At 39.9% G+C, this 1,153,433-nt stretch overlaps 17 protein-coding genes, 1 long non-coding RNA gene, 3 other non-coding genes and 2 pseudogenes across 77 annotated transcripts; 12 read left to right on the top strand and 11 right to left on the bottom strand.

Moving 5' to 3' along the window:
- Positions 1–10,237: 10,237 nt before the first annotated feature.
- Positions 10,238–10,367, bottom strand: LOC111756787 (small nucleolar RNA SNORA2/SNORA34 family; annotated as a pseudogene).
- Positions 10,368–15,918: 5,551 nt separating this feature from the next.
- Positions 15,919–30,907, top strand: Pipox (pipecolic acid and sarcosine oxidase). The gene is made up of 8 exons (XM_003469709.4): positions 15,919–16,202; positions 19,938–20,086; positions 27,693–27,906; positions 28,164–28,346; positions 28,902–29,048; positions 29,381–29,539; positions 30,091–30,166; positions 30,449–30,907. Exons 1-8 carry the CDS (start codon positions 16,089–16,091, stop codon positions 30,577–30,579), a joined length of 1,173 nt encoding a protein of 390 aa, XP_003469757.1. The 5' UTR covers positions 15,919–16,088; the 3' UTR covers positions 30,580–30,907.
- Positions 30,908–39,912: 9,005 nt separating this feature from the next.
- Positions 39,913–144,810, bottom strand: Myo18a (myosin XVIIIA). Of its 19 annotated transcripts, XM_063251137.1 has the most exons (46): positions 105,419–105,552; positions 99,595–99,732; positions 97,142–97,203; positions 94,059–94,763; positions 92,027–92,104; positions 91,011–91,046; positions 88,802–88,889; positions 88,509–88,615; positions 88,219–88,395; positions 87,649–87,862; positions 87,275–87,417; positions 86,552–86,652; positions 85,675–85,738; positions 85,338–85,482; positions 83,023–83,199; positions 82,727–82,817; positions 82,260–82,452; positions 81,285–81,371; positions 79,050–79,191; positions 78,751–78,910; positions 77,804–77,990; positions 77,275–77,518; positions 74,775–74,884; positions 71,700–71,765; positions 68,413–68,541; positions 67,654–67,797; positions 67,209–67,298; positions 66,958–67,077; positions 66,659–66,770; positions 65,791–65,918; positions 65,377–65,531; positions 63,614–63,737; positions 63,328–63,528; positions 62,658–62,768; positions 62,072–62,176; positions 61,648–61,794; positions 61,200–61,313; positions 59,651–59,767; positions 59,384–59,467; positions 58,826–58,963; positions 56,722–56,907; positions 56,309–56,448; positions 55,485–55,529; positions 52,326–52,448; positions 49,764–51,044; positions 44,000–45,237 (listed from the first exon to the last, which is right to left on the bottom strand). In XM_063251137.1, exons 2-45 carry the CDS (start codon positions 99,629–99,631, stop codon positions 49,769–49,771), a joined length of 7,203 nt encoding a protein of 2,400 aa, XP_063107207.1. In that variant the 5' UTR covers positions 99,632–99,732; positions 105,419–105,552; the 3' UTR covers positions 44,000–45,237; positions 49,764–49,768. The 19 variants fall into 19 exon arrangements, with proteins under 19 accessions (XP_063107214.1, XP_063107215.1, XP_063107213.1 ...); XM_063251138.1 differs by lacking the exon at positions 92,027–92,104; XM_063251139.1 differs by lacking the exons at positions 91,011–91,046; positions 92,027–92,104.
- LOC134476504 (uncharacterized) lies at positions 105,616–111,363 on the top strand. Its single transcript, XR_010048218.1, has 2 exons — positions 105,616–107,061; positions 110,863–111,363. It is a non-coding gene; the product is annotated as an uncharacterized LOC134476504 (long non-coding RNA).
- A 50,843-nt stretch (positions 144,811–195,653) lies between the features above and the next one.
- Cryba1 (crystallin beta A1) lies at positions 195,654–202,367 on the top strand. 2 transcript variants are annotated; one of them, NM_001172871.2, is made up of 6 exons: positions 195,708–195,742; positions 197,116–197,180; positions 198,636–198,754; positions 199,937–200,078; positions 201,569–201,711; positions 202,095–202,367. In NM_001172871.2, the coding sequence occupies exons 1-6, from the start codon at positions 195,712–195,714 to the stop codon at positions 202,240–202,242; spliced, it is 648 nt and encodes a 215-aa protein (NP_001166342.1). In that variant the 5' UTR covers positions 195,708–195,711; the 3' UTR covers positions 202,243–202,367. The 2 variants fall into 2 exon arrangements, with proteins under 2 accessions (XP_023420717.1, NP_001166342.1); XM_023564949.2 differs by lacking the exons at positions 199,937–200,078; positions 202,095–202,367 and having other exon boundaries at positions 195,654–195,742; positions 201,569–201,695.
- Positions 202,368–202,967: 600 nt separating this feature from the next.
- Positions 202,968–233,886, bottom strand: Nufip2 (nuclear FMR1 interacting protein 2). Of its 2 annotated transcripts, XM_005003562.4 has the most exons (4): positions 233,080–233,881; positions 226,154–227,878; positions 212,547–212,579; positions 202,968–211,164 (listed from the first exon to the last, which is right to left on the bottom strand). In XM_005003562.4, the coding sequence occupies exons 1-4, from the start codon at positions 233,354–233,356 to the stop codon at positions 211,112–211,114; spliced, it is 2,088 nt and encodes a 695-aa protein (XP_005003619.2). In that variant the 5' UTR covers positions 233,357–233,881; the 3' UTR covers positions 202,968–211,111. The 2 variants fall into 2 exon arrangements, with proteins under 2 accessions (XP_005003619.2, XP_063107199.1); XM_063251129.1 differs by lacking the exons at positions 202,968–211,164; positions 212,547–212,579 and adding an exon at positions 218,078–225,311 and having other exon boundaries at positions 233,080–233,886.
- A 9,158-nt stretch (positions 233,887–243,044) lies between these two features.
- Positions 243,045–243,493, top strand: LOC100724296 (large ribosomal subunit protein eL24-like; annotated as a pseudogene).
- A 34,084-nt stretch (positions 243,494–277,577) lies between these two features.
- Positions 277,578–277,696, top strand: LOC111756770 (5S ribosomal RNA). Its single transcript, XR_002791189.2, has one exon. It is a non-coding gene; the product is annotated as a 5S ribosomal RNA (ribosomal RNA).
- Positions 277,697–297,492: 19,796 nt separating this feature from the next.
- Positions 297,493–297,596, top strand: LOC111756844 (small nucleolar RNA SNORA8). Its single transcript, XR_002791250.1, has one exon. It is a non-coding gene; the product is annotated as a small nucleolar RNA SNORA8 (small nucleolar RNA).
- Positions 297,597–318,383: 20,787 nt separating this feature from the next.
- Taok1 (TAO kinase 1) lies at positions 318,384–448,304 on the top strand. 4 transcript variants are annotated; one of them, XM_063251124.1, is made up of 21 exons: positions 318,397–318,568; positions 319,461–319,541; positions 367,481–367,702; positions 390,333–390,404; positions 392,916–393,017; positions 394,995–395,040; positions 395,949–396,045; positions 397,644–397,757; positions 400,460–400,551; positions 404,312–404,405; positions 405,606–405,687; positions 408,171–408,338; positions 411,210–411,413; positions 413,800–413,934; positions 415,896–416,132; positions 417,652–417,780; positions 421,647–421,850; positions 424,625–424,864; positions 429,133–429,345; positions 430,526–430,708; positions 439,146–448,304. In XM_063251124.1, the coding sequence occupies exons 3-21, from the start codon at positions 367,571–367,573 to the stop codon at positions 439,605–439,607; spliced, it is 3,006 nt and encodes a 1,001-aa protein (XP_063107194.1). In that variant the 5' UTR covers positions 318,397–318,568; positions 319,461–319,541; positions 367,481–367,570; the 3' UTR covers positions 439,608–448,304. The 4 variants fall into 4 exon arrangements, with proteins under 4 accessions (XP_063107192.1, XP_063107195.1, XP_063107194.1 ...); XM_063251123.1 differs by lacking the exon at positions 319,461–319,541 and adding an exon at positions 333,030–333,063 and having other exon boundaries at positions 318,437–318,568; XM_063251122.1 differs by lacking the exon at positions 319,461–319,541 and having other exon boundaries at positions 318,384–318,568.
- Positions 447,317–458,358, bottom strand: Abhd15 (abhydrolase domain containing 15). The gene is made up of 2 exons (XM_003469706.4): positions 457,363–458,358; positions 447,317–455,192 (listed from the first exon to the last, which is right to left on the bottom strand). The coding sequence occupies exons 1-2, from the start codon at positions 458,223–458,225 to the stop codon at positions 454,667–454,669; spliced, it is 1,389 nt and encodes a 462-aa protein (XP_003469754.1). The 5' UTR covers positions 458,226–458,358; the 3' UTR covers positions 447,317–454,666.
- A 323-nt stretch (positions 458,359–458,681) lies between these two features.
- On the top strand, positions 458,682–463,278 carry Tp53i13 (tumor protein p53 inducible protein 13). 3 transcript variants are annotated; one of them, XM_013152312.3, is made up of 7 exons: positions 458,682–459,029; positions 460,302–460,370; positions 460,594–460,635; positions 461,757–461,885; positions 462,010–462,207; positions 462,300–462,855; positions 462,942–463,278. In XM_013152312.3, the coding sequence occupies exons 1-7, from the start codon at positions 458,682–458,684 to the stop codon at positions 463,052–463,054; spliced, it is 1,455 nt and encodes a 484-aa protein (XP_013007766.1). In that variant the 3' UTR covers positions 463,055–463,278. The 3 variants fall into 3 exon arrangements, with proteins under 3 accessions (XP_013007766.1, XP_023420808.1, XP_003469753.4); XM_023565040.2 differs by having other exon boundaries at positions 458,983–459,131; XM_003469705.5 differs by lacking the exon at positions 458,682–459,029 and adding an exon at positions 459,915–460,103.
- Positions 463,279–463,572: 294 nt separating this feature from the next.
- On the bottom strand, positions 463,573–478,874 carry Git1 (GIT ArfGAP 1). Of its 2 annotated transcripts, XM_063251127.1 has the most exons (21): positions 478,617–478,874; positions 472,965–473,098; positions 472,337–472,449; positions 472,114–472,219; positions 471,368–471,585; positions 471,191–471,285; positions 470,820–470,862; positions 469,005–469,031; positions 468,783–468,831; positions 468,122–468,194; positions 467,513–467,610; positions 467,047–467,158; positions 466,798–466,931; positions 466,506–466,658; positions 466,162–466,392; positions 466,021–466,074; positions 465,811–465,897; positions 465,638–465,711; positions 465,346–465,528; positions 465,151–465,214; positions 463,573–464,984 (listed from the first exon to the last, which is right to left on the bottom strand). In XM_063251127.1, exons 1-21 carry the CDS (start codon positions 478,666–478,668, stop codon positions 464,772–464,774), a joined length of 2,313 nt encoding a protein of 770 aa, XP_063107197.1. In that variant the 5' UTR covers positions 478,669–478,874; the 3' UTR covers positions 463,573–464,771. The 2 variants fall into 2 exon arrangements, with proteins under 2 accessions (XP_063107197.1, XP_063107196.1); XM_063251126.1 differs by lacking the exon at positions 469,005–469,031 and having other exon boundaries at positions 478,617–478,815.
- Positions 478,875–482,635: 3,761 nt separating this feature from the next.
- Ankrd13b (ankyrin repeat domain 13B) lies at positions 482,636–499,335 on the top strand. Of its 6 annotated transcripts, none has more exons than XR_010048217.1 (15): positions 482,636–482,901; positions 492,789–492,924; positions 493,019–493,143; positions 493,230–493,275; positions 493,896–494,039; positions 494,125–494,314; positions 494,392–494,458; positions 495,473–495,554; positions 496,302–496,366; positions 496,579–496,709; positions 496,876–496,978; positions 497,108–497,260; positions 497,394–497,557; positions 497,625–497,701; positions 497,964–498,124. XR_010048217.1 is itself a non-coding variant. In XM_063251115.1 (15 exons), exons 1-15 carry the CDS (start codon positions 482,788–482,790, stop codon positions 498,366–498,368), a joined length of 2,043 nt encoding a protein of 680 aa, XP_063107185.1. In that variant the 5' UTR covers positions 482,636–482,787; the 3' UTR covers positions 498,369–499,335. The 6 variants fall into 6 exon arrangements, 5 of the variants coding, with proteins under 5 accessions (XP_063107185.1, XP_063107184.1, XP_063107189.1 ...); XM_063251115.1 differs by having other exon boundaries at positions 496,821–496,978; positions 497,394–497,543; positions 497,964–499,335; XM_063251114.1 differs by having other exon boundaries at positions 496,791–496,978; positions 497,394–497,543; positions 497,964–499,335.
- A 1-nt stretch (position 499,336) lies between these two features.
- Positions 499,337–506,074, bottom strand: Coro6 (coronin 6). Of its 5 annotated transcripts, none has more exons than XM_023565038.2 (10): positions 505,819–506,074; positions 504,089–504,211; positions 503,525–503,654; positions 503,252–503,433; positions 502,506–502,625; positions 501,454–501,558; positions 501,225–501,370; positions 500,815–500,872; positions 500,480–500,710; positions 499,337–500,400 (listed from the first exon to the last, which is right to left on the bottom strand). In XM_023565038.2, exons 1-10 carry the CDS (start codon positions 506,014–506,016, stop codon positions 500,275–500,277), a joined length of 1,419 nt encoding a protein of 472 aa, XP_023420806.2. In that variant the 5' UTR covers positions 506,017–506,074; the 3' UTR covers positions 499,337–500,274. The 5 variants fall into 5 exon arrangements, with proteins under 5 accessions (XP_023420806.2, XP_005003617.2, XP_013007648.2 ...); XM_005003560.4 differs by having other exon boundaries at positions 499,337–500,397; XM_013152194.3 differs by lacking the exon at positions 502,506–502,625 and adding an exon at positions 502,000–502,119.
- LOC134476503 (uncharacterized) lies at positions 505,891–509,194 on the bottom strand. The gene is made up of 2 exons (XM_063251120.1): positions 507,178–509,194; positions 505,891–506,077 (listed from the first exon to the last, which is right to left on the bottom strand). Exons 1-2 carry the CDS (start codon positions 507,861–507,863, stop codon positions 506,071–506,073), a joined length of 693 nt encoding a protein of 230 aa, XP_063107190.1. The 5' UTR covers positions 507,864–509,194; the 3' UTR covers positions 505,891–506,070.
- Positions 509,195–510,868: 1,674 nt separating this feature from the next.
- On the bottom strand, positions 510,869–756,350 carry Ssh2 (slingshot protein phosphatase 2). 8 transcript variants are annotated; one of them, XM_013152201.3, is made up of 16 exons: positions 756,100–756,306; positions 708,210–708,290; positions 667,752–667,795; positions 585,405–585,508; positions 580,323–580,387; positions 565,144–565,265; positions 562,050–562,118; positions 561,199–561,264; positions 558,581–558,775; positions 555,179–555,272; positions 554,930–555,058; positions 545,571–545,617; positions 537,169–537,315; positions 533,174–533,374; positions 523,028–523,862; positions 510,869–517,758 (listed from the first exon to the last, which is right to left on the bottom strand). In XM_013152201.3, exons 1-16 carry the CDS (start codon positions 756,160–756,162, stop codon positions 515,686–515,688), a joined length of 4,335 nt encoding a protein of 1,444 aa, XP_013007655.2. In that variant the 5' UTR covers positions 756,163–756,306; the 3' UTR covers positions 510,869–515,685. The 8 variants fall into 8 exon arrangements, with proteins under 8 accessions (XP_013007655.2, XP_013007656.2, XP_063107180.1 ...); XM_013152202.3 differs by lacking the exon at positions 708,210–708,290 and having other exon boundaries at positions 756,100–756,350; XM_063251110.1 differs by lacking the exons at positions 708,210–708,290; positions 756,100–756,306 and adding an exon at positions 750,260–750,277.
- LOC111756780 (small nucleolar RNA SNORA2/SNORA34 family) lies at positions 704,103–704,239 on the top strand. The gene has a single exon (XR_002791198.1). It is a non-coding gene; the product is annotated as a small nucleolar RNA SNORA2/SNORA34 family (small nucleolar RNA).
- Positions 756,027–927,008, top strand: Efcab5 (EF-hand calcium binding domain 5). Of its 4 annotated transcripts, none has more exons than XM_063251107.1 (23): positions 756,027–756,130; positions 772,382–772,431; positions 772,904–772,942; positions 775,220–775,295; positions 793,242–793,815; positions 825,882–826,038; positions 828,196–828,244; positions 830,177–830,247; positions 837,184–837,339; positions 845,850–845,949; positions 847,214–848,227; positions 849,352–849,444; positions 861,855–862,069; positions 863,285–863,441; positions 875,440–875,729; positions 882,870–883,039; positions 883,501–883,726; positions 889,466–889,618; positions 896,486–896,589; positions 907,325–907,578; positions 909,122–909,408; positions 909,800–909,896; positions 926,410–927,008. In XM_063251107.1, the coding sequence occupies exons 2-23, from the start codon at positions 772,390–772,392 to the stop codon at positions 926,586–926,588; spliced, it is 4,503 nt and encodes a 1,500-aa protein (XP_063107177.1). In that variant the 5' UTR covers positions 756,027–756,130; positions 772,382–772,389; the 3' UTR covers positions 926,589–927,008. The 4 variants fall into 4 exon arrangements, 3 of the variants coding, with proteins under 3 accessions (XP_063107177.1, XP_063107175.1, XP_063107176.1); XM_063251106.1 differs by lacking the exon at positions 756,027–756,130 and adding an exon at positions 756,504–756,643; XM_063251105.1 differs by lacking the exons at positions 756,027–756,130; positions 772,382–772,431 and adding an exon at positions 756,389–756,643.
- A 21,257-nt stretch (positions 927,009–948,265) lies between these two features.
- Positions 948,266–1,009,217, top strand: Nsrp1 (nuclear speckle splicing regulatory protein 1). Of its 9 annotated transcripts, XM_063251099.1 has the most exons (9): positions 948,330–948,364; positions 948,801–948,830; positions 949,539–949,632; positions 955,369–955,479; positions 998,494–998,550; positions 1,002,188–1,002,316; positions 1,003,236–1,003,443; positions 1,004,309–1,004,417; positions 1,007,560–1,009,217. In XM_063251099.1, the coding sequence occupies exons 1-9, from the start codon at positions 948,345–948,347 to the stop codon at positions 1,008,602–1,008,604; spliced, it is 1,803 nt and encodes a 600-aa protein (XP_063107169.1). In that variant the 5' UTR covers positions 948,330–948,344; the 3' UTR covers positions 1,008,605–1,009,217. The 9 variants fall into 9 exon arrangements, with proteins under 9 accessions (XP_063107170.1, XP_003469746.1, XP_013007764.1 ...); XM_063251100.1 differs by lacking the exon at positions 948,801–948,830 and having other exon boundaries at positions 948,266–948,364; XM_013152307.3 differs by lacking the exon at positions 955,369–955,479.
- A 14,228-nt stretch (positions 1,009,218–1,023,445) lies between these two features.
- On the bottom strand, positions 1,023,446–1,056,996 carry Slc6a4 (solute carrier family 6 member 4). 4 transcript variants are annotated; one of them, XM_063249520.1, is made up of 14 exons: positions 1,056,351–1,056,996; positions 1,043,238–1,043,691; positions 1,040,900–1,041,034; positions 1,040,284–1,040,503; positions 1,038,993–1,039,131; positions 1,038,175–1,038,309; positions 1,037,678–1,037,781; positions 1,036,067–1,036,194; positions 1,034,559–1,034,671; positions 1,033,806–1,033,937; positions 1,032,511–1,032,610; positions 1,031,315–1,031,415; positions 1,027,339–1,027,506; positions 1,023,446–1,023,938 (listed from the first exon to the last, which is right to left on the bottom strand). In XM_063249520.1, exons 1-14 carry the CDS (start codon positions 1,056,648–1,056,650, stop codon positions 1,023,864–1,023,866), a joined length of 2,304 nt encoding a protein of 767 aa, XP_063105590.1. In that variant the 5' UTR covers positions 1,056,651–1,056,996; the 3' UTR covers positions 1,023,446–1,023,863.
- An 8,783-nt stretch (positions 1,056,997–1,065,779) lies between these two features.
- Positions 1,065,780–1,107,821, bottom strand: Blmh (bleomycin hydrolase). The gene is made up of 12 exons (XM_003469697.5): positions 1,107,600–1,107,821; positions 1,107,109–1,107,306; positions 1,103,550–1,103,659; positions 1,102,718–1,102,859; positions 1,102,128–1,102,216; positions 1,100,984–1,101,076; positions 1,086,787–1,086,942; positions 1,086,293–1,086,451; positions 1,086,127–1,086,194; positions 1,084,811–1,084,928; positions 1,081,297–1,081,366; positions 1,065,780–1,066,694 (listed from the first exon to the last, which is right to left on the bottom strand). Exons 1-12 carry the CDS (start codon positions 1,107,610–1,107,612, stop codon positions 1,066,543–1,066,545), a joined length of 1,368 nt encoding a protein of 455 aa, XP_003469745.1. The 5' UTR covers positions 1,107,613–1,107,821; the 3' UTR covers positions 1,065,780–1,066,542.
- Positions 1,107,822–1,131,154: 23,333 nt separating this feature from the next.
- On the bottom strand, positions 1,131,155–1,149,739 carry Tmigd1 (transmembrane and immunoglobulin domain containing 1). Its single transcript, XM_013151999.2, has 7 exons — positions 1,149,558–1,149,739; positions 1,147,715–1,147,818; positions 1,145,286–1,145,564; positions 1,137,236–1,137,514; positions 1,133,199–1,133,302; positions 1,132,276–1,132,316; positions 1,131,155–1,131,829 (listed from the first exon to the last, which is right to left on the bottom strand). The coding sequence occupies exons 2-7, from the start codon at positions 1,147,791–1,147,793 to the stop codon at positions 1,131,826–1,131,828; spliced, it is 786 nt and encodes a 261-aa protein (XP_013007453.2). The 5' UTR covers positions 1,147,794–1,147,818; positions 1,149,558–1,149,739; the 3' UTR covers positions 1,131,155–1,131,825.
- Between the last annotated feature and the right edge of the window lie 3,694 nt (positions 1,149,740–1,153,433).

The raw sequence follows: 1,153,433 nt of genomic DNA, 5'->3' as shown, positions 1-1,153,433 counted from the left end.
CTCCTGCTTCAGCCTCCAGAGTGCTGGGATTGCTGGTGGGTACCACCACTTCCGTTTTAGAATCTGATTTCAAGTGACTGCTTCAAAAGGCTGCTAGTCAACCAATCTTATATAATTATGATTTTAAAATGTTTGCGAGTCTTACTGTTATAGACAGGTGTGAATATTTCTGTACATTTCTGCATGCTTGCCTGATGTTTCTTTGGGGCAGTTTTAAGACATGGGTCAAAGGGTATGTATGCTTCGAGGCTTTTTGATCCATCATGTCAAACTGCTTTCTTTCCTCATTATTCCAATTTCCTGTTCATCAGCAGTGCCCACTCCCTACTCCATACCAGATTTGTTCAACACAGTGCAAGGTTAAGTTTTAGGAGGTAGCAGGACTGAACTGTGGGGAGGTTTCTGCTCTGGGGGAGAGCTCTAGACTCTTGGCAGGAATGCAGAGGAGTCCTTGGTGACCAACTGGCCACCAAGTAGATGTGGACTCCCCAGGAAGGTGTGGCGGGTTCTTTATCAGTTCAAATATAAGGCCAAGCTCCTACGGCTAGATGCAGACCTTCCCTGGGCAGCTCTGTCCAAGTGAAAACAGTTCTGAAGTCCTGGTGGCTGGCGATTGCTTCTCCTTAGAGTTACGTTGCTTGAGTTTGCATGGTATGTAGAAGAGCTTCTAGCATCAACACGTCCAGTTCCTGTCTCCTAACAGGGCCTTCACACTGAACTATACCCCCAACCTTTTTTCTTTCTTTCTTTCTTTTCTTTTTTTTTCCTTTTGAGACAGGGTCTTGGTACATAGTCCAAGCTAGGTTTGAACTTGTGATTCTCCTGCATCAGCCTCACCATGTGCTGGGATTATAGGTATGTACCATTATGCTTGGCCTAGTTTTCTCTTTGATTTCAGGTGCTCAGTTCTTGTGGATCTCACCTGGAGCCTTGACCCTCTTAGACTGTCTGGCAGGTTGACCCATCTCATTTGGAAATCTTCAGGAAGGGCTGGGGATTTAGCTCAGCGGCAAGCGCAAGGTAGTGAGTTCAATCCCTGGTACTGCAAAAAAAAAAAAAAAAAAAAAAAAAAAGGAAATCTTCAGGAGAGACAAGATGGACACAAGATAGACTTGTTGGTTCAATACTGAAAAGGTGGTTTTCTGAAAGTTCCCCCTCCTCTCTGGAGCCTGGCATCTCTACGGTAGCTGAGGTTTCCTCTTGATGGGGTGAAAAGAGAAAGCCCAAGATTGCATCTCATTGGTGAGATGAATAATACATTTGAAGCGTCTCACAAACTGTGTTTGATCCGCCTAAAGCTTCAACCGTTAACGTATTTCTCTTTATCCCCAGTAAGGGAGGGCTGGGAACTGTCAACATTTTCCTTTCTGCCTAATTTGTGCCTTCTCCATAAAAAGAAAAAGCCGGAGTTGGGGGAGGGAAGGAGGCAGAGAAAGAGAGCAGCAGCTCATACAATGCAGGGAGCCACAGGACTGGGCTGCTGCCGGGGCCTGAGAACTCTGGGGTCCGCAGGAGAGAGCAAGGTGGGGGGGGGGCTCTTTGCAGGACTGTGTGCCCCTAAGAAGCTTGTCCTTGGGAGGGGTTCACCTCTAATATTTCTGGTGGGGGATGAAATATGAAAAATGGAGACTGGCCAGTGGCCAAGCACCAAAGATGCCTCCTCCATCTCCTGGGAAGCAGAGAGTATCTGAGTTCACAGCCAGTGCTGTGCCCAATTTGTGTAGTTTTCCCTACGTCCTCCAGGACTGGGGATTGAACTCAGGGACTACACACTGAGCCATATGCCTTGCCTCCTGTCTCAGCTTCCTGAGGGCTAGGATTATAGGCATATGCCACCACACCCAGCTGTTTTTTATTTTGTTAAATTGCCTGGGTTGGCCTTATAATTTGTAATTCTTCTTGGGATTACAGGCATGCAACACCATGCCTGGCCCATGTTTTAACCTACATGCTTGCAGTTAGTCTTCAAGTCTCTCTGAGGGTGACCTAAGTGCTCAAGCTCCAGTATAAGGTCACCCTGAGGATAAGAGCAGACTGTCTAGCCCAGAAGTTCACATTGTTTTTATTTTTATTTTTTTTATTTTTTTTGGTCTTTTTTGTTTTTATTGGTACCAGGGATCGAACTCACGACCACTTATGCCGCTGAGCTAAATCCCCAGCCCCCGAAGTTCACATTGTTAACTACCACGCTGTTTCCCTGTAGACCAATCTCCAGTACTCTTCCAGACTGTCTCCTGTGCTGGAGGGCCATTGAGAGACATATTAGGAGGCCTTACTCCTGGCTCTCCTGGCTCCTGCACTTAATCTGTCCCCTGGGTTGGGGGTTCCGAGGTGTCTCTTTGCAGCCTGCACAAGTCCTAGCCCACAGCTGGGTTTCCTCAAGCATGAAGTAGAGATGTTAACAATCATATTAACCATAGGCCTATATGTATTACTTTTTTTTCCCTTGGGAGTGCTAGGGGTTGGACCCAGGACTTTCACACTGGGCTACATCTCCAATCTTTTTTTTTTTTTTAAAACAGGATCCCACTATATTGCCTAGGCTAAATTGGAACTTGTGATTCTCCTGCCTCAGCCTCCTAGAGTGCTGGGATTACATGTGTGTCATCAGCCACCATGCCTGGCTTATTTCTTGAGATAAGGTCTGAATTGTTGGGCTAGTCTTGACCTTGGTTTGTCCAAGGTCTTTATCTTCCTGGTTCAGCCTTCAGCCTCCAGTGCAGGAATACCTTTGCCAACACGGATAAACCACCAGATCTGGCTATAATCAGCTCATTTTCCTAACCTGGACTCCACAAATGCCACCCCCCAACTGACCTTCAACCCATTCCATCTTCTCTCTGGGGACTTCCCTCCTCTGTTCCAATCCTAGCTCCTTCCTAGCCTGTCTTGGGTACCCAAGATTAGAGCTCTCCCCACCCCCATTCCTGGAGGTTTCCCAGTGACTTCCCAGAGTTTTGTTGACGTTTCAGATTTAGATTTCTCTCCATCTTTTGCCTGATTCCTAATAAATTTCTCCCTCCCTTCCGCTGTGCTTGATTCTTTTTATTAATTTTTAATTTTTTATTTTTACCGGGGATTGAACTTGTGACCTTGTGCTTGCCAGGCAGCGCTCATGCCGCTAACCTAAATCCCTAGCCCCTGTGCTTGATTCTTTTTTTTTTTTTTTTTTTTTTTTTGGTACTGAGGATTGAACTCATGACCTCATGCTTGCCAGGCAGGTGCTTAACTCACTGAGCTATATCCTTGGCTCTGTGTTCAATTCTTATGGTTCTTTTTTTTTTTTTTTTTTTTTTTTTTTTTTTTTTGTCTTTTTCGTTTTTATCGGTACCATGGATTGAACTCATGACTGCCTGCTTGCAAGGCAGACGTTTATGCCGCTGAGCTAAACCCCCAGACCCATCTTATGGTTCTTTTATCTTCTGTTATGATCCCTGCAATGGCCAGTGCATACTTTTCCAGAGGGAGAAGCATCCAGAGATGGCTTTGCTGGGAGGGAAACAGAAGATGAGTCCTCACTGGGAAAGGAACAAGAGATGGCGGGCTGAGATGGGTCTTCATGTAACTACCAATGTGTCCCCATCCTGAGCCTCTCATTCCTGTACCTTGCAGCCCCACCCCCACCCTGCACACCCTGCAGGGAAGCTACTCATCCACACCCACTCTCAGTCCCTTCACCTGCAGCTGTGGGCTGGAACTTGTACAGGCAGCAAAGGAACACCTTGGAACCCCCAACTAGGGAGCAAGGGGCTGGGGTCAGTCAAAAGGAGCAGTACAAGATTTTGGAGAGGCCTCCTTAAAGCAGGAGTGGCGGGCGGGTGCCAGACAAGGCAGGCTCAGAGGTCCCCGGCAGCCTGGCTTCCATATCTGCCCAGTGCCCCAGGCCCTTCTGTTCAGGCCTGGCATCCCACGGAGGTGGCATTCTGCTCCGGAGCTCGGAGCACAGACAGGGAGGCGGGCGTTGTGGAGAATCGATTTGCGGGAGCAGCAGGGGCTTTCTCTTCCTCCTTACTTCCCAGGTCTTTGATCTCCTGTCCTCCCTCCCTCTCCCCTTGGTTTCTCCCTCTTTCTCTGCCTTTAGCCGAATCATAGCCATTGCCTACAAAGCGGCCCTTTGTCCCGTTGCTTCCACTGACTGGGTGCGTCCTCGCTGCCCAGGTTCCAGCCTCCTGTAGAAGTCATCAGTGTGCATGCAAGGATGGGGACACACACACACAGACACACACAGACACACACACACACACAGAGATTTGAAAGCGCTGACACAGGGAGAATAACCGAGGAAGAAAGGGAGAGACCAAGAGAGAAACACAGACGTGCTTCAGAGCATCAGAGAGACACGGAAAGACAGAGGTGGGAAGAATCAGAGACGACGGAAAAAAGAGAATTCAGCAAATTAAAAATTTTACAACCATCCAGCAAGTCTGCAAAACTGATCTTCCCTGCGGTCTTCATTTATCTCATTATCTGACTCCTAATGTGCTTTTTCCCCCTTTTCTTTTCTCGCCACACTTGGTGTAAAATCTTATTAGCTTTTTTTTTTTTCTGGCAGGGGCTTCATATAGTCTTTTTCATTACATTTCCTAATAAAAGCAATCACTAGGATGGCACAGCTGAAGGATTAAAAAGCCACCTCAGCAGCCTCCTGGCCAACAGAGCCGCCACTGACCATAGATTGTTTTGGGCTGCCAGGGTAGTGGGCCAGCATGGGAGGGCCGGGTCAGGGAGATCTAGGCTGTGCTGTGTGCATTCCAGAACCGGGAGATGCTCTGGGGCCGTGTGACAAACTCAGGATGCTGTGGGAGAACCCAAGAGTTGGGGAAGGGAACTTTACTGACTATCTCAGCGGGAGGGACAGACACCTGTAGTTAATGCAACTGATCTCAGTGACTTTCCCCCTGCAGGTAGAATTTTCTATCTAGACTTTCTTTGGACTTTGTTCCATCCTGTAGCGGAGTCTTTTGAATCAAATCTTCAGATTTTTTTTTTTTTTGAGATAAGAGCTCACTGTGTAGCCCAGGCTGGCCTTGAATTTGGGATCCTCCTGCCTCAGCTTTCCAGGTGCTGGAATTCCAGGTTGTGACACCATATCCCACCAAAATCTATAGCTTTTGTGGGTTGATTTGGTTTTATTAACCAGTCTTTGTTTACTCTGTAGTAAAATATACGTAACAGAAAAGTTATGACTGTAGAGAAGTAGGGATAGAGGGAGAATGAATCTGATCAATGCACAATGCAGGTATGGAAATACCATAGCAATCCCATTAATCCACGCAACTCATATGTTGATATGTATAATAAAAATATTAGAAAATTTATCTTTTAATACTTTTACTCAGGGTGTGGATTTAGCTGCCTGGCAAGCAGGAGGTCCTGAGTTTGATTCCTGGTGCCAAAATATAAAAGTCATTTTATTCTACTTTTATTTCCAGAACCTCAGGCATGCAAGGCAAGCATTTTGCCAGAGGGCTAAACATTTTTTATTTTGTGCTTACCAGGGAGGTGCTTTGCCACCTAAACCCTAATCATTTTTTATTTTGAGCTAAGGTTTTATGAACTTGCCCTGACTTTGAACTTGGATTCCTCTTGTTTCAGCCTCCCCAGTCCCTGGAACTCTAGGTGTGTGCCACCAAGCCTTAGTAGTCATTTTAAAGGCACATTTCAGTGGCATTAATTACATTCACAGTGTTACATCGTCATCATCGCCATCCGTCTCCAGAACTTTTCCATCATCCCAAACCAAAGTTCTTTTTTTTTCTTTTTCCAAACCAAAATTCTTCACCCACTCACCTCCTCATTTCATCTCTCCCTAGGCCCTTCCTACTTTCGGTCTCTATGAATTTGCCTAGACATTTCTTTTTTCTTTTTATCAGTACCAGGGATCGAACTCACGACCACACACTTGCAAGGCAGGCGCTTATGCTGCTGAGCTAAATCCCCAGTCCCTGCCTAGACATTTCTTATAAGTGAAAAAATATTGTTTCCCCTTTGTGTCTCCCTTGCTTCACTCGGCGTACTGTGAAGATTAAACCATGTTGTCACAAATACCAGAATGTCATCTCTTTTTAAGGCTGATAATACTCTGTTGTATGAATATGCCACATTTTGTTTATTCCACTCTTAAAACACAAACATTCCCATGTAAAGAAAGCAAAAAGAAGAGAAAATTCTCCAAGTACCCATCACATCACTATAAAGATGCTCCTCCTTTGATGTGTTTCTGTCTCTCCTTTGCTAGTAACTGCTGCTCTGTCCCATCACTGAGCAAAGCTGTTACCCAAAAGCTGTTCCAAGCCACTCTGAGAATGCCACTTGGCACAGCATTTGGTACTTGGGAAGGGCCAAAAGTTATAGGGAAAGAGGTCTGATAAATCAAGGGTCAGAAAAGAAGCTCCTATGAAATAAGAAGACATTTTATATCCTGGGTTATAACTGGTCCTGAGGTATTTCAAACATCAACCTCCAAGACAAGTCGGGCCACCCATGGAGCACTCCTGGGTTAATTATGCAACTTCTCAAAGAGGCGACTTTGAAGAGAATGTTTACTTTGAAACATTTGTTTTAGTCTAAGGGTACAAAATATCAAATTTTAAAAAAATTTCTACTTTTTTGTTGGTTTGTTTGAAACAGTGTCTTGTTATGTGGCCCAGACTAGCCTTGAACTCATAGCAATCCTCTTGCCTTAGCCTCCCGAGTGCTAGGATGCTGGGTGTGTGCCATCACACCCCGCTTTTAAATGTTTTATTTTGGGGATCACTTAGGCCATCTCTGGTTACCTGCTGTGTCCCTCAGGTGCTTACCAGGGGCTGTATGTGTTGGTCACAGCCAGCATTTCACAAAGACAAGAGAGCATCACAGATGTGCGAGGGTAACAAGGGAAGGCATTACAGCAGGTCTTCCTAGCCTCCCCCAAGGTCTCCCCAATTTCAGCCAGTAGCCAGTCAGGAGTGATAACATCCTAGGGCCAGGGATATAGCTCAGTGGCAAAGCACCTCCCTCGTAAGAACAAGGTCCTGAGTTCGATTCCCAGTGCCCCCCTCCCCAAAAGATAATGTCTTTAGCTTAGTGGTTCACTAAGATCATTTTACCTTTTATTTCTTTCCATTTTCCTCCAGGATTTCTTTCTTTCTTTTTTTCCCTCCAGTATCCTTTTGCTCCTGCCAGCCTATGCCCCATCTCAGACTATAGAAGATGGCAGATTCTGCTCAGGAGATGAGGCACCTGGAGGTCGTGAAGCAACCTCGCCAAGCCCCCTTCCTTCCCTCATCTCGTGACACAGCCCCTGAAATGAACCTGATTTTACCACTTTTCCCCTGCCGAAGCGCAAGGTTATTTTCCGTGCAACCTTAACAACTGTGTCTTTTCTTTGTATGCTAAAGGTAGGCTATAGGCTGGCAGGCGGGCAGGCAGACATAAACATACCCTCCCTCTGCTCCACTAATGTGGGCCTTTTCTAGCTCTGCCCTCTTTTTTCTTCTGGAGGAGGTCCCCCTTCCTCCCTTCAATGCTCAGTGCTCAAGGGGGTTTTTGAGTTTCCTTTATTTTCAGCTCTCTATCAATCATGCGGAGGAGAACTCTTGGTGAGTAACAGCAGCAACCAGCAGCTGCCAGGGCGGTGGGAACTTCATTTTTGGCGCTGACGTTTATAAATGTGGCACAGAGAACCAGTAGGGACTGGAATAAATCAAACAGCATCTCCACAGGTCCCCAGGGCAGCTTCAGACTTTCTTTCCATTGGGGGCCATGCGTCTTCTCTGTCTTGGCACAAGTGGGGGTGGTGGAATAAAGCATATCCTCACGTCATCTTCACCAAAGGACTGGCCCTGACCAGGACCCACGATGCCGCAGAGGGAGAGCACCAGGCCTAACTCTGGATGTGGAGGCACAAGTTCTGGGTAGGGTGGAGATACTGGCTCTGTCGGTTTTTCTGTAAAATGGGAGTAAAATGCCTGCCTGTCCCTTCCTTGGGGTGTTACAAAGACTGAATGAAATTCCTATTGAGTGAGCACCCTGAAACCTGTGACAAGCATATGTGATGTGGTAAGGGCTTATCCAGCCCCCTAGAACGTCCAGAGAGCTTTTTGGGTGAGCCTCAGACCCATCTTTCTTAGCTCATTCCAGGAACCTCAGCTTTTAACTTTCCTTTGAGATTTCTGGGCAAGGAGCCCTAAGAGTCTGTTCCAAACACAACTGGAATCTTCCCAGTGTCTTTTCTTTTGTCTGCCCCTCTAAACAGCAAGAAAATAAAGGTGGACACTTAGGAGAGACTAGGGAAGAGTGGCATGGGGAGCATAGCCAAGACCCCACCTGGGAGAGGTGCTGCCCAGGGCCAGGCCTTAAGTGGGGGAGCAGTTGGTGGGCCCAGCAAGCCCCCTTCCTTTACATTCTCAAAATCCCAGACACTCCCCATAACCTTTCACCTATTCTCTGGCCTTTCTTTGAATCTTGATTGTCCCCTGGCAGCTGTGGCTGAGAGCTTAGGAGCAGGCAGGATGCTGACAAAGCTCAGCCCCCATCCCTGAGTCCCTTTCGGACTGCAATGATCTGTACAGCATTTTCTTCTGAGCCTTTTTCTAGATGAAACAAGATTCCACCCAGCTTCACTCCCCAGGGGCAACTGGTGTTGCCAGCTTCTTGTCATCCTTACAGAGGAAAAACAAAAATCCCTGATTTTCTTTAAATATTTGCTCAACACTATTTAAAGAGGTTAGGTACTAGAAATAGAGAGGATGAACAGTGGACCATGCTTCTCCGTTATTCTGAGACATTCAGCTCCCGTGGGCCAGTACATGCCCAACTCTTCAAAACAAAAGCTGTGCAGGAGACAGGACCCATGCTCAGCTGAAGCCAATTAACCTTGGGGGGGTTATTGCCTACACCTGCACCTTATCAAAATAGTTCTCCTTTAAGCAAAATTCTCTTCTCTTATTGCAATTTATGATGGTGTTTTAGGGTCCCAGGTATATTGACCCCTAGGCCAAAGCCTGGCTGGCTCTCGCCTAAATGGAGCTTTTGTGGGAACTTTATTACAAGAGTCTCACCTCTGCTATCCTCCGAGGGGGTGGCCATTCTTGCTGGCAATTTCCATGGTCTTTTTTCATTCTTGGAATCTGGGAGGGAGGGGGTAGGAGAAGATCTGGGCTTGGGTATGCATATGAGTACTTGGATTGCCATCAAGTATGAAAGCCAAATTATTTGGACCAAGGATCCCAGTGGAAACAACTGCTAATGCTAGATAAAATATCAAAAAATATTTTTATAACTCTAAAGAGTTAGTAGTAAGGCATTAAACAGGCCCACATAGAAGTGAAAAGCAGATGTTAGAAACCACTTTTTTCTAACGAGCACCTGTCAATTCTAGAAAATCTGAATTTTTCATTTTGATGGCCTGGGAGACTGGAGGGCATGGGGGATCTAAGCTTAGTTCCTGCACCTGGTGGAGAGTCTAAGGGAAGATTCATTTCTCAATACACTGAGATCTAGAGGGCCACCCCACCAGGGCAGGGTAAGCTGAAGCAAGGCAGCCTAGTTCACATTGCCTGGGTGTCCAGGGAACCTCAGGCTGGTCCCTGGCTTAGACAGCTCTGGGCTGGTGGTGTCTGTGGCATCTGGCAGGAGTACATACAATCTTCTGTAGAGGAAGCACCCTGCATACTCCAATTTCTCTCTTGGATGCTCGGCTGCCATGACCTCATATCTGGTGGTACCGTGTGTATACGCGCGTGGTCCTCAACTTCCTTTTTTTTTTTTTTTAATTTTAAAGGCAGCAAAATCAAACACAACAAAACAGAACAAAATAGGAATAAGAAAGCAATGTAAGAGATATAAATTTCAAAGCTAGACAACCTGAGGTCTTCACCGTCTATCATATTATCTCTTGTTTTCTTCCAAACAGTTGTCCATGTCTTCACATACAGAGATTTCATACAAAACAATATAGTATAAAACTGATCTGAACAGAATGAGGAAGGTGTTTTAGGTCTTCAAGACCAGACAATAGGGAAGTCACTAAAGGCTGTCATAGAATGTCTCATTCTCTTCAAAATAGCTGTCCATACTTTCATGTATATTGAAATTCAACAAAACAAAACAGGCAGGGAGAGAGGGGTTGCTTGGTTTCTCAGTGCTCCAAGTCCCAGCATGGCTCGGGTCCCAGTAAACATGGGTGGCTCCCGTGTCCTGGGCCACTGCAGCCTACCATGCTCACAGCAGCTGGGGATGGGGAGGGGTTACTTCAAGCTGTTTCTTTCTAATGAATTGACCATTTCACTGCCCAAGTTCTGAAATGGCCAACAGACCATAGAAAGACATCTCTTTAGGCTCCTGCTTGGTCCTCAGCTTCATTATCTGCCTATATCCTCAAACAGCAATATCAGCAGGTCGGTCTGCTGAGATAGGAGAAGATGAGATCTGTTGGAAAAGTGGAGAATTCCAGAAAGTGGAACCCTTGGAGTTCATCTTCCCACATGTTACTGAATTTTGGGTGCCTTTTGTCATCTGTTAATTCATGCAAAAGTTATTTCACTCTTCCTGTCCCCCCTCCCCACTCTTTTCTCAGCTCCTCACCTCGGAGGATAGCAACCTGGAGGTATGAAGTCTGGGAAAAAGATAGAAGAGCCTCTCTCCAGGTGTGAGTGGGGAGGCTGTGACAGAGCCACAGATCTGGCCCCAGACACGCCCCCGCCTCCCCAGAAGATGGCTGGGCAGCGACTCTCCCTGACATACATTTCCCCCAGTGCTGCTGGGCTTTAGTGGAACCTTCTCCAAAGCCCAGTGGTACGAAAATACTGCTTCATGAATACCTGCATGTGTTTTGGAGCACCACAGTCAGATAAGTGTGCAAATGTGACGTGTTTCTGTGTAGAGCTAGGACAAAGAGACTGCGTCATAAGGGTAAGGTGATTTAGTGTTTCTTTTCAAGGACCTTTTCCTTAAGACAAAGGAAAACCTCTCCTTCCTCATTTTGAGTGCATTTCTTCTTGCCCCAGGGGACTCTGGGAGGCCCTCTTTGCAGGTGTACCCTCACCTCAGGCTCAAAGAGGTTCGATTGCCAATGCCCAAGACCTTTTTTTTGTTTTTTGTCTTTTTCCTTTTTATCAGTACCGGGGATCGAACTCACGACTGCCTGCTTTCAAGGCAGGCGCTTATGCCACTGAGCTAAACCCCCAGCCCCAATGCCCGAGACTTTTAATCTGCTTAGCAATTGCACTCCTGTAAATTTTTAATTTCATATTTAAAATTTTTTGAGACAGAGTCCCACTAAGTCACTGAATTGGCCAGGTTGGGCTTGAACTTTCTCTCTTTCTGCCTCAGCCTTCTTAAGTGCTGGAATTACAGGTGTGCACCACTTTCCTCATCTGCACGCTTGAAATTTTGAGGGAGCAGGGTTGACCCTAATATCTGCCATGTTAACAAAAGCAAACACAAAGGCATGGCAGAAAACAGAAATCAAGCTGTCTGTGTGTTCCTCCAGCACTGCTCCTGAACGTGACCACTGTCCTGGAAGCTCACACCTTGCTGGGCCCACCCTGACCACCCAACACCAGACAGACAGCCTCGAATATCCGGGTACCTGCAATAGCCAGGGAGCCTCGCCACTCATCACAAATGTGTGTGGGCCTTCTCTGTGCCCAAGGCTGCCTCCATGCCATGGAATGCTATATGGCCATCTGGAAAATATGCCAGCCCTGTGTGGCTACTTTTGAGATTAATATATCTATGTTTATAAGCATATTTATATACTCATAGAATAACTCTTTTTGAAAAAGGATAGTAACAACAAAAGGAAATAACAACAGCGTTGCATCTGGTTTGAGAAGTGAGCGCTGAAGACAGGGTGGAAAGGACACCACCGTTTTCTTTTGTTCCTTTTATTCTTGTCCCATGTGTATGCATTACCTGTGAAAAATGACATAAAAAGAAGACTCCCTCTCTCAGAGGCTTAAGGGGAAGCAGACATGCAAACAATTACGACAATGTGCAATTGTTATTGCTGAGATTCGCAGGGTGGGAAGGGAGTATAGGAGAGGGAATGTCTAAGTGGGCTCCGGGTGCAGGGGAGCTTGGTATAATCAGGGTGAACGCCGGAACCTCTTTCAGCTCACGGTCGCCAGAGGACAGGCAGAAAGGGCACAGCAGGGCTGCAGGAACAGGCAGGGGTCAGAATGTGAGCTGCCTGTTGCCAAGCTAAGGAGTTAGGATTTGTATTCTGATAGGAAATAGACAGCTATGAAAAAATCGTCAGCAGGGAGTGACCCGTTCAGATTTGCCATTTAGAGAGCTGTCTGTGACAGGAACAAGGAGGATGGGTTAAGAGGGGAGAGGACGAACAAGCAGGGTGGGCTATGAGGTTAATGCAATCCTCCAGGTGAGCCAAGATGCCCGTTTGACCAAAGGGAGGAGCAGAGGGACAGGGATGAAATGGGTCAGCGATATGGAGTCTATGCACAGAGCTGGCTCTGGGCGTTCTCACACTGGCATCCTTTGCACGTCTGGGGCCCCAGTCACCCCCAGCAGCTGTCAGAATGGTCCAAAGGGGATCTTCCAGGTCTTCCAGGATCCCTGCCCCAAGCTCCAGTCTCTTGGTTAAATGAGGCAGGGAAAACAGAACAGAAGCCTCTCCCTCGCCATTTATCTCCAAGGTCTCTTATTTATTCCATGCTCTCTCTCCGTTCGGGTCCTCTCATTATTTCTGAGCCGTGCAGCTTGCTGCTTCCCTAGCTCCCCTGTCTGCAAAGTGTCAATCAAGCCATCGGGTGAGCAGCTCTGCCTCACATCCTCGCATCTCTGCCCCAGGACATGGGCGGTGATTGCTGACACACACAAGCAGCAAGGTGTAGGGCTGCTGGCTGTCCCTTTAATGGTCTTCCGATCCAGAATGGGTGTTAAAGTGGAATTGGAGGGGATCGCATCTCTCTGCTTGCCCGTGTCAGGGCATCCCCAAGGACCGCAACCCTGAGGGAAGGGGAAGCCTTCAGAAGTCGATTTGCTTTTCGTTTCAAGGTTGGGCCATGGCCAGTGTCTGCTTTCGGAGGAGCTGTTTGAAATTCTTAACAAGAAGCAGAATGCTTGAGTCTGGGAATCCAGGGCAGCTTGTGAAGCAGGGGTGGGGAAATGGAATTGTCATTTTATCTCAGAAGGGATATTATATTAAACAGGGGTGGAGCGGGACTACAGAGCCGCTCTGCGGCTTCCCTGGAGGACTGAACAGTAAGAAGCATTGGGGGCAGCAGTAAAAAACGAAAAGAGAACAAAGAAAGAACTTCCCCAGGCCCCAGAACCAGTGACCAGGGAGATTTGAAGCATCTGCTTCCCCGGGGGATTTCTCCTCCTTTTACAAATTGTGAATGGAAGCATGTTTCATGGAATACGGGAACTAATGAGCATTAAGCTCAATTACCAAATTCTCTTTAGATCTTTGATAACACACAGGCAGAACACGTGGTTGTGATTGGCACGGGTCTATTTGTGCCCTGTGTCTCTTTCTGAGTACCACTGCATATATGCCTGGCCACCAAGCAGAGTCCTCATGCTTCTCATTTGGAATAGCTACACAGTATGGCTATTTCCTGCTATTGGTCTGTTTCCTTTTTTTTTACATTTTAAAAGCACAGATCCATATGCGTGTCTTTATACAATTGCCTTTTTCTCCCCCTGGGAAATAGTTCTTCAAGTAGAATTTCTGGATCAGAATGTTTGAATCATTTTACCCTGGTTGTTGAGCACTGCCCTGGCCCTTTACAAATATCTGGGCAGTTTGAATTGCCACCCTACTCTATCTCTGTCTTCACAGCATGGACAACATAAGATCATGTTATTTTAATTTATTTTTGTTTATTTCATAGGCACATGATAGTACCTTGAAGCAATTTAATTCCTATTTCTTTCATTGCTAGTGAGACTGGGCACACTTCCATGGAAGGACTGACTGTCTGCTTTTCCTCGTGTGTAAATTCTTCATCTCCTCCGACATCTTATCACGAGAAATCTGGCCTTACGGATTTCTATCAGGCCTTTACATACTGAGTGTAGTATATGTTTCTTGGCTACGTCTGCTATTTTTTACTATACAAGAGCTGTCCAATTGTGAGGCAGATGCTAGCCTGTCCCATGTGGGATGGAGGGTGACGCAGAGTTGAGATAACCTTTAGATATAAAATGATTTTTTTCTTCCAAAAGGAAAATCAGATGGCACCCTTCTCTGGGAAAGGAAGAGCTGGACTGAGAGGACAGCTAGTTGCTAAGGCTTCTGTGGGGGGTTATTTGTGGAATGAGAAGGGTTGCTAGGGTCTCAGTGGGCCACTGTGCTGAGGCCACACAGCTTCCTGGACTCTCTCAGGCTTTCTGGAGGACTGTTTCCTCCCACTCACCATATGGCCATGAGAAAAACAGCAAAATATTGAAATCAGAAGCATCACTACAAGCTCTGACTAATCTTCAGCACAGCATCGTGTTTGAAAGGAAAGGTTCTTAAGCAGATGGACCTGGAGTCACATCTCAGAGTCTGTGTACATCAGGTATGCAGCTTCAGTAAATTACAGCCCCTCTAGGCCTCGCTGTCTTTGGCTATTAACAGGCTGCGTCAAAAAATCAGCGCCCCCCGACTTAGTGACTGAAAGCAACTATTATTTTATTCTACCTCATGATTTTGTGGGTCAGGAATTCCAAAGAGCCTTAACTGAATGATTCTTCTGTGCCACATGGTATTCACTGGGTCATTCAGCAATTTTAAATGGTGGACAGGCTGGGCTGGGGGGTTCAAGTTGGCTTCTCTCTTAGGACTGGCTCTCAAGATCATCCTGGGGCCTGTATCTGCCTCGTCTCTCCCACAGGGTGGTTAGATTTCCAACATGGCAGCTCAGGGCTCTAAGAACAAGTACTCTAGGACAAGAAGTAGCTGGTAGAGATCAGAAAGAGTCATGTTTGGCTCCTAGCACATTCTATGGTCAAAGAGTCACAGAGCCTATGACTGGATGAGTGACAGAGAACTTGGGGGCTGTCTTTAATCTGCTGAAGGTGGCCATAACGATATTCCTGAGGCTGTGAGGGTACAACGAGATAATGTATCCAGAGGCAGATTTACCAGGAAGCTAATGAAACTTCAGCCATAGGGCTCCTTAATTTGATGACCTCTTCTGATTCCAGCACTTAATTCTGGGTTCATACTTTTTTTGGGGGAAGGGGTTGAACCCAGTGCTTTAAGCATGTTAAGTGCGTATCCTATTGCTGAGCTATATCCTAGCCTCCGTTTCCTTTGTTTTAAAGATTTCCAAGCATGTAAGAATCAGGACCTTCAGATCTTGGCTCTGACCCAGTGCCTGTGATGGCACCTAGCCTGTGCCTGGCCCTGAGGCGTCTTCCACACAGGGCTCCGCAGTGCCCTAGGTTGGTGCCCAGTTCTTCCTCTGTGCTTGAGGAGAGGGCTTCTCATCTAGAGCTCCTCATCTCACTCTGTCCTTTCCATTTTTTTCAGGATCATTGATTTTCCTTTTTTTCAAAATGAAAGTAACACACGCTGAGAATAATTTCATAATCACAAAACTGCCCTCCCAATTGGCCCTGTGTCTACCCCCTGACCGCACCACCCATGCGGGAGGTGGACCTTACCCTGGGCATCCTGCCAAGTTCTTAGCTGGCCCCATGGACTCTCTAAAGGAAATTAGGCTGAAGATGGAAAACCAGCAGGCGGAGGCAGCATTCCTGGTGCCCAGCTTGGTCTAGGCGGCATTGAAATTCCAGGCCTGAAGTCCTGAGACAAAGATCATAATGAGACAGGAAGGTGGCATAGGAAGGAGTCCATTTGCATGACAATAATTGGGCCAAGAATAGAAAGCTAGAGGGATATAAGGGTGAGACTGGCAGCTGAGCTGGGCTAAACCTCACAAATCAGGCTACCAGCTCTGCTCTGCAGGGGAGGTGGAGGCCAAGCCCTGAGCGAGGCTCTGGGGGAGGGAAAATGTGAGGGACACAGCCCCAGGGGATTGTGGGAAGGCAGGCCAGGCTGGACTTTGCTTACCTTTCTCCTCCTGGAGCTGCTTTTGTTTGCTTTCTCCTTCTTGGCTCTGTGGCTGTGTGGCTAAGTGAGCACTATGGCTACTCAGAGAAATCTCTGGGATGCCATTGTGATCGGGGCAGGTGTCCAGGGCTGCTTCACTACCTACCACTTGGCCAAACGTGGGAAGAGAGTCCTGCTGCTGGAACAGGTACTGTGTCACTCTGCCCTTCTGCCCTGAAGGACTGTACCTGGCGGGGGTTTCCAGATCTATCAGGTTATGGGTGAAGCTAAAAGGCTAGAATCATCACAAATTCTGTGTGGTTTGGAGTTTCACTGCTTGGTGTGTTTCCTGACGATGAAAAGCAAGTTCCACACTCTGAAACCCATGCGGCAGAGATTCTAGGCACATTTCTTCTTGTCACTGTCTCTCAGTTCTTAGCCTTAACCAAGAAGTGTCCTGGTGCTGTTTTGTTTTTGGTTTTAATTGATGGTGTGTGTGTGTGTGTATTGCAATCTTCTTGCCTCCACCTAAAGCGTTAGGGTTATAGATAGGAACCACCACACCCAGCCCAGGATGTCCCCCTTCCTCTTTTTCCTCCTCTTCCCCTTTGATACTCAGGATTGAACCCAAGGCCTTTGCACTGAGTTACATCTTCAGGCTTTATTCATTTTTTAATTTTGAGACAGGGCCTAACTTTTTCCCCCCTGAATCTATTGTATTTCAAGGAGAAAAAGAAAAAAGAAAAAAAACTAAGATATAATTTCAAAACATGTCAATTGTGGGCAGCAATGGTACATACACGGCACGTTATCCCCAAATCATTCACCCAGAGCACAAGACATTTGCCTTCAATTGTCCAAACAATACCAGCACAAATCTTTCTCTTCAGTGAACTCAGAGAAATCTGTAGTATAATTATCTTTAGTTTTTTTATATACATATATATTCATACACATAAACATATGTTGTTGCATTCAGCTTATCACACTAGTGACACAATATGATGTTTACACATGTGTGTCTTATTTATTTCACTTATGAGGATGGTCTCAAGTTGCATTCATTTACCTATAAAAGTCTCCAGTTTTTTTTTTTTTTTAAAGCCAGTCAAATTTAGCAGTAGGGGAGTGGTATACCAACTTTAGTGACACTAATGTTAATAAGTTCTGATAACCCACTGCCATCGGACCAGCCAAGTCTCCAGTTTTTTATCATTCTTCATGGCTCAGTGGTACACCGTTGCATAAAAATATCACATCTTTTTTATCCATTCCTCGGTCAGTGGGCATTTATTTAGGTTGTTTCCAAGATCTAACTATTACAAATTGTGCTGCTATAAACATGGGTGCACATATACTGTGGTATGATGTTTTCAATTCTTTTAGGAAGATACCCAGAAAGGGAATAGCTGAGTTGAGTGGGACCTGTAGTCCTAGGTTTTTGAGGAATCGCCACCCTGATTTCCACAGTGGTTGCACCAGTCTGCACTCCCACCAACAGTAGAGAAGGGTACTTTTTCCCCACAGCCCCTCCAGCATTTGTTATTGCTTGATTTCTTGATACCAGCCACTCTTTCTGGGCAAGGTGAAATCTCAGTGTGAGACAAAGTGTCACTAAATTGCTAAGTTTCCCAGCTGAGATTCCTGCCTCAGACTCTCCACATGCCAGGATTATAGGTTTGCACCACTACTCCCAGACTTGTTCTCTTCATTCTTGTTCTCTTGTCTCTTTTGTACCCAAATTGTTGGTCCAGAGCACAAAAATAATCAGTTCCACTCTGGATAACCTTAAGTAAAGAGGCAAAGGTTGACATTCCAGAACCCAGCAGAAACTTCTTTTCATTATGTCACCTCTGATAATAGCAGTCTCCTTGCTTGATACACAGGAAGTAAGATGCAGGTCTTATTTTTCCTTAAAGAGAAAAATGATCCTGGGCAATGCACATGTAGCGACTCATGGGGGTGGAAGTTGAGTAGCTGCAGGGTCCTTCAGAGGGCAGGTGCACCTACCTGAGAAGATTTCTACATCTTTCCATTCTGCCTACAGCTTTCTAGATGGGTTACAGTTTACTCTTCCTGGTAATGAAACCTTTTTCAATTGTCTATCAGTTAGAAATCTTCATTTCTCTAGCAGTTTGCTCAAAGCCCAAGGGATTCCTGATTCATCCTCTCAGGGAACTCTCCAGCTTTTGCAAATCCCAAGGTAATTCTCTTATCCTGAGTGACCCAAAGTCACAGAAAAAGAGTCAGCATTGTTTTCCTCATCCACAAATGAGATGGGTAGATTAGAAAAATATAGAAGATTCTTTCTGCTTCTGCTCTCTGAGTCTAAACTGGATTGTTACTGGAGTTTCAGGGCAAAAGCCCAGTTTCCAGTAGTCCCAACGGACCAGATTTGGCCTCCCATTCCCAAAACACTAATCAGAAGGGCAGTGGTGAGGGACGGGGAAATAAATCCTTAATTAGCGTGGCCATACCCAAAAGAAACTAAAGGAGTTCCAGTTCAGTCTTCTAAGGACCGGAGCAAACCTTGGTTTTTTTTTTTTTTTTTTTTTTTTTTTGACACTAGAGATCGAACTCACAACCACCTGCTTGCAAGGCAGGTGATTATGCCGCTGAGCTAAATCACCAGCCCCTAAACCTTGGGTTTTATAAGAAAGGAGAATGGCTGTCAGGGTTGATAACCCTGGTCATGACCTGGTTGATTCGATACCTTAGGACTGGTTCTGGGAGTTGAGATGCTTGTGTGTGGCTCTTCTTTTCCTGGAGTCTGAGATGACCTAAGGTAGGTCTAGGACAGTGACAGAAGACTGCTAAGCATTGCTGCGGGAGGTCTGGAACTGGATGTTGTCAAAGCTGGCAACTGGATAGGCCTGAAAATCATTTTAGATATTCTTATCTTATTGTCTTCAGTCTTTTTTTTTTTTTTTTTTGTTTTTGAGATGGGGTCTCACTATGTAGTTCAGACTGGCCTTGAACTCACTACATAGCCTAGGCTGGCCTCGAATTCACAGCAATCCTCCTGCCTCTGCCTCCTGAGAGCTGGAATTACAGGCATGTGCCACCATGCTCGGCTCAATGTTCTCAGTCTAGAAGGCAGATAAGAAAAGCTAGGTAAATTTAGAGCTAATAAACTTATACTACTAGTTTTCAGACAGATTTTCCTGAAAAGTGACTAACCTGCCTATGTACAAAACTGAGCAGGGATCTGATATAAAGTTTTAAAGGAGTAATAAAGGAGACAAAGGCAAATTGAAGGCAAAGCTGGACATGGTAGCACATGCCTGTAATCCCAGACTCAGGAAGCTGAGGCAGAGGATCACCATGAGTGTGAGGCCAGCCTGGTCTACAGAGTGAATTCAAAATCAGGTTGAACTGGGGCTGGGGATTTAGCTCAGGGGCTGGGGATTTAGCTCAGGGGCTGGGGATTTAGCTCAACGGCATAAGTGCCTGACTTGCAAGCAGGCAGTCGTGAGTTCAATCCCTGGTACCGATAAAAAGGAAAAGACAAAAAAAAAAAAAAAAAAAAAAAAAAAAATCAGGTTGAACTGTGAAGTAAGACCCTGTCCCCAACCTCCCTAAAGTAGGCAGAGATGCCAAGTTTCCTCTTGCTTTTTGTTACCCACCGTGTATCTGTGGGCCCAGATGCTAAGTCCCTGTTTCAGGGCCAGATTGTACTAAGACGACTGAGGATCAGCTAACAAAGGGACTTCTAGAGGCAAATATTTGCAAAAAGGAATCCAAAGTCATTGCCATTGAAGAATTTCTCCCTTGATCACCAAGACAGTAAATTGACCACAAAAGGAAAATTTGGAAAGATTGCAGGGAGCTATTTAAAGAATCAGTAGTTTCTGATTGACAGCACACAATGACCCAGCTCCCCAAAAAGGATGCAGCAAAACAGGTGATGGATTCCATTATTTCTCTTGCTCTTCACTTCTAGTTCTTTCTCCCACACTCCCGAGGAAGCTCCCATGGACAGAGCCGCATAATCCGAAAGGCTTACTCTCAAGACTTCTACACCCAAATGATGGATGAGAGCTATCGGTTATGGGCCCAGCTGGAGCGTGAGGCTGGAACCTCACTGCACAGGTCGGTGGGGAGGAATTCCTTGAATCAAGCAGCTCAAACACTTGAAATATCAGGGGAGGGAGCTCTGTGCTGGGGTGCGGGGTGGGGACAGTGGGGGGTGGTCATTATCACCCCAGAGAGCTGAGTCCAGGCTCTGCGTTCCAGGCCTAGGGTGGACTCTACATCCAAAGCTGGCAGAGGTTGTACTGGGGAAATCGGTGAGAGCGCTGAGGGCAAACCCCCAGAATTGGCAAGCTTATGAGCAGCTGGCTGGAGTCTAGCTGTGTTTTGGATAGTGTTAAAATGAAGGAAAAAGAACTGCTTTTTGTTTTATTCTTTTTTTTTTTTTTTTTTTTTTTTTTGCTGTACCAGGATTGAACTCACGACCTCACTTATGCCACTGAGCTAAATCTCCAGCCTTGGAAACTGCTTTTTTGATCCATATATTCTTACTAGTAAGAATTTTCCTTCTGGGTCAGGCCAGATTGCTTGCAAAGAGTGAGGTGGAAGCCACTTCCCTGTTGGCCAGTGGCTCCCTCTAACTCTTAGGATTCCTGGGTCACCGACCTTTCAGACATCTGGGAAGGGAAGCAGAAAATCTGCCATGCCATGGGGAGTTTAAGCAGCCCTGCCTCCCTTCACAACTGAACTTCCTTTGCATAACCCCTGCTCTACCCCACAGGGTGACAGTTATTTTAATGGTCAGGAACCAAGAGGTTACTGTTCTGTTGCAAAAACACCATTAACTTAAGAACAAAGTGAAATCCATTATGCAAATACAGCTGGGGCAGCTAATTAAGGATTTATTCAGAGGCAGTTAATGCACCCAGCACCCAAATAAAGGAGCTCGTCTTGCCCAGGGGTGGCCTGGCACAGGCATCCTTCTCTGGCGGCCAACTGTGAACGCTGCTGAGTGTCCCGGACTAGAAGCGCCCAAGGCCTTGCAGGGCATGCCTCCTCCTGGTGCACAAATGTCTTCCAGAGGATGCCAGCTTTTAGGTTTGACTTTGTGCCCTAGGTATTATCAGCTATGTGATCTTGGAAAAGTTTCTTTATCTCTCTGTATCACTTTTTATTTCCCATGTGGTTTTGCGAAGATTATGTTAGACTTTTGTAAAAATACTGGGCACAATGCTTTTTTTTTTTTTTTTTTTTTTTTTTTTTGTCTTTTTCCTTTTTATCGGTACTGGGGATTGAACTCACGACTGCCTGCTTTCAAGGCAGGTGCTTAAGCCGCTGAGCTAAACCCCCAGCCCTGGGCACAATGCTTAACCTTTAAATAACTGTTCCCCCCCCCCCAAAAAAAAATAAATAACTGTTCCCTTCCACCTATTTTGAGCCAGCCATATTCTGGCTCCTTTGGGGGATGGAGGAAGAAGGGCAAGGGACAAAAGGGAAGCAGTGACCACAGATGTCAGGGAATGAGTACAGGAGGAAAGGAAAGGGACCATCAGATAGGAGATTCTCACAATCTCACAATCCTCTGGTCTGGCAGAAGGTCAGGAATTTGGAAGGACTTTGGAACCAATCAAGCCTGGTTCTAAATCTCAGTTCTTCTGCATTAGCTGTGTGATTTGGAGCCAGCTGTTTAACCTGGGTGAGAGTAGGGTTTCTTACCCATAAAGTGGGGACAGTAACATCTATTTCATGGAACTGCCGTGAGGGTATTAGTGGGTTTGAACCTGGAAAATCGTATCTCCTCCATCTCCTTAGCACTCACAAGAAGAAACCAACTAGGGCTATTCTAAATACTTACGACTGAGCATCTTTAATCTGAAGATCTGAAATCCAAAGTGCTCCAGTATCTGAAACTTGCTGAGCCTTGACATGCAAGTGGAAAATTTCACACCTGACCTCATGAGATGAGACGCTCAAAGCACAGAGCTTGCAAGGCCTGGTAACGCATACCTGTAAGGCAAGGCTGGAGCAAGAGGACTCCAAGTTCCAGCCCAGCATGGGCCATTTAGCCAGACTCTCTCAAAATTAAAAAAATACGTGTTGGGGATATAGCTCAGTGTTAGGGTTCTGGACTTCATACCCAGTGACTAACACACATACCTATATACAAACACACACATTCATACACAAATAAAACCAAAACCAAACTAAAAGCCACACAGGTGCTCTAAAAATATTATATAAAATTACCTTCAGACTATGTATAAATGAATTTTGAGTCTAGACTTGAATACCTCATTGTGCAGATGCAAATATTCCAAAATGCAAACAAGTCCAAGATACTTCTGGTCCCAAGCATTTAAATAAGGGGTAATTACCCTCTATATGTAGTATATTTGTTTCTCTCTACAATCTCAAGAGTGAGTTGGTGATAAGTGGAAAGTTTCTTTTCTTCTTTATTTTGTTTTTTTCTTAAGAGACAGGATCTTGTTCTGTTATCTAGGTTGGCCTCAAACTCTTGGACTCAAGAGATCTCTCTGACTCAGCCTCCTAAGTAGCTGGAACCATAGGTGCACTACCCTACCATGCCTGGTGTAGTAAATCAGAGTCTGAATGCATTAATGTAAATCACAGAATTACTCTACTCTTAGTCTAGGAGCAGAGTTCAGCAAACTTTTTCTCTAAAGGCCACATAGCATTTCAGACTTTGCAGGCCATATGTTCTCCTCTGATGCAGTTATTCAGTTCTGCCATTGTAGTGCGAAAGCAGTCACAGACAAGATGGAAATAAATGAACCTAGATGTGATCCAATAAATCTGGACATCAAAATTTGAATTTTATATACTTGCCTTGAGTCATAAGATGTTATACTTTTGATTTTTTTTTTTTTTTTTTTTTTTTTTTTGTAATGGGAATTACACCCAGGGAGCTTTTTTTTTTTTTTTTTTTTTTTTGTCTTTTTCATTTTTATCGGTACCAGGGATCAAACTCATGACCACCTGCTTGCAAGGCAGGTGCTTATGCCGCTGAACTAAATCCCCAGCCCATACTCAGGGAGCTTTGAGCCACATTCACAGCCCTTTTTATTTTTCTAGTTTGAGATAGGATCTCATTAAGTTTCCCCAACTGGCCTTGAACTTGCAATCTTCCTGTCTCAGTTTCCTGAATAGGTTGCACCACAGTACCTGGCTTTTCCTCCTCCTCTTCCTTCTCCTCTTCCTCTTCTTCTTTCTTTCTTTTTTCCTTCTTTTGATTGTTTAAATCAATCATTTAAAAATATAAAAACTAGCTGGGCATGGTGAAACACATCTCTAAACTCAGCACTCTGGGAGGCTGAGGCAGGGGGATCACCAAGTTCCAGTTCAGGTTGGGTAACTTAGTGAGACCTGTTTTAGAATAAAAAATTTAAAAAGGGCCAGAGGATGTAGCTCAGCAGTGTGAGCGCCTGCCTAGCAAGTGCATAGTTGTGAGTTCGATCCCCGGTACCAGAAAAAAAAATAAAAAATGAAAATAATAAAAAAAAGTCTGAGAATGTGGCTCAGTCCAAAGGTCTTGTGTTCAGTCCCAGGTCCTGGATGTGTGATATCTTGGCTGAGAATCACAGAAAAACAGGCCAGAAGCCAGATTGGTCCCTTGATCAGAGTTTACTGGCCGCTGATCCTGACGGTACCACAAACAGGTTATGTTGTCCATTACCTTGTCTCCAAACAAATTCATGCCTAAATCATTCCAGGTCAAAACACTGCAACTGTGCGTTTAAAGCCAGCGAAATATCATGGCCTATACTAAAAGCCTATTTTATCACAGCCTCAATTATGAAAGATGAAGAATAATGTGAATGTACTTTAAAAACCTGTGAAGTGCTGGAGTACTAAGTATTATGGCCATTGTTGTTGTTATTCTATCATTAACAAGCCGTGTCTTATGCTAACCTAATTTACTCAGGCATGTTAAATTTTTTGCTTTTTTTTTTTTTACTAGTAGGGATCTGCAGACACCACCCATTCTGGAGGTGGTATCTGAATATAGCGCTCTACCTTTGGGCTAAATGTCATTCAGATTGTTTTAGCTTTTACACATAATTTGGATTTTCTAAATGATTCATCCTCTTTGTGATTCTTTCCCCCAGATTCTAGAAGAACCAGCACAATACCATAACCGATAGAAAGGAACATAATGAGATTTGATGATTAAAAAACAAAAACATTTAGGAGCTGGTATGGAGGTGGTTGTCCAATTCTTTTTATTTTGTTCTGCTGCTTGCTGTGACAGTGGCATACTCTACATGAGTGGGCTCAGAATATTTGCATATATTCCGGGAACAGACAATGACACATGTGTCAGATCACAAGGTCTGAATCTTTTGTGATGTGTACAGCCAGGATGCTGATACCAACAGCAAAGCCTGCCTCTGTGACCCATCTTTTTTCTGCCCCGCCTCTCCCTTTGAGTCCTACTATCCAGCTCCTGACCCAGGCTGCCCCTGCTTCGCTGACAATATCAGACAAGATCACAGCCGTAGGCAGTACAGCTGCTGGCAGAACCTGGCGGCCCCCTCCGCAGCTGCTGCTTCCTGTGTCTGCGAAGTGTCTGGATTGTCAGCCACATCCCCTCCCTGGAGCAGTCTTTGTTAACCAATTCCACCTCGGCCCACTGAGCCGAAGATAAAACACAGAGAGCTCCTCCAAAACCAACAAAGACCGCAGCCATGACGAGTCCCTTCTCCAAGGTGACACAGAGCTGGCACTTTTAACCAGGTGAGGGAGGAGAAAGCTGGACCCTGCAGTGGAAGTTGGCAGATGCAGGAAGAGCTGTTTCCCTCCTTCCAGGTCCTGCCTGCTCCATTTCACACTTGTTCCCTGTAGTAACGGGTGGAAATCCCAGATCACCAATCCCTGCATCACATCCAAGGCATTAGTCAGCCACCGAAGAGTCAACAAGGCCCCGGGGAGGACTTCTCAGTGACCTCTAGCACTGGTGCCAGCTGGAGTCTAGAGAAAGGCATAATTCACACCAAATGATCTCGATTCTGATGGGCGTTTGGTGGGGGGTACTTTGAATTTTTGGTTCCTCTGCCACATTGAGCTGGCCTCAAACCCTTCTTTTTAGACCAGCCCTGATCTGTCATTTCCTGGTCATTTTCCCCATAGATGTTCTTGTCCTTTCTTACCTTCTTCTTCCCAAACTTTGCAGCCTAGGTCTGAGCAGAAAAAGAGGAGGGGAGGGCCCGGAGCACAGGGGTGAGAAATTAACGCAGAGTGAGCAGCCTATTTATATTGGAATTTAGGAAAAGCCATTAAGAAAATAAGCACTTAAATGATTTTCAATCTGCCCATGGAAGTCATCTATCTTCATACTGGGGGAAAAGGCCCGTTCTCCCATCCTGGTTTTGATTGACTGATTTCCAATTCTCTGAGCATTTCCCACAGGAGCCTCTCACCTATCTCCCATAATGACAGGCCTTTGCATTTCCAGGCAGTGTTTTACATTTATTTCCGATTTGCTCATAATGGTCAAAAATTTCTCTCCAGTCCGTGGCATTTCTTCAGCAGAGCGCGGTTTCCCTCAGGCCAAATAGCTCAGCTGTGATCCACGGAAAATGAGAATTTCCCAAACACGTCTTCGGACTAGGGGAGGGTCCGGCATCACAAATTCAGATGGAAAATTTCCCACTGTTAGATCAATATCTGGGCTAAGAAATAAATGCCACAGGGGCAGAGAGCTGGAGCAAAATGATTACAATCGGCACAATTACATTCACCGGCAGAATCAGCTCGCTGATTACTCCTTGGGATGGGGAGCTCCCGCTTCACCCACCACAGGACAGCTTGGGAATTAGAACATCACTCCACGTTTAGTAATTTGAGAGATTCGCCTGTTGTCTTGGCGTGAGTTCACTTTTCCCAGACAATGTGTCCCTGTAAAAGGAGTTCGTATTTAAAGGAAAGAAGGAAGGCAGGCAGGATGAAAGGCTGGGAAAAGAGAAAGTGAATGTTTCAGCGTTGAGGAGGCCGAGTCTGCTGTATAGCCAGCAGAAGTTAGAATGTACTGCTGTGGAGTCTCCAGGCCAGAGACATTACATCTGCACAGCTGGGACGTAAGCCAGGGCTTTCCCAGAACTGTATCTAGCAAGGAAAAAGGGCTCAAGAACATATACTAAATTGCCGAACCACTCAGGCTGGGATTTGAACTTGCGATGCTCCTGCCTTAGTCTCTTGAGTAGCTGGGATTAGAAGCATATGTCCACCATTCTTGGCCCTATATATGGCTTCTAAATTACTTTGTCGACCAAGAAATTTACTAGGCAAGTTTTCATTACCTGAGAACCAATCTGAAGTCCTTTGGGGGGCTACAAAAAAAAAGTATCTGCTGGCTGCTGGGGATTTCCACTGCGTCTTTCTCTGCTGAGCTTTGAAGTGGCAGAAGCTGGCTCTGCTATCTCACCAGTGCTGAATGCCGGGTAGGCGGGGGCCATGGCAAATGGATTGGGCACACTGCGCGGCTCTGTGTACTGACACCGGCCCCCGAGTCTGCTGTGTCCCTACCCCCTCCCAATCTTCTCTTTAATCCCCCCAACCAGATAATGTGGGATTTGGAACCATGTAATATCCATGAGACTCCATTATAGGCTATTACGAGCCTCATACACAGTGCCTGGGGGATGCGCCAGGCTGTCGCTGGTCACTGTGGCTGCTGAAACTAAGGCGAACCACAGGAATGGCCTGATGGGCAGATGGACCCTCTCCCCCAAAGAGCTCTGGCCTCTTGCGACAGATTCAGGAAGCATTAAAGAGAAACAGCTTTTGCTCCTTTCCAGCATAAGAAGGCTAGAGGGAGGTAAGGGAAAAATAAAATCAAAGGATCATTGGATTTGTGGCTGGGACTCAAAGAGACCATCTATTGGTGTTTGGGCATGGAAGTGCCATTGGCATTTGGGGTGGGATCTGCTGGGGCACTGTAGATTTAGCATCCCTGAGCAACTCATTAAGTGCAAGTAACAACTTCAGACATTGTGACAACTATAAACATGATGCATACCATTTCTCCTGACCACTGGGTAGGAGAAGGGCTCCACCAGTGGTCCAGCAGCCATGTGTTACAGAAGAGAGGATTCTAATGGGCCCCAAGAGGTAAGTGACCAGGTCAAGGTCACACCAAGGTGATGCCAGGCTCAGAGGGAGAGCCAGATCTTCCAATGTAGAATGCTTGCCACAAAACGAGCATCTTCTGAGAAAGATCTGAGAGGTGGACACTTAGCAAGGGACAAGATATTGTATGGCAAGAAAAAGGAAGAAGAAAACAAACAGTGGGTGTGGGGGAGAGGACAGAGAATAGAGGGTGAGCATAAGGAATGGGTCAGGACGAGAAGGGGAAGAAATCTTACTGGACTGAAGGCACACCTGCCATCTTTAGGTAGAAAGGGACTTAGGATTTCTGCTCTCAGGGGCAGGCTGGAGGGACAGGCAAACCAAGTGTGAACTTGGGCATAAGTTAGAAACCAGCAGCAGGGCACTCTTACAGCAGGAACCGGATGGCTTCACCTGTTCTCTGAATGCAAGGTCATGACTCCCGACTCCCTAAATCTACAGTGCCCCAGCAGATCCCACCCCAAATGCCAATGCTGAAGAATGCCAGCAGATGAATGCCTTGGGCCCTGGCGTAGGCTTTCACTGGGGTGCCTTATTTATTTATTTATTTATTTATTTAGATTTTTTTTTTTTTTAACAGGAAGACTGAACTACTGGTCCTAGGGATGGAGGGGAACCCAGAATTAGAGACGATGCAGGCCACCATGTCTAGGCATGGGATAGAACACCAGCGTCTCTCATCTGAGGAACTAAAACAATGTTTCCCAAATCTCCGGTTGACCAGGGGAGAAGTGGGGCTCTTGGACAAGACTGGAGGGGTCCTTTATGCAGACAAGGCCCTCAGAGCCCTCCAGGTGACATTGGGCAGCACTGAAAAATGCTCTGAACATCCTGGGTCCCCATCAGCCAACCAGTCCCAGAATCCCCTCCATGTGAGGGCCTTTGCCCTCTGCCTTTGGTCCTGACCATGAGAGCAGGTCATTTTTATACTCCTGCTGGTCTTGTGGAGAGGAGATCTAGATTCTTCACTGTCTTCTCAGACCTAAGTGCAGGGATTTGTCCTCTAGGATGAAGAACGTACAAACTAACTTACCTTTTCCTGCTCTTTCAGGATGTAATTCACCAGCTAGGGGGAACAGTGCATGATGGAGAGAAGGTGACAGAGATAAGACCTGGGCTCCCAGTCCTAGTGAAAACCACCTCCAGGAGCTACCAAGCTAAGAGCTTGGTCATCACGGCAGGTCCATGGTCCAACAAGCTCCTCCAGCCCCTGGGCATTGAGTTACCACTCCAGGTAGGGGGAACAGAGAGTCTGAGAATCAGTGCGTAAGAGAAGCCTTAGAGCCAGATGGACTAGATATTTGTTTTTGGTGTTTCTTTGTACTGGGAATTGAACTCAGGACCTTGAGCTTGCCAGTCAGGTGCAGTGCTGCTGAGCTGTATCCCTGGCCGTGTAGGCGCTGAGTTCTGAATCTGCCACTTAGTAGTGGAAGACGTTGGGCAAATTAGTTCACCTCACTGCACCTCAAGTTTTATTGACATGGGGTTAACAGCTATCTCAAAGGGCTGTTGGAGAGTTAAATTCTGTAATATATAGAAAGCCCTTAGCAGAAGGTCTGACTGACAGTGAACACTGAATAAATACAAGGTATTACCAACTTCTGGAATAAGAGAGAAGTAAGGCTGGGTGGGGAGAGACGGGAGTTTGGAGGTCTTCAGGCCTCATAATGTGTGTAACGAGCAAACAGCAGGAGACCTGGCCTAGGTGTGTGGAAGGGCTGTGGGACTTCAGAAGAAGCTCTGTTGTCTGTTTTCTCCCTTTGTGTGCCGCTTCTTCCCATGCTTCAAGACTCTGCGGATCAACGTGTGTTACTGGTCAGAGAAGGTCCCTGGGAGCTACAGTGTGTCCCAGACCTTTCCTTGCTTCATGTGCCTGGACTCGGATCCCTATCATGTCTATGGGCTGCCTGGAGGCGAGTACCCTGGGCTGATGAAGGTGAGCAGAAAGGCAGAGCAGAGGTGGCTGCTTGAATTCGCCCTTCTGACACAGACCCCTCCTGTCCCAGTGGGCAGAAGTAGAGTTCGCTTCACTGTGTATTCACTATTTTTTGTTTGCAGAGAAAACCCCCTCAGCTGTCCCAAGGCCCAGCTAGAGGAATCTTTCCTTTGCAAACATGGGGGTGCAGGGGCTGACATTAGGCAATAGACAGCATGTGCCAGGATTGGGGAAAGCCTGGAGGGTGCATGGGGGACATCCTGAGTCCAAGTCTGCCCCTTCCTGGCATATGGGATCAGCCTCACTGACCACACTGCTCTACTGGTGGCCAGATCTGTGTTCACCAGGGCAACAAAGTGGACCCGGAGGAACGGGACGACCCCATGGCCTTCTCAGGTGTCCAAGATGTCCAAATCCTATGCCACTTTGTCCACGACTACTTCCCTGACCTGAAGTCTAAGCCTGCCATCATAGAGCGCTGCATGTATACGGTAAGAGGCCGGGGATGGGGACAGATAGATCTTGTCCTAGCCAGGCTTGACTACATTTGACCCCCGACATAATACATGACCTGAAACAAGGAAGCTAATTTCTGTGGATTGGTTCACCTCCACCAGAGAGGGTCCATTAGGGATTATTCATATTCTTTTTCATTAGACAACTAGGTTTATGCCTGGAAGTCTTTCACTATATTTCCCAGAAGAGCTTTAAAAGATTTTTTGGCAAGATGCTCCAGTTGAACAGGCCTTAGGGACAAAGAGAAGAGACAGATGTCACCAGTGCCTGAGGCATCTTGGCTAAAGTTGGTTTATAAAGATGAAATGAGCGCCTACTGTGTTCATGGCTCAGTAGGAGGAGAGAGACAGATGGACAGACAAGAAAGACTGGCAGAGCCACAGGGGTGCCTGGCGTGTGGGAAACACGCCTGTGCCCCATCCTTTCTTTCTAGAGACAGATCCAGCCCAGACTCCTCCTCCTATCAGAGCCTGTCACTTCTCCTCTCCCTGTCCTCAGCTGACACAGTGGAACTATTTCTTTCCAGAACACCCCAGATAAGCACTTTGTCCTGGATCGTCACCCGAAGTACGACAACATTATCATTGGTGCCGGATTCTCTGGTGAGCCCAAGGAGAGGGACATGGGAAACCTTCAATCTGATCTACCTCAGTGCCAGGCAAAAGGGTATTTTATACACTCTTAGATGCCTAGATAAGTGTCGGAGGCCAGATATTTAGTGTATAAAGAGGCTGGGCAGTCACAGAGAGGGGCTCAATGGGAGGCAATGTCTAGGTTTCAGATGAGACCAAGCAGGATAGGTAGCCTGTCTGGCTAGCAGGGAACTTCTCAGGAGCCAGCCTTTCAGTCCCTGAAGATGTATCACCATCTATTCCTTCTCTTAGGGCATGGATTCAAGCTGGCTCCTGTTGTGGGAAAGATCCTGTGTGAGTTAAGCATGAAATTAATGTCGTCCTATGACTTGACACCGTTTCGCATAAGCCGTTTCTCTGGGTTGGGCAAAGCCCACCTTTGATGGCTGGCCTCCCCACTGTGCCCTGGCCTCTGCTGGGAAATTGCTCTGGGAAGTGACCCTGAGATACATACATCCTTTTCTCTTGCTGGGACATTTGATTCTCTCTGGGATTTAGGGTAGGTCTGACTAAATCTGCTCAGGGGAGCATAAATAAGATGACCTCTTACAGATCACTAGTGCTCTTGGGGTTCCTTTTCTCTAAAATTAGGGAAGCCATCCTAGGACAGATCCATCCTCCATCACAAACTCTCATCAATCTCATAGCTACACAATACACGTTTGATAAAAAAAAATTGCTGAATAAACAAATAATTGCATTACATAAAAGTCTGTGGTGGGTTTTCTTTCCCATGTGATCTTATTTCTTGTAGACTTTAATTGTCTAAATTAGCATCACAGAATCTGTTACCCCCAGGAATCCACAGTATCTTGGTCCCCCCACTGCACTGCTTCCCCTGTCTCTGGATTCTTTGTCTGATCTTCATCCTCTCTCTGAATCTGCAAAGACACTCAACTCCCCAGTCCCTCATTAAGGTGTATTGTCAGGTCTTTATGAAGATGGAGCTGTTATACCAAAAAGAAAGAGAGAGACACACTCGCTTAGAAGCCCTGTTCAATGTTTGAATGTTAAATGTGCCATTTTATTATCATTAGGATTGCTCCCACTTAATGAAACAGCATTAGCACCGAGTCGGCTGGCCTCCTTGCACTAATTGCTTTGGAAGGGAACGGGCTCCTAACTACCCCAGGGTGGGTGGGAGCTGAGGTGTAAACAGGGTCTCAGGCGAGGCGGGATACACTCAGGTGAAACCCAAGTGGGGAATCTGTAGATTGGGCCAGTTCCACCCCCAGAGATTGGGATTTTAAATGCTCTGGAGAGAAAACAGACAGGACTGGGTGGTGTGAATATTCTAGGAAGGGTGACTGAGTGGGGAACAGTGAGCAATGAGAATGAGAGTCAGAATATCCCCACAGTAAATACAATGCAGAGGAAATCACTCTTCAACTGCCTCCATTCTTCAAGGTCTCGGCACATGTATTAGCACTGATTTCTCCAGTGAGTTATAAAAGCCAGCCGATCCTGCCGACCCCATGCCAAGTCTGCTTTTTGGGTGATCTCAAGTGGTTCCCTGAGCCTGAGCCTCTATAACGAGAACAATAATACTGATCAACCATACAGGGAAGTGTGAGGCTTGGATAAGAGCATTTGCTCACTCATTCCTTTATTCAATACCCAAATATTCATTTAACATCTACTGTGTGTCAGGCACTGCATGTATCAGTAAACAAAACATAAAAATCCTCACTCTAAAACTGGATAGTGATTTTTCAAAAAATTAAAAATAGATTAACATAGGACCCAGCAATCCTACCTCTGGGTATATACCCCCAAAGATTTGAAAACAGTGTCTCAAAAAGATATTTATGCACCCACGTTTAGATCAGCATAATTCACAATGGCCAAGAGGTAGAAACAACCCGGATGTCCACTGACAGATGAAGGGTAAACAGAATGCAGAGCGCATAGTAGAACATTATTCAGCCGTAAGAGGGAAGAAACCTCGGATACAAGCTCCAACGTGAAGGCAACTTGAGGACATTATGTTAAGTGAAACAAGCCAGACACAAAAGGACCAACCACACCATTTCATTTATACAAATACAGTAGTCAGATTCATAGAGAGTAGAATGATTGCCAGGGGCTGGAGGGAGGATTTGTTTATGAGTGCAATTTTAGTTTTGTGAGATGTAAAGCATTCCAGAAATTGGGTGCACAGCCATATGAATGCACTTAATGCCACTGAGGTATATGCCTAAAAATGACTAGGATGGTAACGCTTATGTTGTATGTATGTGTGTATTTTTTTCAGTACTGGGCATTGTTGGCCCATTGTACAGGGAAGTGTGAGGCTTGGATAAGAGCATTCGCTCACTCATTCGTTTATTCAATACACAAATGAAGAGTCTTTGCACTGAGCTAAACTCACCAGCTTTTTTTACTTTTTGAAACAGGTATAGGAAAGTCATTGAATTACCAAAACTCTATTTGAACTCATGATGCTCCTGACTAATCCCCACAGAGTGCTAGGATTACAGGCATATGCCACCATGCCTCGTTTATATTACATTCATTCAATATACAAATACATTTTTAAAAGTTTTATCCGGGGCTGGGGATTTAGCTCAGCGGCATAAGCACCTGCCTTGCAAGCAGGCAGTCGTGAGTTCAATCTCCGGTACCGATAAAAAGGAAAAAGACAAAAAAAAAAAAAAAGTTTTATTCAGGCCTGGGATATAGCTCAGTGGCACAGCGCCTGTTTTGCAGGCGCAAGATTTTGAGTTCCATTCCCCAGTACTAAAAAAAAAAAAAAAAATTTATTCTTGCCGGTGGTGTACACCTGTAATCCCAGTACTATGAAGACTGGGGTAGGAGAATAGCTGTGAGTTTGAAAGCAGCCTGGCTGCATAATGAATTCAAGGCCATCCTGGTCTATATATTGAGATCTTGTCTTAAAAAAAGAAAACAAAAGGTCTATTCTTACAGAGTTTACAGTCAGGTAAGCAATACATGTAAGTAAATTTTACCATATAGTAGAAGTTAATAAATGCTTAAGAGGAAAACAGAGGGCTGGGGATTTAGCTGAGTGGCGTAAGTGCCTGCCTTGTAAGTACATGGTCGTGAATTCCATCCCTGGTACAAATTAAAAAAAAAAAAAAAAAAAAAAAAGAGGAAAACAGAGCAGGGTGAGGACAGTGAGTTCTGGGGGAGAAGCTGACCTTTTTTTTAAGGGTCTCTTTGTTCAGGCTGGCCTCGAGCTCACTTTTGTAGCCCAAGCTGGTCTTGAACTTGCAACAATCTTCCTGTCTCAGCCTTCCAAGTGCTGGAATTACAGGCCTGAGCCACCAGACCCAGTTTGAATCTGTCCTTTTTGATGAGTGTTCAAGATGGGTCTGGCTCTTGGAGGGTGCCCCTCTGCAGACCTGAGGAGGAGAACTGAGCTGTGTGGTTATCTGGGTGTGTGTAAAGGGATACTGTGAATCAGAAAGCAAGATACTGCACTGTGATTGAGGAGGAGAGAGAAATGAGATAGAGAGACCACAGCACCATCCCAGCAGCTTTCCTGCCCACAAGTTGAGGAGAAAGGATGTTCGCAACACCCTCTCTGGTTCCACAGCTGCCCGAAGTCCTCTCTGCTGCTTGGTGTCATCCCCTCCTCCCCCAGCCAGCTGCAGCTCCCTTCCAAAATATCCAGCCTATGCAGCTCCACGGAGGGGACCAATGTCTCCAGAAGGCTGAGAAAGGACAAGTGGGGGATGCTTCCAAGCCCGGCCTGAGCTGACACGGCCTTAGCAAGACGGCCCAGAGTGTGCTAGGAGAGAGAATGGGAGAGCAGGAGCACGGGGTAGGATGAGCATGCAGGGAAGGGTGAGGCCAGTGAGGAATGGAGTGAGACAAGGAACTGGACACAGAGACCGGCAATGTGGTGATCAGAAAGGATTGCAAGGGGTGCTACACACCCCAAAAGTCAAAGGCAGTGGGCCTCGAGTGTCCAAATGGGAGGAAGTGAGCATTTCTTAGTTGGGGCAAGGTAGTATCATAGAGGGGAGAGAAGTAGGGAATAATCCATGGACGTAGAAGAAAACAGAGGTCAGTGCATAAGGGCTAGGAGGATGCCTTGAGGGTTTCTGTAATGTAGAAGGATTTGTCCAAACAGAATTCTCTCTCCGAGTCTCTTCCACCTGAGCATGACCAGGCAGCCCTTACATATCTCCAGATAGAAGAAAATCAAAATCCATCGGGCAGGCAGTCAGAGACCTCTGGAAGGGCAGCCGGGGCCGGCTAGGCTGCAGGGGATTGATAAGGGCAAAGAGAGAAAGAGGCCCGAGGTGGTTGCCAACCAGAAGAAGGAAAACAGAGGCAGACTAAAAATAGACTGGGGCGAGGAGGGAGGACAGCCAGGCCAGGAAAGGAGGGAGAGCCGAGGAAATCAATGCCATCGTGACTCTGACCCAATTCCTCATCGCTCAGCCTCACCAAACTGACAAATGAGGAAACAGGCCGACTGGTGCAGAGGGAGGAGAGTCAGGGTGGGTACTGTGAGGTACACGGCCACAGCCTTGGTCTCGGGAAGAGAGGAGATAGGTAGTGTGGTCAGCTCTAGCGCAGCCCTCCCTGGAGTTCGGTACCCTGGGTCGGGTGTGAGTTTAACTTACAAGAGGGGCGATTGTCTATGGAGAGGCAAAAGGAGGCAACCAGAAAGAGCTGGTTCAGAGAGAGCGGGCTGGAAAGTTCCTGGGGGCCTGTTTCTCTTTCCTTAGGAAGGGTGATGAAAGGAAATTTGGTTACTCCAGTGGTGGGCTTTCAGTGCAGCGAGAGGGACTTAGGCAAGGCCTCAGGGAATCCTAAGGAGGCAGTAGGCAGATATATGAAATATTACACACATGCACACATACGAGCCTCTTAGGGTATCCTTTCCTTAGAAATTTGCTCCTGAAGACTCTCATTTGAAGGCCAAGGCCTCCTCTCAAAATTTCTGGAAGACTGCTGGCTGCAGACAGGGCCTGGGATTCTTGTTCTGGGGTAGGAAATGGTTACTTTAGCAAGGCTAATTAGCCAGGGCTAATGCTGGCCCCTCAGAAGCAGGAGTGACGCAAGGTGGGCTGGATCAGTCAGTCCCGGAGAGGTAGCAGAGATGAGGGGCAGGATTCTGACACACAGGACCCAGTGGCATTTACATAACTTTGAATAATGAATAAGCCCAGCTCTGGGGTTCCTAGTCAGCACTGCTCATCTGCATCTTTATTAAGCTTTATAAATGATTCAGCTCCCCACCCCTTCCCCCACCCCTGCCCAGCCTGGCCCAGAACATCAGGATAGTTGATTGTTCATTATTTTAGACTAGATTTGTTTCACCAACAGTCAGTGAGGCATGGAGTGCGGACTCAGGAGGACAAGAGGGAGGAACAAACCCAAAAGCTAAGTGGAACGGAGGGGTTGGGCAGCAGAATACAGAAACGGCTGCCACTGTAGGAAAGCAGGCCCAGGGCTGGCCCAGGAGCAAAAGCATTTAGTTAGGGATTCAGGTATGGTTCTTTAACACATTCCCGGGGCCAACATCTTAAGGGGAAACTGATTGCTTAGGTTTCCTAAGACGTGCTGGGTTCAAATCCCCCTCAAATTCTGTTTCCCTTACATCTGCTGTCAAGCTGCCAGCAGGCCCTTTACTCAGCTTTCAGCTCCCCAGGCTGCCACTTGAGCAGCCAAATGAGTACAGCCCCGGGGAAGGTCTCACTTTTTCCTGAGGCAGGAATTTTGCTAGTTTCATGTGGGGAAAAAAAAAATCTGCTATGCTTGCAAGGCAAGAACAAGCAGCAGGCATATTAGGGGAGAAAGGGATAGGAACAGTCACACAGAGAGTATGGATTTCGAGGGAAAAGGAATGCTGTGTTCACAGAGCTGAATGCATCTGAAAGGGGAGGCTGGAGAAAGACTGGGCCCCTGGGCTTGAGGGTTGCAGGCGGCAGGTTGGTGCTGACTGCTAGCCAGCTGCTTGGCCTAGGGCTAGCGCCTGGGAGAAGTATTTAACAGCCCGGCAGTGTTGAAATTGGCAAGAAACTCCGGACAGAGGGAAGGAAGAGCATCTCTCACCCCTGGCTGCACATTAAAGCCACCTAGGGAACCTTAAAAAAATATGCTGCTTGGGTCCCACCCAAGGCCAATTAAATCAGAATCCCTTGGAGAAAAGATCCTGAGCATAGGACGTTTTTTAAATTCCTCAATCTTTTTTTGGATCCTGATTGAAAATAATAATAATAATTTAAAAAAAAAATATATATATCTCATATATATCATATCTCACATGTGATTAAATATATATAATAAAATCAGAAAATATAAACATTGAGTGGATATTTGATATTAAGGAATTATTGATCATTTTTAAAGTGTGATAGCATTGTGATTATATTTTTTTAAACAGCTATTTTCTTTTCTTCGGAGGATCAATACTGAAGTATTTCCTGATGAAAGGCCATCAGATCTGCAGTCAGCCTCAGAATCAGCCAGGGAAAGGACGGGGAAGTAGGCGGGGCGAGATTGATAACTGTTGAGGCTGCGGGAAGGGTAAATAGGTTTATTTTTATTACTCCTACTTTTTGTACACAAAGCAAATAGCAGCAGCTCCTTGAGTGTTTCTGACCTGCAGCAGAACCTGGCACAGATGCCACCACCTCCGGGCCGGTGTGAAACAGGATAATGAGCTTCCAGGAGGAGACCGGTGGGTGGACCCTACATACCGGGGCAGGGCTCTGATCCAAACAGCCCAGCAGGGCCCATTTGGGGTCAGAAAGAACTGGCAGCTAGAAACACAAGTGGGGGCCAGAGGGCTCTGCAAACTTCTTCCCTATGTGTCTACCCACCCTGCAGGAACTCAAGACCCTCACACTCCTATAAACCAGGCCTCCTGGCTGGCCGGCCCCAAAAAGCCAGCCGTCTGCCTAAGACACCCAACACAAACAGTCGCTGATCGGCCTTTTCTTCTGGTCCTGACTGGCTTCATAGGAAGCCACAACCCCCACTGCCCTTCCCACTGCTTCCCGGTGCTGTCATTCCCTCTCACTGGCTCATCTGCCTCTGCCAGGGAACATTAGCCCAGCTGACTTCATCAGAGAGGTGGAGGGAGGTGTGAACACACATCCGTAGAATCACAGGCGTCCAGGCACACACAGGCTGGGGGAAGAGGCTCTGGTGGCTGCTGCCAGAGCTGTCTGAGCTGCTGAGAGATTCCCTGGGAACTCGATCTCATTTGCATATACTCCTTGATAAACAAATCCAAATGCACCCCGATGCTCAGGTCTCCTATCCTGCACTGGTTGTGTCTTCTCGGCCTCCAATCACACACAGACCAACCACTTCCACGATTTCGATGAAAATAATTTCCTGCCCCACCTCAGAGTTTGGCTGGGCCCTCCAACCAGCCCTGCCCCGCACCACCACCAGCTCTCCACCACCAGCTCTCCGGCCTCTTGCTCCTGAGTCTGGAGTTCAATCAGTCTTCTCTGCTCCATTACCTTTCCCCAGTGGCCTCTGGGGGCTGAGGAGGGGAGAGAGTTGGAGGGGGTCTGCTTAAGAGAGTTTTGGAATCTGTGTCTGCACATCACCCGCTGCCATGAGTTATTTCAGCGCCGATGTTTGTCTCGAGCTGATTATTCCAGCCCGAGAACAGGTGGAGCAGCCTGCGGTGGCTTATTCGTCAGCCAAGGCCATCTGTTCCCAACAAGCTGAGATTTGTAGCTGATTTCTACTGGGGAGCCAGGGATTGGGGTGGGAAAGGGAGATCACACTCACACCCCAGGGAGCGTCCTCTCCCTAGACCTTCCTGGGTTCCGGAGCCCAGGTGGCCCCTTCTACAGGGAAACCTCATTTTCTCACTGAAACTCCCTGGTCACTTGCCTCTTCAGCAGTGCTTTTTCCATAAGGGGCTAAACTTTCTCAGATGGAACCAGGTATTAGAAGCACAGTTCTATCAACCATGTGCAAAGACCGGTCAGTGAGCTACCGACTCCTCTTAAGAGATTGTAAAAAAACCCAAAAGGATACAACCACAGCCCAAATATCCTCAAATGACCTTTAAATTCCGTCCGTCCCTTCAGCAACATGAATGTGCTCACCTAGATTTGTCACCTGCAGAGCTCCGGGCCACATGGGAGACCGAGGTCTAGACCCTCTACCCTCCCTGCCGCGGCTGCTATCCCTAAATATCCGGTTCATGTTCCACCTCCAATCTGTTCCTCTTGCAGATTCCACTCAGCCTTGCCAGGAGATGCCTGCAGCTTTAAGAACGGCTTTCCCTGAGCGAGGGATCTAAGCAGTTTCTAAGCAGCTTTGCCACATGCTTTACCCCCCCAACCCACCCCATTCCTGTACAGGAAACGCCTGGAAAGAAGCCACTCTTAGACTCACCCTTAGATGACAACTTAGGGGGCCCTCTTTGGCGTTGGTACACTGATGTTTAAAACTGCATAAAAATTTTATATTAAGAACAGATATTTTATCTTTAATCCCATATTCCAAAATAAGGTTTCCTCTCATATATATGTATATATGAAGATTATATACAAAAATACATATACATTTTATATATATATATATATATATATATATATATTTTTTTTTTTTTAGATATGATCTCACTATGTTGCGCAGGTCTTCCCTGAACTCCTAGACTCTTCTGGCTTCAGCCTCCTGAGTATCTGGGCTACCAATGTGTGCCACCATACCCAGCTCCTTCTAATGTTTATTTATTTTTGTGATGTTGAGGATCAAACCCAGGGCCTTGCATGTATTAAGCAAGTACTCTACCACTGAGTTATATCCCCAGCCACCTAGTATTTATTTATTGATCTGCATTTTCATATGCACTTTTGTGCATACAAGGAATTTTAAGAACTTATTAGCGAAGCTTCGAGATTGCCTCACTCTCTAGTTGGTTCTCCAGGCATTATTTTGTCAGTTCCAGGAATGGTTATTTCTATGCAATAAATCCAGCCTGGTGAGGGCTGGGGATTTAGCTCAGCGGCATAAGCGCCTGCCTTGCAAGCAGGCATTCGTGAGTTCGATCCCCCGTACCGATAAAAAGCAAAAAGACAAAAAAAAAAAAAAAAAATCCAGCCTGGTGCTAAGTATGTGATCCACCAGAAGGAAGAGCCTCACAGAGGGGCTCCAGGACCACCTAAGCAGGCTGTGAAACCCTTACTTCCAGGCACAGCATTGCAGGGAGACATTCAGAAGTGTCACTCTCCCTTGCTCCCTGCAAGATAGAAGTCTCTTGGGGGTCAGGAGCTGCTCTCTAGCAAAGGTGCCAAGCTGCAATTGATGCCAAGCCCCAGGGTTAGGGTGAGCTGTGAGCCTATTCCATTGCACACACTGTATACATTCCTGGCTTTAGTCATTAGCCTGTCTTTCAAAGCCTTATGCTGCTGAAGCTATTGGTTGCCTCTTCCTCATAGCAAGATTGAAAAAAAAAATCTTCACTTTCAAATTCTCTAGTGTCCTTTTTCCCCCAAATCCATTTGCTTCTTTTCCTAATCTAGTCAGATCATAAATGTGGCACAAAACATATAAAAATTTATTAAAATGTGGAAACTCTTTGACTCTTAAGCCACCTCAAATATAATTTGCCTGAATGGTGTCAAAACTTAATATCCTTTAAAATTATTTTGATAAAACTGTCATAGCTGACTTTTGATATTGAAAGCAAATTCTTTCTGCACATATAGGTGTTACGTTGGGAGATTTATGTCACCGACTTCAATCACAAAGCACACAGCCTCTTTAGAATCTCCCTTATTTATATGATCCATCACAGGAACCACAGAAAACTCAATTTCTCTGTAAAATTCCTTCTAAACAGTTGCAGCATCCTTGTAACTCCAAAATGGCTATTGCTCCGGATATCTCTCCTTCCAGATCCAATTGCATAGAATGGACTGGATTCTTCTGTTGAACTGTCATGAAATTAGACTGAAATGAATAGAGCTTAAAATATGCGCTCTGAGCCATGTGGAACTCTTACTCACGTTGTTGGCATAGTGGGCAGGAAGTGCAAATGTAATCATGTACGTGGGGGATGCTCTGAAAATTGTAAAGAGCACACAAATGTAAGGCAGGTATTTTCTCCCCCCAACTACCAAGAAGTATTTTCTTCCTACAGCCAGGGCTTGGTGAATATCAAGCATACAGCAATTTGAGATGGGGACCATGACAGTGACTTTTAGCTTTCCAGCCTCTTCATTCTCTGATAAGGCCAGAATAGCTTGACATGTCTGGTCAGCTGCTAGAACCAAGCTAAGGACCTTACTTGGAAGAATGACATCACCTCTGAGTTTCAGTTGTCTAATAGGGACAACAACACTTCACAAAATTGTGACTAATGTTAAATTGGATTAGTTGGCCAAGTGCACAAGAGCTCAGGACATGGCAGGTGCTCAACAAATAGGAACTATTAATTGGCTTTATAACCTTCTGCATCAGTGCAGGGGTCATTACTGACAGGCTGGGGGACCCCCCCCACCCCCGCATCTCCTGCTCAGCTCAGGTCAAGGATTGCCAGGAGCCCTTAAAAGAATGGGGAAACAATATTTCTATGTTGCTAAATGTAGATTGGAATTTAGTTGCTATAGTTATTAAAGGACAGCCCCATGGACTTCGCCCTGTCACCAGGTTACGACAAAATGAACACTGCAGGGTTGGGGATGTGGTTAAGTGGTAGATCCTTGTCTGTCGTGCAAAAGGCCTTGGGCCTGATGCCCTGCACCACGTAAAAACATCTGCCGTGACACTAACATTGCCCTTTTAAGGAGTGTAGTTTCTGGAAGGGTGGGAAGAACTTCCAGATGGGCCTCTGCAGCTGGGGGGGCAAAACCAGCAGAGAGGGGCCAGGGAAGAATAGGAAATGAAAGGGGTTGCTAAAGTGCAAAGGGGTGACTGCCCAGAAACCGACCCGACAGACCTGACCCCTGGAGGTGTTCCTCCCAGGCCCTCTGGGGTCCTTCTGACCCCCCCAACCCTTCGTGATAAAGGGGTGGGGTAAGAGATGCTACTGGCTACAGTAAGGAGCCCTGAACTTAGGAGCCAAAAATTTCCATTGCCACGAATACAGTCTTATTTATGGATGGGGAAACTGAGGCCAGAGTTGTTAAGTCAGTTTTCTAAGATCACACCCCAGTGGCAGAAGCCTTCATTTGAGCAGGTGTAGCCTGCTTTTGCTTTGGACGTGGGCACTCGGGAGGCAAAAAGGTGGCAGCCCCCTCCTACGCATTTCTGGGACTGCCCAGCAGCCTGGAGGTTTTAGCTAAGACTTCATGGCGGAGGAAGATGAAAGGAGTGGGGGAGCCGACTAGAGCAGGCGGGGACAGACATCACAGACTGATCTGGAATGTTGCTATATAAAAGGTGATGGAGAGTCCCAGCTTCCCTGAGAACCAGCTCAGAGAAAATGAAGGGGGAACAGAAAGGATTAAGGTTAGATGGAAGGCAGCACTTTCTCCTGGGGATGATCATGGGGCCTTTAGTCAGTGACCAAGGAAGGCGGTGGACTCATCTCCCTCCCTGCCGCTTCTGAGGCCGTTGGGAATCCATCTTCCAGTTCCACACGGCTTGCCTGTAGGACAGCAATGAATGAGATGACTTTAAAAGTCCCCACCACTCAGGTAAGAGCTTCTTTCCTCCATGGGCCTCCTGGGCTCTTTGCTGAGCAGTTGTTCAGGCTCTGGGACCCTAGGGGGAGAAACAGCAGTCATGGCATCTCTTGCAACACGCTCCCTGCCAAATTGATTCAAATTGGCTTGGATATGAACATATGATTAAAGGAGCAGCGCGATTCATTTATCAGGAGAGATTAAAGAGCGGCATCTGCGCAGCCTGGCTGGGGGACAATTAAGAAGCAAATCGCTAAGTGTCTGTGCCACCAGGCACGGGGGCGGGGGACGGGGAAGGACAACCGGGATAATCTGCCTAGGGGACACAAGGACAAAAGGAGGGAGTTCAGGGGTCACTGTCTGCTCCTGTGATTTCTGGGTACTATGAGGAGCCCTGCAGGGCTCTGGTTCCCACCCTTGCCTCTGACCCAGCAGTCTGAGGAGTTCCAGGGGCTGAGATTAGAGAGGAGGACGTAGCAGGGTGGCTTTGAGCTTGGCACCAAGACAGATTTACTTTGTCTCACAGAAGTCACAGAGGCTGGAGAAGCCAGGAGGGCACAGGTGAGGACAGGAGCCTAGCAAGCTCTTAAGGTATATCCAAAGGGAAGATGGGCGTTGGTGGCCTTCGCTCCTCTGGGAGTTGGTGCTGAGTGAATTGTCTCTTTCCCAGCTTGGAGTCCAGTACCCTGGCCAAGGGGCTTTGCTGAAGCTTAGAAAAGCACTGATCATTGGAAGTAATGTCCTTCAATGTCCCCAGACAGCCTGTGTCATATTCTACTACCATCTCTTTCCCTACCCCAGGACATTTGCTTAAGCTTTCTTTCCAACACACCTGTCCCAGCAATATCTACCTGTGGAAATACTATTCTTCCAGTACTAACTCAAAATACCAGCTCCTTTTGGAATCCTTCCCAGGCCCTTTGCTTCCCTAGAGAGAACATTTCCCTCCATAGTATGACTGCTATGCTTATTCTAGATGGATCTGTTCCAGCCCTAGTCCAAGCCCCAGCAGGACAAGAACTAAAATTCACTCCTCTCTGCTCATCCCAAGCCTCACACACCAGCAGATGCACCACATATTTTGTACCCACTTTAGGAAGGAAGGGGTGTTATCAATACCCAACACCAAGGATAGTGCCTAGACCACAACAGGAAGTCACGAAATATTTCCCAGCTGTTGAGCAATTGAATATGGGACTGGTACCAGGCTTCTGAGCCCAGCAAAGCCTCTTCCTGGAGGCCAGGTTACCGGATCTGCTGGTGGACTCTGCAGTGAACCAGAGGCTGGATTTGTTTTGGGTGAAGAGTTGGGAATTTGTCACCAGATGGCAGACAGTTTGTCACACTAGCTCCTGGGAAAGAGAAAATAAAAGCAGGAGTAAAAGATGTGAACCACAGAATTGAATGTGAGTCAACAGTTTTTTCTTTTCTTACAGTAACTTTACTCCTCTATTTTGTAGCAGCAGAAGGGGCAGGGTCTTTTGTTAAGTTGGATCCATTTCACACTTGTTTGTTCTGGGCGTGAGTTTTCTCCTTTCTTCCTTTTCCTGACTTCTTGGTGGCCCATACCACTAGAGCCTTGCCACGAGAGCCGTCTGATACCCTGCCCAAACCACTTGTCTTAGAGGAGGAAGAGAGTGAGAGTCGTTTGGTTTAGGTCCTTTTACACGAGCTGCCTCTTAGCTGTTGGTGAAGGGACAAGGCGCAGACTAGGACTTGCAGACAGGGACCGAGCAGGGTGTCGGTGACAGCATTCCCAGCCTAGTCAAGCCGCCCTTCGGCCAAGGCCAGGTTAGAAGCCAGAGTCCTGTCAAGTTTCGTTAAAATAAAATTCATCTTTGGAGTGACTACAATTAAGCTATGAGAAGGTCTTGAAGAGAAAGCGAAGAGAGAAGAGAGAAAGGAGAGGAGAGAGAAAAGAAGGGAGGGGAGGGGAGAAATAGACTCTAATTGGTGAGATTTAAGAATCAGACAGACAGCAACATTCTTTCCTGGGCTAGAGTACGTGAGTCTTGGATTATAATCCACAGGTGGGGACTGTCTTGATCAATCCCTTTGTCCCACGACCTCTGCCTGCCACAAAGGACATGTCAAGACTCTAGTGGCACTAGTCAGACACAGGAACAGGCCTTCCCTGCATCCCCATCAGAATCCTGGTTCTTCCCCAACCAGTGACCACAGCGGACTTTCCCTGGGCCTGAAGAAGAGGCAGGAAACGTGGTGCAGCCGGGAGGAAGGGGCCTTTATTTCATACATCAAGTAAACAGGGAGCGCACAGCCCAGTGAGTACAAACCAATGGCGGGAGAGAAGGGGGACAGCAGACTGGAGCAGCGGCAGGCCCTGCCTGTGGCCCCCGAGTCTGATGGTGGACACAGGACAACCTTTGGAAGGGGAGCTGGGACCTGCAGACAGATTATTGCCATGTCTGGGGGAAGAGGAAAGATGACATGGGCTCAGGACAGGGTGACACACACCCGCATCGGGCAAAGCTCCCATCTTCAGGTCCTCCCAAGGAAGCCCTCCACCCAAGACCTTTCCTCTCGGGTGGTGCTTACAGGAGGCAGCATGGACAGAGGGGAGGGGCACAGGCTTGGCAAGCCTGCCGTGGCGGTGGTGGGATGGGTTCTCTCTTAAATAGGTCATTGCACTTAATGCGGGTGAGCTGGGGAGGGTGGGCACCTAGGCAGGACTGCTTGCTTAGCCCAGCCCAGAAGCACCTGCCAGCCCTCCCCAGGCTCCCTGGGTGCTTGGAGAAGTGGAGATGGAGAGGAAATTCCCGAGTCTGAGTCAGGGCCTAGCTGCCACTGCAGCCCTTCTCTCTCAGGGATGCAGCTGTGATGGAGGGGGGGTATTTAAATTAAAAAGTAAATGGAGAGCAGGCACTGAGAGAGGAGCTCTCACCCAGACCCCAGGGAAGGGGCCGCTGTCCCCTCTGACTCCTCCCGCAGACCAGCAACTGTGAGTGGCCCAGTCAGCGAACTGGCCACTGTCCCTGAGCAGGGGGCTGAGATGGAGGTCAACTTGCTGGCTCCATGCAGTGACAGGCCACTTACCACTGGACACGGTGGCCCGGGGTAGAATCTACGAGTGGCATTTTTGAGGCAGGGAGGAGCAAAAAGTTCTCTTTTCAGAAACTCCTCTTGCCCCCACCTCTTCCATGTGGCGATCTCAGACACCCCCAGCCTCGACAGTTCCTCTGACAGCAGAGGGCCAGGGTGTCTCCCTTGCAGATCGGTCCGGCGGAGGGACTGGTGCCCTGTCATTTCCTGGGAGAGGCAGCCACGGAGAGCAGGCTGCGAATTGCTCTCCTAGGCTATGCGTCGGTCTCCATCAGCTTGGCTTCTGTGTCGTTGTCACTCAGATAGTTGTGGGAGTATCGGGTTTTGGAGGTGCCGTCCAGAGGGTCGTGCTCATCATCTGACTGGCCAGGGGGAGGGGACTTCCAGTGGCTGGTGGGGCTGCAGGGAGAAAGCAGCGAGGTCATGGATGGACGACACTCTGATGTTGTGGCACTAAAACCTTTGGTCCTGGAGAGGCCACAAAACCAAGACACCAGAGGTTGCTAAGTGAAGACTCTCCTTGGCTTACTAGAAATAGGATGAGAAAAGAACACACCGTTTTGACTCTGAAAGCTTTTAAAAATCCTGGGAGAGGGATTCTAGGGAGCAGGGGGTTGGAGACTCAAGCAGGTGTAAGAATGAGCAGCAGATTCCTGGGTTCTTCCTTTCAGAAATTCTGACTTGGCAGCTCTTAGGTGGGACCCAGGGATTCTGCATTTTTGGTTTCCTCCCCAGAAGATGCAGGTGCAGGCTTTCCATGAACCATACTAAAGGAGACTGGAGGTCCGGGGATTACGTGGTCATAACAGTGTAAGGTAGGACATCTCCCTGTAAGTTCCTCCTAAAATGATTCCTTCTGAGTGGAACAGAAGGCAGACACCCTTGACCATGGCATCTTCCCTTTACCCCAAGGAATGGAGACTCAGGAAGAACTGTTTCAGGGGGCCTAATGGGTAAATTAAGACCCTACCCCATAAAGTCTTCATCAGGGCCTTGGCCCTGGAAGCCTCTAGCTGTTCCTCTAAAGGAAGGTAGTTCTGTCCCTGGATGGAGGAGGATCACCACACCCAACAAAGGCAGATGGGACCTTATCTCTCGGCTCCACTCACCTTTTTTATCCTTCCAAAGCCTTGGAGCCACCTCTCCTACTCCTCCTGCCTTCACTGTCTCCACCAGCTCAAGTGCACAGTAATTTCAACACCCTGGAGAAAATACAGCCTCCTCCGGTACCAGTGCCCTATACACACTAGGGTCCCTGAACTGCTGCTGCCCTGGGCTCGGAGCAGCAGAGGGACAGAGATTGGCTTCCAAGTCCTAGAGAGATTTTACTTGGGGAGAAAGAAATGCCATGATCCTTGTGGTCTACATTTCTGATATGAGAATTTGAGGAGGGTCCCTTATTTGAAAGTGGTATCTCCAAAGCACAAGAGGAGAAACAGGAGTCTGGAAGGAGTCTTGAGAAGAACCACATTCTTCCAAGGTGTAGGTGAGAGATCCAAAGAAAGTATTTGCTCACTGGGTTCTTCTGTGTGTGAGACACAGGTCTAGACCTTCTAGAAATGATATCTTATTCTCCCAAGCAACCATATGCATAGACTATGACAAGGAAGCTGGTTCAAAGAGATGAAACACTTTACCCAAGGTCCTGCGGCCAGCACAAATCCAGACCCAAACCCCAAAGCTTTGGGAGGACTGTGTCACTAGATTGGATAACTGAGAAGAAACAAGAGGGAGCTGGAATCTTTCTGCTGCCCTGGGGTGCGGGCCAGGGCTGTGTGAAGCAAGGTCTCAGTGTCTGTGCCTCCCCACCCCCAGGGTGGAGCGCAGGGGATCGAACTCACAACTGCCTGCTTGCAAGGCAGGTGCTTATGCCACTGAGCTAAATCCCCAGCCCCGAGAGAATAATTTTCAATTATGCAAAACGGCTCAGGACTGGGGCAGTCTGACTAATAATGATGTATTTCTCATGAATGAACAGTTTTTTTTTTTTTAAAGGAACCAGCATAGCACAAAACACTTAACACAAACTAGACTGAACATAAGTGAGTCTTACTTTGATGGGCCCAAGGCACTTACGAGCTCTGAGGTACCTCCAGGAAAGAATTACAAAGCTCAGTTATAACTGTGCAACACAGAAAAAAACAGGGGTCACTTTAGTTACGGGTTATCTGCATTCTGTATCAGTGGGAGACTAACTTTGTTTTCATTTTCTACACAGAACTTCTGGGCACCCAACACTGAAGTTCTGCTGCTAGGCAAAGGAATGCCTGGTTTTGAGGAAGGACAGTGGGGTCATTTTGTGGATGGAGAGTGGTGAGGCAGGTGCCAGGACTCCAGACGCCAGCAAGGCGCTGCTGGAGAGCCTCACCCTGTGTGGCTTGCTGTGCTCCAGGGCCTCCTCCCCCTGTAGTCCTGTGCCTACACTCTAAACACCTAAGGAACTAACAGTCAGGTCTCCATACACTTCCTCTGATGCAAGGCAGGAGCACAGGCAGCCAGGGACATGGTAGGCTCTGTGTTTTGTTCTTTCCTGAGCTGTGGATCCACAGGATCCACTGGCTTCTACCGTGCGCTCTCTTTAGCCAATCTCCTCAGTAGCTTCTACGGTTACAGCCATCAACAGGCCCACAGCAGGCAGCTCCCTCTTCCTCAGGGCAAGAGCCGAGGCAGGCAATTGGGACATTTTAACCAAATTGTTTAAAAAGCCTTCCTCCCCACAAGCCAGGGTCTCCTGTTCAAGGCTGTCACAAACAGTTTGGTACATAAGCTAATTCCTGCTGGGAGAGAGCCCAGACTAGCACTTCTCCCCTGACTTTGCTAGGATGCTTCATCTGTGTTTCAAATTCCTGAATTCTTGATGATTTGCATCATCAGATAGGAAGCTAAGCTTCAGCGCCATCTCCACCCCTGCCCCAATCCTCAGCAGTGTATCCATCCCACAATAAGTGCTGAGCACCAGCCAGGCCCTCCCTCCTCTGCCTTTCTGATCCAGCTCAGTGCTGATTGGCTAAATTCTGGGTGGAGGCCACTCAACCAATGGAGAATCCAGTCCGCCTCAGAGTGTGGGGAGTATGGGAATTGAGGGCCACTCCTGCTTTCCTAGTGGACAAGAGGAACAGCACTGGTCAATGGCAGAAGAAACGGGCTTTCTGCTTTTTTGTTCTTGCTGATTGCAGGTCAAGGGTGACAGTGGGATGAGGGCTCTGGGATCTGAAATCTGCCAGTCACCAGTCAGCATCAGATGGCCCAGAGTGCCAGTGTTTCCCTTAGGCAGGGTGCAGAAGGGTCTGGCACATTTTTTTTTAAAAAATGATTTCTAGGTTTCTGTTTCCATCTATCCACTGACTTCGTGCCCTGGGGGTGCAGGGCACTTAGCAAGGCTGCTAAGGGGAAAGCTGGAATGGCAGACCAAATATTTTCACTGTTGTCTTTTCTCACACGTAGCTGACAGTTCTCTCTAGTGCAACAGAGATGCTTCCTGCTCTCAGAGGAGTCCCATGCAACCATCTGCCACATGGGTAAAGCCACACAGCTGTGTGTAGACCTAGGGCTTGGCTTCAGAACAGCTTGAACCTGAGAGACGAGTTGGCCACATGACTGGTCTGGGTTTAAGCTCTACCTCCCCTACCCCACATTCCCAGTCCCAGCCCATCAGCATCTCCAAACAGCGGCAGGTAGCATTCACTTCACTCGCTCCATGCCTTAAAAGGGACCTTCAACTGATCGCTTTTGTTACCCCCATCCAAAGTCAGTGGATTTGTCCAGCTGCTTCGTGGCACAAGCATTCGACAGGTGTGTGTTAGTTCATGCATCTGGGAAACAATTGCCTGTGCCCCAGGGGGCCACATGCTGGGGTTGTACCTCCTGGGAGGCAGCATGCTTGGCTTGAAGGGTACCATGCCGAAACCACTTCACATAGCCACATAGCGGGTGATCCAAAATGTCACCACCCACCAGGGCAACTGGCAACAATAGGATTCTAGTGAGTCAGGCTCTGCCTCTCTTCCACAGTGGGGGTGCAGGCATGAAGGGCCTAACTCCCCACAGGGAGAAGAGCTGGGGGAGGCAGGGGAGCCAGGAGGGGCTGTCACTCAGCAGTTGCTAATTTCTATTCATTAGAGCTTTCCAAGATGAGCAGAACTGAGGTGACGCCCATGTGTGGGCTGTGTGTGGGTGGGAGGCTGGGGAGAGCGTCAGGCATCTATCTCCTGGGTCTGCTGCTGGGTGTGGTGTCGTGTGGGCTGTAGCCTTGTCCTCCTAACTTGAGATCTGTGCCAGGGAGCAACGAGGCTGTGGTAGTTGGGGAAAGCACAGCGAAAGGCCACATTCTAAATTGTGCCTAGCGATGTACCCACCCACAGCAGGGTGTCAGCTAGGGTCCTTTCAGAGCCCAGCTTGACAAGGCCATGCATGATGGAAGTTCTCAAATGGGGGTGCTGGCTGGCACCCTTATTTCACCAGTGTGCTCTGCCTTGTGTCATGAACAGTTAAGAGTAAGGGTGTTGGTGTTAAACAGGTCCCATTCAGCTACTGGCACACCGCTTCCCAGCTGTGTGACTCTGACAGGTGATGTAAGCTCTCCGAGCCTTGGCTTATTCTTCTATGAAACAGGGCTCATTGGAGATTGTTATGGGACTGTGGTGAGAATTAAAGTGTGGCACAGTAGGGTGGCCCTGGCTGAGGGTACGGACTTGGTAAGAGCTTGGTAATCAGTATTCCCAGAAAGTTCAGCTGATTTGGCTGACTCAGTAGCGAGCCAGCTTGGCTGGTCCTGCTGTGTGAGGTATCGAGGGAGCTCTCCAAGGCCAGGCCAGCCCAAGAGGAATGCAGGGCCTGGGGTGGTGGTCAGTGGGGCAAGGAGCATGTTAGTTCACACTAGGCAGGCGAGACACACCATGCTGCACTCCACACCAGGCGTCACCTACAAGCGCTAGTCGCTCTCGGGCCTGTACAGGTACCGCATCATCAGGCTGTCCACCTCTTTCTTGCGCTTCTTCTCCTCCTTCTTGGACCGCCGCTCAGTCTCCTCATTTTCCGCAGCTGGCCCCTTTTTCACACTTGAGCGGCTGTGGCCTGAGACAGTGGAGCCACTGGACGAGGATTCGGAGGATTCGGACTCTGTCCTGGTTCTCCTTCTTCTTGACTTGGACTTCTTGCTCTTCCGGGAACGTCCCTTCTTTCGCCGCCTGTGCTCGGAGGAACCTTCAGAGCTGGAGCTGGAGCTGGAGCTGGAGCTGGTCCTTCTGCTCCTGTGCTTGCTCCGGCTCTTGTGGCCACCGCGTGACCTAGAGACGTCTGCGGCAGAGGCAGAGCGGCGGATGCTGGCACCTCGCTCTGGGAGGTCCAGCTGGGCACTCCGGGTACTCTGGATGCTCTTCCGGTCATCTTCCTCAGAGTCAGGCTCCAGGCTGCTCCGCTGGAATGCGACAGGTTTGTAGCTCAAGACTTCATTGATGGCAGCCTCCAGGTCTGGGTCCAGGTAGGAGTGACGGCTGGCGGAGTGGGCTTTGGAGCCGACAGGCTCCTCGGTGGCCAAGGCTGAGCCACGTGGCCGAGGGGGCACGGACAGACTGCGGGCCAGCGATGGGTGGCTGAGCTGTGAGTGTGCCTCACTCAAGGCCACGCTGGCTCCGTCGTCCCATTCATCCAGGCAGCTCCGGCCCAGGGACAGGCGCAAGTCAGGGCTCTCTCGGCTCAGGCCTGAGGTCCGGCCCCAGGAAGGGCTTAAGGTCCTTGACAGGCTGTCCAGCCGGGAGGTACTGCGGCGGGAACTAGGAGAGCCTGACAGGGAGAAGCTGAGGGAGGATCGGGCCCCCTCCTCGCCAGAGCCATGACGTGTCGCTGAGGAAGCCCGGCTGACCGGCGCGGAGACTGCTGAGGCTCGGTCAAAGTCAGAGCCCCACCGTTTTTCCAGCGCCCTGCTGGCCCGGCCTCCCGTCTCCGAGAGGATGGAGCCACAGTTGTCCAGCTCCTTGGGCCTCTTGTCCTGGCCTGGTTCTTCCCTCACACCCGTGCGGGCCCTCCTGGGGGGCCTCTCAGGGGAGGCAGCTCGCTCGCTCAGGGTGGTGAAGAGTGAGTCCTCGTCCCCTGTGCCCCCGATTGAGTCCTTCAGGGTGAGCCTCTTGCGGTAGCTGAGCGAGCTCAGTGCCGAGGCTGGCCTCTCCTCCGCCCCCTTGCCCTCCTTCGGGAGGCTGTTTAGGGCTGTCCTAAGGGAGGGATGTGAGGCCCGGAGGAGAGGACCCAGAGCCCGAGAGATGTGGAGCAGGGGGAGAAAGAGAGAGAAGAGGAACACGCATTAAACCTCGAGAATAAAGACACGGGGGAGGGAGGTGAAGGAGGAGAAAACGACAGCAGCCTTGGAAAAGTGGTGGCGAGAGCGCGGAGCAAATGAAGCAAAATAATTTGCGTCAGTGAAAATAGCTTCATGGAGAATGTCATGTAAATTAGACTATTGTTCTATTTCATCACTTTTCTCCCTCTAAAACGTTTAGTTCAATTTATTTCATTGTCAACTACCTGGAGCCTCGTGCCACGCTGCGGTGAACGGCAGTAGGGTGGGGAAGGCGGCATTGTCTGCAGTAACAAAATGTAGTTTGGTTGAATAAATTAAGTCAATTAGAGGGGGCTGCTGGATGCTGGTTGTGAGGGGCTGGACCTGGGGAAGAGGCCTTGGAGGAACTGGCGGAGAGGGAAGGGTATTACTTTTTCTACCCAGCCCACCGTCTTTAGGAGGCATTAGGCAGATGCACTTTGGAGGATGAAGTTGGGGAGCTGTGAGTGCAGTGGGGCTGAGTGTGGGTGGGCAGATGGGACACACATCAGCAGGGCTGTAGCCACAGGAGGAATGGGGGCTGAGGACAGTTCTTCCTCCTTGCTGCTATGCTGGCCAGTGGGTATGGAAAGGGGAGGCCTGGGTTTCCAGAGGCAGCTGTCTATATGATCAGAAGACTATGACAGGCTAGAAAACATGGGAGCAATTTCACTAGTGGATGTGCATTATCAGGAAGCCTCTAAGTGGGCAGCGAAAAGATTGAGAGAAAGGAAAGAATGGGTAGAGAGAGAGACAGATCTGTGGCTATGGCTATGACAGGACTCTGAGAGACAGTGAGTTTCCCAGGGAAACTTCTATAAGCACAGCAGAGATCCAGAACCAGATCCATCTCTGTCTTGATTCTAAGAGCCCAAACCATGCGATGGCTTCATTGGCATTTGTGGAATAAATAAAAGAGGATGAAGTTAAACCTACACTAGAGCCCTGAACCTCACATGAAAACATTACCTAGGAAAAATAAGGAAGACAGAGTCTGGCTTAGAAGCAGCTCACCTCTTCCTGGGCACATTCCACAGGTCATGAGACAACTAGGCACCTCATGCCAGGAGGGTGACACAGATGGCGTGAGGTCTGTCTTCCTGGCACCAAGGCACTGCTCATCCACGCCTGGTGGTCCAAGTTAGCTTTTTCTCCTAGCCCAAGGCCATGTACTTACCTAGAACTCTTCAAGCTGCCATCATCAGAAGCTGCCTTAGAAGGTCCCTTGTTTTTTGACAACCAGGACTTGACACCGTCGACCCGGTCTTCCAGCTCTGAGTCCACATCTGAGTCCCCCTCACTGTAGGGGTGAGGAGCAGAGAGGGAGGCAAAGCTGGGCAGGTGGTGCTTGTCCACTGCCTAGGAGGGAGGGCTGAAGGGAAGTGGGGGGGATGTCTGGGGGGGTGGTGGGCAGCATGCGCATTGGTGAGTCATGGAAAACAGAGAGGTTAGATAGAATACACCACTTACAAGGAAACTATCCCTGCTTAGCAAGTCATACTGCGTGACAGCCACAGAGACCCCAAGTATTGGTGATTGACAACTGTCTAGCTGGTCACCCCAAGAAGCATGACAGGAAGTCCAACTCAATCACACTCAAATGGTTATTGGTTAAAAAGAGGAATCCTGAGCCCTTCGGCTACCTCTAAAGTCTATGCTGCTGTGTTTGACAGCCTCATGCCAGTGGCTACCACAGAAGCCATTCTGCGTGCCTTTATCATAAAAGTGATGCTAGCCATGGGGCAGGAAGAGAAGAATATCGCATGACTTAAAGTGAGTTTGAACCTGGAGTTTCTTTAGTTGGTGGTGATACCACCTTAGGTACCGGGTTAAGCATCATCCATGTCTCAGACCCACCCTGTGGCTTCCACAACCCTTAGGAAACAGAGAAAGGAAAAGGAGAGGGATAGGCACCTCATTACTCTGGACTGACAAGGTTTTGGGATCCAGATGGGCCCCAAGAGACCCAGCTGGGCTCAGAAAGTCCCAGACAAGGGCTATCTGTCCCCTCCTTCTTCCCATGGGCATCTTCCAGCCCTTGCTCCCACCCTAACATCTAGTGGCCTGACCCCAGAACTTGTCGGAGAGCCCAAACGAGTCCAGTTCTGAGGCTAGACTCATGGTGACCCCTTCACCAGCTAGGTGGGAGCTTCTGAGTGAGAATGCTTTTCAAATTCAGCAAAATGTCTCCTCACCAAGTTCTCCTGCTATGGGCAGGCTGGGATTTCTCCTTGATATACATTTCCTTTCATCTGTGTCAACAGGAGCAGCCCTGTTCCTGAATTATGTTCTTGAATAAATAGCCACACAGGCGCACGCACACATACACACACACAACAGGCACATGCACCAGAAGAAGCCATCAGACTCGGTTCTGGGGACCAAGGGAGCCTGACTCATGGGGAGGGGTATAAAGTGGCATATTTTATGGGCTTCCATCAGATACAGAATTATAACAAAGACGAGGTTGGCTGATGCCCTGGGTAAACAGGAGTTTAGCAGACAACCCCGAAATGTAATGTAAGCCCTGTGCCCGTCCAAGCCTGGCAGATTTACTGTGGTGTATGGGCCCCATGGAATGCCAATACTACCTGATTTACACACCCTTGCCAAAAACCTCCCTCTGTAGCTTCAGAGCCTGAAATTTATCACGGCCGTTCATAACCGTATTGATTGCCTTTAGAAAGGAGGTGCTGCATGCATCGCAAAATCTATGTCTACATGTTAAAAGCATTTCTGTATAAATCTCCCTTAATACTGCACTGTTTACTGCTTTCATTAAGGTTATGGCAATAACAACTGTATCTCTAAGTAAATCGAAACATTATTTTTCTGCCCGCCTTAACACGCTCTCGTGGTAACTTGGAGCTGGGGTCCAGAGCTGCTGAGCAAAGAGCCACCCCAGTTAGAGCGGCATGTCCCTGTGCGCTTGCGCTGAGTACACGCTGTGTGTTGTGAGTGTGTGCACGCCCGCCCGCGTGTCTGTGTGTGCTTGGCACTGGTTTGGAATATGATCTTAAATGCGCATTTTGTCAGTCCTCGAAGCTCCTACTGCCCAAGGATGGCAGGGCTAGAACACACAGGGGACAGACTGACATGGGCCCAGAATACGAATTTTCTTCCTTACATTCAGAGCAGTGAACAGGCTGACAAGCTGGCTTCCCTACCCTCACCTTCCCTTTAGTTGCAAGCATCCAGATGATGCTTGGGTTCTTTTCCTTAAATAATCAGGCCCGTAAACAAACTCCAGGGGCAGCCAGGCTCAGGGGGCAGTTGAAATTTTAAATGGTTGGAATTAAACCTCACGTCAAATACAATTTATGTCTGGGCTCATGTGCTATTAGTTAACTGGGAGCCGAATCGCGGGGGAACAAACAAACGGAGACAGAATGGCGGGGGATATTAATTGTGTGTGACAACCGGGCTCCAGCGGCCCTCTATCACTGTTACACACTATTACATTTATCATTAGCTCTCATGGAGTCCTTTGCAGGGCCGCCAGCCCATCCTGACCAGGGGAGAAGGCCTGCCAGGCAAGAGAGTAGGGGAGGAAATCCAGTGCCACACTGAAAAAAATGACCCTGTCGAACTTGACAGACATCAGCCAGATCATTTGGAAGGCCTGGGAATCTGCATCTGCAGTCTAGCTCCCACCCAGAAAGAGGGAAAAGATTTCCTGGGCTTCCTGCCACTTGACAGACACCCTGGCCTCTCTGCCTCAGTGCCTAGAGGGAGCAAAGTAAACACACTGGCCCTTCCATTCCCTTGCCACAGCAGGCTGGCCTGTGATTAGCTGCCTGAATGCTTTTTCCAAACAAGTGGCTGTTAGATGCCCCTCACTTTCTACCCGTCTGCCAAAGGAAGGTAGCAGACCTTAAACACGAAACATACCTGCTCCTATCAGGCAAAGGAGCCCAAGGATGTAGACAAATTCAGCCTGAACAGACATCCTACCAGAGAATAGGCCAGGGGAGAACCATAGTTGGCTTTGGAGGGAGGAGCAGCTGAAACTCAGGTAGACCAGAAGTACGGCCAAAGGAACCTGAGCATTCCTTACGGAGGGAACTACCATCCTACCTGCCATGGGTGTGAGGGCCAGCCCAGGCTTTCAGGGAGCACACCCCACTGCCTGCCTTCTGTCTCTGCCAGGGCCTAGCCCTCCTGTCTCCCAGAGGACAGTCAGTGGTGTTAGCATTAGAGACCAGCTAGGGAGGAGAATGTGGGGAGCTGTGTGTCCACATGCAGCATGCAGCAGGGGCCCTGTGGGGAGCCCTGTGTTAGGGGCGGTTAGACACCCAACAGGAGAGGCAGAGAGCACATGCGCTCTAGTCCTCACAGTTTATTCTTTCTTTTCTGATACTTTGTCACCATGTCCTGCAAACTGGAAACAGAAAGAAAATGGTAGGTAAGGGCGCCAGAGAAAGCAGACAGGAAAATCAATGGTGGACCCTTCCGCTGGAGCTCAGCTTCCTCAGCAAGGCTGGCTGAGCCTGGACTGGTTGGGTGGCTGACAGTGTTGTCCTAGGGACCTGCCCTGGGATACCCTGGACACCTGTCACTACCTCAAAGGGGCAGAAGGTGCCCTGGGCTGCCCTGGACCTGCCTGTATGATGGAGCCTGTCCCTGAACTGGGAAAGGGGCAGGTCTGGGAGTCTTCCCAGCCTAGTCTCAGGAAGCTTCACCACGACCTGGTCTCTCCCCGACATTGCTGGTCTTTCTGCTTTGTGACTTTCTCCTTACCCCAGGACTACAAATCTCTCTCTCCTAAACCATTCCCTAGGTAGGTTTTATGAGTGCAAATCTCTAGCATAGTAGCAAGGCACCACAGCCTTTAAATCTCTGCTCTCCCCAGAGTGGGCAGCGCCATCGGAAATGCAGCTAAACGGGGAAATAACTCATCTAGAATAGGCAGAGCTGGAGTGCCAGGTCCTCAGCAGCCTAGGGAGGGGCGCACGGGCTGAGGGGTGGGTACCTCACTCTCAGCACTTGCCCCAGCCCCAGCTCCCCTGGGCCCAAGACTGCAGCAAAGGGGAGGGTTCAATGGGTGGTTCATGATGGGGAAGCAGGGATGCAGTGTCATCTATGGCTTGGCTCCAGAGGCAGTTAAGAGCACCACCACATTGCCACAGAGGCCACAATGCCACAGAGGCCACCTCTCACCTGTTGATGAGGTCTTCGTTCTCATCACTCTCCATCTCATCTTCAATGGCGGCCTGCAGGTCCCCAATACGCTTGAACGCCAGCTTGAGGTCGGCCTGCAGACTCTGGTTAGCAGCCTCCAGGCTCTCCAGGTCCATCTCCTAGGAGGAAGAAGAGGGGGTCTGGTGTACAGGGGTTCCAGAAAGAGTAGCAGCAAGTCTCTGCCAGCTGGGCAGAAGCTACCTGGAGGCTGCTACAAGCCTCCAGTGCTCTCTCTGCTCAGGGGTTGCTGAGTGGTGGGGCCTGGCCTGGCCTGAGGGAGCCCCCATCCTTGGGGCTGTCCTACTCACAACGAGCCCAGGCTAAGGTGCGCACTTGCTGATCCTCAGAGGATCTCCAACTCAGGGCCTGAGGGAAGTGGCAGGCATTATTACCAGTTCATGTTTCTTGCGGCTTGCTTCAGCCTCCTTCCTGGCGAGCTCGCCCATCTCCTCCTTGGTGTCCCTGAGCTGCCGCTGTAGCCTCTTGTTCTGCTCTTTCTCTCGGTTCTCAGCTGCAATGTGCTGATCCCGCTCCTCAGTCAGCTTTTCCATGTTTTCCTTGAGCCGGTTGGCCAGGCTCTGAGCAGGCAGGTGGGGAGAAAGACCAGCAGGTGAGTCCATCATCAGACAGACAGAAGAGGGTGCATTAGGGTTCTGTATCTGGTTTCGCCCGGCTCCAGATTCACTACTTACACCTCTGACTATGTGGCAGGCAATTAAAGCCCTCTAGGCTTCTTTGCCTTTCTGTAAAATGGTGAGGATGAAACCTGCTTCTTTCTAACAGTCTTTGAGATGGTGAATGGGAAGGCATCACAGCAGAGGAAATGCTGTGGTCATTACTATTGTGCCAAAATTGACAGAGCCTGCACCTGACACACAGGTGTCCCTATGGTCATCACAGCTTTTCTCAGAGTCTGAACCCACAACCCCAAAAGTTAGATTCTGGGCTCAGAGGTACTGGTTTTAATTGAGAATTCTAAGATTAGGAGATTGAGGAGTCCTCAGATTTGAAACAGGGAGATTTTCTAAGATTAATGAATAATTCTTCCCCCAGAAACTTGAACAGATTTTCCCTGGCCAGGCAGTAGGATGCTGAGCACAAATGACATGAGTTAGGGACAAAGTGCAAGGGAAGAACCCCTACCCGGGCCTAATCCTAATTCTGCCGCTGATGGGCTTCTCCTTTCTTATGTTTCCCAAGTAACAGACCCATGCTGCTGAGGGCCACTTGTATTCAACACTATGACTCCAAACTACAATATAGTCTTGCTGAGCAGAAGGGAACCAGGAGTCCAGGAGAAAAGGAGACAAACCCAGCAGACTGGCTCTGTATGCCCCAGCCCAGGGGCCTCTTCTGCCTTTGACAGCTTTGTGACTTTGGGCAATTCATATACCCCTTTACTATATGTAAAACAGGGATAAATTATTATCAACGATCCTGGGGTTGTGGGGGCCAGAAAATAAACTGTAAAGTTTCTTCTGTCTTTCCTAAGGACTGGAACCCTGTTTGAGAGCGTCAGGCATAGTTCTTTCCTGTGTCAAGGTTATTAATGCGCTTGGATTCACTTGTTTCCACCCCTGCTTCATGGATTGAGGGCTTGGTGAGGCAGGAGACAGGGCTGCTCCTCAGCAACCACGCCCATGGACACAATTCTCAGACAGGACTAGCAATGCTCAGACAACTGTTGATAAGCTCAGGAAGGAAAACCCAAAAATAAGGCAAAGAGATGATTCTGCCAGCCCCTTTTTCCCTATCTGATCTACTAGAGAGGGAGGACTGGAGCATGCTGGCTTCCAGAGACTAGAACAGAAAGAACCGAATTAAGGTAAGGAGATTCCAGTGGCAGAAAGGAGGGTTACAAAGATGAAGAAAGGAGATAAAGAAAAAAAGAGGGGGCCAAAGAATAAAAAATAATGGAAGCATAGAAATAGAAGCAGAGAAAGGAGCTGCAGGAAGATGGTAAGCAAGAGGGACAAGATTGGAAAGGGGAAAAAATACAAACGGAGAGGAAAGCATAGAGCGATAACAAAGGAAGATGACAAGAGGAGAAAAAGCCGAGCAGGGGAGGGTAGGAAAAAGGGAATGTGAAAGGGAAGAGGAGAGGAGGAGAGAGCAATGCGATGAGAACAGACTTCAAAACCCTTAGAGCAGTGGCGCCATCCGCTGCATATTTATGACCCTGCCAGAGAGCCGAGTGAGGGGACAAGAGGGGGAGGGAGCTTGTGGCAGAGGAAAATATGAAGACGAAACGCTAAGCTGCTCTGGTCCCTTGGCAGAAAGCAAGCACGGAAACAGAATGCAAAGCAGGCAGGCTCTGTGGTGTCCAAAGAGCAGGCCAGGAGCAGGAGAGGAGCCTCCGCCCCGTCAGCTGGCCTGGCAGCTTGGCAGAGGCCTCTGAGGAGTGTCCCTGGCCTGCCTGGCTTGCGAGCATGCGTGGCTCCAGCCACTGAGGCAGCTCTGCCTTGTTTGCCACGGACCAGGAAAAAGTAAACCCACCTCCAGCCGCTTCACTTGGGTCCTTTCAAACTCCAGACGTGTCTCTAGCTCCCGGATCTTTGCTTCTTGCCTGCTCACCAGGGACTTGTCCACCATGGACTGCTCCAGGAACTCCACCTGGCTCTGGAGGGCTTGTAGCTGGAAAGGGGGTTGGGGAACAACAGAAGGAAGAATTGAGCCCAGAAAAGGGAGGGGCAGGTGATATCACCATGGTGACCAGAAGGCCGAGGCAGGGAAGGATGCACAGGGAAGCAGGGAGAGAGCGGGCCCCTGAGCCAGGAGCATCCCCCACCTGCCCTGGGCCTTGGCACAAAGCTTGCCCTTCAGAGAGAAAGGAGACTGCAAAGGACCAGAGAGGGAACAGAAATGTGAAATGAGACAGCCAAAGCCAAAATGTCTGCTATGGTGCTATGGCTTCAAGCCTAGCTCTTCCTGCTAGTTTATACTGCTCTGTGGAACACTGACAGCAGAGAGAGATGCCTTCCGTCCTTGCAGCCTAGGGGTGCATCCCCACGCAGGGACCTCCACCCTCTCTACCAGGAGAGCAATGCTGCCCACCTTCTCCTGCAGCTCTTGTTTCTCCTTGTTGACTTCTTCCAGCTGAGCCTGGAGATCATTCATCTGTGCCAGGTCTCGTGAAGCCTGGGGAAGCAGTGAGAGCACAGACACAGGGTCACCCTCAGCACAATCCAGCCCCTCTCCCCCACCGAGGACCAGGGCATCCCAACTCCTATACTGCAGAATTCCCAGGGAAGTGACTGTGCTGGGGACCCAAAAGGCTGCTCAAAAAGATGGTGACTGTGTGAGAGACCACGAGGGGGGTACCTGAGCCACGGCTGCCTTGTGCTTCTTCATCAGCTCATTCATGTCCTCCTGATCCTCTTCTAGCCTGTTCTGGATCTCATTCTTCTCCCGCTGAAGGCGGCTCAGCTGCTCCTCCAGCTGGACAAGAGGTAGGGATGAATCAGAGAGCGTTAGACCTGCTGTGCCTGAAGACCCCACATGGCAACTCCAAACCTGCCCCTGGGCCACCTCGTGCAGGGAGGAGATGGCAGTGGGACGGGGAGACGATGGGTTCCCGGACTGGGGACACTCCTGGAGCTGCCTGGTATGTTCTCGGCAGGGAGATGAAGGAAAAGACTGCCTGTGCGGGACAGGCAGGCCCCGGTCTTCTGCACTAAATGACAGCTACCTTCTGGCAGCTCTTTCAAGGCTAATGAGAAGACAGAAAAATTCTGCCCAGAACAAATGACCCATCATCCTGGCACCATCAGCACAGGCCCTGACCTGCACACACTCTGCCTGCAGCAGGCCCCAGGGTAACACCCCTCAGCTTGCTGACACTCCCTGGCCTGGATTCTTCTTTCCCCTGGGACTGCCCACTCCAGGGCCATTCAGCCCCCATAGCCAGTCCACTCCTTGGGGGTGGGGAAGAGACAGCCAACAGCAGCTTTGGGAAATGAATGAATCTATTAGCCTGTAATTCCAAACCAAAATGACTGCGTTGGCTCCTTCTCTGCCCAATCCATCTTGCTACTGGGCTGTGGGGAGCTGGGGAAGCCTCCGCCAAGAAATTTATTAACTCAGATTTAAATAAAATGGTAATTTTATAACAGCCTTTTTTAACACAATTAAGGAATTTGAATTACTCACCTGAAAACTGCTGAGGAGCACAAATGTCACGAGGATAAATCAAGCTCGTGAGATTGGCATCTCTCGGCAGCAGGGTGACTAGCTAGTGGGCCATGAAGCCTCCTCCCCTGTCTCATTTCTTCTTTTTTTTTTAGTGCCGGGTACTGAACTCACGACCTCATGCCTGCCAGGCAGGTGCTTGTGCCGCTGAGCTAAATCCCCAGCCACTCCCCTCCTGTCTCATTTCTGGTGAAGGTACAAGTGACCACATCCGTGGTGGATTCTCTGCCAGTGGATGAGTCGTGGGAGAGGTGGGGAATTAAAAGGGAGGCATTAAATAAAAGCTCTAATTAGCTGCTTCTCTGGCTTGTCAGTGGGCTGGGTAGGGGGAGGAAAGGGAAGCCGGAGCCATCCCATCCTCTTATTGGTGCTTCTGCTAATCTCGAGGCACCTGTTTACATCCCTCAGCCACATTAGCTGCCTTTATTTATGGTGCTGGGAACTGTGGCCAAGCTCCCATAGGCAGGTGGTTAAACAAGGAGATGAGCTGGTCGGCTCCCGCTTCCCCTCTGCTCTCCTTCCAGGCCTCTGTTCTGAGTACAGAGGCAGAGGATAGGAAGCCACTGTGCTTGCAGAAAGCCCTGAAGTAAAGGGGCCTGTCTGGAGTGAAGGCAGCCACTGTTATGATGCTCTGCTTAACAGCAACCCTAGGAGCCCTGCCCCGTATCCCCTGGAGCCTCACCGCTGTCTTGGCCTTGGCAATGTCATCAATCTGCAGATGTAGGTCTTCAATCTCCACCTCCATTGCTTTCCGTGCTTTTACGGCTGCTGCACAGGTGAACTCTGACTCTTCCAGCTGGATATAGAGCCGTCCCCACCCCAAGGTGAGACATTAGCCATGCTAGCAGGAGGCTGTGCAAGGTGGTCAGGGGAGAAGGGGCCCTGACACTTTCTTCCTCCTCCCCCTCCACCCTTCAGATCCAGGCTTGCAGCTGTCCCCTGGTACATGCATGGGCATCTCTTCTCATGACAGGGATAGCTAGGAAGACTCTCACCTTTGGGCTTGGCCATCAGACTATACAGTATACGCACACACTGGGGACTAGCTTTTGCAGAAGTCACTTTCTTTCCCAAGGATTTAAAAGGTACTGAAGAGGAGGAGAAAGAAAACTGAAAAGCTCAGCAGGTACCTGGTTCTTCAGCTGAGCGATCTCCCTCTTGCTGGGGGCATTGTTCTTCAGGTGGTCCAGCATGATCTGGGCATCTGCCAGTAAAGCCTTGGTGCGCTTCAGGTCCTTCCGCAGCCGCTTCTCTGACTCAAAGTCCCGCTGGCTCACCTGGGTAGACACCAGAGGTGGGTCTCAAGTCATCTCCTCAAGTCATCAAGTCATTTGTGACCTTTCTCATCTCTGCTTCTATCCTGAGAGTCCCCTAAATGATGAAGGATACTGAACATGCCAGGATCACAACAGCCAACAAGGAAGTGTCAGTGTAAAGTGGAGGTCCCATCCTGTGGCAACAAGTGCTACAGAGCACCTCCCACCCCTGCCAGCTCCCAGCTTTCTGTCCCCAAGATCTGCACCATGAGGCCCAGCAGCAGACATCCCAATGTACCTGGTCACTGAGTGTGGCGAGCTTGCTCTCCAGCTCCCGCTTCTCCCGAAGCGCCTTCTGTTTGTCCTCATACTCTTCCTCAAGCTGCACTTCCATCTGTTTTAACTGGAATGACATGGGACAAAGGCTCATGGTCTCTCTAGTCTAGTGGCAGGCAGTTCCCTTCCATGCTGAGTCTTTAGCCCCAGGAAAACAATGCGACGGGGCTGCACTGTATTCTAAGTTCCTAGGGTTTCAGAGCAACTCGGATGGGGATGGGCCACACAGTGACTGACTGCACCACAGCACACCTCATTACAGAGTGGGGATCTGGTCAGCCAGGCTAACAGACTGCAGGTGGCTGGGGTACGGCAGGCTGCTGCTTGGCGCAGAAGGTGGGGAACATGGGTTCTTTGAGGGCCCACGTTTATCTACAGGCTCTGGGGAACACATCCCAGCCCATGCCAGGACACTGAGAGGAGATTCTCTGCCCAGAACGGCAATGGAGGACAGTGTGGCTAAGACAAGGAAACCAAGTTTCTCAATTTAAAGTAGTGACAAGAGAACAGATGTTAGTGTGGGGCAGGTCACCACCCAGGTACCATACCTTCTTCTGACACGACTGCCGGGCCTCCTCCACCTCCTCATCTCTACTCTCCATCTCTTTGGAATGCGTCTGCCTCATCCGCTCCATCTCCATCTCTAGACGCAGCTTAGCCTGGATGTGGTCAGGAAGGATGTGGTCGGAGTAGGAACTGGATTTCCTTTCCAGAAGGGCTCTACTGCAGTGTGCAGTGTTCCCAAGCCCGAGAGCGGAGAACATCATGCCTACCAGCTCTCTTGCTCACTTGCACCTTGCTCTGGGGCAGCCGTCTTCCCCAGAGAAGCTGGACTCCCTTACTAGATCTCCTGCCCAGTCCAAGGAGAGGTTGCTGGGGTGTGGACAATCCTGCAGCTTTTCCATTTGGCCTGTGGGCTCTGGCTCCCTGAACCAACTTGGCAGCTCTGAGGCTGGCTGGCCCTCTGGCTTCAGTGCCTCCTGAACCCCTCACCACTAAAGCTCAACCAAGATTTCTATTTGTGGAAAGCTTAATTGTCCTCACACTGAGGCTAGTGCAGGTCAAGTACTCGCTCAACATTTTGTGAGGAGGTGGATGGATGAACAAGTCAATGAATGAAGGTGGGCTGTGTCCTCCCCTGGCCCATACCCTGGTTAGTAGTAGAATGGCAGTGGCTCCTGCCATGTCTCAGCCCTCCCTTGGCCAAGCCTCCAGCACCTGCTCCAGCATCTGAATGGTCCCCGCCTGCTCATCCAACTCCTCTTCCTGATCTTTGACCTTGGCCTCTAGGTCCCGTAGCTGCTTCTTGACCTTGGCCAGAGAGGCTTCATCCTTGGACTCTTGGGATGAAATGTCCTGCAGCTCAGCTTCCAGGGAGACAACCTTCTGGGTGAACCCTGCAATGTCCATGTCTTTTTCCTGGAGTGAGAAAGATGAGGCTGGTGTGGAGCTGGCCCCATCCTGTGGGGAAGACAGGGCACCAAGGAAAGGGGGACCCACAGACCTCCATTTGCTGCTTTAAGCTGAATGCCTCCGCCAGCAGCATGTCCTTCTCCCGCTGCAGCTTCTCCCGCTGCAGCTTCTCTCGCTGGGCCTCTTCATGTGCTTGTGAGAGCTCACTGTCAAATCTAGGAGGCACAGTGGTCTCAGGTCTGGACAGAGTCTGGTTCCCCAATACACAGACAGCCAGGAAGCAGTGCCACGGATATACATGGGATAAAAGCAGGGCTAAGGATGGGTATGTAGCCCTAATTAGGGGCCAGTGATGAGGTGGGGTAACATTCAAGTGTGACAGGTCAGCTACTGAGGTTATGCTGAGCATCCAGGCCTATGTTGAAGACACTTCATTGACCCAGGTTTTTCACCCAGGAGACTTACAAGGACCCCACAAGCTGCTTCTAGGAAAAAGGCAGACACATTCTGTCCTCAGGAATTAAGCTTCCACATTTTCCACTTCAACAGATCAAGGAATCAGGGATCAGGATGAGGGTAGATTGGGCATCAGAACAGGTAGAAATAGATGTCCTGCCTCATCCAACTTTCCCTCCACAAGTCAGCTTGGCCTCTATATGTAGGGCTGCTGTTTCCTGCTCCCACCCCTGGGCACCACCGTTTGGCCGGGACCACCTGCCCCAGCAGTACCCAGGTCACCAGCAGGACATCACTTGCTGGGCTCAAAGCCAGCATTCCTGCCAGACCCAGATGTCAGAGTGCATCTATGGGCACACTACTGGGTGCCTCTTTTGTCACCCCTTCCTTTCCCAGCCTTCCACTTCCCACCCAATGACTCTAAATAAGGAGCAAATTGCTGAAATCCCTCTTAATACCTTCCTTGAATAGCTAATCAGGTTCCTGTGGAAATTGAACAGCCTCCCCCCACCAACCTTGCATCAAAGAAAGTAAGAAAACTCCGGGCAGCTGAAACCTAATAAGTTGCCCAGCAGGAGTGCAGTGACACAGTAACTAGGCCGAGCTGGCACTGTCATGGGGTGCTCAGAAGGGGTCCTACCAAGAGTGCCAGCCTTTGGTAAAAGGGCAGAATGGGGGTAAAGGTAAGAATGGTGGAAGTGGACTGCCATGTGCCGGGCAGAAGTGTCTTCCTTTCCCTCACTTTCCTTGGAGCAGCAGCCAGCAGGGAGGATGGCAGGAAGTTCAGAAGGACACGGTACCCGGCCCTGCTCTGCCCCCTCACTCCCAGGGCCCTTCATAGAAGCAACTGACGCCTGTGCCAGAAGCTCTTCCCTGCAGAGGGGAAATGGGCGCTGTTCCCACTCCCCGGGGCACCCTGCTGTTCCCAGGGTGTGTGGGCTCCTTGGTACTGCTAATAAAGGCGTCCCATTCCCATCCCCAGCCAGGGAAATTAATTTAGATTGGATTTCTCCTGTGAGGGCTGCCCCCCTCCTTTGTGTCATTACCATAATGAGATGGAAGTGGCACGGTAGTTTAACAACATTAGTCAGGAGAGTGTGTTTGTGTAGCTGAGGCAAGGGAGAGTGACACAGACTAAGCGGGAGTTCAGAGGTTCCTGCCCTAACCACGCCCCTTGTCACTGTACCTGGGATGGGGAGACATGGACACACTAGGTGGAGACATCTGAGCAGAGGCCTGTGTGGGCCATCAGTGGGGACGGGTCTGAGCAGAGTGAGTCTCTGTTCACAGGCCAATATGAATGGCCATCTTGCAAGGCTCCTGGCCAAACTCAAGTCTTCCCTTTTTTCCTCCCCTCTAGGGGTCAGAAGAGAGTCCTAAATAGGCAGGGCCACCCACCTCCTCTGCTTCTTCTCCAGCTCATGGTTTCGGACCTGCTGGCCCTCCAGGTGCAGCTTGGTGTCTTGCAGCTCAGCTGTCAGCCGCTGGCACTTCTTCTTAAGCTGTTGCAGGGCCCGCTGGCTCTCATCACTGTCTGCCTGCAGGTCCCCGATCTAGAGGCCCAGATAGGATGCAACACCAGCAGTCATTGAGAGGCCCAAAAGCAAGGTAGGTGGATAAGGGGAAGACCTAGGATGAAGGGCAAGGTCAGGGCCATCCTGGAAACCCAAGATGCTCTAACAGCAGCTTGTTCTGGTTGGCTCCGCAGGACAGGCTAACAAGCCAACCTTCCCCATTCCTCCCAGGCCGACCTGCCTTCAGGTGTTCACCATGCCCATGCAGGCACAAGCTCTGCTCCCTGGTCAGCCTCACCCGCCTCTCCAGCTGCCTCTTGCTCTGCTGCTCCGCCTCCAGCTTGTCCTCTAACTCCTGCTGGAGCCGTTTCTTGGTGAAATCCACTTCCCGCACAGCTCGCTCATATTTCAGCCGCCACTCACCCCCTGTGGATTTAGGGGTACACAAAGTGGGGACAGAAGTGCTAAGAGTTCCCAAGACAGTAGAGAGAGGAGGAAGGAGGAGGCCAGGAATGAGCAGCAGGTGGAGCCAGTCACAGTGACTCAGAAAGATCTTTGGAATGACGGCTCTGAACCAAGGCAGAAGGAACCACTAACAGAGAAAACTAGAGGAAGGGGGCTGAGGACTTAGCTCAGCGGCATAAGCGACTGCCTTACAGGTGCATGGTTGTGAGTTCGATCCCCAGTACCAATTAAAAAAAAGATTTAAAAAAAAAAACTAGAGGAGGTAAAGCAGGGACATTGTGTTGTCCTTCCGCTGGGGACTGCAAGGATGCTGACCCTTAGATATTGTCATTATCATGGCTTTTAATTTCCTGTCCTTAGCACCTTTACTTTCTCATTTATTTTCACATTAGTATTTTGGCAGTACTGGAGATCAAACCCGGGGTTGCTCTACTAAGCTATTCCCCTAACTCCAGCTCTTTTTGTTTTTTATTTTGAGACAATCCTGCTAAGTTGCCCTGGCTGAAGTGACCCTCATGCCTGCCTCAGTCTCCAAAGTGTGTGCCACCACACCCAGGTTCACCTTAGTCTTAGAATAGGCTGCCATGGGGTGGGGGGATATTATAAGGGAAGACAGACCTGAAGAGGGGGTATGACTGACCAAGGTGGGCATACGGGCTTGACACCTAGGCCGATGCCCAGATTCCCAACCTCGGACCCACCTGCATCATCGTCATCCACCTCCGCGTTGACCTCAGCCGCCCTGATGAGCCGGGCCTCCATGACTTCCATTTCCATGACCTCCATTTGCTTCTTCAGTGCATCATACTGGGTCTGCAGGAGAGAAGGTTGTGGACTGCATCATTCTCCCTCACTGGCCCCTCTCATGCCCACATAGGTCATGCTGCATGCTTACCAGGACAGACAGGGACACTAGGCTAATGGAGAAGATATCAACTGGCTTTGGGGGAGCAGACTGTGGCAGTCACCACCCTACGAGCCTCAACCAGCCCTGCCTCACCTGCAGCTCCTTCATCTCCTTCTCCGCCCGGAGCCTCTCAGCTGTCTCTGCGTCCAGCAGCTGGGAGGTGGACTCTCCCGTGTTACGTTCATCAGTCAGCTCCGATGTCAGTTCTGAGATCTGGGGGGTGGGGGAGGGGGTCAGCGACAGTTGAAGCACCTGTCTTACTTAACCAGAACACCAGGAGGGCCTCTGGGGGTTGGGGACCCCGTGACAATGGGCTAGCCTGTCTGGTTCCAGGAGCCACTCACCCGGGTCTCCAGCCGGTCACTGTTGAGCCGAAGCTCATTGCGCTCCTTCTCCACTTTCTCAAGCTTGCTCCTCAGCTGCTGAATCTCTTCCTAGGGCAGGGCAGGGAGGGTAAGTGAAGGACCACGAGGGCCTGAGGACCCTGGATCTGCACGCCTGAGGTAAGTGAAGCTAAAGAAGCTCAGGCAGGACAACAGAGGAGTCGCTGCTTTCCAGGGCTCCAGTCCACAGCCCCTTCCTGGTAAGCTGCCACTGCCCTTGATTTTATTCTAAGAGGCTACCCTGCGGCCCAGGCAGTACCCTGGAGGTCACTGCTTCATGGGCTTAGTTCAAGGACCCCAGCTCTCAGTATTAAACAAGGAGCACTTTGAGCCCAAGGTGCAGTGATAACCCCTTGCACAAGTGAATTTCCTCCTGGGGACCTGGCTGCCCCAGGTGGTCACGTACATCTTTGTTGCGGATCTGTTCCTCCGACAGCTGTACTTCAATGAGGGGCCGCACAGTGGTAAACAGCTTCCACCAGGGCCAATCTTTTACCCCTTTGTTCTTCTTGATGTTCTTCTGCACACAGCGAATGGCTAGGTCCTGAATCTGCAGTAGAGTGGGGATGGCATGTGGCAGGGCTCTCAGTTCCCCACCAGGGGGAGGCCTGCCACCAGCAAAGCCCTGGGCCTGTTTCTCTGACCTCCTGACCCTGAGTCACACCTTCCCAAGTCCCACCTTGCTTCCTTTTCCCTGTCCCCCCTCAGGGGGTGGGTGGTCCTAGGAGCACCACACTGCCACTAAGCCCTCCACCATCATTAGGAATAATGTCATCTGCTTTATTTGCTGCCTAATTATTTCTAGCACCCTGGCCTAGCTGCGCTATAAAACCTAATCTTGCTGAAACACAAGAGGCGGCAGTGCTGGCTGTTTTATGGACTTGCTAATAAGAAAAAGAGTCGCTGACACAGCTCCTTAATCTTCATGGAGCAGCCTGTGATCCAGAGACCACCTTTGCCTGGGCCCCACTTCCTCTCCACCCCTCCACAAAGCCCCCCCAACAGTCTGCATGGCCCTGCTGCTGGGCATACCAGTGCTTTTCCTGGGAGGTTCCCACCACCTTTCCCCTAGCTGATGATATAAGACTTCCTGTAATCCCTGCATGTTCCCTGCCCCAGGGACTCAGCTATGCCCATATAGGCCGGGGTGTCCCTAGCACAGCACCTTTCTCTTCTTGAACTGCTGGCGGGCAAGGTAGCCCCTGCAGGCGGCCTGGAACAGGGTCAGGTGCCTACTGGTTTGCTCATCCCGCTGCTCTTCCAGCCGTGCTAATGTCCCTGCTCGGAAGAACACCTGTTGGGAGAAGTAGACAGGTAAAGGCCAGAGACTGGATCGGGCAGCTCAAGGGAGGACAAGCAGGCAAGATGTGGAGAAGGAGGGGCAAGCGACTGGCACAGGGAGGCAGCATTGCCGTGTGGTCCTCGGTTTGGGAAGAGCCTGAAAATCCACTTGTCCAAAAAGGAGGGGAGGGGGCTGGGGATTTAGCTCAGCGGCATAAGCACCTGCCTTGCAAGCAGGTGGTCGTGAGTTCGATCCCCGATACCGATAAAAATGAAAAAGACAAAAAAAAAAAAAAAAAAAAATATATATATATATATATATATATATATAAGAAAGGAGGGGAGGAATAAGCACAGTCCCTAGGAGGCGACAGGGAAAGTCCAGGCTGGGATGGGGAGATTTGGGGTGGATTAAGGAAGAAATCAAACTTCAAACAGGGATGAAAGGCAGGGAAGCCAAACGTAAGGCACCTGGGCCTAAGGAAAAAAGGAAGTAATCACTGGCTAGAGAGAGGATGTAGCCTCCAGCAAGAAATGTGATGCCCCCTGCCCATGACTACCAGCAACATCGTCAATGTCCCCTGTGCCACACCCCACTGCAGGGCCCAACCTCTGGCTCCAGGTGCCTGGTGTCAGGTGAAGAGGACAGGAGGAAGACGTTTGGTTTGAGAAATGGATCCCGGAAGCAGCATGAGAGGAAAAAGGGTGGGCGGAGCTCCTGCTTGGTTTCATTGGTTTCAGGGCACCCAGCCTCCTCTTTCATGTGTCAGTGCTCCACCCCTCCACACACCCAGGTTTCACCTTCTCTCCTGGAAGGTGGGCGGGAGTTGGCCCCATCAAGGTACCCGTCCTACAGGTTTGGGGGCTGGAGGGCAGCCCAGCAAGGAACAGCTGGGTGCCCCCACACCCCGCCTCACTCTGAGCTGGGGCTGAGTAGAAGTTCCCTATTAAAAGAGGTGGAGAGGGCAGGCGGGATGGTCAGGTGAAAGGACAAAGGGAAACATGTAGATATATGCCCCCAGAGACATGACCTTCACAGGAAACACAGGTTACGTAAATGTACTCAGGACACCTCTGGGCTCTGAGTACATCAAGACCTGCTTCAGGGAAGACATGGAGAGGGAGCCTCAACTTTCTGTTGAGAGAGCTGTGTCTGCCAACAGAAGCCTTGTCCCCCGAGGCTGAGCATGTAAAAAGCTAGCTCAGTCCTTTGTGAAACTTCCCCAAATCCTGCAGATAGGGCTAAGATCTCCCGTGGGTCTTAAGCTTGACCCGAGTTTCAATTTCCTGTGTGCCTGAAATTCCACTGGGTGAGGAAAGGGAAGGCAAGGCCCCTGTAGACAAACATGCTTGGTCAGCACATCTTTCCAGGGCAGGAGGGAGATGCTGGTGCAGGGGCAGAGAAAGGCCCCGAAATGTAAGGAGCAGAAAAAGAATGGTTTTGAGGCCCGGGCAGTGAGCTCCATCCAGAACTCTTCTGAACACTGAATACTTTTGAGTATTAGGAGAAAATACTCATACAGATTTTATAACGTCAGAGGGCTCTCAGACTCCCTGGCCCTTATCCAAGACCTCAGAGTCCTGGGAGCTCAGGTGGAGACCTCTCCTCTAAAGCACAGTGATAAACGAACACATATAGGGATCCTCCCCACCCTACGCCAGCCAGTGCCAACTACAGCCTGCAAGACCACAGCTTACTCTTTCCCCAGCTAGATATGAGCAAACATCCAACCTTATGCCCTGCCCTGTCCTTGGGCACAAGTGGGCTTGGGGGCTCCCCTGTTTCAGTGGGGCATCTGAAAGAGTTGAGGAGCACAGAGGTCTGAGACAGCCTCTGGAAGTGGGCCAGCTCACACAGGTCCACTCCTGCCCGAGACAGGCTTGGGAACCTGGGAACCAGCTTGTAGGGGTACCACCCCCAATGCCAGCCAGCACTAGGTCAGCCTTCTAGATGGGCAGGAGCCTGGGGTAAAGATTGGTAAACCAGGAGACATGGAAGAGCTGAAGCAATGACCCTGATGGCAGACAGGCTCAACAGGAAGCCCAGCTGGCGGGTCCTAAGAAAAGGTGAGGGTGGGGGTGTGGCAAAGAGAAAGGAGGGACCAGAGAAGAGACTAAAGCCAGGAAATGACACTGGGAGAGGATGGGACCACAACAGACACGGAACACAGAGGAAGCAAGAAAAACACAGAATAGAAAGCAAGGGAGAGAGAGCAGCAGGATCTGCTGGGGCCCAGAGAAAGAGGGAAAGCCAGGGCAGCAGGGACAGAGATGAGAAGATACAGACAGGGGGGTGGGGACCGCGGGAGAGGGAGCCACAGGGCGGAGGGGCAGGAGAACTGAACCTAATTCAAAATGCTCCACACAGAGGGCAGACACCAGGAGGGACAGAGACCAGAGGGGACCAGTAACGCGCAAGCTTTGTCCAAGCACCTCTTTCCAAGAGTCCCTCAAGCCTCTCAAGAGCCCCTGAGCCCAAAGTTCCTTTCCTCTCTGCTGACAAGGACAGACCGGAAGCCCTCTCTGGCTCTTCACTGTCCTCCCTTCACCCAGGCCTCAGAGCACATACACACAGCTGCCACCTGTCCAAACTCCTCTGGGATGAGGCGTGCAGGGGTCCCTGGCTGCGGCTAGGCCGCTGGTATGGGGCAATGTGACACCCCGGCACCTGGCCGGGTGGGCCTCCCTTTAACACACCATGTTCCAGTCCGATGAGGAATTCAGCCTGCGGGCAGGTGGTACTTGCCCTTCCTGGGATCCTGGTAGTTGCAGGTAACTCCACAGGTGCTCTCTCCTTCCTGCCTTCTGGGCCCACCTCCTCTGAGCCCAGATCTTTCGGCCTACCCTCCCCGCACAGGACTCAGGCCAAATTCCGGGCCACCTTCCAACCCACTCCCTTCTGACATCACGCAGGTGTTCATAGCACTGAACAAGTCAGTCATCCAGAAGGCAGGAAAGTCAGAAGTTTGCTGCACCTGAGCATCTACACCCTGGCTCCTGGCCCTGCAGGGGCCCCTTGCAAGGAAGCGCAGCCTCTGAGTAGCTGGGGTGGGGTTGGGGGGTAGAGACTTCTGAAAACTGGGCAAGAAAGAGGGATGTGGAGGTCCCACAGCCCTCTCACAAGACCTACTAGGAAGTGCGGGCCCAACCGCCCTCCCGTGGCCAGCTCACCCGGCTCAGGCCCATGCACCAGCTGCTCTTCTCCAGGTCCAAGGACTCCAGCAACTCCTCCACTGCCTACAAAGAGAGGGCTCAGTCAGGGAGCATGCCCGGCACCTCCCCATCTCGTCACTCGGTCCTCCCCTTGCTCCTCCCAAGCAGTTCATTACTTATTTCTCAAGCTATTTTACTGGGTTTCTGCAGTGTCAGCCATTGTGTTTAACTCTGGTGAGAGCGAGGTTATACTACAAGAGCAAGAAACTCTTCCTAGAGAGCAAGACCAGAGAATTTGTGAAGTATGTAGAGAAGGAGGCATCTAAATCAGGAAGGGGGACTATGAAAGGGACCCTGGAAGAGGTGCTGTTTGGGCTGAGAATTTGTACACAGGCAAGAATTAGCCAGAGAAAGGATGGGAGAAAGCATTTCAGGCAGTATAACCAGCATGAGCAAAGGCCCAGGGGCAGAGTGCACAGAGGAAACCCAAGTGCTACGGAATCACTGAGGAGATGGGAGGTTAAGTGTGCAGTGCCCTGGGAGACCCCTGCAGTGTCTTCTCAGACAGGGACATGATCAGACTTGCCTGCTGTAGAGATGTCACTGCCAAATGGGTGGAAGGTGGATGGAGGCCCTTTTAGGCAGCAATCCATAAGAAAGGAGGTTAATGCCTGACCCAAAAGGAAGAAGAAGGTGAACACAGGAGATGGTAAGAGCACAGTACCTTGTCAAATATGGGAGGCAGAGGATAAGAAGAAATCTAAGCCAACGCTTACCTCTGACTTATACACAACAGGTAATGATGTTAGTACCCAAGACAAGGAATGCAAGGTTTGGAAAGAGGATTCGGTTTGAACATGCCAGTTTGAGGTACAACAGGGATACAGGCAGGGAAGCCCACAAAGCAGCCAGATGGAAATGGATGTCTGGAACTCCGGAGAGAAGCTTGGGCTGCGGTATTGATCTGAGAGTCATCAATATATATGCAGTAATTGAGGCGATGGGTGTGAATGAGGTTGTCCAGGAGGAGGGTGTCGATAGAGAACAGAGCCAAGGAGCAGAATGAAAAGAGAGACCCGTGCTAAAGGGGAAGGTGGAGGCAGAACAGCACAGAGGGAGGGACAACAAAGACAGAGAAACCAGGAGAGGCGATGAAGGCGAACAGATGAGGTTTCAAAAGGACGGAACCATCAGGAAAGTCACATATTGCTGCGGAGGCAAGGGACAGGATAGAAAAGTGGCCACTAGCAACGAGAGGGAATAGGGATATGAGAACACCAGTTCCAGAAGGGATATTACTACTTGGATGGGCCAGGGCAGGGGAGAGGTAGGGCATAGTCAACCATGAGGTACTGGACAGAGGGCTCCTTCCACAAAGCTTCGTGTGGAACAGTCTCCATGGACAGAAGAGCCAGGAAGGCTGAAACATGAGAGAGAGTTAATACTAATGGAAAGGTTTCTGGGGGACCAGAAAGGATGGATTCCAAAGCACAGAGGAAGGGGCCAGACAAAAAGAGGACCAGCAGAAGAGAAGTTTGAAGATGATATAAGAAGCTGGAGCCCTGATTCTACTGGAGCTTGGAGGCAAGGTCATCTGCTGGGAAGAAGCTTGGGGTCAGGGCCAGATAAGAATGGAAGTTGTTGAAGCTTTGCAGGGTCACCCCAACAACCCACCTAAGGGTGAAGGCATGAACCTACAGGGATTCAAGTCTGAATCATTGCTTAATTTTCTCTCATGGCCGTGGGAGTCCAAAAATCAAGAAATAATCAGACACAGAAACCCCATTATAAAGAAATTAAACAGGAAAAAAAGGGAAACTTTTTGGAGTAAGGGGAGGGAATCAGCAGAAGAGGGGGGGAAGGAAGATAAAAAATTATTAGGATGCTATGTATATGTACCAATCCCCCAAAACAAATGTAAATTTCATGTATTAATCACATACACCAATAATAATGTATACATTTTTCTTTGGTGCAGCTACCCAAAGGCCCTTTAGGGTGAGAGTCTGGCAAGGCAGGTACTGTGGGAAGTTCAGGAAAGCTAAGGAGGATGAAGGCTGAGCAGAAAAGGACGCACAGTCAGGAAGGAACCGATAGCGTAGGGAGGATGGGGTGGGGTCTGGGAATTAGAGGTCTTGAAGGAGTCAAAGAGCAGGTGTCCTGAGAAGAGCGAGACCCACAGACAGGAGGCCTGGCTACAAGAGGCCATGGAAGACTCTGGAGATGGAACATTTCTGGAGGAGACAAGCCCTCTACGTGAGTAGTGGGCTGGAAGGAAGGTCAAGGGCAAGTGGAAGGATCATCTACGTTCACACCAGGGTCTCATGCAGCACGGGCAGGCCTGAGAATGGAAAGGAGGTTGTTAAGGGCTCCATGAGCGTGGGTCACGACTCAAGGGGCGAGGGGAGGGGAACACACAGGGAAAGGCGGGGCCCCACTCTGAGGCTTCCTGTTCATTCTGCAGCACCCTTCCTTTTAGGGGGCCTCCTAAGGTCCAATGTGCCATCAAAGTCAGGCTGGGTACCTGGGCACCTGCTCAGAAAGCCCTTTGGCTGCCTGAGGAGCTGCCTCTAAGGGTCGAGGTGGCAGCCTAGATGACAGAGGGATACCGTTTCGGCAGTCACGCACTCACCAACCCAGGCTGCTCGAGGGCCCAGCGGCTTCACATTTTCCCTAGCACCTAGGAGGTCTCGCCTTTTCAACCTTGCCCCAGGAAGGGTGCTTGCCCCAGCTCTGGACAGCCTCCCACCGCAGGAACCAGATCCTGCCAAGGCTAGAGGCCATGCTGAGGCCCAGGTGCCATCAGCGGAGTGTCCAAAGACACTAGCCTAATCAGTCCTTGTTCTGAGAAGCCTTGGCCCTATTTGTTCTTGGATCAGTGTCAGGCTCACCAGACATTCCCAGCTCCAGCCTCCAAAGAGGGTAGCTCCTCTCCAGCTCCTACAGTCCATGCCCTAGGCTCCCTCTGCCACACTGGCAGTGTGGCATCTCTGTCCAGCCCCCATCTCTAGGGGAGGATGAGAATGGGTAGTTGTTCCAAGGGCTCTGAGTGAGGGTGAGGGGCCTGCAGGGGGTCTGGGGATCCACACCTACCCGCTTCTCATCTACCACGATGTAGTTGCGCCCATGTTTCTTGGTCAGGTGTGGGGCCAGGACGTCGAAGCGGCGGCGGAACTCGGAGAACACCATGTGGTCAGGATACCCTGGAGAGAGTGGCCCAGAGCCAGGTCGGTCAATGCCTTACCTGTTCCCAGGACACCCAAATAGTCACTGGTGTCCAGTGCGGGGGGGTGGTGGTGGTGGGGGATAGAGGGTGGGGTGGGGGGTAGGGGGTGGGGTGGTGGTGGTGGTGAGGTTTTACATAAAGGGGAAGGCACTGTGAGGGTGGGGGGCTCAGCGAACAAAGGACAGACAAAGAAAAGGGGGCTCAGAGAACCATCAGGGCTGTTTGCCAGAGGGACAAGAAGATTAAAAGGACACAGGCTGCCTCAGGGGACAGAGGTTGGGGTAAACCCTGGAATGTTTTCTAGGCTTCTACTTGCTACAACACAGAGAGAACTGCGCCTTGAGGACTCAGTAGGAAAAACAGGACGGCAAATTGCAACTGAGAAAAAAAGCACAAGGGCTGGCCTTGAAATCCTGGCCCTGTGTCTTATGATCCTGTGACTGTGGGCTAATCATGGCACCTCTAGTCCACTTTCTTTATCTTTGAAGCCCCAGGACTTATCCTGCGAGGTAATCATGGAGACTCACTGAGAAAATAAGTGGGAATCACAGCTTGGTTCTCTTGGTGAGAGCTCAATCAAACATGCCTTGCCTTTCCTCTGTGCACAGGAGCAGGATTTCAGAAAGGGAGCCTCTCTTTGCCCCCAACTCTGGTCTTGAGCCTGAGTCAAGAGCTTGTAGATCTCTTTCCCTGAAGAATGCCTGGATTTGAGATCAGGGAAAGGTAAGATGCTTTCTGGCTTGCAGCAAGGTCAGAATGGTGGCCAGCAGGTGTCCCAAATCACCCAGATCTCACCAAAGCCCATGATGGAAGATCAAGAGATCTACTTATACAGAATCACAGAATATTATTATAATTATTATTATTATTATCATTATTATTATTTGGTACTGGGGATTGAACTCCCAACAGGCACTTATATCACTGAGCTAAATCCTTGGCCAGAATCACAGAATTTTAAACCAGAAAGAGCCATCTATCTCATCTTGCAGCCAAGGAAACTGAGGTCCAAGGTCACAGAGGTGCCACTAGGGCAGAGCTGGCCTTCACACCCGGGCTCCTCTGGCCAGCCGGGGCTCATGCTGTCACTCCCGCTAGCAGCTCTGGGAAAACCTCCAACTGGGAGAGGAGGCTGATGCATGTGCCTGATAATTGAAACAGGAGGCGGGGGCTGCTGAGGGGCCAAGACAAAGTGAGCTATTGATTGTATCTGAATTGCAATTAAATTGATGGGCCAGGATAGTGGGTCTGGACGCCTGGCATCTTAATTAATCATCAGCGCTATCGATGGTGGCTGGGGGCCGGGGAAAGGGAGGGGGGCCTGCTGCTGCCGGCCTCATCGATCTGCTTGTTTGAGTAAAGCACATTGATTTTGGTTCAGAGCGGTAACAATCTGGTTTTGAAATAATAAACACCAACTCCATATCAAGACGTGGGGACAGATCGATGATTTATTTAGACCCGGGCAGGGAGCCTGTTTCCTGGCTTTGGCTGCTAAGGAAAAGTGAAGGTACCCATGGGGATAACTTAGGGGACCTGGCTGTGGGTGAGTGGGACCCTGCCTGTTTGTCTAGCTAAGGAAAAAAAAAAAAAAAAAAAAAAGAGCAAAAACCGGCAACTTCTAATTTCACAGGCAAACAAAACCTAACTTTCGGGGCCTGGCTCTGTAGCCACACTGCTACCTAGGTGGAATCTGGTTTGGCCACTAAGGAGATGTGTGACTTGGGGCAAACTACTTAGCCTTCGGCAGCCTCCCTCTCCTTATCAAGGGATCACAGTTCCTGCCTCGTGAGGCTGCTGTATGAAGTGTGTGGACAAGTTAAGAATGGCACCGGGTGTGCTGTGATGCTCTAAGGAAGGTCACTCTCACTACTGTCTATCTCTGTCCCCTCCACTAGATGGGCCCATGAAAAGGGTCTGTCTGACCTTTCTCGGGAATTTTAATACTTCAGAAAGATTTAGTACCTAGTTTCACGTGGGGCAGAAGGCTCTCGGAGGACACTGGGCCTGCTGCTGTGGGCAGAGCTGACCTATCTGCACTAGTAATGAGGACAGGAGACATCGTGGGAACAAATGATGTGGCACTGGGACAGCGAAGGGTTGAAGAGGACTTGTATACAGAAGGAAAAGAGAAACAGTGGGATTACAGGTGGATAAGAATAGACTGGGCTGGGAACGCAGTAAGAGTGACTCCAGAGAGGAGGCACCACAACAGAATGGAGTCTGAAGAAGACGACTTGGGGCCAGTCCTGAGGCAGGAAGGCAACAGCACCCTTCCAACCCCAGGGTGGTATCTGGAAGGCAGGGCAGGCTAGGGGTCAGCGCTGAGAAAGAGCTCTGGGGCCAAGGCAGGGGAAGGGACCTCACCTTGGCGGTACATGCGCATGGCATCAAGTAAGCGGGAGCCCCGGAGCTGGGCACGGAGCAGGGGCACATCCAGCTGTAGGAGCCCAGCCTCGCAGGGGTCTGCCTGGGGAAGATCCAGCTCGCTGCTGCTGCTGACACGACGGGAGGAGGCAGATCGGGGCTCCCCAGCCCAGCCCTCAGCCACAGGCAGGAAGCAGTGCACAAAATGCATCTTGGACCTCTTGATGGTATCAATGAGAGCATCCTGCCAAAAGGGAAGGAACCACTCTCAGGGGGCTCCAATGGCCCCTACCCAGGACAGCAGGGACTGTTGCCAGCAGCTCCACTTCTCACAGACCAGCAGGTATCCCACTACAAGCCAGAACATGAGAAACCTAAACACTCTGCCCTCCCCATGCCTGCTGGCCACTTACAGGCAACCCTCCTGTAAGTGGGGCAGGACCAAATGCTGGGTAGGCACCGATGTGTCAACTGCCTTAGCCTGCCTGCCAGAAGCCAGAAAGGCCCCAGGGCCTGGTCAAACACTCACCACCTGCAGCTTAATCTGGATGCACAGAGACTTCTTCTTCACAGCTGCCATGCCCGTGGTAAAGGTCTTCCGCATGCTAGTAGCCCGGCGTAGGGCCAGCTGTGAGCCGCCTTCCAGGCCTGCAATGGATCCTGAGAGCACCATGGTACTGCCCGCCCGGCCCAGAAACAGGTTGCTGATGATCTTTCTGGCAACGGTGGGACAGCAAGGGAGGAATAGGAGTCACGTTCATGGGACAGGAGAGGCTGTCTTAGGGCATCAAATGACCCTTAGATGGCAGTGGCCAGAGGCCTGGGTTATTTGGGCTGGGGCCACATGTCCACATCCTATAGAAAAACTGGAGAGAGACTTTCAAACCGTAAGAAAAGAAAACCCAGGGTAGGCAGAAGCCAAGGAGTGAGCCAGGGGCAGACAAAAGAAAGCCACTCACTGTTTTCCTTGACTAGGGAGGGAAGGAGGCAGAGGGGTCTGCAGTATGGCAGAAGAGATGCACCCCACATCTCCTACTGTACCATATAATTTACTTTCTACATTTACTGTTTATTCTTTCCTCCCTGCTAGAAGGTACACTCCCCAGAGGTAGGGAATTAGACACCCTGCTATCTGCCAAGACCCTAGATGTCCTTGTCACAGACTAGGTGTCCAATAATCACCTATGGAATGGGTGACAGACATGGTTCATATGACTGAAGGTTTTATAAGACTTCCGCCCTCTCTGAAGTTTGGGGGTGCTGTCCAACTGAAAACTACAGGTGCCTCCAACCACGTTTGTCTCCCTCCTCTGTTGCAGGAGGTCATCCCCATGCTCTCAAGGCTAACTGGTCTCTTCTGTCGCCTCTCAAGGACCGGAAGCCATCTACACTGCTGGTGAGGGAGCCCTTCAAACACATGCAGGGAAGTAGGTGTAGGGACAAGATGCGGGCAGAAGGTGTGGTATCCATCCTTACTTCTGGGAGTCCTGCAGAAGCCGAGGGGCATTCTGGGTGGCTGGGTTCTGCTTGGTGTAGCTCAGCCAGCCAGCGACATTGTACTCTACCCAGTTGGTGTTGTGGCTGTGTCCCAGGAGAAAATGGTGCGGTCTGCTGCTGCGCAGGAGTGGGCTTTGGCCTGAGGGTGGGGGAAGCAAGGTTCAGATTGTCTGGGACAGACACAAAGCCCAGGGACGCAGCAGAGTTCCACCTGGACCCATACAGATGGCTCTGCTGACAGGCAGGCAGTGCAGCTACCCTGCAGGGGTGCCTCCTACCTTTTTTGTCAGCTTCCTGAGGGCCATAGTAGGAGAAAAGGCGCTCAAGGAGGGTATCCTCGGTGGCTCCTGGCACCAGTGCTTCCTCTTCCAGTAACCACAGCAGGCCCCTGGCCTCATCTGCATGGGCCAGTGAGCGAACCTATGGAGAAGGGAACAAATTCCACCATGCCACATGGAGCTGAGGCCCTTATTTCTCAGTCATTTACTACAAACAGCTGTACACGCCCACGTGCAAGCCCAGCACAGCCCACAGCTGTGTGCTCACTGCTGCCGCCTTGTGGAGGAGGTGGGCGGCACAGGGAAAGAAAGGCCCAGAAAGACACTGGAGAGCTGCACAAAGATGTTTTCTGGACTTGGATTCACAGGCACCAAAGACAGAAGGCTTCTTACCTGAGCCCAATTCCCACAAGGTCTCCACACCCTTGGCCCCTTGAAGACAACAGGGGTCATATTCCCTGGCAGATTAAATGGGACGAAGTCTGGAAAGTCCTGAACACGGAGGATGGCCCAAAGGCACTGCTCAATAATTGATGACTGGTGGGGTGACCACTGGTTCCCAAGAGGGGAGAAGACAGAGAGGGCTCAGGTTACTGCAGATGGGATCCACACAGGGTATAAACTCAGGGACCAAAGTGTGGGATAGGTGACTTTACGGGCGAGGTAGCCAAAACAAGAGAAGGCTGGGGCAAACCAGAAAGCTGGTGTCACAACTGAAGAAATGATTGCCAGCACTCAGCTGCAGCTGCCTGCTGTCCTGGAAGGATGGCAACCTTCTGGGTTTTCAACAGAGGTAGAAAACTGACTTCGGATTTCTAATATCCCACGAAGGCCAAGCAAACAAGGTCTATGAGCACATCTAGCCTCACTGAAGGTGTCTTTCTTCTTCCTTTCTTCCTTTTCTTCCTGCCTGCCCGTCTGTCTTTTTGAAGGTTTCACTATGTAGTTCAGGCTGGCCTTGAACTCACTTATAGCCCAGGCTGGCCTTGAACTTGCAGCAATTCTCCTGCCTCAGCCTCCCAAGTGCTGGGATTTTAGGCGTGCACCCTTATGCTTGGCTCTGAAGGTGCCTTTTCTAAGGAACTCCCATGTCTTCCTCAGATAGAAAGAACTGAACCATCCCCACCCCCCATTCTGGCCTGGCCTTCAGGAATAGAAGATAAGGAAAAGGAGAAAAGTGCTCTAGGCCTTCTCTTTAACCCTAGCTGCCCACATCTCTTCCCCACAGCTGCCGAGGGAGTCAGCATGATTACCAGAAGGAAGCAGAATGTGCCCAAGGGCTGGAGGACTACTGTAGCACTTGTACTTAGAGGTGAATGGCAGGAAGGAGTAACAAAGCCACCAAGCAGGGACTGGCACTGAGGGGCCTCTTACTTAGAGGTTCAACTGCCCGATGCCAAGGCCTCGAAAACAGTGAAGAACCCCAGCCCAACATGCATCTGACCTCCTGTTGTTCATGAGTCAGATGTATGACTGCTCTCCATCTCCTGCGGATGGCGCAGGCTCTGAAGGGAAGCTAACACAGGAGCCAGGGGCTCAGAAAAGGAAACCCACCTTCCCTGGAGAGACACAGCACTTGGATACTTCAAGCATTTTGTCTCTGGGAGGATGCTCATTGCCCCATTTGTGCTAGTTCAGCAGGGCCTTACTCCAGGAAGCGGGAGAGCAAAGCAGGAATCAATGCAGAAGACAAAGCTCGGGAACTTAGCAGATACGTCATTCTCCACTAAAGTGCTTTATGCAGTTCTGCTAATTGAAGACAGTGCTCACCAGGCCAACCAATGCCCCCAGCACTAAGGCACCCAGGATACTAGCACAAAGGATGACAGAGCCTGCCTGCGAGGCTGAGCGGTGAGGGTCACATCCTCGGTAGTGTCCCGGAGGGTATTTTACCGCTTGACACTAGGGTCAACAGAAGGGAATGACTGTGACCTACGGGTCCAGGTTCTCGGCCCCAAGCAGTTGATATCAGGACCCCTGGCAGTCACACTGAAGGCTGTGCCAGTCACAGGACAGAACCTGAGCTCAGCTGACAGTGCCTGGCTGGGACACTGCACCAGGCAGAAGAAAAGGCCACCCTCCTGGACAGGCTGTGAGTGCTGAGGGGTAGAGCTACACCGATGTCTGGTGAAGAGGCTGGTGTCTGAGTGTGACTGCGGGGCTCTTGGGAGCCCACAGTGGCAGCTGAAAGGACCTGACAGGCGAGGCTAGCCTAGACCTTGCTGACATTCCTACCAGGGGCTGGTGAGAAGCCTGGTCCACAGCAGCTACGGAGTCATCTGTCGTTGAGTCCAAGTCATCAAAGGCCAACTCAATGTTCTCCTGGGAAGTAAAACAGACCAATAATGAGTGCAGGGCCATGTGTGGACGTGTAGCCTTCTGAGGAGGCCAGGCCAACCTCCCATCCCTCCACCCCTCCGCTGCCCGAAGTGACCAGCTGCTCATGACTTCCCCAGGGTAAGACACGGTATTGTTGGAGAGCTAACATTTTTATAACCTCCTGCAGCAGCTGATTAAGCAACGCAGAACAAGCCTACTCTCAACTTCACACCATCATCCCTGAAACGTGGAGACAACTGCCATGTTCTTCAGGAGTCTCCTCTCATCTAAGATAAATATCATCCCTTGCTTCATTCAACTCATCTCCATGTGAGGAAAGATTTCTGGGACATCCTTTCAGAGAGGGGCCCTAAATACTCAACCACCATCCTAACAGGTCAGCAGAGCGCAAGACAGCAGGAGGGGAGGCTGGGCCCAACACCTGCAGGCAGGAACTGCACTCTGGCAATTCACAGACTCTAGGGGGCGCTTTGAAGGAGGGTGTGGAGAGGTTCCGGGGACCCTGATGCACCATCAGCTTTGTAGAAAGCAAATTCTCTGCTAGGAAGAAGGCAGTCAAGGCTATCATGGTTTTCCTCGTGATAGCCCGCCCCACTTTTTCTGGGCTGTACTTTTATCTTACTTTTTCCTCTTTTACTTGCCCTAAACTCATTCCACAGAGTCAGTTTCTCTCTTGCTCTTCACTTTTACTTTTTTCAGATAAACTTTGCCACTGTTTAAAAGAAATGCATCCAAGATCAAGAGGTAGGACAAGATTCCCACTCCAGAGAGCAGGGGAAGACAGAGATAAAAAGGGAATAGAAAATTGGGAGGGAGCAGCCAGCAGGTAAAGCCAGGGTTGGGCTTGGCCAGGGTCAAGGTGGGAGCTACCTCCTTGTATCTTTCCAACTCCTGCACAAAGGTGCGCTCGTGAAACAGCTTCTGCAGCCGGTCCTGGGTGTAGTTGTGGCACAGCTCCTCAAAGGAGGCTCCACGTGGAGACCCAGCCTGCTCAGGGTTCTGGAAGCCTGGAGTATCCACAATCATCATGGAGCAAAGCGAGTGTTGGGTGGACTTGAGAGCCCTTTACAGGGAAAAGCTGGATCAGGGCTGGCCAGGGGTAGGAAGCAGGTCATAGCGTGGGCCCCCCTGGTCTGTCCCTGACATGTAGTAAATGCGCATCCCTGCCCACGAGCCCAGGCCGCTGCTAATTCAGAGGCTTGTTCATGGCCCACTTTGTTCGCAGCCTTCTGCTGGTGGGTGATTGCCTCACCTCGGCCAACACAGCCACACAGGCATTAGTCCCACTTTTGCCAAAGGAGGAAATAGGGGGTCCCTGGGCTCTGCCTGGCACTCACCTGTTTACCAGGGAGATGAGAAGGGTAAAGAGCTCACTGTAGAGGCCAGATGCCATTCCCTCTAGGTACTCCAATGCACTCAGTTTGGGGCCTGTAGGGCAAAGGTATCAGCTCTATTTCCTGTCCCATGGCCCATCCCTATGTACCTGTGCCAGTCAACATGCAGCCCTAGGGCTGGGCCTCCCCCACCAACAGAGCTATCTATTCACTCCAGCAGTTCCTCCCACCTCCAGATTGGTAACAAGACCCACATGAGGCCTCCTAATCACATCCACCAGTAAAGGGGGCGACGGTACCTGTACCATCTCCCAGGCTGCTCTCCTCAGGGCCTTGGCGGAAGGAGGTGGAGCGCTGCAGGGTGCCACCCTTGTGCTGATGCTTGAAAATAGCTGAGGACAATTCCTCCAGGCTGCAGCCCAGAAGGTATGCAGCCTTCTGGGCCCATTCATGGCGGGCAAACTGCTTGCGGCCAGCTGAAAAGCAAAAAAGGGATCTGGCATCTTGAGTGTTTCTCCTTAGGTCAACTGATGATCACTGCGCCTTTTGGATCCCTCATCCCCATAGGCTTAGAGATGGGCCATCTTCTGAAAGCAAAAACTGGGCCTAATAATACCAAAGGCACTTGATGGGACAGGAACTGCCAGCATCTGGGTCTTTTGGGGGCAAAAACAATGAGCTGGTCCTAAAAGAGGAAGTAATTCCAGAGGTTGCCACCAGAGGGCACTGAGTCAGCTGCAAAAATCTCTTCAGGGATTCCCCGACTTGGGCTGGGGAAGGACAAAGTCAGGATAAGCACAGGAGCCACGCGTGTGTCTTCAGGAGACTCTGCATAACAGAGTACTGACATCGGCTCCTTCCCTGGATGCATGAGGACCCTCCCCACCCTCCTCTTACCCCAGGGGAAACCAGATACCTAGATGGCTCAACAATGGAGAGGCAACAAAGCCACATGAGAAAAGGAACTGCCCACACAGACATATGCTCCTCAGCTAACATGTGTCTAATCACAGCAATTAGGGAAAGCTAACAAGAAAACAAGGTTTTACCTTCAGCAGCTTCTGTAAGGCAAAGGACCAGCATGCAGCATGCAAAGAAAAACAGTGTGTTAGCATACAGTCATCAATTGAGCCATCAGGCCTGCAGGGAGGGACTGTAGGGGGTGGGACTTATGAGGATGAGCAGGCCACATTCAGCCCTGGAGACACAAAAGCATACACACTCTCAACACGAGGTATGCTGTGGATGTCAACATATTGGCAAACACAGAAAGAAACCTGCCAGGATGTTCTGTGTCTACATATGTGCACAGAATTGCATACATGCGTGTGTGTGCACAAGCACACACACACAGCCCTGGAAAATACCGGGAGCTCTGAGGTGGTAACAACCGTTCAACACTCAGAGTGTGCCACCTGCAGTCACAGCTGAGGAGGGTTGGAGGCAAACTGGACCTCTATCCGCAGAATCAAAGAATTTCCTACAAGACACAGCCATATGCCTGCCTGCCCACTCTCCCGCCCACGTGGCCTGAATATGGCTGCTTCCTCTGGGCACAGTCCATGTGCTGGGATCATAAGGGGCCCGTAACCCAGATGCCTGTTCCTCCATGCACCCACAGCCACCAGTGCTTTCTTGCTTCTGCTGTGCAGCCAGGGGCCCTTCCCATCCCACTGGAAGATAGCCAAAGCCAAGTCATTATTCAGAGCCAGCATCAGAGCCTTTCACTAAACTACAGGAGGAAAGGTGAAGAAGAGCTCAGACCACTGCCTTCCAATGCAATCTCTGAGGAACACAACAGCTCTCCTGTGGCAGACTGAGCCCTAGCCATCTACAAGCCTGCAGCCCACGTGCAGAAACTGCAGCTCAGCTGTCAACAGGTGTCTACTGCCCCCTGGTGGTCTCCACCTTGATGTGCAAGAGCAGGAGCAGTGACTATCAAATCACTGCAAGAGAAACCTGGAGAAAAACTGGTCTCCTGGAGTCTCAGGAAGCCAGCCTACCCTGCCCCACCTAAGCTCCAGGGACAGCATCCCAAGAGGCCCAGGATCCAGATGCAAAACACACTGGAGAAGCACCTATTCCGCAGACCCCAGAAACCCTGCAGCAAGCAGACATCCCTTCCACCATCAACCCTGGGGTTCCTCCCTAGACCAGTCCTCTGTGCTATGAGAGAATGAGCCTAGCCCCCAGAGAGAGCCCAGGGAAGCACCGAGACAGCATGAGGCACCCCCAACACCCCGAGGCGGGTCAGGGTCAGTTACCCGCTTGCTCCTCAAGGGCCTCTGTCAGGAAGGGAACAAGAAGAAGAGTTATTCCAGCAGCTGCTCTGAGGGAGTGCCTTCCCTTCCCCTGAGCCCCAGCCTTCCGTCCCCAGTCATCCACTCCTCAAGCTCCCAGTCCTGCCAGCTAAGGCCAGGCCTCAGGCCATCACTGGTAGAGATGCTTCTCTGGCCTTCGCTCTGATGAGGAGGGTGAGAAGGGGCACATGTGAAAGAGGGTTATCTGTTAGCAGTCAAGTCTGTGCAGGGCAGGAACAAACCAGGAATGGCAGGGGTCCCTATAAGATCTCCTGCCTGATAAGGCAAGTTGTTGGGACTCAGCTGCTGGTTACCTCTGGTGGCTCCTGCAGCCCCCAGGTGGTAGATGGCAGCCAGGATGAGCCAGCAGGCCTTCTGTTCATCGGAAGAGATGCCCAGGACCTTCATGGCTGTCTGCAGCTTACTGAACTGCTGTGCTGCCTTCTGCTTCTCTTCAGGCTGCAGGGATAGACAGAGATGGTGGCTCCAGAACTCAAGAGGGTCTGTCCCTCCCACCATGTCCCCACAGAGCTGGACCCTCAGGGAGGGTGGAATTTGGGTAGAGCCACCTGTGGGGCACCACATGCCAACTGAGGCTTCTCCTATCTCCAAGGTCCAGGGCTACCAACCCAGTCCTCAGAGACCCCTCACCTTGGCCAGTGGCACAATCCCAAACACATTGTTCTCTGCCAAATGGTTCAAGTGAAGCTCTGTCCTAGGGTGCAAAGAAGGCATGAGTGTGGAGCTCGATTCCCAGGTGAAGCCCCTTACACACACACACACACACACACCCCAGGCAGGAGACAACAGCTCCTAAGTTTCCAGACTCCAAGTGCCATCTGCCTATCATTCCAATTGTCAGGCCACTCTGTCACCTTTCCTATCTAGCTTAGATTGCTGGAGAGAGCACCAGCCTCAGCCTCCCCGGGACAGCTCACAGATAGACCTTAGAGAGAGAATCCAGTCAGACCCCTAGAAAGAAGCAGGGATCCTGCCTGAAAGGCAAGTGAACCCAGATAGCCTGCCTCAGTTTGGCGAAGAACTATAGAGGATGGTGCCCAAGTGGCCGGCTCAGTCTTATGGGTTATGCTCGTCCAATGACCAGACAGTAAGTCTGAAGATCTGAAGGGAAGAGCCCGGCAGGAGTAACCAGGGAAGGCCAGCTGGGACACTGGAGAGGGCTATACTGAGTAGCACCTGAGCATCACACTGGCTCTGTGACTGTAGGCAAGTCTCATATCACCTCTGTCCCATAAGCTTTATTCCCAAGACATGACTTCCTGGGCAATGCAGACCCCTGGAAGTCCCTGGAAATACCGAGCCATTTGTGCTGCTTCCAAACAGCAAGGCTGCAGTCCTCGTGGTCAGGGCCTATGGCTCCCTCATCTTGCCATTCCCAGGGCTCAGCTCCAATCCTGGCACACAGTAGCAATGACCACACAGCACAGTGGGTATCAGGTGGCAAGGTCTAGGAACCCAGTTGGCAGGCTGGAGTCTAGAGCCCATTGTACCCTCTGTCCCACCTCACCTGAGGGTGCCGTCTCCACAGGCTAACAGGTAGTAGAAGATGTTGAATGTGGCCTCACTGGCTGGGCGTCGGGCCACACGCAGCTTTTCCAGAAGCATTGTCTGTGGCATGAGATGAGATATGGAAGGAGCTAGCACTGGGTCAAATTCCTCCCACCCACACTAGCAGCAAGAACCAGGCCCCAGATCCTCCAGGCCCCGGATCCTCCAGGCCCCAGAAACAAGCTGCTGCATCTGCTCTACAGCAAGGTACTCAGCGATTGCCAGGCCCCCCCAGGATCAAGCAGGAGCCAGAAACCAGAGCCAGTAGAAGAGCAGCCCAGGTATCAGCCTTCTTGGGGAAATGAGAGCTTGTGGTAAAAAAAAGTCTATGTAACACAGAAGGGGATTAACATTGGCTGGGCCTTGCATTGTCCTCTGCAAGGGAAAATCACCCCATGAGAAGGCCCTTTCCAAGAAGGATCTCAGAAAGTGGTGAGGTGGTGAGGTGGTGACACCAGTAGTGAGGTGGTGACAGCCCCTAGGTCAGGAGGGAAAAAGGACGTGGAAGGGAGGCCTGGAGAGCAGAATGGTGACAGCTGTAGGCAGCACAGGCCAGGCCAGCCTGTACCTTGGTCAGGACATAATCTCAGGCCAGCGAGGCACCAGGGACAGACTGGTTTCTAGAGTACGAAATCAGCAGCACATCTCCTACTGATCTCATACCTGGGCAACACTCTCTCACCTGAATGGACGCTGAGGCCACCTGGCCAGCTTGGTCAAAGTCCAGGGAAAGGATCTGGGAGAAGCGGGTGGCACTGCCGTTCATGATGGTAGGGCTGTTCCCAAAGGCTTCCAGGAGGGTGTACAGCGCCTGCCACTTCTCTGCTGCAGAATACAGACGCAAGGGACATCAGGAAAAGCAAGGGAGCTCACCCCACCGTGGGCTTCAGAAGTATGAAGGTTGGGGCCACTTAGACCAGAACCACTTGAAACCAGATGGGTTTCAAGGGGATAGAGCAGCCAGAGAGAAACAGCGCGGGCACCAAGGAAGGGACCCTCCTCCCCGCCCTGCTCTTCCCACCCCATTCTCAGTTTTCCCAGTCGTTCCTGTCTCACCAGAAAACACCTTGTTCCCACTGGTGCCTGCAATGGTGGCCAGGTATTGCACTAGGTGCTGGCAGCTAGTGGTCTTGCCACTGCCACTACTGCCCAGGAGGATGATGGACTGGTCCTGGCGGCTCATCAACATTGCCCTGTATGCTGTCTGAGCTACAGCATAGATGTGGGGTGCCATGTCCTCGCGCCGACACCCCTTGAACATGTGCATCACCTTCAGCAGAAAAGGGTTGGAGGGAAGGGGCAGGCTGTTAGCTGGGCCTACCTAGACATCCCTTAGCCCAGGGTCCACATCTTTCTGAACTTTCACTTCTGGCATGGCCAAGGATTGTAAGGCCAAAGCCATATATACAAATGCAGGTACTAGCCAAGTCCTGGACTCCATTAAAGATAGCAGGAATTCCTTCTGTATCACCCCCACCTCCTGAAATGACTCCTCCGAAGGTCAACCATGGGGCTGGGCAAGAGACCAGTGGACATCAAAGAGGAAAGGCAGCGAGTCAGGGGAAATGGGGTGGATAGGAGGGGCTGGATTCCTGAGGCAGCACAGTAGCCGAGAGGGAGCTGCACCTTCTCTGAGTACACAGAGGGGGCTCCTCGGGGGCTGAGGACCAGCAGGCTGGGGCCAGCGTAGGTGTGCAGCAGGCTAGCACCATAGCGCTGGCGCAGTGTGTGCAGGACGCTGGGCTCATTGAGGTACACCAGGGAGGCCAGATCTTCTAACCGGTCACAGGAGGGTGCATTAGCCTGGGCAGAAAGACAAGCAGAGGGGCAATGAAGAAGCAGATCGTGTTGCCACCACAGAGCACAGGTCAGCCTTGCCCACCGCCCTCCCAGTCCCCCAGCAGCCTCCTGCTAACCTTCTCTACATCATCCTCGTCAACATCCAAGATGGCGCCGTCATGGTCTAGCTTCACGCGCACCTTCCCCTCAGGTAAGCTGAGCTCCTCTGATTTGAGCTGGCTGGCTGCAGAGCAGGCACACACAGTTGGACACAGCACTGGGAAGCCTCTGTTACTCTGTCTGGGCCCTTTTTGGTCCCACCCTCCGCTCCCTGGATCACCAGTTTCTCTTTGCTCACTCCTGAACCCTCAGTCCTCCCGGAGCTCCTTCTGAAGAGTCCCAGATGTCTGCACCTAACCTGCCAACTCACCCAGGGAGAAGCCATCTTTATGGACCAGCCACACCTTCTCAGTCTCATACCAAGCCTCCTCAGCTGCGATCTGCTCTTCGGTCTTGGCCTGTCAGGGAGTGCGAGAATGAACAGTCAGACCCTTGCTCCAGAAGACGGAGACCAGGTCCGCAGGAGAGAGGGGACAAGCGAGAGAAGGACATTGAGATGAGCCACTGGGCAGGGGAAAGAGTTAAGCAGCAGACACAGAACATAGGGATATCAGGGGTGTCAGGGAAGGAGGACAGAAAAGCCAGGAGGCAGCGGTAGCTCTGAGGGGCTCTAAGGACAGGGACACCGAGGCTAGTGAGCATGCCAGTGTCCGAAAGGAGAGGGACAGCAACACAGGAAGCATGTGCCAAGGAGTGAGCAGACCCCGGGAGAGGAAGTCATCAGGTTCTACCTCCCTGAGTTCCTTCTGGCCCCCTCTCCCTGCCAAACCTGTGGGATTTGTATCCTGAACCCAAGCCCAACACCTTGGGCTACCATTTGGGCTCTGTCATGTTCAGAGATGGGGAAGGCCACTTCCTCCAGAACTCAGGAACAACATGTCCTCTTAGAACTTTGTAGGAGGATGATGGGTAGGTCCTGATCCCTGGCCTCGGATGGTCTGGCCTCCACAGGAAGCTCTACCGAGTTAAAGGCATAGTGCCCAGGTACACATGCCAGTTTCCCTGCTCCTTCTCCATGTCACCATCAACAAAGGCCCTGCTTGGGCAGTTACACAGATCCAGTGGACACGTTATTATGACACAAAGGCAAGAGGTAGCATGGCAGAGATGTAGTGGGTGAGGAACAGCAGTTTGGTCAAACACAAAGGAGGACTTAACATACTACAGGTGTGGCCACAGGAATGTATGTGAAGGGGCCAGGAACCCCAGGGCTGCAAGTGGTTGCCACGCAGAAATAAGAACAGGCACTGTCAGGGTGTGGAGGTGTCAACCCTGGTGCCCCTAAGTAGAACACTGAGGTGTGAAGCAATTGTGCCTGAAGGAATTGGATAATAGGAAGGCCAGCTCCCACGGACTGACCAGGCTGCTTTGTTGTTTGTGGGTGAAATGGCAGCAAAGTCACCCAATGGTCCCTGAAGGGGGACTTGTCACCTCAGCAGCAGGGACCAGTCCTCAGGCTAGCACTGGTCCTACAGTCTCCGAAGGCTCCCAACTGGGAGGGAGGTACAAATAGTTTCCTAGAGTCCTTCACGCAAGGTGCCCCTTCTTCATGAGACCCAAAGCCAAGGGCAGTTACTGCCCTGGGCCACTGATACCCTGGTGAGGGATCAGGAAAAGATAAGAGCACACAGCAAGTAGTTTATGTTGTTTGTCACAGTTCTTAGAGTTGAAAGATGAGCTGGGGTCTTGTTCCCAGACTAAATTCTGGCTTTGGACAGCCCTTCGCATAGCTATGGAATGAGAGGGCTAGGCCACACCAGTGCCTCCTAGATCTCTGGCTGCCACAAACCAGGGAAATTATCCTTCAGTCTAGTAGCTGCCAGTGTTTTGCTTGTTTTTGTTTTTTTGAGACAAGGTTTCACTGTGTAGTTCAGGCTGGTCTCAAACTCACTGTGATCTTCCTTCCTCAGCCTTCTGAGTTCTGGGATTATAGGTATGTGCTACCACCTCTAACCTGCTGTCAGTGATTGTTTTGATTTGTTATGGTAAGGATACTTTAAAAGGCCAGTTTTTTATATCTGAAGAAAAGTAACTTTATAAAAATTATTAATTATTTTTCAAATGACACTGAGGCAGGTGAAATCTTAGTCTTGAATAGGCATGCTCACTGTTTTTTGAGCTAATCCCACGCTGGCCAGGAGGTGGAGACAGAGGCTGTCTTGTCTCAGGTCTCGGATAGGGAATCAGCCTTTCGGGTTGTCTCTATCCAGAGTGAGGCGGGCTGAAACACCTAGACTTCGATTGGCCCTTAGGCTTCAGTAACTAAGAACTGAGTGCCACAGAGGCCAATCTTGATTGGTGATGCCCAAGGGTCTGGCACAGAACCACACCATCTTAGGTCCTGGCACTGCCTACCCCGGGGTCCCTCCACCCCAACACAAGGTAGGAGCTAAGGAGAAAAGAGGCCTTACACTCCAGCAAGAGGCCCGAGCACAGATGTCAGCCCAGGTACAGGCCAAGGGTGGTGGGCAGTCACCGGAGGAAGTGGAGGGCTCCTGAGGAGGGCAGGAGCACCCTACCTGGCTGAGGGCAGGAGAGGCGGCCTCAGGGTCCAGCTACCAGCGGCAAGTGGAAAAGAGAGAGAAAAGAAGAGGGGTGAAGACAAGCAGAGCTCTGGCACGGTCCCTTTAACAAGCACCCATGCGACAATGGGCTAGCACTTTGCAGTTGCCCAAGGTGCAGAGTGGAGGTTAGAGAAGTTTAGCTCCAGGCTGAATTAGGCTCCCTGTTCCACGTCTGCCAGGCCACGCTATCTCACCACCACCAGAGCCTGGGCTTTGGGACCCTCCTGCTTTACCTCTAGGACATTCTTCAACCCACTTCCCTTTGTGCCATCAGATTCCAGCAGAGAGCTGTCTTCCACCTCCAAACACAAACCCCAGAGGGCCACTCCCTGTGCTCTTTCAGAGCTGTCTGTCACCACAGACCTCTCACAGAATGAGGCTATGGGCAGCCCAAACCTAAGACCTCTTCCCCTCCCCTACTACACCCGTGCTTCACTTCTCCCACTCCCCGGCACGCACGTGGCGAGCAGAGGTGCTGCCCCATCCAAGTCCAGCCTGGAGGTCAACTGCCAACTGCCCGGCAGGTAGAGCACTGTGGCAGACCTTGGGATTAGCTTTGACCTCTCTGTCTCTGTCCAGTTACTTAAAACCCTTAAAGCTTAAAGGCCTTTCCGGCTCAGGCCTTGGATGCGGCTTGGTAGAAATGAGTAACGAGAGCTGGGGATCAAGAGTGGGACTGTCAACTCCCTGCCACGCCACCCTTCCCCCACCCCTGTAGGGCCCCAGGCCCTACAGCAAAACCTCCTCAAGGCAGAAGAACAGGGCAGAAGAGGACCAGATTTCCTAGCCATGGGCATGGCCACACTCCTCCAGGATCCTCGTCTCATTTCTTCAGGTGGAGCCAGAGAGGGCTGCCAGGGGCCCTCCTTTCCACAGTGAGGCAGCTACACACAGATGCACAGTCTGACTGCCCGTTTGAGAAAGAGGAGGGCTAGGGACTGGGGACCCAATCACAAGAGAGGTGGCATTACAGGAGCTGTGAAGATCCTCTCAAGTCGCTGGTGGGCCTCCTCTGTGGAGCTCAGCTGGACCTCGGAGGCAGCTCCTGTCTAAAGGTTAAACCACTATTAGTCCTGGCCCTAGTGGAAGGGAGGGGGAGACACTGCAAGCCAAGCTCCTAGCCCAGGAAGCCACTGGGATCCAATGTGGAAGAGGAGTAGGTCAGAGGGACAAGCCGAACACCAATATAAATTTTTAAACTACCAAACGATAAAAAGAACAGGTGCCTGCAAGAGGTTGTATTCTTTCTTTCCATTGTCCCAACCATTACTACAAACACATGGCTCTGTTACGCCCCTTTCTGGCTCCTGACCCAGCCCAGGTGACATGTGACTGAACTCCAGGTCAAGACATATCTGAGCTCCCAATCCCACTCTAAGGAGAGACAGAGAGGCAAGAAGCCAGAGAGGAAGGACAGCAACCCAGGAGAGGCACATGATGCTTCCCACCTAAAATGTGTCCTGAGGGAGTGGAGTTTAGCTCCTGCTCTGCCCACTGGGTCAGAATGTTCCTGCCTACTCCCTGTGTGCCAGGAACAGCTGCTGCCCTGGTTTCCCGAATGGGCCAGGAAGGTGAGGGAGGCTGCAGCTGGCTTTTCTTTAAGTCCTGCCATGCCCAGGAAGAATGAGAGCAAGGGGCCCTCCAGAAACCTCATGTCCCAGGAGGAGGCGGTAGCCAAGGCTTTGAGGACCCTGAGGCTGTGCTCCCAGCATTCTCCTGATTCCTCTTCTCTCTGTGCTTTTACTGGCTCCTCCCAACTGCAAGGAGCCAGTAGCAGCACAAGGACGTACTCCCCAATGCCCTGTGAGACCTCAGGAGGGTCCACAGAATAAGGAAGCTTGAAAAGAATCATCTCCAACGCAAGGACCAGCCATGAAAGCATCACCTTCCCAGGGGAAGGGGCGAGGCTGACTTTCCATGACCCTTCCCCTACCTCTCAGCCTCCTGCTCCACTCACAGGGCACTTCCTGGGAATGTGAGGTATAGTCAGATCCAAGAGGGCTGATTATACACATTTGCCACCTGGGCACAGGGCTCCTTCAGTCTTGCTACCAGAGGAGCCCTTCAGGCCACGGTGGCATTAACAGCAACTGTTATCAACACTATAGTGCACAGGCAGCCTGTGCCAAGGGTAGCATGGGCACATACCTATGTCATTTACCCCCAGAAACTCCTAAAGCAAGTTCTGGCCCTCAATTTCAATTCCAGTATCCAAAAGTACCTCTCAAATAAGATTTTTCTTAACCATTCTGGTTTTTTTTTTTTTTTTTTGCTACATTTTTTTTTTTGGTACAGGGGATCAAAATCATGACTGCATGCTTGTAAGGCAGGTGCTTATGCCACTGAGCTAAATCCCCAGCCCCCATCTTAGCCACTCTGGTAGTGAAATTTGTTGACCCTCTGTGCTCCTGCAATGCAAATCAATATTCATGGGTTTCCTTTGGAAATGTTCATGTTTGTTACAGGTTGTTGCCTATTATGTATACTGTATGACACATTCCAAAACGAAAAATTACTAATTTCCAAAATAATTCTGGCCACTTGGGCTTTAATGAAGAGATTTTTATTCTCTCGACTTGATGGACAGGGGCTTGAGGAGAGCACATTTCTGAAGTCCAAACTGACTAAGTGGCTAGGGATGTGAGCCCAGGCCGCCCAATTTGAGAGAACACTGCATTTCCACCTAGTACTAACCTGCTAAGAATCCAGTCGTTGGTGTGGGATCTGAGGCCTCAAGCTGACCCCTGTGGCTGGGCACCCAGACCTGACTCCCACGGCAAGGCCTGTAGCATGCTGGTTAGCAGTTCCCACCCCAGCTGCCAGAGCTCAGGGTATCACAGGTTCTCATACTTGTTCAAGGAAAGCCATGCAGACCCTGCATGGACATGTGGATGTCACCCAACCTGTCATGCAGGGCTCTCTGAGGCTCGGGGAAGCTTGCTATAACAGTGCCTGGCCCTCAAGCGAGAACGGGCATGGGAAGTTAGTGGCACACACAGATACCTCCTGCTGCACGCCAGGGGCTGGTGACTTGGCCTGCTGCTCTCCAGTGAGGTTCGACTTCGGGCCAGTGGAGCCTGGGTCTGCCAGTTCTTGTGGTGGGGCTGGGGAACACTGTTTCTCTGGGTTTTCAGGCTTGACCGGAGAGCCTGCTTTCTTTGGGGAGTCCATGTGTGAGGAGCCTGGTTTCAAGAGGCCTGGCTCCTGGCTGGAAGGCTTCTCCCCCTTCCCAGGAGTCTGCTTGCCATGAGGCTTGTGATCCTTGCCTCGGCCCCGAGACATTAAACTCCGCAGGCCCACAGACAGTTCATCCTTGGTTGTCTCCTTCTTTGCTTCAGGCTTTGGCAGGGTAGGAGGAAGTGGAGGAGGAGGCGGTGGCTTGAAACCAGAGGCTGCCTTTTCTCCCCTCTTGCCTCTAGCTGGGTGCTCAGGAGACTTGACCCCTCGGCCTGGAGGCTCTTTGGCACTCCCAGTCTCCTCACCAGGCAGGACCTTGCTCACTACCTTCCTTACTGCGTTCGCCACCCGCTTCCGGGACAGGCCCTGGGTCTCCTCACTGTGGCCTTCTGCTGAGGCAGCCTGCAGGCCATTCATGGCAGGTGTGGGTGCAGGACTCTTGGCTGTCTGGGAGGTCTCTGAGGGTACGGGGCTGGTGGCAGGCTGAGGACTCCTAGGTGGACCACCACCGTCCTTACAGCTGCCTTCTAGCTATAGTCACATAAATACAGGGAGACATCAGCATCCACCCCACATCCATCCCTGCCCACCCCATGCAAAGAAAGTAAAGGAGTGACCTCAGGCCTGGGACAGATCTTCCATTCACCCGGCAAACAACACACAGCTCTAAGAGGCTACCCCTGGAACTCCTCTCTCCATCTTCCAGATAGGACAATGGCATTGGAGAGTTTGGCTTCTCTTTCCCTCACAGCTCAATCAGGTACAGCTGTCACCTGCTACCTACCTCCAAGCTGAGCACAGAACTGGGAGGTGCTGAAACACAGGGCCCAGAGGCTGTGAGTACCCCAGAGTTACTGGCTTTATGGCAGGATAGCAACCAGGACCCTGGCAAGCCAAACCTCATTCCCTCACATTTTGCACATAGCAGAGATGGAATGTGAAGAGGTCAACAGCCAGTTCTACTACCCATTCCAGGCCTAACTCCAGGCTTCCTGACTCAGTAGTTCTAGTTCCCTCCAACACCTAGTTTTCTAGCCATCAGATCCAGGGCCAGGCCATCTTGCAGATAGAACAGACCAATGCTCTCCTGGCTCCAAAGCACGTCAAACTCTAACCATCAACACCCCAGCTCTTCTGGCCTGCAGCTACTGTGTACCCCCTCATCCATACTGTTGAGGGCTGCAGAGACCCAGTAGTGGCTCAGGAAGCATCTACTACAGCTTCCTTTCTGCCATTCTCTGCAACTCTTCTCCCAACTACCAGAGAACATGTATGGAAGGGTAGGAGAAGGCGAGGCAGCTGTGACCCACTAAGTGTTAAGTATTCAGCCCCACTCTGCCCTAGTGGAGACTATAGCTCATCCAGTCTCCAAGCTTCTGGGTACCCAGAAGTCAAGTAGAAAATGCTGAAATACCCCACCTGGGGCACTCACCCTCCCCACACTCATCTGGGCCACTGGCAGGGCCACACTGGCTAATGGCAGGACAGTTTCCTGCAAAGCCAGCTCAATACTTGGGGAGCGCAAGATCAACCAGGGGCTCCTTGCTAGCCAGGTAGTATTCTCTCACTAAGGAGCTAGGCTGTAGCCCACAATCCCCCAAACCATGACTGTGGCTCTTGAGTACACTAAAGTACTGCAATCCAGGAAAGCCTGGCTGCCATGCCTGTTACATGCAGGAAGATGCTCAGAGTGGCAGTGGGTGCTACTGCCTCTGGTTGCCACTTGGAGAGGTTGCCCCACTTCCTGAGCTGAGCCAAAGGCTTTAGTCCAAGCTTTAGCCATAAGGAGGCTCTGCATCAGGGGTGGAGAGGGAGGGCTTGAAGGCGGCTCCTCTTTAATCTCTTAAGTGAGAGTGCTCAGTAGTGTGCCAGGTTACTGCAGAGCTGGCCAGTGGCCCTAATTACTGGATCCTACTCCCTCCCTTCCCCTCTTCTGGCTTTCTTGCCAGTCCCCTAACTGAGGATGATGGCAACATAATAATTGGTAACAGTCATACTTCTGTATGCGAAGCACTCTTCTAAGTACTTTACATGCAATTTTCTCACACACACACATACACACACATCAAAAAAAAAAAAAAAGAAAACAACAGAACACAATACTTGGGCTACTCTGAGGCTCCTGTTTCATGCAACTCAAACATACCCTTTTGAAATCACAGGCTGTTTACAGATCCAGAAGAAGTCACACTGCCCGGCTAATTGAATTGTCCAAGGAAGTAGGGGCAGCCAGGACAGCTAGCATCTGGGGTAATGAAGCATGGATCTGTTCTGTGATCCAGATTGCCTCAAAGCCATGAGCACTTTTGTCTCTGCATGAACTGTAGCCCACTTCTCACTCTGGACATGGCTACGCAGGACCTGTCTGTCTTCTCTTGCCTTAGAAGAATCCAGCTTTATTTAGGGTCCCCAGCCCAAGGCAGTGGAGGCTGGGAGCAGTGGGCAGCTGAAGCCAGACTCAAAAGTTGCTGCATCAAGCAGCTGACGGGGTCTTGGAAGAGACAGCAGCAGCTGCAGTGAAATCCCTCTGTGCCCTTGTTCTGTGCTACCCGGAACAGGCTGAAGAGGCCCAAAAGCTAAGCATACGTTTCAATACTCCCTGACTGGAGCGTTTGCCCAACTAAGCCCCTCCAGCCAAAAAGATCTGGCAAACCAGAACTAAAGGAAGCAACAATAGGAGGATGGAGGGAGGTTAGAGTGGCACGGCCTAAGTATCTGGCTTTCCCACCTTTTTCATACACCCCAGGCTGATATCACACACACTGTACTATATGCCACACTAGGAAGGGGCCCCAGGGTCCCTACCTTCTCCATGGAACTGCTCACAAGCTAGTCTAGGGCTGGCAAGGAAGGGTAAGGTCAACCCACCAGACATACATACACACAGGAGGTCTTGTAGAAGCACTTACAGCCCCTTCCTCCTTGGCAGGAGGGCCAGGCTTTGGCAGAGTTTTGTCCTCCTCTTTAACCTGAGGGAGTAGACATAGAAGTCACTGGCAGGTCAGGCCTGGGAGACCCAGAACTAAAAGCCCAGGAAGAAAACATTCTGGGGACTTCTCTTTCCCTAGGAGACAGAACTTGAGTTTTCAGTGGTACTGAGGCCAGGGACCTAGACAACAGATTTCCTTTCCAGGGGTCAAAACTGTCCAGGGACAACTCAAAAATGAAGAGTCTCTATGGAGGTAAAAGTCAGCAACTTAGTGCTCAGTGACCAGCTACCATGTCCACTGGGGCTGTCTGAAGAGGTCTACTTCCTCACTAGTGATATTGTGGTCTTGGTTTTGCGTAGTATATAGAAAAATTCTAACTCAACTTATGCTAAACTACAAGAATCATTCCTGGCTCAGACAGGTAGTGGTTTGAACAAAAGGCTCCTGACCTACTGGCTGAAGAGGGGATTAACCCAGTGCTGGGGTGCCAACCGGGCCCACAGAATTCAATGGGTGGTCCCCAGTAGTCTTGCTTCTAGATCCCGTGGGAGTCCTCTAGTGCTCACAGCAGAATGCCCTTTCTGCCAGACCACAAAATTCTGGTTTGCGGCAGGAAGTGAGGCAGAGATGGGGATTCAGGCCACATATGTTCTAATCTCAGGGTCACGAAACTGCCAACCATGCAGCCGAGGGAGGGAACCCCAAGACTGGATCATAGTACAAAGAGATAAAAATGTTTGAGCTCTGTCAACTCTGGCCAGGGTTTGTGCTGGAGCTCGGAGGCAGCCACCTGGTCAGAGGAGAGGAGCAGAGTCAGGGGAAACAACAAATACCACAACTGTCTGGAAGAAAGACAGACAATGTGGAAGTTTTGAAGGCTCTTTCAGTTCAGAGGCTAACTCAGGGGGGACTCTGAGGGACTGGGCCCCAAGTTTTGGACAGCCTTCTTCTCCCCTAGCCTCACAGCATCTTTCCAGTCCTAGGGGATTTAATTCTTCTCCTTTCCACAGTCACCAACCCCTTCCTCACCTCCAGCATGTTCTTTCCCTCAATAACGTGGATAGAAGCCTGGGGGAAAGTCCTTGCTTCCTAATGGCAAAGATCCTGAGAAAGATCTAGAATCAATTCTCTGCTTAAGGGACTCTCCGTTTCTAAACAAGGTCCCTGGGCAATTGTTTTGTTGTACTTGGGGTGGGGGAGTTCTCATTGCATAGTTTAGCTGGCCTTGAACCCACTGGGTAGCCTAGGTTGGCCTCCAGCTCACAGTGATCCTCCTGCCTTAGTTTCCTGAGTGCTGAGATTATAGGTGTGTACAACCACACACTTAGCTCCCTGGTCAATTCTGAACTACAGTTAGCCTGATGGCTGTTGCAATTTTAAAGCTGAATCCTGACCACAGAATTAAGGTCGAGGAACTCAAGTTTCAAAGTTAGTTCAGAGGATCCCACCACTTTAGAAATTGGGGTTGGTGCTGTGAAAAGGAAAGGAGGGGGCTGGTAGAGAGGGAACAAAGAATGGCTAGCTCATCACTTGCTGCTCCCACTAAGGACCGTCACCCTGTCCCAGGGGTCACACCGTGCACAACTGCCCACATTCCTGCACACAGGTTAGAGGGCAGCAAGAGTCTACACACCACACGCGTACACACACTCACTCATTACTATAAGCAGTGCTGTTAGCTCGAGTTCATGCATGGCCCAGATTCCCGTTAATTCTGTGTCCTTCACCAGCTCCAAATCTGTCCTTCCTCTAGTGACTTAGGTCTGGGATCTCAAACGTTTGGTCCGAGGTGAAGCATTGGAGAAAACACTGGTTGCTCCCAAGTGTCTAGGACGCTGGGACCAGCTTTGAGCTCAGTTCTGGATTTAGCCTCAGGCTGACTCACCGCACCCTCCCCCAACCGAAAGGCCCCTGGCTGCTGTAGGTCATTGCCCAGCTGGGGACTGTGCGCACACACAAAGGCACGCCCAGGTCTGCGGCAGCCTGAATCACTCTCTGAACCAGGTACCAATTGGCCTGATTCCCCCCTCTCAGGCTCTTTCTCCTATCCACTTCAGTCCCCAGACTACAAGAGACTCCAGAGGCCTCAGAGTCAAGCCTTTCTCAGCAGCCCCTCCACAGCATAGGGTGCACAGTCCCAGGGGTGAATCTGAGTAACACCAGTGTGGGGGTTAAGTTGGAGGGGCACTAGTGGGACAAAAGGCAGCTCAGCTTACTAGAGGTGGAGCTCAGAGAAGGCAGAGGACTCAGTGCAGGAGCCCATCAAGACAAGAGAGGTCCCAGTCCCCAGGTCATCCTCCTCATACCCCTAAATGCAGATGCATGCTCTAATTTTCTAGCTCCCAAAGCCCTCTATGCCTTAAGCCAGCCTGTTGCCTGCAGACACACCATGCCAAGCACACAGGAAAAAGACTTAGAAATCCAACTTTCCTTTTGCTCCCAGAAGGCGAACCTTGACGAAAAGGCCATGGTGCTGAAGGCAGCCTGCACCTGGGTCAAGGAAGAAGTAGGGGCAGGGTCTCTCAGGGCCTCGATGTCTTCCTAAAGGCCAGGACCTGCCAGGACAGATGCTGTGGGCAACAAGAGGGAAGGAGGGATGGAACGGAGAAGCAGGGATTACAAAACTCAAAAGGTCAACAAGACAAAAAAAAAAAAAAAAAAAAAAAAAGCAAAACAAAACTCAAAAGGTCATACAAGGAGTGAAGAATAAACAGAAGAAAAGGAAGGGAAGGTGGGTACAGAACAAAGAACTTTCTACCAGTGGAAGATGTGTGCCCTCTGGCCATTCCACAGCTGCTGGCCTAGCTGGAGAATCAAGAGACTGACTTGTTTAGATCATGGCTAAGGTCCTTTCCATGTCGGGACCTGGGAGTCTGGGTGGGGAGAGCCACTGGAGTCCCTGATACCCAGGAGGAAGAGCAAGGAAACTGCTCCAGGAACCTGGCAACTCTTCCTCCCATCTACAACTCACAATTACCCGATGGTAATTGGGCGAGAGCCTGGAGAACCTCCCCCATGGCTGAGAAGGCACGTCTGGTCTTCCTGAAAATCAGCAGTCAGAATTGTCCCCAGGCCAAGCAAAGGTGTCATCCAAAGAATCAGTTCAATTCAGTGGAATTTAACAACCTATCTGTCCTTATAACTGTTTAATTTTTTTTTTTTTTTTTTTGTCTTTTTCCTTTTTATCGGTACCAGGGATCGAACTCACGACTGCCTGCTTTCAAGGCAGGCGCTTATGCCGCTGAGCTAAATCCCCAGCCCCTTTATAACTGTTTATAATGGGCAACTAGTCAAGAATTAGAGAAGTTTTTTGGTTTTCAATTTTTTTTTTTTCAGTGCTAGAGATCAAACCAATGGTCTCATCTGTGCTAGCCCAGCTTTTTACCACTGAGCCAGCCCCCCCCTCCGCCCCCAGCCCTCAAATATTTTTCAGTGGCTTTGTTGAGTTCTGTCTTACTATGTAGTAACTTCAGAGACTTGAGGTTGGCTTGCTGGATTAACTCACTTGCTGTTGATCTCCTGTTCAAGGTTTCCTACTTGTCCAAGCAGGTCCCCTCCAGCCCAGAAGGACACAGACCACTGATATTGGCCACTCCTCTGCATCAGGTATTGCTTTGTGCATCTCTCTGAACCCAAGTGTGGGTTTCTCCCAGAGGAAACTCCCCATGCCTTTTGTACAGCATTGCTCACATTATCTTCCCTTTCTTCCTTGTCTCTGGATTTTAACTAAGTTTTACTCAAGATCAAGAACTACCTTTATCCAATGCAAAACAGGCAAGGAATTTGGGCCTAAGAGGTAGTGGCAATTTCTCTGTCACAATCTCTGAAGCTGGGAACGAATGGCTCTGTGAAGAGAGGGTACCATGAGCCAAGGCCTCTCTTCCCCAACCCTGTTCCTCCTCTAGAAATTCAGCCGTTTTCAACAACGTTAATTATTAGCAATAGAATGCCTGCAATGAGATGGGCCCTCTACAGGGTATTTACCATAGATTTTCTAATATAAATATTACAACCATCCCCAGGACATGGAAATTATTAGTATTCCTACCTTACTGATGAGGAAAAAGAGTAGGAAAGGTATTTTGCCGTGAAGCTAGTCAGCAGTGAATTTGGATTTGAATGTAAGTTGGTCTGACTCCAAGGCCTGTGTTGCTTCCTTAACAGCCCACCTTTCCCTCCCTTCCCTTCCCTTCGCTTTCCTTTCCTTTCTCCTCTCCTCTCCTCTTCTCTCCTCTCCTCTCCTCTTCTCTTTTTTTTTCAGCCTACCTTTTCTGATATGATAATCAAGCACCACAGGCCAAGTTACCCTTAGTAGGCAAATCTGATAAATACATTTCATTAGCATTGAGGTCCACGAAATCCAGGGTGAGCCAAAGCATGGGCTGACAGTGTGGTGCTTCACCAGTGACCAACTTTTCCAAACTGAGTTTCTAGACTTGCAAAGGGAGACCTCACCATGACCCTGGCACTCTGGGGCTCTGGCCAACTCTTCCCTTGGTGGTGCCTCTGACCTCTAGAAGAGAAATCAGCACTCCCTGTGAGCCAGGCACAGGGGCAGGCACTACATACCGTCACTCATTTAATCCTTATTCCCTAGATATGGAATGGAGAGGGTAAGATGCCCAGAGCCCCACAACTAGTAAGGCAGAGCAGGGATTGCCAAACAGGATGGACCCTGGTGAGCTGTACAGGTGATTATGTCATTCCCAGGCTATGATTTCCTCACAGGCAAGACCACCTTACCATCCTACTGTAGGCACTTAACAAACGTTTGCTGCACAATAAGGCTAGAACAGGGGTTCTTTGCCCAAACCTCAACCCTAGCTGGTCTCTTTCCCTAGGATAAACTAGAGAGAAAAACACTTGCCTATCCTGATCCCCAGAAGAGTGCTACAACCAAAGGAGGGGTAATCTTTAAATTTAAATTTAAACTCAATGTCATGGGGTTAGGGGAGGGCAGGGCCACTCTGAATTGCTTAGTAGCTCTTTGTGGAGCAGTAATAGCTGTAAAATGTACCATTCCTTGGTCCAGTCATTCAATCGTCAGGAATGTGTATCCAATCAGTTGGCTTAAAAAAATAAAGAAACCCAAGGCTGGGGATTTAGCTCAGCGGCATAAGCACCTGCCTTGCAAGCAGGCAGTTGTGAGTTTGATCCCCGGTACCGATTAAAAAAAATAATTAAAAAAAAAATCAAGAAACCTGTACACCCATGCAAACATATTTATAGCTACATCCCATATAACTGTCCCAAATTGGGAAACAACGAAAAGTGCATAGAATCAGCTATTGGTTAGGTAAACTACTGAGCTTTGGTCTAACATATTGCTACACTGCTATTTAAACTGACAAATATGTGGACAGTGAAATCATATGGAAAATGCCACATATAACAATATCAATTAAAAAAACCTAGAATCTAAATAGTATATAAATGGTGATCATAATAATCTTGTAAACGGTGTGAATTAGACACAATAGAGAAACTTGGTATTTATTTTGTTTTGCATTTGTTATTTACTGCTTGTTTTTATTGCAGAGACGGCTAAATAGTCAACGAAAAAGTAAAGGGGATAATAGCTAGAAGCATTTGTTCTTAAAGAGGAGAAATCTAAGAAATGAGCTGATGGATCACCTATCTACCCGGAAGGCTTCTGTTACTCAAGGCGCAGGGCCAGGATGGTGGCATCAGCACCAACCACCCTCCTCTAAGGTACCATCATCTGTGCCTCCCACGGGAACCAGGGACACAAATATCCCCTGGAGAATTTAATTCAGCCCACTGGGCAGCCCTTCAGTTCCATCCCAGCCCACATACATTGACACCCCAAGAGTCTAAACCAGACATCTGGAAGCTGCATGCCTCCTAAGAGTGATTAGAACCAAGATGTCACCTGTGGCCAGGACTTCTCAGGCTTTCCCCTTTGCCAATAAAGGCAACACTCGGGCCTTTTCACTGAGAGGAGAGACGCAGAAGATTCTCTATTTTGATTCTGAGGCCTTAAAAGCAGCTCTTGGGAGACCCCTTTCCTGTCAGGTCCAACCTAATACGGTACTAATTTATTTAAGGAATATAGTGGGGAAAGGAATAAAGGAGAGGAGAAGTAGTAATGGAAATACTAACAATAACAGGGTTATTTGTTTTGTAGTGCTAGAGACTGAAGCCAGGGCCACGAGTATGGCAGTAAGAATTGTACCACCACCTGGGCATTGATGGCACACATCTGTGATCCCAGTATGAGGGAAGCTGAGGCAGGAAGATCACCACGAGTTTGAGACCAGCCTGGGCTACATAAGTGAGTTAAAGGCCAGCTTGCAGCCTGTACTACATAGGGAGACCTTGTTTTTAAAAAAAATAAATCCAAAAAAGAATTGTACCACTGAGGTGGGCATGGTGGTGCACGCCTGTGATCCTAGCACTTGAGAGGCTGAGGCAGCAGTGCTGCTGTGAGTTTGAGGCCAGCCTTGGCTACAGAGTGAATTCAAGGCCAGCCCGAGCTACATAGTGAGACCCTGTCTCAAAAAAAAAAAAAAAAAAAAATTGTATCACTGAACTAACCCCCTATCTCCAACGGTTCATGTTTATTGTACATTTACTATGTACCAGGCACTGTGCTGAATCATAATATGCATTATCCCATTGATTTTCACAATACACCTCTGAAACAGACACCACTATGGGTCCTACTTTATAAATGAGTAACAGAAGGTTTAGAAGATCAAGTGACTTTCCCAAGGCCTCATGGCAGCAAGGGGCAGATCTGGTACTCTCACTCTAAGGGAAGGAGGTCAGTCTACCCCAGTCTCCTTTGTTCACCTACATGGGGTCTTTCACACATCAGTTGCCAGAACAATAATGTGGGTAGAAAGAGTTTCCACAGACAGTGCACCCCCCACCCATGACCTGAGCACACTGTACCCTGAGCCGTTGGAGGGGAAAGGGGAGGTCTTCAGGGAATGATGCGAAGGCCACGGTGCCAGTCAGAGGAGGGGAGAAGAGCTTGGCAGGGACACGCTGGCCTTTTTGGTTCCCGTTTCAACCAAAATCCTCCCCCACCAGGCAAAACAGAAAGCAGCAGAGTGCCCTCGGTCACTGCTGGCCAGCCCAGAGGAAGCAGGTGCACTGGAATGGCTTCCTGCTGCCACTGCAGTTGCAGAAGGCCCAGGGCTTCCTCCTCCAACGGCTAGGCCTGCTGGAGGTCTCCCCTCCCTGGAGACATGCACTGCCCTCTGCGAGGCACTCTGCCATCTGCTTGGCTATAATCATGTATGGCCCTGACTCTGTAAGGGTCCTTGTCCTGGTGGCCCAGGGAGCAGGATGGGGTGGGGAGGAAGGCCAGGAAGCCCCACCTCTCAGGGTGAGGTGCTCCCTCTGGCCCCACCCCCAATTTGCTCACACACACCTCAACAATGGTGCCAGCTTGGAGGCAGGCAGGGCAGTCCCTGGGCACAGAGATACAAATGTGTTCACGGGCACATCTTAGACTTCTGATATAGGCCAACCCACACACTCTGCCAACTGCTGACTCAACTGAAAACCCTACTCTTGGAGGCTGGGGTGATGGAATAGACTGGGAGGCCACTATGTCTCTCCTCACTTGCTTTTTAAAGAAACTTACTACTTTAGAGTAATGTCTGCTAAAAAGGAGTCTTACAGACAGTTGGGAGCCCCTGGGATGCCCTCTCTCTGCCCCTTCCAAATGTTGTGGCCACAGGAATGGAAGAAGCTATACTGGGTCTCCCCTTGGGAACAGTGAGGAAGGTCTCTGTCAATGCCAAAGGTCATCCTTTTCCTCCCGTCGGCCAGGAGGAAGTAGGGGAGAGGGTTACACCGGCAACCCAAAGCAGGAACAAGTCCTACAAAGGCCAGGGGTGCTGGGGTCCCAGGCTTTGGAAGAAACCCAGGTTCTATGGAACCACATTCCAAAGCACCAATGGCTTGTGAGGAAGGATATCTCAGCTTATGAGTGGCAGATGCAGTCCCAGGACCCGAGGTTTAGAAGACAGTGCCCACTTCAAACCTCTAAACTCGAAAGTCAGGCTCAAGATGTCGCTTCCCTCTGAGGGGTTTTGAGGCTGCCAGGGCTGAGCAATGCCCTTCCTACTAAAAGGAGCCCCAGGTGCCCCACCCCTTCCTCCCCACCTACTTTAGTCACATCTAGGGAAACAACAAAGGCCCCTCCTTTCTTAAATGAGGACACACTAGAAAAACCCTGGGACATTTCCGGGGTGTGTGGGGGGTCAGAGGAACACTCACCCGCATGGCCTGGCCTGGAGCAGCCCAGAGCAAGGCGTCTTCTTTTGCAGCTGCTCCGTTAGCAGCTCAAAATAGCACGGGCTGCAGCACCGCCCCGTCCCCTCCCTCTCCTCAGGCCCCTCCCAACGCAGCTGCCCAACCCTGGCCGCTCCAGTGGAGAGCTGAGCCCTGAAGACTGCGGGTACCAGGTATGTGGAGAGACAAGGAATGTGGCAGGGAAGGAGGAGACTTGTAGAAAGAGGGCAAGTAATGAGGGGCAGGCAGTGCTGGAGAGTTAAGAGGCAAGGGACAGGGAGGGTGGCACTTTCTTTCTGACACACACCCATACTCCTGGACAGCTGAGCTGATATGGCCCCTAAAAATAGCAGAGGAATTTGAGACCTGTATCCCCTCGCACCACAGGCCAAGATCAAACCAAACACACGCACATGCCAGCAAGCATGCATGAACGTTCAATCACAGCAGAGTGTTCTTCAGAACACACAAATCATAGGCTACCACTGCCTTCTAATCACACTGCAGCAGAGGCCAAGACTAACGTCATAACCGATACAACACACAGCAGCCTCTGAGGTCCAACAGGAGCAGAGACCACAAGATCGGCCTGGAGCCCACTGTCACCACCTTACTTAATAAATCTGCGGGGACATGCAGAGAATCGATTTTTCTCTGTCTAAACCCCTCGCCCACACATAGCAGCCAGAGGCTGCGCAGGCACAGAGGAAGGTGGGGTGGGTGGGGCGGGGTAGGTGGGACTTAAGCCTTGTAGACAGAGGAAACTGTGGGTGTCTGACAATAAGTGACAGTTTGGAGTGAAGAACCAGTGCTCCTCAAGAGAAATCTGGCCTGGCCCCCCTTTAGCACCACCGGGGACCTGGATCAGGTCTGAGGTCCTGAGGGGTGTGGGGCTGGAAGGAGACTTGGGAGCAGGATGGAACATACAGGATCTACAAGTCTCAGAAGTTGTCAGTTCTGCAGAAAAAAAAAGGTGGGGGGAGATAATTATTGCCTCCCTTCTCCTCTTCAGGGGAAAAAACTAAGGAAGAAAAAGGTCGGGCGTTAAGGCAGAGCTACTCCTAACCTTGCAATGAGTATTACTTTCTTTAGGCATGAAAGGTTTTGGCCCAGGCAGGACACTGTAGCCAGGAAAGCCACAACCGGAAGCAGGAAGCCCCATCTTGCCCTGCCCCTAGGAAGTTACCTGTGATGCCATCTTCCCGCCCCTGGGAATTTACATATGGCACCAAACCTAGGACCAATGGGCTACCTATGTATCCCTAATGCCCGCCTTAGGTTCCACCCCAAACCGAGGTTATTTACAGGCCCCCACGCCGCGTGTCCGCCGGAAAGATCGCCGGACGCCAGCGGTGGGGGTTGCCGGTCATCTCTCTCCGTGTTCTCAGAATAAAGGCCGCTTTTTATTTTATATTTCTCATCTTTTGTTAATATTTTTCATCTTTTGGAAATAACTCTATCATTTGGTGCCGTGACTCTATCGGCAGGCAACTGACTGTTGGGCCACATACCCAAAGTCTTCTAGCCGATAACCAGATAACATCCTGGATTAATCCCGAGCTTTTTCCTCTCCCGAGACGTTCCTGTCGCCAGCCGCCTGCACTCCGCATCGGCCAGACTGATTTCAGGTGAGCACTCCCCGGGGAACTTTTCGCACTGGGCAGCCCCAGTGGAATGTTCTCCCCGTCTGCGTGGGTCTGTGCATTTTCACGTCCTTAGGACCGCCCAGGGCAGGGTTCTTTCTGGGCAAACCTGCGCCCACGAAATCTCTCACGTTCTTTGGGTTCGGATAGCCCAAAGCAGAGATTTTTGGGACCGCCCACACTGAAAGACCCTCACTTCCCTTAAAGCCTTGCGCTTTCACGGGCAAAAGTGTTACTGACCCCACGTAGACTCCATTCGTAAATCTCTCAGTGACGACTGGAGTTTACGGTTTGGAACCCCGTAGCCGCCGCGTGGTACCACAAATAAGTGACGACTTTTTTCTGGACCTCCGGTTTTTTTTCTTGCCTGAATCAGTCATGGGGAACGTATTTTCTAACTCCCAAAAGACGCCTTTACGATGCCTAATTTCTAATTTACGTACTCTAAAAATTAAAGGTACCATAAAAACTAAACAACTAACTTTTTACTGCCAGGAGGTCTGGCCAACCTACCCGCTTATCGGCAAGCCTTGGCCTCAGCAAGGAACATTTGACCCCTGCATTCTCAGGAACTTGTATGATTTTTGTCAAGCTGGCAACAAGTTATTAGAACTCCCTTATGTCCAAGCCTTTCTTATTCTGAGAACACGCCCATCTCTCATTAAGTCTTGTGCTCCAGCTGAGATACTTTTAGCTAAGTCTACTGCGCCGCAAACTTTTCCGTCCTGCTCTCCGTTGTTTTCCCAGCCGCCGCCTGCCTACCACCAAACTCGTTCCCTGCCGTTGTCTCCCGCCGGACTGCTCTCTCCTCCCCCTATGCCTGATTCTCTCAGCAGCTCTAATCCCTCTCCATTGCAGATACCTCCCACTGTACGATCGTCTCCCTCTCCGCCTTCCAGGACCCATAACTCTCCCAGCAGCTCTAATCCCTCTGTGTCGCAGTTACCTCCCGATGTTCCATCCTCTCCCCCGCCTTCTCCTGGGACCCATAACTCTCCCAGCGGCTCTGAACCCTCTGTTAGTGCTTCCTCTCAGTCTCTGACTTCTCCTGAGAATTCTGTATCCCCTACAGCATTCTCACCGCCCGCCCACCATACTAGGTCTTGGTTGCTATGTCCTTCCAGCAGGTCGCGTGATTGTTCCAGCTTGCGCGGGGAACAGTCGCCATGTTGCAACCCTCTGCCACATGGCATGGCGCCGCCATGTTCCGGAGGGCCACATGGCGACAGGGCGCCGCCATGTTTCGGGCCACGTGACAGGGCGCCGCCATGTTTCCAGGACCCTTACTGTCAACAGGCGTCTCCTTGTGGCTCCTCTTGTGAACTACAACAGCCGCCCTGTTGCAGTGCACATGACGCTTCATTGTGCTGCCGACAGCAGTCCTCTAGCTGCAAGGCACACAGTGAGATGCCATCTGCTCGTGTTTCCCAGGGTGACCGGCAGCAGCTCTGTAGCCGCTCTACAGATGATTGCTCATATGCGCCTATCGGAAGGATGGCTGCTCAAAAGCCCTCTGCTCCAGAACCTCCTCAGGCTCTGCTACCGCTTCGGGAGCAAGTTGGCCCCAAGGAACTTGTTAACATCCATGTGCCTTTTTCCCTTTCTGATCTATCCCAGATTACCCTTAAATTAGGTAGCCTCTCTGTTGACCCACAGAATTATATCAGGCAATTTAAATTTATTACTAATTATGATTTACATTTTAAGGACGTTTATAATGACTCTGGGCCTATAGCTGTGCCAGAGCAGGACAAGCATACTAACTATAACAAATTTTTAAAACAGGTCCAGGAAGCTAATCAAAACCCAGCTGTGTTCCTAAATTGGCTTTCTAATCCTCGAGCCCTGCAAGCAGTTCCAGCTTTGTGCACTGTGTCGGGCCGCCTCCCAGCCCCTCCCCCATGCGCCGTCCCAGTCCCTCCCTCCCCTGTGCGCCGTCATCGTCGCCGCTGCCACCTTACACGTTTCCGGGGGCAGTCCGAGCCCGCCCCTGCGCGCTACATCCCAGCGCTTGCCCCACCCACTGGGTGTGCTCTGCCGGAGCGCCGTGAAACAGCAGCTCAGCGGCTCTGCTCAGGCATGCTTTTTTACAATTTGGCTCCGCTCAAAAGATGCTTTTTTATTACAATTCTCAAACCATTTAATCAAGGTTATTGGCCACCTGATAATTTTACCTTGTTTATCAATCAATGCCTTCACCAATCTCCTGTTTAACAACTAAGGTTATAAATTCCTTTTTGCTGGGAACCACTAGCTCTATTTCAAGACAACGGTTTTCTTCAAAGTTTATTTGTCTTGGTCCATACTACTGCAAATAACAACTTTAAAAGTAAATGTGTTCAGAATTTGACAGTATTAGATCAGTTTTGATAGATTTATTCATAAGATTGCTAACCCTTTACTGCAAAATGTTTCCATTAAAATGAGATTATACTCCAAAAGGGGGAGGGCAGACTAAAGCCTTTTTTGTTAATTCCACGGGGCATCCTAGAAAAAGCAATATGCCATCCAGATAAAGCCTGCTTTCTAATCTAAAATGCCAATATTAAATTCCTGCATACTTACTTAATTCTACTGTAGTCCAAATCCCAAACAAAAAGGCAAAACTTGACCTTCAAACCTTAGAGAGATCTTAATATGGTTTTTCATATTTTTAACACTTGTGACACTTGGAGTTCTGAGACAGGTAAACCTACACAAGGTGGAGCTGCCTGCCCCCTCCATAGACCACGCTCAAATGCAGCAGAAGACATTGGGCAAGAAAATGCCTCTTCCTGGCATTCTTTGAGACCTTACTCCAGGGCCGCTGGACTGTCCTAGCCACCAGAGAGTGGGTAAGCCATCCTAAGTTCTAGCCCTCATAGGAAATGTCGACACTGCGGTTCGTCACCGACAGAAAATTGCTGCTGAAGACTGAGGAAGTTCAGGGCAACAACAGCCCCCTTTAAGGTGTCCGTCTCAGATTCCAAGTTGCACTAAAGTCTCAGGTAAGACATTCTCTATATTTGTGGACATAGAGGCCATATATACAGAGGTCTTCCTGAGTATTCAGGCTGCTATATTAAGTCCTCAATCTCTGGGGGTATTGATGGTCAACCTATGCCATTTACAAACAGGGCCTATTTTGTGCAGGTCCCAGTCTTCTCACTTGGTTTATACTTTTTCAGGATACATAAAAGCCTTTCTCATACTTGCTAAAGTTCTGTTACAGCAAATCATTCCAAGGACTACAACCAGGTTGCAGCGACCCATGCCTAAATCAAAGTTGCTGGACTCCCATCCTAGTTTCACATCGCCCAGGCTAAGAGGTGCCCTCCCAGCCCTAAATCTGATCATTCTGAGTGGTCATCTCATCTTCTGTCGCCTACCCAATCTCCGTTTCACGAAGGCCTTGCAGCCACAGTTAACAGGCTAAGTCATGTTTTGTTATCCACTTTGGTTCCTAATTTCTTACATTTTATTAATGATCATTTTTACAGCAGGACTCTTTAACAGTATTGCCTACAGACTCCAACATCATGCATACCAGAGACAAGCCTCATCAACCTACCGTCTTAACTTTTATGCTTTCAGATGGGGGAGTAATCACCTCTCATAACTCCACTCCTCCTAACCCCATGTTTAATTTTCAGAATTCTGCCTCACCGTGGAAATGTTTCTACCTCAACATGGTCCTGATAGAATGATATGTCTAAATCAAAGGCACCTTTCCTTCTACTTCACCTGGGTCCTTAAATATGACAGTGCCATGTCTCCTGATAACATCTTGTCTCTTTGTTTTTCCAGTCTGACATACGTGCATTCACTAGTGAAGCTGTCCTGGCCAGAACACCTGGTACCAGCGTCTACCTGGGCATCAACCTTCATCCCGTCGACTCCCCTAGGCTCCAGTACAGCGCCCTTTGCCAGCAGGAAGTAGTTAAAGAGAGAAATCTTTGCCCCTTTTCATAATAATAACCATAAGACGGGATATGAAAGGTTTTGGCCCAGGCAGGACACTGTAGCCAGGAAAGCCACAACCGGAAGCAGGAAGCCCCATCTTGCCCTGCCCCTAGGAAGTTACCTGTGACGCCATCTTCCCGCCCCTGGGAATTTACATATGGCACCAAACCTAGGACCAATGGGCTACCTATGTATCCCTAATGCCCGCCTTAGGTTCCACCCCAAACCGAGGTTATTTACAGGCCCCCACGCCGCGTGTCCGCCGGAGAGATCGCCGGACGCCAGCGGTGGGGTTGCCGGTCATCTCTCTCCGTGTTCTCAGAATAAAGGCCGCTTTTTATTTTATATTTCTCATCTTTTGTTAATATTTTTCATCTTTTGGAAATAACTCTATCAAGGCAGATACTGGAAAGCACTGCCTAAGAGCCCAGCTCTCTCCTCTTGCTACCAGACACTGTAGCGTTACCTACTCACACTATCACACACAGGTTATTAGGACACGACGCGATGCATTTGCCTCTGCTTTCTAGGGAGTGTTACATCTTTCCAAGGAGGTCATTTGGTTTCTCTCGGGTATGTGCAGCATCTTAACTTTCTGCATTCCCTGGGCCTTCTTAGGACAGTGGTATCAAATGCAACTGCTTATTTGAAGACCCCTGAAAGAGTTTAAAAATATTGATGCCTGGATCCCACCTTTCCCCCACCCCCTCACAATTTCTGATTGGTAGGAAAGGGAGGCCTGGGCATTGGGCGCTTAAAAAACTCTCCAGGTGATTCTTATTTGCAGTCAAGGGTGAGAATTGCTTGAATCTGAGGTTCACATAAGGCCTAGTACAGATGTGACCACTCATATGAAGTCAGTGAATGAATGAATGACTTAGCTGCATGACCATAGGCAGGTTACTCACATTTCCATGGGATGATTATGTCTACACTGACTCTTAATCAATATGAAGCAAATTCAGAATTGCTATAAAACAGCTTTCGTTATCAAAGTGTAGCCACCACATCAGCAGTATCAGCATCACCTAAAGACCTTAAAAATGCAAACCCAGGGCCTCAGCCCAGATCTGCTGAGCCAAGATCTCCAGGAGGGACTCAGCATCTGTGTTTAAACCAGGCTTCAAGGTGATTCTGCTACACATTAAGTCTAAGACCCAAAGCTTACAAAGAGTTATTCTGAGTGTACCACACTAAGGGTGAGATCTTGAGAGCCAGACCACCTGGTTCAACCACGGTTCTTCCTCATAAAACTACATAATTTAGCCTCTAGTCCATTTCTTCATCTGTAAAATGGGGAAACTAATCACATCTTTCACACAGGATTGGCTCTAGCTAAAGGATAAAAGAATTAGTGGTTATAAAGCTCTGAAAATGTCGTTTGGCACGTTAGCTTTCAGTAAATTTTAATTAGTATTGTCTATTCTAGATCATGGAAGGGGGCACCTTAGACAAAATTTTCAGGTAACTCATGGCCCACCTAATTTTGCCTAAGGGGCAAAATATTGTCTACTTTAAATAGCTTTCTAAATTCCATTATTACTATTTTTGTGTGTTTGTTTTTGAGATAGGGTCTCACCATGCAATTCAAGCTGGCCTCTAGCTCACTTTGTAGTCCAGGCTGGTCTCAAACTCGCACACTGATCCTCCTGCCTCAGCCTCCTCAGTGCTGGGAGTACAGGGGTGAGCCACCATGCCCAGCCTTCCATTATTATTTATGATCATAGTTTTATACTCTCTACTTATTCTTTCTTTTCTTTTCTTTTTTTTGGGGGGGAAGATTTGGGGGTAGGGTCTTGCTATGCAGTTCATGCTGGCCTTGAACTCACTATGCAACCCAAGGCAAACTCAATATGTTGGGATTACAGGTATGCATCACCATGCCTAGTAAGTCTGCTTTCTTAAATAAAACATTCTGACTTCATCTCAAAGATCTCAAACTCAACTTCCCCGGTGACAATCCATTGCCACCCCATCCTGTAATGCAAGTCATACTGTCCCTACTGAGATGACTCCTGACTTTCCAGCCTGGCTACAACAATCTGGCTTCTGCCCCATCAATGCCAAAAGACTCTCAGAAGCACCAGCCCATTCCTAGGCACTGCAGCTGACCCAGAATCTGTGATGTGTCTGTAATGAAGGAGGCCAGGAACCTTTAGTCACTGTACATTAGCTTTTTCATGCTTTTTTTTTTTTTTTTTTTTGTCTTTTTGAGACAGGATCTCACTATGCAGTTCAGGCTGGCCTTGAGCTCACTTTGTAGCTCAACTTGGTCTCAAACTTGCAAATGATCCTCCTGCCTCAGCTTCCCAAGTACTGGGATTACAGGCGAGCTGTTTCATTCCTTTGTCCCCTATGACATTAGGCCATCAGGTGTCACTTGCCTGACAGCGTGTAGCCAGTCTCAAGCAGTCTTATGTTCTTCAAGTATATTATTTGTGCCAAGGACTGGAAAAGCAGACAACCAGGCCTCACAGAAGAGTGTTCAAAAAAGAACAAGTGTGTGTCGGCAAGCCTGTAAGTTCCCCTATGAGTGAAGGGCCTAGGCTTTTATACAAGGACTTAGCATCTGCTACTGCAACTGCTAAGGGCCTTCTAGGCCCACTGTCATCCAGCAGTGCTTCGGGAAACACCTTCTGAGTGACTGAAGTGTCACATTATTCTATAGTCTTGTTCTGAGTATAGTAACCATGTGCCCTTCCACATCTCTTCTCTATTAAGATGACTAACTTCTGCCACTTCTGTCTCAGATATCTAATTTTACCACAGGGTATCATCTCAAATCAGTTTCACTTCCCCTAGGGGAAAAGGCAAGCTCTTGTCAGAGGGAGAAATTCAGAGCCCCAGAAAGCCATTCAGCTCCACACCTACCCAAAACTGGTTCATCTGCTGCTCGAAACTGAGCGCTGTTTTGTTGTGGTTCACATCTTCACTGACCGAAGAATGACTCTAGGGGCCATGTGGGCAATGCCCAGCCACCAGACCACCCCAGGTCCCTCTGCCTCCTTCCAACCAGAGCCTTGGCTCCACCAACCCCCCCATCTCGCCCACGCCTCCTCAGCCCTGGAGGCCCATCTTGAGTCCATCTTCTTTATGAAGCCTACCCAAGCCTTACTGCAAAATGCAGTGCAAATAGCAGGAAGTGGGCAGCTGGATACACTTGGGACTGAATCCCAGCGTGGCCTCTTTCTCCATCTTTGTGTTAAAATAATATGATACCTCACTTAGGGGGTTGTTATGAGGATAGAAAGAACAGTACATGTAGGTGTAGCAGATTGTAGGTAGCAACTAAATGATTAGTATCATTAAATTATTAAAACCTATAGCATTCATTGTTTATACCTAAACACCTCTCTCTGTTTCTGTCTCTGTCTCTCACACACACACAGAGTAGTTCTTTTTTTATATTTATTTTATTTTTTTTAGTAGTTCTTGATCATATTTACTGTGACAGTCTATTTTATTTCTCTCAGTACTGGAGATTAAAGCCATAACCTCCTGCATGCAAGGCAAATACTCTACCACTGAGCTACATCTGCAGCCCTTTTAATTTTACTTTAAGACAGGGTCTCAGAGTTGCTCAGCCTGTCTTGATGTGCTACTCTGTCTAATGTGGAGTCACACATTAAACAGGACTTGATTCTAAAGTCAGTATGTAAGTCACATACAGTGGACAGTCAAAAGCTCCTGAAAACCCCTTAAGGTGCTCACAAAACATAGTACACATTGTTACCCACGTTACACAGAGTACCCACTGTTTATCCGCAGCTTCACTTTCTACCTTCAGTTACCTGAAGTCAACCATAATCTGAAAATATTAAGCAGACAATTACAGAAACAAACGATTTACATTCGAAATTGCACATAGTTCTGAGTATCACGGTAAGAAATCCTGTACCTTACTACTGTGTCACACCTAGGAAGTGAGTCATCCCTTTGTCTAGCATATGCTACCTGCCCATTTACTAGCTTAGTAGCTGTCTTGGTTATTGAATAAGTCTTGCAGCATTGAAGTGTTTGTGTCTAAGCAACCTTCATTCTACTTAAAATGGCCCCAAGGCACAAGGGCAGTGATGCTAGCAATTCGGATATGTCAAAGAGAAACCACAAAGTACTTCCTTCAAATAAAAAGATAAAAAGATGAAAGTACATTAAGACATTTTGAGAGAGATCATATTTATATAATGTTTATTAGCATATCGATATAATTATTCCATTTTATAACTAATTATTGTTAATCTTGTACTGTTTTTAATTTATAAATTAAACTATACTAATTATGATCAAAATATATGGTGAATGTTTACATTTAAAAATTGTATTACAGTAAAGAACACAGACCAACATATCCCATTCTTGCCACTACTGGAACAGTTCTGAAAGTCCTCTTTTGTAAGCATCTTTACAAGGTGTCATCAAAAATACAATGAAATCTACTACTGAATACCACCCAACAGAAAAAAGCAGGCTTGTGAAAAGTGTCCTTATCCACCTGATTCACTGGATTTGGCACCATGTGAATTCTAGATCTTCCCCAAAGTCAAAATGACCCTGAAAGGTAAACATTTTGAATTGATTCAGGACATCAAGGCAGCCATGACAGCATAACTAAAGACACTCACAGAAAGGACTTCCAGAACTGCTTTAGAAAGTGGCAAGAATGACAGGTAACTGTGTTTGAAGTGAAGGGGTTTTGAGTGGGATTAATGGCGATGTGTCTTTTTCTATAATAAATAAAAAAAATTTAAACATTCCTAGTATATAGGGAAAAAAAAACAGTATCTAGGATTTGGAACTAGTTGTTTTCAAGCATCTATTATAGATCTTGGAACCTATCCTCTGTGGGCAATGGGGTCACCTGAACTACTCTATATAACATACAGCTATAAGAAAGTGTAATGCAGCCAGGCATGGTGGTACAGGCCTATAATCCCAGCACTCGGGAGGCTGAGGCAAGAGGGTCACTGCAAGTTCAAGGCAAGAGTAGGCTACAAAATTGAGTTCAAGGCCAGCCTAAACTGCATAGCAAAACCTTGTCTCAAAAAAAAAAAAAAAGTTCAATGTATAGTCATGTACAACCTATAATAAAAACACACAAAATATTTTTATAATTTTAGATTATAATTTCTTATACAATCATAGTTCATTGAAGTTTGTTGTGCCTATGCTATGAATACAAAATATAAATTAATATTCTGAATGGCAGCTAATTGCTTAAGCCTGCTCTTCCTACTTCCTTTATATTCCATTCCATTCCCCAGCATGAAGCACTGAGCAGATATCCAACAAAAATCCACTGATTTACCCAGTTGATCTGGAAGGTACACACATAATAAGTTAGATGGAAAAGAATGGGAAGCAAGTGGACATCTATGGGGTAACAACTTCAACGACTCTGCTCTCTCACACTGGTGGCATGGCTGAGCAAAAGGTCCTTGGCAGGCAGTCGCTAAGCAGAGCTGGGGCAGATCAGACAGGAGACTGAGGGACAGGGGAAGCCCTCACTTACACCACTGGCAGTGTCGTGAACACTATGGGGAAGTACAATGCCTCCTTCCCATTTCCCTGCAGCTACCTTATGAGCTTCTTGAGACAAAGGCTGTTGGTTGTCCATTGTAACTCCAGCTAGCATTGGGCCCTGCTCAGAGACAGGGAACAAGGAAATAAGATGAATGCTACTTAGTTCAGCCTTCCAACCGCCAGAGGAGATACAAAAAAAACACATTCCAAGAATGTGCTCAGTGCTCCAACAGGGCCTCAAACAATGGCCTAGGAAAGTCAGGACCAAAGATGTGTCTCAAAAAGAAAAGAGAATGACAAGGCAGAATGGGGAAAAAAAGACGTAGACAATACATCTGGACAAAATGTAGGATATATAAAGGAGAACACAAACAAAACTGAGAAGGAGGTGCGAGGCAGGAGGCTGTGTGCTGTGTGCTGCAGCCTGCTGTTCCCTCCTTCACCATCTGAGGACAGTTTTCCTCTGGAATCCACCCCAGTACGCAATATGGGGCTGGTCAGTAAAAATCATACCCCTAGTCTGTGGGGTTGGTTCACCAAGGGCATGCGGCCTGACCAGTATCAAGGATGTACAATGAAACTTCAGGACTATCGAAAGTCTTCTTTTTCTATAAGACCTGAACCTGGGGTTGGACTGTTTTGCCACTTCTTCTGTGAGCATCAAGCCAGCCTCATAAGCTGAGCAAACAGGCCTGGGTCCTTGTCACACTGTGTAAGTTTCCAGGAAAAGCTAGTTCCAGCCCTGGATTTTTCAGATATTTGAGCAAGTGTATTCTTTCTTTTTAAGCCAGTTGAGCTGGACTTTCTGTCACATGCAGTTGAAAAGGTGTCCCTGAGACAAAAACAAGGTAAAAAATATAAAGGAAAAAGAAAGCATACATATACTGAACACACTAACCAGAAGTCAGGCACAATGCTACTCATTTTTCTCACAAAACCCCAAAAGGAGGACCGGGGATATGGGTCGGTGACACAGTACATGACTGGTAAGTGCAAGGTCATGAGTTCAAAAACAACAAAAACCCAAGAGGTTAAATGCTGAAAGGGGAATGGTGGACTAGGAAACTGAGGTTTACCAAGTTAAATAATTGCCTGGTACCACAAAGATAGTGATCAGCAGGGCCTGGATTTGGACTCAGGTAGTTCGAACTCTTAAGCCTGCTCCTTCCATCTACCCAGGGCCTGCAAACAAGAGGATCACAGCAGGCTTCTGGAACGTGAAAGGGCATCACTGAACCTGTGCCTCAGGAAAGTTGATCTAACAAAGATGCAGGGAAAGACAGAAGGTTAGAAGTAGGACCAGGAGAAAGTCAACGTAATGGGCAGAGGAAAGATAAGGAGAGTGCTTAGGGTCTGGGCAGAGAATGGTGAAGAGAAGGGGACACAAGAATCTTCAAGAACTGGTGGTCATTGGAAGACGATGGGCAATGGTGGGAGATTGGGGAAAGGAATCAAAGATACCAGACTTCCCAAGTTGGAAGTTTAAGAGGAACAATTATGTGAAAGAGTGGTGTTAGATAGAAGCTGGTTTAGTGGGAAAGAGTTTGGAAAACATTGAGACTGGGCTTCTGTTTAATATCTTAACAACAATGACAAAATATTCCCCTGACTCTTTGTTGTTGTAATTTCCCTATAAATCAAAGTTTCTAAATAAAAATAAAAAGGTCCTTACAAACCGTCTCCATAACTTGACACATACTGCACAGTATCTGTATTACTACTTTCAAGTGTGTGAAATGTCACTAATGGGGCTCTGTTTCGGGACACTCGGGCGACAGTCCGATTTAAAGCACTCAATCTTCAGGGCTGGGGAGAGCCTGGTGCACCAGCCCTCTGAGGGCCACTTCCCAAGTCGCGGTCCTAGGACAGCACCAGCTTCACCTGTCCTGGTGCAGCAGTGCCTTCTGTTTCCTGCGAGGAACTATCTTTAATTCTAGAGTGTGGATTGGCAGCCCTCTGATTTTAAAATTTTACTGGCTACAAACAACTGGTAGTCCAGAGCTCTGACATTTACCACCCTCAGCGGTCCAGGTCGTCACAGCAGACCTCGCCTGCAGCCAGACCTACTCCTTGGGCCGCAGCTTCCTGGTCCCGCCCCTCGGCCGGCACGGGGCAGAGCCAAAGGGTGGAGGCAGGCTTGGCGCATGCGCTCAGAGTCCGTGGACGCACCGCCCTGCAGGGCTTCTCGAACCCGGCAGAGGGCAGCAATCCCCTTCTTACGGACCCGCTGGTGCTGTGGAGGCCCCAGCACTTCACCTCCGCCAGGCAGGGCTCCGGACCCCGCCCCCAAGAGGTGTCCAGGGATCTGGAGGTCCGAGGGAGCCACAGCGGCAAGATGGCCTCTCCGCCTAACCCAGGAGAGATAACGGTAAGACTAAGCAGAAATAAGCTCCGGGCCCACTTTGCTTTCATCACCACAGCCTTATCCCTAGATCCTAAGGCAGGCCCTGCATACTATAGGCATTCAGTAAGTGTTTATTGATGGGATAAAATGAATGAATGCATGGTCCGAAGACTCCAGACACCTTGTGCTCTGTGTTGTGGGGAAGAGTCCAGAACAAACTATCAGGAGAGTCTGTTGGCGTGGGGTGGCCAGCCACAGATCAGAGCCGCCAGGTGGCAATCCCCTAGCCCTTATATTCAGCCAGCCCCTGCCTTGGCACACCCAAAATTTTGCTCCAAGCCCGGTGCTATCCACCATCTAGTGGGTACCGAGCCCAGGAAGGGATGCTGGTCTTATCCTCTCTTGTCAAGAACAAGAGTCTGATCCTAAAGACTAGGCAGTCAGATCCTGGCTGCCTGCAGGGACTACCTGACTGGCAGGTCCAGTAGCCTGCTGCTCTATGGCCTCTAAATGTTAGGAATTTCCTCATAGCCAGTGGGAATTTCCAAACTGCCTCTGCTTTGCCAAACTCCCACAAGGCTCAGAGCCAGAGGCCAGCCTTGAAGATGGCTTCCCCAAACCCTCCACACCCCTGCCCCCAAATCTCACCAACACTTGGGTCACTCTCCAAATCTCACAAAGACTAGGGTCACTTTCATCTACTAAATGCACCACATACACTATATTCCCATCCCGCCCCCTCTGGCAGACATGTGAGAATGAGCATAATAAACCATTGTTCCCTTTTTCATATAAATGACAACTCTTCTGTATTTTCACAAAAGAAAAAAAGAAAAACAGTTTAAGAGTCAGCCACACTGAAATAAATACTGTATCAATGAAATCTTCCTGGTGTAAGCGATGGTGGCCTGTGGCACTTAATCTCAAAGTCAGAGAGGCCCCTTTAGATGCACTTCAGATTTTCCCAAACACTGGACATTCGTAAGTATTTAAGGATCTGTGCATTTATCTCTGGAGGCTTCTATTGGTCATGTGTCTAGCAACCTCTGAAGTGAAAGCAAAGCACATACCCAATCCCCATAGAAGCAGAAGGAAGTGAAAGCCTCTCCTCTGCCTGCCAGCCCCCATGTGAATAGCCCCGCCAAATCCACTGGGCATGTGAGCACCTGTGTGTAACCAAGCTGAGAAGAAGATATGCTTGGCAAGGTAGAGAAGCACTGCCCCAATTGTGTGGCACAATGCCAGGGACCTGTTGGCCCTAAGGCAACAGGATTCCAGAGCTGGTAAAGCAGAGAAATTGCCAGAGAGAACAAACCTTCCTTCCTGAGAGGAAGGGGAAATGTCACCAGGCCCAGCCTCACCAGGGGACTACAGCAACAGACAAGTTTTAAGAAAACACCCCCTCCTCCATTTCTTGCTGAGAGTAACCTGGTGCTTCACTGTCAATTCGGTAGCCACTAGCTATGGGAGCTGTTAAATCTGAAGTTAAAACAAGGGGGTACTTCTCATTAAGTTAAAATCAAATAAAATTTTAACTTTACTTCCTCAGTTATATTGCAGTTGTTACCTGTAGATCAGGGCCACCAAATTGGACAGCATTGAATACAGAACATTTTTTTTTTTTTTTTTTTGGTACCAGGGATTGAACTCACGACTTTACACTTGCCAGGCAGGCGCTTATGTTGCTGAGCTAAATCCCCAGCCCAAACACAGAACATTTCTATCTTTGCAGCTTGCTCTGTTGAACAGGTCTGATCTGGAGGTTCCCTGTTCTAGTTTGTCCCAGTCATTCTTGCCAAAGCAGTGTTTACCTACCTACCAGCTGTCCGTTCCAATCCCTGCTCCTGAATCTTTTTAGATTTCTGTCCACGTGTGTCCTGTCTCTTTCCTAGGCCTCAAAAAAAGTGGGGGAGGGGACTGAACTTCCATTTAACACCCAGCCTGAGAGCAGAAGCCAGATGCCACGGGGCTGAAAAGACCAGACTGAATGGAAGGCTGCCCCCACCCCACAGTGTCCAGGCCTGGGAGAAAGCCCCTCAGTGCCACACAATCATTCCTTGTTTCTGAAGTCTATGGGCCATGCATGGGTAAGACATCTGGAATGTAGTGGCCTGAGGGTTTCCCTAGCACCCGCTGCAGAACTCATCTGATGTTAGTGCTCCAGAGAGAGACATCCCAGCAGAACCCTGAATATTCAAGGGCAAATAAGGCAAATGAAACCTCGTCCAGGGCGTCACGCCAGGAGTTCTGCCATGGGGTGGTCAGGACCTTAACTAGACACCTCCCTGTGCAGCCAGCTGAGGGAACCAAGTGAGAAGGGAGCAGAGGGTAATGGACTCTGGATACCTGCAGCATACCAGAGGTTCAGATAAACTCCAACAGGCCTGGGTAAATGGAAACGCAAGGCAGCACAACATGTATCTGAAAGCCATCACATTACATGACAGGGACTCGATCTGAGAGGTTTGGCCCCAGAAATTAGGGAATCTGAGCAGGGCCGTCGGGGCAAGCTCCTGTGTGTGATGAAAGGAGGGGAGGGCAGACCCAGGAACTGGCTGCCTTTCTGTTCAGTGCCTCAATTCTTGCTTGACCCTAATTTAGGTGGGCTGTTAGGACCAAAACCCTAAGCATAAAGAAATACAATAAGCTGTGGAAAGACTCTATCCCCCTAAAAAGATAGAGTGAATGTGTGCCAACTGGAAATCAGAAAAAAGCCTGTATTCCATAGATAGTGCCATCAGCCCAGAATTTGACTGGAGGAAGTCACAGAAAAAACAGCACAATTTGAAAACTCAGCATCAAATAAGAGACCAGATTGGAAACTCAGGGAAAAGCCCTCCCACCCTAAAATGACATGTGGCCTTGAATAAGCGTGGACCTATTTCCTCATCTCCATCTGAAATGCACTTTGGGCAAAAACACCAGCCTGAGGACAAGAGTAAAGGACTCATAGCTGAGTCATTAGCAGGAACAGCCTGGGGCATTCTTGTGAGCAGAAGGTCCACGCCATCAGGTACCAGGTGCTTCCCAAGGCATCAGAGATGAATTAATGACCACAATAAGGGTGAATTCAGAGCCATTACAGTAGTCTTCCCCAATCCATGATTCCATTTGTTGCCCTTTTAGATATCTATGGTCAACTGTATTCCAAAAGCATAAGTGGAGAGTTCCAGAACTAAACAATTCATCAGCTTTAAATAACTTTTATCACAGCAAATAACTGTTCTTATCATTCATTACTATTAATCTCTTACTGTGCTTAATTTATAAACTTTACCCTAGGTATGTATTACAGGAAAACCATAATATATATAGGATTTGGTGCTATCCATATTTTCAAGTATCTATTAAAGGTCTTCAAATGTGGATAAGAGGGGACTACTATACTCAGGGGCACTATTTTAAGGCACTAGTCTAAGTGATTTTACACATATTGGTTTATTTAGTTCTCAGAACAACCTCCCAGGGAAAGTACTATTTTACAAATAAGGAAGATGAGGCCCAGAGAAATTAAATGATTGCCGAAGATCACTCAGCAGAGCCAGAATTTGGACTGGGCAGTCTGGCTGGAATCCACAAAATTCCCAACACATCACTGTTTACTGACAATACACACACAACCACAAGTCACTCCTGATTTCTGGATCCTTCTGCATCTGCTGCCTTCCTTCTTGTTTTTCTCTCAAATGAGCAAAAAGCAGTTTCTACCACTGAAACCAGCCCTTCTATCCAACTATTTGCATAGCATCTATTCCGACAACAATAAGCTGCATGCTGGGAATTTTGAAGAGAGTAAGTAGAGCAAAAGATAGGGGGTCCTCTGATCTACAGCCAGCATCCCCTGGACAAAGAAGGAGATGGCTGGTTAGACAGAAACCTGGAGGCTAACACTTTGGAGTACACTGGGAGGGAAAGACATCCCAGTTCAGATTCCTCAGGTGGGGGTTATGGATGGCACCCAGGCCATTCCCTGGCTGTCCTGCCACAGAGCCCAGTTTTGCAGTTTTCCTCAGGTCAAGGCCAAGCAATGATGGGTGGAGGCAAGGAACAATAAAGAAGCCCTGGGAGAGGAATGCAGATAGGCATCTGTGGCCTGCAAGGTGATTCACCTCCCACAAGGGAGGGTGAGGGCATTTTCGGTGGGATGGTCAGGCTGGCACCCCTTCCCTTCTCCATGCCTAGGCGCATTCCTTCCTCCCCAGAATCTCAGACTGCTGTGCATGGGGCAGGGGCTCTGCCAGGGAAAGCCAAGTGCTAAGGGAAACAGGGATGTTTGCTGGTCACTGGATTCCAGGAAGACAGACCACAGCAGTCCCCCCAGCCTTTTGAGGCTATGGGCCCAGTTTTCCTCTTGATTCTATTGATCTTGACACATGTTCCAGTGAGTGGTACTTGACCGCACCCTGTGCCTCTGTCCTTTAGGTAACCCAGGCGCCTGCTGGGGAGGATGCAAGGCTATGCAAGGCCAGCAAAGCCTGGGTCCCTCGGTGCCTGCAGTGTCAGGCAACCAGGTGACCACAGCCTGGACTACCCCATGGAGAGCAAGGTAGAACATGCCAGCCCAGCCCAGGAGAAAGTTTTTTACCTCTCTGAAGCCAGAGCTCCGGCAATCAGTACCACAGTCAAATCAGTCCACAAGGAGGCAGGTAAGGGGTGGGAAGGGAATGAGGCAGAGCCTCAGACAGGAAAAACTCACATGAGGAGATGGTATCTGTCAGAGTTTTCTGGCTCAATAAAGGAGCAGAATATAAAAAAAGTAAAAGTGGCTTTTTAATTTAAAGGACATGAAGAGGTGCCCACAGCCAGCAAGGGTCTTTTTCCTCTGCCCGGATATGGGGTTATGGGGTATATGTGACGTTAGACCTGATGTGGTGCTTGGGCCAGGCATTGATGAAACGCGAGGAATTGACTGGAATTTTCTTTGCACTCACTGGAAAGAGGAGAAAGCTGTAATCAAGGAAGAAGAAGGAAGTGGCCACCAGGGTAAGCATCCCTGATTTGGCCTTCCACCATGTTGAACTACCCCTATAATGTCCTGTAATTTATTCTAAGGCAAAACCCTGTCAGTATCAGTCTCTTTCCCCTGCCATGTCCCTGGAAGGTCCCACGAGCATCTCTAGATTCTTCTTCCTCCATGTCATGGAGTTGGGCATGAAACTGCATGTCATACTGCCTGACAGTGCTGTCACTGTTTGGCCCCAAGCCCATGCCACCCAGGGCCAAGATCAAGTTTTTTGCAGATATCTTTGGTTGTGGTGACAGAAAAAGCTCCTTGATCACAGGGATGGAATCTTGAGGCTTTCCCTTCCACAGTGTGACACTGAGCAGGTGATCTCAAGGCTTCCTGGCATCTAGCCAGCCTGCTTAGGACATTCTTACTTGGCTTCTCTACAGCCCAGAGCTATCTCTCCTTCCTCTCTCGCAAAGCCCTCTCCTGCCCTAGAGTCAGGAGAGCCTCGTTATCCCCCTAGAATTCCCTGGGAGATCTCTCTCCCTTGGGTGTACCCTGCTTGCCACTTGGTCTGGCAATGAGAAAAGCTGGAGAGGCAGAGAGGAAGTGAGTCAGCTCCTTGTAGAAATGGGACCGAGTGGGAGGAGCCAGCAGAAATGAGATCAGAGGGCAAAGAGCACAGGAGTCAGAAAGGTCACTAAGAGGAACCAGGCCCTGGAGATACTGTGGGACCTACAGAGTAGAAGACAGATATAGGTGACAAATTCAGCAGTACTCCCTCCTGCCACAGCTGAGTGGCCCTGGTAGACCAAAGAACCTGAGTCTGCCAGGCAGGCCCCACCTGAGGATGGAATTTGAGGTGGTTCCCCTTCTGACTCACACAGAGGCTGGAGGAAGTGAGGCATTGTGGGAAATGGCCAGCCTCTACTTTCCTCAGAGAGGTGGAGTCTTTCAGCTCCAAGGCCTCCTGTGCCTCTCCTGGGCCCTACAACTCCAAAAGTCCAGGTTTCCCCTGAACTGCCCTAAGACGGAGAAACGTCTGTGTCTCCCATAGGAGACTGGGACAGCCTGGGCCCCAAGAGCAGAGCAATTCCAGAAACTCTAGCACCCATCCCTGCTCTCTCTAGTAGTCCCTACCCATGTGGGAGCTGTCCCCAGGCTCCAGCTGGAATCTGTTGTTCTGACTGGGAAAGATCTTTGCTGTGAAAATTCCCAGCCTGCTGACATTCCAGAAATCCAGGGAAAGCAGCAGGAGGGCAAGGAAGCATTGAGCCCTGCCTGGCCACATTCCAATCCCTCAGAGACCTGAAGCCAGTGAGGCACATTCCTCCAGGGTCCCCTGGACAGGACTCTGGGTGGCCCCCATGTAACCCTGAATTTCCTTCTTACATAGGCCAAGTGACTCAGTGGGGACTCCTGTGCTGAGGCACGAGACAGACTGTACCCAGGACCCTCCTCCATAGGCTCCTGCTCCTAGAGGCCAGCACTTCTCCAGTTCTGAGACGCCAAGTCTCTGGACACATAAGAGACAGAGTTAGTAGGTGGAGGCAGCACATGGTAACATACTTCAGACAAGCCACCAGGGCCTTTTAAGGAGGAGCGTTCCAGGAACTAAAATCAAGGAAGAGGAGAGGAGCAAAAAGAAAACCAGTTCCTAGAGAACCATCTCTTCTTTAACAGATATCCACCGCTCTCATCAAGTGCTCCAGTACTGGAGAAAGAATCTTAACAACTAACCAATCACAATTTTGATGGATGCTATGAAGGAGAAGGATGGTTTTTGCCAGAGTAGAGATCTGTTATGGTCAGGAAAGGCTCCCAAAGGAAGTGACATTCAAACTGGGGCCAGTGTGTAGGTGGATGGGAAAAGTACTATCCATGGTGAAGCCAATAATACGGTTGCACACCCACTATGTGCTAACTCTGCCGTCCTCCTTCACCCTCTTCACAGTGCGTACAGTGCACAGCTCCATACAAGGCAGAGGAAGTAGTTTTGGTCATCTACGGGTGACACTCTGGGGATCCTGACACCCCCAGTACTGTGGAGATCAGTAACAACATGACAGCATGAGGCAAAAAAGTGAGAGGCAATTCCCTGCCTCCTTGATCTGTTTTAGAATGTAGCAGGGAAGCTGTGTAAGGGGAAACAGTGCGGCTCTCCTCCACCTCTAGGGACTAACACCTGACCCTGCAAAGGCAGCTGTCCAGTCCCATCCTGTCTTGAGGCCTCCCCCACTGACCCTTTTCTGCCTCTCCCAACTCCCACCAGACTGAATTCTGCCTTCAGCCACTTGATGGGCTCCCTTCCTCTGGCCGACTGAGAGGAGACACTGAGAGTGCCAGTCACACTCTTGTGCAGGATACCACTTTAAATTAAGGAAGAGGGTCTTGATAGTTCTCCTAAAACCTTCTGGAATTTCTGCATTTTTTGGTATTCTCTCACACAGCAAGAGAGACCAATCAGCCTTGGCTTCCCCTTTGCTTTGGAGGGAAGCAAACTAGGAGATGAAGACATTTATAGTAACATAAGGCACTTGATAGCTGTGCAATCTTACACAACTTGCTTAATCTTAACAGGTACTTTAATAATAATTTAGTAATCCAGTTTCTTTGTCTGTGAAACAAAGATCATTATAATATCTACTTCACAGGGTTGTTGGGAAATTAAATGAGTTAATATAGCGTCAGATATCCAGTCAACGCTCGCCACAAGTCTCACCTTCCGTTACCTTCCATGCCTTTCCTCAAGGGACTTTTGTTCAGCAGAATCTTAATCAGTAAACACCACTCACAGAGTGTGTCTGTGCTCTGCACGGTCCTGGGGACCTCATGGGAAGCCCCCTACACTCTTCTACGGCCAGAGTCTACAAAGTACCGGTGCTCTACCACACCGGGGCAGAATGCCATGCCTTGATTCTGAGGGACATATGGCAGGAGATTAAGGGAGCCACTGTGGTGACCCAGGTCTAAAGAAATAGTTTCCCAACCAAACTAGCGCCAACAACTGCAAAAAATAAGCTTTGCTGACACTGTTCCCTGTATTTAACAGAACAGTAGCTGCTGCCAAACACCATACGGGACTCTAGAGTTGGCTCCCCCCAACACACACACACACACACAAAACAGCACAGCAGGGGTGGGGGCCTGTGAAAATGCCACTCTTTCATAATGCCTGTCTGGCAAAGTTGGTGCCCACAGTGCTGCTGGCTGCCAGGGGCACAGCTATACCCGCTGCTCAGGACTGACAATGGAGGCATCAGGTGACTTGCCCAGGCAGCGGGGAGCCCCTACCTCAACTGGGCCATGGATCCCCACTGCCCCTACCCCAGATGCTACCTTCCACCCTAGGCTTCAGGGAGGAGAGTCTAACATCTCCATGCAGTGGGGTGGCGGGAACCCTGCTGGCAGGCAGAGCGCGTGCTTGTGGTTTCTGGGAAACGCTGTAGAGATTTGCAGCATTTTTAAAATACTTGTGCTCCCACCCGCCACACACACACACACACACACACACACACCCGCTTCACCCCACTCCCCAGCCACCCCCAGTCAGGCTGTTTGCCTATCTGGTATTTTCCAGAACTGTTTCAATGTAAATAAGAGAGATTAGAAGGAAGTAAAGGGCAGAGGGCAGGGTGGCTGGGGTATCAGTGAGACCAGAATAGTTCTGGCCAGGTCAGGACAGGGGCAAAGGTAGGCTATTATTTTAAGACCCTGCCCCTTCCTAGGCATAGTGACACACAGCTATAATTCCAGCACTGTGGAGGCCAAGCCAGGAGGATTGCTGGAAGTTCAAGGCCAGCCTGTACTATATAGTGAGACTCTGTCCCTGGGTGTAGGGAGGGAGACCCTGCCCTGTGCCAGGGCTCCAAGCTAAGCCTGCAAAAAACAACCGGTGACCAGGATGTGTACCCACACCCAGTCCAATGTGGCCTAGGCACTGTGCCCAACACCCACAGACTGGGTGGCCATGGTACTGTGGGACTGACCATTCATCTAGCATCTCAGTGCCTCCGAAGACAGAGAAGGGACACTTGGCAGGACAGAAGTGGCTGGGCCTGCTGCTATTCCCCTGCTAGTCCTGTGCATGCCACAGGTAAATAACTGCCAAATATTTCTGAAGACCTTCTCTCCACCTTTCTTGCACCCTTGATACCTGCCCACTGCTCTCTCATTACCAAAAGGACTTAATTTAGGCTTCACACTAAGCCCCCCCCAGCCAGGGACTTTACATGGCCAGACCAGTGCCAGAGGTGCCTGAAGCTTTGGCACAAAATGAAATAAAAATTTCCTGTTTAAAGCAAAAACAAAACAAGAAGAAAAGCTTCCAAAGATCATTTGGAGTAAAATTAGGAACAGAAGCATTCTAAAACACTAAACCCAGGCAACACCAAGCTGTTCTGCTGCCACCAGAAGCCCTAGGAAAGGCTGGGGTTCAGTAGCCAGCTGGGCAGACCTGGAAATGATATGGTTTCCGAGCCCTCCTTGGGATCTGCAGGTCCCACTTCTGCTAGTTCCCAGAAACCCTGGGGACAAGGCTCTAGGGTCTCCACAACAGCCAAGGGGGCCCCCTGCCTACTACTGTGCAGACATCTTCAACTGGCCAAGTCTCCCACAGGGCCACTAATGACCAAGCTTGCTCAGCTCCAAAAAGCTGGAAAAGGTAGAGAGCACACAGTGTCCCCTCTTTTCCTTCAGCTGCCTGTCACAAAGGATAGAGCTACAGAGAAAGATTAGACAAAAGCATCTGGAGTCCCTATTACATAAAAGTCCTTACCAAGAATAAGGACAGAGAGAGAGCACCAGGGAGCTGCAAAATTAACTTTCCCTGGATGGCTTCACAGACTTCACAGGGGGAAGGGTACCAATCATCCTAACCATCTTATCACCTGCCAAAGTGATCATAAGTGATCTCACCTGCTCCATAAACACATTTGTTTTATTAAAACCTACAAAGTATAGCACACAGAATAAGAGTAAGTCTTCTTTTAGCTCCAGTTCTATCCTTCCTAGATAACTCACCAGAAGTTAGCTGGGTATAAGTCCTTTTCCAGCTTAACCTGTTCAGACTCTGGGAGGAGAGAATACATCCATTTTATGGTGATCAAGGGTCTTTTCCTGATTGCTACCTCTCCCACAGGGCAGAACCAGCTGCTCCTTCCTTCCTGCTCCACGCACCTGTACAGACTTCTGTGATAGTAGCTATGCTACCTGGCTCCCTTACAGAAAGATCATATTTTATTTTATTTATTTAATCTCCCACTGTCTAGCAGTGGCTGGCTTTTAAATTGATTTCAGTGTTTATTGAGGGAATGAATATACAGACACTCAGAAAGGTTTGGTAATTTTGGTAAAACCCAAACCTAGGTATTACGGACTCTTTTCACTATTACCTGTCCTCTCAGATTCCCCCAAGGGTGGAAATAGTTTAGATAGAAATGACAGGCTCGTAAGGAACCTGACAGCCATAAAGCGTTTGACTACAGACCCTAGGGTCCAATGAGACACTAGGTTTGACTTGGAGGGAGTGTGACTTTCCTTTAAAGTCCCATGGCCAGTTGGGGTGGCACACACCTGTAAACCCAGTACTCAGGAGGCTGAAGCAAGAGGATCACCATGGATTGGAGGCCAGCCTGGAATATACAGTAAGTTTAAGTCCAGCCTGAATTATACAGTGAGATCCTGTCTAAAAAAAAAAAAAAAAAAACCTTTGTCCACTCCTACAAAATTGTCCTTTTGAGAACATATCCTTTGTCCTCAAAAGTAAGGGAGCAGTGCTTTCTGTGGAGAGATCCATATAGGAACCTCCTCTGGTTCTTTATTACAGGAGACAACCACATTTGGCCAGGGATTAGACAGGTAGGCTTTTCTGAAGCCATCAGAAGCATCCTATGTACCTGGACAATTTATTTGTCCTCTAGGATGTCCCAGATCCTCTAAATTTTCCCTGTTACGTCTCAGTAAAATGTCTTTATTGGACCAAGGATATAGCTCAGCAGCACAGCATCTGCCTGGCAAACGCAAGGTCATGAGTTTGATTCCCAGTACCAAAAAAGAAATGTCCTCATTGCCCTTGGGTTAAAGTTTTATTCTCAGCACAGCTCACGGGGGCCCAGGCAGCCTGGCCTCTGTTTCCTTCTCTTGCTGCTTCTCTCCCTCCCCCTCACATTATCCCCCACGTATGTCAGAATGCTGCTAAAATGTGCCATTTCTCTCTAACTCTTGGACTTTACCATGAGTATAATCATAGTTCCCCCCTTTCCCTTTCCTCCCATTACTCCTCTTCTACGCAGATGTTGGCTTTTGATGACCCAAGACTATACTTGAAGGCCTCCTTCTGTGCTCCCCAGTTCCCTGCACTGGTCTGTCACTAAGCTGTCCTTACAGCACTGTCACAGTCTTTCACAGACTATGCATTCACTGGGGCTGGAGCCATGTGCACTTCACTGCTGGACCCTAGGACTTAGTACACAGTAAGTGCTCAACAAATATTTATTTAATGGGTAGGTGAATGGAAGGGTGAATGGGGAAAAACAAGTTGCTTCTCTCAGGACTGCTGAGTGATTTCTGTCAGGCCCCAAGTTTATCCTGACACTGAGGCTGACCTCTACTCCCCACGGAACCTCATCTAGCAACTCAGAGACACATAATAAAGGTGTGAGCCAAGCATCCTGCATATACCATGTGAGAGGGAAACCCAAGGAGTGTCTCTTGTGAGGGACTTCAGAATAGGCCATGGAAAAGAGCCACAGAGCCCCGGGCCCCATCTGTGTGGAGGAGAGAACAGATGGCTAGTTAGCTCCCTCAGAACTCTCTAGAGACAGGCAGCGTGTGGACATCTTGATGGATGGCCTGACAGGCAGGATGGCCACAGGGAACTGTCTTGTGGGGCTCTTGTCAGGGTAGAGACCCAGGAGCTGAAGAGGTGAGAAGACTATTCTTGCATGGGCCTGGGATTAAAACCAATGCCAAGCAAGAAGCAGGAGTTGAGTGGGAGGAAGAGGGGAAGATAGAGGCTGAGGACTGCAGGAAAGGTTGCAACCCTCCACCCCCACCCCCAGCTCCCAGGGTCTGACCAAGGAATCTGAAAATGCTGGACTCACTATGCTCCTCTCTACTTATAGCATGAGTTCCCACCACTACCCATGTGGGAAAAGGTACAGGGCTTCTCTCAGCCCTGTGTCACACAGGACGTGGTTTTCTACTATGTTCCCTGGAGGATCCCCAGGCTAAGGCCTGGGAGAGAAATCCTCTGGGTATCATCTATACTCACTCCACTGGGACTAGAGCAAGCCAGCATTTCAGGGATACCAGCTATAGTACAGACTCCATCAGCACCTCCAAAGCTAAACTATCCACCTTCCTGGGGATGAGATAGCAGCAGCTAGCCGGGCAGGGAAGGTGGCTAGGAAATGTGAGATGCCAGGAGGATCCCTATGCTATAATGAAGAACCAAATGGCAACTCAGATGCTAGGGCCTCAAATACACAGACCCTTGATAGTTCAGTAGGCAACTGAAAACAATATCCTGGAGGATTCATACTTTAGGAGAAACATTCTTTCTATAAAAAGCAATGTTAGCCTGGAAGAAACTACACAAACATGGCAGCATATTATGACTTTTGATTCTGAGATAAGGTCTCACCCTATTTCTTCCCCTTCTAAGTGTGATTCCCTGAGTTCAGCCCAACTTGTAGCTCACAGACAGTAGGTGCTTAATGTGTATGTCTGGCAGAATGAGTCCAGGTCCTTCTTAGGTTCTACACAGGCTCCTTCATGCTCACTATCCCTCCTGGTCATAAAGCTGCAAAAGCTATCCAGCCCCAAGGTAAAGGAAGGCCTGGGACCCAAGCCCAGAACATCCTGCCAGAGTGTGACCTCTCCAGGCCCAATGTTCTTAAAGGTTGAGCGGTCATGCTGAGTATCCACTTCCCCTCCCTAGGAAACAGCTGAAAGCCAGACTCTGCCTGCTTCCTTAGCACTTCCTCCCCTTTCTGACTTGATACATCTGGCTCATCATTCAGTGCTGAATGTCCTAGCCAGGCTGTGCACTGGTGCAGAGCCCAGACTGGACAGTCCTGAAACCCACAGCTGGGAGGAAGAGTGGCCAGAGGTCAACACATCTTTCTAATGCTGTCACGAGGCAGGACATACCAAACTATGTCGCCTCCTCTCAAAAGACCCCTAGGGTTAGAGGTCTTGATTCACCAGACAGACCTGCCTCTATCCTGATTTAATCTCTCCTGGTGTTTTGTGTGAGCTGGATCACAGTTGGAATCACAGTTGGGATGTAAGGGGTAGTCAGCACTTACTGTGTAGGTTTGGTCTCTGCTGTTTTCCTGGAACCATATTTTTTCTTCTTGGAGCCAAATGACTTTTATAAATCAGACCCAGTCACTTTTCTCCTTTAAATCTTTCAATGGCCCCATTTCACTTGGATAAAATATGAGCTCTAACCATGATTCACAAGATCCTCCATGACAGCGCTGCTATCACTGAAACTTTACCTCACTTCACCCCCAAAACCACAACCACAATGGCTCTACACCCAAGATGTTCTATGACAGGTCTGATTTGAAATCATTAGTCTTTTTTTTTTTTTCACCTCTGAGATCTAAATAGTAACATGGATATCCTATCTTTTAGTATCTATATTGCCTATCATATCTCAAAATGATACCTTAGCCTACATGCCCAGTTTCGGGCTCAGATAATATGAGGTCTAAATCCCTAACCCATCTTTGTATCAAGAAGCTGAACATTTTCCCAGCAATTACCCAGCAACATCAAACCTCTTCTGAGGGCTCCGGGGATACAGCTAAAGTTCAGGCTGAACCTGGTCCTCCCTAATACCCTTGAAAAAGGCATCATGCTGAATTCAACTAAGTCAACCCATAGAATATTGGAGGAAGACATTAAATCAGGCAGGCTGGATGAACTTCTGAGAACTCGACCCCAGTGAACCTTCGTGACTTCTCAGCTCCTTGACAAATTTCAGGTTCAAAGGTGCGACTCATTTAGTGAACACATGATACGGGGCACCCTCTCCTAGGGTTGTTCCTTATTACAGGCCCAGGAAGTGGCATGGCTTCCCCACTTCATGCTCGCTTGGTTCTAGCCACAGCTTTTGAGGACCCCCATCACCACTCCAAGTACAACAGCAGGAGACGCCCATGTCCCTGATCCCTGTGTACCCCAGGTACCCAGGAAAGCACTCACATCAACTGGCTCCCTGCGGTGTCCCTCGCCGCTCCGCAGCCAGCTCCGGCTCAGCTCACTGAGCTCCGGGATAGGCTGCACCTTGAGCCATACACTGTCTCCGGACTGCCGGATCATCTCCACAATCTCATCCCTGGGTTTGCTCTCCACATTGTGCCTGTTAATCTCCACCAGTCGATCTCCTGGCACCAACCCCAGGGCCAGGTCCTTGGTGCCTGCACCAGGCTCGGCAAAGTGAACTACCCGCCGATAGGCCTGGCCCTCAGGTCCCCGATCCAGCATGGTTGTGCGCCGAAGAGAAAAGCCAAAGTCTCCAGTGGGCCTTCGTTGCAGCTCCAGCTCCCGGGGGAGAGGGGGTGGGGGTGGGACTACTGGGGGGAGACGTAGGTCGGCTGGGAACCTCTTAGTCACCAGCTCAGGGACTCGAGATCGGGGCCCTGGCCGAGGGATGCCTGAGCCAGGGTGCTGCGTCAGTTGTCCCTCCAGAGTCCTCACCTCCACCTGCGGTGATGGGGCAGCAGAGTGCTCTGAGGGGGTTGAGGTTTCTGAGGCACTCTCATCCCGACTACGCTGGGAGAAGGAAAAGCGCTTGACAATCATCTGTGAGTTCTGCTTGGCCAATGAGCCAAACTTGGCTGCCCGCTGCAACACAGAGCCCCGGAAGCTACCTTCCTCTCCCTTGAGGTCATCACTTGAGCTGGCTGTGCTTAGGTGGCCTGAGTCCAGGATAACGCTGCCCCGATTGCTGTCGGAATCAATGTCAGTCAAGTGCAAGTCAGAGCCACTGGCCACTTTGATGGGGATGGGGTTGGAGATTTCTAGTCGCGTCTTGGACTCACGTTTGGAGGAACGGTTTAGGTTAAAGAAGCCACGTCGTAGGCTCATCTCCTCTAGGCTCCTTAGCTCTGCCGCTGACATCCGCTCCTTCTTCTCCTTTTTCTCCTTCTTCTCCTTCCGTCCGCCATCCTTATCTTTCTTCATTAGGTTAAACATGGTGGGGATGCTGGTTTTAGGGATGGCACCCCCAGAGGATTATGGGTGCTTCGCACAGGGCCTTTGGATCCCACCTTGCTGCTGCAAACAGAACCATACAGAGAAAAATTATTCTAGCCAACCCTCTTCCTGTGTCTGTATTCCAAACATAACCAACTAATAAACCAGCCAGCCCACACTGAGAGCTAGTTATGTACCAGGCACTGTGCTTTACACATATTTATCTGAGTTAGTTTAATCCTTTGGACCAAGGCTTACGTATACCTGGAAAGACCTGATTTTTGGCAAGAGGAAGCAACAAGCCATCCTGGAATCCAACTTGAGATTCAATCACAAGAGGCAAAGGGAAGGAACTCTGCGCACCATCACCTCCCACAGCCAAGTCCACTGAGCAGTGCATCTCACGCCTCTAGGTTCCTTCTTGCACCTGACATCCGCAGAGCAGCAGCCTCAAACATTGCTTTACTGAAGACCTTGGAGGATCCAGCATGAATGTAATGGCTTTCCCTTGCCAGGTCTGGTGTTGGGCACTTCATATACCCTATCCCATTCACTTTTCATGGCATGCCTGCCAGGTAGGTATCATCATCTTTACAAACAAGAAAAATGGAGCTCAGACAGAAAGTGAAAAGGTTCAATGTTACCCAGCAAATAAGTGGACGTGCTGAGTTTCGATAGCAAATACTCTGTCCTTTCCAGAGCCTGGGTGCCCAAAGTGAAGCAAGAAGGGAAGGAAGGGGAAGGTCCAGAGTGAACAGAGCACAGACAGCTGTGAGGTGGGGGTAGGGTGGGGTCTTCTGGATAAACAGGATCCTGAAAACATCACATCCTTTTCCCCAGATCAACACCTAAATATAGACTCAGGAAGAAAGTTGTGGCAACCTATGTGAAAACACCAGCTCTGGGATGTGTGTACCTTGGGTACCTACCTACCCTAATTCGCACACACACTCCATTAAGGACAGGAATGAAAGTACAGTTCAGAGTGCCTTTCTTTTTCTAATCAGCAGAGAAGGAGAAGAAGTAGATCATACCATCTAATTAGTAGTTAACTATAGGCTGGGCCTGGAGGGTCCTCAGGAGGCTGAGGCAAGAGGGTCACAAGTTCAGGGCCAGCCTGGGTGCCACTGAACTACAAAGCAAGACCCTGTCTCAAAAGAAAAGAAATTAACTGTAACTGGGTATGGTGGTATACACCTGTAATCCCAGCACTTGGGAGGCTGAGGCAGGAGGACTGTATGCAGGTCTAAGGCCAAGCGGGCCACATAGTAAGTTCCAGCCTGAACTACATAGTGAAGCCCTGTCTCAAAAACAAAAACAAGGGCCAGGGATTTAGCTCAGCAGCACAAACACTTGCCTAGCAAGTGCAGGGTCATGAGTTTGATCCTTGGTACAAAAGAAAAAAAAAAAAAAAAAAAAAGAAAAGAAAACCAAAAGGAAGCCATTAACTGTAAGGAAGACCCAGAACCTCTAAGATTATACCTTCCAGCATTAGCCTCTTGTCAAGCCCTAAAAAGCATTTCCTTTCTGGGCATCCCACCCCTACAACCAAACAGCCCTCTAGGATCCCCATTCCACTTAGAGGGACTCTGCAACCAAAGTACAATGCCCAGGAAGACTGAGCATTTCCAAGGGCCCCTGTGTACTGGCTAATTGCTCCCCCTCAGCTCAGAACCCTTATCCTTGTCGTTCCTGACAGACCAACACATCTTTCTTTAGAGCAGCACTGTCCACAAGAAACACAATTCAAATCATATGTATAATTTTAAATTATCTAGTAGCCACATCAAAAAAGATAATAAAAAGATATGAGTAAAGCCAAATACATGGGCCAGAGGTTTAGCTCAGCAGCACAAGCATCTGCTTGGCAGGCGTGAGGTCGTGAGTTCAATCCTCAGTACCAAGAAAAAATAAAAATAAAAAATAAAGCCAGGTACCACAGCATACACCTATAATGCCAGCAAGATGGAATGAGGCAAGAAGACTGCAAATTTGAGGCCAGGCTGGGCAACATGGCAAGAACCCATCTCAAGAACAATAAAACATAACAAAACAAAAAGATCTTTAGTAATATATTCTATTTGTTCATTGTTTGTTTGTTTGTACCGGGAATTGAACTTGGGACACTGCACTTGCCAAGCACTATATCCCTGGCAGTATATTCTCTTTTTTTGGCCTTTTTGAGACAGGGTCTCGCTATGCAGTTCAGGCTGGTGGCCTTGAGCTCACTTTGTAGCCCACGGTGATCTCGAACTTGCAACCATACTCCTGCCTCAGCCTCCAGAGTCCTGGGATTATAGGCATGTGCCACCATGCCCAGCCAATGGCAATATATTCTACTTAATGCAATCTACCTTAACATGTAATCTACATGAAAAATTTTACATAAAATATTCTACATTCAATTTTTTACAGCAAGTGTTTAAAATTCAGTATATATTTTAAACTTAGAGCACCTTGCAATTCAGACTAACTACATTTCAAGTATTCAACAGCCTCACAAAACTAGTAGCTATCAGACTGAACAGAGCAATCCTAGAGAATTCTTTAGTTGTTGAGCATATTCAAATAGGTGGGAACTCTGGCCAGGTCACTCTGGCACTGTAGTTATGGAAAGAACCTCTTTCTCTCTTTGACTCCAGGTTGTACTTGGTAAAACAAAGTTCTCTCTGAAGTTGTTTGTAAATGCCCCATGAATAGTGCTTGGGAATTGAAGACAGTAAGTCTAAAGTCCAAAAGGCTTGTACAGCCAGGGGTAGCCTTGGCCAGCTGCATCTGAACTGAGCTGGAATGGGACAGTGCCTGACAGTCTTTAGCCTCTCTTCTGAGCCCTCCTGCACGGCCAGGAAACATGGTACAAACAGATCATGTACCAGGACATGGAACCTTGGCTGGTTACTACCTATAGTATCTTAAAGTACTGGTTTAGAAGGTGGCTTCAGGGGTAACTATCACGGAAAATGAGGGTGGGAGGTGAGGTGGCTTGGAGATTTAGTGGGAACCAACAAAAGTACGGCAGCCTTAGTCCAACCATTGAAAACCCAACTGCTTACAGTGCCGTCCCACCTTACCCAATCATGGTGTTTGCTGGAGGTTAGATAGCTGAGCACTATCAGTGGAAAACATCTCCCAGAATTCTAGGATCTTTGAGCTGGAAAAGTCTCTGAGAAGAAATACATAAATTCTTGTCTTAACAAAAGCTTGTCCCTCACTGCTGCTGTAGCAGATAGGCACAGTAATCACAGCAGCAGTGCAGGGAATGGCACTTACTGGAAATTAGGCGATTGGGTATCTAGCCCTGGATCTGCCAACAAATAACTGGAGGTCCTTCCCTGTCATTTTGCTTAGGGTTGAACTGGATGATCTATGCTTCTATCTCCAAAATTCCAGCTATCCAAGTTTTCAAGGACACAGGTTAGTTATTAACTTTCTGCCAAAAGTATCCTTCTCATCACAACCCTGGGGCCTTCAGAAACCAAACAGTGTTGCTCTTCCCTGCCACCCCTGTCTTGCCACTGCTAACTGAATAGTTTATAAGATACCCCTTCCCTACTACCAAGCCCATCCCACCAGGACTGGCTATACAATGCCTACAGCCCCTTTCTGTGTGGGTCCAGATCTGCAAAGCACCTGTAGCTGCTGCTGCTTCTAGGCTCCTCAACCCTCAATTAACTAGAGAGCTGAGCTCCATCACCTTCCTATAGACCTTGTAACTGCCAGCATCTCCTCTCCTCGGGTCCAAAGGCTCCTCCAGCTTTGAAACCACCACCTCCCCAGTCTCCATTCCGGGCTGCAGCTCCATCCCCCTCTCTTTCCTCTCTTACTCTTCCCTGCAATGAAGGCAGTCTTTAGACTTTCTGACCGCTTCCTCTGCCTTTCTCTCCCTTCTCCTATTCCAGAAAGCCTTGCCTAATTGTAAGCAAAGAAAAAGTATGTAAGTAAATTACGATATGTTCTTAAATTATTCTGAACATCTCGTCTTCCTCAAATCCAAAGCACAATCTGTCAGCTCAGCAGCTTTACCTTTTCGAGACAGAGAGCATCTCGGGGGCTGGGGATTTAGCTCAGCGGTATAAGCACCTGCTTTGCAAGCAGGCAGTCGTGAGTTCGATCCCCGGTTCCGATAAAAAGGAAAAAAAAAAAAAAAAAGAAAGTGAAAGAGACAGAGAGCATCTTGAAGGCAAGATATTCTACTCACACAAGCATCTGTATATCCAACCGTGAGAGTAAATAATTTATAGACTTAGGCCATAAAATACCACTTGACAATAAAATGAAACAACTTGATATACACAACAAGAAGAATGAATCCCAAAAATATTATTTGAAGTGAAAGGGAAATATAATGACAAAAATGGGAATTATAATGATAAAAAGTATATATTCTATTGATGATTCCAGCATGATTCTATTTCTATGAAGTATGATTCTATTTCTATGAAGAGCAAGTCCAGGCACAGTTAACCTATGACAAAACACATCAGGGCAGTGGTCACCCTTGGAGGATGCATGAGAAAGGGTACAAGGGAACTTTCTGGGATGATGTTGATGTGGACTTGAGTTGACAAGGACATTCATTTGCACACTGTCATCACAAAGTGCACATAAAATTTGTGCATTTTTTAAAGTATAAATATTTACTCAAAAGAAAAAAGAACTGTAAACAAACAGTGAACTCTAGTGAGATATATATATATATATATATATATATATATATATATGCCAAAGAATGTGGGGCAAAGTTTACTGATGGTTACAATTTATTTTGAATTACTTCAATTTAAGACAGCTTGATGGATGGATCAAGGCATTAAAATGCAATAAAGCCAGGAAAGGAAAATATCTGTGAAAGTTTTTAGGTAGAAATACTGGCTATAAAATTATTTAATGTCTCTGATTAACACCAATGCTACGCCACGTTGGTCAATTACTTAAAGACACAGCAGGTCTTCATTTTCCCATCTATAAAATGGAGATAATAACAGTACTTACCACATAAGGCATGAGGATTAAATGAAAAAAATATCTATCCACATGCCTTTGTTATAATTCCTAACCCATGGTAGTTTCTCAAGAAGAATAGCTGCCAGTAGCAAGGCATATTTGCCACCACCTAAATGGGAATATGGGAATGGCAGAAAAGAAAGTACACAAAAAACCATCAACACAAGCATGATGAAGTCCAGATCTTTGTATACAGAAAGTAAAGCCCAAAGCAATGAAGCCAATTCAGTAAGCACATAGCCAAGCTAGATCGTACTGGCTTGAGTCCAAAGCCCTTTACAGCAATTGCCAAGGGTCCGGCCAGCTAATGTATAGATTTGGTCATACAAATGGCTAACAAAACATGAACAGGTATTCAGCCTCAGTAATAGTCACAGACGTGTGAAATAAGCATACACTGTCTTGCACTTAGCCATTTAGTAAAAACCTTCAAGATGGATATCAACTAGGGAAGGAGGAGTGGGGACTCAAATACATTGGTGGGAATAAAAACTAGCATGTAATTTTGTTTGTTTGTTTTCTTGTTTTTTAGCAGCAGGGAGGCCAGGAATGTTTCATGAATCTGCATGGCATCCCTCCATAGGGGCCATGCTGATCTTCCCTATACATTCTAGATTTAGTATAAGTGCTGCCAAATCAAGCCGTGAGTAATCTTTTAGAGGGCCAAGTTGGTAATGTCTATGAAAATATTCTGTACATGTTCTTTGCCGAGGCAATTCCATTTATAGGTCATCTATCATATATTCACCCAGTAAATACAGCTAATCTTTGCAGCATTGTTTATAAGAGCAAATTTATAAATGTAAGTGTGAATGACTAGGGAAACGCTAACTTACAGGAAAACTAAGCAGCTATTAAAAAGGATGAGGGAGATTAATACATTCTGACCTGAAAAGTTCACACCATGGTACATTATAATTGAAAAAAGCAATTTTCAGGATAATATTTAAAGCTGCAAAAAATGTTTAAACTGTGTGTCTGAATATAAGCATGTACCTTACATATAATATTTGCATATCCACAGAAAAATCTTTCTCTAGGGAGGAGATTGAGATTTCAGAAAGTCAAACCAGATTTCTGATTTATCTAGATGCTTTTAACTTTTTATAATGAAACTATTCAGCTGGTAGGTGTGTGTATATCTAAATAGTGGGATTATCACAATTTTTCATCTAATCTTCTACATGCTCTATATTTCCTAGAGAAAAAAAACTTTTATGTATATTACTTTAATGTAACATATTTTACTATAAATTTATAATGCATTCTACACTTAAGAGACAAGCTTTTAAAATAGTCTGGAAAGAGCCATGACAAAAATTTATCTGAGGAAGCAAGTGGACTCATGCCTGTAATCTGAGCCCTCTTGGAGGCTGAGGCAGTAAGATAGCAAGTTTGAGCTCACCTTGGGCAATTTTGCAAGAACCTGTTTCAAAATAGGTGTAACTCAGTGTGAAGACCCTGGGTTCAATCCAGTACCAAAAACAAAACTTTATTTGGTTATCTCTGGGGAGTAGGGGGCTACAGGAAGCACTTCCTAATGATTCAAAGTTTTCCCAGCATGTTACTATCTTAATTTTAAAGATTGACAGACAGGAAAAAAAAAAAAAAAAAAAGAGAGAGAGAGAGAAAGAGAAAACAAAGGACAGAAAAGGTGGGGGCGGGGGGGGGGGGGAAGAGGCCGGAAGGAAGAAAGGTTTTGACAAAGTAGTCAGCAATCCATGAGCACTGAAGTTATAAACGAGGTTTATAAAGGTTTTTTGTGATGGTCTGCATAAGGCTAGTGTGTGTCTTCCTGTCTTGAAAAAGTTCCAGTCATTTGGGGGACCTGGTTAGGAGACTTACTGTGATCCAGTGGCTTTAAGTAGGGGCAGATTTAAATGGGTCAAACTGCAGCTGGCAAAGAACAAACCCCAGGAAATGGGAACTACAACATTAGCGTCCCAGGACAAGGGCCCCCAGAGTTGCCTGCCTGGCTGGTGGATGCTTAGGTCAGTCCCCAGACCACACTCATAAATAAATACAAAGGAAATACTTTCCCAAGAGAGCTGGTCTCTCTCCCTTGGGCTCTGACCTCTCGGAGTAGCCTTTCCCTAGAGCCTGGACGCCCCCCCCCCCCCCATCAAAGATAGCAAAGCGGCCTCGTGGGATGGCCCAGGGGGCGTGGCAGGCCCCCCCAGCGCCTGCGGCTGCCAGCGGGTTCCAGGGAGCTCCAGTCGCTCCGCAGCACGCAGCACCGCGTGACTCACGGCCAGGTCACCGGGAGCTTATCTGGCTCCAGGTGCGTCGCTTGCTCTGGCTGCACACTTCTCACATGACACCAACCGGCCTGCCCGCCGCAGCGCGAGGAGCCCTCTGCATCTCCCGGAGGCCCAGCGGAAGGCAGCCACAGCGCCTCCTTCTACAGACTGCGTCTCTCCTGGAACTCAGCAGGCTGTGGTCCCGGGAGGCTGAGCGCGGGAGAATGCCCGCAGCCCTGCGGGACCCGCCGGCTCTTCCAGGTAAAGCCTGAGCCCCAAGTGGGACATGCCCACAGTCTAGCTGTGCCACAGCTGCCCAGGCCATTTCCCCCCTTCTGTGTGACCTTGAGCAAGTCTCCTTTCTTCTGGACTCTCTGCTATATCAACTGTAAATCTCCAAGGCCCCAAACAGTGAGCCTGGTCCCAGCCCTTTGAGGGAGAGGTATTCTGCTCTACTACAAACTGCAGTCTAATCATCCTCTGCTTCCAAGGTGCTGTTTGACCTTGAACCATCATCCAACAGCTCTGAATGCCAGATAATAAGAAAGATAATCCCTTGTAAGTGATGGGGAAGTACCTGTGAAGAGAATGGGCCTTAGACCCTGTAAAATCAGTATTCTAACAATGTAAAAGGCTGTCTGACTTGAAACCAAATGTCAAGGGAATGTAATTTACAAGCCACACAATTCCTCCCTCCACAAAGGACAGGGAAGTGAGGGGGACAGAGGAAGAGGACGCTGACCAGGTCTGCCCCACCCATACCAATCTACTCCTACTTCCCACCAACACATTCTCTAATTTAGTCTACCTCCAAAAATGAAAACACTGGGAGTAAAAAGAAAAGGAAATGGTGCTGAGGTGGGATGTAGGGTTCAGAGCTTAAAGTACCCCTGGCCCTAGCCCAGATCAGAACTTTAAAAACTCTCCATCAAGCCCCTATCCTGAGTCTTGAGGGAACCAACCTGTCAGTCACAGTACACATTGGGTCCCCTCAAATCTTTAAATTAAACCAGGCGTTAGCCCCTCAGCTTTACCCATCACATCCAGAACAGGTCTGGGACAAGATCTGGGGTCCCAGATTGAAGGAGCAGGAACAGTCCTATTGCCCTGGAGACCTGTGACACATCAAGCCTCCAAGCTTCCAATGCCCCAAGCATTCCCTGTCCCACCCCGTTAGGGTGGGATGTCTCTTTCATATAAGCCCAGTTCTACCTCACCTAGTCTAGCTTCAGGGGACCCCGGAGTCTTCAGGCCCCACTTCTGAAAACACACGCTATTCCTCAAGCAGGCTCCAGGTAACAGGTTAGAGGGGGGCTCTGAGCAAGCAGGGGTATAATCCCCATGAGGGCTTCTGTGGAGAGCCTGGGGCAGGGGAGGAAGCCCTTAGATACATATCCTGGCACGATGGCCAGGTCAGGGGAGCTTAAACAAACTAGATATGCAGAGCTGACAGTTGGTCGTCAACTGTCCAAGTTTAAAGTTCCCAAAGGAAATGACCATCAGCCTATGACCCCTCCCACTCACCCCTTCTTATTCCCCTTATTCCCCCAACATAACAGCTCACCCCATAGCCATTGTCTTCCTGAAATTGAGCCCCATTCCCAGTGCCTTCAATCCCAAATGGACAAGTACACCTCCACCCAAGGCTATATATATAACCGGGTAAGTCATGTCCAGCAAGCAGGAGGACGTTTCCTGGAAAGCCTCATCACAAAAGGACAGAGGGGAAGCTGAGGAGGTGGCAGGCCTTTGACAAAGAGCCAGCAAGGCTTGTCAGGAAGCCAGAGACCTCAGGAGAGCAACTTTCAACATCCCCAAATAGAAAGTAGTCCCAGACCAGAAAGGGTGGGGAACATTAGGCCAAGCTCATTGCTATGACAACAAGACACCAACCTGCTTAAGAAAATAGCTCCAGATCTGGTAAGGATAAGGCAAGGCAGCCTGATTCAGTGTCCTCTAGATTGAGTGCTTCTGCAAGGTGATCTTGCCCTTAGTCACTGGAGTGACTGTACCCTCCCAGTACAGCTGTGGTACACACAGACATGCTTTCTACAGTGCCCTTGCCATCGGGGCACTTACAGGACCGCCTCAGCCGCAGACATGCCAGGGATAAGACCCAAACAAGCCCAAGTCACTGGCAAAGTGCAAGAGGTGGGAACTCGCTTCTATCATTTGGGGGCACCATTTGAGGACACAAAGGTCTTAGCTAGAGTGCCTTAAGCAGCAGCCTCTCTGCCTTCCCCAAACAAACAGAAACTACAAGGCCACCATCAAACACATGCCCTGTTGGCTAAGCAACCAGGTAAAATGAGTACAAACTGAAAAACAAACAACTTGTCTTCCTCTCTGCCTTCCCCCATCTCTGGCTCATTTTGGCAGCAGTCTTTCCAACTAATCAGCAAGATACATGTGCATTGCAACAGGGCAACACCCTCACCTCCACCCCCAAAACAAAGCCCCTATGTGTGGTGTGTCCCTACAGGCTTTATCTCAGGCAAGAGCATAACCCACTCCCCACCGAGGGTGATACCAAGCTGTGTGCTCCCCTGGCACCTACAGGGGTGGGGGCAGCTGACCCTACCACCTCCCTTTCCATTGGTGAAACAACTGGCATGACAGGTTAGCAGGGCGGGGCGTCAGAGCGGTCTCTCCCAGAGGCCTGGGGCAGGCTGTCCGACCTTCCCACACACACCCCACCCCCTGCAGGGAAAGGTGAGGTGAACAGCCAGTCACAGGGGACAGCTTGCATTCCTTAATAATCCCCCACGCCTGCGTTCGCCCACCCTCCATCTTCTGTCCCACTGGGAGGGGGCCCGGGAAGCGGGGTCTCCATTGTTTTGCCAGCTGTCTAGCAGCTGCTCCTTTGAGAGGAGCTCGCTGTCGGCCTGGCAGTGAAAGGGTGAAGGCCGCTGGGAGGGATAAAGGGCCCGGTGGAGGTGCTCTCCTACCCCACTGGCTTCCTCAGCACCCCGCTCGCTCGCTTCATCTGGGGGACCCGGGCCCGGCCCCGGGAAGCCCCCCAGCCCCGAGGCTGCAGCCCCCATTCTGCAGCTCAGGGCCAGCTGGGGTCCACCGAGCCCCGAATATCCCCCCGCCGAAGGCCACCCTGTCCTGCCTCCGGCGCCCCTCAGGCTGGCCGCAGGGAACCGGTGCTTTCCCTCGCCGCCCCTCCGAGCTGGCCCCCAGCCCCGGTGTCGAGCCCCGAAGCGCCGCCAGGCACCGGAGCCGGGAGTCCGGGCCGCCGCTTCCAGGGTGCAGGGGAGGAAGAGGCGCCGGCGGCCCCCGCCGCCCGGCCGGCCCGCCGATCAGCCGCAGCTCGTCCCGCTGCCCTCCTCGGCCGGCCCGGCCCGCCACCGAGCGGCCGCGCGCGCCGCCCCTTACTCACCGGCCGCCGGAGCCCGGCCGGCAGGCAACAGGAGCCGAGACGCGGCATCCAGCAACCCCGGCCCGATCGGGGCTGGAGCGCAGCGCGGCGCAGCGCAGCGCCGCCCCCTGCGACCGCGCGAGCCGAACCGAAAGGGAGCTCCCTGCTGGCGGCTCAGGGGATAAGCGCCGGCCGGCCCGACCGCGCCGGGAGCGCGGCCAGGCGTGGGCCACGCGGGCACGCGGCGCTGCCCTGGGCGACGGTCCGGGGTGGGCTCCCTGTGTCAGGGTCCTGTCTAGAGTCCTGTGCACACTGGCCACTGAAGGCTGCTGGACACGCCAGAAAGATGCTGGGCGAAACTGCCCGGGGCAAACGCCAGGGTCATACTGAATGCGGAGTTCTTGGACTCTGTGCAAGGTAGCATTGTCCAGAAAGAACAGTTGAGTCTTGCTAGCCCTCTCTTCTTGAATGGTTCTGCAGAGGCACACACATGGCCCTTGCCCAGTCCAGAGCAGGTACTGTCTGCTATGGTCAAGGTGGCACTACCAAAATTTTTACACATCCTGTTTTGAGGTAGAAACAGGCTCCCAAATGCTTGCTCCGACAGAACCCTTGTGGCTTTAAGAGGCTTGCCTCACATGCTTAAGACTTGGGTTCCTTGGGGGAGAGGGGCCCTCAAAATCCAAAATACCCGCAACTCCAAATGTTGACGAGAATGTAGAGCAACAAGGAACTCCTACTCATTGCTAGTGGGAGTGCAAAAGAGCACAGCTACTCTGAAAGGCAGTTTTGTACAAAACTGAAATCTTACCACACAATCCAGCAGTCCCACTCTGTTACCCAAAATAATTGAAAATTTATGTCCACAGCTCTCTGTATTTGACATTCAATTTTTGTTATGAACCTAAAATTGCTTTAAAATAATTTTTAAAATTTTAATTAAATGAGTTTATACATAAAAAGAATGGTGCCTAGTGCATAGCAGTCTATGGCTATTAGCTATGAGAAAAAAACACCCAGAGGCTGTAACTTGCACCAGTCTATAACAGACTCGGGATTCAAACCAAGACCCCCCAAGACTCCACAGCCCATATGGTATTCTCTCGGTTTTGTTTGTTTGTTTGTTTGTTGTCTTTTATCGGTACCAGGGATTGAACTCACAACTGCCTGCTTGCAAGGCAGGCACTTATGACGCCGAGCTAAATCCCCAGCCCCCTGTATTCTTCTCTTCACGCCATGGCAATGAAATGAAGATGTGTATAAACAGCTCTTTTATTTATGTGGATACACCTATGGCACTTTCAGAGTAGTGTATAGTGTTCCTAAGAGTGCCTCTTTCCTGAATCACAAATGAGTTTCAGATACCAGGCAAATCTGAAACTCCAAGACAACTCCCAAGCTGATACGGTGACTGGCTCTTGGTCACTTGGTCCTAGCTTTCTACTTCCCAAAGGCCATACATTAAAGTAAAAACAAGGGCTGGAGATACATGTAGCTCAGTGAGAGAGCACTTGCTTAACATACATGGGGCTTGGGTTCTGACTGCAGCACCAAGAACAAAACAAACAACAAAAATAAAATAAAATACCTCTCTCTCCACTACAGAAAAATACCAGAATAAAGTCCATGTAAAATAGCTCAAATGAGCAGAACATAGTAGTACATGCCTGTAATCCCAGCACTCGGGAGGCTGAGGCAGGAGGATCGTTGTGAGTTCAAGACCAACCTGGGCTACAAAGTGAGCTCAAGGCCATCCTGAACTGCATTAGAGACCCTGTCTCAAAAAGACAAAAAAAAAAAAAAAAAAAAATCCTAGCACTGTGAAGGCTGAGGCAGGAGGATCACCAAGAGTTCAAGGCCAGCCTGCATTACAAAGTGAGACACTGTCTTAAAAAAAAAAAAAAAAAATATATATATATATATATATATATGGAAAAAAGAAAAAGCTCAGGTGGCTATAGAAAGGCCAATTTCTAAGATTCCTAGGGTAATCTGACTTTAACAGATTCCCATTCAGAAAGAAACATAGTAATAAAAATCCCTTGAGTCAATTGACTTCTTAGTATAGGTCAGGCATTGTACTAAGCTCTTGATTTGTACTATTTCATTTAGTCTCCACATTCCCCTAATAGGGAGCTGCTGTTATTATTCCTATTTTACAGATTAGAAACCGGGTTTAAGAAAACCAAGCAATTTGCCCAAGGCCACATAGCGCACGAATAGCAGAACCCAGAGTACTTGCTGATTTCATTGGGTTACATGCTGGGAGTCAGGTGGTATGCAAAGTACTTGATCTTTGGGGCCACACAAAGAGGATAGTAGCTGCCAGCATGCATCTGAGCCTCTTTAAACCTCAATTTCCTCATCTATAAAATGGGGATAATAATAGTACTTAGCTTTGTAGGCTGGGAGAAGATGAAATAAGCAAATTCATTCAAAGCAATTAACTAGGTACTTGAAACACAGTAAGTCATTAACAAATGTTAGTTATTATTAATCATTCTGCATCTCCATTTCCTCATCTGTAAAATAGGAGCTGACAATATATTCTAGTATGTCATAGAGTTACTGTGAGGCTTAGAAGAAAAGGCAAATCTACAGCATACAAAATGATACTTGTTTTGTGGTAAACTACCATACTATAACCCTCCAAAAGCAATGGAAGCCGGGCATGGTGGTGCATGCCTATAACCTGAGTACTCTGTGAGGCTGAGGCAGAAAGACTACAAGTTTGAACCTGTCTTAAATTTTAAAAAGGGTTGGAGATGTTGCTTAATACATAGGCCCTGAGTTCAATCCTCAGGACAAAGCAGGTTGGGGCTGAAGTCTGGGCCTATAGTCCTGGTTACTTCAGAGGTTGAGGCAGGAAGATCCCTTGAGCCTAGGAGTTAAAGGCCAGTCTGGACAACATAGCAAGACCCTGTCTCAACAAAACCAGAATGGAAAATAAGCAACACTGCACTGAGGTGTAGCCTCGTGGTCGGGGGCTCGCCTAGCATGAACAAGGCCCTCAGTTTGATCCTTCCATTCAATTGCCAGCAGAGAACTAAATAAGTAAATAAATAAATGGAAAAGAAACAAATCTGCCTTTTAAAAAGCCCACAGGATTGTAAGTCTGTCTGATAGCTGGTTTTGTTCAAGCAAAAAAAAAAAAAAAAAAAAAAAAAATCAAAAATGAAAAAAATCCACAGAAGAAAAAAAGACACATCTTTAAAAATTCTGTCCTCCAAAATGCATTTATTAGCTTACGGTCTTTATTTTGGAGAGAAACTTGTTGGAATGTGAGTAAAGAATTCTCTCTAGGGCTGGGGATTTAGCTCAGCGGCATAAGCGCCTGCCTTGCAAGCACATGGTAGTGAGTTTGATCCCTGGTACCGACAGAAAAAAAAAAAAAAAAGAATTTTCTCTAGAAAACTGAAAGCTACATTCTTAGACTGATTACTTGCCAAAGATCAGCTCAGGAGAAAAGAATGTATTCCTAAAATGACACTTTAAAAGTTTTAATTTTAAGAAGTCAAACACATACAAAATAAATAATACACTATAAGAAACTCCTAAATATCTACCACACGGCTTCAATAGTCATCAACTCATGAAGATCTTCATCTTTCACTGTGAAGATCTTTCAATGTTGCCACTCAGCATCCCCTTAGTATAATGTCAAAGGAAATCTCAAACACCACATCTTCTTATCTGGGCTCTGAACTATTTCAATGTGTGTCTCTAAAAGGTGAGGATTATTTTTTATGATAAAGACTTTAAAATAAAACCACAAGACCATTTTAACAATTATCCCTTATTCATTAACAATATTAAAGAATAACAATTATTGCTTAATAATATCAAATACTCAAATATTTGAATTCCAGTTACCTCTGTGAGTTTCTAAAACCAATTTGCTTGAATCAGGATTCACGCATTACAATTAATTGGCATGACTTCAAGTATATTTTAACCTAAAATTTGCCCTTCTAGCTCTTTTTCCTCCAAAGTTTATTTGGAAACAAACGAGGCCATTTATCATATAGATTTGTGCATAGTCTAAGTTTTATAGATTGAATCCCCTTGCTGATATTTAATAACCTAAAAATTGGTAGATTCTTGAGGCTTGTTCAGATTTGAGTTTGATTTTTTATAGGGCAAGAATACTTCATTAATTATATAGTCTTCTTTATCAGGTGTATAGTAACTTTTTCCCTGAATTGATACTTAATACACCGGAAGTTTAATAGATAAATTGATGTTCATATAACATGTACTTAATGCCACTGAATGTCACATTGTTAAATGGTTAAGATGAGGCTGGTGTGTGTAGCTCAGTTGTACAGCAAATGCTTAGTATGTCAAGTCCCTGAGTTCAGTCCTCAGCGCTACAAAAAAAAAAAAGTGAAAATGACAAGTTTTATGTTATGAATTTTTTATCCCATGCAAAAAAATTTTTAAAGAGCTCCAGCATAACATATAGCCCCACTTACAGAAACCCTTGAAAGCCTCATTTATGTGTGAGCTTTTCTCTGAGCCTACAGCCCTCCTCCTGCTCTAATCTACACATGATTGGGGTCCTTCTATGCTTCTGTTGTGGTTTGTATCTAGATGTCTCCCAAAACCTCATGTGGTCGTAGGTGGGGTTTTTTAGAGGTGGCTGGGTCTAGAAAGTGTGATGCTGGGGACTAACAGTGCCGCATTCTGGCATGAGTGTTATATACCCTAAAGGTGGGAAGCCTGCATGGGGCCCAAGAGACCGAAAGGGGGCTGCTGCTTCTCTTGTTGCTACTTGTCTTCTGCTGCCTCCTGCCTGCTGTTTGATGCCTCTCTGCCATGCCACTCTGCCTTGGGAGCCAGCCAATTATGGACTGAAACCTCCACAAGCAGAGTCAAATAGGCCTTCCTTCCTTTAGCTTTAGGTGTTGAGCATTTTGTTTCAGCAATGAAAAAAGTAACTAAGACAGCCTCCAAAAATTTCCTGAACTTTTTCTGACTCTGGCAATCCATATCCCCCCCATCAACCATGAGGCCAGCATCCCAGACTACAGACATTTACAAGAAGGGATGTGGAGACTGCCAGGACAATGCTTCCGGAGTCAAAAGACTGGAGCTTGAGCTCTAGCTGTGCCAATTACTTTATAAAAGAGCTTCATCTTAGTTTCTACTGCTATGAAACTGGAGCTACAAATTGCTATCCCACAAAGTTGTTGCAAAGATTAACTGAGGTCAGATGATGGTCAAAGAGAGACCCTCTCATTATTATATTGGAGTGTGTTCTGTTTTGATCCAAAATGGCCCCAAAAGTCATATATACAGAGGTGAGGCTTTTGGAAGAAGATTGGATCACGGGGACACTATCAGTGGATTAATCCATTAATGAGTTCATGGTTGAATTTTTTAGGAGGGGGCTTCTGGTTCAAAGTTGGTCAGTGGGATGTAACTTGGAAGGCCATATCCCTGAACCTGGCTTCTCCTTTCTTTCTTTGCTTCCTAGCTGCCATGAAGTAAGTGGCTTTCCTTCACCATGACTTTTCACCCTGATATTTCTGTCTTGGAGCCATCAATTATGGCCTGAATCCCCTAAACTATGAGCAAAATTAAACCTCTCCTCCTCTAAATTGAGAGTGTTGGATATTATATCCAGCAATGGGAATGCTGACGAACACAAAGTGATTTGAAGAGAATCAACTCGGCACTTAGGTTGTCAACTCATGGAAAGTTTATGCCTCCAGAAGTTAGTTACTTTCTAAGCTAACCGTTCCTTAAAATCACTCTTGGTAAGGTCAACAGTGTTGTTACCAACAATTCTGGTTTGCTGCAGGCTGACAATGTTTCCAGAATATGAGATTTTTTTAGTGCTAAAATTGAGTAAGTCCCAGGAATGAGTTAATCCCTCAAGCAATGACCTCCTAATTGTTAATTCTAAAGAGACACTCTCAGGCCTACTGATCACTGCTTATTTGACTTGCCTGCTTTTTAGAACTTGGCCTCTTCTGAATATACTTCATCTGTTTGACCTTCAAGGCTGGCACTTCTCAGGATTTCTTTATTTGTCCCCTGGGTTTTTTTTCCTTTCTTTTTTTTCCTTATTTTTTGTTTTGATTGAGACAGGGTCTCTTATGGCTTTGAATTTGTTATGCAACCCAGGTTGGCCTTTAATTATCAATCTTCCTGCTCCAGCCTCCTGAGTACTGAGATTATAGGTATGTGCCACCACATCCAGCTACCTTCTGGTCTTATGATCCTATACCCCGTCAGGAGATCTTGTTCATTCCTAGACCTCTAAACTATTTCCTGCACAATAGATAACTAAATCCCCATGGAAGACATCTAGAAGCCAGCCTGGTATTTCCACCATCATTTGCAAATACCCTGAACTAATTGTGTCCAAAGCTACATGTACATCCTTCTTCATCAACTTCTTTTAGGAATGACCCTGTCAGTCGGTGATGGACAGTTTACTCTCCCTGCTACGTCCTTCTCTTTCAGGTTCCATCTACTCAGGCACCACTCCATAAAATGTCTCTCTCCTTTCTGCATCATCTGCTCAAGCTCATTGCCATGGTCTCTTTTCAGACTTTTTTAACTCTTGTCAAGGTAACTTCAACATCCATAGCACCTGCTTCTATAGCATCTTCTCCACTGCTTTCTCTGTATGGCAATCAGACTGATCCATCTAAAAATTATGACCATATCACTTCCTGGTTTGGATTTCTTAAAAAGCTCCCAGTGGCCTAGCACATGGGTCAGCAAATTTTTCCATAGAAGGCCTGATAGTAAATAGCTTAGCCTTCAAAGACCAGATGGTCTCTGTCTCAGCTATTCAAAACAGCCATACAAAAGCAGCCACAGACAATACATAAATGAATGGGCATGGCTGTGTGCCAATAAAACTTTACTTACAAAAACAGGTGGTGAGACACATTTGGCCTGAAAGCTACAGTTTGCCAATTCCTAGCCTAGGAAATAGACTCCAAGCTTCCTAGCATAAGCCAAAAGGCCCTTTTCATACAGCAGTATGAAAATATATCACCATGTCTGTGGATATTCTACCTCTCAATTCAGTTTGTCTAGTTGTTTTGTTTTGTGAGACAATATCTTGCTGTGTAGTTCAGGCTGGCCTTGAATTCAGAGTGATTCTTCTGCTTCAGCCTCCTGAGTGCTGAGATTACCCTTCAATTTGAAACATTCTTCCCTGTTTGCTAATCTAGGAGGTTGGTCTTCTGATTCTTTAGACTCCATTCCCCCTTTTGGCTCCTCTGTAAAGTTGCTTCTCAACCGCTTCATGAAGGGTTTATCCTTCTCTCATTGAAAGCAGTGTATTCCACTTGTTTCTGTTACCACATTTATAATTCAGAGTATGTGTGGTATTTCTAACCATGACATTTCAAGGCCAGTTTTATTTCTCTTTCTTCCTCCAAGTGCCCTACACCATTCCTAGCACAGTACTGAGATTGCAATGGTGTCATCAACAACTATTGAGAGAATTAATATATTTATCAACAGAATAAATGAACTATTTCCATGGGGATGATGTCAGAATTACAAGAAAAATGGCTTTTCCTTCAGAATCAGGATGCCACTGAACCAAGATGAGGACAAGTACTAGCTAAAACCCCTGGGAACAAGAAGGGGCCAGGAGAAGAAGGCCCGATAATGAGGAAGAGAGGAAATGTGCTCATTGCCATTATGTGCCAAGCACAGGGCAAGACACCTTTTAGATCACTTCCATTTTAATCCCACCAACGCCCTGCAAACTGGAGATTGTTATCCTTGTATATAAATGAGGAACTGAAACTTAAGACATTAAAGAAATTGGTCAAGGCTATATACCTAGATAGTGCCAGAGGCAAGATTAAAACTCAGGTCTAGAAATTGGAGGTGTAGCTCTACAGAATACATGCTTAGCTTGGCAAAGCCCTGGATTCAACACCCAATACCAAAAATAAAAAGAGAAAAGAACTTGGGTTTCATTATCTCTACAAGTAAGTTCCACAAATTCAAGGAAAGAAGCACCAGCATGGTCTCTTAATTTCCCACACAGCATCAGCAAATCATTTATCCTCTCTTCAAAACAATATAAATAGGGGCTGGGGATTTAGCTCAGTGGCCTAAAAGCCTGCCTGGCAAGTGCAAGGTCATGAGTTCAATCCCAGCTACCACACAAAAAAAAAAAAATATATATATATATATAACAGTAATTCAGATACAAAAGGGTAAACTGTTTAGAAATAAACACAGTATCATTCAGTCTCCATCTGAACATTCAGCAACACCCTGTTTACCCTCCCCTTCGTGGCAACAACTGTTCTGAATCATTATTGTTTATAAAGATTACTGTTATTTATTTGTTTATAGACAGAGTCATGCTGTGTAGTCCAAGCTGGCCTTCAACTCACTATGTAGCCCAGGATGGCCTGGAATCACGAGTCTCCTGCCTCAGTCCCCCTAGTGCTAGGATTACAGGAGTACACCACCATTCCTGACTTCATATCATCCAATTTTAAAACATATTTCCATGGGCTAATGGTATAAAAGATTTTCTAGGCAGGATATTTAAGAATAAAAGGACTGGGTGGCAGAAGGTTTACACCTCCAGTTATACTACATATTGTCCCCCTTAACTTCTCAGGACCTAAGCATCAGTAACTTGAGACCCAAGAGAATGCATTCAGCTTCAACTACAACAAGCAGGACTCAAATTAGACCTTAGAAAGAACTTCCTCAGTTGTTAAAATCTTATTGGAAATTAGAGTTGTAGAAATACGTGAAAGAATATTTATCTCCTCTGGCTTTTTGACATGCCTCAGGATAGCCCTGTTCCTAACTCTAACTAAACCTATCAAAATTAATCAAATCCATATATAGAAGCCAAATTCCTATTCCATGCAAAGTGCTAAGCTGGAAGCAGAATTTGTGTCCTCCTCCTGCAAAACATATCACTACTCCTCAGTCTGAGATAAAAAGGCCAATCAGAGCCATGTGCAGTGTTACACAGCGGGACAGATTTAAGTAACTGCTGCATGTGAGGGCAACCTGGCTGTGACACGTCACCGCACTGGTCACCAGGATTGATTTGGCTGATCTGGCTGGCTAGACAGATGTCCCCTTTCCTCCCTTACCACTCCATGTGTGTCCCTCCAAAACTGCATGCTCAGTGGAGGAGGAAACCGTATCCTCTGTCAAGAGCATCCAGGGTAGATGTGATCCCCAAGCTCTCAAGATTTAATAACTGTTCAAGACTACAATGAAGGAGAAGTTGAAAGGGAAGTCACAAATCCAAGCATGACTATTTCTGAAGAATCCTCATGGAGGCTCTGAGGAGAAAAGGATCAGGGCAGCAGTCAAAGAAGGCTGTACAGAAAAAGGGTAGATATGAACACCTAACAATGGAGGTTTTTTTTTCCTCCTGGTGCTGGGGTTTGAGGTCAAAGACTCATACATGCTTATCAAGTACTCTATCACTGAGCTACATCCCTGGTTCAGAATTTAGGTGGTAATCATAATGTCTTCTGCCTGCTGAATAGCATTGTGTACCTGGTGCACTTGTATTATTTTGTTTAATTCTTTTAACAACCCTATTATATGTAAGAAAACTAATCCCAAGCACCAGGACAGCCTACCCAAAGTCATACAGCCAGCAAATGACAGAGCAAGATTTGAACTTGGTTCATCTCTGAAGCCTCCCAAGTCAGAGCTCCCTTGGGAAGAGGCAGAGGCAAAAGGTTGGGAGATAAAGGAGCCTGTGAGGGTCCCAGGCTGGGCAGAATAGAGGGCTTCTCCGGAAAGGAGTGGGTGATCAGGCTGGAAAGAGAAGTCTGGGCTGCCTCCTGGAAGAGGCTGGATGCTGAGGAGCTTCAAGCTCTTAGTTCAAGGAGAGTGGGCCAGGAGGCAGGTACAGGCTGGCATGGAGAGAGGGGCAGTACAGGCAGAGAGGTGCTTGGCAGGTTCAGCAACAGCAGTCCAGGGAATTGAGAATGCCAGCCTGAAACAAAAAGACGACATGGGGATCAGAAGTGTGGAGACGGGAACGACTTGGTAGGAAGCTTTGTGGGGACTTGACTCCTAGCAGCCACCAGCACCAGCAAGGGAGGATCTGACCGAGGGTTCTGCCAGTCTGAATGGACCAGCTAGCACAGCAAAGCAAGTCTCTGGGTAGCTAAGCTTGACACAAGAGATATGTTATTGTTATTAGCTGCACTTGGCAGTTATAGTTTCATTTCATCCTCACAACATTGTTGTGAAGTAAAAACTACCACTATTCTGATTTTTCAGGCAAAGAAACCAGAGTCCAGAGAGGTTGAGCAACTTATCCAAAGTTATACAGCTGGAAAAGTAGCAAAATGGGGATTTGAACTGAGACAGTCTGATTCCAGAGGTCTTGCTCTTAATCACTTCACTACACAGTGTCTGTTGAGACCTGCTTCAGGAGGAAGCAGGTTTTCTCATGTATACTCCGAACTCTCCTTCAAGGATCAGGCAAGATGGCAGGTTTCACTGGGTAGCATTGCTTTCTTGGAGCCCACGTCCACTGCTATCTTGACCTGGCTGCTTCTCACCATCAGGCACTGGAGATTCCCAGGCCACACCACTGGGCCTGCATCGCCTAGGCATTGATCAGAAGGAAGACAGCTGCATCCCAGTCCTTCTTCATCACAGTGGACCAGGAGAGGACAGCAGGCTGCCTTAGAAATAGCCAGTTCTAATGCAGGCTGCAAAGAACACCTTGCAGTTAAAGACACAGCCTGGACAAAGCTGAGTGAGGAGGAAACAATCCCCTCTCTCCAAACACAATGTTCAGGAAGATCATCTTCTCTGTGGCCATGAACGTACAACAATCCACACTGGCAGGATAGAAAGTACTGGCTGAGCAACCAGCATGGAGCACGGATCCACACAGAATATGCCTGCACTCAAGGCCAGCTCCTCAAAGGCTATAGCACCTCACGGGTAATGTAGATGGCGAGAATCTGCATGACTATAGGCTGGGGTACCAAGTGGCAGCCCCAAAGCTTCCAAAGAAAAGCTGTTTTTCTACTAAGCTGTTGCTCCAGGAAGAAAGAAGATGCCAAGAGCCTCAGCCTGCCAGCTTTTGCAAGATCTCTGGCAGGTACCTCTTCTCCTTACCTAACCCCTCCTCCGTCACAAAGGCAACAGAGAAGACAGAGGGTGTGGCCACCAGCACATTCCAGAAAACCCAGAAGTAGCAATGGAAAACAGGTGGAGGTAGTAATTGGCACAGCCAGGCTGCCCAGTATTACAGATCAGTTTAGGTGGTTTGTCCCCCTCGGCCAGTGATGGCAAACCTTTTAGAGCTTCCAATGATAACAAACAGCCAGCTGCAACACACATGGTATAGGTCCACCACCACTGCCCTAGACAATATCTCCCATCAGGGAGAGTGACCAGCAGGATTCAGAAGACCAGGGGGGCAGTGAGACATACCTGTCAACCACACTTTCTAGGGATACAGTAATCACAAGGCTTGAGGAAGAAATTGACTGAGCGAGCACAGGGAGAGATAGGGACAAAAACACCAACCCCCCACAGCTAGATGTTTGCAAAGCTATTTCTGGCCCACAGCAAGAGCTCCAGTTCCATCTGTGCCTGACGCCCAGGCAAGCCACTTGCTGCCTGACAAGGATGGAGGAAGGAACTGAAAGGGAAAAGGACCCTAAGAAAGAAAGGATGGAAACAGAGTCTCCCCAAAGGAACCCCAACACGATTTAGAATGAACCGAGGCAGGCTGCACACTTACATTGCAATGAGGCTCTGTTAAAATGTTCCAAACTAGATAGGTTTTTAAGCCTCCCATCTATCCTGAGCATTCTCTTCAAACATACATCATACCAAGCATGCTTTTCTCAAGATGCCATAGTGCATGATTCATGACTTAGATTTCTTCCAGGTTCCAGGATAACATGAATTTCGATCACCATGTCAGAGATCAGCAGAGACAGGACTCACATCTTCCAGTCCCTCTTCAGTGTATGTTGTTTAAGGCCTCACAGGCCAAAACATCTCATCTTACTTTGCAATTTTGCAGTTTCTGACCTTGGGAATTACTGAAAACATTTGCAAGTTATAGTTTGGAGTCAGGGGCTGGCAGGGCTACACCTGTCATCTCCATCAACACCTTCCCTTCAGTCTCTCAAATAAGCATACAATCTGGGTGCCGCAGCAGCGTGTGTACTATGTCAACTCAGGGCCAAGACCAGACCAGCCCTCACCGCACCAATTGCCTTCCCTAACACCCTCCTAAAGAGCATCCCACACCTACCACTGGGACCACTCCACTTCCCTCTTAACTCTCAGGAAGCTGATGCTGCACTGCAGCCAATGTGTAGGTCTCTGCTCACTGAAAACACAGAGTTCAAGATTCCTCAAACTGCCTGTTGGCCCTGGTGGATGAGGCACATTGGGATGGCCATGAACGTCTGTATGGAGAGGCTCGGGGGCTATGTTAAGGTGATGGATGGGAGAGATATTAAGGAGGTAGTGTTGAGGGCAATTGGCTAGTGATCAGGATTTCAGCCTGGGCTCTGTGCGTTTGACCAAGATAGGAAGAGGTTTGGGTTTGGGAGGGATAATGATATCTATTAATGAGTCACTTACTATGTGTCAGGCACACTTCTGAGTCCTTTATATATAGTATTTATTAACTCAAGTAACTACCCCACTCCATGAGATGAAAACCATTATTTATCACTACTATGTAGATGAAGAAATGAAGCAGCCAGGAACTGGTGGCAAGGAGAAATTACCTGTACCTCACTGTTCAAATAGATATTTATTTTATTTATTTTTATTTTTTATTGTTGTAGTACTGGGGTTTGAACCCAAGGCCTCATGTTTGCCCTGCCATTAAGCTATATCTCTATCCCTTTTCTTTCTTTCCTTCTTTCTTTCTTTTTTATTTTTTTGTATGAATCAAACTCAGGACCTTGAGCTTGCCAGGTAGGTGCTTTGCCACTGAGATATATCCCCGGCCCTTTATTTCTTATTTCAAGACAGAGTCTTGCTAAGTTGCCCAAGCTGGCATCAAACTTGTGATGTTTCTGCCTCAGTCTCCCAAGTAGCTAAAATTACAAGCATTGACTACAACATCTGGCTCAAAATCTGTATTAATGAGTGATGCTGTTTGAAGGCTCTGGATTCAATCCTTTGCACTCAGCACTGAGACAGAGAGATTGAGAGGAAAAAGGAGGAAGAGGGGCAGAAATAGAAGGAGGAAGAGAGGAAGGGACAAAGGAAGAAAGGAGGGGAAGAAGGAAGGAAAAATTAATCATTTGGTGAGTTCCCTGCTCAGCCAGGTCAGTGGTTGGCCCAACACTGCAATTCACTTTCTAGCTCCCCCTATCTGTTTCTCCACAGAACAAAGGCACTATTCCTTCCCAAGCCCAAGAAACAAGAACTGAACACTTGGTCCTCTTGATGTGAGTGCTGGCAGAAAAAGAGTGAAAGAGAAAAAAATCAATAATGAGAGAGAAAATGCCAGTCAGCCCAAGAAAAAGGTGGGATTAAGGAATTTATTTTCTATCTCCCTCTAGGCTAGAAGAGAGGAAATGTTCTAAAATAACAATATAAATAAATGGGGTTAGATGTTTCTGGTTACCAGAGTTTTAAGGTAATGGAAGAGAATGTAGTCTCCCTGGAGAACTTTGAAAATGGGGCAGAGATATTTCTTTTTAGGACAGGGTTTCTCAACTTCAGTTTTAACCTCAGCTCATTGGCATTTGGGGCCAGATAATTCTACAGGGGACCAGATAATTTCACAGTGTGGGTTTAATGGCATCTCTGGCCTCTTCTCGATGTTAATAGTGCCTTTACCCCCATCCTAACAATCACAAGATCGATTGCCAAATGTCGCCTAGGGACAAATCCACAGCCACACACACCCATTCTATATCCCTATGAGAATCACTGGTTTGTGCTAAGCAAAGTGTCTTTCCTGGTTGTAGGCAGGGCATGGATGGGCTGACTTTTAGACTCCAGAATCCAAAAGGTAAAATTCCAGAAGAGTATAAACAAGGTACAGAGACTGGCGAAAAGGCAGAGACCACGGCAGAGGTTCACCTCACAGGAAACCCTGACGTTCCAGGCAGCTGCCCAAATCGCACAGTGAGGAACTTGCAGAGTCAGGAATAGTGAATCTCCAGCTTTGAGCAAAGACAAGTCCCGTCTTGCAAATCAGCTCCACCTGGAGATCCTGCGCCTCCTTTGAACTCAGATCTAGGACAGAGGTGAGGTTGTAGGCTAGGCATTCTTTGACTTTTGGAGTTGTACATAAAAGCCCACAAGAAGGGGCTTGTTGTGAAACTTGGAGGGGAAATCTCCAGCTCTAATTCTTTCAAGACATGTGGGCTTCTCTAGCCTTCTTGATCTCTCTTCAGAATATGAGCCCAAAATCAAGGGCCAGGGCTCTATTATTTCCTGTGTGACTTTGGGAAACTCATTTTATCTCTCTGGTCCTCATTTGCGTAACAAAACCAACAAATACTGACTTTCAGTTTTATATGCTTTGCTTCATTCAAATCCTCCTGCCAGCTGCGTTAGGTTGGTACTAGAATTCCTATATTGGAACTGGGGTGTAGCTCAGGGATAGAGTACCTGCTTAGCATGTATAAAGCCCAGGGCTCTAATCCCTAGCACCAGAAAAGACAACAAAACACAACCAAAAAACCACAACCACTGTGTCACAGCAAAGGAAACTGAGGAGCAGAGGGGCAAAGAGGTTAAGCCACATAGTTTGGGTCAGACAGCTGGAATTCAATCCCAAGTTTATGACTTAAACTCCATAGCTTCGTGTGATGAATCACACAGTACTCAACATAAGAGTAGCAGGAATTACTCTGTCCTGAGCTATAGGAGAGAGAAAGTAGATGTTAACTTCTGTGCAACGCACTTTAATGTCAGTCAGTTTGGGGTTCCCCCTTCTTCCCCAGCACGATTTTGTACAAACATCCGTGAGGCAGGGATATAGGAATTTGGTCTCTACGCCACCTGCCCCTGATTGGTATCACAGGGCTGCCCACTGTCCTTCTAATTATTAATGGACACCTGGGTTACCACAGAGAGGTCCTTTTCTGAGGTGTTGGCTTTTTTTTTTTTTGCTATATCCATGACAGATGTGAGGTCTCAGGACTCCTGAGGGCCAACTTTCCATCAGTCTGGTCTCCTCACTCTGCTGTTCCTTTCCTGCTCCTTCAAGCTTTAGCCCCCAGAACACAGTAAGGCTCCTCTTTGCTGGTACTCACGGCTATCTACAGTCATCCCTTTCCCCCCGTCTCTTCTGTCGGCAGCATGGAGGGTTCTTCTCCAGTTCCCAGTTTCTTCTCTAATCTCTCACCCCACCATTCACCCTACATGTACTCTGTCCAGCTTTCACTTACAATATTTCTCTCCATTTTTTTTTTTTTTTTCGTTTTCAGTGCTCGGTGTCAAACCCAGGGCCCTGCACATACTAGATAAGCACTCTCCCACTGAGGATTCTTCAATCCTCCCCTCAAACATTCAGTCTATCCTAGAAAGACTCCATACACACGTGAGGCTTTAGAGTGCTAGATCAGAAAGCAGCTGAAACCAGGCACACCAGACAACCCAGTTCCTTGAAAAGCAGATAAAGACAGGGATGAGCATAAAACTAATTTCGTCATCAAGATGCAGAAGCATGGGTCTGTCAGACTCTGTTTATTCTTTAAAATATTTCTATTGATGAATTATTAATTTTAATTTTATGAGTTTTATTATATTAAACAATGAGTGCTTAACTGGAAATTATCACAAAATAAAGTATCGAATTTTTAATATTTATCGAGTGTTTATAAAAGAGCATCAAAATTGTCAACATCGGGGCTGGGGGTTTAGCTCAGTGGCATAAGTGCCTGCATGGCAAACGCGAGGCTGAGAGTTCAATCGCTGGCACCAAAAAAAAAAAAAAAAAAAAAAAAAAAAATTCAACATCAACTGGTTTTTTTGGTGTATTAAGTCTAAAAAGGACAACATAAATCAATTCTTATACGAACTGCAATGAAAATACTAATAGCACACTGCAAAAAATAATCTTTGCTTCAGTTAACCCCCCTAGGGCGGTCTGCATACATGACAACACCATGTTCCCTGTATATGCATTGTTTACCCTGACAACACATGCGTTTTGCTTTTCTGGCCTTTTTGTAAGAAGGACATTCCTGCCTTCTCAGTGGTCTTGCTGTTTTGTCAGGAGGTTCTTATTATATTATATAATATATAGTTAAAAGGAACAGGAAAGAGCAATAAAATAAAGTATTAAATTCTTCCTTTGTATTGTGCATTTAAAATAAGCATCAGCATTTTCACATTAGCTGTGTACTTACCTACAAAACCTAAAAGACAACATCAGAAATAAACTTCTAGCAGTAGTTGAGCTCTAGAGAGACAGCGCAGGGGCAAGTGAGGGCTGGATGGGCACTGGGCGACTCTGTGCCTCACTGAGGAAAAGAAGCAAACACAGGCAAGGGAGAGCCTAAGGAGCCGGGGGCAAAGGTCATCATATGCATCCTTTGTGCAAACTTGCCAAGAGGAGCATAAGAAAAAGCACCCAGATGCTTCCATTAACTTTTCAGAATTTTCTAAGAAATGCTCGGAGGGGTGGAAGACCATCTCTGGTAAAGAGAAAGGAAAATTTGGGGCCCGGGGATTTAGCTCAGTGGCACAAGCGCTTCCCTGGCAAGTGCAGGTCATGAGTTCGATCCCTGGTACAAAAAAAAAGAGGGAGAAAGGAAAATCTGAAGACATGGCAAAGGTGGACAAGGCTCATCTTATGAAAGAGAGATGAAACTTACATTCCCCCTAAGGGAGAAACAAAAAAGAAGGCCAAGGATCCCGATGCAACCAAGAGGGCCTTCTTGTTCTATTCTGAGTATCGTCCAAAAGTCAAAGGAGAACATCCTGGCCTTTCCATTGGTGATGTCCCAAAGAAACTGGGAGAAATGTGGAATCATGTTGCTGCAGATAAGAAGGCTGCTGAACTGAAGGAAAAGTACCAAAAGGACATTGCTGCCTACCGAGCCAAAGGAAAACCTGATGCAGCAAAAAAGGGAGGAGGAGGAAGATGAGGAAGGTGAAGAGGATGAAGAGGAGGAGGAAAGGGAAGAGGATGAAGATGAAGAAGAAGATGATGATGAATAAGCACAGATTTTTTTCTTGTCTGTAAAGCACTAACCCCCCTGCACACAACTCCTTTGGAAGAAAAAAAAATTTAAATGTAAGATTTGTTTTTAACTGTACAGTGTCTTTCTTTGTGTGTGTGTGTATAGTTAACACACTACCGAATGAATCTTTAGATAGCCCTGTCCTGGTGGTATTTTCCATAGCCACTAACCTTGCCTGGTACACTATGGGGGTTGTAAATTGGCATGGAAATTTAAAGCAGGTTCTTCATGCACAGCACAAATTAGTTACATATAGGGATGGTAGTTTTTCATTTTCAGTTGTCTCTGATGCAGCTTATACAACATAATTGTTGTTCTAACTGAATACCGCTCTGTAATTGCAAAAAAAAAAAAAAGAGTTGCAGCTGTTTTGTTGACATTCTGAATGCTTCTAAGTAAATACAATTTTTTATTAGTAAAAAAAAGAGAAAGAAACTCCTATATGAACTACAGTGAAAATAGAGCTCTATTACAAAAATAAACTTTGCTTCAACGGTCACCCTCAAGGTAAGTCTTCACATCTGACTATTATATGTTCCATTCACATGTCTCACTTACACTGACAGCTCATGTGCTTAGCTTTCCTTTCCTATGTGACAGTCTTGTCTCTTCCTGTTTTGTCAGGAGCTTCCTACTAGAATATAGTACAGACACTTAGCAGGGAAAAAAATATATCAATAAAATAAAATGTCAAATATATACATTTTCATATCAGCTGTTTACTTGCTTACAAAACCTAAAAGATAGGGGCTAGGGTTGTAGCTCATTGGAACATCACCTACCTGGCAAGCATGAGGTCATGAGTTCTATTCCTGGTACCTCCTCGCCCACAAAAGAAAAAGATTTAAAAAACTAAAAGATAACATCAAAGCCTATATGAACTGCAATTCTGCAACTGTAAACACAAACAAGTCTATCACCAAATAAATTTTGCTTCAACTGTCACAACCAAGGCAGTCTTTACACATGCACAAGTATCACTTACACTGATAGCCTGTATATTTTGTTTGCCTGTACTTTCTTGTAGGGCACAGCTGACACCTTTTTGGTTTCTCTGTTGTTGTAGTAGGCCCTTGTGATACTGTACGTCCTATTCTGTCAGCTCACCAGTGAGCCCCACAATTGTTTGGTGTAGTTCCCTGGGCAGATTTTGTTTTTCCTCTGACATAAATCATCCCAATCCTCTAAGAAAGTTTTTATGTGATATTTTACACTTATTGTTTTCTTTGTAAACTATTTATGCCACACATGTTTAGGATCAACTGAAACACAACCATTGGCCAATGCTTTGCATTTCAAGTGACATCATAGTTGCTACATAACTCATTAACAACATCTAGGAGCTGGGGATTTAGCTCAGCAGCATAAGAACCTGCCTTCAAGCAGGTGGTCATGAGTTCAATCCCCGGTACTGATAAAAAAAAAATCTATTTCACGTTTGGTTTTGTCGTAGAATGTTTCCATCTCAGGCTTCCATTTTGTCAAGATTTCCCTATCAAGATTTCCATCATGGTGAAGCGTTGTTCTCTGTGGTCCCAATTTGTTTTTCTTTGCCATATACAAGATCCATGTGAAATCTTTCTGAAATCCAAAAATTATACTAAGTAATTCTCTATTTTGAAATTGCAGCATTTCATTTGGAATTTCTGCTTTATTCTTGTATTCTTCCTGCACTGGTCAACTTGGACTTTGTTAGCAAATCAATTGGAAACTAGCAAACCAGTTGTCAAATGTCACATTCCAATTAGTTTGGGAGATGGAAATAACAAATCTGTTCACAATATCATTTGGTTTATTACTATAATAAATAAGGACCTGAAGACTGCATTCCAACATAATTTTTTTTTTTTTTTTTTTTTTGGTACTGGGGATTGAGCTCATGACCTTGCGCTTACCAAGCAAGCACTTGAGCCACTGAGCTAAATCCTCCATCCCCAAGATAAATGTTTAAATTGAAAGCATAATAAGTCTTGGATCCGCAGAAGCATACATTTTTATACCATATTTTGACAGTTTTCCCATGAATCTTTTATATTTCTGTGATCACCATGAGAAATCTCTGCTATGTCTGTCAATGCTTCCAGTTTAGCTAGTGTCATAATAAGTACATTTTAAACTATGCTAGCGGTGCATACAAAACATTTTACTTGCATTTCAGTCTTTGTGTGTTTCTCGGCTCTTATAGCATTTTGTCTTATGACGTCCAAAACTGAACGGCCACGCTAGCATTCTGCACAATACCTTTCACCCTTCCAAGACACTCACTATATTTTCAAGTTTCTTTCTTTCTTTCTTTTTCTTTTTTTTTTTGGTACCGGGGATCGAACTCACGACTGCCTGCTTGCAAGGCAGGCACTTATGCTGCTGAGCTAAATCCCCAGCCCCTTTTCAAATTTATTTCTAACATTGGATTGTTCTATTTGATTGCACAGCCAATTTGCAACATTTCGACTTGTCAAATATGTACTCACATTGCTGTTTCCTTTGTCATTTGAATCAAGGAAGTCTACATTTCCTGGGTCTGTATTGGTCGATTCTTGTTCCATTTCCCTATCACAGGAACTTTGGCTCATGTGGCCAAGATCAAAGTCATCATCATCATCACCATTCACCCACATCACTCTTCTGTTATGAAAGCATGCATTTTACTATAGTGCATCATCTTTATCATCCATTCATGAGTCATCTGATGATTCACTTTGTCCTCCTCCAAAACTTGCAAATCGGATTTTTCTTGTGCAATTGTACTGAACTAGGTGAATTCTACCAGAGAAATCAAACGAAAATCTTTTAAAACAAATCCTGGAGTGTTATGGGTCTAGTGGACCCTCTGTGATGCTTGGGTAAACATATGCAAAACAACCAAAATATTTTTTGCAATAGGAGGAAAATACTCAAATGAGGAGAGGATGAAGAAAGAGGGAAGGAGGAAAGGAAAGAAGGGAAAAGAAAAAAATATGCAAAACAAAGTTACATGGAGGATAAGGTAGATATAAATCCTGTTTTGCTACTTTTGCACATGCGCACACACCATGCCATTTGTCATACTAAGTGGGTAAACACATTGATTGCTTCTTCTACGCCTCAGGATAAAGTACTGAGATGCACAGCTGGCTACTATTATGCTAAAATACAAATTACAGTAGAAAATTAAAAGATGGGTCTGTTAGACCCAGTTTTATGTTCCACAAGTTTTTATTTATTTATTTATTTCTGACTTTTTGAGACAGAGTCTTACAATGCAGTTCAGGATGGCTGTTAGCTCACTTTGTAGGCCAGGCTGGTCCTGAACACACAACAATCCTCCTGCCTCAGCCTCCCAAGTGCTGGAATTACAAGTGTGAGCCACCATACCCGGCTTGTTCCTTGAGTTTTAAAATATAATTAGGAATAAAAGTAGGTTAAAATCTCCTCCAAAATCACATAAATAATTATATGTGAGTTTAGGATTACTATTTCTCCCTTTTCTTGGGAAGTTTATCTTTGCACAGTTCCCTTGAATTGGGAATGCAGATGTGACAGCACAATGGGGATTAATTATCATTGTCATCATCCGTGGTAATTGTTATGTAACAGGCACTATAATGAGATCTTTTCTATTATTTCATCTAATACTCATAAAAAGTCTAAGAGGCACTTCCCATTGTTCCCATTTTACATATAAGGAAAATAATTCTCAAAAGGAAAACACCTGGCACAAGATCACACCAATGCTGAGCCCCAGTGACTCACCGGTGTCACTCAGGCTGCCCGTTCGCCAGTATCAAGAGACACGGTCCATGAGCAGCTCAGAGGGGCACCTCCCCATCCCAAGGTGTGCTGTGATGCTGACAAGAACCAGTTTCACTTGTAGAAGCAGAAAGTTGGCTAGTGGGGAGGTTACTCCCAAAGACCAGGTCCTTCTGCTGGCTTGGGCTACTTGGCCAGTAGCTCAGGAGAGATCAGCAGTGTTGCTTTGGGGGCCAGGGGTTTAGCTCAGTGGTAAGTGCTGCTTGGCAGGCACAAGATTATGAGTTCTATCCCTGGTACCAAAAGAAAAAAAAAGTGTTGTTCTTGGTTGTCTCACTGCTGAATCCAGTCTTAACAGACACACATGTACACAGACATCTTCCCAGTCTTCAGTGCACAAGCCCACAAGACAGGGGGGATGGCGATACCAAAGTCAGACAGCATTAGGACACTCTGTATTCACGTCAATTCATTCGCACACTGTGTGCCACAGCCGTCTCTCCCCAGTGCTTGGTCTCACTCTGTGTTTCCCCTGGTTCAGCACGCATCATGATGTAATGTAATTAGTCATGTGCCTGTCTGTATCAGCCCTTGCTCTGGGCAGCTCTTGGACAGCCCATGTCTGTCTTATTCATTATCATTCACTCACCATCAAGCACTTGGCTAACCAATATTTGACCAGCTAAGTGATTTATAAACTGTGACTAGAGATTGAGTGCAGAGCAGTGAGACTGTTGAGGAGCCCACCATAGTCAGGGGCCTGGAAATGCTGACTCCCAGGACTGAAGTAAAGTAAATGGGGCAGGAAGTGGGTGACAGGCATTAGTAACAACAGAGAGGGTAAGAGAGGAGCAGGAGCCGGGTGTGGTAGCACACACGTATAATCCCAGCATTCAGGAGAGTGAGCTAAAAGGATTATTGCGAGTTCGATACCAGTCTGGGCTGCAAAGTGAGCTCAAGGCCATCCTGAATGCATAGTGAGACCTTGTCTCAAAAAGACAACAAAAAACAGGGAGGGAGGAGCAGGAGTCAAGGATGACACCCAGGTTCTGATCTGGAATACAAACAAGTAAATGGTGGTGTCCTTTGCTGCAAGGGAAAATACAAAAGGGAGGAGGGAGGCTGAGAAGGTAATGAGCTCAGTTTTGGGGGTCTGCTCCTCGGATATGTGGTGAACTTCCAAGTGGAATCTTGGAGGAGGTGGCAAAATCCGACAGACTCGAAAACAAGTGAAGACATGAGCGTGTTCAGAAACATACACACATGTGCATTTGCTGACCACCCAAAAGCGTCACAGAAAGTAGGATCCAGGGCAGCAGCCTAGGCTGAAAGTTGGCAGGGCTACATCCCCTATCCAGCGTTATCTGATGTGTCCCTGTGACAAGAAGGGACTTGCTTTTCTGTTTCATGGTTGTCTACTTTGTTGTAAAAATGAGTAGAATGCCTCAAACCTTTATGTTTTCTTTCAGTATGTCTCATGCAGTGATTATGTCCTGCTATAGTTGTATTTAGATCAGGGTAAATTATTTGGAGGCTTCTCGTGTACAGGTTACTGGACTGGGCACTGACCCCATTCTTGCTTCTCTCAAGAAAACAAATCAAGAACAAAAAGAAGGTGAATTGAAGCCAGGCATAGTAGCCTGAAATCCTAGCTACACTGGAGCCTGACACAAGAAGATAGCAAGTTCCAGGCCAGCCTGAGTATCTTAACAAGATCCTGTCTCAAAATTAAAAAATGACCTGAAGCAGGAGTCTGGAAGAACCAAGCTCTTGCTCCAACTTGGTCTTCTCCTTGGCCATTCCTACCATCCGGGTCTCTGTCTACCCGCCGCTCCAAAAGGTCCTCCTTCGGTCTCTAGTCCCCCTCCAGCCACCCCTGATCTAGTCTGCTTCCCCTCCTCACTGATATTTTCTTAAATATCAATGAAGAATGAAAATTATCCTTAATCCTCAATCCTCACATTGGTATTGTTTTACATTTCTCCTTTTTCAAGTACAAGTGATATTTATTACCCTGGAACCATGCTACAGGCAAGCACAGCTTCTAGGCTATGGTGAAGACCTGCCTTCCTCAAACACCTAGGGAAGAGAGATAGCGATGTGACTGCAGATGGTGAAACTTATACAGGGGTTGTAGGAACATACAGGAAGGAAGCTAGTTCATTTACATCCGTGTGTGCACATGTGCATGCATTTGTGTGCATTCATGAAGAGCCTCAAATGCTATGACGTTTTCATAGAACATCAGCCCTGGAAGGGATTTCACAATCCAGTGGGTACCACCTCTCAATTCTATGTGTCTAGAGACAGACCTAGGAGAGTTATGAGGTTTGTGCAACATCCAATCATACAGCTGGAGAGAGTAGCACAGCCTGAACTGGAATCATACATGTCAAACTTCTTCATACTTTTGTTATTCATTTATATATTTGTTTTCATTTTTAACTGATACACAAAATTGTACCTCTTTATGAGGTACTATGTGATGCTTTGATGCATAGGCATATTGTATAATGTTCAGATAAGTGTAAATACATGTTTACTCAAATAATTATCACTTCTCAAAGTTCTTCAGATTTCCATCCACCAAGCTCTTGCCCCTGCACCTCACTACCACCTAAGATTATTCGATAATAACTTAATAATAATCTTAAATATTAATAATAATCTTAAATAAATCCTTAATAATCTTAAACACATGTGCTAAGATGTTACCATGCACCATCCTAAGGTCTTTTCACAGCAACCCTAAGAGCCAGGTGTGTTTTCTTGCCCCCTCATATAATAACATTGAGTTGCAGGGGAATTGAATAGCTGAAACACTGTTAGTATGTGTTAGTTACTTTTCTCCTCACTGAAACTTGATACATGACACAACTCTAAAGAGGAAAGGTTTATTTTGGCTCACAGTTCGTAGAGGTTTCAGTCCGTAGTCAACTGACTCTAAGGCAAGATGGCATGGCAGAGGAGCATGGCAGAGGAGAAGGAACTCATACCTGGCAAGGGAAAGAGACAGAGATCAAGTGGGGAAGGAGGATATTCTTCCAGGCCATGCCCCCAGTGACCGACCTCCTCAGACCAGGCTCCACCTCCCAACAGCATATTTAGCTATAAACTCAACAGACTAGGCTGGGCATGTGGCACACATCTATAATCCCAGCACTCAGGAGACTGAGGTAGGATGATCACTGAGAGTTTGAGACCAGCCTGGGGGAGCTCAAGGCTATCCTGAAATGCATAGTGAGATCCTGTCTCAAAAAGACAAACAACAAAAACCTCAGTAGACTAATCCACCAGTAAGTATCTCATCTCCATGATCCACTCACCCTCCAAAAGTCCCACCTACCAGTTTATGAGGCTTTAGAGGAACATCTAGATGTACACGGTAACAACATATATGAAAGTCAAAGTTGAACACAGGTAGCTTGAATATAGTACATGCAAGAAGAAATCACCTGTTGAATTTGTTTGATAAGTAATTCCCAGTCCAGTCCCATACAGTCTAATTCTCTAGGCTTGGGGTGAGAAGCCAGAGTCTGCACTTTAACCACGCATCCTTGGTAGCCTGTGGACCTAATCTGAAAACACTAATTCTGGTGGATTCCCCTTCCCTCCTAAATGCAGTCTTCTAGTGGAGTTCCTCCCATTCCCTTGTCCCCTAAGAGTTTGTTTTCAGTTTTGGGCTGGGAATGAGGATGCTTTAAAGACAGACGTACGCCCTCTGGTGGTTAGAGATGAGAAACCAGAAGCACAGCCAACAGGGTCCTGGTCAACAGCACAAAGCGCAAAAGTGAATTTTTCTGGAATTCTGTTCAGTCAATATTGCCAAGTGCCACTATGGGCCAGCACTGAGCCAGAACACACCTGACAAAAGCAAGACTTTGGGGGACAACATTCTTCAAGGTGACTACTGCTCTCCTATTATCAACTGCTAATGCAAAGATCTTCCTTTTAAACTACCTTTGGACAAATTTCATCTGGTCCAATTATTCATTCCTGACAATATATACCTCTAAATTCTAGGTCTTAGGAAGGCTGAAAGAATTTTTGTTGCTGCTGTTGTTGATGGAAAAGGCTTTGCTCACCCTGGAATGAAAATTCAGGAGCATGGATTTTCAGTATGGCACGAAGCCCCAGGCTATGGAGTCAGGCTGTTCCAGCTGTATCGCTGCAGGCTGTGTGACGCAAGGGCAACTATTTTATCTTTCTGAGTTGCAGCAATTCCACTTGAATCATGTGAATAATAATAATACCTGCCTCAAAGGAAGGGGTGTAGGGAGAATGACACAGCCTCTTTGAACAATGCCCAACTCACAGTAAGAACTCAGTAAACCCATACTTGGTGGTTATTTTGGTGAAATATAAAAGACACACACTAGGGCTTCTCACATCAGTCAATTCATTTGCCTTGAAAAGGAACAGTGTAGTGTATTCAGGGACAAGGTCTGCTCTGGTTCTGAACCTGCCAATATGTGACTCACATATCAATACTGCTCTGCACTGTGGGGGGGAATGTAAACTAGTAAATGTTCAAAAATTACTTGACAGTGTGTGCTAAACCTGGCCATATTTATGACCCAGAAATTCCATTCCTAGGTACATTCCTAGGTATATTCTCAAAATATTATACACTAGCAAAAAATATAATGTTCATAACAATAGTAGTCATAATAGTGCCAAAGAGGAGAAATATCTAAGAGACTAGCAAAACTAGAATGGGTTTTTAAACTGCAGTATTTTCATAAGATACTATACAGTGAGGAGAGTAAATAGACACATGAAAGAACACTAGTGAAGTTCATAAATATGATGAAAGAAGCCAGAAACAGAAGAGTACACAGGAAATGGAAGAGTATACATAATACGCTTTCATGTATATAAAAGACCACATGGTGAAAATTTCATCTGTCAGGTTAAAGCAGGGTATTAGTTACCTCTGGGCAATAGGGACCCAAGGGGGCTGAGGTTTTGGGTAAGGCTTCTGGTAAAGTTGTATGTCTCAGTCTGTATGGCAATTGTACAATTATATGTACTTTATAAAAATTCAACATATTATGATCTGTGTGTTTTTTAGAAGAATGTTAAATTTTAAATAAAATTTTACCTAAAAAAATTCCTGTTGGGTCCCTCATGACCAGTCACAAAATAATCAGGCCGCACTTATCATCCACTGAAGCCCAGTGTCCCACAGGGCATCAGAATCAGGAATTTAATGCCTCTCTGGGGATGAGAGATGTGGCTTCAGGCCCATGAGCTGGAACCAGGTTTCCTGTTCAAAGCCAAGAACAAAAGGACTGTGGTGTAGATAAAACAGGTTGTAGAAAACTATGCCATTGGGCCCCGAGACACAGCAAGACAGCCGAGTATCCACCCAGAGTCTGTGGGCGAAAACCCAGGCCTCCAATCCCATGCCAGTGTCAGAAGTAGCTCCTGAGCACACACTAGACTTGCTTTTTAAGAACCCTCCCAAGAAATAGGTAAAAATTGTCCGGAAGTGGTGAAATACAGAAAGTACTCACATTAAAGAAACACAAAAACAGCCCCTATGGGCATTTGTCCAAAATCAAGAGAGTAAAAAAAAAAAATCAAAAGAAGAGCAAGACTCTGCCCTTGAAGAAACAAATCAATAAAGAAGCAAATGCCATGATAAAGAGATAACAGAAGCTGTGAATGAGGAAATTTATAACCAAGGAATTATAGGTGAAAGGACAACTTAATAAATGCTTCAATTTCTGAAATATGTTTGAAATAAATGTTTAAAGTGTTCAAATAACTGGGCCTAGTGGCACATACCTGTAATCCCAGCAACTTGAGAGACTGTGGCTAGAGGATTGCGAACTCAAATCCACCTGACAATTCAGTGAGAATCTGTCTCAAAACGAAAATTTTAAAAAGGCCTAGAGATGCTGCTCAGTGGCTGAGCAAGGTCTTGGTTTCAGTCCTCGGATACCACACATACGCACACAAGTAGAATTTATATGATGAGAGTAAGATATTAGAAGGAAAAGTGGGCTTGAAAAAGAAAAAACAAATGGAAATTCTAGCAATGAAAAGTGTAGACGTTTAGATTTTTAATAGAAATCTTAATAAAGAGATTAAACAGTTACCTTTAGAGAAATGTATATTAGCACACGGAGGTTCCACCTTACTCCAGAAAGAATGACTGTCTTCAAGAAATCAAATAACAAATGCTGGCAAGGATAGAAGAGACTCGTACATTGTTGGTGGGCATGTAACTTAGTGTAACAACTATGGAAATCAGTGTGGACACAGCTTCTCTCCTTTTGGTATCTTCCTGCAAGGGTTAAAGACACCATATTAGTGACATGTACATATCTATGATTTATAGCAGCACCATTCATAACAATAACTAAATCTTGGAAGCAGTTCATGTCCATCAACGGATGAATAGAGAAAGAAAATGTGATATTTACACACATTAGAGTACTACTCTGCTGTAAAGAAGAATAAACGAGTCATTTGTAGGAAAATGAATGTACCTTGAGATCATAATGTTAAGGGAAATAAACAGATGAATAAATTTAAACATTGTATGGTTTCTCTAAGAAACCCAAAATACAAGTGAAGAGCAAAATATGGGCTGGGGATTTAGCTCAGCGGCATAAGCGCCTGCCTTGCAAGCAGGCAGTCATGAGTTCGATCCCTGGTACTGATAAAAATGAAAAAGACAAAAAAAAAAAAAAAGTGAAGAGCAAAATAAAATACAGATAATAGTAAATGGAGAAAGAGATCTTTTGCAAACGGGAAGGGGACCAAGGAAAGGAGGGAGAGGGAAAATTAGGAAAGGAGAGAGGATCAACAAAGAATTAAGAAAAAAAATTTTTTTTTTGGTACTGAGGATCAAACTCACGACCTCACGCTTACCAGGCAAGTGCTTATACCACTGAGCTAAATCTTGGGCCCCAAGAATTAAGAACATTTAAGAAGTTTCTTGAAAAACAACAAAAGGATTAACAAGGAAGATAAATTCTGAAAGGAGTGAAATGCAAGAAAAAATAAAATAAGTAAACTGGTAAAGCTAAATAAATATTTTAAAATATGTTTTTATTTTTAACTGACATAGCAGTTATGTATATTTGTGAGGCACATTGTGACATTTCAATACATATACACATAAATATTAGCCACAAATAATAAAATAAAGAAAAGGTAGTATTATAAAAGACAGGAATGGAAAAGTCAACTCCTGACCTGGGCATGGTGGTGCATACCTGAAGCCCCAGCACTCAGGAGGCTGAGACAAGAGGATTGCTGAGTTCAAGGTTAGTTTGGGCTACACAGTGAGTTCAAGAGCAGTCTCAACTGCATAGTGAGACTCAAAAACAAACAAATAAATAAATAGATAAATTCTTTAGGTTGTTCAGAAAGATAGAGAAACTGAATACGAGTCAGGCATGGTAGCACATGCCTGCAATCCCAGCATTCTGCGAAGAGAATCCAAAGTTGGAGCCCAGTCTGGAAAAATTAGTGACCTAGCAAGACCTTGCCTCAAAATAAAAAAATAAAAAGAGTTGGATATGGAGCTCAATATGAAGGCCCTGAGTTCAGTCTGCAGTATTAAAAAAGAAAAAAAGGTGGGAAGAAGGTAATTGTTGCAATTTGAGCCTATGCTCACTAGTGAAATAAGTGCCATGTGCAAACATTGTCTTGTCTCAGTGAGAGAAGCCGAAAGAAATATGCATATATATGTATATGCATATGTATATATATATATATATAACAAAGTACTTAAGATAGTTATACTACTAGTTTCTCTGAGTTCACTGATTTGTGCCGGTATTGTTCAGAGCAGTGGAATGCAGAAGAAGTCTTGCACTCTGGGTGAATGATTTGGGCATGACAATGTGTAATAAAGGTACTGCTGTAGCTTGGCATAACTGACCCATCTCGAGCCCTACATTTAACTAGTACCCTGTATTTGACCCAGGAAAATGGAAAATTACTCAGGGTATAGGTCCCATGAGAAAAGCAGAATAAGCTGTACCCACAGGAGAAAGATTAACCTGCTCAACAAAAGAAGCAAGGTGCAGGTGTTAACCAAAAATTAATGTAAGATTCTAGCTAAATTGTTTCCAACAAGATGCGATTCTCTCTTTTTAAAACTAACTTTTCAGTTCAGGGCCACTTATTTGGACTCTGGAACAGGGGGGTCTCTATACAAGTGGTCCTGAGCTCAGCTAATTAAATTCCAAATTTATCACTTTGGCTGCTTGGATTCCTATGTTGTTGTTCAGGAACTGCCTCAGGTACCATTGTTGCCTTCTGATTGATGAGTTTTGAAATTTTGTTTCAGTTTTCTTCTTCTAATTTTGTTTCTTTTTCTCCTTGAAATAACAGGGATTTGGGGGAAAAAACTGGGAAGAAAACATGGAAACATGTTAAAAGATAGAGATTTTTCTGGATGTGGCACATTCTGGGGAGACTGAGGCAAGAGTATCTCCCTGAGTTGGAGGCAGCCCTGGGCTGAATGCCAGCCTGAACTACATAGTGAAACTCTGTCTCAAAAAAAAAAAAAAAAAAAAAAAAGAAAAGAAAGAAAAAAAAAAACAAACCAAAAACAGAAGGCTGAGATCTGGATAAATGAGGGTATAGCAACAGTCAGAGAAAAACTCAATACATTTAAGATTAAGACTTAATAATTGTCAGACATGGTGGCTGATGCCTATACTCCCAGCATTCAGAAAACTGAGGCAGGAGGATTGTAGCAAATTCGAGACCAGCCTAGGCTACAAAGTAAGCTCAAGGCCAGTGTGAAGTGCTTAATGAGACTCTATCAAAAATCAAAAAAGACTTAATTATTAAAACACTTAGAATGTATACTTTTAAAATTTATTTATGTTGACACATAGTTGCACAAATGTATGGGGTACAATGTGTTATTTTGATACCTATACACATTGTATAATGATCAGGACCAAGGAATATATAGTTTTCTAGCCACTGGAAGAGAAAAGGAAAATAAAAATTCAGTCAGAAGCCAGGAGGGCAAAAGCATAGAAAATTATGATAAATGGACGATACAAGGTAAGATTATAAAAGGTAGTATACTCAGGCTGTGGACTACTATACAGCCCATAAGTGAGTCAACATTACCTACATATATCCACATAGACCAATTTCAAAAATATTATGTGAAAGAAAAAAGTGGTTGTTCAGAATATATATGTGCTATGTACATCATATATAATTTGCCTTTTTGCTATTTATTTACCTTTTTACAAATGCAGAAAACTACAAAAAAAAAAATATATATATATATATATATAAAACAGTTCTGGGAATCGAACCCAGGACCTTCACACTGAACTATCTCCCTAGTCCTTTTTAATGTTAATAAAAATTTTTTGGGTATAAGATCTCACTATGTATTTTAGGGTAGACTCACTGTGTAGTCCAGCCCTGCCTCAACCTCCAGTGCTGGAGTTACAGGTATGTGCCTGGATATAAAATATATATATATATATATATATATATATATATTAGCAGAAATATTTATTGAGAGAATGAAAGCTACTGTCTGAGAGAGAGACAGGAGGGGTCCCAAGTGTGTTGCTCTATAAAATATATTTTTACATGGGGATATGGTTCTTGCCTAGCAGGTGTGAGGCTCTGGGCTGAATCTCCAGCTCATGTAAGCACACACCACACATGCATACAGACACACACAAACATAGATAGGAAGATTATGTACCAACAGGAAGCTAGTGGTTGCCTCTGGGAAAGGAAAAAGTGGAATAAGACTGGGGTCAAGCACAAATGAATTTTCAATTTTATCTTAATGATTTTAAAAAATTTGAAGCAAATATGACAAAATGTTAAGTTTTGTTAGTTGGAGCAGTAAAGGCATGAGATTGAGATTACTGGTGGTACTGGAAAGGTTCATTCTTGCTCTTTAGAATCCAGAAGAAAAAGCCAGGTCTGGTGGCACACACCTATAATCCCAGGATTTGGGAGGTTGAGGCAGAAGCATCATTGCAAATTCAAGACCAGCCTGGGCTACAAAATGAGCTTAAGGCCAGCCTGAACTACATAATGAGACCTTGTCTCAAAAAGACAAAAAAGAAATTCAGAAGTAAATCAGGTGTGATGGTACACACCTGTAATCCCAGCACTGGTGAGGCTGAGGCAGGACGATTCACCACCAGCCCGAGCATAGATAGCAAGTTTAAGGCCAGACAAGACTACATAGTAAGACCCTAACCAAAAACAACCCCCACCAGTAAAACCCAAAAACCATAAAAGAAATCCAGAAAAAAGGTCCTTACCCTCTTTCTGTCTCTCTGCCTCTCTGTGTCTGTCTCTGTCTCTCTCTTTCTCTGTCTCTCTCTCTCCCATTCCACCCTGCAGATGTGAACAATGAAGGTTGCTGCTAGAAAACATCTGACAATGACAAAATCAACTTGTCTTAGCAGGAGGTCAATACGCAGATCAGTAGAACAGAGATGGGAAAAGCCAGGTTACTGAAACACCGCGGATGAACCCAGCCTGAAGCTCACTGTCTTGGGTTATTTTTTGTTAAGTAACCACTGCATTTTCTTTTTGTCTAAGCCATTGTACATTAGGATTTCTATTACTTGCAGCCACACTTAAGATAACTGACACAAAGAAGCTGGATATGTGGCCAAATGGAAATCCTTCTTTCTTTCTTTGTGGTTTTTTTGTGGGGTGGGGAGTGGTACTGGGAATAGAACTCATGACCTTGTACCTTATACTTGCCAGGCAGACACTGTGCTACTGAGCTATGTCCCCAGCCCCACAGAGAGAATTTTCAGGGCGGTAGAATTAGCAAGATTCAGCTGAAGGCTGGATATAGTCATGAGAAAGGAGCAGTTTCAAGATTGATTCCTAGATTTCTGGCTTAAATGGCTCCATCACTGAGACATAAAGGAAGACTTGGCTGGGGTTAGGGACAGTGGTGAAGATGATCTGAACATCCTAGCTGTGTTGGGTTAAAGGAATCTGTTGGAAGTTTTCCAACTGGAGGTGTCCAGAGGTAGCCGGCTGTTCACATTTGGAGTTGAAGAGTAAATATATGGTACATGGGTTGAGCACTTTCTCCCTAAAATTCCTATTTGCCTGGAGCCTGAGATTGTGATCTTACTTGGAAACAGCGTCTTTCCAGAGACAATGTAAAGACATGAGAGACATAAAGAAAACTATATGAAGACAGAGGCGAAGACTGAACTGATGCATCTAAAAACCAAGGAGCACTGAATATTGCTGTCAACCATGAGAAGCAAGGACAGAGGTCTGAGACATTTTCTGCTTTGAACTTCCAAGAGAAACCAATCCTTGACTTGAGACAATATTGTAGAAGGGTGTAGCTTGATGGTAGATGTTTACCCTGTGAGGCCTGAGGTTCAGTCCGCAGATTGCTCCCCCACCCCGCAAAAAAGATAAACATTCACAGCTCTCTAAGAGAATACACTTTTTTGCTTTCTATCTTTCTTTCTTTCTTTGAAACAGGCTCTCATTAAGTTGTCCTGGTCAAACTTTTAACTTGCAGTTCTCCCGCCACAGCTTCTTTCAGGGTTGGGATCATAGGCATGCACTACCACATGGGCTCACTTTGGTTGTTTTAAGCCAAGTTTGTAGCAATTTGTTACAAGAGGTGTAAGAACCTAATACAATGAGATACAGTACATCTGAATTTGAAATGTAGATTTAGGGGTCTCCAGTGCAAACTGATTACTGAATAGTCGGGAATAAACCAAGATAGGATACTCTAAGCAGGGAAGAAAGAGGAGAGAAAAGAAGGGCAGGCCCAGAGACTCCAAGGAAGACTGATCCTGGTATAGCAGAAAAAAGATAAGGGACGACAAAGACACAGAGGAGGAGAGGGCAAAGGACTGCAATTTGAAAGTCAAAGGAAGAGTGTTTTTAAAGAAGAAAATATTCAGTTGTTCAGGTAGCCTAGAAATGCTAGTGCTAGCTATCTCCACCCTTCACAGTAGCCCTCGCTGTGTCTCCCAGACACGGGATGTACTTTTATTTTTGCTCTTTTTAAAAATCCTTTTCTTTCTTGTTTGGCCCAAATTTGCTCTGCAAGCCAGCTTGTCCCTAACACCTTTACCCCTCACTTTTCACTTGAACTCTTGGCATCATTTTTGGCTTGGCTCATCTAATTCTATGTTGGAAGCAAAAAGGACATGGAGGGGCTGGGGATTTAGCTCAGCGGCATAAGCGCCTGCCTTGCAAGCAGGCAGTCGTGAGTTCGATCCCCGGTACCGATAAAAAGGAAAAAGACAAAAAAAAGGACCTAGGGTACTTTTAATTGGCCAGTCATTTTTAAAGGAACGACCCAACATCCAACAGCATTTTGGTGGAGTCAGCCAAGAGGTAACATGTTAGCAGGGCCAATGGTGCTCAAGCCCTAGAGACCCACGTTGGGTATAATTTTCCTCTTCGCCAGGCTTTTGTTCTTCTTCTTCTCCTTCTCCTTCTCCTTCTCCTTCTTCTCCTCCTTCACTCCTTCTTTCTCTCACTCTCCCCTAAGCCGGGAATTGCAGTCTCTTCTCAAGGTACAAGGGAAGGGCTTCCTGGCCTGGCCATGGAGAAGGGGAAAGAGAATATAGATTTTTGTATTTCTAACCGTGAGCATTCACTCTATGTGCCTGTTTGTTGTGTGTTTTGCTGATCTCCACTTACTCCAGTCTGTCGACGGCTTTTTCTCAGTTTGCGTCTTGGCCAGGGCTGCAGCCACCACCTTGTCTTGTGGAATGACTGTGTGTAGGCTTCAGGCAGGTGTGCATCACTGGCCTCTGCCCTCTTTTTCCATCTCCTTTTTTTTTTAAATAACTGGCCTTATGAGGTAAAGTGCTGCTTTAAAATAGCATATGGGCTTATGGAAAACCGAAGAAAGGAATCTTTTCCATCTTCCTGCAGGAACGAAAAATGGTGTACTATCCCTTTAAAAATTTGGGAAATTTTGGGCTGTAGCCCCAGGCAAATATAGGTGCCTGGGCCTTTGGACACCCTGAGGCCTGCTCCCTTCCCAGCAGGGTGTAATTGTCTTACCCAGCTGTGTAGTGCACTGTGTTTATGTGTGTATGTGTGTGTGTGTTTGTGTTTGTGTGTGTGAATGTAAGAGAAAAAACTTGTTTGTTTTTAATTAAGTTTATTGGTACATTTCAGATATACAGAATAATCACATTCATTATAGAGAATTTGTACCTGTGCTTGATATGATTTGATACTTTTTTCCTTCCATTTCCTTACCCTCCTTTCAAACTCTCTTTTTTCCCTATTTACAAAAGCTTTGTTTCCATTTTTTCCTTCTTTTTCATCATTTTTTTTTCTTTTCTCATCCTTCTTTTCCTGACCTCCCTCCCTAGGTACCTTTCCTATTGGAACATTTTCCTCCTATTTCACACTATCTGTTACACATTGTAGTCTTTATTTACACTTTCACTTTCTCACATCAGAAGAAACAATGTATTTACACATGTGTGTCTGATTTATTTCACTTAAGGTATGGGCTCAAAGTGTATCCAATTAGCTAGAAATGTCTCAGACTTATCCTTTATGGCACAGTAGTACTTCACTGTATAAAAAATGTATCTTCTAGCCCGGTGTGGTGGCTCACGCCAGTAATCCCAGCACTCTGGAGGCTGAGGCAGGAGGATCGTGAGTTTGAGACCAGCCTAGGGTACAAAGTGAGCTCAAGGCCAGCCTGAACTACATATCGAGACCCTGTCTCACAAAAAGATAAAACAAAACATATCTTCTGGTTGGGCATTTGGGTTGTTTCCAATATTTAGCTATTACAAACTGTGCTGTTATAAACATAGATGTGCATATATTATTGTGGTATGATGCTTTTAATTCTTTGGGGAAGATAACAAGAATAATAACTGGGTCAGATGGAACCTCCAGCCCTAATTTTTTGAAGAATGTCCACATTGATTTCCACAGTGGTTGTACCAGTCTATACCCTTACCAAGGATGGAGAAGGGTTGCTCTTTCTCCACAGAGCCAACAGCATTTGTTATTGGTTGATTTCTTGATGATAGCCATAGTTTCTGGAGTGAGGTGGAATCTCAGAGTTGTTTTAATTTGCATTTCTTGAATGACTCATGATGTTGAACATTTTTTCATGTACTTGTTTGTGATTTCTACTTTTTTTTTTTGTACCAGCGATCGAACTCACAACCTTGTACTTGCCAAGCAGGCACTTATACCACTGAGCTAAATCCCTGGCCCGATTTCTACTTCTTCATCTGAGAAGTGTCTGTTCTTTTCAGATGCCCATTTTTGGATATTGGGTTTTTACATCTGATTTTTATGAGTCCTTTATATGCTCTATATGCTAGATAGTAGTCCTTAAAGGAACAACTGACAACATTTTTTCCCACATTGTGTGTTATCTCTTCACTCTGCTGATTATTTCTCTTGCTTTGAAAAGCTTTTTAATAAGATGAGATCCCAGTTGATTATTTGTGATAGTTTCTGTGCAACTGGGGTTTTGTTCATCAAGTCTTTACCTGCACCAATGTCTTCAAAAGTTCTGTCTTCCAGCAAATTTAATGTTTCTGTTTTAATATTTAGATCTTTGATCCATTCTGATTTTAGCTTAGTACATAGTGAAAGATAAAGGTCTAGTTTTAATGTTTGGCATTAGAAAGCCAGTTTTTCCAGCACCATTTATTAAAGAGGTTATCTTTCTTCCAGTGAAGGTGGTTGGCTTTTTTGTCAAAGATAAAGCGGCTAAGTATGTCTGGAGTTGTTTCTGCATCTTCTAATCTGTTCCACTGATCATTGGTGTTTTTTTTTTTCCCACTACTATGATGTTTTTATCACAGTAGATTTGTAGCATGGAGTTGTTTCTGCATCTTTTAATCTGTTCCATTGATCCTTGAGGATTTCTTTTGTCTACTACCATGCTATTTTTATTACAGTAGATTTGTAGTATAATTCAAGTCAGGAATTGTGATGCATTGCCTTGCATTTTTTTTTTTTTATCCAGAATTGCCTTTGCTATTCTAGGTCTCTTCTGATTCCAAGTGAATTTTAGGATTATTTTCTCTAATTCCATAAAATATTGGAATTTTGATTGGAATTGTGTTAATTTTGGAAGGATGGCCATTTTCACTATACTGGTTCTTCCTACCCAAGAGTCAGGGATATCTTTCCATTTTCTTTTTCTTTTCTTGTTTTTTTTTTGGGGGGGGGGTAATTGGGAAGCAAACAGGCACTACACCACTGGGCTAAATTCCTGGCTTCATTTCCTTATAACGTCTGCCATCCCTTTTTCAGAGTATTGTAGTTTTTGATATAGAGGTCTTTTACATCCTTTGTTAGATTGATTTGTAGGTATTTCATTTTTTCAAATGCTATTGTGAAAAGTGTTCCTCTAAGTTTTTGCTCTGTGAGATTGTTATTCATATATAGGGAGGTTACTGATTTTTGAGTGTGACTTTGTGTACAGCTACCCTACTGAATTTGGTAATTAAATCTAGAAGTCTTTTGGTGGAGTGTTTGGGGTCTTCTATGTAGAGTATCATGTCATCCAGAAATAACAATAACTTAACTTCTTCCTATCCTTATTCCTTTTATTTCTTTGTCTTGTCAAATTGCTCTGGCTAATGTTTCCAGGACTATGTTGAATAAGAATAGAGACAGTGAACATCCTTGTCTTGTTCCAGATTTCAGAGTGAAAGCTTTCATCATTTGTCCATTTAGTATGATGTTGGCTGTTGGTTTGTCATAGATGGCTTTATCAGATTGAGATAAAGAACATCTATTCAATTTTTTGGTAGGGTTTTTTATCATGAATGGGTGCTGGCCTTTGTCAAAAGCTTTTTCTGCATCTATCAAGAATATCAGGGCTGGGGATTTAGCTCAGCAGCTCAAGCACTTGCCAGGTAAGCATGAGGTCATGAGTTTGATGCCTGGTACAAAAAAAAAAAATCATATGGTGCTTGTCTTTGGCTCCGTTAATATGATGTGTTACGTTTATTAATTTGTGTATTCTGAACCATCCCTGCATACCTGGGATGAATCCTACTTGATCATGGTGTATAATCTTCTTGATGATTTCCTACATTCTGTTTGCCAGTATTGAGGATTTTTGCATCAATGTTCATTAGGGACATTGGGCTGTAGTTCTCTTTCTTGGCTGAGTTCTTCTCTGGTTTTGGTATCAGAGTAATACTTGCTTCCAGGAATGAATTTGGGAGTATTGAAAAGAAGCTTCTCTTTCAATTTCATTAAAGAGTTTGAGCAGTAGTGGTATTAGATTACATATATATATATTTTTTTCTCTGTTTGCCTTTGAGCATCTCATTCACTACTCGGTTCAGGCTGGCCTTGAGCTCACTTTGTAGCCCAGGCTGGTCTTGAACACTCACTGATCCTCTTGCCTCATCCTCCCAGAGTGCTGGGATTATAGGTGTGCACCACCACGCCTGGCTAGGTCTTCTTTATATTTCTTTGTGGAATTCAGCAGTAAAACCATCAGAATATCGGCTTTTCTTTGTTAGTAGATTTTTAATTACGTCTTCAATTTCCTTGAGTGATATTGGTTTATTTAGAAATTTTATAGCTTTTTGATTCAGCTTTGGTAATGTACATCTAGGAATCTGTCCATTTCATCTGCATTTTCCACTTTATTAGAATACAAGTTCTTGAAGTAGGTATCGATCATCTTCTGGATTCCTGCAGGATCTGCTATGATTTCACCCTTTTCATTCATTACTATATGGGTTTGAGTCTTTCCTTTCTTTTTTTGAATAAGGTTGGCTAAGAGTTTGTTGATTTTAATTGATCTTTTGAAGAAGCAACTCTTTGACTCATTGATTCCTCGTTTTCTATTTCTGAGATTCTGTCCTCACATTGGCTCATTCTGCTGTATATACTTTCAATGGAATTTTTAGTCCCCTAGATATCAGTTTGAATGTGTTTTATGGATTCCATTTCTTTCCCATGTAGGCATTCACAATTTCCATCATTTTCCTAAGCTCCATTATTTTTTAAAAGCTGTATCTGCTTTAGAGTCACTAAGCATGTTTTTCATTGTGGTCACCATCTCCATGGTTATCTGAGAAATTATTTCTGATTTGATTTTTTTCTAGAGCCTTGTTCACTTGCTTTGTTGCTACCACTTCGGGAGTCCAGCTGGGGGGTTTTTGGATTGTTCCACTTCACTCTCCACTCTTTTGGTGAGCTAGAGGTCTGAGACTGCGTCTTGTTTAAGTTTTCTCTCACTTTGTCTTAGTTTAATTCCTGAGTTGATGCTTGTAAATTGCCTATGGTGAGTAGCTTTATTGCTAGTATTTAGAACCTTTAGGAAATGACTACTTCTCAGAGGTGTCTTCAGGTGTAGCTGGATTTTGGATTTTGAGTCTGTTAAAAGATCTTATCTCTTCAATTTATTGGGGATGAGAAGTTACCGCCTACTTGGTCCAGCCCCTGTTTCTTTGGCACGGGCCTGTATAGTATTGTTGATGACTACTCTTAGGCAATCTAAGTCTTGGTACACCAGGAAAAATGATTGGTTGGAATCATTATATCACTTTAGCTAAGTAGTTTAATCAGAAACAACAATACCATCAAACACAGCCTAGAAATGACAAAGTGAGTTAACTATTAATTTACCTCCTGTATAAACTACATTTGTAGTTACATAACAAAATCTAAAATGAACCAGAAAATTGTGTGCAGCAAATAAACTCTCAATATCGCAGTTTTACACTCAGGGAGAAAATTTAACAGGGGTTAGAGGAAAAAATCAAATAGAGAAACAGAAGAAAAGGAAGAGATTAGAAGTAAGGCTGGAAGACAAAAGAGGTTAAACTTTGGGAAATTGGTGCTTAAGACAGGAGGGAAAGAGAGAAGGAAGAAATAAACACAAGAACAAAACAGAACAACAAAACTAGAAACCATGCTCATATTCACATAAAAACAAGAGAGAAAGTAAGAAAACAAAAAAATGAACTCAAGAAAAAAAAAAAAAATGACCACTCGAAGGTGTCTCTGCTGCCAGTGGTAGACAACGTGGGCTGACAGAGTCCAGGTCCGCGATGGTCAATCCTAGAAAGTCAGCAGCAGCTCCACGGTGGGGTAGAGGACAATCCCAGTGAATCTGCCATTCTGTTTCCACTGAAGTTCAGGGTGGCCTCCGACTGTGAGGCTGGAACTAAATTTGCCATGCCTGCAGCAGTCTCCATGTTCTCCGCAGGCTTGAACTCAGTTGTGAGCCACTAGGTGGAGCCAGCTGCCACTCAAAGTCCTGAGTTCAGTCAGCCTCTCTCTAAGATGGCTTCCAGCCCAGTTGCCCTCTCTTGCAGGAAGTCACAAAAGTCTGCTGTATCCACCACACCATTCTACTCGTGTGCTTCTTCATGAAGGCCTCTGGGGTCACCAGCAGTCCCCCTGCATCTGCAGTTTCAAGCTGCTCCTTCCACCCAGCGGGTCTGGGCTCAAGGAGAAAGCACTGCCTCCTCCTCCTGCTTCATTGAAGTTCCTCTGTTCACTCTCTCCACAGTGAGGCCTTCCGTTCTCACTTCAGATCCTCCCTAGGTCCTGGGGGCCCACTTCCCTCTTCCTCTCTTCCTCACATTGCTATATTCCAGGGTTTGGATACCAAATCTTGGAGAACCTCTTTCTCTGCTGCTCACCACTCCATTACCTCTTTGATTTCTTTCTTTCTTTATTTATTTATTTATATATATATTTTTGTCTTTTTCTTTTTTTATCGGTACCGGGGATCGAACTCGCGACTGCCTGCTTGCAAGGCAGGCGCTTATGCCGCTGAGCTAAATCCCCAGCCCCCATCTCTTTGATTTCTTAAAGAAATTTAGACATGTCTTATTGGTGTCCCTTACAATGAATGACAGCAACTTGCTTCTGGCTGGTTTCACCAAGATTGGGTCAGCACTGGTTTGTTTGTTTGTTTGGTTTTTTTTTTTTAGTTTTGGTGGGGTTTTTTGTTTTGTTTTGCTTTTGGTTTTTTTTGGTACCAGGGATCAAACCCATGACCTTGAGCTTGCCAGGCAGGCACTTATGCTGCTGAGCTAAATCCCCAGCCCTGGGTCAGTATTGTTTAACCCTGTATTTCCTAGACCTTTCCAGTTCACATCCAGATACAGGTTCTTGTATGTTCCTCGTTTTTACAAAAATGGGACTGTACTACATACATATCTATAATTTTCTTCTTTTATTCAAGAATATGTCACAGACAAGTTGGCCCAGTGGACCACATCTGTATCCCAGCACTGATGGAAACTGAGACAGGAGAATCAAAAGTTTGAAGCCTGCTTGGGCAACTTAGTTTCTGTTTGTTTTTGAGACAGAGTCTTGCTCTGCAGAGGGTCTTGCTGGTTGACGTTGGACTCATTGTGTATCCCAGGCTGACCTCAACTCACAGCAGTCCTGGCTGAGCCTACTAAGTGCTAGGATTATAGGCATGTGCCATCAGGACGGGCTGACCTGTCCATTTTAAAGTGCCCAAGGCTTTTGGCCAAAACCAAGTGCCTAAGTCACTCCAAGAGCCTACCTGAGGCCAATACCACCTGGTTTTTGTGCTTCCCTGTTTAAATGCAGGTAAGTTAGAGATCTACAGCCTAACATCTGCACAAAACAACATTTAACATTTAAAAACCTAACTAAAGTAACTGTGCATGTATAAAAACAGAACCATCCCAGTTCTTAGTACTTTTTCCATCTGAGTAAATGCAAGAGATATTATCCCACATGGTTTCACTCTGGTTAAGTAAAGTCATCAAGGGACTTGAAATACCAGCTAAGTCATCAACAGGCTTAGAATAAATACAAGTTGTACCATCATGGAGTCCCAAGTAGGTGGTTAAAAGAACTTTGCTTGGGAAAATTCTGCCATTACCTCATGGTAGTTTGGACTACACCAGCCAACAAATAAATGACCCAGCTCCCTCCTCCCTAATGAATAATTGGTTCAAATATGTAGGCAAAGTCCCTTGGAGGTGGTTAGTGATGCCAGCCAGCATCACTGAGAAGGACATCTATCTACTGCCAATTTTTCTCTTATCCCTTTACCCCTCACTTTTCAAATAAAGTTTTGGCACTGTTAAAATAAATGAAAAGAAGAAGCTGGGTATATAGCTCAGCAGCATAAGCACCTGCCTGGCAAATACAAGGTTCTGAGTACAAAAAGAAAAAAGGGAAAGAGAGAAAGAAAGAATTAACTGTCTTAGTTAGTTTCTCGTTGCTAGGACAAAATACCCAGTACCCATAAGTTTAAAAAGGAAAAGTTTCTTTTAGTTCACAGTGTGTAGAGGTTTCAGCCAATAGTCAGCTGGCTCCAAGGTGGGGTGGCATGGCAGAGGGTCAAGGCAGAGGAGAAACAGCTCATGGCAAGGCAGGCAGGAAGCAGGGTTGCTATCAAGGGAGGAGGAGGAATACATAACCATGCCAGGGCATGCCCACAGTGCCCCACTTCTTCCCACCAGGCTTCACCTCCCAACATCACACCCAGCTTTAAACTCCTCTGTGGGCTAATCCAGTACCATACCTTTATGATCCAGTAGCACTTGTTAATGATTCAGTCACCTCCCAAAAGCCCCACCCATGAGTGCATGAAGCTTTGGGGGATCATCTAGATATAAACCATAACAACTACACTGAAGAAAACTAAGCAGGTGTGTTGGCACGTGCATCTAGTTCCAGCTTGAGAGCTTAAGCAGAGGGATTGCTTGAGCGCAGGAGTTCTAGACCAGCCTGGACAACATATGAACTTTGCAGATAAGAGTATGAAACTGGATTTGAAGGATTCTCTTGTATTATTTGGGTGATTCTAGACAACTGAATGTAGGACATATTAGGCAACTAAATTTTTTTTTTACTTTTTAATCGACATGTATTGTATTTTTTAATTGTATATATTTATATAATACAATTTTTTAACCCCAGGAAAAGCAAAATATGGTTGAAGAAAGGAAATATTATCAAACATGACTTGGTTCAGCAGTGAGCCAAATTTGTAAAATCACAGAAATGAAATTGTTGAATATGGATTTAAGCAAAATTTATAAAATATCTATAGGATAGTGAGGAGGAAAAAAAAGCCATAAGAGATAAAATCTTATCTTCTAAGACAGAAAATCAATACGTGTCTAAAATTGATAATTATTGGGAAAAATCTACAAGAGTTGAAAATGCAACCTCTGGGAAGCAGGGCTGCTGGCTTTGTTTTGGTTTGCTTTGGCTTACAATGTTGGGAATTGAACCCAAGGTTTCACACATAGCAGGCAAGTACTCTACCACTGAGTTATATCATCTACTAGGTTATTTTAAAATATTTTATTATTCTCTTTATCAAGTATTTATTATATAAGAATATTTGGGTTTTAAGTTACATATAGTTTTGTAATTTAAAAAAGGAGTTACTTTTTTAAAACTACTAGACAAGGAAGGATTACTGATTGAGACAGTAGAATGGTACCAGTAATTCAGACAGGAAGGGGTGGGCATCTGGGACTAATGGTGAAGAGATTAGGTGAGATAATGTTGCAGATATGGTAGGTTCCATGGGCAAAAGACTGAGGAAATCCATGCCTGATAAAACAGGAGGTAAGGTCACCTGCTGGGATGGAGGACAGGGGGTGAGAAGCTTGAACACAGTGTGCAGTGATGTAGACGTGAAACAGGGTGTTGAGAGGTTTTGACAAGACACCTATAGCCATAAGAAACCAAAGTGAATTGCACAACAGATCACTCTGCAGAAGTTTGAGAGGAAATGTTTGAGAACTGAGAAGTGATTTGATGACTTATTGTTCTCTTCTTCTTCTTGTTTTGAGACAAGACTGGCCTTGGACTCACTATGTAACCCAGGCTGGCTTTGAACTTGTGGTGTTCCTCTTGCCTCAAGCTCCAGAGTGCTGGGATTGCAGGCATGCACTACCATGCCTGATTGATCTGATGGCTTTTAATCCTCCTTAAGTACACCAAGGATTTGAAGGAGCTAGAAAAAGTGGAGAGTGTTGTAGTTTGGATCTGCAATGTCCCCAGTGATCCACGTGTTAAAGGCTCGTTCTCCAGAGCATGCTATTGAGAGGCTGTGGAACATTCAAGAGGTAGGGCCTGATGGGGATCTTTAGTTCACAGGGTAGGTGACCCAGAATGATATCGCAGGACCCCAGACTCTTCTTTCTGTCTCATTCTTGGCCCTGAGGTGAGTCTTTGTCCACGCCATGAGGTGCTGCCTCATCACAGACCCAAAGCAGCAAACTACTCCTGGACTGGAACCTCTGAAAATAAGCATTTTCTCTTTATCAGCTGACTGTCTTAGGTATTTGTTATGGTAATGAAAAGATGAATAAAGAGAATTTCTGTAGTGATCTCTGCTATGAAGCCCACTGCCCTTCAGGGGAAGGGGTGAAAGAGCTTAGGCTCAATGCAAGACAGCCACACTGGAGAGCTAAAGATGAATTTACACAGCTAGAAATCTGAAGGTTAGCAGTCAAGTCATGGTAGGAAAAAAAAAAAAAAAGAATAAAAGGAATAAAAAAATGGAAACAGCCAGGCATGGTGGCTCATGCCTGTAATCCCAGCACTCGGGAGGCTGAGGCAGGAGGATTGTTGGGAGTTCGAGATCAGCCTGGGCTACAGAGTGAGCTCAAGGCAGCCTGAACTGCATAGTGAGACCCTGTCTCAAAAAGACAAAAAAAAAAAAAAAACTTTTGTAAATAAAAAGGGGAAGAGGGATTAAAGGGAAGGGAGGGGAATGCAATAAAAAAGAAGCAAGATACATCATGTACAAGTACCAATTCCCTATGATGAATGTTTTCATTATGTATATCTAAAATGTACCAATGAAATTTTTTTAAGATAAAAAAAAATTGGCCCTGGCAAAGGAAATGTGAGCTTGGACCTGAGAGGGATCTGGAATGAAAGCTTGGAGGTAACAGCCAACTGTCTCAGAGCTGGAGAAGGAGCAGAGCAGAAATGCGTACACATAGGTCAAGGTTATGTCGAGTAATGGCTCCCCAGAACCATTAAGTGTCCACAAGGCTGATGGCTCAGAAGAACTGCCAGATACAAAATCAAGCCATCTCACCATGGACCTATCAAGTAAAGATTTTCTGCTGTTTCCTCTCCTGTTCCTCCAACCCTGGAAGGGTCACAAGAAAGGGAGAGAAAGAAAGAAAAAAGATGTGTTTTCTTTGGGCACAGGCTTCCTGCCTAAAACAGGTCTTATCTGGAGTTACAGAGAGAATTGCTTTTGAATAGAGATTGAAATTTTGGTGACTATACCTGACTGAAATTCTCATTTGAAATTGAGACTACTGAGCCAGGATGGGGCATGAACTTGTAGTCTCAACCACTCAGGAGGTTCAGCTAGGGGTATAACTTGACCCCAGGAGCCTGAAGTCAGCCTAACTGGGGAACATTTGTGTGTCTGTCTATCTGTCTCTGTCTCTCTTCTCTCTTTTTGCAATACTACAGATTGGATTGAGGACCTTCACACTGAGCACAACCAGTTATTTTTTATTTTTTATTTTAAGGCATAGTCTAAATTGCCCAGGCTAAACTTGAAGTTGCAGTCCTCCTGATTCAACCTCCCATGGACCCTGGGGGAGAGAGAGTAGAGGGAAGGCTGGCCGTGGAGCTTAGTGGAAGGGTTCTTGCTTAGCATACATGAAGTCCTGACTTCAATTCCCAACACTGTAAAACAAAATTGACATCTTTTGTGACTTAAAGTAACCATCCAACTTTTTATTACTGACAAGTGGCCAGAAAAATCATAAAGCTGCCCAAGTTTACATTTAGAGCAAGGAAAAGGGGAGTTAAAGGGCCAGAAAAGATAAAAAATAGGGGCTGGGGATTTAGCTCAGCGGCATAAATGCCTGTCTTACAAGCGTGCAGTGGTGAGTTCGACCCCCCAGTACCAATAACAAACAAAAAAATAAAGTGACTTTCATAACTCCCTAGGAGTCAGGTTTATTCACACAAGTCAAGGCTAAGAAGGACCCTACAAGCAATGTGGTAAAGAACATAGGTTTTGGAAGCAAAAAGAATTGAATATGAAATCTGGCTCTGCTGTTTTTTAAGCTGTGTGTCTTCATGTAAATAACGTAAGTGCTCTGAGTTTGTCTTGCCAGCAATAAAATGGGCTGGTTTGGCTTAACTCAAAGGGTTATTTGGGTAGATTAAATAAAATAACACTTGGGAAAACACTTAAAAATGGTTATTTTCCTTTCTCTTCTTCTTCATTCCTTTCTCCTCATCCTCTTTATAAGAGGATGCTGTGGGATGGCTGGTGAACCTGGGTAGCTAGAGAAGGCTTCCTGAAGACAGTGACTTCTTACGGTGTCTCCCAAAGAACAAAAGAGCAGGCCAGCAGAGGGGTATCATAGGATGCATCAGACAAAAGTGGAAAAACACTAGGTTTGGCAGATAAATGCAGATGTCTAATTAAATTTGGATTACAGATAAACAACAAAGAATTTTCAGGGAGATCCATGCCATGTTGGAACTTATGACCTTGGGAAACCAAGCAAGTCGCTCCCTTCCTTGGTAGCAGCTGCAGTGTGGCAGACTGCGGCCCTTCCAGGGGGAGAACCACCAGTGTCTCCTGAGATTGTGCCATGTTGGAACTTAGGACCCTGGGAAACCAAGCAAGCAACTCGCCTCCCTCCCTGGTAAGTGGCTGTGGTGTGGCAGACTACGCTTAGTAAGTGGCTGCAGTGTGGCAGACTATGGCCTCTCCAAGGGGAGAACCACCAGTGTCTTCTGAGATCCACACTATGGTGGAACTTAGGATGCTGGGAAACCAAGCAACCAGCCTGCCTCCCTGCTAAGCAATAGTGAACCTTCTGGTGCATGGCCTAGAGTCAAACATCCCACTTCCCCCACCTCTTCCCCTGTCCCCGTTAGCAAATGGGAACCAAAAATCTGAGCATCTCTTGGGAGGTTGACCATCGCAAATAAGGGGGATTTCCTTCTACCATCTCTTTGAAGGCAAATATTTTTATTACTGTTTTGCTTTATTCTGATTAATGGTACTGCTCTGTTCAATATTCTGTTTTGATAATTTCTATAATGTTCTGTATTTCATTTTATTTTGATATATGTGATTGAAAGAACAACTATTGTAAAGATAACGAAATATACGGTGATAACAGTATGCCTATACTGTTATCTCGGTAACCTGCTGTGAAGTTCTGTACCAATTTCACTACACGGTCTCAGTTGGCATTATTCTGTCTTGTTCTGTTGTATTTTACTACTTTCAAAATAAAAAAAAAAAAAGAATTTTCAGTATAAAAGATGTTTGGAATCTACTTATCCTGAAAAAATTCATCATTTATTTAAAATTCAAATTGCACTAGGTATCCTGTATTCTTATTTGCTCTGTCTGGCAAGCAGAAATGAGAGAATTGGTCTGCTCGGTTATTGTGAAGAGAGCCATCATCTGACAGGTTAAGCTCCATCCTTGTACCTATTTTTCAAACAGTTGCAACTGTTTGAACTGAGGAGAAAGGACTTAAGTAGCAGCATTAGGAAATTTGTGAGACTGATTTGAACTGAAGCATTCTTGAGGAAGTTACACACAAAAGAAGCAGGCCTCAGATCCTGGGGCCTCAGGACCGCAGTCCTCCCAGGTGAGGTCAGCATGCGTTTGTGCCTGGAAGCAGGGCCCTGGAGAGTTCTTGAAGATCTGAAGGCTTGATATACCTCCCAAATGCTCTTCCAGGCTCATCCCACTGCCTCTTCAGGCTGGGCCAGGCCCTGTCTCTTTTGCCTGCTTAAAATGGTAGAAAAGGACAAGGCAAAAGGAGATCCCCCAGAGGGAGCCTCTTGTGGGGAGGGAGGGACCCACTGAACGCTGACTGCACTCTTTGCTTTGTACCCATCCTGCTTTTCCCAAACAACAAAAGTGCTGCTCAGCCGCCTGGCCAGCCTATTGTGCTCTAACCATGAAGTGCTGAGTCCAAGGGCATCCCTGGCCCCATGACCTCATTCTCTGCCCTCGCGGCCCAGGGATGAGGCCAGGGAGTCCAGCCCAGCCATAAAGTTCTATAGAACGTAGACCATCCTTGGCATGTACCCCTAGGGTCAAGAAGCCCAAGGTTCAAACAGCCCAGTTTACATCTGAAGAGTTGTTACATTCCTCCTAGTGTTCGTCCTCATCTAATAGCTCATCCCATTAGACAGACAGTAGCTTCATCTGCTTGTGCAATGAGTATGTGGATGTAGCTCTGTGGTAGAGCCCATGCTTATTGTGCAGGACTTAGGTTCTATCCTCGGCACCAAAACAGAGAAAGAGAAAGAGAGAGAGAGAGAGAGAGAGAGAGAGAGAGAGAGAGAGAGAGAGAGAGACAGACAGACAGACAGAGAGAGAATTGGTAACTGTAGCTTTTTCCAAATTCAGAGAAAACATTTTCTATAAATTTTTCTATAATCTTTGGTGTTTGTGCCTATTTGTCTCTGAGAATCTAGCACAAGATGGTATCTGATTTGGTACAGTCAATAAATCAATGAACATTTATTAAGTGCTGAGTACTGAAAATTACCTTAGACATCTTTATCTTCTTTCATCCGACGATAGGGAATTATCTTACTTCATGCCAGAGAAGTAAAAGAATGGGATTTGGAATTAGGTAGACATGCAATGAAGTCCCTGCTGGACTCCCTGGCCTGGAACATTGCCTCTCAGAACCATAGATTATGGTCTGCTTCATAGGATAGTTCTAAGGGTTAGGAAGGTTGCAGTTGTAAATTTGAGTTCATGTGATTAAGGATGAGCAGAAGAGAACCAAATCCAGTCTGGGGAAAAGGATTACAAACTGGTTACAGTACTCCCTCCAATCCACTCCTTCAGTGTTCTTTGCCCTGACTTTCCTGAAAGAGGAAGAGCTGAGAGCTGGAGCTCCAAGGCCTTGACCAACATGATGAAGCAGCAGTTCCAGAAAATGTCAAGAGAAAATCCTTTAGGATATGATTAAAAACTATATTGAGAAGATAGCTGGGCATGGTGGCGCACTCCTGTAATCCCAGCACTCTCAAAAAGTAAAAAAAAAAAAAAAAAAAAAAAAAAAAAAATATATATATATATATATATATATATATTGAGAAGATAGATGTGGTGGCACATCCTGTAATCTCAGCATCTGGAACACTGAGGCAGGATTGCTGTGACTTTAGACCAGCCTGGATACAAAAGGAGTTTAAGACTAGCCTGAACTACATAGCAAGACCCTGTCTTAGACAAACAAATAAACAAAAAAAGCCATACTGAAACCAGAAATATGGTGCACACCTGTAATCCCAGCACTTGGGAGCCTGAGGCAGAAGGATCACCAAGAGTTTGAGGCCACCCCAGCTACATAGTGAATTCAAGAGCGACCTGAAATACATAGCAAGACCCTGTGTCAACCCATTACCCAAATAAAAGCCATACTGAGAAGCTGAAGATATGGAGAGTGGTAAAAACTTGTCTAGCATGCATGGGGCCCTCTTTATAGAAAAATAAACTTGGTTGCATCCTCAACAATGGAACTTGCTAGCTTGTTAGCTTGCCTAGCATGCATAGGATCCAGTACTGCAAAAACAAAACAAAATCTTATTTAAATTGGCAAAGGTTGATTGGTTAGATGTGACAATTTTTCTCAAGATTCTGGGATACAAGACGCTTGAGAAAAACTGAGAATCCAGGAATGCTTGAAGAATATCTATAAATTGCTTTTTCAGTAATTGACCCCCCCCCACACACAAGTTTTATGCATATGTATTTGGGCCTTTTCCAATCAGTCAAAGGCCCCACATTTCTGCAAAAATAAAAGATTAATCAATCAGTCTTTTTTTTTTTTTTTTGTCTTTTTTCCTTTTTATCGGTACCAGGGATTGAACTCACCACTGCCTGCTTGCAAGGCAGGCTTTTATGCCACTGAGCTAAATCCCCAGCCCCAGTCAATCAGTCTTATACCAAATCATTGTAATGATAGTTCAATAGGACATAAAGCTCCCAAATGTGATGCTGAAAGTGTATAAAAGCATAAACAGCACAAGCCATCAGCGGTGACTGTGGTTAGTGGGCCAAACTCAGCAGGATGCTCCTAGCAGCACAGACTATACTACAATTAACTCTGCCTCAGAGTCACAAACCCATTCATTCATTCCTCCAAAACAAATTTATCAAAGTAGGAGTTATGCTCAGCTCTGACAATGTAAGAATGAAAAAGACAAATGAGACTCCTTACCACCTTAGAACAGACTCTAGTCTTGCGGAAGAAGCTGATAGTTAAGCAATGTGTTTAATGTTTTCAAAAATAACTTTGTTCCAATAAAAGTATGTTCTCTGTTCAAAATTCAAAGATTATAGAGAGATAAACTATGAAATTGTTTTATCATAAACCAGAGCTCCAAATGCCTCAGTTACCCTTTTGGGAGTTTAATATTTATAGTTGCTAAAGAAATTTCTATAGTAGAGTCCATGCAATAACTAGAAAAACATAGGATGCCATGAAGCAGAGTGCTAAGCCAATCTAGGAGTCAGGGGAAAAACAAGTGAACAAATGATCAATGAAGCTCCCAGTTCTAAGGAGAAAGCAAAGGAGGAAGAGAAGACAAAAGGGGTGAGAGCCACCAGCCATGGGCAGTCAGTGTCCTTTGCCCTTACACAGCTACCAGACAGCTGAAACCTTTTTTGATCCTCAGGCAACTCAGTCCCTTGCCAGCCATTATTCCACACATCACCAACAAATCAAGGCAACATTCTTGAGGTGGTACACTGTGCTTAGCATCAGATTTACATGCCAGAGTGTTCTGCCCAAATCTAGATACTCAAATGTATATCAGATGTTACCCACCTGATTTTTGGTGCTAAGAAACAAGGATTCATTTAAAACTTGAGTCATGGGATGGAGCAATTGAAGAGGAACTAGAAGAACTTTCTTTCTCTCTCCAAGTGGTGTGAAATTTTCTATGCTGTGCATCACAATGAAAAGAATAGGGTAGTAAGAAATCATAGACCTTCACTTGTCAGGCAGACATAATTTCCATGCTTTGAGGTTAAACTATCTTGAATGACTTCCCCAAAGTCATCCAACTAAGGGATCTGGGCTTGAACCCACAACTGCCTGGCTTGAAGTTCTTTCCATTCCTGTACCCTTTCTCACATTAGCTGTGCGTTTGCATGCATCCTTCTCTATAAGGCCCTGCCGAGGCCCATGATTCCCAAACTCTCCCCTCACCAAGTCCCCTGAATCCCCAGGGAGATGTCATTTTCTCCTTCGGGGTACAGTTCTGTAGGCACAGTATCTTGGGCCTGTGAGATTTCTAAGAACCAAAACAACATATTAAAAATCCTTAGAAGATTTATTTACTCCATTTTTAAAAAGCTAACTGTAGGGGCTGGGGATTTAGCTCAGCGGCATAAGCGCCTACCTTGCAAGCAGGCAGTCGTGAGTTCGATCCCTGGTACTGATAAAAAGGAAAAAGACAAAAAAAAAAAAAAAAAGCTAACTGTAGCATTAAAATGAATATTTAATAAAGTAGCTACATTGAGATGCATATCTTCTAGTCAGCTGGAATTGAATTCAGTTGTATGCATGTATGAATAAATATTTTTTTTAATAAAATTTCCAAGAACATAGTCATTTTTATTCTCAACATCGTTTACAAATGTAATAATCCTTTTTTTTCTTAACAAGAAATGTGTTTTTTTGTTTTTCAAGATGGGGTCTCACCACATAACTATGGCAGGCCTTGCACTCACTATGAGGCCCAGGATGGCAGCAATACTTCTGCCTCAGCCTCCTGTGTGCTGGGATGACAGTCATACGGTACTGCGCCTGACTTGCATTTTGATGTGTTTGATAGGCTCTCCCAAGGTGTTAGGAAGATCTGGGGCAGCACGAGAAAGCAGGAGAAGGATAATAGACAAGTATACATGGTAGAAAGCTCCTGTCCTCAGCTCCCAGATGCTCTGAGAGTAAGACCACAGCAGCCAGCCTTGCCCAGGCAGCGGGGCCTCTCTGGATTTCTATATCCCTAGTTTAAACAAAGGGCTGGGGGATGCCTACCCAGTAGGCTGAGCCACCAGAACTCTGGGGATCAGGGAAAACAAAGAGAGAGGGAAAGCAGAGTGCTGACAGGGCCATTGGCCATCAGCCTTAGGACTATAAAGAGGCAGGCCACAGAGGAAGTGGCACCAGATGGAGACCCAGACTGTGCAGCGGGAGCTGGGTGAGTAAAACCCTGAGGGTGCCCTGGCCTTTGCCCTTACTCTCCTTCTCTTGAAGAGACACGCAGGAGAGGGCTCGCTTTTCCTGCCTAGAAGTCAGAGCCTTCAAGGGTAGCTGGAGAAGAGTGGAAGGCTCTGGAGAAAGGCAGTCTACTCTGCCACCTATATGGCTGACAGGAGGCAGCAAGAAGTAAGTAGGCTTCCGGACGCAGGGAGAAGGTACTGTGCCAAGGAGCAGGAAGATGCTGCTTATTCAGAGATTCCAGACAGAAACAAATACTAGGCTTTACATGCATTAGTTCCTGAGCCTGAGAGTGGCCAGAGAGAAGATCCAGTTTTGCCTCTGGGAATGCCTATTCTGAGTCAAGAAACTTGATGCTTAATTGTCTTCTCTCTTCTCTTTCTCTTCTCCCTTTTGCCCCTTCCTGCTCTCCATTATTCATTCTATCATCTTTGTTGTCCACGTAACCTCTATGACTCTCAACGTCTGCATCTATAAAGTAGGAATGATGATAGTACTTACTTGATAGGTTTGTTGTGAAGATTAAATGCATGTAAAGCATTTAAGACAGAGGCTGACACAGAGTGAGCCACTGTTAAGTGTTAACTATTAGTGCACCCTTTTTCTTCTTCATTTTCCTGTAATGTCTTTTCCAGCATTCCTTCTTTCTGTCCCAACTCGGGCTTGGCATGGTGCTGTATGAAACACTCAGTAGACTCCAGCTGGGCCAAGGACAAGCTCACTCAGGATGTATTCAGTAAGAACACAGATCAGTACTATGATAAGTGCTAGAAATAAGGGATAAAGCAAGTGGCTGCACAGTGGAGAAAGCAAGAAAGTCATTGGGATGACAAGGTCAAGATCAGGTTGGTCAAAAACCAAAGAGGAAACATGGCGTCTGGCCACACACTACAGCAGTCCAGTTTGAGAAATGTGAGGAGGCAGGAAGAGGGACCTTACAGGGTGAGAGCCGAGGCTTCCTGTGAGTGTGGGTGTGTGGTACAGATCCTGACACTGCTGGCTGTGTGGCCACTCATGTGAGGGAGTCTGGACTAAGCAGCTGCCTGGGAGTTTATAGTATCTGAGACTGAGCAATGCTATCACCCAGAGGCAAGCAAAAAACAGAAGCTACATTTACTAAGAGGTCACAGTGCCTATGCAGTGCTTTATCTGCATTATTGTTTCTAATCCTTATAATGGTACATAGGAGCATTACCAATGGAAAACCTAAGGCTCAGGTAGTGAGCAACTGAGCCAGGATCCCAACCAAAGTCTGTCAGACTTCAAGCCCTTTTTCAAAAACTCTCCTTGTGCTGTCTCACCTCAACCCCATATCTCAGAAGCCACACCACTAGTGTGTGTTCTGTTTTCCAGAAACCCTTCCCACCACCAAGATGGCTCAGACCAACCCTATGCCTGGGTCCTTGGGGCCATGGAAGGTAAGCCCACCCCTGACATATGGAAAATCAAGGGCCCATTAGGATAGGAGTGAGGCGGGGCCATAGAGCAGCTACCAGAGATGAATTTTTTCACAAGACAGTGAGTGATTGGTTAATAAAACACCAGTTTGGTTTTTTTTGTCTTTTTCCTTTTTATCGGTAGCAGGGATCGAACTCACGACTGCCTACTTGCAAGGCAGGCGCTTATGCCGCTGAGCTAAATCCCCAGCCCCAAAACACCAGTTTATAGAGGAAGGATTCACCCAACATTCAGACATTATTGAAGGAAGGATTGTTCTGGATGCCCCTGTTTAGAGAGAGGAAGACCTGATGCATGAAGAGAGATGATACTTAGCTTCCTAGGTCTACTGTTTTTTGTTTTTTGTTTTTTGTTTTTTTTGTACCGGGGATCAAACTCTTACCAGACAAGCGCTTGAACCACTGAGCTAAATCCTCAGTTCCTTAACTCTCCTTTATATTGTTACAATAATCTTAAAATGGAGCAGCCTTGAGAGAATCATGTCCATGGAGAAAATGAAGACATTTAAACAAAAAGAGATTTCCAGATGTCATGTAAGTATAGGAACTCTAGGTTCATACAGCCTGAAGTTGGGTTTAACCATGGGCTTCAATGGCTGACCCTCAGCCCTGATTCTGCTTCCCCAAAGGGCCCCATCATTCTCCTTGGTCAACTCTGAAGCCAGTTCATAGCTTTGGGGGTAATCCAAGAGCCAAGTTCTAGTTAAAAGGACTATAACCCTCTCTTTCACTTGAGGTGTTTATAATGTGTGAGGCTAAAAAAGCAAATGAATAATCCACATATAGATTTCTTTAATTCCTTTTCCCTAACGCTTAATAAAAGCAAATGAATAATCCACATATAGATTTCTTTAATTCCTTTTCCCTGCGCTCAAAGACATTTGCACTCAGAGACATTTTGTATCCCTGGTACAAAAAAAAAAAAAAAACAGTAGACCTAGGAAGCTAGGTATCATCTCTCTTCATGCATCAGGTCTTCCTCTCTCTAAACAGGGCATCCAGAATAATCCTTCCTTCTAGTCCACAGGGTGCTTCTGGGGGTTCCAGAAGTCACACTTGTGCAGGAAGCTTAGTGGAATAAGAGCCTACAAGTCTTTGGTCTGTCCCCTGGGCTAGCCATCACCCTTGGCAAATAACTCCTATTAAAAACATTTTCCCCATGTCTACCTAGCCTGAGCATGTGAACATCATCAACCAGTGGCATTAATTCAAATTTCTTACCCTGTCTACAGTGAAAGATCTTTTTTTTTAATATGTTTTCCCAGAGATTCTTTTTTTTTTTTTTTACAGTGAAAGATCTTATCAGGCATCCTGGGCTATACTTGGTGATAGAGAACACAGGGTAGACACAATTTGAGTGCTAAACTAGACTTGTACTAGGTTCTAGCTTTCTTGCTCTCTTTAATCCCATTTTAGATAACCATCTATGACCAGGAGAACTTCCAGGGCAAGAGGATGGAGTTTACCAGCTCCTGTTCAAATGTCTCTGAGCGCAGTTTTGATAATGTCCGGTCCCTCAAAGTGGAATGTGGCGCGTAAGTATGGACTTCGGAGCTGCAGGTCCCTTATTTCCCTTTAGACACGGGACAATTTGAATAGAGACGGGAAGAAAAAAAGTTCCCCAGACACTAAACATTTGGAGAGGTCTTTGTCACGGAGTAATCGCAATAGAAATTACTACATGCATAATTTAGTAACCAAAGGTAGGACCATGATGTTCTCAGCTGATTTTTTTTTTTTTTTTTTTTGGTTAGGGAAAAGGAATTAAAGAAATCTATATGATGTGTGGGGCAGTGTGATCCCATCAGACCTATGCTTTATCTAGGATTTTCTCAGACTAGCTACAGCACCCTCCTGTCTTTCTTGCTTACAGAAAATGAGAGGACACCGTCAGGTAGCTACTTTATAGCTAACTCACCTCCTGAATGCCCCAGAACAGATACTGTTAATTTTTGCATATAAAGAGGAATTTAACCCCAAGATTCCAGAGACATATTAGTTCCAAGTCTTCCAAGTTTCTTCCTGATGGCCAATCTTGACAAAGAAGATCCTCTCACCTTTGTCTTCTAGTTCTTGGCAGGTTTGGGCCAGGCTTTTGTTAAAAACCTGAAACATAAAAAGAATGAACTAGGCAAAACTGACATTACATGCAGCCAGCCTTCCACAAGTTGCTTGCCACAAAAATGGAGCTCTTCAGGCCTTTTAAAACAAGCAACACTTTTAACGTCACCAGTAATAAAGACCCAATTGTGAAAAATGAAGCTAGGATGTTCCAGTGAGTATGTAGGGGGCAGCAGGAGAATCTATAAAGTGACAAGGAAAAAATTTATCACTCATCAGCTGTCTATTCATTGGTTTGCTTTTCTAGGAAGATGTCTATAGATTTTGTCGAAGTAAAATCAAATCAGTCACTACATCATGAATTTGGAACTCTAGATAAGAGAATAGGTGACTTGGAGAGAAACGCAGCTTTAATAATAGACATCATTGGGGCCAATGAAGTAAGACTCTTTCAAGCAATAATCCCAAAACAAATGCCATTTACAAACTTGCTTAGTGTAGCTGCCTGCCCCTTTCCTACCTCTTGTAATAAATTTATTATTTTGTAAAGCTCTACTGGGGTACTCTACTAACTATAAACTAATCTAAAATGAATACTGCTTTCTCTATGAGATCATATAAGCTTTCAATAACATGAACAAACCTGTCTTTGGCAGCTGGGTTGGCTATGAGCATACCAGCTTCTGTGGGCAGCAGTTTATACTGGAGAGAGGAGAATATCCTCGCTGGGATGCCTGGAGTGGAAGCAATGCCTACCACATTGAACGTCTCATGTCTTTCCGCCCCATCTGTTCAGCTGTGAGTCTCTGAAATTTCCATTTATGTGCAAGGGGATGGGGCATGAGGGCAGAGACTGAAAACTGACTTCTCTTTGGTTACGCTGAATGTGACAGGAAGGACTAAAGAGAAAAAAGTAACTGCTCCTTTTTCTCAAAGTTGGCGGTTTGATTTTACCAGACGGCATTTTCCTTAAACAAAATGTAAAGGTTTTCTTACAGGTGGCAGGAAGCACGTATTACAGAACGAGAAAAAGCACTTACCATGTAGTTTCATAAAAAGTGACCAAATGAATTTCAACCTGCTTTTTTACTGTAGAAACAGGGAAGTGCTTAAACTTCCAAAAGAGAATAAGGCAAGTCTTCCACTAATCTACATCGGTTCATAATATTCTAACACTAAGTGTATCAGGCTACATTAAGTCTTTGGAACAGTTTACGCAAAAGAGGAAGATCTTCAGACACGTTGAAAATGAGGCCAGACTACTTCCCAAATATTGAGTTCCTATCATGATTTTTTTTTTTTTTTTTTGGTCTTTTTCCTTTTTATCAGTACTGGGGATCGAACTCAGGACTGCCTGCTTGCAAGGCAGGCGCTTATGCCACTGAGCTAAATCCCCAGCCCCCCATCATGATTTTTTAAATTAATGACTTCATCTTAAAGTGGTATTAAAACTCAACCAGTGGTGATTTACACATACAAAAAGGCTCTAAATCTTTTTTAAAAAAATTATCTGGACACGATTTCATTTTTTCTATTTTAGTCTTTTCTCCCTTAAGGTATAACTGTATAATTGTATTTATGCATACAATAAAATGCATGTCCCAAGTGTATAGCCAGGAGACTTGGAATACACATACACCTATGTACAGAACACCCTAACCCTACAAACAATTGTCACCTCATAAAAATTTCCTATACACTTTGCCAGTCAACTGCTCCATTATGATCAAGGTTTGTGTTTTTTTGAACTTCATGCAATTAGCCTGTGACCTTTTTAATGCTTGCATCATATTCACATCCCCATGTGGATGTCCAGTGCATACACATATTGGCACTTCTTGCAGTAATTTGTGACATCTTTTCCTACAGTGGGTATTAATCTTTTGGTAGGCTGTTACAAGTTTGTTTGTTTTTTACCGTCATACATATTCTCAGGATTTCACTACAGTTTAGGCTGGCCTTGATCTCAATGTGAGTGCTAGGATGACAGATGCAATCACCACACCTGGTCTTGTTTCAAAGTATTTTATCAGTTATTTATATTTCAATTGTATCAATTTGTATCAATTGTATGTTATTTATCATCAGTTATTTTAGTATCTTAGCATGTGATGCCAAACTAAGCCCATTTATACACTTTAAATGGTATGTTTGTTTACATTTAAATTAAGGAATTTGGATCAAGTAGTTTTTGGTAAACCTAAAAGCTTTCTATCATGAAAAATGTGACAAAGAATAAACTTGAGTCATAACGCTAGTTCTAAAGGTTTTTAGTTTCTGGGTTACAGAATCATAAAGAGTCTAAGATTACCATCTTTGAAAAAGAGAACTTTATTGGACGCCAGTGGGAGATCTGTGATGACTATCCCTCCTTACAAGCCATGGGTTGGTTCAATAATGAAGTTGGTTCCATGAAGATACAGTGTGGGGCGTGAGTACAAAAATGGTGTACATTTCAAAGTAATTCCTGCACATGTAAGCCTTGTAAATATTAATGGTCATGTTTATTAGTCTATATGCTGGCATAGTGGTATAGATATCACATTTTAATTATTTTGGATCTGACAATTTGCACCAGCTGCTGTTAATATTCCCCCAGCCACTGCTCCTAGGCATGTACATTGACTAGTCACTTTTCATCTATCAAGGTTAATGTCCGTCTTCCACTCACAAATGGTGTCTGCCATATTAAAGATGACTATTGTTCTCTAAGCCTAGAAGCATCATTGTGTTGAGAGTCTAAGGTGTTTTAGGGTGTTTGCCAGATTGCTACTACAGTATTTTTAATAATGCAGTATACTTTCAATTTCCTAGCTGGGTTTGCTACCAGTACCCTGGATATCGTGGTTATCAGTACATTCTGGAATGTGACCATCATGGAGGAGACTATAAACACTGGAGAGAATGGGGTTCTCATGCTCAGACTTCCCAGATCCAATCTATTCGCCGTATCCAGCAGTAGTGGATTAAAACCTCCAATAAAGAGAATTCCTCAACCATGAGACCTTCCTAAGCACTTGAGTTTTATGTTTTGCTCAGACACTGCTTCCAAATGTTAGCTGCTGAAATCCACAATAAATGTCATTTAAAAAAACAAGAAACTTTGTAGACTGAATTAATACTCTTTACGCAAAGCACACTTAAGTGGCTGAAAATTTTTAAAGATGAACTTCAATAAAACACAAATTCCTTTTGTGTCCTTCCAAGTCAGTTAGCAGGCCAGGGATGATTATTTGCTTTCTCAAAGAATAAAGCATTTAAACTACCTATTACTATTTTCTTACCAACCCTTACTCTAATATGTTGGCTCTATTTTTTTTTTTTTTTACAAAATTTGTGCTAAGCAGTAAGTGTAATGTATACCACCACATATATCTAAAACCAGAAGTTATGAATAAATCGATTCTTGGCAGCTTAACATTCTAGTTGATTACTTAGCTCAATTTCAGTTTATTTCAAATGGAAGAGCATACAGCTTAATGTCCTCAAAAAGGCAAAGCAGCTAATAAACATGCTAACTCCAAGCACAAACCTGAATGACTACAGGACAATAAAAAGATGTAACACCATACATCTAAGATTTAAATTCTTTGTGGGAGAAGACATTATCAATGTTATGATCTTAACTAAAATTTTTAGTAAAGACTTTTTAAAAAATTAAAGCACACAAAAGATAACACAAACACCTCAAACTTTAAAATTTTTTATTCAACAATGTACACTTGTCTCAATTTGATCTACAAATCTCTTGGGTTTTTTATTTTGATAAAATAAGTAAATCTGAGTATGGTTGTAAAGTGTTTGTAATTTTTATTTTTTAAAACACTGAACATTAAGACATCAGTAAAGGAAGATCATTATGTGACACTTCCTCAGAATCCATGACATCTGAAACAGCTATAGCAAATACCTAAGCATTTAAGCAAAAGGGTAAATTTCTGGTCATTGTTCTTTTATCTAAAGACTCATCTTTTTTGCTGGGCAAAACATTGAAAAAAATGTTTGAGAAGGAAGGGAAAATATCTAACATAACTGTAATCAACTAATCATCCTTCCCCCCCGAATTGAGGTAACTCACCTCCTAAGTGCCTATGCACATCAAAAACCACTTTGCTCTTCCAACATGTTCTAAGTGACTGGGTAAGTGAATGACAGATGCAAAAAAGTTGCCAAAGCCATCTAAGATGATGCTTGCTATACTTCCTTCATTTCTACCATTTAATGCCATGTATTGAGTTACCTTTCAAATCTTGACTAGTATACTTATTAATTGCCACTATCACTGAAGATACATACAGGAGGGTTTTGCTGCATTTTCAAAGTTAACATTTATCAAGTGCAGGCTTGATGATAGTCATCCTCTTCTAATTCACAGGAAAAGCTATAAGACAGGATTTCTTTATCTAGGAGGATGAGGAAAATACTATTAGTAATAACTTCTAATTAAACTTATAGCCTCTTCTACAAAGGTCCTGAGATTACCGAAGTCTTGTAAAGGATGACTTTATAAGACCTAGCTAGGACATGTACACAACCTTAAGCACACATACATATAAAATAAAGCTATTTAGTTCATGCAAACTTCAGTGTTTGAATCAAATATACCCAATTTCTAAACCTTTTTTTAAAAATCAGCTTGGACAATTTTGTTAAAAGATATACATTATCTTTGAAACAATCTGTGCTTTGATCATTAAACAACTGATTCTAGTATCAGACCACTCATGTAATGAATCAAATTTATGACAAAGCACTCAATACAAGGAAGGCTACCCTACTCTAAGTCACCTTATGAGAAAACTGTCAGAGCTCCATGTAGCAAGTCTTTCCTTCATTTCAGTTTGAGTACTTCCCATTTTTTTCATCAAATAAGCCAAAATTTCACTGAGAAAGAGCATCCAAAGGTTTACAAAGCTCATAAAACTGCCTCTTTTCAAGAAAAGCCCTTTAACAGATTCAAGTCAAACTCAACTTTATTAAAATGGTTGCCAATTTCCCCTCTCTTCTAGTTCTGTTGATAAACTAGCCTACAACTGTAACTTTGAGCCATGTTTCCAAAGATGGTAAAGCTAAGAACAATGAAATAATAGGAACAAATAGGTCACTTTTTATAATGACACACAAATTAAACTTTCAAAACATGTGCATAGCTTTATTCACCTACTTAGGTCTAATCTTTTCACGGAGCTTCGGCAAAATTTGAGTGTGCAAAATGCATTTCTAAAACGTAATGCAAGCAAAGCTTTTCACATTTACACTGGCAGGAAATACAGAGAAACTAACAAGTCACATTAGGGAGAGGTTTTTTTTTTTTAATAACAAGAATTGCACAGTTTATTATTTTGAGACAATTGTTGCAGACATAAATATTTAAAATTTTTTAAGCAAGGTGCTTTAACAATAAAAATTTTAAAGTTGGAAAGAGCCAATGACTTGGATCAAAGCTCACACAGAATCCCAAATTATCATGGACTCCATTATCTCCCTATATTTTGAAACAATGCTTTCAATAATACTTTTTATAACACTAAGGAGACAGCAACCTGAATCTTTTTTTCAAAGCACACAAGAAATGGTATCATCACATTACTTGAAGGTGCTAGGGTTAGGGGAAGGAAAAGAAGTAAAGAATCCTTTTACTATTTCCCACTACAAAACAGCCACTAACAAACTTTAAAAAAAAAAAAAAAAGAAGAAAAAGAAACCACCAAAATAGTTTCCTGTTTACAAAATAGTTCCAGTTTGACAAGATCTGTAACTTTGAACAGAGAGCACCAGTTGGGCAATAGAACGAGCATTTCATACTGCATAAAAATTAGTGAGGTGTTAAAGAACCATCAACTGTCTCAGGCATTACTACATGGCCTTTCCAAAAATTTTAAACATACATGCAAGGCACATTGATATAAAAATAGATCTCTGGCCAACAAATATATTAAATAAGCAAATTAAAAATTTTGGCTCTACAATATTGGCAACATTAAAATATAACCAAATAGCTTTGGACCACACATCTTTTCACATTCCTCCACCTCATTTGGTGTTTTTTCCCCATTATTTTGGGTCCCGTGTCCTTCAAGTCTGAGTATGTGCTTGAGAAATGACTTTTCCTTTTTGTCAAGTAGCATTCCTTCTACAGTTAACCCTTGCTAAATTTAAAAAAAAAAGTCAGAGAAGCAGAATAGTTGGGAGTTTTGACTAACTTAACTAAATTTGCTGGTTCAGGACAGTATTTCTCCTTGGTATACAAACAAAAATAAATCCCAGCTTACATAGTAGACAGTTGTTTTCTATAAGATTATCAATAAACCAACAACACTACTTCCATTAAGCCACTCTTCCCATTTTCTCTTTTTCAGGCAGAGAGAGGGAACAATAAAACAAAGCTAAGATTAAAATATTTTCAGCAGTAGAAGACATTTTAAGGCCAAAAAGTGTAATACTAAACAGAATTTTTATTTTCCTAAGTTATTGTCATTCATAGGCCAATACTAACTATGGATCAGTTCCTGGTACTGATTCCCTCCCACAGAGATTTATAAAATTCACTCTTGTTAGTGGCTGTGCTACAGAACAAGTATCAAAGCAACCTACGGTATATGTATGATATATAGTAATGTAAAAAGTGCATCACATTCTTGATTTTCAGTTTCTCATAGCAGCAGCAGAATTAATCTAAGACAGAAAACAGCTGTGTTTTCATTCTAAAAACGCAATATCTAATGAAATGTATTGAAGGTCATGAAAGGATCCTCCTCTACAGAGGATAAATGAAAACAGACTAATACACAAACAAAAGCAAACTAAAGCCATCCATTCATATTTACATACTAAAACTTTTGTTAACACCAAACTTTTACATCTAGCAAAAGAAATAATGCATTTTAAGAAGAAAGCAGACATTACTAAAGCAGTATCCATTTTGGAGCCTTTGTATATTAGCACCTGAGGAAAAAAAGGGCATATGAAAAGCTACTTATCTCAAATTGCTTTGTTGGTCTGTAGAGTACAACTTTGATATACAGTGAAAGCACAATTGAGCTGAAAAATAAAAACCTGCAAATAATTTTAGTAAGGCTATTAGAAAAGGGATACTGCAGATTATAAAATGGCTTTTAAGCTCTGAACTTAACAGAATTTTATGAATATGGAAGTCTGAATCAACAATCTCATATGTGAGAATGGCTGTTTCAGTTTCTAGCCTGCTACTATAGTTTGACATTCCCATTAATGCAAAAGCAATATACCATTCATGCTTCACTGGGTGTTTTATCATGGAGACAACTAAAAACTCTATTGTTACTATTGCTGACATCCTTTCTACTTTATTTATTAAGCAGCAAAATTATGAAAATTAAAACTCAGGAAAGCAGTGATTTTGAGTGGAGCTGATTCATCATTCTTTAAACCAACCCAGTATGGTGGTCCTGGTTCTCTGAACAGACTGATTAAAAAAAAAAAAAAATTAAGATACTGAGAGCAGAAGCCTATCTTCATCATAAATTCTGATGCTATCAACTAACAAAAATAACATCAATTTAAACAACTAATGTTCATTTGTGTCCCTAGCAAACTTATAGCAGCTATTTATACTTCTAGTCTTGTCCTCTGCCTGTCCCTTTCAAACAACTGGTTGGGATATATTAAGTAAATTCTCTCCTTCCTTTAAAATTCAATAGGTAAGTTTTGGACATAGCTACTAAGACACTTTCTTATCTGAATCTTACCTTGACTGGTATAGCATCAATGGTCTTATAAAAACTATTGCCCATTGTATGTACTCCTCCCCCTAACAGTGTATCAGTTCTGCAGTTAGCATATATGAGGGATTCCTATACTTAACTGTACCCCTAATGCTTAGATGTTCAACATTTAACATACTTCTCCCTTGTCATTTGGTATGTGGCATATAATTTCACTAAAATGACTTTGAGTGTTGTGTAGAAACTCATGATTACAAAAGAAAAATCATTAAGATGTCTCCAATGTGGACTAGCAACTCTTAAAAACCAAATATGAAATTACTGCTGCTATACCATTATTTTGTGAAAACACATTTTATCATGTGGATAACTCCCATAGTTGGTCTGTCATATTTTTCCTAAAAACTGATTTGAGAAAACAATGCAGCAGGGGCTTTTTCCTTCATAAAAGTTTTTGTAGATTTTGGGTGATGACTGATTAGGTAAGCAGGTAAGGACAGCCAAACACTAAAATGGAGGAACTCTCTGGCCATTTATTTGGCGTGTGTGTGTGGGAGGGGGCTATCATTAGTAAGTTCCTTGTTATTGGCTGATCCCCTCATAGAAAAGTGAGGGTTCCTACAGATGCTGTGAATACACTATGTTAAGGTTCATAACTAAGGAGAATGGAGGAAAGGCTATGCAAAGTGGGGATAAATAAAAAGATAAATACACCCTGTCTTTTGTAGGGAAGGGATTATTCAAGGTATCTGTACAAGAGTGGTATGTGACACAAAAGCCTACAATCAAGACAAATTTAAAAAGGAATCTTCACCCATAATTAGTATCTTCATAGCTATTAAAAAATAGGTCATGATTTCATTCATAGTGCCATATTTCAAATACTACCCTTTTAAAGATTTAAACCACCTGACTTTATTCTGTGTAATGAAAACAAATGGCACAAAATAAATACAAGTTTCATTCTCTGAATACTAATATGTCTTACACACATTCATTTACTAATTTTTAATATCTCCATTTTACCCAAACACACAAACACCCAGTGTACACACACACCCCTTTTCAGTCTTTATAATGGAGGGATGTTAAAAATCCCCTCTAGACTGTATTTGGTTTATGCTACAGTACTAATACTCTGAGTTGAAGAAAAATTCTTTATACTGAATAACACATTGTTATTTAAATGTGCTAAATAAATCACAGCTGAAGTTTGTTTAGAAGCTTACACAAAAATAACCAGAAAACAGATCAACTCTTAAGAACTTTTAATAAGTGCTCTTGTAAGGAATTGTGTGAGGACCTAAGGAGAGACTGCGACAAGGAGAGTTAATTAAGTATAACCAAACAGCACAAAGGAGATTTGTCCCAAAGTCCTGCTTGAACCTAGGCAATTAAATCCATTAACCCAATGCCCCCACAATACTGACAGTTAATATGATGGGGCACTAGGGTTCTCAGAAAGTTAAGAGACATTCCTAACTACTATATACCTCTAACCATATAATCAAGAAAATTTCAGTGGAATAATCAAAGTGAAATGTTGCATTGTTTCATTTAGAAGACTCTCAAAAAACCTTTGGACGAACAGAGAAGGGATACATTCTTTTTAGCTTCTCTGAACAGAGGTCTGAGGGATATGGAGGGGACATTAAGAAAAATGCTTTCGAAAGGTATAAATTAAGTGTTGCTTCTAAAATAAGCCCAATTTGGATGGGGACTGTTTTTTGTTTTCCTTTTTTGAATATATGTTCATTCGACCTCTGTATGTCACAAACCCAGAAGTTTCTCATGAGTTGTGAGACATAAGAAATTGAAATTTTTAGGCAAGCAAAATGGACATTCAAAAAGGGGGAATGGATAGGAATATGGCCCTAAGGCGACAAGTGGTTACACAAGGCAATTGAACACACAGCAGAACTTTAAAACCTGTAAAACAAACTGGAGCCTTTTTTCCCCCTTGAATCAATTTTCTTTTTTAAAAGAACTTTTTGAAAATTTTTATTTAAAAAAAAAAAAAACACAAAAACACAGACTTTTCACTTCAGTATGTGGTATGTTGCATTTTCCAGTTTGTTCAATGCTTTAAAGCTCAAGGATGCCTCTCATTTCAATTGTACATGGGCCTGAAGCATCCTAGCTTTTGGCAAGCAGGCAGGAGACTCAACAAAAATCAAAATAGGAACAAGGCAGACTAAATGCAGGGCACATCTGTAAACATATTATACATTTGAAAATTACAATTATCAGTAAAAGTGATACAGTTTACAGGTGAAATGAAACTATCTGGAACTGGCCTACCACAAGTTTCTGAACCTGGACTGATACAATAAGTTATTATATATATATATTATGTATAAAAAGTTTTGTTTACATCAAGTGGAATTGGCAATCCATGCTTATACTTTTTAAAAATCTAAGCAGGGCAGAAATTCAGACTAAAAAGATATTTGCTCTACTCTAACATTGAGCCCAACCGATTCTTTCATAAACTGTATTTGTTAAAAGTCTCAATAAACAGAACAAGAAAACCCATCCATACAACAGTTGCTCAAAACTGGACATTTCTTAAGCAAAGGGGTAGAGCAAAATTAGTAGTTACTTTCTCCCCAAATACTCCCAGGGGATCCGGTCTACTTTTACAAGACTATGACTATATAAATGCCCCACTATTTCAACCTGTATTTGACATACATGGATATACTAATTTTTGTGTAGGTGTGTGTTGTGTGTGATGCTATGTCAGGCCAGAGAACTTGTTATTATGCCACTAACATCACCCAATCTTAAATTGGACCCTTAGTTTCTTCACACACACAAAGTTTATTTTAGCATGCTATACACAAGCTGCAGTGCAACAGGATGGCAATGTGATAAGACAGGGCTAATGCTCTTCTCTGCCCAAAACAAAATTTCCAGAATTTCACATTATTTTCCCTAAAAATCCATTTTGCTCTAGTAATAAAATATATTTATTAAGATATAATTAGACGCTAGTAAGCTCAGAAGTATAATTTGCATGAAAACACACCTCCTATTAGCAGGGTTCATTAACACCTCAATGGCTAAAAACATGTAAGTTTTAATTCTCATGAGTTTTTTCTTCCCCTTTTAGATTTTGCTGAGAAATTAAAGAGAATTTACAGAAAGATACATACATTTCTCTTTGATGAAAATGAGAAAAAAACTGCACATTTAGTGTTAGTGACAGAGAGCAAGTCTGGAGCACCTACAGTTGAAAAGCAGAGTATATTTTTGCTCCCAGTTATACAATTACATTAAAATATGGGCACAAGAATTTTGTTTCATATCTAAGCCAATTGCTTGTTCTGCAACTTTTCTTTAATATTCATGGATTCTTCGGTTGTTAAAAAGTCCAACATGTAACCAAAGCAAGTTAACTATGTACCCACCAACTATTCCAGAATTGTAGAACTTCAAGACCCTCCCCTATTCCCACCCCACAAAAAAAATGAAAGGAAAGAAAATATTTTCCCAACACCCCACAGAGGCTGCTTAACTCCTGGCAAGACATGCAAATCATATTCACTAAAAAAATACACCCCTGCAAACTTCAAGGCATTTATCCAGCATTCTCGCAGGGCTTAAAGTAAAACCAAAATCAAGGGAGCAGAGGAAAATGTTGAATCATTCTGGGTTCCCCGTGATTAGTGTATCACTTTAGTCACAGAACAAGATACAGAGGATCTTTTAAGTGGATTTGCCTCTTTCACTGGGTCATTTGTAGCCCAAGGTGATGACAGCTGGAACTTTTAGAACCACACTTGTTAAGTCTGTATTCATTAATCACTTGCATTCACACTTAAAAAAAAAAAACTAACAAAAGGAAAAACAAAACAAAAAAAATTATTCAGTACCGGAGATTAAATAACCATGTGTAGTCTCTTGAAATAAATTTGATTCCTTAAGAAGTCTAATTACTTTCAGTTGCCTTTTTTTAAATAACTATATATATATATGTATATATATATATTTGTATATATTATCCTGTGATTCTACTTATGGTTCCTCTGCTGCATTGAAGATCTAGGAGCATAAAAGCCTTGTGTCCCTCATGAACGGTGGCTCTAATGCTGCAGAAAAGTGATGAATAGGCAGTCTGGTCCTTCATTGATCTGGACTATCCATGGCTTCATTGTAAGTGATTATCCTTTTGGGATCTACAGGAAAGATTAAAATAAATAAAAATAAGGTCTGGAATCACCTGTGGATCCAAAACCAAATTCTAAGTAATTATCCTTTTTCTTCTTACAAGACAATTCAATAGTCATTTCTTCTCTATATCAAATATATGTGTGATCTAATCTTTCAACTCAAAAGTAATTGTTTGGCACTACAACAGATTCCCATCAGTAAGACCTTCCAACTAATGAGGACCTCAAATTCCATACAGACCAGCAATGGTTCAATTTATTTAATTTTAATCAGAGTGTACCATTCAGCAAGGAATGGTTTAAGCAAAATCTAGCACCAACCATTTTAGGTTAAAGTAGTTTGGCCCGGGGCTGGGGATTTATCTCAACGGCATATGCATGTGCCTTGCAAGCAGGCAGTTGTGAGTTCAATCCCTGGTACCAATAAAAATGAAAAAAGACCAAAAAAAAAAAAAAAGTAGTTTGGCCCAAATAATTTAATTCTAACCATGCCTTAGTTTATTCCTTATTTTGCACAATACCACTTTATTCTTAATAGAATCAAAAGCATGTGTTCAGCATGTGGGAAAGGCTCAGAGTTCAGTATAATCAATCAATCAATCAATCAATCAATCAATCCATTCTATGGATTTTTTTTTTTTTATTTCAAAACAAAAATAGAATGTGACTGGACAAAGATCAGTTATTTTTTTTTTTTTGGTACTGGGAGTTGAACCCCTGATCTCGTGCTTGCCAGGCACGTGCTGTGCCACTGAGCTATATCCCTGGGCTCTACAGTTTTATTCTAAAATATTATTCCAAATTCCTGTTACTCTAGAGGCTGAGACAGGAGGACTGCAAATTCAAGCCCAGCCACTGGAATTTAGAGAGGCCTACATTTCCCAAAAAAGGATGGGGTGGGCTGTTGTGGAGGTGTTCAGTGTAAAGAACCTGGGTTCAACCCCCAATACTGCAAAACGAAATAAAATGGGGAGGGGGGGATGAAGAAAGAACAGTTAGGAAATCAAGGGAACCTACATTGTAGTCCAGCTGATTTATATAGTAACCTAAGGGTGCCTCATTTCCCTAATATGTAAAATAACATGTATGGGAATTTTACTCGGCACTGCTAGGGATTGAATTCAAGGCCTAGTACAGGCTAACAATGCACTACTACTGAGCTATACCTTTTAGCTTCTTGTCTTTCATAATTATAATGAAAAGGCCGCTTGTGTTCTTTCCCAGCAGATAAAAGGGTATTTTTCACCCATTCTTTTTAATTAGTGTTTTCCCAGCCTAATAAGTTCTAGCCCTGCAGCTAGTGCCTTTTGACTACAGTGATTAACACAATATACAATATAAAATGCTCATGGCTAATTAGACATTGCAATTAATCTAATCATTCTTACCTTGCTTCTGCAAATTCCAAATAGATTCCATTTCTACAAAAAACAGAAAAGGATTACTTTACCAATTTTCAGTGAACAAAAATGCTTTTCTCATGGTTCTCTGCTATTTAAAAACAAAATCCATACATAGTTCTTGGTAACCCTACATTCTTCAATGAGGTACCAAAATGTTTTGAATAATAAAGCTTAACAGTTTAAGCACTCAGGCAAGTGATTCTGACCTCTAAATCATATCTCTATTATAAACCATAAAGTAAAAAGTGCCAATTCATACCATGTCTTTTAATGACACACAATCCTCATTTGCTCTAATTTCAAAATAAAACATCCACAATGTTCTTACAGCATAGCACCTGCCTGGCAAGCACAAGGATGTGAGTTTCATTCCCAGTACCAAAAACAAAACAAAATAGCTGTTATCCTATAAATTTCTTCATCTCAAAATGGCCCTGTTTATGGGGAAGGGTGTTAGGAGTTGACCTAAGGGCCTTCATTCAAACTCCCCAGCTGCATTTCTCAGCCCTTTTTTCACTGATAGGACCTCCCTAATTTGCTGGATCCTCCTACTTCTCTCTGCCTTCCACAGTGTTAGGATTACAGGCATGAGACACCATGCCTGGCAAAGAATGGCCCTTTTTAAAAATCCAAACATAAGCTTTATCTTAGTTGACCTCACTGCAAAAAAGAAATTAACAGTATTTTCTTTTAGTCTAAGTACACAAATTTCACATTTTAAGCAAATAAATTCCTGATATGTTTTATATGGCGATTACTTATTCAACACTTATTTTCGGTTGGCTTTATATAAAGATAACTGTGTATTTATATGTTGAGAAAAACTTAACCTTTCATTTTAGCCTATCTATGCTATAAACATTTCCTCTTCTATACCCAAGCCTCAACCTGTCCCTGTTTTGAGGAAGAAGGACACAAAGTCATAGTAAAGGGCTGGGGGATAGAGTTCAGTAGTAGAGTGCTTTGCCTGGCAAATGTTCTAGGTTGAAGCCCCAGTGTTGCCAGAGTGGGGATGAGGATTAGGGTGGATGGATCACAGCAACAACCACATCTATATAGTGCTTTAAAAACATACATATTGGGGCTGGGGATTTAGCTCAGCGGCATAAGCGCCTGCCTTGCAAACAGGCAGTCGTGAGTTCGATCCCCGGTACCGATAAAAAAGAAAAAGACAAAAAAATTAAATAAATAAATAAATAAAAACATACATATTTTAGAATAAAGACAACAACAAAAAAGGAAGCATTTTTAATAGGTTGAAGACATTTCCTTATCTTAAACTAGATCACTAAACCTAAGGTTTTACTCAAGTGCTATAGATTTTTATTTTTAGGGTTGTTTTGATACCAACAATCGAACTCAGGATCTTGCACTTGCCAGGCAGGCACTGTTCCACTGACCTACACCCTCGGTCCTTTTTTTTCCCCCTTCCTTTTGAGACAGGGTCTTAATACGCAGTTCAGGATGGTTGTACACTCTAGCCATCCTCTGGCCTCCATCTCCTGAATGCAGAGATTACACCTGTGCATCACCATGTTCAACATGGATTTTTAAATGATTTAGGTAAGAAAATTTTATCAACCTAAAACGTTGTGGCTGTGGAGCAGTGAATTATGACTTCTGATGGGGGAAAAGCAATAAAACAGAAAAACTAACCATGTCAGTACAGCTACTAGCCAAGAAATAAGCAGAATTGAAAAATACAAATTTCCCTTCCCTTTTTGTTGTTGTTGGTCTTTTTTGAGGCAGTTTTACTATATGGTTCAAGCCGCCTTGAACTCATGGCAATCCTCTGCCTCAGTCTCCCTAGTGCTGGGATTACAGGCATTTGCCACCATACCTGGGTACCTTCCTTATTATTTAGTATAATTCTTATGACTGCTGGCAACTTCCTTTATTAAAAAATAATTTCTGCAGCGCCAGGGATTGAACCCAGGGCTGCCACATGCTAGGCAAGTGCTCTACCCAAAAGCTACATTCCCAGCCCTTCTTTATCAAAATTTAAATTTCCTTGTAATGCAAACAAGGTTAAGATAACCAAAAGAAAACAAAATTAAGTATCATCTGATTATATGCCATGCTTAAACAACCTTACTAACAAGTAGCAATATTAATAGTGATAAGAAAATACAGAAAAGCATTGGTTTTACATTTTGCCTGCTTAGATTACATTTCATTTTGAGTAAGACGTTAGTGTGTATAACATTTTAACTACCTCAAGAAACGCTAATAATATAAGGTTGCAGAATTCATTTTTTTTAAGACTACCCTCTTCACACCCTTATAAGTCAAATGTTTAACTTGCCTATTTTCTTTTGAAGCGGGATCATAGCAACCAATTATACAAAGTTACTTGAAATGACCAGAGGGCCAATGCAGGTAATGTAAGTAAAGGTTTCTGCTAGGAAAATCAAAAGTAGGCAATTTTGCTAAGATTTTGTAATTCATCAGACTACTACCATCCAGTATGAAATTTTTCTGGCTCAAACTTTTAGGGCCAGCCATGGTGGCACATAGAAACAATCCACCTATTTGGGAGCCTGAGGTAGGATTTTAAATTTGAGGCCAGCCTTGGAAATTTTCTGGGATCCTGTCTCAAAAAAATAAAAAGGCTGAGGCTGTATTCAGAGAACAGGCCTCAGATTTGATTCTTAGCAAAAGAGAAAAGGAAAAGTGAACAAAGAAGGGAAAAAGAAAGAAAAAGGAAAAAAAAAGGGTACCCATTATGCGGTTAGTCTAGACACTTTGTTGGTAAGATAGGTTCTAAAGTAAAAGCATAAACAAAGATTGGTGTTATCAAACAAGGTGTGCCAGAGGAGTCATGAATTGGCAAACTTGGATTCTACCCATTACCCTATTTTTGCAAATTAAGTTTTATTATAACACAGCAAGGCACAAAGACCCTAGAATTTACAAGGCCTAAAACACTTAACTTATGTGGTTGTTTAACACACTAAGTTGTCACTAAGAATGAAAGATTTAGAGGAAGAACACTATTTTGGGTAAGTTTATTAGATAGATGAAGGGAAGGCACAGAAGAAATTGAAGGTTATTATACTTAAATATTAATGATTTCTCTAACAGTTTAATAAAGAGAATTAAGTAACATCAGAGATAGTCCAATAAATGTGAAAATAAGCCAGAAATGGTGGTGCACACCTGAAATCTCAGCTGTTCAGGAGGCCGGTAAGGCAGGAGAACCAAAGTTCAAAGCCAGCTGAGACATCTTAACAAGGGCTAGTCTCAAAACATAAAAAATAAAATTTTTAAAAGGGCCAGGAATGCAGCTCAATGAGTGCTCCACAGTTCCATCCCCAGGACTGTAAGAAAAAAAGTTAGCACAAAGTAGATAAGGATAGCTGTATCAAAGGTGGTAAAGAGGGGGGAGCTATTTAAAACACTATCCACACATTATAAACTGGGTTAGTGTAACTCACTTGAAAGAATGCAGAAAGAGAGAAGGTCTTAGAGAAGGAATTCAACTTCCAAAGGTACAGAATTAGAATGGTGAGGCTGACAATGTGATCTCAATACAAAATAATAGTTAAGCATTGACACTTAATAAACTAATCGAATTGGATGAGATTACTCAGCAAAGTTTGTGTAGCATGCAAAATGGGATTCAATGAACATCAACAACTGACCAACAGAATATACCAGGAAAGTTACATTAAACATGTACAAAACAGAAGTAAAGTCAAAGAAATTTAAAGGAGCTGGGCGTGGTGGCTGATGCCTAATCTCAGCACTCGGGAAGCTGAGACCAGCCTAGGCTACAAAGTGAGTTCAAGGCCAGCCTGAACTGCATAGAGACCCTGTCCAAAAAAAAAAAAAAAAAAATCAAAGGAAAGAAGGATGGGATGTTTGATTTTGCCAATAGTAGTCATCTATCACCTTTTCTCGTATGTCCAAAGGTCCAACAGTACTATCTTACAAATATTTCTATACTAACATTTCAGTTAAACACTTTTTTGCTAAGTTGCCCAGAACTCACATAACTTCTCTGCTTAGCTTCCCAGAATGCTGAGGTTACAAGTGACTTTATCATGTCCACCTTCCTAAGATTTATTTTCCATGGCTACTACAATTGGGGACCATAAATTATTAACTGACATAGAAGGTCCTAGGCTCTCCTTTGTAAGTCCTGCCTACCTCCTGGGCTGGTTTTGAAATATGGAAATCACTTTCCTCTTGGTCCATGAGATTAGCACCCAGGTGTGTGGACGGATTTTGGCTTTTTCCCTTTATGATGTTAATCTTACCCATTTTTTATTGCCTCTATGGAATCAACACTCTTATGTCCTCCCCTGTATTGGCTAATAAAATGCTTGCTAGCTGGAGATTCAGAACCTTTTGCTCCTAGAGAACAACTGGTAGTCCCAGATCCTTGCTAAGCAATTACAAGAGCTTCTGTCTTAGTCTTTCTTTCCTTTCCCACCATGTGCCATAACCCAAGCAAGAGATTGGAACCAATTTCAGGGGTTTCCAATAACTGGCTCCATGGGAAGCATTGCTAATACACTATCATTTGTTCCTCTGAAAGCATTTAAACTAAAAGTGACCACATTAAACATTTCATTGTATTCTCTTGCCTGTAAGAATGTTCATGTAGCTCTGAAAGCACATCTGTGTGTATCTTTAAAATTTATTTCTAGCACTGGACACAGTACTGACAGCAACAAATAAAATGACCAAGTTAAAGGATTGTAACTCCTACTATTTACTTTTCTAGTTACAAACTAAATGGCTGTCCATATTCAATCTTTGTCCACCTACACTACACTACAGGGATCTTTGTCCACCTACACTACAGGGAAACTTAAACTTCTTTTTGTACCCTTTTCTCACTTTCTCCTAATCTTATCGACTACACTACCATTTTACTAGTTTTCTACAGAGCAACTGTACCAGTAATGTAATTATTTCCATGTATGTTTCCCTTTTAGCCTGGGCCCCTCTGTCTATTTATGGCTTCTTCCCACAATGTTTGGTACTGATCTCAATGCACTACTTATAAACTGGACGGGAAACAATATAAACAAGTGTGCAGGCTTGAGTTCAATTCACAGTAACAAAATAAATAGATTAAGTACAGACTATTCTGGAGTGTAGCATCCCACCTTCAAAAAGTGTATTTTCAAAAAACAATTTTGTATATTCCAATCAAATGGATTCTGCACTTAAATTTCTAAAACCTCTCAAAAGGAAGACTGAAAAGGGCCAAAACCAACTTTAAACTTCGTTTTACATTACAACTGAACATTTTACAACTGAACGTTTAAACTGAGCATGGTCATGCATGCCTGTAATCCCAACACTGGGAGGCTGAGACAGGAGGCCAGAAGTGACTTAGCAAATTAGTCTCAAAATTTTAAAAAAAGGTTTGCCAGTTCAAAGGCCCTGGATTTGATCACCAGCACCACAAAATAGTATCTAAATTAAGACCTCAATAGTGCTGGGGATTTAGCTTAGTGGCATAAGCGCCTGCCTTGCAAGCGTGTGGTCATGAGTTTGATCCTTGGTACCAATTAAAAAAAAAAAAAAAAAAAAAAAAACAATACATAAAAGCCCCCTCATAAACACGGAAACAAGTCAAATATAAGGCAAACAAGCTGATTCCCACATCTGAGAATCCCCAACAATTTAACACTTATATCCTCCAACCCTTTCAACTACCTTACATCAAATTCCTTTAAATTCAAAGACTGTGTCACAGTAAACAAATTGTCCTTTCTCTAACCCAGATTTACTCATCTTTTTATGACTGTTGCCTCTACCATGTTTTACTATTCTGATTTCTTTTTTCTTAACCAGTCTACCATATACCTGCCTATTCTTTTACAAAAAAAAAAAAAAAAAAAAAAAAAAAATCAGTAACTTTAATGTAGTCAGTTACCAGCAGACACTTAACAAACTTCCTTGGTATCAATTTCAATCCCACATTCTCAGCTTGAAGCTAAAAACCAATCAGAATAAATACCCTTAACTGTCTGGACCACTTCTAAATACACTAGTTAATTTTGTTATTGTTCTCTTCTTTGACTTTTTCTAACTTGGTTCCTTTATAAAATTCTTGGGATAAAAATGCTAGAACTGTGATGTTAATAGGTAATTTTTGTTTTTCCTACTAGTTATGCAAATTTCTATACTTTATTAGGATAGGTAGTTACTTTTCTGACATTTCAAACTACTACTAAGCTGAATTCATTATGACTGCACACAAAGCAGGCATTAGAAGTCAAGCAGCCAGTATGGATGCTAAATCTAGCAGCAAGTCATGAGGGTTTTCACATTAGGTTAGAAATCATTTGTTATATCCATTCCTATACTTGTATGTCCTATAACACAGAGAAAAACAAGGACCTTTTCTTTCCCAAACTAGGAAATTCAACCAGAGCTAAAACCCTTTTATTAAACGGCTACATTTGCAGGTATGCTTTAGTAAGATCACTATTTAGAATTTCAACAGCTTTCATAGCTCAACTTCAAGAAAATACATCAGTAAACTGTGTGAAATTTAACATTTAAATCCTTCTGTGAGGGGCTGGCGTAGGTTAGCTCAGTGGTACAAGCACCTGCTTGCCTGCTAAGTGCGAGGTTGTGAGTTAAATCCCTGGTAACAAAAAAATAAATCCTGTGACCCCAGCACTCAGGAAGTTGAGGCAGGAAGACTACCACAAGTTCAAGGCTAGCACGAACCACAGTGATACCATCTTAAAAGAAAAAAAGGTCAATCTGTGTCCAAACTGTACAGCTGACCCTTGAACAGTGAGATTAGCACTGATGAACTCCCTCTCCTCACCTGATATGTGCCAATTAACTTAATAGTACAGTATAGAATATGCTAATTATATACTTGTCATTTAATACTGCACCTTTATATTTTTCTTTCATGTGCATGGTACCATGTATATCCTGTATGTGTCCATTTTGGTGCTAGTTTTTGGTAAGATTTGTGTGAATTTCTGGAAGCAAATGATAAAGTAGACTATTATCTATAGTCAATCTTATGCACCTAGGGCTTTTTTGGGGGAGATAGGGTTGGGATAAAACCCAGCACTTTGTACATGGTGGCAAATACTCCATCCCTACGCTATACTCTTTCCATACCATTTCCCCCACTTTGCTGCAGTTTTTGCAAATTTGAAAAAAAAAAATCTCCCATGTAAGTAGACCTCTATAGTCCAAACCCATTTTGTTCAGAGGTTAACTGCATAGTCCTTGTTAGTTTCATACACTGACTTATTATAATGTTCAATTTCCAATCTACCTGTAAATTGTTACTTTAATCTATCTGATTACATCATTAAGACTATTTAATATCAACTCAGTTTTTAAAGCATTTAAGTTTAACTTGACAGATAAAATAATGGCTGTTATCCTTATTTTACAAAATTAGGAAACTCAAGAATTAAAATGATTCATGATTTGCCTAAATGCTGGGAAAACAGCATTAGAAAGCATGTTTTCTGTGGGCCTAACCTACCTACCCATCAACCCACCTTTGTAAGATTTGAGAACTTCTGCCCTCCAGGCTAAAATTTAAAAACCTCCACAATCTGGCACCAATCTATCTTCCTTTTATTTCTTCACCATATCCAAACTGCTTCATTTCCTGTATTTTTCAATTTTACCATTTTTTTTTTCCTTTTTCCCACTTTTTTCCTTTTCCTTAAGACAGGTTCTCAGTATGTTGTGCAGGACAATCCTACTGAGCCTCCCACATAATAGCCAGGACTGTAGGTGCATATAGCAGCACCCTGGGCACCATTTTTTCCAGTGGCCTGGATGCAGTGTCTCTATTACTGAGCTATGCCACAGTCAGTCTTCTAACTTCTTAGAAGTTAAATATCTCTACCATCCTTTACAGCTCAGCTTAAATGCTCCATAAAAAAATACTCTGTACTTACCCATGCCATACGTTCATCACCACTGCTCTACTGAAATCCTCTAGTTATTTTATCCTTATGATATTTACAATCTTGTCTTATCCACCTGTGCATTATTTTCTCCTCTACTTAAGCTCTTCAAAAGGAAACTATGGCAGAGAAATAAGTATACAAGTGGTAAAGCAAAGGGAAAAAAAGTTAAGGAAAGTACTCAGGGCTATTGTTTCTACCTGTGGTGGACAAACAGAGCCAATAGTGAGGTCATTCTTTTTATTCTTAGGTCTAGCCCTTGTCTAGTGAATCAAACTGTCTATACCACCTGTGGAGAAACAATCTTTGGTACCAGAGATTGAACTCACAATCCTGTGCTTGCCAAGCAGGTGCTTATGCCACTGAGCTAAATCCCCATCCCCAGGGAAATACTTCTAGTAACCTTCCTATCTATAGAAAAGGTACCTTTGCGGCTGGGGATTTACCTCAGTGGCGTAAGTGCCTACCAAGACCAAGGTCATGAGTTCAATCCCCAGTACCAAAAAAAAAAAAAAAAAAAAAGTACCTTTGAAGATGAAAGAAAAAGGACAACAGAACTTTTTACATTACTGCTCCTCTACAGTGTTTCATTTAGGGCTTTTAACTATCTATCTGTAGTGCTATCATCTTAACCCATTCACTATCAGGCACTAATTCATACATCTTACTGGCAAAGCAGTCTGCACTGCAATGGTACAAGTCAGCACAAATGGGTTATTGACCTAACATCTGTACTATACACATTTTACAAAATATTAAAAACTCTTTTTTTTGGTACTGGGAAATCAACCTCATGACCTCGTGCTTGCCAGGCAGGCATTTATGCCGCTGAGCTAAATCCCTGGCTATTAAAAACTTTTTACAATTGGTCTTTAACTATTTTCATGCACTAAGATTGCTTTCATGTTCCCCTTCCTTCGTATGAAGTCCAAGTTGCCCATACAAGATTACTTTTTAATGAGTATTACAAAATGTCAGCATTCTGAACGCTTAATGTAATTCAATGAAAGATTAGTTGGGCATGATATACTAACACATTTTAAAATGTGCATTTCAACCAAACATACAACTCCTATCACCCTCTTATTTTCACAGGATTTTGTTTCAAAGTGACTACTGTACTGGATAGTTTCAAAATCAAAGGTTCACCTCCAAAGGCCTTTGAAGATAATTTAAAGAGAATTCACTAAAATATGCATCTCAAGTACCTCAACGACACAATTACTGTATTTCCTGGGTATGTACACTAACAGCTATCATCCTAATACACTAAAAAATATAGTACTGGGGGTTTAGTTCAGTGGTAGAGTATCTGTTTAGTATCTGTTTATCTGTACAAAGCCCTGGCTTCAATTCCTAGCACCAAAACAACTGCAAAATATTGACTAGTGAAATATGATACTGCAATTTCAACACCGAAGCACAGGCAACAAAAGAAAAAAAAGATAAGCTACAAAGGTATTGTCAACTGGATAAAAGGATCTCAATTTTAGCTCACCCTAGGCAACTTAGCAAGACAGTTTCAAAATAAAAAATGGGCTAGAATGTAGCTTTATATATCTTTAATGCCCACTACTGCTAAGGAAAAAAGGGACAATCCAAAGAATGCGAGAAAATATTTGGAAATCATATCTGAAAACAAAATATCCAGGACACACAGAGAACTCCTAAATCTCAAGATCAAAAATACAACCACAATCAGAAGTGGTGATATGTATCTGAAGTCTAGAGGCTAAGGCAACAAAAAATTGCAAGTTAGAGGCCAATCTGGACAACTTATCATGACTTTGTCTCAAAAAACAAAGATACCACTATTTATGAGGATAGCAACAATCAAAAAAAAAAAAAAAAAGGGAGGAAAAAACAAAGAACTAGAAAACATGTATTGGAGCAAGGATGTAGAAAAATCTGAACTCTTATACAGCTGGTGGTACAACGGAAAACAGTACAATTCCTCAAAAACTTAGAATTAGTCTATTAATGGTTATTCTAATTCTGGATATAAACCCCCAAGTAACTGAAAGCAAGGCCTTAAAATAACATTTCTACACCCATGTTTGCACAGCATTACTGTATTGATGAGAGCTAAAATATGGAAGCAACCCAAATGTTCATTCTAAATAAATGGATAAAGAAATGTGACACAGAAATACATGGATTAAAAAGGAATGAAATTCTGTCATCTACTACCAATAGGAATGAATCTTCAGGACATTTTGCTTATAGGAAATAGTCACTAAGAAATAGTAGGGGCTGAAAATGCTCCACCATGGAGTTTGTGCTTAGCATACAGAAGTCCTTGGGTTCAATCCCCAGCATCAAAATACAGTGTGGAGAAATGAGGCGGAGGGTGATTAAAAAACAATTATTAAGATACTGAACTTGGCATGGTGGTGCACTGGGAGGCTAAGACAGGAAGATCACTGACTTTGAGGCCAGCCTAAAGTATAGCCAAGATCCTATCTCAAAAATGAAACAAAAAACCAAAAATAGACCACTGAACTTTATGCTTAAAAATGGCTGATAATGATGTATTTTACCACAATTTACAGAAAAAAAGGTCTGGAACCCTCCTAACCAAAAACCTATAAAGGTGGGAAAGCTTTAAAAAAAAGATGATGATATATTTTGAGACAAGATGTCACTATGTTGAAATTGACCTCAAACTCAGTAGTCCCTGTGCTTCAGACTCCTGAGTGGTATGGTACACCATCATGCCTGGTACAGCTTGTATAGCCAAGCTAAAGCAGGATTGTTTGAGCCTAGCACATCAAGGCACACCTAGGCAACACAGTAAGCCTTAAAAAAAAAAAGATAAAAAGTTTTTGTAGTGTTGTAGATGGAAAGCAGTGCTTCTAATGGTATGCAAGTGGTCTATCAGTGAGGTACCTTCAACCCAAAGTTCTTCAGTAAAGTTAATAGTACAGTATATATCAAAGAAAAATTCAAAGAACTAGCATTTCCACTAGTCCTTTATGTTTTACTTTCTTTTCCTGCAAATATTTAATTTTTTAAAAATCTACAGAACTGAATGATGCAAAATTAACTAATGCTAAACCCTAACCCCCCCCCCAAAAAAAACCAGCAATCCAGTGCAGCCCCTTTCCTACTAAACTAACGAAACACTTTTCTACATACTACTTCCAAATTACTAAAAAGCCTTTTTGTTTTGTTCTGTTTTTAAATCTTTTACTACTGGGGATTGATCATAGTACAACACTGAGCTAAGGATTCTACTCTGAAAGAGGAAAAATGCACAGAACTCCCAACTCTAAACTTCAACTCAGTAAATTACTACTGAATGTTACAGTGAATATCTAGATTTGCTCAGCCCATGGCTCACAGGGTTAAAGGTTATGGTCAGCTAGGAATGTGGCCCTACTAAATGGTAAACTTTTAACACTGTATGAGTTTTAGCAATGTTATGACTCAATACCAAGAGCTCAAGGGCAGCTACATAGGTGACAGTGAGATACTGTATACAGAAAGGCTACTGTGCTTCCTGTACCTAGTTTATGTTACCTTCTTTTGTTATTCAAAAATTTTAAATAGTTGCTTATAAAAATTGACATATATTTTATATGCAACTCAAGACAATTCCTGTTCAATGTGGCTGAGGGAAGCCAAAAGTTGAACACTCAGGAACATTAAACTAATAAAATACAGGTGCTCTTAATACTCCAATAAATCCAACTGACTACTACACACCTCTTGTAACGTTTAAGAAAACTTTAAAAGAAAAATTCACTCAGCAGAAAGCAGGTGGATCAATCAACATTTGGCAGAAATTCAAAGACTTTGTCCTACAGAAATCTAATTGAGCTAAATATTATTTACTGTTTAAGGGGGTAAATACCAGTCATACTCATGTGATTCATTTCAGTAATGTTCAACTACAAACTGAAATTAATGCACTGTGCTAAATTAAAATAAAACGAACTTTTCGTAATACCAGCAGAGTCATCATAACTATCATGCAGAGGTATTTCATTTACTTCAACCATTAATTTCATATTTACTTTACTTTGCCCGTTTACAAGGCAAATGTATACAAAATAACTAGAAATAAATACAACACTATTCCTACTTTTTAAAAAAGGTCTGGAAGCGTACATAAAAAAATAAATTACTGGGGAAGTTAAAGATTTAGCTCAGTGGCAATAAGTTGGCTGGCAAGCGTGAGGTAACGAGATTGATCCCCAGTACCAAAAAAAAAAAAAAAAAAATCACTAATACCCACTTATGTATCATCAAACGTATCTTAAAGACACTAAAAACTTTTTTCAGGGCCCTGCTTTGCTAGTAACATCCAGCTCCTGTGTTAACTTCCAAAAACAAGAGCTGGAATGGAAGACAGACCTTATCTGCCAGGATGCTTACTCTTTAACTTTCATAAATTTAGTCAGTCGCCGTCCCCACTCCCCCTCCTCCCACCCATGGTACTAGGGATTGAACTCGCCACCTTCACTTGCCACACAGGTGCTTGAGAAACTGAGCTAAATCTTCAGCCCTTCTTTTCCCATTTTTCAAAGCAGTTGCATAAGTACCTGCCCGGCAAGCGCCAGGTCTTGAGTTCAATCTCTGGTACCCCCCGCAAAAAAAACAAGAGAAAAAATATACAAAAACATGTTTGTTAATACTCAAGTGTCTTCCAGCTGGCAGACAAGGTATGAAAATTAGGTAAATTTGTGCTTAGAAGTCACAAATAGCTTTGCTATAGATCTCTAAGCAATGATCTCCTCCAAGGAGAATAAAATAATTACCTCATCCCCTACAATCTGTCATGCTTCCCAGCTCCTGCAGTTCAAGTCATTCACTAAAAAGGGTGTTCCTATTAGGAAGGACAGATGAGGGAGTTACTGTTCTCCTAAGCAAAATCATTCACCTACATTATTTACTCCTTAAGTATTTAGAAACTAGTTATGCCATTCAGCCAACTGTTTCTTGGTCAGAGTCTACAAAAAGCTATTAGGATGAAACTTACAGGTTTTTTTCCCCCACTTCCAATTAAGACAGTCTTGATATGTTCTATAGACTGCACTCAAGTAATCTTCTTGCCTCAGCCTAAGTGCTTACCATTGCATCAGTAGGCTCCCTTTTACATGGACTTTGACCAGAAGTCTGTTTCTCTGTAAATGTGCTTGCCATGCTTACCATTGTAGTTTATTTAAATTACATCCTAGGTACCATTCAATACCCATTATTCTTTCTTATACAATAATTGGACCTTTTTCAGACCCTCCTCAAAACAGTTCCTACTCACTTTAAGCACACTGAACTACTAGATGCTTCACAAATAAAGCATTTGTGATTTAAGAAGCAAAGAATTATCTACTTGAAGAATATCAACTCATTTTAAGTGTTCAAAGCAAATATATGATCATCCTTTTAAGAAAGTCCCTTCCCTACTCATATATCTCTATGCTTTAACCAGACAAAATGTAAATTATATCTATATAAAAATGTTTTAAATTAGAAAAGTGAACATTCCTTCTAAAACAATACTATTTCCAAAGATCCTGAATTAACGGTTTGATGCCAGATGCTTACCCAGTCGTTCTCAAAACTAAGCTCTAAAATTCTTAAAGATGTACAATATTCAAAATTTACTCATTATAAACAATATATAAATTGATCAGTCAGAATTTTTGTATAGGAAAGAAATGAGTTTACCTTTAGTGTGATATACAATAGCAGCCCTTGGGTCAAAAGAACCCCAGCTATCATTCCTTTCTAGGCCTCTCTGGTGTCTCTGTTCTTTGGCGGAGCCTAACAAAGTGTTCGTAGGAGAGGCCAGAGGATTTTGATTTTCTATCTCATAGTCCTTTGAGAGAAACACTAAAGCACCTTGACTATTGGTGTCTGCTTTTTGCAGGTCACCTATATGACTGGGTTCCAAGGATAAGGCTCCACTCTCACTAGTAGTCCCAGGTTTTAGAATGCTACCCAGAACTTGAGGACTAGTCCGTTTCTCCAACTCATAAGCCTTAGGAAACACAGGATGCTCAGTTCCTGAGGGGATTATTTCAGCACCCTGTGAAACCAAAGTGGCAGGATATTCTCCTTGAAATGTCACCTCCATTGCTTTATGATCTGATGACTTCCCAATAACAGTCTCAGGGCCAGCACTGGGATCATTTATAAATGATAAACCCCATTGATTCTGGAAGATATCCCCCAGGTTTTGCTGATCTGTCTGAGAGGGCAGATCCACTTGTGCTGTACTCAACAGCACACTTTGCATATTTGAAGGATAGATAAAAAGGCTAGATTTAATTTGTTCAACAGCTGCTGAAGTTAGACTCATGTCCTGGAGAACTGAATCAGTTCCAGAAGATATGGGTGTTAGAGTATTAGCAGCAGTAGTTAGCAGTGTCTGACCACCTGGAGGATACATGCTTGAATCAGTTCCTGCTAAAACAGGCCCATTAGAAAAGTTGGCAGAAGTAACAGATTTCAGCGCTGACATAGGGACCTGGGATAATCGACTTGAAGACTGGGTCTGAGTTTCGCCAGTAGATGATGAAGAGGATGAAGATGAAGATGGTGACACAGAAGAGTTCTGTATAGTTTTGTTGAGGTTTTCCTTAACTTTGCTTGCATAACTTATTTTAGGAACTATTTTAGCACTGCTATTGTCCACTGGAAAAACTGGAGGTGGTTTAAATAGGGTCCATGAGTCCTCTTTGGAGGCAACAGCTGAGGCATGCTTTCCTTTGGGCCGATCATCAAACTTCTTGCTGTTCACACCAGGTTTAATATCTGAATTTTTACGAAGTGTATCACCCACAGCAGGTTTTCCTCGAGTTGTTCCTCCAGGTCCAGTTTCATACTTCCAAATGGGCTTTGAACCATCTACTCGATTTCCCTTTTGTTCACTATAGTCAGGTTTGAAAGTTTCAAGTCCCTGTTTTAAGGGTGGGACACTAGTCTCTTGTTGCATTATTTTGTCCTGGACTAAATTAAGGTTTTCACAACCCTTTGCACTATTGCGCCTAGCTTTCCTTTTTTTAGGAGTGGTATATCCACTTTCTGAGCCACTACCATCATTATCTGCGCCCTTGCCCATATAACCATTAGTAATATAGCCTGCATTATTTGTCACAACACCATTTGGAATTGCTACAGTATCAGTCTTATCTACAGACTGGTTTTCTCCAGATTTATTTTCATAAGACTTCCCATTCTTTTTGTCCATACTGTTTTTCTGAATGAAATTCTTGGTTTTAATTCCTGTCTTCCCAAAGGTGCCAGCCTTCAGAGTCTGCTTCAGAGCAGCATCTACAACTTGCTGGTTGCCATTGAGGACCCTGGAAATAGGGTTTGTAGCTTCATCAGAACCCAGGCTCTTTAAAGATATTTCTCTTTCTCCAGCATTACCATTTATTTCACCATAACCTGAGGGAAGAACAAAAAGAACACTTTAAAACTAACAACACTTAAATTACACTAGAACTTAGTATTTAAGAATGGTTTATTTACTGTATGACACTATGCTGAGCTGTAGCTTTAGTTATTATTTCACACTTACAAGACATTTTACAGATTAGAAAATGGAACCTACTACTGCTAAGCAAAAAAGGTGGAACTGAGCCACAATTCAAACCAGTTTGAGATCTGGGCCAGGGATTTAGCTCAATGGTTCAAGTGCTTGCCTGGTAAGTGCAAGATCGTGGATTGTGAGTTTGATCCCCAGTACCAAAAAAACAAAACAAAACAAAACAGTGTGAGATCACAGACAAGACCTTTAATCAGAAAGCCCTAATATTGCTCAACAGAATCAATCTACTCACCATTCCCACAAGGCCATTACAAAATTTTCTTTATAGTTTACAGAACTACCCTCAAGCAAAAACCAAGTGTTACTTATAGAGAAGAAATAGTAAAAGTTAAAGCTGACACAACTTAGTAGCACAGCATTTGCCTATGTTAAGAGAACTGGAAGGGGAAAAAGGGACATGTTTCAGGGTCGTGTAGCTCAGTTGGTACAATACCTCTTGCCTAGCATGCAAGAGATCCTCTTTATTGCCAAGCATTGCATAAAAAAAAGAAAAGTTTGATTCTGTAGAATGTATTTGGGTAAACAGACTCTCAGATAAAGTAACTTGTCCAGACCACAAAGTAGTAAGAATTAGAATTCTGAACTTCAGGCTATCCAAGACCCAAAGTTTCCTATCACCAACACTACATAACTCAAAAGATGCAATGGGAAAATATACACAACCAAACTCCAAAGAAAGGAATTTAACTTAAAAAATGTCATGGTTATTCAGATACAATCAGATTTAAACCATTAAATTAATAACAGTTATTACCACAGGTGATTTAATTGGTTGAACAACTTTCCCCATCCCCTCACAAGTACAACGTGTTATTAATTATCTACACCTTTCCATTAAAAGTTCACAAAAACATCCTGAGGTCAAGTCATTAAAAACAGATGCACACTATGTATATTCATTTAAAGCAGTTTTTAGAGTACATGGATAAAATACTAAATTATTCACATTTGCCACTTCAATGCTTTTTAGGTATTTGGGCTGTGAAAGCTAAAAGACATGTCTTTGTATATATCTAAAAGAATTTTCTCAATTTTAGTTTCCTATATGTTAAGTATTAATCAGTAACTCCCATCAAAAGTTCTTTCACCCTCTTCCCCAAGTTGCTGTTCTGAGACAGGTCTTGCTGGGTAATCCAGGCTAGTCTTGAACTCTATATATGTAGTGCAGGTGAACTCATGGCAACCCTCTTACCACAGGCCTGCTGACTGCTCGGACTGCAGACACCATGCCCTGTGCAGTTCCTTAATTTTAACAGCAATAATAGTAGGATAATGAAGCTGTTTTTTGTTTTAAAGTTGAGAATCATTATTCTGAAATAACCCAATGTGAACAACCTGGGAAGATTCACAACAATACTTACTAAAATTTAAGTCACTCATTCTACATCAAAGAAAATGGTGAGAATATTTAAAATAAAGACATTTTCTTCTGTATGATCAAAAAAAAAAACCCCAAACAAAAAGACATAATCATACTCAAGATCATAATCATCCCCCAAATAAGCACAAAATGCATAAAATTCAATAGCATTTCACTTCCATGTTTGGCTAAATAAGTTATATGACAGCTATCAAATAAAACTTTTGGTGGAAAAATTAAACGATAACCAGGTATGGTGGCACATGCCCGTAATTCTAGCTGTATTCTGGGCAGCTGAGGCAGGACTGAGTTTGCAGCCAGACTGTCTCAAAAAACTCAAGCATAGTATCCTGCACAAACCCCAACTATGAAACAGTAAGTGGAAGATTACTGCTTAGGAGTATTCTAAAGAACTCTTTAGAAAAGCAGGAAATTCCTAAGTCCAGACTCAGCATTTTTAACAAATACAAACCAACCCTTTTCAAACAAAGGTCCAAAGACCCCTATACCACTTAACATGCCAGTAAATTAACAGGTTAAATCGATGTTTATGCCCTCTACTACAGGACTGCCAGTCACAACGCTCTGCATCTCAAAGGTGGGCAATTTTACACACACACAATTTAGGTCCAAACCAAGTTCAACTATAGCAGACTTCCAAGTGAACCAGAATTTCTAAGACTATTAAATGGCTAAGATATAAGAAATCACCAGTAAAAAGGTTCAAAAATCCACTATATTCCACCATGTTTGTAACAAGTTTCTCATTTAACTACATAAAAAAATTTCCCATGACAACTTTGTAAAAAGTATAAAAATTAGCCGGGCGTTGGTGGCTCACGCCTGTAATCTCAGCACTCGGGAGGCTGAGACAGGAGGATGGCTGCCAGTTCGAGACCAGCCTGGGCTACAAAGTGAGCTCAAGGCCAGCCTGAACTGCATAGTCTCAAAAAGACAAAAAAAAAAAAAAAAGTATAAAAATTTTCTCTGCCAGAAAATTTCTTTATAAAGCTTAGGTATTTAAGAAAAATACAAATACAGAATTACTGAAATAAAGAATTCCTATTGATTTGTTATTTAGGGCTATCATGCTAACCCTATTTCAAATGGACTGAGCAAATTTGAGCCCCAATAAATCTAGCTTTTGCGTTAGAAACTGAAATTACTCAAAACATTCGATCTTCTCTTGCGCCCTCTTCTGGATAAAGAAAAACAGCTCTTACAGGTTTGTGTGTAATGGGTCGTTAAGAGCCAGTCTTTACATAGTACAATACATTCCAAAATTATTCTAAAGCTTTTTAGTTACTAACATTGTACACATTGAAGCAACACTACTGTGTGAACAAGATACACAAAATACTAATCCCAAATTGATAAAATTCTCTGAAAATTGCTAAACCTAGATTCCTTATTCTTTACTCGAGGATAACACTTTTGAGGGATCCCACTTTGAGTGATTCAGAGGCTGCTGCTATACGGTGAGAGGAGTCCTGCAGGAAAACATTAACTCGATTTAATAAATTACAATTTTCAAACCTGAAAATACTATTGCTTTGTATTTCAAACAAGCAGGTAACATTTTCTGGTTTCTGAAAAACTTGTTAAAACCACGTAGAGTTAATAGTTAAACTGCTCTTGGAGCCGCATGTGATGGCACAAGCCTGTAATCCTCAGCAATTGGGAGGCCGAGGCAGGAGGACCGCCCTGAGTTAAGAGGCCTGCCTGAGCCACAAAGTAAGTTCAAGGCCAATCTGAACTGCACAGTGAAACCTTGTTTCAAAAAGGCAATAAAGTTAGGCTGCTCCAAATCCTTTTGATTAAAACACTTAACCCATGTGCTCACTTCTACTGCATACCATATAATCTCAAAATGGAAAATGTGACAATCGAATTTCAATCTTATAGTAACTCTGCAAGTCTTTCTCCAACTCTCAGTAACTGCTTGTATAAACATTCTTACCGTTCCCTTTATTTCTCAACTTACAAAGGACCCTTAGTTTTTAAAATCTGTGAGGCTATGAACTTTTAAACTGAGTTCTCAAATATTGTTCCTCACATGATTTCTACCTCTAATTTAACGTTTGTTAACACCAAGTGTTTAAAAAGCAAAAAATTCCATTTAACACGGAAAAAAAGCGTCGTTCAAGACAAGACAGTAACGATCCAACCTCATGGAGGAGCCACTTCAGAGTTCACCCTTAGTGACGAGAAAGAGGGGTCAAAAAATTCCCTATTCCTTATCCAATCAGACATCTGTTTAATCCATTCTCCGCCCTGGCATTACCCAAGCCCGGCAGACACGGTTAAGTGTGGAGTAGGGAGGCAGACGGAGCTAGGTGTGGGGGTCTCCTCCCGGTTAGAGAAAAGCTGCTAGAGGGAGAAGGCCCGAGTGAAAGCCTCAGGCGGAGTCGTGAGCAGACCTGGCAGGATATGAGGATCCTGTGGCAGAGAAACTCGTGACCGGGAGCCTGGTTCCCGCTGGGTACCCCACCCGGCCTCAGGCACCGCCTCTACCCCAAATGAATCCCCCCGCCGCCCCCCCAGCCCGCCTGCCCGGGGCCTTCCCCCTCAGCTCCGCCGGGAGCCCGGCTCCCCGCCCAGCCCGCCCGCGCCTCCCGCCGCACCCGGGAGCGGGAAACGAGGCCGCCGGCGCGCGAGGCCCGGCGCAGGCCGCTCCCCTCGTGGCCGCTTCCCTCCCCCACCCCAACCGCCCCCGCCCCTCACCCCAGGGACCCGCCCGGGGCCGCGCGGCCGCCACCGGGTTACACAACCCGGCAGGCCCGGGGGGAGGGGCGGCCCGCGGCCGGAGGGAAGGCGGCGCCCTCCGGGTGCCGGGGGCGAAGGACGGCAGGCGGGGGCCCCGGGTCGGTCACCCGCCGCGCCGCCGGCCCCTCGCCACCCTTCCCCCTCCGCTCCTCAGTGGGCCAGAGTCTGTGACAGGAATCGGCTTCCAACATGGCGGACAGGAAGCGGCCCCGCGAGGAGGAGAGAACATTCCAGCCGCGCCGGCTCTGGGGGGAGCGGGCCCGGGGCGCCGGCCTCAGGGAAAGTCGCTGGGACGGACTGCGGGGTCCGGCGCCCGAAACAGGCCTTTGGGGGGGGGAACCACCCCACAGGCGGAGGGTCCGAGCCGCCCACCTCAAAGGGGAAGCCGAGGGCCACAGGTGGGCTGGGGGTAGCGGGCGAGGAGGGCGCTTCCCCGGCGCGGCCCACCTGGCCGCCTGCAAGGGGCGCGCGACCCGGCCCGCGCCGGGGTTCGCGGGGCCTTTCCGAGTTACACCTCGAGAGGTTATTATTATTATTTTTTTTTTTGAGGAAGGCAGGATCACCCAATTTCAAGAAATCCAAATTACGGTAACTCCAAGGCCGCAGGAAGGTGAGCGAGAAGGCGTGATCGCGGCCGGACTTCAAGGCCCAGCCCGCGGGTCTCCCTCCGGCCGAGGCGGGGGCCGGGAAGGTCACGCTGGCCCGGCTTGGCCTCTCCCATGCCCAAGGGAAGGCGGGCGCTGCAGCCACTGGTGCCCTGGACAAGCTCCGGGAAGAATGGAAGGGGGCATCCCCAGGCCCGAGGGACACACACACACTCCGACCCCGTCCGCGCTTTTCAGATCTAGCCCCACCCCCATCGCCTCGTCCCCCACCCCCAATCCCCTTCCCCCACCCGGCCTCCTCCCAGACCTGTTTTCTTCTTCGGCGTTTCCTGGTGCTGCTGGAGGGTGTGTTTCTGCTCATGTTTCAGCGGCTTTGGCTGGGCCTTGGGGCTGCCCTCGGCTCCATGCTGCAGGTATTGGTGAGGCTGCTGGTGATGGTGGTGGTGGTGGTGGTTGTGGGTATGGTTGTAGAAATAATAATGGTGGTGATGATGCGACTGCTGCTGCGGCTGCTGAGGGTGGTGGTGCGGATGGTGGTGGCTGTGATGGTGCTGAGGCTGAGGCTGGCCGGGCTTCTCCTCCATTGAAAGCGGCTTGGACTCCCTAGCTGAGGCTGCGGGCTGCTGCACCGTCAGGATCTGAGACTGCTTCTCCGGGCTCGCTCAGTATATCTGAGCGCGTCTCGCCAGCGCACTGGTTAACCGAGCGATTCTGCGAGATTGGCAGCTGCGTTCCAGCAATCAGAAGCCACGCTGTGCCGCAGGCTCCGCCCCTAGCCCAAATCCTCTTTCCTTCCACTTCGCCACTGCCTCTTGGCCAACGCCACTTACCCTGTGCAACCTCACAGGGCTGGGCCTTCAACGTCAGCACTATGGCTCTCTGTTCTGTCGCTTTCTCTCCTTCACCACGCAGTCTGCGAACAGCACTTTCTACACTCCTCGCCGACAAGCAAGCTCAGGTCGAGTGTAGCAGATTCCATTGGCGCTAGGAGCCGTCTGTTGGTTTTGCACCTCCTAGAAGAATCTGTTGCCTTTTTCTTTTCTTTTCTTTTCTTTTTTTTAAATCCTTTTCCGGGTAACCAGAAGAGAAGCTCAATTCCCTTAACCTGGGACCACTAAAGGGGCAATACAAAAACAGGAAATAAATACATTTTTAAGAATACAAGAGCTTCACAATTCAGTAGATCGTTTTGTATTCTGGATTCATTTTGCTTTGTATTCATATGCTAATCTCTTCCTTTCCACGAAGGGATTATAGGGTTCCACAATGGGCTATCTGTGTAATTTTCTAAAAGGGCACAAAGGGTTTAAATCATTGTTTCTTTGTAGTTGGAGGCAAGGGAGAGAGGAAGGAATGAAAATCCTCACTGAAGATTTTTTTTAATTAAACTCTTGCAGGTGAGGTCAACTGTGGACCAAAATAGGTCTTAGAATATGAAGTTTCAAGAGAAGAAAGGCTAGAAAGAAGACTTTAAAAGTTTTTAAGATTTTCTTGCACTTACAAAAAATATTGGATTTAAAGAAATATATTTTGTGGTGTCGTTTCACTTACCCTGCATGTCATATCACAGTCTGATTTTTAAAATAAATGTTAAAGACATAATGGTGGTTACCCAGGAAGGAAGAAGAGGATTGTGATGAGGGACACAAGGATACACTGTTACTATATTATTTCTTGAGCTAGATGTGATCATATGTTTGCTTTATAATTTGTTAAACAATATATACATATAATGCACTTTTCTCAATATATGTGATATTGAGGAAATTTTAAAATTATTGTTTTCTACCACTGCTGAGATGAGAAAAATTTTAAAATTATAATAACAAAATTTACCATAACCATTTTTAAGCATATGGTTCAGAGGCATTAAGTACATTTATATTTCTCTGCAGGCGTTGCCACTGCCCATCTCCGGAACTTTTTCATCTTGCAAAACAAATTTTGTGGGCTCGGGATTTAGCTCAGCGGCATAAGCGCCTGCCTTGCAAGTGTATGGTCCTGAGTTTGATCCCTGGTACCGATAAAAAAACAAAAAAATGAAAAAAGACAAAAAAAAAAAGTATAAAAAAAAATTTCATGTCCATTAAACAATAACCCCCCTTTCAACCCTCCCTGCATTCCCTTTTCTCTCTACCAATTTGACTTTTCCAGGTACCTTATATTAGTGAAATCATACAATATTTGTATTTTTGTGACTGGCCTGCTTCATTTAGCATAACGTCTTCAAGATTCATTCATATTATAGCATGTATAAGAACTTTACTTTTTAAGACTGAATAATATTCCATTGTATATGTGCCTGTGTGAACCATATTTTGTTTATTCAGCAATGGATATGTAGATCGCTTCTTCCATCTATTCTGTACAGTTTTCAAAATGTGACTTGAATTCCTGTTGCAGGACAATATTAAAGGAGCAAAGAAGCTTAAAAGTAAAAGGCTGTGCTCTCAAATTAATGAATGTCAAGGCAAAAGCATATTTAAAGCATAAAAGCTTGTTTCCAGCAGCAAATGCCACTGACTCTAGAAAAAACTGTAACCAGACCTTGACTCCTTCTATAAAGTGAAGATCTGTAATGCCTTGTTAAGTTCTAAAACTTTGGGGGTAATTTACCCAATTTTGAGAGCTAAAACCCCAATAATAATATCATATAGAGGCGTCTTTGCTGTTGAACATTATCTCATCACTTTCCAATCAGTAAGAAAAAACAAATATATATACAACGTAGGGTTATGTTAATACTTTTTTTGGTTGTTAACTTACACATTTGGTGGAAAGGTTAGAATTCCTGGGTTCTTTGTGTCTAAATTTTCTATATTGTAGTTATACATAATCTAAATACTCTGTGCTCTTCACTCATCATACCTCAACCTGCCTTAGTTTTCTTACAGTCGTATTGAATTAAAGAAACTAAATCTAGTTACTATGAATGCTGCCTTTCTTGTATGTAACAGTATGGAGAGGGGCTTGTGATATAATGTCAGAAAAATGCAGAATATTAAATTCTATTTGTGCTAAACTCATAACCTTGAAAATCACAAATTTTTAGAAGAATGGAATACAGCAGTAAAACACATCATACCTTTTTATTTGATTTTTCTGAAATAATTATAGGTAAAATATTCCTGACACTTGCTGTGCATTTTAAATACAGCATTACAATAATGCCATGATACTGAACCTCTGTAAAAGAAAAATAATTGATTCTACTTGTTTCAAGCATATTTTTATAAAATAGAGTCCTTAACCTGTAATCCCAGCACTCTGGGAGACCAAGGCAGGAGAATTACGAGTTTGAGCCTAGTCCAGTTCAGGCAATTTAGTGAGACATTGATTTAAACAAACAAAAAACTTAAGTAGGGAAAAAATGTAAGAAGGAAATACAGCATAAGTACGGTGAAATTATAGGTTCCTTTCTCTTTTTTCCAAATGTTCTGTGATATAGTTATTACTTTCCTGATAAAAACTTTTTAAATGTATTTTTCCCATGCCAATGATCAAACCTATGGCCTTACACATGATAGTCAAGTGTTCTACCTTATATCAAAATTAAAAATTTTAAAAAGAAGTGGGTACGGGGCTGGGGTTTAGCTCAGCGGCATAAGCGCCTGCCCTGCAAGCAGGCAGTCGTGAGTTCGATCCTTGGTAACCGATAAAAAGGATAAAGACCAAAAAAAAAAAAAAAAAGTGGGTACGTAGTTCTACTGAGCTACATTCCTAACTCTAAAAGTATTAGTTTTCAAAATGAAATTTTTTTATTTAATGAGATGTTGCCCCACCTCAATTTCTTGGGTTCAAGCAATTTTTCCAAGTATCTAGACTTCTCAGAAAACTACACCAAGGGCTGGGGATTTAGCTCAGTGGCACAGCACTTACCTGGCAAGCGAAAGGTCCTAAATCCCAGTACAAAAAAGAAAAAAACTTACCTGGCAAGTGAAAGGTCCTAAATCCCAGTACAAAAAAGAAAAAAACTTAATATGCACATTCTTTTGAAATTCATTTTACACAGTAGTCTACCTACAGTCAATGAGGGAAGTTATAATGGACAGGAGTTTAAATTATTTATGTTAAGTTAATGTTCTAAATTTTTTAACTATCATTATAATCATAGTAGTTCATACTTACTGGGTATTTACTTAATGTTGGAAACTGTACCAAGTATCTTATCTTCATTTTTTGAATATAGATAAGTTCTTTGAGTTAGATAATAAGCACATTCTACAAATACGGAATTTGAGGACCAAAGAAAGACTTGCTTGTAGTCAGGCATGATGGTACCTCTCTGTAATCTCAGCACTTTAGGAGGCTGAAGCAGGAGAATTGCAAGTTTGAACCTAGCCTGAACAAATTAAAGAGACTTTATTTAAAATAAAAAATGTTTTAAAGGCCTGAGTGTATGATTCTGTGTGAAGGCCCTAGTTCAGTTTCCCAATGGGGAAGGGGAGAGATAAATAAAAGACCTGCCTATAATTTAGAAGCCATTAAGTTTGTAGTGGAGGTTGAACTAGAATCCAAGTCCAGCTAGGTAAAAGTTTTTATTGTTGTTGTTTTGGGGTTTTTTTGTTTTTGTTTTTGTTTTTTTGGTCTTTTGCTTTTTTTATCGGTACCAGGGATCGAATTCACGAGCACACACTTGCAAGGCAGGCAGGCGCTTATGCCGCTGAGCTAAATTCCCAGCCCCTTTATTGTTGTTTTGATGTGTGCATGTGTGTTAGTGGAAGGCCACTCTAGGGCCTTGAACATATTATACAAGGGCTCTACTAGAAAGCTATCTCTCCAGCCCATAAAAGGGTTTTTGTTTGGTTTGGTTTTTTTTTTGGTACCAGGGATGAAATCATGACCTTGTACTTGTCCTGCAGGTGCCTATACCACTAAACCAAATCTCCAGCCCCATAAAAGTATTTCTAACACTATCAAAATGTGATATGTATTCCTAAAATTTTAATAAACCTCTAAGAAACATTCAAGCTACATCAGAACCACCATAAAGATAGTGTCTAGTTTTTGTTTGTGTTTTGAGAGGGCTGTCACTATGCAGTTCAGGTAGGACTTGAACTCACTTTGTAGCCCAGGCTGTCCTAAACCTCAATCTAGTTCTGTTAAAATATTAGTGGTCAGGGAGCTGGGATTTAGCTCAGTGGCATAAGCGCCTGCCTTGCAAGCCGGCAGTCGTGAGTTCAATCCCCAGTACCAATAAAAAGGAAAAAGACAAGAAAAAAAAATGTGGGGCTGGGGATTTAGCTCAGCGGCATAAGCGCCTGCCTTGTAAGCAGGCAGTTGTGAGTTCGATCCCTGGTACCGATAAAAACGAAAAAGACAAAAAAAAAAAAGAAAAAAAAATGTTAGTGGTCATTTTGGAATCTGGTTCAGAGGCGTTGTAACTTCAATAGATACTTTAAAAGTTATAAAAGGTTTATAGCATTTTAAAGATTATGGTTAGATTATAACAGTGTAGAAAAAAGTACTGACACTGTAACTCAAGCACAAAAAACAAAGTCACAAATTATATTCATAGAATATGACGGCATATAAAATACAAATTCAGTGACAGTGAGGGAACTTACAAAATGAAAGCAATAAAACCTTTTCATTCATTTGTTCATTTGGAAATATTTATTTGAGCACTTTTTATGTACCAGCTATTATATCTTTATTTGGATTTTTATTTTTATTTTTCATATTTACATAGTTTTGAAACATGTTTAATGTATTTGTAGTACTGTCTCAATTACCAAGTGAGACACTTTTTCCCATACTTTTAATCATAGACTTTGGAAACTATGATTATTTAAGAAATATAAAAACCTTTAAAAGTGGATATGGTGGTGTGTGCCAGGAACCCCAATACTGGAGAGAGTGAAGCAGGCGATCATCATGGTTTGAGCTTAGCCTGGGGTGTATAATAAGTTCAATGAAAAAAAAAAGTTAAATGACAGACTGAACTACATATGAGGCCTGGTCTCAAAAAAAAAAAAAAATCCTTTAACACTGGATGACAACTCAGTTTTCTCATCTCCAAAGTATAGGGGATAGACTGAATAACCTACAACTTTATTTCCACTCTTATCATTCCATGATCATATTTTTTGCTCTTTCTTTTCAGACCGTCCTTTCATTCCATTATAATAAAATCTTATATAGCTGAAAATTTTTATTTTTTCAACTGTAACAATTGACTACAATGTTACAGACTTTTTTTTTTTTTTTTTTTTTTTTTGTCTTTTTGAGACAGGGTCTTGCTATGCAGTTCAGGCTGGCCTTGAACTCACTTTGTAGCCCAGGCTGGTGTCAAACTTGCAGCAATCTTCCTGCCTCAGCCTTCGGAATACTGGGATCATAGGCATGCGCCACCATGCTCAGCTGTTATAGACATTTAATCAGAAATGGTACTGTGTAGTTTTATGTAAATGGACATCAGCCCTCTGATGATAGTTCCAGTTTTGCAATGAGGCAAATCATTGCTAACATCCACTCTTTTATTTCATAGGAAAAGAATTTTATTCATGTATATTTCTTTTAGATCTTAAAATTTTGCCTGGAGACACTAACTTCAAAAAAAAGTTCAAAGAAATTGTACAGAGGTATAGATAAATTAGGTTACTCTTTTAATAACTAGAATATGATGACTTTTCTGAATATGAAAGTTTTTTCTAATGACATTTGCTTTTATCAAAAACAGTATTATGGGAAAAAACAGAGAAAGTATAACAAAGTGGTATGAACATAAATTTTGTAGTTAGATTGAACTAAGATCGACTGTCTTCTGGACCAGATTGCTTAACTCTCTAAGCTTTCCTCTACTGTTCTGAAAACTTAGGGTAAAATTAGAAACTAATTCTCAAGGTTAAGTAAAGCTTAAATAAAATAATGGAAATAAAGTTGCTTAGTACAGTGCTTATAACGTCAATAAATGGAACTAGACCTTAAATGTTAGTGCCGCTAATTTATATATGTTATGGTTTAGATCTTCAGTATCTTTCACAGCTCATGTGTTAAGACTTGGTCACCACCTGTAACATTAGTAGTAGGCGGCTGAACCTTTGGAGATTGGGTCTAGGGAAAGGAAATTAGGTCACGAGGCGCAATGGAAGGGGATATTGCCCCCTCTCAAATGCCTTTCCTCCTTTACCCGGTTGTGCTTTGTGGCTCCACGAAGTGAGCCGCTTTGCTCCACCCACAAACCTCGCCATGATGTTCTGCTTCACCACAGGCCCAATATGCCAGCACCAAGGGACCATGGACTGAAACCTTTGAGACTTTGAACGAAAAGAAATCTTCCCTCTTTTTAAATTGTTTATCCTTCACAGCACCTGCCTGGCAAGCATGAGGTCCTGAGATCAATTCCCCGTACGCCCCCCCCCCCAATAAATAAATAAATAGTTTATTTTGAGTATTTTGTCCAGCAACAGAAATCTAACATATAAAGCTAAACTTTTTTAAAAATTTTTTTATCTTTTTGAGACAGGATCTTTCTATGCAATTCAGGCTGGCCTTGAGCTTACTTTGTGCCACTGAACTCTTCCCCCCCCCCCACACCTATTCCTTTGTAGCCTAGGCTGGTCTCACTCGAAATGATGCTTCTGCCCCAGACTCCTAAGTGCTGGGATGACAGGTGTGAGCCACCACGCCTGGCTTTTTTTTTTTTTTTTTTTTTTTTTTTTTTGTCTTTTTGTAAACTTTTAAATATTTATATTTGCAGATATTTCTGAGTAGCCGAGAAATTTCTCTGCTCTTTTTTGCTATTTTCTCTTTCTGTACATTACACACTTATTTCTTTTGTTAAAAAAAAAAAAAAAAAAGGAATAGGTGGGGGGGGGAGTTCAGTGGTACAGTACTTTCCTAGTATTTTCCTAGTATACAAGAGGCCCCAGTTTTAATATCAACACCACAAGAAAATTTTAAAAATAAAAAAATTGAAGTGGGCCTGGTGGGCTGGGGATTTAGCTCAGCGGCATAAGCACCTGCCTTGAAAGCAGGCGGTTGTGAGTTCAATTCCCGGTACCAATTTAAAAAAAAAGTTAAAAAAAAAGAAAGTGGGCCTGGTGATGTACACCTATAATTCCAGCCCTCTAAGAGGCTGAGACAGAAGTTGCCTGGGCAGTGTAACATGTTAACAAGACAGGTCCCAAAATTAAAAGTAAAGAGGACTAGGGATATTGCTCAGTAGAAAGGTTCTGGGTTCAATTCCCAGTATCAAGAAAAAAAAAAAAAGCAGATAGGTGCTAGAATACAGACAGTGCAAAGACTGAGTTTAATCTTCAGTATTTGCAAAAATAAAATTTTTAAAAAACAATGAATTCAATGTGCACACATTTGTCTTGCTTTTCGTTAGTTTGTTTGCTTTGAGACAAGGTCTCATTATGTTGTTCAGGCTGGCTTTGAACTCACTGTGTAGCCCAGGATGGCCTCAGACTTCCAGTGATCCTCCTGCCTCAGCCTCCCCAGTGCTAGGATCACAGGTGTGCAACGTCATGCACAACAATACACATTTGACTTGTGACTATGAATCCAGAATAAAGACCAAGGGAAATGCTTATAAAGCTAATTGTATATAAAGCTAAACTTTCTGATATTTAATAGAGGAACTGAGTTTTCAGGAAATCCATTAACAAGTTAACCAAGAGTGGAGTGTTTTTCTAAGTTTTAAAATGAGAAGTAAATGCTGTCAATTGATATACAAAAGCACATTCAGTCTCAGTACACACATACTTACACAATTGTCTTGTGAACATGAATCCAAAATAAAGACCAAGAAAATTAATATGCCATTTGGTTACATTTTGAGAAAAAGTGAATTTATATGTGAATGAATCATTAAATATTTAATTGTTATGTTCTTAGTCCGTAGATGAATTCAGAAGTTAGACTAAAGGTGACCACTGAGAGTAAAACTCAACATAAACCAATTAAATTAGCCATAGATAATCTAGTCAGTGTGACTGGAATATCTAAAGAAGCTCTAAGAAAATAGTGTAGCTATGGAAACTACAATTTATTGATTCTATTTTCTCTATTCACTAAGTGTATCTAAATTAGTAGTTTTAAGTCATTTGATTGTTATTGTTTGTCATTGATTGCAATGTAACAATTTATCCCAAAATTTTAGTAAAAAACATCCTGGGAACAGGAATCTGGGTGCTGATTAGCTCAAGGTCTCTCATTAAATTTGTGGGAAGATCTGCTTCCAAATGCACCCATAGTTGTTGGTAGATTCAGTTCTCCTGAGTTGTTGGATGAGTCTGCTTGGCTGCTTGGTTTCTCATTGGCTTTTTTTTTTTTTATAGGTACAAGGGATCAAACTCATGACCACGCACTTGTAAGGCAGGCACTTATGCCACTGAGCTAAATCCCCAGCCCCTCTCGTTGGCTTTTGACTGGAGGTTTCTCCCTAAGATGGTTCACAACACAGCAATTGTCTTACCCTCAGAGTAAGCAAGAAAACAAGAGAGAGATCCCAAAATGAAATTAGTCTTTTTGCAACCCAATCTCTGAAATGACATCTCATTAATTCTCCATACAGAATCCTATTTGTTAGAAGTGAGTCATAATATTTGTTTGTTTTGTTTTGTTTTATGTTTCAGACAATCTCAGTATGCAGTTCAGGCTGGCCTTGAACTCACTGTGTAGATAATAATGGCCTTGAACTCATAGCAATCCTCCTGCCTCAGCCTCCCAAGCACTGAGATCATAGGTGTGTACCACCATGCCCAGCATGAGTCATAGTATTTCAGTATTAACCCCTTATTGAGTCTACTGTATACTTTGTAAATATTTTTTCCCACTCCTTAGGTTACATTTCCTTTTTCGGTGATTGGTTTCTTTGCTGTGCAGAATCTTTATAGTTCCACTTGTTCATTTCCCTTCTTGTTGGCCTGTGCTTTTCCTCTATATTTGTTTGTTTTGAGACAGGGTCTCATTATGTAGTTCAGACTAGATTTGAACTCACTATGTAGCCCAGGCTGGCCTCAAACTTGCAGCAGTGCTACTGCCCAGCCCTACAAGTGGTTTTTGTTTGTTTTTGTTTTAGATTTAGTCTTCTTTCTCTATAAGATCGTCGTATAACATTGAAGTAATTAATCTCACGGTTAAGTGGATTTTACAAGTTATATTTCAATGTCTTCATTTGCAAAATTTCCATGAGGTTCAAGTATGATGTGAGTACATTAAAGATTTAAACCACAAAAATAGTATGTTCCCCACATATATATCAGACACTGTTCTCTATTAAGTTTGCATAAGACAGCTTTTCGTCTTGACTGCTGACTGGCCATGAAGGTCGAGCTATGCAGGTTTAACAGATACAAGATCTTCGTAGGAAACCAGAAATGCTGCAGCAGGACCGATACGAAGGTTTTCCAGTTTCTTAATGCAAAATGCGAGTCTTTAGTCCTTTCAAAGAGGAATTCTCAGCATATAAAGTGGACTTTTCCGCTACAGAATAAGGCACGAAAGGGGAAAGTCAGAAGCAATTCAAAAGAAAAGAACAAGATTCCTGAGGGCTATCACTGGTGCATCTTTTGCTGATATAATGGCCAAGAGGAATCAGAAACCAGAAGTTAGAAAGACCGGAAGAGAGCAAGTTGTCAGGGCTACCAAAGAGGCAAAAAATGATAAGCATGTCTAAAAACAGTGCAATGGCTGCTGCTAAGGCAGCACCTAAACAAAAGATTGTGAAGCCTGTGAAAGTTTTTGCGGCTGGAGTTGGTGGAAAATGCTAAATTGGCAGATTAGATTTTTAAATAAAAATCTATAATTCAAAAAAAAAGTTCACATAAGACAAAGAATTTTCTCCATCTGTGAATATCTACATTGAAAACCAATGAGTTCTGGTGCTGAGGAAGTGGAGGGCTTCCTGACACCTCAGGTTCAAGTAGTAAGGGGTCAAATTAGGTTCCTGTAGATGCTGCAACAAATTGCTACAATCTTGATGCCACAAAACAACAGAAATTTATTCTTTCAAAATTCTAAGGGCCAAAAGTACAAAATCAATCATAAGACTGCACTCCCCACTGGAGGGTCTAGGAGAAAATCGGTTTTCCTTTGCTGGTTTCTAGTATCTATCAGCATTCCTTGACTTGTTGCCACATCACTCCAAGCTCTGTTTCTGTTTGAAACACTGCCACCTTTTGATCTGTACAGCAAATCTTCCTCTCTCTTTTTTTGTTTGTTTTGGTGCTGAGAATTAAATCTAGGACCTCACACATGCTAAATCAATGAGCTACAGCCTCAGGTTACTGTGTAAGGAATTTTTTTTTAACAATTTTTTTTTTTTTGTCTTTTTCCTTTTTGTCGGTACCGGGGATCGAACTCATGACTGCCTGCTTTCAAGGCAGGCGCTTATGCTGCTGAGCTAAATCCCCAGTCCCTGTGTAAGGAATTTTAAATATCAGTGATAAAATATTCTTCATGGAAGCAGACACTCCAACTACCTCCCCCACATTAAGTGAGCTACTACTGAATATTCAAATATGAACTATTTGGCCTGCCTGAACTTTTCGGGGCCAAATACTGTTAAAAACAAAAACAACAATAGCAAAAGACAAAAAACAAAACAACAACCATTTGGTGTCCATCAAGGAAGGAACAGCTACACCCCCTAGTGTTGGTATGACTAAAGATTCTTTGAAGAATCTGCAAATGTTACATTGATTTTATGTATTTTTTTGTCTTTTTGTTTTTGAGATAGGGTCTCCCTATGCAGTTCAGCTGACTTTGAGCTCACTTTGTAGTCCAAGCTGCTCTTGAATTTGCAACGATCCTCCTGCCTCAGCCTCCCAAGTGCTGGGATTATAGGCATATGCCACCATGCCTGGCTTATTTATTTATTTATTGAAACAACCTCTCACTGTATAGTGTAGGCTGGCCTTGAATTCGCTTATGTAGCCCAGGCTAGCCTCAAACTCAGCAATTCTCTTGCCTCAGCCTCCTCAGTGCTGGAATGACAGGCATGCACCACCATACCTGGCAAATGTCATCTTCTTGAGGAAGGTTTCTCTTCTATCTAGACCCTAATTACCATTTCCCACTCATTTCCTTTTCTTTTGTCTTTTTTTTTTTTTTTTTTTTTTTTTTTTTTTTTTTTTTTTTTTTTTTGAGACAGGGTCTTGCTATGCAGTTTAGGCTGGCCTTGAGCTTATTTTGTAGCCTAGGCTGGTCTCAAACTCGCAATGATCCTCCTGCCTCAGCCTCCCGAGTGCTGGGATTACAGGCATGAACCACCACGCCTGGCTTCTCATTGCTTATATTTGTTTGATTCTTTTATAGTTCACGCCACACTACTCAGATATTTTAGTTGCAGGTTAATTTTTTTCCATCTCTTTTCCTAATGGGTAGGCTCTTTTGCATGTTTGTCTTGTTCTCTAAATTATTTCCAGAGTATCAGGCATATCATAGATGCTTAATATATTTGTATTTCCCCTCTATTTTCCTCAACTTATGTGCTACCTGTAAAGTACATTTGGGTGCAGAGAGATAACAGTGGACAAATTTTTTCTTCATTGCATGCCCATTACTAAGGAGTTGTCTGGTGACACAGTGTCATTTAACACCATAACTCAGAAACAGCTGCAGAAACGTGGATCATAATAAAATGTTTTCTCTTACCAAAATAAATTCCAACTCAGCCAAAGATTAGGAACGTTTTATTGTGAAAATTCACAGAGAAATCACAAGATTGACCAATAAAAAAGTAAAATATGGCATTAACATTATGACAGAAGACCTATATATTTTGCCCAGGCACCAAAATGAAAATGACAGGAACTAAGTCAGTACTCCAAACTTATCAAGTTCCAAATATAAGTTATAAAATTTCCTCTCCAAACCACACGTGCCTCTTAATTTCTTTCACCATTTCTTTTTAGTGGCACAACTGTTCACCTGGCAGTTTCCAGGCTCAATCCTGGGTTCGTTTTTCTACTTTCTTTGCATTGTGTGATAGGAGATCCCACCCAGTTCTCAAACTAAAAATTTTTTTTTCTTTTTTTAATTATTTTTTTGAGATGAGATCTCACTATGCAGCCCAGGGTGGTCTTGAACTACACCCAAGTCATCTTCGCACCTTAGTCTCTCCATTAGCTGGAGCTACAGATGTGTGCCACAGCACTTGGCTTTCAAGGATAAAATATTATTTCTAGTGTTCATTCCCAATGTGTCTCTTGTCCTCTCTCAACTCCAGACTCCCACAACTTTGCCTTCTCATTATATCTTCTTTGATACACCACAGGCATTTCAAATTTGTGTCTAAACCAAACCCTTGATTTTTTTCTCTTCAAATGTTTCTATCTGATCTTCACCATTTGTAATAATGTTACTAAATGACTTATTGCAGAAACCTGGGAGACATAGTAGATTTCTCCCTTTCTCTCATCTCCTAAATAAATTCATTAACAAGTCCTATCAAGTCTACCTATAAATACAAGATATGATCAAAATATATGGTGAATGTTCAAATTTTTAAAAACTTATTACAAGCCGGGCGTGGTGGCTCATGCCTGTAATCCTAGCACTTGGGAGGCTGACTGCAGGAGGATTGTTGTGAGTTCGAGGCAAACCTAGGCTATAAAATGAGCTCAAGGCCAGCCTGGACTGTATAGAGAGACCCTGTCTCAAAAAGACAAAACAAACAAACAAAAAAAACCACACCACTTATTACAATAAAAAGCATATTGCATATAAATCCCTTGAAAATACTTCTACTTGGTTATTCATTTATTTATTTATTTTTGGTGCCAGGGACCAAACTCTTGACCTCACACTTGCCAGGCAGCACTTCTGCCGCTGAGCTAAATCCCCAGCCTCTCATACTTGGTTTAAACACAATTAACCGTTCATTCTTGCCACCTTCTGAAACAATTCTGGAAGTCCTCTTCCATGACTGTCCTTAGAAGCTGGGATAAAAAATAAAATACTGTAAATTTTGCTTCTGAGTGCCATCCAACAGAGAAGCAGCCTCCTTCAAAATATTACAGTGTGTTTGCCTTCACCTTATTCACCAGATTTGGGTCTCTGAGACTTCTGGGTCTTTCTCAAAGTCAAATGATCACGAAAGATGAACAGTTTGAATTAATTGTAGAAGCTATGACAATACAACTAAAGACACAAAAGAAAGCTTCCAGAACTGCTTCAGAAAGTGAGGAGAATGATGGGATACGTGTGTTCAGTATGAAGGGCATTAATGGCAACGCGTCTTTCAGTGTAATAAATGCTTTTAAACTTTTCAAAACATTCACTAAATACATTTTAACTGGGTATGCTTCTTCCATGAGCTTATGGTCTCCTTACTTCCATTCATAACCTCCTATCCATTCCTCCATAAGACAAGTAGAGTAATATTAAAATAGAAGTCTAGGGGCTGGGGATATAGTTCAGTGGTAGAGTGCTTGCCTAATATTCACTAGGCCCTGGGTTTAATCCCTGGTACTAAAACACAAATACTCATACCACTATATATTTGTTTTCAGTCATGTAGTACCTCTTCAAGCTTATTTTGTCACCTTATCCTCCACTATTGTGTTACAACCCTTCATTGGTACTTCTTTGTGCAAATCAAGAATCTTAGCAACATGGTTTGTAATGTTTCTCTCCTGTTTTTCCCATAGCAGGGTCCTTATCCCAAAGTTTAATTTTATTTATTCATTTATTTTTAAAAATTTTGTTTTGAGGCAGAATCTCATTATGTTATCCAGGTTGGTCTCGAACTCTTGGGTTCTATTTTTTTCTAATGTTTTTAAATTTTATTTAAGGAGAAAAAGGAAAAAAAACAGAAAAATGGTACAAGTTATATAGAATTTCAAAAAAATAAACAGTAGGAAATCACTAGTTAATAGATTACATATTGTCATCTTAGAAATAGTTGTTCAAGTTACAAAATTAAAGCATATAAAGTGAACATTCAAACAGTGAGGCTGCAAACAGTTCTGTTCAATGATCCAACAAAAACTCAGTAATATGGTTATCTATCTTATATGCTTAAATATACATGCAGTTATATCCTTTAGAGCACTTTCTTTTCCTCTCTTCTTGGGCTCTATTGATCTTCCTGAATAGCTGGGATTACAGGCTCGAGTTGTCAAGCTTAGCTTCTAAGACTTGATTTAAATGTCACTACAAGGATACTATTATTCCCTGCCTTATGAAGTAGACCTCTCCTTCCCTACTCTTTTTATTTCATTTATTTGTGACAAGTTCTTGCTATGTAGTTCAGAATGGTCTTGTACTCACTATATAGTCCAGACTGGCCTTAAACTCACAGCAATCCTGCCTCAGCCTCCCCAAGGCTGGGGTGACAGGTGTGTGCCACTATGCTGGCTCTTCTCCTACTCTTATTTGCATTTATTGTAGTCTATACTGATTAATGTAATAATCTTCCCTGCTGGATTTGGAGTCCATGAGGGCAGAAGCTGCCTTGTTTACTGGTGTGTGTCTATCTCCTGTTGCAGTACCTGGTACACAGTAGCCCAGCAGGCTTTTAATCCATTATGGTTGAACAGTTGGGTGAAGATGCCCTCTTCTGTTTTGGCCTATGGGTTACAAGTATGATGTACTTGCACAACTTTGTGAGAAGGAAGAAGTTACTATTCCTTCATTTCATATCCATTATTTTAAAAAAAGAAGTCACTTGGCAAGGACTCATGAGATAGCCATTTACCTCCAGAGTGCAGAAACAGCCTTAGTGTCATGGACCTTAGTGAAGACAATATTTTTCCCCATGATTAGGAAAATTCATATTGAATTTTTCAGAAATTTCTTTAAAAATTGAATCAGAAAATACTGGAAGATTAACAACATATAAAGGAGCTAGAACCTGAACAGATTTGCCTAAGGCCAGAAGATGCTGTGTTTAAACTTCTGAGATAACCATAGGGATGTTTCTTCTTGTACATTTTCAAATCTTCCTACAAAAATAGAGAATATCTGCTGTTTATGCTGGCCAGAAGTACAAAAATTGTTTATGAAGGCATAATTAACCTACCCAGAGGCCTTCATTTCCATGGCGGGGAGGGAGGTAATTTCAGATAAACCTGGCATAGTCACATGACCTGACAGAAAAGCAGGACTGCATTCACCGCTCTCTTCAATAATATACAACATGATAGAATCTAAAGCTATTGTCCTCCGGCTACACTTCAGAACTGTTTTGCCTGCCCAGCTTTCCAGCAGCCAGGCTTCATTTGCTATCCCTCAAGCAGACACTCTTTGGGTTAGGTTGAAAGTGCTCAAACCTATAACAGCACATACACAATAACAAAAGACATCAGATTTCCTTAGTGTCTATGTTTAACTGATCAAAGAGCTGCCACGTTTCTTTCTAGGGTTTTCCCTGTCATACTATGATGTAAGAAGATCTGAGATTAGAGAACCTGAAGTTCAAGTAGTTTGTCCAAAGCCACAGTAAAGTTATATATCACAATCACAGTCATTCTTCCAGTTCTCACTGGGCTATGTAGTTTTCAAGGGATTTGAGACCATTTATAAAAAAAAAGCTTAAAACGACATGTAATTACGACTTGAGCATTTTTTTTCTGACCTTCTAACAGAGAAAAAAATGTTAGTTTGTGGTTTTTAAAATAAGAAGTCTTTGTGAGGACAGGTTTCTAAATCGCCTCATTCTAAATTCACATTGAAATGATCAAAGGAATAAAAATAGAGAGAAAAACCTTCCATATGCCAGAAAGTTTGAGGAATTTCTGCTAGTTAGAACACAGAAGGGCCCAAGTAGGAGGGGTCAGTTCAAGGTCCTACTTCTGTAAAATATCACCCAATAGAATTTTGTCCCCCTTCCATCAGTTTCAAAGACCAGGTAAAGGCAAGCAAAGAGTAGAGATACACTCAGATCCATTCCAGTCTCTAACAGAACCCATTCCAGCTCCATGTTAAGGTAAAGAAATAGAAAAAAATCATAAGACTATGAAAATTTACTAAAGCTCAAAGAATGAGGTCCTTCAAAATATCAGAACCAAGGGATAGGGATTTAGCTCAGTGCATAAACACCTGCCTAGCAAGCATGAGGTTATGAGTTCAATCCCCGGTACCAAAAAAAATAAAATAAAATACAATAAAATATCAGAACCAAAATAAGAGATATACAGAAGATCCAAACAGCAAAACTGTAAGTACTTATTTTTCCGTAGTGATCTTTCCTAAAAACATAAAATAGTGCCTAGCACACAGTAGTTGCTCAGTATTTTTTATGTATGTGCTAGGACTGGAACCCTTTCATGTACATAAAGCAAGCGATCTACCACCGGCTAAAACCTAGGCCCCACTCAATAAATGTTTGTTGAATGACTTGAATAAATACATTAGAAATCTCAGAAGGGGAAACAGTAGAAATAGAAGCAGTAGTTAAGTCATGTTCCTAAGACTTAAGCCTGCTAGCCAGATAAATAAAAATAAATCCACATCTAAACTAGCCAGGTGACATTTTAAAAAATATCTCTAAGATAAAGAAAAACATATTCAAGAATCTAGTCAAGAAAAGAAAAAAAAATTATCTCCAACGAACAAAAATCAAGCTAACCTCAGGATTCGGCAAAGCGCAAGTCAAATAAAGTATATCCCACAGAAGGCAGAGAGTAAATTTTTTTTTTTGTACCCGGAATCAAACTCATGACGTCACACTTGCTAGGGCGGCGCTGTGCCGCTGAGTTAGCTATATTCCTGGCTCTGAGGGTAAATGCTTATAGTTTAAGAATCTGCAGTGTTATGGTTGGGAACTAAAATTTCCCCCCAAAGGCTCATTGTGTAAAAAGCTCAATTGTCAGCTGATGGGCTTTTGGCAAGGGATTGAATCATGAGAGTGATTACCTCATAATCTGAGTTCATGGCTGAGTGGGCTGTTAGGAGGTAGGACCTAACTGAAGAGCGTGGGTCTTGGGGCCATGACCTTAGGGACTTTACATTGTCCAGAGCCCCTTCCTCACTGGCCTTCTCTCCTGGCCTCCTGTCTGACATGAGATAAACCACTATGCTCCATCCCATTCCTCCCACAAACCCAGGACCAAGTTACTATGGACTGAAACCTTTCAAACTGTGAGCCGAAATAAATCTTTTCTCCTGTAAGTTCTTTGTGTGTGTGTGTGTGTGTGCTGGGGATTGAACTCACAACCTGGCGCTTCCCAGGCAGGCACTTATGCTGCTGAGATAAATCCCTGGCTTTAAGGTTTTGTTTTTTTTTTTTTTTCCTCAGATATTTTATCACAGTGACAGATAGTGAGCACCCACGTATACACTATCCATCTTGATACATAATTGTGAAGACCTCAAAAATAAGTACTTATATATAAAAGGCTCAAAAAATGACACCAACTAGGTTATATTTTCTGAAAAAAGACTGGTCAGTGCTATACACTTCTGCTGAATGACAATCCAAGACTAAAGAAAAAAGTTCCTGGGCCCACATGAAATAACATGATAGGTATGCACTACCACACCCAGCTGCACTAACCTAATTTAAATAGCTTTATAATGTTCCATCAAGTTGCTGAAATAATGTTCAAAGCTTTGGTTTTGATCGCCAGCAAAAACAAAATAAAACAAAACAACACTGAACTAATAATTGAATGAATGAAAATGTTGGTACTACTCTAGCAAAAGAGAAATAGATATTTTGATTTTTCAGACTGTTTATGTCTTTTTTTTTTTTTTTTTTTTTGTCTTTTTCCTTTTTATGGGTACCAGGGATTGAACTCAGGACTGCCTGCTTGCAAGGCAGGCGCTTATGCCACTGAGCTAAATCTCCAGCCCATGTCTTATTTTCTTAATAGTTCATATTCTATGTGATTTTCTTGCTTGTTTTTTGTTTGCATTTTGTCTTCTGTTCTATGACTATGTTTTCTTCGCTTTTAAAATCCTGCTTAATGCTTTAGAAGATATACATTCTTTTTTTTTTTTTTTTTTTTTTTGTCTTTTTCCTTTTTATGGGTACCAAGGATCGAACTCACGACTGCCTGCTTGCAAGGCAGGCGCTTATGCCGCTGAGCTAAACCTCCAGCCCCTATACATTCTTTTTTTAGTCTAACGGTGCTTGTCTTTAAATACATTTCTTAGAAATTTCATCTTATTTTCAACATCACTGTGAAATAATAGCTTCATTTTTCCTGAGTATCAAGGGGTATTTAGCATACTTTTATTTCTGCTTGTTCTTTACCTCCCAACTGGATTTTGTTCATCTGTCTTTTCAGACCTTAAATATTCTACTTGAGAAGAGACATTTTTTTCTTTCTTTCTTTTTCCTTTTTAGTACTAAGTATTGAAACCAGCCCTGTTACACTGAGCTACATCTCCAGTCCTTTAAAAAAATTATTATTTTTTTTAATATCCAGTCAGGGTTTTGCTATATTGTTAAATTGCCTAGGTAGGGCTCAAATTTGTGATCTCCCTGCCTCAGTCTCCTAGAATACTGGGATTACAGATGTGTACCACTATATTATTTACATTATGTATTTTTTCTTATAAAAATTATTTTAGATATTTAAATAGTTTTATTATCCATATGTTATGCTAAACTGTGACTACCTCTCCCTCTTCTTCTTTGTCTGCTTTTTTGAGACAAGGTTTCATTATGTAGTCCAGGCTGGTTTTGAACTTGCTATGTAGCCCAGGGGTACAGGTCTTGCTATGGATCCTAGGCCTTGATCCTATAGCTTCTCCTTCCCAAGTGCCGGGATTTCAGAATCTTGAACATTATTTCACTAATTTGATGGAACGTTATAAAGCTATTTAAATTAGGTTAGTGAAGCTGGATATGGTGGTGCATACCTATAATCTCAGCATTTGAGAGGCTGAGGCAGGAGGATTGCCATAAATTCAAGGCTAACATAGTGAGTTCAAGGCCAGTCTGGACTACATAGTGAAACCCTGTTTAAAAAAAAAAAATTAGGTTAGCAAAAGATATGAAATGTTATAAGAAAATATAATCAGAAGTTTAAAAAGCAAAATTAAAACTATTTCTATGGCAATTCCAACTTGATTAGAGACATAGAAATATACAGATAGTCATATAACATAATTGTTGAGATGGCAGAGTTTAGAATTAGATCTAGATTTACTCAGCTCTACCATTTTCTAATCACCTGACCTTAGACAAGTACATTATACTCTGAACTTTAATTACTCATCTGTAGAGTAAGAATGATTATATATTTTCAGAGAACTATATGGAGAGGATTGTAAGAGATAATATGTATAAAAGGGAAATCAACGTACCTGACAGTTAATAAATGATAACTATTACATATATGCTTGTAATAACTAGTATAAAAATGTGTATGTGTCTACCCATTCCTACAAACAAGGCTAAGGGAAACTATATTGAAGCATTAGAAATTATCTCAAAAAAAAAAAAAAGAAATGATTATCTCTAGGTGATAATGTTTTCTGTTTTATCTTGTTTTACTTTACTTTGTTGTGGCATTAGAGATTGAACCCAGGACGTTGTGTATGCTAGGCAACTACTCTAACACTGATCTATACACCCATAGTTGTTTTTTGGTTTTGTTTATTTGTTACTTTTGTGTATGTGCATGTGTTTCTCCATCTCCACAACATTTTTCATTTTCTAAAATTTCTACAAGAGTACTTTTGCTTTTACTTTAGAATAATGTAATTAATTAAAGTATATAATACAAATTTTGTGGGATTCAATACCCATTCTCGGGTGCCTAAAATTCACATAGTTATGTACAAAAGCAACAGTGTCTTTCATATAGCTTGAGTTCAGTTTTAGCAAAACAAAACAAATGTCTTTTCCTTTGAATGATGAATGCCTTGAAATTACTCCAAACTAATATTATTCACACTGAATAGTAAATGCCTGGAGTTATTCCAGAATAATATGAAATCAAACTTTATTTCAGTAGGGACTTTTAAATCTAAAATTCTATAAATTGAATCAGTGTTGGTACATGTATCTTTTCCCAAAAGTAGTCTCCAAATTTACAAATGTTAGTACTTAGCACTATGAGATTAAGTGTACCTGAAAATACTCGTTGATGGTGCAGGTAGAAACTAGAAGAGTAGAAGATGCTTAAGTCCCGCTTCAAATCTGGCAAGAGGAGGTTATCTCTGAATATATGCTTGCACAGGGTTCTATATTCAATCCCCCAAACCCTCCCCCACAATAATACCTAAATAAACATACCTGATATCAACCATCAAAATATTGTTAATAACATCCATTCCTACTCCAAGGCTTTGGTCTTTTTTTTTTTTTTACCAAAGTAGTATGTGATGGATAACATTTCATTCATTCTCTTATTCCTTCAATTACTATTTACCTAAAAGAGCCTGCAATACGTGCAGCACAAGAACAAAACAGATGGCATCCGTGCTTGCATAGGACTGAGAGCCTAGTGGGGAAGATGAATTACATACATGAATACATACATATGTGCAGATTCTGATGAGAGTGCTATGGAGGAGTTCTGAATGCTATGAAGGAGAGGAGGAGGAGGTTAGTGAAACATGATCCTAGCATAAAAGTGACATCTCAGCTGGGACCCAAAAGAAGAGTTAGGTAAAGGATTAGGGTTTACTGGTAAGACACTTCCCTAACATACAGGGCCTTGGATTTTCAATCCTTAGCATTCCAAAAAGAAGAGAGACAGACAATCCGAGGAAAGAAAGTGATTTATACCAAGGCTGTAAAATAGAGAAAAAAGCTTGGATGCTTAGGGTAATTTAAAGACTCTTATGGAAAGGCATGTCTAGGCTCCGAAGCTTCTAATCTAGTAAGAACAGAGCACAAGGGGGTGGGGGAGGGGGAAAAAAAACCCAGCCTAATACTATGAGGATACAATGCACAGATGGCAGCAGTACAGGTTTTGCTCAGTCCTGTCACCTTTTCCTAACTTTATTACAGGGTCTTGTTTCAGCATCTTCAAAATGACAGTAATGGATTACCTTCCTAAACTCCTTGTGAAAATGTGTTATATTTCATCTGGAAAATACTTGCCCTGTTGAAGGGAGTACATAAGCATATAAGTAATATAATAATTGACCAAATGTGGCATGTTTACTATTAAAATGCACATTCCAAGGAAGAGGAAGAGGAATCCCACACCAGTTTAAGAAAGTGAAAGGAGAGAAATGTGGCCTCTCATTTGAACTGCTATTCAATTCCAGAAGGCTAATTATGATCATGAGCTAGGTCATCTATTTTTGTGAAAGTAAACTGTTATTTGCAAGGAAATGGTCTATTTGAAGGTCTCTCAAGGGAAATCCCGTGGCTTAGCCTGAGAGCTTCATTGTGAAATTTCTAGAGCTTCACAGCTTTCATGTAAATGTATTGTACTGCTTTAAACCACGTGTTACCTAGAGAAGTATCAAGATCAAATTGACAGTATATCCAGGATGAGTCTCATCCTCACCCTACCCTGTACAACCCTAACCCTTATGTATAAATAAGGCACAGTGCTAACTATTTGCATGCAGTAGTTCAGTTAAGCCCTACAACAATCTTGCAAGATAATTCTCATTACTTATATTGATCATATCTTAGAAAATGGATACAAATGCTGAATTGCTGAATTAGTATGCACCAATTACTTCTAGAGGAAATACAAGGTTACTCTCCTGAGCCTCTCTGGCCACAGTATTTTCATGAACCAATCAAAGGCACCATATATAATGTATAATGCTGATTCTTTAATGTTGAACTTATGGTAAACAACAGTGTAATTCAAATCTGAACAAAGCTTATCTAACACATGTTTTTCCCAGCTTTTGTCCTTTCACATTTTCTTGCTCTTAATAACAGTACTCAGGGCTGGGGGTTTTGCTCAGCAATGTAAGGGCCTGCTTAGCAAACACCAGGTCATGAGTTCAATCCTGATACCAAAAAAAAGAACAGTACTCAGGCCCAGTGGTGGCACATTCCTGTTACTCCAGCACTTGAGATCCTAAGGCAAGAGGATTGCTGCAAATTTAAGGCCAGCCTAACTATATAATGACACCCTGTTTCAAAAACAGAGAAACAAACAAATTAGTAGTCTGAGCTGGAAATTTAGCTCAGCTGCAAAAGCAACCTACCTGGCAAGCATGAGGTCATGAGTTTGATTCCCTGTACAGAAAAAAAAAAAAAACACAACAAAAGAAATACACAAATAAGCCACGCATCATCGATGGCTCATGCCTATAATCCCAGCACTTGGGAGGCTGAGGCAGGAGGATCTTGTGAGTTCGAAACCAGCCTGGGCTACAAAGTGAACTCAAGGCCAGCCTGAACTGCATAGAGAGACCCAGTCTCAAACAAATAAACAAACAAAAAAGAAACACACAAGCAAAAAAAGACAAATCAGTAGTCAAATGGCACACTGAATCAAAAGGCTGAGGCAGAAGAATCTCAAATTCAAAGACAGCCTGGGCTACTAAGAAATTCAAGACCAGCATGGATTACATCATGAGACCTGGTCACAAAAACCAAAACAAACAAACAAACAAAAGCATCAGAGTGGGCAGAAATTCACAAATACTCTTGCTGAAAGAGTTTTAGCCCAGACAGGACACTGTATCCGGTAAAGACTCAGGCGGAACCAAGAAGCTCCATCTTCCCCACCCCTAGGAATATACCTGTGACTGTATCTTCCCCACTCTTAGGAATTTACCTCTGGCACCACATGAGTGCCAATGGGCTACCTGTGCATCACTAATACCCCTTAGGTTCCCCCCCAAACCTAGGCTACTTATATGCCTCCACTCCAGGAGTTCCACCGAGAGATCGCCGACCCTGGGGGGGAGATGCCACGCCCCAGGGGATTGGGGGTGTCTCTCCCCGCATTCTCAAAATAAAGGTCATTTATATTTCATACTTCTTATCTTTTCAGCCGGCCGCCGCTCCCACAATTCTATCACTTGCTATATTTTATATAGCAAAACTTTTTGAAAAAAAAAAAACACTAAATACAAACAATGTAGGACTAAATACACTACAAATAAGTTATATATATATATATATGTATATATATATATATATATATACATATATATATATATATGACAGGGTCTTGCTATGTAGTGCAGGCTGGCCTTCAAGTTGCTTACATAGCTCAGGCTGTCCTCAAACTCACAGCAATCCTCCTGTTTCAGCCTCCCAAGAGCTATGATTATAGGCATGTGCCACCACACTCAGCAAAAAGAAGTTTATTTTTACAGTAGGAAAGTTAAAATAAAGAGGTAAAACATGGCTTTAGCTGGATGTGGTGGCCCATCCCTGCAACCTCAGCACTCTAGGAATTTAAGGCGAAAAGATCACAAAATCAAGCCCAGCCTGGTCAATTTAGTGAGACCCTGTCTCAAAATAAAAAATAAAGGACTGGGAATGTAGCTCAATATGAAGGCACTGGATTCAATCTCCAGTACCAAAAAAACAAAACAAGATGAAACAAAGGAAAACAGAGAGAGAGAGAGAGAGAGAGAGAGAGAGAGAGAGAGAGAGAGAGAGACAGAGACAGAGAGAGAGAGACAGAGAGACAGAGACAGAGAGAGAGAGAGAGAATATTAAGCATTGCTTTATCCAACCTCAGCGGCAAATGCTTCCTAGACAAATGATATTTTTTGCTGTTCCACACATATCCATGAAATGAACACCAAAGTGCTGCATGTATTGAGTTTACGGTGTAGATTTTAGAAAGTAGACCAATTCACAAATATAGAAATCTGCAAATAATGAGTCCTAGGTAGAGGCTGATGATTCTTATTATTTAGATGTGAAAATGTAAGGTTCAGAGAGGTTATGTCACTTGTCTAAGGTGTTTTTGATAATAAGTGGTAGACATGGAATTTAAACTCAGGCCTGTCCAGCACCAAAGCCAAATGAACTTCACCACTATTACCTTCCAAAGTGTCTTCATAAGGAACTGACATGGAGAATGAAACTCCCAACCTACTGTATGTCCAGAATGAGTTCGTTTTCTGTAAAATCGAAGAATGAATTTTAGGAACCACAGAGGTTAAGAGCAGAAGTATTTACTGAGAGAAAGAAAGCTTTTGTCTGAGACACACACACACACACACACAGAGAGAGAGAGAGAGAGAGAGAGAGAGAGAGAGAGAGAGAGAGAAAGTGGGTTGCCAAAAGTTCTGTATTTTCTTGGGATTTTTTTTTTGTCTTTTTCATTTTTATCGGTACCAGGGATCGAACTCACGACCACCTGCTTGCCAGGCAGGTGCTTATGCCGCTGAGCTAAACCCCCAGCCCCTTTTCTTGGGATTTTTATAGAGTAAGATCATGACGTGAAGCAGGTCTAAAAGTTGGGAAAAACTGGGAACTTTCAAGGCAGATGGGCATGAGGTGGGAGAGAGCTATGGGAAATCAGTAAGTTTCATTGTTCAGTTAATATTGACCAAATCAGGAACCAACTGGGAAGCAAGTCACATAGCAAGGGAGCATTCTTTATGGATCAATGACTCTTCCTATGGGGGTTGGGATGGTGACTCTTGGCTTCTTAAGATGATCCATACCTAATCCCTAACGTTTATGCTTAAGGGTGTTTTGCCTTCTGTCTCCAGGTCTAGCCCACAGCAAGAGGTGTGTGGGTCCCCTCCAAGGTCATCAGACATCTCAGGTTCTCCGTGCCTGCTTCTTCGAAGGCCTAGCCCTGTCTTACTGCCTGTAATATTTCTAACTAGCTCAGCTGCGTGTAACTGAATTAGTTTTAAAAATAATGATATTGAGGCAACTGCGTTCTTTCACAGTAGTTTGCTCTCGTAATGTACATTTTTTCCTATTTTTACTTGCCCCAAACTCTCTCTACAGAGCTAGTTTCTTTCCCTGCCTTTAATAAATGTAAAACCTTGGTATCTTTAAAAAAAATTATTGTATTTTTGGGAGGCTGGAGAGGGAGGATCACCACAAGTCTGAGGCCAGTCTGAGCATAAGTGAGTTCAAGGCCAGCCTGTTCTACATGGCAAGACCCTGTCTCAAAAATAAAAAAAAAAACTTCTGTATTCAAATTCTACAGAAAGTTACCTAAAGTGATAAATAGGTGATACTTTAGTATTCCATTCTTTTATGTTTTTTGAGGGTAGGATTTAGGCCTGGGAATATAGTTCAGGGACACAATGCCTGCCTGGCAAGTGTAAAGTTGAGAGATTGATTCCTGGTTACTAAAAAAAAAAAAAAAAAAAAGTTTCCATTATGAGCTAGACTCATAGCATTGTGATCTTTCTGCTTCAGCCTCCTGCATGCTGAGATTAGAGGTGAAAGAGTTTTCGGCACGGTTAGAAGACAGAATATAAAGTAAAGTGGTTTTATTTTAAGTAAAGTGGCTTTATTTTAAGAATGTGGAGAGAGAACCCTGACCACAGAGGTCTGGCTTTCTCTGCCCGACGCGTGGTGTAGGGGCATACATATAGTTTAGGTTTGGGGTGGAGCCTAAGGGGCATTACTGATGCACAGGTAGCTCATTGGAATTTATTTCCTGCCACAGGTCAATTGCTTAGGGGTGGGGAAGGTGACCTTCCGCCTCCCAGCCTCCCACCGCTGCAGGGTCCCTTTAGGGCAAAATCCTTTCAAGAGGCATGTGCCACAATGCCCAGTTTGGATTGCTCTTATTTAACAAAAGCTGACAAATGAGGTCTTTGATGCTATTCAAGCAACTCTTACTAATTAACTTTCTCTTTTTTATCTTTTTAAAATTTTTATTGTTTGGGCAGGAATATAGCTTGGTGGCACAAGTGCCTGCCTGGCAAGCAAAAGGTCCTGAGTTCAATTCCCAGTGCCAAATAAATGAATAAATAAGTAAATAAAATTTTTATTGTTTATTAATCCACATTTGCAGTACATGGTGATTACATTTCTTGCGGGGTGTTGGTACACACACATAATATGCATTAATTCTTTTTTTAATCTCCTTCCCCTCATTCCCTCATTATTTTTTGTGGTTCTCATAATTACCCTATCAGATAGATGCTATAAAAATTTCTACTTAATGGATTAGAAAATTAAAGCTCAATCATGTATTCTGTTTAAAGTTACACAGCAAATAAGAAGAGTCTGGTCTCAAACTTTTTTTTTTTTTTTTTTTTTTTTTGGAAACAGAGTCTCAACCACATTCCTGTTCCTGCAACAAAATATCTGATACTCCCATACTCACAACTTCAAGGAGAGGTGTGTTTGGACTCATGGCTTCAATCCGTGGTCACCTGGCTCCAAGGAAGAACAGACTGGCAGAGGGACATACGGGAGGGAAAAGTGCTCAATACATGCCAGCCAGGAAGCAGACAGTGACGCGGAGCCTGTGCCCTCTGACCTATCTCCAACCGCACCTCACCTCCTAACCGGACATTCAGCTGCCAAACTCATCAATGAACGAGTCCATTGATGAGTACAGTGCCCCCATGATCCAATCACCTGTCACACACAGAAGGATTTGGGGAAACATCTTGGATCTAAACCATAACAGATGGTGTCCCACTAGTTGCTCAGGCTGGTCTCAAACTTACAATCATCCCACCTCAACCTTCCAATAGCTGGGATTACAGGCAAGCACACAGATACCGCCATATTATTCTTAATCCAAGAATGAACCTGGGGCCAAATTAAAAAATAACAATGTTAGAGTATTCTGGCACAATAGAGAAGCAAAAGTACAAAATGCACAGGTTTATTGAGGTGAGGACGTGGGAAGGAGCACACAACCTATGGCGGCTGGGCTGTCTCCTTCGACCAGAATATGGGGTATGGGACATATGTAACTTTTGAACTGAGGTGGTGCTTAGGGCAGGCATTGATGGCACTGAGGAGCCAATTGGAATTCTCTGTGTGTGCAAATAGGAAGGGAAGTTGCAATTAGCGCTGAAGAAGCAGGAGTGACAGGTGTTCCCGCTTTGGCCTTCCACCACTATAGACCACTGCCATATCCATACAGTAATTTATTCTAGGGCAAAACTCTTTCAAACAAAAAGAAGGAAATTCGAAAACGGAAAAATCTGACAAAATGAATGACAGTTATTAAAAACAAGGCAGAAACTCTAAGCCTTTTCAAGCATTTTTAGTACATGACTAGGGATAAAGTATGAATATGCCTGAATCCATTTAGTAGGCAGTTAACAGATATTTGGAAAAGTTTTGTGGTTGATCCTTATGTTAAAATTTGCCACTAGATGCAGGAATCATAAACAGTAAACACTAGTGTGTATCACTGGTATTATGCTAAAGGATGCAATGTTTCATATAGATCTTTGGGAAAAATTTTGTAATGCATTGAGCAAAACAGTGCAGATGGTGAGAAATGTTAAGTCAGAGGCTTTTTTATTCCAGCTAGTGCAACACCATTAAGTTCCTAGAAACAATGTGTCAAGATGTGTGAGAGCTAAACAAGTGTGCAGTTCACTGGTTTTTTGTTTTATTTTGTTTTGTTGTTTTAGCTTGCTAGTTTTTTTTTTTTTCTGTGAGCACATACTCTATCCAAATTATGGAAGAAGGTATATATCAACTTATCTAGGTAAAGTACTACCTTTTTATAGGAAACTAAATATATCTTAGATATCTGTGACCTAAAAACTTCTCATAGTATCTTTCTCAGGTTGCTTTTGGGTGCAAGTAACCGCAAAGTCCAGCTCACATTATTTTAACAAAGGAGAATATATTATCTCACATAATTGGTAAGAGCTACGGTGGTTAATGGATTGACTGCAATAGCAGCAAATGACAGTATCAAAGATACAGATTTTTTTTCTATTTCTCTGCTCTGCCATTGTCTGTGTGTTGGCTTTTGTCCTCAGATTTGTCTCCTGATAGTAGTCAGATGATTGCTACAGTTCCAGGTATTACCTCTAGACGTGACCATATGAGGAGCCATTTCATTCTGTCTCTGGATGTCTTGTTATTAGCAATGAAAATCTTTCTCATCCACACCCCCCGAAAACCTGCTTTCATGCATCAATAGCAAGAATTACAGTACATGCTCATGTCTAAGTCTTGACTGGCTTAGACCAATAAAAATTTATCTTCTGGAGACTGGAAGGACCCAGATATCCACATCTCCAGAACTGAAATTTGTTAACAAGAAAGAATAGGAGAAGGAACAAGAGTTGGGTAAACAACTAACAGAGTTTCTACGTGCTGCTAATGATTGTTTGATATTGTTGTGCCCAATAGGGTTAGGTTAGGATCAAAATACCAAAGGTAGGGATCAGGGGTTTTGCTCAGTGGTATAAGTGCCTGCTTGGCAAATGTGAGGTCGTGAGTTTGATCCCTGGTACCAAAAAAAGAAAAAGAAAAAAGAAAGCCAAAGGTATGACTGCACACTATGCTGAAAGTTTAAATTTAAGAAAAAATGTATTACAGGAAAAGACACATTGCCATTAATCGCCCCACTTTGGTTAGACATATCACATCATTATTGCCACTTTTAAAAGCAGTCCTAGCGGTCCTTTTTCATGCGTGCCTTTAGATGAACTGTCGTGGCTGTCTCTGTGCCCTGAATCAGCTCAAATGTTGACCTTTTGTGGTCATTTTAACTTTCAGGAAGAGCTAGAAGTTACATGGTACCAGATCTGGTGAATAAGATGGAAGCAGACATATCAGAGTCATTTTCAAGTCTATCTTTTGGATAGCACTCAATAGCAGTATTCAACTTACTTTTTATCACACCTTGTAAAAGCACAAAAGAAAACTTACAGAGCTGCTTCAGAAAGTGGCATAATTGTATGTTCAAAGGGAGCAGAGTATTTTGAGAGGATTAATGGCAATATGTCTTTTATTATAATACATTTTTAAATTTAAGCTTTCACCGTAGTTTTTGATCACTCCTTGTGTACTGCATGGCTACTAATATCTTATACACAGAATAGATGTTATTCACTAATAATACATCTTTTTTTAAATTTTAATTTTGAAAGTAGTAAAAATGCAACAGCACAAGTCAGAACAAAGCCAATCGAGACAATGCAGTGAAATTGGTACAGAACTTCACAGTAGGATGCTGGGATGGTAATAATAGGTACTATGGTATATCTCGTTAACTTCACAATAGTTGTCCAGTCAATTAGGTGTGCAAAATCAAACCCAAAACAGAACATTATAAAACCAATTGAGAGTACTTAATAGAGCAAAAGAAACATAACAAAACAAAAACAGTGAAAACAACCTTTGCCTTCAAACAGAAGACAGAAGGAGATCCCCCATATTTGCTATACTGTATATGGTCATCTTCCCAAGAGATGCTGAGATATCTATCCCCAGTAGCCACGCGGATTGGGACCGAGGGTGTTTGATTTTCAGCCTGCTACTAGGCTCACAGGAGCCAATGGTTCTCCTCCTGGCACTTACCACAAGGATGGAAGAATAAGCTGCCTGAGTCCTGCCATGGCGGAGTCTTGGGAGTGCTGGTTCTCCTCCTGGTCCTCACCAAGAGTATTTAATAATACATCTTTTTAATGAATCACCTATTTAATATCACCGACTTGCTTTCTTTTTCAGCAAGAATAATACAATTAATTGTTTCCTATACCTCGATTCTCTTGAGTAAGAATAGATAACCATATGTTCCCATTACCCCCAAATAATTTAGTGTGGAATTGCTAACACAAATATTCTTCTTCATAACCACAATCACCAAAATTATAAAATTAACACTGAAACATTACTACCAGCTTCCTTCCTTCCTCCCTTCCTTCTTTCTTTCTTTCTATCGTCCATCCTTTCTTTGCACTACTGGGTATGGAGCTGAGAAAGCTTTGCACTGAGCTGCATCTCCAGCCCTTTTTATTATTTATTTTGAGACAGGGTCTTGCCAAATTACTGAGTTGCACAGCTTGGGCTCACACTCAAAAATCCTCCTGTTTGAGAGTTCAGGTTTGAGGATTACAGGATGTGCATCACTATGATTATCTTGTAGAAATGCTTTATATATTCTGGATATTAATCCCCATCACCTGTATGATTTATAAATGTTTTCTCGATTCCATGGGTTTCCTTTTCACTGTCTTGATTACATTCTTTGGTTTACAGAAGTTTTAATTTTGACATAGCTTACTATATTTATTTTGTTGTTGTTGCCTGTGAACATTGGTGAGTTTGTTTGTTTTGTTTTGTTTTACTGTGCTAGAGATTGAACCCCAGGCCTTCCACATGCTAAGCAAGGGCTCTAACACTGTGCTACTGGGCCTGTAGTCCCATGTACTCAGGATTCTGGCTAGCCAGGAGTTCAAGGCTAGCCTGAGTAACATAGTCAGACACCATCTCAAGAACTAGCTATTAAGGAGACTGAGGCGGAAAGGTATCAAACCCAGCAAGGGTAACTTAGGGCCTCCTGAAAATTTTTGCTTTAAAAATAAAAGGTGTTGAGGATATAGTTCAGTGGTCAAGCACTTGCCTAGAATGTACAAGTTCCTAGGTTCAATCTGCAGTAGTTCAAAATAAGAATGACTATGATGATGATGATGGTGAATACGATAATAATAATTAAGGTACAATTTTGTGACTAATAATTCATGGGCTAATGTCTGAGAGAGTTATATCTAAACACAGTTAGATTTTTCTGAATTTGGAATTAGCTTTAATTGAGAGGACTAAATTATTTTCTATTGTTTTTCTTATTACAAAACACCAGAACTTCAATTCTAGAATTTGTCAGTCTTGTATTCAGTTATCAGTCTCTTCATGCTGGCTGTGTAACCTTGAGCAAGTCTCTTACACCCTCTGAAGAGTAGTGAACTTCAAAAAGAAAACTTACTTTTTTTTTCTTTTTAAGACAGGGTCTCACTATGTGGTTCAAAGTGAGCTTGAGCTCACTTTGTAGCCCAGGCTGGTTTTGAACTTGCAATAACCCACCTGCCTCAGCCTCCCAAGTGCTGAGATTATAGCCTGGCTAGAAAACCTACTTTTGCAAGGTGTAGTGGATTACCCATCTGTAATCCCAACAGTTAGGAGGCTGAAGCAGGAGGATTGCTGTGAATTTGAGGCCAGTCTGGGCTCCATGAGTTCAAGATCAGCCTGAACTACATAGCAAGACCCTGTGTCCAAAGAAAGAAAACAAAAAGCCTACTTTTGACTCATTCTGCTGCTTCTTTTTGCCTATATAGACTTGAGAAATCTGTTTAACCTCTCTGACTCCCAGGAAATACAGACCTACTTTAGAAGTGTGTCATGAGAGAAAGAAGGGCCTCCAGAAGGGAAGTTGCTAATGTGGCGAGCACATGCACTATTGACCAAGTGCACAGTTAGAAAGTGTAAAGCGTAAAGCTGCATACTTTGAACATAAAGGAACGTGTAACAGTTTAAACGTTTGTCATGGGAAAATGCATGTGAAGTCTTAGCACAGTGTCTTGGCACGTATCATATGTCCATTTACTCAGAATTGAACTCATGCCCACACACTTACCAGGCAGGTGGTGTGCTGCTGAACTAAATCCCTAGCCCTGTCCAGTTAATTGTTAACTCTGTGTTCTCTTTTTCAATTTGTGTGTGTGTGCGCGTGTGTGTATATGTGTGTGTGTGTATATGCATAGAGTAGGGATCAAACCCAGGGAGTTGCACATGCTGAATGTGTACCTTGCCAGTGAACTACACCTCTAGCCCACTGTTTTCACTTCTGAAATAAGAATAATAAATACTCACAGCAAAATGGATGTGACGGTTCAGATGAGTCTATTCAGCAGAGTCTGAAGGAGAGGACAACAAAGTACATGCTGGGTAAATATTAACTGTAATTGGCTCATAGGGTTATTAAAAGGCCTCAGTGGGATTATATAGTGTAATATTCATAATCATCAGTTTTCCTTCTCAATAGGTATAATGCTCTCCTTAAATTTAAGAGACTTTGACCATGTTATCTATAACCTGCAAGTCCATTTTTGTTTTATTTTAAAGCCATTCTTTGTCCTACTTAATCTCTATACCTATCACTTGTTTTTGTGCCAGGATGCCATAGGAGGCAGCAACTGAGCGTTTCAACTCAGATCGTGCGTGGTAATACTCCTTTACTACTAAGATCCTGCTCCTCAAACAGCCAGCACCATGCCGTTCTTCCCAGATGTGTGGATGTGGACTGCAGAAAGAGAAAAGGAAGGCAAAAAGTAACATTCCAAAATCTTCTTTAACAACAAGCACCACGTCTATCTAGAAAACAGCTTCTTTAAAATCATGCAAAGGATAAAAGAAGCAGTGGAAGGACAGCATCCAATTGCTATGACAACTTTATTGCAAATAAATACTTCAGCATAGCTTGTTTCTAAACAAGATAACCTATTCTTTCCATTCTTTGGTCCCCCTCCTTGTTTCCACCTCTTCCTTTCATTCTTGTACACTCGGTTCTACCATATCTTGGAACAAAAGGAGAAAAACACTGTCTTCCGAGTCGCCCCCAAACCAAAATCAAATCTGGCAGCATATTGTTTGTTTACACATTGAGACAGGAAGTGTCCCTATTGTGTATCAGGAACTGTCTCTTCACAAGGATTGTTATATTGAGCTCCTGGGCGGTATGGTAAGCCCAGGACCTCCCCTATGATCCTGACAGTCAAAATAGTACTGGTACAGCAATGACTTGCTGAGTCACTAGATTTCTCTGAATTTCTCTTTTCTTGTGTGCATGGGGAAAATGCTGCTCTAAATTATAAGAAATATGGACAAGATTTGGGTCATTTGTGTTTTTTTCAACTGACCCAGTTTGAACCCAGACTCCCTTCTCAGCTGAAGCTCTTGCTGGTCGCCTGTGCTTTAGCCAAACACGTTGACTTGTTCCTGGCACACACAATTCTGTGCTGTGGCTCTTGCCATTCTCTCTGCCTGGAATGCCCTATTCCCCTTGCCTACTCATCAGACTCTCATCTGTTTCCTTTTATGTCTCAACCCAAATAGTACCTCTTCTACAAAGGTTCTTTGGATTTCCATAGCTGGTAAATTCCTGCATTTATCTGTGTTCTTTTCTGGTATTTGAAGTTATTTACATGTATCTTTCATCTTCTCTGCCCCAAATAGAGTAACCCCCTTGACAAAAGCAGATACCTTGTATTCTGTTGAATTCCCATACCACTCCAAAATATAAGTGGCCTTTTTATGATATGTAATCCTTCCCAACCAAAACTTGACCTATGATATCAATAACCATTTCTTATTTCTTATTATATATGCAGCAACTAACTAATGCTTAACACATAGTTGATGCTCCAAATAGATTGGTTAAAATAGATGCTTTTGTAAGAAATGAATTAAATTAATTTGTAAAATAAAACCAGATTGGGGGGAAAATTAGTACTTACAGGTGCAAGAAACTCATTCATTTATTCATTCAGCAGGGTTCAAGATAAATGAGAATCTTGACTTTACAGAGGTTAATAGAGGAGCTTGAGGAACATTTGCCTAGCGTGTGAGGTCCTGGGGGCTGAAAAAAAATACAGGTTCTAGACACTGTAAAATCTCTAGGAGACAAAATCATCCTCAGTCAAGAACAACTGTAATAATAAATGCCTCTTTGAGTGATATGGGCTGAGACCTAAAAGACAAGAATATATCTTCAAGCCTAGTGGAATAATCAGATGCCTACTTGTAATACCAGCACTCAGGAAGTAAGGTAAGAGGATCACTTGAACCTTCAAGTTTGAGATTAACTGGGCAACATGGCAAGACCCCATGTCAAAAAAAAAGAGTGAAGCATGTTCAAGCCAAGAAAATAGGTCACAACACAAATAAATAGGTTATAAACAGCTGAAGATAATAAGTGAAGAGAGGAGTGATATATGATGCGATTAGAGAGGGAGGGAGGGGCTTGGTTATGTAGTTGCTGGCAGTTATATTAAGGAGTTTAGAAGCCAGGCAGAGTGGTGCATGACTGTAATCCCAGTACTCAGGAGGCTGAGGCAAGAGGATCATTGCAAATTTGAGACCAACCTGGGCTACAAAATAAGCTCGAGGTTAACCTGAACTGCATAGTGAGACCCTGTCTCAAAAAGACCAACAGGAAAGACAAAGAAAGAAAGAAAGAAAGAAAGAAGACAGACAGACAGACAGACAGAAAGAAAGAAAGAAAGAAAGAAAAAATAGAAATTTGGAATTCATTTTAGAGCAGTAAAGGCCATTAAAGTTTTTAATCAGAGAAGTAACAGGATCTGCTTTGAGGGTCACAGTGACTGCAATGGATTGAGAAGAGGTAAAAGCAAAGAGACGGGGCTGGGTGTATAGTTAGTAGCACAGCATGGCTTTCACGTATGTCGGGCCCTGGGTTCAAACTCCTGCACTAGAATAAAAAGGAAAGACTTACTATAAAATTATGGTATCCAAGGCAGTATGGTATTGCCAAGAGGAAAGACAAACAGATCAATGGAAATAATAAAAACAGCTGGGGGTTTAGCACCATGGTAAGGTATTTGTTGCCTGGCATTTATGACAGACAGGTTTAATCCTGAGCACCGTTAATAATAACAACAACAGCCAAAAAAGGAAAAACCAGAAAGAAAGCTGGCAGAAAAATAGAGAGGAAGGGAAGTGGAAGGACAAGGAGAAAATTAAAACTGATAAAGGAGTATGCTAGGTAATACAGAGAGAATGTAATATATTATTCATCCAACAAATAATTGTGAGGCAACTTTTATATGCCAGGCCTTATACTTAGTGCTCAGGCTTTAAAGGTGAGTTTTACCTTTGCAAAATGATCCTGCTTTCTCTGGAGTCTTATCAAAAGTTTCTTGCTTTCTCAGAAGATCAGAGTCTAATGGTCTCTACTTTGCCTATGAGCTCAAAAAAGTAGAATGCTAGTAAGGATGCAGGCAGTAAAATCCAGGCTCTTGAGGTTTCACCTGCGAAAAGAATTCTGTTGGGACTAGAGGCCACACATGTTACATTCTGGCAAAAAATTTGTCTACATTTTGCTCATGTCCTAAGATTGCATGATGTTGAATTTCAAGGCAGTCCCATGTTCAGGCTATGGTGTATGTACTGCTAGCTCCTTTTGGCCAGATTTAGTGAGAGTCAGGAGCAAAACGTAGAGCAGAAAAATCTAAAAAACTTAAATTTTGGCAAATAAAGAAGCACATGTAAAGTAGGGCCCAAAGAGGGATGGTTGCTGAAGAGATCAGGATCATTAAAAAAACAAAAAACTACCATGTATATGTACAGACAGATACCCTGGGGACACCTCAGGAATCAGCAGACCCTGCTCACCTCTCATGTGCAGACAGAGCTGCTAGGCTTCCTGCTCAAGGAGTACCCAGGGAATTGGTTCCCGATGAATCACATTAGGAGCCTACAGCTCACATGGGCAGTAGCCTGGCACCATCTATGATATGTAGGTTTTATAGGCATGAAGAATGCAAGAATTATAGGATCACGGAGGTTTCTACCCAGATTTTAAGGAAGGCCTGAGAGACCAGGCAGTGTCTCCAGGAGAAGGAGATGCGCGAAGCTATGGAAATGAAACCGGAAGTGCAGTGGAGATCTCAGAAAGTCAGAGATGCTAAGAATATGAAATATCTCCCAAGGAAAATTGTGTGCAACAAGTGGAGGCAGCCCAAGAAAAACACCGTGTGGGCTTCAACAGGTCAGAACACAGGGTCTGGGTGACTTGTACCCTTTTGAACTCACATCTTAGCACCGTTTTCCCTGGATGCTGGACTTCAAGCTACAAGCTAATGTTAACCCTGTTGGATTTTGGTCTTGCTTTGGCCCTATTCTTTTATATCCTCCTATTCCTCCCTTTTGGAATGGGAATGTTTACCCTGCCACTGTATATTGGGAAGATACAACTTACATTTTGAATGTTCCGGGAACAGACAAGAGTTTGCCTAGTATCTCAAAGAAGACTTCAGAGTTAGACTTTTGAGTAGTGCTGGAACTGTTGCGTCTTTGGGGAAGGATATTATGCTTGTGATTGTAGAGAGGCTAGTCATATCATGTTAAGTAGGTGGAATTATGATTTCACGTTTATTTGGAAAATAGTTATGATTTAAAATGTGTTTTGGTGTCAAGTTGTCAAGAGATCGAATATGACAGTGATTGTCAACCTGAATGGTTTGAGAGCAGTTTTTGGGATTGGTAAAGCACTCTTCTGGGTGTATCTGAGTGGGCCGGGCCATAGAGTCATGACCTTGGGTACTATGTTTGGTACTTGGTATCTCATTGGAAGCTGTTGAAACTAGAAATTGAACACAGATGCAGAGCTCCTGCATGGCCAGGACAAGATAACAGCTGAGAACACCTGGCTCCAATTCCAATGAACTAAATAAAGACTGTAGCTACACACATTTCACTTCTGTAGTGAAATCCAACATGGAGATCTTCTCCTAAAATACTTCTCCTTGTTAATGTGATTGGTTATCTGTAAAGCCCTTGAACCACTGCCAAGACCTGTTTAGTTTCCTATGTTGTTTGAAAAAAATAATAATTACAGGCTGCCCAGAGGCATCCTCTGTCTTAGCCACCAGAGTCCCTGAACTCTATACCGGACTTTGATCCTCCTGGAACTCTATAAAATCATACCTCTTATCTCATTTATTTAAGCCTTTGCTGTACCTTTGTTTGGGAGATTGGGGATCTAGGCAGAGTCCCCAGTAACTGGTTCTTTGGAACAGGGACCTGAAATCCTTGGACCAGAAATTTTAGCCTAAACAAGTAAGTCTGCCTAGAGTGGAAAGTCTGGATACAGAAAGTCTGGGTACCAAGGAGGTCTTCACAGGACAAAAAACCTTCTAGGGAATCCCAGGAGAAGAGAGGGAAGAACAAGGGAGAATCTTCTCGCCGTGAACGACCCATTTTATCTGGTAGTAAAACAAGGGCTGGGGATATGGCTCAGGGGCAGAGTACCTGCCTAGTAAGCTCAAGGCTGTGAGCTCGAGTTCTAGAAACAACAACAAAAACAAGCAAAAAGTTCAGCTGAGGAACAAAGGTATTTATAGCCCCTCCAAGTTCTGCTTAATCACTCAGGGGTTTATGTGCCAAAGAAAGATCTAACAAAAATCTTAAAAGAGGTAACCAAAAATAATCCATGTTTTCCTCAGACAGGCACTATAGATATTGATAATTGGGAACAAGTTGGAAAAAATCCTAAAAAGACACAGCACAGGAAAAATCTTTTTCCCTTGGAATCTGATTCCTTCAGTTCTGAGTCCATTACAGAGCTGACAGTCAATAACTTCTGATTCGGACACCAACTGGGGGAAGAAGACACAGTAGGTGAGGGAACATTTCTCATGTGGGCCAACAGAAGAGAGAAGTAAATAAGTAGTGAAAGACAGACAGGCTTGAGAGAAGCCAAAGAGACAAATAGGCTTAAGAGAATTCAAAGGGAAAATTGGCTTACAAGAAGAAGAAAGAGAAAAAAAAAAAAAAAAAGAATATCGATTTTACCAGTTGTTAGAGAGGGAACAAACACATTCTAAAGAATCACAAATGTTTATGGAACTTTTTCCTGTATGCTTGATTCCACTATTTACTCTTCTTTTGTGGATTTTGATTAATAAGTATCTTGAGGATTGTGGGCTTGTTGAGATGGCCACAAGGAAACTGACTTGGAGCAATATTTTAAAATCAAGTCCCAAACAAGGGAGGGAACCAAAAGCTTCACAGAGCCTGGAGCTTGGCCCAGACAAGGGAGGTAAAGAAATGATGTTGCTTGTTTTAGCTGCAAGGGGAAATCAAGGTTACAGCTCAGTCTCTCAAAACACTGTTCAAATCTCCCCAGATTCATTGCTCAATTGGTTATTCTTCCCTTCACAAAAATTGGAAAATCTATAAATAAAGAGTACCTAAGGATTTTGGATCTTCCGATACTTATTGGGTTCAACAGATTAAGCAGGACCATTCCAAGACAGAATTAATAATTAAAGAAAATACATTTAAAGGGCTTTTAGACACAGGAACAAATGCTTCAGTTATTGCCCATTGTTATCAACCTATGGATAGGACAACTACAGATGTACAGGTGTGAGTAATGTTTCTCACCCTAGTAAAAAGGCTTAATTGACTTACCCTGGAGGGATTCAGCCAGTGCCTTTGCTGCCACATGCAATTGACTTGCTTTTGAGTTACCAATTTATGATCAATTTAGAATAGTAGCCACAATGGTGTAGAGGAAAATTCCTTCAATGGGTGAAAAAAACATCCCAAGATTTGATTTCTAGCCATTGGCTTCCAAAACCATTCCAGACTTTTGCCTTTAAAAGTACATATAAATGGGGGCTGGGAATTTAGCCCAGCGGCATAAGCACCTGCCTTGCAAGCAGGCAGTCGTGAGTTCTATCCCCGGTACTGATCAAAATGAAAGACAAAAAAAAAAAAAAAGTACATATAAATGACATAAGGCACAGAGAAATTTACCTGGGCCTGGCCTGGCCTGGTGAGGCTGAACCATCACCATAGAGTTGGGATTTGCAGCCCTGCCTCCTGTATGCTGAGAAACAAACCCCTCAGGGACCTGCCAAGCCTTTCAGTGGCTGGCCCACCGTCAGCAGCACTGCAGTGCTGGGCCCAGGGCTGGGGAGACGAGACATGGTTCCGGAGAGGTGGGACCCGGCTCTGGCCCACCCGAGCCACCCCAGTTTTACCCATCACTTGCACACATGCTTTATGCATCAAAAGTTTACACTGCACTGGCCCAACAGGAGTGGAGCCTCCAGGCCAGAACAACAGCACAATCTGCATATTGCTGCAGCAAGAGGGAGCCCAAAGTGCCTAAATACAAATGCGGAGGTTTTTTTTTTGCTCTATACCTTACCAAAAAAAAATTGCTTATAATCTTCAGGTCTAAAAATAGTTAAATGTGCTAAAAATTTAAATTTCAAAAAACAAAATGGAGAATTCACCTCAATAGAGTTCACTTGTCCATATATACTATTTAAAATTTTAAGAATTCTAATAAAGATGAAGCTATCGCAGCAGAAAGATAATGGAATCAAATAAAGGCTAAAGTCTGTTGGAGAGGTCTTCATATTGGACAATAAAAGCACCCAGTCCAGTGCTAATGTGGGGTGGAAGGTATGCTTGTGTTTTTCCAGAAAATACTTAGTGGCCTATCTGGGTTCCAAAAGGTGCTATTTGGCTGTATCATAGACTCAAATCCAGAGAAGAAGTTGATTCCACCTCTCCAGAAACTGGTACTCAGTCCTATGACATGATGCCTCAGAAACTACACAACTGACAGAAAAGCATGAAACTAAAACCAACCTAAATTGACCTAGAATGCCCAGGAGATGGTAACCAAAAACAAAACCAAAGGTCTAAACAGGCAACGAGTACATAAAGATAACCAAACTGAAAGTTTAATGAAAGAAAGGGACACACAACTTACTAGTATTCTTAAATAAAATATAAAAATATGTTAATTATAGATAAGATTTTGTCTTTACTAAATCCTCCTATATGACATCTTTGCTAATTGACTCATAATAAACCTGACTAGTCAATTTATAGTTTTAAATTCTAAATTTAGAAAAAATTATTGTAATGGGCTGGGAATTTAGCTCAGTGGCATAAGCACCTGCCTTGCAAGTTCACAGTCATGAGTTTGATCCCTGGTACCAATATATATATATATATATATATATATATATATATATATAGTAATGTAATTTGACTAAAAATATATTTGAGTGCACTCTGATATGTAAAATGTTTGTCAGTCTGTTTGTGTATTTGCTGTCTGTTTGTCCATTCTGTCTGTGGGCACATGCTGGGAGTCAAATAAGCTAGTGACAATTTGCACATGTGGAACTGAAAATACAAGTGTCCACACAGGAGTGTCCAAGTGGCATGGAGCATCTGAGAAACGCCCTGAAGGCATGGGGTGCTGCAGGTGAACAGGTGTTACAGCCCCAAGAACGTGGGGAGTAAAAAGCAAACTAGTTCAACAAAGGGGTATATAATAAATAGCCCCTTGGGAAATTAGAGAGTTCTCATAGACCCCAACAAACTGTGTGTTTATTTCTGTGTTTCTTTGAATCTGTACAGATCATCTATCAAATCATCTGTCCATTTTTCTTCATTTGACCACTCTGTAAATAGTTGTTCCTTTTATTTTGAGCTCAACAATTTTTTTCTTTTCCTTTTTTTTTTTTTTTTTTTTTTTGTACTGGGGATTGAACTCACGACCATGTGCTTGCAAGGCTGCTGGGCTAAATCCCCGGCTTTCTCTTTTCCTCTTTCTTTTGCATTTTTGGATCATTTGATCAAAGGTTTGTTAGAGTTATAGATTTACAAAGCATGCTCCTACCTGGGTTGCCAGATGGCCCAAATGACACAAGGACTTGATATATAAATGTAATATATATTGTTGTTTATTAGGGACTTGAGAGTCTCATTGTTTAAAAAATTAATGAGTTAAATGTTATGATTGGATAAGCGCCTGCCTGGCAAGTGCAAGGTTGTGAGTTCGATTCCTGGTACCACCAAAAAAAAAAAAAAAGGTTATAATTGGGTTTTTCATCAGTCATTGAAAAATAAAAAATTTTTTTAAATAAAAAATAAATAAAAAAATATCTTATCAAGATGAGTAAACCAAATCCCTTGTGGTTGGGATTATTGGACAGGACTTGGATTGATAAATAAGAAAGCAGCTGCCTGGTTACATTTTAACCAATTCTTGTTTATTGATTGGAGGCCCCAGTGATCTCCATAGCCTTTCTGGAAACACCCCAACTAAAGTTACAAAATACATTATTCACAATGTTCACATTGGTCATCATCAAAAAAAATACAATAAGGTTTTTGATTTAAAAATGCTTAGATACAGAATTTTCATGTGGCTATGACAAGTGATTGTTATTAACCTCATAGTATATTAACGTACTCGTGCTTCCAGATATACTGGTTTTCCAAAGTGTAAAACAGGAATTATTTATGCTAATAGACTTTTGTTTTATATTCAGACCTCTTCCAGTACCAAAACTTATGAGATTCACATTCCACTGAAGGTCAATAAGTTAGATAAAAGCTTTTTATGAATTAGTAGGAATGATTGACTAAAAGGGGTATTTTATGTCAAAACAAAAATTTGGATGTGTTACAAAATGTCATGATTGTCGTGCTATAATGTTATATAAGGTTTTGATTTCCGATTTTCTATGTACACTCTATAGGTATTCAAGTGTTAAAATATCCATAGATAATAGAAAATAAGTTTCATTTAATGTTTGAAGATGTTTCATATTTAGCTAAAATAGTAATCATAAGCTTACTGCCTCTAATACACAGTAGTGTTATCAATGTTTTCTTCTGGATGTTCAACAACTTAAGTTTAGAGATGAAAAATTAGACAAACAGATGGGCTACAAAGATAGCCAATATTTTGGCCCCAGCCCTTCAAGGTCAATGAGGACCCAGGACATTAAAGAACCTCTACTTGTGTCATCTGAAGATACTCCGTGAATCTCTGGTCTTCTGATCCAGATTATGAGGCCACAGAGGAAAGTGATCTTTGATGAATAGTGTGCCTAAGGAGAGTCACCAGGAGAAAAAAAAATCTCCCAAGCTTTCATGGAAAACAACTTGTTCAAGCAATGGCTATGATTCATCCTGATGGCTGACACTGATTGTGGAGCTAAGCGGTGCTATACCTGGTTCCAAGGTGCTATACCTGCAGTTCCTGAGGAGACTTAACTGACCTTGGTAGATAACACAAAACTAATTGTATCTAATGCAGGTCTCATCTTAACTTGATCCTGAACCTCCTGTAGAAAAGTATAACTTCAAAACGTATAATGCAATGCTATAGTAAAGTGTTACCTGTAAAAAAGGCTCAAATCACTAACACCTTCTGACAATTGCTGGCTTCACTGGTAACTGACTGTTGTTATAGACTGATTTAAATTGTGAGAGTTCCCTAATACAGCTCCTCCAAGCTTCAACTGACCATCCATCCTGTGCAACAACTAAACTAAAAGGAGGAATATGTTGGGAGCCATTGAAACTGGAAATTAAACACACATGCAGGGCTCTGCATGGCCAGGGCAAGACAAGATAACAATTGAGGATACCAGGCTCCAATTCCAATTAACTAAATAAAGACTGTAGCTGCAGGCATTTCACCCCTGTAGTGAAATCCAACATGGAGATCTTCTCCTAAGATACTTCTCCTTGTTAATGTGATTTGTTACTTGCAAAGTCCTTGAACCACTCCCAAGGTCTGTTCTGTTTCCTATGTTGTTTGAAAAAAAATAATAATTACAGGCTGCCAAGAGGCACGCCCTGTCTTAGCCACCAGAGACCCCGAACTCTGCAGAGGGTTTTGATCCCCCTGGAGTCCTAAAATCATACCTCTTATCTCATTTATTTAAGCTTTCATCACACACTCTTTTGGGAGATTGGGGATCTGGACCAGGTTCCTGATAGTACCTTTCTCTCCAATGTTATTCTAGAGAGCACCCTGCTCTACCGTACCTCTCTACTGTGATGCTTCTGCCTGGGAGTCACTGAATCATGGATTGAATCCTCTGAAATGAGTCAAAATAAATCTCTCTTCTTTTAAGTTGTAGATGTCAGGTAGTCTTTTCCAGCAATGGGAAAGATGATTAATACAATTAGAAGAAAAGAATGTTGGAGTCAGAGAATGATGCGGGAAATCTCACATTATTATGAAGATAGAAGAAGTTTCAGGTAGGGGGAACAAGTCTAAGGTGTAAGCCTAGTAGGAAATTGTATGTTTGGAAAGGAAAGGAAAACTATTGGAGTGGTATAAGCCAAAAAACTTTAAGAATGGAAACTTAGATGGTCTATCGATGTGAATGGAAGTTTCATAAGCTAGAAGATGGCAGGCATTGGAAAAAACACCAGATTTCCAAAATTTGCAACAAATGTAGAAACATGAGTTTGGAATAATACAAAGCCATGTTGGGGAGAGGTAAAAGGTAATATGATGCAAGAAGATGGCTTCAAAGGATAATGGTGGGAAGTGCATCTGAGAGATAATGAGATTGCTTTGTAACTCTCAGCTGCAAGGGACACAATAAAATGCAAAGGGAAGCATATATGGTATATAAGCGTGACATATAGTTAATATATATATTTTAAGAGGTGCAGTATACACAGAAAAAGGCTAAAGCTCTGACACAGAAAGGGGCTAAAATTGTAGCTCAACTTTATACACAAGGACCTAGGTTTGACCTCCAGCACAAAAAAGGCCCAAAAACTATTGCTTATTCTAGTATTTGTGAATGAAATTAGTGTATGTGATATAACAAATGTTAAATTTAAAATTAATGGTTTTCTGTTAATAGAATTTTTGAACTTGAAGAAATTAGGGATTAGGTCATGCAGCATCCTCATCTTATAGCAAGCCTCGAGCGATTTAGTGACTTCTTTAAGGTCTTAGGTAAATAGAGGCTTCTCAGAATTTAGAAGACTTTGGTTGTGAGGATGACACCGGTGGCTCAGGGTCTGTACAGCTTGATTTGCTTATCTTTTTTTCTTCTTAATAAATTTCCTTGTAGCAAAGAGACGTAATCAAAATTGGCCTAACATTCAAGCTGTTTCTAAAATTTGGCACTCCATAAATAGGGTAGTTGATTATGGCATTTCTCCTATGGAAAGCATTTGTGTGTGTGTGTGTGTGTGTGTGTGTGTGTGTGTGTTGTGAGACAGGGACTCACTATGGCAATTCAGGCTGGCCTTGAGCTCACTTTGTAGCCCAGGCTGGTCTTGACTCAGCCTCCCAAGTGCTGGGATTACAGGCATGTGCTACCACACCTGGCTGGAAAGCATATTTTTAAAGTAGCAATTGATCAAATATTTCTTCCCTTTCCTTTCTTCCTTCTTTACGCATGCAATTGGATATCAATTTAAGCCAAGCACTGTAACTCATACCCCTTAATACCTCCCACTCCTTTTCTCTCTCCAATTCAGGATATTCATGGCTAATAAAATTGAGAGCTCTTGTCCACGGCCATACCACCCTGAACGCGCCCGATCTCATCTGATCTCGGAAGCTAAGCAGGGTCGGGCCTGGTTAGCACTTGGATGGGAGACCGCCTGGGAATACTGGGTGCTGTAGGCTTTTTTAAAAATAAATAAATAAAATAGGGGCTGGGGGTTTAGCTCAGCGGCATAAGTGCCTGCCTTGCAAGCAGGCAGTCGTGAGTTCGATCCCCGGTACCGATAAAAAGGAAAAAGACAAAAAAAAATAAATAAATAAATAAATAAATAAATAAAAAAAAAATAAAATAAAATAAAATAAAATTTAGAGCTCTTTGGGGCTGGGGATTTAGCTCAGCGGCATAAGCACCTGCCTTGCAAGCAGGTGGTTGTGAGTTCGATCCCTGGTGCCGATAAAAAGAGAAAAAGAAAAAAAAAAATTAGGGATCTTTGTTCCAACTATTAGAAACATTTAGTTTCTCTTCTACTAGATGGAAGTAGATTATTCCATGACTATTAGCAGCCATCTGTGTACCATGAAAGGAGAACTTGCCCTGACAATGGAATCAACACCAAGGAAGTTAATATCATTTGAATCTTGAATTAAGCTCCATCAAAGGAAACAACAAAATACTTGGTATGAGACCAATAATTTATTTCGTTTGTTTTTGCTTTTGTTTTGTTAAATCAGTTCTGGGTGAATTTTCTACCATTTACAATGTGAAGAGTCATAACTAACCCAGAAGTTCTAGCATACAAAACCACTGTAATCATGTTTCTTAACACAAGCCTGTATTGTAACTAGGTATGCAAAAATATAGCTTTTGGGCTAGGGATGTAGCTCAGTGGCACAGTGCCTGTCTGGCAAATGCAAAGTCCTGGGTTCAATTCCTAGTACCAAAACAAAACAAACAACAACAACAACAACAAAAAAAAAAAACAGCTCTCAACCATGACTTTTAGGAAAAGGGAAAAATTTGTGTGTTCTGAAGAGAAACTGGAGTATATCTATGACTTTTATAATGTCAAATCTCTTTTGACAATGTAGTTACTGTACTCCACACCTTACTAGAAAACCATCCAAATGTTCACTGTGTCTTAAATGTAGATTTTAAAAATCTGTTCAAGAATAACTTGTTTCAGTAAAACTGAATGACTGTATCCCAAGATCAATTAAATGGCTGCAAAAGATAAAACATTTCTTTCAACTTTCTGTCCTTTGACTTCATCCAAACTCAAATTTGAATGCAAGTACAGATATTTTATTGGTACGTAAACGCTTGATATACAAAACACATTTGTTATTTCTCATAATAGTACTTTTTGCAAAAACTGGAAATTAATAAGTTAAAAAATGATTTAAAAGAGTGAGCTGAGCACGGGGATCACACACCTGTAATCCTAGCACTCGGGAGGCTGAGGCAGGATGATTACCTGAAGCATGATTTGAGACTAGACTAGACAACACAGTAAAATGGCATCTCCAAAAAAGAAACAGACAAAGAAAAGAGAGGAGGGAAGAAGGAAGGGCAGAAGAAAACAAAGCAAAGTCAGGCAAACTGGGAGAAATAAGTAGGTTTTAAGCATTATTAAGTTGTATAGTATAATATAATATCATAAAAACACTATGTACAAACTATTTAGGGAAGAATAGAGAAGGGTAAAGTAATGCTGGCAGAGGTATAAAAAAGTGATATTTAAGTTGTGCTAAAGGTGAAAAGGGAGCTGGGGAGGATTATTGCGAGTTTGAGACCAGCCTGAGTTACAAAATGAGCTCAAGGCCAGCCTGAACTGCATAGTGAGACCCTGTCTCAAGAAGACCAAAAAAAAAAAAGGATTTTCTAGGCATAGAAGAAAGCAGTCACAATATGCGAAAGAAAAAATGTAAGTAAAGGAATGGCATTTTCAGTGTTTTTACATATTTAAGATTTCCTGCGTGGCTAAGCAATCAATAGCTGAAAAATAACCTGTAATTTTTGGCTCTGGATTTGATAATTCTGTAGGCAACATGAAAGATGGGTTACAGGAAGTAGACTGTAAAACTCTGGAGATCTTTAATTGTATTGTGATTATATAAGCAAGAGTCACAAAGAATCTACTTGAGTGCAACAGGAAAAGAAATAAAGAACAAAGTTGCCTATTAGAAGAAACAGAGAAGTTGCCTTTTAGCAGCAGCAGTGAGATACAGGGAGTGTTTGAAGGTAGCTTTCAATTTTCTGGTTTTGGCAACTAGGTGGATGCTACTGCCATTAGTCAAGAGAAAAACACAACAGAAGCCAGTTGGTAAACAATGAAGAAACATTTATTTTCTCTTTATCTAGGAAAAAGAGTGTTTCCCCACAAATACACTTGTAGTTTAAAAAACTGACTTCTATCTGCATCGTAATATTTTGATTTTGTCTCCTCTTTTTAAAAATTAATTGATGCGTGGTATTCCTTTGTATGCATATTTCATAAATTTTTTCCACAGACCCTTTATACTTATGGTTATGCATATTTTGGTTACAGGTGATTTTAAATTTTAAAAATTTTGTTGCTTGTCTGCATTTTCTGGAATAGGCCTTACTGAAATTTAGTTTTGAAAAAGTAAAACAATGAAATTAGAAGTATTTGTTATGTTTGTTTTGTGTTGTTTTGGTACTTGAGATTGAACCCTGACCATGCTAGAAAATCACTGTATCACTGAGTTATAGCTTTTCTTTTTTCTTTTCTTTTCTTTTTCCAGGGTCAAAGTTTATTCAAGAAAGCAAAAGTGAAGAATGAAAGAGAAACTGGCCCTGCAGAGAGAGTTGGGTTACAGAAAAAGAAGGTGAGAGAGAGAGATAAAAACATACATGCTGCACCTGGGAACACAGCATAGCTATCGTGGGAAATTATTCAGCACCAATTCCTCATGGCTGCCTTTCTTTCATACCGTCCAAATCCTGAGAAAACCTCCAAGAACGTCTGCATCCGGGTTCTGAGAGGAAGTGCTGAAATTCCAGTTCTCGGGTTGACATCAGGTCTAGGCCATCCTATTGAAAACCACGCTGGAGTTCCCCTGTGGTCCATATGCAGGGCTCTGGGAACTGTTCAGTGCAACTGTCCAGGATCTGGTAATTAACAGGTCTTGCCTACTTCCCCAGCCAGTTTGCTATACCCTAATCTCCTATTTCATTTCCCTTGAGTGACACAGATCTCTATAATTCTTTATGGGTACTGAGAGAATGGAAGTCTCTGTCTTCTATAGCTTCTTCAAGATGGAGAGGAGGGTAGGCCCTCCCTACTGGGGATCATGTGCTCCCTACTGTGCCTCCTACTTAATGGGAAAGTCTAACTCCTTTGATCAATCAGAAAATTTTTTTCTTCTCTCTTCTTTCTCCACACATATCTTTAATTTTTAATCTTTTTGCAGCATTTTGGATTGAACATAGGGTCTCATGCATACTATGTAAGAGATTTATCACTGAGATACATTCCCAGGCCATGCCTAATTAGAAATTGAACTCAAGAATACTTTTTTTGTGTAACTGGAGTTTCAAAGGAGGATGGAATAAAATAAAATCTTTTATACTGGACTATGATTAGCTGATTCTAATCAATTTAAGCTAATCATTTAGCCATACCACCAGACCCGTGGTTCAATCTCCCACACAATGAGACTTCCAAGTGGTTACCTTTCTTTCAGAACACATTCTAGTGTGAGGTTGGATGGCCAAGTTTCTAATAATAAAGTAGACGTTTTAGGGAAGTGAGGTGGCAGGCACCTCAAGGCTCAAGGCACGCCTTGAGCAGTGGAAGCAGAGGCTGGGGATGATTCTGCTGCCTTCCTAAGGCAACGCTTCAAGGCTACAGGTCTCTGTTAAATACAAGTATGAGGGGTTGGGAGAAGGACTGGTTCTAAAGAAGTGTAGATTGTTATTGTCAAGACTAGATGGCCACTTTTATCACACATATGCAGTAAGCACTTTGTGCCTTGTACTATACTAAGTAATTTTCATGCACTGTTCCCTTTAAGCATCACATTTCTTTGAGAAATAGCTGTTACCACCTAACATCCTTGCCCTGTGTTTTCACAGGGCATGTGCTTGCCTGTCATGCTACTTGGAAGGCTGAGGCAAGAGGATTGCAAGTTCAAGACCAGTTTGGGAAATTTAGTGAAATCCGGTCTCAAAATTTTGGAAGGGCTGGGGATGTAACTCAGTGGTACAGTACTTTTCCAGAATATGCCAGACCCTGGGTTCAGTCTCCAGTCCAAAAACAAAATCAAAAAGCACTGTTGTCACTATTATAAGGTAATGTATCTTCACATGAATTTTTTCCCTTTTATATTATTTTCTTAGGATTAATTTTCAGAAAGGGCATCACTAGGCCAAAGATTATAAGGATTTTAAAGCCACTTATAATTTTTTCCTGTTCTTTCTTTGTGCTTTTCTGTGGGGATTCTCCATTTTCTGATACCCTACTCAGCCTAGAGCCTGACAGACTAGTGCTTAATATTTATCGCCTGATTGTTAAAGACTATATGAACACTTACATAAAATAACTGATTCTGCCTTTGATAGAGATTCCCAAGGTGAGGCTTTACAGATCTGTTTCTGTTCTGTTCTGTTCCATTCCCTCTCCTTCTCTTCCTTTCCCTTCCCTTCCTTTCCCTTCTCTTTTCTTTTCTTTTTCTTTTTTGGTATTGAGGATTAAACCCAGGGCCTCATCTGTGCTAAGTAAATATTCTACCTCTGAGTTTACACCTCTAGTGTTGCCTTATATTAATTGAAATCATTTATTTATAATTTGTTTCTTTGCAAGGGGGAAAAAAGTGGCTTAGAAAGATTTTTTAAAAAAGTGGCAACACAAAATACAACAATGTAACAAAGTCGAGGAGCTGGGTGCTGTGGTGCACACCTGTAATCCCAACTACCTGGGACTCTGAGGCAGAAGTAGCACAAGCCTGAGCCCAACCTGGACAATTTAGTGAGACCCTATCTGAAAGCAAAAATAAAATTAAAAGATAGTTCAGTGCAAAGACTCTAGGTTCAATCTGCAGTACCGAAGGAAGGAAGGAAGGAAGGAGAAGAAGGGAGAGAAAGAAGGGAGAGAAGGAGAAAAGGAAGAAGAGAAGGGAGAGTGACAGTGAAGGAAAGGGAACATAAAAGCAGGAAAGCAAAATGGACCCAGAAATGAGGTTGTCACAAAATGCCTGTCGTGAAGTTCTAGATGTACTAAGGAGAGCAAAACCCGGTTTTGACTTTAACTTTTTTTTGGTACCAGGGATCAAACTTGTGACCTCACGCTTGTCAGGCAGGTGCTTATGCCGCTGAGCCTAATCCTCAGCAACAAAGTTTTGACTTTAATATTCCTGAAAACCAACAAAAATACAAGAAAGCAATTGGTCAGAACAAGATTTGCACTGCTCATAAGCAAAAACAGCCTTTAAAGAAAATCACTTCACGAAAATAAGACTTTTAAATCTTTCCTATACCTTCTTTCAGAGAGCAAATCTTGTGAACGACATCACATTCTACAACACATTCAACAACATTATAGTAAGCCAGGCATAGTGGCTCATGCCTGTAATCCCAGCACTCAGGAGACTGAGGCAGGAGGGTTGTTGCAAATTCAAGACCAGCCTGAGCTACAAAGTGAGCTCAAGGCCAGCCTGAACTGTGTAGTGAGACCCTGTCTCAAAACAAACAAATAACCAACCAAACAAAAAACATTATGGTATACTTGGAGAGAAATTTTGAAGACTGTTTCTTACACTGTCCCATAATAAAAGCTAAAAAATTATAGCTAAGTTCTGTTCAATAAAGACAATGTATGATGATGATTATTAATCTGTAAAAATAAACAACTCTCCTCTGACTTTATTTGATCCATAAGAAATTTTTATGTAAAGATGTAGTGTAAAAGGTCTCAATTTGATGTTTATGAGCAACACTGAAGATATCCAAATTCTCTGAAATTGGACCTAGGGTTTAGCTCAGTAGCACAGTGTTTTCCTAGCATGTGTGATCTCTGGCACTGAAAAAAAATGGAGACTCTGAAATTTTATGTGTAAATATTCTTTCCATGAGTATATATGTTTTCTGGGGTGGGGGAGTGTCTAGAGCAGAAGTTCTGAATTTAACCATACTTTAGAATCACCCAGGAGAGCTATAAACAAAAAACCGAAAACGATACAGTACTATGAAGCCTAAATCTCTTAATTTAAGTGGCTTGGGAGAAACTGCGCATGGCTATTTTTTAAAAGCTCATCAAGTGGTTTTATTTTTATTTTATATATTTATTTATTTTGGCAGTACTGGGGATCAAACTCACAACCTTGTGTTTACCAGGCAGGCACTTGAGCCTGCTGAGCTAAACTACTGGCCCCACCAAGTGATTTTAATGTGCAAAGTGAAAATGAATACAAAACACCTAAGAATGTTATTAAAATGCAACAGCTGATATGTAGGGCTGGGCCTGAAAATTTGCATTTCTGACCAGCTTCCAGGTAAAACCACTACTACTAAATTTTAGAACATACTTTGTGTAGCAAGGCTCTACAGTACTGGCATTCAGAGAGAGAGTGATGGATATGCTTAATGCCAAGAGGTTATTTGCCTTCTTTACTGTGCTGACATTGCACTAATAGTGCAAAAGCAAAGCTCTAGTTCCTTAGCAGGCAGTGACATCAACCATACCAAATGTTCATGGCATACCTTACTGCCATTCGCTTGCAAATGAATGAATGAATAAATAAATAAATGTAGTTTTATTTAAGAATATCCTTGATGAAGCAGAAAAAGATTAATTTTTAAAATTTCTATCTCTCAATACATATTTTAAATTACATATTTGGTATGGTAAATGGGAATGTGCAGAAACACTTCAGCTATGTGTCTAAGGACGATGGATGGTTGTCTTGAGGAAAAACATTTGTGCAGAGTGGGGCATGCAGCCCAATAGTAGAGTGTGTACTTGGCATATGCAAAGTCCTGGGTTTAATGCCTGACAACAAACAAAACCAAAAACACATTTGCATGATTCATTGAACTATTAGCTAAGCTACCTATGTTTCTCATTAACCATTTTTATTTGAAAGAACAATTAACATAGGGGCTGGGGATTTAGCTCAGTGGCACAAGCACTGCTTTGCAAGCACATGGTTGTGAGTTTGATCCCCAGTACCGATAAAAAAATAATAATAATAATTAACAGATAAACTGTGACTGCTCAAATTTGGACATTTGACTGAATTTTCCCCAAAAGTGAGCAAAGCAAGATTCTACTTTAAGGAAAATAACTGACAGTGCTTCTTGCCGATGATAAAAATCAGAATTTTAAATTTTTTAAATTTTATTTTAAAGGAAGTAAAACTCAACATAACAAAATAGAACAAAGCCGATCAGAAAAAAATTTTTTATAAAGCTTGTTCCTATCATGTGAGCTGGTCAGCTTCTCAATACTTAAAAAGACTTTCTAATAATAATGAATGTGATATTTTGATATTGTATACTGAGGGCTAGGGTTAGCTCAGTGGTAGAGCATTTTCCTAGCAGGCTTTGGGTTTGATCCCAGCACTGCAAAAGCAAAACAAAAAACTCATACACATATGTATACACATGCACACATATACACACATATGCACATATACATGCGCACATATACACGTGCACATACACACATATACACATGCATATACACACATATACACATGCACACACATATACACATGAATATACACACACATATACACACACATATACACATGTCCACATGTACTTACTTAATGTTGTATAATGAAATGTGTCACTATTTGAAGATCTCTGTAACTCAGTGAAGCAATACTTTTTAAATCACTGGTACATATATTAAGCCATGCTTAGTGGTAAAAGATCCATTCAGAGAGCAAGAAATACCAACGGATTTTAATGAGGCAGAGGACAAAATGTTCATTAATATGGTTTTAGACTCCTCTTCTTAGCTAACTTTTAAGGAATTATCATTTATTGAGGGGTTGTGTATATGGCTCAGTGATAGAACCAGTATTTACCACACAAGGGCCTGTGTTTAATCCTCTGCACTGAAAAATAAACTAGCACTTGTTGAGTTTCCATGTAGTATGAAAACATACTCACAATTATCTGAAAAAGCTATCTAAAAACTTCTTTTCCCAACTGTGTACCACTACAGGCTAAATTTTCTCCAAATGTTTTGAGTAAAGCAACGTGTTTCAATAGGCTAATTGCAGATATGACAATCTAGCTAAAGCAGACATGTAGGAAATTTATAAAAATGTGTTGTCAATGCTATCCTTATTTTTTATTGTTTTGAAAAAATACACCTGTTTTAATAAAAATATAGTATTTATGTTAAAACATAAGATGATTATTATTAGCTAGCCATGATAGCACATGCCTGTAATCTCAGTACTAGAGGCTGGGGGGCTGAGGCAGGAAGATTATTGTGAGTTCAAAGACAGCCTAAACTAGACAGTGAGATCCTGTCACAGAAAACCAATAAAGAAGCTCATTGTTATTTTGTTTTATTTCTAATGATAACAATTATTGATTAATATATCCCATATAAACAAAAGCTTTTTAAGACTTCTTAGTTTGAAAACTACTGCTGTAGAATTTTCATTAAATGTCAGACAAAGTCTGGCATAGTGGCACATGCCTGTAACACCAGCACTCTGGGAGGCTGAGGCAAGAGGATCAAAAATTAGGGTGCCACCTGAGCTGATTAGCAAGACCCTATCTCAAAATAAAAAAAAATAAAAAGTTCTGAGATTGTGGCTCAGTGCGAATGTCCTGGCCGCAATCTTCTGAAAAAAAACAATTGTTTTTCAAAGAGGTCCAAGACTTCAACCTGGGTAAGAACCACAGATCTTTAAAAAGGAATAGATGAACTCAATGCATTTTCTTCATGAAGTTTTTGGGGTTTTTTGTTTTGTGTTCAGCTTCTAAAAGTATAGAACAGCAGTAAGTTCTAGGTTCTACTTATGATAAGATCTTGGAGGACAACTCTGAGCTGCCAATTAACTACTAACCCTTAATACTAATGGGTTCAAAACAAGTTTTAGAAGCTCCAGTTTCCAGTGCCTTAATATGACATACAATGCATCCTGTACAAACTGTACCAGAATGAACTAATTTAATTTGTAACAATGCTGTGTAGTGGGTACTCTTATAATCTGTTATTTGTACATATTGTTGAATCGATGAATGAAGGAATAAATGAGTAAATACAATTAAGTGACTTTTTAAAATCTATATGCAAGTGCAATTTAGAGAAGAGTTTTCAGTACAGCTGTAGCCATCCATCACTTCCTGTCTTTTTTCCTCATTTGCCTATCTGCAGTTTTCTTCTGTGTTTTTACTGCCACCTGCCTCTTCTGTGTTTCATCTGCTCAAAATATCATATGTAATCTTTTCTAGGTGCATTTTCTTGTAAATAAATACAAGCACCACAGTTTGCATGAAGTAGATCATACCCTCACTCCCAAGCCCATGAATACATGGGGCAGGTATTCATCTTGGTAGGCAGACTCCTATCTCCCAATAATGCTAAGAAAAGGAAGCACTAACCCTCATGGAGTAATTACTATGTATTACTCACTTTTCTGCGTGACCTTACTTAGACTTCATTGGGTAGTGATGGAACTATTTTTATCATTCCTTTTTTATAAGGATAGGAAAATGGAAGACAAGAGAGCCAAAATAACTAGTCCAAGTCTCACAGCTGGATAGTGCTAGAGCCAGGATTTGATTTTTAACCTGCTTTTTTAAAATTCTACAGTTTTATTTAGATATAATTTACAAGTCATAAAATTCACCTAGTATAAGTAGACAATTCAACAATTCTGAGTAAATTTTCAGAGTTGTACAACCACCACCACAGATGGTATTTAGAAAATTTCCCTCATCCCCAAAAAAGTTTCCTTGTGCTCATTTGCAGTCAGTTCTGCTCCCATCCCCAGGCCCAGACAACTACTAATCAGCTTTCTACCCGTCCAGAGTTGCCTTTTGTGGAACTTATATAAATGGAATCCTACATTGCATGTAAATAGAATCTTTTGTGCCTGACTTTTTTCACTTAGCATGATGTTTTTGAAGTTCATCCATGTTGTATAGTAGCTCATTCCTTTTTTATTTTTTTTTTCCAGTACTAAGAATTGATTAAGCCTGGGACCTTCTCACTGGGTTACATCCCCAGCTGTTTTTACTTTTTATTTTGAGCCAAGGTCTCACTAAGTTGCTAAACTGCCCAAGCTGAGATGAAAATTGTGCTCCTCCTGCTTCAGGGCCCCCATCTCCACCCCAAGTGTTAGATTTACAAGCATATGCCACAATTTCTGGCTTGTTCATTTCTTCTTAGTGCTGAATAGTATTCTGTTGTATGAAAACATAGTTTTGTTTATCCATTTAGCAACTAACATACATTTGAATTGTTTCTACTTTTGGTGAATATAAATAATGCTGTTATGAACATACAATTTTTTGTGTATGTATATATTTTTATTTCTCTTGGCCAAGACTTAGAAGCAAAATTGCTGTGTCATGATATATTTATGATGAATTTTCTTTTCTTTCTTTTTTTTGGAATCAAATTCAGGACCTCATGCTTGCCAGGCAGGTGCTGTACTGCTGAGCTATATCCCCAGCTCTATGATGAATTTTTAAAGAAACTCAAAAACCATTTTCCAAAGTGGCTGTCTCATTTTATATGTACTCCACCAACAAAGTATGAAGATTTCCATTTCTCCACATTCTCATTATCACTTGGGAATGTCAGTCTTTTTAAATTATAATTATCTGAGTGAGGTAGAGTGTATTTTACTGCCTTTTTTTTTTTTTTTCAATGCTGGGATCAAACCCACGGTCTCATACATGCTAGCCAAGAGCTCTACCATTGACTTACGCACTCAGCGTTTGTTAAACATCCCTATGTATTTGGTGCAAACTGTACTACAGAGTCATCACCACTTAACCCAACGTTTCTCAAACATACCATGATCATTCTTGCCTTTTTCCTTTATGTTATAGCCTTTCTATAATCTAACAAGCCCTATTGATTTGTGACCCTAATGTTTAATTTTTAAAAATTCAGCTCCAAATTTTCATTCCCCATAAAAACTAATCCTGGCCCAACTTTTGATACTTCCTCTCTCTCACAGTACTCTATATATGGCAAGAACTCGATAAATGTTTGTTAACTTTAAAGATAGACTTTCTCCTGGTTAAAATTTAGGTGCATGCTTGTAATCCCAGTGCTCTGGGAAGCTGAGGCAGAAGGATCTCAAACTGGACAACTTGGTGACTTAGTAAGACTGTATCTCAAAACAAAAACCAAAAAAATAACCAAAGATAAAGCTCAATGCAAAGGGCCTGTGTTCAATTCTCAGTACCACAAATTAATTTTTTAAATGTAAAAAAGAAAAAATAAAATATAATTCCTATATTACTTCTGAGCAAAATGGATTTTCAACATATGTTTCTTTAAAACTAATTCTTGGAAGATACAAAAATGAATAAAGCAAAATAAAATATAAACAAATTTTCATCCAGCCTACTATGGTGGCACACATATGAAATTCAGCTACTTGGGAACCTGAGGCAAGGGGATCACAAGTTTTTAGCCAATCTGGGCAATTTAGTAGCAAGGCCTTGTCTCAAAATGTAAAATAAAAAAGGCTGGGCTTGGGATAAAAAATAAAAATGAAAAATAGAAAAGGCTAGACTCAGTGGCACAGCATCTGCCTGACAAGCGCAAAGTCCTAAGTTTGATTCCCAGTACAAAAAGAAAGAAAAAGAAAAAAGGTAGAGAATGTAGTTCAGTGGTACTGGATGTCTGGGTTTGATCTTTAGTACTACAAAAAGAATTTTTAAATTATTATCTAGTGTATTGCACAGATATGAACGCAAATAATGCTGAAATATAACTTCTGCAATCATCTCATAATTTCAGGCTAAGACCCAAAGACCTATTACCTGTATTCCCTTTAACTTGTTTAACAATCATTTAGAGATCCCTGATAGAAAAAAAATCAATTAGAGTATTTCCAATATATCATCCAGTAGAGTGTGGACCACAGAGGAAAATGTTATCGCAATGTCACAGAAGAGTCTTTGGCTTGCCTTTTCTGATGGTACTGATCAAACCCAGCACCTTACACATGCTAGCAAACACTGCCACAGGGTATCTGTCCAGCAAGAGATGGACATTCTTTCTTGTTTTTAAGAAAGAATATTAGCCAAGCAAAACACACGACTTCCTGGTGGAAATCTGGCCCAGCTCTGGGTTTTTCTCCTACCTCAGACTGCCAAAAACCTGATTCAGTTCTGGATTCTAAAATAGGATGCAAAAAACTGTCCTGGGCTGACCTGGTCTCCTGGGGACATTGGGACTATGTCCACAATAGCACATACCCATACCTTTTCCATCTTCTAGACCATTTCTGGGCATTATTGTGAATTTTTAGGAAATATGAAGTCAGTAAGAGTAACTTAGAAATCAGTAAGAGTAGGAGGCCATGAGAACTAAATAAGAAGTAAACCTCTTGAGAAAGGCCTTTTTTAAAAAATCAGTCTGACCTCTTCGAGGCTGGATGAGAGCCCTAGGAGATTCTGTATCATAAATAACTTTAGCTGTTACCAGATGACCCAAAGGTTCTGCTCACTTGTACTGCACGGTTGTGATTTGGATCTAGCCTAATACTTTTATTTATTTAAGTCCATGTTAGAGAGTTGATCTAGATGACCAATGAGACAGGTAAAATAAGAATAGAAGTATTAATCTTGGGAACTGTTTTTCTGAGTAATATTAATCAGGAAGCTGTTTCTGCTGCCATTAAACTGGTATAATGAAAAACATCAGGATTTTAGTTATAATTTGAGTTGGAGACATAACTCTGTGGTGGACATGTAAAGTTCTGGATTCAATACCCAGCATTTAAAAAAATGACTTCAGTAATAGGGTTGGTTTTGTTTTGTTTTGCTTTGCTTTGCTTTTTGGCACCAGGGATCAAACTCACGTCCTGGCAATGACCAGGCAAGTACTTGAGCCACTGAGCTAAATCCCTGGCCCCTTCAATAACAGTTTTAATCTAGACTGTGAAACTGTAGTCAAATCATTCAACATTCTCAAGTCTTAATATTATACCTGAAAAATAACCACTTTTAATTCTTTATTGAAAATTAAAGGAATTATAGTACAACCCTTTGTTAACTATTTGATAATGGCATTGATAATGCTAGTACTGCCACTATCAGCTAATATTTATTGAGCATTTTCTATGTGCCAGGCAATGTTTCAACGTGCTTTATATATTAATGATTATCTGGTTGAATTTCTTAATCTCAATATCTATATTAATTCTGTTCACTCCTATTCATATGAAAGACCAGTGGTTGCCATTTGTCTTGGTCATCTTGGGTCACTGTCCCAAAATACCACAAACTGGTGGCTTAAACAACAATTATTCATTGCTTACAGTTCTGGAGACCGCCAAGTCCAAGATCAGGGCCCCCTTCCTCACTTGCAGGTGGCTATTTTTAGGTGTGTCTTACAGAGCAGGGAGAGAAAGAACTCTAACCTCTTCTTCCTCTTCTCATAAGCATACTAATCCCAACTTGGTGGCCCACTCTCATAATCTCATCTAAACCTAATTATCTCTTCAAAGCTTCATCTCCAAAAACTATCATACGGGGTTTAAAGCCTCAACATGGGTTTTGTGGAATATCAATTTTCAGCCCATAACACCACTTTAGCATTTGGTTCTCCATCCTGGCTTCACATTAATCATTTAGGGAGCTTTTAAAAAATATCAATACCTATATGGTAGACCAATTAAATCAGAATAGCTGGAAGTAGAGCCTAGCTCATCATTCTTGAATGAAGGAGAGTTAGCAAGGGTAACATTTTTAAAAAGAAAGGATAACACATTTTTTCATGAGTAAGAAGCATCCCACTTTTCTTCAAGCCCTACCAGTCAGTCCAAGGAACTCTGATTTTGCTTAATTTTTGCTGTTTTAGGTTTCTCTGTTTTTCTATATAAGAACACAATCTAAAGAGAGGCTTCTTTGAGGATTTCTGTGGGTCATAAAGAAAAGATGTATTTGAAAAATGTTCAGCACGTTTGCTTTTTCTCAGCATCCTATCAAGTCTTTTATTGCTGTGAAAACCTCAGGATTTATTTTAAAGATAGTTTTCTGTTCTGGATTTATTAATTAAGTTATCACATTTTGGCTATGTATCATGCATCAAGAGCTGTGCTGGATACAGGGATTTAAAGAATAACCATTTTCTATTCTCCAGAGTAAGGAAACCACACAGATAACACACTAAAAAGGGAGACATTTATGTAAAATTACTTTGCTAAGGGCTCTGAAATTACAAGTAAGAGACCACTTAATTGTAAGATATTAGAGAAAACCAAAGAGAGGACATGGTGGGCTTTATTTTGAGTCCTCAGGACCTCCTGAATGCTAAGCAAACACTTTGCTATGGAGCTACATCCCCAGACCTGATGACAAGAAGGGGTGGGATGTGGATAGAAGATGTTTCTGGCAGAGGAATGAAGTTAAAGAATGGTTTGGAGGTATGATGGAACACTGAGTGGCCCAGAGTCATACAAATGGAGGAAAATTATAGAAAATAAAATAGGATAATTTCTAGTCAGATTTTAAAGTGACTAGAAGAGGCAAAGAGCAGTAGGGCTATGAATTGCCATTTTGCAGACAAAGAATGGAGCTCACTAGGAAAACTGATCTCAGCTGCCTTTTATGAAGACTGATTGTGTTAAGGCATTCTCCTAAATGCATCATATAGAGTAATGAACTAAGCAGATGTGGTTCCTACTCTCCTGTAGTCTACTCTGTCTTGAGAAGCAGACTGTAAATAGGTATGTTCTAAAAATGTATAATATTATCATGGGGATAAATTCTATGAAGAAACAAATGGTACTAGGAGAAAGAATGATGACTAGAAATGTTGGCCGGTAGTGATTAGGGGACTAGAATGGGCTCAGACTAAGATTTGAAGGATAAGATGTTAGCCATGAATGATAAGAGACCAGGAAAGAGCTTTTGATAAAGTCTTAAGGCAGGATAGAATGTAGCACATTCCAGGAATTGAAAGAAGCACCACATAGCTGGAACTAGCAGAAGACAGTGGCATAACAAGAGAAAGGCATAAGATGTAAATGGATATGTTGGCAGAAGCTGAAGCTTTCAAGGTCTCTTCTAGATCCTGGGAAGGAATTTGAATTGTCTTCTTGCAACAATGGAAAGGAATAGACTGGTTTTAAGCAGGAGAACAACATGAATGGATTTGTATTTTAACAAATTACTAAATGGCAAGTGGATTGAAAGCATGTCAGGGCAATCAGTAAATCTTAGAGAAATTTTGGGGTGAATATTGCTTCTACTAAATGAAATACAGAGGAAATTAAGAGCAGAGAGTGGTTTGATGAGGAAGGTGATGACTTGGTTTTGTATCCGTAGGACTTTGAGGTTCTAACACTAGTTATTTAAATCCAAGTTGGACTAAAACAAGGAGAGCTTCAGAGTTAGTGTAGAAACTTCCACACATTGTGAAATAGCTGATATAAAGGAGGATCCAAGGAATAATTCCAAGACTGGACCACAGAAAAGCCAGATAGCTTGTCCCAAAGCTATTTTTATAGTGATGTCAGATAGTTCACCACACTATTTCAAAGATATTTCACAAACTCCTGAACTTACGACAGATGTCTGAATTGGCAAATGAGAACCAGATTGTAACAAGAAGTTAGTAAGTGTTTACTGAACGAATAAAATGAATGTGGTAATTATACCCATGTGGCAGGATACTTCAAGGTATAGGAGTGGAGGAGATCACCAAAGAAAGAAAAGAGAGAGAAAAGAAAAAGGAAACAGTCAAGAACCAAAGTCTGATTGAAACTGATTTGACAGAAATTGACTAGTTACAATCGTAACAGAAATTTGAGTTAGACCATTTAAGGTCCTAAAACTGGTGCATATAACTAGTATGAGAGAATATCTACTAGGAAAGATGTTGAGTGTAGATGTCTTATTCCCTAAGAATTTTGTCGTTGCTGCTTTTTGTTTTTGTTTTAGTCTTTTGTACTAGCGATTGTATCCAGGGCCTTCACACTGTGCTACATCCCTAGCTCTAGTAGGTGTGAGCCACAATGCCTAGCTCCAAAGATATTTTATTTTATTTTATTTTTTAATTTTATTTTGAAACAGAACAAGTTAGAATAAAGCCAACTAAGATTGTACAGTGAAATTGGTACAGAACTTCACAGCAGGTTACCGGGATAACAGTAATAGGTATCATAGTATATTTTGTTATCTTTATAATAGTTGTTCTTTCAATCATGTATATCAAAATGAGATGAAATATAGAACTCTATAGAACTTATCAAAACAGAATATTGAATAGCACGGGTCTCAGGAGACACTGCTGGTTGTCCCCCTGGAAGGGCTGCAGTGGGCCACACTGCCGCCACTTACCAGGGAGGGGAGGTGCTTGCTTGGCTTCCCAGAGTCCTAAGTTCCAACATCAAAGTTTTACATTTATTTATTTATTATTATTATTATTTTTTTTTTTTTTGGTCTTTTTCGTTTTTACCGGTACCAGGGATCGAACTCACGACTGCCTGCTTGCAAGGCAGGCGCTTATGCCGCTGAGCTAAATCCCCAGCCCCAAAGTTTTACATTTATTAAAGGTAGGAAAAGAAGTCCCCTCTGCAGGGTGAGAGCAGGTGCTGAAAGACAACACAGTGCTCCAAAGATATTTTAAAGAATAGAAAGATAGCTTACTAGATAAACAGAGTTCTCAAGCATTTGGTGATATGGTTTCAATTTGATTGCATTTTTCATACAGGCCTTACCAGGACCAACAAGAAATTTTGAAACAATAGAATATTAATTGAGACAATATTCAGTTGTTGAGGAACTGTCTCCTGCAAAATGGCTAAGTAGAATCTCTCTAAAATAGATATAAAATTTTTTTTGTTTTTGTCTTTTTCCTTTTTATCGGTACCAGGGATCGAACTCATGACTGCCTGCTTGCAAGGCAGGCGCTTATGCCACTGAGCTAAATCCCCAGCCCCTAAAATAGATATAAAATTAAAGAGGAAAAACCTTTTGCTTACGGTTTCAGTAAGTTCTCTCTTTTTTTTTTTGTCTTTTTCTTTTTTATCGGTACCAGGGATTGAACTCACAACTGCCTGCTTGCAAGGCAGGTGCTTATGCCGCTGAGCTAAAGCCCCAGCCCCTCAGTAGGTTTTCTTAAAACATATTTAGGTAGATGAGCCAGCCCATTTCATGTACAATATGTATCTAATATATTTTAGAGTTCTAGCAAGTCTAAATATATCAAAATAGAACAGTTATATCTTCTTCTTCTGTAAAACAGGCATACAACCTAACCATAAAGATTAAGGGCATTAATATTAGACAGACCTGGTTTCGATTCTTACTGAGCTATTTCCCAGCCCTGGGACCTTAGGAAGTTATTCAGCCTCCCCAGACCTAGTTTTCTTGCCAGTTCTGTGTAGATAATGAAAGAATCTACTTCAAAGCTTTATTGTGAAAATTAAATGCAAAAAATTAAAGCGTTTATCCCAGGGCCTCGAAGGCAGTCCCTGACACATTCTCTCTCAGCAAGGCATTAGAAATAATATAATATCAAACATTTATTATATGTCAGCAACTATGCTAAGTATTTTAAATACCACATTACTTCTTTTAATCCTTTGAGATAGGTACAATTTCTTAATCATATTTCACTTGTCAAGAAATTGAGCTTTAAGAAATTTAATCAGAGAAATATATAAATGTTCACCCTCAGGTGTGCATATATAATTTGACGTGAACATAGACTTTAATGCAAATACAGGAATCTCTACAAATTCATTATTGCTAGTCTCATATTTACTTCCACCTGGAAATTATGGCGCAGGGATAGTACAGTAGAACTGATAGAAAAGCATCCCCTCAACCAGAAGAAAGATGCTTGTTTTATTACATTTTGTGGGACTAAGGATTGAAATCTGGGCGTGCTAGGGAATCACTCTACCACCGAGCTATTATGCCCTCAGCTCCATGCTTTACTGGAAAAGGTGATGCCTTTGCAAAAGGCACAAGTTTTTCTTAGCATGCTGAGTAAACTATTTAACTAAGTCTTGGGTCTCAGTTTCCTCATCTGTAAAATGAAGGAGATGGCTCAGCTCTAATTCAATAGGCTCTAGTTCTGAATCTAAGCAGTCCTTAGGCTTTATAGACAGTTCTATACAAACACCGGGCTTCATGGCAACAGCCACTCAGCTCTCCTAGTGCTGGTATGCAGCTTTACCCCAGCAAGCAGAACTATTTACATCACAAATTCCTGGGTGAAAAGAGAGCTAGGATGGAGGACAGAGCTATCTGTCAGTCATCTTAAAGCCCCTGACTTTTTTTTTAAGCCCCCAGCTTTTAAAGAAATTCTGAAGAAAATTGTAGGTGGCGTCTATGTGCTTAATTAGAAAAAACTAAATCAGTATTTAATTCACAAAATCACCCTCAAGAGGCACAGGAGCTGTCTTAGCTGAGATTTAAAGGGTCACTTTGCCACTAAGCGCTGAGTCAGTGAGTGGAGGAGATTGTGACCCAGGTTCTCTAAAACCTGAGATGATGCAAAAAAAAAAAAAAAAGCCTTACCAGAAGGGTTTTAGATCAATTGTATTTTTTCAGTGCTGGGGATTGAACTCAGGGCCACACACATGCTAAGCAAGTAGTCAATGACTAAGCTTTATGCCTAACCCTTCTATTGTACTCTATTTCTCTTTCTTTTTTTGTTTTGTTTTGAGGGAGAGGCCTCTCATATGGTCTGTAACTGACCTTGAACATGCTCAGGTTGGCCTTGAACTCATGATTCTCCTGTCACAGCCTCCTGAGTGCTAGAATTACAAGTGTGTGCCCACCATGCCTCAAAGGGATTTCCGAGAAGATTTCAGTGTGAAAACTCTTATATTATGATGGGCATTAATAAGAGTTTTAGCTTAGAGGCAAAGGGATCAGGGATTAAGGTGTGAAAAAAATCTCTTTTCAAATAAATCTGTCCTTGAAAATGATACCCTAGACCTGCCCTACCTTCTATTTTCAAGCCTTCTTGAAGTTCTTTTAAGACTCTTACTCTTTATGGTGAACCAGGGGTGTTAACAATGATAAATTTATGGAGGGGGACTCTTACTTTCTCTTCCGCTATTTTGCTTCCTTAGATTGGAGCCCAAAGGAGCAATATCCTTTTATATCGCATTTGTAAAGGAAGTATATCACTCACTAAAACGCCCCTTCGGAAAGGGAGTAGTTCCAGGAGAAATGTAATGCGCACTTCACTACGTTTCCACTTGAGGGCAGCAGTGTCGGCCTTTGCTACCTGCTGAAAACCGCCTATGGAGAGGTCTGCAGAGCCGGGGTTCTGAAAGGAGCTCAGGAATATGGTAGTGGAGTGGAGGCGGCATGGGAGGTTGGGAGCTAGAGTTGTGAGAGTCCCAGAAGAGAGACATCTGCAGTCCGAGGCAGAACTGTGTTCCTGAGCTGAGGGAATCTCACAATGAATGGATCGTCCCTGCCATTAGGTATGGTTTCATCTGAGCAACAAAACTTTCTAAGATAGAGGAGCTAGGACATTCAAGGCAACTCCAAAATGACTTACAAACTGATGAAAGTGGTAGTTGCTGTTTTTCTTCTTACCACAAGAGGGTAGAACATGAAAAGATTAGCGCATTCTCATCTCAAAATGGCTAGTCCTGGAGGAACAGTGTTAAGGGTTGTTATTTTGGGGCTGGGGATTTAGCTTAGCGGCATAAGTGCCTGCCTTGCAAGCAGGCAGTCGTGAGTTCGATCCCTGGTACCGATAAAAAAAAGAAAAAGACACACACAAAAAAAACACCTTGGAGCAGGTATAAGGTGAAAGCGGAAGGGATGCTGAGGCCATTCAAAAGACAGGGCGACAGGAATTCAGTGTGTGGTATCGTTGGTTTTTTTGGCTTTGTGCATGTTAAACCTGGTATTTCTACTGATGCATTATGTTTTTCTAATACTCATTTTATTCATAGTCAATATAAAATAAATTTTTTTTAAAAGCCTGTGAGTCATCCCACACCACTTCTTTTCCATCATGACCCCATTCGATTCATGTCTAATTCCTATTCACTCAGTCCTTTAGAAAATAAGATCTGTGAAGGCAGGGACCAAATCTACGAGTCTACCTTGCTCACCCTTGTGTCCTTAGGCCATAACATTCTTTCTGGAAGCTCACTAGATATTTGAAATAATACATGAAAGCAGGCACAGTGACACACACCTGTAGACCTACTAATTCGAGATTGTGGCAGAAGAATCACAGGCCAGCCCCCCGTGGGGACATAGGCAACAGAGCAAGACCCAGTCTCAAAACAGTAAGAACAGTGATTTGGTAATTACATTCATGTCGCATTTATCACGTTAGTTCAAGTTATTACCGTCTCTCATGGGATCTGCATGGGAATTCCATGTGGTTTCCCTATATAACTCTTCAGTTTCCTAGGATTCACTTTATTCTTTGCACTGAGTGATTTTTTTTTCCAAAATGCAAATTTGTTTTTGGCTTTCTCATCTAAAAAATGGGAAGAATAATTACTACCTCATCATAGAAATGTTGGTAGGATTCAATAAATCAATATATATATAGTTATTAGCAGAGTGCTCAGTTCGGTATTAAGTAATTGGTAACCACAATTATAGGCATCCGAAGGAAGTAGTCCCTGCCTGTCTCTTGCTATTCCCCTCATTTTCTGCCAACTTCATTAACCCTTTTTCAGAACCCAGAACATGCTTATTTCTTATTTTACTTCTCCATTAGGGGAATTTCCTTCCTGTAAGAAACTGTTTTTGACTCCCTCGTTCTAGTGCAGGTGGTTGTGAAGTAGATTTCCGTAGCACCCCGTCCACTATCAGAGCTTTTATTACTGACTCAAGGCATAATGACAAACATTGAGCAATCCTTTAATAAATGTCTTTTCATCAACTCCAGATTATTTCTTCTTTCTCTTCTACATAGAACATTATCATTGCTACTACAGCCATGTTTCTTTTCCAAAGGAAACTCCCACCCACACCTTCTGCTGAAGAGATACTCTTAGGAAGCCAAAATCATGACCTGGAGAGGTTCTTTTGCCTTAGCTGACCAGAGTTGGCATATGATGCAATAGTGGACAATCAACCAGGTCAGAGACTTATGAGAAGCCTGGCGTGCAGGAGGAGGGGGAGGGGGAGGGGGAGGGGAGAGGGAGGGGAAGGGAGAGGGGGAAAGGGAGGAGGGAAAAAGGAGTAGGTTGATCAGATTCTTTCATATTCTCTGACATCTGAGCTACAAAAGGAAAACAGGGGCTGGGAGTTTAGCTCAGTGGCACAAGTGCCTGCTTGGCAAACATGAGGTCATGTGTGTGTTTGATTCCCTAGTACCAAAACAAACAGACAAAACCAAAAACAAACAAAAAGAAGAGGAAAAAGTTGGAGGTATAGTTCAGTGACAAAAATGCCTTTCAGGTACTTTAACATAAAGACCTGGGTTTGATCTGCAGCTCAACGACAGCAATAACAATAATAACAATAAGATGCAGCAGTTGAGGATAAGAACAAGGGCTAAAATTATGCATAAAGAAAAACCGGAAGATAAACCCCTCAGATTTATGAGGGAGTCGAGGCAAGCTATAAGGACACAGAAACTTCCACGAAGGGAACATTCATGCAAAGAGAAGAATAAGCAACCAGTTCATAGTGGTAAAAGAGGCCCTGCTGGGAAAAAAATAGCAAAGTCATGCTAATGACTAAGCATTACTAAGCACTAGAGTGAAAATACCAAAAATGCTGTGTCTTACTCTTCAGGGTTGTTTGTTTCCTGAGTTTCTATGGCATACATTTTTAAAATAAAATTATTGAGCTATGCCAAATATGGTGATGCATACCTGTAATCCTAGTTGCTCAGGAGGCTGAGCAGGAGGACTGAAGGTCAAGACCAGCCTGGGCAAGTTAGTAAGATCAAAATAAAATAAAATCTAGAGATCTAGCTTATTCCTTTCTTCAAGTCTCAGTGCAGTACTGAGGGGGAAAAATGTTGCGATAAATAGAATTGTCTTTCATTATTTAGAATACCTAACTAACAGATAAACTTTTTTTTAGCAGATAAACTATTTCTGTGTTTTGGAAAAAATTAAATATTTTTAAAGGCTAAATTTCTGGCTCCCTATTCTGTTTTCTCTTTTCATTTAGAAAAGTATTCATCATATTGCCTGCAATTATTAGTGTGTCTTTAGCATGAGACAGACTATAAGCTCTTTGTCTATGTTTCCCAGCAGCACACTGTGTCCAACAGTGTATTTGATATACCAAAGATGCTTAGCATATAAAGCCAGATATTGTTGGGTGTGGTGTGCATGTCTGTAATCCATTTACTTTGGGAAGCTGAGGCAGGAAGATCACAAGTTCAAAGCCATCCCGGGGAATTTAGAAAGATCCTATCTCTCAAAAAAAAAAAAAAAAAAAAGACATGGGCTGGGGATGTAGCTCAGAGGTTAGAGCCTTGGATTTGATACCTACTATCATAAAAAATAAAATAAATAAAATAAAATATGTTTTTTCCTCCTTTGTCAAATTCTTCCTCTAGGCACAGAAAAATGAAATATTTCTAAAGAGCACATGCAGACTCATTTTGTGAATTCTTTAGCCCTTTAGAGGTATAAACAACTGGTAGTTTGGTCAGATTTCTAGGTTAGTATCTAAAGAAAGAATTGCAATACAGTATGAAAACATTTCTTCTGGGGGTAAGCAACTGCTTTCTCAGTTATTTCAAAAACTGACAGCTTCTCCATAAAATCACCAGTGGAGGGTGTATATGCAGGGTGGGGGTGGGTACAGTGGTGATTCCTCTTTGTACTATTGTTTTTAAAGGAGTCTGGGTGTAAAGGAGCTCTTGCAGATGCTTTTATTGGCAGCTTCAACCCATTTCTTCTGGGTTGCTATGGCAACAGGAAGCCAAACCCAGAAGTGGGGGCTGTTTATGCTGAGTGATAAGGAGCCAACTGAAAGGACAACTCTGAGAGAAGCTTGGGGTTGCTGAGGTTGGGAGGGGGTGGATCAAGCTGTTTCTGTATCAATATAGTCTCTTGGCACTGTAGATACACAGATAGCAAACAGGAAGTCTACCTAGGAGCTTCCTGGCGTGGTTTGTTCTTCCTAATTGCCTCTTATTTCAGAGATCTGAGTGAAGGACCAGGGGAGAAATCTGAAGTACAAAAAGATTGTTATGTATTAATGGCGCCCTATTGGAATAGGAAGAGTCTGGGGATTCCTCAGAAACTGAAGGAATAGCAGGAGCTAAGTGTACCTGGATAAAACCCACCAGGAAGGTGAGCGGAATTTGTGTTTGGGCTGAATTCCTGGTGACACAGCCATATGGCTTTAGCTAACTGCCGTCTCCAAACAGTATACTCTTTGTGGAGCAGCTAAAGTACACAGAGGATTGTGCTGCCTTAGCTATCATCTTTAATTCTAACCCCATCATCAGTTGGAATGCTTCACTAACAACTTAGGGTGCCCCAACCTATCCCTGAGCCTGAATTCCTGCTCAAAATCAAGGGTTCTCCTTCTCCCTCCGCAAGCCACTTTCCCACATCTCTGCCTTTCTCCCTAGAGTAGGAGGCTCCAGGGGACCACAGCTGACTCTGCCAGGCACAGAGGGTTGAGTCATCCTGCAGGCATCAGAGCTGTTAGCAACAGCTCTGCTGATCTGTATGCAGCTCCAACTCCCTCTCCAGTTCAGAGTTTTGGAGCCGTCTTGTTCAAAAGTAAAGAACAGAACACAGATGGCTGGTAACAGGATCCCACAGGGGCCTCCTTTCCCACTGAGCCCATCCTGCTAATCCTTTTTACAGAAGAGAAAATAAATGGTGAATGGACCTCCACTATCTGTTAAATTTCCCCAGTATATTCGCTTCCTAGTTCTTTTTTCTCCCACCACTTTTCCCTTTGTGCCTCTCATTTTCCATCCCAGTTCCTATTTTCCATAATGTCTTAGAAGCTGGAGTATTTTACTGAGTGCTTTCTTTTTGAGTCAGGTAACTTTTAATTTTTTTACCTTTAATTTTTGAGATTCTGGGGATTAAACTCAGGACCTTGCACACCTGGCTTCAGTGGTCCTCCTCCTCAGACTCCCAAATAGCTGAGACTGTAAGTCCTTGCTACCAGGCCTGGCTTCTCTGCCATTTACCAGCTGTGTGAGCTTGGGCATTTTATCTAATCTTTCTAAATTCCAAATAAGGCATCTGAGTATGTATATATTAGCATCTACTTTGCCAATTGGCTTACAGATGAAATTAGATAGAAGTAAGACATGGGATCTAGAACAGAATAGATGCCAAATGAATATCAAGTGTCTCTCTTTTCTCCCTCATGCCCTGTTTTCAGGAACCTGAAAACTATAATTTCTCATGACATAGATAAGATTCATGCTCAAATGCTACTAAGCAGTTGTGGAAAAAGAGTGGGAAATGTGTGAGTTTTGTAAGACTCCAAGACTTTGTAAAAACTACCATGTGAATACATTAATCTTGCTCTTTCTCAATTTCAGGATTCCTTGTGAGAATCACTCCTTTGCTCATACCAGTTTTACTGTATTTTCTTTGGAAGATAAGATGCTGGCTTGGTGATTGGTGGTATAATTTTAGATAAGTTATTTTGCTTCTTTGGGCTTCAATAGAACAAATGATCACTGCTCTTCTTCACTCTAGGAAACAAGAAGGATTGGCTCAAGTCTATGTAAACTACAGGAGAATAGTTAAGTACAGGGTGGTATGATGCTTGGCACGGAGAATATTGGAAGGTTTATATAGTCAGGTCAAATGCTACTGTTCGGTTTATGTGATTACCAAAGATAGCTGGCACAGGGTTGCGGTTTGATGTAGTTCAAGGTAATAAACATGTGTAATGTCAAAATACAAATGTGTTTTGCTGTAGCTGAAACAAGAAGGCTGACGATGAGACGAGGACGTTGTATCTCATTCTTTCTGACCAGGAGCTCTCTTGACAACACGTTTTTCCTGTCTGGCTTTGTAACTAGTAATTAGTTCTCAGCTGAGCTGTCAGGAATCTTGACAGGTTTCACAAAGTAGTCACCATGTGACAATCTACAACTTTGAGTTTTTCACAACTAGCAGGTTGCTCCAGGAAAGCAATGTTTCTCAGTTCTATGCTCCTCCTGTCATTCAAAGAATCTAATCTTAAATTTGGTGTGGTAGCTCACATCCATTTTCCCAGCTATTAAGGAGGCTAAAACAGGAGGACTGTGAGTCTGAAGGCAGCCTGGGCAACTTAGTGAGACCTTGTCTCAAAATAAAATACAAACGGTTGATACGTAGCTTGGTGATAGAGCATTTGCCTTGCATTCATAAGGCTGAAGATTCAGTCCCTTCCTGCCAAAAAAACATTCAGTCCCCAGTGGTGTGTCTATGTGTCAATCTGTGTGGGGGGATTTAAAAAAAAAATGATTTTAGAGGAAAGGTAGCTTTTTCAATGCACTAATTCCAAAGCAGTATTTTGGGTCTCATGGTGATAACAGGAAAACCTCTGTATTCTGAGAAGTAAGGAGTAATTCTATGGTTTCAAATGAAGTAGGACTCATCAAAGCTAGAGGTCCCATGTGAGGATGGAAATCTGAAATCATCTAACAAGAGAGGAAAAAATTAATAGAGCTTTACTTTTTCGTCTATTTTAGAAACCCCTAGAAAATAGAAAGCAGGACTAACAGATATTTGTATACTCCTGTTTATAGCAATACTATTCATGGTGGCCAAAATATATAAGCCATCTAAGTGTCCATTGATAAATGAATGAAATAACAAAATAGCGTATATTACTCAGCTATAAAAGGAAGGACATCCCAGGGATACAGGAATGGTTCAACATATGTAAATCTATAAATGTAATACACCATATTATCAGAATCAAGGACAAAAATCATATGATCACCTCCACAGATGCAGAAAAAGCTTCTGACAAAGTCCAGCATCCATTCATGATAAAACCCCATGCAAAATTGGAATAGATGGTCATTATCTCAATCTGATAACAGCCATCTATGACAAATCAACAGCCAACATCATACTAAATGGACAAAAACTGAAAGCTTTCACTCTAAAATCAGGAACAAGACAAGGATGTCCACTGCCTCCACTCTTATTCAACATAGTCCTGGAAACTTTGGCTGGAGCTATTAGACAAGACAAAGAAATAAAAGGAATAAAGATAGGAAAGGAAGAAGTTAAACTATCGTTATTTGCAGATGACGTGATACACACTACTTAGAAGACCCTAAAAACTCCACCAAAAAACTATTAGATTTAATAAGAAAATTCAGTAAGGTAGCAGATTACAAAGTCAACACTCAAAAATCAATAGCCTTCCTATACCCAAAGAACAAACTCCCTGAGACAGAAATCAGGGAAACAGTATCTTTTATAATAGCATCGAGAAAAAAAAATGCAGTACCTAGGAATCACTCTAACAAAGGATGTAAAAGGCCTCCACATTAAAAAACTACAGTACTCCGAAAAAGGAGATTGAAGAGGATATTAGCAAATGGAGAGATATCTCGTGCTCTTGGGTAGGAAGAACCAATGTAGTGAAAATGGCCATACTTCCAAAACTGTTTTTTAGACTTAATGCAATCCCAATCAAAATTCCAATAGCATATTTCACAGAATTAGAGAAAACAATGCTAAAATTCATCTGGAACCAGAGGAGACCTAGAATAGCAAAGGCAATCCTCAACAACAAAGGCTGAGGACATCACAATCCCTCACTTGAAATTATACTATAAAGCTACTGTGGGGGCTGGGGATTTAGCTCAGCGGCATAAGCGCCTGCCTTGCAAGCAGGTAGTCGTGAGTTCGATCCCTGGTACCGATAAAAAACGAAAAAGACCAAAAAAAAAAAAAAAAAAAAAAAAGCTACTGTGATAAAAATGATATGGTACTGGCAAGAAACAAACAAACAAACAAATGGAAAAAAAAAAACCAGACTCAAAGATCAAAGGAATAGATTAGAAGATGAAGAAACAACTGTAGACACACTAAGTCACTTTATGTTAGACAAAGGTGCCAAACACATTCACTGGAAGAATGATAGCCTCTTTAATAAATGGTGCTGGAAAAACTGGCTCTACATAGGCCAAAGATTAAAACTGGGCCCATCTCTTTCACCATGTGTTAAACTAAAATCAGAATGGATCAAAGATATTAATATTAAAACAGAAACATTAAACCTGCTGGAAGAGAGAGTAAAACTCTTCAAGACACTGGTAGAGGCAAAGACTTTATGAACAAAACCCAGATTGCACAGGAAACATCTCAGACAATCAATAACTGGGATCGTACCCTACTGAAAAGCTTTTGCACAGCAAGAGAAACCACCAACAGAGTGAAGAGACAACTCACAACGTGGGAGAAAATGTTTGCCAGCTGTACCTCAGACAAAGGATTACTATCCAGAACATACAAAGAACTCAAAAAACTCATCCTCCCAGATTTAAAGACCCAATCCAAAAATGGGCATCTGAGATGAATACACACTTCTCAGATGAAGAAATACAAACAGCAAAGAAATATGTGAAAAAATGTTCACCATCACTGATCTTTTGAGAGATGCAAATTAAAACAACTCAGAGATTCCACCTCACCCCAGAAAAAATGGCTAGTATCAAGAAACCAACCATTAACAAATGCTGGAGGAGCTGTGGGGCAAAAGGAACCCTTCTCCAATGTTGGTGGGAATGCAGACTGATGTAACCACTGTGGAAATCAGTGTGGAGATTGCTCAAGAAACTAGGACTACACATCCCATTTGACCCAGCTATTCTCTTTATGGGTATCTTCCCAAAAGAATTAAAAACATTGTATCACTGTGATATATACATGCACGCATGTTTATAGTAGCACGATTTGTAATAGCCAGATCTTGGAAAAAACCTAAATGCCCATTAACTGAGGAGTGGATAAAAAACGTGATATTTTTTTATAATGGAGTACTATTCAGCCATAAAGAAGGACAAGGTAGAGACTTTTTTTTTTTTTTTTTTTTGGTCTTTTTCGTTTTTATCAGTACCAGGGATCAAACTCACGACTGCCTGCTTGCAAGGAAGGCGCTTATGCCACTGAGCTAAATCCCCAGCCCCCAAGGTGGAGACTTTTATAGGTAAATGGATACATGTTGGGACCATACTCATTAGTGAAATAAATAAGATGTACTCAGGAAGGCTGAGTCAGGAGAATTGAAAATTCAAGTCCAGCCTGGGCAACTTAATGATTTAGTGAGATTTTGTCTTAAAAATAAATAAAAATTAAAATTAAATTAAAAGTAAAAATAGAATGGTATTTTTTAGAGTTGGAGTATAGGAGGAAAAGGGAGTTTCTATTCAGTGCATACAGTGTTTCAGTTTTGGAAAAAGAAAAATGTTCTGCAGATGGATGATGGCGATAGTTCTACAATGTGACTATCCTACATGTCACTTAAAAATGGAAAAATTGGAGATGTGGGGTGGAACTAAGGTGAGGAGTATTTATCTGACATACATGAGCTCTGGGTTTGGTCCCTAGAACTAAAAAACAAGAGAAAAAATATGTAAACTTTGTGGTAGGATGCTCCCCTATTATGCACAGGGCCTGCCTTTTATTCCTGGTAAAATGGTAAGTTTTGTGTTAGGTGTATTTTACTATAATTTGTTTTTAAAAACTCAACATCTTAGGGACTGAGGATTTAGCTCAGCGGCATAAGCACCTGCCTTGCAAGCAGGCAGTCATGAGTTCGATCCTTGGTACCGATTAAAAACAAAAAAACTCAACCTGTTTTGGATGTAGGTAGCTGATTAAATTAAATCAGTTCTTCTACTGGAGAAGCTGAGGCAGGGGGTTGCTTGGAAGGGTGGAGGCCCACCTGGGTAATATGTGAAAGGCATCTGGAACAAACAAAAGGAAGAAAGAAAAAAACCGATTCTTCTCAGCCTGCGTCAGAAGCTCCTCCTATGAGTTCTGATGCTTACTTGGAGAGTACCACCGGTCAAGCTGTACTATAAAGCCAACTTGTTGCTCACTTCTTGTTTTTGCTGACTAACATCCATTCTCTTTCTTTCTAGTACCTGTACGTCAGTGCATAGCTGGGAACAAGCACTTCCCCTACACGGCCTGTGAAGTTGACTACTGTGTTCCAGGGATGGGGAATATCAGCCTAAACCAATCTGTGTACACAGTATGTCATATTTCCCCAAGTCTGGCTCAGGATGAGTATGTAATGCAGTGAGAGCCAATGGGAACAATACGACTTTTCTTTTTTGGTGGCATTTTGAGGAAAGAATTTCTTTTTTTCCCCTGAGGTTTGATGATGATAATGACACTAAGATGAAATAATTTAAAAAATGAAACAATTAGCATATATTGTTTATTCTATGTCAGGGAGAATTCTATACACTGAACTCATTCACTCTTCACAATAACCATATTGGGACTGTTATTCCCTTTTACAAATGGTGGAATCGAGGCCCTGAGAGTTATTTTTGTTTTTGCAGCATTGTTGAACAGGCCCAGGGTCTCATGCTGGCTCAGCATGTGGTCTATCACTGACATACATCTCCACCCTGGCATAGAGAGTTTGATTAACTTGTAAAGCATCTCATGATTTGTGGTGAAGCTGGTATCAAACTCACTTTTTTTTTTGTCTTTTTCCTTTTTACCGGTACCGGGGATCGAACTCACGACTGCCTGCTTGCAAGGCAGGTGCTTATGCCGCTGAGCTAAATCCCCAGGCCCCACTTTTTTGTTTTTTTTAGACAGAGTCTCACTATGTAACCCAGGCTGCCTCACACTCTCAGCAATCCTCCTGTTTCAGCCTCCTGAGTGCTGGAGTTACAGGCATACGCCACCATGCTGGGTTAGCAAACTAATTTTTATACCCTTGAGAGAATATAAAGAATAAAACTGTTGCTGCTTCTTGCTGTGAAGTCCCAAATCAAAGCTGATCCAATGGCAGACATGTCCTGGAGATGAAACTTGATCATTTAAGTCCTGGAATGAACTTCCTGAACCCTGTACATTTTTTTTTTAAAAAAGCATGTGGAAGCCCAAATATTCCTAGCCTGCTTGTTTTCTTTGTTTTTTCTTTCTCCTTTATCTCTCTCTCTTCCTCTCTCTGTGTTCATTCTTTCTTTCTTTCTGACAGGGCCTTGTAATATACCATAGTCTGACCTCTAACTTGTGATCATCTGTCTCAGGCCTCCACATCTATTATTCTCAAGTTGCTTTATGTCTGGTTCTCCATCATTTACAATGAAAGAGCCATAAATTACACAGAACTGCTTATTTGTTGGCCTTTCCTTATGAACCTGTGATCTCCTCAAGATAGGAATGCTATCTTAATCATCCCCACACCCATAGGGCCTGCCATAATGTGCATAACTGACATTCAATAAATGTTTGTTATCTACCACTTCAGTCATTCAGCAAACATTTTCTGCTTTGTGCCAGAAGCTGAGTTAGGTGTGGGAGATGGAAGTGAGTAAGTGAATGCTGTTGGCCTGTGCTGTCTAGGAGAAGAGCTATTACAAACGTTAGAATGATTGGAGAACTCTAGGGAAAGATGCACACACACGCCAGAGTCCTCTTGAAGTTGCCATCACCTTGGCACTACTGGTGTGTTCCTAGCTAGTGGGTTCGTACACCTAGCAGGTATATTTTCAGGGTTGTCTAAAGTTCTAAGGACTCCGGAAGATTTTCATTTCTTCATCTGATGTACATACCAGAGTTACACCTGTTGTATGAACTGTACATTTTTCTTCTGAGCTTGTCTGTGCCACTTGAGTCTCAAAAGTATATATTTTAAAATGAATATGCCCTCCCCATTTCTCAGAGCTGTGGTGAAGATCCGAAGAGATCACATGTAAGCAAGTTCTGCTGTACCCAGGTAATAGTTGCTTTCTTTTAGCTGACCACAAATAAGTGTCAACGTATTCTATTCTAGTCAGCGTCCTCGCCAAGCCACATCATTTGGCCTCACCACCAAGTCTGTTCTACTTGTAGTGAACATCTGTTGTTTTTGTCTGTCCAGAATTTCTCACTCTTCTTCTGGCAAAAAGCACCCTGCATTCCTTTTGGGAATTTCCTCTTCATCATTCTGTGTACTTGTTGGAGTGTTACTGTGAACCTCCTGCTGCAGGTTGGGCATACAATCCCAGGTAGCACAATCAAAATAGGAGGTGCGATTAAAATATATGGTTAATCCCCCTCAAAATAGTCCCTTTTGCTCTGAGCATGCTATCTCATCATTATTGCCTTTCTGAAGCAGTTTTGGAAGTTTTATTTTGTGAGTGTCTTTATGAGGTATGATAAAAGAATAGTAAATGCTGCTGCTAAGGGCCATCCAATGGAAAGGGAGGCTCATAAAACAATATATAAAAAAAATTATAGAGCGTCTTCATCTACTTATTTACTAGATCTGGCATCATCTGATTTTTTGCTCTTCCTCAAACTCAAAATGATCATGAAGATAAAACTGTTGAGTTCATTCAAGTTATTAAGGCAGCCATGACAATGCAATTAAAGACATTCATGGAAGAAAACTTCCCGATCAGCTTCAGAAACTGTCAAGAACTATGGGAGAGTGTGTGAAAAGTCAGGGTGAATATTTTGAGAGAGATTAATCCCAACATGTCTTTTATGCTAATAAAGTTTAAAATAATGAAGCATTCCCCATATTTTTTGAGCACTTTGTATCTTACCCTTAAGTCTGGGAACCTATGCCTTTAATCCCGGCTACTCAGGAAGTCAGTGTGGGAGAATAAAAAGTCTGAAGGCAACCTCGGCAACTTTGCTAGATTCTGTCTCAAAATAAAATGAAAAGGAGTATTCCAGTATCCTGGGAGACAGAGGCAAGAGGATTGCAAGTTATATACCAGTCTGGGCAATTTAGTGACCCTGTTTTGAAGACAGAAAAAAAAAGGCTGGGGGTGTACAATGTGAAATCCCTGGGTTCAATTCTCAGTACTACAGTAAACAAAAAATACATAAATAAATAAAAAGAGAAGGGCTCAGTGGTAGAGTGTGAGGCCATGTGTTCAATTCGCAGAGTCACACCCACACCACACACCCAAAGATCACCTCTTTGTGAGACAACTGGTCAGAGAAAGGCATCAGGAATGCGGCTGAGAGCCCAAGCTGAGTGTTTTTTGAGACTGAACTCAGGACCTTGTGCTTGCCAGGCAGGCTGAGCTAAACCCCTGGCCCAAGCTGTTTTAGAGCTGATCATTTTTTTTTTTTTTTTTGCATTGTATGCACTGTTACCCCAGAGTAAGAAGTTTTTCTTTGCCTTTGGGATAACTAAACTGGGGTGGACCTTCTGTGGCCTTTCTGCTGACTCCTTCCCCTGCTATCCCTGGTCCAGCTTCCCTCTGCTCATGTGCTACCTGACGAGTACTATTAAGATGCAATTTTCCCTCGGTGTGATCTATGTGAAGCCTTTTATGGAAGTATAGTCATGATTCAAAGTCTCCAATGCCTTTAGAATCTACTTTATTTTTTGGAACCAGGGATTGAACTCATGACCCACATTTGCCAAGTAGGCACTTGTGCCACTGAGCTAAATCCCCAGTCTTATGTTTATATTCTGACATTGTGTGTCGTGAAGATTTGTGAACAGGAGAAATAAAGGATGGATTTCATGAAAATCATTTACATAGAGGCATTTGATAACTAGATCAGATTGTGGTCCCCTGTTCAGGAGTTTTTGGGCAGTGAACGAGGGAGAGCAAATTATGAAGAAACAGTCACACAGCAGGCAAGCCTAAATGTGGTATAAAACCTGAACTTTAGCTGGGCACAGTCGCATATATCTGTAAACCTAGCACTTTGGAGGCTGGTGCAGGGGCATCCCAAGTTCCAACCCGGCCTGGGCAATTTAGCAACTTAGTGAAATTTGCTGTTGTGAAATTTCAAAAAAGCACCATGTAGAGGTCCTGGGTTCACATATTTGTACTAAAAAAAAGTTTCTTTTCTTTGCTGATATGTGTGCTATACTCACTAGTGATAGGAGCCCCCGTTTCAAAGTTTAGGTTTACTTATTTATTTATACTTATTTATTGATTAATTTATTGTGATGCCAGGATCTGAACCCAAGGCCTTTGCACTAAGCTGTAGCCCCATCCCAAAAGACGATGGTTTCATTTTTTAAAAATTTGAAGCAAGGTCTCCCTAAATCTCTAAGATGCCCAGCCTGGGCTCAAACTAGTGATCATCCTGCCTCAGTCCCCTCGAGGTTAGGATTAGAGACATGTACCACCATGCCTGGCTAAAGGAAGCATATGGTTAAAAACCAATATCATAAATCTTCCTGATTCACATTCTCTATGTAGACAGAATCAGTGGCAGCATTCAGTGTTGAGATACCTTCAACTAGGTAGCAGCCGGGGGAGATCCCAGATTGACCAACTGTACCTCTTCCCTCAAATGGACACATCTAACTTCATAACAAAATACATGTTATACCAGAATATATCTAGGTCTTGTGAATAGCTGTAGTATGTGGAAAGACAGAGACACCTAATAAATTTTTTTTTGAGACAGGGTCTTCCTAAATTGCCTAGGCTAGGCTCGAATTTGTGATTCTCCTGCCTCAACTTCCCAAAGTGATGGGATTATAGGCATGTGCCATAATTCCCAGGTACAAATTTTTTTTTTTGGTCAGTGCTGAGGTCCAAACTCAGGGAATCACACACAGTAGGCAATTACTCTACCACTGTGCTATGCCCCTGGCCACTACAAAATTCTTTTAGTTTTTGAGATACTGAATTTTCAGTTATGAGGTGTAATAAATACCGCTTCCCCTTAAGATGACTTGAGTTGTCACTTTTAACCAAAACCAAAAGATTTCCTACTAGTACATGAAAACAAGTCCAAAGAAGAGGCACAAAGTCACTCCCAGGGCAATAAAATGTCAACATATTTTATGTTTTGATTGCCAACCATTTCTCTTTAATATTCTACGTGGCACAAATCTGACAGGAGTTCACGTATATATTTTTTCTTAATTTTGGCAGATGTCAGCCAAAGAAAAGAGCATGACAGAATCACCAATTGGTCCTGAAGATACATTCCAAAAAACCACAGTCCACAAACATGCTGCCCAACCCTTCCCACTGTTGCACATATCCCAATCACAGGCATGCGGCACTGGTCACGGGACGCCTGCCAGAGAGCAGTGTCAGAGCAATGGGATGAATATTTACCTCCTTACACACACACAATAATAGCTAATCACTTAACGCTTTTTCCACAGGCTGGGCATGGAGCTAAGCTAAGCACTTTGCACGTTACCTTATTTAATCCTTGCACCACCCTGTTTTACAGTTGAAGAAGCCCATTCGTAACATGCTATCCATATGACACAAAATAAGGTGGTCCCTGATACTAGCAGGTGGTGGAGGTGGGACGCCACAGTTAATGTTTGAAGCTGTTGATGTACCTCTTTTTCACCTGCTACTTAATTGCCTCAGAGATGGATTTCTTTCAGATTCTGGAGTGTCTGTGTTAACTTATTCATGGTTTGCTCCAGAAGCTTATCTGATACTTGAGTCTGAAAGTTTTGTAGGTCACTTTCTTAGACTGAAAGGCATTCTACTATACTTTGGTACCCTGGGCTAGCATTTTACTCTTGTTAGTTAAATGAAGAATCTTCTTTCTGGGGCTGGGGATTTAGCTCAGTGGCATAAGCACCTGCCTTGCAAGCAGGCAGTCGTGAGTTCAATCCCTGGTACCGATTAAAAGTTAAAGTTAAAAAAAAAAAAAAAAAAAGAATCTTCTTTCTCATACAGGTCATTTGAAAAAAAGACCTTTTTTTTTTTTGCAGTGCTGGGGATCAACTTATGGGTAGCAACTTATGCATTACATTTGCATTTTAAAAAGATTTTCCCAAAACGGGTCCTGTTATATAAAATTTTAGAGCTCAAGAAGCAACTCTATACATGACAAAGTTTATTTTACAGTCTGTGAAACCCTGTTTATACCAGCTATCCTTCTGTAGACATGGCTGAGTGATGTATGACATTCATGTTGCACCTTGCTTTGGTAGATTGTTTCTATCACCTAAACTAAAAAATCTATGGATGTAACGATATAGCATCCTAGGATGCACCAAACAGCATGTGGTAATGTATTTATTTATTTGGTTTCATTTGATGATTATCAGTTCCATAAAGTGCCTTATCCCTAGTTTCCTGAACTTTATTTTTTGGTACTGGAGATTGAACTGAGAATTTTGTATATACTAGGCAAGCATTCTACCACTAGGCTATATCCTCTCCCTTTTTTATTTTTTATTTTGAGATAGCATTTCACTATGTTGCCCAATCTGGTTTCAAACTTAGTATCTTCCTGCCTCAGCCTGTCAAGTAGCTGAGAGTACAGGCATGTGCTGCTGTTTCTAGCTCTAAATTGGTAATCCTGAGATACTTCATTCTCATCAAATATTCTCTCATGAAGATTTGTTTTTGTCTTCTACTATGAGGAAACAGAGATTTCTGCAACTAATGCTAATGTGACTGCAAAATATTTACACACTTAGCCTTTGCTAGTTTGAGGTATCATTATAAACAATGATTTTTTTTTACAAATTTTCATACAAAAGTTAAGTATAAAGGATGCAAACTTGAATATACTAGAATACTCAAGAAGAGTTTTCCATTTATGACTATTTGCACATCAGTTCTGCAAGTGGGAGGCTGAGGCAACGAAATATCCTGAGCAACGTAGCAAAAGCTGTTTCAAAGACAATTCCCACATACATTTCAAAATTCAAGTTATCTGCCTGTATTACTTGCATCATTCCTCTGATTACAGCTTTTTGAATTAAAAGGGACTAGAGATCATTTTAGTCTGTTGTCATTAGATAGAAAACTATGGGCCAGGGATTTAGCTCAGTGGCTCAAGCACTTGCTTGCTAAGTGCAAGGTCATGAGTTTGATCTCCAGTACCAGCCAGATCTTTTAAGTTCTGGGCCATAGTTTTCTTTTTTTTTTTTTTTTGGCACTGGGTATCAAACTCATGACCTTGCACTTGCCAGGCAGACACTTATGCCACTGAGCTAAATCCCCAGCCTCTAGTTTATTTTTTTTAATTTGGTTTTTAAAATTTTTTTTAAATTTTTAGATTTTTTTTTTTTGGTACTGGGAATCAAACTCATGACCTTGTGCTTACCAGGCAAGTGCTTGACCTACTGAGCTAAATACTCAGCCCTCAAATCTGTTTTATTTTAAAGAGAAAAAAAATCTCAAAACACAATAATTAGGGGGTAACAATGGTATACACATATACATTTATTCTTTCTTTCAGTTTCTTACATTAGCAAGACAATATGATGTTTATACATGCATGTCTGATTTATTTCACTTATGAGTATGGTCTCAAGTTGCATCTATTTGCCTATAAAAGTCTCAAGTTTATCCTTCTTTATGGGTGAGTAGTACTCCATTGTATAAGAATACCACATCTTTTAAAGATCTGGTTTAGAGCATTCTTTGTCCACAGGTTATTTTACATTATTTAGATATTTTGTGGATGCAGATCTTGTCTCTGTAATAAGATTTTTTTTTGTCTTTTTTGAGACAGGGTTTCACTATGCAGGTCAAACTGGCCTTGAACTCATTTTGTAGCTCAGGCTGGCCTCAAATTTGCAGTGATCCTCCTGCTTTAGTCCCCCGAGTACTGGGATTATAGGCTTGCACCACATACCCAGTTTGTCCTTTTTTAAGGGATATTGATTTCCCGAGAGTGGGATAGGAAGAAGGTTTGGGAAAAGAGACTTGAAAGCAGTGGAAAAAACTGGTTTACAATATAGAAACTATAGTCTAATTTTAGTTTTTCATCTACTAGCTATGTGATATTGCATGAAGTTACTTAATTTTTCTAAGCTGTCTTTTTCTGTGATGAGAATCATCATTATCATCCCTCTTTCAAGGATGTTGGGAAGACTAAGAGGGTAAAGAACGTAAAGCACTTGCTTCATATACTGTTTGGCCTACAGTATTGCTGTGAATATTAGTTTTGTTTGCCCTTCCTGTATTTTATTTAATTGTAACAAAAAATAGGAATTCAACAAGTATTTGTTAAATTGATTTAAGCAGGATTCAATCTTTTATTGATTTTTCTTTTTCTTTTTTTTTTTTTTTTTGGTACCAGGGATCAAACTCATGACCTCACACTTGCCACACAGGCACTTGTGTCACTGAGCTAAATCCTCTGTAATCCTTTACTGATTTACAATACGAAAAGAGTTTCATAAACTGAATGTGTTGTCACACTCTTGTAATCTCATCACTTGGGAGGCGGAGACTAAAGGATGGATGAGTTTGAGGCCAACTTGCACCACATAACTAGGCTCTATCTCAAACAAACAAACAAAAAACAAAAAAGAAAAGAGTTTAACTGGACAGATACTCATATTAATCAGTGCACCGAAAGACAAAGTGGATAGTTATGTTTTCACATATGTAACAGCAGATACGCTGACATTACACATGCTCAGGCATCTCTTTCACATACCAGAAAAATGGCATCAGAGTGTCTTTGGAAGCTGGGTGTGATGGTACTCACCTGTAATCTTAGCACCCTAGGAGGACGAGATAGGAAGATTTCAAATTGCAGCCCAGCCATGGCAGGTTAGTGACTTACTAAAGCCCTATCTCAGAATGACAAAGAAGGTGTGTGTGTGTGGGGAGCTTTGAGGGGTTTGGGGAAGTAGTTCAGTATATAATCTTCACTGTCTCTTTTTGTCTCTGTCTCTGTCTTGTGCTCTCTCTCTCTCTCTCTCTCTCTCTCATACATACACACAGATACATTTGCCCTTGGTTGGTGGTGTGGGGAATACAATATGGTATGGTATGGTCTGGATTCATTCAAACCTCTAGGTTCAATTCTAGCTTCCCACCTATCTATCAGTTGTGTGATTCAGGGCAAATGATACAAACTCTTGGAACTGTGGTTTCTTCATTTATAAAATGGAGGTAATAGCATTTACTTCACAGGTTTGTTACGAAGATGAAATAAGAATGTATGGAAAGAGTTATTGGTTTGGCCACTGCTTGTGTAATTTTCCTAATAAGGTCAAAAGATGGTTGGTACCCATTGTTCTCCTCACATCCTTCTGACCCCAATTTGTAGGCTTAAAGGATCCCTGACTGGAATATGAGGCAATCTATCAAGGGAAGTGTCAGGTAAGCTGAGTCTTGAAGGATCTGAGTTAACTACAGAAGGTATTTCACGTAGAGAAATGCCATGTATGTCTTGGATGTTAGCAGTTGGCAGGATAGTGAATAACTGCTCAGGATGGTACAAACATTCTAAATAAGGACATAAAAGAGTTTGAGGGAATTCATAGAAGATTTTTTTTTTTTGCAGACATGACACATTCAGCTTTTAGAAACCGTGCTTTAGGAGCATTAAAACTATTTGCATTAGTATAGTGAATTGGGTATATTGAGGGAACAAGGAAAGCAGTTAGAAGGCAATTACAGTGCCCCAGATGAGAAGCCATGAGAACCAAACCACCACTGCAGAGCCAGGGAGAGTCAAGACAGGACAAAAAGAAATGTTTGGGAGTTAAATCCACCCAAACTCAAGATCTGCAATAAGGCATTAACATTATTTTCTGTATACCAATGAATGTTATTTTTTCCCCTTTGGGTAAGTTTTTAACTGAAATAGCTAGCAAGTTTCACAGCATTTACTAGTGGTGTTTTATTGAACAAACTTGTTAAGGTAAGTCCCTCTGTGTGTGTGTGTGTGCGCGTGTTGTGTGTCTGTGAGGGTAAGAGAGGGAGAGAGAGAGACAAGGAGAGGCAGAGGAAGAGAAATTTGAAGAACTTGCTATTTGAGAAGGGAGTCCTATCAGTACCTGATCACAGACACAAATACAGAATTAAATAAAAGAAGAAAGAAAGAAAGCCAGCCAGTCAATCAGGGTCCCTTCAAGATTCTCTCTGGGGCTGTGGGAGTAACTCAAAGATGGCCCTTTTCTTAGCATCTGTGAAGTCCTGGGTTGTATTTCCATCTTTGAAAAAAATTTTCCTTTGTGTTGGTGGAATAAGGAGGAGTGCAACTAATATTTATGGGAAGAGTGGAGGTAAGTTAAAGAATGGTGTGGGCTGTGACTTGATGGCTCATGGCTAAAATTCCAGCACTCTGGGAGGCTGAGGCAGGAGGACCGTAAGTTTGAGGTCATCCTGGTTCATTTAGCAATATGGCAACACCCTGACTCAAAATAAAGCATAAAAAATGCACTGGCACTTAGTTCAGTGCAAAGGCCCTGTGTTTAATCCCTAGTACAGTACTGCCAAAAAGAAAAGAAAGAAATGGCAGCAGATACAAAAATAAAAACCTAACAAATTGTTTCTTCAAAGTAAATTTTTACTCACAAAACAGATTTGTCTCAGTTATGTTGGTTAGTTAAAGAATAATGATTATTTATTTTGGTGTAGAGGATTGAACTCAAGAGCTCTTTACCACCGAGATACATCCCTTCCCCTATTATTACTAATTTTGATATAAACTTGCATCTCCTGCCTCATTTTCTCAGGTCTCTGGGATTATAGGAGTAAACCGCTCTGCCAAGCAAGACCTACGATATTTTATGATTATTTTTAGGCACATTTCAAGATTCCTAAACTGTTTTTGTATTAGATCCTTTGGGGTCTCTAGTTTGCTGCTTTTGTTCCTAAAAAAAAAAAAAAAAAAAAACCTCCCATCATTCAACAAAATTTTTGAAGAAATTCTCTCTTTCCTACCACCCCCAATATACAGGGCAACTTCGATCTGTAATTTCCCAGTTGTTTCAAAATTACTATAAACTATTAGAATCTCGCAGACCCGGTTTACCTCTGAATTCCACGGAGGAATCGAACTAAGATGTGGAGGACTGGGACCTCATACGTTTCAGGGCAAACTTTTACATTCATAGAAGTGTGAGGAGCTGACGCCTTACAAAGTGGGAAACTGGGGAAGTGCAGATAAGATTGCCTACTTCCGAGGCGAAACGAATGCACTTGACGCCAGCGTTGCACCGGACCTCAGAGCTCAGGGAGGCGGGGCTGGACAGAAGACAAGGCTCTGGCCACACGGGATACCCCGCCCACAAAAAGGATTCGCGCGTTCATGTGAGAACGCGCGCGCTCGCAGTCGTATCTCACGCAGGGTCGGGCCTGTCAGGCAGGAAACCTCGCGAGATCAGAGACTGGAATGACTGTCTGGAGGAGGGGAGTGGTGTTGGGGAAGGGGGGGAACCTGGGCAGCGGCCGGGCTCTGTGGCTTCAGGGTTCGGAGGGAGCGAGGGAGGGTGGCAAAGAGAGTGAGTCGGTGTTGCTGCCTGTTTGAGGAGAGAGGAGGGGTCCCGCTCGCCCTGCGCCCTTCGCGGGCTGAGAGCGCTAAGCACCCTAGAGCCTTTGAGGCCTCCCGGCCCCTGGGGACCCCGCCCCGCCGCCCGCCGGCCGGCCCGCGGCCTCGCTTCCCTTTGTGAGCGCCCCCTTCCCAAGGGTGGTGGTGGTGGCAGAGGGCTGCTCGTGGGCCCGCCCGCCGAGGGGCCGCGGCGGGGGACCAAGAGGGCCTCGGCTGTGTGAAGACGGGAAGCGGCCGAGGCCCAGGCTGGTTCCTTCGAGGCGGCGGCGGCAAGCAGCAGCAGCAGCGGCGGCTGCTCCCGGCACTTCCCCGCGCCATCTTAGCTGAGCCCGAGTTCTAAGGGCGCCTCCTCGACCCCGGTCGTCCCCTTAACCCCCCCCCCGCCCCTTGTCGCAGAGCTTGGGCTGGGCGGCTCGCTGGGGCTGGGGGGGGGGGACGGTCTGTCTCCGGGCCCCCTCCTGCTTACTCCTTGCGCTCCAGCGTAACGGCCACCAGAGCTCTGCGGGGGGCTGCCTACTCCGCCCCAGACCTGTCGGCGAAAGGGTAAGGGCACCTCTGCTTTGGGAAAGGGAGACGTGGAGGGGGTGGGGAAAGTCAGCCTTCTGAGGCCTCTGTGTGAAAGAAGGGATGTGAGGGTGGGGTGGGGGAAGCAGACAAGGAGGGTCTGTGATTCTGTGGGTGGGGTGAAGAAGCTGGTGACTGGGTGCCCTTCTGTTTTGAGGAGCGAGAGCAATTACATTCCTTTTTCCTGAGGGTCACCGGAAGGGGTGGTGGAAGGCTGTGTTTCAAGGAAGGTGTGGCCCTCGTTGCGAGGCTGGGTTGAGGTGCACCCCGATTTAAAAGCGCGAGGTCCCTTTCCCTTAGGTCCCTGTACTCCCGCTCCTCCTTTGTAGTGTCTATGAGTACTGTATTCTTGGGAAGGGAGACTTGCGTGAGGAGTAGGTCGCTGGGTCGATTCCACCCCCTCCCCCGCAGAAAGTCTCTATCCCTTTTCAGTAGGGGTGATGGAAACGGTTCTCTCCCCCAACCCTTCCCCCTTTCTCAATCTCTAGTCTACTGCAGTGCTGCAGAAGTCCAAGGCAGTTTCTTCATACACAGATCCATGTATACACTGAAGAGAGGGAGGAAGTGTAATGGCGCTTCCCTTGGAAAGGTTACTCTTTTTCCTTTGATTTTTAAATTGATAACAGTTCCATTAATACTTTTCCCTTGAACTGTTCGTGGAAAGTGTGTCTTCTGTTGTTTTTGTTGAGGGATGTGGCCTTTCGAGGGGACCCTTTTCATGTTAGAAACTTGATGTCTGTCTTGCTCCCTCTTTTTGACACAGAAATATCTGGATTGACATTTTTTTGAACAGGTTAAAATTTTATTCGGATTCAAACAAAATAATTGTAGCCTCTCATTTCCTTTTTCTTTCTCCCTGTGCCTTTTGTAGTTCTTGAAGAAATTATTAGAGATTATTACATACAGAGAGACTGTCTGATGGACATTTGCCCCTGGGCTGTGAGTTTTTAAGGTTAATACTATTTTGTGTAATACTAAAATTGGGATTTTCTGAAAATGATTGGGAACGATCTTTTCCCTAGCAAACGCTGTTTCTTAAGGAAATGCAGGACAGTAAACTAATCTGCTTAATTACACTATGATGGATCTGTGTTCTGTAGTCATATTTTTGACTTGCACATGTCATACATACTTTTTACATAATCTGAATTGCTGTTGTACTTGTTGATTTTGTCTTTAGGAGTGGAAATAAAATTAACAAGTGCTTCTTTGTGATTAAAAAGTAGTTTTCAAATCTTAAAGTATTCTGGATGGGCTGCCAGTACCTTTTTTCTTCAAGTATTGGGATTTACTAGTGATGTAAAAATGTTCCATATATGAATATTGGTAGAATTAAGTAATTTTTCACAAAGTGATGGAAATTACTATGTTGTAGATGAGTTGTCTTATTTTATTAACAAGTAGTATGTGGTATTTAAACTTTCATTAGAGCATTATTTAAAAATGCTTCTGCATTATGTTGTCATTTAATGTTGTATATGGTGCATTACATTTTGAAACCTGTTTGAATACAGAGACTTAAAAGATGTTAACAACAGTGCTAGGCACTAATTTAGTTTGTGTCATCTTATTCCATGATGCTGATGTATTTTATTTTTTCTGCACAATAGAATTTGCTTTACCTTTATTTTCTTTAGATGTTCATCTTAATTTACTTAAACAGCACTGTTCATTTAAATCTTTATTTCATGGCCCAGACCTGCACATTGTGATGTGCAGAGTTTTCTCCTAATTGACAAATTATACCCATAAACACAAATTTTCTGTATTTTGATTTGTTGATATTGAATTCTTATATGTTAGCATATGTAAATCCAAACATACTGCTCAGTAAAGAGTGACTGCTTTTATTTTGGAAAGATGCAGGAAGACAGGATTTATCAGTTAAGCTACAAACTTTCAGAATGTAGATAGGGTTTGGTTAACTACTTGATATATGTTAGCATACTAGAACTAAGAAGTACTACTTGCCAGGATAGCTAAAAAAAAACTTGGTTTTCCATAGCTAGTAGGGATTCTAAAAAGTTTTAAAATTGTGTTCATGATCAATTTGATAAGTTTATTATTAAGGAAAACTGCCTGGGGGTTATTTCAGATGACTTCTAATGGCACTGTCAGAAAGAGAAGACTGAGTGATTAGTCTGGGTTAATTCCAGATGAGTATGGAACTTCTTATGTTTTTAAATAGTTCGTCTAGAAAATGACAGTGTACACACTTCCTGTTCTTTCACAACTGGCTCTTTCTCTGAATTCTCTTTTAATGACTTAATTTTTGGCATTCTGACACTTGATTTGTTAATTTTGTTATATTTCTTGTATTTTACACATGGAAGAATTTGTGAGAATCAACTCTTTAATAGGCTAAGATTATCGTGACAGTAACAAAACATTGCTTCCAAACTAAAGAATAGTATCTCAAATAAATTTAAACTCTGAGAGTTTTTCTCTTTTCCTTGCTGTGCTGGGTATCAGAGTAGGGCCTTCTATATGTAAGGCAAATACTCCCACTGACCCACATCGCCAGGCCTCTGAGAGGCTTAAAGAGAGGGAGCAAGTATACAGACCCCAAACAGAGTTGAACTAAATGGAAAATGTCTGTTGAATTTTCTTTTTTTTTGACTGTTGTATTTTACATAATATGGATTTTTTGGATAACTGAACACGGCAACCAATTGAGTGTGTTAATATAAAATAAGCTTTTTATCAAGATCTGCATGTCATTACACAAAAAAAGAAATGGATTAGTTACAGGGTATCAGACTGTATATGAATAATTTAATAATTTGATGGTTCTTAATACATGTGAATACTTAGTAAGTCCAGAAGTTATCTAAGGGCCAACTGCTGAATTGAAATTAGAGTTAAGATTAATCTGTTTTTCATATTACCTGGAAATTTTTCTTTTGCATTTGATTGATTTGTATATTAAAACCAATTATTTATATCTTTTTGTTTATCAGGAATGTCTTTTGTATGTTGAATCAAACATAGGGACACTTCACAGCTGAGTTAAATCCCCAGATGTTTTTGAGACAGGGTCTTCCTACATTGTTCAGGTTGGTGTGGAACCTGCGGTCTCAAAGTAGCTAGGATTGCAGTTGTGGACCCGCACTTTGTCTGGCTGTGTCTGTTACTTAAAACAATTAATTGCAGTTGTATTACTTTATAGAAATTGGGACTTTTTTTTTTTTTTTTGGTTTTGTTTTGGGTACCTCGAAACAGGGATGGGGAGGTGGCTCAGTGCAAAGACCCCAAGTTCAGTCTTCTGTATGGGGTGGTGTGGGGGAGGTGAAATAAAGGGAGAGGGATTGGGAGATAAGAAGATACAACCTGTAGTGTTCTATTCCCATTGTATTCCATTGTTGGGTTAAAGTATTTGAAGTTATATATGAAAATTGATACTTAATTTCATTAAGAGAAATCTCACGTCTTCTAAAACAAATCTGTGAATTAAAACATTGTTTGAAAAAAAGTGTGAAGGGGCTAGAAGCATTTAAAATGTTAAGATGTTTTGCTGTTATATAGCAAAGGTTATTTCTCAGTCCCATTTGTGCTAGAAGCAAACTTTTGTTCTGAAATACAGTTTAATGCTGTTCCTCTTCTTCCTCCTTTTTTTTTTTTTCCTGAGACAAGGTCCCCCTGTATAATTTAGGCTGGCCCTGAACTCACTATGTAGCCTAGGCTGGCCTTGAACTCTCCATGAATCTCCTGTTCAACCTCCTGAGTTTTGGGATTATAGGCATGTGCCGCCATGCCTGGCAAGGCTGTTCCTTCCATTTAGTAAAAAAATTAAGTGGTCCATAAAAGGTGGAGTAGTGCTCAGAATGTAAGTACCTGGCCTATGAATTAAAGTACAAGTTACTAAGTACCTTGCATAGTGATAATAGTACACTGTGGTTTAAAAAAAAAAAAAACGCTATTGAGGCAGGAGTATCACTTGAGGCCAACTTTGTTTTCAAAAAAAAAAAAGTCCAAGTAACTAGATTTAACTGTACTCTAATTTAACTTTTAAGCTGAAAAAAGGCCAGTTTTTTTCTTCTTGATAAATTATTTGATCAAATAGTTTTATGCAAGTTAGGATGTAGGTGAATTACTGCAACATTTTAAAGACATACAACGTTGGTTCCTGAGGGGGAAAATAATCAAATAATAAAATGGAACAAAACTTTCTGGCACTTAGTATTTGTGCGCTTGCAAGACAGGTGCATATGTCGCTGAGCTAAACCCCCGGCATGATTTAGTATTATCTTAACGTTGTTATTTATTAGCTGTGTTTCTTTAACATTTTTTTTAATACTAGGAGTCAAACTCAGGACTTTGTGCTTGCCACTGAACTACATCCTATGCCACTGAGCTATATCCTGACCCTACCTGGTAGATAATAAGCACTTAAAAACTTCTTGGCTGTCATGCATTAGCTGCTTAATAAATGTTTATGAATGAGTATAGGAAGTCTTAACATTTAAGAATGAAGGAAGGTGTGGTCATACATGCCTGTATTCCGAACACTGAGAGACTGGGACAGAAGGATCATGAGTTTGAGACCAGCCTAGGCTACAAAGCAAGTTTCTGTCTCAAAAACAAAATATAACAAGTGAAAAAAAACCCACGACAAACAAACAAACAAACCAAGAATGGCATGCAGGAACTGGGGATGTGGCTAAGTGGTAGAGGGTTTGCCTACCCTGTGGATTTGATCCTAGCACACATACTCAGAATTTATTTGTCTGTATATGTGTGTGTGTGTGTGTGTGTGTGTGTGTACTTTTTGGAATCTGACATTTGCAGTTCTATGGATTAAAACTAGTGCCTGGTGCATGCTAGTGATTACCCCACTGAGCTATATCCCTGGTCTAGAATGACATATTTTTAGAGAAATGGTTGATTATAAGGATATTTTACTTTATTAAATTAATATTAAATAATACATATGTATTATTTAATACTAATGTGAGTTGTATTCATTGTTGTTTGAGGGGTACTGGAGATTGAACCAAAAACTGTGCTTGTATATACTTTACTACCACAGAGCTATATATTCCCCAGTTCCTAATAGGAATTTTTTTCCCACCTTTCGTACTTTATTTAAGAAAAAAATTGTTATCACATTTTGCCTCCAGAACTTTTTATTATCTCTAGCTTTGAAGACATCCAGAATATTCATTTTTTAAAAGCCTTTTTAAAAATTTAGATGATCTTTGTAGGTCTGTCTTTATCTTGAGAGTGCTTTATATTCCAAAATATATTCATTCAACAAACTGATTATTATTTGCATTAAGACATTGTCCCTGTCCTTGGACTTGACTTTTCTTTTTTCTTTCTTTCTTTCTTTCTTTCTTTCTTTCTTTCTTTCTTTCTTCCTTCCTTCCTTCCTTCCTTCCTTCCTTCCTTCCTTCCTTTTTCTCTCTCTCTCTCTCTCTCTCTCTCTCTCTCTCTCTCTTTCTTTCATACTGGGAATTCAATTCAGGATCTCATGCTTTCTAGGCAGGTGCTGTGCCACTGAGCTATATCCCCGATCCCCCTTATAATTTTCTTAAGACAAATATTCAGAGGAAAGCGAGGCTTTTCATGTGACTGTTAGTTCCTCTTAGATTATGACCCAATAATGGCTTGTGAATTCAGTTTAGTGAATCACAGTAACAATTTAAAAAATGATGATGAATGTCAAGAGTGTGGTATGTAAGTAATGGTAAACATTACTATGGGAAACTTACGTTTGTCATAGTTTTTGTGTTCTGGGTACCAAAGTTAACTTTATTTCGAAATTTCATTTTTTCCTCATTCCTTTTACCTTTTTTTTTCCTGTATTGAATATATAACCCAAGAGTTTCAAGCATGCTAGGCAAATACACTACCACTATTTTTTTAGTTTTTTTTTTTTTCCTTTTTTGTCGGTACCAGGGATCGAACTCATGACCACACACTTGCAAGGCAGGCGTTTATGCCACTGAGCTAAATCCCCAGCCCCTAGTACCACTATTCTATAACCCTTTTACTTCTAATCTAGTATCTCTGAAGTATTTTTGTATTTATTGCTTTTTTCTTTCAGCAACTCTACTTTCAGTCTTTATTGATACCATCTCTAGTCTATTTGATAGTCAAATTGGGCCTATTTACATTCCCTATTTCCTGGGTCTCAGAATTGGAGAGTACTAAGAATTGTTGTCTAAAAGATTCTGGTGGGGTACCAGCAGTTGTGAAAATGCTGATAATTTCTGAGGTTTTTATATTAGGAAACATGTATCATACCTTATATGTGAGTTCAGTTTCTCATGAGTGAGACAGAGTCTTGCTATGTTGCTAACCTGGCCTCAGCCTCCTAGGCTCAAGTGAGCCTCCTGTCTCAGCCTCTCAATTAGGCTGGATTACAAGTGGGCTTAATCACTAAGTTTTCCAGGCCAGATTCCATCTTATGATCTTGTCTCAACTTTCCAGAATGCTGGGAAAGTAGGTAGGCACCACCACACTTAGGTAAGGGAACTTTGTATTTGGAGCAGATTAAACTTTTATTTTATTTCAGCGAATAGGTTTAATTTTAAAATATTAATTATAATCTGTAGTTTATTAAAATTTATTATGTGACTAATATGCTGAATAACCCTAACCGTAACTCCTAGAGTGTTAGAATTGCAGGTGTACACTGCTGTCCTTGGCTTGTCATGGTAGTACTTTTGAGTTCTTAGTTTGTATTTTGCATTGATTTCTACAGATTTATTTCCAGTAAGACTGAGAAGTCCAGAATTTTTGTGTTTTTTTTGTCTTTTTCCATTTTATCGGTACCAGGGATCGAACTCACAACTGCCTGCTTGCAAGGCAGGTGCTTATGCCGCTGAGCTAAATCCCCAGCCCCCAGAATTTTTTTTAGACGTAGGAATTTAATGTCACTGACAGTCCTACAAGGTGGTGTCTTTGCCAAAAACCTCCATATTCCTGACTGTGAAAACTAAAATTACTTGCTAGCCTAATAAGGAAACTTCTCATTGTTGCATAGGAACTCTGTATAGTATAATGTTTAATATGGAGTGTTTAATCTTTTTTTTGTGTGTGTGGGGATCAAACTCAGGACCTTGTGTTTGCAAGCTGGCATGCCACTGAGCTAAATCCCTGGCCCCAGAATGTTTAATCTTATGCTGTGTAGATTGTGATTATTTTATAAAGACCATTACATGATAGGAATAGTTAACTGCAGTTGGCTTTGTTTTTTAGAATTTAAGGGTTCTGAGTCTTAAGCAATGTGATGTGCTACCTTTTAGATTCCTTACTTTGACATATAGTTGTTAATAGTAATAATTTTTCCATTCTCTTGAAAACAACAAATAATTTAAAAGTAAGGATCAGTAAAAGGTCTTTTGCCTGGCATGGTAGTACATGTATGTAGTCCCAGCTATTCGGAGGGTGAAATAGGAAGAACTCAAGTTCCTCTTGGGCAGCCTGGGCAATTGAGCAAGAATCTGTCTTAGAATAAGTGGGCTTGGGGTATAGATCAATGGCAGAGCACATACCTGACATGTGCAGGGATTTGATTAAATCCCATTAGTGAGCTGGAGATGTAGCTCAGCAGCACAGCGCCTGCCTGGCAAGCACAAATTTGTGAGTTTGAGTCCCTGTACCAAAAAACCAAACCAAAACAAAAAAATCCCCAGTAGTAAAAAACAAAAACAAAAAAAGTTTTAAACTTCAGTTTAGGAGTGACATAGTATTTTTGTTTTATATATGAATGCTTATATATTGTCACAAAACTTTAATGTGAAATGAAAAGATTGTCCCAGTCTCCTCTCTGCCATCTAGGCCTATTTTACTATTAGTAAAATAGGGAATATTATAGGTGAAAAAAATTAGCTAGGTGGCATTTGTAATGCCAGCTACTGAGAGGCTGAGGCACTATTGCAGGTTGAAGACTAGACTTGGTGATCTATGTCTAAAAAATAAAAAAGCCTGGGAAAGTAACTCAGTGGTGGAGCTTTTTCCTAGCATGCTTGAGACTCTGGGCTCAGGCCCTAGTTTTGGTGGTGGTATTAGGGACAGTAAAAAAGAGTGTAAGGAGGAAAAGATGTGAAAATAGTTTTACTCGGAAGTAGTCTTTAGTAGAGAAACTTGATTGCCAGGAATAGGAAGTATAGAATTTGGGTGTTTTCCTTATTTACATGATTATGCATACAAATACATAATAAAATGACCAATAGCCATTGTGTTCCAAGAGTAGCATAGTTTTAGACACAAATGAGTTATGAGTTTGTTTTTGTAATATATATTAGGTAGTTAGAAAGGTTCTAAGTTTAACAGATTTATTGCTCTTGTAAAAGATGTTATATCAAATCCCTGAATAATGGATTATTGCTAAATGAAATTTTGTTTCTCTGGTTGAATAAATACTAGGTAGATGTTTATTATTTTAATAATGAATTAGATAATAAGGGTGATGGTTTTCCTTTTTTTTACTTATTGGTTTTGATATTGAAATTAGATTGGATCTTTTTTGCTTATAATAAGTAGAAATATGATTTGTGAAATTATTTTTACCTTCATGAATAGACTTTGTTTGGAAGTTGCATGCTTTGGGCACTTTAGGAATCAGATAACTGTTATTTTTATTTACCAGATTTGGAATGCAGATTTTTGAGTGCAAATATATTCTTTCAAAAAGACACCTGAAGTTGGAGAATTAGCATCACAGTTTTTTGTATCGCATTTCTTCTAAACAAGTAGATTCATCAAGAAATCTGGTTAATGTAAGAGCCTCATAACACAGATTTTCATTTGGTCTTTTAGATAATGGGATGGAATATATCAGGATATAAATGGTGTAGTAGATATAGTAAGCAAACATTTAAAATGTTTTGTGATTATCATTGAGGTGGAAAATTTAGTCAATAACAGTAAAATGGTTTTATTGCCAAGATATGAAATACTTTTGTTAAAACATGCAAAATAGCTATAATATAAAATCTTGCCAGTCATGGTGGCTGCATGTCTGTGATTCTAGTACTTCAGGGAGTTGAGGCTGTGAGTCTGAGGCCAGCCTGGGCTGGATAGTGAATTCAAGACTATCTCAAACTATATAGTGAGATCTTGTCTCAAAAAAGAAAAAAAAAAGGGCAGGGTGAGGAGTGGTTCCCCCGTCCCCCCCAGTAGTGGTAATTGAGCCCTGTACACACTGGGCTTACACACTGAGCTACATCTCCTGCCCTTTTCTTTTTTTTTTTTTTTTCTTTTTTGTTTTTGAGATAAGGTCTTGCTATGCACTTTAGGTTGGCCTTGAGCTCACTTTGTAGCCCAGGCTGGCCTCAAACTCATAAAGATCCTCTTGCCTCAGCCTTCTGAGTGCTGGGATTATAGACGTGTACCACCATGCTTGGCTCCAGCTATTTTCATAAAAAATATTTACTTATTTATTTGTATTACCTCACTGGGGATTGAATGAATCCAGAGTCTTTGCACTAAGCTACATCTACAGTGCTTGAGTTTTTTGTTTTGAGACAGTATGTTTCTAAGTTGCTACATTACCCCAGAGTGGAATTTAGGATTCTCTGCCTAAGGCTTCAAGAGTGCTAGGATTACAGGTGTGCACTACTATGACTGGTTGTTTGGCTTCTTTCTTTTGGCATAATGTATGTGTTATTCTTCCATATCATTGCATGTGTCAGTAGTTCATTATATATATGTTCCTAAATATACAACAAAACAAAAACAAGACTGCTAACAAAAACAGGGACTCAAATGGCTATCAGTAAGTCAGTAGGCTTAATAGTAGTTCAGTGTTTGTATATACCTCAGTTGGTTTATCTACTCACCTGTTACTGATATTAGAGTCATTTTTGAGTTTTGGCACATAGGAATAAGACTTTATTGTATGTTTTTGTATTGACTTTTTTGTGGACACATATTTTCATTTCTGTTAGTGGCATTTCTGAAGTCTTCCAAGTAAGAAGCTTTGGGATTGTTTTTTATTCTCTCTCTCTCTGCAATAGGTTATTGTATTCATGCAATAGGTTATGAAGTCGTGGTATTTCTTTCTTTGAAATGTTTTATTCTTTTTTTTTTTTCTAGAATCTGTAACATCCTTGTGAGAAACTACTTGCAGCTTTGTTTTAGGAGTAGAGGATGTGCAAGTGATCATGCCAATGGTCATAAGTACTGAGTGAGGGTTGTAGTCAGGTGGGAACTCTTGTAAGAGGGTAGTGTGACAGTCACATGACGTGGTGAGGACAAGGGCTATTGCTGCTGGATGCACTCTATCCCTATGATAACTCTTTCAGTCCCTGTTTTTGTTAGCAGTCTCATTTTTGTTTTGTTGTGTATTTAGGAATATGTATGTGATATGATGTGGCGAAGTTTATTGTTACGGGTCTCCTCCCACCCCCAGTACTCAGGGCTTTTGTACTGAGCTACATCTATTATCTATTATTTTGAGTCAGGGTCTTGCTAAGTCTCTAAATTACCCAAATTGGGCTCAAACTTCCTGTCTTCGTGGCTCAGCCTTCCAAAGGGCTGGGATTACAGATGTGTGCCACCTTGCCTCACTTGTCATGGATATTCTTACTGCATATGAACTTGGGCAAATCAATCTCTCTAGGCCTCAGTTTTATCATCTTTATAACGAGAATAATAATAATACTTTTTATATAACTTTTTGGGGGGGAGTAACTGGGAACCAAACTCAGGGCTTTGTGCTTGCCCTGAGCTACTCAGTATATCGTTGGCACTTTTTTTTTTTGGTACCAGGGATTGAACTCAGGACCTCAAGCTTGCCAGGCAGGTGCTTATGTTGCTGAGCTAAATCCCTCACATACCATTTTCATACCATTTTTAAGAAGATAAGAAGCATTATATATACAGATCTTAAAACAGTACATACCATGTTATTATGTGGTGTTGGCATTATCTTAATTCTGTGCTATTATCCTATTCTAGTTGAGATCTTTAGGTCCTTATATGGATTATTGTAAGACTTATGTCATAATACAGCACTTTATTTTTTTGGTGATGGTGGTGCTGTGGATGAAACCTCGTGCCTCATGCATGCTAGGCAAATACTCTACCACTGAACTACATCCCTAGACTACATCTCCTTTTACTTGTTCACATCTACAAAGACATTTACTGTATTATCCTACACAAACACCTTGTGTGTGTTTTAATTGTAGTATTGTATACAAATAGTAAAAGAAAATTCACAAATGTGTCTATCACACAGATTAAAGCTATAGTAGGGGGGCTGGGATTTAGCTCAGCGGCATAAGCACCTGCCTTGTAAGCAGGCCGTCGTGAGTTCGATCCCTGGTACCAATAAAAAGTTAAGGAAAGTTAAAGGAAAAAAAAAGGAAAAACAAAAACAAAAACAAAAAACAAAAAAAGCTATAGTAAGGCTGGGGATTTAGTTCCGTGGCAAAGTGCCTGCCTGGCTAGCGTGAGGCTCTGAGTTTGATTCCTGGTACCAAAACAAAACAAAAAACTAGTAAATCTCTTTTTTCCTATCTACCTACCTTTCTATCTGTCTCATCTCTCTTTGGAAAAGAACAGGCAAAAGTTTTTTGAAACTTTTAACACTCCGACAGTTCCCTCTTATTCCTCCTTCCTCAGTAACCATCTCTTCACACCTGTTTTTACTACAGATTATTTTATTTTATCTTTTTTGTTTGTTTGTTTTGGTACCGGAGATCGAACTCATGACCTCATGCTTGCCAGGTAGGCACTTATACCATTGAGCTAAATCGTCGGCCCCAGATTATTTTTATTAGTAAATATTTTTTTTCCCTTCCTGTTCTGGGATTGAACTCAGGGCCTTCATTCATGCTAGCCCAACCCTTTTTATTTTGAGACAGTGTGTCACAAACTTGTGATCTTCTAGCCTTGGCCTCTTGAGTGCCTGAGATTGCAGGTATGTAGCGATGCCCAGCTTTTTCTGTAGTTTTTAAGATTATCTATGGTTGATTGCTTCATGTCTCTTACTACCTTATTTCACACTCTGCATACAGTCCTTATTATAACTTCTCTGGCTATGTGTTAATGTCTCTTTAGTGTCCTTTTGATCTCATCTGTCCTTTACCCTTGTCCATTAAAATTTTCTATGAAATTGTCCCCAATGTCCCAGCTTACACTGTCCTTGTTCTTCTCTATGTTCATTTTTGGCTCATTATCAGTGTCCCAGTTTAGTACTTAATGAGATATTTTCCCTTTTTTTTGTAATTACTTAATTGTCTTAGATTTTACCAGAATTGGCATTATTTTGTATGCCTCCTTTTTAATGCAAAAGACATAGTACTAATGAGACTAAGTTTTTAAAGTTAAGTACTTTTTTTTTTTTTTTTTTTGTATGGGGGATTGAACTCATGACCTTATACTTACCAGTCAAGCGCTTGAGCCACTGAGCTAAATCCCTGGCCCAAGTTTAAATACTCTTAAACGTTGAACAGCAACTAGCAATCATAGAGAATTTGACTGTGAACTAGGACAAATGTTTTTAAAACTGCAAGAAGTAAAAAGAATGGCACAAGTCTATAAACCTGTGTAAACCTTGAGACTCTCCCACTGTATTAGTCTGCAGTAGAATCAAAAAATATAGAACTGAAAAGGAACGTAAGAGATAATATTTTTAGTATACCTCCTACCTTCAAAGGTGACTCTATAGAAATTGCTTGTGTGGGTTACATTGAGCCTGTGAACTTTTTTAAAAAACTTCTTTAGATTGTATGCAATTTGCTATGTATGTACACATGTGCATTTTCTAGGGTAATCTATAAGTTTATTAATATTCAAAGATGTCTGTGGCTCAGTTAAGATCTTCTGATTGGGCTGGAGATTTAGCTCAGTAGCACAAGCACCAGCCTGGCAAGTGCGTGGTCATAGTTGGATCCCCAGTACCAAAAAACAAAGAAAGATTATAGGATTGAGCAAAAAATGCATTTTACGGCTGAGGCTGACATAATTAAGACACATGAAAGATGCTTAGTCATTGTTATCCATAATGATGACCCTGAGTTAACAGAAAAATATTAACTAAGTTTAGTATGCTTTGGCTTATAAAAGGGAAATAAGACTGCTTGGATGTGTCTAATATAGCTATGACATGTTCTATCCCAGTCAAACTGATGAGCTAGGCATGGCAGTGTATACCTGTAGCCTGTTATTTGATATGCTGAGGTGGAAGGATCAAGAGTTCTAGTCCAGGTTGGGTGTTAGTGAGATCCTTGTCTAAAAAAGGGAAAAAAATTGAGGTGAAAAAATTTTTGTTAATACCAGGGATTAAACTCACAACCTGCCACCTGCCAGGCAGGTGCTTATGCCACTGAGCTAAATCCCCACATCCCCCCCCCCCGCCCCCCACTTTAAACAAAAACAGAAAAAAAGACTAGAAATGATACAGGATTTCAAAAAAGAAAAAAAAAGTAGGGGAATTAACACCAGTTGCTATATTGCATATTGTTATCTTATAAATAGTTGTTAGGTTTTTATAACAAAATTAAACATTTTTAAATGAATGGTGGTGCAGTGGCATATAGTTCATTCCCAGTGTCAGTGCAGCTAGCCTCTCTATCTATTGAAAGCATTTTCCTCCAAAAGCAAACCCTATGTTTACTTAGCAGTACTCCTAATATGTTTTCTTCTCTGTACCTGTTAATCATCTGTCTTTGTTCTGTGTCTGTGGATTTACCTATTCTGGATGCTTCATATAGATGGAATTATACAACAGGCAGTGCTTTCTGTTTAGCTTTTTAGTATATTTTTGAGCCTCATTTATGTTATAGCATGTCTCAGCGCTTTATTCCTTTTTATGGGTAGTATTCCATTGTATGTGTATACTGCAGCTAATTTTTCATTGCATCTGTTGATGTATAGTTAGGCAGATTTCCACCTTTGGCTATTCTGAATAGTGCTTCTGTGAACATGTCTCTGCAAATACTCATTTGGGTACCTGTTTTCAGTCTTTGAGTGTATCCCTAGAATTGCTGGGATATGTGGTAATCTGTGATTAACTTTTTAAGGAACTGCCAGCTGTTTTCCACATGAACTGAACTATTTTACATAGCTACCATAAATATCAGAGGTTCCAGTTTCTTCACAGTCTCTGTGTTTTTATAGGCATCCTATTGGATGTGAAGTGGTAACTTTTTGTGGGTTTGATTTGCATTTCCTTAATGACTAACAGTGATGACCCTCTTTCCTGTGCTTGTTAGCTATTTGTATATATTCTATGAAAATACATAAAATAAACCTTTGCTTTTCAGAGTGATTTGCTTCATAACTATTTGGCGAACACAAAAGTACTGTGGGTAATTAAAAAGAGAAGCCATAGTGAAATTGGTTTAAACTTTGAAAGAAAGTGTTTAAGACCCTTCTAACATCATGTACAACTACAAACTTTAATAAAATAATTTAGGGGCTTTACTTCTTTCAAATATATAAATATTGTCTTTTTTTTTTTCTTTTTTATCGGTACCAGGGATCAAACTCACAACCGCACGCTTGCAAGGCAGGTGCGTATGCCGCTGAGCTAAATCCTCAGCCCCATAAATGTTGTCTTTTTACTGGGCATTGGCGATATCTTTTCAGTTTTCTGCTTAACAGTTTTGAAGTCATTGCTTAATTTCAGATGGGCAACATAAAAATACATGATATGTTACATAAACAATAAAAATAAGTGAAAATAAAGATAGGTTAAAAAAATGAGTCCTAGTAAAGTACTTTGAAAATATCTGTTCACTGTTTTTTTTGGATACTGGGGATTGAACTCAGGATCTTATGCTTGCCAGCGCTCGTGCTGCTAAGCTAAATCCCCGGCACAAGGCTATTCACTGTTGAAAGAAGGGTATAATTTGTTTGTTCTTACCTTTTTCAAAGTATAGAAAAAAGTAGTTACATTTTTAAATCTTAAACAACCATCAGATTTAATGAAAAAAGCATCTATTTATAGAGAAGTTTTATGGAAATTATTTGAATTGTCAGAAAAGGGGCAGTTATATACTGGAAATTAATGCAACAAGGTAATAGAACAGTGAGTGACTTTGTTCCATGTAGCTGAAAGTGTATACATTGTCTTTTTTTTTTTGTCTTTTTGAGACATGGTCTTGCTATGTAGTTTAGGCTGGCTTGCAGCTCACATTCATTGTAGCCCAGGCTGGTCTTGAGCTCACAAGGATCCTCCTGCCTCAGCCTCCTGAGTGCTGGGATTACAGGCATGTGCCACCACACTTGGTTTACATTGTCTTTTAACCTTGTTTAATTTTAAAATTATGTTGAGCAAAATTTATTAAACTGAATTAAGTTTCCTCATTGGAGTTATACTTAGTGTCTTGTTTGGTGCTATAGAGAAATTTTGAACTCATTAATTTTCTCTAAAGGATAGCCTCTACAATATATTATTCAACATATCTTTATTATTTAATAGTCATTAAATGAAGTTGCAATATTCCTGTATTTGTCTCTCCTATTTAATCATTTCTGAATCCTCGACATTGAGCACATTGTAAAGTATAGTAAATACTGTATGAATTATTATTTTGGCTTACTAGTTGGAGTTGATGATTGTCTAATTATATTCAATGAAAGCAAGTTGAATTAAGTTTGACAGAAATAAGAATGGTTGATTTTGTTGGTCCCCTTCTCCTTTGAGTTACTGTATATATTTGAATAGTGGAACATGGATCATTATATAATCTTAATGTTAATGACTTGTATCTTCTCACATATTGTCAGAATTGATATTTCTGGGGATATGAAGGTGTAACTCAGTAGTGGAATGCTTACTTAGCATGTAAAAATCTCCTGGTTGCTCCCTATGCTGTAAAACATTTTAAAAATAGATACATAAAAAGAAAAGGAAAATAAGTTTTGTTTTGGAGCTGGAGATTATGAAGCATGTGCTCTACCACATCTTCAGCCCTCTACCCTTTTTGAAGGATGATTTGCTTTTCTTTCTGCCCAGGCTCTGATTCCCTTTTTATTTAAAGAATTATTATAATTATTTCTTAGAATAAAATACATCTTTCCATTTGCTAATATTCTGTTATACTATAAACATTAAATACAGAGGGATTGGAATTATGAAAGTTTGATAATAATTTGATGGGATTAATTATAGAAATCCAAGTAAATCCTGGAATATCTTCTTTTTTTTAAAATATCTTTTTTAATACATAGCTCTCAGAGGCTTATAAGTTAAGATTTTACTAATAAAAGTCAGGCATTCTTTTTTAATACTTTTAAATTTTGTAGTAGGCTTACAAATTAGTACAAAGTACAAGTATGCTCTTCACCTAGAGCCTCTTGATCTTAAACACTCATAGAATAATTATCAAATTAAGAAAATCAATGTTAGTTCAGTGCATGAACTTAGCATCTGATTTTTTTTTTTGAGAGAAGGTCTTAGGCTGACCTTGAACTCACTGTGTAGGCCTCAGCCTTCTGAGTGCTGGGATTATAGCCATGTGCTACCATACCAGGCATATTTTATGTTTTTTGAGACAGAGTCTTACTGTGTAGTTCAGATTGGCCTCAATTCATGGTGATCTTCCTGCATCATATCCTGAATGCTAGGATTACAGGTGTATACCTGTAATTTATTATTTTAAATAATAAAAAATTTTAACTTACTGTATTTTTTAAAATGTTTCTCAATTCAAGAGCTGTGATAGAACTTGTGTAGCATTCAAGAGGCCTAAGTTAATCCTCAACCCACAAAAAATAAAAGTCTCGGTTTGAGTTTGTCATGATTAGATTGAGGTTGTATATTTTTGTGAAGAAAACTTTAGAATTATCCTGTGCTCTTTTCAGTGCATAATATCAGGGGTATGATACATTATCTCAATATGTCACAGCACCGTTGATATATTCTTACTTGTTTAAGGTGGTATCTGCTGCATTTCTCCATTGTAAAGTTACTATTTTATCAGGACCTTGTGCTTGCTAGGCAGATGTTGTGCTGCTAAGCTATATCCCTGGTCCAACTGTTTTCCTCTTTGTAATTAATAAATATCCAGGCCTTGGATATTTATCCACAGCCCCCTCATATATTTTTGAAGTAGGGTGTTTGTTTTCCTTTTATTTAGTTACGATTTCATTATTTAAGATATAAGCCTCTTTTAGATACATGTTTTGCAAATCTCAGTCTATGGCTTTTAAAAAAAAATTTTTTTTTTAAATCTATGGCTTTTTAAAACTTTTTTAATTTTCAAAGGGGAAATATTTTCAATTTTGGTGAAGTCTGATTTGTCAGTTTCTTCCTACTGAGTTGTACTTTTGATTTGTTTTTAAATGGAGCTGGGTTTAAATCTGTAGCCTTATGCATGCTAATCAAATGCTCCACAACTGAGTCACGGCTCCAGCTCTGCTTTTGATTTTTATCAAAGAAATTTTTGCAGCCAGGTGTGGTGGCGCAGTAATGCCTATAATCCTAGCTACTCAGGAGACTGAGGCAGGAGGCCTCAGTTCAAGGCCGCCTAGACGATTCAGTGAGACTGTTACAAAATGAAAATGGGTGAGGGATATAGCACTCCTGAGTTTGATCCCCACTACTGCAAAAACAGCAACAACAGCAAAAGCATGTATAAATCAAACCCACACAAAAAAAGTTGTCCTGTATTTTGGGGGCTTTGTGCTACAGAGCTACATGCCAACCATTTTTATTCTTATGAGGTAGTCTTGTTAAATTGCCTATACTGGCCTCAAACTTGATTGTCTTGCCTTAGCATCCCAAGGAGCTGGGGTTACAGGCATGCACCATAGCTTGTCCTATATCTCTTACACAAATTTACTCTTAGATTTTACATTGAGGTATATTTGTTTGAATAAATTTAGTTCAAGGATATGATAAGCGTTTTTGGTAAAATCGTATATTGTAACACATAGGACCTGTGACGCACAAGTGCTTGAGTTTGATTCTTGGTACAAAAAAAAAAAAAAAAAAAAAGAGGGAGAGAGAGAGAGAGAAAAAAAGATAATCCTTATCTGTGTACCTTTTTCAAAAATTAATTTACCATATATATGTGAATCTACTTGTACAACTATGTTTTTTCCTATTTATTTCTGCTTCTGTCCTTAACATCAGTACCATTGTATCTTTTTTTACAAGACTGGTGGACCCCGCCATACAATATTTTGATTATTATAGTTTTATAGAAAGTTTGAAGTCAAATGAGTCTTCCAAATTTATTCTCTGTTTAAAATTACTTTGACTATTTTAGGTACTTTGCTTTTTTTAAATATTCATTTTAGAATTGGTTTGTTAGTTTCTTTCTTACTTTTTTTTTTTTTTGGTATTGGGGTTTGAACTCACGACCTGCCAGGCAGGTGTTTATACCACTGAGGTAAATCTCTGGCCCTGGTTTGTTAGTTTCTACAAAAAGTCTGCTGGTCTTTTGGGATTTTGTTGAACTCTGGATCATGTGGAGAGCATTGACAACAATATTGAGTCTCCCAGAACTGTCATGTATCTCCATTTATTCAGGTTGTATTTAATTTTTCTCATCAGTGTTTTATAGCTGTCAGCATACAGATAGATCATTTACATATATGTTAGACTTATCCTTCAATAGGGCTGAGACTTGGCTAAATTGTACAAGGCCCTGGACTTTCCCAGCACCAAAATTGATTGATTGATTGAACTCTAAATATTTATTTCATGATTTAAAACTCATGTGTGTGTGTGTGTGTGTGTGTGTGATGCTGGGGATTGAACCTAGGACTTCATACTTGCTAATCAAGCAGTCTACTTCTTTTTTCTTTTCTTTTCTTTTTTTTTTTTTAATCGGTACCGGGGATCGAACTCATGACTGCCTGCTTGCAAGGCAGGTGCTTATGCCGCTGAGCTAAATCCCCAGCCCCAAAGCAGTCTACTTCTAAGTTATATCAGACTGTCTTTATCCTTGATTTTTCAGGAAGTTGACTATTGTGTGTTGATTTGAAGTTTACCGGGTGATGTTTATTGATCCTCTTGAATCAGTAGGCTTATAATTTCCATCAAAATTGAAAAAAATTTTGGTTATCCAAATATGTCTTTTTAGTTCACTCTTTTATGTGATACTCCACAGACAAGAATACTTAATATTGTTTCACACTGAGATTTTATACATTTGTATTTTATTTTGTCTATACTTTTTTTGTCTTGTCTTTGAGGCAGGATTTCTCTATGCAATTCAGGCTGGTCTTGAACTCACTTTGTAGCCTAGTCTGGCCTTGAACTCATGGTGCTCCGCCTGATAGTGATGGGATTGCAGGTGTGTGCCACCACTCTTGGCTTGTCTATGCTCTTATTTGGTTATCTTTTACCATTTCACCATGCAATATTAATGGATCCTTTTCCAATTTATGGATCTTTCAGTACTGGTCATATATGCTATCAGGCCTATTTTCATTTCTGATACTTGTATTTTTCATGTCTTGAAGTTCCATTTTATTTTTTCTTTTATTACTGTATATACTTAGGAAAATTCTTGTTTTTTTTGTCTTTTATTTTTTATTGGTACCGGGGATCGAACTCATGACTGCCTGCTTGCAAGGTAGGTGCTTATGCCGCTGAGCTAAATCCCCAGCCCCGAAAATTCTTAGATATTCATAATAATGCCTTTGACTGCTAATTTCTCTCTTTCTCCTTCTGTATGTGTGTATATGTGTTTTGTGTGTGTATGTGTGCGCGTCCCCGTATGTAGTACTGTAGATTGAACCCAGGACCTTTGCAGCAAACTACATGTCCAGCTCCCCTACTTTAAATTTTGAAACAGTCTCATTAAGAGTGTGTGTGAGTTTGTAGTTCAAATTTGTGATCTTTCTGCCTCAGCCTCCCAGAGTGCTGGTTTTGCAGGTGTGCATCAATATGCCTAGCCTGTCAATTTCTGTTTCATTATAAGATCTATTTTTGCTGAGCTGCTGTTCTCCTGGTTATGGAGAATATTTCCTGTAGTTTTTTTTTTTTTTTTTTTTTCCTGAGACAAGTTCTTGCTGTATAGTTCATGCTGCCCCTGAACTCACTTTATAGCCCAAACTGGCTTCGAATTTGCTGCAATTTTCTTGCCTCAGCCTTCTGGAGTGCTGGAATTATAGGTGTACACCTCCTGTTTGTTTGTTTATTTATTGTCATGTCTTAATTTTTATCAGGTATGGTATGTTAATATGTTGTCAGTTTTTACATTTTTGGTCTAGCCTTAAGGAGTTATTATTTTGTTTTAGTATGGATGGGTTTTGTCCTCTTCATACTGCTTGCTTGCTTGCTCTTTTTATTTTTTAAACTATTGGGAATCCAACCCCAGGGCATTTTGTATGCTAAGCAAGCATTCTACCATTGAGCTACACTCTAAACAAGTTATTTTTAAGCTTTATTAGAGGATTCTTTACTCTAGAGCTAATGTAATCTTATTTTTGGGAGGGTAGGTATTGAGAATCAAACTCAGGACTTTGTACTTGCCACTGAGCTATATCCCCAGATGTAATCTTGCTATTAAGATAAACCTTCTTTTGGCTTTGTTACTGAACACTGTGGATCTTCAACGAGTCTGCATTGTGGTTGAGTCAGAATTTATTTTTATTTACTTTTAATTATTTAATTTTACTATTATTTCTTTGGATTTTTGAGACAAGGTCTTCTATGTAGTCCAGGCAGGCTTCAAACTCACTGCAATCCTCCTGCCTCAGTCGGCCAAGTGCTGGGATTACAGTTGTATGCTACCATGCCTGGCTATTGAGTGAGAATTTAGACATCTTCCAACTCTACCTGAATAACTGTCTTTTCTCATTAATTTTTGCCTGGCCTTATGGAGTTTTACCTTGTCCATGTAGAAACTCAGTATTCACTCAAATCCTGAAAATGTCTTCTAAACAGTATCTAATTTTTCTATGGGTAATTCCCTTCCCTCTGTTTAGTTCATCTTTCTTAAATTCTGACCTCTGTACAAGCTCTTTGAAACTTCCCTCGGTAACCCTTTCCTACACATTCTAGAAATGTTTCAGGCAGAAAGCCAGCAACCATACAATTTAACCTTGTTTATTTAGCTGCTTTAGAGATCTTACTCCTGTGTTGCTTTTTGTTCAGTGTGTAAATTGTAGTTTTCTATTTGTCCAGTTTTGTATATGTTTATAGCAAAAAGGAAATCTTGTTCCAGTTGTGAGAAGTTGATTCCAAATTTGTATATAACAAATTTCAAAAACAATTTGATTTGTTTAAATTTTGTGTTAGTATTATGACCAATATTGTGACAAAGAGTTTTGTTCAAATCGTAATGGTATACAATAATACTTTTTTTATGAAAACAAAATGTAAGTTTTTTGTGTCCTGAGATAAATTAAGTATATCTTTGAAATTGGTGTTTATCTAACAGAATATTTCATCCCAAATATAGGAATTTTTATAAATGAACCCATTAGGATAGCTTATAATCAGTATATAGCTGTGTAAAATTAAATACCAATGTATTCAGTACTTCAGTGAGAAGCTGTCATTTTATTTTAGCAAAAGTAAAATTATTTAAAATAACTACATATAATTCTTTCTTGGGAACAACTATTTTTATCAGGATAATTACTTTTTTTTTTTTTTTTTGTCTTTTTCCTTTTTATCGGTACCAAGGATCAAACTCACGACTGCCTGCTTGCAACATAGGCGCTTATGCCGCTGAGCTAAATCCCCAGCCCCTAGAATAATTACTTTTACAATAAATATAAATAATCGAATAAAGTTGCAATTCCGAGGTTTAAAGTGTTTCTGACACTTAAAAACAACTTTTTATTGTGTGATTTGTATATTATAGAAAATCCCAGAAGATAGAAAACTTCTTTAATGTACCAGATTGACCAGCACGCAGTATCATAGTTGCTTCTAGGTAACAACTTACAAATCACACACTGTTATTTAATTTTCATCTGTGTAGAGACTTAGTAGTGTTTGTTTCAGAAAGAAGAGAAATACTGTAATGGGCAGAAAAATAGACTCATCTAGATCTAGATCTCCTGGATTGCTCAAGTATGGATTTTGGCTGGGCTACACATGTTTCTTTGGCAGTTTTGTTTCCTGAAGGACAAAATATGGACAGTAGTAGGAGATGTCTAATTTTATGTCATATATAAGATTACCTGTCAAGGTTTTTTTGTTTTGTTTTGTTTTTGTTTTAAACTGCAGTAATGGGATTGAACCCAAGGCCTTCATACTGAGTTACACCTCCAATCCTTTTTACTCTTTATTTTGAGACAGTCTTGCTGATTGGCTAAATTGGCTGGGCTGGGCTTTAATTTATGATCCATCTGCCTTAGCCTCTGAGAATGCTGGAAGAATGCTGCTCAAAAGTTTCTTCACTAACTGCTGACCTTTAGTTTCTTTTTTTACTATTTAAAAAAAATCAGCTTGAAATATGAAACAGCTTGCATAGGTTGAAATTTTTAGGTTTTATTGTGCTTGTAATTTTTCATCATAGATTATTTATACAATTTCTAGTTGTCTTGTACTAAAGATTAATGTACTATTAAAATATACTGGTTTGTCTCCATCAGGAAAAGCAGATAGTAATTACCAGTGCAAATATTTAAAAGTTAGATTATTAAATTTCTTAGTAAATACTGACTTTGGTTTATTTATGGTTCACTTTAAAATTTTTACTTTGGGGAGATATTGACAGATTAAAAGTTATAGTTGAAAATATTGTTCTTATTGTCTAAATAAAGTAAAATTAGATTCTTTTAAGACTAAAGTTTTAAAGTTTATCTATTTTGGTATGCTGGGGGTCAAAGTGAGGGACTTGTGCACACTAGGGAAGCACTCTGTCTCACCAGCCCAGTTTAAAGATCTGTGACTTTTAATGTATTTTACATAGGAAAGAATGAATTTCATTTATTGTTACATTAATGTGAAACTTGCTGTGTTTAAGTATTGTCTTGTAAGTGAAAATATAAAAATTGAAAAAAAGTGACCTGTATATATAAGAAGTACATTTGTCCTGAGTACGGAAACAGTGAAGAAAAACAGTAATTATAAACCGGTATGAGTTGGGTGCCATGCCATACACTTACAATCTTATCTACACTGGAGGATGAGGCAGGAGGATTGCAAGTTTGAGACCAAATTGGGCTACTTAGAGAAAATTGGTCTTAAAATAAATAACTAGGACAAAGGATGTGGCTCAGTGATAGAGCACTGACCTAGTGTGGTATGAGCTTGGTCAATTGCTAGTACTGCAAAAATAAATAATAAATATTTAAAGAATAAAAAACCAGTTTGTTGCATGCAGTATCACAGGTATTCTTATGTTACAGACACAGAAAAAGGACTCCAGATCATTGGGGTTTGTGGAGCAGAGTAAGTGTATTAGTCTAGAAGGATATATGGGAAATATTTGCTGAGCCAACGGTGAAGAAAAGGATATTCTAAGCTACAAAAAAAGGAGGAAAGATGTAATATAGTGAAAATGTGTGGCTGTAAGTCAAGGGCATCTGGCCAAATAGGTGAATTAGTGCTGAAATTCAGTTTATGTTCTATAACCAAGTCTTGTGCTTATGGAACTGCATACCCCTTTTCAAGTTACATCAGAGGTTGGAGTAAAAGGTGGTTGATATAAGGGAGACTTGTATACTTCATTAAGAGTTTTAGGGCCAGGGATATAACTCAGGAACGCGGTGCCCACCTGGCAAGTATAAGGTCTTGAGTTCAATTCCTGGTACCCCTCCCCAGTACTCCCTTCCCGCTTGCAAAAATTTTAAATTTCATTTTCTCAATCTGTTATTCTGGTGTGGCATCCTACTAAGATAAAGGAATTTCCTAAGTAACTTGGTATTTGCCTTGATTATTATACAGTCAAGCTAAAAATCGTATTATATCCTAGAACAGAGCAATCCAGTATTAGAGCCATTATCTATTTAATTTAAGCTTAATAAAAATTAAATTAAAAAAATTAAATAAAATTCTGTTCCTTGGTTGCACCAACTGCATTTCGATACTCAGTGGCCATGTGTGGCTAGTGGGTACTATGCTGGATAGCACAAGATTTATTTTTGTTTGTTTTTTATTATCTTTTTTGATACTGGAATTGAACTTAAGACCTTGTACTTGCCAGGCAGGTACTGTGCCACTGAACTATATCCCTGGCCCCTATTTTTTATTTTTAAATCAGATTTTATTGATATGCTTTAGATCTATATAATGATAATGTTCATCATAGAGAATTTGTACTTGTACATGATATCACTTTTTTTCCATATTCCCCTATCTGCCCTGCAACCCTTCTTTCCCTCCTTTTTCACAAAGCTTTGTTTCCATGTTTTCTTTCTTTCTTTCTCTTTCTTTCTTTCTTTCTTTCTTTCTTCCTTCCTTCCTTCCTTCCTTCCTTCCTTCCTTCCTCCCTCCCTCCCTCTCTCTCTTTCTTTCTTTCTTTCTTTCTTTCTTTCTCTTTTGCTTTTCCCTTCTTTCCTTTCTGCCTTCCCTCACAAAGCTTTGTTTCCATGTTTTCTTTCTTTCTTTCTCTTTCTTTCTTTCTTTCTTTCTTCCTTCCTTCCTCCCTCCCTTCCTTCCTTCCTTTCTTTCTTTCTTTCTTTCTCTTTTGCTTTTCCCTTCTTTCCTTTCTGCCTTCCCTCACTCTTATTCCCCTCTCCATTTGAACTTTTTCCTCCTGTTTCACAATACCTATTATGTATTTTGGTCCTTATTTACATTTCCAGTTTCTCATATCAGAGAAACAATGTGGTATTTACAGGTATGTCCAATTTATTCCACTTAAGAATATGGACCCTAGATTACAAGAGTTATTTAGAACACTGTCATAATGCTGAAAGTTCTATTGGATAGTGCTACCCCAGGGTACAGAATTCACTTGAATTTCAAATGTAAAACATTAAAGTTTGCACATATATATTTATGTGCAGATATATATGTTATGTATAAAATACATATACTACATACATTTTTGGAGGGGATACTGGAAATCGAACTCACAGTGCCACATTTACCAGGCACATGCTATGCTGCTATATCCTAAGCTCTAGATTTTGAAAAATTTTTTTTTGTTTGTTTTTTTTTTTTGTCTTTTTTCGTTTTTATCGGTACCAGGGATCGAACTCACGACTGCCTGCTTACAAGGCAGGTGCTTATGCCGCTGAGCTAAATCCCCAGCCCCCTGAAAATATTTTTTAAATTTTATTTAAAGAAAGACTATAAACAAAACAAAATGAGTGGAAATAATACATACATTCAGAGAAAAAATAAACAGTAAGAAATCACTAGTTGATGTTTACTTAACTGTGCTTTTACAAATAGTTCAAGATACAAAAGTGGAACATATAAAAAGTGGGAATTCAGACAGCGAGACTGCATACAGTTCTGTTCAACAAAACTTAGTTATCTAACAAAAACTTAGTAATATGGTTGTAAATCCTATACACTTAAACATACATGCAGTTATCCATAGATTTTGAAACTATTTTAACTTGAGCTTATGACCTTACTTCTTCCCCTCCTTTGACACATTCCCAGTCTCTTTTTACCTTTGGGAAAGTGAAGGATGTAACTCATAGAAATAAAAATGTAGAGTGTATAATAAAATAGATAAAGTAGTAATCTGGTTAGTGGAATTGAATAATAATTTACATTCAAAGAAATAATGAAGTAGAATAAATAAAATTTGTATGTACAGATGGGAGTTTGTTGGATTGCATAATCTGAGTAACATCAGATCTGAGCATCCTCAGTTTGAAAATTGGAAATCTGAAGTACTCAAAAACCTGAAACTTTTGAGTGCTAACTTAATGCTACAAGTAGAAAATTCACAACTGACTTCATGTGATGGATTGCAGTCAAAATGCAGAACTGAAAACATTGGATCATGTTACCTCTTCAACATGTGTAAAGTATATATGAGATATAAATGAATTTGTTGTTTAAACCGAAATCCAAAGTATCTCATTATATATATATATATATGCAGATATTCCAAAATCTCAAAAGAATCTGAAATGTAAAACAATTGTGGTCCTAAGGATTTCATATAAGAGGTACTTGGTCTGTACATATTGTATAATACCATCAGTGCAAAAGTGAGTTTTAGCCGTGTAAGTTGGATTCATGTCAGAACTCTAAAAATTAACCCTGGAAAAGATAAAATTGGGTAGTTATGAATCTGAGTGGGAAGATGGAATAATGCTTTAAAGATGCTTTATAGATCTTGTATGACCAGGGATGATGTATTTATTAGGTTGTTTGGAAGCAGAAAAGTGATACAGTCTTAAACAAAAAAGAAATTTATCATAAGGCTATTAAGTTGTTCACTGACCATAAGCCACTGTAGGGTACCTCCTGCCAACTCAATATCAAGAGTGAACAATTTAATCAAGATATCACTAGGATGAATGAGCACCAACCGTTTTCTTCCATACATGTTATTTTGCTCAGTAGTCAAATTCCTGAAAACTGCTGTTTCCTGTGAAGAGTACCTATGCAGAGGAGAATTAATTTTTAAATAAGCAATTTGGCACCATTCAAAAGTTGGGAATAGATATTGGAAGGCCAAAAAAAAAATTGTTCTTTACAAATACACAGAATAGACGAATGGAGAAAAGACTGAAGATTAAAGTGCCTGTTGGAGCAGCTTTCAGACAAGAGGTAACAGAACTTTGAACAAAAAGTGACAGATTGGCAGTGAGGGTTTTGATGTGAAAAATACTATGGATATTAAATCTGTAAAATTTAGTAGGAAATGTTTCTTCCTTAAGATACATAAAGGCCTGTGTAATATAGAGGAAATTGACAGTGAGGTATAGTGGAAATCTGGTTGTTACATAGTAGTTATGTGACAAGGCAAGTTATTTAAATGGTTTAAATTGAGTTGAATGGCCTAATTTGAGTTGAAAATTATTTGAAGACAGTTATGAGAAATAACCTTAATATTTGGAATGTAGTAAGAATTAGTGTTCTTTTTCTTACTAAACAGAAAAATAAGAAAGAGTTCTTTTAACTGTTTTTGGTTGGGGGTTGTTATAAGGAGGTATCTTGTGTTTTATTATCTCTATTATTTTTTTTTTTTTTTGTCTTTTTGAGACAGGGTCTCACTGTGCAGTTCAGGCAGGCCTTGAGCTCACTTTTGTAGCCCAGGCTGGTCTCGAACTCGCAACAGTCCTCCAGAATGTCTCAGCCTCCTGAATGCTGGGATTACAGGCATGAGCCACCACGCCTGGCTATCTCTATATCTTTTAGAATTTAAATCCTTTATATTTGGGATTTTAAAAAATGGAAACAAGCATTTGGGAAACATTCTGAATTTGAAATTGTTTTTATAATTTTAAATTTTTCGGATAAACCTTTCACATTTATTTTATAATTTTAGACTCAAAAAATTGTAAAGCTAGTACAGAGTTCTTGTACTTTTCACCCACCTTACTCTAAAGGTAACAATTTAAATAAACATGGTATATTTGTGAAAGTGAAGAAGTTAGCAATAATAGAATGTTAGTGACTAAATCACCTACTTTCTACTGAATCTTTTTTTTTTTTTTGATCAGACTCACAACCTTTTGCGTTTGTTAGGTAGGTGCTTATGATGCTTATGCCACTTATGCCGCTGAACTAAATCCCCAGCTCAACTTTTTGCTTAAGGATCTAAGGATCTTTTTGTTAAGGATCTAATTTAAGATGCTACTTTGGACTTAGTAGATAACAGTTCCAATTCTGTGACATTAGGCAAGCTACTTAGCACTTTAGGTTTTTGTCCTTAACATACATACTGACTTAAAAGATGTTTAAGGTATCTCTAAAATTCTGAGTTTATTTATATTTGTCACACAATGTCCCCTATTTTTATTTCAAAAGAAATTGATTCTAAGATCTAGTCAATATACCAGATCTTGTTGAGAGGGAAAAAATTTCATTTTTATCTTGTAATTTTACTTTAGCATAAAAGAAAAAGTATATATTGAAGTTTGAGAAAACTTAGGAATCTTTTTTTCTTCTTTTTATTGTTTTTTTCTTCAGCAATGAGGATTGAACCCATTTTATTTATTGCATTGAATTCTATTCCAACACTTACATTTTTTTTTTTAAATTTTGAGAAAGGGTTTTACTTTGTTGTTGAACTGCCCAGGCTGGGTTTGAACTTACAATCCTTTACCTCAGCCTCCCAGAGTGTCAGGAATACTGATGTGCACCACCACACTGGTCATCTTTTTTTCTTTTTAAAAATTTGACATATAATAATTGTAAGGTTTAAGTGGGCCTATAATCCCAGCTCTGGAAGCAGAAATATAATGATTGTCTAAACCCTGAAGTTCAAGGTCTGTCTGGGCAACATAGGAAGACCCTGTGTCCAAAAAGAAAATGATTGGTTCTCTGACTTTTTTTGTCTTCCAAATATTTATTAACAAGAGGGTCTATTCAATTGTGTAGTGATTGAAAGGAAGAGATGTAGCATGTACTATGTATTGTTTATGTTTTTTTTAAAGTACTTCCAGTTTTTATTTTTAAACATTATTTAACAAGAAAAACATTCAATCAATTTTTAAAAATTAGGGTGGAATGGGGCTGGGAATTTAGCTCAGTGGCGTTAAGTGCTTGCCTGGCAAGTGGAAGGTCGTGAGTTCAATCACCAGTACCCCCTCCAAAAAAAAAAAAAAAAAAAAAAAAACTAGGGTGGATTAATTTATATTAAAAATAATCAACTTAAATATCAGCCTTTTTCATTTAGGGCCAAGGAGGCCGGTTTCTGTGTTTTCTTTAGGAAGTACTAGGGAAGGTAGAATGCTTAGCAGTTCTGTTTAAAAGTGGATTTCTACATGTAGGGGAGTTTATTGTGGAGATAAGTGAGAGCAGATGTATCTTTTCTTGAAAAATATAAAGTTAGGCTGGGGATTTAGCTCAGCGGCATAAGCACCTGCCTTGCAAGCAGGCGGTCGTGAGTTCAATCCCCGGTACCGATAAAAATGAAAAAGACAAAAAAAATATATAAAGTGATTTAAGATTAGAGATATAGTTTAGTGATAGAGCACTTGCCTAGCAATGATCCTCCCGAGTGCTGGAATTCCAGGTGTGAGCCACCATGCCTGGCTCTATAATCAATTTTGATTTAATAGGTATTCATTTGAATAACTTCATGACTTTTTAAAACTTTGAAAAGTAATATTGGAGTGACCATTAATATTATACATTTCCTATTTAAATTTACATTTAATAATTGTGTTAGCTTTTATTCTAATCCAGTGGTAAAGTAAGACAGATGTATAAAAAATTCAGTACAGTGAGATCATTTAGTGTTTAGTATAAGCAGATCTTATGGGAGTAACACACAGACACATACAAACACACACACACAGAGTTAATTGTTCCTGGAAGATGTTGGGTTGGGGTAAGTTGGAGATAAAAACCAGAAACTGAAAGAAGTGAGAAGTGTTTCTTTACATGTATTGCATTTAACCTTCACAACACCTCCATGACATAATTATTTCCCCTATTTTAGAGATAAGAAAACTAACCTCAGAATTAAAATTTGCCCATAGTACGTAGTATATTACATGTAGACTTGAATTTTGTATACCATATGTAGAACTGGTTAATGTGACTTGTTTTTGTCTTTTTCCCCTTAGCTCCACCTAAGTAAATCCTCAAAAAATTTAACCATCAACTCACAGATGTTTGAAGAAATCTTTTTTGGAGATTAACTGGTGTATGATAGTGTAAAAAAGAAAATGAGTTAAATGTACATTAACTGGTAATCCACTCCTAGGAATTCATGTAAGATAGTTGAAAACAGATCTGCTCACAAAGATCTGTATATAAATTAATAATCATACCAGATTTATTCAGATTAGCCAAAAGTTGGAAACTGCTTAAATGACTACCAGCTGATGAATGATGAATAAACAAATTGTGTTGTGTTTAGCAGTAACATACATGAACTTCAGAAAGCTTTAAGTGAAAACAAAACAAAACAAAACCCAAACAGCCACCAAAGACTACAAAGTATAGTGGTCCATTTATATGAAGTTCTAGAAAAAGCACAAGTACAGTGACAGAAATTGGAGCAAGGCCTGTAGAAACTTTTCTGGGTAATAGAAATATTTTTTCTTGTCATAGTGGTATTAATGCCATATAAACATATAGCAAAAGTGATCAAATTGAGCATTAGAAAAAGAATTTTGTTGACTCTTTATGATCTCACTGAACTTGATTTAAAAAAATGTAGTCAATCCCCAGCACCAAAAAATATTGAGCATTTTATTTAGACTTAGTAGAAAATTGCTATTTGTTACAATATTCCAGAGAATCTTGTGGTTGATGTCTATTAAGGAATTTACAACTGGAGAAAAACTACACAGTTTACAAAATCACAGTCTCTGTTAGAGAATAGTAGTGAACTTCACATATAAGTATAAGCAGTTCTGCCATTATCGAACATACATAATCCTAAAAGTGACTAATTTTTTTTTGGAAATTATACAAGATTCACAGGAAAAAAGAATTAGGAGTACAGCACTCAGAAATTTCATCAATGATACATAAAAAAGATGGCAATAAAAATGGAAGCATGATTTTACACGTTAAATGACTAGCAAATACATGAGTCCTGACACAGGGACTGCACTTTATTTTCAAAGACATTGAGAAAATGAACATAGGAAGAGTTGTGACTTAGTTATGGTGAAGTGGTAGAAGATGAATGTCTAAACTTAGATGAAAATTGAAACAGATATGACTAAGTGTATATAACATGCAGTGAACTGAGGTGGCTGGTACCATGTTTAAGGTGTATGTGCATGTTTTATTTGGGTTGATGTTTTAAAAGGTAGGTTTTACCACCACTGTATCAAGTATGATGAGACCACCAGATCAGGAGACACTGCCACTGAAAAGGTAGTTTGATACTGACAGTACTAGAGGGGGCATACAGGCAGGACCATATAGGAATACACCAAGATCAATCAGGAGGCAGAAGGAGCTGAAAGGAAATGTGGTTATTATGGTTTCTGTGGTTAAGTAATAGGCAAGGCAGGTTAAGCAGGATAAATATTGGCTAATTTCAGTAATTCAGTGAATTACGAGGTGTAGGACCTGTCTTGAGTTATTCTGGTACCTGCCTTAGAGGTGTTTAAGGAAAAGAAATGAAAACAGTACTGGCCTCATTTTTAGAGGCAATAAAGGAGGTACTTAGGGATTATGAGGTTTGGACTGCGTAGTTTACTACTGAAAGGTGTGCTCACTTGGTAAATTTTTTGTCAATCCTGAGAATTGACTTGCCTTGGGAAGGACAGTCTCTCCCAGGTCAAAAAGGCTACAGATGGCAAAAATACCAAAAACGGTCCTGGGGATTTAGCTCAGCGGCATAAGTGCCTGCCTTGCAAGCAGGCAGTCGTGAGTTCGATCCCCGGTACTGATAAAAAGGAAAAAGACAAAAAAAAACAAAACAAAACAAAAAAAAACCCAAAACACAAGAACATATATTAATATATTTGGTTCTGCTACGTACAGTTATCTATATTCACCTATTTCTCAAGGGTGAAACTATAAGTAAATGTGTAATTCTCATGCTGAAATTGCTTTTAAAATAAACATGGCAGAACTGATCATGTACAAAGTAGTGTACAATATTTGACACATTTTTGGACAGCAAATTGTATTTTATAGATCATAGCTAAATTAGAGGAAAGTTTTACTTTCTAGTGTATGTAACATGTAATATTCAGTGTAATTCAAGTAATTGAGATAATATTTATTTATTTATTTTTGCTAACAGGGTTCAAACTCAAGACCTCGCACTTGCCAAGCAGGTGCTTACGCCACTGAGCTAAATCCCTGGCTCGGAATAATATTTAAAAGAGATTTTAGATTTAAAACTTTCAGTGAAATCTACATGGAAATAATGGATCTATCTATCTATCCATTTGCTTGATACTGGGGATTTTTTTTTATTTAAAGAGAAAAAAGAAAAAAAAAAACAGCAGTAAAAGAGTACCAGTAGTACAGAATTTCAAGAAAAAAAAATACAGTAAGGAATCACTAGTTAATAGATTAGATATTGTCATCTTAGAAACAGTTGTCCAAATTGCAAAATTAAAGCATACAAAGTGGACATTCATACAGTGAGATTGCAGACAGTTCTGTTCAATGATCCAACAAAAACTCAGTAATATGGCTTTCTATCCTACACACTTAAACATACATGCAGTTATATCCTTTAGAACACTTTCTTTTCCTCTCTTTTTTACATTAATATTGGGATTTATTAACCCAATTAATTTTACATTAATTTTGGGATTTATTAACCCACCATTATTACTTTTTTTTTGAAGAGAATAAGACCAAATGTGACAAAACAAAACAGAGTCAGAACAGAAGGATGGACATAGTATATGATGCAAAAATAGAATACTAGGTGATCAAAAATGATTACCATTATACCTCTTGCTATCTTGAAAAGAGTTGCCTATATCATCAGGTATAATAGAATTGAACAAAACAGTACAGAACAAGACCAATAAAACCTACACTTGGGACCTTACAGGACTTCAAAAGAAGAAATAGTCAAGTCATAATGGGCATCATAGTAAATCTTACTGCCTTCAGAGTGGTTGCATATACCCTCAAATTCGATACTATGAAACAAAACAGAATATAGTAAAATCAGAACAAGATGGGGAGAGCAATACTGGGGTTCAAATCAGGTTAACAGGAAAATAAAAAAGTTACTGTAATATATCCTGCTATTTTTAAATTTAGTTTTCCCTTAAAAATAAGAAAAACTAAATTAATTTTAAAAAGTGGGAGATTGAGTTATAAAAGAGGACATAGTAACAGAACAACACAGGTCAGAACCAAACAATTTAAGCATCATTGTGTTTCACCACCAGATAACCTGACATAATAATAGTCACCATAGTGTCTCTTTCCTTGAATTATTTGAGTATAACTTCGTATACTATAGCATCAAACATATCAAGACAGTGTGAAGCCATTCAAGAGAATGTAAGAATTACAGGGTATTTAGAACCAGCTAACAGAAAACGAACAACGGTTTCTTTATTATCTTTTTGCCTATAAAAATTTGGTTTATACTATCACAATATAGTAAAATATGAGATACAACATGTTAAAACCCATGGAAACCGAACAACAGCGTGATGGAACTTCAAGACAAGATGATATTAAATCGGCACTAGCTATCATGATGTCTTTTTTTCTTCAAAATTGCTATTTGTACTATCACAGACAATAAAATCAAACAACCCAGATTAAAACCATTCCATTTAATGAGTGAAAACATTATATGGCTTCAAACCAGTATGATTGGGAATCATGATTACCACATACTTTTATGTATGACACTGGGGATGTTTTGAACCCAAGGCCCAATTTCTTTATTTTTTTCTTCTTTTTATAATTTTGAAATAGCTTATCACTAAGTTGCTGGGACTGCTCAAAATGCTGGTGGTATAAGTATGCACCAGTGCTTCCAGTTAAAGTTATTTTTTATTCATAAAAAATGAATCATGTCTTTTATAATTGGGTTGAAGTTTAAAAAATATTCATTCTTACCTAAACTTGTCAGAATGTACAAAGAAACAGAAGTAAATGATACGTGAGGATTATGTAGTACCTCAACAACATTTTCTGTTTTACTGGCTGCTTTGCGAAACTGTCTGGTTCTGTGGAGGAATTCCAGAACCTTGTGATACCATCTTGGGGCATAAGGACATAGACAACTGAAATATAATACAGAATAAAATAAACTAAATGCAAAATATGAAGGAAGAAATTAGTTTCAATGAAGTTTTATGAGTTATTTGAAGTCAGAATTGGAAAAAGAATTGGCTAAGTTTGTTAAAAATCTGAAAAGAGGATCTCAGGTAGCATAAAGGGGCTTTAATTGAAAATTGCTATGATTTAGGGCTAGATAAACTGAAAGACAAGAAAAATTAAACCAGACTGTAGAGTTCTTAAATGCTGTTCAACTGATTTGCACAGTTATTCTGTATCATGTTAGTGTTTTTTTTTTTTTTTTGCCCCAGGTATCGAACTCATGACCTTGTGCTTGCCAGGCAGGCACTGAAGCCACTGAGCTAAATCCCCAGTCCATGTTACTGCATTTTTAAAAAGACGCAAGCAGTAATTCAGTGTCTCCTCTTAAAAACTTCCTTGCCCTTGGGCTGGGGATTTAGTTCAGCGGCATAAGCACCTGCCTTGCAAGCAGGCGGTCGCGAGTTCGAGCCCCGGTACCGATAAAAATAAAAAAGACAAAAAAAAAAAAAAAAAAAAAACTTCCTTGCCCATAATTTGCACTTGATAAATATTAGTCTAATAGGAACAGTGGAGAACACTGGAGAGAATAAAACTAGAAACAGTTCAGAGAGGAGGGTTATCATTAGTCTGTTGAATTTGCTTATTTTTCAGTTCTTTGTTGTTTCTTAAGGATTTGGTTTATATAAGATCTTATCATATATGAATAGAGATAGTTTTTTTCCTTTCTTACCCAAGTCTTTTTTTTTTTCCCCTCTGCCTAATTGCCCTAGTTAGAACTTTGAGTATCAGCTTGAGTAGAAGTGGTGAGACCAGACATCCTTACTTATCTTGGTTTTACTTTTCATGGTTTTTCAGTCATTCACCATTAAAATGTTACATGTGGGTTTTTCATAGAGGCCTTTTTGTCAGGTTAGGGAGTCCCACTCTTATCTCTAGGCTATTGAATATACTTTTTCTTGTTTCAATCATGAGCGTGTTGGATTTTGTAAAATAAGTTTTCTGTGTCTGTTGAGAAGGCTATGTATTTTTTTCCTTTTATTAATGTGATGTACTAAACTGATTTTCATATGTTGGATTTTCATATGCATTCCTAGACAATCTCTCTTGGTCATGGTTTATAATCCTTTTAACATGCTCCTGGATTCAGTCTAGTAACATTTTGTTGAAGATTTTAGCATCTATATTCATAAGATCGAATGCATTCAGGATGGTATGGCAGTAGATTCTATATTCATAGGATGTTGGTTTGCAATTTCTTTCTTTTTTGCAACTTTCTTTTGTTATGTTTCTATGGCTTTGGAATCAAGGTAGTTCTAGCTTTATAAAAAGATGTAGTATTGCCTGTAACCCAACACTTGGGAGGTTGAGCCAGGAGGATCACTGTGAGTTCATAGTGGGCTCCATAATGAAATCCTGTCTCAAAAATCCAAAACCAAACAAAACAAAAGATTTGGTGTTAATTCTTTAACTATTTGATAGAAGTCACAAGTGAAGCCTATAGCTTTAGGATTTTCTTTCCAATCATTTTCCTCTACTCACTAACCATTCTTTCAATCCCCCTTCCTTGTCACTTTCCCTATCCTCTACCACTAGGATATTTGCTTTGATGTCATGAAAGATATGGTCAGGAATTTTTGTGTCTGTGTAAAGTTCTTATCTGGTTTTGATATAAAGTAATGACTTAATAAGATGAATTGAGAAATGTTCATTCTTCTAACTCTGAAGACCATATTGAATTGATATGTCTTTCCTTTAATGTTTAGAAGGATTTGATGATGAAACTGTCTAGGCTTGGAGTTTTCTATGTGAGAAATTTTTTCCTTCGGTTTTTTTTGAGATGGTATCTCACTATGTAGTTTAGGCTGACTTCACAGTGATCCTTCTGCCTCAGTTTCTGAGTGCTAGAATTACAGATGTGCACCACTGTCCCTAGTTTCTAGTGAGAATATTTTAAACTATGGATTTAACATGTATAATATACATATGATCATTCAGGTTATTTCATGTTTTTCTGTTTTTAAATTTATGAGTTTAGACCTATTCATTATATTTCCTCAATCTGAGCCAGGAGGAGTGGCGCATGCCTATAATCTCGGGACTCGGGAGGCTGAGGCAGGAGGATCCTGCAACTCAGTTCTAGACCAGCTTGGGCTATACATACTTCCTTAATCTGTTCATTTCCATTGAGTGTATGAAGAGTCTAGTATTTTCTTTGTTTCTCTTTTTTGTCTCTCAGAGAGACAAAGTCTCGCTAAATAGTTGAGGCTGGCCTTAAATTTACCATATAGCTCAGGCCGAACTTTGAATTTGCAGCGGTTCTCCTGTCTCTGCTTCTCGAGTGCTGAGATTATAGGCTTTTACCACCCATGATACCCGGTTCCTTCCTCCTTTCTGTTATTGGTTGTCTGTCTCTGCTGTTGGTTTTTTTTTTTTTTTTCCTTTTGTCTTTTTGGGGCAGGGTCTTGCTATGTGATTCAGGCTGGCCTTGGACTCACTTTGTAGCTCAGGCTCATCTTGAACTTGCAACAATCCTCCTACCTCAGCCTCTCCCAAGTGCTAGGATTATAGGAGTGCACCACCACACCTGGCTTTCTTGTTTTTCTTGACTGATTTGGTTAGAGGCCTTTTTGTGTTGTATTTCCCTTTGTCCCAAACACCAAGTTTTAAAATTTTACTCAGTTGGCATCATCATTATATTATTAATATTTCCTTCCTTATACTTTTGATATAATTTGTTTCTCTCTAAATCTTAAGACAGAAGTTTAGGTTATTGATTTGAGATCCTTTCCTCCCCAGTATAACATTTAATGCTATACATTTACCTCTTTGCACTGCTTTACCTGTATTCTACAAATTTTGTGTTGTGTTACAAATACCACATAGTTCATAATCTTTGCTAATTTTCTCCAAACTTCTTTATTAACCTGTAAATCAACTTAGCAGTATACTGTTTAACCTCCAAGTATTTGTTGTTAAAAAAAAGTTCCAAGTTTAGTGGCAGTATAGTCAGATAGCATTCATTTTGCTTTCTGTATTATATGTACATTTGAATGCATATTCTGTTGTTATCACAGGTATTCTGGGTATGACAGATACCATTAGTTAATAGCATTGTTACATAGTTTTGTTGCTTTTATGATTACTTCTTTAAATTTCTGAGAATTGTTGGATTTCTAAAGGTAATTGTGAATTTGTCTGTTTCTCTTTTTAGTTTTAACAGTTTTTTTGGAGGGGGATGGGGGAGTCTTTTTGAGACAGGGTCTCACTATGCAGTTCAGGCTGGCTCTTTTTAGACCAGGCTGGTCTTGAACTTGCAGTTATCTTTCTGCCTCCGCCTCCTGAGTGCTGGGTTTACAGGCATGCATCACCATGCCTGGCTTGTTTTAACAGTTTTTGCTTCATGTAATTTTGAAGCTTTATTGTCAGGCACTATAAATTTGAGATTTAGTGAATGGATATATCATTGTATAATGTTGCTCTATTCCTTATAAATTTGCTAGCTATGGAGTCTATTTTAATATAACCACTCCAACTTTTTTTTCTTAGTATTTTGTTTTTTTACAAGTCTGATGATTGTATATTATATTCATTTTCCTTCATTTAAGAATCTCCTCTATATCTTTTCCTTCTTTTTTAGAGGGGAGCAGGGGTGGGGGAACTGGAATTGAACTCAAGATTTCACATTTGCCAGGTAGGCTCTGTACCACTTCTTCATTTTTGAAGAAGAGTTTTGCTAGTTGAAGATTTTTGACTTGGCAATTCTTTCATCACCTTAGAGATGCTTTTTCACCTTCTCTGCATTTCATTGTTTCCACTGAGAAATCTGGATATATATGTTTTTTGAGGAGGTACTGGGAAAATTGAACTCAGGATCTTGCACTTGCCAGGCAGGCACTTGTACCACTTAACTATAAACTCAGCCCTACACTTTGTTTTTAAACATCTTGGTTATGATATGTTTAATCTTAATTTTCTTTGAGTTTGTTTTTTTGGGGGATTTTCTGACTTTGAATCTATAAAATTATGTTTTTTGCCACATATTGGAAATTTTTTGCCATTACAAAGGAATTTTTTCTTTTATTAGTTTTTCTTTTTTATACAACTCCAGTAATATGAAACTTAGAGCATTTGACATAGGCCTACAAGTCATTCAGACTATGTTCTTTTTTTTTTTTTCCCAACTATTTTCTCTGTTTTATCTTCCAATATACTGACTGTATCCTCTTATGTTCATTTTGCTATTGAGTCCATACAGTCAGTTTTTGGAGAGGTTTTGGATACTGTATTTTTCATTTCTAAATTCTCTGTGTGGTTATTTTTATAGATTCTATTTTTGCTGCTAAAACTTTATGTCTTAGCTGGACATAGTGGTACATGCCTGTAATCCCAGGACTCAGGAGTCTGAGGCAGGAATATTGCCATAAATTCAAGGCTAATCTGGACTACATGGTGAAACTTCCTCTCACAAAACCAGTAAATGAATGAATGAATAAATGAATGTCTTTCCAGTTGTTTCAGAAGTGTTAACTATGGGGCTGGGGATTTAGCTCAGCAGCATAAGCGCCTGCCTTGCAAACAGGCAGTCGTGAGTTCGATCCCTGGTACTGATAAAAACGAAAAAGACAAAAAAAAAAACGTGTTAACTATGTCTCGTTAATTATGTCTGTGATGTTTCCAACATGGGTCCCCTTGAAATTGTCATTTGTTGACTTTTCCCTTGATAATTGTCGTATTTTCCTTTTATAGGAGCATATTGAGTTTATTTGTTTTTGCATTATAGTTTTGGGTTTTATCCTGAAGATTTTGAATTGTAATTTCTTTTTGGGAGGAGGCGTTGCTGGTGATTGAACATTGGGCCTTTGTACTTGAGTTCCTTCTGCCTTAGCATCCCAGAGTGCTAGGAATATAGGTATATATTACTATTAATAGCTTTTGGAGAAAGTTGTTCATTTCAGCATTTAAACCAGTTTAGATGGCTTGAGTGACAAGATCCGTTTTATTTTCTATGAGTGGTAATTCTAATAAAAGCTCAGTTTTCAAAACTTTCCCCTTCTCTTTGTATATGCACATGTCTCTCAGGTAGTTTGTTTTTTGAGACAAGAGTCTTGCTGTGTAGTTCAGCCTATCCTTGAACCCACTATGTAGCCCTGGTACTGAGATTATAGGCATGTGGCACCATACCCTGCTTTTCTCAGGTAGTTTATGATACACGTTGCAGTTTTCAAGGACTCTACCGTATTAATTTGAGTTTGTTCTGTGTATGTATAAATCAGTACTTGGGCTGGCTCATCTACAGAATTATAGAATCTCATTTCTAGTTCTTTCTAGTTATTTCCCCTGTACTACTCAGTTTCCTGTGGCCCCTTTTCCTAGTTCTTCTGATTAGAAACTAATTTCTCTCTAACATTTTAGATAATTTGCAATGTTTTTATTTCTTTTGATTTGTATTTGTTGTTGACTCTTTAATTTGTTTGTTTGTTTGGTGTTTTGAGACGGAGTCTCACTATATAGCCACAAGTGGTCTGGAATTTGGCTATCCTCCTGCTACAACCTACAGGGTACTAGAATTACAGGTGTGTTCCACCATGGTCACCTGTTTCATCTTGGCTCCTTCTGACATTACTTATGCATTTGTTGTATCTTATGCGTATAATGGTTATTACAAGAACATGATTGAAATAGGTTAAGATTTGTAGGTCTCCCCACTCCTTAGGTTGTGTTCTAGTAGAGACATATAGGGCAATCAGGAGGCTTAAAAGTTGAAATAATTCCTCTCTGTTGTATTGTTAAAGCATCAGTTTAATATAGTTAGGGTTGTTTGTTTTAATTTGCTTTTTTCCTTTTTTTTTTTTTACTAAAAAGAGAAACTGTTTATTCAAAGCTAGCTCTGAGGAGATGGAGTGACCTATTTACCTCAAGTGACCATTTCCCTGGTTATAGGTAGGCAAGAAAGTAAGGAGAAAACAGAGTGTGAGGGGAGCACAGAGAGATACTACAGATCTTCACACTTGTTTTATTGCCTCCATCCAAGTTCAGTTCATTGTCCCCTTTTTTGTGGAAAGGAAACTTTGAGCACCAGCCCTTCTGATGTAGGCATCTATATATTCTGTTCATTCATCTGGGCTGAGAGGAGGTGGGGAAGCTGTTTATACCCTAGGCCTCAGAAAACCACTTATCTCAGAAGTGGGAATAAAAAAGATAGCTAACTTTTTTTTTTTTTTTTTTTTTTTTTTTTTAAAGGACTGGAGGGTACCCGCGGGTCTTGAACCACCGGACCAATCGGCCCGGGTGGTTGAGAAGCCAGACTCAAAGGAACCGCTGGGCTAAGGCCAGCCCTATACCTAACTTTTAAAGTTGAATTTTGCAGTGCTGGCTAAACTCAGAATGCCAAGGCACTTGTAATCCCAGCACTCAGAAGGCTGGAGGATTGTTGCAAGTTCCATACCAGCCAGGACTTGCTTTGGACTTTTAGGGATTGTTCATTGTCTTTACATCTTTTGATCTTAATATTTAAAAGTGAGGTTTATAATACATGTATGAACATTTAGAACATTAGAACATTTAGAACATTTAGAAACACAGTTTTTATTGCCATTCAACCACTCTGTCACACCATAGGTAGGTACTTGAAGTAGGATTTTATCGTTCCAACTTTTTTTCCACATTCTCTCTCCTTAAGTAAAGGTAGCATATTATATACAATGTCCTGTGCTTTGCTGTATTTTTCACAGAAATGTAACCTGCGGATTAATCCATAGTGTATGGAAGAGATAGTCCTATTTTAACAGCTGTATAAATCTCTGCTATCTGATTTTTGTATGGTCCTTAGCTCAGAATTACTTTTGTTTTGTGTTGTTGTTTTTAAGAAAGGGTCTCGTGGGAGTTAGAAGTATACACCAGCACACCTGGCTGTTTTTATTTATTTATTTATGTGCCAGGGATTAAACTCATGACCTCATGCTTGCCAGGCAGGTGCTTACACGGGTGAGCTAAATCCCCACCCCATATTTTTAAATGGTTGAAAAAAATATCAAAACAATAGTTTTTTGTGGCACATGAAAACTGTATAAATTCATAATTAATATCAGTGAAGTTTAATTAGGACATGAGTTTATTCATTTATCTACTGTCAATAGTTGTCTTAGTATCAAAATGACAAAATCGAGTTGTTTTACTGTGGTTGACTATGTATGATTTTTTTTCCTTCCTAACACCACAGCTTGGTACCCTACAGATTGCACTAATGTAGGTATACCTTAACCCTTATCACTGAGCTATGACATTTTATTTATTTTAGTTACCAGGGCGTACCATTACATGACAACAAATAAAAGTGGAATCTAATGCCATGTTTTTAAAACTCCAGTAGTATGTGGATGATTTGGGGTTGTTTTGTTTGTTTTTGACATAGGGTATCACTGTATATTTGTGGCTAGCTTTGAACCTACTATTCAAAGCCCACATGGGCCTCTAACTTAGAGCAATCCTCCTGCCTCAGCCTCCTGAGTGCTACAGGTGTGCACCATCACACCCAGCATGTGGATCATTTTGTTAAGATGGCAAAATGTTGTATATTGTACTATGACACTAGTTTATGCTTAAAGAAGGTAATATATGTAGATATTTCCAGACTAAGCCCTATCACAATATTATTATTATTATTATTATTATTATTATTATTATTATTTTCCTTTTGTAGACAAGGTCTTACTGTGTAGTTCAGGCTGGCCTCAAACAATGATCCTCCTCACTCAGCCACGCAACAGCTGGAATTGCAGGCATGTGCCACCATACTGGGCTTCTATCACCACATTATTAATTGGCTGGAAAGTGATGGTCAAAATAATTCAAAATTGAATGTGTCACTACAGCAAAATTTCTTCACAATACAATATGAAAATAAGGCTGTGACTAACGCGAGTTTTTTTAATGTTTATGTGTGTTATCCAAGCAAGGAGGATCATTTACTGATGATGTGTAAATGAGATCATATTTAGTTGTGGCAGTGGAAAAATGTGTTTATAGAAAATAAATTGGTAACAGTAAACATTTTATTTACAAGAGCTGTTCAAAGAGTTGAGGATATTAGGAGTGCTATCAGTAGTAATTTATTTATTTTTTCCAAATTCTTTTTGTTTCAAGGATAAAAAGAAAAAAACTACAATAAAATTTCAAAACGCATCAGTGGGGACAACAATTGTACATATATTGCCTACTGTCATCCCTAATGAGTCACCCTCAGCACATCTGCCCTCAATTGTCTGAAAATTACTGCTCAAATCTTTCACTTCAATGAACTCAGAGAAATCAATAGTATAACTGTCTTTTTATATACATATGCATATACATACATATATACATATGTTCTTTCATCTCACTAGTAAAACAATATGATGTTGACACTTTGTCTTGTTTCACTGATGAGTAGGGTCTCAAATTGTGTCCATTTACCTATAAAAGTCTCCAGTCTATTGTTTTTTATGGCTGAATAGTACTACACTGTAGAAAATACCACGTTTTTTATCCATTATTCAGTTGATGGACATTTAGGTTGTTACAAGTGCATGTATATCGCAATGGTATGATGTTATAATTCTTTTATAAAAATACCCATAAAGAGAATAGCTGGGTCGAATGGGATGTGTAGTCCTAGTTTCTTGAGCAATCTCCACAATGGTTTCCACAGTGGTTACACTAGTCTGCCTTCCCACCAACATTGGAGAAGGGTTCCTTTTGCCCCACAGCTCCTCCAGCATTTGTTATTGGTTGGTTTCTTGATACTAGCCATTTTTTCTGGGGTGAGGTAGAATCTCCGAGTTGTTTTAATTTGCATCTCTCAAAAGATCAGTGATGGTGAACATTTTTTTCACATATTTCTTTGCTGTTTGTATTTCTTCATCTGAGAAGTGTGTATTCATCTCAAATGCCCATTTTTGGATTGGGTCTTTAAATCTGGGAGGACTGATTTTTTTTTTTTTTTGAGTTCTTTGTATGTTCTGGATAGTAATCCTTTGTCTGAGGTACAGCTGGCAAACATTTTCTCCCACATTGTGAGTTGTCTCTTCACTCTGTTGGTGGTTTCTTTTGCTGTGCAAAAGCTTTTCAGTAGGGTACGATCCCAGTTATTGATTGTCTGAGATGGTTCCTGTGCAATCTGGGTTTTGTTCATAAAGTCTTTGCCTCTACCAGTGTCTTGAAGAGTTTTACTCTCTCTTCCAGCAGGTTTAATGTTTCTGTTTTAATATTAATATTTTTGATCCATTCTGATTTTAGCTTAGCACATGGTGAAAGAGATGGGCCCAGTTTTAATTTTCGACCTGTGTAGGGTCCAGTTTTAATTTTCGGCATGGGTAGAACCAGTTTTTTCACTTGTCAAAGAGGCTGTCTTTCTTCAGTGAATGTGTTGGCACCTTTGTTAAAGATAAGGTGGCTTAGTGTGTCTGCAGTTGTTTCTGCATCTTCTCATGTGTTTCATTGATCTTTAGGTCTGCTTTTTCTAGTACCACACCGTTGTTTGTTTGTTTTGTTTTTTTTTAATTACAGTAGCTTTATAGTATAATTTCAAGTTAGGGATTGTGATGTCCCTAGTCTTGTCTTTGTTGTCCAGGATTGCCTTTGCCATTCTAGGTCTCTTCTTGTTCTAGATGAATTTTAGCATTGTTTTCTCTAATTCTGTGAAACATGCTATTGGAATTTTGATTGGGATTGCACTGATTCTGAAAACAGTTTGGAAGTATGGCCATTTTCACTATGTTGGTTCTTCCTACCCAAGAGCACAAGGTATCTTTCGCTTTGCTAATATCCTCTTCAATCTTCTTTTTTGGAATACTGTAGTTTTTTCAATGTGGAGGTCTTTTACATCCTTTGTTAGATGATTTCTATGCATTTCTTTTTTTTTTTTTTTAATTTTGGATGCTAAGGTATCATTTCCCTGATTCCTGTCTCGGTGAGTTTATTGTTTGTGTATAGGAAGGCTATTGATTTTTGAGTGTTGATTTTGTAACCAGCTACCTTACTGAATTTTCTTATTAAATCTAGTTTTCTGGTGGAGTTTTTGGGGTCTTCTAAGTAGTGTATCATGTCATCTGCAAATAGTGATAGTTTAACTTCTTCCTTTCCTATCTTTATTCCTTTTGTTTCTTTGTTTTGTCTAATAGCTCCAGCTAAAGTTTCCAGGACTATGTTGAATAAGAGTGGAGGCAGTGGATATCCTTGTCTTGTTCCTGATTTTAGAGTGAAAGCTTTCAGTTTTGTCTGTTTAGCATGATGTTGGCTGTTGATTTGTCATAGCTGGCTTTTATCAGATTGAGATAATGACCATCTATTCCATCTTTGCATGGGCTTTTTGTCATGAATGGGTGCTGGAATTTATCAGAAGCTTTTTCTGCATCTGTTGAGATGATCATATGAGTTTTGTCCTTGGCTCAGTTGATATAGTGTATTATGTTTATAGATTTGTATATGTTGAACCATCCCTGCATACCTGGAATGAATCCCATTTTGGTCACAATGTATAATCTTGACGATTTGCTGCAGCCTTGGTAGTCAGTTTAATGGCTCTTGAGAAGTCAACAGAAGTCACTCAGACTGCTTGCTTATTTATTTGAATAGTCTGTGCCAAATTAGGCCTGATAAGTTGGCCTTTGAGAATAATCTGCAAATATCAAGTAAAGTTGAGAATATTTTCTGAGTTGAACAAAGACTAATTCAGTATCATCTGAAGTTAGATGTGTGAAATAGGCATCAAAAACAAAAGACTTAGTTGAATTAATTTATAAGTTTGTCATGTAAGATATAAGCCTTTTGTTATTCATTGTATTTTTTTGGTAGGTACTTTATGTAACATAGAGTGTGTCTTACGTGTTAATGGTTAGTGTAAATCATTTTGGATCGAACCATTTTCCTCTCATGAATTTTTGGAACTTACAAAATGAGTTTCTGTATATCTACAGCACAGCAGGTTAATATCATAAACCTAGGGTTGAGATTGAAGTATTATTTTGCTTAGAAAAAAATGTTATTGTTGAACACTGAATGACTTTAGATACTTAACCTCTCTGGAGACTTGATAATGTTTCTTACTGTGTTCGAATTGAAATTATAGGACAAAGTGCTACTATATTTGAAACATTCTGTTGTAATTGACAATTTTTAAAAAATTAAATTAATATCAAATTGCTTTATATGCTTCATATACTGTTAGAAAGTAAAAGCAATAATGAAATCCTTTTAACAACTGCATTAAATCTCTATTGTATACAGGGCAGGGGTTGCCAAATTGTCCGAAGGACCAAATATGCTCAAATGGCTGATTTTTGTATGGCCCGTAGCTAAGAATGTCCTCCCAGGCTTTTTGTTTTTGGCATACTGAGGAGCAAACCTTGGATCTCATGCATGCTAGACAAATGCTCTACCAATAGGTACACTATAAACCTAAATTTTCTCTTTTTATATATAGTCAGATATGTTGAGGTATGTATGTGTACATAGGTTTATGTATATATGTGTGTGTATAAATAAAAGTTTTTTAGCCATAGTATTATATATGTTTTGTATAAATTACAGGCCTATACTGTGTTTTTTAGACAGTATAGTCCTATAATCCGAGCTACTTGGTAGACTGAAGGAAGAGGATTGTGAGTTTGAGGCTAGCTTGTGAAGCATAATGAGACTCTGTATATATATATATATATATATATATATGTATTTATATGTTTAAGTATTTATATTTTTTAGTACCGGCAATTGAACTCAAGTCCTGCTTGCCAGGCAGGCACTGTGCCACTAAGCAATATACCTGGTCCTGCGACTTTTTTTTTTAAGTCTTTTTTCTTACTATTTTAGATTTAGATCAGGGGAAAATTTCTTCATTCTCTACTTACAGAAAAATGTATTCTCATATTTTCTTTTAGTACTCATGTGGTTATATTTTTTGCTTATCATATTTGTATGTCTGATGCGCTTGTGAATTATTAATATTTTTTTCCACGTGGCCATTAGACCCTCCCTAGGGCATTTTTCCTTTCTTCCTTCTTTCTTCTTCCCTCTCCTTTCTTCCCTCCCTCCCCATCATTTCCCTTCCCTGCTTTTCTTTTTTTTTTTTTGTGCTGGCAATCAAATAATAGACAAACATTGTAACACTGAGCTATACCCCTAAGCTGTCTTTTATAGATTTACTAGTCCTTCTTGTTTTAGAATTCTTTAAGATTCTGCTCTTTTTGGTGGCAGTTGTTTTATCTTTTGGTAATTTGGTAGAGCAAGTGTTTCATGGGATTTTTTTTTTTGTCTCATTGATTTCTAGAAAATACTATGCTTAAGAATTTACTGTATCAATTTAAATATTTTTATGAATCATAATCTTAGTGTGTATATTAGTATTTGTGTAGTAACTATTGAAATGACATTTTTAGGGTTCTTAGACAAGGGAGAATAAGTCTATTCCTTAGTTTAACAAATTTAATGCTGACTTAAGGGTTTAGAAGGTAGGAGATGGAGATGTACAGAAAATGAAGGAAACATACTTGTGTGTGGGAAGAAGAGTGCAGTATTGTAAATACTGCAGGAGTTTTGAAGTACAAAAAAAGTGTCCAATTCTTTGTCATAGTGCTAAAATTTTATAAACATTTTGACATTTTATCTAAAACTCAAAATTTTGAGTAAGAATTTGTTAGGCAGATAAGATGCAAGTTGCAAATCTAGAGCTGGTTTAAAATTTTTAATGTAAAGTTACAATGTTACTAAGACTTGATCACTCAAAAACAAATAAGGTTTTAACACTGATTTTTTTCAAAAATATTTTTACAAATTGCTTCAGTATTAACACTTAAAATTTTTTTTTTCAATTTCAAGGATCAGTTTTTTTTTTGTGGCACCAGGGATTGAACTCACGACTTCACGCTTGCCAAGCAGGCACTTATGCTGCTGAGCTAAATCCCTGGCCCAAGGAGCAAATTTTTATGTGCTAAGTAAGTGTACTGCTGCTGAGCTATATATCAGAAGCCCCTTAAATATTAACATGTCATATGGAATTTAGTTCAGCCTTTTCATTTTAAGGATAAGAAGTTAAGTGAGTTTTCTATGTTCATAGTATCTTCGAAGAAATGTAATTGATAATTGATACTCTTTGTTCCAGGAAATTTCCAGAGCAGGGAAATTGAAGTATACGGGGCAACTGGTGTGTATTAGAAATGTAATACGGGGATGGGGATTTAGCTCTGCGGCGTAAGCGCCTGCTTTGCAAGTGTGTGGTCATGAGTTCGATCCCCAGTGCCAAAAAACAAACAAAAAAAAAAGAAAGTAAAAAAAAAAAAAAAATGGAATACAACTTAATTTATACGGTCTTGTTGTTGTTGTTGCTGATTGAATACAGGGCCTAACACATGCCACTCATGCCAGGCAGGTAGGTTTTGTATCACTAAATTATATCCCCAGCTTTTTATTTTGTGACAGGATCTCCCTTAGTTCAGTCTGACTTGCAACTTGATTTTCCTGCCCTAGTCTCCCAAAAACTTGGAATTACAGGGACAAACATGATCTGTTCTATACAGTTATGAAGTTTTGTAGCAGAAATTGACATTGGAGGTGTGGTGGTGCATACGTACAATCCAACTACTCTGGGAGTCTGAGGTAGGAGGATTGCAAGTCTGAATCCAGCCTGGGCAATTTAGTAACTTAGTGAGATCTTGTGTCAAAATTAAAAATTAAAAAACTGGGAGATAGCTCAGGGTAAAGGTCCTGAATTCAGTTCTCAATACGAGAAGGAAGGAACAGAAGAAAAGTAAAGAGGGAAAGAGATAAAAAAGGGAAGGAGAGAGACAGAGAAAGAGAAAGTTGGTGTTGTTATTTCACTAGATGTGAGGCCTGTGGTGGCTGAGGTTTAGCTCAGCGGTATAAGTGCCTGCCTAGCAAGCATGAGGTTGTGAGTTCAATCCCCACTACCAAAAAAAAAAGAAAAAAAAAGTGAGGCCTGTTTAAAAGGGATATAAAGGACATAAGAATAATTAGATAATCTTGTTTTCTTTAGAATTCTAATAAAGTAAATTCTATTGTTTTAATTGCTAAAATTAAACATCAGAAGAAAATAGCTAACATTTATTGTAATGCTAACTATGCCAGAATACTGGTCTGTGCTTACATTCATTAACTCTTTTAACCGTCACAACTAATCTACGACATAGGTTATTATTTTCACTTTACAGACTAGGAAAATGTGACTTCCCAGTTTTTTAATACTTACATAATCTGACAAAGGAATTGGCAGCAGAACTACCGAGGAGGAAGGGAAACAGACAGAGAAAAACTGGTTGTCTGTATGCCTGTTTATCTAAGGAGTCAGAAGTGTAAATCAGGTTTATGGGAGAACAGTTGTCTATGATAAATGTATACGTTTTGTTTTTACCGGTACCAGGGATCGAACTCACGACTGCCTGCTTTCGAGGCAGGCGCTTATGCCCCTGAGCTAAATCCCCAGCCCCTAATGTATACTTTTCCCTGCTGTGCTTTTCTTTGACATATATGTCAGATTTGACTAACACTGTCATAAATATCTGAAAGGAAAAGAAAATTTACTAAGTTACATTTTTTGGTGTATTTCCTTATATGTGGAGATTATTAATAAGTGGTATCTGCCTGTTGCACACAATGCATACAGCTTGTCATTGTAATATGTTTTTAATTGTTCTTATATCATTTCTTTTGCTGTGTCAGAATTAGATAAGTCTTTAAATACATTATGACATTGAAATCTTCTCAAGATATTAAAGAGGTATCTAAAATTTTGAAGTGCTATGTTGTAGACATCCTCTTCCCCCTGTTGTTTTTTTTATTTGTATGTTTGTTTGTTTTGGACGATAGTGGAGTAATGTAAATTAAACCCAGGCTTTTATATTGAGCTATGTTTCTAGCCCTTTTAGACTTTTTTACTTTGAAATAGGGTCTTTATATCCAGGTGGGCAAACTCTTGTGGTCCTCCTGTGTCAGCCTTCCAGAGGGCAGGGATTACAGGTATGCTCCATATGCTTGGTTTAGAAATGTCCTTTTTAAAGTGCCACAAGTAATTGTAATAATGAGCCAAGCTTAGGAATTACTGCAGCAGTAGATCACATTACTTTTTCCGTGAAATTTCATAATTTTTGTGAATGTAGTCAGTAAATGATCTTACCTAAATTATTTCGAGCAGCTTTTAATTTCCTGCTTTTCTTATTTTACAGTTTATGCCAACGTGGCTTCATTCATACAGATGAACCAAGGATCGGGATAGCAGTTTAAAATTAGAATCAGATAGCTGACTGTCCAGCAGGATGCCATCAACTAATAGAGCTGGCAGTCTAAAGGACCCTGAAATTGCAGAACTTTTCTTCAAAGAAGATCCAGAGAAGCTCTTCACAGATCTCAGAGAAATTGGCCATGGAAGCTTTGGAGCAGTATATTTTGTAAGTCTCAAAATATATATTTGATGTCTGAGTACAGAACAATAATGTAAGATACAGAATTTGCTGAGTAGAAAAACAGAAGCCCTACCATACTGTCATGACACATTTCTTAGACTAGATATGTCCCAGTACATCAAGCAAGCAATCATTTCTGCAGCAGAAAGATACCTGGATGTCTTCTAATTCAATTCTGTTCCAGCACTACCTGGAAATAGTGTCAGGTCCAACAGGTTGAGAGCTTAGTCCAAGACTGTCTTCTACTTCAGATGCCGAAGATTCTAGGTTGTGGAATTCTGACTCATCAGCTATAAATCTGGCTTCCCACAACAACCTCCTTTTTAATTTAATTTGCTAGATCAGTACATTAAGAGAAACCAGTTTATTGAAACGAATATTCTAAAAGATGCAAAAGAATATGAGAATGTTTTAAGAGGATATAAATCTCTTCAGGTTAAAGGAATACATACTGAAGTTTGTAAAGATCCCTAACTCAAGCTTCCTTCCTTGGAATTGGTGTATACCAGTCTCTTCACATATAGATGTGTTCTTGTTCTTTGAAGACCATAAACTCAATCCTGTTGTATTTTATGGAGGTTTCATTATACCATTAATCAAATCATCAGCTTTTAGTGATTAACTCAAACTGTAGCTTGTTTTCCTTCCTGTGATGTGGGGGGTTAGGTTGTTGAGTACCTTCTGAGCACTCTTTGATTTTGATCTCCTGGCAAATAGCCTTCATCCTGAGGTTATCGAGGGGCTTTCCAAAAATGACCTCATTAAGGTAAGCATAGGTGTGGTTATTATAAATAACAAAAGGTTTTTCACTTTTATGGCTCTGCTGCTGTTCTAGGTCTGTGTCTAGAACAAAAGATAAAAGGCCAAATATTTTAACAAAAGAGAATTGAAAAACATCAAAATATCCCACCTTAAATATATTTTTGTGTTGTACTTTGATTTGGTTATTCAGAGAAAGTATACCTCTGCAGAAAAAAAAATTTGTGAAAAGAAATTTATAGTCATCTACATTAGTAAACATGTATGCAGGCTGAGGCTTCCTATCTCATAGTCCTCATCTATTTAGGAAAAACCTTTCCATTGGAATAAAAAATTGAAATTCTAGGGGCTGGGGATTTAGCTCAGCGGCATAACCGCCTGCCTTGCAAGCAGGCAGTCGTGAGTTTGATCCCTGGTACCGATAAAAACAAAAAAGACCAAAAAAAAAAGAAATTCTGACACCTGACCCAGACAGGTAAACAGTTACTTGAGAGTTACTTGAGAGACTTTGTCAACAAAATATCAACAACCTTTGTCCACCTTTTCTTCCTCTCATTAGCCTCCCAGAGTTTGCCATTATCAACACCTACCAACCTCAAGTCTATACTTTCCTCTTGTTTTCCTTTCCTTCTTTACTTGCTTTTTCTTTTCTTTTTTTTTGAGATAGAATCTTAACACATAGTCTAGTAAGGCCTCAAACTCATAATCTTCCTTTGTCACCCTCCTGAATCCTGAGGTTATAGGCTTGTGCCACTCTGCCCAACTCATCAACTTCCTATTTCTTTCTGTAGCTCAAAATACTATTTAAGATTCAGCCAGCTGGCCTTTTCTTTAGTCTCCTACTTTATGGTGCCTGTGTTTCTGTGCATTATTAAGTGCATATGCTTTTTTTTTCTTTTCTTTTTTTTCGGGGGGGCAGGTTTCAGAGATCGTACTCACGATCTTGCACTTGCCAGGCTTTTCCCATTTTTCTATTGCCAACTCATAGACTAAAATTATTGAAACTTTGTAGGGGAAAGAGAAAATTTATAACTTTTTTATTTAGTTGCTTTTTTTTTTTGGTACCAGGGATTGAACTCGTGACCTTGCACTTGCCAGGCAGGTGTGTAAGCCACTAAGCTAAGTCCCTGGCCCATAACTTTCTTACTTAAAAGCACTTTCTTTCCTCAGGGATAGGTATTAGACCCTCAGTGGATGCTTGAAACCAAAGATAGTATTGGACTTTATAATTTAACATTTTTTCTCTCTATTTTTTTTTTTTCTTTCGCTTAGTGTTAGGGATCAAACAGGGTTTCACAAATACTAGGGAAATGGCACTAATTTCATTTTCTTTCTTTATAGTTTTATGTTAGATTTGTTCTTTCCATAGAACCTAGCAATATTAGTATACAGGTGCTTTTCTCTTGTTGAGAAGCTTTATTACATCACTCTTTTACTTAAAAGAAGCATTTTGTGGTTTCTCTTTGGCATACAGTTGCCAGCATCACTCTTCTTCTAATTTTGTCCTATTACTAAATAAATTAATCATTACCTGAGTAGAAGTATCGCCAGTCAGTAACTAGTGTGGATCTTTAGCTGCATTTAAGATGGAAATCACAGCTGGACATGGTATCATATGCCTGTGATCTCAGCATTATAGGAGACCAAGGCAGGAGGAATCAAATTGTAGCCTAGCCTTTTGCAACTTAAATCTTGTCTCAAAAAATAAAAAAAGGGCTAAGAATATAACCCAGTACAAAGGCCCTGAGTTTAAAAAACAACAACAATAAAAAACTCAGACATGGACTAATTCTAAAGCGAAAATAAAATGCAAATTTATTACAGGAAAACAACACAGCTGACTGCCCTGTTGGTCCTCCAGTCCCAGCAAACAGACAGCCTTAGTAAAGGTCAGCAAAGCTGCCTATTCCACAGACAAAGGAGGCATTTTACCTTTATGAGATCTCAAAGAAATGTTATTAATTATTCTTTTTTTCCAGGAGGGTTAGAGACTCTGTACTAGAGAGAGTTTAGTTACTCTGCAAAATTTACAATTTTAGGGTCAGCTCTGGGTCAGATCTGTTGTCAGCTTTGTTTAGTCCTATCCAGTTTGCCTATGTATCCTATTTTGTTGTCTGAAAAACTGCATCAGGTTGTTCCTCATTTACTTTCTCACTTTTATTGCCAAAAGTCACAGCTGCCTACTCCTTGTTCTTGGACTGGAACTTTGAAGTATTGCCTGATTGCTGCCTGTCTCACAAACACTGAGATACCATAACAGTTATTCTGGTAACTAAGATAGCTATTAAGTCACTAATGGTGGGTAGCATATTCAGTGTGGATCCTCTGGATGAAGGAATGAGTTAGGTGTTAGGCACAATGAATGAATTACTCAATGTAGCTCAAAGGGAAATTTTATTATTTGATCAATCTTGCATGCCTGTATCGGGTAGCTAGAGCAATTACTTTGAGGATAACAATATGCAACATAACAACCATTGTTAAATTCCTATCTATCATCTTGTTTTGAAATCCTATATTGGCATTGTTTTTTTTGTTGTTGTTGTCATTTTGTTTTTGTTGTTTTAAATGTTTGTTTGCTTCTTGATTTTTCTGTTTTTTCTCTTAAAAATAAAACCTTCAGAGAAAGCTGCTCTTAGACTTTGGAGGAAAAAGCTTTTTTTGAAGGTCAGTGAGATCTTGGTTCTGACTCAGTTTTTTGTTTCAAAGTACTCACCATGTCAAATAGCCATACTTTGGGGTATTATTTTCTTAGCCCTAGTAAGTCCCTGTTAACAATTTTGAGAATATACTTAGCAGTGTTACTTTGGCAAGGCTGTATTTATATTTTAAGGACCTGCCAAACAGCACTATAGATGCTATACCATTTCCATTCCCATTCCTACCAACAGTATTAAGTATGTTCCAATTTCCCACATCTATAACATGGCTTGATATTTTTTGTAAATCCATCCATCCTAGTATTTTGATTATAACTACCCTATGTGTGAAAGATAGTATCTCACTAAGGTTTTTTTTTTTTTTTTTTTTTTTGTCTTTTTCCTTTTTATTGGTACCAGGGATCGAATTCACAACTGCCTGCTTACAAGGCAGGCGCTTATGCCACTGAGCTAAATCTCCAGCCCCTCACTAAGGTTTTGATTTGCATTTTTCAAAAGACTGATGATATGGAGCATCTTTTTTTTTTTTTTTTTTTTTTGTCTTTTTCCTTTTTATCGGTACCGGGGATTGAACTCACGACTGCCTGCTTGCAAGGCAGGCGCTTACGCCGCTGAGCTAAATCCCCAGCCCTGGAGCATCTTATTACATGCCTTTTATATTTCTTTTTTGGAGAAATTCTATTGTGTACCTTTTGCCTATTTGTAAAATTGGGTTGCTTGTTTGTTACTGAGCTGTAGGGGTTCTTTATGTATTCAGGGTATCAGTCCCTGCCCACTTTTGCCCTTGCAACTAAACAACAATTAGATAAACAGCTGTACATTTACAAATGGGCAAAAGAACTAAAATTTCTCTAAACCTAGTGCTTGACCTTGGGCAGGTGCCCTGCCACTGAGATATATTCTCAGTCCTTATTTTATTTTGAGACAGGGTCTTTATAAACCTGTGCACCTTGGGCTTCAACTTTGGTTCCTTCCTCCTCAGTCTCTCAAGTAGCTGGGTTCAAAGGTATATACCACCATCCCCCAAATTATTTATTGCTGATATAATTAAATAGTTGATTCCTATACCCTATATATTTGGTGAATTTATTTCCTCTAATATCTTTATTTTGGAGTTTTGGAAAGATAAAAATGAGCATATATCATCTTCAGGTAGAGATCATTTATTGGTTTGTAATTTGATGACTTTGATTTGTATTTCCTGTCTTAATTGCTCAGGCTAGAACTTCTAGTACAGTGTTGAATAGCAGTATAAAAGTGAGCATTTTGTCTTATTCCTGATTTTAGGGATTCAACTCAAAATTTCTCTGTTAACTATGCTGTTGGTGCTAGATTTTTTTGACTTTTAACATGTTAAGGTAGTTTCCTTTATCCTTAGTTTTTCTTGTGTTTTTGCTATGCAGCTGTTTTGAATTGTCAAATGATTTGCTATATCAACATGATCATGGAATATTTTTTTCCAAACCCATTTTATTCAAGGATAAAAAGTAAGAAAAAGAAGAAGAAAAATTTACAACAAAATTTCAAAACATGTCAATCAGGGAGCAACAATGGTACATACATTGTGCACTGTCATCCCCAAATCGTTCATTGAAAGCACAAGACATCTGCATTCAATTGTCCTAACAATAGCTATACAAATCTTTCTCTTCAGCAAACTAAGAGAAATCAGTAGTAAACTATCTTAACTATTTTTATATGCATATACATACACAAAATATATGTTTTTTCTTTCAGCTTGTCACAGTAATGAATATGATGTTGACATGTGTTATTTATTTCACTAATGAGTATGGTCTCAAGTTGTATCCATTTACCTATAAAATTCTCCAATTTACCCTTCTTCATGACTGAGATAGTGAGTACTCCTTTGTATAAAAATATCACATTTTTATCCATTCCTCAGTCAGTGGACATTTATATTGTTTCCAAGATCGGGCTGTTAGCAATTGCGCATCTGTAAACATGGGTGCACGTATATTGCAATGGTATTTTCTGTGACCCTTAATCTCAGTGATGCATTATTAGGACCAACAAGTGTTTAGAAAAATTTTGGCTGTAGTGGTACCAGAGCATCAAACACACCCTAGAAAACAACAAACTGAGCTAACCCTTAATTTGCAACTTTTAACTGTATGAACTAGATTTGTGATTATATAGCAAAATGTAAAATAAACCAGATAATCATATGCAGTATATAAGTCCGTGATGTGTTAGTTTTGTCACTGGTATTAAAATTTAAAATGATTTAAGGAGAAAATAGAGAAGTGGAAGAAGAGAAAGAGATTAGAAGAAAGGTTGGAAGAGAAAAGTAGATCATGCTAACTTGGGGAAATTGGTGCAGAAGATTGAAGGAAAAGAAAGATGGAAGAGATTAAAAGGAACAGAACAGAATCATATTCACAAAGAGATTAGGAACTACTCTCACACTCATTTAAAAAAAACAATGAAGGAGAAAGAGGAAAAAAAAAACTAAATTAAACAAACCAAAGAAAAAAAGAAAGATAAATAGTCCATTTCTAGAATTCTCTCTGCTTTTACTAGCAGACAGTCTGAAGAGACAGAGTCCTGGATCATGCCACTCTATCCCAGCAAGCCAGCAGTTGCTTTAGGTAGAGTAGTAGATAACCTCAGCAGGCCTGCCCTGGGACAGACTCACTGGGTTTGTCATAGTCCAAGCAATTTCCATGGGTCTGTGCCTAGCTAGGAGCTGCTAGAGGAAACCAGCAGCTGTTCTGGTTCCGGGCTTATCTGGCCCAACTCCAAAATGCTCCTGGTCATTCTTTTCTGCAAGAGGATTAGTCCTTTGCATTCAGCACTAGCCTGTGCAGTCCTCCACATCTCTTTACAGAGGCCTCCAGGATTACCAGCTGTCATTGTCATGGTGACTATACATCCCCAGGTTCCATCAGCTCCTCTTGTGCAGTGCGTCTGGCTGTGGAAAAAGGTGCTGCCAGCTACTGCCTTCTTCTTCATTGAAGTTTTTCTTTTTTACTCTCTATGTGTGCTTCAGTACGCACCTCAGATTCTTCCTAGGTCCAGAGGCCCTACCTGCTTCCTTCCTTCTTGTCTTCCTCGCGATGCGTATTCCAACATCTGGACAGTGACTCTCAGAGAGGTCATTTTCTCTGCTCCTTACTGCTCTGACATCTCAGAAGTCCTTAGTTTTTGTTGTTGTTGTTGTTGTTTTTTTAAACAAGGTCTTGCTATGTAGTTCAGGTTGGCCTTGAACTCGGGGCAGTCTTTCTGCAACAGCCTCCCAAGTGCTGAGATTAGAGGTGTGCACCACCACACCTGGCTGATCATGGTTTTTTTTTTTCCCCTTCATTTGAATACTATGGTTGAATTTTCTCATATTGAACTGCCCTTGCATTTCTAGGATAAAATACTACTTCATCACGGTGTAAAATTTTTTTAATATGCTGTTGATTTTTGTGGGCTAGTATGGTATTGTGGATTTTTTGTTCTGTATTCATAAGAGATACTTGTCTATAAATTTCTAGTTGTATATTTATCTGGTGTTGTACTAGGGTACTACTGACTTCATAGTTAGGAAGTGTTCCTTTGTCATTTGGGTTTTGTTAGAATTTGTGAAGGATTGATCTTTATTCTTTTTTTTATATAAAGGATTTTATTTAAAGAGAAAAAGCAAAACAGAAAAAAAGGGTAGAAGTAATACAGAATTTTAAAAAAAACAGAAATCACTAGTTGATAGATTACATATTATCATCTTAGAAGTCGCTGTTCAAGTTACAAAATTAAAGCATACGAAGTGGACATTTAAACAATAAGACTGCAAACAGTTCTGTTCAGTGATCCAACAAAAACTTAGTAATATGGTTACCTGTTTTACACACTTAAACATACATGTGGTTATATCCTTTAGAGCACTTTCTTTTCCTCTCTTTTTTATAATAACAATTACACGTTTTAGGTTTTATTACTCCTACAGTTCTTATTACTTTGTTTGAAGAGAATAAAACCGAATGTGACAAAGCAAAATAGAGTTAGTTAAAACAAGAATAGACATAGTATATGATGTAAAAATAAAATACAAGGTGATCAACAGTGGCTACTATAATGCCTCTTGCTATCTTCAAAAGAATTGCCCCATATCTTAAAGAGGGTAAGATTAAACATACCAAAACAGATCATAAGGAAACAATTTTAAGAAACACTGATTTCTAAGCAAGTCCACTGGAGATCTTCACTGTTTGTCTTATTGTCTCTAGTTTTCTTCCAAAGAGTTGTCCCCATCTTCCCACACAGTGAATACATACTGAACATTATAGAACTAATCTGATCATAACAGGGTGATGAAGGCTTTTTAGGTCTTCAAGACTTGACCTTGGGGAAATCAATAGTGACTGCCATAATGTCCCTCATTCTCTTCATAGTAGCTGTCCTTACTTTACGTACGCCAAAATTGAACATAAGAGACTAGACTAACACCACTTTGAACAGTGAATAATAGTTTTTCTAGATTTTATATCATAATGTTACAGAATTAGCACTGGATTTCTTAGTGTCTCTTTTTCAGAGTATCTGTTCGTCACATTGTGCATTATATAATCTGTTCCTGTAAACTGTTTACAAATTCTCCCCATGTGTGAATTTCTACATGTATATCTATCTTTTCTGTATTATAGGGAAAAACAGATCATAACAAGACAAAAAACCAAATTCTTAGAAAAACATGAAATGAAAAAGACATAAAACCACATTATTAGGTGATCTACAGTAGTTACTATGCTTTCTCTTAGCATTTTTCAAAAGAGTTGTCCACATCATCAGACATATAATAATTGAACATAGCATTACATAGCTATTTTAATAAAAACACAACTTTGGAGACATTGTAAGACTTCAGAAGCAGTTAATAATCAAACCGGAATGAGTGTGTTATTACATCTTGTCATCTTCAGAGTGGTTGCCTCTACTTTTAGGCTCGATATTATCAAGCATACCAAATTCGAATAAGATCAGTCAAGGCAAAACAGCAGTTTAACAAACCAGCCTCAAATAAGATCAGTCGTAGTAAGACAATGTAAGTAATGCAGGGCTTCAGTTTAAGTTAATAGGAAGTTAAAGATAGTTACCATGGTATAGTTTGCTGTTTTGGGGATAGCTATCTATGCCGTCAAATCTAGTATGAGTAGACTGACCTGAACAAAATAAAATCAAACTACGCAGAACAGTATGATTACTATGGCTTTTAAATCCTGATACACTATTAACAATGTCCTCTGCCTTCCATTTTTTAGACAATTCCTCACCTTTGCCTTTCTCAGGATGCTTTGTATATTTTGGGTCCCACTAACTCCTTTAGTTTTTAGATTAAGGGGGCAACCCATTATCTATCTGAGTGGTGCTGAACCTTTTTACCCCTGAGCTTGATCTTGAACTGTACTCTTTTACTTACTAAAGCCACAAGGTTTTCCATTTTTCTAGTTTTGTAGCTCTACACTGCGCAAAAGTGTTATAACTGGTAAGCGGCGATAGTGTGGCCCACTGCAGCCCTTCCAGGGGGAGAACCAGCAGAGTTTCCTGAGATCCATGCCATGTTGGAACTTAGGACTCTGGGAAGCCAAGCCAGCACCTCCCCTCCCTGGTAAGCGGAAGCAGGGTAGCAGACTGCAGCCCTTCCAGGGGGAGACCCAGCAGTGTCTCCTGAAATCCATGCCATGTTGGAACTGAAGACGCTGTGAAAACAAATTACCATTCTGCCTCCCTGCTTAGCAATAGTGAACCTACTGCTACATGGCCTAGAGTCAAATATCCCTCTTCCCCTATCCCCCCCCCCCCTGCCCATTAGCAAATGGGAACCAGAAATCTGAGCATCTCCTGGGAGGTTGACCATGGCAAATAAGGGGGACTTCCTTCTACCATTTCTTTGAAGGCAAATATTTTTATTACTGTTTTGCTCTTTTCTGATTAATGGTACTGCTCTATTCAATATTCTGTTTTGATAAGTTCTATAGTGTTCTATATTTCATCTCATTTTGATATACAGGATTGAAAGAACAACTATTATAAAGATAACAAAATATATTGTGATACCTATAACTGTTGTCCTGGTAACCTGCTGTGAAGTTCTGTACCAATTTCACTGTACGATCTTAGTTGGCTTTATTCTGACTTGTTCTGTTGTATACTTTCAAAATAAAAATTAAAAAAAAAAGTGTTATAACTTTCCAACTTATCTGCGCCTGCTAGATGAATTGTCCCTATTTCTCTCTGGTTCCCTATCACTTAGAGCTTCGATTTCTCATCTTTGACTTTCAGTTTATTAACCTTCTTTCAGGTTGAGTATATTTCCTATTCAGAGCATCTCAATGGATCCTGCCTCCTAATCTACTCTGTCTGTGTTTCTTTTCGTTAGTGTATCTAGGCTATGTTAAAAATTACAGCCCACCTTCTCTGCCTCAACTCTGCTATTTTTCTGCTATTATTTGTCCATTTTTCTCCTTTCATTCCACTGTCCTCCTTGTTCATTGAGGCCTCTCTGCCACTGTTGCTGGAATCTTGGTATTTTTCTCTCTCTCTCTCTAGAATATCCTTCAGTATTTTTGTAGGGTTGGGTTGGTGGCCATGAACTCCCACAATTCCTCTTTGTCTTGGAAACATCTTGTTTCTCCATTAATTTTGAGAGAGAGATTTTCAGGGTACATTAATCTTGGTTGGAGGTTTTTTTTTTTTAGGGCTTGGACCATTTCCCCCCCAGGCGCTTCTCGATTTAATAGTTTGTGTTGAAAAGTCTGTCGTTATATTGATGATTTGTCCTTTGTAGGTGATCTGCTTCTTTTCTCTGGCTGCATTAATATTCTGTTCTTGTGGTGGATTTCTGGAATCTTGATTATATGTCTGGGTATAGATCTGTTTTGGTTGTAGTTGGCTGGAGTTCTGTATGCTTCATTTAACTGGATATCATTTCTTTTTCCTATGCTTGGGAAGTTTTCCTTAATTATTTCTGTGAGAATAGTCTTTGTAATTCATTTGTGGTTACTCCTGCTTCTTTGCTTGCATTTTTTATTCTTAAGTTATAGATCCTCTTGTCTTCTAGCCTTTGAGTTGTTATTTCTTGGTTCCTTGGTTATTTTTAATAGGTCTTTTCTTTCATGACCACACATTGTAAATCTCTCTTCAAGTTTTGAAAGGCTAACTTTTGTTTCTGTCAAGGCATTTTGCCAGCTTTCAATGGAGTTTTTAGTTTCCTGGTAGTCTCTTTGGATCTGTTTCATGTAGTCTAGATTTTGTTTATATTCTTCACCAAAGGTTTCTCTTCCTTTTCTGAATTCCTCCCTTCTCCCCCCTGTGTTTTCTTGAGAAGGGCTTAGCATTTCTTTAATTAACCTTTTTATTTCTTGTCTCACTTGGGTTAGAATTTCAGTTTTAAGTTCATCTATGAAGTCATGAATGTATTTCTTTGTCTGCTGATGTTGTGGCTAACATTGCATGATTGCTGGACTGGTTCTCTTCTAGATTTTACATCATAATGTTACAGATTTACCTCCCCTGGGCTTATTTTCCCAGAGTCAGCGGATGGAGGTTTTGTCTTATCTTTTGCTCTTGTCATGTTTCTGGTTTCTTTCAGACAGGTGTGTGGAGGAGGTCTTAGGCCAGCTCTGTATTCATTACAGTTTTTCTAAAGCATGCTGGCTGGGGCTTGCTGCTCTCTCCAGTTTGCTGATATCTGAGGTGGCGCACAGGAATACTGCGGGTTGGCCCCTCCCCTCTGAGGCAGTCATTTTATGCTGTGCTGTGGTGGACATCACAGGGTCGAAACAATTTCATCCCTGGCTATTGGTTCCCAACCAGTGGCATTGTTCAGCCCAAGCTGCTCCCACCAGTCCTGTCTGGGCCAGGGGTGGTTGACTGACACCACTGTGGCACCAGCCTCTGCCCTACTCCAAGATGTCTTCCAGTCAGCCTCCCACGCCGTGGTACCCTATTTCCAGCACTCACTGAGAGCCAATAAAGCTCTCTACTTGGCTCCACTCTACACTGCACCACGTCCTCCCACCAAGGGCCTGGGACTCACCAACTCCCGTTATCAGCGGCCGCAGCTTTTGGCACGACCTTGAATCGTCCATCTCCATGGTGTGCCCAGCACAGCACAGAAGGGGTCTCAGTGAGCGTGTCTGGCTTCAGTCCTACACCCGTGCTTTTCCTTCCTCTTCCTAGTTTTATTTTTTCTTTCAGTTTCCTCCTGGGTTAGAGAGAATCGTTCTCCAATCGTCTGACCCTCTCCATGTTGTCAGATTCTAGCATCTGGGCTGTTTTCCCAGGAGAGGTTCTCTATCCAGTTTTCTAGCAAGCTGCCATTTTTTTTTCTCTCCTGATCTTTATTCTTTAAGTGTTTGATAGAATAGTTCAATAATCAAGGCATTGGGCTGGGGATTTAGCTCAGTGGCATAAGTGCCTGCCTGGCAAATTTGAGGTTGTGAATTCGATCCCTGGTATCAAACAAACAACAAAAAGCCTACAAACAAATAATCAAGGCACTTGATTCTAGATTTTCCTTTTTTTTTAATTTAAAAGGAATAAAACAAAACAATGAAATGGAACAAAATGAAACAGTGAGAACAATATTGGATTCAAAAACAATACAGGAAGAAATCTCTCATAGTTACTATATTACATATTGTTTCTTTGTTTTTTTTGTTTTGTTTTTTTTTTTGGTCTTTTCCCTTTTGTATCGATACCGCTGATCGAACCCACAACTGCCTGCTTGCAAGGCAGATGCTTATGCCGCTGAGCTAAATCCCCAGCCCTGCTTTCTTCTAAATAGATGCTCAGATTACCGGTTTTAGGCCTGCAAAATGAATTGAACAGTGCAAGCATTTTTTTTGGGGGGGGGGTTGAACTCATGACCTGGTACTTGTCAGGTAGGTGCTTGTACCGCTGAGCTAAATCCTCAGCCCATTTTTTTGTTTTTTTAAACTTCAGTTGCTATCATCTCAGCCTGTATTCCTCCAAATCAGCTAGTTGCTCCTAGAGGGGAGGGATGCTGGTGCTCTTCTTGTCTCTCAGCCTGCTGTTCATGGGAGGGTACAGGTTGGCTTCTTGGTTCTCCTCCCAGCACACATGGCTCTGGATTTTGCTTTTTGGGTGGATTTTAATTATGGATTTATTCTCTTGTTATAGAACTATTAAAATTTGTAAAACTTTATTTAATTTCTAGTAATTTGTCATCTAATTCATAAATATACAGATGTTAATAGTATTAAGATATATACCTTTTTATTCCTATGAAGTACCCACTTTTTTCTGATTTCAGTCTTCTTTCTTTGGTTGTCAGTGTAACAGAGTCAGTTTTCTTCTATTTTGAGATTTTTTTCATAAAATACCCATAACAAACTTTGTTTATTTGCATAAAAATATGTCACCTTTATCTTTTAAAATTAGAAAAGCAGAAAGAAACCATAACTTCTAATTACTTTCCTTTAGATAACTATTGATAATATTTCATTTTAATTTTTTCATCCTTTTAAATAATCTAAGTATATGGAGGATAAGTTGTCATCCATGTCTGGCTAGCACCCTCTCAGTTTTAGCAGTAGAAGTCTCATATCCTGAGAATCCTTCAGTCTAGGCCAAACTTAGATGGTTAAGCACCGTATGTGTATCTTTAACACTTAATTCTATCATGTACAACTCACGTTTTTTTTTTTTTTTTTTGGTATCAGGAATCAGGCTCAGAATATTGCATTTGCCAGGTAGGCACTTGTGCCACTGAGCTATATCCCCATCCCTCTTTTTTTTTTTTTTTTTTTGAGACAGGGTCTCACTGTGCATCTCAGGCTGGCCTTAAACTCACTTAATGTAGCCCAGGTTGACCTCAAACTTGAAATGATCCTCCTGCTTCAACCTTCCAAATCCTGGGATTACTGGCATGCATCATCAAGCCTGACTCATGATAAATGGTACCATTTATTTTATGTATTCTGTTGCGTTTATTTTTCGTATTAATTGTTTATATATAATGTTTTTTGTTTTTCAGAGTCATTGTATATGTATTTGATATACTGGGATTGCTTTCATCATTCCATATAATTAGGCATTTAGATTCTTTCCTTATTTATTTGTCACTAAAAATAATGTGATGAGCATGATCATATTCCTTATGAATATTTTTGTTTGTTTGGAGGGAAAAAGAAGCGAAAGAGAACAAAGCAATGTGAATAGCCTAGAAAATAATTTAAAAGGAGGAGATTTATTTTTATTTTTTTGGCTTTTCTAGACAAGGTTTTTCTGTGTAGTACAGGTTGGCCTTGAATTCACTGTGAAGCCTTGGTTGGCCTTGAACTCATAGCAGTCCTCTCATCTCAGCCTTCCAAATGCTGGGATTACAGATGTTTACCACCATGCCTAGCTAAAGAGGAAACTATCAAAGGGAGCTATAAATTGTCAGTTATTGAAAACTACAACACAGTAACCAAAGCCCTGTGGTACTAGTGTTCAAGAAGGCAAAGAGTGAATAACAGTAGGTTCAGAAACAATATAATATTAATTTAAAGACTTTTTAAAGGAAAATATTTTATGATGTGTGTTTATTTAGTAGTTTCTTAAATAGGTGTATATGGCACAATATAGAAACTGATAAAGAATACAGTGTATTTTATGGGATTGGCTCATAATGCTAACAAAAAACAAAATTTACAGAGAAACTCAGCAATCTGACTAAGGAAGAGTTTGAGTTTGAGTTAGAAGACCGATTGCTATAGTCAGGTGTGATGGTGCATACCTGTAATCCCAGCATTCAGGGGACTGAGGCAAGAGGATCATTGAGTTTGAGACCAGCCTGTGCTGTAAAGTGAGTTTAGGGCCACCCTGAACTGCATGGTGAAACTCTCTCTCAAAAAAAAAAGGCAGTTTTTCTACCCTGATTCCATTGCCCTCAGAGGATGTCAGTTGTTTTCCTAAGGCTCTCTGCTCTTTGAAGGACAATTTGCTTTACTTAAGAGTCTGCTCATTTAAATACCTTCATATAAACCTTCATAGAATACCATTTGATCAAATATCTGGGTATTATATATGGCCCAACCAAGCTGACACATAAGATTAACTGTCACATTTTAATTGATTGTTCTGTAGTGTATTTCTTCATTCTATTTTAAGCTAGACTATTTGCAGTTTTTTTTAATTAAGGTTCTTTTTTTTTTTTGTCTTTTTCATTTTTATCGGTACCGGGGATCGAACTCACGACCGCCTGCTTGCAAGGCAGGTGCTTACGCCGCTGAGCTAAATCCCCAGCCCCAAATTAAGAATAAAATTTCTGTCACCATCCTTGAACACTTCTCTTTCAGATTTAAAATTTTCTGTTTCTACCGTAAATAATTGTTGAGTCATAGGGCAGATTTGTGTACATATTCATAGACTGCTGGTGCACACTTGTAATTTCAGCATTTAGGAGTCTGAGGCAGGAGGCTCACCATGAGTTCAAGGCCAGTTGGATTACATAGTGAGTTCAAGGCCAGTCTGAACTATATAGGAAGACCCTGCCTCAAAATAAAAAGTATAGCCAAGTACCATACTTTTCATCAAGACCTAGAAACTTTATACTGTCATCAGCAGGGCATGAAAATTTGGTTTGCTGTAACAGTTTCGAGCAATTGTGATAGATGTGTAATGGACTTTCAGTATGTTTTGTTTTGAGAGAGCCTCAAACTTGTAAGGTGAAGAGATCCAGCTGCCTTATCCTTACCTATAGCTGGGACTACAGGCATGTGCTACTGTGCCAGACAATTACATGTTGCAAGTATTTTCTCATTAGTGTGCACTGGAAATTATATATAATCTATATTCTGTTAGCTGTAATTTTCTGTATATGTCAAAAATGTAAATATGTTTATCTTCTTCAGAGCTTTTGTATTCTTAATGGGTTTGATGTTTTGTTCTTTTTGTTTTGGATTCTTTTTCCTAGTCTCTATTTTGGGATCCTTTTTCCTTAGCCTCCTAGAGCACTGGGATTATAGTTGTATATCACCATGCCTGGGTTAACAGTGCTAAAAGTCTAAATTTGATAATTGTGTTGTGATTAATCAAGAGAATGTTCTTGTTTTCTACAGATATGAAAGAAGTATTGTTAGGACCAAGGATCAGAATGTATGTTATTAATGCTTCTTCAGTGATAAAATAATAAAAATGATAATAATGATACATGTTTAGATAGAAAATTTTGGAGTAAATGTGGGACAATTTTAGCCATGGATTTATCTATAGAAGGATTTATCTATAGAAATTATAGCCCATGGACCATGTCTAACCCCAATCTGTTTTTTCCTCAGATCCCAAAGTAAGAATAGTTTTTACATTTAAAAGACAAGGCTGAGGGTTGAGCTCAGTGGTAGAGAGCTTGCCTATCCATACACAAAGTCATGTACTTGATCTCCAGCACCACCATAACAAAAAAGAATATGCAGCAGATTTTATATGTAGCCCACAAAGCCTAAAATATTTTCTACCTTACCATTTAGAAAAAATATTTGGATTTCTGATCTAGAGGAAGACAATAACAAAGGATTGCTGTGTCATACCAAGTTTGTTGGATGTCTGAGTTGACTTAGAAAAGGAAATAAAGGTGGGGGGGCATTTAAATGCTGATTTAAGAAGCTAAGAAACCAAAGTTAGGCCTGGCACAATCCCAGAAATAACTGAATGGAAGCAGAGGAATTAGGGGCAACTTTTTATTTTTTATTTTTATTTTTATTTTGAAGGTAGTAGAAATACGACAGAACAAAGCCAGTTGAGACAATGTGGTGAAATCGGTACAGAACTTCAGAGCAGATTGCTAGGATAACAGTAATAGGTACCATGGTATATCTCATTATCTTCACAGTAGTTGTCTAGCCAATTAGATACAGCGAAATCAAACCAAAGACAGAACATTATAAAACCAGTCGAAAGAGACTATTGAATAGAGCAAAACAATTAATTATAATGAAACAAAACCGTGAGAACAACATTTGCTTTCAAGTGCAAGACAGGAGAAGATAGAAGATCCCCATATTTGCTATATTGCATACAGTCATCCTCCTAAGAGACGCTCAGACCTCTGTCCCCAGTTACTAACTAATGGGGGTGGGTGGGTTTGGAGTGTTTGATTCCCAGCCCACGCACCGGTAGGCTCACAGGATACTTTGACTGGGAGTCTCCTTGGCATTCCTCCTGGCTCATGCTGGAGGAAGGCACTTAACAAAAGGGCGGGCGAATTGCTTCTTTGTGCAGCTGCCTGGGTTCTACCACGGCTGTGGCTAGGTCTTGGAGGTGCTGACTGGTTTTCCTCCTGACTCAGGCCAGAGAGAGGCGCTTACTAAGAGGGCAGGCAGATTGTTTCTTTGTGCAGCTGCCTGAGTTCCACCATGGCCATGGCCCAGGGGCAACTTTTTGAAGCAGGTGCTTTTGTTACTTGTCTTGTTGTCTGATACATGCATAATGGACAGAGAAGGAAACATTAAATATAGCCCATAATTGAGTATTTTTGCTATGAATATGTTTCTAAGTCACTAACGTTAATATTCTTGATATCAGTTAAACCTATATGTATATGTTCATTCTTTTGTTTTTATGTTTCTCTTCCCTTCTACCCCATGACAAGCTAAAATGAGTAATGTTTATCTATAGAGTGTGTAGGGGCAAGATCCAGTGATCAGATCTTTTTTAGATGACTACAAATAACACATCACTGAATTTTCATTAACTTGCAGTAGAGATCACATTAAGTTAAAAAATGCTTTTACTGGGGCGGGGGATTTAGCTCAGTGGCTTAAGCATCTGTCTGGCAAGCGTGAGGTCCTGAGTTCAATCCCTGGTACTAAAAAAAAAAGCTCTTACTTGAATGAGGCAGCTTGGCTATCATTAGGCAAACTAATCAAGGACTGGTATCATAGTATTTGAAACCAAACTGTGGAGTTAGATATGTAAGAGGAACATTGCCTCTTGATGGCCGGAAAGATAAGCATTCTCTTTTAGTTTCTAGAATCTTAAGTAGAGCCTATGTAATATCAGTAAATTGGTCAGTAGATGCAATGTGATCGCAGTAGATGGGCTGTAGTTATGGTATAATGTACATATCATAAAAAAAGACAGTACTGTCCTAGGAATTAGGTAACTTGCTAACAAATGTGGATGAATATAGTTGTTTGTTTATTATGTAAAAATTCTTGTCAATGATAATTATTCATTTTTAAAGACAGGATATAGTATTTATGTCTTATTTCCTAAGATTGTATTAATCTGTTCTCTTTTAAAGGATTTGCAAGTTTTTATCCTCTTATCCTCAGTACTGAGTCTTGAACACAGAGCCTTTGCACTGAGCTATATCCCCAGCACTTACTTACTTACTCTCTCTCTCTCTCTCTCTCTCTCTCTCTCTCTCTTGAGACAGTACCTCACTCACTGAATTGCTCAGGCTAGGTGCAAGTTTGTGATCTTCCTGCTTCAGCCCCTTAGCAGGGTGGTGCTACAGATCTATACCACCATGCCTGGCTAAGATTGGTATTTTCTGTGGTTATATTAATTTGTTTAGCATGATACATATAAAGTCAGCCCGATACATATAAAGTCAACCAAACAATACAAACATCAAGCTATTCTTTTTGCCTCAGTTGCTGTTGTCTCACTCTGAGTCCTTCAGACCAGTTGATTGGTTCATGGGGAGGAGGATTGCTTTTCTGGTTTCCCCGCCTGCTTACTGCCTTGCTCTTGGGAGACATGCGTTATCTTCTTACTGAATCTCTTCCCAATCCCCATGGTGGAGCCTGGTTCACGAGAAGGCGTACTTTATTTTCTGGCTGTTTCTTCCCAATCTGCGTGGCAGAACCCCATCTTTAAACTTGTAATTAATTTTATCTTAGTTGCTAAGTTCTCTCATGATGAGAATATATGATATAGTGTTCCATTTTAGTTACTAATGAAGCATTTAACTCTGACCTACACAATATTTTATTATGTAAACATTTACATGAACTTTTCTGTTACCTTACTTATTCTCTACTAGAAGACTTTCATCTTCTTGTCTCTTTGTTAAGAGATATCCCTGCAGGTGATATGTAGAAATCATTTGTCCCCTTTTTATCCTTTGTTATTTTTGCCCTATGTATTACGTAGAATTATAAATGCATTAATTCAGTGTCACAATTCTAGGTTTAAAAAGTGAATTAAGGTTTTGAAATGATATTTCTCCAAAGAAGATACATAAATGACTGTGAAGCAAGTGAAAAAATGTACATCATTACAGTAGTTATGAACTTTAAAAACAATTTTGTTAAGTGAAAAAAGTCAAATCACAAAAGACCACATATGTGATTTTATTGATATGAAATGTCCAGATTGGACTAATCTTTCAGAGATAGAAAGTAGATTGTTGCTTAGGGATAAGACATGGTTAAGGAGATAGGAAAATGATAGGTAAAGATGACACAGAGATTTTCTTTTTTTTTTCCTGAAGAAAGCTATTTTGTAAAATACTTTAAAAGATTTCCTGTAAAGGAAAATGTTCACAAATGTGATGGTTGAACGTACCTGCAAATGTACTAACCATCATTCAATTATCTTAATAAATCTGTTAGACGGTAACAGTTTATGCCTACCGATCAAAATCAAGAGGCTCACAGGTAAATAGAGATTGGGGGGGATCATATTTAAGCAGGACCTGCAAGGTCCCATTTTGTCTTTACAATAAGTACTAAGCACTTCAAATTGTCATGTCAGGGTTATAGCTCTTCGGCCTAAGCACCTGCCTGGCAAGTGCAAGGTCCTGAGTTCCATTCTGTTACCAAAAAAAAAAAAAAAAGACATGTTGTTAATTCTTCTCAGGATGCTGTAGTAGTCCATAGCTGATAAACTGCAGAATATTTTTTGTTTGTTTGCTTTTGGTGTTGGGAATCTAATTCATGACCCAGTGCTTTGCGTGCAGGTTCTGTGCTGCTGAGCTATATCCCTAGCCCCTTTGCTTGGCTTTTTAAACCAACTATTGAGGCATAATTTATAGATTCCTGTCTTTTATTTAAAACAACCACCAAAAATAGGCTTTGACTAGGTTATTCTGGTATATCAGTGATGAGATTTTGGCCTGATACACAAAGAAAGGTGAACAGGACTTTATTGTGGGCATAGAGGGCTGCCAAAAAGACACAAGCAGGCAACCTTGGATTAAAACAAAGAAGTAAAAGTCCTTTTATCGGGTCTGACTGGGGGAGGAGTTTGGGAGGTGGGCAAAATGACATGTCAACAGCTGATTTAAAGGAGCACCTGCGTGCAAAACTGCAAACAGAAAGGTTTACTGGGGTTGGAGGTGGAGTGCTTTTTGGAGTGTTGGGATTGGAGAGAGCTCAACACAGCACAAAAGGGGAACAGGAGGTTTACTTTTGGAGCTAGAAGAACTTAGAAGTTCTACCAATCACCATAACCCTAACTATTCAAGAGGCTAAGACAAGATTATTTCTTGAGTCTAGAGGTTCAAGGACAGCCTGGGTAGCATAGTAAGACTGTCTCCAAAAAAAAAAAATCTTTTTGAGGAATAATTTATGTTGTATAACTTTACCAGCTGCAAGTTTCATTTCAGTGAATTTTACTAAATACGGTTTTGCAACCATTACCATAATTGTAGAACTTTTTTTAATTTTGGGGAATTCATTAAAGCCTGATGGTGTAAGATGGTTCTGTTTTACAAAACTTACTTTTAATATTTTGCAGCTCTTCTCTTTTGCCTTTGTAATATACTTTATCATTTTACGTATACTTTTAAAAATAGCAGTCCTGGGGATTGAATTTAGGAGTACTCTACCATTGTGTGATAGCCCCAGCTGTTTTTATTTTTGTTCTGAAACAGGTTCTTGATAAGTTGCCCAGGGAGGCCTTGAATTTGTAATCTTCTTGCCTCAGCCTCTGGAGTAGCTAGAGTTACAAGCATGTACCAGCATGTCTGGCTTATTTTATTTGTACATAATGAGAGTTTGCTTCTTCTCTAAAGAGTCAATCATCGTGTTTCTCAGTTCTTTTTTTTCCCCCCAGAATTTACACAATATTGTTAAGTAATCATTCTGAAACATTTTAAGATTCTTGTCTAGATTCTGATAAGCGGTTGTTCAGTTGATAGGATTTTATCATGTTGATAAATTATCTATTTTTCTTTTTAAACAGTAATAGAGATTGAACCCATTGCCTTCACACTAAGTTGTATCTCCAACCCTTTTAATATTTTTGAGGCAGAGTCTTATAAATTGCCCAGGCTAAGCTTGAATTTGTGATCCTCCTATCTAAACCTTCAGAGTAGAGGAACCATCATATGCACGAGCACATCCAGTTAGGAATTACCTCTCTAGCTCTGGTTTTCTAGGAGTTTGGCCTTCTAGGCAATATACCATATTTAGAATTAGGCCCTTCTTGCATCTTCAGCAGTTACTGAAAGTTTGTATGTGTTTTTTCCCCTTTGACTTTAAAAGAAGTGGAGAACTATAAAATTTTTAAATGGGTTATTATCATTTTTATTTATTTTGCACTGCTGGAGATTGAACTCAGGACCTCATACATAATAGGCAAGAGCTCTACTTCCCTCATATAAAATATTTTCCTAGTATCAAAATTTTTTGCATTTATGTGATTGTGTATTTTATTCAAATGATCTGTTCATGCACTATAAAATTTGGCTTGTTAATATTAGAGACTTCCTATTTTTACAAACAAAATTGTTACCTAATTTTCCATTTTATGCTTTTTCTAAGGTTTTGGCTAAAGGGTTATACTACCTTCATAATAAATGGGATGGCTTTCCTTTTTTTCTCCATATGTCTTGTAAAGTTCTTCTATAAAGCTATTTTTCTGTTGAAGGCTATTGTAAAGGTAATTCATTGCTTTTTAAAAAAATTACCACTATTTCTTCTTTATATCAGTTTTATGTAAGTACTGTGCGTTAACCAATTGCACCACTGGAGCTCTTATATCAGTTTTAGTAACACATTATTTCCTAGAAAATTGTCCATTTTATTGAGATTATAAATTTATTAGTGTAGACTTGTATATGACTGGTCTTTTTATCTCTTTGTACTACTCAGATTTCTGTATTTTTCTCTTAGTTGTGTTACTCAAAGACAAACATACCTTTTTCTTTCTAAGACCAGCACCTGCATAATTTTATGCATTTTGCTATATAATAGTATTGGTCAGCTTTTATGTTGCTGGGATAAATACTTGGCATATATAATCTGAAGGAGAAAAGATTTATTTTGGTTCATAATTTCAGAGGTTTCATTACATTTGGTCTGCTGGCTCTAAAGCAGAAACATCATGGCAGAATAGTATGGTGAAGGATGCTGGGGATTTAGCTCAGCAGCATAAGTGCCTGCTTGGCAAGCACGAGGTCATGAATTCAATCCCCGGTACACAAAAAAAAAAAAAAAAAAAAAAAAAAAAGAGTATGGTGGAGGAAACCTGCCCAGGAGAGAAAGAGAACCAGGGAAGGGAGGAGGGGAACCCAGATATGAATACTCTTCTAGGTCATCTCCAGACAGGCCACACCTTCAGCAGTGAACTCATTAATAGATTAAATTCACTGAGGAATATAGTGTCCCCATGATCCAGTCATCTTCTGAAAGTCCCGCCTTTGAACACATGAGCCTTTTCCAGGGATATTTTAGATCAAACCATAGTGTTGTTTTTTATGTGCTTTTATGAACATTTAGTTGTTGTTGTTGTTGTTGAGTCAGGGTCTCATGGTACTCATTCTGCCTCAGCTTCCTGAGTGCTGGGATTTATAGGCATGTGCCATCACAACTGGCTTCTATATTGTTTATTTTTTAAATAAATTTTATTGTTTATATTTGAGGTTTACAACTCAGATGTGTGGAATACAAATAGATAGTAAAATGGTAACTAAGGCAAAGTAAATTAACACATGTGTTATCCCACATACATTTTTTGTATGATAAAACCAGCTAAAATGTATTTAACTGAAGTCCCTAATACAATTCAATGTTAAATGTAGTTTTTTAGCTGTAAACACTTGTTAGATCTTAAACTTCTTCATCTTACATATCAGCTCTTTCATGTGCTTTAGCTCACATCTTCCTATATCCTCTCCTATAAATAATTGTGATACTGCATTTGACATGGTAGTTTATAAGAGCTTTTATTACAAAGAACTGATTGCCCAGATTTAATCTATTATTTTTTACAGTGGTCCTTTCTTTTTTCAGGCACGAGATGTACGTACCAATGAAGTGGTGGCTATCAAGAAAATGTCTTACAGTGGAAAGCAGTCTACTGAAGTAGGTTAAATATACACATTCTTATAGGCACATTAGAGAAAGATATTTTTAATTTAGACAAGGGGTAAGATTTTTAAATGTATAATATACATAAAGAAAATGTATAAATCTTACATATTTTCAGTGAATTTTCTTTTAGTGATACTACCCATTTAACTACTAATTAAAACCTAAACAAAATTAGCATCTCAGAAACCTCCCAAGTTGTGTTTCCAGTTTTAGCTTTCTAAACTATGGTTTAATATATCATTGTATGCATATTAAAGTATAATAAGATGTATTTCACAATAAATTATATGAGATATAATCTTTTAAAATGGATTAGAAGTCGTTTGGTAGTTGGTTTAAACAAACTTCAACTAACAGTAGTGGATACAATTTGAAAAACCAAAAAATAAGGGCCAAAGATTTAGCTCAGCAGCTCAAGCATTTGCCTGCTAAGTGCGAGGTTGTAAGTTTGATCCCTGGTACCAAAAAATAAATAAATAAACAAAATCCAAAAAATGAAATTAATGCTATATTGTAGTTTTTTTCCTACTACATTGTATGTAGTTTAATTCTGACTCTTTTAAATTTATAATTATTCTGTTTAAGTACATGAATTTATTTGTAAAATGCAATCTATTTGTTAAATCTGGGATTCTGCTTTTATTTATAATTATGGTAAAATACAGTAAAGTTTACTATCTTTTAACCATTTTTAAGTATGCAGTTCAGTAGCATTAAATACATTGACTTTTCTTTTTTGCCACTATTACCACCATCCTTCACCAGAATGCTTTTCATCCTCCAGAACTAAAACTCTGTACTCATTAAAAAAAAATTCCCCACCCACTAGCAGCCACCATTCTACTTTGTTTCTATTATGAATTTGACTACTTTAGGTATTTCATATAAGTAGAAGCATTCAATGTTTGTCCTTTTGGAACTGGCTTATAACATATAATTTAATGTCCTCAAAGTTTATGCATGTTATAGCATATGGTTGACTTTTCTTTCTTTTTAGTCTGTTCAGACATTCAAACCTCACATTTGTATTCATGTATAAATGTGTATTTCGGTTGCCCATTTGGGTAGATATTCTGAATAATGATGCTATGAACACAACTATGCGAGTATTTCTTTTGAATCCTTTCATTTCTTTTGAGTGTATGTTCAGAGTGGAATTAGTACTTTTATTTTAAATATTTTGTTTTCCTAATTTTGGAATTTATTTTATGTTGAAACTTGTTCCTGTGATGATTATACTATGAGTATGATAATACCATCATGAAAGTTGTTCTTGTGATGATTATGAGTATGATAATACCATCATATTATGTCATTTTTTCATCATTTTAATATTTAAAAATTCTTAATATTTCTTGTAAATTTAAATTTATTCCTGTTGTATAAACAACTTTAGGACTAATTTTCATTAGGCTATTGAATATACTGTGTGGAAAGTCTAATTGATCAGTTATACCTAGAACAAAACGTGTTTACAGCATCATCTTTGGTACCTACTATTGGTATCTTCAATAAATTTTTTATATAGATAACAATTTTTCATAAGACTTTGCCCCTAAAAGTACTCAGTAGAACAAATTTAGCTTTTTTTTAAGGTACCAAGAATCAAGCTCACAACCCTGCTCTTGCCGCTGTTGCTGCTGAGCTAAACCCCAACCCTGAATTTAGCATTTTATGATATATCTTACCCATTTTATATAAGATACTACTTACATATTTTGACATATTTAAGGACTTGTAAAATAACAGAGGTAAAGACTCTTAACTCTAGCACAAAACATTAAAAAAATTTTTTTTACACTACCTTGCCTACTCTTAACTATATTGCTTTTATGAATTTTCTTTAGATAGTAACTTTTCCACTAGGAATTCATGGAGTTTGCATTTAGAAACTTAAATTTCAGAGCAATTACTTCATTTCAATTAAAAATAAAAGACTAACTGTAATATTTGATAGATGAAATAAGCCAAAAATACAATAAAATGAACTTCATGGCATGCAAATTAGAGCTATCAGGCTATCAATTGAAAAAAGGTTAGACTTTTGATGATATGTCACTAGTACAGTATGTTAACATGTTTGATGGTGTATGGCTGTACAATTTTTTTTTTTTTTTTTTTTTTGTCTTTTTCCTTTTTATCTGTTCCGGGGATCGAACTCACAACTGCCTGCTTGCAAGGCAGGCGCTTATGCTGCTGAGCTAAATCCCCAGCCCCCTTGGCTGTACAATTTTAATAGGACCCATTGATCATAAATTTTATCAAGCTAAAATTTGTCCTACCTTGAGTGAAATAATTTTGTAGATTATATAATTGTCATAAACTATATAAATCACTTTCTTTTAAATTTTTTATTTTGATATTTCATCTAAAAATTTTAAAGTTAGCAAAGTTACATGTTCTTGTTAACCCAATCCAGTAATTGCTTTCTTCTTCTATAACTTTCTAAGGAAAACTAGCTGTTCATAGTTCTTTCCCTTACTCCTTTTTCTTTCCCCACAGAAATGGCAGGATATTATTAAGGAAGTCAGGTTTCTACAAAGAATAAAACATCCCAACAGTATAGAATACAAAGGCTGCTATTTACGTGAACACACAGCATGGGTTGGTATCTGTTTCCTCCTTGTTTCAATTTTAATTGGTTTTGTTTTAAAATGAATGAATTCAAAATGTCTCAAACTGCTTGTTCAAAGGCATGCAAAAACACCTGAAATGTTAAATTCATCTTAAGAGAGAAAATGTAGCATTCTTCTTTTAGCATCCTAGACCTTATGGGCAAAAAGAGATAGTATAACTTTTCCAGGTCTATTTTCTCCAGAATGCTGCTGATCATCATATAAATGGTAAAATGTCCTCTGATACTGTCAGTGGTACCTTCAAAGTTATTAGGAGGCAGAAAACCAAATTCTGGAACTGTATATTTAAGGTTTAAAGGTAACAATTTAAAGGTTTGCGTCTCTCCTTTCTTTTTTGTCTTCTAGGTTCTCACTATGTTGCATGTTGCTTAAGCTGGCTTTGAACTCCTGGGCCCAAATGATCCTCTTGCCTCAGCTCTCAAAATAACTGGCACTACAACATGTACCATCACTTCTAGCTTTAAATGTTTCCTTTAAACCAAACACAAAGTGCCACCTCTGTGCCAGATGTTTTATAAATGTATTAGCCATTTTAATCCTCACAACAACCTTAAAAAGTCTTATTGTAAAAAGTCTTAATGCTCGAGAATGAGAGTTAACATATCTTTTTAACATAAATGGATGTAAATCATTTAACCAGAAGTATCTTGGTAGTTTGAACTGATCATGCATCCTTAGCTGAATAATACTAAATGTGGAAAATTAAAATACTTTCTTATAAGAACTAGAGATTTGTTGTTTTTGTTTTTGGTGCAGGGAATCAAACTCAGGACCTTGTGCTTGCCAGGCAAGCACTGTGTTGCTGAGCTGTCTCCCCAGCCCCTTTTTTTGTCTGTTTGAGACAGAGCAGTTCAGGCTGTCCTTGAACTTTGTAGCGCTGGTTGGCTTCTATGGAGTTCAGGCTGTCCTTGAACTTTGTAGCGCTGGCTGGCTTCAAACTCACTGTGATCCTCCTTCCTCAACTGCCCAACTGCTGGAAAAGAACTAGAGATTAATTTTATTGTGTTTTTCCACATTGAAGCAATATGGTAATTATTTTGTAGTGGTACCATATATGCATAGTAACTGTATTTTTAAAGAGAAAAATAAAATTTCCTTTTAAACAGAAATTATTCCTTATTTTGAATAATAAAGCACAGCTAATTATCACTTTAATGTAGTTGGCTTAGATTTAGATTTGTAATTTGTGGAGGCTTTTTATTTAATTTGATTTTGGTAATGATGGATCCTAAAATTGAGGATATTTTTGAAGAAGAAGCAGTGGCATTGGGCAGGTTAACCATGTGTCTCTTAATTTTCTCCATCTGTAAAACAAGGATGATAATAGGCGATAATTTTTAAGGTTGTTGTGAGGATTAAAATGGCTAATACATTTATAAAACATCTGGCACAGAGGTGACACTTTGTGTTTGGTTTAAAGGAAACATTTAAAGCTAGAAGTGATGGTACATGTTGTAGTGCCAGTTATTTTGAGAGCTGAGGCAAGAGGATCATTTGGGCCCAGGAGTTCAAAGCCAGCTTAAGCAACATGCAACATAGTGAGAACCTAGAAGACAAAAAAGAAAGGAGAGACGCAAACCTTTAAATTGTTACCTTTAAACCTTAAATATACAGTTCCAGAATTTGGTTTTCTGCCTCCTAACAACTTTGAAATTTAATTTTATATATATATAGTATATACATATGTTAGTAATGAAATTCATAGCTTATAGAAGTTATTACATGCTGACATTAAAAGATAAATGTGTCAAAAAAAGATAAATGTGTCCTTGGCTTATTTAATACATATGTTTAATTACTAAATATATAACTAATTTTTAAGCCAGATGATGACTGCAGTTTGTTTTACTGTAAACTCTCTTCATGACCTCCTAGGTAAATTAATTGTATCCCAAATAGATTACATGTTTGTATTTTAATGTTTCCATAATTTTTTTCTCTATAGCTTGTAATGGAATATTGTTTGGGATCTGCATCAGATTTACTAGAAGGTAGGTTTCCTTTGTTTTTTTTTTTTTTTTTTTTTTTTTTTTTGTACCGGGAATCGAACTGAACAACCTCACGTTCGCCAGGCAGGTGCTTATGCCGCTGAGCTAAATCCCTAACCCTCCTTTGATTATTAAAGAAAAACAAAGAATTTTTTTTTTTTGTCTTTTTCATTTTTTTTTATTGGTAGCGGGGATCGAACTCACGACTGCCTGCTTGCAAGGCAGGTGCTTATGCTGCTGAGCTAAATCCCCAGCCCCAATGATAATTCAGTTAGATTCTTTAAACAGTGTTAACACTAAAAAACATGAAAGCTTTCTAGGAAGAGTAAAAACCTTGGCTATTCTCAGCATGTTGATACAGTACAGTATATACTATTCTTATAAATCTTATATAGATAGTATAAAATATGAAAGTTTTCTTTCATTGTAACTTCTCCAGCATTTTTCTGGATTCTTTGGCGTACATCTTGGTCTGCTCCTTCTATTCAAAACAAAGACAAATGTAAATAATGGGAGAACTAGTTTTGTTTTCATGATCACCAAATAATTGTTCAATATTGGTAGCTTAGGGCAGGTGGAGTGGCACATATCTGTAATCTTTAACACTTCAGAATATGGGACAGGTAGGAGGATTGGGAGTTTGAGGCCCTTCTGAGCTACATAGTGACACTCTGTCTCCACAAAAAGAAAAGTGTAAAAAGGTTAGCTAAGAAAGGAAATTAGTTGAGAATTACATTTATAGCCAGCTAACTGTGTACTAGTTAGAAAGTTCAGTAGCCTTGTCTTATTGTGGGACACAAATCTATTCTTGCTAAATGTGTTTTTTAAAATTACTCATTTATCAGATATGTGTGTTTTTGAAACAAAACATTATAGGTAATAATGATTTTTAAATAAATTCTTATTTTAAGTTCACAAAAAGCCACTACAAGAAGTGGAAATAGCAGCAATAACACATGGTGCTCTCCAGGGATTAGCCTACTTACATTCGCATACAATGATCCATAGGTAAGTACTTTGAAAATTATATTGACAAGCAAGTGGCATGTTGCATTTGTCAGCCCCGAAGTATAATAAACCTGAAATTTTTGTTGTTTTTATCCAAACAGAAGTTATATAAACACATTTTTTGTCATCTATGTTTTTTTTTTTTTTTTGTCTTTTTCGTTTTTATCGGTACCAGGGATCGAACTCACGACTGCCTGCTTGCAAGGCAGGCGTTTATGCCGCTGAGCTAAATCTCCAGCCCCTTGTCGTCTATGTTTTTAAGAGAATATAGTAATACACTTGATCTCTGTCTGGGATAATTTTTATGTTTGTCTACTTGTATCACTAGACTTTCTAAAGAATATCCACTTCGTGGGTTTGTGGTAAAAATTTAGTTAAGAATCATTTAAATTTTAGAATGGAAAAGGTGTTAGGTATTATATAGTCTTGTCTTTTTCATTGTGTAAGGGAAGAAACTGGTGCCCCAGTTTGTGACATAATTTCCCAAAGATTGCAAAGCCTAATATATTAGAGATAGAATTTAACAAATTCCTTCATTTTCCTGGTGACTGGTAATTGCAAATTTGCTTCTTTGATTCCATGACATGAACAAAGACTATGCTTTTGAACCTTGATCCTTGGCAAGGCTCGGTAATGGGTATTAACCATAAAGTTAAAAATACTACTTTATAATGTTTTTTTTAAGTTAGTTTTAGCTGTTTTAGAAACTAACATTTTAAAATTATACATTGAACTAGACACTACATATTAAACTATGTAATAGGATCATTATGACTTAATAGGTTATCATTTTTTTAGATGAAGTTAGTAAAGTCCGAGATAAATCAAGTACCTCTTGGTGTATAACACCCAAGTTTTAATCCTTAGCATCCCCTAAAAAACAAAAAATCCCTAACTAAATAAAAATAAAAACATTACACTTTCAAAGTGATGGGAAATAGATTCATGTAATACTATATGCACTAAAATATTTTGATAAGAATTAAAAAATGCCTGGAAATTTAATTTTTCTTCCTTGAATTTGAAAAGTTAAGAGTATGTTATAATGCTTATTGAATATATAATCCCATTGTATAAGAATCTGTAACTTTCTTAGTTTGGTTGTTTACTGTTTCTAGGAAGCGAGTTTGAAAATAAATCTGAGATCATTCTCCGCATATTTCAGTTTGCATATTTAGGAGAACTATGCTAAAGTTTGAAAATGGTGTAAATAATCTTTTTTTTTTTTTTTTTAAGTTTAGAGGTTAAAGTTCTTTTTTTTTCCTTTTTTTAGTAACATTTCATGATATGCTCAAACTTACACATCATCCATAAAGGGATTGTGAGCTGATTACATAAATTCTATTGTGAAAGCCACTGTTTATATCATTAAACAAAAGTTCAACTATAGACTATATGGCTGCAGTTCCCTGATTTTTCTGTCTTTTTAAACTATGTGTCTTCTCTTTTAGGATATTGGTACTATGTATTTATTTGAATTCTGTATTTTTGTTATATTTCTCTATATGTGTCTTAGAAATTCTTAATTGATTTTTATCATTTTAAACACAATCTAATGAAGAAAAAATAAATAATTTTCTGTTTTCCTTTAAACCCAGAGATATCAAAGCAGGAAATATCCTTCTGACAGAACCAGGCCAAGTGAAACTTGCTGACTTTGGATCTGCTTCCATGGCATCCCCTGCCAATTCTTTTGTGGGAACACCATATTGGTAAGAATAGTCCTATCTAGTATTGATTCTTATAATTGAAAGAACAATGTGTTGGTATGCTTTTTTAAGATATCTTTTCTTTTTTCTGAAAATACGGTACCACTCTGGATATTTCTGCTTTAAGTAATTAGTTTTAAATGTAGATTTAGAGTGCTGTCTTTGCATCTTCTTTTTATCTTTTTTCTTTTCATCTTTTCATTTCTATTTCATTTTATCCCTACCACATTTGCTTTTGTATTATTTTTTGCATCATATATTGTGGGAGTGATAAAAACTCAGTAACATTCAGTGGTAGGAGCTAGACATGCTAAATGGTAATTTGTGTTTTCTCTAAATTTAAATTTATTAAGTATCACTGATCTTCAGACTAACTGATTGGGAGTTTTTTCAGTTTTTTGTTCTGATTTTTTAGTGTAGAGAATTTCAACTATACATAGAAGTTGACTTAAGTCTGATGATTTCATATATGCCAGTTACTCCACCCAATAACCTTATCACATAGCCAGTCCTGCTTTATGAATTCTGATTTCTTCCACCTTGGTCATTTTGAAGGAAATCTTAGGCATCATCTAATTGCATCTGTAAATAATTCAATATGTATCTGTGGCTGAAGTTAGAAAGGAGTTACTTTTCAGATCTTTAACTCCTATATGTATCTTCTTTTATATGTACTGAGTGGTGCATTAAGTCACTACTGCATCTTCTTTTTTATCTGCCTTTCAAATTTCCCTTATAAAAGAAAGCTTTCTTACCTATCCTGAATAGTACAATGATGTATTTGCTCTGGAATTAAAAACTGTAGACATATACTAGAGATACATTTTGAGAATGTCTAGCTAGTATCTATGAGAAATAGTGAAAGATCAGTACTCAAATAGATGGCAAGGTCCTGTACTTTTCTAGTATCCTCCTTCCCTTCCCTTTTATTCATTTTTTTCTTTTTTCCCCATAACTCCTCTTTTTTGTATTTCCCCTAGTATAGAATTCTTTCCAAAGATAATTGCTGTGGGACACATGAATATGTTTACTTGTGTTGAAAAATGAAGTTAGACCTTTCCTGACGTAAAGTCCTTCTGATTTGTCTGATTGATGCGACCTAAACATTAGCTTTGCTAACTAGGTTTATATGGCAGTGTTTTTAATAAATTGAGTGAACTAATTCTGCAGCTCCAAGTTTTAGATATCTTTAAAGCATACATACAATATACAATATTTGTATGTGCTATACCTTCTCAGCTGTTATGTTTACAAAATGTAGGTAACCTCCAAATGGGCAAGGGGATTAAAAAAATTTTTATAAATTCTAGTAAATATATGAGCTGGAAAATATAAACTCATAATGACCAAGAATTTCTTTTGTAGAACCTAGTTTATATATATACTTCCCCATTTCTCTCTGTAAAGATGGATTCTCTGATACAATAAAGCTTAATGATTTCCCTGTTTAGAAATTTGTGATGTATATTACATATTTAAAATGCCCATGAAGTCCTTCATTAAAAAAAAAAAAAGTTACTTCTTTAACTTTTGCTTAAGTCAGCAACTTCTCCTGTTTTTTTTTTTTGGATACTGGGATCAAGCTCACAACCTCACACCTGCTAGGCCGGTGCCTAAGTCACTGAGCTAAACCCCCAATCCCTACTTAGCAACTTCTTAAACTTACAACTTGTGAAGCCAGGCTTGTTGGAGCACACCTGTAATCCCGGCAATTCAGGACAGCCAGGCTATGTAGTAAGTTTGAGGCTAGCCTAAACTACATAGACCTTGTCCCAAAGGGATGGGAGAGAGACACAAAAGTAAAAAAAAGAAGGAAAGGAAGGAAGGGAGAAAGGAAACTTGTAAAACATCGAGTTGTGGAGTATTGAAAGTTTTATTTATTAATATACTTGTTATTTTTGTATAATGCATTTAAAACACAAGAATTTGAGTACATACAGCTTTATACACATATATGTAGCATGGCTGTTAATCTTAGTGAAGCAGTTACAACTCTTATAAAAGGTGTTCATCCAAAAAAAAAATAAAATGAAAAATAAAAGGTGTTCATCTGTGCTTAGCATCAAATACAAATGAAGTGTAAAGTACCATTAAGAGTGTTACATTCTAGTTGTAGTTGTGAATTGGGTTTTGAGTTTATAACTAACATACCCATAAGATTGACAACTTTGAATAGTGAACTGCTTTAGCCACTCTTATCATTTAGTATCATTTATTCTCTGGGAGACATATATAAACTATGTTTATTTGGTTCTTAGTTATTATGGCAGAGTTTCTCAGGTAACTCAGGTGAAGCTGTCAGTTCAAGAATAACTGATGTTTGTTGCCAGTGGTAAAATTCAGTCTTTCATTACTTTTATAATGAAATCCTGAAACCAGTGTTTGTGAACCACTGGCCTAAAGGATATGTAATATTGAAATCTGCAATTTGAACAGATGCAGAATACAACCTTGCTCTGAAGTTCCTCCTCCTTTTGGGATGCTATTACATGATCATGACAATATTGAGAATGAATCTAACACTGTATGCATTACTAAATATTTACCTCACAATCTCTAATATAATCATTTCTAATTATGAAATTCTTATGTCCACATGTGTCGGCTAAAATTCAAACCCATATCCTCTGTATAACTGATCCTTATATTCTCAAAGAATAGCAGTTTTTAAAAACTTAAATTGAAATGAATACTTTATGTTGTAGGATGGCCCCAGAAGTAATTTTAGCCATGGATGAAGGACAGTATGATGGCAAAGTTGATGTATGGTCTCTTGGAATAACATGTATTGAACTTGGTAAGGACTAGTCTTCATTACATTATATTTGCTATTTAATTAGGTCTCAGATAATTTTCCACTGTGGTTTTAAGTTTGAGTTATCTATGTCTAACATTAATGAGTACTTGTTAAATACCTAAATTGTGCCCATCGTTATGAGTTTTATCATCTGTAAAAGGATGAAAGCATTCATGAATTACTTCTACCTATGATAGTTGTAACTTTAAGTTAGGTATGAATATTAAATGTCAGACTGCATTGTATATTGTAACAGTTTGAGTTTTTTTCTTTTAAGATAGGAAGGCAGACTTTATTCAAGGGCACATGGTGATAGGTATAAAAATCAATGCATTGGTGCTTGCTAACCCTTACCAGTGTGATTGTATGTATATATTTTGTTTTGTTGCTCCTAACTGGAGATATGCTAAAAACAATGGACCATTATAACTTAGTAAATAAGGTGGGAAAATGAACTGTTACTGAGTTTATTGTCAACTTGTCCCAAGCAAATACAAACGAACTTTTCCCATTGCGATGTATGGGGAAGTGGTGAAATTTGAACTTATGTACCTTACCTTTTACGATTCTACTGTATGAGCATATATAATATGGACTCTTCCCTGTAATGTTTTTTACTGGGTATTGTTTTTGTGAAATTAACTTTTTGGACCTTATGGTTTTTCTATCCATTTTCATCTCATTTCCTCTCTAGTGTGGGTCGTATTTTGTAGAAGCATTCCATTTATGGACAGAGACATTTCAGAAATAGTGTATACAAAATAATAGAGTAGGATATCTTTAACTTTTTTGGGGGGTGTTGGTACCAGGGATCAAACTCATAACCTCATACCTGCCAGGCAGACGCTGTACCACTGAGCTAAATCCCTGGCCCACATTTTATAAAATAAATCTAGCTTAAATGAAATTTAAATTTATTAGTAGCTTACAAGATTTTGAGATAGAAGATGTCAATTGAATCTGCCGAATTAAAGACCATAATAATTGTCTTAGAAAGAGATTATTTATTCATTCAGAATTTCTTCAGCAATCCTTTGTTCTTCCCTACACTATTCAATTTTATAGCTAATGGGTGGGACAGAGTAGGTAGATATCAGCATTAGTCAGCTTTCTGTCATTGGGGTAACAACTATGATAGTAACAACTTGAAGGAGGAAAGGGGTTTTTTTGGCCCACAGTAGGAGAGATTTCAATAATAATTGACTGGGGCCATTGTTTCTGGGCCTGTAATAAGACAGTAATATATCATGGATGGTGGAGCTAAGATTTTTTTCTTTCTTTGGTTTTTTTATGTTGTTTTTTGTTTTTTTTCTTTTTTGACCAGGAGCGAACTCATGACCTTGTGCTTGCCAGGGAGGCGCTTGTGTCACTGAGCTAAATCCCCAGCTCTAGAGCTAAAATGTTTACCTCATGTTGGCCAGGAAGAACAAAGAACATGAGGGCAAGCATGCACTGTCAGGTCTTCTGCCTTCACTTTAGTTCCACTGTGGGTCCCAGCTTATTGGATAGTACTATCCACAGTAAGGGCAGGTCTCCCCTCAGTTTGCTGTCTCACATGCCAGTCTTTCTGTAAAAACCTTCATAGAAACACTCAGAAGTGTGTTTTACTACTAAGTATTTCTCAATCTAATCAAGTTAACAAGATTAACCATTACAGTATCCATGATAGGTGAGCCAAGGTAACTCAGTGTGGGTCCCAGAATCAAATGAATACAGTAAAGAGTTCCCACTGCTGTTATGAAATCAGTGATTATATCTAGCAGGTGGCTGTCAGATGTGAAGACTCTGGCCCTAATAGAGTGATACATAGAAGTGGTTCACCATGAGTTATCAGAGCCTGAGAAGGGTGAGGAATTGACCAACCAAGAGGAGCATTCCATTATGTAGAGTCAGAGTCTAAAGAAGCAGATCACATAGGGGCATCCTGACACAGTGAAAATGTAAAGTGAAGAAAGTTTCCCTTGTGACGTGTATGCCTTGGCTGTAGAGATGTCACCTGGTTTGATGGAGTGTCAGAAACTGAGTAGGTGAAGAAGGCATTTATACTATATGGTGGGGTGGAATAGGGATTCAGAATTTAAACAGGAAAAGGAAGACATCTGCTGAGAAGAGAAGATAGTAAAAATGGAAACTTGGTGGAGAAGAGTTTTATTAAATAATATATGTTAAAGATCACAATAAAGGGGCTGGGGATTTAGCTCAGCGGCATAAGCACCTTCCTTGCAAGTGTGTGGTTGTGAGTTTGATCCCTGGTACCTATAAAAACGAAAAAGACCAAAAAAAAAAAAAAATTACAAAAAAGATTGTTTATTGTCAGAGAAGAGTTTTATAAATATAGAAAGAGAAAACTAAAATAATCACTATGATTCAGATTGAAATTCAAGATATAGTGAACTTGTTTTCAATAAATACAGAAATATAGATGGTTTATGTGCATCATTGTAGACAAATTGTATATAAAATATACACATGCACATATTTTCTAACTCTGTCCAATTAGAGGCCCTGAGAGTAGTGACATCCCAGTAATAGTGAGCACACCTAATGTTACGGCTCCTTGGAGAAATGATTGATCAGGTGTCTGGGATAGGAAAATACAAGTTGATTTTGAAACACTTTCATGGACCAGAATGATGAAGGTATATCCAAAAAGACAGAGAAGCCAACTTCAAAAAGTTCCCTCTGCTCAAATATGAGACAATTTCAATATGGTAAATGATAAATTATAACTTATTAAATAAAATAGAAATATTAACTCATTAATTACTTAAAATTAAGGTTTTATGCAAAAAATATTTTGTATAGATTCAGAATACCTTCTCATTAAATGCCTATTAAGTACACAAGGAGGAAAGAGAAACTACTATGAAGAAGCCTGACAAATGCAGGCTTAATGAAGTAAGCAAATTGAATATAGCAATATGACCACTTGAAATCATGTGCTACTGTAAGATACAATTAGCAAAGTATTGCATTACTTCTGTGATACTCTGCCAAAGAGGTATGAGATATCGAAATCTAATAGGAAATATCAGACAAATCTAAGCTGAGGGATATTCAAGAGTCCTGATTATTTCAGAATCATCAAAATCATGATTTTAGCTTTTTCCTTAACAAACTAGAAAAAGGGTGCCAGGCATAGTGGTGCATGCCTATAATCTCAGCACGTAGTGGGTTGAGGCAAAAGGATTGGTTCGAATTTGAGGCCAGCCTGCGCTACAAAGTGAGTTCAAGGCCAGCCTGAATTGCAAAGTGAGGCCCTGTCTCAAAAAAAAAGAAAAGAGAAGAGAAAAGAAAAGAAAAGAAACTAGAAAAAGGAGCTGGGCAAAGTGGCACATACCCATAATCTCAGCACTTGGGAGCTTGAGGCAGGAGGATAAGGCAGTGACAAGGCCAGTATGGGCTATATGGAAAAACCTGTTTCAAAAACAAAACAAAATACTAGTCCCCAAGGCGTGGGGGACTAGTAAAAGGAGTAAATTAAATCCAAAGTGAGCAGAAGAAAGAGGTTAATGACAAAGATTAAAACAAAAATCAGTTGAATGAAAATAAAGATGATCATGAAATTGGTAAACCTTTTTCTGAAGGCAAAACACTAATGTCCAATATCAAAAATATGAAGTGACTATCACAGCAAAACTTAAGAGAAATTAAAGGACAATGGGGAAATAGAAACAATTTCATATTTGTAAGCTTGAAAGTATTTGAGTACTCTTATATAACATGCACATATTTTAATAGAAAGTTTCCTTTTTTACAGCGGAAAGGAAGCCTCCTCTATTCAATATGAATGCAATGAGTGCCTTATATCACATAGCCCAAAATGAATCCCCTACACTACAGTCTAATGAATGGTGAGTATTACTGAGCCATATTGTGTGACACTGTATACATGAAATATTTTTTCATAATCTGTTGTTTAAGTAAAAGGTATTACCAGAAGAAATACTAAAATATGTTTAGAGCCAGGCATAGTGGCACACACTTTAATCCCAGTGCTTGAGAGGCTAAGGCAGGAGTATTGCTGAGAGTTTGAGACCATCCTCACCAGATACAGTGAGTCCTTGCCAACCTGAACTACATAGCAAGACTTTGTCTCAAAAAAACAAAAGTATTACCCTTCCTTTGCCAGGTCTGTATTTTATAGCATGTATATAATTCAATTCAGAAGAAAAGGATAGATAATATGAATGTACAAAGTATTGGTTATAACAAAAATGCAGCTGTTCATGGGATGCACGTCTATAAGCCCAGTACTTGAGAGGCTGAGGCAGGAGAATCATTGCAAGTTTAATACCAGCCTGGGCTACATACAAAGTGAGCTAAAGGGCAGCCTGAAATGCATAGTGACACCCTGTCTCAAAAAGATACAACACACACACATGCACACACACTCACATATACACACACAAATTGTCATACAAAATTCAAATTGTCATACAAAATTAATTCTTTAGGCATCCTTAGCATCTGAAACATTCTAGGGTAGTATCTGGGATGTTTAATAAATGTTTTAAAATTCACAAATAGATACAGAAAATAAGGATACTTTATCATTTTAAAGATTACATAATTAGAGCACATTTATAAGTCTGCTAATTATATAGAGATATGTGAAGAAATCTTTGGCAGTTTAGTACTATGATACATCTTAGTCTGCTTTGTTATCTATAATAGAATATCTGAGACTGGATAATATATACAGATACACATTTATTTCTCACAGTTCTAAAGTCTGGGAATTCTAAGACCAAGGCTACCGCTGGGTTAGGGCTCAGTTTCTGCTTTTAAAATGGTATCTTGAACCCTGTACCCTCTAGAGAGAAGCACTGTTGTGTGCTGTTATGGGAAAAAAAAACAAATAGTGTAAACCCACTGGTGCATAGATTCGTATGAAAGAATATAATCTTTGCCCTTTTTTACCATGCTGTTTCTAGTCCCTGTCCCACTAGTAATAAGCACATACCTTGATTTGTGTGTGTGTGTGTGTGTGTGTGTGTTTGTGTTTTAAAGGAAATAGCAATATGTTCACTTGATACTTTCCTTTACAATAGGTCTGATTATTTTCGCAACTTTGTAGATTCTTGCCTCCAGAAAATCCCTCAGGATCGTCCAACATCAGAGGAACTTTTAAAGGTCAGTTCTACAATACTCTGTCAATAGTCTGTTTTTACCCTTGATAAGTGATTTTACACAGTGTGTTTTATTATTCTTTGATTCTGAATCAGGATTATATATATATACTGTGATAATTTTTATTAAATTAATTTTTTCCAATGCTAGAAATCAAACCCTGGACCTCCATGAGTGCTAGCCAATACTCTATACCAATCCCCCACACCCCAGCACACTGAACTGTGGATTTTCTTATCCTGTGTTCTCTACAAACTTTTTTTCCTGTATCTTCCCCCCACCTTATTATACCTTCTCTGTCTCTCTCTCTCTGTCTCTCTGTCTCTCTGTCTCTCTGTGCTGGTAATATAAACAAGTGCTCTTATTACTGACTCATACATGCAACCTTGTAAACTTTACTTAGATGCTAAGTTGTTTGTTGTTTTTAAATAAAATAGATTAACTGCTTAGCTACTTTTCTCATGTTTAACTAAAATCTATATTCAAAATAGTACTAAATGACTAGATACTTATATATGCACCGTGTAGTAACTGATTGTACCACAGGAATGCCCTAGATACTGACATCTGCAAGAATATATTTGTGAGTTATAAAGTGTGTATGTGCATATGTGCATGTGTGTATGATACTAGGGATAAAAACTAGTCAGGTGCTCTGCCACTGAGCTATATTCCCAGCTCCTATAAATTTTAATTCCTATAATATAGTCTTATTTCAAAATGAGTTTGGGCTGGGAGTTTAGCTTAGTGGCGCAGGTACCTTCCTGGCCAGCACAAGGTTGTGAATTGGATTCCCCAGTACCCGCCACCAAAAGGGTTAAAAGTAAATTAACTATGGGTGTGTGTGTTTGTGTGTATTACTGGCGATTGATCCCAGTGCATTCACACTGAATTATATCCCTAACCCTTTTTATTGTACTTTTTAAAAATTTTGAGACAAAGTATCACTAAATTGTTCAACCTGGGCTTGAATTTACAGTCTTCCTGCCTCAGCTTCCCAGAGTGCATGGAGTACAGGTGTGTGCCACAACACCCCGCTTAGATCTAATTTTTTTCATCTGTCATACTTTGTATATTGATCTGCCCAGTCTTAATATAATGTGAAATAAATATATGATTATAGAAATCTGTGGGGAAAAATACATAAATATATGAGAAACTGTTAAAAAATGGGTATAATCTGTTCCAGCTGGGCATAGTAGCAGAAGGCTGTAGTCTTAGCTGCTTAGGAGGCTGTGCAACAAAGCAAGACTTTTATCTCAAAAGAAAGAAAAGAAAGGAAGGAAGAATAGAAGGAAGGAAGGAAGGAAGGAAGATAGACCTCCTTTTATGGAAATCTTTGTTCTTAACCAAACTGGGTAAATTGTATTTCATTTTCAACAGACTTGGTTGCTTAATTTAAATATATGACTAGTGTGTGCTTTTTATTCTCAGACAATCACTTCGTTTGAGAATTGAATATCCTACTAATACCAGTAATGAATTTCATGTAGTTATTAAGCTATCTAGATTAGACTATAGCAAGTATGATTTGATTCTATCACTTATAACCCTAAATACTCTTTGATTTTTCACAAAATTTAAGTGAACTTTTTATGCCAATATTTTATAATTTCAGAGTGGTAAACATCAGCTAAATTAAAGCTGCAAAGAAATTTAAAATATTTGATAACATGGAAACCATAGTATATAGAAAAGCAATATGAAGTTTTAGTAGTGCCTACAGAATTCTATGCAGTGGGCTTATTCTTGGTCTCAGAAGTGAAAACTTCATTAAGTAGGCTTTCATGATAGCAATAAAAGCCTTAATACATCTAGGAATTATGTGACTAAAAACTAAGCAAAATCAGGTTGGGGAAGTAGCTTGGTGATGGAGTACTTGCCTAGTTAGGGTCTGAATTTAATCTCTAGTACCAGAAGAAAATAGAGTAACAGTAGTGATCCTGATAGTGGAGTTATTCTTTCTATTTTCCTGTATTTTATAAAGTTTAGTTTCATTAAATGTTAGTAATAAAAATCAATAACAGTGGCTATTAATCATCATTAGTGTTTTATGCAGTCTTATATAACATATAAAGGAACGCACAGTATCTAAATTTAGATTAGTTATTTCATGTCAATAAATATTCCTATTGAAATCAGTTCTTGGAGATCATCAGTTCTTAGAATGTATAAACTTATATCAACAGGCTCTGATTAGACTTAATTCTTACTGTTTGAGTCCTTTGATAATTTCAACTGTATTTTCATTTGGTCAACAAAAATATTAAATTCAAGGTTTTATAAAACATGCAAAAATGGTTTCTAGGCACAGAGTAGATGCTTATAGATGATTGTTTTGTTAAGTACCAAATAATAGAATTAGTTACAGATTATATGCATTATGTAGCATAAGATAGAAACTCTAGCAAAAGAGTCCATTTGCACTAATTAAACAAAAATTTCAACCTGACTTGAAGTTTTAATCTAACTTCTTCCCTCTCCAGCACATGTTTGTTCTTCGGGAGCGCCCCGAAACAGTGTTGATAGATCTTATTCAAAGGACAAAGGATGCCGTAAGAGAACTGGACAATCTGCAGTATCGAAAAATGAAGAAACTCCTTTTCCAGGAGGCACATAATGGACCAACAGTAGAAGCACAGGAGGAGGAAGAGGTAATTCCTAAAATGATTCAAATCTTAAGTGAGTTTTATTTCCTTATGCAACTTTCCCTGCTAAGAATTTACTTTTTATATCAATAATTTCCAGACTTTGCTTTCTTAACATTGGTTCTATAAGATCGCATTTAGAAAAAAGGCATTTAATTATACTTTGTTGCATGCTCTAAACTAAACGACTTTATGCAATACACATTAGCTTGATAAAGGATAATCTAGTTCATCTCATGTTTCTTGATCAATGAACCATTTTGATTGATCATCCAGTTCCATGGAACATGCTTTTTTGAAAGCACTTGGAAGTTATGGACTCTAAAAGTTGACTGTACTCCAAGTATTAGAAAGTTACCAAGCATTCTACTGTGTCATCGAGGAAATGTGATATTTTTAGTTCTGCATTTTATTCCATTTACAAGGTTCTAAAGTATTAATTTAAGACCAGACATAGTGGCACTTGGGAGGCTGATATAGGAGGGTCACTGTAAGTTTAAGACCAACCTAAGCTACATAGTTCAAGCCCACTTTGAACTACAGAGTAAGATCCTGTGAGTAAACAAACAAGTAATTCATTTTACAGATGAGGAAAGCAAAATTCAGAGTAGTTAACTTACTATACAGTAGAGGCACATGGGTTCAAATTCATAACCATAAAGTGCTGCGTTGCCTTTCAGGAAGAATGGTAATATAGATTTGCAGTAGAAGTGTTACAGAACTTTCTCACAAGGAAGTATACATATAAAGTATTATGTGTGAATTATCTTTCTTTCTCTAAATATTTTATTTTCTTTTAGTAAAGTTACAAAATTAATAAAATTCTCTGCTTAAATTTTAAATATATACTAGGGACCTAAGAACAATCCTGTTATATATGTGTCTGTATTGATTAAATTTTTATCGTGTCTTACAGAAGTCTGGTATGGTAAGACAATGAAGCTGTTGGTGCTCTAGTCCCATTGTTGTCTGATTACCTTCGAAAACATCCTTGTGTAGGGCTGGAGGTTTAGCTCAGCGGCATAAGCACCTGCCTTGCAAGCAGGCGGTCGTGAGTTCGATCCCCGGTACCGATAAAAATGAAATTGAAAAAAGACCCAAAAAAAAAAAAAAAGAAAAGAAAACATCCTTGTGATTATAATTGAATATATATATGTAATTTATAAATCATAATTTATAGGAAAATAGGTAAGAATTAACAGTCAAATAGCCAGGTGTGGTGACATATGCCTGTAATTACCAGCATTGTGGAGACTGAGGCAGGAAGATTGTCATGAGTTTGAGGCCAGCCTAGACTACGTAGTAAAGCACTGTCTCAAAAACAAACAAAAAACAATAAAATATTTGGTGACATAAAATCTAAAGACCATCTTTTTAGGAAAAAAAGGAGAATCTTCTTTGTAAAAGGCTTCAATAAAGACTAAGCACTAAAAGGATTATTTAAAGAATTTTTAAAATGAGTTTGTGTTAGCCAATAGAGTCACTGAGAAATGAGCAAACTGCCTATCCCCATGATATATATATATATAATTTTTGAGGGAGGGGTCTTTTTGAGACAGGGTCTCACTATGCAGTTCAGGCTGGCCTTGAGCTCACTTTTGCAGCCCAGGCTGGTCTCAAACTCAACAATCCTCCTGCCTCAGCCTCCCGAGTGCTGGGATTACAGGCATGAGCCACCATGCCCAGCTTCATATCCCCATGATATTTGTAGACATGCTTTTCAAAAAGTGTCAAGCAATTTAGAGAAAATACTATATATTGGAAATTGCCCCAAATAGGTGAGGGTTGTGGTGTAGCTCAGTGGTAGAGGTATGCATAAGACTGAATTCTGTTTTGAACATGGAGGTGGAGAGTAACAGAAATCACCCAGAACTGGTCGATTGTTTTTTTTTCAACGGCTTAAAAAACTTTTTAAAATTTACTTGTCTTTTTTTTTTTTTTTTTTTTTTTTTTGTACCGGGGATGGAACTTGCAACCTTGCACTTGGCAGGGAGGAACTTATGCCACTGAGCTAAATCCTCAGCCCCTTGTTTGTCATGAGGTTTTTTTTTTTTTTTTTTTTTTTTTTTAAATTTTGACGGTAGTAGAAATACAACAGAACAAAACCAGTTGAGACAATGCAGTGAAACTGGTACAGAACTTCAGAGCAGGTTGCCAGGATAACAGTTATAGGTACCATAGTATATCTCATTATCTTCACAGTAGTTGTCTAGCCAATTAGACACAGCGAAATCAAACCAAAGACAGAACATTATAAAACTAGTCGAAAGAGAATATTGAATAGAGCAAAACAACTAATCACAATAAGCATAACAGTGAGAACAACATTTGCTTTCAAATGCAAGATAGGAGAAGATAGGAGATCCCCCATATTTGCTATTTTGCATACAGTCCTCCTCCCAAGAGACGCTCAGACCTCTGTCCTCAGTTGCTAACTGGTGGGTTTGGGTGAGTTTGGAATGTTTGATTCCCAGCCTGCACACCAGTAGGCTCACAGGAGACTTTGACTGGGGGTCTCCTCGGCATTCCTCCTGGCTTATGCCGGAGGAAGGTGCTTAACAAGAAGGGGCGAATTGCATCTTTGTGCAGCCACCTGGGTTCCACCATGTCAGTGGCCGGATCTCGGGGGGGCCACTGACTAGTTCTTCTCCTAGCTCACGCCAGAGAGAGGCACTGACCAAGAGAGCAGGTATTTGTCATTTTTGTTTGTGTTTCTATACTTGATAAACTTGTGGGTTTCATCACTTAAAGGATATTTCTCCTAGTAGTCCTCTAACTTTCTTTCTAGTAATTATATACCAAATGGTATGTATGCTACAGGCTTTAATCAAGATTTTAGAAAATAGATATTTTAATCTAGTTCTCTTTTTTCCTTAGGAGCAAGACCATGGTGTTGGCAGGACAGGAACAGTGAATAGTGTTGGAAGTAATCAGTCTATTCCTAGTATGTCTATCAGTGCCAGCAGCCAAAGCAGTAGTGTTAACAGTCTTCCAGATGCCTCAGATGACAAGAGCGAGCTAGATATGATGGAGGGAGATCATACAGTGATGTCCAACAGTTCTGTCATCCATTTAAAACCGGTGAGTATTTCAACTTCTATGAAAAAATTTCAACTTTGATAAACTTCCTCATCGAGTAATTTTAAAGAAGGAGGTTTTCTTGGAAGTTTCAGATAGGTTGAATATTTTTTAAATAGCAGTAGTCTTATTAATTCTTAATTTGTACTTATATTTACAAAACTCATATTTTTGAAAATTACAAAATAATATAGAACCATTTAAAATGTTATAAAAAAAGGAATATTGTTCATTATTTAAAGGTTTTTGGAAAATAAAATGTTAAGGGCTGGAAATATAGCTCAGCAGCACAGTGCCTGCCTGGCAAGTGCGAAGTCATGAGTTCAATTCCTGGTACCAAAAAGAAAAAGAAAATGTTAAAAAAAAAAAAATAGGAAAGATACATAGGAAATTGATAATGATTATTGTTGGGGAGTAAGAGAAAGAGTTGTGATGGCATCCTAACAAAACTCTGCCTCAAAGTTTTTAAAAAGTGAAAAAACAAAGAAGGATATTACTTAGTGCAAAGTCTCTGAGTTCAGTCCCCAATACTGCCAAAAACAAAAAATGAAGTGACTTGCTTACCCATTTTTAAATCATTAAAGTAAAACTCAGTGTAATTGTGGAAAATTATAAATGTAGGCTTTAGGAAATAAGGAGTTTTGCTCCTATTCTTTGTAGTTTTTAGTGCAAAATTTAAAATTCTAATAAAAATTATTGAAGTTAAATGACTCCTCCTAGAGATTAGTAGGAATGCTTTCTTTATAACTTCATAGCTTGCAATATTATCTAAAAAGTTGTTAGACACAATGGTAAAAGGAAATAACCCAAATATCTGTCAACAGATGAATGGATAAATTGTGATATGTATATCCAGTAGGGTATTATTCAGCTGTAAAAAAGAATGAATTTCTGACACATGTTTCACTGTGGATGACTGTCAGAAACATGCTAAGTGACATAATCCAGACATAAAAGGACAAGTATTGTATAATTCAACTTAGAATGAAATATGTAGAGGAAGCAAATTAATAGGAATAGGAAGTAATTGAGAGGCTATCATGGACTGAACAGAGAGCAAAATGAAAGTTACTGTTAATGGATAGAATTTCTATTTGGGGTGATATAAAAGTTTTGAAAATAATGGTAATGGGTACACAATGTTGAGAATTCAGTTACTGCAGCTTAAAGTGACTAGAAAAGCAAAATTTTATTGTACATATTTTAACATATTAAGAATTGATGGCTATACCAAGTGTATTGCACACAACTGTAATCCCATCATTCAGGAGGCTGAGGCAGGAGGATCATTGTGAGTTCAAGACCAGCCTGGGCTACAAAGTGAGCTCAAGGCCAGCCTAAATTTCATAGCAAGACCCTGTCTCAAAAAGACAAAAAAAAAAAAATATATATATATATATATATATATGGTTATGCCCATTGCAGTGGAATACATCTATAATCCAAGTGAATTGGGAGGCTGAGGCAGAAAGTTCACAAGTTTGAAGCCAGCCTGGGCAATTTAGTGAGACCCTGTCTTAAAAATGATATGGGAATGTTGCACAGTTGGAGAACACTTTCCTAGTAGATGCAAGGTTCTGGATCCAATCCCTAATACCCCACCCCAAAGAAAAGATAGTTAAGCAACAGTATTATTCAGGCTAAAATTGCTTTTAATTTTTATATTCAAAGACAATGGAGTCAGTATAGAAAGATTATTTCTTAAATTGATTGCTACTTACTGACTTCCTCTTCGGTTGATGAACTGAGTTTAAAAAAAAACACAAATTCTATTTGCTTATTTGGTGCTGGGAATCAAACCCAGGTCCTTGCACATGCTAGACAAGCACTGTACCACTAAGCAACATCCAAGCCAAATTCTTTAGTTCTTGCAACCAGTTTTTTATTGCTTATTTTGGACAGATGGCAAAAATCTTACCAGGGGTTTAGCTCAGCAGTGTAAGTGTCTGCTTGGCAAATGCGAGGTCATGAGTTCAATCCCTGGCACCAAAAGGAAAAAAATCTTATATAGTTTTCAGCTATTGTTGTTCTAAAACCTAAAAGCCTTTAAATAATTAATTTTTATTGGTACTGTTTAAAATATTGGAGTATATGCGTCATTCCTTTTATTTTTAAATTACATCAAAGTTTTCTTGTTTTACGAGTAATATGTAAGATACTAATCTAGCCATATACATTTCCTTGTCCTGAGTATCTGTTATTCCATACACTGTGGAAATAATTTCTCATAATTCTATGTTGAAAATAAAATAATGACATTTTCCCTTTGTTGTTTTTCTTTTTAAAATTATGCACGTGAGATTTATTGAATAAATTATCTTTAAACTCTAATTTCCTTGAAAATTCAAAGTACTTATGCACCTTACATGATGTCTTCTTTTTGCTTTAGGAGGAAGAAAATTACAGAGAGGAAGGAGACTCCAGAACGAGAGCATCAGATCCACAGTCTCCACCCCAAGTATCTCGTCACAAATCACACTATCGTAACCGAGAACATTTTGCAACTATAAGGACAGCATCACTGGTTTGTACTTTCCTGAATGTAGGAAAAAAATGTTTTTTGTTTTGAACCTAGCAGTTTATCTGATTTTTTTTTTTTTGTATTTGGAATTGATTTTGCAAGATACTTATTCAATATTTAGGTACCTGTATAAGAAAGACATGCAGAGCACTCTTAGAAATATTAGACTGGTAGTATCTTCAAGACTTGTATGCAAATGATTAGTGGTTCAGAATATATTCAGTGCTTACAAGAGCTACACGATAGCTCTTGTTTTGTTTTGTTGTTTTTTGGTGCCAGGGATCAAACTTATGAACTAGCACTTGCCAGGCAGGCACTTGTGCTGCTGAACCATAACCCTTACCCCCAAGATACTTTTTATTAGGGGTGTAAAAATTTTTTTGAAAGAAAACATTTGAGCATTTAGAGTTATTAGTCATAAGGAGAGGGGAGCAGTGACTTTTCCATGTAAAAGAATTGACAGGAAAATATATTCTGTGAGATAACCAGAAAGAGGGCAGTGTTGGAAATGGCAAGTAATACTATTTGTGTGTTCTAAATGTTACTCTCATTTCCCAAATAACAATAAATTTAGATTATTTGTCCATCGCACACAATGTATAGTAGATCACTGGTAATTGTTGAGTCATTTCCCAAATAACAATAAATTTAGATTATTTGTCCATCGCACACATTGTATAGTAGATCCCTGGTAATTGTTGAGTCAGACAAGTAGGACCAAAACAGGATAAAGGGTGTTATGGATAGAAAGAAATTTCTAGGATAGTATGTGAAAAATAAATTGTTAGAATATATAACAGGGTTTTTTAAAAAGATATGAGAGTTATCTGAGCTGCCACATAATAGTATTAAATGTTCTTTTTTCTTTTTATCGGGGATCGAACTCATGACTGCCTTCTTGCAAGGCAGGTGCTTATGCTGCTGAGCTAAATCCCCAGCCCCAGTATTAAATGTTCTTGAGGAAGTCGTTTACCTATATTTTGCTTTTCTCAAATTAATTAAGGGCACTTTAAAGTTGCAGGCTTGATAAATCAGAAGTATGGAAAAGATTTATATTGTTAAACTCAGTAAATCTATTTATTACAAGTAAAATTTTCAGAGAGTGTCTTAGTTACTTTTCTCGTTGCTGAGACAGAATACCCGACACCTAAAGTTAAAGGAAGAAAGATTTATTTCACCTCAGTTTATAGAAGTTTCAGTTTGCAGTTGGCTAGCTTCAAGGCAGGGTGGCATGGCAAGAGGGTCATGGCAGAGGAGAAAAAGATTTCATTCAAGGAAGGGCAGGTAGAAATTTTTAATAGAAAATCAATTAATATGAGTATATGTTTCTTTCTTTTTTTTTTTTTTTTTTGGTGCCAGGGGGATCGAACTCACGACTTTGTATGTGCCAGGCAGACACTTATGCCACTAAGCTAAATTCCCAGCCCGAGTATATCTGTTTCTTCAGTTTTGTTTTTTGAGATGTGGTCTTGCCTAGGCTGGCCATGAATTCCTGGACTCAAGTAATGTTCCTATCTCAGCTTCCTAAGTCTCTGGGCCTACAGGAATATGCTGCTCTTCCCATACTGTTTCCCTTGCTGATCTTGGTCTACTCCATAAAATTTTAACAGCTTGTTTTATTTCTTTGAAAGAAGTCCTAGAATTTTGTTTGTTTGTTTGTTTTTTGTTTTTCCACTATGTAGTTCAGGCTGGCCTTGAACTCACTTTTTAGCCTAGGCTGGTCTCGAACTTGCAGTGATTCCCTTGCCTCAGTGTCCTGAGTGCTGGGATTATAGATGTGTGCCACGATGCCCAGCTTGTCCTAGAAATTTTAATTGGAAACTTCTAACATTGGAATCTCTTAAATCAATCACCTGATGATAGTCTAGTGATCTAAAAATGATTTTAAAAGAAAAATGTTTTGCTTTACTCTCCCTCCCTCATTATTTTCTTTTTTGTCCGTCGTTTGTCCATTGTATGTCTAGGTTACAAGGCAAATGCAAGAACATGAGCAGGATTCTGAGCTTAGAGAACAGATGTCTGGCTATAAGCGAATGAGGCGGCAACATCAAAAGCAACTGATGAGTTTGGAAAATAAACTGAAGTCTGAAATGGATGAACACCGCCTTAGATTAGACAAAGATCTTGAAACTCAGCGTAACAATTTTGCTGCAGAAATGGAGAAACTTATCAAGAAACATCAGGCTGCTATGGAAAAAGAGGTAGCAGATTCATTGTTATTAATTCTCTTCTTTTAGCTTGTTTCTGCCTCAGAATTAAGCAGTATAGGATTTTTTGAGTATTGCAGGCACCAAGTAAATTGAAGAAAGAGAAGAATTATGTAACTTAAATCAATAAATTGCTGATAGATCAGTCATCTCTCCCCAAAAAAGATTCATTTCTGTTTTTTTTCTCATTAATTTTATTTGTGGGTTTTAATTGTGAAAAATTAATATGTTTTGATAGCCAATACTGAGTCTGGGAACTAACAGACTTTGGATCATTTCCTGATAATTGATAACTTTATAGTATCACAGCAAGTAAGTTATTCAACTGTTCTAATCTTTTGGTACCCTGGTTTTCTGAGAACTTTGATAAATCTATTATTAGGTGATTAGGTCTTAAAATGTTATTCATAATTCTCTGTGTGCTTCTTAGTATCCTCCCCTTAAATTTATACTGCATTCTTATATCAGAATAGTTTAATTACTAGTCATATTTGCCAAATAGACTGTTTCTTAGTTAACACATTTCAAAATATGTTCAGCTAATTTATATTGAAATTTATCGTAGCTATCTTGTTCTCTCTCCACTCCTCAAAAAAATCAAAAACGAAAAACATAAAAAACCTCCTGCGGTTATAAGGGAATTTGACAAAAAGAAATTACAGGATAAATACTTGATTTTAAATATTTTGATAGAATATACCGATATTGGGGCTGGGGATTTAGCTCAGTGGCATAAGCACCTGCCTTGCAAGCAGGCAGTCGTGAGTTCGATCCCTGGTACTGATAAAAAGGAAAAAGACAAAAAAAAAAAAAAAAGGAATATACCGATATTTAGAATTTTTAGGGTGTTGGGTGATATTTTTAATACTTTTGGAAGAGGTAGATACCAACATAATGTATTGAGAAAGCTATTCATGAAAAAGGATATGCAATGTGATTAAAAATTTATTGAAATATACATATATATCTTGAAAATAAATTGGATGTGTGCAGCAAAACTTTGGTAATTATCTCTGGATACTAAAGTCTTGTGGATCCCCCCCCCCCCGTATTTCCTAAATATTTGAAAATGATTATGTATTGTATATAATTTAAAAACAGGTGACACTTTTAATATTTCATGTTATTTACTATATAAATTAAAGGTCAGGGATATTTCATTTTTTAACATATAATCTAGGTAAAAAGATCATGGTTTAATTTGACCGGAAGATAAATACATACTTGTTTTGGATTTTTTTGGAAAGAATATATATTTCTGTTAAATGAAAAAGGTGAAAATATTTTGGCCCAGTAAGAGATCAGATTTAAACATTATTCCATCTCACTGGTTCTCTAAAGTTTAAATGATAAAGATGCTGAGAAAAAATGGTGTTACTGATTAGGTTAGGTATTTTGTTTTGATAATATTTCTACTGATTTATTCCTAAAAACAAGGCATCCTTAGTATGTATATCAAACCTGTTTTGATTCATTTTAAATAATTTGATTCATTTTAAAATTTTTTATATAGGCTAAAGTGATGGCCAATGAGGAGAAAAAATTTCAGCAACATATTCAGGCCCAACAGAAGAAAGAATTGAATAGCTTTCTGGAGTCCCAAAAAAGAGAGTATAAACTTCGAAAAGAGCAGCTTAAGGAGGTACTTATTTTATAAAAATTTCATGCTATGTGCTTATTAATTATATTATATTCAGTGGTTTTTGCCAAGGATGGTGGCACATGCCTATAATCCCAGCACTTGGGAGGCTGAAGTAGGATTGCTACAAGTTCAAGGCCAGCCTTAACTACATAGGGAGACGGTCCTAAAAACAAACAGGGAACTCATTTGGGATCCCTTCTGTCTCTCCATGGCTATTCCTATTCCCCATTTCTTTTTCCAATAAATGTTCCAATAAAAAAATAGGGGCTGGGGATTTAGCTCAGCGGCATAAGTGCCTGCCTTGCAAGCAGGCAGTCATGAGTTCGATCCCCGGTACTGATAAAAAGGAAAAATACCAAAAAAATAAAAACTTATATTCAGTGGTTCTTAACTCATGGCACCCATTAGGATAAAACTCACTTTTGTTGGTTGTGACCATTTAATTTATGTCGGTTTATATGAAAACATGGATTATAATCAATTATTCTTAAGTGGCTCTTCTAATGGAGAGGGTCTAAAAAGACCCATTTAATGAAAATATGCATTATTTTATTTGTAACAGCTAAGTTATTCCCTAAACATAAAAATACTTGAGCTGTGAAAAACCTCATGTATTTCTTACTTTAAAAATAGGCCAACCCAGATATTATGGCACATGCCTATAATACCAGCATTCAGGAGGGTGAGGCAGGAAGGCTGTGAGTTTGAGGCCAAAATGGGTTACATAGTGAGTTTGAAGCTGTCCTACATAGCAAGATCCTATGTCCAAAAAAAACTAAGCCAGCCAGGTTCTGTGGTACACACCTGTAGTCACTTCCTGCTTACTACCCAGGAGACTTAGGTAGAACGATCACTTGAGTACAGGAATTTGAAACCCATGTAGACAGCATAGTGAGACCATGTCTCAAAAAACAAAAATATAAACCATACCTTCTTACTTCTGGTTCAGAAGATTATAATAATTTTTTATTTTGCCAATTTTAGCATAGAATAAGGTATCATAATCATATTTTCTTTAATAGATGTCTTAGTTCTCATTGCTGGGGCAAAATATCTGGTACCTGCAACTTTTAAAAAGAGATTTGTTTTGATTCACAGTTTCAGTAGGTTCTATCCATGGTTTGAGAGCTCCAAGAGAAAAAGAGCATGGCACAGGGATATAGTGATGAAATACTGCTTACGTTGTGTGATCTGAAGGCAGAGAAGGGAGAAAGAAGGTGGTGAGGGAAATAAACCCGTCTAGGTCACAACCTCAGTGATATCACCTCTAACCAGGCCTCACCTTCTAACAGCATCCTTGGCTACTGAACTCGTTTGCGGATGAAACCGATGATGAATATAATGCCCCAATAATCTAGTCACATTCCAAAAGCCTGCCTCTGAGCAAATGAGAGTTCTGAGGAACATTCTAGATCTAAACCATAATAGGAGAATATGCTATTTTTCAGTGGCTATGTGATGTCATATTTATTTGCCTCTATGTCTACTTTATGAACTTCTTTAAAAGTAGATGCAGCCTTATCTTTGAAAAAAGCCTTAATTATTCCAAGATCTTTTTCTTTTTCCTAGAGTACTAAGGATTGAACCCAAGGCCCACATACTAAAATACATCCTCAGCCCTTTTTTGCTTTTATTTTTTGAAGCAGGGTCTCACTGAGTCACTTAAATTTCCTGAACTGGGTTGAACTTGTTCTACTCCCTATCTCAGTCTACCAGAGTGCTGAAGTTAAACTTGTATACCACCACACCCAATTTGAAAGAGGATAATTAATTCAGGATAACGCAAACATAGACAAATGAGGTACCTTAATTTATCCCTCCTTATAGACTGACTGAAAAGTTTAATCCATTTAGTTATTAGCACACTGGTAAATTAATTGATCTTGACAAAATAAGAGTAATCTCTGTGACATTGAGTGTGTGCACATGCGTGAGTATAGGAATTTATAATGTTACATGTGTCCTCTTGTCTACATATTGGTGGCACAAAGACTTGCTGTATACCCTACCAAGTAAGCTTCAGTGGTAATAATTTTCCATTTGTATGGGGAATCTACAATTTTATTTCTATCACTATTATACAGATTCCAAGCTCTTTAAAAAAGAAATTAAAAATCCAAACTCTAAACTGGAACATTGAGTCTGAAAAGATTGTAAATAGGACAACTGGGCATATGACTCAGTAGTACAGCCCTTGCCTACAGTGCACAAGATCCTGAGTTCAGTCCCTAGTAAGTCCCAAAAGACTGTAAATAGGATTCCCAACTGTATATAATTAACATCTAGCGGAATGTAGTTGTGTAGTTGTGTGTTTTTTGGAAAGTGAGACTTTATACATTAATTATTTTAGGTAATATTGTAGATATAACTTGTAAGCAACCTAACAGGTTTTTTTTTTTTGAAAAACACATCTTTTATGTATATTTATGTAAAATAGAATAATGAGTCTCAGTATAGAGAAATAATTCTCATAGCAGAATCTTGGGGAATTCTCTAGCAGAAGATTTTGATAATGATAATCAGGTGATTCTGCCTGTGTGTACCCATGTCATTATTATCTCTTCTCACAGCGTGCATGCAGATACAATTACAAAGTCCTCATTTATATGCTTTTTATTTATATAATTGGATATCTTGTAAACTAAAACTGAAGAACTGATCTCTTTCTTGAATAATAAGGAAGATAAGGTATAATAGTCTCTGAAGAATTTTTTTAACTTGGGAAATGTAGCTAATTTACATATTGTATATATTGGTGATATTCTTTAGGTTGAAAATATACCATATTAGCATACAAGGGTTTGTCTCATTGAATGTATTGTCACTTATTCTTTCTTTTTTTTTTTTAATTGGTACCGGGGGTCAAACTCACGACCGCCGGCTTACAAGGCAGGTTCTTATGCCACTGAGCTAAATCCCCAGCCCCTATTGTCTCTTTTCCTTTTTTTTTTAAATCGGTACCAGGGATCAAACTCACAACCACGTACTTGCAAGGCAGGCACTTATGCCGCTGAGCTAAATCCCCAGCCCCATATTGTCACTTTTTAAAATTGGCCAATATAAATGCGTTTTCATTGAACCCATTTGTGTATTCCAAATGAAGAAAACCATTGGTTTTGATTTGCTCAGGGGTTATTAATTCTGAACATTAAATATCATTTATAATGTAGGTTTCTATTCTCCCCTGGTTTTGTTGATTTCACATTTAATTTATATTGAGTGCATCCATAATTTTGAGAAAAGCTTACTATTGAGAATGTCAAAATTTAAGAATTGAGATGATGCTTAACTGTATATTAGCCTTAATTTTAACTCACAAATAATTTTTGCCTGAAAGCACTGCCTTCTGTCTTTTGGGAGGGGAAGGTTTTAAGGAATGATGTATTTACTCTATTAAGTAGTCATTGTATGCTTTGAAGCTAGTAGCCTGAAATATAGCTGTGCAAAACTAAAAGGCATGCATGTTTTCTGGTGGTTATGCATGTATCTTTTTCTTATCCTATTTCATGAGTGATTCAATAAAGATGAAAATAGTTGGTAGTTGGGCATGGTGTGATATATCCCTATAATTCCAACTCTGAGAGACTGAGGCAGGAGGATTGCACTTTTGAACCCAGTTTAAGTAACTTAGCAAGACCTGTTTCAAAATCAAATAGGAACAAATGGTCTTGGAATACAGCTCATTGCAAAGGTTCAACCCTCAGTACAAGAAAAGAAGAAAGAAAATATGACCTGTTTTCTTCAAATTATAAACTTGACCATTAGAGATTAAAAGCACATCTCAGTTTACCATTATACCAAATGATACATTCATATAGTGAATTTTTTAAATGTATTTTGAACTGAGATGTTTTTTATGTTGCCAGGAGCTGAATGAAAATCAGAGCACCCCTAAAAAAGAAAAACAAGAGTGGCTTTCAAAGCAAAAAGAAAATATACAGCATTTCCAAGCAGAAGAAGAGGCTAACCTTCTTCGGCGTCAGAGACAATACCTGGAGCTGGAATGCCGTCGCTTCAAAAGAAGAATGTTACTTGGACGCCATAACTTGGAGCAGGACCTTGTCAGGGAGGTGTGTTTGAATGATGTGAAATTTATCAATATTATCTTTCCTGAATGTATGCTAGTAACTTCCCAATCTCAGGAATCTTGTACTGTATGTTCTTTTACCTGAATCACTTTCCCCTACATATTCAATAAGGCTTGCTTTCTCCTTTTGTTATGTTTGTACTCAACATGTCACCTCTCCAGCAATGCCTTCCTGCTTTATTTTTCCCTTTTTAAATGGTTTTTGCACTTTTTCCTTTTACACGCACACACATATGAAACCTCTCTTTGGGAAAAGAGAATGTGGTTTTTCCTGGTCTTAGTGACTGAACCCAAGGTTTTGCACTAAGCTATATATTCCCCACAGAACTGCATATACACTCATGGTAAATTGTCTAGGATGGGCTGGAACATGGCAATCCAACTGCCTCTGTCTCTCAGGGGCTAGCATTACAGATATATGCTACCATGCCCTGCCATTCAGTTCTTTATATTCCCAGTGTTTTGACACATAGTAGGCATTCAATAAAAAGTTAGTATGGCCAGGCATGGTGGTGTAGCTGTAATCCAGCCCTTGGGAGGCTGAAGCAGGAGGATCATTGGGAGTTCAAGGCAGTTTGAACTGTATGGTGAGACTCTGTCTCAAAAACAGATCAAAATAAAACTAATTAATATGAATAAAAAATATTCATATTTAAAATGAAGAAGTTAATTGGAGAAACTTTGCCTCTTTGATCTGAAGTGAGTATCATTGGATATATATTGCTGTTTAACATGTTTTATAATGATGCTAATTATTAATTGGGCATATGTTACAAAAATTCCTTGTCAGTGAAAATAGTTGTTCCCATTAAGAGGATAGTTTTAGTCTGCCTTGGTGACACATGCTTGTTATCCCAGCATTTTGGGAACTAAGGGAGGAGGATCACAAGTTTGTATCTAATTTGGGCAACTCCAGGACTTAGCAAAATCCTGTCTCAAAGGGTAGGAAGAGAATACAGTTGCATGTAAGGGCCCTGGATTACCTCCTCTGACCCAAACAAAGATACCTATGAACATAAATTTTTTTCTAATAGTTATAAACTTCAAATCAGAGTAAGTTCACAAATTTATAAATAATGAAAGAAATTTAAACTAGATTAGACCCAAAAGAAACTTAAAAGATTGATAATATCCAGTCTGTGTTAGTTACTTTTCTCATTGCTGAGACAAAATACCTGACACACAAAGTTAAAGGAGTAAAGATTTATTTTAGCTCATAGTTTGTAGAGGTTTAAGTCCATAGTTGCCTGGTTCTAAGGCTGGGCTGCCTGGCAGCAGGTCATGGCAAAGGAGAAACAGTCCGTGGCAAAGCAGCAGCAGCCAGTCTGTCTTCTTTCTGTCCTTTTATATTCCATCCAGGCTACAAACCTATTGATTAGTGCTACTCATACCCAAGATGCAGCTTCTATTATCCACACTGTTAATCCACATTCATGTACCCTAATCCAGTCACCTTCCAAATTTCCCACCTCTAACTGCATGAGATTTTGGGGTGACGTCTACATACAACCGTAACACCAGTCCTAGTAGTGACGTTGTTTTTTTTTTTTTTTAATTTCTTTTTTTTTTTGGCTTTTTCGTTTTTACCGGTACCAGGGATCGAACTCATGACTGCCTGCTTTTGAGGCAGGCGCTTATGCTGCTGAGCTAAATCCCCAGCCCCAGTAGTGACGTTGTTTAACAGACATTATTGGTAAGAGTGTAAATTGATACAACCCTTTCAGAGCATGATTCAACAGTAGCTTTTTAAGATATATGCACATATGCTTTTACTTACCAGATCTATTTCTGGAGTTCTGTTCTACAAAAAATAATATGATTATATTATGTAGCATGCATAAGATGTTTACTGAAACTGTAAAAGGAAAAAAATGGAAACAGCTCAAGTGTTGGTCACAGGTAGGGGTTGAAAAAGTGGTATCATAAAGCAGTTTTCAATGAAAGTTTTTTAAAGTCTTTACTGATTTGATCTGGATATATACGCATTATATTATTAAGTGAAGAAAGCAGATTACATGCCTGAAATGTGTATATTATTAAACCTGTATTTTTAAAAAAAAATGACTATAGCAAGGATGAGAAGCATATACACTATACTGTTGACCCCTGGGGAAAGGGTTTGTTGGGTTCAAGGGGTCAAGTTTGATTTGGACATAAGATATGTGCATATGCTTACTCTTTGATCTGAGGGAAAAAAATTTACAAAGAAAGAAATACATGTGCTAGATAGTCTGAGGACTTTTAATTCAGGAACTTATTTCTTCCTTACATTAAATCTGTGAAATAGGATGGAGAGTGTAGATCAGTACATACTAGTACACATGAGGCTCTGATGCAATCCCTAGTGATAGGCACGGGGAGAAGGTCATAAAGTCCTAGTATATACTATGCAGCCATTACTGAAGCAAAGGGTTAATTATATTCTTTTTCTGGTTATTGTTTTTCTTAGAATTTTTCAATGGCCTTGTACAAAAGTATATTAGCACATACCTGTAATCTCAGCACTTTGGAGGCTGAGGCAGGAGGATCACCATAGTTCAAGGCCAGCCTGGGCTATATAATGAATTCAAGGGCAGTATGAACTACATACTGTGACACTATTTTAAAAAACTAATATGGGTTGGGAATTCAGCTCAGTGGCACAAGTGTCTTCCTGGCAAGGTTAAGGTCGGTGAGTTCAATCTCAGGTACCCAAAACAAACAAACCAACAACAAATAACAGTAAATTATACCTTTGTCTTCTGTATTATGGATTAGGAGTTAAACAAAAGACAGACTCAAAAGGATTTGGAGCATGCCATGCTACTAAGGCAGCATGAATCCATGCAAGAATTGGAGTTTCGCCACCTCAACATAATTCAGAAAATGCGCTGTGAGTTGATCAGATTACAGCATCAGACTGAGCTCACTAACCAGCTGGAATATAATAAACGAAGAGAACGAGAACTACGGCGAAAGCATGTCATGGAAGTTCGACAACAGCCTAAAAGTTTGAAGGTATCTTTAGTGTAAACTTTTGACAAAGGGAATAGTGAAAAAGGTATCTACATAAGCAGTAACAGTCTAAGACAGCAGTAAAAGTCTAAGTACAAGTCATTAAAAAATTAAACTTTGAATATTTTTAGCATCTTTGGAGTGTTTCAGTGTGAAGTGTCTATCAGTGTAGACTTTTACTTGTATATTTCTCAAGAAAATACAAAAAAATGGCTAAACTTTTAACTGGGAAATACCAGTAACTAAGGAATCGGTGTTGTTATTTAAATAGACCCAGTGTCCATTGCTGCTGTTATATTCTACATATAAACATGTTAACCAGTTGGCTTCTCTTTATTATTCCCAGTGTGACGGTTTTAGAATCTTACTTCACTTCATGAGTTATACAAAATTTAAAAATAAATGTTTCTCGGGACTAGGGATTTAGCTCAGCAGCACAAGCGCCTGCCTTGCAAGCAGGCAGTCGTGAGTTCAATCCCTGGTACCGATAAAAACGAAAAAGAAAAAAAAAACATAAATGTTTCTCTCTTGTCTTATTCTTTTAGCTATCTGTTCTACTTCCCCTTTACCAAATTAGTAATAGTTAACAATTCCAAGAAATTTTCAAATTTTATAACCTATAATAAATATTTAAAGATTTAAATGAATCTTAAAGCAAAAAAGACTCACTACATCAATGATAGTATCTTTTTGATCTGTATATGTCTACAAATTCTTTTATTTTACTTTTTTTTTTTTTTTTTTTTTTTGGGGGGGGGACAAGATCTCGCTATGCAGTTCACACTGGCCTTGAGCTCACTTCGTAAGCTAGGCTGGTCTACTTCAGCCTCCCAAATGCTGGGATCATAGGCATGTGCCACCACATCTAGCTATTTTTGTTTCGGTTTTTTTTTTTTTTTTTTTTTTTTTTTTGGTACCAGGGATCGAACTCATGACCTCACACTTGAAAGGCAGGCACTTATGCCGCTGAGCTAAATCCTAAGCCCTGATTGTTTTGAGATAGGGTCTTGCTGTGTAGTTTAGGCTGGCTTTGAACTCAGTGTAGCCCAGGCTGGCCTCGAACTCACAGCAGGTCTTTCAGTTTCCTGAATGCTGGCATTACCGGAGTGTACCACCATGCCTGGCTAGAGTTCGCTACTGAACGATTCCTTTCCCTTGCCAACCTGACCCCTCCCCAATTTTAAAACTATTTAACATTTAAACTATGAATATGAAAGCTTTTTTCATCTTTACCCTGAATATTGCTGCAGTAAAGTTAACCTCATTCACAAAGGTAATCTGTGTCAAAATCTAGAATCTACAAAACACAGGTATTCTTAGTGCCTACCCACATTCAAACAAGCTGTTTTGAACAAAATGTAAAATCAAAGTTAAAGTGCTTTAACCTTCCCATGTGAACCTAATTAAAATTTTACTTTGTTGTGTCTTTAAAACAGTGAAGTTCCCAGGCATGGTGGCACATGCCTGTGATCACAGTACTGGGATAAGAGTGTAACAAGATAAAGTCTAACTTGGGCAGCTTTGAGACCCAGTCTTAAAATTTTAAAAAGGGCTGGGGATGAAGCTTAATGTCTAAGCCTTGGATTCAATCCCTAGTGCCACAGAAACAAAACAAACATATCATTTGCGGAGTCAGTTATGTTGACTGCCAACATAATCTTACATGGTCAATACTTAGAAAACTAGGATTTATAAAAATTTTTAGATTTCTTTTGTTTATAGTGGAGGGGGATATATAATCATTTGGCTATAAGCTAATTTCCCACCAAAGATTTTTAAAATAACATGTCTGTGAAATTAATTATAGTTTTAAAGCTAGCAGCACTCAGAAGGCTTATTATAAGCCAAACTGAAGGCTTATTAGTTTTCTCTAATAATACACAAATCTGATATAATATATTGTTCTTTGACTTTAACCCTTTCTGTGTCCTTTTTTGAGGTCTTTTTAGTTTGAAAATTTGTAAAAAGTAATCTGGTGTTTTCAGATACTACATGAAATGGGAGGAAAAAACTGTTTCACAATTTTAGACTGTAAAAAGAATACCTCTTTCCCATGACAAATGTGTTCAAAGTTTTCCTCTAGTAGGAAATTAAAATCACTTTCTTTTTTATATTTATTTACTACTTGGGAAAAAGTCATTATATTGAGCATCAAATCACCCCACTTGTATTTACTGAAGTAATAGTGGCCGCATTCCACTTCTGTAAGACATTAAATTGGAGAAGAAAAGACTTCAGTTTGGCACTTGTATATAATGTAGGTTTTGTGGGGTAGGGGAGCTGTTTCTATGGAATTAGTTTGGTAAAAATCAACTCTGTCATTCTTCAGGTGCTATCCATATGATCATTTTGTCAGTATTATATGAAGAGAAATAACTTACATTCGTTTTATTTTTACTGGACTGTGGTTATAAGCATTAATCTTAACCCTTGCTGAAAATTTTTCCAAGTTGTTTTTTTTTTTTTTGTAAGAATACAGAATATTATAAAGAGACAGAGGATAATATCCATATTTCACTATCCCATTTCTCTGGAATCACTTGAAAGAACTTTATTAACCAAGAACACTATTTTTTTTTTTTTTTGTCTTTTTCGTTTTTATCGGTACCAGGGATTGAACTCACGACTGCCTGCTTGCAAGGCAGGCGCTTATGCCGCTGAGCTAAATCCCCAGCCCCCAAGAACAGTATTTAAGAGTTGCACTGGGCTGGAGATTTAGCTCAGCAGCATAAGCGCCTGTCTGGCAAGCGCGAGGTTGTGAATTGGATCCCCGGTACCAACAAAAAGAAAAAAGAAAAGAAAACCAAGAATAGCACTATCAAGCATTGCTAATAAGAGTAATTTCTGGCTAGTTTATTTCTTCACCTCTCAATAAAAGCACATAAATAGGACCTGTGTCCTCAGTTGGTTAAAAATATGGAACTATTTATATTAATGAAATACTGTAGCAGTATAGGTACTTTATCCTAGACAAATCTGTACGTTTCATCATATATGCATTTGTTTCATGTATCCTGAGTCAACCAGTTGATCAAGTATTTATATTAGGCCTGGTAGGGTAGCATTTGCCTGTAATGCCAGCATCTCAGGAGGCTGAGGCTGGAGAATTACTGTGAGTTTGAGGCCAGCCTGAGCTACAGACTGAGATCTTTTGCCACCCCCCCAAAGTATTTATATTAAAGTAAAATAACTTCAACTCTAGATTCTTGGTAGTACATTAATATATTCTTATATAGGTTCAACCAGTATATCTTACAGAAGTATGTAGTATTAAAACTTTTTAAAAATCTGAGTTCTTTAAAAAAAGGTGAAGCCTTCTGCCTCTAAACTCAAGATTATTTTATTTCAGAAATGTTTATATAGTGTCACCACCCCAAAAAGAGGATTGCGCTTTCTGTATGCCATAATTTTGTTCACCTTTGAAAAATTTGTTAACTTACTTTCGGTTTTACTTGTGATATTAAAGAATAAACTATTAGTAAATATATTTCTACCTAGTTTATTCTCTTAAGGAAAAAATAGAATAACAACATTAGTTACTAATGTAGACTTCCAAATCAATCTCAAGTTTGATAGGTTATACAAAAAGTAGAGTCTGTTGTACATTATATAGTTGAAGTTAAAATTGTTATTAAAATAAACTGGAGTAAAATGTTTCAGGTAAAGAATCAAATAAGTTTTATTTTCTGCCTGAGATAGCTGATAAAATTTGCTTTCCCAATCAAGTGATTTCAGTATATTATACTTAATTCATAAGAATGTATTTGATTTTTGGCATGAATATATATACATAGTAATTAAAATAAATATAAAATTTTTTTAAAATATAAATTTAAAGAAAAATTTTTTTTCAAAATAAATTTTAAAGCCGAGTGTGGTGGCACACACCTGTAATCCCAGAACTCAGGAGATTGAGGTAGGAGAATTGTTGCAAATTGGAGATCAACCTGGGTTACAAAGTGAGCTCAAGGCCAGCCTGAACTACATAGTAAGATCCTGTCTCAAAAAGCCAATAAATAAATAAATAAATAGGTATTTATGCTTAAGTCTGTTTGAGTTTTCTGATAAATTAGAGATTTTGTTGTAAAATTGCATAGAATCCAGTAGTTTGGCTTGATTGCTGCATACAAAAATACTTGCAACTTTACCATCTGACCTTACAGGTTTCTCTTTCACTTTTTTATCTTCCTTTATTTGTATTTTAAGTATAAGATATACCAAATACTGTGTGGTAAATTTTACATATACATCTGTGGTTTTTTTCTTCTCAGTCTAAAGAACTCCAAATAAAAAAGCAGTTTCAGGATACCTGCAAAATCCAAACCAGGCAATATAAAGCATTAAGAAATCACCTACTGGAGACCACACCAAAGAGTGAACATAAGGCTGTTCTGAAAAGGCTCAAGGAGGAGCAGACCCGGAAGTTAGCCATCCTGGCTGAGCAGTATGATCACAGCATTAATGAAATGCTCTCTACACAGGCTGTAAGTTTACTGTTTTGGCAAAACAAATCTAGTGCCCCTTTATTTCTGCCACCTGAATGAAATTCCAGCAAGTAAAATATTAATTGGAAGCCAGGAGTGATAGCACTGCCTGTAATCCCAGCTACTTGACTGAGGCAGGAAGATCCTAAATTGGAGGCCAACCTAGACAATTTAGCAAGCCCTGTCTCAAAATTTTAAAAAAGGGGTAGGAGCCCTCAGTGGCCTAGCATGGTCAAGGCCCTGGATTCAATTCTTAGTGTAAATAAATGGTAGAAATGATAGCTCTTTGAAACTAGGGAACTAGTGGTGGTCCATATTCTTCCTACTGTCAGTGTTACTTGGAAATGTCATAATGCATATAAAATGAGGTTTTAAGTGGGCCTCTTGTAGGAATAGATCCCAACAACTTACCAACATTAAAACAGGAGCTTCGGTAAACTGTAGCCAAAGAGGAGTAGTATAAGTCTAAGATATGGTGGCACATGCTCATAATCTCAGCATGCTGGGAGGCTAAAACGGGAGGACTGCCAATTTCAGGCCCAGCTGGACAATTTAGTGGAAACCTTATCTCAAAATTAAAAATAAAAAGGGTTGGGCATGTGAAGTATCTTAGTGCAAAAATCAAAGGTGATAGATTCAATCCCCAGTGCTGAGGTAGGGGTGTGTACTGTATAGTGTTAGGAATCAAATGGTTATGTTTGAGTGCATGTATGAATATTTTAAGCTTTGCAGACCAGGAAGCAAAATTGAGGATGTTATGTGATTATTTATATAATTGTGTAAAATGTAACCATTTCAAAATGTTAAAAGCATTCTTAGCTAGTAGGCTATAACAAAACAAGGGCCTTCTAGGATTTGGTTTATAAACTGCAGTTTGCTAATCTCTCTTCTATAGCTGTTTCAACTGAGGAAGAAAAAGAAACTTTTATATCATCTAAGGTTTCTCTTAAGAAAAATGTAGTTATTCAGGCATCCTCCAAGTAGCTTATGATAGCTTTATCTTCATAATGCCATCACTGGTTATTGTCCCTTTTATTTTCAGGGATGTTTATTCCAAGATGCAAGAAAGAACAATTGTGTCGCCTAGAAAACAATAGTCTGTCTCTTGTTGTTCTTCCTTGTTTCCATACTTATTGAGTAGATAGCTCACAGTAGGCTATATGTTTTCTTTCTGTCTCAGCTGCGTTTGGATGAAGCACAGGAAGCAGAGTGCCAGGTTTTGAAGATGCAGCTGCAGCAAGAATTGGAACTGTTGAATGCATATCAGAGCAAAATCAAAATGCAAGCTGAGGCACAACATGATCGAGAGCTTCGGGAGCTTGAACAGAGGGTCTCCCTCCGCAGGGCACTCTTAGAACAAAAGGTATACATAATGAAAGGAAAATGATTGTTGAAGTACTTGGTTTTATCAAAAGCATTTTGTAGATACATTCTTATATTGACAGAGGTTATATTTCTTTCACAGTACCGTATTTTCTTAATTCTAGTTTGGTAGTGGGATTTTTTTGGTCTTTAAAATTATTAATTCACTAGTGAATCTTATAATTAATGAGTCTTAAAGATACATAATTAAGTAGTGATTAACAGAGAAAAATATGAGAACATGTGACAATAATTGAATTGTGAGAGTAGGAATCGGGCTCCATCTTCCTCATTTTTGTGTATTTGGCCCTATCTAACAAAAACTTGAAAAGTGAAAAACAACTACGGTAGTTGCCTGGGAGAGGCAGAGACAAAGGATAAGGAATATATACTTTACTCATACACCTTGTCCTGGAATGTACAACAGATTGGTGGATGATTACTAAGGGGCAGAAGGTAAAACTAGCTTTACAAAGGTAAAGTCAAGCTGAAAAATGTTACATTTGGATACATCTTTACTACTTCTGACTTATTTTTTGTTGGATATATTAGAGAATAAGGGTAGGATATCCCGAAATTCAGATCCATCCTTTAGTGTACTAAGAAGTGTGTATATGTATGTTCTGAAGAAACGGTGGTAGAACATTTTGACAGGTACAAAGAAGTAAGGCAGTCATTGTGAGAAATGATAGCATATGAGTTGTATCCAGGATTCAGAACTGTATCCAAAATTCTTGAGTTGTAAGTTCCCAACAGCTGATACAGAGTCTCAGGTCCTTTGGCTATTATTTTTATTTTGTTTTGTTTTGTTTTTTTTGGATACCGGAAATTGAACTCATGACCTTGCACCTGCCAGGCAGGCGCTTATGCCACTGAGCTAAATCCCCAGCTCTAGGCTATTGTTTTTAAATTTTGCCTATTGATCTCCCTAAAGTTGTCATTGTTTCTAAACCATAGGGCCTGGTGTCTGTCTGTCTGTCTGTCTCCCTCTCTCTCTTTCTATCTATTTTTAAAGATAGGTTTTCACTGAACTGCTAAGTTGCTCAGGCTAATTTCAAACTTGCAGCCCCTCTGCCTCAGCCTCTCAGAGTGATGGCATTACAGGCATGTGCCACCAAGCCAGCTTGCTTACTTGCTTTCTTACTTTTTTCTTAAATCTGTTTTTAAGTGATACACAGAAACATAAAAATTGTACAAAGATTCTTCTACTTTTGTACTGGCTTCTTTTAAGGTACTTGGCCTCTAAAAATTATCTCAGTGATGTTCTTTAGCCAAGGTGAGAAGGGTAGAAACATAAATTTTGAAAAATCTTACTTGTCCCATATGTCTACTTCTAGCTTTCATGCTTAAGCTTTTGTCTCTCATGCTTACCACTAAGAGAAAAATTCTTTGTAGTATTTCACAAATAGTGTTGTGAAAGAAATAATGGGTAGGGCTAGAGATTTAGCTCAGCGGCATAAGCGCCTGCCTGGCAAGTGTGAGGTTGTGAGTTCAATCTGGTACAAAAAAGAAAGAAAGAAAGAATAGGTATTATTAAATTATGATTGTGTCTGAGTGTGGTGGTACCTGCCTGTAATCCAAGAAAGCATTCTAGGAGATTTGAGATAGGTGAATCTCAGGTTACAACTTAGTTAAGACCTTGTCTCAAAAAAAGAAAAAAAAATGCTGAGGACGTAGCTCAGTGAAAAGGCCCTGGTTTGATCCTCAGCACTAATAGATGATTGATACATAGATAGATATACCTACATACATAGAATGAGTATTATGGATGGTAGGTAAGTTGGTAGATAATGTACAATATTGTAGTTGTAATTTTAGCTCCACATAGTGGTTTATAATTAGCATGTTAGGCATAACCTTCAATATATGAAACAAAGCCTATCTGTTATACAAACTGTAGTACAATGTGGACATAAAAACTAGTTCTTTTGAAGATGCAGTGGCACCATATACATTGCTAATACATCTTAGAACTAGTAAGTTAGAGGTGTATATTAAGACTGAAATGTTAAGCATTTAAAATTTTGAGAAGTTATTCCAGAGAAAAATTAAAGTATAGGGAAAACACACACACACACGTGTGTGTGTGTGTATGTATTACATATTTTATAGCAGCTTCAAGATAACCTAACCATCTAAATTAAAATAATAATTAAGTAAATAGGACCAAGTTACCAATAAAGTCTTTTTTCCCCTTTCCAGTACTAGAGATCAAATTCAGAGCTTTGCACTGAGCTATACTGTATTCCCAACTCCACTAATAAAATCTTATTCAGTCATTTTAACAGTGACTATAAAACAAGAATGTATTAACATGGGAAAATGTTTATGATATTTGAATAAAATGGAAAAGTCAAATTATACTTATTGAAATACTGTTAGTAGTGGTTATATTTATATGATAAGTTGATTCCTGTTTTGTTTTGTTTTATGAGACAGGGTCTTGCTACGTAATTTAAGCTGGCCTTGAACTCACTGTATACCCCAGGCTGTCCTCTTCTTTTTTTTTTGTTTTTTGTTGTTGTTGTTGTTGTTGTTGGTACCAGGGATCGAACTCACAACTGCCTACTTGCAAGGCAGGTGCTTATGCTGCTGAGCTAAACCCCCAGACCCACCCCAAGCTGTTCTTATACTCACAGCAATCCTTCTGCCTCAGCCTCCCAACTACTAGGACTATAGCCATGAGCCACCATGCCAGGCCCATTTTTCTTTTTTCAAATATAATTTATATCACTTTTATAATAGAAACATATATAAGGTTATTTAGTATGGGGCTGGGGATTTAGCTCAGCGGCGTAAGCACCTGCCTTGCAAGCAGGCGGTTGTGAGTTCGATCCCTGGTACCGATAAAAATGAAAAAGACAATTAAAAAAAAAGATTATTTAGTATTTACTCTTTTTTTTTTTTTTTTTGTCTTTTTCGTTTTTATCGTACCAGGGATCGAACTCACGACTGCCTGTTTGCAAGGCAGGCGCTTACGCTGCTGAGCTAAATCCCCGGCCCCTGATTATTTAGTATTTAAAAGAATAAAAGAAATGATTCATGGTGGTGCCCTCCTATAATCCCAGTACTCTGGGAGGCTGACGTGGGAAGATTGCAAGTTCAAGTCCCATCTGGAGAGTTGAACAACTTAGTGAAGCCTTGTCTCAAAAAGAGTTTGGGATATAGCTCAGTGAGAAACCGGTGGGTTCAGTGCCTAGTACCAAATAAACAAACAGTGAGTTAATCTATAAAGCTTTAAGGTGTTAGTTGGTTTATAGAGCTATTTGCATTTCAAGTGAAGTGTATGGCAGTCTGAGGTTAATTGGAAATTACCAAGACTGGACACTTCTTTACAAAAACTGAAAAATTATATGCAAGAGTTTTACTCAGTGGTAGAACATGTGCTTAACATGTATAAAGCCCAACCCCGGGGGAGGGGAGAACTTCACTAAATGCTAATATTTTCTGCATTTTTGTACATACTGGTTACACAGATAAGAAACAGTTAAACAGTTATGTAAAAATAAGTAGAAGTATGAAAGAGTGAATTGTTGTTGCTTTAGGTTGAGACACCAACAAAACAGACTATTTGTACATGAAGTCTTGAGTTTTGGGGTGTGTGTGTGCACGTGTGATTTTGTGGGACAGATTTGATAGTATATAGTTTAGGAAGACCTTGAACTCACTATTTAGCCTTGGCTGGTCTCAGAATTGTGGTGATCTTCCTGCTCCAACCTCCCAAGTGCTGATATTGTGGACATGTGCTACCACACCCAAACCTCAATTTTTTTTTTTTTTTTAAGATTGTTGGAAATAAAACCCAGAGCCTTGTACATGCTAGGTGTAAATATCACTGAGCTTGACCCACAGCCCATAAAGTTTTATTTCAACTTTTCTTATCTCTCATTTACATTAAATTTTCCGCTAGTTGTAATAGTAAATGTTAAATTTCATGCATCTTTTACACACATGAAAAGTAATATAGATAGCCTTTTAAAAAAATCTTCTCTTTCACTTTTCTCTCAGCATTTTGCTTAATAGTAACATCTTGGTTAATAGTGTCTAAGAATTAAAAATTAAAACACCTTACCAGACCTTTCTTTTTGTATTCTCACAGAAAGATCATTAGGAGAAAACCTGTTGAAAGTTTAATTATGGGAACTCTATTGGCTAAGTGAAATCACTTTTCTATTTTACATTAATAATATGCTTTTTAAAACCAGACGTGGTGGCATGCACCTGTAATCCCAACACTCAGGAGGCTGATGCAGAAGGATTGTTGCAAGTTCAAGACCAGTCTGGCCTACAAAGTGAACCTCAGGCCAGTTTGAATAGTATAATGAGACCCTGTCTTAAAAAGCCTAAAAAAATAAATAAATGTAATAATATGCTTTAAAAGAAGTAGGATTTTTAATGTATCCTATCATAAATCTTAGGTTGGAGGAGGCTTTTTTTGTTTGCACTGCGGGTTGAACCCAGAGCCTCACACATGCTAGGCAAAGGTTCTGACTGACCTACATTTGTTTGCCCTTTTTTAACATTTTTTGGTTGGTTGGTTTTTGGATATTGTATGTTTTGAGACAAAGTCTTGCTAAGTTGCCTAGCTTAGGCACAAACTCTTGATCCTCCTGCCTCAGCCTCCCAAAGTGCTAGAATTATAGGCATGTGTCACAATATCTGGCTTTACATTTTACGTAATTGAAAAACTCTTATCACACACAGGTTTCTCAGTCCTTGGGTTTTAGTCCCAGTGGGGGAGTGCTCCTTTTTTAACATGACCAAACAGCAGCAAACAAAATTGAAACAATGTTTATTGAATAAAATATTAGTATTAATATATTTAAATTTATCATGAGTTATTCAAGTCATTTATATTCTCACCACATTACCATCATTTATTGTATCTTGAATTAAATATTTTTAGTGCATGGACTTAGTGCGTAAAATACTTAAAAGAAAAACTAAAATTCTTGATTCCTTAAAGATATGTAGATTTTCTATATGATTTCTTTTATTTTTTCCCAGTACTGGGAATTGAACCAAGAACTCAACTATATCCCCAGACCTTTTTAAAAGAATTGAGAGACGTTCTCGCCAGGTCACTAAGTTGCCCAAAGTGAGCTCAAACTTAACAATTCTTTTGCTTCTACCTCCCAGAGTACTGGGATTATAGGTTCCCAGTTCTTTTATTTTTTTTATTTGAGAGGATCTAATAGAGTCACTAAGTTACCTTAGGCCCCAGCCTTGACCTTTCAATGCTTCTGCCTTAGTCTCCTGAGTAGCTGGAATTGCAGGTGTGTACTACTATGCCCCACCAAATTTATATTTTATAGAGGTAGGAAGTTATTTTACAGATACTTTTCTCTTCCCCGTTACCCTTTCTTTCCTCTTCCCCTTCCCTATATTTCTATGGTGCTAGGAATTGAATTTCAGACTTGATACATGCTAGGCCAATGGTCTCACACTGAGCCATACTTCCAGACTATGATTTTTAGGGCTGGGAATTTAGCTCAGTTGTGTTAGCGCTTGTCCTACAAGCGTGCAGTCATGAGTTCAATCCCCAATACCAAACAAAACAAAACAGACTATGATTTTTATTATTTGCCAAAGTTTAAAATATAAGGATGTATAACTAAAGATTTGTTCTTAATCCTACCATTGAGAAATCACCTTGGTTAATAATTTAGTCTTTGCCTCAGAATAATTCATGTTGAATTTGTCTTCCTTCAACTTTCATGTAAAATGCCTTATCTAAGATAGTTTTAGAATATTTTTATATATAGAACACTAGTTTTTAAACTCTTCTTACTCCAATCCATTCTGACCTGTTGATACTTCCCAAACACCATATCTCCAGACCTTTATGTGTGTTTCCTGTGATAGAAATGTCTTTTCCCCACCTTGTGTTACAGATAAATTTGTAATCTTTCATTTATTATTTATTTTTTGTTTTTTTTAGACATAATCTCTTGATAAAGGCAGTTCAGGCTGACCTTGAACTCATGACAGTACTCCTGTTTTAGCCTCTCAGGTGTTAGGATTACAGGCTACAGGCATATGCCACCATGCCCAACTCTTCTTATCTTTTAAAATCTGATCTATATACCACCTTCTTTAAGTAGATTTATTTCCTTTCTCCCCTATAGAGTGAATCATTCCATGCTTTACCTATAAATCTGTTGTTACATCTTGTGATATTCTAAAGCAGTTTCTAATTGTGTGTATTAGGCATGCTAAATCAAAGGATATACAAAAGGTACTTGTATAAACTTGACAAAAACTAAACATATTTGTTGCACTAGGTTTCTGCAAAGTAATGACTATTGATGTAAGTCTTCAAGTGCCTTAAAACCTGATATGGTCATAATTTGGTACTCTACTGCTTTGAAACTTAATGAATTTGTTACTTGACACACTCATATGAAAATTTTGTGCTGGTATTCATTTTTTGTTTGGTGCCCAACATGCAAGCCAGAACTTGTGAGTGTCCATTGCTTTGTGACTCACTGTCCTTTTCAACCAAAAGAATTTGTTCAGTACTCATTCTTTTTGGTACTAATTAAATCTCCCAGAACCAATTAATGGCAAACACTTTAGGGTGGGGTTGTAGCTCAATGGGAGAACACCTCTTTAGCCTTTCGGAGGTCCTGGGCTTAATACCTAACACCAAAAAACAAAACAAAATGATAATTGATGCATCTTTACATAAGCTTTTATTGATGCATATTAATAATCGAAAATAATGAGGTTTATATTGGTACATGCATATATTTTGATTATTTTCATCCCTGTTGGCTCCCTCTTTCTTTCTTCCCCATCCCTCTAATCCCTACAAAATCAAAGCATTTTACCACAGAAAACTTCAATAATCACAAAAGTAGGACTACTAGTACAAGGAAATCCCTAAGTACTCGTCATCCAGCTTCAACAATTAGTATTTTATAGTTTTTTGTTTTGTTTTGTTTTTGTCTTTTTCAGACAGGGCTTTTCTTTGCAATTCAGGCTGGCCTTGAACTCATTGCACTCCTTCTGCCTCCACCTCCCAAGTGCTGGGATTATAGGCATGCGCCATCATGGCTGGCCTTTTTACAAATTTTTTTTTTCTCACTCAACATCTTTTGAGGGGATAGTGTTTAAGGTTTTGTTTGGTTTTGTCTAGTTGTTTTTTTTTTTTTTTTTTTTGGTCTTTTTTGAGACATGGTCTTGCTATGCAGTTCAGGCTGACCTTGAGCTCACTTTGTAGCCCAAGCTAGTCTTGAACTTGCAGTGATCCTCCTGACTCAGCCTCCCAAGTGCTGTTGTCTAGGATTTTAAAAAATATTCCACTATAGTATAATTTCACTCTTAAATAGAGATGAGATGTTTTGATCTTATATTGTGGTTATGTTAAGCACATTTCCATTGTGGCATCTAACAAAATTAGTATTATTTCTGTTTTATTTTATGTCTTAATTTTCCCATTATTTAAAAAAAAGTCTTCTTCATAATTGGTTTATTTGGATTAAGACCCAAACAAGATCCATACATCACATTTGGTTAACTGCCTTTCAAGTTTTAATGTATTAAAAAAAAAAAGTTTTAGTCTATAATAGTTCTCCCCATCTCAGTTTTTAAATTGTGGATCGTAGAAGTATCTAAATTCTAGATTTGACTGATTGCATTCTCACAATGTCATTTAGTATTTTCCTTGTCCTATACTTAATATATCCTATGAACTGGTGGTTAGATCAAAAGACAGAATTAGATTTAGGTTCATTTTCTTTTTCCTATAAAGTTTTCACAAGGACTTTTCAGAATGGCTACCATGTACTTTTTTATTAGTCATATTAAGAAATATATAATATCTAGTCCCACTTTTAGGTTATATTTGATATTAATCAGATTCAGATATTATCAATCTGGTCATTCAGTAAAAAGTTCAAGTTTTTAAAAACTGCTTTTATAGCCAGGGGTTTAGCTCAGTAGCGTAAGTGCCTGCTTGGCAAACACGAAGTCTTGAGTTCGATCCTCAGTACAAAAAAAAAGCTTTTATTAGGGGCTGGGGATTTAGCTCAGCGGCATAAGCGCCTGCCTTGCAAGCAGGCAGCCGTGAGTTCTATCCCTGGTACCGATAAAAACAAAAAAGAAAAAAAAAGAAATAGCAGTTATCCATGATTCCCACAGTATATCTCTTGATTTTTAAATATACAGCCATAAAATAGCCACTTCAAAATTGAGTAATCATTACTTCCTTAATTTATATATAGACTTTTTTTATTTTAAAGAGGGTAAAACTAAACATAACAAAACAGAACAAAGTAGATCAGAAGAAAACAATGTGGCACAGATTTCAAAGCAAGATAATAGGATATCCACTAGGCTACCATAATATCTTTTTGTTTTCTTCCAAATATATATGTAGACTTTTAAAAAGTAAATTGGCTTTTCTTTTGCTTTCCTTCCCTAATCATCAACAGATTGAAGAAGAGATGTTGGCTTTGCAGAATGAACGCACAGAACGAATACGAAGCCTACTGGAGCGTCAAGCCAGAGAAATTGAAGCTTTTGACTCTGAAAGCATGAGACTAGGTTTTAGTAACATGGTCCTTTCTAATCTTTCCCCTGAAGCATTCAGCCACAGCTACCCAGGAGCTTCTGGTTGGTCTCACAATCCTGCTGGGGGTCCAGGACCTCACTGGGGTCATCCCATGGGTGGCCCGCCACAAGCTTGGGGCCATCCAATGCAAGGTGGACCCCAACCATGGGGTCACCCCTCGGGGCCAATGCAAGGGGTACCTCGAGGTAGCAGTATAGGAGTCCGCAATAGCCCCCAGGCTCTGAGGCGGACAGCTTCTGGGGGACGGACGGAGCAGGGCATGAGCAGAAGCACGAGTGTCACTTCACAAATATCCAATGGGTCACACATGTCTTATACATAACTTAATAATTGAAAGTGGCAATTCCGCTGGAGCTGTCTGCCAAAAGAAACTGCCTACAGACATCATCACAGCAGCCTCCTCACTTGGGTACTACAGTGTGGAAGCTGATTGCATAATGGTATATTTTATTCATTTTTGTAAAGTGTTCCATTTTGTGTTTACTAATTGGGATGTCATAGTATTTGGCTGCCGGGTTTGATTTTGGGGGGGGGGGATTTTGAAAAGGGGAGTGGATATGAAATATTTCATGCATGTAATAAAATGAAATTGGCTATATAGAAGGGATATTTTCTGAATACTGCAAAAATAAAATGCAGCATAAGTGGCTTGAATCATCGCATAGGGTATCATATCTAAGAAGTTTGTGAGAAAATCTAAAGCTGTCCTCCATATTCAAAATTTCTTCTGAGCCACTGACAGCAGGCTGCATATGCTGAAACAAGTTATTATAGGAGTACACCTGCACCTTCTTACTAGTGTATTTTCTTTTTTAAATTGGTCTGACTTCTCAGCCTCATTTGGATTAAAAAAGCAGAAATCTTTGAACACTAAAGGATTGTACTGACCTTTTCAGATGGTAAAAAACAACTTAATTCTTCTTCTGAATGCTTCCTAAGTTTGTCAGTGACTTTTTTTCCAGTCAGTTGTGCCTTCTTTGTGTCACAGCAAGATGGAATTGCTTAAGGAGATCACAAGCTGTATAGGGATTGCATTTACTAACCTGTGAGCCTTTAAAGGGGGAGACCAGCAGAGTGAGAGGGGCCCCTGAAAGTTCATGTGATAGTTATGTCCAGTGGCAGAGTGAGGAGATGAAGTATATATATATCCCGACATTTGTTGCTTATTACTGTGATATTTCATTCTAGCTAAGCTCTAAAAGTCCTAACATCCCAAACAGTACTTTTACTTTGTACAGAAGCAGACATAAAGCCAATACAAATCAAATGCCAGAGGTGTTTGAATGATGCCATATTTACAAACTGCCATTTATGGGAATTCTCGTCACACTACATAGACATAATTTGACTACCCACTTTTGGCTTATGGAATTCCTGTTTACAAGTAGATTAGTCAGTTATTTAAATGTTTAGTTGCCATAGTGAACCAGGAGCCTCTGAGCCAATGACTACCAGCTGCTGACTAATTCTCATCACCACTGTAGATTTTACTGCATCTGCAGATCCTCTGTTTTATAATTGCTATTTTTGTTGCTGCAGTACTTTACACACTTCCAGTTCATTGAGACTTAGTGACTATTTGGGATCATGTTAACATCACACAATAGGAAACACCACTCCAGAAGTCTCAAGCCTCAGTGCTAAAATACTACTGAAAAGGAACTAGGAAGTTTGGCAAATGAAAAAACAAAAAACAAAAAAAAAGTAAGTTATAGTGGTTAGGGAATCTCTTGAGAAAACCTAACATATTTGGGGGGTGGGGCATGTTTTGTTTTTTGTTTGTTTTGTTTTATAATGAAGGATCAACCCAATGTTGAAAGTCAGATGTTACTTGGTATTTCCATTGTGTGTGTGGAAGTTGAGTTGAAAGTGGGTGAGGAGCTGTGAATATGACTTGAATAAAAAAAAAATGTCCTCTTCAGTGACAGATCAGAGTTTCTTACAAGTTATTGTCCTGCCCCTTCCCTGCTCCCTGGTTGTCTTGAAGAACACTTGCTGCTAACTCTGGATCCTGCTTTTCATGTACTCAGAGGGCTCCAAGATAGAACTCTCCAAGTCCCTCACAGTAATATTCTTCCCCTAGACCAAACTAATGACCAAATTTTAGAATCTATCACTTGGTTTTGTCAACCAAATTTTTAAGTTTCCTTAGTTACCGTGTGTCAGCCCAGTCTCCATGAAGCCTCCACTTTAGGAATTTCTGACATTGATTTGAAGGTAACTATAAGTAAAATTAATGTATTAATATAAATCCTTTAAAAACCAAGATCAAAATAGAATTCATACATTCTTCTAGCCAGTGTTTCGAGTAGCATTCTGTTGTATTGTCTTCTTGACCATGCTCCAGATCACCAGTTTTTAGGTAAAAATGACATATATTTGTCACAGCTGATGAAAAGGCTTTTAGTTTTCTTTTATCTGCATTCAACTGTTACACAGTGTTTTAGTGAGAAATCTATTTGGAGGAAAATTATAAGAACTTTAGAACTTAATAAAGTATCCAGAAATGCAAGACTTTTAAATACCTTTAAAAGCATTCTTCAGAGTTCTGGCCCCTCTCTAGTACTGGAGAGGTAGAATAAGGAATTAGATAAGATTTGCTTACAAAACCTTTTGCAAACTCACACTACCAGTGATACATTTTAAAATCCACTTTTGAGCTTCAGTTAGGCTTTAACAAGTTCATGTCGTATATAATTAAAAAAGCATAATTGAATACTGACTCCAAATGTGTGTCCACTAAGGTTTTGTATCTAATTTGTGTGATAGCTATTTTGACATGTAGGTCATCACTATATCTGGATTATATCATTAATTTTAATTAAAATATATGTAGTTTGCAAAACTTATTCAAATTAATTGGTTTTTTTGTGTTTGTGGGATATTAACTTCTGGTGAATCTCATACATGATAGGAATCATCATAGAGTAAAACTGGTAGGAAAATTTGGAGGGTTTTAAAATACCCTTAAGAAAGAACAAGCACTTTTTTGAATCTGTGTGCAAATGTCAAAATTTAATCAAACTAACACTACCTCTTCCCTGGTGTTGGTATTCATCATATACGTGTTTAAGAAAATTAAAAGTATGGGAGATTGTGTAGCATATCAGAAACTGTAAATGCTATGTCTGGTGTCCAGAACCTGGCAATGAAAAGTTACTTGTGCTTGCCCTTCTCCGTGTGTGTGTGTGTGTGTGTGTGTGTGTGTGTGTGTGTGTGAGCATTTTAAAAATGCAAAGCCTATGTTGAAACATTTTATTCCTAATCAGATTTTCTTCCCTTTGCACATTTTTTTCTTTTTAAAAGACAGTTCTAACTCCAAATTAGAGTATCTGAAAGCATTTTCACTGTGTAGATGTTAGCGTAAGAATGTGTTTATATTATTTTTATCAGAGCTGACATTCTTTTTAGCCATTTCTATACATAGAGATGACTAGTCCTGCATTTGAAGTCACACCTACAGGTATAATACACTTAAGTAGTTTGAACTTACCATAGCCATGATTTTCAACTGCCTGGATATAGGCAAACACCATTCAAAACACTAAGGACACCTTCCTGGACACTCCCATTTCTACATTTTTTTCTCAAACCCCACCCCTCTTTTTCAAAATTTGAAAATTCTGTATCTTTTTTTAGGCCATAAGACAGACTTTAGTAATTTTCCTCTTTTGTAGGTACTAAAGGTCTGACATTTTAACTTTTATAAAATACATTGTGTTGGACACTGGAATAATACTATTTATTTTCACCTGTGAAAATGACTTCATTGTACTTGAAACAACTCTTGCAATTCTCCATTCGTGCCATTCACTAGTGGAAATAAATTGTATTATACCATGATCTACTGGCTTTTTAAAACTGTGTTAAATAATGCACATTTTTGGTATAGCTATTATCATTTGTATATATATATATTGTATATACATATGAGTGTCTATGTGTGTGTATAAATGGATGGATGTAACTCATACTGTACATTTCCATCAGGGCACTTAAGGTTCTGTTGTTTTTGTTTGATTTTATTTTAGTCCTCAGTTAAGGCAAGAATGCAGGTGTTTTTTAAGAATGAGTACTCTGGGTTGATATTTATGAGAAAGTGATCATTACATTCAGTCTTTTCCTTTCTAATCCCCTCCTAGCATTTGTATGAGTGGAGAGAAAAGTAAAATATGGAACCATAAATTGCAGTGCAGTAAAATAGTGCCGAGGAAAGAGCCAGTTAGTGTTTCCATGAGTTTTGCGTTGTGATGCAACAAAAGATAAATGATGGAAAAGAAAAGTGAATTGTGGAAAGAACACTGGTGGTAATTCCTCTGCAGAGATGATAAAAAAGATAAGTCACACAATCTATATATGTTTTCTGTATTTCTTAGTAGTGATGCCATTGATCCACTTTTTTATTCCATTGATACTGTAATTACATATTTTTGCTGAGGATTTAAACAGCCAAGAAAGGAATTACAGCTAAAGCAATCTAAAGTCTCCTGAACTATACAGTCAACAGGAAATGGTCATTGAGAGCAGCTTATGGCATTGGTGAGGGGATTTCTGCTTTGAGTTGCCTCTTATTGCTTGTTAATATTAAGTTCTTTGTGCATCTTCCACCCTTTCTGAGCCACTAGTATTCAAGCAGAGATTTGGCCCAACACCGCATCCCATGCCTTTGGAGGTTATACCTTTCTGCATTTTGTCCCATGCTGAAAATGTGAAGTATCTTAGTGGTATTCAAGTCAGAAAATATATTTGTGTGTAAAGTGAGTCTCCTATAGTAATGGATGAAGCAATTCTCATTTCTTAGAGCCTTCTTTAAGCAGCAAAATTACAACTTGGTCTATCATCTTTGGGCTGCTACCAAAATATTGATTATTGAGGAGAAACAAATTCTCTATTTTGCTTTTCTTTATCTAACATGATAGCATTTCAACCCAGGTTATATGTTGCCTTTTGAAATATACTCACTCATAGTTGTTAAGAACTGGAAATTTCCCATCCTCAGATTCCTTAAAGAGTGTGCTGAACATTTAGCATACTTGCCTCTTGTGTATGCAAGGACTACTGATTGAAGTCTGTTTTGCTGTGTCTGGTTATGTTGTCTGCACTTTTATGAAATTGCTACAGTAGATCGACATTGGAAATCATTTAATTTGTAAATTTATTAAACACTGTTTAGAAAAAGAAAGTGAAGCTGAGAACTCTTCCTTTATTGTCACATTTTCTACTGAACTCATAATCTCCTTCAAAGTCATGTTGACTAATTTTTTTTCCTCCTTATATTCAGATTTCAAAAATTTTACTCATACAAAGGAAGAGAATCCATTTGGCCTGATGGTAGTCTTCAGAGCATAAGAAATACATAAATTAGTAGCACCTTATCTGCCTATTATGGGCTTCTTGGAAACTTGCACATCCCACCTACCCAAAGATTAGTATCTTTTTAAAGAAAATAAAGGCAGAGAATTAAACTTGGGGAGCCATGTACTATGTCACCATCACTGCTGTTTCCCAGCAATCCAAACTTTTGAAATTTCACAAATTTTTTTTGTGGGGGGTGTATGTGTCTCTGATTGTATTTTTGTTTTATTTTAAATATACAAGGGCTGTTTAGAGAAAAAGTTAATCCTCTCAAATAGCAGGATGCCCACTGGATACACTAATATAAACATCTGTAGGTAGTTTGCCATGAAGAAGTGGAGAGAAGGTGAAGCTTCTGAATGAATGGAAAAGGGTGTCTTATGCCCAAGAATTCCCCTCAAAGTACGGGTAATTCAACCTGCACAGTTTCCTTTTACTCACAGTTTTTAGCAAATTGTGAGTGAAAAATCATGTAATTATCTGTAAATATGTAGTTAACAAATTGACCTAGTTTCTGTATTTTTTTGGTTTTGTACTAAAGTTTATAGGTCTGTGCCAGCTAGAGAGGAGTTGCTGTCATTGCCAGTTGTGGTTCTAGCATCTAACCCTGAAACCATCCTAGGTGACGTACATTTTTAGAATTAACGCTTAAATGTTAAACAGGGGGAAATGAAACTTAATCATTGGTCAGGTTTGAAATCTTTTAAGCTAAGTAACTTTATTTACTATGATGATTACATATCCTCAGTCATAAATGAGGTAGGAGCCTCCCTCCCCCCGTGGCCATGTTTACAGAAGTGTGTTTTGTCTATAAAGTGCACAAGTGTGTTACTGTTTATGTAAATTATGCAAGTGATAACATTATGGTTTGGGACTGTTCGTGGGCTCTTTACCTGAATTTTCAAATGAAATGACTATGGTTATTGCTGGCACATTTATCCCATTTCTGGAACATTTTTCTAATTCCAGAATTACTGTGTTCCTTAGACATTACCCCCATTTAAACTCCCTTTCTCTGATATGCCTTGTAGCCAAGGTATTAAAGACTGGTGAACATAGATGAGGGAAATGCATTTCTTAAAAATCCATGAGCCCTCAATTGTATGCTTTCAGTACTTGTGTTATATGTTTCTATGGCTACTTTGAAGTCAGTGGTTTAGAATTGAGATACCAATGTTAATGAAAAGTGTGTACTCTTTGCTTTTGCATGGCTTGGCTTAGTATCCAAGGTATATTAGAGCCACTTGAAAGCATGGAGACCAGTTATATGGAAACAGGTTTCTCTCAGTGGCACATTTTGCTTTTCCTTAGTCCTCAAATACATTGTCTAGGCATGAACATTATACTATAAATTGCACATGGTCATATAGTGAAGTATGTAATTAAAAAGGATACAGCTGCCTGTTGTTTGCAGTTTCTGGCTGGTCTGTGTGACCATTTGGCATATCAAAAACATATCAAAAAACCCTGAGGAGTGTTAGAACCCTTCTAACCCTTTTTAGGGGGTCATAAACAGATATGTTTAGTTTACCAAGATGTTGGCTGCTTCTGGTGTATTGCCAGAGAAGCCCTTTTGGTGCCCATTCCAAATGTGCTGTGCTTCCTCTCATTTCATAGATCAAAGAAACCACCATCCCTTCTTCCTAACAGCATTTTCCCCCTTTTATTCCACATTAAATGGGAATTGTGCCTACTTAGAGTGCTCCTCCAATTAATTACATGTGTCCCAAAATTGTCCAAGCTAGAAACACAGGAAAGAACACATAAAAAAAAAAGTTACTTGAGGCCAGTCATTTGATAAGGTATTTTGCCACATTATCTTGACAACATATATGAGCCTATTAGGATTTGCAAGTGATTTCTAGAGTAAAATTTAAGTGAAGAGGGATGTGTGGGGTTTCTATTAGGAAATAATTTTGTTTATTTTTAACCTTTCCTTTTACGATCCTTCTCTGCTAGTTTACACAGGTTCTTCAATTTTTTTTAACCTTTTAGGAAAATTTTTACAAAAGCAATGGTCTGATGTAAATAACATTTTAAAGTATAGTGCACATAGCTTCCCCAGACTGTTCCAACTTAATGATTTGTAAATGCTTTAGAGTTTTTTAAATTAACACCTGTGTTGCTAAATCCTATTTATGTAAGTCTGCTAAAGTTTTTAACCCACTTAAGACTTAAACATTTAAATAATGGATGGGTTACTATAAGCAGTTTAGCTTCCAGAACCCTCTTGTTTTAGTATATGAAAAAGCCTAATGCTCATTAATGAGGTTGGAAAGACTATGAGAAATATGTATAGTGTATATTTTAAAACAGCTTTGCTTGTATTGTGAAGATTTAAGAACAAACTTGAGATTTTTTAACGTAACTATTAACACAGTTTTATCATAATTTATCCCACTGGGTTTAAGAGCATCTTGAATGTATAATCCTTTTTGTAACCCAGGTTGGTTTCTGCTTTTACCAGTCATCCAAACATTATTTATATTTTTGGTTTTAAGTATTCATTTCCTTTGCTATCCTCAAACAGCATGATTTATTTTGCACATGTAGAAATTTTTAAAAGGAAAAAAATTAACACATCATTTTCTCTGGTTCTTTACTTTTATCTTCCTACTAACTCCTTTAAAGGCCATATCACTCCATTTGCATTATTTATGCAAATGCAAGGGTTGGTTTTTATTTTTATTTTTGCTATTTACCTTGAAAAAGAAAATGCTTCAGTCAATTGCTTTTTTATTTAAAAAGAAAAAAAGAAAAAAAAAAAGAAAAAAGCTGTAACCTTATCATTTCTGAGTAGACCATTGAGAGATGAATGCACACCTGTCATAGCCCAGGACCAGCTATGGAAGCTGAAGGGAATATTTTAACTAAGCAAGATTTATTTTCTGAAAGTGGTATACGTTATCCACAATCTGTTTCAGTTATTCCCATGAGTCAAGGGTCCAGATAAAATGAGGGTTATCAGCTAACTGATATGTTATCATTGAGGTTCATCAATGAATTTGTACATTTCTAGTTCCCTTTGGTGAAGGGAAAAATGATTTTGCAAGACCTAGATTTTGGCTTGGTTTCTTGCCTCCTTTTTTGGCAGCCTTCATCTTCTCATCTCCTAAAGCCCTTGAGCCTGTAGGGTTTTCATAGAGGACAAAGGACTTAACGGTCTTTTAAAGCTGGGACTGATTTTTTTTTTTTTTTTTTGGTCAGAGATTATCATGTTGAAAGTGTGGTAGTGTTCTACCACTTTACTGATGACTAATGTTAAACATACACAGTCCTTTAAACTTTTGGACCAAACAGATGCCCACAGTGGAGGCTTATCAAGGGTTGCAATGGGAAAGAAGCCTCTCCCTCACTGTCAGCACCAGCTGGTAAAGGTGACTGTACAGATGTGCATTTTCCTTTTGGTAGTAATGGTCCACAGCACTAACTGGTAAGGCTTATTGTACAGTATATTGTCAGTATTCTTCTGGTTCAGCATACCTTATAGTTCATATATAATCTGTATTAATTGTATAGATTGTGCATTTAAACTGTTACCAAGTTGTCAGAACATAAGAGCGAAACAAGGTCATATGTAATATTTTGTTTGTAAGTATCCTTTGTATCATAGCAAAGGAAATGTTTAAAAAATCAACTGTAATAAAGTAATTTTAGTACACAATGTCTGCTTAGTTTTTTTAAAGCAATTTTATTCCCATAGGTTTATTTTAGCAACAGTTATCTAATTTCAAACACAGGGCTAGATGTTACAAAAATGAAGTGCCGGGGGCTGGGGTTTTAGCTCAGTGGCATAAGCACCTGCCTTGTAAGCAGGCAGTCGTGAGTTCGATCCCTGGTACCAATAAAAAGGAAAAAGACAAAAAAAAAAAAAAAATGAAGTGCCGTATTGGTAAGAGGAACTCTACCTTTGCTCTGTCCGGAGAATGAAATGGCTTGTGTCTTTAGGTATGAGATGACTCTACTTTTGGTTCTGTTTGATGCAGGATCTTTTTTTTTTTTTTTTAATTTTATTTAAAAGGAAAAAGAGAAAAACACAAAACAAAACAAAGCGGTGTAAGGGTACACGTAATACAGAACTACAAAAAAAAAAGAAAGAAAAAAAAAACAGTAAGAAATCACCAGTTAATAGATTACATACTATCATCTTAGAAATAGTTGCTCAAATCACAGTATCAAAGAATACAAAGTGGACATTCAAACAGCGAGACTGCAAACTGTTGTGTTCAGTGATCCAACCAAAAACATTAATATGGTCAGCTGTTTAACACCCCTAAACACACTTGCTGTTGTATCCTTTAGAGCTCTTTTTTTTCCCTCTCTTTTTTACAACAAAATTTACACATTTTGGGTTTTATTACTCCTTAGTTCTTATTACTTTTTGGGGGGGAGAGAATAAAGTCAAATATGGCAAAACAAAGCTGTCAGTCAAAACCAAAGATAGACATAGCACATGATGTAAAACAGAGTACAAGGTTATCAATAATGGTTATCAACGATGTCTCTTGTTTCCTTAAAAAGAATTGTCTATCTCATTAGATATTATAAAGTTGAACAGAACAGTAGAGAACAAGACCAATAAAACTTAGGCATTGTAAACATTACAGGACTTCCAAAGGAGACAATAGTCAAACCAGAATGGGCATCTTAGTGAATCTTATTGCCTTCAAAGTAGTTGCCTATACCCTCAAACTTGATACTTTGATGCAGGATCTTAAGTTGTATTCCTGTGTTTTGATCTCTGTAATTATAACTCCTCCCACATATAGGGACATTATTCTATTAAAAATTATCGTATAGGGGGCTGGGTATTTAGCTCAGTGGCATGGGCACCTGCCTTGCAAGCAGGCGGTTGTGAGTTCGATCCCTAGTACCCATAAAAAAAAGTTATCGTATATATTTATACTTTTATATATACTTTATTGGGCCCAGACCTTCCACATTGTGACCCTTTCATTCTAGCCTCCCAAGAGCAGGGATTACAGGCATATGCCACCATGCTCAGCAAAAATCGTCACATTTTAGCCACATGTGGGATAGTAGGCCATCTAATCCAGTCCTGTTTAAAACACTTTGGATGACTTTTTTTTTTTTTGTAAAAAGGTGAATTCAGGAGGAAATTTCATGGATGCTGGGCTATTTTTTTAAATTCAAAAACAAGCATAGTAGACAAGATAGAAACACTGCAATAACCCATAGGCCATAAGTACAAGTATTGTTTACCTACTATATTTACTTAGGAAAATGGCACAGCTTTTAAACTTGTAAAATGCCGGTATGGAGCCTTTGTAACATTAACATTTATCTAATTTGCCTGGCTCAGACAACTGGCAGAGCCTGAATTTGGAGAAACTCATCAAGAGAGCTTAAAATACAAAACTTGCATTTTCAACTGGGCAATCCTTACACATGAAGGGCTGTATATACTCAAGTCTTTTCATATGGAACAGTGTTTAAGTCACAGATGAAGTGGAAACTAAAACCCGGATCTCCCAAGTTACTACCTCAGTACCCTATACTACCCACACCAGTTGCTCACCAAAAAAAAATTTCTATGTAGATTCTAAGTGAAGATCAGGGAACTTAAACCCGGCTGAGAAATTACTACCCCAGAGCAGAAGGCCTGGTTGTTGATTAAACAAATCTGCCTGTGGTTAGTGTTAAAGAAATAAAGCTAGGACAGGCTGGGTGCTGCATGCCTATAATCCTAACAGGCAGGAGGATCCTTACAAGTTTGAGACCAGTCTGGGCTACAAAATGAGTTTAAGACCAGTCTGACCCTGTAATAGTGAGGCTGTGTCTCAAAAAGCCCAAAACAAAACCAAACAAAGCAAAATCTACACAAGTGAGGCCACAACCGGTGAATGGAAAGTGCAGGGAGGCACAGTCTGTCAGCACGGCTCAGTACACAGAGAATTGCGGGAGACAAACAGCACATATTTGTTCCCAGATATTTGTACATTCTGGTGTTGCAGGGAGACTGCAAGTTTTACAGTATTTTCAGAGGCAAACAAGTTAGAGAAACGTTTGTTTAACCACATTGGTGATAAACACTAGGGTAAGATATTGCTTTATTTCAGGGTAAGGCTGGAGGGGTGAGACAAGGATATATTTATGTCTTTCATTGTTTTAAACTTCATTTTACCTTCCAACTTTTAGCTCTGAGCACCTATAACTACAGTGTAATTACTGGATATCTTTATTATCCTAGTCACATTCACAGGATTATTTTCATTAAAATCCTTTTTTTAAAAAAAATCTTTTTGAGATATGGTTTCACTATTCAGTCCAGGCTGGCCTTGAACTCATTTTGTAACCCAAGCTGGCCTCAAACTCAGATCCTCTGCCTCAGCCTCCTGAGTACTGGGATTACAGGCATGTGCCATACTCTTATTAGAATCTTGACCAACTCCCTGGTCAAGTCTATAATCACTTGATCATCAGATCTAAAAACAAACCAAAAGTCTGCAACTCTCTGAGCTTATTAGCATTATTTCAGTTTATAGATTCACATATAAGAGGAGGCTATTTGATCCAAGCCATATGCATGTCTTAGCGCCCTCCCATGATAGGTGCCAAGAGGTAGCCTAGCTTGAATACTCCCCTGATGATGTGGGACTTGTTCTTTGAGGCATTTATTCTGTTGTGGGTCCTTGGGCACCCTTGGTATACAACCTAGAAGCCTTCCTGAAAACATTCTTTGCATATTATAACATCTGAAAATTTCTGATTTCATCCTTTGTGGCTTGACAGTAAAATCATGAATACTCTTTATTGGCATTGTTACAAAGGTCTATCAGAGTGGGTGGGTGCATCTGCTTATTTAAATAGGGAGAGGAATTCATGCTGAAGTTCATTTCTAAAGGAAGATACCTTGTCTGGCTGACAGAGGATATTGTGGTTTGGGTGAAAGATGAGTACAGAGGAGTTTCTGGTGCTGGGATGGTTTTGAGGTTATGTATAAAGCCAAGATGACACTTCCTGTGTTGACTTTTTTCCTAACCATATTCAAGTCTTAGAAGCAATGTCTTCATTCAAAACATTTCTCAGAGAATGGAGCTTTTTCAGTAAAAGAACTATTGGAACCTATTTATAAATATATAAAATAGTCCTTATAAAAATTTAATTATACATCCTTGGTACCAAAGGTGAGAACACAGTATAGTTCAAAGAAACACTCAGAAGGTAGTTATCTGCTTCCTGTATCTGATGCCCATGTGGAAACATAGGACTTGGCTGCTGAGATAATGCTTCCCTTAATCGCTGGGGTTTTCTGGTTTTTTTTTTTGTTTTTTGTTTTTTTTTTTCCTCTCTTCTTACCATTTGAGGAGACCAAAAGGAAGGCAAGAAAGTAATGAGGCATAAAGTCCCACCTTGTGAAAACTCCCAGCTAAGTAGTACTTTGTTATTATCTTGCTTTCTCAAACTCAGAACTTGTGATTTTGTTCATGGGACCATCCTTTCTTAGAATAGTGTGCAGGGGTCTCTCTCTGCTCCTCTCATGGTTAGCTGTGTACCAAAATAGAGCCATTTTAGCTAAAGGACAGAGTCACCCCAACCTTGAAAAGAAACTACACTTTCTTAGCAAAAATAAACTTTGCAATCCTTAACTGCAGGGCTGGGAGTGTAGTTCAGTGGTAGAGCTCTTTCCTAGCATGTGCAAGGCCCTGATTCCATCCCCAGCACTGCGAAAGAAAAACAAAAGGAAAAACAAAAAACATCTTGTAACTGCAAAATATATATATTGCCCTTCCTAGCAAATTTTCTTTCCTATAAAAAGGGCAAAGAGAATGAACCAGCATGTCTATTCTTTTGAGAAAGCTATTCTTTTGAGAAACCAGAACCCTATGCTATCTGGTCTAGAGAAACTACCATGATTTTTGCCTTTTGGGACATGCTTAGCCTTACAGCTTAAAAACCACTGGGCTGAGCCCAGCCTCGGTCACTTAGAGAGAGTATCTCAAAATAAAGAATAAAAAAGGGCTCGGGGTGTAGCTCAGTGTGAAGGCCCTGGTTTCAATTCTTCCTTAGTACCAAATTCCTTAGAACAAATTAAAAAGTACTGGGTTGCTTCTCACTTTGAAGTTCTGAATGATCCAAGGGCATATGGCACGGTAGGAGCCTAACTAACTGAAAGCCCCACTGAAGGAGATGGGGAGGGCGCCAGATACCAGTAACTGTGCCTTACAAGGCTTACAGAGGCTGCAGTTCAACTTCTTTAGCATTCAGTTCCTTTTTGTTTCTACTGCTCAGAAAGGGTGAAAGAACATTAAAGGAGGAATGAGAGGAGGAGGAGAAGTAATGAAAGAGGGAGATTTTTTTTTTGTTGTTGTTGTTTTTGTCTTTTTCATTTTTATCGGTACCAGGGATTGAACTCACAACTGCCTGCTTGCAAGGCAGGCGCTTATGCAGCTGAGGTAATCCCCAGCCCTGAGGGAGACTTTTTTTCCCCACAACAGATTATGCCTTAGACAACTGAATGTCTATATTGGTTAGAATACTAGAGTTCAGAATTTCTTTCTTTCTTTCTTTCTTTCTTTTTTTTTTTTTTTTTTTTTTTTTTTTTTGAGCTTTAAGAACAAGACAGTGGCAAGATCATCCAAATCTGAACTTATGGCACTAGGAATACCTCAGCCCAAGACTCAGAGTACGCCTTTTGGTATAACTCTCTCTTTCAAAATTGCTTTGCTGTTTCTGAGGTCAAAACAGGCATAGCTCAGCGGCATAAGCACCTGCCTTGCAAGGAGGCAGTTGTGAGTTCAATCCCTGGTCCTGGTGGGGGAAAAAAAAACAGGCACCTTCTTTCTCACTGATGAATTAAAATTTCTGGGCTGGGAATGTAGCTTTGTGATAATGAGTGCTTACCTAGCATAGGCAAAGCCCTGGGTTCAATCTCCAGCACCAAAATAAACATTTTTTAAAAAACCTTATGGCAAGCCGTATTAAACATTTGAACATGGAACTAGATCTCTTGTTCTAATAATAGTAATAATAATGGCCTAATTCAAAACAGACTATGTTGACCAATCTGTACCCTACACCTTATCATGGAGTGAGCCCTCCTCACTCTTGGTGCTTTGTTTCCTCTGGTCCCTGATGTCTGTCCTGGCTCTGGAAAGGGAGAGGCTAGGAGCATCAGAAAAGACTGTAACTAACAAGAAACTCTGAGGTGAGGTCTGTACTTTTAATGACCTACAGAAAACCCACATTTCAGGAGAAAAATAGCTCTGGCTGGGCTTCTCTGGAGGAATCCTCAGAAATGGAACAAGAGGGAACATTACTTGAGAAACTGGCTACTAGTGCCAAGGTCTAACAATGTGGGTAAGAGCACTTCTTATTCCTAAAATCCCCTGGGGTCCCTCCAGAGAAGCCAGAGGGCCGGGCGGAGGCTGGAGTCCCAGATCAGCCCCATTCTCAACCGAGACTGGCAGGGTTCCTCTTAGAGAACGGATCTTTGAGCCCAGGTCAGGCTTTCTCATTCTCACCCTTACCAGTCCTGGTCAAGAGGTCCCAGCACTTCCTGCTCTGCTGCCTTTTCAGACTCAGGCAAGTCTGGGAGCCTGGGTCCACAGCTGCTGATGCATTCAGTCGGAGCAGAGCCACAACCACAGAGCACATGAAGGAAGTGGGACTGAGACACAAACATCCTGTCCTTTTTACATCAAATGGCTCCAGCTCAAGAAGCAGTTGCTGTGTTGATTATTTATGTGAGACAGAGAAGCCAAATGACATGCATAAACTCATCTTCCCTGTAGTCATGCCTAGGAGGAAAGCATTTTCTCTTGAGTCCATTTTCTCTTGGTTTATGAAATTGCTGGAAGGAGGCAGGGACCAGAGATGACCAGGATGAGCAGGAATGTGTTTAACAGAGCTCCATGGGGGTTCCACTCAGCTGGGGAGAAGGGGTTTGCAGGTAGCTGTATCTCTTCCCACAGACCAGTTTAAGAGAGAGAGGCAGAATCAGAAGCGAAGCCCTGGAGCTGCCCCTTCCAGTCCCTACTATCTTTTTGGGACTCCTGCCAGGTCTCATCTGGTGTATGATCGCTTCCAGCTAAAGATCTCCTCCAGATTAGAAGAGGGGGAGATCTCTCGCTTCTGCAAGACTCCCCAACGGCGGCGGCATCCTAGGAATGAGGTCCGGTGCCTGCTCAGCCCTTTCATCCTCTCTTCCATGCGGAAGAACTCAGTCAAGGCTCGGAAGGACTCTAAGATGACCTCGTGGCTCCAGGCTGGGAAGGGCTCCTGGCGCAGGAAGCCACAGTGGCCTCCATGGCGACTGAGCAGCAAAAAGAAGTAAGGGTTGCTGTGGAAGAGTTCGGTAGGCAGAGTGCGGTCCGGCGGCCCACAAACAGGGTCGTCGGTGCTGCAGATGCACAGCACTGGCACAGCGGCCTCATCCACATCCCGGAGGGGGTCATTGCGGTCCCAGTATGTGTCCCAGCTGATGGGGAAACTCTTAGTGTGGCAGAAGAGGGTCTCCTCAAACTCTCTCAGGGAGCGGCTCTTGAACAGCTTGCAGGTATCCACTGTGTCCTCCAGGGCAGTGGCATACCTGGTAGCAGGAGTTGAGGGGACCAAGGTATGGAAGAAGGAAGGAGGAATCATAAAATCAGAGATAGCAGAAGCTGTAGAGTAGTAGCCCACGGGCCAGATTCTAGTCCCGAGGCTTTTTGGTTGCATGGCCCTTTTAAAAACTTAAACTGGAGGGCTGGGGGTTTAGCTCAGCAGCGTTAAGTGCCTGCTTGGCAAACTCAAGGTCATGAGTTTGATCCCTGGCACCACAAAAAAACCAAAAACAAAAAACACTTAAACTGGGGCCAACAAACTTTGCGCAAAACACAGATCTTCAGGGAAATGAATAGGAACATATGGCTGTGATACATAGCATCACCTGTCCAGCTCTTAGAGGCGACATCTGGTTTGGCAGGCAGCTTCCCATCTACAGGGACAGCTCTCCTCCCAACCTCAGCTTCTCATTCTTTCCAGGGAACTTGTTAAGAGCTGTTACTTTCTGGACCCTTTCTACCTTCAGAAATCACTGGAGCTACCCTGTTCAGTTATGATGTTAGTTGCCTTTATATTTTTATACTAATGTTGCTGTCCTGATGATGACAAACGAATGTGACCTATGAGTTTGATCAGGTACTTCTCAGGGAGGTATTCCTAGATTAATTTACATGAAGCATTTCCACGCAGGGGCCTGAGAGCAGCTGCTGTGGGGATAGAGTACCTTTGTTGTTTCCAGCTTCCTGAAGAGGCACTGGCATACTAGCTTAGTCCTTTGGGTGGGGTCATCTGGCCAGCCTCAGCCAGCTGAATTTACAATATGTTGCCTGAGGGTGCTGGGGATATAGCTCAGCGGCATAAGTGCCTGCCTTGCAAGCGTGTGGTCGTGAGTTTGATCTCTGGTACCGATACAAAAACAAACAAACAAAAAAACAAAAACAACAATAAGTTGTTTGCAAATATTAAAAGAGAGTGCCCCAAGCTTTCAACCAAAAATTCCTTGGGCATGGCAGTTTCTAAAGGCACGAGTTTCCTCTCCACTTCTAGCTGGTGCCCAGGGTCCTTGCCAATGGTGGTCATTTTGGAGTGGAAACTATGACAGTTAAGCAAGATGAGAGCACCTTCTCCCTGGACTACGCCAGCCCTCTGGGTTGCCATGGCAGTGCTTCAGGTTGGTGTTCAGTTCAGGATTTGAGCTTCTCAAAATAGGCAAACTGGGGCAAGGAAAAAGCACAGTTGCTGAGCACCTACCCAGTGCCAGCCTTTCACCTTTATTTGTCACTTAATGATCAGAACCACTGGGGATGTGGCTATGATTAATTCCATTTAACTGAAGGGGAAAAGTGAGTCTACAATGGGTTAGGGGCTGGGCATGGTGGCACATGCCTGAAATCCTAGCACTCAGGAGGTTGAGGCAGGAGGATTGCTATGAGTTTGAGGCCAGTCTGGGATACAAATTGAGTTCAAGACCAGCTTGAACTTTTTATCTTAAAAAAAAAAAAAGTGTGTGTGGGGGATAGGTAACTTCTGGAAATTCAAGATTTAGACCCAAGCAGGTCTATTCCCATACCCCAGGTCTTTTTCTGCCTCATCCTCTTGTCTAATGCATTTGACCTCATTCTGCCATCTCCAAGGGAAGGCTGCTGGCCTGACACTCAGAGCTTCTTGGTGAGAGTCTCACCTGTCACCCTGGTAGTAAATTATGCTCCTTTTGGAGGTTAAAATAAAAATGTTTAAATATTTTTAAAACAAGTTAAATGTGGAGTACATATGCAGGATATTTGCCAAGCCAAAAGAATTTTTAATAAATGCTGCCCTATTTCTGATCCCTGTCACCTCCAGGCTCTAGGATGGAAGTAAATACTCTAGACAGAAAATGGGCTGCAACTGCTTTGAAAGCCCTCTTTGCTGACCTGCTGAGTTACAGACTAAGTGGTAAACGTCAGGTGTTCAGGTTGCTAGGATACTTGAGGGCATGATGGAGGCCCCGGTGAGTCCCTGCTCTAGCTCAGTGATGCCGGTTAAAGCTGAGAGGCCACATATGGCTTTCAAACCTCCTTTTTAAGTTCTATTTAGAATGGGGGTTTGGACAATTTTGGAAAATGTGTGAGAACCTTGCCCAAACTGGCCCATACCTGTTTGTTTTCACAGGAGGCAGGGATGTTTTCTAGGCCAGCCTGAGGCCTCCCTGCCCAGCATGGGCCTGAATTACCCACCTGCTGAGCGCAATCTTCTGATATAGTAGGAAGCCACGCTCATAAAGCCAGGGCAAGCCGGTCTCAAACCACTCGCGGCAGCGCAGCACAGGCGAGATGCAGGCGGCACCCATCATGTAACTGGAGGACCCGCACTCGCCCAGGTAGGACAGCAGCAGCGCGGAGCCTGAGCCCTCGCTCACAGCGAAGAGCGGAGCCGCGGGGTGTCGGAAGCGAATGTAGGTGACTGCCTCTTTAAGGTCCGACGGGTCACCAAAAGGCTGCAGCCGAGGGCTGACCAGTGGGCAGCCGTGGTGGCCACGGCGGTGAAAGATGACCGGGTAGTAGCCATGCTCCAGGGCGAGCAGGCACAGGCCGAGAACGTTGCGGGTGAGGCGCCCCCAGGCGTTTGGGATCACCAGCAGCACCGCCGGGAGGGCTCCCGCGCTGGTGATCCGGCGACCCCGGGCGCAAGGTCCTATGACCCAGTCCAGGGCCACCAGCCCATCGTCTGCCAACTGCAAGTACTCCCGGGCCAGCTCAGGCCCCGGCCCGACGGGCAGGACGAAGTGGCAAAAGGTCTGCAGGTGAGGCCCGGACAGCCAGGGGCGCGGTTCAGGCTCCAGCGCCGCAGAGCGTCGCAGGGCGCGCAGCAGGCACTGGGCCAGCGCCGACGGCTTACAGAGGAGGCTGCAACCGCCTGGCAGCGACTCACGCCCGTCGCTGAACTGATCGGTGGGGCCTCCGGAGTTCATCTCGTCGTCCTGGACCACGGCCCCGGGCTGAGTCCTCGCTCCAACAGTGTGCAGGAGTCTGGGGGCGAACAGAAAGAGCAAGGCGAGCGAGGCCAGGAACAGCGCGAGGGCGACGCCCCATAGCGGCATGGCGCGGCCGAGAGCCCCCTGCGAGCTGCGGGCGGCGGGCTCTGGGCCCCCTCGGCGAACTCCCGGCTTAGTCCGCTGCTCCACCCGGCCTCAGCAGCCGCCCAGGGCCCTCCGCGCGGGCGGGCGGGCGGACGCGCGCGCTCGGGATTGGTCGCGGGCCCGCAGAGGCAGCCAGTTCGGGTAGAGCTCCCCTCGCCCGCCCTCACCCTTTGTACTGTGATTGCAACAAGCTGGAGCAGAGGGTAAAGGGGCCACCGAGAGGAAGCGAGAACTTGGAGGCGAACCAGGAGAGAGTAGGGCATTGAGAGAGGATTAGCAGGGGAGACCCGCAGACGAGCCCACGGACGCCGGGAGAGCACCAGAGTCCCTGGGCTCCGCCCTCCGCCCTATAAAATCTGGGGCTGACAAGAAAGGCTGGGGTTCGTTAGGCGCTCCGCGACCGCTATCGAGAAGTGAATGACGCGTGCAGCCTTGGGCGCATCTCCCGGGGTTCCCAGCCGCAGCTGCAGCCAGGCCCGCTGCCCTCCCTTGGCTGGCTTTGCCGCGCTCTTTGACCTCGGAGTTTGTCTCTGCCTGCCGCGACCCGCAACTGCGCAACGACCCGGCGGGGCTGGGGGCAGCAGCAGGTCTGCAACAAAAGCAAAGGCAGTCGTCGAACTCTCGCCGCGCGTTTGCGGCTGGAAGCTCCTCCCGCGCAGGGATCGAGGAGTTCTGCAGACCCCTCGTGCCCCGACCGGAGAAGAAGGAAGGTCCTCTCGTGGAGCAAGTCATCAACAGAAAGAGCTTCCTCAAATGCAGCCCCAGGTTGAGTAAAGTGAGGGGACCTGTCCCCAAGGATTAGGCTGTGGCAAGGATAGAGCGGCCTCCTCCTTCACCTCAGTATCTGATGATTACTGACTGGAGATGGTAGGGCATGGAGCGATTTAATTTACAAGCCAGGGGTTTGGGGCGAGGGGGCTGAAATAACACGTGCTTTGGGACTGCACATCTCAACTCTCACTCTACATTTTCATCCCCCCCCCCCCCCAATCCTGAAGAGTGCATGGAACTGGCGCCTGCTGCCAAGGAAGCCAGGAAGGGCTCTTAGATGGGGGAGAGGCCTGTAGCTGCTCCGCCTCTCGCCTCGCGGGGACTAGAGTCTCTGGCCACGGCTGGGCGAAAGATCAGAGAGGTCTGGGGCAAAAGTGGGGTAAAGGAAGATCCCTGGCCAAATCCGATTTCCCAGGGCTTCTGGATTTGGAGAGACAGGGGTTCTGAGGCTCTCTGGGGTTCTTCCGAGCTCAGGCCCTATTTGCTAGGGCGGGAATGGGTTGCGTTGAAGGGGAAGCTCTAGAGCCAGGACCGTCTCCCTTCTGCAGCTTGAGTTCGGGAGTCGGGCTGTCTTCCAGTTGCAGAATGTGTCTGAAGCGAGTTTGCCGGGAGCGCAGACCAGACTCCTCCCCCTGGGCCATCCAGTCCACAGGGATCCCATTTCCCGCCCTTTGCCCCGCTCCCGATCCGGCCAAGGCGCTGCAGCTCCGCCCGCGCAAACCGCGGGGAGGCGCCGGGGCTAATCCCAGTGTGAGCGAGGCGCCCCCCCGCCGGCCCCGCGGCAATGCTCGCCCGCTGGGCTCATGCACAACTTTTCCGGCTTCGGATTTAGGACGCGTGCGCGCAGGCTCGGCTGCTGGGGCGGGGCGAGGCCCGGGCGCACGGTCTGGGGTGGATGGGGCGGGTCGGCGCGCGAGCCCGGGGTCGACGTGGGCGTGCGGGCGACGCCGACGCGGGAGCGCGCTCCCTGGCTGCCGGGGCCGCGATAACCGTGGCATGGCGCCTCCTCCGCTTTCACTCTACTTGCTTCTCCTGGCAGCCCTGGTGGGGCTCCTGAGTCCCAACGAGGTAAGGCGCCCCACTCCTGGGAAGCCTTCGGCCCGAGATCTCAAAGCGCTCTGCCCAAAGTTCACCGTGGAAGGAGTGGCGCGCCGAGAGGAGACTAAGAGTCTGCTCTACCCCAGCCGCGCGCGGGCCTGGGAAGGGAGAGAAAAGGTAGGGCCGTGGCTGAGGCCAGCGACCCAGCTCTGCGCCTTGGACCCACAGGTGGTGGCTGAGCTGGCGAAGGAGGCTGGAGTCCGCTGTCCCGAGGGTCCTTGGCCTCTGCCCCAACAGGTAGGGGCCCTGAAGGGCCGAGGGAGAGGGGTGCGAACGAGTACCCTAGTTCGGCTCTGGCCTCGCTGTATCATCCAGTCTCCCTGTGGGGACCTCTGTCGGTTCCTCCTGCCTTCAGTCGCTAACTTCTCCATCCCAGCCTAGATCTTGGGGCCTGGTGTTCCCTCCCCACTCTCCACAGGCAGCGGCCCAGCCGCTCTAAACATTCTTTTCCCGTGTGTAGGTGTTGCCAAAAGCGAGCTACACTCGAGTGGCACCAGGGCAGGTGAGTACAAGGAGCGTACAGCCTTGCTGTCTACATCTGAGACATGCCTTGACCGCTTCCTCAGACTTTCCTGCTCATCAGTGCCCTTGCTTGCCATTTTCTGCAGGAGGAGGCAAGGCTCACTATTCAGAACCCATCGCTCTATCGAAGTAACACTGCTTGGCTTCTCTAGCCATAAATTAACTTCATCTGGCTCCTCATCTTCACTTCTTCTCAATCATGCTGGTCTGCTCATCACACAAGTGATGCCAGGCTCTTCCCATTGCTGTACCCTTTCTCCTGTTTATTTTTCAGGCCTGTCCTAAGTTCCTACCCCCTGCCACCCATCCCCATTTATTTCACAGCCCAGTGCAGGAGTCCACTCCTCCTGAGATCTTGTTTGATTGTATCAGCCTGTCAGCTTCCGCTTCTCTGTATTCCTGTAGTACTCATAATCAGTCACAATTGAACAGCTAACCACTTTGTGCTTTATTAGCTTGTCTTTTCATGTGCATTATGTCCTCCCCACACCCTAGTACTTTATCTCTGGCTTTTTTTTTTTTTTTCCCTTTGGAGACATATTTTCACCAAGTCGCTAAATTTTCTGGGCCTGGGCAGAATCCAGTTCTCTTTTGGTGTATCCTCCAGTGTCTAAGCACTGGGTTAATTTAATCAAGGAATAATTAATGACTGATGAAGTGTTTTATCCTGTGAGTGTGTACCTGCTGCCTATGGTCCTTGTATTTGGATCCTCTTGGGAGAATGACTTTGTAGATTAGATCTATAGAGAAGAGTTGGTCTTTATCCGAGGGATGCTTATTATCTAGATTGCAGATCTGTAGATCCAGTGTTGCAGAGGTAGAGAAATAAAGTGTGATCTAACAGGGTTGCCTAAGCATTCTGTTAGCTCAGAGGTTCAGCCTTGAGGGGTGACATTTGTTGAAGAAGGGAGCAAAGGGAACACTCAGAAGCAAAGGAAGTGCCTGCCAGTACCCAGGGCCCTTTGTTCTTTCTTGTGCCCCGAAAGTAGGAGGGCCACCTGGCCTTGCTGGTTGTCAATTTACAGCGGTCTCTAAGATGGAAGAGCTTGTGATTCTCTGGGAGGGTCCTGATCTGGGTTGATGTGTCTGCCTTTCCTTCAGGCTGAGGATGTCACCTTCCTCTATCACCCATGTGCCCACCCCTGGCTGAAACTCCAGCTTGCTCTCCTGGCCCATGTCTGTGTTGCTAAGCCCTCACTCATTCCTGACTACACCCTCAATCGGGACAGGGTAAGTGGTTGATGAAAGACAGTGTTCTGGCCATGCAGCCCCATATGCAGGGAAAGGAAAATTCAGGGCCTTCCTTTTGCTTGCTTCCTACCTTCTTAGCGCTAAAAGTTACCTTGTTTCATAGCCCCTGGTGCTGAGACAGTGGGGGATGGCACTGGAGATGGCATGGGTAGAACCAGCTTGGGTTGCCTACTGGTTAAAGAGGCGGCAGCGGAGAAAGCAGAGGAAGAAAATATGGTTCCACTCCAACAGCCCTGCTCAGCCCTCTCCGTCAGTGCCAACTCGCAGCAGAGGGAGGCTATACCCAAGAGGGTGTATGCAGGTGAGGCGTGCCAGGCCGTCTTGGGGGTGTCAGGGTCACTGGGTTGTCTAAGCAGGGCAGGAGTGACTGATCATTGTTTCTTCGCCTCCTAGGCTCCAGTTCTGGCCTTTGCTGTACGCAGCTGGCGGCCTCCTGGCACAGAGATGCCCTCACGAGAGCCCAGGCAGCACTCTTCCAGTGGTGCCAGGAGACGGGGTCTGCGAGCTGCCTTGGGTCTCCAGTTCACTTCTGCAGGCCCCATGGTTCCTTTCGCTTCCCCATGGAGTTTAAAGATCCAGCAGCCCATTTTGAGAACCCAGAGTGAGGGGGCCAATGCCCCATCTGTGCCTTCGGGTCCTTTGTCACCTGGGGGACCTGTTGGCAATGCAAGCATCAGGTTAGAGGGTCAGATACCCAAAGCCCAGGGCAGCCCAGGGGGGTGTGCCTGCCCAAGTCAGGCTCCTCCTGCCCCTCGGGCAGCAGCGCCTCCTGGGGCAGCCCGGGGCCCCACCCCACGCACTGAGGAGGCCGCCTGGGCGGCCATGGCCCTGACTTTCCTGCTGGTACTGCTTACGTTGGCCACGCTCTGCACGAGGCTGCATCGCAACTTCCGCAGAGGAGACAGCATCTACTGGGAGCCCACGGCGGATAGCCAGGACACCGTAGCCGGTGAGACCTTGCCTCCCCACCCCCTAGCCCCCCTGCCCGAACTCACCCAGTGGCTTCCCTGGCTCTGACTGCACCCCTGCCCACAGCTGTGCTGAAGCGCAGGCTGCTGATGCCTGCACGCAGAGTCAAGCGCTCCCGCCGGAGACCTCTGCTCCCCCCTACACCGGACAGCGGCCCGGATGTGGAGAGCTCAGACTGACCTGCCTTAGCCCTGCCGCTGGCCGGCGGGCTCCTCCTCTGCTGTTGTCAGGACCTCTGCCACGTGGCCCGAGCACAGGGGCTCCCCCTGGCGGCACACGTGGCAGCCCTGCTACCTACTGCAGAAACTGCCTCCTGGACACACGGTTTGCGGGAAATAGAGAAAAAGGAGGCCTTCACGATCCCCTCGCCCAAACTTGTTTCTAATTAAATTATTTTAGTAGAGTCCAGAGTTGAGCTTGTGCATCTGCCACATAGACACGCTCCCCCAAGCCACCAGGCCTAGGCCGTCTGGGTTGGTCCTGTGCCCCCGCACCTCAGGTTTCTAGGGCTGTCTTAGGGATGGCTGTGTCCCTTATGTAATTTATTTCCAAGCTACTCTTCTGAAAGTTCGGTTTTCTCAGCACAGGTGCTTTCCTTGGCTGCTCAGTCTTCACTTGGCCCTGCTTCCCCAGGTGTCTTTCACATCTGCCTTCAGCTCCTCCCAACTTCCACATCTCTTAAGCATCAGAAGCAGCACATGGTCACTTATTTATTTTTGATACAAATGTACATGACACACGTCTTGACAGTCCACCCACCACCACAGGTAGGGCTGGCCCCCTGGGGGGACAGGTGGGTCAGGAAGGAGAGCTGGTGGGTGGTGGTGTTGGCCTCTCCAGCCTTCCCAGGCTGCAGTCAGGTCCCCAGCTTCTGGAGGGTGGGGCCACCTTGGGTGCAGGTAATGATGGTGAGTACTGGCCTCGCAGAGGTTACAGGGAGGGGCTCGCAGGTCCACAGCCACCAGCTGAGTTGGGGACCCCGGGGAGCCAGCCCCAGGCTCAGGTGCTCAGCCCTCTGCCTGGCCAGCACTTTCCCTCTACAAGGAGGGGAAGGAGAGATGGAGGGAAGTGGTTTTCCTTTTAAGTTCATAGAACAGGGGTATGAGTGGGGGCCGTGATGAGAAGAGGCAGCATCAGGACCACAGCTGGTGATCCCAGCCTTCTCTGGTCCCAGGTGGGCAACAGGAAGGCCCCTCCCCCAGTGCTGGTCCCACTGCTCTGGTCCTCTTGCCCCTCAAAGCTCGGGGTGGGTCAGACCTGAACGGCACTGCTGCCCACACACTCACACACAGGCACGCAGGGACACTCAAATACCACGAAGTTAAAATTAAGGGGTTGGAGAGAAGAAAGAAAAAAGATTTTCCAGTGTTTGCTGCTGGGGACCCCAACATACTAGTTGGGGCCTGTGCCCTAGGCAGGGGCTGTTTGGCATTAGAGGAGAGCAGCAAGAGGGCTGGTGGCTACAGGATGGGGATGTCCAGAGAGATATGTACAAAGGAGGGGGATGCCCCCACTCAGCCCCCAGTAGGGCTGAACTGGCTCATGGGGGGTAGGCTGCACACGGGAATGGCCCCATCTGGAGTGTCCCCTTCCAACCCTTTGCTGAAGGTGGGGGCTAGGAGTGATACCTTGCAGGCCCCTGCACACAGAAAGGGTGGGGTGCTATTTATAGGAGGGAGGTGCATGGAATGTGGGGGACAGAAGCTCCTGCCACCCCACCTCCCCATCCTTGGGGCTTGAAGGGGAGTGGGCACCAGGGCGCCTGGCTGCCAGGGGAAGATGGCAGCACTAAGAGCACTTGTGCCAGTGGCTCTGTTGGGGTGGGTTAGTGTCTGGAGTGGCCCAGCTCCCATGGCCAGTGAGGTCCCAGGGTGTGGGTGAGGGCAGGGAGTGTAGTCACTGTTTCTTCTCTCGGGTGGTAATGGTGACCAGCTGCTTGGCGGCCTTGGCGATGTCATAGGCGCACTGGATCACCTGCTGAGTCAGCAGCTGGAAGTCCACAGGGGCGCCAGGCTCTGGGGGTACTGTCTTCCGGCACTCACTCTGCAGCCGGTAGGCGCTGGCATTGAGCAGCCGCAGTGAGCTGCGCACAGGCTCCAGGGCTGGCCTCTGGAGGGAGGGAGGCAGGGATTCGGGAGACTAGGGCTTGGACTTTAAGCCACGTACTTCAATCGTGGCCAGCAAGTGGCCAGCAATCTCTTACCTCCACCCAGGTAAGAGATCCCCTATGCCTGCCCCACCCCTAGGGACTCCTGCTCCTCTCTGACCCCTCTACCTTTGGGAAGAGAGAGGCCATCTCAGTCACAGCCAAATGGATCTTCTCTGAGCAGGGCACAAAGCTGTGGGGGAAGGGAGGATGAATGAGGGGGCTCTCCAGGAAGGGTCCCACACACAGAGGACCCTTTGCTGGATCCCCTTTGCTGCTCTGACAGTACTCCCAAGTGTCCAAACCCACCTCATTCACACATACCTGTCATGTTTGAACTCCTGGGCTGCCCTCAACAGCTCCTGAATGTTCTTGGTGACCTGTTCTGTCTTCAAAATGACATCCTCGGTGCTGGGGAGCCCAGGATCTAGGTCCCCATCTAGACTTTCCAGCTCAGGGTGGAGATCGTCTTCTTTGCCCAGCTCTATGAACCGCTTCCCTTCCAGCCTGAGTCCCAGTGTGAGAAGAGAAAGCTGATCCAGCCACAGACACCCAGACACTCTCTGCCTCCTCCCCTCCGGGTGCCAGGGCTGGGAGCGATCAAAGGGAGCCGTACCCAAGCAGCGGGTCCCCACTCTGTGTGTTCTCGTAGTCACTGTCAGCACCGCTGCCGTGGCGGGAAAGCTTGCTCTGGAGGGCATGGGGAAGGGCTGGAGGTGAGTGCGCATTCCTGGGCGCACACGGCCTGTTCCCCATGTTGTCCCCAGGAGCACTGGGTAGGAATGTTACCACATGGCGGCTTCCTTCCTGGGGACACGACAGCAGTGGGGAGGAAGGAGTGAAGGGTACAGCGGAGGCAGAAACCCCCTTCCGAATCTGAAACCCAGAAACAGAGCCACAGTCAGTCCCTTTGCAGCTCCAGCATCAGCACAGCCTGACACCTGCAAGGACTCCAAACCTACTGGCTACAGTGGAGCCAACTCTCTAGGCCCAGCTTACCCGGTAATGGCCAGCAGGCACATGCACTGAATAGATGGCGTCATCCTCTAGCTCCTGTGGGTGGGGCAGCACAGTGGACATCACGACAGGCCCTGTGGCAGGCCCAGCCCTGCGCCCCACCCAGATGCATAGGTGACTCACAGTGCTGTGGAAGGGCTGTAGCCGCGTGCTCAGTTCGTCCCCAGGTGCACTCCCAAAGGGCTTCAGGGCAGAGCCTGGCTCATACATGGAGAAGGCCTGGCGGTCCCGGCGGTGGGTGCTCCCACCAGGTCCCATTGGTGTGTGCTCTGCCCGTTCACTGGGGAGTGGGGGTGTGGGCACCGGCCCTGGTGGCTGCCGGAGCTGCAGGTTCTCTGCTTGCAACTTGTGGATCTGTGAGTACACACATGGTATCCGCCCCTGCATCCAGCCAGGCACCCCACCTCTGAGAAGGCACCCTTCCCTGCCAGAGTCTTACAATCCCCACCCTGGGCTGCGGCCCTTACCTCCCTCTGGAGCCTCCGAAGTTCATCACTCAAGCTGCTGTTGACCTTCATGAGCTGCTGCACTTTTGCCTCGGAGGTAGCCAGGGCCTTCTTCAGCTCCAAGTATTCCTGAAGTGTCACAGCCCCATCAGACAGGTCTGAGGAGTCCATGCTCTGCAGAGAGAGAGAGAAACTGGTCAGTCAAAGGGGTAGGGAACAGATGCCCCTGAAGGTGGGCCCAGCCCCACCACGGCTCTATAAGATTAGGGGCTTCATGAGGGTAGCAGGGGGTGGGTGGGGACAACGCTCAGACCCGGGCACGGTTGTTCCGAGTGGCACCAGCACTGCGTAATGGCTCTTGGTCCGTGTCCTCATCAGAGGCCACACTGTCATAGTCATGCTGGTCATCAATGTCACTCTGGGTCCTTGCAGACAGCTCCAGGTTGTCTGAGGACACAAGATATGTTAGTCAGGGCTCGCTCAGCCATGGAACCCATTGTTCATGCCACCTGGGAGAATAGCCCGGGATGATGATCCGGCAGCCCTGCTCACGGTCTTCTACCTGTAGGGCTGCTCAGGCTCTTGCCCTGTTGTCTCCGCTTGGCCTCACTGAGAATATCAATGATCAAGGTGGCAAACTCCCGGGCATTAAATCGGGCCAATTTTTGTCGCCCCTGCAAGGTAGAAAGGACCAGGACAGCGTAAGAGACAGGGGCCTTATATCAAACCCATGGGGGTGGGGACAAAGCAGCAAGGTAATGCCTGTCACCTGATCTAACCACAACTAAACAATTCCAGCCTTACTTCATATGGCTTGTCAGGAGCACAGACACCAAGACTAGCCAGTCCAGCACACAGAAGCCAAATTACCACCTACGGCTGCTCACCAAGCCCACAAAAGGATGGCCTCTTCACTCCGGAATGTGAAGGCCCTCAGGCCCCGAGGGAGACTCCAGCGAAGGGTGGAGAGCTGACCTGGGCCTGCCCATGGCAGGATGAGGAAGAACAGGGCTTCCCAACCCCCTCACCTGATTCCGAGTGGCTGAGTATTCAGGGTTAACTGGCAAGAAGGGCACAGCACTGCGCTCCGTCACCAGGGTGCTGTGGTTCTGGGTAGCCAGCCACACTGTGGAGGAGGGAAGCAGCAGATGATCTGCCACGGTGGGGCCTCCCGAGTGGAGGTAGGAAGTGCTACCCTTCCCACACCCACTGAGCTAGCAGCACTGTGTCTGACACAGAAGCCCAAGAAGCCAGGCTGGGCCAGGGTAAGATCAGTGAGGCCACTGGCAACTGAGGAGTGGAACAAGGCCCATCCTGCCAGGCCCGCCCAGAGTTTGGGCTGGAACTTGGCTATGCTTGGAAGCAGTGATACAGAGGGATGGAGCAGGATTGGGGAAGTGGCCAGAGCAGCAGTGAGACTGGCCCAGTGACTGGTGGAGGGATGGGCTGGTCCCTCTAGCTCAGCACACTCTGCTCAGTGAGCAGCTGTCAGGCAGGCTCACAGCGGTTAGGGATCACCAACAGGCAGGGCGCTAAGACGCCCCCACCCCGGCCATTTCTTTTTAGCCCCACTGAAAGACCTGAGTCCCTTCTTTGTAGGCCCTTCCACCCTGGCCTCTATCCTAACCCCTACTCACCAGCATCATTTTCTCTTCTATCCACCTCATCATAGACGTCCATGGCAAGTTCTTCAAAAAGTCGGTTGCTGAGCTGGAGGCAGAGAAGGCGGCTCACATTTATAAGGCCACCTGCTCTCCCACACCAACAAGGCTAGCTCACAGATGTTGGGAATGGCTTGTACTGCCCAGCCTAACAGCTCAGCAGTAGAAAACGGGATGTACATGCCAAACTCCAGGGCGAAGAGGCCAAACCAGTTTGTTTCTTCATATGTCGGCAGTGAGATAACACCCTAGAGTTCTAACACTCCGCAGAGCAAGAGCCAGCGTCAAAGACCAAGACAAGGGGAAGTCATGAAGACTGGTGAGGCAAGTGGTGTCGGGGGAGTAAAAGCTTGACAAAAGCTGGGCGTGGTGGTGCACGCCTGTAATCCCATTACTGGCAGGCTGAAGCAGCACAATGCAAGTTTGAGCGCAGTGTGGGCCACTTAATGACTTAGGAAAGAAGTGGGATAGGGAGACACCAAGGAGGTAGCTCAATGCCAAGGCTCTGGCTTCAGTCCCCTATACTGAAGGTGGGGAGGACAAAACTTGGAAAAGGGTGTCAGATTTAGAGGCAGAGGGAGCAACGGCAAGGGACAGAGGCCAAATCTAAGTATCACGAGCTTATGAGCAGACTCACCGCTTGCAACTTCTTCTTGGCAGCTTTGGCCAACTCAGACAAATCCAGGCTGCAGATAAGGAAAGAAGGGGAAAGGGCCACAATGAGAGGTGGCCAGGCCCCTGCCAGTGACTTCCCAAACATGCAGAGATTCCCAGGAAGACAAGACCCCCAATGCTACACACCAATCCCTGCCCACCATCCCCAACCTCCAAAGCCTGCTTCCCAGCAGGCACCATATACCTCTGAGACATGCACTTTTGCCGAGATCTAAGTCCAGAGGAAGGCAGCAGAGGGAAGAACAGGACAGAGGTAGCAATTACCCAAGAGCAGGGCAGCACACAGTCTTGCACCAAGCTCAGACCCGTCTCCACACATGCCTGACCCAGAATGTACAAAACAGAACTCGTCTTCCCTCGACCTGCTCCTCTTCCCACTTGCTCTTCCTCTGCGACCTATTCATCCAATGACCTGGAAGGCCCTCACCCTCAGTGTCCTGGCCAAACTTCCCAGTTCTGCCACTGCTTCCTTTTGCCTGGGCTTCTGCAACATTACCTTAATCCATCTCCCTATGTCCAGTCTTGCCCCTCAACCTCTTTGTCTACCCAGCAGCTACGGTGATCATTTGACACATCCAGCAATACTACCTCTCTTACTGCCTATACTTTTTGAGATAGTGTCTCACTAAATTGCACAGTGCCCTTGAATTTGCACCTTCTTCATTCTCAGAACCCCATGTAGCTGGTGTGACAGGCATGCACCACCACACCTGGCTTAACACTTCTCAGTAGTAATAGATGCATACAGCGCTCTTCAACCATCCCTCATCAAAAAGCTCACCTAAATATGCTAACCACTTTTTATATAATCTTATTTGATCTCCTCAGTTTTGAAAAAAGGTAATGCTGTCAACCCCACTTCCACGTGAGATAACCAAGTATAGGAGATGTTAAGTAGCTTGCTTCCAGTTACACAGCCAGTAAGTGGCAGAGCTGACCTGACACATCCATGCTAAGAACTCTATCCTCAGATCTCGTTGAGGCCCACAGGTCTGGTCATTCTCTCACCTCTCACATTGTGCTCTGACCGCACAAGCTGCCTGCAGTTCCTCATACCTCATTTCCAACCTCTGTGTCTCTGCTCTCTTGCTGGGCTCCCTACAGTGGGCCGTAACACCTCCTTGTCTAGTCTCAGCTCCCAAAAGGCAGGGGTCCTGTCTGAGTAACCTGTGTCCCCACAGCAGCACCTGGCTTTGAAACGGTGCTCATTTAACAATCCACTGACTATATGTCCATATGTTGTGTACTGAATACACACACGCGTGCACACGCACACACAAAACCAGGCAGAACCAGACTTGAGAAGTAGGGCAGAATCTCAGGATCTTAGAACAGAGAAGGTCTGGATTTAGGAACCTGAGCTGCCTAGGCCTGACCATTCCATCTGTTCACACAGGCCCTGGGCGGGGGAAGGAGCCTACTGTCCCCAGATCCAGGCCAAGAGGAGCCGCCTGGCCTAACTGTGTGGTCATATGATGGCCACGAGGTGGCGCCAGCATCCACTGGAGAGCTGGGTGTCTAGGGCTGTCCCCTAAGGCCTGGTGCTTGGAGCTTCTCACATCAGAGGCAGAAAGGCCCATTCATACCCCTGTCCTATCTGGGAGCACACCAGAGGCCTGGTCAGCAGTCCCAAAGTCAGCCAGCTGCTTAGAGCCTACCTGCCAGCAGAGCAGAGATTTTATCTAAAGGTTACAGGGCAGACCAGAATCCAGGGATACACCTTTGGGGCCTGGAGCCTTTCCTGGCACCCAAGTCCTCCACATACTGGACAGTCATGGAACTCAGCCAGTACTGGTCCCAGCCTGAGCTGATATTTCTTAGTTACAGAGGACCCACATTAAGGAAAACTAGGCTGTGAGTACCGGTATCTCCCACCCCTGAGTAAAGGGTAGAGTCCTGGGCCCCTGCAGTCTAGGGAGGGTCAGGGATGGGGCTCTGGGGTCAGACATTCTCATGGCATCAGAGAGCCTCCAGGAAGGGGCATCAGGTGGGCACTCACCTGTCAGCCATCTGTGGGATGATGTAATGCCCATTCTTGTGATCTGAACAAAAATAAAAATGCCAAGTCACTGATGCTGCGTGGCCGAAGGAGTTGAGAGCCCACCTCGTTGTGAGTAGGGTTTGGCACCCAGAAGTGTCAGGGTAAAGAAAGAAGGGCATGCCACCTCAAGAGAACCAGGAGCAGGCAGTAAGGCCCACCCCTCTCCCTAAGCCCAGCATGCTGCAGCCCAGAGCCAGCAGCAATTTCACAGGAGCCAGTTGCCTAGCAACGCTGTTCCCCAGCTGGCTTTGTCACTATGGGACCTGCTGCTAGGGTGTGTCTGGGTCCCACCTGCCTGGTCCAGCCCAGCCTGCCTGGACTCTGCTCACCCGGCTTGCGTCCACAGAGGTAGAAAGCCAACCGGTCAGTGAGCTCATACTGGCATTCGACTAGCCTTTCTGCCAGTTCATGGTGCCCGGCCTGCCTGTGGGGAGGGGCAATGCTCAGCCCTAGAGCAGAAGCCCACTCCCCACCCACCCAAGCCTCACCTTTTAGCTGACCCTCACCTGGCATAGTCAATGGGTGTGCGGCCATTGACATCAGGGGAGCCAGGGTCAGCCCCGTACACCACCAGTAGCTCGGCCTGCAGTGTCTGCCCTGCTTTGGCAGCCACATGCAAAGGTGTGGTACCCTTTTCTGGGTGGAAGAAGTTGGCCTGGGCACCCAGGGACAGCAGGCGCAGACATGTCTCCAAGTTGCCTGTCCTCACGCTTGAGTGCAGTTGCTGCAAGGAACAGAGTATGCAATAGATACATGGGTGCACAAGGCATATACTCCATACCCAAGCAATACCTGGCCCAGGCAACTCCTGGAGCTGTACCAGCTCCAAGGGGTCCAGCCAAAATTGGGCCAGGTCAGGAAGAACTGAGGGCTTCTCACTAGGAGTTAATGCCAATTAATAATAACCACTGCCAATCACCATCTACCTTGTGCTATGTGCTCTGCTTGGAAAGATAGCATCTGCGGGGTAGATGTTGCTATTACTTTCTCGTTTTACAGATGAGGAAACTGAGGCTCTGACTGGCTAAGCAATTGCTCCAAGTTTTTCCAGCTTTTGAGTAACAGCTAGGGAACTCTAGCTTTGTGTGGCAAATTGGTTACCTACAGTTTGACAACGCAATCTTGCTCACTTGCTATGCCCAGCATTCTCCTCTAAATGGGTTGCCTTTGGGGATGAGGGGTCAGGTGACAAAAGTGTCTGGCCTAGGAAGAGGAGGAAAGACCCACCCATTTATTGTGGGGCCCCTCAAACCTTGCTGAGGTCTTTGGCAGTGACCCCATCGTCATCCCGGCAGGGGAGTTTATGCACAAATGCCAGCATCTGGTACTTGGCCCTGATGAACTCTGACTTGATGGGGCTGCATGGAGCACACAGGAGAGAATGGGGGGCAGAGCAGGAGAGGTGGGTCACCTAGCCACCTCCTGGCCCATCCCAGGGCACACAGGTCACCCACCACCTCTGCAGCCCCACTCACTGGACTTTGTCTTGGGGGTTGGCTTTGCGCCGGCCACTCTGTACTTGTGCGGGGTCCAGCAGAGAGTGCTCCCAGATGGAGTTGGCCCCGTTGCTGGCGAGCGTGTGCACCATCTGCAGGGAAGCGATGCCAAGTGAGAGTGTCAATGCTTGCTGGGCACCAAGGGAAACATGCCCCAAGTGCCTGTCATTGCTGGAAATGCCACTGAAGGCCTCCTGAGTGTCTGCTCTCCACATCAGTCAGGACACCCAAAGGTGTGAGTCCTGTTTAGTGCTTCAAGTCCCATGGTGGGTATGCCAAGGTTTAGAAAGATTAAAGTGTGGCCAGGGATATATAGCTCAGCAGTACAGTGCCTGCCTTGCAAGCACGAGGTTGTGAGTTCAATTCCTAGTACCGAATAGATAAATGAATAAATGAATGAAAAAAACGTTAAAGTGACTGGCTCAGTGCTACTGGTCCAAGCTGGTTAAACGGCCAGGCTAAGAACTTCCTCTCTGCACAAGGTTAGGGAAGGAGTCAGACTCTGTCCCAGAAGCCCCACATTCCAAAACAGGTGTGTGTGAGAGTGCAGGGAGAATATAGCCACGCTTTGTGTGGGGGAAGGAGAATCATTGACCCAGCTCTGTACCTGCAGCAGCGTGGGAGGCCAGGCGCTGTGGCGAAGGTGCTTGACAATGGATATGTGGCGTCCTAGGCTCCGGTGCACACTGCAGCACTCGTCACACACCAGCACACCCCTGCTGATAGATGCCCAGCCAGGGTCTGGGGGTAAAGGAGTGGGGACAAGGGTCAGCTGGAGTATGATGACTGAACAGGCAAGATCTCCTGAATACCCACTCTGGGCCCATCTGCTTAGTCCTTCATTGGGTCCACAACAGCCTAGGAGCTAGAAAGGGACTTTCCCCAGGGCTCACAGCTGGGAGCTGACACAACTGTGATCTTTCCAACACATTCTTGCCCCTTTGGGGACATGTGGGTCCCCAGGGCCTATTCAGTGGGCACTCTGCTTCCTGCCTGTAACCATCTCTCCAGATTCAGTCTCTCCCCAGGGAGCAAGGCTGCTTCATGGTACATGCCAACCATGTACCAGCTAGTCCTGTTCCAGGACAGTGGTTTCTCTCTCCTGTACCCAAGACTGCTGGAACCTGCCTGACAGACTGTACCCTTCTGCAGGCTCCTTTCTGGGCCTCCATACTGGCAGGTAAGACACCCTTTCTGTGCCACTGTCACTGTGGGCTGAAGTCCCTCCTAAGAAAGATGCACAGGACAAAGGAACTAGTTCTGACTGACTGCCCACTGTAGCAGCTGGGTGCTTTATGTATGATGCAAGGGAAGAAATGCTATTCTGCTTTACAGATGAGAATACAGTAGCTCAAAGAAGTCGGAGATCTTGTTCAAGGTCACAAAGTTAATGCGTTAAGTTGTTGAGATGTGGACCCAGGCACTTTGGTGCCAGACAGGAGGCCAGGTCCATACATGCTGTTGCCTTCTGTCTCTGCAGCCCCAAATGGGCATAAGCCCTGGTGGCCAATCACTCTTTTTTGTGGAGATGTGAATTTCAGAACCAAGAAGAGGAGCCAGTGCTGGGTGGGAGCTCCCAGGGTCCTCAAGGGTAGGATAGATGCCACTCAATTCTAGGCCCCTCAGGAGAAGGGGAGGAGAAAGCTGCATACAACTCAGGCTGCTGAAAGGTCATGGGGGAGAAAGCAGCCATTGTGTGCTCCTTGAGAGGGGGAAGGGCGGGGAATCTCTCTCCTAAGACACTGCTCTGCCCAGGGCCATGCCCCAGCTCAGGAACTGTCTGGAGTTGGGAGTGGGCCAGCTCTTAACTTGCCCACAACCCTCAGGGTGGCCAGCTGTGCCATCCCCTTTCCAGGGAGGGCTAGTCATGGGGTGATGAGACTCTCTCTAACCCTGGTTTTCAGGCCCTTCCCCCTAAAGAATGCCCATCTAGGTTCCCAAGAGAAGTGTAAGCAGATTCTGAGTCAGGGGCCTGAGTTCTCCCTACAGTGAGAGTACCCCCAATAAAGCATGGAATGGGAAGTGCAGACAGCTCAGTCTTTGAATCTAGACTTAAGAATCCTGCAGAACAGGACGATGAGAGATGCACAAAGTGACAGTCATTCATTTTCCCAGGGGGCTGATTTCAGGGTTTATAAGGACTGGATCAGCCATCTATGCCAAGAGGGCGAGACCTATAGCACACTTTTATATTTATATTGCCGTTATCCCAACAGTCAGGCACCCAGGCATGGGAAGTTCCCTCCTCCAACCCATCACTGGGTGAGGGGGTCTGCCTGCCAGTTGTCTCTAGCAACCCAGACAGGAAGCGGGAAATGATGCAGCCTAAATTCCTCTTGTTGAAATGGTGGGGTTTCCTGTAAGTGGGGAACCGCCCAAGCCAGGATCACAAATGGTTTGTCCTGAGGCCTCCACCTCAAGCCTATTGCCAGCTAGATAAACAGGGCCAACTGCCTCTGAGCCTCAAGCTGTGGGCAGATCAGATGTGACGAGTTCCTGGTTATGGTGGTGTCCAAGAGACTAGGACCCCAGGAATAAGGCATATCTCTAAGCCTAAAAGAGGGGTCCTTCCTCTCCTCCGTGGTGACCTGAAACAAGAATGGGCAGGGTACACTGTACTGGGCCAGGGTCACACTGGTGCCAGGTCAATTCTGGACAGCACAGATGAGAAACTACCCAAACTGTTCTACTTATTTCCTATACCCAAGTGGCCTTGGGTCTACCCAAGCAGGAGTCCCAACTGTTCCTAAATAGGCCAAGAAGGGTTTCTAAAAGTCAACTGATTATTGTGCTTTAATGAATTCTTGCCCTTAAGAAGCTTTCTGGATCAAACTTGGAACAGAGTGACATGGAACATAAAGGTTAGGGGTAACTTCCTGCTGACTCTACAGTCAGGGTGTGGGTTTGGTATAGTGGGCAGGAGGAGGGGTCATGGGATAATAGTAATTAGTGCTAAATCCAGAGAGGGCTCTACTAAGGTGAGTTGATGCCACTAGCTGTAGCCATCAGTGGCCTCTGGGGCCAGTAGTACTGCACAGAAAGACCAGCTTCAGGCCTCCCTTTCCTGAGATAAGCAGATCTTCCAAAGACAAGAGGGAAAAGCCCAACCCCTGAAGCAGGTTAAGAATAATCTACCATCCACTGGGACAGAGGTCAAAATGGTGGTTACCTCTGTGGGCATGGCCTGAAGGGGAGGGGCTCCAAAGATGGAAATGTACATCTTTACCAGAGTGGTGGCTACTTTAGTTTACCCTTGTTTAAAAATCCACTGAAGTGCAGGTATGTAAATTACTCTTCTATAAAAGAGAAGAAGAAAGAAAGCCCACAGTTTACCCTACCTCAAACTCTATTATAACAAATGACCCTGCAGGTTGCTTTGCACCATGCGCCCAGCAGGTAGCCAGTCCTGTTCTCCAAAGGATAAGCACCTTGAGATCTTGACTTCTGTGCCTGGTACTGCCAAAGTGGAATAGCTGACATGGAGGTCCACTGGGCCTTAAGAGGAGTAAAGTGTTTGAAACTCAGGCCAGTGAGCTCAGGACTGAGGCCATGTGGCAGAGTAAAAGGAGGCAAAGGAAGGGGGAAACCAACATTCTCCAGTATCCTGTTCCCTGGTAGACTCTCAAAGAAGGCAGGGACACCTATGGTACCTGATGAGGGGTCACAAGCTGCTACGGTAGCCATGCCATCTCCAGTGCCTTGCAACATACACTTATGTCTACATGCATGGATCTGAGCACAGGCTGCATCTCTCCCCTCACCTGTCACCAACTGAAACAACTACAAAAAGCCCATGACACTCCCTCCAGGACTAGGAGTGCAGGGCTCCTATTATAGCAAGAAGAACCATGGCTGGGGATATAGCTCAGCAGCATAAGCGGCTGCTTGGCCAAGTGCAAGGTCCTGAGTTCGATACCTGGTAAAAAAAAAAAAAAAAAAAAAAAAAAAAGAAAGAAAGAAAGAAAAAAAGGAACCTGTGATTCTGGGTAAAGGCATATAGCAAGGAGGTCAACATTGGATCTGGATTCCAGACGGCAAGTATCTTTAGCCCTCTCTGGCCTCAGATGCTACAGTCCCAGACTGAAGTGTCGCTGTCTGCTAGGGTCCTCATGGTGGGCGGGGGAGGGTGGGGGGGTGGGTGGGTACAGAATAGTTCTGCCAGGAACTTCAACATTTGTACTTGCTAGACACTATGCCAGGTGTTAGAGTGGGACTGCTGAGTATGAGTCTGCCAACATCTTGCTCACTTTACCATCTTTTTTGACCTGCATTCCGGATCAGGGGGTTAGAAGGTACCTGCAGCATGAACACCTCTATCACATAAAGACTGGAAATAGGAGGTGGGCTCTCCAGCACATCTGATTCAGACCACTTGTCCTAGAGTCCACTGGGTACCCAGAGGCTCCAGACAGACCTCCACAATGAGAAAAAACAACTCCTTTGTTGTTACCCGACAGTTTTCTGTCCCAGATTTGGGAAAAGAAGTACAGAAATGGGAAGGGAGGCTCTGAAAAATCCATTTCTACTCTAAATTCTTTTTTTTTTTTTTTCTGTCTTTTTCCTTTTTATCGGTACCGGGGATCGAACTCACGACTGCCTGCTTGCAAGGCAGGTGCTTATGCCACTGAGCTAAACCTCCAGCCCCTCTACTCTAAATTCTTTGTTTCACAGTTGAGGATACTGAGGCCCAGAGTGAGGAAAGTCCTGTCAAGGGTCACAGAGCAAGCTGGACACAATGGCAACAGTACACCCAGGTTCCCAGATGGGTGCCTGTTAAATAGCCCCCATGCTAACCCTTCTAAAGATGAGTATCCTAGGACAAACAGAAGGCAACATCTCCTCCCAGTCCTAGCATCCCCAGACCCACTCTGAGGTTGCGGCAAGAAAGTCAGTTTTCAGCTAATTAGGGGTAAGGACACTTACATCAACATAGTTCCTCCAGGATCTTCCAAATCATGGCATGCTCTAAGGGAGGCCTCAGAGTCATAACCACCCCCAAGATATTTTGTGCTACTGTCCTTGTCAGGTACCACAGCTCCCAAATATCCTAGCTTGAATCACAAAAACTACTAGCCCATCTGTGGGGCTCACCTTGCTGGGGGTCTGGGACTCTCCAAGAGTTACTGGAAGTTATGGGTTCCCCAAACAGCACTTCTCACCCTCACAGTTCCCCTGGAGTTCACAAACCCCCTGAACCTGCTACTTCGAAAAGGACAAGGAAAAATTTCTTTCCCCAGGTCAGCTGCTGAGCCCCATCACTAGCTATGTTCTCCTGTATTACAAGGGAGCAGCCTCTTGGGTTACTGTCCCTCACTTCCTTAGCAAAACAAGGGAGTTTCACACCAGCCCAAACCTAACTGCTGAGGCAGAAAAGGGAAAAACTGCCTAAGTACCACCAGAAGGCCAGTCAGGAAACCAGCTGGATGCTGGATGGCGGGGTGGGGGTGGATCTAGGCACCCCTTGTCACTGTCCCATACTCAATCTGGCCAAACTACGCTAGGGGAATAACAATGATCTGTGCACAGGCTGAGGCAATGGCAACCCCACTTTCTCAAACAGGCTTTACTGAGAAACAAAAAGCGGAGTCTAACATTTCCTGCTACGAGAGGGCCTGGGGATGCCTCCAGAGAAGGACTAGATCTAAATATCAGGCCCCACAAGAAGCCCCAGCCTGGGGAACGAGGGGCAGGCTGTACTAAGAGCCGTTACCCCTCAGGTGCTCCCGAAGAAACTACATCCAAAACCCTGGTTCATCTGCCCCTTGCCCTCGGCCACTCTAGCAGACACATGGGACCGTACCAGCAGCAGGTGCAAGACCCGGGGATGGCTGAGATGACACAAAACCACACACGCGCCCACCTCCTAAACCCTGCCAACCTTTGCCACGGCCCTAAGGCTACCCTAGATTGTGGCTTCCGTCTGGATACCAAGGTGGAGGTGGGAAGGCAGCTTGCTGGCCTCCTCCCTCAGACTGAAGGGTGTGAGGCGGCGCCGGGAATGTCCTTCCTTGCTCGGTGCACTGACTCTAGGAGACGCGGGCACCCCAGGTCGGCCCTCCCGCCAAGGACGAGGCTCCGCAGTGGCCCGGGCAGGAACCGAGGCCAGAGGCCGGAGGCCGCAGCCCCCCGCCCCGCCTCGCTCCGCCTCGCCCCGCCCTCCGGCCCCGCACGGCTCCCCCGCCAGGCCTGGCGCCCGCCCGGCGGCGGCCTGGGAGCGCGGTCCCGCCCCCGGCCGGGCCCGGCGCGCCGCGGCGCTTACCCGGGGCGCTGCAGTCCGCACACACCTCCGCTCGCGGCCCCTTCCGGGACATCCTCAGCGGCGACGCGGCCGCAGCCCTCTGGGCCAGCGTGGGGGGCGCGGGCGGCGGGCCCGGGCGGCGGCGGCGGCCCTGCTGTCCGGCCCGGCTCCGGCAAGGCCCTGGCTGGGCTGCGCGCGCCCGGCCAACCGTCCGCCCCCAGGGCTGGCCCGGACCCCGCCGTGCCCGCCTGCCCGCTCGCCCTCGGGCGCCCTCCGCCCCGCGCCGCCCCGCGCCGCCCCGCCGCCGCGCTCTTCTCGCTCTCCCCGCCCCCTGCGCGGCTCCGGGCCGCTCCTGCAGGAAGCGGCGCAGGCCCTGCCCACTGGGGGAGGGGCCGCCCTCACCCCCGCCCCGCTGCCCGGCGCTGCTGGCCGCGCCTCCTGGCGAAAGGAAGCCGGGAGCACGGGCGGGAGGGGCGGGAGCGCTTAAAGGGACCGCGGCAGTCACTTGGCCGGCGGGCAGTTGTGCGTATGGCCCTAGCTTCAGCTCTATGGCCCTAGCTTCAGCTCGGGCACTCCATGAGTAGTGTGAGTCACCCGTCCCCTTCAGTTTCGGCTTGGTGGATGAGGGGGATGCTTGGCCCAGGGATGGTGAGTCTTGTCGTTTGGGAGTCAGGGAAGATAGAAAGGAGCTGGAGGCCCAAGTCTCCTCCCCAGTTAAAAAGGCTTCCCCTCTCTGTGGCGGGGGTGAGGTGTGCCTCATCCAGGTATACAGGTCTGCGTCCTAGTGGGATGTGGTCACACCTTTGCTGAGTGTGCACATCGCCAACAATATGGACACCCAGATGCTAGAGAGGTCATGAAGTGTGACCCCTGCCTCCAGATGAAAAATACATCTGTGCCCCTGCCCTTGCCTGCTTCCAGAGAGGAAAGAATCTGGCTGGTTTTAAAATCTCCGGAGGAATGACCACTTTGCCTGTTTGCAGTAATATCCACTTGTCACCTGCTTGTATATATGTTTGTGGGGCACACAGGGATCTGTGTACAGGACGTTTGCATACAACACACGGGCTGTTTCTTGTGAAGGCCTTTCTTTCTGGACTTCACACTGGGAGGCAGGAGAGGAACATGGTGGGGAGTGAGTGAGCAGGCCACACATGGGTACACCATTGCACTGAGCATGCTCCCCCATACACGTGTGCCCTGTGTGCACCCAGCCCCCATCCCTGCAGCAGCAAAGGATTGGTGCACTTTGCTTGTGGGGAGGGCAGAGGTGCTCAGAACCAGGCCTGAGGGCTAGTTCAGTGTGCCACAATTAATGGAGAGTTCCCAGGCATCAAGGATTCCTGGTTGCTAACAAGGCAAGGAAAGCAGAGTGGTCGATTTATCCCAGCGGTGCCAGAGCAGCAGTGACTTGTGGGTGGGTAGGCTTTTTCCCTAGGGGAGACAAGTAATGTTCATGAGTCACACCACCCAAAATATATGTAAGGCTGCTTCCCTGCAGCCCAGATTGACAAGTTTGTTTGAAATCGCGATCTACGGGGTATATTTATAATCGCACCTTTAAAAAAAATCGTGCAGGCCTCCCCTCCCCCACAGTCCGCCGCTCAGCTGGTGGACTTCTAGCAAAGCAACCTCTAGGGTACGTTTAGGGGTGGAGGAGAAGCACCACCTGCCGCCCCCGTGCGGCACTTGTAGCAAAGGGTCCAAGGACTTGGTGGCTCCAGTCCCGAGGACGGAGGAGTGGCCCGGTAACCTGTACTCCGCGCATAGCCCAGTAGTGGTGGCCGCCAGTTCACCCCCGATCGACCCCCAGCTATGGAATTTCATTTATTAAATGTCGAGGCGGCTGCTGGCAGCCCTGCCGCTTGGCTGTCTTTGTTTCTCCGCTGTGTGGGCGCGTCTCAAGCACGTGGCAGCCGCAGCTCTCAGACCAGAGGGAAAGCGACCTGGGCTTACAGTCTATGGCTGCCTGGCAAAGAGAACACAGCTGCTTAGGGGACAGTTCCCCTCAATCTAGGTGGAGTTCGCCACTCTTTGGTCTCCTAGGTTGTGCAGAGAAAGGATGATTCACCCCGCTCCCCACCCCCACCCCCACCTACTGGTGGCCCCCAGAACTACTTGGGAGTGGTCCTGGCACTGACACACAGTCCAAATTTTGTTCCCGAACCCTCAGTTTCTTCGCAGCCAAGCATCTGGGTTTGAAGCTGGGGATACAAGGGTTTCTGAATTTCCAGGTGGAATGTCACTACCTCAGGAAGCAGAACAGCTAAAGCAGAGTCACACACAAGGTTCTAAAAATAATTTAATGAGGAAATGTACAGGCTTTCTCGTGGCCACGCCTAGACACCCCTCCCCTTTTCTAGCCCCCTCCCCAACTGTGGCGCAGCGACGACACTCTGCTGACCTCTTGTGGTGGACGTGGGCAGCCGGCTCCTCCCAGGCTGCAGAAAAAAGCTAGGCAATCTCTACTCCCCAGTCATCCTTTTCCGCCCCGGCCTGGCACCGAAGGGTGTGGAGGAGGCAAAGGAGAAGCCCACACAAAGAAACCTGAGAAAAGAGCGCGCCAAGGGTGGAGCCAGCGCGGTGAGGGGTGTGTGTGTGTGTGTGTGTGTGTGTGTGTGTGTGTGTGCAGGCTTTTTCTGGCACCTCCCACACAAACACTTCTTGGATTGTTGTTCTAACTAGGGCTGGTGTGGAATCCCTTATTGCCATGCTTTAAGGGGGGCTTAGGAAGGCACTATGTCTGGTACTACCACCTGTCTCAGTCCTCCTGGTTGGAGAAGGAAGGCACCGTTTCCCAGGCAGTTATTATCCTTAGCTGACCCCCAGAGGCAGAATCCAGTCCAGAGGTGGGTAGACTGAGAAAATCAGAAAATGTAAGCAATTTTCTTAAGGTCCAGCAGTTAAACGTAAGGAGGTATTTGAACTTACGTATCTCTGACATCAAAATTCTTCTTCTCCAGGGACTGGGCCAAGCCTCTTAGTCCTTCCAGTCCTTGCAACTGGCTGCCCCACAGGCCAATTCCACCCTAGTGGTGGCCGTTCCAGAACTTCCGTGCCTTGGGTCATGCAGGAGGGAGTTAGCCTGAACCACTTTCCTTCCTGAGATGACTCAAGAGGTGGAAGTGGAGACTTGGCACCTGCTGCTTTCTCTGCCTGTTCTCTATGGTTCTTACTGAACACATGTATAGGGGTACAGAAGGGGCTGTTTCCCCCACTTTACTGGACATCCACTTTCCAACATATGTGGCATATGGAGTTTATTTCTAAGAGGGCAGAAAAGACTTGAACAATTTAAGGTACTGACCCTTGGCAGCTCCAGTGACCTTTGTTACTTTCTCAGGGTTTCTCCTCATTCATCCTCTTCTGGGACTTTGTAACCTTCCTTCTGGGACCAGGAACCTAAACTCAATTCTAAAGACCACACCAAAAAAGAATAAAACCTCTCCAGTGAGGCCTGTAGCCCCCTCCTTCCCCTGCAAAGGGCAAAATACGATCAAGTGAGGGTGTGCTCCAGCCCATCTGGCGTCAGAATACTGCCTCGGTTTGGCCAGGCTTGACTCCCTGCTCACTCTCAGGAAAGCAATAGACACGTCGGGAGGCGAGACCCTCTGGTCACCCGCCACCCTCGGTTCTACAGGGCGGACTACAAGCCCCATGATGCCGCGGGGCGAGGTATTACAAGCCATGCCCGGACACCCTCCCGCGCCCGCCGGCCCTCCCCGCGCTTCCCCGCATTCCTGCATCCCTCGCCGGCTGCTCCGGCTGAGGGCCGGGCTATGCGGCTGCGAGGAGCCGGGGGCTGCGGGCGCGCGTCCCCCGCGGCAGCGACCTCGGGACCCGCGCCCCGTGCGCCCCCGCGCCAGCTGCAGGCGCTGTTCCCTCCGCCGAGCGGCGTCTTTGTGTGCGGGGGTGTGGGAGGAGAGGCGCGAATCCGCGCAGCCGAGCGCCCGCTCCCTGCTCTGGCGGGCGGGGGCCTCTCCGAGCTGCCCGCCGCTGCTGCCTCGCGAGGACGCCCGCCGCCCGCACTGTGCCGGGCGCGCCGCCCCCACCCGCCGCTGCGCGCACATGCCAGAGCCGCAGCCCTGCGAGCAGGCAGCGCCGGCCGCCCGCCCCGCGGCCTCGGGCCCCGGCTCTGGCGCCGTCCCTCCTCCAGGGCTGGGCGCCGCGGCCCCGGCATGAGGAGCGGGCGATGATCCCCGCCAACGCCTCCGCCAGGAAGGGGCCGGAGGGCAAGTATCCGCTGCACTACCTCGTGTGGCACAACCGCCACCGCGAGCTGGAGAAAGAGGTCCGCGCCGGCCAGGTAGGAGCGCCGTCGGGGCGCGGCGGGGACCCCACGGCCCGGCACGCCCGTGCAGCTTGGGGAGGGGGCGCGGCGTCAGCTGTCCCGCCTCCCGGGCGAGTTTGCAGCGCTTCTTTGTTTGCAGCCAAGGCTTTTTGTGCTTAGGGACCGGCAGAGGGTGATGGGAGCGGCCCTCACTCGCTGCCTTCCTGCTGGACGGACTGCCCTGGCCGGCTCGGGTAGGGGACGCCGTTCCCCTCCCCTCCTCTGTCGAGCAGTGAGCACTGGGGGGGGGGGGGGCCGGCAAGGTCTGCGTTCCGTGTGATGGGAGAGTCCGCCCCATTGGATCGAGCCGCGACACCTCCTAGTGAATGTGCGGATGTGGGAAAGCCTGAGTGGGGAGGGGGCCACAGGTCAGAATCGGGGAGTCGGCTGTGTGACACTGTCAGGCATCCCAGCCCCACCCAGTGACCTCTTGCTTACTCGTGAGCGCTTTCTTCGTTCGCTCAGACTAGAATGAGTCCCTGGATCCCTGGGAGCCCAGGCTAGGGTCGGGAATGGGAGTGCAGAGAGACCCTCCCTAAAGGCCGGGAAGGGCCTTGTCCAGGTGCTGAAAGGCGCTTTCCTGCCCTCTGGTGCTGGGGCCTGGCTTCTCGGCGTTGGGTAAGCCACAGGAAAGACTGGAGAGAATGAGCTCTCTGGTTCCTGCTAGTTAGCGAGGACCCTTGGGTCAGCCAGCTTTGGGCTGGGCAGTGGCTCCAAGAAGAGGTGGAAACAGGAGACTTCACGGCCATTCTTCAAGCTAAGACAGGCACAGGTCACAGATAATTTTGCCTTTGGCACCCAGGGCACAGGTAAACACTGATGGACCCCTTAATCCTCCGTGGGAAGCAGTGGCCAGAGCAGGGTCCAGCCTGACCTGGGTTGCCTCAGAAGGAGACTTCCAGTCTTGGTCTGCATCTCAGACCCTGGAGTGGGAGGCTGGGAGTGGCTAGCTCAGGGGTTTGTCCTGGGTGGGTACTTCAGATGAATGCTGCTTCATGAGTCACAGAAGTATGAGAAGCCCAATTCCCAAGGGAAATGCTGCAGGTAGACTGAGCTAGGGGAGCGTCAGCTGTGTCTCCTAAATTCACCACTGAGCCCCCAGGTCAGCATGGCATCCAGTTCTGCATGGCGTTACCAGTAAATAGTGGAGTGGCCTGGGCCCACAAACCTCTGGGCTGGTATGGGTGTCCGCTTCTTTTTAACTCTGCTTACACAAGTACTCTCCAAGTTGCTCCTCAGCCCAGGTGGTTTATCTATTGTAACAGAAGTGGCCTGCAGCCATGAGAGGCCTGGAAGAACAAAGAACAGCAGACAAGTCACCAGCAACTGCCCTCAAGGAGGCTTGGGTAGCTAGAAGTAGTGGCCTATGCCTAAAATTCTAGAACACTGGAAGGCTGAGGCAGGAGGATTGCACATCTGAGCCTAGCACACATAGCAAAACATAGCAAGTTAGTGAGAGCCTGTTTCAAAATAAAAAATAAAAAGAGCTGGAGATGTAGCTCAGTGTTAAGGCCCTGAATTCAGTTCACAGTATGAGAGAGAGACAGACAGACAGAGACTGACTTTGTTCTAGGGAGGCAAATGTGGACAGGAGATTGTCATGTGAGGTGCAGGCTGCTAAGACACAGATGTTCCAGGCTCTTCTGGCTCTTCTCCACTTTCCTGCCCTGAGGAGAGGCGACAAGCTTCCGATAAAGATTATGACTGGAAGGATTTAAGTGTGATCTGAGAGGAACTTCCTGAAGCTTCAGGGATTGTTGAATTGGAGGATAGAGACTGAACTCTGGACTATCTCAGTCCCACTCCCTCGCATGAGGGGTGTGGGTGGTCCTGCACACTGGAAAGATGCCCTGGATGGAAGGACCAATGCCTCCCTGTGACAGATCTGAAGCCAGCAGCCATTTGCTGGGTCGGCTGGGCTGGGGAGCAGAGCTGCTACAGGCAGGGGTGGCTTGTGTCTGTGAGTATTCCTCTTCTTCTCAGGCTGTCACAGGGACCAGGTGCCAGGTTTGCCCTTTTCTCAGCCTAGTGAGTTCATGTCTCCTTAAAATGGACACTACCTGTCCTGCCTTTGATCCAGGCCAGGGCAATATAGGGCACTGATCGGGTTAACTATAGGTCACCCAGTGCCAGTGCTCTTCTTCCCTCAGGGGTGCTGAAAGAGGCATGCCAATTAGTCTGGCTCCAGGAGCCTCTGACTGCACACTATCTCCATGTCTGGCCCAGAGTGATGCTTGCATTCAAATGTGCACTCCTCGTCCTCAGGATACCAGGCTGTTTCCTGCAGGACACAGGTCTGGGGTGAGTTACCTAAGTTCATGAGGAAACTCAGGAAGACCCCTGGCATCCTTGTTGGGGGTCTCTGACCAGTAGTCCTCCTGGCAGCAACCACCATAGACAACAGCCAGGCTTTCCTCAAGCACTTGGCAGCTGAATTGCCCTGGGTTTGGTCTTTGCTTGGCATACCTTCCTTTGCTTCACTCCAAGAAAGCCCTTCAGAGGCCTCCTAGGGGCAGGCTTGGCAGTGCCAGCTGGCCACAGAGAAGGATGCATGGCAACCTGCAGAGTAGGTTCATAGGCTTGGCTCAGCCCCTGGCTGCTCCTTTGGGAGTGGTGGGCAGGTAGGAGGTGCTGGAAGCGGGCTGCTGGCACCTAGTGGTACTATGGTTGCTCAGTGCCCTGCCAGGTTAGAGGGGACAGCTAGTTGTTGCCAGTGGATGGGCCAGTTCCTCCTTGCCTGGCACAGGCCTGAGATTGGCACAGCCGGCTGGGCTCAGCCTTGGTTCTGGAGTCACGAGTCCCTGATATTCCCTGGGGGTGAGGAATAGGCAACAAGCCACACAGCTCCCTATGGGGGGGCCACATTGCAGCGAGGACCAGGGAGCTGGATCTGCTGCTGGCAACATGGATCTGAAGGGGGCACAATTGTGGTCTCAGGGAATATTTTTCTTCTTCCTGGGGCTGCCTCTGATGCTGGCCTCCTTCCTTCCCACTATCTTCTTTCATCCTGACGTACAGGCGACTGAGATAGGGTTGTGGGGTGACCTTAGATCCTCTACTAATAGTATTGGTTGTGTCTAGGACCACAGGGAGCACTGTGACTTCCCCTGTGCCCTAAAGTGGGCAGTCCTGGGTGTGGGCATCACCATAGTTGGTGAGCTAGGGAACGCAGGAGAGGGAGCCACAAACCCCAGAAACCAAAAATCAATGGGCCCTGGGCTGAGAGGAAGGGGCTGCATGGAGATAGATGGGTTAGGGAGAGTCGACAGCCCTGACCCAGCCACCCATAGCCCTGAGGAGAGGAGAAAGCACCTTGTCTCCCTCCTTTAAGAGACCGCAGACATATCTGCCCCTACAGCCAGTGTCTGCTGCAGGGCTCAGAAGCTATGATGAAACCAGACTGCAGTTAACTTCCCTGAGGCTGGGAGAAGAAGGGCCAAGGGAAGGAGCTGTGGCCGAGCAGGCAAGCCCCATGCATGCTCTGGGACCTGCACCCTGTAGCATCCAGGCTTAGTCTCTACATTTGCTGCATGCTTTTAAGATTTCACTTGACAAAAGATTCTGTCAGCGTTAAAGGAGTCTGTAAAATGCCCTCCTGGTGCATATCAGTATGAGGGGTGTTTAGTGCAGATATGCTGGGATGGAACATGTGTCACATATGAAGACTCCTGCAGAGCCAGAGGGGCAGCTGGGCAAGCGTGTGCTTGCACAGGTAGGGGTACACAGTGGCATGTGTGTGGAGGTAGAAGTGTGTAGGCGTGTTTGCTTATAGTACCTGTGCACAGTGGCATGTGTGTCTGTGTATGCATGAGTGTGTGCTCCTGCCTGGAAGCAGGGACATCCGCTGCCAGGGAGTCCCTGCCCCTAGCCTCCAAAGACTCTAGCTTTGACTGCAGCCAAGCCCTGCCAGGGTGAGGAGATCCATGCTGTTGGTGGAGATGGCTGGGTATTGGGTTTCATTTGGAAACCTTTTCATTCCAGCAGTTAAACAGCTGTAGGCCTGTGCTGAGGAGAGAAATGAGTTCTTCCACCTGCGCCTAGGGCAAGGTGCCACATGTAGGAAGAGCTGCTCTGGGGCCTGGCTGGGTCCATGGGGGTCCATGTTGGCCCTGGAATCAGTGGTGCCCTTGAGTGACTGCCAGGAGCACACCTGAGGAGTGGGGCTGGGGCGGGGCATCCCTCAGAGTGCCAGTGTCTCTCTGGACCCGAAGCTGAGGCACCTGATGGGGTGGGTGTGCAGCATCTGGGGCCCTGGGGCAGGGTGGGGCACCCTGCCAGCTCCCTGGGGCCTTATTAGCCGGAATAGCAGCAGCATCTGGGCCAGGGCCAGGGGAGGCCCTCAAGAATCAGCTATAACCCCTTGGGAAGGGCACCTGCTGATGTCCCCAGCCTACTTGGGGTCTGTGGAGCTTTTACCATCCCTCCCCCAGAGCTCAGGACCCCACCTAGATCAGCTCAGCCTGCGACAGGCAGAGTGCATAGTGCTCTTTTATCTGTGGGGAGCTGGTGTGGAAGAGGCACAGGGGGACTCCTTGCATCACCAAACCACAGCTCAGAGGTTGAGAGGAGCAGGGAATGGTTGTTTTTTTGAGGCTCCCAGCACACTTAAAAGTGAAAAAATGTTAACACAAGGTTGCAAAGTGATATAAATAATTTAAATTGTTTAAAATGTTTCATTTTGGGCTGGGGATATAGCTCAGCAGCATAAGTGCTTGCTTGGCAAGCACAAGGTCCTGAGTTCAATTCCTAGTACCAATAATAAAATAATAAAATAAAATAAGATAAAATGTTTCATTTTGGATAAAGGAATGCATATTTATATTTTAAAATATTTAGCTGTTGCTAGAAGGTTTCCGAGATGCAGTCTTCCTCCCTCTACCCCTACCCAGCCTACTGCATTCCCCAGAGACCACTATTGTGACCTCCGGTCTCTTTCTTGTTATTTCCTCTGCAATTGTAAATAATACACTTTCACGCCCTATCTTGGTTACCACTTGTACACTTTATTACCTTCTCCTTTTTATGCACCCTCAATGCATTCATCTACACATCTGTTTAACAAACATTCCTTACACGCCAGGAATATATCAAATGCTATTAGCAGGGAACTTAAGAGGCCGGGCTTCTGCCTTGCTGGTGCACATTTTGAGACAGGCAGATGGTGAAGAAGGGGAAAGGCACTGACTGCAGGCAGAGAACTAAAGCAGGACAGGGCACGGTGGGCGACCGAGCAGCACCTGTCCCCTCAGATGGCCCGTCAGGTGGACTAATCAAAGGAGTCGCCATTCAGGCAGCAACCGGAAGTGAGGGCAAAAGCTTCATGGGGTGCTGGGGGGCTCAGCCTGTGCTGCCTTGGCACCCCCTGAGGATAGGCTGGCGTGTGTCTGTTAAAGACCCATCACTTCTCAACATCTTCACAGTGGGACCACGCGTTGGGGAACAAACCACATCGAAGCATAGAACTAGGGTACCCCCGAGAAGATCACTGCAGGGAAGGCAGTGGAGGGCAGCAGCACAGCAGAGTGAGTTCCAGAAGCCTAGGACTGTTGAAGTAAGCTGAATACCATGGACAGCCACCGGGAGGACTGGAGCTAAAGTGTGCCAGGCTGGAGTGACATTTCACAGGATGACGGTAGCTGCCATGGGTGACAAGCAGGAAACAGAGCAGTCAGGGGGCTGCCATCCTGCCACCCAGGAGATGGGGTGCTTGACAGGGAGCCACTGAGGGGTCTCTAGATCTATTTTTTTTTTTGTCTTTTTCTTTTTATCGGTACCGGGGATCGAACTCACAACTGCCTGCTTACAGTGCAGGTGCTTATGCCGCTGAGCTAAATCCCAGCCCTTCTCTAGGTCTATTTTGAGGGCAGAGCCTACAGATTCTGCTGATAGATGAGTTGTGAAGGGTAAGGGGGAGAGAAGCCACAAAGACAACCCCAAAGGTGTCCAAGAAAGAGGAAAGGCAGGAAGGGGGATGGGCAGTGCTTCTGGGAACCCAAGGGAATTCAATGTGAATTCCCCATTGTGAATGCAGTGATTTTTTCACAGTATTTTCCTTGAAGATATAAAGTACTATTTTTTTCCCCAGAAAAAAGTTTCTTTTACTCCTTGCACTGAAAGAGTTGCCTCTGTGTCTTCGGAGGAACTTACTTGTATGTTTGGGTTGATTTCATGCTGGAAGTTTTCCTCAAGGAGCTGCTCCAGCTTGGCTGTCGGGTATTTAGGAACGGGTGTGTGGGGCTGACTGATGCGTGGTAAGATTATTGATGTAATAATCTTCCTGCTTGCTGTAAGATTACTAGGCTGCAAACTGGCCTGCTCACTGAGAGACCCCAAATGTCTTCTTTCAGAGGTCCTTGGGGCCTTTAGTTTCTCCAAGGAAAAATGGTCCACGCCTGTCCTCCCTTAGCCAACGCTGAGCCTTATTCCCGCAGCCTACAGGTTCTGAAACTCTCAGGGCTGCTGGGGTGGCCTGGTTTGCTACTCACAGGGTCCCCCTCTGTGATTGCTTGGCTTCTAGCTTGCCCTGCCTCCCCTAAATCACTTGAGATACCTGGACCACTTCCCGTGTTCTAGAGATGTGTTGAAATTTCTCATCTTCTGACGTCTCTTCTCTTTATTCTTGTGGGCTTTAAATATTTTACTGGCATTCTTATCCTTGCAAATTTAACATTTTTGGTGCCCTTCATTCCTTTGTATGGATCCGTGTCTCCATCTGGTATCAACTTTCTTTCTACCTTTGAAAAGCTTCCTTTGACATTTGCCGCACATCTTCTGGCAATGAATTCTCTTCGCTTGTCTTTGCAGGAGTATCTGCTTCCCCTCCATTTTTGAAATGTTTTTGCACCTTCCCCCAGCTCCTTAAAGATCTCATTATATTGTGTTATAGCTTGCGTAGCTTCTGATGAGAAGTATGTACTTGTATTTGTTTTTTTGTGTAGTCTCATTTCTTTGAATGTCGTTAAAAACTTCCACATCACTAATTTTAAGCTTTTGGTTGCGATAGGCCTTGGTGTGATTTTGTGTTTATTTTGTTTAGGGTTCTTTGAGTGTTTTGGTTTTGTAGGTGTATGATTGCTTTTGTTTTTACAACAAATTACTTCAAAGTGGATGGTTAAAACAACAAAACTTTAAAGTTTTCCAATTCTGGAGGCCGAGAGTTCAAATTCGAGCTGTTGGCAGAGCCACTCTCCCCGTTTCTTGCCTCTTCCAGCTTCTGGTGGCACCAGGCGTCCCTGGCTTGTGGCTGCGTAACTCTGGTCTGTGCCCTCCGTTCACATGGCCTCACCTCTCCATGTCTCTCACAAGAGTACTTCTCACTGGTGTTTGGAATCACCAAGGTGATCGCACCTTGATATTCATTACCTACCGCCATCCGCAGACAGCCTTTTCCCAAATAAAGATACAGTCGTAGGTGCTGAGGGCCGGAACGTGATGGGAACCAGCCCTTTTGAGGGATATTACCATTCAACCCACTGTAGTACTTTCTATCCAGTTTGGACAAATCTTGGCCATTTTTTTCTTTTATATTTGTCTTATTTCCCCTACATCCTTATTCTATCCCTGCGATTTCAAATGAAATGTTAGAGTGCTTGAAGTGTCTCATAGATGAGTGGGGCTCTTTGAATTACTTTTTCCCACTTTTTTGTCTCCTCCGTACTTCAGTTTGGATGGTTCTATTGCTGTCTCTTCAGATTCACCAATTTTAAGAGAAAAAAAATCTTAAGTGTCTGTCGCTAGCAAATTTTTCATTTTAGATGTTGTTTGTTTACTTTATGGTTGGGGGGCCCCTTTTTGTTTGCTGTTGTCATTGTCCGAGGCAGGGTTTGGCTGTGTAGTCCAGGTTGGCCTTAAACTCACAATTCTCCTTCCTCAGCCGCCTAGGACTACCAGGGTCATCCTGGCATACTGCTTTCTTGGTTTTTTTGTTTGTTTGCTTTGTTTTTGTTTTTGAGACAGAGTCTTGCTATGTAGTCCAGGCTGGTCTGAAACTCACTATGTAGCCAACCTGGATCGCTTGCAGCTGATTCCTCTGCCCAAGTGCTGGGATCTCAGATGTGTACCATCACCCCCGGCCTGGTTCTTTTTTGTATTTTCCCATTTTTCTCCCTATGAACATCTTGCTTAACATTTTTCTTGAGACTCTTGAGCATATTGAGCCATACTTTTTCTTGTTTCTCTTAAACCATCTTCTGCCTGATTGTGGAACATAGCCTCTATTTCTTAGCATGGCTAAAATTTTTAACTGGATATTGGATATTGTAAATAGTAAACATCTGGATTTTGTTATCTTTAAAGAATGTTAGGCTTTGTTCTGGCAAACTAAGTGAATTACATGTAAATAAATTATGATTCTGTGTGTGTGTGTGTGTGTGGTACTAGGGATTGAACCCAGGGCCTTTGTACTGAGCTGTATCTCTAGCCTCTTTTTTATTTTTTATTTTAAGATGAAGTCTAGGTCACTTAAATTGCCCAGTCTGGGCTCAAACTTGTGATCTGCTTCAGCCTCCCAGAATGCTTGCAATTACAGGCATGCACCACATTGCGTCAAAAGGGTGAGTTTGATCCTTTTGATGCTAGGTTTTAATTTTAATAGGGTAGATCTGGGCTAGCCTTTTCTCTAGGGGTAACTTAACCCTACTAGTAAGGCAGAACACTTCTGGGTCTCTATTGAACATACTGAGCGATCAACAAAGATTCTCTGCTCTAGCAGGTTGGAGCTCAAAGGTCTCTCTGTCCTCTGAGCTTTGAAAACTCATCACTTCATTGTTCCTGTACTGCAGCTTTATTGAGTTTACTGCGCATGCATGCAGCTTAGTGTTCAGCAGAGACTCACGGGGACTCCCCTTCCTTCAGGCAGAGAGGATTAGGATGTGATGGATGAGCAAAGAAAGATCAGAGGAGCTCTCGCTCTGCAAGGCTCATTCCTTTCGAAACTCTGCCTTGCAGCTTGCAGCTACCTCGAGCTCCCTGGACCCTCTCTCTGTCTCCTTAATGGGTGAGACCGAGACCACCAGGCTCTGCCAGGCGTCCCACCACGCAGTGTCCCCTCAGGCCAAAATCCCTGCCTTTCTGTTTCCCATACTCCAGACAACTTCGTTACAAATTTCCTGTGGCCTTATGTCTGAAAATAATTATTTCAGATATTTTGAAGCAATAGTTACCTCATTATGCCTGGTTATCCTGATGGTTAGAATGGAAGCTTTTTAATGGTACATGAACAAGGTTTTGGGGAGGAGGAGTTACATGCTATGGTCGGTTCACTGTATTTAAGCAGAAGTCCTAGACTCTTGAAATATATGCTTAATAAACATGTGCTTTATCCAATTTGCAAAACTTTTGGCTGTGTTATTCTTTTAAATTTGTCACACAACAAAAATCTCATGTGGTGTAATCACGCTGTTCACGAAATAAAATGTATGTAAAATGTTAGGGCACGGCATTCCACAGGTACAGGGTATGGCTCTGAAGTCATACCAGGAACATTCTCTTTCACTGCCAGTGTATGAAATTGGTGGCCTCATCTGAGGGTGTGGTCTAGGACCTCTAAGACAGGTCTGATGGCCTCTTGAACCACCCTTCAGTCTGGCTTGCTCTTCCTGGGCTCCGCTGGTCCTGGGAGGAGGGAACACAGCTCAGGGGCCTGAGTAAACAGAAAGGAATCAAGGCCCTCCCTCTCCCTCTGCCCATAGCTTTCTGCCCTGTCTCCTAAGTTCCACTCCGTGTAGTTGGTGCCAGCTTATTGTGTAAGTCTTTCCCACAGTCTGGTGAAGTGGCCCAAGGGTAGCTGCTCTGCCTACTGAGGGGCTGTTTTTGGTCAGTTGCCGCTGAAGTGACCAGTGCTACCTGTTCAACTCTTCCTGCAGGTGGACATCGAGCAGCTGGATCCCCGTGGCCGGACTCCCTTGCACCTGGCCACCACACTGGGGCACCTGGAGTGTGCCCGTGTGCTCTTGGCACACGGCGCTGACGTGGGCAGGGAGAATCGCAGTGGCTGGACAGGTGGGCATGCACAACCAGGGCTTCCCCAGCATTGGGTGCTCACCGCAGGCTGGCTAAAGGGTCCTGCCCTGTGATGCTGCCTTCCTTCCCCCAGTGCTTCAGGAAGCTGTGAGCACCCGGGACCTGGAGCTGGTACAGCTGGTGCTGCGGTACCGGGACTACCAGCGGGTGGTGAAGCGGCTGGCAGGCATCCCTGTGCTCCTGGAGAAGCTGTGCAAGGTGAGGCGCAGCCACCCAGCCTTGCCACTGGAACCCTTGCGCCCCACTTCTAGCACGAGCTTAGCCCTCTCCTTCCCATCCTCTAGGCCCAGGACTTCTACGTGGAGATGAAATGGGAATTTACTAGCTGGGGTAAGAAGGGCCGGGTGAGGCCTCTCTGACCTTGGGGTTTTTGCACGCACTGTCCCCTACCCTGGAGCATTTGTCCATAGTTTTCAGGGGACCTTACCCATTTTTTAGCTCTTAGCTCAATGCTGGCGGCTCAGTGAAGTCTCACAAGACTGCCCTAGACACTAACTTGCTTCCATTATTTGTTTCACTGTGTAATTAATGATTTATTTATTACTTGTCACCCTTGCTAGAAGGTAAGTTCTAAGAGGGCAGAAGTCCCTGCCTGGCCCAGTGTTATATTTCCAGTGACTCGAATATTTCCTGGCATGGTAGGTGTTTGGTAAATACCTGTTGGGAAAGGTTAGATGAGAGACTAATCGAATAATTTAACAGAGAGAAGGGGGTACTAGACATCTCTGACGTCTCAGCAAAGCAGTCTGTCCCCAGCCTCAGGCTCCTCGCATCTAAGAGAGTGTGGTCTGCATTTGTCAAGGCGGGTGGCTGGAGAAAAGGCTGCTCTTACATCAGCTCCCTCGCCCTCTCGTGGCCATTCCAGTGACCCCGGCCCCTGTCCCCTGAGCTGGCTCAGGCTGGGAAGGCCACGCAAACTGAAGCCACCCCTGACCCCCACTTCTACCCAGTGCCCCTGGTGTCCAAGATCTGTCCTAGTGACACCTACAAAGTGTGGAAGAGCGGCCAGAACTTGAGGGTGGACACTACGCTCCTGGGCTTTGACCATATGACGTGGCAGCGAGGGAACCGCAGCTTCATCTTCAAGGGTCAAGGTAGGCAGGCAGGAGGTGGGTAGGTCGGGAGGATGGGGTGGCACTGTGTCACCCTGACTTCCCTGTGCTCGTCTGTGGCTGGTAGACACGAGTGCGGTGGTCATGGAGATCGACCACGACCGCCGGGTGGTGTACACGGAGACTCTGGCACTGGCCGGGCAGGACCGGGAGCTGCTGCTGGCTGCTGCCCAGCCTACCGAGGAGCAGGTGCTGAGCCGGCTCACGGCCCCTGTGGTCACCACGCAGCTGGACACCAAGAACATCTCTTTCGAGAGGTGAGCGGGCAGCCTTGGCCAGCCAGGATGCAGCCTGGCGGGGTGCCTGCCTCACCCGGACGGCTCTACCTCCCCAGGAATAAGACTGGCATTCTGGGCTGGCGCAGTGAGAAGACAGAGATGGTGAACGGGTATGAAGCGAAGGTGAGGCCGCAGCTCCCATGCCAGGGCCTCTGTGCTCTTGTCTGCAGCAAACTGGCAGGGGTTTCCTGGCCAGCCCTCCCCAGCCCTGGAGGTGCATAGGCGGCAGGAGGAAGGGGTGTCGGGCTAACAGTCACCTGGATGAGAGTGGCTGAACTCACGTTCCAAGTACTGCTCTGGCACTTATACCAGTGTGCGGTGACATACACACGTGTGCACGAGTGAGCACACACATGCCTTATGTACTGCTTACCCTAACTTTCAGGCAGAGGCTATCACTATTCCTACTTCCAGATACTTCCTGAGTCATTTTCCTGGTACCCAGTTTACTCTTTACAACTCGCAAGGTAGGGGGTACTGGCCCACTTCTATGATGAGGAAATGGAGGCTTGGAGTGGCTCGATGACCTTGTAAAGCCATTGTAAATAACTACAATGTGCACAGCTGTAGGTGGCAGAGCTGGGGGTCTGGCTCTGGCTGCCTGACTCCAAAGCCGGGCCTTCCCCTTAAGGTTGGGTCTGTCACTCTGGAACCTGCACTTTGCCCAGCATGTGATGCTGCTGGTGAGTGAAGGAACTGGCCAGTGCTCCCAGCTTTGGTGCAAATGGGTACTTTGGTGCACCCTGTCGGTCTCCAGGAGGCCCTCCTTGGGTCTGTAGGTTGGGATAAGGCCCTTTGCTACCCCCTACCAAGATATGTGTCACACTGAGTTATAGGTGTACCTTTCCTTGTCTCTCCAACTAGAATGTGGCCCTCATGGAGGAAGGAATTGTATCTGGCTTATTCAACACTGTAACCCTGATGCCCACCTCAGTGGCTGGCATATAACTCCCCCTTAAAAGAATGTTTGTTGTATGAATAAGTGAGTGAATGAACAACTGAATATATTTACTTGCCCCAGAACTTCAGAACTGGAGCAAAGAGCCCCTCCAGGACCTGTGATTGCAGGGAATGCTTAGAATTCTGTTAAGTGGGACTACTAGAACCATTTCTTAGCCCTTCCCTCTTTGTCTTCAGGTATATGGGGCATCCAATGTGGAGCTTATCACCCGGACCCGGACAGAGCATCTTTCAGAACAGCACAAGGGCAAGGTCAAAGGTACTGGGGTGTGAGAGGGCGGTGCTGTGAGGCTGAAGGAGCCAACTTCTCCCTTAGTCCTCAGTATTCTCTTTGGCAGCTCAGTAAGAGCCTGGATGGTTTATTCAGGTCAATGGATTTCAGTCCAAGTGCCGAGCCACGATGATTGGTAGCAGCTGCTACTGCACTGCTGAGAAGATTCTAAAAGGGCTCGCTTGGGATCAGTGGGAAGGCAGGCCACAGTTGATTGCTAATGTCTGCATTGTACTCAGAAGGAGGAAAAATGTTACACATGCCATTTATTGGTTATTTTACTCTAGTGGGACAAAATCTGGGTAGAAAGCGAGGGGAAGTTGCTTCCGTGGGTCCACTGACACCACACCTGATTCTCCGGGCATCTGCTAACCTGTCTCAAGTAGAAACACATAACTCCTACCTCATAGGAAAAAAAAAGTCAGTAACATACTTGTAAGTGGCAGAGGAAACACACATGCTTACCCTCAAACTGCCAAAAGGGAGGTGTTTTACTGTCATGTCACCAACCTGGATTGTGGCACTTGGGACTCCGCTATGCTTCCAGGGGTCCTGGCCCTGCCTCATGGAGTCCCCAGTCTCTCTTAGATGAAGGTCCGTCCCTGGTTATGTGCTGTAGGTGAGCAGCCCCACTCCCCAGTCACCAGCCTGACCCCTAGGACTTGGGGACCATCACTTCTGCCACCTATCTGTGTAGGGAATGCAGTGTCCTCTGACATACCATGTTTCTTGTAGGCTGTAAGACACCTCTCCAGTCCTTCCTGGGAATTGCTGAGCAGCATGGGGGCCCCCAAAATGGGGTGAGTGTGTACAGGGGCATTATTTTGTCTAGGGGTGCAGATGTGACTCGGGGAAGTTTGGAGGGTTTCCTGCTTAGCATGGCCTGTGTGGACCTCTTTTGCCTTAACGCCTTACCACACGGGCAAGGAGAGAGCTGGGGGCCCTATGTGTCAACTGGCTGACCTGGCCTAAGGGACTGTGAGAGGCTTAAGGCCCCTTCTCCTGTGGACAGACCCTGATCACTCAGACCCTGAGCCAAGCCAACCCCACTGCCATCACTGCAGAAGAATACTTCAACCCCAACTTTGAACTTGGCAACCGGGACATGGGCCGCCCCATGGAACTGACCACAAAGACACAGAAGTGAGGCCCCCTGCTCCTGCTGGGGAGGGGTGGACAGGATGGGGGCTCCAGGAGGTGCCGGGAGGCCATGGCGTCCTGCAGCGTCCCTCACCCCTGGGGTCTGGGGGGCAGGTTCAAGGCCAAGCTGTGGCTGTGTGAGGAGCATCCCCTGTCCCTGTGTGAGCAGGTGGCCCCCATCATTGACCTCATGGCGGTTAGCAATGCCCTCTTTGCCAAGCTCCGGGACTTCATCACCCTGCGACTGCCTCCAGGGTTTCCCGTCAAGATTGGTGAGACCCCACAGCCAGTTTTCCCTTCCGCCCTTTTGGGCAGTGGTCTGGGGTTTGGATGAGGTCAGGGGTGCCGGCCTGAGGTATGAGGGAGTGGGTGGCGGTGCCTGATGGTTCACTCCTCCTCAGAAATACCGATCTTCCACATCCTCAATGCGCGCATCACCTTCGGGAACCTCAATGGCTGCGACGAGCCGGTGCCTTCGGTGCGAGGTAGCCCCAGCAGTGAGACCCCTTCCCCAGGCAGCGACTCCTCCAGCGTCAGCAGCTCCAGTTCCACGAGTGAGGCTCTCCGCGCCCCGTGCCTTGCCACCCCCAGCTTCCTTCCTGCTCGCTCCCAGCCAGCCTCCTTCCCTCCCCGCCCCGGCGCTCTGGAGGCCCGGCCCACGCATGACCGGCAGCCTCGCGTCCTCAGCCTCGTGCCGTGGCTGCGAGATCTCCCCAGCCTTGTTCGAAGCCCCCCGAGGCTACAGCGTGCTGGGTGGCCAGCGGGAGGCGGCGACTCGCGACGACGACGACGACCTGCTGCAGTTCGCCATCCAGCAGAGCCTGCTTGAGGCAGGCAGTGAGTATGACCAGGTGCGTCCCACAGCCTCAACGGGCCCGGGAGCGCGGGGACGCACAGCTAATGGGCTCCTCGCTCCAGGTCACCATCTGGGAGGCGCTAACCAACAGCAAACCAGGCACTCACCCCATGTCCTACGAGGGTCGCCGACAGGACAGGTAAGTGCCCGGTAGGCTGAAGCGCATTTGGAGACGCCTGTTCTCACCACCCCTCCCCAGTACACACGCACAGAGTACCCAGCACCATGTCACACTGGGAGATGACACTGGAACTCTACTAGGCCCTACCTAGATGTAACACTGCACGCCTCCCCTAAAGGGTGGCTACTGGCTCGGCCTGTGGCCTTTGTGCAGTACCTCACCCAGGCACCTGGGCTGGCTCCCAGCGGCTGAGCGCTAGAAGAATCTTCCCCGCCCCTAGGAGCGCCCCGCCTACGCCGCAGCGCCAGCACGCACCCACGGCGCGGGTACCCAGTCCTCGACCCAGTCCGGGCCGAGGCTCGGGCGGCCACGTGTTTCGGAGCTACGACGAGCAGCTGCGGCTGGCCATGGAGCTGTCGGCCCAGGAGCAAGAGGAGCGGCGGCGGCGCGCGCGCCAGGAGGAGGAGGAACTGGAGCGCATCCTGAGACTCTCGCTGACCGAGCAGTAGCGCCCCCTGCCGGGCCCCTCAACCACTCCACCCCCGCGGGACCTGGGACCCCAGAGAGACAGGCTGGCCGGCTGGCCTGCAGAGCTGCGGCTGGAGTCCGGAGCCGACACCTCGGAGGTGTAGCAGCAGGGCACCAGGCTCGAGATGGAGAGGGGTTCGACGTGGGCGCAGGGTAGCTTTCCAGGACAAAGCCCTGGAGCTGACTGGCACGGCCCGGCCCCCCTGCTTCGCTGTATCCTGACTCCTAATCCGCTCCTCCTCGACCTGAAGGCGAGGTAGATGATTCTGAAGGGAAGACGAATCCTCACAGGAGCACTGTGCCCATCCCTTGCTCCTTCTGGCTGGTCCTCTCCGCTCACCGACCCCACACTGGGACACTACCCCCAAGCCTTTGCATCTCTGCTCTCACCCCTGGAGGGCAGCAAAGCCCGCCACGTGCTGTGTTGCTGCTTTGTCCCAGACACAAACCAGCACGTGGGGGGCCCAGCCCCTCCCCACCCCGACATTTCAGCGTCAAGTGCACTTAGCGGGGTGCCCGGCTCCTCCAGCCCCCACGCCCGTCCTGGGTCTCAGGGTGGTCTTAGCTTCTCCTTGGGCAGCCAGAAGTTGAAGTTCCCACCCCTATGGCACAGTTTTGTGATCAGGGAGTGGGTCCGAGGTGGCCCCCTGGCCCCAGAAGGCCTGATTCCCTCCTGGTGCCTTGGAGAATGGGGGGGCATATTCGGCTGGGGGCAAGCACTAGACCCGACACAAAACAGGATACAAAGGATCACTTAGGGCCCTGGCACCACCACCTCCCCTTCCTACCAGCTGCTGCTAGCCCTCTGTGGTTGTGCATCCCTCTAGCCCCTACTCGGGCTAAACCCTTCATCCAATGGTGCTAACCCCGGCTCTCCCCTGCCCGGCCTCCCCCACCCAGAGAAGCACAGGCCCCTCCAGGGGCAGGGGCCCTGGCCCACTGCACATCCTTGTCCTGGGCCTCTCAGACTGGCCTTCCTGGCTCAGCCAGTGAGGCTCAGAAGTGACCCAAAAAGCAGACAGAAGAAAAGAGCAACAAAGAGAAACTGTTCCTTCCACTCCCTTCCCTGATGCCAGGGGCACCAGACTGATTCTGAGGCACAAATAAAGAGGCTTCAAACCGGAGGCTTTTTCCTACCTGATTTTACTGGGGAGTGCCCAGGGTGGGTGGGGTGGGGAGTCCTGCTGAATCTCAGTGTAAGGACAGCGCCAGGGTAAGAGGCTGGGGAGTCCTGAGCCCAGGCTTGCATTTTTGCTAAGTTCTCCAAGGAGCCTGGCAATGTTTCCCTTTCGCCTGCCCCAGCCATGCAGGAGGCACAGCCTTACTCTTAGTGAAACTGTGACTATGTCTTGTTTTCCTCACAGAGTTAAGGCCACAGCAGAGGGCTGGGGGAGGGGGAGTGTGTGTGTGTGTGTGTGTGTGTGTGTTGCAAACCCACTTTCTTATTCCAGTTCTGAGCTTTCTCTGGCAGAGACTGGAGGAAACTGCCCTATCATCTGCCATAAACCCCTGGGTTGGGGTTGTGTGGGTTGTGTGTGTATCTGGAGAACTGGGGTGCTGTCAACTCACAACTGGGGTTTACCACTCAGATGGGTGGAATCAGGTGAGCCCATAAGGAAAAACGCCCAAATTCTCCCCCACGTAGTCTGGGGGAGACCTATAGAGTAGCCACCCCTTTGAGGTCAAGCCCAAACTCCCCAGTATCCCCAGATATTCTGCTAATAACTAAGCATTTCCCCTGCCTGGGGCAAGGGACAGAGGAGACTACCATCTCACCAAGCAGCACCATTGCTGAGGCCCCGGGGTGGGGTGGGGGGTTAGGCCTGCTCCAGCCAAGTCCCGACCAAGAGTGCAGTCTGGCCCCCGAAAGACAAAGGAGTCTCCCCTGAGCTCCCTCTCCAGGTCTCCCACGAGGGTTATAGTTTCCTTCCCAGTCCAGCCTCGGATCCCAGCCCAGGAAGGAGAGGTCGGGAGTCCCAGACCAGAGGCTGGAGTGGGCCGGTGCGTCCCGCCCTTCCCGTCTGCCGGAGCTGAGCACAGCCGCTCAGCCGCACAGCACGGTGCTAGTCGGTGCCATCCACCAGCTCGCACAGCATGTTCTCCAGAGCCGTGATGCGCTGCTCCTGCGCCTGCACCCGCTCGCGAAGGGCCTTGACCTCCTCCAGTAGCGTCTCCAGGCTGTGCTGCTGCTGGCACCGAAGAGGCCGGGTTGGCGTGAGAGTGGAGGATGTGCAGACCGAGTCTAGATGGGGCGGGCCGGGATCTTACCGACAAGGGGGCGTCGCTGGCTGACTGGCTGCGGCGGGGGCCAGAGGGCGGGCGTGCGTCCAGGATGTTGCGTTTGGTGACCCGGAGCTCGCGGTGCTTAGGCGGCACGTAGCCGTCCCTCAGCGAAATGAGTACGGGTTCCGCGTCCTGACCGGATAGCCACTCCTCTGCTTCCAGGGCAGCCTCGGGTCCCGGCGTGTCTGGGTATAGATCGTCCTGGAACAGGTCTGACTGCGGGGGTGGTGGGCAGGCGGCTGCGTGTGAACTGGGGGGCCAGGCCTGCCACGCTCCCTTGCGCCGTGGCGCCTTGGCGCCCCCTTCTCCCAGACACTCACCTTGCGCGGCACAGTCATGATGATGGGTTCGCATTTTCTTTCGTGCAACTTGTAGAACCTGTAAAGAGAATCGGGTTTATCGCCCCCGCCGATTGCCACCCCCTTCACTTCTCTGGTCTGGGACCAACGGATCAGAGGCCAACACTTGCTGACTACCAAGCACGGTACACGTTACATGCACTACCAATTTTGGCATAAATCACGTCTGATTGGGTGTTTGTCATTTATAGGAAATTGAGGTTCAGAGAAGGTCAGGTGAGTGAGCTTTGGGGTCGGTGCTAACACAGAAATGTTTGATCCCCACCGCCAACTTCGTTTTTCAAAACACAGCACCGCAGGGGAAGCCCGGTGGTTAAGACCTGACCCGAGCAGGGGCAGAGGGAGGCATGCGGAAGGGACAGGCTGCTGACCGGGCGATCTCACACTTGCTGACGTCCAGCCCCCGTTTGGGCATGAAACCCATGCCCCGTTGCGGCTCTTTGCTGCTGAATGTGTTGAGATAGTGCACGAAGGGTGGCTCGTCCGTAATCTCAAAGTACCGAATGCTGCTGTCACCCTGAAAAGCCAGCCGGTTCAGAGCGCACTCAGGCAGCCCCACATCTCCATCCTGCTCCCCGCTCTTCCTGCCGCTCTCAGCACCTTGCCACACAAGTAGATGATGCTCGAGTCCGGGTCATAGAAGGGCAGTAGGACTCCGTTGCTTGTGTCCATCTCCTGCAGGGCCACTGGTTCCTCGAAGTTGTTCTGCCCAAGGACAGGAGGCGTGACCAGCCCTGCCCATGCCCCGGGGCTACTTTCGCTATGTGCGAACCATCTTTAAGTTTCCTGCCCACCCCAAATCCCACTAGTTCCCAAAGCAGCTCTGGTGAGAGTTACAGGCCCCTCCCCTAGACACATCGCTACCCTGCCCTGGCACAGGTACCCCCTGCGCCACTGCCACTGCATGCAGTCACCGCAAACCACCCCCAGGGACTCGGCATCACCGGGTGTGGGCGCCAGTGCGAGCTTCTTCAGGCGACGCAGCAGAAGTGGGCAGAAGGGTGGGTGTGGGGAGGCGGGCACTGCGGAGGCGGCAGCAGCCTCCAGCCCAGCCCAGGTGGGCATAACCTGCGGTGGGGGGCACCTGGCCCCTCTCGCGTGATGCCAGTCCCCGGGGCACACACCCCAAGCCTCCAGCTGCGTTACCGGGTCCCACAGGCCCAGTTCTCGCTGGCTCATGCGAGTGAATCCCGTGGTGAAGATATGACCCTGGCGCGTGAAGACAGCCCGCATGGGCCTCATCCCCTCGTGGGCTGCAAACCTCTCCTGGGGGAAGGGGGGAGAAGGGAGGGGCATCACCCAGCTGCCTGCCCCGGGGAGCATGGAGTGCTGAGCAAGCGAGCTAAGAGCTTGCTGACGTGGGTGCAGGCGTGGGGGCGAGGGAGCACAGAGGGGTCCTAAAGAACTCGGCTTCCCTGGAGCCAGTGGCTGGCTCCTGGCCTGGAGAACGCGGCTCTCGGATCCGGAGTCCATAAGCGCCCTCGAAGGCTGATCCCCACAGCAGGCGATGTCTGCTGGCTCCCTGGGGTCACAGCGAGGCTTTTCCCAAACGGGAGCTCCCTGCTCCACTCGAGCCCACTAGGCAGGGCGCTCCTGGCTGACCCGGTGAAGAGCGAAGAGCGAGCGAGCGCGCACAGCGCGGCCTGGCCTACCGGGTCCCACAGCGCGACTTGCCGCTCACTCATCCTGCTGAAGCCGGTGCTGAGCAGCTTCCCGTCTGCGGTGAAGACGGCCCGCAGCGGGCGGGCGCCCTCGTGAGGCCGGGCTCGCTCCTGCTCGCGGGGTTAGTGAGTTAGCGTGCCCGTCTGCCCACCCGCCTGTGGCCACGCTCCACGCGCCTGCTCCACGCATAGACATGCACCCGCCCCGCAAGCCCCACGTTAAACTAAGGCTGGTGAGGCTCCTAGGGCACTCATTAGGGACAACTAGCATGCATGAGGGTTGCCTCTACCACCCCAGCACTCCCACCCATCCACCCACCCAGCATGTCCACAAGGGCGGGAAAGGGTTAGCTCCGGAGCCAGTGGTCAGGCTCCAGACCCTGGAAGATGGTAGTGGCTGCCGGCTGAAGGAGAGGGTCCGGGAGCTCAGGTCTCATGCAGGTGCTGGAGGGAGGGTGGTTTCAGCTTCTCCCCTCCTCAATCTCAAAGCAAGGAACCCTCCTCTGGGCTTCTGAGATGCAGGGGAGGGGAGGGAACAGGAGCAAGGCAGGAATTGCAGGCTGGAGGCTTACTTGGGGCAGGGAACTGTGGTCACAGACTGGGGAGAGGATGACTAGTCTCTGGAGTAAGGGATTGGGCAGGTGGGAGCTGGGACCTGGGGTTCTGATGACCACATTAGGAGCTAACAGCTGGTCACCGGGCAAGAGCTACTAGGAGTGGGCCGGCTCGGCACTCACCGCCACCACTTGGCCCTTTCTAGGATCGATGATGCGCAGAGTCTTGTCCTTGCAGGTGGTGGCTAGCAGGCTCCCATTGCTGTTCCAGCACACGCTGTGGATGACGTCAGGGTGCATGTCATCCAGGCTCAGAAGCACCTCTCCGGTGCCCACGTTCCAGATGATGATCACATTGTCACCACCTGTACACAGCAGCCAGCCATGGTCACCTAGGCCCCACCTTTGCTACTGTGGGCCTCCTCTACAGTAGGGACCCTCCCTGGGGCCCCAGACCTGCACTGAGCAGGACGTTCCTGGCAGTGGGGTGCCAGGAGAGGATGCCCACACGCTTGGAGTGGCCCTCAAGTGTGATGATAGGTTCAGTAATGTTTCGCACAGGGGTATAGTCTGGAATCTGCCACACCTAGGTAGGAAGAAAAGGCAAAGGAGAGATGGGATAAGGACCCAGTCCTGTTCCTCCCCTCCTCGCCTTAACCCTACCAATTAGCTCTTGAATGGTAGGAGTAAATGCCGGCAAGATAAAGGTGATGTCTGACTGGGGCAGAAGCAGCTGGGAACCAGGAGGGGGCACTCCAGTTCTCCAGAGACTTACCTCCCATTCGACCCACCAGGGAGACTTAAAAGTATCCGCCCCCAGGGCCCCAAGTTGTTCATAACTATAATTAGTCCTAAGCAGTGCATCCTGGGAGGGTTGGACATGTAGCTAAGAATAGCCTGGAAGCTGGGCAGGGCAGAGCTCTGGGAGTCAGCACCTCTCTAACACCTTCCCTAGCACAGGTGAGGCAGCCCTCCCTGCCCCCCTGCCCAGCTGTCCAGCAGCATGCACCTGGCTCCTACCATGACGGTGGTATCGTCTGAGGCACTGGCGATGACATTGTCATTGTGTGGGCACCAGTCAATATCCAGCACAGGTGCAGTGTGCCCAGTGACCAGTGGGTAGTTCTTATCCACGCGTCCTGTCTGGAGGGATCAGAGAGAGCTAAGGGACCACTTTCTTGTGGTGTGTGTGGGTCTACATGTGAGGGTATATATGTGTGTTTGTAGTCCTGGGGATTGAACCTAGGGTTGTGCAGATGCTAGGCAAGCACTCTGTCAACTGAGCTACACCCCCAGCCCACTGTGTGTGTGTGTGTGTACTGAAGTGGGCAGATCTGTTTACGTCTCTGTTCTCTATCATCCATTTCTCTGGGCAGACTCTCTGCACCTATCACCCTCTTCAGTCCACTTCCTTTGCCTTTTGCTGAAGCAGAGTTGAAATAATTTAGTATTAGGGAACCTAGCACAGAGAAGTAAAATGACCTAAGCAAAGATCCACAAGATACTGGTGGAGACCAGACTTCTCAGTTTGGTACTGTTTTGAAAGTCACCTACTTGGAGGAAGCAGTTCTTGAGCCTCGTCCCCCAACTGGAATGTCTTTGGGAAGGCCCAGCTGGAAGAGTTCAAAGTAAGGTATTCCAAGGGCAGTGCTCCTCACCATCTTTGGCAGATTTCTCTCTTCTTTCTACTGGCTTCAGCTTGGAACCACAAGGGGCAGACAATCCTAGTGCTACTGTCTCCCAAACTGGGGCTGAGGGTGGGTACTACCTTTTTTAATCTCCATGTGCTCCTTATAGAGGTTCTGAGACCTCAGCAGGGTTGACACAGGCCCAGACCAGCCAGTAGCAGAGGGGGTGACTGGTTTAAACGGTAGTTGTACCGGGGAAGGAGGAAGTTCTAGCTGAAATATGAGCCCCGGGGATGGTATCTCCGGATGGTGTCTCCATTGTCTAGGGTGAGTCACTGGCTATAGTCAGGCTTAACCCTGTCACTCGTGGGGTGCTCCCCAAAAAGGTATAGGGACCAGAATCCAGACCAAGAATCTTGAAGTTACCCAGCAAAAGTGGCAGTTGCTGCCTAGCCCCCCTCCCTAGGGTAGGGAGAGTTCTGGCCTTATGTGTTATGCACCTCTGCCTTTCATACATTCTACCTCATTGTAAGAACCGTTGTGGAGCTGGGCGCAGCGGCACATACCTGTAACTTAGTGAGTTAGTGAGACCCTGTCTCAACATAAAGAAGGCCTGGGGATGTAGCTCAATGCAAAGGACCTGGGTTCAATCCCAAGTACTGGGGAAAGCAAACAAAAAGAACCAGAGTGAAGAAGTAGCTATGGCCTCTTCTGATAGAGCCTGCCGCTGCCCGAAGTGTGCAGCTCTGAGCTGTGATTTGATCAGTCATCCTGGGCTGAGAAGGAGAATCTCCAGCCCTAAAACATGACAGGTTATGGCATTAGGAAGACGGGGACAGAATACACATATGCTGTATCCAAACAATGTTCACCACCTGGCTCCCTGGTCCCTGCCAGGAACAGGGTGCTGCATGGTGAGGTGGCGGGATAGGGAGCAGGTGTGGGCCGCTGTGACACTCAGGATGGAGTGGAGAAGTGTCCCCACTGGTTGCTGAGGGGTTGGGGGGACGGGAAACAACCAATCCACACAAATTGCCCTCCTCACTGAGGATCGGAACCAGGTGAGAACGCAGGGGCCCCAGCCAGCGTCCTCCCACTCGTTTCCTTCCTCTCACCGCTCACCTTGGCCAGAGGCAGGACGATGAAGGTGCCCCCACCTCCAGCCTCCACGATAATGGCTAGGAATTTGGGATTGACAGCACAGAAGGAGCTGTCCCATGTGACCTTGGACACACGAATGTCCTCGTAGGTCTGATCAGCCTTTGCTGCCTGCCCAAACACATGGCGGAACTTGCTCTGCCGAACCACGCGGCGGCTCATGGCTTCGGTGAAGATGGAGGATCTGGTGCTCAGAAATGCCTTTTGTCCTTAGTTCTATGAGCTGTGGGAGGGAGGAGGTGTGGATGGGGAGGCACATAAGAAGGATTATTTGACCAAGAGTCAGGTTCTATAGTTTTCTTCAAAGTCATGAAAATACGGGACAGTTCTTTGCCACCTATCAAATGCTGTTTAGTGTGAAGGGCTTACACACCCTGGCTGGGGTACAAAGGAGGCTGACAGGTTCTGAAAGCTTCCTAAGACAGAATGTTTTGGGAATAGCTTGATGCCAGGCTGCCGTTGTGCTAGCGCCTTAGGTGAGCATCTCTTCACTGCAGTGGTATAGCTTCTAGAGGCATCTTGTCCAGAATCGGAGGCCTTGGCCATTTGATCTTGGCTAAAGGCCAGTTGTGGGTCTCGGACTGCAGCCACTCTCTCCAGTCCCAAACATGTACGTATTTCTGATATAGTGGGAGTTTTGCTTTCTTACAACAAGTTGCCAAGAGTGCAGTTTCTCCTGTCAGCTAACCTGTGCCCTTCCCGCAACTGTTTTCAGCAGTTTCCTCCCACGCTGCTGCGGTGGTGGTGGGCCACAATGTAAGGTGGATGGCTCCTTCCATTCCTCCCTGCACTGGCTTTTGCAAGAAGCCCTGGCCATGGTCTTTGGCCTCTACCTACGGCACTTTGGGTCCCGCCTATGCTGGGGCTTTCTCCTTGTAAACTCTGCAGGGGTTGTGGTGCTCCATCCCCTCCTCCCCACCAGGACCAGATTTGCAGAGGTGGGAAGAGTGAGCTGCCTTTTCTCTAGTCAGGGCCTGTGCTGCAAGCTACTCTCTTTCCGACGGGCCATACCAAGCTCTCGCAAAGGGCCACTGGCTCCTGGCCCTCCTCAGCCCAGGGCATCCCTGTGCCCTTCAAGACGCTCCTGCGGCCCCAGGCCTGAGGCCCTGCCTCCCCACACCCTCCTCCGGCCTCCTGTCCCGGCACTGCATTCCTGCGAGACTAGGTGTCTGCGCGCTGGCCCGGTCCGGCCAAATATAGACACCAAGTCTTCCCTGCCGGGACGAATTCGGCGGGCGGCGGGGGGAGGGGGCGCAGACCTCGGCCCCCTCCGGAGACGCCGCCCGCTTGCTGGCTACGGGAGGCGGCGGCGAGAGGGTGTACCTGGTCCTAAGCCGGGAGGGGGTGTGCTCACGCTGCGACTCCTCTGCGGAGCCGGCCGAGAGTGCGCCGGGGGCGAAGGAACTGCCTCTCGGGGTGTCCGCGGCGTCTGGGCTCGGGTGCGGGCTGCGCGTTCCGGCCGCTGCCTGCGGCTGTCCGGGGCCGCGCCTCGCTGCGGACCCAGCTGCCGCTGCCATCAACCTGAGGGGGCGGGCCGGGGCGGGGCCGGGGCGGGGCCAATGTCGAGTAGCCCCGCCCCCGGCGGCGGGAAAGCCGAGCGCTGCCGACTTCACTCCGAGTGTCGGCGGGGCTGAGAAGGATGTCGGAAGTAAGTGCGCGAGTGTTTCAGGGGTGCGCGCCCCTTCCCCAGTCTCCGCGCCTCCGGGAGGCTGGGGAATCCATGTTCCCAGAGCCAGAGCCGGACGCTGAGAGCGGGAGCGGGCGAAGGGCACGCTCTGCTGGAGCAGGCGGCAGCGCGACATCAGGGGCTTTCGCACCGCATTCCTGCCGCAATCGAGCTCCCGATTTAGCCTGTTCCTGCGGGAGTGCAGTCCAGGCCCTCTGGGAAGAGGCCTCAGAAGATGCGCTGGCAGGATGGGCTCAGCCATTGGATGAGGTTCCCCGGAAGCTGAGAGGGTACCTGACAAAGAGCTGTGAATGTTACTGCTGTTATGAATGGCGATTACCATCACTGACTACCTAAAACGCTAGCACTGTGCCAGTCATTTCCCACTGTTAGAGAGGATTCATTCCGTGGAGTCGGGCAGAAAGCGTCTTGAAACCAGAGAGGAGGAAAAGTGGACCCATGTCGAGCCAGGTGCAGGGGGAAAAGGCTGGCCCAAGTTTTTGGCCACAGTTTTAGAGGCCAGAAGAGCCGTTCAGACGCTGATGATGCCTGGCTGGTAATGTCATCTAGGCCTCCTCTGAGCTGATGTCTCACTGTGTTCCAGGAAGCCTCCCTTCTTTTCCAAGATCCATGAATCAGGAATATTGGCAAAGGTCAAGGAAGAAATTAAAAAGAATCTGATCAACACATAGCCAGTGCTATTGTTACCCAATGCCTGCACATTGGATTTCTTCCTTCAGATGATAAGGACCTGCAAGGGATTGTGGGGACAGTTAATACTTTCTGCTTTCCAGGGCACACAGCCTTTTGGAAGGCAGAGGCCACAAGTGGAAAGAGGGACCCACGGCAGTGGAAACCACGAGGGTCCCAAGGTTCTTGTCTCTCAAGAAGATTCTAGACCACTGACCATTCTAGACAATAGTGGTTGGTGGAGAACATGCTCAGAAGCTGTTATATGTTTTGTAGAAAGAATTCATGGCATGAGGGACCAGAGAATGAATGAAGAGTTCAGGTGCATGACTAGGAAGAAAGGACCCAAGTAATCCAGTTGCTCATTTATTTATTTTGGCACCGGGGATCGAAATGACGACCGTGCCCTTGCAAGGCAGGTGCTTATGCAGCTGAGCTAAATCCCCTGCCCCTGTGGCTCTTTTATAATGATAGTATAATGTAGTGGTTAGTTGATGGTGTCAGCTTGAGAAGTTTAGAAGCTTAACTAAGTCAGCTCAACAATCCTACCCCTTCGGGTGTAGAGGACCCACCCTAGGGTGGCTCCGCACTCGGACAACATAAAAGGGAAATGAGGTAGGACAGACAGACTCCTGTTCTCTGGGCTTCTGGGCTTCAGGTTTCGCCTTCAATTTGGATGTCATCTCCTGGCTTCTAGCTTCAGTCTTCTGTCACTGACCCATCAGTTTCCTGATCTGGACTTGCACAAACACTGAAATAAGCTCCAGACCTTGGACTGAATCCTGCAGCTTCCAGCATGCAGACACCTTTTGCACATTTCCTCATCCAGCTCTGTAGCTGAGCATCCTATAAGCCAAACTTGTAATTTCTTATAATTTGTACATCTTATATGTTTCTCTAGTAAAACCATGACTTATATACTCATACTATGTTAGGTACTGTTGTAGGGGCTTTACACATATTAATAATATTCTGGTAACAACCTTCACAGACGGGTATTGTTATTATTCCATTTTACAGAGGAGGAAACCAAGGCACTTGTTAAGTCATTTACCTATACCTATCACTCAACTGGTTGATAGAGCTGATATTTGTCTCTAGGATTTGGCATTTGGGTCCCTGCTTTTCAGCCCCATGTATTTCTGCCGCACTTTGAAGGACAATGCCACTTCAGCTCACAGATGCTGATCTTTAGTTATGCTATGTGGCACAGAGGAGAGGCTACCTGGTTTAATTAGAAAACAGGATCTACTCCTGGTCTAGTTGTCCTATTTTTGCATTCTGAGCTATAAGATGAAGAGGACCAGGTCATGTTCTAATTCTGCATCATTTGTGAGCAAAGGTAAGATTTGATACGTTGTCTCCCTTCACTTTAAAGAGAGCTAGGGACTCTAAATCCCTCAGTCCATCCAACCTTTGGTTCTAACATCTGGGAAGGATGTCCTCTGGGTACTTGGAGCAGGGATTTGTAGGTATTTGCAGGAGCATGGCTGGTTGAGCTTAGCTCTCTAACTTTCCTGCCTAATTTTGACAAAATTGTGGGTGAGTGGAGCCAAAGTATAATGAACCAATCAAAGGAAAAGGCCACTTGAGCTTGGAGCTTTCCCTAGGAACTGTCAGCTGGGATTTGGATTGCAATCCACTGAAGACAGGCATGAATTTCATCTTGTGAAGCCACTTTTTTTTCAGGCATGGTCTCACTATGTAGCCCAGGCTGGCCTTGAACTCACAGTAATTCTGTCTCACCCTCTGGGTTCTGGGATTACAGGAATGAAGCCACTTTCTGCAAGTGTTCTGGCAATTTGGCCATCACTTTGTCCATCTGCTTCAGTTTGAAAGCCAAGATTGAGCTTATCTAGACTGGTCGGAGACCCTAAGCACTTGTAGACTATTTCATGATGTGACTTTACCTGTACCATTATGCACTCCCCCTGGACACCAGCAGTGTACCCTTTTTCAGTTGAAGCATGTGACTTAGAAGGAAGCATGATGACTTTAGTTCAGGCAGGGTTTTTTTCTGGAAGCTTTAGGCAATTTGGTGGGCAACGAGGGACCAGTTCATTCCCTAGAGCAGTGCTCTCTTAAGCCGTAAGTAGCACCTGATGGGTTTGTGGAAAAGTGGCAGTGGGGTCATTGTCCCCCCCCCCCCGCCACTATTTTGTCACAACTGCCTTTTGGTTCCATCCCCCGCCTGTACCACTGACACCAAAGGTTTCTCCCCCTTTTTTCAGTGGGTGGAGCAGCTTTGTGCTGAAGGCTTGTTAGCTCTGCTTCACTAATGTCTGGAGGTCACTCACCTAACAAATCTAGTCTCTGCTGGGCAGGTCACTGCAGCTGTCCCAGATCAGTCACTCTGCACCACAGATGGTAGAGGAAATTTTTGTCCCTTTGCTTATTCATTCTAATATTCACGTGGTGGCTTTGACAAATGCCTCTTTGACCAGGCAAGTTCCCAGCTTGGTCACTTGGTCTTTAGTAATTTTTAGTCACCTTATTTCCTATCCAGTCTTTTCTTTTGTGGAAGGTTATGTCTACTTTATCTCTAAAGTTTGTCAGGCTATGCTTGACTGGAACCAATGAATACCGTTGTTTGCTTCATCCAGCCCTTCCACCTCTACCACGCCCCTGCCCCACTGCACTTGAAGCACACACTTCATCTTCAAAATAAAAATTTATTCAGTCTGTAACAAGAACATTGCATCTGCACATTTGCGTACAAGTTCACATTTAAAAACAGCAGAGCACATCAGTAATAAAAAAACTATGATACAAGTGGAACATCCCAACCACTAGGAAGATTAAGGAAGGAGATGAGACCACTCTTTATATTCTGCTTCAAATGCCTCAAAAAAGTCCCAGAGATTCCAGGGAGCACCTGCTTTATTTAATAAAATGTGAGCATAAAAGTTGAGGGTAACCTAGGGCAAAGGTAACAGTCAGTGGGAGAGTCTTTTGGACTTATTTTCTATGTTTAGAACAAGTCCTACAAAATAAAGTAGAAAACAAAACCGAAAAAAAAGGCACCTTTAGCTATGCCAAGCAAACCAAAATCCAACAAAATATAAAAATCGAACACTTTTTGGTGGGCTTGATTAGGAAAGATTTCAGTGTTTCCCAGTTTTCAGTTTGGGTCATCAGCGTGAGTGAAGCCCTGGGTATCAGTTCTGCATATGCACACAGGATGCTACCACCAGCAGTGCTGTGCAGATACTGATGGCGGCGCTAGTCATGTACCTCCTGGGGGATCCTTAGGCTGTTAAGGGATGATGATTCCAGTTTAGAAATCCTGTCCTATGTCTCTGGGGCATTGAGAAGATGAGGCTGGTTCTCTTCATAGCAGAAGGCAGGCCCAGTCACCCTCCACTTCCAGGCTGGAAAAGTACAGAAGCACCTTGCAAAAGCTCTCCACGGTGTCAAGGGACCCTGAGACCTGGGAGTAAAGTTAGGAGTGTGCAGCCCCTGTCAGTGGCAGGTCTTTTCCTACTATGGTGACAGGTGACTTGAGGCAACAAATACACTTATGTATAATACATGCCTTGTTCTTTTAGTTTGAAAGGGAAAACAAAATCCACAATTCTTTCAAGTTGGATTGGTGCTGAAACAATTAAATTTCATCTTGTCTATTGTTAAAAAGCAAAACAAATAAAAATTGTACTAGCCATTCACCATTACAACCATCACTGTTAAGACATCATCACTGAGTAAATGACAACTACTTCATAGAGAATATTGGATAAAGCGAAGGACATACATGGAAGTCAACTCCAGGTTTTACCACTTATCCACAGGGGCTGACATTATGGCGGTGCTCTGTGTAAGGATTCACAAGACAGTCAGGGTCTTGGTGCCCGGAGGACTGAGTGGCCAACAAGATGATGCATACTTTTAATATTCACAATGTAAACAAAGTATCCACAAACAGTTATCGGAAAAAGCCAAAAAGTGGCTTAATTTTAAAATGCCCTTAAAAGTGACTTTTTGCATAATGCTTTTTAAAGAAAAAAATAAACAATTCCCACAAAACATTTTAACAAACATGCCTAGATCACTTCGGGATGAAATCCTCAAAAGAAGCAGATGAAGACATCTGTGAGCTGGTATTCTCAGAAGCTTCGCACAGGAAGCCTCGGGTCTACTTGACAGCATCTGTCTGGAGTCATGAGCAGGAAGGGACGGACCTTAGAGCCTAGGCTGTCATCATCAGGCTGTCCTTAGAGCTCTTGGTAATTCTCAAAATGAGAAAAAGAAAATACTTGGAACAAGAGCAGGGAAAGACTTAATAAGGTCTACAGAGGCTGAGATACTAGAAATGATCCAAAACATACATTCTAAATAGAATCGGAAAGACGACCAAAATGAGAGATGAATACTACTGTACTATATAGCACAGTGTATTTGCTACAGTATATACTACTCCTAAGAGTTTCCAAAAAGCAAAATGGGGGTGGGGTTTCTCTCCTGCTGATCAGGTAACCATCCAGATTACAGCTCTAATAATCCTATGTGCTCCTGGGGCTTTTTTAACCCATGCACTGAAATGTCAACTTTTGTATTCAATACTTAAACACACGCACGCCTCTGTGTGCAGGTACACACACACACACACACACACACACACACACACACACACTCCCTCCAGAGTTACTGAAAGACTATGGTCATCTTTAAGAAAAACATAGAGGTACTGGGCAAGAAGTGAAGTATTGGATAAGAGGTCAAAATTTTTCCTGCTCATCTCTGTTTTCCATAAACAGAAATGAGAAATAAACCACATGAAATTTTCAAGATATCTGAAGAGAAGTCATCTAAAAAGTCCTCACCAGCTTATTCTGTACCTACCCTGGATATTGCTCAGCCATACATATAACTCAAGAACACTCAAGGGTGCAGCGTTTTAGAGGGCTGGCAAATCCCTTCGCGGAGTTAGATTACAGGCCCTATGTGGAAGATGTTTAGTTAGACAGGTCATTTAAATGATAAAAGAATACAGTTCAAATAAAAGGAAGGTAGAGGAAGACTGTACCCTCTACTCTTTAAAAAAGTAAAGTTTGTATTTTTCACAGCATTAGAGAATTTCCTCCTCTTCTTAATTGCTATTAAACGAGAAAGTGAACATTATACACAGTGGCAGGTGGGAGGTGGTGCCACCCTCTTGATCTCCATGCAAATCCTTTCCCTACTCCCGCCACGATTTATTGTCTTTTCCCATCACACTGCTAGTGGAATTGCTTCAAAAAGACAGGGTGGTTTCAATGGATGAGCCCTGGATTTCATCACCCTGTTTGACAAGCCTCCTCACACTGGCATATATACAACCCAACAAAACACTTCACAACACATAAACATATCCAGGAATCACAAAGCTGTGTGAATGACATATCTGGACACTTAAGGAAACTACTGAAGGACAGCACAGATATACATAATTATTATACCATAAAGATACTTCTGGCAGGTGGTTTCTTTCCAACCTGCCTCCTGGCAGTGATGTCTCACCCAACCATGGCTTCCATGTGGCAACTGGATCAATAACTGCTTGGAGCACCTGCAAATAGCCTCGGTTCACCTTTTTATATTCTTTTGGTTGCCCAACTGTCTGTCCCTCCGAACTCTGGCCTGTGACAGCACCTTGACAGTCTGTACACATATGTCTTCCTCTTATTGCTGTGATGAACCAAAAACCTAAGTCTCAAGTTTGTGCTCAGTCAACCCTGAGCAATGTGGACGTCAACCAAAGCAAACAGGAAGCAAATCTGCAAACTTCTTCCATTCTGATGAGCTGTAGGTGGTGTGCCGTCCCAGGATAGATATGCTTTTGTAAGAACCTTGGAGGCTTGTTTATGACAGATGCTCCTGTGTTAAGGATCTCCATAGCCACGAAGCAACAGCATCCTAAACACAGTTATTACGGGCACTTGCCCTTAGCAGGGACCTCCCCTGTGGCCTCTCAGCCTCCATTAGGTGCTTTCGCTCTGGGCAATGCATATATACACTTTCTGGCTGTGGTTCATGTACTGGCAAGGTAATATTCTAGGCTCTTAGTCTCAGACAAAAATCAGCTTTTAGTCACACTGTGATCTAATGGAAACCTTTAGGGGTTTCTCAGAGGAGGAAGTTACTAATGCATAATTTGGCAGGAAAACTACCCTCAATATATGGTACAGATTCCTATCAACGACTACCAGTTTTACTTCTGGTGTCTTTATATGTTTTCCAGTTGCAACTATTTCTTCTTTAAAAGAATAAATCACAAAGGGCCCCACAACATCAACAACAAAACATTGTAAGAAAGTGACATTATGTACATAAATACTGTGTATACTTTAGAGAAATGACAAACCTTCCAGGGAAAGAAAGGAGAAAAGAAAATTATGTCAAGTGTTAAACAGTGATAACATAGAAAACTTTGCGTTCAATGGAGATTATACGTATGCAACAATTAAAATATAATCCATGAAATTAAAAAAAATAGGCAGGATGGGGCATACATTGAGAGGAAGATAAATTGGGAAAAAATATGGCCATTAAACTCAGAAGGCCCACAGAATTATTCAAGTAATGGAAAGGGTTTAAAAACCCTACATTTATATTCATTTTATAAGAACACACTGACTGTTGATTGCTGTTTTTCAAAATTGACTCTGCTGCATTTTAGTTGGGGCACTTGCAAGAGCATATTTCCTGGCAGGGAGAGTCAGGATGACCGTCTGTGTGGAACCCACTAACCCAGAAGTCACTGGGAGTGGCCTCTTCACGCTCCTCTTACCTGCTCTTTACAGAAGGCCTCCTAGCTTTCATTTGGTCTTCCCTTATAATTTTAAAATTTTTATTGAGGCTGAAAAATTGCTTGATAAATTTAGAGCCAGCTATTATCATGCCTTTTAGTACACACTCTACAATACCAAAAGAAATGAATTCTAGAAGGCCCCCTTGCAAAGCAACGCAGAACATATCTTTTTCAGAAACTCCAAAGGAGTAGGGCTGGGAATGAAGGCTAGGAGAACTTTGAGGTCTTGGCTGCCCTTCAGCTCCATCTGATGCCTGAGGTATGGAAACCATCATCACAAGGCCTGGAGAAATATTTCTAATTTGGAGCCTCAGTGCCACCCTCGCATCTGCTCCTTTCCCTCAGTCAAGCAAGCAGTCTTTTCTCAGCAAAATGAGGAGCAAGTGGTAGCTGACTGAAAAACAGCAATTTGCCTTAACAAAGGTGTTCTTTGAAAATGAGTTTGAGGTTTGAATTTTAAAAAAATAAACAATGATAAAATGGTCCTGCCATCAAGATCAATCTTTGTCCACACACACACACACACACACACACACACACTAAAAAATCCAAACCCTGCATGCGCCAGGAACAGTAAAATGACCAAAGTATTATAAAATTAACCAATAAAGTGCATGTTCCTTATATATTACACCTGCCCCTTTTACATACATTTCTTTTAGAAAAATCACATGTAGTAGGCTCAGAATCACATGGTGTTATAGAAGGGGTTGGTTGTCCGTTTTTTATCATTTGCCCTTTTCAGTCTTCTAAGGGGGTGAGTTCTGCCGTGCTGCTGACGGGGTGCCACGGCCAGCCCTGGAGCTGAGCCTGCTTCCTGCAAGCCCTGGGTTTGTAGCAAAGGAAGGCCTCCTTCAGAACTAGTCAATTCTCGTCCCGCCCTGGGGAGCAAACACTGCTGACTACAACCAAATTCTTTGGCATACTGCGCAAGGGGCCTTTCCACTGGTTTGCTCTGTGCAATACACTCTGTTGTTCTGAGTTGCTCTACAAAATACTTGGTGGGCTCTGGGTTCTGGGAGGCACCTGGGTTTTCTGGGGGCTCCTGGGCCTCCATAGCATGCATGCCTGAGTCTGTTCTGATGAAGGGCTGAAGCAGTTTGAGATGAGGGTATTCAGAAGAGACAGCCTGTCTCTCTGGTAAACAGTCTTTACAGAGATCCAGGTAGCCTAACTTGGCAAGAGAAGCTGAGCGCCTCATTTGGGATGGTTTGGTGACCCCTGCCTGGAAAATCACTTGGGACTCAACTTTAGCACACTCCTTTACCTTACGAGGACTGTGGTGGAGACCCTTTATATTTTCACTGCTAGAACTATGTGGGAGTTGCCAAGATGCCTGTAATGGGTCTAGTTTTTTCTTTAATTCCCCAATGTTTCCACCAAATTTGCTAATTACACGTAGGTCTTTGCTATTTAACTGGGAGACCCTGTGTGGTACTTCATCGCCACCAGAGAGATGGCCCTTTTGAGTTTCTGCCCAGTTAACCTGTTCTGTAGAGGGCTCACTGTCTGTTGTGCTGCTTTGCTTTGTGCAACCCTCCAGATGAACCACGGTCTGGGGATGCATGTAATCCAAGTTAGCAGGTATGTGGGTTGTATGACTGATAAAAGGTGCTGTTGTTTCCGGGGCTGTCAATGGACTGTTGCTTCGCTTTTCAGGGCTGCTCAACATGGATGTTGGGTTGGCGGGTCTATCGTGCTCCAGTGAAGAATGAGGCAGAGGTAGCACTTGGGGGTGCAGAGAAAGCTGGTTGGGGTCCAGAGTCCTGTTCAGATTTTCATCCAGCACGCACAGCATAGTGACAGACTTCTCTACTCTTACTTTTCTTAGTCCTTGCTCGCCCTTCTCTTCACTTGTGGCTGTTTCAGCCTCTGACCCAGTGTGACTGAGTGATGTAACTGTGTGAGTATACTCGATGATTTCTATCCTTTTGGGAAGAGTGAGGGCTTGCATCTCAGAGCCCTGGCATGAAACCACAGTCCTTTGCTCCTCTGGGACTCCTTGCTTTGTTCTAATATCTGACCCTGGGTTGTCCTGAGTTGCTGTCAAAGGGTGACACTCCAACAGCTCGAGTGCTGGAACAATGGCATTCTGCTCACACTGGGAGAGTGAGCCAGCCTCAGACTTACTGCATTTCCCTTTGCCCTTGCTTACTTCTGGTTCCTTGGGAGCAAATGAATATTCTGAGGTGGCTTCATCATTTTTTCCTTTTGGTGCTAGGTCTGCCCCTGAAGCATCATTCTTAGAATTCTTGCGAGTGGACAATGAGGTACCCACAGGGGCAGGACTATGGTGTTCCTGCTCCTGTCGTAAACGCTCTTCAAACTCCAGGGTGGCTCGCCTCACAGACCCGGGGTACCAATTGGCACCTGAATGCATGCCTGAGCCCCAGAGCTCATGTTCCCCTTCGGTTGGTTCCTCTTCTTCAAAGTCTATTGTGGATGACTGTGTGGTTACACAGCCTTCTGGGTTACACTTCCCTGAGTCTCTAGGTAGTTCAGGATGGGCTGTACAGAAAACTTCATCTTGTTCCATGTGCCCAGCTTTATTCTCTGGGGCCTGGGCTCTCTCAAGGGACAGCTCATGGGTGGTGCTCTTCTTTGGTGTATGACATGGGTTGGATAGCATGTCTCCTTTCAGCTGCATCTGCCCAACTCCTTGACTGATGGATTCAATTTCAGTAACAATTTCTTTGACTGAAATTGCATTTTCTGAATGAGAATGCATGAAGATATCTGGGCTGACCAGTTCTGAGATTGCCTACAAAGAGAAAGCAATGAGATTATGGCAAATCTATTTAAGTGCTAGTGTTCTGCTAAATAATCCTTTGGTCCAGAAGAAACTAACTATGAGAATAGAAGGTAGAGTGCCTGGGTACCATATTATTTCCATCTGTCTTGTCAGGCTTCAAGAAAACCAAACCAAACCAAACCAAACCAAACCAAGCAAAACAAAACAAAACTGGGATTCATCAAAGTCAGAGAGAGAATTCATCATAGGTTACATCACAACCTGCTAAACATTTTACTCTGTTTACTCAGGTGGGATTCTAACCTAGTAGCTTGCTCTAAACTGAACAGCAAGTGGTTGTGAGGACTTCTACAATCCGTATTTTCCTATGAACCTCCAGGAAGTAGGCCATACTGGATAAAATGAAATCTTTCTGCTCAGGCCTATCAATTTTCAGTTTGATCTTAATTTATTTAGGGGAAGAGTCCATTCGAAGGCTCAATGGCCACCTTAGACAATGTCCAGTGTGAAACAGGGCAAGATGGATACACCCATCACCTGATATCTGATCTGGAAACTCACTTTTCTCTTCTCTCCTTCTTCCTACCTTTCATCCATATCCTCTCCACTACAACTCTTAGCAACAGCATTCCAGATGCACTCACATATGTGACTACACAGCCCTAAGTTTCACATGCTGCCTTCTGGGAAACGTTTACTTGACTTATACAGCACATACCATCACTTTTAGACATTTCACCCTTCTACCAGTTACAAATGCCCAGATATATTTGGAAAAGGCCAAAGGAAACTGTCCAATGCTAAATCAGGTTGTTAAAAAGAATTGTTAAAAAGAATTCAAAATCTTGGAAATCGCTCTTGTGTTCCTCTTGTAATGGTTGATACATTGTGTCAACCTGAGAAATTTAGGAGTTTAACTAAGCAATTCAGCAGGGGGCCAAGGTCCTCCTTTGGTAAACATCCTGAGCCTGTGCAAGAGAGCTCGGAGATGGTATGAGCGCTACACCCACCTGGAGTGGGCATAGCCTGCTTACAATTTAAGAGCAGAAAAGAGGTTTGCTCTTTCTCCCCTGTTTTGTGCTCTTGCTGTTTTCTGCTGCCTTAAACTGTTGCTCCTGTGCCATGTCACCCTGCGTGAAGCCAGCTGATTATGGACTGACACCTCTACAAACTGTGCTGAGTAAACCTTTCCTTCCTTAATTTTGGGCATCAGGTATTTTATTTCAGCAACAAGAGAATAGGAACTAAGACAGAAATGGTACCAGCAGTGGGGTCATTGCTGTCTGTACCTGAGCATATGGTTCAAGAGACTCTGAGAATGGCTTGTGGGAAGACTTTGGAAAGGTTTGGAGATGTCACCTGAAAGAATAGAGCTGAAATGCCTTAGGCTGTTCTATATGGGAGATTCTGGTCAGAACTCAGAAGACCAGAGAAGTAAACAGGTTTGGGAGATTTCTGCTGGGAAGAAGGACTGCATTGGCTGTTACATTCCAGACAATGTATGTTATGGTTTGTCTGCATTTTGTTCGTATCCAGAGACTTTGCCTGAGACTAAGATTAAGGGCTGTGGACTAATTAATCTGGCAGAATAAATTTCAAGGCAGTCAAATGTTGATGCTGACGCATGTTGTTGGGGAATCTTTTAGGAAGATTTATGTTGCAAATCAAGAGCAAAGAACTCAACAGGATGATTTAAACCATCGTGAATTTGGTCAAAAAGGAAGCTTCAATAAAGCTGTGGACTGCAAAGACAGAGCTGAAGAAATTTCAATTGCTGAGAAGGAACAAGAGAATAGAAAAGATGGCCTAAAAGCATTACAAAAAGTAGCAAGTCTCTACTCTTTGTAGCCTTAAAACTGCTAACGTGACAAAACTTTGCTTTAAGGGGAAAGCTGAAGAGTACCATGTTCCAGAATGGCAGCAGCTGTACCATGTCCAGAATGGTGGTAGCAAAGAAAATATGTCCCTCAGAATTGGATTCAGAGTGCCTAGTGATCCAGGCACTCGACCCTTACAGCCAAGAAGAGGAAAGCCTGGTGCTACTGCTCCAGCTGGCAGCAGACCCTGGCATCATCCACATGGTGCTGGCTTTAGGTGTATGCAGATTGTAACAGTTGCAGGGTTAAGAAGGCTTCCACCCCAATTTTAGAAGGCCTGGGAGGCCAAAAGTTGCCCCCAAGAGGGCAATGTGTAAAATGGTAAGGGCAAAGCGAAAGATGCAGTGGAGACCCCAGAAGTATGGAGAAGCCAGGAACATGGATCATCTGAGGAAATCTGTAAGGAGGGAGCAGAGCAGGCCTAAGAGAAAATCTGTGGGAGCTACAACCACCAGAAATGACATAGGGGTGGACACATGCAAACTCTTTGGAGCTCACAATGTGCCACAGATTGTCTCAGATGCTGGACATGGAACTATAGGACTTAATGTTTGCCCTGATGGATTTTGGACATGCTTTGGTCCCACTCCTTTGTATTCCCCCGTTTGTAACTTTTGGAATGAAAATGCTTATCTTGTGCCATTGACTTCTGGAAGTATTTAACTTTTCATTTGTATAGGGGTTACAGTTAAAGAGTTTGCCTTCTATCTCTGAGGAGACTATGGACTTGGACTTTTCAGCAATGCTGAAACTGTTAGGACTTTGGCTCTTAAAGATGGACTAAATGGCTTTTGCATAAAGGGATGTGCATCAGTCTTTGGGGGGGTCAGGGTCAAAATGTTATGGTTCTAATATAATATGATGTTGATAGACTTAATACTGGTTCTTTTTTTGTTTTTGTTTTTAGTACTGGGGATCAAACTCACCACCTAGCACTTGCCAGGCAAGCACTTATACTGCTGAGCTAAATCCCCAGCCCTTTTTTTCTTTTTTATCTTTTTTAGACAGGGCCTCGTTATGCAGTTCAGGGTGGCCTTGAGCTCACTTTGTAGCCCAGGCTGGTCTCAAACTTGCAATGATTCTCCTGCCTCAGCCTCTTGAGTGCTGGGATTACAGGAGTGCATCACACACCTGGCCTTTTAATACTGGTTCTTAAGGATTATTAAACCTGTGCTATAATGTTCAAGTTGTGAAATGATAATAACCATGTCTTTTTATCTAGAGACCAGTTTAAAGAAATGTGTCTAGACTGGGGATTTAGAAATATGCCAGTGGCACAATGCCTGCTTGGCATGCATGAGATCCTGAGTTTGCTTCCCAGTACCAAAAAGAAAAAAGAGAAAAAAAGAAATGTGTCTGGGGGCTGGGGATTTAGCTCAGCGGATAAGCACCTGCCTTACAAGCACGCAGTCTTGAGTTTGATCCCCGTACCGATAAAAAGATAAAAAAAAGAAAAAAAAAAAAAAAAAAGAAATGTGTCTGGCTGCCAAGTTGGTAAGGAGTAGATTGTAATGGTTGATAGTGTGTCAACTTGAGAAGTTTAGAAGTTTAAGTGAGGGACTCAGCAGGGGGCCAAGGGTCTCACTTTGTAAACAAGACAACAGCAGGGGATAGTGTGAGTGCTAGATCCACCTGGAGGACAGGTAGCCTGCTTAGAATATAAGGGAGGAAAAGAGACTTGCTCTTTCTTCCCTCTTTTGTGCTCTTGTTGCTTTTGCTGTCTTCTGCTGCCTTGAACTGTTGCCCTTGTGGTATGCCACCCTGCCATGGAGCCAGCTGATTATTGAACTGAAACCTCCACAAACTGTGAGCTAAACAGACCTTTCCTTTCTTAATTTTGGATGTCAGGTATTTTGTCTCAGAAAACAAGAGAAAAGTAACTAGGACACCTCTTAAAGTAGGATCATTAAGTCGATCTACTTTGTTAACATTTTTATATATGACTTCAAAGTATAGTATTTCTCTAGTAACTGTTGTAGCCTTTCTCTTTCAAAAGAGAAGTTAAGCTAGTACAAACTAATAAAATCGATCATGCCTCCGGGGAAAATTTGCCAGGACATCAGGAAGAGGGGACCTGTCACTGGAGGAAGCTGTGGGTCCTGACGTGTGCACTGGCCATGGAGGGGGCTCTCATATGATCAGCACTCTGCGGGAAGGCTATTTTTGTCAGTGCTACTGCACTCATTGTTGGTTCAATATAGAGCTGAAGCCTTTTGGCTTTCCAGTAAGAACAAAACAGAGACACAGGCTTTGGAAAGGGTAGAAGGAGAGAAGCAGAGGCAAAAGAGCTTGGGGCAGGTAGTTAAGGAGAAAGTTAATAGGTGAGTGAAGGACAAGGTGAGGTAAATGTAAGTAAAAATCATAGATGTCAAGAATCTAGTCACACTAGTTAAAATCATCAACTGAAATTTTACTATTTTAGAGTAAATCTGTCACTTTCCTCAACTATTGCATGGTTTTGATATAAGACACCTGTTGCTAATATAATCCTAATTTCAGAAGTATCAAAATGAGTGAGTGTTAAGATGATATAATGATAACATGTAATACTTTTTTTTTTTTGAAATGGCTTATATAAAAGCTCATATGCCAGTGAAAAGAATCACAGGACCCTGTCTGTTCTCAAATTCATTTTCCCTGATCAACCCTTGATTCTTGAGTAACGCAAGACTGGAGATGAAGAATTCAGAAACATTAACAGCAAGAACACAGCATGGACTCAACTGCTACTTCAGCGACTACTTATGTAAGCCTCGCCTTTGAATTTGCTGAGACAAAAAAAATCCCCAAATTTATTTTCTGACAGAGACATAAATCTTCTTTGGATATTATATGAATCCTGGACATTTTGTTACTGGTTAAGATCTGATTCAAGCTACAGAGGTCTACGGAGGGGACCTCTCCTTGTTTAGCTAGGACATTTGTTTCAGCGAATCTTTTCCTCCATCAGTCCCACTCACAAGTGTTTCCAATTACACCAAAAATCCAAAAAGTTAAAATCCTCCAAGTTAATTTATAAAAAAAAAAATATATATGTATATATATTATCAGTACTGGGGATTGAACTCACGACCGCCTGCTTGTAAGGCAGGTGCTTATGCCACTGAGCTAAATCCCCAGCCCCAATTTATAAAATATTTAAGCTCTAAGTTTTCAAATAAATCTCAGCTAGACTGTCTTACTGACTTTCTAAATCTTTTACTAACATCAAAAATAAAGTGAACAGGGGCTGGGGATTTAGCTCAGCGGCATAAGCACCTGCCTTGCAAGCAGGTGGTCATGAGTTCGATCCCCGGTACCGATAAAAAGATTAAAAAAAAAAAGTGAACACAATAAAGTTGAACATATTTGGTCTTTGGTGAGAACCTCATTAGGTGGAGAATTATAACAACAGTTTTTACCTTAGACTGTTCTTCATCCATTGAAGATTCTTCTGATGCATGGGGAGTATTACTCAAAGAGCTGCTTCTCTGGTCATCAGTGGTCACTTCAGAAGAGGGTACTTCTACCACTGATAGTCGACAGCCCTCACTCCTTCCTCCACTTAGTTCCTCCATCCTTGAATGGGAAAAAGATCGAGATCCGGTTTCTTGAGAGAGCTCCACAAACTTTTCCAGGGCACTAAAAAAGTCAATGCGATCTGTACTGAAATCTGAAATCTCAGCATGACAGCTAGGCTGGGGGCTTGGTGACTCAGGATCAGGTGACATGGGGAGGTCTTTCAGTCCAGATGTTAACTCTTCCATAGGCAGTAAGTGGACATTTATGTCTGCTTTCAGTGCATCAGTCTCTAGATCTTCCACTGTTAAGTCTGGGAACTTGTTGGTCATTTCTGGGACTTGCGCAGGTTGGATTAAGGCTTTGGATGCATGGCAGTTGTCAAGAGGGAATTTTGATTCAGTGAGACAAAATCCTGATGAGCATCCATTGATATCATTTAAGTTTAATTCATCTTCAATCTGTCCAGTATGAAATTCCCTAGAAGTAAATTCCAAGCAGATCATTCTTTCTTTGGTACACAGGGCTTTCTGATTTGTATCTTGTGGGACCACATGTTCCACAAAGACAGGAGGTATGGATGGGTGACTCTCCATGGTCTTCACCTCAGCAATCTGGTCTGCTGAGGTGGTGATCTCTTTCTTGTTGAGTTCTAGTCCCGGTTTGCAGATGGGTTCATGGTGGTCTGAGAGATCACTGTCTGAATGAGATCTCCAGAGTTTGTTATGTCGTTGTTTGCTGTGGAGGACACACACAGTAATCATCTTACTCTGGTTTATGAAAACAGTTCACACCCTCCCAGGATACCACTCCCAGATAAACTTAACCTGAAAAGTGATTTGATACTACTCATGGAACTAGGCAATAAGCATTTCAAAAAATGCTCACTTCAATTAATAGCAAAGAAAATCAAAATGTAAAACAGAAACAATAAATCAGTAAACAATAAATTAGTATGACATTTGACTTTTTTCCTTATCAGACTGATAAGAAATAAATGGTTGGTAAAGCACTGTTGATAACAGTATGGTCAAACAAACCTGCTCATATGTTGTTGGTAGAAGTGTGACTTGTAGAATTTTTAAGATCTCTTCAAATTTAACCCATTTGCCAACAATTCTTCCTCTTTGTTGGAGAATTATTACAAGTGCACAAATATATACATACAAGGATAATTCTGTGATATGAAAAATTACATTCCCCCCAAAATTACAGGCCATATATCTGTGCTATAAAGAATCTCAGTGGAATAATATCCAAACTACATTATTACATGCAAAAAGTATGTTGAACACATATCATGTTACAGTAAGGGTAGGAAAAAGACTGCAAAAACAACAGCAAACGGGTAACAGTGATTCTTCAAAGAGGGCAGAAAAGACTGTTGGGGAGGGCTATTAGTTTCTACAATTCTATAATTTTTTTTTTTGTTTTTATTTTTTGTCTTTTTCCTTTTTTATCGGTACCAGGGATCGAACTCACGACTGCCTGCTTGCAAGGCAGGCGCTTATGCCGCTGAGCTAAATCCCCAGCCCCTAACAATTCTATAATTTTTAAAAAATTCTATAATTTTTGAACTTAAAAAAGTGATGAGCTAAATTAAACATCTTCTTTATAATTAGAAAAAAATGTAAAACCAAAACAACATACAAGTCATACAAAGGGAAATATTACACTGGATTCTATTACTAAGTTATCATGATTGAGAGATGAAGGGGTTATATGTAGGATTAATGGCTGATGTGGAGGTGTGAGAGTGTGGTGATCATTCTTAAATTAGAAAATAACATCAGATAGCTCAGTGATAGAGCTCTTGCCTAGCACATGTGAGGCCCTAGTTTTAATTCCTGGCACCGCAAAGCAAAGCAAAGCAAAGCAAAGCAAAGCAAAGCAAAGCAAAGCATAATTTGCTGGCATGGTTGCACATGCCCATAGCCTCCGATACTTGGAAGGCTGAGGTAGGTTTGTAAATTTAAGGCCAGCCTGTGCAACTTAGTGAGATTGTTTTGAAATAAAAATATTATAAAGGGCTACAGATATAGCTCAATACTGCCCCTTATTTCAGTCCCCAGTACCATAAAACATATGCATGCCTATAATCCTAGCACTCAGGAGGTTGATAGAAGGATCAACATGAGTTTGAGGGTAGCGTGAGCTACAAAATGAGTTTAAGGTCAGCCTAAACACAGAGTTGAGTTCCTGTCTCAAAAACACAGAAAACAAAACAAAAAACCCATTCATAATACACATTCAAATCAAAACCAAACAAATAAAGGTAGTGCTAGTTTATTTGAAAATGCTCTGAAACATAATGAAGAGGATGAGCATACAGGGCAGGCCATTTTCAGAAGAGTCTTTGGATGAACACCATCATGCTAAGTTGACACATGGAAAAGTAGGTGGGGCAAAGGGTGACATCCATCTACCCTGTCTCACATCTGTCCTTTGGTTATTTCATGGAGTGAAGCTTTGAGGTGGGGATGAGATTCATTTCAAGCCATATACTACAGGAAGCACAATTTAAAAAGCCTCAGCCAAAAAGAGAAACCTGGCAGTGTGGCTGGTCAGGATCACCTGCTTGGTACCAGATCACTATGTACAGTGGTATAGTGCCTTCTAGTTTAAGAATGACCACCATCCTCCCATACCTCCACATCAGTCACTAATCCTACGTAAGAGCTCCATGACTTACAAGCTGATGCAGAGTTACCTAACTGCTAGATGGAATGGGAAACTCGGCCTCGAACCACTTTTCCCGGGATCCTCTCCACAGTCATGTGCCTGCACTAATATGACCCCGTTTGTTCTCAACCTTGCACCTGCTCTCGGCTCCCTCTGTCTGGCTGTTTGGGTGGGGCTCTTTGACTCAGGCCTTCACAGCAGGGTGTTGTGTTCTCAGGTAGGAAGTAGGTCAGGCTGTTTCTGAAGACAGCCTTAATCAATTAGCTGAGTGTAAGGTGGGGTTTACACTGTCCCAAGCTGCATGAACTGCAGCCACCCCTAGGAGGAGACAACATATCACACATCTCAAACAAATGAGTGGCTGACTTCTTGGTTAAGTGGGGCCAAAATTGTGCATGACTAACCAAGGCCAATGCATTTTCTTTACAAACTGTTTATATCTGGATACCCTTGTTTCCCGACCTAAATATGACTGCTTTCCCTCATTTCTATCACCTATCATGAGGATGTTCAAACCTGCATCAACTTCTCTCATACCCCATGCTAAGATAATACCTGTACCTGTGATATGTGTGACTAGGGAGACAGCTCAAGTGTAGCTGTTCTCACCCTTTAGTAATGTAAAAGAACACCTGATCTTATTAATCAACAGGCAAATGAGAAATGTCTATGATTCTCAAGAATCTGCCAAAGTATAGTTTTTTAATTTGGAGTATAATTTTTAAAGTATTGTTCTAAAACAAATGGTTACTATCACTAATAAGTCAGGAGGGAATGAACGATGAAAATAATGCTAATGGGTAGAAACAGTGCATATGTCAGATGGAGGGGCTGACATCATAGCTGTGCTGCCCAGCAGGGATTTCTTTTTCTTCCTGTAACAGATAATCATCAGAAATATTGGGTTGAGATTCTAGAATGAAACTGACACTAAGGAAAGGAAAAAACCCAAACTGAAGATTGGTGTAATGGTACTTCTGCATTTTCATTTTTGTAAGTCTTGTAGGAAGGGTGGTATGCAACTCTCTGATACATGCTAATTATTACCACTGCCTCTGAAACACTGGTACGTCATGTGCCTGTTCACCTCATGTTTTGGACTTAGGAATATATTACTTAGTTTTATACATTATATAGATGAAATCGTACATGCATTCTTTTATGCCAAATTTTCCTTTGCCTAAGTTACATTTTTAGGAATTACTGTGTATAAATGAAATGCATAGAGCTGAGTGTGGTGGCACAGACCTCTAATTTCAGAACTCGGGCAGATTAAGGCAGAGGGACTGAAAGTTAGAGTCTTACTTAGGCAATTTAGTAACTTAGTGGGATCTTCTCTCAAAATGAAAGTAAAAAAAGGCTGGGAATATAGCTCAGTGCAAAGGTCATGAGTTCAGTCCTCAAAAACAACAAGAATATAATGAATATGTCACAATTTATTAATTTATCTTTTAATGAACAGTTTTTGGTTATTACAAATAACACTGCCATGGATGTTTTTGTGCCTTGTACTTAAGTTTCTCAAAGTTGTTATATATAGGAATGGAAAATATGGGTCATAGTGTATGTACGTGTCATCAGTTTTATTTGGTAACATTAGACTATTTTCCAGTGCAGCTTTGTTTGGAGCAGTGCATTCTAATGGGCTAACACTGGTAGGGATAGATTTAAGACATTAGATCATATCTATTATTTTAAACTGTTAACTTTTAAATCCAGCTGACCCCCCCCCGCCGCCCCCCCCCCCCCCCCCCCCCCGCCATCCAATCTATTCCAGACAGGCAGCAAGTAAACAAGTTGCCAAAAAGAACTTCAGAGTTCAGAGTCTATGGCCTGGATGATGCAACCAAGTTCAGATCCTTTCCCCTCTGAGTGACTTCTGACCTGAATTTAGATTCATGTAAACACACACACACACACACACACACACACACACACACACACACACACGAGGTCTGGGCTACTCTGGATAAAAATTTAGCTTTCTAATCAGTAAATGAGTAAGAAGGAAATTTAAATGAGGAGATACATAAGACATCTCATTCTCTTTACTTTTTAAAAACTGTTATATGTTTGCTAAAGTATCAACTCTGAGAAAGTTATACAGATGAAAATGCTACTAAAAATTATGGCATAGTCACAGGGAAATCATATTCTTTGTGGTTGCTTTTTAGGATATTAAGGGATCTATAAAAAGAAAGGAAAAGCATTAATTATCTTCTGTGTGCTGTGAATGGTCCTAGATCCTTATTATGCTTACGATTTTTTTTTTTTTTTGAGACAAGGTCTCATTATGTAGCCCAGGCTGGCCTCAAACTTACAGTAATCCTCTTGCCTCAGCCTCCTGAGTAGTGGGATTACAGTTGTGTGCTACCACACCTTGCCTAGATGTTTGCTATTTAACTGAAAAGCTATTAAAATTCTTTGAAGGCAGCATGGTGCTGCACACTTCTAATTCTGGCATTTACAGAGGATGAAGCAGGAGGATCATAAGTTTAAGTTCTGCTTAGGCAACTCAGGGAGATCCTGTCTAGAAATTTAAAAAAAATTTGGGAATGTAGCTCAGTAGTACAGCATCCTTGAGGTTGATCCCCAGTACTAAAAAGCAAAAAAAAAAAAAAAAAAAAAAAAATCTATATCCTTTAAAATGTCAGTTGAGCTTGGCTGCCACCTGACCATGAATCTATGTCCTTTCATTCTCCGATTCCACGGGGCTAGCTCACCACTGTGCCTCTGTTCACTTGACCTTAATGTGCCTACAAGCAAGGCCAACCCACCTCCCTCAGGTCCTTGTGGGACAGGCTGTCAAGAGTCAAAACTGACATTTCTGAGGACATGTAGTACAAATTCTCCCTGGCTACTACCCAATTTTTCTTCCTTACTCCCTTGCATTGGAATCTAATACCAGAGACACATGGTCCAGCTTGCAAATGGTCTGCTTGAAATCTGAAACTGTCTAATGGAATATAAACCTGCCAGATACTTGCATGATCAGAGTGCAGAAAAATAAACAGGGCTGTGGAAGTTTAATGAAGAGTTTCAAAACACACACATATACACACACCTCCTGTCTCACTCCTATCAGAAGAAAAACCAGATATGCATAATATCAGTAGTTTTATGACTCTACCTTTTTAGGTCTAAAGGGGGATATTAAATAAGCATTTCCTAGCTTTTAATAATATTTTGAATGATGCAAAAGGTCTCTTGAAAGGGGTTTCATAATTTGGCCTATACCCTTACACTGTGATTAAGACTGTAATCAATTCATAAATCACTGTTGGAAAGTGGTGCCACTTTGTAAACTTCTCTTCTACTAAGAGGCCAAAACATTAAAACTAAAGTTCTCCAAGAGAGAGCTGCCACCTTCGGGTAACCATCTACTGAGTAACCACAGAGCTAGAAGTGCTAGGATCAGGGTTTAACTCCTTGAGAAAATCACCACATGCCTCCTGGGAGAAGATATGAAATACAGGATGAAAATATCTAGACAGGAAATGGAATTTCTTTGGAAGGAAAATTGAGTGGGATTTTTCTAAGAACTTTACTCTCATAGTTACCTAAACCACAGGCTTGACAGAGAGCTCCAGACAACCACAGAAGTCTATTTTTTTTTTTTTTTTTTTTTGTAGCAGAGATTGAACTCATGACCATGTGCTTGCCAGGCAGGTTCTTACGCCACTGAGCTAAATCCCCAGCCCAACTACACAAGTCTAAAGATCCTTTTATCTTTGCTTTTCTAAAGAGACAGATTGTTGCAGAACTTTGGGGCAAGTAAAGGATCTACTGGGCCCAGTTCACCTGGATTCAAAGTCCCAAGGTTTCTAAATAATACACATAAATGGCTAAATATGCAATAAATACTTTTTTTGGTACCAGGAATTGAACTCAGGTCCTTGCACTTGCCAGGCAGGCACTTGTGCCACTGAGTTATATTCCCGGCTCCCAATAACTACTTTTGTTACTGTCAGAGACTTGATTTGGCCGAGTATTTGGTGTCCCATGGATTCAGAGAATGTGGTGCTTTCTTAGCTCCAGGGGACAAATGGTTTAGCCAACCTTGGAAATTGTTTTCTTGACCAGTGATTGGCTTTAGATGGACTACCCAGTCCTGGCCCAACAGTCTGGAGGGGACGTCTACAGGAAACTTGAAAGGTCATTTAAATGCTCCTTTGCTTCAGTCACAGCTGTACAACTTACATGTAGATGCATAGGAATGTTTCTGACACATAGTAATCATGGGGTAGAATCTCCAGGTTGAAACATTAACTATGAACAGGAGAGTGGAAAGATGGAACACACAAAAGTCCCTGGTCACATCATTATCTGGTTACTAGAGACTACTACTTTTTTTTTTTTTTTTTTGTATTGGGAATTGAACTCAGGACCTTGCTTTTGTCAGAGAGGTATTTATGCTGCTGAGCTACATCCTTACCCCGAGACTACTTCTATGTTAGAGGAGATGAAACCTTTTAAAACTACCTATAGTGTGGGGTTAGAGCAGATACTTCCTTTTCATCCCTGCAGGTCTGCTCTTCAACTTCTGCACCTTGCTCTCTGAGTCAAAAGCTTTAAGAGGCTCCTTGTCTTCTGACTTCTACAGGGTTTGGCTAAATGGAGCACTAAGAGGAGACTAGAGTAAGGACACCTCCGGGAAGGCATGTTTTTTTTTCCCCTCCAAACTTCCCTCAGACTAGCTGTGTCCTCCTAACTGAAGGTTATTGTTTACCTTTGATGATACCTTTTTCTATCACAGTCTAAGTTCTGGTAAATGCTTCCTTTCTCTTTGGATTTGGGAAAACAAACAGTTCTGTTGACACAAATCCCTTGACTGGCTATAATGCCAGACCTCTGGAAATAGCCCCTTCATAAAACTCTACAAATAATCTGAGTACATTGTTTCCTGTTGAGATCCTTGTTGTTGTATTACTTGTAGCCCAAAGCAGTCTAAGTGATCTCTCTAAACTGGACTCATATTTAAAATCTAGGAAACATCACAATACAGGGAATTCTAGGAATATTTTCTCTTCCACTTTTTAGTGGAGTTGGTGTGCTTTTGGTGGTGGGAGGCAGTGATTGATGTTAAGGAAAAAAAAATAAATAGCATGCACACATATGTGTTCTCTGGATAATCTCGGGCAAGGGACTTGACGAAAAATAACCCTCAACAATATGCAGTAAACATTTATACACATTTTTATTCACAGTAACCAGGAGAGGAAGCTTTCTCAATTTTCATTTTGTAGGTGGGGTTGGGTAAGCATGGGAAATGCGAAGTAACTTTTCAAGGTTGTAGCAAGGGAGTGAGCAAAGTCAAATTCTGTGGTTTTTTTCCCTCCCCATGGTTTATTCTCCTATATAAATCCGCCCAGAAGTCAGGATGGAATAGAAAAAAAGAGGGAAGAGGAGGGGTGATTTCTGGGTTTACTATGCTTCTGTATCTTTAAGGTATTTCTGAAATTCCTTTAATATCTAAGAAAAACCACATATGCTAAAAAAAAATTCAACCCGACAGCTTGCAGTAGCCTGGGATTCCATAGTAAATACTGAAATTGGCAGGACACACCGTATCCTTCCTCAGTGGGTCACGTGAGGACACTGCTTAACATCTGTCATGCGTGTGTTTGGGAGTACAGTATTTATGTCTCGTCAAACCCTTAAATGCTTCTTTCTTGCCAAAAAGAAGTACTGTGCCACACCTTTTGATTTAATGTAAAAATGTAATAAAAATGTGATCAAAATCTGATTCCAAAGATGTGCAAACAGCATAGGCTTGAGTATTCTCCCAGACTCCTAAGAGAACAGCTCACATGAAATCATGCCAAATGTTGAGTGAAAGGGAGGAGTTTTTTCAGTGGAAACCATAATGCTATTTGGTGGCCACATTTTCACAGTACTTTAGGGGGTGGTCCCCCTGCTTGGCTAGGCGGGAAAGCTATTTCACATTTTGTCCAGAGGAGACAGAGCCCAGATTCAAGAGTCAAGACCAAGTCATGAGACTTTCTGGAGTCAAACCATGGCACCAGCTTCAACTGTTTCTAAGCAGCTGTGCTTTAACCCTGGCAAACTTACCTAAAATGTGTCCACGTGGAAAAAATAAAGCAAAATCTAGCAACTGACAGAATTTCAGCATGTAGAATCTCAAGAAACTGATACTCAAGTCATTTAATATTTGATGTTTATTCCCAAGAGCAACTTGTGAAGGTGGTTTTCACCCCCAAATGGGTAATGATGCAGTGAATTAATTATTCATTTTCATAAGTAATGATCACGTTATTATTGAAAGCAGCTGCCTTTTACTGATATAGCAAGATAGTCAAGACTGAGCAGTGGGTGGCAAGACAGGCTATAAAATAGTTTTTGTGAAGAAAACAATCATCAAAATATGTGATAAACTCTCAAGAAATAGGTGATGCTGCCTATGAGTACTGAGCTTATAAATTATTTTTTCCCTTTATAATTTTCTGTACTTTTTCAAACAATATACATAAACTTCATTAAAAGCTTAAAAAAAAAAAAAAAAGCTGTGTGTGGTGCCACGGGTCTGTAATCTTAGGACTTGGGAGGCTGAGGTAGGAGGATTGCCAAGAGTTTGAAGCCAGCCTTGGCTATATAATAAAACCTTGTCTCAAAAAAAAAAGGGGGGGGGGCTGGGGATTTAGCTCAGCGGCATAAATGCCTGCCTTGCAAGCAGGCAGTCGTGAGTTCGATCCCCGGTACTGATAAAAAGGAAAAAGACAAAAAAAAAAAAAAAAGATATCAAGCACTGAAGGAAAAAATACTTAAAGTAGTAGTGTACCTACCATTACATTATTTTTAAATGCCCCACAATTTCTAAGAATTTCATTTAAGTCTAACATTACCTTAGATATAATTCATATTCATTTTACTAAGGCAGCTATATCTGTCTTTACAAGACATTGACAAGTATTTATTAAAATTTTTACCTAGTTGAGAATGAAATAAGGGAACAGTACATCCATCCTTTAATTTATATCAACCTGAAAGATTAAGTGCTAGTTGGGCATGGTGGAGTACATCTGCAATCCCAGTACTTGAAAGGCTGAGGCAGGAAGATCACTGAAAGCTTGACGTCAGACTAGGTTATATAGTGAGTTCAAGGCCAACCTGAACTACATAGTGAAACCCTGTCTCAAAAAAACCCAATCTCTTTCCTCTCCTAAAAGATTAGGTGCCAAATTTTGCATGTTAACCTTAGACACCTGGACTATTTTTTAAAATTTGACTGATGGAAGTTAAAATCACGTCCAAATTTGGCTGAGAACTGGCTGTAGGAATGAACACTTCACCTTTCATTCTGGAGCCTAAAGGAAGAAGCATCTTGAGATAGAAACTGACAGACTCACCTTGCTAGTAAGATCCCCTGGTACTCCTCTAATTGTCTCATGAAGCTGGGGTTGGGCTTGGTCACTGTGCGTCTCTCCTTCACATAATCATAGGCTCGGTCCAGATTCCAGCCGTACTCTTTCATTGCATAGGCAATCACTGTGGAGGCCGAGCGACTCACCCCCATCTTACAGTGCACGAGACATTTAGACCCATGTTTCCTAGTTTGGAGGATTAAGGTACAGAACAGAGAAAACCAGTAGTGAGTATATTGTAAAAACCACGTTCTAGATTCTTCCAAGTCTCCGGCCCCCTCCCATTTTCATGCAATGCCATCTTCCCCTCTTGGCACAGTTGTTCCTCTATGATCAAATGCAAGGGTGGGTTAGGCAGCTTTAAGAGTTCTCTTAAACAACAGTCAGCGTCAATATTAAGCCTCTAACCCATTCAACAATCATTTCCCAGGCATTTTACCATATGTAAGAGAATGTGCAAGTTCTCAAGATGCAAACTAAGTAACACAGCTTTTACCCTCATAGGTAGGATTCAGTGGGGAAAAAAGAGAAAATTAAATATTGTAAGTGCAATGAGAGAAGAGACATTGTGAATGTAGAGACTACAATCTATTCTGTGTGTTGTGGACCATGCTCATGGCTGGTTCTTTCTTGTGTTACAGGTGTGGCAGTGATTCATTATTCAAATGTTATGAGCTATTTCTGGTATAAATTTCAATTAGGGTTTTGCCCCTTGAGGAAGGCATAAGCCAAATGAAACCCACCTTCCTCTCTACTCAAGACATAGCCCTAGATACTACTTTTCACAACTCCATAATTGGCATCTTGTCTAGAGACTGGTTGTACAACCCAGAGAATATGAATGGGAGCATTTAGTGTGTCACATGACTTTTTCAGTGATGAGGGAAAGATGAATGACAGTTATCTTTTTTTGGTTGCTGTTTGCTTGTTGTAAGGTACCAGCAATCGAACTCAGGACCTGATGCTTGCCAGGCAAGCACTGTGCTGCTGCGCTATACTCCTGGCCTATCTTATCTTATTTTTTTAATGATGAGGATTAACTCCAAGGCCTCATGCACACTAAACATGTGTTTTACCACTGAGTCGCACTCAGGCCCATTATTATTATTACTATATTTATTTATTTTTTTTGGAGAAAGAGGGTCTCCCTATGTGATTCAAGCTGGCCTCAAACTCAGGACAATCTTCCTGCCTCAGCCTCCTGAGTGCTAGGATTACAGGCATGCCCCATCTTATCCAGCTAGGCCACTGTTTGTTTGCTTGCTTTCTTTATTTTTTTTTCTTTCTGTCTGTCTTTATTCTTTTTCTTTCTTTGTGGTGCTGGGGATCAAACTTAGGGCCTTGTGCATGCAGGGCAAGAATTCTACCACTGAGCCACTTCCCCAACCCAGTCTATTGTTTTTAATAGTGTGAAAAAAAAAAAAACAAAGCTACCACAAAGCAATAGGAACAAAACACCTGAATCTTACTGTGCCAGTGCTAATTACCTTGAATATGACCATTCTTCAGTGATGCTACTTCTGTTAACAATACAGTGTCTGGCACATAGCAAGCCTTCAAATATTTGCTAAATGTATGAACTAACTATGGACTTGCTGATTATATTTGCCAGATGCTTAAGTAGGAACATTTTAAAACCTGGGAAAAGAGAACTGGTGCTCATCACTGGTGAATGATTCCAGAATCATTCCCAGGTAGCTATTCTAATAAATAAAAAATATGTATTTGTACGTTTAAGGGGAAGTCAGTTCATTGACTCACTCATTGTGTGATGCCAGACAAAGCTTTTGCCTAGAAGTTTATAATCTTGTCTCTAGAGATAGATACATGAAGTATTAATGCAAACATACACGAGGTTACCTGCCAAAATGAATGAGCCAGATAAACTACAGGAATACAGAGTGGCTTGGAATAACTGAAGCAGTCTTAAGAGGAAGGAAAGACTGGCCTTTTACCTTGTCAATTAGGTTCAAATTTTAATGTCCTAAGGTTGGCTTGGATGTGTGTCTCTGTATACTTATTTCAAATGACAGAGAAATATTTGTTTTATTTATGCTTTATTCACTTAAACTACAATCACAAAGCCAATGTCAGTGACTCCAATGAAAATTAAGACATGTGCTCTATATTTTCCCATTGGCCTCTGACAACATTAGTGTATCAAATTTCAGGTCTATTCCTGCAGGCATCAAAGGTGCTCAAACTTGGACAAACCTAAGTAAAATGCAATCATGAAATTCATTCCCATGAAAACATCTTTTTGGCGTATTTTCACTGGATTTTTCAGAGGACAGCTTCTAACTCATGTATTGAAAAACCTAAGGCAGTTTTCACATAATCTAATTCTACCCTTAATTTCAGCCCCGATGTCCATAACACAGGGTTGTTTAGATTAAGGGCATTCTATTAAGAATTGAGGTTCTGATTAGTCTGAAATACAGGAGGTTCTCAGGGCACAGAATTTACAGAGACACTCCCACTCAGATGCTGACCCACACCTGCAGAAGTCTGAAAAAGAGAGCTCCATTTGTGCTCTGGGTGCCTCATATGTCTCTCCAACCCCAGCTGCAACTAGACCTTCTTTTCATTGTAAATAAGGTCTTCGCTTGCTCTAGCCTCTTTACATGGGACCCTGACAACTTACCTACTCTTTCTGGTTCACTTTTTTAAGGAACTAGACTATTCCTGTACACATAGACTTTTATATAAACACAGTATTATTTCTAATCTTTGTTATTTAACCTCTTTGAATCTCATGTCTATGGATTGTCTTCATGTATACAAGATAGTAACAGCATCTGTCTCTATAGATTTTAGAAAACATTACACAAGAGAGTGTATATAAAGCAACTGGCACACACATACACACAATAAAAAATCTGGATGCAGTTGTGCATGCCTATAATCGCAGCATTTGGGAGGGTGAGGCAGGAGGATCACTGAAGTTCCAGGGCAGCCTGGGCCACATAGTGAGACCTTGTCTCAACAAATAAACAAATAAACAAACCCACCCATGAAGTAACTGGCATAAAGCAAACATGCCATGAATACTATTATTACAGTGAATAATTTATTAAAAAGTTCACTGAATAAAGAACTCTTAGCTACTGGCTATAGTCTAAAGGAAGAGAGGCCAAAGTATGAGGTTTTAAGGTAACTAAGAGGAAAAATGTCCTGACCACAAAGTTCCTCAACAGAAATGTGGAATCTTCTTGAATGGGAACTTTAAAAATAGAAGTATTTTTCACCTGTCAATGGCAGTTTGAATGTAGTCCTACTTGAAGGAAGATGTAGCTGACAAGGTCATTTATGATTCCTTATAGTGAATGAATAGAACTGGCATAGAAATCCTCAGGGATTTAAAAAAATGCAGTGTTGGCATTAATACTAAGCACTAAATTAATACTAAGTAGTTTCACTAAAAGAGTCAATTAATGGGCTGTGGGATACAGCTCATTTGGCAAGGAGCTTAACTAGAATGTGTTAAGATCTTGAGTAAAAAATGGGAAAACATTTCTAAATCTCACTCTCTTCTGTCTTAAGAGAAGACGAACAGGACTCCACCTACCTGGAATAATTCCTATTATGTAATTTACACACACTACTGCAAAGAATTTCATGCAGAATTTCTTCTATGTCTCTTTTCTTTTCTTTACTTTTCTCCCCCAGTCCAACTGATTTTATTTGGCTCATGTCATTTCTGTTTCTTTAGCTGTGGTATATTATTGTCTTTAATTTTGTGCTTAATGGAAATATGATGTCAACATGAAGTCATCTTCTTCTAGGGGTTTCATTCATTTAAGGAAAAGTGAGTAGGTCACTATTCTTTTGCCTATAACTGCAAAGTTTGAGTCCCTTTTTTCCTTTATGTCATTTTTTCCTCCCGAGTACTAATAATAAGTTATCTATAGCCTTGGCCCCAGCCATGTTGTGGTGCTTCAGGAACAGCGATTCGAGTATGTATGTAGACAATTACTCACTTTGCTTTAGAGATGAATTTGTAAGTATCATTCCAGTAAGCCAGGAGATCTGTGGCTTCTTCATCATACACCCGGATATTATGGTACTCAAAGACTCCTGGGAAGAAGTTATCTATTTCTCGAGTGACATTCAAGATATACCGCACCCTGTAAGGAAATCGAGGGAGAAAGTATGCTCTACTGCCCAGGCTAAATCCAATTCCCAGCACTGTTTTCCTAATTTAAAATATGTTTACACCATGTACTAAATATAAAAATCATGAAAAAAGCCGAAAACGAAGGCGCTATTTAGTAAAGAAATTATCTGTCAGGGTCTGACATGTCTATCTGGACATGAGTGAGATGCTAAGCAAACAGCTATGTGCCACATTTAACATCTATTTTTGGGCAGTTCTGTGGATCAGACCTAGGGCATTCTGCTATGGAGGTACAGCTCTCGTCTTTGTTTTAAATCTGGAGACAGGGTTGCACTATGTTGCGCAGGCTTGCCTTAAACTCTTTTTTTTTTGTTGTCTTTTTCCTTTTTACCGGTACCTTGCCTTAAACTCTTGATTCTCCTACTTTAGCCCCCAGGTAGCTGATATTACAGGCATGTACCACCAAACCTGATTTAAATTCCATTTTCAGTTTACGCATTGTTAGTTTTTTTTTTTTTTAAAGACATAAAAGTCTCACTATGTAGTTCACACTGGCCTTGAACTCACTATATAGCCCTTGCTGGCCTCAAAATCAGTGTGATCCTTATGCCTCAGCCTTCTGAATACTGGGATTATAGGCATGCCCAGCATAATCTTACTTTTGATAGTCTCTTCATATGAACTTGTATTTTTCTCCAAAGAATCAACCTAAGATCCTTAACATAATTTTTGTCACTAAAATTGATTGCATAAAATCAGATTACTGACGTACCCCAAGAAAAACAGAAAAAAAATCCTATTTTTCTAAATGCAAAATTGCTAGAAATTGCTCTGTTACTCTCTAAAATAATGAAAGGCAAATGAGGCCAGGGCTGGGCGGGTCAGAGGAAACTTGGACTTGAAACTCCTTTAACTCTATCTGGCTGCATTCTTGGCTGTCACAGCAGAGGGTGTGTCTGAGGGTTCTCTCAATCTGAACTGCATACAGAAAAGGATTCATCAGAAATTTTTTCTATTATCTTTCACTGCAGCATCTCAAAAAATGCCTTTGTTTAATTAGCCAAAGATTATCTTTTTTCAATGTTGTATAGACTTAGACATCACTAGAGTTTATTCCAACAATAGAAAATGAAATATATTCTGAAGGAGCTGTTTTCTTCTCAGAACCAATAATGGGGCTTGACAAACTGAATCTTGCAAGTCAAATAAATGACTACCAAAAGAGAGACACAGTTAACCAACTTTGTGAGGTTAAGGCTAAAATGTTTCTGGGACATGAATCAGATCTGTTTTAACTTAGTATCAAAGTCCATTACTAGAAAGATTTTAAAAAATTAAAAACAAATATCTGATTCTTAAAAAGGAGACTGAAGAAAATGGAAAGATGTTCCCTGTTCTTCGACAGGCAGAGCCAAAATTGTCAAAATGGCCATATTCCAAAACTGATATTCAGGAGCTGGCATGGTAGCACATGCTTGTAATCCCAGCACTCAGGAGGTCAAGGAAGGAGGAGTGCCATGAGTTCAAAGTGAGCTTGGGCCACATAGTGAGTTCAAGACCAGCCTGCACTACAGAAAAACAAAAACAAAAACAAAAACAAAACCCCAAAACCAAACTAAACTGATACACAGATTTAAGCAATTCCAATCAAAATAGCAAGAGCATTTCTCATAGAAGTGGAGAAAATTATGATATGGAATAAGAAGAGATCTAGAATAGCACAGTCATTCTGGGCAACAAGAGCAAAGGAGGAGGCATCAAAATCCCAGACTTAAGTTATACTATAAAGCTACAGTAATAAAACCAACATGGTATTTGGGGGAGGGAGAGGGAGAAGGAGAGGGAGAGGGAGGGGAGAGGGAGAGGGAGAGGGAGAGGGAGAGGGAGAGAGAAAAATGGGGATTGGTGGAACAGAATATCAGATGTGGAAACAACTCCAGGCACATTCAGCTATTCAATCTTTGACAAAAGGACCAAAAGCACATGCTGGAGGAAAGATAGCCACTTTAACCAATCATACTGGGAAAAGTGGCTGTGCACATGCAGAGGACGGAATAAAGATCCACAGACCACCATATACTCAGCTAAAATCAAAATGGATCAAAGATCTAAATGTTAAAACAGAATACAATACATTGGAGGTAAAATAGGTAAAACTCTTGAAGAGATAAACACAGGCAAGGATTTTTTGAACAGAACCTTGGTTGCAGAATCTGGGAAATAATACTGAGAATCTACAAATGAGATTATATCAAATTAAAAAACTTGTCAACATTAAAAGAAATAACCAACAGAGTGAAGAGACAAGTGGGAAAATATTTTTGGCAGCTATTTCTTGGACAGAGGATTAATGTCTAGAATACATAAAGAACTAAAAAAATTTAGGCTCTCCAAATAAAAACCAAATAAAAAAAAATGGGTAACTGAAATGAACAGACATTTCTCAGAAGTACAAATAGTCAATAAATACATGAAAAAAATGTTCAACATCTCTGGCCATTAAGAAAACGCAAATTAAAGTGACACTGAGATTTTGTCTTACTCCAGAAAGAATGGCTGTTGTCAAGAAATCTAACAATAACAAAAGCTAGAGAAGCTGCAAACAAAAAGAAACCCTTATACATTGTTGGTGGGAATGTAAACTAGTATAACCATTATAGAAATCAGTATAGAGACTCCTTAAAAAACTAAAGCTGGTTGACTCAGCTATTTCTCTTCTAGATACAGTATCTGCAAGAAAGAGTTAAAGAGATATTTCCATATCCATGTTTGAAGCAGCACAATTCACAACTGCTAAATCTTGGAAATGGGCTTTATCATCAATAGATGAATGGATAAAGAAAATGTATTCTTTATACAGGGTTGGTTCTTTGAGCCGGGACTTTTTTCAGCTGGCCATGGCTTCACTTCAGGGCTGCCAGTGTTATGTTTCTACAGTGACTGGGTGAAATACTGATACAGGACACAGCATGGTCAGAGAGCAGGTTGCAAAGAGACTCCCTAAAGGGTTTGAGCCCCAGTACACAGGCTTCACTCCGATGGGCAGAGAACAGGTCCAGCCAGATTTGCTTTGGATTTAAAAGTCAGGGTATTAGTTCCCTCATTCTACCCTACTGCCGCTTGATGGCTGCATTACTGACCAGCATGAACAGGTCCACATCTTCACTTGGACACTGCTTCCTGTATTTTTTTTTTTTTTTTTGTTTGTTTGTTTATTTTGGTACCTTGGGATCAAACGCATGGCCTTGTGCTTACCAGGCAAGCACACTGCGCTAAATCCTCAGCTCTGCCCCCAAACTGTAGAACCTGGAAGAAACTACATGTTCCAAATCACAGGGAAATCCCTTTCTCTTTTTTTTCATAGTGTGTGCTGAGTATTATTTGATCTTTTTTTTTTTCTTTATTCTTCAGCAGTTTATTGAGGCTTGGGGAATTTTCCTGTCTGGTTTCTATGCTTCCTACATTTTTTTCTAATTTATTTATTTTTCCTTTTCTTCCCTTTTAATTTTTCTCCTTTTATTTTTTCTCTTACTTTTATTTTTCATATAACTTCTTTCATTTTCTATTTCTCATGAGTTTTTTTCTGTTGTAATTAGCTAATCCTACTCTCCATTAGGATCTTTTGTTTTCTTCTCATATCATAGTTTAAGGTTTTGTATTTTTCCTCTTGAATTCCACCATTCCTAACTCACTGTATCTGTAATAGTGTAACTATAAAGTTATACTACAAAGTCTTATAGTATAATAAAGTTTTATTAATCAACTGCATAAAATTATTATAGGATTTTTTTTCTACCATTAGTGGAAATATAGCTGTCACATTTAGTACATATAATCTGTAAGTCAAGACCTGGGTTTAATAAAAAATGCTTAGGTTGTCTTAATGCTTACACTGTAATTGGATTTCTTCTCTGGTTCTTATGGTATGTTAGTATCTGATTTGTCTTGAATGATACTTCTGTAGCTTATTTGCTTGATATTACCATAGGCACATAATTGTTGCCATCAATGGGTTTTCTCTGCAAGACAACACTCAAGTACCGTGAAATTAACAATTCTCTGGGTACATTCTCAGAGAATTTGGTGTTGAGCCAATTTGACCACACCTTCCTCTCCCACATTAATTGAGGTGGCTGGATTTTAGGGTTGATGCCAAGGAATATAGTTAGCAGAAAATGGGAAGATATCCCTTATTTTGATAGGTGGAACCAATGTAGTCAATATGGTCATACTTCTAAAATAAAGACTTAATGCAATCTCCATCAAAATACAATAGCATTCCTCAAAGAACTAGAGGAAAATCCTAAAATGCATTTGGAACCAGAGCAGACCTACAATAGTGAAGGCAATTCTGGGCCACCATGGAAAGGAAGAGGGTATCTTGGATTTTACCATTATACTGCAAAGCTATAGTGATAAAAACAGTATGGTATTGACAAAAAAATGGGCTTGTGGATCAGTGAAACAGAAGATAGCATGCAGAAACAACCCCAAACATACTTAGTTACTTTGTCTTGACAAAGGTGTCAAATACTTACACTAGAGGAAAAACAGCCTCTTTAATAAATGGGCTGGTGTTGGGAAAATTGGCTATCCATATGCTGAAGATTGAACCTAGACCTGTATCTCTCACCATGCACTAAATTAAATCAAAAGATCAAAGGTCCAAACATTAAAGTAAAAACTTTAATCTGCTAGAAGACAAAATAAGTAACAAAACTCTTGAATATCAAAGATTTTCTGAACAGAACTCTGGCTACACAAGAATTAATATCAAGAATCAACAAATGGGACCACATCAAATTAAAGGAAATCACCAAGAGTGAAAGGACGAGCTACTGAATAGGAAAAAAAATTTTCCAGCTATTCCTTAGACAAAGGATTATTATCTAGAACATATAAAGAATTTTAAAAATTGGAAAATTTGAAGACCCAATTAAAATTGGGCACCTAAAATGAATAGACACTTCTCAGATAAAGAAGTAGAGAAATAGCCAATAAATATATGAAAAAACATTCACCACTGCTGTTTGAGAAATATAATGAAAATAAAATTGAAAGTTCATCTCTCTCTAGAAAGAATGGCTATCATCAAGAAATCAAATAATAACAAATGCAGGAGAGGCTGCAGGGGGTAAAGAACGAAACTTTTTTCATTGCTGGTGGAAGGGTAAAAACACTATGTAAATATGAAGATTCCTCAAAAAACTAAAAACAGAAATTCCATTTGACCCAGCTATTTTCCCTCTAGGTTATCTTTCTGAAAGACTTATATTACAGTGATACATGTGTACTCATGTCTGTAGCATTAACGTTTGTAACAGCTGTATCTTGGAAGCAGAGTATATGTCTACCAACAGATGAATGGATCAAGAAAAAGTGACATTTATAAATAATGGGAGTAGTAGTCTGTCATAAAGGATACATTTGAGCCATCTGTAGGAAAATGGATGTACCATGAGACCATAATGCTAAGTAAATTAGACACAGAAGCTTAAATATCATATGGTTTATCTTATATGAGAAACCCAATATATAAAGTAATAGCTTTATAAGTATTTACCTATGTCAAAATGTATCAAATTATAAATTTAGTATATGAGCAACTTTTTTGGGGTGCAATTTGTTGTATGCCTCTTATATTTCGACAAAGTTGTTTAAAAAATGATGAACATTCTTTCATGAACTTATTAGCCATCTGTACTTCTTTGAAGAAGTATCTGCACTCTTTTTTTTTGTCTTTTTCATTTTTTATCGGTACTGGGGATTGAACTCACGACCACCTGCTTGCAAGGCAGGTGCTTATGCTGCTGAGCTAAATCCCCAGCTGAAGAAGTATCTATTCAGTTCATTTGACTTTTTTTTTTTGTGGTACTGGGGATCGAACTCACGACCTCATGCTTGCCAGGCAGGTTCTTATGCCGCTGAACTAAATCCCCAGCTCATTTAACTACTTTTTGATTGCACCATTTATTTTGGGGGCTTAATTTTTTAAGTTCTTTATATATTTTAGATATTAGTTCTTTAGATAAGTGGTAACCTACTTTTCTGTAGATTGTTGCTCCTTTGTCTTATAGAAATCTTTTAATTAGATATACAATTTGTTGATTTATTTCTAAATTTTTATCTATTTGTTTCTTTATTTTTATAGGGGTTAAACCCAGGGCTTTCACACCGAGTTCCACATCCAGTCCTCTTTTTATTTTGACACTGGGTCTTGATTACGTTGTGACTAAAGTTTGTGATCCTCCTCCATCAGCCTCTAGGATGCTGGGATTATAGGTGTGTGCCACCACACATGCCTGATGCTTAGTATTATTTGCAGTGCTACTGGAGCTCTGTTCAGGAAGGACTGCCTGTGGCTATGGCTTCAAGTGTTTCCTCCTGTTATCTTCAAGTAGTTTCAAAATTTGTTTTTATATCTGGGCTTTGATTCATTTTGATTTTAGTATAGTGTAAGAGATACGGACATAGTTTCAGTCTTCTGTATGTGGATAACCAGTTTTCCTGGTACCATTTGTTAAAGAGGCTATCTTTTCTCCAATGTATGTTTTGGCCTATAAAAATCAGATGACTGAAAGTTCATGGGGTTGCTTCTGTATCTTCTGTTCTACTCCATTGGTCCACAAGTCTATTTTCTTCTAGTACCATGCTGTTTTTGTTACTATAGCTTTGTAGTATAACCTGAAATCCAGTCTTGTGATACTTTGTGCTTTGTTGTTTTTACTCTGGATTGCTTAGGCTATTGTAGATCTCTTCTGGTTCCATATGAATTTTAGGATTGATTTTTCTAGTTCTGTGAAGAATGTTGGTGGTATTTTAATAGGGATTGCATTAAACATAGTTTGCTTTTGTAGTATGGCCGTATAGAAAGTATTAATTCTGCTGATCCAAGAACAAGTTCTGTAATTTTTATTATACTAGTTTTTCATTTTCTTGGCTAGGTTGATTCTTAAAGATTAGATATTTAATTTTTTGAAGGTATCTTGAATGGAATTTTTTTCCTGATTTCATTATTGGTGTAAGGGTATGCTACTGATTTCTGCGTGCTGATTTTGTAACCCATCTCTGTCTCTTTGTGGTGCTGGGGATTGAACCTAGTAGCTTGCATATGCTAGGGAGGTACTAACCTACCACTGAGTCACATTCCTAGCCCAATTCTTTTTTTAATGGAATGATCTCCTAAAGTGAAGTTCACTGAGAAATGTAGCTGCGTTAGCTAAGAATTAAAAATGGAAGAGTAAATATTTTTGTTTGTTGAATATTCATTGTAGTCTCAATTTGAACAGTCTTAATAACCACATTGACACGGGGCAATTTTTTTTTTTTTTTATCGGTACTGGGAATCGAACTCAGGACTGCCTGCTTGCAAGGCAGGTGCTTATGCCACTGAGCTAAATTCCCAGCCCCGGCAATTTTTTTAAATACAAGGTACATTTTCTTATTCAATTTTATTTTATATTCATAACCTATTTAGTCTTCAAACTAGAAAGAGACAAAAAGAAAGGGGCTGAATCTAATTTTAGTCTGTGGATTTGTAGCTGAACAATGTACCTGACCCACAGAAGATGCTCAATAAATGTTGAATGAACAGCTCTGTAAACCCAAAATATGAAGTTTTATGTGCTCTTACGTAACACAGGAACCCAAAATTACATCTGCGTTTAAACTACACCAAAGACTTGGACATTTGCTTTTGAAGCCCTTCTATTAAACGATCTTCCCTTGTGTGGTAGTGCAGGTCTGTAAGCCCAACTACTGAGGGTGCTGAAGTAGGAAGATAGCAAGTTTAAGGCCAACCTGGGCAACTTAGTAAGACCCTGTCTCAAAACAAAAACAAAAACACTAGAGATTGAGGTTAGTGGTGGAGCATTTGCTGAGCGTACACAAGGTACTGGGTTCAATGACTAGTCCCCAAAAACCAAACCAAACCAAACCAAACCAAACCAAACCAAACCAAACCAAACCAACTCTCTCTCCCCGTAACTCAGTTGATCTTTCTTAGGAAGATGAAATAGACAACAGTTATCTTTATTTTTATTCTTTTATAACAAGGGAAATAAACCTTGAGATTAAAGTTAACCACTGATACTTCTTTGATGGGAAAATGTATTCTTTTTTTTTTTTTTGTCTTTTTCCTTTTTATCAGTACTGGGGATTGAAGTCAAAACCGCCTGCTTGCAAGGCAGGTGCTTCTTTGATGGGAAAATGTAAAGATTAAACAGAGGCTTTTGTCAGATGTCAGCAACTGCTTTGTGTTCTTACCCTCGGTTCTGTAAATCTTCTAAATTGGAAGCATTCCACTCTGAGCCCTATGGAATGAAGAAGGAAAGGTTAGAGATTATGAGGAAATCAATCAAATACAGTTACTTGAAAGGAGTACTATGAGGGAAGCAGTGGAGTTTAAAATGGGCCAAAAACATCTACTCAGTGCTTTCTATGCTGCTCCAGGTAGTTTATATGTTGCTATTCTTAAAAATTTCACAGATTGACAGAGTAAGAAAGTTATCTTCACTGCTCATAATGTGAATTTCTGTAATCCCAGCTACTCAGGAGGATATAGCAGAAGGATCTCAAATTCAAGGCCAGCCTGGGCAATTTAGCAAGACCTTCTCTATACATAGATGGATAGATATGTGTATGAGGTTCTGAGTTTAATCCCTAGCATGGGAGAAAAAGTTAATTTCATTTTCATTTTTGCAGGTAACAAAGGTGACCTTCATAAAATTCAGATCATTTTTGCTCAAAATGACAGAGCAGAAGTGTGTTTGACCATCCAACCTAAGTTAGATATCTTACTTTTTTTTTTTTGTCTTTTTCTATTTTATCGGTACCGGGGATCAAACTCACGACTGCCTGCTTGCAAGGCAGGCACTTATGCCACTGAGCTAAATCCCCAGCCCCAGATATCTTATTTACTGTCACAGCAATGTATTTTGCTCAAGCATGTATCACATTTTTTACTTACATATATTTCTATGGCATTCTTATTTCCTAATTATCTTATCTACTGTAATGTAAGTTTCTTGAGGGTAGAAACCAGATCTCTTGCTTCCTATGTATGGCACCTGGGAGGTACTCAATAAACATTTGTCAAATGAACATAGCATGTTTATGAATTCACCTAGATCTGACTCCAAACCTCATATTTTTTTGGTGCATTATATTGCATCTAGAGTTGGAGGGCAGGATATGTGCATGTGATGGAAAAGTATGAAATATCCTTTATCAAACAAAAGTAGAAATGCAATGTATAAAAAAATTTTTTTTTTGTCTTTTTCCTTTTTATCGGTACCGGGGATCAAACTCATGACTGCCTGCTTACAAGGCAGGTGCTTATGCTGCTGAGCTAAATCCGCAGCCCCAGTGTATAAAATTTTAAGACAGGGATAAACGGCAAACTTACAAATTAGCTGGAAGACATCAATTGTAATATTTTGCTGCATTTACATTATCATCTTTCCTTTTTCTTTCAATATATATCACTTAAAAACAATACAGGATCTTGCTATTTAATCCAGGGGAGCCTTAAGGCTGGCCTTGAATTTGCAATCCTGCCTCAGCCATTTTAGTGCTGGGATTACAGATATTCACTATATGCCTGTTTATCATACATTGTATTTTATCAAAGATGGCAATTTAAATATTATGACACTTAATTTTGAACATGTATCATCTGAGAACGTTTTCTTACACGATGCAATAATATTCAAGTAGTATAACACTAATACAAAACATTCAAACATACTGTCTATATGTGAACTTCCATTTTGTCCTCAAAATATCCTTTATATGTGCTCAATTAAGGATCAAACTTTGCACATGCTTGCCACACCTTCATAATTTCTTCTAAATTAGAAGGGTCCATCCCTGCCTTTCCAGTGCAGAGTCTTTCATGATACTGACATTTTTGGAGATTTAAGATCTATTATCTTTGAGAATTCTTTACAGATTATTTCCTGATTAGGTTAAAGTCAAATATTTTGGCAAGACTTACAAAGGTGGTAATATGTACCTTCTACTGCATCAAATCAGGAGGCAGATAATGTCATTTGTCCCATTATTTGACACACCAAGTTTGAACTCTTTGCTCTTTGTGTTTGTCACATTTCTCTACTGGAGATTCCTTTATAATTAACTAGTAACCTATGTGTATTAGTCATTTTTGAAGTTGTATGAATATACTGTTTTATAATAACATTTACTCTTTGGTTTAGTATCAATTGCTGATCTTGCCCTAATCAATTATTTTACTGCAGGTTATAAAGTGGTAAGACAGGGCTTTATTTATTTATTTACTTATTTGTACTGGGGATAGAACTCATGACCTACTGCTTGCCAGGTAGGCGCTTATGCCGCTCACTAAATTCCCAGCTAAAACAGGGTTTTATTCCTCTTGCTTTTTCTTTTTGAGTGTTTCTATGTCTTTTTTTTTTTTAATGTTATTGGGGTTTGAACATAGGGCCTCTGCATGGTAGGCAAGTGTTTTACCATTGAGTATCACTGGGCTAGAGTCTAGCATTGTTTTGTGTACAGTGTTATGATTCACTAACATCACTATGTGACAACCTGTCCTGAGTTTGGCCAGTAGAAATCTCATCAGGCTGGTTTATTCTAATATGGCCCTATTAGTTTTTCAGTATTTCTTTGCTTTCTGGTATAAAAAATTGTTCCAGATTCACTTTGTGAGTAGAATCACTATTTCCTCAAAAAGCTCTGTTTTCTTTTAGTAAAGAATGATACTTTGTAATCAAGATCTGGTATGCTTACAACTATCAGGTATCATTGCTTTTAAAACTTCAGGGACAAATATTTCTAAAAAGATACTGAGTTTAAGCCAGGCATGGTGGCACATACCTATAATCCTAGCTATTCAGGACTGAGGCAAGAGGGTCACAAGCTCTAGGGGCCCTGAGCAATTTAACAAAATCCTGTTTCAAAATAAAAATAAAGAGGACTAGGAATGTTCAGTGGTAGAATACCACTGGTTTCAAATCACCAGTAAAGAAAGGAAAAAACATAAAACAAAAAACAGAGTTTGCACTGTTATCTCCAATCCACGCTGACCACCACAGAGTTCTTCCTTACCCTCTTGCTCTTTATGCCATCTATCATCTATCTAGTTATATATCTGCCACACAGGGGTCCCTATGCAGTTCAGGCCAACTTTCAATTTTTTGGTCTTCCTACCTCAGACCCCCAAGTGCTGGGTGAAAGTGTGCTAGCATACCTGCTTCTTTTGCCCACCATTTGTATCTTGGTAATCTACACTGAGATCCTTGGTTCCCAGTACCTCATTTACAAAATAGAGTCAACATTATTAAACCAACACCATAACCAACAACAAACCTATTAAGTTCAAATTTTCTTTTTTCTTAGTCATGTACTAATAAAGGCATAATTAAAGTTCATGCTTCAGTTACTTTAATTTCTTTCTCTGAACTCATCAACTTGATATACATTTGTCTCATGTTTGTATTTTAGAATTCTGAATTTGATTTTAAAAAACAATTTTCCCATTTGTTTCTATTTAATTTTTTGAGCACAGCTAATAGTCAAAAGGTTACTTAAAAGTTAGCTTGGAAGTCTCATTTCTATTTATGTATCTTCAATTCCACTGATTTATCTTCAATTCCCATGGGTATCCATTTTCATTAATTTCTGGTTTATCCTACTTAAGTTCTGTTTTTTTGTATCTGTATATACCTTTTGTCTTACGATCTATTTTGAAAAATATATCAAATTAGTTCTTACTAATTAGCAATTCTTAAAGTATTATACTGCATATTTGTTTTTGTTATTTTTTTCTAAAATAGCTTTAAAACTATCCCATATAATAGTTCATATTATTTTATATATATAAAACTTCTATATAGTACTTCATTAGGTAGTGATATGCTAGCTATATTCAACTAGTCTCCTATGAATAATGTTTAACATCTGCGAAGTGAGACTGTGGAGTGAAAGGCTAAATGAAATTTCGGGTGACTGTGCTAAATTCTCTTCTACAGAGATTAGAACAATTCTATATTCTCACCAGTACAGAATGAGTATTCCACTTCCCTGTAGCTTTATCAACAAAATGTGGTCTCTGAATTTATGTCAAACTGGAAGGTGTGAAATGTTATCTCAGTGTTGTTTCAATGTATATTTCTAACACAAGGAAAAGCAAGCAAAGTTTTAATATTTAGATCAGTTTTCTGTCTTTGAATTATCTGTTCATATCATCTGAAATGGTAATCATTTTAATTTAAGAGTATATTTATTTCAAGAAAGTTTTTTTTGATATTGGGGATTGAACTCACAACCTCTCGCTTACCCACGCAGGCTCTTGTGCCGCTGAGCTGTATCCCTGGCCCTTACATCTATTTCAGAACTAAATGCAGTAATGGAATTTCGCATCAGAATACCTGAGTTCAAGTTCTGTTTGTCTTTCTACTACGGGTAAAGAGTGATTAAACTATATGCATCCTCTTTCCTTATCTGTAAAATGGAATATACTTCCTGCTCTAGTCTTTTGTTTTCAATGGGTAACTTCTCCTATAATTATATACATAAAATGGATCACACATTACAATGGAAAAATTCCATTCCAAATATTCCTCCTTTCCCTTCATAGGTAAGATTTGTAGAAATAAAGTGTAATACTTTCTCCACCTCTTTCTTTCCCAAATATCCACCCACAGCACTCTGGCTTCTATTCTGACCATGCTTGCTAACATTACTAATACTCTCTCCTAATCGTCTAGTCAGCGGTCACCCCTGCATCCTATTCCATTGGCCTTCTCTGCATCTCTGATATGCTCATGACTCCTTTTTGGAATTAGATGAGACCATACAAATGCCTAGTCTCATGACTGGCACAACAGAGGATCAACAAATGTTTGTTGTATGAGTGATCAAATACATAAAAGAAGCCCTTTGAAAACTGTCAACTGTTATTAAACACTATGATCACATTACAAGTGATCTGAAATCTGACTGTTAAACTGGGAGATCTCAAGGACATTCTGCTGAAGCTCCATTTAGGAAAAGGTCAGTGAAAGATGTCTAAAGATAAAGGCTGAGTTATTTAAAAAAACATGAATGGCTCTGAAGGCATTGTGTTCAGCCTTAGAAAATTAGCCTCAAACCCCAAAGAACTGCATAGGATTTTTTTTTTTTTTTTTTTTTTTTTAGAACTGCATAGGATTTAAAGAGACAGATACCAAACAATAAGGGTCAAGTGGCTAAACTGGAGTCTGGGCAATGTGACCATTTCACTTCTTAATTTAGAAACCTAAATCCTCTGTTGAACTCTGTCCAGGTGGATGGAAATAAATCCTGAAGTGATGAGAAAAGTCCACGGTTTTTTATCTACCTGTCCAAACAGAATTCATTCTGACAATGTGGAGTGACTCCTATTCAGAGTCAAAATAAATTAAAGGCACTGGTCTTTGACTCAGTGAAGTCCATATAACGTGATTTGGACTGTGCTTAGGGCTGCTTCAGGTTCAATTTGAAAGAACTAGAGTCAACTTGGTGTTACTACTTTTCTGTCACCAGCACAAATACTATGAATACTAGCCTCCTGGGGCTATCCACAGACCCAATCATTTTTTTTTAAACCTCTGTCTTTTCAAGTTTATAATGACATGATTCCATATAAGTTTCCATTATATTGTGTACCATAACTATGCAAAAATATAGCCTCTATGTACTAGAGATTGAACCCAGGGCCTTGCACATGCTAGGCAAGTATTGTACCATTGCCTAAAGCTAAATCCCCAGCTCTTTATAGTTTTAAGTAAGTTCACTTCCATCTTTCACCCTGGTTCCTTCACACTGTATACTGGTTACAAATCCAAGTAACTGATTCTTTCAAATGTTATCCTCAGGAAATAGCCTTGCTGTGGTCTACTGTTCCAAGCAAGATAGGAGAGTACATTTATAGCAAATAAGCATTGTACTGAGGGTTCTGCTAGGATAAAAACAACATGACATAATTGCCAAGGTCTGGTATCTCTATTTTCTTTATCATATTATACTGATATCCTCAATGTTGTAAGTCACATTACTATGGTAAGCAGGCATAAGCTCTCTATTAACTTTTCTTTTTAAGAGAAGTTTTATGCCACACATTTTCAGTGGAGAGACAAAAACCATGATGATGATAAAAATAATCCACTTCATTATCATCTCATCTATTCATATATTCTCCATTTCTCTGCATCTTCCAGTAAAATAACCAGTTTGAGGCAACACTCTTAAAAAGATTTTATCAAATCTTGAAAAATAATCCACAGTAAAAATTCTATTTTTCTTATTCATCAGTAAAATTACTGGTTGCATGTCCAATACTCTTGTGTTTCCCTTGTTTAAAAAAAAAGTAGCCTGTTTTTCTGTAAAGGGTCTCTGTTCACATCCAGCTTTTCTCAGCCAGACTGGACAGCCTCCAGGAAAGCTGCTGATATTGAAATTTGGCTGAGCAAAGGCTTCCAGCTCAGAGAAGTCATATACTTGTAATGGTGTACAGGAATCTTTTTTCTAGTTAATATCCTAGCTTCCCACCAATCAATGTCTTCTCTTTTCACTAAAGATTTTCTTTAAACTATGTTCTTCATGTTCTCTCTGGATCCCTTTTCAAATAAATAGATCTCTGTGCAGTACACTGCAGAGCTGAGCATTCTTCCAAAGGGAGGGGAAAATCCTGATGCCTCTTTGCACAATCTGGTCGAGCTCCAGGCACGGCAGCTATGCACAAGATGAGACGACTCTGAAAATTAACACCACAACTTGCAGCTAGGATAAGACTTCTTTTTCCATGTCAATTGCTGGGAAAGATAGCAGCTTACAAAGTCACTGGAGAAGAGACAAGGGTTTGGACATAGGATATGGCAGTGCAAACAAAGAGAGGACGCCACAAAAGAAAAAGTATAATATGTTTAGACAACCTGTTTTTGTACTTGTTTTGTTGGACAGGAGTTAAATTTCAGGATTTTCCAATTTGGAAGATGTTTTTCTAAATTAAAAAATGTTCACAACAAAAGGAAAATGTCCATTTTCTAGAAAACAGAATTATATTTGAGGTTGAAGATACTTTCCTTTGCTCAAAACTATGTACATAAATATGTACTTAAAAAGTAAAAACTTTGTATGATACTATAGTGGTGAATAGTTGTCATAAATTTGTCCAAACTCATATGATGTAAAACACTAAAGGTGAATTCTGTTTTTTTTTTTTTTTTGGTACTGGAGACCCTTGCGCTTGCCAGGCAGGCGCTTATGCTGGTGAGCTAAATCCCTCGCCTGATTTTGCAGTTGTGTGTGTATGTGTGTGTGTGTGTGTGAATTTTAATGTAAGTGATGGTCTTTGGTTGAGTGACATACCAATATAGGCCCATCAGTTGTTAACAAATATCCCATTCTGAGGGGGAATTTGATCATGCGGGTAGCTATGCATGTGTGGGGCAGAAGAAATTCTTCGTTACTTTCTTCTCAATTTTCCTGTGAATCTAAAACTGCTCTACAAAAGATCTATATATATGTGTAAACACACACATATATGTAAAAATTGCTGAAAGGCAATAACAAAAGGTCACAATGATTATCTATTTCAAGGATGATTAAATGTTACTTCTTGTCACCTCAACATTTTTTACAATACACATAAATTATTTTCACAGTAAGAGAAAAACTTGGGAAAGAATTATGAAGTAATAAGATAAATTTACAGATACATTTGTAGTTGATATGGAAATATAAATTTGAAGGAATCATTATTTTTCTACTTAGAGTACTACTAAAACTTGCTTTCATACCATTTGAGGAGGAGGAGAGGAAGTAGTTCTGGAGGAAGCAGTGGCAGACTTAGAGAAATATGTACAGAATAAAATAGGTTGACCAGTCAGTAATTGGCTGTATTTTATATTTGTCATGTTCATATCCTTTTAAGGTGCCAAAATCCAAGCTCTGAACTCAAGAAAGTTGGGGGCAGAGCCTAAATGAATGAATGATTTCTAAGTTTTCTACAGGTAGTACAATGTAAGAGCTGGATATCTTCGAACCTGCATCGAAGTTTACCTCAGAGACAAACAGTGTGGCATGATCCACATTCGGAAACAGCAGTATACATAGGACAACTGAAAGTACTGCAAAGAAGTCTCCCTCCAAACTGTGTGTGAGTAATTTCATAGCTTTAGTTCACTGTGAATCACGTTAGAGACATTCACGCCACCAGATTAACTCGGTATAAGCCTTCAATGGCACACAATCTGACTGCCTGGCAAAATAAACTCTTGGGTGTTGAGGGTGAGTTGATCTTTCCTGTATACTTATTCCTCTTCTTTCATATTTCCCAGTTTTTTTTCTTTTTTATTAGTACATAATTTCCGTACAAAATGATTACATTTATTGTGGTGAGTTTGTACATGTATGTAACACATCTTAATTCATTTGTCCCCTTTCCTTCCCATCCTTTCTTGCTCCCTCCAGTTCTTGTTCCCTTTCCCATTTGCAAAAGTTCTACATATTTTCCAATTTCTAACCTTTTTGAACTTCATGTCATTACCAGAGAAACAAATCAAATTCAAACCAACTGATTTGCTCCTGTTAACATTTTTGGTTAAAGTGTGTGGGGGGAGTGGAAATAGAAATAAAGTTTTAGGGTTCCTCATAGATTTTAATTATTCTTGTTATTCTTGTTCCTGCTATCATATATACATGAAAACTAGAACACTTCAACATTTGAGAATAAAATGGTTTTCAGTTTTTCCTAACTTGTCTGTCAGAGAGGTTGCCTTGGGCTAATTATAGTCACTGAATGTTTGGGAACTGTAAAGAAAAACTTTTAGTCACTGACTTTTTGATAATTATGGAAAGTGATTGGATATTCAAAGTGTATAACTGCATGCTTTAAGAGTCCTGGGCTGGGATGTAGATTAGTAGTAAAACATACGTTTAGCAATTAAGAGGTCCTAGGTTCGATCCCCAGCACCATAAAAATAAGTCCAATAGCTTCTCAGTTGTAATTCCTACATGCTCTGCTCAAATATATCAGACCTGGAGACATCTGGCAGACGTAAAAGGACTTTAATGATCATCCTATTTATGACTGGGGATGTGGGTTAGCAGTAGAGTGCTTGCTAACATGCGTTCAACTTCCAGTCTCCCACCCTCATCATGTTATTTAGATATACTATAAACTACTGTACAAAACTATAAACTATAAAACTAATGTACAAAACTATAGCAGACTGAGTAATATGAAAAATAAATGATATATTTTACAACCTGTAGGGGAAAAGTCTGATTTGTAGTATTTGTCAGTTTCCTTGTTGTAAATATTCTTGTTATAGTCAATTTTAACCCACCAGTTTGATGTTACCCAGTGGGAAGAGAGCAGTAGTAGTATATCATTACACACAGCTGCTACCACAGGAGAGATATAAGGAAGTTTAAAACCACAGATAATATTACAAGGTAGTACATAATTAGGGAGTGATGAGATTTCAGTATTTATTGCCTTTGTTTAGTATGTAGGTTACATTTTCCTTAAATATAATAATATTTAACACAGCTTTAAACCCCCATGAGTCTATACAGACCAGCTTCAGCATATTACCTAACGCCACCCTGAAACTTACCAGGAACACATGCTCAAATATCTGTGTAGGACTATCCATCTGACCAAGGATTACTATCATTTCATTATCTATAAATTCCTTGAATTCCCGCAAGTTGCACACCATTTGCATTTCCAACTCTGTTCGTATCTGAAATGAAAATGACATATGGTACTAATCTCCATAAAGTCTCTTTGTACTTCCAACCATGTACCATTTCTAGTCTCACAATTATGGTTATCCTACTGCTGAGAAGTCAGGGTTTCTTACCTCTTTGGAAGTGATGTTCTCCAAATCCTTCTGCATCATAATCTCCCTTAATTTAGTTTTAATTAGCCTTTCTGTTCGTTCACGTTCTGTTGGTCTGAGGACAGAGAAATAATGAATTTTCTTACAGAGGAAACAAGTTAATGAATATACCATTTTATTATGTTTCTAAACTGGCAAGCTCTGCCTCTATTATCCTCAAATTTATATTGTGCAGGCATGGCAAATAAAAATTTTGCTTTTAAAAGTTTCTTTTAAGAATGTACTGAATACAGCATGTAGAAATTGTTACTTGAAAATTATATATATACATATATATTTTTTTGGTACCAGGGATTGAACTCACTACCTCACACTTGCACTTGCCAGGGAGGCGCTTATGCTGCTGAGCTAATCCCCAGCCCCTGTTATATGTATTTTTAAACCACCAAATATATTCATGTGTATAAATCCACGAAGGAGCAAAGACAAGTTGAATATTCTGGATAGAAGTATTCTTGAGGGGCTGGGGATTTAGCTCAGCGGCATAAGCGCCTGCCTTGCAAACAGGCAGTCGTGAGTTCGATCCCTGGTACCGATAAAAACGAAAAAGACAAAAAAAAAAAAAAAAAAAAAAAAGAAGTATTCTTGAATGGAAGACCACTTCCATACTTTTGCATCAAGTACAGCTAGGTATCACTTACTGAGCTAGACTACTAAGAGTACAGTGGTGGTAGACCCACTTTTGAATTGGGTTTTTGTAGTTTAAAATGCCACTGTATGCTAATTCATTTTTGTAGTTCTAAAAAATAGACAAGCAGGAAGAGTAGTCTTGCCTTCTTCAATAAGGCAAATTCTCTCTCAATTGGATTGTAGGGATCAGTTACCTACAGTACTTCCATCAACATGCTTTCCTTTTCATGACAACTGTTACAGGATCTGTGAAATCATTATCCTTACTTTACAGATAAAGGAAACAAACACATGAAAATACATGCTGATGATTATACCAAATGGCAGGAAACCCAAAATGCTGATTCAGTCCATTCCAAGAGTCTACCTACAGGATTTTGTTGTTTTCTTCAGTCTCCTGAATCTCCTAAAAATAAAATTACTCTTGGAACTTGAATATACCTGGCCAATTACTAGAAAGGTACTGGCTCAATGTAACTGGATGCTTCTCTCTAAAGGCATTATTTCACATTATGTAGTATATGAGTAAAGCTGACCGAAAGCACATTCTGCCTCACCTTTTCCCCATACCTACTAAAGAAAGATATCTGCTCTCTACCTCCTTATTTGGAGATGGAAATAGACTAAGGCTTCAGGCATCCTGCCTGCCCTTGCTGCCTACAGCCTTATCACTGGCTGCAAAAATAGCTTTGGTAATTTCCAAAAATGGAGCTCTAACCCCATAGCTTTGAAGTTCCACATCACTTGTGTTCTTAGCTTCTCATGAACTCTGCAGAATACAAAATATACTAATACCTGAGCCATTTTCCCATCAGTCAGCAAAGGTAGCCCTGTCTTGACTAGGAATAATTTTTTTTTATCTCTGCTTCACTTTTCCTTAGCATAGCTAATGATAAAAACTAAATGTATAATTTTAGTATTCTTTTAAAAAGACATTGGTAAAAACAAATTTTAGCACTTGTGTGCAAATGTTATATTTGGCTTAGTAATATTTCTTTCAATCCTTCGTGCTTCTTTGAGACAAAGTTGTTTGAGAACAGACAGACTTAGGTTTCAATTTTACCTCTGCTACTTATTGGTGATACAACCTTGAAAAGGTTTTTCCTGTTCCCCGTGTCTGTTTTCTTTTTAATAAAGTAAGGGCAGTATTAATACTTGTGTCTTGAGATTCTTATGAAGGTTAAATGAGATACCATACATGAAGTGTCTGGCATAGCATTAGATGTATCCTAAAGATATTACAGACATGTATTCTCTCCTCCTTGCTTTGAATTTCAAATATAAACTATTCATAGTAAAGCATGTAAGCCCAAGGTAGCATACGTCATCCCTCTGTACTCAGCATTCTTTCATAGGCTTTTCTAGTCAGTTTTGGGAGGATGAAGGGGATGGAAAACACATTACAGCACACATACAGACTTTTTCTTCTTTGTTTTCATGGAAAAAATTTGGAAAATATATAAAAATATAAAGAAAAATGTTTCTCTAAAAATAATTATTAATAGTTATAGCTTCCATGTATTCTTTTCATATGAACAGATAGACGTTTACTTATTAAACATATCTAAAACTGGTATTATAGTATGCATAAGAATTAATATTCACTGATGCTTTACTAGATGCTAGGAGCTATCTCTTACATTTTTTTTTGCTCATGAATGTAGAGAGATTATCAGCAATTTATTTGTCAGTTTTTTGGGGGTGTATCATAGTTTCAAAATTTTCTCTAGCTAGACATCCAGTCCTTTAAAATTCATTAGCCAGGTATAAAACACAAAATCATGAATAATATTTTCCACAGATTTGTATCTTTACTACTAGGGGATCCTGAAAGGACTAGGGTACTGAAAAAAAAGTTCTAGTACTAATAACTTCCTGGGATTGTTTCATGTACACAACTGTTACAAATTTCACCTTTTTTAGTAAAATGCATTTATTAGAGTACTATCTAACTAAAGCCTTTAAAACAAACCATGAACTGTTCTGGTATGACTTTAGGAATTGTAAAGCAAAATCCTATTTGTAAGGTCAGATAGCTATTCTGTTCTAGCTGTAGAATACCTTGCAAGTACAGAAAGATTAATTCAGAGAAAAATAAACATTTTGAGTAATCTTCAGCGGAGGAAATAAGTATAAAAAATTTCATAAATTTCATAATCCCAAAAAGGAAATAAGCATCAGCTCCACCTTAGTACTTATCCAACTTAGAGTACAGCAGGAAGATTTAATAAAAATCTCATTGAAACGGACTTAAAGCAAAGTGTAGCAGAGTTAAGGCTGTCCTTAAAAAAAATCTCAACAGAAAGTAAATCTGAATATAAAGTTTAAAATTTGCTTACCAATTATTCTTTTAAATTGATTGGAAACATCATATTTTCTTAAGTACTACAAGCATCTCTCTCAAAGCTTCTTGCCATTGCCATTAATTTGTTTACAGAGATATTATATATAGCATTATCCTTTCAGAGATAATGACACAAATTTCAGCTCAATTACTTCACATTCAAATTTTAAATAAGTACAGCCTAAATAATGGGTTTTATGGCATTGGAGTTCTTCACTATGGAGACTCTGATACTCAGGTGTGAAACTCTTCATGTCTTTTTGGGTGGCTTCTGGCTGAAGTATGGTATTGACAGTGACTATGATTGCTGGGCAGTTCCCCACAGAGGAAATTGGAGAGGAACTTGCTGAGCAAGAGGACACAGCAGGGAGCTTTGCAAGCTGACTTACATGTCTGTGAAGAGCGCTGGAGAGTCGGGCCGATGGGACTGCACGTCCTGCATAGCATTCCATTCATTAACGGAGGACTGATCTGAGTTGATATGGCTCTCATAATAACTCACCCAGGTAAGAAACAGGCTGCCTGGGTAGTAGTTATGGATCCTGGCGACTTCACAAGCCTTGTGTAAACTCTGCAGTGCAGACCTGAAAGATGTGTTCCACTGTAAAATGAGCACTGTAGACTGTGGGTTACCAAAGAGTCAGTAACCCATGCGTATTTCAAACCCTTAACTGAAAAATATGTCTAGAAAAATAGACTATTTATCTTATAGTTGAAACTATGTTGGGAAGGACTGGGGATTTAGCTCAGTGGCATAAGCACCTGCCTTGTAAGCAGGCGGTTGTGAGTTTGATCCCCGGTACCAATAAATTAAAAAAAAAAAAAGAAAAAAGAAACTATGCTGTGGTTATATCACCAAAAAACTAAAGAGGTCAACAATTTAATACACAAAGATTCATTTCCCTTGGCATAGAATCATGTAAGGCTACATTCTCTTGCTTTTTAGACACTCCATAAGATCAGAGAAAGATGTGGCTAAGTCATCAGGACATGTTCATGAATGTTCCATAAGTATTGATATAAAGACATGTATCATTCTTGCTGCTTTAGTTGGAGAGTCTCTTTGGACCATTTATTCATCACATAAACTTCCTTCTTTCCTTCCTTTCTTCTTCTTCTTCTTCTTCTTCTTCTTCTTCTTCTTCTTCTTCTTCTTCTTCTTCTTCCTCTCTCTCTCTCTCTCTCTCTCTCTCTTTCTCTCTTTCTCTCTTTCTCTCTTTCTCTCTTTCTCTCTTTCTTTCTTTCTTTCTTTCTTTCTTTCTTTCTTTCTTTCTTTCTTTCTTTCTTTCTTGGTACTGAGAATCAAACTCAGGGCCTTGCGCTTGCCAGGCAGGTGCTGTGTAACTGAGTTATATCCCTGGCCCATAAACAACTTTCAATGAACAGTTTTGGTCATTCTAAGACTAACGAAACTGTCTATTTTTTGCTAAAAACAATGTTGCAGAATCTTTACAAAGGAATGTTTTTTAGAGCTGGAAGTGGTGGTACATACCTGTAATCCCAGCATTAAGAAAGTTAAAATGGGAAGATTATGAGTTTGAGGGCAGCCTGGGCTAAACAGTGCGACTGTTTCAAAAACCAAAAACATTGGCACATGCCTGTTATTATAGTACTCGGTAGGCTGAGGCAGGAGGATCACCAAGAGTTCAAGGTCAGTCTACGTTAGTTAGTAAGTTCAAGGCCAGCCTGAGCTACACAGTGGGCCCTTATTTTAAAAAGCTAAAACAGGCTTTCTATTACTCAAAGTACATTAGATTCTTAAGAATCTGTTTCATTACACGGATTCAAAGGTAAGGATCTATGTTAGTGTGACACATGGAATAATCACTGTGTGTTTTCTTTAAACTCGTGGCAATTGCCCTATGATACACTCAAAGGCTGGCACCTCAGATATTTCAGAGGTGAGGGGAAGGTTAAACTCTTTTTCAAGCTCCTTTATTTCTTAAGTTTACTTTGCCACCTTCTATCCACGCCTTTTGGTTACTACTACCACAGAACAGGCAGCTGAATGAGAAACTGAAATTTAAATCCCTGTCTAGGGGATGAATTCTGAACTACGAGTCCATCATTTTCTGGTTATACTAGATCATTTTCCAGATAATACAAAAGAATGAGTCTATTTTGTTTAAATGAATGAGAAACTCTCAGGTCAGTTATGTACCCTCAGTCTTCCTACCTGTAAGAGGCCAACAATATTATTTTGGGGTGTTGGTGTAATGATTAAATATAACCCATGTAAAGCACCTGGCATAATGCCTGGCTCATAGTAAATAACTCAAAAGTGTCAGTAAAGGTTATGAACAACAACATTTTCTCTAGCTTTTATTTGTATTGTGCAAATACTATGAGCAGTTTAAATGGAAATTTCTCTCTATATAATATAATTTTGTTAGTGTTATCCCCAATTACCTCAGAAAATCAAAAGCTAATGCATAGCCGCAAGGTATTCTTAAATGAGTGTGACAGCACATACCACAATCCCAGTACTTTGGGAGACTGAGGTAAAAGGACTGCAAAACTGAGCGCAGTCTGGGCAACTCAGCAACTTAATAAGATCCTAAATCCTGTCTCAAAATAAAAAAATGACTGGGGATGAACCTCAGTGCGAAGGCTCTGCAGCTTATTCTCCAGCCCCTCCTCCCACGATGTTTTGGACTTAGCTCTTAGCTAAGTAACTTAGTTAATATATCCCTATAATACTTAGTTCAACCAGATATCTCATACATTGTTTCTTTCAGAGCCTAAAAATACCTCTAAATTTTCCTTGCTCATCAGTGCTCAAGGTCTTTCTCTATGACAATTTAACAATTGCTCTTCTAGATCATCTTTAACTATGATATCTACACAAACAAATCACAAAAAAATCCCACAGGCACTAACAATCATACAGCATTTCCCAGTGCATTGTACCACGTCAAATACCACTTCTCACAAAATACTGGTCTTATGTAAAAAACAGAATAGTTCAAAAATCACTTTTTTGTAGAGATAGTAAAAGTCACCTTACCACATTGCTTGCACAGATACAGGTTTGAAAATGTGAACTCTGTTATCTGTTGAAACGCTGAACCCACTAAGAACAAAAAAGAACAAGACAGAAATCCACAAGTGAGGATAAATTATTTCAACTGTAAGTTTTCAAAGTTGTTTCCAGGCTAGCAACAGCTGGTTTAATAGAATCATCATACATTTCATAGTGAACTAGAGCATAGGATCTGACTGAAAAGTTTCAACAAATTGTTTGATTTTTATCTACCAGATAAAAATGAATGGAATCCCACACTGAAGTTATGGGATTATATACAATTCCCTAGGTATAGCTACAGCCAAACTGTTCTGCTGTGCACTTTTATTTGGAAATTTTGTTGGCTCTTAGCAAACCTGACCCCTGGTTTTATAAACTGGAGCAAATATATCGATCTCTTGGGCACACATTCTAAAAACACTAGGAGCTAGGGGAGATGGGGTTGCCAGAAAGAACTGGCATAGGAAAGAGGTTATGCTGCAGACTGACAGCTGGCAGAGGTCGCAAGGGGTTATTTGAAACAGAACACATCATCCTCTAGGAGAGTGCTGCCACAGTGCCACATGCTTAGATTAAAGAGTGAGCCAACAAACTACCACTGCTTTGTCTGGATTCCTACCATAGCTGGCCTAAAAGAAAAGAAGTGAGAGACTCTGGCAAGTTGTATTTTTATTCTACTTTATGAAACAGGAGTTTAAAAGGGCTCATTGAGAAGTTGACATGTCAGTTCAGTGGGGCGCACTGGGCCTCCCATTCAGCTGCATGAATGGGTCACTAAGATGGAGTACCACCCCTTGGCTTGCTGTGGAAGAATAAAAAGGGAAAGCTCTTACCCATCACCATCCAAATGAATCAGGGTATCACTCCAGAGAGGCAGGACTAAACCCATGGTACAAGTGCTACTGCAAGATAAGAAATAGCGCACAAGTTACTTCCTGTTATTGTGGGAAGCAGTCTTTTGTTCATTAATTTTTTTTTTCTGGTCTTTTCTTGAGACAGGGTCTCACCAAGTGGTTCAGGCTGGCCTTGAGCTCACCAGTTCAGGCTGGTCTTGAATTTGCAACAATCCTGCTGCGTCAACCTCTGGAGTGCTGGGATTACAGGCATGTGCTACCTCGCCTGGTTTGTTTAGTAACTCTTTCAACACAAAGCATAAGCCTCTAAGCTCAAAAATGTGGCCTATTAGGATGAGAAATTCTCATCATATTACTGATAGTTCTATATATTCCGCAGGAGCTACTGAAAGAGATGGTTAGTCAGTTCCTTCTATTAGTGTATGTGCTGTTGAAGTGAGCACAGTTAGTCAGCTTCTGATATATTTAACAAACAAAACTTATTGAATGAGATTCACATATTGCTGTTTTAAAAATGGCTACTATCTAAAATGCCCTGTTGAGTGCTGCTAACTTGCATTTGGTAGTTCTTAGTCCAAGGGATAGAATCTAACTCAATTCCAAAGACTGTTTCTTAGTGGAGCGTGGTGGTACACATCTGTAATCCCAGCATTTGGGAGGCAGAGGCAGGAGGACTGCTGCAAAGCAGACCAGCTTGGGCTACATAGCAAGTTCAAGGCCAGTCTGAAGTACACAGAGAGACTGTTTCAAAAACCAAAGGAAGGCAAAACAAACAAACAGGATCTTTTTTGTCTGTGTTGGGAATGTAGTAGTGAGCATTAGCTGCCTTCCAAGGACTGTTTATTTTTTTCTTTTTCTTACTGGAATTGAACTCAGAGCCTCACACTGCCTAGACCACGTCCCCATCCTTCTTAAATTTTTATTTTGAGAAAAGGTCTTGTTAAGTTTCCCAGGCTGGTCTCCAATGTTTGATCCTTTTACCTCATCCTTTACATTTGATTTCAGTTCATTTTTAGACTACTGGTATTCAAAATGTTTATGCAAACCTCAGAGTTAGAACTGAACAAATCACACATTCCACAATTTTCAGAAACTTAAAGCTCTTGGCATTGAGTAATCCTTGGACTAGCTGGGTCCTATAGCAGATTTTTGTAATTCCAGCTATTCAGAAGGCTGAGGCAGGAATATTACAAATTGAAGACCAACCCTGGTAATTTAGTGAGCCCCTGTCTCAAAATAAAAACAAAACAAAACAAAATGGCTGAGGATGTTCAAGTATATAGCATGTGCCTAGCAAATGTGAGCCCTGGGTTCAATTCCCAGTATGGTAAAATATAACACACACACACACACACACACACACACACACACACACACACACCTTCTCTCTCTCCCTCCCTCCCTCCCTATCTCAAGATAGGCTAAAGGACATGGCTGTACCATATCTGAAGAACTACTTGTACTTTTCATAAACAATCTGGGTTCTGCTTTGGCTGAATACTATTTTGAAACACTTCTTTTGTATATTTTCAGATGTGAAACAAGATACATTTCTTCAATAACAACTGAGATGGAAGTGACATTAGATTATGTGAGCAACAGTATTTCTCTTCCTGTTCAAGGACTTATTCAAGCAGAAGATCTATGGGAATTTCACAGTACATATCAAGTTTAAAATATTCCATTTTTGTTTTCCACCAGCTAAAATTTCTTTCTATTAATGGGGTTCTTGTTACATACGCAGGACTATCATAGCATATAGATATGGTTCATTAAGGATAAATTGGGTATCCATTTGTATTTTTTCTAGTAAAGTTTAGGACAAAGCCAAAGAGAAAAGATTAAACACCTGATTACTTACACTCTGGGTTGGAATAACCTGAATCACTGCCTTCAGTCCTTAGGGGAAGACTCAACTGAAATTTCTATGCAGCTCCATGTTTTCAAAAGAAGGGTCAGGAAGGACTGAACAGAGGGAAATACCTTCTAGAACAGTTATATCCAACTGAATTTTTTGCAATAATGGCAATGCTTTACATATTTACTGTTTCATAGGGGAGCCACTAGCCACAAATTGCTACTGAGTATTTATAATGAGGTTACTTTCTATGACTGAGAAAGTGACATATAATTCTATTTATGTAGGTATCATTATCTTTTATTTAAATATCCACAGATGGTTAGTGGTAAATGTTATTAGAGAGTATACAAATCAAGAGAGGAAAATCCAAATCAAGAGTTCCTAAACCCACAAGTAGACAAGGTTGGTGCTTTTATAGGAAAAGTTATTGCTAAAGAAGTGTTGTTTAGGTAACACCTGAAGTTAATTGATGGAGAAAGCTTCCCAAACTGGTTTATAAGCCTGTGTAAATTGAGAGCATACAGTTATAAGCTATAAGTGATTTACAGGCTAATAACTCTGGGCCTGTGATTCCTGTGAATCCACAAGTCATTTTCATGTTAATGTCTCTGTCCAAGCTCAGGTAAACAGTGGTTTGGGAAACTTTCCAGTGATAATGAGATTTTTCGGTCCTACTCACCAACACCGGGACAATCAGAATCATTCCCATCCTCCTGCTCTTTTTGTGGCTAAATTCCCCTAGGCCAGGGTCACATCCCTAGCTATTCTACAATTCCATTCTAGTCCTCAACCAGGAAGTCAATGCTTTGAGACATCTGGCAGGATTTCCTGTGCCTTATTATCTCAGAGTCTAAAGATCTGCTTAGCAGCCACATTCCACAGTCTTCCCAAGGTTTCTCCTCAACCAGTGAGAGAGAGAGAGGAAAAAAAAGCCTCAAACCTTAGGGACATTAAAAACAAAACAACCAACAAAAACCAAAGCCTACTTAGCTACGGACATATAAAGTATAGCTAAATCCAAAGATGCACAATTATAAAAGGTTCTGTTTTGAGTTTAAGGAACCATCCCCATTTTTATTGAGTTCTAAAAAAACGAAAGAAAAGGCAGGCATAAAGGCTTCTTCATGCTTTGCCCTTTAAAAAAAGAACCATATAAGATGTTTTGTAATAGTCAAAAGGCAACAGTAACAGGTTATTTTTGTGGCACCATACCTGTCATTAGAAGAGAAATCCATTCCTAGGACAATGCTTTCTTCAGTGTCTTGTCTGCCATTAGTTGAAACCACTACCATATAGCGTGTTCTATTTTGATAAGTACTTTCCAGTCTCACAGCCTAGAGGACAACAGAGAAATTAAGTTTAGAAGAAGAAATTTTAGATCATTTAAACCTTTTTGATCGGCCTGCTGTTCCCCTTCCCTTCTTTCCTTTTCCTTCGTTCTACCTCCTCCATCATTTTTCTGACATTTACCACTGAGCTACATCCCCAGTCCTTTTCTAAATTTTAAGTTTGGGTCTTGCTAAATTGCCCAGTCTGACTTTGAATCCATGATCCTCCTGTCTCAGCCTTCTCAGCACCTGAGATTACAGTCATATGTGACTGACTATGCTCTGACAGCTATACACTGCTTTTATTTTTTTTTAAAGCATTCTTCTTTGCCTCCTTTTGGAATCTGTATTTCTTTCCCTTTCATTTTGCACAAAACTCTATGAAGTTCTCTCCTTGATTGTTGAATTTGTATATTAAGGGAATGCTAGAAAATATTTATGTTTTATGGTGGCTCATGCCTGTAATCCCAGCACTTGGGAGGCTGAGGCAGGAGGATTGTTTCGAGTTTAAGACCAGCCTGGGCTACAAAGTGAGCTCAAGGCCAGCCTGAACTGCATAGCGAGACCCTGTCTCAAAAAGACAAAAAAAAAAAAAAGAAAATATTTACGTTTTAATTCTGGAAAAAAGCTACTGATCCCCCCTCTCCCAAGAACTGTTTAAGAGAGGAGCAGGAAAATCAGCTTTTCATTTCAATCATTTTTCTCTGCCATCGTCAGGGAACTCATAACATATGTAAAGTGATTAAAATTCTATTTCATTAACATCTTAAAGCATACTAAGGAAGGCAACAGAGCCAAGAGTTAGGATATCTAAGTTTAAATCCTAGCTCAAGCTAGGATTACATACTTGTAATCTCAGCTAGTTAAGAGGCTGAGGCTGAGGCAGGTGGATATCAAGTTCCAGATCAGCTAGGACAATTGAAATTCTGTCACAAAGTATAATTTAACAGAAGGTATGGGGGTGCAGCAGCCACAAAGCACCCCTGGGTTCAATTCCTAGTACCACACACACACACAGACATCAAATTTCAACTCATACACTAACCATAAATCTTTTAGCAAGTCACTAAATCAACTGGAAGTAGGTATAATACTTACCTGTTATCCTAAGAGCCTTATGAAATAACAAATGTAAAGCACAGTGCTTGGCATACAGTAATGAGCATCTCAGAAGAGAAGGTAGTTCCAACCCACCAACTGACTCAAGATATTTGTTAAATAAATGCCTGCTATTATTATAATTTGTAACAAGTGGAAGAACATGTTTGAAGGACTGAAGAGTATATGAAGAACACGAATGTAAGTACTGGTGCCCAGTCCAGCCATATTTTATTTTTATTTTGAGACAGAATCTCATCAAGTGGCTAAGATGCCCAGGCTAGGAATATATTCCTCCTGCCTCAGCCTCCCTAGTGCTAGGGTTACAGGCATATACCACCATGCCCAGCTATTTGTTTTAAAAGTATTTTCAGAAAACTTAAATACAGTTAGGGTTTTAGATTGAAATTAGGGATTTACTGTTAAGCATGACAATAGCACAATGGTTAATATTTTACTTAAATATTTCTAATGAAACGACATTATATTTGTATTTTACTTTAAAATGTTCCAATGCAAGCTAGGGGAAGGGAAGGAGAGGATAGATGAAAGAAGCCAGGGAAAATGCTGATGGTTATTAAACCTAAGTAATGAGTTCATAAGAACATACTTTTTACTCTGGTATGTCTGGAAATTTTCTTTTTCTTTTTTCTTTTTTTGGTACTGGGGATTGAACTCACGACCTCACGCTTGCTATGCGGGTGCTTATGCCGCTGAGCTAAATCCCCAACCCTGGAAACTTTCTTAATAAGAAGTTCAAAATGATAGTAAGCCTTAAAAATAAAGTAAAATGGCTTCAGAAAACCTTCATGTGAAATATTTCCTATACATGTACTGTGTATATTACAATAGCAGTGCAATAGGTGAGGAATCAACAGTAGAGGAAACATGATCTTTGCCTTCATGGAATGTACAGTCTACTCTTGTTATCTGTTAATAACAGTAAACAGTAAGAAATCAGATGCTTTGAAAACATGAAAATGTGCTCTGGAGGTAATTTCTTCTATATAAAATAACTCCTGAGCTTCATCTCAGAAGAGAACATAGTTCTAATCTATCAACTGGCTCAAGATATTTGTTACAGATTTCTGTTTGGAGTTCTTTGCTGGTCTCCTTCCTCTTATCTCTGTTAGTATTCACAAGTAAACAAAGAAAAAAATAGGCATAATTACATAGTTCTAATGACCCATTTAGCAAAGCAGAGATAAGACTCCAATGGTAATCTCTATTTACTCTTCTTTCTTTCTTTCTTTCTTTCTTTCTCTTCCTTCCTTCCCTTTTCCCTCCCTTCCTCTGTCTCTCTGTTTCTTGTCTCTGTCTCTGTCTCTCTTTATACTGGGAATCAAACTCAGGAACTTGACTTTGCCAGACAGATGCTTGTGCCACTGAGCTATATCCCCAGCCCCTCTGTGTCTATTCTGATGCTCCCAGCTAGGGAAGTGCAAACAGCAGAAGTGACTACATTAAAGCTTGTTTCTAATAAAAGCTAACATAACAAGAAGGTAATGCCTTTCATTTAGATGCCAAATGTACTTTTGTAACTTTATGTTCCAGGAAGAATAGAGCATTCGAGACCAACTTCCCTTATAAGAACCTACGAGGAACTAATATTTAAAAGGACTAAATTCTAGACCTAGTCAGCTGGTATGGAGGAAGAAGTGTTAAACACACAGAGCTATGGGTAATAGGAACTGTACATGAAACAGACTTAGAGGCAGCACTGACTCTTTTCTTTAACTGTAGAAACGCTCCAAAAATGTTTAATTAACTAGACAACTTGATGCAGGTAAACTAGTATTTCTTATGATCTCAGATATGATTGCATATTAAAACTTGGACACGCTTGGCAGTTTTTGAGGTAACTATTCAGATTTCCGAGTATGTTAAGAAGCTTTTTAAAAAAATATCCTTTGTCAAGGCTCTGAGAATTTCTGGCCAGGTTGAAGTACAAATGGCATGGAAAAAACTGAACTGTGCTTTTGACAATTTATCTATAGCTCTTATACCAGTGGCAACTGATTGGCCATTTCAAAGCTGATAAATGGAAAAAAAAATTTCATAAATATTATTTGTAATAGAAGATATCAGGCCAAATTAGAAGTGGACAGCAAGTTTTTTGCAAGTAGTATTCAGTATAAACATTAGTTGTCTGTTTTTATTTACCTATTTTTTGTGGTGCTGGAATTCCAACCCAGGGTCTCATATTTCTTAGACAAGTGCTCTACCACAGAGCTAAATCCCTGGCCCTAGTTGTTTCTTGATATTATTTATTTATAATATCAATAACAGACCCCAAGACTCATGGGAAAAGATCCAGCTATCTCACACTGCATTATGCTTGAATACCAGACACATCTCAGATTGATTTAAATTTAAGTTTCTTAGACAGCAGAATAGCACCATGACATTTCTTTGAATTTGATCACAGGTCTCTAACAGTATCTATAATAGTTAATAAATTGTTATTAAAGGTAAGGAGAGCGGTCAGGAATCATGATATAACTCAATACTACATCTTACTTTGAAGGATAAGGTGATATCTTTAAAGAAAAAAATTCTGAAATGATGGTCTTGAGAATTTCTTACAAACTTTAAGATTCTATGTTAAGGAGTTAAAAAGGTATACGCCATAAGTATAAAGAAAGATCTAATCCTTCCTCCCTCATTTGAAATTTAGTTCATTTATTGTCTAAATTTGGAATACTACTTCAAGTTTCAAGCCAATTGAATTAGAAATCTTAGGGCTGAAACAAAACTGTTCTTTATTTACTCACATGGAAAGATTATAATAACTATGAAAGGGGCAGGTCACAAAATAGCATTTTTGAAAAACCAAAAACAAAATCACAGTAACCATGTGTTGGTACATTCTGGCTTGTATGCGTTTTCTCTGTTTCAGTTTCTTTTTCTGCTCTTCTTGTACAAACATACACACACAAACACACAAAAGGAAGGATACTTATCTAAATTGCTAAGAATGGCTTTCTTAGAGTAGGATAGGTGATTTCATCTTTGTAACTTTCTGAATTGTCTGATTTAAGAAAAAAATCCTACACAACATTTATACATAGAAAACAATAAACATTTCTAAAATAAACATTCTGGGAAAAAAGTAACATACAGCATTCTTCCCCTGAGCTAAATCCCAAGACCTCATTTTCTTGGCACTAGATAAGATCATTTACTGAAGTTATTTCGAATGTCCTGAAAATTATTAATTTTCCAGTCTTTAAAAAAAATCAAGTGGGTCTTTGAAGAGAATGTAAAACCAGCTCCTTATTGGAGCAGCTAACTGTCCTAAAGTTGATTTTATATACCTTGCTTTGAAACGCAGCACTTCTCTGGATAAAAAGGTTGGTTTTATTTTATTTTCAATGCTTAAAGAAAATATGGGATATGGTTGGGTTATTAAAAAAAGGGAAGGGTTTTCAGTTGACTATCAAACTTTTAACCTTAAGCACAAGTCTCAAGATAAGAGCTTTAGCATTTCAAATTTAACTCAAAACAAAAGCCTTTGCTTTGAGTCTACAAATGCTCCATTGAGTTAGAAAAACGCTAATTTGTCCAAAATCATACAATGCATTCACTCATTTTCTTGAAGATGACTCACTCAATAATCTGAAACATAATGACTGTGTGCATAATAATTCAAAACAACTGTAAATGGGCTTGTCATTTTAACTCTGAATTTAGAGGCATCAGTTATATTTTCTGAATTTATATTTTAAAAATGTAAAGCACCTGAAACCACGTATTTTAGTTCAAAAAGAGATTTCATTGCCAAATCTGCCTTCCTAAGTGCATGCTTCATGTTCTCTTTGTCTCTCCTAGTTTAATATTCAAAGAGTTAAACCAGAAGGACATCAATAAGAAAAAGATACAAATGAATGATGACAGACTTCAGCTTTAACTTTACCAAACCAAAAAATTCTTTGGAAGCTATCAGCAAATATGTATTGGACATCTAGTATATCATTCTAGTATGTCCACTGTTACTAGTTTTAGTGGAGTTGTACTCAGTGTGTTCTTGGTCAGCAGAATCAGCATCATTTGAAATCTTATTAGAAATACAAATTATTACAGCCTAACTCTGAACAAAGCTTAGTAACTAATAATTTAAAAAACTGTAAAGCTGAGTGTGGTGATACATGCCTGTAAACCCAACACTTGGGAGGCTGAGGCAGGAGGATCTCTGTGAGTCCCAGGCTGGCCTGAGCTACAAAGTGAGTTCAAGGCCAGCCTGAACTGCATAGTGAAACCCTGTCTCAAAAAGACAAAACCAAACCAAAAAACCCAATAACCAGCCAAACAACAAAACAAAACTGTAGATGATTCTCATGTATTCCAAAGTCTGAAAGTCATGCTTTAGATATTAATGCTGTAAGAACTGCATTTACCTGCCCTTGTTCATTTTTAAAAGAACGATTTGAGAAAGAAGTACAATCTTAGATTGCAAGTAACTGGTTCTGCAAATGTTCTGTAAGACAAGCAAACATTTTTAATACATTTAAACTTCATAAATGAGTGATATCTTGCAATAGGAGTAGTACTTGATGCAAATGTCACATGATCACTACTGAGCCAATGCAATATCCTGCCCCCATAGTGGGACTGTGGGTGATCCTCTCAAAACAGCAAGAGGGTATGGAGGAGACCTTGCCTGTAAAGCAGGAGGAGAAAACAGTGGAGGACTCTCTCACTTCAAATGAGAAGTGTAAAATATGAGAAACAGTGCAAAATGTTGTAGAAAAACATCACCCAAACAAGGGGATAGCAGTATGAGTGATGAATCTGTTCAACAACAATGTAATGTCACTTTTCTGCAAAATCCTCAAAAGAACGCAAAACTAAGTGTAGCTGGATAGTTTTGTTAAAGTTGTACAAGGAAAGTATTCCACTGAGCCAGCAGATAGGAGTGATTCCATTGGTGATAGCACTGTCCTACACAATAACCTGCTCTGTCTTCCCCACACCAGTAACAAAAGCTTTTACAGGTAAGTGCAGGTTTTTTTTTTATATTTTGCATTTTCTTTGTTATTCTGAATTATATAACAGTTTTAAAATCATTTTCATATGAGTATTTTTGGGTTGTGGAATGAATTACCTGAGTTTCCATTATTTCTTATAGGGAAAATTCTCTTTGATAAACAAATGCTTTGGATTACATGTATGTTTCCAAAAATAAATTATGCTCATAAACCAAGGTTTTATTTATCAAGAAATTCAGACAAAATTTACATAAATATATAATATTACTTCTAGACCAGGACATAAAGTTATTTAAACTTATAAAGTGATAAAAATTAAGACATAAGATAAATGAAAAGATTCCTTTACATTTCAGAGGCTCTAAACATCAATTAGTGGTCATGTGAAAAAGAAAGCAATAAAAGGAGCATTTGAGAGGAAAGAATGTAAAACTTAAGCACAGAGTAAGTAAATAAACAACAGTGATTACTATAGAGACCAGAGGCTAATGTGTCTATGGCTCTCACTCAATTTTCCTCCCTTTCTCCCTTCCATTCTTTCTTTTTCAGTGTTAGAAATCAAACTTGCTATGCAAGTATTCAGCCACTGAGCTACATCCTCAGCCTTCTCACTCTCATAACCACATCCTTAGAGAATTAGAGTAACTATTCATAGACCTTCTCTTCCTCCTCTCTACTCTGTATTATCTTTGGGGCATTCTTCCTTCCATAAATTGTGTGGCTGTCTATTTCACTGTTTGGCTCAAAAACCTATAATGTTTCCCCTGGCCAGGGTGGTATAACTCTACAGTGCCAGGTCCTTGGAGGATTAGGCACGAGAATAATGAATTTGAGGCTGGTTTGGGCAATCCTATCTCAAAAAATAAAAAGAGGTAGGGATGTAGCACTCAGATTCAATTCCAAGTACCTGAAGTAACCCTCTTCTCCCACAAAACCCTGTAAGGTTTCTTACTGAAGAGGGAGAGGTACTACTTCTAGTTAGTAATCAAGGAAGTCAGTTCAGAGAATTAAAGAGAGAAGTCAGTCCTGTGAATACTAAGAGTGTAAAAGTACTTTTTAATTTCCACAAAGAAACATGCTCATTTCATTTTTCTTATTTTATTATAGTTACTACAATAAAAAACTGCAAAAATGATGACAAAAGGAACTGGGCGTGATGGCTCATGCCTGTAATCTCAGCATTTGGGAGGCTGGGGCAGGAGGATCCTTGCGCGTTCAAGACCAGCCTGGGCTACGAAGTGAGCTCAAGGCCAGCCTGGACTGCATAGCCTTGGACTTTGTCTCAAAAAGCGAAAAAAACAAAACAAAACAAAACAAAACAAAAAGATGGCAAATGGTGACTGATACTTGACTTTAAGTGCCTAGGAGACAAAGGATATTTGGGGGTTATGGTAAATAAGAATCTACGCCAAATCTCTTTGCAGTATAGGCTGGCCAAGTTTTTCATGTGAGAATAAAATCCCACGCTGCCAAAAATTTTTGACTGCTTAAGATGGAAATAAGGATTGCTTTTCTTTGTTCTTTTTCCTATGTGGTGCTGAGGATCAAATCCAGGGCATCACGCATGGTAAGAAAGTTCTCTACCTCTGAGCTATACCCTAGACCTCAAAATTGGATTTCTGTATGAAGGCACCTTGCTTTAAACTTCTTGCTAATATTAAAATAAAAATACTGTGTGGAGCATGGTAGTGTGTGCCTATAACCCAGCACTACAAGAGGCTGAGACTGGAGTGAGGCTGATCAGGGTGTGGCAGACTGGCTGAGGAAATAGGTGTGACCTGTTAACTGCAAAATTCCAAAACACGTGCTCAGACTTTTCGTGAGAACTCAAAGAGTCTGGGTATGACTACGTTAGACTTGACATCAGCTGAGGAGTGAGAGATACAAAAGGCCATGTGCACTGAGATCCTGGCTACTGTATTGTCTCTTGCACAGAAGTCCACTCTTACCTTGTAGCGTGTAATTTTTTCCTAATTTTACTTGGCCCAAACTTGCTCTGCAGAGCACTTTTTTTAACCTTTAACAACATAAAAGCTCACTATATTTTGCATTTGGTTTTGCCCAACTTTTTGTCCAAGACATGAAGAACCTAGATACTACCTCCAGCACCCAAAACCCAGTAACATGTGTGGTGAGCTAGCCAGGAGATAAGGCTCTTGTGGGCATTTGTTTGTTTTTTTGTCTCTAAAATCTTTGGGCAAGAAGTTTTTTTGCTCCTTCTCTCCTTTAAGATGGAGAGTTCAAGAAGCTTTTTCATGGTGCCAATGTGTCCCACCATCTGGGATGGGGAGGAACATTGTATGGCCTCTGTGTTTTTTCCATGCGGTAAAGCCTACAGGTCTGCCTCAAGTTTACCATCACTTTTCTTTCTTCTGTTTTCCATTTTTCGTCAGTCACTATGGGTACAAGTCAGTACAGAGCTGCCAGTAAAGAGCTGTCATTAACCAGTCCTGTTTCTGTTGTCCATGATACTTGGCTCAGCTTTCTTAATTGTTTGGGAAAAAGTTTTTGGTAAATGGGTCAGCTGCTTAAATAGCCACCTACCCTCATTCATTCCTTTTTGTGTTCAAAGCTTCCTCTCAGTCTTTTATCACTGGGTATTGCCAGTAAATTGCTTTTTCAGAGCCTTGTAGCCATTACACGGCTACGTTCCTCAGGGGAACCTTGGGGCATCCCCCAAGACCTTACTTTATTGCTTCCTGTCATGACTGGCAGTCATTTTGGTTCATTATGTGAATTAGTCACATGGGCTGGCCATTTTGGTTTGTCACATGGCTTGGTAGCTCTGGTTCATCCTGTGGGTTGGCTGCATAGATTTAGCCATGTTTTTTGGTCATTTTATTGGACACATGGGTTGTTTACATGGTTCTGCCATGTTTATTGGCCTTTTTCTTCTTTTTTTTTAACTGGCCTCATGGCCACCATGAAATCTCATTCTCATAGATAGGAGGTAAGCCTCTGATTTTCATATGGGCCTTCTGCCCTCTTCTCTTCTGAATCAGGTTAGATTCCCTATTTGTTTCTTCTAACAGAAATTCAGGTAATTTAGAAATATATGCCTGATAACTTGAGCAGAACAAAGGAACAACTAGTAAAACTCAACTTAAGTGGCTCTGAGCATGCAAAAGTGGTCATCCTTGTTCTTAGAACATTTAAAGAGGTTTTTTTTTTTTTTTTTTTTTGGTCTTTTTCATTTTTACCGGTACCAGGGATCGAACTCATGACTGCCTGCTTGCAAGGCAGGTGCTTATGCCGCTGAGCTAAATCCCCAGCCCCGGTTTTTTTTTTTTTTTTTAAAGATGTTTGTATCTCCTGTCTCTCTCCGGTAATATAGCTGGCCTTGAACTCTATGTAACTCAAACTGGCCTTGAACTCATGGTGATCCTCCGGAGTGCTGGGATTACAGGTATGTACCACCATGCCAGGCTTTCTATCTACTGTCTTACTCACTATCTTTTGCACTTGGTATCTTAAACAAGAGCTAAAGTTTTATTATTGGGGAAAATGGAGGGAATATTATCTCTCAGGTGGCCAAGGAAGACCCTAGGAGCGCTCTGCTTTTCACTCTAGAGAGTCAGTGACTACAATCTAAGGAAGCCCCAGGACGGGGACTCCACCCTAATTTCTTAAGAGTGTATTGTTTCTCAAGTGGCTAAGTGAATCCCCACATGTGTGTGTAGAGGGCACTACCCTGATCTAAGAGAGTCCCCCAGAGGGCTCTACCCTGATCTCTGGGGTTCAGATAGCTAAGGGATTCCACTCTGATCTCTTAGGAGTTTGTTTTTCAAGTGGCTAAGGGAGCCCTGAGGGTAGAGCTTCCACTCTTCTCTTTAAGGAGTCAGCAGACCAATGCACAATGGAAACATCCTGCAGACCTCAGTGACCTCACTATTAGGCCGGATCCTTAAATACTGGGAACAATTTGACCCTGAAGGATGTATGGTGGGCAGAAAGGTATGGAGATTTCTAAGAGGAAAAATAAAGAAGACACTGGTTTTGCTTGCTTCACCAGACATCTGGTAGTATAATTAAGTTTTATGGAAAATGCTCCAGGGCTTCCATGGACCTAGATCCTGTGGTGGATACCCTGTAAAGGACCCCAGATCTAGTCTTCTCTCACTCTCATAGTCATACAATAGCTAGTTGGAGCCCCAGGGGTTCCAGCTTTATCTTTAAAAATTTATCTTCTATTGCAAGACTGTTTAGATCCAGGATGAATTGTGAAATAGTGAGAGATGGATACAGAATGGCAGTCTAATTTAGAAAACTATTCTTCAGTTAGATCTTTTTAGCAAAATGCAAGGAAGTGGTGTGAAATTCCTTATGCTCAGGCTTTTATGGCTCTTTATCTCTGGAAAGGACCAAGCACTAAGGTATTTAAAGAGGTATCTAAAGAAAAAAAAATGGTATCTTTGGTGATCTTGTCCTCAGATATCTACTTGTCTTTCATGAGAATATGAACCTCTCTCATTGGATTTCACCAGTGTTTAGCCTCCTCTTGTTGCTGAGATAAAATATCTGCTGCCCAAAGTTAAGGGAGAGAGGATTTATTTAGCTCATAGTTTGTAAAGGTTTCAGTCCATGATTGGCTGGCTCCAAGGCAGGGTGGCACCACAGAGGAGAAACAGTTCACAGTGGGCAGAAGGTAACAAAGCAACAAGGGATGACCACAACTTTCTCTATCTCTTATGTCTGTATCCCTTATGTCTCTATCTCTATTCAGGTTACTTAAGGCAGGTAGCACTCACACCCTTAATCCTAGTGTCCTTGACCCTAGCATTGCTCCATGAATCAGTCCCACTATCATATACTCTAAATCCAGCCACCTCTGAAAAAGCCCCACGTATGACTACAGGAGGTTTTGGGGGGATATCTAGACACAAGCCAGAACAACACCTTAGAAAGACCCAATATTTTCAAACACAACTCATTTACCAGACAGGGCCTTTTCTGTGTTCAACAGCTGGGACCCAGATAAAGGTGAAAGGAGAAACTATAGCAACTAGCAATGCTTTAAACATCGCCAAGTTGTCTAAGGGAAAACCCAATTTCAATTCTTTTGGTTTCTAATTTAACTTCTTTCTCTGGAAAATCCTCTTTTTCATCTACAACATATCTGGACTTAATGCAAGTTAGTTATACCATTAGTGTCACTTAGTTCACTGAATAGGAAAGGTTGTGCTAATATTGATTGAAGAAATTTTTATGCCCATATTTTGTACTTGAGTGACTAAAGATAATGATGTGTAATTTGTCAACAATTGTTACTTTTTCATTATTTTGTTGTAAAAATTTGTTTTACCTTTTCTTCTTAATGTTACCAAATAAAGTAAAAAAAAAAACATATCTGGACTTGAGGGACACCGTAGTCAGAGCTTTTTTACTCTTGCTTTGATATGACAATTCAAAGGTCAAATGTTCATCTGTGAGTTTTTAATTATTCCATCATGCCCACTCCTTTAGTAAGAAGGAATATGGCAGCAAAACTGTGGGCAACTCCCTAAATGTGGTAAAAGGTTAAAGCAGATTTTGCCCTTTGGGACTCTCCACACCATGCTTCTGGACACCTGAGGTTACCAAAAAGACATGCACTATTCTTAGCTGGATGTGGTGGTGCACTCCTGTAATTCCAGCATTTGGAAGCCTGGGGCAGGAGGATTCCCATGTGTTCAAAGTCATTTGGGGCTACATAGTGAGTTCAAGGCTATCCTGAACTACATAGCAAGACTCTGTTCTCCCCATCCCCACCCTGCAAAGACTTACACTATTCTTTTTTTTTTTTTTTTTTTTTTGTCTTTTTCATTTTTATTGGTACCAGGGATCGAACTCACGACTGCCTGCTTGTAAGGCAGGCGCTTATGCCGCTGAGCTAAACCCCCAGCCCGACTTACACTATTCTTAATCCTGCTGCACTGAGGCTTACAGGCTCAGAGGTTAGCCACTCTTGTTAACATGTGATTTCCCAGACCTACACAGAAGACAGGATATCCTGACCCGCCCTTCTTAGAGTGTCAGAAGCTATGGTTCACTGATTGAAGTAGCTTTGTCGGAGCAGTACATAAAAAGGCAGGTCACTGAGGCCAAACTCCTACCCTCAGGAACCTCTCTGCTCAAAAAGCAAAGCTCATAACCCTTACTCACATATTGGTGCTAGAAAAAAGGCAAAAAGCTAGATATTTACACAGATTCCAAATATGCCTTTCTGTTCTACATATCTATGTAGCAATCTGGAAACAAGGGAGCTTGCTAACTAATAAAATAGGGAATAAACAAACAGGGAATTCTAAAACTCATAGAGATAGTGTATCTTCTCAAGCAGGTTGCTGTTATTCACTGCAAGGGACCTCCAAAGAGACATGTCCAAAGTCTCCCTGGGAAATGAAAAGGCCAGTAGAGCGGCAAGAAGGGCAGCCTTATATCCCCTATACCCTTACGGCACTAGTCTTATTTTCAGTTTCTGAAGAACCGTTTAACTGGTCCTTTCTCAAGGGACACGGTAAAAAGCTATAAAAACCCTACATGGTAGTCACTCAAATTTTTGCAGGACTAGAATTAGCAGCAAAATTAGACAGATTTGCAAAAATTAGACAGATTTTCACCTTGTCTATGAATCTTGGCCAGATCACACCATCTCCTTTGTGAGGACCTGTACAGAGGAGAGGGGAATACTCTGGGGAGGGCTGCTAATTATAAAGCCAATTCCATGTGAATTGTCTCAAGAAAAAGACCACCCAAAACAATAAAACTATTCCTATGAACCTCTGGAAGACCCGGGGTTCCTCTTCAAAAATCAAGATTTCATTACTGCTCTGAGTACAGATAAGTAAGTGGGCATTTGTATTGAGACTCCTGTTTTCAATTAGATCCCATGGTGTGGGTAATCTTGCAAAACTTATAGCATTCAGGATCTAGATAATTTATCTAAAATTCTTCTTTGCCATACTTTTCTCCTCCACAGAAAGTGCAGGAACCTGACCTGCTTCTTTTCATATTTGGGCGCTATATCTCCAACTTAATAGTAAAGTAACTATCCTGACATTCACCAAGCTTTTCCCCATTAAACAGGCAGCTAAACAGTTATTCATACACAGACATGAACTCTTTTCTCATTATCTCCCAACAGGTTTTTATTTCTCTTTAAGAGCACTAAGTGGGAAGGGCCTATGGCCCAGGAGGAAGTAGATATACTAAGACTGAGCCCTCCACTCCCCAGCAGCCCAAAGAGTTATGCAGATATGTGTCTCTCAGCAGGAAATGAGACTGGAGATTAGGGTGTGGCAGGCTAGCTGGGGAAGTAGGTGTGACCTCTTAACTTCAAAATCCCAGAACACACACTCAGAGTAGTTCCCAAGTCCTGCACATGGACCTCTTGCAATAGCTGGAGCTGTTTTGGATAGAACAGCCCAGACCTGACATTAGCTTGGGGAGCATGAGATACAAGAACAGTCATGGTTGAGATTTCTGTTACTATATTCTCTCTTTACATAGTAGAGCACTCTCACTATAGAGTATACTTTTCTTTTAGCCTTTACTTGGCCCCAAATTGCTCATACAGCACATTTCTTTTCTTACCTTTAATAAACATAAAAGTAACTACCCATCGTGTTTGTCTTGCGCAGTTCTTTGTTCAAGGCAAGCAGAACCTAGAAACTACACATAGAAGGAGACTCCAGCACCAAAACCCAGTGAAAGGAGAACTGCAAGTTTGAGCCCAGCTTGGGCAACTTAGTGACTTAAAGAGACCCTGTCTCAAAATAAAAAAATAAAATAAATAAAGGGCTCAGAATGTAGGTCAGTGTGAAGATTCTGGGTTCAACCCTCAGCACTGGGGGTGGGGAGGAGGACAAAAAAAAAAAAAAAAAGAAAAAGAAAACTAAGAGTGGGGGTTTTAGGAATGTAACTCAGGGCCAAGGCCTTGTGCACCAAAAAACAGAAACAAAATGAAACAAAAACAAAGCAAAAAACCAAAAACACTCCAACCCCCCCCCCCAAAAACCAAAACCAACTCCCAACCAGAACCCCCAAACAAACAAAAACCTAAAAATAGTTTAAACGAACTGTGAATAGTTCAAATGCACAGTTCAAATGAAAATATTTCTAGCCCATGAGCTCCAGTGAACCATTAAATCCATATTTGTCTGACATGTTTCTGGTCTCTGTTTTCTCCTGGTGACAATAATCTCCACATTTAGGAAGTGTTTCACACTCTTCAATGTGTATTCATGTCATTTGATTCTCGTGACTTGCTGTCGTTTTTGTTTCTGTTTTTGAGATAGGGTCTCACTATGTACTCTAGGCTGGTCTTGAACTCACTAGGTAGCCCAGACTGGCCTCAAACTCATGGCAATTCTCCTGCCTCAGCCCCCAGAATGCTGGGATTACAGGTGTGTGCCATCACATCCAGCTGATTGCCTCAACTATGAGAGACAGTGGGGAGATGAGGGAAATGGCAGACAGCCTAGCCTATGGCAACTTGTCCAACATCACCATTTGCAAGGAGCAAGACCCAGGTCTTCTGATTCTGAGTCAGTACCGATCCTTGAGCATTTCACTCCATCTTTGTCCCTCCCTATATATGTTTAAGTTATGTGGTCATCTAGGAACACGAAATCTTTCTAGTAATCCATTTCTCATTATCGTTCAGTACCTGTTCAAACTCTGTCTACATAAAATGCTCCTCAGCTAAATTAAGTTTACAAGCTTTTACTCCTTTTTCTGAACTTCCATTGTTATTATAGATAGTGACTTACAAATTAGTGCTTATAAACAGTCCTAAACCATCAAACTATTTACATCATTTCACATTATCTTATACCCACAATGAAATTCTAATTCCCTGAATGATGGGGGTACACTGTTCTTCTCTGCTATTCCACACAGTTTCCCCCCTCAGTGTTAGAACACAAAATGGTCTGTTTAATGCTGGCTATGTTAGGCAGTCTTCTGAGGAAGAGTTAAGATGATACAATTAACTTACCAGCCTGATGTTGTCTTCTGGACGAAGTAATATGAACATTGCTTGGAGATGCTGTTGGAGATCACCTAGTGAAATTTAGAAAGCACAGGATAATTATTCTCCATTCTAAATGAAGACAGGATTCCATCTACTTTAGTGATTTGGAAAGGAATGTTCTGGTTCTAAAGAACTAATGAGATACAGATATTAAATAATATTGTTATTGATTCCTTTTTTAAATGGGAAGAGAATGGTATACCATATGTTTAAATATTCACTTTTAATCTATGTATTAAAATTTGGAGGGGGCTGGGGATTTAGCTCAGCGGCATAAGCACCTGCCTTGCAAGCAGGCGGTCGTGAGTTCGATCCCTGGTACCGATAAAAATGAAAAAGATAAAAAAAAAATTGGATTAGTCCTATGGAAAACAGACTTGGGGCCAGTCTCAGTTTTGTACAGTGGTGGATGCTGATGAGAGCTGTGTTGGTGAGATCTGCTAGGAAGAAGCAGCACTGGTTGTACTTTCAGGACCACTGAAGGTAGCAATAAAGGAATTTTAAAATGGGGTATGCAGGGGCTGGAGTTTTAGCTCAGTGGCATGAGTGCCTCCCTGGCAAGTGTGAGGTCATGAGTTTGATCACTGGTAGTAAAAAAAGGGTGGGGAGGGGGGTATATGCAATTGATGCTGAAGAATTATTCCTAACTTAAAAAAACTCACCTTTTTTTACTCCTTTTTCTATAATTATATTCTTCCTTTGGATTTAATCTAGAAAGATTATTAAGAGTTCTCCCTAGAATACTATCAATAGTTTAAAATAATTCCACATTAGTGTCTGAGAATGTATATTAAATCTAGCATATTATGGATATCTAATTTTTCTAAACATATTAGGTGCTTTAAAACAGTCAACTAGTTTTTGAATTCTAACATTTTCTTATATTATTTATAAAATAAGTATAAGCTATCTCAGATTTTCTCATATTCTCTATTCTGTACTACAAAATCTAAGGCTTTGGCTAACAGGAGACAATTAGAAAATGTGCTGTGATAAATGATGACAAACTAAGAACTAAAAACTTGATTCTTGCCCACACAGATGCAGCTCTTTCTAGGAGTGTAAGATGACTGACACTTCCATATAACCAAAGGTACCAATATAATCTGTTCTCATGTTAGTCTTGGAATCTACCTACATTTCTCTCATGTTAACTTCACAGCTGTGGATTATAAGGTGACATGTGCAAGAAGTGGAGAGAGACAGGAAGAAAAAATAGATTGGGAATAGATGTGTTTGTCTAAAAGGTCAAGAAGTCTGAGAGCCTTTCCTTCAACTGCCCTCTCTTAAAAAATAGTTTTCTTGCCCCACTCCTATACCTGCCATTTTCCTGTTGGCGTCTTAACTTCGCTATTGCAGAAACTTTCAAATTTTATTTTACTTTTTTAAGACACTGTCTTGCTAAATACAGTTATTTATTATAACCCAAAGTTGGAAACAACTCAAAGGTTCATCATCTGATGACTGAGTAAATAAAATGTAACATATCCATGTAATATAGCATTTATTACTTGATCATGAAAAGGAATAAAGTAATGTTATATACTATAACATGGGTGACTCTTGGAAACACTATGCTAAGGTAAAGAATCATAGAAAGGTCCTCTTATATGATTCTATTTATATAGAATATCTAGAAGTCAAATCAAAAGATTAAAAGTAGATTAATAGTTTCTACAGTGTAAGGAGTAGGGTAGAAAGATGAGGAACAGACAGTGAATGCTAATGGGCATGGGGTTTCTTTTTGAGGGGATGAAAATACTCTAAAATTAGACTGTGATGATAGTGGTACAGTTCTGAATGCACTAAAAACCACTGAATATGTATATTATAATGGTTAAATTGTTGAATTGTATCTTACTCTGTTAAAAAATAGAAGAGTAAGTGTGAAGTGACAAAGTATTAGGTATTGACAATGACAAGTGACCAGAGTTATAATTATAATTGAGGTAAGCAGTTGAAGCTTTCTAAAAAGTAAATTTTCATTGTCCTATCTGGATAAATAACCAAGGAAAAGATTTTTCAGAATAGAAAAATTCTGGAAGAGAACCCTCGATACTAGCCAAAGTACTCATTGTAGGTGTTACCAGTCTAAAAATCCAGCTAGCTTCTTGAAGGTCAGACAAAAGTGAGGAGTCCTACTCTCATAGTAAGGCTTCTTACATGAACTGGGTATGTTTGCTAGCTATGAAAAGTATTGCTTTAAGCAAACTGAATATTATTTGCTATTCGGAAATTGTTCTTCTCAGGGACTAATGGAAGTTATATACCAGGGCCTCCTACATTTTCGCATATATTGTCACTGCTAGGATATAAATTTCAGATGTGTGTGATTTTAAGGACTTTTCTATATTCCTTTAGAAGACTGGCAGATTTTCATCCAATAATCTTTACTGCAAAGTGAGTAAATGCCTATAAGACTAAAACTTTTGGAGGTTGAGGCAGGAGAGTTGCAAGTTTGAGCCAGCAACTTAGGGAAATCTTACGGGGAGAGAGAGAGAGAGAGAGAGAGAGAGAGAGAGAAACTAGGGATGTAGTTCAATTTGAAAACCTTGGGTTCAACCCCTAGTATCAAAAACAAAATAGTATTTGGATATTTTAGAAAGCAACCACATAAAAAGTTCTAACCAATCCAAGCAATAAGTATATTATGGTTCATGTTTGGATGTCCTCCCCAAAGCCTCATGAGATCATGGGCGGCAGGCCTTTTGAAGGAGGCTGAGCCTAGCATTTGTGATTTTTTCCTTGTCTAGCACTGGGATTGGTGGTATGAGTGTTGAATCTGCCCAGCAGTGGGTGGTCTGTCTACAATGTAAGGGAGAAGAAGAGGCTTGCTCTTCCCACTTTTGCTCTGTTGCTTTGCTGTCTTCTGACACTTGAAGTGTTGTCTTTATGTCATGCCATCCTGCCTGGGAGCCAGCTGAGTATGGACTGAAATCTCCACAACCTGTAAGCTAAGTAAACCTTTCCTTCCTTCATTTTGGGCATCAGGTATTTCGTCCCAGCAACAAGAGAAAACTAACAACGACAACACAGAAGGCAGTATAATTAAGACATAACATAGCTCTGATGTGCTCTCTATTCTGCCAACATCTTTTAATTTCTGTGAGTTCAGCCAAGCAGCTTTAGTTTATGCGAAGTGATGGCTTTTTCCAAGCTGCTTTTATATTTATACTACTTCATCTACTCTCGTCTGGATCACAAATCAAGACTATCCAGCTTGTGTTAAATCTGCTTTTCTTTTTAGTATAGGGAAAGCTACGTGAACAATGTCAAGTACAAATCTGGGTGGCAGTTTGAGTGTAAAAGTCTCATCAAAGAAAAGCCAACCAAGGCCAGGAGTTAGGGGTCACCAACCCCACTTAACTATTACATGCACAGGGCAGTTCTCCTGACATCTTATCAGACAAGCTAGATTTAAACCAATGATTGGTCTTCTTTTTACTGTAAGTGATAAATATCCACACCTAATAGAAATACAAAGCTTAGCTGGATCTATTTACTCTATACATTCAAATTTTTGATGAAGTATGCTCCTCCTTTTCCTTCCCAGCTCAGTTATGGGCATTGAGTAGGAAGGATTTATAAAACATAACTCAAATGAAATATTTTCTTTTTTTTTTTTTTTTTGGTCTTTTTCATTTTTATCGGTACCAGGGATCGAACTCACGACTGCCTGCTTGCAAGACAGGCGCTTATGCCGCTGAGCTAAATCCCCAGCCCCCCAAATGAAATATTTTCAAAATATTGTTTCTTCCTCACTTTAAAAAAATTTTCCCACTACTAAAGTACTCGTGGGAGGATAATACTAACAAAATGGATTATAATTTTGAACTGCTACATTTGTTACTTGATAAAAGCCCAAATGATACAGAGACCACTAAAATAGCTGAAATTATCTTGACTAGAGCTAAATTCAACTTTTGGACCAGCGGGATCCAGTATTTCTGGTATTTACCTCTGCCCTGCACATTCAAGATTTGTAGTCTTCATTGTTTTCTTCCTGGTAACTACAATTCCTTCTACTCCTGGAGGCCACAAATCATCAAAAGGCATATTTATGACAACAAGCAATTACCTCTTTGTGTAGTATTGATCAAGATTATTATTCTACTCAGATTCACTTTTATTTTGAGATAGAGTCTCACTATTATAGTTCAGGCTAGTTTTGAACTAACTATGTAACCCAGCCTGGCTTTGAACTTGTGGAGATACTCCTGTATCAGCCTCCCAAGTGCTGGGATTACAGGTATGTGTTACCATGCCTGGTTCTTAGGTTGATTTTTGTCTTCAAAATGACAATTCTTGCCAGTGGAGGGGAAAACTCAGGCTGTTTATCTTCCAAAGCTGTGGATACTGACAAGCCTTTTCCCCAGGGACACACTTAATGTTCATCACATAAGTGCACTTAACTTTAGAGAAATCCAACACGAGGAAATGCAATGTATATACTATCAATAGTGGATACTTCAAAGCCAGATTTTACATTTACTCTTGGAATAATTATCTGATGTCTCCTTGTTTATCAAAGTCTTTCAGATTAAATTTTCAGCTTTTTATTTGGTATACATTCAATAAGCAGATTCTGGCATGCCATAACAGGTATTTTAACATGTGATGTAACAATCCCTTCAGCAGAGTATTTTTGTACTTTCTCATTGTTATTCCAACAAAAAATTTACTGAGTATCTACTGTGTGTGAAAGGCATTCTGATAAATGTTAGAAAAATGATGATAGCTGAAAGAAAAGTGAGCATAGCATGATACAATGCTTGCTTTTTTTTTGGTCTTTTTGAGACAGGGTCTCACTGTGCAGTTCAGGCTGGCCTTGAGCTCACTTTGTAACTCAGGCTGGTCTTGAACTCACAGATCCTCCTGCCTCAGCCTCCTGACTGCTATGATTACAGGCCTGTGTCACCATGCCCGGCCACAATGCTTGCTTTCATTATTAAAAAATTTTTGGAATAATGGGAATGAGGGATTCAGCTTTAAGACAAAGCAAAAGACAAGGTAATCAAGAAAAAAATAATTTGTGTTCAGCTTTACCTGCATGCTTGTTACGTCTGTGGCTGATTCTTGGTGTGGATGAGCCATTTCCCCTTGGCAGAAAAAGTGCAGCACCTTTGACAGTTAAAAAGCTCTCGCTGATGCTATAAGAAAAAAATGTTAAAAGAAAATAAATTAAAAGAACAAAATTATGGAGGAGAAACAAGACCTTTTTAAGGTTATTCCCTATTCCTTTTTCCATAGTTTCAACATCAGAGGGTAAGTAAGAACAAAATCAAGACAGACTGGGTTCCTATGTATAGCATGGTCCTACCTATTACAATTTTTCTGACACAAACTTACAATACTGGGGTCTGGGGGTTTAGCTCAGTGGCTTAAGTGCCTGCCTTGCAAGCGGGTGGTCACCAGTTCAGTCCCTGGTACCGATAAAAAAAAAACATAATACTGTACATAAAATATATGATAGCAGTTAAGAGTGAAAACTCTGTAACCAAACACAAGGGTTAAGGCTCTAGAACCAGGACTGGGTTTGAATCCTAGTCTGCCACTTTCTCCCTGAATGAACCTTTTTGGGTCTAAATTTTCTCATCTGTAAAATAGCGATAAGGCTGGGGATTTAGCAGGCTGGGGATTTAGCTCAGCAGGATAAGTGCCTGACTGGCAAGTGTGAGGTCGTGAGTTCAGTTCCCAGTATCATAAAAATAAAATAGGAATAAATACTGATAATAAAAGGTTATGTGATTAATGGTTATCACTAATGATGTCCACCAATAGTGTCCTGTGCTGATCTGATTATTATCAGATGTGAAATGTTTCAATATTTAGTTACTAATGATAGATCCACAAATTTGTAAAAAGGATTTATACTTAAAATACACACACCACATTATAGTGTTAGCTCATGGGCTGGAGATACAGCTCTGTGGCACAAGCACCTGCCTGGAAATTGCAAGATCCTGAGTTTGATTCTAGGTACCAAAAGAATAGAAAAGAAAAGAAAAAATGTTAGCTCAGAATTTTATTCTCATCAAACAGAATAATAGTTATGCCATGCCAGGAAAGATGTGGAAGAGAAGTATATGAAGAAAACACGGTCAAAAGGTACAGGAGTTCAGCTGGGTGGGAGGAGTAACTTCCAATGTCCTATAGTACGAAAGATTATGGTTGATAATTAATTGCATAGTTTCAACTTAATTAGTGAAGACAATTTTGACACAACACAAACAAATGATTAATATGTGACGTAAAAGATATGCCAATTACCTTGGTCTGATCATTAAAGATTGTATACTTTATTGAAATGTCACTATGTTTTACTCCCTAAGTATGTACAATAAAAACATATTTAAAAATTTTATTCTCACCAACTTGAATCCTCACATGCATTGAAAAGGAATAATGCACAGGAAATATATTTAACTCTCTGGACTCTGTCCCTCATGTTAATATCATCATTTTTATAAGTGATAATACAGGTAGAAGGCAGGAGGGCTTGTGGATGCCTATATATCCAGCACTGTGGAAGGCTCTCAAGTTTGAGGAGAGCCCAGGCAACTTAGCCATTTAGCAAGACCCTATCTCAAAAATTAGGATGGACCTCAGCACCACAAAAAAACAAAACAGAAAGAGAAGCAACCACCACCTAAACTGGCAGAGAATTATTCTTCAAGATAGAGGCTATTCAAGATATGATTTCAAAGGATAGTCATAGAAAATATCTAATTTATTTCATGTGAATAGAATAAACAAGACTTTCGATGTTGCCCACAGCATAGGAAAAAAGAATTAAGTCACTAATGGCAAAATATAGAAACACAAAATGGAGGATTTCTAGTTTATCAATATGATATTGCTATTTAAGGTTAGCTAATATATTGTGAATGACTGCCTATTCAATATTTTCAGTTGGAAATCTAACCTAAATTGAAACTCTTGGGCTGGGGAAATAGCTTAGAATTAGGGTGCTTCCCTAGCATGTATGAGGCCCCAGGTTTTATCCCTACCATTGCAAAAAGAATCCTAAACTTTCATGCTTACCTTCTACCAACTGGTCCCAGGCTCACCCAGCTGGTGGAGGCAAATATGTAATTGTCATCCTTTCTTTTTTTCCTACAATATGTATCTAATCCATCAGCAAGTCCTATGATCTTTACTTTTAAATATATCTTTAATTTGCCTATTTATTATCATTATCACTATGATCATCATTTCTCATTAGTACTACTTTTAAAAAGCCATTTAAAAATAATCAATACAGAAAATTTTAGGAATATACAAAAAGTAAGAATAATATGAATCCCCAAATTTCTAGCTTTAATTTATGGTTATTTTGTTTATTCCATATTCTCATCCCCTTCACCTAGATCCTCTACAGCAAAAATCATAATAGGTCTATCTGTAGCTACTTCTTTTCCCCTACTATTCAGCAAACAGCAACCCGAATGATTAAAAAATATATAGATCAGAGCCAGGAATTTACCTTAGCTGTACCAGCGTCTGCCCAGCAGGTATGAGGTCATGAGTTCGACCCCTGGTTCAAAAAAAAAAAAAACCAACCAACCAAAAAAAAAAAAAAAAAAAAAAAAATATATATATATATATATATATATATATATATATATATAAAGATCAGACAATCTTACTTCCCTGCTTAAACAGCTTCCCCTCAACAGCTTCCCTTCAGACTTATAAATGAAATATCAATCTTTAGTTTATTCTTCTTTTTATGCCCTGATCTTGTATCATCTCCCTTTTTGTTTTCTATGTACTAGTGGCACTGTTTTCAGTATTTCATGCCTCCTCCTCAGGGCCTTTGTGTCTTTTTAGGTACTGGGGATCAAACTCTCACAACCATGTACTTACAAGGCAAGTGCTTATGCTGCTGAGCTAAATCCCCGCCCCTTTGTTCTCTACTTGGAAGATTTTTCTCCTAAACTGAAATTATTTAAGTCTCAACTACCATATCACCATACTCTTATCCCAATCAAATTTTGTCCTATTGTTCTGTTTTGTTTCCTTAAGGATATTTATTATAAGCTAAAATTATATTCATGTATTTGTATCCATGATTAGAGTTATTGTCATATAACAGAATACAACCATCATAAGAACAAGGACTTCATTTTGCTGTATCCCCAGCAGAAGAAATAATATAAGATAAATACTCAAAAGAGTATTTATCTAATATAAGATAGATACTCAAAAGAAATGCAATGGATAGTTTGTTCCAAGGGTTTTTTTTTTTTTTCCACAATCATGTCTATTCTAGTACTGCAGCGTGGATTATAATTAAGGACAAGTCTTATATTTAAAAAATAATCATTAGAGAACTCAATGTATTTGGCAGCTTATGTATTAGATTACAAAAAATTTGATGATAAATTACTTGGCAAACTTAAAATCACCTCTATAATGTCAGTTAGTGACTTGGCTTTGCCCTTTAATAAAGTGCCATTATGCTGATAAAATACGGCAACCTGCCAAATAGATTGGGATATTTCTTCTAGAAACAAAACATAAGACTACAGATGCCACTTTAAAAATCTGCACGCTGTCTGGGAGAGCTGCCTAGATTTTGTTTTGTTTTCATCTTTAAATAAAGCATTACTCTCTTGTGGTCTGTTGCACAAGCCTTGCTCTGGTCACATCCGTAGTGTGCACATGGCACCCTGCTGTGGGTCACTGTTTTACTTACTTTACGGGAACAACCTAAAACAAAATGTCTGAGTGACAGGATAAGTGGGGTACACCACAGACAGGAAATGAAATTTACACTTCTGCCAACACAGCAACTATCTGCTTTTACTAAATGAAAATATCTTTAAAAATAAAGGCTACATATTCTACTTTTTCAACCAGGCAAAATAGCAGCTTTGGGTACTCTGGTTTCCAGTAAACAAAGCAGTTATCTAAATCTACAAAAGAAGTATATTTGTTGAGAGCTTAAAACAGCTGAGCATATATATTTTAATCATTCCTTTTGTGAGACAGAGATAGCTTCTCTTTGACAAATAGTTTAAGAACTAACTTCTGGGTTTTGAAAGTTCTGTAATTGTTTATGCTGTGAAGCATACCTAAGTACATTTTTACTTTAAAGCACATCTAACTGTGTTCTTCAAAATGTATGTAGTGCTTTCATAAGGATGAGGGCTGGAATGGTAAATGAGGGTCCTTGGTTAATTCAAAACTAGCTGGACTCGAAAAATTCCTGATAATAAAGAAAAGACCAAGAGTTGAATTCAGGTGTAAGGTAAAAGGGGCCTTTCTATTTGAATTATTTACAGAAATCTCAACAATCAGGGGCTGGGGATTTAGCTCAGCGGCATAAGCACCTGCCTTGCAAGCAGGCATTCGTGAGTTCGATCCATGGTACCAATGAAAAGGAAAAAGACTAAAAAAAAAAAAAGAAAAAAAGAAAAAGAAATCTCAACAATCTTTTAAGAAACAACAAAATGAAAAAAAAAAAAAAAAAAAAAACAGAAACAACAAAATGCACAGAAGACTCAGCTGGGCCAGAAGACTGCTTACTAAGCGTGAATCAGGTTTCCAGAGAGTTGTGGCAACACTCCGGTTGGTAAAATCAGTCCTCTTTATTCCACAGCCTCAGATCATGACTCTTCAGTTATCACAAGAGTCAAAAGGGAACCTGTAATGGTGTGGTTGATTACAAAAATTCTTTATCAGTACTGAAATGGAGACAATGTCATGGAATTGAAATAAAAATAAAATTCACAATCTCATAGTTTAGGTAAATCAAATTCAACCTGAAAAAATTAAATCTAAATTTAATTTCATTTACTTTAGTGGAAGGTAAAATAAAGCTTCGTATATCTTTCCAGAATGGTAAGGGATTTATTTATGTAAATATCAGCCTGAAGATTCAGTTGATAGAGTCATTCTCTAAGTAAAAATTTGTACAAAAGCAGGTGAGAACTTGTTTGCATTTTCTGAATCAACTAGTTCTGTAGACTTGGGCCCAGAAACAGGACCTTCTGTAATAGGCTGTACTGCCACCATATGAGTCCAGATACCTAAATCAAATATAAACCCAAAGGAATCAATAACCCCCATGGGAAAGTAGAAAAAGATAAAGAGAATACCACGTTCTCAATCTAAATGTGAGGGATGATGAGCTGCTTGATAACACTTGGAGGACCACCTTTCTAACTAAGTCAGAGTGAAAGTTCTCCAGAGTCTTGATTTGTACTCACCTGAAGAATACCTATTATTCCTTTTGCCATATGATCACTTGATCAACAAGGGAAAAGTCATCCCTGGTTAGATGTACGAAATGAGCTAACAATAGTTAACTTGACTTGATGCTTACTGGATGCTGGGCACTGAGTATTTAGTTCACTTGACCTCCATGACAAACCTATGAAATAGGTACTATTTTTACCCCCAATTCGCTTATGAGAAAGTGAGGATCTCAGAGATTATAAAACGGACAAATAGGCAGACAGATAGACAGATTGATTAATCTGTAGTCCTAGGATGTGAACCCAGGGACTCTGTGCTGAGCTATATTCTCAGCCTCTTTTTACTTTTTATTTTGAGACAGAATCTAGCTAAGTTCCTCAGGGGGCTCAAACTTCTGATTCTCCTGCCTCAGCCTTCCAGGGATTATAGGTGTGGGCTACCAAATTTGGGGATAAACCATTTGCTCAACAGAGTAAGCGTTAAAGCAAGAGTTCAAATCGGGAACAGACTTCAAAGTCTATGCTCTGAATTACTCTTTATTGATTTATTTTTTTAAAGGTACCAGGGATCGAACTCATGACCTTGTGCTTACCAAGTGGGCATCTGTGCCACTGAGCTAAATCCCCAGTCCTCTGAATTACTCTTATGTTGCTCTAGTTTTGGGAAACAGTTTATGGAAGATTAAACACAATGTCTTTCCTGCAGGGCTTTGCAATAGAAGATAATTCAAAAGTAGAGTGAGAGCAAAGGATTGGGATCCATCCAGCTCTTACCCCACAACCCCACCTCCACCCTCCGGCCAGAAACACAAGGAGGGGAATGGAGAACATCTGGCTCGGAGATGAAGCGAGTCAGTCTGGGCATCGGAGAGCTGGGATCTCTGCTGGGAATGATGGTATTTCAGCCCCAGAAAAGTGGGGGGAAAGCACTGTGTCTGAAATACATTTGAGGAAGCACTCTTTGCTCATCCTTTCTCATCCAAATTACTTCCTAAGCATGACATTAGGCAGTTTCTTCTCAAGTAAACTGTAGAGGAAAAAGGCCAAGTAAGGTGAAACATACTTAGCTGTGTGAGTTTGGAATAATCTTTGAGGAATGTGGTCAGGGTGACCATCCATGACCAGCAGGAAGGTCATGGGAGCAAAGTAAAGCGACAACACACCTGGCCACACTGCTGAGCGCTAGCTGGCCGGAAATTCTACTGCTTTTATCTAACGTACACAAGGAGAAATGGGTCATTTACTATGAACATTTTTATTTGAAAGTCAAAATTAAAGAAATAAATTTTCACATTTATAATGATTATAATATCAAACTCCTTGTTTGCTATTTTTTCCTGAAGCCAAAATTTATAAGTAATTATTGTGTCATACTGACTACATACAATGTTATTTTACAATGTGAGTTGATTGACATTTATATTGAATTAAAAGATGCATAATCTGAACTATTAAATTTTTCTCATAAGGAATACTCATATAGAGGAATCTTTTGAATCTGTTCTACTCACTCAATGCTTTATTTTCCTTCTTCTGATAGTTTTCCCTGCTTTGTTGTTTACATTTCAGATTTAAGGTGCTAGTGCAGCTTAGTCAGTATCATTAAGTGGCATGGAATTCATGTCTCCACTTAAGTGTAAAAAGAAGTTTCACCACAGTGTAAGAAAATTTCATAAGAAAATTCAAATTTTAAAAAGCTGTGGGGCTGGGGATTTAGCTCAGCGGCATAAGCACCTGCCTTGCAAGCAGGCAGTCGTGAGTTCGATCCCTGGTACTGATAAAAACGAAAAAGACAAAAAAAAAAAAAAAAAAAAAAAAAGCTGGGTGTGGTGTGGTGTGTGTCTGTAATGCCAGTACTTGGGAGACTGAGGCAGGAGGATCTTTGAGAATCAGAGACCAGCCTGGGCTACAGAGTGAGCTCAAGGCCAGTCTGAACTGCATAGCAAGACCCTGTCTCCAAAAGACAAAACAAAAACAAAAACAAACAAAAAACCAGAAAAGAAAGGAAAATTTAACTGTCAGGCCAGATGCCAAGGGATTACAGAACTATCAATACAGGTGCTGGGGGCTGGGGATTTAGCTCAGCAGCATAAGCGCCTGCCTTGCAAGCAGGCAGTCGTGAGTTCGATCCCCGGTACCGATAAAAAGGAAAAAGACAGAACAAAACAAACAAACAAACAAAAAAAACCCCAAAAAAACCCCAAAACAGGTGCTAACTAAAAATGTTTGGATAAAAAACAACAGTAGGTGGGAAAACAAACATGGTGGCGCATACTTATAATCCCAGGAGGCTGCCGTAGGAGCTCAAGCTTAAGACCAGCCTGGTCAATTTAGCTACACTTTATTAAAAAAAATTTAGCTAGATTTTATTAAAAAAAATACTGAGTAGAGATCAGTGGTTGAGGATCTCTGGGTTCAATCCCCAGGACCATAAAACAAAAAAATAAAACCACAAACCCCTCAAACCAAAACAAAACCACCAGGAGGAAAAAAGTCATTGACTTGATGTATGAAATCTGTCTGCAAAAGGTCAAAGGCATACTTCTAGTTAATGAGAGAAATGTGATTTTGTATTCCTAAAGGAATTCAGGTTGCAACAGAAGAAAATTCAAACCCAAACATCATGCTGTTCTCTATAATTAGGTATTTCCATGCTTAGTCAACTGACTGTACTAGAATGGTGGTAATATTAAAAAGGAGCCCTCTCCCCTAGGGTGTAAACTCTCATGCACAAGCTATAAATGCAGGCCGAAGAATTAGTTTTCTCCTTATCAGCATACAGACAGGTTGAGGCACATGCACAGACCAATTACTGGCAAAGTAGAGCCCTAGTACTCTAGTTCTTACTCATTAACTACCATCATTAGGCCACTTTAGTTCAGCTACCTTCTACTTAAACCCTGTTGCACAATGCCCAGCACAACTATACTCTGATACAGCGGTTTGTTTTCCCCTTTTTGACTTTTTTCTATTGAGGGGGTGAGAAGGAGTTGGTTCAAGACTAGAAGACAAATTCTAATCACAATGAACATTCCTGGTCTTTTCCATATAGATCATAAATGGGAAAAAAAACCCAGAACGGTTTCTTTTATTCTGATCCCTGTAAATGTTCATTTACTGGTATGATATTACTTCATTTTTATCTCAAATTTGTGCAATTTAGAAATGTTTGGTAGTTAGGCGTGTAGCATACGTAGAAGGTCTTAGGTTCGATCCCTTGATAGTTAGTTGATGGAAACAACTTTACCAGTGATCATACAATTCAATCTTTCAATGTTTACAGCTCGGGGGCATGATTGGTTTGACATTTTCTGTCCAGCTAATCTGTTTCATCACCCTTGTCTTCTTTTGGAAAAGCCACCAAAAGTATATTTGTTGGCCTCCAACTCTGTAACTAAGAAAGGCTTTGCAGGAAGCTGGAATATAGTTTAGGCTTTGAGATTCTGACTCTTTGGCAATTGACCTAAAGTACAGTAGGGTCTGGCTGTGTCACTGCAGGGTGAGTGGGGAGGTTGTACCGGTTGTTTTTCCTTTTGGTGGAACTGGGAACTGAACTCAAGGCACTCTACCACTGAGCTATACTCTAGCTCTTTTTATGTTTTATTTTGAGACAAGGTTTTACTAAGTTGCCCACGCTGGCTTGGCACTCACAATCCTGTAACTTCAGCCTCCTGAGTGGCTGAGATTTCAGGTGTGCCTGCCTGGCCATGGTCTTTGAATGTCCCTGGCTTTGCCTATTCTCTGACCTTGGTCTATTAGCCTTCCATACACTAAGAGACCTCTGACATTCTCTGAAATAATTTGCTTAGATGGTAAAATTCATTTCTGAGTTTTCAACAGAGAATCTGTAACTGAAATTCAGAGAAGTTAACCACTTGCCCCAGTCACACAGCTAGTTAGCTGTGAAATTAAATTAGCCAGGACTAAGCCCCATGTCATCTGACACCCAGAGTGGTACTTTAACATTCATCCTGTGTTAGTTGTTATTACAACAGGACATATTGCTGACCTAATAGTGTGAAGCAACTGGCAGTTAAAAACACATCTGGTTAATTCATCTAAAGAGAACAAAGGCAGGATTTCACTGTGGAGCCATGTGTGATGTTTGTTCTATTTTTCAGAGCATCCTGACCACAAGATTCAGGTCTAAGTGGGAAAATATTGAGACATGTTCTCATGAAGCAAATAATTTCATACTGCCTCTTTAAAGTTGTGCCCTTTTCCTTTAGGAAGTTTCTTAGATATTAATTTCGTTTTTTGTTTTTGTGTGTGTGGTGCTAGGGGTCAAATGCTCACAAAAACTGGATAAACTTTGTATCACTGAGCTATATTCCAGCCTTAAAAAGTATTAAAAGTAATGTGTCAAGAAGCCTACAAAGAAAGGCAGGAAAACCTACACTGGCAAGGAAGTGGATGTCTGTTCAGCCCCTGTTTTCTTTCCAGTCTTTTCTGAAGCCAGTATCATTTCTTTTTAGGTGCTACTTGGCCACATATCTACTTCACCTCTTTTCAGGGGTTTAAAAGCATTTAGTTTTTGGTTTGGGTTTTAAAGGCAGTATTACCAAACAACACAATTAGAAGGCCTTTAGAGAGGGTGTAGGGCAGGACTTCAAACAGTAGCAGGTAGGTATGTTTTATGAGACTAGCACAGATCTAAAATATTTTTGATTTCAGAATATTTTCATAAGAGCAGATATTGGCTGGTTCCTCCACATGGCCCTCAAACACTTTTTAATTCTAGCTAAGACTGAGTCTAGACTTTTCCATTATGCTATAGCCACCTTCTTCTTTTTAAAATTTTTTTTGGTGTGGCACTGAGGATTGACCATATAGCCTTCACACTGAATTATATCCCCAGTCTCCCAGCCCTCTTTTAAGACTGGCTGGAATTTGTGATCCTTTTTGCTCAGCCTTGGTAGGTTTACAGCTGTGTGCCACCATAATGGCTACCAATGCTTCCTTCTCCTCTTGCTCTCTTGGTTGCCCTAGCAAGGCTTAGCCTCAGCCTTATCTCTAGCAGCTATCCAAAAACAACCCTCCCAAACGACACTACCACAAAACACATATGTACCAATGAAAGCAGTTGGTGTCAAGCAACTTCCCAACACACACTGACCACATTCTAGTGACTGATAGTGGCAGAGGGTTTTGGTTTTGAGAATGTCTTCCAAGGAAAGGAGAAATTAGCCCAAAGGAGCCCATTTCTCTCCCAAGCTGAATTAAAATTTTTCAGTCCTAAATTCTAGATTCAAGTGTTTTTCTTTTGAAAGGGAAAAGCTTCAAATCTCTCTTGATCCAAAAGCAAATGACCTGACTAACTCTTTCCCAGTATTTAAATGCTAGATACACTGGTTACTAAGAGACATGACCAATATTTCTTGGCACTAAATTTAAAATAGTGGGAATAAACAAACAAAAGGAGATTAACTCAGAAAAACTCTCGGCATTTGAAAAATCATTTCATTTGCATGATTCAACAAATGCCTTCTCAGGTATTTATACACACCTGCAGAAGGAATGCAAGCTAGGCTTTCAAAGCATTTGGCCAAAATGTTAAATCTGTTTTCAGTCCAATTCTTTTTCATCGTTGGAAAGACCTCCTCTGAAGTCCAGATCGTGTTCTGTTCTTTTTTTTTTTTTTTTAATTTTCTGACACTCTTGTTGTTATCACTTATTAATCTCTTCTCTTCTTCAATCTCCTTTCATCCTGATTTTTACTACAATTTTAAAGAGATTCTACTGTTCACATAGATGAACATCTAAGAGTTTTGTCCTCCAAATTGCTCATCTTACTGGTCTTCGAAGACTTTCACCTGGATTCTGTTTAATAGATTTATAATTCCCAATGTCCTTGTAGAAGGCATGCAACCTTGAAGAACTTGATATCAGAAATCAAACTCCAACTTTATGGCTATAACCACTTCCCTTCGTCTTCTGAATGCCATATGTTCTCTGCTCTTTAATCCAAGGAAGATGTCTAATACTTTGATTATTCAGTTCTTCCTAGGTCACCAACCTTCTTTTGAGTTTTCTTTGTTTCCTACTCTCATGTTCTATTTCACAAGTGGTTTTCTTAAGTAGCTGATTTCCTTTTCTAATACTATAGCTTAGAACTATAGAAATTAATGTTATTTATTATCTGTTTGAGTGATGTGATCCTTGACAGCAGAAACTATATATCTAATGTTCTCTACCATCTAGCACAATGCCTAACAATTAATAAATATTAAATAACTATATATTGAATAAATGAAAGAAAGGCAGCCTAACATTAAAGATCATGAAATCATGCTTTTGGGTGCCACAGCACACCCAGAGTCCCAATGACAAGGATTTCAAACAATAGCAGGAGCATCAAGTTGACTCAGCTGGGTTCTTTATTGTTCACTCTTTTTTTCTCACTATGTAGTTCAAGCTGGCCTTGAATTCACTGTGAGGCCCAAGCTGGCTTAGAGCTTGCAGTGGTCTTCTTGCCCTTGACCTTTCAACTTGGCTGGACGCTTAACTCATCTGAACAGCTACCTGCTGTTCCCTCCCTACTCTCCCTACTGCAACTTTTGCTTGCTTCAACTCTCCACAGTTAATTTAGTCTTTCTATAATGCCAAGAAAATATAGGTTAGCTGGTATAATTTCTCCCAATTGCTTTTTCACCTGAAAACATTTTGCCTTTCTCTAATTTGAGAGAATCATGTGTGTAGCTGTCAAATGTCAACCCCTTCTCCTGTGTCCTTGATGCCATTTCCTCATCTCCTAGTTTTATCTGTCTAGTGACTGCTGCATCTTAGCCTGCAAATATGCCAAGTTTGGTCTCTTAAAACAGAACAAAAAACTAACAAAACAAAGGAACCCCTGATCCTCTGTTTCTTTCTAAGTTTTCTTGATTCCTTAACTTCTTTAAAGAGAAGTCTAACTGGGCACAGTGGCACACACCTGTAAGCCTTAGCTAATTGGGAGGCTGAGGTAGGAGGGTTCCAAGTTTGAGGTTAGCTTGGAAACTTAGTAAGACTCTGTCTCAAGACAAAGTAAAAAGAGCTGAGGATATAGTTCAGTGTTAGAGCACTGGCATAGCTAGCATGTGCAGGGTCTTGGGTTCAAGCCTTAAAACTGAAGAGGGGAAAATTCTACATTTGTTGGATCCATTTTCTTCCCCCGCCATTTATTTTTCCTACTCTTTCAGATGCCTCCATATACACTCATGGCCATCACTATCCTATATAGTTATTTATGCATCTATAAAAAACAAAACAAAACCAAAACTTAGAAGCCTAGCACAACAGAGAAACATTTATTATCAGATAGACTCTAAGAGTCAGAAATTCTGGGGGAGTTTAGCCCAATAGTTCTGGCTTAACAGCTATTAATAGAAGGCCTCAGTTTTCAGCTACACAAATTTCTCTGTGGGCTGCTTAATAACCTCATGACATGGCAGCTGGCCTTTCCCAGAGTGAGGGATAGCAGAACAAGGCAGAAGCACAGCATTTTGACTTAATCTTGGGAGACACATACTGTGATTTCTGCAACATCCTACGGGTCATAGAGTCAGCCTTATTTAATGTTGGAAAGGACTACATGAAGATGCAGATATTGAGAGGCAATAATTATTGGGGAAAGTATTTAATGGAGGCTGCTATAAATCTGAAATTGGTTCTCTAGCTCAGTTCTATCACAGAGCCCCAGACCTTAAAATCAGCAGTCTACTGGATAGCCTCTGTTTACTATTAATAATGATAACATCTTTAGTATTATTTCTTTTCTTTCTTTCTTTTTTTTTTTTGTCTTTTGGAGACAGGGTCTCGCTGTGCTGGCCTTGAGCTCTTTATAGCCCAGGCTGGTCTTGAACTTGTAACAATTTCCTGCCTCAGCCTCCTGAGTGCTGGGATTACAGGTATGCACCACCATGCCCAGCTCATCTTTACTATTCTTTCATTAGTGAAAACTTGGAATCTGTTAAGTAGGATGTCTATCAAAATGTTCTTTGGGGGTTCCATGATAGTAGCTAGTTTTAAACAGTGAAGTAAGTTTGTTAGGCAAGATGCCTTGTGTTTTAAAATCTCTGTCTCACAATCAACAGAAGTCATTTCATAGATGAGAAAATGAAGGGCTTGAGAATAATTTGCTTATGTTTAGAATCAGTGAATAACAGTGCAAGGATTAAAATTTAGGCCTATTGTATTGTCAAATTTTGTGGTTGTTTTTAAACCCTGGCTTCCTTAGTCTTCTGAGTTCTCTGTTCCGTATTAGAAGGATGCTGGAGTTCCATTGAGGCTTGCCCACCAATTTTTTTTTTTTTTTTTTTTTTTTTGGTCTTTTTCCTTTTTTATCAGTACCAGGGATTGAACTCATGACCACACACTTGCAAGGCAGGCGCTTATGCCGCTGAGCTAAATCCCCAGCCCCTTGCCCACCAAATTACTAACAGCATTTTAAAAGTGAATTCTTAACAGAAAATCAAGAATTTTAAAAAGAATTCAGTCAGTTCGGCGCTACTTTAATGCAGACTTACAAGTAATTTCCCAAAATTCACTGGCTACATAAATTTACGCAAGTCTGAAAAACTTTCTTTACCAAATAGTCACATCTAGAGTTGCTCTAAAGTAAGGAAATAATTTGGTTTCCCAATAGGCCCTCTTCAAAGCCCCTCAAACACAGTAATTCCCACATATCAAATCAAGGGGTACAGATAAACACATGACAAAGTATGCTGAACCATGTTAGAATCTACTGCCTGGTTTCCTTTACTGTCACTGTACTTCCTTTTTAAAGTTCTTGGGCAAATTCTGTACCATAGGTGATCCCCGACCATGTACTGATACACAATGAAATCCAAGAGGAGCCAGTGTTTAGGTTCTAACACCTGCAAAAGCCAGTAGCAGGCAGGGTATAGTGGTATATGTCTGTGATCCCAGCATTGGGAAGTTGAGGAAGGAGGATGGCCATGAATTAGAGGCCAGTCTGGGCCAACCTGAACTATACAGTGAGTCCTTGTCTCAAAAAAAAAAAAGAAGCCAATAGCGTGTTTGGTTTTACTATGGCATTTGATTACTATGGCATTGTACCATGTTTTGAAGCTAGGTATCAAAACTTCTAGAAGTTTTGTTCTTTTTGCTTAGGATTACTTTGGCCATTTTGAATCTTCTGTGGTGTCATATGTCATATTTTAGGATTTTTTTTTCTATTTCTGTGAAGAATGTCATTGGTATTTTGATAGGAACTTCATTGACTCTATAGATCATTTGGGGCACTATGGACAGTATTAATTCTTCCAGTCTATAAACAAAGGGATCTTTTTTTGTCTTCTTCCATTTCCTTGATCTGTGTTTTTTATAGATTTTTTTTTTTCCCTCAGAACTGGAGGTTGAACCTAGGGCCTTTTCCAGCCCCCCACCCTCCTTTTAAACAGGGTCTTACTAAATCACTAAATTGCCCTAGGCTGGGCTTGAATTTGTCTCAAGCCTCCTTAATGCTGGGATTATAGCATTCAGCAAACCTAGCTGGTATACACTGTAAACCTAGCTTGTGTTATAGCTTTATTGTCAAATTATTTCACTTTCTTCATTTAAATTCTTCCTAGTTTTTTTTTTTTTTTGGTAGCTATTGTAAATGGGGTTGCTTCCTTTTTCAGCCTGTTTGCTATTTATGAATAAAAATGCCACTGATTTTCAATGTTCACCTTATATCCTGCAACTTTTCTGAATTTGTAAGTTCTAACAGTTTTTAGTGGAGTCTTTTGTTTATTATCAGATTATGGCATCAGTAAACAAGAGAAATTTGACTTCAATTTTGATGCTCTTTATTCTTTTCTCTTGACAACTCCTTTTTTTATGTATATAAACTGGGAAATGAACTCAGGACCTTGTGCTTGCCAGGCAGGCACTGTGCCATTGAGCTACATCCCCAGCCTGCCAACTGCTTTTGTTAGGAACAATCAACTTTTATAAAATGATAATGGTGATGGTATAGTAGGAGTAGGGGGAGGAGGAGGAGAAGGAAAGAAAAATAGCAAAAGACAAGTCCAAAGGACAATTTTAATTGTCAAAGAAAAGGGAAAAGCGAAAGCAAACAGTACACTCTGTCTGTCCTTAATTAGTTCTCAATTTTTATGAGCCTGATGTTTTCTGCTTTTGATGCTCTTCCCCTTCCAGAATTGTTCCAAACTGTACCACCAATATAGATGAAAATTTCACTCTTCTTATTCTTTGCAAATTTAATTTGTTGGGCTTCCTTGACAACTGACCCATTCTTTAACAGTTAATTTATTTTTCAAATTCACTAAATGTATATTTTAAAGGAAATTTATGAGGAAGCACATTCTTCCCTATTTTCCAGAGAATAATTTTAAGAAATCAGAAAGCTGGGGATAAAGAGATCATAGGGTAGTATTTAGGATTTGGAATAAGAGGGACATGACCAAAGAGTAAATACAACTTTCAGATGTGTTTTAAATGTTTTTAATTGAAAAAAAAAGTTAAAACTCATCATATATCTGCTCCAGTGTTGGAGTGGATATTGTAGTACAATCCCACACCTGGTACCTAGACAGCTTATGGGTCCTGGTTGAGTGAGGTCCAAAAACCTACTGGCAACTCAGGACCCAAAAAAATAAAAGGATCAAAAGGAAATTATTTTAAACACCAGTTTTACTACCACAAGCAAAATTTATTTTAAATGGTTAAGAGGAAACTACAACCCTAAGGAGGGTTTTTTGATGTGTCCCAGAGTAATAAAGACATCTAGCATAGCTCTATAGCTATATATAAGTCCTGCAAACCTCCTAAAATATTAGGATACCCTACTACAGATCTACTCTTTAAACATCTATGCACAGGAAACCATGCTTTCCAAAAGGAAATTGGCTGGCAATATTCAGTCTCTAAATGCTCTACCAAAACAAGAAGACATGGTTCGGTTCTTTTTTTGGCAAATAAGAAAGGGAGATTAGTGAGACATGGATATGGCTTTATTTACTATTAAGATGACAAAGGATGAGACACAGACAATTCTGATAAGCTAGCCAGCTACAAGTGATTCACTGATATCAACAAGATTAGTCAGGAATTAACAGACTTGAGGATTGCAACACAACAAAGTCAATGTATTTTAAACAGCAGTTTTTAAGAGTTAAGAAAATTTAAAATCCTATGTATATTAATGCCTTTTAAAAATAAAAGCTGGATCTCAGCCATACTCTAAAAACTAAATATCTATGTCCCAAAAATCAGAAAGGAAAATAAAAACAAGAACTTACTAACAGAATGCTGATAAGCTGTAATGACCTTTTATTATGACTAAAAAGGTCATGCCAGAATCAGGGAAACAAAACAAAAACAACAACAAAAAAACAGGGAAGTGGCTGTATGACAAAATCAGAACTTCTGCTTAAGAAAAAGAATATGAGTAGGCAAAAAGCTCTGCATATACAGAATGGGAAGGTAAATGATATTCCTAAGGGTGGTGGCACTGAGGGGTGATTTAATTTCCTAAATGAGCTTATATTGTGTTTTCAATTTTTTAAAGGGGGGAAAAAAAAAGGAAAAAGAAAGGGTAGTACAGGAAAACACCACTGTGGGAACAAGAGTCAAGCATACAGATGTTTTGCGTAAGCTACATTTTCAGCGACATCTGCCTTTGTGCAAGAGTTGAAAAAGTGGAGCTGTCATCAACAAGTACTTTGCAGGGAGGGTGGGGCCAAAGAGAAAGTAAGCTGGGAAGAAATCAACAATTAGAACCCACAGGGCTGAGAAACACAAAACTTTTTAGAATAAGTTCCTCATTCATGAGCTACTTCTGTGTTCAAAATGTTTGCCATCAGCAATGTCTACAGCTCAGCGAGGAAGGACTCAAGCAGCCAGTGTGTCTCCATTCAAGTGACTGAGGTTCTTTGTCAGCAGAACCCTGAGCACTTGGCAGAGCTACCCTAACCCCTGCATGGGAAGAGATAGGGTACAACCCACACCTTACAAATCTGGGTGGATTCAAGCTGCCTCTCTCCTCCTTTGTTCCAACATCAAATAAAGTTTATCACGTACAGAAAAATTCATCCTAAAAATACAATTGTCTATTTCCTCTATTATCTGACTGGTGTATGTTGAATTTTATTTCTGTTTAATGATGGGAATATTTCCATACTACAGTATTTGCTTTCACAGTTAAGGCAATGTATTATGTAATTTATACTGCTTTATATAGAATGTAATGCCAAATAAATAATGTTCAATATATGTGATCTGAACATAAAAGAAAGGTTGTAGGATCAAGTACACTTTAGGAGACAACAAAGTATGAAAGTCACTGTGTGTTCCTGGTATTTACCTGTTTACCTGACAGGTGAGAAATCCCGTATCTTTAAAGCAAATTACCGGGCAGGCTGTTCTTATTTGCAGGCTTCGATCATTTCTGATGGTTTCTACTAGCAAAAGAACTTTCAACGGACTTGCCAAGTCCTTCTAAAATTCGGTCTGGTCTGGTGTTCTGTCATGAACTTCCTTTTTCTGAGAAGTAGGATATGCGGTTTGGGTTACTGACCTCCATCTGCCTTTCGGTAAACTGACTACAAAAGACTTTAGAGACCTCTTCCTTAGAAACAGTAGCTTCTCCTAGGACCTTTATAATCTCTTCCTTCCATGACAATGGAGTCGGCCATATGTAGGTTTATATAAGTATGTTATACTAAAGCTACCTAAACCATTAATTTAATGTCTCAGTTAATTCTATATAGCACACAGGACTCACATTTTCCCACTGGTGAGACTACCACCCAGAGCAAAAAGTTATAACAGAGAAAACAAACTATAATCAACCACATGAAGATTTCAACCTAAAGGTAATACATAAAACACAGACGAAGGTACCCTAATGTTACATACTTATATAATCAAACAGTAGTTCTGAAATGTGGAACCTATTTCCCGGACTCTAATTCCAGTAATAATTATTTAAGTGATCCACTTGTTTCTGAAACTCTGGTTTGAAACTACTTTTCAAGAATATTTCATAGATTCCAGCTGGGCATGTAGTATACGCCTGTAATCCCAGCAGTTGGGAGGGTAAGGCAGGAGGATTACCATGAGTTTGAGGCCAGCCTGGGCCACATGAGTGAGTTTAAAGACAGCCTGCACTATATAGCAAGACTCTGTCTCAAAAACAACAGTAGCAAAAACCAACAACATAAAAAGAATACATCACAGACTCCATTTGATTTACAGAGAACTTGTTATGTAGCAGGTACTGGAACAATGGCAATAAAGTGTCCTACAAGTTGAGAGAACAACAGATCTGTGAGGTGGAGGAGGCAAAATGTCAGGTACCTACTCTGAAGAAAAAGTGGGTTGAGGCAAAAAAAAAAAAAAAAAAAAAAAAAAGAAAAGATGGTACACTGCTGTTTTAGATATGATGGTCAGGGAATGGCTCTCTGATAAAGGTGATATTAGAAGAGAGAGCTACATAAGCAATAACCCAAAGACATTCACTGCTCTCTCCAGAAACAGGAGGCAGAATTCTTTCTCAAGAGATGGCCATCTATGCAATCTGTCTTGGAGCCTGGAAGGGAAACCACAAACAAGACAGAGAACAATTTCAATTGTACTGCGTGAAGGGAGGGAGGCTGCGGTAAAGAGAGGGACAAAAAGGTAAGCAGCACACACTCTTGAAGGTCTCACTATGTTTGTCAAGGAATCTGGATATTATCCTAAGTATAAAACACAGCTAGATTTTGCATTTTCAGAAAGAGTCCTCAAACTACAGTAGGAAGAATGGACTGAAAGACAGGGTAAAACTAGAAATAGAGAGACAGATGTTACTCTGGCATTGTAGGTAAGACAAAGGAGGATCTGAACTAGTAGGGAAAAAGAAAGATAATATTCAGGGCTATTTTCCTAATTTACTTTCTGGTTCAATGGAAAATTTACTCCCTCAAGTAATCCCCCATCCCTTTTTCGAGACAAGGTCTTGCTATGTAGTCTAGGCTGGCCTTAAACTTAAAAATCTGCCTGCCTGAATAACCCAAGTGCTGAAATTACAGAGTGTGGCACCACGCCCAGCTTCTGCAATTGTGTGAAAAATCAGGGAGAGAAATAACTCGCTGTGTACAAATTTCTACTACTCATAAAGAATGTTTTCTCCTTGCCCCTCCTGACAGGTTCTTGGCTTTAACAAATACCAACGTTTTAAGACTCTTATCCAGAAGAGTCAAGAAAAAGGAAGTTTATTTACATGGCTACTTTCACATCACTTGCCTTTGCCCAAATTTTTCTCAGAGTAGTCGCCACACCCCCATTCTCAAAATTCTCTTAAATTATACTTTGCTAATTCTCAGATGTGTATATTCAATCTGCCTGAACTTGTCTGATATCTGACAATCAATCAGGCAAGTCACAGACTTTATAAGCAGCTTGTTCTCATGTCACTGTTATCCCATGTTTGTATCATTTGCTGTCAGGCACCAAACTTTCAGCATCAAGAACATCTGAGGAGATGTTTTGACACAAAGGACTTCTCTCCTTCCTGTTCCTCATTCAATGCATAAGACAGTATACTCATGAACCCTAGTTAAATGCAGCTAGGTTTGGAAAATACCATTTTAAACTGATACTAAAGAAAGAATGTTTAATTTTTTTTTTTTTTTTTTTTTTTGGTACCAGGGATCGAACTCATGACCTCATGCTTGCCAGGCAGGCCTTTAGCCGCTGAGCTAAATCCCTGGCAGAATTTTTAATTTTTTGTGAACACAATAACAATCAAAAGATAAATAAAAAATGCAGAGTCAAGTCAAAGAAAGGAAAATGAATTCATGAATTCATTTGTATTACTTTGAAACAAGATGTTAATTGGTAAGCAAATAATGCTAATTTTATTTGACTCAGTTAAACTAACCTGTTATAAAAGAGTATCTAAGAGAAGACAGTTTTCAGAAACTTAATTTACCTATCTCTAGAATTAGGAGTTATATAAAACATGGCTATTGAAGGATTAAAAGAATTTATATTACAGATGAGCCACAGGCCACCCACAGAAAGGACTGGGGGAATAAATCTATGGGACAGGATTTTGACTCAATTTATATTTTAAACACAGAAAAGTTGCTGTGCTAGAACAGGGGGCTAACTTTGCTTTTTGCCTCTCTTCTATAATTGGGATTGTAACAGTTAACAAGATGTTAGTAAAATATGATGGAAGAAAGACAAAGTGGCTCTTAGAACACATCCACTTGAAAAAGGGATCAGCACTATAAATTAAAAATATCCCTAAAGCAAACCTTTTCACTGATGGGCTTCTAGTTCTTGATTGCATTTTTATTGACTTGGAGGAATCAGTACATATGAGGTCCATACTGGGTCAGGACTAAACTAAACAGGTCTTTCTCATACTTCACCCATGCCTGGGAACAGTTAGTATCTCTCTTGCATCCAGGAACATAGAGAGGAACAAACATGGAACTGACAGGTGACCTAGAGTTCTTGCTTTGTCTCTAATGAACTGTATTATATAAAGTAAGACAAACCAGATCTCAATTTCTTAATATTACATTATTAAAATTCTTAAATGGTTTGATTTTAGGAGACTATCACTGGGAATCTTAAAAGTACTCCACTAGTTCAATGTAAGATCATTGTATTTCTACAACATTAAACATGCAAAACAGAACAGGTTAAGTCTTAAAGAATGCCTCTAAAGGTTATGTCACATGGGCGGGCTACTCTGCAAATGTGACTACTGACTCTGCAGGGTACACTAAATACTGTTTCGTAACTAAATGGTTATTTTGTTCATTCGATTCCTGCTTCCGCTGGGAATTTTTTTGCAAATGGAATCCTGCCCCTTCCCTACTCCAGTTACTTCCAATTAGACAGAGAGACAGACAGACAGAGACAAAGAGAGTGTGTGAGAGAGAAGGGATGGAAAAGGAGAATTTTTTTCATAGAAATTCTCTTAACAAAGAGGCTGCAGGGCAGTTTACACCCATAAAAGAGGGTAAAGATAGGATGACCTGAGCCAAAAGTGAGAAGTAGTGAAATCACTTGTGTTGATTGTATTACTGATTCACTTGGTCCCTCAGAAAAGTCATTTTACCCCTCTGTAATTTCTTCATGTGTGAGACAGGATTGGTGGAATCTACTCTGTGTCTTATACATTTGGGAATAAAATACCTTTTTTTTCTTAATACCAGTATTATATAAATGAAAGTCATTATTCTAAAAGTAATATAGGAACATAAAATATAGGCTGTACCTTTTACAATCTAAATAAATGTCAACTTTTGGTCAATGAAATAGAAAAAGACACTATCCTCCTGGCATGTTTTCATATAGAGTTAACTCCCAGCTTCTTTTGCAAGTAGGCTTTTAAAGAAATTTTTTGATCTAGTGAAGAAAACTTTTTAACCTAAGAAAACTGAGCAGCTGCAAAGAGCATCTCAGTCTATCAACAGAACTAAAGCAATGTTCTATTTCTTTAAATACATCTCTAGTAATGAAGACCAGTGAAGGTCACTCTACTGTCTCTTTCCATATTAGCCAAATTCATTCCTCGCTATATTTAGACCAGCTGCGCACACACCATTAAAGACAGGAGGAGACTCAATCCTAGGCTTAGACTTGCAGCAGTAAGGTTATTACCCCAGTCAAGGAAAGACACTTGACAACAATGACAATGACACTATCACGACCACACTGGCTGGGCTGACCATGATGGTACATGCCTGTAATTCCAGCTAATTGGGAGACTGAGGCAGGAAGATCACATGTTCAAGGCCAGCCTGGACTACTTACAAAGGCCTCAAAAATATAAAAAATAGGGCTGGGTTGTGGCTCTGCGACAGGCTGCTTACCTACTATGTGCCATACCCTGGGTATAATTCCTAGTACCAACGAAACAAAAACAAACAAAATTAAAAACAAAAACAAAAAATCCCTCCTGAATTGATGCATTCTTTGGCAACCCACATTCAATTTTATTTCACCCTGAATAGGTCTGTAATCTCTAAAATGCACAGGGTAATCTTTAACTCCTGCACAGTCAGGCCTACAGCAAAACAACGAATATCTTCTGATAATTCACTTGCTAGGATTGTCTGCCACACCCTCGGCAGAGACAATGAACTGCCCAGGTCAATAGCCTAAAATGTTCAGCGGTTCAGACTCCTGGGAACTGGAACAAACAGGTTTTCAACTTGAGGATCACCACTCTATCAGAAACATGGGGTCTAGCTAGAGACAGCCCTCTAACAATTTTCTGGGTGACAGCTTCCTGAAACTAGCATCCAGACAAAGCAGAACCAAATGAAGACAAAGCTGACTCATGTGTTTAGCTCCCACATATCCAAAAAGTGGCCGTGGGACTCAGATTTTATTTAAAAAAAATTGTGTTGAAATAAATCATGGCCATGGTAATAGTGGAGGTAAGAAGGGAAACAAGCTTAGCTGAACATACTTCCTAAGTGGACCCTACATCAGGAATCCAAGAGTCTCAGGAAAATATCTGGAAAAATATAGTTGCCCTCAAGAGAAAGCAAAGAAAACCCCAATAATAAGCTAGACATTTTTTGGAACCTTCGTAACTGTCAGGAGAAAAAAATTAAATACATTTAAAGAATTCAGTAAACATACTTTTGAAACATAAGTATAACAAAAATCTGTTTATCTTTATTCAGAGGAAACTGCACATTGCAGTTTTGAACATTTTCACTACAGGAAAGATAAGCAGATGTTGGATGTTTTCCCAAAGTTTTTCTAGTGTCAGTGAAGAGGCATACAGAATCCACTGTGCATTTTTTCAGGTCAACAGTAAATGCAGAAGAGGCAACATGTTGGGCATTTTTCTTTTGTCTTCATATTATATTTTACCATTTCTACTGTGACATTTTTGAACAAGAGTTATCAAAAAGAAACCATATAATTTATAGACTATGTTTGTGTATTCATTTTTCAATATATACTCCTAAACTATAAGATGTACAAATAGCTCAGTATTTTTAAGAATAAATTTTGAAAAAAATCTCATTTTACTTCTTCTGCTTTAAAAAAGTAAAAAATATTTACATATAAATATTTACATTTGACACTGAAATAATCCCTTGGAATAAAAATGTCTACTTCTACCCATAGGGTGTTGAATTTTCAAGAGATATACTGGTCTATGTTTTTTCAAGGTTTCATCTGCAAACCCCAGAATTTTTTGTCAGATAATCAGAAAATGAAGTAAAATCTAAATAAATGAAGTGACATCATAAGAAGGAAAAATGGCACATAAAATGTGACTTCTCACACTTCTAAAAATGTATAACTATATACTACAGGTTGCAGAAATTAGTGTTAGTAAAGAATGACGAACTGTTGACACTCAGAGTTAAATAATAGCACATTCATTACTATCTAATCCTAGGGCAGTGGTTCTCATGTCCACAACTTTCAACAATTTTTAAAATTAATTCAACACATACTTGCGTTAAATGGAATTAGAAATTTTACTTCCTTTCACAACCTTTTTCTTTAAAGTAACAACTGTAAATCATTTTTGCCTTCCTTGATATAGTTCCCAGTGCTGTTGCTCTTTACCACTGACCACATAGGTTGTAGATATTTGCTAAGAACACAAACATTCAGGCTTCCTGTAATATTCCAAGTTTTCTATACATAAATACCATTCTAGGGACTGTGATGCTTAAGATTATGAGAAAAAGTGTTCAAAAGGCTGTATCAACCTGGTACATCTGTAATTCCAGGTACTTGGGAGGCTAAGGCAGGGGTACTCTAAAAGATCCTATCAAAAAAAAAAAAAAAAAAGTTAGGGATGCAGCAGCACCTGGCAGGGCTCTCTAGTTCAATTCCCAGGACCCCTCCCCCAGTGGCTTAATCCTTCTCAATAGAGAAAATAGTTTATATTCTTCTAGCATGGGGGAAATCATGACTAATTATTTAAAGATGAATAAATGAACCTCACTGGTAAGTTTGAAAGGCTTAAAAGAGTTCACTTGGTTTCTAAATTGAATGCCTAAAACAGTCTTATCCCAGGTTCCTAATTCCAACAGTGTGCAACTGTGTGTGTGTACATATGTGATGTCGTTAAGAATCTGATGAAAGCTATGGTCTTTTTCTCCAGAAAAATTTGTAGAATTTGTAGACCCACTTTTCACAGTATTTTAGTGTATTATGAACTAAGGAACCTGGTATTACCCTAAAGAAACTATAGGCAGCTGGAAATTAATAGCCACCCTACCTTTGCCTCTCATTTTTTAGCAGCTAACTAACAAGAGACAAATACTGAAATTATCACTTGGATTTCATTTTGAAACCTAGAGAAACACACATAAACAGATAAACCTTGGACTACAGGTATTCTAATACTTTGGACTCTGTCATTTGAAAGCACCTAACAGGCAAATTCTGTTGTCTCCTTTTTTATTCAGTTCTAAAAAAATCCTTCTACAATAAAAGGTTTCATATTACAAAGGTCTGTAAACAGTAAGTAAAAATTCACTTTCAGTGCTATAGAAGTAGACATATAGGAATTTGGTATAATAATGGACTATGGACAAGATTTTAAAATTCAGTAAAATTAAATCTAATCAGTAAATGAGGTTTCACATTTCATGGATCTGTTAAAATACTGTACTGTAGCTACTTAGAACACACCATATAATTATAGTAATTATTTTCAGAGAGGGAGAAATCTAAGGTCAGAATATATGAAACACTGCTTTATGTGATAGGTGATTGAGCATGAAAGGAAATGACTAGATTTAGAGCTTTACTGATTTTAGGATTTTGTAATGTAAGCCACATGAGAAAAATATTAAATGTAAGATATAATGTTTACTGCAAAGATTAATATTTATAACAGGAACTCTCTGAAGATGGGAAAAGGATCTGGAGATGGGAAGAGATGGACAGGAGGGGAGGATAAGCACAAGTAAAAAGGATCAAAATGCAACACACATATAAACTAATTCCCCAAGATGAATGCACTTGTTATATATTGCAAACATGTACTAATAAAATAAACTAGGAAAATATTCCAATGTTCACTCACTGGCTTCAAAATTAGTTTAGCACTGAATGTAGCCATTCCATCTGCCAACTTGAAATAGCTGCCACTCACCTTGAAGTGCTAGATTGTGTTCACTGAACAGGTTGAAATTTCACATAAGTAAATCTTGCAACCCATTCTGTGTCACTGAAACATGCTGCCCAGTAGTGACTTTTTTCTAAAATAAATTTTGGTACAGCTCTTATAACTCAAAAGCTCTGGCCAGTGACCTTTAGAAAGTCATCTTACTTCTGTGTAAGACATGTCTGCACTGTGTCCGTCTCCTCACCAGAGGTGCATAAATAGACAAGAGTTAAGGGTTTGTATTTTAACGTGGTTGATAATTTTAATTACATCTTGAAAAATGTTACTAAGTTCAGGTGGCAGGTTTTAGCTATCAGTATTTCTCTAAGGACGACACAATACACAGCTTCATACTGAAAAGTGACCTCTTTGAGCTGAACAGTGAAATCAGAAAGTTGTCCAGCCATCACAACTGCTCCATCCAAGTATATACAGACATAAAATGACCAATCCAGTTTTCCTGATAATATGTCATAATTCAAACAGTTGAATAGTTCTGCAGCTGTGGTGCTGATGGCAACAAAAAGCACATAACATATCCTTATGCACATCTTTCTGGAAAATGTACTGCACTGAACAAGAACAGTTGTTTTGTTGCCAACATTGACAGATCTATCAATCTGGATTGTGAACCATGGTAAGTCAATAATCCTGTTATTTCATCAGTTCATCTATTTATAGAGCTAGCTGAAAGAGGAATATGTACCATCACTTCAAATGCAATTTCCCCTAGAAATTCGTAACAAGTGTTTTCAGAAGCAGGCAGGATCAACTCTTCACCGATAGTAAAGAGCTTCTTAGTTTTAACAATACAGTTAACCACTAAGAATGATGCTCTCATTTTATACACATTTGAAGTGGTGGCCTTCAATAATTGCTTCTGTTCACATTTTTTTTTTCTTTTGAAAAACTCCCAGAGGCTTGTATTTTTATACAAGGTGTCTGGTCTCCATGTAACAAAACATTTTTAAAGATTTCACTACTTTATTGGGTAGCTTGCTGTAGTTAAAAGCAGGGGGAAAAACTCTCACATATTGCTATGTCCACAAAAGCAGTGATCTCATATTCAATTATTTGTTATACATAAAAATTGACTTATTATACAATTATACTAAATTGATTTAGTATACATTTATATAAATTCTAGATTTCAGTTTGGTTCAAATAACAGTTTTATGAATTACCTATTTTCTATAAAATTTCAGTCTCTCTCCCAGCTTGTTTTCCATCTTTTTGTCCTGCTTTATTTTTTTCTTTAACAGATAACTATTAAAAATAATTTATTTATACTACGGAATACGTGTTCTGGCAGCTGGCTTGGTTTTCTTTGTTCACTGATGCATTCCTAGTAGCTGGCATATTATAAGATGATCAATAAATGAATGAACATTTATTAAGTAGAGATATGGAATTAGAGGCAAATAAAGTATAGGACAGAAACCTGTGATACAAAGTTAGGTAAGCTGGATTTTAGTCATTGCTCTTTCCCTCATTAAATTATCCTAAACAAGTCAATTACTACCTTTGAATCTCAACCTTTTTCCTTTAAAATTATGCTAAAAATCATCACAGTTATTGTAAATGTTACAGGAAATAATAAAAGTGAAGACTTACTGTAATATTAATTAATATTATTATATCCAATAGCTATTATTGGAAAACTGGCGAGAATTCTGTAAAGCAGATCAATTTTAAGAAAGTAAGATATAGTGTGAGCTTATCCGTGGTCTTGCTGAACTAAAAAGGCAGAAAGGATTAGTGAGAAAAGGCATAGGTTGGAATAGCTTTACCAGATGAATTACATTGAGAAAGTCTCTTAATCTCACTGAGACATAATTTTCTCTCTTATAAAATGAGAGGAAAAAATACTGACTTAAACGCGTAACTGTTTGAATTAAACATTATATCAATTGTGAAAGAATTTAGAAAACTATAATGTAGATTATGTATTTCAACGTTGTCTTTCCTTAAAACAAAGTCTTAACCTGGATGGTTCCACCAGTCAACTCAAAGGAAATACTATTCTAGAAGTTTTCACATGGACTAAGAGAAGTATACATATTCCCAATTCTTGCTGCAGATTCTCTAGTATCAGAAGGAGGACAGAACAGAACAACAGAAGTTTTAAAGCAGGATAAGGAATAGAAAGTGAAAACAAAGGTTTTACCAAAACACTTGTGAATGAGTAGTAGTAGAGGTCTGATCAATTCTACTTCTATTTAATTGCACGTCTCAAAGTCAGGGCCACAGTTCATTGGTTTTTAATGTGCAGTTAGTTGTACAAGGTCTGGTACTTGGGAGGGTTCCATACTTAGTTTAATATGCTGTTGGTGGTGTCTTGAAATTCTTAATAATTATTTTTTAATAAAGAGTCCTGCAAATTATGAAGCTGTTCAGCTTACAATGTTTTCACTAGACTAGAGGACAAAAATAACAGCTATGATTTCACAGACTATATAAAAGGGCCACTGCTAATTTAAAGGTCAGGCATTGAAAAGCAGACTTCTAATCAGGCTGAGAATCATATATGTGTAGTATCTGAATTCTGAAGTTAGCAAAATACTTGGCAAAAGCCAAATGAATTAAAAAATGTTTGCCCTAGTAAGAAATACAAATGTTATTTGCTATGTCTATTTTTCTTTGTTGCACCATGTCCTACTAAGAGCAAAAGGTCATGTGTTAGTAAATGAAATACCTGAATCTCACCTACTTGACTTTCTATTTTGAAACCCAACAAAAAATCCTAATGATATTTTGGATTTGATACCTGCTAGCTCACAGTAAATAAAGCAACATTCCCATAGAAATCATCTCTGGAGTTTGAAATCTCCAAAACAATCCAATTTAATTAAGTCATGCCTTTTAAAGAAGTTTTGTTTCTTTTCTATTCCTGATGACTGTAGACACAGTCTGTGCATTTTCTTTGGAGTTGAAAGAAGTTTTAAAAGAAGGAATTGGGTACTTCCCAACCTGCAATTCAGTTTTTGACTTCTACAAGCTCAAAAAAGATGGGTTTTTTTCCCCATAAAGTCAGATTGTCTCGCCTGGTTCACTTTGACCTTTGGCTTTTTTTTTTTTTTTTTTTTTTGGTGGTACTGGGGATCAAACTCACGACCTCATGCTTTCCAGGCAAGTGCATATGCTGCTGAGCTAAATCCCCAGCCCTGACCTTTGGCTTTCTTATCAGTTACCTTTAGTTTCTGACAGCAGTTGGACAAGCCAATCACAGAGGCCCACTCTCTAATAAATAAAGGCTTGTGAAGCAAAAAAATGGGCTGTGGGCAGAGATGCGATCTGAAGAGAGGGTGTTGAACCATCCTCTATTCCAGCAGCATGTCTAGGACTTTGCCACTACAAAAATTGAAACTTCACCCTAAATTTATTCTCCCTGCCTGTGATCTAAGCACACTTTCATTAAAAAAGTAGGCTGGTTTCAGAGAAAGACAAGCAACTAGCATTCCTAAAGCCAGTATACAGTGGTAGCGTTTCTCCCCCAAATTTTAATTTAATCGGTACAGGGTCTCCCCCAAATTTTAAAATCTTTTTCCCCCACAAATTTGCCACAGATCCCTTGGATACTGTTTAGATGTGCTGGTGACATTCAAGTAAGAGTCTAAGAAGAAATACATGCAGTCTTCTTTGTCTTTTACTCAGTACTCAACACTCAGTCTCAAACTTCTGGTTCAAGTCAAATGGCATGTTCCCTAAAAAAGCAAACCTTTTAATTTGTAAAATACATCCACTGTTTAGTATAGTCACTAGCATTAAAAAACTGAATGTATTAGATCATCTCTAAATTTCAGCATTATTAGTAAGATAGTACCACATAAAATTACAATGATGTGTAACTCTTAGGTGTGGAGTCAGGCCTGGGCCTTTGCACTGAGCAATGTCCCCAGCCCTTTTATGTTTTGAGATGGGTTCACTAAGTTGCCCAGGATGGGCTCAAATTTGTGATGTTAACTCAGACTTCTAGTATGCTGAGATTACAACTATATGGCATGGAGACCAGCTTTCACCATCCTAAAATGAACACAATGGTGTGTTTTAAGATCTAAGTTAGTTTGCTGAAAGACTCTGAAGAAGTTTGTGTGGTTGATTTTTAGCTCTAAAATTGATGATTTTAGAATAAAACAAAAATGTAGGCAGCAAACTTAAATTCATAAACACTAGCCAGGTGTGCTGCACACCTAATCCCAGCACTTGGGAGGCTGGGGCAGGAGAACTGCTAGGAGTTTTAAGCCAGTCTGGGCTACATAAGTGAGTCTGAGTTCAGTCTGAACTACATAGCAAGTCCATGTCCTAAAAAACAAAAAATCAAACCAAACCAAACCATTACATATATGCTCAAAATACCCTGGAATAATTAAGTTTTTTTCATCTTCACTATTGGTGCACTGCTATTTCATCTTTCCATTAGTTCTGCTCAAACAGCTTACAAATGAAAGCATTTCTCATCTGTGTCTATGTATGAATGAGGGTTTCAGTAGTAAAGACAGAAAAATATTTTTGTCTCCAAGTAACTCAGATGAACTGAAGATAAAATCTTATATATAGTACTTTTTATCATTTCAGGAATTTTACAAAATCACTACAATTGCAAGCAGGAGTACAGATAGCAGTTACAACTGGTAATCAAATTAGCAATCTGTATTAAAAGCCTCAGAAATATGTATGCCCTCTGGCCTAGCAATCCCAGATCTGAGTTTTTCTATATTGCTTTTAGAGATATATGCAATGCTTTAGGTATATTTGATGATTCTTTTTTTAATAACTATAAAAACTGGACACAATCAAAATATTCAACAATAGGACAGAACATGAAACAGTTCAATAAAACACAACCAGTAAAAAAGATATGAACAAAATGCATTTGAGGACAATGGCAGGATATACCCATATAATGCTACAAGGGGGAAAATCCATTAAGATTATACATAGCAGCAATACAGAACAATCACATTTAAAAAGTACATACAATACTGGATAGTGTCAATAGTATTATCTTCCCAGTTAAGAATAAACATAATACTTTTGAGGGAGATACAACAACTCAATGTTTTATGATTTTTCTCTAATATATATATATTATCTGTAAATATTAAAACAGTAGCCAGTACTTTTTACTTTGCTGATAAGTTTTAAAAAAATCACTCATCTAGGACAAGTTCATTTTTAAGCTGAGTAGGTTGCAGAGAATGAAGGTAATAACTTTACTGCGTGTGTGGGGGTGTGTATATAGATATATAGTTTTGAAAACTATGTATTTATAAAGTTTTGAAAATGTGTAGGTGATTCCCCACTTGGAACTGGAAACAGACCTGTAAGACTGCCATAAAGGATAGCACTGATATCCAATATTTGTTGATTTTGATTTTAAATGAAAATAGTAGATTGTTTTCTTATAAAAGCTTAGTAAACTTTCTTATAGTAACACTAACATTTTTAAAAAAATAGGATATATAACCTTACTGGGAATTTCTCTAGGAATCAAAGATGGCAATAAAACCAGGATACGTAAACTCCACAGGCATAATGGACTACCATGATAACTAAATCATGTTTATAGCCATGGGGTAAATAAGTTACAATATATTAACAGCCAGAACTAAAGTGGATTCTCAACAGATATACTTCCAAAAAGACAACTAAAAGAAAATTATGATTAAAACAATGAGTGTTTAATTGTAAATTAGAGATAACTAGTTAGTTTACAGTCTTCAGTTCTTCCTTAACTTTGAAAAAATAATTAGGCTTTAACTCAGTTAGTTAGAATCACTAATGGAAATATATGTACCGTTTATCTAACTTAGTCTCAGTTTGTCAGTGTAATAGCTGGGCTGGGCATAGTGGTGCATACCTATAATCCCAGGTCTCAGCAGGCTGAGGCAGAAGGATTACTGCAAGTTTGAGGCCAGTCTGGTTACATAGTTAAATTCAAGGTCAGCCTGAACTACATAGACAGAACCTGTCTTAAAAAGTGTTGTTGGGGTTGGGGATTTAGCTCTGGCACAAGTGCCTACCTGGCAAGCACAAAGTCATGAGTTCGATTCCCAGTACTAAAAACAAAAACAAAAAAATCAGTGCTGTTAAGGCATAATCACTACACATTTAGTAGTTAGACTAACTCCTTTTTGATGCAGTGTCATTAAGCTATCACTGGGGCTTAGTGCAATGTGTCATTTGTATAGTTCTAGAAATTTATTAATTGACATAATTAATCACAGGCTTACTGTTTCTGGAGAAGATTGTCAAATCCACTAAGATGGTTATGTGTATTTTATTCAGAAATTATAGAGCTGCACAATGCTAAATGGTGAAACTATGAAACTCAGATCTGTTTCATTCCAAACACCACACTAATACTAGTAGGAATAAGAACAGGTGACAAGTACTTATTTTGTGTATGTGACCCAAGAGGACTTCAAAAAAAACTTTAAAAAGTTAAAAAAAAAAAAAAAGGAGGTAGGCATGGTGGCACATATCCATAATCTCAACTACTGGGGAGGCTGAAGTTGCAGGATTGCAAATTTGAGGCCTTGCTGGGAAATTTAGCAAGATTCTGTCTAAAAAAAAAAACCCCCTTTTTTCTTTCTTTTTTCTTTTTTTTTAAAGGCTGGCGCTGTAGCTTAGAGTAGAGCACTCCTGGTTTCAATCCCCAGTATCACAGGTGGAAAAAAAAATAAAATGGGATTTAACTCAGTGGTTCAATCCCCAGTACCAGGATGAAAATAAATACACAAATAAATAGGATGAAATATCTCATAATCAGACCAGAGGGATTTTAAAGAGATTCAGTTTCACTCACTGTCTGAATCTGTTTATTTCACTCATCTCTTAGAAAGAGAAATTTACATTGAAAATTCACATTATCCCATTGAAAGATTTTCCAACTAACGCTCCCCACAAAAATAAAGATGATACAATGGCAAGAAAATTTTTGATGTCCATAAGAACTCAGTATATGAGTATACATTCAGAGAAACAAAGTAAGTCATTAATTTATTTATTTGGAAACAAAGTATTTTAAAGGAACCTTGACAGAAGAGGGAGTTCTAAAGACGTAGCATTCTCTTAAGAACTCTGTTGTAAGTCAGAAACACTTTTCATTCAATTTAGCTCTCATGGAAATCAACTGGCTTTCACTGAACAAAATTTAGAGAACATCTGACCAGCCTTTTGCAGGGATAACTAAGGATGCACAAAGTTGCAAAAAGATAAAAAAACTGTTGGCAGTGTAAACTTTTACATAGTCACCACGGAAAATAATTAATATAAAGTCAATAATCAGTGTAAGAAAATTCAGACTTGAAATAACTTTATATGGATCATGAATATCCACTTTTAAGTTTTTTAGTTATCACTTAATAATTTTAAAAATTAAAAGACTCACTGTGCTATTTCCACATATCCATATATCAAGTGTTGATTGTGTGTGTTCCCTTGTACCACAGCTCTTCTATTTCCCTGTAACTTTGTTTTGTTTTGTTTGCAAATACAGGAGAAAACATACTTGTCTTTTTTCTGTCTGACTTATTCTGCTTAACATGATGTCCTCCACTTCTATCCATTTTCCTGCAAATGACAGAATTTCATTCTTTATGGCTGAGTAATACTCCATTGTGTGTATATATATATATATATATATATATATATATATATATGCCATATATTCCCATCCATTCATTTATTGATGACCACAACAGGAGTCTTCCTTTTTTCCCTTTCCTTACCATGTAAGTATCCTTTACCAATGTTCACAAGAAACAAGACATTTAAGAGGAGCATAGTCCTACTTTAGATTCAAATTCCATAAATCCTTTCTTAATAGGCTTATTTATAATGACACCTTTCTTTTCTCTGAATTCTAAAAGCTCTGTCAACTGAATTATTATTCATCTGGCATTTACTATATGCCAAATTGTCCTTTTACTTACTGCATGTTTTATCTCTTCAACAGACATCATTAATATTGACATGATCACTGGTAAAGTAGATTAATACACTGGTTATTCTATAATTTCATACCCTCCCCAAGTTCAAAGTTAGAAAGTTGCAAAGAATCCTTGAATGGGTCAGACATGATAGCACATGCCTAAAGTCTCAGCCACTTGGGAAGCTGAAGCAGGAAGTTCCCAAATTTAAGGCCCGCCTGGGCAACCTGACAAAATCCTGACTCAAAAGCAAATAAAACAGAGGTAGAGCTTTTACAAATGGGAGTGAATATGGAGATGCAGGGAAGGGGGTGAATGGAAGGGAAGGGGTGATAAAAGGAATTAGATGTGTTATGCACATGTAACAACTTCCCATAATAAAGGTAAACATCAGGTACTGCAAACATATAGTAATAAAAATAAACTTTATAAAATAAAAAGGAAAGGCTATGACATCACCGAAACTGGTGTTCAAGGGCTATACTTTACAGGTTACAACCTTTCCCCATAGGAGAGCCTCTAGGATCTCTGGTCTGTTTATTCTTTGACCCAGTTCTCATAGGATTTGTTTCTTTGGTATTTAATTACACAGCAAATGTAAAGCAGCAAATAAGACAGGGAAGAAAACTTTCTAAGAGCAAGACCTTCTAGTGACAAAGAGAACTCTTAGGCTAAGAGTATTCTTGGGTCAAGGAGCCCCTTCCCCTAAAATACACACTTAATTCTTTTGGAGTTCATCATCACTTCTACCCTCAATGTAAATCTTCTCGTTGCTCCCATTAGCACTGCTATTCTCCTCTTCCCTGGTACCACATAAAATGTTCACACATCACTTACGGTTTGGAGTATTAGGGCTTAGAAACAACACTTCTTTAGAAAAGAAGTTCTTAACTTTTATTAAGATCACTGATTACTTTGGAAATCTGACTTTTAAAAAATGCTTATCTACCCACATTTTCATATGATCTCAGGAAGTAAAATTTTTCAAGCCAAGCCACAGACTTCCAGGTGATCATAGATACCAAATTAAGTACTTGTGCATTAGGTAGCAACAGTGACTATGTTTAAAATCATAAATTTAGGCTTTTTTGTTTTTGAGACAGGGCCTCATTATGTAAACCAGGCTGGCCTTGAACTCATGGTGATCCTCTTGTCTCAGCCTCCTGACTGCTGGGATTACGGAGGTGTGCCAGGCAAATTTAGACTCTTATTCAGAACAAGTCCTACTGATTTGAGGTGTTGGGCAGCATTATAAATGTTAAGCAAACATGCCATTCAAAGCAATACCAATAAATAGTTTAGAATTAAATATTTTATAGCAAGTCTCCTTTCAGAACAAAGAAGTGGCAAGAAACAAAAAACGTGCTGAAAATTTCTTAAAAGATGCAAAACTCAGTACAGTATAGCAAATACATTTTACTAGTTGGAGATGTCAGCAAAGATAATTCCTAAGACTGCCAACTCTCAAAAATGATCTTGTACCCTGGCATACAATGGAGCACATTGTAATTCAGCTACTCAGGAGGCTAAGGCAGAAGGATTTTGAATTGGGGGCCAGCATCAGCAATTTAGCAGTGGGGATGTATCTTAGTGATAGTGCCCTTCAATATGACCAAAAAAGAAAAAAGTGATCTTATATCCACCTACACAAAATATTTTTATGGTTGTTAAGAATACTGACCTAGGTGGACTGCAGGGCAAGAGAACAAGAAGTCACCAAGAAGCAAGCCCTCCCTGCAAACTGGCACTATGTGCAGGCTGCTGGAGTAGAGCCAGATGCCAGCCCTTTCCAGCACATGGGCTGGGAAACAAAAAGAGTCAACACCCGCCACCCCGCACTCCCTCCTCCCTGCCATAAGCAACCAGTTGATCTGGAGAAACACAGGCTGTGACAATGGCTATTGAGGTGCAATACAACTTAATGCTTGTAGTGTTTAGGGTTTTGTTGACTTTGCAGGTCTAAAGGCGGTGGTCTGATCAACTGTTCAGGGGATGGCAGTACATAGTGTGGCATCTATGGGGTATCTCTTGATGGTGGTGGCCATTGTTGATTCCCTATTGTCTTATTTTTAAGTCTTGTATCATTTTCATTGTTTTGTTGGGTTGGGTTTTGTGTTTCTTTGCTTTGTTTCATTTTATTGTATCCAATGGCATGAGTAGCTATTTGAAAGATAAGATGTATTATGGTAGCCAATTTGGATTTACTATTATCTTGTTTTGATGTCTTTTATTGCATTCATTATTTTACTTTTATTAGTTCTATTTTGCTCTGTTTTGTTTGATTTTTACTATGTCTGAAGGTATCTGAAGCTATTTTGAAAACAGCAGGAGGCATTATGGTGTAACTATTGTTGATTTCCTATTATTTTTAAGTCCTGGGTCACTTACACTGGCTTTATTCCCCACACTTGTTTTGATTGGCTTTGTCCTGTTTTGTTTTACTTGGTTTTATTCTCTTTAAAACAAAACAAAACGATACTGGCCTAGGAAATAGATCTGGATTTGACAGGTGTTTTTTTTTTTTTTAACTTGCAATCTATATAGACTTCGGACAGTTATTTAACTTCTTTAGGTCTCAGGTGTATTATATGTAAACAGAATAAACAGGGTTGCTGCAATGATTAAGTGAGATAATATATATTAAACACTTGGCATTGTGACAAGTGGTCAATAAATGGTAGCTATTAGTTAATTTCAGTTAACTTGTTTTTGTGCAGTGATTTAGAGTTTGTAAAGTGTTACTGAATATATGATCTCTTATAATATCATAGGGTAGTATCTCTCTTTTACAGTGGAAGAAACAAAAGTCAACTGATTTACTCAGACACTAATCAGAAAAAAAAATCAGGATTTGTTTAACTGCATTAGGAAATATGACTTAAAACTCTTTTACCTCCCAAAATCTTGGAAGCTCTAAAATAGGAGGATTACAAACTCAATCTCAGTTTAGGCAACTTAGTGAGGTCCTGTCTAAAAAGAAAAAGTTGTGAATGTCACTCACTGTGACAGGCTGGGGTTCAATCTCCAGTATTAAGGAACAAATAAGTAAACAAAAAAGCAAACTTTTGGATTAGAGGTGTAGGTCTTTGATAAATATTTGCCTAGTATGTACAAGGCCTTGGGTTTGATCCCCAGCACTGCAGAAAAAGCTTTTACAATTCTTTTTTATTGTTATTAAGTATTCGTGAGTCGTCGTTTTAGTCATTTGAGTATACAGTTCGTGGCATTAAGTACTTACACAATGTTGGGCAACTATCACTACCATCTAGTCTAGATTTTTTTTTTTTGGGTATTGGGGATCGAACTCACAACCATGCTCTTGCAAGGCAGGCACTTATGCCTCTGAGCTAAATCCCCAGCTAGTCTAGATTTTTTTATCTTCCACCAATGAAACTCTGTACTCATTATACATAAATTTCTCATCTTTTCTCCATCAACATCTAACAACCATCATTTCTTCAGTCTTTGAATTTGACTACTCCAAATATCTCATATAAATGGACAGGGTCTGACTGTGTAGTTCAGGCTGGTCTTGGACACACTATGTATATGTAGCCTAGGTTAGCCTTGAACTCACGGTGATCCTCTTCCTCAGCTTTCCAAGTACTGAGATTACAGATGTGCACTACCATACTCAGCCTTCACAGTCTTTTTAAAAAGTACTGGTAACACTATTATTTCGACATGGATTATCCAGTTTGAAATTATTCACTCTCTTGCTTTTCTTTCTTTCCACCCCCGTCTCCTCAAGCCCTTTCAGAAGGAAAAATGCAAGGAAGGAAGTTTAACTGCAAAGAGTTGATAGAACAAGACAGTGAAATCACTTTTTTCCTTTTTCTTTTTTTAGGTGCTGTACCACAAATCAACACAAATGAAAAGAAGTGAAACACAAATGAGTTTGATTTGGGAGGACAGAACAGCTAGTCATCAATTAAAATAGTTATAAATCAGTCATAAAGAATTATAAATCATCTTACATGCTATTCTCCAGAACTTTATTGTGGGATAACGTAAGTTTCTGAAGAGTTTTTCAGGAAGAAGAGAGTCAGCAACCTCGCTAAAGCGCTGGGACTCTAGGAAAATCTCAGTAGGTAACTTCTCTGAAGATACTTGGGAGTGAGTGACGCCTCATGAACCCAGACCAAAACTCTTGCCATCTACAGGAACCATAAACCACTCCACTAGTTTAAGGATACATGCTGAAGGGGCGGAGTTCCTCTCCTTTGAACGTTCTAACTGTGAGGTGAGATTAACCACAAGCTTCAGCACACACAGTTCCCACAAATGACTAAACCACAATGCAAGGGCATGACGACTCTAAAGACTTTAAAAACAGTGGCAATTTAAAGATGCGCTTGATTCTTGCACTTCAGTGATTGAGAGTACACGCAGATGTGAGTTATGAGCTCATATGAGTAAGGAAGGGGGAAATAAAAACCGCTAAGCTACTGAAATCTAGTTTTCTGAAATACCTCCAGACAACAGCCAACCCGAGCAAATAGTCTACAAGAGAACCGTACCGTCAAGCGCAAACTCACTTTAACAAAACCCACCACCACAGGAGGCTCGTCACCAGCAGGACCCAGAGACTCTCGCATTTCTGGCGGGCTGTTTTTACTCTACCAACCACCCTTCGCTCGCAATTTCGCATGTGACATACGGCTCGACTGTCACTTGGGTCACCACAGACTTCTTTGGGACTATCCCATTTTCAGAGTCTCAAGAATTTCTCCCAAGCAATCAGATTCTTCTGCCCACTCCTACTGTTCTGTTCTGGGACACTTGCGGCCTCCACTAACCACCCGACAACTTCACCCCAGCCCCCCGGATACTCAGAGTACACAGGCTGCGCTTTCACACTCTCGAGCGAGTTCACGCCCCAGGATGCTGGGGAAGCGGCCGCCGAGCAGCAAACTTTCCGAGCCAGCGTTGGCGGAAGCGGGCAGGGCTGGCGGAGCACTCACAGCTGGTTGATGGCGTTCTGCGAGATAACAGCGTTGGCGGAGAAGTATGGGATCATGTCCGGGCCACAGCGGCTGCAGGTGCCGGCGGGAGACACCGTCCTTTCGCCGGCCAGAGTACCCAGGGTCATAGGGTCAGCTCAAGGCGCACGGCCCCGCATCGTGACTGCCACCCTGCTCCGGCACAGGGGCTCATGTAGGACTCCAGCCAGAGGCACAGGCGCTTGCTCGTAGCAGCAGAAAAGCGCCCGCTGGGGAGCGTAAACCTAGCCGCCGAAGCCTTGGGGATCTGCTATGCAGTCTGTTTCCCGAGCTGCCAGCAGTTTGGTCCCAGCTCGCGTCCGGGGCGGGGCCGAGGGCGGGAGGCGGGAGGGTCGGCCCCGCCGGCGCCCCGCCCCGGAGCTGGACGCTCAGAGCGGATCCCATCCCTGGCGCGCGTCCTGGCTTGCAAGGCAAAACGGGGCCCCGCAGGGGGTGTGTGGGAAAAGTTAGAATTTCTCTGGGGGGAAATGTCTCAACAGAAAAGTCCTGCTTCCTAACCGGCTCTATACATTGTAACTCAAGCCCATTTTTTGAATTCTTAAAAGGTTATACATGCACAAATGAAACAAATATTTATGCCCTCTTTTTGCTGGGGGAATTCTAAGTTAGTTTTTGGATTTTTTTCCCCCCTAACAGATCAGCTGAAGCTATGGTGGGGAAAAAAAGAAAACTATCTTATACTGTTGATAACATCTGCTAACCCTTGTAAATAAACATAAATAGGGCTTCCTTAGCCATCCTCCAAGGATTAACAGCTTTTGCTGGGCTTGTAAATTACTTGTGATTTTTAAAAATTCCAAATGTTCAGGATGCATCTTGGAGTAATCAAATCGAAATTTCTGGAGGATTCTAGATGTACTTTTTAGTTTCTCTCCGGCGATTCCAACGTGCAGCCGAGATTGAGAAGGCAGGCTAGAGGCTGTATCCTCACTTCTCAGATACAGAAACATTCAGGGTGTAAGGAGATGACCTACCTCATTTGTGTCTCCAGACCCACAGCTGATGACTTTTACAGGGTTAAGCCTTTACCTTGTTTCCTCCAACTCATTGAGAACTGCCTTTCACCCGACCAGAAACCAGCTCTTTGTAAAACGAGACTCCTCTCTCCTGCATGCTACTTAGTGGCTTACAAAAGGATCTGGCGTAGTGCAAGCTCTCAGTAAGTTAGCTCCCTTATCTCTTGCCCTTCTAGTCTCATGATATCAGAGCAAATATTTTCAGGCATCAGTATGTTTAGAATTTCTAAATATCTGACTTAAATATCAGTGAAGCTACCTTTTGGAACCCAAAGACAGAAATTAGTAATTTTTAAAAAATGACTTCTTCAGTTAGAAAAAAATCTAAAATTAGAAAGAAATCGCTTTAAATCTCAGCATATTACAAATCAAGTCGATTTTATCTTTGTGTTACACACATACACAGGCTATTACAAAATCTGACAAGTTAAATTAGTAATGAAAATCAATCTAAAATATTCTAAGTCTAAAATCAGAACCAACTTTTGCTAAATGCTCCTTCAATAAAATTTAAAGCTGTTGCCAATTTAGGGAGTTCAAATATTGTAAACTCCAATGCAAAGTGATATCTAAGTTTCCCGGAGACATGTTAATAGGGAGGTGAAGAGTTAACAGAGGGTCTAGATCTTGGAGTTTCATCATCTTCATCCATCTCTAGGAAAGAAAATGTTTGAAAGATTTATTCAGGCTGTGTCAGCAGGCACCCAAATGGCAGTGTAAGAAAAAAAATCTGCTGATACACCCTAAAATAAATTGCTTAAAATATCTGGCAAACTTGCCAGTTTGAAACTTCTTCCAGGCTGTAATTTATTACTGTCTCCTGCTGTGATCAAAAAAGGCAGTAGGGACTTTAAGTAGCACTGTTAAGGTGACTCCAATTCCTTTCATGACACAGCAGAGAAAGAATTTTACTGTAGTCAATACTAAATGATGTTGTTTAGGAAAGATGACATATCTGTCTGAAAAAGAATTCAGCAGGAAATGTCTTAATTCCATTCAAACTTATCTCTGTACTTAAAAACTAACAATTTCATATAGCTTTTATAAATATGTATACTTTTTAAATAAAAAATAAAAAACTTTCTATAGTGATTACCCAGAAGGGCACGATCCTTTGGTTTCCCCCGAAAGACTTGTTAGTGCCTATTCAGGTATGGAAGACTATCACAAGATCCCCACTCTGCTTTTCAAAAGCTTTTGAAAGTCAAATTCCTAACACAGGAAAATGGAAAGTATTAGAACACGCTTGATTTTTAAAAAAATTAAATCATCTTTGCAAACTAGGACACTTTTAAGGAAATAGATCTGCTACTGTCTGTTTTAAAAAGTTGCACAAAGGGTTGTGGGAGGAGAAACAAGAGGCTAATTTGCCTTTCCTGTGAGGGGGTGCAAGCCACGTTGGGCCAGGGAGGAGAAACAAGCCAATATACCCTTCCCATGAGTTAGCAGAAGCCATGCTGGGTTTGGGAGGAGAAACAAGCAGTTAATTTGCCCTTCCTGTTAGCACAGGGGCTGGGAAACAAGAACTCTTCTCCCAAGCAACTGGCTGATTCTGGAGGACAAGCTGAGTTGATAGCCAGTAGTCTAAGCATGTATTAAGGGGGTAATAGCAATATGGGGGATTTCCTTCTGTTTTGTTTTTAAAATCCAATATTGTTCTCACTGTTTTGTTTTGTTGTTTTATTTTGATTTATTCAATTTTCTGTTTTGATTGGTTTTATTCTGTCCTGTTTTGTTTGATTTTATTATGTTTGATAGACACCAACTTTGATGATAACAAGAGGCATTATGGTAACCATTGTTGATTTCCTATTATCTTGCTTTGAAGTCCTGTTATCACTTTCAATATTTTGTTTTGATTGGCTTTACTGTTTTATTTTGTTTGGTTTTATTCTCTTTAAAAAGAAAGTTGTAAAAATTCCCTTTCTTTCAGTCTGAAATGTCAAAATGTCAATGAATTTAGTGTCAGCTCTACTTAAGCTTTTACTTTCCACTACAGGAAATCACGCTCTAGGGAGTGAGCTTTCTTTTTTGGTCTTTTTCATTTTTATGGGTACCAGGGATCAAACTCACAACTGACTGCTTGCAAGGCAGGTGCTTATGCCGCTGAGCTAAATTCCCAGCCCTGGGAGTGAGCTTTCTATACTGAAGGATCTAGGAATCAAAAAAATGATTCCAAATTAGATTCAGCAACATGAAATAAACTAAGCTAGCTTTCTACTCCACAAGAAGTCAGAATGACCTAGCATTCTTTTCTTTCTTGTCTTTTTTTCTGCCTGCCTGCCTTTTGCTCTTTCTTTCTCTGTATCCCCTCCTCTCCCCTCCCATCCCTTTCCTTTTCCTCTTTCTCTCTGTCCTTCTACAAAGGCCCTGAAGAAAATTTGTTGCTTTTTTTTTTTTTTTACACTTGCCTGAGTTGCAAGACATAAGTTTTGTCAAGTCTATGTACTACTACTCCTACTCCTACTATCAATATTGGAGATTTAATCCAAGCCCTTTACACTGAGCTACATCCCTAGCCCATTTTTTACTTTTACATAGCATCTCAGTAAGTCATTAAGTTGCTGAGGCTTGGCTCAAGCTTGTGGTTGTCTTGCCAAGGCCTCGTAGGGTGCTACTGTGTTTTTTTTTAAGTAGGTCTATATATTAATAGCATTAAAAGGTTTTAAAGTAATAGAAGTTCCTTGTGTTAATAAGATACTTCCATTACTACGTACTGTTCCATAAAATATAAACTCTGTAAGACAATGAACAATACTGATTTAACTGTATTCTAGGACAGACAGGAAAATACACTGCAGTGTGAATGAAGGATGTAGATGTGTTTGCTGCTTGGACAAAATTTCATCGTGGGCAGATCATGTGAACTGATACAAAAGTAGTGAGCTACAAATCAGACAACTTAAGTTCTAGTTTAAAATAGTCACTTAATAAGCTAAGACTTTGGCCAAGTCACAACTTCATTTATAAAATAGGCTAACAGTGCTGTATTGCTTGCATTGTTCTGTTCTGATTTGCTTTGTTCTGTTCTCTTTTGTCTTATTCTCTTTAAAATAAAAAATTAAAAAAGGATAATAAAATTCTAAGAAAATATCCTAAGATCTGTTTTGAGAGTCAGGAAACTACAGAAAGTATTCTCAGCCCATGTTAAAAACCTTGAGGGCCTAGTGTGGTGATACACTCTTATAATTATACCACTGGAGGCTGAATTAGGTGACTTTGAATTCAAAGCCAACATGGAATACAAAGTGAGACCTGCTTCAAACACCTCCCTCCCATAAAACATTTAACCCATTTAAGATAAACAGTTAACTTTTCAAAGATAAAAAGTCCAGCAGTTAAAGGCCAGAGCCTTGGAATTAATAGGCTGGGTTTGAATCCTGCTATAATTAGCAGTGAATTTTGGAGTTACTTGATCTGAGACAGTATTATGCTTAATTCATGAAGGTACTCTGAAGATTGAATTGATCTGTCATCTGTTGATCTTAAAAGAATACTTGGCCCAAAAATGAATCAATCAGTTGATACCTATCTACCTACCAAGAGTACCTGGCACAATAATCTCCTCTTTAGCTTTTTAATGCCTGCCAATCTTAAGGTATGGCCCTCTGTGTTCCTCAGTTTGTTCACTGAGAAAGTGAAAACTTTAGATTAGAAATGGATCTCTAAACTCTTTTCTACAAATCTGAAATGAAGCTAAAATGAAGCTGGGCATGGTAATACATGCCCATAATCCTATCATTCAGGAGGCTGAGGCAGGAGGATCACCACAAGTTTGAGGCCAGTCTGGACTACACAGCAAGCTTAAGGCCACCTGAATAACGAGATACTGTGTAAAAAAACAAAACAAAATAAAAACACTAACAAAAACCAAACCAAACCAAAAGCCCAAATAAGCAACATTAAAAAGTGGCAATGACTCTGGTATTGCAATTCTAGATTCTAGCTGTTTTATTGATAGACAAGCCTTAGTCTTTCCCATCTTTAGTTTCTTTTATCTTAAACTGGGGGTAGTAATGTTTATCTCAGATGTAACATTAATGTCACTAAAGTTGGTATACTACCCCCCCACTGCTAAATTTGACTGGAAAAGAAAAAGATACATGGATAAAAGTGCTTTATGGTAATATCAAGTTTTCACTATTAATCATAAACTGGCCAATCAACTTCTGGCACTAGAAAGCAAGTTGTGTTTGTTTTGTTTTATTACACAGAAGTTGATGAATGAATGAAAACTGAAATATGGACTCCGCTATGTACCACCATTCATCTAGAAAGTCTTTACTGCTACTATTTGCCAGGCATTTTTTGGGGGGGGGCAGGTAGTTAATTACTTTAACTCTGTTGCAATGTATCATAATATGAGATGTGCAGTGCTTACTCAGTTTTTATATAAGTTTTCAAATATACTAATTTATATAACTTTATTTTTAAAATACCTGGTCATAAGGCAAAATGATTATAACAATCATAAATTTATGCTTTTATGTTTTCTCTAAGGTCTCAATGTAGAGCAATAAATAGTAAATTAATTCCTGAGTGTCAAAAAGGAGAAAACTAACACTTAAAATGTTACAAAACAGAAAGTTCATTATCTTCAGTAACACAATATTCTGCCTCTTGTTAATTTGTAAAGTGTGAGATCGAATTCTCAACGTAATACCCCAAATTTCAAATTTGTTGCCCAGATAGGACCAAGAAGTATCTTACTACACTTAGTAAAAGACACTGTTCATATAACACGATATAACAAATTCTATAAACAAAGGCTCCTAAAAGCAATCATGTTTTGTAATCACTATGTGGCTAATAGTCTTTTTTAAAAAAGAATATCCAACAATAGTTTAAATACTGAGTTGAACAATGTCATTGAGCCTTTACAATCATTCCATAGAATTTTCCACCATAAGAGCAATAGGGTATTCTGAAAAGGTCTGTATTATCTACTCTACAAGAGAAGATCTCTAAAGCATTCTTCCCTCATGGGCTTAACCACCATATGCTCCTGTAGGAAGAGATGCTGAAATGTTTCTTTCTTCAGGTTACAAAAGTCTCACACTCTATTGTTTAGTAAAAATAATAGGCATTTATAGATCACTTTTCACATCCAAGACACTTTAGAAAACATTTAACCATTTAACCCTCAGTCTATTTCTTCAAACCTTTTTTAAACCATTAAAAATAAAAGTAACATATGCTAAATGACTATTTGTTTCAGAAATCAGAACAGTAAAATAACAATCATCCTCATTCTTATCATCCTAGTCCCGGAGTGACTACCATCAATATTTTCAGATAGTTTCTTCACATACACAAACACCCTATGTCATTGTTGCCTTTTAAGAGGGACACAGGCACACATGTACAGAATCAAAGTACACATATTATTCTGCTTCTTGTCCCTCTTGCTCATTATCTAGTACATTTCCATGGTTATATAAATCTACTTCGTTTTTTCAAAGAAGTACATAATATTTTACTGTAAGTTCATATATGATTTAAACAGTTCTCAACTGATAGAAATTTGCTTTTAGTCTTTATTATTATAAACAAAGTATCTCTATAAATATGCTTTTACTAATACTTTTTTAATGGCAATGCTAGGGATTGAACACAGGGTCTCACAATGCCCAGCAAGGACTCTTACCCCTGAGCAACACCTACGGCTCTTTTTACACAACTTTGTGGATACTTATTGGATAGATATCTAGAGATGGAACTGGAAATTAGTTTAAAATATTTTAAACATTTTAGATTTAGTAAATGTTATTAAATTGCCATCCTGAAGGGTTTAGTTTTTTATTTTTTTGTGCAATGTTACTGTCTCCTATCTCATGATTTATTAAGTTAACTCTGGGTCTCAAGATCCACTTCTGCAACCCATATTCCATGTTACATTAAAAACTGAAAATTATACATATTAGAAAGGTAAACATCACAGAAAATATAAAAACAAACTAAATTATATAGGTCTTTTTTTTTTTTGTCTATTTTTCTTTTTATCGGTATTGGGGATTGAACTCACGACTGCCTGCTTGCAAGGCAGGTGCTTATGCTGCTGAGCTAAATCCCCAGCCCCATCAAACTAAATTATAAAGAAATACATAGGGAACTATATCATGAGTTGTTGATTACAAAGAATTACTTAGACTATAAATATATGTAACACAAATATCTTTGAAGATAATATAGTTTCAAATTCATAGAATATTTTGAGACTTGTTTGATGCTAATGGTGTATAATACCCTGCAGGTGAATGAGCCAAATATGTCCTGATTCAGTATCCTAGAATGGGGTAAGACACAGATAGAAAAATCAAAAGAGAATTTGGGAGCAACCAAAAATGGAGGTTAGAGGAGTTGATAAAATTTTGAAAAAACTAAACAATAAAACTCCTGATAAATTGCTATTTATTGCACATTCACCATGTGCTAGGTGCTCTATGAGGAGTTTATATGCGGTCTCTTACTTCATTCTCACAAACAACCTTACATTATTGTCTCTAAGGCCCTCAGAAAGATCAATTTGTCTAAGCTTATACAGTAGTATTTTAAATTCAGCTAGTTATTTTTGATCCCTAGCCTGCTTTTTAACCAATATTCTGTACTGTCTTTATGATGATAGAGATTCATTACCAAATAAGTTAAATCTGAAAAAGTCTGTTGACCATAAGAAGAACTCTTGGGAACTTTAAATATCTACTTTACTGAAGCTGGTATTTTCTCCTCTACATAATCCTACCTATGTTAGCAGGTTCTGATAATAACAGAAACCTAGCCCTGTATTAAATATAGAAGTAAGGTGATCTGTTGGCTGTCATATATCTTCCTCTTGCTACCTGATCCCTTAGAACTCTGTATTTGAAACTTATATTGACCATGAGACATTTTTCAAATCACTTATTTTCAAAGTTTTTTTTTTTGTTTCTGTAATTTATATACAACATCTGACAGAAAAGAGTTTGATGTATTTGTGGATGATGATGGTACCTCACCATGAAATTTAATGTTTAAAATAAGCATACTAGTTGGATAGGTATTACCATTCCTTGATATTGTTAAAGAAAAAGATGAACAAGATTAACATCTAGTTGATAAAAAAGGCTCAGATGTGTTCAATTCATCCTATAATACTGTTAACAGATTAATTGAATTCTCTGATTAATCCTGAATATCTCTATGTTGGATATTCAGTTATATGCTGATCATCAAAATGGGTATGAGTTAAATACTTTAATAATAATTTCCCACTCAAACTCCTCACTATTTTCTGTTCTCTTTCAGATCAATTCCAAACTCTTCCTTCACAGGCTTTGTAATCTGAATCCTACCATAATCCAGTCATTATGATATATAACCCTCAACTTCATTTCTTCTCCAACATAATCAGCATACTAGTTTTTACCCATCTTTCTGATTTTTGCTGTAATTAATCAATTTCTATCCTGTTTTATACCTGAGTCTCACTGTTCTTTATTAAAAGAACTCTCAGATCACTTGTGGCCAGCCTTTCAGGTTATTCATTTCAAGACCTAGTTCAATTATCAGCCCATTCAATATTTGTAAACTCTACAGTGTTTTCATATCTGTTCTCACCTAGCTCTCACTGAAATTCTGTGTGTAAGTAAGGAAAGCTCTCTGGGATTACAGTTTCATTTTAGAGATAACAGAACTGAGCCTTAGAGGTTAAGGGACCTGGCCAAATTTACATAGTAAGTGTCAGAGGTAGGATTTGAACCTTTTGATTAGGTTCAATGATCATCAATTAGTGGTTTAATGTATGCTATGACATTTTTAAAAGCTCCTTTGGAATTTATAAACTATGTTATTTAAGGTATTACATTCTCTATTTTATTGTACATAATATAAAATACACATTTTATAGTAAGAACTAAGAGTGTATATCATATTTATTATCTTCTAATTGTTACCTATGTAACTTATCTCACTGTTGGAGCAAATCAAACACTGTAACTCTTGTAGACCTTACATAAAATAGCATACTGCCACACATGTTACAATCACTAAATGAATTCTGGTTAGATGACTGATTCTTTACATATATCTTTCTTAAAAGTGTCTTTCTTCCACACACAAACACATTAGGCTCCAGGTAAGTACCTCCTAAGAAATCAATACATTAATAACTGGCTCTTTCTCCTGGAAGCTCAATCCCTCACTCCTGATATAGGGAGCAGTGGCTAAGATGTTCTTTTCACCTTTCACTGTCTCTTCTCTCACCTGCTGCCACTTGCTTTTTGGATAGATGTCTTTTTATACAACAAATTCAGGAGAGGCCTGGAACACAACCCAGTAAGTGAAGGTTTTATTTTTATTCTCAAACCTGCACTAGACTTTCAGGAGCCAAAAGTTCAAATTGCAGCAGGACTGATTCGGCCCTTTCACAAGCAATTTAGTACCATGCAGTTTGTTTATCATGGTCAAGTTTCTAGTCTCTGGCAGAGCAGCACCATTATCTCTCTAAGCCTTCACGTATCAGTTTCCCTGGCTATATTTCACTTATGTGTTTTCTTCTGAAATCAGATGAACATGAAAAACCATATACTAATATAATTATACACTTTTCAACAACCATGTCAAATATGTTCAAAACATTTAAGTTGTGTTTTCTCCTGAATTGGGCAAAACCAAGGCATACCCAAATTACGCTCCTCACTGGAAAGGGGGTGCTTTGTAGCATAATTCAGCTAGTGCATCATTAACAGAGAAGATATGATTTTTTTCCGATTCCGTTCATCCACTTCAGTTAGCAGGTCAACTGGACAATGGATCTTAAATTAAGTATAAAACACTATGCAGGGAAGATGAGAAAATTTCCCATCCATTTTGAATTGTGAAATATTTCAAGCAAAGAAGAGAGAATAACAAACAGCCAAATACTCAGTAGATAGCTCTATTATGTTCTAACATTCTATGCTTAGGAAACATTTTAAGGAATGAAACATTATATTTAAAGCTCCCTGTGAACTTTTAGCATCTTGCTCCTTCTCTAAAGTTTGATGTTTACCTTTCCATTCCTATTTTTACATTACGCAAACCTTTCTTTTGGTTTATCAAGACAGAGCCTTACTATACAGTCCAGGCAGGCCTTGCAGCACTAGCTGCTGTAGCCCGGACAATCCTTAAACTTGCAATCCTCCTGCCTCAGCCTTCCAAGTGCTGGGATTACAGGTGTGTCACCATGCCCAACTTTTTTTCCCCTCCATTTGTTGCAGTGCTGGAGAGCAATCTCAGGGCCTTGTGCATGTTAGGCATAGTACTCTATCACTGATCTGTACCCTTGGCCCCAGTAATATTTCTTTAATATAAAATGCATTTAATATAAAGCATTGCTTATAAAGCAGTAAAGTTAATTTTTAAATGTTTCTTAAGATTGATATATACAACATATACAGACTGGGCATGGTGGCTTATGTCTGTAATCTCAGTACTCAGGAGGATGAGGCAGGAGGATTGGGGCAAGTTCAAGGTCTGCCTGGGCTACACAGTGAGTTCAAGGCTATCCTAAACTGTGTAATGAAACTTGGTCTCAAAAAGACAAAAATACAAAACAAAACAAAACAAAACAATACAATATAATACAGAAGTGCAATCAAAATCTTAAAAACTGCTAGTCCAGGAACGGTTACATCAGTAGGTAGGTGACAAATCCAATACTGTAAAATGTTAATTGCAGAGTTTAAGAATGTGTATTTGGGTATTTACTGTATAATTCTTTCAACTTGTCTTTATGTTTTAAATGAAATGTTGGAAAAACAAAATAAAAATCTTTATATTTTGTCTAAAATACTCAATGAGGAAGGATACTAACTGGCTTCAAGGGGAAAAAAAAGAAAAGGAAAAAACTCAACTGGTTTCAGATATTCAAAGGCTTAATATACTAACAAAATAATGACTAGACTTAAAGTTTAATTGCTGTTTAAGCTCTTACCTTATATAACAAAATAATAATTAGGCATGAAGTTAAATTACTGTTTAAGCTATTCTATTATATAACAAAAAGGGAAAAGCCTAGTCCCTTCAAGATTTATCTTCACAGTCACTTCTTAGAAAGTTATTGCAGCTTTTACTTTACCAATCTTTTTTGGAAAGTTTATGAGATAATTAGGTTCAAAGCTGAAAAACTGTTTCTGGTTCTTGAGCATCCCTAATAAAATAAGTATACTAAAGAATTTTATTTATTGCATAATATTCTATCACAATGGGATTTTATTAACAGTGAACGGATTTTTATTAATAGTCCTTTTCATGGTCAGTTTTAGTAGAGTACTTTACTGAAGTAAGTTAATTTAGAAGATCTGTGAGGGGGAATTACAAGTTTATTTTGCAAATTTTAAAAGTAATCCTAATTATGTAGTAAACTCACTTTATTAGGGATGTTCATCAATCATAATGTTTTCTAGCTTTGAGCTTAAATCATGGTGAAGATTATATATAATATATATATATATATATTTCTGTCTTCTTTTGAGTCAGGGTTTCACCATGCAGTTCAGGCTGACCGTGAACTCACAGTGGTTCTCCTGCCTTATTCTCTCAAGTGCTAGGATTACAGGTGTGTGACACCATATCTGGAAAAATGGGAATTATAAATAAATCATTTGAGCTGTATTATTTTACCTGCTATTTGAGGTATTTTTATATTGTATACTATTTATACCTTAAATATTAGACAAAGTATTATTTTTGTTTTGGTGGCATTTTAAAATAATTACCTTACCAAGAATTGCATTATTATTTGTTTATAAGTATCTGTAAGTAGTCTAATTAATAGTAATTATACTTGGGGGTTGACATTTACATAGTTTTATAGGTAAAATAACAAATCAGAGACCCAGTTATAGTACCAGGTTTTCAAAAGGAAAGACTTCAAAAAAAGATTTTTGCTGGGTTAAAAATAGCAACTCTACCTTAGCAAATATTACTGCTTCAAAATAATTAACAAAAAAATGTGTGTATGTGTATGTTTATAAGTTTTCTGAGGCTGAGGTATCATTTTGTTGCCTAGGCTGGGCTGAAACTTTTGGGGCTCAAGTGATTCTCTTGCCTCAAGATATGTGCCACTAGCTAGGACCTACAATTTTTTTTAATAAAAATTATTTACCTATTAAAATTAGAACAATTAGATCCAAGTTGATTTTTAAAAGGTGAAAAGACAGGAAGACATAATAAAATAGTTGTCAAAAGTGAACTCCTTTGTGAAATTTACTGCTTGCTGAAAACCACTTGTAATTATAATCTTTTTCCCATCACAGAAAATATGTTTGTGCTTTGAGTAAAAACCTGGTATTATTTAGTTAATTCTAAATTGATTACAATTAAATAGTTACTGTTTTCTAACATTATTCTCAGGATATTTTGTTTTATATATAAGTGGAATATATAAAACAATTAAATTGTAATAAAAATACAATTCCTTCTACCTTTCATTCTGAAGCTCTTTACAGATGAATGGGATCCAATATAGCACCTAAGAACACATTTCAAAATTCTTTTAAACGTGGTGTGTGAAGATATGGACAACTATTTCGAAGAAAACAAGAGACATTATGGCAGCCATTGTTGATTTCCTGTTGTCTTGTTTTGAAATCCTATGTTCCTTGTATTGTTTTGTTCCAGTCTGCTTTGTTCTGTTTTGTTAAGTTTTATTATCTATAAATTAAAAATTCTTTTAAGAAGAAATGTTATGGGGAGGGGTGCAAAACACATAAACACCTATATTTGGATTAAGAAGGTAGGTGTTCTTGTAAAGATACAATCTCAATCTAAAGGTGTCTTAATTTTCTGCAGCTCATTTACTGCCAAAGACCAATGACACTGACCTATACTGGTGACACTGCTTGAATGATGAATGTATACTATCAAATGTTAAGCTTATACCTAAGAAGGAGTTCAAATTTTGGTCTACATCAGAAAACAAAACAAAAACAAAGGGTAGCCATTTTTCCTCCCAAGGACACTTTTTTTTTAAAAATCTAGAAGAAATAGAGCTTTAGTCAGACACACTCTAAAGCATTAACTATAAAATAGTTGCTGGTGACACTTTCACAAAGGCATAAGTACTAGAATGAAATGTAATAAGATTCTGGAGAAAGTCATCTAAGAATAAAGAATAAAGAATAGGAATAGAATATTGAATTTCTTATGCTGAAGGTTTTAAACAGGCCTTTCAAAATTCCTTGCAAACATGAACTAATGTTGGGTATAGATTCTTACTATTCATACTTCAAGATGGTTAATGGGAGAATACCAAAACAATGAGTATCAACTCTACCAGACACTGCTAGTGTTAGGTATTCAGTAAGTATGAGTTAGGTATTCAGTAAGTACATATTAACTAGTGCACAGTAAACAGGGGAGACAGATGCAAGACATGAATGAGTGACCAAGCAAATAGGCTATGTCCTCCCTGAATGTTATGCTCTAAATTTACTGGTTTATATCTACAGATATTTTTCCATCTCTCATCACTACCCTATTGCTTAGTAAATTGATTATTTGAGACCTGCTCTCTAAAGAGTACCAAGATGAGTGATTCTTAGAGTCAGTAATATTTATTAAAGATTTAACATGTGATAAGCATCATGCCAAACTATGTAAGTGAGCATACAGCCATAGCAGTAAGGATGTTCCTAACAGGTTATTCCTCTTAAGTCCTCCTATTCACTGCTAACACTTAAAAATATGCTATCAAGAATTTCTGTGTTCATGTAACTTGTCTAAACACTTACATGTATGCTTATCAAAAATTTCTGATGTCCAACTTACTTCTTACTATAACTGCATAATTTAAATATTACACAAAACAATTTCACATGGGTACAGAATAAGATATTTCTAAAACAGTGAATTTAAATGCTTTTGAAAAACTTAAATTAAGAATAGTTACTTTAAAAACTGCTGCTGAATTATGTGGTTAAAGGGATTGTAAAAGACTGAAGGAAAAGTCTAAATTTCTAAAAGGATTCTGCAGTTAACTCTTTGTAATTGTTTATACATTCTCACTCTAAAGAAATCAAAATTAGAAATGAAAAACAGTGCATATTATGGGTATAGGTTGTATAAGAAAGTAAGTCAGACAATCAGTAAATCAGGACAATCTCACTGTTTTGTCTAATTCTAAAGTCTACATTCCTACCCACTACTCAAAAAGCACCTAATAAAGGTTTAGGGTAAGTGAATTAAGAGAAACCTCTCTCCGGGAAGTGATATGAGATAGATTTTAAAGAATAAAATGTTACTAGAAGAAAAGGAAGGGGAAAAGGCATTCATGAAAGTAGAAAAGGATTTAGAGTTAAGACAATACTGAGTTTGACTCTAGGTTCTGCACCAAAAAAAGTCAGGTCATCAGTCCAAAGAGTACACTTCAGTGCTAAGTCCAAACAGTCATTAAACAGGTTGTTAAATGAGAAATATCTATAGTTAAATCTTGGAAGCAGCTGTTATGTCCATCAACAGAAGAATGGATAAAGAAAATGTGGAGGTTACACAAAATGGAGTAGTACTCTGCCATAAAGTAATATAAACTTGAGTCATTTGTAGGAAAATGAATGTACCTTGATAACATAATGTTGTGAAATAAATCCGACACACATTTTCTCTTATAAGAGAAATAAAGAGCGAAATAAAAGACAGACAATAGGAAGTAGAGAGATCTTTCTCAAATTGAAAATGGATCAGGAGATGGAGGGATGGTGTATGCAAGGGAAGGAAAGGGGACCAAAAAAGCAACTACAATTTGTTATGTATAGGTACAAGTGCCACAAAAGAAATGTACACGTTATAATACTGCAAACATGTACTAATACAAAAAGATAATAAAAGTGTTTGCCTTATTTTTATCAGGTCTTTTTTCAGAAAGTAAGATTTCTGAAAAATGAGGGATTTTCCAGGAAAAAGTGAAAATTTATCCCAGAACAGCAACTCTTTAAGCTCTGATTAAACAGGAAATGTTTAAATATTTTCTACCACAATGCGTAATGAGAAGGAATAGCATCACATTAAAAAATTCTTTATTGTAGTACTTTTATGGATAAAAAAATTGGTTCTGTTTTAGCCTTTGTGTCTAGTTATGTAAGACTCCAAGTATATCACTTGATTTTCTTTTTATATATAGAAGCCTAGATGTCTAGCATGATAATCAATACACAGATGTAAACAGCATACAGGAAAGAGTAATGAACTCGGAGTAAAAAACCCTGATTTTATTTCTGTCTTACTTTATACAATCTTAAACCTCAATTGTAAAATGAGGATAATGTCTGCCCATCTATCCTATAGGGTTTCTGTGAAGTAAAATAACTATTAACCACCAAGTATAAGGCAAAGATGAGAAGTGATATTTACTTTCACTATTATTTGCATAAACTCTTTTCAACTTTAATTACACAAATTCACAGCCCAATTTCTATAAATACACTTTACATCATATATTATTAACATAATTTACTGAGAAAATCCAAGAAGAAAAGTTATCAGACTTCAGATACTAATTCAAAGTAGTATGTAATATAAATCTAATATTAAATTGGAAATAGGAAGCTATTTCTGGGTCAGTAGGTCAAACGTGATTTAATCAGGGTATTACCTAAAGTCATAGACATTGGGTGCTGTTTTGAATACCTTGTTTAAATGTATTAATCATCTTGATTCATTCATTTGATGTACATTTATTAAACAAAGGTTTATGTGTTATGTGTTCATTATTATCCCTCTGTCCTCCAGCTAATGAAATACAATATTAATGAACATAACTGATAGACTGTCCCAGTGCTAATTTTTCATTGGGAATTTCTACAAACCACAGTCATTTGGAGAGAGAAGAAAGGACTTGTGTCAATTATCTAACAATGCCCTAAAATAGCAGTTCTCATGAAATACCTAAGGAAAGCTCAGGAAATTTAGAAACTCTTCAAAACATTTAATTGATAATGAGATACAATTGCTTATAACAATCTTTACTCTTCAATGGAAAAATTCTCAATTTGTAACAAAATTCTCTTGCTTTTCTTTCATAGCAATTTTAACACTATTATTTACATACTATTTTTTGGTTCTTGCCACTTTAAAAAACTGTGAAAGCAGGGACAATCTTTTTGTCTTCATGATTATATCACTGATGAATAATTTCTATAGGAGGAACTAATAAAGAACTATGCTTCTCATCTATTTTCAGGCTTCTTTGAGCCCATTTCCTCAAATGTATAAGAGGAACAAGAATATTTCAGTTTCTCATGAAAGAGACATAAAGATGCCCATTGTAACACATCAACCAATAGCTATTATTATTATTTCTTTTTTAAATTATTATCTGAGTTCTTCTAAAACTAGGATTCTTTTCCTCCAGTACTGAAGATTGAATCCAGGGCCTTCATATTACACAACTATATCCTCAGTGCTTTTTTTAACCTTCTCCTCGTTCCTGTATCTCTTAGACCCCTTTATCTATCTATCTATCTATCTATCTATCTATCTATCTATCTATCTACTTTTTAATGTTTGATGATGTGCATGATGATCATATTCCTTGATTCCTTGTAGTGCATGAGGCATGATGATCACATTCCTTGACTCCGTGTAGGGACTTGGTGCATGTACATAGTACTCAGACACACACCATTTTAAAAAATCTCATTTCCCTCCATTCCTTCCATCTCTCAGTTCCCTTTCCATATGACAAAGATTTATTTCACTATTTTCTTTTTTTTGTCTTTTTCCTTTTTATCGGTTCTGGGGATCGAACTCACGACTGCCTGCTTGCAAGGCAGGTGCTTATGCTGCTGAGCAAAATCCCCAGCCCGTATTTCACTATTTTCATTGTCTGTCTTTTATTTTGCACTTTATTTACATATTGGGTTTCTCATATAAGAGAAACTATGAGACATTTAAGCTTGTGTGTCTGATTTACTTCATTCAACATTATCACCTCAGTATGCATCCATTTTCCTACAAATGACTGAAGTTTTTCTTCTTTATGGCACAGTAGTATGCCACGGTGTATAAATACCACATTTTCTTTATCATTCATCTGCTGATGGACATATAGGCTGCTTCCAAGATTTAGCTACTATGAATTTTGCTGTTACAAACATGGATAGGCATGTTAGCACTATGATGTGATGTCTTTAACTCTTAGGAGAAAACACCTAGAAGAGGAATAGGTGGTGGATCAGATGGAATTTCTATTTTTGTTTTTTTGGGAAATCTTCATACTGATTTCCATAGTGGTTGTATTAGTTTACATTCTTACCAACAATGAAGGATGTTTCCGTTTTCCCTGCAGGCCTCATAGCATTTGCTGTGTTTGATTTTTTGAAGATGGCCAGTCTTTCTGAAGTAAGATGGAATCTCAGTGTTGTTTGAATTTGGATTTCTCAAATGGCCAGCAATGCTGAATGTTTTTTTCATGTATTTATTGGACATTTGTATTTATTCATCTGAGAAGTATTTATTCATTTCAGATGCCCACTGAAAAGTCTAGTTTTTTTACTTCTTTATTTACTCTTGATATTTATTTACTCCTTTGTGTGATGTGCAGCTGGCAAACTTTATTCCCATTCTGTAGGTTGTCTCTTCACTGTTAGTGGTTTCCTTTGTTGTGTAGAGGCTTTTTATTTGATACAGTCCTATCTATTGATTTTTGGTATTATTTCTTGGTGCAACCTGGTTTTGGCTCAGAAAGTCTTTGCCTGTATCTATGTATTCAAGAGTTTTACCTGCTTTATCTTCCTGCAGAGTAGTTTTTTGTTTTTAGACCTTTGATACATTTTGAATTCAGTTTAGTGCATGATTAGAGATGTCAGTTTAGCTTCAATCTTCAGCATGTGGATAATCAGTTTTTCCAGCACCATTTGTTAGAGGCCATTTTTCCTCCAGCAAAAGGATTTGGCTCCTTTATCAAAATAAGGTGGCTGAATGTGCTTGAGTCATTTCTGCTTCTACTCTGTCCCACTGATCCACAAGTCTGGTTTTGTTTTGTTTGTTTTTGCCACTTCTATGACTTTCTTTAAACACTAAAGTCTTGTAAAAGGGCTTGAAGTCTAGGATTGTGATGTCCCCGCTTTGCTCTTTGTGCTCAGGATTGCTTTTGCTATTTCAAGTCTATTCTGATCCCATATGCATATTGTTATCCTCAAAATAATTGCTCAGGCTACCAGATACAGGCATGCAAGATTGATCAAACAATATAATTTTTCTTTGAGCAGTTTCCTTCCCTTTTACTATATCTATAGTAACTTTTGGATCTTATTTACTCTTTTGGCTTCTTACACTAGCAAGACAATACAGTGTTTACACATGCAAATCTGATTTATTTCACTTATGAGAATGGTTTTTAGTTGCATTCATTTATCTATAAAGCCTTGAGTGTATCGTTCTTTATGGCTGAGTAGTATTCCGTTATATAAAAATACCACATCTTTTTTATTCATTCCTTGGTTGATAAGCATTTAGGTTGTTTCCAAGATTTACCTATTACAAATTATGCTGCTATAAACATTGGTGCACACATATCACTATTGTATGATGTTTTTAATTATGCTAGGAAAATATCCAGAAAGGGTAGTTCAAATGGAAATTCTAATCCTAGTTTTTGAGGAATCTCCATACTGATTTCCACAGTGCTTGTATTAGTCTACATTCCCACCAGCAAAGGAGAAGGCTTCCTTTTTCTCCACAGCACTGCCAACATTTGTTACTGGTTGATTTCTTGATGTTAGCCATTCTTTCTAGAGTAAGAGGATATCTCAGTGTGTTTTAATTTGCATTTCTTGAATGACGAATGATGTTGAACATTTTTCATATAGTTATTTGCCATTTGTATTTCTTCATCTGAAAATTGTGTATTCATCTCAGATTCCCATTTTTGGATTGACTCTTTGAATTTGGTGGGCCTGATTTTTTTTTAATTCTTCATACATTCTAGATGAAAATCCTTTGCCTGAGAGAGAATTGGCAAAAACCCTTTCCCAATCTGTGTGCTTTCTTTTCACTCTGTTGGTGATTTCTTTACACATGCAAAAACTTTTTAATAAGATGAGATCCCAGTTGTTGATTCTTTGAAGTACTTCCCATGCAGTTTGGTCTTTGTCCATGAACTCTTGGCCTACCCGTATGTCATCAAGATTTCTACCTACTTTGTCTTCTAGTAGATTTAGTGTTTCTGTCTTAATATTTAGATCTTTGATCCATTTTGACTTTAGTTTAGTGCAGTGATAGGCATAGGTCAAGTTTAAGTCTTTGGCATATGGAAAGCCAGTTTTTCCAATACTCATTAAAGAGGCTGAGAACATGTTTGGCCCCTTTGTCAAATAGAAAGTGGTTGAGTATGTTTGTAGTTGTGCCTGTATCCTTTGTTTCATTGATCCTCAGCTTTGGTTTTTTTTTTTTTCCCATCAGTACAATGTTCATTTTATTACAGCATATTTGTTGTATAATTTCAAGTCTAGAATTGTGATGCCTCCTGTGTTGTCTTTGTTGCCCAGGATTGCCTTTGTTACTCTAGATATTTTCTGGTTCCAAATGAATTTTAGGAATGTTTTCTTTAGATCTGTGAGGTACGCTAAAGGTTATTTTGACCAGGATTGCATTAAATCTGTATAAATTTTGGAAGTATGGCCATTTTCAATGTTAAATCTTCGTATTCATGAGCAAGGGATATCTTTCCATTTTCTGAATTCCTCTTCAATTTCTTTTTTTTAAAGAGTACTGTAATTTTCAACATATGAAACTTTTATTTCCTTTGTTAGATTGACTCCTAAGTTTTTCCCTGTTTTTGATGTTATTGTGAAGGGTGTGGTTTCCTTAGTTTCTCTCAGTGAATTTGTTCTTTGTATGTAAGAATGCTATTGACTTTTTATCTGATTTTTTATCTATCTATGCTGCTGAATTTGCTTATTAACTCTAATAGTCTTTTGATGGAGATTTTTGTTTTTTCTATGTGCTATAATTTTAGAGAATGTTCTGTGTGCTGCTAAGAAGAATGTGTATTTTGATGTTGTTGGGTGGAATACTCTGTACACATCTACTAAGTCCATTTGCTCACAAGTTTGACTCAGTTCTATTATTTGTTTGCTGATTTTTTTGTCTAGCTGATTTGTCTCTTTGTGACAATGTGGTGTTAAGGTCCCCCATTATAATTGTATCATTGCTTATTTGATTTTTCATGTCTATTAGTATTTGTTTTACATAGCTAGGTGCTCCGCATATATATTTATGATTGGTATCTCTTCATCTTGAAGTTTTCCCCTAACAAGTATGTAGTGACTTTCTTTATCTCTTTTGACCATTCTTGGTTTGAAGTTCACATTGTCTGCAAACAAAATTGCTTTTCTCTGGGTTCCTGTCACATGGAATATTGTTCTTATCCTTTGACTTTCAGTCTATGAATTTCCTTTTGAGTTAAATCTATTTCTTGTATACAACATATTGTTGGATCTTGTTTCTTGATCTAGTCTGCCAGTCTGTTTCTTTTGATTGAACTGAGCCCATTTACATTAATGGTTATAACCACTGTATTGGTTATAACCAATGGTTATAACCATGTATATGTATTGGCTTATCTTTGTCATGTAATTTTTCTGCTGTTGGTCTCCTACTTTTCCCCTCTGCTTATCATACTTGTTGGCTTCTTTCTGTTGTTGTTCTTGGAATTATAGTCATTTTTATCTGTTTCTAAAATGTCTTTCAGAACTCTTTGTAGGGTTGGTTGAGCAGTCATGAAGTTCTTCAGTTGTTCTTTGTCATGGAAATATCTTATTTCTCCACTGATTGTGAAGGATATATTTTCAGGGTACAACAATCTGGGTTGGAAGTCATTTTCTCTCAGTACTTGAAATACTTCTCTCCAAGTTCTTCTTGACTTGCTGGTTTGTGTTGAGAAGTTTGCTGTGATTCTGATAGGCTTTCCTTTATAGGCAATGTTTCTTTTTTCTGGCAGATTTTAATATTCTGTTCTTATGCTGAATTTCTGGGATCGTGAGTATTATATGTCGAGATGTAGATTTATATTGGTTATAGCTAATAGGGTTCTCTATGCCTTGCTTGAATGTCAGGTTCTTTTCCCATGTTTGGAAAATTTTCTGCTATTCCTTCTGCAAATAGTCCTTTTATGTCATTTGTGTTCTCTTTTTTTTATCGTTGATACTCATCTTTTATTTTTTCCCTCGCATCATTTTGCAACTGTTTAGCTATTTCCTGATTCCTTGTTATTTTTATTTCTTGTTATTCTTAAGAGATCTTTCCTTTCATGATCATTGGCTGCAATCCTGTCTTCAAGCTCTGTATAATGAAACCTTTTCTCAAAAAGAAAAAAAAGGACCACATTTTTATTTCATTTTTAGAAGTTTTGCCAGCTTTCAGTGGAATTTTTGATTTCCCAGATATCTCCTTGAAGCTGTTTCATGTATTCGCATTGCTTCCTGTATTGTTCATTCAAGGTTTCCATCATTTTCCTATACTCTTCTATTTATCTATGTCTTCTCTGGATATACTCACCAATTCTTTCATTATGTTTATTATTTCTGTTTTCACCTGAGAGAGTATTTCTCATCTGATTTCCTTTACTACTACTTGAAGTTGTTTCTTTACTTATGTTGCTATCATTCTGAAATTTCAGATGTGTGGTTTCCAATTTAATCCATGTCTATGTCTGTGGTTCTTGATCTGGATAAGCTAGAAGTTTGAGATTGCGTTTGTTCATTCATTTTGGTATTTTTCTGTGTTTCTCTGAATCAGCCAGATGTCAAGTCCTAGTTGTTTCCTGCACTGGCAGCCTGTCTGATTAGCCTCACTGAGGGTTGCCAATGGCTATGGGTCTCTGGGCCCAGATTCTTGGTTCCTGTGCGTTTCAGAGATGGTTCTCAAGTTTGGGCAGGTCTCTACGTGCAGCTTCCCCATCCCCATGAGCTTCACCTATAGTTCCTGGGCGTGGTGGGTCATTGGGTGCACACTCCCAGTCCCTGTGGGAGGGTTATACTGAGGGTTCCTGGATAACTGCTGGTCTCTGGGCATGGACTCCCAGTTCATGCAGGCTTAAGAGATGATTCTTGGGACTGGGTGAATTGCTGGGGGCTGACTCCCAGTCTAAGTGGGCCACATCAAGTGTTCCTGGATGACTGTGGGTTGCTAGGTGCAGACTCCCAACCCCTGGGTGCAGGCCTCAGAGATGGTTCCCAGGTGTGGGCAGATGACTAGAAGAATCCCTAAGGGCCTCACTGAGGGTTCCCTGTGACTGTGGGTCTTTGGGTGTGGACTCTGGGTCCCCGTGGGCCGCAGAGATGGTTCCCACGTGGGGGTGGTTCACTGGGTACAGACTCCCAAACCCCATGGGTCTCAGGGAGGGTTCCTGAAAGAGTGTGGACTGCTAGATGTGGACTCACAATCCCCACAGGCCTCAGAGATAGTTCCTGGCTGTGGGTGGGTCACTGGGCACAGTCCTAGTCCTAAGTCCTACTCTTTGTGAGCCTCAAGGTGGGTAGCTGGACATGGATTCCCAGTCCCCAAGGGCCTCAGATGGTTCCTAGGTGTGGGTGGGTCACTGGGTACACTGAGGGGGTCTCACTGAGGGTTCCTGGATGATTGGGTGTTGGTTTTGACAAAGCTTTTTCTATATTACAGGAATGATCATTTGGTTTTTGTCCTTGCTTCTGTTTTTGTAGCAAATTACATTTATTAATTTGTATATATTACACCATCTCGGCATACTGAATGGATTGTACTTGGTAATGGTGTGTGATCTTTTTGATGATTTGTGGCATTCTGTTTGCGAGTATCTTTTTAAGAATTTTTTACATCTGTGTTCATTAAGGCTACTGGCCAGCATTCTCTTGTTTTGGTAGGGATTTGTCTGGTTTCTGAATCTGGGAAATGCTTGCTTACAGGAATGATTTTGGGAGTACTGCTTCCTTTCTCAATTTCATTTTGAAATGAGAGTTGGAGGAGTATTACTGGTCAAGCTTCTCTAAAATTCTTGTAGAATTTTCTAAAATCTGTCACGACTTGGACTTTCTAAAGTTAGAGTTTTTCTTTTTCTTTTTCTTTTTTTATTGCTACCAGGGATCGAACTGATGACTGCCTGCTTGCAAGGCAGGCGCTTATGCCGCTGAGCTAGATCCCCAGCCCTGAAAGTTAGAGTTTTTAAAAAATTATTACTAATTCTTCAATTTCATTGACTGATACTGGATTTCTATATATTTTTTGTGCAGTTTTGGTAGTTCAAGTGTATTTAGGAATCTTTCTATTTTTTTTTTGAATTTTTCATTTTGTTAAAAGTGCAGATTCTCAAAGACATTACCAACAATTTTCTGGATTTCAGTGGAGTCTATTATAAAATTATGCCTTTTTCTTTTCTAATTACATGTGTTTGGGTCTCTTCTTTCCTTATTTTTAAAGAATTGGTTAAGGGTTTTTCTATTTTGTTTTTTCCTTCAAACAACAATTCTTAAATTCATTCATTATTTGTATTTTTAAAGTCTCAACTTAATTAATTTCTTCTGTGATATTTATAATTTTCTTCCTCATACTAGCTTTGGAATTGGATTGTTCTTATTTTGCTAGGGCCTTCAAGTGCACCATTAGGTTATTTATTTGAGTTTCCTCTGTTTTTTTTTTTTTTTTGATGTGGGCATTCACTATTATAGACCACCCTCTTAGGACTGCTTTCACTGTGTCCAAAGGCTCCTGTATGTCATAATGGTTAGTATGTAGTCCATTTTTTTTCTTTTGAGAAAAGGTTTCACTATGCAGTTCAAATAGCCTTCAGCTCACTTTGTAGCCAGGCTAGCCTTAAACTCACAGCAATTCTCCTGCCTCAGCCTCCCAAATTCTGGGATTACAGAAGTGTGCCACTGTGCCTGATTATATGGTCTATTTTGGAGAAAGTTCTGTGTGCTGCTGAGAAGAATGTATACTGTGTTGTGGTTAGATGGAATTATCTGTATTTATTTATGAAGTTTATCTGTTGAACAGTTTGGTTTAACTCTGACATTTGTTGATTTTTTTGTGTGTGTAGTTGGTCTACTTGTGACCATAAGATATTGAGGCTCCCTATTACAATTTGTTGGTATTTATTTGATTTTTCATGTCCATTATTGTTTGTTTTATGAAGTTTGACATGCTAATATTTGGTGCAAATATACTTTTAATTGTTATCTCATCCTGTTGAATTGTTCCTATAAGCAATATATAGTAACCTTCTTTGTTTCTCATGCTCATTTTTGACTTGAAATCCATTTTCTTTGAAATTAGAATAGGTACTTTTCAAGGAAGTAACTGTTGCATGAAGTATTATTTTCCATCATTTGTCTTTTAATCTGTGACTTTCTTTTTTAATTAAATGTGTTTCTTGGATACTACATATCATTGGGGTTTGTATCTTGATCCAGTATGCCAATGTGTAATTTCTATTTAGGGATTGAAGCCATTCATATTGAGAGTTATTACTGAAAGATACTGACTTACTCCTCCTCTCATTGCTTTTTTTTCTTGTTGCTGATTTCCTTATTTTTCCCCCTGTTGCTTAGCTGATCATTGTATAAGACATATTCATTCTTTTTTATTTATTAGCATTGTTGGCTTCATTGTTTCTTTCTAGGACGTCCTTGAGAATGTTTAAAATTTTTTTTTTTATTTTAAAGAGAATAAAACAAAACAAAAAGCAAAACAGAACAAGGCAAATCAGATCAGAACAATACAAGCAACACAGGACTTTACAACAAGATAACATGACATCAACAGTGGCTACCATAATATCTCTTGTTTTCTTTGAAAAGTTGATCATACCTTCACACAAAATAATATCAAACACAAGAAAATAGTATAAAACCACTCAAAAGAATGAAAGCACTACAGGACTTCAAAACCAGACAATAGGAAATAAACAATGGCTACTATATCTCATTTTCCTCAAAAAAGCTATCCATATCATCACACATAATAAAATCAAATAAAACACAACAGGATAGAACCAACCAAAACCAAAGAACAAAAGCATGATGAAATTTCAAAAAAGATGATAGAAAATCAGCAATGGCTACCATAATGTCTTGTTTTCTTCAAAATAGCTTTTCATATGATCATACAAAGTCAAACAAAACAAAACAGAATAAAGCCAACTGAACAAACAAATGAAAGTATTACAAGACTTCAAAACAATATAATAGGAAACCATGGTTACCATAATATATCCCATTATATTGAAAATAGCTGCCCCTACTATCAGACAGAGTAAAATCTAACAAAACAAGACAGAACAAAGCCAAAACTAACAAAATTGTGAAAACAATACAAGAGTTCAAGACAAGACAATAAGAAATTAACAGTAGTTTCCACCTTCCCCTCCAGAATGTTTCTTTCCCTATCGCTCTTACAATAACTGTTTTGCTTTTGGATCCCATTAACTCCTCCTGTTTCTTATGCTAGGGCCCATGCATATGATTTCAAACGGTTTCACCCATGAATATGATCTCCAGTTGGGTCTATTTACCTACAAGAGCCTCGAGATTATTCTACTTTATTGCTGGGTAGCTTTCTACTGCATGGAAATATCGTATCTTTCTTATCCATTCTGTGGTTGATGGGCAAGTTATTCTTATTTTTTTTTCTGGTCTCCTGTCACATGAAACAATTGTTTTCTCTCCTTTGATTTTCAGTATATGAATTTTCCTTTCCAGTTAAATGTGTTTCTTGTATATAGTATATTAATGGATCTTGTTTCTTGATCCATTTTCCCTGTGTTTCTTTTAATTGCTGAACTGAGGCCATCTACATTAATGGTTACAACCAGCATACATTGGTTTGTCTCTGCCACGCTATCCTTCTGTGGATAGCCCTTTACTTTTCCCCTTCATTTGGTTGCTTGTCTTGTTTGGCAGTCCTCCTTTGCTGCTGTTCTTGGGACCATGGTCATCTTTACTTCTCTCTAGAATATCCTTTAGCACTCTCTGTAGGGTTGGTTTGAATTCCTTCGGCTATTTTTTATCATGGAAGTATCTTATTTTTCCATCAGTTTTGAAAGATAGTTTTTCAGGGTATATCAATTTGGGTTGGAAGTTGTTTTCTTTCAGGGTTTGAAACACTTCACTCCAAACTCTTCTTGACTTAATGGTTTGCACTGAGAAGTCTACTATGATTCTGACTGGTTTTCCTTTACAGGTGATCTCTTTCCTTTCTCTAACAGCTTTTAATATTCTGTTCTTATGTTGAATTTCTAGAATCTTGATTATTATATGTCTGGGTGTAGATTTACTTTGGTTATGACTATTTGGAGTTCTATATACCTTGCTTATTTGCATGCCAGATCCATTTCCCATGTTTGGGAAGTTTTCTTCTATTACTTCTGTAAATAGCCTTTTAACTTCGTGTTGACCCTTGCTTATTCACCAACACCTATCACTATTAAATTATGCTTCTTTGCATCATCATGCAGCCATTAGATTGTTATTTCCTGATTCCTTGTTATTTTTTAGAGATTTTTCCTTCATAATCACTAGCTGCAATCCTATATTCAAGGTTTGAAAGTCTATCTTCAGTCTCTTTCAAGCAGTTTTGCCAGATTTTGACTGACTTTTTAATTTTCTGCATCTCTTTTTGAATCTGTTTCATACATTGTATTTCCTTTCTATATTCATTCAAAGTTTCCATCATTTTCCTATGCTCCTCTTCTTTTTATCTAGGTCTACTTTAGACATACTGAGCAATTCTTTCAGTATGTTGGTGATTTCTTATTTTACCTGAGACATTATTTCTGATTTGACGGCTTATACAATCTTGTGGAGCTGTTTCTTTACTTCAGTTGCTATTCTTTCTGAGATTTTAGGTATGTGATTTTAGGTAGTTTCATTTCCTTCCATGACTGTATCTCCTAGACTTGTTCTATGTGGGCTAGAGGTCTGAGATTGCCTTTTTTGTTTTTTTTTTTATCGGTACCAGGGATCGAACTCACAACTGCCTGCTTGCAAGGCAGGCGCTTATGCCGCTGAGCTAAATCCCCAGCCCCTTGAGATTGCCTTTTGCTTCTTTGTCTTGACATTCTCCTGGGTTTCTCCCAACAAGCTGGTTATGGGGTCCCAGGCAATTCCCATATTGGCCATCCCTCCACAGTATAGGAGAATGAGACAGACACCTCGGTTCCTCTAGCCCCAGATTTACAGTGAAGTGGCAGGGCATGAGGTGGGCTTCTCCAGACCTGTGCTGTTACATTGGGGCTTTCCTGATGATCAAGAGTGGGTGGAGGTGGGGATGCTTCTCTCAGCCTGTGTGTATATACCAGGACTCCCCTGATGGTGGAAGGCACACAGGGGTGTGTTTGTCTGATTCCACTGGTGGGTGATGATTGCTCAAAGGAATCAAGGGCCTCCAATGGTGGCCTACAGGTGCACAGAGCTTACCTAGCTATGCATCCCTGCTCCTGTTGGCTACCTGGAGGAAGGAGTCTTTTGGTGGTAGTACCTGCCAGGCAGAGTTTCTCTGGCCACACTGACTTTCTCTGCCTGTGCTGGCCATCTGCAGGAAGGAACCTTCTGGTGGTAGCACCCAGCAGGCAGAGGCGGATCTGTCTGTCTCTCTCTCCCTATGTTGGAGAATGTTTTGCAATGCTGGCTTGGTGGTCACTGAATTTCTTGAGGTGCTCCTTTTTAGAGAAATACCTTATTTGTCAGTTCTGAGGGCTAATTTTGTAGAATACATAAGTTAGGGTTGGAACTTATCTTTTAAGGTTTGAAATAGCTCACTTCAAGCACTCCTGACCTTTAACATTTGTGTTGAAAAGTCTGTTGTATTCCTAATGGGTTTACCTTTATATTGGTCGTGGCTGTTTGGAATTCCTTACATGTCATTTATCTGAATGTTTATTTTTTTCTGCCATTATTTTTTGTGAATAGGTTTTTAAAATTTTTTTTATTTAAAGAAAGACTAAACAAAACAGAAAACGGGTAGAAATAATATATACTTTCAAAGAAAAAATAAACAGTAATACATCACTAGTTGATGTTTACATATTGTCCTACTACAAATAATTGTTCAAGATACAAAAGTGGAACATGTAAGTGGGAATTCAAACAGCAAGACTGCAAATAGTTCTATTCAACTATCCAACAAAAACTTACTAATATGGTTATCAATCCTATACATTTAAACATACATGCAGTTATCCATATCTTCATTTATGTTGAGATTAAACAAACAAAGCAAACTAAAATCACTCTGGACAAAGAATAATAGTATTGGTGGATTTCCTATCATAATACTCCAGGATCAGCACTGGGTACTGTAGTGTCTTTTTTCCTTTAAAGTATTTGTTCATTTTGTCATGTGTCATAAGATCACAGTTCTCGTAGATTGACAGTTCTCGTAAACTGTCTTTGACAGTTCTCATACATTGTTTATAGTTTCTATGGGTGCGTGAGTCTTAACATGTATTTCTGACCTTTCTATATTAGAGGGGGAAACAAAACAAAGCAAGACAGAATAAAACATATTCTTATAGACACATAAAATGAAAAAGACATATAAAACCACTATACAAGGAATTCTATGATGGTTATTGTGTTGTCTCTTGTTATCTTCAGTAGAATTGGCTATATCACCAGATATAGCATAATTGAATATATCACTACATAACAGTATTAATAGAATCACAACTTTGTAGATAAAACTACAAAAGCAGGTAGTAATCAAACCAGAAAGGGTATCGTAGTGAACCTTGTCATTTTCAGTATAGCTCTCTATACTCTCAGACTTGATACTACCAATTATAACAGTTTTGAATAAAATCTGTTGATAACAAACAGCAATCAAACAAACCAGATTTAACTAAGATCAGCCATGATATAACAGTATAAGTATACAGGGCTCCAGATTAAGTTAACAAGAAATTAAAGATGTGCTATCCTGATATTTTTGGGATAGCTAGACAGACATGCCCTCAGATCTAGTGCTTGTGAACAAACTGGGACAGAATATAATCTATCTAAGCAGAACAATGTGAGTAATATGGGTTTTAATTCCTGATACACTATTAACAATATCTTCTGTTGTCTTTTTTAAGACTATTCCTCCCCTTTCACTCCCCCAGGGTATACTGTGCATTTTTGAGTCCCACCAACATCCTCAAGGCAAACTGGGTCATCCTTCCTGGTAAGCAACATGAGCAAGCCGCAGACACACCAAGGAGAGAATGAATTAGTGTCTCCTGAGAATTAGCCATGCTGGAACTTGGGGGACTGACCAAGAAAGCAACGAGCCCTTCTTCCTGGTAAGTGGCATGAATGAGCCACAGGCGTGCCAGGGAGAGACTAAGTCAGTGGCTCCCATGAGCCTACTAGAGTACATGGGCTGAAAATCAAACGTCCCATGTGCCCCTCTCCCCTGCCCCGTTAGCAAATGGATGGTTTTGAGGTAAGCCAGAGTTGATAGCAACTAAGGTACATAAAGCAACTAAATGCTTGTATTGTTTGGTTGATTATGCTGACCTGGGACCAGAGGTCTGAGCATCTTTTGGGAGGATGACAATATGCTATATAGCAAATATGGGGGATTTCTTTCTATCTTGTCTTTGAAGGCCAATATTGTTTTCATTGTTTTGCTTTGTTCTGATTACTTGTTTTGCTTTTTTCAATATTATGTTTTGATTGTGTTTTTTTTTTTTAATTGGTGCCAGGGATTGAACTCACAACTGTGCACTTGCAAGGCAGGCGCTTATGTTGCTGAGCTAAATCCCCAGCCCCCTCTGATTGGTTTTATAGTGTTCTATTTTCGGTTTGATTTTGCTATACTGATTGAATGGACAACTATTGTGAAGATAACCAGATATACTAAGGTACCTATTATTGCAATGTTGGTATCCTGCTCTGAAGTTCTGTACCAATTTCATTGCAGTGTCTTGAACAGCTTTGTTCCGTATTGTTTTGTTGTATTTATTATCTTTAAAATAAAAAATACAAGTGATATTAACATAGCATAAGAACCAATTATATATCGCCCTTAATCATAGAGGAGAAATTCACAATTATTGGGTAAATATTAAGACAACCCAGATATTGACTTACTGCTAATATATATTAAATACTTCAGCCATATTTCTGCTAATGATCAAAAAGAATTCAACAGTGATTTTACAGAGTTAACTGTCTAGAGATTAGTAAAGCTTTACTCTTAAATTATTAACGATATAGGGGGTTGGGAGTGTGGAAATGCGAACGGAAAAATTTGAAACTTTAAACTACATTGGTACCTCAGTTGATTCTTTCCATGATTCTGGTTGTAAACCAAGCTGAGTGAGAATCAATTCAAATTCAATGGTTAAATTCAGTGTGGAGAAATGTGATTCAGTTCTCATCCAGTTTGGTTTGCCATTAGAATTATGGAGAGAATTAAAGTTCATGAAGTACCATTGTATCTGATGAAAAAGGAGAAAAGAGAAGTGGGACAAAACACCTTATTGGGGAGTAGATGTTTACAGGATTATGTAATGTAACTACCTAAAATTCACATAAAATAGAAGATCAAAGAAAGAGGGAGAAAAAATTACATGGGGAGTAAAAATAAGAGATAAAAGATTAAAGGGAGAAAATTAACAGGCAGAAGAGGAAAAAAGAAAGAAAAAATAAGAAGGAAAAGAGATAAGGAGTAAGGAAAAAAGGACAAAGGATAATCCCCTTTCAACCCCCATATTTTTTTTTTTTTTATCGGTACTGAGAATCAAACTTGCAACCACGTGCTTGCAAGACAGGCACTTATGCCGCTGAGCTAAATCCCCATCCCTGACGCCCATACTTTGATGAAGAAACAGTAAAAGAAGAAAAAAGAGAAAAGAAAACAAGGAAACAACTACACACATGAGAGACAGAGAGGAGTTCTCTGTGATTTGGAATGTGTATTTTCTTCTGGGATCTACAATTTTGGGCAGTTTTCAAGTGAAGACATGTCTTCGCTCACACTGATAGATAAAGAAGGCATTCAGATCCTCTGCCCATGTTGCATGCAGGTACCAGCAGAAACTGTGAAGTACAGCAAGGACACCAATGTTGTGACTTTCAATTCCAGAGCAACTCAGTCTAGGCCTGATGTCTGGCTGTGAACGTGGGGGGTCCATGTCTTTTAGCTAAACTCCTGGAGGGCCTTTTTCCTCTAGAGTATGTACTCTAACCTCAGCTGTTTCTCACCCAGGCACTGTGAGAACACCACATTGAGAGCTGTGAAGTGTAGCCATCCTAAAGCTCTGAGCCCTAGGTTTAAACAATCAACCTTTTCCTGGTATGGTGTCCAACCAAACACTCTTCAGGGATATGGTGGGTGCTTCAACTTCAGATACCTACCAGCTGTTGAAAGAATCACACACGAGCACAATTCCATGTTCTCCTTGTACTATACAGCACCTAAGAGCACATTCTGCCACTGCATTCCTTGAGGCCTTCCGGAGTTCCCACCTTCTACTTGTTTTTATAGATTTGATCTCCCTTTCCTGGGACCAACATGCTAGGAGTCAGACAGAAAGTGCAGTCTGTCTCTTTCCCTTCTATCTTGTGTTCTGTGTCTTGAATTTCTCATTTTAATTTTTCTGTCAGATCCAGCTTAATTCTGAGGATCTACTTCTTTTTTTTCTCCCTCAAGTTTTTATTTTCTAGTCTGGATTCCAAATCTTAAGAGAGACTGAGTTGTTACTCACCACTCTATCAATTTTATGGAAGTCCTCTAAGTGACTTTTGTTGGATTTTTTTGGGGGGGGTCTTCTATGTAGAGGATCATGTCATCTGCAAATAATAATTATTTGACTTCCTTTCTTTCCTGCATATCTCTCTCTTTCTTGCCTAATTGGTCTTGCTAATGAGAGTACTATGGTGAACAGCAGTGGTGATTGTGGACAATCTTGTTTGTCTCCCAATTTTAGAGGGAAAGTTTTCAGCTTTTCCCTATTAAATATGATGTTGGCAGTAAATTTGTCACAAATTGCTTTTATCAGGTTGAGATAAGGTCTTTCTACACCTACTTTCTTCAGTGTTTTATAATGAAAATATGTTGTAGTTTGTCAAAGGTTTTTTTTTTCTGTATCCACTGGGAAAACCATGTAACTTTTGTCCTTGTTTCTGTTTATGCGATGTATTCACTTATTGATTTGCATATGTTGAACCATCCTTGCATCTCTGGGATGAAGTCTATTAGGTTATGATGTATGTATGATCTTTTTGATGATTTGTTGTGTTGTTTGTTAGTACTTTTTTTGTTTTGTTTTTTGAGATAGGGTCTTACTATGTAATTCAGATTGGCCTTGAACTTGCTATACAGCCTAGGCTGGCCTTGAACTCACAGCAATCCTCCTGCCTCAGCCTCCCAAGTGCTGGGATTATAGGCATGTGCCACCATGCCCTGCCTCTGTTTACTAGTATATTTTGAGAATTTTACATTTAAATTCATTAAAGAGATTGACCTACAGTTTTCTTTATTGATTGGATCCTTGTCTGGTTTTGGAATTAGGGTAATGCTAGCTTATGGGAACGACTTTGGGAATCCTCCTTATCATTCAATTTCATTAAAAAGCTTGAGGAGTATTGGTATTAGAGCTATCCTGAAAAATTCAAAACTATCAATACAGACCTGAGCTTTTCTCAGTTGGTAGTTTTTAAAAAAAATTATTATTCCTTCCATTTCATTGTGTTACTGGATTATTCAGGGCTTTAAAATCTTAATTCAGTTTTGGTAATTCAAATATATCTAGAAATCTGTCAATTTCTTCTGAATTCTTCAGTGTATTTGCTTACAGATTTGGCAAGTAGTTATAAATTATTTTTGATTTTGGCAATGTCCATCACAATTTTCTCTTCTTTGTTTATAACTGCATTGATCTGGGTCTTTTCTTTCTTTTTTGGGTTAGATTGGCTAAGCATTTGGCCATTTTGTTTATTCAGTTGAAGATCCAACTTGTTGTTTTTTGGAGGACAAGAGAACAAACTCTTTGGTCCGCTAATTTTTGTGAGAGGTTTTTTGTTGCTATTGTTTGTTTTTTTTGGCCTCAATTTTATTGATTTCTGCTCTAATATTTATCATTTTCTTCCTTGCACCAACTTCAGGTTTGGACTGTTCTTGTTTTTCTGGGACCCTGAGGTACATTGTTAGGTTATTTTTCTGTTTTTTTGATGTGGGGATTCATGGGTATAAACTTGTCTTAGGACTGCTTTCATTGTGTTCCTAAAATTCTAGCAAGTTGTACTGGTATTATCATTTAGTTCTAGAAACTATCTTCTTTTTTATCTTTTTCTATAACCCATTTGTTACTTGGGTGTAATGTTTAGTTTCCATGCTTTTGTATAATTTGTTTTCTTTAGTTGTTGATTTCTAACTTTATTGTACTATGACTTAATAATATGCATGGTACAATTTCAATTTTTTTAAGCTTGCTTTACAGTATGTGTTCTATTTGGGATAAAGTTCCATATGCTGCTAAAATAATGTGTATTCTGTTTTTGGGTGGAATTCTGTTGATATCTATTAATACCATTTGTTCAAATGTTTTATTTAAGCATATTTCTTTATTGGTTTTTTTTTTTTTTGGTCTAGTTGATCAATTTGTGATGGTTGGTTACTGAAGCCCTTCACTATATTTGTATTTATGTTTATCTGGTCTTTTATATCTAGTAGATTTGTTTTATGAAGTTGCCTTCTCCACTGTTCAGTGAGTACATATTTACAATTGTTATCTATTTCTTTTGTATTATTTTCTTAACCAGTATGTAGTGACTTCTTTTGCCTGTTTTGTTCAGTTTGGCTGGAAATCTACTATTTTGAATACAGGATAGCTACAGTTTTTTTTTTTCCAGGTTCCTATAGCATCAAATATTGTTTTTCATCCTCTTAACCTTGAGTTCCTTTTTGGGTTAAATGTTTTTCTTGTATACTCCATACTGTTGGATTTTGTTTCCTGACCCATTCTGCTAGTCTGTGCCTTTTGACTGGGAAATTGAGATCATTCACATTGACATTTATTACTGTTGATATGTATTGACTTATTCCTGTTATTGCCTCTTTTTCCTTTTTTTTTTTTTTTTCTGTCTTTTCACTCTACTTAAGTGCTTACCCTATCTGGTAGGTTCATTCTAAGTAGACATTTTATCATTGTTAGCTTCATTGTCTCTCAATCATATGCTCCAGACTCATCCACCTCTGAAAAAAACCTATGACTTCCTGAAACTTTGAGGGAAATTTATATGCAAACTACAACATTCTACCCAGGGTCCTCAAAGACTCATGCATATACCTTTATGCAAAGGCTCCAGTTAGTCCAACTCCGAGAGTTGCCAAAGTCCTAACAGTTTTGGTATTGCTAAAAAGTCCAAATCCCAAACATCCTCTGAGATTTAAGGCAAATTTTCAGCTGTGAGTCCTTATACAAATGAAAAGAAAGTTAAATACTTCCAAAATTTTTCAATGGCACAAGATAAACCTTACTATTCCAGAAAGTACAAATAGGGAGATACAAAGGAATGGGACCAAAGCAAGTCCAAACTCCAGCAGGGCAAATAAACTCCACAGTATCACTTTCAGCATCCCTGGCAATCTGTGGCAAGTTGTGAACTCCAGAGGGCTTGGGTGGCTTCACTCCAATAGCACTGCAGGTGGTTGTAGCTCCCATGGCTTCTTGCTGGGGCCAGCTTTGCTCCCTCCTTGTAGTTTTCCTCAGATGATCCATGTTCCTGGCTTCTTAAAACTTCTGGGGTCTCCAGTGCACCTCTGGCTTCATACTCACAGCTTCATTTACTGCCTTCTCAGGGGCACACTGCCTTGACTCCCAGACCTTAATCTAGATGGGAGCCTTCCTGACCCCACAACTGTTGAATTCTGCATGCACCTAAAATCAGTACAAAGTCTAATGCCAGCTGGAGCAGTAGCCAGGTTTCCTTCTCTCTTGGCTGTAGGGTCCAGTACCTATTTACTAAATCCCAAAGAACAACTTCCCTAGGCTATTTTGGAACATGATGCTTTGGGGCTCTCTTTTCAAAGCAAAGTCTTTAATTTTTGCAATTTTGAGGCTGCAAAAGTTGGGGTCCTTCTACTTCTTGTGATACCCTCAGACCATCTTTCTACTCTCCTGTTTCCTCTCAGCAATCAAGATCTCTCTGCTCTATCTTTGCAGTCCATAGCCTCACTGAAGCTTTCTTTCTGGCCAAACTCAAAACATTTAAAATCATTCTGCTGCCTTTTTGTCCTTGATTTTCAACACAGATCTGGCTAAAAGTCCCCAACAATAGCCATGCCACTGCCTCAACATTACACTGCCTCAGATTCAGGCAAAGTCTCTGGACATAACTAAAATGCAGACAAACTTTCTGCTAAGGTATAATACACATTGTCTGGAGTCCAGCAGTCAATACAGTTTTTCTTCCCAGCAGAAACCTACTGAGTTTTGTCTTTACTAGCTTTCTGGTCTTCTGAGTTCTGATCAGAATCTCCTGCACAGTACAGCCTAAGGTGTTCCAGTGCTACTCTTTCAGCCATCAACTCCAAACTTTCTAAACTCTTTCCACAAGCCATCCTCAAAGTCTCCTGAACCATATTTTTAGGTACAATCACAGAAATGATCCCACTTTGCTGGTATAAAAATCTGTCTTAGCTACTTTTCTCATTGCTGAGACAATACCTGATGCCCAAAATTAAGGGAAGGAAGATTTATTTAGCTCACAATTTGTAGAGGTTTCAGTCTATAATTGGCCTGCTGCACGAAAGGGTGGCACATGGCAAAAGAGCAACAATTCATGGTGGCAGAAGACAGCAAGAGCAACAAGGATGGACAGACAAGATTCTTTCTGGTCCTTATATCGTATTCAGGCTATCTGCCCTAGGGTGAGTATAGCATTCTCATCCTTAATCCTAGGCAGAACTATGCCAAACAAAGAGTGGACTGATTTACACCCTTAATTCCAGCATCACACACCCTAGATTTAGCCTCCTCTGAGAACCTGTATGACTGCATAAGGCTTTCTACTTCTGAAAAACCCTATGAATACATGAGGCTTTCTACTTCTAAAAAAACCTATGACCATATGAGGCCTTGGAGGGACATCTAGACACAAACTATAAAATAAAATTATCTGTCTGAATTTAATTATGGTTGAGATAATTAGATCTATTTTTCAAACTATATTAACAGGTATACCCTTTACAGTCATTGCACACAGAAAATGCCAGATAAACATAAAATAAAGAAAGCCTGTGATTCATTCTTTAAAAACAAAAAGCATTTCTTTGAAATGAAAATCCTTACTGTTTTCAAGTAGTCTAGCTATGTACTTACCATCTCAGAAGGGCTATTCTGTATGGTAGCAGAACTCAAAAGGGTCAGAGGACAGTTCACTACCCCCTGGTGGTCATATCCAAACATCTACAAGGAACAGATTTCTACTATGGATATGAACAGTTACCCTAAGGTAGATAGCATCAATGATCACCTGGAGCCAGTTTTTAATACATGGAAAGTCCTACTTTAGGGGACAAAACATACTCTCTCAATATAGACATATAGATTAAATATCTATGTATAGATGTATAGATATAGGTAAGATATATTCTGTTAGAAGTGTAAAATAATTAGCTGGCTTCTCTATGAAATATTAACTTCATCATTCCTTTAAAACAGAAAAGAAGTTATACAACATTTTACCATCAAATGGCTTAGGAAAATAAGTTCTCTGAACTATGTATCTACAACTTTTCCGTATATATGAGATTGCTTTAAATTTTATAAGGGTTAAGATTAAATTATCAGCTCATAGTTCAACAGTTCTCTGTGTCTCTCCCTTTCTCCTTCCTTCCCTCTCTCTCGTTAGAACTATATGCATGCACCACCATACTCAGCTCTTCTGTTTTTTAATTTAGCTAAATTACTAATATTCTTTAAGTTGATATACTCTTTAATTGGAACTTATATTGTGAGAGAAATACAGCTGTTTTTCATAGCTGAAAGAAACACAGTGCAATTTACTGTTATAACACTGAAAACCATAGAAAAATTATGTCTCCAAATAGACTGAAATTAAATGGACATGAAGTCTTATCTCACAAAAATAAATGAAACAAGTACAAGGTAAAGAAAACACAATACGGTAACAAAAGACAGACATCTGGGGGAAAGATTTAGCTATAAATTGAATTAGTGCCATAGTGCAATTATGAAATTATCTCATACACAAGGACATGTTCTGATTCTGTCTGCTTGGTGGTGGTAGGAATTGAACCTAGGACTATGCTCTGCTGCTCTGCTACTAAGCTACATCCTGAGCTCCTTGTGTTTGAACTGTCTTCAAGCTGTTTTCTGTTGCCTTGTGTTCCACATGTTCAAAGATTAAATTTTCATGTATCTTCTTACAAGAGTTCTTTTTCAACTTTATTATTTCTGGAAAAGATATCAACATTCTTCTAATTTTACTCATTCAATAAGCATTTACTGAGTGCCAACTAAATGCTACTTGCAGTGGGCATCAAGATAAAACACTGTCCTTGTATTCAAGCTGCTCTCAGATAGAGATACCCATTTGCCTAAATCACTGAAACACCTTCTGTAACAGTTTTCCTGCATCCTCTCACATGTATAAGACTGCCAGACTTTTTTTTTCTGATAACCATGCTTTTTTTCTATACAAAGAATCTATCAAACCAAAATTTCACTGCTTTAAAGATCTAGATAATTACTTCCCTAAAATATATCAGTATGTACTTTTAGACTGCTGAGGATATCCTTCCATTCTTTCTGTCCTTATATACTTGTAACATTCTCTTCTTTTATTCTCCTAAATCCCATTCATTCATCAAGACCCAATGCATCCAAAATTTTCTGAGAAATCTCTATCCCATGTTTCTCTCTCCCTCCTTCCCCCTCTCTCAGCCTCTGTCTGTCTGTCTATCTGTGTCTCTCTCTCCTTTCCTGCTAGGACAAATTTTGTTCTCACTGTTCTTTATCTAGTACACTGGGGAGATCAAGTTTTTAAAAATGTAAAACTTTTTGACATATAGTGAGTTATTCTTTATGTGTTTTAAAGATTATAGAGAAGAAACTAGATTTTGAAAAGGTGAAAATTTTTTTTTGCTCTTGGGAAAAAACATATTTTATATACTGAATTGAGAGGTAAAATGTAACAATTATTTGAATGGCTTATGTACCCATTTGTCCTTTTTTAAAGGACAATTTCCTTAGATCTTTGAAACTATGTTATGGTCCAATACTGTAAATTGTTGGCTCAAAGACAGTTTTCTAAGGGTCATACAATTCTTGCCATGGAGATGGTATACAGAGGAACAGAAGAATTCTAACTAAAATATTTACTTTCTAAATTAACTCAAAATACTTTGTTTTCTGTCATTATCATTCAACTTAAAAATGTCTTGAGATTGCAAAGATGTATTTCCATAGCATATTCCCTTTGTTCATTTTTACTTATAATTTTATTAGGTTGACCCATATAGATAGCTGTTTACAGGTCAAAATGGCATTTTATATGGTTTGGTTTTATAGTACCTACTGCCTGTTCTCCAGTCAGCAAAGTGGGTCATCATACAAGAAGGATGGCTGTGAGTGCACAAATATGCAAACAGGTACTGCCATTCACTTTCAAGCAATGATCTGTTTTCCAAAACGCCACTAATACACAACTTGACATTCTCTAAACATAACTTAATGCTTATTCTCCTAGAAAGCAAAAACAATGCCAGAATTTAAATGTCATGACGAAGGTAGTATGATATGAATATGTTGTTTCTTCATTATAGTAAAAGGAACGTAACAAAATTTAGCATCCTGAACCATTTTTAAGGGTATGAGTCAGTGGCATGTGTATTCACAACATTGTACAGCCACTGCCACCATCTATTTCAGAACTTTTTCAAATTCCAAGACAATTTCATAACCTTTTAGCAACTTCCCACCCCTATCCCCTACCTCTATTCCCGGGCAATTATTATTCTACTGTTTATAAGCTTCCCTGGCAATTATTAAGCTACTTTTTATAAGCTGGATTACCCCAAGTACCTCATGTAAGTGGAACTATATAGCATTTATCTTTTTCTTTCTAGCATGATGTCCCCAAGGTTTACTCATGTTGTAGCAAGTCAAAACTTCCTTCCTTTTTTTGCAACATAAGATAAAACTGGGGCACATTAAAAAATAAGCCAACCACAGAAAACCAATACCGTATGTTCTTGCTTATATATACAAGCTATAGATGATTTCACAGAAATAGAATAGTATTCACTAGAGGCCAGGAAAGGTAGTGGAAAGACAAGATAAAACAGAGCTTAGGTAATGGGTAGCAAAAATCATTTAGATAGGGAGAATAAATTCTAGTGCTCTATAGCACAGTGAGGATAAAGTTCATAACAATTTAGTATGTATTTTAGAAGAGAGTTTGAAGGTTATAAATGTTGAAGGAGAGAGAAATGTTAATATCTTGACTTGAGCATTATAAGTTGTATATATATATATTGAATTATCACACTATCACATAAATTTTTATAATTATTATACCATGATACCTTGGTATTTTGTGCATGAGAAAAACATGAATTTTGGGGTTTGGGGGCAAAAGGTTATGTTTGTAACCTTTTTTCTGAAAATTCATGTCAAAGCCTTAATCACCTATGTGACTTGGACATGAGGCCCTTGGGAAGTAACTAGAATTTTCATCTGGGTAGGATTCTCCCCATCTTAGTTACTTTTGCTGAGACAAAATACTCAAAACCCAAAGTCAAAGGAGGAAAGGCTTATTTAGCTCACAGTTTGTAGAGACTTTAGTCAATAATCAGCTGGCCCTAAGGTACAGTGGCAGATGGTGGGTGGGGTAATGGAAAACAGCAAAAGCAGCAAGAGCAAAAGGGAAGAGTAGGCCTCCTTTCCTCCCTTATACTGTTGGCAGACTGCCCTCCCTAGGGCAGGTATGGCATTTATACTTCCAACCTCAGCACTAGATAATGAACAACTAAGGCACCTCTGAGAAGCCCGTGGGGAGCCCCCGCCCCAATGACAGCATGAGGCACTGGGGAGACATTCAGACACAAACCACAACATTTCCTAATGGATTAGTATTCTAGTAACAAGAGGGAGAGATCAGAGTTATTTCTGTGTGCTGTGTAAGGATCCTGAAAGAAGGCAGCTGTCTACAAACTAGGAAGAGGGCTCTCACTAGGAACTGAATCAGCTATCACCTTGATCTAGATGCCTCAGCCTCCACTCTGTGAGAAATAAATGTCTGTTATTTAAGCCACCTGACTAGATTTACTTTTAATAGCAACCTGAGCTGACTTATTTTGCTATTGTTGAGTTGTAGGAATTCTTTGTATATTTTTAATATCAAACCCTACTATGATTTATAATTTTTTTCCATTCCTTGTTGTATTTTCATTTTGTTGGTTGTGCCTTTTGATGTACAGAAGTATACTTATTATGGTCTTTTAAAGAGAAAAAAATAAAAACAATGATACAGAATTTCCTATCAAGAAAATAGGAAATTAACAAAGGTTAATATATGTGTATTGTTATCTTCAAAGTAGTTACCCAGATTATAAGATATAGGCATGCAAAATTGATAAGACAATATAGGCACAAATCATTCTTTTCAGTGAACTAAAAGAAATTAGTAGTACAATTATCTCAACTATCACATATGTGTATACATACTTTTTTCTTTTCCCTTCCTTTTTTTGTCCTTTCCCCCAGTTATTTTTTCCTTTTAAGCAGTTTCTTTCCTTTTCACAATATCTATTGTAGATTTTAGATCTTATTTACTCTTTCAGTTTCTTATACTAAGGAGCCAATATTATGCTTATACATGTGTTTCTTATTTATTTCACTTATGAGTATGGTCTCAAGTTGCATCCATTTACCTATAAAAGCTTAAGTTTATCCTTCTTTATAGCTGAGTAGTACTCTGTCATATAAAAATACCACACCTTTTTTATACATTCCTTGGCTGATGGACATTTGAGTTGTTTCCAAGATTTATCTATTACTTCCATTCTCACAAGTTGAGGTAAAAAAAAAAAGATTTATCTATTACAAATTGTGCTGCTATAAACATGGGTACACATATATCACTGTGGTATGATGCTTTTAATTCTTCTGGGAAAATATCCAGAAGGGGGATAGCTGGGTTTAATGGGATCTCTAATACTAGTTTTTTAAGGAATCCCACACTGATTTCCACAGTGGTTGCATCAGCATACACTCCAATCAATTTCCTTCCCTCTTGGGATCCTTTTCCCCACAGTCCCACCAACATTTGTTATTGGTTGATTTCTTGATCTTGACTATTCTTTCTAGGGTACAATCGAATCTCAGTGTTGTTTTAATTTGCATTTCATTTCTTGAGTAACCAGTGATGTTGAACATTTTTCATATATGTGACGTTTGTATTTCTTCATCTGAGAACTGTGTATTCATCTCAGCTGCTCATTTTTTCAATTCTTTTTATGTTCTAGATAGAAATCCTTTGAGGGACAGTTGGCTAAATTTTTTTTCAAACTGTGGGTTTTCTTTTCATGCTGTTGGTGATTTCTTTTGATGTGCAAATAAGATGAGATTCCAGTTGTTGATTTCTTGAAGAACTTCCCATGCAGTTTGGTTTTTGTTCATGAACTCTCTGCCTAATCCTATGTATTCAAGACTTTCTAGTAGATTTAATGTTTTTGTTTTAATATTTAGATCTTTGGTCCATTTTGACTTTAGTGCATGGTGACAGACATGGATCTAGTTTTAGTAGAAGCATTAAATTTTTATGTGGTCTAATTTATCAATTTTTTTCTTATTGTTATCCGTGAACACTGGTTTTTAGAGGCATGGTTGGTTGAATTATATTTAAAGATTGTTTTACTTAAGACTTTCTCAGCAAATGACATTGGTTAAACTAAGAAATTATTAAAGCAATGTCTTTTTAAATTTCCTAAAATTGGCTTTTAGTTTTAATGTTCTGATGTTTCCTATTTAGTCTTCTTGCATCAACCACATATGAACCCACAAACTGACAAGACGATTTTAGGCACATTTAGTGAAAGAACTCATTGCTGATTTATTTTGTGGTAAATGACAAAACTGCCAGAATAATCTTTAGTATCCAAATATTCAAAAAAAGTCAGCTTCTTAATAAATCATTTAGCTATAGAGGGCATTTTAAGAAAATTTTTTATTTTGAGTCAAACTAAAGCCATTAAACTTAGAAGTAATGTTACAACACACTGAATATAAGAAATTATAACTGGCTACCAATTATTTTTTTTTTAAAAAATGGGTGCTGTTAGGTTTTTCCATATTTCTTATTTCTTTAAATGATCTTGCTTGTGAACAGTTTACAGAAATCTTTTGCTGGTCATATTACTGACTTATTGCCAACAATTTTTTTTTTGTCTTTTTTTCATTTTTATCGGTACCAGGGATCGAACTCACGACTGCCTGCTTGCAAGGCAGGTACTTATGCCGCTGAGCGAAATCCCCAGCCCCTATTGCCAACGATTTTAAAAACAAGTCTTTATACCTCTTAATGGTTGACAGTTCAGTGGAGTGAATCAGAGATTGGACCTTTGCCTCATTCTTATGTAACTATCTTAATGGATCCCAAGTTAACATGTAACACATTGAATTAACCCAGAAATCTTTAAATCTGATTTACTAAATTTAAGAATCCCTTTGAAATCTTTTTTCATTCTAATGGGAATAAGGGTATGACGTCCATGGTAAAATTTTTATTGAATTTCTACCTTCTAGTCCAATGAAAAAGAAAGACAACTCGCTGTCATATCTTTACTAATACAAGTGAGAAATTAAACTTTCAACCAAAATTTATGTGATAACTAAGACAAAATATGACTACCTCAGGTACTGATGAAAAATAACTATTTTTATTTGACCTTATAGTCTATAAGAGGAAGGTATATGGTATATCAACAAATACCTGATAATTGATCATTAAGGAAGCATTCCCTTTAGCCAGTTTCTTACAATGAGCAAGCTTATTGTTTCCATTTCTTGTGTCATTTGGATGGGTCATTAATGAGTTCAGAGGATACAAATTTGGTTAACATTTAAATGACCATCTAGAAGTTATCATGGATCTTTCTTGGACAGAGTTGCTTTTAAAAATCACATTAATAAGACAATAGAAATTTGTTCTTTTGCAGTTCTGGTTTTGGGGATTGAATCCAGGCCCTTGTGCATGCTAAACAAGTTCTGTAGAGCTGCACATTTGCCCCAGAAGTGTTATTTTATATTTTCTAGATTTGTTTCATAATTTTTTATTGGTAGGGGGTATTAATAACGTTAATAACAAGCCCACTATTCTGTCAAGGGTGTGTGTGTGTGTGTGTGTGTGTGTGTGTGCGCGCGCATTGCATTTTAAAAGACTGGGTAGGTTATCCAGTATACCCTTTGCATAAGTACAAAATGAAATTCTTAATCTGTAAGATTTGCCAAAATCTATAAAAACATATGATAATTATAAATATAAAGCTGAAGTTAGGCATAGTGATTCATGCCTGTAATTCCACTACTTGGAATGCTGAGGCAGGAGCATTGCTGTGAATTCAAGATCAGCCTACACTATACAGAGAAACTGTCTCAAACCAAACTAAGCCACATCAACCCAACCCAACTCAACAGAACCCAACCCAACCCAACCCAGCCTCTGAAGGCAGAAATGGTCTCTGGTTGATATTTTCCTAAAAAGTAAGGACAACTTGTTTCTTTATCACCCAAGGTAATTCCTTACAGAGAGGTGAAAACTAAGTCAAAAATGTGTTTCTGAAACTTTTTTTTGGGAGAGGGGTGCTGGGGATTGACTTCATGGATTTCCCCCCATAAATACAAAACAAAATTTATTATTTCTCAGAACACTAGGTAGGTACAATTCATGTCCTAACCCAGGGCCTTGAACAAGCTAAACAAGCACTCTACTACTGAGTCTGCATCCTTTTTAAAAAGCAATCTACTGTTTAAAAGTTTTCTACATCAGTCAGTGTATTCCTGAAGCAGTCTCATTTTTGAAAGAATAATGAAGCATCTTGGAAAACCAAGATTAAGCTAATCTGACAATACTGAAAAAGATTTCAAAGTAAGCATGAAAGCACTGAGGATGTAATGAAAAGACATACCTTCTGGGCTGTGATCGGCATTCCTCCTCCCCACTGTCTGCTTCCTGAAATAGAGATAGAAAATGAAAATTAAAACCTGAAGTCTCATATCACAATATAACTAGTGGAATTTTACCAAGCTTTATATGTGTAAGTATATCACTCATGTTGTTATGCATTTAAACTAAAGTCGTTCCATAAAAAGTGATTTCTACCAACCCAGGACAGAAGTAGGAGGAGAGAATCTCAAATAATATGTGAACTGTCAGAAACTATTTTCTCTAGTTTATCAAGCCATCCCCATCTACTTCTAGGTAATTTCGTCTATATTCTTGGGCAGCCACAGCCAGCAGTATAACAGTAAAATTTATTCCTAAATAAAACAAGATCAACAGTTCACAAATATTTTATTGCTAACAAAAATGCTACTTATTAAAACAATCACTTCTGAAAACTAACTGAATATATTATGCTACTCTTACGCTACTTCCACTCCAAAATAAATGGGAACTCTAAGTATCAACAACAAATCTCATCAAGATGCTCTAGGATTCTGACCCCAAAGAACAATCTAAGCAATGAGCACAACTTCTGAGTGCTTATGACCAAATCACCAACACCACCAACATAATGGTTACCACTTCCTACGCACTTATAACATGCTAAGCACTGTGCACAGCACTGTAAGTGCACTGTCCTACTTATTCTCCATAAATTCAGAGGGTAGATGGACGCACCATGTTTTTTTTTTATTCGAATGTGTACACAACAAAGACAAATCAGTGTAATAAAACACTGAATCACACTTTAAGTATAATTTTTTGGTCTTATTTCCCAAGATGGGCTCTTGCTATGCAGTTCAGACGGGCTTCAAATTCACATCCTACTGCCTCAACCTCTTGAGTGCTAGAATTATGTATTACCATGCCTGGCCACAACTTTCGTATTTTTAGTAGGAGTAAACTAATAGTCTTATAATTTATGCCAACTTAAACTCAATGAATGTTTTACAGATAAAATTAACAAAAAGCAAATAAGTTGCCCAAGCAAACCCATGTGATAAAACTAGAATGAAAGCCAACAATATACTGCCTCCTAACCTATTGAAAACCATATACTTCTCCCTGACTTTGGTCAGCAATTAGTATACATTACTGTGTTATATATACAGCTTTTCCCAGAGATGACACTGACATGAAGGAAAAGTGAGAGGAGATGACTGACTGCGTGATACTGAGAGGCTAATTTTTATTTTAAATTTGTTCTCTAAATTTTGTATTTCTTCTTCCATCACGTATGTCTTAACGAGCAGACACAGAAGTAGGAGACAATCTCAATACGTGCACTGTCAGCCAATGAGTCACCAATATTCCTAGTTTATAAAGGCATCTCCATCTACTTCTAGATAATTTTGTCTATATTTTTGGGCAGTTACAGCCAGCACTATAATTTTTTCTCTGTTATTCCCAACATTGATTTTAAGGATGCCTGTTATTTTCTCCACAGAGAATACCACAAAGATTCTACTCCCAGAGGAAGTACAGGTGTAAAGTGTTATAGTGCTTGTAGAGAGATTTTAGGTTCAAAAGGAATGCCCTTTATGAAATCAAAAAAGGTGCTAAAATAGAAATGACTGTTTCTGGAATCAACAGTGAGAACCTGAAAGAATGAAAATAAAAGATTCAGATGAGCAAATATAAATTTTGTTTTTGTGCCCAAGAAAATTCTAATACATAGAAATTATTTCCTGGGGTATAATTTAACAAATAGTGCTTCATTGTTGTTATTACTGGTCAACAGATCTCAGGTTCTGATGTAATCTTATCACATTATTTTTTACAGTACAAAGTGTTATATAATGAAGAAAGTATGTAACATATATTTAAATTACTGAGGTACAATAATAAAGTAAAAACCTGTAAGCAGCATTCCACCCAAGAACTGGAAGAGTATCAATAACTGTACTTAATTCCCACTTCTGTCCTATACCTGTGATGTGACTACCATCCTGAAGTTCACAATTTTCTTGCCTTTACTCATTTTATTAGAAATTTCAAACATACTGCAAAGTTGAAAGACCTCATCGTGAGCCTATATGATTGGATTCTACCATTGGTATTTTCTATACTTGTTTTATCATATGATATCTACTCATTCTCTCTGTCCATCCCTCAATTCATTTATTCTTTGGATATATTTCAACATAAAATCCTGAGACAAGAACACTTTCCCTTAAATGTATATACAACTATATTTCTTTTTTCTTTAAGTTCAAATATATGTACACCGAAATGTATAAATTTTAAGTGCACCATCCCATGAATTTTGACAAATGCATATACCTCTGTAACTCAAACTGCTATCAAAATATAGAATAGTTTAATCACTTTAAAAAGTTTTCTTCTGTTCCTTCCCAGTCAATGTCACCCATATTCAGAAGCAATCACTGTTTGGATTTTTCTTTTTCTTTTTTTTTTTTTTTTTTGTCTTTTTCATTTTTATCGGGACCAGGGTTCGAACTCACGACTACCTGCTTTCAAGGCAGGTGCTTATGCCGCTGAGCTAAATCCCCAGCCCTGTTTGGATTTTTCCACTACAATTTTTCCATCAAAAATTAGTACATTAAAAAAGGATTATAAAAAAGAAAAAATCAGTACATGACATATAATCCTACTTATATGATTCCAATGTTCGTTAAATGGTATCATACAATATATACTCTTTACCAGAAGGCTTTTTTCACTCAGCACTCTATTTCTGAGACTCAGCCATGCTGTTGCAATAAACAGTACCACAGCCTTTTTTTTTTTTTTTTGTCTTTTTCTTTTTCATCGGTACCAGGGATCGAACTCACGACTGCCTGCTTGCAAGGCAGGCGCTTATGCCGCTGAGCTAAATCCCCAGCACCTGCACAGTCTTTTTTATTACTGAGAATTTTATCATATGGATATACTGCAGTTTATTTATTCTCCTACTCCTAGGTACACATAGGTAGTTTGAGTTTTTTCTCTTATGAATAAAGACACTATATAAAAATCATTTTGCAGAATTTTCCTTTTCTTCCCTTTTCCTTTTTTGTGGCCACATATTTTTATTTCTTTAGGTTATAGGTTATACATTTATAGTTTTTTTATAAAACATTGCCAGGCCTTTTTCCAAAATGTTCACACCACCTTATACTGTCATTAACAATGCATGCGTTACAATTGAAGTTTAATTAGCAATTTTGCTTCTGTGGTTATTGTTTGTATTCTCAGAAACCTTTGCCTACCTTTAGTTATAACAACACTTTACCATATTTTCTTACAAAAGCATTGTGGGTTATAGATAATGTCTATGATTCATATTAAATATTTGTATATAGTATAAGATAGAGGTACAAGTTCACTTTTTCCTATATGAATAAATATCCAGTCTTAAAATACTGTTTGGAAGTACCTTCCTTTTTTCATTGTATTATTTGGTTTGTTTGTAAGAAATCAATCAACAGTGCAAAGGTTACGATCTGAAATGTTCACCCAAAAGCTTGCACGTTGAGGGCTTGTCCCCAGTGTTGCCAAGTTCAGAGGTGGGATTGTTAGAAAGTGAATTTATCAGGAAGGCTCTGATATCATAAGGGGTTCACCCACTGATGGGCTCATAACTGAATGGACTCTTGGGAGATGGTGGAAAATTTAGGATGGAGGTGGGTCCTAGAGGGGAAGAACATATACTGGTCCCATCTCTCTCTCTCTTTTCCTCCCTCCCTTACTCTGTTTCATGGCCACCATGAGATGAGATGCTCTTCTGCTATAATGCTCTGCCTTACCCCAAGCCCTTAACAATGGGCCCAGCCATCCATAGAGAGAAATGTCTAAAACCATGAGTGGAAATAGTTTTCCTCTTTTAAATTGATTTTTCTCAGGTATTTTCTAATAACATAAAGCTAGCTAACACAGGTGGTCTAAGTAAAGGCTGATTTCTGTCTTCTTTACATAGTTCCATAGATCAACTGTCAATAATTATGCCAGTACCATGCCAACTCAATGTTTGAAATTTATAGAAAGTTTTGAAAGAAATATAAATCCTTTAATTCATTTCTCTTTTTCAAAGTTGCTTTATCTCCAGTAAGACTATTAGTTTTCATGTGTACTTTTTCTGATATTAATATAGCTACCCTAGACTTATGCTCATTGTTTTCAAGACAAATTTTAAATTTTCTTTGTTGTTTTAAAAAATGTCTCCTACAGACAAAATTTAATTAGATCATACTACATGTTATCCATTGTGACAATATTTGTCTCTTTAGTGTTTCTTCCATAGCTTCTAATGTAATTATTGATATAATTGGATTTGAGTCTATGTTACTATTATTTTATTTGTTGCTGGTATTTTATTCCTCTCTTCTTTTTATGGTTTCTTTTGTATAATTTATTTCTTAGAATTTCATTTTAATTTACTATTAGTTTGCTTATTTTTATTTCTTCACTTAAAATTAGACAACTATAGTTTTATTATATTAGGTTTAATTGTTTGGGGGCTTTTAAAAATTGTATTGTACTATGTGTTATATTCCCAAAATGCTTTTTAAAAACTTAACATTATGCGAACAAGATCCATATATTTATTACACGTAGCTCTAGTTCACTTATTTTTACTTGAGAATCCACAGATTCTATTTTTGTGAATTGTATCAATTACTCTTTCTCCTTAGATAGGGGGTTATGCATTCTCTCATATGTTTATGGGCTGTTACAAGTTTCATACAATTGCCCTCATTCCTAAAATGAGCATATCAAAAAGGATACTTCCAATTATTTTCAGCTCTTTGGTGGCTTTTTCTATTAATGAGAAATTATGATGGCAGTAAAGAAGGGAAAACCATCTATATCCTTGATGTTTTCTTATACGGCACAAATGGCCAAAACGTGTTATGCCTACAAGGATTAACTAATGTTTATTGAGCATCACTATATGCCAAATACTTTATGTATTTTTTCATTTAATGCATACCACAACCCTATGGAACCATCACAGAACTAATGAGTGGTAAAGTCAGTATTTGAACCAGGTAAGTCTTCCTATCTGCTATAACTAACTGCATCTACACTAATAATTTGATTTTATATTTCAAGTTGGGAGGTGAGGGAGAGCTGAAGAAGAAAGCATATCTTTTCAAGTAAAATAATATCCTTTGCACTTTTCCTCTTTGACTTCACAAGTTAAAGTTGTGTTGAAAGAGTGGGAAAGTCTTTTGGCATGCAAATAAGTATTTCTAATACAAGATATCCAAATACAGTTAACTTTTTTCATAATGTTTTAACAGCTGGGCAAGTAAATCTTCTGCTTCCCTTTCAATTTACTTGTAACAATAAATACAAGGGTAAGGAAAGGAGGTAGGAAATATTTTATATATGAAGGTATTTATAGGTCTCAAGGTAAAATGGATATAAAAGAAATGAAGAAAATGTTTAAGTTTATTTCAGTACAATTTAATGTCAGAAATGCAAAGATACAACACTGTTTATATAATAAGAATATCAGGTAGTAGTTTTATCTTGACGAATGGTGTTCAAATGATAGCTGAAGAATGCTTACCATTTTAACAAGTGCAGATACAAGATACAACCACCTACTCTGTTACATAACTTCACACATTTGTTACTAAAAATGCCAAATAGTTAGCTTTTCACAATATTAGAAATTATCAGGAAAGTCAAATGTGGTGGCACACACCTATAATCCTAGCACTCATGAGGTTGAGGTAGTAGGATCACCATAAGTTGGAGGCCAGCCTGGGCTACCTAAGTGAGTTCAAGGCCAGCCCTTACTACATAGTAACACCCTGCTTCAAACAAGAAAAAAAGAAAAGAAAAAAATACCAGGAGGAAAAAAATGTAGCTCTTAGATTCTCAGAATACAGAATAATTTATGTATAGTCATGAATTAAATGACTAAAAACATTTTGTTGATTTTCCTATAGTCTAATTTCCAGAGCCCTATTGTTACATACAGTATATTAATATTAATTTGACCAAGAAAGAATATCCTATGACTCTTTAGAGGCACATTTAACTTTAGGATGTTTAGGAACCACTAAGTTTAGTTGGCAGATTGATGCACTATTATTAACCCACTTAACACCTTAGCATAAAGGTAGGTCACTACATAAAAGATGTTCTTTTGGATATAAATGGCTATGCATTTTCAGTTAGTGAGGATTCTATGCCAGTTACATTTCAGCTTTAGTGAATGAAAGAATAGTTTTTATTGCTCAGGAGGTGGCCTAAAACTAAGATCTGGAAGTAATACCTTAGACTATCTTTTTTCTTTAAAGAATCATTCACTTGTTCTCATTTATACATTCATTCATCCTTCACTGACTACTTATGTTTTAGTATCAGGGGTTAAATGTAAACAAAACTTCTTATCCTTGGATAGTTCATACAGCAATGGGTAGTTTCATAGAATTGTAAGGATAATGCATTTAGGCTGCAGCAGAAACTTGTGCAAAACACTATAGAAGAAACAAAGGAGGACATAACCAGCTGGGGTTGGGAAATGCTGCACAGGAATTAATTTTTAGACTGGGCTTGAACTAATTGGGTTTTGTCTGATGGAAAGTAACAGTACATATTCTAAGGAAAAGACTACCACAGAGGGAAGAGAATGGCAGGGTGACAGTGTGATAAACTGGGGAAGAGTGAGAAGTTGTGGATTGCCAGAATAAAGGTTTTAGCATGTTGGGGTGAGGCTATCAAGCAAACTTCATGCATTTTATGGAATCAAAAAAGACCCATAAGAGCCAAACAAATGCTGGGCAAAATAGCAAAGTGGTAGTATCTCAATACTAGATTTCAAGTTATTCTACAAAAGCCTGAGTAATCAAAACATGGTACTGGCATGAAAACAGACATATAGGCTAATGGAATAGAACAGAAGACACAGAAACAAGCCCATAAAATTATAGCAGGTTTTTGGGGTAAAAAACATACTCTGGAGAAAAAAAAAAACCAGCCTCTTTAACAAATGGTGCTGCGAAAACTGGATATTCACTTGTAAAAGACTGAAAATGGATTCCTATCTCTCACCATGAACTAAAATCAAATAAAAATCGATCAAAGACCTAGATATAAAACCAGAAACAGTGAAATTGCTGGAAGATAACATAGGAGAAACTGTTGAAGTTATAGGCACAGTCAAAGTCTTCCTGAATAGGACTCCAGAGGCAACATTAGCAAGAATCAACAAACAAGACTGCATCAGATAAAAAGTTTCTAAACAACAAAAGAAACAGCAGAAAGCCTACACAATGAGAGAAAATCTTTGCCAGCTACTTTTCTAACAGAGGATTAGTATCTAGAATATATGAAGAATTTAATTGACCCCTAAAATCAACACAATGAAAAATGTAGGGCAAATGAACTGAATAGGCATTTCTCAAAAATACAAATGGTCAATTAAGTGTATGAGAAAATGTTCAACATCTTTAGCTATTAAAGAAATACAAATAAAAATCATATTAAGATTTTATCTCACCCTACTTCAGATTCATACAAAAGATGATGAATACTGGCAAGGCTGTGGGGGAAAAGGAACCTCCCTCCCTTACATGTGGGAATGTAACCTAGCACAATCACTGTGATGCTACTGCCATTGACAGTTATGCTTTTATGACAGTTGATTGACTGTGCCAATTTGAGAAGTTTCGTTAAGAGAAGTTTATATCAGCTCAGCAATTCCACATGCTAGGGCGATCTATCACATACCCATCGGCCTCCTGATACTGACACTGCAGAGAGCTCCAGAGCTTGGATTGAATGAATCCTTAGTTCTTCAATGTGCAGACAGACCCTCTGCATGCTTTCTCATTTGACTCTGTGGGTGGCTACTGTAAGCCAAATCTTATAAATTCTTACACATTTGTATATCTTGTATTGTATCTATTTCTCTAATAGAAAACTGATACAACCACCATGTTAATTAGTATAGAGATCCTCAAAAAGTAAAAAGAAATGCCTTTTCAACCAACTATACTACTTTTGGAAGAATTGAAGTCAATATTCTATAGTGATACATGAATATTCATGTGTATAGTGGCATAATTCACAATAGTTGGCTTGTCAGAACAGACTAGATATCCATCAACAAATGGATGGATAAAGAAAATGTGATATATATACACTATGGAATATAACTTAGCCATAAAGAAAAATGAACTTGTCATTTGCAGAAAAACAGAATTTTTTGTGTGTAAAAAACAGAGTTAGAGACCATCACATTACTTTAAAAAAGCCAGACTCATAAACTTATATCCTGTATGTTTTCTTTTATATAAAAAACTTTTAATAAAAGGTAGAATTTTGGAGATGGAGAAAGAGGTCAGAGGGAAAAGGAGAAAAGGAAGGGGAAGCAGTAAGAGAGTAAATGATCAAGATGCGTTAAACACATGTACCAGTTTACCAAATGAACCCAACTATTCTGTATTACCAACATGCCTAAGTAAATAAATAAATGAAAATAAAATTATTAAATTCAGGGGGGAAATCTCCATGACTCATATATAGATACACACTTACCTCTAAGGGAGATCATAGGTGGACTGAAGATTAATGATGTGCTGGAGCTGACTAAATTGCAATATTTAACAATTGTAAGGTTTTTAGGATTCACATTGGTAACTTGAAACTGGCTGCAATTGGAAAGTTTATTAGTGAAATCAGCAATGCTACAAATCCTGCCCAGAGCACAGATTTTAAAAAATTCACCAGCACACTACAAATCTACACATTTAAAAAGCTCCATAATAAACTGATAAACAGTCAAAACTTAAAACTTCTGTTTTAAAGGGAAATTAAAACAAACAAACAACAACCACAACAAAAAACAAGGAAACATGGCTTCTATTCCCTTAAGGTGATATGCTAGGTACAAGAGTTTTTATCTTGCTAGGAAGTCAACTAAGTGACACATGCTAAGCACACATTCTATTAAGATATGTAGGTCTAGCTGTTCTCTAAACTTTGATTTAAAACTTTTAACTATGTTGTTAGTGCCACCCTTGAGACAGTGCTTACATGCTCCTTTTGTTTCTATCATTTGTTTCCTTGATTGTTTGTAGTGCGAGCTACAACAAAATCGCAATACCTAACTTCTGATTTTAATACCAGTGCTCCACTACAAATGATTACCATATAGCCATGAAGCATTTAAACAAAAACTGATAAAATCTGAGAGACACTAAAATCTATTCCTTTTAAAGTATTAAACATTTTAATTGCTTGTGGCTATGAAGAATTAGATTAGGACTAACCAACATTACAAACTGAAACATTATTCAGAAATAGGACCAAAGAACACATACAGAAAGTGCAACACTGGTTATTTATCAAATTCTCTTAGACATTTTTAAAGGGAAGAGGAGTTTATTATGGTTCATATAACAGCATGACTTTCTCAAATTTTCTAAAATCATTTCCAACTAAGGAGTAGGTAAATCAAATTAATGTCTTTGACCAAAAAGAAATTTGAATGTTTAAGATATAAGTATACTGCTAACACAGTTTTCACTAGGAAGACATGAATTGCTACTATTTGAGCATTCATATTTAAAGTTAGACAATTATCCTTTCAGCCTTTGATTTGGGAAAAGACAACTTCAGGATAGAGTTGCTAGAATCATAGGAGACACAGAAAATGGAAACAAAACTCAAGAAGCCCATCTGCCTATAGGAAAGGCTGTTATATTTGAAAAGCTGATCCAAAAATTACACTGCAAATATATAAAGAACTAAGCATTAAAGGAATTCAGAAATGACTTTCACTGTGAGAATAATATTTTATAGTATGAGCCGACTTTAAGACCAGCCTCGAGGATCCTAAAATTCACAGAGACTTAGGGATATTTGAGACATGAATAAAACAAACATTCAAAAACCCAAAACAAAACAGCAGAAATACATTTGACACATTGGGAGTGGCAGTTAGCTAATTAGTTGAGTTGAAACCCAAGTTTCTACTGATGAGGAATCTAGGGAAACTATTTATTAGTATCTTAGAAAACTAGGTAAAGTTATAAATGTGTTGGTGGCAGTAAAAAAAAAAAAAAAAAAAAAAAAAATATATATATATATATATATATATATATACTATTATTTCACCTGCCTGGCAAGTGTGAGGTCCTGAGTTTGAGTCTCAGTACGACAGAAAGAAAGAAAGAAAGAAAGAAAGAAAGAAAGAAAGAAAGAAAGAAAGAAAGAAAGAAAGAATAGTACTTAAGGAAACAGGTTAAAATTTTTAAAGTCAGTCAAGACTTTTCTCCTAAAGCCAAGACTTTGGTTAACATAATCATAGATTTCCACTAGAGGGCAGAAAAGTCAAAGCTTATACTTGTTAAAGGCAAGAGTGCTACATCCATAGAAAATACTGAAGGAAAACATCATTTGGTGTTGTTTAAAGGCAATTTTTCAGGGCGCTCAACCTTAGACAGAGTCCAAACTAGCAGACCAATCTTTCATAAGAATCCTCTGTGGTACTAAATGCTTTTAAATTAAAAAACAGGCCATCTGGCTCTGGGAATCTGCCTAAGTTGACAGACACGTGCTCATACAGGGGGGCAAGCATACCCGGAATGCCAACAGCAGCACTCATTTCTGGCTACCTTATCTCAGGCTCCAATCAGCCACAACCTAAACACCACCTCAAACAATGCCTCACTATGTACACATTTGGACCATGATTTCAGTCTAGGTTCTCTCTATCTATATCCTTTTGGTCAGCTGGGGAAGAGGTTGGTCTTAAAGGACTCATACATCGTCTTTGAAGTCAGAGGTGAGGGAAGGCCAGAGAGACAGGTTCTAACACGTTTTTTGCCTTAGCAAGCTGCGACCTTTCGTGCGGGTGTGTGTGGAGGGGGCGGGGTGGTGGGAGACCTCTTTTCTAACTGGGGCACAGTATGAATATTGACACCTAAGTAAAGGGACTGAGAACTTTAATAATCTTTTTAGAGTAGTGGTGGTGAACCTATGGCACACACGCTGCAGTGAGCTATGTGCATCACTGAAAGCACTAAAACGTTCATTATCACTGTTTTAGAGGCTAAGGCTAGATATTTTAGAATTTGCAAAATACTATATCACAAACTTTTCCTGCTTTTTGGGGAGGGGGCACACATCTGTCATAAGCAATGCAAGGGTATTTTTATTTAATGGGCTGATTTTCTGCCATTAGCTGGAAGTAATTTTTCTTCATTCCTGACCAATGCTGGGACCGCAGGCATTTGCTTTCTCCTCATCTGCCATTTAGTTTCAGATACTAACACTTCAACTGCAAAGTGAATTTTGAATAGTGAAATTCTTACCGTATCTACAGCAAACCATGCCACCTCGTCTTTTGGACTTTGCTGTATTACTCTCTCTATCTAGAACATTCTTCATCCCCCTTTTGCTTATCTATTTCTCCTCATCCTTCGGTGTGTGGCTTAGGTCTCCCTTTCCCAGAGATCCTCCTTGATATCTCTAGGACAGGAGCTCCATGCTTTTTCCAAATGTAGTCACAGTCCCCTCAACAGGACTCTAGGGCAGCGATTTCCACACTGCCTCTTAACTTGCTGACCACCACATTACAACCTTGAAGGCAGGGATTGTGTCTTGATCACCACTGCATATTCAGCCTCCTGCAATGCTTAATAAATATGTATGGAACAAATGGCTAAAATAAAAGATAGGTCAAATATTGTAGGGCAGATTCTTTAACCACAGTGTCTTATTTTCTATACTGTTGCCAATCAGTATTCAAATGGTATTTATTATAAGTGATTTAAAAAATAAATGGTAGTAATTTGTCACACAAGAATAGTTGTAGTCATAACCATCTCTTATTTTCACATAGTCATTTTAGAGACGTGCACAACAGAATTCTCACAGAAACAGATAAACAGGGCAATGTATCAGTAATAGTGATAAATCACTAAACTAAATCATCACTTTTCTTTTCAGTATTAGATTCTACTTCCTTAATTTCAGAAAGTCATATCTACATTTTTTTTCTTTATAGCTTCTATTTTTACTTGTCTATTTAAGGAATTTAACTAAAAATTTAGCTTAATTAATTTATAATTCATGTACTATATTCAGAAAAAATTAAAATATGGAATAGGGACATGGGGAAAATATAAAAATTCTTTGTCTTTTTCTTAATGAGATGTCATCTGAGATATTAAGTAGGAAATACACAAATTGTCTGATCAATTTTTAAAGAAAGATACAGTTAATAAGTTCAAAAGCAACAAGTAAAACCTCTGCTCACAGGTGGCTGTCTGAATACACTGCATTTTCTCTTTTTGCCTTTTTTGTATAGCGCCTTCCAATCTCCTCTACAGCCAAACAGGCTCAGTACCAGCTCACAATGTTTTTCTACATCCTTCCCAGGGACCCTTTTTTAAAAGAGTGCTCTGGCTTTTAAACTGAGATACATGAACTCCCAGTGTGGTAAGGATTATTGAAGCTAAAGATAAAATAAAGGTTATTTCCAGAGCATCAATTTTACTTGATGGGAAGTAATATCTTTATAGTAAAAGAGACACAGACATTAATACTTACATAAAACCTAAAATAAACAACAAGAATTCAAAAAATGTAATGGGCTCCTTTAATTTCTACATACCCAGACTGCCAAGGTTATTAATTCCCTATCCTTTGTTATTCGAGAAGTTTCTGGTGGAAATATTTGAGCAGTGCTGCATGGTGGCACACACCTGCAGTCCCTGCACTGTAGGAGAGGCTAAGGCAGGAGGATCACAAGTTTGAGCCTAACCTGGCCCACTCAGTCACTGAGACAGAACTTGTCTCAAAAATAAAAAAGGGCTGAGGGTATAGCTCAGTGTAAATGCCCTTGGTTCGATCCCTAGTATCACAAAAGAAAATTAAACCAGAGCTAATAATGGGGGTATACTGGGTTAATAAATATGAAGAGAAGATCAGATGCTTAAGATTCCTGAGTCTAATCCTTGATTTACCTCTCTAAGATGAAAGGCATGCCACTTTATGCTGCTGGACTTCCATAAACAAAAAACTGAAATAGATCCAGCACAAGACAAAAAGAAAGGAAAGAGGGGGAGCCTCTAATCCTAAAGTCAGGCAAAAAAAAAAATTTGAATGTGATCTAATTTGTACTATAAATTAAGCCTAGGTGGTGATCTTTTCTAACATACTGAACTTATAAAGAAACCAATTATTAATAGCCTTCCACAATAAAACACTTGGTTTTATTAATGAAAATAAATGACAAAGAAAAAATTAATTGGCAGCTTAATACAGGAAGAGTTTAATTATACTCACAGCCTCAATTAACTTTGACAACCCACCAAATCAAAAAGAAATCACCCCTCCAGCAATATAGGTCTAACTAGAGCTGCATGAATAGAACATAGCGCACAAGAGAAAGACAAAATATCAGGAGAGAAGTACTCACTTATATGAATTTCCCCTGCGATTTATTGAAAACCAGCATCATACACTGTCAATTTACTGACCACTTAATCCATCTCAGAAGCTTAATTATGCACTTTTAAGTATTACGGCTTTTCTTTCACTACTTCCCCATTCTCTACTCTAGGGACACTTTGGCTTTCCTTAAGGCTCCCATGCTTTTTTCTTTACCATTTACGACAAAACTTGGGAGGTACTCTCCTTGATCTTTGAATTATATGTCTTGACATAATTTTCTTCTTCTTCTTCTTTTTTTTTTTTTTACAGAAACTCAGACATTTTATTCATTTAAAACTTTGGGCAATTCATGAACATACTTTGCTAATAGTCTTGCTTTAGGTTTATTGTTTTATTTTGGGGTTTTTTATTGCTATTTTTATGTAATTAAGACCTACATCATTAACTTATTAAGTATATTTCACAAAAATAACTGAACATGTAAATAAGGGGAATTTTGCACAACAGCACCTCAAATACATGTTTAAAAGCCTTCAGGACTTTACAGTTGCCCATAGACTAAAAGGGCACTGCTGAGATGTTCAACCCCCATTTTGTCCTCTCCTGAAATAGATCGGTAAGTGTCAAGCATAACTTTCATGTTCTGTTCTGTTTTTTGGGTTTTGCTTTTTGTTTTTGTTTTTTTCAGGCAGGATCCCACCATGTTGTTCAGGATGGCCTTGAAATCAGGTAGCTGAAGCTGGTTCTAAAACTTGCAATCCTCCTGCTTAAGCTGCAGCAGGAGTGAGCAGCGGGCATGCCAAGAAGAGAACAAGTCAGTGTCTCCCTTGAGCCTACCAGCTCGGGTGGGCTGAGAATCCAAAGCACCCCCCCACCCTGTTTAGCAACTGCAAGGTGTTGAGGACCCGGAGTTGATAGCAACTAAGGCACATAAAGCATCTAAATGCATGTATTGTTGGGCTGATTATGCTGACCTGAGGCCAGAGGTCTGAACATTTCTTGGGAAGCTGACCACATGCAATATAGCAAATATGGGAGATTTCCTTCTATCTTCTCTTAGAAGGCAAATACTGTTTTCACTGTTTGCTTTGTTCTGATCAATTGTCTTGCTCTATTCAAAATACTGTTTTGATAGGTTTTATAATGTTCTGATTTTCGTTTGATTTTGCTATACCTGATGGAACAGACAACTATTGTGAAGATAACAAGATATACTATGGAACCTGTAAACATTATTCCGGTATCCTGCTCTGAAGTTCTGTACCAATTTCACTGCACTGTTTTGATTGGCTTTGTTCTGTCTTGTTTTGTTGTATTTTACTACCTTTAAAATAAATAAATAAATAAATAAAACTTGCAACCATCTTCCTGCCTCAGCCTTCAGACTGCTGGAACCACAGGTGTACGCCACCATGCCTGACTAGCATGTATTTTCTTTCAAGTATGTATTGTACAAATAACCAAAAAAAGCAATAAGCATTAAAAATCACAACGCATATCAAGCAAAAGACTATTTAGCTTCTAAAGGCTTTTTTTGCAGGGGCGGGTAGCAGAATCAAACTCATGACCTTACACTTGCCTGGCAGACGCAGTGCCACTAAGCTATACCCCGATGTAGTCTACTTAGCTTCTGTGAGAAGCAGAGTACACATGTGAGGTAAAATTGACATAACTCTAGAAAATAGTCATGATTTAAATTCTGGGGAAATATTGATGCATACCTCAGATACATACCAATTGAAAATTTAAGAGAAAAGAATATTTATAACCAATTTTTCAGTACAATGCTTTTTCTTTTGCCATCCTCAGGGAGTATATAATATATATAAAGTCACTAGAATCCTAATAAACAAGCTACATAACCACCAGAAAGCTTATGATGATATACTATCATTATTTTATTACCCTACATTATCTATATATTCTTTAATCTAGACTCCCCCCAACTTAACTGAAGTAGGGAGGGAAAAGGGAGAAAATAAGTCCACTAATAAAAGGCAAGCTAGGTATATCTGAGAGGAAACCCCCTCTGTGTGCAGATTCTAACATAAATGAGCATACCTTTGAAAACATACATTGTCTTTGTTATTTAGTATTTGTTCTTGAAAAACTAGTACAAGCCCAATAGGGAGTTATATACTTAAATTCAAAGAACTAATAAAAGGTACCAGCAACTCCACTGAAATGATTCTTGAAAGCAAAGGTAAATATAAAAAGGTATTCCCAGATAATACTTTAGTCAGAAAACACCACTTCTGAGCAAACATCAGGTAACATTTATTACTTGCTTAATTTCCTAAAAACTATCACTTTTCTGATAAAGAAGGCTTTGAACAACCCATAAAAAGAATAATCAAGTTTACTAAGTGTTGACAAAATGAAATAGAAAACAGTAATCTGAAAATATGTAATAAAATACTAGCTCTAAAGTATGCTACAGATTTGAAAAAAAAAAAAAACTTCTCAAACCATTAGAGTAAGCTTACACGGTAGGCAAAATGCTTTTGTGTATTTTCTGTAAGATCTAAGACACCGACAATAAGACAAACTAAATTTCGAAGAAAAAAATCAAAAAGGGCTTTTAGTTGTGTCTGTGGACATGATAAGAACTCATGTGTACATGAAATGTGTCTTAAGTGCTTCCATGGGGAATGAAATGAGCTTGATTCTTATAAAGTGATAATTATCAGTGTTTATACGTTTCAGGAATCACAGAATTGAATAGACGGTATGCCTAATGTACTGGGAAGTAGCTATTAGCAGACACCTGAGACAATTATGAAAGCTATGTAAATATTTCAGATATGACCTTTAGCCTTCATAGCAAGGCCATTGCACACATAATAATCAATCAATCAGTCAATCAATGAGTTCATAAAAACCATTCTTGGCCTATGTAGTAAGTGAAAAGTTTGAAATACTCATATAAGTAAAAATATACTTTTCTAAAAATATTTCTCTAGCGAAGTCAAACACGTCATTCTTAATCATCCTATTTTACATGAAATAGTACTATGGAAATTTTATCAAGGGAAGCTGAACAAATAATAAAAAAGATACAGTTCTTGCTCTCACATTGATTAAAATAAAGGCCAAATGACAATAATAGTAATGTGAATAATTTAATGAGGTAAAACAAATATAAAACTAAAATGTAAACAAATATATATACATTCAACTTTGGTTTCTTGTTTCACTTTAAAAAGCTTTCATGAGAAAGTTGAGATGCATTTCTAAATGACTCTTAACACACTTAGATTAAATGAATCCACCCCCAGAAAATGCTACATGCTCATTGATTCAAGAGTTCTTAAAGTCTAGTTCTTAAAGTCTTCAGGCTCTGTGCTAGGTGAGATGAAGCACGTTTAGTCCCTTAATTCTAACAAAGTAGGCAAGTGGAAAATTACATAGCAGAAGTAAAACTGCAACAACAATTAGCTGGAAATACAGTAGTACTTACCACTGATGCTTATTACATATGCACACTGATAATATGTCCCACGTTCTAGTTCATATGCTGTCTGCAATAAAAGCTCTAACTACCCCGAGGAGGTATTCTCCAGGGCTTCCTTTCATTCCTTATCACCAGTTTGCTGAATTTTAAAAGTTAATAACATTTAAAATTTAATACACATTTCCGCTGAATTTCTGATACAAAGTGGGTTACCCTGGAGACTTCTTCAAGCAGAGGTCATTACTCTAGACTTTGACTTTAACATTATAAAGCAGCCTATTGGAAAACTGCCTGAAAATAAAAAGGATTTCAACGTATATGAAGCACAGATTAGACTGAACTTTAGATGGGACTAAGAGACATCTATGGGTGGGCACGAAGGTCTAGACTTTGCAATAAGCCCAAGTTAGGTGACAGGGCATCCATATGGGGAGGTGCAAGGTACCTCCCGTGCTGCCTCTTTCTTCCAAAGGGTCCTTGGACTGTGCGGCAATTTCTGCTTCTGCTACTTGAATGAATCAGCAATTATGAGAACTCTGATACTGCCGTTTTTCTAATACATCATCTACTAGCATCTAAAAGATTCCATTTGGAATTTCATGCCATTTCAAGTTACTCTTAGTGTAGCATCCCAAGGAAATGCCTCAGTCAAAAACATATTGGAGCCAGGCATATTGGTGATCACAGCACTCTGGAAGGCTAAAATACATGCTTTACAAGTTCAAGTCCAGCCTGGATAACATAATGACTTGGTAAGACTCTATCTCAAAATAAAAACTAGAAAACTCTGGGGATGTACTTCAGTGTGAAGGCCCTGGGTTCAATTCTCAGTGCGAAAAGAAAACCAAACCAAAACATATGTTTTGCCCATTCATCAAGGACTGGTTTTCAGGATGAAAAGTCTTGCGAATTCAGTCTCTGATTTCCTTCAACTGGGTATGAATTCTCCCATTCTCAGGTGTGTCCTCTTGTTTGTATTACAATTATACGTATTTATATCTTATCCTAATTTATCCAGAGTAGAGCACCTAATAGGTACTCTACAAATATTTATTCAATAAGTGAGTCAATGGAACAAGTAAATTATTAAGAAAATTAAGGAAAGGAAAAATGCGTCTCTGATCTCTGTTCTCCATGTAGTTCTATCATCACTCTGCTCAAGCCTTGGTGGCCTGCTTTGAGGTACCTCTACATGTGGATGCCCTGTCACCAACCTTGGGCTCTAATCCTGAAGTTTGGACCTTGGTGCCCATTCATAGATGCCTCTTATTCCTACCTAGTAGATTTTGAATTGAATTATTAGAGAAGAAAGGTGTCTTTATTTTTAGTGCTTAAATTATAAATGCAAATAAAAATCTAATTTTACACAACATTTGCTGAACCTCAACTGTATGCAAGTTACTGTACAAGGTTCAGTGGACCATAGAATCCTCCAAGACCTTGTTTTCCTAAGAAATTCACAATATCTCTAATTATTCGTGACATTTTTCAGTCTTGAGTAGCAAAAAAATCTACTTAAAAATGCCTTAAACAATAAGGAAAAATATAAATTTACATAACAAAAGGAAAATCAGTGGCTTGACTTTATCAAGGACACAGTTTTTCTCATCTTTCTGCTCTGACACTCAAACTGTATCAGCATTAACCTCTGGCTAATATGGCTCCAAGTAGACTGCCACAATCAAAGTTAATCACATATACTCACCAACAGTCATCTAGGGAAAATAGCTCTTTTCCCATGTCTTTTCGAGTATAAGGGAATTGTCCAAGAAGTCTATCAGCCCCCCAAGCTTCCCTCTCACCTCACTGTCCCAAACAGGATGTCCCTCTCAGGCCTAAGCCAACCTACACCAGATGGCACCCTCTGACTGGCAGGGTCTAATCAGGATTCATGGGCTGATCTGGGACAGTTTTCTCTTAAGTATTTCACTGCAGGGAAGATGTATAATTGCCTGAACAAAACAGAGCTTCCTATTGGTAATGATGAGAGAAAATAAATAAGGAGCGTTTAACCAAATATGCAGCTGCAGACAGCTGTATCTATAGTATAGTTGCATAAGCAACAACTTTGAATTTATATATAATGAACATTTTTTGGTTTTGGCCCATCAATTTTTTTTCTCATGATGATAATAATGCCCTGATTTTCTCACAGGGATTCAATCATCCTGTCTTCTGCTAAAACTATTTAAAAAATTTATCTTTCCATTATGGTAATCAAGTTAATTTTAAGACTGTTTAGTTCAAATTATATATAGTGGTTTTCCTTCCTGAATAGGGAGCACCTGAACAAGAAATGAAACCAACATAGAAAAAAGCAGAGGTAAGTGTAAAGAGAAATTATTATAATGAAATAATCTGAAAGCCCAAATAAGTTATACCTTAAAGGTACATTTCCCAAATAACCTTTATTTTTCTACCTGGCCAGTTTCTATCACTGTTATCCAAGAATTCTGACAAGTGTTCAACCACTTCTCAAATGTACAATTAAGGAGCAGTAAGAAAGGAAGAAAAGGTATTTCTATTTCACAGGTATAGAAGTTAAAGTTCCCAAAGGTTAAATGACAGGTCACTAGTATTCTCTACCCTTAAGAATACATGGCCCCCGGGGCTGGGGATTTAGCTCAGTGGCATAAGTGCCTGCCTTGCAAGCAGGCAGTTGTGAGTTCCATCCCCGGTACCAGTAAAAAGGAAAAAGACAAAAAAAAAAAAAAAAAAAAAAAAAAACAAAACCCAAGCATGGCCCCTCATGCAAACTGAAGAACCCAACACAGATAAAAATTATAATTATATGTATGTTTAGCAAAGTGTTACCAGGAATTCCAGTGAAAAAAGTTTTGATTTGTTTTGGCTTGGGTTTTTTGGTCATTTTGAGAAAGGGTCTCACTATGCAGTTCAGGCTGGACTTGAACTTACTTTATAGCTCAGGTTGGTCTCAAACTTGCAAGGATCCTCCTTCCTCGGTCTCCCAAGTACTGGGATCACAGGCATACACCACTGCACTGGGCAAAAAGTTTATACATGGCCTTAGAGGTCCAGCATTGGGATAGATATGTGCAGGAGAGGGGTGGAGATGACATGTTTTGTGTAACATGAATAAGTAGCATTGCCTCTAATACTCTAATATTGCTCAAAGAAAATGCTCATGCTCATAGAGCTTACGGCTGCTTATATTACACACCAACTTTACAGACATCAAACATGTTCCTTGATGGTTATCTGCCAAGGGCTTCTGTTCAAGATGTCCTTGAACCATTTCCTCCTGGTTCTCTAGTTTCTCTTTTCAGAAGGTAAGGCCTACTTAAGAAGATGTCATCACTGTTTTGCCCAAATAAGAGGAACTGTCACAGTCAAGGTTAGAGTGCTTACAGACTATCTGAGTTTTAAACACCTGTTATAATAGACTTTGTCCTGCCACACGGTGATATAAAGCAAGGCAACTGTAATTTGGTCAGAGTTCAGAGTCATTAAGGCAGGTTTAGTTCCTGCATGGTAAACCAGGAAACACTACTATTTGCCTGTAGCCTATAGCTTATTACTGAACCAGAATAACTAGATATACCAAATGTTTTACTAATCTCATTCTGCAGAAATTAGTGTTTTTAAATGTTACACTAAAGTATTTTTTCATCTCAAATATTTAGAAAATTAACACAAAAATCTTTTCTACATGTTATCAGTCAGATGGAACAATAATATACAACGTTAAGATTGCAATGGCTTAAAATAACACTGGTTTCTCATTTCTGTGACACGTCCATACTAGACCGTGGAAATTCTGTTCCATTTTGTCCTCTCTCTGGACTGGTCACTATGATAGGGAGAATAAAATAGGAATGACAAACTCATTTACATTTCATTTGCCAAAATAGTCACATGACCACATCTAATTCCTAAGGAAGTATCATCCTACTGGTATGTAAGAGAAAAAGAACTAGAAGTACTGTCCCGGCAAACACTCATGAGTACTAATCATAGATAAGAATACTGCATTATACATGATGCTTTGAGTGCAAACAATCTGACAAGAAAAACAAAAATGTTAAGGTTCACATAACTAAATTCAAAGGGCATTCAGAAATATAATATTATTATCTCTATTTTCTATTCTCTTGATTCTGTTTTCTTCTTATTCTTAGGCAGACTGTCAACACCAACCATGCTAAGTAGACATTATTTTCCTAATGAGAGTCTATTAAGAAAATTACAGAATTCTTTTTACTCCCACCATCTGTATCAGTCTCTCAAAACACCGATTGGCCCTATTTGGGCCATGTTGCTACCCATTCAATACTCAAGAAAAAGGGAAATTCTGACTGACTAGTCCGACCTGGTTCTATTAGGAAATGACACGCAGTGGAAGAAAACAATGCCAACTGATTTTCAGTAACAGCCACACCAGAACAGCATGGAAGAAGATTCTCTCTCTGTCTCTTTCTCTTCCTCCCTCCCTCTCTCTCCCTCTAGAAAATGCATTCTCAGTGAAAATAAACTGATCGATCATACCAAAAAGTAACAGCTGCCTACCCAATGAACCCTTTTGTTTTGTTTTTCTGATATAGGGCCTTACTATATAGTCCAGATTAACCTAAAACTCACCGTATAGCCCAGCTGATCTTGAATTTTGGCCATCTTCATGCCTGAGTGCTAGGATTATGTGCCTGGCCCTTTTTTCTTATTCTGCACCATTCCCCTCAACTCTGATAATGTATGAGACAACATTAAACATAAACTCACCTTGTCTTGGCTTTCATACTACAAATTACTGCTGATATTAAGTCAGAAGAGTTGTAAACGTAGACATTAGGGAACACATATGGGTAAATCCTGGGATAAAATCACCTTAAATTATTTTGTACAAGGCACGCTGAGCACTAATCCAAACAATTTACAGCGAAATTTCCTCCTACAGAATCAATACAATGAATGATTACTGAGATATGAGTAAGATAACTATGTGATTACTAGGCTTCTTATAAATGACTTTCCATTGTCACAGATCATGTGAAATGCTAGAATTTGAATCCTGAATCTTTCCTTGGGAGAGGCAGTGGATGAAACAGTAATATGCATGAATCACTAGCTTATAGAGCAATGATTTTTGTCTTTATTTACAGATATATGTTATGCAAGTAGAATAGTGCTTGGCATATGCTAAGTGAGTGATATGGAAGTCCAAGGATTAAGTTCTTTTCCCCATTGAAAATTATAGTTAATAGCAATAAAATAAATGAGTTTTCCCATTGTCATTCTTCTAAAATTTGTATAAATACTTTTATACCAGAATAAAATGCCCAGTTTTCAGAAAGTTGCAAATAACACACACCATGACTTAGACACAATCCTTAGTTTAGCTGTTTGGCGATACTTGTAAATTAAACCCTGCATCGTCACACAGAGCTATATCTCCAGGCCCTCTTTTTCTTTTCTTTTTCTTTCTCTCCCTTTCTGTTTTCTCTCTTCTTTCTTTCTTGCTTGCTTTCAACAGTCTCTCACTAAATTGCTTAGGCTGGCCTCAAACTTGCAACTTCCTGCCTCAGCCTCCCAGAGTGCTGAGATTATAGGCATGTGCCACCATACCCAGTTCTGTTGAGCTTCATGAAGCTTGGCACAACAAACAAAAGGCAATAAAGAAAAAATAAAGGTTAAAAAAAAAACAAGCTGGCATGGTAATCTGTCCATTGAGGTGGCTGAGGCAGGAAGTTTGCAAGTTCACGGTCAGTTTGGGCAACTTAGACTCTGTCTCAAAATTAAAAAATAAAATGTGTTGGGGATGTAGCTCAGTGGTGGAACATTTATCTAGCATGGACAAGGCCCTGGGTTCAATCTCCACTACCCTCCCCCCCAACAAAGAGAACATGAAAAAGATAGCTACATATATAGTAGGATATCTGTTTGACTTTCCACAACAGCTAAAGTTTTATTCCTAGCTAATTCCTTTCTCACCTAACACTCTCCCCACTGGTAGAACAATTAAGGTGAAGCTTTGGGGTCTTCATTTAGAGCATTACAAAAAAGGCAAGTGATACAGATGGAGCCTTATGCTGGACAATAAAAAGAATAAATATAAAACTCATTTGCATTTTTAAAAAATTATTCACTATCTGTGAATTTTCCTATGAAATCAAGTAAATGAATTTGATTGCAATGAACTTTCATTGATGAGGTAAGAAACTTTAACGATTTTCCTTTTGAGGCAAATAACAGCAAAACTCCCTTCAAAATCCTGCCCTTACACTACATTGCAAATGTAAGTGCAAAACAAAGACTTTGTAGAACAAGGTGTGAACTGACTGTGACCTTTTAGAATAGATTGCCACCCCTCAAAATTCCCCAGGACTCTGAAAGAAAGAGAACATGCTTTTGTCCTTTTTCCTAATTCCACAAAATTGACCATGGGCAGAAATGTATATTTTAGGGAACAGATGAAAGATAACAAAAGTCAGGTGGTAAAAATTCCTGAAAGTGATGTGGTGAATTTAAGAGAAAACACATTTTCTGTATCCTAATTCTGTAGAAAACATTAAATTAGAAGATCTTAGTTTTCAGACCTAGAATTACATCTTGCTGAATGAAGAAATCAATGGCATTTACATCTCTTGTGAAGCTAGAACAATCTATTTTGGAAAAGCAGCTTTGAGAAAGACATTATTAACATTTCAAATATTGTCAACAATTAACCTTGATCAACCTGAAGCTCTGCTCAGCAGCATAATTACACACATTAGTTACCTGTATTGTGGGAAACAGAGAGACGTTTCCAAGCAACTAACTACATTCTGCTAAATTTCTTGCAAGTGACAGAAGAACCCTTTTAAGTGATATTTTTGAAAAGCCAACTTCAAAGCAAAACCACAACTAAAGTTAAAACAAGCAACCCCTCCTCATCTTCCATTTCCATCTCCAAATGACATTTGTAAAACTAAACCGTATGCATGATATTTATCAGCTGATGAAGCTAGATTCCTAAAATTCAGTAGTGGTGGCCAGATGAGCAAGCATGTGACCAATAGAGGGCTAACTCCTTGGGTCACAGTGAGTAGCTCTCAGAAGACTCTGTGAATCCTTCACAAGCTTGTTATATTGTAACAGTGGCTAACATTTATTACAGGTTTATACAATATGCCAAGCCTTACTTGAAGTGCTTTGCCGACATTATTTAATTTTTGCAATAACCCCACAAGGATTACACACACTTTACCAGCACATCATATTGCCTTTCTGTCAATTTCTCTTTTATTAAGCACTCCATCCCTGATGAGTATCAAATCAAATCAAATCACAGGTATACGGTATGATGCACCAACTGTCTATGGCAGTGATAACAAGGGGATGACAGTTAATTTAGAGCCTTCAGTTGTACGAACTGACCACTGCAGCACACGTGCTATACATTCACCAGCACTGGTCTACATCACAAATAAATAGGGCTTGTTCTCTCACAATAAAGCCAGGTCAGTCTTTTAAAAATGTCAACCCGGATACTTCCCACCTGAAAATTCAATGAATTTTTACTGTCAGAGGAATAAAGACAAAGATTCTTTTTTTTTTTTTTTTTGTCTTGTTCCTTTTTATCGGTACAGGGGCGGGGGGGGGGGGATCGAACTCACGACCGCCTGCTTTCAAGGCAGGCGCTTATGCTGCTGAGCTAAACCCCCAGCCCCAAGACAAAGATTCTTAATTTAGCTTATGACTACACCATTTGACCTCTGCTGACGGGTTAGGGTTGCAGTTAGCATAACTTGCTATTTTCCTCTTTTCTTTCTTTGTTCTGGCCATACAGGCCTTCATTTTGTTCTTCAATGTGGCACTTTCCTGACCTGTAAATTTTCCTTTCCACACTCTGCCCACCCAGTTTCCTTCATTGATCTCGAGAACAATTCAAAACACTAGTTCCCCAACAAATCTCCTTGACCACTAACTCTTATATCTCCCCCTCCTCCAATTGAGTTAGACCTTGCTTGCTATATTCTCACGGTATGTTGTACTTTGTACTTTGCAGAATTTTACCATAATTTTAAATTTTACTGCATAATTCATTATTTAATGCCCTTTTTCCTTTAACGTTTAAGTTTCAAAGGGAAGAACCAAGTCTGTTGTATGTATCAAGATGGTGCTGGAACCAGCACACTGTCTCACACATAGGAGATACTATGTAATTAAATACTATGTATTTAATCCCAGAACTCAGGAGGCAGAGGCAGGAGGATTATTGCAAATGCGAGACCAACCTGAGTTACAACGTGAGCCCAAGGCCAGCCTGAACCGCATAGTGAGACCCTGTCTCAAAAAAAGACAAAACAGAAACAAACCCAAAAAAAACTATGTATTTAAAATAAGTGTTGTAAGGCAATCTTATACACAAGAGATGGAAGCTGAGGTCAATCCCTTAAGGCACAGGAGTAAGAAAGTGTGAACACAATCAGTAAAGGAAGTGCCCAGGTCACTATGTCCTGCTTTTGGTATTATGCCTGGTGTGGCTGCTCCAGATTAAGCCAGTTTAATTAGTTCAGAGTAGAGACATAGAACTAGACCAGTGGAAAACACCATTGGGCAAGAAAATAAGCAGTAGAGCTCTCATGTATGACTTAATGAGAGACAGTGGCTGATCATCTGTCCTGAACATAAATAACCTCATGGGAGAACTTAAAATTATTACTACATAGCAATACTGCATTGACTCATGTTCTAGTGGATTTTAATTGATGTTTATGTGTTATGTGGAGTTTATAATAGGAAGATCCATAAACTTTGAGTGCCAGAATTGTTTAATATAGTCCTGGCTGTTCTGCAGCTCACTTTTTTCCCCCTGGCAGTTCACTCTTAAGTCATCTAAAAGTGAACTAGAAGGTCTGCTCGTGTTAGACTTATGAGGAAAAAAAGTTTCATAATATTTTAAAAAGAAAACTCCCCTGAAGATCACTGACTATTTCTATAGACAACCTGTATGACAATTAGTTCCAAAATACAGTATGGTATCCTGTGGAGATTCAGGCTTGAGTGGTAGGAGATAAGGTAGAGGAGTGTGATAAGAGCCTCTTTCTTAATTTAGGGCAAATACAGTAGTACAGTAGTTCCTGCCCCTTGCTCTTTTATTGGTCCTGGGGATTGAACACAAGGCCAGTATTCTACCACTGAGCTACATTCCCAGCCCCTATCCTCCCATCTTTAGGACTATGAGTAAGAGACTCTGATCTAGTGCTGGGTTCCTACAAATTCTGGGTTACTGTATTAAAAACTCTATTTAAAGTGAATTTTTAAAAACTAACTCTAATATATAAATAGGACAATTTAGACACTCCAAAAGTCTTCATATCCTTGGCCAGCTAAATGAAATTTTCAATTTAAACTCTCTTCAGTATGTTTTGATTCCACTTTTGTTGTTTATTTATGCATAGGTTTATATAGTTGCAATCAGTATACATATAACTTTTATTAATTTTTAAATACAACGTATCAAACAGAAAATGGCTTACATTCTCCTTGTGTCACAATTGTACCTAGTACATACAACTACATCATTATCATTATTCCATTTACCACACATTTACCATACATTTCAGTCATCATGTATGTCTTTCTGATGGTATTAGAAGAGCTATCTTATTTTTCTTTTCATTTAATATAATATTTGTGGAGAAATAAATGAATTGTAGCTATGAAATTTTATTCAACCTCTTCCCTTTATTTTAGTATTTTTAAAAAGTAGGTAATAGGTGCAAAATGTTTAAAAGTACAATATGATAGTAAGTAGTAAATTTCTATTTCATATTTGCTCTCTGGTTATACTATTCTTTTTCCTAATTAATATTCAAAAATTTTATGTATATCATAGATTCTAAGCAAATTTAAGTACCTAAATATATTGGTTTTTATTTTTTAAAGAAAAAATGATACACTGATTTATCTTGGTATAGATACTTTAACAGTATTTTTAAACAGTATTTGTAGGACAGAACTACTGCATATATTAGTTTAGATGGAAAATAACACATACCTTAGATATTTCTAATTATATCAAATGATGTAACAAACATCCTCAAATATACAAAACTTCACAATATAGGAATACTTCTGGAGAATAAATTCCCATTAATGAAATTTTTGGTACAATTCAGTTTCTAAACATTTAGAATTTTGATACATATTGTAATTTACACTCCACTAATAACATATAGCAAAGACATTTCCAATATGCCCCTGCCAACACAAAATCTGAGAGATAAAAATAGTATTTGTTATAAGGACTATTGTAGGGCCAAGGATTTAGCTCAGTGGCCTAAGTACTGGCCTGGCAAGCACAAGATCCTGAGTTTGATTCTCGATACCAAAATAAATAAATAAATAAATAAAATAAGGACTACTGCATATTTTTTCATATGTTGAAGAGTCATTTATGTATATTTTTCTGTGAGTTAATTTCCTTTACATATTTTTTCTGATTCTTAAAAAATGTACATTATAGAAATTAGCTTTGTGTCACATGTGTTAGAAATCCTTTTTCCAACATGTTGCCTTTTGACTTTTTGCTTTAGGATCTTTTAATATAGAATGCTTTGGCTTTATGAATTTAAATTTGTCAGTATTTTCTTTTTCAGTTTCTGGGTTTTGTGTTATATTTTCAAAGAGTCTCCGTTCCAAGACAATTTTTAAAATTTCTCCTATATTTTTTTTTAAATCTTCTTCCTTGTGTGTTATACTTTTTTACATTTAATTCTCTGATCTGTCTATAATTTATTCTGCCATAAGAATGAGGTATAGATGTAATTTTGCTTTTTCTATTTACTCTTTTCACTTAACATTTCATCTATAATTTTGAATCTATAGTTTTCACTTTTAAAAAATTAATATTATAATTTATGTTAATCATATCCTCCCTCATTATTAAACATATTTGTTAAAACTTTAGTACATATACTTTTTGTTTTTAAATAATGCCTTAGAAAAACAGTTTAAGAATTTCTAAGTCAAAGGATTTAATCATTACTATAATTTTTGACTAAACTATTAGATTACCTGGATTTCACCAACATAACCATCAAATAAGATGTATATATGAATATGATACATGAATTCGTTCCAAACAGAATACCTACATTATACTTGTACAGAATCTGACTGTCTTAGTTACATTTTATTCGTTGCGAGATAAAATACCTGAAGCCCAACTTGGGAAAGAAAAGATTTCTTTCTTACAGTTTTTGGAGGTTTCAGTCCACACTCAGTTGGCTCCAAGGCAGGTGGGCATGGCTGGGCCGCAGCTCACCGCTGCTGCAAACAGCAAGCAGGAACCACCAAAGAGCAAGACACACCTTCTTCCTGCCATTGCATCCTGGCTCCACCCTTATGTGGGTGTAGCACCGACACTATCAATCCAACCACTAGACAATGAACGGATCACAAATGCAAACTCATGAGGCCTGGGAGCCACAGACATAAACCATGACACTGACCAACCTAAAAATTGTTATTTCTTTGGAGAAAAAGTGTAAGTAGGTAAGAGGCTTTCTGGAGCAAGAAGAAATCAGAAATACTCTGTTGGAAAATCCTAAAAAAGTAACGTGGCTGACCACTCGGCTGGAAAAAAAAAGGACTGCAGCATTTAAATTCAAGGTTGCATTTTCCTGTTCTGTTCCCAAGGGCAGAATTTTTCTTCCCATATTAATTCCAAACACCTGGAGGTTCTAGTCACTGTCTAACACTTCTTAGTCAGCTTCTTCCATGAGCAATCTTCTGCCTGGCTCCTTGATAAGACCCTGCAAGCTAAGTTCAAGTAAGGCCAGGAAACGAGATGTTGTCCAGAGTGAAACTTGCAGTCCCAGTTCATGCATGCCAGGAAGGCATCTCCCCATGCAAAGGCACCTAGTGCAGTTACAGCAGGTTGCCAGCTACTTTGGAGCTATTATTATTATATATGGTTCCAAAGTGAGCATTCAGAGCTGTTATTTGTTGAAATTCTTTTACTGTTTGTAGCTCTTTCTGTTCTTTTCTTCTCCCTGCTGCTTCCTATGATTCTCTTTAAGGAAGTATTTTAGGAGACAAGGTTATTTTGACAGAATTATCTTATTATTACAACATTATGGGTTATAAGTTTTATGATGCTCCTTCTGAAAACCATGGTATGATTGCTGATATGACATGAGAGAAAAATCACAGCTTGCAATGGATTCCAAGCACATGTCTGACAGGCAGTATAACATAGTGAGCATAGCCTTGGGAATCAGACTTGAACATCACCACTTGCTAAATGTGTGACCCTAAGCAAATCCCTTAACTAATATGAGCTAAAGTTAACACCATGTTAGAGATACTCTTTTTGACAAGACTTTACCTAAATGATTATTTTGCCTTGCTGTTCTTTGTAACTGTTTCCCCATTTGTATTTTCATAACACTTTCTCATTATCTGTCTTCCCCAATAGACTATACATTTCATTAGGGAGGGGTTCCTTTACTTATCAGAGGGTACTCATTGCCTGAAATGGTACCTGCCATAGAGAATACTCAAAAAAATTGTAAAATAAGTGAGTTCACTTTCTCACTTCTAAAACAAAGATGAATAACATGACCGATGTCAGGAATGCAATGTGAGACTATACAGGTAAAACAAGTAAGACAGGGCTAGGCATTCGGTTAGTGCTCAAAAAATGTTAGCCATTATTTCAACTACACAAAATATACTATGGTTCTCAGCAAGCCATCGGTTTTGTAATTCAACTTACCTTACTTAGCAAGAGGAAGAATTACTACTCCTTTCCTGCTACCAAAGCATATTGTGAGAAAATATACAAAAGGCATTGTGAGGGAGCTAGAACACAGGCTCCATCAAGATGAAGACTTTATGTTAAATTTACAACTTGCTTACATCATTTGAGAAATTGGACATATAAGAGCAAACAGTTGAGAAAGATTATTCTTGAGTAAAATAGTGGTAGCACTCCAGAAATTCACAAAAAGAGTGGAAAATCAATCTAAGTATAAAACACCTCAGTGATATGTTGACTTGCAGTGATATATGCTACCTTATCTCCTGAAACATGAACTTGATTTATTTTATTTTATTTTATTTATTTATTTTTTTTTGTCTTTTTCCTTTTTATCGGTACCGGGGATCGAACTCACGACTGCCTGCTTGCAAGGCAGGCGCTTATGCCGTTGAGCTAAACCTCCAGCCCCATGAACTTGATTTATTAACTTAGCTTCCTCCTCTACTTCTACCAATAGTATTTGAAGTATTCTAAATTCAGTCTTCAGATGCTTCCAAATCTATAATTTTATAAGTCCTCTATCATGAATTTCTAAGAATCATGATTCTCAACTCCAGCTGCACTATCATCCACAGACTGTTGTAAAGAATAAAAAATGATTTCTTATCCAAAATCTACTGAGTGAAACCTTCTAAGGTGAGACTTAAATTTCTGTATTTTTAGAGAAGCTTTAAGCCAGAGTTAAAAACCAAAATCCCTATGGCCCTGACCTCCTAGCACCAGAATAATATTCCATGCAAGGGCAAAAGCAATCTAGCAAAAGGTTAAGAGTTCAAGATAGTAATGCCAGCAAATTTAGTTCTTACTACTAAAATGATCACATATTTTAGATGAGCCTGGTTCTTTGCCTATAAATAGAAATTACTGAAAGTATTTACTTCAAAGACTTAGATTCAATACAAAATTGTATAGTGAGTAGCGCCATTTCTGTCACACAGTAAGTTGTTTTGTTTTATCTCTCCTCTTCAGAATGGTAATTTCCCCCAGTCTATAATCTAAAAAGTCTGTAAAATTTTACTAATGAAAAACCTGGAAGTCCTGCCAATTCCTATTTTCCCTGCTCTTTCAAAACAAAATAAATGGCAACTATGCCTAAGATAATCATACCTCAGCTAATCATTATCGAAGTAAGAAAATACAGCTGAAGCTTTTATTTGACTTATTTTCAAATTAGACCATGATATTTATTTTTGCTTACAGTTGTTTCATAACTACATTCTATACTCTCCAGTGCTAGATGTCTCAAAAATATGATTCTTGTCATAAGAGAGATCAGATATAAATCCAGCACAGGAAACCATGATGTGCCTGAGCATAATTTTCAGATGCCTTTAGCCATAGCATCAATTATATGCAATTTGCAGATTACTGCATTAGGAGCTGTTGAGAATATAAAGATGTATAGGAACTTTTTTTTGCCCTCTCAATAGTCGTTTTTAAGAATATATTTCAGAAGTTGCCATATGTTAGTTATGCCACAAGCCAAATTAGGGCTGGTTAATAAAGGAAAAATGGTCAGATGACCACTACTTTCTACCTCCTTTCATCTAGACCTAATGTATTAATTTAATTTAATTGTGCGCACAGACACAGTGGCAGACTGCCCTTACTCCATTGAGGACGAGGGAATTCTGTATCTGTTCCTGTCATTTACTCAGCAAAGTTAATGTACTAGTAAATCTCTAGTCCTTGACATAAATTATTTATTTCAAACAATAACTCTGTAAGACAATCTCTATTTTACAGATGGGGGACATACGGCTTCATACAGCCTGTAAGTTTTAGAGGTGCAACTCTGACCTAGGCAGTCTGAAATTGAGCTAATCAAAGCTCCTACCGCTGTTACCAAGATTGAGGAAGTTCTTCAATGATTAACTTCATCATCTACTCCTCTTTATATCAGTCTTTCTACCTCAAATAGTTATCCAAATCCCAAATTACTTCCTTTGAAGAAAATTAAAAAATGAAGATTTTTTTTTTCAATCAATTTGCTCTACAAATAATCTTTTTTCCCCTACAAAGTTAAACATTTAGGTTAAGAAGTTGTTCTTCATTCCCTTTTACATGGGAAAGGAAATAAGGAGAAAAAAGAGGCCTAGGGTACAGAGGGGGAATGGGAAATATTCTGAGTAAGCAAAACAGGAAGATTCAATACCTTCAAAGAGCCAGTCAAGTTCATTTAACCATTCTTGACTTTTGGAGAGGAAAAAAATCCTTAAGTCTGACTTAAATGAATGAAAGTTCTGGCAATAAAGCAATCAAGAATAATTTCTAAGTGCATACACCTAATTTTTTCTAAGGGAGAAAAACCATTAAAACTAGAATTGCTCTTTCCCCATGTGTCCAACTTTATAAAAATATTTTTATGTATATTCCTATGTATTAGTCTCTTCGAGACAAAATCAGTCAAAACAATGAGCCAGTGCAAGTTCACAGAACACCATTACGGATTTAACAAATAAATTTTGGAGGATACCATGTAAAGAGCCTGGTACATATTCCATCAAAGATGCTGCTCTTTGGTAATGAGCTCACTGATAGCTGTCAGCTGATATGTGAAGTTGGCACTTCTCCCTTTTCATACAACATGGGGCAAAAAATATACCTTTGCCGAGGATTTTTCTCAGTGGCATAAGCACCTGGCCGGCAAGTGTGAGGTCATGAGTTCAATCCCTGGTACCAAAAAAGAACATACAAAATATAATCCTTGCACACTCAGTTTGTCATCTGCTAAATGTTGATAACAAAGGAGTGTTCATGTAGATTCATCAATTAATGTTTTTAAGTATTAGAGACATGAGTACAACTCAGCTTTTAGTGAGTTTTAATAACTGAATTTATGCCATTCCAGTCTCTTTGTCAACATGGAATGATGCATAACCAGGTTGGTCAATATAATTTGTGAAGGTCCTAAAAACTTGTGTCACGAAGACGAAGGAAAGCTGAAGATCAGGCAATATTATGGTAACATACATGAGAAATACTGCTTAGGCTGTTAGAATTTTCCGTGATGGAACTCAACAATATGTTGGAAAAGATCAAGTCCTGTAAAATCCTGGGGGGAAAATTCAAATGAGCCAAACGATTAAAAATATTTTTTAGTTCAGCTTATATAAAGCACATTAACTGTGCTATATAGAACTTGTTGAGTAGGATTCACTATATAGCAAGACATGGAAGAAATCTCCAAATGAGAAAAAGGGTTTCCACATTTATAAGCTTCAATTTGATACAAACCATCTTGAGCTGCTCATAAAACTGGAGGGAAGAGTTGGGCTCTGCCCAGCAATCCCTGAGTGGCCTGGCACCGCCTGGGCTCTGCCTCATGAGCCAAAAGTGCGCACAGCAATCTCTATCCTGCAGTGTGGCCTTGGTACATCGCTCGGAGCCTGGTAGAGCCCCACCCAGCATCCCCCATCACTGGAGGACTCTCAGGAAGGTCCCTCTAGGCATAGTTGGGCAAAATGCAGTCTCAAACCTCCAGCCCATCCCAAGCAAGCCTAGGGGACACAGACATAGAAGAAAATGTAAGCCATACACCTGAAATTCCTGAAATGATAGCAACTAAAGTAAAAAAAAAAAAAAAAACAACTCCAGGAAGCTAAAAAAGAACTTGAATCAGAAATACTCTCCCAGGTTAAAAAAAACAAATGATAAGTGTAATGAAAGAAATGCTAAACATAGCTAAAGACCTAGTTTAAAAATTGGAGAAACAACGCAAAAAGATGGAAACCTTGAATGACAATATAAGAAACAAACAATGCATGAAACAGATTCAAAGAGATATCCAGGAAATCAAAAATTCCATTGAAACTTGGCAAAATTGCCTCAATGAAAGTGAAGATAGACTTTCAGACCTTGAAGACAAGGCTGCAGCTAATGAACAGGAGAGGAAAGATCTTTTAAAAATAACAAGGACTCAGGAAATAACAATTCAACAGCTGTAAAATGATGTGAAGCAAAACAACATAAAATTAATAGGTATAAATGTAAAAGAATGTGACAACACAAATGATATCAAAAGACTATTTACAGAAGTAATAACCAAAAATGTCCCAAACATGAAAATGGAAACTGACATACAAATAAGTGAAGCATACAGAACTCCAAATAGCCATAACCAAAATAAAACTACATCTAAACATATAATCAACATCCCAGAAATTCAACGTAAGAGCAGAATATTAAAATCTATTAGAGAGAAGAGACAGATCACCTATAAAGGAAAGCCCATCAGAATCACAGTCAACTTCTCAACACAAATAGTGAAGTCAAGAAGAACATGAAGTACTTCAGATCCTAAAGGAAAACGACTTCCAACCCAGATTGATGTACCATACAAAACTGTCCTTCAAAATTGATGGGAAAATATGATACTTCCACAACAAAGAACAGCTGAAGAACTTTATGACCACCAAGCCAACCTTGCAAAGAATACCAAAAGACATTCTAGATAGACATAGGAAAAACAACTAAGCAAGGCAAACAAACAGAGGGGGAACGTAAAGAAAGATAACACGACAAAAATAAATCAATATATATCACTTATAACCACTAATGTAAATGGCCTCAATTCACCAATTAAAAGAAACAGACTGGCAGAGTAGATCAAGAAACAACATCCAACCATGTGCTATATAAAGGAAACCCATGTAACCCAAAAGGAAACTAACAGACTGAAAGTCAAGGATGGAAAACAATACTTCATGAAACAGGAACCCCAAAATAAGCAGGGGTAACTATTCTGTTTGCAGACAATGTGAACTTCAAACCAAGAATGATCCAAAGAGGTAAAGAAGGTTACTACATACCAGTTAGGGGAAAATTCAAGAGGAAGAGCTAACATTCTTAAATATATGCACCAAATTCAGGAGCACCCAGCTATACAAAACAAATATTAACAGAAATGAAAAATCAAATAAATAAACACAATTATAATGGGAGACCTTAACACACCATTGACACAAAGAGACAGATCAACTAGACAGAAAATTAGCAAAGAAAAAATAACAACTGAATCCCATCTGTGAACAAATGGACTTAGGGGGCATGTACAGAATGTTCCACCCAACAACATCAGAATATACATTCTTCTCAGCAGCACATGGGACATTCTCTAAAATAGACCATGTATTATCCCACGGAAGATGCTTAAGTAAATACAAGAGAACTGAAATTATCCTATGTATGATATCAGATCATAGTGCCATGAAACTAGAAATTAGTGACAAAAGAAACTTCAAAAACTCCACAAACACATGGAAATAATACATTGCTGAGCAATCAGTGGGCCACAGAGGAAACTAAAGAAGAAATTAAACAATATCTACAAGCAAATGAAAATACAAATACAACTTACCAGAACCTGTGGGATGCAATGAAAGCAGTCTTCAGAGGAAAATTTATTGTGGTGAATCCCCACATCAGGAAAACAGAACAAACGCAAATAAATCACCTGATGCTATACCTCAAACATCTAGAAAAACAAGAGCAAGTCAAGCCCAAAGCCAAAAGAAGGGAGGAAATTATAAAGATCAGAGCAGAAATCAGTGCAATAGAGACTAAGAAAACAATACAAAGAATCAATGAAGCCAAGAGTTGGTTCTTTAAAAGAATAAATAAAATTGGTAAGTCCCTAGCCAATGTTATTTTAAAAAGGAAAGAAAAAACTCAAATTCATGCAATAAGGAATGAAAAGGCTGGAATCAGTATAGACCCTGTAGAAATACAGAAGGTCATCAATATCTACTTTGAAAACTTCTTTCATAGGTTTGATAACACAGAAGAAATGGACAGATTCCTAGAAATATATGAATTACCAAGGCTGAATCAAGAAGATGTAAAACTGCTGAATAACCCAATTTCAATTAATGAAATTGAAAATGTAATTAAAACCCTACCAACAAAGAAAAGCCCAGGTCTTGATGGATTCACTGCAGAAGTCTATAAGAAATTTAAGGAAGACTTAAAGTTGACACTTCTCAAATTCTCCCTGAAGAACATAAATATAAAAATTCTCAATAAAATACTGGCAAACAGAATGCAGCAAATCATCAAGAAGATAATACATCACAACCAAGTGGGATTCATGCCAGGAATGCAGGGATGGTTCAACATATGCAAATCAATAAATGTAATCCATCATATCAATAGAGCCAAAACTAAGAATCATATGATCATTTCTACAGATGCAGAAAAAGTTTTTGATAAGGCCTAACACTCATTCATACAAGAACCCTACAGAAAATGTAATAGATGGTCTTTACCTCAATATGATAAAAGCCATCCATGATAAACCAACTGTCAGCATCATATTAAATGGCCAAAAACTGAAAACTTTTACTCTAAAATCAGGAACAAGACAATGATATCCATTATCACCACTCCTATTCAATATAGTGCTGGAAATACTAGGCAGAGCAATTATAGACAAAAGAGAGAAATAAAGGGAGTAAGGATAGGAAAAGAAGAAGTTAAATTATCATTATTAGCAGATGACATGATACTCTACATAGAAGACCCCCAAAACTCCATTGAAAGACTCCTAGTAATAATAACTAAATTCAGTAATGTAGCTGGATACAAAGTCAACACTCAAAAATCAATAGCATTCCTATACATAAACAAAAAACTCACTGAGAGAAATAGGGACACCACACATCCTTCACAATAGCATCCAAAAAAATGAAATAATTAGGAATCAATCTAACAAAAGAAGTAAAAGATCTCTGGCCCTGAATCAAGGCCGACAGCTTCCTGACACTGTTGGTTTCAAGTAGGAGCCCAAAGAGATGTCTTTCTATGGTTTGTTGGCCATTTCACAACTTGGGCACTGAAATGGTCAATTCATTAGAAAGAAACAGCTTGAAGCAACCCCTACCACCACTGTGAGCTGCTGTGAGTGTGGCAGGCTGCAGTGGCCCAGGACGGGAGCCACTCGCTTTTACAGGGACCTGCGCCATGCTGAGACTTGGAGTGCCAGGAAACCAAGCATCCCCCCTCCCCTCAGTGAGCAGATTTGAGCGTGGCAGGCTCCGGTGGCCCAGGACAGGTGCCACTGGCATTTACCTGGAACCACACCATGCTTGCTTGGACCTGGAGCACTGGGAAACCAAGAAACCCCTCCCTCCCTGCCTGTTGTGTTTTGTTGAACTTCAATATACATGAAAGTATGGATAGCTATTTTGAAGAGAATAAGAGACTCTACGACAGTCATTAGTGACTTCCCTATTGGCTGGTTCTGAAACACCTTCATCATTCTGTTCGGATCAGTTTTATACTATGGACAACTATTTGGAAGAAGATAAGAGACAATATGATAGTAAAGATCTCAGGTTGTCTAGCTTTGAAATTTATATCTCTTACATTGCTTTCTTATGTCCTATTTTGTTCTGTTTTGTTGTGTTTAATTTTACCCCCTTTAAAATAAAATGTTTTTAAAAAGATCTATTCAGTGAAAATTATAATACCCTGAAAAAAGAAACTGAAGAGGTTCTCAGAAAATGTAAAGACATTCTTTGTTCATGGATAGGAAGAATAAATATTGTGAAATGGCCATTCTCCCAAAAGTGTTATACAGATTTAATGCAATTCCAATAAAAATACCATTAGCATATCTCACAGATCCCAGGAAGCAGAGATAGTTCAACATATGCAAATGATTCCTAAAATTCCCAGAGAAATGATTCTTAAAATTCACCTGGAACCAGAAAAGACCTAGAATATCAGACAATTCAGGACAACAAAGGCAAGGCAATAGACATCATAATCCCTGACTTGAAGTTATACTACAAAGCTACTGGAATAAAATCAGCATGGTAATGGAATAAAAACAGACCTGAAGATCAATGGAATAGATTAGAAGACACAACTACAACTACAAACATACTCAGCCACCTTCTATTTGACAAAGGGGCTAAAAACATGTTCATGGAAGAAAGATAATTTCTTTAATAAGAGGTGTTGGAAAAACTGCCTCTTCATATGCCAAAAACTAATACTAGATCCATGACTATCACCATGTACTAAACTAAAGTCAAAATGGATCAAAGATCTAAATATTGTAACATAAACACTAAATTTGCTGGAAGACAAAGTAGGTAGAAATCTAAAAGGGCTAGGCAGAGAATTCATGAACAGGAATCAAACCGCATGGGAAATACTCCCTAGAATCAGTAACTGGGATCTCATCTTATTAAAAAGTTTTTGCATGTCAAAAGAAATCTCCAAAAGAATAAAAAGGAAACCCATGAATTTTGAAAATATCTTAGTCAACTGTCTCTCAGACAAATGATTTCTGTCTAGAACATATGAAGAATTTAAAAAAATGGACATCTGAGATGAACATATAGGCCTCAGATGAAGAAATACAAATAGCAAACAAATACAAGAAAAAGTGTTCAGTATCATTGGTCATTAGAGAAATGCAAATTAAAACCATACTAAGACTCCATCTCACTCCAGAAAGAATGGCCAGGATCAAGAAAACTAATAACAACAAATGCTGGAGAGGCTGTGGAGGAAAAGGAACACTCTACACTGTTGGTGGAAGCATAGACTGGTGCAACCACTGTGGAAGTCAGTTTAGAGGTTACTCAAAAAGCTGGCATTGGAAGGGAAAAGAAAAAATATCTAAATTTGTATAAACATACTTAGGATAGCTAAAATGATTGTGCTACAAATTCTATTAGGTCTTGGACAAAACAGTTAACATTCAGAGGATTGGATCAATTTTGCATGTTTGTGTCTGGTGATCTGAGGAACTCTTTTGAGGATCACTATGTAAAATAACAACCTTAGTTATGTTCTTACCACCTTGTTTTGAAGGCTTATATCGTCATTGTTTTGGGCTCTTTGCTAATGTTATTTGTCTTTTTGTTTCTTGTAATTTTTCTAGTAATTTGTTTTGTTTTATTTTGCTTTTCCCCTCTAATGCAGAAAGGATAGATGTACATGTAGAGGTTATACATGCCTAGAACTTGCATTATGCGTGATGAAATGAAAAGCTATTTTGAAGAAAAAGAGACATTATGGTATCCATTGCTGATTTCCTGTCATTATGCTGTAAAATACTTTTGTGCAATACTTTTATTCTTTGTTTAGAGTGGTTTTAGTCTGTTTTGTATTATTTAATTTCAATATACATGAAGATATGGACAGCTATTTTGAAGAGAACACAGAGACATTAAGATAGCCATTGTTGATTTTCTTACTGTCTGGTTTTGAAGGCCTGCAATGCCTTCATTATTCTGTTTGGTCAGTTTTATATTATTTTGTTTTGTATGACTTCATTGTGTGTGAAGATATAAACAACTATTTAGAAGAAACAAGAGATACTATGGTAGCCACTGTTGATCTCCTGTTGTCTTGCTTTGAATTCTGTGTCACTTATATTGTTTTCTTTTGATCTGCTTTGTCCTGTTTTGTTTTACCCTCTTTAAAATAAAAAAAAAATAGAATAAAAATTTTTAAATGGAGGGAAAATTCCAACATCAGCCTCGTCTAAGGGTATGACAGTCCAAAACCATGTTTATATAAAATCTTTCCTCATTCCAAATCTCTATATGCTTTATGGTAAAGATCAGCACAATTAAAACCAAGATATCAACATGTGAAGCTTCAATTTAGATTCAGTGGGAAACAAAGAGATAAAAGTATAAATTAGAGATCTGGATTGAAACGAGAAGCAGAGACCTGGGCCTTCTACAAAGAATTGGTCCTGTTTACTTCTAATGTCATAAATATATAATAATTCAGACTAGGTCTGCATTCTTGTAGTTCAGACTCTCTCAGATTTCTTCTATCTTTTTTGGTCCAAAGAAAAAAATATCTAATTGACAGTGGTAGAGCTCTTTCAATTTTCCTACTCACTGCTCTTCTCGTCACTCCAAGATATTTGAATACCCTTTTAAGGAAGAACAGGCTATTGAATAAAGGAAGATTTACTTATATCTCTGAATATACTGAGAATCTCTGGACTAATCTCACCAGCCACTGAAATACGTATAAAAATAAGTCATTTAAAGTCATTTTCTAAATCATCCTGACTCCTTATCAACTATTCTGAGGGTCAGATGAGATAAATAAAATTTATAACATCTCATGAATAGTTATATAGTTTAATGCTCTATATTTGAGGTGATAAGGTTATTTCTCCACTCTACTGAAGACAATCATATTTGTCTTAACTTTATCAACAGTCAGGACCTTTAGGCCTATGTATATTGGGAATGGTGGCCCAGTGGCAGCACCAATACCAAGAAAGTGCTACCAGGAATAGGATACTATTAACCATTAAAAAAATGTATGAATGGAACCTGGATATGCTGGAACACAGCTATAATCTCATCACTCTGGGAGGCTAAGGCAGGAGGGATGCAAATTTGAGCCCAGTCTGAGTAGCTTAGTGACTTAGAAAATCCCTATCTCAAAATAAAAATAAAAACTGGCCTGGTGTTAAAGCTCAGGGAGAAGGCCTTGGCTTCAATCTTCAGCACTGAAGGCGGGGAGTAAAAATATGCGTGAGGATGAATAAACCATAAAGATAATCATATTCCTTAATGAAAGAGATTCATTTAAGGTTTCTGGATACAGTATTTTTTCCTACTTTCATAGACACAATGTGAATGGAGATGACTATATAAATACACCATTCCACTTATTTGTACACTCATTCCAAGATAGCTATTTGCTTTCAGCTACTATGTAGCTGAATAGGGCCAAAGAGATCAAACAATAGCACTACAGCAGTTGCATTTAAGAGCCAAATTCAACCCTCCCCAAAAAACCTTTTCCTTGAGTCATCAAAGACTTTATAAAATCATATACCTACGTACATTGAAATCACTAAAGATTTCTGATTCTTCACATTCACAGCAAAGTATCGCTGCTGACTCACTGTCTTCCAAATGAGAGCTCTGAAATACAAACAAGATTATTTCCGAGATCAAGATAAATGTGTCCATAAATGTGAGGGGAAATGCCAGCCGAAATCACTAAGTGTTAGTTCCTAGGCAAGAAGCTAAATTCTGATTAGTGATGGGTATCTTGGAAGGAATACAGCCAACAAAGTGATCAGGTAATTAGAAAATTGATTGAGGAAAATATTAGCTGAAGCACTTTCTATGGTTCCCAGGCAATGGGCTGTCTTTTTATTTTATTTTTTTTTTCCTGTAAGGATGGTGCTACTAGCCCTTCACAATGTGAACTTTTCCTAAGCTGGAGATAGGCTTAAATTCATTTATCTTCCCATCCAAAGATATACAGTCTGTCAACAAAATGTATATACACTTCAATAGTTTATCCTACTAATAAATGCCTGGAAGCTAATGGCCACCACTGAGCATCTCTCATATTTGTAGAGGAGGCTAAAGGTAACTTGTATTAATTTCATGATGTTTCAATAAATTTAGTACCAATTATTTTTATAAATTTTTCTTTTCCGTGTGTGTGTGTGTGTGTGTGTGTGTGTGTGTGTGTGTGTGTCTGGGTCTGTGTCTGTGTGTCTGTGTATGGTGGACTCTACATTTGATGTGATTGCTTAGATAGGCTTTAGAATGCAACATAGGGCCTATTCAGGGGATCAAACAACTGGCCTAATCTCATTAGAACTCTGCTTACAAGTATTTATAAAAAGAGCCAAAAGACATGCCCTACCTAAATCCCCTGCCAGATGCCAGAAAACAATTTAAAACCTTTTCTTCCATGCTCAGATCTGTTTCAAAATCTATCTAGAAGACAGATAAGAAGAATGACACAAAAGAGTGAAACAATTAGCTGGTAACACAAGAGTGTTTTTTCATATGACTAACAACACAAAAAGAGGACAGAAAGATACAACCCTAATTCATTAGAGTCCATTGAAACGTTTGCTGTCTGAGTAACAGTGGCTGGAATAGAATACCAATGCATTTGCATATGTCACCAAAACATCTTAATGCCAATGGCAGAAACTTGGACTTATGTAACTACTTGATAGCTATCTTAGTTGATACCTACTTTGTTTTTCAAAGCAAGATTGTGCTTAACCTGTAGAACACCTAAGAAGATGAAAAGTTTTAGAGTGCAAATAAACTTGAATAAAAGAAAGTAAAGCTCACATTGACAATTTCTTTTAACTTTTTGTTTCTGGTCAGCTTCCTTCTTACTTTTTTTTTCACTCTGATCTATTGCACACTTTTGATTTTCCTGCTGAGAATCAAGTGTCATTGGCCATTATACCTTTCTCTTCCTCTTTTAGAAAACAATCAGAAGTAACCCAAATATTTAAAATCATTTTTTAAATCCTGCAAATACAAGTGCCTTTATTTCTCACTCACTTGCATTTTGAAGGGGTAAAAAGATAATAATATTTGCTTTCTACCTGGCTTTGTTTTGTTTTGTTTTTTTGGTCTTTTTTGAGACAGGGTTTCATTATGCAATTCAGGCTGGCTTTGAACTCATTCTGTAGCCTAGGTTGCCCTTGAACTTATAGTGACCCTCCTGACTCAGCCTCCTGAGTGTTGGAATTGCAGGCGGTGCCACCATGCCCAGCTTCCACCTGGTTTTAAAAAAAATCAATCTGCAAAATATGCAACAATGTCTAGCTAAAGGCTTAACAAAATATTTGAAAGAATAAGAGCTCAGAACTGCTTTCAATTCTCCCAAGCTCTCACACTACAACAGATAACATCAACAATATTAAGTCTATCAAAAGACCATAGTACTACATATACAAACAGAAAAAGAAACATAAAATTAATACAGATTACACTAGTTAAAAATCTTACAATTTTCATCCTTACAAATATTTCTGCATATTTACACGTTTGCTCAAAAATGACTCTTAAGGAAGAGACGCTGCAACTATATGTGTATTCCTAAAGTTGTTTTAAGACTTCATACTGTTTGCTTATTAATTAAAACAATTCATTAGGATACAAAACCATCATTTAAATGTGCTTACAGAACCACAACAAAATTGGTTCATGGAACAAACATTTACTTGCAACCAAACATTTACTTACATTAAATTCTAAGAAATCTGTAGGAAGACAAGGAAATTTCAAATTCTTTTCTCTGCTTCCCAACATACCTGGTAATTCTAATTCCTAAATATTCTTGGGTTCTGCAGAGTGAAGTGTCTTGCTTATGACTGCATAAAACTTACTATTTTAAATAACATAGGATAAATATTTTAAAAATCTACTAGTATAGTTTTATATATTAATTCAAAAGAGAAAACTATAAGATTATTTAAATAGCTGTTGAAAGACATTTGAGGAAATAATTATTTAGTTCAGATATTTTTGTAACCTAGGAATAAAAGATGCTTCTATAACTTAATGGGCTTTCATATATAGAACCTCTCACTGGTCTTACTTCTCAACCTGATCTTGCCTGAAATTTATATTCCAGCAATTCTGATAATGTTTTTCTAGCATGAGGTTGGTTATCCTACCCTGTTTATAATATCAATTCTTTTTTCATTTCTTTTTAATGTCTCTTTGGCTATTTCCCTAATTTCCTTTGGAATTTTGAGGACAGAATCAAATTCCTATTCTTTTTCTAAATCCATTTTATTCATAGATAAAAAGAAAGAGAAGAAAAAAACTACAACAAAATTTTTATCAACCAGGAGGTAACAATGGTACACACATTGTACATTGTCATCCCCGAATCATTCACACAGAGCACATCTGCCCTCAATTGTCCAAACACTACAAGCACAAATCTTTTTCTTCAGTGAACTCAGAGAAATCAGTAGTATAACTACCTTAACTATTTTTATACATGTACATACACATTTTTCTTTCAGCTTCTCACACTAATGAAACAATACGATGATGACACGTGTGTCTTATTTATTTCACTGATATGCATGATGTTCTCAAGGTGCATCCATTTACCTATAAAAGTATCCAGTTTATCATTCTTTATGGCTGAGTAGCACTCCATTGTGTAAAAATAACACATCTTTTTTTTATCCATCCCCAAGTTGATGGGCATTGAGGTTGTTTCCAAGATCTGGCTATTATAAACTATGCTGCTATAACCATGGGTGCACATATATCACCATGGTATGATATTTTTAATTCCTTTTGGAAGATACTCACAAGGGGAATAGCTGGGTTGAATGGGACCTCCAATCCTGGCTTTTTGAGGAATCTCCATATTGATCTCCACAGTGATTGCACCAGTCTGCACTTCCACCACCAATGGAGAAGGGTTCCTTTTTCCCTATAGCCCCTCTAGCATTTGTTATTGCTTCCTACTAGCCATTCTTTCCAGGTTTAGGTGAAATCTCTGTCTTGTTTAAATTTGCATCTCTCAAACGACCAGTGATGTTGAACACTTTTTCATGTATTTATTTGCTGTTTGCATTTCTTCATCTGAAAAGTATGTATTCATCTCAGATTTTCATTTTTGGATTGGGTCATTAAATCTGGAAGACTGATCTGAGTTCTTTATATGTTCTCAATAGTAATCCTTTGTTTGAGGAACAGCTGGCAGGCATTTTTATCTCACACTGTTGGTGGTTTCCCTTGCTGTGCAAAAGCTTTGCAGAAGGGCAAGATCCCAATTGTTGATTCTTTGTGATAGTTCCTGTGCAGTCAGGTTTTGTTCATAAAGTTTTTACCTACAGCAATGTCTTCAAGAGTTTTACCTACTCTATCTTCCAACAGATTTAATGTTTCTATTTTAATATTAACATGTTTGATCTATTCTTTTTTTTTTTTTTTTTTTAAACTGGTACCAGGGATCGAACTCAAGACTGAGCGCTTGCAAGGCAGGTGCTTATGCCACTGAGCTAAATCCCCAGCCCAATCTATTCTGATTTTAGCTTACTGCATGGGGAAACATATGGGTCCATTTTTAATCTTTGTGCAGAGCCAGTTTTTCCAGCACCATTTATTAAACAGGCTTTCTTCCAGTGAATGTGTTTGGCACCTTTGTCAAAGATACGGTGGCTGAGTGTGTCTGTAGTTGTTTCTGCATCTTCTAATCTATTCTATTGATCTTTGGGTCTGGTTTTTTTTCTTCTAGTATCACACTATTTTTATTACAGTAGTGTATTTTATCACAGTATCTTATAATACAATTTCAAGTCAGGGATTGTGATGCCCTCTGTCTTGTCTCTGTTGCCCAGGATTGCCTTTGCCAAATTCCTACTCTTACGCTGGAAGTACCAAGCCTAAATCTTTTTTGTTTGTTCGTCTTTTGAGACAGGATCTTTCTGTGTAGCCCAAACTGGTCTTGAATTCACGGCAATCGTTCGGCCTCAGCTTCCAGAGTGCTGGGATTACAGGGGTGCACTACCATGCCTGGCTACCAAAAGCCTAACTAAAGTGATTTCATATCCTGGTTTTGCCACTTACCAACCATGTGATTTTGAGCTCATAATCTTGAAATTAAACCCCTTAATTTCTCGTCTGTAAAAGCTCAATTTCCTCATCTGTAAAAGTAAGTACAAAATAGCTTCTATCTAATAAGACTGTTGGAAAGATTATAGGAGTGATAACATAAGAAAAGCACTTATTACTTAGCTACTAAATTTAATTCTATTGTTTCTTCTAATAATAATAACAAATCTTGCTATAATAATAACCTCCCTCCTACATGCAAAAAGCTTGGGTTAAAATTCTCTTTTAGCTGGGGATTTAGCTCAGTGGCATAAGTACCTGCCTGGCAAGCACAAGGTCATGAGTTCAATCCCTGATACCAAGAAAAAAAAAATCTCTTTTAAAGAAACTTTTACATTCTAGGGAAATTTTGCTTAAACCAAATTATAAATGTCTCTTTAAATACAGACTCATATTTCTTATATGATTTATAAGAACTGACTTTGCAATAAATCATACACGACAATTTATTATATCCCTACTGTGTTGTAAATACTGTTTTGGGTACTGCACTAGCTAGACTATAACATCAAACAAAAATGGAAAGATACCTGATCTGGAGAGGTAACAAACCTTTTTTTTTTTTTTTTTTAAGATATGTAATCTTAGGCCCACTGATATAACTAGCCACACAATTTTGTTTTTCTTTTTTTTTTCTGGCATCGGGAATCGAACTCAAGACCTCATGTTTGCCAGGCAGGCACTAATGCTGCAGAGCTAAATCCCCAGCCCACTCTCCTTTTAAATGGAGATACAAAATTTCCCAAAATAAGAATACGGCTATATGGAAATATGTCCCCCCTCTTTTTTTTTTCTTTGTTTTGTTTTTTGAGACAGGGTCTTGGTATGAAGTCCAGGCTGGCCTTTAATTTGCTTAGGTTAGCCTCGTGATCCTCCTGCCTCAGCCTCCCAAATACTGGGATTACAGGTATGTAACATGTCCTGTTTGGAGAAAACTAGAATTATTTGGAGAAAAACTGGAATTAAAATTTCTGAGAAGAAAAACACCTATACATAGCAAGAACCATTTCTAAACAATAATTATAGGAATAAAGTATCAAAATCTTTATATGGAATGTATGATGTAAGAACTCATGTACTAAGACCAATGTTTTGAAGAGTGCTAAAATCTAACTTGTATAGTTACCTAACAATTTGCAGGTAGAAATTTTAAGAAAAAAATTCCAGTCTCAACTCCTCTTGATATATTTTAGTGCTTTTCATTTTATTCTTGACATAGGTTACATGTTTTTAAGAAACAGAAAACATTTATTGACTTTGGCTGTTCTGAATGCATACTGCTGTATATAAAAGAGATTTAGAGATTTTTGAAAATACACTATCACTTCCTCCTCGGGAAAATACAAAATGGCACATAACACAAATAGGCTTTTCCAAAGGTTTAGGCAGTGGTCTTCAGGTCTCTGTAGGGGTTGAGGTAGCAAGAGAGAGGACAAAGAGTGGTGACTGAACCAGAGCCTTTGCACAGAGCTACAGCCCCAGTCTCTTTTTATTTTATTTTGAGACAGGGCCTTGCTAAATTGCTCAAGCTGGGGTCAAACTTGTGATCTTCTTGCTTCAGTTTACCACAGTGCTAAGATAACAAGCATGTGCCACTGCGCCTGAAACATTCACTTTTGACTACTCCAAATACCTCATATATCTTTTAAGGTTAATGAAGCATGTAAAGGAATTCCATATTATATCTATATATTGCATTTTGTTTATCCACTCATCTTTTGATTGACATGAAGTTTACTATTTTGATGGTTGTGCAATATTTCATTGTATAGATATGCAACAGTTCAGATAATTGGCCACCTAATAATAGATTCAGGTTACTTGTAATTATAATAATTGTATTTGTTTTCTAATTTGCTGTGACAAATTATCTTAAACTTGACGGTTTAAAATAAATTTCTAGAGGCCCAGTATCTTAAAATCAAAATGCTGGTAGAACCCATGCTTCCTCTAGAGAATCTAGGGCAGAATTATGGGCTTAATTGTATATACCAGAACTCATTTGCTGGTCTCAATCCAAAGACCTCAAAATATACCTTCATTTGGCAAAGGAATCTTTAAAGGAGTAATTAAGTTAAAATGAGGTTTAGCAACCTAATAAGTAGGGCTTAATTCAATTTGGAGGGTCCTAATCCAATATGACTAGTATCTTTATGTGGACAAATTAAGGACACAGACACACACATAGGAAAGTCCACGAGAAGACAAAAAAAGACAGCCATCTATAAGTCAAGAAAAGTGGCCTCAGAATAAATCCTGCCACCAACATCTTGATCAAAGCCTTTTCACCTCTAGAACTGTAAGAAAGTAAATTTCTACCGTGTAAGCACAGGTCTGTGTTACTTGTTAAGGCAGCCCTCAAACCTAATACAGGAAGAATCTATTTTCTTGATTTTTCTGGCATCTGTAAGCTATACACTATCCCTCATCTTCACACTTAGCAAAGGTAGGCTGACTTCTCATCACATCAATCTGACCTCTTCTGTACCCCCTTCCACTTACTAATAACCTTACTGATTGATTATACTGCCTCACACCCAAATAATCCAGGATAATTTATTTTAAAGCTATCTGACTAGAAACAATTCTAACTGCAAATTTAATTCCTCCATTAGTATGTAATGTAAAACATTCACAGGTTTACCAGGGATTAGGATAAGATTTTCTTTTGGGGGCATTTATTTGGACTTCCATGACAATCTTTTCTAAGTTTTACTGGGGAAACAATTTTTTTAGAGCCCAATGTTTATATCAATACGGTAGGAAGCATAAAATTAACTATAATACAAAGGAAACATAGTTATATATTTTGTACATAAAAGGGATATTAAAATGTGCTAGTACCAGCAGAATATCAGAAATTATTTTTTGTGCAGAAACAATGATTTGGATTTGATCCAATCACAGTATTTACATAGATCTCTTTATGATCAATGGTACAGAGTTGTAAGATAACTGTCTGGTACTGTATTAAGGATACAACATATGGTTACTGAAGGACAGCAATAATTAAGATGAGTCAATTTGAAAGTTTTAGTTGGGATGTTACAGTTTCCTTCTTCTAGGCATGTACAACTCCTTGCACATACATTTTCAAACCTTTATTACTTCTATATAGATTATTTCTCCCCTCCTATAATGTAGTCTTTCCAATTTGTACCTCTTGAGACTGGAACATAGTAGATATTCAATGAACAGGGAACAAATGCCTTAGCATTAGTTTTTGCAATTCATCTTCATTGCCAGTAACAAGAAAAATTGACGATGAGTTATAATCTTTGTATGTAGCTATGGTTAAGAGACCAACAATATTCACTGCCCTCAACACATGCTTTTTGCCTTTTAATTAGTTCTAGTAGCAACAGCTTCTACTAGAAGGGCCAGTTTGTTACATGAAACACTGCCTCCGTTGGGTGCTTGGAAGCTTTAAGAGCATTTTCAATTCTCAGAGCTACTTATCAGGTGGCCTGTTGGTGGTTAAAGCAGTCAAGGTACTCATGCCATACTGCTAACTCTGGTCTGCAATTTGTCTGTTTCATTTGTGAAGATACTGCTGCTCTCCACTCTGTACACAACATAGGACTATGTCATGGTACCTTTGCTTATCACACACTTCAGAAGATAGACCTCTCTCAATCCAAATCACATCCATCCTTCAAAGTACCACTCATATCCCAGAATTTCAGTAAACTTCAAAATGATGGCTTCAACTTCACTGAAGTAGAAAGTCCCCTTTGAAGTTTCATTGAGTAGGCAAAAACTGGCAAACTATAACTTGTGAGTTAACTTTGGCACACTTGTTTATAGCCAGCAAGTTAAGAATGCTTGTTATATTTTTAAAGTGTTATTAAAAAGTAAAGATAAGGAAGACTATACAAAAGAGACCAAATGTGGTGAGCAAAGCCTAAAATATGTACTATCTGCCCCCTTACCAGAAAAACCTTGCTGATCTTGGCCTAGAGCACACAATTCAATCCAATGATAAACTACCTAGAATTATAATCTACACAGTCTTGTCTCTCTGTGGCAGATCCTCTCTGTTGTCTATGCAATAGTCACCTCTTACCTCTTTCACCTGTCAGTCCCACACTTAGGCTGACAATACCAGATACTTGCCTTTTCTGCCACCTTGGAGTTTTGCATAAAGTCACATATCCTTATTTTAGTCACTAAGACCTAAGAGCAAGTTGGCCCCTGAGGGAAAGGATTTCCACCTTCATGAAGATTTGAGGAAAGAAATTGACCTTTCTGTACATTTGAATGCAGTACACAAAAATAATTATGTCTAGAGCTGATAGTCATTTTGTGACCTTGAAAGGACAGGTCCCAAGCCAAAAAGGAACATGCTAAACATGATAGAATAGAAAAGATGGAAACAACTTAGAATCTTGATAATTACACTGAGCCACTATACCAACTTTGTAACTGCTTGCCTCTGAGTTTTTCAGGGTAAGTAGTCAGAATTTTTTCCACTTTATAATATGGAGTATTCTGGTATTTCCAATGGAAACAATCCTGACTTCCTACAAAACAGATTTTGTATATTTATAGGGCCCACATTTCCTATGCCTGATTTCTATAGAATGCACATTGCTGCAACATTGGTATCCAATTATTTTGTAATGACTTGGAAAAAATCCTAAAATGCTAAAATAGTAAGTCTATAATTAAAAGAAGTATGAAGTAATTCCTACAAATTAAGATTGTTGCAGCACAATTAAATCACTGCTGCTATGCTGAGATAACTACATTTATTATTTTAACATCAGAGGTTAGAGGGAAGAAAAAGAATCGGCACTTTAAACTTGTGGGAAAGCTTTACAATCAAGCTTCATAATCTATAAAATGAAGTATTAGGAACAGCTAACACTTGGGATTCAACCTCTCCCTAATGGATAATTCCTCATGAAAATACATTGTATCATCTGTCAGGGCTGCAATGAACTTTCAACCTTAGCTTAAGGAAAAACCATGGATACTAATAAGAAAGTAGAATTATTCTGAAAAATCAGAATACATGGGACTTGCTGGAATTAATTCCTACCAGATACAGGAATGAACTCACATGGACTTTACTTTGTTTTTGAAATGAGGATATACAAGACAGAAACAAAGAGAAGGCAAAGAGAAAAACAGCATAGAGATCTAGAACGAAGTTAATTTATAACTGATTAAAAATTAATGCCTTCAATGATAAAGCATAACAAAGGATGAAGGACAATAAATTTACAAACAAGAAAAATAAGGGAGCAAAGCAGACTATTTTGAGACCAGTATAGAAAAACTGGTTAATTAAAAACAAGCAGTTTTCAGTTTAAACAGATATTATTTGGAAAATTACATGTATTCTCTCTATAATATTCCTAAATGATGCCTGCGTTCCTAAACTTGCAATTGATAGTAAAAGGAAAATGTTATATCTCCAATAGGATGCAAAATTAGCTGTTCATATACACAGGTTAGTCAGTTTAGATAGGAGACCGCTACCTGCATTTCATGAATATTCATATAGTATAATGTGTACACTAAGGTGCCACGGCAGGTTCTGCAAAGTAATCATCCACAAAAGTAAGAATAATCAATAAATTCATATAGTCAGGAGAAAGCAAAAAAACAGTGATAAACGTTCATTGCCAACTAAAAGGCCACAGGGGGAAAAAACAGCAGGAATATCCTAGTCTTAGAATTTCAAAATATGAAAGAGAAACTTTTGGGTTTATGCCTTGCTAATTAAGTGGCTCACAAGTGAAATATAATCCTTACAGAGGAAGGTTTTGTCTCTGCTTAGGTAAACCAAATACTTGATCATATTCCATTTTTAATTAACAAGTTAGCTGCTTATCTCTCTCTTGTTCTGAATAGGAGTTTTTAAAAATTCAGTTCTGTCAACTTTACGAGGTGACAGCAAGTGAGCAAAAAATGGGGCACTTATAAGCTAAATTCGATATGTACTGAAAGCATGTAATTCTTCCTCATTTATTTCGTGAAAATCCTACATATTACCTTTCCTTGTGGTCTTTTAAAACCTTAATATTCTAGTTATTTCCCTCCTCAGACCAATATATGAAAACTATGTGACTTAAATACAACTATCAATTCTCCAACTGCTGCCACATTAACATCTTTTTAAAAATTCAGTGTAGTTTGACTTTGAACCTGGGTTACTGAAGTAAACTGGATTTCAGAGATGCTAATGTGTACCCTATGTAACACGATCACTGCATGCTTCTGTGGAGTATGCAAAGAGGCAAAGTCTGTTATGTCTTTGGGGAACAGAAATTTCACAGGAAAGAGAAACCACAGAATTTCAGAAAGCAAGAGAAACTCAAAGAGAGGAAGACACTGAGTAAGAAAGGAGAGAAAAGTCTCCTTGAACATTTATCTAGGGATGTGTGCCAGGAAAGCAAGATAAGTGCAGAAAGATCACTGTTACCGAGATAGAATCCGGAGACACTATCAAGTCAGGTTTCAGATGATTGTGAACAGAATGGTTTTTACTTAACAACAAGGATTAGACCTATTTTTCTGCCAGTAAAGAAGCTTGATTCTTTCTTCAATAAATAATAGAACTGAGAGATTTACTTCTAGTACTGGAGGAGGAATCTATGTTGATTTTAGGGTAGAGATTATTAAAATTAAACTAGTAGGCTGAACTGGGAGTAGAATGAATGATTTTGTATTCATAATGTTCTCTACAGCTTTTGTTTTGTTTTGTAAGACAAGGTCTCGCCATGTAGCTCAGGCTGGCCTAGAATTCACTATGTAGCCCAGGCTGGTCTCAGACTCATGGCAATCATCCTGTCTCGCCCTCGCCAGTGCTGGGATTACAAGCATGTACTACTTAATTTCATATATAGCTTTCTGACCACAAGATCTCCTCACACTGCACCAAGGGCATTTTTCCATTTTAGTACATTAAACAGGCTACAATGAGAGAACCTGCATAGAAGTTGCTGAATAAAAAGTTACAAATCTCAGGTGAATGTGTCTTAAGAGAAATAGCTTTACTGACCATCTAAATCACCCAAATACCCCTCTAATATTCTCAAGGAAGCCCTCCTTCCCTGATTCTAACCCCTACTATGTACATTCTAAAAACTCGTATTTAATTTTAGGTATAGGACAGGTAGGACGTGTCCCTTATGATTCCTAAATCCATAAAACTGTTGAAAGATTAACAGAAACCTAGTTACAGATTTTGTCCTAGTCTGCCATCTTCTCCTCAGTTACCTACATTTCAGGGACTGGCATCATAGTAAGACTGCCGAACTCCCCAGGGGAAATACACATGCAGGAGAGGGGAGACAAGGTGACCAGATAAAATTCTTTTACCATAGAGAATGCAGAGAAGGGTCTCTATCAAATATGGGTCACAGGCTTTTAGAACCCCACTGCCTTAAAAGCTTTCTGTGAATCAGATTTGGGTAGGACTCCAGACGTACTCAGAGGGCTGTCATTTTGCAGTGCCCCTCCCTCAGCTGGCTTGGCTTCTACGGCCTCACTGTCCCACCTTCAAACTGTTTCCACCCAGGCCAACGTAACTCTCCAAATACTTTGTACCATGGGTCCTTAAGCTTTAGGCCAAAGAGAAATGCCAGACAAGCATTTAGCCCCAACTAACAAAAGCAAGAAGATGAAATCCAAAACAGTATCAAGGAAGGGATAAAAGACGGAGAACACACAAGTCATGGACAAGAGTCACACTGGCTAGGCTGGGGATTAACACAAACCCTGATGAACAGACCTCTTGATTACTACCAAAAAAGACATCCCTCTGAAAAGAAACTGACAGAAAAGTAGGAGTTACTTTTAACAGTAGTGTTACCTTCCATCACCCCACCCCACCCTCTGCCTCAGGAACTGAGCAAAGCACAGTAAGGTCTAAACTCGGTCAACTTCTGCACAGACCACAGGCCTAACTGAAACCAGAACTTCATGAGCAGCAGGAATAGATAATTAAAGCACAGGAACTTCCTAGAGAAAAACCTAGAGCTTAAGCATGGACTTCTTGCATGAGACTTCAGTCTGTACACACAACAACTCCAAGCCAAGCAGGGGTCCTGAGCAAAGCAAAATCCCAAGAGGTGCATCTTATAGTCACTGATCAAGTTCTGAGACCCAGAGTTGTCTGGGCTCAGTCAGGATTGTAAGAAATCTGGATATTGCAGCAGAATTTCCTTTCTTGAAGGATAATTTCTCTGAAAGAAAATGTTCGTTTCATGTAGAGAAATTCTTAGTTTTTCACACTACCATAACCTCTGAAGAGAATGGTCTCTGTTTCTCTTAAGGGAGGAAATTCCTTCCAAACATGTTGTTTTCATCTAACTGGGGAAAAATAAACAAAAACTATCTGAGATGTCTTCAGTTTGACAGCTGTCTTAAGACCATTTTAGAATTCTTATTGCTCCTTACTGTCTGGATGGAGAACAAATATTGGTTGGGTTAGAGAACATTGATATTTTGGATTTGTAATTAAGCCACATCTATCTTTTAAAAAATTGTTTAAAATATAATTTACTATTATCCTCTTGCACACAAATAATTCTATTAGAAAGAGGATCAATCCATTAGGAAACACATTAGAGTCCTATCCTCCCCAGAGACTCTAAATCAGGACCATATTTTCTATAAGACATAAGATAAATGTGAATTTATCAAAAGAAAGTAGGCACTTAGATTCAAAATAAAAAATGCTCTACTATGTCACACTCCTAGTAGGTGTGTTAAATCTCTTCTTTTACAACAAGGTCTTGCTGTGCAGTTCAAGCTGGCCTTGAACTCACCATGTAGCCCAAACTGGCTTCAGAGTGTTAGGATTACAGGCGTGCATCAGCATGCCCTGCTGAAAATCACTACTTTAAAAAAAACCAACCTTGATTTGAGCAACTATTTCCAAGATGATAATATGTAATCTATTAACAGGTGATTTCTTACTGTTATGTTTTTTTTTTGTAGTTCTGTATTATATGTAACCTTACACTGCTTTGTTTTGTTTTGTGTTTTTCTCTTTTTCCTCTTAAATAAAAAAAAAAAAAAAACAAAACACCAACCTTTAGGTCCAATTTGGGTAGAAATCAGCTAAACAATGCATAGAATAAAACTTCTTCCAGTTAAAGTATCTAATTTTTAATTTATGAAGCACTGCAGTTTTTCTCCTAAATAAGAAACTAAAATAAATCGACTTCTCTTGTGATTTTCTTTTCAATTATTTTTATTAGTACATGCTAACAGTAATTAATGATTATATTCCTTGTGGAGAAGTTGGTACATGTATATAACACATCTTAATTGTATTTTTATCTCCTTCCTTTCATAAAACTAAAAGTAATTGTTTTAGTGCTTTTGTTGCCATTTTTACTTACTGAAGAAAAAGATTTTAAAATTATCTAATAACCCAGATCAAAATCTCTGGTCAGATTATCTGTGATCTTGATCTCTTTTCAAGTTTAGATTTAACTTTTCAATCCCATTTTAGCTTTATGTCTGTAACAAATAAAAATCACACTTTCTAGGTCAGAAACTCCTTTCTAGGAATTTTTTCATAATTATGTGAAGTGCCACTTTCCCAGTTATTCACTGTGGCATTTATTACAACAACAAAGGCCCAAAGACTAGTTGAATACATTAATGGTATATCTATACAATGGAATTCTACCTAGGAATAAATGAAAACAAGGACGATTTTATGTAATACTATGAAACTATTTCTAAATCACACTAAGTAAGGGGCTGGGGATTTAGCTCAGTGGCATAAGCGCCTGCCTTGCAAGCGTGTGGTCATGAGTTCAATCCCTGGTACCAGTAAAAAAAAAAAAAAAAAAAAAAAAAAAAATATATATATATATATATATATATATTTTTTTTAAATCACACTAAGTAAAAAAAAAAAAAAAACAAAAAAACAAAGTACGAAATATTGTCTATAGCATGCTGCTGCCAGCAGAAAAGAAAAGCACAAGCATACATACATACACACGCACACATTTATGTGTCTGTGCACAGAGTAATTCTAGAAAATGACAATAGAATTAGCATTCATTGTGAAGAAATCTAGATGACCAGGGAACACAGGAAGGAGGTATAGAAATAAGAGAATTTATTAGCCTTTGGCAATAAGCAAGTTCCAAAAAGAACTAGATTTGACTAAATTTTGACATCTGAGCAAGGATCTTGACTAGTGCCTCAGAAATACATCTATGCCTGTGTGAGGACCTCTGGACACCTGGAATATAGCTATAATGACCCAAAATCTGTAAGTGGCATCATTCAGACATTGACTCAGCAATTTCTTCCTGGATTTACCAAGTATGGTTAAAAAAAATAATAGTGTTCTCTTAAAAGTTTCTCTTTATTATCTGCAGTTTATACAGTACATAAAATGAAAACATAGGCTTTCTTTCAGATGAATATAATACAAATGAAGGCTGGGTACACCTAAGATCAAAGTGGAATCCTTCCTGGGTAAGCTCTAATTGTAGATAAAGAATTTTCTGTTCATGACAGTATCACACGGGGCACCTGAAGCAGCACTATGACTTTAGAAGTTAAATTTCCCTAAGCATTTCTAAAACTCACATGGGAAGCAGAGGAAGCAAAATATGGTATTTTAGGAATGAAACTCTGGCTGACAGGGTTATGGGGCATCTGAGAAGTCACAGGATATGTTTAACTTTCTCAGAGGGAAGACTACAGAGGCTTTTTTGTTTTGTTTTGTTTTTAATATTTTCAACATCTGCTATTAAAATTAGCTCTAAACAAATATTCGCAGATGCAGAGCAGCTGGCAGTCCTGCTTGCATTTTTGCCCACTGGTGGATTATAAGCAAATCATTGAAGTAGTGCTGTTGAATTTTCCATTTGTGCTAAAGTGTTTTCAGAGAACTAGCAAATTTATGCTGTGGAATACTGGACTCAGAATGTTAACACCCTACTGAACAGTGGTTTGAGCTTAAGAAGTTCATAGCAGAATGGAAATTTGTATTTAGTTTTTTAGGAGAGCAAGTTTTGAAAAAAATATTCTCTTGTGGCCATTTATAGGTGACTACTTTTCATGCCAATGTAGAATAAAGGTGTATTATTCTGTCTATGTTAGTGCTTCCTGATTCATTTTATTTTTTAAAAACTGCAAAATATATCCCCCTAAGTAAAATTTAAAAATGCAAGCTAAATTAGGATTTTCACCTTTCAAACTAGCAAGGATAAGAAATTGTTTCCAAAGCTAGAAAAAAGGGATTTTCATACATTAATAGGTGAGAATGTAAAAATGGTAGAATCTTTCTCAAGCTTTTTCCTTTTTTAATCTTTAATAATTTTCATCAGTACATATTTTCATTACATAATAATCACAATCATCCTGGGGAGTTGGTAAATGTACATAACACATATTCTTTTTATTTTTCCTTCTCTCATCCCTTCCCTCTACCTTCCCTCCTCTATCAAATTTCAAAGATACTCATTACTTTGGATTCAGATTCAGAATTTCAAGAAATAATCAGACACACACACACACACACACACACACACACACGGAGATGGAGAGAGGAAAAGAGGGAGGGAGGAACAGAGGGAGAGAGGGAGGGAAAGGGAGAAAGAGAGAGAGAGAGAGAGAGAGAGAGAGAGAGAGAGAGAGAGAGCCCAAATGTCCATCGATGGGTGAATATTTAAACTGAATAGCATACAGAAATGAATTGCTTAGTAAAGCACAGGAAAGATTCTTCTGTCAGCCAGACACTTTAATAATCTTGATTGATATTTTAAAAACAGAAAAACCACTGATGGAAACCCAAAAGAAATGGGATTGTGTAGGAAGGCTTCTTATTGGGGAGGAGGACACAGTACTGAGGATTGAACCCAGAACCTTTACACTAAGCTATATCTCCAGTCCCTTCCTTTCTTTTATTTTGAGACATGGTCTCCCTAAGTTGCTAAATTACCCAGGCTGGGCTCCAATTTGAGATGCTCCTGCCTCAGTCTCCTAAAGTGCTCCTGGGATTATAGATCTATGCCATATAGGATAGGTTTTAATTTTTAAAATAAGAATCTTTATAATGTGCAATTGGCACAAAAACCTGCAAAGAAATACACAGAACAAACACATAAGAGGCAAGGGGAAAAAAGCCTAAGTCACATATCTAGAACAAAAGCTGAACTTTATCTACTCAGGCAAACATCAATTGGCTTCTACTATGTGTAAAGGATCTTCTACTATGTGTAAAGGATGTATGACATAGAGAAATTTTAAATTAATTGAAGATCCCAGTTAAAAGGAAAAGTCCCTTCTCTTTTCCATTGTGTTTTTAGAAGAGGTTATAAGTAAGAACAGAAGTTGTGACAGGTCAACTGACGTAAGTAAACAAACTTCTATGAAAGTTTGTGGTAAATTTGATATTTGGCCCAGGTTTTTTCATTTTGTACATTTCCTCAAAAAAGTTTTCAAAATGATGCCTGGTTTCCAGAAAGATTAAGAATTTTACTTTAGATATTCTATTAAAGGAATTTTCAAATTAACATATTAACTAAAAAGTTTATAACTGGACTTATTTATTATCTTCATGAGCTATGAAAAGAGAATATGGAAATGCAGAATTTTCTAGGACTGCCAGTTAATATCTAACTCAGTCAGAAAATTAACTATAATGATGAAGATGTTCAAAAGATTAAGGAATTAGTCAATTGCCTCACCTGAGCTTGTTCTCTCTTGTGCTCATGTTCTCTCTCTCTCCCTCCTCAAATTCATATATTCAACTGTCTATTTTTTATTCTCATTGGGAATCACACAGTCATCTGAAACTTATATTACAACTATATTCCCATTCCAACCTCCCTCAAACCTCCCTAACCTGCTCCGACCTACTCTCTATGTCAGAAAACAATGCAAATACACACATCAGTTTCTATAATTAAAAATCTGAAGTCTTCTTGACTTGTTCTTTTGCCACAACCCTCCTATTCAATTTATCAGTAAGCTTTTCAAGTTGTCTCCAAATTATGTCATAAATCGGTCTAATTCTTATCTTCTTGTATCATTGCTCACCAGCCATAGTGTCCACACAGGCCTCCTTGCCTCTATTCTTACTTCTCATGATCTGTTCTCAACATAGCTATTTCTGAAACAGAATTATCACAATTGGAACTACAAATTTGTATACATGTTTAATTACATCTTCATTGCTATATGCATGGAATACCCTTCAGGAATTATGTCTGCCTTACTCTTTAATGGATACTTTTTGCCTAACACTGTGTGATATAGTGAATTAATCAACATCGATTTCTGAAATGAATTAATCAATGAAAAATTTTTGAAAAACAGAAAAATATGTAAAAATAAACAGAAGATCAAGAAAATATGGACTTCAAATCTCTTATACTACCTTAATCAATATTTATATTTCTTCTTGATTTCTACTATAGTAGATATTCTATATTTAATAATATTGAGTTACTAATTATAAGTGTTAGAGTAAGACTTATCCATTAGATTATAAGGTAAAATTCACCTATATCTTACTAAATGTATTATGCTATGATTATAACTAATAACTTAATAATGCAATATGAAACTCAAGATCTCAAAATTTCAATTTTCTGAACTATGTCAACAACAGATAGGTAAAAACAAAAAAATGTTTTTGTTGTTGTTGTTGTTTTTTGGTACCAGGGATCAAACTCATGACCTTGCACTTGCCAGGCAGGTGCTTACGCCACTGTGCTAAATCCCCGGTCCCGTAAAAACATGTTTAAAGCAGTATGTGAGCAATTGAAAAATTCTAGCTCAATTGATTTTCTAATGTCAATCATAGGAAATTTGAACAAAAACAGCACTTGGTGTTCTTATTTTTCATATTTATACAATTGTACAAATTGGTGGTTAAGTAACATGATTTTCTCCTCTCATGTCTGTACATTTTATTTATTTATTTTTTTAATTTTAATTTTAATTTTTTTTTTGTCTTTTTCATTTTTATCGGTACCAGGGATCAAACTGATGACCGCCTGCTTGCAAGGCAGGTGCTCATGCCGCTGAGCTAAATCCCCAGCCCCTGTACATTTTATTTTTAAAAACGTGTCCAGATGCTTATAGTTTTAAACATATTTGATGAAAATTTAGAATATTACAATATGATAACTATATTTCCAAAACAGAAAAAAAGAGAGTATATGTTGACGAGAATCTTAGAATAAGAATATTGAACATCTATCATACAGGTTAAGTGATATTGTTTCTTTATTACAAGTAAGACTCAGCCATGGAACTTCTCCAAGATAAGTACAGGAAGTAGAATCAGTATTACATTTTGTGTTTCTTTGTAGAGGCTAATGATTTTTTCACTTTGCCACAATACTATACTATCTGCTGTTTTTTGTAAAATAAACTTTTTTAGAGTAGTTTAGGTTTACAGCAAAATTAAGCACAATGTACAAAGGTTTCCCACATACCCCCTGCTTCCACTCATACATATCCTCCCCATCATCAGCATCCCCCCATCAGAATGTTACATTGGTTTGTAACCAATAATGTGTCATTTTGCTTTTCTTTTCTCTCTCTCTCTCTCTCTCTTTTTAGGGGGGTACTGGGGATCAAACTCATGACCTCATACTTACCAGGCAAGTGCTTGGGCCACTGAGCTAAATCAGCCCCTAATGTGTCATTTTCATAGCCAACACTTTTACTTTATTTTATTTTATCTTATTTTGGTACCAGGAATCAAACTCAGGACCTGGTGTTTTCCAGGCAGACACTATGTCACTGAGCTATATCCATGGCCCCTAAAATATTACATTTTTTGTTACAACTGATGCTTTGTTCATTTTATTATTCACATCAATGTTAATCAAGCACCTACAAGGTACTACTGTGAATCAATGGGTATTAGAAAGAAAATTACACCTATAACTCAGCACATTAGAAGACTGAGGCAGCAGGAACACAAGTTGCAGTCCCACCTGGGCCACTCAGCAAAACCCTACCTCAAAAGAAAAAAAATTAAAGGGCTATGGATGTAGTTTAATGTGAAGGCCCTGAGTTCAATCACTAGTAAAAAAAAAAATTACAGATATTTTCAGAATCAAACTAACCGAGCAGTGAAGCAGAAAGGGAGAGAGATGGAGACAGATGAAGAGGGAGAGAGAGAAAGGTTCTAACAAACAAAAAGAATCAACTTTTTCTTTGTTATATTTACTCCAACAGCATGTGACACCCATTTGAGGCCTCTGGCCCATGAGAAAATCATCACAATAAGATGCAATGCTTCCAAATCCCAGCTAATACTCATGAAAATTAAGCTGATAAATACAACGCTATTGGGTATAGTAATTTTTGACACCAAGAAAATTCTAGAAAGAGGAAAGGTATTTTCCAAGTTTATTGTTACAAAATAATTTGCTTTTGAGAATCAAAGATGAAAATAAAAGAAAACCAATTTAAAAATCACACATAGTACTCTGTAGTCAGTCATTCAGTCATCCATCCATCCATCTTCAATAGGCCTAGCTGGCCAACAAACATTACTCAGTGTCTACTGAACAGTACACAAAGATGAATCAAATGTGGATTCCACTTACACACGGCCTTCAGTTTAGTACTGCAAATAAATTATAATTACAAGGGAGAAAGAAATTACTTTCTACTCAAAAGGGAAGGCTCTTGGAGAAGAGGTGTTTGAACTGGGCCTTGATATACACAAAAGATGTGGACATATGGAAAAAGGATACTTGTACATTCTATCTGGGTGCAGGCAGTGGACTGGATTACTGTGAAGAGGCTACAGGGAACCCAGGCTATATCCAGGATTCTACTATTAACTCAGCCCACTTAACTCATAAATACTGAGATACTTTCCACTTAAACTATAAAAAGGAGCTAATATTACCCTCCTCCCTGGCTGGGACTTGTCAGGAGTAATTAATTCTTACAAAGCAGTAATATAGCCAGAGGATGTTTCTTTTCCTGAATTTTTAAAGGCGGAAAAGAATTTTACATGTTAGTTTCTCTTTCCTCGATTCTCCTTAGTAAATCTTGCATGAGTCATCATTTTCTCCAGCCAATGTGACAAATAAAACTAAGACAATTCCTCCAAGTATCACAGAATTCTCTGGCCTCCACATCTATGTCCTAGCCTTACTGAGTTAACAGAGTTAAGACACAGTTACTGCCTGGAAGGCAGAATCATAAGAAAGAAAATGAACTCGAATTCATTTGCTGCCATCACAATACATGCCAATTCCTAACAAAAGAAAATAATTCTCAGGAAATGCAAAGGACATTACAAATAGAATTAGTCAATTCACACAGATGAAGGATGAGAGAGTGACCTGTCCAAGATTACCCAGCTAGTTAATGGCAGACCTAGGACTTCCATTTCTGATCAAATACTCTTTTCTTTAAATCAGAGGTTGAAAATCAGAAGCTTATCAGAAGAATCCTGCCTTCAGAATTGTTCTGTATAGTTTTTATACTACTTTTAAAAACTTAATCTGAGTTTTTTAGCCAGCAGATATATTGGCTGACTTGTCTCATGCCTAAGCTATTACCTAAATCTTTGTCTTTTGTCTTGTGTTGCTTGAGACGGGGGTCTTACTGTTTTGCTGCAGTTGGCTTTGGACTCCTGGGTTTAAGTGATCTTTCTGCCTTAGCCTCCCAGGTAGTTTGGGACTTACAGGCACGTGCAATCCTAAATCTTTTCTTTCCCCTCATATATTTTGGATACTAAGGATTAACCCTAAGAGCTCATACATACTAAGCAAGGACTCTACCACTGAGCTATATCACCTGCCTGCCTCCCTCCCTCTCTCTCTTTCATTTCTTTCTTCCTTATTCTCTCCCTCCCTCACTTTCTTCTTCCACTCACTTGCTCTCCCCTTCTTTTTTTTTTTTTTATTTGAAATGGTCTAAATTGCCCAGGCTAGCCTCAAATTTTTGATCTCTCTGCCTAAGCCTCCTGAATGGCTGAGGTTACAGGCATGTGCTACCAAGCCAGACAAACCCTCTAGATCTAATTGATATATTCATGCTACTTGCCTGGGATTACAGGTCCAGCTGAACAGGACAGTTTTTAAATGAAAAAGAAATAAAATTCTTACACCAAATGAAATTAGGGGGTTATCAATCATCTATAGTAATATTTTCCCAAGTACTTTATTAACAATGTAGTAATTCTGAAAAGCCCATATAGGAGATCAAATTACAACTTAAAATTTTCCTAAAAACTATATGATGAACTCAATTTTTAAAAGACTACAAGGAGAATAATAAACACATAAACATCTACATCAAGGAGCAAACTGCATAATAACTGCTTCATAAAACATGTAAGAAGTGAAAAAAACATACAGGAAGTAATTTGGTTTCAGAACTCAATGGCTAGAGGTTTTGGGGAGTTATAGAGCTTCATATATAGCTAACAACCTTGCCTGTCATTTGAATAGCTATCCAATACAATAATCTTTTTAACTTTTCTTTAACATGAGAATATAACTTCAAATATTTGGAACATGTTTGGCAGATATTCACTGTTATTCTGATGAAAGAATAAACTAACAGAACTTTTTGAAAACAACTTGGTACATTTACCAAAAACCTTTAAATGTTCAGTCTTTTTTCTAAAAAATCCATTTTGATGTGTCTTTCTCTCTCTCATTATCATCATCACACTACATGAACTCAAACATGAAAAAGAATTTGTAATTGGTCTTATGATGATGGTAGCCTGGACTTTTTACCCCATATATAATGAACGTATAACTCAGGACAGCATTCAGTTCACAAAAAAAAAAAAAAAGTAATAATACAGGCTTTTTGTTTAATATTATTTTTACGGTTTTGGGGATCAAACCTAGAGCCTTGTACGTGGAATGCACAGGCACTCTACCTCTAAGCTCCATCCCATACCTTTTAACCTGAAAGTCTCATCATCAAAGACACATTTTTCCTTAATGTTCAAATTATATTCTTAGGCCTAGTGGCAAACTGGATTTGGTATAACAAAAGTCAGCTATTAAAAATGGAATCTGGTACTAATTTATAAGAATCAATAAATTCAAAGAACATAAATCCTGAGTTATGAACATTTTATATATTTTGAGCTGTATCTTTGTCATTTAAATGTTTTCTAAATGTTAAGAGTGTCCACTATCTATGAACATAAAAAGATGAACAATATCAAAACAAACAAGATACATTTTATAATGTTTCATAAAGTTCTGCTGAACCAGGTGTGGTAGCCTATACCTGTACCCTGGCACTGAGGGAATTCAGGCAGAAGGACCCTAAGTTTGAGTCCCAGCTGGCCAACTTAGCAAGATTCTGTCTCAAAATAAAAATAAATTTAAAAAGGGTTGGAGAATACAGCTTAGTGTTAGAGCATGCTTCTAGGATGAATTCCCAGTATTATCAAAAACAAAAACCAGGGGAAAAAAAGGAAAAGAGTTTGCTAATTTCTACAGGAACAAGCAATTGTGTTAACCCAACTACACATGATATACTATAATGCCCCTTATTATAGTGACATATAGGAACTTTTCTCTATGTATAGACTGATGTAACTACACATTGGATTAAAGTCTCCTGGAAGTAAGAAAGGAATACATCATCCTGTGTAGTAAGATTCAACCACAAAAAACAGATATATAAACCACAGAAGGTGAGGCAACTCTGTCCCAGTTCCGGACTAACTCCTTCCTTATTGAGTGTTGCAGGGCCTCTTCCCTGGGTCCTGTTCCTAGTAATTATCCTCTTTCACTTTTATCTTTTGGCTCTTCTCCCAGGTCCATCTCCTTAACTCTTTTCCTTCAGCAACAAACATGTTCAAATCTATTACACACTTTAAAAATAAGACTAATCACTTGACCTTCCTTCCTTCTTACAACTCTTTTTCACCTTCCATTCATAGGAACACAGCTGGAAAGGAGTATTTTATATTCAATATTTCTACTTGATAAATTTCTCCAATCTACTGCAATCAAGTTGTCCCATCTCTCCAATGAAACTACTCTTACCAATGTAGAACACTTTTCTTGGGCTACTCAGTTACATTTGATAACATCAGACCATTCATTGTTTACTAAAACTTTTGGCAAACTATTCTTGATCAGCCTTCCACAAACTGTTCCTGGTTGTGCTTTCAATCTTTTGTCACATATTCTTTTCGTACTTTTACCCCATAGATATGAAGACACTCAGGATTGAGTCTTCCAGGGGTTTATTTTGTGGTATCATCTTTTTCAAAGTCTCAGCAGGTACTTATAAATCTATTACTTCCAAATTTCACCCCTACTCCTGTTGGTATCCTACTGCCAAATAGGAACAAAAAGGCTCAACTCACAGCCTGTGAGCAAAGAAAAAAAGAGAGATAGAAGGGTGGCAGGGCTCCATAATATCCTGTGCAGGGGTATGTCTAGTGACCTAAAGATTTTCTAGTAGGACACATCTTTAAAGTTCCCACTACCCTCCAAAAGAGCTTTTCTGGGAACCAACTTGTGTCTTATCCAAAACCTAGTAGGTTTTGAGTATTTTTCTTTCCAAATGGAAATTTCAATTGTAGTTCTTCCTATGGCCACTGGTTTGAAACACCATCTCTAGCATAAAGCAAATCCTCATGTATACATGGATCAATATCTGTTTCATTAATCTATACTACTTTAGTAATGGGCTATATTTTAATATTATCTCTCATTCTTTTATTAGAAACACTTCTTGTTTCCTTTACTCTTTCACATGAATTTTAGAATCAGCTTTTCGAGTTCCAAGAAAAAGCCTACTAGAATTCTGAATAAAATTACATTAAGGTATAAATTAATTTGGGTAGAAACAGAATTTTTGCAACATTAAATCATTCCTCTAAAGAATATGCATTGGTCTGTGTTTATGCAGGATTTCCTTTATATCCTTTAACAGGCTTCATATAGATTTTGAAGATTTCTTTGTCAAAGTTCTGCCATATATTCTTTTTTTTTTTTTTTTTTGTCTTTTTCCTTTTCCCTTTTTTATCGGTACTGGGGATTGAACTCACGACTTCCTGCTTGCAAGGCAGGCGCTTATGCCGCTGAGCCAAATCCCCAGCCCCTAATAATATATTCTTACTCTCAAGGGTATACTGGCTATAGAAAACTGAAAAACAAACAAGGGAGCATATGCTAGAGACCATCTCATTTCCCAGACCAAACTAAATCTGGATCCTAGACTGTATTTTGATCTTTACTCTCCTTCCTGCGCCTAATTCCATCCTTGTGCCAAAGGTTCAATTTTTAAGAATTATTCTAAAACCAAGTTTCTAAAAACCTAATTTTAGTCAGTAATATATTAATTCATTAGAGAATATAAGCCTTGAATAGCCTCTGGGCAGATCCTTAATAAAATACTAAAAGGATCTAAATATAAATTTCCAAGACAGTATGTAAATCACATTTCCTGTGGGGGGACAGAGGTTTCTACTCCACGGATCCAGAAGTCAGTTAACATGATTATCTCACAGCCTGTTGTGTATGCTTGCCAAATAAACCATAAAAATCCATGGAACAAACCTCATTATAGCATTACATCAACTGCTACAGTGGTACCTCAGTTTATGAACTTAATTTGTTTTATAATTTTGGGGAAGATAGCTGCATTTACAATTATGTGGGGAAGATGGCTGTGCTCATATTTGTCACCAGATGCGGAGTTTTCAAATGGAAGCAAAATTTTTGCAAACACTTCTGTTTGCTAACTGAATTATTTGAAACAGAAGTATTAGTGAATGGAGGCATTACTGTATCCCATAGTTCTAAAGACACTTCACTAAGAGTAAACAATATCTTTAAATGCTGAAGCTGGAAAAAAACCTTACATATCCAACTTTCAAATCTCAATAAGAAAACTAGCACTCTACACAGATGAAAGGAATGGCCAATGCAAGAGTTAAAGAACAGTCAAATGAATGGATCTCCGGTAAGGTCAACGCTGTTTCTTCAACATTGTGCAGCTCCTTTACTCTGGGGCTACACATATTACTTGATACTATCCATAGTTGATATTTTATAACAAGTTAATATAGTACCTCGGATTGGTAATTAACGACTTTTCTAAAAATAAGTGGTTAGCATAGAATATATTTGATTTAAAATGTTTTAGAGCATTCACATTTTTTTGTTTTTATATATTTATATATAATATATTTTTTTTGTTTTTATATATTTTGGATACTGTCATTATCAAATTGTTTAATAGAGAAAAATTGATTAATCGGAAAAAAGCATATCTGGGCAGGTTACTCCATGCTTGTAATCCTAGCACTCTGGGAGACTAGGCAGGAGGAGGATGCAAAATTTGAGTCTAGCCCCAGTAAATTAGAAACTTAGTAAGACTGTGTCTCAAAATACAAAAGAAAGGACAGAACACGTAGCTGTGTGAAGGCCCAAGGTTCTATTCTCAGTACTACAAAGAAAAAAAAAAAGGATATGAAAGAAAAAAACAAAGGACATGCTAGAGTTTTTTGATGGAGGGAGGCCCTTCAGATGTTCCTAGCTCTTAACTCAACCCACCAAAAATGACATAGAATTTAAGACTGGCATTTGAGACAAAAAGAATAAGGCAGGCCAATTTTTGGCATGTGCTCAAGTCAGACAAACTAGATTCGAATCTTCTGATACTCCACATCTCAATTTCCTTATCTGTAACATACATACCCATTACACAGTACAGATCCTTAGAAGGCTATCATAAGGACTGAGTCTGAGCTCAGAACAGTGCCTGACACATAGTAAGTGCTCAGTAGATACTGACTGTCCTTATTTCATTCTTTTTGGAAAAACTTTCTGGTCATCACAACAAAGGAAATAGACCTTACGCCCCTTGTCTCCAGGACTGGAATTCCAGAGTCTTCATACTGAGGTATATCCCTCATCCCTGGACCTTTCTTTGTTTTTATTTTAAAACAGGGTCTTGCTAAATCACTTAAGTCACCCATACTGGTGACTTAAATTTGTAGTCCTCTGCCTCTTGGGATCACATGTGTGTAAGGACCATCTGCACTGGAAGAGACCTACTTTTAAATGTCTTGTGCCAGGGATGCCATCACTGAACACTGTATTAATGTGCGTGGGGAAGGGGAAACGGGGACTGAACCCAGGTCCTTCACAATATTTTTTACTTTATCCCCAGACCTTTATTTTTCATTTTGAGACAGAGTCTCTCTTAAATTGTTAAATTACCCAAGCTGGGATCAAACTCGTGATCCTCCTAAATCAGCTTCCCAGAGAGCTCAGATTACAGCCACACCTGGCTAACACTGAATTAATTTTAAAGGCATATTTTAGGGTTACTAATTTAAAGTGAAAACAACCATTTTCTTCATCATTGATAAAAACTAAGATGTTATGAAGCATATAATTTTGCACACTAGCATGTGAAGATAATAAAATAAACTGTACTTGGATGGATCACAGTTGATCTCACCATTGAAACTGACAGATAACCAGTAAAAAAAAAAGCCTGAAGTGGATATAATTTAGAACCTTATGTCCTGCCTATGCCATTAATTTCCTAGATACTTATCAAAATCCATCTTTAAAATCTGAAGTTTCTGAATAAATAACTCTTGAGGATATAAAGCAGCAATAAGCATTTTAAAATGAAGAAAACAACTTTTGGAATAAAACAAAAGTAGAGAAATAGATAGTGGAGACTTCTAGTAGTAAATACATAAATACAAAAAATTTCCAAAGATTTCTAACGCATTTTCTTCCTATTATCTCACATATAAAAAGAGGATGACCTTAGAAAACAGATGGTACAATGCTTATGAAGTCCTTCCATTGGGTGAGTGGCTAGGGTACTTTTAGAACTTCAGTTTATTTACTCTTAATTCCTAAAAAGTTGCTTTTCTGGTTTTCAAGCTGGAAGCAAATATGAAGCAGCAAAACAGTAAAAGTACAACGTTGTAATAGGAAGACACAATGACAGTAGGAGTAATAGCCAATATGGTGACAGTTAAAGCCATCTGAAGTTGACTCAAACAGAAATGCCCAAACTATTGTAAGAAAACTACTGTATTTGAGTTCAGTGTAATACTACCCACTCCTCCAAAGCTAATCTTGCCGTCAGTCCTCCAGAATCTTGCTCCATGAATTATTCTTTCTTCCTTATCATATCTTGACTCTTTTCTTTCCTAATGACCCCTTCTCCTGAGCTGAAAAGTCCTTCTCTCACTGTAAGTTCCTTCTAGTTACTTCCTTCTTCTTTTTTCTCAGGCAAGCTTTTGAAGAAAAAAGAAAAAAAGATTCTACTTACTGCTTCCCTTTCCACACCACTCTCTTAACCACAGGTTACCTTCTAACCTGCTGCAACAGATCTTCTGACCACTTACTCCACAAAAGGCGTTCTTACATAGGTCACTAGTGCCTGCTTAATTACATTAAGTCGGCTAATTTTCTACTACTTCTCTTGACCTCCTCAGGACATCTGAGTAAGGCAGACCACTTCCTGAAACTCCCTCAGTTTAGACTCTGTGGAGTAACACCTAACTGAATTTCACCTTAACTAATGTCTCCAACCCTGGATATCAAAAGAATTTGTGCAAAAAGTTCATATGCTAAAACTTAACCACAATGTGAAAGCATTAACACGTGAGACCTTTAGCAGGTGATTAAATCCTATGAAGCCCTCCTGAATGGGACTGATGGCCTGATCAGGGATGTTAAACAGCTCTTTATCCCTTTTGTCCTTTCCCTGTGTGAGGACAGTTCTCCCAAAAGTTCATCTTTAATCCACTCTTAACTTACACTGCAGTTACCCTTTAATTTTGCACTTTTTTGACCCCGTAGGTGATCACATTCATAACTTCATGGGTTCAACACAGCCTCAGAGTCAACAAGTGACTTCACTATTAACTGTGAAGCTGGGGATCTTGGTTTCCTAATCTATAAAGTGGGAAAAATAATGAACCATAAGTAGTAAATGTAATGAAATGAAATGCAAAGTTTCTCGCACAGTGCTTGACTCATTTAAGCAAAGGAATCAATAAATGTCACTATCTCTAGCCTAGATTTCCTTGCTTTGAAACAGATGTACCTATTTATACCTTGGGAGTTTCCTTTGATTCTTTTAAACATACCTTAAACTCAAGATGCTCACTTTCCACCCCACCTGCATTCTTTATCTTGATGAACGGCATTCTTCACCCAGCTGCACAAATCTGGAACCTAAAGCCATCTTCTACACCCTTCTCAACCTCCACCCCGCCCCTGGCCCTCTGTCTACAACTCAGCAGCTAAGAGTATCTGTTCTCCTCCAATATATTCTCAGATAGCTATCTCTGTAAACTGCAAATATGATTATATGACTCCTCTAGTTAAGTTCTTTGATATCTCTTCATGGTTTTCAGGATAAAATTCAACTGCCTAATATATTACATAAAGCTCTTCATGATCTAGCCTTTTTAGCTGCATCTGCCAGGTTGCTTGTGTCCTGACATACACTCTCCATTTCAACCAAATAAAATCATGTGTTTTCTTACAAGTGACCTCACTGTCATATCTTTACACATTCCATTCTTCTGTCTATGGTCCACTTAATTGCTGACTAATTCCAACTGGTCTTTTCATCAGTCTAATTGTATGTTATCTATGTCTATCCTTTAACTTTTCTTTTCATCATATGTAAAATGCAACCTACAAATTTAAATATTCATTCTCAACCCACTTAATATTACAAAATACAAGAAATTCATGCAGTATGTTCCAGTAAAATTATTAGCCCTAAAGCTCTATTTCAGCAATGAGAAAGTCTACAATAGGATTAATATTTTTCCCAACATCTATTTATTTTATATGTATTATACTTCAGACACTAAAGGGGTCATAAAAATGAGCAAGAAAGGTTTCTAATCTCAGACTAATGGAGAAGACTAAATCTTAAAAACAAAAACCATGGGGCTGAGGATTTAGCTCAGCGGCATAAGAACCTGCCTTGCAAGCAGGCAGTCGTGAGTTCGATCCCCGGTAGCAATAAAAATGAAAAAGACAAAAAAAAAAAAAAAACGTAATATAATGCTATAAAGAAATGTTAAACTTTCTATGAGAATAGAGGAAGAAATAACTTGTATTAGGTGGTCATAAAAATATATAATAATTGCAACAAACTCTATTTTACCTCTCAGACATTAACACTTATCCAATAAATATGAAGATAAATGTGAAACTTTTTACTCTTCAGGTGACAATTTCTTTGTGTTTCTTTGATTATACTGTACAGCATCACCAAATAACAGGATGTAGAGAGATTTTTAAGTAAAGAGCCTAAGTATCCAAAAAAGATAAACAGAGTTTTCAGAAAAATTGAGCATGAATATGGTATAGGAAAAAAACCCAAACCATTCCATTTCAGAGCAGTTCTTTGATCTCTAGCAAGACATGATTCCCTAAACTGCAACATGAGAGAAAAAAATGAACTTTTACCCACATGTCTCAATATGGTGAAACCTCTTTTTAAAATAGCAGTCTGGTCTATTCCTTAATGGGCACAGATAAAAATGACCATGAATGGTGAATGATTTAAAAATTACAAAAATTCATATTTAGTATGTTGGAGGTTCTTTGCTCTGTCACAAAGGAAAATTAAAAAATTAATTACAAATTAATATAGCTACATAAAAGTATCCTTTATTGTGAGTATGTAATCTTACTGTTTAGAAAGGCAACTCCTGTGAGTACTCATTTTAAGACTGTTTTCTAGAATCCCTATCATGAGCAAGGCCATATGCCTTTGTTTGCCTATCTGGATTGACACCTGTTGCACAGCAAAATAATTACTCTTTTCCTTTTCATTATCCTGATTTGAATAATAAATTACAAATATCCTACCTATCTACTTCCTCACCCCTGAAAAACATATTATCACTCTTATACATGCTATAAAAGGGGACTTTGTATTTTAGTTAAGAATTTTTTTTTAAAAGAAGGTTGTGGGTAAAATCTACATTAATCCTCAATGATGGATATGTTTTATGACTATCTGAAGATGAAAATAAAGAATGCCATTAAATAAAATGGAATTTAAAAATTGGTGAACATTTCTTTTTTAACCTACACAACAGAATGTATATTTCTATTAGAAATATACATTTAAATAGACGTTGTAAGAAGTTCCATGATATCTCACTACTTGAAACATTTTGGATTATCTGCTTGAAAACTAAATTTAAGATAGTTCACAATTCACAGAAGATTCTCTCACTAACCTACAGAGAAGCCTACTTTTGCTTCTTTTCTTTTACTGCACTATTACATTTTGTGAATAAGTCTCTGTGACTGAGAACTTCCTTCCCTGTCTTGTATCTCTCTGACAGATTCCTGAAACAATCTTTTGATATGTCATCTGCTCCTAGGTTATGCAGGGTGAAATTCAGATGAGCATTACACTACAGCTTTAACAGCAAAAACTGATGCCTAATTCTTTTTAAGATAACAAGAGGCATTATGGTAACCATTGTTGATCACCTTGTATTTTGTTTTTACATTATGTATTATGTCCATCCTTTTGATTTGACTGACTCTGTCCTGGTATGTCACATTTGGTTTTACTTTCTTCAAAAAAAAAGTAGTAAGAACTGTGGGAGTAATAAAACTCAAAATGTGTAATTGTCATTGTACCAAAGAAAGGAAAAGAAAGTTCTCTAAAAGATATAACTGCATATATATTTAAGTGTATAAGATAGATAACCATATTACTGAGTTTTGTTGGATCATTGAACAGAACTGTTTGCAGTCTCACTGTTTGAAAGTCCCCTCTATATGCTTTAATTTTGTAACTTCAACAACTATTTCTAAGATGACAATATGTAATTAACTAGTGATTTCCTACTGTTTATTTTTTCTGAAATTCTGTATAACTTGTACCCTTTTTGTGTTTTTTTTCTTTTTTCTCCATAAATAAAATTTTAAAAAAAACTGATTGCCTAGATACTCGTGTATACTTAGAATATGAAATATAAAAGGCACTTAAAATATTTTGATTAATTAATATTAACTGGATACAAATATAAATTGCCTTTTACTATTTCCAAAAATCAAATTCACCTTCAAAGAAAAATTTTTTATCTTTGGAGAAATTTTTAAAAACTTGAAGTAATGCCTAACTAACTAAATAAATAAGCTCTAAAGATGTTGAGCAAGCCAGGCATGGTGACACCTACCTGTAATCCTAGCACTCTGAGGCTAAGGCAGGAGGACCAAGTTGCAGCTTAGCATAGGCCATTTAGCAACCACTCTATATCAAAATATGGAATTTAAAAGGGGCTGTAGATTATAGCTTAGTGCAAAAGCCCTGAGTTCAATCTTCAGTAAAAAAGAAAATCACTGCTGAGCAAATGTTGGCATCATTTGTATAAATACATCATTTGTATAAATATTCTCCTTAGGGACCAGACAATAGTCGTTTGAGTACATAATGCTGTTATTTTCATCTAAAACTCCTTAACTGAACTTTTCCAAGCAAACAAAAAATAAAGTCAAAAGCACATTGGCTATTCTTCATTAACTGGCCTTGAAAATTTTCTTACCTTTCAAAACTCTGTAATTTTTCTCTCCCAGATAAAATCACAATCAACCTTAACAAAACCTTAATTGCTTTTCAATCTTTTTCCTAAATTTTTCATTAAAGGTTTTCCCAAATCTTTGTTTTCAATGATTTATTATTAAAGATTATGCCCTTTCCTACTACAAAAATGGCCTGAGTTTAATGTTCAATATAAATTATCTTGTAGGAAATTACTTACATTTCTAATATCCGTAATTAGAAGGATAAATTTATCTTCCAATTAATTATGTCTATCCTCCTTTTTACCAACAAACACTATTTCCAGATGTCATAGCAATGTCTGTATTGCTACCAAACTGCCAAAATTAAGAACTTGTTCTATAACCACAGTACATTTAGGCTTTGTTCTACAACCACAGTAAGTTTCCTTTAAAACCCATAAAATAAGGCTTATTAATTGAGTTTAATTAACTGTAAGTTCATAAATCAACTAATCACTGATGAGTAAGTCTCAAAGTCAGTAGGAAAAAAACAACCACAGTACTCTCAAGGTACAATAGGAGAAAAATAAGAGACTATTGAGTATTTAAAGACTTAAAAGTATAAGCCAATTGTAACTCATAAATGCCACAGCTTAAAATCCTATAGCCAAAAAGTAGCAAATTTTTTTTCTATTAAGTTTTTCTCTCTCTCTCTCTCTTTTTTTTTAATTTAACTCAGGCCTTAAGACAGAATTGCAACCTCAATCCTTTTTTATTTAGAGACAGGGTCTCATCAAGTCACTAAATTGACCAAGATGGGTCTGAACTTGTTTCCCACAGTTCTGGGATTATAGGCATGCTCTACCATGCCCAGCTACTATTAAGACTATCACAGAACCAAGTACCTGCACACACAGATTCCTAAGAATTCCCTCTTAGCATATACAGTACAAGACCCCAGCTTCAAACCCCCACACCCCTTCCCCCAAATTCCTAAGAGTTAATTCTATGGGAAAACACTAGTAACTATTATTTCCGGTGCGCATATTGAGCAAAGAAACACCACCCCGTTACTAACCTACTACATCACTACATGAGTCACCTTAGAACAAGTTTTCCTCCTATGTTTGAAAACAAGACAACCCTATAGCGAGCAACACATGATAAGGTACAAGTTTAGACAACTTGCTTTCAGTTAGAAAACACTTGACAGTGCTTGAACAGCAGCATATTATTGCTCCTAGAATTTTACTATTACTGTTATTTTTACTTTTACATTTGGGATCCACAAGGAAAAGATTCAGATGGTGTATCTCTGCCCCTGTTACTTGCAAAATAAAACACCTATTCTAAAAAAAAGGAGGGCCCTATCTGTCTTCCTGCAGGGCACAGCTAAGGATACTTACATTCTATCTATGTTTTTATATATAATTTATTGTACTGAGCACTACAATATGACTCAATCAAAGACTCAATTATTTTCAGCAACAAACCCTCATTACTCAAAGAGTAAGTGTATAAAGATTATCATATTATTATATACATAAAAATACTTTTTGACGGAGTATAAGACCTTGTTATATATAGTACATGTGTCAATACAGTAAAGTAGATCATCTACAACTATTTAAGGCTGGATGTCGATTTAATTGAAAATAGTTAACATTTTGATGGATGGCTCCTCAGTGAATTTTATCATTAGGACTTTCTGACATCTTGCATTCCAGTTAATATCACTCAGTCATTTAAAAACTTTTACATATATGAAAGGAAGCAACTTGGCATTTAAACATAAAATATTCTTCTCTGTCAATGATATACTTCGCAATGAAAAAACATAAAATTAGCATATTATTTGTTTGGGATCAGTTAACTTTGGAGACAATTATTAGCGTTTTCTTGAATTACAACTGATAATGCTATATTGACATTATTCCCTTGGCCACATCCATCTTTTATAAATCTTGACTGATGTAAATTAAAAAAAAAAAAAACCATCATTGGACCAAGTTGCAAGTCAGGAACCATGATAAGCCCTGAACAACCGCAATTTCTTCATCTGCAAACATCATCTGGTGCACCAAAGGTAAAAATAACAGCCTAAAGGACTTGAAGAGCCAGGTTCTATGCTAAGCATTTCACTACAACAAATCTGCGGTTGTGTCAAACATGCATTTTATTTATTCTAATTTGACTTTATGTTCAGAGTAGAGAAAAAATATGAATAAAAATGTTCTAGTGCACATAATTCCACTAACCAGGTGGAATTATGCATGCAATAAAGTGAGGATGAATTGGGAGAACCTAAGTCCCCTCAGACAGTTACAGAGTTGTATGCTCAAACCATGTATAGTGTTCTCTAAGGATAGTTCTCTAAGATTTTTTTGAGGGATACTTTTTACCATTTAGTAATTTGACACTTTAAATGAGTTGCTTTTGAGTTCTAGTAGTGGAGGGGTGGAGGAGGGAACGCTTCACTGTATCTCCTGGGCCTTCATAAAGACTCAGGCAGGATATAACTATAGCCCCATTTTGTAGAGGAAGAAATATCTAGATTATCTAAATTGCTTGGCAGAGAGGGGTCTAATTTAGGTCTCTGATTCCAGAAATTTAATTATTGTGCTAACTACTGTGCTGTATTGCAATGTTATATCCACATGTTCCACATAAGGAATAGGAGACTTAAGGGAAAACTTGCCCAATATTAGACTGTTAGTCTCTGTATCAGAACTTTAACTCAAGCTTTCAAATTTTAAATCCCTTGACAATAACAAAACGACCGACAGAAGCCAGGAATGAGTAATAGAGTACCGAAATGCAGGGGGAAATTCTGTTATAAAATGCCTATGAGCTGGTGAAATATTACACTGGGCCACATACATGCTCTGTTTAGCTCTCAAGATACAGTTTGTTAAACTCCATTAGAGCCAACTGCTGTAGGGTTAGGCCTGTAATCCCAGCTATTCAAGAGGCTGAAGTAGGAAAATCACAAGTTCTGGGTAAGCCTGGGAAATCTAGTGAGATCTTATCTCAAAATAAAAATAAAAAGAGCTGTGGATATAGCTCAGCAGTAGAGCAACCCTGGGTTCAATCCCCAGTACCTCTGAGAAATAAAAGTCCTGTGATTCTCCTGCCTCAGCCTCCCACAGTGCTGGTATTACAGGCACACCTGGCTTTTACTACTTATATATACCATAGAATATCATGCTGTAAATCTGAAGTATATACAATAAAATTCATTTTTACCAAAAGTTTAACTTTGGATCCTATACAACTATTGCAAAATGGATATTTCTAACTAAAGAAGCAACATTAGGATTATTCCAAAAATGTGAGCCACAAATAAAATACACAATGAAAGATTAAAAAGAAAAAGCAGACTGGGAGCATAGTGCAGCAGCATGGTGTCTGCCTGGCAAGCACCTGGGTTCTATTCCTGGTACAAAAAAAAAAAAAAAAAAAAAAAAAAGCAGGGATTAAGGATGTAACTCAGTGGTGGAACAAATATTTGCCTAGCATGTTTGAAGGCCTGATTTGTTCTACATTCAGAACAGACACAAAAGGAAAATCAAATGTGAAAATATATCAACAAAATGAATAGAAGAATAAAAGATAACTATAGCCATTCAATTTTCTAAATCATATATTCAAAATAAGGCAATTTAGTTTAAAAAGAGTAGACTGTGCTACCAGTTTAAATGATATAAAACCAGCATATGATCAAAATTTGTTATCAATGTTTGCAAATGAATACAACTCAATGAAGGGGCACAGGAAACAGGAAAAAAATACACCTGAGACTTCTCAAAAGACAGTTTTCCTCTAAGTATTTTGAATCATCTGAAAAGATAACTGGACCAAAAATAAAAAGTAATTTGGTGACCAATATCTCTAACTTTCTGCAGACTTGTATTTTGAACAAGGTCATCAACATAAAGGTTCAAAGAACTCTTGTATCTTTAAAGTTCTTCATTTTGGGCCCACAACTATAATTTTCTACAAGACAATTTCAAGAACATACATTAAAAAAAATTCACATTTTCAAAAATAAAATTTTCTCAAATTTTTAGTACTATAGGTGAAAATGCTACAAAATGGCACTTAAATGGAAATCTTCTGGGGATATTTTCTATCTTATACAAGCCTCATACTTAATTTCATGATTTATGTATTATGGAGCCCAACATGGTGGCACATGTCTGTAATCCTAGCACCTAGAAGGCGGAGACAGAAGGATTCCTTTGAGTTAGAGCCCAGCCTGGGATAGGAAGTGAGTTCAAAGCCAGCCTGAACTGCATAGTGAAACTCTGTTTCAAGATAACAACAGAAGATTATGTATCATGTGAGAATGTTTACTAGGTAAGTGCTGAATTTCTGCTTTTTTTTTTTTTTCTAGCTGAACCTTGCCTAACCAGAATTCTTTTATAGTCAACAAAGTATACATTCTTTTTTTTGGTACTGGGAATTGAAACCAGGGCCCTCAAACTGAGCCACATCCTCACAGCCCTTTTTAAAACAATTTTTTTATTTTGAGATGGGAGCTGGCTAAGTTGTCCAGGTGGAATCTGTTTTCTTCAAGTTTAATTGAAAAACAGAACTAGAATTAAAATGCTCAGAATTGGAAAAAGTTGAAGTTTGTAGAAGACAGACCAGAAGTAAAAATCAAAGTAATGCATTCAAAGAAAGTTTAGTATAATTTTTTGCAGTATTCTTTTAGGAAGAAATACATTGTCCCTATTTTCTGAAAGTATTCCATAATAAAAACTGCAATCAAAATGCTACCAAAGCCTGAACCAAAGACCTCTTGTTTTGTCATATATGAGTTCATTCAATTGCTTTGGAAATGCATCTTCTAAGAGCTGCATTCAATTTCAACTGCCAACTGCTTGGAATAGCTGGATTAGACAGATCATTCTTCTCACCTATTGTTTCCTTGTACAAAGATATATTTAAACTCATGAATACATTCAGTGTTTTTAGATTCGCCATTTTTAAAAAATATCTGGCAATTTCTGTTCTATTTTGCCATGATTTGTGTTCTCAATCATTTAAAACACCAACACATACAGTCTATGATTTGATTATACAAAGTAAAGTAACCACTTGCAATGATCTATTTTACTGTACATCAAAATGTTCAATAGATTAATATGCTGCTAAGTATGGGCTATTAAATTAATAGGAGATTTTGTAAAGATTACAGTGGCATTAATCATTCCATATGGTACCCCAGGATCATTACAAAATTGTATGTATTTTGCCAGGGAGATCAGCAACTGGAACAGAGATTCTCTAATTTTAAAAAATGAAACCATTATCAAATAAAAAAATTAAAAGAAAAAAATTAAAGAAAAAACTAAACTCTGAAATAGTTTACCCATTTGAATTTTACATTGTTAAAAACCAGTATCTTCCCCATCAAATTTTGGCTATAATGAAAAAATTACTTAGTAACTAAATAGCAACTTAAATCACCATTATTATAAAAATGACTAATACTTCACAAGTGTGTGCTTATCTGGTGCCAGCTTGGTACTAATGCAACTTTTTTCATTTAGTGCTTATAATATTTCTGTGAAAGAAGTACTATTATTAACTCTTTTTCTACAGGTAGGCAAAACAAAACATAGTTAAATGGCAAGAATAAATATAGTAAATTATAAAGCAAGGATTCAGATTCAGGATGACAGTTTCTAGACCCTCTTCTTCTAACCATTGTGCTAAACTGCTTCATGTTACAATACATATTTTTGAAAGTTTAAGAAGATGGGGCTGGAGATTTAGCTCAGCAGCATAAGAACCTGCCTTGCAAGAAGGCGGTCCTGAGTTCTATCCCTGGTACCGATTAAAAAAAAAAGAAAGAAAGAAAGAAAGTTTAAGAAGAATAAAGCAAAAATACGTTTAGAGCTTCCCCATTCCCTACTGTTTTTCTTCTAGTTATTATTTTTATTCTAAACCATAATCACCCTCTCAAAAGAATCAATGAGCTTCCTCAATAGATTAAGATAATGAGTGTGAGATGGTCACATGCAGTTTATCTTAACTCTCACCTGAGACAATGCTAAATACTGTAATTTGAAGAAAGAGCTCTCCCAAATGTTAATGTGTCTATAAAATGTCTGTAGTAACGACAGAAAAATCATTGTTCCAGCAAGCTGCATGGAGATATCTTTTTTCAACTTTAATAAATTAATTTCTTTCATTCCCTTATCTCCTTGCAAAAAGAGAGAAGGATCTGTTGTATTGTTTTGCTTTTTTCTTTAACTGTGAGAAGGTACAGAGGCAGAAGATGAACAACAGGTGAGAGGCAAAGTAATAAATACTCACTAACACTGTTTTCCAAAGACAGAAGTTTTGATATCTAAGGCTGTCATGTTTTAGACAACAACATCTTACAATAGTCACCCTAGGGGGCAAAAATTGGCTTCTAATTGTGAATGAAGCTGAAAGACATTATAATATTTCTTTTAAAAAATCTTTCATTTTCTTAGCTGCAAACATATTTTGCTCATCTATCTTTTCCAGTTATACTACTCTGCATTCCTTACCCATTTTCCCCATTGTACTGAAGTCTTCTGTTTGCACACTTGGGTTTCTATCCCCATGCTACACTCAGGAAATGAGGGTTTTGATTATACATGCTCAGTTTATAGCCACCTTCTCCACCAGACTTGTAAATCTTAGGCAGGAGTAAATGCCTTATACAACCCCACAGTGTTTGAGAAGGTTCTCAAAAAATTGCTGAGCTGAATTTCTCAAGTACTAAGATACCAGCAGCAAGACTGTCGCTAAATTTAAAATTTGTCTCAGGTTCAATCCCAATACCTCCCCTTACACACACACACACACACACACACACACACACACACACACACACGGACATGGTAGTGCCGCTTGTAATCCAGCACTCTGGGAGGCTGAGACAAGAGAACTGCAAGTTTCAGCCCAGCCTGGGCAACTCAGCAAGACCCTGTCTCAAAATAAAATTAAACAAAGGGCTGAGAGAATATAGCTCAATACAAAGGTCCTGGGTTCAATCTGCAGTGCCCTCCTTTCAAAACAAGTTAACTTCAAAGTTCCTTGCTTATAATCACAAATTTTAAGAATCACTTTAAAGAGAATTCAAGAGAACATATATACACTGTATTCAAGGTATTACTACCAGATGTTAAAATTCAGCAGAAAGTATTTTAGCTCCCCGCCCTCACTTTCTCATTTGAGATGCCCTCAGCACCACAACAGTGGTTCTCAGCACGTGCATATGTGCATATTTCTAGTCCTGCGCCTGAAGTGCACACTTAAGAATGCTTCTTCTCTCCGGCTATACACCCTCTGTTTACCAATTCCCACTCAAATGTTTTTGTCAATTTTGGTTTTGTTTCCTGGAACTGGGGACTGAACTCACAGCCTCACATATACCAGGCAAACACTATCACTGAGCTACATCCTTGAGCCTGTTGTTTGGAGACAGCATATCAATAAACTGCCTGGGCTGACCTCCGACTTTTGGCCCGCTTGCCTCAGCATCCTCGATAGCTGGGAATACAGGTGTGCACCACCACGCTCAGCCCCATCAACTCAGAAACTCCTGTTAGCCTTCTTTGTCTTTTTCAAGATTTACATATATATTTGTGATTACTATACTGCAATTTAATTACTTTTCAAATATTAATCTTTTTATTTCTACTCTAAGTTTCCTGAGGCCAAAGACTAATTTAACTGCTGGATTTCCAGTAGAACAGATGTTCTCAGACTCAAGTACAGTATAAGTACATAGAAAAAGGGATATAAGTAACTTTTAAAAATACTGAATCAGTTACATAAAATGCAGGCTGGAATATAATACTACCTTCCCCTATTATTTATAAGCATATCCTCTCTACTCAATAACTATTTTTTCCAATCTTTGGAAAAGGACTCATAGGACTCTTCACTAGATTTCAGAGCCAAGAACGTTTCCCTCGACAAACAGGAAAATGAGGGACACAATGACAGCAACTGCCCTGCTCAAGGGCAGGAAAAAGCAAGGCAATTTACCAACGTGCCTGCAAAGGGTTCAGTACTAGAAGAAGAGAATGAAATGGATTACCTGCATAAAATAGCACTCATTAAATATCTGCTAATTAACAAGACATTTAAGTCTCTTCCATGTACACCCAGCCTCTAGCATATTTCAGGTTGGATAAAAGGTCATATCAATAACTAGTTTTTCTACTGGAAATTGTTTCCCTGTCATAGATTTTTTTTAAATGAATGAACAAATAAATGAAAAACATGAATATGTACTTATATTTCTATAACAAGTCATGTTTTGGTTTTGTTTTCTGGTACTGACTAGAGCTGTACTCAACATGACAGCAGACATTTAATTTTTAAAAAACAGTAAAATTGTAGGTTTCTGGAACCAGGAATGATAATTTCATGGTGTCACATAAGAAGATAATGCTAAAGATAATGCCATTTTCAGACTAAGCATAATCTAGAGGAGTGGTGGCAAACCTATGACATATGAGTTATTCATCTTTAAGACAAAACAATGTTAATGTACGAGTTTTTTTTATATTAAATCCTCCGTATTTAGATTTAACAGCAGTGTTGGCGCTTTGTGTACATAAGCGAGGTGGCAGTTGGGCACTCAATTTCTAAAAGGTTCGCCACCTAGAGTCTACTACCTCTCACATAAAGCCAGACAGGAAGGATGAGAGGCCTGAAGGTTTTGGGAGTTTGTTTTGTTTTGTTTTTGATACAGGGTCTCTCTATGTAGCCTAGGCTGGCCTTGAACTTTTTGTGATCCTCCTGCTTCAGCCTTCCAAGTGCTGGGATTACTGACGTGTAATGCTCAACCTGAAAATAATTTTTGAGTAGCAAAGATCTATTCATCCTCTGCACTTCCCAGGCAAATGTCTGAAAAGATGTTTAATCTCTAATAAAAAAGAATAAATTAAAACAATTATTGCTTGTGGTTTTAAAAAAGGAGTCTGGATTAGATATCATACTTATAACTTTGGCAAATTTACTTTACTTCTGTGAGTCTCAATTCCCTTTATAAAATAGTGATAGAAGGGATAGTGTCATAGCTCTGTGGTAGTGTGTGCTTAGTGCATGTAGTAAATACTTGGGTTCAATGTCCAGGACCAAAAAACAAAAGGAGAGAGAGAGTAAGAATAACAATACCAACCCTTATATGAGCAATGTGAGTATTAAATAACAATGCATTTAAGATACTCTGTACAAGGAGGTAGTGGGTGCTCAGTGATAGAATGCTTGCCTAGCATACACAAAGATACTTAGTTCAAGGTCTAGCACATTAGGTGCTCAGTAAACAATAGCTAGGATTATGATAAAGAAGATATATTATGAGGAAGATACTCAGAAAAGGGTACCATCAAATATTTTTATGTATTAATTATAAACTAAGATTGAGTCAACCTTTCTGGAGGACAATTTGGCAACCTACATCAAAAAAATCTTAAATCCTTTTAGTTTCTAGGATGGATTACTTCCTTATTTCCTTCTTTCTTTCCTTGCTTGCTTCCTTTCTTTCTACCTACCTACTGCCCCAGGGAGCACTAAGCGATATCCCTAGACGTTTTTTTTTTTTTTTTTTAATTTTGAAACAAAGTCTTGCTAAAATGCCCAGGTTGGCCTCAAACCTGTGGACACTCCAAGCCTCGGCCTCCTAAGTAGCTTGGATTACAGGCATATGCCACCAAAACTGATTTATTGGGCTATCTTTCTATTTTTATAAACAATGGAAGAACTCAAAATAGGAAAAAAAAAGCTAAATATGACTATATTCATTGATTCATTAATTGATCCATGCATCAAATACTTTTGAGCCTTGATAATTCAAAAAGACACAAATGGATCCATTCCTTAGTTTAAGGATTATTTGAGGAGATATACAGTCAAACAATCAAGTACAGTAAAGAGGTAAGAGCCACCATGGCTAAGTCTACAGGGTGCTATGGTGCACATAGCAGAAGCACCTACCATGGTCTGGGGGTGGAGTCAGGGAAGCTTCCCAGAAGAAGTGACATTTAAGCTGAGACCTGAAGGATGAGTAGTAATTAGTTAGGTAAAGAGATGAAGGAAAAGTGCTCCAGGTAAAGGGAAAAGCATGTGCAAAAGCCTAGAGACCAAAGGGAGCATGGCATGTGGCTGAACTGTGAGCAGTGTGCAGTGCAGGGCCTTGGGAAGTGACAAGGTTGAAGAGCTAAGCAAGACTGGCTCATTCAAGTTCTCACTAGCAAAAATTTTAATTGCAGATTTTATTCTAACAATAATAAAAACTGAATTCAAGAGCAAATGAACAAATAGCTTACAGAAAAGAAACACAGGAGTAAAACTAAAGGCTGCACAGCTCTAAATTTACTTTTAAAAAAACCAATGAATTTTACCCTTATTAAAGCAGATATATTTTAGGATTTGTAAATTATATCAAATTAATCTTTGAAAATGTTAATATAAATTTCCTACTAAGTACCTGAAAAATATTCACTCTATCTAATAATCAAATACAAATCAAACCAACTAGGTATTCTCTATTCTCAAAAATTAGCAATCATAAACAAGTGAAATGAGAATACCCAGTGTTAATCAGAAGAAATGAACTTTCTTACACTATGCTAGTTCAAATATGTATTTAAAATAGAGTAACCTTTTAGAAGAAATAAATATGTAACAGGAGTCTCAAATTTATTTTTACTCTGTGACCCAATAAATGCATTACTTGAAATCTTAATAAATGTTCCAAAATTCAGTCAAATATGTATGCCCAACGATGTTTCTCTTATCATATCATGGAAAGATATCTGGATAAGGAACCAAGGAGTTTATTCTAGTGCAGGTTCTATACTCATCAGTTTTGTAACATGTAGTGTCTTTTAATCTTATAATTAAATTACACACTAACACAAAAACATTCTGCAAAGTATAAAGCACTGTTGAAAAGTGAAAGATTATTATATGACCTTGGATTAATAAGGAGTTATTGATCAAATAGTATAAAATTTCAGCAGAGTGTGTTCTGGAACTCTATTGTACAGCATGGTGACTATAATACTGCCTTATACACGTACAAATTGCTAGACAGTGGAATATTAAATGTTTTCATCACAAAAGAAAAGTATAATAGGTGATGGATACATTTGCTTTATTTAATCTCTTCTACAATATTACACTTATATCTAGCCATCATGTTGCATATTGTATAAATATATACAATTTTTGTCAATAAAAAGTAAAATTTTTTTCTGGCAAGGATGCCAAGGGGAATTTTTATGCACTCATGGAGGGAATATCAATTAGTACAGCTATTATGAAACAGTATGAAGTTTCTTCAAAAAAACCCAGAAATAATTGCCAGATGATCCAGAAATCCTACTACTGGGTGTATACCCAAAGACACATCTGCACTCACATGTCTACTGCAGCACTACTCATAACAGTCAAGCTATGGAATCAACCTAGGTGTTCATCAACAGAGAAAAAAATATGATACATATATAAATTATATATATATATATATATATATATATATATATCAGCAAAAAAATCCTATCACTTCTAGCAAAATGGATGGATTTAGAGAATATTACATCAAGGCACAGAAAGCACAGAAAGACAAATATGGCATGTTCTCTTTTATACATGAAAGCTAAAAAATTGATCCAGAGAAGTCAGAAAATAGTGGTTACCAGAACCTAGAAAAGGTGTAGGGAAAGGAGAAAAGATAGCTAGTACAAGAATACAGCTGAATAGGAGAAATACCTTGTAATATTCTATAACAGAGTAGAATAACAGTGGTTGACAATAATTATATATTTTCAAATAGCTAGCAGAGAGAATTTTGAATTTCTCCATCACAAAACAATGATAAAATGTCTAAAATGATAGCTATACCAACTATCCTGATCTCATCATTATACATTGTGTTAACATTTCAAATCATCACCGTCCTGTCTTCCATAACTATGTACAATTACTGGATCAATTAAAAATAAAAACAAAAATAATTTTTAAATTAAAAGTAAATTATAAAGCAAGGCATGGGAATACATGCCTGCAATCCTAGCACTTGGGAGGCCACGGCAGGAGGTTTGCCACAAGTCTGACGCCAGTCTAGGCTACCCTGAGTTCAGGCCAGCCTAAACCACCCAGTAAGATCTTGTCTTAAAAAAGAAAAATGTAATCTACAAAAAGAAAATTTATACCAAAAAAGAATAGAGGGAAAAAGATAATTGGTTGTTGTTGTTGCTAGGTATTGAACCCAGGGCCTCTCACATGTTAAACACTAAGTCTTAGCACTGAACCACTGAAGTATACCTCCAGTCCCATGTAGCATTTATTTTCTAGGAAGAACTATATATTCCAAGAATTGACATCTAATTTCTTTCCTCCTATATTCAATCAATACCTAAGTCCTTTGAGTCTTTTCTACAATCTCTGTCCCTTTATCCCACACTGCCAATTTAGAAGTCCCAGTTCAGGCAGCTCTGTTTCACATCTGGACTGCAATAGCCTCTATTAGGTTCTACTCAAGAAATTCTCTCTGGTTCATAGCTCCCGCTCTGGGAACCCCCTCTGGTTCATAGCTCCTAAATCAATTTTCTTAAAACACTACTGTGGGCATATCTGTTCAAAATCTCTGAGGCGTCTCTATTACCTTCTCCAACAAGTTCAAACATTTAGGCTCAGATGTCTCCACACAGCCATAGGTATCTCTTCACCTTTATCTCTTAAGATTCCTCCAAACTCTTCCTCAAGCTGGCCTATTTAATTCCTTTAGATATGCTTTGTATTTTTCTGTCTCTAAGTCTTGGTGCATACAGCTTCTCTCTATCTGGGATACTCTGTGGGTACGATATGCTCTAGGAAACATGGAAGATCTTAAAGTTAGGCAATCTGTGTTTGAATTACAATTCCAGTCCCTTATTGACTGAGTGACACATGGCATATTCGTTAATATCGTCTTGCCTCGGTTTCTTAGTACATACGATGGGGATAAGAGCAACTCCTCTGAGGCATATTATGAACAGTAAATGAGTTAATCCATTTATATAAAGCACTTTACGTGATGCCTGGACCCAAGAGATGCTAGATATTTTTATAACTCTTATTATAACTGCAAGTGGTGAATTTATCTTAATCTGAATTTAGACAATACTTATGAGCATTATGAACTCATTCCTCAGATACATACAGTATCATTCCTCTTGCTCTCCTTTTCCAACCTCCTACCTCATGTTTGTTTTTCCTCTCTGCCCCTGGTAGCTGGATTTTGTGGTCCATTTACTGTCCATTAGGACAGTAAATGTCTTATACATCTTAGTATGTATAGTGGCTTAGAAAGGTGATTAATTGGTTAGTACCTAATGAAGGTCTACTGAAGAACTAACAGTATTAACATATTCCACATTTTTCTCCTGTAGTGAAAATAGAATAATTATAGTGATTAATGGAAAAAATAAATCCCCAACCTCACAAAATTAAATTTCTCTTTTATGATTCTCTAGATTCCTTTACACTCTCTCTTTTAAAACAACTAACCAAACCAATTCATGCTGGAAGAGATACAACAGCAAAATATACGCAGGTTGGACAGCAGCCAAACATGGAGCACAAGGACCATAAGACAACTCAGCTGCATACAGCTCTGTATGAAATCAAATTTAAAAGGAAAGATAACTGGCTTATCAGTCACACTACAATGCTAATTGTTACACATACCCTGCCAGGATTCCTTTGTACCCAAAGGCTAAGTATAAACAACTGAAATGACCAGATTAGTACATATAGAAATATCAGTGATTTGGATTAACAACCGAGTTTACCACATGATCAATTTAATTACCTATGTCAAAAGTGACTATTAGAGTAACAGTCACTTTTAGTAACCCAAGTTGTGGCTAATGAAGCCAAATCAAGTAGATAGGAATATACTGTATACTAATCAATCACCTCAAGAAATTGGCATAACAACTTAATAAATGTATTATTCTAGCATAAACCATTTTCAAAAATGCCCAGGGAAAATGTTACTATGATACTGATTTCTAATCTGTATGTATGAACTCTCAATTGCTTTCTTAGCCAAAAATCTGGCCTCCTAACCACAAACCAGAGTTCACTTGTACAGTGAATTAAGATGGTCTGATGGTACGTTAATGACTTTCCAAAATCTACCCTGAAGTACTTCACATAAAATACATTAAATTTCTATTTTTATGGTACTTGTTTTTAGAGGACCCTAAAATGTTTTATCAGCTTTAACGCACAATAATTCTCAAATCACAGAATCTTAAAGAGTCTTAAAGTCACCACCTGCAGGAATTCTTTAATCCACCACCCAGATGAAAGGTCTTCCCAGCCTTTGCTTGAATACTTGCACTTCCAGCAATGGATACTCAAAGTATTACAAGGCGGTGTATTCCACTGTATTCTTTTCAATCACTAGAAATCTGCCTTCCTAAACTTCTGTCCAAGAATCCTAGTTCTAGTCTACTCTCTGGAATACTACAAATAAATTAATCTTTGAAACAGAACCACTCCTTTAAGATAAAATTGTCAACTTGGTCACACAAAATGCAAAAGAAAACAGAAAAGATGAAAACACAGCTATGCACACACAGGAAAACAAATTCAAGATCCTATGTAAAATCATGGGCCAGCATTTTTTGAAGATATGAAACCGTATGTCTCAGTTAATAAATTTTGAGTAATTCAACTTTTTATATAATGGAAGTCAGTACAGTGTTTTTGAATACCTCTTTGCAACTTGCTGCTACCAAGTCCACCAACAATACTTTCAAAATCACAATTCTGTAGGAAATTCAATAGTTTTCTCATTTCCATTTAGTCTGTTTCTTTCTAAAACAACTAGATGCTGGGGGGTTTTTAAGTCCGTTTTGCTCCAGTGGTGCAATATTTTATTTTTAAATAAATATTTTCAAAATTGAAGCCTAGGAAATAGTTGCAAAGGAATGGGGCTGAGCCAAAGAGCAAGGCAAAGAGAGACCCTGCAGGAAAAGGGCAGACACTGTATATTGTCCATTGGGAAGCATGCTTTATTGGCATAGGCATCTGAAGTAAAAAGCCACTCAAACATGACCTTAGAACAAGAATGATCACTAGCAATGAATGTAACACATAAATGTCTATAAGGTGGAAATGAATAGGACTGGTCATTGAAGAGCACAAGATGCTTCAAGACCTCACTGAAGAAAGGTTAGAAATCCAAGAAGCAGAGGAGACCCAACTGCCACCGTTTGGGGAAGGGAAGAGACGAGGAATAACTACGGTTCAGTAGTCCAATGAAGCTTGAACAGTACAGGGCTCAAGAAAGACCGCAAGTGACTAGGTGAGCAGGCACATACCAAGACGAGTCTGAAAAAGGGGAAGTAGCGTGCAAACACAGAAAGGGTTCCTGAATTGGTGTGGGTAAGAGGATGTAGGTATGGGTAAGGGCCAACACTGGAGACCCTCGGTCTCCTCCCTGCAGCAGAGCAACAGAGAGCAGAAGGGGGAGGGTGAAAAGCAAAAATGACTCATTCCCGAAAGGAAATGCTCAAGCATTGGAAGGCATGCCACCCGGGATTTCAGGGCGAGGACTGTGAGAAGCTGGGTGCTCAGGGTGATGGGGGCAATAAACCAACGTCTTGCAGTTCCCGCAGCTCATCTGTAAGAAGAGGGTGTGGGGGGTTCGCGGCAGCAGAGTGCCAAGGCCTGGGAAGCGGCGCGGCGCGTGCGCAGTGGCGTTCGGCGGGACCCGCTGAGGCAAAGCGGAGCCGCAGTGACAGAAGCAAGCGGAGCAGCCGCCGGGAGGGACTCACCGAGGCGCAGGGGCTGGAGGTGGTGCTGGGGGTAGGCGACCGCTGGACCGTGACCAAAGCCATTTAGGCGCTGCTAGCTTGTTCCGGGCAGGACATTCTCGTCTTGAGTGTGCGGGGGGAGGGGGGGTGATCGAGCCGGGAAGAGAGTGAAGGGTACGGGGTAGGGGTGAGGGGAACGGGAAGAAGAGGCCGCGGGAACGATCTCTAGATCCGCACCCAACACTGGACTCTCCGCTGACTGACGCGCCGAACGGGCGGCTGGCGGGCGGCTCGGCAGCTGCGGGGCACAATGAGCGCTCCTAGTGCGCAGGCGCCACCTGTCAGCAACCGCCTCTCCCCTCAGCGCGCGCCGCCGCTTCGTTTTAACCCCTGGACTGCCGGAAGCTGGCAGTGTGCGTGCGCCTCGGGCCGCCGCCCCCTCCCGGGGCTCCTTCCTGGCGCTGAGACCGCGCTTGCTGGGGGGCGGGGCGGGGCGGCGAAGGGCTCGAAAGCGGCCGGCGGAGTGAGGAGTCCTCGCTCCCCTGAGAGACAACCATTTTATGAGGTAGGGCGTACAGCCTAGCCAGCCTTAGAGAGAAGAAACCGAGGTAGAAATCGGAGGCAAACCCGTTTCTGGTGGGAAAGGGTTCTGCGGGGGTTCAGACGCTTTCACAGGGTGTGTTTGAGACTGGGCTGGATCTGGAGTCAAGTTTCCTCCCTTTGACCCCGCTCGGGGGCGGGAGTGGGGTCCTGAGCTTTCCCACCTTTCGGTACGTGTTTTATAACGAGACTTTTTGAAGTATTTTCTTCATAAACGCTGCAAAGCTTCGTGGTACCTGCATGCTTCCTCTATTACCTATCTAAAGTCATTCATCGCTCCTCAGGTGAAAAAGAGGCTGTGAGTGGAGGCAGAGAGAGCTGTGCTCACCGAGTTGTAAAAGTCCTACTTGCTGTTTACCTCCTGTCTGCTTCCTGCTGTGAAGAAATGATACTAATTAAATTTGATCTTTGAGTTCTCTTCTCCCTGGTTTCTAGGTTACATTATTTCCCAGACGTAAGTGAAAATGCCGATTATGAATATTTTAAAAGAATAATTTTATAAAAGATAAACCATCCACAATACATAAACCAAGAATGTAATGAAAGATCAAAATTTAAAAAGGGAAAAAACAGTGTGAACACTGCTTAGTATTTACACAGCAAGAGAACTGACAGAGCTCTTTCTGAGTGGATGAGCTGGTAAGTACACCATACATATCAAAGCTGTAAAAAACACACAGAGGAGTTTGTAGTTACTAAAATCAATCTTCTATTTGTCACTCGCTCTTGGATCTTATTGCTCCTTTTAGACTGACAGGGATGTCATGAGCTGTTTCTGGTTGCTGTATGGTTAAGTGCCACAAGAGCCCTCTGTACTGAGCCTTTGTTCTCTCCCTGGGGCCTTGTGGTTGAAATAATTAGCAGGGAGGTTCCATCAAGAATCAGACACTGAGGGTCCGTGTACTGTACAGTCCTGTTTGCAGTGTATTGCAGAGAAGCCATCTGCTAGGCTTTTGCCCCCTGGTGGTGATCAAGAGTGCCTGCGATAAAATTAAACAAAGATACGAACATGATTCACAGATTAAACAATCAAACCCGTGTTTTTCCCAGAGCTCCATAGTAAACAGGAAGCGAAGGCAAGGTTCAGAAGTAAGAACTTTAAACCGATTTGTAAGAGACCAAACAGGAAGCTACATACAGACCCAATAAATGCAGCATACATAGCTGAAAGCTGAATGAGCTCACATAAATGAGGACGTGGCTTATAAACCAATGTATCATTCTAGAAAACGTATTAACAAATTAGTGCGTTAGTAATGTGTGTTGACTCAGTGATATAGGAATGACAAGACCAATTATCTGCTTTTGTGTAGTCACATACTGTTAAATTCATCTGGGGCTAGGGATGTAGCTCAAAGGTAGAGGATTTTCCCAGCATATGTGAACCCCTATCTCCAGCACTACAGGAAAAAAAGAAAAAATTTTCATCTGGAAGAGGAGAAACTTAATTCTACTAACCTTACAGAGAAAAACAGCACTACCTCACAAATCAGAAGAGTTAATTTTTAGTTCTGTCTCTGTAAAACTGTGCAGATGACTTGAACTTTTTGGGCTTTAGTTTCTTTTATCTCTACAACAGAACCGTAATTCACAGGATTCTTATACTCAAATGAGATCATGTATGGTAGTATATAACTAAAATCTGTGTGGGATTAAGATTACATTGTATTCTTTATAGTTTTTTCCAAATTAGTCCACTTTTTATATGCAGAAAATAAAGCAAAAGAGAAAAAGACATGGTTTGTACCTTTTCTTGACAGTAGGATTAGATTACTGGTTAAGACTTGTGTCATCTGTAGTTAAGTCGAACATTTTTATTAAGCATATCTATGGTCAAAATGGTTTATAAATTACCAAAGTCAACATTGTTTTCATCATGAAGTTAATGTATTAATTTACAAGGAAAATATCTCTTCCTGGTATATTATTATTTAAAGAATCTTAGATTTGGAAATCATTGGTGCCTGTTACTTACTTTTCTGTGTTTGTGATACCTAATGAATACAGTCATCTTGAGTTGATACATATATGTATCATTTTATCCTTTTTAATTCCCATCTCCCTTCTCTGGCACTTCATTTCTTTCTTCTTTCTTTTTTTGTTTTTTTGAAACAGTTATAGTTAGGGTTTTGAGACTCTATAGTTAGGCTGGGCTTGAACTCACTGTGTAGCTTAGACTGGCCTCAACCTCACACACTCCTTCTGCCTCTGCCTCCCCAATACTGGTATCACAAGTGGACACTACCATGTCCAGCACTCCTTTCATTTCTAGATCCCCTTCCCATTTGTAGAAGGTCTATCTTTCTGTTTCCTATTGTCTTTTATTTTGCTCTTTAAATTACTTATACTTTGGTTTTCTCATATAAGAGAAACAAAGTGATATTTAATATTGTGTCTGATTTATTTCACTTAAATTTGTGGTCTCAAGGTGTATCCATTTTCCTACAAATGACTTAAATTTATCCTTTTTATGACAGAGTAGTACTCCCTTATGTATAAATAACACATTTTCTCTATCCATTCATCTACTGATGGTTCCTCAGGCTACTTCCAAGATTTATCTATTATGAATTGTGCTGCTATAAACATGGATATACATATATTACTATGATGTCTTTACTGTTTCTGGAAGTTACCTAGAAGGGGAATAGATGGGTCAAATGGAATTTCTAATTTTAATATCTTGAGGAATGTCCTTATTGATTTCCATAGTAGTTGCACTAGTTTATATTCCCACCAATAATGTAACAGGATTCTCCCCACCACATACTCTCTCCAGTATTTGTTGTTATTTGATTTCTTGGTGATAGCCATTGTTATGATTGGTGTCTGGATTTCCCCCGCAAAGCCTCATGCAGTCATGGGGGCAGGCTTCTAGAATTTGTAATTCATGTTCCAGTGTTGGGATTATGAATGTGAGTGCTACACCCTAGGGTAGAGAACCTGCTTACAGTATAAGGAACAGAAAGAGTCTTCTGTTTCTTCCTTTTTGCTCTTGTTGCTTTTGCTGTCTTCTGGCTGCCATGAACTATTGCCCTCTACCATACCATCCTGCCTTGGAGCCAAATGATTCTGAACTGAAACCTTCACAAACTGTGAGCTAAATAAACCTTTCCTTTCTTAATTTTGGGAATTGGGTATTTTGTCTCAGCAGTGAGAGAAAAGTAACTAACAAAGCCATTCTTTCTGGTATAAGATGAGGTTTCAATGTTTTAATTTGCATTTCTCTAATGCCCAGAAATGTTGAACATTATTTTCATGTATTTATTGACCTTTTATACTTCTTCTAGGAAGTGTCTGTTCATTTTAGTTACTCATTTTTTTTATTGGGCCTTCATTTTGGTGGGTATAATTTTTTGAGTTTTTTATATATATTTTAAATATTAGTCCTGAGGAATAGATGGTAAATTTTTTTCATTTTGTAGTGTATCTTCACTCTATTTGTTGTTTCCTTTGTCGTGTGGAAGCTTTTTAATTTGATATGATGCCACTTGTTGATTCTTCTCATTATTTCTTGTACAAGTGACATTCTGTTTAGAGAGAGTCCTTACCTATGTCTATGGCTTTAAGAATTTTCTTGGTACATGTTTGTTGCTTTATCATTAATTGAGAAGATATTGGTAGTGTACTATATACTAGGTACTGTTTTAAGAATATAATAAATGTTTATCTACCTCTCAGAAGCTCATAGCCTACTAGTCATACTACACATCAACAAATACTTACAGGGGTTGGGGATTTAGCTCAACGGCATAAGCGCCTGCCTTGCAAGCAGGCAGTCATGAGTTCGATCCCTGGTATCAATAAAAAAAAGAAAAAAAAAGACCAAACAAATACTTATAGTATACTTTAGTGGTACTGTGACTTCGGTTGACTCTGCTAGGCCTCAAGGGAAATATACTGTCTTGGTTATTCTTTTTCTTGTTGTTGAGACAAAATACCTGATGCTCAAGATGAAGTAAGGGAAGGTTTAGTTAGCTTACAGTTTGTGGAGGTTTCAGTGTATACTCAGCAGGCTCCAAGCAGCAAGTGTGGCTGAGGGGTGACAGTTTATAGTGGCAATAAGCAACAAGAGTGAAAAGGAAAAAAGGGAGGAGCATACCTCTTTCCCTCCTTTATATTGTATGCCACTCTCATACCGCCAATCCCAGAACAGACGACAAACCAATCACAAATGATAGATTCAGCCTCCTACATGACTGCATGAGGCTTTGGGGAGATATCCAAACACAAACCATAACATATACCTAGATATGTAGAATTGTAGATATGTACAAAATTCTACAGAGAACTCCACAGAGAAAATAGTCTGGACAAATCTACTTTTCATGATATTGGCCTTAAGGCTTTGGCTAAAGCTCCCAGTATATTTGTTTTTTAAATTGTGCTTGAAATTATTCTTTTTGCATATTTATATACATGGACTCCACCCTACCTTCTGCTTGGTCTTCTGATGATCTGAGTAGTAGCATCTACTGATACAGTGAAAATTTTATGATCCTTTAACTTAATTTGAGAAGAGAGAGGTCAAAATAGGATTCTCAAAGACAGAGCCAAAGAGATACAGTAGTTCTAGTTGTATAGCACCTTCATTCTGGCTGCCTGTATCATATTGGAGGCTTGCTTAGCCCTTTTATCATTTACCTCTTAACGTGTATCATTACTTCTTCAGGGGTGAAGTTATAGAGAACTTGAAATCCCTGAGGCCAACTCCTTGAACTTTGAAAATCTAATAAAACTATTGAACTTTAAAAAACTTGAACTTTGAAAATCTAATAAAACTATTTTTTCTCCAGAAAGCTGCACTTGTATGTTTCTCACACTTGCAAAGGATTTCATGTTAAAAAATATTTATCTAAAGCTTAAACTGTTGGTTTTTAACCTTTTTGTGTATATGTCATTGCATTCATAGAAATAATATTTGTACCCCACACCGGGATAAATTAAAGGGAACTTGGGGACAGTTACCTGGGGCTTGGTGAAAAATTCTGTTATCTTTATATCAGATACTTTTAATAAGAAAATAAAGTAAATGTATTATATGTTTCCAAATAAATGCTTATCAAGAACTTGACGAAAACTTGAGATTCCTATTGCAAGCATAATATTTTTATACAGTGTATGTCTGTTTGTTTGTTTGGTACCAGGAATTAAAACCAGAATCTTGTGTTTGCTAGGCAGGCACTGTGCCATTGAGCTTTACCTCTGGCTTCTTATATAGTTTTTATGATTGAAGTCACTACATTTAATTTCTGAGCATGACAATTTGACAGTACTCTTTTCAAATTATTGGTAGTAATTATGAATAAGGTTTAGTTTATATGAGTAGTTTAGAAAACTTTAAAAAAATTTTAGCAATTTAAACTTGCAGTGTATATTATGCTTCTCATTGCTCTTACTTTGCCCACCAACAAATGCGATGTGAAAATCTCTTGAAATAATGTAACTGGATTAAGAAACTGTTCAAGTAAAGAAATAAAGAATATGTGATATTTATAAACAATTGAGTTCTATTCTGTCAGAAAGGATAAATTTGAGTCATTTGTAGGAAAATGGATATACCTTGAGGCCATAATATTAAGTGAAATAAATCAGACACATAAATTTAAATATCTTACATGAGAAACTCAAAAGTATAAAAGATAAAGGACAAAATAAGAGATAGACTATAGAAAATATGGAGCTAGATCTTTGCCAAATGCAAAGGGGACTAAAAGATGTTAAGAGGGGCAGAAAAAGGGGATGTAAAAAGAATTAAGGTGTGTAACGTACATGTATTAACTATCTACTATGAATGTATTTTACTGTGTACTGCAAACATACTAAAAAAACCCATTCAAAATCTTTTATATCAACTATGTAATGACAAATTTATAACTTGCAGAGTGTAATTATATTATGGGAGCAATAATTCTTCAGCTCACTTGGACATAACTAGGGCATATTAGACATAAATAAAGAGAAAAGTCAGTATGTGCTTGTATGAAGAGACATCTAGACTTCATAAGATGTATATGAAATATAAATGAATTTAATATTAATTAGGAATGAATCCTATCCCCAAGATATATTATGTACATATAAATACTCCAGAATCTGAAAAAAAAGAAATATGAAACACTTCCTGTCTTAATCATTTTGAATAAGAAATACTCAATGCATATAGTATTACTGGCCTTGCCTACTAAAAGCTAGCTGCTTCTAGTTTTTCTTGCCAGTTTATATGGAAAAATAAGCATAAAGGTATGTCTGTAACTACACAGGGTGTGAAGATTTACTCTAGTAAGGATACTTCATATGGAAGGGCAGTTGTAATTAGGGCATCAGCTGATTAAATTTATACCAATCCACATTCTCTAAGATATGTCTGACTTCTTCACAGGTTAATAGACAAGTTAAATTGGCACACACAGCTTCCACCATCCCACTTTTTTCAATTCTATATTGGTGTCATTAATCTCTATAATCTCTCATTCCCTCACCAAACAGAAACAATGATTTTTATTTACTCTTCTTGTGTAGATCTCCCAGGACCTCACCTTGGCCTTTCATACTATCATGATCCTTATTCCAGAAGCAGAGAGCCAGTGTGGAGGTTCTGCCAACTAACACTATCTCTATTCTAATTATGCATTCAAAAGCTGATAAAACTATTGCATAGTAGTTCTGTGATCCTATTTGAGCCACTGTGATTCAAACTTGAGTTAAGGTTTCATGTCCTATCCATCTATCTTTTATTATGCTCTTTGTTTGTTCTTTGGCTTACTTAATGGGAGATACCATATGTTGTTTAAGCTTGTGTGTTTGATTTATTTCACTCAACAAAGATCTCTTGCATATAGGAAATCAAGGGTGAAGGGAAAGAGGGAAGGGAAATAAGTAGATTTAAGATGTGCCTTGTATTGGAAACTAATAACCTAAATGAATATAAACAATATATATCATAAGCATTAGCTAACAATAACAATAACATTTGGGACGGGGGCCAGGGGCTGGAATTTTAGCTCAGCAGCATAGGCACCTGCCCAGCAAATGCGAGGTCATGAGTTCGATCCCTGATACTGAAAAGGGAATTTAGAGGCAGAGGAAAGAATGTGACCAGAAAAGGGATTTAAAGAAAGGAAACAAACTGTATTATGTGCATGTACCCACTCCCAAAATGAATGTAAACTTCATGTACTCCAAGCATGTATTAACAAAAAAATCTTTATAAAGAATGGAGAAAAAAGTTTACATCCTCTATCTGGCCACCACAAGCTCTCAAATAAACTGGTAGACTGCAGTGGTAATTTGGGTCTCAAGAATTAATGTCACTGTAGAGCTGGTGTTTACAGAGCCCTAAAAAGCCTGGATATTTCTTTTTCCCAGCCCATAATCATTTTATGAAATGGTCACTGGCCTCTGGAAAAGACTGGGAGGAAATTTTCAGTATATACTAGTAGTAGTGCTGCAGTGAATTTAGTATTCTTCAAAAGGATCCATCCTTACCTTTAGTTTAGAAACTAGGTGCAAGATCAAAACCTGGTTTTGGCATCAATGCATGTACATATAAACACAAACACACACAAGGTGTAGGTATTCCCACTCACTAATGTATTTTTCAATACTTTAATAAAGAAATGTTCCCCAAGTTCTCTTGGAAAGGTTGGAGGATTGAAGGGGAAGGAAATGTGTAAGTCATTTGTAGTAAATTCATTCCAACACGTTTATGTCTTTGAGCCTTTGGACTTTCTCTACATTATTCCGAGAGGTTCTGCTATCTTAGCTTAATTAAAAATAGGTCACTATGGAGTTCAAGTTTCAGTGAACCTACCAAGTACATGGTTATCATCACTTACAGCTGTGTATGCTAACACATTAAATCTATTATCTATTATAATTACTGATAAATATACCTGTACTATTAAATTCTGTGCAATCTAGTACTATATTCTGCCCTTCTTGGTTTAACTTCCTTATAACATATTCCTTGCATTTGTTGGTCAGATTTTGTATTTGCTCTGCTGAAGCAGTTTAAAATATGATTTTAGCCAGGTATGGTAAGACACACCTATAATCCTAGCACTCAGGAGGCTGAAGTAGGAGGATTGTTGCAAGTTCAAGACCAGTCTGGGCTACAAAGTGAGCTCAAGGCCAACCTGAACTTCACAGTGAGACTCTGTCTCAAAAAGATAAAAAATAAAAATAAAATACGATTTTAGTTACAGATCTTGTATCCCATGATCTTCTTGGGAGTAGGTTTAGAGGAAACAGGCTTCTCTTTACAAGGCAACTACCCTAGATGAGATTATTACAGTGTTTTCAATGAAGAGAAGACAAGTCTCTTCAAAAACAGGAGAACAAATTGTTTTTGATGGCAAGAAAGGCTCAGGAATTTGAGATTCTCAGTCTCCAAAATCAGCTGAATGTCTCCATTTTAAATTTCACGGTTCCTTTTATTTCCAGTCAATGCCCCTATTTTCTCAAAAGTAACTTGGCTGTCGTTTTAATTAACATAATTCCGCAACCCACATAGTTAAATTCTGTGTTAAATTTTACTACTGTGTTATTATTTTTCTAGTATTGATTCTGTGACTACAAAGATACTATAAAAAATTACAACTGCCAGGGAAGCTCTCAGTTATAGTCTGTTTTCTGAAATTGACTTTGATAAATAATACAGCACTTCCTTTAAGTTTACATCAAGATATATCTTTTTTCCTTTTAATCTATTTCACTGTCTTTAAATTTAAATACATTTTTATAGAAAGACTACTTTTGCATTTTTCTCTTCTTTAAAATTTTTTTTTAAAATCATCTTGCATCCTGAACACAAGGCTGGTCTTCAACATCTGAAATCCTGTGATCCTCCTACAGCCTCCCAAGAAACAGATTTTAGGTCCATGCTATTATGCTGACTCTTTACAAAATAGAATATTTAAATCATTGACATGTAATGTAATTTTTTATATGCTCTGATATCTCTTTGCCAATTTGTTTTCTAGTTGATCTATTTTGACGGTGGGATATTGAGGTCTCTCATTATAATCATGTTTGTATTTGATTTGTCATGTCTATTGGTGTTGTTTTATGAAGTTAAGAACACTGGTGTTTGGTATATATATGTTTATAATTGCTATCTCTTTCTGTCAAATTGTTCCCTCAAGCAAAATGTAGTGACCTTTATCTCTTCTGATCACATTTGGCTTGAAATTCACTTTTTCTGAAATCAGGATAGCTACTCTTGCGTTTGTTTTTGGCGTTTCTGTTGGGTAAAATTTGTTTTCTATCCATTGTTTTTTAATCTGTGAATTTCTTCTCAAACTGCATCCTGCATATCAATGGGTTTTGTTTCTTGATCCATTGTGCCAATCTGTGTCTTTTGACTGGGGAATTGAGAACATTCATACTGAGTATAATTACTGAAAGTTATTGACTGGTTCTTATCATTGCTTTATTTTCTTGTGGCTGACTTCTGCCCCACCCTGCTTCTGCCTAACTGCTCATCCTTTATGGTATATTCATTCTGTTAGATTTTTTTAGGCATTATTGATTTCATTGTTTCTAGGATATCCTTGATTTTTTTGGAGTGCTGGTTTGGTGATCATGAGTTTCTTTTTTTCCTTTTCTTTTCTTTTTTTAATTTTAAAAAACAAAGCAGAAAAAAAAAAGAATAGAAATGATACAGAATTTTTTAAAAAACAGTAGAAAATTAACACTAATTAATATATTGCATATTGTTATCTCTGAAGTAGTTGTTTAGGTTATAAGATCTAGGCACAAAAATAATCAAACAATGACAGAGGTTGATAGTATAGTTATCTATCTTGCATACAAATACATACATACCTTTGTATATGTTTACCAGTGTACAATCTTTTCTTTTCTTCCATTTTTCCTTTCCCCTATTCTAATTTTCTTTCCTTTTTATCACATTCTTTCCCTTTCATTATTATAGTATCTATTGTATATTTTGGATCTTATTACTCTTTCAGCCTTTTATTTTTATGAATTTCTTGATGTGTCCTTGGTCATGGAAATTTATTATTTCTCCATTAATTTTGAAGGAAAGTTTTGCACAGTATATAGTCTGTGTCAGAAGTTGTTATCTTTTAGGTCTTGAAGCAGTTCATTCCAATCCCTCCTGGCCTTTAATGTTTGTGTTGAGAAGTCTACTGTAATTCTGATGATTTTACCTGTATAAATTTTTCCTTGTTTTTCTGTCACAGCATTTGAGATTATGTTCTTGTATTAGACTTCTGGTGTTTTGACCATAAATAGTATATGGAGAGATACTCTTTTAAATGTGATTTTTTTGTGGTTCTGTATGTCTCACTTATCTGTATATTTAATGTATTCCCTACATTTGGAAAATTTTCTGCTATTATTTCTGTAGACGGATTTTTTTATACTGTTTGCATTGTTTTCTGATTTTTCACTTATTCCAATTACTCTTTATTTTTTTGTCTTTTTCCTTTTATCGGTACCAGGGATTGAACTGATGACTGCCTGCTTACAAGGCAGGCGCTTATGCCGCTGAGCTAAATCCCCACCCCCTTCCAATTACTCTTAAATTAGTCTTCTTTGCATCATCTAGCTGCTGTTGGATCTATTTTTCATGTTGTATTATTTTAAAGATGTCTGTGAGTGATTGGTTCTTGGAAAGCACCCTGCCTTTTAGTTCTGATAGTCTAACATTGGTTATATGTGCTGCCCGTACTTTCAATATAATTTCTAATCTTCCAGATTTCTGTTTGGAACCTTTTCATATACTAAACTGGTCATTCATGTTTTCTATCATTTTGTTTAGCTGAGCTAGATTTTTATTAGTGTCTTCTGTAATCTGCCTGCTCATTTTGTTTAATATCTTCCTTATCTATTTAACTATATCTTTTGTGATTCCCCCTATTCCAGAGGTCCCTACTTCCCCATGCTGTGGCATTGGTTAAGCTGAGATGAATCCCCATTTATGCCGGTAATTAAGGAAGGCATTTGGACTTCAGATCCATGCTAGATGAAGGCATTAGGGCAAGGATTTAAGTCAAATCTGGCACTTCCAGGCCTAGGGCAACTCAAGCTGGTCTTGATCTCCTACATGGGGCACATGTCCTTCCCAGCCCAAGTTCAAATTCTTCAGGACATCTCTTACCAGCCTGCTTCTATCTATGGTTGTCTTTCATCCAGTCACTGTGGGAGGGTAACACTGGGAGCCCTGAGGCCAACTCTCAGGTGTTCTGAATTCTAGATTCAAACAGTAAACTCCTTCCTGGAATGGCACCCAACCAAGCCCTTTCCCATCAGTATAGTAGGCATCTGTGCTTGGATCCCTATCTGGCTGTTGCCTGCCATGTGGAGGGAGTCCCTTTGGAGTAAAACCCTGTAATGTTTCTGCATATTACAACTGTAAGAGGCTGAATTTTGCTGCTGTTCACCATTCCACCATCTTGATTCTCTATGACTGTTCTTTTGCTTTCTCAAGGAGGCTTTATTGTGAAGTCATGCTTGATTATATATTGGCTACTAGTGATCAACTCAATCTTTAGCTCCTCTCCCCTCCCTGGTTATTAAGGGTGATTCAGCTAAAAATTCTAATCTTTTAATTATAGAGTTGATTTTCCTGGTAAATATCCTCTATCTTGACACAATCCAGAAGTCCAATGACTCACCTCATTGAAACAAAAGATAATCCTATCACCCAGGAAACTTTCCTTTTCCAGAAAAGGAAATGGATTTAGAAGCTCTGTGTTAGATGTACCTATCACTCCAGAAATTTCAAAGATCTTAGGGGCCATGTCCGGAACCACAGTCAAAGATCAAAAATATATGTTATAGAATCCAATGCAGTATAGAAGACTTGAATATACATATGTTTGATATATGTGATTTTTTTTTGTACTAGGGATATATGTAATTTTTCCTCCCATGCTAAGGATTGAACTCAGGGGCTTACATGTACTAGATAAGTACCATACAACTGAGCTATATTCCCAGATTTTAAAAATTTCATTTTGAGACATGGTCTTACTAAGTTGCTCAGAGTGGCTTCAAACTTGTAATCCTCCTGCCTTAGCCTCCCAAGTACCTGTTGTCTACCATGCCTGACTGATATATGTGATTTTTTACATAGTAAATACTCTATAAATTTTTTGCTAAGTGCATTAATGAACAGATATATAAAAATGCTATTAAAATCTTGGTCCCAACACTATGGGAGTTTACATTTTAAAACTGATAATGTCATTTGTTTTCATAAAAACATGCATGGAATTCCTTCTTGCTAAGAACTTCATCAAAATGTAGTCTACTTTCTCTGTCTCTGTAACTTAACATTCATTCTTCATCTTTTGCCATTGTTATTCTGTTGATTATTGTAGTTAAATAATCCTTAGTTGTAGAACGAGAGTAGAGGGGAAGGGAAACAAAAAAGAATTAAGATGTGTTATGTATATGTACCAGTTCCCTAAAATGAATATAATTATTATGTACCACAAACATGTACTAATAAAAATTTTTAAAAATTAAAATAGGAAGAAGAAAATTGGCTTTTTTTATTTAAAGAAAAAAGCCAGATATAAAGGGTAGAAACAATACAGAATTTCAGAAAAATAAGCAGTAAGAAATCACTAGTCGATAAGTTACAGACCGTCATCTTAGTTTCTCAAGTTACAAATTTAAAGCATACAAAGTGATAGTCAAACAATGACACTGCAAACAGTTCTGCTCAAGAACTGATCCAACAAGAACTTAGTAATATGGTTATCAGTCCCACGTACTTGTTTTTTATCTTAAAGAGGGTAAGAATTAAACATAGCAAAACAGAACAAAACAGTTTATAAGGAAACAATTTAAAGAAACATAGATTTCAAAGCAAGTCCACGGGAGATCTTTACTGTCTGTCTTATTGTCTCTAGTTTTCTTCCAAATAGTTGCCATCTTCACACACAGTGAATACATACTGAACATTATAGAACTAATCTGATCATAACAGGGTGATGAAGGCTTTTTAGGTCTTCAAGACCTGACATTGGGGAAGTCAATAGTGACTGCCATAATGTCCCTCATTCTCTTCATAGTAGCTGTCCTTATCTTTACGTACGCTGAAATTGAACATAAGGGACTAGATTGATATCACTCTGAACAGTAAATAATAGTTTTGCTAGATTTTTTATCATAATGTTACAGAATTAGCACTGGGTTTCTTAGTGTCTCTTCTTCTTCAGAGTATCTGTTCATTACATCGTGCATTATATAATCTGTTCCTGTAAACTGTTTAGAATTCTACCCATGTATGAATCTCTACATGTATATCTATCCTTTCTATATGAGACATAGTTTTTCTGAGTTGTTACACTGCCTATCCAAGTCTGGGCTTGAACTTGTGATTCTTATGCCCCAATCTTCCAGATTGCTGGAATTACAGATTTGTGCCACTACACGTGCATATTGGTCAATCTTAATTGTAACATTTCCTAATACAAACTCATTGTTTCATTCCTTAAATCTATTGTTGTTTCTTTTTCTTATTTTACTTAATGGTATCATCATCCATTCAGTTTTCTGAATATAAAAAGAACAATCAGAGAGCCATTAGTTACCTCTCCTTAACTCAGATTGAATTATGGCCCAACCCTAATGATTATATCTTTTTAGCATGGATTTCACAAGAAAAAGAACCTGATCTAAGACTTAGATGCAAGTCCATTGGCTAGTTGTTTCTAGGATACAATTGCAAGGGAGTAGATGTGAAGGAAGCCAAACTAATGCTTTATTGGGCAGGTTACACTATGCGCAACTAAGACTCAGTACCACTGTGAAACTCGGAAACCATATAGAACCTACCTCAGGAATCTCTCATGTAAGGGGCTGTACACAACTGCCTATCTATCATTAGTTGAAGACTTCTCCTGTGAGTATTATCTCCCAAACACTTTGCAAGGGCTTTGCAGTCAGAAGCTATCTGTATGTACTAAAAAAGTAAACCTGGGGGGATGTAATTGGGGTATTTACACAGTCTAGCGGGGCCATGACTAGAGAAATGGATTTACCTTAGGTATAGCATTTACCTTCTTTCTTCCTCAAGTCCTTTACACTTCCAGCTCATCCTCCATGTTGCTGATGATGCTAAGGGTTCTCTACCACTGAGCAATATACATGCGGCCCCTGGAAGTTAACCTTTAAAGACACCGATGTTTGATAAAATCTGTCCTCTACATAAAAAGCACAAAATAAAGTCTAAGCTCCTTGATTTAGCATGCTTAATTGTGTACATGTTGACTATAGTTTGTTTTTTACATTGAGGGTCTCACTGTGTTGCCCTAACTAGGCTCAAACTCACAACCCTATAGCCTCAGCCTCCTAAGTAGCTAAAATTAACAGGCATGCAATTGCCCAGCTTTATACTGTTACGACCTTAGCCTCATCTTTTGTCACTGTCTTCTACCTAACTATGCTGTTACATGAACATTTCACTTTTTGAAATATTATACCCTTGAATATATTATTCCTTCTTCAACTAACACTCTCCCACCTCCATCCCGCAGCCCTGATGAAATTTCTTACTAATCTTCTAAAATTCAATTTGGAAACCTCTTTGTAAAAGCTTCCTGGACAGTCCTGAGAAAATTGCTTATTCTTTTCTGTACAGTGGCACTTAATATGTCCTACTCCTGCACTTAGCAGGTTGAATTGCATTGTTTCTCTCACTAATCTGGAAATTCTCCAAAGAGAGGCCTTTTTAACCCCAACATCTTTCTACATACAGGTTATTGGGTTGAAAGTATTAGTACATACAAACAGAACAGATTTAAAAGAAATGGAAACTTCTTAGCGATTTCAGGAGGTGGATACTATTGGCAAAGACTATATACAGTTGAGAACTATCACAAAAATTTGTATTTAATATTTATGAACCACTTTTAAAATATTTTTGAGGCAACTGTTTTTGTGTTGGAATCTACTGTTTCCAAAGAGAAAATTTTTATTTACTCAACTAGAATATGTACTTTTTTGATATAAAAGACAGTGAATATTCCAAAGTGTTAAATTAATATTATTTGAAATTAAAGAGTGCCTAGATTGTAATTGCTTTAGGGGCAGAGATATAGTATACATAATTTACTCTTTGCCTAGCACCTAGTCCCTGTCTACGCAAGTTATCAAATGATTTTTGGTACAGATACAATGAAGTGGGGATCCGTTAAATTGTTCATTTCCTCAGTATGAATAAATTAACCAACTGAATTTTATATTCCTCCCCCAACTCTCCCCCATCTTAATAGTAATTAAAGAAATTATTATTTTATTATGTCTTTCTTGTATGAATTAGGTAGCGATCAAAATTTCACTTTCTCTTACTTTGACTATTATTTCAAAAATTAGTAAGGATAATGATATTAAAAATGAATTGCATTACCAGTGATGGATTTTTTAAAAAATGCTAACAGTGACTATCACTATAAATTTCCTTATTTTCCTGAGTACTAACTCACACTGGCTGATCTAGCTTTGGTCAGTAACAACAGTAATAACAGTAGTACAGTTTGAAAAGTTTTAACTTATGACCATTCAATAGAATGGTGGGGTGCTGTGAGGGTGAGAGTGAGGGAGAGTTTAATCTTCCAGGGTATTTTGTTATTGTTGTTGTTGTTGTTGTTTAACATTTTCTCTCTCTGTTATTAGTACTGGCCTGGAAATACTTACCCATACAATTTGTTGATATTTTTAGTGGACCAGATGAATGAATCAGTATCCCAAGAGGAATCCAAATCTGCTCAGGTTGCTATTTTACAAAGATTTCTAATCATTTGGGAAAGGATTTAACTCAGATGTTGTAGAGAAACCTGTAATCTGAAACCTGAATCTGGAGGTGCAGGCAAGAGGATTGAAAGTTCAATCCTATCCTGGGTAATTTAGCAATTTAGTGAGACCCTGTCTTAAAAAAAAAAAAAAAATCAAGTGGTTGGGGAGTTGCACCTCAGATTTTGACAGAAATGTGTGAAACAAGGTCCAAATAATAGTTGCATCATGGTGACCCACCACTAGTTGGTTAGCATGTTAGCGTTCTCTAATTATCCTTAATTCCTTAACTGTTCGATTTGTATAAGCACTTTGTATAATTTTGCTTAGAATGATATTCACTCATTATGTGAAAGTTTTAAAGCTAAAAATTTTGCTATAGTGGAGTATACAATGCTAGATTAACCACCAGCTCTTTTCACACCATTGAATAACACTTTTTCTATTTCAGGAAAAACAGAACTCAACTGAAGTACAAGCGCCCACTGAGGTAAGTTGTCATAAATAATCAGATGTTAATCCTGGAGAGTAAACTAGATAAATTAATTTTTTATGAATAAGGAAAAGAAAAATTGAGTGTTCAAAAAGGTAAAATAGTAAATGGAAAATTGCAAATTATGTTGTTAAAATGACTCATTTCAATCATAGGAAGCTTTCATAGGTAGGTACAACATTTGTGAGGAGCTAATATAAATTATAGATAAATTAAGCTTGCTTTCTAAAATCAGTTATTACCATAAGTACAGTAAGCACTCATTTCTTGAGTAACATCACTAAAAATATAATTTCTATGTTAATAATTTAAGTAATTTTGTGTGCAAATAAATATAAATTACTTTGGTGAAAAATTACAATGTTGAAAAGGAAGCAGTTCAAGATTAGAAAATGCAGAAACAACTCTAGATACACTAAGCTACCTTATCTTTGACAAAGGTGCTAAACACATTCATGGAAGAAAAATAGCCTCTTTAATAAATGGTGCTGGAAAAACTGGCCTGCGCATGCCAAAGATTAAAATTGGAGACATATCTTTCACCAAGTACTAAATGAAATTCAAAATGGATCAAAGATTCAGATAATACGGGGCTGGGAAAAAAGACAAAAAAAAGATTCAAATATTAAAATAGAAACATTAAATCTGTTGGAAGATAGAGTAACTTTTAGAGTTTTACTCTTGAGGACATTGGTGTAGGCAAAGACTATGACTAACACCTCGATCACAAGGAACTATCACAAAGAATCAACAACTAGGATCTCATCTCTTGCACAGCAAGAGAAACAACCAACAGAGTAAAGAAACAATCCACAAAATGTTTGACAGCTGTTCCTTGGACAAAGGATTACTATTGAGAACATACAAAGAACTCAAAAACAGACTTCCCAAATTTAAAGACTCAATCCAAAAGAGGTCATCTGAGGTGAATACACACTTATCAGATGAAGAAATATAAATGGCAAATAAATACATGAAAAAATGTTCAGCATTACTGGTCATTCAAGGAATGCAAGTTAAAACAACACTGAGAGTCCACCTCACTCTGAAAAGAATGGCTATTATCAAGAAAACAAGCAATAACAAATGCTGAAGGAGCTGTGAGGAAAAAGGAATCCTTTGCCACTATTGGTGAGAGTGTAGGCTGGTGCAACCACTGTGGAAATCAGTGTGGAGATTCCTCAAAAAAAAACTAGGATTGGAGTTCCCATTTCACCCAACTGTTCCCCTTCTGAGGGTATTCATGGAAGCATTAAAAACATCATATCACAGTGATATATGTGTACCTATGCTAATAACAGCACAATTTGTAATAATTAGATCTTGGAAACCACCTAAATGCCCATCCAAAGAATGGATAAAAAAGATGTGGTATTTTTATACAATGGAGGACTACTCAACCATAAAGAAGGATAAACTTCAGACTTGTATAGGTAAATAGATGCAACTAGAGACCATACTCATGCTGGAAATAAATAGGACTTGCGCGTGTAAACATTGTATAGTCTTGAAAGAAAAATATATATATGATAGTTATACTACCAATTTCTCTTAGTTAATTGAAAAGAAAGGTTTATGTAGTATTGTTTGGACAATTAAATGCAGATAACTTGTACTCTGAGTAGCTAATTTAAAGATAACAATACTTGATATATTAATTATTATTATCCTCTAATTACCTTGTTTTGAAATTTTGTTTTTTTCTCTTTAAAATAAAAAAGGAAGCAGTTCAAAATAGTTAAACAGATTCAAACTAATTAAGTGATATGTTTTAAAATATTCTGTTTTTAAAGTATATCAGCAAGAGTACAAAAAGCTATTTTGCCACCATTATTCATAAAATTAATCTTTAAGTTTTTCAATCAAAATAAAATATTTTTCTTTCTACACACATATGTAAAGTGGTGCTAATAGCTTAAAAAGAGGCATTTTCAAATGTTTGATTCCATAATAATACATTCTCAAATTGTATTTATGGTGAGTACTGTATGATTCAAGGATTAATATACAACTGAAATATACAACTTCCAGCATGCTGTTTTGTTAGCAATAGGAAGATAAAGTGACATGTTGAGTCAAACATTTTATTTCCTGAATGCAATAAATTATAAGTATTGCTTTTCTTCTAAAATACAACATTAAATCCTCAAAAAAGGAAGTAGGAGTGTTTAGCAAACTTACAAAGAAATTAATTCCCCTTTAATATGAGAGTTAATGCAACTTGGAAGGAAAACAACTTGTTTTGAAATTGGTGTTTCTTTTCTCCTTTCAAAGAGTTCACAGACTGTACGAGATGTCTCTGCAACAGAAACCAGCAACCATGTGGCAGAAGATGAAATAAAATCCCAAGGTAGAGCACTAACTATGCTTTTTATACAATAAAATCTAAGTGAAACATTACCTTTCTAATTAGAAATGTATTCTTCAAAATTTTTCATTTGAAAAATATAAGCTTGGGGGTTATTTTAAATGTAATTTGAGAAACAGTTCAGATTCCTTTCACCCTCTGTTAACACTTTTGAGACAACTTGTAATTAATTATTCATCTTTTCTTATTAGAAAAAAAATTTAGTGAAAAGATTTGACTGATGCCTAGCAGACAAACACTAATATGAAAAGAAAGTGAATTGTAGTGATTTGGGCTGTTTATTGTTCTTGATCCTTGTTACGAGTTAGATCTAAAATGTCCCCCCAAACTTTGAAGTGTTCAGAGGTGGGATTTTGGAAAGTGACTGGATCATGGGGGTGCTAATACTCATCAAGCAACTAATACATTAATGAGTGCATAGCTGAATATGCTGACAGGATCTGTGGCCTGGGAGGAAAAAGTGAGCCACTGGCAGAATGACTTGGAAGAGTGCATTGTTATACTAGCTCCTCCTTTTCTCCCGCTTCCTGGCTTCCATGAGTTGTTGGACAGCTCTTTTCAAACATACCCGTTCTGCCTCAGAACCAGAAAATCATGGGCTAAAACTTCTAAATTGTAAGCCAAAATAAACTTCTTTCCATTTAACTTGTGGGAGTTGGTTATTTTGTTCCAGTGACAGGAAAGTGACAGATACAGTCATGTTTATTATTTCACTACAAAATTTGACCACATATTTATACTGTTTGATCTAAAACTTGACTCCTAGCTTCACCTTTTTTCACAATTTCACATAATTATGCAGATTGAAAATTTATAGGATGAAGAAGGTAGCAAATAAGTGGATAAGACATTCATCTCTTTCACTCTAGTCACTTCTAATTCCAGAGATTTAGTGACAATCTGTACTAACAAAACTTTACAGTACTTAAAATATAACAATTTGACTTTAAGTTACCTTCAAATCAATTTGATTGGTGTGATTATTGCTTAGCAACGTTTTATGTCCAAGCATACTAGAAAAGTACTAGCAGGCTGCAATGAAGATAGAGAATGCCCTAGTTCACACATTAGGTCACTAAGTATGTTTAGTATGTTTAGTATGTTCTAGGCTAGGTTAGGCTGAATTATAGTAATAATTTCAAAGTATTTTCTAAACCATAAATTTCTGTATAAATACCAATTATCACGTTTGAGTGCTTACTCTTTTCTAAAGTGTTTTTCTGTCTTTTAAACCAATTAAGAGCAGTCATTTACCTTTTTTTCATGTTTCTACACATTAAGAAGTAAAGTTTATAACCTTTGGTTTGTCTTTCTTATAAACAGTACTATTGTCACATTTTCACTAACTTTTAAACTTTTTATTCCTTACAAGTTTTTATCTGTCCTCCTCTACCTGCCCTAACACTATACATACTGATTTTACCTTTTCCTTCCACTACCCTTCCTCTATTTTGCCTTTACTTTAATCACTTGGGCCAGCTTTGTAAATTAACTTTGTTTTGTTTGTTTGTTTGTTTGTTTGTTTTTTTGTCTTTTTAAGACAGGGTCTCACTATGCAGATCCGGCTGGCCTTGAACTTAACTTTGTAGCCCAGGCTAGTCTTTAACTTGCAATAGTTATCCTGCCTCAGCCTTCTGAGTGCTGAGATTACAGGTGTGCACCCCCACACCTAACTAACTCTTTCATTTTAAACATACTAAAGAGAATTATGATCAAGATAATTTGCTATAAATTTAATTAGGTGTTCACTTTAATTTGCTTATGATCAAATTTGTATCTGTAAAACTTCACATATGTAGTCACATGTAATTTATTGCCACCCCAGAAAAATATCAATTAAAAGTTTGTGAATGTTCCTGTTCTGGTACATATTTTCAATTTATCTTATTGGCTTTTAGTTGAGGTAAGTGTGTTTTGTTTGTCTTTTCATTATAGTATATGGTAATTGCTCAAAACATTGTGGTTGCTGGTGCTATCAAATGCAGTGCAGTGTACTTTTCTTCAGTGATAAGTAACTATAAAACTTTATATTCTGACTCCTTACTTTCTAAACATCAATATATATGTTTTATATAGATATAAAATTTAGTATGTATGTGTAAAAGAAGTAGGAAGAGGAACTTTTGACATGTCAAAGGAAGTGTCATAATCCTTGTTATATACTTGTCAAAATTAAAGTGACATTACTTTGCTAAGCAGCTCCCAAAATATACTTATATCCTTGTATTTGCATGGAAAATAGTGTATCATATTAATTCTTAATCTCAGTTATTCTCCATGTGTGTCTACGAGTTTAACTTCTATTTTAAAGGGTACTTTTAAAAAATATCAGTTTTCCCAGTTCTGTTCTTGTTATACAAGCTTTAAACTTAACAAAGTTTTGTAGAAAGCTGCCTTTTCCAGTAGCAACTGAATTTTAGTTCTAACCATGTTCAGTAGTGCTTTTCTTCCTTTTCTGTAGCAATTTACATTATGCACAGTTGTTGAGAAATCCTGTTGTAAGGACAAGGCTGCTCCATTTCAGATAGATCCTGTGTTTAAAAAAACATTGTACAGCTTGTTGAATAACTCTTCTGCATCAGTTCTCACTAGTTTCATCAGCAGCCAATTCCACTAACATTATATAACATTAGAAAGAGCCTGCTAAGACTTACTATAATGTGGATTATAATGCACTGCCATTTATGTCCTTAAATAGATTTGCTGCTGAGGCTATGCCTGGCAGTGATCTGTGCACTATGTGCAGGAAATAACAAAAGTCACTTACGAGGCTAGATCTTTCAAATTATGAGTAAAGAGTTCTTTTTCTACCTACTTACTTTGTTGAAAGCATTTATGCCCACAGTGCCTGGATAAGTTTTTGCATGTTAGAACATGGACTAGTAGATAACTGAAGGTATGAGAGCTGGGGGAGAACTTCAAAGTCTTAATTCTAGGAAGATTTTATAAAGTATATCCTGAAGAAGTAATCTAGTGCTTAGCATGTGCCCTGGTACATAGTAAGAAATCAATAATTGTTTAGTGAATGTATAAAGGAATCAATCAATTTATCTGTAGAAGGTTTAGGGATATACAAGCTCAGACCTGATGAAAAACCCAATACTTGTTTGAAGCTATATTTAATTAAGCCTCTAAACTAATTTGCCCTTGAGGCAGTTCTGTAATTTGTGGTCCTTGAATTCAGAGGTCACTCAGTCAAAAGGCAGTTTCAAATAGGCTTTTTCAGAATCTTGATTTATTGACCATGCTATTGCTATGCCTCTTTTTCCTTTCTTGGTTTTATAGCTCTGAGAGAGAAGTGTTTGACTACAGTTGTAACCAAACACATGTCTACTTCCATTCTGTGTATATCAGGGGGACAATGCAAGCACTAGGATTATTGCTTAGCAACCTTTTATGGCCAAGCACACTAGAAAAGTACTAGCAGGCTGCAATGAAGATAGAGAATGCCGTAGTTCACACATGAGGTTACTAATGAGCTATGGCAGATGGGTAGATATTAAATTACTGTACATCTGTAGCAATATCCTTAAAGCAAGCAAAGATATATCTGCCTTGGTTTGTGCTAGACAGATTAGAATTAAAAAAAAGAGTACATTAGAATCTGCAGACTGTGAAACATTGCTTTTTTACAATCACTTAAAACTAAAAGCATTGTATATTAATGAGTATTGTAACAAAAAATAATGTATATATGCCCTACCCAATAATCTGTCTCCAAAATGATTTGTTTGCAAATCCAACTGAGAGGTGAGAGGGTGCATTATACTACCCTCCTCATTTTCCTCTTATTAGAATATGAGAAATTGGCCTGACACACATATGTATTTGAAAAAAAGAAGAGCATTTTAATAGTCTATTCAGAAAATTGTGGCTATTCTTTAATACCACATCAAACTTTCTGAGTAACAGTTTCTTTTTTTCTTTTTTAAAATTTTATTTAAAGTCAGTAACAGTTTCTTAAAGATTGGTTGTGATGTGGAATCTGAAGCCACATTATACTGTTATATTAAAATCTGTTGGTCTCACATATGCTTCACATAGATCTTTTACATGTGCATGGTTTAGTAACATCAGAGATTGGTCATTAGGAAATATCAACTTATTGATTTATATACACATTTTCTAAATGTTGGCTTATTTGATAATATATCAAAAATCGCACCCATCAATATTAAGAGACACCAAAATTTTATAATGTCACTAGTGCATCAAGGATACCCAGAGGGAAACAAATTTGTTTTACAATTATGTAGTGGTTAATTCAGGTGGAGACTGTATATTCTGTGGGCCTCACTGCCTTAATTCATCTTATGGGGCCAGAATTTTACGCTTAATTAGTTTTTTTTTTGCGTTGGTTTTATTTTGCTTTTTTTGTTTTACAGAGTCGGAACAGAATGATTTGTATTGTTTTTCTTTATTTTCTTAATTTATCCATACTCTACGTGTTCTAAAACATGCCTATCATAACTATGTAATTTAATGGATTTTATGTATTTACAGATTTGTATAACCAGCCCCCACAGTTCAATTTTAGGATACTCTGATTAACCAAAAGTTCTGTCATTCTTGTTTACAGTCAAATTCTGCTTCCATTTTCAGCCCCAAATACTAAACTCTTTCTGTAAATATAACTTTTCTTTATATGTCACAGTAAGGAATCATATGCTATGTGGTTTTCTGAATATTGCTTTACTTATCATAATGTTTTTGAGATTCATCCATGTACTATGTATCAATAGTTCACTATTTTTATTACTGAATAGTACTTCTTTGCATGAATATATTTTATTTTGTTTATTCTTTTAAAGTAATGTGAGAATTGGCCAAGGGAGAAATCAAAACCTTCAAGGCAGTTTCATAAATAAGAGTATTTAAGAAACGTTACCTAAAGCGGCTGTGGCTGGAGCAAGCTGCAGCTGCCCCAGGGGGACAACCATCAGCATCTCCTGAGATCCGAGCCATGTTGAAACTTGGGGCACTGGGAAGCCGAGCAACCCACTTGCCTCCCTGGTAAGTGGCTGTGGCTCAGCCAAGCTGCAGCCACCCCAGGGCAAGAACCACCAGCATCTCCCAAGATTCACGCCACGTTGGAACTTAGAGTGCTGGGAAACCAAACAAGCAGCTCACCTCCCTGGTATGCAGCCCTAAGCCTACTGGTGTGCGGGCTGAGAATCAAACATCCCATTCCCCTGCCTGCTTAGCAAATGAGAGCCAGAGATCTGAGCATCTCTTGGGAGGTTGACCATATGCAATATAGCATATAAGGGGGATTTCCTGCTACCATCTCTTTGAAGACAAATATTTTTATCACTGTTTTGCTTTGTCTGATTAATGATATTGCGCTATTCAATATTGTGTTTTGATAAGTTCTATAATGTTCTGTATTTCATTTGATTTTGCTCTACCTGATTGAAAGAACAATTATTTTAAAGATACTATGATACCTATTACTGTTATCTCGGTAACTTGCTGTGAAGCTCTGTACCAATTTCACTGCACTGTCTCAGTTGGCTTTGTTCTGTCTTGTTCTGTTGTATTTTACTACCTTCAAAATGACAAAAAAAATTTTAAAGAAGAAATGTTACCTGTATGAGGTTTCTTCATAGATTCTTTAATGTTTCTCTTGAAAGGAAAGATAGGCTATCTAGATAGAATTTGTTCTTCAGAGTATTGACTTTGAACAGAATTTTAAGGCAGCAAAACCTTTTTTTTCCAAATGAAATCTTGTGACATGCTCCAATTATGTAAAATATATTGAAACATAGCTACTCTGGTCTCAAAGGATACAAGCATCTTAGAGTCCTACAGCCACTGAAATTCTGATCTCTTGTCTTTTTATTGCAATAATAGTATTCATTGGGAGTTGTTACTGATAATAACTAGGTTCCAGTTATATAACAAATAATGATTATAGAAATAATATGTATTTATTTATTTTGTCCTCCACCCATAAATGGAAGCAAAAGCCATTAATAATATATAGCCCTGATCCTGTTGTGGTTCAGATGGCCACTGATTTTTTTTTTCAGAGGATATGTGAAAAAGCTTGAAATTACTTCATTTCCACAGCCATGTCAGAAGGAAAAAAAAAATCACCTTGACATTCCCATTAATTCTTCAATTTCAGTCATATCAGCAATGATAGATATAAAAAGAAAGCATTCAATAACTTATTGTTCGAGCCTGACTTAGCTAAATCCTGGGAATTCAGCTACTCAAGTCTACTAGAAAAAACCCCACACAAGTATGTGTGCTGGTGCCATGGAAAAATACTTAGCTTTCAGTCTCAGATGGGCTTTCAATATTGCTTGAAAACATATCTATGTATACATAGTCTTCTTTCCACCCTCAAAACAGTTATTTTAAATTTGTATCTTTTACATAAAGCTTATGGTTCTACCTCTCTTTGGTTTTAACAATATTTCTTTTATTCCACAAAACATAGGGAATGTTAGACGTAATGCACCTACTTTTCTGTGCCCTCACAGTTGAGTATGAAAAATACCTTATGTTATTCAAGGCTATTATGTATCTTCATTTTACTCCTTCTTGTCTCCTCAGACTCTGAGAATCATCATCTAAAAGTTCTCCTGTGTCTTCTGTTTTTCTCTGTACTTTGCCTCCTGCTTTTCAATCTCTAAATATAGTCAAGTTTATCCTATCATTAAAGAGAAATCATTTTTTAAGGAGAAAAAAGAAAAAAAACCAAAAAGGGTAAAATTTATACAGAATTTCAGAAAAAATAAACAGTAGGAAATCACTAGTTAATTACATATTGTCATCTTAGAAATAGTTGTTGAAGTTACAAAATTAAAAGATATAGAGGGGACTTTCAAACAGTGAGACTGCAAACAGTTTTGTTCAATGATCCAACAAAACTCAGTAATATGGTTATCTATCTTATACACTTAAATATACATGCAGTTATATCTTTTAGAGAACTTTCTTTTCCTTTCTTTTGTACAATGACAATTACACATTTTGGGTTTTATTACTCCCACAGTTCTTATTACTTTTTTTTTGAAAAAAGTAAAAGCACATGTGACATACCAAGACAGAGTCAGTCAAATCAATAGGATGAACATAATACATAATGTAAAAACAAAATACAAGGTGATCAACAATGATTACCATAATGCCTCTTGTTATCTTGAAAATAATTGCCTAATCATCAGTTATAATAAAATTGAACAAAACAGTAAAGAGTAAGACCAATAATACCAAAACATTGGAGACATTAGAGGACTTCAAAAGAAGATAATAGTCAACCAGAATGGGCGTCACAATGAATCTTATTGTCTTCATAGTTGGTGCCTATGCTTTCAAACTTGGTACTATCAAGCATAACAGAATAGAGGAAAATCAGTCAAAACAAGATGGTGAGAGCAATACAGAGTTTCAAATCAAGTTAATAGGAAATCAAAGTGGGTTACTATAATATATCCTGCTATTTTTTATTTATTTTTCCCTTATTAAAAGGATAAAAATGAAAGAGTAGATAATAAAAAGGAGATTGAGATTAAAAAAAAAAGAGGGCATAACAACAAAACAGCACAGGTCAAAACATAGCCATTTAAGCAAAATAGTGTTTCACCACTAGATAATCTTGACATACTAGTAGTTACCATAGTGTCGGACTTCCGGGAGAACATGGCGGACAGATAACAGCAACTACCGGCGGCTCTCTGAAAGACTCGGCTCAGAAGCCAGGAATGGTGGGGACTAAGGAGACATAAGTTGGTGGAGATATGCTCTGCTGACTCAGGAATGAACTGGGCTGAGAGAAGCCAACTTGGAATGCAGTCCTGGTGCTAAAACAGGAACAGAAAAGACTCGGTGTGGAGGCTGGAACCGCGCCATTGTAAGCCGCGATTTGGGTTTCCCGCCGCGCAGCGGCTGGCTGCCTCTACAGCGGCTCGGCAAGGAGAGAGACGCGCGGAAGCTCTGAGAATGGCAATCTGCGAACGGCAGGGAGGTGTGCACTGACTTGTGGTGAGGTGAGTGAGAGAAACTGACACTCTACCACAGTTTGACTCCAGCAGAGGACTTTCTGGGCCCGAGCAGTCCTGCGGGAGCAGGGCGCGGTGGCGACTCCAGTCACACATCCCCCTCTCGGGCGGGATTGGTGAAAAGTGCCTGGCCTGCGTGACGCTGCCGGCGGACCTGGTAGACTGTCCCAACCCAGATCCCAGAGCCTCACGGTGGCCGGGAGGGGAGACGCGTAGGCTGCCTGGTCCGTAACTCCCTGGTGCGCAGCGGTGAGCGGGAACAACTAACTGGCGCAATTCGATCAGGCTGTGGCTGACTGGGAGAGAAGCTGGGCCTCTTATATAAGCTTGCATATATAAGGAACAGAGAAGAAGAGGCAGCATGGGAAGAGGCAGCAACAAGAAAGGCTCCTTGGCCCCCAATTCTGAGAAACAGGCAATAGCAGACACCACACCAATACACATAAGGCACCATATAGAGAGCCTCATAGACCAATTCAGGAATGAAGTTATCAATGACCTGAAGCTAGAAGTATGCAGAATAGTTAGAGAAATGTTAAGTACCACCCAAGAAAAAACAGGTGGTGGAATGGAAGAACAGAAAAAAAGGGGAGAATTGTTTGATGGAGAAAACAGAGAAAGCATAGAATACGTGAAGCAGGTTCAAAGGGACTACCAAGATACTAAGAAGTCTATAGAAGACTGGCATAACAGCTTGAAAGAAACTAAGGACAGAATATCTGAACTGGAGGGCAGACTTGTAATATGGGAGAATGAAATGAAAAACTTCTTAAAAATAACAAAGAAACAAACAGCAATAATACAAAGACAAGAAGATGATAAGAGGATCCATAACTTAAGGATTAAGAACATAAAAGAAGAAGTAGGGACACAAACAAGTGAACTACAAAAGCTACTCACAGAAATAATCCAGGAGAATTTTCCTAATTTAGCAAAAGGTAAAGATACTCAGATGTATGAGGCATACAGGACCCCAGCTACCTACAACCCAAACAGAGCAACACCCAGGCATATAATAATAAAAATTCCAGAAATTCAATACAAGAACAGAATATTAAAAGCTGTAAGAGACAAGAAACAGACCACTTACAAGGGAACACCCATCAGAATTACAGCAGATTTCTCTGCACAAACCATCAAATCACGAAGAGCGTGGGGGGAAATAATTCAAGCATTGAAAGATAATAATCTCCAGCCAAGATTGAGATATCCTGCACAACTGTCCCTGGAAATTGATGGAAAAACAAGGTGCTTCCAGGATAAAGAGGAACTGGGGGAATTTGCAACCACCAATTCAACTCTACAGAGAGTATTGCAGGATATTCTAAAAAAAGAAAAATACAAAGAATCCAGAAATAATGGCAGAGAGGCCACAACAAATGGAGCAGAGAACAAAATGAAGAAGACAAACTGACCTCTACGGAAAGAAAAAGAGCTTAACAGAAATGAGGCAGAGAAGATTGGATGATAGGAACAGCTATTTTGGAGAAAATGACATCTTAATAGGTAATACAGATTTAGTATCATCTTGTTTTGAAGTCTCATCTAGCTTTTGTCCTTCTGTCTCCAATGGTCTAAATAGGCTGTATCTTATTGGATTTTATTATGTACGATAGTATAAGCAAAAACCTTTTAAAGACAAGGAGATTATACAGAAACCATTGTTCATTTTGTTAGTCAATTCTAAATACTCTGTAACGCTGTCATTCTCTTGAATGGTCTTACATTGTTTTGATATACTTAATGCTACAGTATACGAAGTTGTACTCAAGGATTTCAAAGAAAGAAACAATATGGTAACTACTTTTAGGTTAGGATTATCTGGTGGTGAAACACTATTCTGCTTAAATGGTTATGTTTTGATCTGCACTGTTTCGTTGTTATGCCCTCTTTTATCTCCATCTCCACTCCATTATTTACTTTTTTATCTTTATCCTTTTAATTAAAGGAAAAAAATAGCAGGATATATTATAGTAACCCACTTTGACTTTTCATTACCTTGATTTAAAGCCCTGTATTACTCTCACCATCTGGTTTTTAACTGATGTTCCCCTATTCTGTTTTGCTGGATAGTATCAGGTTCGAAAGTTTAGGCATCAGCTGTGAAGATAATGAGATTCATTATGACGCCCATTCTTGTTGACTTTTATCTACTTTTGAAGACCTACAATGTCTCCAATGTTTTGGTTTTGTCGGTTTTATTCTTTACTATTTTGTTCAATTGTATTATAACTAATGATATAGGCAATTCTATTAGAGATAGTGGGAGGCATTATGGTAACCATTGTTGATCACCTTGTATTATGTTTTTACATTATCTATTATGTCCACCCTTTTGACTTGACCGATTCTGTTCTGTTATGTCACATTTGGTTTTACTCTCTTCCAAAAAAGTAATAAGAACCGTGGGAGCAATGAAACCCAAAATGTGTAATAGTCATGGTACAAAAGAGAGGAAAAGAAAGTGCTCCAAACTATATAACTGCATGTATATTTAAGTGTATAAGATAGAAAATGATATCACAGAGTTTTATTGGATCAATGAACAGAACTGTTTGCAGTATAATTGATGGAATGTCCACTTTACAAGCTTTAATTTTGTGACTTGAACAATTATTTCTAAGATGACAATATGTAATCCATTAACTAGTGATTTCCTACTGTTCATTTTTTTTTCTGTAAATCTGTATAACTTGTACCCTTTCCCTGCTTTTTTTCTTTTCTCCTTAAATAAAATTAAAAAAAAAAAAGTAGTTACCATAGTGTCTCTTCCCTTAAAATGTTTTGAGTATAACTTCGTATACTGTAGCATCAAACATATCAAGACAATGTAAAACCGTTCAAGAGAATGACAGTATTACAGGGTATTTAGAATCAACTAACAGAAAATGAACAATGGTTTCTATATAATCTCTTTGTCTATAAAAGTTTTTGTTTATATTATCACATATAACAAAATCCATAAGATACAACACGTTAAAACCGATGGTGACAGAAGAACAAAAGCTTGATGGGACTTCAAAACAAGAGGATATTAAATCAGCACTACCTATTATGATGTCTTGTTTTCTCCAAAATGGCTGTTCCTACCATCCAACCTTCTCTGCCTCATTTCTGTTGAGTTCTTTTTCTGTCATTAGTTGTCAGTTTGTCCTCTTCATTTTGCTTTCTGCTCCATTCATTGTGGCTGCTCTGCCACTGTTTCTGGAATCTTGGTATTTTTCATTTTTAGAATATCCTGCAGTATTCTCTGTAGAGTTGAATTGGTGGTTGCAAATTCCCCTAGTTCCTCTTTATCCTGGAAGCACCTTGTTTTTCCATCAATTTCTAGGGACAGTTGTGCAGGATATATCAATCTTGGCTGGAGGTTATTATCTTTTAAAGCCTGAATTATTTCCCCCCACGCTCTTCGTGATTTGATGTTTTGTGCTGAGAAGTCTGCTGTAATTCTGATGGGTGTTCCCTTGTAAGTGATCTGTTTCTTGTCTCTGATGGCTTTTAATATTCTGTTCTTATATTGGATTTCTGGAATTTTGATTATTATATGCCTTGGTGTAGTTCTTTTTGGGTTGTAGGTGGCTGGGGTCCTGTATGCCTCATACATCTGAGCATCTTTACCTTTTGTTACATTAGGGAAATTCTCCTGGATTATTTCTGTGAATAGCTTTTGTAGTTCATTTATTTGTGTCCCTACTTCTTCTTTTATGTTCTTAAGTCTTAAGTTATAGATCCTCTTATCTTCTAGCCTTTGTATTATTGCTGTTTGTTTCCTTGTTATTTTTTAAGAAGTTTTTCATTTCATGCTCCCAACTTACAAATCTGTCCTCCAATTCTGATAATCTATCCTTAGTTTCTTTCAAGCTGTTATGCCAGCTTTCAATAGAGTTTTTAGTTTCCTGGTAATCTCTTTGAACCTGCTTCACATATTCTATGTTTTCTTTATTTTCTCCATCAAACAATTCTCCCCTTTTTTTCTATTCTTCCATTCCACCATCTGTTTTTTCGTGGGTGATGCTTAGCATTTCTCTAACTATTCTACTTATTTATTGCTTTATTTCATTAAATACTTCATTTTTGAACTCATCTATGAGGCTCCCGAGATACTGCTTTTGTCTATCGGTGCCGTGTCTGATATTGCATGTTTTCTGTCTTCATTCTCTTTTGCATTTACCTTTCCTGGATCAGTGTTCTCAGGATTGGGGACTGAGGACCCTTTCTTGTTGCTCCCTTTTCCCATACTTTTTGTTCCTTCCATACAAGCGTATGTAGGAGGCCCAGTTTTGTTTTTTTTTCTCTTGGTCTGTTACAGTTTGTTTGAATCTACTGGCTAGGTGTTCCTGCCCACTGCAGTGTACTAGGGAGACACAAACCTGGGCAGCCTCTGCTAGGCCCACCCCTCCATGTCAACCTACTGAATGTTTCATTGCTAGGGTGCACTGCCAGGCGCAGAGACCTGATTTGCCTAGCCTACTGGATCTTAGTCCGCGGCGTCACCAGGCCAAGCACTCCCCACCACTCCCGCTTGAGAGGGGAATATGTGACTAAACTCACTGCAGGGTCCTGTTCCGGCTAGTCTGCTCATTCCCAGAATGTCCTCTGTTGGAGCCTCCTAGTCTATGAAAGGGTCCCCATTTCTCTCACTCACCGCAGGTCGATGCAGGGCTCCCTGCCAGTCCCGCTCTCAACGCCGTTTGGTTTGCTGATTCCAGCTCTCACAGCTTTTGCGTATCTCTCTCCCTGCCGTGCTGATTGGGACGCAGTATCGGCAACAGGAAATTCAAATCGCGGCTTCCAATGGCGTGGGATCCAGCTTCTGCACTGAGATTTTATCTGTTCCTGTTATAGCATCAGGATTGTATTTCCAGTTGGTTTCTCTCAGCTTAGTTCGTTCCTGGGTCGGCAGGGTACATCTCCCCTCGCATAGAACTCCTCACACAGCACTGCTCCTGGATTCTAAACTGGTTATCTCAGAGAGCCTCTGTGGCTGCTGTTATTTGTCCACCATGTTCTCCTGGAAGTGAGAAATCCTTTTCTATAGAGAAATAAAGAAAAATTTTCCTTTGTGTAGTCAACTGTAATCAGCTTGCCCATTGCTAGAACAAAATACTCAATAACATAGTTTGAAGGAGTTTTTTTGGCTTATTGTGTCCAGTGGGTTCAGTCCAAAGTGGAATGGCTCCAAAGCAGATATGGCAAGATGGAAGAGCATGCCAGTGGAAAGCTGCATATATCATGACAACCAAGAAACACAGTGAGAAGGCAGGGTTCACATATTAGGAACAAGTTTCTACCTTTAAAGATGAGTCTTTCAAAAGAAATTTTGATCTCAATCATAACATTCCACTTCTGAACCCTAAAAGGTTCATGTGTATATCATTATGCAAAATGCATTTGGCTCATCTCTAAGGGTCACCAAAGTCTTATCAGTTCTAACATTGCTAAAAAATTCAAGCACAAAGTTTCCTCTGAGACTCAAGGCAAATTTTTAGCTGTGAGCCCCAGTGAAAAAACAGAAAGTTAATACTTCCAACAAACCATTTCACAGATTAAACATTCCCATTCCAAAAGAGAATAATAGAGGGATACAAAGAAATTAGACCAAATCAATATTGATACCCAGTAGGGAAAGTATTAAATCTTGCATCTCCATGTCCAACATCCAGGGCAGGTGGTAATGAGATGATATTTATCCAGAAGTCTTGGTTGGCCCCAGCTTGATGGTCTTGCAAGTTGAAAACCACATGGCTTCTGTCTTATGCTGACTTCATTCACTGCCTTCAGTCTTCCTCAGTAGACATTTCATGTTCCTGTCATCTGTAACTTCCCAGAGTCTCTATTAGACCTTTGGCTCCATTCTCAGAGCTTTGTGCACTGGCCTGTAAGGACTCCTTGCCTGGCCTCCCAGGCCTTCCTCTGAAAAACCAGTGGAAGACTCTGTGACCCCAAAACCCTTGCATTCTGCATGCCTGAAAAGCCAGCACCACATGGATGATGTTGAGGTGTACTGGCAGCTTGAGCAATACTCTCTTTAGCCATGGATGCAACAGCCTCTGAGTGCTTGCATGGGTGAGCATGGTAAGATAAATCTCATGGGAAAAATTCCCTAGGTGACCTTTCTTGAGCAGGTATTCTACAGACTCTTTTCAAGTGAAAGGTATATAGTTTTGAATCTTGAGTCTGCATTGAGTGGGGTCTTGCTAATTTCTGAAATGCTCTCAAGCTATCTTTTTTCTTTTCTCTATGCAAAGTATTTATGCAAAGTACTTAGTTGCATTGTTTTCCCTTCTTTTTTGGTACTATCAAAACCAAAACTATCAAACCAGGGCCTTGTGCTTGCTAGGCAGGTGCTATATCACTGAACTACATCTCCAAGCCCTTTAGTTCTTTTTTAAATGATACAAATCTCTTCAGCAACCAAGCTCTCTTTGGTCTCAACTTTACAAGTGCATCTTACTGGCCATGAGCAAAATTTTCCACATCTCTCATTTCCACTTTTTGCTCCTAATCCTCACTACTGACCTGGCTAAAATCAGCCAATAGTTCCCATAGCATGGCCTGAACATTGACCTGTCTTGAAATCTCCATTAGATCAATCAGTCTGCCACCTTGAAATTAAGCTTCACACAAAGATGTTGGACATGGACAAAGGGTAGACAAAGAAAAAAATCACATCTGGCTGCCAGACTCATTTCTAATATGGTCCTCATTTCCATCTGAAACCTGAGTTTGACCTTACTGGCCACATTCCTGTGAGCATTCTGGTCTTTTGAGCTCCAATCAGAATTTTCCGAGATCCATGCCATGTTGGAACTAAGACTCTAGGAAGCCAAGCAAACACCTCCCCTCCCTGGTGAGCAGAGGCAGGCTGGCAGCCCTTCCAGGGGGAGAACCAGCAGTGTCTCCTGAGATCCACGCCATGTTGGAACTGAGGACGCTGTGAAAACAAATGACCATCCTGCCACCCTGCTTAGCAGTAGTGAACCTACTGCTACATAGCCTAGAGTCAAATATCCCACCTCCCCTATCCTCCTCCCTCCCCCCCAACTCCATTAGCAAATGGGAACCAGAAATCTGAGCATCTCCTGGCAGGTTGACCATAGCAAATAAGGGGGACTTGCTTCTACCATTTCTTTGAAGGCAAATATTTTTATTACTGTTTTGCTCTTTTCTAATTAATGGTACTGCTCTATCCAATATTCTGTTTTGATAAGTTCTATAGTGTTCTATATTTCATCTCATTTTGATATACGTGACTGAAAGAACAACTATTATAAAGATAACAAAATCTACTGTGATACCTATTACTGTTATCCAGGTAACCTGCTGTGAAGTTCTGTACCAGTTTCACTGTATGATCTTAGTTGGCTTTATTTTGACTTGTTCTGTTGTATACTTTCAAAATAAAAAAAAAGAATTTTCCATTAAGTTCTGCATATAGAATCCTAGGGTTTCTCTAGTCCTAGGTGCTCCAAATCTTTCCAAACTCCTCCCATAAATTCCAAAAACTTCTGAGCAACATAGTCAGGTACACAGCAATAACCCCTTACCTGGTACCAAACTCTTAAGTTAGTCAAATTTCCTGTTCCTATGACTGAGAAAAAATACCCAACACCTACAGTTTAAAGGAGAGGTTTATTTTGGCTCATAGTTTCAGTAGCTTCAGCCAATACCGGGCTTCAAGACAGAAGTGGCATGGTGAAAGGGCAGGGTGGAGGAAAACTGCTCAGCCAGGAAGCTGAGAGAAAACAAAAGAAGTGGAGAGGAGAATATACCATTCCAAGTCATACCAAGAGTGACCCACCCCTTCCAAGCAGGCCCCGTCTCTGAATATGAGGCTTTCAGGGAAATTTTAGATCTCAGTCGCCACATTGCTTGAAATAATTGTCTACTCATTAAATCTACACTTTACTTCTAAGTCTACTGTAGTCTGGGTTCTATTTTCATCACAGAAATTGCCCTCCCTGAAGTCAATTCTTAAGCACAAAGCTTGACCCCTTCTTTTGTAGTGGTGTATCTTTTTTTGTCTACCCAACATCTCTTTGAGGGAACCACCATTCTCCTTAAGCCCATTTTATTTAGATGGAGCTAACTCTACCTTCTAGAACTAGGAATAGGTTGTGATACAAATCAGACCAATCAGAATACTTAGTGAGTGATTCAGAAATAGGCATATTTTTATATTAAGTCAATTAAAACCCTTCTCAGATTTTTAAAACTGAAACTTAGGGGCAAATCTTTTTTGAGTTGTAAAAGTTATAAGAATTCTACAAATCTAAAGCTGATGATTATTTTTAATCAAAATATGAGAACTTGCCTAATAATTCAACATAGCAAAGAAAATACATAGGCAGATATAATCTGTGTCTAAAAAGTTATATTCCTGAATCACTCATGCCTCTAAGAAGCCCTGTTTTTAAAATTGAAGAATATTAGAAGTAGTGTTTGAATACTGGGTATTCAAGCTTAGTTTTTCAAAATATCATTCATAATATTATTCTTATTTCTTCTACTTCATGTGCTTGGAGAATGTTAATTATAATTTAGTGTCTCCTTATATTTGTTCTACTAATGACATTTTCTTGAGTGGTATTAGCTATTGCACTTATTGAATTTATTTCTGGAGATGGTTTTTCTTAAATAGTCTTTGTGTCTTAAATATGTGTGTTTAAATCTGCATCAGAGATTTCCTGTTTTCTTTTCTGTGAATGAAGTTTCTGTTTTCTGTAGTCTGTTGCCAGTGATTGCTGAGTGAAGATTGTTAATAATTCATTTTCTGAGTGTGTGGAAATCCTGCCACTCTAGGTCAAACCTCCATAACCCTTGTCCCATTGCAAGAAGTGGATGTGCTGGGATGTATTAATTAGCATAAATAGGAATGAAAATGTACAAAAAGGTCAATAATTCCTCTATATCCATGTCCTCTAAACTTGGAATGCCTCAAAGATGCTCCCAAATTTTGCAGTGGTCCTCTGCTGTATTTTTTTAGTCCTTTAGTTGCTTTAATCAAGGAAACCCCTTGTATTTTTCAGAGACTCTCAAAATTTCTAAATACTTCACAATGTCCAGAATTTGTACGCATATATTTAAAGAATACCATATAATCTCTCCAGTCATTTCTGGAGAGTTTTGGTAGGGAAAAGATATAGACAGGTATTCTTGGTTCACCGTCTTGGTCCAAATTTCTGTCCTGCATTTAAAAAATGAAAACATGAGAGAGGCTGGAAATACAAGTATGGAAAGAAATTTTTTTAAATATACATATACGGTGGATGCTTAACTGCTTATAAAAGGCATATATTCCTATGTTTGCATGCTATGTATTCTGTAGCATCTAGAAATTACTTGATTTCAAAGAAACCTGGTGTAACCCTCAAAATCAAGGAAAAATGTTATTCATAGTAGTAGCATTTTCCTTTGCCAGTGATTGGTCTTGGAATAGGTATCAAGCAAGTGCTTGAACCACTGAGCTAAATTCCCAGCCCCTGCTATGTATTATGATTTGTATTACTAGTGAAATATGAAGGGAAGTCTTTGGACAAACGAATTTCATATTCTCTTAAATAATAAAACGGACCTCCAAGAGGAGGAAGTTCCTTTTCCCCAAACCTTTATTGTCAGAAGCGATCTCTGTATATGCCATTTGTGATCATAAAGCACAAGTGCAAAAAATGAATGAATAACAAAACAAATAGTCTAGGTACTTAAGGAAATCAAGGATGTGTTGCTGAATGACTTCTGATTAAGTCAAGAGTAAATATCTTTATGGTTCAAATGACTGTTGTTACACTTTGTGGCACTCAGCTATTTGCAGGTACTCTAATATACCATGTAAATGGGTATAAAAACTTTGAAATAATATTTCAGGGTCATATATATTAAAATCTAATATTTCTCACATTTCTTCTTTTCTCCTCAGAATTAAATCTGGAGGAGCAACTGAAAAGCTCAAAAAATGTGATGATGGACTTGAGCACTGAAGTCCTAGGGAATATGGTATTTAGAAAACCTGCAAGAGTGACTTTTAATTTAGAGGAAACTGAACAGAAATCAAAGCTAGAACAAGCATGGAGGAAAAATCTTTTCGAAAGAATAGAGGCAAGAGCCCAGGCACTGCAACAGAAAATATTAGATAAGGATAATCTGAAGAAGGAATTAGAAAAAAAATCTGAAAAACTCTTCCCCAGGGATAATTTGGCCAAAGAATGGTTTAATACTGAAAGCGTGACTCTGAGTACTCGTACATATTTGCTTGACAAACTTCTACCCACCTTAGTTCTTGCAATGGAAAAAACGTTAGCACAACGAGAAAAGAAGCTTTTGACTGAAGCTGCTCATCCAACTAAATTTGATCCAATTATACATTTGGGAGAATGCTTAATGAGAAACAATCCTAATTATATCAAAGACCCGGGAATGTCTGGATACCAGAAGGTGATGAGAGAGGTCACAGAAAACCTGAAGATACATGTTCCTGACACTATCTGCAACAGGTACAATTTATTATATTTTCAATTAACCTATATCCTGACATTGAAAAGTTGATAGAACAATAATGTGAGCACAAGCAGTGTTTAAAAGAAGTGATTTTATAATTTTTCAGAAAGTATTAATCAAGCTACTGTTGTGTACTTCACTTTTCTTTTTAAAGAAAATGTTAAAACTAATGAACTATAATAAATAAGTTCTTTGTATTCATAGATTTGTCTCTCTATGATTCCAAGTTCATATTTCTTCCTTTTTTTCACATAGGCCAGGCAAGCCCTCAAGTAAGTTAGTAACTACTAACTTACACCCCAGCTCTGTATATTTTCTTTTGTATTTATTTTCTCTGCCTACACCAGAAAGTAAACTGTGTGACAGTTGAGACTTTCCAGAACTTTTACTTTCCATGTAGACAGTATATTCACCTGGCTTAAAAACAAAATACATAAGAAGTTACACAGTAAAAAGTTTCCTCCTGTTCTTATTCATCATCCACCTACTACTGTACTCTGATATAAGTAATTACTGTTCTTAGTTTTCTGTGCATCTTTACAGAGTATCTTTATGTATCTAACAACAAATGCAAATTCTTATTTTTTCCTTTTACAAAAAAACGTATAACAAGAATCACAGATAGTCCCCATTTTCCATTTGTATCTTTTGTAAGGCAGAAGATTTTTTATTTCTATGTAGTGAATTTAACTTATGACATCTAGATTTTAAATCAATGTTATATTTCAAAGTATTTTCTTCTGGAAGTATTATGATTTTAATTTTTATTTTAAATATTGATCCACTTGGAATTCGTCCTAATGTAATATGCTAGATATGGATGCACCTTTTTCTTTTTTTTTTTTTTTTTTTTTTTTTTTGTCTTTTTCATTTTTATCGGTACCGGGGATCGAACTCACGACCGCCTGCTTGCAAGGCAGGTGCTTATGCCGCTGAGCTAAACCCCCAGCCCCTGGATGCACCTTTTTCAAAATGGCTACTTAGTGGTCCCACTGATTTGAGATGAACTTCTATTATTAAGCTTCACTAGTGGCAGACATTAATTCTTGAGGTTGTTAAGTATATTTTGATTAATCTGACAGTGCTGATGGTCACTATTTTTTCCTGATGTCTCCTGCTAATCTAGTGTATTTACTTTTTAAAGTAAACTTTTGGATTAAATTGTATGCTTCAGGAAAATCATGTGGGAAAAGAAATCCAAAACAAATATTTAGGAAGATTTAAAAAAAATTTTGTGGTGCTGGATATTAAACCCAGGACATCTGCCCTGAGCTCCATCTCTAGCCTCTTTCAAAAGTTTTTTTGAGACAGAGTCTCACTAAGTCACTGAATTGCCCAGGCTGGCCTTGAACTTGCAGTGCAGTCCTCCTGCCTCAGCCTCATAGAGTGCTGGGATTACAGGCATATACAGGTTACTTTCTTGCCTGATATCTTGGTTACTTTCTTAGGGCAGCATGGCAAAGAAACATGGCAGAGGAAAATTACTCATGACATGGCAAGCAGGAAGCAGAGACAATCAAGGGAGGAGTAAAGAAATGTACTTTTCCAGGCCACCCCACACTCCAACTTGCATTTACCTTCCAACATCACACTCAGCTATAAACTCATCAGTGGACTAACCCACTGATGAGTATCACACCCCATGACCCAGTCACCTCTGCAAACCCCACCCATGAGTACATGAAGCTTTGGGGGAAAATCTAGATATAAATGATAACATTCTGACACACAAACATGGGGTCAGGCAACTATGAACTGAAGCTTTCCAAACTGTAAGTCAAAATAAACCTTTCCTCCTTAACTTGCCAGACTTGGGTATTTCATCCCAGCAAAGAGAAATAGCTAGGACACCTAACTCCTTAGAGAAATTTTTACAGAAACTGATGATATAGTGCTCAAGCACTTCTCTAACTTTACTAGTGAGCACAAGGTCCTGGGTTTGATACCCAGCATCACACACACACACACACACACACACACACACACACACACCCCTAATAAAAAACTATATTAATTAACTTGGGAAATGAAAATCTTTAATAATGACAAACTTCTCTTGTTTTGGATCCATCAATGTTGTCTTAAATTTTTGTGTAGGTTTTGCATCTCTCTTGTCAGGGTTAATACTAGTTATTTTATAATACTTTTCTGCTATTGTGAGTCAGATTTTTTTTCATCTGTCTAGATGTAGTCTGAAGAAATTTTCTGAGATAGGGTCTCACTATGTAGTTACTGCTGGACTTAAACTCACTATGTAACTCAGGCTTGCCTCAAACTCATGATCCTCTTACCTCAGCCTTTAGAGTGCTGGGACTACAGGTGTGTACCACCACAGGCCAAAAGCTATTACTTTCTACATGATTTTGTGTGCTGCTACCTTGTTGGAGTCTCTTAATTGATTTAACTGATTTCTTAGGGAAACAACCATATTGTCTGAAAATAATAATTTTCCTTCTTTTCAGTTTTTATACCTCTAACATCTTTTTCTCACCTAATTGTATTGGTTATTATTTCAAATACAATGTTAAATAACAGTGGTGATATGGGCATTCTAATCCTGTTTACTAGTGCAAATGCTTTTTGTGTCACTGCTTTCCAATAGCAGTTTCTCTTATATATTTAGTCTTACTCTATTTGGATGTGAAAAACATTTTATCACAATAAAAACTTCCTTGGGTAGAGGATATGGCTCAGTAATATTGGTTGCCTGGCATGTGCTAGGCCCTAGATCTGGTCTTCAGTACTGAAAAACAGTAATTTTTGTCTTGTAGCATGCTTTGTAAAAATCAAGACTTATTGTTGACTTTGTCAGATGCCTTTTCAACACCTACAGAGACAATCATTTGATTTTCATCTTAGGTTCATTAAATGAAAAATTTTATTTATGTATCCCTAACATTGAATTTTCATAGAACTCCTGAAATAAATATTACTTAGATGCTATGTATTTGATTACATGTAAATGTGCTTCCTACAAGTAGGACAGTATAAATATTTCTCTTTTAATTAATTTAAGAATATTGTATATATGTGTATCTACTTATGTACTTTTCTACTAATAATGACAGTAAATGAAAATAATATTTTCTCCCTTTGGGGAAAGGTTCTTATTTATTTTCTTATTTATTTATGGCATTGGGAATTGCACCAAAGGCCTTTCACTGAGCTACATCACCAGCTCTTTCTATTTTCTTTATATTTTTTGAGGCAGGGTCTTGCTAAATCACTAACTTGCTCAGGCTGGTCTCAGACTTGTGATCTTCCTGCCTCAGCCTCTCAGACTGCTATGATTATAGGCATGCAGCATCACACCCAGCTCTTTCTTGAGCATCATGGTAAATGAAAAGATTTTCATATTTAAAGTATTTAATTGGTTATAGTCATTTTTTCTTTTTAATGCTCAAATTGTGCCCACTTTTGATCCTATATTCTGATATCATTCCTTTAGTCTATGAAAGAAATTTCATGAATTTTTAAAGGATTCCTTGATCCTTTTAATGAGGGTCACTCATCTGGGAGACAGAAGTGCTCATAAATATAGGTCCTGTCATTACTTCTAGGCTCTTCAGAACTAAGAAATCTAATTTTGTTTACTCTTTATAAGGCTTTATTATATATGCATACATTCTCCATTTCAGCCAAATAATAGACATTCTTACTATAGCAAAAGATTTATATATTAATTGTATCTCCTTTTAAGAACTCTGAGTGAGAATACTTATTCTCTATAAATTTTACAAGTTTATGTTATTTTATAAAGCCATGGTTCAAAACCAGAGCTATAAAATATAACCTATAAGGGAAATTGTATGTATATTAGTTTTAACATATGTAGTCAAAAGATTCTGGCTAAATAAATAAGAATATAAAAATTTAGTCCATCAGCAAGCTGAGGCTTCTCTTTAATTTTTGTAATAATATCCATTGTGAAATTGGGGATCTAACCTTTCAGTGTTACACATTGACACCAGGGGAAATGACTAAAAAATGTCTAATTTCTTTATTGCAATATTGGGTGACATAAGAAATAATTTTTAAAAATAAGGTCATATTGATCAGATATGATGTTTCAAGGATTTTACCTAATCTCCTTGATTTTATGTTTCTCTTTTTTTCTTAGATTGAAATTTGGTTCCTAAAAACATTGATGTAATTACTGATTTGCTTTATTCTATAATTTATGTAAAAAATTTCAAAATAATGACGCTAATAAGCCTGCTAATTATTAATAAAAATACCAAATGAGGTTTCAGTGTTATCTGAAGCTTTTTTTGATCTTAGAATACATATTTGTATATGAATAAAATACGTATATATAATACAAATAGGTACATATACAAAACTGAGGAAACCAGAATTTTAAATTTTTTTATGGCAGAGAAAATCTTTTAAAATCATAACTCAAAGCCATGAAAATGTTGATAAATTTGACTGCATAAAAATCAAAAGCTTTTTGCCTGGCAAATTGAGTTGTCATTACTGAGTTCTGCTGCTGTAGTGCAAAGGCAGCTATAGATAATATGTGTTTAAATAAAACTATGACTACTAAAATTTGAATTTCATGTAATCTTCACATGATGCAAAATATTACTCTGTTTTATTTTAAAAAGCCATTTAAGAATATAGCAGCCATTCTTAGTTTTTGACCCATACCAGTCAGGTAGTTAGCCAGATTTAATGTGCTGACTCCTAGTAAAAATAATATACTAGATGTCTTCAGATATAAAAAATACATTTTAAATTTCAGAACCTCTTTCCAAACCTATATTTTTCTTCTAGTATGGAAATCTACACTAAAATTTATAAGGAAGCCTAATATTCTTTGTAATTCTTTTAGTTTTCTTCTTACAGAGTAAACAACTAATTAGAAAGCTTACCATAATAATTCTTTTTTTCTATTCTGGGGACCCAGAGTCTTGTATATTCTAGGCAAGCATTGTACTACTGGGCTATGTCCCAAATGCTCAATAATTATTTTGAAATTAGGTGCATATATTCCTGGAATAAATAATATGAATATACAGAATTCTTTTTTATGTATTTTGTTTTATTTGTGGATATGTTTTTATTTTCCATTGAAATAATGTTTCTAAAGGTTTGATTCCCTACCAATGATACAATAATCAGCTGGGGTGGTTGGTTAAAAATGCAAATTCTACTTGTGAGTCCTTGAGTTCATTCCCTACCCCTGAAAAGAAAAAGTGCAGGTTCCTGGAATATCCTTCAGATCTTCTGAGTCAGAAACTCTAGAAATGCATTTAAAACAAATTCTACAGGATGTTATTATGCATTCTAAAGTTTCAAAATCAAATTAAGGGAGTTTTTGTACTAGTGAAAAGTTCCATCAGCATGCAGGAAGTGGTGTGATTAAACTTAATAAATAGCATTAAGAAATTTCTGCTCATCATCTGTTTTTGTCAGAGCAATATACAGTATTAGCATTTAAATCTTTTTACATTAAAAAAATAGTTTCAGTTTAGGAATTGGTGTCAAGCCAGTGAACAAATATATTAACAAATACTCCTTTGAGAGTTTTTATGTATCAATCGATACATAAAATTTTAGGCATTTATTATTAACTATAATAAGAATAATAATTTGCACACCAGGTTCTATCTGCATCCAATGACATGGCACAAGAGGATTAAATTGCTTTGCTGATGTTTCTTGAACTGGCAGTTTAACTATTTAGAGTCATTTGAGACTTGATAAGAGCTCTTGTTTTTATTGGGCAACAATGTTGTAGGAATTTTATGAAATAGTTAAAGTAATCAAAGATAATTTATTTGCCTAGGTTGTTAAGATTAGGGCTTTGACTCTCTGTACCAAAAACTGAGATTTATTTATGAACAGATGCAGTATCAGGCATTTGGAGAATATTCAGGAACCTTAAGAATGTTTTACCACATTGTGCTCTGCCACCAATGGCTACTACTTATGACTTCTACACAGTAATCTTAATAAAAAATAATTTTCTTTAAAATTCTTTGAACTATATCATTGTTTATGCCAGTGTTAACCCATTATAGAGCCTTGGAAAAGTCCAGTCTCTTTAAGAATGAGCATATTTCTTTTTTGTATGCCATAGAAAAGGAAGCAAAATTATTGATTAGTTTGTCAAGATTTAATCCTCTAGTGATAATGTTGACTCAAGTTGATCCAAAAAGTTTTCGTGTATTGGCTTTTGAGGACAAAAAGAGATTTACTCATCTCTGTTTGGTATCTCACAATAAGAGGTAAAGAAGACAATCCTTATGTATTTGGAGTAATTTTTATAGTAATGTTCATTAAGTGAAAAATACAATATCATTAATATTTGTAAATTTCACTTATAAAGTATAATCTATTTCATTTCATTGAAGTTCCTGAAAGAAAAGTATAGAATTGAAATGAACTTTAATTCCTACATGAAAATCTGGACAGTTATAAAGTATATTAGATTTGATCATTTGCTTTTCTAGTTTTATTCTTTCCTTTCAGTATCTTTTTAAAAGTAGCTTTACCTAGGGGACTAGGAAGCTATGCCAAGCAGCCTGCCCACACCCAGACACCATTTTTGAGACCTTTGGGTTTAAGAGTCTGTGTCTAGTGAACTGCAGTCATCTGGGAACCATTGAGGCCCTTAGGGACTGGGAAACTGCTCCCAATGGCCTACCCACACCCAGATAGCCTCTCTGAGGCATGCAGGGCCTGTGAGTCTGCACCCAGGGACCCAGGCTCATTCAGAAATATTTAGTGAGGCTTTCCAGGACTGGGAAGCTGCATCCAGTGACCCACCCACACCTGGACACCATCTGTGAGGCCACAGGGACCAGGAGTCTGCACCCAGTGAACTGCAGTCATCTAGAAATTCTTGATGAGGCCCTTAAGGACTAGGAAGCTTCACCCAGGGGTCTGCCAACACCAGACAGCATTTCTGAGGCCTTCAGGGACTGGGAGTCTGCACCAAGTGACCCACACTCATCCAGGAACCTTCAGTGAGTCCTACAAGTATTGCAAAGCCATACCCAGTGACCCATCTACACCTAAGAACCCTCAGACTCATGGGGACTGGCAAGCTGTACCTAGAGATCTGCCCACATCCAGGAGCTCTTGTTGAGGCTTGCAGAGACTAGAAAGCTGTGCCCAGGAACCCATCCACACACAGGAACCATTTCTGAGGCCTACAGGAACTGGGGGTCTGTGTCTAACAACTCACAGTCATCTGTGAACACTCAGTAAGGCCTGCTAGGACAGAGAGTCTCTGTCCAATGACCCATCCACACCTGGGAAGCATCACTGAGGCCAGAAGGGACTGGGAACCTGTGCCCAGCAATCTGCAGTCATTCAGGACCCTCAGTGAGGCTCACAGGGACCAGATGTCTGCAACAAGCACCCTGGAACCAACAGCAACACTCAGTGAGGCCAACTGGCTGACATCACACCAGAATACGAAGCAACAAGGACTTGACATCTGGATGATTTGGAGGAACAGAGGGAAATGCCAAAATGAAAGAACAAAGCCTAATCTCAAACTTCCAGGCCCATCCAGATCAAGTCCAAGAGACAAAGACATGGATGAATTTGGAAATCACCCAGAAATCTCTGAAATGATAGCAAGGAAAGTAAAGAAACACCATCAGGAAGCTGTAAAGGAAATCAGATCAGAAATAATGTCTCAGATAGAAACAGAAGTAATGAACATAATGACAGAATTGGTGAGTATATCGAAAAAAGACATAGGATAAAAAAAAGTAGAGGAGGACTTCCGGAAGAACATGGTGGACAGATAACAGCAGTTATGGAGGCTCTCTGAGATTGCCAGTTTAGAATCCAGGAATGGTATGGTGTGAGGAGTCCTAAGCAAGGGGAGATATACCCTGCTGACCCAAGAATGAACTAAGCTCAGAGAAACCAACTGGAAATGCAATCCCAGTGCTATAACAGTAACAGATAAAATTTCAGCACGGAAGCTGGAACCTGCACCACTAGAAGCCGCAATTTGAATTTCCTGCCATCGCTGCTGTGTCTGAATTGGCACAGCAGGGAAAGGGACGCAAAAGCTGTGAGAGGGGGAATTGGTGAATGGAGTTGAGAGTGGGACTGGCAGAGAACCCTGCATTGACCTGCAGTGAGTGAGAGGAACGGGGACCCTTCCATAGACTAGGAGGCTCCAACAGAGGACATTCTGGGACCAGGCAGACTAGCTGGAACAGGATGCTGCAGTGACTTTAGTCGCATATTCCCCTCTCAAGTGGGATTGGTGGGGAGCGCTTGGCCTGGGTGATGCCACAGACTAAGATCCTAGGCTAGCCCAAACCAGGTCCCAGTGCCTGGCGGTGCACCCTAGCAGTGAAGCCTTCAGTAGGTTGACATGGAAGGGCAGACCCAGCAGAGGCTGCCCAGGTCTGTGTCTCCCTAGTACACTGCAGTGGGCAGGAACACCTAGCCCATGGATTCAAACAAACTGCAACTGACAAAAAAAAAAAAAAAAAAAAAAACAAAAAACAAAAAACTGGGAGGAAAAAAATTATGGGAAGAGGGAGCAACAAGAAAGGGTCCTCAGTCCCCAATCCTGAGAACACTGATCTAGGAAAGGTAAATGCAAAGGAGAATGAGGACAGAAAACATGCAGTATCAAACACAGCACCAATAGACATCAAGCGATATCTCCAGAGCCTCATAGACGAGTTCAAAAGTGAAGTATTTAATGAAATAAAGCAAGAAATAAGTAGAATAGAGAAATGCTAAGCATCACCCAAGAAAAAACAGATGGTGGAATGGAAGAACAGAAAAAAAAAGGGGAGAATTGTTTGATGGAGAAAATAGAGAAAACATAGAATATGTGAAACAGGTTCAAAGAGATTACCAGGAAACTAAAAACTCTATTGAAAGCTGGCATAACAGCTTGAAAGAAACTAAGGATAGATTATCAGAACTGGAGAACAGATTTGTAAGTTGGGAGCATGAAATGAAAAACTTCTTATTTTTTTGAAATTCTGTATAACTTGTACCCTTTTTCTGTTTTTTTCTTTTTTTCCTTAAATAAAATTTAAAAAAAAAAAGTAGAGGAGTGGAGATTGAGAAAAGATGGTCTGTAGATAACAGCAGCTACAGATGCTCTCTGAGATAGCCAGCTTAGATTCCAGGAATGGTGCAGTGTAGGGAGTCCTAAGCAGAGGGAGATACACCTTGCCGACCCAGGAATGAACTAGGCTGAGAGAAACCAATTGGAAATGCAGTCCCAGTGCTACAATTGGAACAGCTAAAGTCTTGGTGCCACTGCTTGAACTCGTGAATTGAACTCACTGCCGCTGCCGTGCCTGAACTGGCACAGCTGGGATAGCCCACTAGTTTCAACTCACAGGAGATGCGAATGCTCTGAGAGAGGGAATCGCTAACCAAATAGAGAGCAGAGCTGGCAGAGAACCCTGCATCGACCTGCGATGAGTGAGAGGAATAAAGACCCTTCCATAGACAAAGAGGCTCCAACAGAGGACATTCTGGGACCAGAAAGACTGGCCAGAACAGGGCACTGCCGTGACTTCAGTAACATATTCCCCTCTCAAGTGGGATTGGTGGGGAGCATTTGACCTGGGTGATACCACGGACTGAGGCCCAATAGGCTAGCCCACACCAAGTCCTTGCACCTGACAGTGCACCCTTAACGCAGTGAATTCTTCAGTAGGCTGACATGGAGGGGCGGGCCCAACATAGGCTGCAGTGGGCAGCCTGCACTGGGCAGGACCACCTAGTCAGTGCACTTCAGACAAACTGAAACTGACAAAGAAAGAAATTGGGCCTCCTATATACGCCTGTACGGAAGGAACAAAAAATATGAGAAGAGGAGGCAACAAGAAAGGGTCCTCAGTCCCCAGTCCTGAGAACACTGATCCAGGAAAGGTAAATGCAAAGGAGAATGAGGACAGAAAACATGCAGTATCAGGCATGGCACCAATAGACATCAAGCGATATCTTTGGGACCTCATAGATGAGTTCAAAAGTGAAGTATTTAACCAAGTAAAGCAAGATATAAATAGAGTAACTAAAGAAATGCTCAACACCTCCCAAGAAAAAACACATGGTAGAATGGAAGAACAAAAGAAAAGGGAAGAATTTTTTGATGGAGAAAATAAAGAAAACATGGAATACATGAAGCAGGTTCAAAGAGATTATCAGGAAACCAAAAACTCTATTGAAAACTGGCATAACAGCTTGAAAGAAACTAAGGACAGATTATCATTATCTGAACTGGAGGACAGGTTTGTAATGTGGAACATGAAAGGAAAAACTTCTTAAAAATAACAGGGAAACAAGCAGTAACGATACAAAGGCTAGAAGATGACAAGATGATCTATAACTTAAGAATAAAGAATGTGAATGAAGAAGCAGGGGTACAAACAAAGGAACTACAAAAGCTATTCATAGAAATAATTAAGGAAAACTTCCCAAACATAGGACAAGGTAAAGATGCTCCAATGCATGAGGCGTACAGAACTCCAGTCACCTACAACCAAAACAGAAATGCACCCAGGCATATAATAATCAATATCCCAGAAATCCAGTATAAGAACAGAATATTAAACGTTGTCAGAGACAAGAAACAGATCACTTACATGGGAACACCCATCAGAATTACAGCGGACTTCTCGGCACAAACCATCAAATCTCAAAGAGCATGGGGCAAAATAATCCAAGCCTTGAAAGACAATAACCTCCAGCCCAGATTGATATATCCTGAAAAATTATCCCTAGAAATTAATGGAGAAACAAGGTGCTTCCAAGATAAAGAGGAACTGGGGGAATTCACAACCACCAATCCAACTCTACAGAGAATACTGCAGGACATTCTAAAGAGAGAGAAAAATACCAGGATTCCAGAAACAGTGGCAGAGAGGCCACAATGAATGGAGCAGAAAGTGAAGTGAAGAAGACAAACTGACAACTCATGACAGAAAAAGAGCTCAACAGAAATGAGACAGAGAAGGTTGTATATAATTTCTAACGTAGATGGCCTCGATATACTAATTTAAGGGAAAAAAGAGAGAATTGCAGGCAGAGTGGATCAAGAGGCAGGGTCCACAGAGAGGCTCTTTATAGGAAATATAATTAGCCTGAAGAAGTTATATGAACCAAAATCAAATATGAGAAAATGGAACTCGATGTGATAGGGAACCAGAGAATAATAGAGGTAACTGGACCAGTATTTATGGATAGGTTGAAAGACAGGCTTTAAAAAGTGAAGAAGTATAACTAAAAATCAAGTCCAGGAGTGAGAAAGTTCAGAAACACTTAGGTAAATAGCAGGTTGCCCCCCCCCCCAATATAAAACCATGAGTGTTGAGGAGACCCAAAAATACTCACAGTTCATTCTGGGGGAGTAAAGGGGAGAAATAGTCTTTTAAAAACAGCAGAAGATATAGCTAATAGTGTATCAGGAATTAAAATCCTTATTACTCGCACCACTCTGCTTGGTTGGAACTTGTTCTGTCCTAGTTTGTATACAAGCACTGGATCTGAGGGCACAGACAGCAGTCCCAAAGATATCAAGACATAGCACAGTGGTCATCTTTAATTTTCTGTTAACTCCATCAGGATCCCTGTATGACTTATACTGTTGTATCTTAGTTAAATCTGACTTATTTGATTGCTGCTTATTATTGATAGATTTTATTCAAAACTGTTAGGTTGCTGGTATCAAGTTGAGGAGTATAGACAACTATACTGAAAATGACAATGATTCACCATGGTATCCATTCTGATTTGATTACTACCTGTTTTTGCAGCTCTACACTATCTACAAAATTGTATTTCTGTTAATTCTGTTATGTACTGATATGTTCAATTATACTTTATCTGATGATATAGCCAATTCTGTTGATGATATCAAGAAACAGTACAGTGACCATGATAGAACTCCTTATACAGCAATTTTATATGTCATTTTAGTTTTATGTGTCTATAGGAATATGTTTAGTTCTGTCCTGCTTTGTTCTGTTTCCCCCTCTAATATAGAAAGGATAGAAATACATGTTAAGACTCATGCTTGCATAAAACCTATAAACAGTTTATGAGAACTGATCTTATGACACATTATGAAATGAACAAATACTTTGAAGAAAAGAAAAGGGCACTGCAGTACCCAGGGCTGATTCCAGAGTGTTATGATGTGAAATCCAGCAATATTATTAATCTTTGTTCAGAAGGATTTTAATCTAATAAGTTTAGTTAGGTCTCAACATAAATGAAGATATGGATAAATGCATACATGTCTAAGTGTATAGGATTGATAGCCATATTACTTAGTTTTTGTTGGATAGTTTAACAGAACTGTTTTCAGTCTCCCTGGTTGAATTCCTATTTATATGTTCGACTTTTGTATCTTGAACAACTATTTGTGGGGGGACAATATGTATACATCAACTAGTAATTTATTACTGTTTATTTCTTTTCTCTGAAAGTATGTACCATTTCTGCTCATTTTCTATTTTGTTTTGTCTTTCTTTAAATAATAATAAAAAAGTAGGGCATAGGAAAGTGATGGGAACCTTGAATGAAGAATACAGGAAACAGTTACAATACATGAAACAGATTCAAGGAGATATTTGGGAAATAAAAAATTTCATTGAAATATGGCAAAACTGCATGAGTGAAACTGAAGATAGACTATCAGACCTCAAAGACATGATTGTGACTAGTGATCATGAGAGGAAATAGCTCTTAAAAATAATAAGGAATCAGGCAACAACAATTCAATAGCTGCAAGATGATGCAAAGAAGAACAATATAAGGTTGATAGGTGTCAATAATAAAAAAGGAGACAACACAAATGACATAAAAAACTATTTGCAGAAATAATAGCAGAAAATTTGCCAAACATGGGAAAAGAACCTGACTTTCAGATAAGCAAGGCATATAGAACCCCATTAGCCATAACCAAAATAAATATACACCTTGACATATAATAACCAAGATCCCAGAAATTCAGCATTAGAGGATCATATTAAAAGCTGCTAGAGAAAAGAAACAAATCACCTCTGAAGGAAAGCCTATTGGAATCACAGCAGATTTCTCAACACAAACCATCAAGTCAAGAAGAACATGAAATATTTCAAGGACTGAAAGAAAATAACTTCCAACCCAGATGGATATATCCTGCAAAGCTATCTTTTAGAATCAATGGAGAAATAAGGTATTTCTACCACAAAGAACAACTGAAGCACTTCAGGATAACCCAACCAACCCTAGAAAGAGTACTGAAATATATTCTAGAAAGGGATAGAAATGACCACAATTCAAAAAAAAAAAAAAGAGCAAGCAACTAATAAGCAGGACAAACAGTTAAACAGAGGGATAAAAGTAGGGAACCAGCAATAGAAAGATAACATGACAATGATAAGCCAATACATATCAGCTATAACCACTAATGTAAATACCATCAATTCAATCAAAAGAAACAGACTGGAAGAGTGGATCAAGAATCAAAATCCAACAATATGCTGTATATAAGAAATACATTTAACTCAAAAGGAAATTCATAGACTGAAAGTCAAAGGATGGAAAACAATATCCATGCAACAGGAACACAGAAAAAAGAAGAGGTAGTGATTCAGCTTGAAGACAGCTTGAACTTCAAATGAAGAATGATGAAAGGGGATAAAGAAAGTCACTACAGGGGCTGGGGATTTAGCTCAGTGGCATAAGCACCTGCCTTGCAAACAGCAGTCATGAGTTCAATCCCCAGTACCGATAAAAAGGAAAAAGAAAAAAAAAAGAAAGTCACTTCATATTTGTTAGGGAAAAACTTCCAGAGAAAGAAATAACAGTCATAAATATAGATGCACCAAATATGGAAGCACCTAGCTATGTAAGACAAATATTAATAGACATGTTAATGGGGACCTTAACACTCCATTGCCACAAAGAGATAGATCAACTAGACAAAAAATCAGCAAAGAAATAACAGAACTAAATCAAGTTTGTGAACAAATGGACTTAGTAGATGTGTACATAGTAATCCACCCAGCAACATCAGAGTACACATTCTTCTCTTCTGCACACAAGACATTCTCTAAAATAGACTATATACTAGCCCATAGAACATGCTTAAATAAATGCAAAAAATTGAAATTACCACATGTGTATTATCTGACCATAGTGCCATGAAATTGGAAATTAATGACAAAAGAAATCACAAAAACTCCATAAACAGATGGAAACTAAATAATACTCTCCTGAATAATCAATGGGTCACAGAGGAAACTAAAGAAGAAATTAAACAATATCTGCAAGCAAACAAAAATGTAAATGCAATTTACCAGAACCTCTTGGACACAATGAGAGCATTCTTCAGAGGAAAATTTATTGTGATAAATTCTCACATCAGGAAAACAGAACAGACAGAAACAACCTGATGCTGCACCTCAACCATCTAGGAAAACAAGAGCAAGTCAAATCCAAAGCCAAAAAAAAAAGAGAAAATATTAAAGATCAGAGTGGAAATTAATGCAATTGAAACTATGCAAACAATACAAAGAATTAACAAATCAAACAGTTGGCTCTTTGAAAGAATATATAAATTTGATAACCCTGACAAACCTTATCCAAAAGCAAAGAAAAACTCAAATTCATGCAACAAGGAATGAGAATGGTGAAATCACCATAGACCCTGTCGAAATACAGAGGATCATCATCAATACCTACTTCAAAAACTTTTACTGTCATAGGTTCAATAATACAGAAGAAATGGACAGATACCTAAAAACATGAATTACCAAAGCTGTATCAAGAAGATGTAAAACTGCTGAATAAACCAATTTCAGTTAATGAAATTGAAAATGCAATTAGAACCTTACAAACAAGGAAAAGTCCAGGTCCTGATTGATTCACTGCTGAGTTCTATAAGAAATTTAGGGAAGACTTAATGCCAGCACTCCTCAAACTCTTAAATGAAATTGAAAGGGAAGCAATTCTCCCTAACTCATTCCTAGAAGTAACTAGTATCCTAATACCAAAACCAGAGAAAGACCCAACCAAAAAAGAGAACTACAGGCCAATCTCCCTAATGAACACGGATGCAAAAATCTTCAATACAATATTGGCAAATAGAATACAAAAAAATCATCAAGAAACGTGATCAATTGGGATTCATTCCAGGAATGCAGGATAGTTCAACATATGCAAACCATTATGTGTATTATCAATATCAATAGAGTCATATCAATAGAGCCAAACACAAGAATCACATGATCATCTCAATAGATGGAGACAAAATTTTTTATAAAGGCCAATTCATGATAAAAAAAAACCCTAGAGAAAATTGGAATAGATGGTCTTTGCCTCAATTTGATAAAAGCCATATACCATAATCAATAGTCAACGTCTTACTAAGTGGACAAAAACTGAAAGCTTTCTACTTAAAATCAGGAACAAGACAAGGATGGCCACTATTGTCACTCCTATTCAGCATAGTTCTGGAAACATTAACCAGAGAAATTAGATGACAAAGAAATAAAAAGAATAATGATGAAACAGGAAGAAGTTATCATTATTTGCAGATGACATGATACTCTTCATAGAAGACCCCCAAAACTCCATTGAAAGACTTTGAGATCTAATAACCAAATTCAGTAATGTAGCTGGACACAAACTCAACACTAAAAAATCAACAGCATTCCTGTACACAAACAACAAACTCACTGAGAAAGAAATAAGGGAACCCACACCCTTCACTATAGTATCCAAAAAATGAAGTACTTAGGAATGAATCTAACAAAGGAAGTAAAAGATCCATACATTGAGCCCCCACCACCACCACGGCCTGCCTTCATCACATGGCCAGCTGCCAGTCTGCTACCCTCGGGGACCCTCCACCTCCTGGACCTAGTACTGCTGTTGATCTTTGGCTCTCACCCTTTTTCCAGAACCTTGGACTGCAGTGGATTAACTGTGCTGGGTTCCTGGGAGACTCAGTAACGCCTCACCCAAACAGAATACCTCAGCAGACTCTAATCAGTGTGGTGAGTTTTCCCTAAAATAGAGGACTTCAGTAGGTAAATAGGAGCAGTAGTGAAGCTCCCTCTAACTGTAAGACCTTGGTGAGCTTGGCAAGAGTGTGGGTGATTCCTTCCTCCACACAGAAAACATCAGGCAGGTTGAGGAGAGTTCCAATAAGGCCTCCCCCAACTTGGAGTAAATTAAAAGGGCTTACAAAACACTCAGTGACACAGTAGGGCCTCAGCTGACACAAACACTATAGACAGGGAGATCTGGTGACCTGGAATAACCTAAACACATAGTAACAGCAGGAACTAAGGGTTGACCTACATCAATACTCCTAGGCTAGTCAGCCCAGAAAGAATATAGGATTCACCCAACAGCCCTTGCATGAGAAATGCAGGTGACTGACCACTACTTTGGGTGGTACTCAACAATCAGACAAACATCAACCACAAACCCTAAGATACACACTTCCAATAGTTGAGATTATTGGGATAGAAAGACCAAATATTAGCCCAAAAGGTGAAAATAACAAAATGAAAAAAGCAAAATGAGGTCTCAAACATCTAGTCCATCAGGAGCAAGTAAAGGAGACATTGAAATAGAGGACTTTTAAAGTCATACACCAGAAGTCTCTAAAAGGATAGCAAATGAAATAAACAAATCCATGAGGCTATAGAGGAAATCCAATTAGAAATAGTTTACCACGTAAAGACAGAAATAACAACCTTAGTCAAGGAGTTGCTCAGCATAGCCAGAAAAGAAATAGATAAACAAACAAACAAACAAAAAACAGGAACATGAGAAACTGATTGAAGCCTTGAATGAACAATATAGAAAACAAGCAGAAACAAATTCAAAGAAACAGCCAAGAAACAAAAAATTATATTGAAAGCTGGCAAAAACTTTAAATGAAGCTGAGGATAGAATTTTGGACCTTGAAGACAGAATTACAGATAGTGATCATGAAAGGGTAGAACTTTTAAAAACAACAAAGCACCAGGAAATGACAAATGCTGCAATTCCAAGATGGTCAAGATGATGCCAAGAGAAACAATACAAACTAATAAGCATCAATGAAGATGCAGGAGTCAACACAAATGACATAGGTAAACTATTCACAGAAGTAATAGCAGAAAATTTCCCAAACATGGGGAAAAAATCTGATATGCAGATAAGAGAGGTATATAGGATGCCAAACCGTCACAATCAACATAAATCTATACCTGGACATATAATAATTAGGATCCCAGGGATACAACATAAAAACAGAATACTAAAAGCTGTTAGAAAAAAGACACAACTCACCTATCAAGGAAAGCCCATCAGAATCACAGCAGACTTTTCAGTGCAAACCCTCAAGTTAAGACAAGCTTGGAGTGAAATATTTCAAGCTCTGAAATATTTCAAGCTTTCAACCTGAACCCAGACTGATATACCCAAAAAAATTTTTTTTCAAATTTAATGGAGAGAGGAGGAGGAGCAAAGATGGCGGATAGATAACAACTGATTACAGAAGCTCCCTGAGATAGTCAACCTAGAATAGAGGGAGATGCATTCTCTCATCCCCAGAAGAAATTAAGGTTACTTGCTGACCATCCGAGGTCCTGCCACGACTGGCCAAGGTCCTGCCGCGACTTGCCAAGGTCCCACTGTGACTTGCCAGAGTCCCGCCGCTACTTGCCCGGGTCCCCTCGCGACTTGCCAAGGTCCTGCCATGACTTGCCAGGCTGTCCGAGGCCTGCCACTTTGACTCACTGGAGGTGCAGTTGCATTCAGTTCAGAGGTCAACGAGCCGAACAGAGAGCTGAGTTGGCAGGGTGCCTACATCAACCTGTGGTGAGTGACAAGAGTGGAGCCATTCCATAAATAGGGGGGCTCTGTCAGATGACATTCTGGGACTGGGCAGGACGGCAAGTACAAGGGGCAGGAGTGACTTCAGTCAGTTGTTCCCTTCCCAAAAGGGATTGGTGGAGTGAGCTAGGCCTGGGTCACGTGACCCGGCTGAGACCCAATAGGTTATCCTAGTTCTAGTCCCTATAGCGGTGGCGTACACTAACCACACTGGCCCAGTGGGGCCTCAGAGGTTTGGCTGGTCCAGAGGGAGGCAGCACAAAGTAATACAGTAGTGCAGGCCACAGTAGCTTGACTGATCCGGAGGGCAGGGGCCAGCATACGCTGTCCCTGTCTGCAACTCACTAGCACATGGCAGTGTGAAGGGTCATCTAGCCAGCACACTTCAGAAGAATTGTAACCAAAAAAGAAAGAAACTGGGGCCTCCTGGAAGAAGCAAAAATTATGGGAAGAGGAAGCAACAACAAAAAGTCCCCAGGCCCCAACCCTGAGAACATTGACTCAGGACAGGTAAATACAAAGGAGAATGAGAACAGCAAACATGCAATATCAGACAGAGCACCAGTGGACATAAAGAGATATATTTGAGACCTCATAGGTGAGTTCAAAAGTGAAATATTTAGCCAAATAAAGCAAGATATAAAAGAGATACTAAGCACCTCTCAAGCAGACACAAACAGAAGAAGGGAGGAACTCACACAAAGGAGAGAACCATTTGGTGAAGAATATAAAAAAATACAGAATACATAAAGCAGATTCAAAGAGATCACCAGGAAATTAAAAAATCTATGGAAAGATGGCAAATCAGCTTGACAGAAACTAAGGATAGATTATCCAAACTGGAGGACAATTTTGCAATGTGGGACTATGAAAGGGAAAACTTTTTTAAAATAACAAGGAAACAAGCAGTAGCAATACAAAGGCTAGAAGATGACAAAAGGATCTATAAATTGAAAATAAAGACTGTACTTGCAAGCAGGCAGTCATGAGTTCGATCCCCGGTACCGATAAAAAAAAAAAAGAAAATAAAGACTGTGAGTGAAGAAGCTTGGATACAAACAAGGGAACTACAAAGGTTATTCACAGAAATAACTAAGGAAAACTTCCCAAACATAGGAAAAGGAAATGATATTCTGATATATGAGGCATACAGAACTCCAGCCACCTACAACCAAAACAGAGCTATACTCAGGCATATAATAATCAAGATCCCAGAAATTCAATATAAGAACAGAATATTAAAAGCTGTTAGAGACAAGAAACAAATAACCTACAAAGGAAGGCCCATCAGAATAACGGCAGACTTCTTGACACAAACCATCAAGTCAAGAAGAGCCTGGAGTGAAATATTCCAAGCCCTGAAAGAAAATAACCTCCATCCCAGATTGATATACCCTGATAAACTGTCTCTAGAAATTAATGAAGAAACAAGATGCTTCCAAGACAAAGAGGAACTTGGGAAATTGGCAACCACCAATCCAACTCTACAGAGAATACTCCACAGCATTTTAGAGAGAGAGAAAAGTACTAGGATTCCAGGAACAGTGGCAGAGAGACCTCAATGAATGGAGCAGAAAACAGAATAAAGAAGATAAGCAGACAACTGATGGTAAAAAAAGAGCATAACAGAAATGAGGCAGAGATTTTATTCAAAACTGATATGATTGATAGTATCAAGTCTGAGAGTATAGACAACTACACTGCAGATGACAAGACTACAGTACACATTCTGGTTTGATAACTGCTGGTTTTTGAAGTTCTATACTATATACAAAGTTGTGGTTTTATTAATACTATTATGTACTGATATATTCAATTATACTATGTCTGATGATATAGCCAATTCTATTGGAGATAAGAGACAACACAGGAACCATGGTAGAACTCTTTGTACAATGGTCTTATATGTTTATTTCATTTCATGTGTTTATAGGAATATGTTTTGTTTTGCCTTGCTTTTTTTTCTCTCTCTAATATAGAAAAAATAGAAATAAATGTTAAGATTCATGCATGTGTAGAATCTATAAACAGTTTATGAGAACTGATCTTATGACACATGATGAAATGAACAAATATTTTGAAGAAAAAGAGACACTAAAATACCCAGTGCTGATAATGTGAAACCCAGCAATAGTAGTATTCTTTGTTCAGAGTGATATTAGCCTGCTTGGGGGTTTATTCAGTCTCAACATAATTGAAGATATGGATAACTGCATGTATGTTTAAGTGTATAGGATTGATAATCGTATTTCCAAGTTTTCGTTGGATAGTTGAACAGAACTGGTTGCAATCTCACTGTTTGAATTCTCACTTTATATCTCCACTTTAATATCTTGAATAACTATTTGTAAGAAGACAATCTATAATCATCAATTAGTGATTTCTTACTGTTTATTTTTTTATTTGAAATTATGTATTATTTCTACCCGTTTTCTGTTTTGTTTAGTCTTTCTTTAAATTAAATTTAAAAAAATACACTACAGTACCTAGTGCTGATCACGGAGTGTCATGATGTGAAATCCAGCAATACTATTATCCTTTGTTCAGAATGATTTTAACCTGCTTTAGTTTGTTTAATCTAAACATAAATGAAGATATGGATAACTGTATGCATGTTTAAGTGTATAGGATTGACAACCATGTTACTAAGTTTTTGTTGGACAGTTAACAGAACTGTTTGCAGTTTTGCTGTTTGAATTCCCATTTCACATGTTCCATTTTTGTATCTTGAACAACTGTTTGCAAAATGACAATATGTAAACATCGACTACTGATTTCTTACTGTTTATTTTTTCTCTGAATGTATGTATTATTTCTACCTATTTTCTGTTTTGTTTTGTCTTTCTTTAAAGAAAATTTTTTAAAAATTTAAAAAAACAAATTTAATGGAGAAACCAGATATTTCCATCACAAAGAACAACTGAAAGAACTCATGTCCACCAAACCAACCCTAGTAAGAGTATTGAAAGACATACTAGATAGAGATAAAAATGACCATAATCTCCAGAACAATAACAAAAAGAAACCACCAGGCAGGACAAGCAATTAAAAAGGGGGAAAAGCAGAAAATAAATAACAGGAACATAACATGACAAAATTGTGCCAGTATATATCAATTATATCCATAAATGTAAATGGCTTCAATTTACCTATCAAAAGAAATTGATAGAATAGATCAAGAAACAGGACCCCACAATACGCTGAATACAAGAAACGTATCTGACTCAAAAGGAAACTTATAGAGTAAAAGTCAAAGGATGGAAAACAGATTCCATGCAACAGGAACCCAGAAAAAAGTTGGAGGTAACTATTCTGTTTGCAGATAATGTAAACTTCAAACCTAAAATGAGTAAAAGAAGGTCACTGCATACTTGTTAGTGGAAAACTTCAAAAAGAAGAACTAATAATTATAAACATACATGCACCAAATACAGGAGCACCCAACTATTTAAGACAAATACTAATGGGCATGAAAAACAAAATACACAAGAACACATTTGTAATAGGGAATCTTAACACCCCATTGTCACAAAGAGATAGGTCAACTAGACAAAAAGTCAGCAAAGAAGTAATATAATTTAATCATACCTGTGAGCAAATGGACTTAGTAGATGTTTATAGAGTGCTTCATCCAAACGTATCAGAATATACATTCTTCTCAACTGCACAAGAGAGACTCCAAAATAAACCATATATTAACTCATGAAACATTCTTAAGTAAATTCAAAGGGACTGAAATTATCCCATGCATAATATCTGACCATAGCACACTGAAATTGGAAATTAATAGCAAAACCTGCATAAATACATGGAAATTAAATTACAATCTTCTGAACAACTAGTGGGTTACAGGTGAAATTAAAGAAGAAATAAAGCAATACCTACAATTCAAAGAAAATGTGAAAACAATGTACCATAACCTGTGGGATGCAATGAAAGTGGTCCTAAGAGGGAAATATATAGCAATAAATTGTCACATCAAGAAAACAGATGAGCACATATAAACAACCTAATGCTACATCTCAAGCATCTAGAAGAGGAAGAGTAAGTCAAACCCAAAGCTCATAGAAGAGAGGAAATTGTAAAGATCAGGACAGAAATTATGCAATTGGAACTAAAAAAAAATACAAAGAACAAATCAAACAGCTGGTTTTTTGAGAGAATAAACAAAATTGATAAACTGCAAGCCAACCTTATCAAGAAAAAAAAAAAAGAAAAAACTCAATCACACAATAAAGACCAAAAAGGGAGAAATTACTACAGATCCCATGGAAATTCAAAAGATCATGAATACCTACTTTGAAAATCTCTACTCACAGGGGCTGGGGATTTAGCTCAGCGGCATAAGTGCCTGCCTTGGAAGCAGGCAGTCGTGAGTTCGATTCCTGGTACTGATAAAAAGAAAAAGACAAAAAAAAGAAAAGAAAATCTATACTCACATAGGATGGAAAACACTGAGGAAGTGGACAAATTTCTAGAAACATATAAACTACCAAAGTCAATAACAATTTTGTTTTTAGTGTCAGCTACTGAAATTGAATATGTGATTTAAAACTTACCAACAAAGAAAAGCCCAGGCCCTGATGGATTCATGGCTGAATTCTACAAGAAATTTCAAGAAGATTTGATGCCAATATTTCTTAAACTCTTCAATGGAAACAAAAGAGAAGCAATCCTCCCTAACTCATTCCTGGAAACAAGTATCACTCTGACACCAAAACCAGAGAAAGACCCAACCAAAGAGGAGAACTATAGGCCAGTCTTACTAATGAACATTGATGCAAAGATTCTCAATAAAATACTGGCAAATGGAATGCAGCAAATCATCAAGAAGATTATACATTATGACCAAGTGGGATTTATTCCAGGAATGCAGGGATAGTTTAACATATGCAAATCAATAAATGTATTACATCACATTAACAGAGCCAAAAACAAAAATCTCATGATCACCTCAATAGACACAGAAAAAGTTTTTGATAAAGTCCAACACTTGTTCATAATAAAAACCCCACAGAAACTTGGAATAGATGATATCTACCTCAAACTCATAAAGGTGATCTATGACAAACCATCAGCTAACATTATACTAAATGGAAAAAAACTGAAAGCCTTCACTCTAAAATCAGGAACAAGACAAGGATGTCCACTATAACCATTCCTATTCAATATAGTTCTGGAAATATTAGCCAGAGCAATCAGACAAGAGAGAGAAATAAAAGGAATAAAGATAAGAAAGGAAAAAGTTAAATTATCATTATTTGCAGATGACATACTTTAAATATAAAACCCAAAAGACTATTGGGGGTAATAAACAAGTCAGCAGCATAGCTGGGTACAAAGTCAACACTCAAAAATTAATAGCATTCCTGTACACAAACAAAAAACTCACTGAGAGAAAAATTATAGAAATATCACCGTTCATAATAGCATCTAAAAAATGAAATACTTAGGAATCAGCCTAACCAAGAATGTAAAAAACTTATACACTGAAAATTTACTACTCTAAAAAAGGAGATTGAAGAGGATATTAGAAAATGGGAGGATATTCCTTGATCTTGGTTAGAAAGAGCCAACATTGTGAAAATGGCCATATTCCCAAAACTGTTATACAATTTAATGCAATCCCAATCAAAATTCCATTAACATATCTTACAGATCTGGAGAAAACACTCCTAAAATTCATTTGAAAACTGAAGAAATCTAGAATTAGCAAAGGCAATTCTGGGCAACAAAGGCAAAGCAGGAGGAATCTCAATTCCTGGCTTGAAACTATACTTCAAAGTCACAAAATAAGCATAGTACTGGCCAAAAAAAATAGACCTGAGGATTAATGGAACAGATTAAAAGATGCAAACATAACTACAAAGACACTCAGCCACCTTATATTTGACAAAGAGGCTAAACATGTTCACTGGAAAAAAGATAGCCTCTCTAATAACTGGTGTTGGAAAAATTGGCTTTCCACATGCTGGAGACTGAAACTAGACCCAAGCCTATCTGCATGCACTAAACTAAAGTAAAAATGGATCAAAGATCAAATGTTAAAATAGAAACATTAAATCTACTGGAAGACAAGGTAGATAGAAATCTTGGAGACATAGGAGTAGGCAGATAATTCATGAACAAATTACAAACTGCACAGGAAACACTTCTAAGAATCAACAACTCAGATCTCATCTTTTAGAAAAGTTTGCAGTTCAAAAGAAATCACCAATAGAGTGAAAAGAAAAACAGAATAGGAAAGAATTTTAGCTGACAATCCCTCAGACAAAGGACTTATATCCAGAACATATAAATAATTGAAAAACATCAAGTTCCCCAATTTCAAAGACACTCTCCAAAAATGGGCATCTGAGATGAACACACATTTCTCAGATGAAGACATACAAATGGCAAATATATACGTGAAGAAATGTTCACTATCACTGGTCATTTGAGAAATGAAAATTAAAACAGCACTGAGATTTTGTCACTCCAGAAAAAATGGCTGCCACCAAGAAATTAACTGGTAACAAATGTTGGTGAGGATGTGGGAAAAGGGACACTTCTCCACTGTTGGGAGTATAGACTGGTGCAGCCACTAATCCCAGTTTGTTGAGGAATCTCCATATTGATTTCCATAGTGGCTGCACCAGTTTATACTCCCAATGGTGGAGAAGTGTTCCTTTTTCCCATAGCCTTGCCAACATTTGTTATCAGTTGATTTCTTGATGGCAGCCATTTTTTCCAGAGTGAGGTGAAATCTCAATGCTATTTTAAATCTCAATGCTGTCCCAGAAAGCAGTGGCAGGATGAACAGGGATGCAGAAGAGGCTGGCTCGGCCTGGCCCTGCATGCTGCTGGAGCTCCTTGTGTTCCACTAGAGGTCCTGGGTCCTGCAGTAGAAGGCGGGACAGCGGGTATGTGTGTGTGGGGCCCTATCCAGATTCTTAAGACAAATGTGAGGAATTCACTTTGACTCCTTTCTCTTCACCACTGCTTATGCCTAGATAATTATTGGGTCTTGGTGACTTTGCACTTTTTCTCAAACATAGCTTCATTTTTGACCTTTTGCCATTGCTTTCATTGTAGTCTAAGGCACTATTCCTCACCTACACTCATGTAACAGTCTTCTAATTGATACGTTTACATGCACTCTTATTCTTTTACATACACAGCTTATTTTTTTTACCTGTAATTGTAGTGATTTTTCAAAAGATAATCCTATCATGTTGTTCCTCAATGTGAAAAATTACAGTTGGTGGGCTGGGGATTTAGCTCAGCGGCATAAGCGCCTGCCTTGCAAGTGTGCGGCTGTGAGTTGGATCCTCGGTACTGATAAAACAAAAAAAGAAAAATTACAGTTGGAATCCTTTTCCTTCTAGTATAAAAATCAAAGCCCTTAGTTGGGCTTGAAAGAGCTACCTGATCTAACCTGGGAACCTAGCTATTTTCTTCTTACAGTTTACACTCCAGGCATATAGTAACTACTGTGGATCAAACCCAGGAATTGTTTACCACTGAGCTACTCCCAGCCTTTTTTATTTCTTATTTTGGGAAAGTATCTCACCAAATTGCCCAGGATAGGCTCAGAAACGTGATCTTCCTACCTCAGCCTACATTAGTACTGAAATTATAGACATGTGCCACCATACCCAGCTTATTTCATTCCTTTAAATATCCTATACTTCTTCCCAACTCAGGGTCTTAATATATGACATTCCTTTTGACTAAATCACTCTTCTCTTTACCTTATTCTATCAGTCCTGCAGAGTTTAATTCAAACAGCATTTCACTGTGAAACTTGGTGGTACCTTTCCTTATGTGCCCTCGTAGCATCCTGTGTTTATCCTTCATTACATGAGTTGTAATTGTACTGGCTGTTTTCCTTGCTACAATGTAAGCAGAAACTCTGACTTTATATATACTTTATAACCCTCAGCATTGAACGCCATATCTTGTGTGTGATGCTCACTAAATGTATGTTAAACAAGCTAGTTAATCTTTCCAATCTGGTTTTTACTTCTGGTTGGAAGTTTCATAAAACTTTTTTTAGTTTTTTTGGGTGGCTTAGATAATAAGACTATTATGAAATATATCCTAGGAAGGTTTTATGTGTCATTTCACATGTGCCTTAAGTTAAAGTAATTAAATGTTTAATTTTGAAATCTCTGAACTTAGTCATCAGTATTTAATCAGGATGTTATAGTAACTGTTCTTCATCATGTTACAAAATTTAAAGTAGGACTAATTAATATTGATTTCTTTTTCTTACTTAGATTATTTATAAATCATTATATGTTATGTTAGGAGACTCATTGTATAGTAAGATATATTGAATAAACCAAAAGAAAATAAGTATGTATGATAATTAAGCAGATCCACATGGATTTTTATGAAAATAATCATCGCAGAAATAATACAGAGTTGCTCTGGGAATAGTAAGAAGTTCATTTTAGCTTTCTGAACCTAAAACCATCAGAGTTTAAACAAATAAGTACTAAGTTCATTAACTTTCTAGGTAGGCAAAGGAATATACACCGGAGAAGCACTCACTGAATAATTTAGGGAAGAGGAAAATTCAAGATTTTTAATTTTTAGGAAAAAATTTTAATTGTCATGCAAGTGAAAGCTATTGCACTGCATCGGGAAGATTGAGCTCACACATACGTAGTTCTACACATAACTGGGAACACAAATCCCACAGTAATGGTTTGGTGTGCTGGGTTCAAAGTTCATGGTAAGTTATCCAACTAGCTGAACAGAACTAGCTTTTTTAAAAAACTCGGGGTCTTACCATGCAGGATAGACTGGCCTTGAACCCATTATGTAGCCCAGTTTGAGACTGATGGCAATCCTTTTGCCACAGCCTCCCAAGTCCTGGGTTACAGGAATGTGCCACCACACCTGGGTTGGATAGAACTAGTTTTGATGAAATATAACATTCAATTTTGATAAAATCTGGGGAAATACTGTTTAAGTGGAAGATTTTTCTTGCACAACTGAATAGATAGACAGAACCTGGATTGTTACAAGTAGGTGGGCAGACCTTTTGCCTCTATTTTTTCATCAGATAAATTTACAGTATACTTATAAAAATATCTTAGTGTACTTGTTCATATGGGGAAATGTTTATTGGTGAGCTTTTTTCCACATAATGAAATATCCCCAAATTTAGTAGCTTAAAATAATACTATTGGTTTGCTCATGATTTTGTAGATTAGTAACTCTGGGCTGAGCTCATGACTCATTTCTGCTTCACATGGTATAAATTAGACTCCCTCAGGCATTGCAGTAAGATAACAGTTGATGATCTTAACTGCTTTTCTAGTGATTGGTTGACTATTTGCAGGAGCAAGGGAGGTAACTGGATCATCATCCTGCAGGCTACTGTAGGCTTATTTCCAAGGTGTGGTGGAAGGCTTCCAACTTCCATAAAAAAGGGTACACCCCAATGGCCAAGTACTTTTCAACTTTCTGCCAGCGTCCTGTTTGCTCATGGTCCATTGTAAATTCCATGGCACCAAAAACAGGATGCAGAAATAGAATCCATCTCTTCAAGGAGGAACTGCAAAGTTACATTGCATACTGAGACATGCATTCAAGAATGTGAAGAATCTGAACCATTTTTGTAATTTATCAAGTTGTAGTTTTTCCTCCCTTTCAGTCCCTTATGTGGGGATTTATGTTCAGAATCTAGTTGTGGGTTATGTCTACCTTGTATTGCTGAAGTTAAAGATTTTTGGATGCTATATGATAGAATTTTTCGGCGCAGAAGTAAACCATCTGATAGGCTTTTGGCGTGGCTGAAAAGATAGGAAGTAAGAAATTAAAATGGACCTTTATTTTAAGAACCTGGAGAGAGACTCCTGACCCTCCGGGATCTGGCATTCTCTCTGCCAGTGTGTGGTGTGGGGGCATACATGTAGCTTAGGTTTGGGGTGGTGCCTAAGGGGCATTAGTGATGCAAAGGTAGCCCATTGGTATTCATTTTGCACCACAGGTGAATTCCTAGGGGCGGGGAAGATAAGAGCCCCTTGTTTCCGCCTCCAAGGCTTTACTGGCTACAGTGTCTGGGGCAAAAACCTTTCACTATACAATTCTGTTGATTCATTTAAACATTCTTGTGAAATAATGCAAGTTGCACAATAGGAATATTATTCATTCCTGAAATAAGTGACACAATCAATTTGAAATCCATTTGGATCATATTTGGAAGCTCATATATGACTCTAAAGCACAAAACAAGATTTTGTTTTTAAGTCTGGCCATTAGTAAGTGGAAAGAAATGATGTCTGAGCTGAGCCAAGACCTAAAGCATGTGGAAGATCTAGTTAGGCAGAAAAAATACTTTGCACAGTGAAAATATGAGAAAAGACTAATTCTGTAAATCCATTTTTGTGTCACATGAGAATCTTGAAAAATGCTTATTACACTGTATGGTTTCCTTATCTATTCTGTTACCTACCATTGGATTTTAAGCTTTTTTTTTTGGTAGTGGTGGTAGTGGTACTGGGAGTTGAACCTAGGGCCTTTGCACTGAGCTACATCCTCAGCCCTTTTTATCATTTTTTATTTAGAGACAAGGCCTCTCTAAGTTGATAAGTTTCCAAGGCTGGGCTGGAACTTTCCATCCTCCTGTCTCAACCTCCCACAGTGCTAGGATTAAAAGTGTACATCACCATGCCCAGGAACACTTAAGATTAAAATGACAGAATCCATCAAGTTTATCCTTATATGTTTGTGCAATGAGCCAGTGAGTGACCTAGTGAAGGAGTGAATGTAAAACTGACTAACTAAATAATTTTTAAAAACAGTGAATTAAGCAGGGATGAGACTCAAGTAGAGAATAGCATGAGAATGGAGATGAAAATCAAGGTCAAAGCTATAGAGACAGAGGAAGGAGCAGAAGGAAAAACAATGCAAGACCAGGTCAAAAGGCAGGAAAAAGGGATGGAAAGCTTGTCTGCTTAGCAGCTGCATCGGAGGAAGTTAGCACTTCTTTTAAAATACTAATTAATGCTTTGGGCTCACACATTGGTTCTTTTTGTATTATTAAACTCCTTGCTTTTTATTTTCAAGATTCAAAATCTATTTTTGAAGGTTGTTTTCCTAGAGAATTCCAAAGGTCTTATATAGGCGTAAAATATTGGTTTAGATGTTAGTACTTTCTTTTGGATTATTAGAGATATCTAATTTGGATACCTCTTACCAAATTCTTACCAAAAATCCTGTGGGTTTCAAAATCTGTCAAACTGTTAGTCTTTCTCCTTTAAAGAGGAAAACTGCCTTGGTTGATGGGCACTTGGGTTGTTTTGAAGATATAGCTGTTAATAACTGTGCTGCTGTAAACATGGGTATGCATATATCACTGTGATATGATGTTTTTAATTCTGGAAATAGCTGAGTCAAATGGGACTTCTAGATCTAGTTTTTTAAAGAATCTCTACACTGATTTCCATAGTAGTTGTACTAGTCTACTACACTGCCACCAACAGTGGAGAAGGGTTCCTTTATCCCTGCAGCCGCTCCGGCATTTGTTATTGGTCAGTTTCTTGATGGTAACCATTCTTTCTGGAATGAGAGGGAATCCAACATTGTTTTAATTTGCATCTCTCGAGTGACCAATGATGTTGAACATTTTTTCATATATTTATTTGCCATTTGTATTTCTCCCTCTGAGAAGTGTATATTCATCTTAGGTGCACATTTTTGGATTTGAGTTTTTTAATTTAAGGGGTCTGATTTTTGTCAGTTCCCTTCATGTTCTAAATAGTAGTACTTAGCCATAAAGAAGGATAAACTTGAGACATTTCTAGGTAAATGGAGGCATCTTGAGACCATATTATTAAGTGAAATAAGTCAGAGATACACATAAATGTTGCATTGTCTTCCAGGTGTGAGAACTTGAAAGAGTAAATAAGGGCTAAAATATACAACAGATATTGTGAAATTAGAAAAAATTAGTCAAAAGGAAGAGGAGCTAGCGATGGGGGAAGGGAAAAGAAAAAAGAAAGGATAAAATGGGAACAATATTTTGTAAATCAAGAGGGGAAGAAGGGTTGAAGGAAGGGGAGAAGATTGGGGAAAAAAAGAGCAATCAAAATATATCAGGTACAGATTTCCTATGATGAATATAATCATTGTGTTTTCCTAAATTGTACTGACAAACAATATAGAAAAAAAGATGAAAACCTGTTTCGAAAAAAGCTTGTAACTGGGAATTATTTTTATTATTCTGAACCATGTGATTTGATTTTATTAAAACCAATTTGGGTTTTTATAAGTTCTGATAGGGATGAATGATTTAGGAAATCAAAATTTTTCCTCAGCCTCAACTCTGGTACAAGGGTAGCTATTATGCTCAGGACTTTAGCAGGGGCTGTCAAAGTATTTGACACTCACTAGAAAGAAGTAATAGGACAAGATACCAGATGTGATTAAAATGCATGATGAATGTTTAAATTTTAAAAATTATTATAGTAAAAGACACACTGCCATTAATCTCTCCCAAAATACTCCTCTTTCTTCACACATACTTATTTGATCTTTCCTACCACTTTCTGAGACACTTCTGGAAGTCCTTTTTCATGAGTATTTTTATGAAGTGTGATTTTGAAAAATATAATAAATGCTGTTGTCAAGTGCCATCCAATAGAAAGACAGGCTTGTAAAAAACATAGTGATGCACCTTCATCTACCAGATCTGGCACCATGTGATTTCTAGTTCTTCCCTAGTCAAAATGATCATAGAAAGTAAAAATTTTGAATCAATTCAGAACATTGAGGCTGCCATGATGAAGGAACTAAAAACGAGAAACAGGACCAACTTCCAAATGTGCCTTAGAAAGTGGCAAGGAGGATGGGAGAAGTTATTAAAAATAAATGAGAATATTTTGATGGGAATTAATGTAAATGTCTTTTACTATAACAAAAATTTTTTTAAATTCTTTCACCATATTTTTGATGATGTCTCATACTTCTGATCAAATTTCTTAAAAATTTGGTTAAAGGCATTAGAATAACTTAGAACAGTTGTTATAAATGCATCTTCCAAACTTCTACTAGTCTTAGGATCTGAAGCCTTCAAAATGATTTCTGTAGCCAGAAAAGAAACAGGCTCATGGCTTAAACTTTAATGCATCAGCTTTGTCTTTAGATTATGCTGGGCATGTTTTTGGACTATTCTTATTACTTTTTTATTTTTAAATTATATGTGACAATTTATAATTGAATATATTAATGAGGTGATGTTATTAATTATATGCATACAACGTAGAAAATTACATCAAGGTAATTAACATAAGCATCATCTCAAATAGTTATCATTTTATTGAGGTAAGAACATTTGAAATTATATAGGCTCAGCAACTTTGAAATATAAATTATAATATTAATTATTTTGCTGTGCAATTGATCTTTTAAAAATATATTCCTCGTGAGACTTTTTACCCTTTGACCACCCTCTGTAACCACCATTCTCTGATTATTTCATATTCCACATATAAATGTGAATATATTGTGTTTGTCTTTCAGTGCCTATTTTATTCAACATAATTCCTCAGTTCTGTTTATATCATCAGAACTTTTTAATGCTCTATAGTATCTCTTGTGTTTATGTGCCACATTTTATTTATCTGTTCATCTGTTGGCAGCCAATAAGGTTGATTCCATAACTTGACTGTTATGAATAAAGAGGTAATGAATATGTTAGTACAGACACCATTTTTGCATAATGATTTCAAATCTTTTGGGGTCCTGGGATTACAGGATCATATGCTAATTCTATCTTCTATTTTTTGAGGAACCTTCATACAGTTTTCCATAATCACTGTACTAATTTACATTCTTTTTTTACTCTTTTTTTTTTTTTTTTTTGTCTTTTTCGTTTTTGTCGGTACCAGGGATTGAACTCACGACTGCCTGCTTACAAGACAGGCGCTTATGCCACTGAGCTAAATCCCCAGCCCACTAATTTACATTCTTACCAATACTTAAGCACAGTATTTAGTTGGGTAAAATATGTCCCACTTCTATAAAAAGTCAGCAATGTAGAAAGCATAAGATATATGCCAAATTCAGTAGGTTCTAGAGAGAAAGAGGGCTCCCTGCAGGCTTACATCAGGAAAGATTTCATGGAAAAGATAGGTATAAATTTTAAATAAGAGCTCTTGTAGTCTGCCATTCTAACAATATAAATCAAATCCAAGAACTTAATTTAGACTGTTTTCTATCTTTATGCTTTTAGAGCTTCCAAATTGAAGGAGCATATTAAACAGAAAAGACAACAAAGGAAGTACCTGCACACAGTCAAAGCCAAGGTGGCTGACATGCGGAAACAGGCTTTGCAGGAACAGTTTGATGAGTGGATTCTAGACCCCAAAGGACTGATTCCTACAGCAGTGGTAAGAAACGGGTATATATGGAGGATAGCAAAATGGGTAATAAGAGGGCAAGTGCTAGAATACTGAGTGGAATACTAGAATCCTCCCTTGAAATTTTCAGTACTAAATTAAATTAGGTCAATTCTTGACCTGTCTGGTTCATGAGCATTAATTCCTTCAGTTTATACACACATGTACCCACACACACACACACACATACACGCACACACACACACACACACACACACACACACACTTCTAGCTAGATTGCTGAAACCCTTGATTTTGGCAAAGATTTCCAAATTAATTCCGGAGACACATTTTATTTGTTTGTTTATTGTATATTTGTGCTATCACTTCTGTGAAACTTATGGAGCCTATATCTTAGCTCCAGGGAAAAGTGTAGTCTAAGAATTAAATGTTTTCTCTTAGTGTTTATAGATTTGAAAATATTTAATTGTTGGATATGGTGCCAAGCATATTTTAGTTTAGTGTGAATGATTAAAACTAGACCAGGAAGATTAGCCACAAACCAGAAGAAAAACATTAGCAAAAAGATACAACTGATTAAGAACTGTTATCCACAAAGGCAAGGCAGGAGGCATCACAATCCCTAATTTGAAATTATATTACAAAGCTACTGTGATAAAACCAGCATAGTACTGGCAAAAACAAAAAACCATACCAGAGAGTCAGTGGAATAGATTAGAAGATGCACACAACTATAAACACACTCAGCCACCTTATCTTTGACAAAAGGACCGAACATGTTCCCTGGAAGAAAGATAGCTTCTTTAATAAATGGTGCTGGAAAAACTGGCTTTCTACACACTGAAGACTAAAACTAGACCCATGTCTATCACTATGTACCAAACTAAAGTCAAAAGGGATCAAAGATCTAAATACCAAAACAGAAATACTAAATGTACTGGAAGATAAATAAAAATCAACATGCATGTTAAACAAAAGCTGGTTATACAAATAATAATGAGATCTAAAACTTCTGAATTATTTCTTTTGGGTTAGGCACTGTCTTAAACTATCTGTATGCAATCATTGTGTCTTCCTAAATTGCACTATGGCATATTGTTTGATTCCAACTATAGTACATGTCATTCTGAAACAAGAAAAGTATAGAGCACTAGAGATGAAAATACGACATGTGTGCCATAGCAAGCTGTTTGTATCTTCGAAAGCTCTGTAAGGATTGCCATATAAAGACGGTAAAAGGATCAGTAGTTACCACACATGAGGAAGGATAGAAGAAATGAATAGGGGAGCATAGAGAAATTTTAGGGTGATGAGACAATTCTGGATGACAATGTAATTGTGGGTATCTGCCATTATACATATGTCAAGCATATGGCTTACAGTAACCAACAGTAACCCTTACCATAACTATGGACTTCGGGTAATGATGTGTCAGTGTAAGTTTGATTATAACAAATGTACAATTCTAGTGCAAGATGCTGATGATGGGGGAAGGCTGTGTGTATGTGTGTGTGTGTGCTGGCCAGGATTATATGAGAACACTATACAATCTGCTCAATTTTTCCATGAATCTAAAACTTCTCTTAAAAAATTAAATCTGCTTTTAAAAATGGACCAAGTTTCTGAAGTTTCAGGAGGTTTTTTTGTTTGTTTGTTTGTTTGTTTTTGTCAAAAAAGTGAAGTATAGAGGATTCTCAGAATTTCCTGTTTGCTAAATGTCCTTCAGCTCTATCATGCCCATTGTCGGAGGGTGACTAAAACTGTCCCCTAGATTGTGCAAAACAGGATCATTCTTGGATCCAAGTCATTCTTACCCAAAACCTTTTGTTCACACTTCATGAAGACACTCATAAAAGTACTTCTAGAAGTACTTCATAACATAGCAGGGATAAGGTATAAATGTGTTTGAAGCGAGGATGGGTATTTTGAGGGGGATTAATGGCAGTGTATCTTTTATTGTTATAAATTTTTTAAAAATTTAAACATACCATATAGGTGTATCATACCTTGTATCCCTTGACATTTTCTATAAAGCAAAAGTAAGTTATAACTTTTTCTGTTCTTTGGTAAGAAAGATCACCAATACTTAAATAGAAACCTATAGGTAGCTTTTAGTCTAAAATACTAAGTATAGGATAGTTGAAGAATTTATTTTTTTCTTTTTTCTTTCTTTCCTTAAATTTGTAGATTCAAAACGTTCTTCATGAATTTTTTAAAAGACCAGATTTTGAGCTTGGTAAGTATACCTACTGGTGATTTTTTTATTTGTTTATTTGTTTTCTTTCTTTTGGGGGGGATGGTAGGATAGTGGAGGCACTGAATTCAGGGTGAAAACTCAATATTGAAAAATGTTATTTAAAGTACCTATAGATGAAAGTAGTCTCTTTTTCTCTTTCCAGAAAAACAACATAGAAAAACTGGGAAGATTCATTCTCATTCTCTTTTAGGCCAGGGCTCTATTTTATTATAAATATTCTTTAATACTCTCTTATTATCTTATTAATCTCTTATTAATAATACTTATCTCTTATTAATAATACTCTCTTATGACAGTGAAAAAAAGCAAAATTTACTCTATTTAGAACATAGAATAGAGTTCATTTCCAAATTCAAAATTATTACAAGTAGATTTTTCAGCTACTTGAATGTCTGACAGAAAGATAAAACCTTGATTGTACAAAAATTGCACTGGAATAAAATTCTTCCACATATTTCCACAATGCACACCAGGGGCAGAGGTTATCAGTACCACCCCATGGAGAACCATAGATTTTGGTGCATTTATTTTCAGAAAGCGATTAAGCAGGGGTAGGCATATAACTCAGTAGCATAGCGCTTGCCTGGTAAGCATGCAATCATACATTCAAATCCCAGTACAAAAAAAAAAATAAATAAATAAAACAGAGTGTAAGCAAACAAACAAAAAACAAAAAACGGATTTGTCACATAAAGAGTGTGAATTAAGGTCAAGATATTTATAGAATTTATGTTCAGCTGATTTTTTTAGTTAATTTTTCAGTCACTTGTAGTATAGTGGTTAACAACAGATGGTGAGAATGTTTGAAGTGTGTTCCTCCCGCCCTGATATATTTGTACTGATGATGGAACCCAGGACCTTATATAAGCTGGGCAAGCACTCTGTCATGGAGCTTTATTCCCAGGCCTGTTCTCACTTTTTAAAATAAAATATACATCTCATCTTCTTGGTCACTGGTCCCCAAATAAGATTTGGGGCTTGTGACAATCTTTTCTCCTTTTCCCTGTTCTCAGTTTATCCTCAAACTGTAGTTCTCTAGTCAGCTCAACCTCTGCTCCTGTTTCAGAATTCTTTAAAATGACTTCACTTATTCATTTATTTTGGATGAGGGTACAGAAGTGAGTTACGATAACTCCCTGCAGGAGACCGTAATGAAAAAATTAGAGAAAAGTGGGATAGTAAAAAATAAAGACAAGTTGCACATCAAAGTTTTATATGTTCGTAGAGAAAAACAAAAGATGTATGTACATAGAAACATCTGGAAATGCATACAAAGATTGCCAGAGAGTAATAAACTGTTGACAGTGGTTACTTTTGGGGCGTAAAGGAATGAAGGATTCAGTTAGGAGAGTAGAGAAAAAGAAGGATATTCATGTTTTTCTGCTGATACTTTTGTGTTACTTGAATCTCTTGTAAGAGAATGTAGTCACATATTGTTAGTTAATTTAAGAAACATTAAAGATCAAAAATATATATTGGTTTGGGCTCGACTAGCATAAAACAACACAGATGTTTTTGTAGTTTTTATACTATTGTGCATATTTGTTTTTGCTTTATCCCAACCTACTTATTAAAAATTATAGCTGGGGATGCATCTTAGTGCTGGAATACTCATCTAGCAAGTATAAGATGCTGAGGTCTATCCCCAGAACTGAATAATTTAAAATTTAAATAAAAAATTTAGGTTCATATTTTTAGCATTTAAATTACTTCATTAAATAAAAGCCAGAGAAAATAGTAATTTTGTAGTAGTTGGGATGTTAACCACGTATATATAAACTTTATTGTAACTATAGATAAACATTAGTTAAAAATAATTGCATGTTTTTCTTTTGAGTACTAAAAGGTAAATATAAAATATGAATGTATTAAGCCAAACTAACTAGCAAATAATTTGTATTCCAAAATTAGAATTATATTGCAAGCAATTGGATATTACTGACTCAATGGAACCAAGATTGAGCAAAGCAGAATTCACAGAAGTAAGAAATTAATCTAATATTTGAATTAAATTATTTCTCCTGTTTCGACCCGTCTTTTGGTGGATGTTACACATTAACTTATACTGAAATGAAAGCATAAAAATTTATTTTATCACACTTCCAGTTTTTTAATCCCTCTGAATTTTGGCTTCATCTAACAATCAAAGGCATCTTAAAATTTCTTTCAATCAGTGACACTGATGATATGAAGTTGGAAATTGTCAAATCAAAGACTTAAAAAAGGGACTATGAAATTCAATCTAAGAGCTGTTGAATGATGCAAAGAAGAAAAATATAATTTGATTGGAATCAATGAAAAAGTAGAAAGTAGCACAAAAAACATAAAAAACCTGTTCACAGAAGTAATGGTAGCATAGAAAAAAGAATTTGAATTGCAGATAAGTGAGTCACATAGAACTCTAGTTAGCCATGATCTGAAAAAACACTAAGGAATATAACACACAAGAGTCCAGAAATTCAACACAGCTGTAAAATTCCTCAGTTCACAACAGACTTCTTAACAGAAACCCCTAAGTCAAAGAGAGCTTAGAGTGAAGTATTTCAAGCTCTAAAATAAAACAACCTCCACCCCAGATTGATATATCCTGAAAAGTTATCTTTCAAAATTGATAGAGAAATAAGGTACTTCCATGATTAAGAAAACTTGAAGAAATTCATGACCACTAAACCAGCACTCCAAAATTTTCTGAAAGGTATCCTAGAACGAGACAACAAAGACAAGGATTCCGTGAATCCCAATAGAATGAATATACCAAGTAAGGGAAGCACTTAATCTCCCTCCAGTGATAAGATGGTTTGTAGCTAGTATAAGTCCTTTTATATATTTGAAGAGTACTAGAAAAATTGAACCCTAGCACACTGTTTATGGATAAGGTTCTCTCCAATGTGTACTTGAAGGGAACTGGAACATATGAATAGTTTTCCTACATTGCTTGGCTTTACATGGCTCCTCTCCAATGTGATGTTCTCATGTATTGGAAGGGTATCAGAATGATGGAAGGCTTTGTTTCTTTGATTATAATCATGGGGTTTCTCTACAGCAAGCCATTTCATGTGTGTGAAGATGAATGGAACATCTGAGGCTTTATCACATGCTTGCATTTATAAGAATTGTCTCTAGTGTGAACTTGTTTGAGTAATATAAAGGAACTGTAATAAATAAACATTTCCCCACAGTTGTGACATGCATAAGGCTTCTCTCCAGTATCAGTTCTTCCATGTACATGGGACATCTAAAGGCTTTCCCACATTTTTACACGAATAAGGTTTCTCACTGTTATGAATCCTTTCATGTTTTTGAAAAGCTAACTGAGGTTCTGAAGGTTTTTTTTTTTCATTCCTGACATTCATAAGGTTTCTCTGCAGTATGAATTCTTCTGTACAGTTTAAGGGAAGTACAACTTGTGAATGTTTTCTCACATTCTGTGCACACATTGGGTTCCTCAGTATGTGAAGAGCACTTGAGGTCCTGAAGGCCTTCTCACATTCTTTACATACATAAGGTTTCTCGCCAGTGTGAATTCTGTTGTGCAGTTGATGGAAAGTACAACATGCAAATTTTTCCACATTCCTTGTACACATAAGCCTTCCCTCCAGTATGAGTTCTTTCATGTATATGAAGACCACTGGAGACCTCATAGCTTTCCCACATTCTTTACATTTATAAGGTTTCTCTCCAGTGTGAACTTTTCTGTGCAACTGAAGTACAATGTGAAAACGTTTTCCCACATTTCTTGCACACAAAGGGTTTCCCACTAGTTTGTGTCCTTTCTTGTACATGAAGAGCATTGGCGTGAATGAAGGCCTTACCATACTCCTTATACACACAGGGTTTCTCTCCAGTATAAAATTTTTCATGTTCTTTTAGACAACTGGGTAGCCTGAAGGCTTTCCCACCTTGCTTACATTCATGTGGTTTCTGTCCTTTCAAGCTGGCAAAGGGTAAAGTGTTTTTAATCTTGCCTGTATTTTCATGGCTTCTCTAAATATTCTTGACTCTGATACGGTTTATCTCCTCTCCACTGTGAGGTCTGAGGGCACATTTTACAATGAATGGCCAATGAAGACTTTCTTATGCACATGGCTTCCTCATGGATATAGTCCAGATTTTTAGCTTAACTTTGATCAGGAGGCTGAGGCAGGAGGATCACCATGAGTTTTTGTATATTTGGTACTAGCATCCTGTGCAAAACATCCCAGAATTGTGGGTGATCCCATGACAGTGCTAAAGGATTTCAAAGGCTTGAACTTTTTGCGGCTTCTGCCATGCTGAAAACGAAGCCTTGTGGGCATTTGAGCCCCATTATTCCATGGCAAGAATCATCTTCCATTGGATTCAACAGTTACTTGGCTTGTGTCACCTGTTAGATGTCACCTGCATGCCAATGACCTTCCTTTGAACAGAAGGCACACTGATTCGGCACTTTAGGAGCTGTCTCCATCAAGTCCTACATTTCTGGGAGGGTTTTCTCCTAGGTTCACCTCAGTGGGGCTGAACCAATTAATAAAGGATTATAAAGGTTAAGAAATAACATTTTTTATGTCTCTCACAATAGAGATCTAATTGTAAAATGGTGTTGAAATTAAGGGAGCCATTGAGAGTCCATTTTTCTTAGCTGTCAACCACATACTGAAGCCAAGCAGAATTGTAAAAGAAGATAAATTCCTTTTACTTTTGGTTGTTTAAATTGCATTTTCTCCAAGTAGATAGCAAACACACTAGAAGGCAATCTTCTAGAATGCTGTTGATATTTCTCATATATGACCCCTGTAAATTTGGCATACGATCATTTGTCATGGGGAAAGGTGTAAAGCCCAAGATCAAGTGCCTAGATGAATATTATGATACTCCACTCCTTGCCCCTTGCACTTTAGGTGTGAATTTTTTTGCAACAGGGGAACGTAAGACCTCTACACTAGGAGCTGGTGTAGCAAGAAGAAAGTAGTCAAGGCATACATATTAACAATCTACATAAATCAAAACACAGTGTGGGGCAGGATGTTCAGGAAATCTAGAGAATTTAAACCTTCGCTACAGTCAATTAAGGACTCAAATACTTTCTACCTAAAGACAGTTATGGGACCTGAAACCCCTTTTTATATGACAGGAGATTTAAACCCTTTCTACAGGGACCACCAATTAGGGTACTCAAGTCTCCATTGGCAAACTCCAAACCAGGTGATCAAGTCTTGATGAGGACGTCGTGCACTCTGATTCAAATACATGTGACATGAAGGGAGGAGAGAGAGAGAGAGAGAGAGAGAGAGAGAGAGAGAGAGAATGTAAACAAAGCTTTTGTAAATAAGGAAGGAAGAGGAGATGAAGGGAAGGGAATTTGGGGAAAAAAGAATCAAGATACATTATGTACAGGTACAAATTTTTAATGATGAATGTGATCATTTTGTGTATCTAAAAAGTGCTGTGACCCATGTGGCTCTTGAGGTTTTTGGGGTGAAGGATCGCGAGAGGATGAGAAAATAAAGAAGAGACAAATCTGGGGTCAGGTGGAGCCCTTACTCTTCTGATGGGAAAGAAGGAACTGGCCTCTCTGGCCTCTCACTGCAGGGGCATTTTATTTATACCTTTTAGCAACTTAATGTCACATGACACCCTGTTGTCCTAGCAAGAAACTGTTCAGATTGTTTTGGGGCTAAATGTTCTCTAGACTGAAGCAACTTCTTCACATAGTTTGCCCTAGGCACTCTTTATTTTTGGGATGGTCATGCTCCAGCCTTTCATGTGTCGTCAATTTTCAGCTTCAGTGGCTCCCAACAAAACTGTACCAACAAAATTAATTTTAAAAACTAAATGTGAAAAAAAAATAGGTGTAACTGTGGAGGCTTCATTCCACAAAGGACATCTAGACACCCGACTTGAATCGTAGCTAAAAGATAATAAGAAAAGAAAAAAGAGGAAAAAGAAAGAATTTCAAGAGAAAGAGACTAGTAGGCACCTGCATGGTTGGGCTCTGAGAACTCTTACCAGATTGCAAGGCAGTATCAGCCCTCTCTTAAGTGTCACTTGAATCTGCACAGCTTAGGGAGTTCCCCAGTCATACTAAAAAGAGTTATAGTACTTTGGGCAGATCCATTTTGTGCCCTTTTGGTCATTGAAAATTAAAAAAGGTAAAAGAAGGTAAGAGAAAGAAAGAGAAGAGAAGAGAGGAGAAGGAGTGGGAAAGGGAGTCGAGGCAGGGCACGGTGGGGCAAGGCAAGAAAAGAAGTAAAAACAAGAGTAGGGCAGAGAGGAAAATCAAACAGACCAAAGAAAATTGAAGACTTACATGCCACTCCAATTCCAGAAAAAAGAAAATCCAGCTGGCCACACAGTCACTCATGTTGGGTTAGCATCATGAGTCCAGCAGGTCCCGTCTTGTGCTTGCACAGTATCCTGGTGGATCGGCCAAAGATATGATACTGGATCATGAGAACCTTTAGAGACCAGGCAAAATGTTGTTTGTTTGTTTGTTTGTTGAGACAGGATCTTACTAAGTAGTCCATACTGGATTTGAACCCACTGAGTATCCAAGTTGACCTTGAACTCACCATCCTCCTCCCTCAACTTCCTGAGTGCTGAAATTATTGGCATTTGCCACCACATCCAGCTTGAAACTGGGCCAAATATTACAAGCAGACACACTCCTAAGAAAGTGAAAAACTGTACAAGAGAAATTTTTTTAAAGTTGCTCTTTTGAAACTACCTAGCTCTGGTACTGCTCCAAGGCTTTGTAATTACATTCTTGACTCCTGCAACCACAAGAGTGTAACCCAACATGCAAGATGCCTGATTGTACCACTGTACCAAGCTTCAAGAAATGGTGATCATTAATCTACCCTTGTAACCGATGATCTCACCCTACTGGCTAATCAGAAGAACTGCCAGGCTATTCTGAGTTGCTTTTGTACCTCTTGCTTGTGCATCATATATAAGCCCTGGACCACTAGAGATTAGAGATATTCTGGGAATGATCCTGATCGGTGTCCATCAATGTAAATAGATCTGCCTCTAAATCCTGGGTGTCGTTTCACTGTTTCTGACTGCTGTTGCACTACAAAGGCAAGCTTTCTAGGGGGAAAAGAGGGCTAAGCTGAATTAGTGATTCAGCTGAAGGAATTAAGCAGTTGGCTGAGAGAGCAATCAAACTCCGTTTCTAGAATAAAAAAGCAGCAAGGTTTTATTGATTTGTTTGGGTAGGCTGAGGTCCAGCAGTGAGTGCTCAATGGCTTGGAGCATAGTTAAAAAGAATCTTTCTCCTTGTGATGAACTTAGACCACCATGTGATCACAGTCAACTTATCCCAGGGTCTGTTGAATGTTTGTATATCTGACACCTTCATCCTGCATGAAACATTCTGGCCTTGTGGGTCTGGTTCCTACAATAGCAGCCAAATGACTTTCGGTTCTTGGATTTTAATGGTAAGAAGCACAAGCATGGAGACAGAGAAGAGAGAATAGAGAAAGAAAAAGAAGACAACTCCAATAGGCAATAGGCCAAGTTAACTCTGCATTATAGTCTTAGCCTGAACGTTTTTAAACGATCAGAATGTCTGTGTGCAGCAGAGTAGAATCTGACCCAAGGAGATAGTATGAAGACTGAGTTGCCTTTTATCTCCCTTTAGTCCCCCATCAGACATCTGCAGGCTCAAATGAAGTCAGTGTTTCCGGCAAATGTGGACTTTAAATCCCTAGGAAGTAATCTAGGCATATTATCATCACACATCAGAGGCTTAGCTATAGCAAAGCTAGTGGGAAACTAATAATGTACTGCCTGGCTATGTGACCTCCAAAATGAGGGATTCAAGTGAAGTGAGAGGGTTTAGGTTTTCTTTCCATGGTAACAATTTCTCACTTCATGCAAACATTCTCTTTTTATGGTTTTATGAGGGTCTCATTATCTGTTAAAAAGAGCACAAAGGTAGGGAAATAACATGCCACGCTACAAAGCGTAATATTTTATTACACCTGCGAGTTTATTTTGTTGTCCCAGTCTTTGGTCCCATGATGGTCACACCACAATAGTCACCTGTACTTAAAAAAAAATAGAAATACCTTATTACAGTATCAGAAATCATAAAACTACTGAGAAACCCCATCTTTTGCATTCCAATAACTAAATGTAGTCACTCTTGGAATACACATCTGATTATATGCCATGAATCAATAAAACAGCTTCATTTATTTTTATTAGAACTTTTAATTTACAGTCAACATTTTAGGACAGCTGCTATTTCATACTGTGAGAAAAATCAGCCCTATAAAATTCTAATATAACCCATAGGGAAAATTGCTCAAAAATATCTCCTCTCCCTGGTGTATGCTGTTGGGGGTGCACTGGTCACCTTTGTCTACTGCATAGTCTCTGGAATGACATTCACATGAAAATTCTTTAAGTGATTATCAAATAATATGGAAACATTTTTCAATCAAATTAGTTCAGGCCTGACGTGGTGGTGCATGCCTGTAATCCCAGCACTTGGGAGGCTGAGGCAGGAGGAATTTCTGGGAGTTCAAGGCCAGCTTGAACTGCTAGTGAAACCCTTTCTCAACAACAAAAAAAAAAGACAAAATATTTCATGTGCATTGACTAAATCCTTGGGAAAACACAAATAAAGAGATGGTTTTAGACCAAGCATGGTGTTGATGCATGAAACTCTAGTTACTCAGGAGGCTGAACCAGGATTGAAAGTCTGAGATCTGCATGGGCAACTTAAAGAGAACCTGGAGAGAGACAGACAGACAGAGAGAGAGTGAGAGAGAGAGAGAGAGAGAGAGAGAGAGAGAGAGAGAGAGAGAGGCGGGGGGCAGAGGAGGTGTAACTGGGCTTGTAGCTCAGTGGTAGAGCACCTCTGGGTTTAAACCCCCAGTACTGAGGGGAAAAAGCATGGTTTTAAGTCATTATCCTTTTTCCCCTTGCAGTACATCTCTTTATGGGCTGCAGATCTTAAAAGTGAAATTTTTGAGGAACTCCTTCAGCACCTTTGCCACTCTGCAGATGAATTCCGGGAGATCATAAAAACTGACATGCAGAGACAGATGTTTGTAGAACTTTTCCTGTATTGTGACCATGGGAAGGTAAGACTCTTACGAAATTGCTTTGCTTGCACTATTTTTAATGAAAGACCAGTTTTTAGGTTATTGCTGATGACGATGTTTTAAATTTCTAATACATTAGGAATGGATAAGCAGTGAAAATGGATTGGGGAGGCATACAAAATATAACCCATATTTTAAATTATTAGATTCAAGTCTGATTTAATATTAGGTAGTTTCTCAGATTCCTATAAACATTTCTATGTGTTATTCTCAGTTTTTAGATCTCTCTTATTACAGGCTGGCACCATCTATAAACCATAACTTCCCACTACTAAGACAGTGGGAACTTAAAATTGTCTTTGTTTTCTCTCTTTGTTGGTAGTTTCCTATGTAAAAGAGTTGTTAAGAATAGAAAGCCTATTAATTTTATTATTCTGGTTCTTAAAAACAAAAATAGTTCAGGCTGGACATGGTAGCACATGCCTGTAGTCCCAGCACTTGGGAGGCTGAGGCAGGACGATTACTACGAGTTCAAGGGCAGACTAGGCTATATAGTGAGTTCAAGACCAGCCTGAACTACATAGCAAGATCTTGTTTCAAAAAAACTAAAAATTTAAATTGAAAATATAAAAAGAGTACATCAAAAAGTATTTCAAAGGATGAGGTTTAGGGAAACACTTGTGTGTCAGGATACAAAATGGATTTGAAAATAGATACAAATTATACTAAAGTATTTGTTTATGAGTATTTATTTATTTATAACTCTATGTTCCAGAAAGGATGCAAGAAATATCACAAGAATAGAAAAAATGCAGGGACAAAAAGGGAGAATACCAAATGCAATTATAATCTAACCATAATGATCTAAATACTTGTTTTAGGATATATACAGGTTTGAATCTAAGCTTCCTGGCAATGAATGTGAAAAAAAAATGACCAAACTATTGACAGGATTTTCCTAGTACTATGAAAAAATACATCAATTTGAGATTCAAAGAACAAGCCATCGATAGATAGTCACTAAAGGGATCCTGTGTGATAACTGAATGTCTTTTATGATGGACTTGCAAAAAATGAATCAGTGACTTTCTCAGGGAAGTTTCTAATAACCCCTTAAGTATAGGTAAATGATCCCAGTCCTGACTGTAATTCAGGAAATGTAATTCCTAAAAGAACTGATATATGCAATCTGGATTCTTAGATTCCTGCTTACTTGGCTTGATCAGGAATATAGTGCATAAAATCTAAAATATGCATGTGTATTTCAACAATCTCATGAACATTTCTTGTTTAAACAAAATTTTTAATAAACATTGGGTGATAGAGGCATCAAGATTTTACTGATGAAATGCCTAGAAGATACCTGCTCTCTGTAACATGCCGTAACAAGCATAATGGACAGTATTTGGAGAAATAAATGGACATTTGCAATTTTGTGATTTTTGTTTTTGTTTCTATCATTCAAAAGGAAGTTATGTGTTGGTTTTCAATAGATAGAATCTAGAATAAAGAAGTTAGTTGAGTTTCTGAAGGATTATTTTAAAATTGAGTTTTGGCACACTTTGGTACACATAATATTCTTATTTATCATAGGGAATTTGTACCTGTTCATAATATATCTCGTCTTGTTTTTATCCAATTGCCTTCCCTTCCTTCTCCCATCCATTTACAAAAGCTTTCTTTCCATTTTTTCTTCTATTGTATTTTTTCTTTTCCCTTTCTTCCCCCTCACCACTCCCCTTTCCTCAGCACATTTGAACATTATTTTCCTACTTTCCAATATCCATCCCCCATTTTGGCCTTTATTTATACTTTGAATTAATCACACAAGAGAAACAATGTGATATTTAAATATGTGTGTCCAATTTATTTCACTTAAAATTATCTTTTCAAGGTGTTTCCATTTACCTAAAAGAGTCTCAAGTTCATCTTTCTTTATAACAGTGTAGTACTCCATTGTACATAAAAAACACATTTTCTTTATTCACTAATCTGTTGATAGGCATCTGGACTGTTTCCAAGATTTAGCTATTACAAATAGTCTGCTATAAATATGTGTGTACATATATCACTGCACTATGATGCTATAAACACTTTCAGTTAGATATCAAGAAGGAGGATAGTGGGTCAAATGGAACCTCTAGTTTTAGGTGTTTTGTTTTTGTTTTTGTTTTCAGTGCCAGGGATCAAACTCATGACCTTGTACTTGCCAGGCACATGCTTGTGCTACTGATCTATATCCCCGCCTAGTTCTAGTTTTTGAGGAATCTCCATACTGATTTTCACAGTCATTGTACCAACTTAAATCCCACTATTAGTGGAGAATGGTCCCTTTTCCCTCACAGCCTTGTGAGCATTTATTGTTGGTTGATTCCTTGAAGATAGTACTCTTTCTGGAATGAGATGTTGAACTTTTTTTTCTGTTTATACTTCTTCATTTTAGAAATGCTTACTCATTTGAAATGCCTATTTTTGATTGGGTAATTAAGTTTTGGGGGTGTTATGGCTTGTGTCTAGATGTCCCCCCAATGCATCATGCAGTCATAGGTGAGGAGTTTTCAGAGTTGGCTGGATCTAGAGTATGTGTGCTGGTGTTTATTCATGGAGCAATGCTAGGATTAAGGGTGTGAATGCTACCTGCCTAAGTAGCCTGGATATGAAATAAGTGACAGAAAGAGCTGTGATCATCCCTTTCTATCTTTGCTACCTTCTGCATGCCATGAACTGTTTCTTCTCTGCAGTGCCTATGTGTTATCCACCCTGCCTTGAAGCCAGCCAGTTATGAACTGAAACCTCTACAGACTGTGAGCTAGCTAGATCTTTCTTCCTTTAACTTTGAGTGTTGGGTATTTTGTCTCAGCAATGAGAAAAGTAACTGACATAAAATGTATGGTTTTTTTAGTTATTTATATATTCTAGCTATCATTCCTTGTCTAGGAGCAGCTGGCAAATTTTTTCCCATTCTGTGGATTGTTTTTTCACGCTATCGGTGGTTTCTCTTGCTGTGCAAAAGGCTTTTTAATATGATGTGATCATAGTTGTTGATTCTTTGTAATATTACTTGTGTGATCAGGGTGTTCATAAACCATTGCCTACATTTATATCTTGAATAGTTTTGCCTGTTCCTGTTTAATATTTAGGTCTTTGGTCCATATTTATTTTACTTTAATGCATAATGGGAGACACAGATCTATACTTAATTTTGGGCATGTGGAAAGTCAGTTTCCATAGCACCATTTATTAAAGAGCTATTTATCTCCCAGTTAAGGTGTTGACACTTTTGTCAAAGATAAGGCAGTTGACTGTGTTTGGAGTATTTCTGTTTCTTCTATTTTGTTCTGTTGATCGTTGAGTCTGGTTGTTTTGTTTTGTTTGTTTGTTTGCTTGTTTTTTGTCACTACAGTGCTATTTTTATCACTGTTTCAAATAGGGAATTGCGATGCCTCTGCCTTGACTTTACTGTCCAGAAATACGTTTGCTATGCTAGGTCTCTTCTGGTTCCAAATGAGTTTTAGGATTATTTTCTCTAGTTCTTTGAGGTATGCTTTTGGTATTTCAATTGAGATTACATTAAATCTGTATAACAGTTTGGAAATATGGCCATTTTCACTATATTGGCTCTGCCTATCTGAGAAAGGGGAAATCATTACATTTTCCAATATCCTCTTTGATCTACTTTTCAGAGTACTGCAATTTTCATTGTAAAGGTCTTTTACTTCCTTCACTAGTGTGATTCCTAAGTATTTCATTTTTCTTGATGCTATCGTGAAAGGTATTCTTTCACTAATTTCTCTTTCAGTAAGTTTGTTATTTTTGTTTGTTACTAGAATGCTACTGAATTTTGAGTATTGGCTTTGTATCTTACTATGCTGTCAAATTTGGTTATAAATTCCAGGAAGTTTTGGTGGAGTTTTTTCAGCCTTTGGTGTAGAATATCATACCAACCATCAGCAAATAATGACAGTTTAACTTTTTCCTTTCTATCCATATTCCTTTTATTTCTTTTTCTTGCCTAATTACTCTGGCTAATGTTTCCAAAAATATATTGAACAGGAGTGGAAGTAGTGGACATCCTTGCCTTTTTTCTGATTTTAGAGTGAAAGTTTTTGGTTTTTGAATATTTAATATAGATGGCTTCTATCAGGTTGAGATAAAGGTCTTCTATTCCAGTTTTCTGTAGGGCATATATCATGAATGAGTGTTGCACTTTGTCAGATGCTTTTTTAGCATCTATTGAGATGATCATGGTTTTCTTGTTCTTGGTTCTGTTAATTTGGTGTATCACATTTAATTATTTGCATACGTTGAACCATCCCTGAATTCTTGGGATGAATCCTACTTGGTCATGCTGTATAATCTTCTTGATGATTTGCTGCATTCTGTTTGTCAGTGTCTTATTAAGGATTTTTGCATCTATGTTCATTAAGGAGATTAACCCATGGTTCTCTTTTTTGATTGGATCCTTCTCTGGTTTTGGTATCAGGGTAATGCTTGCTTCCAGGAATGAGTTTAGGAGTTTCATTTCATTAAAAAGCTTAAGGAATAGTGGAATTATATTTGCTATAAATTTCTTGTAGAATTCAGAAGTGAATCTGTCAGGATGTGGGTTTTCTTCTGTTAGTGGTTTTTGTTTTAATTCTTCATTTTTGCTGACTGATGCTGGGTTATTTAGAATGTTTATATCTTCTTGATTCAACTTTTATAATTCATATGCATTTAGGAATCTAGCTATTTCTTCTGCATTTTCTATCTTTTTGGAGTACAGGTTCTTGAAGAAAGTATTAATCTTCTGGATTTCTGTAGGATCTCTTTTGATTTTGCCCTTTTCATTCCTAACTACAGGAATTTAAGTATTTCCTTTTCTCTGATAAAGTTACCTAAGTATCTATCTATTTTATTTAATCTTTCAAAATCAACTCTGTGATTTATTCTTTCGTTAGTCTCAATTGCATTGATTTCTGGTCTGATCTTCATAATTTTCTTTCTCTCTTCTACATGCTCTGGATTTAACTTGGTCTTCTTTTCTAGGACCTTGAGATTCAATATTAGGTTATTTACTTGAACTTGCTCTGTTTTTCCGATATGGGAATTCACCACTACAAATTTCCCTCATAGGACTGCTTTCACTGCATTCTATAAGTTCTGGTATGTCATACTGGCATCATCATTTAAGTGTAGAAAATCTCAATTCTCTAATTTCATCTGTGACACATTGGTTGTTCAGAGAGCATTATTTATTTTCCATGTGTTTATGTAGCTTCTATGATTTCTTTTGCCATTGATTTCCAATTTCTTTGCACTATGATATGATAATATCAATTCCTTTGCATTTACTTAAGTGTGTTCTATGAGCTACTATGTGGGCTATCTTGGAGAAAGTTCCATCTGCTTCTGAGAGGAACGTGTATTCATTGTTTGTGGGGTGGAACACTGTGTAGATATCTACTAAATCCATTTGTTCAAAGGTTTGGTTCAGTTCTGATATTTCTTTGTAGGGGCTGGAGAGATAGCTCAGTGGCACAAGTACCTGCATGACAAGTGCCAGTTTGTGAGTCTGGTCCCCGATACCAAAAAAAAAGGAACTTTTTGTCTAGTTGATCTGTCTACAGTGCAGTGTTAAAGTCACCCGTTACAATTATATTAGTGCTTATCTGATTTTCCATATCCACTAAAGTTCATTTATATAGTTGGTATGTTTATTTTTGGTGCATATATGATTGTCATCTCTTTCTCTTGGATTGTTCTCTTAACAAGTATGTAGGTACCCTCTTTATCTTTCTTCATCAGTCTTGGCTTAAAATCTACTTTGTCTGCAGATAGAGTAGATACCTCTGCTTTTTTCTGGGTTCCTGTTACATGCAATATTTTTGTTCGTTCTTTGACTTTTAGTCTATGAATTTCTTTGGGGGTTAAATGTATTTTTGTATACAGTATTGTTTGGATCTTGTTTCTGAACCCATTCTGACAATCTGTTTCTTTTGTTTGGTGAATTGAGACCATTCACATTGATGTTATAAACTGATATGTATTGACTTTCCTTGTTGTATTATTTTCTAGTTGCTAGTTCCCTTTCTTTCTCTGCTGCTTAATTGCTTGCTTTGCCTAATGAATTCATTTTATTGGGATTCATGGAATTATTATCCTTATTGTCCTTTTCAGAATATCCTTCAGAACTTTTTTGAGGTGCTGGTTCAGTGGTCATGAGTTTCTTCAGATGTTCTTTATCACAGAAGTGTTTTATTTCCATCTTCACATTGATTGATTCTGCTGCATGTACTTTCAATAGAATTTTTAATGTTCTGGATATCTGTTTGAATATGTTTTATGGCATCAGCTCCTCCCTGTGTTGGACATTTATGGTTTTCATTGCTCTCCTAAGCTCCTGTATTTTTAAAAAATCTATACCTATTATAGATTTACTAACCATGTCTTTCATTATGGTCATCATCTCTCTAGTTTTTTGTGTAATTATATTTGATTTGTTTTCTTCTAAAGACTTATCTATCTGCTTTGTTACTTTCACTGCTGTGTGGCTTTTGATTTCTTCCACCTCAGTGGCCACTGCATTTGCCCTGCATGAGCTGAAGATCTGGTTGCATCTTGTTTCCATATCTTTTCATTGTGTGTGTGTGTGTGCGTGTGTGTGTGTGTGTGTGTGTGTGTGTGTGTGTGTGTGTTTCAGTTTGTTTTCTTCATTGATGCTTGTAAATTGCTTATGGTGGATATCTTTATTACTAGTATAGAGACATCCTTAGGAAATGACTACTTTTCAGAGATGTTTCCTAGGTGTAGCTGGCTTTTTTTTTTTTTTTTGTCTTTTTCATTTTTATCAGTACCAGCAATTGAACTCACGACTGCCTGCTTGCAAGGCAGGCGCTTATGCCACTGAGCTAAAGCTCCAGCCCCTGTAGCTGGCTTTTGATTTTTAAGTCTGTTCCAGGATTCTGTCTCTTTAACTTATTAGGACTGAAAGGTTGCTGCCTGTTTGGTCTAGCACCCAGCTCTTTGGTATTGGACTGTGGTATTGTTTATGACCCCCAGACCATCTTAATATTGGCATACAAAGGAGAATAAGTAATCACAACAACTATGTTACTTTGGCTAAAGTAATACAATCAGTAACAAGAACAGCATCAAACATAGTCTAGAAAATGACCATGGTAAAACTGTTGTCTGGCCACCTTTAATAATAGGTATAAAATTTATAGTTATATAACAAAATGTAAAATAAATCAGAAAATTATATATGATAAATTTCTTCTCAATAGAGTGGTTTTACCTTCAAGGAAGAAAGTTTGGGAGGGTTAAGAGGAAAAAAATAGAGAAATAAAAAAGAAGATTAGAGATTTGAAGCAAGGTTAAAGGATAAAGGAAGATTAACCAAGTTTGGGAAACTGATAAAGAAGACAGAAAGAACGAGGAACACCAAATATATAACAAACATATTAAAAATATATTTAGCCTCACTATTGGAAGAAATAAGATTAAAATACAATACCATTTTTTGATTATCAGATTGGAAAAAGTATAAACTTTAATAATATCAATGGAGAATATCAATACCAGTGGATATGGAGAAATGATACTTTTTAGTGTTAGCAAAAATGTAAATTGATGTGGGTAACTTATGGAGCAATTTGGCAATCACTACTATACTTGAAAATGTATATATTATATGATTTGTAATTTCACTTGTTGTAAAGCTTCTTCCAATGTGTTGAGGTAGGAACTTTTTACAATGTTGCAATACCAGCCTCTGTGTACTCATATGTAGTTCTGACATAGCTCTGTAACATAAATCACACCCAACCAGACTGTACAATGTTAATGTACACCCAACCAAACTGTAAAATGTTAGTGTAGGCCTATATAAGGGAGACAAAAACACAAGAATTGTGGTAAAAGTGCAGTTATGCCATGTTCAGCACTCAGCCTTTGGATAAGAACCTGCTGAGTCAGTGTCTGCATGGATAAAGGTGCTTCCCAGGAAAAAGGCCTTGGCGTCCTGTCTCTTTACATGAAAATCCTGCAGCACACTTATTTACCTTAGAGAAATGTTTGTAAATGTACACAATGAAATACAAATAAAGATATCCATCACAATGTTATTTTAGTATCAAAACACTGGAAATAAACTAAATGCCCATGAACAGAGGAATGCTAAGAAATTAATGGCATTTTCATATGATATAATGCCATATAGGTATTAAGAGAAAAAAATACATTCATGCTGTGCTGAGGATTGAGCACATGGCCTTTGCACTGAACTACATCCTTATTCCCTTTTTCTATTTTTTTTTTTTTTGAAACAGGGTCTTGCCAAGTCATGAAGTTGACCAGGCTAAACTCATTCCTCCTGCCTCAGCCTCCAGAGTGCAGAGATTGCAGACATGTACCACCATCCCTGGCTTGCAGCTTTTATTTGTGTGATGATTATGGTGGCAATGACAGTAGTGGTGATGGTGGTGATAAAAGCTTCAGAAGGCCATGTTCTGTCTACATTAAAATCTTGAATCTCCTATAATTACTAATATAATCTTCTTGCTTAGGTAGGGATTTTGGATCGGCAGAGAACATTGGCCTTGCTGGAAGAGTTCTATGACCAAAGTTCACAAACACTTAGGAGTTTACTCCGAAACCCAAGACAGTGTAAGTACTATTCAGATGGAGTAGCATCTTCAAATTGGGGTGTCACAGTACTGTAATATGATCATTCTACCTCTTGTTGAATCCTTTCACATAACTTCTTGAGATGAGCTGCTTGCTTGGTTTCCCAGCATCCTAAGTTCCAACATGGTGTGGATTTCAGGAGACACTGCCGGTTCTCCCCCTGGAAGGGCCTTAGTCTGCCACACCGCAGCTGCTTACCAGGGAGGGGAGCTGCTTGCTTGGTTTCCCAAGGTCCTAAGTTCCAACATGGCACAGATCTCAGGAGACACTGGTGGTTCTCCCCCTGGAAGGGCTGCAGTCAAGTTTTATTTTTTTAAAAAGAGAAAGCCTTTTAATCAATGAGTTTTCTAAACAATATCTTATTTTTACACAAAGACTTATTACTTGGATGTTTTAAAATATGTAGATAGTATACATGGATTATTCCTAAAGTTTATGGTTTAACTACTACATGTTTTGAAGATGATGGACAGCCTGTAGTGTGACTCCTACTCTATGTAGTCTTAGATTCCATGGTTTCGCTGTTTTTTTGCACTACAAGAGTTGGAACCTAGGATGTATTATTCACTAAGCAAGAACTCTACCACTGAGGTATACCTCCATGGGATTCTGGTGAATGTTTTTCCTGAGGTTCTTTTTTATTTTTAAATGGAGATTGAATCCAGGGCCCCACGCATCCTAAGCTGTACCTTAACCTCTGTCTCTAGATTTCTGAATCAGGTGTCCATATGAGTTGTAGAATAAAGAAGCAGAGAGGGAAAAAGAAGGGAGAGAGAGTGAATATGGGAAAGCATAACCCCAGTGAAGATTTTCATGGTTAGAGACCTGCTCTTATTTTATATTGCAGATACTGAAAAGGTATTTGAAAAGGAAAATCATGTCCCTTTTCCCATATCTATGCTATGCTTATTGTGAGAGGACCACAAAATTAGTAGACAAATTTTATTTGCCTTGTCAATATAAGCAACACTCCAAATAGCAAAAGAAAAGTTATGTTCATTTCCAAAGCAATACCTTTTAGGAAGGGACATCTAATTCACAGCAGTGAATAATTTCATAATGTTCATTGAGTATTCTTTTGCTTTTAATGTGGTTGCGGCAAAAGGTTACTGATATTTCTTCAAAGTAATAGGACTATATTAAAAATCACTATGTTCAATGCTTCTTTACACTAATTAAATAACTGATTATTCTACATAAGACCAATTACTTAAGTAAATTAATTGTTTGTTTTCTGCATTAGGGCCATTCATTGAGTTTGAAGAGATAAATTTGCTTGAGTTCTGGGGAGACACGGATAATCAGAAACACATTTATGAAGACTTTGATGAAGTGTTCTTAAACATGAATGCATTACTTTCTGAAAAATATAACAAAACCCTAAATCAATCATTAGAGGACCCAAAAGATCAACCAGAATATGATGAGCAGAGGACATCAACAGCACCACCACCTCCACCCGAACAACAAGAGGGAAAAAGTGCAGATCTGGAGTCACCAATAATTTCAAATGAAGAACAAGGCAGAGAGTTTAATGCTGAGCAAAAATTGTACAGAGATGCAGTAATAGAACAGGGACCTGACACAGAATCAACTCTAGAACCAGAGTCAAATAGAGAATTAACAGAGGAACATAGACCACAGAGAGGGTCAACTGCAGAGCAAGGGTCACGCAGAGAATCAACTGCAGAACAAAGACCACAGAGAGGGTCAACTGCAGAGCAAGGGTCACGCAGAGAATCAGCTGCAGAACAAAGACCACAGAGAGGGTCAGCTGCAGAGCAAGGGTCACGCAGAGAATCAGCTGCAGAACAAAGACCACAGAGAGGGTCAGCTGCAGAGCAAGGGTCACGCAGAGAATCAGCTGCAGAACAAAGATCACAGAGAGGGTCAGCTGCAGAGCAAGGGTCACGCAGAGAATCAGCTGCAGAACAAAGATCACAGAGAGGGTCAACTGCAGAGCAAGGGTCACGCAGAGAATCAACTGCAGAACAAAGACCACAGAGAGGTTCAGCTGCAGAGCAAGGGTCACGCAGAGAGTCAGTAATGGAACAAGGACCATACAGAGACTCAACTGCAGAGCATGGGTCACGCAGAGCATCAGCTGCAGAACAAAAAGTGCAAAGAGGGTCCACTGCAGAGCAAGAGTTACTCACAGAGTCAGTGGAAGAACCACACACCGAGTCAGAACAAAGACCACACAGAAAGACAACTTCAGAACAACAGGACGGAGTCGCAGCTTCACAATCAGCAACAGGTAGAGTCTTTAGAAAAAAGACAAAATCTTGGCAGACTACTCTCTAAGTACTTTAAAATCCCTTCACAAATAGAGAGTTTATGGGAGCAACCATAAGAGGACTAACTATTCACCTGTTCTGAACTACAAAAGGTAGTTCCCACATCAAGCAGAAAAGATCATCTTTCAGAAAAGTGATTTAGCTTTCTTCTCCCTGTTTTGTGGAGTAATTTTAAAAGTCTTTTCAGAAAATACACATTAAACTTGCAACCTTTTTTGGCATATCAGGTAATGCAAACCTCAGATGTATTTTGGTACTCAACATCAGTCTAGACTTGAAACTTCAATTAAATGCACCTAAAATGTCTCTATCATCAGTCTATCTAGAATTTCATGTATAGTAGCACCCTATTAATAAGGGGTAAAATATAGCAATGTTCCATGTACATGTATTTTAACTGGTTTTTGAAAAGGTAGAAGAAGGCCTTTTGCTTTAAATGTGGTATGTGATATTAGCAACTACTTTTTAAATTTTCTTTTATTTCAGCTATGAAATGGACTGTGGGGGTTTTTTTTCATTTAGTTAAAGGATACATGTTCTATAAGGGTTTCTGAAAGTCATATTTCAGACAGAAAGCACTGTGTTTCAAATGTTTGTTTATGTCTCATTGGTCAGAATTTAGGTTTAAATACAGTGATGTCTCACTGTGAAGGAGGCTGGGAAATGTATCCTTTCTTTTGCATCACCAAATTGGGACACAAAAAACCAAGCTTTTGTCACAGAGCTGCTCTCAACAATTAAAATTATTAAGTAATTGTATTGTGGTCAATAATGATGCAATATATATGGGAAAGTACTTCCGGTTTTGGGTGTTCTATAGTTAAGGTATTTCTTTCATTAATTAATAGGATACTTAACAGAATATTTAATATTCAGTTCATAAGTATTTTATTTTGTGCCTCTTAGAAATGACAGAAAAAGGTGTCCAGAGAGCAAAAGCCTGTGAACCCAAGTCCCCCCAAATAGAAGGAAATTCATGGTCGGGTAACTCCTCATTTAATCTTCCTTTTATGTCATACTCTAGAACACAAATATTGTGAAGCTAAGGTGAAATTTGTTATAACATAAAATGTGCTTTTCATAGGTGAAGTTTTGTCTTCTACCTGGAGGATGAAGTATGTCAAATTCGAAGATGAGGAACAAGCAAACTTAATCTATGGTAACTCCAGGTTCACAGGTACATATTAACAGTAAAACTAGGAAGCATAAATAGAAGTATATTAGGTGGTTTTAATGTTCCATGGTATATTGTGGTAAAGAGTGGATTTTGCTGACACTATCCCCCGAGCCCAGCCGCACCTAGCCATCTCCTGCAGAGGAGGAGCTGGGCGGATCCGGAGTCCCTGCAGAAGCCCCTTCCCTTTGTCTGGAGGACTGAATATTTCTGCAAGCAGGGAGGGATCGCAGGTTCCTGAGGCACCTCGGCCTGTGGTGAGTGCCCAGCACAGTCTGCCCAAATCTCAGACTGTTCTGGACCCCCCAGGCTTCTGGGTGCAGTGAAGTGGAGCAGTGGGTTAGAGGCCACTACAGCCGCCTTCCCATCCCAGCTACACTTGGGAGGTCTGCTGAGCTCCCGACGGGTGAGCGGGCCTACACTATCCCCCGAGCCCAGCCTCGCCTAGCCATCGGTGTGCAGAGGAGGAGCTGGGCGGATCTGGAGTGCCTGCAGAAGCCCCTTCCTTTGTCTGGAGGACTGTGGATATCTCTGCAAGCAGGGAGGGATCACAGGCTCCTGAGGCACTGCGGCCTGTGGTGAGTACCCTAACCCGGCTGCAACTGAAGAGCTGTGGATCTTCCAAGGGGCAGGTGGGCGCACAGTGTCCATGAGGCCCAGCTTGTCTGGAACTGCGGAGTTCTGAGCAGGCAGAGGAGGGCCACTGGTTCTGTAGGCCCAATGGCTTGGGGTAGCGTGGTGCCAGAGTCTCAGTAGCTCCAAACATAGAAGGGGATTTTCAAAAGATACTGAGGAAGCTTTCAAATAACACTTGAAACACAGAAATATAGGAAAATGACAAAACGAAAGACCAAATTACAACCTCAAACCTCCAGCCCATCTCAAGAAACCCTAGGAGCGATGTATATAGAAGAAAATATATCCCATCCACCTCATATATCGGACATAATAGCTACTGAAATTGACAAGCAACTCCAGGAAGCTTTAAAGAAATTCAAACTCGAAATAATCTCCCAGATAAAAGAAGAAATGACAAAAGAAATGAAAGCGATTCTAAATATATCTAAAGAAAACACAGATAAAAAATTGGAGGAACTAAACAAAAAGATAGAATCCCTAGACGAGCAATATAAGAAACAAACAGAATACATAATGCAGATACACAGATATATACAGGAAATAAAAAACTCCACTGAAAGTTGTAAAAACCGCCTTAATGAAAGTGAAGATAGAATTTCAGACCTTGAAGATAGGATCACAGCTAGTGAACAGGAAAGGAAAGATCTTTTAAAAATAACAAGGAATCAGGAAACAACAATTCAACAACTGCAAGACGATGCAAAGCAGAATAACATAAGAATGATAGGGATTAATGAAAAAGAAGGAGACAACATAAAGGATATCAAGAGGATATTTAGAGAAGTAATAGCTGAAAATTTCCCAAGCATGAGATCAGAAACTGACATCAGGATCAGTGAAGCATATAGAACACCAAATAGTCATAACCAAAATAAAACTACACCCAGACATATAATAATCACCATCCCAGAAATCCAACACAAGAATAGATTATTAAAAGCTGTCAGAGAGAAAAGACAGATCACTTATAAAGGAAAACCTATCAGAATCACAGCAGACTTCTCATCACAAACAATAAAGTCAAGAAGAGCATGGAGTGAAGTATTCCAGATCCTAAAGCAAAATGATTTCAAACCTAGACTGATATATCCTGCAAAACTATCATTTAAAATAGATGGTGAAATACGATACTTCCATGACAAAGAACAGCTGAAGAACTTCATTAACACCAAACCAACCCTGCAAAAAATATTGAAAGACAGTTTAGATACACAAAGGAAAAAACCACTAAGCAAAACAAATAATTAAACAGAACAGAAAGATAAAGATGCAACAGCAGAGAGATAAGATTCCTACAATTAACCAACATTTAACAGTAATAACCATTAATGTAAATGGTCTCAATGCACCAACCAAAAGAAACAGACTAGCAGAATGGATCAAGAAACAAAATCCAACTATATGCTGTTTACAGGAAACCCATCTAACCCAGAAGGATACTCACAGACTGAAAGTCAAAGGATGGAAAACAATTCTTCATGCAGCAGGAATCCAAAAAAAGGCAGGAGTAGCCATTCTGTTTGCAGACAATGTGAACTTTAAACCAACAATGACCATAAAGGATAAAGAAGGTCACTACATACTCGTAAGGGGAAAACTCCAAGAGGAAGAGATAACTATCTTAAATATATACGCACCAAACTCCAGAGCACCCAGTTACATAAAACAATTATTAACTGAAATGAAAACTCAAATTATCAGTAACACAATTGTAACAGGAGACCTTAATACGCCATTGACACCAAGGGACAGATCAACCAGACAGAAAATGAGCAAAGAAATAACAGAACTGAATCATACCTGTGAACAAATGGGTTTGATAGACATATACAGAATGATCCACCAAACAACATCAGAATACACATTCTTCTCAGCAGTACATGGATCATTTTCTAAAATAGACCATATATTAGCTCACAGAACATATTTAAACAAGTGCAAAAGAGCTGAAATCATCCCTTGCATGTTATCGGATTATAGCGCTCTGAAATTAGAAATTAATGATAAAAGATACCGCAAAAATCCCACAAACACATGGAAACTGAATAACACACTCATGAGTAATCAGTGGGTCACAGAGGAAATTAAAGAAGAAATCAAACAATACCTAAAAGAAAATGAAAATGCAGATACAACTTACCGGAATCTGTGGGATGCAATGAAAGCCGTCCTGAGAGGAAAATTTATTGCACTGAGTTCCCACATCAGGAAAACAGAATGAATACAAATAAATAACTTGATGCTACACCTCAAACAGCTAGAAAAAGAAGAGCAAGTCAAGCCCAAAGCCAAAAGAAGAGAGGAAATTATAAAAATCAGAGCAGAAATCAATGCAATAGAGACTAAGAAAACAATCCAAAGAATCAACGCATCAAAGAGTTGGTTCTTTGAAAGAATAAATAAAATCGATAAGCCCCTAGCCAACCTTATTAAAAAAAGGGAAGAAAAAGCTCAAATTCATGCAATAAGAAATGAAAAAGGAGAAATCACTACAGACCCAATAGAAATACAGAAGATCATCAACACCTACTTCGAAAACCTCTACTCTCAAAAGTTTGATAACACAGAAGAAATAGACAGATTCTTAGAAGCATATGAAGTGCCAAAGCTAGATCAAGAGGATGTAAAACTGTTGAGTAACCCAATCTCTGCTAATGAAATTGAAAATGTAATTAAGTCCTTACCCACCAAGAAGAGCCTAGGCCCAGATGGATTCACTGCAGAATTCTACAAGAAATACAAAGAAGACCTAATGCCGACACTCCTCAAACTATTCAATGAAATTGAAAGGGAAGCAATCCTTCCTAAGTCATTCCTGGAAGCAAATATTACTCTAGTACCAAAACCTGAGAAAGACCCAACTATAAAAGAGAACTACAGACCAATCTCCCTAATGAACACAGATGCAAAAATCCTCAATAAAATATTGGCAAATAGGATCCAGCAAATCATCAAGAAGATTATACACCATGACCAAGTGGGATTCATCCCAGGAATGCAAGGATGGTTCAACATACGCAAATCAATAAATGTAATCCACCATATCAATAAAGCCAAAAATAAGAATCACATGATCATTTCTATAGATGCAGAAAAAGCCTTCGATAAGGTCTAACATTTATTCATGATAAAAACTCTACAGAAAATTGGAATAGATGGTCTTTACCTCAATATAATAAAGGCCATTTATGACAAACCAACAGCCAGCATCATACTAAATGGCCAAAAATTGAAAGCCTTTACTTTAAAATCAGGCACAAGACAAGGATGTCCTTTATCACCACTCCTATTTAATATAGTACTGGAAGTACTAGCCAGAGCAATTAGGCAAGAAAGAGAAATAAAAGGGGTAAAGATAGGAAAAGAAGAAGTTAAGTTGTCATTGTTTGCAGATGACATGATACTCTACATAGAAGATCCCCTAAGCTCCATTGAAAGACTCTTAGGCTTCCGGGAGAACATGGCGGACAGATAACAGCAACTACCGGAGGCTCTCTGAAAACTAGGCTCAGAAGCCAGGTATGGTGCGGACTAAAGAGACATAAGCAGGTGGAGTTATGCTCTGCTGACTCAGGAACGAACTCGGCTGAGAGAAACCAACTCGGAATGCAGTCCTGGTGCTAAAACAGGAACAGAAAAGCCTCGCTGCTGAGGCTGGACCCCACGCCATTTGGGTTTCCCGCCGCGCGGTGGCTGGCTGCCTCTACATCGGCTCGGCAAGGAGAGAGACGCGCGGAAACTCTGAGAAAGGGAGTCTGTGAACGGAGTCGAAAACAGGACGGGCAGGGAGGCATGTTCTGACTTGTGGCGAGGTGAGTGAGAGAAACTGACACTCCACCACAGTTTGACTCCAGCGGACTTTCTGGGCCCGGGCAGTCCTGCGGGAGCAGGGCGCGCTGGCGACTCCAGCCACACATTCCCCTGTCGGGCGGGATTGGTGAAAAGTGCCTGGCCTGCGTGACACTGCCGGCGGACCCCGTAGGCTGGCCCAACCCAGATCCCAGAGCCTGACGGAGGCCGGGAGGGGCGGGCCCCCGCGTAGGCTGCCTGGTGTGCAGCAGTGAGTGGAAACACCTAACCGGCGCAATTCGATCAGGCTGTGGCTGACAGAGAGAGAAGCTAGGCCTCTCATATAAGCTTGCATACATAAGGAACAGAGAATATGGGAAGAGGCAGCAACAAGAAAGGCTCCTCGGCCCCCAATTCTGAGAAACAGGCAATAACAGACACCGCACCATTACACATAAGGCGCCATATAGAGAGCCTCATAGACCAATTCAGGAATGAAGTTATCAACGACCTGAAGCTAGAAGTATGCAAAATAGTTAGAGAAATACTAAGCACCACCCAAGAAAAAACAGATGGTGGAATGGAAGAACAGAAAAAGAGGGGAGAAGTGTTTGATGGAGAAAACAGGGAAAGCATAGAATACGTGAAGCAGGTTCAAAGGGACTACCAAGAAACTAAGAAGTCTATCGAAGACTGGCATAACAGCTTGAAAGAAACTAAGGACAGACTATCTGAACTGGAGGGCAGAATTGTAATATGGGAGAATGAAATGAAAAACTTCTTAAAAATAACAAAGAAACAAACAGCAATAATACAAAGACAAGAAGATGATAAGAGGAGCCATAACTTAAGGATTAAGAACATAAAAGAAGAAGTAGGGACACAAACAAATGAACTACAAAAGCTACTCACAGAAATAATCCAGGAGAATTTTCCTAATTTAGCAAAAGGTAAAGATACTCAGATGTATGAGGCATACAGGACCCCAGCTACCTACAACCCAAACAGAGCAACACCCAGGCATATAATAATAAAAATTCCAGAAATTCAATACAAGAACAGAATATTAAAAGCTGTCAGAGACAAGAAGCAGACCACTTACAAGGGAGCACCCATCAGAATTACAGCAGATTTCTCTGCACAAACCATCAAATCACGAAGAGCTTGGGGGGAAATAATTCAAGCTTTGAAAGATAATAATCTCCAGCCAAGATTGAGATATCCTGCACAACTGTCCCTGGAAATTGATGGAAAAACAAGGTGCTTCCAGGATAAAGAGGAACTGGGGGAATTTGCAACCACCAATTCAACTCTACAGAGAGTATTGCAGGATATTCTAAAAAAAGAAAAATACAAAGAATCCAGAAATAATGGAGGACACAACGAATGGAGCAGAGAACAAAGTGAAGAAGACAAACTGACAGCTACTGACAGAATAAGAGCTCAACAGAAATGAGGCAGAGAAGATTGGATGATAGGAACAGCTATTTTGGAGAAAATGACATCTTAATAGGTAATACTAATTTAGTATCATCTTGTTTTGAAGTCTCATCTAGCTTTTGTCCTTCTGTCTCCAATGGTCCAAATAGGTTGTATCTTACTGGATTTTATTATGTATGATAGTATAAGCAAAAACCTTTTAAAGACAAGGAGATTATACAGAAACCATTGTTCATTTTCTGTTAGTCGATTCTAAATACTCTGTAATGCTGTCATTCTCTTGAATGGTTTTACATTGTTTTGATATACTTAATGCTACAGTATACGAAGTTGTACTCAAGGATTTCAAGGAAAGAGATAATATGGTAACTACTTTTAGGTCAGGATTATCTGGTGGTGAAACACTATTCTGCTTAAATGGTTATGTTTTGATCTGTGCTGTTTCGTTGTTATGCCCTCTTTTATCTCAATCTCCACTCCATTATTTACTTTTTTATTTTTATCCTTTTAATTAAAGGAAAAAAATAGCAGGATATATTATAGTAACCCACTTTGACTTTCCATTACCTCGATTTAAAGCCCTGTATTACTCTCACCATCTGGTTTTTAACTGATGTTCCCCCATTCTGTTTTGCTGGATAGTATCAGGTTCGAAAATTTAGGCATCAGCTGAGAAGATAATGAGATTCATTATGACGCCCATTCTCATTGACTTTTATCTATTTTTGAAGACCTACAATGTCTCCAATGTTTTGGTTTTGTCGGTTTTATTCTTTACAGTTTTGTTCAATTGTATTGTAACTAACAATATAGGCAATTCTATTAGAGATAGCGGGAGGCATTATGGTAACCATTGTTGATCACCTTGTATTATGTTTTCACATTATCTATTATGTCCACCCTTTTGACTTGACCGATTCTGTTCTGTTATGTCACATTTGGTTTTACTCTCTTCCAAAAAAGTAATAAGAACCATGGGAGCAATGAAACCCAAAATGTGTAATAGTCATTGTACAAAAGAGAGGAAAAGAAAGTGCTCTGTACTATATAACTGCATGTATATTTAAGTGTATAAGATAGAAAATGATATCACAGAGTTTTATTGGATCATTGAACAGAACTGTTTGCAGTATCATTGATGGAATGTCCACTTTACAAGCTTTAATTTTGTGACTTGAACAATTATTTCTAAGATGACAATATGTAATCCATTAACTAGTAATTTCCTACTGTTCATTTTTTTTTCTGCAAATCTGTATAACTTGTACCCTTTCTCTGCTTTTTTTTTCTCCTTAAATAAAATTTAAAAAAAAAAATTAAAAAAAAAAAAAAAAGAAAGACTCTTAGATACAATAAATAAATTCAGTAATGTGGCTGGATACAAAATCAATACTCAGAAATCAATAGCATTCCTATACACAAACAACAAAATCACAGAGAAGGAAATAAGAGAAACTGGACTATTCACATTAGCAAGCAAAAAAATGAAATATTTAGGAATTACTCTTATGAAAGAAGTGAAAGACTTATACAGTGAAAACTATAATACACTGAAAAAGGAAATTGAAGATGATCTCAGAAAATGGAAAGACATCCCTTGCTCATGGATAGGAAGAATAAACATTGTGAAGATGGCCATTCTCCCAAAACTCTTATACAGATTCAATGCAATCCCAATAGAAATACCATCAACATACCTTATAGATCTAGAGAAATCACTCCTAAATTTCATCTGGAACCAGAAGAGACCTAGAATCGCAAAGGCAATTCTAAGCAGCAAAGGCAAAGCAGGAGGCATCACAATCCCTGACTTGAAATTATACTACAAAGCAACAGTAGTAAAATCAACAAGGTATTGGAATCAAAACAGAGCTGAAGATCAATGGAATAGATTAGAAGATACAACCACAACTACAAACACACTCAACCACCTTATCTTTGATAAAGGAGCTAAGCAGGTTCACTGGAAGAACGACAGTCTCTTTAATAAATGGTGCTGGAAAAACTGGCTCTCCATTTGCCGAAAACTAAAGCTAGACCCATGTCTATCACCATGTACTAAATTAAAATCTAAATGGGTCAAAGATCTGAATATTAAAAAGAAACACTAAATCTATTGGAAGACAAATTAGGTAGAAACCTTAGAGACATAGGAGTAGGTAGAGAATTCATGAACAGGACTCAAACCGCACGGGAAATACTTCCCAGAATCAATAACTGGGACCACTTCTTATTAAAAAGTTTCTGCATCTCAAAAGAAATCTCCAGCATAGTGAAAAGAAAACCCACGAACTGGGAAAAGATTTTAGTGAACTCTCTCTCAGACAAGGGACTCTTGTCTAAAACATATAAAGAATTAAAAAAACTCAGACCTCCAAAATTCAACGATCCAATCCAAAAATGGGCATCTGAGATGAATACGCAATTCTCAGATGAAGAAATGCAAATGGCAAATAAATACATGAAAAAATGCGCATCATCATTGGTCATTAGAGAAATGCAAATTAAAACCACACTGAGATACCATCTCACTCCTGAAAGAATGGCCAGGATCAAGAAAACCAACAACGACAAATGCTGTGGAGAGGCTGTGGGGAAAAAGGAACTCTCCTGCACTGTTGGTGGGACTGTAGACTGGTACAGCCTTTGTGGAGGTCTGTCTGGAGATTTCTCAAAAAGTTGGGATTGGAAATCCCATTTATTCCAGCTATTCCACTTCTAGGCATATTCCCAGAAGAACTGAAAGCATCATACCACAGTGATATATGTGCACTTATGTTTATAGCAGCACAATTTGTAATCGCCAGATCTTGGAAACAACCCAAGTGTCCATCAACTGAGGAATGGATAAAAAAGTTGTGGTATTTCTATACAATGGAGTATTATTCAGCTATAAAGAAGGATCGCATTGAGATATTTATCAATAAATGGGCGCAGCTTGAGACCATACTCATAAGTGAAATAAATCAATCTCGCATGTATGAATACCGAATAGTTTCCCTAATGTAAGTAATGATTCAAATATATAAAAATATGTGGTAATCATGATTCCCCATTATGTGGCCTTGAAGCCTTATAAAATTTTCATTTATTAATTAGAAAGGCTTTATTCTGGGCTTCTTGATATGGAAATATTTGAAGCTATGGTATATGAAGTTTTATACAAATATTTCAAGGAAAAAAACAGACACTATGGTAACTACTATTCTTTAAAAAAATTATTTAGTTATTTCTTATGTTTATTTTAATTAAGGGAAAAATTTAAAAAATTAGGATATATAATAGTAACTCTTTTTGATTTCCTATTAACTTGTTTTGAAGTCCTGTAATACTCCCACGATCTTGTTTTGACTGATTAGACTCTGTTCCATTCTGTGCAATAGTATCAAGTCTGAGGGTATAGGCAACTACTTTGAAGGCAATAAGATTCACAAAGATGCCCATTCTGGTTTGACTATTGTCTCCTTTGGAAGTCCTGTAATGTTTACAATGCCTGAGTTTTATTGGTCTTGTTCTCTACTGTTTTGTCCAACTTTATAATATCTAATGAGATAGACAATTCTTTTTAAGGAAACAAGAGACAACGTTGATAACCATTGTTAATAACCTTGTACTCTGTTCTACATCATGTGCTATGTCTATCCTTGGTTTTGACTGACAGCTTTGTTTTGCCATATTTGACTTTATTCTCTCCCCCCCAAAAAAGTAATAAGAACTAAGGAGTAATAAAATCCAAAATGTGTAAATTTTGTTGTAAAAAAGAGAGGGAGGAAAAAAAAAAGAGCTCTAACGGATATAACAGCAAGTGTGTTTAGGGGTGTTAAATAGCTGACTATATTAATGTTTTTGGATCATTGAACACAGCTGTTTGCAGTCTCTCTGTTTGAATGTCTACTTTGTATTCTTTGATACTGTGATTTGAGCAACTATTTCCAAGATGATAATATGTAATCTATTAACAGGTGATTTCTTACTGTTATGTTTTTTTTTGCAGTTCTGTATTATGTGTAACCTTACACTGCTTTGTTTTGTTTTGTGTTTTTCTCTTTTTCCTCTTAAATAAAAAAAAAGAGTGGATTTTGCTGAAACACAAAGCGATCTTTATATTTTTTTGTCTTTGATAGCTGATGGATCCAAATATATACAAGATAGATGTTTTTGGTAGTGGTATGCTATTGGTGGATATATGTACTATTGATAAATATTCTTTTATTTTAAAACTTATAAACACACACATATATATGTGTGTGTGGATATATATATATATATATATATATATATATATATATAATTGGAGAGAGAGACAGAGAGAGAAAGTCTCACTATGTAACTCAGGCTGGTCTTGAACTCAGTATTTAGCCTAGACTGACCCTGCGCTCAACAGCAATCCTCCTGTAAGTGCTGAGATTATGGGTGCAAGCCATCATGCCTGATTTGGTATATTTTTAAAAAACCATTACATGACCCTACAACTGTTTTGAAGCTATGATCCAAACATACAATAGAAATCAGATATTAGATTTTAGAACTTAATAAAAATCACTCCAGCTATTTCTCTTATTCAAGGTTCATATCTAAATATATGAGACAGTTGAAAATCTATCTTGTTTTCGAAGACCTATAAAGCAAGCTCTATCCAACACAGAAAAAAGCAGAATTTAGCTTTCAGTTAGACCATGTGTTTAACTACAGTTGTTCCAAATTCTACTTATTTTACTAAAATGCTACTTTATCACTTTCTCTTTCATAACAACAAGTAGTAGAACTAATTAGATTAAGATTTTCTTTTTATTTAATTTTTTTCATTTAAACCTGTGTCAAATAAAAAACAGTATGCTTGAGGACCTGGATTTTTATCCCTAGCACTATAATAACAAACTTCATATGTTTAAAATATTCTGGTGAAAGTGCATAGCAGGGCTGAGGATTTAGCTCAGTGGCATAAGTGTCTGCCTGGCAAACTCAAGGTCATGAGTTCGATCCCTGGTACTACCAAAAAAGAAAAAGAAAATGCATATATTCATTGGTCAAACTTTGCTCTATTTTTTCTTTTCCTCTTCTTTTTTGTATCCCTACAATATGGGGGGACCCAGGGCTACAATTGTACATCCCTGGCTATTTTTTTTTAGATATTGTCTCACTAACTTGCTCAGGCTGCCCTCAGACTTGCAATCCTCAGCTTCCTGAGTAGCAGGGTTATTGGCATGTACCACTGTGCTGAGCTTGCCTTGCTAACTTTTAAACATTGTGTGGGTTATCATTTTTAAGGTACATCAGATCTCATAGCAAGCATAAGAACGTGAATGAGTGAATCAATGAGTAAATCAAACAGAAGTAACTGGACTGAGGAAATATGTTTTATGTTGTAACATTAAACTTCAAGACAAATGCATTAGCCAACACTCTCAGGAGGAATATTAGCTAATTTATGCAACTAAGAAATCCAGAGTATAGCTGGCTTTGGCACAACAGGATTGTCTCACTTACATTTCTTGTTGCTGAGACAAAATACCCAACACCCCAAGTAAAAGGAAGAAAGATTTATTTCAGCTCACAGTTTGTAGAGATTTCAGTCCATAGTTGGCTGACTCCAGGGCAGGGCAGCATGGCAGAAAGGCAGCACCGAGGAAAAACAGTCCATGGCAAAGAAAGCAGAAGGCAACAAGCAGCAGCGACAAGCCTGCCTTTCCTCTCTCCCTTTCTATTGCATCCAAGCTGTGAGCCAGTTCGTTGGTGCCACCCACACTCATGGTGGGGCTTTCATTATCCATACCCAGAACTATGCTAATTTCAAGCAGTGGACTAATTTTGTACTGCACCCTTTTAATCCCACTATTACATGCTCCAGATCCAGCTAGCTCTGTAAATCCTGACCTATAAGTGCATGAAGCTTTAAGGAATCTCTAGATACTAGCTGTAAAAAGGATCAACATAACGTAACAAGTATCTCTTTCTCCCAGCTGTGTTCTTCTCTGTGTCACTTCCAACTTTAGACAGTTTTCTCTTTTTTTGTGGCTAAAAATTACCACAAGAACATCTCTAAGCTTATATTTTACTAGTTTAGCAGTCAGTGTACAAAAAATTTGGCTTATGACAGGTTATTATAGGCTTACTGTGGGCTTATTTTATTGCTGTTATACATAAATTATTGTCTAAAGCTATTTTACACATCTATGGAGAAAGGATAAGATGCCTTAATACCACTTAACTCCTCTGAACTAACAGTAGAGGAGAGATGTTTTCCCAAACTCTCATGATGCTGCTCTCATGAAGGAAGCATATATTCCTAGCCACTACAACCATCAGAGACCTGGCTAAGAAAGCATATATTCCTGATAGATAAAAATCATAGATATTGATGCTGGTGGTCTAGTTCAGAAGTAAAGTGCATGCTTAGCATGTGCAAGGCCCAGAGTCCGATCCCTAGCACCAAAATAAAATACATCAAAATAATAGCAGATGTCTATTACAATATATATTCATTTGTTTTCTCTAAAATTGGAATTGTTCCCTTTACCACTTGGTATCTGTTTCCTGCTTCACAGAACTACACTCAATTATCAGAAGTATTCAGTCTTTCAAGGAAGTAAAAGGCAGGAGTATCTTCAATGGAAGTTCCTTTGATCTACTCCAGTTTGTACAATTCCTAGAGACGTTTGTTGGTGAAGATGTACCCTTGAGTGCCAGTGAGACCCTCACTTCTTTTTTTAAGAAGGGCTATGTTGAAACAAAAGAAGAGAAAATGAATGCCTTAGAAAAGGTGGGTAATATTTATCAATGAAACAAGTTAGTGACCTAACTTAGTTGCTCCCAGTTGTACATCTTATTTTTGTTTTTTACTGGTTCATTTCTTGATTTTTTTTTGTACATCTTATTTTAAAGACGTGCAGCCAAACTAATCACTTTATTTCAACAAGCACCATCATTACATTTCTTGTTTTATTGGCAAATGTTCAAAGGTCACAGTCTAGAGAACTCATTTCCCTAGTGATAAGATGATTGTTCCTAGCAGGAAGTGATTTATTATACAGCTTTGTTTTTCCTCTGAAGTTTAAGTGGATATGTGTACGTGCAAAGATGTATGTGTCTCTGTTTGAGTGCATTTACAAACCCAAATACAGAAGTATATAATTATAGCTAGATTATATATTTTTATTTACAGGATCCCAGGTAGCACATATCTCCTAAGAATTTAATACTTTCTTAGATGATAAATAAATGTATACACGTTACCTTATACAAGCTAATTCTCTCATATGTGAAATGAAAATTACTTTCACCAAGCTTATTCAGTAATCTCATCAGTTTTATGAGTCTTCTCAGGCTAATTCCAGAGTTGATATCCTTTTCGCCTCCTCAACTGCAGGTCTATCCATTTAGTCAAAGGCACATATTTATTTTCTTTTTGCAACTAACTATCTATATATGAATGCAATTGCAATCTAATTAATAGAATTCATCTAATAGAAAATCTTAAAGGTAAATAAAATCAATGTCAAGTTCAGTCAATATTAAATATAAAAAATAATTTTTTTAGCATAACCACTTTTCATTGTTTGAACACTATGTTCATTCTCTTTCAATATAAAACATCCCCTAAAAAGTCAGGAAAAGCACCTCACGTGTTTATCACATTTTTTTATTAATGAAAGAGGGACTGGAAAAGAATTCTTAAGAAGGTTAGTACCCTTTCCTATATAATATGTTTTAGTCCACTGTAGACAGTTCCTGGTTTCATTTGGTTCTGTTCTGCTCTGTTTTGGTTTTGGTTTGTTTTGGTTTTTGTTTTGGTTTAGAAGTGAAACAAAGAAGTGACATTTAAAGGGGTTAAAATTTTATTCTGAATTTTCATGGTTTACTCCAAAGTAAAGCAGTTTTTATAAAATGTTCCAGGCTTTTAAAAAGTAAGCCCAGGGTGCTATGTAGCATAATGAACATTATGTCTTCTGTGACTTATTACCCGTTTCTAACCTAGGTTAGACAAAATGCTTTCCAGATCCGACAGGGACTTCTCTTAAAAGCCCTTTTTCAGAAATGGGACAGTGATGGCTCAGGATTCCTGGATCTAGAAGAAATTGATAAAATCTTACATGCATACAAGGATGGAATGGAAAAAGGATCTATGAAGAAAGGTAAAACTGTATAGGATTGACAACCATGTTACTAAGTTTTTGTTGGATAGTTGAACAGAACTGTTTGCAGTTTCGCTGTTTGAATTCCCACTTTACATGTTCCATTTCTGTATCTTGAACAACTATTTGTAAAATGACAATATGTAAACATCAATTAGTGATTTCTTACTGTTTATTTTTTTCTCTGAATGTGTGAATTAATTCTACCTATTTTCTGTTTTGTTTAGTCTTTCTTTAAATAAAATTTTTAAAAAAGAAAGGTAAAATATAAGAATGGTGGTTGAGCCAGGGATATAGCTCAGCAGCACAGTGTCTGCCTGTCAGGCACAAGTTTATGAGTTGGTTCAATCCCCAATACTAAAAATAATAATAATAATAATAATAATAATAATAATAATAATGTTCCTATTTAAGTCATGGTAGCAGTTTGTCTTCAAGTTTCCCACTACCGTGACATATACAGTTTAAAAACAACATTGATTATACTAAGACTATTAGCTATCACTTTACACTGGTGGTACCACGTCATTCTAATAGTATGACCATAGTTTTTAAAATGAAAAATAACAAGTGTTAGCAAGGATGCATAGAAATCAGGATTTTTATACATGTGTCACTGTATGCAGGAGTGGAATATCCAACCCCTTAACTCCACATAGTAAAATTGTTTTTGTGTACATGGTTGCCCACATTCTTGAGATTAAAAGAATCCAAGCCATGTCACATTTCTGCCTGGATTCTCTTGTTCATTTAAGTCTGACTGACTTGCAAATTTCTCCTCAATTTACTAATTTCTTATTCTCTTCTCCTCCTGTGCTATGTTTTTCCTTTCTGATCAATACTTCCCAAACAAAAACTACTTCAGTTTTCATTCTAGTATAATAAATTCTTTTCTTCACTAGGCCCCAGTCTAAATAATTTCAATCTTCATTGGATTTAAAGATTTATCTGGTGACTTCTATATACCCCATTTCTAATATTTGAAGTATATATAGTATGCACGGTTGAAAATTTGACAGGATTGGTTAAATCCTTTAGCTCTTTCAAACATCATCATATTGGTTGATCTTTTAATATAATTAGGTTTATCAATTGTCTTGTTCTCTTCAATAACTATGTCTTCCTTAAACTGTGTCACACTGTACTGCTTTTCTAAGACTGAATCCAAAGAGGATTTACTTAGTGAATATTCAAAAGGCTTAATAATGTGGTTTCTACTTAGAAGATGGGTAAATTTCATAACACAGAACCATGTTCTACAGAAAATCCTAAATGATGATCAGGATGTCTGACTTCTAATACTAGATCTTCACTGCACAGTCGTGTGACCTCTGACCAGTCACATAACTTCTAGAGACACAGGTATCCTTATTTGTAAAATGAAGTAGTTAGTCAAGGTGAATTCTAAAATTTAAGAAACCTAATGATGATGTTGGGAAGTTCAATATGTTAGATTATAAGGAATCCAGCTATATGGAATTATACAAAATACAATTTAAGGAAAAACTACAGACTCCAGATCCTGTGCACATTGCCAAGATCCTCTCAACCTGCTTACACTGCTTCACTTTTGATTTTCTGCTGGTTGAAAGCTGCATGGGAAGGGCCCTTGGAGACCCTCAATCCGTACAGTAGTTAACATTTAATTATTCTTTGACTCCCTAAGAGTCCCAAAATGGCAGAGCAGTAAGTGCCAGCAACTCAGTTTCTCCAGGACAAAGTGTCTTGTGCCTAGAAAACAATAGTTTGAAGAAGAATTAAAGTGAGTGGACATTACTCAGGAACCATGAGGGAACCAACGGAGGAAAAGAAAATAGGATTAAGTGATACAGAAGAAATAGATCACACCATGGAGAGACTCGGCAGCTCCGCTGACAGAGGCTGTCTAGCCACCAGGTGGAGGCAAAGTGAAACTATTTTGCTCCAGGAGAGTCGGGCAACTGCATCGGGACTGAAAGGAATCATCGGGTCGTTGGAACCAGCAAGGAAAACATAGGACACTGCTTCCAGAGCAGCCTTCCACAGTCAACTGTAGATGAGTGAGCTCAGTACAGTGCCTGCAGTCACAATTGCGGAACAAGAACTGGCAGGAATGCCTTTGTAGGGAGGGCTGAATTTTTGAACCTGGGTACCAGAGCAGCCCGCTGATTGCCTCACACTGCCAGGTTCCCAGAGTGGATGAGAGAAAGAGAATCACAGAAGACCGCTGGAAATTGAACGGCAAACAAGGTGGAATCCCGTGAGCGAAGGGGTTTGTGAACACAAGTCCGGCTCCTGTGGTCAGAGGCCGAGTTTGATCTGAGTTGCATGGGCCTGGAAGTTCACAGTGGTGTTGAGTTCACACTGTAAGCAGATCTCTACACTCAGCACCATTCTGGGGACAGAGTGGCACCTTAGACTTCCGGTGTGAACAGTGAGCTCTGCTCCTTAACACTAGGCTGTGGAAAAGAGCCGTACGTCCGAAAGACAGAACACTTTCTTTTATTATTCTTTATTTGATTACGTTATTTTTTCATTTTCTATTTTTTACTTTTTTATTCTTTGCTGTTTTCCTTCTTCTGTACATTTTCCCTCAAAATTTAATTTCATTATTTTCTTTTTTCCTTTAGAGCATGTGTTTGTGTGTGTGTGCTGCTTTCCTCATGCCTTTTTTCTCATATAACTTATAGAGGGTAAGAGAATTCTCCCTAATTTCACCTGACTTGTTTTTCCTGGGTCTTATTCATTCGCAATTTTTCTTTTTCTGTCTGTCTCTCTGTCTGTCTGTCTCTCTTTTTCCTCTTTTCATTTGTTTCAGTTTAACTTTTTCTGTAATATTTATGTCATAGACTCTTTTCCCATCTCCATTTCTCACTACCAACTTTGTACTCAATTTTCTTGTTATCTCTTTCTAAATATATAATATACTTTAGCATCAGTAGGTTTCTTTGCCCCATCTCCTATTTCCACCTTCCCATACCATAATGCTGAAGATATTTTTTTTTAAGTTTTCTTTTTCTTTTTTATCTTCTCTCCCACTCTGGCATTGCCTAGTTGCAATCCTCTGGATGTCAGATAACTGATTCTATAAAATCACTGTTGAATGCTATTTTTCACCATTAGAGGAGATATCACCATCATATTAATGCACATTTACTATGATTTAAGACTAGGGTTATTATGATGCTTATAGTCAACAAGATACTAGCAACTAAATTGCAGCACATTATCAAAAAGATCATACATCATGATCAAGTAAGTTTCATCCCAGAAAATGCAAAGATGGTTCAACAAAGTCAATAAATGTAATACATCACATAAAGAAAACCTAGGTCAAAACCATATGATTATATCTGTAAAAGCAGAAAAGGCTTTCAATAAAATCCAGCACTGCTTTGTAATAAAAACCCAAAATGAAACAGGTATAAATGACCACACCTGAATATGATAAAAACTATATATGACAAACTAATAGCCAGCATCATACTAAATAGGCAAAAGCTAAAATTATTCCCCCAAAATAAAAAAATAAGACAATTATGTCTACCATCATCTCTTATATTCAACTTAGCACTTGAAACATTAGCAATTAAGCAAGAGAAAAAAATAAAAGTGGTATACATAGGAAAGGAAGAACTTAAATTATCATTATTTGCCGATGACATGATACTCTACATAGAAGATCCAAAGGACTCCAACGACAAGCTCTTAGAATTAATAGCAAACCTCAGCAATGTAACAGGATACAAGGTTATACACAAAAATTATTATTTGTGTATAACAACCATGAATGAGATGAGAAAGAAATTATGAAAATAACACCATTAACAGTAGCTTCAAATACAATGAAATACTTAGGAATTAATTTAACCAAGGAAGTGAAAAACCTCTAAAAAGGAAACTACAATACTCTGTAAAAAAAAAAAAAAAAAAAAAAAAAAAGGAGAGAGACTGAAAAAGACATCAGAAAATGGAATACATCCCCTGCTCCTAGGTAGGCAGAGTCAATATTGTCAAAATAACCATACTTTCAAAATTGCTATACAGACTCAATGGTATCTCAATTAAAATATCAACAGCATATTTACAGATCTGGAAAAAACAATCTTAAAATTCATATGGAACCAGAAGAGACAGACCTACATTAGCAAAAGAAACTTTGGGCAACAAGAGCAAAGCTGGAAGCATAGCAATATCTGCTTTCAAGCTATACTACAAAGCAATAGTGATAAAAATGGCATGGTATTGAAATAAAAACAGATAATTGGATCAATGGAATAGAACTGAGGACACAGAAACTTTTCCAGATACACTATCAGCTATTTGGTCTTCAACAAAGAGGCAAAAAGCAAATGTTAGAGGAAAGATAGCCTATTCAATGAGTGTTGCTGGGAAAACTGATTATTTGTGTGTAGAAGTTTGAAATTAGAACCTTATCTTCCATCACATACTTAATAAAAGTCAAAATGGATCAAAGATCTAAACATTAAAACAAACATTAAACCCACTAGAAGATTAAATAGGCAAAATACTCGAAAACATGAATGTAGGAAAGGTTTTCTAAACAGAACCTCAATTGCCCAAGAAATAGCAGCAAGAATCAACAAATGGGATTATATCAGACTAAAAAGCTTCTGCAAAGTTAAGAATCTGTCAGTAGAAAGAAGAGACAACCTGAAGAATTTGCCAACCTAAAAAATTTGCCAGCTGCTCTTCAGAGAGAAGACTAATACCTAGACATATAAAGAACTTAAAAAAAAAAAAACCTAAAATTAAACATCAGGTCAAGAAATGGGGGAAAAAAAAAGAAACATGCAAGAGAAATTAACAGCACTTCAGAAAGGAAGAAATCAAAATAGTCAAGAAGAAGAGAACCAATCAGCATCTCCTGAGATCCAGCCATGTTGGAACTTAGAGCACTGATCAAGAAAACAACACGCCCTCTTTCCTGGTAGGCTGCTGTGGCAGGCGAGCCAGGAAGAGAACCAGTCAGCATCCCCTGCGAGCCTAGTGGAGCATGGGCTGAGAATCAAACATCCCCCAGTTCCATTAGCAATTGGGGGCCAGATGTCTGAGCATCTCTTAGGAGGATGACCATATGCAATATAGCAAATATGTGGGATTTCCTCCTGTCTTCTCTTTGAAGGCCGATATTGTTTCCACTGTTTTTGCTTGGTTCTGATGAATTGTTTTGCTCTATTTAATATCCTGTTTTGATAGGATTTATAATGTTCTGATAGCTGATTGAATGGACAACTATTGTGAAGATAACAAGATATACTATGGTACCTATTACTGTTATCCCAGTATCCTGCTGTGAAGTTCTGTACCAATTTCACTGCATTGTCTCAATTGGCTTTGTTCTGTTTTGTTCTATTGTGTTTTACTACCTTCAAAATAAAAAAAAAATAGAAATATATTAAAAATGCTCAACATCTCCGGTCATTAAATAAATGCAAAGTAAGACTAAGCTAAGATAAATGTATGAAAAAATGTTCAGTATCACAGATCATTCAAGAAATGTGAATTAAAACAACATTGAGATTCCATCTCATTGCAGAAAGAATGATTATCATTAAGAAATCAACCAATAACAAATCCTGGCGGGGATGTGGAGAAAAAGGAATCCTTCTGCAATGTTGGTGGGAGTGTAGAGTGGTGCATTTACTGTGGAAATCACTGTGAAGATTCCTCACAAACTAGGATTGGAGGTCCCATTTGATCCAGCTATTCCCCTTCTGGATATCTTCCCAAAAGAATTAAAAACATCATACCACAGCAATATATGTGTACCCATGTTTATAGCAGGACAATTTGTAATAACTAGATCTTGGAAACAACGTGAATGCCCATAAACTGAGGAGTGGATAAAAAAGATGTGATATTTTTATACAATGGAGTATATTTAGCTATAAAGAAGGATAAACTTGAAGCTTTTATAGGTAAATAGATGCAAGTTGAAACCATACTCATAAGAGAAATAAATCAGACTCATATGTGTAAACAGCATATTGTCTTTATAGGGTAAAAGAACCTGGAAAAGTAAATAGGATCCAAAATGTACAATAGATATTGTGAAAGTGATAAGGGAAGAAACTCAAAAGGAAGTAACAACTGGGATGAGGGAAAAGAGAAAAGAAAGAAGGGAAAAGATTTTGTATACATACTAACTTCTGTGAATTCATCAAAAAGAACAGTTTGTGCTTTCATTGTTTGATCATTTTCTCATGTCTATATCTTATAATCTGAACAATTACTTCGAAGATAATCATAATATATTAAACATTGTTAATTTCCTATTACCTGGTTTTAAAACTTTGTATCATCATTTTTATTTTTTTGGTTTTAAAATTTAAAAAAAGAATTTCTTTTCCTCCAAAATCAGATGGCATTAGACATCCTAACAGCAGCACAGGGGGTACTTGTACAATTGTAAAAATGGCATGTTGTATGTACATTCCTGATCCTTTGCTGAAATCTCAATATCTGTTCAAGATATCAGACAGCTGCAAATCAATGACATGTCAGACTCTAAAATTCCCTGGACCTTATCCTTATCCTCATTATCAGAAGCCATTACTAGCTCCTCTTGATAGAAATCTTTATTAACTGTACTCATAATTATCCTATTGATTTTATTATTTGGCCCATGCACACTTATTTTTGGTGGGACCCATCTTTGTCCTCCAACCTCTTTTTCTACTTCTCTATTTTCTCTTTAGTCCATTTTAAATTTTAACCTCAAGGGAAAAATTGATACATTAAGGACTTACATATTGCATATAATTCTCTGGGTTTTTTTTACATTTTGTTATATAATCACAAATCTAGTTCATATGGTTAAAAGTTATAAATTAAGGATTAGCTCAATTTGTCATTTTCTAGGGTATGTTTGATGCTATTTGGTATCACTACAGCCAAAATTGACATAATTGCTCAAAATAGCTACTTTTAAAATTTTTATTTTAAAGAAGGTAAAAGTAAACAGAACAGAACAGATCATAAGAAAACAATAAGAGACACAAATTTCAAAGCAAGACAACTGGAGATCTTCACTGTCTATTATATTGTCTCTTGTGTTCTTCCAAATAGTTGTCCTATCTTCACATACAGTAAATTCATATAAAGCAAAACAGTATAAAACTCATCAGAACAGGATGATGAAGGCATTTTAGGTCTTCAAGACCAGACAATAAGGAAGTCAACAATGGCTGCCACAGTGTCTCTCATTCTCTTCAAAATAGCTGTCCATAACTTCACATACATTGAAATTAAACAAAACAAAACAGACTAAAATCATTCTGAACAAAGAATAATAGATTGCTGGATTTCACATCATTGATGCTATGAAATCAGACACTAGGTACCATAGTGTCTCTTTTTCTTCAAAGTAGTTGTTCATTTCATTGTGCATTATATAATCAGTTCTCATAAACTGTTTAGAAGTCCAGACAAAACAGCAGTCTAACAAACCAGATTCAAATAAGATCAGTCATAATAAGACAGTTTAAGTTATACAGAGATCCAGATTGAGTTAATAGGAAATTAAGGATATATCCTGCTATATATAACCATAATATATCCTGCTATTTTTGGAATAGCTGTCTGTGCCCTCAAATCTAGTACAAGTGGACCCAGTGGAACAGAATGTAATCAAACTAAACAAAGTGATGAGAATAATATGGCTTTTAAGACCTGATACACTATTAGCAATGTCCTCTGCCTTCCTTTTTTTAGACAATTCCTTCCCTTTCACTTTCACAGGATGCATTGTACATTTTGAATCCCACTAACTCCTTTAGTTTTTAGATTAGAGGACAACCCACTGTTTACCTAAGTGGTTCTGAATCTTTTTACCCCTGAGCTTGATCTTAAGTTCTATTCCTTTACCTACAAAAGCCTCAAGATTTTCTTTCATTATAGCTGAGTAGTTCTCCACCGCCCAAAAGTATCATGTCTTTCCGACCAGTCTGCAGGTGTTGGACGAGCTGCCCCTATATCTCTCTGGTTCCCTGTGACATACAGCATTGTTTTCTCATATTTGACTTTCGGTCCATAAACCCTCTTTCAGGTTAATTGTATTTCCTATGCAGAGCATTGCGGTGGATCCTATCTCCTGGTCTACTCTGCCTGTGTTTCTTTTTGTTAGTGTATCAAGGCTATCTATGTTAGAGATTATAGCCAACCTTCTCTGCCTCTTTTCTGCTATGCTATTTTTTTTTTTTTTTTTGCCATTGGTTGTCTACTTTTCCCCTTCATTCCACTGTCTGCCCCACTTATTGAGGCCTCTTGCCACTGTTACTGAAAGCCTGGTGTTTTTTTTTTCCTCTCTCTCTAGAATGTCCTTCAGTACTTTTTGTAGGGTTGGATTGGTGTTCACGAACTCCCTCAGTTCCTCTTTGTCATGGAAGCATTTTGTTTCTCCATTAATTTGAGAGATAGTTTTTCAGGGTACATCAATTTGGGTTGGAGGTTATTTTCTTTCAGGGCTTGGAATACTTCACTCCAAGCTCTTCTTGATTTGATGGTTTGTGTCAAGAAGTCTGTTGTGATTTTGATAGATTTTCCTTTATAGGTTATCTGTTTCTTTTCTCTGATGGTTTTTATATTCTGTTCTTGTGATGAGTTTCTGGGATCTTGATTATTATATGTCTGGATGTAGATCTGTTTTGGTTGTAGCTGGCGGGAGTTCTGTATGCCTCATACATCTGAATATCTTTCCTTTTCCTATGCGTGGGAAGTTTTCCTTAATTATTTCTGTGAATAGCCTTTGTCTTTCATTTGTGTTTACCCCTGCTTCTTCACTCACATTTTTTATTCTTAAGTTATAGATCCTCTTGTCTTCTAGCCTTTGTATTGTTATTGCCTGTTTCCTTGTTATTTTTAAGAGAGCTTTCTTTTTGCAATCACACATTGCAAATTTCTCTTCAAGTTTTGATAATCTATCTTTAGTTTCTTTCTGGCAATTTTGCCAGCTTTCAATAGAGTTTTTAATTTCCTGCTAATATCTTTGAATCTGTTTCATGTATTCTAGATTTTTTTATATTCTTCATGGAAGATTTCTCTCCTTTTTCAGTGTTCCTCCATTCTTCCATTTGTGTCTCCTTGAAGGTGCTTAGCATTTCTTTTATTAATCTTCTTATATCTTGTTTTACTTGTATTAGAATTTCAGTTTTGAGTTCATTTATAATATCATGAAGATATTTCTTTATGTCAGTTGATGCCATGTCCAGTATTGCATGTTTGCTGCCCTGGATCTCTTCTGTATTTACCTCTCCTGGACCCATCTTCCCTGGGGTGGCTAGAGGCTTTTTCTTATTTCTTTCTCTTGTCATGTTTCTTGTTTCTTCCATGTAGGTGTATGGTGGAGGTCCCAGCCCCTTTCCATAGTGGTTACGGTTCTTCTGAAGCATGCTGGCTAGGGTTTGCTGCCCTCCCCAGTTTGCTGTTGATCATTGAGGTGCAAGCAGGAGCGATGTAGGCTGTCCCTTCTCCGAGCCAGTCAACTAGCGGGGGCCTTCACCACATTAGTGTGTGCCATGTGGATGGAGCCAGTTTGGGACAACTTTGGGGGCAATGTCATCCCTGGCTATTGGATCCCAACCAGAGGCATGACCTAGTCCAAGCAGATCCCACCAATCTGCTCTGGACTGGGAGTGGCCAACTGAAGCCACTACAGTTCCTGGTCCAGGCCTGTCTTGCCCAATTCTAATATGTCCTCTAGCCAGTCACCTCCCTTCCTCAGGAGGACCAAATTCCACAGTGGGTTAGTGCAGGTCTCCATGCCGGCTCTGTTCTCTGTTGTGATGCATCCTCTGCAAAGGGCGAGAACATCAGACTCACCAAGCCTGGACTTCAGTGAGACTGTGAGTCAAACTGGCTCTGGAAAGAGTGCCGTAACTGTGAGTCAGACTGGCTCTGGTGAGAGCACCCGTGACTGTGAGTCAGACTGGCTCCAGTGAGAGTGAGTCTAGCTCCAGCCTTCCGTCTATGTTTTTCTTTTCTTTTCTTTTTTTTTAAATTTTTCCTTAGTTTCTTCCTGAGTCATGAGAATCTCTTTCCTTTTGTCCAGTCTTCTCCATGATGGTGAATTCTAGCTCTGGGCTGTTTCTCTTAAAGAGGCTCTTTACCTTGCTACTTATCAATCTGCCATCTTCTCCTTCTGTCCAAAATAGCTGTTGGTCCTGGTACTCCATAACTGAGATTGACTAAGGGTCACAGAAAATACTGTGGCACAGTGTCAAAGAGCCAGGGACTCGGCCAAACAAGCAACAACTTCTCATTTCCAACAAACTGAAGAGGTAAGCTCTTTCAACAGACACAAAACCCAAAAACCAACTACACTGGAAGATATCTCAGAGAAGTGGTCATCACTTAATGATTCTAAATACTAGCAATAAAGTAACCCACCATAGGAAACTTACAAGTATTGCCCCAGGAATTAAACTAAAAAAGAGAGAAAAGAAAATAACAAGACACTTAAACAAGATGCAACCCCAGACACCCAGTTCACCAAAGGCAAATCCAAAGGACAATGAGTGGGACAATCTGAAAGCTCCCACCAGGTTACTCTGAAGTGGTAACAACAAAGCAATTGAATGAGGCTCTAGAAAAAATGAAGTCAGAAATGATCTCTCAGATAACTACAAAGATTACCAAAATACTCACTATGCTTAACAACATTAGAGTAGACACCGAAAAAAAAAAAAAAATAGATGAGCTTAAGAAAATTAAGGAAGCTCAAAAAAAATTATGGAAGCTCAGTATAGGAAACAAGTAGAATCAATCCATAAAGCAGATTCAAGCAGATGTCCAGGAGAATAAAAAATCCACTGAAAGTATTCATAGTATACTAGGCCAGTGTAAGGACAGGATCTCAGATATTGAAGACAGGCTTGCAGTTAGTGATCAGGAAAAGAAAGATTTCTTAACATTAGCAAGAGATCATGAGAAATCAATCCAGCAACTACTAGATGAGACAAAGAAGAGTAAGTTAAGATTGGTTGGAGTCAATAAAAAAGCAGGAGATAACATAACTGACACTTTAAAAATGATCACAGACATCATAACACAAAACTTTCCTAGTAGAAAAAAGGAATTTGACATATAAATAAGTGAGGCATATAGAACTCTAATTACCAATGATCAAAAAAAATCTACATCCAGGCATATTATAGTCAAGATTCCAGAAATTCAACACAAGAATAGAATTCTAAAAGCCATTAGAGAAAAGAAACAAATCATCTGTAAAAGAAAGCCCATCAGAATTACAGTTCACTTCTCAGAACAAACTCTTGAGTCAAGAAGAGCTTGAAGTGAAGTACTTCAAGTTCTAAAGAAAAACAACTTTCAACCCAAATTGATGTACCACACAAAACTATCTTTCAAAATTGATGGAGAACAATGAACATCTATAACTGAAGAATGAACTTTAGGAATAACAGGGGTTAAGAGCAGAATATGTTCATTGAGAGAAAGAAAGCTCTATGGAAGCTCTTAGAAACAGAAGGGGTCTCACATGGGTTGCCGTACGGGAGAACTTTAAAACATGAGTTGCACAATATAAACTGTATTTTAATTAATTTTATAAGTATTTGCTGAGTATTTAGTACTGGTAAACAAATAAAAGCTGGCTTGGGGTTATGAAAGTAGGAATGAGAGAGATTGGACCACCCAATGCATTATCTAAGAATAATGGGATAGGATTAAGTAATTTACTGAATATGAAAGGCCAAATGTAGGGATGAATCAGAGTAAACCCTGGGAGCTTCACCGGACTTAGTGGTAGAATTAAAAGAAAGGAAAAGAAAAACAGAACATGACATGGAGTCATATTGAATTTAGTATAGTAAGTCATTGTGGAGTGTTTCATAGGGTTCAGATATGGCTTTGATATAGTTGGTTTTCCATAGAGGGTAGCTATTAATGACTTCAGCTTTCTGTAATTGGAAAATGAAATTTTATCCCATGAGTAAATTAACTTTTAGTTAGTTGTTGGTTTTGCCTTTATGTTTTTTAGCTAAGCTACATATCCAGTTTCCAAAGCCACGTCCTGGTCATGAAGTAAAGTTGTCTTCAAAACAGTTTCAGAAATACATAGAACTGGTTGTATCTGAACTCAGGGGTGATGAATATCAAGTTCTGGAAAGTGTTGTGGAATTTCTGATGAACTCTGTGGAGAAGAGCCATACTGAGAGTCTGAGGAATTGTGCAAGATGGAAATGGTTGCATCAAATTCAACATGCTGCAGAGACAAGTGGGGTATCTCTGGAGCCAGTGTACACTGAGACCTTCAAGACTCTCAACCAGGTATGTTTCATAAGGGATATACAAGAAAAAAATCCTGGCAGTAAGTGATTTTCAATAACTTCATAAAAGCACATGATATTGGATACATCTAGAGATTCTTTTTTATTTTAAAGAGAAAAACAAAGAAGATATAAAATATAGATGTTTAATTTATCATTATAGGGAATAAATGACCCAAAACCTAAGTGAAATGTAACTGAAATAATTACTAGTTGGCACTATTGAAGCAAAGAAGATTGCTAGAAAGGTAGGATGTGGAAAAGATGTCTTGGGATTTCTAATTTTATTTGCAGTGAGAGTCAAATAAGTTAAAAAACAGACAGGCTAGCTCAGTGGTATAAGTGCCTGTCTGGTGAGCACAAGGTCGTATTCGATCCCCAGTACCAAAAAAAAGAAAAAAAAAGGTTGATAATGAAAAATATCATTAAGGAGATGCACAATTTAGGCTACATTTTCTTTGCATAATAATTTAGAAACTACATAATTATTTTTGAATGAAAGAATTTTTAATTTTTTATTAAAAAATTAAAAGAAAGGAGATTAAGATAAAAGAGGACATAACGACATAATAACATGGGTGAGAACAGAACAATTTAAGCATTATAAGTGTTTCACCACAAGGTAACATGACATAACGGTAGCTACCATAGTGTCTCTTTCCTTGAAATATTTGAGTATAACTTCATATATTATAGCATCAAACACAACATGACAGTGTAAAATCATTCAAGAGAATGAAAATATTACAGGGTATTTAGAATCAACTAACAGAAAATGAACAGTGGTTTCTATGTTATCTCCTTGTCTATAAGAAATTTTGTTTATACTATCACATATAATAAAATCCAATAAGATAAAACATGATAAACTGATGGAGAAAGAAGAACAAAAGCTTCATGGGACTTCAAAACAAGATGATATTAAATCAGCACTAACTATAATATTGTCTTGTTTTCTTCAGAATAACTGTTCATAACATCACAGATAATAAAATCAAACAACTCAGAATAAAACCATTCCAATTAATGAATGAAAACATTATAAGGCTTTGAAGCAATATAATGAGGAATCATGTTTACCACATACTTTTATGTATTCTTACCATTTCTTACACTAGGGGAACTATTCGGTATTTGTACATGTGAGTTTGGTTTATTTCACTTATGAGTATGGTCTCAAGCTGCACCCATTTATTTATAAATATCTCAATGTGAGCGTTCTTTATAGCTGAGTAGTACTCCGTTGTATAAAAATATCACAGCTTTTTTATCCATTCCTCTGTTGATGGATACTTAGGTTGTTTCCAAGATCTGGCTATTACAAATTGTGCTGCTGTAAGCACGGGTGCACATACATCATTGTGGTATGATGTTTTCAGTTTTTCTGGAAATGTGCCTAGAAGTGGAATAGCTGGAACAAATGGGACTTCCAATCCCAGCTTTTTGAGAAATCTCCAGACTGACCTTCACAATGGTTGCATCAGTCTACACTCCCACCAAGGGTGCAGGAGTGTTCCTTTTTTTCCCACAGCCTCTCTAGCTTTTGTAGTTGGTAGTTTTCTTGAGCCTGGCCATTCTTTCAGGAGTGAGATAGAATCTCAATGTGGTTTTAATTTGTATTTCTCTAACGATGATGAACATTTTTCAGGTATTTATTTGCCATTTGAATTTCTTCATCTGAGAATTGTGTATTCATCTCAGATGCCCATTTTTGGATTGGATCTTTGAATTTTGGGGTCTGACTTTTTAAAATTCTTTATATGTTTTAGACAGAAGTCCTTTGTCTGAGGGACAGTTCACTAAGACTTTTTCCCAGTTTGTGGGTTTTCTTTTCACTATGCTGGAGATTTCTTTTGAACTGCAGAAGCTTTTTAATAAGAGGCGATCCCAGTTATTGATTCTGAGAAGTATTTCCCATGCGGTTTTAAGTCCTGTCCATGAATTCTCTACCTACCCCTATGTCTTCATGGTTTTTACCCAATTTGTCTTCCAATAGATTTAGTGTTTCTGTTTTAATATTCAGATCTTTGATCCACTTAGATTTTAATTTAGTATATAGTGATAGGCATGGATCTAGTTTTAGTTTTTAGCATGTGGAGAGCCAGTTTTTCCAATACCATTTATTAAAGAGACTGTCATTCTTCCAGTGAACGTTTGGCCCCTTTATCAAAGATAAGGGGTTGAGTGTGTTTTTAGTTGTGGTTGTATCTTCTAATCTATTCCATTGATCTTCAGCTGTTTTGATTCCAATACCTTGTTGATTTTACTACAGTTGCTTTGTAGTATGACTTCAAGTCAGGGATTGTGATGTCTCCTGCCTTACCTTTGCTTTTTAGAACTGTCCTAGTCTAGGTCTCTTCTGGTTCCAGATGAATTTGAGGAGTGATTTCTCTAGATCTATAAGGTATGTTGACGGTATTTCTATTGGGATTGCATTGAATCTGTATAACAGTTTTGGGAGAATGGCCATTTTCACAATATTTATTCTTCCTATCCATGAGCAAAGGATGTCTTTCCATCCTCTGAGATCCTCTTCAATTTTTTTTCAGTGTATTATAATTTTCCCTATATAGGTCTTCCACTTCTTTTGTGAGAATAATTCCTAAATATTTCATTTTTTGGTTGCTAGTGTGAAGGGTGTGACTTCTCTTATTTCTCTCTCTGTGATTTTGTTGTCAGTATATAGAAACCCTATTGATTTTTGAGTATTGATTTTGTATCCAGCTATGTTGCTGAATTTATTTATTATATCTAGGAGTCTTTCAATGGAGTTTTGGGGGTCTTCTATGTAGCATATCATGTCATCCACAAATAATGATAATTTAACTTCCTCTCTTCCTATCATTACCCCTTTTATTTCTCTCTCTTGTCTAATTGCTCTGGCTAATATTTCCAGTACTGTATTAAATAGGAGCAGTGCTAAGGCACATCTTTGTCTTGTGCCTGATTTTGAGGTAAAGGCCTTCAGTTTTTGGAAACTTAGTGTGATATTGGCTGTTGGTTTGTCATAGACGGCCTTTATTATATTGAAGTAAAGACTATCTAGTCCAATTTTCTGCAAGGTTCTTAACATAAATGAATGTTGGACCTTATCAAAAGCTTTTTCTGCATCTATAGAAATGACCATGTGATTCTTACTTTTGGCTTATTGATATGGTGGATTACATATATTGATTTACATATGTTGAACCATCCCTGCATGCCTAGGATGAATCCCACTTGGTCAGGGTGTATAATCTTCTTGATGATTTGTTGCATCCTATTTGCCAATATTTTATTGAGGATTTTTGCATCTGTGTTTGTTAGGGAGATTGGCCTGTATTTCTATTTTTCAGTTGGATCTTTCTCAGGTTTTGGTACTAGAGTAATGTTTGCTTCCAAGAATGACTTAGGAAGGATTGCTTCCCTTTCAATTTCATTGAAGAGTTTGAGGAGTGTTGGCATTAAGTCTTCTTTGTATTTCTTATAGACTTCTACAGTAAATCCATCTGGGTCTGGGCTTTTTTTTGTAGATAAGAACTTAATTACATTATCAATTTCATTAATAGAAATTGGGTTATTCAGCAGTTTTACATCTTCTTGACCTAGCTTTGGTGCTTTGTATGTTTCTAGGAATCTATCTATTTCTTCTGTGTTATCAAATCTATGAGAGCACGGGTTTTCAAAATAGGCGCTGATGATCTTCTGTATTTCTACAAAGTCTGTAGTGATTTCACCTTTTTCATTCCTTATTGCATGAATTTGAGCTTTCTGTTCCCTTTTTTAAATAAGGTTGGTTAGGGGCTTATCAATTTTACTTATTCTTGTTTCTTTTTGTTTTTGGTCTTTTTCCTTTTTATCGGTACCCGGGAGCGAACTCACGACTGCCTGCTTGCAAGGCAGGTGCTTATGCCGCTGAGCTAAATCCCCAGCCCTAACTATTGACTTTTTTTTTTTGTCTTTTTCATTTTTATCAGTACCTGGGATCGAACTCAGGACTGCCTGCTTGCAAGGCAGGCGCTTATGCCGCTGAGCTAAATCCCCAGCCCCAATTTTACTTATTCTTTCAAAGAACCAACTCTTTGATTCATTGATTCTTTGGATTGTTTTCTTACTCTCTACTGCATTAATTTCTGCTCTGATTTTTATAATTTTTTCCCTTCTTTTGGCTTTGGGCTTGACTGCTCTTCTTTTTCTAGATGTTTGAGTTGTAGCATCAGATTATTTATTTGCATTTGTCCTGTTTTCCTGATATGGGAACTCAGTGCAATACATTTTCCTCTGAGGACAGTTTTCATTGCATCCTACAGATTCCAGTAAGTTGTGTTTGTATTTTTGTTTGCTTGTAGGTATTGTTTAATTTCTTCTTTAATTTCCCCTGTGACCCACTGATTACTCAAGAGTGTGTTATTCAGTTTCCATGTGTTTGTGGGATTTTTGCAGTATCTTTTATCATTAATTTCTAATTTCATGGCACTATGATCCAATAACATACATGGGATAATTTCAACTCTTTTACATTTATTAAAATATGTTCTGTGGGCTAATATATGATCTGTTTTAGAGAACATCCTATGTACTGCTGAGAAGAATGTGTATTCTGCGGTTGTTGGATGGAATACTCTGTATATATCTGTCAAGTCCATTTGTTCACATGTGTGATTCAGTTCTGTTATTTCTTTGCTGATTTTCTGTCTGGTTGATCTGTCCCTTGGTGTCAATGATGTGTTAAGGTCTTGTGTTATAATTGTGTTACTGCTAATTTGGTTTTTCATTTCTGTTAATACTTGCTTTATATAATTGGGTGCTCTGGACTTTGTGCATATATATTTAAGATTGTTATCTCTTCCTCTTGAAGTTTTCCCCTAACCAGTATGTAATGACCTTCTTTATCCCTTCTAATCATTATTGGTTTGAAGTTCATATTGTCTACAAGCAAAATAGCTACCCCTGCTTTTTTGAGGGAGGTTTCTGTTGCATGAAGTACTGTTTTCCATCCTTTGACTTTTAGTCTGTGAGTATCCTTTTGGGTTAGACAGCATATGGTTGGATGTTGCTTCTTGATCCATTCTGCCAGTCTATTTCTTTTAATTGGTGCATAGAGACCATTTACATTAATGGTTATAACTGTTATATGCTGGTTTATTATTGACATGTTATCTTTCTGCTGTTGAATCTTTATCTTTCCGTTCTGTTTGTCTGCTTTGCTTAGTGGTTTTTTTCCTAAGTGTATCTAAACTGTCTTTCAGTATTCTTTGCAGGGTTGGCTTGGTGTTCATGAAGTTCTTCAGCTGTTCTTTGTCATGGAAGTATCTTATTTCTCCATCGATTTTGAAGGACAGTTTTACAGGGTACACGGTCTAGGTTGGAAATCATTTTCCTTTAGGATCTGAGATACTTCACTGCATGCTCTTCTTGACTTTATTATTTGTGCTGAGAAGTCTGCTGTGATTCTGATAGGTTTTCCTTTATAGATGATCTGTCTTTTCTCTCTGACAGCTTTTAATATTCTATTCTTATGTTGGATTTCTGGGATGGTGATTATTATATGTCTGGGTGTAGTTTTATTTTGGTTATGACTATTTGGAGTTCTATATGCTTCACTGATTCTGATGTTAGTTTCCATTCTCATGTTTGGGAAATTTTCAGCTATTACTTCTCTAAATATCCTCTTGACATCCTTTATGTTGTCCCCTTCTTTTTCATTTATCCCTATCAACCTTATGTTGTTTTTCTTTGCATCACCTTGCAGCTGTTGAATTGTTATTTCCTGATTCCTTGTTATTTTTAAAAGATCTTGCCTTTCCTGTTCACTAGCTGCAATCCTGTCTTCAAGGTCTGAAATTCTATCTTCACTTTCATTGAGGCAGTTTTTACAGCTTTCAATGGAATTTTTGATTTCCTGTGTATCTGTTTGCATCTGCTTTATTTGTTTTTTATATTGTTCATCCAGGGATTCTACCTTTTTGTTTAGTTCCTCCAATTTTTTAACTGTGTCTTCATTAGATATGTACAGCATCTCTTTCATTTCTTTTATTGTTTCTTCTTTTATTTGGGAGATTATTTCTAGTTTGAATTCCTTTAAAGCTTCCTGGAGTTGCTTCTTTATTTCAATTGCTATTATTTCAGATATTTCAGGTGTATGTCATATATTTTCTTCTATGTACATAGCTCCTAAGGTTTCTTGGGATTGGTTGGAGGTTTTGAGATTGCATTTTGGTCTTTTGCTTTGTCATTTTCCTATATTTCTGTGCTTCAAGTGTTGTTCCAAGGCTTCCCCTGGATATGTTGGAGATTGTCTCTGGTGCCCTAGGCCCCTGGAACTGAATGGAAGTTGCTGAGCCTGGTCCAGTTAGGCCCTCAGGCCCTCCCGTGCCTCCTTCAGTGTTCCAGGTAGCTGGGCAGGCACCTAACCACTGTGGATGATGAGTTAAAGCTCTCCCTGGCCAAGTCCGATGCCCTGGGACTCACTTCACCTACTCTCAAATCCTGTAATTAAAGAAGGTCACTGGGTGTAATATAGTTGGTCCACAAAACCTCCCAAGGCTAGTCTATTGTGCCTGAAACCTGCCAAATGTAGCCCAGTGTGGCTGGGCTCTGGGCAGGTCCTTGATCTCCAGAAGAGATGATCTTATAGTCTCCTTGGGGCTCCAGATGCACGCGGACTTACCTCAGCCACTAGGTGAGTTTCCTGATTTGGGATAAGGTCTAAATGAAAGTTTTATAACCCATAAACTCATTCTAAAATAGAACCCAGGGCTATACAATATTTCACAGCACTGCCTAGAAGCAATGAGACTTACAGAATCCTGTTTCTTAAAACACATGACCCTCAGGGGCCACTGTCCACAAGCTTGCCACCTCCTCCAAAACTCATAGATTGCTACTCCTGTTGGACAGAGCAGCACAGCTGTCTTCTATATATGTCACAGATTCCACTGATCCAGAGAATGGACAGTTGTCTTAGCTAAATACCAACACTTGCTCATTGAAATCACCTTCTGAATGAGTGCATTTTCCAATTTTATTAGAAATGATTCAGCCAGGACTGCTTAAGAGGAAAAAAAAGGCATTACTTTTATTTGCTTCAGAGATCTGTGGTATCCTAAGAGAACTTTTAATATATGTTTATAAATACATGGTCAGAAACATTTTGTTACAGGATGCGGAAGTCCATGGAAATAAAAAGATAAGTGCTCACATTTCCCTCTTGGAAGAAAACCGACTTCTACCAGATAGAGGGACCATTTTATTGAGAAATGTGGCTTGCACCCTAGATGATGCTCCATTTGTATTGAACAAAGTGCTCTACCAGGATATGAAGGGAATCAGGTAAGAGCTTCTTGAAGAGTTTGGTTTTGTCCTTCTGAAAAATAATTCCCTTTCTGAAGTAAACTGGCATCCAAATCCTAGTGAGCAGCTCTGAAGGGGAATGTCTCCAGTCACTTGTGAATCTAGAGTGGGACCTGATGGGTTTCCAATCCCAAATGATTTCATTTGGTCATTTCAAGAACTTACTTGTAAGCAACGACTCACTACCCAGAGACTACACTTCACAGTATCAGGTCTATAAGTTATCTCTCTTCATTCTGTTTATATATTTTCTATGATAATATCTACAGTTGTGTTTTAATTATCTTCCTCAAGTCAGGCCTTTCAAACTTGTGATGTTATCTGAGTTTTCTCCTTTTATATATAATGATTATAGATGGCAAATTGATCCAGTTTCTTCTGCAGTTTAATCTGAACCCCTGCCCTGAGGTTTATTCCATCCTTGTATCCTTTTTTCTCAGCTTTACAGTAGTGGATGAAGGGAAGCCAATTCATGTCCCACAAGTTCAGTATCATGGAAATGTCTTTTTCTGGGACAATTCTAAGAAGAATGATTGTAAAGGGTCATTCCTGGCTCTGCCTCTCCAGGATGCATATATGAGGGTCTTTGGAGTCCTGGCTGTTGACACTCTTAGAGATCCCCATGAAATAAACATCTTCCTGCCTCACGAGATCAGATTCTATCAGGTAAGTCATAGAAGTCTTCAAGAGCAGAGGAAGAACGGCCTTTCCTATATTTCTTACAGAGTGAAGCCAGATGAAAGGAAGGCTGTATATATATTTATGTTATCATGCTTGGTCTTGTTCCCTGTATCAGACCTTGAAGAAGTTCCCTTTATTTATGAAAATACTCTCAGCCTTGATTACACATTCATTCATCATCCTTTCTGGGAATATGGTTAATATGTGTCTCATTGCATTAATAATAAGAATAGAATTTGTGTTGTGGAACAGAATCCAAAGATTAAATCCACAAAGTAGGATGAATTTTTAGAAGGGATATGTTTGTTTTATTGGTAATGCTACCTGATAATCTTGTGTTCTTTCCATGAAGGTTACTAAATATGATATGCATCCCCATAGCTCTTATTTTCAGTATTATAATTTTTAAGGACAAAGAATAAATAAAAAGCCCCAAATGTTTTACTGAATATTCATTTATGTCTTCAAATTAGGTCACAAAAATGATAGGCATTTGTAAGACGATGAAATAACTAGAACATCTCTCCATTTATTTTTATGTAATTCTGTGGATATAAATTTCAATGAAGGAATATTTAAAGCTTTTGTGGAGGCAATGGGCTGTGTATTATTGCAGTTAATCAGGAGCATGCTATATCCTTGTAGCTTATTCCGCTGTAAAATCTTGGCTATTCATGTTCACTCATTATTATTTTTCATTTTTTCTTTCCACTTACTGAATAGATAACTGAGCAAAGTGGTTGGGTATCTTTCTCTTCCTTATATCCTTGAACATGTAAGATTCATTCTCATCTGACAAAAACAACATGAAGAAATTAAGGGGTAAAATGGAGGAGTTATCAGTAGGTGAACTATATAGTCCTATTAGTATGTCCAAATAAATTATAAATTGGCCTTCCAGTCCTTAACAATAAAGGCCCTAGGTTACCATTAAAGGACTTGAGTCCTCACATAATATAAATGCATATGATTCTGAAGAATTTGTGGAAGAGTTTCTTGACAACAGGAACACATATAGGTTCTACGAACTTCCCATCCCTTTTCTGTAGGACAAGATCTCTTTACCACTGTTTATTTTTTTTTAATTTTATTTAAGGAGAAAAGAAAAAAAAAGCAGAGAAAGGGTACAAGTTATACAGATTTACAGAAAAAAAATAAACAGTAGGAAATCACTAGTTAATGGGTTACATATTGTCATCTTAGAAATAATTGTTCAAGTCACAAAATTAAAGCTTGTAAAGTGGACATTCCAACAATGATACTGCAAACAGTTCTGTTCGATGATCCAATAAAACTCTGTGATATCATTTCCTATCTTATACACTTAAATATACATGCAGTTATATAGTTTAGAGCACTTTCTTTTCCTCTCTTTTGTACAATGACTATTACACATTTTGGGTTTCATTGCTCCCACGGTTCTTAATACTTTTTTGAAAGAGAGTAAAACCAAATGTGACATAACAGAACAGAATCAGTCAAGTCAAAAGGGTGGACATAATAGATAATGTAAAAACATAATACAAGGTGATCAACAATGGTTACCATAATGCCTCCTGCTATCTCTAATAGAATTGCCTATATCTTTAGTTATAATACGATTGAACAAAACAGTAAAGAATAAAACCGACAAAACCAAAACTTTGGAGACATTGTAGGTCTTCAAAAGTAGATAAAAGTCAACGAGAATGGGCGTTATAATGAATCTCATTATCTTCTCAGCTGATGCCTAAACTTTCGAACCTGATACTATCCAGCAAAACAGAATAGGGGAACATCAGTCAAAAACAAGATGGTGAGAGTAATACAGGGCTTTAAATTGAGATAATGGAAAGTCAAAGTGGGTTACTATACTATATCCTGCTATTTTTTTCCTTTAATTAAAAGGATAAAAATAAAAAAGTAAATAATGGAGTGGAGATTGAGATAAAAGAGGGCATAACAGTGAAACAGTACAGATCAAAACATAACCATTTAAGCAGAATAGTGTTTCACCACCAGATAATCCTGACCTAAGTAGTTACCATATTGTCTCTTTCCTTGAAATCCTTGAGTACAACTTCGTATACTGTAGCATTAAGTATATCAAAACAATGTAAAACCATTTAAGAGAATGACAGCATTACAGAGTATTTAGAATCGACTAACAGAAAATGAACAATGGTTTCTGTATAATCTCCTTGTCTTTAAAAGGTTTTTGCTTATACTATCGTACATAATAAAATCCAATAAGATACAACCTATTTAGACCATTGGAGACAGAAGAACAAAAGCTAGATAAGACTTCAAAACAAGATGATACTAAATCAGTATTACTTATTAAGATGTCATTTTCTCCAAAGTAGCTGTTCCTATCATCCAATCTTCTCTGCCTCATTTCTGTTGAGCTCTTTTTCTGTCAGTAGCTGTCAGTTTGTCTTCTTCATTTTGTTCTCTGCTCCATTCATTGTGGCCTCCCCACCACTATTTCTGGATTCTTTGTATTTTTCTTTTTTAGAATATCCTGCAATACTCTCTGTAGAGTTGAATTGGTGGTTGCAAATTCCCCCAGTTCCTCTTTATCCTGGAAGCACCTTGTTTTTCCATCAATTTCCAGGGACAGTTGTGCAGGATATCTCAATCTTGGCTGGAGATTATTATCTTTCAAAGCTTGAATTATTTCCCCCCATGCTCTTCATGATTTGATGGTTTGTGCAGAGAAATCTGCTGTAATTCTGATGGGTGTTCCCTTGTAAGTGGTCTGTTTCTTGTCTCTGACAGCTTTTAATATTCTGTTCTTGTATTGAATTTCTGGAATTTTTAATATTATATGCCTGGGTGTTGCTCTGTTTGGGTTGTAGGTAGCTGGGGTCCTGTATGCCTCATACATCTGAGTATCTTTACCTTTTGCTAAATTAGGAAAATTCTCCTGGATTATTTCTGTGAGTAGCTTTTGTAGTTCACTTGTTTGTGTCCCTACTTCTTCTTTTATGTTCTTAATCCTTAAGTTATGGCTCCTCTTATCATCTTCTTGTCTTTGTATTATTGCTGTTTGTTTCTTTGTTATTTTTAAGAAGTTTTTCATTTCATTCTCCCATATTACAAGTCTGCCCTCCAGTTCAGATAGTCTGTCCTTAGTTTCTTTCAAGCTGTTATGCCAGTCTTCAATAGACTTCTTAGTATCTTGGTAGTCCCTTTGAACCTGCTTCACGTATTCTATGCTTTCTCTGTTTTCTCCATCAAACAATTCTCCCCTCTTTTTCTGTTCTTCCATTCCACCATCTGTTTTTTCTTGGGTGGTGCTTAGCATTTCTCTAACTATTCTACATACTTCTAGCTTCAGGTCATTGATAACTTCATTCCTGAATTGATCTATGAGGCTCTCTATATGGCGCTTTATGTCTATTGGTGCGGTGTCCACTATTGCCTGTTTCTCAGAATTGGGGGCCGAGGAGCCTTTCTGGTTGCTGCCTTTTCCCATATTCTCTGTTCCTTACATATGCAAGCTTATATAGGAGACCTAGCTTCTCTCCCTGTCAGCCACAGCCTGATTGAATTGAGCCGGTTAGATGTTCTCGCCCACCGCAGCGCACCAGGGAGTTACGGACCAGGCAGCCTACGCGGGGCCCGCCCCTCCCGGCCACCGTCAGGCTCTGGGATCTGGGTTGGGCCAGCCTACCGAGTCCGCCAGCAGCGTCACGCAAGCCAGGCACTTTTCACCAATCCCGCACGAGAGGGGGATGTGTGGCTGGAGTCACCACCACGCCCTGCTCCCGCAGGACTGCACGGGCCCAGAAAGTCCTCCGCTGGAGTCAAACTGTGGTAGAATATCAGTTTCTCTCACTCACCTCACCACAAGTCAGTGCACGCCCCCCTGCCCATCCTGTTTTCGACTCCGTTCGCAGCTTCCCATTCTCAAAGCTTCTGCGCGTCTCTCTCCTTGCCGAGCCGCTGTAGAGGCAGTCACCGTGCAGCGGGAAACCCAAATCGCGGCTTCCAATGGCGCGGGGTCCAGCCTCCACACTGAGGCTTATCTGTTCCTGCTTTAGCACCAGGACTGCATTCCAAGTTGGTTTCTCTCAGCCCAGTTTGTTCCTGAGTCAGCAGAGCATATCTCCACCTGCTTGTGTCTCCTTACTCCGCACCCTTCCTGACTTCTGAGCCGAGCCTTTCAGAGAGCCTCCGTAGTAGCTGTTATCTGTCCGCCATGTTCTCCCCTCTTTACCACTGTTGAAAGACTGTAATCTATCATATTGTAGACCTTGGGACTAAGCATAACCTACTGTTTATATGATGACACTAGCCATAGATGGAAACATTAGTCTTGGCATCAGATGAAGGCAGCTTCTATCCATCTGCCTAGGACTAGAATGTAGACTTTTAAATATTTTTCTCTCCTTTGTCTTCACTTTCATATGCTGCTGCTTCTGTTTCCTCTGCTTCTGTTTCCTCTGCTTCTGTTTCTTCTTCTTCTGCTTCTGTTTCTTCTTCTTCTTCTTCTTCTTCTTCTTCTTCTTCTTCTTCTTCTTCTTCTTCTTCTTCTTCTTCTTCTTCCTTTTTCTTCTCTACTGGAACATATCACAAATTTCCCTGGACTATCATCATAAAACTGCTGATTTGTGCTACTGTAACCAAGGGTATGCAAATGGATGAACCTTGACGTCATAACACTAAGTAAAATAAATCTGACACAGAAGATTAAATATTTCATGGTTTCTCTTATATGAGAAATCCAAGGTATAAATAATTTAAACTGCAAAATAAAATATAGATTTTAAGAAGCTGAAAGTAGATCTTTCAGAGATACAAAAGAGATCTAACGATAGGAGAGAAGAGTAAAGGGAGGAGAAGAGAAAGTAAAAAGGATTAAGATGCTACATGTGTAAGTACCAATTCCCCATGGTGAATGAATTCATTATGTATCTCAAAATTACACTAATAAAAAATAAATAATACACATGGATATGCATATATCACAATAATATAATGTCTTTCTTTCCTTCAATAATATACCTAAGAGAGGTATACCTGGGTCAAATGGAATAGTGGTTGTACTACTTTCCATTTCCACCAACAACATAAAAGAGTTCCTTTTTCTATACATTCTTGCAAGCATTCATTGCTTTTTTTTTTTTTTTAACCTTTGAGACAGGGTCTCACTGTGTAGTTCACTCTACCCTGGGCTCAATATGTAGCCCAGGCTGGCTTCAAACTTATGGCAATTCTCCTGCCTCAGCCTCTTGAGTACTAGAATCACAGGTACACACACACACACACACCTACTACTTTTTGTTTTCTTGATAATAGACATTCTGATGGGATTAAAATGGCATTATTATTATTTAGGTTAGCATTTTACATTTTTTTTGTTGTTGTTGTCTTTTTCTTTTTTGTCAGTACCGGGGATCGAACTCACGACTGCCTGCTTGCAAGGCAGGCACTTATGCCGCTGAGCTAAATCCCCAGCCCCCTCCCTACCTTTTTGAGACAGGATATCTCTAAGTTGTTCAGGCTGGCCTTCAATTTGCAATCCTGTCTCTGCTGCCAAGCAGCTGGGATTTACTTGTGTACTTTTGCCTCCAAACCCTTTAATTTCTTGATGATTCCTGTTATGTAATAGAATATGGAATGCCACTGATGTAAGAAGTGGATTATCATTAATTTAAAAGATAGCACAATTAATACATTGTTAATTATTTTGCTATCTTAAAAAGAAAAGGCAACTTAAATTTTCTGTCTTTGCAGGGTGTTGCCAATGTCTTCAGCAATGCTTACCACTATGTTCACAGCAGGGAGCACATCTTGCATGTTGTGATCACTGGCATTGGCTGGCTGCTCAGCAACACTTCCAGCATTGTCTCCATCACTACCTATTTTGTTGAGGCCAGCCCAAACCAGGTAGGCAAGGCTCATCATGTTAGATCTCTTCTGTGTCAGATGTCAGGGCGGTGTGGTTGTGACATCTGTCATCCCAACGATCACAAGGGTTGATTCAGCTGATCTAACTGCCTAAGCAAGTGGCTCCTTCCTCCCTCACTTTCCATATGCATCCCTCCTGAAGCTGTGTGCTAAAAGAGGACAACCCTATCAACAGAGGAGACTATTCTTCAGTCAAGGCTATATGAGTTGCTGTATTCCCCTACTAGTACCTCCAAATAAGTTCTCAAGATTTCCTCAATATAACAAAGTTACTAGATGTTAAGCTAACCAGGGAACATATTTCCCCAGTTAGCATATTTCCAGGGACCTCAACTCAAGATTCTTGGTTATGACTGACAGGAATCTGCATTAGACAAAAGATAAAATTGACTGATCCATGTGACCAAAAGGAAGAAAGCACAGGAGTTGAGCTGCTTCCAGAATGACCAGATCGAGAGATTCAATAGCATCAGGGCTCTCTCATGTTCTTTATTATCTCAATTCTCATGTTTTCTTCCCTCTGACATTGGCTTTGTTCTTCCAAATAAAGATGGACTTTCTTTATATGCAAGTCAGATGCTTAGTAAAGCTTCCAGTGAAATGTTCCAGTTTGGAAAATTCCAGAGATAAAACTCTTTTATTTTATTTCAAAACAAAAAAAAGAATAAAAACTATGACACAGAAATTCAAAACAAAATAATGAGATTAACAATCGCTAATATATTGTGTATTGTTATCTTCAAAGTAGTTGTTCAGATAAGAAAACCTTTTTGATTCATCCTGCGGTATGTTCCAAGGCAATACTCCCAAGAGGTAATACTCCCATCATCACATGAGTGATAAGAGAATGAATAAGGGACTCTTATTTTGGAAAGACACATTTATGTCACACCAATAATGCTTTTTAAACAGGGTCCCCATCCAAAGATCAGTGGAACAGATGAGAAGATGCAGAAACAACTTCAAACTTACTTAGCCACCTTATCTTTGACAAAAGTGCCAAACACATTCACTGAAAGAAAGACAGCCTCTTTAATAAATAGTGCTGGAAAAACTGGCTCTGCACATGCTGAAGATTAAATTTGGACTCATATTTTTTCACCATGTGCTAAACTAAATTTAGAATGGATCAAAGATCTAAATATTAAAACAGAAACATTAAATCTGCTAGGAGATAGAATAGATAAAACTCTCGAATATATTGGTGTAGGTAAAGACTTTATGAATAAAACCCAAATTGCACAGGAACTATCATAAAGAATCAACAACTAGGATCTCATCTTATTAAAAAGTTTTTGCACAGCAAGAGAAACCACCAACAGAGTGAAGATACAGCACACAATGTGGGAGAAAATGTTTGTTTGCCATCTTTTCCTCAGACAAAGGATTACTATAAAAAACTAAAAAAATCAGGCCAATCCAAACTAAAAACCCAATCCAAAAATGGGCATCTGAGATGAACACATACTTCTCAGATGAAGAAATACAAACAGCAAATAAACATATGACAAAATGTTCAACATCATTTGTCATTTGAGAGATGCAAATTAAAACAAGGCTGAGATTCCACCTCACCCCAGAAAGAATGGCTATTATCAAGAAATCAACCAACAACAAATGCTGCAGGAGCTGTGGGGAAAAAAAGAACCCTTTTCCACTGTCTCTTAATTCATTGAAAAGAAAGAGCTGTGTTAATATTGTTTGGACAATTAAATGCCTATGTATTGTACTCTGAGTAAAGAAAACACACAATTATTAACTGTTGCTACTCTGCTATTATCTTGTTTTTAAATTTTAGGAGGTTTTTTTCCTCTTTAAAATAAAACAAGTAAACACAGAGAACCTTCTCTGTGTGATCCCTGAGAGATGAGAGGACAGGAGAAGTGTGATACCTCAATGTCTGTTCTGATATGCACAAGCCTGTGTACAAAAAGACTCAGTGTCTCAAGAAGTTCAGAGCAGCCGCCACTTGACAGCTAGTGGGGAAACCAAGAGGTCAGAATTTCATTTTCCTAAGATTTTGAGAGGGTTAAGTGACGGACATGTGTGCCTGGTTCGTTATCTTAAATCACATCTTACCTTTGACAAAAAACCCAGAGACGAGTCAATGATTTTTACTTTTACCTCATACCATTCCTTATATAATAGATTTTCTGCTTGAATGAGAGGAGAGACTATTAGGAGGGGAAAAAATACAATACTACAATTAATGCTTCACCATCCATAATAGAAAACAAAAATTTTCTTTTTCAGGTTCTTCATTTTGCCATCCATAATACAAAACAAAAATTTTCTTCAAAAATTTTGTGACTCTCTCCAGAACATTCTCTCCATTTATCCCATTACCTGTAAGCCCTCTATGAAACAAACTACAAAATGTTATCAAGGAATATAAATATTTTAATAAAGTAGAAAGTTTTATGAAGTAAAAAGTATTTCTCACAAGAAAGCAACTTTATAAAGGCATAAGTTCTCCCAAAAATTATTTTCATATTTTAAAAAATTTGTTGAAAAAAATCCCAGAATGATTTTTAAAAATTTGATAAAAGACTAAACTTCATAGAACAGCTAAGAATAGGAACATTAAAAGAAAATTTACAATCTTGGTTGGAAGAATGATTACTATGCTCATGCCAAAGGTTGGCACAGTTGACACATTGTCCATGTAAAAATGGACAATTTTCTTGCACCAAAATAACAAGTGAAATTAGATGGGGAGGGGGTGCAGCTCAGATTCAGAGCATTTGCTAAGCACATGCAAGCCTTGGGCTCAAACTTCAGCACTGTTTATTAATTAGCTTATGACAAACTAGGGGAAAATCACTGTCATAGACAAATCAAAGAGACAGTTTAATCTAAAAGGTAAATAAGCATAGGACATGTCTATTTTAAAGTAGAAATAGGTCTAGGGATTTAGCTCAGTGGCTAAAAGGGCTTGCGTAGTAAGTGTGAGGTTGTGAGTTTGATCCCTGGTACCAAAAAAAAAGTAGAAATAAAAAACATCATATAAAATCTCCATAAATATGAAAAAATATTCTGTTAGCAATGAAATAAACACAAAGCACAAAGTAACCTTTTACTACTAAATTAGAAAATAAATTTAAAGCTGTAATTTGAAATTAGACATTAGATGTAGGTACTGGGTAGGCAGGTGGGCTTAAGAGCTGAACGGAAGGTGCTGGGGATTTAGCTCAGTGGCATAAGCACCTGCCTTGCAAGCAGGCAGCTGTGAGTTCAATCCCTGGTGCCAAGAAAAAGACCAAAAAAAAAGAGCTGAACGGAAAGAAATCAAAGTTATTGCATAAATGGTGTTCAAAGCCATGAGACGGGCTATACAACATTGTGAATGTGTCAGCCCTACTGATTTGTACCCTTATGAGTGTTTAAAAAGCTAGTAGACCATGAGAATGGATGGAACGATCAAAGGAATGGGTGAGAATAGAAAATAAAAAGGTTGAGGACTGAGTTCTAAGCCTCTCAAAGTGTTTGCAATCACTGTGATCAAAATTGTATTGACTGTGACCCACAACATGAAAAACATTTCACAACCTGAGCATTTACACACACATACACACACAAAAGTTTCACAAAACAATCGCTAGGAAAAAAAAAAAAACAATAGCTAGTTTTACTACATGTGTTTTCTAATATTGTCTATTCTATTTAATTCTTTTTTAATGTAAAAAAAATCAGAAAACTAAAGCTGAAACCAAGTTACACAGTGTGTAATAAGACAGGAGAATGAATAGACACTAAAAAGGTAAGGGGAAAAATAAGTGAGTCACAGAAGAAAAAGCTGGGAAGAAGAGTATAATTGGAGCATTTTGCTGAAAATTCTATGAAATTTTAACTGAGGTTCCATATCTCACTACTGGGTAACCACTGACGGGCTTGCTTAATTTATAGATTTTTGGTCTAACTAATAGCTAGAAAAATAATAAAAAATAAGCTTATTTTTAGGCATCATATTCACATATTATGAGCCCTTCATTTGCTCCTGATTTAACAGCAATTTATACAATTCAGAAAGAAAAGCAATTTATACTATTTCAGAAAAAAAAACAAGAAAGGAACTTTCTGGTTCTGGCTAGAGATTTAAACGTAGAAAATACAACTTGGGTGAGATTTTTGAAAACTATTTGGCTAGACATAGTGTTGCACACCTGTAATTCCAGCATTCTGGGAGAGCGAAGGAGAATTTCAAGTTTGAACACATCTTGGGCAACTAGGTGGCTTACTGAAACCCTGCTTCATAGATAGATAGACAGATAGATAAGTAGATAGATAGAGTGGGGATATACCAAATAGAAAAATGCTAGAAACCCAGTTGTCAATAACATATAATCTTTTTTGTTTTGTTTTTGTTTTTTGGGACAGGGTCTAGCAATATAATCTAGGCTGTCCGTGAACTCACTTATGTAGCCTAGGCTGTCTTTGAACTCACAGCAGTCCTCCCACCTCAACTTCCTGTGTGCTGGGCTTACAGAGTGCACGCACTACCACACCTGGCCAATGCAGGATAACCTTAACAATTTTCCAAATGCTGTGATTCAAACGTGTCCTCCAAAAAGCTCATGTTGAAAACTTAATCCCCAAGCAACACTTCAGGGAGGTAAAGCCCCGATAGGAAGTATTTTGGTCACAAGAGAGCTCCAATATCAGAAATAAATTAACACTGATTATAAAGCGGCTAGAGTCTGTAAGTTTGATTGTTAGCCCTCTCATCATTTTCCCTACCACTATGAGATCACACAGCAAGAAGATCTTTGCAAGGTGCCAGCACCTTGATATTGGACTTCCTAGCCTCTAGAACCATGAAATGTTAAATTTCTCTTTTTATAAGTTACCCAATCTGTAGTATCCTGTTTGGCAACATATATCAAACTAAGCTACTAAATACAATGTTGAAAACATTTTTCATCTAAAGAGTTTTGAAGAACACTTGTGGCCATGTAGTGGACAGACAAAAGAAACCTTTCCCTTACAAAGCAGTTATTTATCTTCCAAGAAACATTCAGCATACAGCCTGTACAGATCCTCTTATCCTGTTTTCTCTTTTATTCCAAAATCTATTTTTTTAAAGCAGGCTCATAAATACCCTTATTTTATTCCTCCTAACTAAATTTGTCTTCCTAAAATTTAGTGTATTTTACAGAATATAGTAATACTACTTTCTTATAAACTAGTGTCTACAAAAAAATTGATCAAGATTTTAAAATATTTTCACAGTCTACAAATAGGTCATGACCTCCAGGTTGGAAGCCTATAAATGAAAGGGAAATAAATCAGAAACAAGAATTTCAAGGAATGCCTAGTAAAAACCAGGAATGAGTAGCATCTGTTGTAGTCAAGGTTTGTAAGGAAAACAACTTAATATAGGACACATAATTTATAGTATTATTTTATCATAATCCCCAAAGAGTCAAACACAAAAAGTTCAGGAAATGTGTCCACACTAAAGACCCCAAAGAATCCAGCTGAGGCCACACATCGCTCAGCAATGTCCTTCATGGTCCAGCTGAAGACCTAGAGTCTATGACAATGCCTTTCACAAGTCCAAATGGAGGCCTACAGCTCACAACAATGACTCATGCAAGTCTGTTTCATGAATCTGTCCTGGGAAGGCCCAAAGGTCAGCAGTTGAATCTTGAAAGTCTGTGCCAGCAGAATGAAAGTCTGTGCCAGTTACGCTGAGGGTTCTGCAGTTGAGCCAGGAAACGATGCTCAAAATAAGGACCACAGCACCCCCCAAAAGTACCACAGCCATCCTCAGCAACCACAAGGTCCTGAGCTTCTCTAACAATAAGAACAGCTGAGTTTATATCAGGAAGTCAGCATGACTAGCTTCTCCAGTAGATTAAACATCACACTCTTCCTCTCTGGAGCCAGGAAGCGATACTCAAAGTAAGGACCAGAGCTGCCCCCAAAGTGAACCACAGCCATTCTCAGAGACAAGGCCCCCAGCTCTTATGATTATCAGAGCAGCCAAATTCATATCAGGAAAGAAGTTTGATAAGCTCCTGTAGGACAATCAGTGGCAACAGGAGAACCAATACCACCACCTCTTCCTCTTAGTTCTCCTTTTTGTTTTGTTGGTAACAATCCTCAGGTGGGCCATTCATACCCGACACCAGTGACCCTGTTCAGCTGGCTGTTACAAACTGACCACCAGTTGTCAATCTACCACAGTGTCCCAAAAGCCAACAGAAGAAAATTATTTCAAGAAGGTAGTTATTCACTGAATCAGCTGGTGCCAAGAGGTACTTTTAAAATGAGGACTAGGGACTGCCCAATGATTTGAAAATGATTCACTCGTAACCTTGACAAGAACAGCATTTGTAGAGACAAAGATCTCACTGGATAATCTTTTTTGCATTTATTTTCTTTGGACATTTCTATATTTTTGAATGTTCTAAATGCACTTTTAATGTCATAAAAACTATATAAACACAATGTAATACCAGTACTCTGGAAGCTGAAACAGTAAGCTTACAAGTTTGAGACCAGCTTGGACACCTCAGAAACTTAGTGAGATTCTGACGCAAAATTTTAAAAATTTAAATAAAAATCAAAAAGAGTTGGGGATGTAACTCAGTGTGAAGGCCCTGGGTTTAGTCTCTAGTACTACAAAAAAGTTATTTTTTAAAAATCTTGCTCTTTTAAAAATTTTCTCTTATAGAACATTTTGTGCCTTCATTGTACTAAATAAGTAAAATGTCACCAGCCTTAAAGCTAGAGGTCATCTAAACTTTCCCGATTCTTCTGCGCATTTCTGTCCCTGAAAGCCTTTATGAGAATATGAGGTCTAATTATTCCTCTTTAATGAAATCACTTTCTCTTTTCAAGGATTCAGACTATGTTTTACGCAAAATGATGGCCACAGGGCAACAGGGTCTAACAGAAATCCACGCCAATCCTCCTACCATTCTCAGGAAGTCATGCATCTTCAGGTATGAGACAGCTTTTCTATGTGACAGTAGATGTGAAAAACACATTCTGCTTACTATTACATACTGATTCATTCTAATAAACTCAGAATTTACATACACCAAAAGGTACATACAGAAAACGCACTATTTTTGTTTTCAGTTCTATGAGTTTTAATAATGCATATATATTTAGAGTCAACACAAATAGGTATAGGACAATTCTAGCACTTCTAATTAGTCTCTCAACCCATCCCTAAATGTTGAAATCATTGATCTGTTCTTCATTTGATTGGTTTTTAAAGAAAAACTGTTGTAGAACATTATTTGCCTGGACATATTAACTCTTTTCCCTTAAAGTCCTTTTAAAAACATATTCCATAGACACTTTGTATTAAAATTATGGGATTTTTTTTTTTTTGCTTAGGTATAGTCGTACACACGTGTAATCCCTGCTTGTTTTGGAGGCTGAGGTTAAAGAATCACATGTTCCAAGCCTGTCTAGGTAACTCATTGAGACTCTTCCTCAAAATAAAAAATTTAAAAAGGTGTGAGGGCTGAGGATATTGGAGACATAGTTCAGTACTATAGTGTCCTTGAATTAAATCCCTAGTGCCACCATAAGAAAGAAAAGAAAAAGCGAAGGAGAGATAAAGAAAGAAAAAAATTTGCAGGGCTGGGGACGTAGCTCAGTGACACAGCGCCTGCCTGGCAAGCGTGAGGCCCTGAATTCAGTTCCTGGCACCAAAAAGAAAGTAGGGGAAAAAAAGACCCCAAAAAAAGGAAAAGAAAAGAAAAAGATTTGCATATTTGAAAATATGATAGTGCTTTATTTTCTATAAATTTCATGTAAACATTTAATTCAACAAAACCCTGATGTGATTAAGAATAATCCTCCTTGCCAGAGCTCATCAGGTAATGTTAAGTCGCTTGTGAGCATTTATTTTTTATTTAAAGAAGTTGAGCAGAGGAAGAGAGAGGGATAAAATCAATGATGTTATATTCAATAAGACCCAGTTTTAAAATACTCAGAAGGGCTGTCCCCTGTGGAAGGCAGGGAATTCTACAACATTGAACAGATGTCCAACAGATCTTAGCTGAGAACACATCTTGCAAAAGGTACTGACTGTTTCATGGGGGGGGGGGGGGGGGTCCATGTACTTGCATAGGCCTTAACTCTACTCGGATTATTAGGCTAATTTGATACTTAGGTACATATGTTATTAAATTTTAATTTAGCCTCATACTAGAATGTTCATTCTGTCTCAAGATCTGTTCAACATAGTTATTTCTTGTGCTAGTCATGGTTTTGCTGAATATGTACTGCAAACGTGATGATAAAAATTAAAATTGAAAACAAAAAGAATTTTAGTGGAGTCCTGGTAACATCAGACTCCAGGACTCTGGATTCTTGTGTGTGACTTTAAGCAAATACCTTTGGAGGAATTCTGATAATAAGCTTTGTTATTACTATGCCTGAAAAATTTAGTATGCTACCCCGTAACTATGGTTTTCATAAATACAATAAATTGTATCTCAGCAGTAGCAAAAGGTGGGAATACTAGCAGAAAGACAGACTCCTATCCGTCATTACATGATTGATATTCTGAATTGTAAATGTGCTTTTTGAGACTGGGAGAAGCACTTGTTTCCTTACTTGTTCATTTGCTTTTGGTGATGGTAGTGATGCAGATTGAACCAGGGCTTCACAAATGCTAGGCAAGTGCTTAGCCAGTGAGCTGTATCCCTACCCCTTTTAATTTTTATTTTGAGACATCTCACTAAGATGCCCAGGCTGGTTCCAAACTTGTAAACTTCTTGCCTCAGCCTCTCAAATATTAGGGATTATAGGCATGTACCATCATTCCTCGCTAGCACTAGTATTTTTAATTGATTAATTAATTTTTTACTAGTACATGTTGCCATATATAATGATCACATTCATATCATGGGGAATTTGTACTGTACCTGGTATATCTTAATTATTTTTTCTCATTCCCTTCTCCTCCCTTTCACCCATCTTCTCCTCCCCCTTTACAAAACCTCTGCTTCCATCTCTTTTTTCCTATTCTTTTTTTTATTTAAAGAGAAAAAAGAAAGGAAATAAAAAACAAAGCAGTAAAAGGGTACAAGTAATACAGAATTTCAAGAAAAAAATATACAGTAAGAAATCACTAGTTAATAGGTTACATATTGTCATCTTAGAAACCATTGTCCAAATTATAAAATTAAAGCATATAAAGTGGACATTCATACAGTGAGATTGCAGACAGTTCTATTCAATGATCCAACAAAAGCTCAGTAATATGGTTTTCCATCCTACACACTCAAACATACATGCAGTTATATCCCTTAGACCATCTTCCTTTCCTCTCTTTTTGACAATAACAATTACACTTTTTGGGTTTTTTACTCCCACAGTTCTTACTGCTTTTTTTGAAGAGAATAAAACCAAATATGACTAAACAAAACAGAGTTGGTTAGAACAGAAGGATGGGCATAGTACATGATGCAAAAATAGAATACCAGGTGATAAAAATGGTTACCATTGTGCCTCTTGTTATTTTTAAAAAGATTTGCCTATATCATCAAGTATAATAGAATTGATCAAAGAAGTACAGAACAAGACCAATAAAACCTGGAGACCTTACAGGACTTCAAAAAAAAATAGTAGTCAAACCATAATGGGCATCATAGTAAATCTTATTGCCTTCAAAGTGGTTGCCTATACCCTCAAACTTGATATTATCAAACAAAATAGAATATAGTAAAATCAGACAGAACCAGAGAGAAATACTGGGGTTCAAATCAGGTTAATAGGAAAATTAAAAAGTTACTATAATATATCCCACTATTTTTAATTTAGTTTTCCCTTAATTGAAAAAAAATAAGAAAAAATAGATTAATTTTTTAAAAAGAGGGAGATTGAGATAAAAGAGGACATTATAACAGAACAACACAGGCCAGAACCGAACAATTTAAGCATCATTGTGTTTCACCCCCAGGTAATCTAACATAATAGTAGTCACCATAGTGCCTCTTTCCTTGAATTATTCGAGTATAACTTCGTATACTATAGCATCAAGCATATCAAGACAATGTGAAGCCATTCAAGAGGATGAAAGAATTACAGGGTATTTAGAACCAGCTAATAGAAAACGAACAACGGTTTCTATATTATCTCTTTGTCTATAAAAAATTTTGTTTATACTATCGCATATAGTAAAATATAGTAAGATACAACATGTTGAAACCAGTGGAAACAGATGTACAACAGCTCTTAGGACTTCAAATCAAGATATTAAATCAGCACTAGCTTTTATGATGTGTTGCTTTCTTCAAAACAGCTATTCGTACTATCACAGATACTAAAATCGAACAACCCAGGTTAAAACCATTGCAATTAATGAGTGAAAACATTATATGGCTTCAAACCAATATGATTGGGAATCCTGATTACCACATACTTTTATGTATTCTTATCATTTCTTACACTAGGGAAACTATTCGGTATTTGTACATGTGAGTTTGGTTTATTTCACTTATGAGTATGGTCTCAAGCTGCACCCATTTATTTATAAATATCTCAATGTGATCATTCCTTATAGCTGAGTAGTACTCCATTGTATAAAAATACCACAACTTTTTATCCATTCCTCAGTTGATGGACACTTAGGTTGTTTCCAAGATCTGGCTATTACAAATTGTGCTGCTATAAACATGGGTGCACATACATCACTGTGGCATGATGCTTTTAAGTTCTTCTGGGAATATGCCTAGAAGTGGAATAGCTGGGTCAAATGGGGCTTCCAGTCCCAGCTTTCTGAGAAATCTCCAGACTGACCTCCACAATGGTTGCACCACTCTACACTCCCACCAACAGTGCAGGAGAGTTCCTTTTTCCCCACAGCCTCTCCAGCATTTGTTGTTGGTGGTTTTCTTGATCTTGGCCATTCTTTCAGGAGTGAGATGAAATCTCAGTGTGGTTTTAATTTGCATTTCTCTAATGACTAATGATGATGAACATTTTTTCATATATTTATTTGCCATTTGTATTTCTTCATCTGAAAATTGTTTATTCATCTCAGATGCCCATTTTTGGATTGGATCTTTGAATTTTGGGGGACTGATTTTATAAAATTCTTTATATGTTTTAGACAGAAGTCCTTTGTCTGAGGGACAGTTCACTAAGATTTTTTCCCAGTTTGTGGGTTTTCTTTTCACTATGCTGGAGATTTCTTTTGACATGCAGAAACTTTTTAATAAGAAGTGATCCCAATTATTGACTCTGGGAAGTATTTCCTGTGCGGTTTGAGTCCTGTTCATGAATTCTCTACCTACTCCTATGTCTTTAAGGTTTTTAACCAATTTGTCTTCCAATAGATTTAGTGTTTCTGTTTTAATATTTAGATCTTTGATCCATTTAGATTTTATTTTAGTACATGGTGATAGGCACGGATCTAGTGTTAGTTTTCGGCATGTGGAGAGCCAGTTTTTCCAACACCATTTATTAAAGAGACTGTCACTCTTCCAGTGAACATGTTTGGCCCCTTTTTCAAAGATAAGGTGGTTGAGTGTGTTTTTAGTTGTGGTTTTATCTTCTAATATATTCCACTGATCTTTGGCTCTGTTTTGGTTTCAGCACCATGTTGATTTTACTACGGTTGCTTTGTAGTATAATTTCAAGTCAGGGATTGTGATGCCTCCTGCTTTGCCTTTGCTGCTTAGGACTGTCCTTGCTATTCTAGGTCTTTTCTCGCTCCTGATGAATTTTAGGAGTGATTTCTCGAGTTCTATGAGGTATGTTGATGGTATTTTTATCGGGATTGTATTGAATCTGTATAAAAGTTTTGGGAGAATGGCCATTTTCACAATATTTATTCTTCCTATCTATGAGCAAGGAATGTCTTTCTATTTTCCGAGATAGTCTTCAATTTCATTTTTCAGTGCATTATAAATTTCCCTGTATAGGTCTTGCACTTCTTTCATGAGAGTAATTCCTAAATATTTCATTTTTTTGGTTGCTTGTGTGAAGGGTGTGGCTTCTCTTATTTCTCTCTCTGTGATTTTGTTGTCAGTATATAGAAGCCCTATTGATTTTTGAGTATTGATTTTATATCCAGCTACATTACTGAATTTATTTATTATATCTAGGAGTCTTTCAGTGGAGTTTTGGGGATCTTCTATATAGAGTATCATGTCATCTGCAAATAATGATAATTTAACTTCTTCTTTTCCTATCTTTACGCCTTTTATTTCACTCTCTTGTCTAATTGCTCTGACTAGTATTTCTAGTACTATATTAAATAGAAGCGGTGATAAGGGACATCCTTGTCTTGTGCCTGATTTTAAAGTAAAGGCCTTCAATTTTTGGCCATTTAGTATGATATTGGCTGTTGGTTTGTCATAGACAGCCTTTATTATATTGAAGTAAAGACTATCTATTCCAATTTTCTACAAGGTTCTTATCATAAATGAATGTTGGACCTTATCAAAAGCTTTTTCTGCATCTATAGAAATGATCATGTGATTCTTACTTTTGGCTCTATTGATATGGTGTATTACATTTATTAATTTATGTATATTGAACCATCCCTGCATGCCTGGGATGAATCCCACTTGGTCATGGTATATGATCTTCTTGATGATTTGCTGCATCCTATTTGCCAATATTTTAGTGAGGATTTTTGCATCTGTGTTCATTAGGGAAATTGGTTTGTAGTTCTCTTTTTCAGTTGGGTCCTTCTCAGGTTTTGGTACTAGAGTAATATTTGCTTCTAGGAATGATTTAGGAAGGATTGCTTCCCTTTCAATTTCACTGAAGAGTTTGAGGAGTGTTGGCATTAGGTCTTCTTTGTATTTCTTGAAGAATTCTGCAGTGAATCCGTCTGGGCCTGGGCTCTTCTTTGCAGGTAAAGATTTAATTATGTTTTCAATTTCATTAATAGAAATTGAGTTATTCAGCAGTTTTACATCTTTATGACCTAGCTTTGGTACTTCGTATGCTTCTAGGAATCTATTTCCTCTGTGTTATCAAACCTTTGAGAGTAGAGGTTTTTGAAATAGGTGTTGAAGATCTTCTATATTTCTATAGGGTCTGTAGTAATTTCGCCTCTTTCATTCTTTATTCCATGAAATTGAGCTTTTTCTTCCCTTTTTAAAAATAAGGTTGGCTAGGGGCTTGTCGATTTTATTTATTCTTTCAAAGAACCAACTCTTTGATTCATTGATTTTTTGGATTTTTTTTAGTCTCTAATGCATTGATTTCTGCTCTGATTTTTGTAATTTCTTCTCTTCTTTTGGCTTTGGGCTTGACTTGCTCTTCTTTTTCTAGATGTTTGAGATGTAACATCAGGTTATTTATTTGTATTCATTCCGTTTTCCTGATGTGGGAACTCAGTGCAATAAATTTTCCTATGAGGACAGCTTTCATTGCATCCCACAGATTCCAGTAAGTTGTATTTGTGTTTTCATTTGTTTGTAGGTATTGTTTAATTTCTTCTTTAATTTCCTCTGTGACCCACTGATTACTCAAGAGTGTGTTATTCAGTTTCCATGTGTTTGTGGGATTTTTGTAGTATCTTTTATCATTAATTTCTAATTTCATAGCACAATGGTCTGATAGCATGCAAGGAATAATTTCAACCCTTTTGCATTTATTTAAATATATTCTGTAAATTAATATATGGTCTATTTTAGAGAATGACCCATGTACTGCTGAGAATTATGTGTATTCTGTTGTTGTTGGGTGGAATACTCTGTATGTGTCTATCAAGTCCATTTGTTCACAGGAGTAATTTAGTTCTTTTATTTCTTTGATGATTTTCTGTCTGGTTGATCTGTCCATTGGTGTCAATGGTGTGTTAAGATCTCGTGCTACAATTATGTTACTGATAATTTGGTTTTTCATTTCTGTTAGTACTTGTTTTATGTAACTGGGTGCTCTGGAGTTTGGTGCATATATATTTAAGATAGTTATCTCTTCCTCTTGTAGTTTTCCCCTAACCAGTATGCAGTGCCCTTCTTTATCCCTTCTGATCATTATTGGCTTGAAGTTCACATTGTCTGCAAACAGAATAGCTACCCCCACTTTTTTTTGATTCCTGTTGCATTAAGTATTGTTTTCCATCCTTTGACTTTTAGTCTGTGAGTATCCTTTTGGGTTAGATGGGTTTCTTGTAGACAGCATATGGTTGGATTTTGTTTCTTGATCCATTCTGCCAGTCTGTTTCTCTTAATTGGTGCATTGAGACCATTTACATTAATGGTTATAACTGTTATATATTGGTTTATTGTTGACATGTTATCTTTCTGCTATTGCATCTTTATCTTTCTATTCTGTTTAATTGTCTGCTTTGTTTAGTAGTTTTTTCCTAAATGTATCTAGGCTGTCTTTCAGTATTCTTTGCAAGGTTGGCTTGGTGATCACGAAGTTTTTCAGCTATTCTTTGTCATGGAAGTATCTTATTTCTCCATCGATTTTGAAGGACAGTTTTTCAGGGTACATCAGTCTATTTTGGAAATCATTTTCCTTTCGGATCTGAAATGCTTCACTCTCTTTTTGACTATATTGTTTGTGCTGAGAAGTCTGCTGTGATTCTGATAGGTTTTCCTTTATAGGTGATCTGTCTTTTCTCTCTGACAGATTTTAATATTCTATTCTTTTGTTTGATTTCTGGGATGGTGATTATTATATGTCTGGGTGTAGTTTTATCTTGGTTATGGCTATTTGGGGTTCTGTATGCTTCATTGATCTTGATAGCAGTTTCCCATCTCGTGTTTGGGAAATTTTCAGCTATTACTCCTCTAAATATCCTTTATGTTGTCCCCTTCTTTTTCATTTATCCCTATCAACCTTATGTTGTTCCTCTTTGCGTCATCTTACAGGTGTTGAATTGTTATTTCCTGATTTCTTGTTATTTTTAAAAGATCTTTCCTTTCCTGTTCACTGGCTACAATCTTGTCTTCAAGGTCTGAAATTCTATCTTCACATTCATTGAGGCGGTTTTTACAACTTTCAATGGAGTTTTTTATTTCCTGTATATCTCTTTGCATCTGCTTTATATATTCTGTTTGTTTCTTATATTATTCATCCAGGGGTTCTATCTTTTTGTTTAGTTCCTCCAATTTTTTAACTGTGTCTTCTTTAGATATGTTCAGCATCTCCTTCATTTCTTTTATCATTTCTTTTTTTACCTGAGAGATTATTTTTAGTTTGAATTCCTTTAAGGCTTCCCAAAGTTGTTTTTTTATTTCAGTTACTATTATTTCAGGTATGTGGCATGTATTTTCTTCTATGCACATGGCTCCTATGCTTTCCTGGGATGGCCTGGATGTTTGAGATTGCATTTTGGTCTTTCATTTTGTCATCTTCCTATATTTTCAAGCTTCAAGTGTTGTTCCAAGTGAGGGAGAGAGGTCCACCAGGCTGGGCCGGGGTTCTATGGCTCCGCCAGACTCACTGTTCCCAGCAGGAAACCGCAGCCTGGCCCCGAGGCGAGGAAGAGAGTTCCACCAGGCTGGGACGGGATTCCACGCCTTGGCCCAACTCCTTCAATTCTTTTTTAAAAATCCCTTTTCTCTTCCTTTTTTCTCCATTCCCCTTTCCCTTTTTACCTTTTCCATTGGAACATGTTCTTCCTACTTCCCAATATCTATCCTCAGTTTTTCTTAAAAAAGAGAAACAATGCAATATTTAAACTTGTGTGTCTGGTGTGTGTGTGTGTGTGTGTGTGTGTGTGTGTGTGTGTGCATGTGCTGGGGATTGAACTCACAACCTCACATTGCCAAGCAAGCACTTACACCACTGAGCTAAATCTTCAGCCCCAGTGTGTATGACTAATTTCACTTAAGATTGTTGTCTCAAGACACATTTGCTTACCTAAAAACATGTCAAGTTTATCCTTTATGGCAGAGTAGTACCCTGTTTTATATAAATAACACATTCTCTTTACCCATTCATCTGCTGGTGAGTGTGTGAGCTGTTTCCAAGATTGAGCTATTATAAATTGTGCTGCTGTAAACCTAGCTATGTATGTATCATTGTGGTATGATGACTTCAACTCTTTGAGGGAGATACCTAGAAGAAAATAGCTGGGTCAAATGCAACCTAGTTTTAGTTTTTTGAGGGATCTTCATATTGATTTCCGTAGTGGTTATACCAGTTTACACTCCCACTGACAATAGAGAATGGTTCCTTTTCCCACTGCCATGCCAGCACTTCTTATTGGTTAATTTCTTGATGATATCCATTCTTTCTGAAGTGACATGGAACCCAAGCACTGTTTTAAGTAGCATTTCTCTAATGATCAGACACGTTTAACGTTTTTATGTAATTACTTGCTGTTTGTGCTTCATCTGAGAAGTGTCTACTCATTTCACATGCCCATTTTTGGACTGGATCATTAAATATGAGAGGCCTAATTTTTTTTTAGTTTTTAGGATTAATCCTTTGAGGACTAGCTGGCAAAATATTTTCCCATTCTGTGGGTTATCTCTTCACTCTGTTGACAGTTTCCTTTGCTGAGGAGAAGCTTTGATGTAATCCCAGGTATTGAGCCTTTGTGATATTCCCTGTGCAACTGATTTTGTTCATAAAATCTTTGCCTATGTCTTCAAGAGTTATCTATTTGTCCTCCAATGGATTCTTTCTGTGTTAATATTTAGATCTTTCATTTCTATTTTAGTTTATTGTATGATGAGAGCTATGGGTATAGGTTCAATCATTAGCATGTGGAAAGCCATTTTTTCCAGAACTATTTCTTAAAGATACTATCTTTCTTTCAATGAAGGTGTTTAGCCCCTTTGTCAAAGAATAAAGGGGTAGCATCCCTGTATCATAGAGATGGGGAAAAAGAAATAAAAAGAGATATGTCTATGCCTCACTACAGAAAGAAGGAGGAAATACATTTCCACTAAAATTTCACTAAAGCAAATATAGATGCCCTGTCCAGATCCCCAGTTATGCCTTTTGCCAGCTGCTATCAGTGCTGCTGCAGGTAACAACACTTCACATTGTAATTTTCTTTGAAGGTGTGCCCTTAAGGAATTGGAGCCTCTTACCAAGGTACCTTGGAGTTACAGTGAACACTCTCCTACCCCAAGACTGGTAGCACAGATCAAAGCAGCTTACAGCAATCATTAACTAACGTCAGGATGTGAAAGACCCCTCCCTTCCTTCAGGACAGGACAGTAGACCTCCCAGATCTACCTCACCTGAAATTACAATCCTACTTAGCTTCTCCCGTTTCCCTATTCTGCTTCCCTCAGTCCCTCTCAGGTTTCTCCAGAGAACAGGTACTCCTTCTGTTCATAAAGGATACATAAAGCATCCTTGTTAGGCTCTGCTTCTGGGGAACCCAACCTAACACTCCTTACTCTTTCTGGTATTCAACTAACCAATACTGATTGGGCTATAAGTGAAGGAAAAAACCCAACAGTTCCATATAAGTACCTCTATACTAAAGCCAATAGAGCAGAACATGGAAATGCAGACTAACTTGGGAACTGCTACTTTAGATTGGGTGGTAGGGAAGGCTTCCCTGCTGAAAGGAGGTTTGAGCAAAGAAAGAGCCAGCTAAGCTGAGCTGAGAGCCCTGCAACATCCAGGGGTACAGCATGGTAAGCAGGTGAAACAGCAACAAGGGCTTAGTGGTGGGAGTTGGGTGGATGCAAGAGAGAGTAATTCTGTATTTTGGTATGGAACTCTGTAAACAGGATGGTGGTTAATATCCCTGTGTCTATTTGGATTTGGTTTCAGAGATTTCCTTTTTAAATGTATAGACAGTTCTGAAGTTGTTTTGGCCTCTGTCTATGGGGAGACCCACATAGTAATTCCGCTTCGTGAGAGAACAGGAGAGGCTCTGGGACTCCTTGATGTTAACATTGGCCACACCAAAATGTTGTTATACCAAGAATATAAAGATCTACAGAAAATGACAAAGATGATCCATGCTGCCTGCTCTGAAATACTGGGAGAATTCTCCGGAGAAATAAAGAAAAACATTGTTTTAGGTACAGTTAATGTGGTAACAGTCTGGATTTATGGGTCTAATAGATTTGGGATAAATCACAGGCAATGTGAGGAAGGATTCCTTTTTCTAACATGAATTATTTCAATATATAGATCTTTCCATGTGAAAAGAATTCCTCTATGAAGTACTAGCCTTATGAGTATGGTCTGTAAAGCAAAGGACATGGAATCATATTATCTTGGTTAAATCCATACAGTCTTAGAATTGAAAGGACTCATAAAGGCAAAATAGAAATAGCCTTATTAAATGCCCCAATGCTGGGGATTTAGTTCAACAGCATAAGTGCCTGCCTGGCAAAGCACAAGGAGGTCGTAAATTCAATCCCTGGTATCAAAAAAAAAAAAAAAAGCCCCATTATGATTTAAGCACTTTAGGTATGTTCTTTCATTTAACCTTTATAATCTTATGAGCTAACTGGAAATACCCCATTTTGTAGATAAGGAAAGTGATGTTCAGAGAATGCAAACAAAAAAAAATGGTATAGGCTGGATTTGAACCTAGGTTGGGGGGACACTTTTCATTACACAGCATTAATCAATCAGAACATCTCATCTTTCAGAATAGGAGTTAAAACCCAAAAGTCAAATGGAGGGGCTGGGGATTTAGCTCAGCGGCATAAGCACCTGCCTTGCAAGCATGCGGTCGTGAGTTCGATCTCCAGTACCGATAAAAAGGAAAAAGACAAAAAAAAAAAAAGTCAAGTGGATTTTCCAAGCTAGTTACAATAACAAGCTAGTGACAGAGCCAAGATTAGATCCTAGTTTTTGTGATTACTAGGCTACTCTTAGCACAGTAGCAGTTTGGAGAGAAGGGTAAGAAAAAAAGAAGGCATAGAAACTCTTGGCTAGAATGAAGTAGATAAAATTAAAGTAACACTATTTGAGACTACTAACCATTACATAGACTAGGATAAGAAAGAAGAAAACTAGGCATGGGGACTGTCACCTTTGCCCCATTTATGCAAAGCGCTAAAGCAGGAGGATCACTTGAATCCAAGGATCTGATACCAACCTGGGCAACATAATAAGTCTTCTGTCTCAGAAGAAGGAGAAGGAGGTGGTAAAGGAAGAGAAGGGAAAGAAAAGGAAGGGGAGGACAAAGAGGAGGGGGGGAGGAAGAGAAAGAGAAAACTCCTGAGTTTTATTATATGTAAAGCCTAAGACAATATGTTTTTATGTATATTATGTTTTATGTATATCATCTAATTCCCACAGCTCACCAGTGAGGTAAAAAGAGAAAGATATTTTGAAAAATAGAACTAATAAGAGAAAGAGCATGTATTTAAGTTAAGGTCTAACCCTGAAACCCGAGTTCTTAAAGCTTCCTTCCTATGAACTGTACTAGGGTAATTCCATTTCTCCCTTTTGATTTTATTGCCAAAGAAATTTAAGATTGTTTAAATTCATAGGACCTGAACTTCCTTTTTCCTGAAGGAAAATGTTTACTAGACTATGCTTAGAATCCTATATGCTCAGAATGTGTCTGACTGAATGTCAATGTAAGATGTTACTCTGTTATTCCAGAAATTGAAAAAACAGGGGAAGTCCAAAGAGCAGGAATTCTCTTTTTCCGAGTCATGCTGCAGGAGCTGCAGCAATGCTTCCAACTACTCAGTCCCATGGACTTCGTGTCAGTCTTGATTTACGAACATAAACCTCAAGCAGAGCCAAAGTCTCCTCAAGACGGCAAGCCCCAGGAGTTTGAACTCAACATAAATCTAATACGTGACATTCTGAAAGGAGTTATTTTAGTCTTTCATCCAGAGTTGGAATTTTCAGATGACTTTGGAAGCTGGGATCAGTGTAAACTTGTACGTTTTTAAATTGCTTTTTTGTTGTTGCTGTTGTTGAATAACAACTTATATAAATATACATGTATGAAATATAATGACACAGTTCACAAATATACAAAAGAAAGAATCTTCACATAATGACACATTTATATAACCTGCACCTAGGTTAAAAAAAAGCAGGGCATTAGTGGCATCCCCAAAGCCTTCCTTTGTGCCCTTCCCCATTAGCTCCCCCAACCCAACTCACACACCCCATTCACAGCCACGATCTCGACATCTAACATTATAGGTTGGTTTGACCTGTTTGAAAATATATATAAATACAGTCATGTGAACTGCGCACTGTGTCTCTACTTATTAGTGACCTTATTATTTATGAGTGACTTCTACTTTTGTTCTCTGTTCACAGTATGTTAACAAGTATTTAGTGGACCGTATTTGTTCCTTTGACCCAACTGCTAGCCATATGAAAGTTAATTTACGGGTTATTGATGAAAATATCAGAGGTAAGTTCCTACTTACTCAGTTTAAATCGATACTAACAGAAATAAAAAGCAATTGTAACTAAGAAAAATTTTTATTAGAATAAAGCAAGGAGCTCATAGATTTTTAGGAGAAGATGTTATAATTGTTAAGTTTTTTTAAAAATAGGAACACAGAGCTGGGGATTTAGCTCAGTGCCATAAGTGCCTGCCTGGCAAGCATGAGGTTGTGAGTTCAATCCCTGGTACCAAAAAAAAAAAAAAAAAGAGAGAGACAAAAATAAAATAGGACCACAATCTACTGTGTTCAACAAAGTTACTATCTATGCTATACATATGAGAATTCAAAAGTGCATTTAATATCTCCCACCTACTGACTACATATGCATTATTCATTTAAAAAAAAAACAAAAACAAAAAGCAAAGCCAGGCATCATGGTGTGTGTCTACAGCCTCAGCTGCTCGGGAGACAGAGGCCAAAAGATAAACTTGAGTCCAAGAGTTTGAAACTTGTCTGGGTGACACAATGAGACACTCATCTCAACAAAGAAGAGAGAGAAGAAAAGAGAAGAGATTAAAAAAAAGAGAAGGAAAGAGATAAGAAAAGGGAAGAGAAGAGAAGAGAAAAAAAAAGCAAATACAGGCTTCAGTGCGAATAGGGACATGAGCAACCAAGCTGTTATTATTTTCAGCTTCATTAAAGAACCAAAGAAAATAATAGCTCATTCCTCTATACAGACTAGTAATACAAACTTTTGGGAAGAGGAGAATCAGCAGGACAACAGAGAGTAAGGCTCTGAGGTTTGAGAAGGTGACGCTTCTTTGGTCACAGAGAGTAGGTCACATCCAAAAGTAAATATACAAACCCAAGCTTATGTTCCTCCGCTCATTTGTATTCCTCCATAGACAACTCGAGCCATACACGTGCGTGAGCTATCAAGAAATGCATTTCAATTTTGATTCTGCTTTCTTATAAAAAGCTCATCCTTCCTTAGGAAAATTAGTAATCACTCCCTAGCCCTAGCCTTCTCCATCCTCTCCCCTTCTTCTACTCTGTGCAGATTCCAGACCCAGTCAGATGGTTTCTGCATTTCTCAAATACATATACAGAGAGCCTCAGAGTCAGAGAAACCCCTAGGAAGGAAAAGGTGCCCCCAGAGAAGTGGACTCATGTAACATAGGGTGGTGCAATGGTGATCCAGGTGGATGGATGTGAAAGAGATCATCTGGCTAGGAAGGTGAAATGATTCACAAATTATAGGAATGTTAGAGAACAGGAGAGAATATGAGATTCACATAAAATTTAACACAATTGAATGTAGACCATAATTGATCTGAATCAAGTTCAGAATTCCTATTTGAAATGGGGCTTCCATTATAGTCTTGTGGCTCTAAGCTCATTCACGGAAGCCTCTGGATTCATAGGTGTTACAGGTATAGCTTCTAACGAGCTAGTAGAAATGGTCCAACCACAAAAATGAATATTTGTTCACTGTGTACTTTGGTGGTGAGGGGAGAGGGAGCTTGGAATGAAATCTTCACACAGAGCTACATCCTCATATCTTTATTCATTTTTTAACAATTTTGAGACAGGTACTCACTAGGTTACTAAGTTATCCAGGCTGGGCTCAAACTTGAAATCCTCCTGCTCCAGCCTCCCAGAGAACTGACATTACAGGAATGCACCACCATGCCCACCTTCACTGTATGCTTTTATAGACTCAGCCTATACTTGTCCACCATTCATGGAGGAATTAAAGCTCAGAAGAAATGTTTCTGACAGCTGTGCCCTTGGCCTGCCTAACTCCCAGACTCAGCCTCACCTGGTTATTACTCTTCTTTTTGAAGTAGATTTAGTGTCTGCCATGAAGCCCAGCTTCACCATCCCCAGAGTGTGACCAGTTTATCAATTAATATTTTCTCAAATCCCTACTCCACTTTGGTCTTGCCAGCCCCTAATTGGGAGCCTGTGTCCAGGGTCCCTTATGTGCTCTCTGAGTTACAGTTCCCTTCCTGGGTAAGGACTCAGCCATCCACCAATGTCTAATTCAGTCCCTCTGTCAGACACGCACAGGGGATTAAGGGGCAGGCCTCTCTATTTCCACCTTGCAAGTTGCTCAGGAATTGGCTCTCAGCAGATGAGAGGCTCATCTTTAGCCACGGGAGCCATTTGTGGCGTTGCACCAATGCCTCAAGGGAATCTCTCCAGGATCTGTCTTCACTTTGCCTATGTGAACTACCTATTCTGTTGTCATGTACTGCTCCTTTGTCTGAACACACACTCAAATTTCTATTTCTCTGCTTGCCTCTGTTTTGAACTATGCCAGCTGATTCTTGAGCAGTCTGAACGCGCCACGATCCCGACCACTTTCCGCTTTCCAGTAGTGCCCTCACATGGCAGGAATTATAACTGCAGTTAGCGGAGCTGGAGTGCCCTGTTAACACCACCGCCACCAAATCTTTAGCATTATCACAGTCTGTAGCAATCAAGAAAGTTCATAGGCCACCCAAATACAAATCTTCTCTTCTTCCAATACAGTTATATCAGAAAATTCTAAGCTCCCTGGATGGAGGAAAGGAGAGAAACTCTTTGGGGGCAATGTTCCATTTGTGCCAGGAGAGAAGTCGCCTAGCAGGGAAATCCATTATTGCTCAAAGTTTACATGGCCTTCTAGCACTTTAACTAAGGCTCCTAATCAATGGCCATTCCTAGCATGAAATTACATGAGCAATATCAGTAGGTTTTGCCTGAATGGTGACACACTGTTGTATTACATAGCAGAGTTCTTAACCCACCATATCTTCTGAATTAATGATTTTTACCAAGAAGATAGAATTAAGACTGGTGATACATCCATACTGTCTCATGGTTTCTGTTCCCAACTCTGGTCCATTTTACCATAGTTTGAAAAAGGGGTATTTTGTATTCTGGTGGAACTCTAAGGAGCTTGGCCTGCCTTAAATGAAGGTAGTCACCTATAATACTGCACTGAGCAGCTCCATTCAGCAGGCCTGGCTTCCTAAGGCTGCTTATTGTATATAAATGCTGTGACCACTTGCAGTAGCGGCATGGTTAGCTGTGTATTCAGTAGTTCATCAATAGCTCTTATCATGTGTCTCTGTGCTTCAGGTACTCCTAGTAGTTGTTGTCTTTTACAGGAAAAGCAAGACCTGCCCACCTTCTTGAGGCTCTTTCTCCCTACTCCTCTTTGGATCTCTGTTGCCAGCCTTACCTGGTCCTTTTGTAGGTGCCCCATACCTCTCCCAAGAAGAGCTAATTTCCATTGTATGACAAGAATCTCTGATGCCTTAGAACCTGTGTTTCTGTAAAGTGACCACACCTCCTTCCCAAGCCTAGACTCAAGCTTGTCCACAGGCTCTAAGGAGTCTTCCAGGCTCACTTCTTCTACAGGAGTCCATGCGGATCCCTTACATTCTCAGTTCCAAGTTATTCAGAGAGAAAAAGAAAATCAAAGCAGCAATTATCTTTGTGTTCCTTACCACCCCTTTTGATTTTAAATTTTGAAGTTTTCAAATGGTTTCAACTTTTCCAGATAATAACACCACTATTTTGAGTTCTGATTAAAGACTTTTAAAATCAGTTAAGTGAAAAAATTTCTCTATTTAATTTGAAATTCATGTTTTAATTTTAGTGAATGTTGAAACAATTTCCCATCTCAAAAAGTTTTTAAATTATGTATTTTTGCTAACGTACTTTAAAGGCTCAAATAAAACAAAAAATATAGGACAACTTACTTGGGACCCCCTCTGCTGCTCTGTCAGACAGAAGCTTTCTTTCTCTCAGTAAATATATCCTGCTCTTAACTTTCGTTGTTCCTAAAATTCATTAAGGTTGAGAGTTTCATTCCAATGTACCATTTGGAGGTCTTCCTCTGAGATCATTGGACAAAGGTAAAAGTTTGCTTTGTTTCATAGACTCTGGACTGAGACACGTTTAGCTAACAAATTTTTACTCTATAAAAGTTCCTAGAAAAGACAAGAGTCCTTGGAAACCCACTCACGATCCCTTCTGTCTTTCTCAGACATAGGGTTTTTTTCTCTCAATAAATATATTCTGCTCTTTAAAAACAAATATATGTATATAATTTTTTTTTGAGACAAAGTCTCACTGGGTCATTCAGACTGGTCTGATGTAGCCAAGGCTGGCCTTGAACTTGCTCAGCCTTCTGAGTGCTGAATTACAAGCACAAATCACCACACCTGGCAACTAAAAATAATTTAAAAGTCACTAACCCATCTCTTATTTTCACCAGATACCCTCACCAGAGGCAAATCTTTTACTGTTTCTTATGGCATTTGCGCATCTGTTTCTAGTATTAGGTGCGTATTGCTGTCTTTTGAGTCTCCAGTTCTGAACTTCATTAATTGATTTTCTATTGTTCTAGACAAGCATTTGTTTCTTCTGCATTCCTTAATGTCTTACCTCAGCCTCCCAACGTGGCTATATTATAACTTGTGTTATTAAACTTGTGTAATTAAAATGTGCTTGTGCGATTTTGGCTATCCAAATATTATCTGTAGCTGAGCACTGTGGTATATGGTAATTGTAACTTTTACCTTTTTGTTAAAGTAAATATTGCCTCACTTTGAAAGCTCTCAGGGCTAGGGATATAGCTCAGGGGCACAGCACCTGCCTGGCAAGCATGAGATTGTAAGTTTAACACCCAGTACTTAAATAAATAAATAAATGTCTCAAATTTCTTTGTACTTCCTGATAATTCCCACCTCCTTGTTTTTTCTCCCCATATAATTTTTCATAGGGCCAATTTTATGAGTTTTGGTTGGTTGATTGGTTGGTTGTTTTTTGCTTGTTTTTGTTTTCATTTTTTGTCCTGGGGGTTGAACCAGGGCCTACTCACTAAGTTACATCCCCAGTATTAAATTACCATATTGCCCAGGCTGGACTGGAACTTGCAAGTCCTTTCTGCCTCAGCCTCCCAGAGTGCTGGGATTACAGATGCATTATTAGGTAATTATTTTTAGTTCCAATTTATTTTTTTCTTAAAGCCAGCCCTTCCACAAAGTGCACTTTTTTCTATCTGAAGTCCTCCTCCATCTTTAGACCTGCTAGTCAGCCACCTTCTTAAAGATCACTTTGAAACTATGGTAAGAATTTATCCTGTTGTTCTCTTGGTTCATTCTTGTTCTGTTCCCCTATGTTGAGGTAGCAAGGCTCTCCTAATAGTTTTCTGAGTATGTGAACAGTAAATTTTTGAGACATTTCATGTATGAAAATGTTTCATTCAATCTTCATACTTGATTTGTACTTTGCTAGGGAATATAATTTTGAAAGCTTTATTGCATTATTTTCTCTGAAAATTGAGATCTAAGTCACATGAAATAAATTTAGCTATTCTGAAATAATACAATTTGGCAATTTTGAACATATGCCTCAGGTTATGCAACAACCACCAAGACTTAATTTCTGAGATTTTCATAACTCTAAAAAGAAACTGCATATATCCATTAGTGGTCACTTCTTTCCTCTCTTCCAGTTGCCTGGCAACCCTTAATTTGCTTTCTGTCTCTATGAATTTGCCTATGCTAGACATTTCATATAATGGAGTATAAATTAGGTGGCCTTTGTGCCTGGCTTCTTTCACTTGGCAAAATGTTTTCAAGGTTCATTTGTGTTCTAACATACAGTAGAGTTCTCTCTCTCTCTCTCTCTCTCTCTCTCTCTCTCTTTCTTTCTCTCTCTCTCTCGCTCGCTCGCTGTCTATGTCTATGTATCTGTGGTACTAGGGAATTCAACTCAAGGCCTTGTACATGCTAGGCAAGTGCTCTACCTCTGAGCTACATCACCAGCCCAGTACTTTGTGTTTCTTTCATTCTTGCAGCTGAATTATTATATGGATATGTCACATTGTCTTTATCCATTTATCAGTTAGTAACTGTGGATTGTTTCCCTTTTTCTCTCTTGTTTTTGCTACTGTGATTGTGCTTCCTCCGTGATGATTTGTTTACAGATTTTGTGTGTGCTCTTAAATGGAATTACTTGGTGGCATTCAATTCTCTTAAGAGTGGAACTGCTAGGTCATATGGTAGTTAATTCTATGGTTAGTGTTTTTGTGCAAATGACTCCATTCTCTTCAGACTTCCAAGATTGCTGCAGTTGCTTATTCTGTGCATGTGAACTTTTTATTTTTGTTTTCTATTCAGAAGCTATAGAATCATCTCTTTATCCATAAAGCTGTGAAATTTCTTAATAATAAGCCTTTATATGGCTTTGCTTTCTTCCATTGAGCTAGGTATTTGCACGTCTTTTCAGTTGTGAAATTCAGGATCTAAAGTCCTGGATGGCTTCCCCCTTAGCATCAAGGCTGCTACTTATAGCTGTACAATTTGTCTGCTTCGCAAAGGTGTACTTTAGAGAGGAGAGTGAGGGCAAAATTGAACCCAGATTTCATTCACTGAACTATGTGCCTTAGTTTAGAGCTATCTATATCTGCTTGAACATCTTTTTTTCTTCACACTTCCTTTTCTGCTTGCCAACATATGTGCCCCGAGTGCATTCTCACATAGAAGGTGACTTTTTCCCATTTACACAAGGTAGTAGAAGCAGGTGGTGGCCCTCCCCTCCCCTTGCTATGTTCTTTCTTTGCAACTCTTAGTATTCAGGCATTGAATCTCCAAGATTCAGTCTTCAAAAATCCTATTTTCTCAGGCTATGGATGCAGTTTGGTGGTAGTGCTCTTGCCTAGCACTCTTGTGAGACCCTGAATTCAATCCTCAGCACTGAAAAAATGTTATATTTTCTAGCTTACTGTCTTTTTTGCTTCACTTTCTGAGGAATTCAGACTCTCTCAGCATTATCATCTAATGCTATTGACTTTTTTGTGTATCCACATCCTTGGATTTCTTTTTTTTATTTTAAAGAGAATAAAATCAAGTAAAATAAAACAGAATTTTAAAGCCAACAGAACAAACCAGTGTGACGCAGGACTTCAAAACAATAGGAAATCAACAGTAGTTACCATAATGCCTCTTGTTTTCAAAATAGCTGCAGATACCTTTAGACTTAGTAAAAATCAAACAAAACAGAACAGAATAGAACCAATAAAAACAAAAGAATGAATGCAATAAGAAAACTTCAAAATAAGATAATAGTAAATCCAACATGGCTACCATAATATATCTTGTTATCTTTGGAATAGCTGCCCATGCCATTGGGTAAAATAAAATCTAATATAAAAAAAAACAGAATAAAACATCCTTGGATTGCTAACAGTTTTCTAAATATTTGCTTTTATTCCATCATGTTCCTATTTCATCTTATAATTCTGAAGGCATTCATGATAATTATTTCTTGAAGTTTTCTTCTCTTTCTTCCTGTTTTAGTGTTGGATTTCATGTTTCATGCTAGAGATTTTCCTTAGATGTCTGGTAATCTACAATTGTTTGTATTTGAGAGTCAAACTAAAATTAATAAATAAGCAAACTAAAAGCTCTGGAGGAGGGATTTTTTTAACCAAGTTTCACTGTGTAATAGTCCAGTGGCCCTTGTGGAGAATTTCCAAGTCATACTCTCTCTGATTTCAGTATGACATTCTCTATCTCTCTGTTTCTCTCTGTGTGTCTCTCTCTGTCTGGGTCTGTTTGTCTGTCTGTCTGTCTGTCTGTCTGTCTGTCTCTCTCTCTCTCTCTTTCTCTCATGTCTGGAGTCCCCCGCACGCAGAGTAGATTCAGAGAGAACAATTAGAGGAGCTGTTACAGAAAGTCAGATGAGAGATGAGTGTGGTACCGGTGGAGATGGAGTAAAATATTCATGTGTACATAAGAGTTAGAATCAAAATATATCTTGACACTTTATGTATAGAATAAGAAAAAAACAGAAAAATCCAAGATTGAGTCTATGATTTGGAAGGACAGTGTTGCTGTCAACTAAAATATAAAATTTTATAGATAAGGCAGGCTTTGAAGCACTCAAAGGGAGATGAAGCGTTCAGATTTTGACATGCTGAGTTTGAGATGTGTATTATATATCTAGGTAGAGATAGGAATAGATAAATAGATAAATAAATATAAATTCCTTTCTGGGATGGAGACATAAAATTGGGATTCAGTTGATGAATAGGAGATTTGCAAAGTGGGAAGAGGTTGAGTAGAGACAATTTTTTAATCTTTATATTTTATTAGTATATATTTGTCATACATGTTGATCACATTCATCATAGAGAATTTGTACCTGTATGTAATATATCTTGATTTTTCTCTTTTTTCCCCATTCTCTTCCTCTCTCTTCAACCTTCCTTTTCCTCCCCATTTGCAAAAGCTTTGTTACCATTTTTCCCTCCCATTCTTTTATTTTCCTTCTCCCTTCCTTCCCTCCCCCTCTTATTCCCCTTCCCATTTAAACATGTTCTTCCTACTTCCCAATATCTATCTTCCATTTTGCTCCTTGTTTACCCTTTGGGTTTCTCGCACAAGACAAATAATGCAATATTTAAACTGTGTGTCCAATTTATTTCACTTACGGTTATAGTCTCAAGGTATATCCATTTTCCTATGAATAACTCATGTTTATCCTTTATGGCAGAATTATACTCCATTGTATATAAATATCACATTTTCTTTATCCTTTCATCTGTTGATGGGCAGGCATATGGATTGTTTCCAAGATTTAGCTATTATAAATTGTGCTGCTATAAACAAGAGTATGCATATATCACTGTAGTATGATGTTTTTAACTGTTTCGAGAAGATACCTAGAAAGAGAATAGATTGATTAAATGGAATCTCTACTTCTAGTTTCCGTTTGGTTTGTGTTTGTTTTTGTTGTGTTGTTTTTTGAGGGAGACCTGCACTATATAGTGTAGGCTGGCCTTAAACTCGTTTATGCAGCCCAGGCTAGCCTAGAACTCATGACAATCATTCTGCCTCAGTCTCCCAAGTGCTGGGTCCCAGCTTCAGTTTAGTTTTTTGAGAAATCTCCATACTGATTTCCATAGTGGTTGTACCAGTTTACACACCTAACAATGTAAAAGGATTCCTTTTCCCCTCAGCTTACTAACATTTGTGGTTGCTCATTCTCTTGATGATAGTCATTCTTTCTAGAAAGGCATGCAATCTCAGTGTTCGTTGAATTTGCATTTCTTGAATGACTAGTGAGATGTCGAACATCTTTTCATATATGTATTTGCTATTTGTACTTCTTCATCTGAGAAATGTTGTTGTTGTTGTTTCAGAAAGTCTCACTATGCAGCTCAGGTTGGCCTTGAACTCACAGTGACCATCCTGCCCCAGCCTCTTAAATTCTGGGATTACAGGCACGCACCATCACGCTCAGCTCTACTTATTTTAGATGCCCGGTTTTTGATAGGATCTTTAAAAATTTTGGGCATCTGAGTTTTTGACATTCTTTATATATTCTACATATTAGTCCTTTGAGAAGTAACTGATTAAAAAAACCTTTCTCATTCTGTGGATTATCTCCTCACTCTGTTCGTGCTTTCCTTTTGTGCAAGAGCTTTTCATTTTGATGTGCTCCCACTTGTTGACTGTAACATTTCCTATGTGATAAGAGTTTTGTTCATAATGTCTTTACCTACACCTATGCCTTCAACAGTTTTTTGTCTAGCTTCCAGCAGACGAAGTGTTTCAGTCTTAATATATAGATCTTTCATCCATTTTTATGTTAGTTTAGTGCTTGGTGAGAGATGCGAGTCTAGGTTTAACTTTTGCCTTGTGGAAAATCATTTTTCCCAGAATCATTTATTAAAGAATGTATCTTTCTTCCAGTGAAAGTGTTTGGCCTCTGTCAAAAACCAAGTATTTGAGTGTACTTGGAGTTGTTTTTGCATCTTGTACTTTTTTTCCATTGATCCTCAGGTCTGTTTTCTTTTGGCAATATAATGCTGTTTTTATCACTGTAGTTTTGCACTATAACTTCCAATTGGAGATTGTGATGCTCCCTGCCTTGCCCTTGATGTCCAGAATTGCTTTTGCTATTCTAGGTTTCTTCTGGTTCCATATGAATTTTAGGATTGTTTTCTCTAGTTCTGTGAGGTATGCTACTGATATTTTGATTGGATTTGCATTAAATCTGTATAGTGATTTTGAAAGTATGACCATTTTCATTACACTGGTTCTGCCTATCCAAGAACAGAGGATATCTTTCCATTTTCTGATTTCCTCTTTGATCTCTTTTTCAGAGTACTACAGTTTTCAATGAATAGGTCTTTTGCTACCTTTGTTAAACTGATTCTAAATATTTCATTTTTCTTGATGTTATTGTGAAAGGTATCGTTTCCCCAATTTCTCTCTCAGTGAGTTTATTATTCCTGTACAGGAATGCTATTGCTTCTTGAGTGTTGACTTTATCTCAGGCTACACTACTGAATTCAGTTGTTAATTTGGTTATTAATTTTGGTGGAGTTTTGGGGGGTCTTCTACGTAGATTATCATGCCATTCATCAACAAATAATGATCATTTAACTTTTCACTTTGCTATCTATATTCATTTTGTTTGTTTTTCTTATCTAATTGCTCTGGGTAATGTTTCCAGAACTATATTGAATACAGTGGTGATAGTGGACATATTTGTCTTATTCCTGACTTCAGAGTGAAAGCTTTCAGTGTTTGTCCATTTAGTATGATGCTGGCTGTTTGTTTGTCATAGATGGCTATTATCAGATTGAGATAAGGGCCATTTATTCCAATTTTCTGTAGGGTTTTTTTTTTCCTATCATGAATGGATGTTGGATTTTGTCAAATGCTTTCTCTGAACCTACTGAGATGATCATACGGTATTTGTCCTTGATTCTGTTAAGATGGTTTATTACACTTACTAATTTGCATACATTAAACCATCCCTGCATTCTTAGGATAAATCCTACTTGGTCATGGTGTATAATCTTTTTGATGATTTGCTGCACTCTGTTCCCCAATATCTTTTTGTTTTGTTTTTCAAACAGGGTCTTGCTACATAGTCCAGGCTGTCCTTGAACTCACTATGTAGCCCAGAGTGGCCTCAAACTTATTGGCAGTCCTCTTGCTTCAGCCTCCCAAATATTGGGATTACAGGCATGTACTACACACAGTTTGAGTTTGCCAGTTTCTTACTGAGGATTTTTGCATCTATCTTCGCTAAGGAGATTATCCTGTAGTTCTTTTTTGGTTGGCCCCTTCTCTGGGTTTGGTATCAGGACAATGCTTGCTTCCAGGAATGACTGTGAACAGTGCTTCTCTTTCAATTTCATTAAAGAGTTTAAGGAGTACTGGCATTAGATCATCTCTAAAATTCCTGTAAAATTCAGTTGTGAATCTGTCAGGACCTGGACTTTTTTTGTTGGTGGTAGTTTTTCTGTTACTTCTTCAATTTCACTGATACTAGATTATTTAGAATTTGTATATTTTCTCTTTTTAAAAATTTATTTATTTATTTATTTTGGTGCTGGGGATCAAACTCATGACCTTGCATTTGCCAAACAGGCACTTACGCCTTTGAGCTAAACCCCCAACCCCCTAATTTTTATATTTTCTTGATTCAGCTTTGGTAATTCATATGTATCTAGGAATCTGTTCATTTTTCCCTAAATTTTCCATTTCGTTAGAGTACAGTTTATTAAAGTAGATACTGATAATCTCTGGATTTCCGCAGGATCTATTGTGATTTCACTCTTCTTTTTTTTCCTAACTGCATGGTTTGGGGTCATTTCTTTCCTTTTTTGATAATGTTGGCTAAAGATCTGTCTATTTTATTCAATCTTTCAAAGAGTAAGCTCTTCAGTTCATTAATTCTTTGTATTGCTTTCTTAGTCTCCATTGCATTAATTTCTCCTCTGAACTTTATAATTTCTTCTCTCATATATGCTTTGGTTTTACTTGCTTTTCTTTTTCTAGATGTTTGAGGGTCAACTTTAGGTTATTTGCGCTCACTGTTTTTCTCATGTGAGAATTCATTGCTGTAAATTTCCCTTGTAATGCTGCTTTTATTGTGTCCCATAAATTCTGGTATGTCATATTGACATTATCATTTAATTATAGAAACTCTAATTCTTTTATTTCATGTGACTCATTGACTGTTCAGGAGAGTGTTATTTAATTTCCATGTGTTGGTGTGGCTTTTGTGATTTCTTTTGCCATTTGCACTATGATCCGATAACATGCATGAGATAATTTCAGTTCCTTTACATTTTCTTAACCATGGTCTATGAGCTAGTATGGGGAAAGTCCCATTTGCTGCTGAGAAGAGTGTATTGTGCTGTCGTTGGGTGGAACACTCTGCAGCTATTTACCAAGTCTATTCGTTCAAAGGTTTGGTCCAGCTCTGATATTTCTCTGTTGGTTTTTTGTCTAGTTGGTCTGTCTGTTTGTGACAGAGGGATATTGAGGTACCCTATTACAGTTATACTACTGTTTATCTGATTTTTCATATCTATTAGTATTTGTTTTATATAATTGGATGCCCTGGTATTTGGTGTATATTCACTTACGATAGCTCTCTTACACTGATCCCTTAATAAGTATGTAGTGACCTTCTTTGGTAGAGAAAAAAAGTTTAATGTCTTGACACAAATAGGACCAAAGAAATGGTACAGTAACTGGAGAGAGAAATGTGATCAAAGTTTTATTTTTTAGATAAGAGAGAGAATACCAGGTTTGATTCTTTTTTTTTTTTTAATGCTGAAGGTCAAACTCATGACCTTGTACTTCCCAGGAGTTTATGCTGCTGAGCTAAATCTCTGGCCCCAGGTTTGAAGGAACAAAAATATATGTATGTTAATCATCTAGAGAAAGATTATCTATTCTATCTCTTTCAGATTTTAATTTGATGCTTTCCAGAGCAAAATGCAAGTGTCCAGAAGGTTTAAAAAAATCCAGTCCTTTGGAATGACAGAAAAATATCATAAGCCTTTTATTTATAATGGCTTTATCTCATCAGAGTTTAATTTTTAGTTTTTGTTTATAAATTCTTTAAAATAAATAATTTATAAATATATAGACACATATTGGAATATGTGGTCAACATTTGTTATTGATAGAAGTATAATAGTCAAAAGTTTGGCAGTTACTGTATTAAACTATAAATTTCTAAGAGATAAATTGCTTACATTTCATACATTGATTTTAATTCATACATTTGATTAATAGCTATCCATAACGAAAAAATTAGTACCTGTAATGGTGCACAGAAATTATGCTTGCAAAGCCAGGTGTGATGGCCCATGGATACCTGTAATCTGGCACTTGGGAAGCTGAGCCAGAAGGCTTGCCACAAATTTGAGGCCAGCCTGAACTGCACAGCAAGACCCTATCAAAAAGAAACAAAATTAATTAATTAATTTAAAATAATTTTTTAAAAAGAAATTATGCTTGTAATAGGAATGAAACTAATGTACCTGGAAGAATGCAGTATGCATCTTGGAACCAACTTCCACCCAAACACTGATAACTCAAAAATGTGTTTTTTATCTCCCCATTCAACATTGACTCTTCCTGGAAAACCTGGGAGGCAGTACCTACAGAGCTTTTGGGAGCACATCACATTAATGGGGGCATATTAAACACCTGACTGTCATGGCATATGTAAGTTCCTCTGTCTACCTAGAAACTAATTGAGCCAGGTGTGGCGGTTCATGCCTGTAATCTCAGCACTCAAGACATTGAGGCAGGAGGATCGACAAGAGTTTGAGGCTATCCTAGCCTGCATAGTGAGTTCAAGGCCAGCCTAGACTACAAAATGAAAACTTGTCTCCAAAAAATTGCAATTTTCACACACATATTCTTTTAAGTATGTGTTATTGTGTGGATATTCAGTCCATTCTGTATGGCAGCAATGTTAGGGAGCGATTTAAGGAATGTGAAGCAATAAAAGCAAAAGAGCTAAAACTAAAAGAACGATGGGGAGGAGCATTCAAGAAAAGCTGTTGACTGGTTCACTGGTAGCTGAAAAGAACAGCTACATTTCAGCTTTTGTACTTGAAACTTAAATACTTCTTTCTTTTTGCTTTGCTCATCTTTGCTAATTACCTATAATTCCTAAAGGATTTAACTTAACCCAGTGTTAAAGCACAGATCCATAAATGGAGTTTTAATTTTAAAATATTCTTTTTATAGCCTAATGTTTCCAACATAGTGAATTCCCTATGTAATTAAAAGTTTGATTAAACTAGAACCTACAAAAGTATCATAATAAACAATTTCTGCAGAGATCCCTGAACAAATTCATAGCTTGGCCAAGAAATCTTTATAGTCTAGATGTATTCAAATGATTTATTTTAACCTTTGCTAAAGCAAAGCAAAACAATAAGCATATACAAGAAATAAAAATAGTATATCTACTTGAAAGAATTGGGAATTGCTAAGCATGGAACCCTTAGGGTCTGTCCTCTGCCAACTTGAAAAAAGCTGGCATCTGTTCCACCACAAGAGGATGGTAGTGTTCAACTGTTAACAGAGAAACCACAGAGTGCCAGACTTTCTAAGTGTGGTTATGAGAGCCATAGCAAAAATCAATCTCTTAAAGGACAAGGAAACAGGAGCCACATCCCAGACAGGTCTGGAACTTTTGTCCCTGACAACAATAAGACCGGAAATAAGCTACCAGATCTTAAAAAAGAAAGCAATCTCTCTCCCCATCCTGGTGTCCTTGAATCACTATGGAGATGACTTCAGATAAGGGGTCTTTGGATAATAAGCTAAGAACACTTTGGCAGGTATGACGGTACTGAGATCCTAACCAGCATTCAGAAAAGACATAATTAAAGCTTGAGGAACAGAACTGTTCCATCTCAAAAAATTAGAACTGGTTTTAGGAGTCTCCTAGGCTAAACTTGTATTTTATTTAGATTTGTAACACTGGAACATTAAGATAATCAAAGTAATCTTTGAAAACCTATAGCATTACACTTTAAAGTTTCCAGGAAGTTAACTAGTACCAGGAGACAGCAGTATAATAAATGAACTCTCAATATTTTATGTATTTTGACTGATCTAATTATGCTCATAAACTGAGATGAATTAAGTATATTAAATATGTTCTCATGACCAGCATCTGTTTCTGTCTTTGTGATAATTGTCACTAATGTTGTTGAGCTTTAATCTGGAAAACTTTCATTATTTGAAAACTAAATTATTCCTTTATTTAATGTTATTTTAATTTAACATTTATTAAACTTAAAATTGAATGAGAAGACAGTGTCTCTGTGTTAAAAGAACTTTTAAAACATTAATTGCATCCACACGTTTTAAAGTCATCTTCAAATAAAAACAGAACTTGTATATGTTGTCCATGTTTTATGTGTCTTTCCTATCACATATTGTAACTTTCATTGTAGTAATATATTCAAAGCCAAAGGAAAGCTAAATCTAATGCAGGAAATCTTTGTGTTGGTAGACAGGAAACCAAATGGGTTCTGATAATAGGTAATTATCATTATTGTTTTTTTGTGTGTTTTGTTTTTTTATCTTTTTATCAGTATCAGGGATCAAACTCACGACTGCCTGCTTGCAAGGCAGGCGCTTATGCCGCTGAGCTAAACCTCCAGCCCAATTATCATTATGGTTAATACATTATGCATAGACTTTATATTTAAAACATTTACTCAGTTATATTTAATGTTTAAATCAGCAAATATTTAAATCAATTTAAATCAGCAAATATTTATTTGGTTAGACATGAAGAATAACAAAACTGGATAAAACATAGATGTGAGGATAGGATATTCATGAGAGAAGGAGGGTAATTAGTATTTTTGAGCAGCTACTCTGCAATAGATCTTTCTGACTGTCCTCACCACAATCCTGAAGTATTATCTGTATTTTATGGGGAAAAAAACTTAGCTTCAGAGATACTGAATAGTATGCTGAAGGTCACAAAATTATTTGAGATAGAGTCAAGATCAGAACCCAGATCTATTCAATGCTAAGGTATAGACTTTTTCAATGGGACTATTCTGTTGGAATATTAGTCACTGACTCCTAAGAAAAATAATTTTTATGAATGGCAGTTTAGTAATTTTTGGTTTAACAAATGTACTACATAGTAATGGCCTATATGGAACTATATAGTGATGGGCAGTAACTATATATATATATTTTTTTCTTTTTTTTCAACAAAGAAGTAGTTGAGCTTTTATTAGGTCTGACTAGAAGTGGAGTATAGGGAGGCAGGCAAAGTGACATACTGGTAGCTGATTGGAGGAGTGTCAGTGCATGTGGGAAGGAAGAGGAGGTTTTATTCTGGGCTGAGGGAAGAAGCAGGAAGTTGATATGCTATTGTTTTGGGGGTCTCTCAGCCAAGTTGGACCACTGCCATGATGACTCGGAGGATTCCACATGGGTGAAAACCCATCAATATATATTTATACACAACTAATTCTTTGTTAATTACTGTATAATACTTGATTAGATTAATATATTAAAGTGTATCTATTCATATTCTTATAATTACATATTTACACAAGATTTGCTATGGTTTTGACTCAAAACTAATTTTAATTATAATATTGGAATTTATTTTAGTAATAAAAGTACAAAATTATTCACACTAACCTTTTTTCTCTTGACACAGATCATTCTCGAATTGAAGTATGGAAATTTGGAAATATTGTTATCGAACTCCTGTACCACTGGTTGCACATCTGTTCAGCTCTCATAAAGCTAACCCAAAAACTGGACGGTTCTATTAGACCTCCATTTCCCTCCAAGTCTGACCAACATATGTATGCCAAAATGCCAGGGGAAACTTGATCAGGAAAATCCTAGCAGAATTGGTACTCTATTTAGGATACAGTGCTTTGATAATGTCCATTGCTGTTAACTTTAAAATATCTTCAAGTGCAAAGAGTGAAGTTTAGACATATTTGGGACCTAGACATTTCCTTTAGTACTTTTTAAAATCAGAAGTGCTACCTATGCAGAAATTTTGTCTAAGAAATAATCCGGTTAAGGTAACTACAACCAAATGTATTTAAGAGTATTATAAAATATGTTTGAAGTCCCCTTTGTGATGTGAGCTTTGGATATGCCAAAGAGACTACAATAGTTGATTGGGTATTTTTCACTCTTTTGTGGTACAAACTACAGAAAACTGTGGATTTATATAAAAATACCGGGTTTTTATTTTTTAAATCAAAAGAGTACCAAATAATAAAAATTTTAAGAAATACACTTGAAATTGTTTTCCTAATTTCTAAAGACTTAATCTGAGTACCATCTCTTCCGCTTCTCCCCCCTCCCCTTTCCTTAAGAACTTAAAAGTTATTTTAATAAACAGAAATTCTTGTGGGAAACTGTTGGGCCATGACTTACAGAAAAACAAAAACAGTGTTTTGTTTTGTTTCATTGGTACCAGGGATCAAACTCACGACTGCACATTTGCATGGCAGGCCAAAAACTGTTTTTAAAAAATGACAAAAACCTCTCAAGTTTGAGAACTACAAAAAAATTTGTTTTAAAGCTTCTTATTATGACAAACTTTGCTGCTCTATTGTGAGATTTCATCTTTGCAATAAGGTATCTGATGATGGAGTCCATTTTTAATAAAATTTTGGGAAATTAAACTTTATTTTATTAGAGTGACAAAATGCAATGTGTTCCAAAAATCTTATAATTGGAGATCGAAAGTCCCTTTTTAACCTTTTCTGATAAGATTGCACTGTTATTACCAGCCCTCATCTTCTGGATGATCTCAGGCCAGTTTTAACCTATCAGCCTCTTTGTATTTGATGGAGGACATCTTTGGGCATTTGCAGCAACATTTCTAGGAGCAATGTTCTTGATATTAAATTGATAGCCATATATCCTGATGGCTTCAGAACAAGCTTATAAGAACTCACTGTGAATACAAATAACATTTAAGGCAGCAAGGGAAAAGATTTTGCAGAATGCTCCCTATTTAACCATTATCATGGAAATTAAGTTAACTAAATGACCTCTAGCTGCATAACAAATAACATGCATTTGCATGACATTTTAACTTGAAGTGTTTTCACCCACTAGCTCATTTGATCCTTCAATAATCTATAAAGTAGATATTCGTGATACTATATTTTATAAGTGAGGAAACAATCTCAAAAAATGCGCTGTCAAGTTCATACAGCTAGGAAGGAGCAGGGTAAGAAGCATCCATGAACCCTAACGTCTAGTTTATTTATTGCCTTTGCCAGCCCCCCCGACATCTCACTAACACTTTCCAATTTTTGAGTCTTGCTGTGTAGGTCAGCCTGGCCTTGAACTGACAGTGATCCTCCTGTTTCAGCCTCCTGAATGCTGGGATTACAGGCATGCAGCACAATGCCAGACTTCTAAATGTACCAGGCTAATGACCGTACTATCTTTTATAAAATACTTTGAAATTAAGTAACTAACAACTCACATTAGTTGAAGCTTTTAGACTTATTAGGCTAGTGTATACACCATCAGTTTTTTTGAAACTGCTGCAAAATTAAACAATGAGGGACTGGGAATTTAGCTCAGTGGCATAAGCACCTGCGTGGCAAGTATGACAAGCCAAATTGGTTGAATTATAAACTATCATATCAGGTAAAATACCATTCTTCGATATCTAGAACTTGCTTTTTTAATGAAAAGGATGTTATCTGTACTTGAGAAGAATTTTGATACAGGTTATATCTAAATCTGTTTATTTCACTGTTAAAAGGGCATCATGGTGTTACTTCCAACCATGTTTTTTTGATGAAAATGTGTACTTAAGCATAACGGTAGCCAGCAGGGCATCTCAGTACTTGTGCTGAGTTAATATAGGAAGCAATCTTTTTGTTCACCTACTTGGTACAGTGAACAGCAAGTTATACAAAGTGTAGATGGGTAAATTTTATCCACATTATGTGCTGTTACATTTCTGTGTCACATGAAAATCCACTTTTATAATTTTGAGAGAGGTTGACAGTAAGCTATCAGGTGATTCAGCTGCCAATGATGACTTGGATCATGTAAAACAAAGAAGTTAGCAAGATATGACAGGTATAGAAATACAGAATGAAGACTGATTCAGATGTAGAAGAAAACAATAATGCAGATAAATATTTGACAGCCAAAATACTACAAAATGGTCCCATATACCTGAACATTCCATATACCTGAACATTAGAAATAGGTCAGAAAATGTTAATAGGTTCTTGCCAGAATGATACCTGTTAAGACAGACTACTAATATTACAATTCAGTGTTGGAAATTGTTTACTACAGAAGATATGCTACAAGATGTTTTGAAAATCATTAATAATGAAATACAAGTAAAACATTCTGTATGCAGAAATAGTAATACTCAAAAATATATTTATCATGATATCTCACATCCAAACCAGAAGCCTTGGAAGCAAGACTATTGTTCCAATCGTCAGAATCTAAAGGATCTATGGAAAAGTGACAGATGCGGCACTGAGAATTTTAGAACAATAAGGACTCTCAAGAAATGTGACTTCTTTCAAAATTACCTACAAAAGACCATCCAGCCAATAAAGAAAAAAGAAAAAAATTGAACAATTTGGCTATACTCAGAATCTGTCAGAGGGTCCATTTTTAGAACAGTTCATCCCAGTACAGCATATGGCACATGGACAGTTAGGTACCAGTCTACGGTGAGCTTGCCAGCTTTGTTCATCAGAAGGACAGTGGCTGTTAGAGCACAAGGCAAAGGGAGGAGGCAGCCCTTTCAACCAGGTCTAAGTATTTGCACAAGTAGGCCACTGGGTGCTCCCAGGGGCTGACAGTCTGAGTAAACATGATTGTATTTGTGACCTAAAGATTTTATAGAAGGGATTGTTTAGGTCCATGCAGGTGTACCAGCAACCTATAGGTAGCAGAAGACTGAGGCGATGTATATAGAGGGCAATCGTGCTGGCACTGGCAGCTTGGAGATCTTGAGCTGGCTTTACAGACAGAAGAGGTATATTTTAGCAGTTTGACAGTCTATGCTGTTTGCTCAGATGACTCTGACAGAGCTGAAAGGGACTGATACAGACTGTCTCAGAATGGCCAAATCTATTGTCAGAGCCTCCCTGAAAATAGTGGGAGAGTTCTCTCAACCTTTGTGGCTGCATTGTTGATGGCATGAAGATCTTGCCCAGGTGATTAACTTATCACTTAGATCTTATCTCTTATCATGAAGATCTTGCCCAAGCTGATACACTTATCAGGCTGATGTGTGGCTGGATGCCTGCATGTGTTTTCTGTGACATCTGGCAGCAATGGGGGTAGCAGTGAGGTGGCATGGTTGATAGCAAGGCCCAGAGGCAAGTCTTTTTTTTTTTTTTTTTTTTTTTTTTTGGTCTTTTTCGTTTTTTTATCGGTACCAGGGATTGAACTCACGACTGCCTGCTTGCAAGGCAGGCGCTTATGCCACTGAGCTAAATCCCCAGCCCCCAGTGGCAAGTCTTCAGTCTATACCTCTGGGAGGAGAGTTTTCAGAACTTCAGGATTACTGTTATCTGTCTGCATTTGCTGATGCAGGTGTCATTTTTCCTCTCAGGAAACAGTCAAAGTTGAAAGTGCAGGATTAAATGACAGAAATGCTGACTGCTTGGTGCAAAGGAGATGATCAATTATAACTTGAAGAGGTCTCTCCCCAGAAGTGGTATGGGGATTGGCTTATACAGGAATTCATGTTTTGGAGATGTGCTCTCAGGGTGCAAGTTTGTGCTTGGCAGAAGGTACAAGAGGCAAGGGTCCCAGTTGCCCTGGTGATAGTAACTTTTTGACAGAGGGAACTTTTGAAGGCAGAGAGTTCTGTTCCATTGTCTACCAGGTAATTTTGTTCCTAACTTTTGCAATGACCACTGGCTCTCAGGGGCCCAATTTGATATAGCTTGATGTGCCCTGATCTATTCAGGCCCAACAGGGTGCAATTCATTTCTCAGGGGTGACAGTCCAACTTTTCCTCAGTCAAAATGTAGCATTCAGGGGTTGGGGATATAGCTCAGTGGCACAAGTGCCGGTGTGACAAACACAAGGTCATGAGTTCAATTCCTGGTACCCTTCCAAAAAAAGATCTTCAAATGTAGCATTCAGAAGGGATTGATGGTCATCTCAGGTGGGCATTAGATGATGACATCTGACCAGGTAAGTGCATCTCCAGGGGCAGGGGGGACTGTGTGGCTGAATGCATGCAGTGGCTAGCTAGAACCAGTTCAATTGGCTGGAAGTTAGCAGCTACAGTGCCAAGAAGGCAGAATTCTCAGGAAGAATGGGCCTGTTTTTCCTTTTTTTTTTTTTTTTTTTCTTGGAAATATAGGTAATGATTTGATTTCATTTTTAACTCCATAAAAGTCCCTTTTCCTGCAGTCAGGGACTGTGGATTTTAACTAATTAGTCTTCATTCTATCTCCCTATGTTGTATACCCTTGAATGATGGCACAACAGACAAAGGGTGGATGCCCTTCAGAGAGAGAACATTCACATGCCCACCTGGTCACACCCTTCATGGGGATTTAGGCACGACTTTGCTAAAGACAGCATGAGGCCTCCCTTATGCCATACAATGATTTCTATGCAACCACAAGTGACAGCCCAATCAGCTACTGCAACCCGTGCTTCCCAGTCATGATGCACAGATGGAGCAACCTATTATTTGCACTGTTTCACTCATTCAGCAGGTGCTCAGAGGTTAAACATTCCAACTCTTCTTCTCTTGAAGATGGCCTTAACAATAGTTGTCAAAATTTCCTTCTGCTTGAACTGAGCAGGACTGACTAATTGGTGTGTCCCCAGGGGTATTACCAGAATCAGGCAGGCAGACAGGCAGATTGTGTTCTCCTCCCTTTGGGGTTCAATGTGAGCTGCTCAAGTGGGGATCCAGGAATCTTCCCGAAGACCTCCAAGGAGACTCAAGAAATCTCTAGGGTGTGCCTTCCTGTTGGCACCTGGAGAGGTGACCAGTGACCAAAGAGGTCAACATGGTCAGTCTTCCTGGCAGATGCATCAGATGCAATGGCAAGCAGAAACTCCAAAATGACATCCAGGATTTGAAGGCAGATTTATTTTAGGTGAGTGGGCACAGAGTGGGGTCACTCCCAAAATAACAGAGTCTGGTCTCTGGTGGTCTAGGGCTTATATGAGATAAGCAGGAAGTACAGAGGCAGAATGGTTTGTCAGTTGGGATTGGTTTATACAATGTGCTTCATAGTTGTGACCAGAATGGGAACTATTACATGGGCAGCTAACAAACTGAAGTATATATTGGGGTTGGGGGTGGGATTTTCTGATACAGTACACTCTTTTAATTTCAGAAAGACATTGAAAGAGTTTTGCCCTAGAATAAATTACAGGACATTATGGCAGTACAAGGCCAAATCAGGGATGTTTATCTTGAGGTCACTTCCTCCTTCCCCTATTAACCACTTCCTTTTTCCTTTCCCGGTTTATGTGAAGAAAATTCTAGGCAGCTCCTCGTGTGTCATCAATGCCTGCCCTAAGCATCACCCCTGCTCAAAGGTTACATATATCCCCATACCCCATATTCCAGTCAAAGGAGACAGCCAGCTGCCATGGGTTGGTTGTGTGCTCTTTCCCACATCCTCACCTCAATAAACCTGTTTATTTTGTACTTTTGCTTCTCTATTGTACCAGAATACTCTAACAGACATAATATTGGCTTCCTATGTAGTAAAAAAATAACAAAGTAGTATTGACACAGTCAACATTACACCAAAATGATAAGATTGACAGCACAGCTGGGTGTGGTGGTACATGCTTATAATCCAAGCACTTAGGAGGTTGAGGCAGGAGAATCCTGTGAGCGCAAGGCCACCCTGCATTATGTAATGAGTTCCAGGCTAGCCTAAACTACATAGGAGACCCTGTCTCAAAAAACTAAACAAAAAAGATTGATAGTAAATCCTCAACACAAATGAAATCAGAAATGGTCACACTTTACAAGTAAGAAAAAAGGCAAAGTAGATGGTGTTGACAAATAATACAGAACTATGATGTCACTCAAAACACAAAACATTGGCCAATGTTTATGTTTTACTCAATTCTAAACAAATCAGACATAGTTTCATAGTTTACAAAGAAAATAATAACCACAAAATATTATGGAGGATCGGGACTGAAACTGAAACGATCTACTACAACAGAGGAAGAACAATATGTATGTGCATGGAGAACTGCTCAGAAGAGTTCTGGAGCAGACCAGGGAACAGACGGCTGAAAGAAACATCAAAAGAACTTCCTCAGAAAACAGAAAGGACTGTAATATGTCCTACCAAAGAAGACAGAAAAACAAAATACATGTGCTATCAGTGTAAGCAATACTTGTGTACAAAACATGCTGTTCTCATATGTGAAAACTGCTTTAGATATGACTAGTGAAACAAAGACTATTTTTGTGGTAGTTGTATTTGGTTTGCATTATAGTTCATATAGGAATTTCTGTTGGTTTTTTTTTTTTTTAGATTTATTAAGCAAACAGTTGATGTAGAAAATGTTGATGTAGGGGCCTGGGATTTAGCTCAGTGGCATAAGTGCCTGCCTGGCATGAGGCTGTGAGTTTGATCCTTGGCACACACACACAAAAAGAAAATGTTGATGTTTATTCTAAATACTCATTACATGTTTGTTATTTTATTTTATTGATATTTCATTTTTCTGGTAAGTGCATATTGTGTACTATAATAGGAAGCTCCTGACAAAAGAGAAAGACAAGAAAGGTGACAAGTATGGCCTGCTAAACAGGAAAGAAAAGCCAAGCAGTCTTTCTATCAATTGAGACTTGTGCATGGAATATGCTCCTGTCCTGTGTGAAGACTGCCTTTGGTGAGATAACTGAGGCAAAGATTATTTCTGCAGTAGAGTTTTGTTTGTGTTTTCATTGTAGTTCACATAGGAATTTATTTCTGTTGTAATTTTTAGATCGTGTAAGCAGGTGAACAGTTGATGTTGAAAATGTTGATGTTTACTCTACACACTCATTACATACTGAAAAAAAATCTTTTGAGGGGGTACCAGGAATTGAACTCAGGACCTCACATTTGCCAGGCAGGTACTGTGCCACTGAGCTCAATCCCCAGCCCTAAAAATTTAATATTCTATTGCTATTTTATTTTCTTGTTAAGTACACAAATTAAAATTAATAATTAATCCATAGAAATATTCCTAAAAAATAAACGTGGGCATTTCATACACCCATAACATGTCTTCTCTAAAAATGTACCATTTAACTTATCAATTAACTTATATTTACAAATGCTTCAGAAGCTTAGATTTGATTAATTGGATTTTTATTGGTTCTTTTTTTCATAGCACACAGGTAAAATGACCCTGTGCAGTGTAGACCATCCAGACTTTGTTTTATAATTATGGCTTTATATGGTCCATAAACCACATATTTCAAGACAATAAATTTGTGAAAACTGTTCAACATCTCTGGCCATTAGAGAAATGCAAGTTAACTGCTCCAGAAAGAATGGCTACTTTACCATCAAGAATTCAAATAGTAAAAAATGCTAGTGAGGGTGTGGAGGAGAAAGGAATCTTTCAATATTATCAGTGGAAATGTAAACTTACAACCACCGTGGAAATCAGTATGGAGATTCCTCAAAAAACTAAAAATAGAAATTCCATTCAACCCAGCTATTTCCTTTCTAGGTATCTTCCCCAAATACTTAAAGACATCATTTGTAGTGATGCATGAATACTCATGTTTATAACAGAACAATTTGTTTTTTTTTTTTATTTAAGAGGAAAAAGCGAAAAACACAAAACAAAACAAAGCAGTGTAAGGTTACATATAATACAGAACTACAAAAAAAAGCATAACAGTAAGAAATCACCTGTTAATAGATTACATATTATCATCTTGGAAATAGTTGCTCAAATCACAGTATCAAAGAATACAAAGTAGACATTCAAACAGAGAGACTACAAACAGCTGTGTTCAATGATCCAAAAACATTAATATAGTCAGCTATTCAACATCCCTATACACACTTGCTGTTATATTCGTTAGAGCTCTTTTTTCCCCTTCCTCTCTTTTTACAACAAAATTTACACATTTTAGATTTTATTACTCCTTAGTTCTTATTACTTTTTTGGGGGGGGAGAATAAAGTCAAATATGGCAGAACAAAGCTGTCAGTGAAAACCAAGGATAGACTTAGAACATGATGTAGAACAGAGTATACGGTTATTAACAATAGTTATCAACGTTGTCTCTTGTTTCCTTAAAAAGATTTGTCTATCTCATTAGATATTATAAAGTTGGACAAAACAGTAGAGAACAAGACCAATAAAACTTAGACATTGTAAACATTACAGGACTTCCAAAGGAGACAATAGTCAAACCAGAATGGGCATCTTAGTGAATCTTACTGCCTTCAAAGTAGTTGCCTATACCCTCGGACCTGATACTATCCCACAGAATGGAACAGAGTCTAATCTGTCAAAACAAGATCGTGGGAGCATTACAGGACTTCAAAACAAGTTAATAGGAAATCGAAAAGAGTTACTATTATATACCTTAATTTTTTAAATTTTTCCCTTAATTAAAATAAACATAAGAAATAACTAAATAATTTTTTTAAAGAATAATAGTTACCATAGTGTCTGTCTTTTTCCTTGAGATATTTGGATAAAACTTCATATACTATAGCTTCAAATATTTCCATATCAAGAAGCCCGGAATAAAGCCTTTCTAATTAATAAGTGAAAATTTTATAAGGCTTCAAGGCCACATAATGGGGAATCATGATTGCCACATATTTTCATATATTTGAATCATTACTTACATTAGGGAAACTATTCGGTATTCATACATGTGAGATTGATTTATTTCACTTATGAGTATGGTCTCAAGCTGCGCCCATTTATTGATAAATATCTCAATGTGATCCTTCTTTATAGCTGAATAATATTCCATTGTATAGAAATACCACAACTTTTTTATCCATTCCTCAGTTGATGGACACTTGGGTTGTTTCCAAGATCTGGCGATTACAAATTGTGCTGCTATAAACATAGGTGCACATAAATCACTGTGGTATGATGCTTTCAGTTCTTCTGGGAATATGCCTAGAAGTGGAATAGCTGGAATAAATGGGATTTCCAATCCCAACTTTTTGAGAAACCTCCAGACAGACCTCCACAAAGGCTGTACCAGTCTACACTCCCACCAACAGTGCAGGAGAGTTCCTTTTTCCCCACATCCTCTCCAGCATTTGTTGTTGTTGGTTTTCTTGATCCTGGCCATTCTTTCAGGAGTGAGATGGAATCTCAGTGTGGTTTTAATTTGCATTTCTCTGATGACCAATGATGATGAGCATGTTTTCATATATTTATTTGCCATTTGCATTTCTTCATCTGAGAATTGCGTATTCATCTCAGATGCCCATTTTTGGATTGGATCTTTGAATTTTGGAGGTCTGAGTTTTTTTAATTCTTTATATGTTTTAGACAAGAGTCCCTTGTCTGAGAGAGAGTTCACTAAAATCTTTTCCCAGTTTGTGGGTTTTCTTTTCACTATGCTGGAGATTTCTTTTGACATGCAGAAACTTTTTAATAAGATGTGGTCCCAGTTATTGATTCTGGGAAGTGTTTCCCGTGCGGTTTGAGTCCTGTTCATGAATTCTCTACCTACTCCTATGTCTCCAAGGTTTCTACCCACTTTGTCTTCCAATAGATTTAGTGTTTCTGTTTTAATATTCAGATCTTTGACCCATTTAGATTTTAATTTAGTACATGGTGATAGACATGGGTCTAGCTTTAGTTTTCGGCAAATGGAGAGCCAGTTTTTCCAGCACCATTTATTAAAGAGACTGTCGTTCTTCCAGTGAACCTGCTTGGCTCCTTTATCAAAGATAAGGTGGTTGAGTGTGTTTGTAGTTGTGGTTGTATCTTCTAATCTATTCCATTGATCTTCGCCTCTGTTTTGATTCCAATACCATGTTGATTTTACTACTGTTGCTTTGTAGTATAATTTCAAGTCAGGGATTGTGATGCCTCCTGCTTTGCCTTTGCTGCTTAGAATTGCCTTTGCGATTCTAGGTCTCTTCTGGTTCCAGATGAAATTTAGGAGTGATTTCTCTAGATCTATAAGGTATGTTGATGGTATTTCTATTGGGATTGCATTGAATCTGTATAAGAGTTTTGGGAGAATGGCCATCTTCACAATGTTTGTTCTTCCTATCCATGAGCAAGGGATGTCTTTCCATTTTCTGAGATCATCTTCAATTTCCTTTTTCAGTGTATTATAGTTTTCACTGTATAAGTCTTTCACTTCTTTCGTAAGAGTAATTCCTAAATATTTCATTTTTTTGCTTGCTAATGTGAATAGTCCAGTTTCTCTTATTTCCCTCTCTGTAATTTTGTTGTTCGTGTATAGGAATGCTATTGATTTCTGAGTATTGATTTTGTATCCAGCCACATTACTGAATTTATTTATTGTATCTAAGAGTATTTCAATGGAGTTTAGGGGGTTTTCTATGTAGAGTATCATGTCATCTGCAAACAATGATAACTTAACTTCTTCTTTTCCTATCTTTACCCCTTTTATTTCTCTTTCTTGCCTAATTGCTCTGGCTAGTACTTCCAGTACTATATTAAATAGGAGTGGTGATAAAGGACATCCTTGTCTTGTGCCTGATTTTAAAGTAAAGGCTTTCAATTTTTGGCCATTTAGAATGATGCTGGCTGTTGGTTTGTCATAAATGGCCTTTATTATATTGAGGTAAAGACCATCTATTCCAATTTTCTGTAGAGTTTTTATCATGAATAAATGTTGGACCTTATTGAAGGCTTTTTCTGCATCTATAGAAATGATCATGTGATTCTTATTTTTGGCTTTATTGATATGGTGGATTACATTTATTGATTTGCGTATGTTGAACCATCCTTGCATTCCTGGGATGAATCCCACTTGGTCATGGTGTATAATCTTCTTGATGATTTGCTGGATCCTATTTGCCAATATTTTATTGAGGATTTTTGCATCTGTGTTCATTAGGGAGATCGGTCTATAGTTCTCTTTTTTAGTTGGGTCTTTCTCAGGTTTTGGTACTAGAGTAATATTTGCTTCCAGGAACGACTTAGGAAGGATTGCTTCCCTTTCAATTTCATTGAACAGTTTGAGGAGTGTCGGCATTAGGTCTTCTTTGTATTTCTTGTAGAATTCTGCAGTGAATCCATCTGGGCCTGGGCTCTTCTTGGTGGGTAAGGACTTAATTACATTTTCAATTTCAGTAACAGAGATTGGGTTATTCAACAGTTTTACATCCTCTTGATCTAGCTTTGGCACTTCATATGCTTCTAAGAATCTGTCTATTTCTTCTGTGTTATCAAACTTTTGAGAGTAGAGGTTTTCGAAGTAGGTGTTGATGATCTTCTGTATTTCTATTGGGTCTGTAGTGATTTCTCCTTTTTCATTTCTTATTGCATGAATTTGAGCTTTTTCTTCCCTTTTTTAAATAAGGTTGGCTAGGGGCTTATCGATTTTATTTATTATTTCAAAGAACCAACTCTTTGATTTGTTGATTCTTTGGATTGTTTTCTTAGTCTCTATTGCATTGATTTCTGCTCTGATTTTTATAATTTCCTCTCTTCTTTTGGCTTTGGGCTTGACTTGCTCTTCTTTTTCTAGCTGTTTGAGGTGTAGCATCAAGTTATTTATTTGTATTCGTTCTGTTTTCCTGATGTGGGAACTCAGTGCAATAAATTTTCCTCTCAGGACGGCTTTCATTGCATCCCACAGGTTCCGGTAAGTTGTATCTGTATTTTCATTTTCTTTTAGGTATTGTTTGATTTCTTCTTTAATTTCCTCTGTGACCCACTGATTACTCTAGAGTGTGTTATTCAGTTTCCATGTGTTTGTGGGATTTTTGCAGTATCTTTTATCATTAATTTCTAATTTCAGAGCGCTATGATCCGATAACATGCAAGGGATGATTTCAGCTCTTTTGCACTTGTTTAAATATGTTCTGTGAGCTAATATATGGTCTATTTTAGAAAATGATCCATGTACTGCTGAGAAGAATGTGTATTCTGATGTTGTTGGGTGGAACATCCTGTATATGTCTATCAAACCCATTTGTTCACAGGTCTGATTCAGTTCTGTTATTTCTTTGCTCATTTTCTGTCTGGTTGATCTGTCCCTTGGTGTCAATGGCGTATTAAGGTCTCCTGTTACAATTGTGTTACTGATAATTTGAGTTTTCATTTCTGTTAATAATTGTTTTATATAACTTGGTGCTCTGGAGTTTGGTGCGTATATATTTAAGATAGTTATCTCTTCCTCTTGGAGTTTTCCCCTTACAAGTATGTAGTGACCTTCTTTGTCCTTTATGGTCATTGTTGGTTTAAAGTTCACGTTGTCTGCAAACAGAATGGCTACTCCTGCCTTTTTCTGGATTCCTGCTGCATGAAGAATTGTTTTCCATCCTTTGACTTTCAGTCTGTGAGTATCCTTCTGGGTTAGATGGGTTTCCTGTAAACAGCATATGGTTGGATTTTGTTTCTTGATCCATTCTGCTAGTCTGTTTCTTTTGATTGGTGCATTGAGACCATTTACATTAATGGTTATTACTGTTAAATGCTGGTTAATTGTAGGAATGTTATCTCTCTGCTGTTGCATCTCCATCTTTCTGTTCTGTTTAATTATTTGCTTTGCTTAGTGGTTTTTTCCTTTGTGTATCTAAACTGTCTTTCAACATTTTTTGCACGGTCGGTTTGGTGTTCATGAAGTTCTTCAGCTGTTCTTTGTCATGGAAGTATCGTATTGCACCATCTATTTTGAATGATAGTTTTGCAGGATATATCAGTCTTGGTTGGAAATCATTTTGCTTTAGGATCTGGAATATTTCACTCCATGCTCTTCTTGACTTTATCATTTGTGCTGAGAAGTCTGCTGTGATTCTGATAGGTTTTCCTTTATAAGTGATCTGTCTTTTCTCTCTGACAGCTTTTAGTAATCTATTCTTGTGTTGGATTTCTGGGATGGTGATTATTATATGTCTGGGTGTAGTTTTATTTTGGTTATGAGTGTTTGGAGTTCTATATGCTTCACTGATCTTGATGTCAGTTTCTGATCTCATGCTTGGGAAATTTTCAGCTATTACTTCTCTAAATATCCGCTTGACATCCTTTATGTTGTCTCCCTCTCTTTCATTAATCCCTATCATTCTTATGTTATTCTTCTTTGCATCGTCTTGCAGTTGTTGAATTGTTGTTTCCTGATTCCTTGTTATTTTCAAAAGATCTTTCCTTTCCTGTTCACTAGCTGCAATCATGTCTTCAAGGTCTGAAATTCTATCTTCACTTTCATTAAGGTGGTTTTTACAACTTTCAGTGGAGTTTTTTATTTCCTGTATATCTCTGTGCATCTGCATTATGTATTCTGTTTGTTTCTTATATTGCTCGTCTAGGGATTCTATCTTTTTGTTTAGTTCCTCCAATTTTTTATCTGTGTTTTCTTTAGATATATTTAGAATCGCTTTCATTTCTTTTGTCATTTCTTCTTTTATCTGGGAGATTATTTCGAGTTTGAATTTCTTTAAAGCTTCCTGGAGTTGCTTGTCAATTTCAGTAGCTATTATGTCCGATATATGAGGTGGATGGGATATATTTTCTTCTATATACATCGCTCCTAGGGTTTCTTGAGATGGGCTGGAGGTTTGAGGTTGTAATTTGGTCTTTCGTTTTGTCATTTTCCTATATTTCTGTGTTTCAAGTGTTATTTGAAAGCTTCCTCAGGATCTGTTGAAAATCCCCTTCTATGTTTGCAGCTACTGAGCCTCTGACACTGCACTACCCCAAGCCATTGGGCCTGCAGAACCAGTGTCCCTCCTCTGCCTGCTCTGAACTCCACAGTTCCAGACAAGCTGGGCCTCAGGGACACTGTGCGCCCACCTGCCCCTTGGAAGATCCACAGCTCTTCAATTGCAGCCGGGTTAGGGTGCTCTCCACAGGCCACAGTGCCTCAGGAGCCTGTGATCCCTCCCTGCTTGCAGAGATATCCACAGTCCTCTAGGCAAAGGAAGGGACTTCTGCAGGCACTCCAGATCCGCCCAGCTCCTCCTCTGCAGGCAGATGGCTAGGCGCGGCTGGGCTCGGGGGTTAGTGTAGGCCCGCCCATCCGTCAGGAGCTCAGCAGACTTCCAAGTGTAGCGGGGGGGGGGGGGGGGGGGCAGCTGTAGTGGCCTCTAACCCACTGCTCCACTTCACTGCACCCAGAAGCCTGGGGGGTCCGGAACAGTCTGAGATTTGGGCAGACTGTGCTGGGCACTCACCACAGGCTGAGGTGCCTCAGGAAGCTGCCTACAGAACAATTTGTAATACCTAAATCTTAGAAGCAGCTTTTATTTCATCAACAGATGAGTGAATAAAGAAAATATGTTAGCTAGGGGTGGTGGTGCATGCCTGTAATCCCAGGCATCTGGAGCCTGAGCTACTTCAGAGTAAATTCAAGGCCAACCTGAACTAAATAGAAAGACCCTGGCTCAAAGCACCAAAAAGCAAAAACAAAAAACAAGACAGAGGGAAACAAAGAAATATTTATACACAATGGAGTACTGCTCTGCTATAAAGGAGGATATATTTGAGTGATCTGTAGGAAAATAAATGTACTCTGAGACCATATGAAGTCAAGTAAATCAGATACAAAAGTTCAACTATCACATGACTTCTCTTTTTTAAAACTTTATTTAAAGACTAAACACTGCAGAAAATAGGTAGAAATAATATATATGTTCAGAAAAAAAATAAACAGTAAGAAATCACTAGTTGATGTTTACATATTGTCATTTTACAAATAGTTTTTCAAGATACAAAAGTGGAATATATAAAGTGGGAATTCAAACAGTGAGACTACAAATAGTTCTGTTCAACTGTCCAACAAAAACTTAGTATACACTCAATCCTATACACTTAAACATACATACAGTTATCCATATCTTCAATTATGTGGAGATTGAACAAACCCAAGCAGGCTAGTATCACTCTGAACAAAGAATAATACTATTGCTGGGTTTCACATTATGACTCTCCAGGATCAGCACTGGGTATTTTAGTGTCTCTTTTTCTTCAAAGTATCTGTTCATTTCATCATATGTCATAAGATCTCATCACATGATTTCTCTTCTATGAGAAACCAAAAGTATACAAATAGACTTTCTTTTTGGTACCGGGGATCAAACTTGTGACATTGAGCTTGCCAGGCAGGCACTTATGCCACTGAGCTAAATCACCAGCAAAACCAAAAGTATAAATAAAGATCAAAATAAAAGATAATAGGAAACACAGAGATGGCTTTTTTTGCAAATTAGAAGGGACCAAGAGATGAGGGAGTGGAGAGGGAGACAAAAGGAAGGGAAGGTAAAAAGAATTAAGATGTATTATGTACACACACCAACTCCTGACAATGAATGCAATCTGTATGTACTGTAATCATGTGCTAAAATTAAAAGAAGAAAGGGCCAGGGGTATATCTCAGCACCACAGAGCCTGCCTGGCAAGCACAAGGTCCTGAGTTCAATTCTTGTACAAAAAAAAAATTTAAAAAGAGAATAGAACCTCAAAAAGTTCCAGGAGCTGGGAATGAAGCAAAGTGATAAGAGTATTTGCCTAGTGTGAGCAGGGCTTTGGGTGTAATCTTCAGCACCACAAAAACAAAACAACAAAAATAAACAAAACATTTCTAAAAAAAACCCAGTTGCCTCTTTAACTGTTTTATTGAAATAAAATTCACATACCATACCATATAATTCATCCTCTTTAATTACACACTTCAATGGATGTGCAGTATGTTTACAGAGCTGTTCAACCACCCCAACAATGAATTTTAAAACAATTTACCACCCCAATAAAAAGGATCACAACTATTAAGCAGTTATTGCTCACTTTCCCTTATCTCTGGCCTAGGCATCCATCAGTCTTTCTTTGTCCATGGATTTACCTGCCTGGACATTTCATATAAATGGAATCACATTATATGTAGCCTTTTGTAATTGGTTTTATGTTCACTCTTAATGTAAATATAATCAAATAATTAGTTATCCTGAAATCCCACAAGCAGCCCTAATCCACTAACTTAGAAGGCCATTTCTAGGTGATGTAGGGAATTTTCATTCTTCCAAATGAGGTTTTATGCAATGCTACAAAGCTCTACTTCCCATCATCAACTCTGTGTTCTTGCTCTCCCCCCACATCTTACTATAATGATATCTCTCAGCTGACATGATCAACTAATTATAGTTGTTTGCTTCTCTTTCCTTAAGCATGATAATTACCCCTGATAGGTGTTTTTATCTTTTAGTCATTAATCGTATATTATCTCCCCTCCAAATACAGCCTAAGTTTAGACTGCCCTGCCTACAGATCCCAAGTGACTATGTATGTCTATGAAGTCATATTTTATCCCATGGAAGTCTGATTCTCCAGGTATATTCAGTTGAATTGAGGTTGCCTTTCAAATCTGTGAAACAGTGTAATTTAAAAAGTTCCAAACCATGGACAAACCAAATTTGGAAATAGCAAATGATGCATTATCTAAAAGGATATTAAGTGTTTAGAAAAGCCAGAGGTGGTGTGGCAGTCCTTAAAGTTGAAGACACTGTCTTCTAAAACACAAGTTAGCAGGAGTTACTGGCAGGGAAAAGATCTGAGGGTATCTGGTGAAGGGAAACAGAATGGCCATAAAGGGAGGCTGAGGCTGAAGTAGCGAAGGTAACATTAGTAACATGAATGCAAAAGATTAAAAGGACAATTCATGAGTTTGGGTTCTGTGAGACAGTCTCACGGTTGTCTTGCAGTCAATTATTCTCTGCTGTATAACAATCAGGAAAAGGGTAGGGGCAGAGGGATGTAGCTCAGTGGTGCAGCTTCTGCCTGGCAAGTGCGAAGTCCGAGTTTGATTTCCAGTACTCACAAAAAACAAAGCAATCAGGAGAAGGGTAGTGGTGAAACTTACACTGTCTTACCCTGTTTCTGTCCCTACATTTTCGGTTAAAGTTCCCAAACTTGAATTGTAAAATGTTAGGAAGCTTCCTGTCCTTGACTCGCTCCTGCTGACCATTGTTACTCAGATTCTGGCAAATGAGTGGACTCTAACACTGGGCAGTACCTGAGCATTCGACCTTCCAGCTGTGGTGGACTAACTAATCGTCAACTTGTAACACCCAGCTGAACTGAATCAGCATGGTACGTGGTGTGAACTCTGTAACACTGGGCAGTACCTGAGCATTTGACCTTCCAGCTGTGGTGGACTAACCAATCGTCAACTTGTAACACCCAGCTGAACTGAATCAGCGTGGTACGTGGTGTGAAGAAGTGGTGCTGTTATTCTCCTGGGGAAGCTTGTCCTGCAGGCTTTCCCGATATGAACCTGGCTGTTATCTTTGGAGGAGCTCAGTACCTCACTGTTGCTGAGAATGGTTGTGGACCTTTTTTAGGGGAAGCTCTGGCCCTTTCTTGGAGCATTGCTTCCTGGATCCAGTGCTGGTACAGATGCTTCACCCTGCTGGAGCAGACTTTCTAACCTCCACCACTAACCTCTGGGCCTTCCCAGCACAGATCCTTAAAAAAGACTTGCATGAAACGTTGTGGGCTCTATGCCTCTCCAGCTGGACTTGTGCAGGACATTGCTGTGGGATCCAGGCTCTGAGCTGAATTCTGTACTCTTTTGCATTTGGCTCTTTGGTTAAAAATTATAATGGGGCTAGGGATTTAGCTCAGTGGCATAAGCACCTGCCTTGCAAGCAGGCGGTTGTAAGTTTGATAGCTGGTACCGATAAAAATAAATAAATAAATATTATTAAACACTATAAATTATGCATCCTGTGTTAAATCACTTCCCTTGCAAACGCTGACTATAACATACCTTTCAGAAAATCCCATGATTGCTTCATAGCAATGTGCCAAGGACAATGGGAAAATACAGAATTAAACTTAGTAATTAAAAAACTCATATCATCAAGTATATTGAGCTCTCTAGATAATTTTGTGTGACCAATTCTCCATTCAGTCTTTTCAAGCAAAAGGCAGACAGCCTTGGCATGGTTTGTTTTCCCCTCTGTTTATCAATTTTTAAATTTTAAGCAAAGTAATACATGTTCATAGTTTAAAATCATATTGTTACACAAGGTCTTTGGAGACTAGAGCATTTCCTAGTCCTAGCTCACCTTTATTTTCTTTGCTTCTGAGTCAATACTTTCAATTTTTTTTAGCTCAGGAGTTGGTAAGCATCCATGGGCCAAATCTTGACAGCTTCTCGTAACTGGATTTGCCTTGCCCATATTGTCTGTGGCTGCTTCATACTATGAGGGCAGAAGCTGAGTAGTTGCCAGATACCTTATGGCCCACAGGCCTAGTTATCAGACTATTTATATCAAACTGCTTATAGAAAATATTTGCCATCCATACTTTAGCTGTAACTTCAACATTTGCCTCCACACTGCTAAATACCATGTTTGTGTGGCTACTTTTTTATCTTTCCTGATTCAGACAGTATCTATTAACCTGCAATATACAACACAAGGATTTATTTCCTTCCTCCGTCCTCACCACACACCCCTATGCACCTCCTATCCCTTCTTTCTTCCCAATGTTATTATATCATCATTTAAGTTAGAACAGATCAGCATTCAGTGTTTACATTACCATACCTATATATGATATTTAGGGCTTTGCCACGTAGTAAGTCACAACTGTTTTTATTCCTGTACATCCTTTCACTTTTGTTGAAATTAATATCAAAGGAAAATTAGAGGGATTATAATATCATGCAAGTAGATTTCAGAGCAAAGAATTTTATTATGATAAAGATAATATTTCATAATGAAAAGGAGTCAATTAGTTAACACATGACAACATTAAGTATTTATACACCTAATAATGGAGCTTCAAAATACAAGAAGCAAAAAGCAATAGAAGTTTCACGTCCATAGAGACAGTAAGTAGATTTATTAGTTGCCTAGGGCTGGAGTTTTTGAGAGAAAATGGGAGTGACTAGTGGGTACACGAGCTTTTTTTTCCTGGGTGTTAAAGTATTCTAAAATTGACTGTAGTGAGTAGTATAACTCTGAAAATTTGTCAATACATTGTACACTTGTACACATACAATGAATAAACCATATGTCAATTATACCTTACACTGTTTTTAGAAAAAGATTTAAGGAGGTATCATACCAGACAGAAATCAAGATCTATGGAGACAATAGAAATAGCAAATATGTGGGTAACCATAGTACTTTTCTTATTTAGAAAATAATTTTTAAAATAATCACAGCTACCAGGCATGATGTGAAATGCCTGTAATCCCAGAACTTGGGAAGCTGAGGCAGGAGGACTGCCTTGAGTTCAAGGCCAGCCTGTGCCACATAGTGAGTTGAAGGCCTGCGCGAACTACAAGGTGACACCCTGTCTCAGAAAACTAAAAAAACAAAAAAAACTATAGCTACTAAGGAGGTTACGGCAGGAGTACTGCAAGTGCAGTATTAGCAACTTACGAAACTCTGCCGCAAAATTAAAAGGCCTGGGGAGGTTGCTCAGTAATGAAGCAACCTGGCATGTGTGAGGCCCTGATTTCACTCATCTCCAGTATTACCAAAAAGGAAAAGTTTCAAGCAAAAATTATAACAATTTATTTTGCACTTATAGGTGGATGTAAAATGTATGAGGCCAGAACTGATACAGAAGAAAATAGCAGAATATTCTTGTAACCTTTGTATACTATACATAAAGTATTATTTCCCCTCCCTTCACAGTGGAGGTCAAACTTAGGGTTTCAAATATACTAGGTCAGGACTCTACCACCAAGCTACATTCCTTTAAGTGGTGTATTCTTACTTGAAAAGTAGACGGTGACAAAATGAAGGACTGTGTCAAAAACTCTAAAGCAACACCTTAGAACAACAAGCAAAGAAGTATAGCTAACTAACCACCAAGGAGGCTGAATCATACAAATCTCTTTTTTAATCCAAAAGAAGAACAAGGTGAGGGGGAGGACAAAGAAGAGATGAGAGAAGATAACAACCATACCTATAATCCCATTCACTTATTCCTTGGACACGGGTCACTACTGTATGTAGCCGGCCTTGAACTCCTGAAGATTCTCCGGCTTCAGCTTCCCTAGTGTTAGTTTTACAAACATGTGCCATCATGCCAGGCACAATTACTTTGATGAAAATGTTTTAAACACAAAAGGAAGAGACTGTCTGGCTAAAAAAGACTCAACTATAACCAATCAGCAAGTGGCTAAAAAAGACTTACCTATATCCAATCAGTAAGTGACCCAATTTGAATACAGATAGATTAAAATAGGTTAAGTGTAATAGCATTCTAAAAGATGGTCTAAGCTATCACTAACTAAAGGAAAGTTAGTTATATCAAAACACACAAAGAGAATTTTTGAAGACTAAATCAATAGCCTCACGCATGCTAAGCAAGCATTCTGCCAGTGAGGCATAACTCCTTCCCAAACTGTCACATTTTACTGATACAGGAGTTAATGCAAGAGGCCATCACAGTTCTAAATGTTTATATACCTAACTTCAAAATATGTGAAATGAAAACTGACAGAATTGAGAAAAGAAACATGCAAACTCACATTTATAACTAGACATTTCTTTTTGTAATTGAAAGGATCTCTTTGTTGCCCTAAGACTAGGTTGTAATGGGCCAAGACTGAGTGGACACACAAATGGAATATGGCTAAGAGCTTGGTGGTTCTCACCTATAATCCCTGCACTTGGAAGGCTGAGGCAGGAGGATTGTTGCAAGTTCCAGACGAGCCTGGACTACAAAGTGAGTTCAAGGCCAGCCTAAACTGTACAGTGAGATCCTGTTTCAAAAAGACAAGAAAAAAAATACGATATACAATTTTTTTTGAGACAGGGTATTGGTATGTAGTGGAAACTGACCTCGAACTCAGGACAATTCTTTGACCCCAGCCTCTTGAGTACTGGGGTTACAGCGGTGAGCCAATATGTCTGGCCTTCATGTATGATCTTGATACCTATACCTAATGGCAGCATTAATAGTATTGCGAATAATATTGATCTTCTATGAGGAATGATTAGCATACAGATTTTCATTTTCAGTTTACTCTGAGACAGTTATATACTTGTAGTGAATACCTCAGAAGGGGAAAACCCGACAGTTTAAGTTAGTGGTTTTCAAACTAGGGTATCAGAATTACCCGGAGGTCTCACTGACATTCAGATTGCAGTCTCACCCCAGAATTTCTGATTTGCCAGGTTTGGGGTGGATCCCGAGAATTTGCAATTCTAAAAATATCTCCGGGAATGCCGCCAGACCTGGCACTACACTTTGAGACTCTCTGGACTAGACTCTTTTTCACTGCTTTCTTCCTACTGATTTTTAGGCAGCTGCTCGGCTTCAAAGCAAAACATTACACAGCCACATCACACAGGAACTTGAAAGCAACTCAGGGGCACCAGCGCTAAATAGGTTCCGGGAGCCCAAAATCGCGCGAGAATTACGTGAGGGCGTCTACGTCAGCGTCACGACGACGTCCGCCACGTTCAGCGGAGACGGGAGCAAGATGGCGATTCCGGGCAGGCAGTGAGTGATTTGGGAGTTAGGGTCAGGCTGGGAATGAGAAGCAGCGACGGCTGTGTCTTTGGCAGGGGAGTTAAAGTGAGCTGGAAGTGAAGGGGCTGTGCTGGCAGAGGTAGAGACGGGAGAAAGGAGAAGTCCTGAGCCACCTAGACGTCCCCTCCCCCATACATCTTGCAGGATGGAAGTCCGAAGTTTGAGGGAGAAACTTGTGAGGAAATAAAGGAAGTTAGGCTGAGGGGCAGAGAGCGAGACTTTTCTATTTTCCAAAAGCTCGGTCTGAGGCCCCTCAGTCTTGCTTCCTACCCCGCGCTTGAGTTTCTCCCCGGTTGGATGTTCTCAGGGGCACTGAGAAGAGAGACAATTTCTGATTTCCTTAGAGGGCCTTGTTCTCCTTGGCAGAAGCTCAAGTCTCGATTCCCGCCCTCCCTTCTCTTTTTAGGAATGTTATGCTGAGAAGCCACAGAAAAGGGTAGGCATATTAGGGAGTTGGGGTATATGTTGCCGCAAGAGACAAATGTGTACGTGCTTGGGAATTTTATCTTTGATGTAATCCTTACTTTTTATGCGGCTTCCCGTGATCTCCTCATCTGAAAGGCCAACACATGAGCAACTAAATGAGTTGAGGTTGATGGGATGGTTCTCTCAAATGCGCCGAGACAAAGCAAGTGAGCATAATAACGTGTAATGGGAACTTTTTCATGGATAGTTGAGTTTCACAGTTAAACTAATACTTTAAAAATTGTGGGTTATAATATCAAGTAACTTCTTGAGAACTGTGTAAGTGCACAGTGTTGGGGGGTTAATCATTTTCTTGATACTTCTTAGAACACAAGGGTAATTTAGAGCATTTTTATTTTTAGCAAACATGAAGCTTTCACTAAATTGTCTTTTAAAACGTTGGTGTCGCTTCACCATCCAAAACATTTCTGAACTCATTTACTTTTCTCAAATATCAAAGATGAAATTTGAGTTTGTTCCATGTCCACAAATACAGTAATGAATAATAATTACAAAAACATGGTATATTAGGATTTTGAGATCATTAAAAACCAGAAAGTGTTGTGTTCATAGGCTGAATGACGTCTTGATTTGGTAGCCTCATTTGCAAGAGGTAGTGGATGTATTTTTTAACATTTAAAGATAATGGTGTAATTTCTATTTCAAAAAAAAAATGCAGGTATGGGCTTATTTTGCCAAAGAAAGCACAGCAGTTGCACCCTGTTTTGCAGAAACCATCAGTGTTTGAAAATGATTCTGATGATGATAATGAGGTAAGGGAATCTGTGTTTTACTCCTGTATGGTTAGAAATGCAAAACTTTTAGAATTGAACTCTTGAGTTTGATGTCTTTGCCTTTGTTATTTTTCAGCAGTGTTTTTGAAATATAATTTACAGAATTATCAAAAGGAATGTTTAAAAAAAGCTCCCCCAATTTTTTTCTTTATAAACTGAGAGATTTTTCTTTTCAGAAGCTCTAAACTTCATTTCAGACAGCCCGAATTTTCAGACCACTAAAACTGATATAACTAATTTATTGGTAGATTCCTAGGAATTAGCTATTAAAATGTTCCTAATTTCCTAGAAACTTTTATTAGCAGTGTACCTTCTTTTTTTAAATTTAATTTTATTTTTTTTTCCTACAAGAACAGTTGAGTGAGCAGTGTACCTTCTAATTTGTTGACATACTCTAGAAGTAACAGTGTTTCATTGAACTGCTTTCCTGGTTGTTTCTTCAGTGCCTATTAAATGTCATTACTCATTTGTAATTATGTTAGTGAATAAATTTAACTGTAATATTATGACAATAACACTTAATACGAACATTTTCTGTTTTAGTGACTAAAACAGTTTTTTGCATATGAAACCTGCTTTACAGCAGAAACAGCTCTAGATGTGTGCTTGAGGTTTTGTGAGGGTGTGTGGGTGTTTTCCTTAAAACAAACCTTTGCATCAGTTAATCTCTTATACCTCTTTCTTCTGGCAGAAAAACAGCCTCTTTTTTGGTTTTTACTAGCTATCGAGTAGGAAAAGTACATAATTTCCTTTTTGGGGCTTCTTTGGGAAAAAAATGGCTATATTTAATCATACTTTTTAAAGCTTGAGGTTAACTTTACCCATAATAAAATTTTCATTTAAGTGAGGATGTTGATTTTTGACAAAGGTTATCCCTGAATCAAGATATAGAACTTTTTTCTGTGTTCTAAAAATTGTTCTGTGCACCTCTACAGTCTGCTTTCTCATGTTTTGCCCCAGAAAACTACTCATGTGAGTTCTGTCACTAGTTTTTGTATGTTTTAGGTTTTCACATAAAAGAAGTCATACTATAATCGTCTTTTAGGTCTGACCTCCTTCAGTGAGCTTCATCCATGCAATTGTAGACGTCCATTTTATTGACGATGGATTGCTTACCTATGTTTTTCTTTCATTTTTTCCTGTTTATTTCCTCATAAAATTTAATGTGATTATATGAAATGAATCTCTAATAAAATTTCTCTAGACAACTGGATTATTTTCAAATAAAATATTGAGACAGTTACTAATTAGAACTGTTCAGTTTTTAAATTGCTTCATCAATAAATACTTAATACTCGCTGTAAGGTAAAGAGTTAATTAGTTTGATAGCTGTAGCCCACATGCTTTAGTCTGTGTGACACGCTTATAACACTTTGGGAGTCCATATACTAACAATGGAAAACTTAAAATGGTTTGGCTTATGGTTTGACTTTATGACAGTGCAAAAGTAATAACCAATAAGTCTATTTTTGACTGAGGATATTTTCACTTTGATGGGTTTATTAGGATGTAACCCTTCTGTAAGTTGAGCATTTGCATAGTGTTGCTTCTAGCCAATTAAAGTTTAGTGAGAAAGCCATGTAAACATAAAGCACCAAATAAATATAAAGTAGATTATAAATTTGGGAAGAAAACTAACATTGAGAATTCCTGAGTGCCATTGTACTTAATGTTGTTTATGTTGTTGTTGTTGTTGTTTTGTTGGTACCAAGGTTTGAACTCACAGCCTCACACTTGCCAGCCAGGCACTTGTGCTGCTGAGCAAAATCACCAGCCCCATTGTACTTTATTTGATCTCTGTGATATAAATATTATTCTCATTTTACAAATGAAGAAAGAGAAACTCAGATTAAGTAATTTGTCAGTAAGTAATACAATTGCTGTGAGTAGGATTTGAATTTAGGCCTGTCTGGCCCCAATCTGTATACTCTTCCCATTCTCTCCGCTGCCTTATTTTAATAATGGAATGGCAAAATGTTAATGAGATGTAGAGGATGAAATGATAAGATTTTTATAAAGGAAAACCAAGGCATTTACATAGCCTTCAAGGTAGTTTAGATTTTAATCATAAAAAAGATAAATGTAGAGATGATTTCAGTTGGGAGAAGATAGCAAGTAAGATAAAAATGTCAGAGATTTTTGTGCAGTAATGTAGCTAGAGAGGAATGTGTTTCCTAAACACATCCCTCTGTTGTGAGTGAATTTTTCATAGGATTGGGCCAGGTTATGGAGTACCTTAAGTTTTTCATAAGAAACTTAAACTATTGCTTTGTAAATAGTTTTTAGTAATTTAGTGGTATGATTACATTTTTATTATGAGAAGATGAATTGTGAAGCTTGAAAGGAGAAATGAAATGAGGGTAGATGTGCTCCTTACAAAGTTTCTACAGTAGTTTACATGAAAGTTGAGGACCTTATGTATGGTGAGATCAGTAGGAATCAAAGGGGACAAATAAAATTCCACAGAAATAAACAAGATCTGGCAGCAAAAGCAAATAGACACATAAGAAAGGAAAGATGAGTTGATTACTCTAAGGATTTCTATTCTAGGTAGGTAACATTAGCACAAGAAGAAGATTTGATACATCATATGTATGTTTTATGTTAGAGAATTTTTAAAAAATTTATGTAGGTTCTTTGCTCCCTGCTTCAGTACTGAGGATTTAACTCACGGCCTCATACATGCTAGGCACGGTTCATCACTATGCCCAGTTTGAGGATCTTTTACCCTATATTTCAATTTTTATTTGCATGCAAGACATTTTGGTCTTTTCCCCCTTTTAAAGTATCCTATTGAGATACAACCCATGTACCACATACTTCACCTTTTTAAAATGGTATACTCTGTTAGTGTTTGAGTTGTACAATCACCATCTAATTTTAGAACATTTTCATTACCAAGAAAAAAGCCTGTAGTCATTATAGTCACTCTTCGTTTTCCCTATCTCCATAACCTGGAAACATGAATCTTTCTTTTTCTGTGGATTTTCCTGTTTAGAACATTTCTTTTTTTTTTTCATTTTCTTTGTTTTTATTTTTTATTGTTAGGGTTCCCACGTTGGTATATGCACACAACACATCTTCCTTGTGTTTTTCAACCCCTTCACCCTTCTATCTCCTAATTCCCTCCCTTATGAGAAAACTCTTTTTCCCTACTTCTTATTATCTACTCTTTATTTTTCTCTCTATTTAATTTTGGGTTTATCATATAAGAGAAACCATGTCATATTTAAGATTTTGTAGGCTGGGGATTTAGCTCAGTGGCATAAGCACCTGCTTTGCAAGCAAATGGTCTTGAGTTTGATCCCTGTTACAAAAAAAAAAAAAAGAGATTTTGTGCCTGGCTTGTTTTGCTTAACACTGTGGTCTGAAGGTGCTTCAGTTTTCCTACAGAGGACATGTCTATCCTTCTTTATGGAAGTAGGAAGTATGTAGTAGTACTCCATTGGGATAAATGCCACATTTTCCTTATCATCTGTTGATGGACTTATATGCTACTTCCAAGATTTAGCTCTTATGATTTGTGTTGCCATAGAATATTTCATATAAGAGAAATGATGGTATGGGTAGCCTTTTGGATCTGCCTTCACTTAGGAAGTTTTCAAAGTTATAACATGTTATCACCGCTCCCCTCTTTCCTCTCCTGTTGACCTTTCCCCTCCTTTCTGGGGTTAGAACCTAGGACCTCAAACAAGTGGGCTTCTGAGTTGTTTCCAGTGTCTGTCTATAGTAAATAATGCTGCTTTGAACATTTGTGTACAGATAGTCCTTGTTTAACAACCATTTAGACTTACAACTTGCTACTCAGACTCAAAGCCCATCTTCTTTTCTTTGGTACAGTTCTATATATCTTGTTTATTGAATATCTATGTGTTTTTTTAAAGTATAGTATACCTTATTTATACAGTATTATAATTTTTGCTGATGGTGTTGTATAGTATAGTACTATAGTTTGTTTGTTTTTGGTACCAGGGATCCAAGTCATGACCTCACATTTACCAGGCAAGTGCTTGAACTGCTGAGCTAAACCCTTGGCCCCAGTACTATAGTTTTAAGTTCTGTTATACACTATAGTTCTGCATGTAAGAGTTACGCAGATAAAAGCAAAGTCATCAAGTTGGAGTTTTCTTTGAACATTTCTTTGTTCTGAATATTGTAAGAGAATGATGTTTTTAATGCTTCCAGGAAGAAACCTAGCAAGGGAATAGCTGGGTCAAATGGAACTCCAATCTTTTTAAGGATTCTCCACACTGATTTCTGTAGTGGTTGCACCCATTTACACTTCCACCAATGTGGAGAAGAGTTCCTCCCCGCTCCCCCTCCAGCATTTGTTACTGATATGGTTCAGAATGGCCTTGACCTCACATTGTAGCCCAGCATGGCCTCAACTTCTTGATACTAGCCTTTCTTCTGGGGTGAGGTGGAATCTCAATGTTGTTTTAATTTGCATCTCTCAGATGACCAGTGATGTTGAACATTTTTTCATATATTTAGTTGCTGTTTGTATTTGTTCATCTGAGAAATGTGTATTTGTCTCTGATGCCCATTTTTGGACTGGGTCTTTAAATTTGGGAGGTCTGTTTTTTTTTTTTTTTTTTTTGAGTTCTTTATGTGTTCTTGATAGAAATCTTTTGTCTGAGGAGAAACTGGTATCCTACATTGTAGGCTGTCTCTTCACTCTGCTGGTGGTTTCTCTTGCTTTTTATTAAAATGAGATCCAAGTTTCTATATAGATTTTTTTGTGTGTGGGAGCAGTGAGCTTAATTATTATAATTATCTGAATATCAAGCACTTGGAAATATCAAGTAAAGGCAGAGAACTGTTATTTCTTACCAACTATGGTTGTTCTAGTGTTGAATCCCTGTAGGGTGTTAACAGATAACAGTTAATATAGCTTTATACAGAAAATTTGAAATAAAAAGCCATACATAGTATTATAGCATAACAGTCATAATGACATTTTTGAAACACATTTAAATCTTCACCTTGGTATAGAATAGCCTTTTTAGTCAATTATCTCTGTCTAGTACATAGGAAGCTGTCACCTAATTGTTGTCCTTTAATGGGATGTTATTGAAGTTTGTGACATTTTCTGGACTGCTTAAGATTTTTTCTTAATTTTAAGGAGAATAAAACAAAATAATAAAGCAGAACCAAACAAAACAGTGAGAACAGTATTGAATTTCAAAAACAAGGCAGAAGGAAATCTTCCACAGTTGCTATGTTGCATATTGTTGTCCACTAAATAAATGCTCAGATTCCTGGCTTTAGGCCTGCAAAGTCAATCAGACAATACAAGCATTAAGTTGTCTTTACTTCAGTAGCTATCATCTCAGTCAGTGTTCCTCTAAATCAGCTGATTGCTTACTGGGTAAGGGAGAGCCTCAGCTCTTCTTGTCTCCCAGCCCACACACCAGCTGGCTTATGGAAGAGGGTTGGCTTCTTGGTTCTCCTCCCAGCCCACAACTGCTGCTGGCTCACAGGAGGTTATTGGCTGTATAGGTTTTATGTCAACATTAGTTTATATGTTTTCATTTCTGTTGGATATATATTGGAAGTAAAATTGCTGGTTTATATAATTATGTTTTACCTTTTGAGGAATTGTCAGACAGTTTCCCAAAGTAGCTATACCGTTTTGCTTGCCTTTCAGCAGTACACAGGGGTTCCAGCATTTCTGCATCCTCTTCAACATTTTTTTTCTTTCTTCTTTTTGAGGTAGATTTCACTGTGCAGTTCAGGCTGGCCTTGAACTCCCTTTGTAGCCTTGGCTGGCCTCAAACTCACAGAAGTCCTCCAGCCTCAGACTCCCAAGTTCTGGAATTACAGGTGTGTGCCCCCATGCCTGGCTTTTCAATGTTTCTTACCTTTTTTTATTATAACCTTCTAGTGTACGTCAAGTGATAATCTCGTTGTGGTTTTGGTTTGCATTTTCTTGACGTCCAGTGAGGATGAATTGTATACATCTTTGAGGAAATGTTCATTTGTATTATTTACCTGTTTTTATACCATTTTATTATGAGTTGTAAGAATTCTTCATGTAGTCTAGATACAAGTATCCTATTGGAGACATGATTTATAAATATTATCATTCTGCAGGTTGTCTTTATACTTTCTTTCTTTCTTTTTTTTTTTTTTTTTTTTTTTTTTGTCTTTTTCTTTTTTATCTGTACCGGGGATCGAACTCACGACTGCCTGCTTGCAAGGCAGGCGCTTACGCCACTGAGCTAAATCTCCAGCCCCGTCTTTATACTTTCTTGATAGTGTCCTTGATGGACATTTCAGTTTTGAGCAAGTCCATTTTATTTATTTTCCTTTTGTTAATGCTTTGGTGTTATTCCTAAAGAAACTGTTGTCACATTAAGGCCACAACCATTAATACCTGTGTCTTCTAAGCGAGTTTTGTAATATTGGCTTTTAAATTTAGGTCTTTGGTCCATTTTGGGTTAATTTTTTTAAATGTTAGGAAATAGGATTCCAATTTTGTTCTTTTGCATGTAGGTTTTCAGTTTTCCAATCACCATTTATGAGAAGATGATTTCCCATTAAATTTTCTGGTATCTTGTGTTTTGTTTTGTAGAAATGATTATTAAAATATATGACAGAGAGGGGCTGGGGGTTTAGCTCAGCGGCATAAGCGCCTGCCTTGCAATCAGGCAGTCGTGAGTTCGATCTCTGGTACCGATAAAAATGAAAAAGACCAAAAAAAAAAAAAAAAAATGACAGAAAGATAAATAAGATATGCTTACTTTGTGATCTCATATTAACTTATCCTGGCATGCTGTGTAATACAAGGCAATGTGAAGGTATCACAGTGTACCTCACTTTGAGAAGGACAGGTATTAGATCTAAAATGATTTAAATATAAAATGTCCCCCCAAATTCTCATGTACTCACAGGTGAGACTTTTGGAAGGTGACTGGATAATGAGGGTGCCTGTTATGGTTCGATAAGTGGTAGTCAACTTAACGCCAGCTGGATTACATCAGCATGCATTGAGAGAAGATGCTCCACCTGAGGAGGGTTGCCAGGATAAGTAGGTGGAGAAGAAGAAAGGTTTGGAGAGGGATTAAGGCGTTATGGAGGCATTGTTGGTTCTCCTACGAGTTACTGTCTGAGCTGTTGGTTCTCCTGGAGAACCTTTGGTCTTCACATTGAGCATTGCTTCCTGGTTCCGGAGGGGAAGACATGTGCTGCCTGGTCTCCAGGATGAACTCACGCTACTTCCTGGCACGTACCCGACTGTGCTTGTCGTCGGAGGAGCTCGGGACCTCCGTGTCGCTGAGGACAGCTGTGGTTCCTTTCAGGACAGCCCCACTCTTTGTTGTGAGTGTGACTTCTCAGCTCCAGTGTAGAACCCTCATCCCACTAGCACAGCTCCTTCATCCTGCTGGCATAGACTTTCCACCGCTGACCCTTGGGTCTTCCCGGCACGAATCTGTAAAAGGGACTGGCGTGAGTCCTTGTGGGCTCTGGACTTCCAGTTGGACTCGTGGAGGCGTTCTGAGCTCTGGGTTTTTATCTGGACTCATTTGGGACATTGTCATGGGGTTTAGACTCTTGACTAAATAATCTATGTCGTTGGTGTTGCGGATAGATTTCCTGCATTCTTCTGTATTAACTTCCGGTGACCATTATAAAAATATTATAAACTCCATGTCCTGATCTGAGTTCTCTGTGTACAACCCCAGACTACAACAGTGCCATAGCCGATCTCCTGTTAGGAGATGGAGCCTGATTGGATGCTAGTCACTGAGGTCCAGGTATATTTCCCTTCTCACTTCCTCCCTTCTCTGCTCCTGGCCGCCATGACATGAGCAACTTTTCCTTCTTATCTGTCTTGGAGCAGACAATCCTTGAACTGAGAACTCTGAAACTGTAAACCAAAATGAAAGTTTCTTTTAAATGTGTATGTCCAGTGTTGTGTCCCAGCAACAAGAAAGTGACTAAGACACATGTAGTCTAGAGAGTTTTCTCAAAGTAAGAATAGCTGGACCAGGCCTTCCCGTGAAGCAAACTCCGTCATGCAGTTCGCAAAGAGCCTCAGCTAGAAGAAAAACTGTGCCTTCTTGTGAAGCAGGCTCTGCCATGCTGATGGATGAGTCTCAACCGTAGGAGGGACTGGGCCTTCCTGTGGACCAGCTGGTATGGGGCTGAAAAACCAGAGGGACATATATATATATATATCTCCCCACTGAATTGAAGGACTTGAGGTGAGATGACAGGAGATGATAGCAATTGAGGGAAAGGGAATAGCGTGATGCTTGTATTGACTGGTTGACACTGCCCCAGGCCTGCAGCAGTTAGTCTTATCTAGAAGGAGTTCAACCATTTGGAAAATTCAGTTTTAGATAAAAAGACACGGAGAAATATTTTACCACTGTCTTATGCTCTGATATACCATCTTTTCCTTACGTTGATGGAGCCCAACTAAAAGCCAACTGACAAGGAAGCTGCAACTTAATATTTCAGCATAATTTACTTACGTAAAAAAAAAGTCGATCTGCCCTGTGTGGTGGTACATGCCTAAAATCCTAGCAGTAGGGAAGGTGAGGTAAGGATTGCTTTGACCTCAAAACATCACACTCACACAAATTCCAGCCTACCTTTGTACAGAGAAGTAAATTTCTTAGTTGAGTATATTATTTACTATTGTTAAGTTTGAATATAGGTTGAACTTTCTTCTTAACTAATTAGTTTCAACAATTATAAAAGTATTAGTGCTTGAAAAATAAAAAGATGTTTTATGATTCTTCTGAGGGGAGCATCTTACATACTTCAAGAGGTGCCACCATGAAGCAAAGCAATTATTTTTTGGCAGTTAACCTGATCCCAAATTTAGTAAGACTGTGCTTTATCTCCAGTGGTCCAGCAGAGGGGGCCCTAGCACATGAATCTGATTTCATTATATGCTTTCATTATATATTTCAAAAGTGGCGAAGTAGCAGTCCAGCACTTTGAATTATTTAAGTAGTTCTTTTTAAAATTGTTAAATTAGAAAGTTATTATATTCAACAGTGGAATAAGTGGCAAAGGAAGTGAAAACTTTTACCCCAAATGAATAAGAAAGCAGATTCTGATGTTTCAGTCTGATTATAAATGTTTGAGTCATTTTATTTTATTTTATTTTTTTTGTCTTTTTCCTTTTCATCGGTACCAGGGATCGAACTCACGACTGCCTGCTTGCAAGGCAGGCGCTTATGCCGCTGAGCTAAATCCCCAGCCCCTTGAGTCATTTTATTGACAGACTTTTATTCCAATCTAGTGGTCACCATGTGTATTATGAGTATTTTTCTTGGTTTATTTTATTTTAACTTACTGGGTTTTTGAGACAGGATCTCTAATGTAGTGTAGGGCGGCCTTGAACTTGTGGTGATCTTCCTACCTCAGCCTCCAAAGTGGTGAGATTACAGGTGCATGCTTGGCTTCTTGGTCTTAATAGCTTCATAATATTTTCCTTATTATCTCTTCTCTCAAATTTATTGTGAATAACAAGGTCAGGTTGATGTTTCTAAAGTGCCATTCTAATCATTGTGAATCTTCAAATCCTAAACCAAATTGTATTTAATGCTTTGACTTTAAGATTCTTATTTGCATTTTCTCCTGTCGCTCCATTCAAAGTTCATTGTTGTGGTGGCTTTCACGGTTCTACCGGTTTACACTTTGCATCTCTGTATGCCCAGCTTGTAGCTACTCTTTTTTTTTTTTTTTTTTTTGGTCTTTTTCGTTTTTATCGGTACCAGGGATCGAACTCACGACTGCCTGCTTGCAAGGCAGGCGCTTATGCCGCTAAGCTAAATCCCCAGCCCCTATAGCCACTCTTAAGACAGTACTAAAAGTGTTTCCCCGTAAGATACCCTCCTTGATTTTCTCCAATAGAAGTGGTCCCTTTCTTTCTGACATTCTTAGTTTTTCACCTTGTAAACCTTATATTAAAAGTTGTTTATACACATCAGGAGTATGAACTCCATTAGGATATGGACATCTGGTTACAATTTGGACATATAGGCTGGTTTCCAGGAACCATGTGTATACAATATACATATAGGGGATTTTTTTTGTTTGTTTTTGTTATTGTTGTCTCTTTTTTTTTTCTTTTAGTGTAAGCGGTTTAAATATCTTATGACAGGACCAGGTACAGGTTAAGTGTCCCTAATCCAAAAATCCAAAATTCAGAAACCTCTAAAATATGAAATTTTTGAGTGTCCACTGCCTCTTCACTCTTTTAGTGGTTTCTATTGCCGTGCAAAAAAACTTTTTAAAAGAATAAGATCCCAGTTCATCCTTTATGTTAGTTCCTGTGCAATCAGAGTTTTATTCATAAAGTCTCTGCCTATACCAGTGTCTTCAAGAGTTGTACCTATTCTGTCTTCCAGCAGATTAAAAGTTTCTGTTTTAACAATTAGAGCTTTGATCCATTTTGACTTTAGTGTGTCATGAAAGGTATGGGTCCAGTTTTAATCTTCAGAGTGCAGAAAGCCAGTTTTTCAGCACCATTTATTAAAGAGACTTTCTTTCTTCCAGTGAGTTATTTGATATCTTAGTCAAAGATGAGGTGGTCAGTATATCTGGAGCTGTATTTGAGTCCTCTAATATGTTCCATTGATATTTGGGTCTGGTTTTTTTGTTTATTTGTTTTATCTCAGTAGCTTTGTAGTATAACTTCAAGTCAAGAATTCTGATACCCCTGCCTTGCTTTTGTTGCCCAGAATTGCTTTTACTATTCTTCTGGTTCCAAATTAATTTTAGGATTGTTCTTTCTAATTCTGTGAGATATGCTGTTGAAATTTTGACCAGGACTGCATTAAATGTGTCTAATGAGTTTGGAAGTATGTCTGTTTTCACTGTGTTGGTTTTTCGTACCCAAGAAATAGAGATAGCTTTCCATTTTCTAATAACCTCTTCAGGCTCCTTTTTAAGGGTACTATAGTTGTCAGCATAGAGGTCTTTTGCTTTCTTCATTAGATTGATTTGGGTATTTTCAATTTTTTGGATGCTATTGTAAGAGATACTTCCCTCATTTCTCTCTCAGTGAGTTTCTTACTTGTATATAGGAAGGCTATTGATTTGTGAGTGTTGATTTTGTACTACACTATTTTCTGAATCTGGTTGTTAAATCTAAAAGTCTTTTGGTGGAGTTTTTGAGGTCTCTGTAGAGTATCATGTCATCTGGAAATGTCTTCTTTTCCTACCCTTAGGACTTTATTCCTTTCTCTTGTCTAGTTGCTTGAGCTAATGTTTCCAGAAATGTATTGAGTAAGAGTTGTAACAGTGAACATTATTTGTTCCAAAACTTGGTTCAAATCTGATATTTCATTGTTTTTGTTTTGTTTATTTGGTTTTGGTCTAGTTGATCTATTTGTGACATTGGGGTATTAAGGTCCTACATAACAATTATATTAGTACATATTTGATTTTCATGTCCATTAATGTCTGTTTTATGTTGTTGGATGTGCTGGTATTTGGTGCATATATATTTATGGATTGCTATCCCATACTCTGGGATTATTCCCTTGATAAATATGTAGTAAACTTCGTAGTCTCGTCTGATCAGTCTTGGCTTGAAATTCACTTTCTACAAATAGAATAGCTATCCCTGCTTTCTTCCAGGTCCCTGTCACATGGAGTATTGTTTTCTATTCTGTGACTTTTAAAATCAAATGTTTCTTATATGCAGTATATTGTTGGATCTTGCTTCTTGATCCATTCTGCTAGCCTGTTTCTTTGGATTGGTAAATTGATATGACTTATGTTGATTATAACTGATATGTATTGACTTATCTTTGTCATGTTATTCTCCTGTTGTGGTTTCTTTTCTTTCTTTCTTTTTTTCCTCCTCTGTTTAATTGCTTGCCTTCCCTGGTAGATTTATTCTTTTGGGGTTCATGGAGTTGTATTCCTTGTTCTGTCTTTTAAAAATGTCCTTCAAAATATTGTGGAGTGCTGATTTGGTGGTCACAAGTTTTTTCAGGTGTTTTTTGTCTTGGAACTATCTTAACAATTTTGATAGCTAGTTTTTCAGGCTATATCAATCTGGCTGGTAGTTTTCTTCTAGGGTTTGAAATACTTCAATCTCTCTTTTAACTTCAGGTTTTTTTTTTTAATTTAAGGAGAAAAGGAAAAAAAACAGTGAAAGGGTACAAGTTATACAGATTGACAAAAGAAAAAAATGAACAGTGGGAAATCATTAGTTAATCGATTACATATTGCCGTCTTAGAAATAATTGTTCAAGTCACAAAATTAAAGCTTGTAAAGTGGACATTCCAACAATGATACTGCAAACAGTTCTGTTCAATGATCCAATAAAACTCTGTGATATCATTTTCTATCTTATACACTTAAGTATACAGTTTATATAGTTATATAGTTTAGAGCACTTTCTTTTCCTCTTTTTTGTACAATGACTATTACACATTTTGGGTTTCATTGCTCCCACGGTTCTTATTACTTTTTTGGAAGAGAGTAAAACCAAATGAGACATAACAGAACAGAATCCCTCAAGTCAAAAGGGTGGACATAATAGATAATATAAAAACATAATACAAGGTGATCAACAATGGTTACCATAATGCCTCCCGCTATCTCTAATAGAATTGCCTATATCATCAGTTATAATACAATTGAACAAAACAGTAAAGAACAAAACCGATAAAACCAAAACATTAGTGACATTGTAGGTCTTCAAAAGTAGATAAAAGTCAACGAGAATGGGCGTTATAATGAATCTCATTATCTTCACAGCTGATGCCTAAACTTTCGAACCTGATACTATCCAGCAAAACAGAATAGGGGAACATCAGTCAAAAACAAGATGGTGAGAGTAATACAGGGCTTCAAATCGAGATAAGAGAAAGTCAAAGTGGGTTACTATATTATATCCTACTATTTTTTTCCCTTTAATTAAACGGAGAAAAATAAAAAAGTAAATAATGGAGTGGAGATTGAGAAAAAAGAGGGCATAACAGCGAAACAGCGCAGATCAAAACATAACCATTTAAGCAGAATAGTGTTTCACCACCAGATAATTCCGACCCAAAAGTAGTTACCATATTGACTCTTTCCTTGAAGTCCTTGAGTACAACTTCGTATACTGTAGCATTAAGTATATCAAAACAATGTAAAACCATTTAAGAGAATGACAGCATTACAGAGTATTTAGAATCGACACAGAAAATGAACAATGGTTTCTGTATAATCTCCTTGTCTTTAAAAGGTTTTTGCTTATACTATCATACATAATAAAATCCAATAAGATACAACCTGTTTAGACCATTGGAGACAGAAGAACAAAAGCTAGATGAGACTTCAAAACAAGATGGTACTAAATCAGTATTACCTATTAAGATGTCATTTTCTCCAAAATAGCTGTTCCTATCATCCAATCTTCTCTGTCTCATTTCTGTTGAGCTCTTTTTCTGTCAGTAGCTGTCAGTTTGTCTTCTTCATTTTGTTCTCTGCTCCATTCGTTGTGGCCTCCCCGCCACTATTTCTGGGTTCTTTGTATTTTTCTTTTTTTAGAATATCCTGCAATACTTTCTGTAGGGTTGAATTGGTGGTTGCAAATTCCCCCAGTTCCTCTTTATCCTGGAAGCACCTTGTTTTTCCATCAATTTCCAGGCACAGTTGTGCAGGATATCTCAATCTTGGCTGGAGATTATTATCTTTCAAAGCTTGAATTATTTCCCCCCACGTTCTTCGTGATTTGATGGTCTGTGCTGAGAAATCTGCTGTAATTCTGATGGGTGTTCCCTTGTAAGTGGTCTGTTTCCTGTCTCTTACAGCTTTTAATATTCTGTTCTTGTATTGAATTTCTGGAATTTTTATTATTATATGCCTGGGTGTTGCTCTGTTTGGGTTGTAGGTGGCTGGGGTCCTGTATGCCTCATACATCTGAGTATCTTTACCTTTTGCTAAGTTAGGAAAATTCTCCTGGATTATTTCTGTGAGTAGCTTTTGTAGTTCACTTGTTTGTGTCCCTACTTCTTCTTCTTTTTTTTTTCTCTTTTTTTTCCTCTTTTTTTAAAAATTTTATTTAAGGAGAAAAGAAAAAAAAAAGCAGGGAAAGGGTACAAGTTATACAGATTTACAGAAGAAAAAATGAACAGTAGGAAATCACTAGTTAATGGATTACATATTGTCATCTTAGAAATAATTGTTCAAGTCACAAAATTAAAGCTTGTAAAGTGGACATTCCATCAATGATACTGCAAACAGTTCTGTTCATTGATCCAATAAAACTCTGTGATATCATTTTCTATCTTATACACTTAAATATACATGCAGTTATATAGTTTGGAGCACTTTCTTTTCCTCTCTTTTGTACCATGACTATTACACATTTTGGGTTTCATTGCTCCCACGGTTCTTATTACTTTTTTGGAAGAGAGTAAAACCAAATGTGACATAACAGAACAGAATCGGTCAAGTCAAAAGGGTGGACATAATAGATAATGTAAAAACATAATACAAGGTGATCAACAATGGTTACCATAATGCCTCCCACTATCTCTAATAGAATTGCCTATATCGTTAGTTATAATACAATTGAACAAAACAGTAAAGAATAAAACCGACAAAACCAAAACATTGGAGACATTGTAGGTCTTCAAAAGTAGATAAAAGTCAACAAGAATGGGCGTCATAATGAATCTCATTGTCTTCACAGCTGATGCCTAAACTTTCGAACCTGATACTATCCAGCAAAACAGAATAGGGGAACATCAGTTAAAAACCAGATGGTAAGAGTAATACAGGGCTTTAAATCAAGGTAATGAAAAGTCAAAGTGGGTTACTATATTATATCCTGCTATTTTTTTTCCTTTAATTAAAAGGATAAAGATAAAAAAGTAAATAATGGAGTAGAGATTGAGATTAAAGAGGGCATAACAACGAAACAGCGCAGATCAAAACATAACCATTTAAGCAGAATAGTTTTTCACCACCAGATAATCCTAACCTAAAAGTAGTTACCATATTGTCTCTTTCTTTGAAATCCTTGAGTACAACTTTGTATACTGTAGCATTAAGTATATCAAAACAATGTAAAACCATTCAAGAGAATGACAGCATTACAGAGTATTTAGAATCGACTAACAGAAAATGAACAATGGTTTCTGTATAATCTCCTTGTCTTTAAAAGGTTTTTGCTTATACTATCGTACTTAATAAAATCCAATAAGATACAGCCTATTTAGACCATTGGAGACAGAAGGACAAAAGCTAGATGAGACTTCAAAACAAGTTGATACTAAATCAGTATTACCTATTAAGATGTCATTTTCTCCAAAATAGCTGTTCCTATCATCCAATCTTCTCTGTCTCATTTCTGTTGAGCTCTTTTTCTGTCAGTAGCTGTCAGTTTGTCTTCTTCATTTTGTTCTCTGCTCCATTCGTTGTGGCCTCTCTGCCATTATTTCTGGATTCTTTGTATTTTTCTTTTTTAGAATATCCTGCAATACTCTCTGTAGAGTTGAATTGGTGGTTGCAAATTCCCCCAGTTCCTCTTTATCCTGGAAGCACCTTGTTTTTCCATCAATTTCCAGGGACAGTTGTGCAGGATATCTCAATCTTGGCTGGAGATTATTATCTTTCAAAGCTTGAATTATTTCCCCCCACGCTCTTCATGATTTGATGGTTTGTGCAGAGAAATCTGCTGTAATTCTGATGGGTGTTCCCTTGTAAGTGGTCTGTTTCTTGTCTCTGACAGCTTTTAATATTCTGTTCTTGTATTGAATTTCTGGAATTTTTAATATTATATGCCTGGGTGTTGCTCTGTTTGGGTTGTAGGTAGCTGGGGTCCTGTATGCCTCATACATCTGAGTATCTTTACCTTTTGCTAAATTAGGAAAATTCTCCTGGATTATTTCTGTGAGTAGCTTTTGTAGTTCACTTGTTTGTGTCCCTACTTCTTCTTTTATGTTCTTAATCCTTAAGTTATGGATCCTCTTATCATCTTCTTGTCTTTGTATTATTGCTGTTTGTTTCTTTGTTATTTTTAAGAAGTTTTTCATTTCATTCTCCCATATTACGAGTCTGCCCTCCAGTTCAGATAGTCTGTCCTTAGTTTCTTTCAAGCTGTTATGCCAGTCTTGGATAGACTTCTTAATTTCTTGATAGTCCCTTTGAACCTGCTTCACGTACTCTATGCTTTTTCTGTTTTCTCCATCAAACAATTCTCCCCTCTTTTTCTGTTCTTCCATTCCACCATCTGTTTTTTCTTGGGTGGTGCTTAGCATTTCTCTAACTATTCTGTATACTTCTAGCTTCAGGTCGTTGATAACTTCATTCCTGAATTGGTCTATGAGGCTCTCTATATGGCGCTTAATGTCTATTGGTGCGGTGTCCGCTATTGCCTGTGTCTCAGAATTGGGGGCCGTTTCTTATTGCTTCCCGTCCCCATATTCTCTGTTTCTTATATATATGCAAGTTTACATAGGAGGCCCAGCTTCCCTGCCTGTCAGCCACAGCCTGATCAAATTGTGCTGGCTAGGTGTTCCGCCCACCGCTGCGCACCAGGGAGTTACGGACTAGGCAGCCTATGCAGAAGTCAGTCGCCCCTCCGGGCCACCGTCAGGCTCTGGGATCTGGGTTAGGCCAGCCTACCAAGTCCACCTGCAGCGTCACACAGGCCAGGCACTTTTCACCAATCCCGTCCGAGAGGGGAATGTGTGGCTGGAGTCGCCACCGTGCCCTGCTCTTACAGGACTGCCCGAGCCCAGAAAGTCCTCCGCTGGAGTCAAACTGTGGTAGAGTGTCAGTTTCTCTCACTCACCTCGCCACAAGTCAGTGTACGCCTCCTAGTCCTGTCCGTCCTGTTTTCGACTCCGTTCGCAGACTGCCGTTCCCAGAGCTTCTGCGCGTCTCTCCTTGCCGAGCCACTGTGGAGGCAGCCAGCCACCGCGCGGCAGGAAACCCAAATCGCGGTTTGCAATGGCGCGGGGTCCAGCCTCCACACCGAGGCTTTTCTGTTCCTATTTTAGCGCCAGGACTGCATTCCAAGTTGGTTTCTCTCAGCCCAGTTCGTTCCTGAGTCAGCAGAGCATATCTCTACCGGCCCATGTCTCCTTAGTCCGCATCATTCCTGACTTCTGAGCCGAGCCTTTCAGAGAGCCTCCGGTAGTTGCTGTTAATCTGTCCGCCATGTTCTCCCGGAAGTCAACTTGAGGGTTTTTGTCGAGAAGTCTGCTGTGATTCTGATGGTCTTTCCTTAATAGGTAGGTGATTTGTTTCTTTTCTCTAATAGCTTTTATTTTTTATTAATTTTTTCCAACTCCATTTTATTTCAAGGGTAAAAAAACATTACAATAAAATGTCAAAGCATGTCACTGAGGAGGCGGCAATAGTACATACATTGTGCATTGTCACTCCCAAATCATTCACCCAGAGCACAAGGCATCTGCATTCAGTTGTCTGAACTCTACTAGTACAAGTCTTTCTCTTCAGCAAACTCTTAGAGAAATCAGTAGTGTAACTATCTTAACTATTTTATGTATACATACATACATATTCATGTTTTTTCTTACAGCTTCTCACACTAATGAAACAATATGATGTTTACACATGTCTTATTTATTTCACTAATGAGTATGATCTCAAGTCGCATCCATTTGTCTCCAGTTTATCCTTCTTTATAGCCACATAGTACTTCATTGTATAAAAATACCACATCTTTTTTATCCATTCCTCAGTCAATGGGTATGTAGGTTGTTTCCAAGATCTAGCTATTACAAACTGTGCTGCTATAAACATGGGTGCACATATATTGCTGTGGTATGATGTTTTTAATTCTTTTGGGAAGACACCGAGGAATAGCGGGGTTGAATGGGACCTCCAGTCCTAGTTTTTGAGGAGTCTCCACACATATTTTCGCAGTGGTTACCAGTCTGCATTCCCACCAACAGTGGAGAAGGGTTCCTTTTTCCCCATAGCCCCTCCAGCACTTGTTGTTGCTTGATTTCTTGCTAGTAGTCATTCTGGGGTGAGGTGGAATCTCAAATGTTGTTTTAATTTGTATCTCTTGAATAACCAGTGATATTGAACATTTTTTTCATATATTTACTAGCAAATAGATGTATTTCTTCATCTGAGAAGTGTGTATTCATCTCAGATTTTCATTTTTGGATTGGGTTATTAAATCCAGAGGATTGATTTGAGTTCTTTATATGTTCTCAGTAGTAATCTTTTGTTTGAGGAACAGCTGGCAAACATTTTCTCCCATGTTGTGAGTTGTGTCCTCACTCTGTTGGTGGTTTCCCTTGCTGTGCAAAAGCTTTGTAGTAGGGCAAGATCCCAGTTGTTGATTTTTTGTGATAGTTCCTGTGCAGTCAGGGTTTTGTTCATAAAGTCTTTACCTACACCAGTGTCTTCAAGAATTTTACCTACTCTATCTTCCAACAGATTTATTGTTTCTGTTTTAATATTAACTTGTTTGATCCATTCTGATTTTAGCTTAGCACATAGTGAAAGATATGGGTCTTTGGCATGTACAGAGCCAGTTTTTCCAGCACCATTTATCAAAGAGGCTGTCTTTCTTCCAGTGAATGTGTTTGGCACCTTTGTCAAAGACAGGGTGACTTTGTGTATCCGAATTGTTTTTGCATCTTCTAATCTATTCCACTGATCTTTGGGTCTGTTTTGTTTTGACAGTACCACACTGTTTTTATCACTGTAGCTTTGTAGTATGAGTTCAAGTCAGAGATTGTAATACTCCCTGTCTTGCTTTTGTTGCCCAGAATTGCCTTTGCTTTTCTAGGTCTCTTCTGGTTCCAGATAAATTTTAAAATTGTTTTTTCTAATTCTGTGAGATAAGTTACTGGAATTTTGATTGAGATTGCATTGAATCTGTATAACAGTTTTAGAAATATGACCATAGGCTGGGGAGTTAGCTCAGCGGCAAAAGCACCTGCCTTGCAAGCACGTGGTCGTGAGTTCGATGCCCGTACCAAAAAAAAAAAAAAGTATGACCATTTTTGCTGTATTGGTTCTTGCTACTGAAGAGCATGAGATATCTCTATTTTCTGATATTCACTTCAGTCTGCTTTTTCAGAGTACTGCAGTTTTCAATATAGAGATCTTTTACATCCTTCATTAAATTGATTCTTAAGATATTTCTCATCTTTTTGGGTGCTATTGTGAAAGATGTTGTTTCCATGAGTTCTCTCTCAGTGAGTTTGTTAACTATGTACAGGAAGGCTGTTGATTTTTGAGTACTGACTTAGTATCCAGCTATGCTACTGAAGTTGCTTATTAAATCTACCAGTCTTTTAGTGGAGTTTTTGGGGTCTTTTATGTAGAATATCATGTCTTCTGCAAATAATGATAGTTTTAAGTTCTTCTTGTCCTATCTTTATTCCTTTTTCTTAATCTACTTGCTCTGGTTAAAGTTTCCAGGACTATCTTGAATCAGAGTGGAGACTGGACATTCTTGTCTTGTTTTTGATTTTAGAGTGAAAGCTTTCAGTTTTTACATTTAGTATGATGTTAACTGTTCATTTGTCATGGAAGGCTTTTATTAGATTGAGATAAAGACCATCTGTTGCAGTTTTTTGTAGGGTTTTTATCATGAATGAATGCTGGACTTTGTCAAAAACTTTTTTTATATCTGTTGAAATGATCATATGATTTTTGTCCTTGGCTCTGTTGATATGGTGTATTACATTTATGAATTTATATATTTTGAACCACACCAGCATTCTTGGAATGAATCCTACTTAATCATGGTGTACAGTTTTCTTGACAATTTGCTGCAGTCTGTTTGCCAGTATCTTATTATTATTATTATTATTTTTTTTTTTTTTGTCTTTTTCATTTTTATCGGTAACAGGGATCGAACTCAAGACTGCCTGCTTGCAAGGCAGGCGCTTATGCTGCTGAGCTAAATCCCCAGCCCTGTTTGCCAGTATCTTATTTAGGATCTTTGCATCAGCGTTCATTAGGGAGGTTGGCCTGTAATTCTCTCTCTTGGTTGTGTCCTTCTCTAGTTTTAGTATTCGGGTAATGCTTGCTTCTAGGAATGAATTTGGAAGTATTGCTTCCTGTTCAATTTTGTTAAACAATTTGAGAAGTAGTGGTGTTAGGTCTTCTCTAAATTTCTTGTAGAATGCAGCAGTGAATCCATCTGGGCCTGAGGTTTTCCTTGTTGATAAGTTTTTAATTACATCTTCAATTTCATTTATTGACATTCAGTTTATTAGGATTTTTGTATCTTTTTGATTCAGCTTTGGTAATTCATATGTATCTAGGAATCTGTCCATTCTGTATTTTCCATCTTATTAGAATACAAGTTTTCAAAGTGTAGGTGTAGATGATTTTCTGAATTTCTGCAGGGTTTGTTGTGATTTTGCCCTTTTCATTCATATGAATCCATTTCATTTCATGCATGGATTTGAGTCTTTCCCTTTTTTTGATAAGGTTAGGTAAGGGTTTGTCAACTTTATTTAATTTCAAAGAATCACCTCTTCGATTCATTGATTCTTTGTATTGTTTTTTGAGTCTCCAGTGTGTTAATTTCTACAGGAATCATTCCCCCCCCCCCCATACACACACTGAGGAATCAAACTTAGGACTTTGCCCTTGCTAGTCAGGCACTTGTGTTGCTGAGCTAATTCCCTAACCCATTTTGCTTGAATCTTTATAATTTCCCCTCTTGTACAAGCTTTTGATTTAGCCTGTTCTTCTTTTTCTAGAAGTTTGAAGTTGAATATTAAGTTGTTTATATGCGCTTTCTCTGTTTTCCTGATATGGGTAGCTGTTGCTATAAATTTCTCTCTAAAGACTGCTTTCATTGTGTTCCACAGGTTCTGGTATGTTACACTGTCATTACCATTCAACTATAAAAACTGTCTAATTTCATCTGTGACTCATTGGTTGCTCAGTAGGGTGCTGTTTCATTTCCATGTGTTTATGAAATTCTTTTGTTTTCCTTTGGCATAGATTTCCAATTTCATTGCACTGTGGTCTGATAGTATGCATGGGATAGTTTAAATTCCCTTGCATTTATTTAAGCATGTTCTATGAGCCAGTGTATGGTCTGTTTTGAAGAATGCCCCTTTTGTGCAGCTGAGAAGACTGTATTCTGATGTTGTGGTGTGGAAAACTATAGACATCTACTATGTCCAAAAGTTTGATTTAGTTCTAATATTTTGTGTTTGTTGCATATATATCTATGATTGTTCTCTCTTCCTCTTGGATTGTTCCTTTTATCAGTCTGTATTAACCTTCTTCATCTCTCTTAATCAGTCAGCTTGAAATTCGTTTTATCTGCAAATACAGTAGCTACCCCTGCTTTTTTCTGAATTCTTGTTGCATGGAGTATAGCTTTCCATCCTTTTGACTTTGAGTCTGTGAATTTCCATTTGAATTAAATGTGTTTCTTCTGTGCAGCATATTGTTGGACTTGTGTCCTGATCCAGTCTGCCAGTCTGCATCTTTTGAATGAATTGAGACCGTTAAGATTGATGGTTAACATTGATGGTTATAACTGATATGTAGTAACTTATCCTTATCATGTTATTTTCCTATTATTGGCTCCCCCCTTTTTTTCCTTCCCTCTAATTGTTTGCCTTCTCTGGTGGATTCCTTCTCTTGGGATTCATGGAGCTTTAGTCCTTATTATCTCTTTCTAGAATGTCCTTCGGAACATTTTGGAGTGCTGGTTTGGGGGTCATACATTTCCTCAGGTGGTTCTCTTTTTTTTTTTTTTGGTGCTGGGGATCGAACTCTCGACCTCACGTTTGCCACGCAGGCACTTAATGCTGCTGAGCTAAACTCCCAGCCCCTCTCAGATGTTCTTTGTCATGGAAATGTATTATTTCTCTATTAATTTTGAAAGATAGTTTTGTGGGATACATCATTCTGGGTTGAAAGTTGTTTTCCTTTAGAGCAAGGAGAACTGTAATACTTCACTGCAAGCTCTCCTTGACTTGAGAGTTTGTGTTGAGAAGTCAGCTGTGAAACTGATGGGCTTTCCTTTATAGGAGATTTGTTTCTTTTCCCTAAGAGCTTTTCAGATTCCATTCTTGTGTTGAATTTCTGGAATCTTGACTAAGATATGCCTGGATGTGGATTTTTTTTTTTTTTGATAATTGCTAATTGAAGGTCAATATGCCTCAGTTATTTGTAATGTCAAATTCTTTTTCTCTGCCAGGAAAACTTTGTGTCATGTCTGTGAACATGTTTTTAATGTCATTTGTGGTTTCTCCTGCTTGATCATTGATTCCTATTAATCTTAAGTTATTTTTCTTTGTCTCATCTAGCAGCTACCAGATTGATTTCTCATACTCTCTTGCTAGTTTTGAGAATCTTTCTTTTCCTGGTCACTAACTGCAAGCCTGTCTTCAATATCTGAGGTCCTGTCTTTACATTGGCCTAATCTGCTTCAGATACTTTCAGTATCTGGAGTTTTTATTCTCCTGGATATCTGCTTGAATCTGTTTTATGGATTCCATTTGTTTCTTATACTGAGCTTCTATAATTTGCTTAACCTCATCTATTTTATTGTCTGTGTCTGCTCTAACATTGCTAAGCATGGTGTATATTTTGGCCTGGTAGGGGACTTTTAGATTGTCCCACCTCATTGTCTCCTGGGCTTGCCTTTGGTGAACTGGATGTCTAGCATTGCATCTTAAGTCTTCTCATTTCTTTTCTTTTTTATTGTAATTCCTGTGGTGATGCTTGTAAGCTGCCATTGGTAGGTTCCTTTATTATGGTATGTAGGACCCTTAAGTGATAACTACTTCTCTGAGATATCTTCCAGGTGTAGATGATTTTTGGGTTTTGAGTCTGTTAGAAGATCTTTCTACTTCAGTTTGTTGGAGATAAGAAGGTGCTTGTTTGGCTTAGTCCTGGTTCTCTTGCACTGTGCCATAGTATTTTCTGTGACCCTTAATTAATTTCAATCATAGATTATCAGGACCAACAGGTGTTTAGAAAAATTATGTCAATTTTGGCTGTAGTGATACCAAATAGCATCAAACACAGCCTAGAAAGCAACAAACTGAACCTTTAATTTGCAACTTTTAACCGTATAAACTAGATTTGTGATTATATAATAAAATGAAAAACAAACCAGAGAATTATGTGTAATATGTAAGTCCTTAATGTGTGAATTTTGCCCTCAGGGTTAAAATTTAAAATGGATTAAGGAGAAAACCAGAGAAAGTGGAAGAAGAGAAAGATTACAAGTAAGGTTGGAGGGCAAAGATGGGTCCCACTAACTTGGGGAAATTGGTGCAGAAGATTGAAAGAAAAGAGAGAAACGCTAGAACAAAACAGAACCATTCCTACAAAGAGGATAGGAACCACTGTCACACTCATAAAAATAAATAATTAATGAAAGAGGAATAAAAAGCAAACAGAACAAAGCACAACAAACAAACAAATGAAAAAAAAAAACCAGGAAAAAAAAGTCCATTTCCCAGGATTCTCTCTGCTTTCACTAGTAGACAACCTGTAGAGCCAGAGTTCCAAATCATGCCACTCTATCCGAGCAAGCCAGCCGTTGCTTCATGGCAGAGTAGTAGATAACTTCAGCAAGCCTGCCCCAAGACTCATTGGGCTTGCCACAGTCCAAGGAATTTCCATGGGTGTGCACCCAGTTAGGAGTTGCTGGAGGAGCCAGTAGAAGTTCTGGGTTTCAGGCTTATCCAGCTCAGCTTCAAAGTGGCTCCTAACTAATCACTCTTTCCCGTTGGAGAACTGAGTCCTCTGCACTGCTCCAGCCAGTGCAGTCCTCTATGTCTGCCCCTCCCCTCTACTGCCTCATCTCTGCAGAGGCCTCTGGGGTCGCCACTGTCACTGTGACCTTGTGTCACCAGGTTCTAGCAATTCCTCTCAGGCAGTTAGTCTGGCTCCTGGTGAAGGCGTTGCCAGCTATCACCTTCTTCATTGAAGTTTTTATTCTCTGTGGGCTTCAAGTCACACTTAATTCTTCCTGAATCCAGGAGATCCACTTCCTTCCTTCCTTGTCTTCCTCATGATACTGTATTCCAGTGTCTGGGCAGTGACTCTGAGAGATTCTTTTCTCTGCTGCCTACTGCTTCACCATCTTCCTGGAAGTCCTCAATAGCATCAGACACAGCCTAGAAAACAACAAACTGAGCTAACCTTTAATTTACAGTTTTTTTAATTGTATGAACTAGATTTGTGATTGTTTAACAAAACGTAAAACAAATTAGAGAATTATATGCAGTGTATAAGTCCATAATGTGTCAATTTTGTCCTGGGGGCTAAAATTTAAAATAGATTAAGGAGAAAGTAGAGAAGTGGAAGAAGAGAAAGAGATTAGAAGTAAGGTTGGAGGACAAAGCAGGACCACACCAGCTTTGGGAAACTGGTACAGAAGACTGAAGGAAAAGAGAGATGGAAGAGATCAAAGAACAGAACAGAACAGAGCCACGCTCACAAAGAAGTTAGGAACCATTTTCACACTCATATAAACAATGAAGGAGAAAGAGAAAAGAAAAACTAACCAAAAAATGAAGAAAAACAAGTAGTCTAGATTTTCTCTGGGTTATTGTATAGACAATCTGTGGAGACAAGCGTCCCAAATTGGGCCACTCTATGCCAGCAAGCCTGCAGTTGCCTTGTGGTGGAGTGGTAGATAACCTCAGCAGGCCTGCCTTGGGACAGACTCATTGGGCTCCCCGCAGTCCAAGCAGTTTTCATGGGTTTGCGCCCAATTAGGAGCTGCTGGAGAAGCCAGCAGCAGCTGTTCTGGCTTCTGGGCTTATCTGGCCCATCTCCAAAATGGTTGCTGGCTAATTCCTCTCTCCCTGTGGGAGGACTGAGTCCTCTGCACTCACCACCAGGCAGTGCAGTCTTCCACGTCCACGTTGCTTTGTGTCCCCAGATTCAAACAGCTCCTCTTACACAGTGAGTCCTGTCTTCGGGGAGAAGGTGCTGCCAGCTACTGCTTTTTTTGTTGTTGAATGTTTTCTTTTTTACTCTCTCTTTGGGCTTCAATTTCCAGTTTAGATTCGTCCTGGGTCCAGGGACCCATTTCCTTCTTGTCTTCCTCACTTATGTTATATTCCATCATCTGGACAGGACTCTCAGAGGCTGTTTTCTCTACTGCTGATTGCTCTGCCATGTCTATGAAGTCTCTCTAACAGTTTTTAATATTCTGTTGTAGTGTTAAATTTCAGGAATCTTGACTGTTTCATGTCTTGGTGGTGGTTTAGTGTTTTGTTTTGTTTAATTGTGGCTAACTAGAGTTCTAGATGCCTCACTTGTCTGTATTTCAAATTTTTTCCCTCTGCTTGGGAAGTTTTAGCCATTACTTCTATGAACTGGGTTTTTTTTTTTAATGTCATTTGTGCTATCTCCTGCTATTTCAATGACTGAATTTTGTGCATTATGTGGCAGCTTTTGGATTGATTTTCTTTTTATAATCCCTTGCTGTTTTTAGGAAATCTTTTCGTAATCACTAATCCCAGTCTTACCTTCTATATCTGATATTCTGTCCTCACCATGGCTCATTCTGCTGTGTGAATTCTCAATGCAATTTTTAATTTCCTGGATATCTGTTTCCTGAATTACATTTCTTCCCTGTGCTGGGCTTTCATGGTTCCCATCATTTTCTTGCACTTTTCTATTTTGTTTTTTTAAATCTGTATCTGCTCTAGAATCACTAAGCATGCCTTTCATTGTGGTATTCATCTCTGTAGTTATCTGCAAAATTATTTGTGATTTGATTTTTTCTAGAGCCTGTTTTATTTCCTTTCTTACTTCTGCTGTTATCACTTCAGATAGTCCAGGTGGGTGACTTTTGAATTATTCCACATCATTGCTCCTTAGGTTTCCCTTTAAAGCTGGAAGTCTGAGATTACATTTTGTCTGTCTTCTCATTTTTTAAGTTTTATTTCTGGGTTGGTGCCTATAAATTGCTTATGCCAAGTAGCTTTATTTCTAGTATTTAGACCCTCAGGAAATGACTGCTTCTCAGAGATGTCTTCCAGTGTGTAGCTAGTTCTTGGTTTTTTGAGTCTGTTGCAAAATGCTGTCTCTTCAATTTACTGGGAATGAGAAGTTGCTGCTTGCTTGGTCCAGCCCCTGGTTCTTTAGAACTGGCCTTTTTAATTGTGTATGACACTTAGGCAATCTTAGTCTTGCTATACCAGGAAGAACAACTGATTAGGACAGTTATATCACCTTGGCTAAAGTAGTACAGGCAGCAATAAGAATAGTATCAAATACAGCCTAGAAAATGACAACCTGTGTTAACTATTAAATTTGCGACTTTTAACAGTAAGAACTGTATTTATGATTATATAACAAAATCTAAAGTGATCTAGAAAATTGTATACAGTAAATAAGGTCTCAGTAATAGTGATTTTTACCTTCAAGGAAGAAAATTTTAAAGAGATTAGGAGAAAAATACAGAAATACAAAGATTAAAAGTCAGAGTGGAGGACAAAGGAAGATTATGCAAACTTTGGGAAACTGGTAAAGGAAGGAAGGAAAGAGAGAAGGAAGGAATAACAACAGCAATTAAAAAAAAAAACCCTAGAAACTGTTCGCACATATAAAACTAAGAACAAATAAGAAAAAAAAATAAGAAACTAAAATGTCCACTTTAAGGTATGTCCCTGCTGTTACTGGTAGACAACATGGGCAGACAATTCAGATCTGAGTTAATTAAGCTCAGCCAGCCAGTTGTAGCTTTATGGCAGGATAATGGATAACCCCATCAAGCCTTCAGTTCCACTGAAGTACAGGCTAGTTTCTGACTCTGTAACTGGAACATGGTTTGTTCAGTCTGTAACAATACATGTGCCTCCTGCCTACTTGAATTCTGCTCCCTGCTAGCTTGTGGTTCCCTGATTTCCTGCTCACTTAAACCCAACAGCTTCACTCTTGACAGTGGGAGCTACCGGGTGGAACCAGACTGTAGCTGTTGTGAGTTTTGAGCACAGTTGGCCCTTCTACAAGATGGCTACCAGCCAGTCACCCTCTCCTGGAGGATGTCTGATCCTGAGTAACTCACCAGCCACTGCAGTCTGCTCAGTCCACTGCTCCTTTCATTTGTGTGTTTCTCTATGGAGGCCTTTGAGGTTACTGGTAGTCACTGTGCAGCTGCAAGTTCAAGCTATATCTTCCCACACAGTGAGTTTAGGCTCTAGAAGGAACACACATTCTGCCATCTCCTTCTTTATTGAAGTCTCTTTGCTCTCCCTATGGAGTTCAGTGCTCCCTTCAGATCCTTCCTGAGTCCTGGGGAACCTACTTTCTTCCTTCTCATCCTTAGGTTGCTATATTCTGATATCTGGAGCACAAATCTTGGAGAGGTTCTTTTTCTATTGCTCACCACTCCACTGTCTTTCCAAAGTCTATTTTCTGATTCCTGGTCTATATGATTGTTCTCAAAAGAGAGAAATATTTCACAACTTTTACAAGGTAATTTTTGGCAAATATAGGTAGATATTGGGTGGCAGACTACACGTGAAATTTCTAGGTGTTTGCAATAAATGCTTGCAGGGCATAATGGAGTTTTGTTTTTAATCTTGCCAATCAAATGAGTATTTTAGGCAATTATGTATTTGTGAGATCTAGTTTTACAACATATTTATGTCCCATGGAAGAGTATGATACATATAAATATAAAAATTTTTCTTTGATTTTTTTACAAGAGTATCAAGTTAAACTACATAAGAAAAATGTATGCACTTAATGTGTGTGTGTCTGTATTTGTGTAGTACATCAGTAAAACTTTACATTTAAATCAGAAACCATGATATAGTCCTTTTATAGTTTTGCATTACTTTTCATAAGATGTATAGCACTGAATTGAAGAAACACATTAAAGACTGCCAGAAAAAAATTGTAGGCAAATGTAGAAGAAATAGAAATATCCAATAAGCAGTAAAAATACTAAATCTTACTATATTTAAGAAATATAAACTAGGTCAACAGTGAGCTACTATTTTTTTATATCATATTAATGAGTACTTTTCCTGGTACTAAAGATTGAACCCAGGACCTTTGAACTGAGCTATATCCCTACCCCTTTGTAAAATTTTTTTAGAGAAAAGATATTGATAAAAATCACAAATTCGCCCAGCTGGACTTTTAATTTGTGATCCTCCTGTTTGGCTTCCCATAGTGCGAGATTGCAGATCACCACCATGCCCTGCACATATACTTTAAAATGCTAATGGAAGCCGGGCGTGGTGACTCACTCCTGTAATTCTAGTACTTCAGAGGCTTCGAAGCCAGCCTGCGCTGCATAGTGAAACCCTGTCTGGAAAAAAAAAAAAAAAATGCTAGTGTGAAGATTTAAATGTTTTTTAAGGGGCTGGGGATTTAGCTCAGCGGCATAAGCTCCTGCCTTGCAAGCAGGCGGTCGTGAGTTCGATCCCTGGTACCGATAAAAAACCGAAAAAGCAAAAATAAATAAATAAATAAATAAAAATGTTTTTTAAACAGTCATAAGTCACAAGAAAGAAAGCATGCCTGTATCTTCCTTTCTAAAATTCTTATTTTGGAGAAATCAGAAATCTCTATAAAAGATTTATTCATATTCTTCAGAAGTATTTTATCTGAGAGTTATGATAGTATAAAGTTAAAGCCAGTCCAACTTTTAACAGTGAAAGCATACTTGAGTAACGTATGGTAAGTTCATTATGAAATAATACTTGGTGAAAAATGGTTAGAGATTGCTGGGTATAGTGGTGCACAGCTGTAGTGCCAGATACTTGGGAGGCTGAGTTGAGGCAGGAGTATGACATGAGCCCAGGAGTTTGAAGACAGCCTGGCAACATAGTGAGAATTTATCTGAAGACAAAAACAAATAGAAAAAATCATTATAGATAAAGGATAAATGCCAGTAAATGATGAGTGATTATTTCTGGTTTTATACACGTTTCTATATATGTGTTTTTAGTGATAATTGTCTCCCACTTTTAATGTGGTATGTTTATTTGTTTACATGTTTTAAGTACTTTTTAGTATAATTTTGTAATTTCTTCCATAAACGTCCCACAAACATTCGTTTAATTTATAGGGACTTTATAGTCATTATTGCTATTGTATAAGGAAATTTTTCTAACTTTATTAAGACTGTGCTGTCATTTTTATGTTACTATTCTGGCATCTGTCTTGATTTTTGTCGGGTGCATTTGTGATTGGTTCATTGTCTAGCTTGGATTGATGGTGTCAGTGGTACACCCATCTTAGGGGTAGAGCCAGCATACAATGTAATGGCAGGAAGAAGGTGTGTCTTTCTCTCTTGCCGCTTTCTGCCTTGTTGTTTGCAGCCGCATGAACTGTGGGCTGCCATGGGCCACCCTGCCTTGGAGCCAATTGAGTATAAACTAAACCTCCAAAAACTGTAAGAAATAAACCTTTCCTTTCCCAACTTTGAGCATCAGGTATATTATCTCGAGTAAAAAGTAACTAAGCATCTATATATTAGGTTACAGGTTTTGTTTTTGTTTTTCTTATGTGGATAATCATTACCTACCTAGGGTGTCTTTGTGTCTTTATCTATCTTACCAAATATCCCTTGTTTCTTTCTGTGTGTTGTTATGTGTATCTGTAGTTTAAATAAAAATAATGGTATTAACTTTCATATATATTCCTTATTCTAATGGGAATTGCTTATAAAATATCAAAATTAAGAGCTGGGAATGTAGCTCAGCGGCACAGCACCTGCCTGGCAAGTGCAAGGCCCTGAGTTTGATTCCTAGTAACAAAAAAAAGGTTTTTTTTTTTGTTTTCAGAATTAAATGTGATATTTGCTCTAAGGTTTTTTTGCATTTTTTGTTTATTGAGTCATAAGTAGGATTGTTTTGATGATTTTAACATCTATCAATGTGATAAATCTACATTAATTTTTCCCAAATTAAACTGTCCTTCCATTCCAATAATAGCAGATTTTTAAATTTAATTCAGTTGACTACACCTAAGTACATTAGTTGCCTTTTATATTTCTTCCTATTTTTGAAGACTTTCTCTTATACTTCTTAAACATGTTCTTACAGGAGGAGTTATTTCCTAAGTTTTTCATTGTAAAAGAATTCTTGCTGTTGTTCTTATCATTTAAATACCTACTTGAATGGATGTACAATTTCTAAAATAACAATTTATTTCAAAATCTTTATAGACATTAGTCATTTTCTCGGTTATGAAGTGTTTTTATAAAGAAGTAAAAGTTTTCATTTATTGACTTGGAAACAGTAAGGTATATTTTGTTTATATCCTTTTTAAGTTTGGAGTTTTAAATTTTTATTTCCTTATTTTTAGTATGAATAATTAGAATTTTTTTCCTAAAGTACTTCGTTTTTTATGTAAATACTTTGCTTTTCTCTCATTTCATAGACATTTACTGCCTCCTAAAAATGTTTTTATGACCTGTTCATTAGGTTATCTTCTTGGGTAATCATCTTTATCTTCCATATCATTATGTATTTGTACATATTTAAGAAGCTAAGGGAAAAGGAAAGATTTTATAGCTAAGGACATTAAGGAGATATTGGCACATATTATACAGAGTATTCAGATAATAAAGCTAGATATTTGAACCCAGAAGCCCTGCCTAATTCCAAAGTCTGTGCTTGTAAACATAATATTTTCCTTCTGAGAAACAGTTTGTTCATTGACTTTTTTTCCCCCCAAGTATCATCATTGACTTTTTAAGAGTTTAAGAGTTTCAGGGAAACTCTTAGAATCAAGTTTTGATGTGTGCCAGAGGTGGTAGTTACAGTGCTCTGCATTTCCTGACCCTGATCCTTATGGATGAAATTCCTTAACACGTATATAAGTGCAACATTGTTTCTTTTTCTTTCTTCTTCTTCTTCCTGGTCCCCTTGTTTTTTCATTTGTTTGTTTTTTTCCCAGAGACAGGCTCCCTCTGTATATTCAAGCTGGTCTTGAATTTATTATGCCCAGGGTAGCCTCCAACTCGCAGTGATCCTCCTGCCCCAGCCTCTTGAACGCTGGAATTACAAGTGTGGGCCACGATGCCTGGCAAGTTGCTTCTAATTTTATCAACCTAGGTCCTAAGTTTTTTTTTTTTTTTTACATATAGATACACATTAGGCTTTATATATTTTACTAAAATAAACTTTAAAACCATTCTTAAAAGGTATGTTTTTATGGCAAAATGTAATGCTAAATTTCCTCCTGATAATTGAAGTAAGATTATATTTTGTCTTGCTTAGAATTTTGCCAAGACTTGTTCACCATTTAAGAAAACTATTATCTGTCTCTCGTGGTTTTTCAGTCACCAATTCTTTAGTCAGCATTCCTATTTATAGAATTACTGGTGATTACAGTGCTTCTGCATAAAAGTGAAAAGCCTTTAATACGAATGTGAACGTGCATTTATGTGTTGAAATATGGCATATATTATCTTAGTAAAAGTTACCCACCCTCTCCCTTTTTTGTACTGGGGAATGAACTCAGGGCTTTGGCACTAAGCTACGTCTTCAGTCTGTTATTTTGCGATGGGGGTCTCACTAAATTGCCAGGTTGGGCTGAAATTTGCTTCAGCCTTCCAGAGTGCTAGGATTACAGTTGTGTACCACCACACCCAGTTTATATGTATATTTTTAAAAATATAATGTTGGTTTATGTTAATGCATTTATTTCAGTATAGATGAGGAGTATTAGCAAATTACTTTATAATCTTGATCATGTCAATTTGATTGGCTAGGGAGCTGCCCAGAGGGTTGGTAGGACACACTTCTGCATATGAATGAGTATGTCATAGAGGCAATGAAGCAAGTTTCATGGGTTGGGTGTGGTTTCTGGTTCCTTGCCTTTTCTGCTCTGGTGCTGTTCCCCTCCTCTGATTCCTGGCTGCCGTGACCTAAGCAACTTCACTGTGCTATAATGTTCCTGCCTTAGAGCCTGCCAGTGGTACTAAGTCCCCTGAAGTCATGAGCTAAATTAAATCTGTGTTGTAGGTGTTGTGTCCCAGCAACTGGAAAGCTAATAAAGTAACGGAGAATGGAGAATGACCAGCTACCAGTGTTTTCCCCACTGACACAAAATGACCCATTTTAATAGTTGCTTCCTCTGTATTTTATGGATAAATGATCACACTATTTTCAGATAATTTTAGTGTTGCTTTTTCTGGTATAGCTGCATTGGCTAGAACTATTCCAGAATATTTGTTGAAATATAGTGGTGATAGTAGAAATCCTTGTATCTAACCTTATGAAAATATTTCTAATGTTTTACTACTGAGTGTGCTATTCATTTTATATTCATAATAAATAATCTCTTACAAATTAAAGATGTTTCCCTCATAGATTTATCATTCCCAACCCAAAGCTTGTTTACAATTATTGGATGATCATCTCTACTGAATCTATTACTGTAAAATCCTTCAGTGAGGTGCTTCTTCTTATGAGAAAGTATACTTCTTTATTGATACCAGGTTTCGCCATGAGACTTGCTTTGTAGCCAGTGGCATGTGAATAAAAGTGATAAAATTTAAGTGATTGTCTTAGTAAGTTACTGCTTTTTTCTTGTTTTGACTAATGTATTATAAAAAGAGACTGTGTCTTCATCCTCTGTCCAAGAATGAAGGCAGTTTAAAACTGTAGCCATCCACAGTAGACGTGTATCATGAATGATAAATAAATGTCTGTGGTGGTGTTCATTAGCACAGGGTAAATTAGCGAAAATTGACTAATCTTTTTTTTTTTAATTTTATTTAAAAGGAAAAAGAGAAAAACACAAAACAAAGTGGTGTAAGGGTACAAGTAATACAGAAGACTAATAATTCTTAATAGCTAAAAAGTTTTATTAAGCATTGAAATTTTGTCATCTCTTTAGCATTTGTTACTATTTTGAATTTCATTGATTTATCGAAAGTGAAACTACCCTGAAATACTATGATAAATCCCATTTGGCCTGCATGTATTCTTTTTATGTGTGCAGCTACATTTTACTTCCTATTTAATTGTAAAACATGTATATCATATAATCATTTAACCATTTTTAAATTTGTAGTTCAGGGGCATTAAATATATTTACATTGTTGTTAAATTACCATCATTGTTCTCTTTCATAAGTTTTCTCAAAGGCTGGGGATGTATCTCATTGGAGTGGTTAACCTAGGACCTACAAGGCCCCAAATTCAGCGCCCAGTACCACAAAACACAAGACAAAACAACAACAGCAAAAAACTTCCCAAACTGAACTTATGTTCTTGTTAAACAATTACTACCCAATACCCCTTCCCCACTGAAACCCTAGCACCATCATTTTACCTATCTAAGAATTTGACTACTCCAAATACCTTATACAAGTAGAATCACACAGTATTTGCTTTTGCAGTGCCTTATTTCACTTTATAATGTTCTCAGCGTTACTCTGTGTTGTATGTGTCAGAATTTCCTTCATTGTATGCATGTGTCACATTTTATCTGTTCATCTGTGGACGTTCGTACCTTTTTGGTTATTGGGAATGATGTTGCTATGAATGGGTGTACAAGACGTCATTTGATTTTTTGCTTTCAGTTCTTCTGAGTATATACACTCAAGTGGAATCGCTCAATCATATCATAATTACATGATTGACTGGGGAATGTTTACATTTTGAGTCACAAGCACAGTGGCTGTCTCATTTTACATGCCTAACAGCAGTCCACAGGGATTCCATTTTGTCCTCTTCTTGTGCCACTTACTTTTTTGATAATAGCCTTCCTGAAACGGCATCTTGTGGTTTTAATTAATATTTCTGCATAACCATTCATACAGAATATATTTTCATGTATATTGGCTATTTGTGTTATATCTTTGGAGAAATGTCTTTTTGCCCATTTTTTAGTCAGCTTTTGTTTGTTATTGAATTCTTTATTGTGGGTAGCAGTCCACTGTCGATATAATTTGGTTTTTTAGAGAACAAAAAACTCTAAAAAAGCAAAAAAGCCCCCAAAACAATAGTGATACAGGGGGGCTGGGGATTTAGCTGAGCAGCATAAGCGCCTTCCTTGCAAGTGTGCAGTTGTGAGTTCGATCCCTGATACCGATAAAAATGAAAAAGACAACAACAACAACAAAAATAGTGATACAGGATTTCAAGACAAGATGATAGGAATTTAATAATGGTTGTTATATTGCATATTGTTATCTTGAAGAGTCGATGCAAGGTTTACACATATTTTTTTTCCCATGCTGCTAGTTGCCTTTTCACTCTGGTGATAGTATCCTCTTGGTGTACAAGTATTTTGTTATTTTGGGGGATTTTTTGTTCCTTTTTTTTTTGTCTTGAGACAGGGTTTCACAATGCAGTTCAGGCTGGCCTTCAACTCACTTTTTGCCAGGCTGGTGTTAAACTCAGTGATCTCCCTGCTTCAGCCCCTCAAGTACTGGAATTACAGGTATGCACTATCACACTTGGCTTGGTGTACAAGTTTTAATTTTGATAAAGTCCTATTTATTTTATTCTTTTGTGGCCCATGTGACTTTGCTATTTTGTAATTTCTTGAGATTTCCTTAGTGTCTTAACACATATTCAGTTTTTTACTGACATGTTTGAAATGAATGTTTCCTTTAAATTACTATTTGAATATATGACTATATATTTGTGCATCCATTTATTCATTGCTCATGGAAAGTTGTCGTGAATGTCTTTCATACTATAAAAATATTAATATTTTTAGATAGAACTTATGCTCTTTAATTAGCCATACCTTTTTTTTTTTTTTTTTTTTTTGCGGTACTGGGGATTGAACTCACAACCTCACGCCAAGCGTTTATGCCGCTGAGCTAAATCCCTGGCCCAGCCATACTTTTTTTTATTACCTCCTGTATATTACACTAGACTCCATTTCTGATCCTGAAAGCAATTTAAATTTGTATCTCTTGGGCATCTTTACTTACATTATTCAGGTCTACTCTTTTTTTGTTGTTTGTTTTCTTCCCACCCCCATTTTGAGACAGGGTTCTGCCAGGATGACCTTAAAATCAGAGATCCTCCTGCCTTGGCCTCCTGAGTGCTGGGATTGCAAGTGTGTGCCACCAGACACAGCTATTGCTAAATCTGTATATGTTCTTATTTTGGTGTCTACTTGATATTTCCTGAATGTGATAAGGTATTTTACATTATGATTATGACTGAGCTTGTTCTCTTACTCCCTTGCTTCTTTCTTTTTCCTTTTTCTTCCCTTCTCTTTTCCCTTTTTTGTCTTCCCCTCCCCTCCCTTTTTCCTTTCAGAGGACACTTATATCATTGAGCCCACCCTCAACCCTTTTTCTGTTTAATAAGAGAATATTTTGAAACTATGTTATTAATCATCTAAGTTTCTTATTTTCCCTTTTATACACTGTATCAAGTATTTGTTGTGAGGAAAGTGAGTATTTCATTTTACCCCTTTCTCTGGGAGTGTTAATTACATTGTATTACATTTAGCACAAGAATTAAACTTGTATTATTCTGTTTAGAATATTCAAATCCTCCTTTGGACAAGCTAGCATGTTTTTATTTCCCCCTGCTTTCTCTATTCTCTTTCCTTCCAGGGACTTTGCCTAGGCTGCAGAAAACTTTGCCCAGTGACAGGTTCCCAGCCTCTCATTACATGCATCTAAGAGTTTAGTTGTAAATAAAGTTTCTAAATGATGCTGATTAGGCATTATTATGGTTCGCTAAGTGTTGCTTTGTGCATCCTGCTTCTTTTACACCTGAAAAGTATACATTGCATATTGTTATCTTTTTTTCACTGAAATTCTCAAGCCTTTTAGAAGTTTTTTTTTTTTTAAAGAAAGACAAAATGGAAAATGGGTAGAAATAGTACATACTTTCAAAAGAAAAAAATAAACAATAATAAATCACTTGTTGATGTTTACGTATTATCCTCTTACGAATAATTGTTCAAGATACAAAAGTGGAACAAAAGTGGGAATTCAGACAGGGAGACTGCAAATAGTTCTGTTCAACTATCTAATAAAAACTTAGTAATATGGCTATCAATCCTATACACTTAAACATACACGCATTTATCCATATCTTCATTTATGTTGAGATTAAATAAACTAAAGCAAACTAAAATCGCTCTGAACAAAGATTAATAGTATTTCTGGATTTCACATCATGACACTCTGGAGTCAACACTGGGTGCTGCAGTGCCTTTTTTTTCTTCAAAACATTTGTTCATCATGTGTCATAAGATCAGTTCTCATAAACTGTTCATAGGTTTTACACAAGCATGAGTCTTAACATGTATTTCTATCCTTTCTATATTAGAGGGAGAAACAGAACAAAGCAGGACAGAACAAAACATATTCCTATAGACACCTAAAACTAAAAAGACATATAAAACTGGAGTTCTACCATGGTTACTGTGTTGTCTCTTGTTATCATCAATAGAATTGGCTTTATCATCAGCTAAAGTATAATTGAATATATCAGTACATAACAGTATTAATAGAAATACAACTTTGTACATAGTGTAGAACTATAGGAACAGATAGTAATCAAACCAGAATGGGTATTGTAGTGAATCATTGTCATTTTCAGTGTAGTTGTCCATACTCTGACTTGATACTATCAACCTAACAGTTTTGAATAAAATCTGTCAATAACAAGCAGCAATCAAATCAGATTTAACGAAGATCAATCATGATATAACAGTATAAATTAAAAAAGTATAAGTTATACAGGGATCCAGATTAAGTTAATAGGAAATTAAAGATGATTACTGTGCTATATCCTGATAATTTTGGGATAGCTGTCTAAGCCATCAGATCTAGTGCTTGTATACAAACTGGGATGGAATAAGTTCTATCTAAGCAGAGTAGTGCGAGTAATAATGGGTTTTAATTCCTGATACACTATTAGCAATATCTTCTGCTGTCTTTTTAAAAACTATTCCTCCCCTTTCATTCCCCCAGGGTGTACTGAGTATTTTTGGGTCTCCCAACACCCTCGGTTTTATATTGGGGGGGCAACCTGCTATTTACTTAAGTAAATTCCGAACTTTCTTGCTCGCCTTTTAGAAGTTTTAGGAGGTAATCTTTGAATCCATACACAACTGCGGATATATTTATTTTTGCCTTCACACTTAGAACATAATTTGGCTACATACACAATTCCAGATTCAAAATTCTCTTCCTATAACACTTTAATACTTTTCTTCCTTAAGTAATCTGCAATGTTTATTACCCTCACCAAATGTTGTTAGACTCTTTCTCTTTCTCCTTGGTTTACTGAAATTTCACTAGTATCTATTTAGACTCAATACTGGTCCAAACTCAGTTTGAGGACTTGACATTTCCTCCAGTTCAGGGATTTTTTTTTCCCTTGCTTTGAAGAGTTTCTTCTCTATTTTATTCCATCCTTCTGGAATTCCTATTAAAAACAGTCTAGAAAATCTTGAGTATTTCTCCAAGTCTTTTTTAACTTTTCTATTTTGCATAGTTTTTTCTCTATTCAATACAGTTTGGGAAAATTCTTTGACTTCATCCTTCATTCACCGGTTTTAATTCAGTTTGTCATTTTTAAACTCTAGTTGATTATTTTTTATGGATACAAATTCTTTTAAGTACTACCTCAATAAAGAATTACATACAGGGATTAAGTTACTAAATTATTAAGTTTTATGACTCTTATTGATGATCAGCAAGTGATTGAAGATTTTTGTTTTCTTCATATTTGTACTTCAGATCTAGACCTGCTCTTATTTCTTACTGTTACCTAGTTATGTCAGAAGCTTAGGCTTGTCATTGGGCAAGGTGTCTTGACATATGTCTAAGCACAGTTCTGGTTTTTTTTCTGGATGTCCCCATCCCAATGCCAGTCATGTGAGGCATTGTTCTAATTCACAGCCCTGTATTGACTATTTGTAACTGAGAGCAGAAATGAAATCTGTTAACTTGTTTCTGCAAAAGAAGGCAGTATGATCCATACCTGCACTGGTGCTTTAAATGTAAAATCCTGTTAGTCTGTCTTCTTCTGTCTTCGTCCTGCACTTTACATCCCTTACAGAAAATAACACCTTTGGGGCTATTATAACTTTTGTAGCACTCAACCTCTGTGGATTTTCCAATTCACTTTTTTCAAAAGTTCAGATTACGAAGAAGAGGAAGCTGCAGCATGTAATAATTTGCCAGCTAGAATCAGAACTTCATACTACTTTTTAGCTTTAAGATCCTGGGCAAGTTGTTTAATTTCTTTTAGTTTCAGTTCCCACATTTTAAAAAAAACAACAACAAAAAAAAAACTTACCAGATATGGTGGCACCCGCCTGTAGTCTCAGCATTTGAGAGGCTGAGGTATGAGCATTGCTACAAGGTTGAAGCTAGCATGGGCTGATAGTGAGTTCAAGCCAGCCTGAACTATAGAGCAAGACCCTGTCTCAAACAGTCTCCCCGCAAAAAAGTTTTTAAACATCTGTAATATCTTAGACATAGAAATTAAAAATATATATATTAAGCACCCATAGTGTATGTTATATAGTAAAATTGTACTATATGTTACTATATTAGTACAATATCTTCTCTGTATATAGTAATTACTATCAGTAATTATCTGCAAGTTTCCTGTGCTTTCTCCATCCCATTTTGTGTTTAATGTTATATTTTGGTAGGCTAACCTTTTGGTGACCTTTAATAAAATCTTGATTTCTACCATGGGTTGTGGCTATTGGCAAGGGACCATTATATTACAGAATTCCATAAATAACACAGTAATATCCATAATTATATTTTAAAGTTATTACTGTACCATTTGGTGTGTATATAGTATTATTGCATCTTTTTTTTACTGATCCTGTTTAACTGATACTTTCTGATTAGAAGATAATAGTTTTATTTTCAAATTTGCTATAAGTTAAATAACATTCAGATTTCTATTTTTTTCTAAAGTCGTGCACATCTTCATATACTGATGGGCTTTGATGTTGCCTCTTCCAGCTGTACCATAAAAATCACTTTTAAAAGTTTTCCCTTTATTTTCATGTTGTGTTTCAATGTGTATAGTCAGACAAAAAGTAATAATCCCCCATCTTATTCTTGTATTTATCAGAAGCTCAAAATAAGATAGATCAGATCACTTTCTGAAACAAAATTACTTTATTAGTTTAGTAATAATATGAGGTTACTTTAAAGATAAGCAGCAGCATTTGGAAGGAGATTCATTTCCTGCCTCTGGGCTTTATCTGCAAGAACTACATCTTCAGTGTCAAGAGATTGTGTATTTATAACTGAACTATAATTAAGTTTGTACTGGGGATGCTGCACACCTGACTTGGTCATTGTGATTATATATTAGGTGCCAAACTATTTCTTGTCTTTGGAAAAAAATACATTACTAAGTGTATTTTATTAAAATTTAGCCTATATGGGCAATAGTTATAAGACCTTTGACTCTTCATTCTAAGTGTGCTAGTTTTTGCCAATATGGTCCAGTGATACCCTTTTGAAAATAAGTTTGTGTTTTTAACTGAAATTAATTTAGAGTTTTCTTTTATTGGTGAGCTAAAGAATAATTGGCAGAGATACTAATTTCTAGTATGTATATTTTCAATAGTTTCTAATGCATTTGTTTTTATGCCACTATTTTTACTAATACAGGATATTAAAACTGATTTTTCCCCTCTTTTAATCAGTATCGTCCACTGTGTAGGTTAGAAAAATGTACTGAGCAATCCAGAATTGTCTTTGTCTATCCCCTTTATGCTTATCTTACTTTTTGTTACATCTTTTTTTTTAATCTCAGAGAAATTATCACCCAAAGCATTTATGTTCATTATTTCAAAACAGCATGTTTTGCAGCATCATATAAACATACCCATATATCTTTATGGAAATTGCCATTTTTTTTCTTTTGGAACTATGATCTGTGATAGAGCTTTGAAAAAGGCAGTAACTGTGCTGCATGTGGTAAACTTCTTTCAACAAGGTGAAAACTTCTTCATTTCAAGGCACACTCAAATTACTAGCCTGCATAAGACTTTTATTCTACTTACTAGTTTTTCTCTTCACCTTGATCACCTTTTTCATTCTCTTAAGACATACTGTGATGTGTTTAATAAATGCTTTAATGTGTATGTTTCATCTTGAATTGTGTTGTTTAGAATATGTATGCTTTTATATTGTAAATTTAATGTAGAAAATAAGAATTACTTGCTTCTTAAAAATTTAGCAGAATTAAGCCTGCAAACTATCAGAGTAAAGCTCATGGGGAGAGGATGCCTTTGTGGTTATTGGTCTATTCAAGTCCTTGAACCAATCTTAACAAAATGTATCTGTTAAATCTTTCATCTGTCATTTCCATCTCCAGTACCAATCTTTCCAAAGATTTTTGTGTTTTGTTGATTTATTACCTGATTTCTGCCTTTAAAGGACTGATCAAAAAGGATGGTGTGCCTTTTTAACAAAATTTATTGCAAAACGCATTGCCATTAATCTCCCTCAAACTACTCCCACTTGCTTATTGTTCTTACCACTTTCTGAAAGTGGTTCTGGAAGTCCCCTTTGTGAGTTTCTTCTCATTGCTGCCTTGATGTCCTGGATTTGCTTCAAAAGTTTACAGCAGTTTTTGTCAGAAACATTAAAGTGTATCTATCCTCATCCACCTTTCTCACTGGATCTGGCACCATGTGATTTCTGGCTTTTCCCTAAAGTGAAAATGACAACGAAAGGGAAACATTTTGAATTGGTTCAGGGCAGCCACAACAGCACAACTAAAGACATAAAAGAGGACTTCCACAGCTACTTCAGAAAGTGTCAACAACTATGGAATGTGTTCGAAGTGAGGAGTGTTTGGAGGTAGAGTCATGGCAATGTGTCTTCTGCTGTAGTAAGTTTGAACGTTTGCTGTACCGTAGTTTTTATCCCATCACATATCTTTATTGTTTCCTTTTTGTTTAGAATACTTCACAGATCTTTTCCTGACCTTTAATCTTATTTGCCTATAAACACACATAAATAGATTAATAGGATTTTTATTTTGCTTTGTTTGGGTTTTTTTTTTTTTTTTTTTTTAACGGTGCTGAGAATTAAATCCAGGACTTTGCACATGCTATGCAAGTGATCTGTCACTGAACTCTACCTCCAGGCTTACAGACTTCCTTTTGAAAACTGTTACAGCTGTGTCTCACAAGTTTTATCTTGAATATTTTTATTGTTACACCTTTGTAAATATTTTGTAATTTCCTTTCTGGTTTTTTCTTTAACCTGAAGATTTAAAGGTATGGCCTTTCCTTCCAAATATATGGGCTTGTTGTGTTTTCTTAAATACCCATAATATTAGATAAGCAGTAGTATCTCTAATTGTGATTTCAATTTATATTTCACTGATGATGTTGAACAGAGATCTTTTTATGTACTTATTAGGCATTTGAATACCTATGAATAAATGTCCACATCTTTTGTCCATTTTTGTACTTGGTATATCTTTTATTGTTGAATTGTAAGAATTCTTTCTCCTGGATATAAGTCCCCAAACATGTATTATTGCTGATAATTTTTTGTCAGTCTCTGATTTTTACTTTTTTATTAATGTCTTGAAACGTATTTTTAATTTTGATGATATCTAATTTATCCGGATTTTCTTATTTTATTATTCATGCCTTGGGTTTTAGCTACACAAATCTTGTCATGTAGTGCCTACCAGGATACAAGATTTATTCATGGTTATTCTTCAGTTTTATTAGTTTACCTCTTATACTTAATCGTCCATTTTGAGTTATTTTTTGTATAAGAATTGAGGTAAAGGACCATATTTAAGAAGTGAGGACCACTTAAGAAGTGAGGTAGAGGATCATATTTTACCTATGGATATCTAGTCATTCTAGTACCATTTTTTAAAATGGTACTAGAGGTCATTCTCTAGAGGTACACACACTAGAGTAATGATTATTCGTTCCTCTTTGAATTGATGTTGTTTCACTTATTTGAAAGCTGTATTTATTATGGAAAGCTTTGTTTATTAAAATGAAGCTATTTTGTCCTCTTTTTTGTTTTTTATTCCTCTTTTATGACCTTATAGATTCAATATTTTCCTTTTTCCCACTGCCCTCTCTTCCCTTAATCTCCTCTCCCTTTATTTACAAGCTTTATTTTCATTTTAGCCTTCTCATTGCTTTTCCCTTTCTTTCTTTCTCCCTTCCCCCTAGCTAGTTTCCCTTTTCTTTTGAACAGTTCCTTCTATTTCGTAGTATTTCTTATACATTTTGATTCTTATTTACACATTCAGTTTCTATGTGTTCACTTTATTTCACTTAAAAGTATGGTCCATCCATTTAGCTAGAAATGTCTCGAGCTTACCCTTTTTGGCTGAGTAGTACTCCGTTATATAAAAAAGTACATCTTTTTTATGCATTCATCAATTGATGGGCATTTGGGTTGTTTCCAAGATTTAACTGTCACAAACTGTGCCGCTATACACATGAGTATTTATGTATCACTGTGATGTGATGCTTTTAATTGTTTTGGAGAGATACCAAGAAGGGGAGTAGCTAAGTCAAATGGGTCCTCTAGTCCTAGATTTTTGAGGAATCTCTGCACTCATTTCTGCAGTGGTTACAGCAGTCTACACACACCAACAGTGGAGAAGTACTCCTTTTTCCCCACAGCCCCTCGGCATTTGTTATTGGTTGATTTCTTTATGCAGCGAGTTGGAATCTCAGTGTTGTTTTAATTTGCATCTCTTGAGTGACAAGTGATAAACATTTTTCATATATTTATCTGCCATTTCTATTTCTTTGGGTTGTGAATGTAGCTCACTGGTAGGACATATATCCTGCACAACTGTCCCTAGAAATTGATGGAAAAACAAGGTGCTTCCAGGATAAAGAGGAACTAGGGGAATTTGCAACCACCAATTCAACTTTACAGAGAATACTGCAGGATATTCTGAAAAAGGAAAATACCAAGATTCCAGAAATAGTGGCAGAAAGGCCACAATGAATGGAGCAGAAAGCGAAATGAAGAAGATAAACTGACAACAAACGACAGAAAAAGAGGAAGGATGGAAGGATGGACATAATAGATAATGTAAAAACGAAATACAGGGGCTGGGGATTTAGCTCAGCGGCATAAGCACCTGCTTTGCAAGCAGGCGGTCGTGAGTTAAATCCCCAGTACCGATAAAAAGGAGAAAGAAAAACAAAAAAACAAAATATAAGGTGATTAACAGTGGTTACCATACTACCTCTTGATATTTTAAGAAGAATTGCCAGTTATAATAAAATTGAACGAAACAGTAAAGAATAAAACCAAAGCATTGGAGACATTACAGGACTTTAAAAGAAATAAGAGTCAACCGGAATGGGCGTCATGATGAATCTTACTGTCTTCACAATTTGGCCTATACTTTCGAACTTGATACTATCAAGCAAAGTCGAATAGGGGAAAATCAGTCAAAACAAGATGTTGAGGGCAATACAGGGTTTCAAATCAAGTTAATAGGAAATCAAAGTAGGTTACTATAATGTATCCTGCTATTTTTTATTTATTTTTCCCTTAAAAAGAAAAAAGTAAATAATTAATAAAAAAGGGGGAGGATTGAGATAAAAGAGGGCATAACAACAGAACAGCGCGGGTCAAAACATAACCATTTAAGCAAAATAGTGTCTCACCACAAGATATCCTGACATAGAAATAGTTACCATAGTGTCTCTTTCCTTGAAATCTTTGAGTATAACTTCATATACTGTAGCACCAAACATATCAAGACACTATAAAACCATTCAAGAGAATGACATTATTACAGGGTATTTAGAACCAATTAACAGAAAATGAACAATGGTTTCTGTATAATCTCCTTTCTATAAAAATTTTTACTTATATTATCATATATAATAAAATCCAATAAGATACAACCTTTTAAGGCCGATGGAGACAGAATAATACAAGTTTGATGGGATTTCAAAACAAAATGATACTAAATCAGCACTAGCTATTATGATGTCTTGTTCTCTCCAAAATAGCTGTTCTACCATCCGATCTTCTCTGCCTCATTTCTGTTGAGCTCTTTTTCTGTCGTTTGTTGTCAGTTTGTCTTCTTCATTTCGCTTTCTGCTCCATTCATTGTGGCCTTTCTGCCACTATTTCTGGAATCTTGGTATTTTCCTTTTTCAGAATATCCTGCAGTATTCTCTGTAAAGTTGAATTGGTGGTTGCAAATTCCCCTAGTTCCTCTTTATCCTGGAAGCACCTTGTTTTTCCATCAATTTCTAGGGACAGTTGTGTAGGATATATCAATCTTGGTTGGAAGTTGTTATCTTTCAAAGCTTGAATTATTTCCCCCCATGCTCTTCGTGATTTGATGGTTTGTCCTGAGAAGTCTGCTGTAATTCTGATGGGTGTTCCCTTGTAAGTGTTCTGTTTCTTGTCTCTGACGGCTTTTAATATTCTGTTCTTATATTGGATTTCTGGAATTTTGATTATTATATTCCTGGGTGTAGCTCTGTTTGGGTTGTAGGTGGTTGGGGTCCTGTATGCCTCGCACATCTGAGTATCTTTACCATTTGCTAAGTTAGGGAAATTCTCTTGGATTATTTCTGTGAATAGCTTTTGTAGTCCATTTGTTTGTGTCCCTACTTCTTTTATGTTCTTAATTCTTAATTTATAGATCCTCTTATCATCTTCTAGCCTTTGTATAGTTGCTGTTTGTTTTTTTGTTATTTTTAAGAAGTTTTTCATTTCATGCTCCCATATTACAAATCTGCCCTCCAGTTCAGATCCTTAGTTTCTTTCAAGCTGTTATGCCAGTTTTCGATAGAGTTTTTAGTTTCCTGGTAATCTCTTTGAATCTGCTTCGCGTATTCTGTGTTTTCTCTATTTTCTCCATCAAACAATTCTCCCCTTTTTTTTCTGTTCTTCCACTCCACCATCTGTTTTTTCTTGGGCGGTATTTTCAGCATTTCTCTAACTATGCTACTTATATCTTGCTTCAGGTTGTTAATAACTTCATTCCTGAACTATGAGGCACTGGAGATAGCGCTTTATGTCTATTGGTGCCGTGTCCGATATTGCATGCTTCTCAGGATTGGGGACCGAGGACCCTTTCTTGTTGCTCCTTCTTCCCATATTTTTTGTTCCTTTTATACAAGTGAATATAGGAGGCCCAATTTCTTTCTTTGTGGGTTACAGTTTGTTTGAATTGCACCGGCTAGGTGTTCCCGCCCACTGCAGTGTACTAGGGAGACAGAGACCTGGGCAGCCTATGCTAGGCCCACCCCTCCAGGTCAACCTACCAAAGGCTTCACTGCTAGGGTGCACCTCCAGGCGCTGGGATCTGGTTTGGGCTAGCCTACTGGGTCTTAGCGGTGTCACACAGGCCAGGCACTCCCCACGAATCCCGCTTGAGAGGGGAATATGTGACTGAAGTCACTGCAACAACCTGTTCCGGCTAGTCTGCCCCATCCCAATATGTCCTTTACTGAAGCCTCCTACTCTACTGGAAGGATCCCCGATCCACTCACTCACCACAGGTCGATGCAGGGCTCCCGGCCAGTCCCACTCTCAACTCCATTCACAGCTTCCCACTCTTAGAACTTTCGTGCCTCTCTCCTTGCCGCGCCGATTGGGACGCCGCAGCAGCAGCTGCAGGAAATTCAAATTGCAGCTTCCAGCAGTGTGGGGTCCAGCTTCTGCGCTGAGACCTTATCTGTTCCTGTTGTATCACCGGGATTGCATTTCCAGTTAGTTTCTCTTAGTTTAGTTCATTTCTGGGTTGGCAAAGTATGTCTCCCCTTGCTTAGGATTTCTTGCCCGGCACCATTCCTGGATTTTAAGTGCAGTTTCTCAGCCTCCGAAGCTGCTGCTATCTATCCGCCATGTTCTCCCGGAAGTCTCGGTTCTAAATTAATTTTAAGATTAAATTATGTGAGATATGCTATTGAAATTTTGATCAGGACTACATTAAATCTATCTTGGTTCTCCCTCCATAAAAATAAGGCCTATCTTTCTATTTTTTTATATCACTTTTCAGAGTATTATGTTTTCAGCATAGAGACATTTTACTTTCTTTTTTAGATTGATTCTTTATTTTCAGATTTTTGGATGCTATTGTGAAAGGTATTTCCCTTATCTCTTTCTCAGTGAGGTGGTCATTTGTATATAGGAATGCTATTGAATTTTGAGTGTTGACTTTTTATCCAACTACAGTACTAAATTTGGTTATTAAATCTAAAAAGTCTTTTCATAGCATTTTTGGGGCCTTCTAGATAGAGTATCGTGTCATCTGCAAATAATGGTAATTTTACTTATTTCCTGTTCTTATGGCATTTATTTCTTTCTCTTGTCTAATTACTTTGGCTAATGTTTTGAATAACTTTGATCATTTCTCAAGTTCAATCCATTTTCCTGCAAATGATGATTTTATTTTTATTTATGATTAACATTCCATTGTATGTATACACATTTTCTTTATTCATTTATGTGTTGGAAGGCATTTCAACTTTTTCCAAAGATAAGCTGTTCTTAATTGCACCACTGTAAATGTAGGTATATGTGTATCACTATAGTATAATGTCTTTAATTTTTCAAGAATACTTGGGCAAAATGATTTCTAGTTTTTTGAGAAATGTCTATATTGATTTATGTAGTGTATACTAATTTATATTCCTGCCAACAATGTAGGAAGACTCCTTCCCTATCCTTGCCGCTGTTCATTGTTTCTGTGTTCCTGATGCTAGCCATTCTGACTAGGATAGGATGGAATCTCAAGGTTGTTTTGAGTTGCACTTTCCTAATCACTAGATGTTGAATTTTATTTTTACATAGTTAATGGTCCTTAGCTCTTGTTTTTGAGAAGTCTGTTTCGTTCATTTGCCTTTTTTTTTAAAGATGGGGTTTCTCGCTTTGCAGTTCAGGCTGGCCGTGTGCTCACTTGTAGTCCTGGCTGGTGTCAAACTTGCAATAATCCTCCTCCTCAGCTGGGATTACAGACCTGTGCCACAATACTCAGCTATTGCCAATTTTTTAAAAGTGATCTTCTGTTTTGAGGGGTTAATTTTGTTGAATTCTTTATAGAGTCTAGATAGTAGTCCTCTATCAGAAGACTAGCTATCAAAATATTTTTTCCCATTCTATGGATTGTCTCTTCATTGTTCATTGTTTTCTTTGCTAGCCAAAACTTTTTAATTTGGTTAATCCCATTTGTTGAGTCTTGATATTGTTTCCTGTTCTATCAGAATTCTATTCAAGTTTTTGCGTGTGCCTGTGGCTTCAAGTGTTGAGTTCTGTTTTTATGACTAGGTCTTTGATCTCTTGATTAGAAGTTCTTATTTCTTTCTTTTTTGAGGCAGGGTCTCACTATGTTTAGTTTAGGCTGACTTCGAACTCAACTATGTATTCCAGGCTGGCCTTGAACTTTTGGCAGCGGTCTTGCCAGCCTTCCAGATTTACAGATGTGTGCCACCATGCACAGCTTGATTTGATTGTAGTACAAAGTGAGAAATAGGGATCTAGTTTCAAGCAGTTTGTTAGAGGCTATCTTTTCTCTAACATGTTTTTGACCCCTTGGTCAAAAGCCAAATGGCTATATGTGCATGAGGTTGTTTCTGTCTTTTGTTCTATCTCATTCGTCTGCATGTCTGTTCTAGTGCCTGTACCATGTTGTTTTGTTACTATAGCTTTGTAATATTACCAGTTGAAATCCATTATTGCAGATACTTTGTTTTTCTTTTGCCTCAGGATTTTTGTGTCTATTCTGGGACTTTACTGATTCTGTATGAATTTTAGTGTTGTTTTTACTAGTTCTGTAAAGAATGTTTTGTATTCTAATAGATATTGCATTAAATCTATACATTACTTTTTGGTAAAATGCCATTTTCACAGTATTTTTCCATTCCAAGAACAAAGTATCTTTTTATTTTCTAACATCCTCTGTAATTTCTTTCTTTAGAATTCTATAATTTTCTTTATGGAAGTCTTTCATTTTCTAGTTAGTTTGATTTGTTGGTATTTAATTTTTTTGAAGCTATTATGAATGGGATTTTTTTCTGATTTCCTTCTTGATGGGTTTATTATTCCTACACAGGAACTCTGGGTTTTTTTGTTTGTTTGTTTCTTTTGGTATTGGGAATTAAATCCAGGACCTTTACATTGAGTTGTTTGTTTTGTTTTGAGAGACAAGTTCTATATTGTGCATCACATTGAAGTTATAATTATCTCTTTAGTTATGTATTTTCTCTTTCAGGCCATTTACTTCTCAAAAACAGATACTGGCTTTGCTTTTACATTATCCTAAGAACCTAGAATTAAGGACCACCTGGTTTAAAAGGCTTTTTAGTACATATTTTGTGAGTGATTATAACTACAGATAATTCTTGATGCCTGTAAGGCTTATGTATAAACCAAAAGCTCCATATACTATAATGAGTAGTGAATATTAAAATAAGCCTTTTGTTGCTAAGAATCATTTTGGTGTTAGAAGACACTTGAAAGGTTATCTAAGCCGGGCGTGGTGGCTCACGCCTGTAATCCCAGCACTCGCAAGGCTGGGGCAGGAGGATTGTTGTGAGTTCAAGACCACCCTGGGCTACAAAGTGAGCTCAAGGCCAACCTGAACTGCATAGTGAGATCCTGTCTCAAAAAGACAAAAAAAAAAAAGATTATCTAGTCCAGCCTTCCTTCATGTAACGTATATTCACATACACATACATGTGTGCCCAAAGCAAATTAAATCCAAAGAGGTTGAATGACTTGTGAAGTTGAGACTAAAAATCTATTTCCTCAATTTTTACTCCACTTATTCTGTTTTCTTTTATTTCTTAGTCTATTCTGATGAATAACAGTGAAAATTCATTTGTTACATAACAGGGAAAAAACTTTGAAGATATTTATGTTATCTTTGCATATTTAATTATAAGTAACCAGTTGCTAACCTGAATACTGAGAAATTTTAAACGTTTTAACAACTGTAACATTTTTCTGTTTTATAGACCTCGGTAAGTGAAAGTCTTCAGAGGGAAGCTGCAAAGAAGCAGGCTATGAAACAGGTAAGGTGGGTGATTGAAGTGTATTTGGTAAAGTATTTTGACTCATATTTTTAAATGCCAGTTTTGGCATATAAGTGGTTAGACCAAAGCAAAGTACATATGTGTAGTGAAATAATTGTATTTTGACTATTGTATTTCTAAAAATGTGTAAGAATACGTCTTGCTTTATACAAATTAGAGACTTTTCCTGTCATGCTGAAGAATAAAAGAATTAGCTTTTGAAAAGGGAGAATGGGGCCAGGGATTTAGCTCAGTGGCTTAAGTACCAACTCAAGGTCTTGGGTTCAATCCCCAGGACCAAAAAAAGAAAAGAAAAGGGAAGGTGGCTGAGGATTGAGCCCAAGGCCTCATACATGTTAGATATGTACTCTACCACTGAACTGCATTCCTGGCTAAGAATTGGCTCTTTATTGCTGGCTATAGATTAAACCATCTCTGCTTTCACACACTGACTTCTTTCACTTACTGTTTTTAGTTATTCTTTCTTTTTTTTTTTTTTTTTGGTCCTGGGTATCAAACTCATGACCTTGCATGTGTCAGGCAGGCACTTTGCTGTTGAGCTAAATCCCAGTTATTCTTATTGGTAAAATTATTTGCATCTTTATGCATGCCTTCGTGTGTGTGTGTGTGTGTGTGTGTGTGTGAGAGAGAGAGAGAGTGCTGTTTCATGGTTTTATAATTATCTAACATTTACCTACCAAGAAAAGTCAATTCAAGAACCTAGTGTTTCCTAGCACTTTTTCATACATAATATTTTAGGCTTCTCACAAATAATGTCCATGGTCCTGATTAATCTCAAACTCAGGCCTAAGGGTTTTCTAATTTTTATTTTTGCCTTGGTACTGAGAATTGAACCCAGGGCCTTTGCAATGTTCCCAGGCCTTTTTTTTTTTTTGTCTTTTTGAAACAGGATCTCTATGCAGTTCAGGCTGGCCTTGAGCTCACTTTGTAGCCCAGGCTGGTCTCGAACTCGTAACGATTTTCCAACCTCAGCCTCCCAAGTGCTGGGATTACAGGCATGAGCCACCACACCTGGCTCCCGGGCCTTTTTTGTTTTTTATTTTGATAGAGATTCTTGCTAAGTTACCCAGGTTGGGCTTGAATTTATGATTCTCCTACCAGAGCCTCTCTCAGTATCACTATTTCATTTTAAAAGGATTTTTCGTGTGTGTTCCACACTGTATTGGGCAATGTAGACATTCAAGAAAAAGTTCAAGTATGTAGATTCTACCTTGGAAACTTACAAGCTGGGACAAGGGGCTCAGTTTTATACAATAGTTTCAAAGTAAAAACATCAAGTATATCATTGAGTTAAATATTGTAGTATAGAATGTTCCATCAGAGTTTCAAAGAAAAATCATTGAGTATTAAGACCTTAGAAATGTCCTTATTTAAGATGCAGGGGTTGAGCTGGCCTTGAAACTGGATAAAATTTTGATGGCCTGCAAGAGGGCAAAGAACCGAAAAAAAAGAGGACAAAAACCAATTAAGGTTGAAATAACATAAAGGCAGAGGACTTTATTTATCACTGATGTTACAAAAATGCCCTTTTCTCTTTTTTGAAACAGGGTGTTGCTATGTAATTCAGGCTAGTTTGGACTCACTGTGTACTCCAGGCTGGCCTTGAACCCATAACAATCTTCCTGCCTCAGCCTCCTGAGTTCTGGGATTACAGGTGTGCACCACCTATAAAATATTTTTTAAATTAGTAAATTACAAATGGCCCCATGTTGCTACTATATTGAGAAACTTTTTTATGTGAGGATTTTATTACACTAGGGATTGAACCCAGGGGTACACTAGCATTGAGTTACCTTCCAAGTATTTCTTGCCATTAGATATTTTAAAACTAAACATTTTATTGCACAAACTAACTTATAAAAGATGATGTGGTAGCATGTGCCTATAAACCCAGCCTTCAGAAAGCTGAGGCAGGAGAATCGCTGCAAATTCGAGGCCTGTTTGGACTACAGAGTGAGTTCAAGGCTAGCCTGAACTGCATAGTGACATGTTGTGTCAAAAAAAAAAAGGTGCTATGACCTGAGTGTTGTAGCGTTGTTACAGATTAAAAACTGGGGTCAATTTAACACCAGCTGAATTAAATCAGTGTGGTGCTAAGCGTCAGGTGTTCCACCTGAGAAAAATTGCCAGCATAAATACAGATGCAGAGAAGATGAAGCTAGGCATTGTGGGTCTCTTAAGTGTTGCTGTTTGAGCCGTTGGTTCTCCTGGAGGTACTCATCATGACTAGCTTCCCAGTGTAAGTTCAACCATTGTCATCGGAGGAGCTCGGGATCTTATTGGTGAGAGTGGCTGTGGTTCACTTTGGGAGAGCTCTGATCCTTACATCCAGCATCGCTTCCTGGCTCTGGAGGGGAAGACATGTTTAATCTCCAGGAGAAATTCGTCATGCTGGCTTCCTGGCATATACTCTACTGTTCTTATCATCGGAGGAGCTCGGGACCTCCATGTTGCTGAGGATGGCTGTAGTTCTTTTCAGGACATCCCTGGACTTTATTATGAGCATGACTTCTCTGCTCCAGTGTAGAACCCTCAATCAACCAGCATAGCTCCTTCACCCTGCTGGCAGAGACTTTGTAGCTTTCACCACTGACCTTTGGGCCTTCCCAGCATGGATCTGTAAAACAGACTGGTGTTAGTCCTTCTCAGGGGCTCTGGACCTCCAGTTGGGCTCATGAGAGGCATTGTCCTGGGCTTTAGGTTTTCATCTGGACTCATTCAGGACATTGCTGTGGCATTCAGGCCCTTGGCTGAATATTCTGAGTCTTTAGTGTTATGAACAAACTTCTTGCACTTTCTGTGTTAACTCTGGGTGACCATCATAAAATTAGATATTCTGTGTCCTGGTTCTAATTATTGTTCTTACAACCCTTGACTACAACAAGCACATACCTGTAATCCCAGTAATTTGGGAACCTGAAGCAAAAGGGTCACAAGTTCAAGCCCACCCTAGACAGCTGAATGACTTGGCAAGACTCTTGTCTCAAGATAAAGGGCGAACTAAGGTTATACAGTAAGTGTGATGACCCTGGGTTCAATCCCACTACTGAGTTGGGGAAAAAAGTGAAAAAGAAGCGAGAGATGTAGCTCAGTGGTAGAGTGCTTGCCTAGCATCAGAATCCCTAGTACATCAAAAAAAAAAAGCAGCTGTCATAAAACCAAGATTAGATGTTTATCTGTCACATCTTAGAACTTTTCATATGGTTAATTGTAGTGGTGATTAAATAAGGGCCTTCACAACTGAGCTATGTTCCTACCTCTTTTTATTTCGAGACAGTCTCACTGTGTTGTTGAAGCTGAATTTGAACTTTAATGCTTTTTACAGAAGTACACCACACACCCAGCTAGCCTCACTCTTTTAGCTGAAGAAAATAAAGGCACAAAAAAAATCGAAGCAGACTTGCCCAAAGTACATAAGTAGTAATTGTAGAGCTAGATTCAACCCTAGGCAGCCTAGCACCAGAGTTTACATTCATGTTTTTCTATATAGAATGGGACTGATGCAATTTTTGTGATACGTTTCTAATTTATGATCCTTTCTAAATAAAACATATACATGGACTTTTGGTGATCTCTGTTGTCTGGTTCATAGTTTTTAAACTTTTTTTTTTTTAAGACCAAACTGGAGATGCAGAAGGCCCTTGCAGAAGATTCCACTGTATATGAATATGACAGCATTTATGATGAGATGCAGAAAAAAAAAGAAGAAAGTAATCCCAAATTACTATTGGGAAGAGATAGAAAGGTTGGTAGCAAAATATGAATTTTTTTTTACTTTGACATGTATTTTATATCTTAATTTTATTGAGAGATAAGAATCATCTGAGAGGGGCTGGGGATTTTGCTTGGCGGCATAAGCACCTGCCTTGCAAGCACGCAGTCATGAGTTCAATCCCCAGCACTGATAAAAAAATCATCTGAGAAAAAGCTAAACATATGCAGTAGTGTCCAGATGTTGATAAAGTATATAAAATATGTGAAGCACCTCTAGTTTCAGATTATTGATTTGCTTTGAGGGCCAAGGAAGCCTTACATACAATATCCTCACAGTAATTGAATAATCTTACTGTTTTGTTAAATGTTTTGAAAATTTTTCCTTATAAATTTTATGTACCAAACTTTGCCCATGCCTTGTACATGTTAATGTGTTTTAATACTACATGCTTTATTATCCTCTCAGTTTTCTTTTGCTTCCTAGCTAGTAACTGAATTATTTGCCTATACCTAATATGATACTGTTTTCAATTTGAAAAAAACCGTGGGGGTAGGTATTGAAATAAGTTCAAATTTTCTTTTTATGATTCTTGTTCTTTCACATGCACAGACTGAGGATCTTTGCAACTAATACTACGTACAAGAAGAGTGATGGTAACAGAGTTAAAGCTACTATTAATATATTTCTGCCGTGAAAAATTAGGAACTTTTGTGATTCAGTTTATTAAGATAATGACAGGAAACAGAAAAATGTTTACTTACCTTGATCATTTGTAAAATAGTAAAGATTTCTGTGTTACACTTAAATTTTTATTGAAAATAATTTTAATATTGGTGAAACGACAATACTATTTGGGCTAGCCATTTCTATACTAATAAATTGATTATACGAATTATAACAGTATTATTTTTGACCCTTTCCTACATACTCTTTTATTCTTCTCCTTTAGCCCAAGTATATCCACAACTTACTAAAAGCAGTTGAGATCAGAAAAAAGGAACAGGAAAAAAGAATGGAAAAAAAAATACAGAGAGAACGAGAAATGGAAAAAGGAGAATTTGATGATAAAGAGGCATTTGTGACATCTGCATATAAAAAAAAATTGCAAGAAAGAGCTGAAGAAGAAGAAAGAGAAAGAAGGGCTGCTGCACTAGAAGGTAAAATGGGAGGAACAAATGTACAGGGAAACCAGAATCCTTACCCTCACTTAGCCATTGGCTCTGGCACTGAACTTTTAGGTTATAAAGTAATTATAACTCTTCATTAACTGTTATTTTTGATGGACTTTTCATTTGATTCCCATTTTGATTTCACTATGATCATTAGAAGTTGTTGGCTTATTACATGATTCCAATTGAAAAAACATTTATTACAAGTTATAACATTATAACATTGTCAAATGCATTGTAACTTTAAACTCTTAATTTTTTGATAATAACCTCACCACTAAAGGAGATCAATGGGGTAGTTAGAAAATGAATAACATTAATTGAAAAAAGAATAAATATGACACATGTACAGGGACTAAAGAATATCTTAGTGGCTTATTTTAGTGTTTTCTATTCATGATTACTTCCTAAGTAGTATGTATACTTACAAGCAATTTAGTTGGCAAGTGTTCTTCATCTTTAAGTGAAAGAAAACCTATCTGTAAGATTCTGTCTAAACATCTACTGTGTATTGTTCATGTAGAACCACCAGTTAGCAAACTTTAAAGGACCAGATAGTAAACATTTTAGGCATCTGATCTGTATCACAAGTACTTAGTTTTTCCTTTATAGTGCAAAACTAGCGGTGGACAATATATAAACAAATGGACAGGCTATGTTACAATGAAAGTTTATTTATAAACACAGGCAGCAGGTCACATTTGGCCTAAAGATTATAGTTTGCCAACTCCTGATCTAGAAAAATAGTTTGTACATACATACATCTATGGATCATGTACATTCTACATAATGTAAACAAAATTGCTCTGTGCTTTATTGAATACTATATTTTTTCTTTGTTTTCCTCTTTTAGCACGTTTGGATGTAACCAAGCAGAAAGATCTCAGTGGATTTTATAGACACCTCTTAAATCAAGCAGTTGGTGAAGAAGAACTACCAAAATGCAGCTTTCGTGAAGCCAGGTGAGTGATGACAAATGGAATGGAATATTTAGAAGAAAGGTACTGTTAAATAATCTGTGGGTATAAAGTTTATAGGGCTATTTTAATTGAAAGATAGATTGAAAATTACAGCATTGTACGTTGTATTGTCAGCCAGTTTGACCTAATTGGAATCTCTAGGAATTTGCAGTTTATTACTTTTATTTTGTTTTTTTGTTTTTTGTTTTGTTTTAGCACCGGGGATCGAACTCATGACCTAATGCTTGCCAGACAGGTGCTTGTGCCACTAAGCCAAATCTCTGGCTCCAGTTTATTAATTTTAAAACATATATATTTACTTCAAGATTTTTTTATTCTACAATTCACAAAAATTATTATAATTTACATATCAATATTCTCAGTTGTTTCTAAAATCAAAGTTAGCACTTTTCACAGGGGACTAGTCCTAGGGATTGAACCCTGTGCATGCGTAAAAGGCAATCCCTCTTAATCCTGAGCAACGTCCCCAGCCCAATTTAAATTCTTTTATTTTATTTTACTTTATTTCATAGAGGATAAAACCAAGGAAAATAAAACAATAAAGCCAATCAGAATAAACTAGTATAAGTGGTACAGGACTTCAAAGCCTTACAAAATCAGCAATAATTACCATAATGCCTTTTGTTGTTTACAAACTAGCTGCAGATACCTTCAGACATAGTAAAAAAATCGAACAGAACAGAATAGACTAGAAATAATAAAAATAAAACAGTGAATGCAGCTGGGAATTTAGCTCAGTAGCATAAACGCCTGCCTTGCAAGCGCATGGCTATGTGTTCGATCCCCAGACCACAAAAATAAAACAATGAATACAATAAAGGACTTTAAAATAAGCTAATAGTAAATCCAAAATGGCTTCCTGATGAGGCCTGATCCCAACCCCCCACCCTGCAATCCACAAATGGTGCTCATGGAGAGAGACGTGGATATGGCTGTCCCCACTCTGCCAGCGGCTCTTGCATGTTACTGGTTTCCAGGCAAAGGATCATCTCCTTGAGGACCTGGTTCTCTCTGCAGTTCATGAATTCCAATTTAAATTCCTAATGTAGGGCTGGGGATTTAGCTCAGCAGCATAAGCGCCTGCCTGGCAAGTGTGAGGTCATGAGTTCAATCCCCGGTACCGCAAAAAAAAAAAAAAAAAGAAAGAAAGAAAGAAAAAATTCCTAATGTACAAAATTTCTGAATATATAAATGCTTTATGAATCTTATAAATAATTTTAATGAAGAAGCAAAGCCAAATTATGCTCATCTTTTTCTCTTTTTTAAATTGAAATTATAGGTATCTTTTATGCCCTGGTGCCATAAAATGGTTGCTGTCAGAATTAAGGAGAAATTGGGAATCAGGCACAGCATTGTATATGCATATTCAGATAATACATAAGAGTGTTTTGTTACTGTTTTATGGATAGACCCAGTCCCCATGAAATATAGTTCTTATATCAGAGGCTAAAACTATATTGTCCAGTATGTAACTACTAGTAACTATAAAGTCTTTGCCAGGCATGCTGGCACACACCTGTGATCTCAGCACTCAGAAGACTTATGCAAGAGAAACAGTTTGAGGCCAGCTTGGGCTACCTAATGAATTCAGGGCCATCCCAAACTACATAGTAAGTCCCTGTCTCAAAAAAATAAAAATAAATAAATATAAAGAAAATCTAAACTTTTAGTCAACACAAGCCACATTTTACTTACTCAGCTGCCATGTGTGGCTAATGACTGCCATACTGGATAGATCAGATACATATATTACTGTTCTCTAGACACTTCTACATTTCTGTTAAATAATGCTGGCCTCAAAATCAAAGCATCAGGATTTTTAAAATAAAATTAAGAGGTATTAAAGGAATAATAAGATGATCATGCCATAACTAATATGACAAAAGATAAAAAAGTTGTCTCAACATGTATGTGAATAAACTTTTGAAAAGAAACATTCTGATTAGAAGATGCAAGTCCGTATTTCTAGTAAATAAGAGAGAGATGGGAGAATAGAATTAAGAGTGAGAAGAGAGAATCAGATTTTTGCTTTTGATTTCCCCCACCCCGGACAGGTTTTGATTCTAGAATTGATGAGAGAAGTTTGAGTCTAAGGACATACATTTGAAGATTTAGCTTCTGAATGTAAATTGTAATACATCATAACTTTGTGAATGTTGCGTTTGTTATTGTAGTGATAGTGCCCATGAAACTTCATACCATCATTTATAGTGTACTTTAGAGTTTAATCATTGGTTTCCTAACTAGTAGTGAATGCTTTAGCTAAGAAACTCTGCCAGCAATTACAAGAGAACAAAAGTTGTTGTACTGTTAGTATGAGTGTAGTAAGTGATTAGTAAGAGTATGAGTTAGTATGTTAGTATGAGTTAGTATGAATGTAGTAAGTGATTAGTAAGAATGAATATGTGAGTAATGTGAAAGATTAATGAGTAATATGTAAGAGGCTGGTGCAGTGCTGCATGCACATAGTCCCAGTTCTCGGGAACATAAGCCAAAAAGATCCCCTGTGCCCAGGAATTCAATCTGCACAGCATAGTAAAACCCCATCTAAAAGAAAAGAAAATTTATTTTGCCGCTGTTTTGCTGTAAAATAATCATTTTCACATATTTCTAATAGTATTTTTTAATGTTTTTAAAAGAAATAAAAAGCCGAGCATGGTGGCTCACACCTGTAATCCCAGCACTTGGTAGGCTGAGATGGGAGGATCCTTGAGAGTTCGAGCCCAGCCTGGGCTACAAAGTGAGTTCAAGGCCAGTCTGAACTGCATAGCAAGACCCCGTCTCAAAAAAGACAAAACAAAACAGAATCCCAGCTTGAACTTCACATTGTGAAGAACTTAGATCCAGAACATGTCTTTCTTTCTTCTGTTATTCCCTGTTTGTCTAGGCTTAGAACATTCTATAGATCCCTACCTGAAGGTTTTATTGGTCCAATATAGAAGGACAGATTTTTGTCTGTTTCATTCTGTGAATATTAAAGATGTGTGAGGTGCAAAGTAAACAAGCATCACATATTTGCATTTGGATAATCAAAAAGTATGTATAGAGTTGTATTGATCTAAGTATTGAGAAAAACTATATGAACCCTTTCCATAACTAATAAGACATTTTTTTGTTTATAAAGTTCTGGAATAAAGGAAGAGAAATCAAGAGGTTACTTAGATGAAGTAAATTCAGAAAACAGAATACCACAGGAAAGATGTGTTCTTCAAACTCGTGCGATGGAGGAAGAAAATCCAGATGCCGATAGTGATTTTGATACTAAAAGCAGTGAAGATGATGAAATGGAAGAAAATAAAGTGAATTGCAGAAGGTCAAAAGTCACAGAGACCTCCAGGAATTACTCTAAGCATCTCAAGAACCAAAACCACTCAAGATCATCTAGTGAAGAAAGAGGGCATAGTACCAAATACCACACCAAGGGTTCAAAGTCCAGAGGGCATGATAAAAGGGAATATCATCCCCAAGAGAGGCAGTCCAGAGACCAGGAAAACTGTTATATTGACCGGGACCACAGAACAGTAAAGGATTCTCATAAACACAAAGAAGCCAGCCATAAAGATTCTCACTGGAAGAGGCATGAACAAGAAGATAAACCACGGGGAGACCAGAGAGAAAAAAATGACAGAGAATGGAAAAGAGAGAAATATTCTTCAAGAGAACAAGAAAGAGACAGACAACGAAATGATCATGATCAATACAGTGAGAGACATGGGGAGAAGGAAAAGAAGAACAAAGAAAAGGAAGAACACATGAAACCTGTAAGGAAGGAAAGATATGAAAATAATGATAAATACAGAGATAGGGGAAAACAGGAAACAAGTGTTCATTCTTCAGAAAGAAATCACAAAAAAGAAGGCAGATCAAATTCTAAGGCAAAGGAAGAGTTTCTTGACCATGAGAAAGCCAACAAAATGAGGAATATGGAAAAGAACAAAGAAAGATACCAAGAGAAGCCCTCTGGTTCTGAAACATCTCTGGGAGCAAAACACAGACTCTCAGAGGAAAGGCAAGAGCAGGACAGAGAACAAGAAAGACCACCAGAGGCAGTGAGCAAGTTTGCAAAGAGAAGTAATGAAGAAACTGTAATGTCAGCCAGAGATAGATATTTGGCCAGGCAGATGGCCCGGGCTAATGCAAAGACCTATATTGAGAAAGAAGACGATTAATGGCTGCCCCAACACAAAGACATGTGGGAGCACAGGACATTGTAACTCCTAGGACTTTGTTCAGTGAAGGCATGATGAAATGTGTTAACGGTAGTTGAGAATATTTTAAAATGTGTTTTCAAAATTGAAGTCAAAAGTCTTTTGACTGTTTGACTAGAAATATGTATGTATGTATGTATGTATATATGTATGTATATATATAGTATTTCTTTGTCAATCCCATATTGTTGGTTGTATTCAGGAACCGAGTGTCTATATCCCTGCAAGTACTTAATAAGGAAAATTGGCTATACTGCCACCATTAAAAAGTAAACAACTTTCCTAATAATGTTGTTTTTGTAACAGTAGCGGTTTAGTTTTATAAATATTATATTTTAAGTAAAAATATGCAAAAATTTGAAGAATAGGAAAATTATTATACTTTATGATCTGAAACTTGTATTAAACTATAAAATGTAGATCAAGTGTGTTGTTTAATTTTTCAGCCCATACTTGGCTTAAAGAAAAATAAATATGTACTTTAATTCATGCTTTAATTTTAAAAGTAATTTCACTTTTATGTCACAATTCCTTTTATTGTTGTAGTTAATAAAATTAATTTGTAATTCTGAAACTTTGACAAGTTACTAAATTGGTTATATATAAATTTATACTAAGGATGAAAAAGGAGACATTTTTAACATAAATGTCGAGGTAACCTAGTTTTGAACATCTTTCATATACTTTTTAAAAAGTAGTGTACCTTGTTACAGGTTCTATTTGTATATCCACAAAAACTAGAATTGCTAAGTCTTTGAAAGTTACACACTGTAAATTACTGATGGAAAATGGAAGAATTGCTGTGGAGACAGTAGTTTTCTAAATAGGTCTTCTCATGAAGAAAAAGCTGTTTTTATCTCTCATGATACTTATTAGATTTAACATTCATAGATATACTGTTAGAAACTAGGAAAGAATGCCTAGATCTCTTGACACTGTAAATATTGTATCCTAATATAAAATACATTACTAATGACAAATTCTGAAAAGACCCGACTTTCACGGAGGGGTAGCAGCTTACTGTAAATATAGCTTTCTATATGACTTAGGGTGAGGTCATGGGATCCCACAAGTGACAGGCTAAAACTTTTTTTTTTTTTTTTTGGTCTTTTTTGAGACAGGGTCTCGTGCCATGCAGTTCAGGCTGGCCTTAAGCTCACTTTGTAGCCCAGGCTGGTCTCGAACTTGAAACGATCCTCCTGCCTCAGCCTCCCAAGTGCTGGAATTACAGGCATGAGCCACCACGCCCGGCTCAGGCTAAAACTTTTAAACTTTGGTAGTAAGTATAGTTTCTTCATTAGAATTGTTTCGTAATTGGGACCTGTGCATTTGGAAGATTGATTTGATCATAGTGTACAAGATAGTCTAAAGAGGGTTAAGTCAAAGAGATGTGATAAGAAACCGTCAGTTTCCCTCTCCCAGAAGTTCAGAGACTTTCACAAAGCAGTTTGAATAGACAGGAAAAGCTATAGATTACTCTTTAAAATAAACCTACTTAGTTTGATGACATATATCAGTAAGAAACTGAAGATTCCCTAGATATACTCATGTTTTTGCCTGAGCAACCCCACCCTTCTTTTCCTGAAAACCACTGATTTTCTTTGTTCTTAGTCCAGGGGTTCAAATGAGCAGAATAGGTGACTCAAGTTAGGTCAACCCTGAAACTGTCAGAACATACAGTTGTTTTGTACTTACGGCAGAATGCCTGGCTAGCTGGCTGGCAGACAGAATGGTGCTTGCACACAGCAGTAATGAGATACGAAAAGAAAGAACATAATGAATTTGCAGAGAGGAAACATCCATTTCAGAAAGAAATTACCCTTGCCACATAAGATCTCAAGCACTTCCCAGCCTATTCTGCTTGTCTTTGACTTTTAACCCCATAGATTAGTTTTGCTTGTTTTTTAGGCCCTTGAAGTTTTCTCCAACCTATTCTTGGTAGATACTGTATTGCTTGAGCTTACAACTAATGCTTCCAGGAACACTTTTGTACTTGTCTCTTAGTCAATACTACGTGTTTATTACTTGAGTAATTAATAGGAATCAAATTGCTGATTATGCAGCTATTTAGTGTTAGTAGATAGTAATAGTTATATTAAAATATACTCTTACCAGTGTAGGCGAGTTCCAAGTAGTGCATGTTTTGCTTTTGTTTGGGATTCAGTTTTTGTTTCTGGAGTTGTGATGGTATCACAGGTTTCATTTTGTGGTTTCTTGATGACTGTCTTACATATTCTTGTGGGTACAAAGGTGGTCTTGTCTCTCTTAAATGACTTGTGTTGATTTGGGGGGGGGGTATTGGAGATCAAATTCATGACCTCATGCTTGCCAGGGAGGTGCTTGTGCTGATGAGCTAAACCCCTGGCCCCCCATGGTTTTTTTTTGTTTGTTTGGATACCAGGGATTAAACTCATACTTGCTAAAAAGGCGCTGTGCCTTTGAGCTATATCCACAGCCCCTAATTTGTGTAGATTCTTTATTCCTACCTGTGGCTTGTCTTTTTGCTTGCTTGATGTCTTTTAATAAACAGAGACCTAATATTTATAGATAAAATTTATGATTCACTTGATAACATTCATGATTGCACTAGATAGATTCTGTGTGCTCAGTTACATAGTAATTAGCTGCCATGCCATACAGAACAGTGGATTTATAGGACATGTCTATTGCAGAAAGTTTAAAAAACATCACTCATACATCTTACATTTAGGTCTACAGTGCACCTAGAATTAACTTTTAATGTGATGTAAAAGGGATTAAGATTGTTTTTACAGTCAATCATGGTAGTGTATACTTGTAATCCCAGTACTCTGGGAGATTGAGGCAGTTAGGATCAAATTCAGTGCCTTAATGAGATCCTGTCTCTTGAAACTGTAAGTATGTTCTGTATGTCACCAGTGTACATAATGTCTCAATAATAAACATTTTTATGATCTTAAAACTTTTGGACATAAGAATCAGAGGACCTGTTGGTCGTCCTGGTTAATCTTAAATCATTTCTACAGAAAGGACTTATGTATAGGTCTGGTGAGGTGGTGACTGGCTTACTCACAGAACATCAGAACTTGAATGGTGGGGCTGGGGATTTAGCTCAGCGGCATAAGCACCTGCCTTGCAAGCAGGCAGTTGTGAGTTCAATCCCTGGTACTGACAAAAAGGAAAAGTAAAAAAAAAGAACTTTGATGGTGTATTATTTGGACTAGTATAAAGGATTTATTAATTATTTTATGTGTTAACATAAATATATGTGGTCTTAGAAAATGTACTTAAAAGTTGATAAACAGTTGTTTCTCTGACCAGTTTTTAGATGAGAATGACTCAAAATATCTTAACTTTTTCTCCCTCATGTCCTTGTTTACTCTTCCATTAGTCATACCAAATATAGTAAAACCTTGATGTGAAAGCCTAATTCATTCCAGAAACATGCGTATAGTCTTAAAGGTTTTGAGTGTCAAAGCAAATTTTCCCATAAGACACAATGGAAACCCAAATGATTCATTCCACAACCCTAAATATTCATATAAAAATGATTACTGTAGTACAAAATAATAAAATACAAACTGTAAAGAAAAACTTGCACTTTGAAAACCTTTGTGACTATATGAGGGAGATAAGGTTTATTGTGTAGGACTTTTACCCTCACTAATGGAATCACTTCTATTTGTAGCCTCAATCAAATCTTCATGCAACTAACGGAACCTATCTAATGAGTTTTTGCTTGTTTTTGAGTATTTTGTGGGAATGTAACATTGCAGTGTTACAGATCAATTGCTTGCATTGATACAAGCTTTTTTTGGGTGGTGCTTTTCTACAAAATTTGTACTTTCCCACATTTTATGCATCTCTAATCTCATTTGAAGTGAGGGATTTTTCCAACTTTTTGTCCTCTGCAGATGAAAGCTCCATAATCTCTTGCTGTTGGGAAATGATCACCCATAATCCTGTAGTGAGGTGGAGAACCATTGGCTCAGTTCTGACCATGTGATATTCAGCATCAGGTACTACTCATTTTGCAAAATACTGCTCATTTAGCAAGTTAAATTGTATTAGAACTATTTATCTTGTAGAACACTCATGGAACAAGTTACAGCCTGAAGTTTTACTGTGCGTAGTATTATTTTGTATTGTCTTCTCACACACTGGTTGCATTACTGGGAATGCAATGCTTTTTTGTCTCGTTAAAAGAGCAGAAGTATCATTGCCTCCAGAAAGCCTCTCTAATGCCCTTTTGTTTTTAGCAACAACAACTATTCCTTTGAATTCTGTGTTTTATACTGTCAGCATTATGATAATAGTGTCAGGTTGAAGGCAAAGATCCCATATTATTTAACTTTGTGTGCACAGTATCTAGTGTTGATTGGAATTTTAAGTTCAGAAAAAATTTTAACTTCACTATTTTAACTACATTTATAATGGCCTTCAAGTATTTCTTAGAGTTTTTAGGCTGGCAGTGTAGCAGAAGATCCTCCACCACCCCACCCCTGCCAGTGTATTTCAGTTTGTTAGTTGTCTAAGTCATAGTTCCAGTTCCAGTTCCTTTGGTCTCTTAGAAACAGCTGGTCACTGTGATGCATACTGTAAGAACCCATTCCCAATTAACAAGCCATTCTGCCTCTACTTCCTGATTGTTTAACCCTTACAAACCCTACACCACCAGAGATCAGGGCCTGATATTTTGGGAATGACCCTGATCAGTGCTCACCTATGTTAAACTGCCTCCAAATCCTGGGGGTCACTTTGGTGTTTCTGTTTGCTGTAGCAGCTTCAGTTTATAAATTAATGTAAACTCTGTACTATGGTTTGAATATGATTTGTCTCCTCCAAAATTCATAAAATTTAGTCCCCATTATGAAGTGATGAGCTGGAACCTTTAGGAGGTAATATGCTTAGGCCTCTGCTTCTGTGATTAGTAAGTCATCTGAAGAATGGGCCTTTCTAAACAGTGGCTAGGTTTCTTGCAAACTCCGCCTTTCAATAGGTGATGACTTCTGCTGTGCTGGGACTCTGCCAGCAAGAAAGGTGATCAGTTGCGAGAGGGAACCCCTTGATCTTGCACCAGAGCAATCAGTTTCTTTATGATTTATCCAGTCTGGTATTGTGTTTTTAGCAACAAGAGTTTAATGAGGCAATTTGCAGTTTAAAATATTGGTGAGGCACTACAATACACTTTACTGAGACTTAGAAATCTTAAGTCTAATGCATAGTTATCTGCATAACCTTGGGCAAAATAATTTCTTTGAGCATTAGATTTCTCCCCTGTAAAAGCATCTCCCTCATTAGACTGGTGTGAATGCTGCTTGAAGCCACATGTAGTGCCGTGCCTGACACTCCCCGTTAGTATTTATCCTTCTGGTTGTCTTTCATGACTACACATAAGGAGATGAGCCAGTAATGTAGAATGACTTACCTGAGGTTACTTAGCTTGCTACCGGCTGAGAAAGGACTTGAACCTTGTCTTCTCAGTCCTGTTTGGTTTTTCTGTCCATGTTTTAGTGTTAGCAGAATGTCTGATATTAGCAATACTTACAATGGAGAAAAGTCAGGCTAGATAAGTGACATGAGACTTGATGTATTTTCATGTATTCACTAACTAGAAAGCTATGTGTCGGATGTCCTAAATTACTAGGACCCCTGTGGGAGAGAACTTACCTTATTACTGAAGGTTTTGCCTCAGAAGATGTTTGATCCAAACTTTTGCCTTCTCACCATCCTTTCCCCACCTATTCAGTTCAAAACCTGTCGACCGGGGTGACTGACCAGGTAGTGCTATCATGGCCCAGAGCCTGATGTCATGGAAACGTAGTGAGGAGGGACATTGTGAAGAAACAGCCTGCATGATGTGGCAGCTCAAATGAAAGCAACTCCCACATGAGTTGCTGGAGCCCAGTCAGATAGAAAGGCATCCATGCAGTGGGTGGCAGTGGAGACTGCTCAGCAAGGATTGTCAGCCTGAGCAAGCGGAAGGCATTGCAATGTGGGTAAGGAGCAGTCTCAGCCTGGGCTGTCAGAACCTGAATCAGACAAAGGTGCCTCTGGGTAGAGGGCAGTGGTAGCAGTAATGGAATATTGCTTGTACACAGAGGTACTGATCAAGTAAGTAAATGTATCAAGCATCATGGGGGTAGGAAGTTTTATAAAGCAAAATCACAAGATGGGTATAAGGTGGGACAAGCTATGATCAACCTAATAGATTATAAGTATAGTCACTTGGGTAATACTGATCCAGTGGGGAAGCAGGCCATGCATCAAGTGTACATGGAAAGAGCAGGACCTTTCCTGGGAGGTATGGGTCAGGTCTTGGTCCCGGGGGACTGGTGGCTATCTAAAATATTGGTCATTGTTCATCCCTGGGGAAGTAGGTATGTGTAGTAATTCTTTATCTTGAATCCTGACCTTCAATAAATGCACCTTCAGCCACGGTTGCTGAATGTTCTTGTCTTCTGCTGACTTCTTTGAGGGCCTGGCCCTGTCTGACTGCCTATAATATTTCTACCTAACTTAGCTGTCTATAATAAGATACAATGTCAGTAAGGAAAGGATATTCGTGGTGCCATTGTGCTTATTTAGAAGATATGCTTGTTTGTAGGAAATATCCTTCATGATTTTCATCTTAATGGTTAGTATCTGTGCTTTAAAACATACACCATTATGTATTCAAATCCATTAATTCCTATTTTAACATCCATCATGTCACATATTTAATCTTTTAATTTATAAAAGTCTTGTAATAGAGGCTGAGGATATAGCAGTTGTAGAGACCTTGCATGAGCAGTGTCCTGGATTTGATTTCAATACCAAAAACAAAACAAAAACAATAGCTAAATGAATACTGGAAGTCCTTTTGAGTTGCCTAGAGTTATTCTTAGTGATGTGTTCCAAAACTAAAGCCAAAGCCTTAAATATAATCCTTTAACTAAAACATTATACTTAATATTGGAATCAGATTTGTGGCACACCAGTAGCATATGTAAAAAGTAATGCTGGTGTGACTTAATGCTAATTTCTGGACCCATTTTCCCACATCTGTAACCCACATTTGATCATATTATCCTTTACTTTGAGAATCCCTGCCTTAGTATCTTTTTATTGGAAGATCCTACTTCTTCAGTTTATTGGAGATGAGAAGTTTCTGCTTGTTTTCCCCAGTTCCTGGTTCTTTGGCTCTGTGCACCATGTGTTCTATGATCCTTAGTCAATCTCAGTCATGGGTTACCAGGAAGAACAGCTGCTTATAACAATGATGTCACTTTTGGCTGTAGTGATACCAGTAGCATCAAACACAGCCTAGACAGACTGAGCTAACCATTAACTTGCTACTTTTTTTTTTTTTTTTCTGTCTTTTTCCTTTTTATCGGTACTGGGGATCAAACTCACGACTGCCTGCTCGCAAGGCAGGCGCTTATGCCGCTGAGCTAAATCCCCAGCCCCTAACTTGCTACTCTTAACGGTATGAATTAGATTAGTAGTTACAAAGCAAAATCTAAAGCAGACCAGAAAATTATATGCAGTATATAAGTCCTTTAATATGTCAGGTGTTGCCATCCAGGGGTTAAAATTTATAACACAAAATAGAGAAGTGGAAGAAGATGAAGAGATTAGAAGTAAGATTAGAGGCCAGAGGGGTTCATGCTGACCTTGGGGAAACTGGTGGGAAAAAGAGAAGGAAGATATAAGAAGAGAACAGAACTACAACCACAAAGAGGCTAGAAACCACATACATGCATAAAAACAAGATCAAACAATGGAGAAAGAAGCAAAAAAAATAACACCAAATAAAAAATTAAAAAAACCCATCACCACCACCACAACAACAAAAACTGAGAAAGAGGAAGTCCACTTCCAGGTTTTTCTCTGTTGTCACTGGTAGACGACCTATTGGGACAGAGTCCTAATTTGTCCCTATCTATCCCAGAAAGCCAGCAGTAGCTCTTTGGTGGGGTAACGGATAATTTCAGTGAGCCTTCACTTTGTGGCTGAGACCAGACTCACTGGGCTCACTGCCATCCAAACACCTTCTGTGGGCCTGCGCCCACCTGTGAGCTGCTGGATGGAGCCAGCAGCAGTTGTGAGTTTTGACCTGGCCAGTCTCCAGGATGGCTCCAGGCCAACTACTCTTTGCTGCCAGAGGACTGAGACCTTAGCACTCACTGCCAACTAGTGCAGTCCTTCATGTCCACTGCTCCCCTCCACTGTCACATCTCTGCAGTGGCCTCCAGGGTTGACAACTGTTACCGTGTGTCCACAGGGCTGCCAGCTGTTACCGTGCTCCTGCTGCCCAGTGCATCATCCCCTGGCTACCCCTTCATTGAAGTTTATCTTTTCATTCTCCCTGTATTCAGTTCCTCTGCAGATTCTTTCTGGGCCTGGGAGACCCACTTCCCTCCTTCCTGTCTTCCTCACACTGCTCTATTCCAGCATCTGCATGATGATTCTCTTTCTGTGCTGCTTACCACTCCGTCTTCTTGGTCTGATTTTGTTTTCTCAGTACTGGGACTCAAACTCAGGACTTTGCACTTGCCAGGGAGGTGCTTGTACTGCTGAGCTATATCCCTAACAGTATATTTTTAAATAACTCAAGGTAAACCAGTTCATCTGAATGTAGCCCAAGGATTAGATTTAGTGTGGCAATGTTACTTGGAAAATCTTTGCTAACTGACTGTGAGATTATTCATATATATAAATGATGTGTCAATGTCAAATTCTGCGTCTGTTTCTATTCCTCTTCTGTTGTACTCTAAAATGGAACATTTTTGTATTGTAGAAAACAAATTCAGTCTTGAGTTTGGACACTTTGGAGGTTTCAATGGTTTCAATGGATGCTGATTGTTTTTTCCCCAAAATGCTGAGAATCAAACCCTAGGTCTCATGCATGCTTGGCAAGCACTCTACCCACTGAGCCAAACCCCCAGGCCCTATGAATACTAATTTTTAAAATAGATGTACAAATAACCCTTGGCCTGGAATCAGAAAGCCTAGGCATAAGGCCTGTTCTGGAACTTTTCAGCTGTGTGAATTTACACAGTCAACTTCTCCAAGCCTCAGGCTCCAAATATATATAGGATATATATTTGGGGGGGAATATATTACACACACACACACACACACACACACACACACATATATATATATATATATAAATACCTCTTGTAGTCAAATGAATGTGACATGTAAAAACAGATTATAACACCTCGTCATACATTATAAAGAACTTATTTAGCTTTACTAAAATTTCGTATTTCTAATTTAAGGTAGTTTGGGTTTGGGGTATATGTAAATGTTTTCCAACTACACACGTAAGATTTTTGTTTTAATCATAAGAGACGGGAAGTTTTTTATGAGGCAAAACAAACTTATGGTATTAAGAATTATTCCAGAATTAACAGAAAAAAAAGTTATTCCAGAAATCATTCACAGCAGAAGTCATTTACTGATGTCTCCTAATCTATCTTGAAACATATAACTAAACTGCTACCTAAATGAGTATAGGGGAATTATATCCATCTGAAAGGGTGGACTCTTACTCAAGTAAGACTTAGATTTAATTCTGCCAAATAATTTTTTTGTTTGTTTTGGTTTTTAAGACAGGGTCTCATGTGTAGTTCACATTGGCCTTGAACTCACTATGTAGCCCAGGTTGATCTCACACTCATGGCAGTCCTCCTGCCTCGGCTTCTTGAGTTCTTGGATTACCGGTGTGCACCACCTCACCTAGCCAAAATTAACTTCTGGTATGTCCAGAAGATATGTCCATCAAAGTATCCTGGAGGCAGCGCTGGTAGTGCTACAATGTTCACTTAGCGTGTACAGCCCCTGGATCTAAATCCCTAGCGCTGCCAGAAAAAAATCCTGAAAAATTTTTCTATATAAAATGATATTGTATGGTTAGGACTTTTACTTTTTGAGATAGGGCGTTGCTGTGCAGTGCAGACTGCCCTTAAATTCACTTAGATAACCCAGGGTGGCCTCGAACTCACAGTGATCCTCCTGCCTAAGCTTCCTGGGTGCTGAGATTATAGGTATGCATCACCATGTTCAGCTTAAATCATATTTTTTTTTTGTCTTTTTCATTTTTATCGGTACCAGGGATCAAACTCATGACCTCCTGCTTGCAAGGCAGGTGCTTATGCCGCCGAGCTAAATCCCCAACCCCTTAAATCATATTTTAAATGCCACTTGAAAAATAACTTGCAGACTCTTGAATCCCTAATTTTATCTTTTTAAAATATGCATTTTTCACCTATTAAGGTATACCTTTAATTTTAGAGTATGAATTCAAAATATCTTTTTTAAAAAACGGCAAATGCTTTTACATGTCTATAAGATTTTAGTGTAAAGATGGAGTATCCCTGGTCCCACATTAGCGTTTGTAAGTTGCTAGAAGTAAATTACTATCTCTACTTTAGACTTCAACTCTAGAATCACAGGGCAAATTTTCTTCCCCAAATGACAAGGCTCCTGTACTTCATCAATACACTATCTCCACTTGAGGATTGGCCAGGGAATAAAGTTTTTCTTTCTTGTACCAGGGATCAAACTCACAACCTCACACTTCAGACAGGCGCTTAAGCCACTGAGCTAAATCCCCAGCCAATGAAATCTATTTTGATGCTTTTTTAAAAATAGTAGCATTGGGCTAGGGATGTGGCTCAGTGGTAGAGAGCGCTTGCTTAATGAAACCTTGCGTTACATCTCTAGCATCCCCAAAATCAAAACAAAGCAAAATCTCACATACACACACATAAACAAACTGGAATTGGTAGACCAGCTTGGCTCAAATTTTAAATGCATTGCTAAAACTATCACCTAGCATTCCAGTTGATACCTATTGTGAATCACTTCTAATCAAAGAGACTTTGTGTTACAAAAGTGAAGCTTTTTTAAAAATTTAATATGGGCTGAGGATTTAGCTCAGTGGCATAAGCGCCTGCCTCGCAAGCATGCGATCGTGAATTCAATCCCTGGTACAAAAAAAAAAATCTAAAATAGATTCAAAACATCTAATATAGAAACAATACTGAACTCATTGTAACTACATGAAACAAAAGGGCAAATGCTTCAGATTTTATCCTAAAATATCTTTTGTATGTCTTATATTTCTATGTCCTATCTGTTAAACGCGTTGAGGTGTATTATTTCATTCTAGTAGATGAAATAAAATTTATGTTTACCTTTCTTTAGAAACTTCCATACTGCAGGAAGAACAGACAGATTAATTTGATCAAGTTTTTCTTGTCTCTAAAGAAGTCATCTGAGCTTTTGTTGTATCATTTAAATTATCTTTCTTGTATCGTTTAAATTTAGAGAAAATGCAGTGTAAGAAAAGGGTGATACTATAAGACAGTAGCAAGAAAAAAGTGATACTATAGAAAGTAGCAAAAAATAAAAATGGTGAGAGCTTTGAAATATTATTTCCATGGAATTAAACATGGTAAATTTCATTAAATATCATTAATTCATTTTCATTTTGAAAAATAATTCAGAAACCACAGTGTTTCTAATAGATGAGAACTTCCTGCTTTTCTCGTATGGTAACATTTCCTGTCTTGATCCTTTTTTTTTCATATTTGTATTTATGAATTTCATTCCTTAACATGTTCCCCAAGAAAGCACTTTCTTTTTTTATTTTTGTCTTTTTCCTTTTTATCGGTACCGGGGATCGAACTCACCACTGCCCGCTTGCAAGGCAGGCGCTTATACCACTGAGTTAAATCTCCAGCCCCCAGAAAGCACTTTCTAAGTTCACCTTCCTGGTTAGAGCCCTTTCAGTAACTGTTGTATTTTAAAATATGAAGTGTGAATTCCATGATCTTATACAACTTTTTCCCACTTAGCGTAGGACTCTTTTATTACGTTACTGATAGGGATGACAGACTATGGCATACAGAGGGCAAACTTTTGAGAGCTTTCAATGATAACAAATAGCCCACTGAGATCACATACCACGGGTTCATTACCACTGCGTAGCCTCCCTGAGGAATCACCTGCTTCTTTTCCCTGCCTCTGCTTGACAAAAATAGAATAAGGAGAATGCCCTGTGTTTGATGGAGACAACCATCCTAGGTAATTCTAATGTCTTAAACATCAGAGATGGAGTTAGAAGTAAAGAGACATGCTAAGAAAGACTAGACTGGTTGTACCATTGTCTAAGATACATTTAAGAATGGCAGTTAGACCACTGCATTCCATAGTGATGAGCTTTGATGGTGAACTCTAAGCCAATTATATCAAGTATATATATATATATATATATAAGCTTGTAAGACATAACACTAGGGGCTGGGGATATGGCTCAGTAGTAGAGTTCTTACCCTGTAAGCATAAGGCCCTGGATTCACCCCTCAGAATCACTACAAATAATAATAATAATAATAATAATAATAATAATAATAATATTCTAATTCCAGGAGAATAGCCTTTCTTTTAGGGGATGAGAGTTAAGTGGACTTTCATGCTTACACTTGAGTTTTGAGATTGGTAGCACCAAATTAACAAGCTTAGTCAAAACAAAGATTCATCTCACAGAATAACTTTTTGCCTTATTTTATAATTCCATTATTTGATTTTGGAACTATTGTATTAAAGTTGGATTTGTCAGGGTCTTTAAATCAATCTCCAATTGAGGCAAGGCAGTGAATTTAGGTTACAGCTCTGCATTCTAGCCAGGTTTACAGTAGGGGGTAAACTCCTTGGATTTCACTGTATACAACAGAGGAAACAACTTCTAATAATTGAATTTTCCCCATGACTGGACTTTGTTTTGCATCTTGTCTATATCCTTTTTCAGGGGGAGGGTCTCTATGGTACTGGACATTGGACCCAAGGCCTTAAACATACTAAGCTTATACTTTACCACTGAACATCCCTACATCCCCTTCCTTTGCCATTTATTACTAATAAAAGCATAAGAAAAAATTAAGTCCCTAAATTATTTTACAGTTCAATTCCATTTTTAGTTTTTACTTTTATGTAAATGTTACATTTGTAAGAATCTTCCAAAGATTATTTTAAAGTCTATGTCCTCTTAAACTTTTCTTTAGCGAATCCATACTGATATATAGGAGTCAAATAAATGTGAACTTTGTAGGAAAACAGATATTTTGGATATTTTTTTTTTTTTAGTTTGAAACCTTCACACCCCAACTTGGCAAAACGAGGTTTGAAAACTGTTTATAAAACAGTATAATCTTAGCAGACTATGGTGGTACACACCTGTAATCCCAGCACTCGGGAGGCTGAGGCAGGAGGATCATTGAGAATTCGAGACCAGCCTGGGCTACAAAGTGAGCTCAAGGCCAGCCTGAACTGCATAGCAAGACCCTGTCTCAAAAAGCCAAAAAAAAAAAAAAAAAAAAGTCAAAAAAAAATTGCGCAAAGCTACTTACCAGTCAGTACACTACCACTTACATATCTTCTCTCTAAGAATACTATAAAGCAAAGAAAATGGAAATAAAGCAGCAAGAAGGAATAAAAGAATGAAGATAATACAAACAAATCAGTAAAGAACATTAAATTTTCTTTTTCTGCTAATACTTTGGGAAACTTCACATCAACCAGCATCCAAAAACATCCCCAAAGATTAGAAAGAACAGGATGCAGGGGGAATATCGGAAAATGCCAGGGCAGAGACTGTTAGGGGAAGAAAACCAAAGAGGAAAGGTCTATAACTAGATCAATCCAGGCCTCTGCTACATGGACCTGCTTTTTATAAGGTTATTAAATTAAATTGGAATTATATGGAGAACTGAAGTTACATCAGGCCAGCTAATTGAGTCCTTTTGTCATTGACAAGAATTTAGTCCTTTTAAGGTTTTGCTAAGTCTCACAGCACAGGGTAAAATTTGCTTGTCTACTCATATACCTGAGAGTCGGTATCTGTATCATGGGCTTTCTGTCAAATGAAAGGTCATTCACATAACTGACTGTTCTCTAGAACAGTCTTACCAAGATCTTGAGAGTCATCTGGATAATATAATCATGGCTACCAGGAAGGGCCAGAGTTGGGGGGGACAATTTAAATCTAACCAGTCTCTCTAGTTGCTCTTGAATTGAGAATACCATTATAAGTTAAAGTCAGGGTATCAAATCTATGTACCCTAGAGCTAAGTGAAAGTTGGATTTATCCTCTCTGCACAAAGCAGCCTACACAGTCAGAGTCATTTTAAGCAATCAGTGATCAATCCAGAAGGCCAGGTGAACGTTGAATGTGTACATAGGAAAATCCATCATAAAGGAGTTCACATCTAGCCCATGGTGACTAACCAAAGAGGCCAGATTTGCTTGTGGAGCACTGTCCTGAACATTTAACAGAGAGACAGACAGAAAGACAGCAAACAAGTATAACAGATGCCAGAGTTGGCCCATAAGAAAGATGTGAGCAAAAGTAGAATCACTGAAAATCAAGATAGCTAGAGCATTTTTGAAATTATGTATTATCATTACCCTTTTTTCTGTTTTTTTTCTCTTTAAAATTTTTTTAAAAAGATACCTCGAGCATGTTGTAGTAATTGCACCTTTCAAATAGTAACATACATGCGTGTTTGAGTAGGTAGGCTTTGTTAATGTAAGCAAAATTAAAGGAAACTCATATAGTTTGTGATAGGCCAAAGTATTGGAGTAAAAATAAGAATACAGGGACATAACAATATACACAGACACAAATGCTTACATGTACACATTATTTTTCAGTTTTGCTTCTTACATCTTCCTTTCCTGGTCCACAACAGCACATGAGTAAGAAGGTTCTAGCAGAGTCAAGCTGTAGAATCTATGCTATTCAGAAAATATATGGCTAGCAAGACAACATTCCATTTTCTTCTAATGTTTAATGCATTCATGAACAGTGAAGCCTTTAGAGGCAAACAAATGTCAGATAACAGTCATACCAAAAAAATGACACGGGAAACATCCACAAACTTGATTCTAAACCTAATCCTAATCAATGATAGGGTAGTTTTCATCACCTCCATACACACCCTCACACGTTCAAAATAGGCCACTTCAGTTGCATCATAGTCTAACATAGTGATAATGTCCCAGAGATTTAATGGGAGGAAGTGACTGGAAGCCGTAGGTCTGGGCACCATAGTCTTTTGGGACTGTGTCTCCGCAAAGAAGATCCTTTTCATCATCAGGCTTGGCTGGAAACTGATTCACTTTGAGCGGAGGTGAGGTGGGATTCGTCAGAGCTGGAGGGCTGGGAATCGTTTCTCACAGGAATGTGTTACACAGCATTCAAGCAGATATCCCCACAAGGAATTTCTGTTGGTGTTTCTGGAGTGATACTTTTAATAATGCGCTTTGGGGAAGAAAATACAATATTATAAGTAGCCTCATAATTTAACAAACTTGCAAAACTATTTCAATGTTAATATTACAACAAAGCTTAAATAATATTTTAGTGACAGTAGTAACTGTCACTGACTTTCCCTAGGAAAGGAACTCTCAATTTATTCTCAAATAGAGATAAAAACAGTACAGTCAAAACTGTAAGCATCTGTAAACTAGTTAAGAGCATTATTTTATCATCAATTAGGGAAAAAAGCCTTTAACAGAACCTCTGCAGGCCCGTAACGTGCTTTTGATGACTTAGGAAAAGCACCCTTTTCTCCTGACAAGGCAGCTTCTCATGACCATGTACGGCTTGGAGAGCAGAGCGAATGCTAGATTTTGGTCTCCTCTCCCTCAGGCAGATTGTACACCATGTGTACACTGCAGCCACAATGTCCAGCACCGAGGCCATGGCAACAGCCAGGATCTTACTGATTCAATGACTCCACCTGTAAGGCAGTCCTGGTCATTCATGCCAGTGCAAACTAGCTCATGAAACAGTTTAAAAGAGGTGACCATTTACATTGTAACTTTTTAGGAAGATTCCCAGCATAGAGGGAAGAGCCTGAGAATTGCTACAATAGAAACAGCAGAGGTACACAGAAGCTTTAAGACAGATCTAAAATATACTGGGGCTTAGGAATGAAATATCTAACACGCCTTGTAAAACTGAGCATCAAAATGACACGAAGCAGCTCAGGGATGTGCAGAAGAAAACAACAGCACAGTAAAGGCAGAAAATCTTTATTAAGTTGCTTAGTAACTTGATGGCCAAAAGTCTGTATGCTGGTAAACAGGCAAAATTAAATCTGAAACATCTTTCGATTTATTGATCTTTAGGTGAAGATTCGCTACTGTCTTCTTAAAATTTGGGATTGAGGGGCTGGGGATTTAGCTCAGCGGCATAAGTACCTGCCTTGCAAGCAGGCAGTCGTGAGTTCGATCCCCGGTACCGATAAAAATGAAAAAGACCAAAAAAAAAAAAAAAATAAAAAAAAAAAATAAAATTTGGGATTGAAAAAGCAGGTAGCAGCCTACAAGTTTTTCTGTTCTCTGATTCTGAGAGTTTGTCCTTTAAGGCCCAGGAAATTCAGAATTCCATTTCAATAGTTCATGAAATTCATAAATTCGGGGCTGGGGATTTAGCTCAGCGGCATAAGCGCCTGCCTTGCAAGCAGGCAGTCATGAGTTCGATCCCTGGTACCGATAAAAATGAAAAAGACAAAAAAAAAAAAAAAAAAAGAAAAAGAAAAATAAACTCATAAATTCATATGTTTTGTGTTCCTTATGATATTGGATCTCAGTACTGAACTATAGCACTAAAAATATACTTAAAGTAGTTGTTGCAGTATTTATCCACTGCCAGGGCACACCAAGTCACTGAAAGTGACATTTCAGAGGCCATCCACAGGAAGAGGATACTGTGCCAGAGGAGCCTGGAGTCTGCAGTCCATAGCTGAATGTTTTTGCACAGTACAAACTCCAGGGTGAAGGGTGGTGTCTGGGGGAAGTTAGAAGGCGCTCTAACCTATATTGGCCTGAGAACTGTGGCGGGATAATATGTGGGCTCTAAGGAGCAAATCTCACACATGACACCATCGCACTAAGATTCCTCAGACATGAGAAGCAAGCGTGCATAAGACAACCACCAGTGCTTTCAGGGTGAGGTGTGGCTCCATCGTAGAGGACTTGCCTAGCATGTGCCAAACCCTGAATTTAATCCCAACACCATCTGTGGCAAGAAACACAGCCAAACGTAACAACTGAAGCTCTTCTGTTCTGTTAATGTTCAGTATAACGCTGCTGATACTCTAAGGCTGAACCTCTCCTTCTGGCATTCTGGGGTGAAAAATTGCTACTATTCTCTCCTGTACCATGTGTTCCATTTCATATATAAGCAAACTGTCAACCCCGAGGACAAGAAGGATGTTGCACCTAACAGTGAAAAGAACACTGCACTAGGAGTCGAAAGATCTAGATTCAGAGAGTTCCTAAACTGTGTATCGTTGGACAAGTCAATGAAATAAAGGCATCTGACAGGTTATTCCCAGCCTCAGTGACCCTGCTGCTAATAATACCTACCCCTCACCCCACAAGATATTCTGATAACAGGTGAGACCAGCTGCATGCAGATGTTTTGGAAAGCATAGACTCTTACAAATTGCAAAGTAAAAGGTTTACAGTACATTATTCATTGCTAAAATTAATCTTTAGTTATAGTAAAAAAGTACTACAATGGCTTGAGCTACTAAAGTATTATTGAATAATTAATAATTTTTAAAATTGTATTTTTAAATAATTTTTATTTATTAGCACATGTTCATGATTCATGCAGTTTACAATCATTTTGGGGCATGGTTATAGGTACATACTACAGCTTATTTCTTTTTTTTTTTTTTTTTTGTCTTTTTTGTTTTTATCGGTACCAGGGATCGAACTCACGACTGCCTGCTTGCAAGGCAGGCGCTTATGCCGCTGAGCTAAATCCCCAGCCCCTACAGCTTATTTCTAGTAATAATTTTTGAACTATAAGTATGATACATTGAACTGTCCATATTTTATGATTACTTTTAAAATAGTACTGGTCACATGATTATTAGAAAAATCACCTTGGGTTTTTTTTTTTTTTTTTTTTTGCAGTACCGGGGATCAAACTCACAACCTCGTGCTTGCCAGACAGGCATTTATGCTGCTGAGCTAAATCCCCAGCCCTCTGTGGGAAATTTTACCATAATTTCCACTTAAAATCTGTGGATGGCATCAGTCTTCATAGATCTGATATCCATGCCCAGTAGCAAGCAGGAGGCAAAGTAGTTGTCTGATCCATTTAGAAAGCTATGCATAACCCAAACTGTGGGCTACATGTACAGCTTCAGGCTTTGTAAATGCTATGGTACACAAAAGATCAGCTCACTGTGTGTGATGTTATACATCTGTAACCTTAGCAGTCTGGGAGGCTGAAGTGGGAGGGTTACAAGTCTGAGCCTTACCTGAGCAATTTAGCAATTTTGTGAGATTCTATGTTAAAAAGATAGAGAAACAGGGAGACAGAGACAGAGGGAGAATCAACTCTCTTTTGTCTTTATATTTGGAACTCTTTTTTTTTTTGTACTGGGGATCGAACTCATGACTTTGTACTTGCCAGGCAGGCAGTTATGCCACTGAGCTAAATCCCCAGCCCATATTTGGAACTTTAAAAGATACTTTATAACAGTATAAGCCATTAGAGAGCTATATAATCATGTAAATACATAAATAAGGTTCAGACCCTTTGTGTGCATTTCATGTAGATTTAACTCTTTTGAATAGAGCATAAAAGAAAATTCCTTTCTCCTAGAAAACACATAAACATACACTCCGGCACCTACCTCCTTCAGGGTCCCTGGGGTGGTGACCAGCCGGTAGGTAATGTATGTGGGGATGCAGATGACGGAGGAAGTCCCTATGCAGTAACCCAGGATGACACTCCAGTGGGGATAACTGTATTGGAAAAGTCGTAGCTGGGGTGGGCTCATCAGAAAACTGCAGATGATGAACTACAACAAAAGCCCAAGAAACATTAACAATCTTAACAGTATGCGCATAACTTCTGATAACACAAATACTAAATGCTAACGCTAAAACTTAACTGGGATATATCCTAGGCTGAACTCCGACACAGGAATGTCAATTTTGTTACTTCAACTGCAAGAATAAAACAGCCAAGTTTTTCTTGTTTTCTTTGCTATCACCCATCTCAGGTCTACCGAGTCCTCCTCCCAGCCCACGAGGATGTTACAGCCTCCCTGCAGTTACCTATAAAGCCAGGGAAGGGACAGTGCCCCACTAGGGAAAGCCTCTGCCAGGGAGAAGAGGTTGGCACCATCAGGAGCGGACAGCAGAGACATGAACTTCCCGCTTCCCGTGTCTCCCTCTTCTCATGTCTCCCTACATTTCCTGACTACAGATGGAAGAAGCACGAGGGAGGTTCTTAAGGCCCGAGAACGCAGGTCCTGGGGAGGCTCTCTGTCCTCTTTGCTTTCTGCATTGAGCTCTTTAGCAGAGTCAACAAGGGTGGCCTCAGGAATGAATGACTGCTGGGCCAGGTCCTCACAGTAAAAGGAATCTTGGAAGGAAAAAAGAAGCTTAGTGTATTTTTCACTTGAAAATTCTGTGAAAATTTCAACGAAGAATACTTCTACCGTGTACTCGCAACACTGTTTATTAGTTTCTTATTTCAGTTTGGTTTCTAGAGAGCATAAATATCAATTTTTGCCTAGTAACCACTGTGTCGAAATCATTATAGCTCTTGATTTTATTTTATTGTATTATTTCATAGTCATAAAGAAGACAGTAATGTAAATTATTTGTGTGGTTAAACATCTATTTATATCTTTTTTTTCTTTGTCTACAGGTAATAAAATGGGAAATTGTTAAACACACATCCATCTTCTGAGCAGTGTTATCCTAAGCTCACAAGGAGGCCTTCAAAACAGGAGGCAATTGCAAATCTTTCTTCCCTTACTATGCTCATCCCAGACCATTTACTGAGGAAGGAAATTTTGGAACGGGAAGAGCAGGACTGGTTAGGAGCCACTGCTGCTAGAGCTCACACCATCTTGATGTTAAGTGTTTTAAACCCAGCTCAGTCAGAGAAGGTTCAGGCCCTTCACTTCAGAAACTCTCACAGCCAGGTGCGGTGGCCCATGCCTGTAACCCCAGCTACTTGGGAGGTGGAGGCAGGAGGACAGGGAACCTGAGGCCGGTCCAGGCAATTTAGCGAGACTGTGTCTCAAAATATTTCAAAAATGAAGAGCTAGGGATATAGCACAGTGATAGAGCACTTACCCAGCGTGTGCAAGGATCTGAGTTTAATCCCCAGGACTAACAACAAGGAAGGAGAGAAGGAAGGAAGGAAGAAAGAAAGAAGAGAGAAACCTCTACCAAGGCCTCTCTCTTTGGTTGTACACAATCACAATATTTTCTTTTTTGTAACTTGGCTTCAGTAAAAAAATATTTTTAGTAAGTTAGTTGTTGTTTACCTAAAATAGCCTTTAAGAATCCAGAGCAGGGATCTGTTAAGTAAACGCAGAAGGAAAAGACAGCTTTGCCTCCTCTTAATTGGGCACTAGAGCACTTGCCTTTAAGGGGTGTAAGGGGTGTAAGAAGCGTCACAGGAATCGAGAATGATGTGCCTGACCCAAGTCTGTATGTCTTTAACTCACTGAGCCTGCACTGCCAGAAAGGAACAGAAAACCTCAGAGCCAGAGCAGGATGAGGTATGGGAAGCATTTGCCTCAGACAGAACATTCAGGGGAAGCCAGGATTTCAGTAATCAATGCAAATAATATTTTAGTATAATTTTGAAGAGGCAGTATCTGAGGAGGCCAGATTTGGGGAAACAAGTGAGGTGAGCTACAGGGTCAGGTGTTGTGTTATTTAAAATATTGTTCATCGTGTATCCGTCTGCAGTTTTTAAAAATATTGCATTAAAATAGTATGCACTGTAAGTATGGGGCTTGGCATGTCCTAAATTTTATGCTAGTGGTCAGTGTCTCCACTTGCTTTACCCATGCCTGGACCCTGGACATCTCCTCACTGGGTAGGGACTGCAAAAGTAAATAGACAAACACGTTTCTGCCCTCAAGGACCTAATCCAATGTCTCTTCTTCCTTTGAAAAACAAAAGAAAGCATTTAAGTAGATTATCAAGAAGCACTGGTATTAATATAAATTAATAACCCACTTATGTAAGGGCTCCTGCTTCTGGTAACAGGGGCCAGGTGATTCTGACCAAGCCTCTTACTGAAAACAAGTGAAACTCCAGCATTAAAAAATATATTTCTGGGGCTGGGGATTTAGCTCAGCGGCATAAGCGCCTGCCTTGCAAGCAGGCAGTCGTGAGTTCGATCCCCGGTACCGATAAAAAAGGGAAAAGACCACAAAAAAAAAAAAAAAAAATATATATATATATATATATATATATATTTCTGCAAGATATATAAATATATATATCACATACACTTAATATGTATTTATATAAAGCATCAGTAAGATGATAAGGTCATAAGTATCCACTAAGCCAAGATGTACGGGGACAGCGGAGTCCAGCACTGACACAACAGCCCCGGTGCCCTGGGGAGTATTTGTTGTCTGGGGAAAATATTGGCTTTGGTTTTTGAAACCTCTGGAATCCAGGGGAATAGAAGTCAGGGAAGGCCATTAGGGTACAGAGAAGTTCATGCAGTGTCTCAGAGGCAAAACGAGCGTGGGGGCACTGTATTAATATTAATACATTAATATTAATATGTGCAGGTACAAAAAATAAAGGACACAGGGACACAGAAGGGGAAGGGACAGGTGTGTGCCAGAAAGATCCTAGGACAAAAACGGAAAAGCCAGAATACTCTCAGCAAGGCGGAGGAGTCGGACTGAAGGCATGGTCTAAACACAGTACTGGCTCTTAAGAGGAATTAAAAAAAAACCCCAAATAAAGTTACAAACAGGAGGCATAACGAAAGGACAACCCCTACGGATGCACACAGAGGGGATTTACCCCAGAATACCTCAAGTGCACCCTGGGAAGGTCAGCAGGACGCTGTCCATTTTGGTCAAATGCCTCTCTCCAGGTGGATACCAGAAGGAATCGGACCATGTCACAAGGGTGAAGTGAATAGTGGACTTGTCTCAGCAAGTGGCCTATCCTTGGAACTCACTTTTCTTAACCAGATACTTTGGCAATAAGCGGCTTCTGTTTTGATGTGGACCGAGGCTTGAGGACCTTGGTAAGGGGATTCTTTAAGAAGATGCAAGAAAATTTTAAATACAGAATGTCTTGGATCTCTATCAGGGCTTCCTGAACTGCACAAGAAACTCTTTCCTGGTCTTGAACAGCTCTTAACTGCTATGTGATAAGCCTCAACTTCCTTAAATGTGAAACGGGAGCACCAGGACTTCACCTACTTCATTAGAAAGACCGTGACAGTTTAAAAAGTGATGGGTGTAAAATCTGGCCTGGCTGGCGCTTAGCGCGCATAAATGTTTTTATCACTGTGGGTCAGCAGGGAGTGATGGACTAAATGACGGAAGCCCAGACTGTTTGTGTGAGATCCACGGTGGGCACAGTGACAGGGAAGGGCACAGAGGGGTTCTGAGTGTTTCCATGTGTTTTCTTTCTTGGTATGGTTTGACTACATAGAAGAGTTCTGTTTGTACAATTTCTTTGAGATAAACACATATGATTGCCATGCTTTTCTGTGTGTACGTTATACTTCAATGAAACTGATTTTATTGTGAGTGTCTGGTGGAGTGCGGGGAGCCTTTCCTCAGGGCAAGAAGAAGAAAAAGAAGGGAAATGACAGCTTACCAGGAGGAACACAGGGCTGACCGCCACCCAGCAGATCCTCCAAAACCATCCGGGGCTGAAGCCGAGCATCTCCTTCACATCGCTGCAGAACTGAGTGACCCCTAAAATCATCCAAAAGGGAAAGACGTTGACTGAGAGGACATGGACTCTTCTTCTACCCCTGATTCTCAGGGGGAGGCACAAGGCTGACTCAAAGGTAAATTTTAACTCTAATACTGCTCATTCATATTGCAGATCAAGAGAGAGATTCTTCTACAAAAAGTTACTGGCCTAGAAGTGAGAACTTCTCACCACAACTGGCAGGTGGGGAACTGAGAAGGGAAAGGCACTCTGTGATTGACACCTTGAAAGTGCCTCACTGTGCCTAAGGGCAGGGAAGTCTGCAGTGATCCACACTTTGAATTTTGAAATACTTCTGAAATACTGAAGGTTTAAAAAAAAAAGAAAGTAAAACCAGGCCTATATACAACTCAAATGTACTTTCCCCTCTTTTTGCGGTGTGTGTAGTGACCACCATGCTAAAACTGTTTTATTATCAGATAGAAGGAAAAGTACATTTTAAAAATGAGGTTATCACCTCTTGACTTCAGGGAGATATGTCTGAATTAATGTTTCTCATTTCAATTGCCAGTGCCCAGGGACTCCTGGGACTCTGCCAGGACCCAACTCAGTTCACTCTCTGCACCCCTAGTGGTATATGATTATTAAGTTCCACCTAGGAAAGGCGACAGCTAATGAGAATAAGAGAATTCTCAGAGGATGAGTGCCTGAGCTCTGTCTAGGAGCACAGTAAGGAACTGTGGCTTGAGAAATACAAGTCTGGGGCCGCTCTAACAATGATAAAATGATTTATCGTGCCCTAATTCTGTGTCATCTTTCCAATTGTTGGAGTCCCTCGGGATCTTAAATTACCACCAAGGAAGAGCTACGTGAAGCCACAGCTTCCCCTGGGTAAACATTCAAAGTCAATGTGAGGACAAATATCCTCCCCTGACGATGTGGACAACTCTGTACAGAGTGCAGAGAAAATGACTTGTTTCTGAAGAAGGCCTTCAGCTAAGAGTATTTTACACACCTATCAGGAGGTCACAGGTTGTCAACTTCCCTGTCCCGTCTTTCTCTGATGAAATCAGCCCCTCTTTGTGCGGGCTGCCATGCTATAAACAGGGGTTCTGCTTGCTGAAGGAAGATCTTACCATAGAACCAAGACACAGCGATTGCTTCTATGAACACCACGGTGAGCACCGCAGGCCCCGTGGCGTACTCCTCCAGCAACTTCACCACGTAGGCCCCTCCCTGGAACAAGACCAGCTCTGTTAGGGGCCTCCTGAGGACCTCTCCCTCTACCGCAGGAGCCTGAAGGAGCATTTGAACTTAGGGTACTGCTGGAAATTTCAACCTTAGCCCTAGTGTCGTACTTCAGAGCCTGCTCCGCGGAGTGGCCTTCGCAGTGTGGACCAGGTTTTGTCACAACAGAAAACTCTTCCTGCACTACAGAGCCCATCGCCTTTTTTCCCCAGGTGGTGGGAATCAAACAGGGCCTGGTGCATACCAGGCAAGTGCTCTCCTGTTCAGCCTCAGCCCCAGAGCTCATTTTTCATTTCCTCTCCCCACTCAGACTTACGAGACAAACTCCAAAGGGCCTCTAGATTTATTTTCAGTTCTCTCCAACTTATTGAACACTTCTTGTAGAAACAACCCTGGAGAATGCCCACTGCGAAAGACTAAACCTGGGAGGGTCCGTGGTTACCTGCCACAGGGAGAGCCTTGCTCAGTCTCACTTCTCTGACCAAACTCCTGGTGATCTCGGAGCTCTGCTGCCTCTAAACTCACCCTGCCGAAGTTCCTGAGCTCCTGGGGCCAAGACTTAAAGATGCCTATCTGCAAAATGTGCCTTGAGCCAACAGGACACAAGCCTAGCGTATCTAGGGTGTACTATCTGAGGTGTGCCTTATTGTATTTGCTTTAGCTACCAAGAAAAAAGAACACCAGAGTCTGATTTCTTTGCCATTGTAACTTCTAGAGGAGACAAAGTGGGATTATACACGTATGACACCCACCTCCCACTTTTCTCACATCGGGACAATAGTTCCTGTCTTAAAGAGTGGAAATAAACTGGAAGTGCAAATTCCATTTTTTTCCCTAGATATTCTGCCAACACTGAAATATAATTGGATCTATTGTAAAATGCTAACGGCCTCCAGATAATATATGCAGCTTCTACAAGTGAATGAAACAACTTTTCTTCTCCTGGGTGACCAGCTTCTCTCCCCTGGTGCTGGGGATCAAACCCAGAGCTTCACACATGCTAGGCAGGTGCTCCACCACCAAGCAACAGTCCTGGCCCATGAGAATAATCTATTTAATGGCACTAGAGGCCCTCTTTGGCCCTCAAACCAGGATACTATGTGGGGACAGGAGGAAAGGAATGGCTTCTAAGGGATTTTGTGGCCCTGGTAGCCAACTCAGAACGGAGGGCCATGGTACTTACAAAAGTCAGGGTGGTCAGGGATCCAAAGAAGCAAGTAATGACCACAGCAAGCACAAACCACTCCCGGTGCTTGGCCCAGATGTGTGGAAACTCATCCAGCACTGCAGTGATCACTCCCTCCAAGCCTGCAAACTGAGACGCACACGCCACGTCATAGTGACAGTGAACAGGAGAGAGGCAAGACTCCTATGTGACAGATGCCACTGACTGTGAGCCGTTCCCCTGAATCACTGCTCAGGAACACTTCCGGGAAGTGTATTTCCAGTTCACACTGTCCTTTATATGTCACCAAGGACAGCCAGGAAAGAAAAGATGGCAAAGAAGAGAACTGCAGTGGGTGAGGTCTCTCGGAGAGTCCGGCTGGTCATACCAGAAAAGCCACCTCAAAGCTGAGACTCTCTCCATCCCAGCAAGTGCCAGGTGCTAAATGGAATGCTAGATAGGGCAGAGACACGAGAGGGACTTGGTCCTGGCTTTTAGGTGCCATCGCCTGGCCAAGAGTCAGCATCAAAGAAGGAATTCATATGTGCTGAGCCCTTCACCTGTGCCAGGCAATTTCCCGTTACCCATCAATGCCCGTCTCATGTGAGGTGTGCCATGGCCAAGAATGAACAAGGACCTGGGGAACATGGCGGGGAGGGGGACCAGCTGTCACTGCTTGAGATAGCCAGCATGGGAGGAAATGGCCTTCCTCCTCCCTTCCCCTGTCCCCTCCACCCTCCCAGAGCCCATTTTTCCTCCCTGCTCACTTACCGTGCTGTCCAGACCCAGTGTGATTAACATGAGGAAGAAGATGATGGCAAAAAACGTGGATGCCGGCATGTTGGCTATGGCCTCTGCATAGGTGATGAAGAGGAGGCTGGGGCCTAAGCAGACAGGAGAGAGGAGAAGGCAGCTGCTGAGATCCGTTCCGTAAGGATGTCTCAGAGTACAACTCGCCCACGTGGGCAATTACAGTTCTCATCAGAAGACCCGCTGAGTGACCCAGTGTTGCTTCCTGGCCACGTGAGGGGGGTGGGGGTGGGCAGGAAGGACAGAAACAGTCCCAAGCCCCTAAGGCTAGCAAAAGCAATGCCTAGGATAGGAGTTTGCACCGTATAACAATTTGGTGTTTTTATTTTCAGGGCCAAGATCTGTATTTCTAAAGTCCACAGCACTAGGGCCCCTCTGATGTCTGCAGCTCCAGAACAGTAAAAATAGAATAAAGACGTCCTGCTATTTTAAAGTCCCTTTTGGACAGTGTGAGGGACAGTGTTTCTTCAGCCTCTCCTGAAGGAGCTGAGGGTCTCCTTTCAGGGTCAAAGTACTACATCAGGCCAAATCCACAAGTGCGTTCACAAACACTGGGACTCCATTCGCTGGATCCTGCTGTCACTTTTCAACGTCAGTCACACTTTTCTCAAGACAACTTCAGAGTAGATTGGTCACATCAACTACCTTTTTATTTTTCTGTGGAGGGGCATTTCTAAGGATGAGCAGTTGTTTCCCTGCTGGACCGGACACAACTACAATACCATCACAGAATCCAAACCCACTGCTTTTTGTTTGGTTTTGCAGTGATAGAGGTTGATCTCAAGGTGTCACACATGACAGATAAGTTCTACTCCGAAACCGCATCCCCAGTCTTTTGTTTGTTTGTTGTTGTTTTATTTTTGAGACAGGATCTTGCTAAATTGCCAGACTGGCTTTGAACTGTCATTCTCCTGCCTCAGCCTCCTGAATCATTGGAATTACAGGTTTATGCCACCACCCCTGACTCAAAATCCACTGGTTTTATTTAAATATTTATTTATTTTTGGTGCCAGGAATTAATCCACTGATTTTAAAGCCAACATCCAAGTCATACTTTCCAGTTCATCATGTGTTGCAGGCACCAGTCCTGGGAATCGAGGGAGCTGATATAGCCCCAGTGACCTAAATACATGGAGAGGATTTAGCTCTCCAAAGCAATACATTTCTCTCAAATCTTTGGCATTTTGAAGGATTATTTAAAAAGAACTCCAGCTGGGCATGGTGGCACAGGCACTTGGGAGCTAAATAATTCCAGCACTTGGGAGGCTAAAGCAGGAGAACTGCCACAAGTTCGAGGCCAGCCTGGGCTACATACTGAGTTCGAGGCCAGCCTGGACTACATAGTGAGACCCTGTCTCAAAAAAGACAAAACAAAAACAAAACAAGAAACTCAAAAGTCAGGTATCTGTAAATATTCCATCAAAGCACTGCAATAGGATCGGGAATCTACACAGAGCCCCAGGCCCTACCTGCATCTTTGGCTACTTCGGATACATCTTCGCTCCTCATCTCAGCCATGTACCCCAGTACCGTGAAGATCACAAACCCCGAAACGAAGCTCGTCATGCAATTCACCGCACTGGTCACCAGGGCATCTCTGGAGTAGAAAACCCAAGGGGCCTGAGAAAGCTGTCACGTGGGGAGTCTAAAAAGCAGCAGTCGGTGTGCCTGCTCTGCCAACGCAGGCCAGTGTGGTTCAAGGGATCCCCAGGGCGTCCTGGTGTCCTGTCCCCTTCTCCCAGAGCCCAGGCTCTTTGGGTGTGAAGTGCAAATACTATGATACACAGCATGGGGAGCGTAGCAGGCAGGGGCTGTCTTCAGAGGTGCCTCTTTGTGAAGTGTCACAGCACAGCCCTCTCTGCTCAGCAGAGAGTTATTCTATGTGAGGCCCCAGCTACGGAGTGGGGACAGGATGGAGCCTTGGCCTCGGGTGAGCGAAATCCTCACATTAGATGTTTGACGCTTGACACAGATTATAGTTTAGTCACAGATGGGCCACAAAGAAGCCCTCACTTGCTGGGCATAGTGGTGCACACCTGTAATGGCTGAGGCAGGTGCATCATGGCAAGTTCGAGACCAGGCTGAATTACTAAGTGAACTCAAGGCCAGCCTGAACTGCATAGCAAGATGACCCTGTCTCAAAGAGACCAAAAAATAAATTAAAAAAATAAAAATTAAAAATATAAAATCAACCCTAGGATCTCACTAAATAGCTAAAAGGCCCAGGCTAGGCTAGGCAATTTGTGATCTTCCTGCCTCAGCTTCTCAGAGTACTAGTATTACAGATGTGTGCCACCATGCTTGGGTTAAAAGAAGACCTCATCAGACAACTTCAGGTTGGTATCCCAGTGCAAGGTCATATTGCTTGGGGCACGTGTAATTCTCATTTTCATTTTTTTGTCCTTTGGAGATAGGGTCTCACTATGCAGTTAAGGCTGGCCTTCAACTCATTTTGTAGCCCAGTGGCTGCAAACTTGTAGCCATCCTCCTGCCTCAGCCTCCCGCATGCTGGGATTACAGCCATGTGCCACCATGCCTTGTGAACTCATTTAAAAAAATAACTAAATCCTTGTAATTATTTTATGAATGGCACAAGAAAACACTGGCCTCTGTGGCAGGATAATTAAGTCTAGAGGTGATATGTGGAGTGACAGTGATAATTGGTACACACTCCTTGTTTTGTTAAAATATCTGAAGTGAGATTTCCATCCAAAAATGGCATCTGTGTTGGTCAAAATAATTATATCTCTTGTACGCACAAATAACTGATCACATTATACTTTTAATTGTTAAACATATTAACTAGTTAAGCCCGAATATTTAGTTATATGTTACAGTTTTTGAAAATCTGCTGTAGAATCTTTTAACTGTTATCTTTATAGAGAGAGACTCACAAAACAGAAGTGGTGTGGTGTCTCTCCCACAGCTGAAGCGCCAGGCCGCTGTGGTCCTGCTGAGAAGCAGCACTGTCACGGCCTATCCCAGGCCCCATCCCCACCAGGCCCGAGGCCACCAGCTCAGGCTCCTCCTCCAAACTGGCTGACCTTTGCCAAGTGTGGCTTGGGGGCCCTGATACTCACTGGTAACAGTTGTTGTTGAACTTGTTATAGCTGGCAAAGGCCAGGAGGACCCCAAAGCCTGGACCAAGAGAGAAGAATATCTGAGCAGCAGCATCAATCCACACCTAGAAACAGCAGGAGGACACAGCTGAGGCTGACACTCAGGCTGCCACTGAGTCACAGCAGGGGAGGCCTCTCGTGCCACCATATGGCTGTATGCTGGGCAAAAAAAACCTCAAAAAACCAACCAACCAACTAAACAAACAAACAAACAAAGAGCTTTTGAAGCTCATTCTGGGGATAGTCACATACTCAGTGTAAGCCCATCACATAGGTTTAAACCCATCCAAAGTCCTTATTTATAGTTCTCAATTTTGATGTTCATATTTCTGGCTCACAGTGTCACTATAGACTTGCATGTTGAAACCAAGTTTTGTTTGTCTCTCCTGTCCTACTTGAAGGAGGGTTAGTGTCATCTGATAAATGACAGTCACACGCTCTCTCCCCGAGTATCTTACCCCTGTCTCCAGGAGCTTCTGCCAGTTGGGTTTCAAGTAGAAGAGAACACCCTTCCACGCTCCTGGGAGTGTGGCCCCCCTCACCAGCAGCACAGAAAGGACGATATAAGGAAAGGTAGCTGTCACCCACACCACCTGTAAAGAAGGAGAACAGAAATCCATGTTATTGCCAGGCTGTTCCAGAGACAAAAAAGCAGGAAGACGAGTGGTGTCCGTGTTGTTTTCCTGATGGCCTCTGAGAGAGGAGATGCACCTCTTGGTTCTGTCATTTTGGGAGACGGGTTGGTGTGGCAAAATGATTTCCACCTTCAGAATCAGAGAAGCATCTGACTCAGCATGGTCACTTCTCCCTACCCCAATGTCCACGCCACATCTGTAGAGATAAGAAATGTCTAGCAGGAAACCATATATTCCACCAGTACAGACACAGCATCGAGCGTAGCCCATGGTGGGTTTTTAGTGAACGACTGCCATTATCAGGCTAGGGGGGTAGCTCAGTGGTAGAGCACTTCCCTAGCATGTGCAAGACCCAAGGTTCCACCCCCACCACTGAAAAAAAATATTACCGCTATTATTAGCTGCAATTCTACCAGTAGGTTAAAGGAATTTTGAAAACAGAATTATATAAGGGTTCTTGGTACTGACCCATTTCTAGAATTTTCTAACACATGTGATAAGAGAAAGAACATCATGGAATGTATGTGGTGCTGAAGGAGAAATCCTGTTTCCTGACCATTACCGTCCAGGCCACTGGGTCCAGAGTTTGAAACAGGGTGGGGCCCCACAGATCAGCAGCCAGCGGGTGTGGTCCTCCTCACCTTGCCAGATGTTTTAACACCTTTCCAGATGCTGAAGTATATGATGGTAAAGATAAGCATGATGCAGAGAGTAAGCTGCCAACTGACGCCTCCCACGTCCTGCAGTCCCTTAGACCGATGGATCTGAAGGATGTGGCGTCTGAAGTGGAAAAGAAAGAAAGACCCATGAGAGGATCTGGTGATTACTTAGCCTGCGATGTCTTCAGGAAGGTGGCAGACACAAATGGATGCAATGGTGCAAGGTCCACATGGTCACTGAGCCTCAGTGTTGTAGTTTGAATATCAAGTCCCCTCAAGATCCACACATTGAAGGTTTTATCCCCAGCACAGCAATGTTCAGTGAAAGGGGATCTAAAGAAGTGATTGAGGCATAAATCCACCAATAAGATTGTAACTTAGGGGAGGAGACAGAAACTGGAAGTAGGGCCTAGTTGAAGGGAGTGGACCATGAGGGTGTGGTTTTGGGAACTTAATATGCTCTGCAGTCCCTTCTTCTCCGCCTTCTTGCTCTCTCTTTGCTTCTTGGATGCCATGAGGTGAGCAACATTCCTCCACCAAAGCCTTCCACCATAATGTACTATCTCCTCAGGCCCGGAAAGAATGGAGTCAGCCGACCATGGACTGAAACCTCTGAAACTATAAGCCGAAATAAATCTTTCCTCATGTAAGTCATTTTTCTCATGTATCTGGTTACAGTGATGAAAAGCTGACTAATACACCCAGGAAGGGCTGAGGTAGGCTCTACTGACCCAGGAGCCAGCAGCACAGTCAGCTGACTGGCCCTGGGAAAAGTGCCTGACCCAGACCGGACAATTCTGGCTTCCCCTTTGCTGACTGCAATCTGAATCACATTGACCAACATGGACTAGCTTTTGGATTGCATGATATTTTTGTTTTTTTTGAATCCAGGACCTCATGCTTGCCAGACAGGCACTGCACCACTGAGTAAATGCCCAGCCCTAACAAAGGCACTTTTCATGCAGAAGAGTAATTCTGGACATATTGGAGCAACCTGACTGGGCATGTGGGAAAGAAGGAGGCAGAATGGGAGGTGACATAGGAGGGCCAGATTAACACTCATGGTAGAATTTCCCAATTTTAAATCCTGCTGGAGGGAGGTCCTGCCACTCTTCTCATTCACATTCATTCTCCCACCCCTGACAGCCTCCCCTGTAGAAATCTGCCAGGAGAGCAGTGAAGAGCCCTTGGCTCCCACCTGTCTCCTAAGAAATCAAACCTCAGGCATGTGACCTACCCTGATTAGACCACCTGCCCACCTACTCACACTTACATATAAAACTCTTCCGCAGGGGAGGTGGAGTGGAGCGTCCAGGTGATGTTGTCCTCAGAGAAGTAGTTGGTGCAGTTGGCCGTGTTCCAGGAGTTCCTGCAACTGGTCCAGGGCAGCCGGTCCGTAAAGGAAGAGATGAGGTAGTAGAGGGCCCAGGCTATGATGGTGTTGTAGTAGGAGGCAATGTAGAAGGCAATGATGCAGATGGTGTAGCCAATCCCTGGGCAGGGGGTGAGAGAAGCCACGCTCAAACCAAAGGCAGCCGGCCACGGGAGCCTGAGACAGCAGGTCCTCTCACCGCCAGGAAAGGGGTAGGGACGCCACCGTTTTATTTCCAAAAGACTCCAAGAGATGGGAGAAAGTAGCGAAGCAACCGACTACTCATCTGTATTTGCAAGCATTGGCTATCGTTTTTTAAAGAAATTTACTAATTTTTTAAAAATTTGATTTACTTGCAATTATTATTTATTATTTCTACTTAACAACTGCATTCTACTTGAGCATTCAAAAAGATAATGACTCAAGTTATCTCCTAGAGATAACAAGGTCTAAGTAATTCCAGAAGCAAGTGCCCAGCTCCACCCTCACTGGCCTATCCACCTAAACCCTTCATTACCTTTAAAAATCGGGCAGATTTTCCTCCATATAGAAATGCATCCATTCCGGTGATACTGGCCCAACGCAAGCTCCATGTAAAACAGTGGGATCCCTCCAAAGATGGCCATGATGATGTAGGGGAGGAGGAATGCTCCTGAGACAGATTAAAGACAACTTCACTTCCTGTCCACATCTGTCCCAGGACAGCCCAAGTGACCTAGATAAGAGGGTTCACTCCAGGAATCACAGAACCACATTGTGCTTTGCCAGAAGTAATAGCAGACAGGGCTCCATGGCTAAAATGAGTTCCAAGAGGAGGCTGACAGAGGAAGTGGAAAGAAAGCTGAGCTGCAAGTCAACAGATCAAGCACTGGGACCGTCTCTGCTTTGGGCCGTCTTGAGAATATGGGCCACTGCCTCTCTCTGTATCCTAATTTCTTCCCCCATAAGGTCACTGGAATGAGGTTTCCACACCCAGAGACATTCACAATCACTGCTGAGCTCAAAGGCATACCCCTCGCTAGACTCTGGGTCAATGCAGAAATAACCAGTACGAGGTCCCCTGGAAACCCTAAAAAGCCTGTGGTGGTCTGCACAGCCATAACCATCAATGAAACACTGAACTGGAATCTTTGTTCCTCGGTATTACCTGTGGCTCCAGACACTTGGTTACTGATATTTGGCTGTATGTCTATAATTCCACTGAAGCAGAATAATCCTCACAAGCCACCTTTGCATGCATAGCTGAAGAGTGTAGGGTTGGTTTGGTTTGTTGTTTTATGGAAGAAGAAAGCACAAAGCAGCAGCATGACTGAAGGAAGATGTTAGCGTCTCCTGGATCTGGTGGCTGATGCTAAACTGAGAAATGTCAAGTTAAGATTTGCTGCCTTGCAAACTTTTGACTTAGCCCAAAGATCAGCTACAGTTTTCCTTAATGACTTTCCCTGCTCTAAAATGCTCTGGTCTTAGAAACCTGAAGTCAGTGCTGCTCAGCAGGGTCCAAGTAACTTACAACCATGCTCAATAAACCTGTTTGAAAATAAAAACCACCTTGTGTTTTGTGCCCTTTGTCCAAGGGGTTTTCTTGATCAGATATGCAGTAGGAAGCACACCAGTGATACAGCATTTATATGATGATGAGGCTAAAGGTGAGGCCTCCCAAAGTGCCAATAAACTGACTGTGATTATAACTTCTGCTCCTCATGGGCAGGAAGCTCCAGACTTCCCACGGTCTCAGGGAACTGTGTTTGCAGTCATGTGGACAAAAGTCCTGAAGAGACACAGCAAATCAAGCCAATGCTGTATCAGCCATGGAAGAAGTGAGTGTACCATGAATTAGCCCCCAAACTTCATTTCAGCGGCCCTCCCACATCTGTTTCCTATCAAAATAAATATTAACTGATCGATTCCTGTTTCCTCTTGACGGTTTTCTATCAAGCCCAGTGTCATCACAGAGGGCCCATACCTACTCCTCTCCTGTCTCTTCCAGGCTCCCACATTTGTAACCTACAGTCAGTTTAATATTGTTTTTGATCACCTAAAAGTAAATGTTGAAAGTTTTAAGGAGGCACAATATATGGCTTCTGGCCTCCAACTCTCTGTTCTTCCTCATCAGCTGCCTGAATAACTGAGTTTACGGGCCTGTACCTCAGCTAATACTTTTTTTGCCCAGCACTGAGGATGGACCCAGGGCCTTCACAATGATCTACATCCCCAGCCCTTTTGTTATTTTGTATTTTGAGACAGGGCTTCACTAAGTTGCTTAATTGCCCAGACTGGGATCAAATTTCCCAGCCTCCCAGAGTGCTGAGATTACAAGCACAGGCCAGCCAGGTGGTGACACCTGGCCCAGCTTGGGTCTCTTAAAGAGACTCAAGGGTACCCTGCATGGTTTGGGGTTGGCATTCGTGTCCTGTTGTGGCTGAGTTCAGTTTTGGATTATGCTCAAACAGGTAACCTAAAAGTCCAGACCAAAGCTGATGCCATGAGGGTCCAGAGGCCAAGCAGAGTCTGGAAACATCTTTCAGTTTTTCCTGTATAGATCAGACTCTTCCAGACTCTTCCCTCACTCCTGGCTCAGTGAGGAGAGAGCATGGATCATGCAGGACGAGGAGACACTTCAATATAAATGGTGCTGAAATAGGCGAGGTCTGCTTTGGGCTGATCCCATCCTACTTTATACCCCAGAAACTAAGCTTTTACTTACTGGAGATCTGTCTTTTAAACTAAAGACTAAGTCATGTTCCTAGATTTGAATCAGTTACACAAAACAACAAAGATGTGATTTGTCTCTGGCCTCCCCCGAGACCTGTAGCCCGTCCTGGACCAGAGCCCCTGCCTGGGCCCGGGATACTGACCTCCACCGTTCTGGTAACACACATAGGGAAAGCGCCAGATGTTGCCCAGGTCCACAGCGTAGCCGATGACCGAGAGGAGGAAGTCTACCTTCTTGCCCCAGGTCTCCCGCTCCCCATGGTGCACCTCAGCCACCAGGGTGGTGGTGGCAGTCGGGACAGAGTGCTCAGCGTCATCCCCCATGCCAGTGCTGGGAACCGATGAGTACCCATTGAATATCTGGCCAGACTCCACTCCACCCGCCGATGTAGGACCACTCTTCTGTAAAATGCTGTTTTCCTGACAATCCTCTCTGTCCTTACACACCGACGGCGCCTTCTGAGAATTCAAGGCTGTGGTCTCCATCTCGCTGGTTAGTGAAAGACACTGATGGCCATCTGCCAAGGACCTGAACTCAATTGTTGGTGTTCGGCTTGTGGATCTCCCCAGAGATTTACAGCAATGGGATTGAGGGCTCTGTGGGAAAGACACACAGAGAAAGAAGAGCAAAATTAGGCGTTTTGCTTGTCTTCAGCATCAACTCGTCAGACATCTTAATTCATATGATGCACCTATTAAATGTGAACAAGGAAGCTGGTATGGTGGGGCACTCTTAGAATCCTAGCACTCTAAGGGGCCGGGGCCCAAGGATCTCAAGCTCTTGGGCAGTTATTGACTCTGTCTTAAAATTTAAAAAAGGGATGAGAATCTTCTCAGTGGGAAGACCATGAGTTCAATCCTCAATCCTGGGGGGAAAAAAGCCATAATATTTATTTGTTCTACCAGAGTCAAAACCAACTATGTCTTCCAACCCAGGAAGGGGATCAAACCAAGTAATTTGAAAAGGAAATCAGCACACACACAGAAGTACACAAAATAAGACATCAAGGAGCCAAGATCGTACACTCTCTGAACATGAGTGCTCGCTTCAAGGGACCAGAATCTCACCCGGTCGTACAGTAAGAACTCGAAAGAATGTCAGCAGAGGCTCACCCCAAAGTGTCACAGAGCATTGTCCTCTGGGTCTGCGCTGGGAAAACAACAAACAAATCAGCAGTTTCTGCCTGCAGGTAGAGAGAGACATTTCTCTCCATCATTTACATCGAATGCTCGATGTTAGATCTTATATAAACCATACATATGATCCAAAAAGGAAATCGGCAAAGGGCAGAGGTAAAGAGGGCACCCCTTGTGAGGCACCCCAACCTGTTGGCTGGGGTCTTCTTCACTCTGCATAAGTCCAGGTCTGGGAAGCTCTGGACGTTCCGGCTGCTGCAGGATATGTATAATCTGCCTGGATGTGGCCTTCTGCCTTTCCGGTGAGCCTCTGCGGGTCCCACGGGGCCATGAGTGGCGCTGCTGCTCCCCATTCATTCTTCTTGCCACTCACCAGCAGCTCCGGTGGCCAGGCCACTTGACAGTCTCATCGGGGAGAGCCAGACAGAAGAGCATGAGGGTCACTGTCGGTGTGCTTGGTGTCCCGGGCTCCATGTGGCCCTGTAGGGAGGTGTGGGCCAACTTCCCTGTGCTTTCATTTCGCTGCCAGGGCCAGGAGAGCAGGGAAGGCAGCGTGCTGTCCTCTGGACTCAGGTCTGAGATGGCAAACACGGGATAGAAATCTGAGCCTTTTGGACTTTAAACCTTTGACTTGTCATAAAACTGCAAGCAGCCGATCGTCCAGCTCACTTTGTTTCTTCTGAGCCTGAGTTCTCAAACTCTTGAAACAGAGAGTTGAAATATGTCTCTGCTTAGTTAAGATAACCTAACGCCTTTCCAAAAACACGCCGTTCCCACTATTCCTGATTGCAAAGCTCCGAAGCCAACCCTCCAGGCCAACAGCAGGAGGGCTAGGTACTAAAAATGGCACATGTACGGCATGTCTTCTACCTAGCTGCAGCTTTCAGTAACTCTGAGATAAGTGTCTACACATGGAAATATAAAAACTAAAATGTGGTGTGTGAAAAAGTAGAATACAAAGCAGTAGTAGCTTCACTTTGATGAATATATATAGAAAGAGACAGAAACGTGAATATCAGGGAATGAGAGTTACTAGGTTTTGGGTTCATTGGGTTCCTCTTTTTTTTTCTATAAAGAAGATAATAAAATTTTAAAAGGGATTCATTGTTGCCAAAAATATAGCAACAAGAGATTGATTTATCTATAGCTGATTTGCTCTATAAAACTAGGGTGTGTGTGTGTGTGTGTGTGTGTGTGTGTGTGTGTGTGTGTGGGTGGGTGTGTAAGGGGGCAGATGCCCTGGGCTCTATCGTATCTGGCTCTTTGCTATCTGTATTGATCACCTTTTCTTTGCTGTGACAAAAAGCCTGACACACACAATAGAAAGGAGGAAATGAGCTGTTTTTGGCTCATGATTTTTTCCCAATTTTAGTGGCTGCAAGGCAGAAACCTCATGGTAAAGGGCATGGCAGAGAAACACTGCTCAACTTGTGGCCCCCAGGAAGCAGAGGTAGGAGGGAAGACCGTGAGAAGGGTGGAGACCAGAGGGAGTCCCCAGGCCTGTATCCCTCTGGGGCCACCCAGCCACATCCCAAGTGTCTGCCACCCTCCTAAGTATCTGCCAAGCCAATTTGACAATCAAGATTAACCGGCACACCACCCCCTGCTCAGAGATGCAAGTGTCACGGAACAGGACTTTCTGACACAGTATTCTAGATAAAACCTCATTCTTCTGCCTGTCTTCAGACTCTCCACTCTTGCTTGGAACCACAACTATACTTAATAGATCTTTCCCCATCTCTGTTCCTCTGTCTCAATCTCTCTGTCTCTCTCTCTCTCTCTGTCTCTCTCTCACACACCTTTTGTGTGTGTGTCTATGTGCACATTTGTGTATGTGTGCTGCTGTTGACTGAACCCAGACACCGATGGTGCTAGGCAAGGGCTCTACTACTGGGCTACAACTCCAACTTTGTAGACTTTTAAAGTAAACATACATTCCCTCATCCACTGTAATTAACAACTTTTCAGGTCAAGGAATTTTTTGAGAAAGATTGAGGTATGAACTTATTTAAATACACAATTAAGCTGAACTTGGTGGTGGTCTCAAATTGTATAGTTTGAGGCCTTTGTGCTCTCTCTGGCTTAGATCAATGACTTTTCCATACTAACCCATGAAGAATCTCAAGATTAAAGGGCAGGGACAAAGAGCTTCATTGCATGGGGCCAGATGGCACCCAGCCTGCCCTCCCTTCTTCTTCCTTCTTCCACCCCTGAAATTTTCTCTAAGAATTTATCTTCAAATACCTTCACTTTCTCCTCTTTGAGACGGGGTCTTGCTATGCAATTCAGGCTGGCCTTGAACTCACAATGATCTTCCTGCCTCAGCCTCTGGACTGCTGGGATTACAGGAGTGTGCCACCACACCTGGCCATTTTCTGCTCACTTTTGAGCAAGGAATGTCTGTCTCACAGCAGCACTGTGGGCGGGGAGCAAACCCTCAGCCACAGCAGTGACTGATGACCCTCCTGTTCTGGAGTCAAAGGACTGGTCTACATTTCATTTATTTTCTCCCCTTGAGCATCCAGCGGGGAGGACGGAAAACGTTGTTGGATTTGGTGGGTGGGGAGCAACATGTGTTTCCCAGGGACTTCGGGGGTTCCATCCCCAAGGAATCGGATTTTGATTTCTTGGCAACTATGATGAACAGCGTGTGGAATAACAATGCCCTAATCTCTATTTTTGTTCAAAGCCATTACAAAGGTCTGATTTCCTGAAATATCCCCCAGTACTTTTAAACTTGATAGAAAAGGGAAAAAAATTAACTCCTGGAGAACATTCTTTAGGCAATCCAGGACTCCAGGTTGCCTGCCGGCATTAGTCTCGCCCCATCCAGCTCTGCTTTCTGGGGTTCTCCGACTGTGCCCTACTCTTGATCATGAAAACTGAAGGACACAGAAAGCCACAACTCAGATCCACCAGCCAGGCACACATGGCTCCTTTTCTTCAAGTCACTCCCCTGCCTCTGCCAGAAAAAATGGTTACAAACCTGGGGGTCAGGAGCAGCCTGTACCTACGCCCCTTTCTGCCAGTGGAGCACATGCCTTTCGCATCTTCCTGTCTCTGCAGACTCCTGTTCAGTTTTTTTCTACTGAGACCACAGAAAATAATAGTTGAGCGCAAGCTGGCCCAGGGTTGCAGCTGCCTGAGTGGTTAAGAAGGGTGGTTTCTGAGAAGCTCCCTGAAAAGTATCTTTTTAAGATACTTTTGGGCTGGGGATTTAGCTCAGCGGCATAAACGCCTGCCTTGCAAGCAGGCAGTTGTTAGTTTGATCCTTGGTACCGATAAAAAAGAAAAAGACAAACAAACAAACAAAAAAGATACTTTTGTCCTATTGGTTAGGAAGATGGCAAACAAGGCCAGGGTGACAGCGGCGAACTCCTTCAGGCAGTCTTGGAATTGCTCCTTGATTAGAAAAAGCACCAAAGCCTCTCTTTGCACCCTAAATGTGTGCAGTTGTTCAGATCCAGGAGGTGACGGGTTGTGCATGGTGCCATGAGACTCAGGTCAGCTGGGAGATGTTGACCTGACTCCCCAAAGGCAGCTCTCCACGCCTGAGGGGCAGCAGGGGGTACAGTTGTTGAAGGTCATGACTGACTTCCTGTTTGTACTCCTGTGGCCTCTGGGCTAATTTACCCCCCCCACCCCAACCCCACTCTTAATTAAAGGGAGAGGAGAGACGGAGAGTGGGAGACAGAGAAAATTTCTTTTATTTAAACTTTGGACCAAATCTGCATTCCTCTTTCCACAAACTCTGTCTCTGTAGCCAGAAAAACCAGTATCTAAACAAGCAAGTAATTATAGCGATTCATCATAAAACCTCTCAGCCCTCTGGCAATGCCCATGACTTGGTTTGCCTGCTCGGTACCCATCAGCACACTCCAAGCAAAAGCACTGTAGGAATTATATACTTTCACTTTGTGTATCAAGAGCAAAATGAATTCATTTTGCAGGATACTCCACACCCATTTTTTACAACCAAACCAAACCAAACTCCATCATGAAGTATAGGTTGAACATGGAGATAAGATTAATTACAGGTCATCAAGCCAAGTGGCAACTTGCATTGTCTATGCAGAGACTGTCTAAGGTTCTCAAAGCACTTACCAAGGATGACAGAATTAGTGTGCTCTGTGCCTCCCCAGGTAATAAGCATCACAGCCCCAGCCCTCTGACGCGGAGAAGCACTAATTCAACAGAGCCGCCCTCATGGAACTCACAGTACAAGGCCGAAATCTGGAAAGGGTGACAGAAGGCACAACAAGCAGCCAGCCTCAAGGAAGCAGAGGCTGGGATTCCTCTAAGAGTCACAGCACAGGCCCTGTGGTTAGGATTCCTGTGGACCTGATGCTTCAGCTGTAAAGTTTCCTGGAGCTTCTCTCAGTCTCCTCATGGGGATGTGGAGTTTGCTTGATTCTTCCTCTCAGGCTCTGCTGTGTCAGGTGGTGGCTTATGTTTTACCTGTAGGGGGACTGCCTGTGGGGAGATTTCTGAAGATGTGGTGTCACATCATTAGTCACATGGACCCCAGCTTGTCTTTAAGTAAAATAAAGAGACGTGGTCTGTAGAGGGTAGAGAAAATCTGTTTGCTTTGTGAACGTACAGGGTAGATCATGAACATCACTACCACGGCCATCTCCTTAGCCAAAGGCTTCCTTTGGGAGGAGAGGGGAAACAGTTTCATTTTGGAAAAAGGAATGAAATAGGATAAAGTCCTCAGAGCAAACTGCTAGAAGATTGGCTTTCTGTGATAGTTTCAGATCTTTCTAGAAGCTGGGCAGAGGTACATTGAATCCTTTAGACTTTCACACACAAGAACTGGATTCGACACAAGCAGACATGAACAGTCCTCCTTCCGTGAACACGCACAGTCAGGCCCAGAGAAGCCGCCTTCCTGAGATGTCTACAGTCCAGAACATTCTTTTCTGTCTGATAGGTCTGCAGCAGAATCCCAGATCCACCATTTCCTGGTTGTGTAACTTTGGGAGATCACTTAACCTCTCTGAGCCTCCATTTCCTCCTATTTAAAAAGCAGACTATTAAAATTCCTAAAGGCTGCTGTGGGACTTATATGTATAACAGGGGCTTAATTCATGTGTGTCTAGCACATGGAACACATCAGTAAATACATTTTACTACCACCACCATACACCGCCTATTTTGCTTCTACTTCACATCCCAGCCAGTGAAACTGAGGCCACAGGACTTGCAATGTAAGTGACTGATAGCCCACAGCGAGGGCCTCACTGGTTCAAGCTGTTCCTGGGGTACAAGGACCCCCTGGCTGTACTTCACTTAGCCCCTGGATGGCTCTGCTCCCAGAGTTTCTAATCCAAGAGATCTGTGGATGGCCAGGCATCTGCACAGTTAACAAGCTCCCTGGGTTAATCAGGTATCCTCCATGTCTCCCCTCTGCCTCCTCTGAGGCCTGCTTAAGCCTCTATCTGCCTCCTCTTACGGGCAGCCCACGCTGACCTCCCTCTGTGTGTGCAATTGTTTGTCATCCATCACTGGCTACCATACATCTTACATTTGCATTGTGTCCCCTGGAAGCAAGGCCATGATGTCCACCTGGCTCAGTGCACATGGCCTGCCAGGCAGTGCTCTCCGTCCTGGGGCAGGTCAAGTGCAGCCAGGTTTCCCACCTCCAGTCCCCAGGGTAACAGTGACCCCAGGGATGGCAGAGGAGGGCTGGCACACAGCGGATTTCAGTGGCTGCAGGCCTGGAAGAAACTGTCTGTCTAGGATTCAAGCAGAGCCCTGTCCCTCCTTTCTAACTTTGAAACGCGCAGTGGTAGTCACAGTCACAATGTTTATTTCTGAGCTGGGTATTTGGAATCTGAAATATATTAACTACCCACGGAAATAAATGTTAAAAAATGGAAACACCTCAAACCGAATCTGCAGAGCACAGCGTGATATACTACCTAAGTGGGGAGGGGAGCCCTGGGATCAAACCCATCCCTGACGATGGAGTGAGGCAGCAGGCACCAGCGATCTGAACCTTCTGGTTCTTAAGGGAAAAGTTAGGGCAAAAAGGACGAGAGACTCTTACAGTGATTCTGTGAAAGTATCCTTCAGGCCTTTGTGGGTGAGGGGTTGGTCTAGGGATCAAACCCATGTGGGTGCTACTTCTGAGCCACATGCTCTGCCCCCTTGTTAAACTTTTTGAGGCAGGGCCTCAGGAAGTTGCCCAGATGGAACTTAAAACTTGAGATCCTTCTACCTTAGCCTCCCAAAGTGCTGGAATTCCAGGCGAGCACCACCATTCTCCGCTTTTGTTGTTTGTTTTTTTGTTGTTTAGATCCTTAAAGACTTTTGGAAGTTGATGGCACAAATTCCTTATAAGTTGTGAAATTAAGTGAGCCACACTAACTTTTTGCAGAAACCGACGCAATATACTTAAACGTGGATAAGAACAAGAAAGAGACTTAGCAAACAAAATGAGCGATGTCTTAGGACTAGGAGTGTCACTTACACCTTCTTTTGCTTTGTGTGTGCTGCTGAGCGCTGAATCTAGGTCCTTGCACATGATAGGCAAGTGCTCCAGCGCTGAGCTGCACCACAGGACTGGCTCACAGCTCCTAACACCACTTTACTGATGCAATAATGCAATGTATGTATGAAGAGAAATCAAAATAAAACACATGGAAACATTTCCAAATACAGCTTTTCTTTTTCCTCCGTACAAGATTGCTTTTGTGTGAAACACAGAAGGTGTTTCAAGGTGTTCAAGATGCACAGAAGAATTCAAGAGAAGGAGAACAGGGATAGAGGAAAACCAGTCCCTGACATGCGCATTAAGAGAGGGTTTACCTGGGGCAGGGGGAAGGGAGGAGGGTGAGTGGCAAAGAACAGAGGGAAGGGAAATCGGGCCCACTTCTCAGAGTGGGGCAAGGGACAGAAAACGGAAGTAGGTGGGGAGGAGCTGGGTGCTAGAAGAGGGGCATTTCAGTGTCAGGGGGCACAGAGACCACACGTGGCCACCTCTTCAGCCTTGAGACTGCTATGATTTGGGTGTTGTTGGTGCCTATCTTCTTTGGTGGAGAAATCCTGAAAGGTGCTTTCTGGTGAGTTGCTCAGTGGAGGTGGGGCAGGCAGGGACTTGAGAGCTGCTTGCAAGTTTGCTCAAATGAGTCTTTCCTGGAGCTTAAAGAGGCCCGGGCAACTAAAAGCAGGATAAAGCCGGCATCTCTGCCCTCATTTTGCATCTGTCTCCTTTATTACTTTAAACTTTGGGTCAAATCCCTGCTCAGTTCTGAGAGTGAGCTAGGGAGTGTCTGTGTAAAGCCACGTTTATTAGCCTTAAATTTACCTAACCTATCTCATCCTCCTGCAAGATAGGGGAACCAAGATAAGAGTAACTAAAGTGTCCTCAAAATTTCAGGGACATTCAACTGCCAGCTTTTACAACCTACTGTTCCACAGCCCCTGGAGCAATGCCTAAATGTTTCTAGTCACTGCCCTAAACCTGTGGTCACCTTGGATTCCAGCAGGGCCTCTCTGCAAACAGAGCACCCCACGAAAGGATTACTCCCGAGCAGAAGCAGTCATCTCATGGGAGCCCCCAAACTGTTCCCTTGCAGAACCAGAACTGAGCTAATGGATCAACCAGACCCAGCCAGCCAGCAAACTAATAAAAACTGGCCTCTGGCCTTTTCCTGGAGTTCACACCCCTTCCCTGTTCTTTTGATTTTTTTGTTTGTTTGTTTTGTTTTTGTACAGAGGATCAAACTAATGACCTTGCTTGCGCTTGCCAGGTGGGCACTTACATCACTGAGCTAAATCCCCAGCCCTTCCTTGTTTTATTTTCCTTCCCAAGTAATGCTTTTACCTAAAAATTTGCGTTGTGCCTCACTTTTAATTGCTCTTATCACTGAGACAGATGTGCGTGCGTGGTGTTAGGTGTCATTAAAAATAAAAACTGTTCATCATTACACAGCATAGATGTAGCTCCCAGCTATGCATTCAGGAGAGGACAAGAAACACTCTGAGCCCTAGGAAAGCACAATGGCAAAAAGTAACTGCATTGGCCTCCAAGGACATCACTGAGACCACAGAGGGAAATGTGAGTGAGCCTGTATTCTGCAGTGGCTCCGCGTGGGTGATACTGCTCCCCGGTGCACGAAGGGGCTGCTGACCCTGGAGAAAGTCCTTGCTCTGACGAGATACACATGGAGGTGAAGAGTAAAGCAGCTGGCTGTCTGCAAACTCTCAGAGGTTCATCAGGAAAATACTATACACAGCTGTGCAAACTACATATTGCATCCATGACCTTATATACTACAAATATATCAAATTCTATGTTCCACATGCAAACATTAGACGTGTTATAGTGTAACCTTCAACATAAATGTGGCAAAAAGTTAACAACCAGTGAAAATGAGTAACTCCTCTGACTTCTCATTTGAAATTTCTTGAAAGAAAAAAATTGGTCAGAGAATTCCAGCCCTCAGGCCAGTTCTGGGAAATCTCCAGTCAACCCAAAATAGCTTATCTCTCCAGCTGCCAGGCTCTTCCCTGCTTCTTCCTCCCCAGGGCCTTTCCGCCGAAAGGAGGGAGAGAACCTAGTATTTTAAAGTCACCAAGCCTGTGACCAGCTTGAGGGGGTGGGAGAAAAGAACCTGGAGCGCAGGATGTGTGTGTTCTAGGGCTGGTGGTGATGTCCTGAGAGTCCGGGAAGTACATCCAGGTCAGCGAGGACCCCCATTCTGGTCTCTCAGTCCCTAATTCTAGGCCCTTTTTAAAAAAAATCAATTTATCTTATTGTATTCAGCAGGTCAGTAACAAAGGAAATAAGTGTTCTTTTTCTCTTTAACTATGCCCTGTAGGACCACATGAAAAACGCACTCTGACAAAGGCTCACAGACTGCCCTTCCAGCCTGCCATCACCCTGTCACCTGGGGCTCTTTCCTGAGGCCCCGAGAAGCCACTCTCCCAGGTGGCTGCTGGTCCTGTCATCACCCTTCACTCACTTGTACCCTCTCTACTTCAAGTAATGACATGAGCTAGACCTCAGCCTCCCGAGGGGCCTTCCCCTGCTATTTGTCCCTTGTCAGTCTCTGGAGACCCTGGGATGTTACCTCCATGTCTTTCTCCGGTTTTGCAGCCCAGAGCCTGCTGCTGTCTGTGGAGTTCCACCCAGTCGTGGAACAGAAGAGCCTCTGGCTTGAACACCCACTATCAAGTCTCGTTGGCCCAGGGTTGGATGGGAGCTGGGGAAAATACTTGCTCAGTTTAAAAGTGTGATGTTGACATTCAGTAAATGAGCATTTATCCTCCTAGTCACCAAGAGCTAAAAAGAGGAAGGCTGGAGGGAGTGTCCCGTGAAGAGAAGACCCACACTGCAGAATGTGAACTGAAGTCAGTGGGAAGGGCTCTGCCTACAAGGGGCTGCTCAGCCCATGGTGGGTCTTGTCCCCACCCTAGAAATGAAAGGCAATATGCTGCTCAGGTGTGATCAGTTATGCCAGGTGTCTTTTAAGGGCTGGTTTCATCTATTTTCCACCAAGGTTTCTCCTAGAAAGATGCCAGTTTACTTTCCTTCGGATGCTATTTTGCTCCCAGCAGCACAGAAACTGACTCCCCAAAAGAACATGGCAAGTTTGCAGATTTTTCCCAAGAAACCTGTGCTTAGGATGGTCTGCACACTTAGGCTGCACCACTGAACACCATGGGTCTCAGAGGAGTGTGGCTGGTCTGCAGCAGCTCAGGTCTGGTTAGGAGGAACAGCACCATCCAAATCTGTATGCCCTGGACTGTTTCCCCAGACCACACCCTGGGTGCCTTCCAGACAGCGTTAGGGGACCTGGAAACTCAGTCCCTGTTGATTGCATGCAGTTGAGATGTAGCACATGTCAGAGTGTGCAAAGCCTCTGCTTTGAGCGAAACCCCAGGAGGTCCCCTGGAAGACCCTGATTTGACAGCAGTATCCTGAGAAAAGTCCAAGCTCTTAGGCAATTTGGCACCATCAATATAATGCTTGTTTTCTTAAAGGAGAGAGAGGTTCAGGCCACAGTCAGAGAACAAATCGAAGGGGACTTGGATACCATGTAAAGCGTGTGTGCTGCTCCCTCCTCATTTGGAGCCGAAGATCATGAGACTGAGAGGAGCCAAAGGTTACTGGAATAACCAACTCCTGAGCTGCCTTCTCAAAAAAAAAAAAAATACTGCATGATTTTCCCTTTGTCCACCAAGGCATCTTTAAGAAAGGAGTCAAGTCATGATCATGTCCTGTTGATTCTATGAGCAAAATAAAACACATGTACGCTGGTCAGTCTTGTACCCAGGACTCTCAAATTGAACCACTTTAAAAGTATGAAAGAGAAGGAGCTGCCCTGGAAAGGTTTGATTTTTGGAATTACCTGTGTTGCTCTTTGGCAGGGATAGCCAGAGTGTTTCGCAAGCCTGCCATAGAACGAGCCCAACCCATACTCCTTATCCCCCTTCAGCCTCGTGTTCTCATTCCTCGGTCTCCCCGCCTATTTGTGAAACTCTTAAGACAAGCCTTTCCATGTTTCATCAAAAATGCTCAGATGACTCTAAACCACTCCCAAGTGGTTCTGAAATCTTGCTGATTCCAATAATACCTCAATATCACTTTGTCTCCTCCTTCCTACCTTTAGCACGTATATTTATTAAAGAGCCTGAAAGAAATGGGTTTGACTGTCTAGGCTGGAAAGCTTCTGGATGGGATACCATAGTATGGAGTCTTCCTCTCTCTCTTTCTCTCTCTCTGAACTTGAACAAGACTGAAACTACTTCAAAGCCCCAGACCTGATTGAGCAAGTCATTCTGGGTTTGGGTTTTTTCTTTTTCTTTTTCTTTTTCTACTTTATAATGAATCAGAAGTCCTCATGACACTCTGGTCCATCTAAGGCTTTCAAAGATACAACCAGCACCCTGGATATTCAAACCCATTTCTTTTTTGTGTAGCTCAGTGGTAGAGCATGTGTTTAGCATGTGTGAAGCCCTGAGTTCAATCCCTAGCATCACACACCCACATCCACACCCACACCACCCACACCCTTACACACACACACAGAGAAAGAGAGAGAGAGAGAGAGAGAGAGAGAGAGAGAGAGAGAGAGAGAGAGAGAGAGAAATTCTCAGGAGTTGCAGAGGAATCTGCTTCTCACCTGTGCAGGAATAGCCCCCAACACCCAGGGGTCTGTAGCAGAAAAAACGGAGCCTTCCAGCATCCATAGCACCATACAAAGCAAGCCACGTGGCAGCCGGAAGAAAGCTGTGGTTTTTCCCTCCACTCCTCCACACCCAGACACTAATGCTGTCCCTAGCCCCCTCCCTTTCCTTAAACACAAATCCCACTGTTGCCTTCTTAGACATTTTTCCTATGTAACAGAAGGCAAAACACATTAAATATTTGATCTCATCTTACTATGATGAGAGCTAGCAGGTTCATAAATAATCCATTGACCTGGTTCACTTTTCTGGACAAAATTGATCATAAAAATACATGCAAGCTTTTGTAACATCTGACTGGTAGAAATTCCATCCTTCTCAGGGTTGAATTCCTCCCAGCCGGAGTGGGAACGATTTAGCCTACAAAAGTAAAAGGAAATCTGCTCCTTAACTCCGGAGAGCTTTTCAAAACAAATTTGAACGCACACACTTTTCAAGCAACGGGATGGGCGTGCACACACTTCAGCCACCTACAAGAGCTCCCAGGAGTTGCCATAAATTCTGAATGGCCTGGGAGGGTCTGAGCGTCAGCTTTGCTAGCGAAACCACCCAAGCGCACCGAAACTCAGCTCACGTCGGTGCCACTCAAAGGTTTCCCTAGGTAGTTGGGCATCTGTGTCCACCAGGACCCTCCCTGCTCAAACGCGTAAAGCCATTTGCACGCGATGGCAGCGAAATGATGATCAAACGTAAAACATGGGTTGAAACGAAGGCAACTTTTCCCCCCGAAGTGCAGGACTGCACTTTGGCTTAAGACCGAGTCTTCCTCCTGGCCCAGCCCGGGCTTGCAGGGCACAAAGACGCCCCGAGACGCGGAGCCCTCACCTACCGGGCGGGAGCTCAGCTGTGCCACGGCTCCGCTGCGAGAGAGGGCGGCACCTGGAAAGAAGCGGGGTTACGGGATGGAGGAGCGGACCCACCTGCCGGACCGGGCGGGGGCGGCGCGACCCTGGCGCCCTCGCAGCCCGGGGCGCGCGCTGCTGTGCAGAGCCGGCGCCCGCGCGCACTATTTGTACTCCCGGCCCCTCACATGGTCTGATCTCTAGATAGCCGCCGCCAAAGAGCTCCTCAAGAATCTTTGCGTCACTTGGAGGCGAAGAAAGTTTGCTTCCCCGCCGTTGGGTGCAGGGGCGTCTCCTGGCGTGGGGGAGGGGCGGGACCCCCATAGTGGGGTGGTGACTCGCGCCTTGTGGGACTGCAGCGCAGCTCCAGATGCGCATTCCCTCCCCTACCAAACACACCCAGAAGTGGATTTCGGCTTCTGCTCCACCTCAGTTCCTCTGGACCACAGACTCCTGCCTGGCTTCTCAGCAGCCCTCCACCCTCCGTGGGTTTCTCCAACTCTGCGGCTGGGGCGTGAGCACGGCCGGAAGGACCTCGTCTAATTGTTCTCCGTCCCCTGAGCCTCCAGCAGCTGCACACAATGCGTGCAGAATGCGAGGAGGACGCGAGCCTCTCGTCCACCGGCCACCGCTCAAAGCGGATTCCAGCCGGAGAGCGCGAGCGCCGAGCTGCAGGCGCGCCGGTGCCCGCGGGGTTTGCTGAAGGACTGTGTCTGAGGGGTTTATAAAGGAGCCCATTGTCTACCACCATGTGCATAGGTTGCCTTGATTGTTTAAAACAATTATGCTTAGGGTGAATTTAATGTTTTTACACTGCCTTTTCACTAAAATCACATTTTACCCCCAAGAACTTGCTTTGGAGACGTCAGGCCTTGGCTGACCAGCCTACCTCTCCCCTGAGAGGTGAGGGGGTAAGTGGCTAAATCCAAGCCAGAAAGGAGGCAGCGCCGAGGAGTCTGCAGCTCCAGGAAGGCTGCAGCCCTTTTGCACCTAGGGGCGTCCAGCCCGGAAACTGCGCCCTGGCTGAGGCTCCCAACCCAGAAGGATCAGGATGAAGTTTTGGTGCCACCTAGGAGCCAGGGCTGGGACTGCAGGGAGCGCCGGGAGCGTTCCGCCCGCGGGGCCCTCGGCTGGTAATCCCGGGTGGGCGTGGGCATTTCCTGTTCTAGCCACGTCCCCGGGGAGTGGGCGGGGCAGGTCCGCACCCCACGGCTCCCCTTCGTATGGACATGGTCTGTAGCACCTTTCCTCTTCAGTGGATGTGTTGAATCCTGTGCCCATTAGGTCCGCGAAAATGTAAATGGCAGTTTTGAAGGACAGGGCAGACGGGAATCAAGGGGGCCGAGCTGTAGGGGCACTGGGGTTGGCAAAGGCTCTGGTCGCCACCCTGTTTCCCAGCCGTCTCAGTGTGACTTTAACACCGTTCCCAGTCTCATTCATTTGTTGCCCTCATTGCTCCGGCCTTTCTCTGCTCCTGCCTAGCTGCCCTGTGTCGCCTGGCACTGCTCTCCCCGAGGGACGCTGGGCATGGGATGGAGTCCCAGCACTGGGTGCAATCCTGGCTCAGCCCCTCTGATGTCTGTGTGGCCCCTTAACCGTGGCCTCTGGGACTTCCCTAGGGGGCCTTGTCTATGAGGTGGAATGGTGACCTTGGTGGTGTCCATCCTGCAGTGGGTAATGAGGGGTCTCCCACTGCACCCTTTCTCCCCTCATTTGGGACACTCAGGCCATGTTTTCCCTGGCTGTTGCTGGCCAAGAGGCCCTCAGAAGAGGACATCAGATTCACACACATCCCTGATAAGTCAGCAAAAATTTGAATCTTTTTTTTTTTTTTTTAGACTAGATCTTGCTATGCAGTGCAGGTTGGCCTTGAACTCACTATGTAGGCCTGGCTGGCCTCAAACTCATGGCAGTCCTCCTGCCTCAGCCTCCCAAGTGCTGGGATTACAGGTGTACTCCATCACACCTGGCTGAACCAGTGTTTTGGACAAGTGCTCCTCCTGCAGTGTGGGCATCAAGGATGCCCTAGCCCCAGCTGCCCCATCATCCCCTCACCATCAACAGACTGGTGTCTCTCCTGGCTGCACAACCTGACGCCCAGTGTTTCTGACCATACTTATGGTCCCACAGCCCCACTTTTCTCTTTTGTCAGCATTTCTAGCTGTCAAGACCCCAGATTCTGATGCTCTGTCCTGCAGCCTGCAGAGCATCGTTTTACCGTCCCTCCTTGTCCCAACTTAGGGTGGGTGTCCCTCAGGACATGGCTTCTCTCCTCCAAAGGCTCACGCGTGGAAAGCTTGATCCCCAGGATGCAGCAGTGTGCAGACACAGAGCCTTGGGAAGATGACTGGGTCACGAGGGCTCTAACTTCATGTCAACCTGGTGCAGAGCACGGCAGCTCCGCGGCAGGCTCTGCTCTCTGTCCCAAGCACCCTATGCTTGCGCCTGCGGACAGCACGGTGGCCACTGTGCAGGTGCAGCTCTTCCTGCTGGAGCCAGGTAAAGGGATCTGAGGGAAAGTGCCCTAAGGACTCCGCAGGAGGACCTTGCTGGGTTGGGGTTGGGGACAGAAGGGTCCCTGAATGATCAGGAAGGTGGCTTTTACTCTCACAGATGGTGCTATCAAAACCAGTGCCTGAGGGCTGGAAAGGCCACTAACTTGAGATCCTCCTGTGTCAAATTCCCAACTGGCAGGGTTACAGGCATGTGCTATGATGCTTAGCTAAAAGCAGCACCCTTTCAAATTATTTATGAAAGTGGGGAGGAGAAAGGAGAGGGAAAGCACATTCTAACGAATCCCAGGCTTCTCACAGAGCAGGGAAGAACTCTGACGATTCCTAGGGACCCAGCCCTACCTCATGGCCTACAGACTCCCAAGACAAGACTCACCGCCATGATTTGTTTATTTACTTAGTTCTGTTCACTTGAGAGAGAAGCAGGTGTTTCGTCTGTGTTACTTAGTCAGGGTGCTGTGGATCCAGAGGTGAAGTCAGTGCTCTGTTTGGAATCAGAACAAGAGACAGAACAGCTGAGAACTTGGGGCCTCCGCTCTCAGCACCCAAAGCCATTTCTCTCTCTGTCTCTGCCTCTGTCTTGGCAACTTCCGTTGTTATCCATCCAGGAGATTACAGAACAGTCTCTCTGGCTTCCCCCTTCCATGGACTTCATGCGCCTCTATCCCTGGGGAGTGTCCCCTCCTTCTCCTCTTGGGAAGCTGCTCCCCCTCACCCTTGATATCCGCACCCACTGTGGCCAGAAGTTAGCCTGAAACCAGTTGACGCCTCTCCTCCCTCTCTAGCTCCAAGCCTGTTCACAACTCTGTGGTGTGCGCTGAAAGTCATTTATCATCGGACAGATTCAGTTGGAGAACAAGACATTGTTTTAACCCCTGGAGGGCCTAGCACAATGCTAGATCTGTTGGAGAAGCTCATGAAAACAGATTTTTTTTTAAAGCTGCCATTTATTTAACATTGAAGGAGGAAATTATATGCATTGCCTTTTGTCCTTTCTCTACCATATGAGTTTTGTGCTATATTTTGCTGTGTTGGTTTTTTCTCTGGTAGTCATAGAAATTGAATCTCTCAGCCCTTTTAAAGTTATTATTATTGTTACTTTGAGACAGGCCTCATCAAGTTGCCAAGTTGCCCAAATTGGGCTAAGTGCAATCCTCCTGCCTCAGCCTACTGTATATGTTAATAAAAGTAAACTCATTTCCCTCTTTTTCAAGTTGTGAGTTTTTATATTGAACACATTTTGAAGTAGTGTTTCATTATATGCAGTATGGAAACTGAGGCTCAGAGACATTAGGTGACTTCCCAGGCTTACATGGCCTCCAAGTAGCAAGGTCAGTTTGACTGAGTTCACATCCCTGCTTCTTCCACTGGGCTAAGCTGTTTGAAACAGGAAGGGTTCAAACAGGGAAAAAGTGAAGTGGGTTTTATTGTTTTCTACTCCCTTCATGCCAGCTGCCTTTGTGGAATCCAGAGGTTTACGTTAAGCATTAAAATAGGAAGACCCACAAGGTACTTATCCGCCCTGAGACAGGTACAGGGCCGCACACTTCAGCTCTATGTATAAACTTCTAATTGATCATAGCTGTCGGAATGTAGGACACATCCCATCAGTCACCTCTTGGTATTTATTAGGAGCAGGGCACTGGGAATACACTGGCGGCAAGACAAACTTCCTGCCCTTGGAGAGCTGACAGGGAGTATTGACTGGGGGGAAAACAGACAATAAACATATAAATAAGTAAGATAATTTCAGAAAGCAGTTAGTGCTGTGAAAAAAAATAGACTCCAATAAGAGCACAGGGAGCGGCTGATGTGGAGGAGCTGCAGGGAGTGAGGAGAAGGGCTGGCTCCTGAGATGAGGGGGCATGAGCCGCAGCCCGCAGAGGAGAGCCGGGCGTGCAAAGACCTGGGGGAGAGCGCTAGGTGGAGCCAACAGTGGAGGCCAGACTGAGGTTGATGCGTTCTAGGGACAAAGTTGGGGACAGGCAGTGGGCCAGAGCAGAGGCCAGGAAGGGAAGCGGTTAGGTTGAGTCTGGAGAGGCGGGAGGGCGGGAGGCCACGTGTCCTTGCTAGTGAATTCACCTAAGCGGAATTTAAAGGCCTTGTGTTTTGAAGACATTCGAGCCGCAGCACCCATAGGTCCCTCCCTGCTTGGTGACATGGACACACGCTGGCATTTTATTTTATTTTTCAGTGCTGGGGATTGACCATGCTAGGCAAGTGCTTCCACTCTAAGTCCAGCACACTGGTCCTTCCCACCACGGACTCCCCCGGGGCAGCTGTCCCATCCGGCCACTTACAACAGTGAAGACCAACTGTCATGGGGTAGCCAGAGAGACGGCATAGAGACCAACTGTACTTCCGGGTGTGCTGCTGAGCCAGAGGTTTCAAGAGGAGAAGCAGTGAGATTTGTTTGTATCAAGCAAGAAGAGGATGGAGAGCTGCCCACCTCCACACCCTTGTCCACTTTGTCCCAAATACCTGCAGTGGGTAGGAGGTGGACACCCCTCCCTCCTTTTCTTCCTTTCCACCTGCAGTTCGAAAGGGAAGAAGAGAGTCTCGGGTAGTTATAGCCAGCTTTCAGCCCGTTAGGAGCACACCCTGAGGAGAAACTCATTCTCCGTGAGAAGAACAAAGGTTCAGAAAGTGTTGTCCTCGCAGGGACAGAACTCATCTGGGTTCAAAAAGTCTGACTTAACAAATGACCGGCCACAGAGCCACTGGCCGCTGTGCTCATGCCCAGCCCGCAGGAGGAGAGGGAATTCAAGTGCAAGTTAGCATTACGCTGCTCTCTGGGGATCAAAGCAAGCAGACGGCCACAAGCACATCTGGACGGGTGTGCCCTACCAGGCCTTGGCGTCTGGACCCACACTCACAGAGCCGAGACCTTCCAGACAGCTCATCGGCGTGGCCTTCTGCGGACACGGTCACTCAGTGATGGAGAGGACAATCCCACACCTTCTCGTCCCCTAGCCTGCCTGTCCCTCTGGGCCAGTTCTCCCAGTTAGGTCTCTGGCAAAGAGTTTAGCCTTTGCCCTTTATCCTCAGCAGAGAAGACACAGCCACCATTCTTTCTCTCCACTGGGTCCTGATTGTGTTTGAAAAATGGCTTTTATTAAGCATTTGGTTGTGAAGATTATCTTCCCAAATATAGCTAGATTTGGCTTATTACTTTTGTATCTACGTTTATGGATGAGATTTGCATATTTATTTTTTACTTTATGCCAGACTCATAAAATATTTTCATCTGTCATAAAATAGTCATTTGTTCCATCTTTTCTCTTGGGATAATCAAGGTTTCTCAGAGAAGACTTGGTATCTGCTAGGAGGACTCTGAGACTCCAGATGGCTGAGGGCTTTCAGAATGTAAACGCTCACTTACTGCCCTCCTGGTGTGTAGACCCTCACCTCTGTCCCTGACTTCCAACCTGGAAAGGGCTTTTCCTTCTCCATGGAGAAGGGGTTGATGGGCAGAGGAACAGCCCAGAGCAGCGAGGGATCTAATAGTCACTCAACCCTTCAACTGGGAGACCCACTCCCAGCAGTAAGTAACGCTCTCTGATGCGGTCACAGCTGACTTTTTTTATTTTTTATTTTTTGTCTTTTTGTGGTTTTTATCGGTACCAGGGATCGAACTCACGACTGCCTGCTTGCAAGGCAGGCGCTTATGCTGCTGAGCTAAACCCCCAGCCCCACAGCTGACTTTTAGAGGGTTATGCAATGTACATTGGTTTGTCTGCCACTGGGTTTATCACTGGCTCAGGATTCAACATTTTCAGCTCTGCTATATTTTTTAACACCCCATTTTCTCTCTAGCTTCAGATACTGCCGTTTTCTGCCTTCTTTCATGAGATATGCATTTATGCCTTCACTCTTGACAAAGCTTGAGTATTGTTTTTCTAATATCTGCAGCAACCTGATGTCTTCTTTAATTCCTTTTATATGTGCTTTTTCCCTTTCTGTCTTGCCAAAGATTTGTGAATTCTGATTTCTTCAAATAGATGTTTAGCTCCATTTTCAGCCTTTCTTATATTCTGATAACATTATTTTAATATTTTCATGCTATATTTTTAAGTACTGCTTTGGCTGCATCCTTAAGTTTGACATATATTATTGCTTAGGTTACATTTTCTTTATGATTTCTTCTTGGACTGCACATTTCTAAGCACATAGGGATTACTATCTAATTATCTTTTAATTCTGATTTCTCACCTAATTGCACTGTGGCTGGAGTGTGGGTCATCCCTTCACTCTTTGCTGAGGTTAACTCTGTCTAGTGAATGGTTTGCTGAGAAACTGCTCAAAAAGAACACACAGTCACTAGATGCAGTGTCCTGCACCTGCCCATTATGCAACCTTACTAAATGCTTAAGTCTTCTACATGCTCACCTGGTATCTTGCTTGCCTGAACTACCAGGAATTATGAAGGATGTTAAAACCTCCCAGGACGATGCTGGATTACATATTTTCCCATTTTTCAATTTTGCTCAAACAGTATTTTATGACTATGTTATTAAGAGGTGTAGGTACTAATTTAGCATGTTTTCCATGAGAATTGAGGCCTATTGTTTTGTAATGATTTTATCTCCAGGAAGGTTTTATCTCAAAGCTTTTCCAGGGCCCCTACCATGCACAACTCAACAGGCCATTCACAGCATAGTTCATGCAATATCAGACTCTAGAGTTAGACGGTCTCTTTGGTCACTCAGAGCACCTTGATTTTTGTGGCTTATTAATACAGCTTTACCAGACTTATTTTGTTTAATGTCTGTCTGATATAGCTTTTCTATCCTTTTTCACTATCCTAGATTGCTTATGTCTTTTATAAACAGCAGATGCCTCATTTCTTTTACAATCCAGTTTGAATCAGGTATAGTGGCATACATCTGTAATCCTAGTACTCCGGAGGCTGAGGCAGGAGGATCTCTATGAGTTTGAGCCCAGCCTGGGCTATATAGTGTACTCAAGGCCAGCCTGAACTACACAGTGAGACCCTGTCTTAAGCAAAACCAAATAACAAAAAAAAAAAAAAAAAAAAAAAAAATAAAAAAATAAAAATCTAGCGTATCTGTCAGGTTTTACTAGAGAAACAGATGTAACACAAGATATACAAATGTGTAAGAAATGACAAGATTGGTTTAAGATGGTCAGCCGCAGAGTCAGATGCAGAAGCATGCAGAGGGGTTCTGCACGCTGGAGGCTGAAGGGTCCAGTCCAAATTCTGGAGCTCACTTTACTGTTCCATGCAAGTCTGTATCAGGAGGCCCATGGGTCTGCAGACTGAAGAGTCTACGACCAAGGCTACAGAGTCCCAGGAGGAAGCCAGTCTGCGCCAGAAACCAGGAGACGACAGCCCAAGCTGAAGAGGAAGGCTGGGGGTCCTCCAGAGAACGAGGATGTCTTTCTTCTTTGCCCTTTTGCAACACTGGTGGGCCTTTCACACCCACACTGTCTGGGTGCCCTCCTCTTGCACAGAGTAAGGACCCTACCTGACCCCTTGCTGATTTCTGTTACATTTCTAAACTTCCCCAATTGACACCCCAGAGGTAAAGGAAAGTCTTCTACATCCCAGGATGGACAGCTGTTGACTTAAACTTCTGGACTTAAGTTGACACAATGTTATCAACCATCACATGTGTGATAAAGGCTTTTTTTTCTACATTTAATCCATTTATGTATATTGTAGCTATTGACACATTTAGATTACTTCTACTATCCTGTTTTGGAGACAGTAGTGGTCCTTCCTTTTTTTTCCCCTCCTCTATCTTGTCTTCTTATGGACTATTGTCTTTTGTTATGTTTTATTTTACTTTTTTTTTTAGATAGGGTCTCACTATATAGTTCAGCCTTGGCCTTGCATTCACTATATAGCACAGACTGGTCTTGAACTCAAAGCGATCCTCCTGCCTCAGCCTCCCCATTGCATATGCCTTCAAACTCAGGTTATTCTACTTATTCTTGCTTGCAAACTATTATCTCTGCTTATTTTTAGTCATTTATCTAGAAGTTTTTAGTATACCTACTAATATACCAAAGTATAAAGTTAACCCATGTTTCTATACACAAGGGCCTTATATTCTGATCACCTCCTTCCCTCCCTTTTGTATATTTTAGTTTTACCTTTTGAACCCTGTAAGACATAGCTTTAGTTACTTTAAATGATTTACATAGTTATCAATTTTTTGCTCTATGTTCTTTGATATATAGCAATTTTTTTGTACTAGATCACTTTATTTTGTTGGGGGAAGCTTAGGATTTTTTTTTTTCTGAAAATGTCATTTCATTTCCCCCTTTTCTTGAAAGACAATGAATTTTATTGAGTATAGGTTCACAGCCAATTTCTCATGACACTTTGAAGACACCTGTCACTGTCTTCTGGGACATAGTTGCCGCTCAGAAGTTTGCTGTCACCGTCTTCACTCTGGAGGTTACCTGGCTTTTCTCCCTGGATGCTTTTAAAAAACAGTTCTGCGGTTTTACCATGATGTGTCTAGAAATGGATTTATTTATCCTGCCTGGAACAAAATTACTGGAACATTATAAACACTTAGGTTGAAGCTTGCACCTCTGTTGTCTTGGAAAGTGCTGGGCAGACAATTCCCTACTAAACTGGAGAGACTCCTGGGGAGCCAAACTCGTAGTAGTCGGCACAGACACCAACCGAAATGCTCATCAGGATTCTGCTTCTGCTTATTTTCAGTGAAATTGAGGCCCAGATGTACTAAAATCCACGCTCTCTAGGCCAACAGTGCGTCCTTTTTCACTGTTTTATCTGAGCAAAGGGTGAAGCGGCTGGGGCGCAGGGCCCCTGCGGTGCAGCCTGGGAGCCCCCTGCAGAGGGGTGGGCTTCTGCAGCACCCGTGGGAAGGCTCAGAAGGCCTGCAGACAGGCTGACAGGGCCACCGCTGACCTGCTTCACGGTTTTTCACTTTGAAGAACATAAGTGATGTGGCTGCTTTCATTTGCAACTAATAAGCAGGACAAATAAGCCAAATTATTCTCATTTAGCAAAGTGTTTTATTCAAAAGCTTCTCAGCACCAACTAGTCAGAAAGAACGAACACCACCTTTTCCTGCCCCCCAGCCCCCAGGGCAGAGGCAAAGTCAAGCCACCTGGCTAGAGCGCCCCCTAACGATTGCAGAGAGACCATGATAAGGATCTGGTTGTTTGCTCTCCCACTTTCTCTACGCCTCTGTTTAACCCAAGGCAAGCAGAGCTGCACCCCACAGTTCAGTACAGGAAGGAACGTGTCAGCCTGATCACCCTCCTCCTGTTCCTGGGCCGTAAGAGGCCCGAGAAATTGCCTGGAAAACACTGAATTCCGGGACTGGCCCCAGGGAGGACGGCGGTCTGCGAGGCCGCGCAGGTCTGAGGGCTCAAGGCGTAGGCACCTCCCTGCCCGGCCGGCCGGCCTAGGAGCCGGGACGGGGTGCTCCTCTGCAGACACCCCGGCTGCTCATCCTCTCCTGTCTTCTTACAACAGCCGCCCAGGACCTTCCAATGCTGAGACCCGGAGCTGCTGGAGACGAGAGAGTAGATACCATGTTCTCATTTTTCCTTTTTTTCTTCTTTGTGAATATTTTGTTGCAGCATAAAGCACACTTCCCTAAGAGGTTCCTGGCAGAGGCTGTAAATCTAAGAGTAGGACTGTGTCCTGGGGGAACACACAGTCACCTGGGTAACTTTGGCTTCGTCCCTGGATCTGTCGTTTGCAGCTACGTCAGGTTCATGGGGGGCAGAAAGAGCTGGAGGCGGCATCACTCAGCCAGAGCCCCCATGGGGTCCCATGCCGGGAGGACAATGGGCTCCTGCTCTAACACAGCCAGCACCTCTTCGGGCACATACTTCTTGTCCACCACCACCTCGTAGACGTACTGCGTGAACCACTCGTCAGTCATGCACAGGTAACCTGGAGGAGGAAACGGAAGCGCATGAGTTCAGACGGTGGGGCAAAGGGCAGACGCCCTGTCGGCATCGCACAGATGCTGCTTACAGAACGTGTTTTCCAGCTTTCCAACTTATATATAGTATCATTTAATCCAGGTCTGGGCAGCAATTCTATGACCTAGACAGACGTGGTAAAAAAAAAAAAAAAAATGGGGCATAACCTGTACGTCCAGGTGACAAGGGTGAGGATCAGAGTGGGATTCTGGACCCATGCGGTGCCACACCAGTGCTTCTCCACTGCCTGCTACCTTGCTGGTGGCCAGTGCTGCCCTGCATGCTGGCAGGTAGTTAGAAACACATCCTGTTCATGCAGCCCTGTGCCGAGATGAATCTCCAGGGCAGAAGGGCAGCTCACAGCTCTATTCTCAGCTGGCCCACCCTCTCGGCATCAGGGGCTCTTCTCCCTTCCTATCACACTCCCACAGCAACTAGCTGAGCTCCTGCAGGCGTCCTGATGGGTCACACCACCTTCCCCACACAAGCCACTCACTGACTAATGACACTGTGTGAGTCAAGTGACCACCAGTCTGTGCTTTATTGGAAAGGAATCTGCAATGAGGCTCAGGCAAGACAGGATAAGGAAAACAGACTGCCTGTTCTCCTCTGTAAGGCTACAGAATTTACAGGCTTCTCAGTGATCAGAAAGATGCTGCTGCACTAAGACCCCAGGCTGCAAACTCAGCTAGGACAAAAGGAACCTATGCCAGTAACCTGTCTCCTCCCATTAGGAAAAATCAACCTGTATCTCATACCAGAACAATACAAATTCCCTTCAGCAGCATACTTCCAACAAACCTACATGGGAAAATGTTTGCCTAACCCACTTCTAATACGAAGAGCAAAATTAAAGTGAAGAAGTAAATTGTAAGTGCTGAAAACAAAACTGGGTTTCTAGGCTAGGAAAGAAATACAGGGCACAGAGGGTGTACCTAAACACACCAAAGGACTTACAGGATCCAGCAATCATTCTAATCAGTAAAACCCCCTCCCTGTATCTGGCACCTCTTATCTATTGGACATCTGAGCCACTTTCCTCTGAAAGGACTTGTATACACCTGGGTGTGCTACTCATTTCTTATGAGAAGAGACCAGAGAAGGGTAGCAGACATAAGATGTTTCTTACAAGAGGGTCCTTGAGGCCAGGTAGTTCTCGAACTTTCAAAAAGTTCTTTATGAAGGCTACATTCTGTTAATATTTACCTTGCTAGATATTAAACCAGAGCATGGGAAGCTGAAGCATGAGGATCATTATGTATAAAGCTGGTCTGGGCAACTTAGTGAGACCCTGTCTCACTATAAAGACTAGTGATGTAGCTCAGAGGTAAAGCATCTGCACAGCATAAGCGAAGTCCTGGGTTTAGTCCCCAGTACCACAAAAATGCACAAAGTTAAAATCTCAATTTAAAATAAGAATTTAAAAATAATCACAATCTATAAAACAAAACAATTTTTACGTGTTCCACTAGGTCTTCTCACAAATCCTAGTTTTGTAAGGCTCGATTAAAGTTTATTTGTATGTTGTTAAGGAAAGTCAAACAACTGTTATATTTTAGTCACAAGCGAAACTGTGTAGTATAATACTTTGGCTGCAATGTCAGAAGTTATTCATGTTAGTTTACCGTTGATTCTCCAGCAGGAGACACAGAAAGCCACAGAAGAATGTTCATGCAGTAATGAATACACACATGGAAATTAAAAAGCGGCACTGCTGGAAACAGGTGAGGTCTTTGGTAGTAAGAAGAGAGGTATTGGCAAGGACTCTGGTAGGCTGACGGGCCAAACCTAGGCTGCTGTGGGAAAAGAAACAAGGCCCCGAGAAGTCCGTCACAGCTGAGCAGAGTCCTCGGGCAGGGGCTCTTCACATAAGCAGATACGCCCACTTTTTGGAATATGATCTTGAGAAGTACAGTTTATCACCTCTTTATTTCACTAGCTGAGTAATTCTTAGTAATTCCATTTTTATTACAACAGTACTACCTAATGATAATGTTTTTCTAAAATTTACATGTAATTAAAAGAAATCCCTTTTATACTCAATTTGTAGTAAGACTCTTTCCATAGAGACGAGCGTATTATATCAGTTTTCATTAAACACTGTATCTGCTGAAATTATAGTACAAATCAGACTAAAGTGATTTTGTAAATAAATGTTTTGAACATTTAAACATTGTTTTTAGCTAGAAAAGTAGTGCTATTTTTCATCTCAAGGCCTGATGACGGGAGCAGCTGGACTCCTGTAGCTGCATCTGTGTGCAATGCACTGCAGTCTGCAGTTTGAAGTGAACGAAGATCTGGCCTCTCACAGGTATGTCAGTGAGGGGAAGACCTTGTACACCCCTAAAACAGTTCCCAGGGACCCACAGGTACTCAGTCCACACTGTGGGACCCGCATTAACACAAAGGCTGACCGAAGTACCAAAAAGGCAGCACGGGGTAAGTCCACTCTGAAGGCTAAGCTGACAGAGGGGATTATCCAACACAAGGACGCTGCTACTCTGTGAGTTCGTCTACGCCCAGTTCTGCCTTTTACCTCTGACACAGTCCAAGACCACTCGTCCTGATTTAGTATAGCATGTTTACCCTCAAAGCAGGTGCCCTGAGAAAAGCATTCTGGGGACTTGCAGTGGAGCCTGCCTCTGGCTCTGGGTTTGACACACATATACACACACACATCCCCAGGGCTCCTCTCTCAACAGGAGACACGGGAGGAAAAGCACGGGCTGGGGCTCTGGCCTGTCCTGATGATTCATGAAGTCTTTGGCTTTGCTTCTGTCAGCCAGTCAGGACCTCAACATCTCATGTTCCAAGGCCCCCCAGTACCACTTCCGGTGCACCCTGAGTACACGCATCCCAAGACCCTCAGCACCTGCCTTCTGCAAAGCAGGTGAGAGCAAGTGGGCCAGTCTGCTCAACATCACACCCCAAAACATCACCACCACTGTGCACACCAGACACTTTTCAGAGTGGCTCTGGGCAGTGAGGCAGGTGAAGGGCAGAGGCAGACTCATGTAATAAAGTTCTGTATCCTTATGATAATATTATCACCATACAATCAAATGAATCTTCAAAGAATGCCCAAAGAAAATGGACGCTAAGTACTTCTATACTATCTTGCTCCAAAAGCAGATCAGATCAAGTCTTCACAAATTAAACCTCCTATCAATCGTAATCCACCCTTTCAGTGTCTCTGCCAAACAGACCTGCCTTGATCAGTGTCTCTCTTCAGGATATGAGTTCTCTGGGTGCCCACAAAAACCTTCCAGTCCTGGTGGCTGTCAAGTAATTGTTCCCTGAGTAGATAATAGACCGTGGCTGCTGGAACTGTTGACACTGCTTGTCTGGAAGTCGGACTGAGAAGATTAGGATCGGTGTCTGAAACTCAGGAAGGCTGTGCTTAGGCAGGTGCCCGGCTTCTCCCACTGGAGGAAGACTGCAGCTCCCAGCCCGAAGCACTCCCAAGGCAAATGGAAAAAGAAAGCGAAGCGAGGTCCCAAGCTAATGCTTAGGGAAATAGTTCAATGAGTAAAGAAAGTCAGCTTGAGGAACTAAGGTGAAATGTAATCTTATTTAAACTTCAGGACTGGAGTGTAGCTCAGGTACAGTACTTACCTAGCATGCTGAAGACTGAGTTCAATTCCTAGCACTGCAGACCAAATGAAACAAAAACTAACCAACAAAGAACACACTTTTGATGCTGCTCTGCAGTCTTTGGGACTTCATCTTAGTGACTTGATGTTCTGTAAAATGGTTCCTCACTACATGAGAAGATTCGACTGTGAGACTCTAAACCTTAGTAGCTTATTCACATTCTATGAAAAAGAAAGAAATTAAATGAACAGTCTCTCAGAGAAGCTGGTAATACTGTCGGCATTCTGTAAACCAGAGAGTAGGATCTATCTGTAAGAGGTAAAACAATGTCTATGGATAGAGCTCCAGACTGGTAAGGTAGATTCATACCGAGGAGCTCCCCAGCTGCAGCCTTCTGGAATCCTGCCGGACTGCTGACATCCAAAGTGTCTCACATAAGGTACATGTGTGAATCATAAATACTTCAGATTTTATATTTTTTGTTGTCTGTGTTCTATGAAGTATTTCACCTAACAAACTATCTGTGGTTAAAATGCTTGACAAAACCAAGTTATTGTTCTGGTCTGGGGGATCCATCTAGCAGTCTGACCCTACGGCAGCCAGACCACCAGACCTCATTACGTCACTGCCAATCTCACCCGCTGGCCTAACATGAGGACATGCTCCCAGAAAAGAGTAGAGCCTCACTGGCACCTGCCTACACTCCGAACTTGCTCTAAAGTGTGAGAAATCACCTCCCAGGGCGTTAGTCATTTAAGATAAAGTTGCAAAGTCTAGAGCAATGCGAACGTTTTTTTTTCCTTTTTGGTGATGTTGGTGATAGAACCAGGCTTTTGTGCATGCTAGGCCAGTCCTACCACGGAGCTGCACTTTCCATGAAAAGGCATTTACATGATAAAAGTAAATAAAAATGGTATCTCTTATATACAACTATGTTACAAATACAGATGCACATTAAAAGCAACAATACACTCATAGCTCTACACCATGGCGTAGGTGACGGTGTCCTCCAAAATTTCTAAAATATTGTATTTCTTTTCCTTTCTCCCTTCTCTTCTCCCTCCCTTCCTTCCTTTCTTCTTTTCCCCTTTGTCACGGCACTGGAACGCGACTCCAGGGCCTCTGCACTTGCTGCAGCCTCAGTCTTTTATTTTGAGACAGGGTCTTGCTGCGTCACTAAATTGCCCAAGCTGGGCTCAAAACTGTAACCTGTCTCAGCCTCCCTGCGCACTGGATTACAGGCCTGGGCCACCACTCCCTAAAATGTATACGGATGCCGCACAGAAAACTATACCACTAATCTCTGCTAGTTCACCAAAAAGGACAGTTTGTGCTGTCATTGTTTGATTGATTACTTTTGTGCCTACATTTTATAATCTGAACAACTAGTTCTGAGATAGCAATATGCAATATATTAACTAGTGTTAATTCCCTTTTTGAAATTTTGTATCATCTCTATCCTTTTTTTCCGTTTTGCTTTTTAAAATAAGTTACCTAAATTAAATCAAACTCATTATAAAAAATTTTAGAAACACAGTAAGAAGAGGAAAAAGAGGAAGAGAAGACAAATGTAAATTCAAAAGCTGCCTATAACGTATCTCCTAAGATAAGCCTTATTCAAATTTAATCTATATCCTTTGATGGCTTCCACACATGAACTTGACACATTCTATAAAAGTCTGTGTATCACACACACTTGTATTACGAAGCACTACATGCTTCTTTTCCAATTAATTGCTTTCCATTTTGATCAAGAAACTTATCTATATCATAATTTTTAGTGTCAAATCCAGGATTAAATAAAAATATATTTAATCAATCCCCTATTTTCTATTTAATCTCCTTGATACATTTGATTATCAATTGTCTTTTGGACCCAACTGACCCTTTTTAGAAAATTTTATTTGCAGAGCCAGGTATAGTGGCTCATGCCTGTAATTCCAGAACTTGGGAGGCTGAGGCAGGAGGATCACTGTGAGTTCGAGACCAGCCTGGGCTACAAAGTGAGTTCAAGGGCAACCTGAACTGTGTAGTGAAACTCTGTCTCAAAAAGACAAAACAAAAATGAAGTAAAACCGAAAAACATGAAAACAAACCAAAAACAAAAAAATACCCAAAAAAACATAACCCCAAAACAACAACAACAAAAAACATCTCCTGGAAAGTTTACATTTTACAATGTAATATCACACATATTACTCATACTTGGGTTTTAATCTTCCTAACACTGAAGCAAGCAGGGTTGGCTTTATTGTCTAAAGTTACATGGACAGTAAGCAAAGCCCACATCAATTCAGGTTTTAACCTCTAATGTGAGGCTTTTCCATAGGCTCCCCTTCCTCCAACAGTGCTCTCAGTAAGTAACAAAGGACCTGGGCATGGATTATGATGTTGGGAACAGATAATAGCATTGAATCTAGCTGGGGCTTGGTCCCCTAGTTATTAGGAACCACAAATCAGCCCACAAATCCCACACTAGGAGTCAGGAACCCTGGGTCCCTAAGTGCCTTCATGAGGAGACTGCTCTCTTTCAATCAGAGATACCTATGTTCCATGTACATGTATTCAGAAGGATGGATAACAAAATAGGTTGGAGGTTTTTTTTAAAAAGCCAGAGGAAGGGAATCAAAACAACCACTTGTAATTATGACTGCTATTTGGACAGCTATCTGAGAAGAGACTTTGTCTTCCTCCAGAGTAAACATAAAGTCTGGCTCTGAGGTGAGGGTGGATTTATGTTTGTTGAACCTTTCCTTGATAAAAGAAGAGATACTCTTAGAACAGGATATTACTGCTGGCCTCTCTCAGAAACAAAGGCTACAGAAGATGCTGCTTCCCTGGTAAAGGCACCAGGGAAGATACGGACTGGAGAATGCAGGAGGGAAGGGACTGTTGGGGTTGTGGTTTGTGTTTCTTTTATGCATTAAACCACAGCGAAGTCCTCTCAGAGCAGTGACTTGCCCTAAGAACCGCCCTCCACTGAAGACCCCAAAGCCTCTCCACTACCGTTCTGGGCGCACGAGCACGGGCCAGCAAGGCTGGGTGCACATGTGCACTCTTCACTCTTGGGGACCGAACGCTTCCAAGGGTTTGTTTCCCTAAAGCTGAGCTCCAGGGACTTCTCTCTGATCCCAGAAGTGCCACGGGTGCCATGTGTTTCGGGCACAGCTGCTCTTTAGTCACTCCTGGGGAGCTCCATGGATGGGAGACACATTATTTGATGGCCTCAGTCCTCGTGACCTGTCCAAATCAGGCTCCAAACGTCAAGGGCTTCCCTCAGCCATTCTGTCCTCTGCTGGTCTCCCAGCATCGCTTTCCAAAAATGCCGCAGCCCTAACTGGAAGTCACGACGTTCTTTAAGCTGACTTGCCTGGAAGTTCCTGAGAAGGCCCCGTAGTTCCAGTCTCCCGCAGGCTCGTCCCCATGTCACTTCCTCCTGTGCTCCTGCTTCTTTCAGCATTTGAAGCAAGTGAGTACGGGAACGCTGGCTTGTACCTCAGCCCTCCTAAAGCCTCCCAAACCACAAAGTCTTTCCCTCGACTTACTTGCTGCCTGCTCTGCTGTACCAGTTTTTAAATTTTTATTTATTTATTTATTTATTTTTAATTTATCCGTACTAGGGATCAAACTCACAATAAATTTTTTTTTTTTTTTGTCTTTTTCCTTTTTATCGGTATCAGGGATTGAACTCACGACTGCCTGCTTTCAAGGCAGGCGCTTATGCCGCTGAGCTAAATCCCCAGCCCCTCTCACAATAAATTTTTATTTTAAAGAGAATAAAACAAAACAGAAAAAAGCAGAGCAGAGCAGAGTAAAACAATGCAATTAACACTGGATTTCAGAAAAAGACAGCAGGAAATCAACAGTGGCTACCACAATGTCTCTTGTTTTCTTTGAAATAGTGATCTATACCTTCACACACAGTAAGTGAAGACACACCAAAATAGTATAAAAGCAATCAAAACACAATAATGAGAACCTTCAGGGCTTTCAAGAGCAGACACTAGGAAAACAATAAGGCTACCATAGTGTCTCTTGTTTTCTTCAAAACAGCTGTCCCTATCTTCATGCATATTGGAATCGAATAACTGAAAACAGATTAAAACCAGTCAAAACCAAGAATAAAAGCATTATTGGCTTTCGAATCAAAATGATAGGAAATCATCAATGGCTACCACGGTGTCTCGTTTTCTTCAGTGTAGTTGTTCATAATATCACACATACTAAAATCAATTTGTGTAAACCCTTTAGGTGAAGTTCTAAGCATATATAAGCTTATACACATACATCTATCCTTCCTGTATTAGAGGAAAAACCAAAACAACAGATAAATAACTATAACTAAGAGCAAAAAATAATAATAATAATGTAGGCTTTCAAAACAAGGTGGTAGGAATATAACAATTTTTGTTATTTTGCACAGTTATCTTTAAAAGTCTTAATCAAATTACCAGATATAGTCAGTAAAACTGATCTAATCCTACCGATATTATCTGTTTTGTGCCAAGAACTAACAGAGTTAGTAGTACAATCATCTTAGTAATCTTAAGTGTGTATATACATACAAATTTAGTTCATTTCTCTTCCTTTTCTCCTTTCCCGAGTTAATTTTTCTCTTTGAGCACTTTCTTACCCATTCACAGTATTTATTGACGATTTTGTACCACTATTTACACCACAGCCTTCCTGTTACCATTGAGTCTGGGGGCTCCCGAGGGGCTCACTCCACTCCCCCCCTTTTCAGTGACCTCAGTGTCAATGCCCACAACCGCACCCTGCACTGAGGGGCCTTCCTGGTTCTTTCTCTCTCTGTCATCTGCTTTCCTAGAGCAATGGTCCCTTCTTTGCTTTCCTGGTCTACTTGTCCTACATCTCAGTCTGAGCACATCAGGAATGCCACTTCCATCACATCATAGCCCTCCTCAAGTCCCCTCCCCACATCCCCGGGGGTTAAGTGTAAACTCTTCCGAGCGCCAGAGACATTCACTCCACTACAGCCTGTGCACGGTTCCTTGCATGCCATCAATAAATGCGAGCTGATGCTACTATAATGGTTCTTCCTCGGGACCAGTTTTATGCACCTCTACCACTTTCTCTCAAAAAACTAAGCACATGCAACGGAGCATATGCCCAGCACCTGCAAAGGCAGCACATTGACCACACTGGTTCTGAGTTCTTAGAGACCTGAAAATGGAGCTGCGAGGCAGGTTAGGCCTCATCTTTCTAGAAGGGAAAAGTGAGGGCGGCTGGCGCGCTTGTTCTCTTGCTCCCATTTATCTCCAGCTAATATTAACAACAGAGGGCTAATATTTCCGAGTACTTCTCATGTGCCTAGCACAGTTCTCACCACAACTGTAAGAGGCAGACAGATACAGCCCCCACCCCAGTCCTCCTCAAGAGTAAAGACAGAAGTTTATTCAGACCAGAAACACTGTCAAAGGGGACACAGTAGGTGAAGTCTGCAATGCCATCAAGGTTAGAGATGGGAGTTTTTGTAAGGGTTTGAGGGTGTGTGAAAAGCTGGTCTAGGCAACAAGAGTGATTAGCTAAAGAATGTCTTTTCCTGATCATTGTAGACCTTCCAGGAGAGCCTGCATGGTATTTAAAACTCTCAAGTTTACAGTTGCAATTTGACAAGAACACTTCCTCTGGTCTACCGAAGGCCTGTTAGTATCAAATAAGGAGATCCACACATATTATCTGATAAGCAGATACAATTATTATGTCTGTTTTATAGATGACAAAGCTGAGGCTCAAAGAAGTTAAATACCTCCACCAATGTTACACAGCTAACAGTGGGAGAGCCAGGACGCAAAACCTACTGCCATGCATTTTTTTTTTTTTGGTATTTTTGTATTTTTACTGGTACCAGGGATCGAACTCACGACCACACGCTTGCAAGGCAGGCGCTTATGCCGCTGAGCTAAATCCCCAGCCCCTGCCCATGCATTATTTTCTAGCCTGAGTCATGCAGACAATTTGGTCAATAAAGATGGATAATAAATAGTCCTTTTGAGAGAACTCTGATATCTACATATGATGGTATTAGCACTATCTCCAAATCTTGAGAGACATGAGAACTCTCCAATATAACATAACAAAATTATATTTTGTTCTTTTTCAGGAATTCAGAAATTTATTTTTAGTGCGTACAACTTATAAATTTTATGAGATACGACCCTCAAACAGATTGGCAAATGACTGTCTTTTCTAAGTCATATACACTTTTAAGGAAAATGTAAGGTGTGATTCCAACTCTGTGATCCTCCACAACCTGAATGAGTCAAAACCTCTCAATATGTTTCAGTTTCTCCACATATAGTACAGGTATAATAACCTAAGTTCCTATCTTGATTACTCCAACCTGAAGCCATAAGAAAATATAAACACTGTATATAAAAAAAAAGTTAAGGTAGTTATACTACTGACTTCTCTGAGTTCCTGAAGAGAAAGATTTGTGCTAGTACTAGTCCTGTTTGGAAAACTGAATGCAGAGAGAGGTCTTACGCTCCGGGTGAATGTTTTGGGGATGACAATATACAATGTATGTACCATTGTTCCTCCCCTGACTTACGTGTTTTGAACTTTTTAGGTTTTTTTCTTTTAATCCTTGAAATAAAATGGATTTAGAAAAAAAAATGTAAACACATTATTAAACTTTGAGTTCTTATAAGCAAGCTGCTATGCTATGTAATGGCATATCATGAGGAGCTCTTTCAGCACACATATGAAAATGTTTTCATACATCATTTCATTGATAGAAATAGAGACACCTGTAGGACCACTAAGGAAATAGTAACCGTCCATGTTACTGACAAAGAAATGTGAAACTGTCCAGACATGATCAGAAGTTAAATATTAACCTCTCTCTCCACCACTGACCTGGTGCCACAATGTATCATTACAGGAAAGATCTGGGGAGTTTTAAGCTGAGTTTTAGAAATCTGTCCCCAAAGTAACACGTGGTGTTTGGCTGGCTGGTTGGTGAGGCAATTAAAGGGTATGCAGGGTTTTCTAGACATGAAGGCTGAGTAACTCCCTTCAAATATTTTCCCTTACTTCAAACACACTTATTCTATCATTCCTGCCACTTTTTTTTTGGACAGTGTGTTGCTATGCCGTTCAGGCTGGCCTTGAACTCACTTTGTAGCTTAGGCCAACCCTGAACTCATAGTCATCCTCCTGCCTCAGCCTCCCAAGTGCTGGGATTACAGCATGTGCCACCACGCCCAGCTTTCTGGCCACTTTTGAAGCAGTTCTACAAGTTCTTTCCTATGAATGTCTTTATGAATTGTGACCAAATACATAGTGAATGCTGCTGCCCAGTGCCATTCAGTGAAAACGGAGGCTTGTAAAAATATTTTAGTGTGGAAAAAAATTCTTTGGTGTATCTTCATATATAATATTTATCAAATCTGGCACCGTGTGCCTTTCGGCTCTTCCTCTGACCACAAGGGATAAAGACTTTGAGTTGGCCAGGACATTAAAGCAGCCATGACAGTGAGATTAATTGAGGACAGTAATAACAGGACTTCCAGAACTGTTTTCAGACAGTGGCAAGAATGATGGGAAATGTGGGTGTGAAGCAAGGTGAGTGACGGGTAGCAGCGGTATTTTGAGGTGAATTAATGACAATGTACCCTTCATTTTAACACATTAAATTTCTAACATACCTAAGCCTCTCTAACTGAAATCACGACAAGGTTCCCTTTTAGAAGGAAGTCTGAAATTTGAACTAAAATGAAATCAGGGACATAAGAGGCTAATCTGAACAGAAATGTGAGAGAAAGCAAGAAAAATGGTTCTGATATCAGACTATTTGGGTTATAATTTTGGGCTCTACCATTCAATATTTAGGGAACTTGAAAATTGCTTTGGTTTAAAGATTAAGCTCTTCAAAACTGACAGAAGCCCCTAATTTAAATTCTTAAATATTTTACAAAATATTTTGTGTCAATTTTTAAAAATAAAAGAATGTAACAAACTCAAAGTCTGCTCCTTTAACTATAAAATTCACCCATCTAACTATAAAACCAATTTCTGATATAATGCATGAACAAGGTACAAAATGTACAGGCAAGCATTTCAAGCAAAGAAGAAAAGCCATACGAGCTCAATATGCAACCAACTTTCTGTATGACTGACTATGAATATACTCTTGAATTTACTAACAGGAAAGAACTCTACTGGTGCACGGCAACAACTAATTTCTCCTTTAATGTCTCCTGCTCGGAAGGAACCTTTGCCTACATTGCAAAACCTGTTATTTGATTTATGTAACAGTCCTGGGGCAAGAGGAGCCACTAACATGACAACAGGGAAGACGCAAAGTCAGGACTGGGCAGAGCACAAGGGCAGCCTGCTCAGGGGTCTCTACTCTGTTTAATTTCAGCCTGTAGTAACACTGTTTTTTTCTTTTTTCAAAAATATCAATCTAAACAGGCAGCAATCCCAAAAAAGAATAGTAACAAGCCCTTAATGTTATATACAAAAATGAAGTGGCTGCACAATGCTTAAAGAGCAGTCATGTTTCTCAAGACAGCACGAACACACCCTGGCTCAGCTGCACCAGCAAATGCTCAGCAGGATGGCGGACGGGGGCTCCCCCCCGCACATCACCAACAGAGTAACACACTAGGCACTCTCTGAAGGTCAAGCCAAGTGTGCCAATGAAATCAGATCACGTTTTCTTTCCTTTAACTTCCTGTTCAGTCAAAAAGAACATTACCATGAAATATATGAGAATAATTATTTTGGCTTTGAATAACTATTCCTTACCACTTCCGGGAGTTCAATTTCTTATCTTTTGGCTCTCTACTGAAATGCTTTGCTCTGTATAATCTTAGGCATTTCAATAATTTGAGAACAACCAAAAAAAGTTAATCTTTACTAGATAGATGCAAATTTCACTAGGAAAGATTACAGTCAGTGCAGAAATAAAGACCCCAGTTCTCTCAGTGTAATACCTGTGGAACAACCAAGTCATAATACTAGCAGAATGACTAAGTTATTGAGTAGGAATAAAAAAGTACAACTAAGAGGGAAAAAAGAAGCAGCAAAGCGGCCCAGGATCCTCTGAAATCAATTACTTAGGTTCAGAATAAGATAGTTAACATACACTACACAAGACTATTTTTCTAACTTTGTGTTTATTTTCTTTTAAATAGGTATCACTGTCTAAAACCCAGTGATTAAACAGTTGGAATATATATATCAAGCTGACAAAAGCTAGGCTCACCTAAACAAACTCAAACTTCAGTCATTTTCCTAGATGTTAACCTATGTAAGAACCATGATTAAAGGTATTAAATCAGACCAAAGATGAGACTGAGGTTCATCTGAGGCAAGAGAAAAACAATTTCAACCCAGACTCTTATGTTTGTTTTTTTAACACATAATCAAATCTTCTCAATTTAAGATAAGCATCCATCCTTAACTATTTTAGACTTTCTGATAACTTTGTTGAGGCATAAATCCTTCTTTATTTGATCACAATGTGTATTTGCCTTAACACAAAATTCACTTTATAAGAAATCACCATTTAGAAAATGCTACACTTTAAAGAAACTCTGTAAGAAACTTGGCAATTACAGTAATCACAGAAAGGAGACATGGAACTACCTGATGCTGAAGAGAAATTTGTTTATGTAAATACTGAGCTGCTGAGTTTCACAGCAGTTCCCAGAGTAAGTTAGCCAAAATCCACTAATGATCATTTTCACACAGAGGTGAAAAGACTTGGAATGAGATATGAGGCTCTGCTGCTCAATTAATGTACCAAAGTTCTGTCAAGTACAAAACTCAGTTCACACTCTTCTAAAATAGCAGTTTTAGTCCTAGAAGTTCCATGTGCTCATATCCAACCTCCATCTTTGCCCCTGGAAATCCCAGGGCCCTAAGAAACATGGTTACAATATTACTATTCTAAACATAGAGCATGCAACAATAGAGTTGCTAAGATCTCTACTTCCTTTTTTTTTTTTTAGAAATTATCTGGCTGATTCTGAGATATGGGAGATTCTGGTGAGATATGTGCTAAAGTCTGGTTCCAAGTGTCTGGGTATCTGACTTCTCTGGTTTCCCTTCTAAGCTGGTCTACTGAGCTTTGGATAATGTGTTTTTCCTAATAAGAATCCACTGGCTAAAAGTAAAGAATATGGACTCTGAAGAGAGCTGGCAACAAAACACAAAATGCACAGGCTCACACATGCTCCCATCATACACACCCTGATAGCTGCCACTTGTGGTTTGCAACCTTAAAAATCAAGTTATAAAACTTCTTTAAGGTGTTATCTACTACTAAAAAAACAATCTTTAAAAGTACAATCTCAAAATTTTTCAAACATATAATCTAAATTTTCAGTGGTAATCACTGAGGGGACAATTAGAGGTTATTATTTTCTTTTGGTATCTGTGATCCTGACTTTTCTACAACTCACTTGTGTTATTTTGTTTAGCCTCGTTACAATAATTTACTTGTGATGTCTGCCAGGGTTTATTACTGAGTATCAGAGAGTTCTAAATGGTATTCAAAGTGCTTTCTTCCTTAGGCTTCACATCTTCCAAGAAAGGCCAAAAGTTTCCTGACAATCACATGCTCCCACTCAAAAGGTTTTTTTCTAGGACACTGGTACAGTGAATGAAAATGTCCCAAATGCCACACAGTGAGCACGCTGGCATAGGGTCCTCAACTTTCTCGTCAACCAAGAGATTCTGTTACAGAATGGTCTAGTAGAGTCAGTAAGATTTAGAACAAATGCAGACATACAGTGACCTTGAGTTAAGGTGTTCAAGCAAGCCACAATGGTCACAGGAACCCTGGGGCCAACCAGATCGTCACACTTTTTTGTAGAATAGTTTATCCAACAGGACCAAGTACTAAAAAACCTTCACACTAGACCAGTTTTCTATCCAGGAGGGCACAGAGTAGAGCAGATCTGAGTTACCTGTAGTTAGCATTTTAACTTTAATCTCACCTTTGTGTCCGTGGTCTTCACCCCATGAATTCTCTACTCTCCATTTCAGAAATGTCCCATCCTGATCATCCTGAAAAAAAAAAAGAAAGAAAAAAAAAAAGGATGATAGAGTACAGTACAAACAGATCCCCTCTGAGGAGGTGTCATCCAGGGTTAGCCTGTTGCAGCCACTTAGAATAAAGTCTGCTGTAAGAAGCCACGATGTACACAATCAGGGTCAATGTATTTTTTATCATCACTAAACAGACATATACTCCAGTAAGTAGTGCAGTAAATGAAGGTAACAAAACAATAAATACTATCTTGTCCTTTCTATTTCATTCTATACAAAAAATAAACTGGTAAAAATGCTCCTTGGCTAAGGAAATTAAAATATATTATTAAAATCAGTAAACACCATTTGAAGTCAGGGCTTCCTGCTCTTAACCAATTAGAATTCTTTGAAAAGGCATCCCACTGCATTTATTACAGGAATGATTCTAAGCACCGCTCAAGAGTTTTTGAAAAATAAATCAAAATAGACATATTGTCATTGCAATTCACGATTTTTCTATTTAGGGAAATCAAGTAATGATATTATCCAAATATGTTTTTTCACTGATCCAGTTACACAAATACTGAATTTAATATAACAGAGATTGAATGACAAAGCCAAAATAAAGAGATCATTTTCATAAACAAAACCCAGGCAGTTTTGTTCTCTTTTCTATCTTCATTAATCAAATAAGCTCTATTATCATCTTCTTAAAAAGACAGTGATACTCAAGATAACCATAATCCTCCTTTTTAGCATTTATTACAGTGACATAGAGAGGACAAAAGTAAAGCTCCACTTGAGAAAAGACTTCTCTGTCATGTTTACCCAGGACATTCGCTGATGTCAAAGCAATCTGCATCTCTGCAGCATGAGAGAACACTGACACTTGCATTTCTCCTAATGATTTCATCTGTCAGCTCCTACTCGCTATCACTGGGCATAAGTCTCTTCTACACGAAATTTGGTTCCCTGAGGGTTTACTGACCTGAACACTCTAATCTACTGATAGCATTTTTCTTAGATCTCAGTAATTTTTCAGTCCCAGATTTAGCTAACAAACCCATAAGTTTCAAGTACTCTTAACTGTACTAGCAACATTACACACTCTGAGGCCAGCACATTAAATGCCTGCTTTAACTTTCTATTTCACTCATTGTATTGTATTTTAAATATCATGGCTAGAAGCTACACCATCTGAAGTCATCTACCTGTTACTGTATGTCTGAAAATGCTTACTATTACACTGCTATTAATTCTTGCATGACCTGAATTACATTGTTTCTGGATCATCCACAAATGTAGGATGATAAAAGTTAGACCTCCCTCTCAAGGGTGCCATGGGAATAGCAGCAGGAATGAATATGTCAGAAACATAGGAACCAGAATGCATTTATTTTTGTCTTATTATTAAAATGTGGCAGGGCTGGGGATTTAGCTCAGCGGCATAAGCGCCTGCCTTGCAAGCAGGCAGTTGTGAGTTCGATCCCTGGTACCAATAAAAAGGAAAAAGACAAAAAAAAAAAAAAAAGAAAAAAAAATGTGGTCCAAACTAGTTTTAATGGCCAAAAACTCCTTAATGTGGGGGGATATTCATAAAATTTCGGATATAAACCAAAAATGGAAGTTCTAGTGTAAACAACATGGAGTATTAATGATTTTTATTCCTGAAAGTACAGACGAAAAATGATTTTTTTTTTTAATCGGTACCAGGGATCGAACTCACGACCGCCTGCTTGCAAGGCAGGTGCTTATGCTGCTGAGCTAAATCCCCAGCCCTGAAAAATGATTTTTAAAAAGCTAGTTTCTCTCTCTTTTGAGACAGGGTCTCACTATATATTTCAAGCTAGTCTTGAACTACTATGTAGCCCACGCTGGCCTCAAACTGACTATGATTCTCCTGCCTCAGCCTCCCAAGTGGGTACTGCCATGCCCAGCTAAAAAGCTAACGCTGTCTTGAAAATTACAAAAGCATTTTATTTTTCCTTTTTATAAACAGTCCTCTATATAACTTAAAATTTTATAATACAGCTGGACTAAGCAGAAATGAACAAATTATACAGTACCTTACTCATTAAAAATTTCTCTTAATGTTTACTTGTAATATCAAAAGGTTATTCTTATTTAAAATAACATTTCTTAATTTTGTGCTCTGTTCATAATTCTAATGTGAGAACTTTGTTATAACTCAGGGTGGTAATAATCAACTAAATTACCTTCTACTCTTCTGAAATGACTTTTTGTAATCTATAAAGGTAATAGCAATTACACTCCATATTAATTTTTCTGAAACTAATTTACTAGAACTCATATAAATCTTCAACTTTTGTATTTATTTGGGAAAACTACAGAATATCAGGAATATTATCACAGGATTGCGTAAGTAGTTCAGGGTACTTTTTATACCACACTGTGTTTGATCTCATGTAAAACTGAAGTACCTCAGAGTTCTACTACTTACACAGACTACTTAAGGTACTGGCCCTGTAATTTGTACAAATATAATTAAACCTTCCTTTAAGGACAGGTTTTGAATGAGAGAGAGCATAAGGATCTAGAATGTGGGTCAAAAAGGCACAAACAAAGGTACAAGGAGATGGGAGAAAAGTACAGAGAGAAAATCTCATCCTACTCACAATTTTGCCTAACGAGTACACAAAACAATCAGGACTTCTCGGTGATGTGGTTAAGGAAACAGGGCATATTGATGTGCTAAGATAGTAAATAAATCTGAAGGGCAGGGCAGGGCAGCAAAAACAGTTCTCTATCAAACTGTCTCCTAAAACAAGTTATACAAGGTAGATAGTCTGCATATTTATTCTCAGTAATTAGACTACAAAGAGAATGTTTTTGCTTGCAATGGTAGAGAATTACAGCGGTTTGAAGTCTTCTCTTCCTTATGAGCCCTAAGTAAAATAACCTTCGATAGCCTGCGAGTGGGGAGTTTATTTGTGAAAGATAAGATTTCCAACACTACAGTGTAGTCTAGAAACTGTGATAGTACTAAGTAATTCAGAGTATTTCACAGCAAGTTCAAAATACTTTACATCCAAACTCCTAAAGCTCTGCATAAATCTATGAATAATGGTCAATGGCAAGTGCCGGAGGCTAAGTGGGAAAGTAGATCACCAAGACAGTAACACTGCTGGGGCACATGTTCATTCCTCATAAAACAGAAATTCTCTTCTCCTAAATTCCTCTGTTGGCTTCTCTTCTTACCAAGAAGTTTTGTAACTCTTTCAAAGTTACAAAAAAGCAGTTACTTCTTTATTCCCTGCTGACCCAAATGTGCCTTCTGGGAAGTTCCTTTATTATATCTGAACATACACTCCAACCCTAAACTATATAGGCACAGTGTTTTACTTAGAAACTAACTTTTAACAAAATCATATACACCTGCTGGATTAACAATCTGCAGGGGAATGTGGGTCCATCTGTGTACACAGATGGTCATGCTGGGGGGGGAGGTTGTTGTCCTACCTTCTCCGAGAAAGCAGTGAAGGTCATGGCGTGGGTCATCAGTGACTCACCAAAAGACAACCTCTCGGCTTTATTCATGTTCTTCAAAGAGACACCAAACACCAACTCATGGTCATAGCTGTTTAAAAAAAAAAAAAAAAAGACTAGCTGTAGCTCTTCAGAAAAAACATGGCACATGAATTTTGTTTCTCAATGGGATTCTATTCATTATATATCACAAGAGTATACAAGAAAATATGAAATGTTTAAAGACTAATGACCATATCAAAAGCTGGCAGGCTCAGTTTGGATTGTCATTTTGGCAAGAACGTTTTTTTAAAAAGTGCAAAAAAAGCATTTGAAGTAACGTCTTACAAAAATGGTCTTTCAAGCTAGACCAGCTAGTTTCTGAATTCATTGAAAACACTGCTGACTGAAATTTAAATAAATAGTGCCAAATACGTTGGGCATTATTTTCTTTTTTGTCTTTCTGAGACAAGGTTTCAATATGCAGTTTAGCTGGCCTTGCACTCACTGTGTAGCCCAGGCTGGCCTCAGACTCACAGCAATCCTCTTATCTTAGCCTCCCCAGTGCTGGCATTACAGAAGTACACCACCATACCTGGCTGGATATTATTTTCAAAATTTAAAAAGCTATTCTCTTAGCAGGTTTTTTTCTTTTGTTAACTATCAAGGTATTTATTCAACTTCCTAATAGTTTATTAGTTACTTTTTTTTTTTTTTTTTTGGCTGTTGGGGATCGAACTCATAAGTGTCAGGCAGGCACTTATGCCACTGAGCTAAATCCCCAGCCCTATTAATTACTTATAAGTAACTCTCAAATGGCATATTTTAACAGTCAAGGAATCTAGTAAGATTTAGTTTGCAAATGAACTGTCACTATTATAACAGACAAGGTTGCATGCAAATTAGTCCTACTTATCATAAAGGCAAAATATAGAAAGCATCAAAGTAAGATAAGCAGTATAGGAAATGACAAAATAGCAAATAAGAGCTCTAGAAAATCTTTCACGATACTCCCAAGTGCACTGAGCAGATTTACATGATAATGAATTACTTTTTAAAAGTGTCTTTCTCTTTAAGGATGCTTTTCAGGAAGATCAATGATTTCTGCTAAAGTATGATCTTGATTTCATGGGCTTGAGCAGTCAAACATGTGAAGTTTCTGCAACGTGACCTTACACTCTTCAGGACGTAATGAGAGACCACCTTAGGCCATCCTTAAGCTTTGGATGAACCTCAGCAGTCGGTATGTATCAAGAGTACACTCCGAGAGCAGTGACCCAAAACAACTACTTCACATTTCTTACACTCACATGTTCATGTCACTGAGGCCCAACTTGCCATTGAAGTGCTTTCCAACATCACAGCCAAACCACACAGCCTGGAAATAGAGAAAGGAGAAAAATCAATAACAACTCTCTCTTCTTAAAAAAGTAAGAGGTTATTTTAACCCCAACGTTGGAGACACAATATACTAACCTCTCCATCTTTGATGGAAGCGGCAACCATCTTTTTCAAGAAGTCAATGGGCTGATTGTTATACAGAGTTTTTCTCCCTCCAACCATATTGCTCAAGTAGTCTACAGTATAAAGTTTATTGTACTTGTGCTGGGGCCGTGGATCATTCACGAAACAAATCTTTTAAGATCAAAAATATGCCAATTAGATCATAAAATCAGGACCATCAAGAAAAACATGTCTTTTTCCTCACTTCTGTCTACTATAAGAAGAGATATAAACTGACTGCTGCCCTTTTTCTTCAGAAAAGTCTCTGAAGAAGAACACTGGGAAAAGATGAGAGACTCTGGTACGCCAATTTGCTTAGGTATGTGAAATACTTCAGAGTATGGAAAATAAAAAGTTCATTTGGTGTTTAGTTAGATGATCACACATTAACCCAAGACTTAGACACCTCCTTGTAAAACAAACATCTGGAAGTAAAGAACCAGTGGCAGCCAATGCCAGTCTCCCACCTTGTCTTCCATATTGAAGAGTGGCTTGACATGTTCCCTGTAAAACTCCAAGGGTGTTATGGGGCCGATCTTGTGATAATTTTTATCTTTGTCTCGATACTCCCAGGTGAATGTCTCTGGTGGATTACCCAAGCAGATGCACACCACTCGGAGTATCTGCAAGAGAAGAGACAGGTGAGCAGTGCTAGAGGAAAGTGTTATATTTTTACCTCTTCATTTTCCTCAAGTTTAGGAAACATAAGAAATTAGTAGCTAATTTCAAGACAGAAATTTCAAAACAAATCTAGTACTCTCTAAATATTAGAAAGTTTATATCCAGAGTCTGGTATCACTCAACTAGTGGATTCTCAGATAAATACTCAGAACAATGTACTTTTGAAATGTTAATATTTAGCACTTGGTACTTGTTTACAAATTAAACTTCCTTAACTAAGGAACTGATCATCATTGATATGCAACAAGATCCGGGTTGTTACTCTACTGATAATTTTTCAAGTGACAATGACATTTTATAAATGACTTCCTTCCTTTTATGTCTTGAAGCTCTCCCTTTATTGTGCAGGAGTCTACTCAGAACTGTAATTATCTTTTCAACTGGAACTTAAATGATGATATCCATTAAAAGTATTACTAGAAAACGAGTGACTGACAGTAGTACAGTGCAGAGCCTGGACAACTGAGGAAGATCCTGTACCAAAATTAAAGAATTTAAATGTGGTTGGGACATGTAGCTCAGTGTGAATGTCTTGGGCTCAATCTTCAGTCTCCTCCCTCCCCCACATTGCATCAATAGACTCTAAGAATATGTTTACATTAAAGAAGTAAAAGAAGTTATTTTGACTTTTTTTGGTACTGGGGATCAAACTCATGACCTCATGCTTACCAGGCAGGTGCCTGAGCTGCTGCATTAAATCCTTAGTTCGGTTATTTTAAAGAAGTAACAGAAGTTATTTTACAGAATGACAAAAATACAGTACAGAGATACGCCCACATAAGATCAGAATAAACTACTTTCTTTTCTATCTCAAATTTCCCTATCTTTATTTTAATATAATACTCCAATTTGCTTTTCTCCATCCTACTCACCACCTGATCCAATCTCATCCCTTATTTATTTATTTGCACCAACTTCTTTTTTTGATACAAGTATTACAGTACCTAAGTTAGGTAGAAATATTGTAGGCAGTCAGATGAAGCTGGACCTTCGAGAGGTCAATGCAAAAGACAACCGGGGCTGGAGGAACGTCCACTGAAGGCCAGGCTTCAGGAGGAAGAACTACCCACCCATGTGTTTCCCATGGGATGAACAGCTGTGCCTGGTACTCTAAATCTCTATCAGTCATCTTGGGGTGGAGGACCAAACCTCCCACCCCTTCTAGGCAGAAGTCCTTGTCTGCCCATGTGCTCATGCTACGTGGGTCGCTTCCCAATTTGATCCCCATTTAATCAGTATTACCCTAGCAGCTCTACTTGTATACCTATTGGTTGACCACAGTTTTATCCAACCTCACACCTATCCTGTAATTTGCCACTGGATCAGTATTACCTAAGCGACCATTATTTGTACTCTTAATGACTGATCATAGGTCTGTCCCATCCTAAACCTGCCTCATCTTATGGCTTTGCTCAATAAAACCCCCTTGGCAGCAGCAGGCAACCCACTTTCTGGACTCTGTGTTGTCGCTTTCAGACACAAGCTTTCTTTCTCTCAATTTGTTACTAGAATTCATTCCTCAATTTTAGAGAACACAAACTCTGCATTCTGAACATCTAGCAGGTTGCGAGTTCTAGTCCTCTATATCACAGGGTCTTGCTGTATAGTTCAGACTGGCCTTCAGTTCACTGTGTAGCCCAGACGAGCCTTGAACTCACTGTGAGCCTACTGCTTCAGCCGCCGAAGTGCTGGAATTCCAGGCATGTGCCACCACACCTGCTGCACTACACTTCCGTATACCCTGTTACACTCACGAGAAATGGCTCTTATATTTATTAAATGTACTTATTTTGTGCTGGATACTGTATCAGTTAATTTAATTATTCCGAAGTACAGCACCTCTCCTCATTATTTCTCAGAAGAGACTGGGACTCAAAGAAATTGAGTAATCCAGTTAAGATAGCTGGAAGATAAGCAGAAGATGGCAGATAACAGAAGATCACAATATGAACAGAGGTTGCAAAGTGTCAAAAAAGAAAATCACAGTATTGTTTCTTGACGACTGGTCTTAAAGAGGGAACATTTATGTTTCCCTGCTGTACTATAATCTTTGAATACAAAAATCTCTTACTTCTTTCAAGAAAAGTGGTAGATACTGATTTCTCAAGGTTCAAGGAAATAATAGCTTGTCTGAAGTCACAAAGCCAGAAATCACAGAATTAGGATTTGAACTCAGGTCTAACTTCAACACTATTTCCAAAATATTATGAATTGACCACTTACTATAACTTTCTAGGTAACTTGCCTCCTATACTAAGTTACACATTTTTAAAGACTAAGAACAAAATCATGGATATTTTATGGCCCCTACCACAGTGCTGAGCACATGATTGGATATGCTGGTAGATCTGGTTCATTCTCTACCTCACCAAAGAATAAATAATTTTAGAACTACCACTTTCTTTAAATCACTTCTCTGTTGAAGATTCAATATTGCTTCCCCACTACCTCCTATGACAAATCCAAACTCTGAGATCTAATTTTTTTTTACTTCTTTAATTAGACATGTTTAGGTAGTATGGAAAGTATATTAACCTTAAGTGCATGACTCAATTCAATTTAAATTTAAAAATATATATATATACTCATGTAACCATCAATCAGATCAGTAATATAGCATATATAGAAAAGGGTCCTTTGCCTTCATTTAGAGTCAACATCTCAAAACTTTCCATGGTAAACCACCATTTGATTTCTACAATCACGGGAATGTGCAGCCTGTTCCTTAACTTCATATAAATGGATGCACAGAGCATACTCTCTTGTGATTTTGTAAAACTGTAACTTGAAATGTATCATTTTATTTTACACAATTTATTTACCATGACCATAAAATAGCCAAAGTAATTCTTTTTTTTTAGTAATTTCACACTTAAATCAGTTATTCTGGAAGGAATATTTCTGAGACAAACAACAGCAGATAAAGAATTAAATAAACTCTAAGTTTTAAAAAATCTCTAAGTATAGGCTCCAAGGCCTCTGATACAGTATTTTCTTGATAGGAGTCTCTGTTATTCTGAAATAACATTCCCTGTTCTCAAAAGTATACAACTGGCAGTGAGTTTAGGGTACCCAAGTCTGCTCTCTGGTGGGCAGTGCAGGAGTGTCTCCTGCTTCTCCCAAATAGTACCTAACAAAGCCAAGATGCTGCCATGGAATACAAGGCATTGTATTACACAGGCTTCAACAAAACAACAAAACAGCCATATTTCTCAGGATATAATTACACATTAAAGCCATAATCTATCCACTGGAGAAAACATACGTGAAGCTTTAACTGAAACTGCATTCTCTATCCCTGTATTTCAATCTTGCCTTTATTTTTTCCCCACTTATTAACTGCCATATTATACTTCTTATATGTTTACTTATTTTACTTATTTCTCTCTCCTAGAGAGTAAAGTACAGTACACAAAAGGAGGATTCTTTTTTTTTTTTTTTTTTTGTCTTTTTCCTTTTTATCGGTACCAGGGATTGAACTCACGACTGCCTGCTTTCAAGGCAGGCGCTTATGCCGCTGAGCTAAATCCCCAGCCCCAAAAGGAGGATTCTTATCTGTTTTGGTCACTGCTGAATCCCCAATTCAATTTTTTAAACATCTATATATCTATATATCTATCTCCATGTAACCACCATTCAAATCAGTAATTGAACAGTGCCAAGTACACATGTTAAGTATCTACTAAACACATGACTTATGTGGTTTCAGACTAAACTTGGTATCAGAATCAATTTGATGAAAAGAATTACAACAGAATCAAAGGAGTGGGCTCAGGGATATGTCTTTTTCAAAATGCTCACAAAATGGGAAACAAATGATGCATATATGATACAATGATACCAGGAACTGATTTTGTTTTTCCCCAAATCCCCAACCCAACCATACTGTGGTCTTTCCGATTTTAACTGTGGGAGGAGGAGGAAGAAGAAAGAAGAAGAAAGAAGAAAGAAGAAAGAAGAAGAAGAAGAAGAAGAAGAAGAAGAAGAAGAAGAAGAAGAAGAAGAAAGAAGAAGAAGAAGAAGAAGAAAGAAGAAAGAAGAAGAAGAAGAAGAAATCAACATCTGTAATTATTCCTTTAAATACAGATTATTAGAGAAAATTCTCCAAAATATTTTGACCCACTGAGGCTCGTCTCTCATACCCTGGAGAGGAGAGGGAATGTCAAGTCATGTGAGATATAATGCATTACATCTGCCTCTTGGGATCATCTGATTTCTGATTAAATTTCGTATCCTTGCTAATTAAATTGGGATTTAAGCTAAGTATGGTGGTGCACCACTGTAATCCCAGTCCTCAGGAGACTGAGGCAGGAGGATTGTTGTTGCGAGTTCAAGACCAGCCTAGGCTACAGAGTCAAGGTGAGCCTGAACTACATAGCAAGACTTTTGTCTCAAAAAGACAATAAATAAATAAATAAATAAATAAATAAATAAATAGGGGTTTAATAATCCCTTTCTATTAACCTATAAACCATCGCAAAAGCTACAGCTAGTATCAGAGAGGTCTAACTCCTATTTCTAGTTAAATGCCACTGGCAGAGTATGTTTTATAAAGGAGCCTTTCATAAAAATGAGCCCTAAAAATATTTTCCCCTAGCACAAAGATTTATTTGAAATGATTTGGTGAATTCTAACATAGTAAATAATGGATTCAGAACAGAGAAAAGAGAAGAAAAAAAAAAGGACACATCATGAAAAATGGAACATAGGGAAGGAAGTATAGATCCCAATTTAAAGACAAATAAATGAGACTGGGTCAATTTCCACACCCACAGCTAAATCTGCAGACAAGAAAAAGAGAGAGAGAGAGAAAGAGAGACATAGAGAGAGAGAGAGGGAGAGAGGGGAAAAAGAGGAGAGGGGGAGAGGAAGAGAAGGAGAGGGGGAGAGGAAGAGAAGGAGAGAGGGAGAGAGAGAGAGGGAGGGAGACAGAGAGAGAGAGAGAGAGAGACAGAGACAGAGATGAAAAGATGCTATAGGTTGAGTCAGTTCTGAATAGTTAGTTTTTATGCGCTGCTGGGAATTGAACCCACGCCAGGCAGGTATTTTACACCGAGTTACATCTCCCAGCCCTAGTTATGAAGACTTCAAAGGGTGAGAACCTTAAGAGTTTAAAGCCAGCTACAGCCCAGTGTTAATGGTGCAGGCCTGTAATCCCAGCTTGAGAGGCTGAGGCAGAAAGACTGTTGCAAATTCAAGGCTAATGTAGACTGCATAGCTAGACCCTGTCTCAGAAAACCAACCACCAAACAAAAAAAACAAATGAAAAGTTAAGAATAAGCCAGCTACAGAAAGACACAGAATGGAGGAAGGATGAAAAGAAGGTATTCAAGAAACCAAGCAACTCTGAGGGAGAAAACCTGCTAAGACTACAAGATTTCAGTTACTGTAAACACTGCAGAAATGGCAGAATCTCAGACTTTTTAACTTGTACGTGGAATAATGGATCATTGAGAAGGTGTACGATGAAGTCTAAAGCACTGTAAAAATATCAGTTACTTCTCTTCTAAAATGCAAAGCCTCAATACTCTTAGGCAATCTTTTACCCCAATTTTTTATTGTTATTGATGAAGAAAATAAGCTCAGATGTAAAATGACCTACTGGTAGTACAGCGGTCACAGAATGGTCACACAAAAAAAGCTTAGTGTTAGAGGTAATATGCTAATTACAAGACAGGAAAGGATGCTGGTGACTTGATATGTAGAGAAATGGGAGGAAAGCTCTCTACTGCTTTCTGGCAGAGAATGAAAGAAGAGAAAGGATTCATTTTAAAACAAAACAAAATAAAACTAAAAACACTTGGCTTACAAAAGCAGATAGAAGCATTAACTATATGAAATTAAAGTGAGATGGCACTGATTTATAGTTACATTTTAGAAGTAGAATTTTTTAGTTAGAAAGAATATACAGTTACAATTCTGGTATGTAGTGCCAAGGTATCCTGGGGATTGCATCAGTTTATACCCTCATCATCAGTGTTTGAGAGAAACTGTTTCCTGCAAATTCAAGGCAATTGTTTATCAGACCAAGGGGCTGGGATGCAGCTCAATAATAGCGTGCTTGGCCGGCATGTTCAGTCTCTAGGTTTAGTCCCCCCAAAAGTTTCTGCTATCTATCAGATGAGCAAAATCAACTGTTTGATAAACATAATATATGGAAAAACTAAAAGGAAACAGGTTCTAACAAATATTGATAAGGATGTAAACTGTTATAATCCCCAGGATAATCTAGCATTACATATCAAAATTACAATTATATATACTTTCTGACTCAAAATTTTGCTTCTAGAAATATAACCTATACATATGTATGCATGTTTACAAAACTACAAGATTATTTATTATATTAACAAAAAAGTTTAAAAAGAAACAGAATGTCCATTAGTAATAAGGGATCAGTTACATTAATTATGGTCCATCCAGATAATAATATACTATAGAAGTATTTTTATTTTATTTATTTATTTATTTATTTTTAATTTTTTTTTTTTTTTGTCTTTTTCGTTTTAATCGGTACCAGGGATCGAACTCACGACTGCCTGCTTGCAAGGCAGGCGCTTATGCCGCTGAGCTAAATCCCCAGCCCTAGAAGTATTTTTAAATGCAGAAATTCTTCATGTATCAATATGGAAAGATTTGCTAAACATATTAAGTAAAAATATTGTGTACAGTAATTTGAATAATACATTATATGTGAAAAAAATTATATTAGATTACAAAAGAAAGATTTCTGGAAGGATAACTAACACCCAGTACTAATAACAGAAACTGATAGAACTAATTTGGGAGTAGGGTGGGAACTATAAAGAACAGAGTGAGAAGAATTTTCACTGCATAATTTTTTTTTTTTTATATTGGGGATCATGACCTCACACTTACCAGAAAAGTGCTGGAGCCACTGAGCTAAGTGCACAGTGGCTGCCTGGCAAGCACAATATCATGAGTTTGATCCCCAGTACCAAAATAAATAAATTAAATAAAAGAAGTCTTTAAAATACAAATACAGATAGCCAGGTTCTACTTCTAGGGAACTGATTTTATAGGTCTGGGCAAGCCCAGGACTAAACACTTTTTTTGTTTTTTTGAGAGTCTTGCTAGATAGTGCAGACTGGCCTCGAATGTATTATGCAGTCCAGGCTGGCCTTGAACTCAGTGATCCTCCTGCCTCAGTCTCCCAAGTGCTAGGATTATAGGAATGTGCCACCAGACACAGGTCTTTTTTTTTTTTTTTTTAGTACTGGGGATTGAACTCATGACCTTGTGCTTGCCAGGCAGGCACTTATGCTGCTGAGCTAAATCCCTGACCCTACACCTAGCTCTTAAATACTGTTTTTAAGCCACTGCCAGAGAATTTTCTAAATCAATCAGAATCACTTCATGTCAAAGCCCCAACAAAAGCCCTAATAAAAATTATTTTATGTTTATGACCTTTAACGAACACAGTTTGGTGGAGAACACACTAATAATCCTGAGGGACTCTGGAGGCTAAAGAGTGGACACACTGGGAAAACACTGCAAGAGAGGTGACTGCACATTTCCCGATAGATCTACCTTGTCTAACCTCATACACAGCCCGCACTCCTCGTGGAGAGAGGGCCTTCAGCACACTCACCTCTCACTCAAAGCCGACAGTTGCACGGTTGCTCCTTTAAGTCATCATTTTGCTTGCCCACAAGGCTAGGCAAGTCTCAAGTACTAATTTTCGGCTTCCTATGAAGCTAGACTCTTCATTACCAAAGAGTCAGGCTCAATAAAGAAGAGTCATTTGAGGGATTGTAAAAATTTAAAAGCCTACCACACAGAATTCTGTAGTGAGCAATTTAGGTAAAACCATTAAATAAACAAACCTACCAAATGTCCATATTCAAGCCAGTTGCAGTGGCATATACTTATAATCCCTGGATGGAGAGAGGCTGAGGCAGAAGGATCTCAAGTTTGAGCCCCACTGTAGCAACTTAGTGAGGTTATACCTCTCAAAATAAAAAATAAAAATGGCTAAGGACATAGTTCAGTATAAAGGCCCTAAGTTCAATCTCTAGTAATGATGGTGGGGGGAGAAGGTCTGTATTTAGTGTTTAGTATAGTGTCTTACTATTTCATCAAAGATAGATATAGGAGAGAAAAAAAAAAACACATGTGTAAAATATATCTCCCTAATTCTTACCAACAAGTCACTATGAACTGCAGGATTAGGACATGGATCTTACACCATTAATCCAAAGATCATTACAGCAAGCATTATAGGTCAGAGTACAATTATGCTCTGTAAGTATTATCTGGGACAATTTCTACAACTTTTGCAGAATCTTTATCCCTGCCATACTCTAACAACTCAATCTAATCATAAACGAAGGTAAATTTGGCCTCTCCAGGAGATATCACTCCAAGTAGAAGAGAACTGAAATTTACTGGGTTTCTGCTCTGTGTGCAGCACTATGATTTGCACTCATACAGTTAATCCTTTACATAATCTTCACAAAATCCAAGAAAGAAGCTTTCAAATCTTTAAAGTCAGGTTATGACTACATTCCCAAGACCACAAACTGTAAAGTAATGAGTCAGAACTTTAATCTATGTTGTCTAACTCCAAAGCCTATTTTTTCCTACTGTCATAAGGTATCTCTCTTAAATAGGAACACTTAAGTAAAGAAAGGTACACATTTTAAGATACTTGGTAAGTGAAACCGCTGTATTGACCCACTTGACAAATACAAAAGGAACAATTATTATGTCAAGCACAGGGATAACCACGTTACTCATAAACAAACTGAGATCGGAGAGTTTAAGGAACTTGTCCAGCACACATGGCTGTAAAGAGAGTAATCAATCTGACTCCAGAGACCATGCTCTCAATTATTCCTCTATAGTACCTCCCTAAAATATAAAGAAATCTTAGCATCTATGAGAGTCCTGGTATATAGAATTTAACCAATAGATATTTACTGAATTAAAAAAATAAAATTTAAAAGAAAGCAGTGCATTAGTGAAACATGAGTGTTTTCTGCTGCAGTGAAAAAAATTGTGCCCACTGTAACTTCATAGTCACGAAAGGAAGCCTACCAATGATCCCAATGATCCCACTGAAAAAGAAAAAACTTTCCCCCAAAGTAATCTCAAATTTTACTTATAGTCATTCTGGATATGGATAGCAGAAAGTAATAAAGACCCTTAAACGCTTTGATAATAAATACTAACACTGTTGACTTCTAGCAAGATGGCAGAGTGGTGGACAGCAGAGAAACAGCTTCTCCAAGATTTGGTGTCTAGACACTGCGTACTGCAACATGAGGAAGAAGACAAGGAAGGCAGTGGGTACCCAGGGCTCAGCAAGGATCTGAAGTAGAAACTGAAGTCCGTGGGGAGAGCAAAATGAGATCTCAGTGCAGAAGCAGATGACAAGCAGCACTTTCTCCCTGCACCATCTCATTGTGAGGGAGGTTCAACCCAGACCTGCAGGTGCAAGTGACTGCAGGCAACCCAAGGGCCTCCACCGAGAAACACACCAGTGGAATGGAGCAGTGGCTGCAGTAGAATGCAGAGGCAGGTGAACTGTTCAGGTTCAGCTGTCCCCCAGGAGAGAGAAACTAGCTGGTAGTCATCTTGCAGAGAGGTTAACTGAGCTCAGAACTCAAGAGTAGCTGCAAGCTGGCTCTACCATAGTGGCTCCCAGTAGCAGGGAGAGGCAGAACCAAGCTCAAGCAGGCAGAAGGTCAAGTAACCGGGTTCAAGCTGACAGGAGTACACTGAGTTCAGCAGACTGAACGAATCAGGTTCCAGTCTCACTGCAAGAAACCAACCTGAACTTCAGCGAAACTAAAGCTTCTGGCTTGCTGCAATTATCCACTACTATGCTGTAAATCTAGGACTGGCTTGCTGGGATTAACCAACACAGATCTGAGTTCTGTCTACCCACTCTGTCTACCAGTAATGGCAGAGACACACTCTCACGTGGGCATTTTTTCTTTCCTTTTGCTTTGTTTTCTTTTTTCTTGATTGTTATTTTTATGAGTGTGAACACTGTTTCTAGTTTCTTTATTGTTGTTGGGGTTATTTCTTCCTTCTCTCTTTTCCACTTGTTTCCTTCGGTTTTCACAGTTGGCATATTCTTCCTCTGTCGTCCAGCCTTGCTTACAAGCTATTCTCTATTTTTTTTTTCACTAACCCTCTTTAAATTTTCTCTCCTGAGAGTCAAATCACCATACTAAGGGCATATTTACTCTATGCAATTTTCTGGTTCATTTTAGATTTTGTTACATAACTGCAAATATAATCTATATGGTTAAAGGTAGCAAATGAATAGTTATCACAGTTTCTTATTCTCTAGGCTATGTGTGATGCTACCATTATTGCTGATTATACCACTTTAGCCAAAGTGACATAATTCTTCTTATTGGTTGTTCCTGGTATGCCAAGGCTTAAATTGCTTAAGTCATAAAAACAACACTATAGGCCAGTGCTAAAGAAACAACACTATAGGCCAGGGACTAGGCCTCATAGGCATCAACTTCTTATTCCCAATAAACTGAAGAGGTAGACTCTTGCAACAGACTCAAAACCCAAAAGCCAGATACATCTGGAAGACATCTCTGAGACATAGTCATTTCCTAAGGGTTCTAAATACTAGCAATAAAGCTACTGGCCATAAGCACTTTATAAGCATCATACCAAGAATTAAACTAAAAGAGAGAGTGGGGAGGAGAGGGAGAGGAGAGCGATAGGAGAGGCAGAGGAGAAGGAAAGCAGAGGACAAGGAGAGCAGAGCAGAGCAGAGGAGAAAGAGAAGACATGCAAAATGCAATGCCAGACTTCCAGATCACCAAAGCCAAACCTAGGGGGCAATGATGTGGAACAATTCAAAAGCCACCCAATGGCATTCTCTGGAGTGCTAACAGTAGAATACAGCAAAACATCAAGAGGATTATTCATCATGACCAAACAGGCTTCACCCCAGATGCAGTGATGCTTCAGGTGTATGCAAATCAATGAACAAAATCACCACATTAACAGAAGCAAGGACAAAAACTATAATCCCGATCATTTCAACAGATGCAGAAAAAGCATCTGACAAAGCCCAACAGCCGTTCATGACAAAAACCCTACAGAAAATTGGAATAAGTGGTCTTTATCTCAATCTGATAAGCCATCTATGACTAACCAACATCCTACTAAATGGACAAAACTGAGTTTTCACTCTAAAATCAGGAACAAGACAAAATTGTCCACTTTTATTCAATATAGTTCTGGAGACATTAGCCAGAGCAATTAGGTAAGAGAAAGAAATAAAAAGAATAAACACAAGAAAGGAAGAAGTTAAATTATCATTATTTGCAGATGACATGATACTCTACAAAGAAGACCTAAAAACTCCATAAAAAGACTCCTAGATTTAATAACCAAATTTAGTAGCAAAGCTGGATACAAAGTCGGCACCCAAAAATCAGTAAAATTCTTGTATGTAAGTAACAACTTCACTGAGAAATTAGGGAAACAACACTTTTCATAATAGCATGCCCCCAAAAATGAAATATCTAGGAATCAATCTAACAAAGGAAGCAAAAGATCTTTATACTGAACCACAGTACTCTGAAAAAGGAGCTCAAAGAGGATATCGGAAAATGGAAAGATATCTTATTCATGGGTAGGAAGAACCAACAGAGTGGAAATGGCTATACTTCAAAATTATTATACAATCCTGATCAAAATTCCAACAGTATACTACTCACAGAACTAGAAAAAATCCTAAAATTAATTTGGAGTCAGAAGAGACTTAGAATATCAAAAACAATGAAAGCAAGGGGCATTATAATCCTTGATTTAAAACTATATTACAAAGCTACTATGTTTTTTTGTACTAGCATGGTACTGGTACAAAAAAACAGATGTGAGGATCAATGGAACAGATTAGAAGATGCAGAAACAACTCCAGACACACTCAGTCACCTTATCTTTCACAAAGGAGCCAAATACATTCACTGAAAGAAAAATAGCCTCTTCAATAAATAGTTCTGGAAAAACTGGTTTTCTATATGCCAAAGACTAAAACTAGACCCATATTTTTCATCAGGCACTAAACTAAAACTGAAATGGATTAAAGACCTAATATTAAAACAGAAGCACTAAATCTTCTGGAAGACATAGTAGGTAAAACTCTTGAAGACATTTGGGTAGAAGCATAGGTTTTATAAACAAAATCTCAACCACACAGGAACTATCACGAAGAATCAACAACTGGGGTCTTATCTTACTAAAAAGCTTTTGCACAGCAAAATAAACCACCAACAGAGTGAAGTGATAACCCACAGTGTGAGAAAAAATTTCTGCCAGCCATCCCTCAAAAATTATTATTTAGGTTTTTTTTTTTTTGTCTTTTTCATTTTTATCGGTACCGGGGATCAAACTCACGACCGCCTGCTTGCAAGGCAGGTGCTTATGCCGCTGAGCTAAACCCCCAGCCCCAAAAATTATTATTTAGAATATACAAAGAACTCAAAAAAATCAGACCCTCCAAATTTAGAGATCTAAACCAAAAATGGGTATCTGAAATGAGGTCGCCCTTCTCAGATGAAGTAGAAACAGCAGACAAGTATACAAAAAAATGTTCAACATTAGTCATTTGAGAGGTACAAATTAAAACAATTCTGAGAATCCATCTCACTCCAGAAAGAATGGTTGTATCAAGAAATCAACCTATAACAAACGCTGGAGGGGCTGTGGGAAAAGAGGAACACTTTCCCACTGTTGGTGGGAGTGTAGACTTGTGCAACCACTGTGGAGATCAGTTTGGAGCTTCCTCACAAAACCAAAACTAGAGTTTCCATTTGACCAGTTATTCCCTTTTTTGGAATCTTCTTAAAAGAACTGAAAACATCATAGCACAGCAATATATACACATCCATGGTTATAGTGGTATAGCTAAAAGTCCTCGAAATAGCCCAAATTCTCATCAACCAAAGAATGGATAAATTATGTGTTTTGTTTTTTATACAATAGAATGCTACTCTGCCATAAAGAAGATTAAGTTTAAGACATTTCTAGCCAAATGGATGTACTCTGACACCATATTCTTACGTGAAATAAATTGGGCACATTCGTAAATACTGCAGTATTTCTTTGGTGTAAGAAAGGGTAAATAAGCACCAAAATATATAATGAAAATGGGAAGAAAATGTTTTAATGAGAAGGAGAAAAAGGGAAGTGGGAAGGGATAAAGAAGGACAAGAAAAAAATGGGAAAAAACGAAACAAAGTGTTTGTAAATAAGAAGAGGAAGAGAGGCAGAGGGGAAGGGAAGGGAATGGAAGAAAAGCAGCAGCAAGATACACCATGTACAGGTACAAATTCCCTATGATAAATGTTATCATTATGGACATCTAAAATGTACAATAAAAAAAAATGAAAAAAAGTACTATTACCTTATATTCGGTGTTTCTCAAGTTTCCCAAAATGTTTTCATACTGTAACTGATATAACCATCAGCAGCTCCCCATCTTTCTTTGTATAAAAGTTCTGGCATTTCATGTCACTGTTCAGACAATTCCCTTCGCGTGGAATCATCTTTCCTGTTATCTACCTGGTAAATCTTTTCACTACTAATTTAAATGTCTTTCCTGCGTAACCTTTAGCTCTCCAAATTAGTTACTCCTTTATGACCACCAATCATTTTTACTTATCTTGTGTAGGACTTACTATAAACATTCATGTGTTTTTTGTTCTCCAAGAATGAGATCCTTAAGAGCACAGAGTGGCTTTCTTATCCTTGTTTCTTCAGTGCAAAACCCAGTGAAGGTATTCAATAGTTACACAATGCATTAAAAAAAAACCTATAGTAAAATGCAAAGCAATTTTAAACCTCAATTTTTTTCAGCTGTGAAAGGTTTTATTCAATTAAATAGTCCATTGCAATGGCTGTGCTCCCTAATCTTAAATTTAACAGATAGGAATAGTTCTTAAGATGACTTATAAAAATCCAAAGAATTGTTACTACCTCCTCCATCATGACATCCTGTGTAGCAGAGATTTCTCCTTTGGTTGCTCCACTGTGTACCAGGTTCCGTAGTCGTATACAGAATTCTCTCATCTATGATAGAAACTTAATTTAGCAGTCCAGTAGATATTTCAACTGTAAATAAGCCTAAAAAATCAATGATGGTTCTGTTTTGAAGTATAACTCACCCATAACCTATAGCAAACTTTAAAAGTTATGTTTTCCCTCAATTAGTTCACTTAAATATACAGCAAAAATATTTTGCCTAAGGAGAGATGTGGATTATTCCCAAACAATACTACATAAAAATACTCCTTAGAATTTTATCAGTTGCCTACTTCACCTTTCTCTGTCAAATAACTATGACCATACCTCTAGTATAATTTTCACTTTTGTCGCTTTCAAAAAGGCAAGTCTGAAATTTAACTATCATGCTAAAGAGGATCTGGCTCCAAATCAAGAAAGAATCCAAAGCTATGCTAATAATTTTTTACCCTTTAGATAAGATTCCTCAGAGATCCCTGAGTAGAAAACAACCTACTTCTAACATTAGGAAAACACATCTAAATTTATTTCAAAATGCAGTCCTTCTGCCAGAAATAACAGCTCCAGTTTTAACCTCATAGATAAAAACAATAGATTCAGGTAAATCCTAGTTCTCAAAAAAGAAATTTGGCTGGCAAAGCAGCATCCATATAAGCTTTCCAACTCTGCTTGGGAAAATGAGTTATGTGGAAAAGAAAGATGATTCATAAAGATAACTGAAACAGTAAAAAACAGTTCAGTGACTGTATCAACTCTGCAGTGTGTAGATAAACTTCATTCACGTGGTCTGGGGAAGTATAAGAACATATGATACTCTATAAGGAAGTCTTATTTACTTATTTATTTATTTACTAGTACAGAAAGCTGCCCCAGTCCATGTGTGCTTGTGGCCCATATTAAGATTAAGATTAAGACAGACTCAACCTTAATCTCAATTGTTTATAAAGGTATTAAGTAGTTTTACTGTTTTTTGATAGACACTGACTTTAGCAGTCATCTTGTATATAACCTATATACTCAAGAATTCATTAAAAAAACTACTTAGAAGCTTCAAGGTATATACACCAAATTCAGTCCCATCCTGTTCTACATGCTGTACCTTATGATTCAGAATATCGTTCATCCTTCTGCTTGCCTCTGTTGTATGAGATTCAGGGAAGCATTTCTTAGGGACAACACCATATTTTTCTATAAGAAAACAAATTTTAGTGTTCACTAAAAAGTAGGTCATTGATCCCCAGTACAAAAAAAAAAGTAGTAAGTCATGTTTTACTGGATTCATTCAGAAAAATCTTAGGCTCCACATTATTAAATAGGAGTCCACAGGATGATAAGGTTACCCCAAAAGATAATGTTTTGAATGAGGATGTCTTCAAAAGGTTTCAGTTTTAATGCATTTCTTGATTACACTAATGAAAAAGCGATAAGCTTTTCTTATGGGTAATTCTACTTATTTCTACCTTTTCTTCTCCAACCTATCATCCATATTATGCATGTCTTGATATTTATTTTATTTTTGTAGTGCTTAATATTTATTTTAAAAAGGCATTTTATAGATGTGAATATGAAATAAAGGTTCACAGATTGCCTTCTTTGGAACTCTAACTTACAGCAAATGGACAAAACTATTCTATTTCTCACTAGACAGCCTTTGTCAATTATGCTGGCTCCATAAGAAAAGGCTCTTACCAACAATGTTGACAAGCATATCCCACTGCCCACCATCATTTGTAGGGTTCATAAGCAAATATTGCACCAGCCTCCCATCCTCGGGCTCTTTTTTCTGGGCTGTGTCCACAAAAGCATTCAAGAAGAAATAACAGCGTTCAACCTAGAGTAAGAAGGTTAAACAAAATTAATAGGTCACCCAATTACTTTATTGGCCTCAACAACAGAATAGAAGCTTTGGAACTATATGGTCTCAACCTAATAAGTATTCTTAAACTAAAGCTGGCAATGAATTATCTGTGTCTAGTGCCATAAAGAGTATTTGAAGTTTGAACTGGAAGTGTATAGCTCAGTGGTAGTTTTTGCCCAGTACACTTGAGGCCCTGTATTCCATTCTCAGCACTACAAAAATAAACATTTTAATACTGAAAACAAGTCTTTAATCAACAAACATCTAATGGACACGTGATAGACATTTTAAAGATTTTAAAACCAAATAAACTTATTTACTGTTTTTCAGATGAACACAAACCTGAGAAGGGGAATTAGGTTGTAGACAAATGAAGTAATCTAAATGAAGATAGTAAAAAGGGACATTATTGAGAACAGAATTAAGAATTTAAAATAATGAAAGTAGTAACCAGCAAGGTGAGTCAATAATAGACTCATTATTTTATAGTAAAAAGCAGTCACCCACCAACCAAAAGCAACTTTGTTTTTCAAAGTTTGGAAATTAGACAGTGGCACACTTATAATGAAATGATAACTGTAACTAGAAAAGCAAGGAAAAAAGAACTGATTCCCATCAAGGTTGGTATCAAAACAAAAATATTATGCAAGGTCAGTCCCATACCTTGTCCCAGAAAAAGAGGTAAGACTGACTAAACTCAAATTCTTCAATATTTAATTTTTTCATGAATGGAAGTCTCATAACATTCAGACAAGAAAAGATCCAGCATCGCCCTGAAACAAGAAAGCAAAACAAGAAATTGTGATGAGTGTTCACATAGATGCTATTGCTCTAGATGTATGTCCCAATGCTTACCTTATGAGAAGATCTAGATAATTTAAACTATATCAGGAAGATCAGAAACATTACAATAAAACATACAACACCTAGTAATTACGATTTGTAATATATGTGCACATTTAATGTCTTTCATATAGGTTTAAGATCTTTTTTTTTGAGATTGGAGTCTCACTATGTTGCTTAGACTGGTCTTGCAACTACTGAGCTTAAGTGATCCTCCCATCTCAGCCTCATCTAGCAGCTGGGACTTTGGTGGGCATGCTACCTGGCTAAAAACAGGTGACAAATCACATGAAGAATCCATTACAAACCACCTAAGTAAGACATACTAGAAAAAGAAACACCACTAGAAAAACATGAACAGAGGTCATAAATCCTTCAGAGGCTAGAAAAGACTTAAATGGCAAAGGAAAAATTTTTAAAGTTCTTTGGAATAAAAAAAAAGATACATGTTAAGTAAGGAAACACCTTTTTTAAAAAGACTGATAATATCCAACATTGGTAAAGACTTGGAGAAAAAGCACTGTTATTCTGAATGAGGAATTAAGTTGGCAACATCTAGGAAAAACTTTAAAAAGTCCCTACCCTTTAGTAATATGGAATTATACATTATATTCTTCAATAAAAAATGAACCTAACAGAGTCAATTCCCTATCCTCCCAATAATGAATGAAAAAAAAAGTATTTGGCTAACTGGATTATACTAGCATTTAAAGATATAGATGATATTTGGGAGGCTGAGGCGGGAAGACCACTTGAGTCCAGGAGATGGAGGTCGGCTTAGGCAACAGAGATTCCACACCCCCTCAAAAATATATGTATCTATTGTATTTAAAAAAATACATGGATGAAACAGTAAACTGTTTACCTATTAAAATCATAAAAATACATTTATTTAGAAGCTGTTTTCTTATTTTCCCACTTTATTTTTAGATCGGTTCATACTTTTTACATTTTAGCATCAGTGCCTTTGCCATTATATCCACTTTTTCAATCAAAACACATCATCTTTCTCCCACTAAATGGAACAAGAAGTTTCGGCCATAGCAATGTTTGAATTTATGCATGATGCTGTCCTTGAAACTTTTACACAGAGTGTCAGCTATACAACCACGTTCTTCATTTATTCCTGTAAATGTATAATTAGAAACTCTAACCATGTCATCATTTCCTGTACTGATTTAAGACATCTTTTAAAACCTTACAATGATATCCAATATTTCTGTGTAAGGTTATATGCTAGAGATATATTGTATTCCTTTTTTTTTTTTTTTTTTTTTTTTGCCTCTTTAAAAAACTGATTCGGGGCTGGGGATTTAGCTCAGTGGCATAAGCACCTGCCTTGCAAGCAGGCAGTCATGAGTTTGATCCCCGGTACCGATAAAAAAGAAAAAGACAAAAACAAACAAACAAACAAACAAAACCCCAAACAAACTGATTCAATCAAATGTTCTCTATAAGCGCCCAAAACTAGCATGGATTGACATTACTTTGTCTGCTGAACTGTACTTTAAGATAAATTAACACAGTTATGCCCATTCTTAAAAGTCTTTGTGAGGACTTTGTGAAGATAGGCTAACTCTTTTCTGAAGCACAATTTAGATAGAACATTTTTTATTTATATGAGGGTACAATTTTATTCATATGAAAGTATTTTCACAATATATAAGTCAGTGCATAAGACAGGTAGGTCATTAAAAAATGTATAAAGTATCAACTGATCTTAAATACACGCACGTGCGGGGGCGCGCACACACACACACACACACACACACACACACACACACACTCATGCACAGAGCAGCCAGACATACAGGAAAAAAAATCTCCTGTGGATATTTTGTAAATTTTCTATGTCAAACAAAAATAATTTTGTAACAAAAAAAAACTTCAGCAGTGCTTCTCAAAGTCACTAATACCTCACTACAGCTCATCATGACCTTAGGCTTATTTGTATGTCACTTCTCTCCTAAACACCATATATTTCTAGAAGGAATGTGGATGAACTGTGGATGTGAAAACTGCATTAAAACAGACTACATAGCTCATGTATTATTTGTAATTTTTGTAAATAAAAGTGACAGAATGTATAAGATCTCATCTGTTCCAGATTAACATTTCCAGGCTTTCCCTAGGTGGTCACTGTAATCTAAACTATGAAAAAGCACTGTGACATTACTAAGGTAACTGGATAATTTGTAACCCGATGGCCTATACTACCCTAAGTGCTTTCTATTATCCCAAAACATAAATTATTGCAAGGTCATAGTTTTTTCCCCTAAAATTTAAAAATAAATTGTACTGAGGCATAGTTTACATGTTAAATGTATACTTTATGAGTCTGGCTGGCTCCAGTTAAGCAATAATGTGCTTTTTGTCAATAAAGATACATGAAGAAGAGTTTCGACCTAAAGAAAGACTTTAAAAAAAATTCTCCCTATGTAGTCCGGATTGGCCTTGAACTCTAAGTCAGCCTCAAACTTTCAGCACCCCAAGTGCTGAGATTACAATTGAGAGCCACAAGATCTGATAAGAAAGACTTAACAAAAAAAACCTTTCAGTAAAATTTTGTTGTTAGAATGTTTCCCTTAGTTTCCCAGATAACCAGTCTTTCACTGTAGATGTTTTTATGATAGTGCACTATCAAAAAAAAAAAAAAAAAACAAAACTAAATATACTAAAAAAAAAAAAAAAAAAGACAGCAAAACAAGAACTCCCAATCAGCAAGGTAAGAGAGCTTAATTTTAGTTATTACAAATTGGTCTACCGGTGGTAATGGAGCACACTAACTTTAGCCAAGGAGCATATTTAAAAATAACATTTGATGACATTTTGATGTAATTATATTCTATCTTTTCTATGTCACACATATGTATATGCCTTCAGGGCAATATTGGGGAATCATCTAGAGAATAAACATTTTTTAAGTTTTTTTTTTTGGTCTTTTTCGTTTTTATCGGTACCAGGGATCGAACTCAAGACTGCCTGCTTGCAAGGCAGGCGCTTATGCCGCTGAGCTAAATCCCTAGCCCCAATAAACATTTTTTGCAGTATGTTTTTTTGTGACCAAGACCACTGACAAGTATTCAAAACGTGGAGCTGCAATCACATAATGTCAACACAGAACAGAATTATCTGCAGTTTAAGCAGATAATGACGGGCTGGACAATTTAGTGTTCACACTAAATGTGTCAACAAGCTACAGAGCACCAAAACAAGCCACAAAGGTAATGTTCTTAGGACAGCGTTTATCTGCCCCTAACTTTACGGATTTACCACAAATTCACTCAGCATAAACCTCTGTTTCCCCAAGGCCATTCTTAAGACACCAAAATGGAACGCTGTCAAAAAAGTCAAGCATGCGAGAACTTTCAAGACTCACCAGAGCTCTTCTGGTTGGTGACTGGCTTGCCTTCCAGAGGCACAACGTGCTGGAACACATGCTGCGCGCACTGCACCGTGGCCCTTTTCAGGCAGATGTCCAGCAGGTCGTGGGTGGTCCCGACATTCTGGGCAAGTACAAACTGAGGGTCGGATTTCAGTTTCTGGATCACGGCAGATACCTGCTCAGAATCAAGTCCTGTTGGGAGACCAGAAGAAATTCTACCACCAAAAGGAAGGTGAAGAGGCTGCTCCAGAGCTCCTGCATCCTGGGTCTAACTGCTAAGCGCATCCCGGGTGACCACTGACGCGGGGAAGCCTCTGACCGACGTCCTCCTCCCAGATGCTTGCTGTTGCCTCCCTCCAGGCCACTCCATACCCGCCCTCGACCCCGTCCCAGCCCCCGGCCTTCTGCGCCGCCGGGCCTCACGGGTGCCCCGAACTCCACCGAGCGGACCCCGGTAGGCACTCGGCAGGGAGAGCGCGCCTCACCCGCGTTGCTCATGGCGCACACACTGCCCGGTACGATGTTAGTTTTTGAGGTCTTCAGGGGAGCGTCGGGGTTGCAAATACTGCCCGCTGTCTAGGTGGCCCAACCCGGCTCTCGCACCCGGAGCGCCGGAAAAAGGAAACCAGCTCGTTGGTTGCGAGGAGGTTAAGGCCTAGAGAAACGGGGTCCGCGGAGGGACAAAACTCCCCCCTCGCGTTGCTGACTCAGCGCCATCGGAGCTGGCCCCGCCCGGGGGAGGGCCGACGGGGGCGTCCTCGCTGACGGGCGCTGTGTGGTCAGTGCCCCCGCACGGGCGGGTCTCTAGGTTGGTACCGCCCAGGTTCGCTGTGTCGCGTGGTGGCTTGCAGTCCTGGTGGCGCCAGCGCCTTCGGCCATCTGTAATGCCTAGCTAGTCCTAGTCACCGGGCCACCCTCTTGGCACCAGTCTCGCATGAGCGGGAAGCTGATGGCTTTTCTTATCTTGTCCAGAACCCCAATAGCTTAGCATCAGGAATTGACTTTATTGAGTCTTTTAAGAAGCTCCAAAGGCTCTAAGGCATTGAGGACCACGTGAAAGGCTGAACATGACACCCAGGGCTTGGGTTGGGTTGTCATAGCCAGAGAAATCCTCCTAGTGGCTCTTCTTCTAGGCATCCTTTGCCTAGAAGCTGGCCAATCACTGTGTTTTCAATGGCAACTTGTTGCTTGGATTCTAGTCAGAAGCAAGTTCTTGTATGGGAGGGGAAATTGGAGTCATTCTTTTTCCCACCCACTCAAAAGCTATCATCACGTTTCTAGAAAGACAATCTGCTCATTTGAAGAGAGCTACACATCCTGGGCTTCATGGAGTCCATGAGTTGCTCCTTCTAATTCAGCTTGTGCCAAAGAGTGTGACGCAGCTCAGGCTTTTGCACCAATACTGTTTTGCCAGGCTGTCTAGAATACTGGCCTCCCCAGGTTTTCAAGATTATGGTAATATACCAAGGTTTAGGGTTAGATGAACCTAGATGAACAAGTACATATATATAAAATCTTGCTATTCGAAACAAGGGGAGTTTTCTGTGGAACTTAGAATCTAGGTTTTAAACAAGAATCATCACTGGTACTAAGGAATCACTGAGAAAACAATCCATACACAGCCACCAATCAGGCACTTGAGAAACCAGTTCCTATGCCTCTAGAGAGACTTTGTTAAAGATTGGCAATATGACATAGCAACTGTCTCTAAGGGATCACAGCAATCAACCTATTTGGAAATTGTTCCAGTATCTAAAATAAAAAAATGAGCTAAAAATTATGCTAAAAAAAACCTCCATCAGTTCTTTCACAAAACAATGTTTAAACTTCCTGCCTAATTAAAACCATGTTTTCATTCAATATGTAACACACCAGGCTGTTGATGATATGAAGACTAAAAAGCTTAAACTTGCTCTTAAGAAACTCATAATGAAGTGGGAAAGAGATGTAAAACCACTTTCAGACACTAAACTAACAGGAGCCCTATAGAAGCGCTGGATAGCTATTAACACTAAGGATACTTGAAAAAAGAAAAAAAGTATCCAGACTGAAGGGAGTTTGGCTCAGTGTGGTGGAGAGTTTACTTAGCATATATGAGATCCTGGGTTCAAATCACCAGCTCACAGAGGTGAAAAAAAAAAGTGATGGTGTGATCTTGAAAAGTGGTGAGAGTTTACAAGGTAAAAGCCAGAAGAGCGGTTGAAAGCACAAACATAAAGCCCAGAGACATGAAAGCACATGGCAGAATCCTGTTCAAGTCATTGTGTATCACAATCTGATGTGGTTAAGACCAAGGAATGTGTTGAGACCAGAGGCAGGGTGTAAGACAGGAAAAGTAGGTTTGATCCAGGATGTAAAGGGTTTTGTATGCCACACCTAGCATCTGGAGTTTATTTCACTCTTAATTAGAAGCCAAAGTAGGATTTTAAATAAAAAAGCAATACACTTAGATGTGTGGAAAAAAAAAATCTGGGGACAAGGGAGTGACTTAGAAAAGAGAGATCCTAGAGACAAGGAAACCAGTTAGAAAGCTTCCAGTAGTGTCCTTAGAGATAACGTAAGTCACAGATTGTGTTGGTTTTTTTGTTTTTTTTTATTGCTGTTGCTGAACTTTTGTTTTTCCCTTTCAATACTGGAGATTGAACCCAGGGTGTCACACATGGTAACTTCTCTACCAGTAAGCTCTATTTCCCATCCAACAGCTTTAGAATGTAGAAAGGGAAGAGGCATAGATAACCTTGAAGTTTTCAGTTGAGCAAGAAGATGGTAGAGGAATTGCAGAAAAATAATTATATTTGGGAATATGTGAATTGTAGATCTGAATTCAATTTGAGCTGTGGCAAGTTTGGGGTGTAACAGTGACGCCAGGGAGAGAAGTCCAAGAGGCACATGAGAAGATCTCTAGAGATTAAATAAAGCACATAGGTTAGCGTTGGTACCATGAAAGAAACAGGACAGGGCAAGGACTGAGTACTCTAGGCTGTAGCACACAATAACACAGGGTATTTAGGATTAAGTACATCAAGCTGAGTATCCCATCTTGAGTTGGAGGAATATAGGTCCCGAGAATTCTGTCATTGGGGAAATGTCTTCCTGGGTGAGTCATTTGGGGGAACCCACTGGAAAGCCAGTTTAATTCTGTACCTCCTTTCTATTCCTTTCAGGAAGAGCTGCCTAGCTATGTATTACTGAGCTGTGTTCCCTGGCCCAGCGATGTACCCTACAAGGACATGCTGTGCCATTGTGGGGACAGCATTGGTTTCAAAACAAAGAATCCAGCAGAAAAAAACAAAACAAAACCCAGAAAGGACAGTCAGAAAAGTTGAAGAAAGCCTGAGGATCTGTGTCCTGGAATCCCAGGAAGGCAACAAGGTGGTGAATGAGGCTGCAAGCTTCAGACAAATCAAGTAAGGTTGGATTTGGCAACTGGGTCAGAAGCTGACTTGGAAGGGCATTTGCAGCGGGAGGGCGGGGTGGGCTGAAGCCGCTCTGTAGCAAGGGGAGAGGGCAGCACTAGGGAAGGTCTTTAGGGTGAAAGGAAAACTTACTTCTGCTGGAGGAGACAAGGGAAGAACCAGTATATAAGAGAGATGAAGTGTATATCAGAGAGGATACAATGGCTAATATTAAGAGCTTGGTAAAATAGGAGATGGAATCAGTGGGCAAGGTGAAGGGGACCAGTTTTTCAACTATTGCCCTTTCCATGTCAGTGACTATATTTCTCCACCCCATACCCGGAGATTCCTATCATTGTCCTTGTCGGATCTTCTGCTCTGCCCTCATTCTCAGGGTGGCAACCTTTGAACTAGTTTTCTACCCAGCAATTCACACCCATACACTTAGCCCCTGTGTGGGCACGGAAAGGAGGTACAGAATGGGTTCACCCCAAATGACCCATCCAGGAAGACATTCCCCCAAGAGCAGAATTCGTAGAACCTGTTATGTCCCTCCAATTCAAGGCAGAAGAGATATTGTGGGGTCTAGTGGGCCCAACTCTACTAGAATATTAGAAAAGCAAACCTTTATAAAATCTAGGAAGCTGCTCCACCTGCCACTGGACACAGCAGTCTGCCTATTGCTCCCCAGGGGTTCTACCCAGTTAAAGCAAACAGGACCAATCTCAAGGCGAATTTTCTATCCTGTGTGTCTCTTCTTTTGCTGTCCTCTAATCTTGACATGTGTTGGCCAGGTGCCTCTATTTTGATGGAAAAGGTCAGGTTTTTTGTTTCATTTTGTTTTGGTTTTTTCATGTTAGATGGAAGTCTGGCAGAGAAAACAGCACATACAAAAGAAAGGCACTAGAATCTAACATATCATTTTGCAGTTCTATAAAAATCATTTACATCTGAGATTTGCTTTGGTCAGAAACTCTCCTAATATTTTACCAGACCTTATAGTAAACTTTAGAGTTCACATGTTGGTAGCCTAGTGGGCCAGATTCAGTTCCTAGATATTCTGTTTCCTCTGGGTGTGGTTTAAATTTTTTGAGCCAATATTTACAATTTAGAAGTTGTATAAGTCTGCATAGGTGGGTTCTCTGAAAAATACTGTTATTTTCCCATAATACTACTTTATCCATCAAAAATTGGGAAAAAAATAAGAGCATACTTCCTGTGTCAAGGAGGTCTACATGACTTTTTTGTTTTTGTTTTTGTGTTTTTGAGACAGAGTCTTGCTGTATAGGCTGGTGCTGACTTTGCCATGTAACCCAGGCTGGCCTTGAACTCACCTCCGACTCCTGAGTGCGGGGCTCACAAGCATGTGCCACTATGCCCAGACCCCTGTGATTTTCTTTATAGTTTGCTTCACTAATTTCCATTCATTGGCAGTGGATAGTTCAGTTTTTAAATTCCTGCTGTAAAATGACTTATGCAGAGTTTAGGAAGCTTAAATCTCCCTTCTACCATTATCCATGGAATGAGCAAAACCAGCCAGAAATGATCTGCTAAGGCTTAATATTGGATCCTGAGACTTCCTGGGCCCTTTCACTGCAATATTTCTCCAGAATGAAGCATATATCCATGTGAGTACAGGTAAGTCTACAATTTGGATTTTTGCTTTCCTGGCCGCTCATAAGCCCCATTCTTAAACCAACCCTTTTCTCTTTCGCCTTTGACCTAAAGAGCTTCAGAATCAGATTTTAACTAGTTTAGTATATTCAGCATTAGTTGTGAATTAAGTCTAAGGTTTTTTGTTTTGTTTCATTTCTGAAACATTATCCAATGTGGGATCTTTGGATTTAGAACCCATGGGTACAGAGGGCCACCTGTATTTGAATTATGCAAATTTGAAGTAACTTGTTATAAACTATTAATAACATCTTTATATGAAATCATAAGCAATGTAAGGCCCTCACAATTGTCAGGAACTGCATACTTTCAAACTGGTGATAGGAATTGGGCATGCCTGTAATCCCAGCACTTGGAAGACTGAGTCAGAAAGATTGCAGTGAGTTTGAAGGCAACCTGAGCTCCGTAGTGAGTTTAAAGTCAGACTAAACTACATAAGGAGACCCTAACTCAAAATAAAAATAAAATCTGGTGATGGTGAACTAGAAGCTATTTATATTATTGCCACGTGGTGGAGCCAGTTTAGCTGCAAAAAATAGTGTCTTTCCTTCAATAAATTTATGCTTAATGCTATGATAAAAAGGTAATCTTGAAATATGGAGGTTTTAACTTTTATGTGGTTTTAGGACTATCTTTTCCATAAAAGCCATAAAAGCTCCAGAATTTTATGTGACTGAAGTATATAACAAATATGAGAGAAAGTAAACATATAGGGGGTAAGAAATAAGATTGAAAAGACGTTAAGGGCAGATACTAAAGTACATTGTAGGGCATGAATCTTTTATTCAGCAAGTTTTACCTGCTGTGCAGTCCACCAATTTCAGAAACAAGACTTGCAAAAGAGAAAGTGTTTATTGACAAGGTGCCAATGTATGGAGACAGAGCAGCAAATCTCAAATCCATCACCCTGAAGGTAGGAATTGGAGGTACTCATGCTGAGGGGTGAGGAAATGCAAGTGGAGCATTTGGTGGCTTGCATATTTGTCATCAAACTTCAGTTTACTACCATGACTCACATGTGAGACAAGCTATCTATCTATTTATTTATTGAGACAAGGTCTTGCTATATAGATCAGACTATCTTTGAACTCACAATGTAGCACAGGCTGGTCTCACCTCAAACTCATGGCAATCCTCCTGCCTCAGCCTCCTGAGTGCTGGGATTAAAGGCATGTGCCACCATGGCTGGCTTATCCATACTTCTAAAGTAAATGATTTTAAAAGTCAACTAAATTCAGTAGCAATCAGGATATAAAGTCAACACTCAAAAATCAGTAGCATTCTTGTACACCAATAATAAACTCACTGCTGGGCGTGGTGGCTCATGCCTATAATCCCAGCATTTGGGAAGCTGAGGCAGGAGGATAATTGGGAGTTTGAGACCAGCCTGGGCTACAAAATGAGCTCAAGGACAGCCTGAACTGCATAGAGACCCTGTCTCAAAAAGACAAAAAAAAAAAAAATCAAAACACCTTACTGAGAGAGAAATTAGGAAAACAATACCTTTCACAGTAGCATCAAAAAAAAAAAATTAAATACTTTGGAATTAACCTAACTAAGGAAATGAAAGACATCTGCAATGAAAACTGCAGTACTTTGTAAAAGTTGCCATAAGAAATCAGAAAATAAAAAGATATTCCTCATCCCAGTATAGGCAGTATAAATATAGGCAATATGGCCAGATTTCCAAAACAGTTACATGGATTTAATGCAATTCCAATTAAAATATCAATAGCATACCTCACACTAGAGAAAACAATTCTAAAGTTCATACAGAACCAGAAGAGATCTAGGTGGCAAAAGCAGTTCTGGGTAACAAAGGCAAGATGGGAGGCATCACAGTCCTGGACTTGAAGATACATAACAAAGCTACAGTGATCAGAACAGTATGGTATCAGGCAAAAAACAGACTTGTGGGTCAGTGGAACAGAACAGAGGGTACAGAAACAAATTCCTGACATATTCAGCTATCTTATCTTTGACAATGGGCCTAAATACTTTTGCTGGAGAAAAGATAGCCACTTTAACAAATGATGCTGAGAAAACTGGCTATCCACATGCTGAAGATTGAACCTTGATCTGTGTCTCTTACCATGCACTAAGCTAAAATCAAAATAGGTCAAAAATCTAAATATTAAAACATAAATACTGCTGAAAGACAGTTTTTGGTTTTTTTTTTTTTTTTTAGTTTTTTGAGACAGGGTCTCACTATGTAGTTCAGACTGGCCTTGAACTCACTATGTACCTTTGGCTGGCCTCCAAATCACAGCAGTCCTCCAGCCTCAGCCTCCAAAGTGCTGAGAATATAGGCATGTACCACCATACCTGCCCCAAGATATGGAAAACTCTTCAAAATAGACATAGTCAAGGATATTCTGAACAGGACCCCAGCTGCACAAGAAATAATACCAGAAAAATTAAAAAGCTTCTGCATAGCAAAGGAAAAAAACCACTGACGTGCAGAGATAACTTACAGAGGGGGGAAATTTTTTTGCCAACCATTCCTCAAAAGACTAATAAAATACCAAAAAAATTCAAAACTATTAGAACCCCCCAATTTAAAGACCCAGTTAAAAAATGGGCATCTGAAATGAATAGGCACTTCTCAGATGAAAAAGTAAAAATGATCAGTAAATACATTAAAAGTATTTGACATCTCTGGCCATTCAAGAAATACAAATTAAAACCACAGAGATTGCATTGCACTCGAGGATCTCACTCCATCTCACTGAAGAATGGATGTCTTCAAGAAATCAAACAATAACAAATGCTGGAGAGGCTTCAGAGAAAAAGAAACTCTTCTTCATTGTTCGTATGAGTGTAAATTAGGACAACCACTATGGAAATAAATCAGTACGGAAAGTCCTCAAAAAACTAAAAAATACAAATTCCATCAACCTAACTATTCCCCTTCTAGGGATCCTCTGGAAAGAGTTAAAGCCATTATGTTACAGTGATGTAAGCATATCTATGTTTATAGCAGCACAATTTGTAATAGCTAAGTCTTAGAAGTAGCCTAGATGTCCATCAACAGATGGACAGATGGTTAAAGAAAATGTGGTATGTATACACAATGGAGTACCAGTCTACTGGAAAGAAGGATAAATGGGGGCATTTGTAGGAAAATGGGTGCACCTTGAGACCATATTAAGTGAAATAAATCAGACATGCCGACTTAAGTATCACATGGTTTCTCTTATATGATAAATTGAAAATATAAAGTACAAAATAAAAAGCATGCAATAGGAAAGAAGTGTTATGCGATATTCATTGAGCAGCAAGTTGAAAGAATAATTAAAGAACATTTAGTTATTTTGGAGAGCACATACTCTTCACATACTTCCTTTTAGCTCTGTGCAAAGAAGTGACATAAAGATATATCCATTGTGCCAGTTTGCATAAGAGAAAATAAATGGGACAGTCTAACTTTTTTTGGTAGAAGAAGGAACAAATGCAGTGGGTTAGTGAGAGAGCGGTTTATCTATACAAATTAATCAAAGTCAAAGATTTAGTATTTCCAAAGGTAAAAACTCAACTAAAAGCAGGACAAGCAGGTTAAGTCTAGGAAGCAAACAGCTAAGAGTAGGAGGTGGGTTAAATCTTGAGGATTTACACAAGTTGGCATTATATTTCTTCAAAATCAACCCTCTGTATTCAACTACCTATTAAGTACCTACTATTTGGAAGCAACTTGATAGGTGCTTGAAATTAAAATATGAGTAAGACTTTAGTTCCTGACTTCAAAAACCTTCAATTTAGGGGAGGGGGGAGTGATCAACAAACATAGTCATTGTTTTTTGATTAACACTGAAAATTTTTGTTGAACATTACTTTGTGTTGACACTGGATTGGACAGAAAAACATGAAAACCAGACAGACAAGATCCCCATACAGCCACACAAGAAACAAACCAACACAGATGATTTCAAATAGTGATAAAGAGAATAAAACAGGATGATACAAGGGTGACTGACCAGGAGCAATGGTGACATAAAAGCCTCTTCAAAGAGACAACGACTCTGGCCAAGACAGAGAGTGGTAAGGATCTGGCCTTGTGAGTATCTGTAGAAGAAAACAAATTACAAGAAGAGAAGGAATTGTAAAGGCCTTAGGAGCGGATACAGCTGGATTTCAAGTTCTAGGTTAGCTGGGGCAGCTCAGTGAGACCCTGCTTCAAAATAAAAAGCAGTGCGGTAGTAGAAAACTTGCCTAGTATGTGTGAGGCCCTGGATTCAATCTCCAGTACTCAAAAGAAAACATGGAACACAAACAAAAAGCAAACAACCCACAAAAACAAAACCCATCTTCTTGCCAGCATTATGATCAGCTGCCCACCGAGTTAGGCTTATTTTGGGCTCATTCTCCTGTGCTTCCTCTTTCAAGTCCAGTGGAAACAAGGTTGGCTTTTTCTCACTTCCTTCTGAGAGTGAAGATCTAATTTTCTTAGAAGCTCTCTTTGTCTCTCTGTCCATCTACCTATCTGTCTGTCTCTGTCTCTCTGCATTTTATTGTCCAGACTGAAAGCCTGTGCCTTTTCCTGAAGCAGTCACTGACCAGGAGATGGGATTGCCCAGCCATTAGTCAGCCTGTCCCAGGTGCAGTGGTTGATTCTTCTGGCCTTGCCTCAGCTCAGTGCAGGGGTGGGTGGGTGCTTGAGAGTTAACCGTGACGTTCACTGCATCCGAGAACAATGCTTAGATTTTATTCTAAATCCACTGTAGAGCTTTAAGGACCAAAGGACACATATGGTTTTAATGCTCCATTTGAAGATATTTACCAAAAAAACTACAAATGTGGGCTGGAGATTTAGCTCAGCGGCATAAGCGCCTTGCCTTGCAAGTGTGTGGTCATGAGTTTGATCCCTGGTACCGATAAAAAAAAAAAAAAAAAAGAAAGAAAAAAGAAAAAGACAAAAAAGCTACAAATGTATAAAGACTTCTAAATATCAGAAGGAAAAAGACAAGCCGATAGAACAGAGAATAGACATTTCACACACAAAAAAACATAAATGGCAAAAATATCCCAGTAATGATGGAAATGCAAATTAAAACCAAATTAAGATAGCACTTAATACCTACATAAGCAAAAATTTTAAAAATAGACAATTAAAAATATTGTTGTAACCTTATATACTGCTGGGAGGAATGTAAATTAGTATTACCACTTTAGATCGAAAGCATTTGTTAGTGAATTGCATGGGGCTTAACAATAGGAACACATTCTGAGAAAACTGTCATTTGATTTGTTGCTTAAACAAAGATTGTATTTACACACAGGCCAATCATTTGATGGAGCCTCTTGAGACAATCAAGAGATGCTGTAAATGTGTGTAGTAGGCTGCTGCCTGTGTAACACAGTGGACTCTTTTACAGTAAGCCTTTTAAAAAGTGTGATAAGTGTGTAAACCAGCAAATACAGTTGTTAATTTTCAAATATAGACATAATTTGTGTGTGCTATACTTTGATGTAACTGGGACACCAGTAAATTTATACCAGCAGTCCCACAAACAAGTGGCACTGTGACATCAGGACATGAGGGCAACTAGGCCATACGAATTCTTAAGCACCATCATAATCTTATCACTGATGCATTCCTTATGCAACACATGACTGTCTAAAGTCAAAAATGCACGTACTCTTTGACCCAGTAACTCTATGCTTGGGAATATACCCCAGAACTACTCTGTCCAATATGGTAGCCACTAGCTACTTGGGCTATTTAAATTTAAATTAATAAAGTTTAGGGTAGGAGTTTAGCTCAGTGATAGACTATGTGCCTAGTGGGAACAAGATCTTTCGTTTGACTCTTTGTCACCAAAAACCAAATACACAGTGTTAACTATTGTTATTCTCATTTTATTATGAAGTTTTGCTTTATTTTTTCATAAAATAGAAAACAAACAAAAGCAAGAATTAAAAACTGTGATTTTTCCATTGGAGTAGTTATATTCCAAGTACTCAACATCCACATGTGGCTGGAGGCTATATTGGAAAGTATAGATGTAGAACATTTTCATCATTCCAGTGAGTTCCATTGAACAGTGCTTCCCTAGGGAAATTCTTGTATACATGCACTACAAGGTATAGTCAAGACTTTATTTTAACATTGCTAGTGATTTCATAGAACTTCAAAAAATCCAGTAGTTCATCAATAGGTATTTGCATGAATCATGATGGAAATTTACATGAATGAGACAATGTTTAGTGCCAAGAGGATAGGGTGTAGTGTTTTTTCAAAAGCCAAAAGAAAACATCAAGTACTATGCCCATCCTTTTGTTCTAACCAACTCTGTTTTTTTTTTTTTTTTTTTTTTTTTGTCTTTTTCGTTTTTATCGGTACCAGGGATCGAACTCACGACTGCCTGCTTGCAAGGCAGGCGCTTACGCCACTGAGCTAAATCCCCAGCCCCTAGCTAAATCCCCAGCCCCTCCAACTCTGTTTTCTTTAGCCACGTTAGGTTTTATTCTCTCCAAAAAAATAATAAGAATTGTGGGAGTAAAAAAAACCCAAAAAGTGTAATTATTATTAAAAAGAGAGGAAAAGAAGGTGGTCTAAGGGATATAACCGCATGTATGTTTGAGTGTGTAGGATGGAAATCCATATTACTGAACTTTTGTTGAATCATTGATCGGCACTGTCTGCAATCTCATTGTATGATTGTTCACTTTACATACTTTAATTTTATCATTTGGACAACTATTTCAAAGATGACAATATATAACCTATTAACTAGTGATATCTTTCTGTATTTTTCCTTGAAATTCTGTATTATTTGTACCCTTTTACTGCTTTTTAAAAAATTTTATTTCCTTTTTTTTCTCTTTAAATTAAAAAAAAAAACTAAAAGAAAAACAAGCAAATTAAATCCTGTATTATTTAGGGATGCATACACAAGTGGTAAAAGAATTACAAAATAAATAAATCAAGGGACCAAAGTGGTAGTACATACCTATAATCTTAGTAGTATGCCAGGCTGAGGCAGGAGGTTCACAAGTTCAAGACCCATCTGGGCAACTTAGAGACTTAGTAAAACTCTCAAAATAAAAAGGGTTGGGGATATAGCTTGGTGTGAAAGCTTCGGGCTCAATTTCCAATATCGCAAATAAATAAAACAAAGGATTTCCAGCACCATAAAACAAAAACAAAAGTCCAAGGGAATGTTAAACATCAAATCCAATACAGTTAGTATTTACCTTTGGAGAGGAGACCGTTATGAATTTCAAAGGTATTTAAAAGTCTTTAGTTCTTAAGCTAGTGTTTGGTGGATGGGTGTTATACCTAATTTTATACATTGTTTATTTTTTGACTAAATGGAATATTTCTTCTTAAAAAGATCACTGTGGCCATAGGCAGGGTGCACATTTCTAATCTCAGTTCCTCAAGAGGCTGAGGCAGGCGTATGAAAAGTTCCAAGTCAACCAGGTCAATTTAGCAAAACCCTGTCTCAAAATAAGGGTGAGATAGAGAGAGAGAGAGACAGACAGACAGACAGACAGACAGACAGAGACAGAGAGAACACTGGGGAAGGGGTAAATCATTTGCCTTGTATTCAAGAGGCCCCAGTTTCAATTACTAGTACCTAAAAATAAAAGAAAAAGAATCTCTAGGACTTGCAGTGTAAATGATGGACCAAAAAGAAAAAGGAATGTAAAACAGGAGACTGTATCTTTCTTTAAACAATTTTTTTAAAAAAATCGGTACCAGGGATTGAACTCACAACCACCTGCTTATAAGGCAGGTGCTTATGCCACTGAGCTAAATCCTCAGCCCTAGGAGATGGTATCTTAAGAGATGATTATTTGTCTAAGCAGGAGGTGAATGATGATCTGGATCAGGAAGAAAAAGAAAGCACATTAAAACGTGTTATGTTCCAGAGGTGCAGCTCCCTCACCCTGTCACACTGCTGCAGAGGGTCCCGTGATGTGAGTGCAGCGTGGAGGACAATCTCAGAGTGAGAGGGGCGTGGTGGAAGCTTCCTGGGGGAGATGACACATTACCTGAGTATCTGCACAGTCAGGAGTTTGATAATGGCTGGGGAGAAGAAATTTTAGTTTATGCAAAAATCTTAAGTTTTGGAAACTGCAGACAACTATAGCAAAAAAAAAAAAGAGAGAAAGACAGATGGACAGAGAGACAGAGACAGACTGACAGAGAGACACGGAGAGAAAACCAACTGTGCCCCACCAAGGAGTTGAAATATTGCCCTGAAAGATGTGGGGAAAATGCTGCCATTTTTCTTTCCTTCTGCCAGGGAGCAAGGAAGAGCTTTGTTCTAAAGAACAAAATAAGACATTAATCCTCAGTGAAGAGATCTAGCTGACTGAGTTTCTCTGAAAATGTTCTACTAAGGACCCTTATCAAATGATCCTCCATCATCCACTAAATTTTATTGAGGTACAGAAAAGTTGGAATAAATACACAATGGAAAAAAGGAAAAAAATGACATATATGCAACAGGAAAAACTGAGCCCAAGGAAAAATAATGAAATAGCATGGAGACCTTAGTCCTGGTTTCACTTTAGGAATGCTGTTAGACTGGCTTTACCTAGCTACAAAACCAGAACTTTCTTTAATTCTTTTGTTTATGGCTACATTTTTACTATCTGAAGCAAATACTTTAATATTATAATTATGGCATACTCTCTCTTTCCCTGAGACAAAGCACAAAATCTCAAAAATAAAGTTAGCACACAGCAGCTGGTGACTGAATTCCACCTTTCCCGGTGCATACCCTATTTTGTCTTCCAATTTCCACTTTTGATTCTTGACTTATTTTTATTGCACTTAATTTTCTTTCTTCCATGTTCTAAGAAAAATGATTCATCATATAGACGTAAAACTGAGCATATTCACAGCGCAAATGAAAACGGAGGAGATAAGATGTATCTTACCTTGAAAGTGGATGGAAAAAATAGTTTCTCTTTTTAGGATTAAAAAATTATGTCCCTTAAAAGCTTTCAGTTAGAAAACCTGATTTCAAATGGGAATGTGGCTCAGTGATAGAATAATACAGCACCCTCCCAACAAAGACGGAAAGAGAGAGAGAGAGAGAGAGAAAGAGAGAGAGAGAGAGAGAGAGAGAGAGAGACAAAGAATCCTGACTTTGTACATTAAATTAAATTAGAAGAGCAGTATGGAGTCAGGAGAAGAGGGCAAAGTCCATTAGAACTTTACTTTAAGTGCTATTAGTATTACAGGCAGCAAAGTTAGATAGAAACTAATAGGCAGTCAGACAGGGATGGGCCCACAAGACAGTCAGTGCAAAAGATGAGAACACACCAAATTTGTGACTGGAGGCACATCCATTGAAGATCAGGCCTTGATAGAAAGATGCACTAAAAATTAAAAAAAAAATTGCACTGACCACACCTACATGCCTCCTTGAAGGATAAATGATAACTTGCAGTTGTGCTATAATTTGTATCACCTGGTCCAGTGAAGTCTATCTAGACATCAGTTACCCAACAGGTGCCCAGAACAACTAGATCCAGTCTTTGGTGAGTGACCAGAGCATCCACATCCATTCTTTCCCCAGAATGCCCTTGTTCTTTTTATATGCCCTTGCTACATGGCTTGCTTCCTACTGGATCAGTATTAATTCAGTAGGGGTATACTTGTAATCCGATAGGTTGATTGTAGTTTGACGTGTGTTGTACCCGCATTGGGACTTTGCTGTATACATTACCCCTGACAAAGGGCTTCAGTGGCAACCCACTTCTGTGACCCCTCCTGTCTTTCAGGCACTATCTCTCAATGAACCTTTCCTATTCTTAACCTCTGTTGTTCCTTGGAATTTATTCTTTGATTTTAAGGATCAAGAATTTGGCTTATCTGATATCTAGCAGGGTGAAAGCTCTAATTCTCCTGTATCAGTGATACTATTTATAAGTGTCATAGTCATTTAATTTGAGTCTCATTTTGCCTTTCTGAAAAGTGGGGTCGATAATAATATTATCTATAATAGCTAAAACATATTTTATCTATACTATGCCAAAGCATTGTTCAGTATGGCTTAGCTAATTTAACTCTCAAGAGAATGCTAAGTCAGGAAATACATTCTGTTACTATCTCCATTTTACAGACGAGGAAATGTAAGAATAGGGAGGAAATGTAACTGAACATTATCACACAGCTAGGAAAGTGGTAGTCAGATGTAAAATGAGATAGTCTGATTCTAGCTAAGACTTTAAATTTTCCAAATCTAAGTACCAAAAGATATAAGTGAAGCATTTTGAAACTCAAGTACTCTAGACATGCCAGTTTAAATAATAAGCCTCTAGATTTAGGAATGGCTGAGAATTGCTGTACGTCATTATGTGGTTTGCCGCAAAGCGACCATTTGTGGACGGTTTAGGCTTAGAAGAGCTTCTACTCTAGGTTTTGACAAATGAAATATCATCATGAAGATTTGTTTCTTGGGCAGCTGTTAGGTGTTCACATTAACCCATTTTAATTTGTCTGGTATAGGTAGAAGATAATAGTCATTCAGCATCACAAAGAAGAAATCAACAATAGAAGCCTTAATTAGATGATTAATAGCACTATAGAATAAAAAACAATCACTCCCCCTAGTTAGAGTGCTCAGGACAGATTGTGGAAGGACTGGGGGGTGGCTAACTCAGTGGTAGAGCACTATACAAGGCCTTCACTTCAATCCCCAGCATCGAGAAAGAGGGGGCAGAGTGTGACTAGTAACAATATGAACTTGTTAACACATCACTGAATAGTTTCTTTAAAACAGATATTACACACATCTCACACTGAAGCAGAGTTCTTTAGTGATTTCCAAGTAAGCTAAGTTCATTATTAAACACTTTTATGAAATACCATAATTATAAAACCATTTCAGGAATCCATGGCTATGATTCCATAGGCGACAAGGTTTATATCATCTTTGGTGAAATTGTTTAATGATGCCCTTGAACTGCCAATAAAATCTACAAATGACATTTGGAGTGAAAAATGTCCAGTTCTGGACTGGCTCTTTCTTTCTTTCTTTCTTTCTTTCTTTCTTTCTTTCTTTCTTTCTTTCTTTCTTTCTTTCTTTTTCTCTCTGCCTCTCTCTGTCTCTCTCTGCCTCTCTCTGTCTCTCTCTCTCTCTTTCTCTCTTTTTTTTTCTGAAACAGTGATATACTTTTAGCTGTCCTTGAGCTCACTGTGTAGCCTAGGCTGGCCTCTAACAAACAGTGATCCTCCTGCCCTAGCCCACCAGGTGCTAAGATTACAGGCATGCGTCGGCACACCTGGCTGATGATTTATTTCAAAAAGGAAATGGCTTACAAAATGACATGCAACAGAATAGTAAGACTTCCTATAAGCTGTTTATTATTGTTAAATATATTTTAAAATTTCAATCATGTAATATGAGGGTTCACAGGATCTTGACGTTATTCCTTATCTGATCCCTGGTTTCGAATTTATGAAAGATTATATGATTTACTGGAGTTAATGACCGAAAAAAGTTTTCCAAAGCCACTGTTCATAAATCAGGCAGCTTCATGTATGCCTGCTAACTACAACATTTGCAGGAGCAATGAGAAATATTCACTGCAGAGTAGTTTTACAAACTACAGAAATCTAGCTACATCAACACCATTCAAAGATACAAGTGGAATTGTGATTTACTCAAGGACTAGGCTACAAAGTTAAGCAAAATTTAACCTAGTCAGGCTGGGGATATAGCTCAGCGGCACAATACCTGCTTGGTAAGAGTTTGATCCCTGGTATAAAAAAATAAAAAAAATTGACCTAATCAAACATTTCCTTGGAAATCTCTTAGGAAGATGTGGTACCTTTTAATCACTGTGACAAAATAGCTGAGATAATAAATTTCACAGGGGAAAAGGTTTATTTCAGGCAAAGCTTTCAGTTCGTTACACTTGGCCCTGTGACTTCAGGCCCAGGGAGAGACAGTACCTTACGGCAATTGTATGTTGTGGGAGGAACTGGTCACTTTGTGGTGGCCAAGAAGTGGAGGGTGAGAGGCAGCAGCTAGTGTCTCACAATCCCCCCTGAGGATGCACCTCAGTGACCTAAGGGCTCCCACAAGGCCGCACCTTTTAAAGGTTCTACAGTGCAGTGACAATTCTTTTAACACACGAGCTTTGGGGGATATTTAAGATCCATGCTAAAGCAGAAAGTGTCTTCAAGAGACCCAAATACCTTCTCTTGGCATGCACAGCAGAGCCAGCTTTTAGTCTAGCATGGAAAGAAATGAATTTTTATTTTTTGGTTGAGAACCAAATGAAGTAGATGACCGATGTGTAAAGGCCATGTTGTTTGAGAAATGCAAATCTTCTGTATTTATTCAATTTCCCAGCTCCCCCCCTCCCCTCCCAGTACTGGAGATTAAACACAGGGTCTCACATGTGCCAGGCAAACTCTTTGCCATGAGCCAAGTCCTCAGCTGTCACAAAAGTGCAAATTCTCGACTACTAGCATGATCCTTAGCTCAACAGTTACCCTCAGAGATCCATGAGGGAAATAGGAGCGGAAAGGAGCTGATTTTTCTACCTTCCACTTCCTGTTGACTTCAGGGCTTGTGTCGAGTAAGCTAGCAGGTCTCCTCGTGGCACTTTAAATTATCCTCTTTCTCTCTCTCCTCTCTTTCTTTTTCCCCTCTGTCTCACTGTCTCTCTGTATCTGCTTCCCTTCTTGTCTGTCTATATCTGCTTTCTAGTTGAATAAAAGCGCTATATGTGTCATAGTAGGGGTTAATTTAGTCAATATATTTGTGTTCTGTAATATAGGAAGTACCTTAAGAACGTTCATTTTTAAACAAGCCCAGAGGCCCATGCCTGCAATCCCAGCACTCGGAAGACAGAGGCTGGAGGATCTCTGCGCGTTTGAGGCCAGCCTGGGCTACCCAGTGAGCTCAAGGCCAGCTTGAACTACACGGCTAGAACTTGTCTCAAACTGCCACCCCCACCCCCAAATTCATTCTTGATATCAGAGGACCAAGAAGCCACATTTCCTGATCCCAAGCCCTAGGTCAGCCACCAATAAGCTCTAGGTCCCAGTTCACGTGACTTAAATCTTCTGTGCCTCAGTGTTGTTTCCCTATAAAATGGTCATGATAAAAGTAGCACTCTTGCTCCATGACTGTTAGGAGGATTGAGTGAGATATAAAGTACTTAGGACCACATAAGAGAAACCCTTAGAGGAGGATGACTACTTCTATAGGACATTACCGTCTTCAGGTAACTCGGAGAACCCCACTGTGATGACTTTTGACAATGCCTAATGGAAACAATTAGTGTTAGTGTGATAGTTTGATTTCTCATCTCCTGTCTCATTCTTCTCATCAGACAGCAATCACCTATCAGACAAAAGTGCTAAAATATTTTCCTATAAAACTCAGTGATTTTATTACTTATAGGGCCACAAGGTAGAGGATGGGAGGAGTGGGGCTTCTTCCTAGCTGTGTGACCCTGGCCAGATCACTTAATGTCTCTGAACTTCAGCATCTCCCATTGTAAATCATGCTTAATGGCAGTGCTGTCTCAAGAGTGGCTGGGTGGATCAAGAAGATATGTGTAAAAGTGTTGCATAGACTATTAGCTAATGCAAAAATAGAAGAGATTGTGGTTACTAATGTATTTAAATAGGAGATAACACTATTGCTGCTATCAAGAGTGTCAGAAGAAATAAGGACAAATAAACCGTGAGTTTTCACAGCAACAGCTGAGAACTTCAGATCTAGCAAGAGCTTCAGATCTCTAGTTTCTATGAGAACTCCATTGTTTTTTCAAAGCCATTTTACCCAAAGATAAATAGAAAAAAAGAAGAAGAAAAAAACGATAACAAAATTTCAAAATACGTCAATCGGGGGGGGGGGTAACAATCGGGGGGTAACATTGCACATTGTCATCCCCAAATCAGTCACCCACAGCACCAGACATCTGCCTTCAATTGTCCAAACAGTACTAGCACAGACCCTTCTCTTCAGTGAACTCAGAGAAATCGGTAGTATAACTATCTTAACTGTTTTTATACATGTACATACACAGATACATGTATTATCTTTCAGCTTGTCACACTAATGAAACAATACAATGTTTACATGTGTGTCTTATTTCACTGAGTATGTTATGAAAACACAATTTTTTAAAAATTTTATTTTAAAGAAAAAACATTTCAAAACAAGATGATAGAGTAATAATGGTCAATACATTGTGTATTGTCATCTTTAAATTAGTTACTCAGAGGACAATAGGCATTTAATTGTCCAAATCGTATTAGCACAAACCTTTTCTTTCAATGAACTAAGAGAAATTAGTAGTATAACTATCTTAACTCTCTTGTATATATATATATATATATATATATATATATATATATATATATTATTTGTTTTTGTTTCAGTTTTCGTTCTTCCTTACCTTTTTTCCTCCTTTCCCCATCCCAGTTTCTCCTCTCTTTTCTTTTTGTTTGAACCAGGGATCAGACTCATGACCTCGCACCTGCCAGGCAGGCATTTATGCCACTGAGCTAAATCCCCAGCCCAGTTTCTCTTTTCTTCTGAACAGTGTCTTCCCATTTTACAATCCCTAGTGTACATTTTGGATCTTATTAACTCTTTCAGCATCTCATACCGAGAGACACTATGATGTTTACACATGTGAGTCTTGTTTATTTCACTTATGAGTATGGTCTTGAGTTGCTTCTGTTTACCTGTAAAAGTCTCCAATTTATTCTTCTTTGGCTGAATAGTACTCCATTGTATAAAACACCACATCTTTATTATCCATTCCTTGGTTGATGGGCATTTGGATTGTTTCCAAGATCTGGCTATTACAAATTGTGCTGCTATAAACATGGGTGCAGATATATCACTGTGGTATGGTGTTTTTAATTCTTTCAGGAAGATACCTGGAAGGGGAAATAGCTGGGACCTCTAGTCCTAGTTTTTTAGAAATCTTCACACTGATTTCCACAGTACTGTACCAGTCTACAATTCCACCAACAATAGAAAAGGGATCCTTTTTCCTCACACCCTGCCAGCATTTGTTATTTGCTGACTGCTTAATGATAGCCATCCTCTGGAGTGAGATGGAATCTCAGTGTTGTTTAATTTGCATCTCTGGAATACCAGTGATGCTGAACATTTTTCGCATATTTATTTGCTGTTTGTATTTCTTCATCTGAGAAGTGTATATTCATCTCAGATGCCTATAAATACACAAGATCTTCAAGAATAGATCTTTAAGTTTGGGTGATTTTTTTGAAGAGAGCTCAATTTTTAAAATTTACAGTAGAGTCTCCCGTTTTCTAAAGCATGATATAAATGAAAACAAACCATAATATCAATTGTTTGCTATATAATCACCTTAATGTTGCAGAGATAAGCTTTGTAAAAAGATTACATATTCATGTATGTAAAACATTTGTAATTAATGTATATATTTGATTCTCTAAAGCCATTGGCATAAAATTGAGTATAATTCTAATTTTTTCATAAATATGAATTACTTGACTTTATTCAGGCATGTACAATTGTTACCCTATTTCTTCAACGATGTGTGGTTAAAAGATCTAACTCTATTTGAAAAGAAAAACATGATTTTGTTGCAAGTACACAGCATCTTACATAACTCAGGGTTCATGGTGGGAGGGATGGGAGTGATTAAAACAGTTGTCCCCTGAAATTAAGCACTATTTTATTAAACTGGAAGGGCATGTTGCAGCTGGGCATGGTGCTGGATGCCTATAATCCTAGAACTCAGGAGGCTGAGGCAGGAGGATTATCAGGAATTCGAGACCATCCTGGGCTACATAATGAGCTCAAGCCTAGTCTAAACTATGTAGCAAGACCCTGTCTCAAAAAAAAGTGTGTGTGTGTTTGTTTACTGGGAAATGAATCCAGAGCCTTGTGCATACTAGGCAATCACTCTATCTCTGATCTATACTCCCAGCCAGTCCTCAATTCTTATTACGATGAAAACACCTGTGTTAGTCAGAATAGACTAAGCTATGCTGCAGGAACAAATTATCTCCAAGGTCTAGGATGTGGTGGTGAACCTATGGACGTTGTATTGTTCTTTTAAGACAAAAGACATTAATGTATGAGTTATTTTTTTGAAACTAAAACCTCAACGTTAAGGTTTAATTGCAATATTGGTACTTTGCAATGAGTAAGTGGATTTGGGGTTACAGTTTGTGTACCCTAAAAGACTCATCATCTAGGGGTTTATTTAACACAGGGGCTGTCACTCACTCGTAAGCAAAAAGCTCTGCTCCTCATGGTCCTTTAGAACCTCAAGCTGACAGAGTCTTTATCTTTCCACAGTTACCATTTCAGGGGAAGAAAGAACCTGAAGAATGCTCACATGTTCTGCTTATTTGCTAGAAGTGACACCATTAATTCTGCCCACAACCCTTGAATAGAACTAGTCACCTAACAACTGAATGGCAAGGAGCAGGAAAATGTGACGAGCACAAACATCTTGAGTGTTAAATATCTCTGCTACAATTCTCAACTCAAATACCTACCTCCTTGCCCTAAGACCACAGAATACAGAGGGAAGACTGGACTGTGGGGTCAGACTGCCCTGGGTTTGACCCCCAGCTCTACCTCATACTATTCGCTTGACTTGGAGCAAATCACTCTGTTTCTCTTATCCTTAGTTTCTTCACCTGTAAAATGGAGATAGCAACACTCACCTGGTAGAAGTGTTGCAAGGATAAGAAACAATTTATGCAAAGTCTTTGACACAGTAATACTTGGTGATAATTATCACAAGGAAGACAAGCAAATATTTAAGACAGCAGCAATTCAGCACTGCCAGACATGGGGAGCTATCTCACGGAGTGCTGTAACATTTCCTGAAGGCTCTCCAATCAAAATTACTGAATATTTCCTTTACTTAATAAATTCTCTACAGGTTATTAAAAGTAGAATTCATACTGACATCACTCTGGGCATATTAGGAGGGAGGTGAAGTTTTTCCTTATTATGCAACCTTTGCTCCTTTTGTGACAGCCTCTCCCCTACCCCAGCCCCCAGGCTTTGGATCAGCTTGGGTGTGAATCCCATCTTAGTCACTGTCTTTTTGTTAGGTAAGCATTCTGAGCTCCGTCTTTCTCATCTTCCAAGTTGATACAATCATGACTACTTCAAAGGATTGTTTATAGGCTCAAATAATGCAGGTAAAAATCCTCTGCACTGTATAACTGACTGACCTTGGATTTAGTTCCTTATGATTATCCCTGCACTTCAGAGGATCAATTCTTTAAAAAAAAAAAAGGGGCTACGTGGTAGGCAAGTGCTCAGTGACAGAGCACTTGCCTACCATGTGCAAGGTCTTGTGTTTGATTCTTAGCCCCACATAGGGGGAAAAAAGCAGAAAAAGAAAGAAAAAATAATGAAACCCCAAAAGAAAAAACCAAAAAATCAAAACGTGTACTTGTTAGTGGAAAGACAGAAGGAATTCACTGGCTTTTCCTCTTCTTCATTAGAACTCGTAGTACTAAAGTCAAAACCACACGAATATTGGAATTTGGGGTATCTAATGCTGGGTTAAAAAAAACTGGGACAAAAGTAATGGGGTCCTGTTTTGAGTTCCAGAATTTCATGTTCTCACAAGGCTGACTTTTGATTTTAACAATAGACACAGTTAACAATAGATGCTGTTTTAAAGCATATTCTGTCTATTCTAAACTGAAAGGCAAAAAATGGAATGCAATGACCTTTTAGGTTAGTGCCTTGCTCTGTTTAAACTAGTTAATATTTCTTGCTTGTGCTAATGGGCAAAGTCAATGTATTTTATAAGGGTGAAGAAACTCTTTACTGATGACCTGGGATTCTCCAGGATTGTAACCTGTCCTAGAACAAAGCCGATTCATAATTCTGCTAGGTGGGGCAAGGTATTACATTTTCAGTCTTTCTTGCCAACTCCTTCCTGCATTTAACTAAACTATGTGGAAATCTTTGGAGAATCTTAGAACTCTCAAGCTAATGCATACTCTTAAATTTCTCCTGTCTCAACTACTTCATTTTTCAAAGGCCCAAAAGAGGAAAAGAACTTACAAAAGTTCTACAAAAGTTACAACCAGGCTGAGACCGGAATTCAGTTTCCTTGAACCCGTCTATTTTGATGTGTGAATTTTTCTGTTTCCTTTTTCCTAGCTGTCATTGCCCGAGATCTGCTTTTTTCCTTAGTCCTTTTGCTTCTACGAAGTCATATAAACGTCCAGATTTTCATAATCATCCTTTCTTTATCCTTAAAGTATTTTACAGGGCTCAAAATTCTACTTTGAAAAATCCCAAAAGAAGAGATATAATCTTGAGGCTCCCCCATAAAAAAACTTTGCTAGGACCTCCAAGAAGACAGAGCAAACTGTAAGCCACAATCTTTAGCTCTCTGTCTGTCTCTCTTGCTGTCTCTCCCACCTTCTGTCTTTCCCTCCTTCCCTCCCCCCTGCCCCACTGTGGCATATTTAGCTACTGCAATAGTGATTTAAAAAACTGGCGGTGAGGGCTATGGATGTACCTCAATGATAGGTGCTTGCCTAGCATGTGCAAGGCACAGGGTTTGATTCCCCATCACCCCCACCACCAAAACAAACAAACAATAACAACTACAAAAGGAAAAAAACTATGACCAAGGTAGGGCACAGCCAGGTGGTTCTGGCCCGGGCTACCTCTTCTTTAGCTCATCCCAGTTGTGTATGAAAGAGAAACATAGACTTAGATGGGAGAAAAATATGAAAAAAGAATGGAGGGGGAGGAGGAGCCCGTGATAAATTATAATCGATCTGAAGTTGACATATACGGGAAGAGTACAGACTGAGTCATAATAACAGCTAGATCGATGCAAAGGAGCTATTGAAAAAGAGGCAAAGGACACTTGCAAAGGACGAACTGGCCAGACCTGCTCCCCTCTTCCTCCCACATTACCACACCGAGCTCACAAATTTTGTCACGGTGTCAACGTCGGCATGATGATAAAAATAAAGACTTACGTGGAAATTTTCATAACACTAAATTTATTCCATGTAAAGGAATGTTTTATATTCTGAGATTTTCTTTTTTCTTTTTTTTATCCTAAAACTTTTCTTGTACAGAAAGAATGTAAAAGTGATCATTGATATTTTTTGGAATATTCCCTGGAAAATTTCACTCTCTGTGGCTCCCCATTTTAGTTTTTTTTTTTGGTATTGCACTGGTTTTTTTGTTTGTTTGCTGTTTGTTTTTTGGTACTGGGATCAAACACAACCTCACACTTGTCAGACAGGCACTTATGCCACTGAGCTAAATCTCCAGCCCATAGTATTACACTGATTTGTGGAACTCGATTATCTGCTAATCTTTTACCTAGAAAAATACAAATCAAATAGTACATGATTCCCCATTTATATGAAAGAAATCTCAATTAATTAACATATTCTTTAAGAAGAAGACTTAACAAAATCTCACTTTTCATTTTAAACAGCTCTCTCCACAAAATTGTTCTATAAGCATATCATGTTAGACACAACAACTACTGTTAAAGGATTAATGAAACACTTCTTCATAACCTCTGACAATTTGACAGGAGTATATTTAATAACAGCAATAAATACAGATGGAACTGCATACATCGAAGATGTACGCAGTCCTGATGTAAAACTCTTCCTGTATTAGATGGTGTTTCAGCTTTTTCATCTGAAATGAATCAAGAAATTAATTATAATGATTATAATTATAATAGTGAAAAAATTTAGATCAAAATCCAGCCTCTCAGAACACCTTCATTCTTGTTACCTGCTGCCCCCTTCATGTATGTTGGGCTGGGGAGCTGACAGACTAAAGGAAAGCTCCAAAGAGAAAGGATATTCAGGCTGAAGGACCTGACATCGTTGGGAAAGAATGCTACAGCCGTGACTTCCCTCCAGGGTAGGCCTCTTACTTGCTCCGTGTGGCAAGCAATGCAGTTGCATAAGCATCGGTTAAACTTGTTTAGAGTAGGCTTAAGACCCGAAGGTGTTCTCAGTTCTAGGCAAGCTTCCAACCTGTCTTCCTCCTAAAGTGGAGGCAGATTCTCCTCTGCTCTCTGTTTTCCTCCAAAACCCTTCACCTTTCTCTGCATGTCGCATCTCAGGAGTACTCACAGGGCTGTATCTCTATCAGGGTCTTTCTTCTTTATGCAGAGCTGAAAGCAAACACAGTAAGAGTGATGAATTTGCCTGCTTTTCTGAGGCCCACAGATACACACTGTGAATGGATCAAAGCGGCTTAGGGAAGGTGCTGGGCAAATATAGTTATTTCTGTGCTGGCTCAGGTCTCATTTCTTTGGTCACATTACTAGCTTTTATTGAACTTGGAGAAGATGTAATTCTTAATCAGCTTGCTTCCATGCTTAGACAGTGGGTATTTCTGTTTTCAATAGCAAAAATGCTTTGGATTGGAACAGAGTGTAGACTGAACCTCTTGCCCTGAATAATACTGAGTTACGTACTGCAAGAAAGATGACCCTGGCTGAATGATGAACGCAGCGGAGTGGCTTTTGTTTAGAAGCCACTCGGCTATATTTACCCTCCTTTAGCACTGAATTAACTGGCAGAGTCAAACACGGTATTAATCTACGCATGCACATACACTGGATCACTTTAGCAGTAAGCTTAACCACTCAGCAACTCGACTCCAGCCCACTCCAGCCAAGGCATGTGTCTGGACTCACGAGGTGAGCGTATGGATCTCCAAATCCAGCCCAGATGTTCTGCATGTTTACTTATTGAATCACACACCATAGTAACAATAAAGAGAAATTTTCAAGGAAGAAAAATCAACTCCAAATTTCCTACCCCTAACACCAGAGCTATTTTGATTCAGGCCTCGCTCATATTTACTTACATTTTTTGAAAAGTTATACTCATAATATGTGTATAACTTTTATTCTCATGAGCAATTTTATTTGATTTTCAGTGCTTAAAACTCAAGCACACTTTTGCATGTGTGGTGTGCACCCTACCACTGATCTATACTTCAGCCCTTCACATTACTTTTTACCACAAATGTCCTGAATGCTTATTACCTTCATCATCCTTTCCCTTCGTGCAAACAGTCCAAAGCACAATGTCAGGAAGACAACAACACATGCAGCAATAATGGCTTCTGTTGGCACAGGTGTAGATTTATCTGCAAAAATGGAAGAAAAATGAACATTTAGATGCTCCTAAATCATGTGCTTCTACTATGTCCTACACATGATACCTTGCACTTAACTAAACCTTTACCAAAGATCGGATGGTGTTGTCCTCACTTCACAAGTGAGGAATTAGGGGATCTGGGAGATTAATTTACTTGTCCTAAGTCACACGCAGTACAGAGGCAGGCTTTGAATTCATTCCTTTGTGAAAGGATGTACTGTATTATGAATAACTCCCTCAAAGAAAGTAGATAATTTTGTGCTTTCCTAAACCACTATGTTTGCTACACAAAAACAGAAGCAGGTTAGAGTCAATGGTTTTTCCCATTTTTTGAAAGGCCCAAAGTACATTAAGAGGTATCCTAAAGGGAGAAAGAGAGGGAGAATAGATTTGAAAACCAGAAGACAGAGATGGACAGCTTCCTGAATTAAGAAGGAGAGGTTTATGGGCTCTAGGAATAGTAAGAATGATCACTGATTATACCTCTACTGAGACAGTGTCCCAGCCAGTGACCAGAGATTTTAGAAAGTTTCATCATGGTGTCCTTAAGGGAAACTTCCAGCACTAGCCTTCCCAGCATTGGCAAAGATTTCTCATATGCTTTAAATGATCATGGAAGCAGCTACTGTTTTTTTTTCTTCCAGTATTAGACATTGAACTCAGGGCCTTCACACTGAGCTACAGCTATAACTCTTTTATTATTTTTTTTTATCTTGAGGTAGTTTTGCTGTTGCTAATTTGCTCAGACTGGGCTTGAACTTGCTATCCTTCTGCCTCAGCCTCCCACAGTATTAGGATTATAGGTGTGCACCACTGTGCCAGTCTGAGTGTGTCCATATCACTGTGGACCAGGAGGAGATCATCAGAAGCCAAGACAGCTTGGAAATGAAGCCTACTTTTTTATTTTCTGAGTACCAGGTGAACTCAGAGCTTGGAAAAGGTATTGGCTCCAAAATACAAAAAGAAAGTGACAAAATTAATTAAAGTGAATACACATTTAAACATTAATAAAATGTAACCATACATCAACCCCTGACAGATAATATTTCAACCTCAAGAATAAAATTAACAACTTATTTATAAAAAAATTCAAAATTTACACAAATTATAAAACTCCTTTCAAAATCTTTACAGCAAAAAAGCCACATGTCATGTGCTTTATTTTAACATGTTCATATGATATGGGATGAAATTCTCAAAACTAAAAGTGTCAAGGGCCAATAAGAGTTTTTAAATGAACTTATCTGACTTAGGAATCTAGTGCCACCAGAGAAAGGAAATGAACTCCAACTATGGCTTCGACTAGACTTTAGGAATTGAAAGAAAATAGGATGTACAGCTACGGATTGTACAGCTGTGCTTGTGGATTGAGGTGGCGTTTGCAGATGTACTGAGTGAGCTATGTGTGTAAGGTATCGGGTTCGGCCCTGGGAAAGGCTAGGACAGACGTGGAAGGCTTCTGCCCTGAGGAGCTCCCATTCTAGTGGGAGAGACAGAGATCAAACAAACAAAAAATACAGACTGAGGTAAGTATTATAGAGAAGAATGAGTCAAGAGATGGCATATGAAGAATGAAAGATGGAAAGGTGGGGAAAGGGGACGTTAGATAAACCTAATTTCAAAGCCAAGGTTCTACATGCCTCAAAATTATGACAGTTTGCCCCCCCATAACTGTATAACACACTAACCAGTTATGTTTCGATTACTTTCTTTCCATTATTTGCCAGTTCTTCACAATGAATTTTGGGGGGTTCATAAGTTAAGCATCCTTTACTTTATGCTTTTTATTATTTTCTTCTTTTTTTCTCTCCCTCCTTTCTCCTCCCTTCCCTCCTTTCTTTTTCCCTCAGCTCCTCTTTTTCTTTCCCCTCTCCTCCTCTTTCTTGTCCTCCTCTTGCTTTTGGCGCTGGGAATCAAACCCAGTCTCATACATGCCAAGAGCAAGTTCTACCACTGAACCCCAAAACATCTTTTATTTTTGTCCTGTCTGGGATATTACTAAAAGGTGGTCTTCAGGAAGCGTGGGTCATATCAGACTTCTACAGAGACTTTGCTAAATGAGCTTGCTAGAAGCTCTAGTTCTATCAGAGCCAGTCCTGGGGTACACCAAGGGCCTTACTAAGGGCCCCTCCACTTGCGTGCCATGGAAAAACATCACAGCAAGAGGAAAGCCCAGCTGGGATGAATAGGGAGAACAATCCCAATACCGTCACTGGCTGAAATGTTTTTTACCTGGTCAAATTAAATGAAGACACATGTGACAGCTTTCATTTCATAAACAAGCTGAGATAAACCCACTGGCTCGATTTGGTTCCAAGTGTCTGTTGAAATGGATGTTGCAAAATGTCACTAACAGCATCCCTTTCCTCTTTTCTGTTGTTACACTCCCAATTGTAACCAGATTTGGTGTCCCTTCTCCCTTATTCATCAGGACAAAAATAATTCCAACACGTGGGCTAAATTTTGCGCTCAAGAAAGGCTCTATGATGTCATTTCCAGCTTTGCGTGGTCTTTTTTAGAAACTTCCCCCCTGAGCAGGGAAGCTGGGAGAGCCTGGGGAAAACCTGGCTGTGAGCCTGACACAGGAAAGCACAGCTTATGTTATGAAGGCGGCCAACAGCAAGGGAAATAACAAAGCAAAAAGTAAGAAAAACAAGTTGGTTTGGAAGAACTCCACCCAAAACAGGTTTCCGCCCTCCTGAAAGGCAGTTTGCCAATTGCCACGCAAGTCGTATGCATGTGGCATAAAGTAATTACAGTTTCTTCTTAATGAAAAGAATGATATGATGCCCTAGTCTCTAAATGTGGTCTTACAGCCAGTTAGGATAGCACGGCGTGATGCAGTCCTACCATGGGTGGACACGGGAAAAGTATGAAAAGCCACAAACTTCAGGTGATGTCCTCTGCATTGCTTTTGTCCCAGGGATTCTTAGGTTATTAGCGGTTTGGTTTTTAAAGCAAGTGGCCCTTACACATACTATTGCTGCCCAGCAGGACAAATTATTGGACAGGACACTGTTCACAGTGACAGGAAATCACCCAACAACAACTCTTCCTCCCCAACAGGCACTGTGTTCATGTCCCAGATCCCTCTGGGTGGGCCAGGGGAGGAACTACGACATCCTAAAGGGGTATTGGTTTGTTGTTTCTGGCAGGGATTCAACTGGTTTCCTGAGGATGACAGAGAGGTAAATGACGGAGTACATAATGTCCTAACAAGACACAGGAGCCTTGGCTTGTTTGGCTGTTCCTTACAGACTGGCTCAAGACCAGAGAATGTATGCACGAGCATTGTCTGTATCTGCTACACTAGGTATCTCACTTTTTCTGTTTGTCTCCACAAGAAACATGATGAAGGAAAACCCACAAAACTCCGTTTGTTTTCTATTACAGCAGAGATGATGAGGCTAGCTAGATGACACATGGAGCCAGGAGCAAGAACTGCTGCCCTCTTCCCCCGTCATTTCCCCTACCTTCTCTTCTGTTTAGCCTAAAGATTAGAATACAAGCAGAGTGATTTTGGAGATCTATTTTTAAAACTCTTGTCAGTGTGTTTCTGAAATCTCTTCTGTTTACTTATCAGGCTGTGAGCTGCAAAGTCCACTTCCTACACGTTTTGTTGCCCAAGAGAATTTGTGGGAATCCTCTTCTCTAAATACCAGCCAGAAGTACTTTCTATACCAAGTTCTAGAAAGGATGTTTGCTCAAAGGGCAGTCTTCTAAATGTTCTACATGGAATAATTTCTCTACAGGGTTGGACTAGATTTCTTAATAGGAAATTCTTCAAAAAAGGATAATGGGCCAATGAAAATCACAGCTATTAATCATAACTGGAGTCGTAATCTGTGGTCTCCAAAAATATTTACTAAGCTTCTATTCTGAGTTTTGTCCTATGCTGGATATTACTTTAAAAGAGAGTTACCGCTAACAACCAGCTGAAAGTCCATGGTCTCTATTTTCAGAGGTGAACTTGCAATGCAACTGTAGGTTCCTTGATCAGATTTCTTGACTTTGGTGATTGACAGCTGAAAAGATTCTCTCGTCTGTTGGATTCTGTGGCGACTTTTCTCTAATACCAGGGCACTATTGTTTTTGTACCACATCATTTGAGCTTGTGGGTTGGATTTCACACTGCAAACCAAGTCCACATCACTGTCTTCTTCAGCTGTTCGGAAGTTGTCTCCACTCAGGGAAGGTGGATCTGCAAGACTCAAGCATTTGGGTTTAATTAGAAGAGAAAGAGCAGTTCACTGGCAGTGCTCAAGGTCTTCCTTCAGTCTGTCTCACGTTGTTATTCACTCACTTAACAGAAGTATGCTGGATACATACTACATGCCAAGCCCTGGGCTAGGAGCTAGGTATAAAACAATAAATAACGAACTCCAGTTCCAAACCTCATAGATTTTTAGCATGGAGAAGACAAACTATAAAACAATATCTGATTATGAGCATAACATACATGGTAAAAAATCTGTAACAAATAGACAATTTGTAACACTACCTAAGAGGATAAGACTTGTTTCTTTGCTCTCAAAGAGTTAACATAATAAACCAGTCTATACTAAGGTTGAATAAAACAATATAATACCAAGAAGATAGACGACACTACAGTCAGCCCTAATTCCATCTGCATCACTTAGTGTGCTCTTGAGACAGCCAAAGAACTGTTAAGCCCTCAGATTCCTCAACCTCAAAAGTTGGGGTGATAACACTGACCTGGGGAACTGCTGTGATGATCAAGTGAAGTCACCCTGTAAAAAATGTAGTATAGCGCTAGCTACTATTATCCCTGAGGTGGCGGTGCTTTTTTTGAAGGCTACTCATACATCCTGTTTTTGCGTCTTATCTAACCACATGGCCTTAGTCACATATTTAGTAATGCGCATTTGTGCACCGCCCCCGCCATCTTCTGGAAATAAATGGCTCGTCCCAGGAGGTATTCCAATTATAGCAATTCTGGCTTCTACAGAGGGTTACTGGGTCCCTCTCAGCTCTGTAGACAACTCCTTACTCTCTCCAGAATAAGAAGAGTTGTGGATTCACACACAGACACATTCATCTTTGCCAAATAATTGCAACTCTAAACCTCCAGCAAGTCTTTCCAGTATCTGGGGGACAAATGACTGAATCAACCTTCCCCCCTCGTCTATGTCCTTTGTATTTTTGGACAAAGATGCAAAAGATCAGTAAAGTGCCTGAAGAGTGAGTGGGCAGAGGAAGGAAGGAGATGTGAAGGAGTAAAAAGGAGCTTGTATAATCTGCACACTGAATAATTAAACCCTGAGTAGGCTGCACTATTAATAACTTTCTCAGAAGAGTGACATTTTGTTGCTCTTTGGAATGAGCTGAATTCTGTATCCATATCCCAGGAGGATGTTGTCTGCTATTCAGATACTAGAAAGCTGCTGGAGTGGAGAGCATGCCAAATAGACCAATTCCATTAGTGGGCCGATCTTATTGGCTATTCATGTTACTATTTAAAATAATGTTTAAGCATGTCAGCTACATGGGACTGTTCTCTTTTAAAAAGGAAACAGTACACTTCAGATTCTCTTTGACTCTAGTCTGATCTTATCCTAACTCCCCAGAGATACTTGCTGCTATAAATTTGGGCTAAATTCTTCCAGATCTTTTAAAGACAGTTTTATATACAGATAGTATGTCCACAATTGTATTGTTTTCGGAGCACAAGAATGTCTTGCATAAGAGACTTCATCCTTTCAAAAACTTACACATTTTTGAAATATAGTCCCATTAAATCACAAAGATCTAACTCACTGGTTTAGAGTGATATAGTACAATATAGGACACCTTATTTTAGTTTGGTAGGCATTAGAGTATTTTAATTTTTTTAAAATAATGCATGTTTGGGACTGGGGATTTAGCTCGGTGGCACAAGCACCTGCCTGGCAAATGCAAGGTCATGAGTTCAATCTCCCGTACCAAAAATAAAAGTACCTGTTTGTTTTTTTCAATAATGTATAACGTGTTTTTTTTTTTTTTTTTTTTTTTTTTTTTTTTTTACGGAGAAAAGTAAAGCAAAATTTCAGCTGGGCATGGTGGTACACTCCTGTAATCCCAGCATTTTGGAGACTGAGGCAGGAGGATCGTTGCAAGTTTGAGACCAGCCTGGGCTACAAAGTGAGCCCAAAGCCAGCCTGAACCGCATAGCAAGACCTTGCCTCAAAAAGACTAAAAAAATTTTTTTCATGACAAATAATAGGAGAATAACAGCAGTACTTTGAGTATGGTTATCTTTAAAGTCGTTAATCAGAATACAAGATATGGCTTTAAAAAATCCTCTGAATGATACTAGCACAAACCTTTCTTTTCAATGAACCAAGAGAAAATAGTAGGATAACTATCTTGTATTCTGCTTTTTCCCCCCTTCCTTTCTTTCCTCTTTCCCCAATTCTACTTCTTCCTTTTGAACAATTTCTCATTTCACAATATCTATTATGCATTTTGGACCTTATTTACCCTTTCAGTTTCTCACACCAGAAGACAATATAATACTTACACATGTGAGTCTGATTTATTTCACTTATCTTATGATTATTTTAATTTTAAATATGTTAAACAATGATACAATAAATATTTTTATCTATGCCTCTGTATATGCACATGCAAATGCACATGCATTTCTCCAAGGTTAGCGGGAAAAATTCTGGATCATGCCAAAAGCACCATTTAAATTCTGATAGATATTGAAAACCAGGTAGTTTTAGTTTATACACTGGATAAGAGCATATAAGAAAATCTGTTTCTTCGTACCTTCCCCCACATTGCACGTTATCAGACTCCCATAAGTTTTTGTATGTGCCTGTGTGTTTGTACACACACACTACAGATTTAATCCAGGGTCTCACACATACTAAGCACCACTGAGCTGCATCCCAGCCCTTTTCTTAGTTCTAGATCTGCCCTTTATAACACTCATAATTCCTTTGGATTATACATGACATTCATGTCACTTTTATAGGCTTATTTTGATTTATTAGTTGATGAGTGTGTGTCAGTTACTGTTGCAATAAACCACTGACCAGTTGTGTGTATCAGACATAGGTTTAATAATTATATTTAGAAGGTTATTATAAAGATGATTTGAAAAGTGATTTGAGGCTGGAAAACTGAAAAACAATTCATTAGGTCACTAGCTCATATTTTTGGCATTCCTGCTATATCTCAGAAGATAACTTGGGGGCTGGGAATCTAGCTCAGTGACACAGAGTCTCCATGGCAAGCATAAGGTCCTGAGTTTGACTCCCGTACCCACCATTAAAAAAAAAAGAAGATAACATGGGAGGAATACTAAATTTAGGAGACTTGGGCTGGGGGGATGTGTTCTAGCCTCAATTCCAGCTATGATTTGGGTCCTTACTCTGGGCCTCAACTTACTTTGGCTGGATTACAAAACAGCCAGGATCCTCTGATAGTTTTGGATTCTATCAAAATAGCCAAGAGATACTATGTTTGATCAACTCATTTAAAGTGAAAAGCAAATCTCATTTGCTTGGGAACAGTTATTCACTTAGAAATTCCAAAATGCAGGATGTCAGGATCTTGTTTCTTATCAACTTTTCACTGAGAAGTTAGCTGAGGTCACTGACTCAGGTGGCTTTGATTTGATTACTATGTTCCAAGCTGAGAGCTCTTCCTGCCATATCCCATCATCCTTCATCTACTCCACCTTCCACCTCCACCATCTCTACCTCCTTCATGCAGAACCCACTTTCCACCAGACAACCCACATGACCACCCTGTGGTGTCATTTGTCAGACTCTAATCTATGTATATAAATCCCTCAGTGGGAGACCTACAACTGAATACTTGAAGAACTTCACCTTTTTAGATTTTAAAGTATCAATGATCCCCAATGCAAGTTTTCCTAAGCAGAATACAAAAGCTAAGAACAACAAAGTAGAACTTCCGAGAGAACATGGCGGACAGATAGCAGCAGCTACGGAGGCTCTCTGAAAGACCCAGCTTAGAATTCAGGAATGGGGCGGAGTAAGGAATCATAAGCAAGTGGAGATATGCCCTGCTGACCCAAGAATAAACTGGGCTGAGAGAAACCAACTGGGAATGCAATCCTGGCGCTATAACAGGAACAGAAAAGCCTCAGTGTGGAAGCTGGAGCCCGCGGCATTGGAAGCCGTGATTTGGGTTTCCCGCCGCATGGCGGCTGTGTCTACATCGGCTCAGCAGGGAGAGAGACGCGCAGAAGCTCTGAGAACGGGAATCGGTGAATGGAGTTGAAAGCAGGATGGGCGGGGAGGTGTGCATTGACTTGCGGTGAGGTGAGTGAGAGAAACTGAGACTCTTCGACAGTTTAGGAGACTCCAACAGAGGACATTCTGGGACTGGGCAGACTTGCAGGAACAGGGCGCTGCAGTGACTTCAGCCACGTATCCCCCTCTCAAGCGGGATTGGTGAGAAGTACCTGGCCTATGTGACGCTGCTGGCTGAGACCCAGTAGGCTAGCACAACCCAGATCCCAGCGCCTGAGGGTGACCTGGAGGGGCAGGCCCCGCATAGGCTGCCTGGTCTGCAACTTCCTGGTGTGCTGCGGTGGGCGGGAACACCTAGCTGGCGCAATTTCAATCAGACTGTGGCTGACAGGGAAGGAAGCTGGGCCACCTATATACGCTTGCATAAATAAGAAATAAAGAATATGGGAAGAGGGAGCAACCAGAAAGGCCCTTCAGCCCCCAATCCTGAGAAACAGGCAATAGCGGACACCGCACCAATAGACATAAAGCGCCATCTCTGGAGCCTCATAGACGAGTTCAGGAATGAAGTTATTAATGACCTGAAGCTAGAAATAAGCAGAATAGTTAGAGAAATGCTAAGCACCACCCCCCCCCCAAAAAAAGAAAAACCAGATGGTGGAATGGAAGAACAGAAAAAGAGGGGAGAATCGTTTGATGGAGAAAATAGAGAAAGCATAGAATATGTGAAGCAGGTTCAAAGAGATTACCAGGAAACTAAAAACTCTGTCGAAAACTGGAATAACAGCTTGAAAGAAACTAAGGACAGACTATCTGAACTGGAGGGCAGATTTGTAATATGGGAGAATGAAATGAAAAACTTCTTAAAAGTAACAAAGAAACAAACAGCAATAATACAAAGACTAGAAGATGATAAGAGGATCCATAACTTAAGAATTAAGAACATAAAAGAAGAAGTAGGGGCACAAACAAATGAACTGCAAAAGCTACTCACAGAAATAATCCAGGAGAATTTTCCTAATTTAGCAAAAGGTAAAGATACTCAGTTGTATGAAGCATACAGGACCCCAGTCACCTACAACCCAAACAGAGCAACACCCAGGCATATAATAATTAAAATTCCAGTAATTCAATACAAGAACAGAATATTAAAAGCTGTCAGAGACAAGAAACAGATCACTTACAAGGGAACACCCATCAGAATTACAGCAGATTTCTCTGCACAAACCATCAAATCATGAAGAGCGTGGGGGGAAATAATTCAAGCTTTGAAAGATAATAATCTCCAGCCAAGATTGATATATCCTGCACAACTATCCCTGGAAATTGATGGAAAAACAAGGTGCTTCCAGGATAAAGAGGAACTAGGGGAATATGCAACCACCAATTCAACTCTACAGAGAATACTGCAGGATATTCTAAAAAAGAAAAATACGAAGAATCCAGAAATAGTGGCAGAGAGGCCACAATAAATGGAGCAGAAAACAAAATGAAGAAGACAAACTGACAACTAATGACAGAAAAAGAGCTCAACAGAAATGAGGCAGAGAAGATTGGATGATAGGAACAGCTATTTTGGAGGAAATGACATCTTAATAGGTAATACTGATTTAGTATCATCTTGTTTTGAAGTCCCATCAAGCTTTTGTTCTTCTGTCTCCATTGGTCTAAACAGGTTGTATCTTATTGGATTTTATTATGTATGATAGTATAAGCAAAAACTTTTATAGACAAGGAGATTATACAGAAACCATTGTTCATTTTCTGTTAGTTGATTCTAAATACCCTGTAATGCTGTCATTCTCTTAAATGGTTTTACATTGTTTTGATATATTTGATGCTACAGTATACAAAGTTATACTCAAAGATTTCAAGGAAAGAGACAAATGGTAACTACTTTTATGTCAGGATTATCTTGTGGTGAAACACTATTCTGCTTAAATGGTTATGTTTTGATTTGCGCTGTTTTGCTGTTATGCCCTCTTTTATCTCAATCTCCACTTCATTATTTACTTTTTAATTTTTATCCTTTTAATTAAGGGAAAAATAAATAAAAAATAGCAGAATATATTATAGTAACCCACTTTGACTTTCCATTATCTTGATTTAAAGCCCTGTATTACTCTCACCATCTTGTTTTTGACTGATGTCCCCCTATTCTGTTTTGCTTGATAGTACCAGGTTCGAAAGTTTAGGCAACAGCTGTGACAATAGTGGGATTCATTATGATGCCCATTCTGGTTGACTCTTATCTACTTTTGAAGACCTATAATGTCTCCAATGTTTTGGTTTTGTCAGTTTTGTTCTTTACTGTTTTGTTCAATTTTATTATAACTGATGATATAGGCAATTCTATTAGAGATAGCGGGAGGCATTATGGTAACCATTGTTGATCACCTTGTATTATGCTTTTACATTATCTATTATGTCCACCTTTTTGATTTGATTGACTCTGTTCTGTTATGTCACATTTGGTTCTACTCCCTTCCAAAAAAGTAATAAGAACTGTGGGAGCAACAAAACCCAAAATGTGTAATTGTCATTGTACAAAAGAGAGGAAAAGAAAGTGCTCTAAACGATATAACTCTATGTATATTTAAGTGTATAAGATAGATAATGATATCACTGAGTTTTGTTAGATCATTGAACAGAACTGTTTGCAGTCTCACTGTTGGAATGTCCACTTTACAAGCTTTAATTTTGTAACTTGAACAATTATTTCTAAGATGACAATATGTAATCCATTAACTAGTGATTTCTTACTGTTTATTTTTTTTTCTGTAAATCTGTATAACTTGTACCCTTTCTCTGCTTTTTTTCTCCTTAAATAAAATTAAAAAAAAAGAACAACAAAGTAAAGATTGATAATCTTAAATATGCAAACATTAAAGTCTTCAATATGGTACCCCCCCACCACCACCACCAAAAGGGTATCCAGGGATAGAATGTAGCTCAGTGGTAGAGTACTTGTCTAATGTGCTCCAGGGCCTAAAATCAAACCCTTTTTGTTTTTTGAAAACAATAGGAGCCAGGTGTTGTGGCACACATCTGTAATTCCAGCACTTGAGAGGCTGAGGCAGGAGGATCACTGTGAGTTCGAGGTTAGCATAGGCTACATAGTGAGTTCAAGGCCAGTCTGAACTACAGAGGCACTGTCTCAAAAACAAAAAAAACCCAAACAAAAAACAAAAAAACCAAATAGGAGAGCCAGGCAGCTTATGACCAATGGCAGCTACATGGAAGACTGAGGTAGGAAGATCACCAGTTTAAAGCCAGCCTGGCAACTTAGTGAGACACTCTTCTCAAAATAATAAAAAAACCCAAACTCAGTACTCCCTGGTCTCAATCCCCAGCACTACAAAAATCAATGAGGGAAGTTCTTGCAATCCAAAATGCCAAAGAGCTAATTTCCTTACCTTATAAAGCCGTTATACAGATTAATGGGAAAAAGATTGGTATGCCACTAGAGAAATGGTAAGACCATGAGCAAGTTATTTCACAGAAAAGAACTATGGATAGCCAATACATTTATGAGAAGTGAATGCCCTCAATCTTAATGTCAAAGATGAAAATAAAATTTCAAATGCTACTAGCAGATACTCAGTGCTGGAAAGGGTATGGGGTATGGGGTAAATGCTTTGTAATGTAAATAGGGCAGTCTGACAAATCAGGGTCTACACTGCAACTACCATTTAATTTAGCAGACACTACAGATGGACAGCTCCTTCTCCCTCCACTCACAAGTGACATTCAGCACCACTGAGATGGACACCGTCTGATCACTTTGCAGCTTGCAGGTAAAACTGACACCGTTATCATCTTCACTGATGGAAGAGACGCAGACAGAGCTGGAGTTGATTTTGTTTATAGGTTTCAAATCTATTCTGTCCTTTTCTCGGTACCACAGGAGTTCTTCATCTCCGGTGTGGTTATGAACAGTACATTCCAGAGATTCGTAAACACCAGGTTGAGTTTCCAGGGTATAGTTCTCTGCTTTACCATTCACAGTTAAAACAGAACCTAGAAGTATAGAGAGAAACCATGAAGGTATGCGGAGTGACCAAGCTAGATATCTGTTAATAGAGAATTGGTTAGATTAATTATGTTTCATCAGTGCAATAAAATGATCTCTCAACAATCAAAAAGTCTTATAGAGCTATATGATTTTACAAGGCAATAGATCCATAATATATTTTTAACTAAAAATAGAAAAGGATACAAATAGTAGTTATGAAATTTTGTTGCACACTGGAACAACCTGGAAAATTTTCTAAAGTCCTGGTACTATGACCTCGCCCCAGGTATAACTGATTGACTGCTATGAATGTAACCGCCAACTTGGGCATTTTTTTGTTTGTTTCACTTTGTTATTTGAGACCTGGTCTCACCATGTGGTTCAGACCAGCTTTGATTCACTGTGTAGCCCAGGATGGTCTTGAGCCCTCGGTGTTCTTCTTGCCTCAGCCTCCCAGGCGCTGGGATGACAAGTGTGCACCAACCTGCCCAGAAACCTTAGGCTTTTTAAAAGGCTTCCTGGTGGTTCTAATACTCAGTAAACTAGAGATTAGAAGCCAAAATGTACAGAATAGTTTCAGAATGATTGTAGAAAATTCTCTGTATGTTAACTAGAATTGGTAAAAGAGAAAAAAGGTGGAGAAATATCAGATTTATTTGCTTATTTTAAGGGGTTAGAAGTAGGAAAGCAAGAGAGTAGGAATAGGAAAATAAAAAGAAAAAAGAATTAAAGCAAAGTGGAAAAATATCTAAGATACAGCATTAGATGAAAAGATAGAATATAAACTACATCTCATACTTAGTACTAGTGTATCAAAGCAAAATGCAAGTGAGCCAAAACTGATTTGATAACACCTTTCTGATGAAATGATAGATTATGGACTAGTTTGAACTGCATTTTTGATGTTTTCATAGTTTTGAAAGTATAGTAAAATTAAAAGATGTTTAAATAGCTATACTTTGTGGAGTAGACAAATTTCATGGAGTTGATGATCAAGATATATCTCAGGTATTTTCTGGCTCTCATTTTAGACAGAAAGTATGTTTAAGCACATACACTTAGTATTGAGCTAAAAGCCCTGATCTTGTTTTTAAAAAATCTATTGGTAAAGGTAATGGGATTACTGCCTAGTGTTTTCTAACAATTTGGAACATTACACACCAAAACACTGACTGGTTACCTATGGGATGACAGCATTTGGAAGGGTTGTTTTTTGTAGAGGGTTAGGAGGAGGGTTCCAGGAATCAAAGCAGGGTCTTGTGCTTCCCAGGCAGGTAGCTGTGCCACTGAGCTCTATCCCTGGCCCTGGAAGGGTTTTTATTTTGGGATGCTTTTTGTTTATTCACTTGTTTTATTCTGTGGTGCTGAGGATTGTACATGGTAGGCATGCACTTCACCACAGGGAGCTACAGCCCCAACTCCTCGTATGTTCTTCTCTTCTTCATTCTTTAAAGATAGCTTTATTTTTGTATTTATTTACTTATTTTTGTAATGCTGGAGGTTGAACCCAGGGCTCTGCGTGTGCTGAGTACATACTCTGCTACTGATTCTTAGCCTTTTGTTTAGTTTATTTTACCATGACTGTACACTGCTTTTAAAATCCAGGAGGGAGGAAAGATTACTTTCAGGTGGGGATAGAGAGACACATGAAAGATTTTCATGTAAGTGGTGTGTTCAAGTAAGCAGATTATTTTGGGTAAAATTAGTGTTGAAATGCATTAAAATGTATGAGAATTCTGGCTTTTATTCTGGAAAGAATAGAATATTTATCCCTTCTTGTACTATGGGAATCATGAAAACAATTTTCCGTTTCATTTTTTGCTCTATTAGTAACTCCTGTATTCTGAGCCGTTCCAATTGTGCAGCCATTCCAAATTGGAATTAATTTCTTTCTTTCTTTCTTTCTTTCTTTCTTTCTTTCTTTCTTTCTTTCTTTCTTTCTTTCTTTCTTTCTTTCCTTCCTTCCTTCCTTCCTTCTTTCTTTCTCTCTTTCTTTCTTCCTTAGTGTGTGTATGTGTGTGGGATGGGATTAAACTGAGGGTCTTGCACATATAAGGTACATGACTGCCCTAGGCTACTCCCCTAGCCCTGATCATTTTTTAAAATCCAAAATATTTCTTTCTCTACAAAAAGGCCAAAGAGAGTATTAACTTACTTGTTGTCTTGGATGGCAAAAATAAAATCACCACAACAAGTCTGCACATTTGCAGCGGACTCCTGCTCTTCCATGCCATCTTTAATGAACGGAATTTGAACCTGCTGAGGTGAGAGAATGAAGCTGGTTTTGCCCTTCGATCTATAATGAGTTTATGAACCTACCTCTTGTCTATTTAATATTTAAAATAAAATCCCAGATGAGTCACCCCAACTGTAACGGTACTACTTCTAGTTTTTAATTAAACAACTCTGATCTAAGTAAGTTCAAAGTACTTCTAGTATTAAAAACTTTTTTAAGGCAGCAAAAACAAAACTTCAAGGAAATACATTAGGCTTTAAGGTACAGGACAGCCTGGGAAAGATAAAACCAGGCTTTCCTGGAAAAAATGACAGAATATCTTTTTTTTTTTTTTTTGCACCGATGATTGAAGTCACCATGTTGCACTTACTACACAAGCACTTAAACTGCTGAGCTAAATCCCCAGCCAATAGAATGTCATTTTAACAGGAAAAGAAATGAAACTGACTTCATTCTCAGGTAGCCTTTACTAAACAGAGTTCTTATTTGGAAAGACTCCCTGTCATTTTTAGTGAAAGTTGTTCTCTGATAAGAGAGAATTCAAATCCCATAGATTCAAATGGTGTCTACTCAGGAAGGACTCAATGGAAGCATGGGCTATAGTTTTAAAACTTGTTAATATCTTTGTACTTCTCCCCAATATTCCTTTCCTTTAGCCCAGTATGGACTAAAAATAATAAGTAATCAAGGCCTCCTTTGCCCATCTTTCTTTATCTTTTTTTCTTTTCCTTCTATGTACCTCTCCTTAAGATATTCTCGACCTCAATCTGGAAAAAAAATATGTGTCCTTTACATCCTTTCAAGAATACTACTATTGGGGCCAGGAATTTAGCTCAGTGGCATAAGCGCCTGCCTGGCAAGTGCAAGGTCATGAGTTCAATCCCTGGTACCGAAAAAAAGAATACTATCATGCCAAAGATTTAGCTTGGGGTAAAGCACTTGCAAAGCATGTACAAGGTACTGGGTTTATTCCCCAACACTACCAAAAAATAAAAATAAAATAGGAGCACTTTTATTAATATAGTAGAAATACATACAATGTAATGGTACTGTCACAGGACAAGCTCTACAACCACCCTGTTGAGGTAGTTTCTAAAGTTTTAGAGAAATGATGCAATTTCCCCAAGATCCTATAGATGATAAATTGCAGAATGAATAGTCAAACCCATGGCTCTCAAGGTGAGGCTATTACTCACCCTCTTCCCTAAATTAATATTCTCTTCCTTTATAAGATTTCAGTCACCCTTCCCAGTCCCTGGCTACTCCACTGACTGTAGCCATTGGAGTGTTATCCCCCTAACATGGGTATTCACTGTCAAGACCCAGAATACACTTAGCACTACTCTAGGTCTCCTCTGCACCCAGGTCCCAGGCCTGTCCAGTTAGGAGCAAGTTTCAGTCCTGCCAGGCTGTCCTCTCTGGCTGGCAAGCCTGTACCAATCTTTTAATAAAATGAACTAGTACTAATATTGATTCTTTTGTAATTTGAATGTTGTTTTGCTCAAGATAATTCGATCACACAGTAATTATTTCAGAACTTGGTCATTAGTAGTTATCTCAAAGACTCTTCTCTACACTTACTCAACAAAACTGGGATATGGGCTTCTTGGCAAACCTCACCCCATAGCCATCCCCTTGTTAAAAAAAAAAGAGAAAAAGTGATGTTTTCTCTTTCCTTCCTCTCAGCCAAAACATCAACTGTTCGTAATGAATTTCCCTCCCCTGACTCTTTACCTTCTCTACAGATAGGCTTATCACTTACCTGCTGAGCTCTGGAAAGCTGACTGCCTTGGCCTTCTGTTCCTCTGCCTGGGACCCTGAATTCTGTCCTTGTTACATCCTTTATAATCCTTGAATTTGAACACTTTATGACAGTAAGGTCAAATAAATAAGATAAATTGGGTTCAAAGTCTGTGTCTCTTTATGGATTCTTAGGGAAGACAGTAATTAGGAAAGACATCTTCTTAAGATCTAGGTTTTCCTGTGTACCCAGGTTACTAGGTGGGGCTGGATATTACTAACCAGGATGTAATGTTCCACTGAAGCCTGAACTTATGCAAAAGTGTGTAGTATCTTGCTTAATTTAGTGGTATGCAAGTGAGATGATCGTGCTATGTCAATCTGATAACTTGGGGATTGTGATAGGACAAGTCTAAGGAGAAATTTGATTTTCACAACAGTCAAAATATTAAAAGACTCCATACAGCTTAAATAATGCTGTAGAAGACAGCCCAGTGTGTGGACGGTGCCAAGCCCAGCCTGATAGGGGATCATTTTAGTTCCTTCAGGCTTTCATCTAATAGAAGAATCCCTGCATTATGCTCTCAAGATTTAGCAAATGGTAATAACTTTTATTGATTAAGTGTATGTTTATGGTATTATTACCAATGCAAACTTTTATCTGACAAGTGCTATTGTTCCCATGTGCAGGAAAACAGAATAATATTTATGGCTGTCCATATATTTTAACACATTGATCAAATACAGCAGAGATCTCTTACTAGCCACGTGACTTCAAAAAGTTGTTTAATCTCTGTCGAACCTCAGGTTCTTGACCAATGCAATGAGAATGATGACAGAGGGCTGGGGATTTAGCTCAGTGGCATAAGCGCCTGCCTGGCCAGGAAAATGACAGTTCCCTCCCTACAGTCGCTGTGAGGACTAAATGAAATGGAACATGTAAGGCTGCTATACGGTAAGCCCTTATTAAGCAGTAATTATTTATTATTGTTACTACTAAGACAGGCTGGGCTGGGTATAGTACATAAGCACAGCCTCACTGTAATATTGTTCAAATAAGGATCATCACTAAGAGCCACTCCTGTTGGCTGGGTACAAGCTCCCTCAAGTGGGTTTTGAATTTGTTTCTCTGTGAATCCAAGAGCACCCAACTTACCCACTTCCAAGAGTGTTTTACTATTTATTTAAAAATAAATTTATCACTGGACTGATGTCTTGGTTCTGGGTACCTCAAAAGCAGACCCTCAGACAAAGCGTTGGGTACAGTTTATTTAAAAGTAATTACAGGAAGTCTATAAGATAGGGAAGGAAGGAAAATTAATACAGGATATGCTAATGAATAAGGTGCTGCTTTGGGGAATTGTGCTGTGGAGCCTTTGAGAAATTCAATGGAGCACTCTTCACAATCAAATCATTATAGGAGGGCCTAGGGATTTAGTCCAGTGGTGTAGCATCTGATTGGCAAATGTGAGGTCCTGAGTTCGATTTCCAATACCCCTCCAAAAAAAAATCAGCTCATAATGGGAAAGCAAATTTGAGTATTCATCAACCAACATCTTCATTTATTGTTTGACACTTGCATGTTGGCTCCCTAGCACTTCTGGCCTGTCCTGTGAGGGTAGAGATACTCACTCAAGCCAGTCAAGAATGTCTAGAAAAAGATAAATGGAAATTACTTGATCTATGGGAACTGTTAGGAGATAATCTCTATATAGGGCAAGGAGATATCACTAGGACAACAAGAAAAACTTCTACAATATTCTGGGTGGTACTAGAAAATTATGGTTAATTATTTGTGGGTGTGATAATGGTTTTTAAGTTAAATAAGCAAACATCCTAATTCTCTGGAGAGGCCTGCTAAAATATTTCAGGGTTGAGCGACATGACAACTGCAACTAACTTTCTAATGATTTAGCAAAAATAGGGCTGACAATCTAGCTCAGTGGTATAGTGTGGACCTGGCATGCACAAGGCCCTGTGCTTAAGCATAATTGTAATCATAGCTGTAATCAGTAAGCACACACAATATAGCAAATATTAACTAACATTCGCTGAATATACACAGGACTACATAGATCTTTATTGTACTATTCTTTCAACTTTTCAATGTGTTTGACTTTTTATAACTAAAATGTTAAAGAAATGTACTTAGCAGATTTTTATTGTGCATTTTCTATGTGAAAAGTATTCTAAATATTGGAGATGCCAGTCTCATCAAAGCCAGTGTGGCGGCTTTGTCTTGAATTAGAGAATGAGGCTTCTGAAGCTTCTCTGCCACCTGTGGGAAATTGTTGTAATAACTCTACAAAGCTGTGATATCCACAAGATGAATAGACTCTACAACATGAAATGAGCACCCTGGGAGAGATGCAAGTGTGTAAAATAAAGCTCCTGGCTTTCAAGGGCCTTAGATACTGGAGCAAAAAGTTAATATTGACAGTCAGTATTACTGTAGAATGCCCTCAGGTGCTGAAGAGGGATTTCCGGTAAGAAAAATGGTGGCTTGGCATCACTTTTGGGGAGACAAAGGAGTGATATGGTTGTATAAGCACATCCCTAGAACAGTCCTCTTTCCTATAACTGACAGACAGAAGAAATAATTTTTCTAAGAGTAGTTAAGCATAGTAGTTAACTATTAAACTTAAGTAGTTAGGCTAGTTGGAATATTAATAGAGTTCAGGGATTGAGGTATTAGTCAGTGCTAGAGTGCTTACATAGCATGCACAAGGTCCTAGGGTGAATCCTGGCATCACAAGAACAAAATAAAATAGAGTTCAATTTCCATATAGTCTACAAATAACTTAAGCTCAGAGTGGGAGAGGAAGGGCAGCCTCGAGTCTGAAAGTTCCAGGAATAGACACCCATCTGCTCCACATTCTCCAGGCCCTGGAACTTCTGGCAAGGTGACTGAGAAGGGATCTAGGACTGGCATCCATGACTTTCTGATTAAGGTGAATATGAAAACTATGAAGAGACTCCCACGGGCAAGTCTGGCCCTCCTGTGGCACCAGTGCCCTGCCTCCGTGGCGATGGTCCCAGCTCTACTCAGGGATGCATAGCCCAGCCAGGTGGAAAGGAAGAAGCAAGAGAATCACAGAACAGTGTGACTCCCAAACCCAGTCGGTCACCGGTGTCGAGGTCGCCTGAAAGGTGCACATGCAGGATCTGAATACACAGAGCAGAGAGCAACAGCCTGGTCCCGTGAGGCAGGAGCAGGTTGAGGGAATCCAAAGACAGCTTGAATCGCCTGCTCTAAAACAAACTAATTTGGCCCACCACCCCTGTAAAATGGGCAAGCGTCCTTGGGGAGGGCCTTTTCCCAGGATTTCCACCCCTTGAGAAAAGAGAAAAGTTTCCCCCATTCTAGTATATAAGACCTCTGTCTCCCTCCCTGCTTCTCTTTTGGGGTCCTGCACTCTATCTCTTCAAGTCTGCACCTTTTAATTTCTGCCTAATAAATCCAGTGCCTCTTAAAATAAAGAATTACAAGGGGCTGAGGATGTAGTTCAGGAAGAGAGCATATGCTTAGCATGCCAAGGCCCTGGAGTCAGTACCCAGCAAAACATACACGCACATGCACGCACACACACACACACACACACACACACACACACACACACTCACTTTGGGGAATCAAGGTACTTTCCTCCATCAGTTTGATAATCTCACCATTAATAAGACTCCCATGTAAGCCTGATACAGTGGTTTGTAAATTTCTCTTTGAGAATTATAGACCGTAGGACTAGACATGGGCAGAGGTGGAAGTTCTTAGCAAAGGGGAAGTATCTAGCAAAGTGCCGACTTCAGGCTACTCAAGTCATGAGCTGAAGAAATAAAGAAAGGAAAAGATGGGCAGGATGCCTACTTGGAAATGAAATAGAGTGTAAGTTGGGTGCTC

This window comes from Cavia porcellus, unplaced genomic scaffold, assembly GCF_034190915.1.
Source record: "Cavia porcellus strain 051 isolate PalLab524CR breed Dunkin Hartley unplaced genomic scaffold, mCavPor4.1 scaffold_6, whole genome shotgun sequence".
In the NCBI taxonomy this organism is placed as follows: Eukaryota; Metazoa; Chordata; class Mammalia; order Rodentia; family Caviidae; genus Cavia; species Cavia porcellus.
Note: the sequence above shows the minus strand (reverse complement) of the source record. Positions and strands in the feature narration are given on the sequence as shown.

Excerpts from the sequence above, each read along its gene's own strand:
- Pipox (XM_003469709.4), top strand. The coding sequence starts at position 16,089 with ATGGCTACTCAGAGAAATCTCTGGGATGCCATTGTGATCGGGGCAGGT. Across the intron at positions 16,203-19,937 it reads GAGTCCTGCTGCTGGAACAG|TTCTTTCTCCCACACTCCCG; the intron begins GTACTGTGTCAC and ends CTTCACTTCTAG. Across the intron at positions 29,540-30,090 it reads TAGAGCGCTGCATGTATACG|AACACCCCAGATAAGCACTT; the intron begins GTAAGAGGCCGG and ends ATTTCTTTCCAG.
- Myo18a (XM_063251130.1), bottom strand. The coding sequence starts at position 134,042 with ATGTTTAACCTAATGAAGAAAGATAAGGATGGCGGACGGAAGGAGAAG. Across the intron at positions 81,372-82,259 it reads AGTTGGAAAGATACAAGGAG|GAGAACATTGAGTTGGCCTT; the intron begins GTAGCTCCCACC and ends TTTACTTCCCAG. Across the intron at positions 67,299-67,653 it reads AACAGATCCGCAACAAAGAT|GAAGAGATTCAGCAGCTGAG; the intron begins GTACGTGACCAC and ends GCCCTGCCCTAG.
- Cryba1 (NM_001172871.2), top strand. The coding sequence starts at position 195,712 with ATGGAGACCCAGACTGTGCAGCGGGAGCTGG. Across the intron at positions 195,743-197,115 it reads GACTGTGCAGCGGGAGCTGG|AAACCCTTCCCACCACCAAG; the intron begins GTGAGTAAAACC and ends TCTGTTTTCCAG. Across the intron at positions 198,755-199,936 it reads CTCAAAGTGGAATGTGGCGC|CTGGGTTGGCTATGAGCATA; the intron begins GTAAGTATGGAC and ends TGTCTTTGGCAG.
- Nufip2 (XM_005003562.4), bottom strand. The coding sequence starts at position 233,356 with ATGGAGGAGAAGCCCGGCCAGCCTCAGCCTCAGCACCATCACAGCCAC. Across the intron at positions 227,879-233,079 it reads AACGCCGAAGAAGAAAACAG|GTTATGGTGAAATAAATGGT; the intron begins GTCTGGGAGGAG and ends TTCTTCCCTCAG. Across the intron at positions 212,580-226,153 it reads TATTGTATATCACACTAAAG|AAATGGAATCTATTTGGAAT; the intron begins GTAAACTCATTT and ends TGTTTTTTGTAG.
- Taok1 (XM_063251122.1), top strand. The coding sequence starts at position 367,571 with ATGCCATCAACTAATAGAGCTGGCAGTCTAAAGGACCCTGAAATTGCA. Across the intron at positions 393,018-394,994 it reads TACGTGAACACACAGCATGG|CTTGTAATGGAATATTGTTT; the intron begins GTTGGTATCTGT and ends TTTTCTCTATAG. Across the intron at positions 430,709-439,145 it reads GGGCACTCTTAGAACAAAAG|ATTGAAGAAGAGATGTTGGC; the intron begins GTATACATAATG and ends AATCATCAACAG.
- Abhd15 (XM_003469706.4), bottom strand. The coding sequence starts at position 458,225 with ATGCCGCTATGGGGCGTCGCCCTCGCGCTGTTCCTGGCCTCGCTCGCC. Across the intron at positions 455,193-457,362 it reads CAGAAGATTGCGCTCAGCAG|GTATGCCACTGCCCTGGAGG; the intron begins GTGGGTAATTCA and ends TCCTGCTACCAG.
- Tp53i13 (XM_013152312.3), top strand. The coding sequence starts at position 458,682 with ATGACGCGTGCAGCCTTGGGCGCATCTCCCGGGGTTCCCAGCCGCAGC. Across the intron at positions 460,636-461,756 it reads CTCGAGTGGCACCAGGGCAG|GCTGAGGATGTCACCTTCCT; the intron begins GTGAGTACAAGG and ends CCTTTCCTTCAG. Across the intron at positions 462,856-462,941 it reads TAGCCAGGACACCGTAGCCG|CTGTGCTGAAGCGCAGGCTG; the intron begins GTGAGACCTTGC and ends CCCTGCCCACAG.
- Git1 (XM_063251127.1), bottom strand. The coding sequence starts at position 478,668 with ATGTCCCGGAAGGGGCCGCGAGCGGAGGTGTGTGCGGACTGCAGCGCC. Across the intron at positions 468,195-468,782 it reads CCAAGAAGAAGTTGCAAGCG|CTCAGCAACCGACTTTTTGA; the intron begins GTGAGTCTGCTC and ends CTCTGCCTCCAG. Across the intron at positions 466,659-466,797 it reads CTCGGAACAACCGTGCCCGG|AGCATGGACTCCTCAGACCT; the intron begins GTCTGAGCGTTG and ends CTCTCTCTGCAG.
- Ankrd13b (XM_063251114.1), top strand. The coding sequence starts at position 482,788 with ATGATCCCCGCCAACGCCTCCGCCAGGAAGGGGCCGGAGGGCAAGTAT. Across the intron at positions 492,925-493,018 it reads GAATCGCAGTGGCTGGACAG|TGCTTCAGGAAGCTGTGAGC; the intron begins GTGGGCATGCAC and ends TCCTTCCCCCAG. Across the intron at positions 497,544-497,624 it reads GAGCCTGCTTGAGGCAGGCA|GTCACCATCTGGGAGGCGCT; the intron begins GTGAGTATGACC and ends TCCTCGCTCCAG.
- Coro6 (XM_023565038.2), bottom strand. The coding sequence starts at position 506,016 with ATGAGCCGCCGCGTGGTTCGGCAGAGCAAGTTCCGCCATGTGTTTGGG. Across the intron at positions 503,655-504,088 it reads CAGACGATACCACCGTCATG|GTGTGGCAGATTCCAGACTA; the intron begins GTAGGAGCCAGG and ends CTTCCTACCTAG. Across the intron at positions 500,401-500,479 it reads CCAGCGACGCCCCCTTGTCG|CAGCAGCACAGCCTGGAGAC; the intron begins GTAAGATCCCGG and ends CTTCGGTGCCAG.
- LOC134476503 (XM_063251120.1), bottom strand. The coding sequence starts at position 507,863 with ATGGTAATCGCCATTCATAACAGCAGTAACATTCACAGCTCTTTGTCA.
- Ssh2 (XM_013152201.3), bottom strand. The coding sequence starts at position 756,162 with ATGGCTTTGGTCACGGTCCAGCGGTCGCCTACCCCCAGCACCACCTCC. Across the intron at positions 585,509-667,751 it reads TGCCGATCACAGCCCAGAAG|CATCAGCGAGAGCTTTTTAA; the intron begins GTATGTCTTTTC and ends TTTTTCTTATAG. Across the intron at positions 555,059-555,178 it reads AGAACATCACTTCCAAAGAG|ATACGAACAGAGTTGGAAAT; the intron begins GTAAGAAACCCT and ends TTTTCATTTCAG.
- Efcab5 (XM_063251105.1), top strand. The coding sequence starts at position 756,389 with ATGAGCGCTCCTAGTGCGCAGGCGCCACCTGTCAGCAACCGCCTCTCC. Across the intron at positions 862,070-863,284 it reads AAATGAATGCCTTAGAAAAG|GTTAGACAAAATGCTTTCCA; the intron begins GTGGGTAATATT and ends TTTCTAACCTAG. Across the intron at positions 889,619-896,485 it reads TTGAGGCCAGCCCAAACCAG|GATTCAGACTATGTTTTACG; the intron begins GTAGGCAAGGCT and ends TCTCTTTTCAAG.
- Nsrp1 (XM_063251099.1), top strand. The coding sequence starts at position 948,345 with ATGGCGATTCCGGGCAGGCA. Across the intron at positions 948,831-949,538 it reads CTGAGAAGCCACAGAAAAGG|GTATGGGCTTATTTTGCCAA; the intron begins GTAGGCATATTA and ends AAAAAAATGCAG. Across the intron at positions 998,551-1,002,187 it reads AGAAGCAGGCTATGAAACAG|ACCAAACTGGAGATGCAGAA; the intron begins GTAAGGTGGGTG and ends TTTTTTTTTAAG.
- Slc6a4 (XM_063249520.1), bottom strand. The coding sequence starts at position 1,056,650 with ATGCGCATCTGGAGCTGCGCTGCAGTCCCACAAGGCGCGAGTCACCAC. Across the intron at positions 1,037,782-1,038,174 it reads AGAAGCTCCTGGAGACAGGG|GTGTGGATTGATGCTGCTGC; the intron begins GTAAGATACTCG and ends TGCTGTTTCTAG. Across the intron at positions 1,032,611-1,033,805 it reads CCCTGACCACCCTGACTTTT|GGAGGGGCCTACGTGGTGAA; the intron begins GTAAGTACCATG and ends GTCTTGTTCCAG.
- Blmh (XM_003469697.5), bottom strand. Across the intron at positions 1,101,077-1,102,127 it reads ACGATATTCTGAATCATAAG|ATGAGAGAATTCTGTATACG; the intron begins GTACAGCATGTA and ends TTTCTATCATAG. Across the intron at positions 1,084,929-1,086,126 it reads GGCCTCAGTGACATGAACAT|CTATGACCATGAGTTGGTGT; the intron begins GTGAGTGTAAGA and ends TTTTTTAAACAG.
- Tmigd1 (XM_013151999.2), bottom strand. The coding sequence starts at position 1,147,793 with ATGGCATGGAAGAGCAGGAGTCCGCTGCAAATGTGCAGACTTGTTGTG. Across the intron at positions 1,137,515-1,145,285 it reads AGTGGTGCTGAATGTCACTT|ATCCACCTTCCCTGAGTGGA; the intron begins GTGAGTGGAGGG and ends TGAGTCTTGCAG. Across the intron at positions 1,132,317-1,133,198 it reads GAAGGGAAAGGATGATGAAG|CTCTGCATAAAGAAGAAAGA; the intron begins GTAATAAGCATT and ends GTTTGCTTTCAG.